Consider the following 1,153,433-nt stretch of genomic DNA (forward strand, 5'->3'; position numbering starts at 1 on the left):
ACTGTGAAACCCTGTTAACACAGGAGTACATATGTCTCGACAGAAAATCACCTTACGCACGACCACGACCAATCCCTGAACAGGCCGCTGTATCATGCAGCATCTCTAGATACCCAACACAGCGTCACTATAGTCACACAGCATAAATGGCAGGGACCTCCAACATGAACAGAAATAGAACCATCCGGGTGATGACATGGAATGTAAACGGGCTCGGTAATAGCATCAAAAGGCGACTGGTCCTGCAGGCATTGAACCGAAACTCCCCAGACATAGCTTTCCTAACGGAGACGCATCTCGCTGGTACAAAGTGCACACTATTTAAACGCTCAAACTACAGATTGGCATTACACGCTGGTTTCACAATGGGATTGCGAGGGGTATTAATCCTAGTACACAAAAGACTCCCATATATACTCAATACTGTTACACAGGACACGGGAGGCAGATTTGTACACACAACAGGAACCCTCTGGGAACGCACCATATCCATGACCGCTGTATATGCACCACCCAATCTACTAACCTCTCTGACCAATGACATTACGCCCCTACTCGCTACCAACTCTGCATATCTTACACTAATTGGGGAGACTTCAATGAAGTACTGAATGTAGACATTGATAGAACACATGTAAGGTCCAGAAACCCAGAAACACGCACTAGACTCGCCACATTCACTAATGCTCTGGGGCTGCAAGTCGTATGGGGATCATTGCATCCCAACATAAGAGAATACTCGTATCACTCTGGAGCACATGCCTCACTGTCCAGGTTAGATTATTTTTCCTACCATTAAGCAATATACATGAAGCATGTGAGGCACACCTACTCCTCAGAGGTATATCGATCACTCTCCACTCACAATAAAGATTAAGACCAACAGATCAATCCCCCCACCCAGCTGGAAATTAAACGGTTACTACCTAGGATTCCCAGAACTGGTAGAACATATTCAAAAGGTCACCGAATCGTACTTTGAAATGAATATTGACTCTGTAGACAGCCCGATAACGCTAGGGGAGGCACTAAAGACGGTATTAAGAGGTGAGATCATAGCCTGGATCTCAGCCCACAAAAAAAACATCTAGAAGCAATACGTGAAGCGGAAATAAAGGTACAGAACGCAGAGGTTAAGCATATAACCCATGACCAACCCGCAACACACCGTACTCTACAATTAGCACAAAAACAGCTGCAACACATAACTTTAAACAACGCTAAACAAGCACATGCAGCGATGCGAGCAAAGGTATACGAGACGGGACAAAGCCAGGAAAATACCAGCATGGCTAGAACGTAGGGAGTTAGGCCTTACCCAAGTCAGAAAACTAATAACGGAAGGACCAGATCCACTGGTAACAGACCTGGACATAGCGGAGGGGTTTGCAAAGTACTACACAGAACTGTACAGAGCACCATCCTCACTGCTATCGACTGACATACTGGACGAAATCATTCTCCCTACTTTAAGTGTGCAACAGCTCAACATATTAGAACAAGAAATCACCGAGGAAGAAATAACCCAGGCAATGTCAGAACTCTAATCAGGGAAAACCACAGGTCCAAATGGCTTCCCAGTCGAAATATGGAAGAAAATGCGTGCGAATGTAATCTCCCCACACCTGCTATGCCTTTTTCAACACTCACATTCACAGGGTTGCCTCCCCCCAGACCTTAGGAAAGCCACGATAATAGTTTTGCCAAAAGCGGATAAACCACCTGACAGGTGCAGCTCCTACAGACCCATCTCCCTAATAAACTGCGAGGCCAAGATACTTGCAAAGGTACTGGCCAACCGGCTACAGCAAGTTATACACACACTGGTACACCCAGACCAGTGTGGGTTCATGCCGCAGAGATCCACTAGACAGATTATATATAGACTACACACAGCACTTGAAAAATTACCTGGGCTGCAGAGCCCCCTGGCCTTGCTGGCCATAGACTTTGAAAAGGCTTTTGACTATGTTTATTGGGAAGCAATATGGGCGATTATGCAACGAATGGGTATAGGACCGTACTTCATGAGCTGGGTTAAGCTGCTATATCACCTTCCCGAAGCTGTAACCAGTGTAAACGGGCATGTTTCAAATCCTTTCCGGCTGGGTAAGGGCACAAGACAGGGCTGCCCCCTGTCAGCTTTGATATTCGCATTAGCGATCAAACCTTTAGCAATCCTACTAAGATCCACACAAACATGGAGTGGATTCAGATGGGCAGAAGACTGGAAGGACAAGGTGTCCTTATACGCAGATGACCTGCTAATATACCTACAGGACCCATGTGACTCTTGCCCTATCGTGACGCAATTGTTAAAAAGATACGACATGTTCAGCGGCCTTCGTGCCAACTGGTCTAAATCCATACTGTTCCTAGTGAGGCAGATAGACAACGCAGTGCCAGACGAATGCCCACGCCGCGTTGAAAAGGAGCAATTTAGATACTTAGGCATACAAATTACACATAAACTAACAGACTATGGGCCTCATTACACGGAAGGCGGTGAGCCATGGCGCTATTAGCGCCATGGCTCATGCCGGTAAAATACCGGCACCGCCTTGGCGGAAAGGGGATTTACCGCCCCATTCCAAGGTTGGAGGGGCGGTAAATCCCCTTCCGCCATTGCCCTTCCCCATTCCCATTTCTGCCCCATAGGGCTCTATGGGAATGGGGAAGGCGCTAATTACGGCACTGCAATTTTGCGGTGCCGTAATTAGCTCCGAGGTCCCTTAGCGGGTTGGATTTTAACGCCTGCAAAAAGCAGGCGTTAAATCCCCCAACCCGCTAAGGGACCTCGTAGTAAGGCGGTAGGGATTTACCGGTACCGGTACTTTACCGGTACCGGTAAATCCCTAACGCCATCCGTGTAATGAGGCCCTATGTGTCCAAGAAATTACTCCCTATAACGTTAAGGTTCAAAGAGGACGTCCGACATTGGATGTCCTTACCACTTACACTATTAGGACGCGCTGCACTTTTCAAAATGATGGCTCTCCCCCGCTTTCTTTATATATTACAAAATGCTCCACTACCCATAGCGCCCAGTGAGTTTCATAGAATAGATCAAACACTCAGGAAATTGCTATGGAAAGGGGCACTCGCGACCCTACAAAGATCCATATGGGAAGGCGGAATCGGACTCCCCCGGCTATAAACCTATTACTGGCCCAGTCAAATGGCAATAATAAATGATAAACTACACGGGCACACCACACTACCACACAATAGAATGCCGGATTCCAACCCACAAGAAAGACCCATCATGAAATACCTCTATTGCCAAAAAGACCGGGCTGCAGTCCCATCCATGCAGACACATATAACTCTGATATGGTCAGATACTCACAAATACTTAGGCTGGGATGGAAAGCTAACCCCAGCACAACCACTGTGGAATAACAAACACCTCCCGGAAGTGAACAAACTCCCTAAATGGCACTCCTGGTCCCAACTAGGCATTACGAAAATTGGGGATGTAGTGAGAGAAAACGAAATAATACCATTTGAAGTTTTAGCTACCACTTTTACACTTCCCCTTAATGAACAGTACCACTATGTGCAACATAAACATGCGCTACAGGTTCATCTCCCCGATATGATAGACATGCCAGACTACTCCCCCACTGGAACGCAACCTATTCCCAGAAATGGTTAGACACAAAGTCACGTCCACCTTATATAGTGCCATGAAAGAACTGTCAGGTTTGAAGGCCAAGTGGGAAAGGGATGTGGGCGCCATACTTCCAGAGGACTGGGTGGCTGCACTAATGTTCCCCAGAGAGGTGGCAATCTCCTCCAAGTTCAGGTTAATACAACTGAAGATACTGCATAGAATTTATTACCCGAGGGTAGCACTATTCAACTGGGGGAAAACCACCGACCCGCACTGCTTGAGATGTGAAAGGGAGGAAGGCTCCTATTATCACATACTGTGGGAATGTGCCGTCATCCAACAATACTGGCAGCAGTGCTGCAGCGAACTGTCATGGGTAATCGGCAAAATAATTCACATGAGCCCCAAACAACTACTGCTGGGAATAGAAGAGGATATCGAGCTAACACGTTATGAAAAAGCGTTTTTATCTACCACCTCTGCAATACTCAAAAGAAATATAGCGCAACTCTGGGGCTCTGCAACAGTACCGACTTATGAGCAATGGATCACAGATGTGGACATTTGTATTGCAATGGAAAAAAGATTATATACAGCCCGGGGATGTCCTGAGAAAGCTCAAAAAATATGGCAAAAATGGGAAGATGCACACTGAACAGTAACCTGTATGGATAGACTGTGCTAAAACCCAAGGACTCGTAAGGGAACCAGTTTGCGTAATATTAATGTGGTAAAATGTCGGGTTATGCTAAGCTCCTCTGTATGTGAAGCAAGGTGTGGAACTACGAATGGGCGGGAAAGGGAAGTATTGGTTACCCCGCCGGTCGGGACTGTATGTTTTCTTTGTGTTAACAAAAAACAATAAAATGTTACATTAAAAAAAAAAACAAAGAGGTCAGGCACTGGAATACACTTAGCAAAGACATTTATTAACAAATGTATACAAGATGCAGTCAAAATAACAAACCATTAGGGTCTGAATTAAACTGATAGTTGTTCTGGCGCTTATTCTCTGCAGTGGGATAGTGTCTTTCAGCCAGGGAAGTAGAAAGTGCTCAAAATCCAGTGCGCTGGACCAATTTGACTTTGGGCCTGTTAATAAAGACATCATTCAAAGCTTGAATAAACGCCTTCGACCTATTATGAAATGAGAGGACACCCTTCCAGCAATATCAGCAAAGATGTTCTCAGATGGTATAGCAGGACATTTCACTTTGCTTATAAATAAATCACTCTTCAAATGTACTGTTCCTGTACAACTAAAAGGTTCCATTATTTCAGCACTCTTAAAAAAGCATCAGCAGACCTGAGGACTCTTAACAACTCCCCACCAGTGGTAGGATTGAAATGGCCATAAGAAATGTTGGAACAATCAGTGGTAGAACAGTTACAAACATTTATTGAACAAAACTCACTTTTATCTATCAGTGAAGTTTTCGTCCAAATTCTGGAACCGAGACAGCCCTTCTTACAGTGGGATTAGGTGTTGGAGGCAGCCAACCAGAATAACCTTACTTTGTTAGTCATTCTGCACCTATCAGCTGCCTTCTACACAATCAATTATGAAATAATGCTTACATGGTTTAACGGAGTGTCGGGGGGAAATTCTCCCAGGGTCAGCTGGGCCGTCCGCGGACCTCCGGGCAGGGAGGCCCCAACTCCTCCCACGTATCCCAAAAATGAGTATGAGACACACACAAGTAGCAAGGTGGTTCTGCTGTTTATTAAACAACGGCAGGGATGGGTCTAGGATCGTACGCGTCCGTCCTGACTCTCGAAATTCGTGGGGCTCGCAGGCCCTTTTTGCCTCAGTATGACACGCTACTTGCATCACCTGGGAAAGTTAGCAAAAAACCTATCACCACTCTGGATTGGTTCCTCGAGTGGGAGGGTTAGTATAGCATAAGTATAGAGAACGCTGTTAGTGGTCAAGGGTCAGTCAGGTGGTATACTTGGGTTGTCCCTTCTATTAGATACTTGAAAATTGTTACACAAAGACCCCTGATGATTGGCTAATGTTAATGGCGTCAGTGATGAGTGCCCCATGTTCTGATTGGTCCACTCGCGAGCCCCCCAGCCTGGGACCATCGTTGTTCCCAGCTCGCGGTGTACCTGTCATTTGCAACAATATGTAACTATGTGTTTGTGCAGACAATACGTGGATTTGCTCATATGCTTGAGAGCAGACTATTCCCACCGCCGTAGGTGTCCATTCGGTCATTTCATTGTTGCAGCCTGTATCTCAAAATGTGGGACCCAGGCAACTTCTCCCTCCTGGGTCTGGCACCCTGTCAGGTTCGGCTTGGTCACGTGAGGAGAGACCGTGGTTGAGGCAGAATTCTGCACATTTAAAATTGTATTTGCCTCTGTGTGTCTGGCTTAGTTTGCAGGTGTGACCTTGGCTTCGGCTTGTGGCATACGAGTTGCAACATTGCCCCCTTGGCTGTCAGTTCTCGCTGGGCTCATTCTGCAGGGTCAGCAATTGTACTCTTGCTCGTTCAATGTTCGTGGAGGCTCCTGCTTGCGGCCTACTTGGGCCTGGTGCATAGGTGGGGATGTTTGATGCACGGCACTTTAAGCTACTGTATCATATTGCTTCATCTCCAGTATCATGTCTTCGTTGCATTTCTCATCGCAATGCATGGGTTAGGAGAAGCGTCAGCAAGCATTTTAGATGAGTTCTTTGTGCGTCTTGCGTTTATGCATTTTGAAAAACCTATGTGAAAAATAATAAAGATGCGCGTCAGTGGGTGTGTCCGTCACCTACGTCATAGCACTGAATATGTTCTTCGTGTGGATTGGTGTGGGAGTGTCCAGTGTGCATGTTTGCACGGGTGTTCTGACCATTGGCTAGGTCGTCATGGCATCTCTAACGATGTGTTTATTTACTGTTGAATGGTTCAGTCGAGTTCGTCCATGCCGCAGGTGTCGGCTTGGGCAGGGCAGGCTGGTGGGCAGGCTGGTGGGCACATCCGTATGTTTCTGTACCAGGGTATTTGGTCATCTGGTAGGTAGGCAAATTCCTCCCGTGGCGGGTGTCTGGGCCGCGATCCTCTAGGCCAGGGGCGTGAGGGGATTGGTGGGAGTCTTTTGTCCCATTCTCCCACTTCAGTCCCCCCTCTGGTCGACTTGTTGACCACAAACATATCTTTTTCCTTATCACCTCTTACTCTCCATATTTTCGTTACTCCTCCCAGGTCTCCATAGTGGTTGACATGGTCTTCAAATGACCAATACATATACACACAGCTTCCTCCAGGTGTGCAGTATACCCATTTCCCGATGTAGCTCCTTGGGTTTCTTGGGTTTTCGAGCTTCACGGATGGGGGGTCCATGTGGCTGGTGACGATCTGTTTGCATAGCTTTTCTCTTTCTTTTATTATTGTGTCTGTGTGCTGGCCATCATCCGTCGGCATCAAGGGGTGCATACCAACCATTTCAATCATTTCGTCTGTAGTGCGTGCTTTCCGGGCCTTCCAAAACCTTATTATGATCAGTGCAGCTCCAGCCAGTATTATGCATCCAACTATAATCTTCAGTCCGTCCGACAGCCAAGATGGCATCCATGACCATAACATTGAAAACCAGCTGTCATCCTTCTTCACTCCTTTACTTTCTTCCATCATTTTGGAGTGCATCTGGGCCAGTTGTGATACTGCTTCTGTCAATGTACCATTGTCAGCATCGTTAGCAGGAGTAAATGTTCAGCATGATTGTCCTATCTTTGCGCAAACTCCTCCTTCCATTGCTGTAAGGAGCTCTAATACATATCTGTTCTGTAGTGCTACCATCCTCACTGCTCGCAGTTCCTCTTTTATTGCGTTGAATCCATTTACTGTAGAATTAATTGTCATCATTAGCTCCCATCGAGTTATCTGGAGCCATTTTGCATTTGCGTAAGCTTGTAGTCCCGGATGTATTATTGACGAGAAGAACATTGCTGCTCTGCTGAATAGTCTGTGTTCTGGTGGGATTGAAGTGAGTGCTGTTTCCGAACTTCCCCATAGGTAATTTCCTGTCAGAGGTTCTCCTTGTCTCTTCTTTCTATTCAGGACATTGTTGTTGTTGTTGTTTTCGTTCTCCGACCCCTTCTGAGGTTTTACAGATCTCTTCTTCCTCTTGTTTCCTTCATCCATTTTAGGGAAGTTCGCCATGTTCACATGTTTCTGGGGCACCACTAGTGATGGTACATTAATGTGTACCATTGTGCATATACCATTCCACAGAGGGGGCAGTGTGTGGTATGCCTTGTTTCCGCAGGCCCAGTAATGGTCCATTAATACTGCTGTTCCTGCTCCCCCCTCGGGTAACTCTATCATGCTTGCACAGTTGGTGTTGTATCCCACGTCCACTTCTCCTTTATGTTGGTAGCATATCTTAGGTGCAGACAGCGGCAGTATGCTCATTGGGTCTTCAACCTTCTCCATCCACGTCAGCATGTGTACGTACTTGCCCCAAATTGTCCAACATCTGTTATTGTGTTCATCAATAGTTGTAATATTTTCTCTTGTTACCATGTTGCTGCCAATCACTCCTATGTCCCATTTGTTGTCCATGTACACCTTCCCTGTTATTGTTACCAGTGGTCTTTCCCAACATCCTTGTGTAGCAGGAACTTCAGTGGCGTACCAGTCACATGGTAGGTATTGTAGTGTTACTTTCTTTGTTTCTCCCTTTTCAGGACCACTTGTCATGTATCTGAATGCTTCAGCATGCAAACTGCTCTTGTGGTACTCAAATAAGTCTTGACGAAGTTGTTTTTGTATGGATATGTGTCTTGCGTTTTCCACACCAGCCTCACCACCGTCCCTTGAAATCGACCTCTCGTTTGGAATAGTGCCAGGTATATTATACATCGTGCTGTCTTTTCATCTATTTCTGTGGCAACGAACGTTCGAGAAGCACTCATGGCGTATGGGATCAATGAGCAGACGTAGCAGCTGTCTTCTGTTGTCTGCTTACCTATTTGGGCCATGTGTTGGTACCACATGTTGTTCGAGACGTGTGCTGAATCTGTTATGTAATTATCAATGCCTTTATTATCTGAGTATGTGCTGCGTTTAACTCTATTTCCCTTATGTGGAGGCTTGCTAGTACCACCTGATGTCACACCTGTTGCAGCCGTGGGTGGGGGTACATTAGGTTTGGGTGCACCCAAAATATTGATAGCATAACTTTTCTGCCATACAGAGGCAGCCAGAAAACCAGTGATCATCAAAACCCCTATCATTTTTATTACAAAAGCTAGTCTCACCGGCATTTTGCTCTTACCTTGCTGCAGTCCGGCAGCTCATTCTTGCGACGTTAAAGTTGCCCGCCTGAACATTCTCAATAAGCTTGTTATTAGTGTTAGGTGTTGTTTTCAAGCTCTCCCTATCAAGTAGTCGTTCAGTGCCCAGGCGAAGAGCTGTTCCCACGCCAATCTAAGCGATCTGTCTCTTAGGGCAGGCAAGTGTTGGTGAAGATGGGGCATTGATTGTTCTATGGCCAAGATAAATGCTGTGTAGTAAACACGTGCCCTCCTTCTTTTTTAGGTACTTTGGCCTTTTTATGTGATAGACAAATTGGTGTGATAGGGCTTCAGGGTAATTATCGTCTGAGGGTAGCATCTACTCCTGGGCAATGTACGCTGTTAGTTATCTGTTTTCTCAGCAATACAATAATACGCGGTACCTGCATGTGCGAAAAAAAGAAAAAGAAAACATACAAGTGTTTACATGTGTATATGTGCAAGACAATGTCCTTCAATTGGGTGGTGGCTGTAGTGGGTAGGAGGTTTGTGGGCAGAGGGTTTGGGGCTCAACTGGCGGAGGTCTCTTTACTCTTTGATCGTGTGACCATGGGGTGGGCAGTATGGGAATTACCAGTTTCTATTTCAGTAGTTGTCTCTGCGGATTCTGGGGGGTGGCAGGGTATGGAGACACTGAGATCGTCAGCTGTGGTAAAAGTCTCTTTCTCCGTGGGTGACGCTGTCGCTGTTCTTCCAATGGCCCTGTCGGTGACGGTAGGGCGGGTCTGGAGTTTGCAGATCTTCATGTCGTGTAGGTGATTCCAAGCACGTTTGTCCTGCAACTTTACTGCTCTCGTAGATACCTCCTCTACCAGTTGGGGGCCAGTGAAGCGTGGGCTGTTCCACTTTCTATTGAAATTGCGGAGTAGCACGTGGTCACCTTTAGCAATTTTGCAGTTTTTCCTTTTCCAATTCTTTATCCGCGTCTTCTTATTGATCACTCTTAGACCCGCCCCGCGTGCGCTCGAGCTGTTGAGACACAAACACTACACTTGTAATCAAAGAAGACACATATTGGTACATTTCATCACCAAGAACAGTTGCAGTGTTTTCATAGTCTGTGAATGCTCCTGATGTTGGCGTTAGAGGAAGGCGCATTTGACGTCCGGTCACCACCTCGTGAGGAGTGAGGTGGTGGTCGGAGCCTGGTCTATTCCTCAGCTCAAATAGAGCTAGCGGAAGGCAATACAACCAACTCTTCTTTGTTGTTTGCTGTATCTTTGCAATTGCCTCCTTCAGTAGGCCATTCAGGCATTCGCATACACCGTTGGCCTGCGGGTGATATGCACATGCAAATTTATGCTTGATGTTCAGTAAGGATGTGATGTGCTGGAACATTTCATTAGCGAAATGCGGGCCGTTATCTGACCCCAGTACCTCGCACACTCCCCACCTGGGGAAAACCTCCCTCACTAGAAATTTAGCTGCTCTAAATGCATCTGGATGTGAGCAGGGTCCTGCCTCAATCCACCTGGAGAATGGGCATACCACTACAATCATGTACCTATTTCCTTGACATATGTTGATCATATCAACGTAATCAATATGGATGTGCAGGAAGGGTCCCTCTGGCCGGGGTATAGTACCTTTTATCACTTTCAGTGTGTGACCGGCCGTAAACTGTTGACATGTGAGACAATTGCTGATAAAATTTGTCACATGGGAATTTAACTCGGGACAGAACCAATCTTCCCTAATTCGTGCTACAATAACTTCCTTGCCTGTGTGGGCTGGGTGGTGGAGTTGGCTCAGGGCGGTGTTCAATAGTGCCAATGGCATTACCATCTTTCCAGTGTTACCCTGACGCCATAGTGCGTCAGTTGGCGACATTGTAAGTCCTCTTTTTACCCATATTTCTTTTTCTGCCATTGGTGCAGCCGCTTGTAACTCCATTATCTGTGTGGCTGGGAGATGGGTGTACCCCTCTCTCATCAACATCTCTTTAGCTATCCCCCTCCCTCTCCTTCTCTCTGACTCTGGGGGGTTCCATATCTCACCAAAATATGCGGCATACTTCGCATGTGCGTCTGCTGCTGCATTTCCTTTTGAGATATGATCTTCTCCGTTAGTGTGTGCGAGACATTTGACCAAAGTTAGTTCTTGGGGATCATTTATTACTTCAATTAACTCAGCTAACAAGAGAGCATGTTGCACTGGGGTGCTGTCAGTTCTCCTAAACCCTCTTCTCCTCCATTTGGACAATCCTGAGTGGACAGTAGACATGACATATGCGCTGTCAGAATATATAGTCACTCTTTTGTCAAAGCTTTCCTTCAACGCCAAGATCAGTGCAACCAATTCTGCTGCTTGAGCAGAGTAATGTTGTGGTAATTGTACGCATTTCACCGCCACACACACCAATTCCTCTGTCATTTTTACCACTGCTGCCCCAGTTCTCCTTATCCCATCACTCTGGTCTATTGTTGATGACCCATCAATGAACAAGAGCTCTCCTCCATTTAGCGCGTCCTCTTCAACTTTTCTAGTACATGAGTACATTTCGGTAGTCTGCGTACAATCATGTGCATAGTCGCCTTCCTCAAAAACTTCCGCTATAAACCTTGCAGGATTAACTGTGCTGCACCTGACAATTGATAATTCTGGTCTAGATAAGATGATCTCATAACCTGACGCCCTCTGCGTGGTTAGTGTAGGTTTAGGCTTGTTCAATATTGCAAATAGTGCATGTTCCACAAATAGTGTGGTTGGGCACCCCATTGTAATAGATGATGATTTCTCTACCGCGAAGGCAGCTGCGGCGAGACCTTGTTCGCAAGGGAAATGACCTAACATAACAGGATCCAAGTGACCTCTGTAAAATGCTACTGGTTTGTATCCCATGCTTGTTTTCTGAGCCAACACTACTTTCATTACTGCTGAGTCGCAATGTGAAAATATAAGGAATTGTCATTCATAATCTGGGGTGGCCAGTACCGGAGCAGTTGATATTGCGTCTTTCAGTTCATCAAAGGCCTCTCTCATTTCCATTGTCCACCCCAATTTTTTCTCCCCTTTGTTAGCTTCTCTTAATGCTTCAAGTAGGGGTCCTATGTATGAGCTGTAATCAAATACCCATGCTCTACAGTAGTTGCACAATCCCAGGAACTGCTGCAGTTCCCTCACTGTTTGTGGCAATGGCGTTTTTGATATAGCCTGTGCTCTTTGTGGTGCAATCTTTCTTCCGTGTTGGGATATCAGCTGACCAATGTATAGTACCTGTTCCTGACAGTACTGTAACTTTTCTTTGTCTACCTTGTAACCCTTTTCAGCCAATATTGTCAGCATCTTCAATGAGTCCTCCCTGCATTTTTTTTCGCTTGTGCTGCAAATTATTATATCGTCAACATACTGCAACACTGTGCTTTCCAATTCAATGTTTCCCAAGTCCATCTGTATTACTCTGTTGAAAATTGAGGTTGACTCGCAGTACCCTTGTGGCAATCTGGTGTGTTTCCATTTTGTCTTTCTGTATGTGAAGCTTGTTAGATCTTGTGAATCTGGATGCATGGGTATTGAGAAAAAGGCATTTTTGAGGTCAATCACTGTAAATCGTGATGCCTCTGCTGGAATGCCACACAATATTGTGGCCGGGTTTGCTGCTATGGGGTATTCTGCTTCCACTATGTTGTTCAAGGGCCTGGGGTCCTGGATGAAACGCCAAGACCCTCCTTTAGCTTTGCGCACTGGATATACGGCTGTGTTACATGGTGATTCTGATGGTACCAACATGCCATTATTTATAAGGGCCGTTATTGTTTCATATATGCCCTCATCTGCCTCCTTTGATAGTGGGTATTGCTTCACTCTAGTATTGCACCTTTTTTCAATTTTATTCTTACTCCCCCTATACTTTTTATGCACCCCACGTCATAGGGACTAGTAGTCCATAATGATGTTGGGACTTTTGCCATATCCTCCTCAAAAAAAGGAACTGGGGTGGATGTGGGTGCTTCAAGTGCCATTGCAATTTTCTGTGCCACTTGTTTGTATGTCACTCTTAGCCATATATCTACACTCATCATAAATAACATTTCACCTTCTTCCTTTTCTTCTGAAAAGAGCTCCTCGTCTGACACCTGGGTGAGCCTGCATCCCTCAGCTAGGGCTATCACTGCCCTCCATGCTCTTCCTTCCCTGTCTTGGGCCTGTACTGTGATATAATCAGCAGTTGCTATAATGCTCTCCATGCTCACTGAAATCACCTTTACTTCTGGTTCATTGGCTGGTGTTTCTGGTCTAATCAAATAGGCTGTTGGCCTCCTCCAGATCTTTCCTTCTATTCCTGGCATCCATGTGAATGCCATGTCTGTTCCGTACTGGAACAGTTCGCCATCTACTGGCTCAGCCCTAATCACTGTCTGTCCACAGTATGCTTGCATAATTTGCCGTGCAGTGAGCATGTTTATTCCAGGAGTGGAACAAATTATGCCGTCCTCCATAAAGGAGATCGTCATATTCAACCTGCTCATTATGTCTCTCCCAAGTATGTTTACTGGTGAGTCCCTTGAATATAAAAGCGGGACGGACATGTCATAATCCCCTATCGATAAGGGGATGTTATCAGTAAAGGGAACCAACCCTCTAGCCCCAGAGAATCCTTGGGTGTTCATGGCCTCACCTGACATTTTAAATTTACCTTCCCTTATGCAAGACCGGGTTGCCCCGGTGTCGACAAGGAATGATAACTTTTTGTCCCCTATCGTTACCTCTATGCGTGGTTCCTCCGCACTGTTAGGTGTTACCGACAGGATGGGACACACCAAGGCCGTCTGTGGGCTGTCCTATTGTGGGTATAATGATTGACCACTTCCTGTGTAAGGGTTGTGTCCCAGGACCGTCACCCTTCCCAGTTGTGTTTGCTGTAGTTTTGTAGTGGTAGAGGTTATTTTATGGTCTTGAATTTGGGCATGTTGCTGTACTTGCTGCACTTGAGGTTGTTGTGTTATCGCTACCTGTTGTTGTGGTAGTGAATATGTCTGTGGCTGTTGTTGTGTTACTAGTTGTTGCTGCACATTTCCCGGTTGCAGTGCCTGCTGTTGTTGGTTGCCCTGCTGTTCCCTTGTAGGCCCTTGCTGTCCCTGTTCTCCCCATGCTGGTGTGCCGGGTCTCATTCTACATGTGCGTGACATGTGCCCTAGTAATCCGCAAATCCAACATACCGGTGGTTCCCTGGTCTGCCATGGAAAGCTCCCTGAATTGTCCTGATATACTGGTTGCCCGGAGGGGTAGAAATTTCTAAATACTGCCCCTTGCTGCTGTGTGTTATAGCCGTATCTCCTCCCCCTCATCATTCCTCCCCTTCCCCTGTTATAATTATAATATCCAGCTCCTGTTGTTGAGTATCCTCCTCCCATGTTAGTGGTGTATGGTTGGGGTGGTGGCAGCTGTTGTGCTACAATCTGTGATGATTGTATTTGGGAGGGATCTTGTGCAGCCACTACTTGTGTGGGGTTTTGAGTCATTGTTGTAGGTGTAGTTATTAGTGCACCTTCCATCGTGTATTTAGTAAGTTTCTTCTGTACCAACTTAGCCTCTTCCGCTTTTCTATCCTCTTCCTTTTGTTTCATCTTTTCTTGCCATGTCCTACAATGATGTACTATCGTCAGTTGTATTTCTGGCCATGCTTTTGCTTCCATCCCCACTACTTTCTTCAGTTGTTTCTGCACTGCTTCTGGGAGCCCCTGTATTAGTATATGATAGAATATTGCTGGTGTTTTGTCCCATTGTTCTCTAGTTTCCATACGCCACTTCTCTTGAATTTCCTGGATATAATCGACAGGATCTTCGTTCTCACGCATCTTGCGTGATGTAATCGCTCCTATGTCTTATGTATCTGGGTACTGTACCCTCAGCGCTTGCCATAATGCATGTCTGCAGTTTGCGAATGGTGCCCCATCGTGTGATGTGACCACGGGGAAGCCTGCTCTCTTCCAGATGTCATCTGCTGCATCCTGCAATATTGATATTAGGAGGCCCTTTACATCTCCTACTGCCAGTTTCTGTCCTGTGGTGTGTTTTTCCATTTCATATATCCATTTTCCCGCACCTCCACTTAATGATGGGAGCCTGCACTTTATATTTTCATTGTCTGCATGCTTCCAAGGGACGTATTGTCGTCTAACCCCTCCCCTCTCCAGAAGTGGCATTAGGTTGTGTCCTGTTTGACCCCCTGGGTTCCCCAAAGTCGAGTCTGTGTACCCCTCCTCTTCTTCCGTGTCGTCTACATCGTCTGTTGTGTCCATATTTCCCCTGCTCGTAACTGTTTCTCCTCCATCTCTTCCCCTTCTTTTATCATTTCCTTTATTTAATGTGGGCGTGTGTATTCGTTCGTCCTGCCTGCGTCCAGGGAGGTCTCTAAGCCTGCCTGCATAGGGTGTGAGTTCGTGAGGGGCGGGTGCGGGTGTAGGTGGGCATGTTGCACGGGATGAGTGTGGGATGGTGGAGCATGTTGGACGGGATGATGAGGGTGTAGCTGCACGTGTCTGCCTTCCCGCCATTCCTTGCTCTTCCTCCTCACTTCCCCCCAGTTCTTCCTTTCTCCTGCAGGCCCATGGTGATTCCCTGTTTGTCCGGGTGATGTACAATTTATCTAGGCTTTCCCTTTCCCTATTTCTTCCTTCCTTCTCCATTCCTTCTTCTTCCTCACTACAAAAGTCATCCAGGAGCGACAACCCCCAATCTGTCTTTTTCCCCCTAATCGTTACTGTTTTTAAGTCTATTAGATCCGTTCCTCCCGTTTCTTCTTTACCAATTGCTCCCCTTTGTGCTGATGTTGTTTCTACTTCTGTGTCTCTGCGTATATATCTCCTTACTTCACTCTCCCCTCTCCTATCATCTCTTTCCCCTTCTTTTTTCTCCGCTATTTCTCTACCAATTTCCTCTCTTTTCTTTTTTAATTCCTCCATTACTTCACTACTCATCTTTTCTAATATCCTTTCCTCTACTCTCTTCCTTTCCCATCTCTCTCTTTCCCGCTCTAATATACTCTCTATCATCCTCCCTTCTTCGTACTTCTTTGTCGTTTCTGATAGTATTCTCCTCTTCCATATTTCCATTTCTTTTTCTTTCTCTTCTTCCTCTCTTTTCTTGTCACGCAGTGCTGCTCTGGATACCCTTTCTGCTACTGCCTTTACCCTTTCAGCTTCTCTCTTTCGCTCCTCGGTTCGTTCCCTCATTTTTTCCAACTCATTCTTACTTTCTTTCCTTTCCCGTGCTCTCTCTCTTTCCTCTCTCTCAAGCTGCTTGATCAGGGCATTCTGCTCATCCCTTAATTCTGCTAGTCGTTCCTCCAAAATCTCTTCCTTTTGTCGTAACAGCTCTTCCTCCTTCCTTTTTCCCCCTTCCCCTTTCATTTCGCTCTTCCTGTCATTTTCCTCGTCCATTTTCCTTACTACCTCCTTCTCTTCTCCTGTTAATGAACCTCGTAATTTTAATAATACCTGCGCAGCTACCCACTCATCATGTCCTATTGCTGCGATTTGTTCTTCGCTAGTCCTCCCTTCCCCTGCGGGCATCTTCGTATACGTTGATCCCGTCGTACTAGTCTGCTCCCCTCCCGTGTGGCCACCTGTAGCTGTATATGGTGGCGGGCTGTATGCCGGGTTCGAGTACCCTTCAGCCGTCCTTAATTGTTCTCTCACTATTTCTCGTAGTTCCGTTAAAGGATATAACCCCCTTCCTCTTTTTTCACTACCTACGCTAGGGGCATATCGTCGCTCTGTTCCTTTTTTATTTCTTTTTCGTTTATGCTGTTACTCTTTTCTCCTCCCTCTTGTCCGTTCCCCGTGTTCTGTGTGCCTTCACTCTCTTTTTCCCCATTCTCTTCTTCCTCCTTAATCTTCTTCTCTTCCGTTGTTTCCCCCATAGTGAACATTCCGTTTGGTCCTGGTCGGGACCCTTGGAACATCCTCCATAAGTTAAACACCTCCACGTGGTGTGTCAACTTCTTCCCCTTGTATGTGTTATGCAGATGGGTTAATAGTGAGTGTTGGGTATATGGATCAAAACTGCCAATAGGCGGCCATGGTGCTGTCATTTTGTTGTCCGTCCCCTGTGTCCATTCTATGCTGTATTTGATCAGTTTCTCCCTATGGGGTGACAGTGTTTTACATATATGCTGTAGCGGAGTAGTGAGGGTGTTCCCCCACCCTCCCTATCCTGTCCCGTATGACATAGTAGCACTTCAATTGTTATCCTCCCTCTATGTGGTAGCTGTTATCTTGCTAATAGTGTACGCTATACAATTTCAGATCTTTACCTGGCCCCGTAATTTTGGGGACTTGCGATTGTCCGCTAAGACAAAATAGTAAAATATAGCATTTGCATTTGTATATTCTTTTCTCTCTTTTCTTCCTTCACCGAACAGCGTTACGGCCCCCTACGGCCGAGGCGCACGTAGCCCCCTGCGGCTGCGTGCCCTGTGTGACGTTCTTATACAGCCGTCCCACTTTATTTTACCCCTCCTCCTCTTTCTTCACTTGTCGTGGCCGCCATTCTCCGTGCGCGGCCACGTCCCCCTCTTCACCTTTCCCCGATCTACTCGTTACCGTTTATCTTCGTCTCCACTCCCTTACCATTATTCTCTTCCCCACCACTCTCCAAAAAATGCGTTGTGTTCGATATATCCTATGAAAGCCCTACAGGTGACGTCACCGACCTCTTCCAAAACTACCGGTAAGTTCTTTACATGTTTTTTTTTTAAAGTTTGAAATAAGTTTGCAATCTACCCCCGTTAACCCCACAGCTGTCCTCTTGTCACGCCTCGAACAAGGTAATCAACAATATAATCAGACTGCGCACACTGCGTCGCCTCGCGTGTGATAGGCCCCTCGACAGGAGGGCTTAACCAGCCAATTATCTTCCGTATTAGGCAACCACCTAGCTACCGCCTACAGGGAAACGTCATCTATCTATCAAGTTTTCTGCTCGATCAATAGGGATCCGCATATACTCATTGATCAAAAATCACCAAATCGTAGAAAACCGCACACACACATGCCCTTACAGCTGGTCACGACCTAGGCCAATCAGTGTCTACGAGCGGCCGCACGTGATGTTTTCGTGCTCCGCCCCCTCCTCCTTCGTAACGTAGCAGACTGCTCTCGCACTTGTCCAGCTACCATTCACTTCACCGTCAACACTAATTTATCAAACCTTCGCCGCGCACCTGTGTAACACCTCCCACCTCCCGTATTCTATTCCTCCCCCCTCCCTCACAATTTCACATTGCTTGTTGGGCGTGGCATACTCACCAAGTTCTCTTGATGCGGGGCCGCTCGACTGCATGCACCCCTCCAAGCGGCTCGCCACCTCCCCTCGTCTGGACCACGTCTGGACACTCGCCAACCGCGGGCGGGATACTTCTCAACCGGCTCCATAAGGCCAATATCCGGATTGCGCTGTCCGGTCTTCTCGCAGTTCCGCGATGGTCCTGTAGTCCTCAAAAGGGGGCAGCGGCAGAGGGGGCCGCGCCGCCGGTCCTCCTCGCAATGAGATCACTCGGAAAAATAAAATAAAAGCAGATCTTAAACAGATCTCAGCAGTGCCTCCAACTTGTCGGGGGGAAATTCTCCCGGGGTAAGCTGGGCCGTCCGCGGACCTCCGGGCAGGGAGGCCCCAACTCCTCCCGCGTATCCCAAAAATGAGTATGAGACACACACAAGAAGCAAGGTGGTTCTGCTGTTTATTAAACAACGGCAGGGATGGGTCTAGGATCGTACGCGTCTGTCCTGACTCTCGAAATTCGTGGGGCTCGCAGGCCCTTTTTGCCTCAGTATGACGCGCTACTTGCGTCACCTGGGAAAGTTAGCAAAAAACCTATCGCCACTCTGGATTGGTTCCTCGAGTGGTAGGGTTAGTATAGCATAGGTATAGAGAACGCTGTTAGTGGTTAAGGGTCAGTCAGGTGGTATACTTGGGTTGTCCCTTCTATAAGATACATGAAAATTGTTACACAAAGACCCCTGATGATTGGCTAATGTTAATGGCGTCAGTGATGAGTGCCCCATGTTCTGATTGGTCCACTCGCGAGCCCCCCAGCCTGGGACCATCGTTGTTCCCAGCTCGCGGTGTACCTGTCATTTGCAACAATATGTAACTATGTGTTTGTGCAGACAATATGTGGATTTGCTCATATGCTTGAGAGCAGACTATTCCCACCGCCGTAGGTGTCCATTGGGTCATTTCATTGTTGCAGCCTGTATCTCAAAACATGGGACCCAGGCGACTTCTCCCTCCTGGGTCTGGCACCCTGTCAGGTTCGGCTTGGTCACGTGAGGAGAGACTGTGGTTGAGGCAGAATTCTGCACATTTAAAATTGTATTTGCCTCTGCGTGTCTGGCTTAGTTTGCAGGTGTGACCTTGGCTTCGGCTTGTGGCATGCGAGTTGCAACATTGCCCCCTTGGCTGTCAGTTCTCGCTGGGCTCATTCTGCAGGGTCAGCAATTGTACTCTTGCTCGTTCAATGTCCGTGGAGGCTCCTGCTTGCGGCCTACTTGGGCCTGGTGCATAGGTGGGGATGTTTGATGCACGGCACTTTAAGTTACGGTATCATATTGCTTCATCTCCAGTATCATGTCTTCGTTGCATTTCTCATCGCAATGCATGAGTTAGGAGAAGCGTCAGCAAGCATTTCAGATGAGTTCTTTGTGCGTCTTGCGTTTCTGCATTTTGAAAAACCTATGTGAAAAATAATAAAGATGCGCGTCAGTGGGTGTGTCCGTCACCTACGTCATAGCACTGAATATGTTCTTCGTGTGGATTGGTGTGGGAGTGTCCAGTGTGCATGTTTGCACGGGTGTTCTGACCGTTGGCTAGGTCGTCATGGCATCTCTAACAATGTGTTTATTTACTGTTGAATGGTTCAGTCGAGTTCGTCCATGCCGGAGGTGTCGGCTTGGGCAGGGCAGGCTGGTGGGCAGGCTGGTGGGCACATCCGTATGTTTCTGTACCAGGGTATTTGGTCGTCTGGTAGGTAGGCAAATTCCTCCCGTGGCGGGTGTCTGGGCCGCGATCCTCTAGGCCAGGGGCGTGAGGGGATTGGTGGGAGTCTTTTGTCCCATTCTCCCACTTCAGTCCCCCCTCTGGTCGACTTGTTGACCACAAACATATCTTTTTCCTTATCTCCTCTTACTCTCCATATTTTTGTTACTCCTCCCAGGTCTCCATAGTGGTTCACATGGTTTTCAAATGACCAATACATATACACACAGCTTCCTCCAGGTGTGCAGTATACCCATTTCCCGATGTAGCTCCTTGGGTTTCTTGGGTTTTCGAGCTTCACGGATGGGGGGTCCAGGTGGCTGGTGACGATCTGTTTGCATAGCTTTTCTTTTTCTTTTATTATTGTGTCTGTGTGCTGGCCATCATCCGTCGGCATCAAGGGGTGCATACCAACCATTTCAATCATTTCGTCTGTAGTGCGTGCTTTCCGGGCCTTCCAAAACCTTATTATGATCAGTGCAGCTCCAGCCAGTATTATGCATCCAACTATAATCTTCAGTCCGTCCGACAGCCAAGATGGCATCCATGACCATAACATTGAAAACCAGCTGTCATCCTTCTTCACTCCTTTACTTTCTTCCATCATTTTGGAGTGCATCTGGGCCAGTTGTGATACTGCTTCTGTCAGTGTACCATTGTCAGCATCGTTAGCAGGAATAAATGTTCAGCATGATTGTCCTATCTTTGCGCAAACTCCTCCTTCCATTGCTGTAAGGAGATCTAATACATATCTGTTCTGTAGTGCTACCATCCTCACTGCTCGCAGTTCCTCTTTTATTGCGTTGAATCCATTTACTGTAGAATTAATTGTCATCATTAGCTCCCATCGAGTTATCTGGAGCCATTTTGCATTTGCGTAAGCTTGTAGTCCCGGATGTATTATTGACGAGAAGAACATTGCTGCTCTGCTGAATAGTCTGTGTTCTGGTGGGATTGAAGTGAGTGCTGTTTCCGAACTTCCCCATAGGTAATTTCCTGTCAGAGGTTCTCCTTGTCTCTTCTTTCTATTCAGGACATTGTTGTTGTTGTTGTTTTCGTTCTCCGACCCCTTCTGAGGTTTTACAGATCTCTTCTTCCTCTTGTTTCCTTCATCCATTTTAGGGAAGTTCGCCATGTTCACATGTTTCTGGGGCACCACTAGTGATGGTACATTAATGTGTACCATTGTGCATATACCATTCCACAGAGGGGGCAGTGTGTGGTATGCCTTGTTTCCGCAGGCCCAGTAATGGTCCATTAATACTGCTGTTCCTGCTCCCCCCTCGGGTAACTCTATCACGCTTGCACAGTTGGTGTTGTATCCCACGTCCACTTCTCCTTTATGTTGGTAGCATATCTTAGGTGCAGACAGCGGCAGTATGCTCATTGGGTCTTCAACCTTCTCCATCCACGTCAGCATGGGTACGTACTTGCCCCAAATCGTCCAACATCTGTTATTGTGTTCATCAATAGTTGTAATATTTTCTCTTGTTACCATGTTGCTGCCAATCACTCCTATGTCCCATTTGTTGTCCATGTACACCTTCCCTGTTATTGTTACCAGTGGTCTTTCCCAACATCCTTGTGTAGCAGGAACTTCAGTGGCGTACCAGTCACATGGTAGGTATTGTAGTGTTACTTTCTTTGTTTCTCCCTTTTCAGGACCACTTGTCATGTATCTGAATGCTTCAGCATGCAAACTGCTCTTATGGTAACTCAAATAAGTCTTGAGGAAGTTGTTTTCGTATGGATATGTGTCTCGTGTTTTCCACACCAGCCTCACCACCGTCCCTTGAAATCGCCCTCTCGTTTGGAATAGTGCCAGGTATATTATACATCGTGCTGTCTTTTCATCTATTTCTGTGGCAACGAACGTTCGAGAAGCACTCATGGCGTATGGGATCAATGAGCAGATGTAGCAGCTGTCTTCTGTTGTCTGCTTACCTATTTGGGCCATGTGTTGGTACCACATGTTGTTCGAGACGTGTGCTGAATCTGTTATGTAATTATCAATGCCTTTATTATCTGAGTATGTGCTGCGTTTAACTATATTTCCCTTATGTGGAGGCTTGCTAGTACCACCTGACGTAACACCTGTTGCAGCCGTGGGTGGGGGTACATTAGGTTTGGGTGCACCCAAAATATTGATAGCATAACTTTTCTGCCATACAGAGGCAGCCAGAAAACCAGTGATCATCAAAACCCCTATCATTTTTATTACAAAAGCTAGTCTCACCGGCATTTTGCTCTTACCTTGCTGCAGTCCGGCAGCTTATTCTTGCGACTTTAAAGTTGCCCGCCTGAACATTCTCAATAAGCTTGTTATTAGTGTTAGGTGTTGTTTTCAAGCTCTCCCTATCAAGTAGTCGTTCAGTGCCCAGGCGAAGAGCTGTTCCCACGCCAATCTAAGCGATCTGTCTCTTAGGGCAGGCAAGTGTTGGTGAAGATGGGGCATTGATTGTTCTATGGCCAAGATAAATGCTGTGTAGTAAACACGTGCCCTCCTTCTTTTTAGGTACTTTGGCCTTTTTATGTGATAGACAAATTGGTGTGATAGGGCTTCAGGGTAATTATCGTCTGAGGGTAGCATCTACTCCTGGGCAATGTACGCTGTTAGTTATCTGTTTTCTCAGCAATACAATAATACGCGGTACCTGCATGTGCGAAAAAAAGAAAAAGAAAACATACAAGTGTTTACATGTGTATATGTGCAAGACAATGTCCTTCAATTGGGTGGTGGCTGTAGTGGGTAGGAGGTTTGTGGGCAGAGGGTTTGGGGCTCAACTGGCGGAGGTCTCTTTACTCTTTGATCGTGTGACCATGGGGTGGGCAGTATGGGAATTACCAGTTTCTATTTCAGTAGTTGTCTCTGGGGATTCTGGGGGGTGGCAGGGTATGGAGACACTGAGGTCGTCAGCTGTGGTAAAAGTCTCTTTCTCCGTGGGTGACGCTGTCGCTGTTCTTCCAATGGCCCTGTCGGTGACGGTAGGGCGGGTCTGGAGTTTGCAGATCTTCACGTCGTGTAGGTGATTCCAAGCACGTTTGTCCCGCAACTTTACTGCTCTCGTAGATACCTCCTCTACCAGGTGGGGGCCAGTGAAGCGTGGGCTGTTCCACTTTCTATTGAAATTGCGGAGTAGCACGTGGTCACCTTTAGCAATTTTGCAGTTTTTCCTTTTCCAATTCTTTATCCGCGTCTTCTTATTGATCACTCTTAGACCCGCCCCGCGTGCGCTCGAGCTGTTGAGACACAAACACTACACTAGTAATCAAAGAAGACACATATTGGTACATTTCATCACCAAGAACAGTTGCAGTGTTTTCATAGTCTGTGAATGCTCTTAATGTTGGCGTTAGAGGAAGGCGCATTTGACGTCCGGTCACCACCTCGTGAGGAGTGAGGTGGTGGTCGGAGCCTGGTCTATTCCTCAGCTCAAATAGAGCTAGCGGAAGGCAATACAACCAACTCTTCTTTGTTGTTTGCTGTATCTTTGCAATTGCCTCCTTCAGTAGGCCATTCAGGCATTCGCATACACCGTTGGCCTGCGGGTGATATGCACATGCAAATTTATGCTTGATGTTCAGTAAGGATGTGATGTGCTGGAACATTTCATTAGCGAAATGCGGGCCGTTATCCGACCCCAGTACCTCGCACACTCCCCACCTGGGGAAAACCTCCCTCACTAGAAATTTAGCTGCTCTAAATGCATCTGGATGTGAGCAGGGTCCTGCCTCAATCCACCTGGAGAATGGGCATACCACTACAATCATGTACCTATTTCCTTGACATATGTTGATCATATCAACGTAATCAATATGGATGTGCAGGAAGGGTCCCTCTGGCCGGGGTATAGTACCTTTTATCACTTTCAGTTTGTGACCGGCCGTAAACTGTTGACATGTGAGACAATTGCTGATAAAATTTGTCACATGGGAATTTAACTCGGGACAGAACCAATCTTCCCTAATTCGTGCTGCAATAACTTCCTTGCCTGTGTGGGCTGGGTGGTGGAGTTGGCTCAGGGCGGTGTTCAATAGTGCCAATGGCATTACCATCTTTCCGGTGTTACCCTGACGCCATAGTGCGTCAGTTGGCAACATTGTACATCCTCTTTTTACCCATATTTCTTTTTCTGCCATTGGTGCAGCCGCTTGTAACTCCATTATCTGTGTGGCTGGGAGATGGGTGTACCCCTCTCTCATCAACATCTCTTTAGCTATCCCCCTCCTTCTCCCTCTCTCTGACTCTGGGGGGTTCCATATCTCACCAAAATATGCGGCATACTTCGCATGTGCGTCTGCTGCTGCATTTCCTTTTGAGATATGATCTTCTCCGTTAGTGGGTGCGAGACATTTGACCAAAGCTAGTTCTTGGGGATCATTTATTACTTCAATTAACTCAGCTAACAAGAGAGCATGTTGCACTGGGGTGCCGTCAGTTCTCCTAAACCCTCTTCTCCTCCATTTGGACAATCCTGAGTGGACAGTAGACGTGACATATGCGCTGTCAGAATATATAGTCACTCTTTTGTCAAAGCTTTCCTTCAACGCCAAGATCAGTGCAACCAATTCTGCTGCTTGAGCAGAGTAATGTTGTGGTAATTGTACGCATTTCACCGCCACACACACCAATTCCTCTGTCATTTTTACCACTGCTGCCCCAGTTCTCCTTATCCCATCACTCTGGTCTATTGTTGATGACCCATCAATGAACAAGAGCTCTCCTCCATTTAGCGCGTCCTCTTCAACTTTTCTAGTACATGAGTACATTTCGGTAGCCTGCGTAAAATCATGTGCATAGTCGCCTTCCTCAATAACTTCCGCTATAAACCTTGCAGGATTAACTGTGCTGCACCTGACAATTGATAATTCTGGTCTAGATAAGATGATCTCATAACCTGACGCCCTCTGCGTGGTTAGTGTGGATTTAGGCTTGTTCAATATTGCAAATAGTGCATGTTCCACAAATAGTGTGGTTGGGCACCCCATTGTAATAGATGATGATTTCTCTACCGCGAAGGCAGCTGCGGCGAGACCTTGTTCACAAGGGAAATGACCTAACATAACAGGATCCAAGTGACCGCTGTAAAATGCTACTGGTTTGTATCCTATGCTTGTTTTCTGAGCCAACACTACTTTCATTACTGCTGAGTCGCAATGTGAAAATATAAGGAATTGTCGTTCATAATCTGAGGTGGCCAGTACCGGAGCAGTTGATATTGCGTCTTTCAGTTCATCAAAGGCCTCTCTCATTTCCATTGTCCACCCCAATTTTTTCTCCCCTTTGTTAGCTTCTCTTAATGCTTCAAGTAGGGGTCCTATGTATGAGCTGTAATCAAATACCCATGCTCTACAGTAGTTGCACAATCCCAGGAACTGCTGCAGTTCCCTCACTGTTTGTGGCAATGGCGTTTTTGATATAGCCTGTGCTCTTTGTGGTGCAATCTTTCTTCCGTGTTGGGATATCAGCTGACCAATGTATAGTACCTGTTCCTGACAGTACTGTAACTTTTCTTTGTCTACCTTGTAACCCTTTTCAGCCAATATTGTCAGCATCTTCAATGAGTCCTCCCTGCATTTTTTTTCGCTTGTGCTGCAAATTATTATATCGTCAACATACTGCAACACTGTGCTTTCCAATTCAATGTTTCCCAAGTCCATCTGTATTACTCTGTTGAAAATTGAGGTTGACCCGCAGTACCCTTGTGGCAATCTGGTGTGTTTCCATTTTGTCTTTCTGTATGTGAAGCTTGTTAGATCTTGTGAATCTGGATGCAGGGGTATTGAGAAAAAGGCATTTTTGAGGTCAATCACTGTAAATCGTGATGCCTCTGCTGGAATGCCACACAATATTGTGGCCGGGTTTGCTGCTATGGGGTATTCTGCTTCCACTATGTTGTTCAAGGGCCTGAGGTCCTGGATGAAACGCCAAGACCCTCCTTTAGCTTTGCGCACTGGATATACGGCTGTGTTACATGGTGATTCTGATGGTACCAATATGCTCTTATTTATAAGGGCCGTTATTGTTTCATATATGCCCTCATCTGCCTCCTTTGATAGTGGGTATTGCTTCACTCTAGTATTGCACCTTTTTTCAATTTTATTCTTACTCCCCCTATACTTTTTATGCACCCCACGTCATAGGGACTAGTAGTCCATAATGATGTTGGGACTTTTGCCATATCCTCCTCAAAAAAGGAACTGGGGTGGATGTGGGTGCTTCAAGTGCCATTGCAATTTTCTGTGCCACTTGTTTGTATGTCACTCTTAGCCATATATCTACACTCATCATAAATAACATTTCACCTTCTTCCTTTTCTTCTGAAAAGAGCTCCTCATCTGGCACCTGGGTGAGCCTGCATCCCTCAGCTAGGGCTATCACTGCCCTCCATGCTTTTCCTTCCCTGTCTTGGGCATGTACTGCGATATAATCAGCAGTTGCTATAATGCTCTCCATGCTCACTGAAATCACCTTTACTTCTGGTTCATTGGCTGGTGTTTCTGGTCTAAACAAATAGGCTGTTGGCCTCCTCCAGATCTTTCCTTCTATTCCTGGCATCCATGTGAATGCCATGTCTGCTCCGTACTGGAACATTTCGCCATCTACTGGCTCAGCCCTAATCACTGTCTGTCCACAGTATGCTTGCATAATTTGCCGTGCAGTGAGCATGTTTATTCCAGGAGTGGAACAAATTATGCCGTCCTCCATAAAGGAGATCGTCATATTCAACCTGCTCATTATGTCTCTCCCAAGTATGTTTACTGATGAGTCCCTTGAATATAAAAGCGGGACGGACATGTCATAATCCCCTATCGATAAGGGGATGTTATCAGTAAAGGGAACCAACCCTCTAGCCCCAGAGAATCCTTGGGTGTTCATGGCCTCACCTGACATTTTAAATTTACCTTCCCTTATGCAAGACCGGGTTGCCCCGGTGTCGACAAGGAATGATAACTTTTTGTCACCTATCGTTACCTCTATGCGTGGTTCCTCCGCACTGTTAGGTGTTACCGACAGGATGGGACACACCAAGGCCGTCTGTGGGCTGTCCTATTGTGGGTATAATGATTGACCACTTCCTGTGTAAGGGTTGTGTCCCAGGACCGTCACCCTTCCCAGTTGTGTTTGCTGTAGTTGTGTAGTGGTAGAGGTTATTTTATGGTCTTGAATTTGGGCAGGTTGCTGTACTTGCTGCACTTGAGGTTGTTGTGTTATCGCTACCTGTTGTTGTGGTAGTGAATATGTCTGTGGCTGTTGTTGTGTTACTAGTTGTTGCTGCACATTTCCCGGTTGCAGTGCCTGCTGTTGTTGGTTGCCCTGCTGTTCCCTTGTAGGCCCTTGCTGTCCCTGTTCTCCCCATGCTGGTGTGCCGGGTCTCATTCTACATGTGCGTGACATGTGCCCTAGTAATCCGCAAATCCAACATACCGGTGGTTCCCTGGTCTGCCATGGAAAGCTCCCTGAATTGTCCTGATATACTGGTTGCCCGGAGGGGTAGAAATTTCTAAATACTGCCCCTTGCTGCTGTGTGTTATAGCCGTATCTCCTCCCCCTCATCATTCCTCCCCTTCCCCTGTTATAATTATAATATCCAGCTCCTGGTGTTGAGTATCCTCCTCCCATGTTAGTGGTGTATGGTTGGGGTGGTGGCAGCTGTTGTGCTACAATCTGTGATGATTGTATTTGGGAGGGATCTTGTGCAGCCACTACTTGTGTGGGGTTTTGAGTCATTGTTGTAGGTGTAGTTATTAGTGCACCTTCCATCGTGTATTTAGTAAGTTTTTTCTGTACCAACTTAGCCTCTTCCGCTTTTCTATCCTTTCTTTTGTTTCATCTTTTCTTGCCATGTCCTACAATGATGTACTATCGTCAGTTGTATTTCTGGCCATGCTTTTGCTTCCATCCCCACTACTTTCTTCAGTTGTTTCTGCACTGCTTCTGGGAGCCCCTGTATTAGTATATGATAGAATATTGCTGGTGTTTTGTCCCATTGTTCTCTAGTTTCCATACGCCACTTCTCTTGAATTTCCTGGATATAATCGACAGGATCTTCGTTCTCACGCATCTTGCGTGATGTAATCGCTCCTATGTCTTATGTATCTGGGTACTGTACCCTCAGCGCTTGCCATAATGCATGTCTGCAGTTTGCGAATGGTGCCCCATCGTGTGATGTGACCACGGGGAAGCCTGCTCTCTTCCAGATGTCATCTGCTGCATCCTCCAATATTGATATTAGGAGGCCCTTTACATCTCCTACTGCCAGTTTCTGTCCTGCGGTGTGTTTTTCCATTTCATATATCCATTTTCCCGCACCTCCACTTAATGATGGGAGCCTGCACTTTATATTTTCATTGTCTGCATGCTTCCAAGGGACGTATTGTTGTCTAACCCCTCCCCTCTCCAGAAGTGGCATTAGGTTGTGTCCTGTTTGACCCCCTGGGTTCCCCAAAGTCGAGTCTGTGTACCCCTCCTCTTCTTCCGTGTCGTCTACATCGTCTGTTGTGTCCATATTTCCCCTGCTCGTAACTGTTTCTCCTCCATCTCTTCCCCTTCTTTTATCATTTCCTTTATTTAATGTGGGCGTGTGTATTCGTTCGTCCTGCCTGCGTCCAGGGAGGTCTCTAAGCCTGCCTGCATAGGGTGTGAGTTCGTGAGGGGCGGGTGCGGGTGTAGGTGGGCATGTTGCACGGGATGAGTGTGGGGTGGTGGAGCATGTTGGACGGGATGATGAGGGTGTAGCTGCACGTGTCTGCCTTCCCGCCATTCCTTGATCTTCCTCCTCACTTCCCCCCAGTTCTTCCTTTCTCCTGCAGGCCCATTGTGATTCCCTGTTTGTCCGGGTGATGTACAATTTTTCTAGGCTTTCCCTTTCCCTATTTCTTCCTTCCTTCTCCATTCCTTCTTCTTCCTCACTACAAAAGTCATCCAGGAGCGACAACCCCCAATCTGTCTTTTTCCCCCTAATCGTTACTGTTTTTAAGTCTATTAGATCGGTTCCTCCCGTTTCTTCTTTACCAATTGCTCCCCTTTGTGCTGATGTTGTTTCTACTTCTGTGTCTCTGCGTACATATCTCCTTACTTCACTCTCCCCTCTCCTATCATCTCTTTCCCCTTCTTTTTTCTCCGCTATTTCTCTACCAATTTCCTCTCTTCTTTTTTAATTCCTCCATTACTTCACTACTCATCTTTTCTAATATCCTTTCCTCTACTCTCTTCCTTTCCCATCTCTCTCTTTCCCGCTCTAATATACTCTCTATCATCCTCCCTTCTTCGTACTTCTTTGTCGTTTCTGATAGTATTCTCCTCTTCCATATTTCCATTTCTTTTTCTTTCTCTTCTTCCTCTCTTTTCTTCTCACGCAGTGCTGCTCTGGATACCCTTTCTGCTACTGCCTTTACCCTTTCAGCTTCTCTCTTTCGCTCCTCGGTTCGTTCCCTCATTTTTTCCAACTCATTCTTACTTTCTTTCCTTTCCCGTGCTCTCTCTCTTTCCTCTCTCTCAAGCTGCTTGATCAGGGCATTCTGCTCATCCCTTAATTCTGCTAGTCGTTCCTCCAAAATCTCTTCCTTTTGTCGTAACAGCTCTTCCTCCTTCCTTTTTCCCCCTTCCCCTTTCATTTCGCTCTTCCTGTCATTTTCCTCGTCCATTTTCCTTACTACCTCCTTCTCTTCTCCTGTTAATGAACCTCGTAATTTTAATAATACCTGCGCAGCTACCCACTCATCATGTCCTATTGCTGCGATTTGTTCTTCGCTAGTCCTCCCTTCCCCTGCGGGCATCTTCGTATAAGTTGATCCCGTCATACTAGTCTGCTCCCCTCCCGTGTGGCCACCTGTAGCTGTATATGGTGGCGGGCTGTATGCCGGGTTCGAGTACCCTTCAGCCGCCCTTAATTGTTCTCTCACTATTTCTCGTAGTTCTGTTAAAGGATATAACCCCCTTCCTCTTTTTTCACTACCTTCGCTAGGGGCATATCGTCGCTCTGTTCCTTTTTTATTTCTTTTTCGTTTATGCTGTTACTCTTTTCTCCTCCCTCTTGTCCGTTCCCCGTGTTCTGTGTGCCTTCACTCTCTTTTTCCCCATTCTCTTCTTCCTCCTTAATCTTCTTCTCTTCCGTTGTTTCCCCCATAGTGAACATTCCGTTTGGTCCTGGTCGGGACCCTTGGAACATCCTCCATAAGTTAAACACCTCCACGTGGTGTGTCAACTTCTTCCCCTTGTATGTGTTATGCAGATGGGTTAATAGTGAGTGTTGGGTATATGGATCAAAACTGCCAATAGGCGGCCATGGTGTTGTCATTTTGTTGTCCGTCCCCTGTGTCCATTCTATGCTGTATTTGATCAGTTTCTCCACCCTCCCTATCCTGTCCCGTATGACATAGTAGCACTTCAATTGTTATCCTCCCTCTATGTGGTAGCGGTTATCTTGCTAATAGTGTACGCTATACAATTTCAGATCTTTACCTGGCCCCGTAATTTTGGGGACTTGCGATTGTCCGCTAAAACAAAATAGTAAAATATAGCATTTGCATTTGTATATTCTTTTCTCTCTTTTCTTCCTTCACCGAACAGCGTTACGGCCCCCTACGGCCGAGGCGCACGTAGCCCCCTGCGGCTGCGTGCCCTGTGTGACGTTCTTATACAGCCGTCCCACTTTATTTTACCCCTCCTCCTCTTTCTTCACTTGTCGTGGCCGCCATTCTCCGTGCGCGGCCACGTCCCCCTCTTCACCTTTCCCCGATCTACTCGTTACCGTTTATCTTCGTCTCCACTCCCTTACCATTATTCTCTTCCCCACCACTCTCCAAAAAATGCCTTGTGTTCGATATATCCTATGAAAGCCCTACAGGTGACGTCACCGACCTCTTCCAAAACTACCGGTAAGTTCTTTACATGTTTTTTTTTAAAGTTTGAAATAAGTTTGCAATCTACCCCCGTTAACCCCACAGCTGTCCTCTTTTCACGCCTCGAACAAGGTAATCAACAATATAATCAGACTGCGCACACTGCGTCGCCTCGCGTGTGATAGGCCCCTCGACAGGAGGGCTTAACCAGCCAATTATCTTCCGTATTAGGCAACCACCTAGCTACCGCCTACAGGGAAACGTCATCTATCTATCAAGTTTTCTGCTCGATCAATGGGGATCCGCATCTACTCATTGATCAAAAATCACCAAATCGTAGAAAACCGCACACACACATGCCCTTACAGCTGGTCGCGACCTAGGCCAATCAGTGTCTACGAGCGGCCGCACGTGATGTTTTCGTGCTCCGCTCCCTCCTCCTTCGTAACGTAGCAGACTGCTCTCGCACTTGTCCAGCTACCATTCACTTCAACGTCAACACTAATTTATCAAACCTTCGCCGCGCACCTGTGTAACACCTCCCACCTCCCGTATTCTATTCCTCCCCCCTCCCTCACAATTTCACATTGCTTGTTGGGCGTGGCATACTCACCAAGTTCTCTTGATGCGGGGCCGCTCGACTGCATGCACCCCTCCAAGCGGCTCGCCACCTCCCCTTGTCTGGACCACGTCTGGACACTCGCCAACCGCGGGCGGGATACTTCTCAACCGGCTCCATAAGGCCAATATCCGGATTGCGCTGTCCGGTCTTCTCGCAGTTCCGCGATGGTCCTGTAGTCCTCAAAAGGGGGCAGCGGCAGAGGGGGCCGCGCCGCCGGTCCTCCTCGCAATGAGAGCACTCGGAAAAATAAAATAAAAGCAGATCTTAAATAGATCTCAGCAGTGCCTCCAACTTGTCGGGGGGAAATTCTCCCGGGGTAAGCTGGGCCGTCCGCGGACCTCTGGGCAGGGAGGCCCCAACTCCTCCCGCCTATCCCAAAAATGAGTATGAGACACACACAAGAAGCAAGGTGGTTCTGCTGTTTATTAAACAACGGCAGGGATGGGTCTAGGATCGTACGCGTCTGTCCTGACTCTCGAAATTCGTGGGGCTCGCAGGCCCTTTTTGCCTCAGTATGACACGCTACTTGCGTCACCTGGGAAAGTTAGCAAAAAACCTATCGCCACTCTGGATTGGTTCCTCGAATGGTAGGGTTAGTATAGCATACCTATAGAGAACGCTGTTAGTGGTTAAGGGTCAGTCAGGTGGTATACTTGGGTTGTCCCTTCTATTAGATACATGAAAATTGTTACACAAAGACCCCTGATGATTGGCTAATGTTAATGGCGTCAGTGATGAGTGCACCATGTTCTGATTGGTCCACTCGCGAGCCCCCCAGCCTGGGACCATCGTTGTTCCCAGCTCGCGGTGTACCTGTCATTTGCAACAATATGTAACTATGTGTTTGTGCAGACAATATGTGGATTTGCTCATATGCTTGAGAGCAGACTATTCCCACCGCCGTAGGTGTCCATTGGGTCATTTCATTGTTGCAGCCTGTATCTCAAAACGTGGGACCCAGGTGACTTCTCCCTCCTGGGTCTGGCACCCTGTCAGGTTCGGCTTGGTCACATGAGGAGAGACTGTGGTTGAGGCAGACTTCTGCACATTTAAAATTGTATTTGCCTCTGCGTGTCTGGCTTAGTTTGCAGGTGTGACCTTGGCTTCGGCTTGTGGCATGCGAGTTGCAACATTGCCCTCTTGGCTGTAAGTTCTCGCTGGGCTCATTCTGCAGGGTCAGCAATTGTACTCTTGCTTGTTCAATGTTCGCGGAGGCTCCTGCTTGCGGCCTACTTGGGCCTGGTGCATAGGTGGGGATGTTTGATGCACGGCACTTTAAGTTACGGTATCATATTGCTTCATCTCCAGTATCATGTCTTCGTTGCATTTCTCATCGCAATGCATGGGTTAGGAGAAGCGTCAGCAAGCATTTCAGATGAGTTCTTTGTGCGTCTTGCGTTTCTGCATTTTGAAAAACCTATGTGAAAAATAATAAAGATGCGCGTCAGTGGGTGTGTCCGTCACCTATGTCATAGCACTGAATATGTTCTTCGTGTGGATTGGTGTGGGAGTGTCCAGTGTGCATGTTTGCACGGGTGTTCTGACCGTTGGCTAGGTCGTCATGGCATCTCTAACAATGTGTTTATTTACTGTTGAATGGTTCAGTCGAGTTCGTCCATGCCGCAGGTGTCGGCTTGGGCAGGGCAGGCTGGTGGGCAGGCTGGTGGGCACATCCGTATGTTTCTGTACCAGGGTATTTGGTCGTCTGGTAGGTAGGCAAATTCCTCCCGTGGCGGGTGTCTGGGCCGCGATCCTCTAGGCCAGGGGCGTGAGGGGATTGGTGGGACTCTTTTGTCCCATTCTCCCACTTCAGGAGGTTGTTAACATATCACCTCATGCCCTAAAATGGTTTCTTTTCTGGAAGAAAGTACCCAGCACGTTAAGCTTCGACCTTTCATATCACCTAAAAAAACATTGACGTGCACAGTTCCACATGAATCTCCTCTCTCCCCATTATTGTTTAACATGCACATGAGGCCAATATTCAAGATTGTGTAACCTCTTAAGTGCTAAGGGTGTTTGTTTGTCCTGAATTCCCATGAGGAATCTTTGTAGGCTCTGCCCATCCCAGCACTCAGGTGAACACAAACTAAGTTATCAGTCTTATAAAGATGACAGGAAACCAGGCTGCTGTGGTCACACCTTATTACTGCGCCAGAAAAAAAATTATGCTGGAGACTAAGTCCAATTGCTGTTGTGTGATAAGAAAGTTTAATTGATCTGCCCTATGGATTACACGTGTTTCCGAAAGGTGCCTTTCTCAAATCAGGGCTTATCTAATTATGACCCATCGTAAGTGAAAATAATAAATGCACCATCCAATCCCCATGTACCAAACCACATTGTAAAAATCAAGGTAAAGTGGAATATCCAGAAAAGAAAGTTAAGTAATTCAATCAAACATTATTGAGAAGAAAACAAAAGCAAATGGCATTTTTTAAACGTATGCATTTCCATTTCAGTTTCCCATTCACAGAGAGAGAGGGTAGGGGATAAGGGATGGATGTTTAGGTTTGGAAAAGTCAAAAGGAAAAAAGGAAAACACATTAGAAATTAATAATTGGTGAGTGGTTGTGATTGAACAAACTCGTGCTAAATGTGCTGTAATGTGAGAAAAGATTTCTTACCCAACTTTATTTCTCTTGATCATTACTGGAAGTGTAATAACGGGGATCAATCCCAACTGTGAGGTAAGGGCATGGAAGAGAAAGGAAAGAAGGTGGCGGTTTGTGAACACTTCCATGCACATTGTCAGCTAAAGTTGCAAAAAGGCGCTTTTACTTTTAATGCGGGTTGCATCATGTTAAAAAAGGCTTGCGCGTGCCCTTGGTTCCATTTTAATAGAAGTTAAGACTAATTTGCTAATATTTGCAGTTGTACATTAAAAGCCACAAATGGTGAATGTGCTGTCAGTTGATTTAAATAGCTTAGACCCGATTTTTACATCACATGTGGCAATAGCTGTAACTGATTCAACAAGTGCTACTCTTTGTATTAATATTAATGTTTGCGATTGTACATTGAAAGCCACAAATGGTGTGTGTGCTGTCAGTTGATTTAAATAGCTTAGACCCGATTTTTTACATCACATGTGGCAATAACTGTAGCTGATTCAACAAGTGCTGCTCTTTGTAATAATTCGACTATGTGCTGGAATTAAGCGCATTCTGATGCGATTGGTCCTGAGAGCGGGTGGGCTGTCAAGGACCCCAGGGCTTACCTGCAAATATCATTGCCGCGTCCCGCGTTCAAGCGAAGTGTTGCTGTGGTCCCTGCTTGTTGCCATGTAATGAGGGGATGACTTGGCAACTAAGTCCCTTGTTTGTGTCATTGCCGACTGTCTGTTTGTCTACAGGTTTAGAGTCGGCCATGTTGTAATGTACTTGTGATGACCTCTTCATGGGAGACACAAACTGAGTGCTAATCACAGCGTTATTGTTTGTTAAACAAACGGAGTTGAGAAACTCGAAGTCTCCGTTCTATGGCACACCAATGCGACAGTGCAAATATTTGCATTTAATCAGGTCGCGGGGGTTCTAAGTGATATCAACCCAAATGTTCCTTCAAAATATGTTTTATAAAGATGACACTCAAATATAAAACAAAACAAAAAAAGATATTCCATCTAATGTAATACGTTGCTTACACAAAGTGGAAATCTGGATGCTGAAGAAACATTTAAAGTTAAATCCTGGAAAAACTGAAATCATATTATTTGGGCCAAAGTCCAAACCTACTCATTCAGATGCAGCTGGCCCTCCTCCGATACTGTTCGATGTCCAACTGAACTATTTATCAAAAATAGAAAAATGTCGGTATTATATGGAAACAAGATTTGGACTTAAACATCCAAATTAACCAGCTGCTTTGGATCTCATTTTTAAAGTGAGAATCCTCTGCTGTAGTTTAATAGCATATATTGAGATAAATGATTTGCCAAAGGTAATTGGCTTGCTTATCAATTCGAGAATTTACTAATGTCACTTTCTATATTTGAGCATACCAAACTACCGATGGAAAAGTTACAAAAAGTGCAAAATGCAGCAGTCCGCTGACCTGTCCAGTACCACAAATGCCACCAATATTTATCATCAGGCAATCTCTTCACTGGCTACATGTGAGATGCCATATCACCGTCAACATCCTCTGTTTGATTTTGAAATGCATCCACAACCAAGAACCAGTCTGTCTTCAGAAAATAATCTTGTTGCACCACACGAACATTAAGGTCAGAATAAAGCCATCTTCTCATGGTGCCCAAATTAAGATTTAAATTTAGAGGAGACTGAAGATTTGCAGTGACCGGCCCTCGCCTGTGGAATCCATTGCCAATATTAATTATTCTTTCACAAGTCACTGAAAGCTTGTTTTTTCTGCTGATCAATGAACGCGGCTTATATGAATGCCTTAGTCTTTTAAGCGCCTTGATGCAGTTAATTCTCCATGTGATACTTTATAAATATAAATTCCAAATTCAAATAAAATTTCTCCCAGTTTTTAGTAAGTATGGGGTTGGTCTGTCCAGACAAATCAATAATAATCAGCGGTTTCAGTCTCAGGTTCCAGGGTCTCCCAACCCTTCTTTTAAGTCCATCTCTTTGCAGGCTTCCAAGGGTTTCTGAACCCCTCACCTAATTGTCCCATTGCAGGTTTCCAAGGGGTACCTGAACCCTCATCCCAGGGTTCTCACAGTCTCTTTTCTTTAGTCTTCCATCACAGATTATAGCCCCGCACCTCAAAGCTTTGGGTGAACTCCATAAGTAGGCAGTGAGTGGTAGGGCTTACAGTAAGGATCCGAGCCACAGGATAAACAGATAATACCAAATATGGGGGCTGACCAGATATTTACACGCATAGGACTTTATTGAAGGATCTTCAATCTCTATTGTTAGCAGAACAGATAGACAGCTGCCTGACCATCAGGAGCAGGGACTCTCCCCTTGTCTCTACAATATAACAAAGTGAATGAATTGCTCTCAGTACGACAGTGCTAGTCGAAATATCAATTAAGCAATAAACTCCATGTACATTGCAAAATGTGCATATGGTGATCTTTATTCAATGCACCTGCTATACCGACACATGTTTCGACCCTAGGCCATTCTCAAGTTAACAGTTGCGCTTACAGAATCAATATCCTATTCCTAATTCTTCACCATGCAGCACCACGAATAATTTAATGAAGATGCCCCCTGGATTGTTTCCTGAAATCTCTTGTTGGGGCAGTTTTCTTATTCCATTTGTTTTTGCAGCTTTGAATATATTGGAGGTTAAATACCTCTGTCAGAAGATTGCTCTTCTTTGAGGCTAGTGGAACCGATGGTGTCCTGTATGGAATAACTTTTCTTCCAACCAAGATTCTCTTGATTTGCTGGAATCTCTTGCCTTAAAAAGACATGAAGCCTCTAAAGAACAGGTGTAGCTGTGTCAACCCAAGATTATTATCTTGGCCATGATATCTCAGCTGAAGAAAGACATCTGTCTAATGATCAAACTAATGTCATTCTTCAAGTACCCTAACTCCAAACAAGAGGATTTCTAGGAGTGGCTGACTGCAACTGTCAATGTATAATGGGCTATGCTTCGAATATAAAACCCCCAGTGAGCCTCACACTTGATTCAATTCCGAACCCCTTCCATTGTCCCCCAAAGCTGAAGAGGAATTATTAAAATCAAGCAAGATTTGTCAAAGTCCTTCGGTCTACCATATGATCAGAAATCCTTCACTTTATATTGTGAGGAGCGGGGAGGTTTTTCCTGTGATTATTGACTCAAAGTCTTGATGATAATGCTGCATTAGACCCTGTGGCTGTAGGTTTACCATCTTGTTTATTTGCGGTGGCAATAACTGCCGTGCTTTGTACTTCTTTGGTTACAGGGTATCCAGTTACTGCATCATTCTGTTTTGTTATTACTTCTAAAGGAAAAGACCCATCATATATCAAATTTATGTTTAACCAGATACAAAAAGCTGATGATTTCTGCTGCTAATATAACTCCTGCTTCTTTAATTCTGACACCCTCACACGTGGAGTCCATGACTGTTGTGACTGTCAAGGGGGAAGGAGGGACCATTCTCAACCAAGGCCAGGAGACTCACTAACCCGAAGGTCATAACCAGCCCTGTATCAGATATGTGAAGTAAGAGTTGGGGTCCCCATCCTTGAAAAATCCCCCCTCCCCCTTGTGCAACAAATATCAACAATGGTGCCCCTCTGTGTCCTCCAATACCTCCCAACACAGTTGCTGGCCACAGTTCTCTCTTTTTTATTCAAAATCTGCAACTCCCAGAACTCCCCTGGGGAGCACCCAAGAAGATCCAGACTGGAGTTGGGAAAATTAGACAACTGCAACACAACACCCAAGACAACCTTGGAGCCTTCATCACATCATAACAACATGCAGCGCCACAGGAACGGAAAACTCACCCCAACTAGGTAATAACGAAATTTTAAACTCACAGCACATCAGCATACCACCATGAACTGTTGCAATACCCATGCTGGAAGAGGGGGTTTGACATAGAGTGGTATTAAAGCCTATAACCTGGGTACTGGGGAGAATACAGGCACTGATTGGTGCATGATGTTAGGTGAACAGAGCAGCCAATGGGAAGGGGTGTAAGGCACTGAGCCACAATGCTATAAAAGCAGACAGCAGGAAAGACAGAGGGTGGCTTGTATGGTTGAGGTCACGGGGAGTGGGGGGTTTGAAGGTAGACCGAGAGAGCAGGTGGAGGACGGGCATCAAAGCAGAGTTTTGGAGAGTTGGTGGCAGGGCTAAGTAAAGGAGTGTTCTTTAAGAGATTGAGGGGTACCAGTTGTGTGTAGTAGTTTAGCTTAGTTTAGGAAGTGGGGAGTTGGATGTATAGAAGGTGTGTGAGAGAGAGGGTAAGGCTAATAGAGAGGCATGTAGGATTGGGGTCTGAAGAGAGGGGTATAGGAGAGAATTGGGTAGGGGTGAGAGGAGTGAGTGCAGTAGAAAGGTGAGCAGGGCACTATATCCCTGAGCTTTGGAGAGAAGAGAGAAGTAGTAGTGAGGAGTGAGTGGAATTTGTAGAATAGATAGAGATGTAACATCAAACGGAGGAGACGAGGACTAAAGGCATGTAAGTTAATGGAGGGAAGTGCAGAGAGGGGAGAGTAGGAGCAGTCAGAGTAGAAGTAGCAGTAGTGCGGAGAGAGTAGTAGTAGTGCAAAAGGGGAGAGAAGTAGTAGTGTGGAGAAGTTAGAGTAGCAGTAGAGTGGAGAGAGGAGAATGGTAGGAAAGAAGGTAGTAATATCGGAGGGCGGAGGTAGGTGGTAGGAGAAGCAGGAGAGAAACATCACAGAGAGAGAGGAGAAAGACAAGGGGAGGAGAGAAGGTGGGTGGAGTTGGATGGAGGAGAATAGGGTTAGGAGAGTAGTAAGGAGATAGGAGGACTTGAAGATTGAATAGCACAATTATACCCAACACCTGTAGAACTAACCATCTCTAGTGTAGGGCCAAGTTAGAAAGTCCCAGAGGGAGGTCAGTTTGCCAGCGTATTAGTGAATTAGTGAACCATCAGTATTTGAAGCCAAATATCAAGCAGTAACGGTTAGTGGTCAGTAGGACAAACTGGGGTTACAGACACTTACCAAATCCCCAAAAATGTGTCTGCCTTGTTGGGCCTCATCAGTGAGGAGTAGCTTGAGTCTCTAGGCCCAGCAGTCATGGGACCCACGTCTGGGCATACCGTCCCACTCGGGGTGACTTGCTCAAAACAAAAGAGGTAATGGTTGGAAGATTTGGAATGAACCCTAACCTCTGGCATTGCTCTGGGCAACCCTCCAGACCATCATTCTTCACCTGCCAAGCCATTACAAAAGGGGAAAGACTACATGCAAATAATTATTGGTCCCACCCCAAAAGAGTCAGTCCAACCCAAACTGCTTGGCCACATCCCTTCTGCACGAGGCCACAAGCACCCCCAAACATGTTTTGGCCTTGTTGGGCCTCATCAGTGAGGAGTAACTTGGGTCTCTAGGCCCAGCAGGCCTGGGACCCATGTCTAGGTACACCATCCCACTCCCGGTGACTTGCGCACAACAACAGAGGTGATGTTTGGAAGGTTTGGAATTAATCCTAACCTCTGGCATTGCTCTGGGCAACCCTCCAGACCATCATTCTTCGCCTGCCAAGACATTACAAAAGGGGAAAGACTGCATGCAAATCAGGGTTGGTCCCACCACAAAAGTGTCAGTCTAACCCAAACTGCTTGGGCATATTCCTTCTGCACGAGACCTCAAGCATCCCCAAACATGTTTCGGCATGGTTGGGCCTCATCAGTGAGGGGTAGCTTGGGTCTCTAGGCACAGCAGGCACGGTACCCACGTCTGGGTATACCGCCCCACTCAGGGTGACTTACGGAAAATAAAAGAGGTGATGGCTGGAAGGTTTGGAATTAATCCCAACCTCTGGCATTGCTCTGGGCAACCCTGCAGACCACTGTTCTTCGCTTACTAAGCTAGTACAAAAGGGTAAAGACCATATGCAGATCAGGCTTGGTCCCACCCCAAAAGGGGCAGTCCAGCCCAAACTGCTTGGTCACATCCCTTCTGCACAAGACCACAAGCGTCCCCAAACATGTTTTGGCCTTGTTTGGCCTCATCAGTGAGAAGTAGCTTGGCCCAGCATGCATGGGACCCATGTCTGGGCATACCCGCCACATTCAAGGTGACTTACGCAAAATAAAAGAGGTGAGCTCAGGTTTTCCGAAAGTTAGTAGGGACGCAGCCTAAGGTATATGGATGAATTCGTCCTTGAACTCATCCCGTAGTTCCATCCTAAATAGGATGCACTGAGTTATCTCGGGCCACTGGGACACAGTAGCCAGTTGCTTAAAATGATGGATGTAGGCAACAAGGTCTCGGTTGCCTTGTTTTATGTATATTAGCTGATTCTGGGCTGAAGCTGCTTGATTTGGGGATTTGAACACGTCAAAAAACACTTTTTTCAAATTCTGCAAAGTTCTCCAGTAATGTGCTTTGTACTGATACATAGGGTTTGCCCAAGCTGGCACATTCCCTGTAAGAAGCCTTAGAATATGACAAATCTTGGCCTTGACACTGAGGAAATGGGTGGAGGGGAACATAAACTCTATGGTGCAGTGATTGCAAAACTCTGTATGTGTCCTGCCATCCCCATCATATCTACTGGAACCAGAATGTCCAAAGTTGATCTCGATTAGGGCGGCAGACATGGTAACCAACAAGGCTTCCTTCACTTTCGTGTTCTCCATCTTCAGTTCCGTGACTTCAGTGCATAGATCCGCTAGCTCAATGAGCAGTTCTATGAGGGCATCCATCTCGGATTCCATGGAAAAAGATGGGCATCGCAATCTGTTAAACTATGCCCATCGCTGCGTACCTGTTATCCAGCACTGTAGATGGTCGGTTGACTCCACTGTGAAAGTTCTCCAGCGTCTGGTCTGGTGAATGGGCAGCATTGCAGGCCTACCCATCTTCCTGGCTGGGAACTGAATAACTCACAACAGGGAAGTTGATGACTCTCCTGACACCATGAAGCCTCACAACCCCTGATTAACGTGGTGTGGGACAGTGCAAGCACTGAATATGGGTGATGAATGAGGGTGGAAAAGGGTCAAGAAACAGATAGAAGCTAGCAGGGAAGGAAAAGGGCACAGGTAGGGAAGAAAGCAAGTCATCTCCACAAGGCAATGCGGTCATTTGTCAGTATTGTGGGTATGATTTGCCGCATTCGGAGGACTGTCCAGCCAAATCGAGGACCTGCGGAAGATGCAACACGCCAGGGCACTATGCCAGAATGTGCAGAGCTGCTGCCCCAGTTGCCACACAGCGGGGACCCGCGAGGTTAAGCGGCAGATATAGGAAACAATGCAGTGTCGCTACAGTGGAACAGGATGACCAAAGACTCAACATCGCAGAGGAGGAGGAAGAGGATGAAGAGGTCTTTTTCATCTCAAATTTGGCTACCGGGGCGAGAAAACGCAGACAACCGATGTGTGTTGTTAACATTCAAGGGGTCCCTACGCAGGTACTAGTAGACACTGGCGCCTCAGTATGTGTGTTGGCTACCGAACATTACGAAGCCATCCCAGGCCCCCCTCCATTGGACCAATCGAGGGCGAAGATCTTCACGTTCGGGGGTGACACTCCCCTACCAATCAAAGGGGTGTTTGTAGCTCCTGTAGCCCGTGAAGGAAAGACGATTAAGGCAAGGTTTTTCATCACGGATGTGAGCCCACGGTCCCTGTTGAGTTGTGCGGCCTCGGGAGCATTAGATTTGGTCCACTTTGCATGTGCAGTTTACCAAGGGGACATAGACTCACTTTTGGAGAGATTTGAGAGTATGTTTCACGGGATTCGCCGACTAAAAGCAGAACCAGTACGACTGAACATAGATGAAACGATCCGCCCAACGGCATTGAAACAAAGGGTGGAAGGGCCGACTCCATGGGTCTCGCCAATCGTGGTGGCGCCTAAGCCCAAACAACCGGCCAAGGTTTGCATCTGCTTGGACATGCAGTCGCCCAATGCTGCTATCAAGAGAGAACGCCACCTGACCCCCACTATAGATGATATCATCAATGAACTGCAGGGTGCCAAGATATTCTCGAAACTAGATTTAAGAGCGGGATATCACCAGCTGGAGTTGCATGCGGCCTCTAGGTACATTACTACTTTTACAACGCATGAGGGTCTGTACCAGTTTAAGCGCCTCAGCTTCGGGATATCCTCAGCAGCGGAGGTGTTTCAGAATGCCATTAGGGGTGCTTTGGCAGGTCGAAGGGGAGTAATAATTATGAGTGACGATATTTTGGTCTTTGCCACTACACATGCCGAGCACTTGAAACGTCTAGAAGCAACCCTACAGAGACTGAAAGATCTTGGACTCACCTTACATCGGTAGAAATGTGAATTCTTCAGGGATCGCATTGTTTTTTTTGGCTTTGTGTTTCATGGCAACGGTGTATCCCCGGATCCGGAAAAGGTCAGAGACATCCGCGAGGCTGTACCCCCCAATCGCCGACAGAAGTCCGCAGTTTTCTGGGGATGGTGAATTAATGTGGCCGCTTCATCAAGGGGCTGGCGTCCCTCTCTGAGCCCCTCTGGGCCCTCACAAAAAAGGACACTGTTTGGGTCTGGGGTACCAAAAAACAAGATGCGTTCGACGAGATCAAGAAGGCATTGTCAGATCAGGACACAGTGGCGTATTTTGATCCCGCAGCCGAGTCTGAGGTGGTTGTAGATGCAAGTCTGGTGGGTTTAGGAGCTGTGCTGAAGCTGAAGGATGCGAGAGGCGACATGCTACCGATCGCATATGCGAGTAAAGCCCTCACAGAGACTGAAAGTCGCTACTCTCAGGTAGAGAGAGAGGCCCTGGCCATCTTATGGGGCTGCAGACATTTCAGGTTGTACATTCTTGGGAAACCGGTAACTGTCATCACGGATCACAAACTGCTTCTTCCAATCCTAGCGGGTGTATCCTCGAAACCTCCTCCCAGGATAGAACGGTGGATGCTCGCCCTCATTGAATACGGGGTCAAATTGGTGTACCGGCCAGGGACGAACAATCCGGCGGACTACTTGTCCCGTCATCCCAATATGGAGAGGGAAGGTGATCAGGGAGATGTGGCAGAGTGCAAAGAGTTCATACACAATGTCGTGGCAGTTGCCATGCCGGTGGCGTTGGACAGAAATCAGATGGCACAAGAGTCGGCAGATGACGAGGTGTTTAAAATCATCAGAACTGCAATTCAGAATGGCGATTGGAGAAGTATTCTACAGAATAACACAAGGAGGGAGGACAGAGCCCAGAGGGATCTTCAAGCTCTATGGAAAATCCGTGATGAACTCTCCACTTCAGAGGATGGGTTGCTACTAAGAGGCCGGCAGATAGTTGTGCCACGGTCGCTAAGAGCCCGAGTCATGGAACTGGCTCACACCGGACATCAGGGAGTGGCAAAGACGAAGGCGAGGCTGCGCACAAAAGTTTGGTTCCCAGATCTGGAAGCCCTAGTTGAGCTGCATGTGAAAGGATGTTTGTCGTGCCAGGCTGCCAGCCCCGTAGAAAGAACACCCCCGATAAATTGTATGGAACGGAGTGAGAAACCGTGGGGCACAGTCCACACTGACTTTGGGTCAACGGGAAGGGGCATGTACTTTTTAGTAGCAGTAGACCAATGGTCGAGGTATCCGGAGGTGGAACTAGTTGACTCACATGCCACAGATCATACGATCCTTGCGTTGGAAAAGATGTTTGCCACACATGGCCTCCCTGAAATCCTCTGCTCGGACAATGGGCCACCATTCCCTGGGAACCAATTTGCACAATACCTGAGAGAAAGGGGCATACAACATCGGAAGGTGTCGCCACTGTGGCCCAGGGCGAATGGAGAGGCCGAAAGGCTCATGAGGACACTTAATAAGGTATTCCGCATAGCGGCCAACAGTGGGGTGGATTAAGCGGACCCTATTTGAGTTTCTTCGAGAATATAGGTCGACACTGCATCAATCCACAGGTGTGACTCCGGCCGAGGCTCTGTTTGAGAGATGCCTGAGGGGACTCCTCCCGGAGGTGGAAGGTCGTGAGCCGGGGATCATAGACAATGACCGGGTGAGAAGGGAACGAGAAGCCCACAATGCCAAGGAGAACGAAAGGAGAGGACTGCGAGAAAAGGAGATAGTGGTTGGAGACTCAGAACTGGTACGCAACCGCAGGCCAGAGGGAAAACTGTCACTGCCATATGAACCCCAACCGTGGGTCGTCACCCATGTCAAAGGATCTATGATTACTGCGGCGAATGCAAGGGGAACCATCACCCGCAATCAGTCTTTTTTCAAAAAATTTGACAGCCGGCCACCAGACGCTGATCCGACGAGGCCCACGCAGCAGGAGGAAGATGCAGAGGTTCCAGAAGATGACCCATCCGTGGGTCCACCACCGACAGTCGGGACCCCACTGCTCAGCTCACAGGCGGAACGGCGGTACCCGGTGCGACAAGGCCGCGCCATACCTGTTCGGCTCAAGGATTACATTCTAGACTCAGGAGACTGAACAGGTGACTGTCCTTGGTCAATGATGCACTATTCCAACAGTTAATGTTGGTAACGTTCATGGTTGACATGTAAATGTGTTGCAGTTGTAATTTGTTGTTTCTTTTGTTTAAAGAAAAAAAGGAATGTTACGTCCGTAATACATGAGCGCATGCGCGAGCCTCGTTGTGGCAGTGCATGTGCGTAAAGAATAAAGACGGTCCATGAGGCAGATGCCGCCGGGACCCTGGAACGATCAGACGTGCGTGTGCGAGTCTTATTGTGCGCGAATGCTTTGATGCTAGTACAGGGCGGCCCATCACAGGGACCAGTAACTCCCAAGCTGACAATTCAGCATGAATGGTGGCCCCAATCAGCCCCCACCTCCCGATTCCTAATGATGTCCGTATCTATGTTTCAGAGAAAAAATCACCGATTACAACCCTTTCTGGTCTAGCTGTACTAGGGGGCCTAGTGCCAGAACACGAACAGGAGAACTGGTCAAAGAAGAACTGTAAGTTACACCCCAATACTCTTTGGCAGTCTTTAGAAGACTACCCAGTGGAGCCCAGACTGCTCTTCCCTCATTAGGTCAGTCCAAAATGTGCCTTCTGGGAAAAGGTGCATGATGCCATAGTAAACTGGGGCTGGTTTGCACCCTATTTTCTTACCATCACCCAGAATGATTGCAGTAAATGTACGGTTTGTTTAGCTCATCATGTAGTACACGCTGTAAAGACCTTTCCTTCAGCCCATCCAGAACTGGAAGGTCCTTTCCTGAATGTGCAGATATAGTTTCTGCAAATGCCTAAATGCCTTGTTCTGTCTTGTTGTGGTTGATATGTTTTCTGGGTGGGTGGAAGATTATCCATGTCGAAAAGCTTTTTATAGAAAGTATAGCTTGATTCAGTCTTTCTGCAGTTATGGTCCATGACAGAGGTACGCATTTCACTGGGAAGATGGTGAGAGATATCATCAAGGCTTTAAACATCTCCTCGACTTTTCATAATGCTTATAATCTCCAATCTAGTGGAGCAGTAAAAGGCTGTAATGGTGATATTCAGAATAGACTATGAAAGGTGTTAATGGCCCAAAGCCCTGCAACTGGTTGTGCTGCATAAGCGAATTATATAAATAAAGCAAATGAAAAGCATGGGTTTTCACCCCACAAGATCTTGACTGGTCACCCACTGCACGTGTAAATGACCCCTCCTGTGACAGCATGCAGTTTGGATTTGCATTTGGAAGATGATGCTGTTTTAAACTACTGTACGTCCCTTATGAAGGCTGCTTGATCTCTCTATTCGCAGGTCAAGAAAGAACTCTTAGGAACTTGCTGAAGGGTATGCCATGGTTACAACGACCACGGTTTGGTTGTTGTAGACTGTTCTCAACACCTTTTTATGTATTTATGTAAGGGTAGGGAATCGTAAGGTGTGGTTGGGTGGAGAAGTGGAGAGGGAGAGTGGGGACGTATGGGAGGAATGGAGAGAACACGCCATAACAGTAAAGAAAAGAAGCAAGTTTGTCCATGGTTGATGAAAACGTATCGACCAAATGTACAAGTACCAAAATGAAGTTGTCATAACCATGTAGAACCCTGCAGAAAGACCCTGCCACTCTCTTAAACCCAGTGATAGGGTTTACCTGCAATGCATCAGAGGAAGTCTGAGCTGCAACCTCTGTGGCGAGGGCCATTCTAGATCCTTCTCACCAATCAGCCTGCAACCAAATGCAATGAGCATCCAACATTGGTCAATGCCTCTAACTGCCAGGAAGTTCTGCCTTCTTCTGAAGCATAACAGTCCACTAGGACATCTCCCGAGACCCCACTTTCCTTCACTTCTGGGGAGATTAAATAATTGTGATCATCCATATCTGGATCTACTTCTGGATTTGACTCTTCTCTGACAAGTTCGTCTTCAACGCCTGTTTGGAGTGGTGATGCTGCTTCAGCACTGGCCTCAAGGGCGGTTTACGCCACTGCTGCAGAATCATCAGTTAGTGCTGCCACAGGACAGGAGTAGAAGTAATCTACTTCAGCTCTCCATGGGTCCTGAGTCCACTTTCCTGATAAATCTCTTCCATCCTGCAGAGGATAGAGCATTGATTACATGACTTATTGAAAGAAAATAATTCTTTGTTGGCCAGATAACATGATAGAATAACCCATAGACAAGGTATAGGTTGCCATCTGAACAAGGTGATTGTCAGAGGAATGACCGACAAATCTGCAGGAAAATCTTTTTTGGAGGCTCTTCTGACTTTCTGTTTAACAATTGTGCCACTGTGTTATTCCTTTTTATCGTTGGAATTTAGATTCCCATACATATGTACAGCAATTTTGAAACATTGCACGATTCACATAATGTATTATTCTTTGAGAAAGAAACATTAGAGTTCAAATTTTCTTACGGCCCTACATATGACATGCATTTATTTGATCTCAAAGTTGTTTTAAAAAAAATAAATGGTTAATCAAAATTCAAGATCTTTTTTGTCACACGTCCAAATATTCATGCACCAGTATATCTTCAATGTCACTACCTTGTAATGAAAACCTAAGGGCGCCTTTCAACCACAAATCCATAATGAAGAATTTAGGGTTTTTCTTTCCAACAAAACTATATATTCTGTATTCACTGCCTAATAGCCTTTTTGACCATGTTTATTGTTCTTAGTCTTTTTTCTGTACTTATTCACTCCATAGTATTGTTCACATGGTCTTTTGTCTATATTGTTTGCTTACTTCACCGTGTTTCCATAACTATTGACCACATGCCTGTGACACCATAATAAATAGATTGTGGGTTTGTGCTCAGCATATTTCACTGGCTCCTGCAGAGGATCTACCAGTCAGCTCCTTACAGCAGAAAGAAAGTAAGATTGTGACATTATTTTCCCCATCTTGAATGGAAGACTACAAATAACAGATTCTCGTCTCTGTAATTTAAAGACATGTAGGGCCACAATAAAATACTTTTTGTAGTCAGTGTTTGCTGCACATATCATGTGAGTAAAAAATGTGATGAGCGTTTCAAATAAGCCACCGGGCAAATAAGGGTCACATTTGAAAAACATGTGTTTGGGTGTGAAACATTTTGATTGTTTTGAAAGAAGGCACATTTTGGGTAGCTAACCGGAGCTTTGTGTGGACTGTCATGAAGCAAATGCAACCATTACAGTTATAATCACGGAAACATTGCAATTTATGAAGGTCTTGTTGAAAACAATTGTTGATATAATGAATTGTCACGAACGAAAAGCTTCCCATTTAAATGCTATGATGACAACAAAGGGAGTGTTTTGTAGCTAAGTATTTGGGAAGACCCAGCGGGATCTGCTGGGTCACGGGTGATGTGGGGGGAGAGTTGTCTCCTGGGCCTCAAAAGGGGATTGAAGAATGAGTTAGCAGGACCTCGTGGTAGAAGTGCCTCACTGCGAGAAGCCCCTCCAGAATACACCCTCGAGCTTAGTATACAGCAGGCAGCTGCTGCATGCAGGCCACCCAATGCTGTAGGACCCTGGGCGACTGCACAGGATGCCCATGCCTAGCCAACCCTCTGGACGGTGACCGTGTTGGGCAAATGCAGTGGTGCAAGTGAAATATAAGGCATTAGTACGCCGTACCACAAGTCCATTTGCTTTTTTAGAAAGCGTACCTTTAGTACCAAAGGACAGAAGAAAGCGTCCTGGATTCATTTCCTTTCTCGCAAGCTAAATAGGGAATCAGATGCGCTCAGACGATCAAGCTCCACCCATTTCCCAAGTCCCGGTTATGTAGACATAGACAGGCACAGCTTTCTGGCAAACGCATCTCTTTTATCAGCAGCAGGGGCTTTCATATGTCACATTTCCAGCTGAAAGACCTCGCAAAACACCAGTTGCCTTTCAAATCTGTGAAAGTTAATGAGCAACGCAAAGCACCTATTTAAGAGATGTGCTTATATCCGTGATGTCCACTAGCCTGACATGCAAAAAACTCAAGTTTGCTTTTCTGTAACATGTTGCTATAAGGATGTACATGTAACAAGTTGCCATAAGGATGTACATGTCATGTGGATTTACTATGCCGTTTTTTAACAGTAAACCCTATAAAACGGTGGGGGTCATTACGAGTTTGGAGGTAATGGAAAAACGATGCCAGTAAGGGATTACAGGCACCGCATACCGCTCCGGCCTATTACGAGTCAGCAACCTGGTATCAGCGCCACCGCTGATACCGTGCACCCCCGTACCGGCATGTGGCAGGCACGCGGCCCTTCGGCCCGGCAATACCGGGATGGCGCAAACAGGAGGAGATCACAAGTCATGCAGACATGCAAATACCACCATCATGAAGGCGGTAATAAGGGATACCGGGATGCCGGCACTACCGGCATCGCGAACCACCCGCAAACAGCAATGTGCAGTGTACCCAACTGCCACAGGTGCACACAATCAGCACAGGTGGAGCCAATGGAGTCTGGGCCAGCACAAAAGGAGCACACCCACACACCACACCCAATTCCACGCCAAAATGATTCCACTTGCAGTAGCAATATTGGGACTTGAGGAAATGCTTGCATTGCTACACCAGCAACAACAACAACAACAACAACAGGCACCACAGAGGAGACGCAGGAGGAGAAGGAGGGTGAGACAGGCCCAGCAAGCCCCACTAGTGCAGCCAGTGGTACCACACAGGCAGCCCCAAATCACTTGCATCAGAGCCAGTCCATTCAACCTAACCCCTGAGCAGATCCACACCCTTTACCGTCTGGACCGGGACACCATCACCACCATTGTGGACATGATACACAACGACATTGTCAGCTTGATTGAAATCCGGACCGCCATCCCACCTCCACTTCCTGGCCACAGGCACCTACCAGCACACAGTGGGGCACATGCATGGCATTTCACAACCCTTATTTTCTCGCATGCTGAACCAAGTGCTGGATGCCCTCCTGAAGCACTTAAGGAAGTACATATCCCTAACACGGACTGCCCAGGAGATCTTTGACATGAAAGTTGGCTTCCATGCACTGGCAGGCATGCCAAATTGTATTGGTGCACTTGACTGCACCCATGTTGAATTGGTGGTCCTGCATGCCACGGAGGTGGTGTACCGCAATCGTAAGCTATATCACTCCATCAATGTACAGATGGTATGTGACTCCAGCAAGATCATCACACATTGTTGTGCCTGATTTTCCGGATCAACTCATGACTCAATGGTCCTGCGCAACTCCACCCTACCACGCTACATGGAGCGACATGCAGGACGACGTGCCTGGCTGCTTGGTAAGTCGAATGACAGGCACATGGTAGTGTAATGGGGGGAGATATGCACACACCACCATGGCGTCATTGTTGTGGTGACAGCACGATGTCCACATCACAAAACACTGTGCCCCAAAGCATCCCAAACTGAACATGACAACCAATCCCCATAGCAATGATGGAAGCTGCACACCAATTACAACAAGCCTAACTTTCAGCCACCCCACATCCCACAACATGTCCACCACCCATCATCAGACCTCACCCTCTGTAACACAATCCAGCAACATGCTGCAAGTATGCACAATGTAAATGTCTGCAGCAATTCACTACACAGGACAAGCAACCATGAGAGTGCACAAATCAAAACCACCAAGGGAATACACTGCTTGTCACAGGGCCACCACCACAATGGCACTGCATGTCACCATGGGAATAATAAGCGCTGAATGATAAATAATGCTGAGACTACTGCCAACGCTGCCAGTAATAAAATCATACTGATAACTACACATCACATATTTAAAACAAACACAGCAGTATGCGTCCACAGTGCATGAGCAACATCAAGGGAGTGTACACCGTGTATCATCTTGAAGACGCAATCCACACCATAAGACCATGGCACAGCACACATTGTGGCAAGGTAAAATGTGTGCATACAACCAGGGACATGTGCATGTGAACAACAAATATCTGCAGGCATGTGTGATAAGTACAGGTGTCCATCAGGAATTGACTAACACATACCTTATTTTGCACCCATGCAGGTGATAGTGGCTATCCCTTGAAGATGTGGCTCCTCACCCCTGTCCGGAACCCGCAGAACAGGCACAAAGAGGACTACAATCGTTCCCATACCCGTACCCGTGTGGTCATTGAGCAGACCTTTGGCCTATTGAGGGCACGTTTTCGTTGTCTTAGCCGGTCGGGTGGGGCACTCCTCTACAGGCATGAGAAGGTGGCCAAGAACATCATGGCATGTGTCATGCTGCACAACATGTGCATCCGACGGAATGTGCCTCTGCCCCCTGACATTGAACAGCAACCACCAGGTGATGATGAAGAAGATGTGGGTGCACATCATCACGGTGGTGATGCAGAGGAGGGACGTGCTGTGCACCAGTCTGTGATTGGCCAAGGGACATGCTGTGCGCCAGTCTGTGATTGACCAATACTTCTAAGACCCATGGGTGCAGAGGGTGCCATGAATGTTGGAATGAGGGCACTGGGTGTGGGAGTACATGGAGACTATGCACTGTAAACCAATAAATGACACATACACAATAAGGAATGTCCAGTCAAGTTATTTTTCTGGTACACAACGGGAGTATTAAACAGTAAAAAGTAAAAAGTGCTCATACCATCCACCTCACACACCCCCTCCGCCCACAACTCCCCCCACACACCCCCTCCCCCCACACACCCCATCCCCCCTCCCCCCACAACTCCCCCACACACCCCATCCCCCTTCCCCCTCCTACCACAACTCCCCCACACATGGTGGGCAATGTCATGCCACTCCAGTCTGCATAGGTGTTCACATGCAGGCTGAGCCTGCAACTAATGGATTGTATCTCACTATGTGGGTGGCATGTTGAAGCGGCACATGGTGCACACAGACCTGTGCAGTGGGCTTGTCTGTGCTGAGCTTGAGGAAGACGCTGTGGGCGCATGCTCAACTGCCGGGGCAGGACGCAGAGCCTCCATGGCATCTGCAATCCTGCCAAGGACCTGCCGCACTGCCGACAGCTCCTCACAGATCTTCTGTGTGCTCGCCTCTATGGCCCCTTTCATGGCCGCAGTGTTGTCTCTGGCCTCCTCCTCGACACATCACCATCAGTGACATACTGCTTCACTAGGCCAGTTAACTTCTTCTGGCGCGCCTCCATCTGGGTCATCCTGAACTCCCCGTCCCGGACCCCTGTGGAGGTGGATAGCTGGTGTGGCAAAGGGCCCATATCTGGTGTGTCCTGTGTGGGGCTCCAGGCCTCTGCTTCCGCCTCTCCTCCCGACTGGACATGAGACGTGCCATCGGGTTTGCTGATGGGTGTGAACTGTTGTTCTTGGGTGGGGCTGGGTGTACCAAGTAATTCCAGGGAGCGTGAGTCCTCCTCAGGGACACAGACCTCGCTTCCTGAAAGGACCTCATCACCACTCTGTGGCGCAGTGGCAGCTGCCTCACCAACAGAACTGGTGGCTGCAGACAGGGTCCCGTCTGCCACCGGCTCTACAGCTGCGGATACCATAGGTGTTGGAATTCCTGCAGTAGTGGATGAGCTATGAAGTCCCTCTTCCTTGCCATCCATTGGTGCCTTTCTCCCCTATTGCCGATCTGCCTTGCCAGTGCCCTTGGAGGTGGAAGGCCTGTTGGTTTCTTCCCTGGACTTGGCCCTCTTGGCAGATGTGGTAGCCTGCGCTGCAGAGTCCTTTGCATTGCTGTCGGTATCTCATCCTGTGGGGGACCATAAGAGGGACGGCATCAGTGATGGTTGTACATGCATCATGCATACAATTGGATTAGTGCAGTTGCACAAATTTGATGACTTGCTGTCCTACTCTTGTGGCTTACAGGTTATCTGCCATTTGTTGGTGTTGCTCAGGCATACGTTAGGTTCACACATGTGTGAGGTGGTGTGTGCTGTGAGACATGCCTTTGTGTTGTGGACTGCGTGCAGTGTGGCACATGCCGTTTCCCTGTCTGTGGTGTGTGTCAGGTATGGCATAGGCATGCTGCATGTATGTGGATGTGTAAGTGCTGGGGACGGCATCTAGGCAGGGATGTGTCCATGTGTGTGTGATGGCCCATGCATTGCCTCATGGCACGGCCACATTGGTGGAATATCTTCATAGTTAGCAATACAGTGTTTTATAAGGACACTCACCTCCATCAGCCGATGACGTGGCTCCATGTTCAATGTCTCTCACACCTTCTATTGATTCCAGACCGATAGTGCTGGCGCAGGTTTCTTCCCAGCGGCTGAGTTTTATCAGAGAGTTAGAACCAACCCCAGTAGCCAGGCCCTGGCTCCGGTTGGCAGATAAGATGTTCCGCACTCTGAGGCGCAGGTCGTCGCAATGTTTGCAAACGTCCTTTACTGTGCGGGGGGTGTTGCCAACCGCACTCACTTTCTGTGCTACTAGCTCCCAAGTCTCTTTTTTTTTTTTTGCTGTGCTGCTCTTCTCAGGTCATTGGCAAAGACCACCTCTGCATTCTCAGCCAGAGTGTCAGCAAGTATGGTCATTTCATCTTCGCAGAACCGCTCCTTCCGCTGCCGGGATGCCCCTTTCTTAACAGCCTTCGGCATGGTGCTGGTGTTGTGGAAGATGTTCTGGTGTTGGACTAAGGCTCCAGGTCCTGTGTATCGAGGATGGCAATGGATTATGTTTTTCAAGATGGCTGCCGTGCCGTTTCTTGTTCCGGCACAATGACGTTATTTCCGGTTCCGGCATTAGCGGTGTCTGCTATTAGCGGTGGCCGCTAATGCCATACCCGTTAATGCCAGGCCCATTATTTAGGGATGGACGGAGGCGGAAGGGCTGTCTGCGCTTTCCATGATGCCGCTAAGGGAGGTTTTTTGGACTTTTGCGGCAAGCCGTTACTGTCGATACCGGCATGCCGCTACGTGCGTGCACGCATACTTGTAATTACCCACTTTTAGCGGCGTCATTGCTACACGGACACAGTATTTCCTCCATGCCGGTAAAAACTGTTTTTTACCACGAATCTCGTAATAACTCCCAGTATTATTGTAGGCCTTGAAATCCAAAACTTAAATATTTATACCAAGTAACGCTGGGAAGGTATGTGGTCAAATTTGCAGAGTTGGGTAAAATCCCTGCTTCACTGTTTAGGTGCAAAAATTGGAGTCCATATACGTGATTAAGTTCACAATATTTGAAAAAAGATATCCTTGCAAAGGGACAGATTTAATGAATAGAAACAAAATGTAATACCCTTATTCTCCTCTGTTAGTGGCTTCAAAAGCCGCCCCCTATAATTGCATTATTGGTTCCCTGGCTCTCCCTCAGTCCTATATCACTTGATATGAAAGGCAGATAAATAGTCCCAGCAGCTAGTCAGTGCGCTACACTAAAATCTTTGGTACACTTACTGCGCCAGAGCCAACATTACGTTTCTTTCCTCTTGTTGCCAGTCACATAAATTGCTTGGGCCATGCAGAGTATTCCCTCAAAGGAGAATGGGCGAAACTCTTTGCTATGTCCTGTTATGCTATGTTATTGCATCTTTTATAGCACACCTTCTGCCATTTCCTTGCTTTGTTGGCGCTTCCGGTTCTGCAAGAAATGGGCTAGTAGACTAATGCAGGAGTGAGGGAGCAGAGCAAGATTGCTTTGGCACAATTTTGATATGTGCAGATCCGAAGATGGGGCCCTGTACAGTTTACGTTTTAGATATTTTCTAAGCTGTCTGGAGCAGTCGTTAATGTACGCTGCGGGTTGCTAAGGCGGTTGCCTCTAAGATCGGTGCTTAAGGAGTGTGGGGAGTTGTGTTGGTGTATATGTGATGGGTTAGTTTGGTGTTTAGGGAAAGTAGGTGCAGACATGTGCCTTTGGAGGATATATGCTCCATTGTGTAACCTGTGCTGATTCGGTGGAGACGTTGTGTGCCGCTCTGTATTTTCAGTTAAGGTGTCAGATAGAGTGATTTTGAAACAGCTATTGATACCAGATCATGCATGGACACACTGTGCAAGAGTGGGAATTTGAGGCCTTCAAAGTGCACGATAAACTGTAACAGCACACAGAAAATGTAAGTGTTTTACTTCCCTTTATTTTTGCCAGTGAATCGCCAAGGAACCAAGGACCAGAGGAGAGTGACTCACCAGAAGATCCAAGGAACAGCAGTGCAACGACCTGAGGGGCAACTGATCACAGAGCTTTGCTTTTACCTCAGTTTTAGCTTAATCTATTTTTAGTTGTTGTTATTAGGTGGTATTTAAAAGCTAAATGCATTGCACTTGAGTAAAGTTAGGTGTAAGATGACATGAAAGGAGGGACACACAGCTTGATGGTGGTATTTAGTTATTTTCCAACCCATTGACTTCACATGAAGATTCCGACCCACTACCCTCTCCACGCCGCCAAAAACACATCCTCTTGGGATGTCTTTGAGCTAGCTCTGTAAAGCAATAGAATCAAACATTGTTCCAACTGTTGAATTTTATGGACTGGTGGTCCATTATGGCAAATGCCCATCCCATGCTTCCACAAATGCCGAAACTGTTGTCTTTGTCAATGCTTGAATTTAATTGAAGTGACTGCAGCCAGTTGCAACTGCAAACTGTATTGTGCTTAAGGTATGGGGTGGACTTGCTCAAAGTATTGAATTTCTGCTTTGCTCAATTACTTTTATTTACAAATAAAAGTATTAATTAAGCAATAATGCTACAGTAATTTAAAATGAACATCAAGGTATCACCTTTGATACATTGATTAACTTCATCTTTTTTTTTCTCCATCTTGCAGCCCCAGGTGAGTGGAGATTTGCTGTGAGACCCCAATTGCGCCCAGTGTCCGTGAAATCCCCCCATCTCCCGTCTGCCCGCACCCCTCGCTTTCCTGGCTTCCTGATTCAACTGAACTCGCCTCCCGAGCCCGCCCCGCGACCCAATTGGCCCATCTGTTCCCAGAGTTTCACCATAGCGCGCTGTTAGCCCCTGAGCCTCCTTTCTCAAGTTTGCAGCCCCAGGTGAGTGCAGTTTTGCTGTGAGACCCCAATTGCGCCCAGTGTGTGTGAAATCCCCAATCTCCCGTCCGCCTGCACCCCTCTCGTTCCTGGCTTCCTGATTCAACTGAATCCGCCTTCGAGCCTGTGCCGCGACCCATTTGGCCCATCTGTTCCCAGAGTTTCACCATAGCGCGCTGTTAGCCCCTGAGCCTCCTTTCTCCATTTTGCAGCCCCAGGTGAGTGCAGCTTTGCTGTGAGACCCCAATTGTGTCCAGTGTCTGTGAACTCCCCCCATCTCCCGTCCGCCCGCACCCCTCGCTTTCCTGGCTTCCTGATTCAACTGAACCCGCCTCCTGAGCCCGCCCCGCGACACGATTTGGCCATCTGTTCCCAGAGTTTCACCATAGCGCGCTGTTAGCCCCCAAGCCTCCTTTCTCCATTTTGCAGCCCCTGGTGAGTGCAGCTTTGCTGTGAGACCCCAATTGCGCCCAGTGTCCGTGAAATCCCCCATCTCCCATCCGCCCACACCCTCGCTTCCCTGGCTTCCTGATTCAACTGAACCCGCTTCCTGAGCCCGCCCTGTGACCCGATTGGCCCATCTGTTCCCAGAGTTTCACCATAGCGAGCTGTTAGTCCCAGAGCCTCCTTTCTCCATTTTGCAGCCCCTGGTGAGTGCAGCTTTGCTGTGAGACCCCAATTGCGCCCAGTGTCCGTGAAATCCCCCATCTCCCATTCGCCCACACCTCTCGCTTTCCTGGCTTCCTGATTCAACTGAACCCGCCTCCTGAGCCCGCCCTGTGACCCGATTGGCCCATCTGTTCCCAGAGTTTCACCATAGCGTGCTGTTAGCCCCAGAGCCTCCTTTCTCCATTTTGCAGCCCCAGGTGAGTGCAGCTTTGCTGTGAGACCCCAATTGTGCCCAGTGTCCCTGAAATCCCCCCATCTCCCGTCTGCCCGCACCCCTTGCTTTCCTAGCTTCCTGATTCAACTGAACCCGCCTCCCAAGCCCGCCGTGTGACCCGATTGGCCCATCTGTTCCCAGAGTTTCACCTTAGCGCACTGTTAGCCCCCGAGCCTCCTTTCTCCATTTTGCAGCCCCAGGTGTGTTCAAAATTTGGCCCCCAAGCCCTGCCGCGCTCCCTCCACACTCCCCCCCCAGCCCGCTCCAAGTTCCTTGTTCTTCCCTTTATCCCGCCTCCTCCTGCCCGTGATTCGTTCCCTAAGCGCTGTTATCGCACCTTGCCAGGGCATCCCCCTGCCCGGCAGCCCTGCGGCTAAGGGCCGAAGGCCAAGGGCGGCTCCTACAGTAGCGGCTCCACAAAGTGTCTGCAGGTGTCAGCAGGGGAAGCCAGTGAAGCCAGCAGAGGACAGACACCACCAAAACTGTAAGTGTGGCATGGGTGGGGTGTAGAGCAATTACTCTACTCCAGAAAACCCCTACCACTCTATCTTACCTTCCAATAATATGAACTGCCAAATAATTACGCCATGCACACCTAGAGAGATCCGAGCACCAACCTAAATCAGGACCAACCTGGTCCTGCAATACTTTCTAGCATGTATGCATCATAACTAGCGCTACTCCTAGAGACAATAGTGAAAATTAGCCACATTGAGGCAGGTGTAACAATGCTAGCATGTCCCTCTCTTAACTTGACTTTTGTGATCAATAGCATGCATCACGCTCAAACGGAATTGTGAATGTTAGCATATGCCTCTCCTAGATAGAACTATAACTGGTAGCATATCCCTCACATAGGTGCATTGTGAATGATAGCCTGTCCCACACTCAGTTGGAATTGCGGAAGATAGCATGTACTACATTAGGCACAATTTTGATAAATAGCATGTGTACTAATAGCGTCACTGTGTTCATTGCTAAACCTAGAAAATATGCTTAAAGCGGCACTGTGTTAAAGCGGAATCTAGAAAATGTGCCCTTATAGCGTCACTGTGTTAAAGTTGAACTTAGAAAGTGTGCCCTTATAGCGTCACTGTGTTAAAGTTGAATCTAGAATGTGTGCCTATAGCGTCACTGTGTTAAAGTTGAATCTAGAAAGTGTACCCTTATAGCGTCAGTGTGTTAAAGTTGAACTTGGAAAGTGTGCCTTGATAGCGTCACTGTGTTAAAGCTGAATCTAGAAAGTGTGCCCTTATAGCGTCAATGTGTTAAAGTTGAACTTAGAAAGTATGCCCTTATAGCGTCAATGTGTTAAAGTTGAACTTGGAAAGTGTCCCCTTATAGCGTCACTATGTTAAAGCTGAATCTAGAAAATGTACCCTTATAGCGTCAATGTGTTAAAGCTGAATGTAGAAAATGTGCCCTTATGGCATCACTGTGTTAAAGTTGAACTTAGAAAGTGTGCCCTTATAGCGTCACTGTGTTGAAGTTGAATCTAGAATGTGTGCCTATAGCGTCACTGTGTTAAAGTTGAATCTTGAAAGTGTGCCCTTATAGCGTCAGTGTGTTAAAGTTGAACTTAGAAAGTGTGCCCTTATAGCGTCAATGTGTTAAAGTTGAACTTGGAAAGTGGGCCCTTATAGCGTCACTGTGTTAAAGCTGAATCTAGAAAGTGTGCCCTTATAGCGTCACTGTGTTAAAGTTGAACTTAGAAAGTGTGCCCTTATAGCGTCACTGTGTTTAAATTGAATCTAGAAAGTGTGCCTATAGCGTCAATGTGTTAAAGTTGAACTTAGAAAGTGTGCCCTTATAGCATCACTGTGTTAAAGTTGAATCTAGAAAGTGTACCTATAGCGTCACTGCGTTAAAGTTGAATCTAGAAAGTGTTCCTAATAGCGTCACTATGTTAAAGCTGAATCTAGAAAATGTACCCTTATAGCGTCAATGTGTTAAAGTTGAACTTGAAAAGTGTCCCCTTATAGCGTCACTGTGTTAAAGCTGAATGTAGAAAATGTGCCCTTATAGCATCACTGTGTTAAAGTTGAACTTAGAAAGTGTGCCCTTATAGCGTCACTGTGTTGAAGTTGAATCTAGAATGTGTGCCTATAGCGTCACTGTGTTAAAGTTGAATCTTGAAAGTGTGCCCTTATAGCGTCAGTGTGTTAAAGTTGAACTTAGAAAGTGTGCCCTTATAGCGTCAATGTGTTAAAGTTGAACTTGGAAAGTGGGCCCTTATAGCGTCACTGTGTTAAAGCTGAATCTAGAAAGTGTGCCCTTATAGCGTCACTGTGTTAAAGTTGAACTTAGAAAGTGTGCCCTTATAGCGTCACTGTGTTTAAATTGAATCTAGAAAGTGTGCCTATAGCGTCAATGTGTTAAAGTTGAACTTAGAAAGTGTGCCCTTATAGCATCACTGTGTTAAAGTTGAATCTAGAAAGTGTACCTATAGCGTCACTGCGTTAAAGTTGAATCTAGAAAGTGTTCATAATAGCGTCACTGTGTTAAATTTGAACTTAGAAAGTGTGCCCTTATAGCATCACTGTGTTAAACTTGAATCTAGAAAGTGTGCCCTTGTAGCGTCACTGCATTAAAGTTGAATCTAGAAAGTGTGCCTAATAGCGTCACTGTGTTAAAGTTGAATCTAGAAACCGTGCCCTTATAGCGTCACTGCGTTAAAGTTGAACTTAGAAAGTGTGTCCTCATAGCGTCACTGTGTTAAAGTTGAATCTAGAAAGTGTGCCTAATAGTGTCACTGTGTTAAAGTTGAACTTGGAAAGTGTGTCTAATAGCGTCAATGTGTTAAAGTTGAACTTAGAAAATGTGCCCTTATAGCGTCACTGCGTTAAAGTCGAATCTAGAAAGTGTGCCCTAATAGCGTCGCTCTGTTGAAGTTGAACTAGAAAGTGTGCCCTTATAGCGTCACTGTGTTAAAGCTGAACTTGGATACATGCCCTGAAAACCTCTCTGTGCAAAGTTGAATTTAGAAGTGTCCCTAATATCCTCTCTGTGCAAAGTGAATTTAGAAGTGTATATAACAACATCACTTTGGCATAGCGGAATTTAGACAGTGTCCCTAATAACGTCACTGTGCCAAAGTCCAGGAAGTCTACCATATAGCTTATCTGTGTTATATTTGCATTTAGAAAGTCTGCCCTATAGCATATCTGTGGCATAATTGCATTTAGAAAGTGTTCCCTGTAGCATAGTTGAATTTAGAAGTGTGCCTAATAGCGTGCCTTGGTTGAATTTAGAAGTGTGTCTAATAGCGTGCCCAGGTTGACTTTAGAAGTGTGCCAAATAGCGTGCCCTGGTTGAATTTAGAAGCGTGCCTAACAGCATGTCCGGGTTGACTTTAGAAGTGTGCCTGTTAGTGTGCCTTGGTTGAATTCAGAGGCGTCCCTAATATCATCGCTGTGCAAAGTTGAATTTAGAAGTGTGCCTGATAGCGTGCTCTGGTTGAATTTAGAAGCATGCCTAATAGCGTGCCTGGGTTGACTTTAGAAGTGTGCTATTAGCGTGCCCTGGTTGAATTCAGAAGCGTCCCTAATATCATCACCGTTCAAAGTTGAATTTAGAAGTGTGCCTAATAGCTTGCCTTGGTTGAATTTAGAAGTGTGCCTAATAGCCTGCCCTGGTTGAATTAAGAAGTGTGCCTAATAACCTGCCCTGGTTGAATTTAGAAGTGTGCCTATTAGTGTGCCTTGGCTGAATTTTGAAATGTGCCTAATATCCTCTCTGTGCAAAATTGAATTTGGTTGCCTAAATATCCTCTCTGTACAAAGTTGAAGTTAGAAGATGGCAGAGGTGAAGTAAGTGGATGGAACGTGTGAAGTATGTGGATGGAACGCGTGAAGTATGTGGATGGAACGGGTGAAGTATGTGGATGGAACGGGTGAAGTATGTGGATGGAACAGGTGTAGTATGTAGATGGAACGGGTGTAGTGTGTGGATGGAACGGGTGTAGTGTGTGGATGGAACGGGTGTAGTGTGTGGAAGGAACGGGTGAATTATGTGGATGGAACGGGTGAAGTATGTGGATAGAACGGATGAACTGATGTAAAATGGGTAAAATGGGTGAAGTGGATGAAACGAGTGAAATGGTGGAACAAATTAAGTAGATGAATGAACATGTGATGTGTTTGGAACGGGTGAAGTGGATGGAACGTGTGAAATGGGTGGAACCAGTTTAAGTGGATGGAACATGTGAAGATGACGTATGTGGATGATGATGCGTGGAGAAAGGATAACGTGGGTAGAACGAATGAAAGGAGCAGTGCATAAAATGGTAGCAGTGCATAAAATGGTTGCAGTGCATAAAATGGTTGAAGTGCATGGAACGGATTGGAATGCATGAACGGATTGGAATGCATGAACGGATTGGAGTGCATGGAACCGGATTGGAGTGGATGGGATGGATTGGAATGCACAGAATGGCATGACGTACATGGAATGGTTTGAAGGACATGGAACGTCCGAAAGAGCATTGAAAGGAACGGTCTGAGTGCTTAAAACAGTCGTAACGTACGGAACAGTTGGAGTACATGGAACGGATGGAGTACATGGAACTATTTGGAGTGGGCTTGATCTCAAGCACCTAAAGTAAACCACCATATTCACATCTCCACGCTTACTCTCTTCTTTACACCACCACTCAAATAGAACACAGCAATACTATGGGCCTCATTACACGTAGTGCGGTAAGGGTTTACCGGTACCGGTAAGGGCACCGGTACCGGTAAACCCTTACCGCCTTACTACCAGGTCCCTTTGCGGGACCCGACATTAACGGCTGGTCTAAACCAGCCGTTAAAGTTGGGACCCGCAAAGGGACCATGGTGCTAATTACGGTACTGCAATTTGCGGTACCGTAATTAGCGCCTTCTCCATTCCCATAGAGCCCTATGGGGCAAAAATGGGAATGGGGAAGGGCAATGGAGGAAGGCGGAATTACCGCCTTCCCAACCTTGTAATAGGGCGGTAATTCCCCTTTCCTCCAAGGCGGTACCGGTAAATTACCAGCATGAACCATGGTGCTAACAGCACCATGGTTTACCGCACTACGTGTAATGAGGCCCTATGACATCATTCGGTATAGCTGTTCTCATACCATCATCTGCCTCATGCTCCCCATCACTCTAACTAAACACTGCTGGTTACACACCCTCCAGCCTAGGCGTTCTCCTCAGGCCTAACGCAGCCAGAATCGATCTGGATTACAACCTGCCAGAACTAACACATACTCCTGATCTCCCAACCACCACACCTACCGCTAAGAAGCAGCTATCACACGAATGCCACACCAGCTGCACACATATCAGGTTCTCACACGCACCTTTGACTCCCTCTCCTCTCTCTACTGACTTGAACTTCGGTTCCCGAGGGCGTTCAACCTACCAGCGCCTTGCGACTATACCAATGGTACATAAGGCGCTATATAAATGCAAAGTAACATAACATAACATGTAGGAAAATGACATTTTTACCTATTGAAAATGACATTTTTACCTATTGGCACTGTCTGGATCCTATACAGTTTAAAAAATGTTGCCAATCAAAATATGTTTAAACTATTTTTGTAATTGTGTTTTAGTGAAAATGATGATTCACAGATAATACTAATCAACATGTCCTAAAGAGATGTGTGTCAAATATATCTTGTTTGATTTGCATGCGCAGTCGGATCAAAGAATTCTATCCAATTGTTTTTGACATTTCTGTCAGGGACACATCTAGTGTCATTCCTTTTTTATTCCAGGCAATGTCCAGTCTGGCCACAATGTAAAAGTAGCCATTAAACATTGCAAACCAAAGGTCAAGCCCAAACCTGCCCCGCCCTAACCCTCCTCCAACTCTCCCCCACCCGTCATCCCATCCCACTCCATCCTTCTTAGATGCAGCCAGAGTACCACTAGTTCTTTTTTTCCACTTCCACCAAGGGGCATATCATGACCCAACACATCATCATTAAGCACATTGTATATGCATGTTGAATGTGAGGAGTCGTAGAATTCTATCCAGGGGCTGTATGGTGAACTGAAATATGAAATATGAATTACTGCCCGTCCAGCTCAAATTGTCATTTGATAACAAATGTGCACGTTCAATATAAATGTCTTCCAGCTTGAAAAATCGTCTTTATGCTCCACTAGCCTAAATATATCACGCCTGAGAGACTAATAATTGTTCCTGTCTGCATAAACATTTTCGGACACAGAATCATGCCAAAATAACTGAAACAAGATGTTAAAATGGCAGGGGGCAGGCAGAATTATATACTGTTTAATATTAGTTTGGCAAAGTCTAAGGCAACATTTTCACAGTTTTTTGTTTAAGGCAACCTTTACGCAGTTTCTGTGACTTTATTTTTTTTGCGACTTGCTTGCAAGTATTCTTAAGAGCACAATTTACTTTGTATTTATTTTTAATTGATATGGCTGAAATAAATAAAACTTTTCAACCCCATTGTTCACAATTAATACATTTAACCATGCAACACATAAAGGAAAAATAGGAAAATAAAAAAGAAATTGAAAACAATATTGTATTACTCATCAAATTCTTACAGTCATGATTTCACCATCATTTATTTACATATCATCTAAAATATCAATTGCAGTTAAAAATGTAATATCAGGGATATATATTGGCTGCTAAAAATCAACACCCATATCTTATCTTCCGATAGTACTATATGATGTACAAAAAATATAACCAAATACAATTTCCTTTTATCTATCAGGTTAGGGCAACATACAAACAGGTGTCTCAATGTTTCAATTTCCTCAGGACTTTCACAAAAATGACACCATCTGTCTTCCTGACGCCATTTCATTCTTGTCCCTCTAACTTCCCAAGTCAACCATAGATTTAACCGTAATCTTAAAAACTAATTACAAGTTTTATTTCAGGGGAAATTCATTAAATATCTCAGGAGGGTATTAACCGACGTGAGTTCATATTTAAAAAAAATATAAAACCTTATAGGTACTACATTCTTCCAACGTCTTGCACCAATCATTCAGCCAGAGCTTATTTTTAGCCTTATCAGGCATAAATACCAATGTCTCCAATGAAATATCGGCGGGTGATAACCATTCCCGACATTCCCCCTTCCATTTCGATGTTAGACGATCTGAATCTTCCTCTGAATCTTCCTCTAGTAAACGTCCAATAGCAGCCAAAAAAAAATAGATTGGGCCAACAAACATTTCCTTGATAAAAACAAATGCCTTCCACTTTACAGCTAATGACATAGAAAGCAACCCCAGCTCCTAGCGTATAACCTGAATGAACTCCTTCTGGACGGGCCAGAACCCTTTTTCCAAAAGAATTCCTTGATGACATTCCAATTCAGGTTACGAACAAATAACTTTGTCTCAGCGCCATAGACAAGGGTTGGAACCATTTTTTGCTTGTAAAAGGTTTATTAATGGTTCACACAAGAACCTTCCAAGCCTACGATGAATAAAGAATCCCCGTGAAGCAGCTGTTTTGGCCTTTTGTCTTATTTCCAATATATATGGGGTTTCAATCGGATTGTCATTGGTATATACCCCGAGGTATCTATACTCTTTCACCATTACCAACGGGGAGTCATACAATCACAATTTAAATGAGATTTGTTTCCTTTCTGGTTTAGCTTTAAAAATCATTACATTTGTTTTGTTAATCTTAATTCTAAAGCCATTATCTTGGTGTATAACATTGATATCTGTCTTTGGAGCCCCATAGGCGTGTGGTCCAATAGGATCAGATTGTCTGCATATAATAACCATGATATTGGCAATTTACCCAATTATGGGGGAAATGAAGGGGCCCAGGAAAGATTTAACCTTAGATCAGCAAAAAAGAGTTAAAACAAAGCAGGGGCCAAAATGCACCCCTGCTTTAAACCTCTATGCATAGAGATGGAGTTAGATAGCACGCCCTGGATAGATATTTCTATGTAAAGATCCTTTATTATCTCCAGGAGATAGGGAGGGCAGCCCCATCTCTCCAGCTTAAACCATAATATTTCTCGATCAACGCAGTCAAGGCTAGTTTAAAATCAATGAATGCCAGATAAACCGGCTGGCCCACAAGTTAGACTTCCTTTTTATCATCACTAGAGCAAATAAATTGATCATGGTACCTGGTCCTGCGATGAAGCCTGATTGACAAGGATCCAAGGTTTTAGACGCCCTCACCCATACCATCAGATGTCTCAGGGCCAGCTAAGGAAACACCTTGCCCGGGTTGTCCAGAAGGGCTATCAGGCAGTAATTCTGTGGCTCCATCCAGTCCCCCTTGTTGAAAATTGGTATAATTACTGATTGCTACCAAGAAGCAGGGATACATCTATTCGCCATTATTCTTTTAACCAAGATTTCCAGAATATTAGCCCAGTCTACTGGGTACGTTTTAAACATCAGATAGGATAGCCGATCTAGACCGGGGGCCCGTGAATTGCTGGATCTAGTTATTATCATCCTAGTGTACTCCTGGTCAAAAGGCAATACCCATTGAGACGTAATTAGCCTCTCCTTTGCATACTCCTTTCCTCGGGCTGGCGCAAACAGGACACTAAAATAACTCACCCAGGTTTTCTCTGTTACGGGATTAGCTTGCAAACCTAATTGTTGGATATTATTAGTATAATTTAACATAGACCTGATCTCTGCTCTATTTCTAGAAGCTAGAGCTGCCAGCATGTTTGTTTTTGGTGCCTATTTGAGCTAAAATGCTCTTATGTTTCTAAGACAATTTGTAAAATTCTGCTTGAGGAGTCTGATCATGCTCAATGTATCCCCCCAAGGCCAGGGTCCTTAATCATTTAATTTCCGCTCTGGTAGACCTCTTGTGCACTTTTATTTCAGGATCAAAAACATGTTCATGAGCAAAAACTAGACCATTTGGGTAAACATATTTAAATTTAAACAAGTTCAGCACACTAGTATAATCAAACAAATGTTGGCTTGGCCCGAGGTATTTATACTAGAATCCTTCCGTAACTGTTTACTAAAGGCTGCTGAGGAGCGCTGATTCCACCTAAAACGAACAGGTTTTCCCTGAACCAATAAATACATTTGACCTATATACATCATTTTTGTACATCATAACTGGCAGGGACCATTTAGTGACCGCCAACTCATGATCGCTCATTTTTTGTGGCAATACCTGCAACTCATCTATCCACATAAAAACACAGCTGAAGACAAAAAAATAATGAATTGTAATTGAATGGTTATCCCTACGCCAGGTAGGTTGAAGAGGAATAGCCCCTTTTACACCCCCATTGACCATTCTAAGCCCCCTCTCCTCCATTAAATCTAGCAATTTATTTGCTCTAGGGTGACTAGGGGAACCTTTAGTATTTACACATATTATGTTTAGGTCGCCAGCAATGATTACAGCAGAAATCAATGGGTCACCGTCACAGAGATTTAACAAATTAAATACCCACAGTTGGGAAAACGGGTTGGGTGCCACCCACGGATCTAAAATGAATCCTATTACATTATGTCAGGCAGTAAACAGGATGGAGGTAGAGCGGCATTGCAAACCTCCAATAGCACAAGATAGGGTAAGTGTATAACCATCAAGAGTAGGTGGAACCATAACCAGGTCTCCTGTAAAAACATGATATCCAGGAGACCCAGAGGATTATCCTCTTTACAGATCTTTAAAACCACTGGTATTCCACTATCCCATTTAAATGTGCCTAGATGTATGTTGCTCTGGTAGCTAATGGTTATTTAGTCTGTTACCCAAGGCTTCTAGTAACCACAACCAGTCTTCCTTTCCGACCTCATGAGAAATGTATTTGATAAACTCTATCTGTCTGCCCCGAGTATGACTTGACTGTGTCACCTTTAAAGGTAAAAAGTGGAGAGGTTTATCATTATTATCTGTAGTGCTAGTACTGAGATTCATTGAATGCAAAAATTAAACTTTGTCAACTTCAAAAATATCATAGCCCAATGGGCGCAGCTGCTTCCCTGCCTCCTCTAGCACCTCAGACACCAGCTTTGAAGGCACGTGCAAGAACACTATATCCAAGACTTTGTCATTAATAAATTAAATCTGTGCAAGGTCTCTTGATTGAATAGAATGTATGCTTGGGATAATGTCAAACAACCTGAGCACATTGGACCTATTTAGTTTTAACTTCACATTAACATCCACCAACCGTTCCAGCAAAAGACATTGGCCCTCATTACGACCCTGGCGGAAAGTGACTGACCGGACCGCCACAGCGTAAATAGCGTTTCCGCCATTGCACGATGGAGCAAAGTGCGGCCCATTCCGACCCATCGGGCACGAGCACCACGGCATGGCGGAAGTGCAAAGTCCGCGATGGCGGAAATGACCCCAAAACGGCCCACACCGCCGCCGTACGGCGCCCTAGGTGCAATACCGCCACCCATCATAGCGGACACCGCAGTGAGCGCCAACCGGAAAGTACGGTGACCGTAAATATACGGAAACGGAAGTAAAAACATGGGCCCGGAACGGGAAACAACACGCCGTACACCTATGAAACCACAAAATACACACAACCACTAAAAACACCACCCTGAGACACATCCCAACCCGTCATCCACCCTAGTGAAACCAAGAAAAATGGGAAAAGTAGCGAAGAAAGCGTGCGACCGCAAGCGGCAGGTCCACTTCTCCCGTGAGGAACTCACCGTGCTAACAGAGACCCTCCAGGAGAATGCCGCCGCCGTCTTCTCCACGCAAATGACCAGGACGGCACTTGCGAACAAGAAGGCCATATGGGCCCTGGTGGCACAGCGGGTAAGTGCGGTGGGGACCGCACCCCGCAACCCACAGCAATGCAGGAAGCGGTGGGACGACCTGCGGATACGCGTCCGTAGCATACTTTCTGCCAACCGCAACATTGCCACAGCCACCGGGGGAGGATCGGAATCACCCATCAAGTTGACCCCCTGGGAAGAAATCTGTGCCTCCACCATTGGAATGGAGAGCATAGAGGGAGTCGGAGGGATGGAGAAAGGAGTGCAGACATCCGGAGAATCAGGTAGGTGGCCCAAATAAAACCATGCCAAATCCACAATGTCCAATCATGTGAACCACATGTGTCCACATAGCGCAACAGCAACACATGGCCAGGAGAACGTCCACACACATTGGCTTGATAGCGCACTTTAAAACCACAATAAATACATAAATAAGTAAAAACCCCAAAAACACCCACTACACGTGCAGCAGGCACACCCTAACTGCAGGCTGCCAAACAACTGCACCCTCACTCCACACACAAATGAAAGCACCTCCAAGGCCCCGACCCAAATCACCCACAGGTACCACCCCAATGCATGTGATACATTGCCATTCCAATTCCCACAGACCCATTAATAACGCTCGCCCTCCTTTACTCCACCACAGGGTCCGATCCAAACGACGAGCTCCAGGACACCCCTACCAGCACACCTGCAAAGAGGGCCAAGACCGACGGCCAAAGACCCTCCACCTCAGCTGCACGCATCAAGACACGGCAGCAGCACATATCAAGTGGCAGCACACAGGAGGGAACATCAACAGGCACCCCAGCAGCCAGCATGCCCACAACAGCACCACCACAGGTCCCCCCAATGGATGCCACAGAAGGTACTGCCTCTGGTGGCAGCAGCACCATAGGTGACACCCCATTAATGGCAGCATGCTCCGACACAGAAGACGGGGATGTCGAAGTCAGATCCATCCATGACCTGTCCCAATCCCCCTGTCTGTTCCATCCCGTACACCATGAGGATACCACGCAGGGGCACCCACAAGACGACGACTGGCCATCCACCACAAGCCCTGTGGCAGGGCAACATGAGGCGAACAGCCCCTCTGTGACACCACCGCAAATGGCCATGGCACAGCACAGGCAACAGTCCCTCGACCAGTTAATCGTGCAACAGCAGCAACTGGCCACGCTCCTCAAGGACCATGCCGATGGATGTGGGGGCACTAAGGCAGACATAGAAACATCAACTGAGACACTTAGGGCACAAATGGAGAGTAGCACCGAGAGCCTGAGAGTCCAAATGGAGAGTAGCACCGAGAGCCTGAGAGTCCAAATGGAGAGTAGCACCGAGAGCCTGAGAGTCCAAATGGAGAGAAGCACCGAGAGCCTCAGGGGGGAACTGCATGCGACGTCCAAAGACGTATGTGCCGAACTTGCCGCAGTGCGCCGTGTGCTCACTGAGCTCTCACAAACCCTTAGGGACATGCATGGACGTGAGCAGGCAGAGACATCATCCGTTGCAAGTTCCGTCCAGGGCAGCCCCCAACGTAGATCTGGGAGGAACCTGCGCTCCACAGGCAGGGGTGCCCCTGATACCCGCAGAGGGGGCTTGCAATAGCGACTGCCCACTGACAATGAGCATCTTTGGACACTGGTGTTCGGGGGGGAGGTAGGAGGGTGGAGGGGGTGTGTTGGGCTCACTTGGGTGGCGGGTCGATAGGGTGTTCAACATGATATCACATATGCCATAAACAATGCACGATCAACCAATGAGATGTGTGGACAATGATCTTTGTGTACTAGGCCATCATAGGCGTACAGTCCATATTGTGCATGTACCAGACACACACAGTGCCACGAGTCCCGTGTCCATGTATCAGCCACCAGGCGTGAGTGCTAGAAGCATGCATCTATGAGATGCTGACGAATTTCACGGCCCTCCTGTGCCTCGCAGACTCCTTGAGGTGCTGCCACATCCCCACCCTCATCATGTCCATCTTCAGGTGCTTGCAGTTCTGCGTCAGGGGGCATGGGCACATTTCTACGTACGCACATGTTGTGTAGCATGACACATGCCATCACCATCTTTGCAACCTTCTCATGGCGGTACAGGAGTGCCCCGCCAGACCTGCTGAGGCACCGGAAACGGGTCTTCAGTAGGCCGAATGCCTGTTCAATGACTACACGGGTACGTGAGTGGGCATGGTTGTAGTCCTCCTCATGCTGGTCCCGTGGGTTCCGGACTGGTGTGAGGAGCCATCTCTTCAGTGGATATCCGGCATCACCTGTATGTGGACGATAAACGAATAATGTGGAATGCCATTGCTACGTACGCACCCCCCCCCCTTCCTGCCAGGTCATTGCCGCATCACATACCCCACATCATCATGCATGAAATGAGACTCACCGAGTAGCCAGGATCTGTTCCCTGCGTGTCGCTCCATGTAGCGTGGTATTGTTGAGTTCCTCAAGACCATAGAATCATGGGTTGATCCAGGGAATCGGGCACAACAATGTGTAATGATCCTGTTGGAGTCACACACCATTTGTACATTCAGAGAATGAAATTGTTTTCGGTTGCGGTACTGGGCCTCCATGGCATGTGGGACGACCAATTCCACATGGGTGCAGTCGATGGCACCAATGCAACCCGGTATGCCGCCAAGTGCATGGAATCCCACTTTTGTTTTGGTAATTTCCTGCTCCGAGCGTGGTAGAGAGATGTAGTCGTCTGCGTGCTGCAGGAGGGCATCGAGCACTTGCAATAGTGTCCGTGAGAACAGTGGCTGAGAAATGCCATGCAACTGTCCGACTGTGTGCTGGTAGGTGCCTGTGGCCAGGAAGTGGAGTACAGACACCACCTTCAGTAGGGGTGGGATGGCGGTTGGGCTATCTATCATGCTGACAAGGTCAGCCTGTGTCATGTCCACAATGGCGGCTATGGTGTCCCGGTCCAAACGGTAGAGGGTGTGGATCTGCTCATCAGTGAGATTGAACGGATGTGCTAGGAGGCGTGGGAATGCGGGCTGCCTGCGTGGTGGTAGTGGCTGTGCTGGCAGCCCTTGCTGGCCCTGCCTTGCCCTCCTCCTCCTCCTGCGTCTCCTCCGTGCGGCCGGTTGTAGTTGGTGATCGTCTTCTTCTTGGAGTTGGAGTACTTGCAGTGCTATCAGGTCCCCCAGGGCCAACATCGCGAGTCCTGCCGGTAGCATTTCGGAGTGGGTGTGGTTGTGGGAGGAGACTGGGTGTGCAATTTATGTGTTTCCAGGCTGTATGGCCTCCACCTGTGGTGATTCATTCCACCTGTGCAAGCTGCTCTCCCCTTTGGGCGAGCACGTCCCGCACACAACGCTGCAATTCGAGGAATGGCATCTTGCTATTACAATCATGTATTAGTACCCGATGGCCGTGTGACATTGGTTGATATGTTCATTCGGCTATGGTCCCATTGTTTCACATGCCTTCTTTGCAGTCGCGAACAGACTTGTGAAGGGTCAGTGGAACGTAGTACTCGAGTAACGGTGGACCCTCATGCATCACTGTACCGAGGTTCACCGACGGGCGGGGCGTGCCATTTGTGAGTGAAGGCAGTTGCCATTTTCACACACAGCCGCACTAGATGGATTAATTTGTGATTTCAAGCGGCCACAGATGCCTTTTCGACGTGATGTTGCAAATGAGGAATTCGAAGGGCGGCGCTTTCGGTCTTCAGCTAGCGGCGAGGAGATGCCCACAGGTCTGACTGCAAATATAACGTTCTATTGTTCAGTGTCCTTGGGACAGGGGCCATGGCGAGGATGCAATGATTGATATGAATAGTTTGGGATGCGCAATAGCGAAGTGGATGATGAGGCCGGACGTTCCCAAATACATGTTACTTCACAACACTGGAATTACGGGCTGGGGCACAGTGGATTTTGCAGGCTGCATAACGCACAGACTCAATGGAATTCTCACATGTTATGTGAGTATGGAAACAGGCGTTATCATTACGGGATGAGGGTATGATGAATGGATGCATGGACAGATGATTTGATACGGTGTTTGCCATGTACAGGGCTTCTTGGAATCTGTCCGCCTCCCCTGCGCTATGTGATGCAGGGCTGCCATAGTGGGACCATCGTCTATCTGGCCTTGTTGAGCCCTCCCTGTCTCGACGCGCCTTCAGACACTTGTGTCCATGCACGTTACCAATCCCATCTGATGGATTCTGTTTTCAAAGACGCATGCACAGGTACACTCGTTTGTGATGGTGTTTTCACCTCGATATGGATAGTTATGAGTCGCAAGTGGTTTTGGGGTGGTGATGATCCTTTGGAGTGGGCTAGCATGCATATGGCTGTGGATTTAGTGTGATCATTGAAGTGAGTTGTTCGAATGTAGTTCTGATGGCCATTCTATTCTTTTTCTTTTCTTTTGGTTGACAGGTATCTCCTCCCCTTTTGCCACTGCCATCTGTATGCCACTCCTGCAGATGGGTTTTACTCCCGACACCTGCTGCTTCGTGTTAATCAGTGGAGCAGCATTACGATCTTATGGGACGATCGCCAATGGGCCACATGCCCTTACGCAGTACTAGTGGCTCGGAGCAACATTTCGGCCTTTCAGCTGGACTAGTGCCTCCCTATTGGGACGGCCCTTCGGTTCTAGGCGCTTCCATGTTGCCTTTTCGTACGGGAATGTAGCCCCTGTGTACCATGAAGGAACAGGGCGTCACACAAGAAGTAGCTGGTCATTTATTGCGGATGCAGCCCACAATGGTGAAATGTGTTTTGGAGTTCATGGCCTAATGGCTGTATGGGCTTGGTGAATTTGTTGTGCATTAAATTTCTATTCTGATATGGGCCGTGTAGCGTTCTTCTTTGCAAGTGATGTGGCATATTCCTATTTGGGGGGCGATGTATTGTGAGGAGATCTGCATTGGGTTCCAGCTTCAGAGTATAGTTGCGTGGTACTGTGCTGGGCGCGTTTGCCTACGAAGCGCAGTGAGGTCAGGGGTGAGGGCTGCCAATATGACTGTTTGAATGATGTCATGCTCAGGGGCGGGGGATTAGGTTTTGTGTAACAGATGCCGGTCAGCCAGGTGGATTGGTGGAATGATGTGATTATCGGAATATTGCTGGTCACAGGTGCCTGTGTTTGCGTGCGTTTCTTGGTGGGAGACTGAGGTCATGTCCATTGGTATGGCTTCTGTATTCGTGCCATCTGTGCCCTGCAGCTCCCATTGGCCCCTCTTGTGATTCTTTTGTTCGTTGGCATGCATGGGTGACTTGTACATTTCACTGGTTGCATTGTGACTTCGTTGCACCTACGGGGAGTTGTACTATGTGGCCAGGGAGCGGTGTACAGGCACTCAGTGGGGCCGTTTACGGTTGATTCCGTACTTCTCACCATGGCGGAATGGTACTTTCCGCCGTGCTTGATGGCGTTAAGTACATGTCCGCTAGGGTCGGAATTCGCGTACCCTTGCGCCATGGTGCTAATTACGGTTTGGCATGGCGCGCGCGCGCGTACTTGGTGCAGTTAGCGTTGGCGTTCACTACGGTGTCGCTAATGGCATCGTACTTTACGGTGACGGGTCATAATCGCACCGAGCGCTATTCGATGGCGGTATTGCATTTCCGCCATCGTTTTTCGATTTCCGCCAGGGTCGTAATGAGGCCCATTGTATGGGAGATGCAGGATCCTATATTCCTCTCGAGGAGTCATTTGGCCAGACACACCTCTTCATTATGTCATGCATCTCCTCGGATGTCCCAAAATCCGATGACACAATCAATCGAGGTGCCAGATCTTGCCTCCTCTCCCCTCTCCCATTTAATTGTTCAAATTTGGTGTTACCTAATCTACAATTTTGAACTGTTGACAATCTGGTTTTAGAGCAGGCTATGGCACAGAGACAGTGTTATTAAAATTGAAAACCAGACTTTTGGATAGAATGAATAAGGGATTTGCATCTATGCTCATGCTTTTGGACTTATCGGCCGCGTTCATCGTAGTAGATCATTGTCTATTAGTCTCAAGGTTAGAAGAAGTGGCCAACTTCTCTCCAATGGCTACGCGCTGGGTGTTATCTTTCTTCACTAATAGAGAAAGCAGAGTCTGCTTGGTGGTGGCAGAGTCAGCTTCAATTCTAGTGGAATACGGTGTACCACAAGGTGCTTGTATATCCTCCTGTTTGTATAACATTTTTATGGTGCCGTTTTTTGCACTGTTAGAACAGGAAGGGATGTACGTGAACGATATGCAATGTGTCATCCCCTTAGTGGGATCCCATGATCAAGATGAAGTAGAAGTGACTAGGGTCTATACGCTCATTGAGAAATGGATGCTTTGGAACAACCTGGCACTGAATAAGTCAAAGACTGAGTAATTGATTGTCGGTTCACAGACTATGCTGTCAAAACTGGACCCAACGTATGATGTCTACCTACTTGGGAATGTTGTGATAACCCCCCCCCCCAGAAAGCAAAAATGCTGGGTGTCACGTTGGACCAGTGTCTCACTAGGAAAGTCCATGTAGGTAGTTTGGTATCTGCGGCTGCGTATTCTATCAAGCTCCTTACTCATTTAAGACCTTTGGTAACTCAGGCTAATGAGGAGACTATAGCTAGAGCTATAATTGGTGCCAAAATGGATTATTGTTGTAGCCTAGTAGCTAGGATTAGTAAATTAGAAATAAGTAAATTAGAAATAAGCAGACTACAAATAATTCAAAACAGCGCTGTAAGGGCGGTCATGGGCCTCTCCAGACGTGACTATGTTTCGGAGGCGAGCAGAGCCCTGCACTGGCGGTCGGTGGAGGCTAGAATACACTTTTGTCTCCTTGCGATTAATTCTAAATGTATTCTTGGTATTATGCCAAGTTACTTGCAGGTCTTTATTTCGGGAAAGACCGCGTACAGAGCTCTCAGATCTAATAATCAAAAATTACTTATGATTCCGAGCTACAGAACCAGGAAGGCAGAAAATGGAGCGTTTAGTTTCACCAGCCCTCAAGCATGCAATAACCTTCCGCTTGACCTGACATTCCAAGATATGCTTGCACCCTTCAAGAGAAGGTTAAATACATGGCTATTTGCCTAACCTTTTCTGGGGTGTCCCTCTTTAGTTTCTTCCCACTTGCAGCTAGAATTGCCTCTTTGGGCTTTGTTATTTGTTTGTCAGCGCCCTCATGCCCATGGGTTCAAGGTTGAGCTAGATCAATAATTAAAGTAAAGTAAGATCTATCTGCTCATAGTTATCTGTTGGAATGAAGGCTGCACCATCGTGAGAGCCAGAGAATGTTTCCCTCACGGGGTCACTGAACTTGATTCTTGTACTTCGATAGAATGAGTTGTTAAGTTCAATAACTCTCTCTGGGAAACAGTGATAGGCATCTCGTCCTCCTGTAATGAGTGATCCATCATACAGGTTATCCGGGAGATGATTGAGCAGGATGGTATGGCTCACGGTGTCGAAGGCAGAAGAGAGATCAAGTAGGATGAGGACAGAGGGTCGAGACGGCAGCAGGGTTGGCCAGCTCCTTGCAGATTTTAAAGAGTTCGGCCGAGTTGTTGGATGCCGCAGAGACACGGACTTGAATGTGGACTCTCTTCTTTGTGAGGACAGCCAGTTTGTCAGAGGATGAACAAGAAGCCCTCCATTTCCTCTCAGCCGCCCTACACTTACATTTAAGTGGAGCTAGGTCGGAGTCATACCAGAAATTGCACTTGTATTTGGACTTCAAATGGATCCTCATGACAAGGGCAAGAGCATCAAGAGTATCAGAAATAGAAGAGTAGAGCAGAGACAGGGCTGTGTCAGGATGTGAGTCAGCCAGAGGTGGAGGAGGGGGGAGAAGGTGGGAACGAAAGCCTCAACTGACACACCCTTTAAGAGCCGAGAAGGTAGGTGGCAATGTTTGGGTAGGATTGGCTTGGGGAAAAGAGGGAGAGATGAGAGGAGAGGAGAGGGGGGGAATGATCGCTCCAGGAGAGAGGAGTGGTCAGGGGGACGTAGAGGGGGAGGTCAGAGGAGATCAAGATATCAAGTGTGCACCCTGCAGGGTGAGGGGGGACAGAGGGGAGGATGCACAGAGAGAGGGAGATGCATAGGTCACGGAAGAGTACAGAGGAGAAACAAGGAGAGTCTAAATAGATATTAAGGTCACCTTTAAGGGGAGGGGATACCGTGTCTCACCCTCTGGTGTCCCACTTCTACTTCCAGAAGACACCTCATCCAAGTGATCCGCCCGCACTGGGTCCACCCCCAGGAACTGGATTCTAAACTGATGGCCGTGTCCTGGCCACCTGGATGACAGATCCCTGGGGACTAGCGGGTGAGACACCTTCAGGTTCCTCACACCCCATAGAAGAACACTTCTCATGTTGGCTTTGCCCATAATGGCAGTATAAATGCTATGCCCACACTGTAAAAAAACACGTTCATGATCCCTGCCCCAATGTAGCCCCCTTCAACCCTGATGTAAATCATCATGTTGGCTTTGCCCATAGTGCCAGAAAGAATCAGTCTCTAGGGTCCCAACAACTGTACCATGGGGACAGCCTTTGTCAATGCACTAGATTTCATTGTTTAGGCATTTCACCGATGTCAAACCAGGCTCTGAGATGCAATGCTTGTGTGTCAAACCGGGTTCGAAGGCACTGAGTCACGTTGATCTCTTGGCAAGACAGCATTGATTCTGGTTTGAGCGGTATTCCATGTGGTTCGATGGCCGCTATGGCCGATTCAATTTGATGAGTCAAAAGGAGCAGTCGGGCGACCAGTCATGGTTTGAAATTATTTGTACCGCTGGTTTGGGTCGTTAATGGATGCAATGTTCCAGCGCTTTGAGTTGAGCTGCGATGCAAAGACCTGGTGATCTGATGTTCTGTTTGGTGATGCAGTGGTTCAAAGTCCTCTGCATGGAGTGCTGCCGCTCCAGTTAGACAGGTGAAGGGCTCTGCTGAAGCGATGCAGTGTGAAACTAGTTTAAAGATGTGAGCAGTGGCTCGAGGTTCGAAGGAGAGTGCCAAAGGCAGCGCTGTGGGTCCTGCTGGTTCAAAAGTGGTGAACATGGTTCAAATATGGTTCAATTTGGTTAGAGTGATGGAAAACAGGAGTCCTGGTGGCTTTGGCTCTATGGATGATGTGAGTCCCAATCCTGGGACTTAGGAACAAGCTGAGTCTGTGTTCTTGTTCTCCCAAACCGGGGGAGGCTGGCTAAAACCTGCAGGAGTCCTTCACCTCCAGTGAGGTATTGGGTACTAGCATAGCTGGCAGAGAGACATGTCTTGCTCCTGTAGAAGTTCACTCCCAATGTGGGCTGCAAAGGAGTAGGGAGCAGAGCTTGCTTCTGGCTTGGAACACTCCTTTGCCTCAATAGTTGAGGACTTTGGAAGGGTCAACGCTCCCAAAAGACGTCCAAATGAATTCTTCTTGAAATCCAGGATTGAACCCCAAAATGAATCCTAGAAAGAGGGAGACATTGCTTCCTTATAAAGTAGCAAGCCACAGGTGATTGGTTAAAAGCAAGTCTGCGTTAAACGGTCCAATTCTTGTTAAGGTAATAAGTGACTTTTGCCCTTTTTCATCATACACAGTCATTTGCCGTGCAGGAAGTGTAGGGGACAGGTAGGAAAGAGGAACTCTGAGAAAAACAAGATGGAGGAATCCTTCCCCCACCTTTGGTAATGCTCTGCCTGTCAGTCTAAAACTGCCCCTGCTTTAGCACTTGAATTCAACGGCCCTTTGCTGTGCACCCATCTTATTGTGAGGCAGGCCTGTTGTTATGGAATTGCCTATCTGAATCCAAACTCCCAGGAGATCTGTTGTGAGTGGCTGGGCGTGGCAGTGAGGAGTTACCCAACCTCCCAGAATGTCAACAGAGGCAGGCTTTCTGCCTTGTGTCCCATTCACTGGAATGCAGACAGTCAGGTGCCTGGACTCCATATCACCTCTCACAGCTAGTCTGAGCGCATCAGGTTGACAGTGGTATGTAACAAATCAGATGTGACTTTAATAATTACGTGATCTATCAACCACCATACCCAAAACCTCGGTATGGTTCATATTTTCATATTATCCTTCCCCCAGGCAATGGTTTATCACAATGCTGTCGTTTTGGAACAGAGGTGCAGATTTAAATTGAGCCTGTGCGTTGCAGTGGCTTTGCTGTCACAGCGCTGTCAAAAAGGGCACCTCTGAGCTCAAAACCTGCTCTGTCCGACTGGAGAGCAGAAACTGCAGTTCATGAAACGGATGCAGCAGGACACAGGTGTACACCATGCTTTTGGCATGGAGCTTACTGAAAGGGGGATTTGTTCAACAGACCAACCTTTCTGAGACTGAATTGCCTGCATCTTTGTATTATTTAATACAACATTTAAAAAGCCATATGCTTGCACACCCTTGCCAGATGGCAATTCCTCGCAGTTAATAGTGCTACTAACACTGGTAGTAGCAGTAATACTAATAGCAGCAGTAGTAATAGCAGCAGTAGCAGCTAGAGACTGCTCTGGGTAGAAATAGTAGAGCTACTACTTTGGCTGCTACTACTACTGGTAATAGTGATGCAGCTGACACTCCTACTTCTGTTAGTGACAGTAGCTCCAATAATACAACTGGTACCACTACTATTCCTATTAATACTATTCCGACTTCAAGTGGTACGACTGATATAGCAGTAATATTATTGACTACTTCTGCTGGCAACAGCGATGCCACTGATAGCAGTAGTACTATCACTACTACTAATAGTCAGCCACTAGTTCTGGTCCTAATACTATTGGGGATGCAGGATTAGTGGAATAACTACATTGCTTGGTGTAAATAATGTGAAAGGAAATGCAGCCTTTTACGTTGCCCCTTTGTAGATAGAATCCTCTGCATACTGCACTTCCTCCCCTCCTTTGATGTCACTTCCCACTTAAGGGCTTGAAAGCAGCTCACAAAAAGTAGCACAAGCATACCATGACACATACTTACAAAAACGTTGAAAATAGGACAGATCGGATGTTATTTTGGCTGGAAAATATGTGGAACATAACAGTAAGATATAGGAACAAAACATTCTGTTTTCATGAAAACTGTATGTCCCCTTAAAAAAAAGTCAAAACGATTGGCGTTGCACATTGTGTGGGCTGAAATTAGAATTTTGGTGAGTCTTTTTCTAACTGCGATGATATCAGGTAGTTTATAGGTTTAGGAGGTCGATGTTTTTCATTTGCTTTCTGAAATGTACCTCATGTATTGACATAGAATTCTGCTGTATTGCCTCGCTTTTACTAACTGAAAGCCCAAGGCCATCTTCTTATGGAATGGGTGAAATTGCACTGAATCTTGCAAGATCGCAGCCTATCACCCAAATTGGTCACTTCAATCTCTGGGAAAATGGGCCTCATTACAAGTATGGCGGTAAGGCAACAAGGGTGCCGGTATCGCTACCGGCACCGTTGCTACCGTACCACCATACTAAGAGTTCTGCTCGTGGGTGCCCTTGCAGCCACCAGGTCTGACCTGGTGGCCGTACCGGCACCCGCGAGCAGAACGTGATGGTAGCACCGGTACCGTTATTAACAATACCGTTGCTACCACCCAACCCCATTCCCATTGAGCCCTATCGGGCTCAATGGGAATGGGGATGTACCGAGCCCGGCACCCATGAAAGGGCAATTACCAAGTCCGGCTGGGTCGGAATAGCCCGGTAATTGCCCATTCGCGGGTGCCGGACCCGGATGCGAGTTTAGAGGTAGCCTTGGCGGTAAAACCGCCAAGTCTCGACTTCATCCCTAAGAGGTGCAAAAAACGACTTACTTAGCAAACATTGAACCTACATACCTCCAGACGCCCTTTAGAGAAATCGTTTACAGCGTAATTTTAATAGCTTATTAAAGTAAGTGGGGCTTATTCACAAAGGCCATCCCAGTCGCAAATCTGGCATGTGCTGTGCCCAGTGCACATCAAACATTTGCGTCTGGCCTGGCCTCTGAAAACGAACCCCCTGTAGCAAAAAGGGAAAGCAGGTCGGTAGCAACACTGTACAACTGTCCAGCCTTCCTAGATAACTGAGCATCAAGGCATGCTTACTTAATGGTTAGATGGTTTGGACCACAAGTGGAGCAGCTATGCCTAGACGCGGTTTCTGAGCCGTGTGTGATGCTGAACCATGTCTTGGTTCCTTGTGGGCTCCTGCAGAAAGGATGTGAGCTAGCAGTTCAGGCTGGATTGCCTCTTTTGGGGTGTGACCAAGCCTGATTTGCATGTTCCTTTCCCTTGTGAATTGACGAAGCAGGCTAAAAAAGATGGTTTCAATGGTTGCCCAGAGCAATGCCAGTGGTTGTAATTCATTTTAAACCTTTCACCCATCACTGTTCAGTTTTGCCCAATCTTTAGTTGTGCATTGAGGTCCATCCACCTTTTGGGTGGAAGGCCAGAACAAGCTGATGCCAGTAGGCTTCTGTGCATCAGAACTCTTGCATTCTGGGAGTCCATTCCAAATGACACTCTCAACACACATGTCCATTTGAATGGTTGTTTCACTTTTTTTTAACCCCTCTCAAAGGGTTGAAATGTAAAAGTGTACATCCACGCTCTGAGTATGAAATAGCATTGCTGTATAGGAATCATCCAGACAGAGCAGGGATAAGCAACTCTGAGCATCTTTCACCATCTGGCAGACCCCATTGAGAACAAATTGTGTGTGCCACTTTCTAAAGATCAATTTGACACATGGAGTGCTAGTTATGCGAACACCAAAACACGCAGGGCCCGATTCTGAGGTGCATGCAAAAATAGAAAAGTGTTGTTCCATGGAGGAATAAGACGTTTCTTAAAACACCATATTCTGTTAAACTAAGAATGTGGTTTGCTGAGCATCACATCCTCACCATTTGCATATTCCTAATTTATAGCCTGGCAGTGGCCCCCGTGACCATCATTAATTCAGAAAACAAACTAAAGGGCCCATAGGGTGGGCACATTCACCTCTCTGGTGCCCTAATCATATTGTGACAACACTACTGAGAGAGAAAGTGTAACTTTATTTGGTAAGCCTAACAAATCGCCTGCTGTCCCTCTACAGACTCCTTTGCTCTGTGTGAGGGTATACTATTCCTAGTCGGCGGTGATGAGCAGCTTATTTAGGTGAAAGACAGGGAGAGGTTATCCCTATCTAAACTGCTTCTAAAAAGTTTATTGATTCACAACTGGTCTATTATCATTCTTTATTCATCACCGTTGTATCAATCGTCGTTAACAACATAAAATGCAAATGGAATTTATGAGTTTGCATGGAAAGGAAAGAAAAGAAATGAAAGGAAACGAGGTAAATTGTTGGCAAATGTAGAGAGATGCAAGTGGGGAAGAGAGCCTTCACTTGTAATATATTTTCTCAGCTATTTAGCCTGCTGCGTGTTTTGTAACCTTCCCGTATCCATTAATATAGTCCACTTCCATCAGGACGGTAGGTTCAGGTACAAATTATGAACCTCCTTGATTGTCAACTCTGTCTGCCATTTTGCTGTACCATCGCGTGGATTGCTTCATGCTCTGGGTATAGCACAATCAGCACTCCTCAGGCGTTGGTGCTGTTTATTCTCTAATTGTCCTGTTTCTTAACTGATGTCTGGTCATTAAAAGTTTGGCCATGTGCTCTTGGTTGAGTGTCTCGAATCGCTCCCTTGTTGATAAAATCTTGTGGAAGCTTCCTCTGTGTTCGTCCAGCTCGTTCAGTGTGATCGGCTCGTCTGCTGTGACCTCATCATTAATTCAGGGCAGACCCTGTGAGAACATTCTCCTTTGCCCTTCTTTTGCATGTAAAAAAAAATATGTCACCTGTCCAGTGTCATTAACATTTATACACAAGTTTTTCCTTTAAAGCTGGGCTTTTCCCTATTTGGCAAGACTGCTTTTCTAATTTACTGAAGGCTCCACGAGGCTTTAGTGAAGGAGAAAAGTGGTATCCTTTTTAGAAATCCTTGTAGTGACACTTGGGCACACTTTGCTCTCATAACAAATGATGTTATGAGCTTTTGTGGGTGGAAAGCTCAACAGCTCCCCCACCCCCAGCCAAACCTTCAACCACATCAGAATGGTGGTGCTGGGAACTGGAGGCGGAGAATGTCGGCTTTTCACTCCAGTTTTTGCCAAAGCGCAGAATCCACCCCTCAGTGAATCAAGCAAGGGAGTAGTTGCACTTTTTTCACAGCACGTGACTGCAGGTTGACTGTTACATTCATGATTGGATTCTTAAGTGTTGCGTATGGGAACCCCCATAGCTCTCTGCTCAGCTCGAGGCAAACACTTTTTTTACATTGATCTGCTGGCGAGGCTTTGCACACGCACAGCACCTCTGAGAAACGGACCCTCAGACATTGTTGTACGGGATTGAAAAGGGACACAGCCCCTTTAAGAACGGACACACGCGAGGATGCGGGAGGAGGGCGGAAGGGGAGGGAACCTGGGGAGAAACGTTAGGTACGTTAGGTTGGAAGAAGAAATGAAGATGGTTGACAGGACCCCTGGCTCCGTGTGTCTCTAGTGTGCCTGGGCGCAGATGAACGCTGTGAGACCCCCCCCAACAACTGGCAACGAGGCCGATATGAGCCCCCACTCTACAGCTGCATCGAAGGGCCCGTGAGCCCTGCAGATTGAAGAAAAGGAGGTCCGTGAGACCAGCAGTGTGTGGGGCTTGTAAGCACAGCAAGGCAGGAGGGCCCGAGTGCCCAGCAAGAGTGGTGGGCCCGTGCGCCCGGCAGTGTACATGGGCCCGTGTGCCCAATGTTCGGGGCCCTGTGAGCCCGGCAAAGAAGGAGGGCCCGTGCGCCCGGCAAGTTACGTGGACCCGTGCGGCCAACGCTCGTAGGCCCGTGTGCCCGACAGGCAAAGTGGGCCCGCACGCCCGACATCATACGAGGGCCCATGCGCCCTAAGTCTGCAAGCCCGTGTGCCGGGCGACAAAGACTTCCATGGCCAGCTGAAGAACAAGGTGCCTGGCGGAAGAAGCAGACCCGACATCTACGGAGCTGCCGCAACCCTGCTAAGAGCCACGTGAGGATGGCGGAAGAGGAAGCCCAGCTGCAGCGGAACGAGAGAGAAGACCGGATCGAGCGAAAGGAGCATCGCGGACGCATCCGCTATCAAGTAAGGAATCCCGGTGCCGGCGAAGGGGAGGGAAAGAAAGCAAAGCACAGACTTCAAACCCTATGTCTCCCAGTTGCGTGACGAGAAGACACATGGCCACACTATAAGACCCTGTGTCTCCCCATTTTGTGACACTCAAAAAACAATAATTTGAAATAGAGAAAAGGGGGAAAGGGCAAAACTGAGAGAAGACCCTGTGTCTTCCCCGTTCTCCGACAGATCAAGTGGCGCCAATCAAAAAAAAAAAAGAAAAATAAAGGAAACAAAGAAAGTGCAAAGCACACCAAGTGATGACAAAAAAAAAATATAACCAAAGGGCAAAGGCATAACAGCCACCTCTGACAACTCTTCCCACCCAAAGGGACGTGAGCACCCACGCACGCATATCTCTCGCCACAGTACCTGAGCCCCAGCCTCAGACAACCACTAGCAACTCGCAGGTAGTGGGAGGTAAACTTCACCTCTCCGCATCATCGACCCTAAAGAGATTGTACTGCACTCAACGACGCCACCATGTCCCCCCCAGGCGCAGCTGATGCCAACGCCCCACGACCATCACCAGGAGGGCCAGCCTCTCACGCTAGTCTAATGAGAAGACCTGTGCCATTCACACTGAACCCACACCACGATCAGGGTCAGCGATGGGAAGAGTGGGTAGAAGAGTTTGACGACTTCGTAGGTGCCATCGGCACACATGAACCACCCAACATACTCAGCATTTTCGCCAATGTGGCAGGGAGAGAAATTAAAAATATCATACGCACGATTCCCCCAAGGTGCTGTACCACATACCCGAAATTATCAGAAGCCATCAACGAGAAACTTGTAATTTCACCCAACCGTGACTATGAGCGATACACTTTCAATCAATGTGGTCAACTCCCCCATGAATCCATAGGAGAATTTGTCATCCGCCTCCAGAGGAAGATAACTAAAGGTGACTTTGCCAACTTTAACGATGATGAGGCTATCAGACTCCGTATAATAGAAGGATGTATATCCTCCATGTTCAGGAAACACCTCCTAAAAAAAAACCTCTCCCTGAAGGAAGTTCTAGATTTGGACAGAGTTTACGAAAGGGTAGATGTCCAAACCGCAGCCATTGAGAATCCAAAAAAAGATGACATCATCGCTGCCCTAAGCCCCTATGCCCGACACCCAGCCTCACAAAACAGAATCACTCCCAGATACTCCACTCAACGGACCCAGAGTGATCTCCAATGCTACCGCTGTGGATTTGAGTACCTACACAGAGGACCGTGCCCCGCCATCGGCCAGCGCTGCCTACGATGCGGAATGGAAAACCACTTCCAAGTGATGTGCAAGGAGCAACTCCCTGAGGGAAGCTCAACTCGCCAACGAACTACGGGCCGCGCAGCAGAAACACACACCGAACAGCAACGCCCCATCGAGAGAAACCCAACATACCCCACGAACTCCTACCAACGCCCGAACACCGTAAGAGCACTAGAAGGACTCCAGATTGAGCCAGACAGGAGGGATTATGAACTGTACGACCTCCACCAACGTGAATGATTGCCATCGCTGGAACAAGGAGCAACATACCTGGGGGACCCCCTGCCATCCCATGCGCAGGACATAGACCCATACACCAACCCCCCACCAACACCTCAACTAGGGGAAGACGAACAAACATATTACCTACAAGATGGCTACAACAGGGATTATGTCCGACTCCTCAGCGCCAATGCTGAAGACGCCTCAGCTCCCAAAGTGACAGTCCAAATGGGGAACACCATGAACAAGTTTGTGGTCGACGCGGGAGCAACGGTAAATGTCATGAATGAAGACCTGTACCATGACATCGCCTCTCTATACCCCCTTCGAGAATCCAAAACACACATCTTCCAATAGGGAGCAGCCCTACCCATGACATCAAAGGGACAATTCCAATGCAACCTCACACACCGCAATCTTACGGTGACATCCACAATCCACGTCATTAAGAGCCCATCTATAGGGCGCTGCCTTCTCAGCTACCGGACCGCCAGTGCCCTGGGGCTGATTGACCTACACTATGACAGATCAGAAATAATAAAAGGACACCCCACAATGCAAGAAACCATCATGGCAATATCAGACCGACCCCACAAAAAAGAAGACCTCAAACATCAGTTCCCCAAGCTATTTGAGGGAGTGGGGATGCTCAAGAACTCACCCATCAAACTGCACATCAACCACAACATCACGCCAGTGCCAAAACACCCCCGCAAAGTAGGTTTCCACCTTCAGGAACGAGTATCGAAAGTGATCCAGCTCCTCCTCCTCAATGACATCATAGAGAAGAAGTAGGAACAACGCCATGGGTGTCCCCAATAGTGATAGCACCCAAAGAAAACGGATGCCTACGCATATGCGTCGACATGCGCATCCCGAATACCGCCATCCAGAGGGAGAGGCACCCAGGCCCAAGCCTGGAAGACATGCTAATCAGATTAAACGAGGCGAGGCACTTTTCAAAACTGGATCTTAATCAGGGCTACCACCAGCTCATCCTAGACCCAGATTCAAGATCCATCACCACGTTCGCTACCCACGACGGACTCTTCAGATACAAGAGATTGAACTTTGGTATATCATCCGCCGCTGAGATTTTTCAAGAGACGATCAGGCGCTTGATAGCATCTGAGACAAATACCCTGAACTACAGTGATGATATTCTAATTTTTGGGAAGGACCAAAAACAACACGACAGGGCCCTAATGACCATCTGCAAGACCCTCCAAGAAGCAGGATTGACATTAAATTACCCCAAATGTGACATAAACAAGACCAGCCTCAAATTCTTCGGGCACATATTTTCTGACAAGGGAATCACAGCTGACCCGGACAAGATCAAGGCCATTACTGACCTCCAGGCTCCCACGACAACGGCTGAATTGCGCTCTTTCCTGAGCATGGCTGGATATTGTGCACATTACCTCCCGAACTATGCCACAATCACTGACCCGCTCCGCACCCTCCTGAAGAAGGACCAACTGTTTGTCTGGAACACACCCTGCCAAGCAGCATTTGTGACCATAAAGGAAAGCCTCACCAACAAACGTCAACTGGCGTACTTTCACCCAGAGTGGCACACCATCATCACTGTAGATGCCAGTCCAGTAGGACTCGGAGCCATTCTCGCCCAGACCGACACAACAGACAACACCCGGCATACAGTGGTGGCATACGCCAGCCGCACCCTATCACACACAGAAAGAGCTTACTCACAAGCGGAGAGGGAAAGCTTAGCCGCAGTATGGGCATGCAAGAAGTATCACCACTTGGTCATCGGCCGGACGTTCACCCTTGTAAAAGACCATCAGGCACTCCTCTCAATATTTGGCAACCCCAAAACCAAAATGCCACCCCGAATAGAACGCTGGGGAATAAGGTTACAGGAATACGACTGAGATTGTCCACAAACCCGGGGGGGAATGCCAACCCAGCGGACTACCTGTCCAGACACCCCACGATGAACAAAGACGACACTCTAGCCCATGAGGACGCTGACTACATCTTCTACCTATCCTCAAATGCCATGCCACCAACGATCTCAATCGAAACGTTTGAGGAAAGAAGCAAGGCCGACCCCACGATTAAAACCGCTGTTGCACTTACCCGTTCCAACAAATGGAGAGAGCGCCAAACAACCGGAAACAGAAGGGAAGAGGCAGACAAGAAGGAGCTCGATTGGATAGCCAAAGTGCATGAAGCACTAATAGCCACAGACCAAGGGATATTGCTACGCAGAGACAGACTAGTAGCCCCGAGAGACCTAAGGAAGACCCTGTTAACACTAGCTCATGAGGGTCATCGGGGAATCGACAACACAAAACAAATTCTCAGAAACTATGTCTGGTTTCCCTACATGGACGTGATAGTTGAGGACATGCTGATGCACTGTAGACCCTGCCAACTGGCAGCAAAGGGGCCAACCCCAAACCCCCTCCAACTAACCACACTTCCAACAAGGCCCTGGAAAAAGGTTGCAATGGACTTTTACGGACCCCTGGAAGAAGGGGGATACCTGCTGGTGATAATCGATGAATACTCCAGATTCCCATTTATCAAGCAGACACCGTTAACATCATTCTCGGAAACGGCGCCCATCATAGACAAACTATTCAGTGAGTGGGGCATCCCCAACACTGTCAAGACAGATAATGGATCCCCGTTCCAAGGACGAGAGTTTGTGAGGCTCGCAGACCACCTAGGGTTCCACCACCAGAAGGTTACACCACTCTGGCCCCAAGCCAATGGGATGGTGGAACGATTTATGGCCACGATCAAGCTGACCCGACAGAAGGCTGTAGCAGAGCAAACACCCCACACGCAGGCCATCTGCAGTATGCTCAGAAGCTATCGAAACACTCAACATGACGCGACAGGAAAGCCACCCGCTGAACTCATGGTGAGGTACCAACCCCAGACACGCATTCCCCTGTGGGAAGACTACACGCCAGAAGAAGATGCGACTATCAGAGAACGAGACGCCGAAAAGAAGAGAAAGGCCAAGCAGTAGGCTGACAAGAAGAGGAGAGCGAAGGAACACCACCTAGAAGTAGGACAAACCGTCCTCGTCCGGCAAACTCAACGCAAAAAGACGGACATGCACTACAGCCCTGAGCCTCGGATCATCACAGTCATCAAGGGACTCATGATTACGGTGACTGGAGAACCAGGGGACATTACCCAAAACTCCTCATTCTTTAAGAGACTATATCTCGAGGAACCAGAGACACAGGAGATAGCAGTGGACAACTCTGAGGGAGATGACGAAATAGAACCCCCACTGGAAATGACAGGTGAAAGCAGAGAATCTCCAGGGAGGCCTCTCAGAACGATAAAGAAGCCAGTGAGACTCATCGAACAGATGTAACTGGACTTCCATGTTAAGTACGGGGGAGGTGTTGTACGTGATTGAAAAAGGACACAGCCCCTTTAAGAACGGACACACGCGAGGAGGCAGGAGGAGGGCGGAAGGGGAGGGAACCTGGGGAGAAACGTTAGGTACGTTAGGTTGGAAGAAGAAATAAAGATGGTTGACAGGACCCCTGGCTCCGTGTGTCTGTAGTGTGCCTGGGCGCGGATGAATGCTGTGAGACCCCCCCCCAAAGAGACATGTACTCTGTAGTTCTGAAACTTTTCTTCGAGCGACTCTTAGCCATAAAACCTAGAGGCCAAAAATGAATTAAAAAATCAATGCTTACTTTGATCCATCTCATTCACTTAAGAATTCATATTTTCCTATGGTATGGTTCATCACAGTCTGTAGAACATTTTTATGTGATAGGTGTCTAACTTTCCATCCAGCTGTGATGTTCAAAAAGTTGATGGATAGGGTGCATCTCATACCCGCTGACCCAGGAACACGGTGTCCTCTTGACGATTGGATTAGGGCTCAGAGTATGTAGCAGTACCACAATAGGCCTACCAGTTTTCTTGGCCAAAAGAGCGGTATTGGAGAGAGAGAGCTGATCGCTGCCACTGACAAGGATCTTTTAAGCAGCCTCGTTCTCAAACATTGATACACGCACAATGTGTGTAGAATTGCTCTTACTTTCAAAGGTGGCCTTTTCATGGAGTTTGGGCCGGTGATAATACGTATTCTCATAAGTGAATATGTCAATGACTATTGCAGGAGATCGTACTTGGAATAACAGGGGGATGGATTTCAGTCTTCCAGACAAGCAGAACAACAAATGACCTTGGACAGCTAGTCCTGATCAGTGCGGAAACCCCAACACAGCCAATCCGTCCCTTTGCGGGCTCGCTCACCACAGCTGGTCACTACTGTGAGCGAGGTTGGTCAGGACTTCTCAGCGTTCCACATTCTGTTGATCTTGTAATTGCATCCCCATTTGCCCCTTTTATTATTATTATTACTGCTAATATTACTATTATTATTATGGTATTTATTGAGAACTGATCTAGCTTTGGGAAGCAACAAAGTGCTTTTCAAGTCAGGGTGAAGTACGTGGTGAGGGACGCAGATCGCAAAGGATCAATACAAGGTAGTGGGGAGCTAAAAACGGGAGAGGCGGAGCGCGGGCAATTAGGCAACAATGGATCTCCATGCATCTAGGGGAGGAACCAGGGAGGAGCAGATCACCCAGTCTTAGGTTACATGGCAGTTGAGGGTGGGTGAACCAGGGTGTTAAGGAGGAGCCATTCCTTGAAGAGGAGGGTCTTTTTCATTTTTTTGATGACAAATATTGTAAGTATGCTGACAAAATTCACATCTTGGTTGAGACACAGACCAAGTTCTTCTTTCATCCCCCCTTTGTTGAAACCTGATGTCACTCAGCATTTGATGGGAGTCTGATTATCTCTTTGACGGATCATTTTATAGTGACTCTAAATATAGTGAAACTGAATTCCCGGGCTTCAATATTGCATGTGTTGGAACACTATTGTTTGTGTGCTCCACAGAAAGATGTTGGGTTGTGGCAACAGAAAGGGGGGTGCACAGAAAGATGTTAGGATGTGGCTACAGAAAGGGAGGAGGGAAGAGGAACAGTAAGAGCTGGGTGGGATGGACTTCCATGTGAAAGAAAGGGCAGCAGTGCAGCAACAATCAAAGGGGAATTGATAATAGAGCCATGATATTTTTTACCACTATATTAAGGGCCTGTTTCACAGAGTTTTTTCCTATGGGATTGCACCATTATAAAACGCTTCTGTGAATCAGGCCCTAAGAGTCACGGTATTGTGGTATGTAATCGATTTTCTGTATCTTAACTGAGAGAGATTTGCAGACGTGGAGCCCTTGTTTGCGGCAGACTGATGATGTTAGGGACCTGTATTTCCTAAATGGGGAAGAAGATCGTCTTGCACCACAGGTGAACTCTGTTGCCAAACCTGCATGCTGCACTTACGAATGCTCTGAAGGATTCTCCCTTATCTCCCGTATGTCTCAAGCAGTGATGTCATCCCAGAAATTGTATCATCCAGTCTTCTCCTTGTCAATGCTTTATAGTTGGTAATGATTAGTCAGTATTTGATACAATTGCTCCACTGAAAGAGATTTCGCTGACACCTCTGTTCTTGGATGATAGGAAATTGGATAATTTTTTGAGGATCCCTGTATCTTAAACTTAGATAGGAGAGCAACCCTTTTCCATCACCGCAGATAGACCTTGTGAATAACCCACCATGTCAGCTGAATGTAATGCAGGACTGTCGCACTTCCTAAATTGTTCTACATATGGGCCTGTTCTCAAAGCACAATATGTTCCTTATGCTATACAAGGCTACTCTAATTGTGGACCGCAATAACCTCTTTATCACTTCATATCATAAGGAGCACTTTTCAAAAGAGCGTTATTAAGATAACTCAAGCAGACTAAATACATTCTAATTAAGAAATGTCTATTTAAGTATTTGGTTTCATGATCTTCAATATTATTGGTGATCTTCAAGGAGTCAAATCTATTCCTCAAGATCACTGCCTTTCCCAAGCCGTTCTTCCTCTCAGGAGTTGCTGCTTGTCTTAACTCGAAGATGTCCCCATTCCTTAATACAGGCATTTATACTTTTCTCAACTTTAGCCACTCATCCTGTCCCTTAGATTTTTTCAGGGTTCCTTCAGCCCTCCAGTTCAGCATCTCATCACTGTTCGGATCAGAGTCGCATTGACACATAGATTCTCTCAGGGTTTCTATCCACCTTTGGTGTAGCGCCTAATCACCTTTTTGCTCAGGGTTTTGTCACCACTTAGATTTCCTCAGTGCTTCTTCACTGCTAGATCTCAGCCTCGTATCATCCTTTGCCTCTGGGACTTGTTGCCTCTTCGATTCACCCAGTCCTTCCACCCCACTCATGTTTACTGTCTCCTCTCCCTTTGGCTTAGGTGCTCTGAAAGTTTAACCAGGCCTCAAATTGAGTTCTTCAACATATCTTGGCTAAAGGTGCTCTTAAGATTTCAACAGTCCTCAGATGCAGGGCTTTGGCTCCTACTTGCTTCTGGTGTATTCTAGATATCACTTCTTCACAGCTCTGGGTCTCCTCCACGTCTCCTTTGTACCAGAGCCCTCCGTGTTCAGCCTATTGCAGGGTCAGCTTGACACTTCTCTATGTCTGGATATCCTCTTCCTTGACTATGGTTTTGTTGCCTGTCTATATAGGGGTGTGTTACTCTCTCACGTCAAACCTCTCTCTGGGATAGGCCAGTTTCCACTTCATGTAAGTCATGGTTCGGTTATCTACTTAGACTCTGCAGCTGTAGTTTCTGTATGGCCCGCGCATTATTGCATTTGGCTTCTGAGAGTGGAGACTTTCCCTGCCTTAGCCAAGCACTGAACTTTCCAGCATGCCTTGGGATTATGTTATTCCAGGGTGTTAATACAACTAATTGCAAAATACTCCTCAACACCAGTGTTATGTGTCTGCACGTATTTGTGATTGACATTTGGTTTCCAGGCTCTGACCCTCATTCTCCCAAATTGTATCTGTATCTTCCCCTGGGCTATGAGGCTAATCCCATGACCCAGCCCGCTCTACAGAACTGCCTTTGAATTCAAATTTGATAACATTCGGGTACTTGCTCGAACCTGTCCTCCCTCCCCTCCCGACCACCTGCCTACGGCACTCTGCCTTCCACTTTTCCTCCACAGCAGGGCTGATAGCGTTTGGGCCCACTTCTGTGTACTCTGGCCCCATTTTTCCCTATTGATTAGTGTTTGTCTTTATGACAATTGTTTTAGCTGAATTTGTGGAACTCTTGGAACTTGAGAATCGCAAACCACCCCCGCCCCACTCTGTAGCCCTGGGTCTTGTAATTCTCCGATTGGCTAGGTTCATTCCCCATGGAACTGCAGAACTGATATTTGTTACCCAGAACATCAGTGTTTCGATGGGGCCATATCCTCATTCCCTTTCTTGTGCATTTTGTCAGGAAGACAGGCATGTTTATTCTCAGTCCACTAGGTCTCCTGCCTCCTGGGCTATTCTACCAGGTAAACTGGGTCCTCAGGGGAGTTAAGGGTGTCGGGAGGAGGGATAGTGGTGGTCACAAACAATTGGATAACCTGTTTGCCTTTCTGCTTTTGCAACTCAGGATGTACTAATGTTGGGAGGGAATTTCAGAATTACCACTGGCATGGGGGTCCTGAGATCCTAACCCAGTGGATAAGCAAGGGTTGTTCTCGCTTGATCTAAGCAAACCCTGTCTGGCTAGCATAGATTGAACAGTGATACTTAGACTTGGGAGATTATGGATTTGGGATGTTGATCCAATTAACAACGAGTATGTGATTGAAGTACCAATTGTGCCAACGAACTAAGAATCATTGATACATGCATTGAATTGTTAGAAAGGGGATGAAGACTATAGACTCTCTGTATTGCTGCATATAAACACATAAAACCTGGAAAACCTCATTGGCCATAAGAAAAGAAATGCAAATAAAATCTCTATGGGCCTCATTACGACCCTGGCGGTCCCGTAATAAATGGTACCGGTACGGGACAGGCACCGTTCATTATGGGATGCCCTATTATGAAGTTCCCTTGCGGGACCTGCTCAGAATGTCTGGGAAAACCAGACGTCCTTAGCGGGTCCCGCAAGGGGACCAGGGAGCTAATAACGGGCCCGTTATTAGCTCCCTCCCCATTCCCATTGAGCCCTATGGGGGCTCAAATGCGAATGGGGATGGGTTTTTTCAATGAGGAATTACCGGGTCCTCCAAGGTTGGAATGACCCGGTAATTCCTCATTGAAGGAACCCGGTACTGGAACCCGGTATGGAGGCAGCCATGCCCTTATTAACGGCATGGCTGCCTCCATACCCGTAATGAGGCCCTATGTGTGTTAATGTGCACATACTCAAACATTGCTTACTCACAACTACATGCTACTAGCTTAACTACCCGGCTTCACCTGGAATTTCAATTCTCTGATTTTTAAATCTCTGATCGGTAAGTCTCACTTCAGTTTCTTCAGCAGTTTCATTGCGTTGTTTTTAGCAGCACAAGTTCTCAGATCAGTAAGTCCTGCTTGAGTTTCTTCAGCAGTTTCATTCCTTCGATGTTCAGCAGCACTAATTCTCATAACTGCAAGTCATGTTTTAGTTTCTTCAGCAGTTACAGTGCTTTGTTTTTTAGAAGCACAAATTCTCTGAAGCATTTGACTTGTTCTGTCTCAAAGCATGTTGAATTCTATCAGCTTCATGGTCTTGAGATTTTTTCTCCAGAATGTTGATCATGTTTCAGCTTCAATGCGCGTGATGAGCACTTTCTACAAATGACCTGTAGATGGCGGTGCAACACCACAAAACGTAATGCTGAAAAACAAAGCCAAAAAACTAAAAAGATTATTATCTCTGGAACGGGATGACCTATCGAGCCAGAAATAGTTGCATTGATTCTGCAATGAAATACAGAATAGTCCATGCAAAATTCATGATACAAGAACTCACCATTCATGAGGAGTTACGTCGCCAAGAACGCCACATACAAACCCACAAACAAACACGACATTGTTTAATATATAGATTAGTGTCTTATTTCAATCTACATAAACAGTCAATCAAACAAGCAAAACGAATTTTGCAGTTTGTACATTATTATTCCTGTCTAACGAAATCAGAGTTATATTATTCTGATAAGTATAGCAATTATGCATCAATGATTGTGACTGTCACATTGACTGTGTCTGCCAACACGTGCTTCAAACTCTGGCAATGCCTCTAAATTAATCACAAACCAGTAAAATCGAAATGTTATAACTTTTCATTGTTTCCACAGGTGAAGATAAGGGTATTAAAAATGGTTGTGCCATTACATTAATCTATTGGAAGGATTTAAATAGCATAAAGAGAAGACAGCACAAATAAATGTAAAAACAAACTTATTAAAAAATATATATTGTAGTGCATTGCAGTTCTTAACTCTTATATTTTCAATTAATGTTGTGATATACTGAGTAAAAATGTGCAATCATGTTTTACCATGAAAACCTTTGTTAGGCCTTAATGCGTGCAGTTGTTTTGCTGCTAATATTGTGTTCTTTTCTCAGTTTTCAAACTTAGTAGCACATTTGTTCTATGGGAAGATTTCATGTTTTAATTATTGTGTTTACAAAAAGCAAGCTACATTTTTATTATAGGTAGAGTACCTAAAATTATACTATCATCTTATTTAGATGATTATATACTACTGTCCCTTTCCAACTTCATCTGTATGGCTCAAAAGATATCTGACCTGTTATGGTGGATTTGGAGAAGCAAGACCCAACATGAGGATTAATTTGGCTCGTCAGTTTCATTTTGCGAATGCATATCAGACATTACTAAAAGTTTGAACACAAGAGTTTGGATTTAACTCATCTTTTTGGACACAGTTTCTGTGCACAAACTGCAGAGAACTGATTATTACACTTGTTCCGGAATATAATCCATGATATATCGGTATCATGCTACGTGTTAGGCTCCAGCACACGTTAACATCCAACGATACAGATAGTTTCCCTTTTGAAATGTACGCTGGTGAAGGTGCAGGAGGGCGTTCACATTTAATCATGAAATTACCACCAAACATGGTATAAGAAGGAACACAAATGCAATAAAACTTGGAGTCTGAAGATGATAGGTGGGAGGCACCTCCAATGCATTGAAACACGTTTCGGTAAGCATTAGGATGTGACAATTGAATTTGTTTAGGCTGTGAAAGACACAGACCATTGTATTACGTTATGTCCTTAACTATGTGCACTTTGACCACAAGAATGTAACATATTGTATTCACAATTTATATAAAGACATATCAATTGAGAATATTTTTCCATGCATTAGGATAATTCGTTTTGTGCAGCAGTATGTGAATGGTTTAAATATTTGTTAAGCAATTAATAGAAATGTGGAAACGGAATTGCAGCAGACAGTGGTTCAACCCATTATTTTTGTCAAAGTTTATCCATCATTTCTGAAGACTACATTGTATATCCATGCTATTCTTAGAGATGTTTGTTAATCTATATAAATGGTTGATCCTATACAGCTTTAAGTTGAATCACAACAGCCTATAATGCTTACCTCAAATTTGTGGATTTATTGCATCCAAGCATTAGTCAGCAATGATCAGCCGCAATACCAGAATTTATAGTGCATTTATGACATCAGCACGTTAGTGTGATTCATCATCAGTACATAATTTGAAAAATGTATCGCATTTTCCTCCTACGGGTTGCTTTCTCTTAAATTATATTAGGTCTGATTTTGCACATATTTGTGAGTTTTCAAGAAATGTTTTTTTAAGGTTTATCAATTGTACCTTTGCCAATGATTAATTATCAGTGTTTGAGCATAGTTCATCAATAACACAATATTTGTATAAATGTAAATATATTTCACATCAAAATCATGTCAAATGCTTATCACCATATTATAGATGACATGCAAGTCAGTTTCATAAATATGATTTTAGCTAATAATCAAGAAATCATTTGTTTATCAGGTTTAGTGGCATTTTGGTATCTTCACTTGCACCCATAAGAAGACATCACATTGGCATTCATTGCTTCTTGGGCAACATCTGTGCAAGTTTAAATTAATAAACACTTCAGTTCCTAAATTAGGAATATAATGCTCCCAAGTGCTTATTTATTTAAATAAAACGGTCTAATGTTAGTACTGAAACATAAGTACAGTTGATTGCATCGAATCTATTTTTAGAAGTAAAAATATTATTCATGTTCTCTGGTTTTGTTTTATGATAGTATGAGTGTTCACTCCTTGAGTATCTTGCCCTGCACATTCTTATAAATATGTAACTCGATTGTTCTTTGCTCCATTAGGATATTGAAATTGTAATGCTTGATTAAATCATCTGTTAGCATATAAAGAGGCTTCTTGATGTCACTTCTGTTTCTATATTTTGAGTATCAGTTATTCAATATGAATGCCAGACATATGTTAGTAAAGCATAAGAACATTTTCATTTCAGGCTCTCTATTCAGACCTGTAGAGGTTTTTCTCAATGTACAGAAGACTTTAGCTTCTTTTTGTCTCAGTTTCAGTTCTCTGTCACCTCCTCTTATAATTCTTTTAATATGGAGAAGTCCCAGAAATTGTATGTCTTCCTCAAGATCTTTCTGATGCTCTTTTTGCCAATGAAGATCCAATGGTAGCTTTGGATCCTGGCTGCCAATCATGACAATCGGCTCTCTTAGGGAAAACCTGAGTCCCCACTGGTGTTCCAAATATATACTGTACCATATACACTACATATTTTGTTTTATAGTTGATCAGTACATGGTAGATGCACGAAGTGTACATTTGCACATAATATCAAAGTTTTCACAACCACTGATAGGAAAAAAAGTTATTATCAAAGGATTGATCAACTGTAAAACGAAATATGTTGAAAACATTAGGGCAGGACCACACTCCCTAAAGTTCATTGTACGAAGTAATGGAAGAAGAGTCCTACTACGAAGATTCTCATATCTGGGACAAAACCACATAGTGCATAGAGCCTCCAATAACATCTTAACCACATGAACATTTACGATCCCCAGATGGTGAGCTTTTCCTTTTTCTGGTAACAGCCTTTAGTGGGAGTAGGCCAAACCTTAATTGGGTAATTATCAACCGTGAATACAGGTTCCTAACGAACGTTAAATATGAATCTACAAAATGAGGTAATTCTATTGGTAAATATGTGCAAAACATAGGAAGTATTATTGTAAATGTTCTTTAAATGAATTTTGGAGACCAAAAGAGCATTCTCTTAGCAGTGACTTCCAATTTTGTCCTGTGAGAAAGGGGTCAGAAAACCAAGCGCCTAAACCAATGTTCGTCAGCTCTGACTTTATGTATAATAACCATTCTATTTTGAATACAGCATCGCTGTGAAGTAAATCAGAGAACAGCCCGCCCTTGCGTTACAACAGCAGTAGGATTACTCCATACGGAGCACCTCAACCTTATTGATTTGCTTCTGGTATAATCCATCAATTGGGCCACTCCTAATTCTGCATGCAAATTATAGCATGTGCTGCACTGAGGCACCCTCAATACCCTCCACAAAAAAGCATTTACTGCAAGCACCAGCGGTTGTAGATTGGCATACCTCCAGATCCCCAGAGTATTAGTAGCCATCTCTACAGATTTCGCTCTGTAGGCCATACAAATGGGCTTTATTGGCATAATCCCTGTTTTCCACACAAAACGAAACAGCATACCATTGGATTGGCACATTCATACCACATGTACATAGTTTTCCCATCCAAGGGAAGTCCAAAAGGTGCCCAGTAAACAACAATAACTGGAAACCCATTCCATTTTACTGTGATTACAAATAACACTAAAACTTGAGGTCCATTTTGACCCCAATACAATCACCTTGGATTTTGGGATATTGACCAAGAGATGTCTTGCATTCATAAAAAACTAAAGTTGTTGATTAGGGATTGCAATGCTTTAGAAGAATGGGTGAGAAATATTGCGTTGTCTGCGTAGAGTAAAACAGGATAGGGGCAGCCTGAAAGAGTTGGGACATCTTGGACACTGCTCAGCTCACTCTCCCAGTGATTAATGTATATATTAAAGAGGAGGGAGTCAGGAAAATCCCCTGCCGCCCCCCCCCCTTGATCTAAAGAACGAAGATAGTTTGCTTGCATTACCAAACCTAAGAGATACCCTTAGGTCCCTATGCAACATGTTGAGCAGGCTGGCTATATTCTGTTGCAGTGAGTTTGGGTCATTACAAGTGTGGCGGCCACAGAATGAACGGTGCCGGTAAGGGACCGGCACCGTTCATTCCGGGCTGCCCCATTACGAGTTCTGCAGCGGGTCCCGGTCTGCGCGCCTCGTCAGACCAAAGGGACCCGCTAGCAGAACAGGATGCTAACAAGGAGCCCGTCATTAACAGCATCCTCCCCATTCCCATTGAGCCCTATGGGGGCTCAAATGGGAATGGGGATGTACCGGGTCTGGGTCCCGTGAAAGGGAATTACCGGGCCCTCCAAGGTCGGAATGGCCCGATAAGTCTCCTTTTGCGTGACCCGGACCCGTGTTTGGGTAGCCATGCCCTTATTAAGGGCATGGCTACCCCCAAACTCGTAATGAGGCCCCATGTTTCCTATTTACACAGTGCAAGGCACAGGACAGGTCCATGAAAGCTAGAATAACCAGAGTCCTGTGCCCAGCAGTAGGCTTGCTGACTATCAGAAACACATTTAGGGCCTGGTGTGCAATGCTTAGGCCTTCGCAAAAGCCATGCTGGATGGAGGATATTGGATAGAACAGGTTAGACTAGTCCAGGATTCTCGAGTGTAATAATGTTCCCATCAATTGTAGCTTGTAGTTGCAGCAGTGAATAGCACTTGAAAGTGCCTTTGTAGTGATTTGGTTTGGATACTTTTGCCATACTTCTGATGCCAATTCTCACTTAATTAGGACTGGGTGCTTAGTGAGTTTTCTTTTGGGCTCAAAGCCCAGAATTAAGTGCAGCATAAGATCTATATGGATCCATGATACAGACACAGATATTTAATCTATGATGAAGCTTTGAAATACTAAAGAATCTTATTGATAATTAGGAAATGCATTGGCTAACGAGATGTGCTCATTAAATATGTCTAGCTCTGATTCTTCTGGTCTTATGGCATTGTTAATCCTGTTGTATAATATCGCCACAATGGGTTTTTGGCACAGAACACTCTGCGACATCTTGAGCCTTATGCTATACTTTCATTTCTTTAATTTTTTTTTTTCCACTTACTGTTTTACAGCCCTGATAAAGTATTTGATTTCTGGGCCACTTTCATCAAGACTATCTAAGTCGGTACACTTAATATTCTACTAGTATTCTGTGATAACTCAGGAACAGAGGAACATAAGTCAAGACTGTGACTCTGCTCTAACCATCTCTAACGAACTCTGCCCAGGCACCACCAAGTGTACAACGTATGCGTAATTTATCAAAAGAAGATTTGTGCAGGACAAACTGTAAGTGATGACCAGTTACAGTCACAAGGCCCTCAGCGACAATGAAACCTTTGGTCTTGAAACCCAGGCATGGTAGCAGGTCCAGTTGGCCCAACCATCCAAACCATTGTGGCTCAAGTACACACCATTATTTTAATGAAGAGGACCAGCCTGTATCCGCACCTCTATCAACATCATATTAATAATCAATGCTGCCAAGATTTTTAAGTTAATAGTTGAAACATCAGTCGATGCAAACAAGTCTGCCTCCAGGATCGGACTGGGGCATAAAAGTCTCTCAGGCAACAATGAAAAAGTGTCCCGCGGTTGCAAATGCCAATTCATTCCTTTTGTGACAGACTGTTTGAGTAGCACCCCAGGGGGAGGTTTAGAAAAATGTGATGCAAATAGCGCATTTTAAAGAATATATTTATTCGGTAACTCTGGTCAAAGCATTAGTTGCATGGTGAAGTAACTTATCCAACGTGCGCAAAAGGGTGAGATGACATGTCGCCTAGGCTGGAGGGACAAATTAGAGACACCTGATGCTGCTGATCTTAACACTGGGCAACAAATGACAATAGGCAACGATGACCGAAATATAAAACCTGACATGGGTTTAGAACCTCAAACAGCACAGTTTTTAATATTATATATAATTCCCTTGGGATGTCTGTGCATTGGTAACTGGGCTTGTGCACAGACACCCTGACCCTAAGATCCGGCTTAATGTCACCTCTCTAGACACCCCTTGGAACCTAAAAGAATGACATGTGTTGCAGGGGTTTTATCCTCATATCCAAATCAGCATATACGCTTCAAGGTCACGCGCCTTTTCACCTTAAGGTGAGTGCTGAGAAAGATGTAATGAACCCAAATCCCAGTGTGTCTTATGAACTTAGTGATTCAAAAACACAACACTTATCTCACAAATATATCTGTCAAGTAGCGATGTCTGTGGTCATTCTTATGTTTCCAAAATTCTCTTTTTTATGACAAGCATCCAGGAACCATGACTGGTGCTATTTGTCCCATTCTCCTGTCTCATAGGGATATTTTGAAAGAGTTCAATAGGATTGTACCAGATCAGTCATCTTGGAATGAAACCTATCAAAAAACGTGTAGGGCTATTCTGTGTTTTGATAATGTGCGTTACTCACTGCGGCAAGTGTAACATCCTTGTTATGACTACACTATATACTGGGAGTGATCATGAGAAATTATCATGTGCACTTGTAAAAATAGCGAGGTTACAGTGTTAGTACGATTAAATCATGTTCTTTTTAAATAGCTCCTATTGCAAAAGAATCACAGTTCCGACCCCTTCAATGTATCTGTTTTCTTTCTCTGGTCACACAGCTGTGTGCAAAAGCTGGAGTGGCTCTGGCGTATCTGGCAATAGCACTCACCCACACTGAAAGAAAAGGAGAGAGAGACAGAGAGAGGGAGCCATAGAGTGAGAAAGACAGCTTCTTCTTCACCCGCGCAACACACCCACTCACTCATGTGGCACACGACTCAATCATACACACTCTTACTTACTTGCAGCAAACACTCCCTTATTCATCCGTGCATTCACACAGCATACATGTTCACATTCACCTGCACATTCATATAGCATACATGCATTCAACCGCACATTCACACAGTCTTCAGACAACTCCTTGCACGCATGCACATAGAAAAACAAACATGCACACATTCACAAGCGGACACATTCATACATGGGCGCACCCAGATAACCTCATGTGCATGCACGCATACATGCAGATTACATATAAACAGGTCACTTACCTGCTCGCCGCCTCAGCACACTGCCACCCAGAAGACATGACACCGGATAGCCTGTCCTCTCTGCAGAACACACAGACTGACAGGAGAGCACTGTTAGCACAACAATGATAGGTAGTGTCCAGACTTCCTAAGTCCCAGCGGCCTCTCAGTATTGGGTGCTATGAATTGTATACATCCCAAAATGGCTGCGCATGAAAAATCAGAAAGAAAACAGCAGAGGACAAGTCACTCCGCTGAGGCCAGCAGCAAAGCCCCCCCCTGCAAATAAAGCACCCAAGTGGACTGCACTGCCTGACACTGTGCTACTGGTTTGCACTGTGTGTCCACAGTCCGAAGCTGTAGCACAGTGCCAGAGAGAGGTACATAAAATGTACATCTCTCACACAAAGCAAGGGTGCAGCGCCCCAGTGACCTTTAAAAGGCGCCGCCAGTGGAGGTCATGATTTACCACCACTTGTGAAATTCACAGCAGCCTGCCATTTCTTTGCCACTCGCTCATTCCAGAGGTCCAGTGGCATTACAGCAGCAATGTCTCAGTCATCACAGTTATGGGCCCTGCACCAGGTCCAACGTGTAATCCTTGCTTCGGCCAGGCAACCCATAGTCATGACCCATAATGCATGCATCAGGGGTCGAATATTGAAAGATTTCTATGACATTGCAGAGTTCCCTGCACTCATGTGGCCCTCATCTGCACTGCATCCACTGAACACCTGTATACACAGGAGACGCTGACATTGGCCCTCATTAGGACCCTGGCGGAGTGGGTTTCCGCCAGCGTTATTCCCGGCGGACCCGTCCGCCCTACTACGAGTTCCCGTAGCGCCATGGAGCCTTTCTCCGCCTGGTTTTACCGGGCGGAGAAATCCATGGCGCTAAGGGACCTCGTTGTTAATTACGCCACCGTACTTTACGGTGGCGTAATTAACGCCTTCCCCACTCCCATTATACCCTATGGGGCAAGAATGGGAATGGGGAAGGGCAAAATGGGGATTGGGGATTTACCGCTCCGCCAAGGTCGGCATGGGGTGGTAAATCCGCCAACCCCCATGGCGCTATCGGCGGCTTTCCGCCGTGCTCCGCGGTGCATTTAGCACCGCGAATTCCGCCAGGGTCGTAATGAGGGCCATTGACTGAATGTACAGAGCAAATTTCCCATGATCAGCACCCAACAATGACGTCTACCAGCACTTTGCTGTAGACCAACAATGTGAGGCAGGACAGTATGTCGATAAATAACCCACACCAGATGTTCATATGTAAACATGTCAACATGTTGTCTCGGGAGGATAGCTCAGGGGCAACGTGCTCGCCTTGGAAGCAAGACAACACGGAGCAACACACGTTCGATCCCCGGGTCCACGCTTAGAAACCGCTTGGTATTAAGCATGTCATAAATAACCAATCATATAATATCATATCATACACACAGGTAGCAATGTTACAGCACTGTACACACATACACCAAAAATCCCATAGAGAGTACATTTAGAATACTCAAGTCACGCTTCAGGTGCGTAGACCACCTGGATGGAGTTCTTCTGTACGACTCTGACAGCATGCAACACAATAGTCACCTGTTCGGCAGATTGAGATCTGCCCTAATTGGCAATCACTGGCAGCTGTCAATCATGCTTCAGTTGATGGACTGAGGGATGTGGGAACAGGTTTGGGGAGTGACCTGGTGGCCAGTTCACTTAAGAAGCCATGTGTGTCTCCAAATGGCTGGATCAGTGGTTTTTGTGCATGCATGATGACGACTTCATCAGGCCCTTGGCCAGAAACTGATTCTGACATGCCAAAGTTCCTAGAGCTGGCCAGGCAATACATGATGCTGCTGTACACACATGCCAGAGTCCCTGCTCGTGACCACCATGTACATGTATGGGTCAACAAAGAGACAAATGCAGGGCCATCTTAAACACTTTTGGGGCCCTGGGCACTGACATCTTTGGGGTCCTCCTCCACCAAACTAAAGGAATAACGGGATCACGAATACTGGTCACGCCCCCAAGCCCCCACGCCCCGCTATCGGTTGATTTGCTGTCTCGCAGCATAATAAGCATGTTTACTCCCTTTAAGTCCCCTTGCCCTCTTCATTCTTGCTCTAATCAGAATGATAAACAAGTAACATTTGAAGACCAACATTAGCAGTCTACAAAGGGGTTACTGTTCTAGTACATACAGGAAATGTTTTATCCATAACATCCAGGAAGGTAGATGTAGTATTAATGCAGGACCGAATGTAAAAGGTACATGCAACCCATAATAGACAGCCCATAATAGACAGAGAACTCACATTAGCTGCCTCACAGAATGCAAAAGTGCTCATGCATGGATAGAGACCACCAATTGGAAGGAAGGAGAACGCTACACAAACCATAGCATGGATAGTGGATGCAGATTAGAAGCTACCAGGAAGGTGTCTTTAAACAGACAGAATGAGATTAGAAGTGGGATATGGTTTTCAAATAGTGTTGCCATTAGATATCAAAGGAACAAATGCCTGTGGTGTGCGATATGAATATGCTCACTATTAACACAGTGAAACCATGAATAAGGTTTTTATGAAGATCATACCATGAGAAGGAAATCACTTGGAAGGGCTGACAATTATGAAAGGCTTAGGGACTGGCAATATTGAGAGGTTCGGCAATACAAGATGAAATGAGATGTCAAGGATCACACATTGGTTAAGGGGTGAAGCTGGGAGTTGTGCCAACTCTGCAATTTCAGCATTTGAACACTTTTTTTTCCAGTTCTTACCACGAACTAAAGCAATCTCATTTTATTAAAAAAAACGGCCTTGGAAAGTACACAATCACATGACCAAACATGACCATTTTTAAACAAAATATTATAGAAGGGTGTTATGCAAAATGGGAATGATTCTAGCTTCATTCCCTCCATCATCAAGGGACGTATATAAGAACCAGCATACCAATCGATGTGATTTAACAAATTTAATCTGGGCTTTTCTTTTGTATTTTAAAGCTTTAAGTACCTCCAAAACAATAGCTTGTGACATTTTCATTTATAAACGTGCATAATAACCTTAGACTTTTACCAAAAAGCAAACCGTTTTTTTCTGTCAAACAAGCAGACCTTAAAATATGTTTTCAAGAAAAGGAAAAAAGACCGATAATGAGACTGCGCCCAGTTTTAAGAAAATAATATTTAATGCGTTGAGGTGCCCTTTGTGATGACACGTGTTTCGGTCCCTTAATAGACCTTTCTCAAATCAGGGCTGTTTATATTAAATATACAGTAATCAAGTGCCAAAAATAACAAAAAAGACATTGGGCCTCATTACAACTCAGGCGTTAAGGGTTAACGCCACCGTTAACCCTTAACGCCTGATTCTGATTTTAACGCCTGCTTTTAGCAGGCGTTAAAATCCATGGCGCTAACCTGCCCTGGTGCTAATTACGCCGCCGTAATTTACGGCGGCGTAATGAGCGCCTTCCCCACTCCCATTATGCCCTATGGGGCAAAAATGGGAATGGGGAAGGGAAAATGGGAAATGGGGATTTACCGCCCCACTCACCTTGGAATGGGGCGGTAAATCCGCCATCCACCATGGTGTAAACGGAGTTTACACCATGGTGGTAAAGTTGGTGCACTTAGCACCAAGGTTGTAATGAGGCCCATTATGTTAGATCACATATTGTACATTAGCAAAAGAATGAACATAGAACAAAGAAACAAGTCACATATCCAATTCATACAAAAGCAAAACAATAATGCAAAAATAAGATGACAGACAAGAATAGGTGGGGGTTTGGGAGGGACAGGAAGGGTCAAGAGAAGGGCATAAAAGGCTCAGTTAGTTAATGCTTTGTCCATTATCTCATAATACCTTCTTACAGTGTATGGTATGTAATAGTTGTGTTACCTCTTATTCTTTGAACTGCCCCTATTATTTTAGCTTTTGCAGAGAATATCCGCTTCCATTAACAGGTTAGATCCCTTTGAAGAAATGACATAGATTACAGTTAACTAAGGCATTCTGCAGATGCCGCTCGGCATTGTGAGTCTAATGTAATAGGCAAAGTACCACCCAAGGTAATGCACATCTTAATTCAGTTTCCTAGTTCCCAGTTAGTATACATAATTAGGTTTCCGTAAAGATTAGTAGATGTTACCAGTGGCTTTTTAAGAATCCCATATTTAATAATCGTGTGATCACAATACTATTTCAGTTATATAGATTAAATCTTAGTATTCCGCCAGACTTGAGCCAGCGTGCTATTTAAAGATGCAGCAGACTTGGTGCTCGCGGTCTTTCATTACATTGAAATCGTAAAGAGAGAAAGAGAAAAACCGCTGCACTTCTGAGACGGTCTCTCACCTGAAACTGCACGAATCACGTATAATCGCATGCCGAGTGTATGAAGGGGGCGTCTGAAGGCGTCCCCTTCTTTGTTAAGCTAAGAGTGAGTCGCCATGACGACGTACTCCAAGAGTAGTCCGTTCTCTAATTTTGAGGCCGTTGTTGTTACGGTATCGAAAGCGGCGGCCATTACTAAATGGAGGAAGTTGTGTGCTTCATTTATTACTCAACCTAGTCCATTTAAGGAACTAGGTCATTTAGGTGCTTGTTAGAGAGTAGTAATTGTTTAGATTCAAATCATCTCGAATTCCACCGATCATTTGTTTGTTTATAAAAACGATCTGTGTATTGTAGTGAGTCAAATTTAATTGCTTGTTCAAATACAGTCTGTGATAGTTGCTTGGGTGATGGCTGCCTACTGCAAGGAAACGTGAATTATATGCATTCAGGTAACATTATCTCAAAATATACGCAGCATTTGAGGCTAATGCTGTGTATTAACATCATCTGGTGGATTTCGTTACCTATTACTGCTCCAGACCAATAGCCTTGAGCATATTACTATGTGCCAAATGTTTATAGGGGTTGTCTCCTATATCTTAATCAATTATCAACGCTTGCAAGCATAATCACAGTCTGGAGCACGATTGGATGAAAAAATGCCCCTTAATATAGTCACTTGCCTTAGGGCTACCAGGCCAAAAAGTCTGGAGCATATTCTTTGGTCACATAAGTGTATACAGAGGTTATATCCTAAATCCTAGACAATTATCAAAAAAGATTGCAAGCATGATGACGTAGTGTCACGGTGATACATTAGTATGGTACCAAATTCTCAATCTTAGCCAATCTAGAAGTTATTACATATTTGGTGATATTAAGAGTAATCCGAATGATTATATATGGTTCCTTTTAAAGAAAGGAGACCATTTCATTGTCTGTGTTTAGGCCGAGAACTGCGGAATTAAGTTTACATATTGTTCTTGCTTCCGCTTGTCTCAACTTTTTCTCCTTATTGACACCTCTTTTTCCCAAGGAGACTTTCTGGAGACCAATAAACATGATGTTTGCCTTGTTGTCCATTTGGTGTCGCTCTTCCCAATGGGTGGCTAATGGTAACCTTGGATCTTGGCTCCCAATTTTGGCCAATTGTTCTATAATCCGAAACCTTAGTTCCCTGATAGTGCTGCCAATATAGACCCAGTTACATACACATATGATCCAATAGACCACGTATTTTGACCTACAGTTGATGGGTTGCAAGATCTTCAATGTTCAGTTGTTAATACCGGTGAACGAGTCCGGTTTTTTGTGTGCATATTTGCACATTGTGCATGAGCCACACTTCCTGAATCCATTTGTTTGTGCTTGTAACCAGGTCAAAGGTTCCTCCCTATGTAGGTCTGGAATGTTCGAGGGACTCAGTTTATTTTTGAGAGTCTGTGCCTTCTTAAAGACAATCCTTGGTTTTTCATCTACATTTTTGGCAATGTTCTCATCCAACTGAAGAATATACCAGTGTTTGGCTAGGATTTTGTAAAGCATTCTGTGATCTGTACTGTATTTAGTATGTCACCAAAGAATATGCTCGAGACGTTTTGGCCTGGTAGCACTAATGGCAAGTAACTATATTAAGGGGCATTTTTGCATCCAATCGTGCTCCAGACTGTGATTATGCTTGCAAGCATTGATAATTGATTAAGATATAGGAGACAACCCCTATAAACATTTGGCACATAATAATATGCTCAAGACTATTGGTCTGGAGCAGCAATAGGTAACAAAATCCACCGGATGATGTTAATATGCAGCATTAGCCCCAAATGCTGCGTATATTTTGAGATAATGTTACCTAAATGCAAATAATTCATGTTTCCTTGCAGTATGCAGCCATCACCCAAGCAACTATCACAGACTGTATTTGAACAAGCAATTAAATTTGACTCACTACAATAGGCAGATCGTTTTTATAAACCAACAAATGATCGGTGGAATTTGAGATGATTTGAATCTAAACAATTAGTTCTCTCTAACAAGCACCTAAATGACCTAGTTCCTTAAATGGACTAGGTCGAGTAAAACATGAAGCACACAACTTCCTCCATTTAGTAATGGCCGTCGCTTTCGATACTGTAACAACAATGGCCTCAAAATTAGAGAACGGACTACTCTTGGAGTACGTCATCATGGCGACTCACTCTTAGTTTAACAACGAAGGGGACACCTTTGGACGCCCCCTTCGGACACTCGGCACGCGATTATACACGATTTATGCAGTTTCAGGTGAGAGACCGTCTCAGAAGTGCGGCGGTTTTTCTCTTTCTCTCTTTACGATTTCAATGTAATGAAAGACCGCGAGCACCAAGTCTGCTGCATCTTTAAATAGCACGCTGGCTCAAGTCTGGCGGAATACTTAGATTTAATCTATATAACTGAAATAGTATTGTGATCACACGATTATTAAATACGGGATTCTTAAAAAGCCACTGGTAACATCTACTAATCTTTACGGAAACCTAATTATGTATACTAACTGGGAACTAGGAAACTGAATTAAGATGCGCATTACCTTGGGTGGTACTTTGCCTATTGCATTAGAGTCACAATGCCGAGCAGCATCTGCAGAATGCATGCGGACGCCCCCTTCGGACACTCGGCACGTGATTATACGCGATTCATGCAGTTTCAGGTGAGAGACCGTCTCAGAAGTGCAGCGGTTCTACTCTTTCTCTCTTTACAATTTCAATGTAATGAAAGACCGCGAGCACCGTGTGTGCTGCATCTTTAAATAGCATGCTGGCTCAAGTCTGGCGAAATACTAAGATTTTATCTATATAACTGAAATAGTATTGTGATCACACGATTATTAAATACGGGATTCATAAAAAGCCACTGGTAACATCTACTAATCTTTACGGAAACCTAATTATGTATACTAACTGGGATCTAGGAAACTGGATTAAGACGCGCATTACCTTTGGTGGTACTTTGCCTATTACATTAGACTCACAATGCCGAGCGGCATCTGCAGAATGCCTTAGTTAACTGTAATCTATGTCATTTCTTCAAAGGGATCTAACCCGTTAATGGAAGCAGATATTCTCTGCAAAAGCTAAAATACTAGGGGCAGTTCAAAGAATAAGAGGTAACACAACTGTTACTTACCATACACTGTAAGAAGGTATTATGAGATAATGGACAAAGCATTAACTAACTGAGCCTTTTATGCCCTTCTCTTGACCCTTCCTGTCCCTCCCAATCCCCCACCTATTCTTGTCTGTCATCTTATTTTTGCATTATTGTTTTGCTTTTGTATGATTTTTATGTGTGACTTGTTTCTTTGTTCTATGTTCATTCTTTTGCTAATGTACAATATGTGATCTAACATAATATCTTTTTTGTTATTTTTGGCACTTGATTACTGTATATTTACTATAAACAGCCCTGATTTGCGAAAGGTCTATTAAGGGACCGAAACACGAGTCATCACAAAGGGCACCTCAACGCATTAAATATTATTTTCTTAAAACTGGGCGCAGTCTCATTCTCTGTCTTTTTTCCTTTTCTTGAATACTTTTTGAGTGTTTTTTTCTTGGCTTTATCACTAACTGTTTCAGACGCAACCTTACAGAAAAACCTTGGAAAGCAAACATTTGTCTATTTTATATAATTGAAGTGAAACTAAAATGTCGCCATGTTAGACCTGACCGACCTAGCCAAGAATTCTTAAACTTCTTCTAATATGTTTGCCTGAGGCCTACAACGTATGGTCCGCTCTTCTGTCCACCAACCCTTCCACCCAAATGGCCTAAATAAGAAGAAAGATCAAGAAATGGGCTAAACGATACCAGCAGCATGCAAGAAGGCAAACCTCACGCAAGACAGCACAGTAATGTAAGATATATTAGACGATTTGACCAGGATCACTGTATTGTCTGCTGGCAAATCCAAGATACAAACATGAGCGCTGTCGTTCCAAAGTCTTATATTTGGATACTTATTCACCTCTTGGACTAACAGTTTATGCCATTGTTGGAGGTGGTTGCCTAGGTTTTACAACACCCCATCTGAACGAACCAATTTCTAGACCTTTACCATACGGATGATATGTTCGTTTTTATAGCAACCCCTATCTGGTACAGGTACATTGCTGATAATAGCAGATGATGTTCTGCAAAACCAAGTACCTATGCATGCAGGTTTATAAACTTCAGACTTAGGAAAAGCTCAGCCAGCCTTGCTGGAATGTGATAGTCTAATTTTGCATATGGCCACATATCCCTGCAATGGCCACTTCACACACTGAGCTAACTTCTGAACCATTTTGGCACTCAATTTATCAATATGCATTTCAGCATTGCCTATTGCACATGATCGACATCATTCCCCCAGGAAGGAAATAATGCTCCAGAGTTGTGCCATAAGGAACACACAAACTATGTATACCACAGTGAACACAGAAAGCAATATATGATGAATTGATCAAGGCAGAATGCACATGACAAAACAGAAAGGCAATGGGTTTAGAGCCTCAGCAGCACCCCATAAAATACCCTGACATGTACTATTTAAGACTGGTGAAGAATGGAATCCTACTTCTTCAGATCAGCTAGCCTTGCGGGGCCCCCTCCAAGGTGTATCAGGAATGAGAAGAGACCGCAACAGTCTCTGAGGACAGCAACATGGCTTCGAGCCGCAACGTGTGCAAGATTTGGCAGCAGCTAATTCCGATTTGGTTGAATGAAACACTATTCATTAAAAAGTAGTATCAGAAGGCTTTCTCTATTCCTGAGATATAATAGGACCCCACATGGTAGGATATTTAATTTATTAAGCAAAACAGCTCCCAGTCTGCTTCAGTCGCAAGAAACGGCGGATAAACAGAAGAGCCATCCCCCTTTCTAATTAAAAAGAGGTACCAAATCAAGTGAAGACCCACTGTAGGCAAGTGGCAGGAAGGATTGTGACTCCCAACGTTATGTATCATTAATCACATATGGAGGCAAACAAGGTCAGCACTGCTGCTGCCCTGACATTATCATAAGAATATTGCCACCAAAAAAGAACCCAGCAAATGGCTGCAATGAACTCGGCATAACAGGGCTACAGCAAAGGAGACCCGTTGTGGTTGCTGTAAATTCATCTTGTACAACTTTTTCCTCCATCAGCCTATCACAGGGTCAGCAACATGTGGGTCTCTAAATGCATTAGACTACAACTCCCATCATGCTTAGCCTTAATAGTTAAAAGCGATGTATTATGGAAAGCGTACTTCAAAACATCGAGGGATGCAGTCCACTGGTTTATCCAAATGTGTATCTTTGGGTCCATCAGAGCTGCCCTCACTAAGCCAGGTACAAGTGAAACCATAGTGTAACAATTTAGAAATCTAAATATAAACAAGAATAAATCCCCTGACGTGTATCTAATTCGCCTTAACCTTTTCATGGTCAAATGTATTTACTATCTCCACCTGATCAACTGTTGCACTGAAAGCTGTGTTGAGCATATTCTAGCTCTAGTCTACCTGCTTAATCAAAATGATTGTTGTGGAACCAGACTTGGCATTTAAATAGAGAACCTGATTCCTTTCATGGCCAGATCTGCTCACTCTATCAACCAGTTATTTTCTCACAGCCAGTCCCTTGTATATAGCCATACTAATATATTGCTGAATCAAATCAATTGTTGCATAGCCAGTTTCCTTGATACATTTGCAAGATCACTTTTGCTGCATAGCCTGGTTCACTTTGCACACACTGATCCAACTGCTGTTTAAACAAATCATCTCCTGCATAGCGTTACTTCGTCATTTACCCAGACCCATCTGCTGTTAACGAACTCAACTTTGGTTTGAAGATAAGTGGAACATACTACACAGGGAAGGTTGTAACGATTTGCCTTTCAGAACCCTCATATCCACTGGTACCCAGTACAACAACGCCACATCCTTCGTAGAAGGCAAAAGGATATCGGGGCCATAGCTGCTGAAAGATGCAGAAAAGCCACGCAGTCCACTTTCACAGCATCTGCAAACCAAACAACAAGGGACATTGAGGCATCACTATTCTCACACCTAAAATACCACAGATCACCTTCATCACTAGACACCTCGCCACACAACTCCTTGCATCAGCATTAAATAACACATTCCCGCCTCAAGCCAACTGATCAGAGCATGAGGAACTAACAGAAAGCAATAAAAGTCACACCCCCCAAGCAAGCCCATTGCTGACTACAAGCTCTACAGCACCAACCAGTTCAACCCCCAGAAGCATGACACCCTAGGACTCAGCTTCAATTATTGCTTTTTCATCATGATATAAGATGTAACAGCCATTCCTCACTGGATCCAGGATGGTCAACCATGCCCCAGAGCAAACCCCACTGTGCTTGTTTAAGGATGAAAGCAACAACCAAGAGCCTTCAGACGACCACAACACAAATAATGAGCAAATTGGTCAACTCCAGCCTACACAAAAGAGGAACCTAGGAACAGATGGTGCCAGATGCTTCCTCAGCAATGGCTGCTCCATTACTAAACACACCTGCAACATCTATAATCTTCTCTGTGAGGACAACATAGACCTGCTCTTCATTCCAGAAGCATGGCTCCCAAAGGACCACCCACAGGGCTAGACAAAACCATTCCCACTGGTTCAAATTACACGTGGTCATAGCTATTCCATTAAAGTTGCTACTCCTAAATTTGATATCATCCCAGACTATGAAACCCTATTTTTAACTTGCTCAGTCCCGTCATGTCAACACTAGCCTTCCTTTTGATGCACAGACTACAGCCCTTACATCCATCAAAGGCAATCTTGCTGACATTTTTCCTCATCTGTCAGTTGACCACCAATACTTCACCATACTGGGAGACTTCAACATCTAGCTTGAGACGGAAGATAATACAGCTATAAAATATTTCTCTTTGCAAACCTTGGTGCTATTTACCTCTGCTGGAAAAACTAGAAGCATCCAAACCCATATCACACACGAAACTGAACACTAGATTATCAACTTGGCAACATCCACTACTGGATAAACATCACCACGGACAGTATAGAACAAAAAAAGCCATTCAGACCTTCATGAATGAAACAAGTCTCCAAATGGTTTACCATCAAGCTGAATCATATCAAAAAAGAGAAGCTGAGAAAATTTGGAAAAGAAGCAACCTACCGACAGACAAGCTGGCCACCAAACATTGACAATTGTGGTACTACCAAGCAGAAATGATCAAAGCTAAAAAGGACGATTGCTCACATCAAATTCTGCATAACATGGTCAGAATGAAGACTTCAAAATCATCCTAGAGTTCAAGGACCCTGAAGCTTGAGACGTAACTTCAACAGTTATGCAAAGCATATGTGACTCCATTGCAGCACACTTTAGCAGCACAAATCAACACATTCAAGACCACATGGACAGGAAAGGATCCAGAGTGCCCTACTCAAATCGATCACTACAGCTTCTTCTACACCATCATTAACTATTTTCTGCCATTTCACCAACCAGGACCTGCTTTCCACAATCAACTTTTGTCCACTGGCATGGCTTCAGCACACTACCACACACCAGTTAACTATGCAACCTGACTTTGCCTCATACCACAAGAAACCATGCTCTCTCGAGACGAGGAACAAACACCTACCCTCCCGTCTAACCTTCACCCAACAACACCTACCAACCACCACTTAATCGATCACCGTGAGAAATGACCAACTCAATTCAAGAACTAAAACCCCCTCAATGACTAAAAGTGAACACACCCTAAAGAAAATAAGCTCACCACCCAGCTTACTTGATCACATGAGTACCCCCGGGACAACAGATGCGGATACCATAATACTCAAAAATACAAAGGGTAACCAACTCGCCACCATAGATCCTACGCCTAAAAAAGAAACACCCCTAGACCCTAAAACTAAAAAGGATACCACTATGGACAATTTGAAATCGTATACCACAACTCACCTGAAGGGAGCCCTCATTAATGCCAGATCCCTCCTAGCTAATGCACTTGACATAACAGACCTCATCACCATCAACGACTTATACTTCCAAGCTAACTCAGCCATTGGCCCAGCCCTCTCCCTGGCCATCCCAGAGGGATGCACCATATTCAGGAAAGACAGGGGGGTATCTAAAGGAGGTGGAGTAGCTGTCATCGCCAAAACCAACCTTCCTTTCAGATAAATCCCTAACCGAGCCATTCCCTCTGGTGAACTCATCTCTCTCAAAATCTCCCTATCTGCTACATCCACTCTTACCATACACTTTATCTACAGACCCCCAGGCCCACTGCGCTCTTTTGAGGAAGACATCGCACAACTCCTCTCTTGGTACACCTCTAACCTCAAAGCCCTACGAACTGCACAAACAATTGTGGAAAGTGCCTGGAAAAAAAACCTTGCACGACAACAAACAGCATTTTTATACCTTAACCATAGAATACAAACAAGCCATTCTCCAATCAAAAGGCAACTCCTGCAATGAAAGAACTACACGTGCAAACTCTGACACAAGAGAGCTCTTCGTGATTCTATGTGAACTAGAATCCCCGGCCCCTTCACCAGACCATTGTAACAAAGATCTACCCTGATGCAAGAACATTCAAAAAGCCCTCCTTTGCAAAATCTCTTTACTCCAAAACAAAGTCAACACAAAAAATCTAAACTCGCCTCACACCGTCCAACACCATGCCTAGATTCGAATTCACCCCTGTAACTATCACTGAAATGACCAAAATCATCAATGGCCTGAAACCTTCTAGATGTCAATGAGACATATGCCCAGCACCTCTCATTAAAGACTGCGCTGTAGAGCTTGCCCCCTTCATCACAGCCCTGATCAACAATCCATTCTCCTCCAGCAATGTACCAGGAAATCTCAAAGAAGCATGGGTACTCCCACTTCTCAAAAACCCTACAATGGACCCCAACATCCTACTGCCCCATCACAACGGTTCCCTTCCTTCTGAAAATACTTGATAGAGTAGCCTAAGTGCAAATAAAAAAATACTTGAAAACACACAACATCCTGGGCCTCCGCCAATCAGGCTTTCGAGCTGGTCATGGAACGGAAACTGCCCTCTTGGATATCAAAATCTAAATGGATGAGATCAAAGACAAGGGCAATTTGGCCATACTCCTCCTACTTGATTTCTCAGCAGCATTTGACTTGGTAAACCACAATATACTCTGCAAACACCTTGCCTCAGCTGCCCACTTCTCGACCAATGCCATAAAATGGATAAAATCCTTCCTTTCCAACCGCACCATAAGAGTATTCTCAACTACCGGAGCTGCCCCCCAGCCCCAGTAACATGTGGAGTCCCCCAAGGCTTCTGTGTCTCACCAACACTGTACAACATCTTCACCAAGCCCCTCGTTGACCTCCTAGACAAACTGGGGGTTACGTACACAAACTATGCGGATGATACCCAAACACCATCACCGGCAACTACAACACCGACTCCAATGTCCTGAGCATAATTTACCTAACTCTCCAAGCCTGGATGGTGCAAAACGAGCTCTGCTTTAATGACGAGAAAACGGAACTTCTCCTCATTGGCAGTCAATCTTGGCTAAATAAACTCTCTGACTCCTATAAATCCTTCAGCATTGCTGGCAACATCATCAACACAGCAAAAGAGGTAAAAACCTTTGTAATCTATCTTGACTCGTCGCTGTCCCTGACAAGACTAGTTAATGCAATCCCACCGGCAGCGGCCTACACTGCTAAACTGATCATTGCTAGCAGACCCTTTCTAACAACCGACAACTGCGTCACTTTGGCTAGAGCCCTTAAACTGTCAAGGATTGACTATTGAAACTCCCTCTTTGCAGGTTCTAATACCTGTAACATCAACAAACTACCAATTATTCAGAACAATGCTGTAAGAGCGGCACTTAACATTCCTAAAAAAGATCATATCTCAGCAGCTAGACGAAAGATCCACTGGATCCCGGTCAGGGAATGCATCACTTTCAAAGGGCTTACTCTAACACACAAATGTCTCCCGAACAGTGCCCCAATCTATCTAGCCAGACAAATCTCCAAAGTCCAGTCCAACAGACCCGCCCGAACTGCATACTCCTTCGCCTTGCTATCCCTCAATACAGATGCCAAAAAAGCGGGAGGTTGTAGTTTCCCAGTGATTGCAGTCAAAAAATTGAATTCCCTGCCATTAGCACTGAGATCTGATCCCTCCCTCTGGTCCTTCCGCAAAGGACTCAAAACCTGGCTCTTCGGCCAAGGCAACTAGAAGCACACTAACTCTTCAATCCTCTAGCACCTTCATCTAGCCCCACGTACAATATTATAACTTGCATGTAATCGATGATATAAATGCTCTCATATGATGTAACCTTATCTACCATGTCCTAACGCTCACGCAATGCACGCTTGCAATGTATTAAACTCAACTCTATATTATTATGTAACACAATGTAACGTAATTTACTTATGCAATATATTACTAAACCCAACTCTTGTATTATGATGTAACCCAATGTAACGTGCTATGACTGTAACCTAATGTAACATGTAACCACAGCAACTGTCAATCTTATGTAACTAGCACCTAGATACCTCTGGGTTAGGTGCGCTTAACAAATCTGAAAATAAATAAATAAATAAATAAACTTCAGCAGCCCAACAAGCTCTCCAGAAGACCCATGCCTCCCAAACATCTGCAGTACTGTAACTAAACATCCATAGCTAACACCTACCTTATTATCCCTCCTCAACTCCTCCATTGAGCATGGAATTGTTCTGCTCACCCTCAAAGCAGCCTTTGCTAAACCTGTCCTTTAAAACCTTTACGAACAACCCAAGCGACCCAGTTAACTATCCTCCAATCTCCAACACACCATTTTGTGCCAAGATACTAAAAAAATGTATCTACCAACACCTTTGTGACTATGATGAGACACACAACATCCTCTACGAATCACAATACTGATGTAGCCCAATGAGAGGAACTGAGTCCACACTTTGCTCAATCTGAGACATGCTAAAGAACAAAACAAACAATTCAACCAGTGCACTCATCCTACTGGATATTTCTGCTGCGTTCAACCCCATCAGTCACAAGAGTCTACTATTAAGATAGAGGACATTGGAGTAAAGCAGTCGCCCTACTCTGCAAACTTTCTGGCTGAAAAAAACAGTAACAATACTTGTGGTCCATTTGAGATCACCTTTTCGCTTCCTGTCGTACAGAGTAGGCCAAATCTCCAGCTTCTCGCTTCTCTTCTGTTTGACATATATATGATCCCTCTCATGGACCTCAACAGTAACCAGGGCCACACCTGCGTTAACTCTGCAGATGACAAGAAAAATTCCTACCTACTCACTGACGACTCAACCACAGATACAGCTGACCACAACAAATGCCTTGCACCCGAGGAGAACCTCCAACAGTGTTAAGCTCAACCCATCCAAAACTGAACTCATGATCAACGTTCCAGCGCTACCCAACTCCGAAGGAATACCCAAGGCAGACGCAATGGGCCCATGCACAACTGCCCACCTCTACTATGAAAAATCTTGGAATCACACTGGATGGCATGGCCCCCATAGAAACAATGGTTAAAACCATTGTAAGGAGCGGTTTCTTTCAACTCTACACCAACCCTACACACAGGAACAGGGGTTTTTATCAGGGGTACGATACAGACTTGATTACAGCAACAGCCTTTCCCTTCAACACCTGGGATACCTAAGCAACAGACTACAAAGAGTTAAAAATGTGAAAGGTTACTACTCTTAAGACTAGAAAGATTTAAAGAAAACATCACCCCAACTCCAAGCACACTTCACTGGCTCAAAATCCACAAAGCATCCACTTCAAAACACTATACATCACACATCACTCTTACAACATTAAGGGCCCAGAACCCATCATACAGAAATTCTCACACTACATCCCGGGGAGAACACTGTTTTACAGTAGTGACACACTAATAACAGTAGGGTCCAGGTTCTCCATCTTAGCAGTCAACTTGTAGAATTTCCTCGCAAAACACTTCGGTACAGAAGAGCATCTCATTTCCAAATCACCTGACTTTCACTAAGTTCGACCCAAGCCAAAAACCAGAACCCTGAACAACTATACACATACACACTGCAACTACACCCCATGTGATGCCTCCCGTGGAATGCAGCACTGACCAAGAACCCTTACACACCCCAGCAACCAACCCAACAGAATTGTGCAACTTAGGCAGGACTCACACGGCTAAAAGGGAATCAAACAATTACCAATTGATTATCACAGCGAAAATCTAATAGATTACCTATTTGCCATACTACCTCACTCTGGGAGGGTGCCTAACATTTGTTTCCCTCACTTTACTACTTGCACCACTGTTTGCCTACTGCACTAGAGTAACCAACGTACCCTCTGTAAAATCTCCGCCTAACACCTTACACTACACTCAAAAATCCTAGCATATGGTCACCTTAGGCCTAGACAATGGCACATGAAAACTAACGAGTTGTAAGTAAGAACCCGCCTTTAGACCTATTATACTCCCATAGAGTTGTGTGCCGCATTATCCAAACTACCTGTACCCCCAGAGATGCTAGGTTCACCCTTCCAAATAAAGATTTTCAAAGGGCTGTCGCCAAATTAATAGAATCATACCAGCATACAAGACCCGTGGACCTCCGACCTGCATCCATCAATGCCAAAGGTTTCGCATCTGCCACTCCCACTACCGCACTAACACACCCTCTCTTTTTTTTCTCACAGAGTCCCATTCATCGAGGCCAACAGCAAATGGCATAAGGGCGATATACCAGAGGTCTTACCTTACCTTTTGGCAGTGCTCGAAGTGGGTGTCTAGTCAAATGGTCGACAGACAAATGGTCGACAGACAAATGGTCGACACAATTTGGTCGACAGGACAAATGATTGAATTTTTTTTTAGTTATATATATTTTTTTAGGTTTTCGTTTAGGGAAAAAAGGGTTTTTTAGCAAAAAAAAGGGGGTTGGGTGGACCCCCCCCCAAAAAAAAAAAAAGTGAAAAAAAAAAAAGATTTCGATCATTTGACCTGTCGACCTTTTGGTGTCGACCATTTGTCCTGTCGACCATTTAGATTCGACCATTTGACCTACAACCCTCGAAGTGATTGGGAACGGTCAGGAGCAGAGTTACACTACTTTTATTTTTTACTGTTAACAGTTGCACTACTTTTTGCAACTCTTTTCGCAATTCTGGAACTGCTCTTTGTGAAGTTAAAGCACACCTCTCCACTTCACCATCCAGTAGCAGTCACAGCTAAACCGAATTCTGTTTCAGCTCAATTGGCTGTGAACCAGCATGGCAGCAACACTTGAAAAATGTGTTGGACATTGCTCCCCTCCTACCTGTTGTGTCCCCCGCCAGGGTCACAGTGCCACTACTATTTTGGTACACTTCTACCACTGCCTTTTGGAGATTCTATGGATGATTACCACCGTGCAGGGAATTCGCTCAAAGTCATGGAACAGATAACATTTGTGTCAGGTATTAAGAAGTCAAAAACTGAATGTACCCAAGAGACTTTCAAATCCCTGTTTAAGATTGATTAAATACTAGGAATGGTTGATGAACTGGAACAAAAGCATCATAGTCGAAAAATATTATGTCCATAATCTAATGCCTATGAAAGAGCAGAAGAAGAAACCGAGCAGAGGCAACTGTCAAACACTGCCAATGGAACAGGTAAGTCTTAATAGTGAAGTATCTGCAGCAAGGTGGATGCAGGAGGTACACGAGATACACGAAAGCTGCGCAATGATCACTTCTGGAAATGATTGTCACCTGCAAAGGTTAAACTGTGGTATCAGTGAGGCTTTGCAACAAGACCTTGGGGACATTCAACTCTCAATAGGAATCACTATTGCTTTGAATGCGGGAGGTTTTAGCCGCCATCTAGTCAACCCTGATGATATCCAATTTCTTAGAAGATTTACCATTATAAGTTTCCTGGTGTAATTAATTGTTGAATTTAAACGTACCACTGGTTCATGTCTGAGGCCCTTCAAGGAAAAGTTAGACCCAAGAGTGGGACTACTGACCCTCGATTGTGAGACTGTTTTTAACATAAACCACAGTATTGACTTAGGTAGCCATTTTGCTGTTATTAGAATTCTAGGAACATTTGATAAATATGTAACTCTCACCTTTCATGAGTGTACCAACCGGACATCAGATAAGACAAGGTGCATCATTTTGAATGCTCTTGTTAGTTGATTTTGTATTTCTGTGGGATTCTGGAGGTCTTCCCTCAGAAACTGGCAGTAAGTAGTACTAACTGTGCAGGCATTGCCTCTCCAGGTTCCCCAAACAAAGTATGTGATATCCAATATGGCGTTGAGGACCCGATAAGTGGCCTGTAGTTCTACCATCAGGAAGGAAGTAATGAAATTGGGCCAGCTTCCTTTTCCCAGCAGGAGGTTGTGGCAATGCACTCAATGTTTCCAAATAATGCTTCTGGATCACCTTCCTTAATATAGGCCTGGGGTGATAATATGGGGGTAGGGGTGCTGTAACTTCTCCCAGAAGCTGTCATAATAAGGCAGACTTGCCAATCACTAGACTATCCAGGATTCTGGTCAAAATTGCTATCCTGGGGTTGGGGTTAATGGTGTCATCTTCATGGACCATTTCGACTGATTCTCTGCAAAATAAAAAAATCAGGAATGCTTTCTCTGACATCTTCTCCAAAAGTGGTGTCAGTGTAACTACTCTAGGTGATCATCAAGTCCTGAGTCGTATCTTCTGCTACCAAGATTCCTGTTGTCTGATCAGCCCCAAGTTATTGAGGTTGAGGTCATTAATGGATCCGGAACCTTCCACTTCCTGCTGGTCGGAGTAGGACACACATCTACTTGGATCTTGGATTCTACCTCAATCTTCCTGGCTTGAGCAAATGAATGGGATCCCCTCCCTTTGTTTTTCTTTTGGAGGTTCTGGCATAGCCGCAACTAATCCAACGGATGATAGATGCCACCTGTCACGAGTGTACCAAAGGGACACAGGGCAAGATAATTTCAATACGTTTGTTAGTTTCATCTTTTTGTATGCAAGGATGCCTGTACCAGGTTGGTCTGAGCAATGATCTCTACAACAGAAATATGAGATTAATAAGGGGTAGACATGCAGCTTCTTTCCAATTATATTCATATGGTTGGGATTATTTCTCCCCATCTGGAAATTGAGGATGGCTCCCGTAAAGGGACAACACAGGAAAAGCAAACAAAAGAAAGAACACTTTACAGATCCAAAGTCCCCTGCAATCCATCAGTTCCTATTCCTCGCCGGTCCTTGGTGAACGATGGGGTGTAAAACATGTCAAACACATTCTCTCCCGGTTCCAAGACACCCCAGTCCCAATGACCAATGGATGTCTGCCTGTCTTGGCCTTGGTGCTGCTCCTTGTTGATGTGCACCGTGATCACTCTCTTGCCAGGACACAGCAAGAAGCATTTCATATTTTGATCTCCTTTTTTAACTGGTGAAGAATAAGGGCTTGTCTAGTAAAGCAGTAGGTCCGGGGTCATCTTCCTGTTTCAAAATTTAGGAACAGGGCTTGGTTCCCTGAACTAATTCCCTGTCATACCCAACCTCTGTGACTGCTTGTGTAGGTACACCGTCTCATGCCTCCTCCATACATCACTGCCTGGACTGACCTGTTATGCTGGATCCTCCCTACTCATTCTGATTTAGAGTGCCACCTGTTGTCCTTCCTCCACCTCAGCATTCTGATGTTTTCTCCATTTTATAGCTGCTTATTTCTCAATTACGGGGGTTGATGGTAATTCCCTCATATTCTCTGATAGCGTCACTCCTCCCCTCTCTCTGGATCTTCCACTGAATTATGTTTCTCTCTTCCTCTTTCCAACTGCTCTCCTTCTTTCATCAGCAACTCCTCTAGATGGTTATTTATCCCCTCCTTCCCACAACTCCTTCCACCTACAACCTCTCTTCGCCTCCCTTCACCCCAGATACCTGTAAATCGGCAACAATCTCCAAATTGCCATCACTCACTCCTTCTACAACAACCCACCCCATAAGTATTGCCATGCAGTGTTTTATAGAGGGAATAATACTCCCCTGGGGTGGGATTTGAGATTTTGTCTTGCACCTGTGGGTTGAGGGTTGCACTGTTTGTGTATTGTTCACATGTGTTCAAAGTCAGGTGGGTTGATTGGTCTAAGACCCTAAGCTTATATTAGTACTGTCTGCCAATATGGATGCCAATATGGATGTCACATTGACCCTTGCTTGAATCTGAGAAATGTTCTCTGCAGGCGCTTCAAGTTACGCAGACTGACACAGTTCATGGCGTTCATGGTCTGTCTAGGAGAGGCCATGAGCCTCATTACAAGGTTGGTGCTCAGGTAATAACAATACCGGTAAGGCAATACCGGCATCGTTCACCGGACCAGGCCATTACGACCTGCAATGCCGGTCTCACCGGCATCGACAGGGACCCGCTGTGACCATGCACCTCCGTACCGGACTGCGTGCGGACATGCGGCCGCCGTGCCAGTAACACCAGCATTGCGCAAGGAAGAGGACATTATGAGTCGCACGGACATGCACATACCGGCATCCAGATGCCGGTTAGAAGGGTCACCAAGATGCCGGTAACACCGGCATTGCGGATCACCCGTTCATGGCAATCTGCTGTGTTCCCAACTGCCACAGGTGCACACAATCAGCACAGGTGGAGGCAATGGAGCGTGGCCCAGCACAAAAGGAGCATCCCACACACCACACCCCTTCCAAGACCAAAATGATTCCACTTGCAGTTACGATACAGAAGCTGGAGGACATGCCTGCACTGCTACTCCTTGAGCAGGCAGTATCCCAGGGATTACAGAGGAGACGCAGGAGGACAAGGAGGGTGAGACTGACCCAGCAAATACCACCAGTGCAAGCAGTGATTCCCTGTAGGCAGCCACCAATCCCTCGCATAAGGGCCAGTCCATTCGACTTAACCCCAGCACAGATCCACACCCTGTACCGCCTGGGCAGGGACACCATCACCACCATTGTGGATCTAATACATGATGACTTGGTCAGCCTGATAAACATCCGCACCGTCATCCCCCCTCTGCTGAAGGTGGTGTGTGTGCTCCACTTCCTGGCTACAGGCACCTACCAGCACACAGTGGGGCAGCTGCATCGCATCTCACAACCATGTTTTACCGGTGTGCTAAAGCAAGTGCTGGATGCACTCCTAAAGCACGCTAGGGCCTACATATCCCTATCCCGGACAGCACAGGAGGTGAATGATACCAAAATTGCATTTCATGCACTGGCAGGCATGCCCAATGTCATTGGTGCCCTCGACTATACCCCTGTGGAGTTGGTAGTCTGGCATGCCGTGGAGGTGGTGTACCACAATCGGAAGCTATACCACTCCATCAATGTGCAGATGGTGTGTGACACAAGCAAGATGATAACACATTGCTGTGCCGGATTCCCAGGATCCACACATGATGCAATGGTGCTGCGGAACTCCTCGCTTCCCCGCTACATGTAACGACATGCTGCATGACGTGCCTAGCTGCTGGGTAAGTCTGATCACAGGGCCATGGGGGTGTTATTGGGGGGGTGGACACTGTCCTTGGTGCCAAACACTGTGCCCTTGTGCATTCCAACTTGATGCATGACACTCATCACACTGACAATGGATGCAGACGTACCATGGCTGTGCCTCATTGTGCAAGTCTCAGATATAAATCAGCGCCCACCCCTGCACATTTCCACTGGACATCATCAGACTGCAGCCACAGGTACCACAATGCACCATCCTGCAGTCACAAAGCCAAATACACATAAGCGTATCAAAGGACCTTACAGGTCATGCATCCATGACTGGGCAAGACAAAATGCCACTCATGGAAACCCCATCACTGCCCCTCCCCGACAGTAACACTGCATAACACCAAGCCAACATCTGCACATGAAGGCAAACTCAAAAATACCATGCCACAAGGTTTGGAAAATGGAATCCTTCAAGTAGTGAACATCACCAACATGTGTGCGACTTGTGCAGTAACAATCCACAGTACTTAAGTACCAGCATGCCAGTCGACACCAAGCCACATCCAAGAAACGTATCCCTACATTTGCGGACCATACCAACAACCACATTGTGCCACTGTCACATGTGTGAAGATGTTGAGGGACATGTGCATGGCGTCATCAATCATTAGTAAGCATGATTGCCTAGACCACCTGTAACATGTTGGACATCAGCCAAATGCATCAAATATTTCCCAACATGCATATGGTAACATCCTCTGCCATACATCCCTCACATTTGAGTACATCATGGACCTTTGCACCTTATCTAGGTGAGTGGTGAATATGATGTTAATGCCCCTAAATCGTGTACGTCACCCACGCCCCCCATCATGGATTGCCAAGTAGTACACATTCCTGATATTTGCACAGATGCATTGTCAATAGCTGCCCTTGAAGACCCACTGCATATGAAAATGAACAATGTACATGCTGTGCACAAATGGAATGGAATAAATACTCACACGCATACATTATTGTGCTCCCATGCAGGTGATGCTGGCTATCACCTGAAGCCGTGGCTCCTCACCCCTATCCGTAATCCGCAGAACAGGCACGAGGAGGACTACAATCATGCTCATACACACACTCGTGTGGTGACAGAGCAGACCTTTGGCCTGTTGAAGGCACGGTTTCTCTGCCTCAGCAGGTCGGGTGGCGCACTCATCTACGGGCCTGAGAAGGTGGGCAAAATCATATTGGTATGTGCCATGTTGCACAAAATGTGCATCCTGCACAACGTACCACTGCCACCTGACATGGACCAGCCAACACCGGGTGAGGATGAAGATGATGAAGAAGAAGATACTGCACATTGGCCAGGTCGCGATGCACATAAGGGACGTGCTGTCCACCAAGCATTGATTGCCCATTATTTCTGATGCACTGGGATGCAGAAGGTGCTTGAAATGTGGAACTCTGGGCACTGGGAATGGGGGACCTTTGGCACTGGGATTGGGGGACTCTGGTCACTGGGATTGGGGGACTCTGGGCACTGGACACTGTTGTAAAATAAATAGACACACACTCAAGAAGCAATGTCCAGTCATGTGACTTTTTTTTACACAACAGGTGTATTGATCTTGTGAAACTATTTACATGAATGAACCCTCCACATGTAGTAAGTCAAAGTCCACCCACCCCCACCCCCCACACCCCAACAGCCCCACACACCCATGACCCCCACCCCCCAACAGGCCCCCACACCCACGCCCCCCAACCCCCAACAACCCCACACACCCACGCCCCCTGACCCCCAACAGCCCCACACACCCACGCCCCCCAGCCCCCAAAAGCCCCACACACCCACGCCACCCACCCCCAACAGCCCCACACACCAACAGCTCAATATGTCTTAAAATGGACTGCAAACCAACACGTCCAAGGGTCCCCAGCTATTGCTGCCCCCTTTTTGATGGAGGGGGTTGCATTTCTGGACGGCGCATGCTGCACAGGGACCTGCGCACAAGGCTAGTTTGTGTGGAGCTTGCAGGCGTGGTGCTCGTTGATGTACTTGGTTGTGGTTCGGGTGCGGCAGGACGGCGTTGTTCCATGTTGTTGGCCATGCGGTCAAGGGTCTGTGCAACAGATGTGAAGCCCTCATGTGCCTGCTTTGCAACACGGTTGATGGCACGGATGATGGCCACAGTGTTGTCTATGTAGGCCTGGCGCGTTGCCTCCCCATCAGCCAAATACTGCCTTACCATATCGTGCATTGATTCTTGTCTCCCTCTCCATGCAGGCCAACGTCCCATCTCGTCCCTAATTGAAGTGCGTCGAGTTGGTTGCATGGGCGGTGGTGACATGCTGAACACAGGGCTGTGTACTTGTGGAGCTGACTCCTCCTCACCGCAGTGGCTTTCGGACTCATGCTCAGGGGTGCCCTGTGGTATGTCCTGCGGGCTGGGCGTGTGTCTGCCTTCCCCCGACATGCTGACTCCTACATTAGGATCCTCCTCAGGCCCCTCGTCCTCGTCAGCACTGTGGTGGGCCAATGCTGCAAACTCGCCCACGGAACTGGTGGCTGCTCACTGTGTGCCATCCATGTCACTTGCCACTGAAGTTGGCTCATCCTCGGTAAGAGGTGTCTCCTAGGGGGCCGATTGTTGCATGTGGGTAACCTTCCTGGCCGCAGCATCTTTTGGCAGGTGTGGCTTGCTGGCACGGGTTCCTCCACCATGGTGCCCAGGGTGACAGGGGCAGGTGGCTGCTCAGCCTGTGTTAGGGGCTGTGTACCCTGGTGGCCACTGGTGTGTGCTTTGGCTCTCCCTTTGGTTGCTGCTGCACCCCTGGATGTGGATGGCCTGGTGGCATCGTCATCACCCCTGGACTTTTGTGCAGGTGTTCTTGGTTGTGCTGCAGCATCATCGCTGTTGCTGTCTAAATTTGTGCCTGTGGGGGATAGAGAGGCAGGGCACCAGTAATGGGAGAACTTGCATCCTGCATGCATCGGTGTTGGTACAGTTTGGGGCATGTGCTTCGTTGTGTGCTGGTTGGAGTGGTGGGCATGTTGCTTGCAAGATTGGGGGGCATTGTATTGGCATCCCTCGGGTGCAGTCATGATGTCCATGGTGTCTGTTGTGAGGCCTACAGGTGTGTTGTGGCTTGCGTGCTGTATGCCATGTGCAGTTTCGGTTGGGTATCAGGGGTGTATTCGGTATTGGAGAGGCATGCAGCATGCATTTTGATGTGACAGTGGTGAGGCCAGCATCTCGTCAGGGATGTGTGTGTGTGTGTGTGCATGCATATGTTGGTTGTGTGTTTTAGTGGCAGGGATGTGGCATTTGAGTTAGGAATGTGTGTAGGTGTGGCTGATGGACCATGTATTTGCTCTCATCGACCTCCCATTTGGTGGGCAACTTTGTACTTGGGATGTCAGGGGTGTGTGGGGGCTTCTGTCGTGCGCAAAGGGTCACTCACCTTCATCATCCGATGGTGGAACTCCATACTCTGCTTGTGGAACTCCTTCTATCGACTCCACGTCCAACTTGATGGGGGAGTTAGGACCGCCACCTGTTGCCTGCCCCTAGCTGCGGCACAGGTTCTGTCTGCAGCGGATTACAATGGATTTTGTTTTTCAAGACGGCCACCGGCGCATTTCCCGTTCCGGCGTGATGATGTTGCTTCCGGTTCCGGTATTGACGTTGACGGTAAGAACGGTGCAGTTATTAAAGGAATGGTTCGCCCAAAAAATTTGATTGCAAAAAAAGATGGGCAATAATAAAAAAAATCGATTGCCACTTTTTTTTTTAAGTCGCTATGTAAGATTTTGAGAAAATTAAGCTCGAAATTTTAAAAAGGAAGCACATGGGGGCATCCATTTTGTGAAATGGATGCCCGCCTGTGCTTGCTTTTGCGGCACTAATGAAGGAAAAGCCAGCCAGCTGTAGTAAACAAAAGCTACCACTGGGTGGCTTTTCTTTCATTGGTACCGGGACTCGGAGGACGCAGAACGGAGACTACAGGCAGAAAAGCTGCAGCTGCATCTCGGTAAGTACTATTTATTTTAAAAAAAATAAGCACTAGCTGCGTTTTTTTTCCTATGTTTTCCGGGCTGGAGGAGCCCGGAAAACTTAGAAATAAAACCGCAGCTTTAAAAACGTTGTATTTATGTTTGCGGTAGCTTTCGAAGCTACCGCACACATAAATACAACGTTATTGTGTTTGAAAACGCTCCGTTTTTTCTTTCCAAGTTTCTCAGGCTCCTCCGGCTCGGAGGCAAAGCAAGCACAGCGGCGGGCATCCATTTCACAAAATGGATGCCCCCATGTGCTTCCCTTTGAGTTTCATTTTCTCAAAATTTGACATAGGTAAAAGTGGCAATCTATTTTATTTATTATTGCCCATCTTTTTTTGCAATAAAAATGTTTGCGCGAACCATTCCTTTAAAGGGGACAACGATGGCGGAGGAGGTATCAGCGCATTCATTGATGCCGCTATAGGGGGGTTTAGGAACGTTACCGGCATGACGGTGGGTCCATTACCGGCATGCCGATACGCACGTGCACGCTGACTCGTAATCAGACGCTGATTATGGCGGCAGTACTACCCGGACACGTTCGTACTGGCATGCCGGTAAATGCTGATTATTACTGCCTAATTCGTAATGAGGCCCCATGTCATGGAAGCCAGGGGGGAACACCACTGGCTCCCGATCAAACACTGTATCACAAACAAACTACTGTCTCTTACCTTTAAGTGTCACAATGGTGATGCCCCGCAGTACTTGGCAGATCACCTCAAGTCCCTCCCATCAGGCCGCTGCCAACGTTCTTATGATCCCTACAAACTGGTGCAACCCAAGCGCACAAGCTTCGTAGGGACCCTGTTTGATGTCCAGGCCCCCTCAGTCTGGAACGAGTTTCTGCCCGACTTTGGATGGGCAAACTCCATCAGAGACTTTAAGAAATGTGTTAAGACCCTTTTGTTGAACCTTAATCCAGACTAATTGGCCTGCTTTACATAACACTCTGCCTCCTTCATGTTGTCTGTCTAGTGTGTGCCTTTTATGTGCGCTCTCAGACCTACGGGCATGTAGCATGTTATAAATATTAAAATAAATATAAATAAATAAATAAATAAATAAAATATTGTTCTATCCTGGCCTATTCGACTAGAGCAGGAGTTTGCTGTAACGCTGCAACAACACTAAGACTGTTTGGTGCGGCAGCAGCATGGGAAAAGCGCTTATGTTTCCTGGCATGGCAAAAGGGGGTAAATCCTTAACTGGTGTCTGTGTTACCATCATAGGATTCGCGTGTGAATTTCTCTTTGTTTTCGCAGTACGAGTGGAGAATCACTTTCTCTTGCTCACCCATTACTCTGATTTTCTGGCACCTTTATCAGTGTCTTACATGCCCAGTGTTATGTCACTCTGGGAACACGGTCCCCAGGTTTTGTGTACCCGATGAGGCTGGATTGAATCACCTAGTGGTGTGGGGAATTCATGGCAGGTTCTTCTTGATGCAAGATCTCCATCTCATTTAGAGGGTGGTTGTCATGGCAGCTCAAGGTATGGGAACCTACCTTGGGGTAGGAACTCAGTAGGGGACAGTCTGGGGATCCCTTTTATAACTCCTATGTCCCCCCAGAATTCGTGGGCTTTAGGGAGCCTCAGCCCACTTGACCAGACCCCTGTCAGAGGACTCTGTCACACACCTGACAATAGCAGTTGATTTGGTCAACTGTCTATAGATGTGGGTACTCTTCAGCAAGGCTATTTGTGTAATATAATAGTGTTAACTGGTGATCTCAGTATTCAAACATTACTCAGATCACATCCTCTGTAGTTAGCAATTCCCCCTCTGCCTGCTGGAAGGAAACAAAGTTAAATAAGAGAGGGAAATTAATATACACAGAAACACAGAATAGTTCATGTTAATAGCAAAATATCACAATAGTGAAACACACTATAGTTTGTGTTAATGAAAGTGACACAGCAGCCAACTACAGTATACAGATCATATTTTATGTCATTTTACTACCATAGACTAGATAGTCCATATATACCTTGGAGACATTAGGATAGAGGACGGGGATTTTAACTCATTCAATGCTCAGAAAGTCTTAGGTTGAATTTAAAAATAAAGTCCTGCCATCATTCAGGCACCTGTTTAACAGACCTTAGCAACCAGGTTAGCCCATTTTATTAAACATAATTTGTTTAACTTGAACGCCTATGCCTGCAGGAAACTTCAAGGTTATAATTTGGGCAACCTATTTCCTAGCACATTTAACTGAGAGATGTACTTTGCCACAGTGGAAAAAGTAGGCTGTGTATTAAATAATTCTGCTACTAAGGTAAAGGACACCACGATGCCCAGACCGGTGGCAACTGGTACAATACATATCCCCAACAATGCATTACAGTGTTTATCATTGCCATAGAAAGACAGTTGCATATGGCCGTCCAACATATTCATTTTACATTTTTAGGATTAGGCTTTTAAAACATTGGCCTCTGATCACCCAAAAACACAGGGCCATTATTTGCATTGCTTCACCAATTTGCATAAAGCAGTAATTGATGGCGAATAAAAGCTCTTTTGGCATTTGGTGAGGGAATGTTTTGGTGAACCAAACAAAAGCTTTGAGTCTCGGTTAGATGAGGAGAACTTGGGAACCTTTTAATGGTGATCATTAAAAATGTAATAGATTACAAATTATTGCAAGTCATGAACTGATGACCACACAGGCACACTATCTGGACTGGGACCCTCATTACGAGTGACCCGGTCGGGAAATAAAGACAGTAAGAAGGTTATCAGCACCTTTTCTGGACCGGGTCACTCTGAGTCTGCCAGTAGGGGCACTGAACAACCAGTAGGCCTGACCTGCCGGTAGTTCAGGCCGCTACCGGCAGGTTTTCACGGAGCAGTAATGGCAAGGCGAGGTTGCCAGTGACCCGCTGGTAGCACCAGCGGGTTACCGGCAACCTCATAATGAGGTCCATAATACACTCCTAATCAGTTGAACACATACTTTTGTGTTAGCCTCATTTTGTGATTCTAAAATGTCTTGGGCAAAAGACTTGAAGCGAATCCAGTTAAATGAACTGAAATGACACCTGAAGTATGTGATGGGGCTATCTCACCAGTTCATATTATCAATGCTTAACAAACAGTAAGATTTTTTAAATGTGACAAAGCGGTAGTACTAAGACAATTTACTAAAGTATGTCCCATTCCTGCCAAATCATCAAATAGAACGAAATCTCTAGTAGATGGGACGGGTACGCTGTTTACAATGTATCTACTAGATGATCTGGAATACTAGGTTGTGGAAGTCATCCACAGAGGTTCACAAAAGGAACTTTAACCTCAGGTTCAGCGAATGCACCAGCACCCACAGAAATGAAATATTCTAATAACAATTTCAAAATCGCTATATCTGCTATGCTGGTTATGCTTCCGATTGTATGCTGGTATTCGGAGTGTGTCTGATTTAGTCACCAAATTCCACACAAGCACCCAGACAAGACTATGGCCCTCATTATAGATTTGCCGGTTTCCTGCCGGTAATTCTGACGGGATACCAGCAGACCTGTCTCAATGCCTCTGCCACCCGATATCCCAGTATTACCGGGATATTATACAGGCGGCAGAGTGCTGGTAAGTTCCCATTCCCATGGATTCCCATAGGTTTCCATAGGATGGGATTGCCTGAATCACGGGCACCATTAATAATGGTGCGGGTGATTCAGGCATTTATTTGCTGGTAGCGGCCATATCTACTGCCAGGTCAGGCATGCTGGGAGATCCGTGGCCCCCACTGGCAAACTTTTGTGCCAGTCTGGAAAAAATGCCAGAGCCGGAATTACTGACATTTTCTGAACCGGCACACTTGTAATGAGGCCCTATGAGTCAGGACGGCCCATGGTGCACGCGTGAGATGCCCGTGGCAATGGTTTGAAGCAAGGATGTGTGTTAACCCCCTTCCTTTTTATTGCGCAGACGTTGGACCTTCCAGAAACTCTTGAGAGCGACAGTGGGCATATCCTTGCATCACATATACTTATGTTGTTTTTCTGAAGTCCCAAACTTCAGTCAGCTTGCCACAATTATTAAACCCACTTAGTGCCTACTTACTGGCAAACGGTCTAAAGATAGGCTAAAGATAGATCTACTCAAAACAGATAAATACCCTGGTATTTTGGAAAGGTAGAACATCTGCTAAATGGTTACGAAATAACACCTTGTAGCATTGAGTGACTAATTGTAGCTATTTGTGCATAATGTTCACATGTCATACAGCTGGCCAGATAGCAAAGTGAGCTAAGTGCTTGCCCCTGATACCTGTGCAGCAGCCTGCTGTAGCAGGTTCAAACCCTGGCAGTGTCAATTCAGCTTTTCATCCTTCTCAGGTCAATACATTGAGTACCACACTGTAGGATAATTATGTCATCTGTCACTTCAGCCCTCTAAGACCTTTGGATGTGTAGCACTGTATAACAAATACATTATTATTATGCGACATATCCTGGACTGCTCATATACCAACCAGTAAAAGGTGTGCAAAATGTCTATGACTTCTTAAATCAAAGACAACATTATATTACCAACGTGGGGCTTCCTCACTTGTTCAGATTTTATGTTCTTTTACCAGCAGGATTGTCCCAAAGGTTCATTATGGGGATTTGGTAGACAAATTCGTATTGAACTGTGCCTCTGGAGTCTGGATTTGTGAGCAAGATTGTATTAGACAATCCGAAGATTTTAAATGTGTACCATAAAACTGCTAAATTTAGAATACTTCTGAAACAATATGGCTTGTGTAAAGCATGCCTACACATCCTCTGTGATAACCTTACTATTCGAGTTAATGTCACATTAGACAAGCCAACTTATATGTGTATTTATTTGATTTTTTTTCGATCAGAAAATACACAATTATGCACTTACGGCAGAGGTATTCCCATGAAGGGTGCCTGTACAATAACACAAAGAATAGGACAATCGGCGTGTCAGTTAACAATGGTGTAAAAAAGGGGGACATACAACAAAGACAAGACAAAACAAACAGAAAAATAAATATATAACAAAACATGGGTAAAGTGCTTCAAAATAGAGGAGAACTATTTAAGCAATAATCGCCAAGCTGGGGTGTCATTGTCGCTTCAGGTAATGCCCCAGGGCCCATAGTTGCAGGCCTGAAGCGGTAATGAGCCCCCCAAACCCCTGGAGTGAGGGGCTTATTGCTCTTAGTACTCTGGCCATGGGACCGGGGTACTAAAAGCATCTTTATTCAGTTGCGAGAGGTTCTGGCTTTTCGCAACTGAAAAAGAAAATGCCCGCCATGGAATGGGTTACAAAGTCTGTTCTCCTGTTCCATGGCGGCCAATCAAAAAGAGTACAAAAAAAGGAAACAAATAAGATATGGCCACTTTGGAAAGGGAGTAGTAGTCCCTTCTCCATTTCCATGGCACATTCAAAAAATAAGGGAAAAAAGAAAACAAAGAAAATGGCCACCATGGAACGGGAGAAGGGACTAAATGTAGTCCGTTCTCCCTTTCCATGGCGGCCACTCGCGGTAGGGACGCAGCGGCAACTGGAGCCTTGTCGGACTGGTAAGGATCCAGCGAGGGCCAATCAGATTGTTTGTAACAATCTAATTGTCCCTTGCTGGGTACTAATTAAATATACAAAATAACATTATTAAGTGTCACTGGAGGCAGTGGTGGTGTCAGGTGGGGAGGATGGTAGAGAGAGCAGTGGGAGCGCCCTCTCTGGCAAGGTGGGGTAAATGAAATTTCCACCTGCGAAAGGGCAGAATTCACACTGGATTCTGCTTCCGGCTGTTCTGCGAAATCAACATTACAGTTCCGCTGCCACTGAAATTTTTCCCTGTTTTTTGCGGTTTCACACAAAGCATGATGTTTCGTTTCCATGTTGGTTTCGTGTAGTGAGATGAGAAACTTTGCATGGGTCTTTTTTTGAACCATGCTAGTTTCGTGCAATGCCACGAGAAACTTTGCGCAGAGTTTTGATATGTGCTATGTTCGCACTGCGACATGAGAAACTTTATAAGGGTCTTTTGCGATCCGTGCTAGTGTCGTGCAGCGAGATGAGAAGCTTTGTGCTGCTCTTTTTGACCAGTGCTATTTTCACCCAGCGACATGAGAAACTTTTTGTGGTTTTCCCTGATCCATGCTAGTTTTATGCAGTGTCAAGAGAAACTTTGTGTGGCCTTTTTTTAACCCATACTCGTTTCGCATTTCAGCACAAGAAACTTTGCACGTGTTTTTCGAGCCAAGCTAGGTACATGCAGCAGCATGAGAAACTTCTGGCAGTTTGTGTTTTGGTTCTAGGTTCGCTGAGTGGCACAAGTAACTTTGCCCTGCACCTTTCGATTTGTGGTAAGTTTGCACACCGGCATGAGAAACTTTGGTCATCTCTTTTCGATTCATTCGGGTTAGCGCAACGGCATTAGAAACTTCATGCTCCACTTTTCGATTCACACAGCGGCACGAGAATCTTCACACAGCACTTTTCGATGTGCTCAGTGGCACGAGAAACGTTGCGCAGCACTTTTCAGTATGCGGAGGTGGCTGAATGGTGGATTGGGGTGCTTCACTTTTCGATTCACACAGCGGCACCAGAATCTTCACACAGCACTTTTTGATGTGCTCAGTGGCACGAGAAACGTTGCGCAGCACTTTTCAGTATGCGGAGGTGGCTGAATGGTGGATTGGGGTGCTTCACTTTTCGATTCATACAGCGGCACCAGAATCTTCACACAGCACTTTTCGATGTGCTCAGTGGCACGAGAAACTTTGTGCAGCACTTTTCAGTATGCGGAGGTGGCTGAATGGTGGATTGGGGTGCTTCACTTTTCGATTCACACAGCGGCACGAGAATCTTCACACAGCACTTTTCGATGTGCTCAGTGGCACGAGAAACTTTGCGCAGCACTTTTCAGTATGCAGAGGTGGCTGAATGGTGGATTGGGGTGCTTCACTTTTCGATTCACACAGCGGCACCAGAATCTTCACACAGCACTTTTTGATGTGCTCAGTGGCACGAGAAACGTTGCGCAGCACTTTTCAGTATGCGGAGGTGGCTGAATGGTGGATTGGGGTGCTTCACTTTTCGATTCACACAGCGGCACCAGAATCTTCACACAGCACTTTTCGATGTGCTCAGTGGCACGAGAAACTTTGCGCAGCACTTTTCAGTATGCGGAGGTGGCTGAATGGTGGATTGGGGTGCTTCACTTTTCGATTCATACAGCGGCACCAGAATCTTCACACAGCACTTTTCGATGTGCTCAGTGGCACGAGAAACTTTGCGCAGCACTTTTCAGTATGCGGAGGTGGCTGAATGGTGGATTGGGGTGCTTCACTTTTCGATTCACACAGCGGCACGAGAATCTTCACACAGCACTTTTCGATGTGCTCAGTGGCACGAGAAACTTTGCGCAGCACTTTTCAGTATGCAGAGGTGGCTGCATGGTGGATTGGGGTGCATCAGAGTGAAATCAGACATATTTCGCTAATGTGGATGGTGGAATGGAATTCGACCATTTTGCTAAGCCCTAGTAGCAAGGAAGTGCATTTTATGCTGCGTTTTCAAGAGATCCACTAGTGTTTCTGGACTTTGTGGACCTTCATGATCAATCCCACTTCATCGAAGACTTCCATGTGTGGTACTGACTTAAGTATCCTTAGTGTTCCGTTCCCATTTAAGATGCATTGTGGGGATTCAAGAAGTAAATAGTGGCACAGTTCCTTATTAACTCATGTACAGAGACCTGATATAAAGTCCACTTTTTGCACTGATTACTTTTCGATATTTAATAGCTAAGAGACAGTGAGATTTTCTACTACACCGTCATTAGTTAAGTACATGCTGCCCAAAAATGATAGATTGGTTTGACTTAATAGTCAATCAAATTTACAACGCCAAGCTCTGATTGATAGAAAGAACAAACGGTTAAAAAATGGCACAATGTTTCTTTCAAACCACATGTATATTGAAAATGTACTCCGTCTCCTTGAAGATAATACCATCTATTTCTGATAGCTTTTACGGGTATTTCGTTCAAATGCATTTTTTATAATTGTCAACATTCATGAGGCACAAGCGAAGTTGTAATTAAAATTGCATGGAATCAGACAGATTGGCCATGTTCTCGAAGTTGCATGAAACAATTTGTAATGCACTGTGCAAATCCTTTTGACGACTTGTCAATTTTAATGTGAGTTTCCACCAAGTGTTAAAACTGTGTAAGAAAAATCAAGTCCGAGCAGATGAAAGATTCCAATGTTTTTGTCAAATAATTGGTCTACACCATGGCCTTCCTCCTTCTAGAGAAAGTTCTCAATGTTGCTACCTGCAACCTCTAGAACATAGCCAGACCCTTGCCCACTTCTACCTACCAACAACATGCTGATTGGCTCTGTATGCACAACTGCTCTCTTTTCAAGTTCCTTCTCCTACTCTACAAAGCTATCAATGGTCTTACTCCTTACAGCCTGTATGATTGTACCCTCCAAGGTGAACTGTGTACTAGGCAGTTCTGGGAGCCCTAGCAATATCCCTATGCAAGTTCGCATACAGTGGAGGGACTCCACGAGTTTCACCGTGGCACAGTAGCGGACATTTTACATACCATATGCATTTTGAATATTTGTTTTGCACTGGGAGATGCCTATTATTGTTAAAGTATTGTTACATGAAAAGGGCACCAGGATGCTTTACTATTTTTTGCCTCAGCTGTACTGCATCACTAACCCTGTCCAATTTCATTGTTTTTTTTGAAAAACAGTAAAAATAGTCAGGAAACTGGAGAACTTGAATCCGAGTTGGAGAAGTGCCTAATGCATTTTGTCTTTGAGCTGCTCATCGGGATGATGAAGCTGTTACTCTTTCCAAGTGCTACAATGTTTGGCTATTGTTGCTAATATACACTGAAAGGACTAGCAACACCTGTTTTTGATTTGAAGAATCCATTAAACTTCCACGGGTACAGCGAATGCCCCTAGAGTAAAGTACACTATCGCTTTTTGCTTTTTGTTGCTTCATTTAAAGCCCTAACCTGTGACAAGCTCCTCTACTAGGGTGGGTGGGTAGTTGCCCCCCCCCCCCGCTTTGGGTGTGAGATGCACATGTTTAGAATAACATTCTAATGTACATTTAGAAAGTTGATTTGAAAGTACATCTCTCACGCTCCAAAGCACAGCGCCAGGCAGCACAGTGATTTTACATTTACATTTACATTTATTTATTTGTAAAGCACAGCGAAACGCCTGGAGGCATACAGGCGCTACGAGATGGTATAACAAGTAGCCAGACACAACCATACGTAGGACAACAGCCAGAACACAACGGTCATGAAGACGGTGATAGGTCTTATCTAAATAAGTAGGTCTTGGGTTTCTTTTTGAACTCGTTAAGGGGTTTTAAATCTCTCTGAACAGGTGGAATAGAGTTCCATGCCCAGGGGAGGGGGGTGCAGAGGGGCTGCTATGAAAAAGGCCCCTTTACTGACTGATGTGAGCTTGAATCTGGGCACCACCAGCAGGTTTGTGTTATTTGATCTGAGGGATTTCAGCACAGGTTTCTAGGTTATCTTCTCAGCAAGATATGATGGGTTAAGACCATTTAAGCATTTAAATGTAATTACCAGAAGCTGAAACTCTTTTCTCGCTTCTATTGGCAGCCAGTGAAGCTTTTGTCTGGCCTTTGAATTATGGCCAAATTATTTTGGTCCATGCACTGCTCTCACTGCACTATTTTGCATTGTTTGAAGTCTTGCGCAGTCACCTTTCATAATCCCCACTAGAAGACTGCTACAGTAGTCAACTTTGGAGCCTACGATGGCCCTTGCCACTATCTCACAACTTTAGGTTTTAATAAAGGGTCAAATTCGGACTAACAGTCTAATGTAATGAACTGCCGAAGAAACTAAAGAGTTGACTTGGGCTTGCGTGCCTAGATTTTGATCGAGATATATGCCTAGCGTTTTCACTTTCTGTTTAGTTGCGATTTTGCAACCAGCTATCTGCAGATGCTGGTATTCTGATCCTCGATTATTTACCATGGCATTGGTGCCCATTACCATGAGTTTAGTTTTTCCACTTTTAAGTGCCAAACCACTTTCAATCATCCAATCAACAATCAGACAATAAACACGATGAGATCAGATATCTTCTTCATGCTGACAAGATGAAGGGATAACACATTGTGTGCCTTCAGCATAATTAGTGAAACAAATGCCTCTTTCCTCCAGCAACTGCAACAATGGAACTGTGAATATATTATATAGGGATGGTGAAAGGCATGCCCCCTAGGGGATGCCATATTGCAATTCTGTTGTATTTGCTTCTGCCGTATCACTGAAAACCCTGATAGACCTGTTCTCTAAGAAGGATTTGACCAAAGCTGCTGCATTGTCACTGCAATTAGCCACACTTCTAAGTCTTTTAATAAGTAGAGCATGGTCAACCTGGTCAAATGCAGCAGACATATCCAATAGCATGAGTAGTGAGATTTGCCCCTTATCCATGTAGTGCAGTATGTTGGATGTTAGGTCCAGCAAAGCCTCCTGAGTCCCTTAACCTGCTCTGAAGGGTATCAGGTAATATTATCCCCACCAAAAATATTGCCGTACATATGGTCGTCGGGAACGGCCATAGGCGATATTTTTGGTGGGGATAATTTATGGGGTAAATGGGTGGGGGGGTTGCGGGGGTGTCCCCTTCTCCCTTTAAAAATATATGGGGGTTGCGGGGTGTCCCCCGCAGGTTCCATGGGGTAATATCGCCGCAAAAATATGGTGACATTTTTGTATGGCAATATTTTTGTGGGGATATTATCACATGGAACCGTCTGAAGCAAGTTTGCTGCTTGTTCAGTATATTCACATCAGTCAAGTGGGCTAAAATCTGTTTATACACCACTCTGTCCAGTATCTTCACCAGGAAAGCAGTATTTGTAATAGGTCTATAGTTGGACCTAATCTCAGGATCCAAACCAGGTTTTTTGATCAATGGTGTGTTCCATGACCAGTCCAATTTGTATGGTACATGATTTTCCAAGAAAGACCTATTCACAAAAGTTGTAAGCACTGCTATTGATGAGAGGGCACAAGCTTTCACTGTGATAGCTGGATATATATCCCCCTTGCACTTTAGACGGTTTTAGTTTGCTAATGATTGCCATTAATTCCTCTTCAGAAACAGATTTAAAATTACAGTGAAAACTAAATCTATAGGCTTTTTGTTCGGCAGTTTCGACTTTGCACTTTTACATACTAGTTTCCTGAAATATTTTTTATGAGAGATGCTTTTCCTAATCTTGTCGAGTTTGCCGAGCATGGCCTCTTGAATGTTAGCACACCTTTTAGCATCCTTGAAAGGCTCATTATTATCCTTGGGACAAGGCTTCTTTAATTCCCTCAGAACTTTAAAGAATTCTTTTGATTTGTGTTGGCCATCAACTATGCAGGCTTTGTGCATGCCTTTTTTGGCCTTTTAGGATTGCTAATTCATATTATTTTCCTGCAATGCTGTATTCCTCTGCATATATATCCGTAAGTGTATTTCTCCAAGTATGGAAACATTTCCTTTTCTGTACTTTCAGTTTTTGCAATTCAGGAGAGTACCAGGGTTTGTTTATTTTTTCCGAATCTAATCTCGTTTTCAAGGGGGCAAAAGTATGAACTGCTGATGAGACCGTTTGTTCGGATGCTTTTATTATTTGATTCATGTTTCTAGGTTGGCGAGACTGTCAGAGTGTCGGGCAATCCAAGCCTCCATGGTTTCTAGGTCAAGTCTCCAAACATTTCTAAAAGTAACCCATTTTATCTGTGTTTCCCTTTTCTTTAATTACTTTGTTAATAATATTTCAAAGTAAAGAAAGAAACGAGCGGACCATGGGCACAAGGAAACATTTGGCTTGGTGGTCTCAGTATTGTATGTAGCCACCCAGTCCATTGTGTTGCCTGGGTGGCAACACAACCAGGCAACACACCTGTTGCCTGGGTGTGTCTCTTCCAGATCTTTGGCTGCAAGGCCAATTAGTGGTGGACATTAACAAGGTGAGCAAGGCATCACCCAATTGAGGTGTAAAATCGGGCATTGGTATAGGGTGGTCGATACATGATGGCCACATTAATCGTGGTGTTCGTCGCAGCCCGTATTTTAAGGAACAGCGTTTCGCAGCCCATTGGTCCCGTAGTATTTATTTCCCAGACTTCAAGGCTTTCTCTAAAGATAATAGCAACCCCACCTCCTGCCTGAGCTTCTCTGTCCCTCCGCAGGAAACTATACCCTGGGTGGATGACTAGACGCAGAACAGAACCTGCGGCCTGGTGCAGCCAAGTATCGGTAATGGCACACACATCCAGGTGATATTCGAGAATGTGATCTGCCACTTCCGTGGCATGTTTAACCAGGGATATAGTTTTAAGTAATGTAATAATAAGTTTGTTTTGATTTACATTTTGGCAGTATTATTTGTATATAGTTTCAATTACAGGTCCTGAATTTGTTCGTTAGCCTCAGGGCATGCTGGCATGATGTTATCTGCCTTTTCCCAACTTGTTATATCTGAGGTTAAATTATTCATTACTATACACTCCGTCCCCTTTCTCTGAGACCTGTCTATGTCTTATGTATAGTCTCAGTAATTACATTCACCCTGGATACATCACTAGTAGTAATCATTTCATCAATGTTTTTTTTTTACTTTCCCCCTCTATCGAGGTATCGATTTCTCTGTTGGTAACCATGATATTGGGTATTGTCACATCGGTATTACCCAAATTGACCTTTTACAATTGACCTTTTGCACAATTGACCTAATTATGGTGGTCCTAATTGACCTTCTGCACAATTGACCTTTATATTATTTTAGTTATTTTATGTATGTATTGGGTTGGTTTTGGATTATAAATAATATAAGGGGATTGGGTGGACGGTTGCAGGGGTTTTGGATTGGGTGGAGGTTTGCGGGGTTTCCCCTGAATATATATCCTAATTGACCTTCTAAATTAGGTCAATTCTCCCGAGGTCAATTCTCCCGAGGTCAATTGTGAAAAGGTCAATTAGTATACAACCCTCACATCATTGGGATCAATGGTCAGATAACACGCCCTGATCTCCACTGTGCATAAGGCAGCAGTTGACAGCAAAGCCTTTGATCTATCGCCCTGTTAACCATGTTTCTGCAAGAAATTTCTATCAGCTCTAGAGGATGCAGAGCAAACGAAATACTGGGATAAAACGTACCCGCTAAAAACAAGAGTCCGGGCAGCGTGGCCAGGATGGAACCGCACAGTCTGGGTTCGAGGTCATGCGCCGATGCTCACTCGCTGGTCAGCAAAGATATAGAACATGCAAACTACAATACCGCTGCGTATTATAGTTCGAGAGCGTGTAGGAGTGTGAAATGGAATCGAGGGGGCAGCTAAAAGAGTATGTTCCAACTAAAGGCAAAAGTAAGACAATTTAAAACATGGCGATTATGAAATAAAATTAAATCCTATAAAAATAACGCTAAATAGGATTTTCAAATCACGGTGGTGATGTGACTTAAAACGATGATCTAAACACAGTCAAACTGTAGCTAAAAATTATAATAAATCAGCGTATGAATCTAGTTAAGCAACTGGATAAAAACAAATGGCTAAAAGTATATAACGCAGCACTTTGTAACACAATGAAAGTCCACTCGGTGCTTTATTTGCATGGGGAGACTGTTCGGTCTGTCTCTGATCCCTTGGGCTCTGCAAAATAAATAGGGCCTCATTACAACCATGCCGTATCCTGATGTTAAATCTGTTAGGATACCGGCATACTGAAATAGAAAAACCAGCACTCGGTGTGGCGATATTACCGCCAGATCACGAGTGCCGGTGTTGGATGTAAATCCTCATTCCATGGAGTCTAATTGGACTCCATGGGGATTTGTCCCGTTATTACCAGAACCGATAATACTGGTGGCGGTAATAACACTGATTTTTGCCGGAATTTAGCTGAGGTAATTCAGTCACCTTACTGGCAAACTTGTAGTTGGCTGGTGTGGAAACTTGCCAGTATACGCTAATTCCGCACCAGCCAATTTATAATGAGGCCCACAGAGCGGAATAATGAGAGGCCGGCAGGGATTATGTAGTTTGGCAAGGCCGCCACTCATTATAGCTCTAAAAACATTGGGCTGACTGACAGGAGAGCACTGTGGAGAGAGACGGGTGTGAGTAGTTATGTGAAGTTTTAATGTGAATGTGTAGTGTGTTTCTATGTGTGCATGCATGCGAGGGGGGTTGTCTAAGTGTAAAATGTGCCCATGTGTGAATGTGTGTATCTTTATTTTATTTTTATGCATGTTTGATTGCAAGGAGTTGTCTGAATGCTGCATAAATGGGCCGGTTAATGAGAGAGTATATGTTGTATCTAGGCATATGAATGTGAGCGTGTGTGCTTCATGAAAGTGTGTGGCTATGTGTGTGAAGGGACGCAGGCTTATGATTTTAGGTGGTAGGGAGGGCTGTGGATTTTTTTTTGCTTGGGATCAAAGAGAAAGAAAACATGATATAAGTGTTATTATGTGGCTAGCCTGGTCTACATAAGTGGCACCAGTTGGGCATATATTCTTACTGTGGCATGGCATTTTTTACTGTGCATCAAGGGTAAAGCAAACTTGTTACATGTTGTTACATGGCTAGACTTAACTGTAATAGTGGCACCATTCTGGCTATATATATATATATATATATATATAGCAAACATGATAAGTGTTAGCACATCGGTAGACTTCCTTACACTGCTGCAGAAGATCTGGGTACACTTTCTTACAGTGGGATCCCATATTTAACAGGGTAACAAGGGTAAGGGAAATATGATAATTACTATTACATGGTAGACTGACCTAAATTGGCACTGCCAGTCAAGACATGTTTTCTTACTGTAGTATGGCATGGCATTTTTAACTGGTGAATCTGACAGGAGTAAGTTCATATATGGTAATTCTGACATATATTGGTGCAACCTGCATCGACATGCTTAGGCACACTTGGTATGAAATGTTTTTTCAACTGCTGTATATCCTAGACAAGGGTTCATGAAAATCCATTGGAAAATGATCCTGTGTACTGTTGGTGAGTTGCATTTATTGGATATTTTCATGTGCTAGCATACAAAACCGATTACAAACTGTGTGGGCCTCATCAGGAGTTGAGTGGTAGCCCTTAAATCCGGCGGTAACGTTATTACTGCAGCATTTAAGGGTCCACCCAAACATGAGTCGGCAGCATTTATCCCCAAATCTCAGCTGGGGGTAAATGTGGCGAGAAAATGCAGATTTCTGGCATAAAATGTGCCAGAAAAATTCAGATTTTTGGCATAATTACCCATTACCATCCAACCCTTGATCCGGCGCTAAGACGGGTGGGCAGTAACGAAGATACAGTTGGCCGGTATCCCTGTCAGGTTACTGCCCAACATGTGATAAGGCCCTGTGACTTTTTACCCTCTTTTCACAGGAAGTGTGCTGTACAATGCACCGTCTTAATCCATAATGTGTCAAATAAAATTTTCTTGAGGGGAGAACCCACCCCTCGAATCTCATTTGGTTGTTTCTGGCTTCCTTGGTACGTTTAGTTGCTCCCGCATATTCAAAGCAAACATCTATAAATCACAACTGCCACTGCTTCTAACATTCTCCATTCTGTTTTTTTGGGTTCAGCAACATCCTCTTTAATGTAACATACCCACTAATATGTATATATATTTGGCATGGATATAAGTACCCTATTTTAACTTGCTTGTATAATATTCTAAATCTCTCCTGTTTCTTAGTTCATCGTTAGCTGCTACGCTATGTGGGAGTAAGACTCACTGCAGTTGTCCTTGCTTTGCACTTTGTAAAAGAGGTGCCAATTGATGTTGCGGCGTTTTTGCAGCTCACTAAACAGGAACTAGAGGAACTACCTTTGACCCAGGTTTAGTCATATCTGATATGTGCAATATAGGACAAGGAATCCTGTTAGCAACGCTTATTTAGTCTGGAATTCAGTCATGGTGTAATCAGGGTCGGTTCTAGTGCCAAGCAATTATAATTTTGTATTCCTTGATGATGGTTTAGGCGTCACGTGCCGCACACCGGCCGCTTTCATGTGCCAAAAAGTGAGGGGATGGTGGGATGGAGGAGACAAGGAGAGAGGAAGGCAGGAGGGGTCACTCTAGGCGCGACTGGTCGAGTTAGATCAGGACAGTTTGCTGTTCGTTCCTGCACCTGAGGAGATCCGGTTGAAATCAAAGAGAAGGGTAGAAGGGTAGAAGGCCTCGGGTTGCTTCAAACTTCCCCACCTCTGATTGTTCTACTCCCGAAATGTGCACGATTACATGTTATCAGGTAAATGATATCTTATGTTGATGAAGCTCAGGTATTGGATGGGGCTTTGTTGCATGATCTATTTGTCTGGTGCTTCGGCATTCAGCCCCAGGGTGCCCTGTGAGTTAGGCAGTGCTTTTTTAAAAGATACCTCATGCTTCCAAGTGAGTCTGTGTAGGGCCAAATATCAGGGTCTGGGTAGGGTCATAAGACCCAAATATTTTAAGATTCACGCCCATATAGCAGCTTAGTTTTGAACAAAGTGTAGCTGTTTCAACAACTTTTTCGGGAAGTTTACATACATCTATTCCTCAAATGCAGACGGGATGGCACCGTTACCCGAAGTAGGGCAACAGAGGATTGAAACAATAGCATGTGTGCTACTTGACTGACCATGCAACGCAGCGGCCTGTCCAGAGTATTTTGCCTGGGTTGACCCAAGTGTGGCAATGACTTATGCAGGGGTTGCATGAAGAACGAGCGCACACACACACATAACGATCATAGTTTAGGATAATGGTGTGGCACCTGAGGTGGCCAATCAGATTCCAGGAGTAGCATGTGCCAACCCGGGCCACTCCCTGGACATGCCACTGATGCAAAGATGGAAAGGTGTGTTCTGCAATACCTCCTCCATTTGCAAGGCTAAGCATGATGTTGGTTTAAATAAGACCCACGAGTTTCTGACTTATCCTGTGGGGGATAAAGGTTGCCTTTAGGAAGGGTGCAACCGTAGCTGTGTTCACAACAGTATTGGAAGCTGCATGTGCATCACATTTTTCTGTTAGGAAGTGCATGAATTTCCTTTTTTTTAACAAAATGGTTAAGAATGATACGGTTTGTGACAAGTCGAAAGTGTGGCAAAGTGCTTTGATCATTTGTAATATAGTTTCAGCTTATAGAAGTTTTTAAAAACAAAGTCAGTTTGGGTTTTTACATAGCGCTTTTGTCACTTTTCACTTGCTGCTGAACACTTTCAGAAGGACCAGAGGAACGTTAATTTTGTCCAAATCATATTAGTTACATTGACGTCACACAGTCCAGGACTTTGCTGGCTGAAAAGCGGTATCATATTGGCAGGTGAAGGGGTTGTACATTTAGAGGATCTGGGTGTACCAAATAGTGAAATTATTATTCGGCCGAATAGTTGGCCTAAGTATTCGGGCAAAGCCGAATAGAGAGACGAGCAGTTCGCTCTTGGGCAAAGCTTGGTTCCTGCTCCCGTTGCTAAAAAATTTGCTTAAGGCACCTCATGGAACCAGCAGAGCATTTGCCTATGGATACATACACATTTTCTGATCTGTTTAATGAATAATCGATCAGACAAAATGCATGTATTCATGGGAAAAGGCTGTAGCATTTCCATAACGTGCCTCAGGTAGTATATTAAATACCGGTAGATGTAAATTGCCTTCAGCGGCATGATAAATCTTAGTATACTGCTGGAGGCAAATTTTGGAAATTACACATTACTTTCCTATCGATACATACATATTTTCTGATTGGTTTACTTTTAAATGCCACCCTCGCTGGTGTGCTTTGCAGCAGCCAATATTCAAATAGCTTATTGGCTGCTACAACTTTCCCATTACAGGTCTGTAATGGAGCGGCTGGGGCATTCTTAGCAGCTACCCCAATTACCAGCAGGATGGTACTTGGGCCCCATCAAAACAAGAACGGAAGACTTAACCATAGGGCAAGTAGGGCAAGGTTTGCTGTCTTTAATATAAATCAAAATGACAGGGATTGTATCTGGAAAACTCAATGTTTTCACAAGCTCTTATCATCCGAACATGTGTCACTTGGTTTTAACTGCTATTGACGTCACAAACACAAATTGCTTTCCATAAATCCTATCAGGGAAGGGAATTGGTTAGTCGAGGAAATCTGTAGAGGTTAGTCTGGTTTTTGGATTGCCATATCTGGTGGGTTATTCTGTGGCCACCTCTAAGTGTCAGGAATACAAAGTTGCAGGTTACCATAAAGGCAATTGGCTCACGCAACATAGTGTGCCTAACGTGAGAGGAAGTCAGGGATTGGGCAGAACCCTTCTCAGCCTTGGGACCTTGGACAGCTACCAGGCCAAATGAAAATCTACCAGGTTGGGAATGATCCCCGAAGGTGCTGTGTGTTCTCGACAAGTTGCTATCTCTGATCGCCTAAGCCCTAAAACCAAACATTCAGCTTTGAACCTGTATATTCATTCTATCCTTCCAACCTCTTGGGAGGATAGCTCAGGGGGCAACGCACTCGCATTGGAATCAAGACGACACTGAGCAACACAGGTTCGATCCCCGGGTCCGCGCTTAGAAACCTCTGTGTATTAAGCGTGTTATAAATAACCAATCATAATCACGATCAAACCTCTGGTTTGATGGAAACTGCTTTCCCCATTCACCTCGAATGAATAGGGTCTGTCCCGTGCTTTCAGGTCACGTGTGTAGAGACCACGAAATGGAGCTCTTCTCCTTGTAATTATGAGGATTTTATGCTGTATTCCTCGCAGGTGATTCATCGCCTTAGCTAACTAGAAACTTTCCGTCTCCGCTCATCCTTGGCGTGGATGTGCACTGTGTCTGCTATAGAAGCTCGGTCTGTCTGCTACAGCTGGATCAATCTGTCAGCCTTTCCCCATTTACTTCAATGCACCTACGGCTTCCATCTTTGTTCTTACGGCTGTCCATATTAGTCACAATTGAGCATGAGCCAGCTAATTGTGTGAATTCTTGGAGTCTTGCTGCTTCCACTTAGCAAAGGACATACTTGTGTATGTGTCAGCCCTCTATCTATGGGAGTCATAAGCATTTGTCTTGTGTCTATCTGCAATAAACTATCGTGTTCATGTAGCTTCATGCATGGATGCCTGTATGCTTCATGTCTAATGCATCTATGTTATGATGTCAGTAATGACGTCATCAGCTTCTTCGAAGTTAGAGTTAGTCAACTTGTTCGATCAAGGAGAACTGTATATCTTCCATATTGTCAGTTGGGTTTGGTTTGAAAGACTGTCTGAGCGAATAGCATTTCTCATATCTGCGATACATCAGCGTTGGAGAGGAAGGTCGTAGGAGAGATGTGCATCTCTCATTTCTCTGTATTCGAGCTGCAAGTCGGGTGGGGGGTCACAAGATCCACACTTGGATCTCCCTCTTCAGGTCCACTCTCTGTACCTAGATATCATCGCTCAAACACAGAGAAGCTAACTAATCATAGAAAGTGGACTTAGTACACCCCTACCAGAGGATAGAGCACTGCCCATAGAGAAATGTCCCCCTCAATGTGTTGGTGTTTAGCTGGAGTATGGCTAACCCTTCTGGGAAGTCTGAAAATACAGGGGGTTATTTTCCAAACCAGCAGATTGTAAAAGCAAAGTGGAAAACAAAGGTGTAAGCCCTTTATGCTTTGCTTTGGAGAGGGACGTATGACGTATAGCATCCTATGTCAGATTTTTAGGGTATGGCTTTAGAACTGTGAGGCTTTGCAGTGCTAATACACCATTGGATTGCCCTATTTGGGGTCAAATTATTGTTCCTTTTTTTCAATTGCCTTTGTGATTGGTTGATTTTATCAACTAATCAACGTATTAATTGAATCAAATTGCTATATTCATCAGTGTCCAGTTGACCTGGCTCCTCTCTCCGGAGAGATCATTCTTTTCCTCGATGGAGATGGTGGCCTTGGCATCTGAACAGCTATTTGAGGGACTGCTGTCGTTCTTCCCCTGAATTGTTTATTGGCATTGAATTGTTTGCTGCCTCCCTTTGTGACCAGCACTTTTTAACACACATTGCACTTTATATTTCTGTATGTCTATTCCTGTGTGTATTTCTAACTATTTAATATCCTCTTAAATGAAATTTGACTAAAATAATAAAAATATATTTTTTAAAGCTTTTTCTGTGGTCTGTATGGGATGATCTGTGGAGTTGACTTTGGGTCACTGCTTTCAGGTTTATGTTGGAACCATGTTTTCTTAAGTGAACTTAGTTTCATATCCGCTGGCTTGACCTTGTTCAGTATTGCTTTGGAGAGGGGGCATGGAGTAGGACATATGTTTCCTCCTCCACCTTCAAATAGCATGATGGTGTGCCACAAACATGCATTTTCACGCTGGAGGAAATCCAATGGATTCCTATAGAATTCGCCTGAGCTTACCACCTTGTAAAAGCAAGCATATTTCATAGTAATCCTTTGTAAATGCTGCATGCAAAGCATCATTTTCAGGTGGCCTTTACATGTTTACATGTTTTCTAAAACGGATTAGGAAAGTGAAGAGTAAAGGCAATCTCGCAAATGTTTTACTCCTGGCCTTTCGACTCAGTTTTGGAGAAAACAAAATTTGCATGGAGGGGACCTTTTGTACGCAAGTCAAAGGACAATTTAGGAGCCATGTAAAATCACCCGTACAGTATTCTGGACCCTTAGAATGTTTCTATTCTTATCGAGTTGGAATGCTGCATACATTTTGATGCAATCGACAAGCCATGATTTGGCTACACTGAGGCCTGTAATGTGTTGGGTTAAGTTCTTTCTGCTTTCTATCAGAAATGTACTTTATGGGCAGAACAAAGTGGGCTTAATTTAAAATTCTGCACATTATCAATCAACTCACACAATATAATTATGGGACTGGCATTACAGCGATTTTGAACATTCAGTAATCATCTTTTACAAGTGAAAGGCAGGGGTGGAGGATTGCATGGAACAGAAAGTCTATGCCAGGGGCGTCACTTGGGTGTCGCAAGGGGTCGCAATTGCAACCCCTGAGGTCTCCTTTGCTACTCCTAAAAAAACAAACAAAAAGAAAAACTATTTTTTTTCAATGTAAGCTCCGGGCTGTGGCCAGCGCCATGTGGCTCTTTATTTTTGGAGTGGCTGGCTTTCTTGTTCAGGCATCTTAAAAAAACAGGGGGGTTCCACAAGTGTAACACTTTGAGCAGTGACCCTAAATGAGAGCGAATATGAATAACAAATAACTTCTCTTTCTGGAATTCTATCCAATAATTGCTAGACTCATTAAGGGTTTATTTCAGGCACACTTCAGAGGGTGAGTCACTGATTTAGTCTGTTCTTAAACAACTCAACTCAGCCTTTCATCCTTCTGAGGTCGATAAATGAGTACCAACACCGGTTTGGGGATATTGTATGTATAATTGTTCTATATAAAGCGCTTAAGCGTAAGTGCTATATAATAACACATCATTAGCATTTGGCCTTGAACGTCTGCTTGCATTCACAGTAATTTCGTAATATGGGCCTATACACACTGATATTAACGATACGTATGGTGGTCCATTCTTGTATGAAATATATAACATTATATTGATATTGTAACCATATTTTTCGTAGTGTACTTAGGAACAATGATATGTGATGCCACTTCCTGTTTTGTCAAGGGGTGAAAGGTTGTGTTCCATCGCTTCCTGTGATGTCACTTTGAGGTGCGGGTCAAATGACATCACTTCCTGTGATGTCATCAGAGGTCAAAGGGCATGTGATGTCACTTCCATTACCCCTGGCATTTTGGTGAAATGACATCTCTGGTCTATGCTTTGGTCCAGGTTTTCATTGTCCAAGAAAAAAGACTATCATGATAAGACAAGTTTTCATTTTAAAAAAATTGTAATTTCATTGTTTGCACGTCTGTGCAAATTTTTTTCCCTCTATGCAATTTTCAACTTTCCCCCCACTTAGTAGAAAAGTAAAGTTTAAAACAAAGGGGAAAAAAGCCTTTACCCCTTCCATTTCCACCATGTTTGTAGAAAAGCGCAAAGTCCTCCCTCAATTAGCGATCATGGGAGGCATTAACAATGGATTCCTATGAAAACCACCTGCGGGTGTAAAATTCATGCTGATTCCATAAGCCTCCATTGGATTTCTGTCAGCATGCTGACGTAAAAATAGTTCGATTTGGCACCTAGCAAGGGAAGGTAAGAAGAAATGATGGTACCAACAGTAAGAGTGCCACACAAGGATACAAGTTTAATAAAAACGTCATTGTAACTTGATTGGGTTTAGAAAAGCTCCTGTCTGGCCCTATAACTAAGATGTGAGTGATCTCAGTCCTAGTCAATCTTTATCCAAAAGTATAACAGTTAAGCTAATAAACTTAATGCCTGCCCTTACTCTAATACAAAATGTGAAAGGAAAGGAGTATGTTTTCAGCAAAAAGGAAATATTGTTCTCAAATGAAATGTCAGGATGTTTTATGAGTCGCAATGGTAACTCCCTTACCCACTTTCAAAACCCAGGGGTTTTACGGAGCCCCTTGGCTTATCGATGCGTTCTGGTCTGCTGATACTTTTCACAGTTCGGTTTATGGTCAAAGTTTCGAATCAAAAGATTTGAAAAACAAAAGTTTCGAAACAAAAGTTTCGAAAACAAAAGTCTCGACATACTATTTTTAACATGCAAAAGTGCATTTCTTTCTAAACCTATCCGTCGAGAATAGTCATGGATTGGTTTCAATTGAAATGCACTTTTACATGTTTGTTTGTTTGTTTGTTTTATTCATTTATAATGCGCACCAGCCCCGACGGTAAGAGGGTGCAGCAGTACAGATTATGCAAAGCTTACATGTTTTACAAAAGTTACAATTACAATTTACAATATGTTGAAAATATAAACAGGAAAGGAATAATACAGTAAATTATATACAGGGTATATTATACAGTAGGTTATATACAGGAGATTGCCGGTAGTGTTACATCAGGGCAGTGTAATCCAGAACAAATTACAGTGTACAGGCTGTATCTATGGTAAGGCAGGAGGAATGCAGGGGGCGCTGGCTGGCTGATCTATTGCTTCAGATGGTTAATGTAATTGGCTCTGAATTTAAGGTAGGATTTCTCAGCACGTATAGTTTGGGGTAGTGAGTTCCATACTAGGGCAGCCCGGACGGGGAAACTGGAACCTCCTGCCTTAGTCAGTTTGAATCTCGGGATGATGAGTGTATTGGCATAGGTGATTCTTGAGGGTCTGGATGATCTTCTTTCTATAAATCTATCAGAGAGATATGGAGGAGCCGCATTGTTCAGGGCTTTGTGAGTGAGGGAGGCAACTTTCAGTAATATTTTGTCTTGGGTAGACAGCCAGTTGTTAATCCGCCTTATCTTGGAGATATGGGATCGTTTAGAGATGCCAAGAGCTGCTCTCAGGGCATTGTTTTGTAGAATTTGTATTCTATGTGGGATGTATTTGTTAGCCCCAATATATAGAGCATTACAATAATCAAGTCTCGATAGGATGAGAGCTCTAGCTAGAATCATGCAGTTGTCAGTGGAGATGAAGTGCTTACCAGCTCTGATAAGCTTACATGTGTAAGCTGTGGCTGAGGCCAGGGAATTCACCTGTTTGTTGGAGGAGAGGGTGGCATCTAATTAGAAGCCAAGAGTCTTCACTTCCTTAGCCACCTTGATAATATTGCCATCGATCTCAAAGCCATGATATTCCTGGCCTAGTTTTTTTGAGGTTGGAGTGTGTACCCAGAATGATTAGCTCTGTTTTGTCATCATTCAGGCATAGACCGTGAGTTGCCATCCATGCCTGGATGATGAGATACACCCTATTTACCAAGGCCAAATCCTTGTTGTAATCCCCAGAAAGTGGGAGGAGGAGCTGGGTATCATCTGCATAGTTAGTGTAGGTGATACCCAGACGGTCCAGATCATCAAAAAGGGGCTTAGTAAATATGTTGTGTAGTGTCGGAGATACACAGGAACCTTGGGGAACGCCGCACAGGATGGGGATGGGATCTGCTGCATCCAAAGGGGAGAACACCCTCATGGTTCATTCATTAAGGAAAGATTCAAACCATAGTATGGCTTCTTTGGAGAAGTGTGCTGCAGAGTTAAGGTGGTTGCAGAGGACTTTGTGATCTACAAGGTCAAAGGCGGCCGAGAGATCCAAAAGTAGGAGGAGTGCCGTTTCTCCTTTGTCTCTTAACTCATCAATTTGGGCCTTCAGGTCAATGAGAGCAGATTTGGTCTGATGTTGTGGATAGTATCATTTGCATGCTATTTTGTTTGTAACGTTGAAATGTTACATGGAGCTGTCCAGTGCTGAAATTAAGGTCTGGACAGCTCCATGTAACATTTCAAAGTTATTTGTGTATATTGGCATTAAAATGCCTTTTTTTTTACTTTGAAATGTTACATGGAGCTGTCCAGTCCTGTAATTTTAGCACTGGACAGCTCCATCTAACGTTTTAAGGTTTTAGTGTATATTGGGGGGGTCCATCCCATCCGCCCCAAACCCACACCACCCTCCCACCCCCAACCCTAACCCAACCCCCAACCCTAACCCTAACCCAAGTTTCGAAAGGCAAACTTTCAAATTTTTTTCAAATAATTTGTCATTCGAAACTTTTGTATTTAAAAAAAAAAAGATTTGAAAGTTTGCCTTTCGAAACTTTTGTATTCAAAAAAATGACTGGACACCTGACAGTTCGACTTGGGTTTCAGGCAGTCTTAGTTTTGGTCTCACAGTCAAGGATTTCTTGATTCTCGTATAGTTCACTGTTTAACATCTTCTACAATCGTTTTCCCTCTGCCGTGATCAAACCAAGCTCTTTACTTTACTTTCATATAGTTCAATAATTCATGGCAGTTCCAGAAACCAACACAGTTCTTTCTTAGGCTTCACTGTAATAGACTTCCTTCGCCTATATCTTTCTACAATGATACGTTGTTAGGCTTCCCTCTATCCGCCTCCAACTTTCTCAACGTCCATTTAATTTTAGCTATTCAATTGAATTCAAAAACAATGTTTCACCAATGTGTTTCCCTCAGCTGGGATCAAACGATATTCACAACAGGGTTTCCTTTACCCTTACTTTCACGACACCCTTCATTCGAGCTCAGGGCTCTCTTTTCTGCTCGTCGAAGACTTTCGAATGTGCAGGGTTTTTATCCTTAACCTGCATGACCACTTTGACCTTCCTTGAAATCAACACTGTTCACCAAGTGTCTCCTGTACTTGTAGTTTCATGCAACACTTTCCTTGGCTTTACTAAAAAAAAAAGGTTTCCTTGGAAAATACGAATCACCTTGTTTTACTTGCAGCACTCTTTACTGTTCACAAAGACTTTTGATTGAGCATTTGCTCATGCCGGACCACTCCACTACTAAGTATTCTTCCCTTCGTGGTTGCAACAATGTCTCTTTCTTTACTTGCGGTTTACTGGCACACGCGTATCTTTCATTCAAGGATTCTGTTTCATTCAAAGCTTACACTAACCGGGCCTTCATTTCTTTTAGCACTCACCGGTTGTGGGGGATATTTTCTAATCCTCTCCGCCTTTGTTATTGAAGTTAAGGCCGGTACCACAGCTGGGTTTTGTCCCTTCCAACTTCGTCCTTTACCCGAAAGGATGGCTGGATACACTTCAGCACTTCACAGACACTTGTTTTGCCTTTCTTGTGATCTGCTTTCCTTCTGCATCTCTGCTCATCCGCTCTCTGTTGCCAGGATTGTCCCAGCCATTGGCAAACTGCTTCTGTCCTTGTGACACCTTGCTCCCTAAGTGCTTGGGTTTTAGGAAAGGACCCTCTGCCAGACTCAGCCTTGCAGCCTCCCTCCTCTGTTCCCAAAAGCAACTGCCTTCCCTTCTCCTGCAGGCTCCTTTTAAGCACCTTTGGGATGTTAATGTGCTGCAGTTGTGTGGTTAGGGTTGGGCCTGTCTGACCGTGCCTCTCCTCATTAAGAGGACAGATTGCTGTTAGAAGGGGAGAGTCTGTCTTATGTGCCTTAGTGTGTTTCTTGATTGCACTCTTCATCCCTCTTGGTTGCCTCTTCTTCTACTTGGTATTGTTAGAAAAAGGGGGGGTGACATGTAATGGCACTGTACATACTTTTTAAGAACAGAGTGGGCCGTTGGTGAATGGGAACCTGACCTGGCCTAGTCTTCTGAATATCATCAGAGAGGCTGCTCCCCTTTTGGCCTTTGGTTCTGCATGATGGATGTAGGGATTGTGGTAGTTGTAGTTCTTGTCAGGATGAAGAGGGTAAAGGTATTGTTGCTGGTGAGTGGGTGTTTAATGATAATAACCTATAAAGACTGAGGGGATGTTGGGTAGGGATGTACTGGAACAGGGGAATACTGTGTCTCGCCCGCAGGCGTTCCTCCTACAGTCTTCCAGGGTCCCCTTCCCAGTTGATCCTCAGTCGCTTGTCCACCCGCAGCGTTGGGATCCAAGGGCGATGGCCCTCCACTGGCCACCTGAGTCAGGGATCCCCGGGAATAGCATGGGAGAAACGCCTCAGGTTTCTCACATAGGGCAGGTGTAAGTGATATGTTCTCTCTGGTCTCCAACTCCACCTGCTAAATAAAGCAAAATCCTGCAGGCCAGAAAAAGCGACGGTAAAAGTTTACAAACATTTTTATAATTATTTTTTATGGTCTACGAGACCCGTTAAATGGCCCCTTTGCCAATAAATTAGGGTCTGTGCCAGCACAGAGCAGGTGGGCAGAGTGTAAAGTCTAATTCCACTACCCCTAGCTCCTCCGTGCTCAGGGGTGGACTGGCCTATAGGGAACTCTGGAGATTTCCCGGTGGGCCTCTGCATCCTGGGCCTCTTTTCTGTGGTATTTCCAAATTTTCTCATAGGAAAAGCATTGGGCTTGCTGAAAATGTGTCATATGGGGCCACTTTGAACTTTATTTCCAGGCCTCTTTTGGTCCCTAGTAATTATTTCCAGGGCCTCTTTTAGTTCCCAGTCCAGCCCTGTCCGTGCTGTTAATCCACATGCATATCTGCCCATGGAATCCCAATGGATTCTGCCTGTATTTTTCACCTGCAAAAAACAGGAGTATCTTTAGGGATTAATGTAAATAACGGCTGCTGCCATTAAAAATCTCTTACGGTAATGGGTGTAAACAGTGGCGTGGCCTGGGGTGGCACGTGGTACCACTGGAATCTGATTGGCCACCCCAGGTACCACCCCATTATCCTAAACTATGATCATTATGTGTGTGTGTACGCTCGTACCTCATGCCACCCCTGCATATGTCAGTGCCACACTTGGGCCGCCCCAGTTGAAAGAGTCTGGACAGGCCACTGGTGGAAAAAACATTGAAACACAATGACACCTGAATTTCTTTAAAAACAACCAAAATTGCACAGAGGGGATGGCTGACACACACGTGTTAGTGGTTGCAGTTCTCCCAGTGCAATTTCCATTTTTTGTTTTTAAAAGTGAAATCATTATTGTGGAAACTCACCATTGGTTGAACCAGGGGTGGGACTACTGGCGTCACTATAAGATGTCATAATAAATGGGAATGGGATTGAAGAACCCATTCTGTCACCATTACATTAACAACAGCACTTCTCAGAAGGATTGCTATTCTTCTAATGAGTTCCAGCACTTGTAATGAGGACACATGTATTATTTAATATTTAATGGAGTAGCTTATTATTTAATAGAATAGTACCAATGCTCCAATTGTCTGCCTAACATTTAATGGGGTAGAACTAGAATTTCTGGACAGATCTGCCTCAATTTTAATAGGACTAATAGGACAATACTAGCACTTCTCAATGGGAACGCTGAGCATTTAATGGATCATTGCAAGCACTTAGCAGTTTGCAGCTACTTGGATAGCAAGCACTTGCATATTTATTGCAATAAGCTGTTTAAATGTGTATTTATTTTCCTTACAGAGCATACCCTAGTGATTTGAACAGAATCCCTATTCAAAGGAACAGTGGTCAGCTGAGCAACCGAGATGCAGAATCAATTTGTCGGAAAAGCGGCAGTGCGACTTTAAGAAGGGGGACAAGCTATGTCAACAGTATAGATTTCTATTGCATGTATCAAAGGGTACTAACAGTTTATTTGTATATAGTAGTTTATAATAATGAACAGTAGAGGATGAGGAGGTGGGTCACAGGGGCAAGGTGATAAAACTATAGGAGCACTTTCAAGAGATAGATGGCACCGGTGATCGTACATAACTGAATAGTGGCAATGTTTTTAATTTCAGGGGGAGTGAAATCCAATGGTAGGGGGCCAGGAGGGAGAAGCACAAATTTAAGTGTGTGGCAGTGCAAGGTGGGCGGGGAACAGAATTGCATAAGAAGGCTTGGGAAAGCAGGGTTCGACTAAGACTGCAGTGGGATGCAGAGTGAGCTGGGTGGGGAAGGAATGCATCCTGTGGATGGATTTAGAGACCTGCAGAGAGAGCAAATACATGCTGAGGTGATGGGTGGAGGGAGGTTGGGAGGAGAGGTAGAAGTGCAGTTCATTGCTTTCTTAATGGGAATAGCAAGGTTGAGATCAGGGTTTTAGCAGAGCTAAGGGTGAAGTAGGGATGGATTTTGTGAATGTCTCTTAGGTTAAGCCTGCCAGATGCGTCTGTTAAGGTGATAAACTGCTGGAGAGTAAGGTCAGTGTTGAATAGAGCCCGAGGACTGTAGGCCTTAAAGTTGTAATTGAATGAGAGCAGGGAGAAGGAGTGGAACATTAGGAGCTGGAGGTGAAGATACGTTTGGTTTTGGACAATGTGAGCGCTAGAGAGTGGAATACCATCAAGTGATGGATGGTAGAGAGACACTTGTTGATGGAAGTGTGTAGCTCAAGGATGAAGGAGTAGAAAGAGAGAGAAATGTGTATTGTCAGTAAAAAGGTGGTAAGAGAACCAAAGGTGAGAGATCAGATGGACGAACGGTGAAGTGTATAGTGTACATAGGTGGCTACCAAAGACTGACCCTTGTGGAATTCCCAATGGGTGGAGAGAGACAGAGTGTGTGCAATTGTTCCAGGAGCTGAGGAAGGAGTGGTCAGACAGGTGAGAGGAAATCTCAGGGGTCAAGGAAAAGAATGATAGAGGAGAGCTTGGAATGGTGGGTAGTTGAGGGAGTTAGAGAAGTAAGTGCAATTTTTGTGGAATGTTTACTGTGATACCCTGATTGTAAGGGATCTCAAAGGTTGTTATTCTGCAGTTAGAAGGTGATCCACTTAAATGTTGAACATTCCAGAACTAGTGGGGAAGAGAGACAGGCAGGCAGATAATTGTCCCGATTGTTGGGGTCAATGGACATTGTTTTCAGTAGAAGTAACACTGTTGCTACTTTAAAGGAAGCTATCACGCTCCCCAGATTTGGTGAAAAGGTGCAGAGGACCCATTGCATCTACATTTTAATGTTTTAATCAATGCCAGACTATTGCCTCTAAACTGCACATTCTTGGCACTATCGACTTATTACATCTAAATTACAATTTCTTTTTCACTGCTGGCCTATTGTCGTACTGTAATTTCTTGTTCGCTACCGACCCATTGAGTAAACATATAGGCTTGCATCACCCCCGTTGCTGTCCGCTGAGTCAATCTTCTCATCAACCTACACATTATCACCATTATTTATTCGGATTCCCTACACATCACAATTTTCCATACTATCTCACTCCTCCTCCTTAATGTGCCCTCTCTTGTCTCTCTGAGAACCTGACTACCCCCATGCTTTTTCTTACCAATTCTCCCGTCTCTCTCTCTCTCTCTCTCTCTCTCTCTCCCTCTTTTTCTTTCTCTCTCTCTCGTTCACTCTTTCTCTCCAAATTCCCATCCTTCAGGCTCTCTCCAGCGATACCCTGGAATATTGTCTACACTGCTCACCATTGACTCAAACCTTACCTACCATGTTTATCTTCCCTCTACTGCTCCCTTAGCTACCTGTTTAGCCCATGCTCCCCGTCAATCTTACTTTGTGCCTATGAAGCCTAATGTTGTACTGACCTCTTCACCTCCCTGTATGGCATCACTAAAACCTGGGTCTCCCCAATGACAAGGACACTCTAGCTACCCACCACACAGACTTTGCCAACTTCTTCCTCTCCCTGCGACTTACTAAAATAAGATTTTGGTGTTATCATCATGATCTATAAGGACACACCCTTAGCCCCTGTTCCCTCCTCCCAAGGTCATCCCTCTTCCTTTGAATGCATCTCCATCCAACTTCTCTTACCTACCCCACTTATTCGCCTCATCCAAGGCTCACCCAGCACTCCAATCCCTTATTCTAAGAACTTGACATATACTTGAATAAATCCGAGTCAACATCCCCTTGGCCACTATGGGAGAACTCAACCTCTCCAATATGGCTAAGGCCAACCAGCTACAGCTTGACTCCACTCTCTCTGATCACTCCATGGTCAACCTGCACAACCTTCTTATAGACATTCCTGGGAATTTCCTCTAGCTCATATCCCTAGCCTCCTCTCTCAACTCATCTGCCCTCTCTATTGATCCCTCTACCATCTGGCTACTCACTTGATCACTGCGCCATCTCAGTTTCCTTCCCCCGCATCCCAAACCTTGTCTTCTTCCATCACCAAAAGGAAGTTCAAACCTGGCTCTGTGCCCTGTTACATGGTTGGACCAAGTCAAGTCTTCCCTCCAAGCAAACTCTACTCCACTTGCCCAATCCATTGAACTCACCTTTGCAGATTTCAGTGAAACACTTGCTATTACAATTAAGTGCCACTATTCTGCTCATTCATTCGCCCCTCCAACCCTCACCGTCAAACCTGGATTTTGGCAGCCATACAACAATTGAAGACTGCCATGCATCTCCATAAGCAACAATGGAACAAAGATCACACGCCCATTATTCCCATGCTCTCCTAAGACTTTAACCTTGCTGTTAAAGAGAGGTAACTCCTCAGACATACCCCATGCAGCCAGCCATCCTTGAAAACACACACTGTGCAAGGAAGGGAGATAAAGACAGCCGGTCAGTAGCATCTGTTTAATCAACTGTTTCGCAAGCTGAAAAAAGAAACTCTCACTCTATTTCTATATATATCATACCTTTGCAGAATGGAAAGCATTACACATCAGTTCTGTAAAATTAACCTTACAATATGATAGGCCAAATTTCATATAGGTAAAATACATTGCCTTTTTCATTGGACATAAACACTTCTTGAAACATATGATTTCTTCTTTCCTGCAATGACATCATCTTTTGCTAATTAGAATGACTGGTTGTTTTCCACATTCACTGAATCACAAGGCATATCTTGCAACTTTAAAACTAGAAAAAATCAGTTCTGTGATGAAGCACACTTGACCAAGACTCTAGCACACTCTGTCAATGACATGAGAGTAGCTGCTGTGTTTTTCTTGGCCACCTCGCTCTTATCTCCTTGCAGCCTACTGCCAAATTTTAGTCTAAAACCTCTTTTCTGCCCTGGTACTGCAACGATTCTATTTCCCTACCATTTAATAATGCCAAGTCCCTGCACCTGACTTTTTGAACAGGCCCTACCTTGTTCTCAAATAACCTTGGCTTTAACTGTTATTTGTCTGAGATGCCACACAGCCCCACACTTCTGATTGTTCAGCACCTTTACATGTCTCTAAGGCTTAAGGCATCTAGCCATTTGCAATGCATACTGTGGTGTCCATTTTTAAAAAGAATGGACATTTGTTGCTGTAATGTTTCTTATGTCAGGGAGCTATATTCTGCATGTATTTGAGCTCTACATTGTCTAATGTCTAGTATCTATTGTGTGTAGGTGATATCCTTCATATCTAAACACAGCTTGGCCTAATGTCTGTGTAACTTTATAATTAATACATTTTTGCCTTGACTCTTGAGCAGCTACATGTGTCAGAGGTGAGATGACATCACTTATCTCTGTCCTCCTTTGCTCACTCCACTGTTTTTGTTTATGGTATGGATAATACAGTTGTGTAAGTGCATACCTCTTCTCATATTTGCAATATTGGACAAGGGGCAGGACACGGGCGCTGAATGAGATGTTCACCTGTCCGTCACCAGAGGGAGAGAGGATCTACTCCTCTTCATTGTTGTTCTCGATGAATCCAGTAATTGTACTGATCTGACATCCTCTATTCTCTCTCACCCTAGGAAACGTCCATGCATCCTCAAGGCTATGCAATCCCCCAAAGGAGTGCCCCTATATGCTCTCTCTCCACCAACAACATTGTCTCCTATTTCTCATCCACTAAAATATTTGTCACCTTTCCATCCTATTATCTCTCCCACCACTGCCCTCTTTCTCGCCTCCTCCTCCTGCCACCCCATAACTATCATCACTCCACCACTGCTCTGCTACCTCTCCTACTGAACTCCTGCTTGTCCTCTGCTCCGCTAACCCTTCTTCTGCTCGCATTGACTCATTTACATTGCAAACTATCAACAAGCTTACAATTATCACCTCTTCCTACCTCTCCATGCTCTTCAACCTTTCTGTCTCTAATTACTTCTTCGCTGCCGGCTGCAAAATAGCTACTGTCATCCCCAAAGGAACCCACATGACCCTAACAACGCCCCCATCTACAGACCAACTCTCTCCAGCCCCACTATTCCAAAGTCTAAAGTCTTAGAGAGGGTTGCCTTCATCCATATTGTGATAAACCCTGATTTCCGCTCACTGTTTGATACCCTTCTAATCATGATTCTGGAGCAAACTCCACTAAAGTGCTCCCACACACATATCCCCCTCTCTAATTACTGCTTACCACTCTCACCTCTCCTCCATCCCCCTACTAGCTGACTTATCTGTAACCTATGATAAAGTGGACCATCCCTCCCTCACTCCTTCAAACTGTCTTCTCCCTTGGCTACAAGGGTACTGCACTTGACTGGGTTGACTCTTATCTCTCTGACAGTGCCTTCTACATCTCCTAGAAATCATATATTTCTTCATCTATTCCCCTTTCTTTGGAAGTCAGTCCTCGGTCACTCTCAACATCTAAGCCCAGGGCAAACTCATCTCACCCTTTGGGTTTCACTACTTTTCTCTGATGTCGCCCACATTTTCTCCTCCTTTCCTTCCTTTGACGCTGATATCACTGAACGCATTACCAGTTGCCTCACAGCCCTCTGTCTATGGATGGCCTTATGCTAACTGATGCTTAATTCCTCCAAGACAGAAGTCATGTTTCTCCCTGGCTCTAAGGCTAACCTCACCTTCTCCCATCTTCTTCCCTCCTGACCTGCACACTCTGTAACTTCAGTCTTGCAACCTTGGGTCCTCTTTGACAGTGACCTAGGGTTCCAGCAATTCATCATGGCTTTCTTCAACTGCTGCTATGATTAACCAACTCAAAATAAGGAAAATCATACCCCACCTTACCCACCATTCAACAAAAACCCTGATCATGGGAGTCGCCTGCACCAGCACTTAGACTGAAGTTCTCCTCTTTGGCTCCCTTTAGCACTTCCCTCCCATGCCTTCTACCAGCATTTTTCCACTCGTATGCCTCCCTCCTTCCATCCCTATCTCCTGCACTTCTCCTCACTGCACTTGCACGTCTGAATGCAACAGGGCCTATTAGGACCACGTCTGTATTTGTACTGTTTTTGCCATTGTTATTATTTCCCCTGTTCCCTTCCCATTTAGCCTTCTGGCGCTTCAAAACACAATTATGTTGTATAAACGCCTAACAAATGCTCAATCAAATAAAAAAATGTCTTAAAAAATCTCTATCCTGCGTCAGCAAACTGGAATACTGTTTGAGCCTACTCCTTCGTCTCTCACTCTACTCCTTCTCTCTGCTAAATAAAGTGTGTAACTTTACTATTGACATCTTTTGCAACCTACTTAGATGCTCTCCCAACTCCAGACACAGACACCAGGCTGGGTGTCTCTCCATGAAAAATCACTCTCTTTATGCTCTTTTTTGCAAATCTATCCATGGTCTTTCCCCCTCTACCTGGCTGACTGCATCTCTCCCTACCTTCCTTCTTGCATTCTGTCGTCCATCTTTCTTCATAGTTTTGTTGCCCCCCATCCACTGTTCCTCCACCTTCAACCACTCCTTTTCTTTACTTGCCCATCTCCACCAGAATGCCCTCCCTTCAGACATTAAATCTAGCCCATCAGAGGAATTATTTCAGCCCACACCTAAACTCCACCATTTAGCCAGCACCACTACCCACTAACCAGACCCATTCTACCACTCTGGATATTGTCACACATGTTTGTGTAATAATGGGCATGTGTACTTTACTTGATGGTTAAGGCTTGAGGTTCCTTATACATCTTACAGATGTTCAGCCCGTGGTATGTATCCCCAGTCAATGCGTCTCTATTCCACTCCTGCATCACCTGATCTCATGCTCAACCTGACATTCAGGCATTGAAAAAAAGTACTCTAGACAGGGATTGCCTCTGTTATCTGTATTCCCTCCTAAGTTCATCATTTCTATTACAAATGACATCCCAAATGTTCAATTAAGACAAAGAATACTAATACAGGAAAGAGCAGCTAAGGGGCGTCAGAGCCTTTATAGCCGGCGATGGCAAAACATTTCGATAGAAGCGCAGGAAGCACTGACAGCTTTGAGCAGAGGGGCCAATTCTTCTGGAATGGTGGGAGGAAAGAAGCATAAGAATGAGAGGGTCATGGTGGTAGGGAGAAGGCGGTAGATATAGGAGGGCAGTGAGGCTGTCTCAGTACCTAGTGACATTAGATGGGAAATAGAGTAGAAATGAATCTGCAGCGAGACAAAGTCGGAGTGGAAGACAGGAAGACTTGGTATGTAGAGGGAAGTTTATGTGAAAGAGAGTGGAGAGATGAGACAAGACTGATGTAGTATATAGATATGCCAGAGTACAGAGCAAAGGAGAGAATGAAGAGAGATTCTTTAAAGATAGAAAGAAAGGAAGGACAGCAGCCAATCCATCCGAAGTGGAGTAGCCTTATGGTCCTCAGCTGCAGAGATGCAGGATTCAATGTGGACCCTCTTCTTGGAGAAGACAGAGAGTCTGTATTTCCTTTGGAACAGGCGGCAGGCCAGTTTGTCAGAGGATGAGCCGAAGCCCTCCACCTCTTCTTGGCCTCTCTGCACTTGCCTTTCAGAACGGCCAGATCGTAGTCATACTAAGAATTGCACTTGGAGGCAGGCTTCATATGGATCCTCATGACTGGGGTAAGGATATCGAGAGCATTGGAGATGGAGTGATGGAGTTTTGAGAGGGCTGTGTCAGAGTGCGTCTCAGCCACAGGGTTAGGAGGAGGGGAGAAAGTAGGGGCAAAAGCGGCAACTGACACCCATTTTATAGGTAGAATGACCGCGAAGGAAGGTGGCAGTGCTGGGGTCGAATTTTCCAGGGGGACAGACAGTTTCAGGTGAGAGGAAAGCAGAATGTGGTCAGTCCAGAAGAGTGGAGTAGTGAGAGGGTTAGAGAGGGGGATGTCTGAGGAGATGAGAACATCCAAAGTGTCTCGGGCTGAGTGCGCCGGACCAGAGGGAAGAATAGAGAGAGAGAGAGAGACGCAAAGGTTAAGTAAAAGTCCAGAATGGTTAGAGGAGTCATAGTGGATGTTGAAATCCCTGAGGAGGAGAAGCTTAGCAGTAGAGGCAAGGAGAGAGGAGAAGAGAGCAGCCCATTCAGAGAGGAAGAGGGTGACCTGGCCGGGTGGCCTGTAGATGGTGGCCAGAGTCACAGAGAGTCCAGGAGAGATAGAGAGCCTGCATACCAGGCATTCAAAGGAGGAGTACGCTTGGGTGGGAATGATAGAGGCAGGGACCCACTCAGGAAAGATCAGGGCCACTCCACCACTGGGCCGATTGGTCCTGGGTTTGGAGAGGATCTTGTAGCCCTCAGGGAGGAGAGTGTCAAAACTCATAACAGAGCTGGCCATGAACCAAGTCCCAGCGAGAGCGATAACATCCAGATCAAGGTCTACAAGGAGGTGGCAGATGTCAGAGGAGTGTTTGACAGCAGAGCAAGCATTGAGAGTAGCCACGTAGACCAGGTTGTTACTTTTAAAAGAGTTCTGTGTTGGGGTACAGGAAAGAGGTACACCCAGTGGAAGAGGCAGAGGGGCCAAAGAGAGGGCAGAGGTAGAAGAATGGGACATATGGCCAGAGAGGATGAAGAGGCGGGCGCCAGATAGGAGGCAGCAGAGGAGGAGGTGGGTTGCAGAGGATATGGGGCGGTAGAAGAGGTTGATAGCAGAGGAACTAGAGAGGTGGTAGAGGTGGTGCTAGGTGGCAAAGGGCCCAGAGAGGAGAGAGAGGGGAGAGTCACAGAGGAGGCAGTGGAGGTGGAGGGGAGTGGCAGAGGAGCCAGAGAAGTAGAGGAAGAAGGTGGCTGAGGGGCCAGAGAGGTGGTAGATAGAGTAGCAGGAGAAGGGAGGAAGTTGATAAGATGTGGGAGCCACATATCCAGGAGGAAGAGTTTGGGCTGAGTGCCCTGGACCATGACGGTCCCATTTATATAGACATTAATGATGGTTTTGGAGGACAGGATCGAGGCCAAGAGGACCTCCCATCTTGTTCCACCATTAATGGGAGATGAAGAGAAAGGAGAGAGAACAGGGACCATATGTAGCGTCCATATGTTGGGAGAGGGAACGACAAAGAGGATGTCAGTGAGAGTCTGTCTGGCGGAAGCACTGACGTGGGTGTCAGCGAAGGGATGGCCTGGATTGGAGAAAAAGATGACCTTCTTGAACTTCTTCCTTCCAGACTTCGTAAGAGGGATAGGATAGGTGATAGAAAAGCAGGTAGAGAAGATGGGTGAGACCAAGAGCACCATAGAGGGGTGTAGGTAGAAAAGAGAGGAGAGGAAGCACAGCACACAACTTTGCCATACAGGATGCGTCGGGTGAGGTCTTAGTGGGGGTGGTGACACAGAGGGAGGCACAGTATGGAATGCAACAGAGAAGCACAAGCAGCCGCACGTAGACTCAACAGTGGGACCGAACATGCAGGGAAAAGGCCAGAGGAGGCAGACAAATGGGAGCTGCAGGATTAGAGAGAGGGTGAAGTAAGTGAATAACAACCAACAGTAGCACAAGTGGACGCACAGAGGAGCAGGTACCTAGAAGGGGGAATAGCCAACGGTAAACACAGAGGTGGACCCTAGAAGGGAAGGGGCCTAGTTGGCCACAACAGAGGCAGAATGTACGTACAACCAACAATAACCAGCAGTCAGCACACAGTGGGGAGGAACCTAGAAAGGGAAAAAAGCCTAGCAGGTACACCATCAGCAGAGTGGAAGTAACAGCACAGGTGAAACAACCAAGAGGGAGAAAACACAAAGGAAACAGCAGGGAACACAGCGTGAGGCAACCGTGAGAGAGGAAGCCTAATGGGTGCGCAGATAGTGTACGTTGAGACAAGCGTTTAAGTGAAAGTGCGCACAAGGGCAAAACAGTTTAGTAGAGAGCAGTAATGGCTGCTTCTCCTGCCAGCACCTTTATTACTGTACGGTCACTGATGGTTGACGGCAGCACAGTGTACTCACACTCTGGGCTGCAAACCATTCTTCACCAAACACCAGCATCACATCCTGCCACTTCCTGCTTTCACACATGGGCAAAGTCACTTTTCACCTCATTTGCAGACTACCCAATCCCAACACCTCCTTCATCAAAGACTTCACTGATTTGCTCACCACCATTTCTCTCATGCATGGCAAAACATCTTCCGTGGCAACTTCAGCATTCCTGGCAACCCAGCAACCAAGTCAATGAAGGAGGATCTCCACTGCCTACACCTCACACAGCAGACAAAAGAACCAACTCAAAGGAAAGTTAGCATCCTTAATCTCATCATCACCGTCCTGCCCACCCTGCATCACATCCCTCCTTTTCCACACAACTGGTGAGACCATCTGTCAATCCCCTTGCAATATTAGTCACACCCCACCTCTCAAGCAAAACCCATCAGAAACCCAGCAAACGAGCCTTCAGGTCATTCAAAAACTTCCCAGTAGAGGCTCTCATGGAAGAACTCATCAAACTGCAACTCAAATGGGCTGATCTATCTCTGACAAACCAGGACTGCGACTCGCTTCTCCAAAAACTCGAACACCAACCCCCAAACAACATCAACCTCCATGCCCCAGTGAAACAACGCGTCATCAAGCCTAACCCTTCCGGACCGTGCTACATTCAAGAACCGAACTACAAAAAATGTACCATAAGGAAACAAGTAAAGAATTGGTGAAAATCCTGCTCAATTAACTCTGTGCTACATTCAGACAACTGATCACCACTGTCGCCCACCTTCTAACAAAACACCACAGCCAAGGCCAAATATGAAAGCAGAACCCTCTTTAAAGCCATCAAGCACTGCATCAATCCGCTGCCCAACCCACCTGTACTGCAATCCATTGAAAAATCCACAGTCATCAAATCTTTCTTTATCAACAAGATCAGCATGATTCGCAAACACTTAAACACCAATGCCACAGCTGTCAGCTCACTACACAGCCCATCTTGCAAAACCACAACTTCCTGGCCAACTTACAAGACACTAACTATGGAAGACCTCACTGCCACTGTAGCACTGCTCAAGGTCACATCGTATTCAGGTGACTTCCTCCCTGTCTCGGTACTCCAGATCCTTCTAACTGAAGCACTCCTTCCCTACCTGACAATCATCAACAGCTCCCTAAATCAAGGCACCGTCCCCTCGACCCACAAGACCGGGCAATTCTCTCGCTTCTCAAGAAACTAACAATGGACCCTGACAACCTCAGCAACTACTGTCCCATCACCCATCATCCCTTCCTACACATAATCCTTGAGAAAGCAGCAGCCATGCAACTCCTCCAACACATTGGAGCCAAAAACATCCTTCAGTCCTATCAATCTGGCTTCAGACCCAGATGCTGCACAGAAATGGCTACCATCAACTTGATCGACAATACCCTTAATATCCATGAGGATGGCCACCCTTGCCTCCTGGTTCTCCTTGACCTCTTAGCAGCATTTGACAAAGTAGACCACCAGACACTTACGGACAATCTACATCATTGCATGGGGATTAGCGAGATCATCCTCAACTGGTTCAAATCCTACCTCGCTAATCGGCAAGAGTTCATACAAATGGATTCTTCCAGATCACCAACTCTACCAATCACCTGTGGAGTGCAGCAAGGATCCTCTCCCCAGCGATCTTCATTCTTTACATGGAAATGCTCTGATCCCTCCTCACTCCACACATCATCTACATACACCAATACACAGATGACGTGCAGATCTACCTCAACATATCCTCCATCGAAGGCATCCACAGATCCACATGCTTAAGGCCTGCCTCACATTGATCCAGTCGTGGATGCCCAGTGCTTATCTCAAGCTCAATCCCTCCAAGACTGAATTTATACTGCTGACCAACAACACCGAACACCCTGATCTCCAGAGCTGGCTCTCTGCTATGAACCTTGAGGCCTTCACACCCCAGCTGGCCACCTGTGCCTGGTCCTTTGGGTTCCATATCGACAGACAACTTACCTTCTGACATCACATAGCAAGGAAGACACAAATGATGTGGTACCAACTTTGTCTCCTCCGGAAAATCAAGCCCTCCATCCCAGAAAACAACTTCAGATCCTCCGTCCAAGCCTTGGTCATCCCCCACCTGCATGGTTGCAATGCCTTTTTGGAAGGCTTTCTGTCAACTACCCTGGCACCCCTGAGATGTGTCCTGCATGCTGCAGCATGACTCATTAAAGGATTCTAAAAATTCAACCACATCCCACGACCCTCATCGAATTGCACTGGCTCCCGCTGCAAGCCCATTTCATCTTCAAATCCTGTTGCATCATCTATAAGGATGTCACCCTGAAATCCACAATCAACCTCACTGAGAAACTCAACATCTCTGGAGGCCAACAATCCACCAGAAGTAGGGACATGTGCAGACTTGAACTCTGCCGGTGCGTAAAGGAAAAAAACAGAAGACAAGCCTTCTCTGTTTACTCCCTTCCCTGGAACGTCCTCCCTGTCAACATCAGACTTGCCCCATCACTTCCACAGTTCAGAAACAGTGCTCAAGACTTTCCTCTTCAAGGAATGGCTCCTTCCTAACATCTAGGTCCACGTACTCTCCAGTCCCCACCATCCCTGAAACTCAGTGATCTGCTCCTCACAGTGTCCTTCCATGGTAGATCCCTGGTTGCCAAATGCCTGCCCCCCTGCCCTGTTGTTAGCTCTCTGCTCCCTTTTTCTCTGCTTCTGTTATTGTGTTCTTCCTCCTATGTTTGTAAAGCACTCTGTTGCATTCCCAAAATAGGTCTGTGCTCAATAAATACCATAATAATATTAATGGATCTATGATGTTTCCTCGCAGCAATTTGCTCAAGGGCCATTTGTTCAAATTTTTTTTTACCACATTTCAGTGCAAAAATTGTGGGCAGAGACCGCCCGCAACCTCCTCCTCCACCTTTCTAAATACCTAAACCCAACCCCAATCTACATTTGCGGTGAAATGTGACAAAAAACGTAAAACCAAATGGGCCTCCAACAAACCGCTCTGTTAGGAAATTAGGTAGTTTGATAATAATAATGGATGGCCTGCTGTCCCAGCAATTTCAAGGTTCTCCATGTCTTGCTCCAGCTGAGCCTCCGATCTCTCTTCAGTTGACCTGGGAAACACTTGTTCCTGCAGCTGCACTTGTGGCTTCCCCTATATGTTGCAGTTTCCTGCCTCGTTGGGCTTTCCTCCTGGACATGATAGGCTGGCTTGCTCACTCCCTTGCCTCTGTCAGTCATGTTTAGTCCAATATCACTGCTTTTTTTAAAACTTTATTTTAATTTTAAGTTCATAGCATTTACAATTATCAACATCCAAATGAAATACAATTTTATAATAATTAGCCCCAACGGGTATCCTGTAAACATTTACAAAACCCCTCCAACCCCCCCCCACTTCCAGGGTTCACATCATGCATAGAGTAATAATCAATACATAGTGAGAAAATTTCCGCCATATTTTCTCAAATAGAGGAAGCTTTTTGTTAGTCTGAATAATTACTCTCTCCATCTCCGCTAATCCATGAATTTCATCAATCCACATTTCAATCAGAACTGGATTCATTGTCTTCCAATTTCTCAATATAATTCTCTTACCCACCATCACACCTCGAAAAATCAATTTTTTCTGACACATGGATAGATCTTTCAAAAGAACATCACTATTGAGTATTAAGGTCTGAAAATCAAAGTCTATTCTTTCATCTAACACAACATCACAGATCCTACCAAATTCAAACTCAATTCACTGGTGCAGGTCCATAGTATATGCTCAAATGTGCCAGTGTCATGAACACAAGACGGCTGTTGGAAGCGGCTGTCCGTTTCACGGCAGTGCGGCTTGACGGCTTTCCTGTGCTGCGTTAGGTCCTTTCCTCTTACAATTCCCTCTTGGTATGCCGGCGAGCGTTGCTTCTGCGTGGACTGAAACTGCTCTCCTTTTGTGCCCTGCTGTGCCATTGTTACACCCACGGATTCAGTGGCTTACGGACCCCACAGAAAAGATCAGACTGGGGGCCCTGAGGCTACGGCCATCTTGTTCACAGCTCATGGCTCACAGGTATGCTCTTAGTGTTCTATTAGCTCATAGCAATTATCTCCCTTATAAACGGGGTCTCCTTTTACTCTGCGCCCCACGCGAGGTTAATTAGGCAGCAGCTGCCTATGATGTATTTAATTAACCCCGCATCTGATTTCCTGGTTTCACAGCCAGTTCCTAAAAAAGATTGAGTGGCTGAAGTTTTAGCTCATAGTACTCGTAGGAGACAGCGTCTCAGTAGTAGGCATCCCGAGTTACTGCTCGACTCCCTGGGTTCTCCTGATGAGTCCTGCACAACCCCTGATGCTGGTCTGACCTGTGTCCTACGGAGTCCAGTAACTATGGACACAACAAACAATAAGTACCTAGCTTCCAGGGCAGTTAGTACTAACTTGCCGGCTAACAATTCTAGTGTACCTACTTTTATGACACCAGTTAGGCTCAGCAGTGAAAATACTCCCATTAAGATCTTTCAAATGCCTGTCCCAATTATTGAATCAAATAGGGACTGTCTATCCCCTATTACGCTGATACCCTCTTTACCAGCGGGGAGTAGTGACATCCTCATCCTCGCCTTGCTCCCACTCTCTCCTTCTCTTTCACCGGAAAGTACTGACAAGAATGGTGTTCTTGAACACTGGAGTTTTTGGAAAGAGTCTCGCATCACAAAGTTGAATAACTGCAACACCTCTGAGGACTTTGATGCATGGCTTGTAACCTTAGACATTTCAGCTGAAAAGTATCATGAATTTTTCTTCCTTAGAAATGAGCACACAACCAACGATCCATTAAATAAGGTGTTTGCCTGATAAGAAGGTGTCACGCTCCTCTCAAACTGATTGGCCAGAAGCAAATAACTTTACAGCCTAAAGGAACCTGCTACACCCAGACGGAGTTTCTTTACAAAGAAGCTGCATCTTCGTCCGAGCGCAATTCCTCTCTGAACAAGAGTACCGACAGCAACCCCATACACGTGTCTCAGCCTTGTTGGGCCTCATCAGTGAGGTGAAGCTGTGCCTCTCTGAGCACAGTGAGGAGGGAGGTTGCTGTTGGTGCTCTTGTTTAGAGAGGAATTGCCATAGCATTTCGGTGCTGGACTGCCCATGTGGGCGCGACAAAGACTGATATGCAAATGGTAATTTCCCATCTGTGAAAGGTACAATGAGCAAAACGCGTGTGCTGCAAACTCTTATCTCATCATGTCATGTTCTTTCTGGAGAGGAGCGCCTGCTACCTTTTTTGTAACTATGGATACATACCATCTCCCACCTTGACCCATCCAACAATTTAATCAAAAATCTTAGTAGAGTCTATGGATACCATAGATTTAAATATAACGTCTCAATATAAAAGGTTCTTAACATATGTATGATATCTAATTACAGACCTTCACAAGACAACACAGCCCGACCATCACTATTAACTCATTTTGGGCACTACAGACAGCTAATGTTCATATCGATGAATCTTCGCCCGCAAAAGAAAAACAAAGGGTCAAGTATCAAGAAACCACTCTTCCGGCAATATTTAGTTTAAAACTTCAAAATCAATTAATGGATGCAACATCAGTGGCCATACACTCCTGACAAAATTCTTAGGTAGATGAAACGTAGGAAATATATTCATGTTGCACACCACAAACCCAACTCAGCACATTATTGCCTCAGACTTCTAATTCACAAGTTATCAGGAGGCCACCCTACATCGATCAGATAACATTGTCTAAAAATACTTTCTCAATGTAGCCAGTATCTGCGCACAGCCGACCATATTCTCCCTAGTTGATAGCTAGGGTCATCTGTGTAAGGACCGATGAAACTACACCACCGTAGGGAAAGAACAGCCCAAAAAATAAATAAATAATAAAAAAACATTTTTTAAAAATATGGTTGTAGAGGAGGCAGGTAGCAAGACCACCTTCAGAAAACTCTCAGCCGGTTTTGATAGTAGTACACTGCACATCCCTTAGCAAGGGCCCAGGGTGCAGTCATGTAGGCGTTAATTATATAACCATATTGCCAAAGTGGTCTGTAAAAGACCATGGCCCTCATTAGGACCTTGGCGGAGGACCATGGTGCAATTTGCACCATGGTCCATGGCGCAAAGCTGCCAACTCCGCCAAGGTGGTTGGCGGACTTACCGCCCCATGCCGACCTTGGCGGGGCGGTAAGTCCCCAATCCCCATTTTACCCTTCCCCATTCCCATTCTTGCCCCATAGGGTATAATGGGAGTGGGGAAGGCGTTAATTACGCCACCGTAAATTACGGTGGCGTGATTAACAACAAGTCCCGTAGCGCCATGGATTTTTCCGCCTGCAAAAAGCAGGCGTAAAAATTGATCCATGGCGCTACGGGAACTCGTAGTCTGGCAGAGAGGTACGCCATGCACTACGCCGGCGTAAAACCCTCTCCGCCAGGGTCCTAATGAGGGCCCATAACAAGTAAACACAATGCGTAAATGTATCAGCGTCATATGTATTGAATATCCTTTCCCACCACTGAGTAATTGCTATTAATATCATTCTAATCCCTCATCTAAGTAGATATTTTACATCCATATCCGGCATGTCCTCAGTGAGGGGAGGAAAATATATATGAACTTCCCATTAATACTGCACCAACCGAGCATGCAATCTACGTAACAACACACGAAATTTGCCTCTCAATGTAGCAATAACAGCATAACATATACAAAAATCAATGAAAACTGTTACATTTTCTCCTATATATTCACTTCAACATTCCCTTCCATAACATGGGATACAACATATATAAGAGTATCACAGGCCCCCGAGGAGTCCAGAAGTATCCCAAAGATAACTCTATTGAGGTCTGATGAAACATAGCACAACCTTGGTGAAGGATAAGAAGCATGGAAGAGAACACATCATGGAGCCAAGGTCTGATCCATAAGACTGCACTTTACTGTTTTACCCAAAGCCCTTGGTAGTCCTATATTGATCCAGTTGCCCAGGAAAGAAGATATGAAGATGCGTAGTCAATAGTAGTAATACACAATTCCACTACTTTTATTGTCAGAAGGATGATGTGGGTGAATTTAGTGGCATTGCAGTCATTCCAGACTGGTATTAAGACCTTAAGTGGGAACCGTAACACCCTGCATCTGATCAGGAACCACACTGACGATAAATTGAATCTAGTGGTTCTTTGCTTTCTATGAGCTTTCCCATTTAGTTATTAGGGATGCAGTAGTATGTAAAGTGTAGACTTTAATTCCCTCATCCTATTGCGGTGCTCTTTCTTCCAAGTGTATTAGTCACACACTATTGCTTTACAAACCGTGATCTCTCCTCGGCTTCAAAGCATCAGACAAACCCATCCCCTAATCCAGTATCCAATAGACGCTGCGTTCTCTCACCTCCATATGGTCCCAAGCACTCGTCAGACCGGTCGAGCCACGCTAGTCCCGCAACAAGCAGGAAGCGGGAAATCAACAAATTGGCAGTGACAACAGTGCTCACATTGGCTGGGTCTGCGCCGCCCTGCTTCTAGTGGCCGGTTAGTCTTCTTTAGTTCGTCGCTCTCCCATAACCCGTTGGGAGAAGTCAGCTGATATTCCCACGTACGCACGCACGCATGCCCAAATGTGCTAGGTACTTTTTTCTAATCACGAAATCCTCGGAGAGAAGCATATTCGGAGAACATGACTGTGAGCATTTTTCAAATCATGAGTTCATTTAACTGTAGTATTAACCAAGCACCATCTTTATAAACGTAGATATGATGTTTTAAAGAAGTAAATAAGTAAAATGAAGTAAAATTACCAACAGGGGTGACATTGTTATTGAACAGGAACTCAATCCATTGCATTAGGGGCATTTGTCAGTGCATTCAACCATTTCACCACTTCAGTAGGGTCTGATGTTGTCTTTTCACCATCAGGAAACACCAATGTTAGCAGGTTCATCCTGCTCAGGAAAGATTTAACGCCTAGAGATTTTGCCAAGTCCTTGGGACCTTTGAAGGACTTCCTGATTTCCAATACCTCCTTGGGGTAATCTGGGTAGATGGAGACTCTATTACCTTTGGGAAAAGCAGCTTCCTTACTCCCAGCAGCCCTTGGAATATCCTCCTTGCTTCTAGTATTCATGAAAGAGACCAGAATCTGTCTTGCTTTGGGTCCCAGCTTCCTTCCTACTCTGTAAACGTTATCAATGTCAGTAGAGGTAATATGATCACATTTGTAGGCAGACCTCAAAACTTCAATCACAGTCTGAATCACGTCTTCCCCTGATGACTCTTCGATGCCCACAATCCGCAAATTCATACTTCTAATCTTGAGATCAATCTCCATAGTCTTCACAGTTCCCTTGTGGAAGTCATCTCTTAGGTTTTTGTATGCTCTGTAACTGCCTGATATTTCGGAAGACATAGAAGCAGTCCCATTTTCCAGAGCAGAAACCAGACCATCAATCTGGGAAACTTTCATGGAGAGATCTTCCATAGAAGCCTTGACATTTCCCACATCCTGTGCTACCTTACTTAAATCTTGCGCCACCTTTAAAAAGAGAGAGTAGATATCCTGTGGGCTAGGTACTTCTGCCATCTCGGAGGTTGATCTAGGTTTCTTTGGGATGGGGTTGTCAGCAATTTCAATCTTCTTTTTTGAGTTCATTATCTTTCATAATCCACAATAGGAGAATGCCAGGAGCTGCAGGATTAAGCTGCTGCCTCTGCTGTCTGCATTCTAGAGTCTGATACTACTCCTTAATGTCCTTTCTGTCGCTGTGACTGGCCCACCGTAGTATTTTTCTGTACTTGTCTGTGTATTGATTATGTGGGCCAATAGTTCCTCCCCCTCTTTGGGCCCCATTGCCCAAGTTCATAAAATAGCCAACAGCCAATGTGTCTGCAGGAGAAAATCCTTTCTTACAGCGAGTCCCCGTGTTAGCCTAGTAATGGCTGTACTCCACTACTTTGCTGGCAAAGGGTCTCCAAGACACCTCCCAGGTGTCCATCTGACCCTAGCTGTGGCCTTCTGGTTACTTGATCCCAGGGGTGATTCCACGGGTCTCATATATCTCTCATCAGTTTTGCAGGCTGGAGTCTGTGATGTAGCCCATCTCTGGTTGATGCCCTGTCCTCTGGCTTGGCCGCAGCATCTGCCAAGTTAACATGAACATGTGTTGCGGGTCCCTGCAGAGCTCTAGGGGTATGTCCCCACGCTTGGCTTTCTCTCGTTGGTTCTTTTGTTACCCTAAAGGGGCATTTCTTGGGGTGTCTCTGCCCTCTGGACTCTAAACCACTTGGCTCCAAAAATGACTTCATGCTTGAGATAAAGGGTTAGCTTCCCTTTGCTTGCTTTTAGGTATTACTACAATGTCCAGGAAATAAACGGATGACAGACTCCTCTGGGATGGAAATGAGGTCGCTGTAGTTGGAGCATGACCTTTTGATAGCGACTGACCTCTTTCTATTTCCTCTGCACATCTCCTGCAAGGAGCTGACAGTTCTAGCACCCTCCTTGACAAGCTAACATGCACTGCAGAGACCCCTCTGGGTCAGGTGACGTTGGAGGTGGTCTGACTTCCACACAGTGGGTACTTTTGGCTCACAATGAAAATATGAGTGGGAAACAAGTAAGAAGTGGTCCTGGTGCAATGAAAAGGCAAGAGAATTGATGTCTGTATTGGTGTTCTCAAAATGGAAGAAAGAGTGGATTAAAAAGCCAAACATATTTAGACTTTGAGTGAGAATATACTACATGTGCTAGCAATGGAAAGGCGTGAGATTTCACACCATGGTGTCCAGAACATTGGAGACAAAAGGGGGCATTTATAAACTCCAAAATTGCACGGGATGGGCCTGTGTGCGAGTGCGTTTGCCCTTACATACAGAAGTACCCCGGCACCGTGCAATCTTTACCATTTTCAAAACAGAATAGAAATCTGAAGAGACAGCTGCCTTAAATTGTTCATTCCCCAATGCCCTTGCCACTAGAATACATGCAATGCAAGAGGATTCCCCTGAACTGCAGAGCGCAGAAATTACAATTCTCTAAAGGCATTCTCTGAAATATGCACAACCAAGGAGCCTCGGAATCAGCTATCAGACGAGCAAGTTCCTGATATGTTTGGGTAATAGGAGGACATTTGCCAAGCGGATTTGTTTCATTCTAACTGGGCATCCTTGGGAAGAGCGCTTGCAATGGTGCACACACCCCAACCTCCACATCCAGCGAGACACACTACTCTGGACAGGCTCTTCATGCCATGCCTTCATTTTTCCAATGACACAACCCTGGAGAAATGTGGGAGCTGCACGCCACTCTTGTTCATTGACGATGAGATTTTCTCAATGAAAAACGCTTTGTGAATCCGGTCTATACTCTTTAAAGTAATGTCTGCACCCGGAAACGTTTGCCCTTGTCCCTGTACTTTGCGCTGGTGCAAAAATGCATTGAAAGAATATTGTTTTTTTCCACTTTAGCAATTTTCGCACACATGCTAATTTCACTTGCAGAGGTGCAAAGTTGAAGTGATATCGCCCAGACGTGTCGTGTCGGCTTTAACAGAGTTATAGTGCCCATAGGCGTTTATATATTATTTACACATGACTAGAAATGATGTCCTGACCGTGTTCTGTGAGATTGCTTTCTCACGCCCAATATTGGAATTAGGTCAGATTTCCTCCAGAATTGAAAACCGGCAAACAGAGTCTCGCCGGCAAACAGAGTCTCTCTGCGTCCGAATCCGGGGAAACAAAAGTCCCAGGTCTGGGCGGCCACTCACACCAGCAGTGAGCAGCTGTTCCCAGAGCTTTAAAACAAACATCTAACTCCAGTGCTATGTTTTTCTTTGCTTGCATTTAAGTACATTAAAGTGAGATTAATGTGAGGTCACAGCAGAAACAGCAGTGAGTGTTTGGGAGCTATTACAGTACATTAAAAGGTACAAATGTGGGTGACTAGAAATAGGAGAGGCGCATAAAGCTGCATGCTGCATTAAATAATGACTACAAGCAAGGGATTGTGATATGCATTGTCTTTCAGTCATGATAGTACAGTTTGCAACCCACATTAGATTTTTTAGGCTCCCATTACTTTTCATACTAGTAATTGGAGATTTACCTTCAGGATGGAAAAAATAAAGCTACAATCATACGCATTTGTGTTCAATATGCTACTATAACGATTTATATATTATCTGGTTGGTTTCATATGGGATCTGCGCATGACTGAAGACATCGTTGTAAATGGAGCACTATTTTATTTTAACCTTTTTTTGCACTTTTTTGTTAGCCATACATCTGCCTGCTATTGCTCCATCCCTTGCTCCTCCTGCATCACTCCGCCGGCTGTGCCCCCGCATTTCATCCCCGAGTAATTTCTCCTCAGTTCCAGCAGTGATCATTCGCAGGGATCATCGGTATTAACAACTTAAACACATTAAAAGCTTATTTGTATGTTTTAGGCTGCAATTCATTGTAATTGTAGAGTTTGATTATGTCAGTGTGTGAAATGAATGCTTGTAACCAATCATGCATTTCTCAAAACAGCAACTTGATTTGGGAGGATAGCTCAGGGGCAACGTGCTCGCTGTGGAAGCAAGACGAAGTGGATGCAACCCACGTTCAATCCCTGGGTTATGCTTCAATACCTCTGGGTATTAAGGAAATTATAAATAACCAACTGCAACACAGGTTTTTTTTTTTCACAGGAAATGTAGCATGTTTTCTTTAATTGGACTTGTACGTGTTCATGCATTGGACAGTTTGACACACACAAGACAATGAAACGGTATCTCGTTGTGTTTATTAGAGGATTCATGTTGATCGAAGTTCTTCGGCATTCTTGAAGCCTGTATCAAGATGAGGCCCACCTGGGAACTCAACAAGAATATCACAAATAACACAGGCCAGAATCACTCTCAATACTTTGCAGCCTAGCCAGCCGTATACCCATCTATTGAAGGCACAACAAACCACAAACGAATACCATGTATGAGCGAAAAGAAGAAAAGAAAATTAAAATGCCAAAACAATGGATATTAAAATATTCAATGCTCCTTGATGTTGTCCTGGCCATGAAAGATAAGATGCTGGAGTTGTTAGTGATTAATGTAATGAAAGGATGTTTGAACCGTCCCTGCCCCTGGCCCCCAGAAATAACTGTGATAGCGGAAATGTTTCACTCTTTCAAAGTATAGTGATCATAGGCCCAGATGGATTTTTAGAGGAGCTCTCCAGAGCTTCAAATTATCCTAAACAATCATTCCCCATGAATTTGACATTTGTGTTGCTAAAGCTTTGCTTGCTCTTTGTGATCCCTTCCGGGCTGTGCCGTGTAGGGTCAGGTGCACCTGGTGTTGCTGGGTCTGTGAGAGCTTAATCCAGAGGGAGCTTGGGGGAGGGGCACTGTTGAGTCTGCTGCCGGGGCATTTTAGAGCTTCAAACATCCCCACCGGTGACATCCTGATATCAGCAGCACGTGCAGCTTGGACACTGAGAGACTTCACGGCTGTTCCACGTGGGACAAAACCAGTGCTATTTCCCATTCTCTTAAAGTGCCAAGGTTGCCCGGGAGCCCTGTGCTGCACCTTATAACAGATGTGTGGGTGAAACCACGCTGTGACTGAGCTCCTACTCCCTGCGGCAGGCATAAGAAGCAGGAGTGGGAGCGGGTGATCCGCCAGCACTGTTCAACTCTGCCCAAGAAGGAGTGAGTACCGTATTTTTTTTGTGGAGAGCGCAGATGACGTCGAGCAGATTGGCCGGTCTGGACACTGTGTTGGAATATCGTAACCCTGTAAGATATTTAAAGCGGGCACCATGTTGCACCTGAATTATTGATTGAATAAAAGCTCCAGGCAGCTCCATGCATGGCCTGGCTTCAATCGGAGCCACATGACAAAACCGACCCTCGTTTAAGAGTTCCCTTCTGTCTGTACAACCTGGCAGTCTGCAACCCTTTGCAAATAAATAGAACAGTGTGTGCTCTCCTGCTCATTTGGGCATCACTTGAATGCACAAAGGCAGCACAGGAAGGCCGCAAAGCCTGTGCCTAATGTGCCAGACAGCCTCTGCATACAGGTCTTATAATGGACAGCTTCCTTCCTAGAAGGTTGTCCTTAGTGTGATGGTCTCCTTTAACGTTGTGAGCCAAGCATGCATTATTTTACACCCTTGGATCTTATTCACTTCTCTCATGCTGCATTACAATGGATTATTTACCACTTCACCACATGGACACTCATTCTCTCTTCCCCACCCGAGACCAGTCTGGTGTGCCTCAGGGTGGGGGAGATCCTCTGTCCCCCAGCAATCAATCTACACGCAGCCAAATCCTGGCCGGGCCCCTCTGTCTGTGTGATTCACTTAATCAGGACCCCCTCTGACTTTGAGCAAGAGGGAATCCAATATGACTATCTGGTAAGTAGCCCCCACAAGTCCTAGGAACTCTTGAGAACATCTGAAGACCATCACGCATCCGCAACATGACTTAACGTAACATCACGACCACGCTGCCTCCGTGAAACTTCAGCCGGCCAATACGGGAAGCTCGCATCCCTTCTGTGGATTACACTTTCTTCTGGAACAAAACACTAAAAACTATATATTAATACTAATTATCACTATCACTCACCCTTATGTTTTCATTTCCCCACATGTTCCAAGTTAGGCCTGCACATTTGTGACTCCCAGACCTTTCACACTCTTTCCCTTGTCCAACTTCCTTGTCCAGTTTCCTTTTCACCGCAGTGACCACTGTCTGGCTGCCACCCTGGGCCGAAGCACTATTTCCTTCTACACCGATAAAGCTCGGAGCGTTAAGTCCATTACATTGTTAATGTGCACATTATAAAAGGACAATAACATAATATAACTTTAGTCACCATAAGAAAAACTCCAGGGTGAGTGCTCCATTTGTTCCTTTCAGTTCATGTGTTTCAACAGTTTTGTACCCAATTTCTAGTCCAAGAAGAGAAGGCCCCTTGTACATCGAGACTGCAGCAAGCTTAATAGCAGGCCCCCATATCAGACACACACACACACACTAGTGATTTGGTTTGTATGCCTATCCCCACAGAAGAGATTCAGAAGATATTTTTTAAAGTAAACCTTGAACAGACGAGAGGCAGTCCAGCTAGACCTCTGAAGACAGTCCTTTTTTATCAAGATGAGGATTCAAATAAATTGGCTTTCTTTAAACGACCAGCAGGGCTTTAAGTGGGGTAAGAAATCGAGGGGGGGCCCTCATTTGGGGGCGTGGCTTGTGGGAGGGGCATGGCCTAAAAAGTACGCAAATCGTAGGGTATACACACAAATATATATAAATGTTATATACTTGTGTGCGTACCTTACTATGGTTTGTGTACTATGGAAGCCATCTTTTCTGAACATAGAAATATGTAACATATATCTACGTTTATAAAAGATGGCTTGCAAAGTACACAAACCATAGTAAGGTACGCACACAAATATATAACATTAAAATATATTTGTGTGCATACCCTACGGTTTGCCTAGTTTTCAGGCCATCTTTTTTTTAAAAAGATTTCGGGTTTATAAAAGATGGCTTTGAAAGTACACAATTCAAGCCATCTTTTATAAAGCTTTGACTACGGACAAAATTGTCCGTCGACAAAGCTTTATAAAAGATGGCTTGAAATGTGTACTTTCTAAGCCATCTTTTATAAACATCGAGGAATCCCCAGGTTCGCCGAGGGTTAAAGACGACTCGGCGACCTGGGGACACAAAGGGACAGTAACTGCCTCTGGTGCCCTCTCGCGCCAGGGGTCACCAAGGGCAGTTACTATGACTGACGGAAGTGGCAGCCAGTCACAGCGTCGCTGTGGCTGGCTGCCACTTCTGTCAGCCCGCCTGACTTCATGGCAGGCGCATCTCCCGTCGCGGCTGCGGCCGCGACGGGATAATGCATCCCGCCAATGTTGCGGTAGGACGGGGGCCCCGGCAGGGCCCTGGCTCAGTCCCACTTTTTGGAGACTGCTGGGGCCTGGCCCCAGCAGGCCCCGGCCCACTTTAAGCACTGACGACCAGTGAATAGTAGACAGTCACAAACTCCATTATTGAAGTCCATATGACTGATTACAGTGCTTAATTTGTAAAATAATAAGTACCAAGGCCCAAGAAATCTTGGCCCATAATGCCGGCCACGGGGCTGGCATCGGCGGGTGCCGCCCACAGTGGAGGCGGGGCGGGCCAGTTATGTACTAGACCTAGATCGGCCCACCAGCAGCCCATCACACTGCTGCTGCTCCATGTCACATGTTTGGTGCTGCAATAAGTGCTGCCACAGGCTAGTAGTGGAATGGATGGGGAAGGCGGGCACACATGGGTTGAGGAAGTATAATGCTTTAAAGTTGGAAAACAATTGTTATCACCAAAAACCATAAGAATTTTACAGACAAATGTAAACTTTTTTTCAGCTCAATCAGTAAAAATACTTTTTCACCAAAATGGCCCTTCTTGCGCCTCCCATCCCACTCAAATTCATATATTTTCATTGACTTAACACATCACATGCAACATTCATTGCAAGAATTTCAAGGTGTACAGACAAATTCCCAAGAAAACGTTTATCTTTTGTTAGTGCACGCTAATTTACAGTTTTGTTGGACTGTTGAACTTCCCATGTAATCACTATATTACCACGTCCTGAATTCCCAATCATTCCATGGGAGTGACTGTTTCTTTCTTGTATGCTCCTACTAGATTGCTATCAAGCAAGTTACTTACTGCTCATGTATGATATGATGGGTTATTTATAACATGCTTAATACCCAGAGGTTTCTAAGCGCGGACCTGATTTCAAACCTGAGGTGCTCCCTGTGGTCTTACTTCCAAGGTGAGTGCGTTGCCCCTGAGCTATCCTCCCGAGACATAACCGTACAACGTTATGCTGAAGAACATTGCTGGGGCAAGATACACTTTTTCCCAGTTGAAGACTTATTGTATTAAAGGGGTGAATATGAGTTCGAATTCATTCAAAGGTAAATGCTCTATTCTCTGAGGTTGTAGAGCCATGGGAATATACAATAAGTAAACTGCACCAAAAAAAGCCGCTCTCCACTGTTAAGCTAAATGTGTGTCTCAAACATGTCATTTGTAGTCTTGGCAAATCAAGGTTCCAGAGACTGTCACAAAGCCCTGAACTATCTTTGAGGCACGTGACGCAGCATCCAGTAAACTGGCCCAAAGGATAAAGACTGCCAGTTGGACTGAGTTGTTACCAGCACAAGCGCACATCCTTATGAAGTGTCGTTGTTTTCAGCGACCACCTTCACCCTCTGCACTTGTGTCGCACACAAGAAATCCATTACAGACTCCTCCAGCCCGTGTAACATTCCAGGAGAAAGCTGCTGAGAGGATGCGACAGCGCAGCAAGACAGAGAGGGATCTATTCGGCCCTGACACCATTAACAATGCATGTGGAGGCGAGCTTCATACTGGCAGGAAGTCAAGAAGTGGGTAGGGGAAGAGTGTTTTTCTTCAAAATTAAGCATGCTGTAAAGTTCTAGCCGAAGCGCCATTAAGGACGTGTTCTAGCCACATTGTCTGGTTCTTGAGAAAATAGGGAAATCACTTTGATCAGTTGAGCCCCAGGGACAGGACCCAGGAGTTAGGACACCACCAGGGGACTGTGCCGACCACGCCGCCGCCCGGGCCCAGCCCGGACCTGGGCCTTGGAATCACAGGCTTACGGTCAGAGTCAAGTGACAGTGACTCACTTACCTGATTTGGAGTCGGCTGCCGGCGGGGACTCTGTCTCCTGTCGGGGCCTCGGGCTGAGGGGGCAGCACCCACTGGCACTAGTAGTAGTGTGAGTGACACTGGCAGTGGCGCACACAAATGAAAAAGCGGGGCCCCAGCAGCTAGGCCGCATGCACCACGCACTGATTAATTATCACAGACACCGTTTTTGGATTCAGAGAAATGTTTTTACCCGGATCCCTTAAATTCCCATGTGAATACTCTTTAGCAGATATGCACTGGCGATACGTATGATGTATGGGCCCCTTTCGGCCCAAAAGATCTCCCTGATCAGCAGATATGGCTGAAATGTGGAACATTTCATTTTTATAAGGCAATCAACCGTGAATCACCAAGACTGGGGTCAGGATGCTTAGCCAAAGCAGCAGGACTGATGAAACGGGTTACTGATGATTACACATTGATGTGTGGAGGAAGAGCAACACATTAGCCATGTCATTTGCATACTATCCTCAGTTCATGATCCCTCATCTGGAATAGACCTTTGGTTGGCTTTTGTAGAGATAGGGGCAAGACTCGAGGACTGCTCCATACTACCTTGCACCTTTTCAGACGACTTCCCGGTAACTCTGTTTATATAGCCGGCAACATATGTGGGTGGCTCGAGCTACTAACCAGGGGGACAGCTCTGTCCACTGAATTTGGGGTTCTTTAAGCACTGCCAGCTGTTAGGAAAGATTTCGTAATTGTAGGTAATTTTCCTTCCATGTGGCAACCCCTAAACTTTTTGCTGTTGTTTTTCACCTTGTTCTTGACTTTGCCAGAGAAGTGCAGCCTTCTGCCACACTCCTCTGGGCTTTCGCTCCTTTCTTATGGGGAAACTGACATGCCCTTAAGACAGTCAGTACCGGGGAACGCTGTTTCCCGTAGTTTCTTTTATCATGTTGCGGCTTTAGTGCAACATGACACAAGAGGGCACTGTAAGCTAAGTTACAGCTCTCTTGAGTCTCTAGCCTTCTCCAGGCCCTAGATACTCGTTTAGGATTGTATTTGATCGGTGCAAGTGATTCAGGGACGGGAATGGTGGCAGCGATCGTTTCTTTGTATTTTGAGCTCTTTTTGGCGTTCTAAGCGCGTTTTCTGCGCTTCACCCAAAATGGTGGCCTGGCTCCCAAAATGGCCAGACCACGAGGCTCCTTTGTCCTGTCCGCTGACCGTCTTGCTACCTTCACCTTCCCAGGTCGAGCCGACCCGGGGCCTTCCTTATTTGGGCATGTACTTTCCCGTGAAACACGGATGCTTTTGCGGGCTTCTACATGCCTGTTGTGTGCCTCCAGGATGTGGGCTGGGATGTCTGGTCCCAATACACATCCTGGGTGCCAGAGAGTCTAGGGTGGTGTGAATGCCTGGGACCACCGTGGTCCGTGATTGGTCCACGTATGGTGTGAGTGTTGATGAGCGGATCTCCCATTGGGTCCCCTCCCTTTTGGCGCGAAGGGAACCGTGGATAAGAGGGGGCTGGAAACACCACTACCATGTCGATCTCCTGAGTTCTCACGAACGAAGGAATACAGGAGCCAAGTATCCTGCAACCAAGAGGCTGGACCGAGGAATCGCTGGTGACCCGCTGAAGGACTTCTCCTCTGCACTGCTGTCGCCTTGTGAAACCCTTTTCACCTTTGATCGAACCAGAAGGCCTGTACTGGTACTTCGACCCTTTGGAATAGCGGGAACAGCTATTCTCGGCATCTTCACCATCTCCTGCCAGTAAGCCTTCGGAAGCGTCTCTGGGCCATCCAGCTGACTGACCAGCTTACACAGGAGTCTTGCTCTGTAACCACCGCCAGGTTGTGTAGTATTTCGAGTCCTTGTCACTCTCACACGCTTCGTACACTTGGCGTTCCCAGGTCGGAAGTGAGTAGTGTACATTTGGCTCAGATACACACGGCCGCTCCGTTGCCCTGCTGTGGTGACAAAACTGTGCAGGTTTCTTCGATTGGGACGTCTTTTTATTCAACACGACGACGAGGCGTTCCCTGCTCTTCTGAACCTGCCAGCTGCTGAAACTGACGCGGAGAAACCTGGGTCTGCTTGTATCGGGGACCGGTGAGTAGTTTAGCTAGGATCTGGTCACCCTCCTGCAGAAGCCCATTGCTTTTCCCCGCTGTGTAAAACAGCACCCTTTTGCCGTACTCGCGCTCTGCTTCTGCCCACTGTGGAGGTTGCGCTTGAGTCGCGGAACTTGTTCTCCTTCATTTGTGCACTGAACTGAACTGCCTGATTTCTTTAGAAGAGACTCTCCTTTTGCCCGTTGGCACCAGCGTGTGCAGGTACTTTTGAGCACCAGGCTCCACTCTTCGCAGGGCTCGGACTTCCATCTAGTTAGGTGCTTCTGAAGACGAACTGAGTCTAAAGCATTGTATTGCACTGCCTGTTTTCCTTCCCTTGCAGGTGGACTACACATTTCGTGCATATAACGCTTGCGACTGTCGTATTTGTATATATATTGTGTTGATATGGTATGTGTTGGTTTACTATCGTTATATTGTGATTTTCTCGCTACGGTCATTGTTTTAAAGGCCTTAAAATAAATCTGTATATATTTTTTATATAACACCTGTTTGGAGTAGTTTGTAAGTGATCTTGCTTTGTGTGCTCATTGCGGGCTTTCAGTCACCCTCACCCCTCTTGAGACCTAGTCTTGACCGCCGCGATCGCTACCTTGATTGGTCTGGCTCGTCCAGAGGTTACCCTGTTCCAAGTAATTAGGTTGGCCTTCTGAACTTCTGCGCCACCAGGACAGAGTTCAGAAATCTGTCTTAACACCAGCTAATCTAGTTAAGCTAGAAAGAGACATGAGGTCTCTGGAAACCAGTTGTGCCACCTCCCGCTCTGAAAAACCCACGGATATTAAAGCCACGTGACAGACAAGTGGCGGATCGAGAAGTGAGTTACATGCCTACACTTGTGGTAGCATTTCACTACAGTGAGGCTGAATGCCTGGAGAATTCCCTCATGCATGTAGTCAGGGGGAAATGTATGAAGACAGTATTTGCTTTGAATGTCAGGGTAAGCTTTTGCACATTGCGTCTCGATATAAATGTAACAATTAATCAATTCTATGCAGATTTGTGTCAACTTGTGACGTCAAATCTGGCCCTTGCACTGCACCAAGTAGATTCCCCAAAGTATACTGGGTTAGGACTCATTGTTACTTTTGGGCCCTCTGATCATCAATGTGGAGATTCTGAAAGTCATAGATCAGGGATTCAAGCAGTTCACAAATACTTCATCCAAACACAGACCCTGCAAGTTCCTGGTCCTATGGCCTTAAATACTAATAAATGCCAATATGCACAACTTTGAAAACATTCTGGGCACCAGACCACTATTGCCAGTGGCATTCATTATCTGCACAGACCAATCCGTGTTCTGTCCACATGATCTTCTGTCCTAAAGGTATATAGGCTGTTTGGCATCATGTTACAGATCGAGTCCATATGGAGTGTAGAGGCAGCAACACTCAATGCATAAGAAGCCCGGGTGTTCCATTCAGTCATTAAGATGCTATATTGGGCTTCCGTCTCCACTCTCTATCATGTGTTAAATGATTATATTCCACATCCATCGCTAGTGCGCTCTAATCGTTCCATATTGCTAGCCTACCCTCTCGTAAGAGACACCAGAAAGTGGGGTGCCTTCTCTCCATTTTGGTTCACACTATCAATTGAACCCCTGGGGATCCTGATAAGAACCAAACATGGCATGAGAGGCCTCAGGCTTCATGGTGAAGCAGACATTCGTTCTCCATGTCCATGCAATATATTAATGTTTATCCCGATATCAATAGGGAGCGATTATTTCCGAAGTCGCTACCTTTGGTGAATATTCTGGTCACCGAGTAAACTGGTCCAACTCTGAATTATTTCCCATGACAACCTTGACTAGGCAATTGCAATGCTGACATGTATTCAGGTGGCTGATTCACATATCTCGCAAACGTCTGGGACTATTCTTGGAAACAGTGGACAGTCATTTGAGCAAATGCACTGTATCCCTATTTCCCTGTTTGACAGAACAGCAATATTATAAATGATAGTCCTCAGCAACTTCTTGTACTATTTTCACACTCCCTTTTGACCTGGAAACCCACTCTCTGGTGATCTTCAGATGCCGATGGTTGAATCTCTTTAAGATCTAAGCAGGTCTGGCTAAAATGGAGTGTGCATTCCCAACCATACACTCAAGGAGTGCTTAGCGCCCCAACTGCGATCCCTGCTCTTTGGTGCTGCAAGCCCAGTTTTCAGAAGATGTAACTGTGCACTCAAACTAAATGGTGATAAAGAGGAGAGGGCATCAATCCCAAAGGCTTCTATTTGTTCCAAAATGCTGTGTCTGTCAACCACTTCTTGAGTGTTTGTGTATTTTTCCAACAGTCATAAACCAATGTTGCGTGACACTGTCCCCATTAATACTGCAGTTGCTCTCCAATTAATATAAAGCATTAGGTGTCCTAATAGTACTTTGATGTTCATCATGCCTTGGTGGTGTCATCTATATATATTAATTCAGATTGATATGTCAAAACATATCTAATTTTATGTATTTCACCGATTTTTCAGAATGCCAGACACATGAAGACTTCAACATGCTTTCCTTTATTGTTCCATGGAACCTGAGACTGTGGGGTGATTTTGTTCTGGAACCCCTTAATGTGTATATAACTCAGGAGACAGTAGAACATAGTGAGTGATAGGATTATTTCATCAAAAATGTAGGTCATTTGCCACTCCAACCCCAAATGCCAGCATAGCAGCAATTTTTCCCTCTGATTTGGTTAACACTGTTTTAATAATGGATAGCTCTTCAAAATGAGAACACATAATACATGTATTATGTGTGCAATAATGTGTATTCAACCACGTATAGAGAAATAATTCATGTGGTGTAATGGCTGGTTATTGTTGGCGTTAACCAGTCGAGCATGCCCCTTGACTCATGCAGCAATGTAATGATCAAACGAAGAGCTGCCCGGGTAAACAGGCTGCACGTCTTTCGGTCCATTGTCGCATAGTTGCGGCAGTCCTTCTGCTGACTATCATTGGTACAAGGAATTGTTAAGACAGCAGGCAGGTGCTTTCTGGTAAAGACACTTGTGTCATTGACACAATGTAGAAACGCACCGCCTGATTCTGGTACTGGCACGTGTTCTTCATTGCCAATGCCATGTGTGTGAAACATTAATAGAACCACTATCTGCTGTTTCTGCATCTGGGTACTTTGGTTCAAACAAGAAAGCCCCCACACCAGCCACCATGGAGGCTTTCTTTAAGCAGTGGGAGTAGGACAAAAACATATTGAACTATATGTACAGTAGCAACAAGCCTGCAAGCTAAGCCACCAATGGAACACGCATAATCCAGCATTCACCCCAATTGAGACACATCAAGGGCTACAATACTCTTTCACCCTATGCTCAGCCTCATGCTGCATGAACTCATCCAAGATGGCAACATCGTGGCTCTTCTGCAAGGTGGATTTTACAGCAAGTTCCCAGTTGCGTAACACAAGATCTGGGGGCCCCCCTGCGAGCCATGCTGACGCCCCTCCCCCCAACTCGGCAAAAAAATACATGTGGCGCCACACCCTGGGCCGGCCCAGATTACCACGCTTGCGCAATACGCACAAACGTGCTGCTGAAGGGGTGTGCCGCACACTGCACTAGGGGAAAGATATAAATATGTGTTTTAATGCAATATACACCACACTTTCTGAGAAAAATTGGCTAAAAAGCCACAGTATTTGCTATTGTTTTGTACGGTAACACCAATCCAATACATGCAAGTCACCAACAGTGCACAGGAACGTTAATGCTTTGCTATTAAAAATGCATGCCACAATGAAAACATATCTAACTGGCTGCACAATGTAGACCAGAGTAGACATGTAATAACATTACCGTAAAGCATGCCAGGCCACATTTAGACATACCTAGACTGGTTGCACCAAAATGCCAGTCGAAGCAATAACACTCATCAAGAAGAGAGCACACATTCAAGCCTGCGTCTCGGTGGCCTCTGACAACACGGCTGAACTCTTTAAAATCTGCAAGGAACTGGTCAATCCTGTTGCGGTCTCTACCTCTCCTGTTCCCTCAACAGGCCCTCCGTACGACTTTAGCCTCTCGCTTCACCGCTAAAACTCAGGACGTCCTGTCCACTATATCCTCTTCCTCTCCCTCTTCCTCTCTCAGCCCCCCTTTGGCCATCTCTCCCTCGCCTCCTCCTTTCTCCTATTTCTCTCTAACACCTGACAAGCTTTCTAGACAAGTCCCATCTATGGAAGTATCATCGAAACAGATGCTCGCCCGCTCCTCCAGAACCATCAAGGACCATATTGACACCCTTTCTCCAGCCTTGGCTGATATCTGTAATCATTATTTTCCCACTTGAACTTCCCCTCTCCTAAACTCTTGGAAAAGCTGTCCATCTCCCAGCTTACTCTCCATACTGAATCTGTTGGTTATCTCCATTACCCTCAGTCTGGTTTAAGAGCTGCCAGAGGCACGGAAACTGCTCTCCTGAACACCTGTGAAGATCTAATCTCTAACGTGGATACCCACATTCCTTCTGTCCTCATTCTCCTTGAACTTTCCTCTGCTTTCGACACGGTCAACCACGCCATCCTGATCATGTGAGAACCTGGGCATCATGGATCAGGCCTTGGAGTGGCTGACCTCCTTCCTCTTGGACCAACCCTCCAAGGTCCAATTTGGTCCCTTTCTCTCTGCCACCTCTCTCTACCTGTGGCGTTCCCCAGGGCTCTATCCTCTCACCCTGGTTTTTCAACCTCTACTTGTCCCCTTTGGCCGACCTGATCTCTACCTTCTCCTCTAACTTTCAGTGTTATGCGGATGACACTTAGCTTTCCTTCAGGCTCCCCTCAGCCCTATGGGTTCCTTCCTTCTCAAGCCCTATGGGTTAGATGCTTCTCCAGGCAGAGAGTGCGGGGTAGATCTCCCTCCTCTCTCGCTCATTCCTGGTGTCATATTAAACTCCACTCTCTCTTTCTCTCCTCACTTCTCGGACATCATCAAGAAGTCCCACTACCAGCTGCACCTCCTGAAAGGGACTCTTCCTTTCTCACTTTCCCCCAGAAACTCACTGTCTCCAGATCCCTGGTTCTCTCTAGGCTGGACTACTGCAACAGCCACTTTCTGAATCTGCCTTCCTCTACTCTCCACCCTCTGCAACTAATCCAGAACAGGACTGCAAGACTTATCATTGGCGTCAAGCCCAAGGACCGTATCTCTCCAGCCATGAAATATCTCCACTGGCTCCCGGTGGCTGCAAGGATCAAGTTCAAGACCCTTTGCATTGTTCACAAGGCTTTCTGGGGCTGGGATCTGCACTACATCCAACACTCTCTTCCAAAATACCTTCCTTCTCAAGCCCTATGGGTTAGATGCTTCTCCAGGCAGAGAGTGGGGGGTAGATCTCCCTCCTCTGCAGGTGCCTCCCCCTGGAATGGATTCCCTGCCCCTCCTAAACTTGAGCCAGACCACCTGAAGTTCCGGAAGCAGCTCAAAATGTTCCTCTTCTCCTCTCCCTCCTCTCCTGACCTACCTGTCTGCTGTAGCAACTGGTTGCTTGGCTACTCTCAGTCTCACTGAGTCCAGGCTTTTTCTTGATCAGTCACCCTTGCACTGCCTCTGGGCCTACCACGCAGTTACGTGCTGTAACCGTAACCCTACAGCCCCTTGTTCTCCTTGTACTACCCAGAGCCGTGCTGCCCTGGCTGCACTTATTCAGAGCATTGCTGCCCTGTTGTCCCTTCCCCTCTCCCTTGCACTTCCCCCCTCCCTTTCCCCTTGCACTTCTCATTCTCGCACTTACACGATCTGAATGACTCAAGGCCTAGTAAGATAATTTTTCTTGTCCCCCCTCTGTTTTCCTTCCCTTGTCTTTGTCACGCCTAAAAACACTTGTGTACAAGCGCGCTATATATGATTTATCATGTCATATAATTTCATAATTTTAACACAGATGCCCAGAAAAATATACAATGCCGCAGTAACAAACGGCTAGACTGGCAGAACCCAAATGCCAGTCTAGCCAGGTAATTACACTTAGCAGGTCTGCTTTATCAGAAATGTCCAGTTAAAAAAAGTCATACCAAATTGAGGAGTTACTAGACTGGCTGCACCAAAATGGCTCTCTAGCTAGTAATACCACATATCATGCCTGCTTAGCATGGACATGGACGACCATTATGATTTATTGCACAATCCCGCCCCCCACACATCCCCTCTCCCTTCCATCCCCTACCCCCACCTCCAAATTCAGCTCATTGGCCCAGAATTACCTCCAGAACCATCAAGGACCATATTGACACCCTTTCTCCAGCCTTGGCTGATATCTGTAATCATTATTTTCCCACTTGAACTTCCCCTCTCCTAAACTCTTGGAAAAGCTGTCCATCTCCCAGCTTACTCTCCATACTGAATCTGTTGGTTATCTCCATTACCCTCAGTCTGGTTTAAGAGCTGCCAGAGGCACGGAAACTGCTCTCCTGAACACCTGTGAAGATCTAATCTCTAACGTGGATACCCACATTCCTTCTGTCCTCATTCTCCTTGAACTTTCCTCTGCTTTCGACACGGTCAACCACGCCATCCTGATCATGTGAGAACCTGGGCATCATGGATCAGGCCTTGGAGTGGCTGACCTCCTTCCTCTTGGACCAACCCTCCAAGGTCCAATTTGGTCCCTTTCTCTCTGCCACCTCTCTCTACCTGTGGCGTTCCCCAGGGCTCTATCCTCTCACCCTGGTTTTTCAACCTCTACTTGTCCCCTTTGGCCGACCTGATCTCTACCTTCTCCTCTAACTTTCAGTGTTATGCGGATGACACTTAGCTTTCCTTCAGGCTCCCCTCAGCCCTATGGGTTCCTTCCTTCTCAAGCCCTATGGGTTAGATGCTTCTCCAGGCAGAGAGTGCGGGGTAGATCTCCCTCCTCTCTCGCTCATTCCTGGTGTCATATTAAACTCCACTCTCTCTTTCTCTCCTCACTTCTCGGACATCATCAAGAAGTCCCACTACCAGCTGCACCTCCTGAAAGGGACTCTTCCTTTCTCACTTTCCCCCAGAAACTCACTGTCTCCAGATCCCTGGTTCTCTCTAGGCTGGACTACTGCAACAGCCACTTTCTGAATCTGCCTTCCTCTACTCTCCACCCTCTGCAACTAATCCAGAACAGGACTGCAAGACTTATCATTGGCCTCAAGCCCAAGGACCGTATCTCTCCAGCCATGAAATATCTCCACTGGCTCCCGGTGGCTGCAAGGATCAAGTTCAAGACCCTTTGCATTGTTCACAAGGCTTTCTGGGGCTGGGATCTGCACTACATCCAACACTCTCTTCCAAAATACCTTCCTTCTCAAGCCCTATGGGTTAGATGCTTCTCCAGGCAGAGAGTGGGGGGTAGATCTCCCTCCTCTGCAGGTGCCTCCCCCTGGAAAGGATTCCCTGCCCCTCCTAAACTTGAGCCAGACCACCTGAAGTTCCGGAAGCAGCTCAAAATGTTCCTCTTCTCCTCTCCCTCCTCTCCTGACCTACTTGTCTGCTGTAGCAACTGGTTGCTTGGCTACTCTCAGTCTCACTGAGTCCAGGCTTTTTCTTGATCAGTCACCCTTGCACTGCCTCTGGGCCTACCACGCAGTTACGTGCTGTAACCGTAACCCTACAGCCCCTTGTTCTCCTTGTACTACCCAGAGCCGTGCTGCCCTGGCTGCACTTATTCAGAGCATTGCTGCCCTGTTGTCCCTTCCCCTCTCCCTTGCACTTCCCCCCTCCCTTTCCCCTTGCACTTCTCATTCTCGCACTTACACGATCTGAATGACTCAAGGCCTAGTAAGATAATTTTTCTTGTCCCCCCTCTGTTTTCCTTCCCTTGTCTTTGTCACGCCTAAAAACACTTGTGTACAAGCGCGCTATATATGATTTATCATGTCATATAATTTCATAATTTTAACACAGATGCCCAGAAAAATATACAATGCCGCAGTAACAAACGGCTAGACTGGCAGAACCCAAATGCCAGTCTAGCCAGGTAATTACACTTAGCAGGTCTGCTTTATCAGAAATGTCCAGTTAAAAAAAGTCATACCAAATTGAGGAGTTACTAGACTGGCTGCACCAAAATGGCTCTCTAGCTAGTAATACCACATATCATGCCTGCTTAGCATGGACATGGACGACCATTATGATTTATTGCACAATCCCGCCCCCCACACATCCCCTCTCCCTTCCATCCCCTACCCCCACCTCCAAATTCAGCTCATTGGCCCAGAATTACCTCCACGTCCCTCTTCTTTGTCCCAGTGCTTACGTATGAGACTCCTTGCCTCACAGGTAAGCACTGGGATGAGGAAGAGTGAGACTAGGAGTAATGAAGATTACATGTCAGGCATTACCTTCATGTACCTCTACCTCATCCCAGTACTTGTGTATGAGGCATACTGCCTCATACACAAGTACTGTCTCATACACAAGTACTGGGATGAGGAAGAATAGGGCTAGGAGCAATGCAGATTACTAATAAGTAATCATGGCATTAAACACAAGTAGTGGTGCAACACCATTGAGCTAACTGGGCTTCAGCACCTCCCCGCCCCTGAAATTGTGGGCTATGTTGACTTCACCTGGCTGACCTACAGAGCAGTTGCTGGACAGAAAAGGACACATATGTTAAACAGCACCTGGATTTCGCTGTTAACAAGCGCCCGGCCAAGCAATTACTAACATACAGCATTTCACTGTTACTACCTGCATTCAAATGCCACATTTTTTAGACAATTGAAATTGTAATGTGGGTTTACTACTTACATGCCAGGGGAGTGATTAGAAAGGTAGAGAGGGAACAGGAGACCAGTCATTCTCACAGCAGTCCATAAGTGGGTGCTTTCAGACTCAGAGGAGAGAGTTAACTGCTTGTAAAATTGAGGCTGCACTAGAATAGTCTCATTAAAATGCGTAAAGAAGTTAGATGCCCCCACACAAATAAGTTTGGTCCTCCCTCCCCCACCACACGTGAAGTTAGCGCCTCTCCTGACATTTGAAGGGTTAGCCCCCCTGAAATGTCGGTTTTGTTGCACCCCTGAACACAAGCACACACACCAATTACCATATATATGCACGCACACCCAGCCATCCATACATTTAAGTGTGCACCCTTTCACCATACAGGCACACCCAGGCAGCCACCCATACATTTAAGTTTGTATCCTTTCACCGTACACGCACTCCCATCCATCCATACATTTGTGTGCACCCTTTCACCATACACTCACACAGGCAGACACCTATACATTTAAGTGTGCACCCTATCACACAGACAATCACCTATACATTTAAGTGTGCACCCTTTCACCAGACAGCCACACCAAGGCAGCCACCCATACATTTAAGTGTGCATCCTTCCACCGTACACGCACACACGCATACCCAGCCACCCATACATTTGTGTGCACTCTTTCACCATACACTCACACACGCACACGTCATGGGGTTGAGGGGAGCCATAATACTTCTAAAATAAATTGTTTATTTTGAAAGTCACTCTGACTTCATAAAGAAATTATTTCTGGTAAGGACCGAACCATAACGTAAATAATTCATTTATGAAGGCAGGGTGACTTCAAAAATAAACTATTTATTTTTGAAGTCAAAAGGCTGCCCCCACCCCATGACATGGAGGGTTCCAGCCTAAGGTCTTAATCTCATGGGGTGGGAGTAGCCCTGGGACTTCAAAAAGAAAGTTTATTTTTGTATTCACTCTGCCGTCATAAAGAAATTATTTCTGTTACAGAAATAATTTCTTTATAAATGCAGAGTGAATTAAAAAAGAAATGTAAAAAAAAAATGGAACATATTTTTTTCTTTTTTTTTTACTCCAAGTGGGGCCCCCTCCCAGGGCATGTGGTCGTGGGGTCCCCCACACCACAGAGGCTGCGGGGCCCCTGTTAGACCAGTGCAAGCTCCATAGTGAAAAGTACACATGCCAGCTGACTGTGCCTTTCCACCCCATTCACAGCAATATGCTCTAATACCCATTCATGCAAAAGCCATTCAACCAACGTGTTACATAATGATCCCGACCCCATACACACTGTGACCATTGTAAAACTGCCCTTTTAAAGGTACCTTAAAATAAAAGTTGGAGGCTGACAGAGTTCAAACATCCACACATCCATGCAAGATTGATCATTTCACAATTGGCAAAATAGTCACCCATCACAATGATCAGTACTGTCGAGAGACAGATGAATACGTCATTCATGGCCACTGTCCCCCACCCCAATATCGTAAAGGCTATAAATGTGTAGAGAATGAGCTAAGTACCCCCACGTCAAGCTGTTTTACACGTGTACAGATGCAAAGAAACGTAAGCAGACAAAGTATTCTTGAGGCTAGCTAAGTAGTAAATAGATTGAGGGCATGTGTCAACATATATATATATAAGCAAATAAAGAATGGATGTTTCCACTACGTGTTATAGCAGAGCTGGGTTAAAGAAGGAAGGCCTCGTTTCCAGTGTGTCACAGTTAGAAAACAAGTGAATTACAAAATGAATCTCAGAAAGGCGAGACTGGATGAGCCAAGAAGCCAAGGTCTTATCAGGCTGGAGTGAGCAGACATTGGAAACAATCGTGTGAAAGTACGAAGATCCTGTTCAGGCGGCATGAACAAAACAAGGAAGACGTCAGAGATCTATTAGAAAATAGTATTTTTTATACACCAGAGGCTCAATTCTGTGGTCTACAGTCACGTGGAGGGATGAAGTTGGACGAACATGATGGTCACACCTACGCATGAGGGCAGAGCGTGCCTTCACTCCCCTGAATTCTCCAGAGCAAAGTACACTCCCAAGGACAAGTTCAAAGCCCTAATTGACAGCAGACCACTGAGGTGATGATGGATGATATGCTAATTGGTGGGAAGCTGTGGTCAAAGACTAGCTAACCAGCACCTGGAAGCCAGTCTGCGTGCTGCTAACGTAGGTGAAAAGGTACTGACGGAGGTTAGAGTGCCAACCAATGGTAGAGGGCTGCATGATTAAGGGTCCTATAGTTTGTGTAGCCAATGGGACATTGTGTATTTAGTGACATTCATAGTGACCTGTTTTAGGGGAGGGCTTAGTTGCCCCACCTGACGTTAAGAGACGAATCACTTTCTTTCACTGCGGTAGACAAGTATGGATCGTATACTTAGATATTCCTTTAAACCCTGTCACACTTGCCATTAGGTTTTTGTAGTTTGCCACGTAGGATGACGTTAGTAGTACGTAGGTTGATGTCATCTATGATGATTTTTTGCTATTGTGGGGCTCGAGGGGAAAGGGGAAACCAGCTCAAACTATGGACACTTTTTTTGCAACGGGCTCCGAGTAGCAGACACTTAGAGGCGATTTCAGTGCGCGTAACGAATGACAATGATTGAAGCAAAGATAGACACGTTGAACGTCAAGGGCCTTAACTCCCAGAATAAGAGATCTCTCACGAGCAACATGTTCCGTAAGCAACACCTAACGGTTCTTTTCCTACAGGAGACACATTACAGGCAAGGCAGGGAATTGAAGATCAAGGGGAAAGACATCGGGTGCAATTACTGGGCCTCACACAGAAGTTCTAAGAAGGAAGGGGTGGGAATCCTCTTGAGCAGGGCGTTCCATCTCACAGACATAGAAACCAAGAGGGGTTTTGGTGGTCGTTTTTTGGGCATTAAGGGAACCTGTGAGGGAGAGCGCGTTACCCTGGCCACTCTATACGCGCCCAACTCAAAACAAATACACTTTCTCACCCAGGTCTTTCATGTCATGGATGAGTGGGCAGAGGGAGCCATGAAACTGGGGGGGGACTTCAACCTTATAATAGACCCCGGGCTTGACTGGTGGTCCGCGAGAGGGGGGACACCCAGGGGCATCTCCAGTGACAATCTGGCCCTGCAGGCCCTCCTGAGAGAGCACTATTGGGTGGACATCTGGCGAACAGCAAACCCGAATCAGGGTGGGTACACCTTTTTCTCGCCCCCTCACTTCACCTACACCAGAATTGACCTGTTGTTAATCTCGGAAACGGGGAACGGGGTGGCACAACAGCCGAGGGTGGAAGCAATAACTTGGTCTGATCACGAACTCCTCATAGCGGATTGGTCACTGCCCATCTCCCCAAGATCTTCCCGATGGCGTTGCAATGACACACTCCTCAGGGACCCAGTGTTTCGTGATTTCATGAGGCAGGAAATATTGGCCTATTTTGAGACAAACGACACCGGCAAGACTGATATGTCCATGGTGTGGGATGCCGCAAAAGCCACTTTCAGGGGCCTTTTCATAGCGGAGGGTTTGAGACGTAAATGGGAAAGAGGCCTAATCGAGGGTAAACTCCGCGCTGAGTTGGGCGCTCTGCCTCCCAGGGGTGGATCGAGGGGCTCTCCTGGAGGAGATGCAGGGCAAAAGACAGGAACTCCATATGGTCCTCATAGGGGAAGTCAGCAAGAAAATGAGATACACTAAGCAGAGGTACTATGAACGGGGAGATAAGGTGGGGACCCTACTGGCGCAGAGTGCTCGGGGCTGCAGGGTTGAGAGGGGAGTCACTCGTCTCAGGGATGGAGCGGGAGGGATTCAAGGGGGCCGCGTGGAAATAGTGGAGTGTTTCGCTGACTATTACAGCAAACTCTATTCCAAAAAGGCTAGCGAATCACTGGAGGACATCCGCGCCTACCTGGCAGAACACCCTCTGCCTAGGCTGTCCGATGTGGAGCTAGAAGTCCTGGAGAGAGAGATATCGGAGGAGGAGGTGGAGGGCGGCATCAAAAGATTGAAGGTGGGAAAGGCACCGGGGGAAAACGGCTACACAGCCGACTTTTACAAACAGACCCAACCCGTCCTGCTGAAGCCCCTGGCCAAATTGTTTAACCAGATCAGGAACCGGGAGTCCATCCCACCGACATTTTTACAGGCCCTCATCACTGTTATACCCAAACCCAGCAAGGACCAGACGGAATGTGGGTCTTATAGACCCATCTCACTCCTCAATTTGGACGCTAAAATCTTTGCCAGAATCCTGGCCACCAGACTTGAGGGCTGCCTCCCGCGCCTGGTACCCCCCGACTAAGAGGGATTTGTCTTGAACAGGCAGGGTTCGGATCATATGCGGAAGACCCTCCATGTGCTTGCCTCGAGAGGGGTCCGCGACAAAGGTGCGCTTCTGCTGGCCCTTGACGCGGAGAAGGCCTTTGACAGGGTCAGTTGGGCCTTTATGAGGGAGGTATTCACGACCCTGGGTATGGGCCCGAGGTGGCTGGGTTGGATCTCCGCGCTCTACTCCTCCCCCTCCGCTAGAGTGGTGGCAAATGGGACCGGGTCAAGGACATTCCCCCTCGAGCATGGTACACGGCAGGGATGTCCTTTTTCCCCTCTAATTTACGCGCTTGTGATGGAACCATGGGCAATCTCGATCCACAACGATGCGGCCATCAGGGGAGTACAGGTCGGAGAGATGCAGTGCAAAGTCTGCCTTTTTGCTGACGATGCACTGCTCTATATCACAAACCCATCCCAAATCGTCTCCCAAATGCTGCAGGGCCTCTCGTGCTATGGGGCCCTATCAGGGTACAAAGTTAATCTGGAGAAATCGGTGGCGTTCGTAGGGGGTAATTTACCAGACTCAGAGATGACCTTTGTTAACGGGCTCCCCTTCAGGCTGAGAGACGACGGATTCCGGTACCTTGGAGTCCAGGTCACCCGTGACCCCGAGGGCCTATACCTGGCCAATTCCCCCCCCCTCTGGTCAGCAATCCGGAAAGACATAGAGCGATGGTCGGGGTCGGGGCTCTCCTGGATGGCACGTCTCAACCTCATAAAATGGTAATCCTTCCCAAGTTTTTATTTCTTTTCCAAATGCTCCCGGTGCTGATCCCCAAAATGTTTTTCAAGGAAACAAAGCGAGTCCTCCTCAACTTTCTCTGGTCAGGGAAGAAACACAGAATCTCCTACGAGGTGCTGTCCAGACTGAAGGAGGATGGAGGGGTGGGATACCCTGACCTTGAAACATACCATAGGGCCTCCCAAATGAGGGTCCTGGTCGACCACTTTGCCCCGGGGACGAAAAAACAATGGGTAGCCATGGACAACGGGCCTCTCGCGCCCGTCACCATTGAGGAATGGCTCTGGGTCCCGAGGAAAAAAATCCCCAGAAGTGTCTTGTATCACCGAGTCCTAAAAGTCTGGTGGTTCCTATGGAAAGAGGGAGGGGGTTATTACCGCTGGCTCACAACCTGGCCCTCCCCCTTGAGCTGCATTTGCCCCCCCCCTCTTCCTGGCCAAGATAGCGGAGCCAGCAGCGTACCAGATTTGAGACATTTTATTCAAAATTATAAAATAGATGAAATGGACACATCGAGACTACCTACTTGATTCTGGTTGTATTACTCATAGGATTACCACAACAGTCTACTTTTATAATATTTGCCACCGGAGGGGGGTGCGAGTTTGACCATCTCGCCAAGGCTCTCCACCCTCTCTTTTTCCTATTGCTCAACATGGATAGGAGTGGCTGTATCCTGTTTGCCACATTTTTTCCCAGACCTCTCAATCTTAGTTGGATTATACAAATATCCATGTTGATTTAGTTGTCTTCCCCTTTACCTTGTGTATTTCACTTCCTTTGTTTTTACCACTTATGCAGATGAATCAATCCTTGTGTACTAGATGGCTACCTATTTTTTGGCTCACACTGTCATGCCTATCTTTACCACAGCAAATATATATATAATGTTAGCTACTTTGACTAGCTTGCTACCTTATCCTCATTCATGGCTTTTAATATGACCTCATGGAATGTTAAAGGGTTGCACAATCCTGTCAAACGACAGAAAGCACTTTCTCCTCTCAATAGAGCTAAACCATCGAATGCCTGTACCCAAGAAACTCATCTTTTACAGGCAGAAGCTACTAAACTCAAGCGTCTCTGGGTGGGTCAGGCTTATTCAAGTGCAGCAAATGGTAAGAAGAATGGTGTTATCACTCTTATTAACAAGGCTTAACAAATACAAAGTTATAGCAAATGAATCTGATGATGTAGGCAGATGGGTGTTAGTCAAGCTGCTAGTAGGATCCATTCAAAATGCAATTATTAATATCTACGGTCAAACATCCTCAGACGCCTCCTTTTGGTTACAATTAAGAAACCATGTTTACCAGTCCAAACCTCATAATCTAATTGTATATGGCGATTGCAATGAAATTATGGATCCGTTGTTGGACAGAAAATCTAGTGTACATTTTAAAAATACTGAATTGCACACACAATTCACACATTTTGTATCAGAATTAGGACTTATTGATACTTGGCGCATAACTCACCCATTCGATTTGGATTTTACATTCTAACCCCCACAATTCCTTCTCAAGATTGGACTATATATTAATTTCCAAATCCATGGTCAGTTCTCTTCTAGATGCTCGAATTGATTGTATTGCACTTTGAGACCATGCACCTGTCCATATTCAACTAACGTCCGCTCAAAATATTAGTAAATCCAACAGATGGAGATTCAATTCAGCACTCATAAAAGAGGAATCTTTTACACCCTTTTATTACTCTCAACAGCATAACAATTTGTTCTCGGAAAAACAATAGTTTAAATACGTCTCTTGCTAATAATTGGGACTGCTTTAAAGCTATACTTAGAGGCCATTTTATATCCTTTGCTGCTAACAAAAAGAATAAACTCAAGCAAGAATCAGATAACATACTCAAACAACTCAAATCCCTTGAGTCTCAGTATATACGTACTAATTCTGCATCTATTTTTAAGGAATGTATTAAGGTTAGATTGCAATATAATAAAATTGTTACACAATATTCATGTGCCAATCTCTTAAAATATAAAGTGAAAATATATAAATTCTCTAACAAATCTAGTAAGTCACTTGCCTCATAATGCAAATTTAAAAAAGAAAAAGCCAGAATTGCGGTTATCAAGGATCAAACAGGAAAAAGGACGTTTTTAGATAAGGAAATTATTCAAGTCTTTTCCAACTTCTACAAGAAATTGTACACATCTGAAGCTCCTTCCAATAAAACTCATGTTCAAGAATTTCTTCGACAAGTCCTTCATGTTACTTATCCAAGTGCTAATCTACAATCATTGAATGTTCCTATGTCTCCCTGCGAAATGTATAGAGCCGCAAATTATCTCAAACAAGGTAAAGCTCCAGATCCTGATGGCTTTCTCGTAGATTTCTTTGTCTTCTTTAATAATTTATTGGCTCCTAAGCTTAGTAAAGTTTTTACTCATTTTGGTAAAGAAATAAGGCACAGGGCTCATTTTTAGAAGCTATGCTAATGTTTTTTTCCAAAACTAATAAAGACCCTGAAAAGACCCAAAATTATATACCTATTTCCCTTATTAACACAGACTATGATTTTTGCAAAGGTTTTAGCAAATAGATTCCTTTCCTTAGATCCTACTTTACTTAAAAATGATCAGGTGGGATACGTCAAGGGCAGATTATCCTCCTCCAATATAAGGCTATTTTTAAACCCTTTAGACAGCACCCATAGCTCCAGTGAACCTTGTGCAGCTGTAGCCCTCGATGTAGAGAAAGCATTCGATAGAGTTAAAAGGGACCACATGTTTGAAGTCCTCAAATGGCATGGCATTGACACCCCTTTTCTCACCATGATAAAGGTAATTTATTCTAACCCTAAAACAACCATTTTTATTAATGGACAATTGTCTTCATACTTTCCCTTATTTAGAGGCACACGCCGAAGGTTGTCCACTTTCCCTACTTCTTTTTAGTTTAGCCTTGGAGCATTTCTTAGATGCCATTTGAAAAAATAACAATATATTAGGTATTCAGTGTGGAGAAATACAGATTAAAACAGCAGCATATGCTGATGACATATTACTATTTCTGAAAAAACCAGATATTACTGTACCTCACCTTATGGACATTACTTCAGAGTTCTCTTTAGCTTCTGGCTATAAGTTAAACACAGACAAATCAGAAATCTTACCCCTTCATATACATTGTACCGAACATCACGTCCAAAATCTGGGCATTAGATGGTGTCCTAATGGCATCAAATATTTAGGTATTCACATCTCGGCTTCCATCAAGACATTATCAAACAAAATACTACAACTTTATTATAAAAAATGAAAGACCTAACTCATTCTTGGTATCCCCTTTACTTGTCCTGGTGGGATAGATTTGAGTCTATTAAAATGATCATTTCCACAGTTATTCTGAACGCTCTTTATATGTTGCCAATTTCTTTTCTCTCTTCCTTCTTTAAATGTATTGATTCTTTTTTGCTTCAATTCCTCTGGGGGAAAAAAGAAAGAGATACGGGATTACCCTATGCAAACTTAAAACACCACGTTTGAGTGGAGGAGTTGAATTTCCTGACTTTAGGAAATACCACGTGTCCTTTGTTCTTAAACAAATACAGTGATGGTTTACTCAAGAAGAATCTAATAATGTACCCCAATGGTTGCATCTAGAGAAAGCTATGGTGTCCCCTCTAACCCTTGCTGATCGTTACCTCCACAAAGGGAACAATAGATTCATAAATTGTACAGGCATTACATTATACGCTCGCTATCTTAGACCTTATATGTTCCCATTTATTTCAAAAACATGTCAGTTTATTTCACCATATATCTGGTTTAATCCGTTAATTAAAATTAAGAAAAGGTCTATTTGTTGGAAGCCATGGCTCTCTCACGACATTAAACACCTTGACCAGTTATTTGTAAAATGTGCTCCAATTGCCTTTAATGAATTTGCTATTAAATTCCACTTTCCGGCCTCTAGCATGCAACAATATATGACTGTTATCGATGCAATTACAGAAAACTATGATACGCTGATATGTAAATCTACTGTTCCCAACGCTGAGAGACTGCAACATATGAAAAATTCCAATATTTCTGCCTCATTGTTTTATAAACCTTTTCAACAAGCCTCTTCCTCGGAAGGTGTGTGGGATTGTTATCATGCTTAGCAGCAAGATTACACTCTACTGGATAGTCAACTACACTGGCCTAATGTATGGAATCATATCTCAAAAATTACCACATCTGCCGGTCTACTTCAGACTCTACTTTTTAATCATAAAATGTTCATTACTCCTCTTTTACTTTTCAAATATGGTGCTGCACAGAGTGATAGGTGTTCGAGCTGCCTTCATGCTCAGGGTACCTTTAAACATATGTTTGTTGAATATCAATGTGTTGAATCCTTTTGGGTAAGTGTGTGGAATACCTCAGGATTATTTTTAACTTCCAACAAGATTTCTGTCCTCAGTTTCTTTTCCTAGGCAGTGCAATGTTACGAGATGGCATTGATAAGAATGGCAGCTAACTGTTTGATCTCCTTCTCTTTGTGGCCATCCAAACCATAGCGTTTAAATGGAAGAATTTTGATCGACTCCATTATAAATTCTGGTGGAATTCGATAAGTAACATCCACAGATTCGAAAGATGTATTGCCTCTACTCCGCATTTACTCCTTAGACACTAGTTGAAATGGCAGCATTTTCTAGATTTCTTGGCTAGTATACCCTCTATCTAATTTAGAAATACTATATCAAAAATCTGCATATTGCTTTCATATAACTCTTCCCCCTTCCCTCCTTTTTGTATGTATTTTGTTTCGATTTTGTTTTCAAGGTGTGTCATGCTCTTTCTCTTTTTTTTCTTTTTCTTTCAGAACATTTTGAGTTTCATGTACAAAGGTTCCATATTTTTACATGACCTTCATATTATCTAATTTCTTACCTTTAATAGTTGATGGTAAAACTATAATTGTACTTCACAAAATTAATTCTAATTCATATATGCCTTGTATATTTCAGTCTAAAATAAAAACATTTTAAACATTACAAAAAATCTCATTTTGGCACCTTTACCATCCTCTCCTTCGATCCCACCACAAGCACCGCCTTCATCCACACAAACACACATATTGAAACACAGGCACATTAAAAAAACAAAATGCGCACACCACCGAGATACCCCCAGGTTTGGTGTGCTATATAAATAAATAAATAAAACCGCTCACATGTATGCATGCGCGCACACACATACAAACACAAATATGCAAACCTTTTTTTTACTTGCCAACTCCACCGGGACCCCACTCTGCCGCTTGGTCAGCGGGACATCTTCTAGCAGAAAGCAGGTAGATGTGTCAATCAACACCTTTATTTGACTCTTGCTTTCTGCTCATGCACCGGGGCCAGAAGAGCTGTGCAACATACACCCCTTAGTCTCTAGGATTTTCACGAGTGCTCCGTTTTAAGAAATGGACATGTAGTGCTGGAGTCAGGAAGATCAATGGGCCATTACCAGTTGGGGAAGCAAACCGACCCGACATTTCATGGCTCATTTGGCATGTGTGGCTGGGATAGTCTAGGTTTTGCTGCAACACCTGCTGGTCCATTAGCACTACCCCATCTGCTTGCTGCTGCAGAGGGAGCACTAATTTCTTCACTAGGCCGATCAACCTTTGGATCCTCCATAATTGGTGGCATAGAACCGCCCTGTCAACTATAATGGACAAGCAACTGCTGGTTCCGCTACTGTAAATTATCCTTTCACTTCCACACGAGCATAGTGCTGAAACACTGCACCATAATTATGAGGAGTAATACTCACCACCATTGCAAATCCGCAATGTATAACCATCGACCGTCAATGCCCAGCTACAATTATCCTTTCAGATGAAAAGTATGACAGGCAAACAGCCAAACATAATATGCACAACGCCCACCATTTTGACAGGTTTGCAAAACACAACAGGGTCCCATCTGTCCATAGACTGGCAACTACCACCGTTTTTCCTGCTATTATACATAGATATCTCAGCCATGCCAACAACCACAAACAAAACCTTTTACTTACATCAGCATAGACATGTAAAAACAACCCATATCGCCACCACTCAGCAACAGGCTTCACTCCAGCAACATCCCAACAGGCCAATGCAATTCATCAAGGACAGCCAATACATGCAAAAAGCAAGCACAGAAGAAAAGGCATCGAACAATGCAGTCAACCCTGCTCCTATGCGATGCGAAAACACACACCAACAACATGCCCACTCAAATACGGGCAACCACTTCCATGCAGGCATACACCAACCAAACCCAACATTTCCACACAGCAACAATTACCCAACATGCAACAAGGTGGTATCAAAAGACAAACTGAACGCAGCAAGTGGCCATATACAGCAAAACATACTGTTGTACTGTGTAACCACACCCAGCATGCAGAAGGAAAAGGAGTCAGTAAGATTACACTGTATAAATAAAACCCAGGCCCTTATTTTGTGTACAACCCAACACTCACACAACACATCTGCCCAGTAACTTCCAAAACATCCTCAATTTTTATTAATGGTAACTAGGGGTGTACTGGATAGTAAATCTACTATTCAGCCAAATACCGAATAGTGATCCAATAGTAAATTAGTACTGGAAATGTGTCAAGAAATGCATAACAAGCCAAAACGGTTGGCTTTGCCAATGCTTGTTTTGACAGGACTTCAGCGAAGGACATGCATAATGCTTATGAATAGATTGTAGCTATAACTAACCTTGTGCAGCCATGAGTCTGCACTGACGCTGTGTCTTAGGTATGTTACAGTTTATTAAAGCTTTGTTATGGGGGGTGTGGGATGTTCTCAGAGTGGAGCACTGAGCAACGGTGGGGCTCGCTCACTGACGCCCACTTTTGAGATGCCCCTCAGAGCACTCAGCAATGAAGAGGGCACTGGCATGGTTTGAAATCCTGCAGAGAGGTATTTCGGGGTACAGTAGATTGCAACTTAAATTATTTGCCCCTGTACTTAAGTTTAAAGAAGATCCTGCCAGGAATGACCCAGTGAGAACTGGCCTCCTTTGGAAACCCGCAGCCCCGTGGCTGTGACACCATCTATGAACAACACTCAATGTGCCAGGACGGTCTCCAGCCCACTCACAAGGCTACAGGTCCGCAAGTGAATTGCCACCTACATGAAGTGGCAACTTGCACAGATTCTGGCACTAGTCATGTTGAAGAGACTCTTTTTAGCCCTGCAGGCACGACATGAGTTACAAAAAGCAGCTTGAACCATTCACAGCACCCAGGTTTTTAATTCAATGTGTTGTTCCGTATCTTTGAGCTACTGACCTTAAAAGCGGTCCGCCAAAAAAACATGTAGCAAAACATTCCATTACAAATTTGATATTTTAGAATGCATAAAGTCAGAAAGCTTGCACCTTTTTTATGTCCCTCAGCCCGTTATGTGGATTTCGGCTGCCTGGAAAGTTAGAACACTCGTAAAGCTGCTCTGCTCTGGGAAATCCCCATTGCCGCAGTGCCTTTGGTCATCTGGGAGCAGAGCGAACTGCACCCAGAGAGGAGTGTGCTTCTGTGTGACCTCGGGCCACTGGCTACCGCATCAGGTAGGCTAGCACCGGGCAGGCCTTGGCACCTCTGTGTGAAGTTCCTTTCAATCTGCCGACAGGAAGCCGTGCGGTTGGACCGATTTCTCTGTGGTTGCCCAGATTGTACCCATGTCTGTAGACACTATTGTGATTGTTTGTCCCTGGCCAACACTGCACATTTGCCGCCCATTCTCCAAGGGCAAGACATTCAAAAACCTGCAGCATTGCCCAGGAAAGACCCAGACCCAAAGGTGAGCCTGACACTATCGTATTTCTAAATGTGTTCCCTCCCAGTGGGGTCTCCATGCAGTTATTTGGTGTGGTTAGTATCCGGTCTGGTGGGTGGGGGCGGTGAATGCCTTCACATTATTTTGATATTAAAGGGGAGGAAGGAGGCCAGTGAGAAGTCTGTTCGGAGGGGGGGTGAGGTGAGGAGTGAGGGGGTGGTGAACAACACCCCCCTGAGTTGAAACATCACCGCCAAGATACCCAGGACAACCCACACACTATTAACGAGCCCCGCCCCAGTATTTACCTCTAAACATGCTTCACAAAGCCAGGCTGTGTTTCCTAAGTGCCCACGGATGGGTCACTCAGGGGGGTACGGCACTCCTGAGCATCTCGCCACACCTAGGGGTGTAAATTGCACGCAGGCAGAGGCGCCAACGTTGGACAACACATGGCGGTGGGGTAGGAGGTCACCGCTCCTCTGCAATCTCCTCCCCACTCACCCCGGTCATCCTTCACACTTACACCACAATGCCCAACCTCCACCTTAATCACTCACATCAGCACACTCATGATGCCCTCACCCCTTCCTTATCGCCTTTCACCCACAACTCCTAGTCCTCCTTGCACACCCTACCCCATGCCTGCTGTCAACTCTTTCACGTGCAGTGCAGGACGCCTGGACTGGTCGGGGACAGAGAAATAGAGGCTGGCAGCCTGGCACGCATTCAGTCACAAGCCTGTGTAGGGCCAGCAGGGCAACTTACCTGGCACAAACTCACCAAAGCCTAATGCCTTTCAGAGGCTCTGTCAGGCTTGTGACAGCCATGGGCATGGAGACCCTGCCTCCTACACCATCCATTAGGGGTGATCCCACAGAGAAGTAGAGGTTTGGGAGCCATTTGGCATCTGGTGTAAACCCCATTCTCAGCTTGAGATGACCCGACCCAGAGAGAGAAATAGAGGCTCGTGAGTAGGGGTGTAACTTCGGCTTGGACTAAGTATTCCATTGGGTATTTGGCCCAAGCCGAATACCTAATTTTCAGCCAGAATTCAGCCGAATACTTATTCAAAGCCAAATTTCGGTACACCCCTAATGGTAACCTTTGCATTTCAATGATGCATTCCAGGAGCCCAGTGTACCCATGTCTTAACTTCATGCATTCTGCAGCTCGATTCAAGCTAGCGCCACCAGCTACAACCAGTGGCAATATGGACTTACACTATAGCGTGGATTGAGCTACACCACAGCAATCAATTGACTTATTAGTGCTATTAACCCCAGTGCCCAGCAACTACATCCATATTAGGCACACTGGGACACGCAGGCCCAATATAGGGGCTTCAATCACCTACCCGGTAAAGTATTTGTATTTATTTTATTTGTATAACGCGCCTGGCCCAAACGCATTAAATACATTGCCCCCTTTCACAGGATGGCAACCTTGTAGATTAGGGTAAGGTTGGCATACTACCTATCCTCGCAGACCTCCTATAATGCACGTCTGTGTATACTTTGTTGGGTAAATGCATCGCTTTTTCAACAATGATCGTCTGTCGCAATGATCAGCCAGTAGCCAAAATGTGCAAAAGGAACCTTCTTTTCATCTTCTTAGTTAGGTAAGTACAGTTCAGAAATGTAACTTAGAGACAAAGCCACCGGCACATCCCGACCTCAATTAGTACCACCCCAATTGTCAGTCTTGGGGCACGAGGATGAAGTCACATGACATGAACATCCGTAGGGAAAGAGGGGACTCTGGGAGCAAGGGATAACCACAGGCCACGTGAAGTGTTGCCTAGGCTGAAAGTGGGACAGTGGGGATCCGCCAGAGTATCCTCAGCCCCGCCACCGCGCGCCCTTCCCAACTCAGCCCTTCCTGCATGAGAAAACTAGAGCCTCGTGCCAGGCACCTTTTCATCCACAGACATGGGTCAGACAGGGGAACAAAAGAGACGTCAGGCAGCAAGTAATAGCTAAAAAAAAAAAAAAACCTCTGTAAATAGACTGCTAAACTGAGAAATCTAAAAGGGGAAAAAGAAACACCTTAGTTGGTCCACAGTGAACCAGAGCAGGGCCAGTCCTCATCTCTGACCATGAAGTGTGGCACCCTCTACCATCACGCATGGCACCCACTACTGCCAAATAGGACACACTTCTACCACGTGCTTCCCACCTATGGACACAACTCCAACCATCAAGCATAGCAGCTTCTACTGCCAGATACGACACACTTCTACCATGTGCTTCCCACCTAGGGACACAACTCCAACCATCAAGCATAGCAGCTTCAACTGCCAGATGGGACACACTCCTACCACCTGCTTCCCACCTCGGAACACAACTCCAACCATCAAGCAAAGCACCTTCTACTGCCAGATACGACACACTTCTACCATGTGCTTCCCACCTAGGGACACAACTCCAACCATCAAGCATAGCAGCTTCTACTGCCAGATGGGACACACTCCTACCACCTGCTTCCCACCTCGGAACACAACTCCAACCATCAAGCAAAGCACCTTCTACTGCCAGATAGGACACACTTCTACCACGTGCTTCCCACCTATGGACACAACTCCAACCATCAAGCATAGCAGCTTCTACTGCCAGATACGACACACTTCTACCATGTGCTTCCCACCTAGGGACACAACTCCAACCATCAAGCATAGCAGCTTCTACTGCCAGATGGGACACACTCCAACCACCTGCTTCCCACCTCGGAACACAACTCCAACCATCAAGCAAAGCACCTTCTACTGCCAGATAGGACACACTTCTACCACGTGCTTCCTACCCAGGGAAACATCTCTGAGCATCGTGCATGACACCCACCGCTGCCAGACAGAACACACTTCTGCCACACTCTTCCCACCCAGCAGCAGCACGTGACCTTATGCTCTAAATGTAGGCTTCCTTTACATCAAGTCTGGAATTCAGTCTATTTTAATCTTCCTAAAAATCGAATTCTTGACAGGGCATCAGAGGGACACAGATGGCTGATGCCTGGGGCCTGCTGCATGGCTCGGGTTACAAAAATGTTAAACCAGTTGCTGTATTGTTTTTTTTTTTTTAGCCGTGGCAATGCGACGGAAAGGGCTGATAAACAGAGCGTTTCCCTGTGGGCAGGCGCCATTATAAAAACGCTTTTATCAAGTGTGACTGTCGCGATAACGTCCAGGGATTCATTCTTCAAACTATGTGAAAACGTTCAATGTACCTACTTTTCAAAGTATAAAAGTAACTTGCTTACGTGTGACTGCTTGTGCTTACATTCGAATGAAAGATGTCGCCTTCTACAAAGTGCACCAGTTCCGGAAATCCTAATGGCGTGTATGTATTGCTGCACAGAATCCGTGACATGTGTCATGGGTGCTAACGGGCCCATGCAAAGGGAAATGGCCATTCTTTGATTGTGCCAAGCAGTCCCGTGCATTCCTCTAGTGGGTGAAGGCCTGGCTTGCATATCACAGTAAAGTGAGCACCCAAACTCTTGCGTTAGGCGTGCGCTCGGCGAGCCACACTAACAAACACACCTGTGTTCGCCATTGCCGGCACGAATATAGTTAGAACTTGCTTAAAGCGCAGGTTAGCAAAAAATGGCAATAGTCTGAAAGAACTCTTTTTGCACACGTATCTTTTTTCATGAGCATTTGGCTGTTCTCGCCTTCCAGTCCCACGGATAGGGACTAGATAAGCTCGGTGCGGTGCCAGCGTAGGTGTTTGCCATGATCCAAGACGTTTACTCGCCGTTGCGCCACTTTTCCTGGCACAGGGTGCTATGCTTTGGGGGGTATAGGAGCTATGCTTTGGGGGTAGGGGGGGGTATAACCATGGCAACTCCTCTGCATCTTAAGAGAACCTGAAGTAATTGAAATGTTGAACAGGTTCGCGCGCACCAGTGAAGCCAGCTGGTTATTAGCTCACACCATTCTCCTCGCCCTGGGAGACCTCTGGATGGTTTGGGGAGGGGCGCAGCGGAGGCTGCTGCAGAGAGAGAGAGAGAGAGGTGATTCCCCGGGAATCTGGAGTGTATCAGGGGGTACAGGGGCAGAAGTCAATGCACTCAGCCCGCCCCGCCCCCCATCCCTCCTCCCGCCGCCAGCTGAGGACAGGCATCCCCTCCCAGCCCGCCCCGGCTCTCCATCCCTGACAGAGCAGAGGAAGGAGGCCAGGCACGCGGCCAGCACATCCTGCACACAAAGCCAGGGCCGATCTGTCAGCAGCCGCAGCAGCAGCAGCAGCTCCGGCGGCTCCAGACCCGGCAGCTGCTTCCCACCGGAGGCTCGCGGTCCTGCTCGCTGCACGTGCCCGCTCCCCTCCTGCCCCGGGCGGCAACCCGAGCCGAGAGCGCATTCAGCAGCGCCGCTTTCTACGGCGGGAGGCACCATGCTGCTGCTGCTGCCGTGCCTTCTGCTCTTAGAACAAGGTAGGAGACGCGTCTTGGGGAAAGGTTGCAAATGCTCCGTGAATTGCCCAGTGCATACCCCTGCCGCCCCACCTCAAAAGCACCCCCCTCCCCCCAAACACACCCACTCACACACATCAACGACACGTTTTGCATGCTAGCATTTTTTAACTGATGGCTTGTTTTCCCGATTTTCTGTTTGCCAAACTGTTGCACTCACGGAAAGTTGTCATTCAACTCCCACACTGTGTATCGTGTGTGGAAGGTGTGCACAACACCGGCCACCAACCGTTCATTGAGCCGCGCGCTTTCGGCCAAACTAAGCTTGCAAGCCGAATGGATGAGCCCTGGTGCAAAGAACAGAAAAGAGACAGCGGTGTGCGCCGTGAGCTAGCTGCGTAAAGGCCAATGGGCTGCCATGCCATTCTGCACAGTGTGGAGCTGCCACTCAACAGTCGTGCATCCCGGGGAAGCACCAGTGACTGTCGCATCCCTGAGGCCAGTGTTTGCTAGAATGTGGTGCGAGGCCAGGGCACCGTTAGACTGACACTGCTGGCTGCAGTTTCTGAGGAGAACTGGGTCAACTCACTGGACCCACAGTTCTCCTCAGGAGATAACTCACTGAGCTCCAGTGAGCACCCCCTCCATCCCCCAGCATTCCCGGAATGCCTGACTTTACTTGCTGAGGAGCATCGTCCTCGGGTGTTGTGTTTTTCTTCCTTGGACAAGGCAAGTGTCCGACCACTACTGTGGTGATTTGGTGCAGTATCACATTCTTTATAACATAACATAACATAACATAACGGGCATTCTTCTGTCTTGCAGCGCTTCGTTTTGCACGGACAGCGGACCTGGCTCCCGGCTCCTGTGCGTTTGAAGACGACACCTGTGCCTACACGACCGACTACTCCTTCTTGCCGTGGATGTTGAATGAGGAAGGTCAGTGCGGGCTGGTGGGCCTTTCTCCTCTCACCTCTTCCTGGGAGGACTGGGAGAGTGGGTGGCGTTGTTTGGTTGCTGGCAGCAATATACAGCGGATGGTGACAGGGGGTAGCTCGCAGCTAGCTCGCAGCAAGATTGCCAAACCCAGTGAAACCTTTCTTGCCGCCTTCAAAGATTCACACAGTCGCCCCCTTGAAACATTAACGTTAACGTATCAAAGAGCGAGCCTCAGGTAACGGCCAGACGCTCTGCAGAATGACAACAGTGCGCAGGCACGGAAACCCCATCACATGACGCATTTATGTGGGGCAGACAGGTACCACAACGGAATCATGCTCACCCCTTCCCAACATCCATGCCGTCTCTTGGCAGATTCATATTTTGGGCAGTTGTAGGCACTTTGGGGGGCTCATCAGCGCCTTGGCAGTATGCTGGCAGAATTTGCGCCGGGATACCGCCAACGCTATTAGCGTTACCGCAACTCGGTTTGGTGCAATTTGTGCTGGATCCCAAGTTGCAGTGTCGCTGTAATTCCCCATTTATTTGGCGTCCATAGGACTCTATGGGGCTTTTCGGCACTATTGCCAGTAATAGCGCCGAAAATGGCCGGAAAGCAGGAGATTTACCTCCAGTAAATCTCCTGCTTTCCGTCCAAACTCGGGATTGGGTGGAGCGGTACTGCGACGGTAATAGCGTTACCACTGCATTTTTGCCGCTCTGCCCAACCCCTGATGAGGCCCAATTTGACTAGAGCCACCTTTTTACTTCGAAAATTCATAGTGCGCATCTGAGTGTCATCAGAGGTTGGGGGTGTCATGATTCACGGCGCGGCTCCCTGGAATATGGTTGCGATCCCATTGGTGCTCACTTCTTTTCTTCAGGACATGCCAGTGAACATCCACACTTGATGAATCCTCCAGGGAACTAGAGAAGGCACCCCTACCATTTAGGTGACATTAATATTATTATTATCAGGGTATTTGCTGAGCGGGGACCTAGCTCCGGGTAGCAACGGTTCGCTTTACAATCATAGGGGGGAGAACGAGGTCAGGGAAACAAGGGAGTCACATGATTTATTATACATTTCATTATGTCTTAGCCGACAGCAGGCCTGCTCGATAACCAGGATGAACGTTTTAATAAAGCTGATCATCCCACTCAAAAGTGGCAGTTGGACGGCGCCATCAGGGGTTTGACAAAGAGAGCCTTTTGATCCCAGGCTTGCCTGGTTCAAAGGACGCCATGCCGACACACTGTTAGTTATTGTTAAATATCTGGGGGACTCCTTTGGGCTCGCGAGTGAGGTCAAATTCACGGCTGGTTCATTTTCTTACTGGATGGGGCGTAAAGGTTCTCCTCGAATATACGAGAGCAACTAAGTGGGGATCAGGGGATTCACCCCCAAGAGATGTTTATAAAATATTGTTTTGAAATGGTGCATTTTACGGTACACTTTGTATGAAAAATTGGGTAATAAACCACACTTTACAATCAGTTTTGTAGGGTTACTTATGAAAACAATCCATTAAATGCAAGTCACCAAGAGTAGACAGGAGTATTTTCCAACACATATTATGATGTCATTTTCCCATAATATAGGCCAGTGTAAAAACCATGTTCATGCTGTTTTTGCCCATACATTTGCATGCTTGCTGTACCAATATATGCCAGTATTTCCACATAAGAACATATATATTTACGCATAATGCTAGTAATGATGCTATAAGAACGCATGCCCAGGGTCTGCTACTGTATGCCAGTATCCCCATGTAAGAACACACTCCTTAGAAAGGCACAGCTTCGACTCACTGATGAGGCCCAACAAGGCTCAAAACGCGTGTCTGGGGTTGCTGTTGCTACTTTTGTTCAGAGGAGAATTGCCTAGCATTCTGGTACTGGACTGCCCACATGCGTGGGACCAGACCGTTATGCAAATGCATATTCTTTTGCTGTGAAAGGTACAGTAAGCCAACACTTGGTTGTAGCCCTTCCTGAGTGGAAACCTACCCAAAGAAGAGATTATTTGGCGGTCTTCGTTCTCAGCAGAGGGGCTCAAACACCTTTGGTAAGAAAATACTCCTGTTGCCTTTGCCAGTAAAAATGCCATGCCAGAGTAAGAAAACTTGTCCACACTAGCTGCACCAATGTAGGCCATTATCGCCACTTAAGAGCACTCAAAATGTTGGATTTACCCTTGATGGCCATCAAAAATTGCCACATAATAGTAAGAAAACATGCCCAGAATGGCTGCACCAATGAATGCCAGTATAGCCATGAAATAACATTTATCATTCCTGCTTTGCCATTGATAGAGACTAAAAAAAGCCATGCCATAGCAAGAAAACCTACCCAGACTTGCTGCATCAGCATAGGCCAATCTAGCCATGAATTAACACGTGTCATACGTTATCATTGATGGCCAGTAAAAAAAAGCCAAGCCACTGTAAGAATATACTGCCTGCTACCTATTGGGAGCATTCAACAATTACATTTATTGAGAATGCAGGGATATTTTCAGGTGTTTATTAAAAAAATAGATGGACCCATATCTTCACATTGATTCAGCCCGACTAAAATCAAAAGTGTCGTTAGGCCACTAACATATGCCCCATCATCCCCTGGATCACCTACATAGAACCCTGCTTATGAAATGCATATAAATAAACACTTTCCTCTACCACCCATTTCAGGCCTACTCTCAAAGTACTTTGCACGATGACAAGCGCCCACTTGGCCAAGCCGGCTCACCTTTTGAAAAAGGGCTAAGTCTCAAATCAGGAGCTTTTATGCTTCTCGCTAGCCCTATTCCCTAAGGTCCTAAAGGAGCTCTTGTGTTTTGAGTTGGCTGTAGATGCTCTGTTCCAGGACTTGTGCTGTGGAATGCTCCTTCACTGTCCTTCAGATTGTGCGTATAAACATCTGAACTTTGCTAACATATATATTCTCTCCTCCACATCTGTCTCTGTCTACCTGTGACTCTCTGTCTCGCTCTCTTATCAGTTGACGTGCGCAACTAGACAAGTAAACATGCATGGAGCGGGCTTGCCTTTGAATAGTTGACTTCCTCCAGGTCAGATTCCAACTGACGAAATACGGAGTAGAGGTGGGGTAGCCAGAGAATTAATGGCTAGAGCCAGGCCAGTGCTGAAAAACACGGTCCGGGTTGGCTCTTGGAGCCAAACACAGGCAAAGCCTGTGCCTCAATGGATGGCTAAATATAATAAGAATTGGTTATTTATAACGCGTTTAATACCGAAGAGGTTTCTAAGCACAGCACCAGGATTCGAACCTATGTTGCTCTGCGTCATCTTGCTTCCAAGACGAGTGTTTTGCCACTGAGATATACTACCCCTGCCCTGGTGTCCTCTTTCCCCACCCCTTACAACACAAGGCCCATCATCCTAACTACCCAACCCTGCCCGGCTCGCCCCCTTGTATATAGAGTGAAGGTGGAAGCCAAGACTGTGTGTAGAATTGGCGATGCCCCGTGCAGCAAAACATGTGCTTGCCCCCTAATTTGCGTTTGTCGTGGCATCACGGGCAGTGATATCATATACAAAAACATAACAGGGAGTGACTTCAGTCTTTGATGCTCACGACCACCAAGGAAAGGATTGCATTAGAAGAATATACCATGGGTGTGCATATATAAAGAGACATATCCCGTTGTGCAATATAGGAAAGGCCACTATTATCTAGATCCACACTATAGACTATTAAACTATGATTACGGCTTTTTATCTAGCAGACATGATCAGCTAAATCACCCCAAGGGACTCACAGTTTTGTGGTAGATAAACCACAACAAGCTAAAATGATTTGCCCAAGATCACACGCGCGAGTTAAATAATGCAGCAGGAATTTGACCTCAGTCTGTAATTCAGATACTTCCCCCACATATGTTCTCAATTCCAGTTGCTACAGAAATGTGTTAGTGTTTGACTTCCGCGGGTTAAAAAAAAAGCTCAGATTTATATAGAGGACTTAAAAATTAAAGTACAAAATAAGTCAGCCTGACGAATTTACAAATCTTTATGGAAACATGTTTAGCAAAAACAGTATGATTGTAGTTTTATTTGCCATTCTTGAATGGAAGGCTACAAGTACTAGAATGAAAGGTGACATTGCCCCAAAACCTCTTTGTACAGCTGTACTCTACTGTCAACACACAACAAAAGAAATCGTATGTTAAGGTCACCTGTTTGTCATCAGTGTTTGGCACAGACATGCAAAACGTCGATAAACTGTGAAGTTCCACAAAAAAACATAGTTGTGTATGTCAAACTATCAAACATCACTGAAATAAACTAGTTTAAAAAGAGGGTTTTTTTCATTACTGTCTTGAGAGAAGGCACATATTTGGACATCTAGCTGGGCATATGAGGAACTTTCTCATGCAAAAGTAACCATTATTTTTAATACCATCCAACACACACATGCATTACCTCTTATTAGGAGCGTCTGTCGCAGACAATGGTCACTGCAATGGTCAATTGCCATTGTCCTGGTCACTGATGGGTATCATCTGCATGATTCCAGATGCAAACTTCTCCAGCTACTTTGCCAATGACAGAGGGCTGTGAGACCCCAGTGAGCGTCAGATTTCCAATGCTTAGTTTGGGAGGGAAGGGGCTTTGTGGTGGGGGGTGCAGACATGGATTAGAAAGGGTGGAGTGGAAATGAAGCAACAGTTCTACGTCCCTTTTAGCAGCAGATGGTAATAAGTGAAGGAGCCCACCCTGGCGTTGATCTGAAAAGGTAGAGGGAGTTTGCCGGCTGTCAATCACTGTCCGGGAATGTATACAGAATAATGGGCAGCAGCAGAGGCATCAGTCGCACATCTGTTCTGATGCAGCTGTTGGTGCTGACCCCAGCTGTGTGCAGATTTTTTTTATTCTATTCATTTTTCTGCTATCAGGCAGTGGTCCCTCCATTTTGTGGGCAGTCAGTGGCTTGAAAATCAAGTCGAGCTGGAACCAGTCACTCGGCTTGAGCCAGTTCGAGTCTCAGCCGGCTCGCTCTTCTCTAGTACAGAGCATTCATCAATTCATTCAATTTGTTCCATAATCACACCAACCTATCTGACTTGTTATCTGTACATTGCACATGATTACTATAAGAATTGTGTATACGTCTTACTAAAGTAGCATCTTTCATACTGTTTTCTTTGTGCATTAAGCGATTAAAAGATCTAACAAGCTCTTGGGTTTCTATTAGAAGTCAGATTGTTTGCAGCTCACAGAAGCCTGTTATTGAAGTACATATTGTTCACTGACACTCTGGAGGCACTTTTCCTATCCTCGTGCTCACTATATTAGAGTCATAACATTTAATTGACACATGAGGTGAACTCTACATCAATCAATTTATGTATGGAAAAATGGTCTGAGTTTCATCTGTTTTAGAGTTGTATTGAAATATATAGCAAAACATCTGATTTACAAAACAGGTCACTGTTTCATCAGAATTTGATGGCCAGGAATACCTAGGGAATCCAGCAAAGTGGAGGGGACTGTCTTGTGCCATGACCCTTTGCTCTGCTCACACTCTTCTAGGAGATTCTGGCTTGGTTCCTGTCCATTCCCCTGATGGAGATGTCCTGGCGATTGGATGTTGGGATTTTCTGGGGTGCATTTCTAATTGCAGACACTAAGGCCTACGTGGTGCGCCAGAGGTACTCCCAATCCTTTGCTAAACGGGGACCAAGTCACAGAGGACTGGGACGGTCTGGCCACTACCCGATGTGCACCCCACAGTGTGGACGGAGCGGAATTACCTGGTCTCGTCACTCGTGGTACTATGTATTCCCTGGGAGAAAACCATAATTTCAAGTAACACAACAGGACTACATGTCCCACAGCCCCTGCCCGAGACAGATCACAGAGCAAAGTTTGATGCTAACCATGCGTGATTAGCAGAAGCAATATACCCGCTTGCCAGTGAAGAAGGGAGATTGCAAGTGGGCGGTGAACGACCTGGTCAGGTGGGAAAGCTGTAGTCGTTCACCTCAAGAAAACAGACAGGAGCTTAGCACAGTGGAACTGTGAAGAAACACATAAATTGCAAGATGCAAAAGTTGGCACAGTGCATATTTAAAGCTGTGGAACCGGCAATTAAGAATAACAAAGTCAGTTTATTGCCTAACCAATGCTAAACGACTAATAATTACGGTGTTAAAAGATCAACTGAGAAACCAATGGAGAATGGGCCAATGTGGGACCCAAGGAAAGCCTCCCAAGGGATAGACTATTCACTGCTCCCTGAGGAAATAGGGAGATCGAGACGTCGGACGAGGTCGCTGCACTGCTGTTAGTTCTGCAATAGAAGCTTTGCCAGAGAGCATGCTTGCAAGGTCCAGTTGTGTCAAGGAGGTGGAGGCCACAGCAAGGGCCTACCACAGAAACCTGGAAGAAAGAGGAGAGCCTGAGGGCTGAATGCTTCCAGGAGAACCCCGGAGTGACCGAAAGGTCTTTTTCCACCCCAAACCTTGAATTACCAATACTACGTAAACAAAATGAACTCAAACACGTGTACACCCTCATCATTGCTCAACCTTCCTACTCCTGTCTTTCTAAATTGCTTTATGAAGAGGAAGAGTGTGCCTTTGTACGCTGGGCGGCCAGCACCATCATACAGAAATTCCTCTTGACTGACACTCCAGAGAGGTGGGCCGCCTCGAGGGTCGGGACATCTTCTGATTATAAGGTTTGCTGTTGTAGCCCTAGAAACCTGACAATCTAATGGCACGATTTTCCCCACTTCCCGTGGTTTGCATAACTGGATTGTAAATGCCGAGTGAACTGTAGTGGAGTCGCTGCCCCCTTCCCTGTCCTTTGATCTCTCACATGTAAAGCTTCACCTAGGTTTTTAAGGTTCTCCCTAGAAGGCTGTGTTCTTCAGTGGCAGGTGGATGGTTGTTGACTGGCAAAAACCCAAAGATTGGGGTCCAGTATCACAGACGTGTATTTGTGCTCTTTAATGGTATTTCATGCGAACATTCTTGACGCCTACTAAATTTGAACTGCCTACAGAAAACCAGAATCAGTTGTATGAAATAAACATTGTGGGCCCCTTTAGAGCTAAGAATGGAATTCACAGTGTGCATTATAGTAGAGAACCACGTTGCTGACCTACCTATCCTGTAGACCCTCTAATGAGCTCACTTTCTGGGAATCCTTGGAAATTGGCAGCCTGTGCTGATTAGTGAAACGTTATGGATTCACCGATATCACACCTCAGAATACAAAGCCGAGTTCCACATTTATATATACTATAGTTTGTGAAATAATTACTGCTTTTGGAGCAAGTTGTCGCATCATGCACTAGCTACTTTACTAGTCATTATATGATGCACTAGGCACCTTACTTTTCCAACAGCTGCTATATTATGTACAATATACATTACTATGGTTTGTTGATTAATTACTGCCATTGGAGCAAGTTGTCGCATTATGCACTAGCCACTTTATGAGCAGTTAATTATGCACGAGGCACTTTGCTATAGCCTGCCACACAGTAATTGTGCTTGTAGCAAGTTGTTGCATTTCGCATCAGTCACCTTATAAATTGTTGCATCATGCACTAGGCACTTTATAAAAAGCTTGCGAGCAATAGATTTTAGGTTAAAATTGCAACAAAACATTGCGTGCATTTAATACATTACATTGGTGACCATTATAGTGATACAGATACAATCTGGATTTTTTTAACAAGAGTGCTGATAGGCATAAGGCTATGCATGCCGAAAGATTTACTATAATCACCTTACTTTTTAAATCATAAACAATTATGTGCATTAATTAATGATGTCTTTCAGATTTGAGACATAGTAGTAATTACTTCCATCCACGTTTATATCAGCAATAATTGCTCTAAAGACACACATCTACAAAGGAACTAGTTATCCCAAACAAAGATGGTGGCGAAGCAGAAGTCACTTTGTTTATGTTTACTTTATGGTGATCACGTGTGCAATATGGTTTTAAAACAGGTGATGGTGATTGGGTGAATTACTGTGAGCAAGCCTCATGAAAGTGGCGAAACACGTCAGCCTGCCGTTCTCTGCTGGCTATAGAACTCTCGATGGGGAGGAGAAATAAGCTTGTATGGTTTAGCAGCAATTTTAAAAAATGTGTGTTTTGGAACAATAAAGTTGCACATTTGAAAGAAATGGATGCTGACTGTGGAATTTTTAACGAACTAAAACACGGGAGTGCTGCTCGCCGCAACAGCGGTTTATTCGTCGTTGAATTGATTCACATATATATATATATATATATACGCTCAGGGAAGCGCGAAACGCGTCGTCGCGTCGTTCAGGACCCTTCCTTGGCGTTCTGCTTTGTTTGCTGTGTGTGTTTTGCCTCACTTTTTACCATGACTAAACTCGTTCCTTCACTTTGATCCGAGTTTGCTATTTTTGGGATTTCTACGATATATATATATATATATATATATATATATATATATAGTTATTTATAACGTGCTTAAAACCCACAGGTTTCTAAGCGTGGACTTGGGGTTCGAACCTATGCATGACAAGTTTGAGCAATTGCACGAAGGAAAATGGGGGACAATTTGCTGCTGGCCAGATGGATGGCCTTGGTTTGGCTGAGCCATCTCCTTTAGCTCGCAGTTAGCTGCATAAAGAGGCTTAAGTGCCCTTTGGTGAACTATGTTTTATGGATAATTGTGGAGAAACAGACGCCATAGAAACCGAGAGGACACATAGGTCAGTGTGCAATGTAATGACGTCCCATGTTAAGTGATATTTTCGTGGTTCCTTTACAACGCGGACACAGGTGATGCTTTATCGTCAAAATGGGACTAGTCCACCGACTCAAATTGCCTTATTGTAGAACCAGCCCGAAAGAGCGCAGGTCACAGGGAATTCTTGGCAAAAAACACATGCTCAGGGAAATCAGCTCCCTTCATTACATCTTAAGGGTTTTTCGTGTGCATGCGTTGTTGCACACGTTGCTCTCCAATCTCCAATGCGACGGACAACCCCTTGTTTTCGCACTTTAAAAGCACTCATTTGTTTTCTGGTTTATGTCCTTTTGCAATATACCCCTGGCTACAATATATCACATCTCCTTTGCCATATGAATTTCTGGAGGCATTGTGAAGGAAGCTGCCAGAAGGAATAATGAGGCGTGTTGTCAGGGAGTCTAGTAAGCAGTAGTGGAGTCAATTCTACTTTGGGGTGAACGGTGGCTTGCCTTGACTGGGCAGGGGCAACACGTTGGCATGATGCCATCTATGGAAGGGAAATCTAATATTTACTTCCCCATAAATTGTTCTTCACAATCCCTCACTCTTACACCTGCATGGTGAGTATGGTGGTAAAGTCAAAAACTGGGCAGTGTGTCTGATACCGCATGTTTTTACCACCCACAATGCTATAAAACGTGTAGTATTTACCCTATGTGGTATTCCATTGTAATACAGAGTGCAGTTAATAGAGCCTAATTGGGTGTTGAAATACCTAATAACTAATACCTAAATACCCAATAAATATCCCTCCCATTTTTACCTCCATCCAAAAAGTGGACGTTGTAATTATAACGCCCCTTATGTTTAATAGGATTATTTTTCCTTACCTTCAAGATAACATTCTGCAGGGGCAAGCAAGGAGGCTGACAACATGTCTGTTTCTGATCCTACCTACTTTCACCCCCTTTATATTGTAATGCACGGAGGCGTTCATGCTGATGCTTCTATGCATTGTCGAAAACAAGGCGCACAAACTGTTTGATCTGCTACTGGACCCGATCCATTTCCATCCTCATTACAAGGATTCACAGTGATGTATAAACACTACGTTACAAGGATGGAAATGGATCAAAACAAAAGTACAAAAAAAAAGAAGATGGATGTTGCAAAATGCTGCATGCAGCGTTTGCAAAAATCTGCAACCCTTACCAGTGCTACGGTGGTAAAGACATAATAATGCAGAGGCTGTACCATTACCACATGTGGTAACGATAACCAATGCATGAGGTGACGGCTGGATAAAATGCAACAAACAAGAACACATGGGGGCGGCATAGAGTATTCTAAACCAAACTGTGTGAACACAGGAGGGCCTTCTTATACGAACTCAAATGTCAACCTACAGATGCCAACTTGCGATATGTAGAACCTGTGCACATGATTAGCCTGTATGCCACCCAAACCAGATCACTTGCATCTGGGAATGCCCTCACTCCCAAATAAGCCCGCTCTTGTAAAGCGAGGAATAAGAACACCACCCCGCTTTAACTCAAGGGGACAGTCTATGAAGAAATGCAAACTCCACAGCAGTTGGGCTTGCACTGTCAAGTCCTTAACATCACTAATCCATGACTGTTTCCAGACCCTTTAGTTGTGTTAAGTGGCATTCACATTCAAGGCCAACCACCAGGCACAGTGATCCTTTCATGAACTGTATTGCAGGCCAGAGAAATACAGGGGGAGCGAATGGGGCATTTATATATTGTGAACATGGGGAGAGGGCTAGTAAATGTAGACTGAAAACCGGCACGCCACTGCATACATGCATCATAGCGCTTCAGGTTCAGGAAAGAGCAGGAAAGGCCCACTCTCTGGAACAGGGAATTACAACATATACTTGAGCTGAAGGAGGAATCCAGAGGACACCATTTTATAAAAAATATCCAAAATTGTTTATTTAAGATGATACAAAAAAATGTTATCAGTAAAAATGAGTTGCAGCTCTTGTGGTGGGTTGTGTTGCATTACTGAACTGGAAATAGTGTAACGAAAAGTCGGCCCTATGTGTAAATATATATATTTTTTAACATATCGTTTTCAGATATAATATGAGGACAGTTTCTTCGCGTGTGACCTGTCTGAGTACCTAAGAACACACAGAAATGTGGGGAAGTTAGAACTATCAATTCATTCTGCATTACATTAAAAAAGTTATTTATCTCTGCTTTGGCTGGGAAAAAAGGGCAATGGAAAATTGTAAAAAAATAAAGGGAACAGGTTCCTTAGTAAGAGGTAAAATGAACAACATCTTTAACTAATGTTACCAAATTAGCTCATTTATAGATCTTAGCAGTTCCTAATGTAATTATTATTATTATTATTCTTAGGGTATTTTTTGAGTGTAGACCTAGCTTCGGGAAGCAACACAGAGCTTTACAATCATAGTTGTAAGAATGCAGTGAGGGAAACAGAGAAAAAAGCAATGGGGAGCTAACAGAGGAGGGTGGGCCATTGGCAGCATGGGGGAAGACAGTGGGGAGCAGATCACAGAGTCTCAGGTAGGGTGGGGAGTGCAGGGTGTGTGGGCCTACGTGTTAAGGAGGAGCAATTCCTTGAGGAGGAAGGTCTTCAGCTCAGTAGATTTTTGGCATCAACTCTCTGTTCGCCAATGGTAATCTTTTCAGTACCAGCAAGTTGCAAGGGGTTAAAATCTTCACCATTGTGGGTCACTTGCTATCGCTGTGACAGTGGCCTTCGCAAATCACCAATGGCAATTGATGTAATACTGTCAGACATTTGTATTTATAACTGTCTCTTTGTGCTACCCACATGTCATCTATTACACATACATTTTATTACAGACTAGTAAGGTGCTGTCACTGTTAATGAACTGTTTGTTCACCACTGATTTTCCATTTATATCTGTTACTGCTGTGGTTGTATTCATAACATAAATACACATTTTAAACCCTAACAGGGGTTTTCCTAACCAACTGGTGGTTTCACTGTGCCTTTTTCTTAAATGACGTGGGCTAAGTAAGTTCTGCAAAGTTTCTGCTTTATTTATAAAATTGCTCACGGTTTTTCTCCATCACATTTTCCAAATTGTTTGTCCATTTTGAAAATATTACACTGTTTATTTAAGGTTTTATAAAAGATATTATGAGTATTTGAGTGGCATGTAGTGACAGACAAACCAAAACACCCTCTTGCATTTGATAAATTGATGACATTTTCATGATTTGGGCTAACAGTGAAGAAAACCTGTTAGATTTTACCAACACATTGCATAGTAATATGTTTAATACATTCACAGTGATTTATAAACATTAGGAAATTACAATTTTGCATGTGATGTTTATATCAATGATAATTACATTGGTGTGCGAGGAATCTGAGGGCATCCTCACTTCTTTCCCCAATATATCCTCCTCCCAGGTGGACAGGGAAATGCTGTCGCTTTCGGATCCTGACCCTGGGGGTGTATATGCGAGGAAGGATCTCCTCGGTGGAGAAGACTTGGGGATTGGGGATGAGGCACCCTTGGGTGAGACACGGTATCCCCCATTTCCCTTTTGTAAGGAGTCAAATATCTTGCAGCCCTTTATAGGATATTACCAATCGCTTCTCTATTTTTGCAGAAAACATTCTCCCAATCCAAAACAGTCAGGTACTGAGACGAGGAAGAGACAACCCAGAGTCATGCAGCCTCTCTTTATTAACTCTAGGATGAGGAAAAGGGATGCCGAGTACCAAGACCGTTATGCAGTAAAGGAACAATGCTTGCAGCTGGGGCCCAGAGGGCAGTATAAATGGCCCGATCAGGTGAGGTGAATGACATCACCTGTGGAACACTTGCAGGAGAAGCTGGAGGTGAGACCAGGTGATGCGTGCCCAAAGTGCCCAGGAGGTGCAGGGTAACTGCAGCAGATGAGAATTGTGGCAGGAGCATTCACAAAGTCTCTGGTAGCAGACTGGTCTGCATACCTCCTGGAGTCAGAGAGACCCCACTCCGTACAACTGAGGCAGCAGAGATCCTGGATGAGAGGCGTGCCGAGCCGGGAGAAGTGACAGCCACAGAGAGAACAGCACCCGGAAACAGCGTATCCTGTGAGTCAAAGGATCCTGAATGACTCCAGGATGATGTGCAGTGAACCATGTCGTTTCTGCAGATTGGATCACTTGTGAGTGAGCGAGTGACCGTTTAAGCAATCTGAATGACGGTCCAGTTTGAATTAAAGACTTTTTGACAGTGTGAAACCTGAAGGCTGAAAAAACGCAATGAAAGGGTTGTGTGAATACCAAACTGTGAAGAAGATGAAAACAAGTGTGATTGAATACCAGTTGGATTGAAAACAGTTGGTGCCATTTCTTGTTACACAGAACTGTGAATTGTGTAAACTGAAGAAAAAAAGCATTGGCAACGGCCATAAGGATAAAAGGAACTGTATAAACAGTGCCAAAAACTCTGAGAATATTGGAAAGTATAACAAGTGAATGGTGGCAAAGCAAGTTTTGAGAAAGCCCAAGAGGATAAGTCCAATACTACTGTGAAGCTAAAACAGTGGCAGTGTAACTGTGAGGAATAAGCAAGTAAGATGTGTCAGTTGCGTGACCTTTAATGGGTGGATCGTGTGGTCGGACACCTGCGTCTAGACACCCACCTAAAGGAAAAGCCACTTAACTCACCTATGAGCTTGTGCTTGAAGATCAAGGGAAACGTATGGAATCTGATATTAATTAACTAAACTCAGGCAACTCCGCCAGAAAAGCTGGGCAGTATCCCAAGGAACTGTGTTGTTTTTGGAACATTGAGAAACTTCAAAATTTGGGGAAGGGACCCCTTCCCTTTTGACAAAGTGAACTATCCTTAATCATGGGGAAGGGAAACCCCTTTCCAACCACAAGCTGAAATTTTATTTACAACAATTCTTATTGTGATGCTCACATCCCTACACATTATATATAGGTAAATGGGAGGGCAATTATAGGTTTTGGACACAGACGGACATTTGCTTTGCACTTCCTGACACATACTATCATTAGTTTCACAATAGCACATTTTGCACTAAACCCACTTCGTTGCACTTTTCTTGCACTCATACACTTTAATGAGTAGGCAGAAATCTGTATGCTTATTCATTTTAACACTTTAAAAATGATGATATTGATCTGTATGAAATTTGTATAACTTGTGTTGTGGTCAATTATTTTCATTGTATGTTGACATTTCTATATGTGTTAGAAACATAGTTTTGTGAATAAAGATGGTTTTATGAAGAATGAAATTTAGAGGTACGGTGCAGGATTTGTTTTCCGACTACAAAACTTCCTGAGTAGGTTGATTGGTCAGCACATGAGAGGGAGGGGTAGCCTAACACTCGCTCTTTTGTTTGTTTGACACTAGTGTCTCCGTTCTCTGAGTAAAGCCCCCGATGAACAAAAAAGTAAGGGGCAGACCCATTGTGTTTAAATGTTTCTAATATGAATCTTACACTATGATAGGCCATGTTTCTTATGTGTGAAATGCATCACCTTTGTTTATTGGACATACATTCTTTCTGAAACACATGCTTATTCCTTATCACAATGACTCAAGCTATTCCTTATTTCAGTGAACACAAGACATATTTCACAACTTTAAGAACTGGTTTCGAAATGGTTTGGATATAGACACATGCTCCAGACAGCCTGCCAAGGATATGGATAAGCTATCTGGTTTTTTTTTGGCGAACTTCTCTAACTTACCTTTTTGCCAGTTTCATATGTGAGCAGCACAGTTGAAAATAATATATTCTACCGTTTGATGCTGCCAAATCATGCACCTGGCTTGGCCAGGAGCTTGTACCGTTGGCTTTGGCTGCTGGCTACTCTGTTTGAGCCTTCCCAACTCTGTATTTTCTGAGCTTTCAGCACATTTGAGTTTCCCTAAGGCTTAAGGGCTGTATCCATTTATAATGCATACTGTAGTGACTATTTTAAAAAGAATGGACATCTGGTGCTGTCATTTTTCTTATGTCAGGGAACTATTTTCTGCATGTATTTGAGCGCTACTTTTTTCCGATGTCTAGTGTTTATTTAGTGTGGGTAATATCCTTCACACCTAAACACAGTTTGGCCTAATTTCGGTGTTACTTTGTAATAAATACAAATCTGCCTTGTCTCTTATGCAGCAGCTACATGTGTCATAGGTGAGATGACATCACTTATTTCTGTCGACCTTGGCTCACACCATGTTTATCCTCACTGTTTCTGTTTAGGGTATGGCTAATACAGTTGTTTGAGTGCATAACTCTTCTCATATTTGCAATATTGGACCAGGGGGCAGGACACAGGCCCTGAATGACATGTTCACCTGTCCATTCACCAGGAGTGGAGGTAGTTTCTTTTGGCCTATTTCTCTTCATTCACCCCTCTGGTCGAGATATCGACCATTCGCATTGTCTACCCTAATAGCTGCTATTACTCCTCTTAGCCTCTGGAGACTTCGTTGCTCCATTTTACATATGTTTTCTGCATTCTTAATTGTCCAATACTTGACTCTTGCAAATGTTTTCTCCTTCCTTTAATCTAAGTGAAATGTTTCCTGCATATGCAGCTTATTGTCTTTGACTCCCCATGTGCCTTACAGTTGCCTCTCGATGTGGCATCCTTGATCCCAGGCCAAACAAATGTTCTTTGTTCCTCGCACCAAGCTGTTTTCCAGCCTCTGTCAGCTCTGCAGTTTGAGTCTCTCCCTTCAAGGCTTCCTAGCTCACTATTATACGAAACCGGCATCCATCTTTCCATCATGGCCGTTTTACTTGCGTTATATTTTCTCCTCCAGCAAGCTTCTATATATCTCATCTATCTTGTCTTTCTGTGTATGTACATTTGCTACTTCTCTTCTCACTTATCTTCTTAGTGAATAGGATTTTTTCATCTCTGCGTGTATGTTTATCTTGTTACTTCAGTTACATCCTCATTCTTTAAGTATTCACCTATCGTTTCATTGCGCTCTAGTATCTTCTCTTCATGAGGTCACTTTGCTCTGATTTCACTTACAGCTTTTCTATATTCAATGCTGTATGCAGACATCCTTCCACCACATCAGTGCGAAGGTACATTCGATACAGTTGTCTGAGTGCATAACATCTTTCATATCTTCGATGCAGTATTGGGATGTTACCTGGTGTCACACATAATGCTCTCTTAATGTTCTTCCAGTATGAGGTGAGGGGGTGGGCTCTAGAGATGACGTGTACATCCGCCTATCTGAACAGCACTTCCCCCTTCCCCTCTCCCTGCACTTCACTTACTGTACATGCACGTTCCGAATGCCACAAGGCCTAGTAGGATAATTTTTTGTTTTTGTCCTCCCTGTTCCCCCACCCTCTGGTCTTGTTGCGCATCGAAACCCATTGTGTATAGGTGCATTATAAATACCCAATAAATAAAATAAAATACAAAATAAAGTAGGTGTTCAATTGAGGCTGGCCCAGGATGAATATAGTACCTAGAGAATTTGGAGAAGTGTTTTACCCTTTTGCTTGTTCCCCACACTTATCATGTAAGCTTAAATATGCATTAAGTTATTGAGTGATGTCTCTGTTTAGCCACGGGCCATTAGATTATTTAACTTTCAAGCACTTTCAAGTTTTAAAAGCAATAAGGTCAGCAACAAAATCACATACCATGCTAACAAACATGCACTCCTACATAAAATATTGATTGAGCTGTTAAAGACACATTTAATTTCGCAGTTGAGTTTGAATGACATTCTCGATACAGGATAAAGACCAAACTGGTAATATTTGCTTCAATAAATTCTTGTACGGAATATAGTCGACATCTTAAGCAATATCCTCTATTTCGATGCCATATGACTGCAAGGATGCATGCTACACCACTCATATGGCTGCATTACAGGAAGTCACAAAACTCAAGGAAAGAAATCAATTTGTATCTTCCGCTTGAATTGCCTACATCAGCCACATAAAATTGCTGTGTAATAAGTTGAATACTAGAAAGGGCCAAAGAAAAATCGGCAGCCTTCTAGTAAAGAAATCACAAAACAAACAAAACTTAAAAAACAGAGGTTTTAAAGTTCACTATTTTGCAGCAAATCTCTTTTAAATGGCAATTATTATTGCACACCACTGAGTGAATATTATACGTTTTCAAACTGAAAAGCTGTAACTGAGCCCCCTGCCATTGAGGGTCATTCCTTCAGATTTGGTTCATGCAAAAAAGTTACGGCTCAAAACAATCCAAATGATTTCACAGATTTCATAGGGGCTGCACACCCTTTCATGTTTCCTGTACTGGTTAAATAAACTACAATGAGCAATAAACATGTATGTCCAAAACGTTCCTTTATCACTTGTGCAATTAAATACCAAGACATAGCTACAGTGGGACTTTAGTCAAGCCGTCCAGGCAAAAGCTCATGCTATATAACCAATTTTCCTTTTTATTTACAAGTAAAGCACTCTATTCAACATTGATCCTACCCTGTAAAGAAACATATATCTGAGAAATTAATTCTTAAGAAGTAGTTTTACAGTGGTGTTGTGTTCTTAGAGAAGAAAAAGCCAAAACATTTGTTGCCCCATGTCTGAAATATGGAAGCACTCAATACCCTGTGTAACATAAACTTAAATTGAAGAAAAGATCTCTGGTCAATATTTTCTTAAAAGTGTGCGTTTGTAATGCACATGGTAATGCACATGGTAAGAGTAATGGTAATGTTTATTTCTAAATCGCCTATACACAGGCAAGTGTTTCAAAGCGCTCAAGGAGGGTGGGAACATGGGGGAAAAACAACAGTCGCTCAGAGCCCTTGAAATTCTGAGATGATAATAGTCTGCACAGGCAGAGTAAGTGCATATAATACCTTTAACAGTAGAGACAGAGCAAGTAGGCCTGACAACAATTCTGCAGTTTTACCAAGTGCAATTAAGTGGTGAAGACAAGGGAGAACAGACGATCTTCAGGCACAGTGCATTTGGCTCATGCAAGTGCACAGATGGTCACAGGGAAGGATAGGTCCAAGTGCAACTAGTCGGTGGAGATTGGGATATGTGCAGAGGGAGCCACTCTGTTGGGTTATTTTTCAAGTGCAGTGAGGGTGTGTGGAGGTGCAGGGCGCTGAGGAAAGTGCAAGAGAGGACTGGCCGGGGTGCCCGGGACCTGTGGAACTCTGAGGTACACCAGACGGCCAGTAAGGAAGCTGTAAGGAAGAGGAGGGAGAGAGGGAAAGAGCAGAGAGCTGGGTTAGCTGGGTAGAGGGAGAGAGAAGGAAGATAAGAGGAAGGTCTTGAGGAGTTTCCAGAATTTAAGAAGAGGAGGCTCAAGATGGAGGGTGCCAGGGAGGCTATTCCAGAGGGAGGCACCTGCTGGGGATAAAGATCTCCCTCCAAGTCTCTGCTTGGAGAACCGGCTCACTCGCAGAAGGTTGGAGGTAGATGAGCGGAGGGCTCCTGAGGGACATTATTTAGGTAGGCAGCTTTGCAGGTAAGTAGGTCCCAGTCTCCACAAAGCCTTGTGGACAATGTAGAGGGTCTTGAACTTGATCCTTGCATCCACGGGAGCAGTGAAAGGATTTCAGTGCAGGATAGATGCAGTCCCTGGGCTTGAGGCCAAGGATAAGTCTTGCGGTTCTGTTCTGGATGAGTTGCAGAGGGTGCAGGGCAGAAGCAGGGAGGTTGAGGAAGAGGCTGTTGCAGTAGTCCCGCCTAGAGGGAACCAGGGCTCTGGAGACAGTGAGACGCTGGGGGAAAGAGAGAAAAGGTAGGGTACCTGTGATATACTACAAATATACTAGCATTCTTTGTGGGTAATTCTATGGCACTTGTCTACACACACACTAAATCTGGGTTGCAATATTTCAGTTCAAATTTCTCCTCCCCACAACAAATCTCATTTCATTTGGAGCTAATGTAACAATTACACCATTGGTGGTCCCTTTCCGATTGCTTACTTGTGCTGCAATCAACATCGTTTGGTTGACCATTGCATGACCATGGTGCACCAAAGAACACCCCCCTTTCAAACACTGGCGCCATAATAGTCATTGACATCCATGAGGAACAAGATTACAAAAGCAGCATTTGCGGATGTATTCCAAGAAGCATGTGTATTGGCCTTGGTTTAGTAAGCTTTTCATTCTTATTACGTACAAACAATAATCCTGTTCAGTGCTGCAGCAGAGCTCCTGCCACATCTTCATTATAGAAATAAATACAATTGTATTAATTAGAATTCTTCATTGGTATATTTACAAAATACCATTCACTAAGCACGCGGATGCATTAATAATCTGCACGTTTCAGGAAGTCTTTGTTTGTATGTATACATGGGGTTAATAAAGCACAAACGTAGCTAATCAACAAATCACTAGTTCATTGGCCCCCAAAGTAATACCTCTGCATTATGGACTCTTAACATGAGAATCAAATACAAAATCTTCACTCCAAGAAAAAGACTAAATTCTGTCATCTCCCATCAACAGTGCCTCTTTTTTGTTTATAAATCTTAAACTTAGACATCACTAAGGCCACAACAATGATTTTGATATTGTTCATGAATGTCTTAAAGTAATGTTTTTCAAAACGGTATACATTATTCAAAAGAGAAACTCTATCTGGTACGTGGTACCAGTAATGTACATGATTTTATTTGTCTCCTCTATGTATATTATTACTGCTTGATGCTCAACATATGTTTAAGTATCATGTGCTCTCATCAAGTTTCCAACCATGTGGAACTAATATCAAAGTTCTCCTTAGTGGTAAAGAATAAGCTGCTCAATGTTACATTTTTCCATTGTTGGAACGTAGGATGATAATACACTGTAGTGGGTGTTGTAGGAATTTTGGTTTTCGCAGAATGGTTTATTCTTTATCAATAAGCTGAACTTTAATTATTCTTCAACACCAATAGGAACTTGACCAAAGCACATGATGCTTAAGAATATTTGGAACTTCTAATGATGAAAATATTAAACATTTGTGACAAAATCTTATTGATCGCTTGTGCTGTGTACAAGTTTGTGGTTTTCTTTTCTTTCAATAATAAATTCCAGCCAACAGCACAAGTTACACACAGGCGTGGTTTGAGAACATACTTCAAATGCTAGCAGGCAACAGGTTGGGATGAGCAGTGGCTTTGTAAAGGGCTTAGAAGTGATTGTGATAGCCACCCACTTTCTTCATCACATCGAAAGATGCATTGCAGGGCAGAACCTGGCTCACAAAGACACACGTGTATGCATATTAATATGACAGTAAAACACTATTTTATAGAAATAAATAAAATGAAACAGTGTGCCAATGCAGGGTATGTGACAATTCAAGGTGCCCCCACCTGGCCGGATCAAAGCCAATTTGATAGTTTTTTGACAACTGTTTTGGTCTTCATAGATGTTGTGGTAATTATTATTGCTTTCATGCAAGATCTGGAAAGTAATTGCTTGCTTTTTGTTAAAAGTGTCATTTATTGTTTATTGCTATGACAATTGCTGATTTCTAAAGTATGTTGTGAGAAAACCAATGCCGAGTTTTGATAACTGGACAAACAAACCTTATCATTAGTATTACTTAAAATGTGTATTTCAGTTAGAGGATAGGAAAGGACAATTGTTGGCTCAACATAGAGAGTGTTCTACAGTCATGAGCACCAGGAACTGTGATTAGATTAGATATCACATGTACAGAGAATTTGCTAATATGTTGGTATTATTTGGCCTGGTATAAAAAATCATGGTCTGTATGTTGTTTGTACCCCACCTCTTACTATTTTGTTAAATTCTGTGCCATACATGAGAACTGTCTAAAATCTTCAGGGTAGGAAGTCATGATTTGCTCTAAGTGAATGAATCAGGAAAGTCTGCCACTTGTATGCTTTGAGGTAAAATGTATGTTTGGAGAAAGGCTTAACAATGTTAGGGTGGTGGTACCCCTGCACACACTTACTGCTGATTCCTTAACGCACGTGGGGCCCCTTTCCTCTTGCATATGTTGTAGGTTTACATTGGTAGATTTCAGAGTTATTCTCAATGACTTGCCTGGTGAACCAGAAGGACTCGGATGATTTTGAGTCATGTTTCAAGGGTGTTATGAAAAGAAAAGGAATCAAACGCCTTACTTGCTCTATTTCTATGAGAGCCGTCCCCTCCCTAATAAAGCAAAAGCTAAGGGTGGATGTTAAATTTTCAGTCTTCCCTCAGCCACCTCCTCACCTTCTGTCATCTCTGATTGCCTAACCGCCATTCAAAATTGGTGTTCTGCCAACGATCTCTGTCTCAATGCCAACAAAACGGAGATCCTCCTCATTGGTACACCCTCACCATCCTTTCCCCTCACTCTCCGGCCGGCCTCCCTTGTCCCTCCTTCTACCCCTACCTGCGAGGCCAAGAACCTCAGGGTAATCTTTGACTCCACATTCTCCTTCTCCGCACACATCTCTGCCTCTGTAAAAAATCAAACTTCTTACTACACCTCCTTAGAGGTACGCTGCTTTTCCTCTTCTTCCCCTAGAAGCTTACTGTCTCCCAAACTCTGGTTCTCTCCAGGTTGGACTATTGCAACAGCCTCTTTCTAAATCTACTTGCCTCCACTCTCCGCCCTTTACAACTAATCCAGAACAGAACTGTAAGACTTGTCCTTGGCCTCAGCCCTGGGATTGTATCTCTCCAGCTCTGAAATCCCTTCATTGGCTACCAGAGGACGCAAGGATTCAATTTTAAACCCTCTGCAATGCACACAAGGCTTTCTGGGGCCTAGGTCCAAAATACCTTCAACTCTCCCTCCGTAAATACTTGCCTTTGCGAGCCCTTCGCTCTTCTACTTCTAACTGCCTAAGGTTGGTTGTTTTTTCAAAGAAATTCGCTGGGGGCAGATCTCTGTCTTTGGCTGGGGCCTCCCTTTGGAACAGCCTACCGACCACCCTGAAACTTCAGGAGAACCATCTCCGGTTCCGGGAGCACCTCAAGACCCTCCTCTTCGCTTCTGCCTTTGCCCCTCTTCTCTCCTGCTTATCTGTTTCTCTCTCTAGGCACCGTGCACCTGGCCACCCTCAGCCCTTCGGCCCCAGGTACCTGCTCACCTGCCTCCCTCCTGCACTGCCTACGGCCCACCCTCGCCACTGTATCTGTATCCATACAGTCCCCCACTCTTCCTCTGAACTTATCAGACATACCCTATCTGACTAACCATGTACTTGCCTCTTGTCTGGCTGCACTACCTTTCTCACTGCATTATTTATTTATTTATTCCACTCATTATTTATTCTGTGCTCTCCTCTGTTCTGCACTTTCCACTTCTCCCCCTCGATGCACTTTCCCCTTTTTCCCCTTTTTCCATGCACTTGCGTGTTCTTAATGTGTAAGAGGATTCAATTCAGCACTACAGCCAAGTTAACGCCTAGTCTAGAATACTGAATGAAAACCCTTATTGATATATCTTTAGGTCCAGTTCATGCGTCCTGGATGACTACCCTTGTATAACACCCCTCTCTTGGAATCCCCCTGACCCCACTGAGCCAAGAAGTAGTTCTGTTTTGCAAGTTTAAAAGGTTTATTTGATAAATTAAAATATATATATCACACTTTATAATAAATTAATAATTGAATATCACACTTAATCTGATATGGTAAATATTAACAACGGAGAATCTGGCACTAGCACACTTCTTTATAATGACTAATGAGTTGACCTGAAATGGATAAGGTAGCACACTGGTAAATAGGAACAAAAGTATAATGTGGTAGAGGATGCTTTATGTAGGCTCAGGTGGATGCAATATTCAATGAATGCAGTACAGAAAATACGCAATATGATTCAACCAGACAATGTAATCACTTTTCTCTGGCTACTCCCCTCCTCTTTATGCAATGCAAGGGAATGGGAGGAAAGCACACAGTTCTCAGAAATGCAATCAATGTAATTCAGTTCAATCCCACAAGCTTAAACTTAAGTTTGAAAACACAGGCAAATGCTTTGATAGGTGCTAGCAATAATTGAGAAATATGCTGGAAACGCTCTTAATTCCCTTTTAGAGGTTCAGGATGAGGGGTATCTAGTTAATATTAGTCCAGGCTCACACTAGCAATGATGCAGGGATAGTTAGCAGGTTAAACGAATTTCTGGCCAATGGAAAGCAAACAGCAGCAGTTTTTACATGTGAAGAAATTGCAAATCGCGGTAAAATTCGCGGATGCGCCGAGCGCTATTACAAAGGAACCGCAAGGACTATCTCTACCGTTTTGGGGTCCTAGAAAAGCCTGGGATCTCAGCTTCCAAATGAAAGTTATTGCAAGTCTCTAGCCCAAAGGGTTGCGGAGATATGAGTAATTTAGTAAAGGTCGTTTTTGGTTTTGTAAATTTTAAACGCACACTTTTTCAAAATGACAAGTGACAAATTTTTTCAGCTAGAATGACAGGTGACAGCTAGGAGGCAGTTCTACTTAGGTTAAATAGATTGAATTAGATGAATTTAAACTAAGAGATGTGTTCTGAGTTTTGCTAAGTACTCACAAGAGATTTTGAACAGGAAAGCGACTTGGTCACGGACTTCAGTCTGGTCAGGCCTTTCCGGGTTCTGCTCACAGCGCCTGGCCTCTGGAACTGCTCACAGGGGTCTGGTCTCTGCTAGGCACCGGTTCTTTGGGTCTCTCTGCTCTGGATAGATTGAAGTCTCTAGTTTGGCTTTCTGGAGTTTGATGGAGGTAAGTATGGATTTTTCCGGCAGAGCTTTCAGCGGCAGATGAAAAATGAATCTCTCTATGTGTCCTGACTCTCTGCTTTTATCTGTTTCTTGAGAATGGGTGTGTGTGTTGCATCACTAGACTTGCCCCTCTCAATCGTCATTGGTCAGCTTTCATTCGTCCCCTTGATTGGGGGAATGAAATGAAGTGTCATCATGATGAGGTCTGTTTATGATACAGAGAACCCACCCCTGTCAACTTTACACACAATCTATATCTGACCTAAAAACATATTTGCACAGGTACACATTTGTTTAAAATTACATATACATGGTGTGGCTGAATTTAGCCATGTCTATGTCCAAATCTGCTCATTCTCGGAGCTTGCATTCAAAGAGTGTACATAATTGACTTTTTAACTGCTTTTCCAATTTCCGACATGGACCCAACTTTACATACATGTGTGCAGGGGGTAGGGACATTAACTGATGAAGTTTCAGATTTTTAACATGCACACATTTAGAGTAATATCCACTTTTCCGCTAAAACCCCCCTGAACATACCACCGGTTCCTACCACGTCTTAAACTGTGGGCAGAAAAATCACAAGAATTATGGTATCATTTATAAAATTTTCACATGTCCGCTCTATGAATTATCCCCCTTTTTATAAAACCATATCCTTGCTGCAGGGGTGTGTCTTTTCAGGTCACATGGTACAGAAACCAGTCTTTCCAGTTTCTGCCAAGCCAGCTTGCTTCTCACAGGCAGTGCTCCTCCCAGCTTCTCCAGGAGGAAGCCACTTTTTACGACGTCTGTAATAAAAAACCTTTGCCTGAGTGGAGAGGGCTTTGTTCACTCTCTGGCAGAGCACAGGAAATTCAATTATCAGATAGATGGCATATCCTTAGCCTGGGCAGCAAAAGGAAGGTTGGCCTGGGAACACAGTGGTGACTCAAGTTTCACTGCTGATGGGTAGTTGCTAGGCAAAATCAAGTTCCTTAAGCCAGACCTTCAGCTAACTTTTTGTTGCTTTTAAAATAACTTGTAATTTTACACATGCAGCTAGAATGCTGATTCTAAGTGCAAAACTATGACATTTCAACAGTTACAAAGGCATGTGACCCCAAACATAGGTCACTCATTTAATTTAACATTTTCGATTTTGGTGGTTTTAAATCCAGTTGTAGTTAGGCTTAAGCTGCTGACTCCATAGCATTTTTGTTATAAGCATTGTTTTTGGGCTCTTCATTTCCCAGATTTTGTAGGCACACAAAACTCCATTCTGCCAAATGTCTGCTGGTGTTCAGTGAATATTTTGCACATGTTGCAAGGTTTGAAATAGGCATTTTGCTTGCCTTCAGAAAAACACACAGAGTGGTTTTAAAACGCCGGCTTTTGGATAGTGGTGAGTACTGGTACTGCACCCATTTTTGGGATTTAAGAAATGAATTCCCCACAATTCTAGGTTGCATTTGGCAATCAGCATTGCCATTCCCAATGGTTTCAGACTACTGTGCGGGTAGTCCAATGGTGGTTTTAAAGCGCTTTGAAGCTAACCGGCGCTACTGTTTTTCCTTTGGCAACCCATTTCCCTCATGGCAACCCGGCCTTTCATTCTCGCACTGGTGGGTGGCAAGTGAGGCAACCATTTTGGTGGGCGCACAAACTGCGCAGCTTTCCTGGATTTCAGCGCACATGTGGGTTTTCCGCCATCTTGAATTTTCTAAGCCCACAGCACCAAATGTTGTAGCAGGATAGCTTAAACGTGGGTCAGGACCCCCAACAAGTCCCCCCCACGCGACTGTACTTGAATTTGAGTCGATGGGGAGTCGCGTGCACAAGGGTTTTGACCCATGCACCGGTCTGTCCGCATAATCTTCTTCCTCTTCTGTAGATGACACAGTTCAGCGTTTTCTTCTCCATCCGGTACTGATCGATCGGTTCTCCTCGCCGGTCCTGATGGGAAGATTGGGCGGTACCCCGGGCCCGTTGCGTCTCTGCTCCCGGTCTCCGGATCGTTCTTCTTGGTCATCCTTCATGGTTTCATCTCTCCTAGGATGATAAAGCAAAAGCGGCAATATCTACTCATAGACGTTTTTCCACCACTGTTGAGGTAGTGGGGCAGCATATGCATTTTATCATAACGAAACATTACATTCTTATTTTGAGAAAAAAAAAACAGTATAACTAAGAGACAGTTTCATGCAAATCACAATATTTTAGAGACTAGATGTGGTATGTTTTATGGTTGGAACTGAATTAGTCTGAGACAGTGCCTGCTAGGATTCCAGAGGATTCCTCCAGTTGTTGCAGAGTGTGCCTGGGATGGCAACATTTCAACTGGTTTATGTGGACCCACTTGTCTTCCCCCTCTGCCGAACCGCCTTTGGGGATGCGGATCTTGTAGGCCACAGGGGAGATCTTATCGACGATCTCAAAGGGTCCCTTCCATGTAGGCAAAAATTTGCGCTGCTTGGCCTGGTTCCTTTGGAAGTTGTATAGATAGACCCGGTCTCCCACCTGATATTCCTTCCTGGAAGTTTTCAGGTCATAATGGGTCTTCATGCTATCAGCCGATCTTTCTAGATTCCGCTGAGCATAAGCAAAAGCATGTTGAAGGTGTTTCCTTAAATTCTCTACATACTCATGAGTAGTGGAGGCATTTATCAGTGTCTGCTCTTGGGTCCTATAGAGCAAATGCTGAGGAAGCACCATCTTGCGCCCAGTCATCAACTCAAATGGTGACATTTTGGTTGCAGATGAAGGGGTAGATCTGATAGCCATTAGGACCAGAGGTAATCGGATATCCCAACTTGGCCCAGAATCTGCCACAAACTTCTTTAATATGCTCACAATTGTCCGGTTATATCTCTCTACTGCCCCAGAAGAAGCTGGTCTATAAGCAATATGCAGCTTTCTCTTGACCCCCAGTATCTCCCACATCTTTGTCATTACTTCACTGGTGAAGTGGCTACCTCTGTCTGACTCAATCCTTTGAGGTAGACCAAAACGGGAAAAGATGTGGTTAATCATCAAGGCCGCTGCAGTTTCTGCCTTGCAATTTGGGGCTGGGAGACATTCCACCCACTTGGTAAACAAGCATGTCACGGTCAACATGTACTTATTCCCCCTAGCCGAGCGAATCACAGGGCCTACAAAGTCGATTTGTAAATCTGACCATGGCAGTGTCATTCCCCTCTTTTGTAAAGGCGCCCGGTGTGTGAGGGATGTCGGCTGAAATTGTGCACACACAAGACAACCCTTCAAATATTGGTTGAGGTCCTGGCCCATGTGTGGCCAGTATGCAACCTCTCTTAAGATTTCCAATGTTGTGTGAAACCCCCTATGACCGGCGGTGGCCGCATCATGGGCGTGACTTAACATCAGGCTTCGGAATGAGGTAGGAACCACCCACTGATCGTGGCCAGCTTTGGATTTCCTTACCAGCAAACCGTCTTGGATTCGGAACATTTTTGGACATTTCATCAACACTCTTAGGTCCTCTTTCCCAATGTAATCGGTATCCATCAGGGGAAAGTTCTCAGGGTCCTCAAGGTGCTGGTAAAATTTACCAATAATTGGATCCCCCTTCTGAGCGGTAATCAAATCAGCATCAGGGGTCTCCTTACTCCATTGTGCAATTGAAAGGTCATTGTGAGCATTTGTCTGGGACCTAGTGATAGCAGTGACCTGGATTTCCCCCAACAGGGACTCAATCTCAATTAGATCCCCTTGGATGGCCCCGGTTTTGGCCAGCTGATCAGCTAAGTCATTTCCAGTTTTGTCTGGTCCCTCTACTTTGGAATGACCCTTGATCTTCTTCCAATAGATGGTCATCTCATTCGAGGTGACCAGATCATCAATGTTTTGGATCAACTTCCCATGTTTCAAGGGTTTGTTGTTAGCACATATCATGCCTCTGGTTTTCCAATTAACCAGGTGCTCCACGAACCCGTTCCGTACATAATCCGAATCTGTGATTATGACCAGTTCGTGGAGTTGATGTTGGACAGCAGTGAGGATGGCCTGATGCACAGCCATCAATTCTGCCACCTGACTACTTCGGGGACCAATTTTGTATCCAGCGGAGGGTTCTGGGGACTCATTCACCCATGCATTCCCTACGCCGGCCACCAGTTCTTTCTCCCCGTCGTTGTCAACATGGTAAGAGCATCCATCCACATAGACAGTGGGCATTCCCTCACACTTGTCCTCTTCAAAGACTTTGTGTGGGGAATTAAGGTATGCCTCCATGTTGTCCTTGATTTTTAGACTTTCGTCCTCGAGACAGTTTTCTCTGGCACAATCATGCAAGTCAGCCAGACCTTGCGCGAGGGGACTCTTCTTGTTTTGGCCATATCTGACCTCCACAGGAAAGCCTTGCATTGACAGAATCCAGGAAGTAATTCGGGAATTACTCACATTTCCGGCCCGGATTCTGTCACTTTGGAGATATTGCAGAGGCTGGTGTGGAGTCTCCACTATGATGTGTTCCCCCTGGATAAACGGGCGGTAATTCTTCAATGCCCACACCGTTGCCAGGAGTGCCTTCTCACAATCGTTGAATTTTTCCTCCACAGAGGATAAAGTTTTGCTCGCATAGGAGATTACTTTATTGACCTTGTCATGCTTTTGGTATAATACTGCCGTCAAGCACGTATTAGAGAACCCTGTCTCCAGGAAGAACTCCTTGTTTCTGACAGGGTAAGCTAGGCAAGGCGCTTGTGAGAGGCTTCTTTTGAGTTGTTTTACTGCCTCGGCTTGTTCTGGACCCCATTCCCACTTGACCCCCCCCTTCAGGAGATGAATCAGGGGTCTGGTGATCTCTGCGTAGCCCTCAATGAACTTTCTGCTGTAATTAGTCAGTCCAAGGAGGCTCCTTAGTTCCCGCAGAGTTGTGGGGTCTTTCAGTTTCTGAAGTGCTTCCACTTTCTTTTCCTGGGGACAGAGACCCTGAGGAGTAATCTCATGCCCCAAGAAATTAACACGGGTTCTACACCACTGTGCTTTCTGAAAGGAAAGTTTTGCTCCGGCGGCCCTCAACTGTGTCAGAACATAACGGATCTCTGCTATGTGTTCCTCCACAGATGAACTTTTGATGAGGACATCATCTACATAAGCCAGGTTACCCCTCGTACCCAGGTCGGGCATGGCCTTATGTAGGAAAATATTGAACTCATTACCGGAGTTAAGGTATCCGAAGGGAGTCCGGGTCCATGTATACTGCTGGCCCCCAAAGGTAAAAGCCAGTTTGTATTGGTCCTCCCTACTGACAGGCACGGTCCAGTACCCATTGGTCAGGTCTATTGCAGTGAATACCTGTGACCCCTGGATCTGGGCCAGCCCTTGGTCAATGTAGGGCAGTGGCCATCGGGAAGTATGGACCCGTTTGTTGAGCTCCCTGAGGTCGGCGCAGAGTCTCCACTGGCCGTTTGGCTTCAATATTCCCAGCACCGGATTATTGAAGGTGCTGTGGACTGGACGGATTATTCCCCGGGACTCAAGGTTCTTAATTATTTCAGTAAGGGACTCCATTGATGCGAGAGGCAAGCGATATTGCTTCACAAACACAGGAGTCATGCCAGGGTCCGTGGGGATTGTTGTTGTGTGGATGTCAGTGCGACCACAGTCATATGAGTCTACCGCAAAGAGATCTTGGAAATCCAAGAAAACTTGTTTCAACTTTTGCTTTTGTTCCAGAGTCACACAGGCATCAGCTAGGTTGACTCTCTCTTCCACCATCTGCCTGAAGCCTGGAAAGACTTCTGGTTTGGCTATCTCCGCGGCCTCCTCCAGCTGGGTGGAGAAGTCCCTGGTCAGAGTGCTGATTTGGACCGGAGGCTTCAGGTGGGAAAGGCAGCCCTCATGGACCTGGAAAATCACCTCATCCCTCCTGAAGTCACAGGTCACATCTTCCTTACCATAGGGGCAGGAAGTGTACACCAGGAAGTTCCCCCCATGCCGGGTAAAAATCCTGTCTGGTGTTGCGTTGTCATCACTGTCACTGTCAAAACAGTCCTTGGGGATGGGTCCTAACAGTTCATTTACAAGATCAATGGAGAAATGTCGGTCATCAACCGCCATTCCAATAATGGTGCCTGCGGCTAGAGTAATACTCTTTAAGTCGCTGTTATCCACCTCTATTAGAATGGGGTCATGTTCTATGTTGACTAATGGAGTCGGGTTTACCCCCAACCCTTGCTGTTGGAGAGAAGCATTTAGATGTATGTAAGCATCAGGGTTTTTCAACTCTTGTCCCCTTTTAACTTTCACTTCCAGGGAGAATTGTCGGGTCCTTTCTGGGATGGTGACTTCCTCTTTAACCTGAATTTCAACTGCATAAGGTAGCAATTGAGCTGACCTAAATGCTTTTTCTGGATCATCAAAGCCCATGGGATTATCCGCTAATCGGGACCAAGCTTTGAAGTTTATTAGGTCCAAACTAATGGCAAAGCGATTGAGAATGTCACTGCCTAAGTAAAAGGCGGCAGGGACGTCTCGCACGACCCAACAATTATGGACTATGCTCTTGTTGCCAATGGAGATTTTGAGCATACACCTGCTTGGCAGGAGATGTTTGGAATTAGGTACTTCCAGGTCCATTTCCCATTTGTCTATCAGTTTGAAGGTGGGAATGGCTGGTTCTTTTGGGAGTTGGCGAAACATGGCTTCGCTGATGAAGCTCTTACCGTTGTTCACACACACTCGAGCGAGAACAGAGTCCTTCCCATCATTTAACTGAACAGGGATGAACAACTGCTCTCCAATTTGCTGAATATCAGCCAGGCTCTGAGCTGATTTCACATCTTTCTGGACTATAGGAGTGGGAGTTTCAGATTGTGGATTGGTATAGAATTTCAGAGTGTTTCCTTCCAGCGTGGAATACCACTTTAGACTGGAAGGAAGGTTGATTTTCAGAAATAGAGAGGACCCCCCATCACCAGTCTGTTGTCCTACTGCTATTACTGTCACGTCTGGAATTTGGCTATTCTGGAAGTGAAATTCTACTTGGTCAGATTTTTGTTCAACCATGTGGCATGTGCCGTTTAAACTAACATGGTTGACACTCTGTTTTAATTTTATTGGTCGGCTAGTCTGGGTCCAGAGGACCTTGTTTACACAATCTATTAGGGGTGACAACCTTCTCAGGAGGTCATTCCCTAGTAAACAAGGGGTGCCCTCTGGGGTCACAACTATGACCGGGTGTTTCAACTTGTGTCGCCCGATCTTAATGTCCAAGTCTGCCGTCCCCTCGACGGGAATTTCCTTCCCGTCAAAGTTCTGCAGTTGTCCAGGAAGAGAGGTGAGAGGAATTTGGTAATTCTCTCCCCTTCCTGCATTCAGTTCGTCAAAGGCCCTTCTGGACAGAAGGGTAGCTTGAGATCCAGTGTCCACCAGTGCTGAGATTGTACCCTGCCCCTGTACTTGTACCGGGGCATAATATCTTCCCTCCTTCTCCTCAAGGGGGCACAGATAATGTACATTTTTGGACAACTGGTGGGCTAATTTTCTGGTTTTGGACATCGCTAGCGAGGAGATTTGGGCAGAATTCTGTGGAGAGTCTTGGGAATCTGAAAGAAAAAATTTGCAACTGGAGATCAGAGCCATTGTGGGTTCCCCTGGCTCCGTTTCTGGGCCGCCCCCCCTTTTTTGGAGGCAGTCGCCAGGATGGGTTTGAACCAGGGGATTTTCTTGCTGTTGGTTCTGGGATGAGATGGTGGGCGGCGGTAGCTCAGTCTCCACATCTCCCCAGTCTGGATTTGCATCCCTAGGGACCCATTTTTCTTTGGGAGGAGTTCCCCCCTCTCTGAAGGAGAAGATCCTTTTCCCAGGATCCTCTGAGGATCCCTCTCCCTCAAATTGGAAGATCTGTACCTCCTCCTCAAACTGAGTCTGTTTGGGTCTTTTGTTTCTCCTACCCCCCCTCTGCTCCTTAGGAGGCAGACTTTCAGGGGCAAGAGATTTTGTTTCCGGTTCCTGGGTTTCCAGGGGCTGTTTACAAGTGAGGAAGGAAGCTTCCTCCAAGGCTTTACACCCCCCTTCCCTTTGTGCCTCCTCCCTGGGAACCGGTGATTTATCGGGGTGCTGCCCCCGTCATTGTTCTGGAGCACCAGGTCCAGAGTTGGGTGCGTTCTGCGCCGGCATGCTGATCTGAGGGTTCTGCTGTGCCCTCAGTATATGACCCATATCCCGCGCCATGTTTTGAACCTGGCGCTCTAACTGGGAAACCCGCTCAGGCTGATACGGGGCCCTGTTTTCTCCCCTGGGCTGATCCCGGGAAGGGTAGCTGTCCCTCCTCTGGTAGTACCCCTGGTTGGGAAGATTTTGGTACCCCTCCACCCTTGGCCTCCCCTCTCCCGGATTCAGTGGTCTGGGCTCAGGGAATTGAGGAAAGAAGGATGGATGATTTTGGGGTTGGAAGTCGGGTGGATATCTGGGGAAAAAGTTCTGCCCAGGGTTTGGTAAATTTCTGCCCTCCTGTGGGAAGTTTGGAGGGAAGTTCCCTGGGTTAGGTGCTTGTCTGGATCCCCCCCCTTGGGCTGGAGGAGTCCACACATAACCCAGGATGGGTCGATTACCTTTGTAGCGAGGACTTACATAGTCAGGAGAGCGAGGGACCCCATTTGTGGGGCTGCCTCCCTGGCTCCCTGTCTGCGACTGGCCCGAGGACCTTCTGGGCCTAGCATTATTAGGTGCAGGTAGGTTTTTAGGCCCCCCCATCTCCAAATCCAAAACGGGGGTGACCTTTACCTCTGCCACCTTGGCAGCAGCAGGGGTGCTGTTGGCTTTGGGGTTTTTCTGGGCATTGCTTTTATTTTCTATGGGCTTCTGCACCTCATAGATGCGGGTAGCCTGTTCAATGACCCAGTCTAAAGATCTTTTCTCGTGAAAATCCCTCACGAGCTGGGTCATGATATATTTGGGCAAGGCATGGAAAAACGTGTTTATAAATTCACGGCTATCCGTGCGCACCCTTCTTGTGGTCTGTGCAAAAGCCCGCTTTAACTCCTGCACAAATTCTTGTGGGGCCTGATCCTCCCCACATTGCAAATTGTAGGCTGCCTTGCGAGCCTCTTGAGGATTTCTGTGAACAGAAAAATGTTTCAGGATGGCCGCCTTATAGGTGGACCATCTTAAATGATTTTGGTCCTCCAGCCCCGCAAAGAAACTGGAGTATTCCGGGGAGAAGGTCCACTTTACATATTGAATGCAGCTTTGGCTGTCCTTCAAATGGAAAGTCTCCATCATTTGTTCAAACAACTCTAAGTGCTCCCAAACAGAATACTTAGCGTTCTTATGGTAAGGCGTGATGACGCTCCTGATCGCCTTAATCTGCTTTAAGGGGTCCTTGAGCAAGGCCCTTTTTGCCTTATTGGCCTTTTTGGTTCGGGTAACCCTTGTCCATTCTTCGTCGGACTCAGAGGCACTGCTCCCAGAGGTTCCCGTCTGTTCTTCCAGGTTTTCCCGGATTCTGCGAGCCTGGGAATGGCTGGCAGAATGTGGGGACCTGGTCTCCTGTGTCCTGCGCAGTTCAGAGGAGTCTTCAGATTCCTCCTTGCTGTCAGGATTTGATGGGTACCCCCTCCACTGACCTAACTGGGCAGAGGTTTTCAGGATGCCCTTAATGGGCCTACTCTCCTGGGGTTCCCCACTGAACTGTATTGTACTTGGGTGCCCATACCCGGATGCCCACCCCTCCATTCCTGGATGGTACTGGCCTATGAGCCCCATGCTTCTGGCTGGATAGTAATCTGCCATCCCTGTGGCCCTGTGCTCATGTGCGCCAGGGGACATGGGGGTGGTAGAGTCCAGGGACTGGGGAAGATGAAGGCCCCTGGTGTTAGGGCTCCTGCGGTTATGGTCAGGAGTCTCTCTTTCCCAGCGGACCTCATCTCTATCCGCCCCTGCTCCCTGTTGCAATGCAAGAGCCTGCATTTGTGCTTTCAGTTCCTCTGTTAAGGCCTTACTCGACTCTATCAGTTTCTCCTGCATCGCTACCTGTTGCTGGAGCCTATCATTGTGTTGACAGAGGGCCTCATTTTCCCTCTGTGCTTCCTGGTTGGTCCTGGAGAACTGGGCCAGTCTTTGCTGCAGGAGGGTTACCTCCTGAGCTGTGTCCCTATTGGCCTGCTCCTTTCTTGCTAGAGCATCCTCCACCCTTCTGGTGTGCTCTACCAAGTTCTGGTTTTCTTTTTGGAGGTCACCCAGCCCCTGGTGGGCCAGGTGATTTTCTTCCATTTTCCTTTTTAAATGGCAGACTTCCTGGCCTAAGGCGTCTCTTTCCTGACTAAGAGCCTGCATTTGTGCCGCCAGGTCGTCCCTTTGCCGTTGAAGGGCACCAGCTTTTTGGCGCTCCTCATCAAACTCTGCCTGGGTATCCAGGTCTTTCAAGATCAGCTTGTTGCTCTCTACCTTCACTCTATCTAGATGACTTTGCAGGGTGGCTACCTGCTCCGTGCATGCCCTGTTAAAGTCTAATTGTTGCTCCAGCTTTTTCTGGCTCTGCAGTAAGGAGTCCAAACTGTCTTGGTGCTCCTTCTGTAGGGCCAGAAATCTGGTATCCTGTTCTGACTTTTCCTTTTGCAGCACATCCATATCCTCCTTTATTTTAGTGATGTACCGTCTGCTGTCATTTTCTGACTCCTGGCTCCTCTGCAGCCTCTGCTCAGAAGAGTCCAGATCAGATTGGGCCTTCTGTAATGCCATCTGTTGCCTATTTGCCAGATTTTGGCTTTCCGCACATCTATCCTGCATGTCTCCAACGTATAGGTACAGGTATGCTGCTATCCTGGCAATCTTATTGTGTTCCTCTTTGGCTTTAGGAGCCATATATAGTTCACTCAGGGCCACATGTAAGGGACCCTGATCTCTATATATATCTGACCCTGTTTCAGTGACCTGTTGTGTGATGGCCTGCAACCACACATCCTGGCCCTGTTCGGTCCATTCACCTCTCACAAATAGCTTATGCAAGAGGTGCTCTCTGGCTATTTTCATGTCTACTAAGGTCGTCATTCTAGAGATTGGTCTCTGTCCTGACTTACAGAAGTTTGTATTTTATTTTTGCAGAACAGAACTTTTCTTGGAGTGTCCCTTTTGAGGAATGCTTCACAGCGTAATGCAGCGTGGTGATCCGACTGGATGTATGTATCCCGTCAGTTAGCACACTGTATTAATCTGCACAAATGGTAAATCTAACCCAACGTCTCGGCTCGAGCCCCCACTTTGTAAGAGGATTCAATTCAGCACTACAGCCAAGTTAACGCCTAGTCTAGAATACTGAATGAAAACCCTTATTGATATATCTTTAGGTCCAGTTCATGCGTCCTGGATGACTACCCTTGTATAACACCCCTCTCTTGGAATCCCCCTGACCCCACTGAGCCAAGAAGTAGTTCTGTTTTGCAAGTTTAAAAGGTTTATTTGATAAATTAAAATATATATATCACACTTTATAATAAATTAATAATTGAATATCACACTTAATCTGATATGGTAAATATTAACAACGGAGAATCTGGCACTAGCACACTTCTTTATAATGACTAATGAGTTGACCTGAAATGGATAAGGTAGCACACTGGTAAATAGGAACAAAAGTATAATGTGGTAGAGGATGCTTTATGTAGGCTCAGGTGGATGCAATATTCAATGAATGCAGTACAGAAAATACGCAATATGATTCAACCAGACAATGTAATCACTTTTCTCTGGCTACTCCCCTCCTCTTTATGCAATGCAAGGGAATGGGAGGAAAGCACACAGTTCTCAGAAATGCAATCAATGTAATTCAGTTCAATCCCACAAGCTTAAACTTAAGTTTGAAAACACAGGCAAATGCTTTGATAGGTGCTAGCAATGAATGAGAAATATGCTGGAAACGCTCTTAATTCCCTTTTAGAGGTTCAGGATGAGGGGTATCTAGTTAATATTAGTCCAGGCTCACACTAGCAATGATGCAGGGATAGTTAGCAGGTTAAACGAATTTCTGGCCAATGGAAAGCAAACAGCAGCAGTTTTTACATGTGAAGAAATTGCAAATCGCGGTAAAATTCGCGGATGCGCCGAGCGCTATTACAAAGGAACCGCAAGGACTATCTCTACCGTTTTGGGGTCCTAGAAAAGCCTGGGATCTCAGCTTCCAAATGAAAGTTATTGCAAGTCTCTAGCCCAAACGGTTGCGGAGATATGAGTAATTTAGTAAAGGTCGTTTTTGGTTTTGTAAATTTTAAACGCACACTTTTTCAAAATGACAAGTGACAAATTTTTTCAGCTAGAATGACAGGTGACAGCTAGGAGGCAGTTCTACTTAGGTTAAATAGATTGAATTAGATGAATTTAAACTAAGAGATGTGTTCTGAGTTTTGCTAAGTACTCACAAGAGATTTTGAACAGGAAAGCGACTTGGTCACGGACTTCAGTCTGGTCAGGTCTTTCCGGGTTCTGCTCACAGCGCCTGGCCTCTGGAACTGCTCACAGGGGTCTGGTCTCTGCTAGGCACCGGTTCTTTGGGTCTCTCTGCTCTGGATAGATTGAAGTCTCTAGTTTGGCTTTCTGGAGTTTGATGGAGGTAAGTATGGATTTTTCCGGCAGAGCTTTCAGCGGCAGATGAAAAATGAATCTCTCTATGTGTCCTGACTCTCTGCTTTTATCTGTTTCTTGAGAATGGGTGTGTGTGTTGCATCACTAGACTTGCCCCTCTCAATCGTCATTGGTCAGCTTTCATTCGTCCCCTTGATTGGGGGAATGAAATGAAGTGTCATCATGATGAGGTCTGTTTATGATACAGAGAACCCACCCCTGTCAACTTTACACACAATCTATATCTGACCTAAAAACATATTTGCACAGGTACACATTTGTTTAAAATTACATATACATGGTGTGGCTGAATTTAGCCATGTCTATGTCCAAATCTGCTCATTCTCGGAGCTTGCATTCAAAGAGTGTACATAATTGACTTTTTAACTGCTTTTCCAATTTCCGACATGGACCCAACTTTACATACATGTGTGCAGGGGGTAGGGACATTAACTGATGAAGTTTCAGATTTTTAACATGCACACATTTAGAGTAATATCCACTTTTCCGCTAAAACCCCCCTGAACATACCACCGGTTCCTACCACGTCTTAAACTGTGGGCAGAAAAATCACAAGAATTATGGTATCATTTATAAAATTTTCACATGTCCGCTCTATGAATTATCCCCCTTTTTATAAAACCATATCCTTGCTGCAGGGGTGTGTCTTTTCAGGTCACATGGTACAGAAACCAGTCTTTCCAGTTTCTGCCAAGCCAGCTTGCTTCTCACAGGCAGTGCTCCTCCCAGCTTCTCCAGGAGGAAGCCACTTTTTACGACGTCTGTAATAAAAAACCTTTGCCTGAGTGGAGAGGGCTTTGTTCACTCTCTGGCAGAGCACAGGAAATTCAATTATCAGATAGATGGCATATCCTTAGCCTGGGCAGCAAAAGGAAGGTTGGCCTGGGAACACAGTGGTGACTCAAGTTTCACTGCTGATGGGTAGTTGCTAGGCAAAATCAAGTTCCTTAAGCCAGACCTTCAGCTAACTTTTTGTTGCTTTTAAAATAACTTGTAATTTTACACATGCAGCTAGAATGCTGATTCTAAGTGCAAAACTATGACATTTCAACAGTTACAAAGGCATGTGACCCCAAACATAGGTCACTCATTTAATTTAACATTTTCGATTTTGGTGGTTTTAAATCCAGTTGTAGTTAGGCTTAAGCTGCTGACTCCATAGCATTTTTGTTATAAGCATTGTTTTTGGGCTCTTCATTTCCCAGATTTTGTAGGCACACAAAACTCCATTCTGCCAAATGTCTGCTGGTGTTCAGTGAATATTTTGCACATGTTGCAAGGTTTGAAATAGGCATTTTGCTTGCCTTCAGAAAAACACACAGAGTGGTTTTAAAACGCCGGCTTTTGGATAGTGGTGAGTACTGGTACTGCACCCATTTTTGGGATTTAAGAAATGAATTCCCCACAATTCTAGGTTGCATTTGGCAATCAGCATTGCCATTCCCAATGGTTTCAGACTACTGTGCGGGTAGTCCAATGGTGGTTTTAAAGCGCTTTGAAGCTAACCGGCGCTACTGTTTTTCCTTTGGCAACCCATTTCCCTCATGGCAACCCGGCCTTTCATTCTCGCACTGGTGGGTGGCAAGTGAGGCAACCATTTTGGTGGGCGCACAAACTGCGCAGCTTTCCTGGATTTCAGCGCACATGTGGGTTTTCCGCCATCTTGAATTTTCTAAGCCCACAGCACCAAATGTTGTAGCAGGATAGCTTAAACGTGGGTCAGGACCCCCAACAAATGTCACTGGGCCTAGAAAGATCGTATTTTGTTCTCCCATGCTCCCCTCCCTTTGCTTGGTTGCGCTCTGAAACACTTGTGTATGAGTGCGATATAAATAAAATATCATATCCTATCATATCAAGAAGTCCAAATTGAAGCTCTTTAGTCTGAATGCTATCCAGCTAACTGGCCAGGTTTACTGTAGAAAACATCTAACTAAAAGAACGAAAATGGGAGGCTTTGTACACTACCCCATCAAGGCTTCTGCCTAGCCCAGTTTATGCTTGTCTTGGTTTCAGTCTTCCAAAGTTCCTTTTTCTTAATAGAATATTCTGTCAAGCCTTGATACCAAGTTAAGCTTTGAAGTCTCTCCTCTTAATAAAGAAAACTGTTTCTTGATGCAAACACTTCCATTCCTTCAGGATTGCTTGGGAACACATACACAAAAAAAGTTTCCTTCCTTTCTTCCTTTGAAGCGCTGGGATTCCCCAAAGTCCAGTAGTCCTCAGACAGCTTCTTTTCTTTCACACGTGTTATTTTCGATAGAGTGGTGGTCCGCGCTGGTTGTTCAAAGTTTGGAATATTTCTGGCTTACTTAGACATAATTCAATTATTCATATCTCCTTCTTTTCCACTTGCATGCATACATGGGTTTTTCAGGCTCTCATAACCTATAGAGCTTTTCTCAGCTGCTATTTACAGTGTTAGTACTTTTCTCAATCCCCCTTTCATAGGGTTTATTTACTCTCTGGCTTCTCAGTCTCCCCTAATCGGAAAAGCATTTCCAGCGATTTTTCACAATGTTTGTATTACTCTCAATCCCACTTTTATAGGGTGCTAGCAGAAGTACCCATTCTCCAACAGTTTCTGTAGGCAGACACAATAGCACTCTCATCAATTATTGAAAAATGAATGATCCTGTAGGTCGCTGTTCCGCCTCACCATGGCGTGGTACAGTTTGTTGCGGTGCATTGCGATGCAAATATCTCGGAAACTGTGCATCCTAGGAACTTGAAACATTGTTTTCTATGGGGTCTCGAGTTTTGTTCCTCGTGTCGGGACCGGTTGAGAAACATTTTTTGTTTCCCTTCACTAGTAACATGGTCCACGGCTTCGTCGGCAGGCACTATCACACAAAAAATTATCTGGAAAAGTAATTTCACCCGATGCAGCAACCATTTTTGTTTCCCTTCCTGGTGAACATGGTTTACGGCATTGTAAAGCTTGTTTAGAAACAACATGTTTTGTTTCCCTTCCCTGTGAACATGGTCTATGGCTTTGTCGGCTGGCACCATCGTGCAAAAGTCCTCTGGAAAAGTAATTTCACCTGATACAGCAAAAATGTGGAAACTTCTGGAATGCTACCTGCCTTCACCTTCACCTCAGGTCCATTCGCCCCTCATACATTTTTTGTTTCCTTCCGGGTGAACATGATTTATGGCTTTGTCGGCAGGCAACAAACCCACAAACACATTTTAACTTTTGTGAAATCCAGGGAAAGGGGTGGGGTATCCAAATGTCATCTAGCCGTAATGTCCAGAGGGTCCTAACAGGTAAGTATGCAAAATTTGGTGCATATTGGTGAAACGTTGTGGAATTGTATAGCTAACAACGCTATGCCCACTTGCATACCCACCATCAAATGTTGACTTGTGCTGAAATCTGGGGAACGCGGTGGGGTGTCCAGTATTATCTGGTGGGTCCTAACAGGTAACTATGCATAAATGTTATGCAGATTGATGAAACAGTATAACAAATTATGCTTCACCAAGCCACAAACCCATCAGCAAATCTTGACTATTGCTGAAATCCGGGGAAAGGGGTGGGGTGTCCAAATGTCATGTAGCCAGTGTTGTCCATAGGGTCCTAACAGGTTACTATGCAAAATGTGGTGCAAATTGGTGAACCAGTGTGGAATTCTAGAAGGAACAACACTTTGCCAAACCACAAACCAACAAATCCCAACACAAACCCACAGAACATTTGTGTCTTTTATGTATATATAGATTTGCACACTTTGCTTTCTCAGGCTCTCATAACCTGGATATTTTTCCCAGCTATTATTTGCAATGTTCGTAACTTGTATGTCTTCCATTGGGTTTCTCAGACTCCCGAAACCTCACCGGCTTTCCCCCTGGCTTCGCATCTCTGTAGCTACGGTCCAACGTGAATACTACTCGCTATAGGATTTTGGAATAGTGTGGTAGAAGGGAGACAGGATGAAAGTTGGCAGTGCAGTTAGGATCTATACCAGGTTTCTTAAGGATAGGGGTGACGGTAGCTGATTTATAGGGTGAGGGGAAAGTGCCATTATCAATAGAGGGAAGCAAGATGTGGAGCAACACTGGGAGCTATGAGCTTCACTATGTGCATATGGGACAGTGGGTCATTGGGGACACAGGAAGGGTTCGCCATGAGGCGTAGGCTGCATTATGCTGCATTTTTCTAGAAATCCATACAGCGGGGGAGGGGGTTGCCTTCATTTTTTAATGGGACTCATGAAGCATATTATTGTCATATAGTGCTTGGTTCTTTAATATTTGCGATACATAAGTAAGAAGGCAATCATACTGCCGTTTGAGATGCCAGCCATTAGCACCTATACAAGTTTTAATGGAATTGATGCATAGTTTATGTGTTACTAAGCCATGCTCAAATTGTTCTTAGTACTTGAAGATATGGGTGTCATTACTGTTGATCAAAAACCCTGCTTCCTATAAATATTGAGTGCACGCGGCTATGTTGTCCTTAACAAATAAGAGGTTTAGAGCGTCAATCTCACCCAAATATATTGGACAACATTGATGTGTCAGGAGTGAGAGAAACACCTTGTGCCACCTTGTGTAGCCCAGAGAGGGGACCTTTGCCACTGTTATCCCAGCCAAAGCACATTTCTGTATTTCTGAGAGTGGTGAGAAATCTGCTGCTGTGTACCTGAAGTTATTGACTATTGTGTTAATGACTTAACTTCCTATATCCTCAACCTCAGGCATGGAAGTTGTTCACTGGCCAGTCTTCTCCAGATGGCTGCGTCTAGCAGTTGACTCGAAGCCGGGCCCCTTGTATTGCAGTTTGCTGCATTATCTAAAGCATTTTCTTTATAACCATCTAGTCTTCTTTCCTGCACATCTGACTACCAGCTGGAAACCTTATTTTGCTTTCCCTTCACACATAAGTATGGAGCTTGCCAGGCACAGGGCCACTGATGTGTGGGCAAGTGTTGTGGCTAACAAGCTGCACTGTAGTAACACATTACAAAACGAAACGTTTCGTTTTGTAATTCAACCATTAAGCTTGATTGTGGCATAAAAGATGTACAAGCGTACATAGAAACAAGGGGAATGCTGAATTATTTCTCGAGCCCTGAAAACATCTGGCCCAGTGGAGGTCAACAGGTTAGGATGTTGACCTAACATGATCGATGATCTTAATGCGTGCAGCTTGCAGGAGACAGTAAGGATCATTTATTTTCATATACTCCCTTCCTTCCTCCTGCTGTTAGTAATTCACTGGAGGTCCAAAGAGCCTTGCATACTCGCCTGTTATCTTCGTTAGGGTAAAGTGCTGCTCTTGCTTGTTGCAGTCCCAACAGATTAAGAATAAGGGTATGCCAGCTCCGTGAAAGCACAGCCACACCAGCCATTTACATTTCAGAGCAACGTAAGCCTCGCCTGGTCCCGAGGGGGATGTAAAACCCCTGGTCTTATCCCAAAGACTCTTCAAATACCAAAACAGCAAGATCCATAACACGTCATAAAGTAGGGTGGGAGGTAGTACATTTGGGAGGCGACACGGAAGAGCTGACCCCTTACCGCCTTGTCTCTTATCGAAGTTATAACAGAATTAAGTTATTCCAAACAGTACCACGTCTCTGGCCAACCCCTTCTTTATGCCTCTGAGCACGAGTCGTGCAGCACCCATGACCCAATTGTGTGGAACTTTGGGTTCCACCACACATACCAGGAATGCGAGCAACTCTTAAAACCGTCATTAAATGAATAGCGCTGTAAACCCACACCAACAGTGGAAGAGTTCACCAATATGAGCAAAGAATCCAGGCAGCCAGAATTTCAGGCCAGCAGATATCCAGTTAAGGCAAAGTCTTAAACTATTCCCGAACAATCTACATGGCCTCCAAAGGCGTGGCCCACACATCACAGTGCAGAGGCAGAAGGAAGCCACCCTCTGGCGTGCATATGCCATGCAGGATAGCAAGGGTCCAATTATGGAAAGGCTGTGCATCACTTTGAATAATTGCTGTCAGCTTCAGTGTCAGAAACAGATAGGTTCATATTTACTTTTCTGCTTTCGCAGGCTTAGATTTAAATGTCTTTCTAACACCACCTCGATCTCCGTTTTTTTCTCCAGAATTAAAAAAAATATGTATTTCTAAGTGCAAGGCATCTTACTTTAAAGTCTCTAGATGCCCCATTACAAGTTTGGTGGTATCTTGGTGGTATATGTGCTGAGACACCACCAAACGGATTTACCGTTATCGCCACTTGGTCCGGTGGAATTACTGCTGAATTACAAGTGGCAGTATGGCGGTGTTAGTCCCCATTTTTGGAATCCATAGGACTCCATGGGGGTTTTAGCAGAAAATCCGCTGGAGGTAATTCTGCAAAAAATTGCATTTTTTTGCAGTAAGGTGGTGGAATTACCTCCAGCATTTTGCTGGAGGTTTTTCCTCCACCTTACCTCCAAACATATAGTTTGGCGGTGCAGTAATGTGGCAGTAATGCTGTTGCCACTGCATCACCACTATTTATGGCCACACCGCCAAACTCATAATGAGGCTGTCTTTTGACTTTCAGCAGTCTTTGAGTGAAGGGCCCTGCGAAGATGATTTCAAGTTCTCTAAGGTCGGTTGGTACCACGGTCTTGTATGCTTGGACGGTTCAGTACTTAAGATGTAGGAGTGTGTCAAATGCGCCGTTTCTACAGGTGTCACTTCACTTGCCATGATTGTCATACCCATAATACCAGAATGTAAACGCCATCCTGGGGCTGGGGCAGGTTTTCTGGGAGAGAATAGTGATGCACCCGACACAAGAATCTGGAGAGAGCTGGACCTCAGCAGTTAGTGCAAGAGAAACCACTACCCATGAGCAGCTGTGAGGCTTACTATTAGTCAGGAATATTGTTACGGGTCTACCTCTAAAGTTTCTATTATCCTTATATGTATGATAAACATAAGATGTTATCAATATCTTCTCTACACAGTTTTACCACCAAACCAATAAGTACTTAGACTTGCAGTACTTATAAGTGGAAACACATTAAATGCCCTCACTCTTTTGCTTAGCATTTTTGTGCATGTATTCTTTCGTAGATACGAGTTTGGCAGAAATTCTGCAGTAATTCCACTCTGGCGGTATTATTGTTACTGACGGGTTGACTGGCAGCATTACCGCTGTATTATGAACTGGCGTGCGTGCGCACACTCCCCCATCAGAAACTGTAATGCCAAACAGGCTGTAACACAGCTGAAACACAGTGGTATTACCGTTACCAGTGGTATTACCGCTGGCAGAAATAACGCTACCGCCGGAACGTGAAGCACCACCACAGCCATCTTTAAAAAGTGAAGCAACTCTGAATCTTCCATTTCCTGTTGCCATCCAGACATCATACTTGGGGAAGCAAGATGTCCCAATACAAGGGAAAGGCACGCCTCCTAGAACTCAGGCTGCGGAAGCCTAAGTTCACGGAATCTGAGTTCACAGCACTGGCTGATGCAGCTGTTGAGCATTCTGAGGAGCTGTTCAGAAGCAGGTAGAGGAAGACCTCTGCACAGAGGAAGATTGACATATGGGCAGATCTCATGGCAAAGGGGATTGCAGAGGGCACTGTTCCGCGCGATGCAGAGGACTGACGCTAGAGGTGCAATGACCTCAAGGGGACGGTCTGCAGCCTGATCTCATGGCACAAAGGGGAGAGTGCTGGCGCAGGGGTTGCTACAGTGGAACCCCTCATCCTCATGCCATCGGAGGAGAAAGCCAGCTCCATCCTCCACATGGAGGGCATAGAGGGCCTCAGGAGGTTGGAGCCTGGAGCAGGAAGCCACAGCAATGGCGGTAATTCTATCAGACCCCCACGGGGCCACGAGCATGTGTCCCCCAGTATAGATGCACACAATGGGCAAGGGTATGGGCAAACACAAGGCAATCACAGCAAATGCACAGTAAGTACATGCATGTGCCAGGGGAGGTGGGGAAATGTAGATTTATTTTTTTATGTATTATTATTATTATTATTATTTCTTATTTATTTGTAGGGTGCCGAAAGCCCACGGGCATCGGGCGCCAACATAAAGACAGGACGGCAAGGACAAAACAAAGAAACAGGACATTTGTTCAGTGGAGGAAGAACAAACAGTGTGGTGTTCAGTATATGTTACTAACTGACTTGTAGTCCAATTTATTTTAACAGTAGTGTTTTCTGCTTTTTTTCTGAAAACAAGGTGATTTGTCTCCAATCTTAGGTTTAAGGGCAGGCCATTCCAGAAAGGCTCTGACTGGGACGTTTGTTTTTTTGTGTGGTTTTACTATGATGAGTCTTAGTGCTTCTGACCTGAGTAAACGTGCTGGCAAGTATTGGGTAATCTTTGATTTCAGATATGCTGGAGCTTTCCCATGTAGGCACTTCGTGAACTAGTGTCCTAGATTTAAACAGCACTCGATCTTCAATCTTCAACCAATGTAGCTCTTTCCGAGCTTTGCTACTATGTTCTGTTCTCTGTTTCTGTTTGATTATTCTGACTGCGTTGTTTTGTACTAGCTGATATTTGTTCATACTGTGCTTGTTGGCTCCAAGTAGTAGTGCATTACCATAGTCTAAACGGGACAGTATGGTTGCTTTTGCAGTAGTAGTGCAGTTTGCTTCGCTAAGAAGGGGCTTGATTGCTCTGAGCAGTCTAAGCTAGTATGCACAGTTTTTATTCACATAAGATGCTTGAGCATCAGAGCTTAAGGAGGCCTCTAGTGTCAAGCCCAGGTTCTTAACCTTATTGCCTACCTGCATCTGGGTGTCTTTTATTTTGAAGGAGTTGTATTTCAAGGATAGCCTGCCCCTAGCCTGATTGGAACGAAAGATCATTAGCTTGGTCTTTTTGCTGTTTAGACACATCCAGTTGCGATCCATCCGAGATTCTATGGTGTTGTTTAGATCAGTGACTGTATGGCTGTCTTTTTCGTAATCACTGCTTAGTTCTACTACCAGCTGTGTATCGTCAGTGTAGTTTGTGAAATATGTTTTTATCTTATCCAGTACCTCACAAAGAAACCTTAAGTACAGATTAAATAAAAGCGGAGACAAACTCGCTCCCTGAGGGACCCCACAGAAAATGTCAGTTTCTTGGGAGAATGTATCTCCCCAGTGTATTCTCGATTTTCTGTTGGCATGGAAAGATACCAACCAGTCGATTGCCTCTTTAGAGCAGTTGGCTACTTTTTCAAGAGCCTGATGGAGTATCTTGTGATCTAGGAGATCAAAGGCAGCGCTAAGGTCGAGCAGGATCAGCAGGCCTGTCTTGCCTTGGTCAATAACATCCAGCATTTGTGACTGTAAATCCAGCATAGCAGTGTCAGTGCTGTGTGCAGCCCAAAACCCGGATTGTTGAGGATGTAAGATCTCGTTGGACTCTACAAATGATTGCAATTGTGCGGTTGTAACTTTGTCCATTATTTTGAGCGTGAAGTTGCAATTTTTAATGGGTCTGAGGTTGCTAGGGTCTGGCTGGTCTAGGTTTGGTTTCTTCACTAAAGGAGTAACCGTGACTCTTTTGATGTTATTGGGTACCATTTTATCCTGAAAGGATTTGTTCACTATTCTGGTTAAGCAAAGGTCCAAATTTGTCAGCATTATCAAGACTTGTTTAAGGAGGTAGTAGGTTTTCAGCGCATGAAGATGGCCTCATTGAGTCTTGAGCATGTCTTCTGTGGTGATTGAGTGGAACGAGAATTGGTCAGATAGTTCCAGTTTTTCTGATAGAGTTGCTTGCTCAGTGTTGCCTTTGTTAAGTTGGGCATTTTTTATCAGCTCCCTAGCTTTTATGATTTTGCTTGCAAAGGCCATCTGGGTTTTGTCGCATTCTTCCTGTGAAGGACTGAACGTGGGTGTTAGGGCAGCAGGCTTTTCTATAGATTTTCATATCTCAAAGAGCTTGCTAGGTGCGTTAGCGGCTGATTTAATTTGGTTGTTGAAGTAATTGCTCTTAGCCTCAAAGATGTTCTTTTTATATGTTCTCTCTATTTCCATCCAGTTCTCTTTGTTGTCCTGCGATGTTTTTTTTTAGCCATCTGTTTTCCCCTTTTCTCTTTCTTTCTTTTGAGCTGTCAGTTCGGGGTGGAACCATTTTTGGTGGTTATTATTATGTAGGGCGGATTGGGGCCTTTAGGTCAACTAAAGCTGTAATGTGGTGTTCATATTTAATGATGGTGGTCTCACTGGAGTCCTCCTGAGTAATGTCAGCAAAAAATGTGTTGATGCATTTCTCTAAATGAGACCTTTCTATTTTCTAGTAATTTCTACATGTGACCCTTGTGGCCTCGCTGGTACCCTTTTGAGTTTGGTGGGGTATGGTCAGTGCAAAGGATATTCTAAAGTGGTCCGACTAAATGTAAGGTGTGGTCTCGCAGCAGTTAGTCTCAAGGTTGTTAGTAATAACCCAGTCTAGCTGGTTGCCGTTTGCCATGGTTAGGCTTGAGCTTTTAATCTGGATGTTTATTTTGTTTAGAGCTTTCTCAAGGCCTGTTACTTCCTTGTCTTTGGGATTTCCCCTCCATCTGTTAAGATCGGCTAGTACAAGGGTAGATGAGTTAGGTGAGTACGTTCGTCGTTAAATTCTGGCATTGTTACCGGGGGTCGGTAAATCAAGACAATATTAAGGCAGTTGTTTTTTGAGGGCGTGTGTTTTAGATGTAAGATTTCATATCCATTGCATGTTAGAGTCGCAGGGAACATGTGAATTGGTTTTTCGTGCAATTATAGCAACCCTCCCTCCTTGCCCTGACTCCCTATTGGTGTACTGTATGTTGTAACCCTGCGGGACTGCTATAGCGTAGGTTGGGCCAATTGGTTCTTGTAGCCAAGATTCTGTTAAGCACAGGATGTCAATGGATCCGTCCATGATAAGATCGTGGATGCATATAGTGTGTTTATTTAATGACCGCGTGTTAAGTAAACACACCTTGAGGTCTTTTGCATGTTTAGGGGTGGTAGGGGTCAAGATTTTAGGGTTTTCCTGTGGGGGTTTTATTTTCTTTTTTGCTTGCCCCCTAGTATGAGTTTAATGCTGAGTGTTTCCCTCCTTGTACATGGTGAGGTAGACTCCTTCTGTTGGGTATATTCTGCCCTGTTCCATGGTTTGCAGTGCTATAGCTTGCACTGTTTCCATTCGCCGGAGGCATTGGACTTTACGCAACAGATTCTCCACTGTGTCTCCACCCATTTATGGATTGCCTTTGCAAAACTATCTGGTTTTACGGGTTGCCTTTGCAAAATAGTCTGGTTTTACGGGTTGCTTCAGCTGGGAGGAGCAAAAACATAAAATATTGGGTATTTCACCTTGCCCCCAGTGCCATTCTCCACATCACAGTCTCATCAATGGGGGGTTGTAGGGTGGGGCCCCTCTGCTTCAACTGTCAGCTTCCAGCCCTCTGCATCATGCACCCTTTCTAAACAGCCCCTGGAATCACTCCAGGCCTTCAGGACACTGGGCCCACAGTGAGAGTGGCTGTGGAGCTCCGTGTTGGGGAACACACTTTCGCTTTGCTGCTGTGTATTCTGCCAGCTGTATCTCTGGATTCCGGGCACCCATGCGTTCGCTTTTTGATCGAGAGTGCCTCAAGTGCTCCTCAACAGGGGGGTCCAAAAGTCAGCCACCTGGGGGGTCCTAAGTGGGGGCTCACGCCACTTTTCGGCCCGTTGTGCGGGGCCAACACATGGAAACATGAGAAGCACCTATGTGTACCATGATTGTTCATGTTGGCAAGTGAAGCCCCACAATACTCATAACAACAAGCCACCTTGGCAGGACAACATGCACATGCATGCACCATGCTCACCCTAAGCAGGTACTATGTTCATCCTAAGCAGGTACTACATCCACCCAGTAGTAGCACCAATCATTGGCCCAATACCACCCATGCCAATCATACTAAATGTGTGAATGTAGAACACACAAAATGTTGCATGTGTGTTTTGCAAGCCTGCTGACATGTCTGCAAGATGACTGACAGCATGTCATTGTACTCCCAACAGACTTAGATCCTCCTCCTCCTTTCAGTGTTCATTCTACACAACCGATAATTGGTCACATAAGGAGACTCAGGTTATCATCTCAAACATCCCATCACTATACTCACAGGAATATGATTGCCCACATATTGCCTAACAGACTACCTACCTGGCAAACATCTCCAACACACCAGATAGCAGACCTTCCAGTCCCGGCTCTGCCTATGCAAATCAATAGAACATCCCATCCCACAAGAGCAACTCACCCTGTCCCAATACCTCGACAATTGCCAAACTCACCAACAAATAAGTCCCATAACACTATGACCTATAACACCCACACCATAAAACCTGAGGACATTGACTCAGATATATACATGAAAGGTGCCCTTATCAATTCTAGATATATCACAGCCCATGCCTTAGACATAGCATACCTCATCAAAGTCCATGACTTAGACCTACTGGCTATCACGGAAACTTGGCTCCATATGGCCTCAGGTCCCGCCCTTTCTCTAGCCATCCCTGAGGGGTACACTATATACAGGAAGGACAGAACTACCTCTAAAGGAGCTCTTATAGCTAAAACACCTTCAACATTAGAATATCAGGAGAACCATCCATCACCTCAGTGATTACTTTAAAAATCGAACTCACCCACACCTGCACTTGTACTATAGACATTGTGTACAGACCTCCAGGTATGCCATCCACCTTCGAAGATGACATTACCTCACTCTTAGCTTACAACATGAAACCACAATCTAACGCTATCATATTAGGCGACTTTAACCTTGGCCTGAACGTTCATACTGATATTCATGCAGGTTTCCTCGCAGACTCCATGAAAGCCGAAGGTTTCTCCCATCGCATCAACACATCCACTCACGAAAAAGGCTGTACCTTAGATTGTATTGTAGATATTAACTGTGTCACGGACATTATAGCTAATACCCCATCACCATGGTCCGACCACAACACCATAGTTTTCTCCACTAGCATAACCTCCAAACGTTCTAAAGTACCCTCACCAACACCCATGCCACCACCCAGAAGCTTAAAAAACATCAGTCGCGACAATATGCTCCCACTGTTAACACCTTTAACTAATTCACCCTACCTGGAAGATGACCCTTCATTGTTAGTCAAACTATATAATAAAACTATGCTAACAGCAATTGACATTGGGCCTCATTACGACCCAGGCGGTAAGGGGTTTACGGCAGCGTAAACAGCGCCGACCCTTACCGCCTGATTCCGAGGTCCCTTAGCGCCATGGAGGATTTAACATCTGCTTTTAGCAGGTGTTAAAATCCATGGCGCTAAGGGACCTTGTTGTTAATTACGCCACCGTAATTTACGGTGGCGTAATTAACGCCTTCTCCACTCCCATTATGCCCTATGGGGCATAAATGGGAATGGGGAAGGGTAAATGGGGATTGGGGACTTACCGCCCCGCCAACCTCGGAATGGGGCGGTAAGTCCGCCAACCACCATGGCGTAAACATAGTTTACGCCATGGTGGTAAAGGTACGACCCAGGCGGTAACTTACCGCCTGGGTCGTAATGAGGCCCATAGTCTCTTCTCTGAAATCAAAGAAAATGAAACCGAAAGCGCATTCCAATACATGCTTCACCCCAGAATTACAAACACTGCGCGCTACCAAAAGGTCTGCTGAATGCAATTGGCGGAAATCGCCAACACCTACAAACAAAGCTACCTTCCAGATGATAGCTAATAATTACAAGAAAGTCATCACCAAAGCGAAAAGTAATCTCTACAACAGTAGAATTCAGAATGCCCAATCTTGGCCTAGGGAACTATTCATCATCCTCCATGAGCTTGAATCACCGGCCGCAGCCCCGGACCATTCTACCAAAGACCAGTTATGGTGCACAAAGGTGCAAAAAACTCCAGCAGACAAAATTACCCACCTGCAAAATAAAATTGAAATAAAAAAATCTAAACTCAACCTTGACCTTGACTACCAATCTACACCCGTGACTCAAGAACCACCCATGGCGAACAAATTCTCGTTTAGGCCTGTGTCTATTGCAGAAATTAGCAACATCATTAAATGACTAAAACCATCCAGATGTAAAGGGGACATTTGCCCTGCTACACTGATAAAAGAATGTGCACATGAATTAGCTCCTCTCATCACTGCTCTCATTAATAGCTCATTCTCGTCCAGCTCCATACCCGAGGACTTAAAAGAAGCCTGGATACTACCGTTGCTAAAAAAACCTACATCCCAACCAATTTTTTACCTATCAATACAGTACCATTCTTATTAAAAATCCTTCACTGCGCAGCTTACTTACAAATTCAACCATTCCTGGAAGTTAACAAACTACTAGGACTAAGACAGTCTAAGTTCAGACCATGGCATCGAGACAGCCTTACTGAATCTAAAAATACAGATAGATCAATTCAAAGATAGAGGAAACCTCTGTATCCCCCTCCTATTAGACCTCTCTGCTGCTTTCGACCTGGTCAACCACAAAACTTTATGTGACCACCTCAAAACTGCCATCCACTTCTCCACCAAAGCCACCAAATGGATAGAATCCTTTCTTACCAATCGTACAATGAGAGTCTTCTCTCCAACATTAGCAGTCTCCCCTAACCCTGTAACATGTGGCGTGCCACAAGGTTCATGTGTATCACCAACACCATACAACACCTTCACAAAGCTCTTATTTGACAAACTAGACAACATGGGTATAACATACAGAGGTCGAAGTGGATGAAAGCAGTCGGGAGCAGTGCCCCTATACTTTTTATTTTTAAGTTTCACTGTTGCTATACTTTTATTTTAAAAAGAAACCGTTCTGGAACGGTTTCGTTTTAAAATAAAAGTGTAGGAAGAAGTTGAAGCTTGCACTTCAGTGCACTGCACTGCACATTCCCTTAAATAGCAGCTGTGTTTGTTTGGGGGGTTTGGATTGTTTGTGGGAGGGGGCGTGGTGATGGGGTTTGTGGAGAATGGGGGAAGACCAGCAGGGAACATAGTTCCACTACTTCTTTTCGTACACTTCGACTACTGCTCACATACACTAATTACACGGATGATACGCAAATACTAATACCAATATCAGGGTGCCATAATACTGGCACCTACAACCTCAACAAAATATACCTGGTCATCCATGCCTGGATGGCCCAAAATACATTATGCCTCAACTACAACAAAACAGAGTTAATCTTAATAGGAAATAAATCTAAGCTAGATAATCTCCCAAAACAATATGATTACTTTAATATAGATAGCAACATGATCAAGGTCGCCAAAGAAATAAAGACTTTGGGGGTCTATATTGACTCATCTCTCTCCCTTACCACACAGGTCAATGCCATTGTATCGTCTGCAGCCTACAAGTCCAAACTTATCAGATCCAGTAGACCTTTCCTCGAAACTGACAATAGCATTAATGTAGCAAGAGCCTTGATCCTCTTGAGGATAGATTATTGCAACTCACTATTCGCAGGTACAAGAAATTGAAATATCAAAAACTGCAAGTAGTACAAAACAATGCCATCAGAGCAGCACTGAGCATAGCTAAGAATAAGCACATTTCATCCACTGGACGACTTATACACTGGCTCGCTGTACATGAAAGGATCAAATTCAAAATACTCACTCTTACCCACAAATACCTTGCCAACAATGCACCAGCCTATGTTAGCAACCAAGTTAACAGAACCCAAACTAACAGACCCACTCGTACCTTATACTCTAACCTCATCACCACCCCAAGATTTAAGAGAGTGAAAGCAGGTGGGTCCAGCTTCCCAGTAGTAGCAGCCAAGCTATGGAACTCCCTACCACCACACTTAAGAAACAAACCATCCTTGTGGTCATTCAGAAAAAAGCTGAAAACCAGATTATTCAGGCTCGATTTACAACAATGATATGCCAGTTACAGGTGATCCATCTCCTATGATGTATTCTTCAAGCACTTGGAACTAGACTGGAACAGAAATGTCATTATTGATTTACCCGTACACCTGCTTTGTTGAATATAACAGTACTAAGTAACATGCATGCTGTATTTCACTGTAACCATCATCTTAAGTATTGATGCGGCTTGATGCCTGTGGGCTAAGTGCACTTTATAAATGCCAAATAAATAAATAAATAGACCCCTAGTTCACTATTCTTAGAGATGCACAGCTCCACCCTACTGATGAGGTCCAACCAGACCGAAACACATGTCCGGGGTTGCTGTTGGTACTCTTATTCAGAGGAGAATTCCCTAGAATTTCGGTGCTGGACTGCCCCTGGGCAGGACAAAGATTGATATGTTTTGGATATTTCTCCTCTGTGAAATATAGTGAGCTAAAGACTCTGGGTAAGGCTCTCGTAACCAGGACTAATTTCTGCAGAGGGACTCCCAGGACCCTCTTTGTTATTTGGGTAATACAGATGCCATCTATCTATTGTTCAAGTATTGATGCTATTTATTTAATAATTCATGTCTGGAAACTGCAATTGCCACCCATCCAGTGTTCACTCATTGATGCTATTTATTTATTAATCCATGTCTGTGTAATATAGGTGCCAATCATCCAGTGATCGCACACTGCTGCTATTTATTTACTTTTGTTTATGGTAATGTTTATGTTTATTGAATTTATATAGCGCTTTAAGCCAAAGCGCTTTACAATATAACAACAGGTACAAAAGTGAGAGAAGCATATTTACAAACATGAACAAGTCATTTGAACAATAATTCATGTCTGGGTAATACAGTTGCCTAATCATCCATTGTCCCGCATTGAGGCTCTTTATTTATTAATTCATGACTAGGATATCTTTATTAATTCATGACTAGGATATACATGTAACCTATCAATTGTTGATGAATTGATGCTTTGTGTATGTATACTTATGAATTTCTGTAGGGAAGGCGGTAATAAGGCTACCCATCCATGGTCTAACAAGTGATGTGATCTATTTATTTGAATATGCCTTATATATATATAAAAGTCACTTTTCTGTGTTTACCAACTGAGGAGTAATGTCTTTACTTCCTGTGTGTGTTGACCTGCCATGGTCAAGCTCTCTTTGGTGATGACTGTTCAACACAGCCATAGGGCCCTGGTTAAGGGTAATGGTCACAATGGGTGACCACTGGATCTTTTATGCACACTCAGGTGCGGTAAGGGGTGTGCCTATAGTTTCCTCTCCTGATCCATGCAGGTTGCTACTCAAGGGTTATGCAAATCCTGTTAGGGTTGCCTAACTCCTAGTTCATGCAGAGGCACACTCATCTTACATGTTTATTTAATCAATCCCAGAATACCACTGTAGATAAATGTAAAGAAATGAAAAAACGAATCAAGAGTACAATGACTTTTATCACCTCCGAGCAGGTCAACACTGGAGTGCGACTGTAGCGAAAGCAAGCGTAAACTAACAGGGATAAAAAAAAGTATCACTTACTGCAACAATTAACCAATGTATGATAAATAACAAAGTGAAAAGTGCAGGTAATAGACTTGTGCCCATAAGCAACTTGGATAGGTAAGGCTTATCCGAGAAACCTCTGCGTCATCTATGACCCTTCTCACACCTTCTCTACTTTCATCTCCAAAAGTGGAAGAGCAGCTCGCCTCAACCACCTAAATATTAGGAAAATCAGGCACCTCCTTCCTTTCAACAAAGCCAAACATCTCTTAACCACTCTTGTCTTCCCTAAACTGGACTACTGTGCCAGCATCCTCTTTGGGCTCCACAACTATGCTTTCTGTCCTCTCGACAAAATCATTAACTTTGCTATCATGACTCTCTTTGAACTCCCTCACTTCACACCTACTTCCTCATACCGTCACCAAGCTGGATAGCTGTCGATGCAAAACAGGGCCAAATTTAAATGTGCTCTCCTGGTTCACAAATCTATCCATGGTAAGGCACCAGTGTATCTATCCTCCTCTATCCAACTCTACAAGCCTTCTCGTAATCGCTGCTCTGCCTCCTGCATTACCCTTCTGGCTTCTCGCCCTCCCTGTGCTTCCTCACGAATTGGCTCTTTCTCTCTTCCAACTCCACTTGCATGAAATTCTCTTCCCCCAACATCTGAGAAAAATTCCACAGGGATTTGTTCAAAACCAAAATAAAAACCTACCTCCTCACCTCCGAGTCACCATCTTAATCTATCTCTCAGCTGCCTTCTAGCTAACATTTTTCCCTCCCCTCTAACATGCCTCTGTCCCTCAATTTCTCTGCCTCTACTCAAGCACATCACCCATCATGGCCACAACCCGAGGACAGCTGGGCGTAAAGCCTACCTGCACTTAAAAATGTCCAATATTTGTTGTCCTTAATCTATGTATGTCCACTTATGTATCCCGTGACTGTTCCATTTACTCCCCTCCACAACCTGCTCAGAATGTCCCTCAAACACCCCCATTGTAAGAAACTCACTGCTTCCCATCAAATCTGATTTCCTATCTATAGTAGGTTATTAAGCAATCACAAGAACATTGTTCCTCCCTGTATATATACAAAATAAATAAATAAATCGGGCTATAATGGCGTAATTTTTAAAGTTTTTTTATTGTTTTACAGTCGTATAAAACAACGTTTCACAAGACATAAAAGAAAGAAAAGGACAAAAGTTACATTATGCTCAATTCAGGAATAAAAAGAAAAAATAAGATTCAAAAGGAAGATACTAAGAAGCCAAAAAATACACATGAAAGGCTAAAATCATTAAAATTGATAAAGTAAATGCTGTTAATCAAGAAGATCATCCAGGTATTTATCAAAGGAGAAAAAATAAAGAATAATGTACATTACTGTTTTTTTGTTTGGCTCAATGAAATTCAATGTTTCCAAAGTGTTTATTACAGCGATTGTTAAGCATCTTTCTTGACCTGCTATTAATCTCTCCCAAAAGACATTAGTTGATATTCGAATTTTGTCAACTACAAAGTTGCCCAAAAAGTTTTCACATGCTTCTCGTGTTCCTTCGCATGAGATAAGAAGGTGAGGTAAGGTTTGTTTTTCATTAAATAATGCCGTAATAGAGTGCGTAGAGTATAAAAGTGCACATGCAAATTGTGAAACTTGTCACTAAGAACATATGTTGGATTGTGTGTGCAAATCCCACTTTGTTAAAAAAAAATCTAAGCAACTTAATTAAAGCTGTGCTTTACAGCGTTATCATAAAATTCTTAATAGTGCACAATCAGGTGTTACTCCGTATGCTGATAAAAAGAAATAAGAAAATCAACAGATTTAGGAAAAAAAGGTCTTTGTATGATCCGCGAGGTGAAGGCGAGCAGCACCTGATAACTTAGAGGGCTGTCTTAGTCCATCTCCATCCCCTCACCCTCAGTCCTGCAACACTGAACCGGCCTGTCCGTAGTCCGTTTTTCGTGCTTGTGATTGTGATACACATCTGAGACAGGACTTAGGCTTTCTTTAGTCAAAGAGCCGATACCTGATAGAGCTACTACAGGGCTTACCAGGTGAAGTTCTTCAGGGTTTTTCTGTGTGTTTCACTAGCCCTGCGCTCCCCTCACTCCCAGGTATCTGTCTCTTCTGAGGAATAAAGCAAGGGTGATTCTCCTCAAAAGCCCCCAAATCTTCTCCACGACTTGCAATTGATAATTGATGGGCCATGATCGGTGCTGTCGCACCCTCAACTGCTTGGAATTGAGGAGGGTCTGCCGCAACGTGCCCCACTCGATTGCCTCCTAGCTCCAAACAGCCTCAAAGCTCCAAACAGCCATGCCTTTACACTGCCGCAGGCATCACCGTTGCAGGTAGAGTTCCTTGATTAAGAGCCCAAGGGTGGCATGGTCAGCAAACAACGGGTCCTGACGAGGTTCAGGACAGCCCCACGGCACCAAACAGCTGCACCCTTACACTGCCCTGGGCTTCACCGCTGCAGGAAGAGTTTCTCGATTAAGAGCCGGGGAAGTGTGGCCAGCAAACAAGGGGTCCTGCCAAGGTTCAGGACAGCCTCAAGGCTCCAAACAGCTGTGCCCTTCTACTACTGCAGGCTTTTCATTTCTGAAATGTTAAAGCAACCTACAACTGATCAACATTGTGTGTGTGCAGCCATTTTGGCACAGAAAAACATAATGATGGAGACGGTAGTATTGTCAGGATTGGCCGAGGAAGGGGACAGGATCAAACCCTGTAAACCCCATTGGATGGAAAGGGGCAGAAAACTGTGAAAGTCCATGGCTTCTAAGGGCAGTTATCTAAGAAGAACGTAAAAGTGATCTAAAGACAAGGAATTCAAAACTACAGGCAAAAAACTTTGAATCCCCCTGCAAGGATTTGACTCTTCCATCCAGTGTGCTTTGATGGATCCATTTATCCTGCACAAAGAAACACAACGGGTAGCACAGGCTATTTTATGTGCTGTGCCAAAACCCAGTATCCTGATAAACTCAGTATTTCACCAGCACAAGGATAGTTAAAAGGCTTAACTAACTAAAATACATCATGGAGATTCTTAATGGTGTCATCACAGAAAAGAAAAATATCTGCTGTAAAAATGAGTAAGAAATTGCTTGAGCTCCCAAATATAGAATTTTGAAAAATTGGCAAAGAGCCAGATTGCAGGCCCATGAGCATACATACTGGCTCAGTGTCTAGTGATCGGAAATCTGTTAGCTTCTTCTAACCAAAGCACCAGATTATTAAACATTTAAATTTGGATTTTAGAAAAATTGACAAAGTGCCAACGCTTTTGAATCAGCTAGGCCTCCAACACTGCCCCCATCTGGCTCATAACAGACTTGACCACTGTCTACCCCTGTATTGTGTGTGTCTCTGCGGTTCTGTGCAACTAGTTATATAGGGTATAAGCACACCCCGTTGGTCCATCTGAACCACCCCATCTCCTGGTTTGCCAGTCCTGACTAGTGGGCGTAATTCATGTAATCCCTAGTTTTGATGAGCTATACTTGGTGCTAAGGACTTTGGCCTATACGATGACATGGAATTTTGCAATATAGCTTAAATCTCAAATATCCTCCATCTTGATAATGATTTCAAGAAACTAAGCTGTCCCAGTGTCAGCTGTTACCAACTGTTATTCATCACGATGACTTAACTGCAAGGCTCTTTGTCCTATTGGATAAAATGGGATTTGCAAAATTGATTACTTCAGAATAAAATATTTACAGCCCGCTCATCATAGTTGAAATTATTTAGCATCTACATTGTATGACTGAAACCCATGACCAAGCATGTTTTAATTACACGCTGTCCGGTTTTTAAGATGGCAGAGCTACAGAATTCACATTTACATTGATTATATAAAATGGGATCTATTAAACTACTTGTCAATGTTCAAGGTTGTGTTCTGCAAGAGAATGTAAATACGTTTTTCATAAGCTACCGTGTGCAATGAATCTTTTCAAGATAACACATTGTTTTAAAAAATAGCCTCATTTTTTTTTTTAATCCTGTATTTTCTGTTTCATAATAAAATGAGAATAGCTTGATAATGGGGGTCATTACGACCTGGGCGCAAAGGGATAACGGGCACCGGTAATGACACCGGTGCCGGTAATCTCTTTGCGCCCTATTCCGAGGTCCCTTTGCGGGTCCCTCCCTTAACAACTGGTTTTACCAGGTGTTATGGATGGGACCCGCAAAGGGATATCGGGGTCAATAACGGTACCGCAATTTTCGGTACCGTTATTGACGCCTTCCCATTGAGCCCTATGGGGGCTCAAATGGGAATGGGGAATGGCTTTTCAAATGGGGACTTACCGGTCCCGCAAAGGTCGGAATAGACCGGTAAGTCCCCATACCACCAAGTCGGTGGCGGTACCGGTATTGGTGCTAGTCATGGCGCTAATAGCGCCATGACTAGCACCAACCTTGGAATGAGGACTGTTTAGTGTGCATTCATGTCGGCATTAAACATTGAGTATTGTTTTCACAACATGATGCATTAATGAACAAGACAAGATATAAATGAAACCTTTTGGAGGTCTTCATGCTGTATGCACTCTGCATAGAAGTCTTTTTATTTGAAACGTAAAATAGCGTTTCTGGTTATGGGAACGCTTTCAATGTGCCATTTGGAGCAACCTTACCAATGTGAAATACAATTGGAAAGTTTTAAAAACAATGTGTGCCACATGTTTCATCCTCAAACACCTCCTCAAGCTCTCTTGGATTCTTTGCCATTTCTCTCTATCTCACCCTGATGGGATGTTCAGAATCTTCTGTGAAACTCTCTCAGTATCTGAGATATTCAGTGTGGACGCCTCCCAGTGCCTACCCATACTATGCTGTTGTTGCCACTGCACGCTCATTTGCAGGCCTGTGTTCGTCTTTTGTTTTTCCAGAATCTCTCTGGCTTCTCTGGACTAATTGACAGATGGCACTCGGGGGTACTGTCTGTCCACCAGCTTCTTCAACCACCTGTTTCATTGCTCTCCACATTTATTGTTCCTGGAGTAGAGTTGTCACCCCAATCCCATCCGCTTTGAATCGTGGTTGCCTAGCTTTCTGCCTCCCACTCTCCAACTACCTTTGCACGGTAAATGTGAGAACGTTGGCACAGTTGGTATGATCACCACCAGGGGCAAGTGGTATGTACTTTTAAATGTGTCATTATCACTTGTAATCCCTATTGCAGAATAAAATAATACATGGAAATGATAAGTGGCATTGGAAACAGTATGAGATGTAACTTAATCTTAAACTAGGTTGAAATCAGCTGCCAATACCTGAAGTGTTGCTTAAGTGGGGTCCCTATACCTTCAGGTGATTGCAATGCCTAAAACAGATACATTGCATGGCTGATAGTATGATTATTATGTTATTACCATTGGCAGTGCATTTTGATTCCAGTGCTATTTATTTAAAGGATAGTTCCGGGACTTTTTTTTTATTGTCCCTACGGTTCGGCCATGTGTTTTTAAGCATAAATCGGTAGATCGTAGAAAACTTTCCTATGGACCTTACCCGACTTTTCGTCCATTAACGCACTCGAAATCAGCCGCCATTTTGTGATAATCCTATCATTTCCCCCCATCGACCTGGCTCACCTGCGTTTGCGGCACTTAATCATATCCCCCGCCCCTGAAACAGACTTTATCAAAACATTCATATTCCCCGCCTCTATCCGTGACGTGACTGTGCTGCGTAGACAAACGCGCCCAGGCGTCTTCTACGCGACTCCACACAGAACCCGGAAACCAACACAGATCAGCTCACAACACAGCGCGCCACAATTCGGAATATGAAACTGTACTTTTAAATGAAACCGCAAGATTGTAAATTTGGTAAAGTACATTTATTTGACATCAAATGTTTAGAGAATATTCAGCGATTTGCATTTTTCTTTGCTCTCGATCGAAAATAGTTTGTCTTGAGGCAAGCGATGTTCGTGTGCAGTACACAGGGTGTTGGTTTACGATAAAATAAGCTCTTCGGTCGCACTGATAATCGCATGGCTGTTCCAACAACGAGGCACTAGGCAACCACAACGGTATGTATGTTGCATCTAGCCGTTAGTAACGCGTAAGGGCATACTTGTACTTGGCGATCGTCCCATAAAATGGTCAGGGTGGTAACGTTGTTCACGCGGAGAAGCAACTGGCGGTTGTAAAAGCCATCCGCCGGTGTCTGGTACTCGTGACACATACAATAATGAAGGATGTACCTGTTTTAAAAACATAAAATATGAAATTAGTCTCACCATCAGATCTTTATTAAAATTATTCATTTTATATATTAGGTCGGGAAATTATTTCATAGCTAGGACAGTGCAACTGGGTATTATACGTCATTTCCAGTAACCCACCCCCTCTCCTCCGCCTTTTTCAGAGCCGCCTGAGCGCCAGTGGACCACTTCGTCACTGATATGATATAATATGGCATTTGCAACGCGCCTATACACAAGTGTTTCAAGGCGTGGCGAGGCAGGGAGGGGGGGGGGAACAAGGAGAAGACAGACAGCGATCCTACTAGGCCAGGTGTCATTCAGATCGCGCAAGTGCAGGGGTAGGGGGAAGTTAAAAGTGCAAGGGGAAGGGGAGGGGGGAAGTGGAGTACAAGGTAAGTAGCATAAAATTATAAATACATAGGGCCAGCTGGTGGCGAGTGCAAGGTAAGTGCAGAACAAGTGCTGGGAAGGGGGGGCTGTAGGATACTGAGACAGTCCCCCAGTGCAGGGGTTGACAGGGAGGCAGTGCAGGTGGAGAGTGGAAGGGCCCAGGACCGAGGTCGCAGACAGTGGACCAGTTGTAGCAGGGGAGAGGGAGAGAGAAAGCAGAAGCAAAGAGGAAGGTTTTGAGGTGCTTCCGTAAAAGGAGATGGTTCTCCTCAAGATAGTGCGCGGTACAAAACAATATGCCACATAGAACGAACAAGTACAACTTAACCCGTCTTTAAAGCTACTGTATAGTAATTAAATTGCGGTATAAACTCATCTAAAGAGTTACTTACATTATATTTGCATTTTCCATTGTGTCTGTGCGTAGGGCAGCCCCGAAATACCACTCCTTCTATGCCGACGTTATTTCTTCTAATGAACGAACATTAAATGGCTTTCGTTTCTGAAATTATATTCATTATTGTTTCTTACGTTATTGCACCACACCCCCAAAAAGAAGTCTTTCGGGATGTTCCCGGCCTGTCAAGGTCAAATAACAATAGAACCTTATTCTGAGTCGTGGGCCATTCCGGCACCCGAGCAAAAAATCAAAGCAGCTGACCTTCACTTTGAACGAGCACACATTCCTAGTTAGCTACATTCAGTGTAAGCCATCTCACAGGACTTGAAATTTACACTCCATCTTTGCATTTTGTCTGCGTGCTTTGCAGCCCCAGAGAACCATAAATACGGAGACATTCTATATTTTTTGAAAAATGATTTATATTACTGTTTGGTTTAATTTAATGCGCAAATGAACAAGGTTGGATAGACACATTGCATGTACACTGAGCAATCACTTTTATTTACACAATACATAGCTACACATATTCAATGGGCCTGCGACATGAGGAGACTCCAGAGCAAAGTCACAGGTGACACCCGGGTGGTTCGCACTACTGCACGGTGAAGGGAGGGGCAAGGGTGGAGAGACACATTGCATGTACACTGAGCAATCATTTTTATTTACACATTACATAGATACACATATTCAATGGGCCTGCAACATGAGGAGACTCGAGAGAACAGACAATCAAATTACAATCATTTAAACCGTGATGTGTATTTCTCAATGAGCTCTGCTTTAGGTGGACATGGAACAGAGGCAATGTTGGGTGGCAATGCAGTTGTCCCCTGCACAGGTTCGTTCACAACTCCATGTATGTGCCTATCTAGGACATCAACAATAAGTCTCTCAATAAACTCATATTGCATATCCTCAAACACTGGTTTGATCACCCATTGTTTACTTCTTTTAGTGAAGGCCTTATTGTAGCGAAGCGTCCCTAAAGTTCCGGTCGTCCTACTTTGTTGACGGCCAACATTATGGTTATGTGCCAAGACCGCTAGAAGAGTCCGATTTATCATCCCCTCCATGCCAAAATGCAATCGTTTTGGCCTGTACTTTAGGCACATATTGTGGAACACCTCCAAATCTCCTGTGTGGCAGAATTCCGTGAGTCCCCTCAAATCTCTTGTTATAGTTTTATCAAATACAATCTTTTCAATGGCTTTGTGAGTGGGTGATGAAGGAATCAACCACTTCTTCTTCCGTGCCTCCTCTGTGGACAAATGGCCATGTTCACAATTGTGGAAATGTTGGTTTGTGGTCCAGCGGTGAACGTTGCTACAGTGTAGCATTACTGACCGCCATTTTTCCAGTAGAATTTCCAACGACCCTTCACATGTTTTTGAGCTCCACCAAAGATGGTTGCTGATTGACTTGGACCACTGTGAAATACCTTGCATATCTTTTTTTTTACCTGCAGCCGACATTTTTTTATTGATTGTTTTTGCAAGATGCCATACGTCAAATTGGTGATTTATATTTTTGTACTCTTCTCTCATTGTCTTGGCAATTGAAACGTGTCTGTCCGTGGCTATCAGGTCATCACCATTCCCCGCGATTGTAGTTCTTGCAATGATGCTACAAAGCCAACTTTCTCCATGGCCACTGAGGATGTACTTTGTGACACCTGCACGACCACCGAACTCACAATTTTCTTACTTTCCATGTCCTGAAAGTGGTAGGTGCAGTACTTGGCTAAAAATCCTGGGCTGTCGCACTGTCCATCACCGGCTAGCCTGAACCGTTTGCCCGCGAATGTACTTTCAATAGACATTTTTTCCATTCTCCAAGCTTCGCTAATGGCTGGAAATAGATAATCGGTTTGGTATTTGTAGAACTGAGTTTTCGCAATGAAATGGATTCCCACAAACTGAAAGAAATACTCTAACTTTTTAAAACTTGAACCACTGAAAAGTGCGGCCGCTGCACAAAGTAGATTGCCTGCTGGCAGTTGCCCCAGCATGGGTTGTGCAGACCATGAGAAAGGATGATATTTTGTACAGGTGGCATGTATTTTAAGGTTAGTGCCTCGAATTGTACGAGTCACATTAATCAATGGCTCCCCACATACTTCCCCACCAACCGAATGCCCACATTTCATCCTAATAATAATATCAATCAAACAACTATCGAATACAATGAATTTGGCCTCTTTCCTTATACTGTCACTCTGCATCCCAGCTGGTTCGGCCTGTAACGTTGAGGACATGTCACTCACATTAAAGGTACAATCTCTGATATCGTCTTCCGCTATGTTCAGTGATATTGATGGTGTTTCATTGTCGTCCATTTCATTCTCTCCCATTGCAACATCTGTTCCTTCTCCGGCGATGGGAGAATACAACAATTTCTTCAACTTTCTCGCGGTCTTAGTTTTTGCGGGTTCGGATTCTGTGAATTGATCTCCGACTGCATCCGAACTACCAGGAGGACATTCACTATCAATGGCTGGTGGTGGTATAGCTCCGTTGTCAATCACTTCATATTCTTACCATTGGCACGATGCATCTCCAGTCTCAAGTCCCTGCCAAAAGGTTTGACAAGCAACATCTCTCGTTCGCTTCACTGTCTGTGTGGATCTAGTTCGTACACCCACTCGCAACTAGAGGACAGATTGGAAAAGGGATGTTCAGTTTAAACACAACTTACAGTATTGAACTTTTAACAGTGAAAAACAACATAATATAGTGACCAGGACACTAACCTTCTTTTGCTTTCTTTTCTTTGAAACTTTCTTGCCTCGAACTTCAACATCTGGACGCTGTTGCTCCGACTCGTGTGTGCATGTCTCCACTTCCTCTTGCGCAGCAACGACTATATTTCCATGATAAGCACATCCATCACGCACTGACGCTCCATCGACTCCCTGAAACATAGAACTTTCATTAGTATGTATAATAATATTGAAAACACAAAATGTACTTGGGGACCAATACCCACGTACATCTCAATAGCAAAACACGAATGAACGCATTGTGTAGAACATTCAAACGACAATTATTCACGCATTGTTGATCTAGTTAGATGGAACTGTCAAGATCCATACCTCAGGCTCCGCATAGACTTCCATTGATGATATTATTGAAGATGACGCTTCATCAACTCCCTGAAACACAGTAATTGCATTAGTATGTTTTCTATTTTGTTAAAAAGAACATAAACTTTGTGCAGGCGTCAACGGCTCATCTAAATAGACCTGCACAAATGATCAGTTGTCTAAAATAAATAATGGATATCTAAATATGATTCGATTTGCTCGATCGTTGGAAGTGTCACCACCCAGAGATATGCATCAACTACTAGGGGTGATGTTCTTGTAGAAGAAGCTCCGTCATCTCCCTGAAACATAGTACTTGCGTTAATAAAGAAGGAAGTATAGCGGATGTAATCACGTCATATGATCTCGCTTGATCGAACTGTCAGTATCCATACCTCGAAATGCATAAGAACATCAAGGGACGCTGTAACTGCGGTGCACACTTCTGCAAGCTGTTGCGCCAACCCGTAACTGCATGCTCCCCCTTCTTCTTGGACTAATGCTCCATCGACTCCCTGAAACATAGGACTTTCATTAGTAATGAACACAATATTGAAAAAAGAAGACACATAGGAGGGCGACGACAGAAGGACATATCAATGGCTAAAAACGAAAGAAACATTGTGTGTAACAATCACGCTACAAGAATGCAAGATCTGATGATCTCCATCGATGGAACTGTCCGGAAACGTACCTCGAGCATCTGAGTGACATCAACGGTTGTCGTCAATGCGTTGGACTCCTCAGCATCTCCCTGAAAGACAGTACTTGCATTATTTTGGATAACAATAATTATAACTGAAAACAAAGACTAGAGGACGAGTACTAGGGTGTACCATTAGGTAAAATAATTACACGATAAATTAAAACTATTGATTTACATGCCTAAAACAAGTCAGTGGCAGAATAGCTAAGTAAGATTACCCGATAGGCGCTTGAAGTGGCTGATGACTGCAATAACGACACGGATGGAGAATCTTCCGCCTTCATATTGAGTGGATACATAAATGGGGAAATTATTGTTAGCTAATGCTACACACTACCTCAAGGCCGAGAGCTAAATCCGTAAACTTGACTCACCAGTGGAGGGATGTGGACGAATAGAGTGGGAATAGCGGTTGAGAGCAATTTTCGCGTCGCTCGCGGTGTTTTCTTCTTTATTAGCAATGATGTGGAGTACATGTCTGAGCTAAAGTGCCTGCTGCAGATGCGGTATCGATCACCCCTCTTGTCCGCAAAGACTTCTATGACTCTACTTTCAAGCTCAGACGGTGGATATACGCAATATCGGACCCATTCTCTTATCTGGTCTTAGGGAAAACATGCATTATAGTACCTTCAGATTTTTTATGGGTCTTCGAAGGGCAACCGCCAATGGAACAGGCAGGCATTGTGGAAAGTTCTGAAAAGTAAAGATCAACAATTCTCTATGAATACCAATGTGTTAAAAAATTAAATGACACATAAAAGGTTCAATGCAAGGTTCGTTTTGGTTCTTGGAACTATACACGTTATTCACATGCGGATAAGTATTTGAATAACTTTAAAAAAATAGAAAAATAATTTGACTAAACTCAGAACATGTGACTAGTTCCTTGCATGTACTGTCTTGAACGAAAAGAAAACATGGATGCAATTTGATGACTACTAGCAAATAGATATAAATTAAAAAATTGGACGCAAAATGATTATGGTACATGGCCTTACCTTGACGAACAAACAGTTAGATGCAGGGATCAGAGTAGTTTTTTTGTCGTAGAACAGGGAGCAGTTCACAGGTTGCAAACTGACGAGTTTGCTCGAAGTGGTCACGGAAGTTCACAGAGACGAAGAGCAGATGACCAGCACCTTCACGGGGTTGACTAGCAAAGCGCAAAGAAGTTCTCATTAGAAATATGAAGTGGGTTATAAAGAATTCGAAACAGGGGTGTGTTTGTGAATGAATGACGTGTATATGTCGTGGCATTATGCGGATTGCAGGGGGGCGTCCAGCGTGAGGGGGGATGCTTGGCAGGAGACACGGGGTCTGGAGGTAGACATGGGAACAACAACAACCATGCTCTATAGACCACTTTGAAGTGTACATGGTCTTTGGCACCTCTTGGCCTTTATCGCTCCCTGACAGCTCCACTTGCCAGCGCAAGTAGCCAAGTGCGAACTGCCTTTGATAGGGCGGGGGGGTGGATTGGGGCGGTGGTCGTGCAGACAAGACACAGGAAGACTCGTGAATGGAGACACACTTATGTGGATTGCAGGGGGGCGTCCAGCGTGAGGGGGGATGCTTGGCAGGAGACACGGGGTCTGGAGGTAGACATGGGAACAACAACAACCATGCTCTATAGACCACCTTGAAGTGTACATGGTCTTTGGCACCTCTTGGCCTTTATCGCTCCCTGACAGCTCCACTTGCCAGCGCAAGTACCCCGGTGCGAACTGCCTTTGATAGGGCGGGGGGGGTGGATTGGGGCGGTGGTCGTGCAGACAAGACTCGTTTGCCGCAGGGCCTCACCAAGGAGAGGCCATCTAACTGCATGTAAGAGGCAGGCTGCAGGATCTAGTACATGGAAGGCAGGGGGGTGAGTTTATAAATACCTCACCCTCCCAGGAGAAGATATGGGTGCAGTTGTGGTGCAGACATGTAGTGTGACAAGACAAGGCACACGAAGACTATGCAATGGAGACACACTAGATTCATTTAAAAAATCAAAACAACCATTGTTAAAATATATGTTGGGTTTTATTTTAGATCTTAATTTCAATTGAACATAAATAATAAACATTACACATTGTAAAGTTCCGGTTGCAGCACATCCAGGGAAAATCTGCGGTATTGTCCACTGTCACTGGGGAAATGGTGTCTAATGGCAAGTACCGCACAGGCAGGTATTACTCTCCGAACGCGGTGTCCGAGCCTCCCGTGAAGCCACCAAGTGAAGCAACGATAGGCCACCAGCCTGTACCACCTGTGAAAAAAGAAAGATGCAAACTGTATTAAAATGACAAAACTTTCTTATCAATGTCGATTCAGGTAAAAAATGTCAATCTGCTTTGAAAAAAATTCCATCTAGAAAATGCACAATATGGAACCAATTTACATGCGTTCGAATGATATGTAGATGTAATTTTATATGTGGGAGACAACCATGAAATAGTAGTGGCATCACTGACATCACAACCAGAGTATACTTACTCGTTACTCGGATTACGCGGACGAACAGTGCCGCGAAGTTCGTGCATAAGCACCATCATCATCCTCAACACGGTCCGTGAGAGGCAGGCTTCCCTGAACTCTGGCAGCTCGGTGATGCATTGCGGACTTGGCTCGCCTTCCGAAATGTAGGCCAAGCACCCGGAATTTTCACGGCAGCAGCAGTTCTCCTCCTCAGTTGGCATTAGCTCGCATCGATTGCACGTGCACCAGGTGGAGACGCCGTCCATGCGACATGGTCCAGGCTCTTCATCCGTTGACTGGTCCTCCCAACTGCCGTCCGAATCCCCATCGTTTTCGCGTGCTTGCCTTTCCAGTAGTTCCTCCTCTGTGTACTCGGGCTCGTACATATACAGCATTATTGTAGCCATTGTGTGGTAAAGAAAGTAAAATAATTTACAGAGATGGTACAGGTGTTCACAAGGCCTAGAAGCAGCGAAGGTAGCTGACCAGAGCACAGAAACGAGTCACAGAATACTCAAAGTAACACAGAGAGAGTAATGGAATCGAAAATCTGCTGCTGTGTGTTGTGAAACGGTGTGTTTATACTTATTGAGGAAAGAGGCGTCCTGCCATTTCCATGGTGACACGTCATTAGCTGAGGCGCAGCGATTGTTGACACGAAACGTGCTTTGGCGTTGGGAAATGGGCGGTACGCGTCTGCTGATGTCAGGCTCAGGGGCAGGGGATTTGATTTAGTGCCGCAAACGCAGGTGAGCCAGGTCGATGGGGGGAAATGATAGGATTATCACAAAATGGCGGCTCATTTCGAGTGCGTTAATGGACGAAAAGTCGGGTAAGGTCCATAGGAAAGTTTTCTACGATCTACCGATTTATGCTTAAAAACACATGGCCGAACCGTAGGGACAATAAAAAAAAAGTCCCGGAACTATCCTTTAACTTGAAAATCCTGAAAATGTGCGCTATGTTAATCCCAAAACTGCCGAATACAAACATATATCAGTCATATAACTACAATCCATAATGAATATTAAACGTAAAGTAAACAAAGGAAGCGCACCTTCACAACCTAGATGGGCAGCCCTAGGAATTGCTGGGAATATGTTGACCAAATAACAATATATAGTTTTCTCTGTGCCTTGGAAAGTGACCATGTACACAGCCACACTTACCTTGAGATATGCCTAAAATATTTCTGCTTGCCCAGATGCGTTTGGACCCCAATGGAGTGACTGACGTCTCAGACAGTTTTGCATAATATAGCCACATCCTAAGGCTTTCTGAATCAGTAAATATATGTGGGGGGACTGATCAACAAATGCAATGGGATGTGACGTCACCAGACTTGGAATATCAAGGTCAAATATGCACATTTCATTACATTGGCTTTGCATAACCACCCAAATTTCACAGGACGATTGGAATTTGCCTTTCATAAAATCAACACACACAAAACCAATAGAGGATATTTTCTTCTAATAGTGTTTTTGAAAACATTAAAAGGTGTACATGTTTTAAACTCCAAGATCCAATACAAATGTTTTGCCTGAGACTTGCAGTACCGAAATGCAGCATTTCACCTTTAGTTTGTTGTTTATTTGTCATCAGGTTATATTGTCCAGTGGTGAAGTAACCTGCCTGCAAACCTGTCAACTCAGGTTCGATCCGTGAGGTCAGCTTTAATTTATAAATTCAAATTCATCATTTAATGTGTTTCATTTTAGCTGGGGGGACTGAGTCCACCCTCTGAAAAAGTGGGTGTACTCCGTCCTCGGTGTGTAACCCCGACATGAGCCCCGAATATTTGTCAAATATAAAGATCTGTGGTCATTGTGAGGGTGCACTAGTGAGAGATCGATACAAAGGTGGCATTTTTGTTATTATTAGTCATGGGTATCAGGCAGTAAGTTGGGGCAAGCTGGGTGGTGGCTTGGCAGGCCTGGCATAGGCACACAAAGAACCCATAACAAATCCCTCCTTTCATTCCTTCCTAGTGTTTGTAGTAACTTCCTGGTTACCACTTCCTGTTGCCAACCAGGAAGTACATAATTCAAGAGCTCTCTAGTGTTTGGGTGTGGCTGGCTATATAAACCACACCCAAGATTCTTCCAGTGCTTCGTGTTGCTTACTGTGAGCTGTATCAGCAACACACTTGCCGTGCTCTGGATCAGCCAGCATCTGCTTACCTGCTCCGGATCATCCTGTTTCTGCTTACCTGCTCCGGATCATCCTGCTTCTGCTTACCTGCTCTGGATCATCCTGCTTCAGCTTACCTCTTTCTTACTCCACGCCGCAGCTATCTTCAGTCAAGAGGGGACTTCTACACCGGCACCTGTAAGAACAAAGAAGAACAGCGTTAACATGCGCACATCAGTAATGCTGCGCATACTCACCGAATCTTCCCATGACGCTGGAATCCAGGTTAGTTGTACGAGCGCACAAACCCCTGTAAAAGAAAGAAGAGACATTATTCATTGCGCTCGCCCCAATAACGCGGACACTTATTTTATTGCGCTCTCTCTCTCTACGCGGTGCATACTTACCAAAAGCCTCCGTGCAAACTTACCTAATAACCAAGTTTCCAGTAGCGCTGAACCCGGACTCGAGGCGCTAATACCACATAATTTCTCCTGCAAGGGTAAGGGAGAGACATTACCAAGCGTGTTCGAATTGAAGGTGCTGCGCAAACCTACCAGCAGCTATCTTCTACACACAGCGCAACTCACCCACAAAAATACCGGCAAACAAAGACAATACGGACAATTTTGGACACTCAACATTCTCCGCGCAACGTTCACTTGTGGGAAGGACTTTCCAGCCAGTGAAGAAACGGGTGCCTTGAACTCTCGGCCTTGCTGTGAAGGCATAAAACAGCGTTTGGCGTCTGAACTCAGCCTACAGACATTGGCACCAATCACATGAGTGAATCGCACCCCTGCGAATGCAGGATGGAGTGCACACCCTACTAAAGATCAAGGTATTCCTCCGGGTGAAACAGGGAAGTGAATACTCGGGGTCAAGGGAGACTCGTCCATCGCTCCTGCAGAGACACAGGTGAGTGTGACAATTACAGACTTTTATTTAAATGGAAATAGGGTTGGGGAAAGACATAATGCTAAGAGGGGTTTCACTGCCTCAACACAAATCTCAAATGGGTCTGCCAGGATGTCAGAATAAAGTTAAGTCCACCGTCATGTCAAAAACCCTAATGCTAACCCTCACAGTAACAACTCAATATAAAGCGCAAAGGGGTTGTCTTCTCAGCAGGCCTTTGATAGTTCTTTTCCAAGTTCATAAAACAAAGTTCCAAATGGTGCAAAAACAAACAAAGTTCCACAGGGGTCAAGAATGCCTCCCTTCTCTTGACTTCTCACAATGTTCTTCTCGAGGTTTCTTTTCCACTTCCTTGAAGAGCCAAAAGAATGTCTCCCTTCTCTTAGCTTTGCCACAATGTTTACAAATCCCAGGGGCTGGCTCCCTTCTCCAGGTTTCTCTTCCTTTGCACAGACAACTGGGTTCACTCTTCTCCCTGGTACTGTGACTATAAAGGGGAGTAAGACTTGTCCTTCTTGTATGGGTGCAAGTCCCAGACTTGCCTGGTTTCAACAGTTTTCTTTTTAGATGGCGGTGGTGGACTCTCCTACAAGCACAGCTGACCTGGTTCACCTTTCTCCCAGTTACTGTGACTATGATGATCAGCAACTGATGTATTTCTGTCATGGGTGCCGGTCCAAGACTCACCTGTCTTTGGTACTTCTCCTTCTATGTAAGCTTGGTTTACTCTCCTGCCTAGCACAACTGAATATTATCATAGGTGCAAAAGTGTCTACAATATTACTTTCAGGGTCCCCAGACCCTCAGCTCAGGGTTTTTCTCCTCCTTCTCTGCTTGCTTGCCACCATTTTCTATGCTTTCCAGGGTCCCAGACCATAGGTTTGGGGTATTTCTCCCCCTTCTCTGCTTGCCACCATCTTCTCTGGTTCCCAGTGTCTTTCTTCCTCTCTGTGTAACTGTTTTCCTGGTTCGTGAGGCCGCCCTCCTTCTCCCACTTTCCTCCTTCAGCCACAGGACTCATGGTGCTTGGGAAGGCTTTGTTTGGTCTGCGGCTGCTCCGCAGAACCAACCATCCATCTGGAAACTGTCACACTTCCCAGGCTTTATGACTGCCTGTTGCCTGCATCCGCCAGCCTACCATCCCTTCCTCTGTCTCAGGACCGGCTCCAGAGCTCCCAGCTTCTTCCTGGGTGTACTGGCTTTCTCCCTGTCTCCAGCAGATACGGTTACTGTCCTTGGGGCTCCTCCAGGGAGGACTGTTTTCCGTCCGAAGTCCTTCTTTCCTTTTTATTTCATAGCCGGGTTCAGCTAGATTGAACAGGCTGGTTTGCTAACTGTGGTTCCGCGGGGTGCTCTACCGCACTCCGTGCATCTTCGTCATCTCAGTACATTTCTCTAAGGTGGAATGACTGTTCTCTTTCGTCGCAGTACTATTTGGGGAAGGACAAAGTTCTGCTTTGCTCACATACATAGAGATATGAGAGATTTCAGGATTCTGGAGAGGGTAAGAGTGGGATGGAGCTGGGACAGTGGTAGGAATAAACTGCGTCTCTCCTACGGTGTCATCCCTCATCCCATCAGGGGTTTCCCTCCCCATGTGATCCTCCCTCGGTTCACCACCCTGAGGGGGATTCTTGGACTGTGGCTGCACTGCCCTGGCCACAGGGGAAGGGTTCTCACCCATGGGATAAGGGACGACATCTAAGCATTCGTCACATCATTCTTATGTTTCCAAAAGTGCTCTTTGATTTTATGCAAAACAGGGTGGAACCTACACTGGAGGTATTTGTCCCCTTTCCATTTTTCATAGGGGTATTTCGCAAAAAGTGCAATAGGAGTACATCTGAATGTACATTTTAGAATAATAAACTATTTGAAAACAATTTATTTAACTATTTTAAGTTTTAATTATATACTTTGCTCAATAAAACAAGTGTTATGTTCTTATTACAATTCCAGTATATACTGGAAGTAATATCTACAATTAAACATTGTTTAAAAATAGCCGTTTTATAACATGAGTGCAATTAAATTATTACAAATGTCCCTTTAATAGCTGCTTTTGCCATAGCCCCCCCCCCCCCCCCCCATCTTCTTGTGTGGCAGCTGACAGCAAGCGCGTGGGTGGCTCCTGAAAATGTGCACACAATGGCACGACTCTCACAGAGAGAAAGAGCGAGAGACAGAAAGAGGCAGAGGGAGAAACAGAGAGAGAGAGAGAGAGAGAGAGAGAAAGAGAGAGAGAGAGAGAGTGGGAGATAGAGGAACATCTGATAAGCTAGTTGAAATAAATCAGCGTGGCAATGTCAACTCAAAAACATACATATGTGACAAGCATGCAACACAGCAAGGCTGCAAAACCAGAGTCCAGATACTCTGGCAGCTTCTCCAACACACGGCTCAAAAGTGGCCCCTGGTGCCAGAGACAAGCACATGCAGCAGCAGAGGCAGCAACTATGACAACAGAGACAGTAGAAGAAAGTATTCAGAAGAGCAAACTCCCCAACAGACATTCACTCGGGAACAGAGGAAATGAGGGAACAAATTAACCAATGGCTGACTTCCCACAGCAGAAAACATACAACTACAATGATTTTCTTTTTAAATAGTCTTCATGATTTATATAATGCCAACCTACAAAACCACTCACTTCAGGGAGTTGTGAGTCGTTGGGATGCTGTAAAAGGAGGGGTGGAGTGGGTTCCCAGAGGGTTAGGGAGATACACGCAGTAAGTGGTACGCAGAGCTCTTATTCACATTGCACATTTCCTAAAACCTCCAATAAGTGCAGAGCATGGGTTTTAGTGCAGAATCTGTTGTGCCAGTGTACTCTAGCACCTTGAAGCGTCTCTTGTACTAGATAGGATTAACAATAAAGTTCTCAGCCCAAATAACCTGACAGACTCAAAGAATATGTGAAAATACTACTTTATTCTCAGTTTAATAAAGCAGGGCAAACTGGCAGACATCAGACTGATGTTCCCACTGTAACACACAAACTTGATTACACAGAGATCTTATACCCCAATATGCGTCATCTATGTCATCATTTTACGTGGCAAACTATAAAACCTATTGACTGGAGGGATTGTTTAGGGGAACACATGTACCTTTGATATACGTAGGGGTTAGAACATCATTGGCGGCCTCTTATCTGTAAGGCACATATCGAGCGACCTCTAAATACATATAATACTGATTATAGCAGAGAAAATGGCAGCGGATTGGTTTATACAACATTGTATAGCAGGTTACCCCATAGACCCTCTGATTGGTTTGCATTATCACCCACCCTTGGACTTTCGGCTCGGTTAGCAGCACGTGAGTGAAACGAATCCCATGTGTTTGAGTCACGTCAGATTACTCATCATTTTCCCAATTAGTCCATGATCTCTCATCAGTCTGGCCATAAGCCAAAGTTTCCCATCTGTAGTTGACCTTGTAGCCTACTCTCCGTTCTAGGACATTCAAGGGAGTATAAGCACATCACTATCTTCATCCATAGCTTAATGAATAGCCCTTGTTTTCGACTTCTGAATCACGTGTGAAAAGACAACAAAGGTGTCCATTTCAACCTTTCATTTACTGCTATTTGATTTAATTATACTGAGTGTTCTTGCTTCTCTTGGCCTCTAGAGACTTGCTTACTCCATATTGTATAGATTTTATACACTTTTAATTGTCCAATACTTGGCTCTTGCAGATGTTGTTTTCTTCTTTAATCTAAGAGATATATGTCTTACATACATGGCCTCCCTTTGTGCCTTGCAGCTATTTCTTAAAATAGCATCCTTGATCACAGGCCAACATAGACTCCTCTTTATTTTGCACACAAGACTGTTTTTCCCGCATCTCCTCACTCTGCAGCCCTGGTCTGTCTCTGAGGTAGCTGAATTAAGAATTAACAGCGTCCATTTTCCCATTATGGCCGTGCTAGCCATGTTATATTTTCTTCTATAGAAAGCTGCTATATGTCTCATCTATCTTGTATTACTGCATATTTACACTTATTGGTCAGCAAGTTACTTTGTCTTCTTGCATATATGATTACTTTATCATTTTATGCACGTTTCTCTTGTATCTTCAATTGCATCATCACTCTTAAGTATTTTCATATTGTTTCAGTATGTCTTCGTATATATGCTTCATGACATCACTCTGCCCATGTCAAATTTCACTCAGTGCTCTATAATATCCACTGGTGTATGCTGAAATTCTTCCACTCTTTCAATGCAAGGGTACATTCGGTATGGTTGTTTGAGTGTGTATCGTCTCTCGTACACTTGATGTGGTATAGGGACAACACAGGGGGTCACACATACAGCTCTTCTCCTGCTGTTCCAATATGACGGCAGTGAGGGGGCGGGAGCTAGAGAAAACATGTCCATCTGCTCCTATATACCAGAGTATGATGCCACTGGAGCCTGCCTCAGAGAGAGTTGATCCGGAATCACTGGATCCCTATTTGACTATTTCCTCTTAAGGGAAGTGTGTCAATACTCTACCGTTCCGTTGTTTCTTGAAATTGATGTCGCTATGTAAAGATTTCAGGGGTGAGTGAGTCTCATGGGCTTGAGCCTTGGGTAGACATCAATCTCAAGTCAATCTTCACTATCTTAGCAGTGGGTGGTTTCATAGTGATTGCAGAGAGTGATCTCTCAGTTGGACAATTGCAAGCCACACAGTCCAGCAGGAATTCCAGATTCGTTCTCCAAATTGCCTTATGGGTTAAGCATATTTTTTAATATAATCTTTGTTTCCAATGGTATCCAGCAAAGCATTTTATTGCCTGTGTAATGTGGACCCAGGGTTTGAGACCCAGGGAAAGGCTGTCAGTCTGATTCATGACCAGCTGCAGTTACCTTATCTGTTTCTTTGGTACTCCATATATAGACCATGGAAGTAGTCTAGGTTGGAGAAAAAAGTGTGGATCAATTCTGTTCTGTGATCTTTGTTTAATAATGGAAGAATACTTTTTAGAAAATGTAACTGTAGTTGTGCACTCTTGGTCGCATCATTTATCTTGGGAATAAACATGGATTTGTTGTCAAAGATATAACACATTTATTTTGCTTTGTTTATTTGGGGGTGGGGGTTGCAAGTACTTCATGCCATTTGAATAGTAGGGAGACTGCTCTGTCATTTCCCAGAATTACAGTTACATTTCTTTCCCTATTTAGGCAGATGCAGGTGGTAGATATCTATCCATGGATAGGTTATAAGCAGCCTAACACCAAGTCACAATATGTATTGTTTCAATGGGAATGAGACAGAAGTTGGGTATCATTGGTGTAAAGTTGGACATTTGGTATGGATCCTCCTATCGGGTCTGCACAAGGTTGGTTGTATTCAAAGAACAACATTAGGGAAACAGGAGAGCCCTGTGTTAAAAGAGGGTCACGCTTAGGTGCAGAGCGTGCCACACTTCAGTACAGCAGGCTGGGGACCTCAACCAAATATCGACCCAGAGTGGGAAAGGAAAGACTAGAGAGCGGGAAATAAAGGAGAGAGGCGGAGTAAGGCGAGTGCAAGGTCATGCAGGGGGACAGTGGGCTTGGGGATAGGACCCCCCTGAAAATGACAGAGGGGAGAGGAATACAGAAAGATCAGCCTTGCGGTAGACTTCCTTTACTGGCAGCCTTCCACAGCATCACGTTTTGGAGAGTGAAAAGCAGACCTAGACCTCTGTTCCTCTTCATACGTGTGTTCTAGCGCTGGAGTAAAAGTCACACGCTGTGACATCGGTTGAATAATCATGGAGGAAACATTCCACCCATTTAAGATCATTCACCCAGATGCCCACTGAGCGTCGAAGGTGGTTAGTGGACGTCTTGTAGTTTACCATGTCATATGCTGCTGGTCCATGGAGATAAGAAAGATTTGTTGATTACAATCAGCCACTATATCTCCTTTTTAATGTTGATAAGGGTGGGCTGAGTGCTGTTGAATGGAAAGAAGCAGGACAGTTGTTCGTGAAACAAGCCTCCGGCTTCTGATTTAGTGAACTCTTGTGTGGTGAGTTTGAATGACTTGTTCAGTTTAGCATAGAGGGACTTGCAGGAATCTTGCGTGTCTTCCCGAAGGAGATTCTAATTGAATATGTTATGTTTATTACCTTTTCTCAAAGGCCCAGGCAAATGCATCCTTTAGTTCTGAGGAAGGACTAGTAGTCGATATGGCCTGGGAAAGGATGATAAGTTAACTGTTGAATTTTAAGAGTTCTTTAGATTTGTTTGATGCTTTTGTAGTTCTCCTGACAAAGCACACACTCTTTTTACATTGTATGTACGAGTGAGAGTCACAAGCTTAGATTTTACAGGGAAGGGTATCTGCCAGGCTATTGCCTTTCTGCCAGATTTCCTTTCTAACTTCCTTCCCATCCTCCCATTCAGAATTGCAAGATTTTAATCCAACCATCAATTTCTGCCATGTTCGATGGTTGTAGGCTTCCTGGTCATAGACAGGGTCAGAGTATCAAGGTGATGATGCATCATCATGTAGCCAAGTCAGGAAATCCACTACTCATTTTAGAGAGCTCCCATGAGCCAACATTCCAATGCAAGTCCCCCTGCCAGATCCCACAGTCCATCAGTATTAAATATAGTGGGTGAGAGATCCAAACCTCTCCCCTCTGGCTATCTAAGAGATGTTTTTTCCTCTTCACCTCTGTCCTTCGTTTGTCATTTATTGTTCATATCCCTGCTTCCTCTGCTCATGTTATTATCTCCTGGTATGCTCTGGTCCTTCTGCTGCTGTTGCAATGTCTATCCCTTCTCCATCTCTCGGCTTTCTCTTCTCCAGGGTATCTTATCTTCCAAAGGTGTCACTCTTCCAACCGCATCCATACCACCTTTGCTACCACCTCCTCCGCCTGGTGTTCTTTCCTCCACCTCCTTCATGTTACTCTCTTCCCATGATGTTACATCCTCTGTATCACGTCCGGACCCTGATGTTATTGCCCCCTTCTTCTCTTTAGATTTTATCACTCCCTCTTGCACTCTCATTCACACCACCTTTTCTTGTCTTACATCCCCTTCTACTGATGGAATTGCCTCCTCCTGCAACCACTCTCTTTGTGTTATTACCAACTCCTCAGTCATCCCCTTGGCTCACACCACCTCTCTTTGTTCTCTCTCTATTTAATGGCATCACCTCTTATTTCATCCCCTTGGCTCTCATCGCCTCCTCCTGTTCTCTCTACCTTTCCAATGTTCCCATCTCCTCCTCACCCTTTTAACTCTCACCACCTACTTGTGCACTACACTTCTGCCGTCTTGCCAATCTCCTCTGTCCCTCCTTCCTCTACTCCTTCCACCACTCTCTGGCCTCCAGTAATCTCCAAACATGAACCTCCTGCTTCTGAAACCCACATTAAGCAACTGTGGTTGCCTGCTTTTATACTGCGTTCCTTTGTCCTTGCTTGTGAGACTTTCAATGAGGGTCTGCACCACTGGTTTATAATTGGGTGAGGGCTGGGATTGGTTGTTGCCCCCGAGTGCAACTGGAGCTCGTTTGTGCTGCAGGGGCTGGACCAAGCCTTTCATTTATCTGTCCACCATCTTGGTTGTTCGTTTTCCTCTCTGACACTTAATGGGGATCCTTGTGTTCAGTTGAGGTCCCCTGTGTTTCCTGCATGTCAATTAGAGCCTGGAAGCATACTGGATTAGCCTTTTCAACACGTTTCTGTTTTCACATTGTGAGCACAGGGAGATGGAAATAACAATATCCAGGGCATGAGAGTCTGTTGCCTGGGAAAAATGCTTCTGTGGCTTTGCTACCTGCATTAAACTCTCTGCATTCTGGAATTGCAAATTGCCAACATTGTATCTGCAGAGCTGCAGAGTTGATCATGGGTCCCTAGAACTCTAGGAAATGAAGCTGTGACACATGCTACCATCTTCAAGCTGAGTTAAATGTTTCTCTTTTTACGAAAGTTGACGTTTTCTGCACTGGAACTTTGGATCTGCTCAGAGGGAGATTCAGGCTCTGTCAACTGGGTAGGGGGTCTTTTATTCTCCTGCAATGTCTGCAACAGGACTTTGGCAGGATTAAGGTTCTGGTCTGCCCTAATGGACTAATAGAGTGGGGGGAGTTCATGCCCCCAACACTGGCCTGTGGTGAGGCATTGTGATTGTCCGTGATGTGTTATGGGGACCAAAGTAGGGTTACCAGGGGATCCTGCCCATACTGTACCCAACTCTGTATCTTGCTTGGGCACCTCAGGGGACATAGCGGACCTCTCTGACCAGACACTTAGCTGGTTCCAGTCCTTTTGTCAGATTGGGAACAGCGGGTCAAATTGGGGGGGTTCCCTGTGGAATCCCGCAGGGATCGTCACTCTCCCCCTTCTTTTTAATTTATATCTCAGGCAATTGATGGGCATTTTGAGGAAGCACAAAGTGAAATTTCACTCGTTTGCGGATGATACCCAAGTGTTCATCAAAATAGGAAACGGTGGAGTAGACTTTTCAGATGGTGGAACGATGTCTGGAGGAAGTAAAAGGGCGGATGTTCTCTATCTGGCATCTCTGGGATGCTGGGAAAACCGCAATAGCATTGTTTGGCCCTAAACACCTCTTGGAGGGTAGCAGGCATCCAGGGTCACCTTGCTTTATGGGCTCACACCTAGTACTTGCCCCTAAAATAAAATATCTGGGGTGTATCTGGCAGGACGACCTGGGGAGCAAAGCTCAGGTAAGTGCTGAGGTGCAGTCAGTTTTAAGCACCTTGCGCACACTGAGAAATGCTCTCCTATTTATTTTGGCCAAGGATCACGCAGTGGTGGTGGGCACATTGGTGAATGTACACCTCGATTACTGTGATGGGCTGCTGGCAGGCATCCCTTCTACCCAAATCCAGAGTTTGCAAAAAGCTCAGAATGGGGCTGTTAGGCTTAGAGTAACAAAATCCTCCCAGATTTAAATACAGCGTCGACCTTTGCACTGGCTTACGGTGAAAGATTGTATTGATTTTAAAATTCTTTGTCTGGTGTTCAAATGTGTAAACCCACTGGCCTCCAGCTATCTCTCAGAAAAAATAGCCCGACTACCAACCAACCAGACAGTTGTGGTCATGTGACAAATTACTGTTGCAAACTCCCCCTCAAATTGTGTATCTAGGGGTGATCATAGGTTTGCAATGTATGTCCCAGAGCTATGGGCCAAGCTTCCATTGAAAATATGGGAAATAAAAACACTCAGTTCTTTTCGTAAAGTCTTAAAGACCCATCTGTTTAGGTAACTATAGGAGGGTGGTCTAAGGTAGGAGCGACTCTAGAATAAGGTTTGGGAATCAGCCAGATGTGATTTCTTCTCTATATTATCGTTTGAGTGTATTTAGATTCCATCTGTGCCCAGATATGATTTGGTTTGTTTAGGTGCGCTATATAAATGACTCAAAATCAAAATAAAACTCCAACATCCACTGGCTCATGTTACCAGCTGGCACCCTGAATCACCATCTCAATTTTCCCCAAAATCAGGCAGCAGTTATTATCACAGGGGTCAACAGAAGGGGATGGGCTCCACCACCCACTACATGATCTAGGTATGCATGGAAGTGTGGAGAGGATCTCCTGGTGTCCCCATCACACCAGCAGCCTGGCGTAGCTGATTTCCACAATCACTCAGGTTCTGTTGCTGGCCCTTTAAAATATTTAGCTTGATATGCCCAGGAGATACATTTTGGACCCCTTCTATGCAGACCCGGAGACTTTGATGAGAACAATTTGCCAGCCCACACTTGGGATTTAGTTGTGGTTCCATAGCCACCGCAGCAGATAGGCCTACTCTGGTATGGTCTGTCGCATCTCCCTCACAGGCTCTCCAAGTGGCCCCGAGATACATATGCACAGAGAACAAATTCTAAGATGGTGGGTGGGTGTGTTAAAGTCTCAGTACATTGGTCCGGATGTGCAGAGGGGAACTGACAGAGAACAGCTGATGCTTCCCCACACAATCAATCCAAACCCAAAGCAATTCCCAACCACAGATGCAAGCCATAGGCCATAGACCAGTGCTGAGGGAGGGTTCAAGGCACTATACAAACAGGGGATGTATGATAGGGAGCGTGAGAGTTTGGAGCAACATAGCAGCAAAGTGGAGAGAAAATGAGGAGCAGACGGAAGAGGAAGTGAGGAGAGAGCTGAAGGTGCAGTAGGAGAAGGTATGGGAAGTGCTAAAGGAACAGGAGGAGGGGGATGTGGAGATAGTTCAATGGGGAACTGAATCTGCAAGAGGTGAAAGAGGGAAAGAGAGAGCTGAGAGAGTGGTAGAAAGAAAAGATGTGGAGTGAACTTTAGGTGCAGGAAGTGGAGGAGTGAGCAGATGGCGGCTAAGGAGCCAAAAGAGCTGAGAAAGCTGCATAGGAGAGTAAGGAAGGCAGCATGGGAGAAGATGAAGAGGAAGTAAGATGTCAAAGATTGGAGGAAGAGAAGCACAAGGAGATTAAGGGTCAAATGCTGGAGGAGGAGTCGTCCAAAGAGGAAGAGAGAGTGCAGAGGTGGGCAAGAAAGAGTGATCAAGAAGGAATTAGGATACATCTGAGATCAGAGGAGGAAAACAGCAAGGAATCCAAGAGAGGGAAACAGAATATGTCATAAGAGGAGAAGAGCAGAATAAAATGGAAATAACTCAAGGATGTAAAGGATGCGGAAAGGGACAGCAGGAAAAAATTATTCTGAACCCTTGAGAGTAATGGGAAGGAGGAGTGGCCACATGAAAAGCTCCCTAGTTGGAGAAGAAGAGGAGCGTAGAACTAGACATAACAGTCTTGCGTCCTTTGGAAGGACAGGGCCAGTAATGAGCAGTTTGTAAGACAACACCCAACCAGTTGACTGAGAGGGGTGGGAAGAGGAACAAAACATATAGCAGACTGGCGAGGAGGTTAGCCAACGGATACCTTTAGTGTTAGCACTGAGGTCTAGAGACAGATTCCTAGGCACAAGTGAGTGTCGCTTTGGTGAGGAGGAAACTGAAAGTGAAACTGGTTTGGGATACAGTCTGAGGCACCTGGGCAGAGAAACTGTACCTGACCAAGCTCCTAAAGCGCCTAGTGGCCTGCCTCACCTTCGGAAGACTCCTCAGACCTTACTACATCAAAGCCTGAAGCCTCAGCAAGAGCGTTTACTTCACCTAAAAAATGCTACTTGACCTGAGTCGACCAGGAAAGAGCGACGTGATCTCAGGACTTTGTTCAAGCCTTTCCACGTCCCCATAAGTGGCTGTGAGAAAGACCAGAGAGAGACATGAAATAGAGAAATGTGGTTGGTTTTCTGCTTCAAGGAGCCAGAAGAAAACCCAACCTGAAAACGTGTATTTCTTTGTCTTCTCTCCAGGGATGTTGCTAGATCTGGAAATGATTTGGGGCTACGCTAATATGGGGGCTGTCGGGACTCAGGGCTAGCTAGCCTTTTGGTTGTAGACCCTGAGCTTCTATCCAGGGCTACAACCAAAAGACCCAGGCCTGTAGCCCGTCCCAGCCCCCCACCGCCCCTAACAACACCTCTGCTTCTCTCTCCGTCCAGCCAGAGCTGATGGAGAGGAACAACCTGGAGACTCTGTTGTCACAAGGGATTAGCATCAAGTGTCCTGGCTCCCTAAGGACGGGCTTCAACCTTAAACAGGGACACTTATTGGGAGAAAAGTGTCTTCATTCTACATACCATCAGTAAAGAACGACTTCACCAAATCCTACACTTTATGGGCTGGAGGTGTTCTGGGAAAGGTATCTCTAAGGCTGTTGATTTGATATCCTTATTTCTAACCCTTAAGCAAGGCCACTGACACCATCAAGTCCCTTTTGTTGCACACTCCTCAAATAAAACTTTATTTGACCTGACAGTAATTTCATAAAAAGTGCTAATTACGTGGAGGGGAACGACAATGTTAGCACTTGAGTACTGTTGATTCCCTTTATGCAATTTTCATAATTTACGAAACGGAGGTCAAAACCAAAAGGTGAAAAGAAAAAAACAGGTCAAATCGCCTTTGATGCCATGTCTGCCTTGCATTTGTATTCGATTTCTCAAAAAAGTGTCATTTCCGTTTGCCATTTACGCATTGGCAGGCAGCATTTTCAGGACTTATGTGGAGGGGTACAGATCAGAGGTATGCCCTGCTTAAGTGTTGGAGGTGCCCGAGGATGGACAGAGGAAAATAGAGCGGAAAGCCAGGTAGCCAAGGAGGAGGAAGAGTGTGCCAGAGGGATGGAGGAGGAAGAAGTCAAGAGGCTGGCACGAGAAACAGCAGAGGGTGCCGTACAGGTGGCCGAGGATGGAGGTGACAGAGGAGACAGGGGAAAGAAGGGATAGCAAAAGAGGAAAGGAAATTGATAAAGTGCGGGAAGTGTCTAGAAAAAAGGAGGAGGTTGGCCTGCGGGCCCTGGACCAAGACGGTGCCATTTAAGTAGACATTAATGATGGTATTGGAGGAGTGGAAGGGGGCCAGGAGGGCCTCCGACCGGGTGCCACCATTAATGGTAGAAGAGGAAAAAGGATAGAGAACAGAGACCATATGGGGCGTCCATAGGCCTGGAGAGGGAATGACAAAGAGGGTGTTGGTAATGGTCTGTCTGGAGGAAGCACTGGTGTAAGCATCGGCGATAGGGAGCCCTGGGCTGGAGACCAGGATGTCCTTTTTGAGCTTCTTCCTGCCAGACTTAGTGAGAGGGATAGGATAGTCGATAGAAAAGCAGTTAGAGGAGATAGGTGAGGCAGAGGGCACCACAGAGAGTGCAGAGAGGAAGAGGGGGTTGCAAAGCAGGGGATGGGGGATAGCGCTGGAGAGCAGGCAGGTGGGGGACACAAGAGGAGGGGGGCAAAGAATGGATAAGAAGCAACAGACCAGAGAAATCAGATGCAGTACAAAGTCAACAGCCAAGTACAGCGCACAATACGGAACCTAGAAGAAAAAGGATGCTGATGCAAAGAACCAACAACAAAGCACAAAGCACAGCAGGGGACCTCGAAGGGAAGAAAGAATAAGGACCAACAAACGCAGCAGGGGACCTAGAAGGGAAGAGGGACAGAGCCAACAGCAAAGCATGGAGCACAGCAGGGGACCTAGATTGGAAGAAGCAGCCAGTGTAGTGTGGCGCCAAGAACCGTGGGGAACAGCACAATAACAGAGAAAAGGAGAACAGCATAAAATCAGAGCAAAGGAGGACGCACAAGGTCAATCACAAAAGTAACCTAGAAGTACAGAATGTACACAACAGGAATGCAGGCAATGACAATTAAGACAATAACCATGGAGCAACAAATACGTCAAGAACAGTATACAATCGATCAAGGGAGGGAGGGAGCTAAAATGAGAGGGGAGGGAAGGGACCGCAGGGAATGCGGGGACCTAAGATGCAAGGGAATGAAGCGACTAAGAGAAGGAGGCGTGCACGCGGCCAAGTAGAGAGGGAACACACGTGGTCTAAGTTGCTGGGAGCGCACGCAGCCTAAGTTGCGAGGGGGTACCTGTGGCCTAAGGTGCGAGGGAGCGTACACAGCCTAAATTGCGAGAGAGCACACGTGGCCAGAAATTGCAAGGGAGTGCATGTGGCCTAGGTTGCAAGGGGGCACCTGCGGCCTAAGTTGCAAGGGGGCACACGTGGCCTAGAGTTGCGAGGGAGCGCACGCTGCATAAGTTTGTGAGGGAGCGCACGCGGCCTAAGATGCGAGGGAGCGCAAGTAAGTGCAGGTGAGAGGGGACAGGGGTGCGAGGACGTTCACGGGGAAACAGCACGTGTGCAAAAGTGAGAACGGGCACCAGGTGGGGGCGTTGCGTGGAGTGTAGCAAGCTAACTCTCCTTGCATCTTCTTACCTTACGGCTGCAGACAGGAGGTTGAGGTTGTCCGCGCTCACTGTCTACGCCGCTACTCCATTGCCGCAAATACCTGCGTCACTCAACACTGCAGTCTTATCCTGCGAGGGCTTTGCCGCAGAGGTTCCATACCTCGGTTCTTATAGCCACAGAAGCATGGACTAACGAAGCATGCTATGTATAATCGGGCAGCATCTCCTGCGCCCCTTCATCGCTCAACACCGCGGCCTTGTCCTGCGAGGACAATTAATATTAGTTATTCTAGCAATCAGAATAATGTCAATTATTTTTGTCACAGAACTGAAAATCATCATTGTAGGATCACGTGCCCAGAGAGCCCTCCCATCATGGACTGCAGTGTCATAATCATTGGCAAAGCAAAAGCGTTTAACTAAAGGCGCCATTATAACTGTAAAGCGTAAGCAAGACTCTTAACCATAGAGTGGCAGAGTTAAATAACTCAGATAAATAGTAGATAACAACTACCATGCTTCTGATGTTCAAAATGGGAAGTTAACACTTTTCAGACAATATTTTTCCTCATTTGTAAGCAGCACGGTGTGAGCTTTCGCCACCGACACACGACTGGACTCTTTCTACACAGCAAAAATTGTAAAAAGAATGCTCCTTATATGTGTCTTTTCTGCGTGCGCATAGAGATGCCTGTGGGTTATTATGGCATTGACTGGCATTTAATACCAGGAAATAGTGAATGGCACAATGTTTTTGTCATGCAGGAGCAGAACACCAAACCCAAACGGTTTTGTACTAAATGCAGTTTACAGCGCTGTACTGCGTGCCGCCCCTCACTGGATTTAGGCTGTTACAGTGACAGTGCTCAGCGATAACCCTTTCCAACTAGCTTACGAGCACTTTGTTGATTGGGAGCAACGCGCTGAGTGAAATGACGCATGAATACACATTTGTTACTTTCACAAAATATTCCCCCACGGACAGACGCGAGTGATCTTGGATGCCCTAGGGCAGATAACTGTAAAAAGCAGATGGGACGGCCCGGTCCACTGCCGATCTCCGATTACCTACCACTGTCCAGAAGCCAAGGGAAGGGGAAAGATATTGCAGGTCAGGCCTGCCGCAGCTAAGTGAGCAGGCTGTATTTTATAGGTCGCTGCAGCCTGCAACTTCACGTTGGGCTCCTCTACAGCCAATCATTTTTAAAGCATGATTTGCAAGGCCACTGATTGGCTGCACATATACAACTGATCAGGGGGGCGGTGCTGTGCGCAGTAACTGAAAATTCATGTGTCGACTCAGAAACAAAAGTGCGTGACTGCCCAGCCGCACACCTTGCAGGTAACATTGGCTGAGGAACAGGCCGGGACCTCCCAGGCCTGGAGTGGCGGGGGCTACCGCACCGCAGGGGCTGTGGGAGACTCTGTTACACAAGGAGCTCCGTTTTTTTTTTATAATTGTTTTAAATAATTGGAGTCGCAAGGGCGTCCCCAGGAGTTGCATGCTAAGATCCCTGGCAACCCCCAAATGACGTCCCTGTGTCCCAGGTCCTGTGTCCCACAGTCAGCCTGCCAAAGAAGTGTGAGGCCTCCGCGATTCCATCCTAGACATCAAGCCCCATCCTGAAAACAAAAGACTGGAGCACCATTTGGCTTCTGCATGTTTCCACAGGGGGAACTGCAGACGCAGGGCTTCTCTACAGCACTTCTCAGGGGTAATGATATATTGTAAAAGTCTAATATTTACACAGAAAGGGAATTTAACTAGATGCAGATCATCATCTATTTTTTTTCTCCATTTGTAAGGGTTTATGTCAGAATACCAATTTGCTATTTTTCTTTCTTTTACCCCTGTTTTTCCTCTTTTCCATTGACCTTTCCCTGACCCTTGTTGGTGGCATCTGGGCAGGTGGTCAGGAAACCATCTGTCAAACTGTATTTTTTCTTTTCATTGTAATGGATTGCGCAAGCTGTTTTAGGACGAATTTGTAAAGAGCATTTACACGGTAAGGAATCGAGGTACTGGCAGTCTTATGGAATGTTAGATAGTAGAGACCTTAGCGTGAACAGTCGAGCCTGAGCGTTAAGAAATCTGCACATGACCGTGGCGCAAAGGACCTGGGCTTCCAGTGGTGGCAAGTCAGAAAAAGATCAGCTCCGCCAAGCAAGAGGTGAGCCAATCCCAAGAAAGGCCTAGAGCGGCCAGACGGCAAGACCCAGGCAATCTGTTCATCAAAGATGTTTTTTTTATTCTGTAAGGCATGGTGCATCATACTCACACCATACTGACCAGCCAATGGAAAGCTTGCCTGTAGGCAGCGACATGGCCGCTTCCTTGCAGCCCCCATGACCAGCCAAACAGCGGCACTCTGTGCAGTTTGTAGCCGATCTAAAAGATCATTTGCGATCCACTCGTACAGTCGTTTTCATTATCCATGCAGAAGGAAACAACAATAGCAACTGCAGCTATTAAGGCCTCCTTAGACAGTAATGGAGCAATTTTACGAAGATCTTTGGAATTATGAAAAAAGAAGGTGTCACTGCCCCTATCCAGGGATAAAGGGATAATTTGTGTTCCGGTAGAAACCACAGCTCATGTTTGGTTTTACAGTCGATAGAGCAAATTACCATTGAACTCAGCCTTTCTTGGGGTGACCATTTTTGGGCAACCCCCCCATCATCAGCATCCCGGTCTTGTCTAAACTGAGATATATCCAACTGTTGCTCTGTTTCTCGTCTAACCTTATTGCTTCCGAACAAGAAGTACGTCGATGTGAGGGAGTCTTGTGGTCTCCATCAATCCATATAAGGATCTGAGTGTCATCAGCAACTGTACTCCCAAGGTATAGATTTGTGTTGTGCCTTATGGTCGCCTACAAGACCACATTTGATTGATTAGTGTTGTGCCTTATGGTCGCCTACAAGACCACATTTGATTGATTAGTGTTGTGCCTTATGGTCGCCTACAGACCACATTTGATTGATTTGTGTTGTGCCTTATGGTCGCCTACAAGACCACATTTGATTGATTTGTGCTGTGCCTTATGGTCGCCTACAAGTCCACATTTGATTGATTAGTGTTGTGCCTTATGGTCGCCTACAAGACCACATTTGATTGATTTGTGTTGTGCCTTATGGTCGCCTACAAGACCACATTTGATTGATTAGTGTTGTGCCTTATGGTCGCCTACAAGACCACATTTGATTTATTTGTGTTGTGCCTTATGGTCGCCTACAAGACCACATTTGATTGATTTGTGTTGTGCCTATGGTCGCCAATAGACCACACTTGCAACCCCTGCTCACTAGCAACACTGCCCACATCATGTATTGGTGCCTATCTACTCTCATCCACCTACTGTATATCTACACTAGACGTTGGACTAGTCAACCTAATCAATTTCCTAGTCAAGACACTTACACCTGCACACTCATGTTAACCACCACCCTCACCTCGTGGCCTATCACCATGACACCTGCTAACCCGTATTTGGATGATCCAGCTCTCTGGATACGCCACTTTGCTACCAGACCAACACCTAACCAACCTTGTACTACGGCCATTAGAAACACTAGATTGAATTCTAGAACTAGCCTACCTACCTTTCCATGCTCCCACCACCCCAGCATTTTAACCAGAAACTTTAGATTAAGAGCCCGCAGCATGAAACATTTGCATACTGACCACAACCCTGCCAATTCGACTACTGACTCAGTCAAGTTAGCCCATACCCATTTGCACGACCTACCTGTACCACCTGAAAAATCTTCCCAAAAAGACAAACGCATCAAAGCAGCACTGGTGAATGCTAGGTCTCTTCCTGCCCATGCTCTCGACATTGCGGACCTTATATCTCACGAAAAGCTCGATCTCCTCGCAGTCACGGAAACTTGGCTTAATGCTGCCTCCTGTCCATCTCTGGCCCTTGCTATACCTAATGATTATTCTATTATTAGATGCGACAGAAACACCACTCAAACGAAGGGAGGTGGACTTGCCATCATATTCAGAAATACATTCGACATCAAAGTCATCCAGGACTCTCAAATCCCCTCTGTTGAATCTTTGACTATTAAGCTACCTCTATCACCTAACCACACGGCATCTTTGCACCTTATTTACCGACCACTAGGTCCCATCTCCTCCTTTATAGAGGACATTGCATCACTCATAACCACAGATACCAAACCCAGCTCTCAAACGATCTTACTTGGGGACTTTAATCTTGGTTTTAACGACCCTAAGAACACTAACGCCCATGACCTAGCTAACACCTTATCGGATTTGGGTCACACGCACATTATTCACGAGCCCACTTATGTCAAAGGCAGAACACTGGACTGGATCACTCACCTCAATTGCTCTATTGACCTTCTATCCAATGACCCATGCATTTGGTCGGATCATCACATCATAACCTTCTCCATCAAAGCCAATACAACTCACCTGGCGCCTATCATCGCCCCAGCTACCAGCACGAGAAATAAGAAAGATATTACACCTGACAAACTCTTACCCATACTACTCCCCATCCTGAACAATATCAACTCAGAGGCTGACCCCACAGTCGCAGTGGATATCTACAACCAGGCTATACTTAAAGCACTGAACACCATTGCCCGCCTAAAATTGCGGAAACCCAAACCACAGCGTCACCTTAACACTTGGTTCACGCTGCAGCTAAAAGAATTACGCAAAGCTAAGAGAACCGCAGAGTCACATTGGAAAAAACATCCCACAGCATCCAATAAGACTGAGCTAACCCTAGCCTCCACTAGTTACAAAGAAGCCATCTTTATTGCTAAAAAGGACATATATAACAAAAGGATTACACAAGCGGAATCCAACACAAAGGAACTCTTTAAGTTTTTGAAAGAACTAGAATTCCCCATTGCCCCCATAGACAAATATGTTACAGATGCACTATGGTGTAGTAATATTCAGAAGGCCTTATTAGATAAAATAGCTCGCCTACAATCTAAAATCAACGCAAAAAAATCCCTGCTACTTGCTGACCCGGACTACAAACAATTACTCAACAAATCACCTACCTTTAAGTCAACTTGTAAACCTTTCAGCTTCTCACCCCTCTCAATCTGGGAAGTAGAAAACATCATCAGGAAACTTAAACCTTCAAATTGCCAAGGAGATGCCTGCCCTGCCCCGATCATCAAAGCTGCTGCGCACGACCTGGCACCATTCATAACTAACCTCATCAATGCCTCCTTCAAAACTGGAGTAGTGCCTGATAACCTAAAAGATGCGTGGGTCATCCCACTCCTTAAAAAACCTACTCTTGATCCAGCCAACCCGTCTAACTATAGACCGATAACAACTGTACCTTTCTTATTAAAAATACTGGACAGAGCAGCCTATTTACAAATACAGGCCTACTTAGAATCAAACAATCTCCTAGGACTTAGGCAGTCAGGTTTCCGACCGAGACACGGTACGGAAACTGCATTAATAGATCTCACTACCCAGATCCAAATCCTGAAAGACAATGGTAAACTTGCACTCCTCTTATTGCTTGATCTGTCAGCAGCTTTTGACCTGGTCAACCATCAAACACTCTGTCACCACCTGAAAACTGCAGCACACTTCTCAGACGCAGCCACAGCCTGGATCAGTTCCTTCTTGGCGAACAGAACCATGAGGGTCTTCTCTCCCACTGATTCTGCTGAACCTTCACCAGTACCCTTTGGAGTCCCGCAAGGCTCCTGCGTGTCCCCGACACTCTATAATATATTCACAATGCCCCTCTTTGATATCCTTGACTATCTGGGTGTCACGTATACCAATTACGCGGACGACACCCAGATACTCATTCCTATCTCGGGGAACTATGAAAGAGACAGCAAAACCCTTAATGAAATCTACTCAGTAATTCAAGCATGGATGGCACATCATGGACTCTGTCTCAATGACGAAAAAACGGAGTTGATCATCCTTGGCACTCACGCCAAACTCAAAAATCTCAATCCCGCATTTAAATCCTTCACCATAGATGGCAATCTCATTCCCGTGTCAAATAACACCAAAACCCTTGGGGTTTACATCGATGCCACCTTATCCTTCTCCAAACAAACTAATGCAGTAGCATCATCAGCCGCTTACACCTGCAAGCTGATCACTGCATGTAAGCCGTTCATCTCCTCATCCAATTGCATTACTCTTGCTAGAGCATTAGTCCTATCCAAGATAGACTATTGTAATGCCCTTTACTTAGGCACGAGCTACAAAAATATCAACAAACTGCAAGTAATTCAAAATAATGCCATCAGAGCTGCCCTCAACATCCCCAAAAAGATGCACATCTCGGAGACCAGACGCAAACTACGTTGGCTTCCAGTCAAGCACAGAATATCCCTTAAAACTCTGGCCCTTACACATAAAGCCAGGGCCAACCTTGCACCAGCCTACCTCACCAACCAACTTACACCTCACACTTCTTCAAGACCACTTAGAGCAGCACAAGCTAACACTATGTCCATACCGAGATTTAAACTTCATAACTCGGGTGGTGCTAGCTTCCCTGTAAAAGCCTCTAAATTATGGAACACAATACCTGCGCTTTTGCGAGCAGAACCTTCATTTGACCTATTTAAACATAACACAAAGTGTTGGCTTCACAACATGGACTCTATGACACCCTAACCGCCTGATCCCAGCATGATCGACTGTCACTGGCACACTTTTGTAACTAATGTACTTATACTAGACTATGTATATATGCATTTGCATGACTAGGTTTGTACCCACCTGTAACTGCAATGTAACGTAACCCTTATTGACTGCTTTCTATTGCAACTGTAACCAGATCTAACTTATGCGCCCGTATGCCCCTGGGCCTGGCTGCGCTTTATAAATAAAATAAATACAAATACAAAATAAAATAATACAAATAGATGGTCATGATAAGAGGATGGCGGTAGGTATTAAACACGTGTTGATTCAGAGGATTTTTTTTGGGGGGGGGCACTGAAAGGGAAGAGGTTGCATTGGTGAACTAAACGCTTTTAGAGATGCTGCCTGCTAGTGATTACTAAGGATCAGGCAGTCAGCACTTCCAGGCGAGAGATGGGGGGTTGCAAGTGGTTCCTCTCAAGAGGACCAGGTGGCCTGGAGTTTGGCAATGACACAGACGACCAGTTCTGTATTTCTAAAGGTGACCATGCATTATCACTGCCACATTTAAATCTAGTATACTACATTTTTACTGCAATAAAAAGATGTTAGAGACAAGAGGTCCTACACTGATGGTATCTGTTCCTCATTTTACAATTGCGCATGCAATTTGCATGTTGACTGCAAGTTAGCCATTGTGCGGGTGTTCTGCATGTAAAGTATAGCAGAGCCCTCAACTGTAGACAGTTCCCCTACGGAGTGATAGACTATTTGCAGTAACCTTGCCCCCTCACAGGCTGAAAACCCATAGAATAAAGCTGAGTCCCATAAAAAATACGGTCCAGCTGTCACGTGACATAGCAGTCTTTCCTTGTGCCTTTGCAATATGTGCTCCGTGATTTCAAATGTTTCAACCTAGTCATCTCTGCTTATCACATAATGTCAATTACTGATTACTCACATTGTATTGCTCCTTTTATTTACATGTTTGCACAGACTACGGTCTTCCAAAAGGCATTCATCCACGGCGGCACTTCAAAGCCATACTAACGCAGTAGGTGCTATGCAAATATCAAATAACATTAAAAAAGATACCAGCCACTTAAGAGCTACACCTTCAACACCTACGTTTGAGAGTCAGTGGATTAGCAGAGAGCAGTCAGCGCCGTCAATGCCACTGTCAGTTACCTTTCTCAAATCGTCCATTGAGGGTCGCACCCCAGTTTCATGGCTATCAGGGTGATTAAACAGCCTTTTCATTAATTTTGATGGAGAAAGGTAAAAGAGATATGGGTCGGTAGTTTGATGAAACTGACAAACACGCAGAAGGCTTTTTCGGTTGCATGTGAAAATATTGTCACGAAAAATGCCATCTCAAAAATGTTTTTTAATAAATTTCACTCAAAAATATCCTCATGCACTACAGTATTTGAAAACCACTTTTGCCAAAAAAGGAAAGAAAGGTAGAAAATATGGTGCAATGTAATTAGGTGGACATGTCAATAGAATTGAAGAGGAATAACACTTCCCACCCAACCTGAACACATACTCTTCCCTTTCCCAGCACTCACCCTTATTCCTTATTAATACAGGTTGTTGTGCTCTAAGCATCCACACACACTCAAATGCAATAGATCCCTACATACTCTACGCGATACAGTATAAAGAAAGGACTGTCAGATACTCCTTAACAACCAATAAACCTCAAAAACTGATATACAGAAAAGGCTCCAACTAAGAATTTACATTTGGGAAACTAACTGCTCTGTCAGATGACTTCCCCTTGAAGTACGAGCCCAGGGAGCTTCATTGGAGTCCAGCACCAGCAAGGATGAATGAAAGATATGGAAATTGTCAGGTGCCGCTGGTGTTCACTGTGCAGACTGGCCGAAGTGTGAAGGGTCTGCTCATTGGCTGCATGGTGAACAATCGGGGCAAAGCACTGTGGAAGACACACCATCAGGCAAGCCCTTGCTGAGCCTGCTCAAGCATTTATTTTTTGAGACTTTTACTCCATTGTAATATGGCCACCATGGCCTTCCTATCTTAGCGAGGACATGGACAAGGGAAATCCTGCCTCCACAGTCGGCGGATTGGCCGGGGATTCCTTCTTCTGCCTTTGCCCAAGGGAGCCGGCAGGCGAAGCCAAACCCCCTTGAAGGGCAAAGTATAAGGGCTCTATTCCTCCCCTGTCTGGGCCTGTTATGGCTGTGAAGGTGCCCGGCTGGTTCACGCATCGAGGAGCAGCCCCATGACTTTGTCCAGGATCTCCGATCCAAGCCTCAATATTGCAGTTCAGTATCTCCACAACATGCGCCAAACTAACTTGACTCCAAACAAACTAATACTGTTGATGTAGCCCCCAGCCCTCTCGGTGTGGCTTTACCGACTGATGCCCCATAATATTGTTCCCTCTTCGTCAACTGTGTTGCTGCTTGTCAACCGTGCTGGACACAGAAGGAAAGGGCTAGTCATGTCACAGTATGGCTGCCTTTTCTTGATTTCATGACACGTTATTTAACCCTTGTTTGGCTAACGAGTGAATCTTAACTTAGTATAGTCAAACATCTCAATGCCTGACTTTATGACACCACTGGGCCCTATGTCTGCCGGTTCTGGTCACGGTTGCCCACCTCGCTTCCCTTCAGTCCAGCAGCCAGGGCATGTTCAATCCTGTTGCCTATTTATGTCATTTGCACTATCAATCATCACCCAAACACAGCATCGACTTTGCTTTTGGTTCCAGTGACGATTCATGTTAGCTGTGTCCTGCAACTATGCTACTCCCTCTTAAAGCTGCCTGTGGCGTCCCTTCCTGACTGCCTTGCTCAATCTCATCCTAACAGGAGACGATTGCAAATGCCCTTACTCCCGAACTGCTTTTTTATATCCAAATTCCGCATTTGTTAGATCGTCCACTCAGGAGCCTACCTTATTTGTCCTGTGTCTCACCTATTCTGCAACCTACATGACATGTGACCTGCCATAACACTCTAGCGAGGTTTATGTATCCAAATATGATTGAATATGCATCTAACTTGATGGAAACCTACCTGATGTGTCTCTGTATAGCTGATTTACGCCCCCCATAGCATGAGGCATGACTTTTCCAGCTTATGCACCTACCTGATTTCTCCCTGTATAGCTGTATACCTGATTTACCCTGTACCATGAGACACATCTTTGCCAGTTTATGCACCTACCAGATTTTTTCTGTATAGCTGTATACCTGATGTATCCCCCGTACCATGAAGCATGGCTTTGTCAGCTCATGCACCTACCTGAGTTGTCTCTGTATAGCTGTACACCTGATGTAACCCCCGTACCATGAGGCGCGGCTTTGCCAATTTATGTACCTACCTGATTGTTTCTGTATAGCTGTATACCTGATGTAGCTCCCCGTACCATAAAGCATGGCTTTGCCAGTTTATGCACCTACCTGATTTTTCTCTGTGTAGCGGTATACCTGATATAGCCCCCATACCATGAGGCGCGCCTTTGCCAGCTAATGCACCTACCGTGTTTGTCTCTGTATAGCTGTATACCTGATTTACCCCCCCCCCCCCGTACCATGAGGCAAGGCTTTTCCAGCTTATGCACCTACCTGATTTGTCTCTGTATAGCTGTGTACCTGATTTACCCCGTACCATGAGACACACCTTTGGCAGCTTATGCACCTACCCGATTTGTCTGTGTATAGCTGTATACCTGATTTACCCGGTACCATGAGACACGCCTTTGCCAGTTTATGCACCTACCTGGTTGTTTCTGTATAGCTGTATACAAGATGTAGCACCCATACCATAAGGCACTCCTTTTTTAGCTTATGCAGCTACCTGATTTGTCTCTGTATAGCTGTACACCTGATGTAACCCCAGTACCATGAGGCGCGGCTTTGCCAGCTTATACACCTACCTGATTGTTTCTGTATAGCTGTATACCTGATGTAGCCCCCGTACCATGAAGCATGGCTTTGCCAGTTTATGCGCCTACCTGATTTGTCTCTGTATAGCTGTATACCTGATGTAGCCCCCGTACCATGAAGCATGGCTTGGCCAGCTTATGCACTTACCTGATTTGTCTCTGTGTAGCTGTATACCTGATGTAGCCCCCATACCATGAGGTGCCCCTTTGCCAGCTCATGCACCTACCTGAGTTGTCTCTGTATAGCTGTACACCTAATGTAGCCCCTGTACCATGAGGCGCGGCTTTGCCAGCTAATGCACCTACCGTATTTATCTCTGAACAGCTGTACACCTGATGTAGCCTCCGTACCATGAGGCGCAGCTTTGCCAGCTTATGCTCCTACCTGATTTGTCTCTGTATAGCTGTATACCTGATGTAGCCTACCGTACCATGAAGCATGGCTTTGCCAGCTTGTGCACCTACCTGATTTGTCTCTGTGTAGCTGTATACCTGATGTAGCCCCGAAAACCATGAGGCACGCCTTTGCCAGCTCATGCACCTACCTGAGTTGTCTCTGTATGACTGTATACCTGATGTAGCCCCTGTACCATGAGGCGCGGCTTTGCCAGCTAATGCACCTACCGTATTTGTCTCTGTATAGCTTTACACCTGATGTAGCCTCCGTACCACGAGGCGCGACTTTGCCAGTTTATGCACCTACCTGAGTTGTTTCTGTATAGCTGTATACCTGATGTAGCCCCTGTACCATGAGGCACGGCTTTGCCAGCTAATGCACCTACCGTATTTATCTCTGTATAGCTTTACACCTGATGTAGCCTCCGTACCATGAGGCGCGACTTTGCCAGCTTATGCACCTACCTGATTTGTCTCTGTATAGCTGTACACCTGATTTAGCCTCCGTACCATGAGGTGCGGCGTTGTCAGTTTATACTTTCCACACACCACCTTTATGCTGTAACCTGTATATGTGGTCCAGTGCTTCGAAGAATGTCACCTTGAACTTACTGTAACTAGCGCCCTGATGCCTGAGGGTTTGGTGCACTGCTGCAAATGTCAAAATAAAGACATTAGAAGACTTCTATCTCACGATACACTTTTCAGCATGACTCATATTAAATGTAGGTAAAGCAGCATTGCATCAAAGTGTTTTGCCTATATGTCCAGTAATGATTCAGGTTAAGAAGACATGGTTCGGCCGGTGTGCAATCCATTTGCAGAGAACGGTCTATAGAAATAGCGCGCCGTGGCAGCTTTCCTCAATTGCTCACTCAGTTGCCAAATGTCTTGGAGTGGTGAGTGATGGTGCACTGCAAATGTCGATATCACTGGTGCAATAGCTGTTGCATGCAAAAAGGCATTGAAAGTGTACGTATTTGCACTCGGGCAATATTTGCCCTAGTACGAATAATACAGTGCAAAATTGCATTTTTGCCAATGCATTGGTTTTATAATGAGGGCTTTGGTGTGCAGGCTGCATGCATAAAATATTTTAATAATAAAAACACATGTCTGTTGTTTTCATTACTAGTCCAAAGTAGTATTGAGCTGATCATATAATGGCGAAGGAATTGCAACACAAAAGGTGCGGCGCTACATTGGAAAATGAAATCAGTGAAGTAAATGAAAATGCAGAGATTATCCTTGTGTATGTGTATATGGGCACGTGTCTGATAAGTGTTGATGGGGCCTACATCCTTACTCAGCACGCCACCGCCAAGAGGCGTTGGCCCGTGTCTCTGATGCCTGCGAGGGGCGCGTGAAAGTGCGCCGTCCTAACCCCAGGAAGAAAGTGATGCCCCGGTGCCCTGCTCAGGTCAACGCTCCCCCTCTTGCCGCATTGCCCCACCTTCCCGAGCAGGCATTCCACAGGTATCGTGACCGTCATGGAATATCACAGCATATGCCCCAGGCCCCGTGCCATACAAAGTACGACACGATGGAGGGCCTGGGGGGTTAGGCGCGGGGTGGGGGAGACGAACGGCGGGAAACAAAGAGGGAGGGGCAGCCAAAGCGGCGCCCCCACCCTCGGCGTTTCCAAGGGAACACGCCAAACAGGAAAAGCAAGGTGCGAAAGAAAACAGCAGGGGGACAGGAGGAAGCCCGGCCCCCAGCAACACAACAAAGGGGGTAGGGTGTATAAGTACCCCAGAAAAATCCAAGTGAGGCACAAACAGGTCCGGAGCTCACCTCACTCGGGTAAACTCCCTGGGCCTGGAAAAGGGGGATAAGGAAACGTTTTACCACCCAACCCACCCAGCAACAAGAAAAAGAAATAACCAGGAACAGGAACGCCAAGTACTCTTCTTCGGTACATGGTAGAAGAAAAGTCGTAGGCAGCGGCACGTGTCCAGGAAGGGATGCCACAGGGTAAAGAAAACTAGCCTAAGGGAAGGCTGGGCATCCATAACCCCTGGACACGAGGTGCCCAAAAGCGATTGTTATTTTTTGGCTGTCATGATTATTGTGTGGCATTATTTTCTGTAGAAAATAAACAGGCCTACGGCCACAATTTTTTCCACGCAACAAAAATATGGTCTGTACTATCATTTCTTTATCCCACGTAATAGGTTATCAGGTACAAGAGCAGGGGGGAGCCCACACTACTCAGCCTATAGGCCCATGAAGCTGGAGAAGAGCGCCTTGGGGTCACTCGCATGCCTCCCTGTTCTGGCATCGCGCCCTCTTTCACTTGAACAACCCCGCACATAACATATTGTAAGATATTGTAATAGTTGTGGGCCGCACATAATCTCGAGTAGACCAACTGCGCGCTCTGTGGAGCAGTGCAGCCGCGGCAGAGGTGTAATGCCAGCCTCCCGCCATTTTGGGGACCTGTGTGGGAGCAAAGGAATCTAACCCACTGCTAATGAATCTTCATAAAGCATGCTGCCCCCCACCGCCCCCCTCTTCTCTTAAGCACTGTCTGTGAGAGTTCATACTTCAGAGCCCCCCAGAGCTCAGTGTCCCCAGTCTACACCCCCCTTCCCCCTTCCCCCCGGCCCCAAGATAAATGGGCCAGGTGGGCGTCAGGGAAGCATCTGCTTTCTGGTTCAGATAGGGCCCAGACGCTGATTTGTTTCTGGAGCATCTGGAATAGTTCACGCGCATAGATCTGACAGGCTTCGCATCAACAGTGCTGCCCAGGCCACTGAAGTGGAGACCCCAACGGTTCTACCTCGCCACGCGTCTGTATCCTCCCTCCCCCCCGTGCTCCTGAGAACCCGAGGGATCACTTCGCTCCGCTAAAGACAAACAGCTCATACACACAGTTTCACGATAATAGCCGGCCGTGTAATTCTTTTTCGGGTGGACTTTGCAACACCGGTCTGTTAATACTAATTATCTCACACCTTTTCAATTAATTCCAAGCTTGCCTTTACTTGCCCTGTTAAACCCATGCTGACGGGACTGGGCTGCTATCACTGCCATTGAGCGAGTGAATGGCAGCATTCCTTGGCAGCACGCGACTGCAGCGATTATGTGGCAGTTCCTTCCTGGCCTGAGGCACAACGAGCTGCACTGAGATAGGAGCCTTCCTGCTACTGCCAGGCCGCTTTACCTTTGGCTAGACAGAGGATGCTGTAACATTGCCCCGCCCAAGTCAGACAGGAGCACAGCATTGGCAAAGGCTGCTATTGTCATTGAAAGTTAGGCTTCTGCTAAACACTATGCGACAATCGCACACCAGCTAGCTGACCTAGCATATCGGATAGAGCACGGGGCACAGGCTCGGAGTGGCCCAGAGGGCAATAGGGCATTGCATTGCCCGAATTACATGCCCAACGTGCTAGCGTGCGCCAGTTTTGTTGGATAAAATGGGCAAGTGTTTTGTCAAAAGTGGGCCACTTTCATTAGTTAATTCATTACCCGGCTAGTAGTTTTGTTCAGTGTTACTGAACACATAACCTTAAAATGCAGAATTTGCAACACATTTGACCAAAAAACTCTCCTAGGGTACTACGCAAGCAGTCTGTCAGAAAAGGAATGAATTGCTTTTTGCAACTGTGGGACACTTTTTCTATGGTGCCCGGGCCAATGTTATGTCCCAGTCCGACCCTGATGGAGCCGGGATATCAGTGTGAACATAACATTACACTTCGAGTGTCCGTGGAATCATTGATCAGCACAAGCTTCGAGAAGCAGTGGGCAAAGGCCAGCATGACTGCTCTGTACTCTGCGTTCCAGACCAGGACTCAGCAGGCATAGCTCCGGCGTGGAAGGCCGCGAGCATGTGCGGCTGTGCAACGTCTCAAAACGTACTCGAGATGACTCGAGCCAGACCATACGAAAGGACGAGTGCAGGCCACACTCATCAAGGAGGCTGGTTCCACGGCTGCCACTTACACAGCTGGAATCATTCGCTACACCGGGCAACATCTGGCAATTCTGTGGGCCGTGAGTCATGGTTTCTTAGCATCCTGGAGACTGCTCCCAATATGTGGGAAATGATCAGACCCTCTTGGGCTTTAATTGTTCGAGAGATGAAAGCAAGAAATGAGAGAGTGTTACATATGATCACAGCGCACTCAATGCCCTATACAGTATTAGTTCATATCAGCGGTGGACTGGCCTATAGGGAACTCTGGAGATTTCCCGGTAGCCCTCTGCACACTGGGCCTCTTTTGTGCGATAACGTATTTTATTTTCAAATGTTCTCATAGGAAAAGGGATGGGCTTGCTGAAAATATGTAAATGTTCTCATAGGAAAAGGGATGGGCTTGCTGAAAATATTTCCATGGCCTCTTGGACGGACTGGGAGGTCACCAGCAGTAACTGCTGAACCCATATGCATGCAACTTACATTGGCCGAACCCTTACCCTCACCAGTAATACGTTAGAGCACACAGGTTGTCAAGTGTTGGCAATAAAAAGGCTGTAGGATTTTATTGTGCAGATATGGTATGGAAATAACAATAATCACATATCGTAATAATATCATACTTTTGGGCACCGGGTCGTGAGGTTGCCCCCTCTGGCCCGTGCCGCCACACACGGGCAGGTTTGCCGGCTGACCGTGTTCCCCCAAAAGTATCTCTTATTGGCAACCCCTGGAGGCTAGGGTTGCTGAAATTTCCCGAAAGAAATGCTCCATGCCCTGGTTTGATAGGTGGGTGCCGTCTTTGAGAAAAAGGTCCGGGTCACCCAAGGTAATGGCCGGGTGTTTTATGAAGCCCAGGCCTCTTGCTATACTGAAGTTCTCTAACCCCCTGTTAAGTTTCCTTCTGGATATGTCTATTGATTTGTAACAGGTGGCCTCCCGCCATTACTTTCTGGGCAGGATGGCCGAGAAGTATATTTCTGTGTCCCTCCAGTTGTGTGAAATGCCAGCTAAGGAGAAGCAAATTTCCTGAAGTAGATTTCTCCTTCCTGTGGTCACCAGGTCGTTGCCCCCTAGGTGTACTATCACGAATGCTGGCGGGTCTCTGTATGCAACCAGCTCGGCTAGTGTTTCGTGGATGTCGGCCCAAAGGAAGCCTCTGCATCCCCACCAGGAAGCAATGGTATTCCTGAGAGGTGGGCCCTCTTTGGTTTCTTCTGCCCATCGGCCTGTCCTGAAGACGAATGAGTGCCTGACTATCCATGCTGATCGGAGTGGGGTCTTCCCCCCGTCTGTTGTTTCTAGGGGGGAGGAGAGAAAACAAAAAGGGGATGGGGCAGGGCTATATTAGCTGTGGTCTGATGTATCTTTTGTAGCAGTCAGACTTCCATCCCCCTATGTTTTTTAGCTGTTGTGGTGCCAGCCCTCCTTGCCATGCTGAGGTAGCGGCCCCGATTCTAAAGGAGTGGGTGCCAAACTCCTTCGGTTCCCACCCCGCTTTGGTGATTGCTTTCATCAGCACCCCTTTAAATTGGTAGCGGCTTAGTGCTGAGGCATCCTTGTGGATTAGAACCCCCCCCACTTTGGGCCTTTGTGCGTAATAAAGGTTGGTGATGCACACCGGGCAGTTTGTTGCATCATCAATGCAGCAAATGTTGATGGGTCTTTTGGCTCCCGTTTTGGACTGCTGGATGTCTATGCTGACGCTGTCTTGTCTGACCCTGGCCTCCATGATGCCTAACCCGTTGTTGGCTTTGGTGCTGGAGGCGATGAGTTCTCCTACCCGGAAAGCCCCGAAATAAGCCAGAAAAAATGCTGTTTTAAATAGCATGGTCGCATATGGATGCCAGCATATGGCCTCTAGCTGGTCTGTTATCTTTACTAGTTTGTTCAAATCTAAGGGGCGGCGGGTGTCTACCTGAGGTCCCTCTGTTCTGCCCCAGCCTTTCATGGCATAGGAGATCAGGGCGTTCTAGGTGGGGTCTGAGTCTCCCCGTATTTTTGAAAAATATGAAATTGCTACCAGGTGTCTTTTTGCCCAATCTCTCTTAAAACCCTGTTCAAGCACCCATTTTAAAAAAATTTCTATGTCTTTGATCGTTATTAATTCTATATGGTTTAAACCTGTGGCTTTAAATACTGTTTGTAAGCACTTACTGTACTGAGCTGCAGTTGTGCTTGCCAGTGCTTTTTCTGCCATCTCTGTTAGGAACCCCGAGCCAGGGTTCGTGTTCTCTGTGGGCAGCGTGTTGTTGGCACCCGTTTTTGAGGTGCCTGGTTCTTGTTGGGTATCCCGTCCTGGGCTCTCTGGCGTTGGCGTTGATGCCGTTATTCTTAGTTTCCCATTATTGACCAGCATTCTGCTGGTATAGCCGTCATCTGTTCCCGGGCGTGTGGTGCTAGCTCCCGGAATCTTGGCCACTGAAAGCTAGATAAAGCATCTGCAATATTATTGTCTGCTCCAGAGATGTGTTTTACTTTGACTTTGTAGTGTAACTGCTGTAATGGCTTGTAGGACTTTCAGCACTATATGGCACTTGGTAGATCTTCTGTTTATGGAGCCTACCACAGCCATGTTGTCACACCAGACCAAGAGTTCTGTGTAAGCTAGCTGTCTGGGCCAGATGTGTAAGGTTAGCCAGATGGGAAATATTTCTAGGAGGGTGATGTTTTTTGTCCACCCTGCAGATTGCCATGATTTGGGCCAGTGTCCTGCCACCCATTCTGAATCTAGTATGGCTCCAAAACCCCTGCTTCCGGCTGCAGCAGTGAAAAGGACCCTTTTTGTCCATTTATTCAATGGTGTGCGCCAAAGTGAGGTCCCGTTGAAGTTTCTGAGGAAATGCCCCCAAATTTCCAGATCTTGTTTCACTTCTTTGCCGAGCCGGATGTGTAGGTGGGGTTTGGTGTATGATTTGATTTTTAGTTCTAAACTTCTGGAGAATACCTTCCCCTGGGGGGATGATTCTGGCTGCAAAGTTGAGACTTCCCGCCAGTGACTGAATTTCCTTTACTGTGCCCTTTTCTTTTGTTGTTAGGCCTTGTATTTTTTCCAGGAGTTCAGCTATCTTTGATTTTGGGATTCTGCATAAACCCCCTGTAGAATCTATCTCAATACCCAGGAAGATTATGCTAGTGGCTGGTTTGGTCGTCTTCTCTGTTGCCAGGGGGATGCCCCACTGTGCGGCCATCCTTTCTAACTTGGCCAGGGCTCTACTGCATTCTTCAGACTTTGCTGGTCCCATTACCATGAAGTCATCGAGGTAGTGTGCTACTTTGACCCCTGGTCTCTGTTTTTGGAATGCCCATTGGAAGAAAAAGCTGAACTGCTCAAATAGGGCGCAGGATACTGCACATCCCATTGGGAGGCATCTGTCGACATAGAATTTGTTTTTGAATGTAAACCCTAGACATTGTTGAGAGTCGGGGTGGACTGGCAGTAATCTGAAAACTGATTCGATGTCTAGTTTGGCCATCAGGGCGTTCCTACCACATTCCTGTATGAGTCTTACTGCCTCTTGGAAGTGTGTGTAGGATACCGCAGATTCAGTGTGTGTGATGCCGTTGTTCAGTGATTTGCCTTTAGGGTAGGACAAATGATGAATTAGCCTCATTTTTCCAGGTTCTTTTTTGGGGACCAATCCTAGGGGGGATATTATGTACTCCCTGAAAGGCATTGAGTTCCAGGGGCCTGCAATCCTGCCTAGTAGCAGTTGCTTCTCAATTTTGCTCTCCACCATTTGTGGGTTGTCCCTGGCTGACTTCGGGTTTATTGGGATATTCTGTGTCCCTGTTCCCTTGAAGGGGATGATGAAACCCTTGGTGAAACCTTGCAGGATTGCCTCGCTGGTTTCTCTGTCTGGGTAATTCATCAGTGCTGCTCTAAAATTGTTTGGATTGATGGGGGTTATATCTGGTTCTAACAGGGGGGTTCGCAGAGCGGGGTTGGTGCTAATCTTTTGCATTTTTGGCTGGAAGTCTGGTGCAATTGCTTGCTGCATGGTCACTGTTGTAGTTTGTGCAAGTGTGTTTATACCAGCATTCCTTCCCCCAGGTGCACAGGTTTTTTCCAAAATTCCACCATGGGATATTGGCTTTGGAGTGGTTTTTGTTCTGTCTGTGGGCATTAGTCTTAGCCGCCCATGGCTGATTCTTCCAAAAGGGCTGTTCCTCTTTTTTGTGTTTTTCATTTTCTGAGAATCTAGGGCCCTGTGAATTTTTGTTATTTTTGGGTGTTGCTTGGTTGGCCTCTTCCTCTGATGTAGGCTCAGCGTTTAGCATGTATAAGTCATTCTGTACCTCGTCCCATTCTATGGCTGGCCTCTCTGATATGCTATGCCTGAATCTAATATCGTATGCTAGCCAGGTTTTTCCCTTCTGAGCGATTTTTACTTCTCTGATTTTGTCCATGTACGCCCATAGTTTTTTGCCATCCTCAGGGAATTTTTCCTCATATATAGTTGCCAGGATGGCGAAGGATTGCAACCAGTTGTCCCAATTTTGCTCTACCTGGGCGTTTCTGGCTATGGCTTTCTCCTCAATCTTTTTGGGATCCCTAAAAGCATCTCTCCCTTTTCGTTGGGCTTCTATCAGTGAAAAGATTTCGATGAACTCTTTTGCCCATATAGCTTCTTTGATTGAAATGTCAATGTTCCATGCCTGGCTTCTTTTGTATCTATTCAGGATTTCTGTCTGGAAGGATTTCAGCTTTTGTTCTAATTGGGCACTGCTGATCATGACCATGTCTGATGGGCTGCTGTTGTTTGCACCTGTTTGCCCTGGTGCATTTGCATTGGGGGTTGCCCATGCTTTTAGTGCACCTGTCGGGTCTGGGGTTGCCGCTGTTGGCGTCAATGGACCTATGGCGGCTGCTGTTGGTGTTTTTGGTGCGTGGGGCAGAGGTGCTGCTGGGGCTGGTGGTGTTCATGCTGTTGGTATTGTTGCAGGTGGGGGGTTTACAATGATGTCGGGCTCTAGTGGTATGATGGGGCTTGTAGGCCTGGTCCCACCCGAGGGGAGTATTTGTTTACACCTAATTTCGAGCAATATTAGTTGCATTTCACTCATGTTTTTGCATAATTTTGACAGTTTATTCTTTTTGTTATCTTTTCCCACGCCCTCTGTTGATCTCTTTTTCTTTGGTGGTGGTGGATCATCTTCGAACCCGGGTGGCATGGGCACCCCTTCATTTGGTAGGCCATATATGTTTTCTCTTACCCAGGCCCAGCCATAATGCTCGGCTGCTTCAATTGCTGTTAGTAGGTGAGGTGATTTGGGTTTCTGCGGAGGGGTTGTGGGTTCCTGTGGCTTTCGTTTGGGAGCCATTATTCTTTTGCCTGTTTGACTACAGAGAAAAAGTATTTTGTGTAACTGGAACAGCTGTTTTTTGTTAACAATTGAACATTCATGCAGGTTTGCTTGTTGCCCCTTAAAATTGGACTATTTGACAAAAAGCTGTCATGTTGCTCGTATTGGGTAACTGGCTGATGCTGCACCTGAGAAGCTTTAAAGTCTATTGACAATTTTCATTTATTTGCCCCTTGTTTTGATAAGCCTAAAGGAGAAAACAAATGTCTTCAGTTTAACGTGTATTTTAAATGTGCACTGTGCGGCGGATGCAAGATTTGAACCCTTATTTATCCTGTGCTGCCCTATTCCCAGACCTGCGTGTTACCAATGTGCTATCCGCACAGCTCACTGTCATGTTTGGTTTTGGGAGGCTATAATGTGATTGTGCCGTGCTCAATGTTCCAAAGCAATATAAAAATTGCTGCCTGATGTTATTTACCAAGGAGACATATTAAATGTCGTATGTGAAGTTTCTGCATTGAAGCCGACCGCGGGGATCGAACCTCAGTCGTCAGATTTGTAGGCGGGACACTTCACCACTGTACTATATAAATTGATGCTCTATACATGAACCCTTTTTGCAATAAACAAACGCCCGTGACACAAATAACTTTTCGTTTGATGCAGCTATTAGATATGTTATGATGCTTTCCTTCCTTGTCACCCGGGGACAGGAGCAGGTTTAGTGGCTGCCGTGGATTCTGCCTTGGCCGGCTGCTAGTGGAATGTTTATATTAGAGGGCTTAAGTATACTTTCGTTCGCCTTGTAATCCGGCGCAGGGGCTCCTTACTTGAAAATGTGAAATTGACACGCCGCCTGCGAAGGGCTGCCTTATTTGTTTTTCTCCCGATTTCTCGTGCCGACCTGACGTCCTGCTCTCCAGTATGCTGTACGTCCTTGCGATTCCTTGACCCTTTGATTCCGCCGCTCGTCTGTAGGAGATTGTTTGTTTAGAACAAACAATATTCTGAAGGGAAAAAGATGCTGCGGATGCAGTGAAGTTTTGAGTTTCTAAAGAAGTAAAGAGTGGAGGACGCTGAGTGAACAGCGAACCTCCTGTTTGTTTGGGTCCCCATTCAGGGTCCACAAACAGATTGTGTTGTCTTAGAGCTTGCTGCTCTTATTTATACATCCCAGGGGAGCCCTGGGTCTTTGCTGTGCATAGTGGTGGGGGCTGTAGTCCAGCCCCCAGGCCGGTGTAGCCAACTGTCTGGCCTTCTGAGGGGGGCAGGTCTTTGAACCTGCACCATGCCTGACTGTTGGTTTCTCCTATGTGCTTAGCACCTTCTTGCTTCGTGGAAGGGTGAGGTGTTTGTTCACACCTCACCCATCCCGGGCTTTGTGTGGCAGAGACTGCGTGTCTCTGAGTCTGTAGGGGAGAGGAGCAGGCTTGGGGGTGGGGGCTGCCCCTCTCCCTGGCCTGCCGGATGGTAACAGCAGTTACCCTGCCTCGCCTTGGGTGGCCCTGCGGCATTGCCTAACAGGGCAGTAAGGGACTCCAGCCCGGTTCGTAAAATGCTAATTTATTCCTCTCCATACACAAAACTCTGTGAATGCTTCTGCGCTCATAAGCAATGCCACAAAAAAGACTTCCAACCCTACTGCTAGTGTGGCTGTGTCAGCAGTACATGTAATGACTTTCTCATTAAAATGCTTTGCATTGAAACTGACAGCATAGTGCACATGGGGGCCGATTCATGGAATTTTTTGCCCAGTTCGAAGTGAATTTGCACTGCTGAAAAGTGACTGCACTGCCGACACAAACCCTGATTCATGGAACTGTCCAAAGTGTATTTTTGCAGTGCAAAGTCCAGGCAAAGTCAGTGCATAGTCATTTTTGCAGTACAAAATGACTTTGCCCAAAATGTTGTCCACTTAGGGGGCCGCATAACATTTATGCCCATGGAATGGCAGAAAGTTTGGCCAGAACCGCTCAAAAAGTAGATTTAGGCAAACAGTGGCGAATAATCCCAAAAAATCTGCTCAATTTTGCTTAGATTGTGCCTCACTGCATATCAATTTGCCCACTCCTAAACCCCTGTGAACCTATGGATAACTAAGCCCCATGCTGGCTCTTGACACTGGTTATATGCAGAATATTGTTTCAGGATATGATATGATATTTTATTTACATTGAGCCTATACACAAGTGTTTCAAGATGCGACGCGACGAGGGAGGGGAACAAGATGGAACAAGACAAGGATCTTACTAGGCCCAGTGACATTGAGAACGTACAAGTGCAAAAGTGAAGACGTGCCAGGGCAGGGGGAGGAGGGGCAAGTGCAGGACATAGGATCAAACATTGAAAACAGGAAGTGGAGCCAGCAGGTGGCAGTGCAAGGGTTAAGTGCAGAAAAAAAGGAGGGCTTGGTTACACTGGAGATGGGCAGCACTCGTCCCCTTGTGAATACAGCTCCCCATGTTTTGCTTGTATCTCTCAGGTCCTGTGAATTGCAATGTTTACTGTGGGCTTCCGCTCAGACATAACCACAGCTTCATCAAATTCTACTTTCCACCTGTAAAACGTTAAAGCAATGCAACACTTCTTCATCTTATTGAAAGATATGGCCTTTAACATTTTATTTCAACTTTAAAGATTATTTAAAGCTCTAAAAAGGAGGAAAGGGAGGCTTGTTGGATCAAGATGGCCACTATCCCTCAAGCAAAGCACCATTGAAAAACCAAGTGTTAGCGCTCTCAGCTATTTAATATTCAAGAATGACCTCTCGCTGCACCCATGTGTGATAGAGATAGGTCTCCCCAAATGCACACACCCCTCTTGTGAATTTGGGGATTTGCACATTCAGGAAAGAGTTGGGCAGAATGTCCAAGGTCTTGCGCAACTTTTCCCTTCATCAGTCCTGTGCAAACCTTCATCACATGGTAGAGATTGAGCGAAAACTCATTCTCCTTGACTACCTTAAAAATAATAATAATATTCTGTTTTGTCGAAAACTCACACTTCTGCATACATCGCAGGGGCGGTAATTGCAGCACACCAGAATATACGACAGGGAAGGAGTACGGGCCACGGTCAGAACAACGGGGGTAGGAAAGGGCACTGCCACTAACCAACCCTACTAAAAACTCACTCATCTGGCTACACCTCTCAAAATCTGAACTGAACACCACCATACCTCTACAGCACAACAAACTGCACGCACTTCACTGCACCCACGAAACAAACCACACGTAGCCTCGCCCAACATTACATGACAGCTACCAACAGAAAATCACACCTACACGCAGTGAACGGTGTCAACCAAACTGAAGCTGCCAACAGCACTTCACAGCACACTTGCTCTTTTCTCCCGCTAAGTCCTACTAACTGAACCTCCTTCCCCCTTGCTTTACAGATCGGCAAGAGCGCCAAGAAAGCACGCAGGTGGCAACAGTGCACAGAATATCAACCTTTAACATAACATAACATAGCATAGCGCTTTATATCAGATTTTTCCCCCTTCTAAGCACGATAGCAATAGGTGATATTTTTGTCCCGTTAATGATGCTCATTTTATCACCCTCAGATGAAGGAAGTGCTGAGTGCGTGCTGCCAGGATTCAAACTTAAGAAGTGCTGCCTGGCCCCAGGTCTGAGCAAGGCAAGTGCTTAACTACTGAGCTATCAAACCCAATGACCAGGGCGGCCCACACAACTCTTGCATTCTTTCCAGTTAACAAAATGGAACTTCTTGATGGCTAATTACACACGTTGAAGAGTGTTATGGTGCTGGGCATATCTGCAGGGTAGAGAGTGAGACTAATGGCAGATCTCGTTATGCTCCTACCAGCTGACTCTTTCCCAGACACAATTGCTGGTTGGGCTCCAAGATATAGCTCACAGTTCCTCGTATGAAAGAGATGAGCAGTGCCAGTTTGCATGACATCATTCTTGCAAAATGTTTCATACTCATATTTGGGACTACTTTTGAAGAAAGCCACATGGAATCAGGTTTTGGGCGGCAGTATTTTCCATAGAAAAATCGTGCTGTACATAAAAGAATAACATGATACAAACATATATGTAGCCCTTTTTTATTAGATAATTCAATCTTAATAGAGATTAATGGGGGACTAATAATACATTTATTACGCTATACAATAACCATCAAAGCTGTCATCTGCTTGCTAAGTGAGTGGGGCAGATATTTGTACATTATGATTAACGAGGGGACCAGGCGGCAACCAGCAATGATAAAAGTGCGGTAATAGGAGAGTGCCTTTAAGAATAAGATTGGGTTCAAAGTCTAGAATGGAATAGCGGTTGAAATGGTAGAGAACCTTTGCAACATTGTTAACAGAAGCTCTTCCCGCCATAGGCCTCACAGTGACAGGTAATATTGCAGTTTCCTGGCCTGCGAGCATTGTGTTTTGGGTGTCAGCTCTCTGAGGGCACGTACTCCCCCCTCTGTGCTTTTGTAAGCCTCTGGAGCCCGTCTAGAACGAAGGTGTACATACAGACAACGAACACATCTACAATTCAGAGAACGTTGCTCGACTTCTGGGCACTGGCAAACAGACGTCACGGGCACCGGGTAATAGGACGAGACGCCCCCAGCACCATCATTTCAGAAGCAGACACCAACCCATGAGCTGGACAGCATTACCTGCAAAAGGGACACTCAACAGAGGACCTTACTTCTCTCGTGAAACACGTGCACAAGATCACAGGGCCCACACGCTTTAGCATTTGGAGGGGGACCTCACTCAAAGAACGTGGAACTGATCCCCTTTTCAGGACACATTTCTGAGAATTTTGATTCCGGCGCCACTGCACTTCACTTTCTACCATAGACTGTCCTGTCATCGTTACGACGCATCTTAAATGAGCCCTAACTGTATTCCCAGTGTCCAGTCTCATAGGCTGAGTAGTGTGGGCCTCCCCCTGCTCTTGGTTCCAACCTCCTAGGACGGAATGAGTACAGACAGTTCAGTTGTGGACAAATTATTGGCTGTAGGCATTTATTTTCTACAGAAATTACACAAAACAAAACTTATATAACAACCGGTGTGCTTTTGGGCACACCGTGTCCAGGGTTGCAGATGCCATCCTTCACCTTGACAAGTCTATGTTTCCCTTGGGCATCGGCTCCTGGACACGTGCCGCCTATGACTTTCCTCTACCGTGTACCGAAGGTAGTACCCGGCGTTCCAGCTCTTCCTTGGTTCATCTCCTTCTTCCAAAATTGCGGGGTGGGTTTGGTGGGAAACGATTCTCTTTCCCTTTCCAGGACCCCAGAAGCTTACCCGAGCAAGGTGAGCTTCTTTCCTGGCTGTGCTTCCTCCTCCTTGCTGAGCCCTTCTTATACCCCCCATCCCTTTGTTATTCCAGTGGAGGGCTGGCCTTCCCCCGGCCCCCCCACTGGTTGCCATCTCACCTTTTCCTGTGTTGCTGGCTGCTGCCATGGCAACGCTTGGGCGGGGGTGCCACCTGGCTGACCCTCCCCTTGTGTTTCACGCCATATCTGCCCCCACCCTTTGCCTAACCCTCCAGGCCCTCCATTGCGCCGTACTTTGTACGACCCGGGGCCTGGGGCATAGGCTGAGTAGTGTGGGCCTGCCCCTGCTCTTGGTTCCAACCTCCTTGTATGGAATGAGTACAGACAGTTTTGTTGTGGACAAATTATTGGCCGTAGGCATTTATTTTCTACAGAAATTACACAAACCAAAACTTATATAACAACAGGTGTGCTTTTGGGCGCACTGTGTCCAGGGTTGCAGATGCAATCCTTGGCCTTGGCAAGTCTATGTTTCCCTCGGGCATTGGCTCCTGGCCACGTGCCGCCACACCTGAGTGGATGTTGCCCCGGCCGCTCAGGTTCCCCACAAAAGTACCTCTATTTACATCCCCGCTCCTCTAATGCCATGAAAATGTTGTCTGTAAATGCCCCTATCCCTTTGTTGGACAGGTGCACCCCGTCCTGATGGAACATATCGGGGTTATTCTGGGAAAAACCGTCCCTTATAAAATGGAGGCCTGTGCTCCTGCAGTATCTTTCCACTGTTTTGTTCAGTTTCCTCCTTGCTGTTTCCACGGCCTGTCTACAATGTGCCCCGTACGAAATTCTGCGTGGTATCATTTCTGACATCAAAATCTCTGTTTTCCACCAGCAGTGTGCTATGTCGTGGAGCAACTCACAAATGTCCCTTTGTAATCGCCCCCTGTTTGTGCTGACTAGGTCGTTGCCACCAAGGTGGATGACCAGGTATGGGGGGTCTCTGAAACGAATTAAGTCTGATAACCTGTCATGTATGTCCTCCCAGTGCATCCCCGGAAGGCCCCACCAGGACGTGATCATTTTTTAAAAAATGGACTCCCTGCTTAACTTCCTCGATCCACCGGCCTGCTCGGGTCACGAACGAGTGTCCCATGATCCATGCTGACTTTTAGGGGCCCGTATCTGTGGGAGTAGGGGGAGATGGTTCATATCAGTTCCTCTCTTACATATCTTTTGAAGCAATTTGACCTCCACCCCCCAATTTTCTTCACACCTTTTGCTCCCAGACCCGCTGCCCATGCTGACGTGGCTGCGCCTATCCTAAATGAGTGGGTTCCAAATTCTGCCGGATCCCACCCTGCCTTAGCTACTGTTTTTTTTCAATACCACCTGGAACTGGTACCTGCTAAGCGCACTGCCGTCCCTGTGTATTAGAGGTTGGCCTCCGACATCTGGTTGAATGTCCAGGAATGCCTGAGTGATGCACCTGGGACAGTGGTCCTTTTCTCGAATGCAGCTGTGCTCTATTGCTCTCCCCTTTCCAACCTGGTCGGTCTTAGGTTTCTTTAGGAGCAGGGTCATACCTTTTGACCCCATACTAACATCCCCTCTTGCCAGGCCATCCCCTGCTACTGTATTCCGGGCTACTAGTTCCCCTATTCTGAACGCCCCATAGTATGCCAGCGCAAAAGCTGCCCTAAAGAGTGCTGTTTCATACTTTCTGCAACATGTGCCCTGCAGCGTCTTCAGCAGCACCACCAGTTTCCCAAAATTCAGAGGTCTCCTACTATCCGGCCTTTTCCCTTCCAACCTTGCCCACCTCTTCATCGCATATTTTATTAAAGGGCTGTCTGTTGGGTCGGTTACCCCGGTTATTTTTGCGGTGTATGCAAGAGCAGCTAAATGTGCCGCCGCACAGCTCTTCCTTTTCCCTTTTGTAAATGCCCCTTCCAAAAATTCACACATCTTTTTTGATGTAACTTTCCCCACATCCTGAGCTCCTGTTCCAACCAATACATTCTGCAAGTGTTTTCCATATTGCTTACCCGTTTTGTCAGTTAGGGCGTTCCTGGCGAGGTTCTCTATGGCTCGTTCGGGTTCCTATGATTTTTCCTGGCTTTTCCAGTCAGCCTCATTCTAACCTTTCCTTCTCCTCCAGCGCCTTTAGTGCAACCCATGCCTTTCCTGGTGTGGGTGTTTTTTTTCTTTTTGGCGCCCGGTCTCAGTTCCCTAAAACCGACCCACTGAAAACGAGACAAGGCGTCAGCCACCACATTTGCTTCTCCAGATATGTGTCTCGCTCTTATGCATACATTGTTTTTCAAACATTCGAGATGGCTCTCATTAGCTCCAACACCAGTGGGCAGGATGCACTCCCTTTATTCAATACCTGCACCACCGCCTTGTTGTCTGACCATACTGCAACTTCCCTGATGTTCAACTCAACCTCCCATGCACATAAAGCCACCAATACTGGAAAAAGTTCCAGCAGTGTAATATTCTTTGTCCATGCTGCCTCCTGCCATGCACTTGGCCATTTCTCTGTGCACCACTCTATGCCTAGCATTGCCCCAAATCCAAATCCTCCGGCTGCGTCCGTGAACAACACTCTTCTTCCCTCCTGGTTGATAGGCGAGCACCAGATAACCAATCCATTAAATGACTTCAAAAAGTCCCCCCAAACTTCAATGTCCTTCTCGATTCCCCCCCCCCATCCTAACTCTGTGATGTCCCATCCTGGCCCCTCTTGTCCTCAGCTCTATGCTCCTCTGAAAAATTCTTCCTTGCGGTATTACACTCCCCGCAAAGTTTAGCTTTCCAGCCAATGTCCGTAACTCCTTCACTGTGGCCTTGTTCCTTCCCTTTAGTTCCTCGATTGTTTTCAAAAGGTCTGCCACTTTTTCCTCCGGGATTCGGCATACTCCCTCCCTTGTGTCGATTTCTATCCCCAAAAACTGTATTCTCTGCGTTGGTCCCATTGTTTTCTCCCCTGCTAGCGGGAAACCCCATTCACCTGTCAGCTCTACAAATTTGTTTTGGGTATCCTCGTACAGCCCTGACCCTTGTGGCCCTACAAATAGGAAATCGTCCAGGTAATGGACCACCCTGGCCTCCTCCATCTCTTTGGTGAGTGCCCACTGCAGGAATGAGCTTACTTTTTCGAAATATGCGCATGAGATGGGGCATCCCATGGGGAGGCATTTTTCAATGAAAAAACTGCCCTCCCATTGCATACACAGCCATCATTGTGACTCTTTGTTTACCGGTAAGAGTCGGAATGCAGATTTTTATGTCTGACTTTGCCATCCATGCCCCCTTGCCTGCCTTTCTGACCACTTCGACCGCCTCTTGGAAATCCGTGTAAGACACGGTTGCTTCTATCTGAGGGATGCCGTTGTTTACAGATGCACCCGGGAGGTATGAAAGGTGGCGCATGAGTCTGAATTCCCCTCCTTCTTTCTTTGGGACTAGCCCCAATGGTGAACATATGTAATCCTGGAATGGCAGTGATGTGTAAGGACCCCCAATCCTACCCAGTTCTACCTCCTTCCCTATTTTTTCACTTACTATCCCCCTGGTTTCAATAGCTGATGTCAAGTTTTTGGGAATGTTCCGTGATCCCTGTGCTGCAAAAGGAATTGTGAAGCCCTCCTGCAAACCTTTCCTAATCAAAGTGGCAACCTCCTGGTTTGGAAATGCCTGGAGCCATTTTTCCATCTTTTCAAGCTTAACAGGTGAGGCCCCGTTCTCTCCCCAACACCTAGTTACGCTTCTCATTGCTTCTATTGCGGGCTGTTGTTGCCCTAGTGCACTTGGCGCTGCTGTGATCCACGCTACATTTCTCGCACTTGTGGTTGAATTTGCAATTCTTTCCCCAGCTGCATGGTACCCCGCTTTCAAATTTCCAGCACTGGGCTGGAGGTGCCTGTGGTGTCCTGGTATTTCCCCCGCCACCCCCCTGGGCCGTTGGCGGCATGCTACTCTGCCAACTTCGCTGCGCACCATATTGTCTGGTCCGAAAATTCTGTTCCCCTGACCTCCTATAGCAGTTGTCGTATCTCCTGTTGCTGTACCTGTAATTGCTTCTATAATTATTCTACCAGTATGGTTTTCTCTGCTGCCCTCCTGAACCGTGGTCCTTGTGGTCCCATTTCTCTTTTAATACATGAATATGTACAAGTTATAATTCTCCTCATCCCACTCTACATCAGGGTAACAGTCCCTTTCCTTCCTAAACTCATGGTGATACTCCTTCCATGCATCACCCCCAAATACTTTGTACACTTTCAAAACCCTTTGTTGATATGCTACCAATGCCACTCCATTCTTTGGGTATTTTTGTAATATAATGGTTGATAGTATTTGGAAAGCTGATACCCAGTTCTCAAAAGTCTGCTCAACTTTCACCCTCCTTAATATTCCTTTCTCATCCTCTTTCATGTCTTCCACTGACACATTCAGCCCTCTCTTTTGGCACCCTAGTAGGGAAAAAATGTCTATAAACTCCTTTCTCCAAATTTTCTCTTTAACTTTGTCATTAATGTACCATGCCAGTGTTTTCATAGACCTTCCTTGAACATCCTTCCCCATCGTTGGCCTGCCATATTTTGTCATGACTGGCCCCCCCTCCTTGTCTCCTGTGGCTGCCGGTGTTCCCACCTCCTGAGGCGTGTTCTCTGCTTCCACCTGTGGCTTGGGTGTAGGCCCTGCTGGCGCAGCGGGTGTAGTTGGTGGAGCACCCTGTGGGCTGGGCACCGGTGGCACCCGCTGTGGGTTGGGTACCGGGTCCCCCGGGTGACCTTGTGGTAATGGCCCTGCCCCCCAGCTCCTTTGCCCGCTCCCTCCAGCCCAGAGCCCCTTTGTCTCTCCTTACTCACCACCCCCTTCCATTTTACCCATTTTTCAGGTGGTCTCTCTCTTCATCCTCACTGCTCTCTATTTCAGTGGTGGAGTCCCCCCATTCCTCCCTATGCTTTTTGTGCTTTCTCCCTCTCCTGTCACTGGTTCTGGGCGACTTACCCGTACCAGTGATGCAGGTGCGTAACATATTAACAATTTGCCTTCCAATTTTGCTGCCACTTTTCACGGTACCTTTATCATTTTCTTTTCTCCTCTTTTACTTTGGGACCTCCGTCTGATCTTGTGTTCTCCTGGGCTCTTCTCTCCCCCTCTTCTGTCCTTGTGGCAGTGCCTCCTCTCTTGTTGTCTCAGATTCACTGCCACTGGTTTCCTCGATTAGCAAAGGCAATATTTCCTTTGCCCGCTCTTCCTTTTGCATGATGTCAAAAACCCTATGGGCCCTAAATTCGTTTTCTGCTTTTCTGGCCCATTCGCTGAACTCCTTTGCCCTCTTTGCTCTTTCATCCGCCATCTTTCTAGTTTGTATGTTTCCTGGATAAGACACTTTTGTTCCCTGCTCACCTTCCTGGTGTCTGTGTCTGGCCTGGGCCTTGTTTTTGCAGCTTCTGCGTTATGTTTTCTTGTTATGGCCCTCTTTTGATGTCACGTGAGCCTGTGTTTCACGTGAGTATTCTGTTTGGCGCGGTTCCCGCGCCTTCTACAATTAGTTGGCCCCGGGCACCGTAGTGCAACCGTGTGTTACTGCCCTTTTAAATGTTAAGCTCCAAACTTTCCGGCTGCTCCCGGGCCCCTCCTTGCAGCCTTGATGCTCCTTTGCTGACCTCGGTCGAGGAAACACCTTGCTGCAGGCGCCTGGCAACAGCCCTGGCTGGCCCCTCCTTCCGTGCTCTGCACAGCGCAGCCCGCTGCCACTCGCCTTTGATCTCTTTGTTGTCCGCCGCAATGCCGGCTCTTCGTGCGCCTCAAGCGGTGCGCGGCTTTTTGAGCTCCTCAAGCCGTGCGCGGCTCACCGACCTGGATGCCCGCCGCGGTGATGACCCACCGTCTTTCTCCCAGCTCTGGGGCACGACGCGGGTCCACAGCTGCCTTCAGATCTCGGCACGCTGTGGTCTTCTTTATCTGCAGGTGGGTGTGTACGCCGTCCTCAGACCCCAGGTTGATCCTTTCCTCCACGGCTAACGCGTGTTTGGCTGTAGAGGGAAAAGAAAGAAAACGAAAACGAAAATGAAACAATTCTCTTTCCCTTTCCAGGACCCCAGAAGCTTACCCAAGCGAGGTGAGCTTCTTTCCTGGCTGTGCTTCCTCCTCCTTGCTGAGCCCTTCTTATACCCCCCATCCCTTTGTTATTCCAGTGGGGGGCCGGCCCTCCCCTGGCCCCCCACTGGGTGCCATCTTAACTTTTCCCTTGTTGCTGGCTGCTGCCATGGCACCGCTTGGGCGGGGGGGCGCCACCTGGCTGCCCCTCCCCTTGTGTTTGGCGCCATATCTGCCCCCACCCTTTGCCTAACACCCCAGGCCCTCCATCGCGCCGTACTTTGTACATGAGCCCTCTGTAAACTCCCTGCTCCCTATCGTGAATGAGGCTGGATTTTGGTTAGTATTTGTTTGCAACTCCTTTCCTTTCACGTGCGCTTCCCTTACCTATTCCCCATCCTTTGGAACACCTTTCCAGGCCACATTTTAAAATGTAAAAAGAAGGCTATAACTATATTTAAGAATCCCTCCTCATTCACCAGAGCGAGTAGTACTTCTAGCTATGTTTTATATGTGGACTCTTTAGCACAGGGTTGTCCAACTCCAGCCCTCGAGTGCCAGATCCATGCTGGATTTTCATGATACCCCTCATTCAAATTCCTGAGATAAATTTGCATACAATCATTCTAAATGAATATTAATGAGGGATATGCTGAAAACCTGTCAGGTTTCAGAGCCTCCTTAGTATGAACCACGTGACAGCTGTTCAATGTTGCCTTCAAATTATTCCGAGAGACAATGAGCCGGATTCATGGAATATTTGCTCGGTTCAAAGTGCATTTGCACTGCTGAAAAGTGACTCTGCACTGCCGACACAAACCCTGATTCATGGAACCGGGCAAAAGTGTATTTTTGCAGTACAAAGTCCGAACATAGGGCCTCATTAGGACCCAGGCGGACTTCGCGGTGCTAAATGCACCGCGAAGCATGGCGGAAAGCCGCCGATAGCGCCATGGGGGTTGGCGGATTTACCGCCCCATTCCGACCTCGGCGGAGCGGTAAATCCCCAATCCCCATTCTGCCCTTCCCCATTCCCATTTTTGCCCCATAGGGTATAATGGGAGTGGGGAAGGAGTTAATTACGCCACCGTAAAATACGGTGGCGTAATTAACAACGAGGTCCCGTAGCGCCATGGTTTTCTCCGCCTGGTAAAACCAGGCGGAAAAGGCCGCCATGGCGCTACGGGAACTCGTAGTATGGCGGAGAGGTACGCCATGCACTACGCTGGCGTAACACCCTCTCCGCCAGGGTCCTAATGAGGCCCATAGTCATTTAGTCCTACAAAAATGACTATGCGCTGACTTTTCCCGGACTTTGCACTGCAGAAATACACTTTGCATGGTTCCATGAATCAGGGTTTGTGTCGGCAGTGCAAAGTCACTTTGAACCGGGCAAATATTCCATGAATCTGGCCCAATAAGTATTCCTCTGACTATTAAATGTAACTAGCACCTTGATGCCCCCGGACTTAGTACACTTAATAAATGCAATAAATAAATAAATGCATCGGCAAGTTTACTTCGTCTGGCAATAATTTCGACTCGCAACGATTTCACAAGTTGACAATGTTTGATTTAAAGAAACAGCAGTGGAATGTTCTTTTGTTTGCAGCAGAAAGCAAATCGTCAAAGGGCGCAGTGGCAGCTTTGCGGGGAATCCCTACTGCCCGCTTAACTTGACTTTTCGCACCAAAATGATATTTCCTTGTGCAGAAGCAAAAGTACGTTTCTAGTCCCGAAATGCACTGCAGGGAAACGGGGAAAGAGGGTTTGTGTACACACTGTTGCACAAAACAGCCAGATGAAAGCTATGGCAGCTTTGCTCTACAACGTAAACCTGCCTGCTCGCCTCCTACCCCCCACGGCTTGCACCCGAAAATGGACCTTTCATATTGGAACTTCAAAGCATGTGTTTTTAGGTGAAATATAGCGGGGACGTCAAACTGTGCTTCTAAGGGAAGCGTTATGGATGTGCAAGCGGGATCCCAGAAGTAGCAGGGGCGACAGCCGTTTTACCCAAAAAATATACTAAACAAACAATTGGAAAAATGAAATACTATTTTCCAATAAAAAATGCAAATATAATTTTACAGATATTATGTAATTTCTTTTCAACAAAAGCAAAAACAGAAAACTTTTTGCACATTTTGTTTTAACAATTATTAAAGTAACTAAAATCAGTAGGGTTTTGGAAATAGCTTTACTCTAGACAGCAATTCTAAAAACCGTCACGGGGATTTGGGCTACCTGGGAGGAGGGCCACTTCCGGAATGAATACACCAACAGCAAAACCTCATAAGAGCTTTAGGAAGTGCAAACTGTGTCGCGCCTAGAAACACTTGTGTACAGGCGCGTTATAAATGACATCATATTGTATCACAGACCATGCACAGAACATTGAGGAATGGTGGAAGGTGGAACCCATTCTAATTTTCAGTCTTGGGCCTATTGACACTTTTTTTAAACCGGGTATGCACTAGACACTAAAGGTGTGTTCTGCCACTCACTGCTTTAATGGCAAGGCCTACGTGCAGCTCAGGTATGGGGTGCATCCCGAAAACCAAGTTAGAGAAATTAAGGCAAATGCTATAGGTCCATGTCTACTCCTAAGTACCCCAGTGGATGCAGTTTGATCAGAGGTATGTTATGAGGACAGCTTCAGTTACCATTTCAGTTATTCAAGATACTGAACATAAGGTCCTTAGATCAGTAGCATGTCATGTAGCGCATGAAATGCAGAATTACTCTTACAACAAATAATAAGTCTGACTCAGCAAGTTGGCAAAGTCTCACCCGCCTGTTTAAATATCAATTGTCTAAAACAGGGAGTTACAATGGACATCAACGGAAGCTTGCTCAAGCTCTCAAACATTTCACATGAAAAACACATCTTATACTAAAAATGTGTCATACGTGACGTCATACTACGTGACAAATAAGAAAAACGTACAGGGAGTTGTGGTTGGACTAACGAGTACACTTTCTATACAGGAATGGGTTGTGATTGGGTCTCTACAGTCAGGTGGACAACTTATGCCCACCCCTATTGCAAGGCATCTTTGATAGTTATTAGATACACAGTATATTATTGGCTCTTCAAACTATAAGGCCCTTCGTTATGTGACCTTCTACAATTGGTTGGCACGATTGTACCCTTCTGGAACATTCGATTCACTGGCAGCACAGCTCAGACCCAGGTGCTAGGAGGTGGACTTGACTTTACTTTCCCACCCAATTAGCCCTACACCCTTCAACACTCATGCCTTCTGCCACAAAGACTGTCTTTGAGCTTGGCCTTGCAATGTCTTCTCGTCTATGGGAATATAAGGGAGTACGGGCACACTCTTATCGCAGTTCTGGTCTGCATGCCCAACACCTATTTTCATCCTTGGTTCACGTGACAGGGGACCGTGCTTCAGCTTGATTTTCAGCATTTGTCTCAAATTAATAAACTTGGCACTCGTGGTGTTCTCTCTTTGCAACTTAAGAAGGGATGATTCAACGCCTCACGCTCACTGTTCTTGAAGGATAGATAACCAGTTCTTGGCTGCTCCAGCCTTTGACACAAGGCCAGAAAGCCTTTCTAGGTCCTTCCATGATTCTTAGCTACTTTTCTTGCTGCGACACGCACAGCTCTCAACCCTTCTTTCTCTGTGGGTTTAAACTTACTAAACTTTGTGGCACCAATGTCCAGACTTCTATATAATGGCGGCACCGCCTGCAGTCTATTCACTACGCATAGCCAGCCTTTATGATTACTTATTCTACTTGTGTTGCTGCATCTGTACAGTTATTAGACGGCTTGCATTTTCTGCAATGCTCCTCACACATGCAATCTTCATTTAGCAAATTAAAGTTTACTCGATTCTTTACTTCGTCATCAGATTCCATCAGGTCTATACATCGTCAGATGGTCTTCTCAGTGCGTCACGCTTACTTCTTGTGACATCGCCAGCTTCCCTTTCTCTCGCTTTCACAGGACTTTGGGGACCTCTTCCATGAGATTATCATTTATTCGAGCATACATCTGGTATGGTCTTCTTAACGGATACCTTTTCTCAAACAATTGTCACGGATGGTCAGAATTACTGGTGTCAAGCATAGTTAAATTTCAGGCTTTCAACATACAGGCAATAGGGGGGCGGGACTTCCTGCAGAGGCATTCGGCTGCTCCTCTACACTACACTGGAGAAACACGCCACCCACTGGTCACCTCACATACCCAGTACAGCCACCAAGTAACACACTTGGAGTAATCGTTGAAATCACTCACCCCGCTTCTCCGGGCTCTCATGCAAACTGCTCACACCGACATTTCATTATTATTGATTCTGAACACTCATACTGGCCAGGATTCTGAGCAGGCTTCACGAAGCCTGGGCACGGCTGCACAGCAGTACCTTTAGATCAATGCTTGACTGTTTGACATGTTGTGTGATCTATTTTATCAATCACGCAGTTAGATCAGCTGACCTGGCTAGTGATAAGTCTGAGTCATTTATAACACTATTGGATAATGGTGGTTGGTCCCTGGAGACAGTGTTATATTTTAAGTCACATGTTTACACGTGGCATTTTCATACATCAGTACGGCAAAGGTCCCATCAACATCATAGATTTTGGGAACAAACGCTTTAAAGGTTTGCCAAGGAACACTGAGAGGTCTAAGTACTTAATAATGACTGTTGCTTCTTTTAAACTCGGTTTTTAAACTAGAATTATCTATTGATTACCCTGCTATATTGTTATGTGGTAATTGTGCTGCTTGACGCTTTGTTAATAAAACAGTAACCGTAATCTTCACACTCATAACATATGTGTGTCGACAAGAGTAGGAGTCAGTAGTTAAGATACCTATTGCCAAATAGCATACTCTTCCCGTTGCCTTTTAATTGATCTCCAGAAGACTGATTTCATATTACATGCAAAGCACCCCCCCTTTAAAAATAAATATAAGAACACATAAAGATAATGTAAAACAAGCGTAGGAAGACAGTAATAAAAAAATGGAAATAAAATACATAGAGAGAAAGAACCCACAATGATGCACAATTGTTTGTTTGTTTGTTTGTTTTTATTATTTATAATGCGCGAGCGTACCCGGGGGTATCAGTGCGCAGCCTTTACACGAATATTCGAAACTTAGTTACAGTACACAGAATATACATAATACAAGAATAAAGTACACCAGTGTTATATACATATCAGTAATAGGCCAGCAGGCCATTATATACAGGTAAATGGGAGGCACACTGGCAGGTAAGCAAGAGGGCACAAGTTGTTTCAGTATGTGCAGGGGAGCTAGGCCCTTCAACGTCTATTGGGTCTCACGTTTCAGCCATGAGATTACCAGTGAGAGGAAATTCTGGTAGGGCATGTCAATTCTAAGGTTTGGAGGCAAGGAGTTCCACAACAAAGCAGCTTTTACTGGGAAGCTGTTGCCCCCTGTGGTGGCCCGTTTGTAATGGGGAACAGATAGACGGTTTCTGTATGCGGTTCTGGTGGGTCTTAGTGATGACTGTCGATGGAATCTGTTGATCAGGTAAGTTGGGGCGGCATTGTTCAAGGACTTATGAATGAGTGATGCCGTTTATAAAAGGATTTTATCTTTGGTGGCTAGCCAATTGTTCTGTTGGCTGAGATTTGTAATGTGTTCCCTTCTGGAAATGCCCAAAGCTGCTCTTAAGGCATTGTTCTGAAGGGTTTGCAATTTGCTAGTGGTAGCCTTGGTAGATCCCAGATAAAGGGCATTGCAGTAGTCAAGGGGAGACAAAATAAGAGCTCTGGCGAGTTTCAGGCAACTACAGTCCGACAGGAAAGGTTTGGCTGCGCGGATTAATTTGCATGTGTGGGCCGTGGAGGATGCAAGGGAGCTCACTTGTCTTTTGAAGGAGAAATTGGAGTCTAGGTAGAATCCCAGTGTTTTGACCTCCTGTCCAACTTTGATGTTGTTTCCGTCAATCGTGAAGGAATTGTAGGCCTGGCCAAGTTTCTTTATATTGAGTGTGGTACCCAGGATAATGAGTTCTGTTTTATCATCATTCAGGCATAGTCCATGAGTGGCCATCCATGCCTGAATGATGATATACACCCTATTTAACAAGGCCAAATCCTTTCCATAATCTCCAGAAAGCGGAAGGAGGATCTGAGTATCATCTGCATAATTAGTGTAGGTTATACCGAGATGATCCAAATCATCGAAAAGGGGCTTGGTAAATATGTTGTAGAGTGTGGGGGAGACACAGGAGGCCTGGGGAGCGCCGCAGGTGATAGGTATGGGGTCTGCTGCGGCCGTGGGAGAGAAGACTCTCATGGTCCTACCGTTAAGGAAGGATGTGATCCATGTGATGGCCTCTGTTGAGAAGTGAGCTGCAGTATGGAGATGTGAGCATAAGACAGAATGATCGACCAGGTCGAAAGCTGCAGATAGGTCAAGGAGAAGGAGTAAGGCAGCTTGCCCGTTGTCACTGAGCGAATCAATCTGGGCTTTTAGGTCAATGAGAGCGGTTTCCGTCCCATGTTGGGGCCGGAACCCAGACTGTCTGGATCCTAAGAGGTTGTGTTCTTCCAGGTGCTTCTGTATTTGAACATAGGCCACATTGTCCAGAATTTTTAGGAGAAAGGGATCGGTCGTTATGGGTCGGTAGTCGGTAGTTGGTGGGTTGGTGGTAGTTGGTGGGTATGGCAGGGTCGAGATTAGGTGTTTTCAGTAATGGGAGTACCCAGGATTGATTTAAGTTAGTGGGGATAGATCCAGTGGTGAAGGAGGCATTGATCAATTTTGTGATGAAAGGGGAGAGGTCCCGGGCAGCATCTTTGATGAGCTGAGCAGGGCACAGGTCTCCCTGGCAATTGGAGGGTTTCAAAGATAGGATGATTTTTTCCACCTCCAGAATATTGACTTTGGCGAACTGGAAACGGGCTAAGTCGGTATGCATGGGTTTGTCGTGAGTTTTAGAGTTGAGAGTGTTATTCAGGGAGGCTCTTTTGCTAGAAAATTTGCTTTGAAGAGTCACAATCTTATTAGGTAGGGCATTTTGAATGTCTGAGCACCAGTTTTTATCTTTGGTACAGGTGTCAGGGGGTGCTATGGGGGTTTCTATTTATTTAAGGATTTCATGTTTGATTTGGCTTGGGATATACAGGAGTCAAATGAGGTTCGTTTGGCCAGGTAGATTTCTTTTTTGTACAATGCTGCTAATTTGGAGAGTTTGAGTTTGTTTGAGTCTGAAGGTTTTTTTTCCCAAGTGGCCTCACAACTTCTTTTTTGCTGCCTTAAATTTTTGAGGAATGGTGTATACCATTTGTTAAGGTGTATTTTAGGTTTACTTGATCGGAGTTTGAGTGGGGCGATGTGGTCCATCGCGGAGGCCATAACCTTGTTATATTCTTCGACCATGGACTCAGGGTTCAGGTCATCTGGCAATGTGTTGAGAGTGGGAAGTAGATTAGGGATAAGTCTTTCTGCTGTGATGTTTTTCTTGTTTCTGGTGAGAGTGGGTGGGGCCTTAGTAATGGGCGGAGGTGGTGGTCTATCGGTGGAGAGCATGAATGAAATCAGATGGTGGTCGGTCCAGGCTCAAGGTGAGATGTTTGTAATATTCGCTAGGCAGTTATGGTCAGCCACCCAGTCGAGGGTTCTGCCTTTAGAGTGTGTTGGTGACGTGCATCTTTGCGTGAAGCCTAATTCAGATAGAGTGTTGGCTATAGTGCTGGCGGGAAGGTCTTCCGTGTCATTGTAGCCCAAGTTAAAGTCTCCTAAGGTGAGTGCTTGAGTGGAGCTTTTAAGATTGCTGGCCAGGATAGAGTTGAGGTCTTCATCGAAGGTGCCAATGGGGCCTGGTGGGCGGTAGATCAAGTAGATGTTAAGGGTTTGGGTGCTGGTAAGAGGTATTTTTACTGCTAATGTTTCACAGGAGGGTGCATCTATGGAGGTAGCTAGTCTCATGGTGAGACTGCACTTATGGATAATGGCGACACCACCTCCTCTAGAGTTGGGTCGGTCTTGTCTCAAGATGGTATAATTATCTGGGATTGCCAACATGAGCATCGGGCCTGCTGCTGGGTGTAACCAGGTTTCGGTGATGGCAAGGAAGTCCAGGTCTGCTATCAGTATTAAGTCTGCAATTTCAGTGGCATGGGCTACCAGCGATCTGGCGTTGATCAAAGCTCCCTTGATCTTAGGACTGGCTGTGTTTTTGGGAATGGAGTCTGTCTTTTCTGAGGTGGTAGTGTGGCGCTTGTCCTGTGTAGTATGGCGCTTGTCCTGTAAGGGTTGGGGGGTGCCCAAGTTGGAGGAGTTATGAGGGGGTGAGGAATGAAGTTTAGGTGATAAGTTATTGAATTGTGTAACGGGATTGGGTCGGAGTGGTTGCGTTCTGCGGTTTTGTCTATTAGGCAATGAGCGGGCCAAAGGTTCGTGTATTTTGGCTAGCCTAGCTCTAAGTCCAAGGTTCCTTTCTGTAGTGATACGAGGGTGACTGGAGGGTGGCAGTACCTGAGGCTCAATTAAATCTAAGTAAGGTACTTGGTTGTTAGATCTAGATGAGGCAGGCATGTTAGGTAATAGTGGAGTCATCTTAGTGGGTAGTGCAGTATTGAGGCTGATCAGAATATAGGCCAGCAGGTAGGAGGTAAGTAGATACATACTGGGTAAAAGCATCAAGCTATGGTGGTTATTCTGAATAGCAGGCGTGTGTAACTACAGTCAGAGTGATACAGTTTGGCTGAAATGCATAGAGAAACACCTAAAGATGAAATGAGGCAGTATGACAGGAGTGCGAGATAGATGCCTGGTATCAAGATTAGGCGGTTTGGCAGGAAATACATGGATAAACACCTGAATTCATATGGGTCTGGTTGGCAAGAATGCAAGATGAACACCTAGAATTAGATGCTGAGTGCATCAAGCAAATATTGCAATAGCGGCTAAAGACTAGGCAATTCACACACTTTGCACCTATATGATATGATATGGCATTTATAACGCGTCTATACACAAGTGTTACATTTTGAACCTCTTCATAGCGGCTGAACACCTACACATTCTACTCTTTATGGTGGTAGTGAGGCAAAAGCGCAGCAGCTGAAACAAGAATGTAGTTTAAAGTAGGTATTTGGCTTTTACTGTTTCCAGCTGGTCTCGTGGGCGACTCCTTAGTATTCCTTTTCGTTATTACAGATCTTAATTCAGAAATTCAAATATTATAATTTCCTCATGATGTCGCAATTCCTCGGAGTTGCCGGTATAAAGCCTATACCGTCAAAGTTGCATTATATCAGAAAAAACTCTGTGACTCTGCGCCAATTAATTTTGGAAAGTTGTATAGTTTTTATTGGGTCAAAAAGTAAGTCAAAACGCCCTGTATGACACATGTTTCGGCTCAATAGAGCCTTTCTCAAATCTTGGCTACTCTGGTGTATTCTAAGTATATTAATCACATGATTTAACATTAGATATTTGGTTCAAGATTCAAATGCAACAAAGTTTATGTATGATCAGTAAACTCCCCCAATAAGAGTTCCCCCCAAATAATATTATATATTCCAATTTAAAGACAGAGATAAGGGATCGGTAGCGGGGAGGATTGTATAGGTCATAAGACAAAACAAACTTTTGGGCAAATAAATTATACAAAGCATAAGGAAGAGAAAAAGTAGGTAAACAAGGGATCAAACAAACAGAAACAAGAAGAATTTAATTCCATCCAATATATAAAACAAAAACAAAACCAATAAATAAATAAATAAATTGTAGAGAGAGAGAAATACAAAGTTATTAGCAATGATTGAATAATATTATTCAATTAAAGTTGACTCTATTATATTCTTGACCACATAGTGACTTACCCTGAGGTACATGAAATATCCACTGATTGTGTTGCTCTGGTTTGGATTATATTGGGCTCAATCCCATGCTCCTTCTCTGCCAATTACATATAGTTAAATATGTCTAATCTACTTCTTCCCAGTTCAGAAAAGTAAGATATCTGTTGTTTACTGAAGCTGCCTAGTGTATCTGAGTTATTGACTATGGTCACTCATAAGTTCAGCTCTTACATTAGACATATATTCACAACCTTCAAAGTTGCCTAAGTATTATCCCGACACTCCCTACGTTAGGTGTGACTAATGTCGACTTCCACACACTTGTGTTCCTGATCTCTTTTGCCAAAACCATCTAATGCGCTCTAAATAGCGTTCACTCCTTTCACGTAGAGATGTAATTACAAGCTGGGAAAGCCAACGACATCATGGAATCCCTTTTTCATGGGGATTTCCATGACGACGGGGCGTGCCCGCCCGCATTTGTTTGCCTCACAATCTAAGCATAATATTGGGAACCATGCGCTCACTTCAAACGATCAGAAAACTCACCTAATTATGTACAGTTATTAAAAGCTTAGTAATTCCTAGTCTCATTTTGCCAGAAATCACAGTCGCATTGACTATAAACAGTGATTGCTTACCTTCTGACCGCTAATCCACTCGCCTTGGCGTTGCTGGGAACGCCATCGCCAGCTTGGAATCCCTTTTTAGAGCGCTTTCCATGACGACGACGCGTCCTTCCCTCTATTTTGTTATTCTCTATGGGCTAAACATGATACTACTAACTATGCACTATCCTTAGGCTGATTATATTTTTGAACTGAGTACGATCCAAGTCACAGAAGTTAATAAAGGTTTTAATCATTATCAGTAATGAATTATTAGGAGCCCCACGTGAATATGTGACATTGGTAGGACCGTAAAAGCCATCTTGGAATACCTGTTATACGCAGGTTTCAATGACAGTGCGGCATCTTATCCACCCTTCAGTATACTTACTGTTAAAAATGAAATTTCAGTGCTATAATGATACCACATTTATATTTAGTAAATGGTTTCTTGAACTAAGTAAGTCAGTCTAGTTAAAATGTTCAAATATATACTACCCTTTCCACCACTCAACTCAATATGTTATTAAATGATTATCCTTCGTGACATCATAGTCCTATCAACAGATATACACTCTTTAGTTCATTCATCATTAGATGATTTGTATATGGTACCAAAGTTATTAGCTTCCTGATTAACCATCTACATTGGTCATAATCCATCATTTTCACATCAACATTTGTTAAATCTGATCTATCACATATATCTACACATTCATATTGCACACTTATAGAAACAAAACCATTTCAGTATCTTTGTTTAGACCTGTTGTTGTAGAGTCAAATGACAAATAAGTCTGGCTTCCGCTTGGCGTAAAGCTCTTAGTCTATCCCCGCCTCTCTTGGACAGGGTAACTTGTTGTAGAATTTAATCTGTTTTTTTATCATCCATTTGGTGTGAATTCTGCCAATGAACTGCCAAAGGCAAGGTCGGATCTTGACTCCCTATTTTACTCAGATGCTCTCGAATTCTTATTCTAATTCTAAGTTCTCTTTTCGTGCTGCCTATATAGATTTTATTGCAAACACAGGAAATACTGTACACAACATACTTAGTTCTACAATTTATTGCTTGCTTGATTTTCTTCTTTCGAGAGCCAGGTACGCGTCTTAGGTTCTTTCGGTGTAGATCAGATTTAACAAATGTTGATGTGAAAATGATGGAATATGACCAATGTAGATGGTCCTACCAACGTCACATATTCAGGCGGGACTCCTAATAATTCATTACTGATAATGATTAAAAACTTTATTAACTTCTGTGACTTGGATCGTACTCAGTTCAAAAATATAATCAGCCTAAGGATAGTGCATAGTTAGTAGTATCATGTTTAGCCCGCAGAGAATAACAAAATGGAGGGAAGGATGCCGCATCGTCATGGAAAGCGCTTTAAAAAGGGATTCCAAGATGGCGACGGCGTTCCCAGCAATGCCAACGCGAGTGAATTAGCGGTCAGAAGGTAAGCAATCACTGTTTATAGGCAATGCGACTGTGATTTCTGGCAAAATGAGACTAGGAATTACTAAGCTTTTAATAACCGTACATAATTAGGTGAGTTTTCTGATCGTTTGAAGTGAGAGCATGGTTCCCAATATTATGCTTAGATTGCGAGGCAAACAAATGCGGGCGGGCATGCCGCGTCGTCATGGAAATCCCCATGAAAAAGGGATTCCATGATGTTGTTGGCTTTCCCAGCTTGTGATTACATCTCTACGTGAAAGGAGTGACCGCTATTTAGAGCACATTAGATGGTTTTGGCAAAAGATATCAGGAACACGAGTGTGTGGAAGTCGACATTAGTCACACCTAACCTAGGGAGTGTCGGGATAATACTTAGGCAACTTGAAGGTTGTGAATATATGTCTAATGTAAGAGCTGAACGTATGAGTGACCATAGTCAATATCTCAGATACACTAGGCAGCTTCAGTAAACAACAGATTTCTTACTTTTCTGAATTGGGAAGAAGTAGATTAAATTTATTTAACTATATGTAATTGGCAGAGAAGGAGCATGGGATTGAGCCCAATATAATCCAAACCACAGCAACACAATCGGTGGATATTTCATGTACCTCAGGGTAAGTCACTATGTGGTCAACAATATAATAGAGTCAACTTTAATTGAATAATATTATACAATCATTGCTAATAACTTTGTATTTCTCTCTCTCTCCAATTTATTTATTTATTTATTGGTTTTGTTTTATATATTGGATGGAATGAAATTTTTCATATTTCTGTTTGTTTGATCCCTTGTTTACCTACTTTTTCTCTTCCTTATGCTTTGTATAATTTATTTGCACAAATGTTTGTTTTGTCTTATGACCTATACAATCCTCCCGCTACCAATCCCTTATCTCTGTCTTTAAATTGGAATATATAATATTATTTGGGGGGAACTCTTATTGGGGGAATGTAGTGATCATACATAAACTTTGTTGCATTTGAATCTTGAACCAAATATCTTATGTTAAATCATGTGATTAATATACTTAGAATACACCAGAGTAGCCCAGATTTGAGAAAGGCTCTATTGAGCCGAAACACGTGTCATACAGGGCGTTTTGACTTAATTTTTGACCCAATAAAAACTATACAACTTTCCAAAATTAATTGGCGCAGAGTCACAAAGTTATTTCTGATATAATGCAAGAATGTAGTTTATCCTCGTGGTTTATATTCTTAGATAATAGCACTGTATAGAGCATCTGTTAGTGGTGGGTGGGAGCCCATTTATCTTGGCTTTTGCTTGTCTTGCCGGGGCTACAGCTATTACCAGAAGTCAACGCGCGACACTGATCCAGAAAGGATTGACTTTATCGAAAGATATTGTGTGGAGCAACACATGTGACTCGGTGCACAAAATGCTCCCTTCCAATACATTTTTGTAGTTGGCCAAGTAAGCAGCCCATGTGGGAGGACCGCCTCGTCCTGTTTGTATGTATGCCGGCTGTGTGTCTCTCGCATATTTTGTTCATACAGACACAGAGACTTATGGTTGGACCAAAAGACAATGCAGGAGTGCAGAAGTCTTAGACTGCCAGAGATCAGCACACTCTGCGCGGCACTGAGGCATCTCCTGCTACCTGCATTTCTACTGCCAATCCCCGGATTCTGGGGCTGAGGTGGATTCAAGGCCACTTGAGAACCTTTCAGCCGCTGGCCTCTGCCACCATTCGACGAAAGGCTTTCATGACCATGGAGATGTGTAAGAAGAAGTGGCAACACAGGAGGGAATATTGGCACCGTAATTCCACAAATAAGGCCATTTCCACTTTAGTTTGGATGCTTCAATCAGAAAAACAGGGACACCGGATTGTTGAAATTTCAAAAAGAAAAGTGAGATGCCAGGGATGTAATATGTCGGAGAGGAGATGTTGGACTAACAAAAAAAGATAAATATTTAACCTTTTCAGGGTACGGCAGAAAGGTCCACAATAAACTAGAATTGCATGTTGAGATATTACTCGAGGGTTAACCTGCAATTGTAGGGCTCCCTGCAGGGTTGGAGCTTGAGAAACATGTCTTCTGACAATCTAGCTGTCTCTCTTGCTTTCCTTCAAAGACCATGGACTGGTTCCGCCTGACGGTGGCACAATATGTCACTGTACTGACAAGCCTTGGTGCTGATGGGAGCAGTGCCAACGTGCGTTATCATAATGTAACATATGACCCCTCGTTCACTTCCGGTGTCCTGGAGTGCTTGTGGAATTCCAACGCCACAAGTCCGGTGTCTTCCATTTGAAAAAGGGAATAGTCTTGATGTTTTCCGTCAAAAGCAGCTCTTAACTGGACAGTGTCTTTTTTTAAGTAATGCATAGGCAGCTTTTTCTGTCTGCTTCCCTGGTTAACACCACTTACAAGGAGCCGAGTGATGGATAGAAGCCAAAGCCAGAGACTGAAGCAGGGGTAAACTGTGGCAGATGGTAGCCAAGAAAACACCCCTGTGGCGGCAAGCATGAAAAATGTCTTCAAGGATATAGGTTCGAATAAAGGGATGAGAAAGCTCAAGTCAATGCAGAGATGCCACATAGATAAAGTAGAAACAAGGAGTCAAAAAGAAGGACAGGATCTTGCGGCAAACAAAAAAAAACCGATTACGTGAACCTTTTAGACACACTAAGAGGCTGCCTTTTATGGTGCATGTCGCCCCTCATTAGCTGGAAGAGACTGTTGGCCAACGGGGACAGGCAGAATAAACAGTGCCATTTGGGAATAACCGTGGCTCAGAGCCATCTTAGATTGTGGATATATGGCAGCAAAGAATTAAGTTAAGGAGGCATTTGGAATATATCTAGGCCCAAAGGGGCTGGCAAACTCGAGGTCACTCACAGCAAGTACACAGGAAGTAGACCAAGCAGGGCGGGGGTGGTCATGCCACGTGTGCCGTGTATGTGTGTGTGTGTGTGTGAGAAGCATTAGAGAGGGGAGTCACACCACTCTCTGAGAGATCATGAGTCCCGGGGCCTACTCAAGATATCCTGAGCAGAGGAATATGGGTGAGAGGAGTTGCACAGCTCTCTGCGGAATGCGCAGGGAGTGGCGTGTGATTCCCTCACTGCAGTAGCGTGGGCAAAGTGAGCCACACTGCTCTTTGGAATTGTAGTTTCACACACTGCTTCGGATCCATGCATTTTTTAAATATCCAGCCCAGTAGGATCTGCTTGTCTCATTGACATCAAAATGTCATTGCTCTCAAATTGCTCTGATATACCATCTTTTCCAATCAATTTGAACCGGAGTGAGAAACCAGAGGTTGGCTCGAGGGAAATCCCCATGGCCAAGAAACGGAGGAGTCCAGAAATGGGTCAGATTACTGCTTTTATTAATATATTTCAAATGCAGGGATAGGCACACTTGAATTTGCAGATTCCAATGTATTCTCAACTCATTACAGGCTGGTAACAGGGTTTTATTCCACAATGACATCACACCCAAAAACTACATTCTGAGCCTTCAGGTGGAACAGGATTGGGTGAACAGTGTAGGTAAACATACGTTCTATAGCGGATAAATGATCTAATTGGCCTGGCCATATGGGTTAACTCCACCTGGGACCACCCACAAGAGGCCAGCGTGAGCCTTCTCAGCTTGGGAAATTTACCAGCACATGAGTACAAAGAAGGGTGGGGAGAATGGCCTCAGGGTACCGCCTTTTTCCCAATAAGTTTTCCACTTCTCTGACTCCTCTGGCCCTGAGCAAGGACATTCCAGCCTCCAACATCATGCTGTGTTGCCTTTTTGTATCTTCTGTCTTCAGTTTGTTGTGAACAGCAGTCTCTGCCTGCTTCGAATAAATGGTGGTTGTTCCCCAGGTTCAGATCACGTGTGTGGGGTCTGAATTTGAGTTTCTTTGCTTGCATTTATTAAGAATTTCAGCTTCCTGCCCTCGTGCCCTTGCCGGTGTTCTATATTTTCTGTTGACTCCAAACACTCTCTCTCTGTATCCTTGGCAAGGTTGGACACAATAACTGCACTGCCAGCCCTATCTGCGTTTCTCAGGGAAATCAGTGTGTCAGGCCACTCCCTGTGCCTTGAGTGCCTTGCTTTCATTTCAATGCAGCAGTGTCTTCGATCTTTATTTATATGGCTGTTTATGTCTGTTGCTTTTTGGCATCAGTGAACAGTTTGTGTGTTTTCTTGTCCAACTCGCTAATGCACCCTACTTGTGTGTGTTTAGCCATATCGCCTCTTCATGATTACTTTGGTGATGTCATCCAATTATGGTCTGGGGGGCTGCTTCAGTGGGTGGCATCTGCCATTTTGGTGGTATGCTGGGGTGGGGTTTGAGGCCCCCATAACAAAAGGGTGGCACATCAACTGTAGATTTTGACTCTACCTCTGTCTGCCAGTATGAAGACATGCGCCCTATTGTGGTTGAGGTAAGATTCCCAGTTAGGAGGGCCAGCACCTACCGAAAAAAGAGACTTGTCCCTCTCGTGGAGACAAGTTTCCTCTCTCGGTGGGAACCGGCTATGCCCTCTCTAGATTAATAGCTCCCGCAGAAGCCTTCCAATTCTTCTGTGGCTCTCACCACATATATGGTTTGGGAAGCGTGAAGTGGGTGAACGGAGCTGTCAAAAAAAAGAGACAGTGCTTGCTGCTATTCAGAGTTTTATTGAACATACAAAGAGTATGGGATACAAATGTGCAGGGCCAGCAGGATTGGATCACTGTTAATCTGCACCTCGTTGCTGAAGCAGATACATTTGTGAATGCTGGGCTTGTTGCTGTTGAATAGTTAAAGAATCCTGCTGGCATAGGTTTTGGCTCCATTGTGGACTCTGGGAGCTGAATTTCAAGACATTTCTCCACTGGTTCATTCTGCCGGTATTTCATTTTCAGAATAGCCAAGCTGGCTCACTATACTGCCTCACCATACCGCCTCACCATACCACTTCACCCTACTGCTGTATAGAATTTGGCCAGGCCTCAGCTTCCACCCAGGCGTGCAGCCTGGTTCTGCCTGCAGCATAAGCAACTCCCGAAGGTCCTCAAGTTACTCTAGTAACTTCACCTCCAGCTCATAAAAAGTATCCTTAGCTAAGACGGTCTCTTCAAGACTTGGTGGCCGGAGAATCTTTTAGACGCGTTGCCTTTAGACAGCAGCCATATTCTGTATGTATTTCTTTTGGGGTTTTTATAACCCGTGACACGCAGTCATGTTTTGAGTCCCAAAGTGAAAAATAGGAGTGGGATCAGGGAGGGGGGCGGGCAAAGTGATAAGATTAAAAAGAACACATGTTAAACATGATTCACAACATTTGATAGAGTTGCATTGCAGACAGGTAAATAATATACAGGACAGAGCATACAAATAGTCTTGAAATGAACATAAATGGGTGCCCAGTAGTGGTATGTATGGCTGAAAGGTCATGCAGAACAGTAAGGCTTCAATACCTCCTAAATATGGATAAGCTAGTTCAACTCTTAGTTCCAGCTGGAGATTATTTCACATCTGTGGACCGTTGACAGTGAAGATTTTTGCTCCAATATTCTTTCAACAGCAAGGTGATTGGGGAAGCCTGCAGATGTGGTCAGGAGACTGCTTTTTAGCTACTTCGGACCGACATCGCAAACGCTCTGTGGCTAAATCGAGATGTTTTGAACCCAATCTCTTGTTGGACTGGTAATCAATGTAGGGTTCGGCAAATTTGGTGAAACCCAGGATTAACTCTGCTGCTTTGTTGTGAAATATCTGCAGTCTTTGGATATCATTCTTGGGAAGGCTAATGTATACTTTATTGCAGTAGTCGAACTTTGATTGAACCAAGGCCTGGCTAATTTTGATTTTGAGGTTCAAGTCTAGTGGAGAGAGGGTTTTTATCAGCAAGTGGAGTTAAAGGTGACATTTGCTTGATGACTCATTTCAGGTTTGAAAGTGAGGTAGGTACACATGTAGGCACTTTCATGACCTTGTTAAGCTAAGCACTGTCCCTTTCTCTTCTGGTATGCAGCAGCATAGGGCGAGCTGATATACAGATGTGCTCCAGGCTACCCACCCACTCTTTAACACATACTGGCATGCGACTGCACAGACACCATTGCCATTAATAGGGGAGGAAGTCACGTGGCACAGAGAGGACAACCACGGAACAGTCAGTAGCCAGCAGCCCCTCCACAGGGTCAAACCCAGGGAAAAGGCCACTGCCTATGAGGCACTGATTCTGGACAGACAAGTTAATCAGTGACTTTGCCTGCTTTTTTCCATCATTTTACTATAGAAAGAAAGCACTTTCACTCTATTCTCTGTGGTAAGAGGGTATAAAAGAAATATACCAAAATGTCACCTCCAGAATTCCACAAAACAAAAAAGTGTCCTGACAGGTTCACTAAATATATATATAAATTTAATTTATAATAAACTTCTCAATACCAGAAATATGGCACAAGCTATCTAAAGTATTTCCTAGGTATGTGTTTTACAGTTTTCTGTGTCCACCTAAGTTTTCATAGGGATACATTTTACAAAAATCACCATTTCGTACTTCTGTTTAAGCATTATACAGAAGTAACTTTTTATTATTTCAATTATTACTCATAAGCAAGGTCTGTCAATTACCAAGCACTATTAGCTCAACATAAATTCCAAATCAAGCACAATATGTACAAAAAAGAACCAATAAATATCCATGTTCATGTACACAGTATTTCATACAATGCAAAAGACAGTTATATACACACATTAGAAAAAAACATTTGAAAAAACTTTTTCTCAGAATAGTCAACACTATATAAATTTTGAAGTTGATAGGCCCCCACTCAGAGGTTGAAACCATATGTCTCTGGATTATAAATTTTCAGTTCCATTGGGGGCATTTTCAATTGGTTAGCTAAACTCAAGGTCTACTAGCTAAACTCCAGAATTCCGACTGCCGAAAATTCCAACTTTTCTTTTTCAACCCCCCTTACACCACATGTATATGTTGGCGGGTATGGGAAATTATACAAGTATGGGGGGTGCTACAGGGGCTCTCACCCCACATGTGGTGTAAAGGCCCTTGAATAAAATGTGAAAAAAAGTCAGCATTTTCAGATGTCCGAATTCTGGGGGTTGCAGTAATCACATAGATCCGGTATATATGTTCCAAGTGACACCTATACAATCAGAGGAAAAATGAAATCGAGGATGAGGTGTTTAAAGAAGCAGTTAGACATTTGGCCTCTCATTTCAAGATGCAATGATATGATATGATATGATAAGTCATTTAAACGTATCTGTTCGCAAGTGTTACTAGGTGCGACAAAACAAGGGAGGGAAGACAGAGGGAGGACAAGACAAACCATCTTACTAGGCTTTCTGTCATTCAGATCGTGCACGTGCGAGAACGAGAAGCACAAGGGGAAAGGAAGGGGGGAAGTGCATGGGAGAGGGGAGGCCAGGGAAGCATAGTTCTGGATAGTGCAAGGAGAACAAGGGACATTAGGGTTACAGTTACAGCCACTAAGTGTGTGGTAGGTCCGGAGGCAGTGAAAGGGTGACTGATCAAGAAAGAGCCTGGTACCCAGTGAGACTCTGAGGGTAGCCAAGCAACCAGTCGGTATAGCAGACAGGTAGGTCAGCAGGGGAGGGAGTGGGAGAAAGCAGAGGAGAAGAGGAAAGTATTGAACTACCTCTGGAACTTCAGGTAGTCCGAGAGGGGCCGGTATGCTGTGTTATTTTGCTCTGTGACATTATATGTCTTGTTATTTCAGGTTTATGTGACCTGATATTTGTAAATTGCTCATGTGGCTTCGGTAATGAACCCAACATCCGCAATGAACTGGTGGGAGTTGCAGTTGCAACCTCATTGACTCTGTGGGTAGCAGCAGGGGCCTTGCTAGGGGGGGGGCTGAGGGGGCTATAGCCCCTGATCTTTTGGTTGTAGCCCCGGATAGAATCTCAGGAGCTACAGCCAAAAGACTAGCTAGCCCCTAGTCCCAACAGTTCCGACATCAGCGTAGCCCCGGGTCTTTTCCAGACCTAGCAACTCCCCTGGGTAGCAGCAATGGGGGGTGGCAGTGTTAGGCATTCAAGCTGCCTAGCCGATATGCCACAAGTCTTCTAGCAAATATTTGTGCCCTGGAACTTACAAATTAAGCACCTCCTACGGAATATTGTAGGCTGCCACTAGAACTCCACTGTAATATTCACACTGCCTGCTGTGATGTGCCAACATTTGCACTTGGTTGAATTTCTGCCTAAACTAGTCTGTGTTATTCAAATAGTCCCTTCTACCTTGGAAGCAATACTTGTCTTTCCTAGAAATGTGCAAACTTGGGGGGGAAAGGCACTGTGATGCAGGATAGCCTACTTTATTTGTTTTTATGTCTATAAATAGTTTGGAATAAAATATTTCCTACCATAGATTATTTGTAGGGCTTGATCTAAAAATAAAAGCTAGAAGTGTGCCAAAACTAGGTTTCCACTCATACATAACACGAAGGAGCACGCAGAGCTGAAACCAGCCGCCCAGAAATAAACATTTTACATTGAAGAGTATCCATCTTGGGTGTCATGTTCTAGATGGGGAGTGTCACGCTGTAACCATAATTACTTAGCACTTGCGAATCGTCTGCAGTTTACAGAACTTCAGATAAGGACACTATTAAATTATAGTTTGGGAGAAAAAGACGGTCAACTATTTGCAAACAAGGATCCTTCAAATCTCTTCGTGTGGGGCAAAGGGGGATACGCAGATTAGAGGGCATGCAGACGCAGGTGGGAGGGTGCAGGAGGAGGTGGAAACTAGCATGCTGCACAGGGCAGAAGCAGGACGTGGGTGCAGGAGGGAAGGAGGCAGTGCAACTGCTGCAACCGGCTGAAGGAGGGAGAGGGCGCAGGAGGAGGAGAGGGACAATGGCACTGTGGAATAGGGCAGAAGGAGGGAGCGGGTGCAGGAGGAGGCGCAGGACAGAGACTGAGGTACAGAAGGAGGAAGATGGTGCATGAAAAGGAGAGGGGCAATGGCACCGCAGAAGGAAGGAGCGGGTGCAAGAGGACAAGGGGGATACTGGCTCTGCTCTTCTGCACAGGGCAGAAGCAGGGAGAGGGTGCAGGAGGAGGACCGGGACAGGGGCACTGCAGCACAGAAGGAGGAAGATGGTGCAAGAGAAGGAATGGGGCAGTGGCACTGCAGTGCAGAATAAAATAAGGGAGAGGGGGCAGGAGGTCATTGGTCATTTCGCAATGTCATTGAGCTATTCGGGCTCCAGCCCCACCCCCCCAAATGTGAGCTGAGGGCCGGGGCTTCCGTGCCCTTTAACAGTTCAAAGGATCAGGAGCATGCTTCTGTGCGCATTTTGTTTCTTCCGAGGCAAATCTACTATCTGCTCAGCTCGGATGATCAAGCAGTGCCTGTTTCCCAGAGTCACAGCCCCCTGAGACACACAGGTTGCGTCCAGGGCTCTGCAGCCAGTGGCATAATGAACTCGGCAACACCTTTCTTTTGTCATCAGCAGCATAGACTTTCTTATGCATGATGGTGAATTTCCAACTGAAAGACCACCAGTCACCTTGCAAATCAGTGACAGTTAAAGCGAGCAGCACAATAAAGCACCCTTTGAAATATGTCTTCATACCCATAATGTCTAATAGCTTGATATGTTAAAAAGTCAAGTGTGCTTTGATGTCCTTAGTTGAATATTCTTAAAGCCATACATAAGAACAAGCTGGAGGTGTGTGACAAATCTCCAAACCTAAGTGAGTTTATTACACAACTTCCTTTATTGTGTGATTTAAAACGCTGAAAATAAAGTGGGTAAATAGATAATTTGCCTTTTGCATCTTACAGTTTTCCATTCAGGATGTGGAAAATAAAAGTACATTGATATTATTTTGGTCCAACATGCTGCTATAAGGATTTGCGTGTTGTCATGATGCTTTACTATGCAATTTGTGTATTTTGCAAGTAAACTCTATAGGACAGTATTATTTTAGGTCTTGACACCCAAAACTTAAATATTTGTTCCAAGTAAAGCGTAGAAGAAGGTGGCCATGCCTAAATTGCAGAGTGGGATGAAATCCCTGCTTCGCGTAAGTGTGTGATCCTGGGCAAATAATGTAATCTCACCCTGACTTCCAACTGCAAAAATTGAAGTACTTATTAAAATTGTCCTATTGTAAGGGTGTAAATGCATACACTTATAAGTGTCGGGACACATTTGTGTACCCCGCTCCTGTCTGCTAGTAGCTCCAATAGTGTCACATAGAATTGCATTATTGCAGCACTGGCCCTCACCAGTCTCGTATCACTTGATTTGACAGGCAGACCTAGTCTCACCAGCCAGTCAGTGCACCAGAGATTCTAGTGTAGCGGACTAACTGTGCTTGAACAAACATTACATTTTCTCCCCTGTTGCTCCCAGTCACTAAAGTTACTTGGGCCGTCCAGAGTACTGCCCCACACTCTGCAATGTCCTACTAGGTTCCTAGTGATAGCCTCGACATCCAAAGCATCGAATGCAAAAGCCTCGAAAAAAATGCATCGAATAAATGCATTTTTCTTTCATTTTCTTTAATGAGGGGGCAAAAAAAATGCATTTTTTCGAGGCTTTTGCTTTTGATGTTTTTGCCTTCGATGCTTTGTATTTGAGGGAATCACTGGATACCGTCCTACTATACTATGATATTGAGTCTTTCATTGCACACCATTTGTCATTTTCACACTTTCTAGGAGCTTCAGGATCTGCAAGAAATAGGGTAGGGGGCTAATGCAGTAAGAGAGGGACCAGGCCAAGAATGCTTTGTTACAACATTGATGTGTGCAGATCTTAAAAGATATGTTTCTCTACGGTGAATGTTTTAGATATTTTGTGAGCTGTGTGCAGTAGTGGTTATGTGTGTTTCAGGTAGCTACCATACTTGTTTGTGTGATTGACAGAACATTGAAGCGTTTTGCTTCTTGTTTTTGCCACCGACTCACCAAAGAGCCAAATACCAAAGGAGGGATGGACCAAAGGTCCAACTCACAAGGGAGCCAAGCACCAAAGGAGAGTTCATCAGAGCAGCCAAGGATCAGAGGGGCAAATGACCCTAGAGGTTCACTTTTACCTTAGTTTTACTTCATTCTATTTTTTATTTGAGTTGTAACCTGAAACTATTGAACTGGAGTACATTTAGGAGGGAGATGACCTGTGAAGTGGGATGCACAGCTTGAGTGAGTTTTGTTATTTACCAGCACACTGACTGCCCATGGCCATTCTAATTCCTATGGTCAATCCCACCCACTTCCTGTGCCTCCCTAAACACATCCTCATGGGATCTCTTTGAGCTAGCTTTTTCAAGCATTAACATCAACCATTAGCCTTCCAAGGTTATTTCCAAGCAGTCTGCTGAGAGTTAATGGCTGAATTACAGGTGTAAATGGCCACTGGTTTAATAAAAAAAAGCCTCAACCAAGTGTGCCTTCAGCCACTTGATTTAGATCTGTTCCATGCACTGAACTCCCTTTAAAAGCAAGCATTCACAAAGCCAACAGATTTGGGTTGAGGTATCAGAAAGGCATTTTCCAGTTAATGCCATCATATGCCTAGGTAATCACTGAATTTCTCAGCCATTGCCATCTTATCGCAAGGTAATACCATTATAACAGTGCCTATCCCATACTTGCATAAAAGCCCAAACTGTTGGCTTTGCCAGTGCTTGTTTATTATTTCAGGCAATGTCTAGTCTAGCCTCAAAGCAACAAGCAACATTGTAAATGGCAAACCAAAGGTCAAACCCCATCCGGCAGAGACCTCTCCTCCCCCATCTCCAACCATCCCACGCCCTCCTTTTCAGATGCAGAGTACCACTGGTTCCCTTTTTCCCCTTCCACCGCTGTTCTGAATACAGCACCTTTAACACAAATAAACATCTTACTTGGCACAGGATGCAGCATCGACTTTACTTGAACTTGCCTCCTCACTTTCAAACTGTTTTTATTTGAAGAAGGTGTGGTTTTGCAATCTAATGTAAGCTTTGTATGGAATGTAAAGTCATTGTGGCATGCATCAGGAGTGGTGGTGCTGACAGACGGCTGCAGGTCAGAAGCACATAAGTCTTGAGTGATGATCTTCTTCAATGGGTTTGTGGATATGTTATGAAATGCAGAGAACCCGAGGTCGGATCCCTTGAAGTGTTTTGTTGCAACCTTAGTTAACTAAAGCATTTCATTGTTAGCACCTGCATTCAGATGCATACATTTTTAGGCAATTGAAAGCAAGATGTGCGATTGGTACTTACATGCCAGGAGAGTGATTGGAAGGGTGGAGGAGCACAGGAGACAGCTCATTCTCTCAGCCGTCCTTAAGTGGGTGCTTTCAGGCTTAAAGCAGAGAGTTAACTGCTTGTAACATTGACGCTGCACTAGACTAGTCTCATTACAATGCATAAAGCAGATGCCCCAACACAAGTAAGTTTGCCACTCCCCCACCTTCTCTGAAGTTAGTGCATCTCCCAACATTTGAAGGGTTAGCTCGCCTACATTTTAGCCTGGGTGCACCCCTGGATGTGCGCACTTGCATTTTATTAGGCAGAGGGGTGAGGGAAGCCTTTCCCGAAACTGTCAGTGTTAAAGTTTTACTGTGTTTGTGCAGAAAAAAACGTACTTGAACTAACACAGTAAAAAGTTAAAGCTGCTACTTTCAAGAAAGACTTCCATTGCCTCTCTGCATATTGTGCTTTAAAGTGTACTTATTGATAGTTGGTCCCCACACCAGGCCATGGGGGGGGGCCCAACCTATTTTCTGAAGTGGCCCCTCCCATCACCACTTAGCCCCCCACCCCCAAAATGTAGGTTTTATTGCGCCCCTGGCAGGAGAAGAGGGACACTGGCTCTTCTGCACAGGGCAGAAGGAGGGAAAGTAGATGGTGCAGGAGGAGGGGAATTAAAAGGGCGCTGTGTGGCACAGGGCAGAGGAGGAAGATGGTGCAAGAGAGAAGAGGGACAAGGGCACTGCAGCACAGGGCAGAATGAGAGAGACAGTGCTAGGGAGACGGACAAAGGCACTGCAACAAAGGGCAGAAGCAGTGAGAGAGTGTCTTGGAGGATGAGAAACTGAGAACACGATGCGCCCTGCAGGCTTATTCAGAGAGGTGAAGGCAGGTGCAGAAGTAGAAGAGAAGGAAGGGGTAGAAGAATGAATGGGGTGCCGTAGGCTCAAATGAAAGTGTAAAAGCAAGAGCATGGGGAGAGGGACAAGCAGCACCAAATAAAGTTAGTTTAAGCAGCATTTCAGAAAATACACTTTCCCGTGCAATTATGAAACAAAATGATAAAGGCGACCCTGAATGGAGGTGCGAATGTGTGAGTCTCTGAAACTCTCATTCTTAACACTGCGCTCTAGAACCTTTAAGCGTCTTTGTGCTAGATGGAATTACCAATAAAATGTCTCAGACCAAATAACCGGATAGGATCAAAGAAGATATTAAAATACTGCTTTTATCTCAATAAAAGAAAGCAGGGTTAATCGTCATTCATCAAATTGATTCATGCAGGATCACAATGTCTTCTTGTTTATACTTAGTTTATTTAATGCTAAATGCGTCATCAATGACATCATCCTAAATTGGCATATTACAAAAACATATCGAGTGGTGGCATTGGATTAGGGGAAAATGTGTACAAATAAAATGCATGAGTATTAGTCTCTCATTGGCGGTCCCTTGTCTGTAGGACACGCCCTGAGCTACTTCTACATACGCAGCAAACTGATTACAGCAGAGAATATGGCAGCAGAATAATACTTGCAACATTGTATGTGAAAGTGCATGACATGCTTTTCTGATTGGTTGGCCACCCAAATCCAACCTTGGATATTTGGCTCGCTAGCAGCATGTAATTAGAAATTAAACCCAGGTGCTTTGGGATACGTCAGCTCTTCCCTTGTTTTCCCAATTGTCTACCCTCTCTCATCGGTAGGCCTCATGCCAGTGTTCTCTGTTTAAAGATTGACCTTGCCAGTCTGCACTGTCCTGGAACATTCAAGGGAGTGTAGACACACCATTATCTAATGAATAGCCCATGTTTGCGAGCTATTCACCAAGTGTTAAGAGACCAAGAAATTTGCCCATTTTGACAGTTTATTTAATACTATTTGATTAAATTATACTGGGTGCAGTTGCTTTTCTTGGCCTCGACAGACTTGCTCACTCTATCCCATAGAAACATTATACGCCTTTACTTGTCCAATGCTTGGCATCTGTAAATGTTCTTGTTCCTCCTAATCTTGGGAAATATGTCCTTTCCACGTCGTCTGCTCGTTAGACTCCCTTCGTAGTTTGCCTTCATCTCTCAAAATAGCATCCTAGTCTCAGGCCAATGTACTCCTTTATTCCTCAAGGGAAAACCGCCTCTTGCAGAGGGTTGAAATGGTTAGTGGGTTGGTTATTGACATCGCCGTTTAGAGGTGCTGTGCTAAGTGTCTACGTTCATTCTAGATGTGACACGTGAAGTATCCCTGCATTTCTATCTAGATCTGGTACTGGCTAACAGTCACACTTTCATCTAAGTGTGGCACATGCTAACATTCGCAATTGCATTTAAGTGTGGCACATGCTATCATACACATTTCTATCTAGATGCGACGCGGGCTAATGTTCACAATTTCATCTAAGTGTGGCGCAGGCTAAAGTTCACAATTTCATCTAAATGGGGTGCAGGTTAAAGTTCACCATTTTATCTAAGTGTGCCGCAGGCTAAGTTAACCATTTGATCTAAGTGTGGTGCAGGTTAGGTTCACAATTCATCTAAGTGTGGCACATGCTATCCTACACATTTCTATCTTGATACGACGCAGGCTAAAGTTCACATTTTCATCTAAGTGTGGCACATGCTAACATTGGCAATTTCATTTAAGTGTGGCACATGCTATCATAAACATTTCTATCTAGATACGACGCGGGCTAATGTTCACAATTTCACCTAAGTGTGGCGCAGGCTAAGTTCACAATTTCATCTAAGTGTGGCACATGCTAACATTCACAATTTCATTTAAGTGTGGCACATACTATCATAAACATTTCTATCTAGATGTGACGCAGGCTAAAGTTCACAATTTCATCTAAGTGGGGCGCAGGTTAAAGTTCACCATTTCATCTAAGTGTGCCGCAGGCTAAGTTAACCATTTCATCTAAGTGTGGTGCAGGTTAGGTTCACAATTCATCTAAGTGTGGCACATGCTATCATACACATTTCTATCTCGATGCGACGCGGGCTAATGTTCACAATTTCATCTAAGTGTGGCGCAGGCTAAGTTCACAATTTCATCTAAGTGTGGCACATGCGAACATTCGCAATTTCATTTAAGTGTGGCACATACTATCATAAACATTTCTATCTAGATGTGACGCAGGCTAAAGTTCACAATTTCATCTAAGTAGGGCACAGGTTAAAGTTCACCATTTCATCTAAGTGTGGTGCAGGTTAGGTTCACAATTCATCTAAGTGTGGCACATGCTATCATACACATTTCTATCTAGATGCGACGCAGGCTAAAGTTCACAATTTCATCTAAGTGTGGCGCAGGCTAAGTTCACCATTTCATCTATGTGTGGCGCAGGCTAAGTTAACCATTTCACCTAAGTGTGGTGCAGGTTAGGTTCACAATTCATCTAAGTGTGGCACATGCTATCATACACATTTCTATCTAGATGCGACGCAGGCTAAAGTTCACAATTTCATCTAAGTGTGGCGCAGGCTAAGTTCACCATTTCATCTATGTGTGGCCCAGGCTAAGTTCACCATTTCATCTAAGTGCGGCGCAGGCTAAGTTCACCATTTCATCTACGTGTGGTGTAGGCCAAGTTTACAATTTCATCATAGTGTGGGACATGCTAACATTCGCAATTTCATTTAAGTGTGGCACATGCTATCATACACATTTCTATCTTAATGTGACGCGGGCTAAAGTTCACAATTTCATCTAAGTGTGGCGCAGGTTAAATTTCACCATTTCATCTAAGTGTGGTGCAGGTTAGGTTCACAATTCATCTAAGTGTGGCACATGCTATAATACACATTTCTATCTAGATGTGACACGGGTTAATGTTCACAATTTCATCTAAGTGTGGCGCAGGCTAAGTTCACAATTTCATCTAAGTGTGGCATATGCGAACATTCGCTATTTCATTTAAGTGTGGCACATACTATCATAAACATTTCTATCTAGATGTGACGCAGGCTAAAGTTCACAATTTCATCTAAGTGGGGCGCAGGTTAAAGTTCACCATTTCATCTAAGTGTGCCGCAGGCTAAGTTAACCATTTCATCTAAGTATGGTGCAGGTTAGGTTCACAATTCTTCTAAGTGTGGCACATGCTATCATACACATTTCTATCTAGATGCGATGCAGGCTAAAGTTCACAATTTCATCTAAGTGTGGCGCAGGCTAAGTTCACCATTTCATCTAAGTGTGGCGCAGGCTAAGTTCACCATTTCATCTAAGTGTGGCGCAGGCTAAGTTCACAATTTCATCTAAGTGGGGCGCAGGTTAAAGTTCACCATTTCATCTAAGTGTGCCGCAGGCTAAGTTAACCATTTCATCTAAGTATGGTGCAGGTTAGGTTCACAATTCTTCTAAGTGTGGCACATGCTATCATACACATTTCTATCTAGATGCGATGCAGGCTAAAGTTCACAATTTCATCTAAGTGTGGCGCAGGCTAAGTTCACCATTTCATCTAAGTGTGGCGCAGGCTAAGTTCACAATTTCATCTAAGTGTGGCGCAGGCTAAGTTCACAATTTCATCTAAGTGTGGCATATGCGAACATTCGCTATTTCATTTAAGTGTGGCACATACTATCATAAACATTTCTATCTAGATGTGACGGAGGCTAAAGTTCACAATTTCATCTAAGTGGGGCGCAGGTTAAAGTTCACCATTTCATCTAAGTGTGCCGCAGGCTAAGTTAACCATTTCATCTAAGTATGGTGCAGGTTAGGTTCACAATTCTTCTAAGTGTGGCACATGCTATCATACACATTTCTATCTAGATGCGATGCAGGCTAAAGTTCACAATTTCATCTAAGTGTGGCGCAGGCTAAGTTCACCATTTCATCTAAGTGTGGCGCAGGCTAAGTTCACCATTTCATCTAAGTGTGGCGCAGGCTAAGTTCACCATTTCATCTAAGTGTGGCGCAGGCTAAGTTCACCATTTCATCTAAGTGTGGCGCAGATGCGAACCAGTTCACCATTTCATTTAAGTGTGCTGCAGGCTAAGTTTACAATTTCATTTAAGTGTGGCGCAGGCTAAGTTCACCATTTCAAATAAGTGCGGCGCAGGCTAAATTCATCATTTCATCTAAGTGTGGTGTAGGCCAAGTTTACAATTTCGTCTAAGTGTGGCACATGCTATCCTACACATTTCTATCTAGATGCAACGCAGGCTGAGTTAACCATTTCATCTAATTGAGGCGCAGGTTAGGTTCACAATTCATTTAAGTGTGGCACATGCTATCATACACATTTCTATCTAGATGCGACAGAGGCTAAAGTTCACAATTTCATCTAAGTGTGGCGCAGGCTAAGTTCACCAATTCATCTAAGTGTGCCAAAGTCTAAGTTTACAATTTCATCTAAGTGTGGCACAGGCTAAGTTTACAATTTCAACTAAGTGTGGCGCAGGCTAACGTTCACAATTTCATCTAACGTGGCGGCTAAGTTCACCATTTCATCTAAGTGTGGTGTAGGCTAAGTTTACAATTTCATCTAAGTGTGGCACATGCTATCATACACATTTCTATCTAGATGCGACCCAGGCTCAAGTTCACAATTTCATCTAAGTGTGGCGCAGGCTAAGTTTACAATTTCATCTAAGTGTGGCGCAGGCTAAAGTTCACAATTTCATCTAACGTGGTGCAGGCTAAGTTCACCATTTCGTCTCAGTGTGGCGCAGGCTAAGTTTACAATTTCATCTAAGTGTGGCACAGGCTAAATTCACCATTTCATATAAGTGTGGTGTAGGCTAAGTTTACAATTTCATCTAAGTGTGGCACATGTTGTTCTACACATTTCTATCTAGATGCGATGTAGGCTAAGTTAACCATGTCATCTAAGTGTGGCGCAGGTTAGGTTCACAATTCATCTAAGTGTGGCACATGCTATCATACACGTTTATATCTAGATGCGACGCAGGCTAAAGTTCACAATTTCATCTACGTGTGGCGCAGGCTAAGTTCACCATTTCTTCTAAGTGTGGTGCATGCTGAGTTTACAATTTCATCTAAGTGTGGCGCAGGCTAAGTTCACAATTTCATCTAAGTGTGATGCAGGTTAAGTTCACAATTTCATCTAAGTGTGTCCCATGCTATCATACACATTTCTATCTAGATGCGACGTGGGCCAATCTTCACAGGTCTCTCTAGGTGTGCTACTGGTTGACATTGGCAGGTATGTTAGTTAGTAAAGCAATGCAGCATTCACAATCCAGCCATGAATAGATTTAGTCTGGTTGTCACAAATCTCTGAGTATGCATGGTGTAAGTCTATGGCAGTCTATGTTAAGGAAAGGTAAGGTTGAGTGGCGGGGGCTTTCTGGACTAGAGTGATTGCTCTACACCCCACCCATGCCACACTTACAGTTTTTTGTTTGTGTCTGTTGGCTTCCCCTGCTGACACCTGCAGACACATCTTGAAGCCGCCAATGTAGGAGCCGCCCTTGGCCTTGGGGCCCTTAGCCGCAGGGGCTGCCTGGCAGAGGGCTGCCTTGGGAGGGTCGCTTATGGCCAGTGAGCTGGCCAATCAGGGGAGGTGGGAGGGCTGTGGAGGAAATCGAGCACTGAACGAGTATGAGGGCGGGCCTGCAAGCAGGATTGTGGGAGTATTATGGGATACAAATGCAGCGCCATGATGGAGGAATGATGCGCAGATGGACCGCATTGCACGCGCTCACCTGTTTGCCCAAGTTGTAAATGGCACAGGGAGCAAGCGTGTAGAGGGTTAGGTCCTCGTGCAATACCGGAACAAAATTCAACCAATAGGGGTTGGGGGAGGGCACGGGAGGCGGGTTGCGGACGGGGACACTGGGATGTGGGTTTACAAACCCGCGCAGACTGCACACGCTGAGTACAGTGCCAAGATGGAGGAATGGTGGGCAGGGGGACCACATTGCACGCACTCACCTGTTTGCCCAAGTTGTAAAATCTAGACCCTGGTAGCTGCGTCGATTGACATAAGCCGTCATCCATCTTCTTCTAATGGTTATCCTAAACGTTGAAAATATACCTATTATAAGCAAGCTTCTATGTGTTCTTTCTACCTTGCGTTATGGCGTATTAAGTTATTGACTAGTGAGTCACTTCATTCCTCTTCGTGTTCATGATTACTGTATCAATGGGTACATGCTTCTCTTAGTCTCCAGTTACATCATCATCTTTAAGTATTTTCATATTGTTTCAGCATTGGTTCTTATATCTTCTTTATGACATTCTTTTTCTGGTGTCAAACTTTGTTTTAACGTCCATCCATTCTGTTCATGGATGCATTTCAACAGCTTGGCAAATGGCATCCTTCTTGGTAGCTTTCCTCCATTATGTCAGCTTGTGGATTCACTCTAAATGGTTGCCTGAGTGCATATCGTCTCTCATATACACAATGTGGTACAAACATGTTGCAAGGGTTCCCAATTGTGGCTCTTTGTCTATCATTCTAATGGGATGGTGCTAAGGGGGTGGAGACCAGGTAGAAGGTGTCCACACGCTCCTCTACACCACCTTTTCTTTTTCTGGATGCACAATGTACAGGAGTGGCCTTACTATCCTTCTGTTTCTATTCCTCCTCAGAAAGGCACTGGTGGAGGGAGGAGGGTGCCTCCGGTGTCCCTTATACATTTCCAGCCCTCAAACAGGGATAGGAGGCATTTTACATTTTAATTTTTTTAATGTACAGGATATGGATTAATTCTGAAATACTACATGCAGTATTTAATCAAATACACCCTGAATGCAGTGGTTTACCACTCTAGCGGTAGTAACAGTTTACCCCAAAAGGAAAAGCCACCAAAGGCAAAAAGAGCCCTAGAAAGTGATGTTTCATGAATATGTTGTTAAAACGTGCTTATACAAATATAAATATGTACCTTTGTACATGCAAAAGTAGACATAATTTTGGACACCCCCTTTTCCAATCAGTGCATTTCCTATTCTATTTATTAAGGAAGTCTGGTGAAAGTAATGTCAATGGCAGAAAGTGCTCAAAAGGGGAGGTCATAATCTTGAGGGCAGTTTTGATTCTGAAGTATGTATAACGAAGATGAGTAGTCGATGTGTGGGTGAATGGACACTGCTGTGTTGTCTTTAATGCCGGTGTGCATGAGGGATTAGAAGTGTAGGGAAGCCATATGCAAAGATGCCTGTGTGTGTATGTATTTGAAGGAGTGTTTCTTTTAAGGGCATGTCAGCGTGTGTTGGTGTAGTTTGGGTGGTGGCGGCATTGTGTGCGTTGGGAGAGGCTCTTTGTTTTTGTGGGGGCATAATGTACTGTGGAAGTATCCAGTCTGACTGTACCTATATTTTACATGGACATTGCGGTATCTTTGATGCTCGTGTCTCGTGTGTGTCTGAAAGTATGTGCTTCGGTCTGAAGCTACATGAGTATGGTTTGTTGGCGTCTGATGCGACTCTTCTTACCGATTTGCAGCATGAAAATGGGGTTCTATGTGAAAAGACCTAATTTTAAAGGTCTCGAGAAAAAGACTGATTTGCAATGCCCGATTTCCTTTTGATTGTAAAAACAGCATTGTGAAGTCTTTTTCTCTTGAGACCTTTAAAATGCATTTTTTTTAAAAAGCTATTCAGGGGGTTTCACCCCCAAGCCTTCCATTATTCCTACTCCCTCCAAACCCACCGCTACCCGCTCCTATGGGATTTCAGCCACAGCCCCCCGCCCAAATCAAAACACATACATACAACACACACATCAAATCACACACCCACACATGCACCCATTCTCCTCGCCCTCCGCTTCCGGGTCCCGCAGAGCCTGTCAGCCCCTGCGCGCACTTGTGTGCGGCAGGGGCGTGACATTTTGATTTAGAAAGACCGCTCTGTGCAAGCACAGAGCGGTCTTTCTAAAACTGTCTTTTAATGAAAAGATCTTTATAAAAAGATCTTTTCACTTAGGACCGAAAATGGATGCAGTGTGTGTGTCTGTATGTTCTCGTGTGTGTGCTGGTGTGTGTGCATGTGCATTTGTGTGCGTTTGTGTGTGGGCTGGGGATACCACCATGTAGTGGTGGTGTAGGCAGAATCTTCTTTTTCTATGCTAGGACATGTGCAATGGTTTTGCTGGCCACAATCTGATGGAGTTCTCTTTTAGATCCGGGATGGTTCCACAAAAGTGAAAGTGTACTGTGACTTTACCATTGTTCAAGGGACCCTTCATGTATCTTGATCACCTGGAAAGGTATCCTCTCATCTTCATTCGGCCAAGGATAGTTGCACTATTGGGGCAAGCTGCCGCAGTACAGTCATTGCAATGTTGTTATGTAATGTAATGTTGTAATGTATTTCCCTCTCTGCCTCCCTGCCCTTTGAAACAGAATATTCTTATTGTATACGCACCTAACAAGCAAACAATAAATAAATAAATACATTTGGCAGCATGGAGAGGCTTCATGCAGTAGTTTTATAAATGAATAGCATAACATCACGGAACTGCCCACACACAATGGCTTTACGGCACTTCTTTGAAAGGCATCTGGCTACACATTGAAGAAAAATAACAAAACGAGCAGATGCCACACAAGCTAACGGATCCAGCTGTAACGTTACTGTCACGCATCAGTTTCTTTTCCTTTTTAGCTGAATACAAATGTCTTCAACATCCCACCTGCTGCTACTCAATGTGTTTTTGGTCCGATAGTACAACCATCGAAAGGCCTTTCTTGATCTGATATTAGCACCCATAAAGCTTTCTTCCTGGTAGTTCCAAGTGCAGTATGGCATTCTAAATAGGGGTATACCAAAATTCGGATTCGTGTAAGTATTTGGCTGAATTCTGGCTGAAAATGTGATATTCAGTTTTAATACTTTATTATCACTCAAAGCCAAATAGTTTCCTCTCCGAAATACATTAAGTACTGCTTTTACTGCATGCCTGGGATCCTTCAGGCATGTCATGTTTATCCTTTAAAAGGATCATTAAACAAATTCTGCTGTCACTTTTTTGGTTGAGTGCAGAGCTGAGGTGTGAAAGTGCAAACAGTCACTGCCCTTCATGTGCTGGACAGTCTTTTATCTGGTGGTTTGCTGGGAGGTTTAAACTGAAGCAAAACTCTCAATATTTCTAATGTATCTCTGCCATTGATCTGGAACATTAGTTCATGAAGCTGCAATTGAAAATGCTATTTTCTATAGGTGCTTATTGATTTGCTTATGACCTGTGTGAGAAATCTGAAAGTTACAGTTTCCAATCCCACCAATTCCTAATCCTAATATTATAATTGAGTTAATATAGCTGAGATGTAAGTAAGTTCCAGGCCCTGAGTAAAGTAGCTCTGCAGGCCAAGGCTATAAACCAAGTAAAATGGCTCAGTGGGAAGTGTGCCTGCGGCAGAGATGTGCTTATAATATCAAAACATATGTTACAATTCCTGCCCCCCAATTTTCTCATGTTGCCAAAATAAATCCCTTTAAATTGAGTAAATCTGACAGATGATAGTAAAGAACGTTGCTATCTTTTTTTAACCAAAAAGCCCCAGTCTGTGGTAGCAGAAATATTCCTCCCGACATTAGAGGGTTACCAATTAGGGATAGATGTGTAATAAAGACAGGTTTACACTTTTACAATTTAGAAAAATTGGACTAAATGAAGTTACAAGTGAAACAAATAACTAAAATAAACACGCACATAGCAATAAAAAATCTGAAAATCAGCACTACCCTTTGTCCATAGCGTCAGCCATGGATGACTGTGCATTCCCTATATACTTTTGTCTTGTGTCTTTGCCGTGCCCCAAAACACCTCAAACATACCCCAAATAAAATTCTATCTAATAATGAAAAGACATTTTTCCCATGCCTCATCCTCACTTAGTACCACGGCTAGAAAGCATGGCTTTAGCATTCCAAAGATTTGTATTCAGTAGCACTTCAGTGGTCAGCAGGGTGCTAATTGATGTAATCACTCCTTTTGTGTTTCAGTGCATTGCTGGAGCCAGAAGGCTAAAGATGGACAGGCCCAAAAGGAATATTTGAAAGTATAAGTAGACACATACCAGTCCCCCTTCACAGTGGTTGCATGCATGCATCTGTGGGGGTGGGCCCCTTAATCTCCTTAACCCAAGTAAGCCCACCCCATAAGGAAAGAGTGCACGTTTTGTATGTAAAGCAAGTTTAATGTTCAATTATCTGGGGAGAAGTTAGATGGTGATGTAGAACCAAACTAACCCAGGTCTCAACAACACCACATTAGTTGGCATCTTACATACATTTTTGCAATAGTTAAAATACTCCCAGATACTTTATTACAACCCAGCCCCACATGTGATTGGACAAAAACCTCTTCAAAGAAATTCCATCTTTCCACAATTCCTACATTCTCATTGGCAGCTGTTATCTTGACTACCATCTTCAGCTCATGTGTAGAACACACCTCTTCTTAGGATTTGTTCGTGATAGGTCATGACATCAGCACATGGTTAAACATTTGTATGCAAACATTATTCATTATTAGCAATAATTGGCCGAATCCCTTTGACCTTAACACTTGATTGCACATGGGTCACATAAATATTTCAAGCGATATGAAGAATCTAAATAACTGCCACTTCATTGCACACAGCACATCTGAAAATACAATTGAAACTCCTGGCTTTTAATTATGTTAGCCTTGGGCATTGACTCACCCCATGTTTTACTGCTGGCCAAAAACAAATAGCGAAACCCCTTCTGTCAAGCTGCCATGCATTCAGGAGATTACATCTGCCATTTGCAATACTTATGAGACCACAAAATTGGGCTCTTCTTATTGAGCTGACCGTGAAGGTTGAAGTTACTTATTTACACCTCCTCTGGACTCTGTAACTCTGCAGAATCAGTTTCTCAAAAGTCAAAGTTCACTTTGCAAACAGCCTTGACTGCCGTGTTCTAATCCATTTGTATAAAGCCCACTGCATTTAGATTCACGCATTTCCTATGTGTTTGTATCCGTATGCATGCATGTTTAATGACTGTCGTATTTTCTCCACTGCGGGTTTACTATGACCAGTCCGGTCCATGCACGTGCATTAGAAACCTTCCCTGTCTCTCAGTTTCCACGTACTTCAGAGCACCCCATGTGTGAATTGTGTTTATGTTTCATTTGGTGGTTTTAACATTTTATCTTTCTTGTGCGTGTAAGCTAATATGTATCAGTTCTAAACAAAAAGTAACACTAAAAAGTAACATATCCCACCACCAATTAACCACACTCGATACATATGAAATTACAACATCGTGCTCAGTTCGCCGCACCCCCAGCCATCAATATGGCGTGTGCAACATAAACCCCCCTCGCTCGTGGGGATCTTTCCTGGCCACCCCAACACATTATATACTTTGAGCTAGTCTTGCCCATCAAGCACACCTATGAATGCACAAAAATCCAAATTGTGGTGTTATTGAACAGTTTATTTTCTGATAATGTATTCCTTTCAGGGTTTATACAAACATCTTCTGTAGACAACAAAGAAAAAAAATGCAATAAATAAATAATATACATATTTTAAAGTGTGTTTTTAATTTGCAAAGTGTTTTTCTTGTCTACATAACGTTTTATTAAAAAGGCAACTATTGGGCTTTGTATTTGGCTCCAGCCCAATACTTGTCCAACTATTCTATATTCGGCTGAAATTTAAATCTACAATTTGGCACTCCCCTCGTTCTAAAGGTTTGTAAAAGTTTATCCTACACTTGTAGTTCGAACACGCTCAATTCCACAATATTATTAAATATTGCGCCACTTGAATTAAACGTCTCTTTCTAGATAATCCTTAATGAACACTTATGGGTTGCTTTGGGCCAAATCACGTGGGTGTAGACTGCGTCTCCTGTTCACTGAACTCCCACCTTGGATTGGATTTAGTACTTGCTCCCCTCTTGTTTAAAATTTACGTGGTCAACATGGATGCCACCCTGGCTAACTGTAGTCATTTTCACCCAGTATAGGGTGTGCAAGCAATTGTTTAATATCATACGCAGACAACACAGTACTTTTAGACCAGACTCCGTTGGGTGTCGAGCGCACTATGGATGCCCTGTTTAAGTACGTCACTAGAATCAGCTTAGAATTAATCAAAATAAGACAAAGGTTATGCAGATTCACAGGAGAGGCAGACGGACCACCAAATACAGTTGACACATGGGTGGGGTGAAGCTTAACATTGTAGATCAATATCACATTATAGAACCTACCTGTCCCTCAACGCCACTCGCAAGTGGCTAGTGATTAAAGGTTTTATTAACAACATAGGAGGTGGTTCTATCGAAGGATATTTGGAGGTCTACAAAAAGCTTGTTATACCGCACATTCTCTGTGGGTTAGAAATAATTACATGCAAGCATGTTATCTGGCTTAGAACCATCAAAGGCAAGTTGTTGTGCTCTTTACGTGGCCTACCACTTCGGTCTCTGTAGAAGCCCTCTGGTTGGATTTGGGGATAACTTCCTTGTTGACTCTGTGGTAGATGGCCTGTTGCAAATTCTTGGAAAAAATTCTATTGGCCGGTGACAATCACGGCTTCATGTTAGCATTGTTTGCAGAACATCTGTGTCGCAGGAATGGCAACATTGCATATTCAGATCTAGTCAGTACAGTGCAAAATATCTGGAGGCTATTGGCTTACAATATATTGAAATGTCGGACCTGGGCAATTTCTATCATGAATTAAAAATGAAATTCTCAGCCTGGGATTGCATTTCCTCAATATATAGCTTATCGGCAAAGAGGCACTTTACATATTGAAGGGATTCCGTCCCATGAAACCTTGCAGCTATCTAACGAAAATGTTTAGCAATGCCTTAAGGCGATTTATATTATATCTTCACCTAAACTTAATACCGGTTTTCGAGTACACTGGTACGCAGGCCAAAATACTGCGTGAGCAAAGATTGTGCGGGTTCTGCAATGGTTCGATTGAGATTAGCCGACACATACAAACTGGCTGTATTTATCTGAATGAGCTGTATCTAAAGGGTTATGGCAACTTTTGCTCCTCTCCTCATAGAATATGTACAGATCAATTCTGGGCCACCATGTTTTCAGCAGAATCACTGGTTATAGTGGCAGATGCTTTACACGTATGGGAGTGTTTTCTTCGTTAAATGACAGTACTTTAGACATCTAAGTGAGACTGCAATTGTTATTGCTTATAAGCAGCTTGTATGGTGACCTCTATTTGTAACTTTGATTTCTTATGCTATATATGACGAGCAATGCTTGTTTTTATGTGTATGCAATTTTATTGTCATTTCTAATGCTGTAATTATTTTATATTTGCAAAGGCTATATTTGTTAGCCAAATGCATGGAAAAAAAGATTGCCTTTAGTGCACATCCACTGCAGTAAAACATTTTAGCAGCTATGGACAGGCGGTACAAAACAGGAGAAATTGCACAGACACGTTGGCTCAGTTTAGTGAATTGCTAACATATCAACATTGTGGGGTAAGTGCCTAAAATGATGATTACTTTTATGACCCAGTACATGTTGCAAACAGAATACATTCCAATTAGTGAATATTTGTGAGTTGGTTGTGGTGTGATTCAGCGAGTTAGCGCACAGTGCGTGATGATGACCATAGTACATTTCCTGCAGCCACAGGCCCAGTAGTGCAGCTACTGCTGGTGTTAGAAGAAACCCGAGCCGTTTGTTGCAGCAGCAGCAGCCCAGACTTCAGTGCAGAGCCCTGACATACTGCAGCACTGAACTCCAATAGGAGACTTACGGAAGGTGCACTACGTTTACCAGGAGGCCAGGACATGGAATCAGGGCTCAAGTCGAGGGTACACGCGGGGGGACGGAGTCCACCCACTTTATTCAGAGGGTGGACTCAGTCCCCCCAGCTAAAATGAGAAGCCTTGAATGACGTTTTTGAATTTATGAATTAAAGATGACCTCGGGGATCAAACCGCAGTCGTCAGGGTTGTCGGCTGGACGCTCCCCACCAATGCACTACATAACCTGTTGAAAAATGTTGCAGGGAAAACATTTGTATTGGTTCTTAGAGTTTAAAACATGCACATCTTTTAAAGTTTTCAAAAACACTATTAGAGGAAAATATCCTCTGTTGGCTTTGTGCTTGTGTTGATTTTATGAAAGGCAAATTCCATTCGTCCTGTGCAATTTGGGTGTTTATGCAATGCCAATTTAATGAAATGTGCATGTTTCATCTGTATATGCTAATCTCTGGCGATGTCGCATCCCATTGCATTTGTTGATGAGTCCCCCCACTTTAATTTTTAGGACTTCACCCCTGCATGGAATCGACACATTGTAAACACTCAGCTAAAATTCGAGAACAGGTGGCACAATGTTAGCACCTCAACATCAACTTCAAAATAACAGCAGTTGCCCCAGAATGGCGTGTTTCGTGCAATGAGCAACCTTGCAGTGGTATTGCCCCAGTGTGGTCGCCTGCAAGAGGTACACCAGTTGCCGCTTTTGTAACATATGTGATTAGATGTAGATCCTGATGCTGTGCGGCTAATCATGGGTCATTGCAGATGAGAGAGACAGTGGGCTCTCATAGCAAGACGTGTTTCCATTGGAAGCCCCGCTGCTGCAGGAAAAGCACAGCAGACTGTCTTGGAGAGGAGTACACCCTTTATTGCTTATCCGCATGCCTGTGAGATAATGTCCAAAACCTTATAACAAAACACGTACAATACACTTTCTGAGAACACTCTTGCTACACAATTGAACATTGCGCCCCGATATGTTTCAGCTCTACTAAAAATGTGCCCCTATCCCTGACCATACTTTCTGTCCTTCCTTTCCTCCCCATGGTGTCCTCTGCATTCCTGCACCCTCACATCCTAGAGTGGATAGGCCGCTGGCTGCTGTAACCACTACGTTTTCAGTCATTTGTGGACCCTTTGCCCAACTATGGCTTAATTTTTCTTTCCGAGGCAAAGAATAGCACTGATGGTATCAAAGACGCGGTTTGCTTTGTGCTTCACTTCTCACAGCCGTCTCCCTGTTCCTGTATCAGGCATTATACTACTACTGTGTAGGTAAAGAACGTTGCACTAGTTGCGAAAGGGTTTAAATAGAAGCAGTGATGCACATTGTAAGCCTGCAAGTCTAATATTGAAGAGTTATTTTTAATTGTGTCTTGGTAGAGTCGACTGGAAAGGGAGGGGCTGACTCGTTGATAGTCTGGCTTGGAATTAATTTAGCACATTGGATCTCTACAAGAAAGGAAACAGGTTAGTTGATGGACCAGTTATGTTTAGCTTTGACTTATTAACATGTGATGTGTGCAGTGTGAGGTTGTTTGATGGTGATAGACTGAATTTGGATGCCCTGCAGCTCTCCAATTGGTACTTATTCCGCCAGCCTAAGAATAGCCAGGTTAGTATTCTGGATATTAGTAACATCTGAACAGAATTGGTGTAATAACAGAAGAAGTTGATTGTTGAAGAGATAACAATTACACCTGATGAAGGGACACAGGGTCCCGAAACGTGAAGTGTGTTGTCAATGTGGGAGCATCTCATTAAGAAAACTTCCGTTTTGCTGATGTGGTATTGCTCTAATTGAACACGGAATTGTTATCTATATATATGTATACATAATATTTCTCATGACATATGAAGACCAAGTTACTAAATGTACTTTTGGTTTCTGATCCGTTTGAATAATTGAGAAGAGTACTGTTTTTTATTTGAGGTACAGATTTAAAATACAACAGCAAATTATTGTATGCTGAAGAATTACTGATTTTGTATTATTTAACTTTGTATCTTTATGTGAATAAAGTGTTTTTTGTTTAAATGTCGAAAACATGTATAAGGTTTTTTTTCTTCGACAAGAGTGACTGGGTTATTCATCAGTGATACTGATGAACTGTGATCACTTCTGTTGTTCCTCAGTCTCATTTGCACTCACAACTCGAGGGTCAACAGCAACAGTGATACTGTTATCACTAGCTTTTATCTGCGTTCCTTGCATCCTCCTGTTAGTAGGGCCAGCAGCCGTCCATAGTGGGTCACTTGCGCCATAATCATCGTCTGTAAGGGGTGATGGTGACTGCCCTTTGCCTTTTCCCCCCTAAACCACCATCCCCACCTTCCCCTGAAGCATTTGTCTTGACTGCAATCACAGCCGCTTTGCAAGGTTGAATTGCAGTAAGAGAAATATATTTATTTAAAAACCGCAATAATAAACCGGTGGGTAGTGTTTTCGTTCAGGAAACAACAAAAGTCTCTTACAGCAGTTCCAGGTGTGCAGGGTAACCACCCCTGTTTGTCAGTCCATGTGACTGATAACTTTGATCTTTGTCTTTGGGCTGCGGGTTTTGCGGGGTTCCCAAACAGAGAGAGAGGGGAGGAGGGGGAATTTGGGGGGGGGGGGGTGCTGTGTGTGTGTGTGTGTGTGTGTGTGTGTGTGTCTCACTCCCTCATGATTTAGAGATTGTGCTTGGGTGCTCTCCATTGGCTAACCACGTCCTTTCTCTGCGGTCATGATCCCGAGACACTTACTTGCTAGCGTAAACTCTGAGATCCTTGGTCAGAATGCACCATTTCAAACACCCTCCCACCTTCCCTAGTCCTGTAGGACTATCTCTCCTCTTTCTCTCTCTCTCTCTCTCTGTCCCTCTCTCTCTCTCTCTCTCTTTCTATCTCTTTCTATCTCGCTCTCCCTTCGATGGTTCTCCCCATCCGCCTCATGACACTTCACTCCTTTTCCAGCCACCTCTGCTCCCCAACAACTCTACTCCAGAGGCCACATCCCTCATTCTCCAGCCTCCTCCAATCCCTAACAACTCTCCTCCTGATGCCACATCTATCCTGCTCCAACCAGTTCAAGACTCTCCATCCAGCCTCCAGCTCTCTCTGCCCGCTCTTCTCTCAGTATTTCCCACTCTCGTTACTCTCCACCAAACACCTTCCTACAACTCCTATTCAAACTCGCCAGCCTGCCTGCCAGATGCATTATATATCGGGATCTGTCCTCCCCTAAGGGGGTGTTTACCGGTATTGAGGACATGTGTACCGAGGGCTATGCTTGACTGTTATTGGGCTCTGGGTTAAGAGTTGTGTGGTTTGGAAGGTGGCAAGCCTGATACTACATGATGACATGCCACCATCTTGTATTTTAGAGGGGTGTGGGCAGGCCCCTTCCCCTAGAAGGGGTGGAGTTATTTATTGTGTGATGCTGGGTCCCTCTCCTCCAGTAGTGGATGATTCTGAAGACTGAAAATCTGTCACTAAGCAGAGAAGCTTGTCTGCTGGTGTTCAATTCACATGCACCACAGAGAACTTGTACGTTTGCAATCCCCACAATGCAGAAAAAATGATGTTTATTTCTCTGCACATTCCATGGGACTCACTCTGACATTGCTTAGATGTAACTTTGACGGGTCGCGCGAACACAAGTCTCAATGGAAACTGATTTTCCCTTCACCCCTGGGGAGCCGCGTACGCAGGTGCTCTAGGGCTCGGACACCGCCCAGGCTATTTTCGTCTAAGTCCCTATACTTATAATGGGACGTTTTTTTAGCCGTCGCCGATCACCCCCCCCCCCCCCCCCGCGGCCGCGCCTCTCCCAGGAAAACCAAAAGTCTACGCCCCTGCTCCACCCGTGCTCCAGGAGAAAATGTATGTTCCCAAACATCAGGGATTATAAAGTGGTATAACACTGTTTCATTATAGAGTGAGGCTTGCCTAAGCCGAGTTTTGGGTCTGGTTAAGTAACTTGAATGGCTCTTTGAAGGTATGTGCGTTATGTGAAGGAGTTTTTATAAAGGTCATTAGCAGACTCCTCTCTCTATTCTGGTCCCTAGAAAGGGGAGGGGGGTTGAAGGGAGAGTTGACACACCTGTGACTGTCATCCCTATGACTCGGCCCACCAGTGAGTTGTGGGGGTTTATCTTCCTATGGCTTTATCCTGCCTTAATGTGGGGCCTGCTCCCATTGAACGCCCCATTGTGGGTTCCCAGGTTCAGGCAGGGGACTTTGCCACATCTGGTTAGTATGCATAAGAAATAATTATGATAAAGATGAATACAAAATTGTAATAATGCATGAAAAATACAATAATGACACAAATGAATATTGATGTTGATGAGAAATATTGACCAATTGAAACACATTTTTAAGAAGGTAATAATTATAAAATTAAACAGTACTACACAAGAAAAGGACCAATATTAAAAAATATTGCTCAATAAATCAATAACAAATTAAAAACATAATATCGACATTAGGCAGTCAAGTTCATTGTCAACAACATTATAAAAAAAATAATTGCAAAGTGTAAGATGCTGGATGTATTTTTAGACATTGTTAGAAACCTGAGCAATTAAAATAAAAAGTACATAGTTTACATTTTCTTACTATTAGATAGTTTGAAAAACATCGAAAAATGTATGAGAAATGAATTATTGTACGTTTTATCATTGCACATCTTCTAATGATTTTGAAATACTTTTTTAATTTCAATTTTTTCCTACAGTCGACAGGGTTCCCTGCTGGTTCTTGTTTCCGTTTTTTGACTCAACATTTCGGCTTTAAACTATTTTGGGGCTATCCTGCACAGTTTGCCGGGGCATGTTCACACAACCTTTCGCCCCTTTTGAGCCACTGATAGTATATGGCAGGTGGTACACTCTATAGTGCCTTTTGGTTTAGTTCCTGCGGGCTGTTTCTTCCTCGCTCAGCAGACCTGTTGGACTATTCCTCTCCCTTCTGGTTACAGCATCCACGGCTTCTGTGGTTGGACTTCTGTACTCACACAGGCCTTTAGGGCAGGGGTTTTCCAAGCCTGCTGCTAAATCAGTTCTCTACTCCTAGTGATTCAGCCTAGTAGTCCCTTGCTTGCATGGTTTTTCCATTCCCCAATGTCAGTGTCTACGATTAGGTCAGTGGTTTCCCATTCAGGTGGCTCTTCCGTCCTCCAATCCAGTGACTCAGCTCAGCATTTGCCTTTGCCTGGTTCTATGTGTTGCTGCTTCACGCCTCTCACAGCTTTCATTTTTGCTCTCTGATATCTGGTCAGGCTGTGGGCGGCATCCATTTTACCTCCACTTCCGCTTGGTTCTGTGTCTCGCAGCCTCGTGTGCCTCACAGCTCCTAGCATTCACCCAGGACAAGTTGGTGTGCTCATCCACCTTACGAATGCTTTCACCCTCAAGGCCTTCTTCAGCAGCCACTACCACACTACCATGCCTCACTGGCTGAAACCTGTCCTCAATTTGTATGACCTGTGGCTCCACTTGTGTCGTCAGATGATGACAGAGTAGAAAGAGTAATTTCTTTCATGTCTCCGCTCAGCAAACGGGACAACCAAATCTCATTGGCTCTTTAAAAAGAGAGGGCATGTTCTAGTTGGACTCTTCACAAAGCACTTGAGAGGCTTACCTCGACACAGAAAGGTTGCTCTTTAAAGTAAACTCGAGAAAGTTGAAAGTTAAACGTTGATTTGGTCCCTGTGTGTTACTTAACCGGTTTTAAAGATTAAGTACACAGTGCAAAATAAATCGGCGTATAACAACATTCGAGATGTATTTTGATAACTGCAGGGGGGAACGTCTTTTGGTTGAAGACTTTGCATGCACTGACTTCTTCTGTCTCTCTGCCGGACTTATTCTAGCAGTGTGTTTTTTGGATGCCAAGGCTTCCGCCTTATTACTCCAATGTAGCTGTTTGAAGTTTTAAGTCAAGAGGAGAACAGATACATCGACAATGTTATTATACGTTAAGCAACACACAGGGAAGGGAACCAAATCAAAGTGTCACTTTCATCTCCACGTGCTGTTGGTAGTCTTGTTCAGAAGGTAATTGCCAAAGCATTTTGGTGCTGGACTGCCCATGTGGGCGGGACAAAGACTGATATGTAAATGGATATTTTCCATCTGTGAAAGGTCCAGTGAGCAAAAAGTGATGGCTGCGAACTCTAAAGTGGGGAAAAAAACACAGAACAGGTTATCATCCCAATTTCTTTCTAGAGAGGGATGCCTGCTACCTTTTTGAAAAACCTCCACATTGGCCTGAACATTGAAGATGATTTCTGCATATTTCTACTACCCTCAATTGATTGGCTCTCATTATCACTGTACAGTACTTAGTTACCAGCACACCGCAATCTGAGTAGAGGCATTCCAATTCATTCCAGTGAAAATGTAACAACAATTCTATGATGGGTTCAAACTTATTTATTTGCAGTAGTGACTTATTGCAGTGTGTGGTTTGGACTATTTTCTAGCACAATGGTTGGGGTTTTCAGTTCAATTGCACGGTTTGATTTGTAGATTTTATTTGAGAACAATATTTTACATGTATATGAACTTTGAAAAAACTGACCATTCATTGGCTGATAATGAACAGTAATGAGAACCAGACATTCCATGAATGGAACTTGTGAAGGTGAAGTAACCTTTGAATTTTCTACGTATAAGAAGGGAAAAGTCATTGGGTGTCAATGTCATACTACCTTGACAACGGTAGGGTTAGCTAACCCTACTTTGGCACTTTGACTTTTAATTGAACTTTGACTTGTGTACAAGTGGGATTAGTGGCTGAGTGTTCTTCTGTCTCCTGCTTTCTGGCTATAATTTGTGATGGTGTCCCTAAATTAGCATTAGCAAAAAGTGATTGTGTGTCTTAACAGCAGTGGTCACTTTCCTATAGGCTGCTGCCTAAAGGACTCATGCTCCGTCCAACATCTCTCCAACTGCCACCGCTCAAATACTGCAAATATTGCTTTGAGTTCTTCCCCAGGGATGAAGGCAGCAAAGCAGGACATTTTAAGTTTCATCTCAAAACTCTTCATTACGCACAATCAGAAGTCCTGAATGTGCTTTGCCTCTGCCCACCATGGCACATGCCACTCTGTAGTAGATCGGTGTCCCATGTTTCACTATTGCTGGATCGCCGTTACCCAATGTGAATGCACTGCATCAACGGAACACTCCAGACACATGTCCAAGTTTACTACCTTTTATTTTCACATAAGGAGAGGTTGTATGGAGGCTTCACAGATTGAGTATAACTCAAACAGGACTTGCCCTAAGGGAAAAAAGAGTGTCAAGACGGAGTAGTAACTACACAGGTGAAAAAGGGGATATTTACACAGGACCTAGGGTCTAGGGTCTAAACCCTAATCCCCTAAAACTCAGGTCCAATTTATCTAGCCTCAATGAAGGACCTAATGTCTGAGTCCCAAAGTTCCTTTAAGCTCCCATTTCTTGTTCTTTCTGGAATGGTTTGTGGCTGGTCTGCAGGCCACCTCCTCATGCTTCTCAAAGCTTGCAGTACTGCATGCCTACTGACAGAAAAAGGTATTACTCCCCATTGTCATTCTACGGGACACCCAAGACTATTATCAGTGCACGTTCTCCATGTCTACCCTGATGCTTTGCAGACTGAAGTTATTCTCACCCACCAGTCAAGGGTCGCCCTCCAGGCTTCAGATGACTACAGATTTGCTCTTTATCTTTTGATCACTGGCACTGTTACAGGTCTGGGTTATAGCCTCTAACTGGCTATCAACAATTCCTCTTTCCTCTGGCTGTCACAGGCTTCTGCAACTTTCTGGGATCCAGCCCCCAACAAGCTAATAGTATCACTTTACTGGTTCATGGTCTCTGGCCCTAGCTAGAATCTGGGCTACAGCCCCCAGCAGACTCTATGAAGGGAACTTCCCTCAGCATCGTCTGACTCATATCTTGGGCCGAGCAAGGGTGCTCTGGAAGCTCTGCCTACTTGCTTACATTCTCGCCTTTTCTTCCACTGCTTCAACTCTCTGGACCACCGTCTCAACTCCCTCCCCTCAGTGTGCCTTAATTGCTTGATTTCCCCTCAGGATGCAGACCGAAGACTTAAATGCCCACACCACTATCATAGGATCAAACTGGAATGTTATTGATGGCCATGCGGCGCCACACCACCCTGCTTCTACTTCCAGTAACGAAGATCCTGCATTTTCTGTGTGTGTAAGAATTCTGTGGCATCCTAGGCTCCCCCACTGTCCCATATCGGTGTTGAGCCATTCTTATCTTTTGTGAGTAGGTTCATGGACTGCTCATCTAATCTGCAGTGCAATCCTTGCTGTCATTGTTCTCCTGCCACTCCTCTCTGTCTCCTTTCCAAATGATGGTTTTACCAGGTCCCGGGTGTGCGTCCGCTTTGGGGTCATTGCCTGACATAAGAGGTTGAGCTTGAAGGCAGTCTCTGGTTGATCCTCCCTGTATCACCTAAGTTCCCTAGTCTCTCATGTTCATTCCTAACCAGACATTTACTTTGGACTTTGTCAAGCCAAAACTCTCAGATGTCTCCATGTCTGCATTAATAGGCAAAGTGTAACACTTTCCCTTTTGCCTCTAGGACATTTATGCTTTGTTCAGGTGTCTTATGGGTCACTATACAATCCAATTCTAAATAATGTTGTCTCTATGGCATTCACTAAAGTCCTCTATGGGGTATAAAGCCCTCAGTGTGGGCAGGCGTTACAAACGATGTCTCCAGAGAAAAAAGGATGATTGAATGATTTAGCATCAGGCTCTCCGGTACACCTTACCCAGCCTCCAGACACAACACACGCTGACTAGCGGCTCTCAAACCACCAGCTCTCCAGCTCTCCAACCCACGCAGAAACACAGGCTCTTCAGACTCCAAAGTGACACTGTCACAGACTACAAATCTTTGTACATTTTAATCAGGAGAGTGTATTCAGCATCTTTTTGTGGCCAGATCAAATACTTACTGCTTGCAAAATTGCATATAGCATATTGTAGAATTCGTTTTAGGAATGTGAGCACATTCTGTGGCTGTAACTGAGTCCTCAACGCATCACCTTCTTGTGACTTAGGAGAAGGGACCATTTTGAGGACGCACAAGCTCCAAGCACATGCCATTGCCAGGGGGAAGCATGCAGAGGAGGTTAAGCCCAACATCTATGGAGTAAAAGGGCAGAGGAGTTACAGACTGTATCTAATGACAAGCCGTAAGAACCAAGTGCAGGGATGCAGGATGTGGGATGCCTCTGGTCTCCTCCATGGCCACCCATACCCATTGATGATGAGTCTGAGGATAATGATGATGACCACCAGTGTAAATGTGGTGAACCATCTAAGTCCATCACACACACATAATTTTGGAAACTAGTGATAGGGAGGAGAAGAAAGTAGGATAGTTACAAGATATAAGGGCGAATCTACTCCTACACTATTGTGTAGAGTCTTTCATAGAAGGCTGTCAGATCTGAAACTGCTAAATGTCAGAGAGTTGCAGCCACAGAACGTGCTTAGCCACCTGCACCAGCACCTTTGTAACAGAGGATTGCCCAGCCGTAGCTCTCATATTACATTTGTATGGCACAGTATTCTTTGGTCAAGATATTAAGACCTAAAGGCCTACCCACATGTATCAGGGTATTTTAAAATCACATGTTAAAACGTAACATGTGAGCTTTAGAAATGTTCTCATTCTCTTTTCATATAACCCTCCAGCTTATGGCATCTTCACATTCCTGGAAATACTATCAAATAAACCTTCTAGAAGTATATGACCAAAATTCTGTTCTTAATTTAAAACCTTTTGATCCACTGTTTTATATTCTCAACAACAGATGTTTCATTTCTGTGTATATATGCCACAGGAATTTGGATCTAATGCACTCACTCCAAACAGATCATTTCATAGGGATTCTAGATGACCGGGTTGATGGTAGTAAAACCAATATTGATGTACAAAATTTGCCTCATAATATTCCCACCGTTGGTTGCACTACACATGAGAGCAATTAAAAAATGTTGCTATTATTTTGGCATTGTATAATCTTATCTTCAGTGTTAATGCAGGAACTACTAATTGATGATACCATTTAGAAATTGGAGGAAACATTGAAAGTACTTATAAATAGTGTGTTCTGAGATGTTGCTTCCAGTTAGTATCAGTACTAATGTCACGCCCAAATATGTAAATCGCACCACTTTCTGCATTGTGGTGGTATTTGCCAACCACTGCATTTTGATTTTCCCTTTGCTAAAGATCAGGGTCTTGGTTTTGGAGTCAGCTTCAGAGTGTTAATGCCTGAAGTCCGTTGGGGTAAGAAAGGGGGATGGGGAAGCTGTGACTTTAAAACCATCGGCAACAAGAAGGGCAAGATATGATAACCAAAGGGTGCAAACATGTAAGTTGCAAGCTACTAGCCAGCCAGAAAAGTAACTTGCCATCTGAATTCTATATGTACACACACCACACCATTTCTTAATCACCAAGAGTCAACTATTACTTGCCAAGGGCTGGTGGCAAGTGCATATTTTTCACCCTGAATTATGATCCTCCCTTAACTCAATGGTGGAACCCATCACCGGCAGCTAGGTATAATTGGGCTATAGCTTCAGCACGGATGTTAATAAATCCCTGGCGATGCTAGCCGTGTACGCATCCTTGTGACCTTGCAAGTCAAATTTCACACGAGGGAAGAATTGATGTAACTTTCCACTCAGAAAAAATGAGCACCAGTCCAAGCCATTGCAAATATCTCCAGGTGTTCCCCTAGATATGTCTGGGCAGGCAGAGGCGTGGGGCAGGGCCTCACTGAAGTGGTATAGCATTAACTATACAGATACTTTCCGGTGGACATTTCTCCTATTGTTGAACTATATCATCCAGGAATCCTCTTGTTTTTAGGACCACAAACTGTTTCTGATGTGATCAACCTGTGCAAGGCAGCAATGGCTCTTGAATTCTCTGTCTCTCATCCAGGAATGGCTGCAGAAATTATTCTGTAATGCATTGCCCATCCCCCTTCACCCATGACGAAAAGGCCGAGAGGTTGTTGATTGTTTTCTGTGCATTTCAAACCTCATCCTGTTTGTGAATTCTTTTGGGGGGGAACGGGGTTGGACCCCTTACCTTACCTCTGATGAGAGTGTCATGCAGATAAGTGCGCCCCGTCTCAGAAGTCACCTCGGCCTCTGAGGGTACAGAGGCCCAGGTGACCTAAAGCACAGTTAGCCTGGGTGAAAAAACGAAACAGGCACAAAAAAAACTGGACAACACAGAGTATGATGGTGGCATCTTGCACGCAGGATCTCAGCAGCAGGCAGGAGTACAGTAGCAGGAGAACTCTGGAGGCAGCCTGGTGGTAAAAGTTAAAGGAGGTAGCTGGAGGCAGTGTGAAGGTATGTACTGGCGAAGCTGGAGAATAGGGGAGCACAGCAGGAGAACAGGGAGGAAGGAACAGACAACAGATGAGGTAAACCATCCAGGGTGTTGCGATGTGCTGCAGTTCTTGCTGTGGCTTCTAATGGAGGAGAGGGCATAGGGCACAGGACCACATGAGGTAATAACGCTGGTGTCCCGCAGTCATCTTGGGATGGGCGCGCGATGGGCGTAAGGCACAGAGGCCACTGTAAACCGTGACAAATTCTTGATGGGCTTTAAAATGGCAAAAACATTGCTCTTTTAAATTACACAAAGGGGCAGGGGGATCTGAATGTGCACATGTATGCGTCCACATTCAGATGTCCTTCCAGAATTTGGCAAAGTATTTTTGGCTCAAGTGACAGGGATACCCTACCCACATCTCAACACTTGCGCCAAAATAGTTTTGTGAATCAGACGCTAAGGCTTTTTGCCTTAGAGTTTCTTTCATACCAGCTATCTACTTGAAAAAGCAACCTTTCCGTCTACTTAAAAGGGAGGTGCCTGTATAGGCCGGAAAAGCGTAGCAGCAGAAACAGTTTCCTGCCGGGAAGAGAAGTGCCTAAGGTCTAGTTGGAATTTGTGCTTCTAATAAGAACTTTCTCAAGTACCTTCTTCGCAGGTCGAGTAAGTTTGAACATAGGAGAAGAAAATGTTCCAAATCATCAACCCCCGACTCCCTGATTGTACATTTGCCAGAGCGCACCATCTTCTCCTTTCTCCCATGTGTAGGATCCCGCCTTCATTGGCAGTAGACCCATTTTAGCACTCGTAATCAGTTTACGAGACTGACGAGAAAGCATCTTTCCAAGTAGTGCAATTTTCCTCTAGGGGGCATCACATCGAGAAGGCATATTTTCAATAAGGTGTTCATCAGATAGGACATCCCTCTCACCAGCTATATCTTCAAACGTTCCTCTGCCTAGGATAGGTTGTCCCTTCATCTATTGACATCCGTTCTACCCAATCCTATTTATGCAGCATCTCCATTGAATGAGCAAGCCGAGAAAAGGTAGCATCAGCATTTCCTTCATGGCATAGTACACATTTGACTCCCTATCCCACCTTGATTGCTTATAACAGAACAGGGTGGGTGATAATGCCCTCACTCTCACCTGATGCCTTTACTATCCTGGGGCATAAGCATTCTCCTAGTGTTAGTAGAGCTGAGTCGATTAGCATGAGGTGGAAATGAATAGGGGTAAACACGTAGTATGCCCATGGCTTCTGAACATAACCCACATTGTACTATATGAATGATGTGACACCAACCTTTGGAGGAAAACAGGCCACATTTGATTACAGATATTCACAAACCACTCTGACAGAGACCCACAGATCTTTTACATTGTGCATCACTTACCTTGACCCTAGACGTCCTGCGACACGCCAGCTGTCTGATTGGCCTACTGGCTGTCTGAGGTGTCCCAGGGTTAATTGCAGAAAATACAAATGTCCAGTCGGACAGTCCAAATGCCCAAGCCTGGGCTAATAAATGACCCAATGGGCAACCCGAGGGGCCACCCCCGCAGTCCTCCCCTGCTTGGCTTATTGGACATGAGTTGACCTCCTCAACCCGCATCCCGGCTAGCAATTTCATAGTTTCTGTTAGGTCAAGATTTTGGTCATGGTCTGAACATTTTATAGAATCCGTTGAGTTGGTCCTCGTCAACAGCACCACGTGGCTGATTGGGCTACTGTCCGACATCCACGCCCCAGTGCTGAGGTACAGACACCTGTGTTTACCCCCAGCAAATCGTTAATGAAAATATCACAACCTTCAGGGGAGAGATGGACACCATCACTGTGAAAGAACGCTGGGGAAGAAAGCATTAATAAACCGTACCTAAAACTGCATGGCCGAGGCGTGCACATGAACTTTGCCAATTCCATGTTCAACTTCCTAACTGGGTGTTCATAGCTGCGGGCTTCACCCCTTTCCCCAATCCTTCCTTGGGATCATCTCAGACCAAACTAAGACTGTACCCCAGAAAAGATGTGCCAGCAATGCCAACTCGCCCAGTATACATTCCTTCACTCGCAGCCGGCCCTCCTAGACATGTCATCACCCTCTACATCCAACACTAAAACCTTTGGGTGAGGGAACTGTCCCCCATCTAGAGCCCCTACCAAAACGTAACGCAGCTACCTAAGGCACAGGCCCCAAGCTCCCAACCATTAAAATGCAAATCCATCGTAGACGCTTTTGTCATGCCACACCGGGTCCCTCAGCATCGCAAAAGTTCTCAATGCAAATGAATGGCCACATATCCAAGCCACTTTTGGCACAGGCCGCACTCCTGTAAGAAAAAAATGTAGAGTTAGTGCAAGGCACCCTTAATGCTGCACCACTGGCCTAAGAGCCGGCCGAACATAGCATTGAAAACATTCTGACTTCCACCTCCCTAGCCGCTGGAGTGCTTGCGGGTGTAGACCCACACATGCTGCTTCGGTAGTGGCCCCTATGCGGAAGTAGTGGGAAGTAAAATCCGGGGTAGACAGACCCAATACCTGGCACGTTTTCTGCTTCACCCTTGTAAATGGAAATTGTGTCAAAGGACCCGCTCCCTGCATGGACCAGCAAGTTCTTATGACCCCCCTCGCGTCTTCCACTCAGGTAGCTTTCCAGAAAGAGCCTCGGGCCCTGCTCCTGGTCCTGGGCCACAAACAACATGGCCGAGGCCCCTCTACCCAGCTGGTCTTCCTTAGACTTCACTTGATCGGGGAGGAGATCCATGTGAGCCCATTTTATCCCTCCCGACTCATCGGCTCTAGATGATGCCACCAGCTCACTCACCCTGAATGGCCCAAAAAATGCTGGGCTGTAGGCAGCTGAAAACAGCACCACCTCAGATGTAGATTCGCAAACTGATGGGAGAGCCCTCAAAATACTCTGAAGGAGGGCCAGGGTGATCCGCGTATGGGAATCAGGGGGGGTACTGGGCGCATCCTAGCCCAACCCTGAAAAGCTTTCTTTAATGCAAAATGAGCAGCAAAATCAGCATCCCCCTGCAGCTTTGAGAAAATGGATATTGGAGACACCTGCTTCTTTGCGAAAGAGAGTGACCGGCCCTGGTCCCTAAATACCTGCAGATAGGATGCCACATTACACCAGTTGCCCATCCCACCCAACTTGTGGTCAATGCAAAAACAAGAATAGGCCCAAACCGCTGCCTCATATGCCTTTGTAGTCGTCCGATGGACGGAAGACGATATTAATGAGCTGAGTACGGGATTCCAATGCTCCATAAGTTCACAGGGAACACCGCCATCTGCTTGTCTGCCATTGGACACAACCTCCGAAACCATGCCATCTTAAAATGAGATAAAGCATGTGTTGTGTTATTATTGGCACATGGAAGATGGCAAGCCGAAACATAATCCCATATTGTAAACAGTACAGTATCAGTTTCTTCAGCAATCGCAGGACCATCTCACATTTTGCCGTTTGTCTGTTAATGACTTCTACCAATGACATACTGTCGGACCGAAAGACAATACTTCTTGCCCCCAAACCCAAACCTACACCAGTATGAGGAATAATTCATGGTACATTCCTTGTCAAACCAGACTCCGACAGCTCCACGGCCAAAACTGCATGCACCACTGATAACCAAACACTGCCCAAAAACACACAGAGCCAGCCGCATCCGTGAACAGGGCCAGCTTGCCGCTCGTGGCAGGCGGCGAGGGCCAGATCACCTTTCCATTAAAATCTTCCAAAAAGGTCAACCACAACCTCATGTCGTTCTTCACCCCTTAGGCAGTCTAGTATGGTGGTGTTGCTCATTCAAACCCGACATTGCCTTAGCTATGCTGCAAGAAAAAGGTTCTGCCCATTGGAATCACTTGCAGCGCAAAATTTAGCTGACTAATCATCACTTGCAGTTGCCTCAGAGTCACTTTCTTGGCACCCAGGATCATCTTCCGGGAATCCTGGAACTCTGCCACCTTGTCCATCGGGAGCCTAGATTCACCTGCCACAGAGCCCAATTCAATACCCAGAAAAGTCAAACATGCAACAGTCCCCCTGTCCTTTCCGCTGCCAGTGGTACCCTGAAGGACTCTGCCATCTCAATGAATGCTTTCAGGGTCCCTTCGCAAGAGACCCTTCCCGCACTACCCAAGAACAGGAAACATCTAAATAGTGAAGGACCCCTTCAGGTGCTGAGTTATCAACAAAGGATCATACCAAGAACCTGCTGAAATTCTCAAATAGACGCATGACACAAAACACCCCGTCAGCATACATTAATCAAAATACAGCTCACTCTCAAACTGAAATCCCAACAGCAGAAAATCCACCGGATGTACCGGTAATGACCGAAAGCTCGAAGCAGCGGCCCCCAAGGTAAGTCTCTCTCTTTTCTCTCTCCTTCTTCAACTGTCCTTTCAACTGTATTTTTATTAATTCTTTAAAATTCTTTTCTCTCCACTGCCCAGCGCATTCTTGGGCAGGGGAGTTCTTTTCTATTGTCCCTTTTTCTTGACATTCCATGCAGCCCCATTTTAGGTTGGATGGATTCTCATAGACACATACACATAAATAAAACACAAACACACTACACATTTTATAAAACCTTTATTACTACACTACACTGGTGTCTGTGTCTTTATATCCTGTGTGTTCCCTAAGAGGGCCAGCATGTAGCTCAACTAGCCAGGCCCCGTAGGGCCACAGGCTACATTATGAATCAGCCTAAACTCACCCTCCTTCTTTTTAGGCTCAAGGCTCAAAGGAGATCACATACAATCTGTCAATGGGGCAGTGGGCCTGAAATGGCAGCCAGACTAAGCTCCTTCCCAAACCTTTTATGGGCTGTCTCTGGGTCTAAACATAAGGAATTCTGATTCTTTGAATTGACCCATTACTGATGGGGGAAGAATGAATCCTAAAACACTCCAGAAAACCATAATGCAAAAGATTTGTATCTGCTGCATTGGGGTAAGAACTCAACTGCCAGTTTTTGCAAATTAATAGGGAACTTGGCCACGGCAAAATCTGCTAATGCTGCAGCCCCTGATTCCTGCCCAACAACCCCATCACTTCTTCTGTTCCCTGTCCTTTTGCTTCTTGAAGTACTTACTTCCGGTGTGGGAGGACCCCCGCAAAAGGAGCAGATGTGCTTAAAATGACAGGCAGCCCCTTTTGCACAAAGCTTTTTGTTGAACGGCCAGCATACCGACTTGGGTCGAAAGGCCTATTTGCGGGGCAAAAGAAGTATGGGGTCTGTCGCATGAAAGGAATTGTAGGCCCTGGTGTGAGCTCCTGCGGGGGTCATCTCGTCTAACCAGCTATTAACGTCCCTCTGATCCCACGTCATCTCTGGTCGGATGGCCTTCATCTGCCGAAATTGCCTATCATACTTTAGCCACGCTGCCTGATTGTACTTGCGCTGAACAGACACGATAGTGTTGAGGTAGTAAAATAGCCCTTCCCACAACTCTGGCTTTTTTTCAATAAGTATGCTCGTAACCTGTATTCCAATTGGACAAACTTTTATCAACCAATAGTTTCTTAGTCTTACAGGATGTACCCTTGCCTTCCTGTCTCTTCTCAGCTATTGCCCCCCTACCAATCAGATCAAACACATCCACATTTTGCTCTATCCATATTTTTTCTTTGACCTCACTAGTTAGATGTCAATATAAGCTACCCACGGGAGATAACAGGAAGCAACACTACCATATGCCCTTGCTGATAACGACGCAGTCCCCTGCTCCCCAGACTGAGACTGAGTAGCTGCTGCTGGCTCCCCTGCTTTCCCGGCCCATACCTGCATGGGGGAGGTTTTGGCCACTCCACCCGTGGCTGGCACCACATGCGGGGAAGCAGCCATGGGTGCAATGGTAGGGGAAGTGACCTGGCCCCCCACCCCTGCAGAAGTCCCCAACTGTAGCACCCCCAGTAACAGCAGAATACTCGACCCCGGTACAGGCTGCACCCCCCCATCCCTTTGACTGCCCCAGTGTCTGGTTCGGGGCGCCCCCACTCCATCAGACATACTGCCCCAATTGGAAGTGGGCAAAAACATTGAACCTTGGCTCAGGGATATGAAAGGGACCCCATGGGGATGCCCAAATTAATTAGGACCATTCCACCTAAGCATTGCATGAGAAAATTGCACTCCAGCCAACAAGACCTATCTGCCCCCCCAGCGTCCCCCCCCCGGCAGCCCCAGAGGTATACTGGGGGTCACACGTTGAACAAAATCCATGACAGGAGACTCACCGACTGGCAATCCCATGACTGGCACTTGTGCTGGTTGCCCCGTCTGGTTCACTTGCAGGACCACTGGCTGGATACCTGGCAGGGCTTCCCCAGCCAGCCAAGATTATTAACTCAAAAAATGCAGACATAAATCATCCTATATGGTGCATCATATTATTATCGATTTCTGAAACATTGTCATCAAAGAATGACCCAATATTGTGAATGCCCAATTTTTTCAATGGATATATTTTTCAAGAGGGTCATTTAATTTGCACCAGTTTAAGTGATATAACGGATCACCACAGATCCAGAAGGGTGACAAAGAAGAATCTTTAATTAAATTAATTAATTCTTGGTGAAAAAGTCTCTTTTTATTACATGTCTTACTACATTGCATGTAAAGTTCTCTGTTTACACAAATAAATTAAATCATTCCATCTGTTTATATCCAATTTGCACAGTGTAAATATCAATTATTGGCTTGACTGAACTCTAGCTTCTTGTATATAGATATTTTAAAGATATAGATATTTTAAGCTCTTGGATCATTCCATCTGTTATGTATCCAGTTTGCACAAGATAACTCAAAATGTCAGTTGTTGGCTTGACTGAACTCTAGCTTCTTGTATATAGATATTTTAAAGATATAGATATTTTAAGCTCTTGGATCATTCCATCTGTTATGTATCCAGTTTGCACAAGATAACTCAAAATGTCAGTTGTTGGCTTGACTGAACTCTAGCTTCTTGTATATAGATATTTTAAAGATATAGATATTTTAAGCTCTTGGATCATTCCATCTGTTATGTATCCAGTTTGCACAAGATTACTCAAAATGACAGTTGTTGGCTTGACTGAACTCTAACCTCTTATGTTTTTCTTAAAAAGTAGTATATGTTTAAATCCCTCACATACTTTCAACCTCAACATGTTTCGCCACTGTGTCTCCAGCAGGTCATCAGGAGATTAGTATGCTCAATATTTATTGGTTATCAGGAAATGTGCTTTCTCAATATACATGACATGACAATGGCTGAACATGGTCTACGAGAAAGAAAAAAGAGAAAAGAGAAAGGGAAAGAAATATTAAGTATCTATTCATACTGATAGAGACTATATCTATTAATTATTTCTAATCATCATTATGTATTAAGATATAATAGATAAACACTCACTCTTGTTTTTATTTTGTTCGGCTCAAGACAAGGAAGGTATCTTTTCTAATCACCTCCTTATGGGATATGATCATCTAAAATTGTTCATATTTGCAATATTAGGATTGTCCCAAAAAATAAACATACTCCATCTAGGAATGTAGATACTGAAAGATTACGCATTTCAGTTTTACTGTAAGTTCAATGAACGAAGAATAGGATACGATAGTCCTTCTCAAAAACAAAAAACACTGATCTGCATAAGGGATCAGTGTCTTAAAATGGCTGCTATTTTTTTTCTGAGAATGATGACATCATCACGATATTTTGCGTGATGATGTCATCATGCTAGCACATCGCATGGACACCCCAAGGATTAAAATCTAGATTTCCTAGAAACCACATATTGTGACTCAAATATTGGTAAGTTAACTGTAGGAATTTCCAAACAAAAAATTCATCAATGATTAAACACAGATTCAGTAAATCAAGTGTGTATTGTTAATTCATTATGTAACATTAGGCTTATAATAGACAGTTAATAGGCATGAAGGAGAGCTCTATGTATTGTGTTCTTCCATTGATTCTCTCCAATCACTCAGGGAGTTGTGCAATCAATATACAATATAATCATATTTATACAGAAGGAACAAGTTAATTTACCATTAGACATTGCTGATTCGCATGTTCACATCCTAATTTGGAGTTCCTCAGTCACAAAAGGAATCATACATAATGATTTCTCTATATTGAACTGTTTATAATGTATAGCAGTTGGTCCAACTAAATTTCAATCCACAATAAGTTCAAGACAATTCATAAGTAGTTGTACATGTCATTATCTTGGTTTGTACCTCCAGAGACACGTGTGTCCATTAAACTGGTCCATTTAGCCTCCTTCTGTCTCAATAGTAGTTCTCTGTTTCCACCTCTAGGTGGTAGGTCCACTCTTTCCAATCCTAGAAATTAATTGTTTCTAAAGGTGTGTTTGGGTGTTCTGTACAAAGATGAATTGCCATAGGATATTTGAAATCTTGATTATTGATGGCTTTGAAATGTTCCATTATCCTAAGCTTAAGAGAACGGATCGTGCTTCCTGTATAACAAATCTGGTATTAAAATAACTGAAGTGTAGTATTTGTTTTGTTTTCCCATTCTGTAACACAAGATTGTCCTTACCATTCATCATTTGTAGGTATATTTTACATTTACCACACTTGTAGTTACCCTTGATTGGTTTCAAGTTCCACACTGGCCGGCGAAGATGGCAACGCCCCTACCGACAGACCAGCTAACTGCGCATTGCGGGCTGCCACTGTGCCACCAGAACCTCTTAGTTTCTTTGCTGGAAGCTCAAGGCTGGTGCCTGGGGCTTCATGTGGCACCACAGGCTTCCTCACTCTCGTACCTGGCGCTGTTCAGTTGCTTCTACTGCCTCAGTGATGCCATCCAGCATGTCATGTACCCATGGCATGCCCTTCTCCTTGGCTTTATCAAGAAACGTAGCCATCAAGGCTAACTGCTCACACTCACAACCTTGCCCCCGCGCTGGTGCTCCAACCTTGCTTTTCTTAGGAGCCATAACCTTGGGGTCCCCCTTGCATAAAGCGTTGTGCGAAAAAATACCCACAGGAGCAATGAAAAAGATACCATTATAATTCAGGCTCTCCATAAGCACTACGTCACTGGCGTGCCAGCAAAAGTAAACCAAAGTAATTTCACCCCATGCACTGCTATCATCACCACTGAAGCCTGGGATATCAAAAACACTGAACACATGTGCCCAAAACAGGTAATTAGTTACCACCATGCACTCGCTATGCACATAAAAGACAGCAAAGCACAAGACAGTACCTGTAGTTTCATACCCTACTGTTTCATCCTTGCCACTGAGGCCCGGGATTACAAAAACCCTGAACATATATGCGTGCAACAGTAGTTCATTAATCACAATCATGCACTCACTGCTTAGCGCCATACGGCGTGGGCGCAGAAAATGCAAACACACAGACAACCATGACCAGGGACAGTCATTTATTCTTTCTGCGCCACGGGCGAAAACCGTGCAAGTTTCATTTCTACGCCCGGTCTACCACATCACTTGCATGTACCTTCAAGGTTGCTTGAAACCAGTACCTTCCTGTTGATAGACCCACGTTCTAACCATTGTGCCATCAAACTCCTTTCTTGAGCACAACACTTGAATATTTATGTCCCATACTCGGTGACCGTCACAACAATAATTCTCTGCACGCCCTGACCACAAGGACACATTGCGCCCACTGACTGAATATACAATAACATTTCAGACGGTCCCAAACACAAGGGACCGTCACCGAAATAGTGCCCCTCGCACTCCGCCCGCATGCACATTTCGAGTCCGCCAATGTGAAACAATTAAAACATAATTTACAGACGGTCCATAACCCAGGGATCATCACGGGAAAACCCGAGATAGGCTCTTACTTTAAAAGGGTGCACGCACTGCCATCTGAAGTCACGGGAATGGAGGACACGGCCTCACTCGCTTCTGGACCGCAGGAACCACAAGGAACTTCTTTTGCCTCTGGAATGTAAGGGACATGGCGGGAACGAAGAAATGCCTAACTCCAAACAGAAAGCCTCGGGACAGCGCAGCGGAGGAATTAAAGAGGACGATGCCTGGGCCTGTCCTGCTTAAATACCCTGGGTTCCATCGGATGCAGGTAAACCGCCCCAACCTGCTGCTGCGCCCTGACCCTTTTGCCCACCCAGAAGCCCCCAGCAGCGTTGCCAACTTGGTGACTTTCTCGCTTTATTTAGCGATAAATCACGGTCCCCTAGTGACTTTGTGGTAAAACAGCGGCTTGCGACAAAACTAGCCACTGTTTTCCTAATGGTTTGGAGACTTACACTTTTTTCTATGGGTTTGGAGACTTGCATCGTTTACGCAAGTTTCCAAACCAATAGAAAAATGTGTAAGTCTCGAAAATAATAGAAGTAATGTTACGTTGGGCCGCAGTGCCGTGCAGTGCCGTGCAGTGCAACTAAGAACCAGAGCAGGCGAACAATGAACCTTACACACACGTGACGTCACTGATAAGGAGGAGCCGTTTTGAACCCCGGCCCGTGAGGTTATCTTGCTATACACAGACTAATGCAAAACGAAACAAAACTTGTTTTGTTTCTTTGTTGTCATCGATCTGTGGGCGTGAACGTCCCCTGCTCTGCCATAGTTACTCCGGTAGTCCTCCGAATTGACTCGAGTGAGTCTTGTTGGTACCTGGCCTGCCTTGAATCCTTTGTTCGGTTGCCACTGCTGCAAGTCTCGACCATGTTACAGTAAGTGCTGCATGCCTGTGAATGATGTGCGTACGTTCGGTTTAAGGGTCTTTGTTTGTAACGTTCGAGAATGTGTTAGGAAAGATTTCATAATTGTATGTAATTTTCCCTCCATGTGTCAACCCCCAATCTTTTTGACGCTGTTTAGACACCATTCACTGACTTTGCTAGCGCAGCCTTCCGCTGCACTCCTCTGGGCTTTCGTTCACTTTTTATGGGGAAACTGACATGCCCTTAAGACAGTCAGTACTGGGAGACTTTGTTTCCCTTAGTCCTTTCCTCCAGTTGCAACTTTTGTGCAACATGTAACAAGTGTGCAATGGATCTTACCATACAGCACACTTGGGTCTATAGTCATTTCCAAAGGCCCTAGATACTCTCGCTGGACTTTTTATGAGCTGTGCAGATGTGTCATGGACAGGACTGGTGGCAGCTATCTTTTCGCATTCGTTTTAACCCTTTCCTGCCATGTTAACCGTGTTAACCGTGTTTGGCATGAATAGGTGGCCTGGCTCCAAAATGGCCATGCCACAAGGTTATTTGTCCTGTCCTTTTGGCTATCTTGCCCCTTCACCTTCCCCTGGTCGATTCGACCCGGGCCAGTCCTTATTTGGTCATGCACTTTCCCACGAATCCCAATGTTTTTGCGGGCTTCTGCATGCCTTGTGTGTGTGCCTCCAGGATCTGGGCTGGAATGTCTGATTCCAATGCACATCCTGGGTGCCAGAGAGTCTGGAGTGCCATGAATGCCTGGGACCACCGTGGTCCGTGATTGGTCCACGCATGGAGTGTGTGTTTGTGAGCTGATCTCCGGTTTTGGCATGAAGGGAACTTTAGATAAGAGGAGGCTGAAAACATCACTGAACCAAGGATAGGATCCAAGTATCCTTTAACTACGAAGCTGAGTCGAGGAACCGCTGGTGACCCACTGGAAGGTTTGGCACCCTGAGCCCGCTGTCATCCCGTGGGACCCCTCTGCATCTGGTCATCCTAGAAGGTCTGCGAAGACGCTTTGACCCATTGGAATAGTGGGACCAACTATACTCGGCACCTTCATCAAACCCTGCAAGTAAGCTTTCTTGGAAGTGTCCCTGCGCCAACCAGTGGACTAACCAGCTTACCCAGATGCTTTGCTCTGTCACCGCCAGCGTTTCAAGAAGGCCCTCAAAACTTGGTATCCTGCTAGCTCAGTGTCCCCGGCACCCTCACACCAAATTTCGTGCACTTGGTGTTTCCAGGTCTGAAGTGAGACGAGTATGCCAGCACCGGAGTAAACGCGGTTACCGTGTTGACCTGTTGCGGCAATGATCTGTGCAAGTTCACTGCATTTGTGACCCTCTTGCCCCTGAAGCCTGCTGCAGTGAAACTGGGCCGATTCCTCCACCTAGAGTGGAGAAATCGCCACTGTCCCGTTTGGGAATCATCGCTGTATCTTAGGAACTGAAAGGTGCAGAGACCTCCTTTTTGCCGCATTCGAACCTGTCAGTGAAGTGGACTGAACTGGCGAAGTTTGGGTCTGCTTGCGTCGGGGACCGGTGAGTACTCCTTATCCCAACCGGTGGCCCCTAGCACCAGAGCCCATTTTTACGCACAAGTGGCCACTGGGGGTCCTTCTCCTTTCCACAGATATTGCGAAATAGCAACTCTATCCCGTACTCTCGAACTGCCTCTGCCTTCAAGTGGAGGTCCTTCTTGAATAGTGGGATCCTGTTCGGCAGGCCTCATCCACCTTCCTGAGCTGCTAGAGACCCTTGAAGAGACCCTACTCCGACCATTGGCACAAGTGCGTGCATGTACTATTGAGCACAAGGCTCCTCTCTTCGTAGGGCTTGGACTGCCTCTTAGTTTGGCGAATTATTGATGTCGAACTGGGCCTAAAGAATAACTGCACTGCCTGTTTCCTTCCCATCTAGGTTGTCGACATATTTTGTGCATTTAACCCTTTAAACCCCCTTGGTCTTGTATGTATATATATATATATATATATATATATATATATATATATATATATATATATATATATATATATATAGTATTGAGTGTGATGTATTGGTTTACTTAGTTTTACTGTGATTATTTTGCTATGGTCTATGTTACAAAGGCTTTGTAATAAATGCGTCTATATTTTTGATATCACACCTGTCTGGAGTAATTTGTAAGTGTCCTTGCTCTGTGTGCTCATTGAGGTCCTTCAGTCACCCTCACCCCTCCTGAGACTTAGTCATGACCGCCTGCCATAGCTCCCCTGATTGGTCTGGCTTGTCCAGAGGGTACCCTGTTCCAAGAAACTAGTTTGACCTTCTGAACCTCTGCCCCTCCAGGTCAGAGTTCAGAAATCCTTCTTAACAAATTAGTGTACAGCGTTGGGATAGGCTTGAAGGTCTCCAGTGTTGCATACTAGTGAAGGCATTTCGAGTTATTCCTACCAGGACACATAGTGAATTGTTGTAGTATAACTAGAAAAGGCCATAGTCCTATATATCAATATGCAAACAAGTACCTTCTTAACTTTAAATGCTTCTAAATCTGAAACATTGAGAAAGATGTCTGCTGAGAGAGGTGTCTCTGCTCAAGGCACAAAAATGGAAATGATCCAAAGAATCATGGACTGGGAATCAGCTCACTTAGTGCCATAGCTTCTGAGGACAGTGCAGAAGGAGGTGGGGCTGCTCCCACTGGCAGAACTGGTAGTTCTGTCGCTGCACTGATCCATAGAGATCATGAGGATTTGGAGGATGTAATGTCTAATGTTTCCTCTGCCAGTGCTGAAGGTGAAGCCATGCTTGAATTCAAGAAGCAACAACTGCTGTTTAGGCAGAAGGAGCTTGAATTTAACATGACCAAACTGAAGATAGAGCAGGCAGAAAAACAGAAAGACAGGGATCACCAGTTGGAACTGGCCAAGCTTCAGTTTGCCAATGGATCAAGGGTCCTGGACATGGGTCTGGGGCCTCCTCTCATCCAAGCTTTCCTAAAGATCTGCTCAGTGTGTATGAGGAAAATAATGACATTATGGACTGGCTGAATACATTTGAGTATGCATGTGAAGTTCAACAAGTTGAAAATGCTGATAAAATGGCCTGGTTACTTAGCAGACTGGCCCATTCTGGCTGCAGTGCCATTATGGAAATGTCAAAACCTGAGAGAGCAGATTTTGCAATGTTGAAGCAAACTCTTTTCTTAAAGTTTGGAAAGACTCCTGCCCAATACTTAAAAATATTCAGAGAGTACAAGAAAACAGATGGTGGTACTTGGGTATCTTATGTAACTGAATCCTTAAAGAACTTGACTGTCTGGGTTGAAGGTTATAAGGTCTCTACTTTTGAAGGTATGATATGTCTTGTCATGCTGGAACATATTTTTGCATCTTCTTCCCCTGAGCTTAAGCAGCATTTGGCAGGTTCAAAGGAGATGGATCTTAAGAAGCTTGTCATAGCAGCAGGTTTGTGGGTGTCACATAGAGTGTCCCATAAGGACAAAACTCATCCTGGTAAGCAGGAGGAGGGGGAAAAGTCTAAAGATAAGGAGGGTGGAGAATCTAATAAAACTTCCTCCCAGAAGGGCCACAAAAGAAAAAATAAGGGTAAGAAGCAAGAGAACTCACAGGGTAGTGGAGGTCAGCCTCCAAAACAGAACTCTGGTTATAGTAAGCCTCCCTATGTAAACAGACCCAGTTGATCTTGTTTTGCTTGTGGAGCAACTGACCATGTGAAGGGGGATCCCAGATGTAAGGTCAAAACCTTGGGGGTCCACTCTGCTAATCTGGGCTTCTCCTCCTATTAGGAAGAAGACATTACAGGGGCATCCTTCTCCTCAGACTCCTTCCCCAGTGGGATAGAAGCTGAGGTAGCTTTAGTTTCCCTGGTTTCCTGGGAGCCTAAAGTCTCAGAGGCTTAAGCTAGGATTCCAGATAATACCAAGCACTACTTTAAAGACAGTGTGCTGATCAATGGAGTAGATACTCCAGCTCTTAGGGATAGTGGGTATAGTCGAACTGTAGTGGATTCTACCTTAGTAGACCCAGAGGAAGTTGCCAGAGCTCCTCTGTTGCCCACTACGTTGGCTGATGGCCCGCCTCTCATGTTCCCAGTAATACCTGTTAACCTTACTATCAATGGTACAGCAGTCAGAATTCCAGTGAGCATACAGAGGAGTGTCCCAGAAAAGGTATTTCTGGGAAATGATCTCAGAGCTTTAGGACTTGTAGGAGATACTGCTGAAAGACTCTGCACAAGGTCTCAAACAGGGGCAGCACTGGCCAAGACCAATGCAATGCCCCAGCCAAAGGGGAAACCCAAGGCTAAAGGAGTAAGAAAATCCAAAAGAAGGAAAGAAAACATTCCTCCTAACTCACCTACCACTGAGGTGCAGGTAGTTGGTCAATCACCAGGACCTGACAAGGAGGTGGTGATACCAGAAGTATTTGACCCAAATGACCATCCTCAACTAAAAGGCTTGTTAGTAGAAGGTGGTCCTGACAGGGAAGAATTTAGTAAGGGGGCAACGTGAGTGCCCATCTCTGGAAGGCCTGAGGAGACAGGCCTGCTCCCAGCTTGGGAAGCTGTCATGACGCGCGCTCCATGGAAGCTATGGAGCCAATGGAAGGGCTGATCCCGTTCCTCCACCAGCGGTCTAGTCTCCCACGCACTGCACGTCACTGTCATGATGCATACAAATAGGCGTCACACGCGGAAGTCGATGCGTTGCAACCTTGCTTTCCTCGCCAGGTTCGTACGCTAGTGCTTCTCTCTTGCTCCGCTTGTGATTCCCCGCTTGCTTCCTCTTGTCCGCACGCAGTGATTGCCCGCTCGGCTCCGAGCCCTTTTTCCCTCCTGGTGCTTCCTCCTCTCCTCTTTTCTCCCCGCTCGAGCAGCCCTTGTTCCTTCTCCTGCTCGAGTGCTTTTCAGTGTTCTCTCCCTGTTTTATGCGCACAGCTGCCATTGTACGCTCCTTCCCAGCGCAGCATTCTGCAGCCCTCTTCCTCATTCCTCGGCTACTGTATCCCTCCAAGCAGCCGCTCTGGATACCCACGCTAACCCGCCTCCAGCAGTGTCTTATGGGAATTGAAGTCCTCTCATCTTCTTCAACGGAAAGCCTCCTGCCTTTACATCCGTAGTGCTGACTACATTCCAGCACACCAGGGTTTTTCAGCCACGCTTTTCCCTGGTTTTGGGGGCGGACTCCCTGAAGGCCCCCTCTGCCTTGCTGTCTGCCAGCAGGCAAGGTGGCCTCAGGAGGAGCTCGTCCCAAACTCAACAGGAAAGGACTGGACCTCTGGAGAGAAAGGAGAGCCGTAGACACAGACAGTTCCTCAGAAGAACCCAGTACAGGTGAGGAGGAGGAGGAGGAGGGAACCAAGGAGGGTATTTGTCAAGCACCCAATACTTCATCGCATGACAGTTTGCAACGCCAAAGGATGGCTAGCTTAGAGCAGTATCAAGAACTGGTCAATGCCATACCGGGGATAACTGCTGAGCTCCAAACCATGAAGGTAGAAAACACCGCTCTTAAGGCTGACAATGCCGCTCTGAGACAACAAATGATTCTGAGAGAAGAAGTTCGGGGAGATCTCCCACCTATGCCTTTACCCTGTGGGAAGTAAGAAGGGAACCCCAAGAGGATTAAGGAATTCCTTGACGCCTGTAGGGTATACTTCACTTTTCGCCCAAAGATGTATGAATTCAACCAGGCAAAGGTTGGCTTCCTCGTCTCAAACCTTGGGGGTAACGCCCTAGCATGGGCCACCCCTTTGGTCACATAAGCTGACCCTGTGCTGTATGATTACAATGCCTTTGTACTACGATTCAGAGAACGCTTTGAAAGGACCGAAGCTTTGTACGCTTCTTATGAAAACATACTAGACCTTAAGCAGGGTCTTTCTGATGTACAAACCTATGCCTCAAACTTCCAGAGGATAGCTTTGGAGACAGGATGGCCTGACTCAGCTAAGAAAACTCTCTTTCGGAGAGGGCTACATGAAGACTTGAAGGATGAACTCTCTCGGGTAGGCAGACCCTCCTCCTTCCAAGAACTGGTAGCCCTGGCCCTCCAGATGGAATTTCGAATTTCCGAAAGACGAGCAGAAAGAAGAAAGACCAGACCCAATCCGCCTTCTACACCCTCCTCCTACTCGCCAACCGCTCCAGACAGATCTCATCCCCAGACTGAAGAGCCCATGCAAATAGGTGCAGCGAGGGGTCCCCTTAGTGCAGCAGAAAGAAAGAGACGAAAAGACCTAAGCTTGTGTATGTACTGCGGTTCTGAGAAGCACCTTCTAAGAGACTGTCCGGACATACCTCCCAGAAGATCGGGAAATGAAAGACCCCGACCCTGAGCAGGGACACGGAAGGGGCTTCGCTGGCTAATCCCTGTGTTACAAGTCCACCCATAACATGTACCCCCTCAAACCAACTTATGGTCCTGAAGATCGTCCTGGAATGGTCTTCAACCCAAGCAGTAGAGTGTCCAGCAATGCTTGACTGTGGTGCAGCTGGGAACTTTATGGACGACCTATGGGCCAGTAGATACGCCATTCCCAGAAGAGAAAAACCACAACCCATACCCATAGAAGGAGTGGATGGTACCCCCTTGTCTTCCGATCTCATCCAACAAGAAACCACAGAAGTCATGGTTAAGATGAAGACTCACCATGAAACCCTGATATTTGATCTGATAAAGGCAGCCCACTTTCCAGTGATACTCGGGATACCCTGGTTAAGAAGGCACAATCCGGGAATTGACTGGGTAACTAACATTGTAGAGTTCAGGTCAGACCTTTGTATGCAGTCCTGTTTGAAAGAAGAAGGGCAACATTCACATCAGGGTGACACAGTGCCTGCGAGGAGTATCAACTCCATTCCTGTGACCTATCAAGAATTTACTGACATCTTTACAGAGACTCTTCCCAGACCTCTTCCTCCACATCGAGCCGAGGATTGTAAGATCGATCTTATACCTAATGCTGTAGTTCCATTTGGGAGAATGTATCCCTTATCCCTTCCGGAGAAGGAAGCATTAAGGGACTACCTAGCAAGCAATTTACAGAATGGCTTGATACAAGAATCAACTTCTTCGGCTGGAGCTTCTCTGTTCTTTATACCAAAAAGGGGAACCAAGGAACTCAGACCATGTATTGACTTCAGGGGCCTGAATAGCCAAACCATTCGAGATAGATACCCGATCCCTCTGATAAAGGAGATCATGGAAGCAGTACAAGGGGCAAAATGGTTTACCAAACTAGACCTCAGAGGGGCCAATCATCTCCTACGAATCAAACAAGGGGACGAATGGAAGACCGCCTTTCGTACTCCATTAGGTCATTTCGAGTACAAGGTGATGCCCTTTGGGTTGGTCAACGCGCCAGCCCAGTTCCAGAGATTTATGGACAAAGTCTTCAGTGATCTTCTGTTTAAGTCCACGGTAGTCTACTTGGATGACATCTTGGTTTACTCTCACACTTTAGAACAACATCATCTACATGTAAGGGAAGTGCTCAAGAGACTCCGAGACGACCACCTATTAGTCAAGCCAGAGAAATGTCTTTTCGAGGTTTCTACAGTTCCGTATCTGGGCTTTATTCTGTTAGAAAACCGCATTGAGATGGACCCTAACAAGACAGCATCTATTAACAATTGGCCTGTTCCCAGCTCAGTCAAGGACATCCAGAGGTTCTTGGGGCTGACAAATTTCTATCAGAAATTCATCATAGGCTTCTCCAACACTGTCTTACCTATTACAGCTTTGCTAAAGAAAGGGGTGAAGTTTCATTGGACGCCAGAAGCAGATTCCGCCTTTCATCAGCTCAAACAAGTATTCACCTCTGCACCTATCCTCAGGCAGCCTGATCAGTCTCAACCCTTTATCGTAGAAGCTGACGCCTCACAAGGCGCTATTGGGGCAGCTCTACTACAACGGAAGGAGGATCAACTCGAACATCCCATTGCCTATTATTCCAGAACACTCACCTCCAGTGAAAGAAACTATTCGGTGATTGAAAAGGAACTGTTAGCAATCAAACAGGCTTGTGAGGAGTGGCGTCATCTGTTGCAATAGCGAGATACCCGTTTCAAGTTCGGACTGACCACAGGAACCTAAGTATTCTCCAACAGATGGAATGCAGGAACTCTCGTCATGCTCGTTGGGCTTATTACTTCTCCCAATTTGATTTCATACTCACATACCTACCTGGTAAAGACAATCACTTAGCAGATGCACTCTCCCGCAGCCACCAAGAAGGATCAGGGAATTACACCGAACAGGAATGTCTGCTCAATGGGAAGAGATTCATAGGAACCGTCAATAAATATTTACAACAAGTTCTGGAAGCCCAAAAGACCGCCTCTCTTCCAAGAGACCCCTCTCTGACCTACAAAGGAGAATACCTGTTTAAAGACGACTTGCTTTACCTGCCCACCCAAGATCTCCAGAACCAAGCTATTTCGTGGTGCCGTGATCTGCCCATGGCTGGTCACAAAGGACGTACTGCTACACTGGATCTACTGAAGAGGAATTTCTGGTGGCCAAAGATGAATAAGGACGTTGTGGAGTACGTCTCTTCCTGTCCCATATGTGCTCAAAGCAAACACAGAGCGGCTAAACCATTGGGGCTTCTACAACAAGATGAACCACCTGCCGGACCCTGGCAACATATATCCATGGATTTTATCGTTGAGTTACCCAAATCGGGAGGATGTTCAGCTATCATGGTAGTGGTCGACTCCTTCAGTAAACTAGCTCATTTCATTCCCCTTAGAGGCACTCTTTCTGCCACTACCACAGCGGACGTATTCTTAAAGGAGATAGTCCGTCTCCATGGTCTACCATCCTCAATTGTGTCTGATAGAGGAACACAGTTCACCTCCAAGTTTTGGACAACCTTGTGTAAACAGCTGCATATTCAGAGAGCGTTGTCTTCTGGCTTTCACCCCGAAACAAACGGACAGACCGAACGCCTCAACGCTACACTTGAACAGTTTATAAGATGTTACTGCAACCAGACTCAGGACAACTGGTATCATCTCTTATCGGTTGCAGAATTCTCATATAACAACACCAAACATACTGCAATAGGAATGAGTCCTTTTAAATGTACCTATGGGTACGAACCCAAACACATTCCATTTCCTACAGTCCAACCCACCAATGTCCCTACCATAGACCTACTACTGGACACTCTTAAACAAACTCATAAGTCTGCTCAAGAAACTCTGTTAGCCAGTCGCCAGACTTACAGGAGATGGGCTGACAAGAACAGGAGACCTAATCCCGATTGGAAGAAAGGAGACAAGGTATGGTTGTCCACTAGATTCCTCCCCAGGAGAGTCCATCCAGGTAAATTCACTCCGAGATATATTGGACCGTTTTCCATAGAACAACGGATCAATCCTGTGGCCTTTCGGTTAAACCTCCCGCACTCTCTTCGAAGAATACATCCAGTATTCCATACCTCGCTTCTTAAGGATTATAAACCTGATCCTTTTTCGAGAACCACCAGAAGAAAGATACCCAGTGTGGATGATGACGCCCAAGAGTATGAGGTTTCACGCATCTTGGACTCTCGTTACAAACACGGAGTCCTACAATACCTCATACTGTGGAAAGGATACCCTTGGACGGAAAGATCTTGGGAACCAGTGAAAAATCTACATGCCTCCAGACTCCTACGCATATTCCACAGACACCATCCAGGTAAGCCTGGAGGAAGGCCTTGGCGGAGGGGTTATACTGTCATGACGCGCGCTCCATGGAAGCTATGGAGCCAATGGAAGGGCTGATCCCGTTCCTCCACCAGCGGTCTAGTCTCCCACGCACTGCACGTCACCGTCATGACGCATACACATAGGCGTCACACGCGGAAGTCGACGCGTTGCAACCTTGCATTCCTCGCCAGGTTCGTACGCTAGTGCTCCTCTCTTGCTCCGCTTGTGATTCCCCGCTTGCTTCCTCTTGTCCGCACGCAGTGATTGCCCGCTCGGCTCCGAGCCCTTTTTCCCTCCTGGTGCTTCCTCCTCTCCTCTTTTCCCCCCGCTCGAGCAGCCCTTGTTCCTTCTCCCGCTCGAGTGCTTTTCTGTGTTCTCTCCCTGTTTTATGCGCACAGCTGCCATTGTACGCTCCTTCCCACCGCAGCATTCTGCAGCCCTCTTCCTCATTCCTAGGCTACTGTATCCCTCCAAGCAGCCGCTCCGGATACCCACGCTAACCCGCCTCCAGCAGTGTCTTCTGGGAATTGAAGTCCTCTCATCTTCTTCAACGGAAAGCCTCCTGCCTTTACATCCGTAGTGCTGACTACATTCCAGCACACCAGGGTTTTTCAGCCACGCTTTTCCCTGGTTTTGGGGGCGGACTCCCTGAGGCCCCCCTCTGCCTTGCTGTCTGCCAGCAGGCAAGGTGGCCTCTGCATGAGCTCGTCCCAAACTCAACAGGAAAGGACTGGACCTCTGGAGAGAAAGGAGAGCCATAGACACAGACAGTTCCTCAGAAGAACCCAGGACAGGTGAGGAGGAGGAGGGAACCAAGGAGGGTATTTGTCAAGCACCCAATACTTCATCGCATGACAGAAGCACTGGATTTATTGGGAAGGTGGGCTCCTGTATAGTGAGCCTACAGAGTCTACAGAAGGAGACCATAGGAGGTTGGTGGTTCCCCTTTCTGTAAGACCCTTCCTCCTGGTGCTGGCGCATGAAGTGCCCCTTGCTGGTCACCTTGGAATCAAGAGAACCAAGCAAAGGTTATCCATGCACTTCTACTGGCCCAAGAAGGGGGTGTAAGTAGAAAGTCACTGCAGGAGTTGTGCCCCCTGGCAGTTATCTGGTAAGAGTGGCTCAACAATCCAAGCGCCATTGGTACCACTCCCAGTTGTGGGGGTACCATTTGAGAGGGTAGGGATCAACATTGTTGGTCCCCTTGAACCCAAACATCCTCAGGCAATAGGTTTATCCTGGTGCTGGTCGACCATGCCACCAGGTATCCTGAGGCCATCCCATTGAAAACTGTAACTGCCAAGTCAGTTGCAAAAGCGTTACTTGCCATCTTTACTAGGGTTGGCTTCCCTAAAGAAGTTGTGTCTGACAGAGGCAGCAACTTTATGTCCATGGTCTATGTTACAAAGGACAAAAAATGTGTCTATATTTTTGATATAACACCTGTCTGGAGTAATTTCTAAGTGTCCTTGCTCTGTGTGCTCTTTCAGTCCCCCTCACCCCTCCTGAGACTTAGTCTTGACCGCCTGCCATAGATACCCTGATTGGTCTGGCTTGTCCAGAGGTTAGCCTGTTCCACGAAACAAGGTTGGCCTTCTGAACCTCTGCCCTTCCAGGTCAGAGTTCAGAAATCTTTCTTAAGTGAATGCAATTCTTATTTCAATGGCCCGCTGCCCGCAGCCGCGTAAGGTGAGGGGGCTACTGTGCTGAACTCCTTCACAAAGTGTTTTTACAGGTTGACCTACTATCATGTTAATAATAATTTGGTATTTATATAGCGCGACAAACCATCAGGTATCTGAGCGCTGCTTATTATTACCCACAGTGTGTGGTGCTCATTTATTGACCTCGGAAGGATGAAAGGCTGAGTTTGGCCCTGCCGGGATTCAAACCTGTGTTAGCGGGCTCTGCACGGATGTCAAAGCGAGCGCTCTACTCGCTGTGCCACTTGACCAGCTATCTTGAGTGTGCATCCACTGGCCGGATGAATTCATGAAGCAACGTTAACAGGAAACATGGTTGCTCTGTTTTTAATTACGTTCGGGATTGTATTGGATTGCATATGCCATTGCATTTTAGATGTTATAACCGACTGACGATTAAAAACCAAACTTAAGAAAACTAAACTTAAAAATAAAAAAACAAAGAAAGTAACTCCGCCAGTGTGTATTTTTTCTGTCTAAACATATTTAGGGTGTTTTATGCTCACTTTTTGTCTCTCCCACGTCGTTAGTCCTCTCTTCTACAACGTCCATTACACAACATGCAGAGGCAATTATGCAAATTTGGTGATGATATCATTTAGCTACTTCTGGTGACTTTTAGGACAGCCAATAGCTACTTTCCCTACTGATGAGTTCGCAACACTGGTCCCCACTGAGAGCAGAGACCCCGCCATGGCCCATGACCGAGCCGCTAAGGGCGCAGCTCCTGCAGGGCCATGGCGCCGCCTCCAAACGATGACGTATAACACACTAGTAGGAACTGCATCGATTGTGCGTGGGAGTGTCCCCTCTATGAAAGTATTATTATTCTTGCTGACTGCCCCCTGGCAATCTCACACTTCACTTACCCTATGCAGCGTAAGAGGTGGGAAGCATTACCCCATGTGGACATATGCTGCGACACCAGACAACCAGCAACCGAGGAAAAATTGCATTGCACCGTGGGGGTCATCGCTGAACGTCAAAAGATAAAGACCAATGGTATCAGTCAAACAGGTGATCTCAGCTAAAGAAGTTTGGAGTCATCAAAACAGGAAATGCTGGAGTTGCTCATCAAGGTGATGAATAATAGTGTAAGACCTATACATTATTGAGGAGGACTATGCATGTTCCATACTCCCAAATAACCTCTAAAATAGAGTGAAGTCACTGGGCTTCCATCTTCCACTATTAAATTAGCACAGTGTCAGATGTGAATTATGTGTTTAACCAACACCTTATTATCCCAGCATTCTCTTTGGCAGAAACGGCTTCAATGCACGTGAAAAGGAACGGTCAACATACACTGGGAAGTTAGCACATTATATTTCATGCTTCCAATTACTTGCGTTTCCTTTTCATAAACGGAAAGTGATGTGCGTTGCAGTGGGCATTTTAGCTGATGGTTAGGTGGGGGCGGCGAAGTCGCATAATGGAAGGGTTGTTCCTTCGTTTGTGGCCTGAAACCACACTCACCATCCCGAGAGCTCTCCTTTCCCACGTTAATGAGAACTCGATGGAGGACATTTTGCGGCACAATGAAGCTACTGTTCTGAGCAACCATTTATTTCCGCTACGGATTGTCACAATTAATTATGTATCCCAAACGCCAAACTGTATTGGTACTTTCAGGGGGGGGGGGGCTGGCCTATAGGGAACTGTGGAGATTTCCAAGTAGGCCTCTGCACCCAGGGCATCTTTTGTGCGGTAACCTATATTATTTCCACATTTTCTCATAGGAAAAAGGTTGGGCTTGCTGAAAACGTGTAATATGGGGTCACTTTGAAAATTATTTCCAGGGCCTCTTTTGGTTCCCAGTCCACCCCGGGTTACTTTCCCTTTAAGATGAAAAGAATATTTTCAACTTCTTCTGGTGGAAGGTGAGGCAGATGAGGCTCCCTGCATGTATGGTTTATAAATGTGATGACACCCATTGGGGACAAGGGTATATTTTAAGTATGAAGATGGCAAAAATGTGTAATATAATATTTAAGCCATGAAAAAGAAGTGAATGTCCACATGTGCCAAGTGCCATTACATCACATTTACTGTGTGACCAGTACACAGCTTCTGGGATATTTATCATTACAAACCAGATTATTTGAGCATGTTTGTTACTTTGTGAGTGGAGCAGGTGCCTTCCAATTCCGAACACATATTTCTTGATTAAGTGCATGGATTGTCTCAACCCACAGCCAGGCTCGGTCTGGCCAATAGGGCAATAGGCCCATGGCCGAACCAAAAACACAAAATGTTGGTGTGGGGCTGTTTTTGGCGTCACAGTGGACCAGGTTTTGTGCCAATTTGGGCCAGTTTGATGAGATAATTCACTCTGCGGTAGTTATTTTGACCAGCGTTGGTGAATAAATATTCTTTAACATGCCCAATTTGCATCACACTTTACCACACAACTCCTCCTTGGTTACTATTCAAACGGTGTCACAAAAGGAATGAATAGCCATTTGAAATGGTGAGCCACTTTTTCATTGGTGCCCGAGACAATTTTATGGCCCAGTCCGACCCTGCCCAGAGCGCTTTCATTTCTTAATCAGCCAGGGGATGCCAGTACTCAGTCTCAGCTGGGTGATCTTGATCCGGTGTAACCTGGAGTGAAACCTATGTCAGCGGTTTCCTTCCACAGAAGTGGCCCGTAGCTGTTAGAAGGCTTAGGGTGTGTGCCGCAGAAAGAAGCAGACATTAGACGCAAGGGAAAACGCTCTTCAAGAGATGAAGTTCAGCACCCGTACGCCAGCGGTGATGCCCGAGAGGTTTTGGTAACAGGGAGAATCATAAGCCTAGTTGATGCTGCATGTCTGCCACCTGCTGAAAACATGCGCGAGGGCAGGATGACAGAGTGGGCTACTACGGGAAAGCTGCAAAGCTCCCTCAGCCTCCCAGAAGGGTGATGGCAATGGGCCAAGCCATCTCCCAAGCATCGGACCAGCCTGAGCCCTTGCTGACATTGAGGGGACCAAAGACAGCAAAAGCTGATATCTGGAAAGCTTTGAATTGCTGACAAGCATTGCTCTGGGCAGCGGTCATGTCATATTTTGGGCTATCTGTGATTTTACAGAAGGGGCAGTGGCAGATTCGGATCAATCCTGGTGCTGGCACCACTTGAATCAGTTCAAAAAGAACTGCTAGGCCAGCTCTCCACTCCACGGGAATGCCAACGGCCCCAGACATAGTTCCGTCGCCGTGTTAGGTATCTTCAATAAGGTGCTTGATTCCATAGGCATAGCAAGGAGGTGACCCGTATCTGGGCATATCCTCTTTCATATCCCCCCTCACCCACACAGACTCACTATAGTCGCTAAAAAGTTAATTATTTATTAACCTGTCTGTGCCGCAACGCAAGGGAACCACCCATATGAAAATCTGTCTTGGTCCTACCCCCATGAGAGCGTTGGAACAGGCGCCATCTGCACAGGATTGCAAACAGCCCAGCGAGCGCACAAGCAGCCGCCAGAACCCGGATCAGGCCACCTGCGGTGTCAGCAGGAACACACTGAGCTGCCGAAGTCTGGGATAATCCATATGCTCCAGCTTCACCCAAATAAATGTACAATTCTCTGCCTATGCACCCCCTCTTGTTTTGCATAGTTTGTAACTAGAGGACATCGGAATGATGACTCGCAATCGTAGATGAAGCACCAGCTTTGCCTGTCAGGCACACAACAGAAGATTTCCGTGAATCGTTATCGGATCCATATAGACCCAATATACCTCAGGAAGAGCTGATGACCGATCTACATTTCATTAGGAGCAACTCTGGGACGGTTGGCGGTAGATTATTACAGCCAGGCAACATTCATTTTCGCGCCTTGAAACACTTGTGTATAGGCGTGTTACAAATGCCATATCATATCATATCATTACAATCAGTAAAATTCGTCTCTGGTGGCTGTTCTTGATACCACGCGCCCCGAATAACATCTACTATTTGTGCAATCTTCTTAGCCAGAAGCCAGGGGTTCTTAAGGAGCAGTATTGGGTGCACAGATATGGTTTGCGATCCCAATCACTCTGCAACCTGTTCTAGCCAGGTACCGGTGTGCTCTCTGCCCAGACCGGGCTACTGCTGACACCAGCAGGGAATGTACATAAGCAGGTTTCCTGTTGCGAAGAGTAATAGGAGCTCCTCCTACCTTGCGAGCATGGTCACTGGGCACCTTTATATGCCCAGCTTGTTCAATCCGGTGTCTCTTTCCTGTGGATGTTGGTATTCTAGCAGCAGCTGCTGTCCTTACTTACGTGTTCTCTCTTAAAAGTCGCAAAGTCGCAAATTGAAATTTCACGTTGACGGGACTGCAGATCTAGACTCTGAGAAGTTGCATCATCAATGGTCTGCAGAACTGGACAGAAATACGAGCGGAAGCCGCGCCGGCTGCTGCCTGTAATATCTGGCTCCTCGGTAGACCACTCGCTGCTCGATGGTCGGTAGGCGTTTAGCCTTTACTGCCTTCCACCGCTGGTGAGGATGTTTCTCTTATCGAGGCACATACTTCTATATCCTCTTTCTCTCTCCAGAAGTGGAACATATTTCAGGAGGACGGTGAAGGGAATTGAGTCTAGCCTGTCACATGATCTTGCCTACCTGTAGGAATGACGTGAACAGGTGATATAAGTACAGCTACAAACATTTTTTATACCGACCATTAATGGGATATAAAGAAACATTTGAAAACGGATAAAGGAAGGAATGGAATGACGAAAAAGTGTCAGAACGAAGAGGAAAATATTACAAAGAAAAAATAATATCAAGAAAAAAAGGATATTAAGGAATGGGTGTGGAAAAATAATGAAAGTCAATGAGTACACAGAAAGGGTCCAAAGAACCCTTGAATAATCCACGTGTTCTTTAAGAGCAAATCATTAAAGGCCTGTTTTTCCAAAGATTATCTTGCAGTTTTAATGTTAAAATCGGGTTCATCCAACAGGAGGTTGTAAAATTGTTTCCAAAACTCGAAAATGTAATTGTGGGGCTGAGTGTCATGCTTACCGGTCTGGATGGGGAACATTTCCTATCTAGGGATGTGTGAAGCAGGAGGGATTGCAGACTGATCAGCAAAGGTCTGTCCCTTATGCCTTGTGGCAGGGCATACCTGAGGCTTGCATACCCAAGCCAAGCTTGATATTTGCTGTAGCTAGTTGTCAACAGAACTTGTGCTGCTGGAGGAGCACGCATAATGGAGTCTTTGCTATAGAACGAAGTTTGCAGCTTCGAAATCCTGAAGCTTGTCTGTTAGGGGGCGACCTGCAGATATTGTGAAGCTGCACGAGCACGGATGAGCCAAAGGAATGGGAGCCATTGGGCGAGGCAGCAGTGAGTGAAGTCAGAGCTGCTGACAAAGCAGCATCAGCGAGGCATCAGCTGCCTGGGGGGGTGGGAGAGGGGGGGGGGGGGGTTGGCAAGGCTGGAGTCCCAAAGGACGATCAGGTTCGAGGGCCCAGCACATGGTCTTGGTTTAAGGCATCAGCTTGAAAGCAGGAAAGCAGGAGTGCAGGGTTTCCGGTACCGGAACATGGAAGAGTACGATTGTAGAGTGTGTCAATAGCACAGATCACCTAGTGGGCTTCACGACTGGCATCTTACACCCTGTTTTCTGTGCACATGCCCACCTGTGAACCACTACCTCTTGAACGTGAGTATTGGTGAAATAGGGATGCCAAGGCCTAGTGCACTATGCCATGTGCTTTTCTGAGGAATGAAGAGGTCTCCACCATAAATCAGGACTGATTGTCCAATGGGTACCCCATAATGGAAAAGGATGTGTGGGCCTCAAATTATTCAAATTATTAAGTCCCTGGGAGCCCACTTCTATTATGCTCTGCATCATTGGCCTACAGGATTCATCGGCATAGGCTAAAACAGAGGGATATTTCTGCACAAAGGGAGTTTGACAAGCGGAAAACCTAGTTTATTGCCATTTCCTTCTCCGGTTGTACGTCGTTTTCTCTGACTCTTAAACATAAACAATAGTTGTGTCGCACATAATTTTCCTAATTCCTTCTCACTGCTCACTGTTTTGAAATGATTTTCTGATAATGCCTAATGTCACGAAACAAGATGCTTTTTTCTGTTTTGTTTCTTTTTTGTTTTCCTTTTTTAACAATTCATTTGTTAAATGATTCATGGCTCCCCGTAGCGAAGATCCACTAAACGTTTGATGGTACTTGCATTCTATTGGCCATGTATACATTCTATGTGCTTAAAAAGAATAATTCTCTTTACAAGTGATCATTTGTCTGATTGGAAGAGTCATGCCTTCATATCATGCTTCATAGCTTTATTGGGACATCAAACATGTAGGAGTGAAATGTATTTATTGGGTTTTTAATGCTCACTGGCAGATATAGCCCGTTTACCTGACTAAAAAGTAACCAAACTTTCCATATGTTTTTCCCCCGATTAACAAAGAGACATAAGAATTGGCTTGATAGTTCTATATACATTATCAATGCATAGTCGTACATGTGCATATTTAGGAATGATTAGCATTGCCACCGAGCACCTCAGTATACACAATGTATTTATTTATTTGAATTTGTAAAGCGCCAAACTGCCCTTGGGCATTGTGGCGCTGTTAAGAAGGCTTACTTAGTTACATAAGTGCATTAGAAGGCATACATACATACAAGTTGCTTCATACAGTTCCAATAAGTGCTTACAATGGTTACATAAATTGGTGGGCAAGTATATGGTGCAAGCTGCATCTAACACAGCGGCAGCTACATAAAGTTGCGAGGTCAAAATCGGTAAGCAAGAGCATGGTGGCAGCTACAAACAGTTGCATGGTAAAAATGAGTGTGCATATACAGGTGCCAACCAAAAGTTGCAAGGCGGCAAGAACACATATATGTGTAGTCAGGGCCAATGGGCAAGTGCGTAGTGCCTGGCACAGGATACAGAAGAGGCAAGCTACACATGAATGCATGGTTAATGTCAACATAGCATAACATGGGGCCAGTCCTATATTGGAGGAGAGGATGGCAAGTGCATAATAGTACATAGGTTTCAAATCAACGGGAAGCAACGAGGAGCAAATCTCAGGTATGTCAGGCAGCTACAGACACTTACTGGGGTGGGAGGAGAGGGGGTGAAACAGGCGACCAATGGGGGGTGAGTGGGGAATGCAGTCACACTGGGGACAGCGGAGGGGTGGTGGGGAGTACACTCACACTGGGGACAGTGGAGGTGTGATATGATATGGCATTTATAATGCGCCTATACACCAGTGTTTCGAGGTGCGACGAGGCAGGGGAGGGGGAACAGAGGGAAGACAGACAACGATCTTACTGGGCCAGGTATCATTCAGATCGCGCAAGTGCATGGGAAGGGGGAAGGGGAAAAGTGCGAGGGGGAAGGGAGAGGGGAAAAGTGCAGTACATGGGAGAGGGGAAAGTGCAATAAATGGGATAGTAGAATATATAAGAAAAACAACAGCCGGATGGTGGCAAGTGCAGGCTGTCATGATGCCTACCCAGGGGAACCAGACCAGGTCCAGCAGCCCCAGGAGCAGGCATCACGTTCCTGGGGAAAGGCCCAGCGACCCCTGTTAGGGGCCATCTGGACACAGTCCTGGCGCCTTTGGCGCCAGGCTCATATGAGACTTCAGTCCTGGCGCCATAGGCGCCAGGCTCATAAGGGGAAAACTTACCTGGACTTACCTGATGCAGACCATTCTGCAAGGGATCCAAGCCCTCAAGAGGCCTAGAAGGGACTACTTTACCTAGGGTCTCTTTTGCCACTCGGGTGTGGCGGTGGAGGAATACTTACCTGGAACTACTTTGGAGGCTATTTAAACCACGCCCGAAGAGCAGCACACGCTTCGTGTTATTCTGCATCCAGCAGCGTAACGCTCACCGTGCCTACAGCAGTATCCAGACTTCAGCCACGCCCGCCTCAAACTCAGAGCACCTAGAAACAAGGGAAAGAAGGAGAAAGGTTAGAACCAGAACATTTACCAGCTTCTTACCTGATTCCAGAGCCATCGCATCGTCGAACCAAAGGAAAGACTTTATTTTTACACACGTCGCATCGCCAGCAGCAGCGCCGTGCTGCATCTTCACGTTTCACCGCAGCCTCCTGCATATTCCCGCCGCATTCCGGCACCTAGGGGGAGATAAAGACAATAAGGTGAGCCAAGGGAACATATAGAGGAATACTGGTTACCACCCTAAATCCTACCTGATTTACCACCGGGGGAACCATTCCTCTCCTCGGGTCGGCGCAGCTCCCACTGCACCATCGCCGCACCCCGGCCCCTAAGGGGAAACAAAAGCACAACAGGGTGAATCAAAAGGACAATCAAGAGGAGCCACCTCCCGCCATAGACTTACCTAATTTTACCGCCGGAGGTATAACTCCTCGACTCTGGTTTTCTCTCAGCACCTGAATAAAGGGGAATACCACAGATTACGGGATTGGATAGGAGTGATGGTCAGGCATTTGAACTCTTACGAACTGCATACTTACGGCGTCTTGCCGGGAGAGTCAAAATAGCCCTGGAACTCACCAATTCCTTCGACCAGTGGAGCAACTGGTCCATCACGCGCCCCTGCGCTCGAAGCAGGATGGAGAGCTCACCCTTTCAAACCATAAGGTGAGACTTTAGAGGGGACATCGGAGGTGGTCAGTGGGGAGAACAACAGGGGTGGGGGCAATTTACGCTCAACTCCATGGGTGGTTAATTCCCCTTTCTCCATTCACAGAAGTGTACTCCTACCGGCCAGACAAACGACACATCTCAACCCTACGCATTACGCTGGAGGAGGCCGCAGCAGCCCAGATCAGACCGGCGCCTCTGTGGGAGTCAGGTGAGCGTAACACAGGGTAAGAGCAGACATAAGTGCTGGTGGGGGACTGTAGGGATACAGAATACAGTCCGCAGGTGCGGGGGTTGCCAGGCAGTGCCAGGCAGTGCAGGTGTGCAAATGGCGGGGCCTGGGCCCATGGTCACAAAGGGTGGCCAGGTAGCTAGTGCAGTTTCAGCCAGGAATTCAGCAGGGGAGAGGGGGAGAGAAAGCAGAAGCAAAGAGGAAGGTTTTGAGGTGCTCCCGGAACCGGAGATGGTTCTCCTCAAGTTTCAGGGAGGCAGGAAGGCTGTTCCAGAGGGAGGCCCCTGCCGAGGAGAGAGATCTACCATCTCCCAGTACATTCACACTGGGGACAGCAGAGGAGTGGGGGGGAGTACAGTCACACTGGGGACAGCGGAGGGGTGGGGGGAGTACGGTCACACTGGGGACAGCGGAGGGGTGGGGGGAGTACAGTCACAAAGGCGACTGGCGTACCGTGGTGGACAGGTGTAGACAGGGCCTCTGTTGTGGCCTTAGGTGGATGGCCGGCTCCCGGCTCCCGGTTTCTCTGATTGGTTTAACAAGCCAAGTGCAGCCAATGGGAAGGGGAGCTGTGCCAAACCATAAGGCCACAGCACAGATGAAATAACAGTGCAGCCATGTTGGCGGGCACAGGCACAGTGAGGCAGGGGTGCAGGATTAGACACAAAAGGCACAAAAGTCACTGAACATTGATGAGCTCCTCAACAAAGACAATCCACGACGTGCGCAATGTAAAATTACAAATTTACATGCGGTTTTCTGTAAAAATGTGCGTGCCACGTCCGCTCTGCACAAAGTCATTGGGCTTACCCCAGTTGTTCACGGTGTGATGAAGAAAGCGCACAGGAGGCAGATGGATGCCTCTACACCGACGGAGATCCTCTGAAGAAGTGGCAAGGGGGAGTGGAAGGGCCTCGTAGTGAGCCTTAGGTGGATGGCCGGCTCCCGCCTCCCAGTTTCAATGTTGAGTGTCTTTCCAGAAGAGCATAAACAAAAAGATCACCTCAGCTTACCTGGCCCTTTCATTTCAGAATCTTATTAGACATTGATCTGGTGTCTCTTGCTATCGTTTTGTGGCATTACTGGCTGCATCGAGCTGTTGCCTGGTTTGTCTTTGTTGTGGGGTCACCTGCTGTCTTTGTGCTGCATGTCTGGCTGCATCAAGCTGTTGCCTGGTTTGCCTTAGTTGTGGGGTCTCCTGCTGTCTTTGTGCTGCATGTCTGGCTGCATCAATCTGTTGCCTGGTTTGCCTTTGTTGTGGTATCTCCTGCTGTATTTGTGCTGTCTTACTGGCTGGATCGAGCTGTTGCCTGGTTTGCCTTTGTTGTGGGGTCTCCTGTTGTCTTTGTGCTGCCTGTCTGCGTGCATCAACCTGTTGTTTGGTTTGCCTGCGTTGTGGGGTCTCCTGCTGTCTTTGTGCTACCTGTCTGGCTGCATCAGGTCTGTTGCCTGGTTTGCCTTTGTTGTGGGGTCTCCTACTGTCTTTGAGCTGCCTCTCTGGCTGCATCAACCTGTTGTCTGGCTTGTCTCTTTTCTGCTGCTTCTAAAAGTGGATTTTCTCTTGGGTAGCATGATGACTGAATTGCAGGGTTTTTGTCACTGAAGATGTTTACTTCTTGGGCGTCATTAAGAAATTGCCAGGATTTTCTTGCCTTAATGTTCCCAGTTTCCCTGCACTAATTTTGGGAACATTTATAGCTTTTATTGTAGTCGTTTGTTAATTTCCACTGATTTCTTGTACTAATCTTTGGCACATTTTTTAGCTTGTCTTTTGGCTGTTTGTTAAGCACATTTTTAGCTTTATTGTGGCTGTTTGTTGAGCAAAATACATAAGATCGTTTTTTAAGCAATATGAGTACCAATTCTAAGTTTATGATTTCATAATTAATTTGATGTAGGCTATTAAGGTGCCTCGTACTGATGTTGCTAAACCCCCTGAAAGGTGGTTGGGAGCAGTCTGTGCAGTAGACATTGGTGACTGGGCTTGACACTTTGGATTGACTCAGGCAGGTTGGAGTTTCATGTCACATTGCGCAGGTGATAGCTGGCTTCAAAATCCCTCAACAGCGTGAAGTGCATGCAAAAGTGGGAGCAGTCTGTGCAGACTTGTGAGTTCTGCGAGACTCCTCTCGGAAAGTGGTCCTTGGAGGAGTAGATAACGAAGGTGACATTTCAAAGCCACTATATGACCCCCCTCCTACCTGATGTGTAACTTATGCAGTCAAAGTGCATGAAATGGGTGTCTGACCACTCCAGCCTTAATAGGTTTACAGTCTGAGCTGCCCATGAATGTAGACAATATGGACACTCTGGGGGAGTCTATGGCCCTTATTCACAGAGTGTTTTCCAGTGGGGTTTTGCCATTATAAAACGCTTCTGTGAATTAGGCCCTTTCAGATAAATGTATGCCAGCATTTAGTATTTATTATTTATTTATTATTATTTATTACTATTTACCTTTCTCCTTTGCTCCGCACTTTCCACTTCTCCCCCTTCCATGCACTTTTCACCTCCCCCTCTCCCTTGCACTTGTGCGTTCTCACAGTCTGTGCAGTAGACATTGGTGACTGGGCTTGACACTTTGGATTGACTCAGGCAGGTTGGAGTTTCATGTCACATTGCGCAGGTGATAGCTGGCTTCAAAATCCCTCAACAGCGTGAAGTGCATGCAAAAGTGGGAGTAGTCTGTGCAGACTTGTGAGTTCTGCGAGACTCCTCTCGGAAAGTGGACCTTGGAGGAGTAGATAACGAAGGTGACATTTCAAAGCCACTATATGACCCCCCTCCTACCTGATGTGTAACTTATGCAGTCAAAGTGCATGAAATGGGTGTCTGACCACTCCAGCCTTAATAGGTTTACAGTCTGAGCTGCCCATGAATGTAGACAATATGGACACTCTGGGGGAGTCTATGGCCCTTATTCACAGAGTGTTTTCCAGTGGGGTTTTGCCATTATAAAACGCTTCTGTGAATTAGGCCCTTTCAGATAAATGTATGCCAGCATTTAGTATTTATTATTTATTTATTATTATTTATTACTATTTACCTTTCTCCTTTGCTCCGCACTTTCCACTTCTCCCCCTTCCATGCACTTTTCACCTCCCCCTCTCCCTTGCACTTGTGCGTTCTCAATGTCACTGGGCTAGTAAGTTCGTTGTTTTGTTTTCCCCTGTTCCCCTCCCTTGCCTTGTCGCGCTCTGAAACACCTGTCTACGAGCGCAATAGAAATTAAACATCAATTCAATTCAGCGTGACGAGGCACCCAAAGATGCTGGCAAGCCAAGTAATCGTCCCAGTACAGATAAACCTCCACATATGAAAAGAAAATGACCTGCTACTACTCCAAAAAGTCACATATTATAATTCAAACCTTCCTCGCGAACACGAATGCGGATAGTTGTTTGGTTGAGGCGCAGCATCTGGACATGAAGAAGTCCTTGCAAGATGATTGCATTTCGATGACATGCAACTCCTGTCTGTGAACATGGCTAGGTTTTCAGGCTGAGGATTGGGGGGTGCAAATCGATGGTGTAGAAGTGTCTGGAACCTGCAGCAGCAGGAAATAAGAAAAAAATGTCCTTAACACGGAAATAAGAGCAACAAAAACGAACCTATGCCAGCACTAACTGCCAGAGGCCCCTTTTGAGAGCGTGCAAATAATGATAGCGTGTTTCTTAGAGATGAGATGGCCACTAAAGAAATCCCAAAAGCCACCCTTCCACTCTTCTCATTTTCACACCAGCACCTACATTTTTGAAAGCTTTACACCTTGTTCTCCATTTCCTAGTTCACTTATATGATAACATTTTTGTAGGAGTAAAATAGTCATACGGCGCTGCTTAATGACTTAACTGTTCACTCCCAGATGTAATTAATTAAACCGCTAACAGCAGCAGTTCTTAAAGAATCGAGTTCTATCATGAATTTACCACCTGGAACGGAGGTGGATCCCCCAGGCTGGGACTCTCCAACAAATGGCAGTTCACAGAGCCCTTAAACATCCAGGTTCAAGCAGATGTGAGCAGTAATTAGCAATAATTACCCATAATGAATTAGTAAAAGAAGAGCTAGAGATAATTGGGATAAATCAAATGAACACATCTAAACTTTCCTAAAAAAATAAAAAAAACTTTAAACAAAAAATTATAATTTGCAACGGAATAAAGGGAGTACTAGGGAAACTCATACAATGGCACAGATCAATCCCAGGCAATTGTGATAGATGTCAGATATCACGATAAGTGAAAGGAACAAGATGTCACTTATTGAAACTGAGAATGGCTCATTTGAGATACACAATCACGCACAAAAGTGATAAGAAACAGAAAAGGTGTGGCGAGCAAGTAGCAACATCTTGTTCTGTCTCGGAGACTAACCATGGGTGTACTGCTTACTCAACTGGCGGCCACACTGCTTTCCTCGACTCAATAACTCTGGTGGAATTAACAGGTATGATGTTGAAAACCCCAGGCATAGGAAACAAGGCTATCATAGACACAGAATCACAGCAGAATCTTTTTCTGGAAGATATTTGTCCTCGAGCTCCAGATAGTTATGTTCCGCCACTTAATAGATCTCGATTTCTGAATATTGCTCAAGAAATCCCACATCTGAGGGTCTCAAACATGGTGATCTATTGTCTTATAATACAATTACAATACAAGGGGGTTCAATAGATTTTTAATTGAGAAAAAGGTAAGCAACACTATATTTAAACATCGGGTAATATTAAAGCAAGACGTCTTGTTGACACATATCTTTTTAGATGGATATAAAATATTTTGAAGTCAAAACAAAAGGTACACATGCCGCCCCTGTTCTCCTGTGCCCGTCGACTCGCTCCCGGCAACTGGAGCCTCCCACCTTGGACCTATCCAATCCTTCAGGTCCACCTTGCCGGGCAACAGCAGCCCGTGGGGTCCCACAAGTCATAAACAGCTGCCAGCAAGCCCCAGGCACCGTGGCTCTCCACGCCTGAACTGGGACTCTCAGAAAGGCTGCGTAGCCGGCCTGGAGGATAGCGGACGGGTCTCCCACACTCCCGCCCGGCACAGGGAATGGATCCATATTTAGAGAGCTCCACTCTGTGCAATCACTCAGCCTCATGGCTTAGGTACAGACGCACCGTCAGAGCTAGTTCAATTTGTGGCTGCCATGTTCACCCGCCAGAATCTTTTAACCTCCTCAGTGGGATAAGGGAGGGTATTAGTTAAAAATCCCTCAGCTGGAAAGATTATGCAGAAAATGACCAGAAGTAAACTTTTTTATCGATTTTAATAAAGACTTTATCGATACGAATAGCTTATTTTGTTCGTTCTCTAGACTATTTCGGAAGCAGAGAAAGGTGTCAGTGTGCCGCGATACTGATTAGAGTAGGCTGTTGTTCTGCTAAGAAAGTGTCCGCCAAATGGGTCAATAAGGCGTCATTACATTTTGGGAAGACAATAAAGCACTGGCATGCTGGGATGTTTGTTCAAAAGAAAAGATAATTTTTTTGAGGCATATGATTTTTAAGCCAAGTCACAGTACATGCTTGCACCTCGTGATCATATTCAATATACTCCATAGTAATCAGTCCCACTCCTATGGCGGCTATGTTCAGAGTGTGTGCATGTATCTGCTCATGTTGATTTTATGCAAATCCGTTGTGCTTTTGAGTACTTCGCAATCACGTAGTCATTACATTTCAGAGTAACTGAGGGGAAGCTTCATTTCCACGGTCCCTTCCCAGTTGGGAGGAACTGAAGTATTAGCCTGGAACATGCATCTGTGGTTTGCAGTTTTGCAGCCACAGAAGTCACATATGTTTTCTAATATTCTGATTTCTAGATTATAAAAAGCTGCAGTCATTGCCCTTTGTTGCTCCTTCTAAAACAAGCCGGGCTGACCAGCGATCCCTACCCAAGCCTGGCACTGTTTGATGCATCGCTTCTTCATATTGATAACATGTCAAAGGGAACTGTCCGAATGAACCCAGGCTGCTCCTGATCCATCTTGCCCCACTCTCTACCGTGCAGCCTTTTTCCAGGAACACACACAACTTGCTTCATTTCCAAAACCTTTTTTTTTAAATCGATTTTCATGATAATATTTATGGTGGAAATTGATAATGTACAGCAGTGGTTCATGCCATTACAGTATATTTAAAAAATAAATAAACAAAAGGGTCAATTCTAACTCGTTTGTGCATTACATGGGTAAGGTGGTGAGGGGGCTTGAGATATGCCAACCTTTTCTAGAATAGCCCAATTAAAAAACGTTTGTGCTGTAAGCACTTCCCGTCAGTAAAGTAAAAAATAAAATACAGATACTTTTTGGGCCAATTTAAATTTTTTATCTCCATCACTGGGATGGAAGAAGCAAATGGAAATTTCCGTTTGGGAAATCCAAAACATAATACCCCGTATTGTTACCTTTAGAACCCATCGTTTCTAAATCCTTTTTTGACCTCACGCCAAGTGTGTCATGGAATTTCTCCTCACTGGTCCATTTTCAACTTCCTTAATTTTATTAAAAAGTTGTTCCCTTCACCTATCACACCAGATCCCTGCAAGTGTTGCCCTCCTTTGCTTTCCACCAACTCTTAATTAGCTAAGAGCAGGCAACGGGTCTATTTTTCTCAAAAGTTGATCATCTGAAAATGATTAATACTGCAAATAGTTAATAACTGCGTTTTGTAAGTGCCTTTTTTCTGTCTGCATCCTAGCAAACTGCCCTTACCGTCTCCCCATGCCCGATATCCCAGTATTACCAGGATATTACAGGTAGCAGAGAGTCGGTAAGTTCCCATGGAGTCTCATAGAACTCCATGGGATTGGATTGCCTAAATCACCAGCACTGGTTTTACTGGTGCCAGTGATTCAGGCATTTCTTTGCCGGTAGGGCCTGGTCTACTAGCAGGTAAGGCCTGCCAGGAGATCCATGACCCCCACCGGCAAATTTGTGGTTTGGCGGTCTGGAAAATATGACAGAATTTTTCCGGACTGGCAAAACCCTAATGAGGCCCCATGTGTATATGTTTATTGAACGGGGAAGGTGTCTCAATACCCTCCGGCACTTCTCCACAGAGAACCGCTGCTGGGACTACACCCTGGTAGGCCTATGTTATTGGTACTGCTTGCAACACCGACATTCTCTATAGAATTTTTGCAGTAAGTGCAGAGTTTGATTAGAAAGTGGACACACTTTCTGTATAAGGGATGCATATGATAATGAAGCTGTATTGAAATCCCAAATAATCAGGCTGTTCTGTCTGTTGGGTATTGGCAGATAGTCATTTTCTTTGGGCATGAGATTTGCCTTGTATATGAGCACGTTATAATTTGTCATGTAAGTTTCATAATTTCCAATTCATGTTTTCCGGTTGTTTGGCCATTTGTCATATGTGTAATAAGAATCTCAGTGAGTGAACTGTCCACCCTCCAGGGCCAGGAACCAACCCTTGCATCCCGGTACTTTTTCTTGAGTGTTGCCTCCACTTGTAGAAATTCTTCCTTTTGTGTGCAACCTTGGGACCTGCCACTGGCATCCATCTCAAGCTCACCACAGCCTTTTGCTGCAGGCTCTGTTCAGAGAGGGGAATGCTGTTAATTCTCCAGGTTCGTCTTTCTGCCTGTGTTGAATTGCCATCTGGCAAGGGTGTCAAAGAACTGGCTTTTTTTGATTTGTATTAAATAATAAAATGATGCAGGTAATTCCATCTCTGAAAGGGTAATCTGCAGGTCTGATTCCCCTTTCGTAGGCTCCATGCCAAATGCATAGTGTGTATCTGTGCCCTGCTGCATCAGTATCCTGATTGCAGTGCTTGTTCTACCAGAGACACAGAGCAGGTTCTGAGATCACAGGTGCCCTCGTGACAGCTGCAGTGACATCCAAGTCTCTGCAGCACCGGGTCTGCATTTAAAATATGCACCCATCTTCCAAAAACTGCATAACTCTGGTGAACCTGTCCTGGTGGCACACTAAACTGTAAAGATAAGCCATACCTGAGTTATGGTATGGTGGCCAGCGTCTCTCAGAGTTATCCCAGCCACTTTAAATTGATTTTGCACATGTGTCAGCCCTTTGAGCCCAGTTCAGCTGTGAAAGGATGATGTGATGTATGATATGCAACTCTTCTGTTGCTTTTGAAGGATAAGCTGATGTTTATATCATTTTATAATTTTTATAATTGGTTATTTACAACGTGCTTAATAGTGAAGAGGATTGTGGTTTTATAATTTGTTTTTCATATTTGTCTATGTAATTATAATATCATTGGAGAATGGTCTATAAGTGTGAAAGGTTTTTATAAACCAAATCACAAAAATAAAATAACAAAAATAAAAAATGTTTTTATGTTCCTCATGGACAAGGTCCAACCTTGTCCACTGTAGCCCTGGGGGATTGCTTCTCTGTGTTCCTTTATGAGGGCAGATAACACCCTTTCCCCCAGGACAGCCAATCCACAGGACCCTGGCCTGGGAACAGAAACCGAGAGGCAAACCCATTCACAGAGAGCCAGGCCTAACACCAGGGGGCTGCATTTCTAAAAGCCTTTGTATCTATTGAGGAGGGAAGGAGGCAGAGTTAGAGTAGTCAGTGGGACTCTGTTCAAGGGAAGGAGACTTCGACCATCTTGAATCTCTCTTCCTCTCTTTTTCTTTCCTGCCCCCTCCACTGCCTCTGGAGCAAATCACTTTGGGTGTGACATCAGAAGGGCAAAGCCCACTCATTTCAATGGTGGGGATTGGACCCTGCTGAGAGAGCAGTCCTTTCTAAAGTTGTGCAGTTGTGAGGTGGAGGCAGGTGTTTGAAGGCAGAGGCAAGCTCTGTCCCCCACCTATCCCCAGGGAACATTGGGGGTGAACACAGCTGCTGGACCATAAGTCTGGTTCTCTGCCAGCCACCCTGTTGCCTAAGACATTACCATTTTGCAGTTCCCCTGAAGTTGGGTGCCATCCTAGTTAATGAAGTGGGCTGACATTGGCCCTTCAAACCCTGGAGTGAGACTCACAGCACCTGGAAGCCAAAATAGCAAAGACCACTATTATTGACGACGACCCGCTCCACTCAGTGATTCGATTGCACTTCGACATCGAGCTATCCAACAGGACCCTTCGATGCTGCCACTTGGTGCCTGTTGTTCTACAAACTGCCATCTGCTGTTCGAACCCGTTTGCTGCCGCACAGCACCAACTGAAATACATCAATGCCTGGGCTCAAACTACCACTTCCTTTACTAGCTCGAGTCCCCGTCCAAAATACCAGCTTCTTCTTCAACGCTCCTGTGAGCCGACCAACAGGACCATGGTATTCGCCGAACCACGACCTTCAAGCCTCTGTATCGAACCAACTCGCCTGCACATCTTGTTCCCAGCTTGTCCGTCTTCGATCCTCGACCACTGAACAAGGCCTGGTAACTGCCCAATCCGCACAGATTCCAGAAGATGCTTCGAGACCGCATCTCCCCCTTCCGTTCAACTCTGACTCAACGCCAGCTTGCTGCTGGACCATTGTGACTGCTGTATCTGCGACCTTAGTCGACATCACGGTCGATGCTGAGAAGCCTGGATCAATGCCATTAAACCCCCAAGACATTTACAGAGGGATTAAATCACTGATATCTGCACCCATTGTCCACCTAGAAATGGCTAGATAATATTAATCCCTTTTGCAACCACAAAAAATATCCTTTTTGAACATTGTGGTCTTTAAATTGCCTTTTCTCGCCCCTGTCTCATCACCCAGAGTGTTGCATCTATTCTATCTGTGGCCAGACTTTGCACTGGAAAAATACACTTTGCACAGTTCCATGAATCAGGGTTTGTGTTGGCAGTTCAAAGTCCCTTTTCAGCAGTGCAAAGTCACTTTGAACCAGGCAAATATTGCATGAATCGGGCCCAATGTCAATAAAATGATTGCCAGTTGCAAACACGTTCCCTGGTATAGCTGAGCCTGCTACGATATGTCTGGGGGGTGCCAACTAATTAATAAAGCAGGATAGAGGCATGCGATCCTGCTAATCCCTCTGATATTAATCATTCTCTCTCTTAATACTAGTTAAACTAGCTCTCGTATGCGAGGATATATTTTTTGATCCGATGACTGGAATATACACAAGATGGATATAGGCCATTGTGATTGGTGAGGTAAACCCCTGCTGTGTACTGCATTGTCCTCAATACAAAACTGTGCTTAGCCAACTCCTGTGGTGCCCATAGGCATAGGCTGTTTCTGTATATAATTATCGCTAATATGCTTGGTAAACCGTACATTGAGTGATACTAGAGATTGGCCGTGTTGCTATCTACCGACCTATGGGCCTCATTACAAGCTTGCTGGTCTGGAAACAACAGTACCAGTAAGCTTGCCAGTACTGTTGTTTCTGGACCGGCAAACTACGAGGTGTGCTTGCGGGTGCCTTCCCACCCGCCAGATCTGACCTGGCGGGTGGACCGCATCTGCGAGCAGACCTACATGGTCCCAACGGCACCGTTATTAACGGCGCCAGTGCTACCGGCCTCCCCATTCCCATTGAGCCACATGGGGCTCGAATGGGAATGGGGAGCATTTTTTACCGGCGCCCGGGAATGGGCAAGTACCGGGTCCGGCAAGTATCCAGACCATATTCAATAGTCTGCATCCTACATATCAGTCTACATTCCAATTGTCGCAATCTAAGCTCTCGGTCCTCTCCTCACATGACCAATTTCACTTTTTGTAAGCAGGTGAATCTCATGCCTTTTTTGTCATCCATTTGATGAAATTGTTTCCAGTGCACCGCCACAGGACATCTTGGGTCCTGGCTGCCTAGACTGGCCATGTGCTCGCGTATTCGGATCCGCAGTTCCCTGGTCGTACTGCCAATGGAACACTTTGGCACACAAACATATAATAGTATAGACCACATATTTGCTCCGACAGTTAATAAAGTCTCAGATGGATAAAGTGATTCCTTGCTCATTGGCAAATTGTTGGGTATTGGTATGTGCACATAGTACACGTTCCACATTTAGAAAAACTGTATTTCAAAAGTTGTAACCAGGATATTTCAGTATTAGCAATGCTCTTGGGTGGTGACAAAAAAGAGGGGCTTTATTTGTTCCTGTTAGTGGATGCCTTACTTTATATGATCCCTTGTCGGGGGTCCAGAAATTAATGAAGGTTACTGTCAAGATGTCATAAATGCCTATGTCTGTTTAGGATTTGGAATATGTATTTCCTATCTTCACAATATCTAGTAATATGTTTTGTCGTATAGGAATCATTTCTGGCTCTCTATTTAGGTAATAAAGTCGATTCCCTAGTGATACTTTGGATCTTCTCTCATGATTTTTGTTACACAGCATACAAGGTATCCTCTTTCTAGAAATCTGTCTCTGATGAGCTTGCATTCTCGTTCAAACTTGTCATGGCATGACAATTGCGGGTTGGCTATTAAAAATTCACCCACTGGTATGTTGGTAATAACACTCTTCTTGTGACAACTTGTACCTCTAGGGAACATCTCTGCTGATGGGTAAGTGTTCCGTCCTTGACTGCTTTGTTCAGATCCTGACCACAGGGTCTGCAGCTCCCGATTCCTCCAGGGAGGATCTCTTTCTGTGTTTGAATTTCCCTCTTCATTTCAGCTGTGCCTTGGCCAATAGAATATCTATAAAGACTGACACTTCAGTATAGTTTATATAGGTGGTCACTACGCCTCTGCACTTCTTCCTTGTCCCAGTACTGATCTTAGGGACTTCCAGTGAGTCTGTTGGTCTCTCCCTCGTCTCAGTACACAAGGGATATAGATCCCTTCAGTAGTCTACACTCTTCCTCATCCACGTACTTCCCACCTTACTGGTTTTAACTAAACAGATAGGAACAGATGGGCTGGTGCTGTAGGGGGTTGGTGAGGAATGTGGGTAAAGTTAAGGCTGGCCCATGGGGATACCGCATTCTCCCTAGGTTGTCACTTATCCCATAAGAGGCTTCCCCCATCATGAAATCCACCGCAAACTATCACCCCCAGTGGGACTATCGGGTAGTGGTCTCACCTCTCTGGCCTCCTGGGAAGGGGCTCACACTGCCGACCCGAAATCCATAATTATTTTACATGAGAATATGATCAATAATATTTGACTAGGAGAATCACTATGCCACTTGAATGCCAAAAATGGCACAGTGCAACATCATTTTCCAATAAATGATTGTAATGCTGAATATGGTTATTAAAGCAAGTGTGCCAACCAAGGAATCTCTCAATCAGCCTATTTGAATTTCTATTTCTACGGCACAGTAAGTGGCCAAGATAATCAATAGTGCACACAAATCACACAAAAATCCCAGAGCCACATGTTTCCATCAATTACTTTGTCACAGTAAATTGCTATTACAATTCATGCTGCACAGGATTTTCATCTAGTATACCTTTGCTCATCCAAATGACTGTCTGGCCAGGACCCACTCGGAATTATCACTATTCCATGGGATTGCTACAGTTTCTGTTCATCCTCAGTGGCAGCCCATTTGAGAGGCTTCTATATTTCCCATGAATGTGCATGAGTGACCAAGCATAGCAAGGGAGTCCCAACCATCCACGTAGGGTTGGGAGGAGGGCTAGGCGGGTCGTCCCCTGTGAATTGTTTTCAAATAATAGGTTACAATGGTGCAGTCTACAGCACATGTTTAGTGGAAAATTGGGTAAAACCCCATACAATTTACAATCAGTTTTACATTGTGACACATGACAGAAATTCAATAGATTCCATGTCATCAACTGTACACAGGAGCATTTTCTAATGTATTTTTTATCATGCCGTTGTTCACACTTTAGATCAGCATTCTGGCAGTGTAAGATGAAATGCTTACTCTGGATGCAACCACAATATAGGTCAGTATTCTGCAAGTGAAAGAAGACATTTTCATGCTGACTGTACCCAACAAAGCCAGTTTTGCCACTGTAAGAAGACAGGTCCATGCTGACTGTGTCAATGTGTGCCAGTAGTTTGACAATATATGCAGTATATTTAACACTCTCATACTGGATTTCTCCATAATTCTAGTAAGACCATTGTAAGAAGACAGGAATAAACTAGCTACACATTTATGTGACAATACTCACACATAAGAGCATTCACTTTGGCTTTTCCCATAATACCAGTAATAATGCAACGCTACTGTAAGAAAACATTTATTTGCTGCCTGTGCTAATATATGCCAGCATCCCCATACAAGAAGACTAATTTTAGCTCTGCCCATAATGCTAGAAATAATGCCATGCCACTGCAGATAAAATTATGCCAGTATTCTCATGCACTAACACTCATGTTGGCTTGGTCCATAATGCCAGTAGTAATGGCATGGATTGCCACTCTAAAACAGTATGCTCCTGCTAGTGTGTACTACTCAACTCCCTGTCCCCTTAATACTAAGCCACTGCAAGAATACTGGCTGTTCCAATATATGTTTGTATTTCCATGGAAGAACATTCAGATTGGCTTTGTACATAATGCTAGTAATAATGCCATCCCACTGCAAGAAAATAAGTCCATTCAGGCTGTGACAATATATGTCAGTATTCCTTCATGAGAACCCTTATGCCTATAATGCCAGTAAAAATGCCATAGATTACCACGCTAAGAAAACATGCCCAGGCCGGTCTGTACCACCCCACTCCATGTCCCCACACGTAATTCCATGCCTCTGCAAGAAAACATATCCATGCAGGCGGTGCCAATATTATTCCCGTGTAAGAAACAGTGGTGGTGTTAGCTTTTGATGCTTAGGGTGGGTGACTGCATTGTAAAGAATTCAAGAAAGGCAACGGCAAATGCATATTTTCAGTGGGGGGACATGAACATCTTGCAGGAATTAGTGTAAGTGAACACGCATAGTAAGGGATCCTTATTGGGCATGAGAGGATCAGGGTATCCCCTGAGGTTGTTTTTTTAAATAATGAGTTGAAATGGTGGCTTTTACAGCACTTAAAAGCCATACAATTTACAATTAGTTCACTAGTGTAACACACAAAATAATCCAATAGATGTCATGTCATCAAAAGCAAATAAGAGCATTTTACAACATTTTCATGATGTCTGCATCCATAATATGTGCCAGAATTGTCATTGTAAATCACTTTTATAAAGAAACACCCACAATATATGCCGGCACTGCCACTGTATATCACACGTTATATGCCATCATTACCACTGGCTATAACATTCATGATGCTGCACACATATGAGTGAGCATTGTCTCTGTAAAGCACCTTCATGAAACAGCACCCACAATATATTCCAGCAGTGTCACTGTATATCACTTTCATCATGATGATGATGCTGCATACATAATATATGCCAGCATTAATACTTAAATTACCTTGATGTCATGACCACAATACCTCCAGGTATTGTCAATGTACATGATTTTAATGAAGCTACAATAATTTATGCCAGCATTACCACTGTAAAATGTTTTACAAAACGAATCCCCTTTCAAAAGCTACTCCCAGAATAGATAACAACATTACCACTGTATGTTATGTTAACAGGAGTTATACCATGTGCCGCTGCCATTTTCATGGTGTCCAGTTGCACTAGCAGATCTGAAAGAGAGAGATGGTTGAAATTTGGTTAGTAGGAATAGAAAGAAAACAGGAGATTGCTTTGGTGTTGGGCTGACAGGTGCAGACCGGAATTACCCTGAGTCCTGTGTGTGGGTTCGTTTTTAGGTGTTTTGTTTTCAAGGACATCAAGGCATTTGTGTCCTAAGGAGAGCCTTGCATGCCTCTAGTGCTAGCATGCATTGGGCTAAGAAGTAGTATGCAGGGCTTTAAGTTGCGTAAGAACTCGAGGGGGGTCCTCATTTGGGGGCGTGGCTTGTGGGGTGGGCGTGGCCTAACAATGTACACAAATCATAGTAAGGCACGCAAATAAATATATAAATGCATGTAAGCATTTATATATTTGTATGCGTACCTTACTATGGTATGTGTAGTATGCAAGCCATCTTTTATAAACATAGAAATATATAACATATTTCTATGTTTATAAAAGATGGTTTGAAAATTATACAAACCACAGCAAGGTGTGCACACAAATATATAACATTTATATATTTGTGTGCATATCTTATGATCTGCGTACTTTTCAAACCATCTTTTTTTAAAGATTTCTCTGTTTATAAAAGATGGCTTGAAAAGTACACAATTCAAGCCATCTTTTATAAAGCTTTGATGACGACAAAGCACGAGGCGTCTTTGTTCGTTGGCAAAGCTTTATAAAAGATGGATTGAATTGTTTACTTTTCAACCTATCTTTTATAAAGACAGAAACACAGGAATCCCCAGGTTCGCCGAGATTGAAAGATGCCTCGCGACCTGGGGAAACAAAGGGACTGTAACTTCCTTTGGTGACCTCTCGCGGGAGGGTTCACCAGGGGAATTTACAGTTACTGAAGGAAGTGCCAGCCAGTCACAGCAACGCTGTGACTGGCTGGCACTTCTGTCAGCTCGCCTGACATTAAAATGGCGGGCGCATCATCCCGCCGCGGCTGCAGCCGCAACGGGATAATGCGTCCCGCCAATGTTGTGTGGGACTGGGGGGCCCCCGCAGGGCCCCGGCTCAGGCCCACTTTTTGGAGAGTGCTGGGGCCCGGCCCCGGCAGGCCCCGGCCCACTTAAAGTACTGGTAGTATCTAAGTAAGTTTAAGAGGTGCACCATTTTGCTGTTTGATGTCTGTAGGGAGGGGTATTGAAATTCCTTGTGCAAATGACTTATTGGGGCAACGTGTAGTGTGTTTGGGAGTAGCAATGTGGAAGGTTAATGGGAGAGGCTGATGTGAAACAGGAAAGTGGATAGATATTCTTTGCCCATCCTGCATAAAAAGCCTGGGTGTAGGTCGTAGTTTAGTATGGGGTTGTGTAGGGCCCTGGAGGTTGAGTCAGGTTGAGTCAAGTAGGTTCCATATCCAGAGGGAGACAACTTGGCATTAGCCACAGTGATATAGCAGAGCTTGCAATCCTTTCATAAAGCAGCTATGTGGTCACTTTGCAGTCTACAATTGCGTTGTTTTAGAAAGGAGTAAAAGGGTGTTCCTTGTTTGTTCTGTCAAAGCTGGCTGAAGAGCATACACTTGGTGTTTTGTCCTGATGCTGGAAAGTCTTGGATATTGGGTGTTGCCATTGGTGATTAGACATTGAGTCAGGTTTTAAAGGTTTTCCTGAAGGTGATGTGATCCAAGATTGTTCAGATTCCCTTTGGCTAAGAGTTCCAGAGTGTGTCTGCGTTGCTGGAGAAAGCTGATCCTATGTGTCTCTTTCTAATGTAGCATGTCGTCTCTAGCTCTACACCATGACTGGATCTTTGTCTTCTTCCTGGTTGGTACTGGGTTGGCTTTGCTTTAATGAATTTGGTTCCTGCTCGCTAGATGGCTCAGTGGGTGATGCAGACAGTTTTGAAGTGGATTCTGTTTTTGACAATGAAACCAGTGGCAGGCTCTTAGGGATGGTGTTATGTGTCATGTGTTCCCCCAGTCAAGTCTGAGAAGTAGTTTGTCCACTGTGTTCTTGGAAGCGTTGGAGTTTCTTATTGAGGTAGTCTGGCTTGTCATCAAATATTCTGTTGGCATAGTCGATTCACAATAAAACCAGAGATATGATGGCTATGGTCCTGTGTGCGAAACTGAAGAATGGCAACAGCCTTCTGATTGTGTGAGTGATTCACTGCCCAGTCACAGTCTATGTACTGGGCATCGTTTGAAATATGAATGCATGAAGAGTAAAAGCAGATGTTGCGTGCTGTGCATCTGGAAGGTTTTGTAACTGTAGAGCAGGGGGAATTGGGGTCATTGGCTTGAGATAAGGGGAAGTGGGTGATCGGCCTGAGACAAGCAGAAGTAGGATGAATGGCCTCAGAGAAGGGGAGTTTTGGTGATTGCCTGAGGCAAGGCAAATGGGGGTGAATGGCCGAAGACAAGCTTTCATGGGGTAAGCAGCCTGAGGGAACTTTACCAGGCTGTACCTCTAACATGTCTCCCTGAAATTTGATGTGCTCCATTCTACAATGGCTTTCTTAGACAGCAGCAAACTATTTGCACCATGTGTCTCATATGCCTATGCCTCTCTCCTCCACGCCTCGCCTCCCCACTATCTCAGCTAGAGTCAGAGTAGAGTGCCAATACAAAATCTGATGTAGTAGGCCCACATGTTGGGATTTTAGATTCTATTTAAGTATTCTTCATGACCCATACAACTCTTAAATTACAGGCATTGAAGATTTCTTAGATTTCAAACAGATTTCAAACCGCTTTTTCTAATAATCAGTTCTCCACACTCTCCCAGAATCTCACTCTCAATTCTCTCATGTACCCCTTTGTAATCGTTACAGGTTGATCCCACAAACAAACAATCCCAATGCAGCAAAGCCAGCCCCAACCTCTCTAAGCCAGTTAAGATCCTGCTATCCTGGTTGGGTACAAAGCTCAGAGGATTGAGTTTTATAAATTGGCAGCCGGGATGAGCCCACGTCCTTTCCCACAGCATCAAGGGTTTCAGAACCGGTTTCTCAGTTATAGATCTGTCTCCTAGTTCTTTCGGAGTCTGGATTGTGTAAATGGCAGAGGGAATCTTTAGGATTTCCAAAAATGTGTTCTCAGCTCGTTGAACCGGAAAACAATTAATGGAGCCCCAGAGCTCACCGGCATACAGGACCTGCACAACAATCCAATAGGCCTCTAGCGGGACACTGGCAATGTAGCTGCCAAAGCGATGAGAAAAGCAAACTTTCCCTCCAGTGACCTGTTTTAAAGTTGTCATACTTTTCTCCATCTGAGCCTTCCATGGTCATGTGCAGGAAAAATTAATCCCTGAGTAGTCTAATATTGTGGCTTGCTTCAGGGGAACTTCACCTAAGACTATCTTGGAGTGCAATTGCCTTTGTTTTCCCACAGGCATAATGTTCGTTTTTGCCCCATTGATAAAAACATTAATTAAATGGCAATACCCTTCAAAGCCCATGAGTAGTTGCCTCAAACCATTCTTTTTTTTGGAGAGGATTACTGCATCATCTGCAAAAAGAATAATCGGGACTGACTCGGTATACATCCTTGTGGGATCTCCACCCCTGTTTGGTAACGAAGGGACAACGTTGGTAGGGACAATGACACAGCCTTGCCTAACACCATTGTTAACCCCAGTGTCTTTCCTGGGTCCTTAAGGGGAGATTGTTGCATAGTATTTCCCAATTACATTTAAGGCCCTTCTGCCATGTTGGAGTCCCTTGTATTTGTCATTGCATATTCTGTCATGATATTCTGCCCACACTGTATGCCACCTTTGTTTTGCTACACTTTGGTCCACATTACATCTTTGCCGGTCCAGAAACAACAGTGCTGGTAAGCTTACGGCACCATTGATTCCGGACCGGCAAAGTACAGGTCTGCCCTGGCAGGCGGAACGACACCCTCCCGCAGAGTTTCACGGAAGCACCAGCACTATTATTAACGGTGCCAGTGCTTAGGTTCTCCCCATTCCCATCGAGTCCTATCGGACTCGATGGGAATGGGGAGTAACACATACCGCCGCCTGATTTACCGGACTGCTGGGGCTGTAATGCCCCGGTATTTCTGCAAGTCAGGTGGCAGTAATTCATTACGGGTCTGGCGGCTACCTGCCGGTTCTACCGGCACGGTTACCGCCGGACCCGTAATGAGGGCCTATATCACTTTAATAATGTCCTACGCACAACACAGGCCAGCAATGCCACTGAAAACAACTTCCAGGATGTGCTCGCCCTGCCCTGCCAAACAAACGCATGCATCACATTTGCATGCACACACACACATCCAGACACACACACACTAAGTCAGTCACACTCAAACATATACATACATGCACGCACGCAAAGACACAGACTCACTCATTCAAACTCTTGCATACACACACACACACACACACTGCATGCAGTACATACAAACACACGTGTACAAACACTTTATAGACTTTTTTTAAACGTACTTTTAGTCTTCTGCTTCTTGAGTCTTCAGACAGTACTGGAACTAGTTCTACTTAATGTTATGCCAGTGTTGTAATATGATAGCGGAGAGAGGCAAGTGCTCAATGCTAAAGTCTACATCCAATCTCATGGTCAAATGTTGACTGGGCCGAGTTACCCTTAGATCCTTCAGAGGTCACTAAACTATCTACTGAGGTAATAAAACTCACACTGCTTAGAAGCCGAAGGAACCCTGCATGAAGCGCTACATAAAACAGTTAAATACCTATCTGGATTACCACTAAAGAAAGTGAGTTTCCATTTCATTACAAATGTATCAGTTTCATTGTTCTTTTGTAACAGTGCTTGTGCTGACGAGAGAATCAGGTTTTCAGTGTTTTAAGTGTAGTTTTGAAGATTTGAAAGAGGCTGTGCTCACTATGATTGCTGTAATGATAACTATTCACCCTCCAGCAAGGGCCTTGACGCCGCTATTTATAGTTCCATTTACAATATTGATTGCATGTTAAGGTTTAATGGATGTTTAAACTAGTCATTGCATACTCATCCATGCCCCACATAGTGTTTTGAGGTGGCAGTAATGTACAGACTGTTTTAATAATTAGAGCGTATGGTCAATTTTAAGAGTAAAGATAATTTGCCTTAGCAAGAGTGTAAATAGTATGTGAAAGCAACCAGAACATTACTAAACTTGAAAATGACTAGAACACAACTAAAACAGTTGTGTAGCAAAGATGCCTGGCTTCAAACAAGTAATTACACTTGTGAAAAAACTTCTCTCGTACATTAATATGTAGGAACACACCACATAGATGCATCTTGATGCATCATGCACCGGTAAGCTATCTCAGCAGGTTGAGCGCTCGCTGAGATGTCTGAGTGATCTGCAGGTCACAGGTTCGAATCCCGGCAAGGCCAACTCGGCCTTTCCTGTCGATAAATGAGTATCAACTTCGGTTGGGTGATAAGTGCATATTCATATGTTCTATTTACGCACTTTGGCAAAAGCCTTGTAAAAATAACTCATCATTGCCATTATCATTGATGATAAATTCACACAACACAGGAACTCTGAAAAATACTTTGGTGCAATGCAGGCAAGCATTCACTAAAAAGCATAATTTGTTTCTTAAAAGAATACTTCCCAATTGTATAAAGTTTTCCATCTTATTACTGATATGATCCTAAAATGCTAGGAAAATAAATATGCATGCACTATGAAATGCATCATTTACATGAGCATCTACAGACCCAAAACACAGCAGAAGTTGAACAGAAAGAAACCATTCCTCCTCTCACTGTGTGCTGTTTCTGACAGGCTCGGTGCTTGCAGCCCAGTGAAAAATGCCTGAACTGCTCCTACATGGCCTGCAATTTAATCTATGCAGATAAGAATCAAAAGAGATGTTCTGGTTTCCATCAAGTCACTTGCCCTTTGCCTTGCTCTCAAATGGTGCATACATGGCACACATACAAAGATAAAAGGTGTTGTATTTACCAGATTTGAATGTGTAAAAAGGCCCACTACAATGTTTATCTGGAGGCCTGCCTACAGGTGCTGGTTTGCACACTCCTAGGCACATTCTTTTATTTAGACGTGAATGCCAGAACTGCAGGAAGCTGGGGGTGCACTAGTTAATGGGAGAGGCTCAAGAGGGATGACCATCCTGCCAGCCCTCCCCTAGGTTTGGCAGCTGGTAAGAATGCTCACATTGACTGTACCCATAATGCTAGTAATAATGCCATGGCACTGCAAGAAAACATGTCCATGCTGGATGTGCCAATGTATGCCTGTATTTTCAGATACGAACACGTTGGTTTTGTCCATGCCTGTTATCATGCCTTGCTTTGCACTCTAAGAAAAAATGCCCATACTGTTGTGTACAGCTCACCCACTAATGTCATGCCACTGCAAGAAAACATGTGTGTGCTGACTGTGCCAATATATATTCCAGTATTCCCTCATAGGAACCCTCACGTTGGCTTTGACCATAATGCAAGTTATATTGCCATGCATTGTCACTCCAAGAAAGCATGCAGATGCTCTGTGTTCCACTCCTTCCCCCTTCCCCTCAAACAATGCAATTGCACTGAGAAAAAAACACATCCCTGCTGGCTGTGCCAATATTATCATCATGTAAGAACACTCATGTTGGATTTGCTCAGAATACTAGTAACAATGCCATGAGTTACAAATCTAAAAAAACGTGCCCGTGCACGAGCAACACCTACCCTCGCCCCCCCCCCCACACACTGGCTGTAACACCAGATCCTCTTCCCTCACACATATATACTCATATATACAAATTAACTGTCACATACTTACATGCTCACCTCACAGATAAATGTTCACACAACACACCAACAATCCACAAAAAAACTGGCCAGTGTGATCTTGAAGTTTAATCCCGCCATGCTTTGTCCCTTGGGTCCACTCCTCATCATGGTACTGCCGGCAGCTGAAAGCAGGAAAGGAAGTTGATTGACACGTCCCTCCCTGAGTCCCGCCTCCAGCACAGACGATGGAAAGACACAATGATCATCAAAACAGGATGCCGTGATGGTTTTTAATGGGTTGGGCCTCCTTGGTACCATCTGCTAGTTCAGTGGCAGAGGCCTTGCAGGCCCCCTTATGCGACACCTCCACAAGTTATGGTCTGCAAGGCCTCTTTCCCTGCAGCCTGTAAGCTGTCATTCCATCATGCACAGTGTTCTTGAATTGGAGTGTTGTGCATGACTGAATGCATGACAGGTGCTGCAGAATGGAGGGCTGCGCCCCAATGTCCATTGTGCACCAGGTGCCACTGAACATCCTGTTATTTCACTCATGCTGGTCTCTAAGAAGGGCAATAACGCAATACTTACGCCTCATTTTAAAAAGAATGCCCCTCAGGAAGATGTATCTGACACTTACCTGGACTTCGGTGCCCTGAGGGAGCTCAACCTACAGGACTTTGAGGCCATAGCAATGGCAAAAGGCACTATACAAATGACAATTACATTACATTTAAAAGGTGACTGTGGCTCACACACATGTGGTGCACAGGGGTGCAGAGATTCTTGCATAAAAGAGGAATCATACAAAGTGGAAGGTGTTAGGTGATGAATGGAGCTCTATGTGTAAGGGAGAGCACAGTTGGGGAAAGGGAGACTGCTGTCAGGGGTCGGCAATGCAAGGCAGACAACTATTTGATATTTGTTCAAAACATGCCATTTTAATAAGGTACACATTATATCAAAATGTCTCACTTTCCCTACTCTACTGTGGGTTTCCCTAGGTAACAAAACTAAGGGGAAACATTCTAAAACAGGTGATCTGGCCCTCACACTGAACATCAAATACAAAAGAGAAAATATGGCAATTCAATTAACATCAACAATGACATTCACAATATCTTGGTAACCTTTTAGCAATCTGAGTGAACTCCCTTGCCCAGGATGCAAGGTGTGTTCATCTTCAATTGTCATCCCACAAAGTATAAGGAAATCCAAATAGGTAGCAAAGTCTCTGTTCAGTTCTTGAAAAGTCAATATTGAGGTAAGGATCTTCGAACCGTAGTTCCAACAACAACAAAAGTTCTTCTTCTGATAAAATTAAAACTTTCCGTTTCCTCAGAATAACATCAATGTTTTTCTCAGCCACAATGCCCTTTTACCACTTCCAGTTATTCAAGAAGACTTGGCACAGTTAAAAAATAAATCTAACTTGGTTAAGTGTATTCATTCATCTATTCAGGTTACAATTCACAATAGGTATATTGGTCAGGATGACTTCTCAGTTCTGTTGCTTCTACTCCAAAGACTGTACTTCTACCACAGTTTACCATGAGGACATTTTCATTGGCCCCATAGCATTCCACTTCATTTGAACTACTGAAGTCTTTCATCCAATGGCAAACAAAATATACCACCACAACCTCAGTAGAAGATATTTTAAAGACAAGTTTGGATAGGATTCACTTGAAGGCACTGCAACACCTTCAATATAGGCAGGGCACTCTTCCTCTGAACAATTTCAGTTTTGTATATAAGCAGCAAGCTTTCCCTTCCCCACCTTTGCCTTCACCTCTTTGCCACTGTTACCCACTTAATTACCCAGAAGCCTTTGTGCCACCCTCTTGGCTTCAAGTAATGCTTGCATACATGTATTTTTGGCAAGGTTGAACTTCTATTCGGCTCACAGTAATTGTTAGACCAGTTTCTAGCTTTGAGAAATGCTTCTTTTAATCTCATTAAGGGAATACTCTTGGCTTGGGAAATGCGTGTGCTCTCTCCAATTGGAGATACAGTTTTAAACACTTGACTTCTTTCAGGAACAATGTTTGTTTGCATAAAGAGGTAAAGTTCACTCTTTACTTGCGTAACGAAACTAGGCACACGCGACCACTTCTTCATAGACTTTAACAAGCTTTAAATGTTTAACAATGTTCTTCCACAATGTTCATCCTGCTCAATAAGAGACACACAATCACTTCTTCATAAGTTTAAGGGTTTTACAATGTCTTTCAGTAGCATTTGCTTTCACGCGAGTAAGAGAGGCATTTCCATTCACACGCAAGTGCTACTTTCTATTGTTCCCTTGTTAACAAATGCAATGAACAACTTCTGCTTGCTTCAACTTCTACACAAGTGAAGATTTGTCTGGATACTGTTGCCGGCAGTGCTTACACAAGGAATCAGAATGCCAGGTTTGGCTCATCAGCTTCTGTGATCCTTGTTCTGCAGGTTGCTTGACTTTAGGCACAACTTCTACTGCTTCTGGCTTCACAGGGACTTACACCCTTCCTCTCCTCAAGTGTCTCCGGTCCGGCCACAGGATAGGGAACAGGATCCTCTCAGAACAAGCAGGTGAAATCTGCTGCATCCACGTTCCGGTGTCCCTCTGGTTCTCCCACTTCTACTTGGTTTGCCAGCTCCGTGCCTTCTTCTTTCTCCTGCTACTGCTCGCACTCCAGTCCCAGTTCCAGCTCCCTCTAATTGCATGCACCTGAGGGGGACTTTTGTGTCTCCCAGGTTCCTTCAGGTGTGGGCTGTTAGGCTTAATTGCCTGACTACTGCTACAAACATGCCTCTTCAGCCCTCTTCCTCATCCCATTACTCATGGGATTATGGGACATATAATCCACAACAGCAAAGTCAGTTCTTTTTATTCTGCTGTTTGGCAAGCAGCCATTAAAAGTGCAGTATTACGGGGAAAGTTAAACAGGTTTTTTTCCCAGTCTTCCTTGCCTTGTTCCCCGCCATGTAATCGTCCCGCGGTACATCATCCCCAGGGTCTGGATCAGGCAGCGTCACCTTTCCCTGGCCACATGCGCAGGGTACCAGACCAGATTTCTGGGAGGAATCATCACTGATTCATCGCATTGCTCTCATGAGGGAGATGGGACTTGAGGAGGAGGGCAGGGAAATGGAATCTGAATGTGCAGAGAGACAGTAGGCAATGAGATTTAGTGTTATGGAAGGAGGAGAAAGAAGAACTGACCCGAGCGCTGGTCCTTTGTGAGCTGTAGGGGAGAGCAGGTGGCAAAATCAAAGGGGCGTATGATTGGCTAAATGTGTGGGACAAAACTTCTTATCATCTTTCACTGAATCTTTGGCGAGAACTATACTGAGTTGACAGTCCACCTATCTCATGACATTGCAAAGGTTGAGGCAAAAGTTGTCCCAATGAGGCTTCATTGGGCATACAACTCAAGTCTCCATGCTTTAGGAGATTCCAAACACAGATCTGCACACATCTTGTGGGAACAGCAAAACATGCATGTGATGGAGTTATAAAATCATGCATTATGTATGCTATGGGGCATTCCGTTGATTGGAAGAAGATACTTAGGAATGGTAAAGCAGTAGGTCAGTACTCTATACATGGACATGCCTATCTTGGGTATGAACCCTGTGGGTCTGATTCACAAAGGAATATTTTTTCACATACAAAGTGCAGTAGTTGGGTTTTGCATGTGTGACCACATGCGTGGTAATTCACTAGAAATCTCATGTGACCAGTGCAAATTTTGCAATTACCCTATAGTACTGTGTTAGGAAATACACCCTCACGCATACCCAAAGAAACGGTACATTCCACAGAGTGAAGAAAATACACTTACACAATTTTCGTTGTAATTGTTGTTAAAACACTGGGGGGAGAAGAAAGACTTTTGGAGAAAAATGTTAATACATTTTTTCGTTCCTACAGATTTTCCCGAGCCACACTTATGCCAGGTTGGAAGGGCTAGAATTTAGAAGAGGAGTAAGTGAATAAATCCTTTTTTGTGAATCAGGATTCTTCAGCTGCGTTTCCATGTGCACGCGCATCCCATATTTCCATGGCCTCTCCTCCAAACACACCCATTTGGCATATACAAATTGTGTGTTAAGAGGTACAACTCCTTACTCCTAATTTGTCACATAAATGCTTGTAGGCAAACTGGCCACACCGTGTATCAATAAGCGCACGCAGATCTTCAATGTGGCAGGAAACACATTGCCTGTTTCATTATTTGTGCATCAAGTACGAAGGTTTTCGTTGCACTTTGCAGTCGCCGATCTGTCTGCGGCTGGAAAACAGGTCTGTGGACAGGCTTCTCACTGCACTGATATTACTCAATAGGAAAAGCACAGAGTTAGTTCCGTTCAGTTTGTCTATGGTCAGTCCGCATCTTCAAGTAACATATGCACTGTGGTGTTACCCCTTTAAGAATAAAACTCATGACTTCATGACTGACTGTGAATAAAAGGAGCCTCAGCCGGTACGTGCACAAGTATAATGGCAGACTCCATGAACGGCACTTCTGTCTTGTGTCTCATTGTTGGGCTTGCAGGCTGACGCCCTGCGGATCTGGGTGCCCCCAGGATCAGCATGTGTAACCTGGGAGCCCCCAGGCCACTGTGCTGCTGAGTGACCACAGCACAGTTGCTAGCCCAGGAGCCCCCGCAACTGGTGTCCAGCTGTGCGGTCATAAAAATCAGGGTGATCCCTGCAACTGTGTGACCACAGCATTATCTCTATCTGCTGGGTTTCCCCAGCACTCACCGGGCTGGCCTGTGCATCCACAGGTCCAGCTGACAACAATGGCGACGAAGTGGTGCTAATCCGCTGTGCTGCTACAGTGAGTGGGTGTTCCCTGTGACGTCCACTGGCAGCTCACTCCATGATCAGAGCTGTTGGCTCATGGAAATTAGTCGAGCTGTGAGCTCCTTGCTCAGAGATGAAGGTGAAGTCGGCGAAGAGAGCCCCCTATTGTGGGAAACAGCTCAGTTTCCTTTCCTCCTCACAGCGGTGCACATTCTCTCCCCCTGTGTTCCGAGGTGAGTGTCTGCAATTCCCCGGGTTCGGAGCTTCACAGATAATAATAGTAAAGAAATTGCGCGGCTGTCCGCACGCTTCCTACATGATCCCCAGTGGCCGCAACCGTCCAAATGAAGGTGCTCTATGAAGGACCTGTCAAAAAGAAAAGAAAGATGTTGTGCGGCTGCCTGTATTTGTTTGAAGTATTGGGGAGTGAGAGCCCTACTCTCTGGGTGATCCCGGGCCAAGACGCCAGTGTGTAGTGTATGCTCAGAGATAAGAGCTGTTTAAAAAAACAGCCAAAGAAAGGTGCCCCCACTATGTGCTCCAGATCAGAGCTTAAGAAAAAAAAATATAAAGAATTGGACACCTAAGATGTAGTGACACATTGTCAGAGTCCTCACCTTGTGGCAGTGCATTGTCAGCACAATGCATAAAGCTTGCGTTAGGTTCATGGGACTGTTGTGCCCTGCCTTTTGGCAATGATTTTTCAGGCTGCAATGTAAGTGAAAGAATCAAATATAATGATGTGCCTCCTTGTGGAAGAGAGTATCCTGACAGCCAGGTGCCAGTTATAAGCACAGTCAGCAGTTACCTGTGTCACCAATTTAGCAGCTCCAAGTGTCTTGCAGATTGTAAATCTTTTCCTGGATAGAGGTGTCTTGTTCCTTCCAGATAACTGTGCAGATGGGCCTTCAGCCACCTTAACCCAAACATGCCCACCACTTAAGAAGCGAGTACACCGGTGTACATAAAGCAAGTTTACTGTACAAAGCTCTGGGGAGTGGTTAGATGGGATTGCAGGACCAAAGTACCCCATGACTACACAATACCACTTCACTTTGCATGTTTTAGCACATCAAAATACTTAATTGCAATCCACCCCCCAAATATGACTGGACACAACCCTCTTCAAAGAAATCCCATCTTTTCTCAATTCCTACATTTTAATAGGCCAGGTTTATCTCAACAATTATCTTCATAACACACCTCTACTTATGATTCATCCATAGTAGGTCATGACGACAACATATGTTTAAACATTGGTATTGAAAACATAATTCATTACTAGTAATAACTTGCCTAAGCCGTTTAAATCCTTAGTCTTTATTTGCACATGGCTTGTTTGGCCATTTCCCACAATATAGGAAGGCTGGATGAATGATTTTTCTTCGTTCGTGATGCTATCTCATTTCCCAGGTCACTGTTCCCTTGAAACTCATTGATCTGCAAAGCTCCCGCTTTATTGCACAATTGAAACACCTAATAGCTTTAGGTACGAGCTTACCCTGTGTTTTACTACTCACTGAATAAATCACGAAACTCCCTTGGTCATGCTCTCAAACAGCAGGAGATTATATCTACTATATATGAGACTTTTCACACAATAAAAACTCAAGGCTATTTGTGCAGCTGATGATCGCGATGGACAAAGTCACTCATTCACCTGATTTCTGCCGTCTGAAAACCTGTTTAGAAGTCAAAGTGCATTTTGCAAGAAAGCCCTAACCACTGTGTTCTGATTCATTGTGGAAAGGCCCCTTATATTGAGATTCATGAATTCCACATGTATATATATTAATGTACATACATGTTTTTACATTTGGTGGATTTTATACTTTATCTATTTGCACCCGTGCAAGCTAATATGTATCAGTACTGAACAAAAAGTGGCACTCGCGCTCAGTTCGCTGCATCCCCAGTCATCAATATGGCACTACACGCAACATGAACCATGTGTAATGATAGGGATCCTTCCTGACCACCCCAACATTTCCCGCTTTAGTTAATAGTTTAACTAACAAACCATAATCATCTTATTAGGGAACATCCCTTCAACTATCTCTCATACTGGTCTCAATATGGGCATACTCCTCCGCTGAACAAACCCAACTTGTCACCCCACCATTCCTGCAATCTACCAGATGCTACACAAAAGCATACAAGACGCCTTCAATTTGAGTACCCATCTGGGATGAAGTGGTGGTGACCCTAGCCTTGGACCTGTTGGTACCTGGGCAGAACAGCATCATAAAAGTATTTGGTAAAAACAAAAAAAAAACAATACAAAAGGCATAATTAGGCCAAAAGAAATGTCACAGCAAGGCTAAACCAAGAAGGTATCCCTGAGAGACCAACGAGTTGATCCACAACTCATTGGTGATCTCAGCCTCGGTCTCCATGATCTCTTTCAATGTACCCAAGGCATCAATAGTTCTGGTGCTTTAGATGATGCTGCAGAAATGTAGTTCAATCTTCTCCTACTTTGCAATTGCTCCTTATTCTCTCTGTCAAACATAGTCTTTTGTCCCTATCAAATGATGAAAAGGGCGCAAGGGACACAGGGGACTAAGGCGGCACAGAGATAACTTCGGGCATTGGACAGGGTCAAAATGAAATGTTTTTCTGGGATTACGAGGACGGGTGCATGAAGGGTAGAGAGTCTGCACACACCTCACCAGGCTGGAGGCAACTGCCTGTATGCATGTAATCCGCAAGTCCACAAATTATCCAAAAGAGCAGCAGTACCTTCAGCCAGATCTGTAATGCGTAGCGTGTCACTACAGTTCCCATTTGTGGCAAGTGTCTGTACCTTAACAGGGTTTTCTGGCTCGTTGAGCCACGTCAGATACTGCAAATGATTTCTCCATACTGTCAAAGACTCTTGATTAACTTGTGCCACCCCTCCTTCTGAGAATCCCCTCCTTCCTCCAGCTCTGCAACTATTCACCCCTTGCTCCCATCGATTTGTAGAATAAATAGCTCCTTTCAAGGTCAATTGAACTCTTTGAACACACCTAATATGATTGTGTTCAGTATGCTCTTCATTTGAACATTCCTAATCACTTGGTATGATTGATGCCATAATTGACTGCCCTTTAAACTGTCCTCGAACCCTGCACAAGGCTAGGTGCACCAGGCATAGTGCATCTGCTACCTCTACCTCGCTCAGGATAAATACCCTAGGAACACCAGAAAATATGGGAGATGAGAGAGCAGATGTAGAAGTATCCTACGGATCTCTCTCTCCCCACCCTCTTCATATGGCTATACCATATGTTATCCACTACAAAATCATGTGCATTAATTGTAGGATCTAATTAATCATTGTTGTTATCAAAAAGATTATTGATATTTCTTTTCATTCTTAACATTTGCTCCTCAGACCCGATAAAACTAGACCATTTTAAATGTCCTCACTTCTTGTCATCTTCAGACATGATGACCCAAGGACCAAGAAAATCCCCCAAAATATTCATTTTTACACGATTAACAATATTAGACATTCTTTTCCCTATACAAAAGTTCTTTAAAATCCAGATCACACCCTCATTTACCCCCCCTTTACACTGAAAGAAATTATGAATCCTTAGGGCGTGCTTAACTTATATGCCTATGCCTGGTCCTGCACCTGTGAAGGTGGAGGGCTGGTGGTATCCCTTCGAGTATGAACCAGGTGGATCCAACTCTTGTTGCTCTCCACCTTCACAGCAGCCAGAGCAGCGCAGATCACTGTGCATGTCCGATGGAAACATGTTTGTTTCAGTGCTGCATTGAGGCGTGAATATAGATGAGGTCCCTGTGGAAAAGCTGTGTCTTGTGCTGATCGTCGGTAGTCTTGCCGATTTCTCCTGTTGTTTATTGTTGAAAAGACACAACCTGTGAAGATATAATATTACCACTTTTCGTATGCAGGGACCAACTTCAAGCCACCGGGAAAATAGACAAACCATGACATTTATTAGATATCTGAAGATACTGCACCTCGCTCTCATGTCCACACCATTGATGTGGAGATCCTTGAATTGACCAGAGGGATACAGTTTCCATTTTTAGGGAATCTGTGAAAGTTAAATACGCTGCTTGCTTTGCCGTCTTGTCTGCGGCATCATTTCTGCTGGCCAGGTTAATGTTCCAATTAGCCCGGATAGCAGAACAACATGCTGTACAGAGGACTGGTTGAACCTTCTAAACCCTCTTCTCTGCCATCCTGATAACCCAGAATGGACAGTGGAGGTGATGTACGCAGAGTCAGAACAAACAGCTAATGCCTTCCAATTACACATGTCTAGCGCCTCTGTAAATGCCACCAGTTCTGTTGCTTGTGCAGAGTAATGAGAAGTCAACCATCTCTTCAGTCTGACCCAGTACTCCCCATCCACAAGACCACAGCATCTGTACGTGTATACCTCTCACCCGTCTCCTGGTTGATGGTCAAAGACCCATCAACAAAAATCACCTCACCCCCCTCCAGGGCATCCTCTTGCACACTCACCTCTCTTCCTCTTCAACCTCATACATGCCACAATAATGAACAGTATAATTTGTTTGACTGTGACTGGCTGAGGCGCATTTTGAACTGCAGTGACTCTTTCTGGCATAACCTTCCTTTCGTATGGGCGATATTACTTGCCCCAAATCGATAAGGTTGGAATGATGCACAGAATTGTGCGCCACTTTCCACCTTCATCTGTGCCTGAGAGAACCACCCTGCTCCTCTTGAGTACTACGGCCTTTATGAGAACCGTAACAATGGTGCCTGGTGTTACTTCCTGCGGCACCTCAGGCCGAAATAAAAAGCTCAAATGGTACTCGCCAGGCCTGATTTCTGATCCCTGAGACCCAACCCATTGTCCCATAAACAAACTATGCTACATGCACTGGAACGCCCCTAAACACGCTGTCGCTACACTACATCTGAAAATGCACTGCTTTCCTTACCAGATACAACGCTGGGGTTGAGCATACACTACCTACCTCTGTAAAGGTAATGGACATCTGCAACTTGCTCAGGATGTCCCTTCACAAAATATTTCCTGGGGTCTCCATACAATACAACAAAGGGGCTGATACACTTTTATTACCCACCTTGATACAAAGATCTTCAGTATAGAGATCTGACAGGATATCCCCAGAGAATCCCTGTGTGTCCATCATTTTGGTCACCTACCTGCACACCTATCCAGGGTTCCTCTTCCAGATTGGTGGTAATGGACAGGACTGGGCACATCAGAGACCCCGGTGGGCTGTCCTACCCCTAGTACATATTAGCACCTGGGAGAGAAAAAGGAATTATTTCCCCTGAAAACACTTGCTCCAGTGTAGTGCGCAACTGTTCCTTGGAGAAAGGATTCTTATCCCATGTCTGCACCAATGCTTGTGCTGGCATGGTCAGTGGGATCCCAAATGTCTGTGCAGCCCCAGTACCTGGGTTCTATTCACCCTGTGCCTGCTATGATTGCACAAAGCCTGTGGAACATGGCAGGGTCGGGCCTGCATCTGTTGAGCTCTCATGTTAAAGTACTGTGGCCGTTCACAACAATCCCATGACACGTGCCCCAACCTTCCACATGACCAACACTGAATCCCCAAAAATCCTCCATAATTCTTTCCTGTTGGCCCATTAACTGGGGACCTGTTCCTCTGAATCTGCCAAATGGCCCACTTCCCTGTGAAAATCCTCCCCTGCCCCTCGGAAACCCTCTCATCTGCCTTGGACCGGGGATAAATCTGTCCATCCACCCCTGTGTCATACCTGGTTCACTGTGTCCCGATTGTCCCTACTGTCCCTCCATAGGATTCATGATTACTGCCCCTTCTAGGCAAATCTTTGCCTTTTCTTTTTTAACAAGTTTAGTCTCTGCTGTTTGTGCCTGCTCTACATTCTCCCTCTCTTTTTCCTGTCTTCTCTTGCAAAAATGCATGATATGTGCCTGAATTTCCAGCCAACTCTTGACCTCCATCTCTACCACTTTATCTAAATCCTGCTGGACTTCTTTAGAAGTCCCTTCTTCAGCATGTGGTAGAAAATCAGCACATTCTTGTCCCATGCTTCTCCCGTTTCTGCCCTCCACATCTCCTGAATTAACTGGATGTGTGTGGCAGGATCATCATCCAATTTCATTGTTTAAGCTAAAATGTAATTGATATCAGTCGTATTGAGATACATAATCCTCAAGGCCCCCCCATACCAGTGCCCGAAGAATATTAAAAGCTGCTCCATGACTGGCCACTAGGGGGCGCATGAATGGAAGCCTCCTTCATGTGAGCTCCGCACTTGGGTCCATATTTGTGGACTGAGCCCCCACCACGAGACCCCCCCCCCCCGGCCTAGCAAATACCAGAATTTGGTGCCTGAAGGAGCCAGGCACCCCCTGGAAAAATCCAGACGAAAATTGGATCAGTTTTGGCAGAGAAATTCCCAACGAGAACCCTGGTGACCCTCTGCATGACGGGCCCACACACGCTGCTCCACGTGCTGCCTGAGGCCTCGGCGTGCACGAACGAACTGCTGCGCCAAGCAGGGAGATGGCGTCACCGCCCTGCAGCCCTGCACGGGTGGACCCCAGCTGGTGACACACGTAATTTGAGCACCCTGCAGGCGAGCGGAGTGGCCATCTAACCGGCTCATTGGAACCTACGTTGCACGCCACGGGCCAGTGCGATTCGACCCAACCTGGCCCCCCCTCCACGCTTGGCGGCCTCATGTGGGTACGGAGCTCGACTGGCTGATGCGGGGGGCCCCCCACAAGGACCATCCACAATACCGCTGTGCCGCGCAGGGACAAACTTAATCCCCAGACGTAGGCACGTACGAAGGGGGGAAACAAAACACTCCCCGCGGTCTCCTTTAGCGTGACACTGTGCCGCCAGCGCCAACTTGATATTCATATTTGAAACACACCGACTGGCAATTACCCCCCCCCCCCACAATCACCCGCTGTGCCCTGAATCTTGCTGACAGGACGCCACCCCCCGGGGGCAAAACTACGGATAAGAGGGGGCGAACATATGCTTCCACAAGGAACATTCATAGCCCAGAAATTTCCAACAACCCTCAGTGCCCCCTCCAGGACCCGGATCTCCGCAGCCACGCAGATCACTACCACTGAAACTACGCAATCGAAGCTACCAGGCTGCATCAGCTTGCCCACCTATAAGGACCACCAATAAGAGGCATTCCATCATACATCAACACACAGAAGCCTCTATTCACGACCGTAGCCGAAATCTTAGGAACCTTAAGGAGTGACATATTAATACGCATGTCTGAGGGTTGGGCCCCCAAGGACCGGGGCGTGTGCCCTCCTCAGAAGCACTGCTTATCCTCCCCGATCCTAACACCCGGGACCACGGAAATCCTCTGCAGCTTGCCAGACACTGTATAACCACAGCAAAGGGCCTCAGCGTACCTTGGACAAACATGGTGGTGCAATAAAGGGCTTCTTAGGCTCTAGGTTGTTTATATTGAGAATCCTCAAGAACCTGCCGTCATACCGTAGAACCGAGGGTTGGGCCCCTGTGGTACAGGGCGTGTGTACTCCTCGGATTCCTTATATTTCTCTTCCTCCAGGTGATCCCTGATCGCACACCTAACTTGCTACTGCACATGGTCCACATTCATCAGGAATACCTGTAGCGAACAAACACAGATAAAAACTAATAACATTAGTTCCTGGAATCAGCCTGGAATCACCTGGTACACTTTATGGCTAAAAATTGATTATTTATATATTAGCCACACAAATATACGCAAGACTAGGCAGCATGCCCCGTAGCGGATTGCCATAGACAAGGAGTTGGCTGCTAGGGGAAATACCATCTTCACCCCAACCCTACTGTTTACGGACACCGAGGGACAAATCCGTACCATACATATGCCTTCCCCATATATGGTCATCACAGCTCACTAGTCTCTACCGCGCACAGTAGAGACTTGTTCATCCCAACACTGGGGACACGCTGCCCATGGACATTAAGATCAAATTGGCGAAATACAAATTCTCCTCGTCTCCAGAGCCCCCGCAACTGCCCATTGCTACCAAAATGTTGACAATGGGATCTGAGGCGGCTGCGACCAAGGCCGATGTTGCTGAACTACTTACCAAAATGAGGAGCATGAGAGCCGACATCGGAAACAAGATAGATAAAATCACACACAGGATGGATAAAATGGAGGATAGGTTGGAGGAAGTCGAACATAACCAAACCTCCCTGAACACCTTGGAGACACAGATGGACCATCGAATTGCAGGAATTGAACATAGAGAAGAAGAAATCCGCCTAAAGATTGATGACCTCGAAAATAGGGAACGCTGTAACAACATACGTGTGTTCGGTATCCCGGAAAAGGGGGGCGAGACCGAACTTGATCTTAAACAAACCTTACACGCCATACTAAAGCTCCTCTTTAAAGACGATTCAGTAGATGAACCCAAAACCAATCGAATTCATAGAGCTGGCGGCAGACCGGGCGGCCCAAGATCAGTATTAGCTAGATTTCATGATTATGCGGATAAAGCGCGAATCCTAGAAAAGGCCAGACACACACCGCAGCTAGCACTGGGAAACTCGAACTTCTCCATTTATCAAGATCTATCCTCCCTCACACTGACGCTGAGAAGAAAGTGCTTACCAATCACAAGAATGCTCAAGGACAAGTGTATAAGATATTGTTGGGGATATCCATTGTCTCTCACTTTTGAGTGGGAAGGATCTACAATGAAACTCATCTCAGAGAGGGATATCGCCAGCTGCACGTCAGACTTACTGGGCGCTCAGGGATAAAGAATATCATCAGGTGAGCGGAAGAACGAGGACCAAGAACGGCACATCAAGGTTCTGAGGCAGAAAAGGATCTAGGGATCCAGAAAGTTTAGGAGGATGAATACCTCCCCGGACATGCAACATTCATTTTCCTCCCGTCTACCCCATCTGATTACACAAGATGCATCAGAAGAAGAGATCACGATAATATCATAGCTGGGCACTGGAAATCGGTGGCCAACAATTACACACCAGGTATTGGGCACAACACCGTGCAATTCTGAAGAACGAAGGGTGCTGGAAAGGGGAAGGGAGAGACATGAGAGACACGAAAATCACCGGTTATAAAGGAGGTTCTCGGGGTGTGTTGGCGGGGACTCGATGTAGGGCAGACACCAACATAATGACTAAAACGGGGGTCTGAACTCGTGCTTAGTAATGGTTTTTTTTGGTTTTTTTGCAATATGAGCAACATGTTGGGGGCTCACTGTTAATATGTTTATATTGTTATTAGGGCCAATTGTTACATGGTTCCCACTGGTGGTCCGGAACGACTGAGTGATGTTAACCTGGCCGGATCGGACACCGAATGAAAAGGGGGGAGGGAGGGGAGGTAGGGGAGGGAGAGAAGAGAGAACAATTCAGAGTTTATGGACGAAAGGGGCCGATAGGAAAGGGAACACAGAATGGGATCACGAAGGAACAAGAGCGGGACCAGATGGGTCAATTAGTAACCCTCTCAAGGCTTACTATGACACAGCCCAATGGTAAGGAACCAATCACAAGGCTACTCAGCACAACAGAGGCACTAAAACAGGCATTTTGGTCATTCAAGCACACACCCAATGCTCAAGATGTCATCTACATTTCAAAATTATAAGCTACGCATATGCACACTTAATGTAAAGGGTCTGAACTCTCCTATAAAACGGTCTATGAGGGCCAGGGAATTTACATGATCCCACATAGACATTCTGTTTCTTCAAGAAACACGTTACCGAAAAGGAGAGGAGAAAGCGATCCCATGCCGTGAAGTAGGTCTCTCCTTCTGGAGTTCTGGAATCTCAAAAAAGGCGGGAGTGGGGATCCTAATTCGCAAAGACCTCTGTATGATGACCCTTAGATCTTGGTCCGACACAGAGGGAAGGTCCCTCGTAGTAGTAGGAAACATTCGTGACACAAATGTCACTTTCGCTTCTCTCTATGCACCCAATCAAGGACAGAAAAGATTCCTCCATAAAACCACTAGAAAGCTTTTAACATGGCACAGGGGCATACAGTTCTTGGAGGAGACTTTAACACATGGATGAATAGCTCTTTGGTTAGGAAAACTAAAGCAGACGCACATAACCCACCACAGTCACAAGAAGAGGCTGAAATCAGAGTAACCCTCAACTTATACGGCCTCACTGATAGTTGGCTCCACCTACACCCAGCAGATAGAGGTTTCACTTTCCACTCCTTCCCTCATGACACTCTCATACGTATTGATTACATCTTTCTCTCCAAAGGCCTGTTACGAGTACTTCATACTACAAACATACACCCTACTGCATGGTCAGATCATGATATGGTCTCTGTGGACATAGGTTGGAATTAACTCGCCCCCGGAATACTAAATGGAGATGCAATGAATCCCTATGGTCCGACACAGTCTTCAGAGAAGACTTTGAGAACGAGATTAAACAATTTTCGATCACTAATGACACGGGCGAGGTTGGGAAGGTGTCTGTATGGGAGGCAGTCAAAGCTACATGGAAGGGTGTCCTCATTAAAGAAGGGGCTCGGAAAAAAAGGGAACGCGCCCTGTTGGAAAATAATCTTAGGGAAAAGCTCTGTACGGTGGAGAAATTGGAGCACTCACCCCATCTGATAGATCTATTCAGGGAAGAATTGAGAATGTTAATTGTAGGCAAGGTAGCCCAAACTCTGCAATACCTAAAACAGAAATATTATGAAAAAGGGGACAAAGCAGATGCCCTCCTGGCGGCTCATCTCCGAGCGCAGAAAGCAGAAAGGTGTGTCGACTCCATAGAGAGGACAGATGGCACCCTTCTAGATACGATAGAAACATCCCCAGAGGGACTACAAGAAGCATTTGCCTCTTTCTATGAAGATTTGTATACATGCGACCCACCCCCTCCATCAGGGAGTATTGACACATACCTTAAAGATGCAGGACCACCTGCACTCACACGCACGGAAGCCTAATCCCTAGAAACTCTGGTCACAGAAGAGGAAGTTATTGATGCTATAAAGCGCTTCAAAGACAGGGAAGGCCCCTGGGGAAGATGGTTTCACGGCCAGTTTTTATTAAGCGTTCTCTACACTTCTTTCCCCTTTCTTGGTAACTCTGTTTAATCACATCTTCGAAACAAGCCAAGTGCCCCCATCTTTTGCTCAGGCCCTCCTCGCCGTCATTCCAAAGGAAGGCAGAGACCCTAAACACTGTAGTTCTTATCGACCCATCTCTCTTCTCAACATCGATGCTAAAATATACACCAGGGTTATCGCAGGCCGGCTTGAAATGCATTTACCAAGACTGATACACTCTGACCAAGTCGGCTTTGTCATCGGGAGACAAGGGGCTGACACAATGAGAAAAACGCTCCATCTGATACATGAAGCACAAGGAATGGGAAGAGACCCATCTCTTTTGTCCTTAGATGCCGAAAAGGCCCTTGACAGGGTGGCCTGGGACTTCCTGGAAAGAGTATTAGTCTGAAATGGGTTGGGACCAAAGCTTTTTTGTGCCATTAAGGCACTGTATATATCTCCCACAATGTCTGTAACAGTGAACAGAGGTTACTCTAGGTGGTTTCCTTTGGAGAGGGCAACAAGACAGGGTTGTCCACTGTTCGCAATACTGTTTGTGCTGTCTCTCGAACCACTTACACAGATGCTAAAACATGATGACAGAGTTAAGGGAATCAAAGTAGGGGAACGAGAATACAAATTGGGCCTCTATGCTGACGATATTCTCCTGCACCTAACTGATCCCCTAAACTCAGTTCCGGCTGCACTACGTATAATTGAAGAATACGGCGAACTAGCTGGCCTCAAAATTAATACAGGTAAATCAATCCTCCTCCCAATCGATAAAAGTAAAGATTCTGAAGTGGAATGAATCACTCCCTTAGGGCTGAAGTTCAGCCTCTCCACACTTAGATATTTGGGTATCAACTTCTCTCTAGAACTTGAATCCTTGTATCAAGCTAACTTCCCCCCACTATCGCTCGCCCTTCAAAGAGATATAGAAAGGTGGTCCAGACTTACCATCTCTTGGATCGGCTGCCTAAACGCTATAAAAATGGTGATACTGGCCAAAATACTCTATCTGTTCCAAATGCTCCACATTAGAATGCCCAAAGAATACTTCACCGACACCAGGAAATCCTTATTAGCCTTCCTATGGCAAAATCAAAAGCCCAGAGTCCCCAGATCTTTGCTCCAACTACAGAAAGATAATGCAGGGGTAGGCCTCCCAGATATAGAAATGTATTACAGAGCAACCCAGTTACGTGTACTAATTCCGCACGTAAGACAGCAGCTAGATCCACAATGGATAGCCTTAGATAATTACAACCTCCGTCCATTCACTGTAGGTGAATGGCTCTGGGTCCCAAGACCCCAATTACGGAATAGCATTAAAGCTCATCCCATCATTGGAACGATATGGGCAGTGTGGACACCTGGCAAGGGAATGGAGGGAATTACGGCCTGGCCCTCCCCTCTGGGAAACCTATGGGTACCAGGAATCCGAGACGCGATCCCGTATCCCGGGGGTTTTCAAGCCTGGTATGAGGCGGGACTGGAAAGAGCTGGGCAACCATGGAGGAACAACACTTTTATTACCATTCAAGAGCTTCAAGAAGCACTCTGCATAGGCCCACTCTCAGTGTTCCTATACTTGAGACTTAAGGGGGTCATGACACGGGTGATATGGAAGGGCCAACTACAAAGAGACCTCACCCCGTTCGAAAAGATCCTTGATACCCACACAAGCTCTAAAGGCCTAATAAGTGCAATGTACTGAACGCTGATTGAGGCCTGTATCGCACCATCCCTCAAATTGAAGAGTAAATGGGTAGCAGATATAGACATACAAATTTCAAAAATCTATGGTTACAAATATGTAGGAGAACAGCGAAATCGTCCATATACGGCCAATACAAACTACATGGAATTAAGCTAATATACAGATGGCAATATGACCCACTTAGGCTGGACAAAATGTATCAGGGGTGAGCCCATACTGCTGGAGGGGCTGTGCGAGAAAAGCTGATTATTGGCATATGTGGTGGGGATGCAAGGCGGTCCAAGCCTACTGGTCAGAAGTTCTTAGTTGGATCAAAGAGTTAGATGATGATGAAAGGGAGAAGCAACCATTGTTGATCTTATTTGGCCTAATCGAAACAGAGGAGACAACCACTTAAGTACCTAAAATGATACAAGGCCTACTGATGGCCGCACGGGCTTGTCTCACTATGGTGTGGAAAAGGGCTACGCTGTCTACCAAAACAGAATGGATAAGTGTCTCCTGAAACATTTATAGAATGGACAACCTGACCGCAGTCCTTCACGGTGACCGCACCTTCGTTGAAAATGAATGGTCAGAATTGTGAGCCAAATACATCACATAGAAGAATGTGTGCGAAGCATCCCAAAAGTCATAGACATCCTACAAGACAGTTGACAATGTCTGCACAACAAAAATCAAAACGTATCAATATGTACCTCTGCTCAGTGTTATGGTTCTAATAGTGGCCCTTAAGTGAAAAAGTTGAATCATACCGACCTTTCTGTTGATATTATGAGGAAAGGGAGAGGGTAGGGGGGACAGAGGCTAGACAGCTTTAGAAATGTTATTGTGAAAACTATATGCTTCAAAGTGATACCAAATGTTATGAGCAATGTTTTTCATATTTTTTCAAACAACCTTCTGTGGAAAATTTTTGTAATTGAATGTTGAAACCTCTACCTTAAAAACAAATAACATTGAAATAAAAAAATAAAAAAGCTGCTCCATTATGGGTATTTGTATCCAACTGAACTCCCAGATACCCCAATCTCTTTCATAGCTTGTCTGACCGCTCCCCCATTAGGGCCATGAATAAGCTCTTCATGTCTCCTATGGCCAACATGACACCAATGCATAAATCCACTTCTCCGCCCCTGCAGTGAGTGAAGGGAGTTTCTTCATCAAGTTACTCCGGTCCATGTGTGACCACGGGACATAATACGCCATGCCCAAACCCTTCTGGAGCAAAGGAAACTCAGTTAATCTTGTTTTTCCTGGGACTTCCCATCTCTCACCTACCACTTACTACAGCCATGCAAGTACCCTGGTGTGTCCTATAGCTCCATGGTGCACTTTCTATTGCTGCTACTGGGGCGGGAGGTAGGGTGACTACAACCAGCTCTTCTTGCTCGACAACCCATTCCTCTCCTTCTTCATCATCTTCTCCGGATACTACATCCCCTGACCCTTCTACATGCATGGAAGCATAATCAGCACTACCGTATAGTGCCATCTCTCATCCTCCCTGCAAAGACCCTGTACCGATGGTAGCATCCCTGTTCTCCATACCTGCCTCAACCGTTCTGATAACCAAGTTGTCCAATCTAACAAGAACCGACCCAGGTCTCTGCCTTCCTTCTTCTACATCGCTTACCTATCATCTCACTTCCTCCCACTAGTCATCTCTTTGCTGCCATAGCAGCACTACCTCTTTCTCCGCTAGCCTTAGCCCTTCCTTCTTTTTTTCCTGTTCATGTGCCTCTACCACTCTTCAAAGCCTATCCTCTATCCTAGCAGGAAGAGGCCTAACCTCTTCTTTCTCTCTAATTTTTCAATACTTCCTACGCCCTTCTGCCTACCAGCCTCACTCTTTCTCACCCCTTCACCCTTAAACTATCTGCAAACATAGTAGTCAGGAGAGTTATCCCCTTCTTGCTCTCCATTTTCAACCTCTCTGCAGCCCTAACCATTGAAGGAGCTATGCTTCCGTTTTGTTCAAAATCCCAGTTCTTAGAAATCCTAACGGATGGAGGCGTTGCCTGTGTCTGTCTTGCAACCACTGTAGTAACCACTGGGGGAAACGGTGGTACGAACTCAGGGTCTGTGTACCGCTCTGCAGGTGTTAAAGGATACCACCCATATCGGGGCAGTGCAGGAGAAATTCCTGCACCCTCTTTTTTTTGCCCCCCCCCACAATTTCAACATTATGGCCCTTCCTGCTTTTTTCATACATCCTCCATAATTCCAAGATGTTTAACCGTTTCTCTAACTTGGAGCCCTTGTGCTTTGTAGTTAAAAAGGTATGCAGGTTCTCCAATATTCCTGTGTCACAGGTTCCCTCAATAGACCAAGAATTTATAATTTTCCCCTTACTTTCCCGCAACCATGCTCTGTGAATCAGGCCCTTATTTACAAACTCATTCACTGTAATTATCTATACTGCAATAACCTCACTTCACAATTTACTCCAATTCTACTTTTCACTCATACACAGAAGACAGCATCTTATAAAAAAAACACTCCACCGGCCAATATTTCTGAGATATCCCCACCACTCGAGCATATGAGGGGTGCAATGCTTTCCACTACAGCACCGCTGCTCTCGCTCTCTTCATTACTAGTATGATTTTCTCTACTACAAAACAGTCTTTCCCTGACTGCAGGAAGTTTCCCTTCAGTACTTCGACTAACCAAGAAAATCGAGGTAAATACAAAAGAATGTGAAGGCCTACTTCAGAAAGGTGCGTTTGGATTTACCCTTCAGTTGAGGGCTCCTCCCAACCAGACAAGCAAACCATAGGGTATCAAGACAAGCCTCACACTGGGCATGTGGGTGAAGGTACCCCCTCACACCTCAAAAATAACAAACTAGGTAAGAGATATATGCAAGGGACTTACAGCACAGAACAGTTCAGCCACTCTATCAAAAACATCTACCTTTTTCAATCTCCACAACCTCAACTAATTTCACACCCAAACTCCAAGTCTACACTTACCAAAAAGATCAAATAAACAACCCCTTTTTTACCCCTATTTCCCTCTTGCTTTAAACCCCAAACATGTACTCACATGAACCTGGGGTGCTCCGATTTGGTGCTTCCTCAAGTTGTCCTACACAGCTAGGCCACAACACAACATCTCTGGGGATCAGATGGACCATTAACCATTATGGCATCTGCAGACCTCCTTTTCACCGTGAACGGAAGACTGGTCCTCATCATGAGGTGCCACAGATGAGAGGTGTGGACAAGAGACCCCAACATCTCGGATTGCCTGAGCCCCTACCCTGGATCACCAAATGCGCAGATGGGCCTTCAATCACCTTAACCCAAACAGGCCCACCACTTAGGAAGTGAGTACACAGTTGTACATAGAGCAATTTTACTGTACAAAGCTCCGGGGAGCGGTTAGATGGTGTTGCAGAACCCAAATAACCCAAGTGTCAACAATACCACATCAGTTCATATGTTTTATACATTTTCCAACAGTTAAAACACTACCAAAATACTTTATTGCAGCACACCCCCCAAGCATGATTGGACACAACCCTCTTCAAAGAAATCTCATCTTTTTCCAATTCCTATGTTTTCAATGGCCTGGTTTATCTCAGTAATTATCTTCAGATTATATTGATAACACACCTCCACTTATGATTCATCTGTAGTAGGTCATACAAAACATGGTTAAAAATTGGTATTGAAAACATAATTTGTTACTAGCAATAATTGGCCTAAGCCGTTTAAATACTAACTCTTGATTTGCACACGGCTTGTATGTACATTTCCTGCAATATGAGGAGGTGTTAAATGGGATATCATATTGTGCCTCCTTTATTGTATATATTGGCCTAAACCCAGTCGCTCTACGAAGAAAACCGCGTTGCAAAGTTCCGATCTTAGGTCGATTTAGCCGCCATTTTAGGTCCATCCGCCATTTTGATTTCTACTCCAAAGTAATTCTGTGTTCTAAAATGGTGAACACTGTTTCCCGCTTGTAACTGAGCCGTCCTGACCTTTGTATGGAATTTAATGTTCAAACTGTCCGTTGGCCGAATGTTTGGGTCGAGTAAAGAGACCTTGTCCCATGTCTGACGTATAGACAGACGATTACCTACGCCAACAAGTCCGATCCGCGGACATACATCAACTACAATGCTGTCTAAATACTGAACGTGGACACTTGCTGAACTACATTGTATAGGACATGTGTTTAGGCTTAATGTTAAATCCGAGAATACACTGTTGCCATTGTGACTTGTTGACATGCAAATTGAAGATGATCCACATGCATATAGTTGTACAAACTAGAAGTGAACTCGGCACGAACCCTAGACCGAGTATAATTAACCTGTAGAGGGGCTGGACATTATGATTGGAAATGTATAAAATGAGCAACTGTTTGGACTTCCAGTACCTCTCACTTCTCACACCGAAAGGGCTGGTTTTCGCTGTGATGTACTGAGGGCCAGATAGCTATCTGATACTTTGTTTCTTTGTAAACTGTACAGTTATAGAATAAATATCTGTGAATCTTTATAAGTCCGTGTTTGGTGTATTTCCTTTTGGGGTACTCAGCCTCGATATTTCCTTTTGCTTTTACAGAAAGCGCCCGAATAGGGACCCTCAAGATTGATGCCGTCTCGTTGAAGGTTGAAGCGGCTATCGGACCGGGATCGGACGGTGTAAAAGGGGGCGACTTTCTTGGATGAAAAGCGACACCTCAGCAGCACTGCACGACCAGATCCCTGAACGGTGAGCCTGCGGTCCGAGACGGCATCTTGACGAGGGTCCATATATCGAGGCGGACAGATTTGCCGAAATCACCAACCGCGTGGGACCTTTGTTAGTACTTTGAAATCCGATCGGACCTCCTTAGGATATGATCAGGTGAGTCGTGACCCAATTCTTAAGTATCCTGATAATTATTTTTGGCGTATTGCACTCGCGAGTACAATTATTGACCAGGTAACACCAGTATTCTGATATGCCTTGGAAATTGTCTGCCTGCTTCAGGGCGTTATTCTGCAGTGATAGACAATCTTTGGAATTTGGCCGACCGGCGCCAATGGAGGGGTCGCCGGCATGTACTATGTACTGTAAGCACGGCATTGGTAGTATAGTGTTTAATGATATTTGGCACAGACAAACTAGACATGCTTCCGAACTTCAGTGGCCAATCAACGGTAGTTTTGAAATTCCTCGTATTGAATACTTAGAATCCATATTATTAAAGAAAAAGGCTAGACCTGCAGCATTTGATGTATTACAGAATTGGAAGAAAGAAGCTATGCAGCAGTTTAAGAGTAGAGAAAAGCATGCGTGCCGTCATATGACGAACGCCGAAAAAACATTGTTATATGACCAGAATAAACAGTCTGAGTCAGTTAGGAATATGGATGGGGCTTTTTCACTTGGTATCCAGAAAATGTATCCTTCTAAAGACTTTCATGTATCTGATGAGCTGATTGACAAACTTTTAAATGAACGAAGGCCTGGTGCCACTGTGCCACCTCCGTATGTTCCTCTTCCTGCTGTTATTCCTCCTCCCCCAGCTCCTCCTATTGCTCCTCTTAATGTTCCTCTTCCTCCGGCTGTTGTTCCTCCTCTTGTTGTCGCTCCTCCACCTGCTCCTCCACCTTTGCCTGCTGTTACGGGTCCAGTGGGTTTGCCTGCTGCACCAGTGATAGCACCTCTGTTTCCGAATGTACAAAATGTGCCTACTCTCCCGCTTCCAAGTGGTTCTGCACCGCTTGTAGTTGATCGGGGAGCGGGATTGAGGGTTGTAACTCGTAATACTGTGTCTTCAGAGAGAAAGCATGAATTGACTGCATGGGCTAAACATTGCATGGAGAGGGGTGAACAAGCTGATGTTCTTGCCACACTCTATAATTTAGACAATTTTCCTGAGAAAAATGTTTTTATTGAAGGATTAGGAATTCATTTATGTACAATGTGGAACAGGCTAGATGATATAGATCTCCCACAAGGGTTAAGGGATCTGAATACTTTAGCATTTTCTAGAGATACTGTGGAGAAAGTACATGAGCATGTCGAGAGGGTTTTTGTGTATAGAATGGAGTTGGAAAGGTTACCGAATGTCGATGTAGATGGTGATGGTTTGGATGCTATGTTAGTACAGAAACGGTTCTTTCCTTGTCGTAAATCGATAAATGAGGAAACACAAATTTGTACAAAAGATGCGATTAGGTGGATTTCAGACACGTCGACAACTCCCGTTGAAGTACATGACACGTATAGTCAGTATACGCCAGAAATGCAGAGGAAAGTGATACAGGTAATGGTGGAGTACCTGCAGGATGAATGTATAAAAAGAAAGATTTGTTGTCCCACAGAGTTATTGAATATTTATAAGTGGGCTTTTTCGTTTGACACTTCTTCAGCTGATTTAGTGCTCGATTTAGCTCTGTTGCTTAGTAAGCGTTAGGAGTTGCCTACTTCTCAGTTGCCTTTGAGAGAGGTTCCTCTGACATTTGTCACAAAAGTTGAGATTCCCGCCAATGCTGCAGCAGGTACACCTGCTTGAGATATTCCTGCACATTATGTGTTGCAGTTTGTTCACGTCCCGTTTTCAAGACAGGAAGTGAACACCATCAAACAATCTATTCCCGATATTAGGAAGAATCCGACAGGGTTCTGCAAAGAAATAGAGTCTGTCTTGCAATCATCAGTATTTACCTTAAGTGATATTGATTTGTTATTCCCCGTACTCCTACCTGTTGACTTGTGGAAGCAGATTACGACTGTAGATGATGTACCAGGGTTAGGAGATACATGGGATAATATGGCTAGGCTCGATAGAGAAAGGCCAGCTGGCGAGAGACCACCACATGTAACACTAACTTTGCATGATAGAATAGTTACAAAATTGAAAGTTATAATTCCTGAAAGAAGGATTATTTGGGACAAGCTTACTCCCTGTGTCCAAGGAAAGTCTGAGGGTGCTACCGAGTTCTTTAATCGGTTCGAACAAGTATTTTCAGATTTCAGTGAGCAAGACTTAAGCACAGAGTCTGGGAAACGACTATTCGTGGACAAATTTGTGCGTGGATTGCTGCCTGACATCCAGTCACAAATTATGTCCTCAGAGAGCGCTTGGCAAACGAAGTCTCAGTCAGAAGTATTGCATATGGCTCAGTACTATGAGGATCGTGTCAATAACGAAAAAGAGTTGAAAAGAGAAAATGTGACCTAAAAACAAAAGTACTATTGCAACAAATTGTTAGAGGCCCTAGAGGGGGTAATTCGCAATGTAGGGGTCAGTATGTTCCACAGGAAACTGCGCCATTGGGTCCTGTAAACATAAACCAGTGTGCTTATTGCAGACAAGAGGGTCATTGGCGTGCACAATGCCCGATCCTCCAGCAGAGGTCGAATAACGCATTTGGGAATATGGGTAGATGATCCAGAGGCCTCCGAGGGGCAGGGGGTCCTGGTAGAAGTCCGTTTTCACAGGATTCACAGCAACCTTTTTCACAGGACAATCAGGCACCAAGAGTGGATAATAGAAAAAGTTTTGATCATCCTTCTGCTGCTTACCTCTCTGAAGAACTTCCTTTCGACGACATTCTGTTTCGCTAGGATTGCCCGAAGCAAGGTTTGGAACCAACGCCTATTCCCGTTAATCAGAAAGGTCTCTACATTGAGATGATAGTGGGAAATAGGAAACATCTATTCTTGATAGATACCGGGGCACAGAAGTGTTCCATTGACCATTCACGGGTTCCAAACATTCCACTGTCAGGGCAAACCAATGTTTCTGTAGGGTTTTCTGGCACACCAGTTGTCTGTCTGGTTTCTTCGTCGGTACCTATTACTTTGGGACCATTTACGGACCGCTGTCCATTCCTTTTGACTACGAATTGCGGAGAGAATTTGTTGGGGTTGAATCTGTTGAAGGTATTAAATGCAGTAATTTATTGTTCTTCTGATGGAGTGCGTTTGACGATTTCACCACAGCAACTTTCTGTCTCTCAGTTCTTGACCAGACCTTTGCCGGCAGAATTTAGTGATGTTCCGGAGTGTTTCTGGGCAATTGACGATAATGATGTTGGTGTTTTGCAAATTGAGCCCGTTAAGATTATTTTGAAACATGGAGTAAAGTTGCCACGTATTCCCCAGTATAAGATCTCGGTGGATGGTGAGCAAGCTTTGAAATGCATAGTCTCCGATTTTGTGCATCGTGGGGTAATTGAGGAAATTGCAGGTAGTTTGTGCAATAGTCCGATTTTGCCCGTGTACAAAAAAGGTGATGATGCAATTCCCTTCCGTTTCATTATTGATTTACGTGCCATCAATAAGATTGTTGCTCCACAATTTCCCATTGTGCCTGATGTGACGATAATATTAACCATGATTCCGGCTTCAGCTACTCACTTCAGTGTTGTGGATCTAAAGAACGCCTTCTTTAGTATTCCTATACACAAAGATAGTAGATACTTGTTCACGTTCACTTTAGGGAGATGCTCGTTTACCTTCACCCGTGCACCGCAAGGTTACACAGAAAGTCCTAGCATCTACAGTAGGGGTTTGAAAGAGCAGCTCAACACACTCGAGTTGCCCACTACTTGTACACTGCTTCAGTATGTAGACGATCTACTCTTAGCTGCTGACTCAGAGAGCGTTTGTAAGGAGGGCACCGTGTTGTTGCTTATCCATCTAGCACAACATGGACACAAAGCTTTGCTTAAAAAATGTCAGTATTGTCGACAGGAGCTCGCCTATTTAGGTTATCTCCTGTCAAAGGAGGGAAGAAGGTTGATGCCTGACTGGATAAAAATCATTTCTAGAATGTCTGTCCCAAATACACAGAAGGAAGTCAGAGCCTTGATAGGAATGGCTTCTTACCTTAGGCAGTGGATCCCGAACTTCTCCTTAGGCATTAAACCAATGTTGGCTTTGACGAAGAAGGGCATTTCTTCGCCATTGCCGTGGAACTTGGAACACCAGTGAGCATTTGATCTGCTCAAGACTGAATTGTGCTCGGCACCAGTTTTGGGCACACCAAACTATGAAAAGGCCTTTGTATTGTATGTGCATGAATGTGATGGATGTGCTTTGGCTGTATTAACGCAGGAACATGGAGGGAAGAATAGGCCGTGTGGCTACTTTTCTTCCGCCCTTGATCCTGTTGCATGCGCTTTGCCAAGATGTTTGAGAGCTGTCGCTGCTGCATCCTAAAACAGAGCGAGGGAATGGTCCTAAGCTATGCTTTAACCCTGATGGTACCTCACTCTGTAGATGTTCTATTAAACAGAACACAAACGCAATACCTCATCTCCGCACGATTAACGAGATATGAATTGATCTTGTTTGCACCGCACATCCAAATAAAGAGGTGTTGTGTCCTTAATCCAGCTGAACTTTTACCTTTCCCGCCAGGTACTGCTTTCAGTGACGAAGAGTCACATGACTGTCTTTAAACTACAGAGCAAGAGACAAAAGGCAGAATCGATCTAAAAGATACACCTTTGAATAATCCACAAGGGGAGCTGTTTTGTGATGGCTCCTGTTTCAAACTCCCAGATGGTACATCCACAGCTGCTTATGCAATCACCACATTGAACACGATCGTGGAGACCAAAAGAATTGCGTAGAACTCCGCGCAGGCCGCAGAGATTATAGCATTTACCCGAGCTTGTGAAATTTCCGAAGGGCTTACCGTAAATATATACTGACTGACAGTCAGTATGCCTTTGGGGTGGCTCACAACTTCGCAGACTTTGGGCAGAAAGAGGTTTCTTGACCTCACATGGCACTAAAATCCAGCATGGCTCCTTGATAGTACGGTTACTCTCAGCGCTCGCACTCCCTACTCAGTTAGCAATTATGAAATGCGCAGCACATCAGAAGGTTATAGATAACGTAGGAAAAGGAAACGCTTTCGCTGACCAGATAACCAAACAGACGGCCACTGATCTCTCTTCAGAAATGTATACTTCAAGGGAAGCCACAAATGCCTGTACTTTGGATGAGGGTATTAAATCTGTAAAAAACATTCAAGCTGATGCCACGTTCGAGGAATCTAAGAAATGGGCTGAGGGTTTGGCAAAATTGGATGATGACGGGTGTTGGGTGGACAAAGTAGAAGGGAAGTTGTTACTGCCTGACGTGTATGTTACGGTGATGGGTGTTATGGCTCATGGTCCCACCCATAATTGTGCACGCAAAGTCACCAAAATGTTGCAAAATGTGTGGGTAAATGTTAAAATCCCTAAAGTACCCAAGTACTTTGTCCAAGGGTGTATGCTTTGTTTGCAGCATAATGTGGGAAAGTGCACATCGACTCCTAGGGGTAGTTTTGGTCCTCCTTCTGTCCCCTTTGAAATAATTAATTTCGATTTCATCGAAATGGAGCGTTGTAATAACTACAAATATGTATTAGTTGTTACCTGCACCTTTAGCAAATGGGTTGAAGTTTTTCCCGTCAAAGATGCCACCGCTATGACCACGGCGAAGACCATGCTGAAGGAATATTTTCCTAGATTTGGTTTGCCAAGAGTCATCTGGTCGGACAATGGTCCACATTTTATCGCTGCTGTAATTCTGCAGATATGCACGGGATTATAGATCGATAAACGGTTCCATTCAGCTAGACACGCACAGAGTGCTGGATTAGTAGAAAGACACAACGGCATCATCAAGAACAAGCTCGCTAAGACGTGTGCCGGCACCAAACTGAAATGGCCAGACGCCTTACCGATTGTATTATTATCTATGAGGAGGAGCCCTCAAACTAAGACTGGGCTCTCTCCATTTGAGGTGGTCATGGGTAGGCCAGCCAACATTTGGAACTTACCGAAGCCCCGTTCTTTATGTGCGGTCAAAAATGTACTTATTTCTGAATATTGTGGACAGTTAACAAAAAATCTGTATTTGATTTATCACCAGGTGCGAGAGGCTTTACCTGTACAATACGAGGGCACAGGTCACAGCATACGGACGGGAGACTGGGTCTTCACCAAGTCATTTGAGAGATCTTCTTGCCTCGCACCTCGTTGTCGGGGCCCCCATCAAGTCCCCCTGGTCACACAGACCGCCGATCCACGCGTCTCACATCAAGAGGATTCCTTACCCTTTGCCACACGCTACAGAAGACACAGAACCCCTCACCAATACCGTAACCAATGATCACGAAGCATCAAACAGCATTGAGAGTACGTCAGAGACTCTCCCCGAGCCCGTGGGGCCTGGGGAAACAGCCACTTCATCTCCACACTCTGCAACAGCTCCGTCTTCAAAATTTGTTCCGAATCTTGTGTCAGATCTTGTTTTGAATTCGCCGCTTCCATCGGCAAGTGGCGACACGTTGTTCACAGATCATTCAGTACCAGGGATCACAAGGTACGATCTGCATCCGAGGAAGTAGACTTACTGCACGGTTCGGCTGTGCCCTCAAGGAAAATCATCGAAGGGCTTGTCCCTATGGCCCGATCTTTTGTACATAAGGTGATTCTGTTGGCTAGGGTTTGTGAAAGGACTAAGAAGACGCTCGATCAGGAGATCACCAGCACATTGACTCTGGTGTAATCGTTTGAAGAAACAATGCCTGCAACCGCTCCCACTCATACAGAGCAGATAAGAGACTGTGTGAGCGGCCGTGAAAATGAACAATCGAATGTATGGGCCCCGAAAACATATTGTTGTCTTGTGATAATGTTAACTGGTTTTACAATAGCAATTGCCTTAGGATTCTGATATCTGGAAGATGTACATCCACTTGAAAATGTGTTACCCACTGACAATCTACCCACTGTTTCTACGCCTTTCGTGCATCTGCACACTCTATATCCTAGAGACTCTCTGCACAGATAGAGTTATTACTATAACAATACTCTATTACTCATTATGAATGTTACACATGCCATTTTCAATAAGTCCAATTGTTGGGTCTGCTCGCATTTACCGTAACACGGGGATAAGGGGCTGGGTTGGTATATTCATCCTTTACCTTTGACAACTGCCTAATATGCTTCTCTAAGAGCACTATCCTTTGGCCGATGGAACGATAGCATCTCAGGGAACTTTGATGGAACTAACTTGAATGATTTTGAGAAACGTGTTCTAACGCCCCTGGGATGCTCACTCTTTGCGAATAGGAGCAAGCCTAATGTTGCTTCTATTAGGCCTTCTGATAGACTGTCCCGTCCTTTTCAATCTTTGATCTCTTTCAAGATGGCTCCTATAGGCAATAGGGATGCCACACCACCTTCTTATACTGTCAACCACAGCCCCGATTCAGTTTCTTTCTGCATACAGAGGAATGGTACTCAGTCAATGGGTGATTTCAAGGGTTGCGCCAACGTTGCGAATTTGACTAGTGAAGACAGACCTTTGTATGTAGGCGAACCTGTCTACTGTGTTTGCGGTAATGTAGCATTTCCATGGTTACCCAGGGATTGGCAGGGAACCTGTTATTTAGGGATTCTGTTGATTCTGTTACCCGGGGTATTCATTGCTAGCACTGTAGAATTTCAAAGGCTCGTCCACGGCGGGACGAGAATGGCGATACTTCAGCACAAGTTCTAGGAGATTTAGCTAAATCCTTTGTGTCATTTTGGGGACAAATACTGAACTCTGAAGATATCAGGAGACTAGCGAGAGTACTGGAGAGGACCATCAACCGGACCACTGACATACTCTATAATATGACGTTAGAACAGAAAGCAATAAGGTTAGTGGCACTTCAGAACCGGATGGCATTAGATGTCATCCTGGCTGAATGTGGTGGGGTATGTAAATTAGTGGGGTCCGCTTGCTGTGTTTTCGTGCCAGATTCCTCCCCAACTATCTTTAGGGTGATTCAAAATCTGCATGTTCTTAGTTCAGAAGTGCATGTTCCCGAGGGAAACTGGGATCTTAGCGCTTTGTTCTGGGACCTCCTGCGATCTTGGGGATGGAAGCTACTTTGCTGATTATTTTAGGTATTCTGGTGTTTTTCTGCTGTTGTATACAATGTCTTCCTGATATGTGTTCGATGTTAGGAGGATGTTGTGCACAAGCGATGGGTACATTAGGACACAAGATATACGCCCAGGAGAAAATATCTAATGAATTAGTGCTGGAGGAAATCTCAGTATCTGACCTCATGGCAATTGATATCTCTGATAGTGATTCAGAATGTATGGACATTGAGACGTGGAGTTATTCATAAAGTGACTAGAAGTAGTTTAGCACTTGGCTTATGCCAAAAGGAGGGTTTGTTATACGGGATATCATATTGTGCCTCCTTTATTGTATATATTGGCCTAAGCCCGGTCGCTCTATGAAGAAAACCGCGTTGCAAAATTCCGATCTTAGATCGACTTAGCTGCCATTTTAGGTCCATCCGCCATTTTGATTTCTACTCCAAAGTAATTCTGTGTTCTAAAATGGTGGACAGTGTTTCCCGCTTGTAACTGAGCCGTCCTGACCTTTGTATGGAAGTTAATGTCCAAACTGTCCGTTGGCCGAATGTTTGGGTCGAGTAAAGAGACCTTGTCCCATGCCTGATTTATAGACAGAGGATTACCTGCGCCAAAAAGTCTGATCCGCGGACATACATCAACTACAATGCTGTCTAAATACTGAACGTGGACACTTGCTGAAATACATTATATAGGACATGTGTTTAGGCTTAATGTTAAATCCAAGAATACACTGTTGCCATTGTGACTTGTTGACATGCAAATTGAAGATGATCCACATGCATATAGTTGGACAAACTAGAAGTGAACTCGGCACGAACCCTTGACCGAGTATCATTAACCTGTAGAGGGGCTGGACATTATGATTGGAAATGTATAAAATGAAGAACTGTTTAGACGTCCAGTACCTCTCACTTCTCACACCGAAAGGGCTGGTATTCGCTGTGATGTACTGAGGGCCAGATGGCTATCTGGTACTTTGTTTCTTTGTAAACTGTACAGTTATGGAATAAAGATCTGTGAATCTTTATAAGCCCGTGTTTGGTGTTTTTCCTTTTGGGGTACTCAGCCTCGATATTTCCTTTTGCTTTTACTGAGGCTGGGTGAATGATTTCTGTTTGTTCACGATGCTATCTCATTTCCCATGTCACTGTTCCCTTGAAACTTCTTAATCTACAAAGCTCCCACTTTATTTCACAATTGAAATTCCTAAATAACTTTAGGCACCCGCTACGCCCGTGTTTACCTACTGACCACAATAAATAACGAAACTCCCTTGGTCATGCTTTCAAACAGCAGGAGATTAAATAAACTATATAAGAGAATTATCAGACCATAAAAACTCAAGGCTATTTGTGCAGCTGCTGACTGTGAAGGCCAAAATCTCACTTATTCACCTGCTTTCCTGCCATCTGAAAACCTCTTTAGAACTCAAAATGCATTTTGCAAGAAATCCCCAGCCACTGTGTTCTAATTCATTGTGAAAAGGCCACTTATATAGAGATTCATGAATTCCACATGTATTTATATTAATGTGCATACATGTTTTTACATTTGGTGGATTTAATACTTCATCTTTCTGCATGTGTGTAAGCTAATATGTATCAGTTGTGAACAGAAAGTAGCACTCTCGCTCAATCCACCACACCCCAGTCATCAATATGGCATGTGCAACATAAACCCTTTGTACCCTTCGTAATGATGGGGACCCTTCCTGACCTCCCCAACATAACTGCTTCCCCTGTCAACTAGAGCTGTTTGATGGTGATGAGTCTTCGGACCCCCACAAGTGTCTGTTAACACTTCTTATGGCATGTCTCTGCTCTTTGAAAAGCAATTGCTAACACCGACCAAGGGTGGATTATTGCATCAGTTGCTGTCACTCAGTAGCTGCTCCTCCTGACCCTTTACTTATACCTCTGCTTCCAAGTGGGTTGCAGGATTGGTGAACAAGCACCCTGCAGGGGAACTTCTGGATAATCCTGCCGTGCCTGGGGGAAAGATTAAGTGCCTCCTTTGGGCTCCGGAGCCAGAGCAAAGGAAAAAGCAGCTTGTGCCTGGATGCAGTGAAGGAGCCTGTCAGTGCCTGCCCACACCTGCCACAGAGTAGATGGCATGCTAGTAAGACCCGATCCTGGTCCAACTTGTTCTGTTATGGTGGGTTCCACAAGGACTGGCCCTAATTGCCCATCAAAGCCAGCTGCCTAGCCACCACAAGGAGGTGACTCCTACCTGAGGGAGCCTGAGCGTGGTGCAGCCCAGACATCCTGCCACCCATGTCTCTATCGCCACCTACCACACCATGAAGGGACTACAGCTATTGTGGCCCCCGATGACCCTGTGTGCAGCTTTGCCTACTCATGAACTGTGCTCTCAACTATCCTGGACTGATACAACTACAAGTTTGAACTGGTTTTCTAAGAGGACTCAGTAAATATGTACTTTGTTGCTGTGAGCCTGCATGTCATTGATGTGCTTAAAGTGGTCCCAGTAACTAAGTGTTTGTGAAGCTGTGATCCTGCAGATTATCAGCATGCTCAATATGGTTCCAGTGACTTGCAGTGGGGTTGTCCGTTGGTTGACATTATTCCTTCTCCACCGCTGAATACATTTTCCCTCAGAATGTGGTAGAACTTCCAACATACCACCAGCAGTCCACCAACTCTGACTGTCACCCACACAATATATAAAGAGTGGTCGGTGTATGTTTTATTGTTTGTAACTGACTAAGTCCCAATGTATATGGTTATTGTTTTACCCCACGGTTCCCAAGTGGACCAAGTATTGCTGTTTGTGACTGCTGATGTGTTTGATGTCCAGTGATGTTGTCTTTGTTTTTTTTGGTATGAAAAAGGAGGAGTGTGGTGTTGCCCCTTTAAGAATATGTGTCATGAAAAAGTCATGACTATGAATAAAAGGAGCCAGAGACACCATGTGCGCCAAAACGAAAGCTGACTCCAGGAATGGCACTTGCTGTCTCGTGTCTCATTGTTAGGCCTACAGGCTGATGGTGTGTGACCACGGTACTGCCATCCTTTTGATCTGGGTGCCCCCAGATCAGGATGTGTAACCTGGAGCCTGAAGGCCCCTATCTTGTTGTGTGACCACAGCACATATGCTAGCCATGGAGCCCCAGGCAATTAGTGCCCAGCCAGGTGATCACAGCAATCAGGGTGATCCCTGCTACTGTCCTTGCCGGTTTATAGTGACTTTTTCGAAACTGCATATTTTCAAATGCCATTTTCTCGACACAATTTTGCCAATTTTTTTTTTTTCAAATGGTTTTTTTAAAATTTTATTTTTTAAATGGGGGGGTCCCCCACCCCAACCCCCTGTTTTTTTATTGATACTTTTTATATAAAATAAAACATAAAATAAAAATATTACCATTCGGGAAAAAAAAATCGCCATTTTGTTTTCAAGAAAATGTCATTTCGAAAATATGTTTTCGAAATATTGACTGGATACCGTCCTTGCCATGTGATCTCCTCTCCACTATCTGTATCTGCTGGATGCTCCCAGCACTGATCGTGCTGGCCTGTGTAACCACAGGTCCAGCCCACAACATGCAATGTCATGTGGCAAGATGTCTACCCGTGGATTAGCCTAAAGGCAGAACGAAATGGACTAGATTGAATGTGAACCCTATTCCACCTTACATAGCAAGAAAGCAATATTGGTATGTTTGAGGTTGCTTTCCATTGCATCACCACTGTGACCTCTGACACCAAATAGTAGGCTCAATGCCATTCACAGCAAGTCTGCTGTGGCTTGCCCAATTAAACGTTGATGAAAACACATTTATGACAATCTACCACCTTCAGACATGTGTCTTTTTGCAGTAGTTCGCAAAAAGAGGTTTTTGAAACTCTGAAGTCGTGAGTGATTTATTAAGCGTTGCCCCCATTCGGAATCCCCCAGCTGGGGTTCTTTAGAGACAGCTTCTCAGGGAGGCAGTGAGACAGAAGTGCTAGATTCTCCTGTCAGTGAACGTGGCCAGCCTGTGTACACTCAAGATCACATTGCAGCCATTTATAAACAGCGAGGGTGATATTTCTGTGTGCAATTAATTCATGCGCTTAGACAAAGTTTATGATGCATTTAGTTTTCTTGTATTGCGTCTGGAGATGGATGGCAACTTTCCGCTCGTCTAGGGGCCCAGTGAGTCAGTCTTCATGTGCCCACTTCATTTTAAATGTGCTAATGCAAACAGCTGCCATGCGTGTTCACCTTATCGAATGTAATGCAACTATGTTTCTTTTAGTGCTCGCTCCTATTAAATCCCATTGAATTCAAGACTTTTCTCATCCGCCCCATTATGCTTTATCCATCACAGATAAGGGTGCTCTATCTATGGTAGCCATGAACTTGAACGAATACATCTATCAGAGCTAATGAGTTAAAAGTAAAAAAAAATAATCCCCCTCCCCAACCATGGGCTGGGACTCTCTCAAGCACCGAGTGAGTGGACTGGAAAAGCAGAAGCACAAACAAAGCCCTACACTGACGTTACGCTTTTCATGGATGATAGGAAAACGGATGAATCAACGGTCCCTGACACAGCATTGGCATACTTGCCAACAGGACCCATTCCAATCTGTAGTTGTTTATCCAGTCCTGTTTTTTTCTTTGCATTCTGGGATTTGTAGTTCTTCTTTTCCCATTATAAATCTCAGACTACAAGTCCCAGAATGCAAAGAAAAAACATAACTGGATAAGCACCTACAGATTGGAATGGGTCATGTTGGCAATATGCATTGGCCTAGCTTCAGTGTGCGATTCAAGGGCACAATATCACAGATCTCTAAGGGCAGTACCCGATACAAAACAGTTAATGAGGTGATAATGCTGTTCCAGGCTGGGCCTTACCGTGGGTGACAGGCTGTTACCACAGACGTCATTTGGTGGTCAGCAGGGGTCACAACTGCGACCCCTGGGAACCCCCTTGCAAACCCAACATTAAAAAACAGGAGCTCCTGGTGTAGTGCCCTCTCCCTGTGGCACGGGGGGCCCCGCCACTCCAGGTCCGGTGGGTCCCTGGCCCAGTCCTCACCCATCTGAGTGTAGACTGGGCCGGGGAGGCACTCAGTAGGGGTTGGAGCTGATCGTGACATGTGGCACATGTCACATACCATATTCAGCTCCAACCCATTTTCCCTCGGCTTCCTTGCAGCTCACATACAGCAAGAGCTTCCTGGTTCCTGTTTGTGAGCAGCACGGAGGAGCCGAGGGTGCCTGGAAGGATGTGAACCCGTAGGCCCTTCAAGCAAGGTAGCACTCTATGGGATGGATGGGGATGCAGATTTTACACTTACACCAATAATAAGAGCGACTCGGGAAGTTGTCAAAAACATAACTGTTTTATTTGCAATAGTCTATAACAGGTTGTACAACGGATGCCAACGGACGTTCGCTCAAGTCTTTCCAACTCACTCTCTCAAAGCATTTCATAAAAAAGTACATTTATACAGTAAAAATGTGTCATTACTGATGTCATACTACATGGCAAAATAAGAAAACCTACTTGAGATTATGATTGGTCTATGGGGAACATCTAGGTATACTTTCTATGGGGGACAGTATTGTGATTGGATCTCTAAGGTCAGGTGGACAGCTATGCCCACCCCTAGTGCAAGTCATCTTCGCTGTCATGAAATACATGACGTTTCATTGGCTTTCCAACTATAGGGCTCTCTACTATATGGCTCTCTATGATTGGTTGGCAGGCTTGTACCCTTCTGGAATATTCCACTTGCTAGCAGCTCGCAAGCTGGTACCCCAGGTGCTTGAGGGTTGGACTTGACCGTGCCTCCCCACCCAATTAGCCTATCATCCATCATCACTCCTGCTTTCTGCCATTCGAATTGTCTTTGAACTCGGTTTTGCAAAGTATCACTGCGCCTGAGAATAGAAGTGAGTGTGATCATGGTCTTAACTTCAAGTCTCGGTGTAGCTTGCCCAAAGTCTATTTTCATCTTGACCATGTGACAGGAGACCGTGTTTTGAGCTCCTTCTTCGCATTTAACACTATTAAATAAATATAACCTGGCACTTCTAGTGTTTTTACATTACACCTCAACAGGAGCTTGCCTCGCTTCTCCCATTCATTGTATCTTCTCGGATAGATAACCAGTTTCTTGGCTTCCCCAACCCATGACACCAGGCCAGACAACCTTTCTTGAATCTTCCCTCGTTGTCAACTATTTTCCTCTACTGCGCCACACTTTCAGCCCTTCCGTTCATGGGGTCCTAGTTTGCTAAAACACATTGTGGAACATCCAGATTCTATACATATATATAATGACGGCACTGCCTGCAGTCTATTCACTATGTATAGCCAGCCTTATGATTACTTAGTCTACTTGCATTCCAGTATCTGTACAATCATAAAATGGCTTGCATTTTCTTCAGTGCTCTCCGCACGTGCAATCTTCATTCCGCACATGAAATGTTTTTCAATTCTTCAGTTCACCATAAGATTCTATAAGGTCTATCTCCTCTGGGTGTGTCATTTCTGCTTCATGTGACATCAACAGTCTTCTCTTTTATTCATCTTCACACTTCTTCCAGAACCTCCTTTAAAAGACTGTCATTTCTCCGCAGGTACATCATATAGGGTTTTTCTCAATGGGTACCTTCTTTCGAGGACTCTTTGCAGTATAGGGACCATTATTGGCATTGTGCATGTCGCAATTTCCGGTTGCCAACATATAGGCAAAATGGGGGCAGGACTTCCGGTTGTGGCACTTGGCTCCTCCTCTACAGGTGCACCCAAGCTGCAAGAAAAAGGTAAGAAGGCTTTTTGTGTGTAATATGATGTGTGTTTTGCATGTGTGAAATGTGTGTCAGATCTATGCATGTGAATGGTTGATGAATGAGAAGTGATGTGATGTGTGTTTTGGAAAGTTCTGGGTGGGTGGGTGCCTCTGTAGAGAATGTAACGACGGTATGTAAGAAAAAGTGTGAGTGACTGGTGGCTGAATGTGAAGTGATGTCATGTGATGTGTTTTTTTTTAATGTTCTGAGTGGGTGGGTTTGTGCCTATGTATAGAATGCAATGAGTGGATGGGTGTGTACCTGTGTAGAGAATGCAATGAGTGGATGTAAGAGAAAGTGTGAATGAGTGACTGGTGCGTGAATGAGTATGAATGTGATGGTGTGTTTTTGAATGTTCTGGATGTGTGCCTGTGTGGAGAATTTAATGAGTGGATGTAAGAGAAGGTGTGAGTGACTGGTGGCTGAATGAGAAGTGATGTGATGTGTGATATTTTATGTTCTGGGTGGGTGTGTGTGTGCCTATGTATAGAATGCAATGAGTGGATGGGTGTGTACCTGTGTAGAGAATGCAATGAGTGGATGTAAGAGAAGGTGTGAGTGAGTGACTGGTGGGTGAATGAATATGAATGTGATGGTGTGTTTTTGAATGTTCTGGGTGTGTGGGTGTGTGCCTGTGTAGAGAATTCAATGAGTGGATGTAAGAGAAGTTGTAAGTGAGTGACTGGCGGGTGAAGGAGTATTAATGTGGTAGTGTTTGGATATGCCATAGAGGACCAGGGTTCACCCTATGCATTCACCGTTCAGAGCACCCAGCGCCCAACAAACCCTCCCCGGCATACAGACAGAGGACTCAGCCAAGGTCAAGTTAGAACTGGGTTTTATTTTCCATAATAGATAGGGATCATACAGGAAAAATAGAATTCTCCTGCAATCACAGCTCCTGAGCCTGTGTCCAGGTCTTTTGTTAAGGTCTGACATCACACATCAGAGCTCTTTCCCAAAAACCTAAGAGCATGCATGATTGGGTGGTTGGGGTGATATTACATATAGCTGGCCCATATAGCGATTATGTAACGTGCCCTTACATGTCAGGTGGGTTCTCCTGAGCCTTCCCCAGAAACTATCTATTACATTGTTTCAGGGTCGCATGATTACCATTGGCCCTTGCCCTTTGCCATCCCCCCTGGATTTGTGTTCACTGATTGGCTGGAGATGATCTCCCCAGGCCTAGGACACAGTTCTGTTCTCAGCACTCCATGCACATTCTCAAGGTGATCAGAAAGACTATGTGTTCCCAGTGTTGCCATCAGCATTACCACTATGGCCATTGTTCTGCTCGGCTGCACCACGTGGGTGAAGACTGCAAAATTGAGCTTCCTGGGCTGCAATTAGTGAGGATTTATTCTGCTGGTTTGCAGGTGGCTCCTTGTCTCTGAGCTTATTAATGTGCTGCTTGTCTGTGACCTTGAATGCGAGCCCCGGCCTTGTACTTCATGCAGCCTAATTCTGCTTCTGTTCGCCTCTCGTCCTGAGGCCTGTAGCTTCATGTATTTCTACTATGGTTATGCTATGATTTCTATATGTCTATATTGTGCGATTCTTCTTATAGATTAGTAGTATTTTGGCTTTTTCAGGTTCCCTATACGATCCTGTTGCTCCATATGGTTGGTTGCAATAAGCTGCTGCAAGCTGGCTCTGCATTTCTTGTTTTCTTGCGTTTCTGCGTTTGGCTATTGAGAGGAAATACTAAAAAGGCTTTCAACAGTATGTATATCTATCTGTCCTCTAGCTACAGAACTGTGTAAGCATGTTCTTTATGTGTGTGCACATGCGTGTCCATGTAACCTTGTGCAGGGATGCAAGTTTGCTTCATGGCTAAAGTTACTATGTCATGGTGTCTCTAATGACATCAGCACAGTTAGATTTTTGTCATCAGTCAATCATGTCCAGTGAGGCACCTGGATGCATGATCAGTGTTGGGGCACCTGGATCCATGATGACGTCAGCTGCATAAGGTTTGAACGGCTGTCTGAGAGAATATCTGCTTGTTTATGTATTTGTCTCTGGCCCTCCTGGGGGCTCTCCAAACAGTGACTGGCATCTTGCATCTCTGACTCTTCGGGCTGGCATGTTTATAGGGACCCTCTCTTCAGTAGTGTGTGTTTGAATGTTCTTGGTGGGGTTTGGTGTGTGCCTGTGTGATGAATCCAGTGTGAGTGAATGCAAGAGGAGATGTATGGGTGAGTGACCGGTGGGTGAACGGGGATGCGTGTGTGTTTAAAGCCCTGGGAGACTGGGGATCACTGGAGCATTTTTGCCACATCCTTTATTGACTTTGCATGTTTTACTGGTATTTTTGGGCAGAGCCAAGTTCATGTGTGCCATTGCCTGGCTAGACTGGCATTTTGGTGCAGTCAGTCTAGCCATTGCTCACTAAGGCATGACAGTTATTACTCAGCAGCTTTAAAAAAGCAAGCATAATAAGTAGTGTTACCTTGCCAGACTGATATGTTGGTGTATCAGCATCTATATGTTTTTCTGTAGCATGACCTTTTATTAACTGAGCATCGATGATGAATCAAGCAAGATAACTGTTCTCATGGGTCAAGACTGCCTTACATTGGAACCAGTTTGGACAGGTTTTCCTATTGTGACATGTCACTTTTAATGGCCAAACCAACAGGAATATGTTCTTACATAGGAGTACTGGCATATATTGGCAGAGCCAGTTTTGTGCCCAGTGCCAGTAAGGATACTATAATAAAAAAAAACATCTTAAAGCGAATATGAGTAGGGTCATATTTGGGAATACTAGCATATGTTGGTGGAGCCTGCATCGAAATGTATGGGCACAGCCCCCATAAACATGTTTTTTTTACTGGTATATATTGCAGGGCCCGGCAGGATAATGCATTTGGAAATGCCCTATGCACTTCTGGTGACTTGCATCTATTGTAATTTTTTCATGATTTGCCCTACACTCTACAAAACCAACTGTTGGCCTTTTACCCAAATTGTTGGCCTTTTACCCACATTTTTCCAGAAAGTGTGCTGTGTAATGCACCATTATAACCCATTATTAAAAAATAAATGTCTGGGAAGGGAGACGAATCTCCTGACCCCCAAACCCCAAAACTAATTTGCGTTATTTCCCTCGACCCCTCCCAAACCCCCCCACCCCCAAATCCATTTTCGTTAGTTCAGGCTCCCTCGCTATGCTCGGTCGCAATCACATACTTGTCACAAATATTTACACCCTCCAAAAAAACAACTCACCAGCCGCTGGTGGCTGGTATGTTTGTGTACCAGGCTCTGCCCCCTTTTTTCTATGTTACGTTAAAGATTTAAACTTTGATTGAAAAACATATTTACTTCTGTCACTTGCAGTAGTGCATGCCCCTGCAGCGGCATAATCATCATGGACATTGCGCACATGCGTTGGATCGACCGGCCTAGCAAGTGGCGTGCCCTGTGCTTTGTTAAGGAACTTGGGGGGGCACAAATTGGCTCGGAGGGGAGCTTGCAAATGTTGCCCTACGCCATTGGGCACCACTGGGTCTGACAAAGGGGTAGTGTGCAGTGCGTGTCTTGAAGTCTGCCAGTGAGAAGCAACTCGTTGGTGTTTTCAGTTTAAAATAACTGTGTTGTGCCTTGGATTTATGTGTGCATCAATAATATTACATTAGAGGGTGTTTTTTTTTTTAAAGTCCTCTGGCACCCAGTATTACGCTTAGATAATAAAAACTATGGGGGGTATTGAAAGACCCTTTCCTAGGTATTATACTCCAGCAAAGATAATATTATCAGGTGCAATCCCCTCTGTGCACGCAGACCAGTCTAATAGGTCTCTTCTATCGTAGTGGTAACAGACTCAGATAGAGTTATAACCAGGAAAATGTGTTGATACTAAATCCTGGTCAATGATTTGATTTTCAGGCCTTGCTCGTGCAGCATTTTTCTCCTGGGTAAACAGCAGCACATGCTTCCCCAGGTCAGTGCTTGTTTGGCTTGCTTAACACATCAACACCACAGATAACACATACTTCTGTGTCCATTGATCCATAGATGTTTCATACACTAGCTGTAGCCTGTGTTAAAGATTTCAGAGACACTGTTACAAATACTGTATTATGTATGTTTTACATATAGGCCCCACGTCGAATATGGAAAAGGCCTTTCCCCAAATGCGCAATCGTGAACAAATCAAGCCTCCCTCTTTACCTAGGTTCTTATATCTGGCGGAAATGAGGGCACCTGGAAACATAGGTGCTAGATGCATCTTAAAAATCTGAATTGTGATGTCACTATGGGGTGGGGTCAAATTACATCACTTCCTGTGATGTCATCCTGGGGTGAAGGGTCGTGTGATGTCACTTTCGTTACCCCAGGCATTTTGGTGAAAGGATGTCCCTGTCTGTTACCAGGCAGCACAGCCCACCTGGAAGGGAATTATCGTCATAAACACACTGAGGTGTTTGTCTGGGGTGAAACTATTTTATTTTTAAGTAAATGCAACTGCACAACCCTCATTTTCTTTAAAAAAACCATGGCCAGGAAGCGGGCAACAACAAAGGATGTGAGGTGAGTGGGTGAAGAAAGGTGGGGAAGGCCAGATGGGGGAACAGGAAGAGAGCATGGAGAACATCAGGGATGGGGGAATGTGGTACCTAAGGCAAAGGCAGAGGAAAGATAGTGGATCGTAGAGCAGACCAGGAGGAAGGGATGGAATAGGAATCTATCCCAGCCCATATAGACTGTAGTCCTACCTTCCTGATTGGTTTGCATCAATTCCATGAGAGCTAATTAGGATCTTGGTGTATGGTGAGGTCTCCTGCTTGTTCTTTTCCAACACTGAAAGACACATGGAGTAGGTTGATGTCTCCTTTATGACTGTTAAATGGTCCTACTAATTAGGCTTGGACATCGCTTCAGTATGCTGCTATCCTGTCACTGGATTCTGCCTTCTGGATAGAAGAATACTGGAGCCGTCAGTTTTGCCTGACTGCATGTCATTATCTAGGTGGCTGATCATGTTGTCATGTGGAAGGGATGGGCCATGAGCACTTTGCCATTAGACCACGGCCACCAAACAGATAAGACACAGAAGGGCCACACCGACCAGGACTCCTAGCTTGCACATTTGAATTGGATAATTAGGCTTTTATTCTCTGGAAATAGTGCCTCAGTCCGCTGCGGTCTAGGTGGTTAAAATACTACTACTTTTAATGTTAGTAAGGGGGTGAGGCAGGCTGTGCCCTGCCCCCTTCCCTTTTATTTAACCTGTATATACAAGAGAAAATTAATGTGTTTCTTTAGGGGTGCCAGGATTGTCCAAAGATGGCTGTGGATAAGTATCCCACGTTATTCTACGCTACGCAGGTGACGCAGTATTACTGGCTACAACCCCGCTGGCTACAACCCCGCAAGGATTGGATAATTCTTTGGCGATTTTTGTGTTCAAGTGCAAGGAGTTGCAATTGCATTTGAATATTGAAAAATCCAAAGTATTGGTGTTTAAACCACGATTTGCAAAATCTAGGCCGCTGGTGCTAAAGGTGAACAGAGTTCAGGTCGATCAAGTCAAGTATTTTGATTATTTTGCAGTACGATTTCAAGAGTCTGAAGACTGGGTTGCGCAGACGGTAAGTTCAGTCTCCACCCTGGAAAAATGTAGTGGGTCGATTAATGCCATCCATGCAAGACAAGACATGGACCTTGTGTGATTTCCCCCACCCTAGGCTTGTATGGAAGGCAGGCTGTACCTGCAGCCCTGTATGGGGCTTAACTGTGGGGGTATGCCAACATAGCAAAACATACAACAAGCGAACACAGATTTTTTTTAAAGAAATTGGTTCTGTTACCTAAGAGCGCTTCCTCTGCCTTGGTAATCCTAGATCTTGATGGTACTCCTGTGGGTACTTTGGCTATGCTTAGCCCTGTGCTTTTTTGGTTAGGACTGTGGAAAGGATGAAAAAATACAGAGACGCTCTATGTCATCGTAGGCCTATGGATGAAGGGAAATCAATTGACTGGCTTTGTCATTTTCAAAAGACTCTTTATGGCGTAGGGGGAGGTAATTTATGGGACGAACGCGGAATCAGCCTGTTGGAATGAAGAAACAAATGAGGAACACAGTGGTCCTAAAAGCTGGGGACAAGCTAGTGGCTGATGTCATGAAGTGGAAGCTTGCACCTGGATACCTTGATCTTAGCACGCCTGGCAGAAAGCCCTACCTTGATATAATCACACCACCGTTTCAAAAGTCGTTGGACATACGAGTGAGACTAGGGATTCTCCCTGTGACCGCCTGCAAGACATCCTGGAATTAATTGAAACTGGATCAATGTCTAATGTGTGGGACGGCAAGAGAGTCAATGTTGCATTTTATGTTGATCTGTGTAAAAACGAAGCACCATAGGTGTATATATTTGAAACCAATACTGAAAGAGGCAAGGTTGAGGGATACTGAATGAGCTATGATGTTTTTGCGGCAGAGCCTACAACCCCATATCGTTTTTGCAACCACCCGATGCAGCCACAAGTCTTGGCTCCTAAGAAAGAATCTATTGACTCTTACTGTCAATTGAGCCTACGGATTCTCAGTTAATTGTTTGAGGATGTGAGCAGGGCTCTCCTCCATTTAAAATGCATATAGTTTATGAATTTTAAAAATTATAATGCTATGTTTGTAATTTAGATATTGGGCCTCATTACGAGTATGGCGGTAAGGCAACAACGGCGCTGGTATCGCTACCGGCACTGTTGTTACCGTACCACCACACTATGAGTGCTGCTCGCGGGTGCCCTTACAGCCACCAGGTTTTACTGGGTGGCCATACTGGCACCCGCAAGCAGAACTTGATGGTAGCAACGGTACCGTTTATAACGGTACTGTTGCTACCACCCTCCCCATTCCCATTTGTGCCCTATTAGGCTCAAATGGGAATGTGGATTAATTTTTACCAGTGCCCAGAAAAGGGCAATTACCGGGTTCGCCAAGGTCGTAATGACCTGGTAATTGCCCTTTTCTGGATGCCGGATTAAAATCAATACCGGCGGCTGCCGTGCCTGTACTACAGGCATGACTACCGCCATACTCGCAATGAGGCCCATTGACTTGAAGGTTCTATATCAAATAAAGCTTTGTTGATTGACAGTTTCAATTTGGAAGACACTGCGGTGAAAATAGTGATCGTGGGGTTAATGACTGAACCATAACACAGTTTTGCAGCCCCGTTTCAGAAGCATTGATTTCAATCTGTACATGGAGTCGCTTGTAGGCCAGATGGCCAACCAGAGCATCTACATTCACTATGAATATGACAGATGAAACAAGAAGTAAAGAATTGAGCAAACTTTCATATGCGAAAAGAAGATTGCACACATGAAGAGCACTGCAGAAAATGCAAGTCGTTCAATAATTGTATAGATGCAGTAATGGAAGTAGACTAAGTTATCATAGAAGCTGGCTATACATAGTCAATAGACTGCAGGCAGAGCCTCAATTATATAGAAGAAGGACATCTGTGTCACAACTTTAGTAAGTTCAAAACCCATGGAGAAAAGGGCCGAGGGCTGTGTCGCAACAAAGAATAGCCAACATTGTGGAAGAAGCTGGGAGGGCTGACTGGTGTCGAGGCTGAAGCAGCCAAGACTGGTTATCTATTCTTGAAGGCAGTGAGTGTGAGATGCTGAATGAGCTCTTGTTAAGGTGCAAAGAAAGAACACCAGGAGTGCCTTTCTTTTATTCATTTAAGACGATTAAATGCTGCGAGAATGGCCGAATTGAAGTCTCCTGTCACGTGAGCCAAGGATGAAAATAGAGTTGGTCATGCACTTCCAGAACTATGACAAGCGTGTGCTCACACTTATATAATCTCAGAGGCAAGGATACTTTGCAAGGCCGAGTTCAAAGACAATCTTCATGGCAGAAGGCATGGTTGATGAGAGATGATGGGCTAATTGGGTGGGGATGTACAGTAAAGTCCACCTCCTGACACCTGGGGTATGAGATTATGTGCTGCTAGTGAGCCGAATGTTCCAGACTGGCACGAACCGGCCAACCAATTGTAGAGGGCCATATAACAAAAGTCCTTATAGTTTGAGAGCCAATAATATACTGCGTACCTAATAATTGTTGAAGATGATTTGCACTAGGGATGGGCATGAGTTGTCCACCTGATAGTAGATGTCCAATCACAACCAAACCCCTTATAGAAAATATACTTAGATGTTCCCCTTGAACGTATCAAAACCCCGTAGGTTTTTCTTATTTGGCAAGTAGTATGATGTCACGTATGATGAATTTAAACTACATAAGTGTGTTTTTTTATGAAAGGCTTCGAGAATGCTTGTGCAACGTCCATTGATGTCTGTTGTAACTTCCTGTTTTAGACAATTGATAATAAAACAGACGAACTTTGCCATCCTCATGAGTTGGTTCCGTTATTTGGTGTAAGAGTTACTCTGCTTCCCATCCACTGCATGATACGGTACCCAAAGGACCTTACGTTCAATCCTTAAAGGACAGTCCAGACTATACCACACTGATGTTCCCTAATGATGGTGAAATGCATATGTGGTTGTCTTCATCCTTCAGTGCTTTCCGTCTTGTGTTGATAATGTATAAAATAGACAAAACTATTTTCTGCAGCAAAAAGCATGCCTTTGTGCTAAATTGCATACCTACAATGTATTGCTGATGTGCTCTGAACTGGAGGTGAACTTCCAGGGATGGCACTGTGGCAGGTGTGGCTTCAGAGAAATTCCCTACTCTGTGTTCATATTTCTTCCTTGTGAAATTCAAGCCTTTGAAGACTGAGGTCCCTCTGGGGTCAGTGATAGCCAGGTCATATATGTGTAAATGCACCTATCTATCCCACCTTATCTAACTTCTTTTCCACATGCACCTATCTATCCCACCTTATCTAACTTCTTTTCCACATGCACCTATCTATCCCACCTTATCTAACTTCTTTTCCACATGCACCTATCTATCCCACCTTATCTAACTTATTTCCACATGCACCTATCTATCCCACCTTATCTAACTTCTTTTCCACATTGCCAGGTATTTTCAAACTGCTTATTATCAGCTTCGACTTTGTTTTGGAAAGCAAAGTCATTCATTCCACCTACTCACTTCAGGTTACTCGTTCAAGGTGCTACTTTCACATATACACAGATAAAATGCTGTGTTGGTAGTCGCAAAATTCTTTCCTCCACCGGGTAAGATCAGTGCTCCATTCCACCGCTTATTTAAGGAAAGGTTCAAACAGTCGGAGCATGCAGGTCCAGTTTAGGTCTCTCAGCCTTTGCTTCCTAATGATGCACACATTAAGTCCAAATGATCCTGAGGTTACATGCAAGTCTTCCTATTGGGCGCTACCGGCCTCATTAAAAAATCTGCCATCATGTGTTGCATTCATGCCTCTAGAAGAACTGACATGCAGCATCAAAGCCTGTAATCACATCAGGGGTTGCATCGATGCCTCTCGAAGAACTGACATGCAGCTTCAAAGCGTGTGGTCACATCACGGGTTGCATCGATGCCTCTGGAAGAACTGACATGCAGCTTCAAAGCGTGTGGTCACATCAGGGGTTGCATCGATGCCTCTGGAAGAACTGACATGCAGCTTCAAAGCGTGTGGTCACATCACGGGTTGCATCAATGCCTCTGGAAGAACTGACATGCAGCTTCAAAGCGTGTGGTCACATCACGGGTTGCATCGATGCCTCTGGAAGAACTGACATGCAGCTTCAAAGTCTGTGGTCACATCACGGGTTGCCTTGATGCCTCTGGAAGAACTGACATGCAGCTTCAAAGCGTGTGGTCACATCACAGGTTGCATCGATGCCTCTGGAAGAACTGACATGCAGCTTCAAAGCGTGTGGTCACATCACGGGTTGCATTAATGCCTCTGGAAGAACTGACATGCAGCTTCAAAGCATGTGGTCACATCACGGGTTGCATCGGTGCCTCTGGAAGAACTGACATGCAGCTTCAAAGCCTGTAATCACCTCACGGGTTGTATCGATGCCTCTGGAAGAACTGACATGCAGCTTCAAAGTCTCTGGTCACATCACGGGTTGCATCAATGCCTCTGGAAGAACTGACATGCAGCTTCAAAGCGTGTGGTCACATCACGGGTTGCATCGATGCCTCTGGAAGAACTGACATGCAGCTTCAAAGCGTGTGGTCACATCAGGGGTTGCATCGATGCCTCTGGAAGAACTGACATGCAGCTTCAAAGCGTGTGGTCACATCACCGGTTGCCTTGATGCCTCTGGAAGAACTGACATGCAGCTTCAAAGCGTGTGATCACATCACGGGTTGCATCGATGCCTCTGGAAGAACTGACATGCAGCTTCAAAGCGTGTGGTCACATCACGGGTTGCATCAATGCCTCTGGAAGAACTGACATGCAGCTTCAAAGCGTGTGGTCACATCACGGGTTGCATCGATGCCTCTGGAAGAACTGACATGCAGCTTCAAAGCGTGTGGTCACATCACGGGTTGCATTGGTGCCTCTGGAAGAACTGAAACGCAGTATCAAAGCCTGTGATCCAGACTTTTCTGGGAATGACACAACCCCTGGACCATCTCTCACTCTGATGGATGGCCAACCGCAAGCATTAACCTTTTCAGTGAAAACTTAAAATCATCTGCTATCTACAGAGTGATTGGTGCATACTCTTTTCCTTTGCTTTTTTTTCTTTGTGTGCTGCAGTGCTGTTATCCACCGCAGAGTGTGTCATTGTTTGCCGGGCTAGAATCCTACTCCATAAATACATTTAGAAAAGAATAAAGTGGATAGAAGGTCTTCATTTACCACATATCCACTTTGTAAGCGCACATAACTCCGGGGCCCACAGAAAAGCCAGGATTTCACATCTTTTTCCTGACGGCTGTTTCTCAAATCCCGCTTCATTGAGTCCCATGGACTTTCCACTTGCGCACACAGCCCGTGATTCATCGACACTTTCTGATCCAGGAATGAATGCATGCCACTGAAACCAATTAGCGGATCCTAACCAAGCCTTGGCGGAGATTTTCCACTTTTCTGCCGTGGCTGCAGTTATGATGTGCAAGGGATCATTCATCGCGCCGGGACAAAAATGTGGCCAACTGCTGTGACTCTCCGTGAGTTGGGCCTATGGTCTGCTAAAGTGAGAGGTTCCCAGGCACTGGCACTGTTGAGACATCGTACCACTGGATAAGGGATATTATTCTTGCACACTTGTTGCTCAGTCTGTGATCAAGTACCTTAGATTTCAGAAGAGGTAACGAGGGTAAACACACACTAAAGCAACGTTACTTCTTTGGAGTCAAACATGTTTTAGTGCGAGCTTTGCCATTTGTTAAGCACAAAAAGTATGAGCCCTCACGTCCGTTAATTCTGGGAGGCATAGAACTTAAGCATTATTGACTTGATGAACGATTATAACTATGGCTGCACAGCACTCTGTTGCCATTAATTCTATGAGACATTGGGCCTCATTATGAGTATGGCGGTAAGGCAATCACGGTGCCGGTCGCGCTACCGGCACCGTTGCTACCATACCGCCATGCTACGAGTTCTGCTCGCGGGTGCCTTTGCAGCCACCAGGTCTGACCTGGTGGCCGTACCGGCACCCGCGAGCAGAACATGATGGTAGCACCGGTACCGTTATGAACAGCACGGGTACTACCACCCTCCCCATTCCCATTGAGCCCTATTGGGCTCAAATGGGAATGAGAAATAATTTTTTCCGGTGCCCAGAAAAGGGTAATTACCGGGTCCGGCAAGGTCGTAATGACCTGGTAATTGCCCTTTTCTGGGTGCCGGAAAAAAATGAATACCGGCAGCAACCATGCATGTACTACAGGCACGACTACCAGCAGCCTCGTAATGAGGCCCATTGAGTTAACGTTTAGTGGGTCCGGTGAATGATTGCGACCACTGCATCATTGAATTTCAGGTAAGAGAGAGACCCTACGTCCAGTCTTTAGTTAGATAAGAGTATCGTTGTAAAGCCCTAGAGCAACAGCACATGAACCGTCCAAGCCCTGTTTTCCCCATTTCATTGTAGGATCTGGATTTCTGGTCCATATTGGTAATCTATGAAGAAGGGTCAATCATTCACGCCTGTATTTTGCTATCATATGTGGGAAGGCATATACGAGGTAGGCTAAGATATTTTAACTGATAACATATCTTGTCGTTCAGTGATTATGGATACTAGGCTAGCTCACACTTGCCTCTATATTTCAGTGCTCCAGGAGAATAGATGTTGAATTATGTCACATTAGTTACCACTAAGTGATGGAAGCAGTTGCCTTATTGATGGCCATTGTCAAGGCATAGGCAATAGTTATGTGATTTTCAAAGCTTTGTGGTACACTATCAGGAATTGAGTTGGCAGCACTTGGTGCACAGACGGAAGTTGAAAATCAGGGTGTCTCCATACACACTATGTATCATTAGAAGGCACTAGTACAAACAGATTGCACTTGGTTTGTGCCACGGGTGTTACATGTATTGGAACATTTTAAATAGTATCTTGGTATATATGGAAGACAACTTATTGTGAACCCATGAATGACCCTGGTGGTGGTACATTAGTCTATAAACTCTCAGCATGTTGGTTTGGCTGTCTATGACAGATGTGGTGTTGAAGATTAAAACAATTGTATACAACACTGCATTGTAGAAATTATTTTTTCTGTTTTGTACAGCTTAAGCTCCTGAAGAAGGGGATGTAACCGAACTACAGTATCCAATACTAATTGTAGTGATTGTATGACACATGATGCGTGCTATATTTGAAATACATGTACAAAACCTTTCTGAGAGTGATTCGTGTGTTCTTGTATATTCGTTTGTCTGCCGGTATTTTGGCACCAGTGTGTGCAGGGGATGGGAGGCTCATAGATTGGGCTCTACTTTTTGTTCATATGTCAATTGCTTTGTCTCAGGGCGGTTATTCCTTCACTTCACCCAAGTGTTATTAAAATGATCGTATTTAAGAGGAATTGACTGAGTGCACTCTGACACTTTCAGGCCGATTCATGGAAATAATGTGCGCGGAAAAACCGGCGCACGCGTGCGAAAACGTGCGATTCGCAGTGCCACAGAAAAAATCGCAGAAAATCGCACAGAAAACAGCGCACATCCATTCATGGAAGCACGGGCACGAGCAAAATGTGGGATGTGCACTGAAAAAGTGCGCGCCGCATGCTAGCGCACAGGTCATCTAACGCTGTGCGATGAAGCCACAGCGAATTCGCACATAGCGCGGCGCACATCCCAAAAGTAGGCGGAAAACGGGGCGTGACACGCGGAATGGGGAACAACTCGTGAAAATGTGGGCGTCACAGGGGAGGTCCAGGAGGCAAGTGCGCAGAACGCCCAGACGCTCGCCTACAACAGGCATTCATGGAATCGAATCGGGTAAAACAGCACACGGCCAAAGACGCGCACAGGCCCATACCCGTACGCCACAGAAAGCAGGCGGTAGCGTCCCAATACATGTGCGCCAAAATGTGCGCTTAAAAAATACCGTATACACAGCTCAGCGATTGTGCCTGGGGGAGCGTGTGCGTGCATTTCAGGGGTGCGCGCAAAGTCATACACGCGTTTTGGCTGGGTGCGTGTATATCAGGGGTGCGCAAGAAGTTTCACACGCGTTTTGGCTGGGTGCGTGTATATCAGGGGTGCGCGAGAAGTTTCACACGCGTTTTGGCTGGGTGCGTGTATATCAGGGGTGCGCGAGAAGTTTCACACGCGTTTTGGCTGGGTGCGTGTATATCAGGGGTGCGCGAGAAGTCTCACACGCGTTTTGGCTGGGTGCGTGTACATCAGGGGTGCGCAAGAAGTTTCACACGCGTTTTGGCTGGGTGCGTGTATATCAGGGGTGCGCGAGAAGTTTCACACGCGTTTTGGCTGGGTGCGTGTACATCAGGGGTGCGCGAGAAGTTTCACACGCGTGAGGGCTGGGTGCATGTATATCAGGGGTGCGCGATTAGTCTCACACGCGTTTTGGCTGGGTGCGTGTATATCAGGGGTGCGCGAGAAGTCTCACACGCGTTTTGGCTGGGTGCGTGTATATCAGGGGTGCGCGAGAAGTTTCACACGCGTTTTGGCTGGGTGCGTGTACATCAGGGGTGCGCAAGAAGTTTCACACGCGTTTTGGCTGGGTGCGTGTATATCAGGGGTGCGCGAGAAGTCTCACACGCGTTTTGGCTGGGTGCGTGTATATCAGGGGTGCGCGAGAAGTTTCACACGTGTTTTGGCTGGGTGCGTGTACATCAGGGGTGCGCGAGAAGTTTCACACGCGTGAGGGCTGGGTGCGTGTATATCAGGGGTGCGCGAGAAGTCTCACATGCGTTTTGGCTGGGTGCATGTATATCAGGGGTGCGCGAGAAGTTTCACACGCGTTTTGGCTGGGTGCGTGTATTACAGGGGTGCGCGAGAAGTTTTACACGCGATTGTGCTGCGTGCGGGTATTTCAGGGGTGTGCGCAAAGTTTTACACGCGATCGGGCCTGGGGGAGCGGGGTACGTGTATTCCAGGGGCTCGCGGGTGTTTCTACACGCGATTGGGCCTGGGGGAGCGGGGTACGTGTATTCCAGGGGCTCGCGGGTGTTTCTACACGCGATCGGGCCTGGGGGAGCGGTGTACGTGTATTCCAGGGGCTCGCGGGTGTTTTTACACGCGATCGGGCCTGGGGGAGCGGGGTACGTGTATTCCAGGGGCTCGCGGGTGTTCTTACACGCTATCGGGCCTGGGGGAGCGTGTGCGTGTATTCCAGGGGTGCGCGTGAAGTGTTTCACGCGATCGGGCCTGGGGGGGAGCGGGGTACCACTCACCATCTGCCTTGCATGTAGAAGAACGCGTAGCCAACACCCGCTGTGAAGTAATAGCGAGTGAACCCCAACGGATGGAAAACACACGCACCGCACGAAAAGCACGTACAGAGAAGCCCTGCCAGGGCAACGCCCGTGCGCGAAACTGCACAGACGCGCTTACGCTGTAAGGGCCTTTGGTCCAATGAAATCGCATAAGCGTGCTGACGCGCTTACGCGCTAAGGCCCTTTCCTCGAATTTCACGCTGACGTGCAGGATTTTCACGTGCCAAATCACTCCGTATCAAGCTGGCCACGCGAAAACACACGGGAGACCACGCTCCTGCCCAGAAGGCCGAATCACTGCCCCCCAGTGCCCCGAGCAGCCTCCCACGTGCCATCTGCTGCTGCCTGCCTGCCTGCTGCCACCGTGCCCTGCCATTTGGTGCCTGCACATCAGCCATCTGCAGGGGTCCAGTTGCTGTGTCCACCCCTGCCGGAACAGAAGACTCCCGACTCAGATAACATCGCTCCACAGCCCAGCCCCAGGACCCAGTTGCCCACCCACTCCTGCCCCTGGGGTTGCCATGTCGGGCACATCAACATCTGACACCAGTGGCAACCCCCGGCCAGAGGGGCAGAGGGGCACCAGCTTCACTGCCACCGAAGTTGGTGTCCTGGTGGAGCAAGTCCTGGGGCAGTATGATGCCCTCTACGGATCGTCCCGCGCCAACAGGGAAGGACGGGAGAGGATCTTGGCCGACTGTGTGGTTGCCATCAACGCGGAGGGGGTGGCAACCCGCACCATCCAGAAGGTCAAGAAGCGCTGGGAGGACTTGAGGTCCAGGACCCTCATAAAGGCCCGGCGCCTCGTGGAGGGGGGCCGGGGCCGCATGAGTTCCATCCAGATGGGGGTCCTGGAACGCGTACACCCAGCGTTCCACGCCCAGGTCCTTGAGAGGGAGACCCGTCTGGAGTTGAGCGGTAAGTGGCCAAGCATTGCTGTGTGAGACAGGGCATGTTGCAGTGTGCTGGTTGCCTGATACTTGCCTGCATGTGTGACATAGGCCATGTACGCATGTATGTGTGCAGGGACATCATGGTAATGCATGTGCGACCAGTAATGTGTGAACCGCACGGTTGTTGCATGTGTCCAAATGCGACATGGGGAGCCCTGTGCAGATTGCACACATGAGAGCATGGCAGTCTCTGTTCCTGGACATGGGTGGGGGTGAGGGATGGGTGCTGATGCCAGGTACATATATGGTATCCATGTCTGTGTGCCTGACCTGCGTATCTATGACTTGTGAATGCCATGGATGCATGACACATGTCTGTGACAATTTACAGATTCACTGATGCAGCCTAGTCATCCTTGTATGCACTGTGATTGGGGTGTACGGGGCCAGATGGATGTGACTGAGGTGAAGTGTGTGCATGTGATAGGCATGACCCATGATGCATGTGAGTACCATTACATTGTCTGATTCGAGAGTCCATTGGACATGTATGGAAATGTCCATGGCATGCACCATGCCTGTCACTGTGTGTGTTTTGCCTGGACTGACCCATGTGTTGTGGAGGGACATGATGGAAGTGTACTTTGACAGTGGTACTCATCTGCTATTGCTTCCTGTCTAGGGGACCATTGTACAGTACCCTGATGCTTTTGTTTCATGTCTCCCTCTACGCAGCGGCTAGTGAAGAAGAGGGCGGAGACGGCGCTGTGGAGCAAGGCGGCGGGGATGCCCCCATGGCTGCAGCGGAAGGGGTGGGTGAGCCCCCACAGGGGCCTGCTACGGCAGTAGACGGCGAGGAGCCATCCAGGTTGGTGGTTTCCACAGAGGAGGAGGAGGCCGCCACTGAGGCGCACATGGGGCCTGGTGGGGGCATCCCTGCTGGTGCAAGTGGTGCAGTCCAGGGGCAGGGGCAGGAGGCAGCACAGGTCACCGTGGAGGGGCCTGTGCATGTCGCTGCCCCTGACCCTGTGGGTGCACCACCATGCACCAGCAGGGATGCCCCGTCCCAGACCCGTCCGCAGGTAGAGGGGATGTCCATGTCATCTGACTCCCCTCCACCTGCAGACGAGGGGACCCCTGGCCGTATGGAGAAGGTCCTGATTGGGGTCGTGATGCGCACGGCTGTGATTCGTGATGCCGTGCGTGCTTCCCAGGAGGAGCACGCACGTCATCACGAAGAGCACCGTGCCGACGTGGCCCAATTGGGATCGTCCATGTTCGGGGGTTTCCTGCATGTGTCGGCCAATCTGGCGGCCCTCTCCTCCTCTGTGGAGACTATACGCCAGTCGTTCTCCTTGCCGTCTTCCGGCCCAGATGCCACCAGGGCCCCCTGTTGACCTGCCCTGACCAATGCAGCCAGCTCGGTGGGGATCCCATCCCTGCCACAGTCGGGAGTCAGAGGTCCAGCAGGGGTGGACACCACAGCAACTGGACCCCAGCAGATGGAGGATGTGACGGCATCATCGGGCAGGGCACGTGCACGACGGCGTCGGTGGTTTCCATCAGCCTGGATGCCGTCGTGCTGGCACAGGCAGTTGCGTCGGAGGCAGCAGCAGGCTCAACGTGGGAGGCATCATGGCTCGGGGCCAACAACATCAGGGGTGCAGGCATCGGCCGGAGGGCAGGAGAACCCTGGAATGGGAGTGGCTTCCGTGTGGGAGCGGTTGTGCCAGCAGATAGGTGCGGAGCGGCAGCGGGCAGAGGCGGAACGGTTCACAATGGTCAGGGCGGAGAACTCCATGCGGAGGGCGCTGAGGCGGGCTGAGTGCCTCGAGGGTCTTCGCAGGGAGTTTGAGCTGGACACTGCATTATCCCTGCGGACCTCGGGGCCAGGGAACATGCCCGCCTCCAAGCCATTGAACAGGAGTTCGATGATGCCCTGGCCCATGACAACAACCAGTGAGCCGTCGGACTAGCCCGCTGCCTTTGTATATAGTTATATAGTTAGTGTTAGGTTTTCTTTAAAAAAAATTTATTTGGTTGCGATTGGACAATGCGCCACATTTTTGTATATAGTTCAGTTTTTAGTTAGTTGTCATAGTTAGGTTTCATTTGGTTGGGCTCATGGACCCGGGATCATCTTGTAAATAGTTCTTCAATGGATTTTATTATTTTTTTGGATTTTTCATGGACATTCATCTTCTTTTGGTTGTTTTGCTTTGTGGTTTTTCTCATTTCATTTCCATTCAAGTTGATTTTCGTTACATTTTTATTTTCATCCTTCAATGTGTCGTATCATCTCATTGCTTTCATGCATGTCATGTTGGGTGTTTTAACATTCACTTGCAGCCATTGTGTATGACAGACATGTGTTCATTTGCATGATTTACATTGGGTGTGTAACATGTAATTGCCTTTGATATGTGGGTGGATGTGATAGTTGGTTGGCCCTTTTGGCAGGGGAGGATGGCCATTACGGACATGGTTGGGGATTGTTGGGACCCAGGTGCAGGGGGGCATGGATGGGACATGGGCGAGGGCCTGCTGGCAGGTGCCCCACAGTGCTGGGGGTGGGGGTGGTGGGAGACATGGGTGGGGGCCTGGTGGAGGGTGCCCCTGCACTGCTGGGGGGTGGTGGGGAACATGAGTTGGACATGGGTGGGGGCCTGCTGGCAGGTGCCCCACAGTGCTGGGGGTGGGGGTGGTGGGAGACATGGGTGGGGGCCTGGTGGAGGGTGCCCCTGCACTGCTGGGGGGTGGGGGTGGTGGGGAACATGAGTTGGACATGGGTGGGGGCCTGCTGGCAGGTGCCCTACAGTGCTGGGGGGTGGGGGTGGTGGGGAACATGAGTTGGTGATTATTTGTGCAAGGAGACATGTGCCTTTGCTGGGGGGCATGCCCATGTTGGGTGGGCTGCCTGCGGGACATGACCAGGGATGCAGGGTAGTCCCCTGTGGTGTGGGCTGCCTGCAGGGGCCGTGGAGGGTGTACAGGGAACACCTGGGAGGACCCACACTGGCAAATCACATGTAGGACTCCCCGGCACCCCTGCAATACACGTACCCTGCTGAAATCGCGTGTAAAACTTTCTGCGCACCCCTGGTATACATGCACACGCTCCCCCAGGCCAGATCACGTGTAAAACCACCCGCGAGCCACTGAAATACACGCGCCCAGGCCAATCGCGTGTGGAACTTCTCGCGCACCCCTGAAATACACGCACGCAGCCCAATCGCGTGTGGAACTTCTCGCGCACCCCTGAAATACACGCGCCCAGGCCAATCGCGTGTGAAACCACCCGCGAGCCCCTGAAATACACGCGCCCAGGCAAATCGCGTGTGGAACTTCCCGCGCAGCCCTGAAATACACGCACGTAGCCCAATCGCGTGTGGAACTTCCCGCGCACCCCTGAAATACACGCACGCAGCCCAATCGCGTGTGGATCTTCCCGCGCACCCCTGGAATACACGCACGCAGCCCAATCGCGTGTGGAACTTCTCGCGCACACCTGAAATACACGCACACGCTCCCCCAGGCCCGATCGCGTGTGAAACCACCCGCGAGCCCCTGAAATACACGCGCCCAGGCCAATCGCGTGTGGAACTTCTCGCGCACCTCTGATATACACGCGCCCAGGCCAATCGCGTGTGAAACCACCCGCGAGCCCCTGAAATACACGCGCCCAGGCCAATCGCGTGTGGAACTTCTCGCGCACCCCTGAAATACACGCACGCAGCCCAATCGCGTGTGTAACCACCCGCGAGCCCCTGAAATACACGCGCCCAGGCCAATCGCGTGTGGAACTTCTCGCGCACCCCTGTATTACACGCACACGCTCCCCCAGGCCCGATCGCGTGTGAAACCACCCGCGAGCCCCTGAAATACACGCGCCCAGGCCAATCGCGTGTGGAACTTCCCGCACACCCCTGAAATACACGCACGCAGCCCAATCGCGTGTGGAACTTCCCACGCACCCCTGAAATACACGCACACAGGCCAATCGCGTGTGGATCTTCCCGCGCACCCCTGGAATACATGCACGCAGCCCAATCGCGTGTGGAACTTCTCGCGCACACCTGAAATACACGCACACGCTCCCCCAGGCCCGATCGCGTGTGAAACCACCCGCGAGCCCCTGAAATACACGCGCCCAGGCCAATCGCGTGTGGAACTTCTCGCGCACCTCTGATATACACGCGCCCAGGCCAATCGCGTGTGAAACCACCCGCAAGCCCCTGAAATACACGCGCCCAGGCCATTCGCGTGTGGAACTTCTCGCGCACCCCTGAAATACACGCACGCAGCCCAATCGCGTGTGAAACCACCCGCAAGCCCCTGAAATACACGCGCCCAGGCCAATCGCGTGTGGAACTTCTCGCGCACCCCTGAAATACACGCACGCAGCCCAATCGCGTGTGAAACCACCCGCGAGCCCCTGAAATACACGCGCCCAGGCCAATCGCGTGTGGAACTTCTCGCGCACCCCTGAATTACACGCACACGCTCCCCCAGGCCCGATCGCGTGTGTAACCACCCGCGAGCCCCTGAAATACACGCGCCCAGGCCAATCGCGTGTGGAACTTCTCGCGCACCCCTGTATTACACGCACACGCTCCCCCAGGCCCGATCGCATGTGAAACCACCCGCGAGCCCCTGAAATACACGTGCCCAGGCCAATCGCGTGTGGAACTTCTCGCGCACCCCTGAATTACACGCACACGCTCCCCCAGGTCGCGTGTGTTACTTCTCGCACTGGTACAGGGTTGGCGCAGCCCTTTGCGATGGTTTTGCGATCTTGATGGCTTTTCCTTGCGCGAGGGGGTTCTTGGGGGCGTAACTGGCGCTGCTGCAGGGTCGCTGCGATACTCTGCGCCACGGCTTGTTTTGGAGGATTAATCCATGAATATGATGTGCGCTGAAATGGATTTTATCGCACGCGGCTGGCGCAGACATTCGCACGGGAACACTCTGCGCCAGCCGCGTGCGATACTTTTGACTGTATTTCCATGAATCGGCCTGTTTATATTCCATTTGTTAAGCACCACATTCTAATGAAACTAATGGATTAGTGTGTTACACTGAGGCATCTCCTAGTAAATGTTATACGGATATATGGCAACTTTTCACAGTGGGCTCGAGCGTCACTTGTGCATTGTGCCACTCCCATGGCCCGCACTCCAAAATTTGCATGATTTGTGTAGCTCCACCCACCTCAATAAAAGGTCAAAATGCACTGTGAACCCACCACATTGAGGACAATTGCATTAGAATTAGAAACAAACACATTTTACTTTTATTTTACTTTTTATAATGCTGTTTGATGGTGTATATAAGTGTATTTGTTGACCTCAAGGCACCTAAAGCGTTTCTTTGGGAGATGAGGCAGCAAGGCTATACATTATGTTTATGCTGGACTGGGAAATCTGCAAACTTTAAGAGCTCACAGGAGGTCAAAGCTCTGTGATTGTTCTGCAGAAGCAGACCTCAGTAAAGCCATTGTAGACGAAAGGCTTGCTTTGCATATGAAAGAATCCTCACTTCACCAATGTGATGACCTTGTTTCTCTGCCTCCTCGGCTTGTAGGTTTCCTCAATACCTTTGCGGCATCAAGGGTTTTGTGTTAAATTGCTGGTCAAACCCGTAAGTGGGGGGGTCAGTAGACAGCTATGTATAAGGCAATCACTTATCAGAGAGTAAATGCTACCCCATCTAGTGTGGAAAGTCAATGGATTTCTGAAAAAAAAGAATTGGAAGCAAAACCTGAAGGCGCTTCCCAAAGTATGGAAGAGTGCCAGAGTGTGCAGGGTAAACCTTGAGACAAGAGACAACTTGGAAAATATTCAATTGCAGAGTGCAGGCCATTCATGAATGAGGCAAGGGTCCATATTTATGTCTGGATCTGAGTGTCCAGACAATGACATGTGTATGGTTCTGCACGAACCCTATTTACCATGCATGTTTCAATTTCCCATAAACCATTTAGCGTACATATCTTCATTGTATACATGAGCCTGCTTATGTGCCGCTCATCAATCATGCAACACAAACTTTAATAATGCACCTCTGTTTTTGTTACTGACAAATTAGTTCAATACTGAATCATGCCCAGTTGCTTTTTCAACTCCAGCCAGCGTTCTCAGCCCCAACAGCCACTGTACCTGTGAGTGACATTTGGATCTATCACTCTTTTTTCTGGCTGGAAATGTTTGCCTCATCAAGTTATTTCGGTCAATTCAAACCTCCAATTCAAATATGACCTTCATATGGTATTGAACTGCAGCTATGCAGTGCCATCATAAAGATGGCATCCATCCAAATGCCGAGCATGGAGCAGTTAGAAAAGGAAATATATCGGCTCCCTCCATTTCCGAGTCACGTTCCTGCATGTCTGTGTTCATTCACGAATGCAAAGCAACCTTTTGTGAGTGCTAACAGAGTGCATTCAGATGTTGACTAACAATATGTTTACAGTTTCCCTTTCTAACATTTTATTTTTACGCAATGCAGACACTTAAAAAATCAGGAGCTGCTTTCTAACAAAAAATGGAATCCAACACTACATAACAATCATTATAAAATCGCAGATTCGGGGTTTTAATGATTGGAGATAGTAAATGCGTTTACATATGATTTACGTAACCGTGGCTGAAATGGGCATTCCAAGATGGCCGCAACTGTTTGGGTCTATGCGAGAACATTGAGAGAGAGAGAACGTCAACCCTCTTCTCCCATTCCACCTTTGAATGATCCGGGGTCCTTTCTTTCTTCCCCCGCTCCTTTAGGGCCTGCAAACCTTTCCTCTGACATCACCTCACTCTCAACTCTTATCTCAGACACACATATATGAAGAGTCGCAAACCTGGTCAAATTTAGGACTGCTCCAATACACCTGCAATCAGGGAGGAACTAAAGACCCTGCTCTTCCGGGAATACCTTGAAGCCCCTTAGGGCCTGCTTCTCCTAGATATATATAACCCCTGTAGCATGGGATATCCAAGCAACTTTAACCTGTAAACTCTGCGTCCACTGCCTGTTAACCCTGAATTACTTGTACAGTATTCCCTTGCATCCCAGCTGGTTTGTGATATATAAGCTCAAATACGAATATGGGGGTGACCCAGACTTGATTAATCTCTGACCTCTGTGTGGGATTTTTGTTTTTCATCTTTATTGGAAATTAAATGCTAAATAAAGGGCTATTTGAGTTGTTTGCCCCTCTCTTTTTGGCAGCGCAGCATGGAGACAACAAAGACACTCTGTGCTGAGATCGATATTCAGCTGATCATATTACAGCAAATTGCAGATCGTGTGTCGGTCAAGCTTACACATGACAAGTACTACACAACGAAGAAGTTTCATCCAGGGAATTAAATGCCTTTTCAATCATCACAATCTTACTTAACTTCACTTCTCACTACTTCTACCTCGAGAGGAAGGAAGAAAAGGGAGGAGGAAGCAGCGTGCCTGATCGGGTTGTAGGGTGAATTGCAAGAGGAAATAGAGTACTGTACATCTCTGAATGGTATTTGGATGACAGTATAGTCAACCCCAGTAAGATATCTCAATAGAGTCATGTAGTTTGTGCAGAGCTATTTGTGTAACCTGCAGCACACTGGTAAGCATCTGTGCACGGGAAAAACAGTATTATGTCCCTCTGAAGTTGATAAAATAAGTTCAGTTTAAGTTGGTAATAGTTTCAAATGATCCTGTGTTTGGCCAAATAAAGTCACCCAGGCCCACTAAGTAATATTTTTCACACTTTTTCAGAGTACAGATTTGTTCCTTCTGACAACCATTTATAAATGTTTACCTACCTTGTACTGATATTATTCTGAATAAATCTCAGATGGTAGGTGCCATGTTTCATATTATGGAAACAGTGGCGGCTGGTGAATTTTTGAACTGGATGGGCATAACTATAGTAGCTGAATATGCGTGAGCAACTGAGCACAGCGAGAGAGCTAAAACCAAACAAAGAGAGTTTGGGGTGGGGGTCCCCCCAACCCTGAGAAATATTTTTAAATAATGGGTTAAAATGGTGCATTTTGCAACACTTTCTGTGTAAGTTTGAGTAAAAAGCCACGCAGTTTGCAATCAGTTTTCTATGATGGCAAATGAAAAAACCCAACAGATGCAACTATCCAACAGTTCACAGGACTATTTTTCATTGCATTTTCATGATGATTTTGCTCTCAAAATATGCCACTATATAAACCATTTTCATTTTTGTTGTGATTATACATGTCCAGAAACGTTGCAGCAATATATGCAGCAATATATACCAGTATTACCATATAAATACACCCAGCCACTACAAAATGCCATGACACAGAAATAAAGTACCAGACTGGCTATACCAACATAGGCAAGTGTACCACATAATCACACTTATGTTTGCTTTTATCCTTGATGCCAGATACACAAATTGCCATGACACACAAAGAATATAATGCCAGACTGAAGCTACCAATGTAAGCCAGTCAAGCCACGTAAAACACTCATCATGTTTGCTTTACCCTTAATGCCAAGTAAAAAGTAACCAATGCCATGGCTCAGTAAGAAAGTAATTGCACGCTGATACTACCAGTGTAGGCGAGGCTATACATATAACATTTATACTGTTTGCTTTCTTTACCCTTGATGCCAAGTGTAAAATACCATGCCACAGTAAGAAACTATATAGAAACTGGCACCACTAATGCAGGCTAGTCTAGCCACGTAATAATACTTATCATGTTTGCATTATCATTGATGGCAAGTAAAAATGTAATGACACATTATGAAAGTATTCAGAGGCTTGCACAAATAGTGCCAGTCTGCATATACTTTCTTACTGTGGTATGGCATTTTTTATTTGCCATCAAGGGTAAAGCAAACGTGATAAGTGTTATCAAGTGGTTAGACTGGCGTACATTGAATAATAGTTCCAGTCTGCATATACTTTCTTAATGAACAAGTAGACGAGATATTGGGCACTTGAGGTTGAATCAACTCGCGCAGCACTGGGTGATTAGTTTTGTGATGTATGTTCTGTTAAAGTTTGACCAGCAGCAAGGTCACGGGAAGGAGAGGCGTTGCCCAGACCTTGTGTATTGACTAGAAGGTAATGGGCCCTGCATTTCTTGCGCTGATACAATATGATTAGTGATCTAATAATCGTGCCTTCCAGAGTTTTGTCATTAAATCCTCACAGAGATCAGCCCAGCCGAAGTGAAAAGGAATGGCAGCAAGATTGTGCGCATGGAGGATGAGAAACAGATGATAGAAACTGAGATTGTGATCCAAGATTACAGCTAGGGGAGTAAAATGTTGGGAGTCCCACTATTGTATTTCCTGAGATACAGTTTCTCATCATATTTGGCATGGGCCAACAGGCCAGAGTCTAATGCGGTCCAAACGGAGGACTGTTCCACACAATGAGACGCAGGGAAACCCCACTGAATCCCTGAAATCATAAACGCCCATGGGAAATATGATAAGTAACATTATCTCAGGAAATACAATAGTGGGACTGGCATAAGGAGAACAATAACCACTGTTATCATTCCAATCAGAAGATACCAGCAACAATTTGAAAAGAAATCCGAAATTGTGTATTCAAAGAATCTATATTGCACAACAGACTGAATGTGAAAAAAAAGATCTATCCGAAAACATTGTCACAAAGGCCCTGAGGAAGAGTATTTCTCGAAACACATGTAGGCTCAAGATGCTACAACATTTACAATGCACTTACTCTATCAGAACTGTCCCTGGACCTAGCCTGATAGCAAACTCGTCTGTCGTTCCTCAATCCCCTTACTGTCCCCCCTCCCTCCAGCACTATCTGAAACGTTGGCAGGCCTAGTACGATAGTCGCTTATTTTGTTCCTCCCCTCCCTTTCTGCACCCCTCTCCCTCACCTTTTGTTTTTCTCCGGCTCTACCAGAAATGTCGTCAGGCCTAGTACGGTAGTCGCCTGTCTGTTTCCATTTCCTTCCCACTCTCCCCCCCCCTTCCTTATCTATGACTTAGCTCTTGCACTATCTGAAATGTCGTCAGGCCGTGTACGATAGTTCATTTCACATCCTTACTTTTCATGACCTGTAAGAATGTCATTGTATTTTCCCTTGTTCCCTCCCTTGACTTGAAGCGCTTTGAAACACATTGTGTATAGGTGCTATATAAATAAACAATCATATCATATCATATAAATGTGCACAGTAATACATACTGCTTTCAAAATCTAGAGAGAAACGAACAGTGTTAGATGTGTAATGTGCCACTAATCTATGACAACAATTTACGGAAGGCGCTTTTAGAAACCAAGAAATCTTTGTTTTTCACAATTAATTAGGCGTAAGAGAAGCATCTTTTTCGCTTGGATTCTTTGCGACACCCTACATATTTTTCTAGCACTAACGCAAGATGTGAGGTCTTATCTTCACGCAGTGAAAAGGGCATCTGCATTTGCGCATCTAGGATGATCGCATGGAGATGCCCCTTGTGGATTGAGTTACACCTTTTTTGGGGAGAAAGTTGCAGAGACCATTCGGGAGAAAGTTATCTAAAGTTGGTATTAAGACCACCTGTTTCCATTCTCCTTGGCACATTAATGCTGTTTACACTTTCTGCTGTACTATATTTTTCGGCTTTTATTATTGTTATTTATGTTGCTGGGTCCTTGATGCTGCCAATGTTAGTGTTAAGAGGATAATTGTGAAGCTCTCAATCCATAGGAGTCAGCTCCTCCATGATGCAGAGACTGCCATTCATTGGCCTATTACTATTAACTAACAGTATTTTCCTGGCCACCATCTTGGAATGGGAGGCCATGCCTGACATTGGGAAACGTGTACTTCTATGTGTCCGCTCCATGATAATGTTGCTATTCAATGTGCATGTTCCTTGTGCTTGACACAATAAAATGCTATTTGTGTGCATGGATTAGTGGTTTTGACAGTGCAATGTTTCCAGAATGCTTTACAAAGCTGCTAAGGGGTTTTGTGCGTAGTGTGTGCATTATTGTTTCAAAGCAGCTTGAGTTATTTATGTCAGTGAGAAAGCAGCCGTGTATAATTTAAAGAATGGGGCTTTTCATTTAATTCATGCTTTATTTCGGTAGTTTTACCATAAAAGCTGACACGTAAAAATTTACCAAAAGCACAGCATTAAAATCATTGTCGGTTCAAATAAAAGCACAAGGATCTGAAACAACACATAAACAAGCTTCAAACAATGTTCACCCACTTGGGCAGATCACTGTAGGTATAGCAGAAAATAATAAATAAAATTCACAAAAGTGCCAATGTGCATAAAGTGCATTCCATATACAGAGCCCAATGAAAGACAACGTCAAAATCACTGTGATATCAGAAAGAAAGCACATAAATGTGCAAAGATGCATGAGCAGAATTCAGATGAAATTCACCAGTTTGGTAGCAATCACTGCGTATTTAGAAAATAGTAATCATCAGTGCAGTTACAAAAGTGGCAGTGTGCATAGGGTGCATCCAGGATTACACAACCCAGTAAGGACCTATATGACAATCAAATTCATTCAGTTGGAACAGACGACTCTTCTGATCAGCGGACCCCCTCCTCTTCACCTACAACAGGGGTTGATGTTGATACTGTAAGACCACTGGGGCCCACCCTAGTACCTGTGAACTAAATCACTTATTTAGATCTTCTTCACCATGCCCTAAGTAAATACCACACGTTGTAAAAGTTGCAAGCTGATCCTTGGCTGCTAAGCACAATATTATGGCCTATGGTGTGGTGTTAACTGAACTCAAAATAAAAAAGAGGTTTTAAGGGTCCTTTTCATAGATCACCATATTTAGGACAGATCAATCACAAATTGACCATATCTTCCACAATATCCTGGCAGAAAAGAGAGGTCAGGGTAACATTAGGGTTCTACCTGTACCTCAGAGCATCGAGAGGAGGTATGCCAAGGCGAGCTTTGGTAAAGAGAGATCTCATCTGCTTCGGATGCATTTGGTCCAAATAATTTTCATAGCCCTCATTCTGCTTCAGCGACCAAAATCTATAAAACTGAATTGAAGTCAACAATCTCCTGCCAATTTCAGCTTCCCTTGTGGCCATGAGTGCACGCAACACATTAGCCTTAGAATCACCACCAATAGTGTTTAAGACAGACCAATAGCCATAAAGCCCAAGTGCTTGGAGTTCAAAATAGGAGGCATGGCAGTGTCATGGCTGCTTCCTGTGTCATTAAATCCCCCACTGCCTCTCGATACTTGAATAGGTTCCCAGTGGTCCAGAGCATTACCCAATAAAACACATGTATTTCCCTGCACACTTTATCGATTGGCTGTAAGTCTAGTTCAAGTCTGAGCTGAACAGTTGCCATGGAAATAGGTAGGCCCAATAGGTTCTTCATGAATGTATTTTCTATGGCTGACAAGTGTGAGCTGTTGGACCAGCCCCACAACTCGGCACTATAGATGGCCTTATATGCCTCTAGGGTCACACTCATGGCCCCACCCCCATGTTCTCTGGCAAATTTGACTATGGCACCACTGTACCTGGTTAAGGTCAGGCTTGCTTTCTCCAGCTGTTCCTTCCAGGTGTAGTCCTGTTTTATTCTGAGGGCCAAGTAATCCTATGTATCAACCTGGTCAATGGATACTTCCTCCAAATCGAGGCTAATTTTGGGCTGTTTGTTTGCCCTATTGCTTCTAAGAACCACGGCCTTGGTCTTCTGGGCGATTGATTGTCAGGCCATTTTCCTGACAAAGGTTTGCAAAAATGTCCAACTAGCGGTGCAATCCCACAGGGGTCATTGACAGTAAGTCTGTGTCATCCATGAACATCAAAACTGGTTCATGGATGACATGGCATTTTATCTGATGCTAACAATGGAGCATCTGTACGGGCTTTCAGTAGGTCAATGATTAGTCTGTTTATAAACAAACAGAAGTGTGGGGGGGGCAGAACACAACCCTGGCGCACCCCATCTCAATTTCACCATTTTGGACATTGCCCCATCGATACTCCAATGGATCCTGGTGCCATTGCCCACATTTAGTGATCGAATGGCATTCAATATCTCCTTCAGGATGCCCAATTGCATCCGGATCGTCCACAGCCCTGCCCTCTGGACTGTATCAAATGTCGTCTATAGATCTATAAAGACGGCATAAATGGGAATTTGTCACAGATCAGGTGTAATCTGATGCACTGATCAACTGTGCTAATGCCCTTTTGAAATCTCAACTGTAGGTGGTTCAGGGCTTGTGCATCCTCCACCCAAGCCTCAAGATGTCTCAGAATAGCTTTGACAAAAATGTTACTCCCCGCATCCAGAAGGGAGATTGGCTTGTACTTGGCTGGCTCCTATCATCCTTCTTAAATATGGGTACTATGACATCCTGGGTCCAGGACGCAGGGGCTCTGGTCAATGATAGAACTACATTAAAGAGTCTAGTTCGGTATGGGACCCAAATCAGCGGTTTGTTGGCAAAAAAGTCAACTGGGGTCATATGCGGGCTCAGTGCCTTTCCTTTTTTCTGGCTCTCCAGAGCCAACCTGATTTCCCCTGCCCCGATGCTCAGTCAGATGTCACCTGGCTCTGCAGCCAAAATATTTGGATCGCCTACCCCACAGGGTCTATTTCCCTCATATAGACTCTCAAAATATTTTAGGTGGGGGCTGAGGGGGCTATAGCCCTGGGTCGTTTGGTTGTAGCCCCAGATAGAAGCTCAGATGCTACAGCCAAAAGGCTGGCTAGCCCTGAGTCCCGACAGCTCCGACATTAGCTTAGCTCCTGATCTTTTGCAGACCTGGCAACATCCAAGCTGGTGATAGATCTTCCTTGCAGCTCTCAATGGTGCTATTGGGCTTTATGAGTATGCAAATGAGACTTGGCTGATTTTTGGAGCATGCATGATTCGCCATGGCTAGAGAAATTAAAACAAGAATAAGGCTGCAATGCAAAGTGAGAGCTTGACAACCTTGTCAAATCGTATGAAGTTCAAGCTTTGGAAAATGCCTTTGGTGGCAAATGTACCATAATACTTATCGGCAAAGCTGATACGCCTGGATTTGCAAATGTGGGGATTAACACCGTTTTGGTCTACTCGGGGTTTTACAATATAAAGGCAGACCTATTTGCTTTGCCGATGTGGATTTCCTTGGAAAGGAATAAAGGCCTTTTCTTGCTTTGGACCCCTCCCCTAATGTAAGAGCAGGAGCGAGTCGTACAGCTGCATTTCGTACACTTTATAGCTCCTAAATAATGTCAGCTTTGAGACCTCCGGGTAGAACGAATGTCTAGATGTGCATTTCACAGCAGTCCCTATGCCAAACACACGATTCCCTATGGGGATAAGTGGAAGCGGTTCCAAGTGAAAATATAGTTTTATTAAGGTGGATCTAAAAAAAGATCGATTTAGAAAGACCGCTCTGTGACCGTATCGAACTGTCATGCCCCTGCCACACACGAGTGTCTCATGATGTGATGATGTAATGATGATGTATTTTGGGGGATCTATATGCACAGAGAACAGATCCAGCGACACAGTCAATCCCTGGAGAACTACACAAGGCAAGGTCCATGGGGCAAACTCACGGTCACGCAATTCCACCCAGTGTTCTCATTGGGGCAGGACATGCCTTAATCAGATCTGTGCCAGGCCTGCCATCTTCCCTAGAGTTGATCATCACAGTCATACGAGATTGTGGGCCATAATTTCAATAACCACAGACATCTGACAGTAGATCCAGATGCAAGAAACAGGTGTTAGCACAAAGGTCAGGCAACCTAGAAAACTAGGAAGAAAGGGGCACAGTGCTTCAAAGCAGCAAGCCAGAAGCATTACAGCATGGTGAGCAGATTTGTACTATGTATTTTATATGCTGTCTTGCATTTCTTCCTTCAAAACCGAAGTTGGGAAATCACCATCTTGCATCAGGGAACCATTGTCCACTCACATGCTTATTCATCTTAACTGGACTGGCCAGCATGTGGAAATTGGTGATTGTACCATGCCAATGAGACAAACTGGTTGCAATCTTGGCAGTCTGTACCTGCATCGCCACATATCTAAGGGTACTGGATCACTCACCAGTATCATGCATGCACACTTCAGCAGCCACAGGCTGCCACAGGCACTGTCATATCACTGCCCAAATGCCAAAACCACAGCAGCGCCTTTGGGAACTGCTAGTAAGCAAATTCTACTCTGTGCCAGAACAAACAGGTGTAGCAAAAGCAAGTCACGCCTCTGTGCAGGTAATCCACAATTGAGACTAATAGAAGCAGTGTGATATCCCTTAGTAATCACAGTCTCAGAGGGAGCAAAGTGCATGAGCGCGATATAAATAAAATATCATATCATATTATCACTTACAAACTGGGTTGGTGTGATGGGTTGCCTGCTGATGTTATAAGAGTCCCAGCTTATTTTATTTGTATTAATTACAATTATGTGGGTATTTCTGTTTCTGAAAGGGAGGTATGCTAACCAGGCCCTCTTTCATAAACCTCGATACCAAAATTCTACTGCAAATACGTGCAGTTGCTGAGATAGTCTACTGACACCCTCAGCACCAGCCCTCCAGTGGCACAGGGTGGGTTCAGAGGTCACATGTGCATTCCTAACAGCTGGAACACAAAGTGGCAGCAGGCAAAGGTGACCTTTTAATATAACACCCTCAGATACAAAACCTAATGTATGCCTGGTTGTGGCATGGTGGCTACTAATGTCACACAATTATACAGCCAAATCAATTTGGTAGCATACAAGTGTCAGCTATGTGAGCAGGACTGCAGATATGACAGGACTGATGTGTATTGGTGTCTGGCCTGGATGTCTTCTCTAGAGCCATGTGGGACAATGGCCAGGAACCTGCCTTCTTTGATCCTTTAGAAGAAGAGTAACAACTTCTTCCAGGGTAGAGGAACCTCCCCCGAGGAAGTCTCCTGGGAATCAATACTTCAAAAAAAGCACTGACTTAAAAAAGTCATACTCACACAAGAGTGCTGACTTCTGGAGTCCCTATGAAGTCAGTAGGCATGGTAAGGGGGCAGAGTTGGAGTAGACAGAAGGGAGAGGTGGGCTGTGAGAGCAGTTCCACTATTTTGGTATATGCTAGGGCTCTTATCCCCACTTCCTCTCTCTCCATTTCATGCAGGACAAGGCACTCTGGGTATGATTCCAGAAGGCAGGGGTCACTCATTACAACAACAGGGCCTGGACCCCTTACAGCAAGCGTGCTTTGGACCCATCTTCTGCGGCATGTTGCTTTTTTAATGAAAGGGTCACCCCATCCTCCTTTGATTTCATCTGGAACTCTTTTGGGGATACAGTCCATTCCAAAGTTCTATGCCATAGAGGTGAAGACAAATGGTGACATTTGCATTTTAGGGGGGCTGAACAGCACAACTGTATTACGGGCTCCAAGCACCCATGTGGTGCAGGGAGCACATTTCACAGTGACAAACCCCACTGTGAAATGCTCTAAAAAAATGCATTTCTATCCTTGTTTGAATGGAGAAAAGCAAGTGGGAGAAATGCAAGTGGGAGAGCAGAGGTTCACACAGCTGCTCTCCCACTTCAAGAAAATGTGTGAAAGATTCAGAAATTAACCTTTCATGGATTGTGCCTTTCACTATGTCTAATCAAAATAGGTGCAGGGAATGTGTTTGAATCTGGCACATTTCATAGAAAATTCCATTTGTGGATTCGGGGTGCACATTCACAGTTGCGCAAAGGGAGTGAAAAAGGCCATCTGAATGTGAGCGTATACAATGTGCACATTCAGAGGACTCTGTGGATTGATATGCACATTTCTTTTGTGCACTTGCGACAAAAAAGGTTTTGAGTCTGGCCCTAAATGTTTTTCCTCAATGTACTTTTGTCATCTGCCTTGCAGATTATGTTCATTTGCGAAAACACACAACATTGACAGCACTCTTTTGTCTGTTCACAAATGCAAACTGCTTTCATTTAAAAGTTTCATATTTCACTATTTCAGTAAAATGACAAAAACATGTAAAAAATATGCAGATTTGGGCAAGATGCACTTTGTGCAAAAAAAGCTCAGGGGAAAAGAATTTTCATAGTCTCGTAATCCACCATTTTATACGATAGCTGGAAAGGATAAAAAACATGCATATCGGGCGAAAAGCCCTTCCTCAGGTAAACAGCCAACACACATTATCATGAGAGTCAAGCAAATAATCATTTGTGCCTCTTCAAATCATAGAGGTAACACTCAATTAAGCATGTATCTTGCCTCAAAAAATATCTGTTTTGACTAAGCGAGCTGTGCACCTGTGTGTGTAAAGTTCCTTATTATAAATTTGGTGGTGACGGCAATAACCTGCAGCTACCCTCATTATGAGTTGGGACCCCACAGGGTGATTTCGACATAGAGCACAGAACATACCACACTTTAGAGGCTGTCATAGTGATGTGGCTGTTCTTGGTGTTGGGCTTCATTCATAGTGCTGACTGCTACCCACCTCACTGCCGGATTACTGTCCTATGGATGGCTCTGGTAAATGTCTTCTTAGCACGCGTCCCCCTTCTCTGTCATAACAAATATTGGTAATTACATCAAAATCCAATAAAAGTATAGTTCAGCGACAATTTGCGAAATTACTCCAAGACACCAGGTAACGGGGCACGCAGTATAGGCAAGGGGCTGCACGCGCTGTCAGATCATCTTGTCGCCATTGTTGTGTCTTGGAGTGACACAGCATAACATCATACTATATAATAAAAGGGCAGATGTATGTTTGTCCGAAGCCATCCTGCCCGCTTTGCCTGTTATCACTGCTACAGGGAGCTGTTGCCTTATGCATGCAACAATTAGACTTCAAATTCATCTTCTAGGCAAACAAAATATGTATTTCAACAATGATAACATACAATTTGCTGCAGAAAAGATCCAAGGGATACTCGTTTTTTTTCTTTTTTCGTTTTTTACTGTCGATCCCATGTACTGCACTGCCCCCTCTTTCTTCCCCCTGCACCTTTCCCCTTCCCACTCCCCCTGCACTTGCGTGATCTCAATGTCACCTGGCCTAGTAAGATCGTTGTCTCTGTCTTCCCTCTGTGCCCCCTCCCTTGTCTTGACGCGCCTTGAAACACATGTGCATAGGCGTGTTATAAATGACATATCACATCATATCTTATATCATATCATTTTAACAGCATACTTCAAGTTGCATACATTAAGAAAATATATACATGTTTAAAAAAAACATAAAAAGAAATCCATTTGCTTAATCACTATTTCTCAAATGAAAGAATTTACTTTTTTTTCAATGTACTTATGTATTATGTAAATTTTCATTGTAATATTTCTTGGAATGTATTATTATATCAATAATATTCTTCATTTACGTTTTAAACTTTATTTGACTTCAATTTACTTTATTTTATGATCTCATGTCTACCTCGAATCATGCTGCACGTGAATTGTATTACTCTGACATCCCTCAACATTATATATTCAAGTCCAAACCTGTAAGGGGAATCCAAGACAATGAGGAGCAGATGAAAATAGTGGCTGTATGTACTATGTTGAACTTTCAACTGATTCTGTGAGATTTTGTTTGAGGTTACTACTCCACGTAAAAGGAGCAAGATCCTTTACAAATTTAGATTTTTTCTACTAGCAGAAATGATGTTAAAATGCACCACATAATAAATCTACACTCTGAAAATATCTTCCTTTACACACATTAGCCCGTGTACACAGGCTTTTCCACTAGTTTTATAATAATCAGACAGGAGCCAGAGTTAGCTTCAACCTTCTTTATTCCCTTCACTTCTCGTCACTAAGTCCTCCCCTTTCTCCTCCCTCACGTCACTTCCTCTCTTAACAACAACATAGAGAGAGATGTGACCGCTCCCGACATTCTTACTCCTGATCTACAGAAATGTCAACGCTGGAGGATGCCTTACATTCTGAAGCCTGTTGCCTATTCTCACAGTTTAGTGTTGCTTTTGCTGGGAAACACATGTTGGTTCACTGTCAGATATATTGGCAGAGAGGGATAGAACACTGTTGGGCCAGGAGATGAAAGAGAGAGCCAAGCAGCAAAAAAAAGCAAGTAATACATGGACAAGCACAATAAGAAACATGCATGTCTGTGGACTGAAAAATGGTAAAATGAAGAGTTATGCAAGAGTAATGGATGTGAGTTATGCAATGCCTCAAAACCACATGGCTAGATATACTGAATGGCAACCTTTCCAGTGGAGGCCCCACCCCCTCATGAAGCAATGGAAAGAAAAACTGATTGATGATGTGAAAAATGTACATGTTAATAAAAGTGATACCAGAGCAGTATCGTGTGCTGGAGGATTGCATCTGCGTGTGGAATGATGTTTGTTGCTATGCATGCATGCGTGATTCTTTGAAGTGAAACATCGTTGCGTTGCTAAGGATCGGCGTCCAGGCTTATGGTGCAGGGCAGGGTTAGTCCCATTGTGTGTGTGTTTGTGTGTGTGTGATGTGGTTTTGTGTTGGCTCTTTTCCCAGAAAATAATTTCCCACATGAGTAAATCTGAACACTTTTTCATGGACACACAAAAGGAAGTGATTAGATAAACGTGCTCCAAACTTTAAAAAATGATGCACCAAGTCGAAAAAGACTGTCGGTCAAGCCACTTCTGGGATTTATGCTGCCGCATAGGGATGCCTGATATATCGCCATTGCACCTTCTTGCTAGATATATCCACTTCCTGTATGTATCCATGCACAGACCTGTCACGCAAGAACTGCAGAATCGCCGTCAGACCTATTCGCTGTATCTCCAAATGTTAAATGTATTTTACGCACTTACTCTGCCTGTGCATACTATCATCGTCTCAGAATTTCAAGGGCTCTTAGTGACTGATTTTCCCCCTGTTCCCACCATTCTTCAGCGCTTTGAAACACTTGCCTGTGTATAGGCACTTTATAAATAAACAAAAACATACCAAGACGTTAATACAGTTAATTGTTGCCAGTTCCATTAGTAGTAACGGTTCTTTGGGAATTGGCAGCATCATTGAAGAGGAGGTGAGTGCAGGGCAAAGCAGATGGAGGAAGGATCTGGGCATTATGGTCTGAATTTGCTGGCACCACCACTCGCAAGCCACCAAATCTGTGCCGCAGCCAGTCACCACCACCTGTCAAGGAGGTGGCTTCCAAGATCCACTGTTAGTGGTCCCCAGATGCGCAATCTTCTAGTGACTCTATGGCACTACCAACATCAGCTTAAATGCTACAAATAAATGTCTGAAACCCAAAAAAAACAAGCAGACTGAAGCAATTGCTGGGCCATGGCCCTAGGTCGTACCTGAGGGTAAATCGCAAAGTATGCATTCTGGGCTTTGGATGTACATATGAGTGTGGTATTAATTCTGAAAACTGGAAATTGCAGTGGGTGCTAAAGGAAGCATACCGACTTTACAAAGTAAAACTCAGCATAGCGCATGGAGAATGTAATGTGTGCTTAGCACAGCACTGATTATGGGGAACTGCAAATGGAGACGAGCAGCAGTGCATAGGTTTCAGGTCAAGTAAGTCACTCGGATGGTCCATCTTGCTGTTCGAGTCTGATTTTTACTACAACAAATTCTCCTTTCTGTTAGGGCGATTTTTGCACACCCCTCTGATGATGGCTGTGTAGCCATCTAACCTAAAGGCTGGCCTCTCGCCAAAAGGGAAGCACAGACTCTCGAAAGGGACAGCTGTGGCAGAGCGGTCAGGCTTAACTCTAGGGAGGAAGAAGGGCTGGGAGAGAAGCACAGTCATTGCACACAGTTAACCAAGGAAAACATTCAACATTGATACACTGAAAAATATACACATGAAGGTCAAGTAAGTATTTAGGTTAAAACAAATAGTAAATCATAGTGTATGTATAAAAACAGTAATGGTCAACTGAGGCCCAACACACTCATCTGCACGTGGTGCCCACTATCTGCTGGTAGGCACATCCCAGGGCTAAGTTGTGGGAAGAAAAGTGGAACCCTTGACAATAAAAACACACATAAATACACTTATAATCAGGACACCATATGCCAACACACAACACAGAGCAATTCCTAACCCGCCAGGACATAGAAACGTGAATACACACCATAGAGTAACTATAGCACGTAGGGAGAGGAAGGGGTTAATACATCGAACAAAAATCCAGCGGCGGCCAAAAGTCACAACACAAAGATCTAGACATAACTCCACCGATTGTCGGTAATTGACATATACAGTCTCCCACCTCATGGGATGAATTCAGTAGTAAATGCTTTGATTCTCTCACACCATGGTAGTCTGAATCCATTAGGCCTGCTGAGTAAGCATATTCCCATATCAACAATAGCAAGGTCGAAAAGCCCCTGCCCACCTTTTCAGCCAGCACCAGTTCCTAACCCGCATTCACATGACAGGGAGATGCAGAAACACATTCCTCAAGGAATGTTCTGGCACCCCCGTCTTTTTACCCCTTGTCATTCTGCATTCCTACGCAGTGTAATTTCCGGGGCTAAGGTCCCTTTCACAGCCATTCCTCTGTCACTGCTGCCTCTGCGGCAGTCTTTCTTGATACGAAACAGCTGCACGTCATCATTGCATTGCTGCAAGAAGTGTTGCAAAGTACTCCCAACGTGTTGGGACCTGGCAAACAATGCAACAGCTTCCATCCCCTATTGCAGGAGCAAAGGTCAACATATCTGTGCTTTTCTGTTAACACTGAAAGGGTCATTCATCTCGGTGGTATTTCTATCGGTTTAACCTGAAATCCGAAATATAAAATGATGTATGCATTATGTAATGAAAAGCTGTGGGCATATGAGTGGACTACTTCTTTCGCTCCACTGGCTTCCACTAGAGAACCAGACTAAAGGCAAGGCACTGTACCTTGTGCAAAAGGCCTCCCTCAGGACTCGCCCAGCCTATTGGAGCCAACAATCTGGTCCACTTCTGGTCCACTTCTCCCTGGCTAGCTAAACTTCTGGTAATTCCATCTATTAGGCTGTCTCCCCTTGGTCGCCATATCTTCTCTGTATGTATGGATCACAATGCCTTTGGCGAATTATAAAGTATTTTATTTTGCGTATAGATTGAATGAAATCCTAGCTGTGGAAGCAGTGTTTAAGTTGGATTGGAGGGACACCAGGTGCATAGCTACCTGTGGGTGATTAACAGGAGCAGGCGAGAGAGTGCAGAAGATTACACATTACCTCTGGGAGTATGGACTACCCTATTGATAGAGAGGATGAGGAAGATGGGGAGCAGGTAGGGTGGATGAAGCGTGGCTTTGTGGTGTCGGCAGTGGTGATTCTTTGTGAATTGCAGAATCGTAGGAGAAAGCCTCACGATTCACTTCCTAACACATTCTGCATATTCTGGGATTGTATGACCCGGCATATTTTTGCCAGTGTTTTACAATTAGCTCTCCCTCGCATTGGCAGCCAGTGCTATTTCCGCTGGATTAGTACTTCACAGGCAATTTTTTCTTTCTCCAGCGACCATTGGTACTCGAGCCATCTATTTTTTTCGTTATGTTAATTATTTGTTTAAACTGGTCCATGAACATAATGTAATGCGCCCACTGGTTCTTGCTCTAGAGAATGTGCCTCTGTGTATTTGGGATACCTTCAACCAGTCTAATAAATCCATTGGACTCTGCTGTCCTGGAAAGCTGATTTCCCCGGGGCGTAGTGAACACCCCTTCTGCCCCTGGATCCACTATTCTGGGACCCCAGATTGGTTCATGGACCAAGAATACCTTGACGGCGAGACTCTCAGACGCCTCTGCCAGTGATTTTGTGGGGCACCTTCCATTTTGTATTCATGCCACTGTGATTGCCCCTTGCGAGAGATTCGTTGACCAGGCCTTGCTTTTTTACCCTACCATGTTTTTTTTAAAATTTTATTTGCCGAGTGTCTGCCTGCTGCTGTGAGCAGCCACATGAAACTCTGTTTGGGAAGACCAATCTCACATCGGCTTGACCCACTTGGGGGTAAACTACCTTCCTACTAAGTGGGGGAAAAGGTCTTTGAGATAAATCCAAGGAAGGTGAAGTAGTGGGTGTGCCTGCTTATATACTCACCATTCCGTGGGCTAGGCCTCCCAAGCGTCACCAATTTCATATGTAAAAATGAGTTTCTCAATTTAATTGCATAGTTAATAGATATTTACTCTACACTCAATAATAATAGTATAAAAAATGCTAAAATGCATACATAAAACCTGACCTCAAAAAACAAATTGTATACAAAATTACACAGTATTATACAAAACACATCAAACATCATCTCCAGTGTTGCAGTGACCTGGTTAACAGTAGCGTGGGTCTGCTCAACATATTTATCACGCTATGTTTTTCTAGCCCAACTTGTACAAGTTTCTGTCCTTTTTGGCTTGAATCTGCCGGACATTCATCAGGGGTACAATGTGTGTTTCATAAGGTGGCTTGAGGTAGATTCCAACTCTCTGAGGTTCCCTAATGGGATAAAGAAACACTTTAAATACACTTTACTGGTCTTGTAATTAGACCTAACGTTTTGAACCCTTACCCCAAGGGTGTTCAGGTGGGTTAGTTAATAATATACCTGGGCGGTATTGCTGTGCCAACTTCTGCCGACCACCTGCAACCATATGTGTTGCTGCTTGTCCCCTGATTGGAGAAGTATCAGCCTATCTTCCTCTCTCTAACAAAGAAGGAAAAAAAACATCCTTACTAGCTGCAGATTCATAACTACCCACTACCTCTGTATCTCTCACACCAGCTCCACTCTTACCTCGTAGGTTGGATGGAGCTCTTTCTCTTTTGCTGGATTTAGTCTCTCAATAGTAACAAGGTACTGGCTACAAATAAAATGAAACACAAGGAATAATGTTGTGTCACACATAACACTAACACTGTCCTGAGTGCCTCATCACCGCTGGCGTTGGAATGCCAAAGTGGGCTACAGCCCTGGTGTAGGAAGGACACAGACCACCTGTGCCTGAGGCTATCCCTACGCAATTGTATCCTCTTTCCTGTGTGAATCAGAGGGAGGTGCAAGCTCCTCAGCTCATCAGCCCATCTGAAGGATAGGGTGCTGCAGACTGTTGCGTAATGCAACACAGATTGTATTGTGCTCGATTTGTTCAGCGACTGGGAGCCAATCGATGATCTCTGATGTTGGGGAGATTTGATCAGAATACCTTGCCAGGCGAGCAGTGAGATTTGGAGTTCTCTGAAGGTTTTTGAAAGCATGGCCATGGCCCATCGGGATGACAGTGCATGATCCGCCCTTGTCGGGAAGATAATGAGTTTCCCAAACAGTCGAAGTTAGAAACAAGGGGCTTCTACTGCGCTGTTAAACTGTGTTAAGCACAATTGTTCGGAATAATCCCACTCAAGAAAGCATGGTGCTTTTTGTTGGATCTTCTGGAACATTGGCACTGGGCTACAGTGTTGTTTACATTACACACATGATTTCTCTACTCTACCCTGGCTGGCTGCACTTTCTTGATTCTCAGGTGCTGCAGGGCACCTGGCATTCACGGGCGCCTCCTGATGTACACGTCTTGCCCGCTCTGTTGATTGACCTCACGTTGTTGTCACCCCAGGATCTTTTTTGGGGAGAGGTGAATAGCACCTTCCCGGTTCTTGTCATTGCCATGCACTCGTTGCAGGCTTGAGCCCTTCTCCACGAGTTGCAAACCTGGGGCATGACTGGCAGGATTGTAAATTGTGATCAAATGAACCATCACTTCTACTATCACTGGCAAAGAGTCCTTATGCAAGGACATGTTATGCCCAATGGCAGGTTTGGGGCTCGCCCTCAAAGAAGCAATGCCCTGGCATCCTACCTCTTTATTTCACCAGCCAGGACGTGTACAGTCCTCCTCTCTGCCATGAAACATGATCTCACATCCCAAACCCACACGTCACAGGGACCAACAGGCAACGTTACATACTGGTGCCTAAAGAAGGAGTCACTTGGGGAGGCAAAGTTGCTGAATGATGTGCTCTTATGAGACTCGAAGTCATACAATGTGATTGATTCTGTGGCTAGAATCATGCCATTAGATCAGAAACAACATTACACTCAATAAAGGGATTTTAAAACACAATGGCCCTCATTACGACCCTGGCGGAGATCGTGGTGCAATATGCACCATGGAGCACGGCGGAAAGCTGCCGATACCGCCATGGGGGTTGGCGGATTTACCGCCCCATTCCGACCTTGGCGGGGCGGTAAATCCCCATTCCCCATTTTACCCTTCCCCATTCCCATTTTTGCCCCATAGGGTATAATGGGAGTGGGGAAGGCGTTAATTACGCCACCGTAAAATATGGTGGCGTAATTAACAACAAGGTCCCGTAGCGCCATGGATTTCTCCGCCCGGAAAAACCAGGCGGAAACCGCTCCATGGCGCTACGGGAACTCGTAGTAGGGCGGAAGGGTCCGTCGCGAATACCGCTGGCGTAAACCCACTCCGCCAGGGTCGTAATGAGGCCCAATGTCATTTATTTGTAAAGATAATACTAAATGAATCTAAACAAGCGTTATTAATCAATCGCTTGTTGTATTATTTGTAAGGAAAGGATACACACAATTTGACCGTCGACTTTTCCTGAAGTTGTGGGTTGTAGCGGACACTCCGGCAGCTTGTGTGACCGTGGCCCTCACTGCTTATATGCAGAGGTAGTGGGAATATCATGGCCCCGCTCCTACAGTTTTCTTGCAGCCTCCTTCTTTTCTTCATTTTGTGTTGTACCACTGCTCGTGTTTCTTGATGCACCATGCCACAGCAAGAAACATCTTATGTGCCAAGCTCAGTGGTACAACAGATCAGTCCTGTGCAGAAACACAAAAAACAACAAAAAAAAACCTCTGCTCTGCCTTCATTAAAGTACTGCTGTTTTAAAATGGGCATAGACAGGCAGCCACAGGATTCGCAAAGATCACAGTAAAATGGAAAGTGCGTGTGCTTCTAGCGTCAAAGGCCAACAGTGGAAACAATATCAGCCTTGCTCCAGCAGGCCTGCGTGGCTTGCAGCAGCAGCGTGCAGTAATGAGAGTTCTTGTTGCTACAGTCCTCCAAGGCGTGAGGCACTGGCCAGGCGCATTGATGGGAGATATGCCAGTGATGTGGAGAGTTGTTGGCCCTCGTCCTGATTGATGCCCACTAGCAGGAGCTTTTGGCAAACCCTGTGCTTTGCATTCGTGGGTGACATGCCCAAGTACAAAAACCATTCTGTGAGATGCAGTTTCAAAACAGCGGAATGAAGCAATGAATTCAGTCTACCAGCTCTCCTAAGCAACTGGTATGCCTATCCAGATTCTAGTTCGGAAGGTAGGTTGGACTAAGCTGAGGAAGCGTCATGAGTCTCCTCCAGTTGTAGGTCTATGAAACCCCACATCTCAGACAAGTATACTGCCACTGCCTGGGATTTCTATTTACACACTTCCAAAATTAATTTTTATGTCATAAACCAGTATTCCTGAAGATAGCACGTTAGATTCAGACATCAAAATGCCCTGCCCTGTCAGGTGGAGTGTTAAGTTGAGGAAGGTACACTTAAGCACTATACAAGAAGCCTAGAAATAAACATACATTCATAAAAGGTAAGAAAACAACTCTACCCATGCTACTCATCACCCCTTGGAAAGCCTTACTTTCAGATTTGTATTTTTGGCCCAATATGTATCACCTTTGAGTTCTCTGTATTTACCTTCATGTTGTCTAAGGTGCGCACTGGGCTAGTGTGAGGGTCCAGCATGGAGTGTTGCATCCATCATGGAAATGGAAGATGGTCTTCCTTTGGAGCACCCATCTACCAGTTCCATGGCAGCCATCATGCCTGTATTTTCTTATGAGAAGTGAAAACTTGTGTGATCTCCCTGATCTGATTTTTCCCTCTGTAAGGAGCCCCGACCCAGACATTGTACGTACGATGCTGATAATTGAAATAATCCTCTGTTAAGTGCGCTGTACCAGATGGTAAAGTCCTGCTGCCATTGTGAAAGACCCTTTCTATGCCTTTGCCTACTAACTGAGTCTGTGGGTTGTTACCAGCTGGGAAAGCCTGGGTAACACTACATTGTTGCCTCACTGAAACACCCCGAGCTCTTCAGCTGTTTAGTCCAGATAATGATTGCAAATGCATTCATAGATGCATGCAAATGATGGGGGATGTATTCAGTAACCTTGGGCCCATGTGAATGAAACTCTAAATGGGGAGCAGAGGCCCACATAGCCTTGCTACACCTCCAATGTAACCAGATGCATTAATGCAGCTACCCTCAGGCAGGACACAGTAGACACTTCTACTTTCTGACACTGGTCTACAATTGCTCTAAACCCACTGCTCAGTAATGCCCTTTCGCCACAAATGTTCACCACATCAGATGCAGTCAGCGGGCAAGTATGATCAAGCATTGTACCGCCACAACGCCCTAGAGTGCTGATAGCCTGGCATATGTGAGATAGGCCTTAGATGCAGGTGTAGAGCAAAATAGATCTTTCCTGGTGTAAATTAAATATAGAAAGTACACGCTGTGCAGGGACATCCACTCTCAGTTCCTCCATAGAGTGGGACCTTTATGATTCTAATCTCAGCAGTCTTTTCTCCCTGTCCGCATTATCAGATGTGTTCCTGTTAAGCGTTCACTCTACGGTGGTCCTTTCAGTTTCCTCTGTATATTTCTCAGAACCTCGCCCTTTGCTTTTCCCTCAACAACCCTCAAATGGCGCCGCTCCTGTATTCAGTGCATCTGCAGTCTGTGGCTTAGGTGCTTCATGCACAGCATTGCATGTACACCGTGGCTCATGAATATTAGTGGGCTGGACTATGCATAATGCACACAAGAAAGATCTTGGACCCAATCCACAGCAATACACCAAAAACTTGGTACAATGGGGATGGGTTTGCAGTCCGATAGATGGTTCCTCTCAGCTATTTTCTTAGCTAACTATTGCAGGGTTATCCAACTCCAGGCCTCGAGAGCTGGAATCCCGATGGGTTTTCAGGATATCCCTCATTAATACTCATGAGGAAAAATGTGCATACATTTAAAATCATTGAATACAAATGTATCTCATGAATATTAATGAGGGTTATCCTGAAAACCCGGCATGGATCTGGCCCTCAAGGCCTGGAGTTGGACAGCCCTGATCTAAGGGGTCTATTTTACACATGGCCATCATCTCTTTCCAGGTGGCTGTTAATAATACATATAGAGGCGCAGCCTGAACCCAATGTGTGCTACAAGCGAGTACATTGTTCAAGATTTCCTTTATAAACTAATATAAGTTAATTGCGTATTCTGGGCCTAAGCAGGGATTTTTTTTTTAAATACACAGCAGGGGGGGACTTTCTTTGCAGACCTTAGAACCGGTTCTGTGAGCTCCTGCTGCTGTTCTGTGAAGTCTACATTCACTAATCCAGCACTCTTCATAGCATGTTCCTGGCAGGCAGCAAGCAGCGGAGGTCTTCCCGCTTGCCAGAGCCTTTGCTCGAGTCCCGGCCTATTATTTCTCAATGGCAATCATTTCGCCAGAACACCACGGCTGAAAGAGACTCCTGGCTCTGGGCTGCAGCGTGGTGCATGCCACCACAGTATTTATGGAAACAGAAGGCACTTTATATCCAACACGTGTTTAGGTTATTTTCTAAAAATAGACATTTTTAAAGCAGCTGTCAGCCTGAAGAGTTACACCAGCAGCTAGGGTGTGTTCACGCTTTGGAACACGGAGTGCCATGAGATTAGGCTGTTTATTAGAGATGGCCTGGTCTTGCTAAACACTGTACAATACTTAAGAGTGAAGGGTCATTTGGTCAGTCGTTTCTATAGTGCTGCGTATGCTCCTACCTTTGGAACTCCAAACTGAGGGGCCTGTAGGTAACTGCAAAATTGCGGACTGCACACGCGGAACAAAGGCCACATGTTGTCCCCATATATGAACAGAAAATGATTTAACAAAGTGAGGGATGGTGTATGGCAATGCTTAACCTGAACATTAGACATGCCTACGTTTTTAAGAAATAAAATCTGCTTTTCCTTACTAATAATGTTTTATCTTATGTCTATTACCCAGACAATGGACCTCATCATGGCCTCGACGGGATACCACCAATGCAAATAGTGTTACCGCTACTCGGTCTGGCGATATTAGCGCCGGATCACTAGCAGCGGTATGGTGGTAAATCCCCTTTGGGTCCTTGGGCGCTATTAGCGCCGAGCTAATAGCTCAGAAAACGGGCGGTAAGTTGAGAGTTTTACCTCCAGCAAAAAGCTGAAGGTAGAACTCCAACTTTTGGCCGACTCATGATTGGGCCAACTGTTAAATGCAGCGGTTATAGCATTAGCACTGCATTTAAGGGCTACTACCCAACTCGTGATCAGGAATAGCACTTCCAATCAACTTGATTATTTACACTTTTGTACGCTTTTTCCTACATGGATTATTTTCTGTTTGTAAACAGCTTTCTATCCCTTAAGCAGGAAGTGACCTCAGAGAAGGGAAGGAAGTGGCGGCTGAAGATCCATTAAGCCATCTACGGGGCTACTTTCCACCAGTAGCATCAGGAAGTAGTAATAGTAGTACTTCTACCAATTGAAGTAATAGTACATCTAATAGTAACAGTACTGCCAGTAGTACAGTAGCAGTAGTGGTAGCAATAGTAAGGTTATAGCCAATAGCATTAATGCTATTACTAGTACTTGTGGCACCACACGCATTAATACCAGTAGTGGGCTAGTACTATCAATGATCATCATAATGTTACTTAATCACCAAAGAACATCGAAAAGCTTTAATAAATTCAGATTCAGATATAAACATTTTTCTAAGAGAACAACAATAACAAATGTACACCTTGAACTTTAAAATCATTCCCCTCACCATTGCTAGCACCCCTTCTTAGCCATGGCTACTTGACATTTTGTACAATCCCAAACAGGGTCAATGTATCTTTTGCACAAAGACAGCGCTAAGGCTTCTATGCAAATTCTAACATTTGCCCTAATTGAGACCTTGTTCTCAAGTCATAGGAACGTGGACCAAAAAATAGGTAGTTAATGGGGTATCTGGTTTCATTATTTTTTTAACAATTAAGCAAGAGGGGGTGCTGCTGAGAAGCCAAGAAGATGGCGGCTTGAGCTGGAAGCTCTGGTCTCATAAAATCCTGATTAGTAATATATCCTGATTTACACCATTGGATCAACTCCAGATGGTTTCCCCATACAGAGGACGGTCTGAGGAACTCGGGGCTCCAAGATTGAGCGAAGCCACGCTGAAAGGGCTGAGCTCTGGGCCTCTAAAAATTGGGCAGGCAGGAGGACTAGCTGAGACCGCCCTGCGCTTCCAGGCGCACTGGCGTCCCAGGCCACATAACCCGGATGCGGGAACCAGCCGACGCTGGGGACGGTAAGCAGGGCAGGGGACAGGAGCCTTGACCACTGTACCGTTGGCAGCACACTGTTGTCAGAATGCAGCGAGATAGCCCTGCAAACTATTTACACTCCTGCATCCACTCATAAAACAAAGGCATACAAAAGGATGCGTGCGACCGGCCCCACGCAATAAGAAACAACCCGAAGACCCCCTCAGATAATAACGACATCACAGCGGTCTGTGGGCGGGTTCGCTGCCTGTAACATTTGGACATCTAAAGCATTGTCAAACGCCTGACAAACACATGGGAAGCCTGGCCAGAAGCTGCGGGGCGAGCTCGGGAGTATACAGTCTGACCCTCACCCGCACCACGCTGCCCTGTGACGCCCATTGAGACTGCCTTATAACACTTTCTTCCCAGGATACCCTATGTTGCCTGAAGGTCGGTCCACGGCCCTGAAGGGACCCATTCCCTAACACAATATCCAAAACTGTGAATAATGTACACACTCCATTAGGGAATGAGACCAGGAGATGGATTGCAAGTTGAACAAAGTTTATATCAGGTAAATTATGCACACGGAGAACTCTACTGGCCGAGAGCTCTCTGCCCAACAATACACTGGCAGCACATTAAGAAGGCACACAGCGTCATTGGTGACATCACATATAGGTAACTCTTTCAGACGTGTGGATTGGCTGGATACATACGGGATGCCTGGGTCCCATTGGTTAGCATTATTTCCTTCGTTCGGTGATGCATGTGGTCAACTGGGCTCATCTCCGCGGTGTGAAGGTTGGTCTGGCAGATGACTGTGCAATTAATCTAGCTAACATTATAATCTCAGGACAGGAGAACATAAGAAAACTAACACCAATAAACAATAGACTGGAATGCGGGCTGTTTTAGAGTTCACCGACAGGTATATGACTGTGATACCCCTTACCCTCAGGGGGCTATAAACCACAGAGCCCTGAATCCAGATGTCACCCTTACGGGGTTTTGATCTACCTGTTGTTCTGTGATTTAGATAGATATATGTTATTGCAGGATTGGAGAATGTGGTCATGGGATTAAGGCTGTAGTGGGTGTTCTGACTTGGTCACTGTGAGGGGGTCTGATGTGTATCTACATCTGAAGAGCATGAGGGAGTGTATAGCATAGCCACAAAGACACCAGTGACTATTATGACCCCCACTCCCAATCAGTGAAACAACAAATGAGAGCCTTGGCGCTCTACCTCATGAAGGTCTGTGATATGTGGTCAACACCATAAAATTAATTTGTATTTCATTCGCCTCTTTGTTAGTACGACCAAAAACAGAGGGGTTTGGGGGAGGGGGGGAGGGGGGGGGGTGTGTGTGTGTGTGTGTGTGTGTGTGTGTGTGTGTGTGTGTGTGTGTGTGTGTGTGTGTGTGTGTGCGTGCGTGCGTGCGTGCGTGCATGCGTGCGTGCGTGCGTGCGCGCGCGCGCACGCACGCGAAGGGCAAGTGAGGCTGTAAGGGAAGGGCTGGGAAAGGTGAGGAGAATAGGGGTGTGGGTGGTATGGGGGGTAGCCTATTAAAAGTAAAGTCGTACTAACAAAAAGACTCAAAATAAATGAAAATGAACCAAAATGCGTTGATGAAACATATGATCTTGGTGCCACCAATGATGATATATGTGATATGAGGCAACACGCCACAGGTGCTTGTTCCAAGAAGGTGGTCTGCACACTTGAAGTAGGTTCCACATTGCATCTATTCATAACACCCGCTAATGCGGCCCTGCTTAATGATACCAATAGCATCATGTTTCTATCTAGCGCTCCATGCCAGATTCCTCTTCTTTCTTAATACTTTCATTCTAGGTGCCATTTCCCAATGTAATAGTAATCAATGCATTGACCTCAGAAGAGTAATGAGTGCCCTGCTGGGACCCTAGGCTCTAGTGTCTTGCAGGCTAGGCTACTGGTGTCCAGGGCTAGTGATTTACTCGCTGCGCTATCCTTCCAGCACTGCTTAACCTACCTGCATCGGTCCTGACCACCTAGTAGCAGCACACCTCCCAACTCCCACACATTATATCATCTCCATTCTAGACACCCCGAAGGAGAACATGGCATCACACGGCCAGGATCTGCACCATCCAACACACCAGCGAGTCATCCATCACTACAGAGCTTTCACAACTCTTACCTCTGCTGGATATCAAGCACTTGCTTGGCCAACTTTCACTTGACTGCTTTTTAGTGTTATTCCGTAATTATTCTTAGATGTTAATATTGTTTTGCAACAGATGTAGCACACATGTTTTGAGTTTCTTTCTTTCTGGTAGTTTGTGTTTTGGTTATTTCTATGGAGAGTAGGTCATTCCTGATGCATCCCGGCTTGGGTGAGATTAGGTCAGGGATTTGTAGTCTCTGCAACACTTCACCAATCAAGCAATGCATGTTGAGGTGCCAAACACCCAAAGATGGGTTGTCTATTGACATTGGTGGTGCTTAGCGGCATTCTAAGATCCTGGCTCCATTTCTTCTCTGCTATGTGGGTTATCGTGTCCTCCCGCCGGCGGATCTTCTTCAGCGTGAGCACAGTACGTCTTTGGGTTTCACGGTGTCCCCACTCTGGGAAGAAGCCCATTTGAACTTGAATGACTTCCTTTGCGGCAAACCGAGTCAACATTGCGAGTACGGATCTGTGAGTTTACATCCTTATGTGTCACTATTTGAAAAAGACAGATATAGTGATGGGAAGATCGTCCCCACGAAAGTGTTTACGAGAAAACTTCCTGGTAATTTTCTGCGGTTTGTAGTTACTGTGCTCTTGTTGGAACAGCTGCTGTTGCTCACCGGGTCAACAGCTGCAAGCATCACTATCTGCGTTACTGTTTCTGAAGTTTATGCAAGACTGAATGTCTCTGAATACGCCTGGGTGGCCATTTTGATTACAGAGATCTGTATTCAGTGTTTCCTTCATTTGCAGCACGGTTTTCTTGGTGGTGTCTTCTCTGTTGTGATGGGTCAGTGCCGCTCTGCTTTCCTTCTGATTCCTCCGTAGTGTTTGACACCTCATTTCAAATCCCTACTTAGACACTAAACCAGGCCGGCATGTCCACTAACATATGCTCTGATAATACCTTACACTCTAGAAGAAACCAGTATACATATTTTCCCCACATGGCCTTCTCAGTCAACCCTTGTTGGCAGAATAAGGCCTCATGGTCATTTTAATTATTTTCTTGCCCACACCTGCCTTGCATCCACACATCCTCTCATAGGCCTGGCACTGAAGCTTTTCTGTGTACTTTGCTTTTGAGTTCCAGATCCACCTGGCAAAATGTAGGTGGACATTGCTCAAGTGAAGTTCACATTCACGGATATAACAGGTAACAGAAGACCCCTCTCACAGGATTTCTCTTTCCCTGAGCGCTGCCACCTTATAGTCCCATTCTGTAGCCTGTACTTGGCAGCCATAGTTTGACTTTACATGGGCATGTGTTGCTATCAGCTACCTAGGTGGGGCCCCATGTTCCGCTGCAGCCATCATAGGCCTACGTTTAGTCTGACGTGTTCATGCACAGCCATAATAGGTCCATGTATTACCAAATATTGCCATGTACAGCCATAATGGCCCCAGAATTGGCCTCATATGGCTTCGTATAAATTAGGCCTCATGCCAGTTAGTGCCATCAAAGGCTAACGCACAGTCTCATATCGGCCCGGTCCCTTACAATTTGGAGTTGCCTTTTTAATGACGGTGTCTTTGCAACTCTCTCTGGGAAGAAAGGAAGGAAGGAAGGAAGGAAGGAAGGAAGAAGAGAAAGAAAGAAAGAAAGAAAGAAAGAAAGAAAGAAAGAAAGAAAGAAAGAAAGAAAGAAAGAAAGAAAGAAAGAAAGAAAGAAAGAAAGAAAGAAAGTCATAGCTGCCCTGACTGGAAACTCACTTTTAAATACTCTCACTGTACAGACCATAAAAAGATCCAGAACACAACACTGTTTTTTAGATGCATTCCTAAGGAGCCAGGATAAGGCCATTCAGTCAGGAAAGGTGACTTTTCTGTAGCAGGACTCAAGCCTACAGACATCAGCAATACACCACTGGCACGCCTGCACCATACCTTGGCAGCGACATCACAGGCATTGCCTGTAAAGAAAAGCAGCAAGGCGAACGGTTCACACAGATTTTACATTGACCTGAGTTAATATGATAATGTATAACCTGGTAACTAGACGACTGTTTCCCAATTATGTGGTCAGTCTTAATTCAGTTTAAACTCTTGCATCTTTAGTGTTGCCTCACTTTTCTCCACTACTGTTGCTCTTACTCCACAACACTTTTTGGTTTGAAATCACATCATACTGATGACATGAAAGACATGCATTATTAATTTGCCCACTGTACAGGCTTCCTAAATATTGCCTTGATATATTAATCACAATTGGGTGAGCTGTCCACAAAATTGCTGCCTATGTTCAGATTTCAAGGTTCACCCCCTTGCTCCTACCCCCCACAACCCCGCCCCTCCTCCAACCCCCACTGACCCTTGTCTCGCTGCTCCATGTCCTAAACCACAAACTTTCTTTCCTGGTTGAAAAGAAGTATGGCAAATAGCATTGTGACTACTGTACTTCACTTTCTCCCTCGTTTCTTCTGGTTACCGCTGCATTTCAAGACCTTCTTTTACATGGCGTATCATCTGTCACTGGCTTCCAAGATGGCCGCTGGGTGCGCGATCGGTACTGATTTCAATTGATAGCTCATTAATCCAGAAGATGGATTCAATGTATCTAGTCGGGCAGTTAGCACACCTACAAAATTACTGCATCTAACTAGGTCATCAATATGGTCGCGATTTTACGCTCACAGAAATAACGCAAAAAACAGTCATCGTTAAATGTGCTGCAAATTTGAGAAAATGCTGATAAGAAGGCACAAAAATGGTGTTATACACATATTGCTGTGGCGGCTCCTCTGTAATGGGCGATGGGTTTCCGAATTCCGAGTTTCCGAATTCCGACCCACCTGTCGCCATTGTGGAAGAGCCAAAGCCAGCCCAGGGAAAGCTCCCAAGCTCTCCTGAGTTGGCTATAACTGTTAAAGGGAAACCATGTTACTGTTGTACTGGTGCTCAGTCCAGTGGATTTACCATGGGAGTACGAGTGGCGGCCCAGTGTCTTACTCTCCTTTTTGGAGTCCATAGGACTCCACAGGGATCATAAAAGGATTTACCACCAGTGGTAATACTGCATGGTAAATCCCAAGAGTTTTGATGGAAAGAGGGAAGATTTATGTCTTCCGGTCCGGTCTGATAGCACAGCGAGTAGAGCCCTTGCTTTGATATCTATGCAGAGCCTGGATATAGGTTCGGGTCCCAGCAGTGCCAAAACTCAGCCTTTCATCCTTCCGAGGTTGATAAATGAGCACCACACACCGTTGGTAATAATAAGTAGCGCTATATAAATGCTAAAATAATTTTACCTCAAGCTTTCTGTAAATCTTCCTTTTTAACACCAGAACTCATAATACAGTAGTGTGGAAATGCGGCAGCAAAGTGGCAGTAACAGAATTCCTGCCACTTTTCTGCTATGCCTCCAAAGAGGGCCTATGTCTGAGAAACTGAAGGAGGTAATTGTTTGATCTGGTTATTTTTCATATAAAGCTGGAAATATATATCATAGTTCCATTAAACACAAAAGATAAAATATTCAAGAAACCAAATATGTAAATGAGGTGGGCTGATAAAGAGCTCACAGCCTTCTTTTTAAATGAAAAATAAATATTAACTAGATGTGCAATGGGAATACTTAGTGAGGCTATACGAACCTATAGATGATCCCTTATCAAAAAGTAGTCCATACATCTCCCATTTTGGTACGCCATTCATTCTTCCCCCGTTTTTTTTTTCGCGGCACTTTTTGCCAACATTTTTTGCTGAAAAAACATCGAAAAATATGGGGGTTCGGGGGAAAGGGCATATAAGTGGTAGGGTGGAGTGGTGTATAGGGATAAATAATAGGGGAGGGGAATTGGGGGGACCCCCCAAATAAATAAAAAAATGTTGATTTCTTTTTTCAGCAAAAGTTTTTTGCAAAAAGTGCAGCGAAAAAACAACAGTTGAAGAATGAACGTAGAACCCACATTTTATGGCAGGCACAGAGGCTTCATATTATGCCATTATCGTTCTTTAATGTTTGCCATTATCAACTTGCGTTAGCATTGATTCCGAATCTTGAAGGGACGATATGGAGCATAATCCCAAATCTCTTCATTCCTGATGTCTGTAGGCTTGAGTCCTGCACCACCTCTTTTTAATCCTTATAGGGCTCAATGACGCCACCCCAAACCCTCTTGTCCTGCTGCGCAGTGAAAAAGATGAGGTATTCCTACTTTCATATGTTGCTTGTTGGTTAGCCTGATTAATGGTAAAGGGTCCAGACTGAAAGCACATCTTCCAAAGTTCTTCATCTGGAAGCCAAACTCAGACGTTGTGACAGGAGGTCCAGACTGTCTTTATGCGTTCTCGCCATTTTTTCACATTCCACGAGACCTTCTGAGCTGTTGCAGTCAAAGACCTTCAGTGGTTTTAGTGTCACCCCTTAAGCAAGGTCAGAGGTGATAGTCACTGCCTCTGGAAATGTTTCTCCTTCTGTCCCTCGGTTATTGACAGACTTGGAGGCTCGACCACACTCATTGATTCTCTCAGTATCTCTTTGTCCAATGTACTGGAAGAGTTTGGGTCAAGAAGGACTTATTATGCACTGTAAAGTTATGAATTTATTATGGTGCAGCGGAATAGCTCAGGGCTTGTGTGTACTGTGGAACCAATCCTGATTCTTGTCACATTCTGTTTTCATCTTCGGGCTCTGGTGTTGGTTGGAGGTCATGCCTTTTAAAGGGTACATGTTTGTGTGGGGATGGTCAGGGCAGCTGGAAAGATAGTACTTATAACTTTGATGGAGGACTGTGCCTGGAAATAAATAATATTTGTAATGGCGTCCTGCAGCACTGACAGAGGGGCAAAACATCCTACCACCAATAGGATTATTTAGACACTGGAATTTGTAGAGCATGTAGTCCTTTCACAATTTTTAATAACTATTAACATAAATTGCTGATGAGACAAATTAAAGAAAGAGAACGGCATAATCTGAGGAAAATGCATTTTTTAATAAAGCCATAAAGTAAAGCTAGCATAAACAACTCGCCTGAATTGGGGGTAACTAAGCCATAGAATCCATCTGCTGGGGAGATGTACTTCAAAATATATGCCCAGAAACCAGTTAATATCCTAAACTGCACGTGAGACATGCAAGCCCACTCGTACCTAATCGTGGTTACTGGAGAAGTACGCCAACAAAACGCAGAATGTTGTGCGCAAAATACAGAAGCTTAATATAGCGTGCACCAACCACGTAGCTGCCCAGATGCTGCAATCACCCAGCATCAGCGCTATTGCACTCTACCAGTATGGCCATCTTTAGGTAAGGACCACTAAAAATGAAATAGCACTTTCAGCGACTGTTGGAAAATATTGCCAGTTGAAAGTGTGTTGCTAACCAGAAATGTCATTTGGGTGTTACCAGGGGTAGCAACTGTGACGCCTGAGGTCTCCCTTGCTACCCCTGTGGCCAGCCTGATAGCCCTAAAAAAAAAGAATGTATCACACGGCCCGTGGTAGCAGGCATTTAGTTATGGTTAAGTTGCTAAACTCATAGGAAGACAACTTTTTCGGCGGCTAATAACTTCGCTCCACCTGGTGGAATCCTCACAATACTTTGCAAAAAAAGTATATGGCCCGCTCTGAATTTTTTCTGCAAGTTTGGTGAGGTTTCATGCAAGGGGGCAAAGATATAGGGGGTCCCATATTTTTTTTCCATAGACTGAATGGGGAAAAACTTTGTGCATGGCTACAGGTCGAACGACTGGACGGATTTTCACCAAATTTGCGGCAGGACCGAGAGCTTGGGTCTGAAAGCGTGCTTTTGTGTGTTTGGTGGAAATCCGACCAGGACTTTTGTAGCAAAGACCTGAAATGTACATCTCAAAAAATGAGTGATATCTCGGTCCGCTCCGCTGACCCATTTACCTGTTCGCTCCGCGGACAGAAGCGTCATTGGCTTGCAGAACGCTGTGATGTCGGCGAACATTGGACGCGCCCTGTGGTTGGCTGGAGGGAAGCGTGCTGTGTGTCAGCGTTTTTGGGAAACACCGCCATGGTGTATCGGATGACAGTGCAGCGCCGAAAGGGACTGACAAACATAATGTACGGCATGTGGTGGGAAGAGGGGATGGAAAGGGTGGGAGAGAGAGAAGTGGTTCATCAGAGAAATGTGATTATTAGGTGAACAAAGACGGTGGTGTGCCTGCAGTATCTGTGCATGGTGTACCTGCAGTATCTGTGCATACTGCACCAATTCGCTGGTTCCTGCACAGGTGACTACCATGTGTGATGAATACAGGCAGCGTTTGTTGCGGCATGATAGCTCGTGCTGTGACCTCTTACCTTGCTGACTGGTGGTACCTGAATAGCAGACGGGGAGTGCATTGCAAAACATATATTACGCCATGTGGTCGTGGGAAGAAAGGATGGAAAGGGTGGGGGAGTGAGAAGTGAATCATCTGAAATATGTCAATAGGTGGACGAAGACTATGATATGACTGCAGTGTCCTTGCACACAGCACCAATTTGCGGGTCTCTGCACAGCCACCTCCCATGTGTGCTGCATGCAGGCAGGCTTCGTTACGGCACAATGGCTGGTGGGGAGACCTATTTCCATGGTGACTGGTGGGAGCTCAATTGCAGAAGGGGAGCGCATTGTACATAACATGCACATTGTAAGATAGCGTGTACTCAGGTGTGTTGCATGGATGGAGTGCTTGCAGCAACAACTATGTGCCGTGGTTGGAATTAGGTTTCACATTGTTCCCTTCTTTGTGTGGTACGTCAGCATTGCATAGATGGTTGATTGCATGGGTGCAGTGCTTCTTAGCACATCCTACAGTGTTTAATCCAGGGCTGCAGCTACTGGAGTGAACAGTTGTGCAGTGCTGTAATACTGACAGTATCGAAGAGGGTAGGGTTGAAGTGCACCTTCTATGTGCATGGATACTGCAGTGTGTGAAGTGGGCGCAAATCTTCAATAGTGTGTCCATAGAAGTGGAGACAGGCTAAACTGCATATTGCATAGGATTGCGTAGTGTCCATTGCGCAAAGTGGTGACTTAAGTACTGCAGTATGAAGTATTGTTTTTCTGTACCGAATAGAGAGCTGGGAGATGTACTATGTGAATGAAAGTGGGTATGGGTGCCGGAGGCTGTGTTATGTTTCCATGAATAGCTGTATTATGGTGTGGAGGTTGGGTAGTAGTGGCGGTGGCTGTGGCAGGTGTGTGCAGTGTGGTACGTGAGCACATGATGCCATGCATGGCTGCATTATGTTGTGGTGGGTTTGGGTGTGGGAGTCTAGGCCTTGCCCACACCCACCGCAGCAATGCAGTTTAGACTGCATCTGTCACAAACTCCTCACCTTTACAGAATGGTTGTGGAGCACATTGTAGACTTGATAGAGCAGCTGAAGTCAGTTGACATGCAAATACTGTTGGGTGGTTGGGTTGGCAGTAACACCATCGTATGTGAATGAAATCGGGTAGAGGTGCCAGAGGCTGGGTTAAGTTTATAGATTCTGGTAGAAGGTGAATCTTTCTATGCACAGCTGTATAACGGTGCAGAGCTTGGGTAGGAAGGCCGGTGCCTGTTGTATGTGCGTGGATTGTGGTACTTGGTGAGATGTTGCCATGCATGGCTGGATTACGTTGTGGAGGGTGTGGCCAAGGCCTAGACTATGGGGTGCATGGCAAAAGGCTGTAGGCCATGCACCCGAAAGACAAGGCCTTCACCACACCCACTGCAGCAATGCAGTTTTGACTGCATCTCTCAGAGGGTGATCACCTTCACAGAATGGTTGTGGAGCACATTTTACTCTTCATAGACCACCAGAAGTGCCCTGGCATGCATACATTGTTGGTTCCATGGTTGCGGTCATTGTTGGAACATCCTACGGTTTTTGGTGTATGGCTGGAGATTGTGCAGTGAAAATCTTGCCGTGTGCCCACTGGATGCAGTGTTGGAACACTGTCAATATAGAAGAGGCTATGTACTTGGACATTCTGGTTTGTGTAGCTTCCTGGGAGTAGGCGCAATGTTGTGAAGATTGTGCGGTTTGGTTGCCAGTGACATAATACTTTGTGCATGGAAGTGGGTAGGGGTGGCGGAGGCGGTGGTATGTTTGTGGAATCTGCTAACTGTTACATAATTCCATGCATTGCTGTGTTATGGTGCTGGAGTTGAGTAGAAGTGCCACTGGCTATGTTACGTTTGTGGATTGTAGTTTATGGCCACATGCTCTCATGCATTGCTCAATTATTTGTCAGCAAGCAGTAGACTCTTCTGTGCATGGTCAAAGGCATGATGGGCACCGCTCTGGACGATTTCGGATGCTGACGTGGTTTTTTCCACACCTTTGTACGGAAGGTGCTTTGGAAGCACACGCGGCGTGTACTGGGAGTGTTGAACAGTACATATGGAGTACTGTACAGAAATTATAGTGTTGAATGCAGACTTCTTGGCTGTGATTGGTGCATGCATGCGTGAATATTCCACAATCCTCAATGAGGGATTGCTGGAAGAAGAACAGTGGAGAGGGGAGAAGGATTGTCCCTGCTTTAGTGGGGTGTAACCCTCGCTGCAGCTGGAAAAGCACACGCGCCACATCCTGCCATTCTCAGCATGGTGGGCATGCGAATGGAACTGTGGGAATTATGGTATCATGTGTCAAAGGTGTGGTTCACAGGAAGGGGCGGTACTACTTTCTCCCAATACTCTCTGTGTATTGAGGTTGGTGGACATGGAGAGACGCACAGTGGTGATCATGGGTGATACATGTGTACAAGATCTGTACAGGTATGCCGTGCAAAGAGGCGTTGCTGCTAATTTTGGGTTGGAAGGAGTGGATGCTTTGTGGGCCAGTCTCGATGCATGCAGTTTTGGTGGGATGGTTCGCCTAGATATGTGGCCTCTATCATTACTGGTGAAGTTGTCGTGGTGCATTATGGAGGTCTACATTTGGGTCTCATGTGGTATGGACATTTGCCCTGTCACCTGAAGAAGTTAATGAATGCAATGATGCAGATTTTTCACACAGCCAAGGTCGTTTTTTCTCACCCAATCCCCCAAGAGGAGTATGGGGCCATGCCAGTGTAATTTGTCACCAGTCACAGCTCGGAAGGTGCCTTATGAACAGAAGCAGAAGCATGTCTGCATTTATGTGCACTAACCCACTATGAGAGCATGAATTTCCTAAACATACACTGCTTACTTTCAAATGGCATTTATTTGAATGCCATTGCCAATACCATTTTCTTGTACACTGTGTATGAAGCATTGCCCATAATTCGGTAAAAAATGAAGGAGGAGAAGCAAACAGAAAGTCATTACAATGAGAAAAAGCAAAGAAGATGGTTTGCAAGCACGTAAAAAAACATGTAAAATACACAAAAACAAAATAAAAACTTTTTCAGAGGGACCACTAAAGACCCAAGTGCCTACTCTGTTTACCACTCCCAGCCCCCCTTCTTAGCACAAAAACTCAGCGGATTACACTGTAGTTTCAGGATTACATGTGCCACATCCAGCCATTTTCTGGATGGGAGCCATGGAAATGGGACTGTGGAGCGAAAGACAGTCTTCAGTAAGGCTTGTGGTTGTGGTGTGTACACAAAAAGTGTGGCACCAGGTCTCTTTATACAAAGAAGTGCAGAAGGAGGCTATGGTGGAAGTGTGCAAGGTAATGGCCAGGCATCCTGGGTATATGCATGAACTGTATGTACTTGTGTGAAGTTCTTAACATTAATGCAGTGCTGTTTGTGAGCGATAATTTTTGAAAAGTGTGAAATAAGTGGGGTACTGCAGAAAAAAAAAACCTGTGCAGTGTACAAGGTATGTGCAAGGCATCCTACTGTTATGAATGCATTCTGTGTATGCTATCATATGATGTATAATTGTGTGCTATGGCATGCGTAATGCGCCTGTACACACGTTTAGCAAAGTGCAACAAGGCAAGGGATGGGGGAACAGAGGGGAGACAGAGACAACAAACCTGCTACGCCAGGTGTGACTTACATCACCCAAATGCATAGGTTGGAGGTGGGGAAGGTGCAGTACATAAGTAGAAGAAGAAATGACAATAAGTAAAAATACGGGCCGATTGTGCCAAGTGCAAGGATAAGTGCAGACATCAGGTGGTGCAGGAACTGTTAGGGTTACAGAAAACAGTCCCCAAGTGCGGGGTTTACTAGAAAGGCAGTGCAGGGTTTCACCTGGCAGGGGGCGGTGGCATGGGCCCGACATCACACGGTCACCAGGTAACCAGTGCAGAATCAGTTTATGCCAGGCAGTCAGCCAGGGAGAGGAGGAGAAAAAGCAGACGCAAAGAGAAAGGCTTTGAGGTGTTTCCGGAACCAGTGATGGTTCTCCTCAAGTTTCAGGGAGGCAGGGAGGCTGTTGCAGAGGGAGGCTCCAGCTTAAAAAAACATCTACCACCCAATGGTTGCTTGCAGAAGCGATTGATCCTGAGGGAGTTAGAGGCTGATGATGGAAGAGCTCGAGCACGGAGATATATAGGAAGTGAGAGTTGAAGGTATTGAGGTCCCAGGGCCCAGAAGGCCTTGTGCATAATGTAGAGGGTTTTGACCTTATTCCTCGCAGCCACTGGGAGCTATTGCAGACATTTCAGTGCAGAGGAGATATCATCCCAAGTCATGCAGTCCTCTTCTGGATGCGTTGCAGAGGGCGTTCTGGATGCGTTGCAGAGGGCGGAGAGTAGAAGCTGGCAGATTTAAAAAGTGCCTGTTGCAATAGTGCAGCCTAGACAGAAGCACAGCTGTGCAGACAGTGACCTTTGGGAAACTTGCTTTAGGTTGGTAAGATACATGCAGTCTTGCTTTTGGGGGCATATTCTTATGATTTATGAAGGAGATGGGTTAGTGGGAAAAACATTTCGGAGCATTGTCAGAAGGAAAGCAGAGAGGTCCTGTTTCTATATTGCAATGTATTATATGGGTAAATGAAAACGTTGCAAGCACATATCACTGAAGAGCCACTTGATGGTAGGGGATGGGGAAAGAAAGACAATATGCTTTTAAAGAACGTAATGGACGCTCATTGGCAGATACCATGCGCAGAGGCACTTATAACACAGTGGTAAATATACTGCAGAAAAAGTTTTCATACCTCCATTTTATGGTGATGGGTGCTCATGCGGATGCATGTGGATGCCCAAATCTTGCAATCTTTTACTGCGCTTTCTACTGCACATGCTTTCGAGTGACAGGACACTTGCATTGTGATTTTGTAACGGTACCTATGAAGTGTTGTTCAGAAACAACAGTGTTAGTTGCTAACGTCTTGGATGGCATTGGTGGAATAGTGTCTGCCTATTTACCCGTACCCAATGAGGTAGTGGTGGACAAAAGATAGTGGAAGGGAAGAAGGACTGCTCCTGCTTTAGTGGGGTGCGCCCTCGTGGTACTTTGGGAAGAGCACGTGCCACAATCTGTGCTTCTCACTATGCTGGCCAATGGACATGGGACTTTGGGGATTATCCAGTTAGGTACGGTGGGTGTGGTTCACAGGAAGGGACGTTCATACTGTTGTACATTACTCTGTGTGGTGGGTCTGGCTGACATGCCTCTGTGATAGATCTGCACAAGTAGGCCCTGGAAAGTCACTTTGATGGCAATTTCGGTTTGGAAGGAGTGGACACATTGTGGAACCCTGTCTACAAGTGCAGTTTCACCGACATGCATGCACTTTGCAAAAACCTGGCCACTTTTGCTACTGTCGATGTTATCGTCATACAGTACGGTGGCATGCATATGGGTTACGTGTCTTGTTTAGGATTGTTCCGTTGACTGAAGAAGTTGCTTAATGTAGTGAAGAGGCTTTTTCCCACTGCCAAGGTGCCTTTCTCATCCATAACACCACAAAGAGTATGGGGCAATGCTCCTGGATGTTGTTCCGAGCCAGAGACCGAAAGGTGTCTCATCAACAGAAGCATGTATACTTTGTTGTCCGCTAGTGGGATGTTCTTCTGTAACAATAACCTCACTAGTTGTGGAAATGCAGTGGTTTTCAAAGCAAATGGCATTTCGTTCTCACCCATTGGTAATGCTGTTGTGTTTGCCTAGCTACAATATGCGGTGAAGAGTTTACTGTAGCAATGTCAGCACAAGAAAACACCAAAATCAAATAAAAACTGAAAAAAAGCTGTTTCTCTAGAAGCATCTAAAAAAAGGCTCTTTTCAGAGCCGCCCCTTACAACAAACTCCCCCTACTCTGGTTGAAAGTTATTCACCCATGCCTGCATGAAGCACGAAAGCCACATCCAGGGATTTTGAGGATGGTGCCCATGGAAATGGGACTGTGGAGGCAGAGGGGTTGCATTATAACGTTTCTGGCTGGGGTGTGTATGCAGAGAACTGGTACTGTTACATGGAGAGCTCTTCAATGTCATTGGTGGATGCGTGTAGAACTCTTTAACAGTACGCAATGACGGCATGCTGCAAAGAAGAAAGTGGAAAGGGAAGAAGGAATGTTTCTGGTTTATTGGGGCACGGCCCTCGCCATCATTGGGGAAATGTACATACTCCAGTTTTCAGCATGCTACCCATGAGATTGGGACAGTGGGGACTATCGCACCTACGGGTGTGCGTCACAGGAAGGGCCGTTCATAATATTCTCCATTACTGTGCCTACTGAGCCGGACTGACATGGTTGCTATTACTTGCAAACGCAATGTAACACAGCAGATTTGGACCACCATCACTTACAAGGCAAACCTATGTGGCCTGCTTCTCTGTTCTGAAAAGCTGCACACAGACTGCAGAGCAGCTCTGGGCTGTGGCCTTTTTGTAGGGTTCCTGTGGAGAACTTGCACCTGAAAAACAATCCTACATTGTTCAAAAACATAGATACATATGCAACGGCACATTGTGCTGTGTTTGTAAGTGTGTACTTTCCGGAAAACACTCTGTACATTAATCAACACTATACTTTGCTGCTGTCCAAGGGTCCGGATTGTGTCCTCCCAAATAAGGGCCCGCGCGCAGCGTGGGTGCGGTCCCATGTTGACATCGCCACTGTTCTCCTTTGGGACGGCTGTTCGCAGGATGTGTTTTGGGAGGAATACATTGTGCACATGTGCATAAGTGTCCTATATAGGGTATAGCAGGTGCAATGTTTATCTGTATGATAATCTGTACGTCCACCTGTAGGACGTTGGTGGCTGCCTCGACCTAATTACCGTTCCTTCACATATGCTGCACAGTGGCATTGTTACCAGCACACAGAGGACTAGATACACATGCGTGTACTTGCACAACGACCAAACATCTGCTCCCACACGTAATCATAGGTGGTGGACAACATGCAGACATGTGCATGCTTGCATCGTACGGAGGCCTCTATTGTCATTGTGGATAGGCCGGGCAGCTGCAGTGTCCACAGGACCCCTACCTTTTCCTTAATTGCGGTCATTCCAACGAACGCCATTTAAAAAAAAAAAACAATACCACATATACACACAGCAACATTTTAAATATTAATGTTTACTTGAATACCCACCATTAGGAAAGGGTAGTAGAAGTGTATACTTATTGTGGGGAATTGGGGATTTGCACAAGTTGGTTGTGAGGGGAGGAAGAGATTGCAGTATCACCGTAATGCCTCACCTCACACGGATTTTGAGGGGATGGCAGGCTCTGACATGGGCAAGGGGAACATGTGCAGGTCTGCCAGTGCTGTTTTATTTTGTCCATAATATACCCTTGTATGCAACCTTTAAGGTGGCACAATTGTTCACCAATTTTTCCACTTTGCCTTCCAGACTGTCCATTTTTCTATGCACAGTTTCTTTCCTTTCCTATGGCCGTATGCTTTTGTGGAAGGGGTGCCGCTTGTGCTGCCTTTCTTTACTTTCCAATATGTTCTCTTACAGAAAAGAAAATGTGTTTGGTGTAAATACAGCTATATATATTACATAATTTACGCTTCACACTACTGTGATTACCAATGGGGTTAGTATCGTAAGTCATTGCGTCATGTGGGAACTTTTCTTGGAGGTATGCTACTCTGTCCAGTATTTTGAGTAGGAATGGGACTGTGGTGATGGGGCGGTAGTTAGTGGGGATGTCAGGATTTAGGGAGATTTATTTTGTCCTTGAGGTTGGTGGGGACTTCACAGGTGATGAAAGAGGCATTGTTCAGGGCACTGATGAATGGAGCCTGTTCTATGGCACAGTCCTTGGTTACAGTAGCAGGGCAAATGTTGGCATAGCATCTTGTGGGTTTCAGGCTTTGGATGATGCTTAGGGTTTCTTGTGGCGAGACTGGCTTAAAGTGGAATGACAGGGGTTAAGGTTGAGGTGGTGTTTATCTTAGTAGGTGTGGTTGGGGCAAGGGAGGTCTGTTTTTGTCAGATCTTTTTCTGAAGGGAGTCCAGTTTGCCAAGCAGTGTGTTTTGAATGCTGACACACCATGCTTCAATTTGTTGCAGCAGTCTTTGGGGATGGATGGTGTTTATAGTTCGTGTAAAATTACAAAGAGTTCACGCGAGCTACAGCTGGAGTTGGAGATTCTTTCATTGTATGTGGATTTTTTGGCAAGGAGGAGTGTGTTTTTGTATGCTTTGGCTATTGAGAGGAAGTTGCTTTTGTTTGCACCAAATGGTGAGTTTTTCCAGGTAGTTTCAGCTTCTTGCTTTTTTAGTCGCTGGGTTTTCAGGTCTGGAGCGAACCAGGAGTTGCAGTGGGAGAGGGGCCTGGCTTTTCGTTGATTGAGTGGTGCCACAGTGTTGATGGCTTTTGCTAAGATCGGGTTGTAGATGTCAGCCAGAGATGTTGGGTCGTCTGGCACGGTTTCTTGGTGGCTGTTGATTTCAGAGAGTAAAGGAAGGATATTTGTTGCTCTGATGTTTTTGGAATTGCGCAAGTGGTTGGAGAGCTTATGGTGGCCGGTGTTGGTGGGGGGCCGTCCTTCTGTATTGGAAGGGTGAATGATATCATTTTGTGTTCAGACCATGGATATGATTCATTAGAGGTGATGGTAATGGGGCAGATTATTTCTACAATCCAGTCAAGTACCCAACCCTTAGCGTGGGTGGGGCTGTGGATGCATTGGGATAGTTCAAGTGCAGTTAGAGCATTGGTCAGGGAGAGGGCATTGCTGTCAGTGGTATAGTGTTGAATCCCAGGTTCAGGTCACTGAGGAGGAGAATTTGTGAGGAGGGCTTGGTGTTCGAAGTTCATACTTGTAATATGTCTTCTTCAAAGGTGGATATATGGCTGAGTGCTCTCTATAATATGTGGGTAGTTAGTGTGGAGGTGTGAGAGAGGGTGATTTCGAGGGACAGTACTTCACTGGAGGTGTGCGAGCCACTGTTGAACTCACTACTGACTAGTGAGTCTTTGGCAATCAGGGCTACCCCTACCCCTTTGCAGTGTGATCTGTCTTTCCTGAAAATAGAGTAATTGGATGGGATGGCTAGAGTTAGGGCAGGGTCTGCGGCTGGGTATAGCCATGTTTCTGAGGGCTCTGTGTTGCTATGGGGGCTTTGCATAATGAGTCAGGCATTAAGGTATCATATTGGGTTTAAGGCATCATACAGTGAGGGGCATCAAACTGGGCTTCAGCCATTATTGCACTTAGGGCATCGCATAGGGCTATAGGCATCATTCCAGGAGGGGTATCACATAGCGTATCAGGCATTTTTACCAATGGGGCATCACATGGGGTTACAGGCATCACTGCAGAATGGGCATCACATAGTGTATCAGGCATTATCAAGGCATCCCACGGGGTTATAGGCATCATTTCCAGAGGGACATTAGATAGCATATCAGGCATTTTTACCAATGGAGTATTGCATGGGGTTACAGGCATCACTGCAGAAAGTGAATCACATAACGTGTCGGACAATTTCACCAGTGGAGCATCACATGGGGTTACAGGCATCATTGCAGAAAGGGCATCACATAGCGTATCAGGCATTGTCAGGGCATCACATGGTGTTATAGGCATCATTCTCAGAGGGGCATCACATGGTGTATTAGGCATGATCAGGACCTCACATAGGGTTTACAGGCATCACTGCCGAAAGGGCACCACATAGCGAATCCAGCTTTTTTTACCATTGGGGCAGCACATGATCCCATATGGGTTGGTGCAGCAATGCCTCTGGGAGGTGGTTTTAAAGTTATGAAGCTGGCTGCTTGTTGTTTTGTAATTCCTTGTTTGGGTCAGACTTCTTGGAGTGCCGTTTTGAGGGATGGAACGGGTGTCTGGCATTTGTGGTAGCTGCTGTTCTTCTGCAGGCTTGGAGGTGGGCTTTAGCCAGAGTGGTGGTGTTTTGGCGGGGAGTGGATGTTTTTTACTTGGGGGAGGCTGGGACCGTTTAAGTTTTGGGATTTGTAAGTGGGCTGAGGGTGGGGTCTGTGTGAGGTAGGGTGGGACCCATATCTGCTTCTCGCACAGTGTTGCGAGCATTTTGGGTGAAGTGTAGTGGAATTGGGTGGGGGGTAAGAACGTAGAGAGCTCCACCGAGGTGGAATCTGGTAGGGGGGTCACCATTGTAAGGCAAATGGTTTGCGCTACTCGGTGAGGGAGAACGTAGCTTATGGGGTGTAGGTGGCCAGCCATGGCAGGACAGGGCCAGACAGGCATAGCCTTTCCTGTCGGGCTTCCCTGAGGATGCCGGCTTCACCTGCCGGCTTCTCTGCTGCAGGCTGATGTGCTCCGGTGGCAGCCAATCAGAGGCTGTTGTGGGGGCTAAAATGTCACTGTTACACTGATCAATTATTGTCTTCGGAAAGTAATCAGGTAATGTGTGGGCTAGTGCGGACAGTTGGGACAACCTATGTGTTGCTGTGGCAGAAGAAACATTTTTACAATATGGCGCTTGAGACAAACCTTTTGGGGAGCAAAGTCAAATGCAGGCAGTCGGGATACCGCGGGTTGTATAACATGTGTAGAATCAATATTGCTGCATGCCGTTTGAGACATGGGCAACCATTGTGTTGATGCAAATGTACATGCGGGCAGTAGGGGTGCCAGTGGCATTGAATCAGGCTGTATCATCATATAAGGTTCAATATGTGGATTGGGTGAGACTTTAGCATCAGCAGCCCTGACTTGCTTATATCCATTATGCTCAACATGTTAGCCTGTAGGTCCACCAGAGTGTTTTCAGTTCCATGATTTAACCTAAAATCTGATTGTCTGTAATACAGAAAATTCGTTTTTTCCAAGTGTCCCTGAAATTGTGCCGTGGCGATTTTGTTTACTATTTTCAATTGAAAAGGGACATTTGTTATTGGTCTCAGGTTATTACATTCCTTGGGATCTTGGCCAGGTTTCTTTGTAAGTGGTGTTACAACGACATTTTTTATATTATCAGGGACTATCCCGTGAATAAAAGTGCCATTAACAAAACGGGTAAAAAAAAGGACTGAACAACTCAGCGTCGCTAAGAATGATTTTAGCCGGGATGGTATCACCCACACATGTTGTGGGGCGCATATTCCTTAGTGTGGACATCACAGTGTCCCCAGAAATAGGAGTGAAATGAAGCTCTGGCTTATCTGTACCCTGATGAGTAATGGGTGCTTTAAATACATCTGAGTCACCGGATTGAATCCTTTTATCAGCAATTTTCAGGTAGGCAAGTTTAGTTTTATCCGCAAAGGCCTTTTGGACTTCAAGGTAGTTAGCTGTGGATGGAATAAATATTCTCAGTTGAGCTTGTGGTTTTTCTCATTTCTTCAGAATGCCAAACATTTTTTGTTTTATTTTCTGATTTTTCGATTTGAATATTAAACATCTAACATTGGAATGTCCGGAGTTTACAAACGAAAGACACCCACACCTGGGCGAAATCTGGAAAGACTACCGACTGAGAGAGACAAATACCTGGTGGAACACCCTTCTTCAAGGGGTGAAAAAGCGAATTAACTTAGCAGTGACAAAGTTCATTTTGGTGATATCCAAGAAATTTGAAAATCTCTCTGCGGAAGATACATATATATAAGCAATTGCAGAGTCCTAAAAAGGAAGAACAAGACTGCGGCCTAATAGACCTATTGGGTGCCTTTTAGAAAATATATTCACAAAGGCCCTTGCCCGACAATTAATGTATCAAAGCTGGCACTGTGACTGATTTAATTAATTTATTAATGTTTTGCACTCTTTGTTGTTCCATCTACCACTTTTTCGCGTGTTCTCTTGTTCTTTTCTTCATCCTTCTTTATTCAAACTTTACAGATATAGGATGTATATTAGTAAAATAGCCAAAGGTTTTCAATTTTGTAAACCAAAGTGCTAAATTAAAAAAAAATAAAAAAATTAAATTAAAAAATCTCCTCTTTTCCTCTTGTATTTCGCTCTTATGTGACTTCTCCAGAGCTTTGCAGATGGTTTTATTTTCTTCCGTTTTATCTGTATCCCTTTTCTCCCTTTTCTGCATGTGTTCTCTCACCGTTTCTCTCACCGTTTTCTATTTTATGGGGCTACTTGTTCTATTAGGACCAATAGGGTTTAATCATAATGAGCTGCTAAATCGCAAGGCGTATCAGTGTCTTAAGTAGAGTCCATGGCATTAGCCATACAGCCATACAAGTAGCAAGGTCTTTGATGCAGAGTTTGTTATAGTTTCTGCTATTTACTTGTTTTAGCTCATTCTTTTTCTGAGTAAGCCTAATGGACAACGCTAGGGGAAAATTCACTGAATGGTGATCCGACCAGATACGTGGCTTATTTGTCAGAGCACTGCTTTGCATGCCCTTAGATACCACACCCAGTCCAGAATATTGCCCTTATGGTGGGTTGGTTCACTATTATGAATCATGAAGCCAAGATTTTGGAAAGTTTGCTCAAGTAACTTATCCTCAACGTCTAGGTCATTGCCCAGCCATCTATTGAAATCACCCAGAAGCATAGTGGTGACATTAGATTTAGCAAGCGAGGTTAGAATGCTAACAATTTCCTCCATCAACGTAGGGGTGTCCTGGGGAGGGAGGTATAACAAAATGAAATTAACACAGTGATTGGCGTTAGGGGTAACTTTGAGGAGTATTATTTCACATCCATCGCATTTAACACGAGCCTGAAAGAGGCAGAGTCCTTGGGCCTCTTTACACGGTAGGCGGTAAGGGTTTACCGGTACCGGTATTTTACCGTTAAATCCCTACCGCCTTACTACGAGGTCCCTTTGCGGGTTGGGGAATTTAACGCTTGCTTTTTGCAGGCATTGAAGACCAACCCACAAAGGGACCAGTGGAGCTAATTACGGTACCGCAATTTGCGGTACCGTAATTAGCGCCTTCCCCATTCCCATAGAGCCTTATGGGGCAAAAATGGGAATGGGGAAGGGCAATGGTGGAAGGGGGAATTACCGCCCTGCCAACCTTGGAATGGGGCAGTAATTCCCCTTTCCACCAAGGCGGTGCCGGTATTTTACCGGCATGAACCATGGCGCTAATAGCGCCATGGTTCTCCGCCTACTGTGTAATCAGGCCCCTTGTCTTGCTAGGATGGCAACTCCTCCCCATTTATTATTGTCTCTATTCTGGCCATAAAGTGTATAACCTTCTGGGGTGGCTAGTTCAATATTTGGCCCGCTCGAGTCCTTCATCCATGTTTCAGTAACACACATTGGGCCTCATTACGAGTTTGGCAGCAGCCATGGAGCTATTAGCTCCATGGCTGCCGCCAAACCGAGCTCCTTTACCGGGTTCCCAGAATGGGATATTACCGGGCCATTCTGAGTACGGAGGGCCTGGTAATCCCTACCTCTGAGAACCCGGGCCCGGGCCTTCGCCATTCCCATCTGAGCCCCCGTAGGGCTCAATGGGAATGGGAGAGGGAGCTAACAACGGGTCGATTACCAGCCGCCCGTTGTTTGCTCCCTCTTCCCCTCGCGGGACCCGGTAACGATGCCTGGTTTTGCCAGGCATCCTTACCGGGTCCCGCGAGGGAACCTCGTAATTTCGCGGGACGGGTTTAACAGGTCCATCCATTAGCGGAGCCCGTTAACCTGTTCCACGAACCTCGTAATGAGGCCCATTATATCAATGTACTGTTCCTGGATATACTCACAGATATTCATAGTATGTTTCTCTAAGGAGCGGGTACTTAACAAGGAAATGATAAGGGTTTGGTTAATCCCTTCTTTCTTTTGTTGCAATTGAATTTAGGTGGTGGGTAGATGCTGTTTGAATGGTTAAATCGGGTAATGATGAAGTGCTGGATGAATTAATCAGCACTATGTAAAGGCTGGATGTATCAGGAATGTCATTCTCAAATGCATCCAGATTGTGAGTTGTTTTCCCTAAGGGGTCATGAAGGCTGAGATCCATACGGTCATGAGAATTAATAAGAACAAGGTTTGCGCACTTATGGATCTCTGGGAGTCTGAGAGATTGGCAGCCTGTGGTTTGTGGTGGTGTGTCCCACGCAGAATTATGCAGACTTGCTAGTCCCTGACGCGCTGGCGCTGACATGCCTGATTCCAATCTAAATGCGCACAAGTACTACAAATGAGCAGGGAACTGTAGTTCTTAATGCGCAAATTGAGATAAAGGCACTGTTGTATGTTTTATGAGGCGTAAGAGCGTCTAGGCACACACAACAGATCAAAGGTTTACTAAAACAAGGCTAAGAACAATACATTCTCTAAAAACTGAAACTAGTGTGGGAAGGCCAAAAATCTAATCTAGATGCTGGTAATTCTTCAAATAAGGGGACATTACATTACAGTAGTAATCTAAACGAGTAAAATGGCAATTTGGGTGACAACAACAAAATGGAATTCAGAGATTTGGCGAGGGTGGGAAATCAGGGTTAAGTACTAGCAGACTTGCTAGTCCCTGACACGCCGGCGCTGATGCACCTGATTCTAATCTAAATGCGCACGAGTCCAAGGGAATAAGGGACTGGATGAGTATTTGCCCGAATGGAACCGGGCATGTTGCCATGTTTGCCTCTACTGTAGCACAGATCGGAACATAGTACTTTACACTTAATTTTCATATTTATACCGCAGGGTTTGGGTGAGCTGGTCCATAGAATGTATTGCACCCATGTCGTGTGAGGTTTGTGGGGATCCCGTGATATTGTCATGATTCAGGCTTATAACGATTCCACACACGCATACATGTGATTTATGTGTTTGCTTACATTTGAATGCATATTCATGGTTCTGATTAGAGAGACCCACTCACTACATGTTGAAGCTGAACACATTCCCGAGGAAAAATTCCAAACTTGAAAAAGACATTCGAAGTGATGCAAGTGTGCATTCTATTTGCCTGTGCACCTGGTTTTATGGGCCACAACATTGCATTCTTAATAACGGTCAACTGTGAAACAATTGCATGTATTTGCTTTATAAAATCTTCTAGACTGATGATAGGTTGCTTTGGCAAATGCAATCCTTGGTGTTCCATCGCCCTGTGTGATGAGCATGCTCGGTTTGCAGATTTGCTGCTTCCAGAAAATATTCTATTTCTATGGGTTTATGAAGTTCATTCATGTTGTTATTGTTTGCTTGCATTTGCAGCTCATTACATATCTGTGGATGCCTCCTACGGTGATCCGGGCGAGAGAGCCATCTTGCTGAGCCCTGATCTGGAGCCAGAAGAGTGGGCCTGTGTCAGGTTGGTCTACCAGATTGCAGGTTCAGAGGCACCCTTAGGACCCAGCAGACTGAACCTGTACATCAGGCCAGAAGGAGAGAGCTTCGATTATATGCTCTGGACATCCAACGAATACTCCGATAGCTGGCTCATCGCTAGCATAGACTTAAGAAACGCCACACAGAAATATAAGGTACATTTTATTTGATTGCAAACCCTTCTTTTACTGGATACCTACAGTTCTTTTTTAATTTTATTTCTTACTGTTCATTACGTGAAACAAGAATTGTTCATTTTTTTTCTCATTTCAGTTTTTAGCATGTTGTGAGCTTCGAAGATAACATCTAGGGCCTCATTACACGGATGGCGGTAGGGATTTACCGGTACCGGTAAAATACCGGTACCGGTAAATCCTTACCGCCTTACTACGAGGTCCCTTTGCGGGTTGGGGGATTTAACGCATGCTTTTTGCAGGCGTTAAAATCCAACCCGCTAAGGGACCTCGGAGCTAATTACGGCATCGCAAAATTGCGGTGCCGTAATTAGCACCTTCCCCATTCCCATAGAGCCCTATGTGGCAGAAATGGGAATGGGGAAGGGCAATGGCGGAAGGGGGATTTACCGCCCCTCCAACCTTGGAATGGGGCGGTAAATCCCCTTTCCGCCAAGGCGGTGCCGGTATTTTACCGGCATGAGCCATGGCGCTAATAGCGCCATGGCTCACCGCCTACCGTGTAATGAGGCCCCTAGTTTTTAAACAAAGCTTCATAATGCATATCTCCCTAGTTGGATGAACAACACTTGGAATAACTTTGCAAATCATAACTGCGTCAGCGTAGCCATGGGGTTGGTCTTAGACAATGTTTTTTCTCCCTGGAAAATATGATTTCACGCTAACAGTAACACAGCAGGACCAGGTTCCCAATTGATAGTAACTTGATTTATTATGTTTTCCTTTTTTGATAATATAAAATCAATTTCTCATAAATGAAATAAAAAAGGCTAATTTTTGTAAGACTTGTGATCCCTGGCAAATGAGTTGAGAACCAAGGATTCTCATGCATCTTGTCTGAGCTATATCTGATGGGTCTTAAGGGGAAATGGTTCCATGTTCCATGAATTCAGAGTCGAGGTGGTCTACATGGATGAGGCATTGGTCTATGAAGTCCAAAAGGGGAAGTTACCAGATTTTCTTTCATCTTCCTTTTTTAGATTAAAATTCAGGAAATTTATAGAGAAAACATATTAAAGGATAGTTCCGGGACTTTTTTTTTATTGTCCCTACGGTTCGGCCATGTGTTTTTAAGCATAAATCGGTAGATCGTAGAAAACTTTCCTATGGACCATACCCGACTTTTCGTCCATTAACGCACTCGAAATCAGCCGCCATTTTCTGATAATCCTCTCACTTGCCGCATCGCCCTGGCTCACCTGCTTTTGCGGCACTAAATCAAATCCCCCGCCCCTGAAACAGACTTTATCAAAACATTCATATTCCCCGCCTCTATCCGTGACGTGACTGAGCTGCGTAGGCAAACGCGCCCAGGCGTCTTCTACGCGACTCCACACAGAACCCGGAAATCAAAACAGATGAGCTCACACAACACAGCGCGCCACAATCGGGAATATGAAACTGTACTTTTAAATTAAACTTCAAGATTGTAAATTTGGTAAAGTACATTTATTTGACATCAAATGTTTTGAGAATATTCAGTGATTTTCATTTTTATTTGCTCACGTTCCAAAAAGTTCGTTTTGAGGCACGCGATGTTCCTTTGCTGTACACAGGGTCTTGGATCATCTCACAATACAGCGCCACAATTCGGAATATGAAACTGTGGTTTAAAAGCAAACGGCAAGATTGTACATTTGGCAAATTACATTTATTCGACATCAAATGTTTAGAGAATATTCTGGGATTTGCATTTTTCTTTGCTCTCGATCCAAAATAGATCGTCTTGAGGCAAGCGATGTTCGTGTGCAGTACACAGGGTGTTGGTTTACGATAAAATAAGCTCTTCGGTCGCACTGATAATCGCATGGCTGTTCCAACAACGAGGCACTAGGCCACCACAACGGTCTGTATGTTGCATCTAGCCGTTAGTACCGCGTAAGGGCATACTTGTACTTGGCGATCGTCCCATAAAATGGTCAGGGTGGTAACGTTGTTCACGCGGAGAAGCAACTGGCGGTTAAAAAAACCATCCGCCGGTGTCTGGTACTCGTGACACATGCAGTAATGCATGATGTACCTGTTTGAAAAACATAAAAAATGAAATTAGTCTCACCATCAGATCTTTATTAAAATTATTCATTTTATATATTAGGTCGGGAAATTATTTCATAGCTAGGACAGTGCAACTGGGTATTATACATCAAGGGGTGGCTGTAGGATACTGAGACAGTCCCCCAGTGCAAGGGTTGACAGGGAGGCAGTGCAGGTGGAGAGTGGAAGGGCACAGGACCGAGGTCGCAGACAGTGGACCAGTTGTAGCAGGGGAGAGGGAGAGAGAAAGCAGAAGCAAAGAGGAAGGTTTTGAGGTGCTTCCTTAAAAGGAGATGGTTCTCCTCAAGATAGTGGCGGTACAAAACAATATGCCACATAGAACGAACAAGTACAACTTAACCTGTCTTTAAAGCTACTGTATAGTAATTAAATTGCGGTATAAACTCATCTAAAGAGTTACTTACATTATATTTGCATTTTCCATTGTGTCTGTGCGTAGGGCAGCCCCGAAATACCACTCCTTCTATGCCGACGTTATTTCTTCTAATGAACGAACATGAAATGGCTTCATTATCGTTTCTTACCTTATTGCCCCACACCCCCAAAAAGAAGTCTTTCGGGATGGTCCCGGCCTGTCAAGGTCAAATAACAATACAACCTTATACTGAGTCGTGGGCCATTCCGGCACCCGAGCAAAAAATCAAAGCAGCTGACCTTCACTTTGAACGAGCGCACATTCCTATTTAGCAACATTCAGTGTAAGGCCATCTCACAGGACTTGAAATTTACACTCCATTTTTGCATTTTGTCTGCGTGCTTTGCAGCCCCAGAGAACCATAAATACGTAGACATTCTATATTTTTTGAAAAATGATTTATAATACTGTTTGGTTTAATTTAATGCGCAGATGAACAAGGTTGGATAGACACATTGCATGTACACCGAGCAATCACTTTAATTTACACATTACATAGATACACATATTCAATGGGCCTGCGACATGAGGAGACTCGAGAGAACAGACAATCAAATTACAATCATTTAAACCGTGATGTGTATTTCTCAATGAGCTCTTCTTTAGGTGGACATGGAACAGAGGCAATGTTGGGTGGCAATGCAGTTGTCCCCTGCACAGGTTCGTTCACAACTCCATTTATGTGCCTATCTAGGACGTCAACAATAAGTCTCTCAATAAACTCATATTGCATATCCTCAAACACTGGTTTGATCACCCATTGTTTACTTCTTTTAGTGAAGGCCTTATTGTAGCGAAGCGTCCCTAAAGTTCCGGTCGTCCTACTTTGTTGACGTCCAACATTATGGTTATGTGCCAAGACCGCTAGAAGAGTCCGATTTATCATGCCCTCCATGCCAAAATGCAATCGTTTTGGCCTGTACTTTAGGCACATATTGTGGAACACCTCCAAATCTCCTGTGTGGCAGAATTCCGTGAGTCCCCTCAAATCTCTTGTTATAGTTTTATCAAATACAATCTTTTCAATGGCTTTGTGAGTGGGTGATGAAGGAATCAACCACTTCTTCTTCCGTGCCTCCTCTGTGGACAAATGGCCATGTTCACAATTGTGGAAATGTTGGTTTGTGTTCCAACGGTGAACGTTTGTGCAGTGTAGCATTACTGACCGCCATTTTCCAGTAGAATTTCCAACGACCCTCCACATGTTTTTGAGCTCCACCAAAGATGGTTGCTGATTGACTTGGACCACTGTGAAATACCTTGCGTTTCTTTTTTTTTACCTGCAGCAGACATTTTTTTATTGATTGTTTTTGCAAGATGCCACACGTCAAATTGGTGATTTATATTTTTGTACTCTTCTCTCATTGTCTTGCCAATTGAAACGTGTCTGTCCGTGGCTATCAGGTCGATCACCATTCCCCGCGATTGTAGTTCTTGCAATGATGCTACAAAGCCAACTTTCTCCATGGCCACTGAGGATGTACTTTGTGACACCTGCACGACCACCGAACTCACAATTTTCTTACTTTCCATGTCCTGAAAGTGGTAGGTGCAGTACTTGGCTGAAAATCCTGGGCTGTCGCACTGTCCATCACCGGCTAGCCTGAACCGTTTGCCCGCGAATGTACTATCAATAGACATTTTTTCCATTCTCCAAGCTTCGCTAATGGCTGGAAATAGATAATCGGTTTGGTATTTGTAGAACTGAGTTTTCGCAATGAAATGGATTCCCACAAACTGAAAGAAAGACTCTAACTTTTTAAAACTTGAACCACTAAAAAGTGCAGCCGCTGCACAAAGTAGATTGCCTGCTGGCAGTTGCCCCAGCATGGGTTGTGCAGACCATGAGAAAGGATGATATTTTGTACAGGTGGCATGTATTTTAAGGTTAGTGCCTCGAATTGCACGAGTCACATTAATCAATGGCTCCCCACATACTTCCCCACCAACCGAATGCCCACATTTCATCCGAATAATAATATCAATCAAACAACTATCGAATACAATGAATTTGGCCTCTTTCCTTATACTGTCACTCTGCATCCCAGCTGGTTCGGCCTGTAACGTTGAGGACATGTCACTCACATGAAAGGTAGAATCTATGATATCGTCTTCCGCTATGTTCAGTGATATTGATGGTGTTTCATTGTCGTCCACTTCATTCTCATCCATTGCAACATCTGTTCCTTCTCCGGCGATGGGTGAATAAGACAATTTCTTCAACTTTCTCGCGGTCTTAGTTTTTGCGGGTGTGGATTCTGTGAACTGATCTCCGACTGCATCCGAACTACCAGGAGGACATTCACTATCAATGGCTGGATGTGGTATAGCTCCGTTGTCAATCACTTCATATTCTTCCCAGTGGCACGATGCATCTCCAGTCTCAAGTCCCTGCCAAAAGGTTTGACAAGCAACATCTCTCGTTCGCTTCACTGTCTGTGTAGATCTAGTTCGTACACCCACTCGCAACTAGAGGACAGATTGGAAAAGGGATGTTCAGTTTAAACACAACTTACAGTATTGAACTATTAACAGTGAAAAACAACATAATATAGTGACCAGGACACTAACCTTCTTTTGCTTTCTTTTCTTTGAAACTTTCTTGCCTCGAACTTCAACATCAGGACGCTGTTGCTCCGACTCGTGTGTGCATGTCTCCACTTCCTCTTGCGCTGCAACGACTATATTTTCATGATAAGCACATCCATCACGCACTGACACTCCATTGACTCCCTGAAACATAGAACTTTCATTAGTATGTATAATAATATCGAAAACACAAAATGTACTTGGGGACCAATACCCACATACATCTCAATAGCAAAACACGAATGAACGCTTTGTGTAGAACATTCAAACGACAATTATTCACGCATTGTTGATCTAGTTAGATGGAACTGTCAAGATCCATACCTCGGGCTCCTCATAGACTTCCATTGATGATATTATTGAAGATGATGCTTCAGTAACTCCCTGAAACACAGTAATTGCATTAGTATGGTTTTCTATTTTGTTAAAAAGAACATAAACTTTGTGCAGGCGTCAACGGCTCATCTAAATAGACCTGCACAAATGATCAGTTGTCTAAAATAAATAATGGATATGTAAATATGATTCGATTTGCTCGATCGTTGGAAGTGTCACCACCCAGAGATCTGCATCAACTACTAGGGGTGATGTCCTTGTAGAAGAAGCTCCGTCATCTCCCTGAAACATAGTACTTGCGTTAATAAAGATGGAAGTATAGAGGATGTAATCACGTCATATGATTTCGCTTGATCGAACTGTCAGTATCCATACCTCGAAATGCATAAGAACATCAAGGGACGATGTAACTGCGGTGCACACTTCTGCAAGCTGTTGCGCCGACCCGTAACTGCATGCTCCCCCTTCTTCTTGGACTAATGCTCCATCGACTCCCTGAAACGTAGGACTTTCATTAGTAATGAACACAATATTGAAAAAAGAAGACACATAGGAGGGCGACGACAGAAGGACATATCAATGGCTAAATCTGAGTGACATCAACGGTTGTCGTCAATACGTTGGACTCCTCAGCATCTCCCTGAAAGACAGTACTTGCATTATTTTGGATAACAATAATTATAACTGAAAACAAAGACTAGAGGACGAGTACAAGGGTGTACCATTAGGTAAAATAATTACACGATAAATTAAAACTATTGATTTACATGCCTAAAAAAAGTCAGTGGCAGAATAGCCAAGTAAGATTACCCGATAGGCGCTTGAAGTGGCTGATGACTGCAATAACGACACGGATGGAGAATCTTCCGCCTTCATATTGGAGGTAGACATGGGAACAACAACCCATGCTCTATAGACCACTTTGAAGTGTACATGGTCTTTGGCACCTCTTGGCCTTTATCGCTCCCTGACAGCTCCACTTGGCAGCACAAGTACCCCGGTGCGAACTGCCTTTGATAGGGCGGGGGGTGGATTGGGGCGTTGGTCGTGCAGACAAGACACAGGAAGACTCGTGAATGGAGACACACTTATGTGGATTGCAGGGGGCCGTCCAGCGTGAGGGGGGATGCTTGGCAGGAGACACGGGGTCTGGAGGTAGACATGGGAACAACAACCCATGCTCTATAGACCACTTTGAAGTGTACATGGTCTTTGGCACCTCTTGGCCTTTATCGCTCCCTGACAGCTCCACTTGGCAGCACAAGTACCCCGGTGCGAACTGCCTTTGATAGGGCGGGGGGTGGATTGGGGCGCTGGTCGTGCAGACAAGACACAGGAAGACTATTCAATGGAGACACACTAGATTCATTTAAAAAATGAAAACAACCATTGTTAAAATATATGTTGGGTTTTATTTTAGATCTTAATTTCAATTGAACATAAATAATAAACATTACACATTGTAAAGTTCCGGTTGCTGCACATCCAGGGAAAATCTGCGGTATTGTCCACTGTCGCTTGGGAAATGTTGTCTAATGGCAAGTACCGCACAGGCAGGTATTACTCTCCGAACGCGGTGTCCGAGCCTCCCGTGAAGCCACCAAGTGAAGCAACGATAGGCCACCAGCCTGTACCACCTGTGAAAATGAAAGATGCAAACTGTATTAAAATGACAAAACTTTCTTATCATTCTGCTTTGAAAAAAATTCTATCTAGAAAATGCACAATATGGACCCAATTTACATGCATTCGAATGATATGTAGATGTAATTTTATATGTGGGAGACGACCATGACATAGTAGTGGCATCACTGACATCAAAACCAGAGTATACTTACTCGTTACTCGGATTACGCGGACGAACAGTGCCGCGAAGTTCGTGCATAAGCACCATCATCATCCTCAACACGGTCCGTGAGAGGCAGGCTTCCCTGAACTCTGGCAGCTCGGTGATGCATTGCGGACTTGGCTCGCCTTCCGAAATGTAGGCCAAGCACCCGGAATTTTCACGGCAGCAGCAGTTCTCCTCCTCAGTTGGCATTAGCTCGCACCGATTGCACGTGCACCAGGTGGAGACGCCGTCCATGCGACATGGTCCAGGCTCTTCATCCGTTGACTGGTCCTCCCAACTGCCGTCCGAATCCCCATCGTTTTCGCGTGCTTGCCTTTCCAGTAGTTCTTCCTCGGTGTACTCGGGCTCGTACATATACGGCATTATTGTAGCCATTGTGTGGTAAAGAAAGTAAAATAATTTACAGAGATGGTACAGGTGTTCACAAGGCCTAGAAGCGGCGAAGGTAGCTGACCAGAGCACAGAAACGAGTCACAGAACACTCAAAGTAACACACAGAGAGTAATGGAATCGAAAATCTGCTGCTGTGTGTTGTGAAACGGTGTGTTTATACTTATTGAGGAAAGAGGCGTCCTGCCATTTCCATGGCGACACTTCATTAGCTGAGGCGCAGCGATTGTTGACACGAAACATGCTTTGGCGTTGGGAAATGGGCGGTACGCGTCTGCTGATGTCAGGCTCAGGGGCGGGGGATTTGATTTAGTGCCGCAAAAGCAGGTGAGCCAGGGCGATGCGGCAAGTGAGAGGATTATCAGAAAATGGCGGCTGATTTCGAGTGCGTTAGTGGACGAAAAGTCGGGTATGGTCCATAGGAAAGTTTTCTACGATCTACCGATTTATGCTTAAAAACACATGGCCGAACCGTAGGGACAATAAAAAAAAGTCCCGGAACTATCCTTTAAGGAAAATCTCCATCCCCCAAGTCCTCTCTTCCTAATCATAGGGGCTTATTACAGGTTTGGTGGTATCACGCTGGTAAATCTGGCCGGATACCACCAAACGGGATTAACCATTGCCGGCACTTGGTCTGCCAGAATTACTGGCAGAGTACAACTGCCGGCAAAGATGGTTAATCCACATTCCATGGAGTCTCACAGGATTGCCGGTATTGCCGGCACCGGTAATACCGATGTCAGCAATACAGGCTGTTTTTTGCCGGTGGGTTGCCTGACTTACTTTCAGCTCTTGGCTGGAGGTAAATCAGGCACCCTACTGGCAAGCTTGTAGTTTGCCGGTGTGGAAACGTGCCAGTATACAGAAATACCAGCACATTATTTCCTCACCAGCAAAACTGTAATGAGGCCCAGTCTTTACATTGTGATGTTAAACCTGGAGACAAACTACCCACTCTTTCTAAAAGAAGAAAGCCTTTTTTTATAGAACAACATTGTCCTTGATTTCTATAAGAAGGAGCCTTTATTCCATAATTTCTTGTACACTACTCAAGCATATACGCCCCCCAGAAGCTTTATGCCAATCAGCAGAGATGCAGGGACTGTGACAAGGATAAAAGGATTGGATAAACATGAAATTGCTGGTAAATGATTACTCCATTTCTTCCCCATCAAATTACTGCAAAGGGGTGGCGCCAGCGAGGTTTATGTACTGACAGTAGCACGCAGCTGGCTGTGCTGTGATCAACAATATATTGGCTTCAGTCATTATACATTTCTACAGGCTTTCGGCATCCCAATCCCTTCTTTCAGTGATCACCTACCTAAAGTACGAGCCACAATCGAAGAGGACAGGAAGCTTGATCTGTTTGTAAAACTGTTTTCTTTGGAGCAGTCCAGTACTCAAGTTCCGACCACACCAAATTGTCAGGATAACCTCTGACTACATAATTACGCTCATTTAGATTCTCTGTATTCACAGATATTTTGTGTGGATATCCTAAAAACAGATTTGTATATGCCATTTTTCGGACTAGGCTTGGGGACTCCTCGTTTTCGTTTAGGTAAAAGACTCCTTTTGGTTTCTAGTGCTATACTGCCATCCCCGACTCAGAAACAGGTTGGCACCTTTTCAGCTTGCCTGCCGCCTTGCGGTGAATACTGATGGACATGTGCACGGAATGGAGTAATCGGCTAAGGGGCCGACAAGTGGTAGGTAGTAGTAGGGGACCTCCCCACCACCATCAATATGTTTTTGATATTTTTCCTAGACCCAAGAATATGCCACTCCAAAGTCAATATTTGTGATTCAAATAATCAGGTTTTACAATTGTTCCCCACTCTGTTGACAGTCTTCCTTCAGTACAGTGTAGTGGTGTTGTGGTTACAGTTATTCATTTGAAAACTGGCGATTTATGTTGCTTCTGCGCATGTATTTTGTGAGTGCAAGACTTTACAGAACATTCGGTCCCTCGCTGGCTGCTTCTTCAAATGCTGTCATAAGCCATCCATTAAACACAGTGTTTGGAGATTTCTAATATATATATATATATATATATATATATATATATATATATATATATATATATATATATATATATACATACAATGGACAGCATCAGTAATAGAAATGGGGACAGCCACCTGGGGGATGGCCTTGCTAAATAGATTTCTAGCTATCAACCTGCCTCTGGTGACCTCTGTAGCTGGTATGTGTTGGCACTGGCAGGCAGCCATTTTGTTACTTTGATGGAAGCCTGAATGTAAGGAATACAAACATTGCTGCCGCAGCCGGGCCAATGTCTTGCCTCATGTATATACATATGGTCCTGAGGTGAGTGCCATCTCTTTGCCTCCAACTCGTTCTGAACACTGTATGCTTTCATGCTCCAGACACAGGCGTCCATTCAAAACATTTTGCAAGCTATAGTTCCAAAGGCCAAGCGGAAGTACTGTACTTTCCGGCAGTTACTGAGTGCGCTTTATCCTCATATTTTGCAGATCCTTGTGGAAGGCATTCTTGGAGAAGGGCCAGTTGGTAGCGTTGCGATCTTTGAAATAAAAGTGACTACTGGCTACTGCATCCGTAAGTATTTCATCTTTTCCATTTTAAAAGTTGAGGCAATAATTTACAGTAATCTCCAATGAAAATAAAGTCAACTAGAATTATGGTTAACAAATTCGTCTTCTTTAAGAGGCCAGATGATTGACCTTTAAAAGTATGTGGAGGGTGGTTTAGCCTAGATTATGTTATTTCTGGATTTTCCAGTGAGGATGGGGACTCCTACGGGTCACTGGAGAGCCCCACTTGCCTTCGTTGAAAAGAGTGTACAGTACAGAGGTGGTTGCATGAGCCGTCTGCTCTGAGTCTCTTCTTCCTGCACATCCCCTCCTTGATACCCTTTCTTCAACACCCCGGGTGGACCACCACCTCATCTGAGATCTTCATTTTGTAAATGTGTGAACTGAATGATTCCCTTATCCCCTTTTTAATGGTAAATGTTTGTCACACTTCCTAAAATTGGTGCCTGGTGCTTGCTCATTTGTTGTCCCATATTGACTTGAAATTAGCATGTCTCTTGGGAGGACTCCCAAACCCTCCTTCCTTGCATCCGCTTTCAATGTTCCTGAAATGGAATACTCCCAGGGCAATGCTCAAACAGCAGTGTTTAAAGTAGAAGCTGTAACACTGAGGGTATTATTAATTGGACCTCCAAGAGGTCTAGTTTACATTCCTACCGAGAAATTTGAAACATTGTCACACACAATCACGGTCTGTAGAGAAATTATTCTGTTCAACATATTAAATATATATAATCTAATAGCATCTAACACACAAAGCAGTAAAAAATGATTTTGTTATTTATTTATTTTTCTCTGTATCTCAGTGGGCTATTCCCAACATCGGTAAATACACCACTTAACAATAGCCAAAAGAAAAAGGATGAAAATACCCTTCTGCTTTTTAGTACAATTATGAAACATACAGTTAAAAATCAATCCCAAGTGTTTGAAACCAGATAGGCATTTTACATAAGATAATGCCTAATACGAGTTTTTTAGGGCTATATCTGCACTACAGTGTATAATTGCTTTATTGGCCAATGTAGTGCCAGGCACTAGAAAAGTCTAACAACTTGTACTGATAACACACAATACATCAAAGGAACCTAAGCTCTAAGGTCCTCTTACACATATAAAAATGTACAGACAAAAGACTTTGTGAGACCCGGTATAAAGCACAGATCTAAATGGATTAAATAGGTCTATGACTGATTATTCTGTACACAGAACATAAAAGTGCATGAGACCCGCTCATGCTAGATCAAGGTCGACCAGTTTCATAACCATATCTTATTTTGGTCATCTTCATCAGGACTTTATTCAAAACCAAAGGGTTTTGACTTCCTGTGGGGATAAGCCACTTGCTCCCAATCGTGTGTTTTCTTATTCCTATGACCGCACTTAGTTAACGCTGTATTTGTATTTCTATGTCCGGGAGAGCTAGGGGGCTGTTAACTCGTGTTTTTCAGCTCCAAGATATAAACTGAGTACGCTTGAATGGTGCACTGCGAGTGGAAATATGCCGCGCTCGCGGCTATGGCGCTGACTCTAAGGCAAAAAAACAGAATTTCTTGCGGGTCGATGGCGTGTATCTCAACACATCCGGATAGTTGCTGCACTCATCGGTACTCTGCTGAGCGCGGCATATTTCCACTCGCACCTAATTGCCATTCAGCATAAGTGAGGAATACCAAATAAATATGATTACCAGCAAGCCATTCCGCAGACGTTACTTGCAAGAGGGACTGCAGAGATTGAGACACCAATGATGCAGAAGCCGACCATTATCAGCCCCAGAGAGCCTAACCTCCAGAATACAGAACTTCTGCCTGACATCAAAATGAACAACAGCCATTTGAAAACTTGGATCACCATGAACCCATAAAAGGAAGGGCAAACAAACAAGAAATTTCTATTTGTGTTATAGATAACTCCCCTACACTCTATAAGTATCTATCCCAGATAATCTGTGTATATAAATAAAAAAAGATTGAACTTCCACTGATATTACAACAGTATTCATAAGAGTGACACAATTTATCAAAAACACCTGATTCGGCGGGCTGGATTGAGTGGTAACTGCCTGGGGCCTAAGGTACAGGCCTGAGTGCAACAGGGTACCCCAAAACTCCCCTGGTGCAAGTACCCCTTCCGTAGACATTTAGGATATGTGTTATTTTACAGCAATCAGTGGCTCACCGAACAGACTCCTGGGGGGCAGACTATGCCAGGGAGCCAAACAACACATAGATACATGGTAAGGTTAGGTGCTTGGGGAAGACAAGATATCTAATGAATATTGGGGGGTTTTAGAGTTCCATCTGCAAGCGCACATGCAGAGTGGGGAATGTTTTAAGACTCAGAATGCTAGGGAGCTTGACGAGCGATTACAAACAGGAGAGCAGGAAGGAATTGTGCTCTACCCATCCACCATGTTGCTTCCACCTGATTCAAACATGGCAGACAGCCGGCCTAAACCCAGAGCAATCAAACCATTAGAGAACATGAACAATCAGAGACACACAACCCATGAATGCGGTGATAGGAAAAGAGGAAGCACGTGTAGGAGAGGGGGTCTGATGAAGTGACTGCATTTCCGTGACCTCAGATTAAAGGGGAAAGGGCAAAACTAAATGGTAATACACCTTTTAATGAAAATTTCACCTGAATCAATAGAAATGGAAAACCATGCTATTTGTATACATCCAGGGCATTTCCATAACATGTTGTTAAATATAATTTTGAAAGCATTAATAAACTTCGATTTTTAAAAAATCTTCTAACCTCAATTAAATGATTGATTCCTATTTCAATGGGTCTATCGGAATTCATTTTATAAAAGATTTTGTTGCACTTTTAAAATTATATTTATCATCCTGAAGGATTGTGTTTTATGCAGTAGGTGTCGACTGGATGGTGAGAATAGGGGTTTTGACACAGCCAAAATCATGATTCAATGGGCCTTTGAGAGCGACGTCCACTGCTGGATGCCCAGACTGATGTATTCCGATGTCCTCGTGCCTGCTGGAAAAATGATGAAATATTGATGGCCTCTATCATTGTAATATGATGGTGCTGTCTCACCAATCTTTGCATATGTAAGGGGAGAGATTCCAAGAATTGCCCAAAAATAACGGTCTCCAGCATATTTGTGACAAGGTTGGTAGTTAACTATTTAGTGGCCAGGCCTTCCAGGCATTAGTGCATTTGTCGTGGGTTCTCTGTCAGCAGGCCCCTTATCGACAACCATACTATTCTATAAAGGCCTTCTTAATATCTGGCTAGGTTGTAATGGTGGGACTGGCGGGATTCAGGGCTAGCTATAGCCTTTTGGTTGTAGTCCCGAACTTCTATCCGGGTCTACAACCAAAAGACCCGGGGCTATAGCCCACTCAGCCACCCCTAGCAACGCCTCTGGCTTTCTGGTATGCTAATTAGAGTTCTTCTGTGAAAAGGCGTGTGTTGTACTGTCTCCACCACATCTCTGGTCAAGTGTCACTTGGGGCACCTCAAAGGATCTTTCCCTTTTGTGTATCTGTGTGTATTTGTGAAAACAGGCTGGGGAATAGGTGTGTACACTCAGGACAAGGTAGGTTTGTGCATTGCCCTCCCTCAGCTATGTGATGATGATCCAGTTTTTGTAGGAGAATATAAAACCTTTTTTATGATGACTAAACCCTCATCGAGAGGATGAGTCACAGGGGGCTGTGGTAAATCCTGCGGTGTCGTCCCTGCTCCCCGAGGGGGAGACTCTACTCATGAGGACAAGGGGGTGAGGCTGCTACCTGATAGTCCCCGTGGGGATTGTACTCGGTGGGGAGGATCTCATGGGGAGGGATTCCCCCTCTGGGATACAGGAAGGACATCAGGTAGAAACGCAGTATTCCCAATACCTACCCACCTCTTTGCCACCTCCTTCCTTACCTTCCTCTAATCCTGAGGCCAAGGACAAGTCTTGCAGTCCTGTTCTGGATTAGTTGTAAAGGGCGGAGAGTTGAGGCAGGTAGATTTAGACAAAGAGGCTGTTACAGTAGTCCAATCTAGAGAGAACCAGATCTTGGGAGACAGTGAGCTTCTGGGCGAAGTACTTGTGTCAAACCAGTAATACCTCTAATGCTGGATGAAGAAGAGTAGGGTTAAGTCCATTGGTGCTTAATCATAACCTAATGAAGAAGCCTCCAGACAACCTAATTGAGCTGTCTAGCTTTGTAACGTTCAAGCAAGAAGTGGCTTAAAAATGAAAGAGGGACTAACCATGTTGTCAGTCCTTCCCTGGAGGCACCGCGAGCAAAGCACCCATACGGCGGATGGCAAAGCTGAAGCAGAATCTGCTGACTGGGACATAGACGGTGGAACTACGATGTTCCTCTCTGCTCTTCTGAGTACCAGATGACCAAAACCTGAAGATACAGGTAGTACAGGCATGGAAGAATGCTGTATGACGTGGTCGAGCAGAGGCATGCAGCCCGGCTCCAAGGAAGTGCTGAAGAGCCACTTAAGGCAGCGTGAGAAAAAGAAGAAATTAAAAAAAGCTGAGAGAAGCCTTGGAAAAGCCAGAGATCAAAGCAGAGGACCGGGGACCCAACTGGAAGGTACGAGGGTGACCTGGGTCCATCAAGCGAACAGGAGAAACTCATGTGAGAGGGGCTAGGACCCTGAAAGGAACATTAAGGAAATTTGCAAGAATCATTATACCTGTCAGGGTAGTGTTCAAGGTATAATAGAAATTGAACAGAGAAAAGGATACAGGATCGGGGAACCCACCAGTGTAGGAGGAGTTCCTCAGTTGAGCATCTTCTTTGTGTCAGTACCTGGCAACCGAGTGCACCAGGTCTGCCGAACCGAACCACTAGTGAGGCTCAGAACTGCCAAGTAAAGCCTGAGAAATGCAGGGGGGAGGGGAGACATTCCCCCTGGCATTTGAGAAGCATTAGAAAGACCAGGGGATGGGAGTAATTCACCCTGGTATTGTGGACAATGTGGGAGGCCTAAGAAAGACCAGGGGAAGGGAGTCATTCCCCTGGTGTTGTGGACATTGTGAGAAGCTTTAGAAAGGCTAGGGGAATGGAGTCATTCCCCTGGCATTGTGAGAAGCTTTAAGAAAGACCAGAGGAGGGAGTAATTTCCCTGGCATTGTGAGAAGATTAAGAAAGACCAGGGGAAGAGAGTTGTTCCCCCTGGCATTGTGGACATTTTAAGACGGCTGAGAAAGGCCAGGGAAAGGGAGTCATTCCCCTGGCGTTATGAAGAATCCTGAGAAAGATCAGGGGAAGGAAGCCATACCCTCTGCCACTGTGTATCATGAAGCCAAGCAGTAGAAAGCACAGTGAAGGTAGTCATACCCCTGGAACTGTGAAAGTGTTGAGACCAAGATACCAGGAGAAGGGAGATACTCTCCAGGGATCCAACAGTAAAATCAGTAATCATTCCCAATAAGGAATGCTGACATTTTAGGACTGTGAACTTTGGGTTTAACCAAGAACTTGTAGTCCTCTTTGAGACTTTTTACTTGGAACTTTGTTTGCACCTTGGAAAAGGATCTTGACCTGGGGATCGGAGTTATTCCCTCTGGGGAAAATCCCCTGTTTCACTGGAACCAGAAGCTGCTGTCCAGAATACAGGGTACTTCTTCTGGACCCAGAAGACTCACTAATTAGTTGGTTAATTTTCAAGTGTAAGGGAAGGAAATAGGTTTCTAACACAGGACGGTGGATGCTTTATTTTCTTGGACATCCTGACAGACGCCTTAATATTTTGTTGAGGCAGGGAAACCCCTCTTACTAATAGGGCAAGATAGGTTTTCCTTTCTTTCACATATAAATAAAAGTCTTTAGCAACAAGAGTGCCACCCATGTGTCAGTCTCCTCCTTCTGCACCTTTAGAATGCCTAATAACTCAAGTATCAAATAAACCGAATGTTGTTTTCACTCTTTCTTCCATGTCATCAAAACACATATGGTGCTGGAATTCAAAGCCCAAGAGGGTGAAAAAAGAGTTGTTATAAACTTCTAATAGTCCCTCTGGTATCTCCTTCTATGATGTTGGATGAGATGTTAAGTGAATTTAAAGACCAGAACCTATAGTGTTTGAAAGCTAAATCATGCATAATGGGGGACTTCAATTCCAGGACAGGCAGTGAATGCTGACTAACACAACGGGATAAAAAATGAATGGGAGCAAAACAATATTCACCCTCTGGTGATACAATCTAACTTTGCTAACAAACAAGGCCATCCTTTGATCGAATTATATGATAAACACATACAGGGTAATTCATAGAATTTCGCAGAAAAGTGTCGCAAGCGGCTGGCGCAGAGTGTCCGCGTGCGATTGACTGCGCCAGGCACGTGCGCTAAAACCGATTTCCGCGCACAGCGTATTCATGGATTTCATGCTCCCAAACCAGCCGTGGCGCAGAGTATCGCAGCGACCCTGCAGCAGCGCCAGTAACGCCCCCAAGAACGCCCTCGCGCAAGGAAAAGCCAGCAAAATCGCTAAATCATCGCAAAGGGCTGCGCTAACCCTGGACCAGTTTACAGGGCAGCCAAACAAGGAACGCAAAGCGGGTAACGTGCATATCAGGGGTACACGTGAAGTCATACACGCGATTAGCCAGGGTAAGTGTATTACAGGGGTACACGTGAAGTCATACACGCGATTAGCCAGGGTACGTGTATTACAGGGGTACGCGGGAAGTTTAACACGCGATTGGCCAGGGTATGTGTATTACAGGGGTACGCGGGAAGTTTAACACGCGATTGGCCAGGGTACGTGTATTACAGGGGTACGCGGGAAGTTTAACACGCGATTAGCCAGGGTAAGTGTATTACAGGGGTACACGTGAAGTCATACACGCGATTAGCCAGGGTACGTGTATTACAGGGGTACGCGGGAAGTTTAACACGCGATTGGCCAGGGTACGTGTATTACAGGGGTACGCGGGAAGTTTAACACGCGATTGGCCAGGGTACGTGTATCACAGGGGTACGCGGGAAGTTTAACACGCGATTGGCCAGTGTAAGTGTATTACAGGGGTACGCGGGAAGTCATACACGCGATTAGCCAGGGTACGTGTATTACAGGGGTACGCGGGAAGTTTAACACGCGATTGGCCAGGGTACGTGTATTACAGGGGTACGCGGGAAGTTTAACACGCGATTAGCCAGGGTAAGTGTATTACAGGGGTACGCGGGAAGTTTAACACGCGATTAGCCAGGGTACGTGTATTACAGGGGTACGCGGGAAGTTTAACACGCGATTGGCCAGGGTACATGTATTACAGGGGTACGCGGGAAGTTTAACACGCGATTGGCCAGGGTACGTGTATTACAGGGGTACGCGTGAAGTTATACACGCGATTAGCCAGGGTACGTGTATTACAGGGGTACGCGGGAAGTTTAACACGCGATTGGCCAGGGTACGTGTATTACAGGGGTACGCGGGAAGTTCAACACGCGATTGGCCAGGGTACGTGTATTACAGGGGTACGCGGGAAGTTTCACATGCGATTTGGCCAGGTACGTGTATTACAGGGGTGCGTGGGAATTATCACACGCGATTTGGCTTGGTACGTGTATTACAGGGGTGTGCGGGAATTATCACACGCAATTAGGCTGGGTGGGTCCTCACAGGTGTTCCCTGTACACCCTCCACAGCCCCTGCAGGCAGCCCACAAAACAGGGGACTACCCTGCACACCTGCTCATGTCCCCCTGCACCCCCACCCCCCAGCAGTGCAGGGGCACCCTCCACCAGGCCCCCACTCATGTCTCCCACCACCCCCACCCCCCAGCCACCAGGGTCACCCTCCACCAGGCCCCCACTCATGTCTCCCACCACCCCCACCCCCCAGCAGTGCAGGGGCAGCCTCCACCAGGCCCCCACTCATGTCCCCTATCACCCCCACCCCCCCGCCACCAGGGTCACCCTCCACCAGGCCCCCACTCATGTCTCCCACCACCCCCACCCCCCAGCAGTGCAGGGGCAGCCTCCACCAGACCCCCACTCATGTCTCCCACCACCCCCACCCCCCAGCAGTGCAGGGGCAGCCTCCACCAGGCCCCCACTCATGTCTCCCACCACCCCCACCCCCCAGCAGTGCAGGGGCAGCCTCCACCAGGCCCCCACTCATGTCCCCTATCACCCCCACCCCCCGCCACCAGGGGCACCCTCCACCAGGCCCCCACTCATGTCCCCTATCACCCCCACCCCCCGCCACCAGGGGCACCCTCCACCAGGCCCCCACTCATGTCTCCCACCACCCCCACCCCCCAGCAGTGCAGGGGCAGCCTCCACCAGGCCCCCACTCATGTCTCCCACCACCCCCACCCCCCAGCAGTGCAGGGGCACCCTCCACCAGGCCCCCACTCATGTCCCCTATCACCCCCACCCCCCCGCCACCAGGGGCACCCTCCACCAGGCCCCCACTCATGTCTCCCACCACCCCCACCCCCCAGCAGTGCAGGGGCAGCCTCCACCAGGCCCCCACTCATGTCTCCCACCACCCCCACCCCCCAGCAGTGCAGGGGCAGCCTCCACCAGGCCCCCACTCATGTCTCCCACCACCCCCACCCCCCAGCAGTGCAGGGGCAGCCTCCACCAGGCCCCCACTCATGTCTCCCACCACCCCCACCCCCCAGCAGTGCAGGGGCAGCCTCCACCAGGCCCCCACTCATGTCCCCTATCACCCCCACCCCCCGCCACCAGGGGCACCCTCCACCAGGCCCCCACTCATGTCTCCCACCACCCCCACCCCCCAGCAGTGCAGGGGCACCCTCCACCAGGCCCCCACTCATGTCTCCCACCACCCCCACCCCCCAGCCACCAGGGGCACCCTCCACCAGGCCCCCACTCATGTCTCCCACCACCCCCACCCCCCAGCAGTGCAGGGGCACCCTCCACCAGGCCCCCACTCATGTCTCCCACCACCCCCACCCCCCAGCCACCAGGGGCACCCTCCACCAGGCCCCCACTCATGTCTCCCACCACCCCCACCCCCCAGCAGTGCAGGGGCACCCTCCACCAGGCCCCCACTCATGTCTCCCACCACCCCCACCCCCCAGCAGTGCAGGGGCAGCCTCCACCAGGCCCCCACTCATGTCCCCTATCACCCCCACCCCCCCGCCACCAGGGGCACCCTCCACCAGGCCCCCACTCATGTCTCCCACCACCCCCACCCCCCAGCAGTGCAGGGGCAGCCTCCACCAGACCCCCACTCATGTCTCCGACCACCCCCACCCCCCAGCAGTGCAGGGGCAGCCTCCACCAGGCCCCCACTCATGTCTCCCACCACCCCCACCCCCCAGCAGTGCAGGGGCAGCCTCCACCAGGCCCCCACTCATGTCCCCTATCACCCCCACCCCCCCGCCACCAGGGGCACCCTCCACCAGGCCCCCACTCATGTCTCCCACCACCCCCACCCCCCAGCAGTGCAGGGGCAGCCTCCACCAGGCCCCCACTCATGTCTCCCACCACCCCCACCCCCCAGCAGTGCAGGGGCAGCCTCCACCAGGCCCCCACTCATGTCTCCCACCACCCCCACCCCCCAGCAGTGCAGGGGCAGCCTCCACCAGGCCCCCACTCATGTCTCCCACCACCCCCACCCCCCAGCAGTGCAGGGGCAGCCTCCACCAGGCCCCCACTCATGTCTCCCACCACCCCCACCCCCCAGCAGTGCAGGGGCAGCCTCCACCAGGCCCCCACTCATGTCCCCTATCACCCCCACCCCCCGCCACCAGGGGCACCCTCCACCAGGCCCCCACTCATGTCTCCCACCACCCCCACCCCCCAGCAGTGCAGGGGCACCCTCCACCAGGCCCCCACTCATGTCTCCCACCACCCCCACCCCCCAGCCACCAGGGGCACCCTCCACCAGGCCCCCACTCATGTCTCCCACCCCCCCCACCCCCCAGCAGTGCAGGGGCACCCTCCACCAGGCCCCCACTCATGTCTCCCACCACCCCCACCCCCCAGCCACCAGGGGCACCCTCCACCAGGCCCCCACTCATGTCTCCCACCACCCCCACCCCCCAGCAGTGCAGGGGCAGCCTCCACCAGGCCCCCACTCATGTCCCCTATCACCCCCACCCCCCGCCACCAGGGGCACCCTCCACCAGGCCCCCACTCATGTCTCCCACCACCCCCACCCCCCAGCAGTGCAGGGGCACCCTCCACCAGGCCCCCACTCATGTCTCCCACCACCCCCACCCCCCAGCCACCAGGGGCACCCTCCACCAGGCCCCCACTCATGTCTCCCACCCCCCCCACCCCCCAGCAGTGCAGGGGCACCCTCCACCAGGCCCCCACTCATGTCTCCCACCACCCCCACCCCCCAGCCACCAGGGGCACCCTCCACCAGGCCCCCACTCATGTCTCCCACCACCCCCACCCCCCTGCCACCATGTGCAGCCCCCACCAGGTCCTCACAATGTGCGTAATGGTCAGCCTCCACAGCCAAAAAGCCCTACCAAGTAACCCATTCACCCACATGGAAATGGAAATCACATGTTACACCCCCAATGTTCATGAAGCAAATGAACCCATGTCCGTCACACACATATTTTCCAATTGAATGGGAAAACACACAACATGACATGCATGAAACCAATGAGATGAAACCACACAGTGAACAATGGAAAAAAAAATGTATTAGAAAAAAATACGAATGCTAAAGAAAGAAAACTAACTACAATGTAAATGTGAAAAAAGAAGCTGCATGTCCGCATAAAAACACAAAACTAGAAAATCTAATCCAAAAAATTTTGTCCAAAGTGAAATGTCAAAACTCTCCGTGCAACAAAGAACTATGTACAAAAATAACAAGGGTCCATCATCACAACAGAACTAAGGAAACCTCCTAAAAAACCTACCTAAATATCAACTATATACAAAAAGTGGAGCAGTGTCCGTCGACTCCAAATCATAAGAAAAAACAAAGGAAACCTAAAACTAAAGAACTATATACAAAGGCGGCGGGCAAGTCCAGCGGCTCACTCTGTGGTGTTCCGGGCCAGGGCATCATCGAACTCCTGTTCGATGTCCCGGAGGCGGTCCAGTTCCATGGCCCCGAGGCTCCGCAGGGACGACGCCGTGTCCTCCTCCAACCCCCTGCGGATTGCCTCGAGGCACTCGGCCCGCCTCAGGGCCCTCCGCATGGAGTTCTCCGCCCTGACCATTGTGAGCCGCGCCTCTTCCGCCCGCCGCCGCTCCGCACCTATGGCGTGGCCCAACCGCTGCCACACGGAAGACACTCTCTGTCCTGGGTCCTCCTGCCCTCCGGCCGATGCCTGCCCCTCCGATGTCGAAGGCCCCGAGCCTTCATGGCTCCCACCATCTTGCTGCTGCTGCTGCTCTGCCTCTGCCCGTGCACTGCCTCCTGCTGCCTGCACATCCTCCGCCGGCTGGGGTGCAGTTGTTGATGTGGCCACCCCTGCTGGACGTCCGACTCCCGACTGTGGCAGGGATGCCTCCTCCACCAGCCTGGCCGCACTGTCAGAGGCAGCTCCACAGGGCACCCAGGTGACTGATGGGTGGGAAGATGGCACAGAGGACGACTGGCGCGTAGGGGGTCCAGTTGAGGAGGGGGTCGGAACAAGCCCCATCAGACGGAGGAATCCGGTCTGGGTGACCTGTCCCAGCAGGCTGACGTGGTCAACGAGCCATTCGAGATGACGTGCAGTCTCTCCATGAAAAGACTGCAGGTCACCTCGCATGGCCCGTTGACGCAACGCCACACCAGCCAGGACAGGCTCAACCCGGACCTGGATAGCCACGTCCGCAGGCAGAGGAAGGCCAGTTGACGTCAGCTCATCCCCTGCCTGAAAACGGGTCTGGACGTAGGCATCCCTGCTGGTGCAAGATGATGCAGGGACAGGATCGGGGACAGGATTGCACACAGGCACCTCCGCGGCCGCCTGTGCTGCCTCCTGTCCCTGGTCCTGGACTGCACCACTAGCACCAGTGGGATCCCCACCTCCAGACCCCGTCTCTGGTGCTTGCGCGGCCCCCTCCTCCACCAAACCCCCCACCAACCTGGATGACTCTGTGCCATCTTCCCCTGTTGGGCCCTGTGGGGTCCCAGCTGCCCCTTCTGCTGCCGAGGAGTCCAACTGCAACCTCCGCCTCTTGGACCTCCCCCCGGCAGCTGCGGCCTGGGACGCGGCACCGGACTCCTCACTCCCCGACGAGATGACAACACGGGAGGGGAGCCGGGCCTTGCGTCTCCGGCTGGCGGTCGGATCCCCGCCGCTGTGCTCCACAGCACCTTCTCCGCCCTCTTCATCAGTTGACGCTGCAGACAGGGAGAAACAAAACACAGGCATCAGGGCACTGTACAATGGACACATACACGCATGACAGTTGCACATGAGTGGCATTGGCAAACCTCAGACATGTCATCACAATCCCCAACACACATGTCATTGCAACTGGCACACATGAGCCATACCACAGCCATATCGCAACTGCCACCACCATCCCTACACATACAACAGCATCAGCAGCCAAAGGGGAGCCATACATCACATGCAACACAGGAAGTGCACCACACATGTACACACACCACCACACTTGCATGCATGTCTACACCTCTGCCAAGTGTCGCACTGTTCAGACGGGCATCCATGTCACATCTGCCAATCAGGCTTCCACATACCGCTGTCACATGCATCCATGTAGCATCACTGTTGCACCTTTGACAAATACACACACATGCACATGTACACAGTGCTCATACATGCAGCCGAAAACAACATACATGCCTGACATCACGGACATGTCTACTTACATACACATTCATCCAAACATGTGTGCACGCACAACTGCATTTGCCATGCAAGCCCACACACACATCCATGTCTCACACATTACAGCCCTCGCATGTGTCAGCCCCACGGCCCTGTACACCCCCACCCGTAAGCGCGTCTGTGACGTGACCGTGACGTGACCCGCACGGGTGTTTCCCACACAGCACGTGATGACAGAGCACACGTGGAAAGACTGCACGTCAGAGTCTCATTGCGTGTGATTGGTGGAAATGGCCGTACACCGGGATACAGGTGCGCTGACGTACTTGCGTGTGTAAGTGTCCGCGCACACCTCATATACACGTACATAGGCCAATCGCGTGTACACGCACTTTTGTCCAATTACACGCGATGAGACTCTGACGTGCAGTCTTTCCACGTGTGCTCTGTCATCACGTGCTGTGTGGGAAACACCCGTGCGGGTCATGTCACAGACGCGCTTACGCGCTGAGGGCCTTTGGTCCAATGGAATCGCGTATGCGTGCTGACGCGCTTACGCGCTAAGGGCCTTTCCTCGGTTTTCACGCTGACGTGCAGGATTTTCACGTGCCAATTCACTCCGTACCAAGCTGGCCACGCGTGAGCACACGGGAGACCACGCTCCTGCCCAGAAGGCCGAATTACTGCCCCCCAGAGCCCCGAGCACGCTCCCACCTGCTATCTGCTGCTGCCTGACTGCCTGCTGCCCACGTGCACTGCCATTTGCTGCCTGCACATCAGCCAGGGGTGCTGTTGCTGTGACCACCCCTGCTGGAACAGAAGACTCCCGACTGGAATTCCATCGCTCCACAGCCCAGCCCCAGGACCCAGTTGCCCACCCACTCCTGCCTCTGGGGTTGTCATGTCGGGGCTAACACCATCTGTGACCACTGACAACCCCCGGCCAGAGAGGCAGAGGGGCACCAGCTTCAGTGCCACCGAAGTTGGTGTCCTGGTGGAGCAAGTCCTGGGGCAGTATGATGCCCTCTTTGGAAGTTCCCGCGCCGACAAGGAAGGACGGACTCGGATCTGGACAGACATCGTGACTGCCATCAACGCGGAGGGGGTGGCAGTCCGGGACTTACAACATGTCAGGAAGCGCTGGGAGGACTTCAGGTCCAGGACCCTGAACAAGGCCCGGCGCCTCTTGAAGGCAGCGGATGCCAAGGGGCGCCGGGGCCACTTGTCGGAAGAACAGATGGGGGTCCTGGAACGCATATCCCCAGCGCTCCACGTCCAGGTCCTAGAGAAGCAGAGCCGTCTGGAGTCGAGCGGTGAGTGTACATGCATCCTGGTTGTGAGCAGGGCGTGTGGTGATCATTCCCCATTGTGCCGGTTGCACATCTGTTTGTATGGGGTGGAGTATGGGTGGGGGTGTACAGGGCCGTGGGGCTGACACATGCGAGGGCTGTAATGTGTGAGACATGGATGGTGCTTGTGTGTGTGGGCTTGCATGGCAAATGCAGTTGTGCGTGCACACATGTTTGGATGAATGTGTATGTAAGTAGACATGTCCGTGATGTCAGGCATGTATGTTGTTTTCGGCTGCATGTATGAGCACTGTGTACATGTGCATGTGTGTGTATTTGTCAAAGGTGCAACAGTGATGCTACATGGATGCATGTGACAGCGGTATGTGGAAGCCTGATTGGCAGATGTGACATGGATGCCCGTCTGAACAGTGCGACACTTGGCAGAGGTGTAGACATGCATGCAAGTGTGGTGGTGTGTGTACATGTGTGGTGCACTTCCTGTGTTGCATGTGATGTATGGCTCCCCTTTGGCTGCTGATGCTGTTGTATGTGTAGGGATGGTGGTGGCAGTTGCGATATGGCTGTGGTATGGCTCATGTGTGCCAGTTGCAATGACATGTGTGTTGGGGATTGTGATGACATGTCTGAGGTTTGCCAATGCCACTCATGTGCAACTGTCATGCGTGTATGTGTCCATTGTACAGTGCCCTGATGCCTGTGTTTTGTTTCTCCCTGTCTGCAGCGTCAACTGATGAAGAGGGCGGAGAAGGTGCTGTGGAGCACAGCGGCGGGGATCCGACCGCCAGCCGGAGACGCAAGGCCCGGCTCCCCTCCCGTGTTGTCATCTCGTCGGGGAGTGAGGAGTCCGGTGCCGCGTCCCAGGCCGCAGCTGCCGGGGGGAGGTCCAAGAGGCGGAGGTTGCAGTTGGACTCCTCGGCAGCAGAAGGGGCAGCTGGGACCCCACAGGGCCCAACAGGGGAAGATGGCACAGAGTCATCCAGGTTGGTGGGGGGTTTGGTGGAGGAGGGGGCCGCGCAAGCACCAGAGACAGGGTCTGGAGGTGGGGATCCCACTGGTGCTAGTGGTGCAGTGCAGGACCAGGGACAGGAGGCAGCACAGGCGGCCGCGGAGGTGCCTGTGTGCAATCCTGTCCCCGATCCTGTCCCTGCATCATCTTGCACCAGCAGGGATGCCTACGTCCAGACCCGTTTTCAGGCAGGGGATGAGCTGACGTCAACTGGCCTTCCTCTGCCTGCGGACGTGGCCATCCAGGACCGGGTTGAGCCTGTCCTGGCTGGCGTGGCGTTGCGTCAACGGGCCATGCGAGGTGACCTGCAGTCTTTTCATGGAGAGACTGCACGTCATCTCGAATGGCTCGTTGACCACGTCAGCCTGCTGGGACAGGTCACCCAGGCCGGATTCCGCTGTCTGATGGGGCTTGTTCCGACCCCCTCCTCAACTGGACCCCCTACGCGCCAGTCGTCCTCTGTGCCATCTTCCCACCCATCAGTCACCTGGGTGCCCTGTGGAGCTGCCTCTGACAGTGCGGCCAGGCTGGTGGAGGAGGCATCCCTGCCACAGTCGGGAGTCGGACGTCCAGCAGGGGTGGCCACATCAACAGGTGCACCCCAGCCGGCGGAGGATGTGCAGGCAGCAGGAGGCAGTGCACGGGCAGAGGCAGAGCAGCAGCAGCAGCAAGATGGTGGGAGCCATGAAGGCTCGGGGCCTTCGACATCGGAGGGGCAGGCATCGGCCGGAGGGCAGGAGGACCCAGGACAGAGAGTGTCTTCCGTGTGGCAGCGGTTGTGCCACGCCATAGGTGCGGAGCGGCGGCGGGCGGAAGAGGCGCGGCTCACAATGGTCAGGGCGGAGAACTCCATGCGGAGGGCCCTGAGGCGGGCCGAGTGCCTCGAGGCAATCCGCAGGGGGTTGGAGGAGGACACGGCGTCGTCCCTGCGGAGCCTCGGGGCCATGGAACTGGACCGCCTCCGGGACATCGAACAGGAGTTCGATGATGCCCTGGCCCGGAACACCACAGAGTGAGCCGCTGGACTTGCCCGCCGCCTTTGTATATAGTTCTTTAGTTTTAGGTTTCCTTTCGTTCTTATTATTATTTGGAGTCGACGGACACTGCTCCACTTTTTGTATATAGTTGATATTTAGGTAGGTTTTTTAGGAGGTTTCCTTAGTTCAGTTGTGATGATGGACCCTTGTTATTTTTGTACATAGTTCTTTGTTGCATGGAGAGTTTTTACATTTCACTTTGGACATAATTTTTTTGATTTGATTTTCTAGTTTTGTGTTTTTATGCGGACATGCAGCTTATTTTTTCACATTTACATTGTAGTTAGTTTTCTTTCTTTGGCATTTGTATTTTTTTCAATACATTTTTTTTTCCATTGTTCACTGTGTGGTTTCATCTCATTGGTTTCATGCATGTCATGTTGTGTGTTTTCCCATTCAATTTGAAAATATGTGTGTGACGGACATGGGTTCATTTGCTTCATGTACATTGGGGGTGTAACATGTGATTTCCATTTCCATGTGGGTGAATGGGTTACTTGGTAGGTCTTTTTGGCTGTGGAGGATGACCATTACGCACATGATTGGGGATTGTGAGGACCTGGTGGGGGCTGCACATGGTGGCAGGGGGGTGGGGGTGCAGGGGGACATGAGTGGGGGCCTGGTGGAGGTTGAGCCTGCACTGCTGGGGGGGTGGGGGTGGTGGGAGACATGAGTGGGGGCCTGGTGGAGGGTGACCCTGCACTGCTGGGGTGTGGGGGTGATGGGAGACATGAGTGGGGGCCTGGTGGAGGGTGACCCTGGTGGCTGGGGGGTGGGGGTGATAGGGGACATGAGTGGGGGCCTGGTGGAGGGTGACCCTGGTGGCTGGGGGGTGGGGGTGGTGGTAGACATGAGTGGGGGCCTGGTGGAGGGTGACCCTGCACTGCTGGGGTGTGGGGGTGGTGGGAGACATGAGTTGGACATGGGTGGGGGCCTACTGGCAGGTGCCCCACAGTGCTGGGGGGTGGGGGTGGTGGGGGACATGAGTTGGACATGGGTGGGGGACTGCTGGCAGGTGCCCCACATTGCTGGGGGGTGGGGGTGGTGGGAGACATGAGTTGGACATGGGTGGGGGCCTGCTGGCAGGTGCCCCACAGTGCTGGGGGGTGGGGGTGGTGGGAGACATGAGTGGGGCCCTGGTGGAGGGTGACCCTGGTGGCTGGGGGGTGGGGGTGGTGGGAGACATGAGTTGGACATGGGTGGGGGCCTGCTGGCAGGTGCCCCACAGTGCTGGGGGGTGGGGGTGGTGGGAGACATGAGTTGGACATGGGTGGGGGCCTACTGGCAGGTGCCCCACAGTGCTGGGGGGTGGGGGTGGTGGGAGACATGAGTTGGACATGGGTGGGGGCCTGCTGGCAGGTGCCCCACAGTGCTGGGGGGTGGGGGTGGTGGGAGACATGAGTTGGACATGGGTGGGGGCCTGCTGGCAGGTGCCCCACAGTGCTGGGGGGTGGGGGTGGTGGGAGACATGAGTGGGGCCCTGGTGGAGGGTGACCCTGGTGGCTGGGGGGTGGGGGTGGTGGGAGACATGAGTTGGACATGGGTGGGGGCCTGCTGGCAGGTGCCCCACAGTGCTGGGGGGTGGGGGTGGTGGGAGACATGAGTTGGACATGGGTGGGGGCCTACTGGCAGGTGCCCCACAGTGCTGGGGGGTGGGGGTGGTGGGAGACATGAGTTGGACATGGGTGGGGGCCTGCTGGCAGGTGCCCCACAGTGCTGGGGGGTGGGGGTGGTGGGAGACATGAGTGGGGCCCTGGTGGAGGGTGACCCTGGTGGCTGAGGGGTGGGGGTGGTGGGAGACATGAGTTGGACATGGGTGTGGGCCTACTGGCAGGTGCCCCACAGTGCTGGGGGGTGGGGGTGGTGGGGGACATGAGTTGGACATGGGTGGGGGACTGCTGGCAGGTGCCCCACAGTGCTGGGGGGTGGGGGTGGTGGGAGACATGAGTTGGACATGGGTGGGGGCCTGCTGGCAGGTGCCCCACAGTGCTGGGGGGTGGGGGTGGTGGGAGACATGAGTGGGGCCCTGGTGGAGGGTGACCCTGGTGGCTGGGGGGTGGGGGTGGTGGGAGACATGAGTTGGACATGGGTGGGGGCCTGCTGGCAGGTGCCCCACAGTGCTGGGGGGTGGGGGTGGTGGGAGACATGAGTTGGACATGGGTGGGGGCCTACTGGCAGGTGCCCCACAGTGCTGGGGGGTGGGGGTGGTGGGAGACATGAGTTGGACATGGGTGGGGGCCTGCTGGCAGGTGCCCCCACAGTGCTGGGGGGTGGGGGTGGTGGGAGACATGAGTGGGGCCCTGGTGGAGGGTGACCCTGGTGGCTGGGGGGTGGGGGTGGTGGGAGACATGAGTTGGACATGGGTGGGGGCCTACTGGCAGGTGCCCCACAGTGCTGGGGGGTGGGGGTGGTGGGGGACATGAGTTGGACATGGGTGGGGGACTGCTGGCATGTGCCCCACAGTGCTGGGGGGTGGGGGTGCAAGGGGACATGTGTTGGTGTTCAAGGAGACATGTGCCTTTGCTGGGGGGCATGCCCATGTTGGGTGGGCTGCATGCGGGACATGACCAGGGATGCAGGGTAGTCCCCTGTGGTGTGGGCTGCCTGCAGGGGCCGTGGAGGGTGTACAGGGTACACCTGGGAGGACCCACACTGTCAAATCACATGTGGGACTCCCCGGCACCCCTGAAATACACGTACCGTGCAGAAATCGCGTGTAAAACTTCCCGCGCACCCCTGAAATACACGCACCCAGGCTATTCGCGTGTAAAACTTCCCGCGCACCCCTGAAATACACGCGCCCAGGCTATTCGCGTGTAAAACTTCCCGCGCACCCCTGAAATACACGCGCCCAGGCTATTCGCGTGTAAAACTTCCCGCGCACCCCTGAAATACACGCGCCCAGGCTATTCGCGTGTGGAACTTCCCGCGCACCCCTGAAATACACGGGCCCAGGCTATTCGCGTGTGGAACTCCCCGCGCACCCCTGAAATACACGCGCCCAGGCTATTCGCGTGTGGAACTTCCCGCGCACCCCTCAAATTCACGCGCCCAGGCTATTCGCGTGTGGAACTTCCCGCGAACCCCTGAAATACACGCGCCCAGCCTATTCGCGTGTGGAACTTCCCGCGCACCCCTGAAATACACGCGCCCAGCCTATTCGCGTGTGGAACTTCCCGCGCACCCCTGAAATACACGCGCCCAGGCTATTCGCGTGTGGAACTTCCCGCGAACCCCTGAAATACACGCGCCCAGGCTATTCGCGTGTGGAACTTCCCGCGAACCCCTGTAATACACGTAGCCCGCTCCCCCAGCCCCGATCGCGTGAGGAACTTCCCGCGCACCCCTCAAATTCACGCGCCCAGGCTATTCGCGTGTGAAACTTCACGCGAACCCCTGAAATACACGTAGCCCGCTCCCCCAGGCCCGATCGCGTGAGGAACTTCACGCGAACCCCTGTAATACACGTAGCCCGCTCCCCCAGGCCCGATCGCGTGTGGAGCTTCCCGCGCACCCCTGAAATTCACGCGCCCAGGCTACTCGCGTGTGAAACTTCACGCGAACCCCTGAAATACACGCGCCCAGGCTATTCGCGTGTGGAACTTCCCGCGAACCCCTGTAATACACGTAGCCCGCTCCCCCAGGCCCGATCGCGTGAGGAACTTCCCGCGCACCCCTCAAATTCACGCGCCCAGGCTATTCGCGTGTGAAACTTCACGCGAACCCCTGAAATACACGTAGCACGCTCCCCCAGGCCCGATCGCGTGAGGAACTTCACGCGAACCCCTGTAATACACGTAGCCCACTCCCCCAGGCCCGATCGCGTGTGGAACTTCACGCGAACCCCTGTAATACACGTAGCCCGCTCCCCCAGGCCCGATCGCGTGTGGAACTTCACGCGAACCCCTGAAATACACGTAGCCCGCTCCCCCAGGCCCGATCGCGTGAGGAACTTCACGCGAACCCCTGTAATACACGTAGCCCGCTCCCCCAGGCCCGATCGCGTGAGGAACTTCACGCGAACCCCTGTAATACACGTAGCCCGCTCCCCCAGGCCCGATCGCGTGAGGAACTTCACGCGAACCCCTGTAATACACGTAGCCCGCTCCCCCAGGCCCGATCGTGTGAATAACTTCACGCGAACCCCTGTGATGCACGTACCCTGCAAATCGCGTGTGACACTTCCCGCGCACCCCGGTATACATGCACACGTATTTTTTGTCAGCGGGTGTCCGTGTTTGTGGGTACCCCTTTGCACGTCATTTTTCCTGGAGGGCCACAGTATGGGACATTCATCATGGCAGTATATAGGTGCTATTTGTTGGCGCACCTTTTGGCGCACATTTCTTACAGCCGCAGAGACGCTACCGCCTCCTTTCTTGTGGCGGTCGTGTTTGTGCCTGTGCGCTGGTTTGAGCGTGCGCTTTTTTCCCCTATTCTATTCCATGAATACGTGTTGTAGGCGAGCGTGTGGGCGTTCCGCGCACTTGTGCCCTGTACTTCCCCCGTGACGCCCACGTTTTGGCAAGTTGTTCCCCATTCCGAGTGTTACGCCCGTGTTCCGCCTACTTTTATTGCGTGCGCCGCGCTATGTGCGAATTTCGCTGTGGCCTGTGCGATTTTCGCTGTGACCTGGCGCACGCTGTTAGATGGCCTGTGCGCCAACGTGCGCCAACGTGCGCCGCGCACTTTTTTTTCGCACATCCGCTGGTTTTCTCGCGCACGGCCTTCCATGAATCGACGTGCGCTGCTTTTCGTGCGATTTTCGCACGTTCACTGCGATTTTCGCTATTCCACTGCGATTCGCACGTTTTTGCCCACTTGCGCCGCGCTAATTATTCCATGAATCGGCCTCTTAATGTACATTATTAATGGTTGAACAGAAGAAGATCGACTATGTAGAAGTACCTTTGTTTGATCAATATTAGGTCCAATTGATTACATAATGGTAAAATTGATGGACTGGTGGAGGATTACGTCCTTTAAGGTGCTAATTAGACCAGAAGGTGATCACTGCCCTCTCTCACTTAGCTGTGGAATACGTAATACAAGTACACCACTACGATCAAGTACCTTGAATTATTTGGTTCCAGTAAGTACAAATAGGCAAATTAAGTGGTCAAAGGCTCTCTGCAGGGCCACAGCGGGCTGTTGGCATCAAAAGCTGCCCGGAGGAAGATCACCCAGCGAGAAGGAGCAGTGGGCTTGGGGCCACAGGAGGATCAGATGGCCTGGGCCATGCACACTGAGCTTGCAGAGCCTGAGCTGCAGCCTCATGCCAATCTCCAAGGAAATGACAGAGTGGGGCATGGCAAAGGAGATACCTGAGGAGGCTTGTGAGGCATTGGGGCAGGTGGGAGAGTTACCGGTCCAGCCGGTGCAGCCTGAATTACCAGCACTACCCGGTGGAGGAAACAGGGAGCGCCCATACCTCCCAGGCCAAGGGTGGGGGAGGTGGCTGCTCCCCTATTGTTGATGTCACCAGATTCCAGAGGAGGTGGCTGAGGAGGAGCAGACCTGGCGAGCCCCTGTCCCGCTGCTGTACTATACTATTGAGCATTTGTTATTCATCTGCAGGGGGAGCTAGCTGATGCCAAGCAGAATATGGCTCTCCCAGTGTCAACGATCAAAGATCTGGAGAACAGGCACAGTCTGAGAACCTGAGGATCTGTGGAGTGACAGAGGTGGTGGAGGAGACAGATCTCAGGAAGTGGGTGCTGCAAGTGTTCCATTCTGAATTCCTGGAAGTGGCAAATGATGGCATGGTGCTCGACAGAGTTCACAGGGTGGGGTCGCTATGTAGGGGGTCCAATGTCGGCCGCCAGACTTCATTAGGAAATGTGATTTGCATACAGAGATCCTCAGGGCATCGAGAAGGATGGGCCCTATATCATTTCAAGGACAGTCCCTCCTGATTTTTCAGGATATTGCAGCACTAACTCTTCAGAAAGGACAAGTTTTTCAAGCAATTACAGAGATATTGCAAAAAGAAGGATTTAGGTACAGACTTTGCCTTTTGGACTCCGGTTTAGCGGAGACGGGAATACAATACGCTGCACAACCCCAGAGGAGGCATCACAAACCATCGGGCTGCAAATGGTGGCGGACCGATAGACTCAGGTGACAGGAGGTGGATGACGGCCCCGGTGAGAAGGAAGGGCTGCGCGCTGGGGGGCCCTCGCATCTCAGTGCTGGAACGGCAGCAGACAACGTGAAGAATGATGGGACATAAGCCCTGATGCAAATCTTTGAGGGAGGGGCATTCTCCAGGGCTTTAGAAGGGGGGCAATGATCAAGGGTGTGTTGAGCAGTGATACCAGTTGGGTTGGTAAGGATCAGGCCACCTTTTCACGCCATGGTTTGGTGACTTCAAGTTTGGTCAGGTGAAATTGGAAGTGTTTTATTATACGTATAGTTCTATTGTTCACTTTCCACATGGTCCGCCAGGATGAATTTCGAATAGGAGCACTGAGTTGGCCCCCCTGGTGCCTTTCACCGGTTACTGAATCCACTGACCAGAGGATTTCTTTTGTTTTAACCACAACAGTTCAAGGTCCTTAGATATAATGTCGGGGCACTCAATTCCACTCAGAAGTGACAGAAGCTGCTCACTGAACTCAGACGACAACAGGTGGATGTTGCATGCCTCCAGGAGACGCATTTGATGAAGGGGATACTGCTAGGCTGTGGTCCAAGCCTATCTCCCACCATTTTTTTTGCGTCTGCTAATAAAAAGAACAAGGGGGCTGGGTTTCTAATTGGGAGCACTGTTCAATTTAGCCTCTGCATAATTAAAATCGACAAGTGGGGTAGGTATGTGTTCCTGAATGGGTGGTTTAACAGGGTACAGCTCACAGTAGCCTCCATATACTGCTCTAATTCTGGACAGAATTAATTTTGCTGTTTGGTATTACAGGAGTTGGTCGCCTTCTCTATGGGCCACCTGTTGGTGGGGGGAGGCCTGCAAATGGGATGTCTCAGGGGGTTCCTATACAGGGACAAATAAACCGTCTCTGAATGACCGAGGCATGGCTGACGGACTCCTTGCACACCTGGGGGTTAAGGACATTACTTTTTATTCCCATGTGCATAGAAAATACTCAAGAATTGAGAATATTTTGGTGGATGCTGGAATTCTCCCATATATAGATGACATGGCTCATGCCCCAGTGCAGATCTCGTGGACCCGTCACCTGCAGGAGCCAAGGCCAAGATCCTGGAAATTGAACATGGAGCTCCTCAGAGATTGGGGATAATATTGACAATTACTTTTGAGATAACCTGCAGGGGGACACAGAGGAAGAGGTTAGATGGGATGTCTTTAAAGCATACTTGAGGGGGGTACTTATTTCCAAGGGCCAGGGGTGGGCCTGAATCATATTATAAGGGAGGAGCATGATCGACTGCGGGCTCAGCTGAAAAGTTCTAGAAAGAAATTACCACTCAACCGGCTCTCGCAAACCCTATTGGGAGCTGCAATCTGTTCACTTGCAAGTCAACATGATTGGGTGGAATAGGACATAATCCAACCATATGAAAATTAAACAAATGTACTACAAACACGGAAATAAAGCAGGCAGACTACTGGCTTGGAAGCAAAAAATTAGAGTTTTCGACCAGAGCATTGGGGAGGTGTCTGTGCCAGACAGCATTGCAGTGATATCTGAAGCTTTCAAGCTGGAAGCTTTAAAAGAGTACTATAGGTCCCTGTAAACCTCAAATGATCTCAGTCGGAAGGGGATGCACTCTTTTCCAGTGAGATGCACTTTACCAGTTGCATCAAAGGCCCAGCGGCAATTGTTAAATTGGGATATCACTAAGGAGGAGATCCTATGAGCTGTCTCATCCCTAAAGGCAAGCACATCGCCTGGTCTCGATGGGTTTATGCTGAGCTTTAACAGAACCTTCTCGGGGAAATTACTCAACCTAGTTCACATTCTCATTAATCATATGTGGCATTAGGGCTGTACGTCAGCCATCATGGGGAGGCAAGGATCTCCTTAATACACCAGGAAAGCAGGGACCCCAAGTTATGCGCCCGTACCACCCATTGCAGTTCTTAACACAGACGTAAACTCTATGCAAAGGTTTTGGCAAACCGATTGGAACAATTTCTCCCTGATCTCATGGGGATGGACAAGTCCAGCTTCGAGGCTGGCAGGCAGGCCTCGGACAATACGCAGAGGATAATTGATCTTATAGATATTACTTGGAGGAGAAAGGAACAATCCATAGCCTTGGATGCCGAAAAGGTTTTTGATCAGGTTGAGTGGACCTACCTGAGGGCAGTACATAGCCAATTTTGAATGGGGGATGATTTCATGAGTGAGGTGTTCGCCATACACTCAGTCCGGTTTCGGCAAAAGGTTATCTGTCAAGAGGGTTCCAGCTTGCAAAGGCAACTAGACAGGGGTGTCCCCTCTCGCCCCTGTTATTCGCTCTGTCGGTGGAACCCTTTGCTTCCAGCGTGCAGTCGGATTCACAGATACGAGGCATCAGGTATGCAGGCGTTCTGCATAAGCTGGCCTTGTATGCAGACAATATTTTATTGGCTATCTCAGATCCTGAGGCTTCACGCCCAATACTTTTTGAGCTACTCCAGCAATATCAAGTGGTTTCAGGATTTAGAATTAACTTAGATAAATGTGAAGCTTTGAATATTAGTGTTAACCCGGGAGGTTTGGAGAGGGTCAAGGGATTATCATCTTTCCTTTGGGTGGCACATAGTTTTGGGTATTTAGTGCTTCAGTTAATGACTTGTTCGAGGCCAACTACCAAGTATTGTTACAATCTATCAGGGCCAACCTTGGGAAATGGGGTGTGCAGTCACTATCTCTGTTGGGGAGGATCTCTTACAAAAAGATGGACATTCTACCTAGGTTCATTTATTTGTTCCAGGCACTCCCCGTGGAGGTGCCGAGGTGCACACTGGAGGAACTTCAAGGAGATCTGGCAGATTTTATTTGGCAGAACCATCTGCTCGGTGGCCCTCGACCCTATACCGAAATAAGGCAAGAGGGAGCTTAACATTGCCATATATATTGAGATATTTTCAGGTGTCCCAGTTGAGAATTTTTAGGGACTGAATAGTCCATGTCCATCAAGGGGTGGAGACTTTTGGAGGAGCAAGTGACGGGTCGTCCCCTTAGGTACATGCCATGTCCCCGGCATAATATGAGGCCCTTAGCAATGTACGAGCTTCCAACTACTTGACCGACCCTTAGGGTGTTGGGCGGTGTGGCTCTTAGGCTGTGGTGGAACTCCTTCCCGGGACCTGCAACGCCTATACATTACAACCTGGAGTTTTCCTTGGTATATAATGAGGGTGCATTTCAATCTTGGAGGGCCATAGCATGTGGGTTCTGGCACGCATCTTTGAAAGGGGCATATTAGGCCATTTGCATCCTGTAAGGAGGCCATTGGGCTCCCCGAGAGGGAGCGGTTTCACTATCTACTACAGCACTTTCCACCTCTCTCCCCTTCCATGCACTTTTCCCCTCCCCCCTCTCCCATGTACTTGCGCATTCTCAATATCGCTGGGCCTAGTAAGATCGCTGTTTTGTTCTCCCCTGTTCCCCTCCCTTGCCTTGTCGCGCTCTGAAACACTTGTGTACGAGCGCGATAGAAATAAAATATCAATCAATCAATCAATCTACAGATCAGACACTGGGCCCTGCAGGACAACAATAAAGCAGCAGTGACCATACTGTTGACACCTTTTGAGAAACTCATATTCTCCCTTAATTGTTTGGCAGGGCTTGTTTCGGGTATGTACAGGTGTTTGATGATGAAGCTGAATGAGGGATGGCCATCCTACACATGGCAAAAGGAGCTCGGGAGCCATCAGAGGAGCAGTGGTCTCGGATTTGCAAGGGGATGGGCCACTCAACGGTTAGTGCCCAGTTCACAGAGCAAAATTATAATATTCACTCAAGGCTCTACATCACTCCAGACAGAGAGATGCATTTGAAGAGAGGTGCATCGGGTCTGTGTTGGAAGGGCTTTGAGGGTTCTGGCACATTTCTGCACATCTGGTGAGGCTGCTCCAAGCTCTGGCCTTACTAGAGAGATTGTGCATCTTCTGTGAAGGGTGATGGGGATAGAGGCCTCTTACTCTCCAGAATCGTGCCTCCTGAGCTGCGTGAATGCCAGGGGAATGGGGAGGATGGAGCTTGGTAGAACATTTGCGGCTGGTGCTCATTGCAGCAAGGAAACCTATTGCTGCGCTGTGTAGGTCCACGAGGATGCCATCACTGGATGATTGGATGATTGGATGAATAGAATGTGGGACTTTTGATATTTGAAAAGGTGGCATTGTCTCTTAACAGCAATATGAGGCCATGTTTTGTGAAGTGGGGGGGTGCTTTCTGGAATAAATCAAAGTGATGAATAAGGACTAAACGTGCTCCACCAGGTTAAGAGCCCCGGGCTTACTGAATACCTCTTAACTGGAACCTGAGTGGAATGACAGTGGTGAGGGGTCAGTTGGGGGTGGCAGCAGTGGTAGCATGTACTCGTAATGGAGGTTTTCATGTTGTTGACATTGTACAATGTAGCGGAGGCCCTTTTACCGGAGCCGCCATTGCTTTGAGCTCAATATGTCCTTGCTACTCCTATTAAGTATGGTAACAATGAAGTTTCAGGATGAATATCGTAGCAATATATGCATCTTGTCTAAAGCTTTAATAAAAAAGATTTGAATACTAAAAAAAAAAGGCTAACGCAGAGGTTCTTATGCCTAGAATAATAAATAAAAGTGAATCACGGATATAGTCATGCCTGAAAGATTGTAATGTCCCTATGAATGTGCTTAGGTCATTTGACATGTGAAATCATCACTACTAACTGTTTGACCACAAAGCCATGTAATAAAGTAAACACCAAGAGCAAAGATGTCTGGTTTGATAAGGGCCGTCGGGACTCGAAGAGGAAATTGCTTATGAGAGTAAAATCTAAAGAGGAAACTCGTCAAGAGATAACACATGTATGCAGACACTATAAAGCTAATCAACTGAACCACTGAAGAGTGTCAGAACAAAGCATGCAAGAGCATTGCAAAGAATTGATTAATAGATGATGAAATATAAGTAAATGATCATTTTTGTATTCAACTTTTTTATACACATTATACATTTGTATTGGATGCCTTTATTAACTGCAAATACTATTTGCAACAGCCAATTTTGGTTCTTAGTTACGTTTTTTTTTTTAAAGTTTGGCATCCAGTACTATCAAGTCAGGCAGGTTCTCGACAGCGGGACAGGCTAGAGACGTGTTACCCCTGGATAGCGTTGGTTATCATCTGCCCATTGTTGTGAATGTCACATCACCACAGCAACAAGAATTCTGAACCATTCTAGACAGATGTTAACTAACAACCAGAGGCATTGCTAGGAGGGGGGTGTGAGGGCTATAGCCCCGGGTCTTTTGGTTGTAGCCTGGGATAGAATCTCAGTCCCGAAATTAGCGTAGCCCGAGATCTTTTCCAGACCTATCAACACCCCTGCTAACAACACTGTCCATACTGAACCCTAAGGTAGTCCAAGTAGAGCAAGATACCAAAGAGGCAAAGAGAAACCCTAGAACACAAAGTGGGACGTTGATGTAAAAGGAATCTATTGTTTTCTGTGCTCCTGTGAAATCAAGTTCCCAGTGGCCAATGGCATGAAGTACCCCTGGGAGATCGAGCTGTTCTACTAGACAAGTGGTATCCCCTTTTGGTAATCAATATTTATCGTTCAGGATCTGTACTTTAGCTCACTGGAGGCATACGTGCTGCGAGGGCGGTCTTCCAGCTTCTGGTTCTGAAGTTGGAGATGAGTGCACTTGCGCAGATGAATCCAGGCTGCAATGACTTTGGAAACTGGCCTTGTGCTGGAGAAGCAATTAAACCATGTATTGGCATATTCATTGCAATTTCCAGAGCAGGGCAGACAACTAGATTGCTCAGATAGCTGTCCACATCAATTGTGGAAAAAAGCGTTGCTGGTGTCAAAGATGTTTTTTCTACAACTACAACTACTCAGCCCCCTCAACATATTATAGGTCTTGTGAGATTATATAAACAAACTCCAGTCGTAGAAAATGTGGGTAGAGTGCTGTGGAAGGAAAAACGTCACTTTCCCACAGTAACTATTTCCCTAACTACTGGTGTAGGCCTGTATAATCTCTCTCCCTCCAAACAATTGATCATTCAAAGTACTGTCAAAGGTAAATGCGGAAGGGAACGCTGGAACGGATGGGGGAAGGGGTGCTGGCGCTGGTGAACTTGTGTGTTAACAGCAGTGCTGACTGAGGGCCTGTGATTGGACCCCATCAGGTGGGTGAGGCTGAAAAGCTAGCGTTTGTTACTGGCTCTGATGTCGTTAATGATGAAATCAGCCAGGTATAAAATGATCAAAGTATACCAAGGAGGGCACACCATCATTGTCTTCAACTGTGCTGTTCACAAAGGCCATTTCATGATGCCCTGTGACTGTCTCATTCCAGAGTGCGACTTTGAAGAGAACCATCTCTGCGGCTATATGAACCGCTGGAACCCCAATGTAAACTGGTTTGTAGGTGGAGGAAACATCCGAAATTCCCAGTCCATTCTTCCGAGAGATCACACACTAAACAGCAAACTGGGTAAGAGCGGGGATGGAGAACACATGTTAACATAGTTTATCAGTTTGTTCCACAGATTTTGATGTATTTTCTTTGCACTGATTTCCTCACTTATGAATCATTTACATGTTCAATATTTATATATTGCATTCTTTTATAAATTGTCAATTTATTTTCCTATATGATTATGTGTCAACCCTAACAATTTATACAATCTCTCTGTCTTCCCATCACTATATTCCTTAAACTATTTTGTCTCCACTTTCACCACTGCTTATCTCAAAATGTTCCTTATTGCTTCCCCTTTCATTGTTTCTATTGGATCTTCGCCTGGTTCTTTTCTTCACCCTGTGCATGAGTTTTCCCTCATTGGCTTGTGTTTTTACATTATAGTATAAATGCAAGATACACGCATCGTGCAGTTATAAACTGGCAGGAATGGTGGCCATGGCTAATTTTTGGTAGATTCTCCATGGAACATCCCAGAGCAACAGGTGAAAAATGCCAGTGTTCTTAATAGAAATGTTTGTTTTCACCAAAATCATAATGCAGCAGTAGTGGCTGCTTACTAGTGGTCATACCAGCTAAGCAATGACTTTTGATTCCCTAGCAGCATCCTAGAGTTGTCCTCCTGATGCCCATAACGTCTACACGATGTACTTGTGTGCATTTGATTTGCATGAACCTATGTATTCATGAGTTTATGTATGTGGGAGATTGGGTCATCCAAAAAAACCTTTCTTAGCACTGGCTGTGTTCAGCTGAGAAATTGTTTGGGATAGTGTAAAAAGGCTTCCAACTATAGTCATGTTCAGTATAAGGATATAATGCAGTTCAGTGATGCCCAGACCTCCATCCAAACCCATCTAGGCAGAAAGGGGGTGCCTGACCTGCTGTTGCCGGAGTGTGCGCCTTATTAAATGTCCAAAACAACCAAAAAAAACACCATTAGACACTACATCCCTCTTTGCTTTACAAGTAGGCCCTGGGCTTATCATGGGCATTTAGTCAGAAATTGACAGTCTCGCTTCATTCACCCCATTATATGCTTTCAGCGTAGACATTGTTGTGTGCTACCCCAATTATTTGGTGAATCATACTTAAGTGGTGTGTTGTGGTGAACCAGAAGAAGGAGTTTCACTAGGACTTTGCATATTCAAAAGGTTGAATTTAAATAAAAAGAAAAACACCTATCTAACCCTATTGATATGAGGCTACTTCCGTACCTAACAAACTAAACTAAGTGTGCTCATCAAATGTCGAAATTGCGATAGTCCTCCGTCCAAAACCTACTTAATATCTGGTCCCACCACAAGCATTGCTCAAGCCAAGAGTATTCCCTTATTGAGATTGAAAGCAGCCTTTTTCAAAGCCAGAAAACCGTCTAACAATTACTGTGTGCCTAATAGAAAATCAGTCTTGTTCAAGTTACAAGTGCGGAAGAAATACCTGAAGCCAAGGGAGTAGCACCAAGGGTGCTTCTGGGTAATTGGCAGAGAGATGAAGGACAAAGCTGGGAAAGGGAAACATTGTTGTTTATGAACACTATAGGAGTTGTCTCAACCCATATTGGAAAAGACTGTTGTAGTGGGAACGAGGTGGGTCTAAAAGGCAATCTTGGGTTGTTACTATGGTGGCATACAGACAAGAGAGGCAAAAGGCTGCCCCTTTTAAAGAAAGATATTCAAAGAAAGAGTGCCTTGCCTATTTGAAGGTGTTGCAGTGTTCCAGTGCCTTAAAGTGAATCTTGTCAAACCCTATCTATAAAATACAAGCACTAAAGCTGTGGTGGTATATCTGATCGTCAGTAGTTGCAAGAGTTCAGTGGTTGAAATGAAGTGGAATGCTATGAAGCCTAGGAGAATGTCCTATGGTAAAATGTGGTATAGGGGAAGAGTGTTGAAGTAGAAATAACAGAACTGAGATGTCATCCTGACAAATATACCTATTGTGAATTCTAATCTGAATAGACGAATCATTACTGTTAACCAAGACATTTGTTCCATTAACATTCTAGAAGTTATATTTCGTTTGAACTGTGTCAAGCTTTATTGGAGATCTGGAAGTGGTTAAAGGCCATTGTGGCTGAGAAAAACATTGATGCTATTCTGAGGAAGTGGAAAGACTTTATTTTCTTCAAGAACATTTGTTTTTGTTGGAACTGTGATGGACAGATCTTTATCTAGAATTGTCTGCACTGAACTGAACTGAGACGTTGCTACCTATGTGGACTTCCTAGTATTCTTTTGATGAACATTGAAGAGGAATATACCTTGAATCCCGGGGAAGGGAGTTCACCCAGGTTGTTAAAAGGTTATCAAGAAACAGTGAATATTATTGTTGATGTTACATTTGAAATGCCACATTTATTTTTTTTTGTATTTGATGTTTAGTGTGAGGGCCAGAACTGTATCAGAGTGTTTCCCCTTAGTTTTAATAGGTAGGGAAACCCAAAGTAGAGTAGGCGCGAAGTCGTAAAGCAGAGTCAGTCTGCTACAGTCGTGTGTTCTTTTTTTCCAGAGGAGCTGCAGCGACGAGGGTTTGCTACTGACCCTTTACTCAAGGAGGTGTGCCTATAAAAACTGAAAAACCGTGCGGAGCGTGGAGCAGAGTCGTGAAGCAGAGTCAGTCTGCTACAGTCTGCTACGGTCCCCGGGCACCTGGCGTGTAGTCATTACTCTGATGACTGCAAATACGGGCCCCCTAACAAGAAGAAAGGTAAGCAGATGTATGGAGGCAGTGACTGGCTTATCTGACTTGGGTGTGGAACCTCAAAATTCCAATCACTCTCCTCCTGATTCTACGAATGTTGAGGTAAATAAAATGAATGAGCGCACGTTGTGCTTAAGCAGCATACAAACTGCAAATATCACCGCTACTAACTTAAACCCCAGCGTACGGCACACGGCAGATAAAGGCGAAAGTGAAGCCCTTGAAGTGACTGAAGTGGCAGCGGCGCCCGCTTTGGTCCTTAGTGGCCTTTAACCACTAAATGGTTTGACTGCTGTTTCACAAAACCTGCCGCAAACACCTAGCTCAAATGACAAAACATCAGATCAAATGTGCCCCCTGGCAACAAGCCCTGAAGTTTTTTACTCCCCATTCGATGATACCGATGGGGAGTTGATTGAAGCCTTGAATACAAGCGCTGCCAATACAAATGTGGCTGACAACGTGTATGAAACAACACATCCACTTGTAACTCAGGATGGCTGAACTCGCACGAGCAACATAATTGATCCTACTAACAGAAATGACAGTCCAATCATCGGCGCAAATGGAAAAAAATGCCCCTGAACATTGGAAATGCCAGAGCCGTTTCCTCCTCAAGAAACGCCCCTGGAAGAGCCTCAGAGCATGAATATGGAGGTAAAAAACTGGTGCCCGACAAAGAATTACCTTTAAATAGAAAACAGATATGTCTGTCTGAGGCAATAGGCAACTTAACAAATGTGGATATGACACAGCCAACACAACAAGTCGAGAATGATGTTCAACTTTAACAAAATGAGGCACCTCCACAAAACTTGAATGGAGCGCTTTTACAAACAAACAAAGAGATCGATGTCCACGTCGATGCTGAAATATATGATAACACCGGCTCGCCTAAATTATCACGCAAAATGCGTTTGATGGCCCAACTAGACAATGACTTTCTGGTGGCAAAGAAAAAGCTGATCGCATCCTTTGAACAAAGGTTACTTAAAAGGAAATGTTCAGCGTTGTAGCCAAAACAATCTGAACAACAACACTTGGAAGCTTCCGTGAAACGAGTTCGAAATGATCCAATGATGCCGGTTGCGTCTAAAGTGCACTCATCAAGGTCCACAAAACCCGACTGTGCTGTTGGCACCGTTCAAAACAAAAATCCACCCATGAACAATCTGAAGACCGTACTTGAGAGCTTACAACAACACAAAAGTGTGTCGACCAGTACGCCGCAAAATTGTTCAGCAACAACTAAAATGCCACACCTGGCTAAGAGCGTAAATATATAAATGAGGGAGCAACCCTCATTGCTCGAGGATACGGTAACAAGCTCACACTATGGCTCTGCTGCCTCAACACACAAAGCAAGTTTGTCTGCGGCGGATGCTGCCCAAATCTATATCAATGTGCTTGCTGCATCTTCAATGGCTATGATTCTTTTTACCAAACTCTATGAATCCATTCATGAGGCGCTTAAGGATCAGACAGCTATCATCTCGACCCTAATGGAAAAAAAGGAAAAAGTAGAAACTTTCAATAAATTCCTCCAAATCCAGATCTCCAGAGAGGCAGATCTAACAACACGCTGGCAAGAGCGCTTGACAGATTTAGCTGTGAGACATCATTGCCAGAATGACACTCTGTCGGAGGGTCTAATGGACACCTTAAAATGGATGCGCCACAATGCTGAAGTAGTCTCCTACAAAAATGCATTGTTGCTAATTAGTGCAAACAAAGATAAAGGTTGTATTATTTCTACAACGATACATGAACTATCTATTAGGGGCGTGCTTCATCCTCCCATGATGACCAATTTATCAGGCGATCACAGAGACTCAGCCTCTTCTGTGGTGCCTCAGCGGCCACATTCAGCAACACAAAAAAATGCTTCCCTGTCGGTACCGCAATGTGTAGCTCAGTCTCAAACTGTGGCTATCGATGCTGACCAAATTTCCTCAGAAGAGACTTGCAATAAGACATCAAGTGAGAAGGAAGCACACAAAGAACCCGAGCAGGTTGCGGAAAAATCCACTATAGCGAATTTAAACACAGCCGGGAACACCCTACCCCGTGCCTTGCCAATTCTTCTGGTATTTTTGTGGGTACCGCAAAATCAATAACTCACGCACGGATGGGCGTATCCTTCTCAACTTTGAATACAGAGAAGTCCTCAGAGATCACTTTCACAAATGAGGGAAATCGTCCACGTATAGCAAAAGAGAAAATCAAAGTAAAGAAATTCATTAGAAATCTAACATTACCAAAGCGTTTGGGGCTTTTTAAGAGAGTGGAAACAACGAAACCCATTGAGGCTAAAACAACGATTTCTAAACCACTGAGAGTCATAACCAAATCTCGCATAACTCCGTTGCCAAGCAAAAGAAGAAGAATTGAGTCTGATACTGGAAGTGTCGCAAGTTCTACCGCTGTGTCAGAAATAAATCTCTGTGATCTCTCAACCTATTCTCACCAAGGAGATTCAATCGAGGATATTGAAATCAGTGCTCACGAAAACTCGCAGCACAATACAATTACTTTACCCAGAGCTACGAGAATGACAACCCATCAAAGGCCCGACACTCAAGCTCCAGCACGGCACTGTGAAAAGCCAAACATGAGAAATCGCGAGACAATAAATTTGAATCCTGAGCAATCATCAAGATTAAACCCAAAATTCACCTTAACTCAAAAGACCAGAAAGGTGATGTCAATTTGAACCGAAATAACATTATGAAGTTATTTCAATGTATTCCATCTTTGCAGACTATTTTGTCTGACGACATCAAGATTGTTGAATATCCAAAAGAGCGCACAGTCGACCAAGTTCTTCTACATATCGCATCGGCTTCAATCCGCAGTACAATTATGCGAGCGCCCGAAGAGCTGCTTGCGTTTGGCTTTGATATTATGCTCAAACCCTCAGACTCTGTGAATTGTGACAATGGCTCAATACCAATTTCCTCAAGTGAGAAAGATGCTACTCAGAGACGTGATGATTTACGCAAATCGCTTGCTGACTCATCTACGAGGGCAAGTCAATCTGGACAAAAAGGCTGTAATCTTGTGCGAGCAAGGCCTAAATTTGGCCCCCATCAAGACCATAAATAGCAATGACCTAAGGAGTGTGAGTCCTGGTGTGAGTTCCTATCTTGGAACACGAGAGGCTTCACACATTTATTTAATGAATTTGATACTGACTTACAAAAGGTTATTGTAACCTGCCTTCAAGAAACGTGGCCATGTGAGGCTCCATCAAGAGACGGCTTTGTAACCCACTTGAATCCAGCAGTGAAAAATCAAAATGGTCGTCATTACTCAGGCCTTTTGATGTTAGTAAAAATAAATCCCTGGTGGACGACATTGAAAACCTTTAATCCAAACCCCTTTATTCAGGGAATTATTCTAAAATCACTGCATACAGAAGGTGCTGAGCGCCAACATCTGCTGATTATTAATGGATATTGGAATCCTAAAAAAATCAGCACTCCGTCCTTTATAAAAGCAATCACTCTCCTTATGGACAATGCCCTAATAGCATTCAGAAATGTATCTATCGTCTGTTGTGGTGATCTAAATTGTACATGGTTTAAATTCGACATAGAGCAAAATTTAAATGTACCCTTAAATGAGAACGAGGTCACCACCCATGGTCAGGCTTGGATGACGGCCCTAATGAATCGCAATTCCCAAATGGTAAATGGAAACGTCAAAGGTGACCAACCGCCGACATCTGCTTGGCACCGTGCAGACTCACAACAAATCTTAGATTATTTTTGGGTATCCCGAAACTTGGCCGAAAAGACGATAAATCTGAATGTCTGTAAAATGCCTAACAGCGATCATGACTTCTTGCGTTTCCCCTGTATGATGGAATGGGTAAAACCACAACAACGATATGAAATTCCATTATCAGTAAACACTGGGGGAAATCGGCGCTGAATAAATGGTGCGCAAATCCAAAAACTGGGTGAAAAGCTATCTAAACATTATAAAGGACAGCAAGTCAACTATGCCCCGTTAGTGAGACTCTTCAAAACATCCATAGTTTTGTTACGATCAATGGGGGTATCTCATAAGCACATGTCAAGTACCATCCTCTCAGCCAAAAAGAGAATTATGCGCCGAGATGTAAGACGGCTGAAAAAAAATCTTGGTTCCGCTAAAATTACAGAAGAAGTAAGAATGGAAATTAAACAAAGACAGCAAGTGTACAAATGCCATATCATAAAGTGTACAGAAATTGGCTAAAATCCCACAAAATCATTATTTAACAAAATTGTGCAGAGGAAATGATGAAAACTCTGGTGACCAAAAACACTCGACAAATATGGACCATCTTGAATGCAGGAAACTCCTGATGTCCTGCTTCAAAATCAAATGAAATTGACGGTGCTAAATTGGAGGAACACTTTGCTCATATATACCGGAAACCTCCAAAAGAACTGTGTGGTTTTTCAGTAAATAGGCAAGTACTCTGGGAGGTTAAAATTGCTTTGTCTGAAATTGAGAATGCCATCAAGAAGTTAAAGAACTCTCATGCTGCTGGCCCCGATCTAATCACTAATGTGATGTTGAAAAAATATGCTCCACAATGGGCAGTCTTCATTGAGGTCTTGTTTACGATGATCTATATGACAAAACAAATACCCGAATTGTGGCACAAGGCAATAGTCGTTCCAATATACAAGAAGGGCAGTCGGGCTGATCCAACCAACTATCGCCCAATTGCCCTACTTAATACAATTGGAAAGATCCTGGGCTCTTTTCTCTGTCAAAAACTGGCCAACTGGCCATGTAACGCCAAGGTTAGTGATATCCGCCAAACTGGCTTCACAACAGGAGTAGGAGTTGAAGTAAACCTGCTCATCCTTAATATACTAAAGCTTGAAACCTTAAAGGCAAAGAAGAAATTGTACTTGGCTTTTTTAGACATGCGCCAAGCCTTCGATAAAATAAATCGTGGATTGCTCTGGAAGAAATTGATACATTGGAATTGCCCGCCATCAATATTAGAACCGGTGCAAGCTCTCCGTACCGGGACATCAATTCGGGTTTGACTAAATACCCAAGGAGATCTTTCAAATAAAATTCCCACTAACAGAGGTGTTAAACAAGGATGCCCATTGGTGGCCGAGCTATTTAAGCTCTTCATTTCAGACTTGCCCGAGTACTTGGATCAAGTTCACTGTCTTTCCCCCAAACCTAACAACATACACATTAAATGCATAACATATGCGGACGACCTTGGTTTGATCGATCGTACGCCGATTGGGTTACAACGGCTACTGAAGAAATTACATGAGTACTTGGATTCCAACGACCTGGAATTAAATGTCGAAAAAACTAAAATAATGGTTATCGGGTCGGCAGGGACACGGAAAGACAAAGCTTTCAAATGGAAAATTGACAATGAATCCTTGAATTCAGTAAATTGCATCCTTTATCTTGGAGTAATGTTTAACAATTCTCTAAACGAGCATCATTGGAGGCTGGACTTAGCAGCCCGTATGACACAATTTGGAATTCAAGGTGCAAAGATCAATAGAGAATATGGGAAATCCAGTTTGATACCTGTCATCATATTCTATTCTCAAAGGGTAGTCCCTGCGATAACCTTTGGAGCAGAGGCAGATGGAACTTGGACCTGCAATTCTGGCACAAACTTGAAGCAAAATTCTGACGGCGTGTTCTGAATTTACCATTTTATGTCTCAGTGACAGCCATACGCTATGAATTATCATTGAATTCCTTACATACAACTGTAATTTGGCAAATCACTAAGTGCACTGCGAAAAATGTGTATAACTCCTTTAAATCCAGCATATAAAATCTTTGCAATAAACTCTGAAGAAGGTAGCAAAAAACCTGCTAGTGGAATGGAAGATGATTTTGGCAAACCATCTTCTAAAGGCCAATATAAAGTTTGAAGATTTGATTAATCTGCCTCAATGTGTTAAAAAGACATTTGAATCCTGGTCTTGGATCAGTAACTCAGAACAACGCAATAAAATGCAATCAACATTGAAGGCTGAAACGAGACCGCACGAACTGAACAAACAATGCAGATACTTGACAAAGTGTCCCGCCCGTTATTATCATGAACAATTCCTGAGGTTTTGTTTAAATGCATTGAATACTAAAGAAATGCTGTGGCAACAAAAGAACAAAGACATAATGGACAACATATGTAATTTTTTTTCGAGTGACATTGAATCATTACAACATCTTGTCACAGTCTGCCCTGGTTTGAGTACTCAACGTACTTGTTATCTTGGGTTGTATGCACCCCAGGACAATGACATGGAAAATTGGAGGGGACGTGTGATTGCAGGGCATGATATAAAACTATCCTGTGCGGTGGTTAACTTCTTAGACTCCATTATAACAAAAGTGGTCAAAAAGTAATTATGGACAGTGAAAATTGGACAAGTGACTGTCTCTTGTTCCCTTTATGATTTGTTCTTTTATATTCATTTGACTTAAAGAGTAACGTTGACACTTTAGTTTTATATGAAAATTGAGTATTTGACTTGACCCATTGAGTTAGTTGATTCTGTTGATGAAATTCAGGTGTGATGAATTATTTGTATCAAAAGTCAGGCTTCATAACTCAATAGTTGTGATAGCCGAACTGAAGTTTCAATAAAAAAAAATAAAAAAAGTAGAGTAGGGAAAGTGAAGCATTTTGATATAATTCCGATCTTAATAAAACTGCATATTTTGAACAATTATCAAACAGTTGCCTGCCTCACATTGCTGGCCCTCACAGTGCCTAAAGAGACCACAAAGCAAAGAAGACATCATAGAAATGCACCCACCGACATGGCAGCCACCCGAGACCAAAGGAAGAGCACAGGGGAAAGAGGCTGCAAAGTATAAAACAGGAAAAAGGTACTCTTTCTACCAGTGCAGGTCAACATTCTCCCATGAATCAATTGCCTTGCAATGGTACAACGGTGCAACAAGTGTTTCATGGAAAGCCACATTCAGATGTTTTGTTGGGATTGAACACCGCACACACACAACTACCACAGCCACTGTCTAGAAGAGATCATCCACCCAGGTAACAAATCAGACAAATAGACATGCAGGGGCACAAGATTAACTCCACAGCTTCCAGCAGTTGATCAGGAGACACCTAAGGAGAAAATGTCTATGTAATGACATTAAAAAAGTCTGCCTTAAAGTCCAACAGATGATTAGCCAACTGTAATGTTCTTAATTGACACTGGAGCCACTGTAAACATGATGCATGTTAAGGTATTACAATGACTAGCAGATATTGTGTCCCTAGACCATCATTAGTAGGGATTTACAAGTGTGGAGCTGACAAACCTCTCAAGTGCCTATGACAATTCACATGTGGGATGGAAATACATGTCCTCGAGAGATCTTTGGTGGGGGAAATGACTACTCAGCTTCCTGACAGCTCTTATAATGGGCATTGTGGAAGTCACCCATGACCTCCCAAGAGCCAACAGCTCACCAAACCCAGTCACACTCAAATTGATGAAAGGCCAGGCTTCCAAAACATATCAATTGAAAAAAAGAGGTAACCTGGGCCGACGATTGAAGACATGAACATTAAGCGCAATACATTGACCAGGTTCCTCACGCTTGACCCAAGTCATGGTACATAAGAACCTTCTGAACCCATTTGGGATTATTTGGGTCAAAAAGACTCTGTTTTGTGATTCAGTCGACACAATGTTCCAATAAATGATAGGCTGAGCCAATATGATGATGATATTCAAATGTTTGGAAGTAGCCAAGACATCCACAATAAGACAATGATACAACTATGCCAAGCACTTTAGGATTTTGACCTCACCTTGAACCTCGAGAAGTGTGAGATCAACAAAAATGTAACCTTTGTTTCTATTGATATGTGGTCTCAGAGCAGTGGATGAACACAGGCCCATACAACATAGAAACCATGCAGAAACTGAAGCCCCCTTCCTCCATTAGCAACATGCCGTCTTTTTGTGGGATGGGAGGCTATTGCTCCAGATAAAACAATGACTATGTCACTATAACGGCTCCCCTACGCAACCTGACAAGAAGGACACATTCTTCTGGTCAATGGAGTTCCAGTAAGCATTGTGTCCATCAATGAAACAGTAACAGAATCCCAACATTTGGCCTTCATTGACCCTGACATGGAAACCGAAGTCATGGAAGACATCAACCCGTGCGACTCAAGGCAATTGTAGCCCAAGTCCAGGACAGGCATGGCAGCCGACATGTGACAGTATGTATTTCAGCCGAGCTCTCTAACCCGCCACCAAGCGCTTCTACCTTTTTTGACAACCCAAAGGCAAAAATGCCTCTGAGAATATAGCAGTTGAGGAGGTCAGGCTTCAGGAATATGAGTACAGATAATCCACAAATGAGCCGCAACCTGAATCCTGCTGACTGTATCTCCTGAGCTCAAGTGGGTCGACTGTTGAAGGAGTTAGGTGAAGAAGCAGAGAACTACATCAGCTATGTTAGCCTCACCACTCTCATGCCTGGTCTCCAAAACAGAACTATGAGGCAACATGACACTTGAAGCTGTGTAAAGTCCGACATCCTGTAACAATCCGACCATTACACAATTAACTGGCCGTGTCGACAGAGGGTTTACTCTAAAGAGACATGAAAAGTGCTGTTCGGAAGAGACTGCAGCATTGTACTGTGAAGATCCTGAGGGTCACAACCAAATGACTCCTCTGGATCCATTTCTGTTCTAATGCATGGATGCAATGGGTTGAGAAAACAAAAATATACCGTGAGCCATGTCATCTTACAACAAAGAGTGATATGCAGTGTCTGAAACTCAGACCAGATCTCCCTACCTAAGTCTAGTAGATTGTTAGTGTTGACTTCTTTGGACCAGTGCAGTCAGGAATATACCTGCCTGTCATCATTGACTAGTGCTCAAGGTTCCGTATAATCTAAGAAATCACATCCACCTGGTACACCGCATTGGTACTGGATGAGATATTCAGTAAACAGGTAATAACGGAATCAGTGAAATGAGCTAATGATCCACATTTTAATGGCAACAAATGTAAGAGGGTTGCAAGGTACCTATGCTTCACTCACAACAAGATCATGTCTTTGTGGCTGCAGGTCAATGTCATGGCAGAGCGGTTCCTGGTGTCATGAAATAGAACAATACAACATGCAGAGGCAAAGGGGATGCTGATCAAACTGGTCCTTTGAGAAGGCCAAGATACTATCGCAACACGCCCCATGACAACAGAGCTACCAGCCTTGATGAGACCTTGGTGGATCATCACCTCAGGTCAAGATTCCTGGTGGTGAGATCCAAGGAAGCAAAGAATATGATGCACTGATCCAAAACATGACTACTGCCACAAAGAGAGCAGCAAAGAATACATTGACAGAAAGAGACAAGCGAACAAGCTGTAGTGGGAGATGACGGGTTAGTAAAACAGCATCAGATGAAGAAGTGAAACCCCAAGTTTGGGAAAGTCCCTATGAAGATAATGGAAATTAAGGTAAGAATGATAATAGCCTTATTAGAGGAGAAACAAGTAACCCGCAATATGCCACCTTTCATCGGATTCATCAAAAAAGAAGAAATATCAGAAGGCGACTCAGAACATCAAGAAGTGACTTCACCTGGAGGGAGTGAAGAAAGTGAAACATGTGAGAATTCCGAGGCCCATGGGGTGACGCCAACCCAGGATAACAGAAGTTGGATCACAGACAGATCGACGCATCTGGCAGCCAAAGAGACTAATTGAGGAAATGGGAGAAGACTACCCATTGCTTGCGTGGGCAGGAATGTTGCGTCTTGTAGGAGCCAACATAGATGGAATGTATAGGTGTCACCGTTGGACAACTATAGAAACCACGAGGATGCAGAGACTTAAGGAGGATGGGGGGAAGAAAAAGTAATTCTATACCAGAACCCTAGAGACCAGAGGGCCGGTGTGCGTCAGCCTCACACTCATGAGGTAGACCTGAATAGGGAATAACGGTGTTGCTTTGCCCACTCCTGTGTCCCTCATTTCCTACCACCAGACCTAACAGGAGGAAGGAACGGTCTCCAAGGGTTCTTGTGCATGTGTTGAGGGGGTTGGGTGGGCATCCTGAATGGGTGCTGTTTGTGCGGGTTGGGGCTTTAGGTGCCCTTCTACAAGGGTGCCCTGCCAGTACTGTCATGGAAGGATATCCTATAATATAGGTTGTGGGTGAGAGGCATGTTGCGGTCGTCGGGGAGGACTGATGGTGTGCTGCAGGTGGGCACCATTGCTGCATGGGCACTCTGCATGTTCTAAGTATTAGGGGGTCATGTTGTATAGGCTTGTGTGCATTTTCTATGGAATCGGGGACCCTGTAGCAGGAGGTGCTGTGTCTCTTCCTGTGGACGACCTATACAATATCTGCCAAACGCAGCGGTGCAAATATCACCTTGAATCCCCCTGCTCCTTCACGAAGTGGAATTGGGCCATTAAAATCAGGGCCCTGGTTAACGTTCCCGGAAAATCACAGAACAAATGGGGCTGGGGGCCTGCAGGCATGAGTGCACCTAGGGTAACATTTCAGGGTGGACTATCCCGTCAAATGTTGGGAGAGCACTAACTTCAGAGATGGTGTGCAGGGGCAAGCTTACTTGTGTGTGGGCATCTAACTTTACACCTTCTAATGAGACTATTCTAGTGCAGCGTTAATGTTACAAACAGTTAACTCTCTCCTTCACGTCCGAAACCAGTGACTTAAGGGCTGCTGTGAGAATGAGCTGCTCCTGCCCCCCCTCCCCGCCCCCACATCCTTCCAGTCACTTCCCTGACATGCAAGTGTTAACGCCCTGCAGGATCTAATAATACGACTTTTAAATTAGTAATTGCTGGGCCTTTATTAACTGTGCAGCCGCTGGCACTGTTTGCCAATGTGAATCAGTTTGTGGTGGTTTTCATTTATAAATATTCACTGAGATTGGCCTCAAATGACAAAACCGTTTGAAACCTAGCTTTTTTCTAAAAAGGTGCATGGGTGCAGCAACTACTAGTACATGAGCGACTCATGAGAGGTCCTTCCAAAGTTCCTGACTAACGAGCCAGGACCTGTTCTCGAGTACATTTAGCTCTTGTGCAAAGAGAGTTGTTTTGGCGATAGGGCCACAGAAACAAAGTTACTAACCCTCAATTTGAGGGTAAAATTGTGGTGCCCACTGAGATTCTCCCACTCCTTAACATTACCGCTTCATGTTGATGATTTCACACCTATTTATTTTAATTATATTGATGAGCAAAGGTCAGGAAATCACTGTATGCTGTTGTTTTGATATCTTGTAGGTACCCACCTTATTTCCTTTGTGTGTTAGGTAGAGTGTTAAGTCACATCCCTCTTCACAAATGCTTGCCTTCCAACACTTGCATTTCTTTTCTTTAACCATTGTTTACCATCTGAGTCCCTCTTGTCTTTTCCAGGGCACTACATGTACGTGGACTCAGTGTATGTTAAACACTTCCAAGAAGTGGCTCAGCTGGTCTCGCCCCTGATAACCACCCCCATGTCGGGCTGCTTGTCCTTCTACTATCAGCTGGAGCGGGCGAGTGGCCACGTCTTCACACTCTACACAAGAGATACTAAAGGCTTCTATGAGGAGGTCTGGAAAATGGAGAGCGCAATGACCGACGAGTGGAACTTAGCCGAGGTAGACATCACTGCACCATATCCACTGGAGGTAAGAGCTAGTTAAAGGCACAGGCACCTTTAATAGGCCAACTCATTTGAAAAACAAGTTGTGTAGCTGCAGTAAAGTGTACTCAGTATTGGTTATGTAAATTCATGGTGTATCTCACTATCAAATTGCCATCCATCGTCTCACGTCTATTGTTCTATTTTGTGCGACCTCGATCTACCCAGTTGACAAGCTTATTTTTAAAGAAATCTCAAGAATTTGCTATATGCGTTCCACACTAATTCGCTACAGTGAAAGGGAAAATAACAAATGCATTGGCATTGCCCATGCAGTCCGTCAACTGCGGTACCACCCGGTCCATGTGAAGGGAGGGCTGGTTTCTGGGGTGAAAGTAGTTACTGAATGTAACTACTTAAAACACCTCTACACATTTAGGGATGGGATACTCATTATTCGGTATGCAATATACATAATATATATATATATAAAAGCCGAAACCCCCCAGAAATTCGCCAGTTAAAGTAAGCTAAGCAACCATAACTCGCGCCACCAGCGTGCACTGCTAAGACTTTCCGCAGACTTAACATGACTGTTCGTGAACATCTGTTTTTTTGCTTCTTACAGCCTTATTCCATCCCATCCTCATCACCCCTAACCTCCCAAGAGATTATTTGATAAGTTTGACAAGAGCAATGTTGTCTTTTTTAATGTTTTTACCGCGATGTCTGCGGACACTGGCCGGTATCCGCGAATCCAAGATGGCGGGCGTTTCCAAAAATCTGACGCACCTCTCGCTTCACTCCAACCAATCAGTGAACACGTTGTGTGTCCGTGGACATGACGCAAGTGTATTAGCCAATCGGTGTCCTGTCCGCCCAGCAGACATTTATATCACTAATTTTTTAGACCTACTTTTTGGTCATTAAAAAAAACTACTGGACGGATTTTCACCAAATTTACATTTATATCACTCCTTTCTTTAGACCTACTTTTTGGTCATTAAAAAAAAACTACTGGACAGATTTTCACCAAATTTACAAAAGCACTCTTTCGAGACCAAACCGCTGCTCCTGCCGCAAATTTGGTGAAAATCCGTCCAGCGGTTTGGGCTGTAGGCGCGACAGAAATATTTCCTCCATTCAGTCTATGGGAAAAAAAGACATTTTGGGACCCCCCTATAACTCTGCCCCCCCCCCCCGGAACAAAACTCACCAAGCCTTGCAAATAAATTCAGAGTGGGCCATATACTTTTTTTGCAAAGTTTGGTGAGGATTCATCCAGGGGGAGCAAAGTTACAAGCCGCTCAAAAGGTGTTCTTCCTATGGGTTTAGCAACTTAACCATAACTACATGGCCGCTACCGCAGGCCATGTAATGTGGTTGAATAATGCTAAAATGGAATTTCAAGTGGTAATCAATTGTGGATGGGCGGTGTATAGGGTCCCAAAACTCATCTCGATTTTTCTTTTCAACATGCTTTCCTTTTTTTTACCAAAGCAATTCTTTCCTAAGGTGCACACAAACTCCTTTTCCTCTGTAGTTTCCCTTCCTTTCTTTCTAGGACGGTACTGGGCCTGGGGAGCGATATCCAGAGAGAATCAAGGGCCCTGTACAGCCCAAACAAAACCCCAGTCTGAGAAACCCCCTCCTATTTAAAATGAAAGGAAGGACTCTTCCTTGAAGCTGTAACCTACAATGGAGGGGCAACCTGTCTGTAGGCAGTAGGTTCCGCAATAGCAGGGAAGCATGTGGAGATGGGTGTTAAAAACGTATAGGACCTCATTTCATTTTCGAGTTCCGTGTAAATTGCGTGGAAGGGACCTGCTACGTTTACACTTCTGTGTAGGCAAGTAGGTCCCCTCCACTAAATTCCCAACATTTTCAAGGCAAAGTACAAAAGTAAAGAGCAAAAAACCGGAAAACTATATATACGCCACCCTTTTGCACTCCGCTGTGCAAAATGAGTAGAAGTTGCATGCATGTATACTTCTGCTTTATGCTGGTGTAAAATACAGGTTGACTCCATTTGTGCTAGTGCAAATGTGTGGAGTATTTGTATGGCAAAAAAAAGGTGCAAGGAGCACAGAGAATTGGAAAACCCCTCACTACTAAGACCCAGGGGGGGTAGAGATTGGTCGATTATTGTCACATACAAATCAACATCAAAAGTCTGTCACAAAAACAATGCATTGCAAACGAACTCATTAAGAAAGGAACAACATCAAGCAAACTGGGAGCAAAAGAAAAAGAAAAAAATATGTATAAATCTTATTTTAATCATAAATACTAAAAACAATATATCTTTATACAATAATAAATCACGGAAAAAAACACAAAAGACAAATGTCTATATGATAGAACATACAATAAGGGGAAAGGGAGGGATTTTATCAGTCCTCCTTTCACATTTAAAGAAATTAACTATAGCAAATGGACTTAAACGCTATTCGAGAAAAAGAGTGTCGACATGTTTCGGCCAAATATCAAATTGGATGCGTTCTCAGGTATCCATTCAAAAATAGGTGAAAGGGCCATCTTCAGGACAACAAATTTCTTTAAGATGAGGCTGATGTGTGGTTGCGGAAAGACAACGTGATATGTGGTTAAGTCACCGGCGTTCCTTCCACTGTCCTTTAACGCTGCATCTTTTCATTATACAGAGGAACTGCATTTAGGAATCGGAGAAGGGTGCAAAACCAGGTAGTGAGTGTATGCCTTTCTAAGGCGCCAGGGAGCCCGGATCAGTCGTGCGCTTCGAATGTTAATCACCAGAGAGCCAGGGTCCATCGTCCGCTTAGGGTATTGACTAGCCGCGACTAAATGCAGTTCCTCTGTTCTATTTTTGAAAATGCTTTGCTTAGTTGTAGTCATGCCCTTTGTGAAGCCTTCATTTTTAAGATTGAGGGCCTGATTCACAGAAGTGTTTTATAATGGCGCAATCCCATAGGAAAATGCTCTGTGAATCAGGCCTTATATGTGTTGGGCCACGCTGGTAAGCAAGCACGTGCAAAGAGGAACCGTAAGCTATCCAGGAACATTGTTTACCAACTGGACTTAAAAATCAAAGTATCATATGGCTAGAATCACCAGCTATTTATGTTTTTGTCATCCAAAATGTGTTCATTCACATCTTGAATGCATTCAGTTTTATTTTGCCTCACCAGAGTGTGGCTGCTGCTGTGGCCCGCCTCCTTCACGGTGTTGTTGGGGACAAACTCCCAGGTAGGTTTGAGGGCTACTAGAAGTTTGCGGACTCAGACTCTTTGAAGGCCCAACACCTTTCCCCAAAAAGGAGCACAGGCCTAGTCAGACAGCAAGTTCAAACTGCGGTTTATTACAGCCAAAACCAACAGTGATCAGTACAAGGATCGATGGAATCCAAGAACCACTCAACGTCTCCTGGCTCGCAGGCCAGTTTTGTACCCGAATTACGTCACAATGACATCACAACCTGAGCCCCTCTTCAGCAAACTAATCACTACACTGGACTGGGTACTGAGTAATAGTCCAACTATAGTGGACCCTATACATGTTAGTCTACTGGCTCTCGTATGTCAGGTGGCTGGCCTGGTCCATCCCCAAATTACTGTCTATATACAATGCTGCAGAGTGAGGGTCTTACCACTGGTTCTTGCCCATTGCTACCCACCCATAGGATACTGAACTGTGGTTGGCTAGAGCTGACGTCCTCAGGCCTGGGACCCGAAATGATTCCCAGCTCTTAGTGTACCTTCTCAAGGTAATATAAATGACTATGTGTCTGCATTGTATGTTGTGTGTACCTACATACTCTATGAAAGTGCCCGTTGACATCGTGCAACACTTGTCTCTCGTTGTAACATCTTTGTTGCAAGCTTCTGTCTGGCGCTGTGACATCGACTCTTTCCCAGCTTCTGGTTTCGCTTCATCATCTGTGTCGGCTGGGGCACGTGTTCGGACACCACGATGTTTAGCTTCTGCAGCTCAGAATTACTCTGAATTGTGAGGAATTATTTGCATTTACTGCAGCTGGTGTTACTGTTGTTCAAGAAATGGAATGTCACTCGAATCTGGCGACCTCGGCATCCGGCCCTGTCTCACGTTTGCTTCTCTGTACTACAGCCTGAATTCTACTCAGCTCAGCTTTTGCTGAGGTATTGTGGCCAACTATAATTTTCCTAAGCCATAACATGGCTTCTACATGTTCATTCTTTTCCATATTCTCCATATGTTAATTATACAGGGTTCTGTCAGGTCCCATATGTGCTCCTGCAGCTACATAAGGTTATTTGCATATAAGCATCTGCAAGCTTTTACTCAGGGTCTCTTCCTTCTTGCGGTTTCTGTATTACTGTTGTTAAGCTAGTGACAAAATATTAAAGCAAAGGCAGTATGTATATGTGCCTGTCCTCTAACTTACAGAACTGTTACGCATGTGTTCTTCATGTTTTTGGGTGTGTGTTTGTGTCCCCTTGAGGATGGCACATGTACTTCCTATCTTACACTGCTATGTCATGGTGTCCGTATCGACATTAGTAACATGGCTTCTTGGTGCTTTAATCCATACTGTCAATTGAAGTCTCCTTAGTTGCAGCCTGAGGCTCCTCATCCACTCTGGGAAAGTTTTGTACTGCTCCTGTTCTGTAGGGATGGCTTAGTGGGTACCTCTCGACATACTGATCGATCACTGGAGCACTGAGAATCGGCCCGAAATAGTATGGACGTTCACGGTATCGTCTGTTCTTCTTCTGTTTCACGTACCTTATAGGAGGGTGACTATAGGGTGAATTTGCCCATCCCTCTTCAGTGTGACCTTACTTTCTGAGTCATTTCTTCCCAACGCATCTGAAGGGATCATATTTACCTTGCCTGCTGTCCATTTGAGAGCACGCTAACGAGTGCCTGGCTTTTTAGATCTGGCTAAAGAGAGTTTAGCTCTCTTAAGACCGGCTTAATGCAGAGAAAAAAGAAGGCCCATGTCCATAAAACCAATGGCAGCGGGTAGTACATGTGGTGGCCCACCTATCCAAGGAAGGGAAAGAAAGAGAGACTTTCCCTATTTCTCTCTAGCACTTTATCTAAAAGCAAGACACTGTTCACAAGTCAATAATCAGCTAATACTGTCTCTTTAAAACGGGTACAGGGATGTGTCTTAGAAACTTTATTAGTAACCCATCCTTAAACCAACTGTTAAAAAATTGGCCACTCCAAAACTCTTATACTATGAGGGCAATTTCAAGACCATCTTGGTGTCAATGTAGTTGTTTTGTTTTGGTTGTCTCTGGAAAAACCTGTTTTCTTTTCTGTCAGTATGTTAATTAATTCAAGCATATGAATTAATTGTTGACCAGTTTCAGTGGTGTTGGATAATTTGAACGCCTTCTTCAGGACTGGGGAATCCCATGTTTATTAAGTAGATTCCCAAACATTAAACTGATGTCCTGCCTTTTTCATCGCACCCTCTTTTTACGATCTGCAGGGTAGACAAGAACATATTTACTGAATATTCTCATTATTAGAGCATGGACTCCATGGTCTCATAACACGACTCATGGTCGTTGCAATTGGGGAAGAAAAGACGAGAGTGGAAAACACTCACCCCGTCTTTTTCTTATTCTTGGGTCTGCAGGAATCTTATGGGAGAAGACATCCTGATTGTGGGTCTCGGAGGATACTGCCAGTTAAATGCCTATAATAAACATGATGAAAAATGTATTGAAAGGTGGATTTCACGTTGCTTTCCGAGCAGTGTTACTCATCAAACCGTGCACTCGAGAGCCTTTGCTTACCCGTTTCCAATACTTTGTTCAGTCATGTCATCACAGTGCTGCTCCATATGCCTTGGTGATGCCAGGAACATCGGAGGAGTGGCGAACAATATGCCAAAGTGCTACCAGCAACACTGAAATACTGAGGCGATATACCCAGAGGTGGAGGGCCCACTTTGCTGAAAATGTTGGTGGGGACATGACATTTGTAGAAAAGGTGACCCAGCCAAATGATTGGGGACAAAATGGTGTGCCACGATAGTTGGGGGGGACAAACACCCCTGTCCCCCCTAAAATTATGGCCATGGCCCACCCTGTGGGTAACAGCCCGCCACCCAAGTTAAGGGCCCGAGCAAAGCTTTAGGGAATTATATCTACAGAAAAGCAGGATACCGCACAAGAGACCCAACAAACAATGCACAGAAAGGCTACACAGAAAGGATTGTACCTCTTTCAAACTTTAGTCTGACTAGTAGTAATAAGCTGATGGAGAGTTTTAAACAAAACTGGCTTCTGATACGTGGTATAGGGCCCACAGTTCCTCAGCTACTACCTCCTCCCTATTGTGCAGGCCTCAGGGGTTATTTCTGCAAAGAAAGAGCAGGCCCGTCCTTTATCTAACAGAGCTGGCATTAGCATCTGTTATTAGTGCTGGCCTACTGAAAATCATGGAGTGGCAGTGTAGAAAGCGTGTTTCGCCTAGTTCATTTACAATTTGAGGCAACTTCTTTGATTGTTTTGTGGGTTTAAGTGTGGGCACAGTATGGCATGCTCGTCAGAGTCACATGCACAAAACAGTCCAGTGTGCTCTTGTATGGACACTGCGCACATCAGACAAAAACAGGTATCTGTGCTGTTGCATAAGGGAGCACCACATAGACACCATTAATCAACAGGGTGGCAACTTGTGCAGCGCACAAATCATTGCTGCACACATCACTGCATTGATTTGCCATGAACTACTGTCTGCATGTGACACAAAATGAACTCTACCTTCCTAATCAAGGTGCCGAAGTGACACAGAGTTTCCATCTGGTGTGTGCCCGGGCCAAGAAACGGGGCTGCTGACACTGTGCAGGATAAGGGGTTACTGCTGTGACAAGGATCAACGGGGGCTGAATTCACACAAGCTGCCATCTGACTGCTCTGTGCAGGCCCGGGGCATAACGATGGATACATTAATACATTTCAATCAGTTGTGCCGATTTAACAAAATGTGTGATATTCAAGGCATCAGTCTGCAAACGCCTCTGATTGGGTTTCAGAGCTACGTGCAGTTAAACTAGTCATTTTAATAGTGTAGGTGTTCTGATAGCGAATCCAGCTTGAACGTTGCATTTCGATGATAACAGAGGTTTGCTCATTACCAAACTGCAAAAAAGTGTATTATTCAAAGTAGGAAATGGGCCTCACTCACAGAAAGAAACGAAGACGGAGACTGCACAAACTGTTTAATCCAGTTTATGCAATCTACTTTGCAAAATCCAAGTACATCGCAGTTTGCACACTCAAAGATTATTCCCTGCTTGCGCACCCCCAGTATATCATCGGTTTGCAACATTCCAGTGCATTCCCAGTTTACAAAACACAGATTATTCCTAGTTTGTACAACACGTGAATATTCCAGTTTGCATGCTCTGAAAACATTTACTGATCCTGCAGTCCCAAAATGGGAGAGACTCATCCGCACCCACCCCTCTCACACAGCGGATGCACCGCAGAGTCTGCGCGCTGTAGCACAAGGTGGCCATCATTTCAGGATTGATGCGAATCGGTATCATTTTTAGACCTGCATTACATGAAGATAGTCCATTATTTGTCCCTTCCCTGCAAAGCGATACTTCCGGTGCACCGTGGGTTGCCCATCTACCATTAACACCCCACAGTTGGATGTGCCCTGGATGTTGCTGAGGTCTCAGGAGGATAGCTCAGGGTCAACTTGCTTGCCTTGGAAGCACACAGAGCAACCCAGGTTCAATCCCCAGGTCCGCGCTTAGAAACCTCTGGGTATTAAGCGCGTTATAAGTAACCTAACATATCATAACAATGACACCTTTAAAGTAACTTTTGCATTTGTATTTATTTATTTATATAGCACTCACAACTAAGCGCTGAAAAGAAATGAACAGTACAATAAAAGTGAAAGCAATGGATGATTAGGATGCAGAAAAAAGGAGAAAGGTTTTGAGCCTAGACAGGAAGGCATGCAAAGAGGAGGAAGAGTGTATAGAGAGGGGAAGAGAGTTGCAGTGCATAGGTGAACACCCAATGAGGCAAAAGGTGGCTTGGGCAAAGCTAGTAAAAAGAGAGATTGACAGCAAAGGGAATGAGGAGGAGAATAGAATGGGAGAAGTGAGGAAAGATAAGGTGGAGAAAGACCATAGAGATACTTGAAGATGATGCAACGAAGACGAGCTTCGAAAGAAAGCCAGGAAAGCGAGTGAAGAGATGAGTAAATAGAAGAGCGAGAAGGAAGGGAGAGAAGTATGCAGATAGAAAGATGTTAGAATGGAGAGGAGGTAGAGTCTACTTGGGGGGCGTGGCTACGCGCCGACCAGGATGGCCGCCTAAGAGTGCAGCTCCGCCTCATAAAATATGCTAACAGCGCATTAGGTATTTTATTTAAACTTTTACTTACCTTTTTATCATTGCCTCCTCCCTCGTTCCAACTCCGAACGAGTTGGTGAAATCTCTGCGTCGTTCTGGCAGTGAGAGGAGTTTCTTCGGCGATCACGTCACGCTCCGAGGAAAGGCTCCGGAAACAAACAGGAAGCGCGCCGCCCCTCACATGGAGAGGTGCGGCGTTGCATTACACGTGACGCGCCGGCTTGGGTCTTTCTTATTTTTCACGGGCACCAGCTTCTTAACAACGCCATCTAGTGGGGGAAAAAGAGGGAAAAAAAAAGAAGAAAGGAGGAGAAAATTCAATATTACTACTTAATAAGGAGCACAGAGTTGTGAAAAAAATACAGGAATACTTACAAGAGTGACACACAGAGGAAGACAAAGAATAAAAGAGAAGAAAAGATGAAGAGGTGAGAAGAGGAGGAGGAGGGGGAGGGAAGGGAGGAGAGAAATAAGAGCTTCAGAGAAAGAGTAGAGAAAAGGGTAAGTAAAGAACCACAGAAATCAACTATTTTCACAACTTACCATATGTTATAGTGTAAGACAAAAAGAGAAATATTCTTTTGAAAACAAAGATCTCTGCATCAAATAATTGATATGTAATATTTCTCGCCTAGACACCTCTTTCCTCTTGATTTATTCAAAAACTTGTCACTTTATTTGCTAACTAAATAGCTTGGATTATTGACTCCCAGCCTCCTTGCCTCCTTATAGATAACATCAACAGCTCTTTTTAAAATTCTACACCTATATCTGCCTCCTCCTCTCCTTGTTCTATACTGTACTAGAGGACTGCTCCTGGATTCCATCACATTATCAACAATTCCTACAGGATCTCTTCAAACTATTAAGCGCCCATAGTATACGCCTTGGTTTATAGTCATAATGTAGAAAACAATAATGTCGAAAGTCATTTTTTAGAAAAAAAAATGTCGAAAAAAAAATGTCAAATTTATTTTTCAATACGTTTTTTTTTTTAAATGGGGGGGTTCCCCCACCAACCCCCCTTTTTTTTTAATTTTACCCATTTTTTATACTTACCTAAGCCAAAAAATACATATAAATAAAAAAATAATGCATTCAACATTTTTTTTTTCGACATTATTTTTTCGACATTTTTGTCATTCGACATTATATTTTCTAAATTATGACTGACCACCATACGCCTTATTGTTCTCTGTCCTTCCATTTTGGTCTCTTTATTTAAGAGTAAGACAGTTTGAATAATATGGATGTAATAATTGCATACTATGAGACACTATAGAATATAGTTCTAAAGTGGTATTGCCAAATCCTACCAAGATGAGAAGATACTCAAACAAATGACAATAATGAGATCACACAATTGAATATAAGCTGAATATTGTTCCAACATATACCTATCTTCTTCAACTACTAGCCCTAGTTAACGCCCCAACAACAAAACTCAGTCAACATACACCAACAATGGCTGCTAATAAAGCAAATCAAAAAAATGCATCATCTGCAAAAGAAGCCACCTCCTCCTCAACAAATCTTAAAAGACCAAAAAGTGATTCACCACCTCCACTTGGCATCTCTGATCCTGCTATCGAGGCCATTCTTGCGGAAATTAGGGCACTTAAACCCTTTATTGAAACTACAAACACTAAGCTACAGCAATTAGATGAAAGGTGGCTGGGTGTCAACAACAGAGTCGTGGAAGTGGAGAAAAGAGTAGGAATTCTTGAAGATGTATCCCCTAGAGTTGCACAATTAGAAAAAACTATTAAAGATCTGCAAAAGCATAACGAAGACTTGGAAAACCGCAGCAGGCGCAATAACCTACACATTTCAGGCTTACTAGAAGGGATGGAGGGATCTGACCCCATTTTGTTACTGCAAAAATTCTTACCAGCCATTCTACATTTGCCCTTGGAAACAACATTTAACATTCAACGGGCTCACAGAATTGGTCAAACCACAGTCTCTTCTACATCTCGTTCGCTGCCCAGTACTCTCATATTCTACCTATTAGAATACTCTCAACTTCAACGTATTATCTCCACAGCTAGGGAGCGTAAATCACTCATCTGGCATGGTAGCAAGCTATTCATTTCACAGGATGTGGCCAGATCCACAGCTCAAAGAAGAAAAATATTTCTAGCCTTTTGTCCTGCTCAGAAGCAACTAAATATCCACTATGGTTTATACCACCCATGCTCCTTCAAGGTAACGCATGAAGGTCGCACAGCTGTGTTTGATGATCCAGCTGATTTGAGATCCTTCATACAATCCATAAAAAGTGACAGCATGGACACCTCCTCTCCTGCAATTATCTCAACACCATCTACTACTTGAAATATTGACCTCATAACATGTATAATCTGTTTTTATTTTCCTTTTTTTTTACTCTATTATTTACCTAATGCAATCACTATCCAATTACTTTAATGGATTGAGGCGGACGCTCTTGTGGTGTCCCTCTTCCACTGTTGGTCGTTCTTCTCCTTTTGGCGACCTATTTGGCGGTACCTATCCCTGGTTTATCTTTCCACCCTGATCCTTCTCCTATGTCCTGTCTGATCTCTAAAACCACTAGTATTTCATTGTCTGAGTCTTCCCAATATATGATCAGACCCCGTTCTTCCCTCCCTGATCCTCAATGTTCTATCCTCCTGTATTTCTATTTGGGTAAATATGTTTTAAACCACATGACTAAGGATCTGTTACTATTATCGTTCTACAGTTATAAGTTGCATGTCTACCAATATGTTTCTGACTAAATGATCTTTAAGTGCATAACATGGAACATCAAGAGATGTAAGAATCCCATAAAAAGATGCAAAGTTATAGCTCACTTGACCAAATTTAAGCCAACGCTCACCTGCCAACAAGAAACTCATTTATCCAACAAAGAAACAATGAAACTCAAGTCTCTCTGGGTTAAGGAAGTTATTTCCAGTCCTGCTATATCCAAGAAAAATGGAGTTGCTATATTAATAAGTAAAAAACAACCCTTCAAAATTCTTGACCAAGATGCTGACACCAATGGAAGATGGGTATGGGTTAAACTTTTAATTGACTCTACACAAGTTTCAATTCTAAACATCTATGGGCCCCACCTACCAGACCCCCCCCTTTTGGAACGCAATCAAACAAATGCTACTTAAAAATAACTTTAAAATATGATTATGTGCGGAGATGTCAATCAGGTTCTTGACCCTTTTTTAGACCGAAAATCCAGCTGCATGTTCAAATCCAATAAAACTCACAAATCCTTTGTTAATTGCCTAGCGGAAACGGGGATAATTTATACATGGAGACTATCTCATCCCACACAATTGGACTACACCTTCCATTCTCCCCCACACAATACATTATCACGTCTTGACTATATTTTCACAATTAAAACCCTCTCTGGATCCATTATAGATTCTAAAAACTCTAATATTATTATATCAGATCATGCACCGGTTATTACGTCCTTTTGCCTCGCAGAAGCGAACAAAACTGCTACTAGATGGAAACTTAATAACTTCCTTTTAAATGATCCACAGTTTAATCAATCCGTACAAGCGTTTATCAAACAATATTTTACTAACAATCAAGACTGTGATACCTCTGTTGTTAATAACTGGGATGCATTCAAAGCTGCTTTAAGAGGTCACTTAATGGCCCTCTCCGGTATGAACAAAAAACTTAGGAAAATACACCTAGATGACCTTTACTCTAAACTCACCATTGCAGAACATCGCTACTACGTTGACACTAACTCAATAAACTTACGACAAGTCTTACAACTACGCTTTGTAATCAATAAAGAAATCACAGAACTAGCGGGAGGTAACATACTTAAATACAAAACAAAGATATATCAAACTTCAAATAAAGCGGACAAAATGCTTGCCTCTTATTTAAAAACCAAAAAGGAAAAAGTGCAAATATCTCATATTAAAGACACTCAAGGCATATCTCATCACCGTTCTGATGAAATACTTGAATGCTTTAGGACATTTTATACTGATCTCTACACTCCAGAAATCTCTATTCCAAAAGACAATATTGATTCCTTTCTTAATAATATTAGCCGCACTTCTTACCCCAAATTAGATCTTTCTCACCTTGACAATGATATTACCTCCTCAGAGATCAATAAAGCTATTCACAGCCTTGATAAAGGCGAAGCACCCGGCCCAGAATTTTACACCAATTTATCCCAAGTATTATTTCCAAAAATCAAAACACTTTTTTCAATCTTCCTCTGGTTCTTTCTCAGAAGCTTTAATTATAATTTTCCCTAAACCCGACAAAGACCCTTCCCTCCCCAGTAACTATCGACCCATTTCCTTTATCAACACAGAAAGCAACTTTTTTTCTAAAATACTAGCTAACAGAATTGAATCCTCACTCCCAAATCTGGTTAAAGCGGATCAAACTGGCTTTGTAAAAGGACGTAATATATCCTCTAATGCTAGAGTCCTACTTAATGCCATTAACCTAGCAGCTAAAGACAAAAAAGATAATCAAGGCTACGCTTCCATTGCATTAGATGCTGAGAAAGCTTTTGATCGTGTAGATTGGAATTTTATGTTTCAAACCCTACGCTGGAACGGTTGCGGGGAAAAATGTATCTCATTAGTCAAAATCCTCTATTCAGCCCCCAAATCCGCTATCTATTTAAATGGACAAACATCCTCATTCTTTCCCTTGCTCAGAGGTACGCGGCAGGGCTGCCCCTTCTCACCATTATTATATATTCTTTCACTTGAACCATTACTAGGATTAATAAGATCCAACAAGAATATCCTAGGAATTCAAGCAGGTGCCTCAATTACCAAAATTGCTGCATACGCTGACGATATACTTATCTTAATCAAAAACCCCAAACTTCATATTCCTAACCTCTTAGATGCACTATCTCAGTTTGGTCATGTATAAGGATACAAACTAAACAGACAAATATCAGAAATTATGCCCTTAAATCCCTGCTGGCTCAAGCATGACATCGACATTTTTGGTCTCAAATGATGCAGTGGTTCCATAAAATATTTAGGACTTCGTTTTGCCCCTACAATTCAAGAAACCATCATGCTCAACACTAAAACGTTAATGGATACTCTTAAGGACTTTACATCCATATGGTCCCCCCTTTACTTCTCCTGGTGGGGGCGTTTGGACACAATTAAAATGATGCTAACCCCTATTGTACTATATTATCTTCAGCTTCTCTCCGTTCCACTATCCCTTTCCTTTTTCAAATCTATATATTCCATTTTCTTTGGGGAATAGGAAAAAGCAAGAGAATAGCGCTTACCAAACTTAAAGCTCCTTATGAAATGGGAGGTGTCAGATTCCCTGACTTTAAACTATATCACTCAGCATTTCTCATAAAACAGTCTCACCAATGGTTTACAGATCCCGAATTCGCTGATACCCCTAAATGGTGTACATTAGAAAAACACACGGTTCATCCACACAATATTACTGATTATACATACATATTTAATCATACCTCAAAGAACATCTTGGAATCTATTAAAGCATCTGTTTTAGCCCTACAAACCTTTCTCTTCCCCCATACTAAAACTCCCAATAAGTACCTTTCCCCTTTACTATGGCATTATAAGAACATAGTAATAAATAAAAAGATCCTTAATAGCAAAGCATGGATCAAAAGAGGAATCAGATTCATCCAACATATTATAGATGGTCCTTCTATTCTCTCCTTCCATCAATTCTCTACCATATTTGCCACACCTAAGACATATTTTCAGTTTTACAATAAATTGATCAACTCCTGTCTTGATGCACTAGGTCACTTTTCCCACGAGATTCTTTCTCCAGATGCCCTCAGACTACTACAGCTAATCATGACCGGCGAAGTTAGAGCCTCAAAAATATATAATATGCTCACCTCAACATTTCAAGTATGCCCAATTCGTCTGAAGTGGGAATTTGACTTAGAATATAGGTTTGAAGATCAGATATGGCTCCACCTGTTTTCTAAAACGAAACAATTATCGGTCTCAGCCAACATTACACAACACTACTACTTCTTCATTCATAGAGCATTTATTACTCCGGCTAAATTAGCTAAGGCTAACCCAAATTATGATGCAAAATGCTGGTCATGTGGCTTATCTCCTGCTACATATATGCATATGTTCTTTGAATGTTCATATATTGTCAAATTTTGGCATGATATGTGGAAGCTCATTAAGCATATCTTCTCTGTTGATGTTCCGTTTTCTTCTGTGAATATATTTCTAGGAAGTTTGGCCATTACAACATATATTCCACCAGACCCTACCAGATTATATGATTTATTTATATGTATAGCCTTAAAATGTATCACAGCTAACTGGAAATACTTTCGATTGCTCTCTACTAAAGCATGGTGGGACGCTATTTGTCACACTCATAAATTGGAAATGTGCATGGCGAACAATCAAAATACAATTCCTAAATACAGTGCTAAATGGTACTATTTCACCTGTTATCTTAACTGTGTCAATGCAACTGCTCATGACTCATGAACATATATTCTCATATTCACTTCACTAACCTGATGTCTATATTTATATTCAAATGCCTGTTTAATATTATCACAGAAATGGAAAGATCAGTTTTATGACATCAGTTATTATACCCATCTTCCCCCCCTCACCCTGCTCCCATCTGTTTCTTGTATGTCTCCTGTTTGTCTCCCAATACGTTTCCCCATATTTCTATTCTTTTCTCAATATTAGTCACTCTTTACAGACTTGTTTTATAATAATACATGTTCAATTAACAATATCTCCAACTTCTATTCTATTCTTGTTTAAATTGGTACAATTAGTTAATTCAACTAATGAATGTCTTGGAAAAAGATCATATTCTTGCTTCTTAAGATTGTTTACTCTGTTCATGTGCTATGGTTAACTGTTCCACTCAAAGTCTGTAGCTTGCTAACACATGTATCATTATCAGTATCTTGAACAATAAAAATTATTCAAATAAAACAAGAAAAAAATGGAGAGGAGGTAGCTGGTAGGCAGGAAGGTGTAAGATTAAAGAAGAACAGCAAAGGAGACAAGAGAAGAGACAAAGGCAAGCATTAGGGTTTTAATGGCAGCCAGAGACAAACAAATCTTTCTATTGTTGGAAAGGTGAAAGCTGCAGTTTTTCGAGCTATAGAGTTAATGTGATGGGGAAAAGGAGAGAGGGTAGTCAAAGAGTATGCCTACATTGCATACTCTATCAGTTACTATAGTTCTAGCCATATGTAGCTTGAAGAACGGGACACTGGGCCTCATTACGCGTTCGGCCGTGTGGTAAAAAATGGTGGTAATGCAGCGCTAACTTTGTTACCATTGTATTACCACTGCATTAACACACTGCCGAAATACAGGTTTGGAGGTAAGGCAGAGGAAACACCTCCAGCAGAATGGTGGAGGTAATTCCTCCACCTTACTGCCTAAAACGTACCCAATCGGTGGTATTACAGTGGCGGTAATATCGCTGGCAGTAATACTGCTGAAATCCCCATGGACTCCAATTAATGAGGACTAACATCACCTACCACCACTTGTAATCCTGTGGTAATACCGCTAATGGTAATACCACCAGACCAAGTTGTGGCAACTGGAATACCGTTTGGTGGTATCTCAGTGGTATAACCACTGTGATACCACCAAACTCGTAATGAGGCTGACTGTGTGAATAAGTGACGAGTATACTCCAATGCGCTATAACATATTCTGCATTTCCTCTCATCACTAGGTATTCTGTTGCCATGCCCCAACAATCAGAAGGGAACGCAACAAATTAACCTTGATTTAATTATGAATCTACTTTATTGATTGTCAGAAGTGACCAGTAAGTGACTTGCAGGTGTTAATAGTAGAAATTACTGCTTCAAATATTTGGCCAGATTTGATTTTGTAGAGATTTTATTTATAGTCATACTAGTGTACAGGCCAGTGTACACGGGCCAAAGTGCAGGTTTTCATTCACACAGTAGGGCCAATATATATATATATCCTAAGAATGCAGCTCCCTCTAGCGGTGACAGCAGGCAAAACTATGAGAATTGGACCACTGTATATCCTAAGACAACAGCTCCCTCTAGCGGAGCATTCTATGCGTACGGCAGCAGACAAACATACATCTGGCCTTTTATTATTGTTAGATAAATTAGCACCCGGGGTGGGAGAAGCAACCAATAAGGTTGCTCGGATTGTGGGCTGAATCCCACGATCTCAGTCTACGTTCCAAGCAGCCAGATGGCTGCTTGCCCCACCCTGCCATATTCGCCCCACACCCTCCTCCTTTTTCCTTGGGTGTCCAGTCCCTGCCCACACCCCAGTTCCACTTACCTGGTTGGTTCAGTGGCGTCACCGCTGAACCAACCGCCGGGTTGTTTTTTAAAGATGTTGTTGGCGAACATATACAGTAGCGTTTTGGAACGCGAAAATATCACCGCTAGGTATAATGTCTTCTTTCAAAATTGTGATCTATCATTTCAAAAATGACGCACACAATGAAGCAATACAGTTTGGTTTCATTTGCAGATTGTTTTTGAAGTTGCCTTCAACGGGGCTCGTGCAGGCTATGTTGCGCTTGATGACATCTGCTTCTCCCCCGAATACTGCCACAGCAAGACAGGTATGTTTTTTATCATTATCATTAGTCACCCTTTTGTGATGTGTTGTCTTTGCGCTTTTAAGTAGAAAATAATGGTAACAAATAGCTGAATCTGAGACTAACCCCACATATTGTGTGAAGGGTGGTTGCTAAGATTCTCCACGTAACATCATCTGTACAATCTCAGTGGCAGTGGGCCTCATTATGAGTTTGGTGGTAAATCAACAGTAAATCTGACAATTTACTGTCGCCACCTCCTGGTCCAATGGCATTACCACATGGTTATGACTGATGGTATGGCAATGGAATTCCCAATTTTTTTAGTTCTTGGACTCCTTGGGGATTTTTGATGATTTCACCGCACACGGTAGTTCCACATAGTAAATCCACAAATTATTGGTGGTACATTTTTTTTTAAAAGTGGGGGTAACGGAATTAACTTCACATTTTTACTGCGACCCCAAACTCGTAATGACAAGCATGTGGGTACCTAACAACTCACCCCTTGACAAATGGGTATTCCTAGTATAATGGACTCTGCTCCTCTTAGCGCATTGTGCCCGGTTTGGCTGTGCTAGAAAATACCAAGTGCCATCCAGGAAAATGTATGGTGAATGTGGTGGCGAAGAGGAGGATTCCGGGGGTGGCTACCATTGCAGGCCTCCTCTGTCTATCTGACTGCTCAAAAAGGAGCAAAGCGGTTCTTGCCTCATTACGAGTCCAGCGGTAACCCTGCCGATGCTTCTGGCGTGTTGCCACTGGACTTGTGACATTTTACCGTCACCTAGCTTACCGGTGCCACCGGGACATTACAAGTCCTGTCAGAGCGGCAAACTAGGCGCCAGTAAATATTGTTCCCCATTCGTGTGGAGTCTCATAGGACATAGGCCACAGGAATTGTCAGAGCTGCCGGCAACGTTGCTCCGTGAAGAGTCTGCCTAGCGTGGCCGCTGCACCCGGCAGGGTTAGACCTGTCAGACGCAGCAGCCCCAGCAGGCAAAATTGTAATTTGCCGGTCCGGAAACAAGGGTGCCGGTAAGTTTACCGGCACCTTTGTTTACGGCCCGTCAAAGTCGTAATGAGGCTCTGTCTTTTTACTGCGTATTCTTAAATTGCTGCTTTTTTGCTACTGCTTTTTTACCATTTTTCTTACCAATGATTGCGGGGGGAGACCTCCCTTCCCCTCAACGACCACCATCTCCCCCACCAATCTCCCACCCATCTCCCTCCCCATATGTCCTGACCCAAACACCCCCTGCATTTTGTGGCAAAGAAACTGGTAAAAAATCAGCTGGAAAAATAGCAACTAGGAATGAATGTGGTAAAAAGACTGGATAGCAGATGACTGTGCCTTCTATAGAGACTTCAAATCCCTGCTTGGGAATTCATTGAGTAGCACTGGCTGATGGTATTACCAAGGGTAGGTAGCATCAGCCAAGCTGCAATTCTTACAGACAAGTCTCTGGCAATCGGCCCTTTGGGTTTTTTCAAAATATGACCGACATTAGGCATTTGAGCAAATCAGCTGAACTACCAAAATTTCTAGACTAAACGGACAATCTTTTTAATCCTAAACGTGCCTGAATCATTCTGTTTCTGCAAAAGTGGCCGTCTACGATCTACCTCATGAAAAGTAATGTGTCGTCCAGTTTTAAAAAAAACAAGCTTACTGAATCGTGGGCTCATAATTGAATGGTTCACAGCCTCTGAGAAGGCAGAGAGTGAATTAAACCCGAATAAACATGTAATTAATCTCACTGGAGATTCAGCAAGGCGGTGACATATGCTGTCCTCGATTAGCAATCATGGCGACGAAGGAGGCCCTCGAGGTCACAGCTTTGCTCAACTTTCCATTCTGGAAAATGTGAAAATCGAGACAGTTTTTAGCTATTAGTGGGAACTGTCGCGTTGACGGGTGAAGAATTCTACACTAAGTTGAGTTTGACTGGAAAACCTTCCAGAGAAAAGCTTTGGAATATGCTGCTTTAAAACAGTGTTGGGGTCTGCTGCAATTAACATGGTACAGTGGCTCGTCGTCGCAGCCTCATTCCATGATTAAATTCCCGCCTCTTTACCACGTGTTGTTCAAGAGAGTGAGTATATGCGTGACAGGACGCCGATGCAACGCCATAGGGAACTTGGCCAGCAGAGGGTTTTACTTTTTTTGTTGCTCATGATGAGGGTACATTTTGCATTGTTTGTTTAGGCTTCAAATTGTATTTTTATGAACACGAGAAAATCTGTAAACAAAAAAAAAATGAAAAATCTGTATACAAAAAAAAATGAAGAACTCTACGGATTTAATTTTGCAAAGCTCACTGGCAGGGTGTGTGTGTGGGGTCTGCTGTCTCGATTGTGCGATTCAGGGAAATCCAGATGGGAGTCCGTGTACAAACATGTCATCACGTGATAGAACATGGACGCCTGACAGAGTTGGCAAACAAAGTGAAGGGGAAGTAGTGTGAAATGGGAGTGGTGCAGCCGCCGTGAGATTAGGCCCCTGTGTGATGTGCTAGAGCCAACATATGCTAATACCTTTCTCTGGTAGACTACAAAGGGAACTGAGTTCTAACCGGTCACCTCACCCATTTTACGGACTCCCCCGCCTCCAACCTCCCCGCACACCTGCTCACACACACACACACTCAACACACTTGTTTCCTAAATGAAGATGGGAAACCCGGGTCCGGGAGGAAATTATCCTGGAGCTTCAGAGAGAAATCCCAGCTCCACTGTAGAAAATGAATTCGAGGTCTGCGTTTACAAGGTTACCAAAGTCATCAGGTACCAGGGAGAAAAGTACAGGAAGGTCACGAGGAAAACTAAGTGCCAGTCTGAGGAAGTAGAGGGAAAGCAGCCCTAAATGTCACTTTAGAAGAAGCCTCAATTGAAATGGTCCCAGCATGCCAAGGTCTAAACGCCAGCTCCTCAACAAATCTCAAAAGCGCCATTTCAGAAATCTTCAATGTGGAGTTTCTGGAAGCCACAAGGCTAAAGTACTGTTTCAACATTAAGATGCCCAGCATATATTCCCACTAATGCCGGGACGACCCGGATTTATAGTTTTATTGTCCAAATGTGTACGGATGAGAATGAGAAGCTTGGAGTGATCCTTCCAATGCCGGCTCCTTCTTCTCTGCCTTACTGTATCTGAAGGTCTCAGGTATCACAAGGACACATAAAAGACCATAAGTTCAAAGGGTGTATTAGATGCTCCATATCAGTCTAAAATAGCATCCTGGTGCACAGAAACAAATGCCTGTTCAGTATCTTGCTGATGCAATAGCTGCGCATACAGTAAGATAAGGGGACAATGTGAGGGGATCTAAAAGTCGCATCTGTAGGGTCTATCTGTAGGGTCGACAAGGGAGAAGGTTGACAAGGTAGCCACGATAGAAGACTTAAGTTATCACTATCAGTTTCCCTATGGCTGCCTTGTGTCATTTATTCCAAATGCTATTGTTCTCCAGTTCTGTCTGAGGGTGTCCCCTGCTCAAGATATTGAAATGCTGAAGGACTGTGTGGGAGAAATGAAACAATGAATGGTGAAGCATTTTTTTTAAAATTTGAACTCAATCCCACCAAATGGAAGTACCTGTTCATTGCGTGGGCTAGTTGCAGTCTGAGTGTCCAGGTGTAGATGCACGAACCGGCCAATCACACGGATATTCCATCCCTTACCTTCTATGTTGAGGCCTTTGTGTTGCAGCTGGGCTCTCCCATGTCTTTCAAGTTTCATGAGCAGCAGTTTGCAAGTGACCTTAATATTCATCTTTGCGTCCCTTTGGGCCCTGAGATCCTGTATGCCTTGCTAGCCGATATCCACACCTTGATATCTCCACTTGCCCTGAGCAAATGCTACTTTGGTTTGAGTGAGCTGCCTGCGTGCTTGCTTCCATAAAGGCCACTTGCAGGTGGCTGCCTCATTGGTGACAGGCTCCAGAAAGCTTGCAGCAATGTCTCCCCCACACCTGCTGGAGCACTTACATTGGATTTCCTTGAATAGGACATGCCGTTTAAACTTTCCTGCCTGACTCATAAGGCAGTGCATTTGGGTACTCTTTCCTAGCTTGCATCCAGGGTTTATATTTCTGGTTGTATCCGTGGGCTTTGCAGCCAGGATGTATTTCCCCTGGAAGTTCCCAGCTGTAAGAAATCCCTGACAAGAAAAAGGGCCTGGCATTGTAATTATGTTTCTGTTTAGAATGGAATGTTTCCTAATCTGTGTTCCCGGTCTAGCTTCTTGCATTTCAGTTAACAATTAAATATCCTCTTATGGATCTCAACATTTGTGGCTACTCAATCTTTGGACAGGGGTGTAGTTGTTTGCTATGCTGTGACCTGAAATCTATGCTCTTATTTTTTTTTATTGTGTTTCCCGTAAATGTATACATTGTTTTACACAGTTGAACGCCACCCTGAGGCACAGCTGTGTTTTGTTCACGTCCATATGAAAGAATAAATAATATAATAAATACGTTCTGTCGTTCACCATGCCCTGTAAGGAGGGCAAGCCTTTACCTAGCCGTTTTGCTCTGCAAAACATTGCATGTCTTTGCGTTCACCACAAATTCTTTAGGCACCGTAGGTCATTGCTCCCCATTCCATAAAACGGTGCCATTTTCTGTAGATCTTCATTCTTGCCGATATTGGCACTACGAAAGATAGGATGTCTCCCGATCTCTGACACTGTTCCGATCATCAGGTATTGTCATTCCACTGCCTGACTGCACAGCCAACACAAATCTCTCCTATCTGCTGCTTAACTTCCTGTTATATAATAATAATAATAATAATAATAATAATAATAATAATAATAATAATAATAATAATAATAATAAGCTCTTCACCATGAACCTGTAGGCCCTTTAAGCGAGGTGACAATTTATTGGATGGATGGGGATGCAGAATTTACTCTTACACCAATAATAAACCCAACTCAGGAAGTTGGCAAAACTAAGCTTTTGTATTTGCAATTGTCTAAAACAGGGAGTACAACGGACATCAACGGACGTTCGCTCAAGTCTCTCAACGTTTTACATGAAAAAACACACATTTATAGAAAAAACTCAGCATCATTGACATCACACTACGTGGCAAAGTAAGAAAACCTACTTGGGTGTGTGGTTGGTCTATGGGGAACATCTAGGTATACTTTCTATGGGGGATAGGATTGTGATTGAGTCTCTATAGCCAGGTGGACCACTATTCCCACCCGTAGTGCAAGTCATCTTTGTTGTCATCAAATACCAAACGTTTCATTGGCTTACAAACTATAGGGCTCTTTGCTACGTGGCCCTCTATGATTGGTTGGCATGCTTGTACCCTTCTGGAATATTCCACTCACTAGTAGCACGCAATCTGGTACCCCAGGTGCTTGTGGGTGTTTTGACCATGTCTTCCCACCCAATTAGCCCATCATCCATCATCACTCCTGCTGTCTGCCATTTGAATTGTCTTTGAACTCAGCCTTGCAAAGTATCACTGCGCCTGAGAATAAAAGAGAGTGCAAGCACAATCTTATCTTCAGTCTCGATGTGGATTGCCCAAAGTCTATTTTCATCTACACCATGTGACAAGAGACCGTGTTTTAGCTCCTTCTTCGCATTTAATACTATTAAATGAATAAAACTTGGCACTCATAATGTTTTTTCCATTGCACCTCAACAGAAGCTCGCCTCACTTCTCACGTTCATTGTATCTTCTTGAATAGATAACCAGTTTCTTGGCTGCCTCAACCCTTGGCTCTGGGCCAGACAAGCCTTCTCGATTCTTCCTCCATCGCCAGCTGTCTTTCTTTGCTGTGCCACACTTTCAGCCCTTTTTGCTCATGGGGTCCTAGTTTGCTAAAATATGACGTGGAACATCCAGATTCTATATATATGTGTATATATATATATATATATAAAGCGATTTCATAATTTTCTTCAGTCCTCTTCACACATGCAATCTTCATTCCGCACATGAAATGTTACTCAATTCTTTACTTCGTCATCAGATTCTATAAGGTTTGTATACCATCTTCCTTGGCATCTCTTATTGGTGCGTCACCTCTGCTTCATGTGTCGTCACCAGTCTTTAAGCGACTGTAATTTCTCTGCGGGTACATCATATAAGGTTTTCTCATTGGATACCTTGTTTCAAGAATTCTTTGTGGGATAGGTACCATTATTGGCATTGTGCATGTCGCAATTTCCGGCTTCCAACATATAGGCAAAATAGGGGCAGAACTTCCAGTAAAGGCACTTGGCTCCACCTCTACACTCCCCCCCTCTAGTTGATTCATCGACCACTCTTCCATCAGTCTTCACATATAGACATCCTCGTCTGAAAAAGTGCTTCTTTGGAGTCCATATCTTTACTACTCCTTTCATAGATCCTGCTGATGTTAGATGTTCATCAACACTCAAGGTCATGTGACTACATTGACCATTCGGGCTACAGTAGATCCATCTTCCCACATATTTCTTGCGGTTTCCTGGATACAGGAATTTTGTTCCCTCAGGTGCTAGAATACTCGCTTCTTTATATTTTCTGATTTCTTCATCTGTCAGCTCTTCAACCCAGACTCAACATCCATCATGATCTTCATTCCTACTGCTTTCTTTGCTGTCTTCTTGCACTGCGTGATTATTATTTTGACCACACAGAATGCGAACACGAACATCACCAATAGTGCTCCGAGGAAAATATTTGTCATCCATTTTGGAACTCATGAGAAGATCGATGCCAACCAGCCGTCATCTGCAATATCTGCTGTCTCATCTTCCATTTTGATGTGCAAGTTTGTCAGCATCGTTATGGCCTCTGTCAAGGTTCCATTCTCATCATCGTGAGAAGGTATGAATGTGCAACATGATTCTCCGATTTTGGCTCAAACACCTCCATTCATAGCTGTAATCATGTCCATATCTATTCTGCAGGGTCATCAGTCTTATGGCTCTCAATTCGTCCTTGATACCGTTGAATCCCTTGATGGTAGTGTTAATCGTCTGAAGAAGTTTCCATCTGGTAATCTGTAACCCTTTGGCATTAGCCATCGTCTGGATCCCTGTCATGGAGATAGTCGTGAATACTGCAGCAGTCTTACTGAACAACCTGTGTTCATACGGAATTAAATCAATGGCTTCTATGGACTTAGCTGAAAAGTAGCTCTCCCTCTTTATTTGATTGAAAAATTCAACTGATCTCCTCTTCCTTAGGTGAGCATCTGCTTTTGGGAATTCATCAATGCTATGCTCAGGTCACTCTTTGGAATCACCAATGCTGGAATGTGAATGAGAACTATGAAACACAGCCCTCCCCAGTCCTTGGACAACTTCATATATGCTCTGGATCCACAGGCCCAGTAGTGGCCCATTATCACTACTGTTCCATCCTTCATACCTGGGAAATCGAAAATTCTGCATTTGCTAGAGGTGCTATCTGCAAAGGTCCTCCTGTATCATCGACCCAAGTCAACAATTTTGCAATGTTCGGCCAATGATGTTTGCATTCATTATCTGCATGCCACACAATTGCTTCAGGTCATCCGGTTAGTGCTGGCACTTTATACACAATCAGGCCTTCAGCCCATCCATTTGAAGTAAGCACTTTTCCAGCTGACTTCTCTCCTTGAATCTTCGTATTTCTTCGTAGTTCTTTCATTGACAATGGAGCTTTTTGTTTACTTCCCATCTGATTCCAGCACCATTCATTCCAGGCTCTTCATATCTTATCACATGATCTCTGGTTTGGGGTCTCTCTCTTGTCTTTAAATCTTGGACATAATCATCTTCTTCTGGAGCTGTCTTCTCGGTCACCCATACCAAGGTTGATGTTCGCCCCTAGAACTGACCTCTCGTACGGCAGAGTGCAAGGTGCATCAGTCAGTGAGCTTTCTGGACTGCTTCTTCTATAGCTATGAATATCTTAGAATTCCCCCTGGCATAAGATATGAGAGCACAAACATAGCAACTCTCCTTGAATGTCCTCTCTCCCACTTTTTTCATGTGCTGATACCACACGTTATTACCCAAGGGTGCTGGCTGTCTAGGTAATAATTTAATTCATATTCATCTTCCCTTGTGCTTCTCTTGTGTCTTCCTCTCGCAAGGTGAGTGCTCACATAATATTCAAGAAGTATAGTAGTAAGGGTTTTCCTACAGGGGAGATCATCGGTATATTCGCTTTGGCAATAGGCAACCTCTCACGAGCCACCGGTGTGGGGAAAATCACCAATGGTCTTGGCCTTTCAGTAATAGATACATCTGTGAGAGTCACTGGAGTTGAAAGAATCAAAGGGACTTCTACCTTGCTTGGACCAATGAAGTAAACAGTATGGATTAACAAAATCAGGAAAACAATGATAAATGCTGAGCAGGCATATATAATGCAACAATACATTAACCCCCACCATTTATGATTCTCCAAACGTCGTTGAGTTTACTCACTTTCTGAAACTGTACCATTCTCGACATTCCTCATTGTGCCTGAATTCTTCTTTAAGGAAGGAAAAACTTTTTAAATCAGGCAACCGTATTAAATGATCAGGTAACTGTAGGATCTGTTCAACTATCGCCATAAACAACCTCCTGATTGCAGGGCCATTTTTAGGATCCTGCAGAAAAGTGCATATATTAGTACTGCGCCCAACAAGAGCAGGATAAGCTTGAAGTATGTAAACAAAAACAGCAAGAAAGGTATCCTATGGGCATCAGCATCTGTTAGGACCATTGAATTAACCAGAAAGAAACTCAGTGAGGAATGAGTCTTGCAAATGTTCATGTTTCCAGTCGTCAAATTCAAACTCCAGGTATGGCATGTTTAATACATCAATATTTTCTAAAGTTCAATTCAAAAGATTCCTGTGACTCAAGAACTGAGTTTGCACTCCTGCTATAATATCTATAAAGAGTGTCTGGGATGATCCGCAGTCCAAATGCACACTTGCACATATTTAATCAGCAACCTTAGCGTCCTTCTTCTTTGTCATTGATCGGGTCTGCACATGCTGCACTTCTTCTTCTGAGTCGATAGGTGGGGGTGCGTCAGTCTCACCAGCGTATGGCTTTATGTCACTCAAGTGGATACAGGCACGTCTCTCTTGAACCTTTACTGCTGAGGGAGTAAAATTTTCTACAATATAAAGACCACTAAAGCGTGGCTCGTGCCACTTCCGGATAAAGTTACGCACTAGAACTGAATCTCCAATAAAAAGTATAGGTACAGGAAGTAGTTCTTGAATTCTGGTTGCTGAATGGTCTTCATCTTTGTCCTGAGACTGACCCCCCCTTGCGTTTGAGTAGTTCTGAAATGACAGAGATACTAGCAGTCATACATGTCAAATAAGCATGTAACTAATTTCCTAACATTTCTGCAGTCTTCTGGGCATCAGTTCTGCTCCTCGATGGAGGAGACAAAGGCGTTCTCATTCACCTCCCTCTCACTAGCTCGTGGGGTGTGAGGTGGTGGTCCGACCCAGGCTGGTTCCTTAATACATATAATGCAAGGGGCAGTCAATACAGCCATCCCTTCTTCAGTGTCAATTTAAATTTTGCGATCCTCTCTTTAAAGAGAACGTTGAGTCTCTCACATATCTCATTTGCTTGTGGGTGATAAGCAGGAGAAACTTATGCTTAATACTTAGTAATAGACTAATCTGTTCCAATATTTCATTGACGAAATGGGGCCCATTGTCAGATCTCAGTACCTCACATACTTCCCATCTGAGAAAGACTTTTCGGACGAAAAACTTTGCTGCACAAGTGGCATCAGGGTGTGTACAAGGACCTGCTTCGATCCACCTAGAAAAGGGACACACCACCACTATCATATACCTGTATCCACTACATACCTTCAGAATATCAACATAATCGATATGTAAATGCTGAAACTGACCATTCGGTCAAGTAATCACTCCTCTGATCATTCGCAGTGTATGCCCAGCGGTAAACATTTGGCAAATGATGCAATTTACTATATAAAATGCAATATGTTCTAACAGGTTCAGTACGGACCAGTCCTCCGCAATAGCTGCTGCGAGGCTTTCCCTAGTTACATGCACCGGGTAGTGTAGCTGTTCAAGTAACAATGCTACAGGCATAACTGGCTTTCCAGTGCTGTCCTGTTGCCATAATGCTTCAGAGGGGGACAAAGAACACCCTTTTGTTTCCACAATTCCTGCTCTTTCTGTGGCGCACTGCCTTGAACTTCCATCAACTGTGTTCTTGACAAATGATTCAACCCTTCATTTACACACATAATTGTGACCACTTTCTCCTTTACATCTGGAGCATCAAAACTTGAAATATCTGGTGAATCTGCAACCCTTTGGACCTCTTTGTCTGTGGTTTAATTCCTGCGAGAGATCAAATCAGTTTGCTTAGTATGTGCTGCGCATTTAGCTATTGCAATGGCTACTGGGAGTTGTAGTGCCTTAATAAGCCTGTCCAATACCGCTCGGAGATAGCCCCTCCTTTTCCAATGTGCTAGCCCTGCGTGCACAGTTGATGTCACATAGGCGGAGTCACTGTACATCATTACTTCCTGCCCTGCATGTTTTTCAAGAGCAATAATAAGTCCCGCCAATTCTGCTGCTTGCGCTGAAAAGTGAGACAGTAGTCTTGCACTTGCTACCACTTCAAACTCACCATTGTCTGTGTGTCTTACCACAGCTGAACCAGAATTCCTTTCTCCACTAATTTGATACATTTTTGAAGAATTATCAATAACGAGAATCTCCCCCCTGCTAACGATTTTCCTTTATGGGCGGGTTGTCATCATAGAATTCCTTGTAGTCCTCATGCACATGCTCACCCTCTGCCACAGGATCAGCTACAAATGTGGCAGGGTTCACTATTTTACACCTGACTATTTTAATTGCTGGATTCAATATAACTAACTCATATGCATAAGCTCTCTGAGATATCAAGGTACCCTTAGGTTTTTCTAAAATGGCAAAAAAAGCATGCTCTATAAAAAAAAGTGCCATGGAGCTCCCCATCATGATACTAGTAAACTTCGCTATTGCAAATGCGGCTGCTGCCAGCGACTGTTCGCAAGGAAAATGCCTTTTCACACTGGATCCTGAATCCCACTATAATATGCCAGAGAGTAATACCCTGATGTAGTTCTCTGTGTAAGTACTGCTGTCATGACTGTCCCATTCATGTGCAAAAATAAAAATAACTCCTTGTCATAATAGGGAATTCCTAAAACTGGAGCTGTACAAATTGCTTTCTTCAGTTCTTCCAGCTCTCCCTCCATTTCCTCAGTCCATTCTATTCTTTCCTTATTCACTTGTGCTTTCTTCAGAGCCTGCAAAACATGTCTTGTATGTGAACTATAATCAAACACCCACGCTCTAACATAGTTGCATAATCCCAAAAACTGTTGCATGTTTTTTACCATGTGCGGTTTTGCTGTTTTCATAATCACCTCAGCTCTTTCAGGTGTCACTCTTTTTCCCTCATGTGAGATCAACTGGCCTATATACAACACTTCTTCTTGACAATATTGCAACTTCTCTTTGTCTACCTTATATCCCTTGTCTGCTAGGATAGTCATTAACTGAATCGAGTCTTGTCTACACTCATCTTCTGTTGTGCTACAAATCAAAATATCATCCAACAACTGTATCACAATGCTTTTCAAATCAATATTGCTTAGCTCCATCTGAAGGAACCTGTTAAAGATCGATGGAGACTCACAGTACCCTTGGGGCAAATGAGTTCTTTTCAGTCTAGTTTTGTGAAACGTAAATGATGTAAGATCTTGGGAGTCCTCATGCAATAGGATTGAGAAAAACAAATTTTTCAAGTCAATTACCATAAAATATCATGATTCTGCTGGGATTCTACATAATATCATCGCTGGATTAGGAAATAAATGAAACTCTGCCTCTACAATCTTGTTAATTGATCTCATGTCTTGTATGAATCTCCAAGACCCTCCCTTCAATGTTTTGATAGAATACACTGTGGTATTACACAGTGACTCTGACATCACTAAAATACCTTGTTCCATCAGGGCTAATATAGTCTTAAAAATACCCTCATCTGCCTCTCAAGATATCGGGAACTGTCTTGCTCGAAGTAAAATTGCCCTTGACTTCAGCTTAATCTTTACCTCACCTACCCCCTTCAATAGGCCTACGGCATATGGGCCTGTAGTCCATAAAGAATTTGGCACCTTTTCTAAGTCTTCATCAAAAAATGCTGGCCGCTTTCGTACTATCACCATTCCCAGTGGAATCTCTCTTTTCTCTATTTTGATCCAATATGTAATACTCATCTCGAATATCACTTCATCATCTGATGGATCGTCTCTAAACATAACCTTGTCAGTGACGTCAGTCAATCTATAACCTTTCCCAATGGCAATCGCTGTTCTCCATAGCCTGCCCTCGTCATCTGTTCCTTCGAGCATGGTCATTTCCCCTCACACTATGGCTGCATTTAACTCTAGGGGAATAATCTGTCCACCCTCTTCGTCCATAGGTATCTGTGGCCTGAACAAAAACTCATCAGGTATTCTCAAAATCTTTCCCTGTAAACCGAGTAGCCATGTCAACAAAATGCAACAAAAATGTCACGTGGATAATGTCATAATAACACTCATTATATGTCATGCAGTCATGAACATAGTCATCCTTCTCTACTGGTTCTGCTATGAATGTTGCTGGGCTCACTATTTTAATCGCAGGATTCGAAATAATTACCCTGTATCCTGATGCTCTTTGTGTAGTCAATGTGCTTTTGGGTTTCTCTAGAAGAGCAAATAATGCGTGCTCAACAAATAATATCACTGAACATCCCATTGTAATACTTGAAGCTTTTTCAATAGCAAAGGCAGCAGCAGCTAATACTTGTTTGCAAGGGTAATGCCCTTTCATTACTCGATGTAAAATCCCACTATAGTAAGCCAATGGTTTGTGTCCATGTCCTAATGTCTTTTTCTGTGTCAGGACCACTGTCATAACTTGAATGGGAAAATACATACAGTTCTTCATGATAATCTGGAATTCCTAGCACAGGAGCTCCACTGATCGCCTTTTTTAATTCTTCAAATCCTTCAGTCATTTTGTCTGTCGATGTTATCTTACTTTTGTCTACCTGTGCATCTTTAAGTCCTTTTAAAAGTGGTTGAATATACGTGCTTTAATCGGGAACCCAGGCCCTTTAATAGCTACATAGGCCTAAAAATGGTTGCGTTTCCCTCACTGTTTTAGGTTCGGGAGTCTTCATAATTGCTTCTGCTCTTTCAGGTGTCACTTTTCTCCCTTCTTGAGAGATGAACTGACCTACATACAGGAACTCTTCCTGACAATATTGTAATGTTTCTTTGTCTACTTTGTATCCTTTTTCCGCTAGTAATGTCATCAGTCGAACTGAGTCTTCCCTGCATTGCTCTTTTGTTTCACTGCACACTAATATATCATCTACGTACTGGATTACTGCACTCTCAAATTGCCTAAATCCATCTGGAGAACCCTATTGAAGACTGACGGGGACTCACAGTACCCCTGGGGCAAACAAGTGTGTTTTAGGCACTGATTTCTATACAAAATGAAGTCAGGTCTTGTGTGTCTTCATTAAGGGGTATTGAAAAGAATGTGTTTTTTAAAATCTATAACTGTAAAATATTTGGTTTAGAGGACAGAGATCCTGAATAAATCTCCATGACCTCCTAGTTGATTTCTTCACTGGGTACACAGCTTTGTTACATGGGGACTCAGATGGCACCAATATTCCCTGCTTCATTAAAGCGGAAATGATCTCAAATATACCTTCATCTGCTTCTGTGGACATGGGATATTGCTTTGCTCGTGGCAAGATTACTCCTCGTTTAAGCTTGATTTGAACTGCTCCTACTCCTTTCAATAGACCCACGTCAGAACGACTGTTAGTACATAAAAGATTTGTCACTTTCTCTAAACCTTCCTGGAAAAATGACGGTTTCTCTTTTACCATTGCCATTCTCTGCAGTATTTCTCTATCCTCCACTTTAATCAAATAAGTGAAACCTATGAAATATACTAATACATCATCTGAATAATCATCCCTGAAAGGCTCCTTGTCTGTCAAGTCTGTCAACCTATATCCTTCACTTAGGGCTATCACTGCTCTCCATCCTCTTCCCTCGGCATCCGTCCCATAGACAACCACCCTTTCTTCTCTGACCACTGCTGCTTCTAACTGTAAGGGGATAACCCGTCCTTCTTCATCACCCATAGGTATTTCTGGTCTAAAAAAAACTCTTCAGGTAGTCACAATATTTTACCTACCAACCTGGATACCCATGTTAATAAAACAGTCACTCCATACAAAAATACTTCTAGATCTAAATGGACTCCTCGTAATGCCTTCTGGCCTGTAAAGGCTAATATAAACTCTTTTACATTCATATAATGTATCCCTGGAGTGGAGCACACTATTCCTTTGTCAATAAAAGATATTGTCATGTTCCGTTTTGTGATCAAGTCACACCCTAATATGTTAACTGGTGTCTGCCGAGAATACAATAATGGCATAGACACGTTGTGCTCTCCTATAGCGATTAGTAATTCATCTGTAAAAGGAACTAAGCTCATCACCCCCAGAGAATCCCTGTGCATTCATGCCACTGCCTGAAATTGGGTGTTTTCCCTCACGGACACAGGAAAAAGTTGCTTGAGTGTCTAAAAGAAATGAACATTTCTTCCCTCCTATCGTTACCTCGACTCTTGGTTCCTCTTGGGGCTCCGCTGTGTCACTGATAGTACTGAACACATCAGGTTTCTCTGTGGGCTGTCCTATTGTGGATATAAATGCATCCCTGTACCTGTGAAAGGACTTCCTCCTACTATGGTCACACTCCCTATTCTAGGAGTGGATGTTTGCGGGACTGCCGCATTCATATTCAAATGTGGTACCATGGCCTGTTGTGTCTGCACTTGCTGGGTTTGTATCTGTTGTGGTTGCATAGGCACTTGCTTTGGTGGCCCTTGTTGTGGCTGCACATGTAATGGAGCTTTCTGTGTTTGCTGTGTTTGCGACGCCCATGACTGATTCTGCATGTCATCTTGGATATAACACCCCAGTGGTTCTGTATTGTATTGTGGAACAAAGCCCACCCCACCTCTTGGAGTTTTCCAGATTTTCTGCATGCACCTCTACTTCTACATGTTCCGGCTATATGTGCCATCCTCCCAAAATGTCAACATTGTTGCGGCTGTCTGCCATAAAATCCTCCTCCTCCCTGAGGGTTTTGAAATCCACCTCATCCTCCCCTAGGTGCATTCCCTCTCCCTCTCGGGCAGATATTGTACCCACTCTGATCCATAGGGTACATCACATTGCTTTGCTGCACTGGTTATATCTCTTGTGTCGTCACACCTTCAGCACTCGTCAATACCGCTCCTTCTATGACTAGTTTTGACAATTTATTCTGCACTAACTTCGCTTCCTCCTGCTTTCAACTCTCAGCTTTCTTCTTATTCTTCTCCTGCAACAATCAACAATGATGTATGATATACAACTGTATTTATGGCCATTCTGGCCATGGATTTTCTTCCATCCATACCTGTTTCTTCATCTGCCGTTGCACTGGCTGGGCAGTCCCTGGCATAAAATGTGGTCAAATAATGCCACAGTTTTATCCCATGGTTCTCTCATCTCGAGATGCTATCACTCTTGAATATCTTGAATAAAGCCAACAGGATCTTCATCCTGACCCATTTTCCTTATCATAATCGCACCCATGTCTGATGTATCAGGATATTGTACCCTGAGCGCCCGCCATACATCTGCTCTGCAATTATTAAATGGTGCTCCATCGTGTGTCGTGTTTTGTGCAGTCACACTCTCATACCCCGCTCATTTCCAAATGTTGTCAGCCCTCTAGAATGGCTGGCAGCAGGCCTTTTATGTCACCTATTGCTAACAACATTCCTGATGTAATTCCCTCTAACTCATAAATCCATTTTCCTGCACCTGAAATCAAAATAGGTAATTTACATTTCAGATTATGCTTGTCCATTTGTGGCCATGGTATATATTGCAGTCATCCTCCCCCTTTCTCTAATAACGGGAATTGTATAAATCCTGATTCGTAATCATACACACCTTCACTTCTTGTTTTCCAGATGGGGCTAGTCACGGCCATTCGTCTCTGTCCTGGCAGTGACCTTAATCTGCTTACATAAGGCGGGGATATATCCCCTGCATTGCACAATCATACTTGTGGTCGCTCAGTGTATGGTGTCAGTTCTGGGGTTTTTTCTTTAGGGTCCCCTAAGTCTGACCTCCTTTTTCTACACTTGAGTCTTTCAAAAAACCTCATGCACCCTCTCTTCGTGCCTTCTCGTTTTCTTCCCTTTCTTTGTCTGACATTATTAAGCCCCATCTTGTATGACTTTCGTCCCTTTCCACATCATCAAGATCTAGTCTACTTTATGACAGCGTTCTATGTTTGTCTATTATTACATCATCTGACCTACCTCCTGTTTCCCTCGATGAAGATCCTTCAACATTCACTTTGGTTTTATACCCATCTTTTACTCTGATTTGTCTATATAAATCCCCATTCCTTTTCCCTATATCTACTGCCTCCTGCTCGTCAGCCCATGTTTATATTCTCGCCATCCCTTGCAGATCCCTGTGGGGCTTGTGTGACCCTCACTCTTTGTGAGGGTCACAACCATCATTCCTGTGCTTCGATTGGCATGCCTCTATTAAATAGATGATCTATTTCGTCATCCTTTTGTCTCCTACTTCTGTTCATCTCTTCTTCCCTTCTCCTCATCTCTCTCATCCTTTCCCCTTCTTTGCAACCTAAGTACTTTCAATCTCTGTGTTTCTATCTCCTCTCATTTCTTCTGTTCTATTCTCTCCTTACCTCGTACCTTCTTTGTTCTTCCTTTCGCTTCCTCTCTTTTTCCTTCTCTTCCTTGTATGTTTTATCTTGTTTTCTTTCTTTCTTTTCCTGCTCTTCTCTTTCTCTAACCCCAACAATGCTCATGTCATTTAGTTTGAGTAATATCTGTACTCATATCCATTCATTCTGTACTATCATCACTTCTGTAGCCTTGTCCTTCACTTCTCTTTGTCTCTTTGCTTCTTCCTCTGTCTCTGTCTGTCCTTTCTCTCATCATGTTTACTTTCATTGCGTGTGGACATACATTTGCACTCTCTACTTTTGTTCCCTTCCTCATTGTCCTCACTTTTATAAGCGGAGGGCTCATATGTCGGATTAACATACCCCGGTGCTGCTTTCAATTTCTTAAAAGAATAAAATCCCTGCTTCTCAATATCTACGTTCTTGTTTTGACTCTGATACATCCTCCATAATTCTAAAATGGCCAACCTTTTCTGTAACTTCTTCCCCTTACATGTAGCATGCAAGTATGTCATCATATGTCACAGTACTGTTTTTGATAATGAACCTTCTTGCGGCCACAGTGTAAGTGTTTTATTGGTCATGCCTTTGACCCATTAAGCGTGATACTGCCTAATTTTGGGTGTATATCTTGGCAGTGCCCTGCATAGATGTAAAAGGGGAGTGTCCCTCATGGTGACAAGTCGATTTCGACTGCCAATACTTATGAGATCTATTATCCTTTTATTTACTTTATCAAATATACCACACTGATTGATTTGAGCAAGCACCATCAATCGCCGCCCATTTCCAGTAAGCCTAATTTGTAACTAATTTTAAAAATCTATGCAATGATATTCTTTTGATTCCTTTCTATTTCTATCAATTTTTACTATCTCATTGTTTTATTATTGACACTTTAAGAATCTCTTATTTATGTATTTATTATTATCCTTTGATTTGTATCCTCCTGATTGACATCAATCTCTTGATTTAAAAATCTGATGATCACCTTAATTTTTTTTACTATCGTTTTATATCTCTTAATCTAAACACAAATAAACAGTTTTATGCTGACATATTTATAATCCCAAACACATGAGCATTTAACATTTTTTTACATATGCCTTCCTTTACTATCTCTAGTAAATGTATCTCATCTCACTTTTTACCCCAATTTGGAGTTTGATACATACTCTTCTTTTTGGCCTTGCCTAAGGAATCCTTAAATAATACCCCTATTTCGAGTTTTAGTGTGTACCCTTCCATCCCTCTTGGAAACAGGAATCAAAGTATCTATTTATTTTCTTTCAGTCCCCCAAAATCCTGTTACATACATATATTTACAACATAGTCCCTCTCCCTATATTTGCCACTTGCGATGCTCTACTTACATCCGTGGCTCAGCTCGAGTCCCTCGGCATCAACTCCTCCCCTATCGACCAGTTCACCTACAGTCCACGGAGCACCAGCAGGGCCCGGACAGGAATTTCTTCAAAGGGGCACCTGCCAAGCTGATCTTTTCACATGTGTGTATTGCGCCCGCTCTTCACAGGAAGCTCCACGATCTTCCAGCTCATGGCGAAAGTAGTCACTATTCAGAGCATCTAGATCTGGGCCCAGGTTGACTGGGCCAGAACCATCTGCACCACTACCAAAATGTGCTCTAGCACCTTGGACCATCTCATGTGCTCGATGGAATTATCAATAACAATCTCAGACCCAAATAACCAGTCAGGCTCAAAGAATATTGCAAAGTACTACTTTATTGTCAGCTCAAATAAAGTAGGGCAATCCACCGAATAACAACCTATAGTCCACACACTTACACTTAGGTTTCATTTATACAGAGGCTTTATACCTCAATATGCGTCATCGTGGCAAACTGTAAAATCTATTGAAGGGAGTGATTAGTTAAGGGAACATATCTAGCAGGCACACCTTGAACCACCTCAAAATACATAGAACACACATTGTAACAGAATAGGCCTGTGCAACATTGTTTAGCATGTTGCTACATAGACCCTCTGATTGGTTGGCCTTCTCGTCTGTTAAGATGGATTTCTGAACTCTGTCCTGGAGGGGCAGAGGTTCAGAAGGCCAGCCTAGTTTCTTGGAACAGGGTAACCTCTGGACAATCCAGACCAATCAGGGTAGCAATGGCGGCGGTCAAGACTAGGTCTCAAGAGGGGTGAGGGTGACTGAAAGCCTGCAATGAGCACACAAAGCAAGGACGCTTACAAAACTACTCCAGACAGGTGTTATATTAAAAATATAGACACATTTATTACAAGGCCTTTGTAACATCGACCATACTAAAGAATCACGGTAAAATTCCAGTCAACCCACACATCACAATCAATACAATATATATACAAGACAGAGGGGTCTAAAGAGTTAGAAGCACGAAATATGCAGACCACCTAGATGGGGAGGAAAACAGGCAGTGCAAGTAATCGTTTGACCCAGTTCGACATCAGAGGCCACCTAACTAGAAGGAAGTCCGAGCCCTACGAAGAGTGGAGCCTTATGCTCAAAAGTACCTGCACACGCGGGTGCCAACGGGCAAAGGAGAGTCTCTTCAGGGAAATCAGGCAGTTCAGAAAGGTTGACGAAAAGATGGTGAACAAATCCCTGTGACTCAGGCAAGGTCTCCAGTTGGGGGCAGAAGCAGGGCGTGAGTGCGGGAAAGGGTTTGCTGTTTACAACAGCGATGGAAAGCCACAGGCTCCTGCGGGAGGGCGACCGGTTAGGGTATTGACTACTCACCGGTTCCCGATGCAGGCAGACCCAGGCTTCTCCGGTTCAGTGTTGGTACTTGCAGGTTCAGATGCAATCAGAGGGACGTCTCGACGCCGTGTAGATTCCACGACAGCAGGAGTCAGGGTCGAGGGTGTCCCAGATGCAGCGAACACGCACAGGTTTGTTACCACAGCAGGGCAACTCGGCAACCACGTGTATTCCGGTCCCAAAGCACACGTCTCACTTCAGACCTGGGAACGCCAAGTGTACGAATTGTGTGAGAGTGCCGAGGACACAGGATTAGCAGTAAGCCAGACGGCGGTGACAGAGCAAGGTTCCTGAATAGGCTGGTCAGTCCACTAAATGGCCCAGGGACGCTTCCGAAGGCTTACGTACAGGATTTGGTGAAGATGCCGAGAATAGTTGTTCCCACTATTCTAAAGGGTTGAAGCGCCTCTGCAGACCTTCTCGTACGATCAGAGGCCGAGTGGTCTCGCAGGACGACAGCAGTGCAGGGTGCCAAACTTTCAGCGGGTCGCCAGCGATTCCTCGACTCAGCTTCTTAGTTGCAGGATACTTGGCTCCTGATCCTTTGTTCGTGAGAACTCAGGAGATTGACATGGTAGTGGTGTTTTCAGCCTCCTCTTATCCAAAGTTCCCTTCGTGCCAAAACGGAGAAGGCCCAATGGGAGATCCGCTCACAAACACTCACACCATACGTGGACCTATCACGGACCATGGTGGTCCCAGGCATTCAGGACACTCTAGACTCTCTGGCACCCAGGATGTGTATTAGGAACAGACATCCCAGCCCACATCCTGGAGGCACTCACAAGGCATGCAGAAGCCCGTGAAAGCGTTGTGTTTCGCGGGAAAGTTCATGACCAAATAAGGACTGGACAATGAACCTCGTAGCATGGCCATTTAGGAGGCCAGGCCACACATTTGGGCAAAACACGGGAAGCGCGGTTAACATGGCAAAAAGGGGTTCAAAACACAAAGAAACGATAGCTGCCACCAGTCCCGTCCATGACACACTTGCATATTTCATAAGTCCAGCGAGAGTTTCTAGGGCCTTTGGAATGACTAGAGACCCAAGAGCGCCGTAATGTAAGTTACGGTGCACTCTTGTTTCATGTTGCTCAAAAGCTGCAACACGAGGAAAGGAAAAAGGGAAACGAAGTCTCCCGGTACTGACTGTCTTAAGGGCATGTCAGTTTCCCCGTAAAAATTGAGCGAAAGCCCAGAGGAGTGCGGCGTAAGGCTGCGCTTCTCTGGCAAAGTCTAGATCAGGGTGTAAAACAACAGCAAAGAGTTTGGGGGTTGCCACATGGAAGGAAAATTATCTACAATTATGAAATCTTTCCTAACATCGTCCAACCTTGAACTTTCGACTCGTTAGCAGCACGTATGCAAAACGAAACTCAGGTAGAGAGAGCAACATCAGACCACTAAACACTTGCCCAATTAGTCCATCATCTCTCATCAATCAGGCCTTAAGCCAAGGCTTCTTCTGTGTTGTTGACCTTGTAGCCTGTTCTCTGCTCTAAGATTTTCAAGGGAGTGCAGGTACACCATTATCTTTGTCCAGAGCTTAATGAATAGCCCTTGTTTTTGACTTCTGAATCACGTGTGAGGAGACCATGATTTTGTCCATTTCAACCTTTTATTTAATGCAATTTAATTCAATTAAGCTGGGTGTCATTACTCCTCTTGGCCTCTGGAGACTTGGTTGCTCTACATCACAGAAGCTTTTTGCATCCTTTACTGTCCAGTACTTGGCACTTGGAGATGTTTTCTTCTTTGCTTAATCTAAGAGAACTGTGGGCCTCATTACACGTTGTGCGGTAAAAATTCCAAAATACCGGCATGGCACTATCAACGTGTCCGCCCTCGCAAGAGTTCGCTAATAACGCACTATTACGAGTACGCGGACACGAGCATAGCGCCATGCCGGTAAACCCCCTACCGCTATGGCGGTATAGACCCAAAAAAGTCACCTACCGCCCTCGACGAAAGTGCAGATTGCACCTCCGCCCTCCTGCTGCATGCAAATAGCGGTCACCGCAAATAGCGGTGACCGTTAAATTGCGGAACCGGAAATAGCGTCATCGCACAGGAACGGGAAAGAGCACAGCGGCCATCTTTAGAAACACAATCCATTGCCATCCTCTGCCCCCTGGACCTGTTTTGAGTCGTTAGCAGTTCTAAATCATCCGGGACACCTGCATCATGCCCAAGGCATTTAAAAAAAGCACTGACAGGCAGCGCAAGGAGAAATTCACACCAGAGGAATTGAATATGCTGACACAGACCATGGCTGAGAATGCAGAGGTTGTTTTTGCCAATGACATGCGGCGGCCAACACTACTAAAAAAAATCCATCTGGGAAGAAGTTGCAGTCAAAGTGAGTGCAGTGGGCACCAGCACCTGCACGGTGCGTGAGTGCAGGAAGAGGTGGGACGACCTCAGACTGGGGGTGAGGGGCATCCTTGCGGAAAACCACTGCATTGCCAGTGCAGGTGGAGCTGGTTCACCAATCAGACTTAAAGAATGGGAGGAGACCTGTGGAAACCTGATTGCTGTGGAATCCATAGAGGGAGTAGGCACCATGGAGCTCGGCGTGGGTACCACTTCGGATGGAGGTGAGTGTACACATGACAGGATGCGATGTGAATGTACTGTTCCCCCCATATGTGAGCACAGACTCCTCTCATGCATGGACACACATCCACACATGCATCCATCCCTCACCATGTCAGTGTCAGACCCAAACACACACACATGCACACATCACCAGTGACAAGTTCCAAACACAACCATGCATGGATGAGGCACTGAACTGGCACATCACCTGCATCCACAACTACTAAGTCCCAATGGCCACAACTGCATCATTTATGTAATCTGCATTAAGAACATTGAAACACAACCAATGCCATCCCCCTTCTTGTCCCTGACAGGCTCACATACAGATGGTGAGGATGCCGCTAATGCATCCCAGGCACCAGCCACGAGTAAGAGGCCAAGGGCCCAGGACTCGGAGGACACCCCCACAACATCCAGGGGCAAGGGGGGAAGGTCACACCTGATGAGCTGGAAACATCGTAGGATTGCCACTGCCAGTGTAGAAGTAGCTGCACCACAAACTGCAGCCCCACCACCGGAGGTGAACCCACAGGCACCAATACCAGCCACCGAGGGCCCACCATCAGCTGCGGCAAGCTACGCTGGTGAGGCAGCCGCCACTGCCCCCCTATCTGATCCTGAGGACACCCTAGTTGGGCAAATGGAGATGCACACCCCAAGCCCCCCTAGAACCCGAGAGCCAGCACCATTCCAGACACCTGGGTCTGATGTGACTGTTGAGGACAACAATCCAGCCATACTGTCCCCCATGGTGGCTTCACCTGCTGCAGTGGATGCATCTGAGGGCACAACATCCAGTACAACATCACCCAGCACTGCCCTCCAACTGACCACCATCCTGCAGCGTCAACATGAACTGACTGTGCTGGTTGGCCAGCATGTTGAGGAGGCTGCCCATCTCAGGGAGAATATCGTGGAGACGGCGAGGCACTCCACTGAGAGGATGGACGCAAACACTGACAGGCTGTGTAATGAGATATCCAGGCTCAGGGAGGTCCTTACTCGCATGGCCGATATAATGGACCGCCACTTCTCACAACCAGGCCAGTCTGCCCCATCGTCATCTTCCGGCTCAACACAGACAAGCCCCCTCCGTCGCTCAACACGCACCACCAGGCGCACGTCTGGCCATCCTCCAAATGCTGCTACAGACAATGGCCAATAGGGGGTTGATGGCGATTCCTCTGTGTGCATGGGCCAACGCAAACATGACAGACACATGAGGAACTGTTGTGGGGGTTGAGGGGAAGGGTGTTATGGGTCTGTTGTGGGGGTTGGGGGGAAGGGTGTTATGGGTCTGTTGTGGGGGTTGGGGGAAGGGTGTTATGGGTCTGTTGTGGGGGTTGGGGGAAGGGTGTTATGGGTCTGTTGTGGGGGGTGGGGGGAAGGGTGTTATGGGTCTGTTGTGGGGGGTGGGGGGAAGGGTGTTATGGGTCTGTTGTGGGGGGTGGGGGGAAGGGTGTTATGGGTCTGTTGTGGGGGTGGGGGGAAGGGTGGTGGGATGTTTGGGGACTTGCACTTTTTCACCTTTCCGTTACTCAATACACTGGTTTCTGATCAAAACACAGGCTTGGACATCTTCATTGTGTTTGTGTACTTTATTGGCGACAGGGTCCATTGCGTGCTTCCAAACATACACCAGTGCATTACTACCCATATCCATGTGACAGTACGAAAACATGTTCCTCAGAATATTTGGTTGATCAGATGCTGTCTCACAGCACGTCCCTCCTGCCCATCCCCTCTTGCAAGACCTGCATCCCCTTCACCTCCGTCCTCATCACCATCATCATCCTCATCAGGTGCCTCTATTTCAACGTCAGGGGGCAGTGGCACATTCCGTCTGATACACATATTCTGCAGCATGACACATGCCATGGTGATCTTGGCCACCTTCTCATGTCCATACAGGAGAGCGCCATAAGACCTGCTAATGCACCGAAACCGTGACTTCAAAAGGCCAAAAGTCTGCTCGATCACGATGCGGGTACGGGTATGTGCACGATTGTATTCCTCATCGTGCCTGTTCTGTGGGATCCGTACAGGTGTGAGGAGCCAGGTCTTCAGGGGATAGCCCGCATCACCTGTATGGGGGAACGAATGGGGTCCTGTTACTGTTCACCTCAAGAGCAGCCTGTTCATATCACATAAATTGACATTGCATTGTGATTCAAGTACACAATTAACAGCATACATGCAGATGGTCTGTGTGACAGCAATGTGCAAGGGGGAGGTCGACCCTGCAAGTGGACATGCCCCATTAATGCCTCCAACAGTAATTGACATGTCCTGGGTGAGGCGAGGTCTTCGGTGTACCTGGGCCCAGGCAGATTTGGTTCAACACTGCTGGTGTACTGCCATTCCAACATTGATGTTGCCATGCAGAGAGGCATCACTTCAGTGGTGCTATAGGTGCGTGGTGAAATGATATGGCTAAGGGTGATCCCTTTGCATGCATTATAGGGCACATTGCAATATTGATGTTGTGCTGGACTAATTCCGGATGACTATCTTGATGGCATGTGTGAAATGTTTGTATTTTGTGGCCTGGAATGTTGTGCAATGTGTATGTGGATGGATGTTTAATGTTACTAGACCTGGAATGTCATCTGTGTTGTGTAGCTTATACTTGCATGTCGGTTCATCTCAAGTACGTTGCCGCCTTCCCAGATGGACATTGGCGTACATCTGTATGTGCATTTTGCCGACAGCCGACAAGCTACACCCATTTCGGGTATGTATCTCCCCCCCCCGATCACACCAAGTTGGAGTATGTATCATTCCCCCCCCAATCACACCCAGTTGGAGTATGTATCTCTCCCGCCCCCAATCATGCTGCCATGTGCTTGCCCTGCTACTCACCAAGTAGCCACAAACATTGTGCTGTTTGCCGCTCCATGTAGCGTGGGATAGTTGAGTTCCGCAGGACCATGGAATCATGGGTTGATCCGGGAAATCGGGCACAGCAATGTGTGATTATCTTGTTGGCATCACATACCATTTGGACATTGATGGAGTGGAATTGCTTCCTGTTTCGGTAGACTACTTCATTGTGATGTGGGACCACCAATTCCACATGGGTACAGTCGATGGCCCCGATGCAACTTGGGATGCCTGCCAGTGAATAGAAGCCAACTTTGGTGTTTGCAATCTCCTGGGCAGTCCGTGGCATGTATATGTGTTCAGGTGCATGCTTCAGGAGGGCATCGAGTACCTGGTTCAGCGTGCGGGAGAATACTGGTTGTGAGATGCCATGCATCTGTCCCACTGTATGCTGGTAGGTGCCTGTGGCCAGGAAGTGGAGCACACTCACCACCTTCAGTAGCGGGGGGATGGCAGTTCTGATGTCTATGAGGCTCACAATGTCGTCGTGTACCAGGTCCACGATGCTGGTGATGGTAACCCGGTCCAGTCGGTACAGGGTGTGTATCTGCTCAGGGGTTAGGTTAAATGGACTGGCTCTGATCCTGGGGATTGGTGGGTGCCTCTGTGGTATGATTAGGTGCCGTGGTGGTGCTTGCTGTGCCTGTCTTGCCCTCCTCCTCCTTCTCCTCCTCCTCCTCCTGTGTCTCCTTTGTGCTGCCTGTTGTTGTTGCAGCTGCGCTGCAATGAGGTCCTCCGGGCCATGTAATGCTGCCAGTATTGGAACCATCTTGGTGTGGGAAGGGGTGTGGGAAGGGGTGTGGTGTGCTCCTTTTGAGCTGCCACAGTCTCCATTGCCTCCACCTGTGCTGATTGTGTCCACCTGTGGCAGGTGGGAACACTGCTCCGTTCTCTTAACGGGTGGTTTGCGATGCCGGTATTAGCACCATGGCGGTAAGGGGTTTGGGGGGCTTTACCATGCCGCTATTGGCATGTCCACTAGCCTTGTGATGCTGTGCTAATAGCGGCATGGCGTAATTTACGGGATGGAGGGTCGCGCGCACGCGGCCTGCCCGCTATTAGTGGCACCGTACTTAGCGGTGCCGCTAATAGCGGTGAGCCGGGTCGTAATCCGCATGGGGATTTAACGTTACCGGTATTCTGTTACCGGTAACGGTAAATCCATAACGCCTACTGTGTAATGAGGCCCTATGTCTTACATACATGGCTTATTCTCTTGACTCCCTTTGTGCCTTGCAATTATTCCTTGATGTGGCATCCTTGATCCCAGGCCAATAGCCTCCTCTTTGTTCCTTACACATGGCTGTTTTTCCAGCATCTCCTGACTCTGCAGCCCTAGTCTATCTCTGTGGTAGCTTGATTGATTTCAACACAAGTCTGACATCCATTTTTTTCTCATGGCCACCTTAGTCACATTATGTTTTCTTCTGCATCAAGCTGCTATAAGCCTCTACTACCTTGCGTTTCTGCATATGTACATTTACTTCATCTCTTCTCACTTATTCCTTTATAATTGCTTCGTATTCGATTACATGTTTCTCTTATTACTCTCGTTACATCTTTATCCTTTAATTATTTGCAGAACGTTTCAGTGTGTCTTCGTGTCTTTCCTTCATGACGTCACTCTGACGTCGTCCGATTCCACTTATAGCTCTTCAATGTCCAGTGGTGTGTGCAGACATCCTTGCAACTTTTCAATGCGGTATTGGGACAATACCTGATGTCCCACATAGGGCTCTTCTCTTGCTGTTCCAATGTGATGGAGGTGACGGGGCGGGAGGTAAGGATGACGTGTCCATCTGCTCCTCTACAGATAATTTCTGCACTTTTTCCCACCTCACCGCAAATATTGACAGCATTGAATAGGCTGCTGGTCACATGAGCAGGCCCTGCCACTCAGTTGTTCCAGCCACCTCAATTTATCGTGCCTCCTAAGCCTCTACCTAAGCTCATTAGAACAGCTCCCGGCAGATCGCAGTGAGGAGGCTGATGGTCCTGTGACCAGGCCCTGCCACTCATTTGCTCCGCCCTTCTCCAGTTTTCACGCATTCCAAGCCTCTCCTTAAGGACTGTAGGCCAGCACCAGGCAGACAGCCTTGATAAGGCTATTGTTCACGTGACCAGGCTCTGGCACTCAGTTGCTCTGCCTACCTCCTGTTTTCGCAGCTTCCAAGCCTCTACTTAAGGACTGTAGGCCAGTTCCAGGCAGACAGTATTGAGTAGGCTGCTGGTCACGTGATCAGGCCCTGCCACTCAGTTGCTCTGCCCACCACCTATTTAATCAGTCCTCCTATGCTCATCACCAGCATCCTCAGCAAAGGACGTGTAAAGACAAAGACCTCACCTGTTTGTGCCTGTTCAGGCCTGATAGGGCCATGGGCCTGACCTGCTATCCTGCATTTCACCTATAAACTAATCACTACTATTAATACTCACCAAAAGACATGTGTCTCCTCCCTCCACAGCTCATCACCACTCTCACTAGGGTTTGAATTGCCAAGTGCTGTGGGCAGCCCCAGCAAGCTACCCTAGCGTACCTCATCAATATTGCCCTTGCCTCATCCAACACCCACAGACTTCATGCACACGCCCTCTCATGTTGATCAATGCTCGCTCAGCAGTTGCTCACACTGCAGAGATCACTGACCTCATCTCGTCCAACAGCTTTGATACCCTGTTCATCACTAAAACATGGTTTTCCCCATCCACCCCACATATTTTAGATGTCCTTCTACCACAAGCCTACTGCATCCAACATGCCGACCGGCTCCATCATCCCCTCTCTCAGAACAAGCTCATTTGAATCACTCACCTGCCGGTTACCTCTATCGCACAAGGAATCCATCACCTTTCACCTCATCTACAGACCACCTCACAGGAGTGACTCATTCATTGCAGACATCTCCAACGTACTTTCCTCTGCCAAATTAGCACATTCAAATAATGTCTTTCTCTGTGATTTTAACGTCCCAAGCCACAGGCTGACAACCAAATCTGAAGCACATTTTTCACACTGACCTCTTCCATGGACCTTAAACAAATTGAGCTCCCCCTCATAGACAGCAAAGGCAACACCCTGACTTAGTCTTCACATCATCCTCTGCATCACCTGTGCAGACACTGCTCCACTTGACTGGTGTGACCACGCTGCCATCCTATTATCAGTCACCCACTCAACTACGGCTCACAAAGGTCAGGCTAAACGCTCCCTCACTCAACGTCGCTAATAGCAACATTCCCGGTCAATGAACTGAAAGCAAACTTGGCAGACTTCCCCACCAAAGGGAATGCCTCAGGCCTCTTGGAATTATCCAGCAACTCTGCTATGAAACTGGTGGACAATCATGCCCTCCTAAAATCCAGCCAGGCTAAGAACAAACCATCTACCCCATGGTATGCCCCCTAGCTAGCCACCAACACAACAAACTCTCAATCAGAGCCCTAGAGAAACAGCAGCGCAAAAACCATAACTCGGGAGACCTTACCAGCCTCGAATCTCTGCGCACAAACCATTGGATTCTGATTACCAAGCCCAAAGCTGCTTACTGCTCCACCACCATTGCATCAGCCTCTAGCAGGAGCAAAGCCCTCTTTGAAGTAGGAAAGCATTGTACCTAACCTCACCCGACCCAAGGTACCAGCAAATCAGGAATAATGCGACAGAATCAACACATTCTTTATTGAAAAAATAGACATTGAATGGACCATTGAATTATCCTCCCACATGCACCCAGCAGGCACACTGCCCGTCTAGACCGAATGTTCTCCTCTCTTTCCCCGGATCTCCTAAAATTATTTCCTCCCTCAAACCTACTTCTTACTCTAACAATATAATTTCGGCCTCCATCATTAAATATTTTACTGACCCAGCGCTCAATGTGCTCCTCAGCATCATCAATGCCTCCCTCACAGAAGGATAATTCCGGGACACCCTCAAGACTGGTCTCGTACAACCTCTTTTGTAAAAAAACAACCCTAGATCCAGATTACCTGGCCAACTACAGGCCCATTACGGACGTCCCATTTATTGCCAAAATCTTGGTAAAAGTAGTTGCTTCACAACTCCACACCTGTCATGACCACTGTGAGGGGGCACAAGTTGTGACACAAGCAGGCTCCCACCAGAACCCTGAGGGCTTTAAAACCACTGCAAAAGGGCTCCTGAAGCCAGTCCTGGCACCTTTTGCAGCAGGCTCATATGTAGGAAGGAAGGGCTGTTCAATCTAGGTCCCATTTATGTACATGGGCCTTTAAATCCAACATGGAAGCACCCACACAGTCTAGTTCTAAGAACCAAGCCATGCGGTCTAGTGTTTGGGTGTGGCAGGCCTGGAACTACTTTCCCTGGTACTACTTTACCTGGGCTATATAAACCACACCCTGACTGCAGAACATGCTTAGTGTTATTCTGCAACCAGCAGCGTGACGCTCAACGTGTCCAGCTCCTGGTCTTCAGCATCTTCCTGTAATCCTGCAAGAACAAGAACAAGATTATTCTGTTTTACCTGAGAAAACACCATCCAGCACTCAGCATCTCAACTGGGCTCCAATCTGTGGAAACCGAGAGAAGAAGAAACATCACTCACCTGTGAGTACTAGCTTAAGGACTTCCGGCGAACCGATACCACAGCTGCTGTTCGAACATTGCGACCTGCAATAACGAGAAAGGGAAAAACAATATCAGAACGCGCGCTTCCAAAACATCGAATTCCATCAGTCTTACCTGAATACCATCGCGCTACGCCACGGTTCCATCTGGAGCACCACAGCAATATCTGCAAAGGAAAAGAGACATATTCAGGTTCGCTTTCAATATTAAACCCGCACAGTGCTGTACTTACCTTAACTGATTCTGGGGGCCTGTATTTCATTGCGCTCTCATCCACTCGCAGCACCACAGCAGCCTGAAAACAAGAAGAAGAAAACACAGGTTAGCTTTAAAAGACAATAAAGGCACTGCGCTTCACGCTTTCTCTTACCTAGAAAATGTGCCTCTCCATCCGTCAGCATCAAGACCTTCGCACCTGAAAAGAAGGACACAAAGACATTAACGAATTACCACCATAAACAGAGCAAAGACTTACAATTAACAAACCTACCTGCCTACCAGCAGATTCGGGGTCACAGCAGGCCTGGGCCCAAGGAAGGCGTACTGCACCAGTGAAGCAACTCGGCAGCTCGCCAACAAACGTCAAGCGCCCCTGCACAAGAAACGCAGGACTGATAGCTCACCCTACAAATAACTAAGGTGAGAAAAGAACCCAGTGGGAGGGGAATTGGCCAGAGGGAGGTGGGAGATTCACCCATTAGAGCACAGTTATCACAAATCATCCCTTCTGTAATTATTCAGCACTAGGCAACTACGCATCCAGGGTTCCAGATCTCAGAGCCTTCCAGACGCCCCCAGGGATATCAGGCGAGCGTAACATCACCAGAATCGAACAACTTCACCTCCTAACTGATTATCAGTTAGTGTTCTGCCCAAAGAGTAGCATCAAGACAGCCACCATCCAGGTGGTGGATGATGCTCTCCAAATCATGGATAAGGGCGACTCATGACTCCTTGTTCTCCTTGACCTCTGGGCTACATTCGACACTGCCGACCATTACATCCTTCTCTAACTCATTGCTGACAGGATAGGATTGTATGGCACTGTCCTGAATTGGTTTACCTCATATATCTCAGGCAGACATCGGGCTTTCCAGATTAACTTGTTGCATTCTAACCGACTCCAGGACTCCTGCAGAGTTGCCCAAGGCTCCATCCTCTCACTAATCCCTTTTAACCATTACAAGAATCGTCTGGGCATTCTCCTCAAAGATCCAAATATAGCCATCCACCAACATGCAGACGATACTCAGTTGTACATGAGAATAAATAGCACACAGGACATCATTCGTCTTCAAGATTACGTAGCCATCATCCAGTCCTAGATGTCTACTCCCTACCTCAAACTAAACCCATCCAAGACTGAATTTGTCCTCACTGGTCGGCCTTCTGAAAAACAACTTGTCCAATAATGGCTCATTGGCATGCGTCTAGAAGAATTTGATCCACAACTCCAGACTGTCCTTCCAGAAACACATAGCCAAGAAGGCCCAAATAGATTGGCTCAGAATCTATACCCTTCGAAAAATCAAACCATTCATCCCGCCGCAGGACTTCCGGACCGTAGTGCAGGCTCTTGTAGTCTCGCTCATTGATGGGGCAAATGCTCTCCTGACAGGGCTCCGAGCTGCTTACTTGGCTCCCCTAAAAGCAGTCCGCCACACAGCAGCACATCTTATTATGGGAGCACAGAAATGTTACTGAATTTCCCCAATCCTAAGCAAACTACATTGGTTTCCACCACAAGCCAGGATGCTCTTCAAGACTGCATGTATCAACTACAATGCAGTCACAAGCAGCACACCAGCGTACCTTGCGGCTAAGCTCTACATATCTGGTGGCACACGTTCCTCGTGCAAGAAATTGACCAACCGGCTTGAGTGACAACTCATACGCAAAGAGCGGACCCACAACTAATCCTTCTCTTGTCATGCACCCACCGTCTGGAACTCGATCCCAGTGTCGGCTCGGAATGACTCCACACTTCTCCAATTTTGCAAATCTCTCAAAACATGGCTCTTTCAACAACACCTGATCAAGGACTAATTCCAATGGATGCACATACCGACCTCACAGTACTGTGCTACTGTTAAAAGATGCCAGCCCAAATTGCAGCTACCCACACTCTGTACAGTGCTCTGCCGCTCCAGAGCTAGGTCAGCGCTTTAAACAATAAAATAAAAAATAAAAATAAAAAAAATAGAAAATATTGTCTAATCCAAATGCCTGCCAACATGTGCAGCATTCTTTGACTGAGGGATTTATAGCAATATGAAGCGGGTGATGCATGTCTCTGCAGCCATATCAAAGGCCGCTCCATCTGTAAACAACAGCCAGATTCACCAACACGCATGGAAACAAATATCAGGCCAAGTAGGTCAAGAGGTGTCACCAAATCCATCATGTACATGTGAACGTGGGTGCGAGTAAGGCCTACACCCCTTCCTCTTTTTATGCCCACCACGTAGTGATCTAAGAAGGAAAAGGTTAGTAGGGCATTTGTGTATCCAGAGCATCAGAGCCTTGCAATCAGCAGGGCTCTTCCTTCTTTCTGGTGAGTTTCTGCACATCAGAAAGCAGAAGCTGGGTAATTGAGAACCTTGGAGGAAGAGATAAGCCCTTCCCTTAAAGAGCTGCGTTAGGATGAGCTGGGGTCATAAGTTTCATGCAGCAAGGGTGAGGTCAGAAAGTAAAATGGAAAACATGTAGACATAGGGTCTTCAACAGAGTAAAGATATCTACACACTGAGAAAAGAAATGTTTACACCGTACTTTCAAACAAACCCACTACAACAACATGGCGGCTAGGGGATCTCTCAAGAACTGATGGCAAGCCATGAGAAATTGCCCTTTTAGGGGGGGCTAGAAATCATGTGAATTACCGACTGAAGGAATCACAACTAAAGCGGTGGAGGTCCTTCCAAGTACTCAAGATGGCACATTGTCCAATGACCCCACAAGGCTTTCCTCCATAGGTCAGCTGCAAAAGGAAACAAGGAACATTTAAAGTATATTGGTTGAGTCAAGAGTTGATGTAGCTAACTGCAGACCTCTTGGTTAATAGTCATCAATGGCTAGAAACGTATCTGGCTGCTGTGTGTTCCTGCAAACGATGCCCCATAGACCAAGAAAAGCTCCCTTGCTACAACAGCGAAAGACTTTTTCCTCACATGTCAGTTGTCCTAGGGAAAGAAGATTCCTGTCTCTCCCTTTCCTCTCCTCTCCCTTATCTAGACCCAGCAAGATCATTGTTTGCCCCACCATCGTACATAATCCACACTCCTCAAGTAATAATTTGATGTTCCATATTTCTAAGAACAAATATCTTCTTCACCACTCTGCACGAATATTTGATAGCATTTTACTGCCATCTTTCCACACTAACGCATGCACAGTTACACTTTAGTGACCTTTTCCGAGATTTACACTTGGATTTGAAATTTGTTTTTCGTTTGTGTTGTTTGTATTACGGTTTTATGTGTCATGTGTGTGGAAGCTTGCAGGCCACATGCCACTACAGACCCTTAATGATAGAAGATTTCTCCTTACATATAAACCCAGAATCCACCAGACACCTAATCTCACACAACCAAATCAAAAGTGTTTATATTGACTGACCTTGAAAGAAAACTAGACCTGACATATCTCTTAATAGAAGCAGGTCACCAAGGGCGCCATATAGGCAGTTCCAATATCTCCGGGTCTTTCGCCTTCAGCTCTAGAGGTACAGTAGTTAGAGATTCACTGCATTACCTAACTTACTGAATGTCAATTATTGTATCAGTGCCTGAAAACAGCACACAATGCAACCCAAAAAACATTACATACTTGAGGCTTACAACTATGCTGTTGCTTTCTCTGCCTCTTTTGAAGTTCCGCCGCGCTTGAGTAATGATTGTTTTTCTTCAAGCTCTCTGAAGTTATTAAACCTGTGTGAGAATCCTCCACATTAGACGTTTCGTGTTCACACCATATTTGGGGCATCTTGTGAGTCTAGCAGTATAAAAATGGACTCCCTTTGATACTGGAAGGTGGCTGAATTAAACAATTATTCCCTCACCGTCAACAAAGGGCTTGGGGATTACCTGACTCGGTAACAACCCCCCTGGCCAGGGTATTATTGCTATTAGTACCCCGCCCCATTGGACCGGGGTACTAAAAGCATCTTTCTACCTTTGCAAAATGCTACATTGTTTCGCAATTGGAGAGATTCTTTAATTTTTTTAAAAAGGCCCGCTGTGGAAGGGCATATGAAGTCTGTTCTCCCTTTCCATGGTGGGCATTAAAAATTATTTAAAAAGTAAACAAACTAAATGGCTGCCATGTAAAGGGAGAAGGAACTACATGTAAGAATATGCAGACAGTATATATATCTATTTTAGTAAACTGGGTCTCACAGACCTCCGAAAGATAGGATCTTTAGAGCGCAGTGACATGCATGATCTATTCAGGTGCCAAGTTATGTTGCCTCAGGTTGCTGCGCCACTGGCACACTTCCTTCAGGCAGTATATAAATCCATTTGGCTGTTCATGTAATGAAGATAGTTCTGTCTAGGACCCCATTATCACTGATGCAGTAGTGCATATTTCATTTCCACCATTGATGTTGTAGGGGACCACTGGCGGCGTGCCGCGATTAGCCAGCTGAGGTTCCCTTAGGATTCATTGTTTGATCCTCTTTATTTGTCTCCCATTCGTACTTCTTTGATTTTGCAGATGTGATTGATCGTGCTCTGTGATGCTTTCGTAATGCGATGCCATATGTTCCCCAAATGTGGATTCTGGATAAGCTGATAAAATTAGGTTTTCATGTTAAACACTAGACAAATCAATCATGTGGGACGTGATCTGCTCTAATGCAAAGTCCATAGGAAAGGCAGATATTTCAAACAAACCTTTGAAAGAACATCATTAATCCAGCAGATGTGAGCAGTGAAGCAGATTGCAATACTTTATCTGGGAGTCAAGTGGAACCAATAAAAGTGACAGCCTTATATTGGACTCTCTACATACAAATGTCCTTGACTATTGAACTGTTTTGTATGTGGTGTCAGACCTGTTTCTAATTGTGTACAAAAAAAGAAATAGAACCATAAAGCCATCTGTCTGATAGGTTTGCCACTGACCTTCTGCCATTGCTCTCTGACTGTGTCGGTCTGACAGTGGAATAACCTTGCTGAAAATGTTGGGGGAACTCGACATCTAAGTGAAAGGGGCCCCTGCCAAATGAGTGGGACAAGATTGTTTGCTATAAAAGTGGGTGGTGGACACCCTTGTCCCCCCCTAAAATTACGTCCATGCGGTCTGATACTTTCTGTGTTTTTCTGTAACCGTGGACTCTGTTCACAGAGAATTTCACTGGAGCAAATCAGGAGATGTTCTGAAACTCTGAGATTGGCTCCTGCTACCTTATACCTTATTCAGAAAGCCTAAACCTGGAGCAAGCTTTGGTGCTGCCTGGCGCATCTTTGAAATGCTCATTTGCAAATGCAATTCACAAAGATATGCTCAATGGCACTCCAGAGATGCTCTGGATATCCTTTAGTTTTAGGCTTTGTGAATCAGGTATGCAAATCTGAGATGCTACAGTCATTACCCAGTTTGCTTCAGTGCAAATTCTTTGTGAATTTGGCCCCATAGTGTGTCTTTGTCAGCAGCTATGGGGCAGGAAGTGACTGCAGGATGTCCTGTTAGCGCACACCTGCCTTACACCTGTATGTTTGACTGACACGCCTGTATTCTAACTGAGCATGTGTTTATTCTTGCAGGCTTAGCTTTCGATGCGGAAGAGGAAAGCTGCAACTTTGAAGACGATATGTGCAAGTACTATCAGGACCATAAGGACGGCTCCGGCTGGAGCAGAGTGAAAGTAAAGCCCAATGCTTACAGGCCAGGAGATCACACCACAGGACTAGGTAAAGTGATGGGCATTGGCAGCTTTGTGTATCAATCAATTAGGCTTTGCAAGTGGTCTCCTCTTCACCTTGTGTTCATTGCTGGCAATGGCAGGAGTCAAACATCCCCCATGCCTGGAGCAGTTATAAATAGGTTATGATGTTTTACATGTTATGCTAATGGCGTGTCTCCCTGTCGGTGGGGTTTGTTTATTCATGGTGACATGAATAGCGACAGAAGTAAAATTCATCATTTAAAATGAAAGAAGACACCCCCGACCCTTTTGATTTATTTGGATCAACTGCTGTCGCAGCTAGAGATGCTTACAGGTGAAAAGTTCCTGGTCAGCGAGTGGTTCACCAATACATTTAAAAATAAATCAGCCGTAGGCACATGGATTTTGGTTACTGAAATTGGCCACTTAAAAGATGTATTCTATTCAGCCCAGCAGCAAAGGGACCCTCTAAAGGCAAAATTGACAACAAAAAAGCCACAGAGTGAAGGAGTACCAGTCTAAAGATGCAGTCACCACCAGAACAAACAAGGGGTCTGGCTTTGCAAACTGGATTTGCCAATGCTTGTTTTTAAAAATCGACAAAGCATTACTGACCAACCATGACTTCAAGGTGCAGTTACAGGGTGTTTGTAAATGGATCAGCCTGTACACTATGGAGAAATTGGTTTGAATATAGCATAGATCCTTTCTGTATCAGGGGTCCCTCTATTTTAAGTTCCTATATTTCCATCAGATGTTCCTAAATGACATTGAGTTTGGGGCGCAGGAACAAGAGCCCATAGCCGGGGACGTATGCCTTTGCTTTCCAGAGTGGGGGGCTAGACAAGGGCTTACACCCCTTACTTTGCCGCAAAAACGATGAAGGGCAAAAAGGCTTTCTTTAATCAACGGCTGTCAAAAAGACAGCATAAACCCCAGGAGTGGCACTTGTACCGCGCAGCCATGGAAATGCCAAGGCTATCCACCTGGTGCCACGTCAGTTTATCAGTTATCCAATTATCTGTGAGAAGGACAAAGGAGGGGTCTTTGGAGTTTACAAATTGACCTGTGTACAGTTTCCTGTTGCGTATCTGTACTCAAAATGAGCATGTAAGAATTAGGTTTGTCATACTAGTGTGGTTTTTCTCCAGTAGCCCAATTGAACCCAACAATTCCCTTGAAGCCACGCAGAAAAACTGATATGTCAGTAGCAAATCCCCTGGCTTTCACTTATCCGCCCACCCCCAGAATAGTTGTCTCTTATGATCCTGCTTTGGGGCTATCATTGCAACCGCCCTTTAGACACATGTGTACAGGAACACAAGTGTTCTATGACATTGATGTGTGTGTACCGTGGCATATGTGTGAATAGTAACACATAGGAAAATTGAGTGTGCTTTAGCACATACACATAAAGGATCATATGTGTGTATGGGCTTGTAAATCTGTACTTTTACAGCAACACAAAAAGTACAACAATTCTATAACTGGCCAATTAATAAAAACTGCAACAAGGCTGGTGCAAAAGCCTGTGACATGTAAGGAGGCACACAATTATGGCCCAATGTTTTCATGTTTCAATCAGAACAGATGCACAAGTCTAGTTAAGCTGCACTCTCAGGACCTATTCCATACTGTGCAGCATCACCTATTAACATCTGGTGCTAGAGCATTCCCATACAACCAAGGTTATTGTCCAAGGGCACATTCCTATGGGACAAGGTCAGTACACTGACCTTTTCAAAAGGGGAGGGGAACCCCTCTCAGGCTCATGTAGGGTGCCTAGTGTGGAATCCAGAGCCATTCCTACCCCAGAGGAGGAAGGTGACAGTTGGGAGGGCCCCATTTCCTGCCACACACTAAGTGCTTGTATGTCCTTGGGTAGTACCATTGTTAAACATCCCATACCTCTGTATGAAGATGCTGGCCAGTTTCTTTCTTCTTATTTCAAGCCTTTCCATTCATCAACGGTCCCAGTGGAATTACCCATAACATGGCAAGCCGCCAGAGCCCCCAGACAGATAGCCCCAGTTAATAGAACCCCACTGGTCAGAGAGAGAGGCATTAGAAAGAGCAGAGATGTCCAGACATGGAAGCAAATAACACTATGCGTTGCCAAACCAACAGAGAGCCGCTGTGGCACAGCTCCCTGATACAGACTTGAACAAACCAGTCACTGAGCCACTTCTTAATATGAACTTAAGAGATACTGTTACGCTTACCTGTGATTCAACCACAGATCGTCTCCCTGACAAGAATTGGAACTTTATCCAATGTGGGCTGCAATTATCCCAGTTTAGCCGACCCACAAGACAAAAAGGGTTGGGTCTTAGCCCCTTTGTATGTATTCCGATGCCTGTAACAACTCCCGGTCAGGGAAGACAGGGCGTGATTGGCCCAGAAAACCAGTGGGAGAAAACCAATGGGAAAAGGACGCGTGGGTTGTTCGGGTGAGGACAGAGGAGGAGGGGGCAGACCAAGAGACCAGAAGGAGGAAGGAAGGTAGACAGAAGTGTGGAGGTGATTTTCAGAAAAGGTGAGGTATTGGTTGGTGAGAGAAAGTAGTAATATGTTGTGAGTGTGTGTGTAAGGTGGGTGAGTGAGAATGGAAGTGGATAAAAGCGAGTGAGTGTAAGGTGACCAAGGGAGTGAAAGGAGGGTGGAGGGGAGAGAAGTAGTGGAATGGAGAGGGGAGAGTTGTAGTAGAGTGGAGAGGGGGGAGGAGCGCTGCGGGGGAGAGTAATAGCAGTGTAGTGGTGTTGGAGAGAATGAGAGTGGCAGGGGAGAGAAGGAAGCAGGGGGGAAGAAAATAGTAACATCGGTGGGGGTCGATAAGTTGTAGAAAGACGGAGGAGGAAGATGCAAGAGGGAGAGGAGAGAAGGTACGTGGAGTGGGAGAGAGGAGAGTAGCTGAAGAAAGTGAGAGTGATAGATACATATAGAGAGAGGATAATTAGGGTGTGAATGGAAGAAGACAGATGAGACTTGAGTGTCTGGAAGGAACTACCCCACAACCACTTAGAACGAACCCGAAAGCATGGTAGCTCACACCTAAAAAGTCCCAAAGGGAGGTTAGATAGATAATGCGATTGCCTTTAGGTCCTAACTGCCACGTAGGAAGGAATTAGACAATAGTAGCCGCAGTCAATAGCTAGATACTAGCCTGGGGAGTAGGGGCACCTGGATAAAGTGACACAACTGCAGCTTGTCTGCAGGCCCATTACTTGTGTGAGACATCACAGCCCCTCATATTAGCCATGTGTGGTGCTCGACTACTGTAGGCATGTGCCTGCCAGACTGCACGGTGCCACCAATTATGGCAAAGAGCACTGCAACCTTGTACATCCAATGTTGGTTCCCAACTGCATAATATAATAAAACCTGTGAAAGAGCACTCCAGTACACCAATTGCTGGTGTCTTGATCCACAATAGTGGACAATGTCATGATACTTAAATTGTTGCTTTCCCAGGCACATCAGAATAGCCCCCATAACACATATTTGTCAATGTTTAGCCATCCACCATGAAGCGGACTGCTGTCTTTGCAAAACAGAAGTAGAATAAATATGTATGCACAAGTTAGAAAAATGTCAATGCACGGTTAAAAGCCTGTGAAAAATAAAGGAAGACAGGTTCATAGTCCTGTGTTTCACCTGGATAAAAGTGACACATGGGCACCATGACTCCATTTACATCACTTGTGCCAGACTGCACAGTTTCACCTATTAACTCTCCCAACAAGAGAACTAGGCTACTATATCCATCTGGAGAACTCGAAGAAAGATACAAAAGTGGATTTGTCCTGGCTGGTGTGAAGTTAGGAGGCAATGAAGTGACTGTATCTTCCATCTCTACTCCAAACGCCTTTATCCTCTTCACTCTGATTTCACAAACCACAGTTTGGCAGAGGAGATCTCATTTTTGGGTATGTTTGAAATGATCATGATGTGGGTTCGCTCTAAATGTCAGAGTTGGCAGACCGTAGTGGCTTCTAAAGACTTAATGCAGGAACTTTAAAGATTAAGAATAGAAGCCATCGGGTGATACCTGTGAATGGTAAGTATAAGTAAAAAGACTACACCTTCTTGTCTCATGTCCACTCGACATACACTACAATTGAGTACTTTTAAACTTCCTTTATATTGCGACACGGTATAAAGACAGTCACCCTGGGGAACTTCCCTATTCCAGGCCACTGCCCACTTGAACTGGAGCTAAATCTTAAGTGTAAGTTGTGAGGGGTCAGAAATAAAAGCTGGACACATGGCTGTCATGTTTTGGTCAAAGATATTTATTAAATAACAATGTGTTGGGAAAATGCCTCTCAAACATTATTCTAAAGAGGAACTCCCCTACCTCAAATCAAAACTAAGTATCTGTCTCTGTAAGGATGTCAATAGCTGAAAAGCTGCCCCTATGTCCAAAACGTCCCATCTCGACCTACAAAGAAAACAATAAAATTTGTAAGGCAATATCTTCCACTTTATATTGGCAAAGAAAAGTGTTTACAACTGAAAATCAAAATAGCTCTAATTAAAATGTTCTCCAAGGTGAAAGCCCTTGGATCCAGATGGTGGACCCCTTCCCCTGGATTCTCAAGTAGAATGGCGCTATGTCTCTTTTGGTAACGGTTCCTTTGTATCTCTCCTTGATTCTCAAGGTTCCTGTTTAGGCAACACATTCTGTAACAGTCTTTCTTTAGCACAAATGTCATCTTTATTTAGAAAACACTGGCTTTCTTTAGTATTTCTGGAAGCTTTGCCAACTGCCTGGTATACTCGCCTGCCAGGACTCTTTAGTTTAGTTTGTTTAGTTTAGTTTATTTGTTTGTATAGCGCGCTGAACCCTGAGGTAACTAGGAGCTTGACTTGAGTTGAGTTTGTTACAAACATGGTATACAGAAAACAAAGCAGGTGAAATTAGAAATAATATACAGATGCAGATAATTTACAATGATGATAGCACAGGAATACAGGGTTTGTAGGTAGGGTAAGGAATAATTTACAAACGTAGATAAATTACAATGTTAATAGGACGTACTGTTATACAAAATTTACAAAATATACAGGATGTACATGGTCACAGTACTAGTTGATTGGTGATTTACGTAGCTGGGATGATGGAGAAAAGCCAGGTTTTGACTTTGAATCGGAAGGCTGGGAAGGAATGTTCATCTCTAAATGCTGGGGGCATCGAGTTCCATGTTTTAGCAGCCAGGGCTGGGAAGCTGGCTCCGCCTGAGTTTTAGAGTCTGTATTTAGGAATGCTGAGGCAGTGGGCATAGTTTGCTCTAGTAGGTCTAGTGGTAGGCTTTTTGCAGAATTTATCGGCCAGGTATTTGGGGGCAGTGTTGTTGAGACATTTGTGTGTAATCATGAGAGTTCTGCAGGTAATTCTGTCTTTTATGGGGAGCCATTTGACATTCTGTCTGGCTTGGGAGATATGGTCAGAGCGTGGAATATTTAGAGCTGCGCGGAGGGCATTATTTTGCAGGATTTGTAGTTTGTGGAGGTTTTGCTTGCTTGTGCCCAGGTAGAGGGAATTACAATAGTCTAATTTTGAGAGTATCAGGGCTCTGGCTAGTATAATACAACTCTGGGTGGATAAGAATGGTCTACAGACAGTTATTAATTTAGCGGTGTAGGCTGAGGAGGATGCTGTAGCATTAACCTGTCTTGAAAGAGAATGGGTTGAGTCGAGGTAAACTCCCAGCGTTTTGGCATCCTTAGAGACCTTGATAAGGTTACCGTCGATGTTGAAGGACTTGTATTGTGGGTTGAGTATATTGAGGCGTTGTTTGGAGCCAATGAGTAGGAGCTCGGTTTTGTCATTATTTAGACAAAGACCGTGCTTGGCCATCCAATCTTGTATTTTTCTATAAGTATCATCAGCGTAGTTGGTATAAGGGACTTTCATGTCATCAAGGAGGTTGAATTGCCTCTTGGTAAAGGTGTTATACAGCATGGGGTAGACACATGAGGGACTCCACAAGTGATGGGAGACGGTTCTGCTTAGGCAGTGGCTGAGAAAACCCTCATGGATCTGTTTGAGAGGAAGGATTGGAGCCATTTGGCTGCGTTGGGCGAAAAGGAGGCTGATGAGGTTAGGTGAGAGGTTAGAATACTGTGGTCAACCAAATCGAAGGCAGCAGAGAGGTCCAGGAGTAAGAGAAGGGAAGGGTGCCTCTTATATTTGGCCTCGTCCATCTGGATCTTCAAATCTTGCAGAGCTGTCTCAGTGCCTTGTCTAGGTCTGAAGCCTGATTGGCGGAGGCCTAGCAGGTTGTGAGTTTCGAGGTGCTTGTGAATTTTAATATATGCTGCTTTATCTAGTATTTTTAGCAAAAATGGGACAGTAGTGATTGGGTGGTAGTTTGTAGGAAAATGTGGGTCTAGTGATGGTTTTTTATAAGGGGCTTGACCCATGCGTCTTTCAGATTCTTGGGTACAGAGCAGGAGGCGAAGGAGGAGTTGATAAATGCTGTGATTAAAAGGGCAAGTTCTTTAGCTCCTTCTTTGATGGTCGATTTTACCGCAAACAAATGGTCGTAATGACCAAAAGTTCTAAAAATGCTACCACCAAAGGTTCAAACACCAAAGGTTCGTACCTTTGGTGGTAGCATTGCAGGTAAGTATAATAAAAAAAGACTGCGGGGGCTGCGGGGGTGTCCCCCGCAACACCCCGCTCTCTATACTGTATGGTATAGTGAGCGGGGTGTTGCGGGGGATACCCCCGCAGCATACCTGTTAAAAAACAACAAAAACAAAAAACACCCCGCTCACTATACTGTGCAGATCACTCGGATTCAGACAAATGTCCCCTTGGCATTTGGAGGGTTTGGGAACGGCAATTATGGCAATTATGGTGTGAAATGATGGCAATTATGGTTTCCACCTGTTTATTCGTGACAGGGGAGAGTTTGAATAATTTAATGTTTTTGGGAGAAAGTGTTTGGGTTTGGTTGGAGTTGGTTGTGCCTTTGGTGGCTAGGATGGTTCTTTTAGTTTGTATTTTGGCCTGGAGTAGAGCTATTTTATCTAATAGTGCCTTCTGGATGTTGGTGTACCAAATAGAGTCTTTGTCACAAGTAGCTTGAGGAGGCATGGGCGATTTCAATTTTTTGAGTATAGTGAAGAGTTCTTTGACATTGGACTTGGCATTTTGGATTCTGTTGTTAAAGGTATCACTTTTGGTTTTGATGATGGCTTTTTTGTAAGTAGAGGCAGCAGCGTTGAATAATGCCTTAGTTTAAGGAGAGGGGTTATTTTTCCAATTGGCTTCAGCTAGTCTTTTAGATTTATGCAAAGCCTTCTGGTCGGAGGTAAACCATTTGTTGAGGTGACTGGGTTGTTTGGCTTTTCTGGTTTTGAGGGGGGCTATTTGATCCAGTGCTAGGAGTAGGTTATTGTTGAAAAAGTTCACTAAGGCTGCTGGATCTGAATCGGGGGAGGAAGGGAGGTTGATGATGGGCTGGATGAGGGGAAGAAGGTTCTCTAGGGTGATCAGCTGGTTGTTTCTGGTGGAAGCGGGTGGTGCTTGAGCAGAAGCGGGGAGAGGGTGAAGGGAGGTCTCTAGTTCAAAATTAATGATGTGGTGGTCCGACCAAGCACAAGGTGTGTTAGAAAGTATTTTGGGTTACAGTTTAGATCAGCAACCCAGTCAAGGGTTCTTCCTCTGTTGTGAGTGGGTCCTGATATGAGTTGTTTAAAGCCTAGTTCTTGGAGGGATTGTTCTACAGCTCAGGCGTGTGGGTCTAAGGGGTGTTTGCAACCCAGGGTTAAGTCGCCTAGAAGTAGGATTTTGGATTTGTGTTTGGTGTGGTGTGAAAGTAAATTGGTGATATCGTCTTCAAAGGTTGACACAGGACCGGAAGGTCTGTAGATCAAGTGTATGAGTAGTGCGCTTTGTGGGGATAGAGGCAGTTTGACGGACATGAGTTCTCCTGATGTGAAGGGTAGGGCGTTACATTCTCTTATGCTGAGATGGGTTTTGGAGATGATGGCAATCCCACCTCCCCTTTAATTGTTGTTCGGTCAGCTCTGGTGATGGTGTAGTTTTCAGGTACTGCGAGCATGAGAGAGCGACCTTCTGCAGGTGCAGCCAGGTTTCTGTGACTGCTAGGAAGTCAAGATTACTGGCTAGTATGAGGTCGCTATTTCAAGTTCTTGAGCTATGAGGGATCTGGCATTTATGAGTGTGCCTTTAAGTTTGGGGGTGACTTCTGGATGGTTGTGCTTGTGAGGAAGAGGTCTGCTTTTGGTATTGCTTGAGTTAAGATGCAGGTCTGCGCGTGACATGGTTTGGGTATTGTGTCTGGTGTTGCTGGGTCCTTGGTGGGAGGTACGGTAACTTAGTAGAGAATTTCTATGAGTGAGGGTGCATGGATTGAGTGGGGTAGGGTTGGAGGTGTGATGAGGTGGTGATGAGGTGTTATCAGGTGTGGTAAGGTTTAGTGGTTTGTGTGCAGGGAGATGTATATCTGTCGTTCGAGATGCTGTGGAGGAGTGATAGTGGATATAGTGGAGACACGAGGACAAAATAAGAATAGAGAGCTGTAGAATGCCATGTATGGTCTGGGTTGTATTAGTAATGGGTGCCTGGGATGTCAAAGACTGGGAGCTCTGCAGTTGGGTGGTGGCGACCTGGCTATGTAAGTAAAATGCGGGCAAACAAGTCTATGGCTAAACTGAAGGGTACTAATGATTGAATAGACACTTAGTGATATGCTTAGTGAGCAGAGTGTGCAGGTTAGCCTGAAAATGACCTTGGCATAGGCATACGTAACTTTGCATCAATTAAGTAGACAGATGTTAAGCAGCATTGCATTGTGAATGCTATGTGCAGGCAGACTAACAAACAAGCTTTGCATTAGCCTAAATAACTTTGCAATGATTGATCCAAAATGCAGGCAAGCTAACAAAGAAACTTTGCATTAGCCTAAATAATGTTGCAATGATTGAGACAAAATGCAGGCAAGCTAACGAACACATTTTGCATTAGACTAAATAACTTTGCAATGATTGAACAGAAATGCAGGCAAGCTAACGAAGAAACTTTGCATTAGCCTAAATAACTTTGCAATGATTGAGCAGAAATGCAGGCAAGATAACAAACAAACTTTGCATAAGCCTAAATACCCTTGTATTGATCGAGCAGGCAGTTGTTAGGGGGGAAAGCGAGCAGGATATGCAGGCTAGTTAATAGAGGAGCATGACAAAGGCAGGGGTAACTTTGCAGCAATTCCAACTGCCTGGTATATCCCCCTGCCAGGACTTCACTGGTGGTTTTCACTTGCCTGGTATACTCCCCTGCCAGGACTTTTTATATGATTCAATTGCCTGGTGTCCTTCTCTTGCCAAGACTTCTCTTGTGGTTTTCAATTGCCTGGTGTCTTTTCCTTGCCAGGACTGCTCAGGCATTTTACAGTTTCTCTGTATCACCAACACTGTATCTATTGCTCTTGGTTTGGTATATATGTTTGTGATAAGGTTTGGTAAAGCTTTGCCCCACACTAGCATCTCATGCATCGATATCTCATTGCGGTTTGTACTTTGATTTTGCTGAACTCAAACAAGCTTTTTGTAGTTTGAACAATGGTATCACATTCAAATTGTCATTGGTGCGGTTGCTGGAATGCCCCAGGGGCACCACTGGCCTTGGGTAGACTCACCGGTTCTGATGCTTACACCTGCTTTCCACACTGGAGTGTGCAGATGCCCTTCCAGCTTCCTTTGCAGCTGTGCAGTCACACGCCTGCTTCCCTTCAGTTAGCGGAATGGAGAAAACGCTTCCTCTTCGAGCTGCCAAGCACCCAGGGCCCAAGTTGTGGCGTACAGCCACAGGCTGTAACACTTACCTGGACTCCGCAGGAGTGCCCAGAACAGGACTAGGTGTTCCCAGGCTCCCTCTGGTTGAACTGTCAGGTGGGTTCTGTAATATTTAGCAATGACTTAAGATCCCTATAATTAAATCCTATAGTGTCCAGGCTTTTCCACTATACATGAACATTTACGTCAAAAATAGTTCTCCTCTTCAAGTTGGAAGCTCACCTGTATTTATAGATTGATGAGCTATCCATCCTGCTCTGATGCAGGGGCGCTAGTCCTGTAGAATTGATGCTCTGGAGTAGGGGAGCTGGTTCGAATGCTAAATGAGAACCTGGTGTTGGAATACCAATTCAATAGGAAAAAATGGAAAGGCTGCGAAGTACCTAATTCAGGGAAGGATATAAGTTGGCAGTAGGAGTTGAAGACAACTGGAAACCTGAGGAGACTTCCTGACTTCCTGAGAAATGAACCTCCCCCAAGAACACTAACAATCTGGGTTTAGGACTTAAATTTAATGTGATGACGAGAGTGGGAAAGTGACACTAACCCCCAGCAAATGAACGGAATTAGTGTAACCAAAATAAATATTGCCAAAATCAAAAGTGTGAATGGAGCGTTCCAACCTATTAACGCTACATTTGAAATAACTACACTATGCAGAATTTCCTGACACTACGAACATAATGGCAACAAAGTAACGTTCATCAGAAAAATGAAAACTTCAGAGAATAAAAGGCAACAGCCCCAAACTTGTACTTGCGTGAGCTAAGATAATTCTAGGCAGGTCTGCATGAAGACTCCTGAGGAGAGAAATGCCTCTGTGCGAGATGACAGGAAAACGCTGACGGAAAATTCTGTGGAAACTAATTTTAACAGAAAATAACTAACGGCGAGTGGAGTGAAGGGAAATAAGGGGACTGGTAATAATAAGGGGAAACTAAGAGGAATTAGAAAATATGCGGTGTCTGAAGGTCTGAGGAAAAAACTGGACTGCGGTAAGCGTTGCTCTGCAGCCGCAGAAAGGAACATGAGGCGCAGTCCTCCAGGGGGGCGGGGCTAATAAGGCAACAAGAAATGAATGCCTACACCTGCACGATCAAAGTGCCTACACCAACGTTTCATTCCTGGCACAAGGCTGGCGGTCATGTTAGAAAACCCAGAAACTCATGAATCCTAATGAAAATCCTAACATAATAACCTGTGTATTGCAGTAATCCAAGAGTGCAGGCTAAGAACCCATCTTAAAGGTGTTTCTTTGGGAACCAGATTTTAGCCTCTTGCCTGTGATCATGACACAGGTGACCTGATTGGGCAAAGAAGCGGGCGGTCTGACTCTACCATAGACAGTGGTTCATTCAGGCGAGAAAGGGCATCTGCTTTAGAATGCAAACGGGCAGGCTGATAAGTGATGGTGAAGTCAAACAGAGAGAAAAATGAGTGCCATCAAGCATGCCTGGCCTTCAAGCATTTCATCGTCTTAAAAGCCATTATAATATGATTGTTTGTGTACACAACAACAGGATAACGGCACCCAATAGATGATGTCCCCATTTGGTGAATGCATCCCGAATCGCCAAAAGTTTGCATTTGGTAACAGTATAGATCCTCTCGTATAGTGTCAATTTGCAGGAGAAGAAGGCGACCAGATGGAGCACACTGGTATCAGAGCACTCCTGGGATAGGATGGCCCCTAACGCAACACCAGAGCCATCAGCCTCAACAAAAAATGGGAGCTCAGGATTAGATACTGCAAGACTGGTGCGGTAGTAAAGGCCACCTTAAGGGAATTGAGGGCCTCCTGGGTGCTAGTGTTCCACTGGAAAGGTGCCTTAGTACTGGTGAGGGTGGTCAAGGGTGCGTCTACAGAAGAATAAGAATGCACAAATCTGCAATAAAAGTTGGTGGAGCCAAGGATGGACTGAAAGACTTTGTGGAGGTTGGGACAGACCAGTCAGGCACTACCTTAAACTTAGAACAGTTCATCTTGACCCCCTTGCTTGTTAGATCGTACCCCAGGAACTCGACTTCTGTGGCATTGAACACACATTTCAGTTGGTATTCTCTCAAGCGTTGTAGGACAGAGCTGACATGCACCACATGTTGATCATAAGAAGGTGCGTATATCAGAATATCATCAAGGTATAGGATGACGAATTGATCCAACATGTCCCCAAAGACATCCTTCATGAAGAACTGGAATGTGCCGGAGCGTTGTAGAGACCAAAAGGCATTACAGGATACTCATACAAGCCATAATGTGTTTTGAATGCCGTTTACCACTCACTCCATCTCTGATACAAACTAGATTGTTGGCCCCACATAGATCTAATTTTGTGAATATAGCTGAGGGACCCAGCTAATCTAGAAGGATGGAGATGAGCGGCAAAGGGTACTGGTTCTTTACGGTTATTGCATTGAGAGACCTGTAATCGCTACATGGTCTAAGGTCCCCCTCCTTCTTTGGCACAAAAAACAAGGGAGAAGCAGCTGGAGACCTAGAAGGATGAATGAACCCTTACGCTAGGGCCTTGTCGATATAGTCTTTCAACACCTTGTCCTCTTTAACTGTAAGAGAATGCACCCGGCCAGCAGGGATGTCGGACCCAGGAAACAGAACTATGGGACAGTCGTAAAACCAATGAGGGGATACCTGTTCTGCCTTGCATTTGTCAAAAACATCCATAAAGCAATGACACACATCAGATATACTGGGTGTAGGGGTTGAAGAAATGGATCCAATCAAGGGAGCAGTGTCAAAGATTGCTTTGCAAGCGGTATACCGCATGGTCCTATCTGCCTGATTACATTGAATGTTACAGAAGTCTGATGGAAACTGCACCTCCTGATGCTGCCAATCAATCAAGGGGTTATGTGACTGGAGCCAAGGTAGACCCGAGGATCACTCGGAATTGGGGTGCGGCAATAAGGTCGAAAGAGATGTATTCACAATGCCCGTTATCTGTGGTCATTCGGCGACTGATAGTTTGTTCGGTCACTAAACTGGAGACAAGTACTGCCCAATTAGGCCCCTGGGTGGTGTGTGGAACTTCTACTCGCTTCAACTCTGTCATTGCGATCTTACTTAGAGTTGCAAGACAATGTATGAGTTCAACGATATTTGACCAATTCAGGAAAGGGCTGGCTGAGGTGGCATACAAATCTACAACCTTTACCTTAGTGGTGGAGCAGTCAGAGCAAATGGTAGGTAGATCTATTTTAGAATTATAGGGGATTTTCCACATTGATGGTTGATTTTGCTATTGTATTTCCTCTGCCAGCCACTGTGCTTCTTTGTTAGCTTCTGGAGTATCTGGGAGACTCCCAGCCCCTCCCCATCCTATTTCATCAGTAGGTAATATTCCAGAGCCACCATCTTTACTATGATCCCCGCTAGTGTTTTTGAGGGACGTGAAGAAGTTGGCTCTTGTTTTCCTATATCTGCCGGTATTCCGGTAGGACAATTATTATCGGGATTTATTTTTAGGCCAGGTATGTAGCTGTGCTGTTTAGCTTTCTGTTTGTTTATTGTCTGCTCAATGTTTATTGCAGATTCTTGAATTGGCTTTTCTGTTACTTGGCCCAGATCAACAATATGTAAAACTGCAGACAATTTTGATCTTTGATTACATCCCACAGTTATGTTCGAGCTGGCAAATCTCTCCTTTTGCTTTTGTTTGCCCCCAAACTTTCTAATAGGGGAGAGTTGCGTATCATGAATAGTTATGGCAGCACACTTACACATTTTCGTGTTAGCGGGCTCTGTTCCTTTGAGGACCTGAGTGGAGGCAAACAGAGCGAGTGCTTTTGTGAGTTCTGCTTTTAAAAATAACTGTTCCTAATACATGCATTTACATAACATGACCAGAGCATTTAAGGTATTTCATATTTCTGGTTCGGTATCAAGGTTTTCTGAACAGGTGGAAGCGGAATCACTATCTTCCTTTTGTTGTGGTGAGGCGTATGCATTCCTGGCAATAGCTGTAAGATCCGGGGAGTTAGTCAAGTCTGTTGCCTATGGATCTTGTATAATAGGGGACTGACAGTTTAGCATCAGTGCCAAGGGTGCAGAGACCAAAAAATGTGATTGGGTTTGCAATGCCAAGCCTACTTCCAGGAGTCATTGTTCACTTGGTGAGTTCAAAGGTTGAGAGTCAGACAGGCTAAGGATAACCATTGTCTCTGTACAAGCTGATAGAGGTGAGACTATATTTTTTGCCTTCATGGTCAATTTATGAAATGGTGTAATTTTCCCTCTGCTATTCTGACTGATGCCGTTCAGCTCAACTATAGTGTTTGTCATTCCTGCTATTACTGATTTAGTTGGTTTTGTAGCTTTCTTGTTTAACTTCTTTTTCAAGATACGAGAAACGCTTTGCGCATTAGTGCAGGAAGAACGCAGAGATTATTTACGGCTGTCTACTGGCATGACTTTAGTGGAGCAACTTATTCTTTACAGAGGTTCAATGAACATTTAGCACATAGCAGGGACTCAGAGAAATGTGCTAAGTGAGATTTCACAAACAGCTCTTGTATGAACAAGGATTCGCTCTCTAGGGAACAAGCAAGAAGAGGTGCCAAGTTCACGTTTTTAGAAGTGGGAATTACAGGGTACATGAAAGCAGGAGGCTCAAAGGTCTTGGACCGGCAGTCGCCTACTGCCGCGACTGACAGCCAAGTGTATTTTCTCTGGTAGCGCAAGAAGGTAAACAGCTGTTTTGGATTTAGGAATTTTAGAGTATGTAGAAACGGGAGGCTCAAAGGTCCTAGACACGCAGTCGCCTCCTGCCGTGAATAAGAACCAAGTGTGTTTCCTCTGGAAGCGCGAGAGGGTAGGTGGCTGATTAAGGGGAATTTAGTTGCAAACGATGAGTAAGTGAGGTCTGATCTGTGTAGGGTTGTCCTGGTGAAGGCGAAGCAGTGTTTGATGTCAGCCCATCAGCCTCCTCAGCGACCACAGCAACCACTTTTGCCACTTCTCATCAGCGCTGTGCTCCGCGCCTGTTTGGTGTATATATAGTTTGTGAAGACACCAACACTGCAAGGCTCTTCCTCTTGACAAAGGAAATAGCAAAGAGACTCCAAAACAACGCGACAGAAACCACTTGTGCCAATTCTCATCAGCGCCGCACTTCGCGTCTGTTTGGTGTAACTATAGTTTGTGAAGACACCAGCAGCGCGAGGCTCCTCCTCTTTACAAAGGAAATAGCAAAGAGACTCCAAAACAATGCCATAGCAATCACTTTTGCCACTTCTCGGCCATGCCGCACTCTGCAACTGTTTGGTGTAAATATAGTTTGTGAAGACACCAACAGCACGAGGCTCCTCCTATTGACAAAGCAAATAGCAAAGAGACGCCAAAACAACACCACAGCAACCACTTCTCATCTGCCTACAACTAATAGAAGCAAAAAAGCCCCAAAGCAGTTGACAAGATTTGTCACGGAAGATAAGAAAGCAAGGATATCCAAAATGTTTCTAAACGCACTCCTGCAGAGCCGGGTGGAGCACTGGGATTCCCCCACCTTTTAAGATATTAACAAGCAGCCCAATTATGAATTTTTTTAGACTGAATGGTGCAAAGTCAAGTCTATGAAGCAATGGTGGCCCCTGGGCAGAAGTCAGTAGAGAACATCTGGAGAGATCTACCTGATTTCTTATGTCTCTGTGGCTTCTCCCTCTATCTCAGTACGATGACAAGATTGGTTCTGGATTTATGGGATGTCCTGGCAGACTCCAGTGGGCTAACATCTTTCACATCCCCCTTCTCTCCAATATATGGGATTGCAGACTTCTCTCCAGCCCAAACTAAAAACTCCTTTTTGTCATGTAGACAGCACAGGGAATCATGTATTTTGAAAGTTCGTAAGGGGTACGTTTTGGACTGCAACAGGGCCTTTACATTTTGTGAATCAGGCAGGCTCCAATACCTCCAGCTGCACCACTGGGTCCTACCCTTGCAATAAAAAGAGGCCGCCATTATGAATGCCTTATCTTTTGAAAAAAAAGAATGGCCAATAACACATCACCAAATGTTTTAATAGTGAATATTTACTGGATGCTCATTTCGCCTTCAGGGCAGTCCTGCTGGAGCTACATTTATTGATCCGGAGATGGAAGACACAAGAATACATGGCAAGAACTCCTCCACATGTGTTCAATTTCAGGCACTAGATTATATATTAATCACAGGTGGTATATGATACCTCAAAGAATGGCAAAGATGTCTCCTAGAATTTCAGACCAATGTTGCAGAAAGTGTTTGTGGGTGGGACCCCATCTTTCATATAAGGTGGAATTGCATCGGGAAAATGTTCTGCAGGTGATCTCGGAGGTACTGGTCATGCATTTCCCTTAGGGCTCAGCAGTGGTTCTGTTGGAATTATCTATGAAATGGTTTGCCCACAACATGCACTCATGTGGACGATTGCAACTGGCCTCTTTTTTGCAACTAAACTTGTACTTGGTGCTAACTGGAGGAAGATTTATGGCGACAGAAAATGTGGTACCTCCTAGTGATGGAGAAAGCAACAGAAAATATGAATGAATCATGTGACGCATTCAAATCTAAGTGGCACCCTCTATGACATATCTTGCCAAAGATCAGAGAGAGATGTGCTGTTGGATGCGCATGTGGCATACGTCTGAGATTTGGGGAGCTGGCTCAGGGAATTGTTTTGCCCTGGTTTCTTGCTTATGCTTTAATATGGTAATCACCTAAGGTTGATTGATGTTATTGATTTCTTGGATATTAATCTCTAATCGAGATTTTCTTTGGCTGATGTTTCCAGCTGCAGATCTCATGGTATTGGTGTTGAACAAAGGAGGAAGAAAATTGGAATAATAGTAACATTTTCCTTTCCGTTCTACCCAAAGAAATTGTTATAACCTTGACAATTTCTGTGACATTCCAAAAACATTCTTTTGACCAAATAAGGAAAGCAGCCTGATATGCACCAATAGGCATGCAAGCACACAATTCTTGATGCAGGAAGATGCCTGCACAAAAGTGTGCAACATAGAGTGCACCATGCATCTTCCTGCAGAGCTTGCAATAAACAAGGATCACCTCCACAAGACAAACTTGCATATTTTTGGATGGTGGTAGCAGTGCAGCTTGTTTTTGGGGGTGCCTGCTCCCTAATCAATATTCAATATTCGGGCCTGCAGTAGTTGTATATTCATTGGTCCTCTCACTTTGTATGGCGGCCTGCTGGTAACAGTAGACTTCTCTCTGTCTTTGGTTTGAAAGGCTTAACATAGTGAGGACTTGCCTATGCTCACATATTTCACAGAGTGCAATATATATAGTTTTACCCAAGATTTAATGAAAAATTAGATCCTTATTTGAATACCATCAGCAAAGGTGAAAGACTATAAGCTCTCATCTGGTTAATCTTATCCTGTAGTCTTACATATGCATAAAGTATTTATCAGTTGTAAGTGTTGTAAATTAATAGGGTTAAATGCCTCTATTGTTGACTGCGCATATAGGCTGATACAGCCTTTGAAAACAAACTACAAGCATCCTCATTCAGTATTTCATTCAGAAACAACAACAGAGAGCCCTGTGCTACCCCGAGCAGGGCATGCCACAAAGCAATGCATAAAACCACTGTCCCAGAATCTTGAAAGAAGGGGCAAATGAACGTCAGTGTGATGTCCCCTAATCAAGTTCTTCCCATCATAGTACCCCATTTTCTTTTAGATTGAAACCATTAACAGATCCAAAATGGCAAGAACCGAGGCACAGTTGGTGGGGAGTCTGTCTCCACTTACCGGGGTTATGTCCATCCCAAGATGGCCCGTAAATTGTGTGAAGGTCATTCAGCAGCTGTCTTGTGACCGCCATCTCCATTAACTTCCTCCAAATGGGACAGGTTCAGAAAGGGGGATAACTGGGTGTACACAGACTCCTGACTGATAAGGCACAGCCTCACAAGTGCTTTTTCAAGGCTTCATTCCCTTCACTATCTCCTCAACGATGGAATAGCTGATCAATGTGGATATGATAGCATTACTGTTACAAATGGGGCCTAGCTGCTGCTAAGGGCTTGGATCCATGTCACAGGTTGTCAATTTAATTCAATACCATGACCAGGATGAGAGCGAAATGGAGCAGAGAAGTTCATGCACAACCATGTTTATATGTGATGTAACTACTCAAACTCAGTTTCTTAGTTTTTACAATACATTTTATGCAAATACAAACCCTGCATTGAAGTCCCCCTGCACCAAAGCCCTACACAATGGCAACAATAAGAATCTCCCCTACTCTGTTTGGTGGTGTCTCAGCACATTGTAATTGAAGCGGGTCTAGTACAAAGTGTACAAGGTTACAAAAAGCAATGATGTTATTATTTTGTGATATCTAAATACCAAATATGATTGACATAGAAGTACTAAATCAAATAATTATTTGTTGAATTATGTTCAGCAGAGGTAATGGGTAATCAGCCATTCCACCTTGGGCCACTGATAAGAGACTTTGGCAACACCTCAAAAGGGCCAATTTTCCATTGCCCCAATACTGTACATCTTGTAGACAGACATGGGTGCAATTATGATGCGGAAGATAGGGCCAGAGAAAGGCCCTGCAACATACATACAGGACAATCAAGAGAAATGGAGATTAGAAACTAGGGAGCTGTGGGAGAAATATATCACAATTTATTACCACATTTTAAGTCAGGGAGTCCCTGAAGAAGTACAGAGGCAATTAAAGAAAATGTTGGGGATAGAAGAAAAACCACACCACAAGATACAATTGAATATCATTCATCATTGTAGGTTGAAACAAGAGAATGACAGAAAGAAAGTAGAGGAAAGAACGATAGAGGAAGTGAAGCTGGCGCAAAATAATTTTTCTAAATTGACAATGGAAGGCGCTATGTTAACAAACGCAAGAGAAAATAATGCCGTACAAGAGATACAACAGGGGCAACCAGGCCCAAATGTAAATTTTGTGGGGAGAGGGGAATATAACTTTTATGCATGGGGCGAGGATTTGCACCCAGAGGCAGAGAATTTGGATCTCCAGTACAGAGGAGGGTTTAACGGAGGGCCACCACAATTTCGAGGACCACCACAACAGCAGTGTTGGACATGTTTCAAGTGCAAGCAGAGATAGGGGAGGGATGCAGTGAAATTGGCGACCAGTGGACACAAGAGGGGGGCTAACATATCCCCCACCGTATAGCGTAGAGCCACCAGCATATTATGCCCAAGATCACATGCAGCATTCGGCACAAGCGCCGCAAATACAGCAAATGCAACAGGGGATGCCACCCCATGCACCAATACAAGCACAGTGAGCACCTGAGCACCAATGCAAACACAGCACGCCCTGATGAAGCCACAAGCATAAGCAGCACAGAACTCAGTGATGTTATGGATGGCGAACATATTGCCTCAGGCACCTACACCTAGAATAGGGGGTGTCATGGCAGTGGGAGGCAAACCCTTTATAGGGACAGGACTGAATATGTATCCACAATAGGACAGCCAACAGACAGACATGATGTGTCCCATCCAATCTGTTACACCAGACCCACATGAGGAACCACAGGTCGGGGTGACCATAGGGGTGACCATAGGTGACAGGGAATGCCATCACATTCACAACAGGCACCAATACAACCACAGCCAGAACCAATGCAAACAGAGCAAGTCCTGATGCAGTTACAAGCACAAGCAGCACAAAACTCAGTGACGTCATGGATGGTGAACATATTGCCACAGGCAGCTACACCTAGAATAGTGGGTGTCACGGTAGTGGGAGGGAACCCTTTTACAGGTATTCATTATGGAAATGCACAAGAATTCATAACTGCCTTTTTTGGCCAGCAAGCACAGAGGGGGGGGGGCACTTAACCCGGACATGTTCCTTTATGGAGTGCGCATATTGCTATCATGGCTTCTAAGACTACAGGACAAAATATTGAGATTACCTGCATAGTTTTTGTTTCGCCCAGAAGTACCCACGAATTTACAGGAATGGTAGATAATTGCAATTAAGCTAGAGGCAGCAATAATAAGGAAATACAGAGGGATTTTGCACAGAACAGACGACGATGGGGTAAATTGGCATACAGTAATAGCACTTGATGAGGCGCATAAACTGACTGATGTGATAGATGAAGAATTATTTACACATGAGTACTCAGGTGACAAAGTGATGTTTCGCATTTGTCTCACGTATCAGCTGCAAATTGAGAACAGGGAAATTCCCCAGAGAATGTCATTGGTAAAGAAGGTCTGGTGCATGTGTTCACTATGGACCAGCTGTCCATATGATGTTGGGATATTAAAAGAAGTAGAAGCAGTGAAAATTAAACAAAAGAAAGGGGAAATTCAACCATGAGAATTACAGTATCCCATGTGAAAGGAAGCAGATTATGGTATCTATGAAACCCTTGCTGCCTTGGTGCGACAGGGTATATTCAGTGCTTTCAGAATCCTCATTCAACATTGCTGTGTACCCAATTTAAAAAGCAACAGGAGCATCTTGGAGATTTATACAGGATCTCCGCCCCCTAAACAATATCGCTGAGTCAGAATTCCCATTAGTGCAAAATCCAGCCACGATATTATGTAATATCCTGTCCAGTGCCAAATATTTTACAGGGATCGATTTAAAGAATGCATTCTTTTCAATTCCCTTGCATCCCGAGTCACAATATTTGACCACGTTTACTTACCGCGGGATTCAACTGCAACACACTTGTTTCCCCAAGGGTACTACGATTCACCCTCCGTCTTCAACCGAGTATTACAGATGGACATAGGAAACATTCAATTTGACAATGCAGTCACCCAGTATGTCGATGACATCTTGGTGTGTAGCACCACAGAGGGAGAGTGCAGGAGAGACTCAGTGAAGCTACTGACAGTGTTCGCAGTAAAGGCTATAAGTGAAAAAAGATCAAATGAAATACTGCCAAGATGAGGTCCTACACATATTCTAGCTGATACCACAAGAAGGAAGGAAGGTGACGCCTGAGAGAGCAGAAGCAATAATGAAAACGCGCAGGCCGGAGACAGTGAAACAATGACAGCAGTTCCTAGGTCTTTCCAATTATTGTCTAGCATGGGTCTTTGATTATAATGCATATGTTAGACTACTTTTTAAAGGACTGAAAGAATCACGGAAAGACAAGAGTGACATAGCCTGTATAGGTGAAAATATAGAGGCCTTTGATGAGTTGAAGATGGCAATCAGCACAGCTCCAGTGTTAGGGATCCCCGATTATAATGAATATTTTTTCTGTTTTCTCATTCAAATGGAGTAGTAGTGATGGCTGTCCTTGCAAAGAAAACTACCATGGGTCACTAACCATTAGCATTTTACAGTGAAATGTTAGATCCAGTAATGAGAGGCCACAACCCATATGAACAAGCATTGGCAGCAGCAGATTTTGCAATCGAGAAATCAGCCAATTTATCAATGGGCTGGCCAGTTACATTGTATGTTGAACATGCTTTATTTGCTATCCTTGAAAAACCCAAAAGCACATAAACCACACAGAGAGTATCCTGTTACGAGATGATTATATCAAATCCCTCAATAAAAATTGTCAGGTATAGAGTGGTAAACCAAGCCATATTAATAGCAGAACCGGTGAAGGAGAGTAGGTGCACGACTGCACTAACTATACAGAATATCATGATGAAGTATCACATGTTAAAGAAAACGCACTAGGAGGGGGGACTCTTCTTTTCATTGTTGGGTCCTCGTCGATAGACCGGAGCACTGGCAAGAGGCATAGAGGAACTGCAGTGGTGAAAGCCAGATTGAGTGACAGCTTTGATGTAATGAGAAGCGCAAGATTGCCAGCACATTTCTCAGCACAAGCACCAGAGTTCGTAGTGTTGATTTTGACGCTTGATGCGCCTACAGATGAGGCGGTAAGCAGTAGACAACCGTTCAGCCTCTCCAGGGGCAAACTTCAAGTACCCTCTGGATCCCCAAAATTACACAGAGCACTTGATGAATTGAGATGTCTCTGGAGTGTGTAACTACCTGCCATACAGCCTTACTGAACACATGAGACATTGATGTAGCTTATGGGGGGGGTGAGTAAAACATGGGTACCCAACAATCCTATCTGAGGGGAAAACAGAAGGAATAGTGTGTTCGAGTACTCGACTAGCGGGGGCAATGTTGGGAGGCAGATGTATACATCCTCCATAGCTTCTGCCCTGCCCCAGTCCAATATCGCACAGGTGAGAACCGCTACTCACTAAGACGACCGTATCACCCTTATCCTAGGCAGGGACAACAGGACAGGGCCTCATTACACGGTAGGCGGTGGACCAAGGTGCTAATAGCACCTTGGTCCATGTCGGTAAAATACCAGCACCGCCTTGGTGGAAAGGAGAATTACCGCCCTATTCCAAGGTTGGTGGGGCGGTTATTCCCTCTTCCACCATTGCCCTTCCCCATTCCCATTTTTGTCCCATAGGGCATAATGGGAATGGGGAAGGTGCTAACTACGGTACCACAAATTTTCGGTGGCGTAATTAGCACCAAGATCCCTTAGCGGGTTGGTTTTTAACGCCTGCTAAAAGCAGGCGTTAAAGTACCAACCCGCTAAGGGACCTCGTAGTAAGGCGGTAAGGGTTAACGGTCACCGGTACCATTACCGGTGACCGTTAATCCTTACCGCCTTCCGTGTATTGAGGCCCATAGACTATCTAAGCCATAGATGGCAAAAGCAATCTAATTAACGTTGCAAAAGTAGTAGGCGCACACATTAGACACAAAGCACATATGCACTCCACATGAAGAACACGTACACTAGGTCAAATACATGAAAAATATTAACATAGCAACCACAAGACACGAAAAACACTAACAAAATCAATGTATAAGCTGAATCCAACATGAACGACACTGCAAGTATAGCTCAGTAACACAGATAACAGGGTATAATTGGGCAGCCATCTTCAGTAAAATGGATGCTGCAGTATGCTTTAAACAGGCCAAAGCCTCAAGACTTAGAGAGAACTCGAAATGCTGAATTCACACAAATAAAGGGCTGTTCAGAGCTCAGACGGTAGCTGGCAATAAGAGCCAAAGTAAAAATGAGATTGGGAGGATGATATCGGCAGAGCAAAGGCACAAGATAGCAGTTACCCATATGCAAGCAGGATACTCCCAACTTCATTAAAAGATAATAAGAATACAACTAGTCTTTGTTTACCAGGTGCAGTGGAAGAGCAAGCCAATAAACCCCATAAAATATAAATCAAGAGTGTCCTGGTGGAAACAGAGAAAATGACACACGCATCGAAACAAGCAAACACCCCAATAAATAAGTGCTAATTTCATGTTATTCACGGTCCTCTAACATGGGACTCATAATTGGAAAACACTAGCCATTCATTAGTTGCCAGCATAAGATAGGACACCTGCAAGACTCCATAAAAGTACACACAGACGTAAACTAACATATATGCGCATCCCAATTAAATACTTAACCCTTATACAATCTATATGTAACCACCTATCAAGCAATCTCCAATCCCCTTAAGTTTTGTAAAATTGTGATGATGTTATGACACCATATATGATGCTCATTGAGAGCTTTGAGATTTTAATGCTTGCTTGCTGTCCCTGCTTTATTTGGATGATAATAAAGCTGGGTTTTGCCTTGCACTTTGTCTCTTTCATTATTCAGCCGGGTTTTGGATTAACTCCAATACCTCTGGCATACCAGGGGCTTTTGGTCCTGCCTTAATAGGTGTGAACCACTTTATGGAACAGGTCACACAACAAGCAACGAGGGCATGCACAAGCCATCTGCCTCTACATCCCAGTCTGGGTCATTATTATTCATGAACCTGATGAGACAGGCCAGCACAGCAGTGTTTCTTATCTGAATTGTACAGGACTAGGCACAATGGTCCTCTGCCGGGAGAGGCCACCAGGGGGCGCGCTGATGGAAGCAGCATCAGCATAGACCTCCAGCATCAGGCCTGGCAAAAGTGGATTGAACCCCCACTTAGAGGCCCCTACCCATCCAGCTAACTTCTCCCCCAGGAGGATAACCATCAGGGGTACATGGGGGCAAAACACCAGGCAAAACTGCCTTGGTCTGACAGAGATATTGAAGAATTTGCAGTGAGTGAAAACAAAAGCGACACTCGCCATGCTCCATGCGCAACAGGGCGAGATGCGCACAGACGGGAGGAGCCAGCACAGGAGGTACGAAGGAGCGGAACAGGATGAGAGTCCAGCCCGTGCCAGCGCCATGGCGGACTAGCCCACGGGGGGCAAAGCAAAGAAGGTAGGGACTCCCACCCCCATCTGTCAGCAGGCCGGCCTGTGTGTCCGGGAGTGCCGGTCCGTCTGGGGGAGGTGTCCCCCCGAGTGTGTGGCATCAGAGCAAAGGCCAGCTCAGCGCCGCAGGAGGAAACTGCAGAAGGCCGCGAAAGAGGTAAGGAGGCCCTCCCATCTGTCACCAGCGAGGGCCCGCTCCGCACTGCACTGGACACAAGCCCAGGGAGGCACTGTAGTCAGGGTCACAGTGAAGAGGAGCAGGGCCCGGCCACACACAACACAAAAGAAAAAGCTCCCCAAGCCCACACCAGGCTCCAGAGCGGCAGGCTGCCACCGTCAGGCAGCCAAGGGCTCATGTCACAAGTTAAAGCCTCATACCTACTCTCACTGGTAGAGTTTCCTCAGAGGACCACTACAGCCAAACTTGCCTCGTGCCCCTTCTGTGTTGCTTCGCAGTGCGCACCTTTTCCAGCCTTCAGCTTGAAAGTCAGCACCTACACTCGATACTGCCAGTGTTGCCTGTTATATTTCTGGGCAGTTTGCCACATTATGAGAGACTTCATGATTGACGTGGATCTGTCTCAAGAGGACCTGAAAATCACAATGTTCACAGTATTTGGTTGAAATGGCTGCAACTGACACCACAAAGAATGTTCTAGTAACCTTGTCTCTGTAAATCTTGCTTTGGTTACGTTTTAAAGGCTGGGTCACTAGCACTTCAAATGGCAAACTGAATCACAAAGTAAACCTATTTTTAAATGATTTAAAACATGGACTGGTTCATATCTGCTTCTTTGACAAGCATAAACCATGTTTACTTTTTGTGTAAATGAAAAGTTTTGCACATTATGCATATCTGCAAGATACATGTCTGTGCCAAACAATGCTCTCAGGCAAGTGACTTTATCACAGCTCCTTCCAGGGTGTGTCTATGTCTTGAAGGTAGCGCAACCTATAGGCCAGCTTGCACAGATCCCAAGTTGCCCAATGTAAAGTGTACAATCATAAACATGTCACTGCTTTTAAGTTAACATCATATTGCATTGTATTAACATCTGGGGTGGCCCTGATTCTGTGGCCTGCCGGGTCGAGAGCGGGTTTGAAACCGCCGGTTAGCCACAGATCTTTGATGTTGTTACTTAACCCAATGAGCTATGCCGGGGTAATACGCGTGTGGAGTTCTGTTAATTTTGCAAGAGAACATGGGCAGGGGAACCAATGCCTACACATTTTCCTGAGTAGAATTCCCCACCTGACAGACAAGAAGCTGCTTCCTTGGGTGCGTAGACAGACAGAGAGCTTTCAGAACCGGCCTGGGATGCGCACAAAAAGAACTGCTAGCAAAGTTGCCAGTCAATTTAGCAGTGAGGCTGTTCGGAGCAGGCTCAGTTTGCCTATGAGCCAATGCAGCATTGTACGGAAGGCCAGCTCCACAGGACACAAAAATATATACATCTTTACAAGCCATTACACACAAATAAGTAGTGAATACTGAAATGTGGGCTACTTATTTGCTGTGTGGAGCAGCAAAGAAAATGGAAGTAGGTCTCATTGCACCTACTTTTGTGTGCGTGTAACCTGTCTGAATTGTTTGTTCTGGGGGCCATGACTCTGTTTCATTAGGAGCCGAGTAAGTACTTTAAATGCTACACATAGAAGGTGTACTTTAAAGTGTACTGTTTCCTTCCTATCGGACAAGTGGATAAGTTGATGATTAATATTAGCAGGAGGGGGAACCTATTTTATTTCCACATTTTCTCATAGGAAAATGGTTGGACTTTCTGAAAATGTGGGGCCACTTTGCACATTATTTCCAGGGCCTCTTTTGGTTCTCAGTCCACCCCTGAATATTAGTAAGCCTCCAGTCTTGTCAAAGAATAATAACAAAAAAAACTTGTTTTTTTGAAAACATGTTTAACACTTGGATATGTTTTCAGAACCGGATGAAAGCACCCCTTTCCTACAAAAGTGCATTCTTTTTGTAATATTGAAGGTCAAGATGATGGTATACTGAAGTGCTAAGGGTGTGTATGTACGCCTTGAATTCCTGTAAGGAATCATTGCAGGCTTCACCCACTCGATTTATAAGCACTCTGTGTATCCTTCACTGAAGTCCTGTCAAAAACAAGCAATGACAAAGCCGCCAGTTTTTGCTTGTGTATACGTATTAGACATTTGCCATCCACCGCTATTAGATGTCCAGGTACTTGCACCATTCTGCACTTGCTACCATCAATGTGCAGTTAATACCACTATGGCAGGGCCTAGCAAGTGCCTTTGCCATGCCTACACAAAAGCCTAAACTGTTGGCATTGCCGATGCTTGCTTTTATTTTCCATAAGGCATTCCTTTACTTCTTTAATTTTTGTAGTTTTAAACTCTGATTGCGACATTTAATTGTAAACTATGTTGATCTGTAACTGAAAACGAACACATGAAAATGCAGTGTGATCTCTTGCCGGGTGCTGCAGCGAGGCCGGGTTCCAGTCCCATCCCCAGCCCCACAGCATGGTGAGAAGCAGGAGTGCTGCATTAGTCACTGCATCGCTCTGCCATCCGCGACCTAGGATATTTGCTTGGGATAGTAGGCTTTGCTCTTTCTCTGCCAATAGGCAGCCAGGGGCAACATTATTATACACCAGTGTGAAGCCACAATGGTCTAATTAGATTGAATTCTTGTCCAAGAATTTGACCTTCGTTACCTGTACAACTTTATATATAGTTTTCTATTTCAAAGGAAGCAACCCATTGTCCAAAATAAATTGAAGATGATTAGAAAGATCAATACGTTTGGACATTTGGGAAGCATAAAAACCGTGTTTTGTGCAGGGGTACACGATATAGGGAACACAGAAATACCTGCAAGTCCGTCTATGGGTGCAGCCTATGCTCTAAATCAGTGTTAGGTCGTGTCTGCAGTATATGTGATCCTCTGTGAATGTTCAACATGGTCTGTTTTATTGGAACAGGAAGACGCTTGAAGTAAATTCTGTGGATGTTTACAATGCAATTACTAAGAGTTGTGCCTCTTCATTTGCAATGCAAATTACGTTGCCGCTTCAAAATGGCAGGAATGTGCACAGACATATTCTGGGGGGTTAAATGCCATTATATCACCCCCACTTAAGATTGTGGGGGGATTTGTCCCCCCTGATCCCCCTCATGTCCTACGCCCATGGCAGCTGCTACTAAGGTGCTTGCAAAAAGACAGGGAAGAACAGAGGCTCCCGAAGATACACTGCCCCTTTCTGTTTTGGTTCACAGCCAGCATGAGATTTAAGCATGTACACTGGCATGTAAATGTGTTCAGTGCTGTACGTTGCCAGTGCCATTAGCAGGGCAAAAGAGAACCTGTCCCAAAGAGGACAGCAACAGGAAAGTCACCAGCCAGCAACACTACCACAGGGGAAAGGTCAGAAGAAAATCCACTGCTGAGGTGGAGTGTCTGTGCTGAGTGCCAACCCATAGAAGATCATCTTGCCAGGGTGTTTGACAGGCAAGTCTACCATTTCAGTCATGATTTTGTCAGCGTTTGCCCAACATGTAATTACAGGAAGATGTCGCTGTTTCTCTACTTTCTGTGGATAGCCAGAATGTTCCACTTGCACCTATAAAATCAGAAGGAATTGATAAGGAAGATGATGTGTTCAGAGAAGCAGTTATGAGCATCTGATGTCTTATTTCAAGACTGAACTAGCATGTTATGTTATGATATTTTATGTTATGGTGATTCATATTTGCAAATCGCACATCTGCCATGGGTAATGGACCCAGTGCCCCGAGAAAGCTGGCAGAAAAGTTGCAGCAACAAATCAAATATTTACGGGAGCAGTGGGTGGTGAGCTACTGCCAGGTGTGACACAGGAATGCTAGAAAGGATTTAGGTAATGCCACTTATATTTTTTACAAATTAAGCATTTACCCCGTTGTGCGTGCCTGCTGGGCCTAGAGACCCAAGTTACTCCTCATTGATGAGGCCCAACAAGGCTGAAACATGTTTGGGGGTGCTTGTGGTCACATGCAGAAGGGATGTGACCTAGCAGTGCGGGCTGGACTGCCACTTTTGGGGTGGGACCAAACAAGATTTGCATATGGTCTTTCCCCTTTTGTAATGGCTTGGCAGGTGAAGAACGATGGTCTGGAGGGTTGCCTAGAACAACGCCAGTGGTTGAGATTCATTCTAAACCTCACAGCCATCACCTCTTTCTTTTTGCTTTGCCCCCCACTTTAAGTGACAGCATCGATCTTTGTGCATACCCGTGAGGTGCTGCATCAACATTGGCCCGCTATCTTCCGTAGGTAGTGGGGTTATGAGGGAGCATCACACAATTCCATACCACAGGCTCCAAGGCACATATCCCTTGGCCACTTCAAGCCTCTGGTGCTGTTCTGCTCTTCTAGCAAAGGCGATTGCCACATACACCCCCTCAGACTTCCTCTGCTTTTCACACATGTAACTGCTGAGCACTGGCTCGTGTAGGTGGTGAAAGGATCTTTCAAAGAATCGCAGAGTGTCTTTCCTCATGCACCGAGGCTCCCGGCCTGCCGTCACCCGAGGACTCCAAACTGGTCAACTCTTCTGAAACAGGTAGATACAACCGTTATAATGGCCAGCCGCACACAGTACCTCAGACTTCCTTGGTTAACTTCTCTCATTGAGGTCCCCTGCCCAGCCTTTTTAATGATGGGAGTTTATTAATCTGTGTTGAAATAAAGATAGGCTTGATGTTGTTCCCCTCCAACGTCCTGTTGTTAGAATAGAGAGGGGGTGAAAAGCTGACCTTATAGGACCCTGCATCTGTCAATCTACCCTACTGACCAATCCTACTAGGGAAACCAGGAGTGGAGGAAACCATTGGAGTGGGGGCTCATCTCAAAAAATGATTTCATGAGAACATGGTGGCCACATATTCAATCTGAACTGCTGTTGGGTACCCCACAGGTAGCATGGAACACCCTACTTGCACGCTATTTCTGATTCTGTGCTGAATGGGCAACGGGCGCATAGGGTGAAAGGCTAGCAAAACATGCTCTCTTAACAGAATTGTTTAAAAAAAAATGTTATATGCATGAAGTGATTTTGGCTTGACAAGCAAACCTTACATCTAAAGAAAAAATAAAGAACAGAATCACATGTAAAACAAACATTTGAAATCGTAAGACCCAGAATTATCTAAGAACTATTAAAACCATTAGGTTTGCAAAGGTAGCGGGCGCCCCTCTCTCGATAGAACAAGGCTTGATAACCTGTTCAGTGGTTATTAACCACTTGAGAGTTCGCAGCCACTGCTTTTTCTCACTGTGCCTTTCACAGATGGGAATCATCCATTTGCATATCAGTCTTTGTCCAGACCAGGGGCAGTCCAGCACCGAAATGCAATGGCAATTCCAACCTGAACGAGAGTACCACTAGCAACCCCATACACGTGTTTCACCCTTGTTGGGGATCATCAGTGAGGTGAAGCTGATGCCTCTCTAAGCACAGTGAGAGGGAGACCACGTCTGGTTACCTCCAGGAGACCTAGGGTTACCAATCCCAGGTTCCTTGAAATTTGGTTTGCAAAGGTAGCGGGCGCCCCTCTCTTGATAGAACAAGGCTTGATAACCTGTTCAGTGGTTATTAACCACTTGAGAGTTCGCAGCCACTGCTTTTTCTCACTGTGCCTTTCACAGATGGGAAATATCCATTTGCATATCAGTCTTTGTCCTGCCCAGGGGCAGTCCAGCACCGAAATGCAATGGCAATTCCAACCTGAATGAGAGTACCACCAGCAACCCCATACACGTGTTTCACCCTTGTTGGGGATCATCAGTAAGGTGAAGCTGATGCCTCTCTAAGCACAGTGAGAGGGAGACCATGTCTGGTTACCTCCAGGAGACCTAGGGTTACCAATCCCAGGTTCCTTGAAATTTGGTTTGCAAAGGTAGCGGGCGCTCCTCTCTTGATAGAACAAGGCTTGATAACCTGTTCAGTGGTTATTAACCACTTGAGAGTTCGCAGCCACTGCTTTTTCTCACTGTGCCTTTCACAGATGGGAAATATCCATTTGCATATCAGTCTTTGTCCTGCCCAGGGGCAGTCCAGCACCGAAATGCAATGGCAATTCCAACCTGAGCGAGAGTACCACCAGCAACCCCATACACGTGTTTCACCCTTGTTGGGGATCATCAGTGAGGTGAAGCTGATGCCTCTCTAAGCACAGTGAGAGGGAGACCACGTCTGGTTACCCCCAGGAGACCTAGGGTTACCAATCCCAGGTTCCTTGAAATTTGGTTTGCAAAGGTAGCGGGCGCCCCTCTCTCGATAGAACAAGGCTTGATAACCTGTTCAGTGGTTATTAACCACTTGAGAGTTCACAGCACTGCTTTTTCTCACTGTGCCTTTCACAGATGGGAAATATCCATTTGCATATCAGTCTTTGTCCTGCCCAGGGGCAGTCCAGCACCGAAATGCAATGGCAATTCCAACCTGAACGAGAGTACCACCAGCAACCCCATACACGTGTTTCACCCTTGTTGGGGATCATCAGTGAGGTGAAGCTGATGCCTCTCTAAGCACAGTGAGAGGGAGACCACGTCTGGTTACCCCCAGGAGACCTAGGGTTACCAATCCCAGGTTCCTTGAAATTTGGTTTGCAAAGGTAGCGGGCGCCCCTCTCTCGATAGAACAAGGCTTGATAACCTGTTCAGTGGTTATTAACCACTTGAGAGTTCGCAGCCACTGCTTTTTCTCACTGTGCCTGTGCACCCTTTGCCTTCTTGGTCCGTCTTTGATGTTTTTAACCACAATGCCACCTGTTCACCTAAACAATGCACATCTTGCAACTGTAAAAACCCTGTACCCTTGGCACCCTTGTTCTCTGGTATAGGTTCACTCACCCTGAATGCCCCAAAGAATGCTAAAGTGAAAGCTGCCTTGAACATGCTACTTCAAAACCCCTGTGGAAAACTTCCTCCAGGCATCCTACAAGCTTTTGAAGCTTGACTATGTCTATGGGCCTTCTCACGTCGCTCTTAGGTGTTCCTTGCTTTGCCCAGCCCTTCATGGCCATACCAATGTAGTGTTCCTTTGTAGGGTCACCTTTCCCCTCTAGTTTGGAATAATGGGCGATAGCAGCCAAGTGATAGGCCCTCCATGACCTGGTTATTCCCTCACGCCAGCCTCAACCCACAAAGGCCCTCACCGGTAGTTCCTGCTGACCCTCCTCCAGCACATCCTGCTTGAAAGCCAAGTATCGCTCTCCCAGCCAGCCTTGTACCTTGTAGATTCGGCAATGCCTGCCACGTGGCCCGTGGGCACCCCTTTGCTAATCATGTTATCCCCCGGGTCAACCGTCACTATACCATGTTACCCAGGCCACCACTCCCCAGCCCTAGTCACACCATTAATACCTTCTCTATTGACCTTGGCCCGCTGAAAGGCTGCGCCTACCTTGTTGACTTGCTTGATCAAACCCACTCCGGAAGCCAACCTCGAGCCCCCAAATGTCTTCCTTGCCACCCAATTTCAGCAAATGAGGCCCTTCTAGTACGGGTCCGGGACCTCAGTCGCTAGGTTTTGCAAGCCAGACACTTCACCACTGCACTATATAACCTGATGAAAATTACAAATAAGTGAACATGAAATGTCCCGTTTCGATACTGCGAGTTTTCAGGGAAAACAATTGTATTGGTTCCTGGAGGTTACCAATGCACACCTTCAAAAACACTATTAGCCGAAATATCCTCTCTTGGTTCTGTGTGTGTGTGGATTTTATGAAAGGCAAATGTCATTCGTCCTATTTAATTTGGGTGTTTATGTAAAGCCCATAAATGAAATGTGCATATTCCACCTTGATATGCTACTTTCTGGTGATGTCCCATCCCATTGTCTTTGTTGACGAGTCCCCCCACTTTCACCATTGGTACTCGACATCGGCTGCAAATCGAACCGCTGTGTGCCCAGACTGGGCACAGTCACATCACCTTCACCACTGTTGTCTGCCCCCTATTTTATGGAAAGGAGCCGTTATACTTCCACTGGTTGTGATTCCGCCCCTTCCGTGTAAGAGCGCCCCCACCATGGTTTTACCACTGTGCTATCACCCCAACTCCCCCTAAAAACCAGTGCCCCAAGGGGCCGTGCTTGCATGTTCCACGGACCACATATTCAACATAGACCACGCCCCCCTGCTGCTGTACTAGCCTTGGAGTGGCGCTGTTAAGCTGAAACCCATAAGGAGTCCTTAATGCAGAGCCTGCCCCTGCGTCAAAACATAACCAGGGCCATGTCATGAACACATTGTTCTTCTGTCATTACCAGGGACACTTCAGCAAGTGGCAGCCCTGTACCACGCAAATCTAAAATCTTTGCGCTGCACACGAGAAATTGACACCCATAAAAACACACATGCCATCCTGAAGCCCACCTACTCTAAAACGCGCTTACACTCATATTCTTATAACCAACCAATCACTAACCCGGCCAAAACGAAAACTATGGACCCCTACGCTCTACCACTGAGCTCCAACCCCTGATCAACGGCCCGCCGGCATTCTCTGTTCCCATACAAGCCCCATACATACGAGGTCTGTGACCGTTCAACCCATTACTTCCCAGTTGTAGGGGAAACTCTTTAAATTCCCATCCGCAACCTTCATTTCTTACCAAACAGTAAAATCAGGCCAACCCATCTCTTCCCAGGAGACCCGTTTCCAAGACGGGCACCTTGTCATTCTGTCATACTGCCCCATCATATCCAGGAACCCTGTTTGTCATTATTGGCACCTTTCAATGCAGCCCTGGCACAAAAGGTTCACACAAAATGGTTACCGTAACGTGTCCCAAACTTGACAAAACCTGGGGTTTCGGGTGTGCTTGCGGTGCACAACCGCATTCCCCTTTGGAAAGCCTAATAGGTTGTCATTCGTGCTCTTTGCGCTTACACCCTTACCTTGGGGCTGGCGGGATACTTGCTAAATACTTCGTCGTGTTCCCGGTACAGAGCACATCTTTACATACCATATCACCCGTATTTACTCCGCAGATATATTTTCCGACGATTCCCAAGACGAAAAGGGGACTAAACCAAAAATTGCCAAATACCTGTCAGGAAAGTACATGATTGGTGTGGAGCGCTAAGAGTGCTTTGCTTTAACAAAGGAGTAGCCGATTTAATGGTAGCCTGCGTAGTAAACCCACTACAGGGGTTTTTCGACCATGAAGGGCTGACAGACCTATTTTAGGCACAATGCCATCTCCAATACCAGGAGCACTCTTTCATGCTAATTGCCACCCTTAAATAAAACCTGCATAGTTCTTTTGCTGACAATTATCCGAAGACATATCTTCAATGTCACAGTGCTTTGAAGGCTATGGCATTTAGCGCTATGTAAATAAATAAAATAAACAAAATCAACGTATTAACCTGCATAGTAATCCCACTAAGGGGGTTTATTGACCATGACAGGCTGACCGAGACCTACCTGAATCAAATCAGCAACCGCAAACTGACCCTCCTTTGAGGGATGCAATTAGCTCTCAGAGCTATATTACTGGCTGTACTGCTGTAAGCCAAGCTATACCCTCTGCTCCATTGCTATGGAACTTGGTAAGCAGCAAGTAATTCCTCGTTTGCTGTCACAGCCCACCCTGCCCTATTCTGCTGTGTTATTGTATGATTGTTGCCCTTAACATCCCTAAATTCCATCACCATTTGACTTCCATAACTAACATAACCACCTGTCTCCCAAACTTACATATTCATCTGTCTTCCAAAAATTACATATTCCATAAATTGAATACTACGCAGTAATACTGTTTTAGCCCCCCGGCGTCATAATGTCAAACTCACCCCGCCACAGGCACAGGGCATGCAGCTCAGTAAGATATACCTATTCAACAATCCGTAACGTGTTCTACATTATCTCCCCACTAACAAACACACCCCCCATCGCTCCCTGGAACACATTTGGGGCAAGTTGGCCGCCTCTCAACACATGGCGCTCTTTCCGACCTCGACTGTGAATACCTAGCGTTTACCGCACTAGGCACAGGCGAATGCAGTTGGGCAAACAATCAGTTAAAATCATACGTCCAGGCAGCCTGTACCCATGTACATTACCCCGTTTGCAAACTCCTTTCAAAACCGTTAGACGCCAATGCGGGTGTTAACCCGGCTGCCTCCAAACTGCGGCCGTTCAATAGTTACATTGTGTGCTGCTTCCATCAACCCAGGGCTTTCTTTACATTCTGCCGCCCCAAATCTCAACACCCGTTCCCTATCGCACCTTATACCAACATCCTACGTGCATTACTCAGGGTGAACCACCCTCGTTCACGCCGCCGTACAAACCCCACTTACCACTTTGAGGTTTGGTGTGCCCCCAAAACCCCCCATGCCTCGGTTGGCTTTTGCATTTATCGCGCACCTTTAACTGTGACCCCCGACCTTACACAGTATTTAAGCTAAAGAACCTTGAGCCCATCCCCCCAAAAGGAGACCAGTGTACCGCCTGTGCGCAAAATCAACCTTGACAGTGAAACGATAATTCTGTACTCATGCTAACTAAGCCATGTGCCCTTGATCATCAGCAAGCAGCAAGGAGGCCACACTCTCCGCTGGATGTTCTGGCTGCCGAAACTGCCCATCATGGCAAATACGTTCCGACCTCGATGCACTATTGCATGTGTATGCTTTACAACAAATTAAAGCCCGTTATTACTTGCCCCTGCATGCCGTTCCAGACAACTGCAAACCCATGCCTACCCTTGTGACCCAACAATTTACTGCACGTTACAAATGTCAATATTCGGCCCAACATGCCGTCCTGACCAGCAGCAACAAACCCATGGCTACCTTTCTTTCGCCCCACCATTTTCAACACGTAATTATTCGGCCCCACAGGCCGTCTTGACAAGCGACAAACACATTCCTCCCTTCGTCGCCCAACAATTTCCAGCATGTTAATAATCGAAGGACAGTCACGTACCTAACCTTAATGTACCCCCTGTTAATACTCGGCCCAAAACACGTGCATACCCTTCCCGTACCCCACGTCAATACTAGCCTCCACAGGCCGAATTGCCTGCCCCTCTCACTAGCGGGGTCAGGTTTGCAGTACTGCTTTATCTAGCAAGGCACCCTCTACCAAACTCTCCTACTGCTGCCTGCCAGCGGGAAACACTGAAAATACCTGCTCACAAATGCTGCTCACCGGCCCACTTAACCTCTGTAGCATAACCCCGTGTCATAATCTGTGTGGGATTGATTATGGCTATGAGTGTTGTGGTGAAGGGCGGTGATGTCACTAACATTCTAGGTGGAATGTTGATGTGGTGATGTCACTGGGACTCTAGGTGGAATGTTGGTGAGGTTTGGTGTGGAAGGTTCTACTGATGGCAGTTGGACCTAACATACTGGACCAGATGGATGTCCCAGTGCTTTCTCTACTTATGAACTTAAAGAATAAACTTACATGTAACTAATTACCTTCTGGAGATCCATGATTGAGAAGGAGTCCTAGATTATATCACTGGCGACGAGGATGGTCCTGCTGGGAAGGGGCAGTCGGTGTGGAGCGCTGCCTTCCAGGGTGACATCCATCCAGCAACAAGGAGCTGTAGGCCGGGCGGTGCAGTGGGGTCCAATACAGTGGTCCAGGTCGGGGACCCGGAAGGTCTAGAGTCCAGGTGGTGCCAGGGGAGGTGGCCCAGCACCTGGAAGGTCCGGATTCCAGCCGGCGCCCGGGCTGAGGTGGCCCAGAGTCCAGGCGGTGCAGTGAAGGTCCAAGGCTGGGAACCTATTTTGGCGGAGTACACAACCGGTGGCACAAGGAGGAATTGCCAGGCGGCTCTGTCAGCAGGTCGGGTGGTGCAGAGTTCTGTGCCAGGTTCCAGGGTGGGTCCCAGTGGCCAGTGGTTGGCTGAGGGCATCTTGGCTAGCGGCCCAGAGCAACAGAGGTCCAGTTTGCCAGTTATGATTGGCTGGAGAATGTTGGCCGGTGCAGCGTCCAGCAAAGGAACCGCTGGTGGGCGTTCTGCAGGTGAGCCGGAGGTGCAGTGCGGGCAGACGGCAGCGTGGGCAGAAGTGTCCTCAGTGCGTCGGAGGAGTAGACGGGACGTGGATGTGAGGAGGGTCCCAGCTCCGTGGGCCGAGCGGCGACGCATTCAGGCAAATGATTCCGCTGTGGGGAGGAGCGGAGACGCTGCCGCACAAAGTGTTCTGCGGGCGGATGAAAATAAGACGGAGCGCCGAACTGCAGGCGCGAGGGTTGCTGGAGCAGTGGGGCCAAGAAGCGTTGTTGTTGCTCGCATGGTGATGGGAGCAGCTATGATGACGTCGGTTGGGGGAGGGCCGACGCCACGACTGGCGTTCCGGCGACATCAGCTGGAACGCAGCATTGAGTGCCTCTCTGGCATTGGCGTGGAACGCAACGTTCTGCAGGAGGATCACGCCGGCGCTGAATGTGGAAGTTCTGTCACTGCTGACGTGAGGCTGGCTGGAGCAACGTGTCCAAGCAGCGATGTTGCTTTCAGGGTGTCGGGAGCAGCTATGATGACGTCGGCTGTAGGAGGGCCGACGCTGATGGGAGGAGGACTCGTGTTTGGACTGGCGTTCCAGCAACATCGGCTGGAACGAAATGTTGGATGCCTTTCTGGCGTTTGTTTGGAAGTTTCGTGCTTCACAAACAGTCCGGGCAGTAATGAAATAAGTGACTTTTTGGCACAATTGGTGGGAATGGATGGCATTGATGTGAGAACTCATTTGTCACTGGAAATGGAGGGAAGCTCTATGATCGTGTCTGGATTTATGGACGTCTACAGTGAGTGCAATGGAAGGCGGTGGTTGCCACTTGCAGGTGATTTCACAAGAAGGCTGGCAAGGTGGCGGCCGCTGGATCCGGACCAGTGGGGAATAAGTAACTTGATGAGGGATTTGACAAGGCACAAAATAGAGGTATGTGTTTGGTGAGGCCGGTTTTATTGGTTAATGCTGTTTGTATTTACGTTGTGGCCTCTGGGTTTAGTACAATTATGGTCTGGGTTCAGGGTTGATGTTAGCAGTTTATGGCCTGTCATTTATGTACTGATGTCGTGTTTATGTAGGTGGCCTGCTATTAGGACATGTCTTTGGGTTTTCACTATGGACTAGTGGGGGTGGGGTTCCATGGGACATTGTAATGCTGTGTATGCAATGTTTTCTTGCAGATTGGCTGAAGTGGACATGTGGGTGGGGGTATGGCGCAGGGACTTTAGCGCCATGTCACTTTCATCCATTTTTGCATTTACAATTACTTGCCATGCATTTTGTGTTTTGCATTTCAGGGACATGTTGGGGTTTGGCGCAGGGTTTTTAGCGCCATGGACTTGATCGGGTTATCGCTTACTGTGGGTTTTACATGTTGTCCTGCAGTGTTTTGTTTGTCGTGTTCGTAGGGGCATTACCCCAGGTTATGTGTGGATGATGCCAGTACTTTTGGGGGCAGTGAGGTGCTTTCACTGTATGCACATGCTGGGATTGTGGCGCAGAGGAATTGCAATTATGTGTGCATTTTTGGATACTTTGGGGGTGGTGCAAGAACTTTGGCGCCATTATGGTGCAAGAACTTTGGTGTCATGACGTCTGTTGGTTGTTGTTTGTAGGGGTATGTCTCCTGGTTATGTGTGCATGCTGCCAGTGTTTTTAGGAGCAGTAAGGTGCGGTATAGTGGGCAGTTAGGTGCCACATAGCGGGCAGTTAGGTGCTACCTGGGTCATCTTTGAGGGCAGTGAGGTGCTGTCTGGGTCATTTTGGGGGCAGTGAGGTACTGTCTAGCAGGCAGTGAGGTGCTGTCTGGGTTAACATTGGGGGCAGTGAGGTCCCGTCCAGCGGGCAGTGAGGTGCCGTCCAGCGGACAGTGAGGTGCTGTTTGGGTCATTTTTGGGGGCAGTTAGGTGCTGTCTAGTGGGCAGTGAGGTGCTGTCTGGTTGTCAGGGGTAGTGAGGTGCTGTCTGGTTGTTTTTGGGGCAGTGAGGTGTGTCTGGTCATTTTCGGGGGCAGTGAGGAGCTGCTGGTGTTTTGGAGACAGTGAGGTGCTGTCTGGTTGTTTGTAGGGACTGTGAGGTGCTGTCTGGTGTTTTAGGAACAGTGAGGTGATGTCTGGGTCATTTTTGGGGGCAGTGGGGTGCTGTCCAGGTGTTGTCTAGGGTTGTAGGGGCAGTGAGATGCTGGCCACATGCTGTTGGTGGGGTAGCAAGGGATATTGATTTTAGGACAGTCAGGTGCTGTTGGTTGTTGGTTGGGCAGCGAGGTGCTGTCTGGTGTTTTTAGGGACAGTGTGGTGCTGTCTGGTTGGTTTCTGGTGTATTTAGGGACAGTGAGGTGCTGCCTGGGTCATTTTTGGGGGCAGTAAGGTGCTGTCCATCAGGTAGTTAGGTGCTGTCTGGTGTTTTAGGGGCAGTGAGGTGCTGTCTGGTCGTTTGTAGGGGCAGTTGGGAGCTGTCTGGTGTTGTTAGGGACTGTGAGGTGCAGTCTGGTTGTTTTTGGGGCAGTGAGGTGCTGTCTGGGTCATTTTGGGGGGACAGTGAGGTGCTGTCTGGTTGTTGATAGGGACTGTGAGGTGCAGTTAGGTGCTGTCTGGTGTTTTAGGGGCAGTGAAGTGCTGTCTGGTCGTTTGTAGGGGCAGCTGGGAGCTGTCTGGTGTTGTTAGGGACTGTGAGGTGCAGTCTGGTTGTTTTTGGGGTAGTGAGGTGCTGTCTGGTGTTTGTAGTGAGGTGTTGTTTGGTTGTTTTAGGGGCAGTGAGGTGCTGTCTGGTCGTTGGTAGGGGCAGTTGGGAGCTGTCTGGTTGTTTTAGAGTTTAGTGAGGTGCTGTCTGGTTGGTTCTGGTGTGTTTTGGGGGTTTTAGGGCACTGAGGTGGTGTTTGTTGGGACTGTGAGGTGCGGTCTGGTTGTGTTCTGGTGTTTTAGGGACAGTCAGGTGCTGTTTGGGTGTTTTAGGGGCAGTGAGGTGCTGTCTGGTCGTTGGTAGGGGCAGTTGGGAGCTGTTTGGTGTTGTTGGGGACTGTGAGATGCAGTCTGGTTGTTTTAGGGGCAGTGAGGTGCTGTCTGGTGTTTGTAGGGATAGTGAGGTGTTGTCTGGATGCTGTCCACATGCTGGTAGGTGGGGTAGTGAGGTGTTGTGTTGGCTTTAGGTTATTGAGGTGCAGTCTGGAGTTTTAAGGGACTGTGAGGTGCAGTTTGGTGTGTTTGGGACAGTGAGGTGCTGTTTGGGTCATTTTTGGGGGCAGTGAGGTGCTGTCTGGTTGTTTTAGGGGCAGTGAGGTGCTGCCTGGTGTTGTAAGGATAGTGAGGTGTTGTGGGTTGTTTTAGGGGCAGTGAGGTGCTGCCTGGGTGTAGAGGGGGCAGTGAGGTGCTGTCCATCAGGCAGTCAGGTGCTGTCTGGTGCTTTTAGGGACAGTCAGGTGCGGTTAGGGGCTGTGAGCTGTTGTCTAGGGTTGTAGGGGCAGTGAGATGCTGGCCACATGCTGTTGGTGGGGTAGCAAGGTATATTGATTTTAGGACAGTCAGGTGCTGTTGGTTGTTGGTTGGGCAGCGAGGTGCTGTTGTTGATTTAAGGTTTATTTAGGTGCTGTCTAGGGCCTGGTTAGGGATAGTTAGTGTTGCTATGGCGGTAATAAGGGGTTTTTAGATGATATCTATGTTTTGGGTAAGGGCAGCTAGGTGCTGTCTGGTCATTCAAGGGGCAGCCAGGGCCTGTGTGTAGGTTAAGGGGCAGCCAGATGATGTTTGGTCATAAGTTTTATTTTTGGGTTCCGTTCTCCTTTGTTGTTATTCAGCTGGTTTATAGCGGGTGCCTTCAGGCTTTGGGGAGGGCCTGTGGTTGGGTTCCAGCTGTGTGTGTGTGTGTGTGTGTCAATTTTACTGATTATGGGTTAGAATTGTGGTGTAGTACAAGGGCTCAGTTGGGAGCTGTTCGGAGATGTATGAGCCATTTAGTTCGGAATATTTATTGCCGGGGTTCATCCATCCTCATGGTGGGTGATGTCATGGGGGTTGTGATGTGTCAGTGCAAGGGAGGGAGACATATGTCATGACCTGTTCTGGGCCCGATTATGGCTATTAGTATTGGGTTGGTTAAGAGAGGGACATACATGTCATAATCTGTGTGGGATTGATTATTGCTAGGTGTGTTGTATTGGTTGAAGAGAAGGACATATGTCATAATCTGTGTGGGATTGATTATGGCTATGAGTGTTGTGGTGAAGGGCGGTGATGTCACTAACATTCTAGGTGGAATGTTGATGTGGTGATGTCACTGGGACTCTAGGTGGAATGTTGGTGAGGTTTGGTGTGGAAGGTTCTACTGATGGCAGTTGGACCTAACATACTGGACCAGATGGATGTCCCAGTGCTTTCTCTACTTATGAACTTAAAGAATAAACTTACATGTAACTAATTACCTTCTGGAGATCCATGATTGAGAAGGAGTCCTAGATTATATCACCCCGCTCCTTATCTGACGCCCCCTCCTGGCTGCCACATATCCCTGCTTCGCTGGAACATCAGTGCACCGGAACCCTTTCTCACTGGCTGGAACACTTCTTCCTCCGGTTCTGGAAACGCAACACGGATGAACCACAAACAAAACGAATTCCTCTTCTTGGATGGCAGGCGGGCTTCCCACTGCCAAGGCTGGATGCTGCCTTCAGTGCGAAACCCGCCCATTATAAAGAGGTAGCCCCTCCCCTTTCCATTGTTTCCTTTCGTGGGCTTTCCTGATCTTTTGCAGTGCTTCTTTGCGGCCGCCTCCCCTTCGCCCGAAGAGGGGGAGGATAGGGGGAGGACACCGCCCGGGTTATCGGGGTGCCTCCTCCATTTGTGGTTTTTCGTCGTCACTGTCATATCCACTGGCTGCTGGTTAGGGATTGCATCACTTTTAAAACCTTATCACTAACTCACTAACTCACAGGTCACTAACTCACAAATGCCTGTCCAATAGCGCCCCAAGCTTTCTCCCCAGACAAATCTCTAAAACCCAGCCTAACAGACCCACCCGATCAGCCTACTCCTGCCACCTGGACATCGCAAGATTTTGACGGCAAAAAGCCGGAGGATGTCGCTTCCCTGTGATTGTGGCAAAACAATGGAACTCCATGAGATCAGACCCTTCCCTCTGGTCCTTCCGCAAAAACCTACATATTGGCCGCTGGTACATTTTCCCCTCATTGCGCCAGAGCCCGCACCACCTGCACTGTATACGGGTAAACCAAGCATGAAAAAAGATTGTTCACTAATTTCTAAAGGGAAAAGTCTGCCCTTTAGCCGCGCTAGGAATTGGTGTTATTAGGTAAAGGTCGGCGCCTAGATAGACTTCAGCGTGTTTCACTAAATTGGTAGTGGATGTTCAAGGTCCTAGTTCTTCTGATCAGAGGTCGTTCAAATGGTTTACTCACAAATCTCAGATTCGTAGAACTTTAGTCTTGGATGAATTGAATTTTAAAACGTTTTTATCCATCCAGCCCCGCATGGACGAGCTGCAAGGCAAGGATTCAGCTCTGCCTGAGTTTGTCCATGGATTTAAACGCTATTTTAGTGAGTGGAAAAAGTTATAAAACAAAAAAAGCATTGAGAAGAGTGAGAGCCAAGCCTTGCCGTACACCAAAGCTTCCTTTTATTACATCGGAGCGGCCGCCAAGGAGTGCGATGGTAATGTAAGCCTTGCGCCTGCCAGGAAGGCGCTGAATGAGCATGTTGTGACGAGCCAGAGAGTTCCAACAGCATCAGCACTGTCTCTCATGTCTTTCACGGGCCACTCACACGAACGCTTAGCCATTTACCAAGCTGCCCGTATGTACTTTCATGCAAATAACTTGCTGCTGACGTGACGTGCCTTTCCTCGTCCTTCGGGTTGCCACAACTATCAGGGGGTAACTGCTGCATTCTGCCCAGTAGAAAAGCAAAGCATTTATTGACCACACTGATCCTATGCTACTTGCCTGACTTGATTATCAATGCCTTATCAGTGATTGATAAGCAGCAGTACTTGATTTCATCAATGCATCCAGGTCTCCCTATGCTGTCCTGGTGCTGGAGTCAGTGGAATACAAACCAGGGGTTCCCTGATTATATCTTGGTCTTTTTGTGCCAGATTTTGTGGTGGCAGGCTCTTAATATCTGCATCAATGTCGACGTATATATTAAGTCGATATTTTCCATTGTAGGGTCAGTGGCTATTAAAGGGATCTCTATGAATATGTTCAGGGGTGGACTGGGAACCAAAAGAGGCCCTGGAAATCATTTTCAAAGTGGCCCCACCCAACACATTTTCAGCAAGCCCAATGCTTTTCCAATGAGAACATTTGGAAATACCTACCCAAAAGAGGCCAAGGGTGCAGAGGCCCACAGGGAAATCTCCAGAGTTCCCTATGGCCCAGTCCACCCTGAATATGTTTCCATAATTAACATACTGGTGTTTGTTGGCCATTAGCTCACAGACTGTCAGTTATAAACAGTAGAGTAGGTCTGAGTTGCTGCATGCAAATATGTAAATATATTTTTTTTACATCTCGTAATAATCTTTCTCTTTTTTTCAGGCTATTTCATGCTGGCCAACACTAGGCTCTCCTCGCAGCCCGGATACTTTGGACGCCTGTACGGTCCGTCCTTGCCAGGAAACTTGCCGTATTGTCTGCGGTTTCATTATGCCTTATTTGGCTTTCGAAAGATGGGCGACACTCTGGCTGTTTATGTCTTCGAAGAGAACCACGTGGTACAGGAGAAAGTCTGGTCGGTCCTGGAATCCCCACACGGAGTCTGGATTCAGGCCGAGGTCTCCATACTGAAGCCCATGCCTTGCCAGGTAACAGCCAGCATTCTGCATTCAGTGCTCTTGTACCTTGCATGGATGGACTAAAGCACTAAACACATACATATTTATGTCCACTGGCCATGCAGCTTGGATATTTGGGTGCTGAGGGTGGCAGGAGGATCGATGGGCGATGCACCAGGGAGATCTAGATTTCACTCTCCCCCACATAAACCTATGATTACTCAGAACACAACACCATGGCATATTGCAATGCAGCATAAATAAATCTATCCATTGTAAGGCACCACTGTAGCTAAGCTCCTCTATACAACTGTACAAGCCTTCTCGTAATCTCCGCTCTGCCTCCTCGACTACCCTTGTGGCACCTCGCCCTCCATGTGCTTCCGTTCCCTTGCGCTCTTTCTCTCTTCTTGTTCCACTTACATGGAATTCTCTTCCCCTGGACATCCGGGAAACAGTCCACACGGATTTGTTCAAAACCAAACTAAAAGCCTACCTCCTCGCCTCTGAGTTACCCTCCTAACCTACCTTCCTGCTAACTAACATTTTCCCCTCGCCTCTAACCTGCCTCTGCCCCTCACTTCCTCTGCCTCCATTCTACACTTCACCCTTCATGGTAACATCCCAAGCACAGCTGGCCATACCACCAACCTGCTTTTAAGAAATGTCCAATGTTGGTTGTCCTTAATCTATGTATGTCCCCCTATGTATTGTCCCCGGTGACTGTTCCATTTACTCCCCCACACAACCTGGTCAGAATGCCCCTCAAACTCATCCCATTGTAAGAAGCTCACTGCTTCCCATCAAATCTGATTTCGTATCTATTGTACGTTCTTTTGTGATACAAAGAGCATTGTTCTTCCTCTATATAAATAAATACAATGAATAAATAAGCACACAAAGTGAATATGTTCCAAATTCTCAACTTGTAACAGATCACGGTTAAACCCAATTGCACAAAAAGTAATTTCAGGCACTAACCTGGATCACTGAAGATTGATGCTAATAAGGATTCCCCTAAGGACCCTGCCTCTCCCCTCCTTGGGAATAACTGAGAGGGAAGAGCAGAACCCCCACAGAAACCCTCTGGGGAAGAAAACTCTGGCTGGTGGCAGTCTTCGGAATCTTCAGAGCAAGTCTGGAGGCTTCGCCTCTTCGGATGGCTGGTGGGTTACTGCAAGAGAGGAGCTCTTTAATGCGAGTCCATGCATATGACATTCATTACTGAGGTAAATAATAATTTACCATGGAGGGTGAGGATCCTGGAAGCGGGAGCTCGAGAAGGGTTTCTGAAGAAATGGTCTTGACTCGTCCTTCTGCTATACTGATCTCTGTGCTAAATGATTGTAGCATTTTCCTACCGAGGAAGTTGGAAGAACGTTACAGAGGAAACAATAGAAAGAATGCAGAAAGGTGCTAGGGAAATGATTGGACCTTATCGGAGGTGCCGTGAGGAGATGGGTATAACAGGACTGGATGCGTGTGGAATTCTGTGTGAACACGGAAGGGGTAAGAGCAAGATACGATCTTTTTAGTGGACACAGAGACAGAAGCGGGAAATAAGGCAAGTGAGTAACAAGCTACTGATAGTTGTCGGGTTACCGGTCGGCATCCGCGAGGACTGCAGAAAGACTTTTGGAGCTCTGGGAAGAACATGCAGGGCAGGAGAGGGCTGAGGATGCAAGGGTTAGGGAATATTAGAAGCGAACAAAGTCCTGGATAATCTGGGATACTCTATTCATAGGAGAGTGAATTTACGAAGCATTGGCTTTCAAGAGAAGCGATGCACCACTCTTCCAGCATAAGAGGCATATAACGATCACAGTACTCAAGCGGGCCGTGGCCAGAGTTGGAGGACTCAGAGAGACTGCACGGCTTGACCCGCTCCAGGGCACCATCTTGGGAGAAACAGGAACAATCAAATTAACGCGCTTCCAACAATGCCACACGGACCAGCGTTTCCAAGGAAACCTGACAGTATGCCCCCTCCGAAGGGGAAAGCCCCCCTGCTTGCCCAGAGGAAGGCAATGAAATTGACAAATCAACATGTCTGCATGAATGGCTGAGGCCAGCTCCCAGGAGCGATCTGCACGAGAATATCCTTTCCAATCCATTAGATATTGGATACGGTTTCTGTGATAGCGGGAGTCACAGATACTGGCAACCTCAAATTCTGGGCTCAGGTCAGTGGGCAACGGCGGAGGCCGAGCTAAAACCCATGCCCAAAATGAACCAGAACGTAAGGTTTGAGCTGGGACAAGTGGAAAACAGGATGAACTTGGGACCAGAATGCAGGCAACTGAAGGCGAAATGCAGCGGCACCTACCATCTTGAGGATCTTCTTGGAGACAACTTGGAGGGTACCAGACACCTGGGAAGAAAATGGGAAGCTAGCCAGACCTTATCCCCCAGGGAAAACACAGGAGCCGGAGTGCGATGCCAGTCTGCAAAGCGTTTAACCCGATCCTGTGCTTCCTGTAAAGCCGAACGGACTTGTCAATGTCCTTCCTGGATCTCATGTATCAAATTGTCAATAAACAGAAATTAAGTAGTTGACGGCGCTGCAGCCAGATACACTGATAGATGATAGGCATAAGTGCAGAAGAAAGGGCTAGTCTTTAATGCGGTGTGGGAAGTATTATTATGTGCAAATTCTGCTAAGGATAAAAGTTCAGCCCAATTATCCTGCACCGCTGATATAAAGCAATGCAAATATCCCTCCAGTGCCTGGTTCAAATGCTCTGTTTGTCCATTTGTTTCAGGGTGTAAACCCGAACACAAGGCTCGTTTAATTTCAAGAATGGTACATATCTGTTGCCAGTAGCGCGACCTGTAATGGGTACTCCTATCCAACACAATAGTATTGGGCAAACCATGATGGAAGAAGATGTGGTCAATGAAGATACGAGCCATTTGTGCGGCCATCAGGGAACCAGGAAGGGGTACAAAATGGGAGAGCCTTGTGAAATAATTGATAGTGACCATGATGGGTGTAAACCCCTGTGAGGGCGGCAGGTCGACTACAAAATCCATAGAGATGATTTGCCTGGGACGAGTAGGAACGGGCACTCTCACAAGACTCCTGAAAGGAGTTGTGCGATGAGTCTTGAACTGCAGACAGGTAACACATGAGGATACATAGTTTCGGACATCTGAACCTAAGGATGGCCACCAAAAATGTCTTTGCAACAGTTCTGTTCTGTGGTATTATGTATCCCTCTATGTCCTGCAGTCTTTGTATCGTGGCACAAGAGTAGAGGTTCAGTTGGAAGGTACACCCGCTGCTCCCTAAAATAACATCCTTGGGATTTCTGTAAATGATATTTGGTGACCAATGATTGGCAATCTTGTTCTTGGTGCTTGGTGTCTGTCTCGATTGGATGCAACAGATTAGATATCACCTGCACCAATATGGCTTTAGGAAAAAGGGGCTCCGGACAGAATAAAAATTCTCGAGAGAGTGTGTCCGCCATAGATTAGTCTTACCAGGGATGAATGTAAAGACAGTTTCAAGAGAAGAAATGTGCCCAACGGGCCTGGCGACTATTATGAGTTTGGGCATACTAGAGGGCCTTTGGGTTGTGGTGGTCAGTGCGAACCTCTACTGGGAATTTTGCTCTTTATAAAAAGTGTCTCCATTCCATGAAAGCCTTCTTGGTGGCCACTAATTCCTTTTCTAAAAATGTGTAGATGAGTACGGCTGGGGAAAGAGTCTTGGAGAGATAGGCCACTGGGCACTCAACTCCTTGATCCGTTTCTTGTAACAACACTGCTCCTAGGGCATGGTGAGAGGCATCTGTCTCTACGATTAATCTTTTCTCTTGGTCGGGAGTAAGTAGAATGGGAGCCCGGATGAAATGCGATTTCAGGGTGTCAAAGGCTGACTGTGCTGCAGTTGACCAAAGAAAAGGCGTCTCCTTTTTCAGTAGCGTCGTAATGGGTTTCAAAAGAGAGGAGAATTCCGGTACAAACTTTCTATAAAAATGTGTGAATCCCATAAATCGCTGCACATCTTTCACAGAGGTAGGAGCTGGCCATTCAACCACTGCCGCCACCTTGGCTGGATCCATAGAAACTCCTTGTGCGCATAGCACATAACCCAGGTAAGTGACTTGAGGCTTGTGGAATTCACATTTGTCTAATTTGCAGTAAAGATGTTCCTGCTGTAAACGGCGAAGGATTTCCTGCACATGACTCATGTGTTCAGCGGCGGAGGTAGAAAAAACGAAGATCTCATCAAGGTAAACTATTACGTAGTGTAACAAGATATCTGCGAAGATGTGGTCCAAAAATTACTGAAACACAGCATGGGCATTAGATAACCCAAAGGGCATAACCCGGCACTCATAATGCCCAAATGGAGTATGAAATGCAGTTTTCCGTTCATCCTCAGCTTTTATTCGGATGAGGTGGTAGGCGTCCCGTATATCGAGTTTGGTATACACTCTGGCTCCTTTTACTGCTTCCAGGATATCCGGGATTAAGGGCATCAGGTATCGATCCGGGATCCTGATCTTGTTCAGTCCATGGAAGTCGATACAAGGGTGCAGTTCTGTGGTGTTTTTCTTGGAATTAAATATATTGATGCCCCTGCAGGGGAGGTTGATTCTGTGATTAGCCCATTCTGAAGGTTTGTGTCAAGGTATTCCCTTAATACCTCTTTTTCCCTGGATGAAAGGATGTACATATGCCCAAAGGGAAGTGGTTGATCTGGTGGCAAATTGATTGCACAGTCGTCCCTTCTATGTGGGGGTAATAGGGAGTATTGCGCCTTGATAAATACTTCCTGGAATTGTTGGTATGGTTCTGGGATTTCCGACACCTTATTAAGTATGGCAGGTTGAACAGCAGAAGACAGAGTTCGAGTCTGTGCAGGTAGATATGAGGTGACAAATCCTGCAGAGCTATGTTGCAGGCATCGAGACAGACATTATTCAGAACCTAGAAAGAAGGTACCTGCAGATCAGTTGATGAAAGGGTTGTACAGGCGCAACCAGGGGATACCAAGAATGACGGGGAGATGGTCTGCACAAATTATATCAAAAGTAATATCTTCCTCATGAGTGGCGACCCTCATCCGCAGTGGGAGGGTTGGCTCACAGATGGGGCCAGAAGTTAGAGGAGACCCTTAATTTGTTCCCAATGATTATCAATAAATTTTCCTGTGGCCCCACTGTCCACCAATGGTGGCATCTCTTCTATTATGGACTCCCCCCACTGAAATTCCACCAACAAAACAACCATGGGGGATTCTGCGGACCTGTCATCAGAGTCTGTGGCTAGAGCTTTTGGGGAACCTGGCATCTAATCCTGGATCGTGGTTCCCCCCTATGGCCGGGGCCCTGTATTTCCCAATCTCCTTGAAGGGGCGACAGGACAATCTTGGACCAAATGGTTATTAGCACCACAGTACATAGAAAGCCCCAGAACGCATCGGCGGGCACGCTTTTTGAGCAGTACTCAACTTCATGGGCTCTTCCTGTGTCAATGGTTTGGGTTGACTAGGCAAGGTGTCTAGGGTGGGGCGAGGAATCCTGTGTATGCATCATTGCTATACGGTAATCTAGCTGCATTACCAAACTAATATTTTCCGCTTCATTAACAGATCTAGGAACCCGGGACACTTCATCCTTTAGTTCCTCGGACAAAACCCCTTTGGTACAAGGTGATGATGGCATCATCTGGCCATGCCATATCAGTAGCCATTTGCTTAAAGCGGGTAATGTAAGATAGGAGATCTTGAGACCCTTGCTTAAAGTCAAGAAGATGTTCCTGAGAGGATATGGTTATTTCCTGTCTTCCAAACATAGCCCTCATACTGTTTACGAAAGCAGGGTAAGAATTTAGGATCAAGTTGTTAGTAGTGACAAGTGGTGTGGCCCATTCTAATGCGGCTCCCTTGAGGTGGCAGATCATGTGGCCAACCTTGTCATGGTCGGTTGGAAAAAATGAAACCTTAAAGGCAAACTGAACTGTACAGGACTGTCGTGGGCAGAGTTGCAGGACTCCGAGAGACTGCACGGCTGTACCCATTCCAGGGCGCCAGCATGGGAGAAACAGGAACAATCAGATTAACGTGCTTCCAACGATGCCACAGCGACCAGCGTTTCCAAGGAAACCTGACAAGACTGGAGTTCAACCTGCAGTAGCTCATATTTAAATGTACCCACTTTGAAGACTAGTGAGTTCAAATGAAGCCGCAGTTTCGTTAAGGTCAATGAAATCTACTCTAATCAAATTCCACACTTGTCATAGGCAGAGTGGAGGTAGTGAGGCATTTGTCACTGTCAGAGCAGATAGAGGCTTTCCTACTTGACGCTCTACTTTCATTTCCTTAGCTGGCCACAAATATTGATCTCTCAACTGTTCGTGAGTGTCCTACCGAAACGGTCTTCATGCGCCATGTTGTATTGCCACTGCATTGCATACGATGAGCTCTGATTCCACTGAGAGTTCTAGCCCCACTTTCCAATAAAAATGACATTGGGCCTCATTACGGCCATGGCGCTCCCGTAATGAAGGGTGTCGGTACGGAACGGGCACCGTTCATTACGGGATGCCTTATTACGAGGTCCCCTAGCGGGACCCGCACAGAACGTCTAGTCAGACCAAACGTCCTTTGCGGGTCGCGCAAGGGGACCAAGGAGCTAATAACGGGCCCGTTGTTAACGGGCCCGTTATTAGCTCCATCCCCATTCCCATTGAGCCCTATGGGTGTTCAAATGGGAAAGGGGATTGGTCTTGTGAATGAGGAATTACCGGGTCCTCCAAGGTTGGAATGACCTGGTAATTCCTCATTCACAGAACCCGGTACTGGAACCCGGTATGGAGGCAGCCATGCCCTTATTAAGGGTATGGCTGCCTCCATACTCGTAATGAGGCCCCTTGTCTGGTAGACTAGGTTCGAGCTTCCTGGAAAGGTATTTTGTTTTTGTCTTTTAAATGCAGCTAAGTGATGTGAGGTTGTACAGGTCAGGTCCCCACCCCTGTGCCTAGTGCGAGAGACAACTAGCAGAAATGCGCACAGCTCAAATTATCACTTGAACTGGTGTTATGTAATGTTATATTAAAGGTTAATATACCATGCACTGTGACCATCTGCATGGTCCCTTGGCACTCTGGCAGATATATAAGGCAAGAGAGTAAGTGGGGTGTAAGTTAGTAGGACTGAGCGGAAGAAAGAACAAGGGAGCAGGGACGTCATTTCACCGAAATGCCTGGGGTAGCGGAAGTGACATCACATGACCTTTGACCTCCAATTACATCACAGGATGTGATGTCATTTGATCACCACCCCAAAGTGACATCACGGGAAGCGATGGAACACGACCTGTCACTCCTTGACAAAACAGGAAGCAGCATCGCATAGCATTGTTCCTAAGTACACTATTAAATATATGGTTACAATATCACTATAATGTGATATACATTTCATACAAGAATGGATCACCATATGTATTGTTAATATTAGTGTATATAGGCTGATATTGCCAAATTACTGTCAATGCAAGCAGACGTCCAGTGCCAAATGATAATGATGTGTTATTATAAAGCACTTACGCTTAAGTGATTTATATAGAACAAATATACATACATTATCATCCAGGTGTTCGATGTTTTTAAGAACAGACTAAATCAGTAAGACACCCCCTGTAGTGTGCCTGTAATAAACCTTTAATGAATCTAGCAATGATTGTATAGAATTTCAGAAAGACAAATAATGGGCCTCATTACAAGTATGGCGGTAAGGCAACAACCGTTTCCCAATACTACGAGGTCTGACCTGGTGGCAATACTGGTGGCAATACCAGCACATGCAAGCAGAACAGGACTGTAGCACCAGTACCGTTATTAACGGTACCGGTGCTACCACCTTCCCCATTCCCATTGAGCCCTCTGGGGCTCAATGGGAATGGGGATGTGCCGGGCCCAGCACCCACGAAAGGGCAATTACTGGGTCCGGCTGGGCTGGAACAGCCCAGTAATTGCCCATTTGCTGGTGCCGGACCCAGATGCAAGTTCGGAGGTAGCCTTGCCAGTTTACCTCCAACCTCGTAATGAGGCCCAATGTGTTATTCCTATTCTTTCTTATTTAGGATCACTGCTCAAAGTGTTACATTTGTGGAACCCCCTGTTTTTTTAAGAGGCCTGAACAAGAAAGCCATCCACTCCAAAAATAAAGAGGCACAGGGCGCTGGCCAGAGCCCAGGAGCTTACATTTAAACAAAAAAGACAAGTTTAAAAATAAATAATGTTTTAGGGGTAGCAAAGCAGACCTCAGGAGTAGCAAGGGAGAACTCAGAGGTCGCAACTGCGACCGCTTGTGACGCCCAAATGATGTCTCTGCAAGGGAGCTGTGTAGTGCTCTTGGCAACTTCAGTTCATGTTATACCGTTCCCTGAGCATAGGTGTGTTTTTCAGTTGGTGGCAGTTATGTGCTGTTGTGCAGGCTATGTGTGGTTTGTTTCGCTGTTGCAGGTGGTGTTAAACCAACCAAATTTAGCAGCAAGAAAGGAAGGCTGCTGGGATTGTACAGTTTTCAACACAAGGTAGCAAGCTTTTAAAGTGTATACATGTATCTTCTGTTAGCCAGTTCAATCATGTTATCATTGGGGAAAAGTGGCCAGAAAGTTGCAACCCAAAAATTATTCTGCCAGCAAAATTCTGGATGCACCGAATCCAATTGTTGACAGCTTTAAAACGGCCCAAAAATAGAGAATTACAATAATCAAGGGAACTAGAAAAAAAACTATTAACAATTCCCACTAGAGGGCAAGAATGTGGCAAAGAATCCTATGAATGGTCACTGTTGACCTTTGTTCTTGGTGCCAGTGCTGTCCCTGATGGCATCAACTAAATTGCTGTTGGGTTGGAGTCTAAAATCCGATATGGAATTTTCGAAGTACTCAATTTGATGGTGAGAGAATAGACCCTTGCTTCATTGGAAATTAAGCCCACCGTCTGCAGCCTTGTGTTAGGTTGCATTCCTCCTGCGATAATCCATAAACCAAAATGTCATCCTAGAAGTAGACGATTTATGGTACGCTATTGGTGAGGTGCACCATTAGTCTTTGAAACACACACTCAGCCAATGATAACCCAAAGGGAAATCTGGAGTATTGAAAATGCTCTCTGGGTTACAAGAGCCATGGTGGGTTTGAAGGACGGATGCATTGCACCCTGCTGGCAAGCACTGTGTAGGTCAAGTTTCAAGAAGAATGTTGCTTTGCCTGGCTCCAAGATCACATCTGTGATATTTGGAAAGGACTAGTGATCTGCCACCAGATATAAGTTGAGGCTACCAAGGTCCTCGCACAGTCCCAACACTTTTCAGACTGGTTTCTTTGTTAGCACTATGGGGCACAGCCATTCTGAAACTTTGGTTCACTTATGTTGTTTATAAACAGCTGATCACTTAGAGAACTTGAGATTCTTGCTAGCTATGCTGGGTACTGATCTGGTCTTGCACTGTGCAGGAACGGCTTCTTCACATAGTTTTATCTTGTGGAAGTAGCGGATTGCAGGACATTCTTCGGGTGGCCACACCAGGATCCTCCCTGGATGGGTCCACAGTCATACCAAGGGGACCTTAGTCTTGCCAGCTCACTGTGGGTGGTCACACCTTTCCTACATAAAGATGTCCTGCTGTTTGAACTTCAATGATTCAATCTTGTATAAGCCATATGCACCTGGCCATATGCATGTGCACCTTACTAAAGCACGCAGAAACACGTTATTGTACATAATCGGACCCTGAGCCTCCCATACGTCTGATGGTACCCCATTTAGGGACACTTCACAGTACAATTTGTTGTGTTTCTTTATTTTAGCATGGCTTGGAACCTGGAGAACCATGTGTCTCCTCCTGGCATCCAGGTCGACAGGTTTGGTATCGCTACCAACACATGCCACTCTTCTAGGTCGTCTCTCATGGCATCCTTTACCATAGTTCCAGTGCTTTGTGCAGAAGGTCCAGTCTTTATCTCTGGCTGACCATTCTTTGACGTCAGCCAAGTGTATTTGGTTGGCACGGCCATAGCATTTTTTCAAGATTCCTATTTTGTCCCCATGAAGCCAGAATATTTTTTTTTAAAACTTCTCCCTTTATTTCAACTCTGGATGCAATGAACAGTTGGTTGATCACAGACCATTTCATTGCGCGTGTCACAGCAAACACACAAGCTGGCCGATTCTTTCAGGGTCCTTAAAAGCTCTTCAATGGTTCCATGAAGGGCTTGCAGATGCATATAGGTCGTGTGGTCTTCCATAAGCACATTCACCCTAATGCCAAATCTGCCCCCTGAAAGGGGTCATTGCTCCAGATCTAACAGGTGTCTAACAGGTGTCTTTGCTTCTTTGCTTGAGACGCGAGCATGCCCTTTCACTGAGCATGCATAGAATAGGACTGCTTTCATTGTTGCTCTCTAATCAGTCGTATCCACTGCTGCCAGGAAGTTGTTAAATGTTACTCTCCATTGGGAACATGAAATCAGAGACACTCTTGCTGATCGGAGGAAAGGCTACTCTTTCTTTTTGCCCTCTTTGTTGGTAAAAATATAAACGCTGCCTGCAAGTGCGCTTTGCAGCCAGCGTTTAGCAATGGACCCCCCATTGCTAAAGATTCCTATGGAATCTACCTGATTTGGACCAAAAACCAAGGCGGATTTCAAAGGAACCCATTGGTTTCATGTCTGCATGAAAATGTCATGGAGCCGTGAAACGAAACACACTGACAAGACAAAGGAGAAAAGGACGGCGGCAAACCTTTCTCTGCTCCATGCCCCTCCGCCACCTAGTCACTGCATCAAAATAGGGCAAAAAGATATATCAAGGTGTAAATTATTACGCTTAGCTTTTACGCCCTGATTTAAAACTCTGCTTCATTTAAAATAAAGCTGAATACGGTGGGGTGCTCATTTTCAAGTTCTCTGCAAGTTATGCTGAGGGGAAATATTACATTTGCCCTTTGGTGAAAGCAGGACCTCTCCGCATGATTTTCATTATTTGCATGTCAGAGTGTAAAGGGAAGAGTAACGTGAAGGCAAAAATTGCCTTTTCGCCTCCCTTTTGCACAAATAGAGTAAACGCTGCCTGCCATTTACATATGGCAGGCAGCGTTTACATTGGATTCCAATGGAATCCGCAGAGGCGTCGCTAGGAGGTCGCTGAGGGGGCTTTAGGTTTTGGTTGTAGCCCCGGATAAAAGCTCACGGACTACAACCAAAAGGTTAGCTAGGCCCCGAATCCCGACAGTCCCAGCATTAGCATTAGCATAGCCCCAGATCTTTTACAAACCTAGCAACACCCCTGAATCCACCTGCTTTTTTGGAGTAAAAAGCAAGCAGATTCCGTAGGAATCCACAGCATGTATGACATGCTGGAGTAAATGCTGGAGTGTTTGTATGGCGGACAGGAAGGGGAGGAGGAATTGTAATTTACGATAGCTGCTCCGCTTGGCCATACACATGAATGAAAATATGGCTCTGGAACATGCTCTCCATCCAAACGGAAGCCAGCCCAATACTGATGTCAGTCAAGGCCACGAAGTGGCACCCTTTTTACCAGACTCTAGAACTGCGTGGCACCAGCAAGGACCACCTATTTTCCAGCCATGCCTGTCGTCACCAATCTTTTTGTTGCACACTCGTACACTACGTGCCTCCTTCATCCAACACTTTGCTGGACCATAAGACTAACATTGCTGCCATTATTGCCAAAGGTCGCATTGCCTTGTTGATGCTGCCCTATTTTTGTCAGCTGCATTCGACCTGGTGGATCACACCCTGCTTGCCAGAAGACTTGTTGAGATTGGGCAATTTTCAGAAAGTGCTGCTGACTGGATTGAGTCCTTTTTGTGGCCCCGCTCTGCCAGGGTTGCTGTGGGTGATTTTCATGCTTCCCCTGTCCTTCTTAGATGTGGGCGTACCACAAGGCTCCTGCCTTTCACCAACCCTCTTTAATATCTATGCACAGCCCCTGTTTGACCTCCTGGCCAGCCTGGGGTTCAGTTATACGAACTACGCAGATGACACCCAGATTTTATCAGAACTATTGGGCAATCACGCCCAGGACTACTAAGCCATCAATAAAATATTTTCTTCAATCCATTCTTGGATGATGCTGCACTCGCTTGCACTGCATGACAGCAAAACCAAACTTTTGATTGTTGGTTTTGGTCCCAGGTCAAGAAAATTAGACCATTGTTACAATCAGTTTATTCTAGCTGGCTGTCCTATTTCAGTGGCCCCTCATGTTAAAACCCTGGGAGTATTTGCTGACTCCCAGCCAACATTCAATAAGAACACCGCTCACTTGCACTCCTCTTGCACTTAAACCACAAAGCTGTTGAGACAGATTTGTACTTATCTCTCAGAGGAGAATAGAGCTATTGTCGACTCAACTCTTATTAACTCCAAGTTGGATTACTGCAACAGCATCTAAATTGAGCAAACTCCACACCATTCAGAATGGTGCTGTGCGGGCTGTGTCTGGACTTGGCAGGCAGGATCCCATTAACGTAGCCAGGCGTGGTCTTCATTGGCTGACTGTGGGGCATAGAATTCCACATAAAGCGCCTCAATATTTGGCCAAGCAACTGAAGGAGGCGCCATGCAGGAGAGTACTTCACTCTAACAACAACAATTTGTTCATCCAGCCATGGTTTAAACTGCAAAGGTATGGGGAGTCAGATTTGATACCTGGACTCCCTGTGCGTGGAATGAGCTTCCAGACACATTGAGAACTATTCCTTCTATGCATCGACTTAAAAGAGCGATTAAGACACATCTTTTCAACAAAGGAGTTGACTAGTTGTCCTTTGCTCATGATATTCCTTTCTGGGCCCTTTCTGGATCTTTTGTTTGTGTCCCTTACTGTCTTTGCCTGTCTGTACTTGTTTTATGTGTCCCCTGAGGCTTTGGCCGTGTGGCACTGTACAAGCAATAAAGTAAATATCCCCACCTCGTCACTTTGTGTTGCCGCAGGAAATGTAGCCTACATGTGAGTAATGCAGGCCTGAAGATTGTGGCCTCCAGCGCCTTTTGACCATCTCACTATTGCGTCACCTGCCTAGGTGCAGTGGCACTGCACCTTTTCTGCGTTAAGCTTCATATACCACACAGGTTGCCACCGTAAGCAGAATCACACAGTAACACATGCATGGCCAAGAATGTAAATTTAGCTAAGCATTGCCTATGAGATTTGCTTTGGTGCAGTGGGCATCCACTGTACAATTAAAAATACAGTGCCGGGGAAAAGAATGAGTCCATCACAGAGCACTTCAGTGTGTACCATGTTTTTTGCCTCATTACTAAACTCAAACTTAGATAGATTTTTAAGGTGGTACCATAAGTAGCAGTTTCTATCGATATTGCACAAATGAAACATATTGGGGACTCATTTTACAAATGTGTAAATTACATGAAGGGTACCGCCTGTGTTTTCCTTTTGTGCGCTTTGTTCTTCTCCATGTAATTTTTCACATTTGCACTGATAATTTCACAAATGTGTCAAACCTTTCAAAACAGGTACAGACTTTTTGTGCGTGCTTGTGGTAGGTACGCGTTTACTATGAATTCCCATGGAATCTGCCTGCTTTTAGCGTAAGAACATTTGATTTTTGCATGCAGAGCAGAAATGCAATGCCCAAACTGAAAATCCCCTCAAACAGGCATTGGGTGAAGTTTAAACACTACTTTTAAGGGGACTCAAAAATTATGCCCATTATTTATCAAATATAGTTTGCTGATATAAAAGTATTACGAAGCATATACAAAATAAATTGTAGGATTGCAAACCTCGAGATGTATGGCATTAAGGAGAATTGTAACAAAAGTATGTATGTTTGGAAATATGTCTCCTTTTGAGGAAAAGAAACGTTTCAAAAGATTTGCTTTAGCCAAAATCCCAAAGTTAGTTTTACTTGCGAGACTGCAGTGGTTTCCTAAATAAATAATATGAATCATGTTTGCATGATACCCAGCCTTCATAACTGATGCAGCAGTGTAACCTCTGAGCCAATCCAAATAAACGGCTGCAAAATTTCAGACTAACTTACTCTATAAAACTCCTTTTTTCATTCACTCTGTTTGACTTATCTGGTACTGCGGCGGTGCTATGTTCACGCTGGTGCTGCGCACAAAAGTCTGTCAACGCAATGCGAGGGATGTACAGTAACAAGTTGTCTAGTCCCTAAGGAGCATTAGTACCCGGTGAGATCTGCGACAGGCCATCATGGAAAGAAAGAAGGGACTACACGTAGTCCCTTTTCTCCTTTCCATTGCAGCAATATTTTTGTTTACTTTTTTCCTATTTTTTTGAATTGGCACCAGGAAAAGGGAGAAGGGGCTACATGTTGTCCCTTCTCCCTTTCCATGGTGGTCATTTTGTTTGTTTACTTTTTTTCACTTAGTTTCAAAGGCCGCCATGGAAAGGGAAAATGGACTTCATTTTCCCTTCCCCGGCTGCCATTTTAAAAAAAATAATAATTCTGTTCCGAAACGCCAGAGCGTTTCAGGAAAGAAAAAAAAATCCTTTTAGTACCCCAGTCATATGGGCCGGGGTACTAATAGCAACTGGGCCTGTAATTATGGAGCCCAGGGCATTACCTGAAGTGGTAATTTCCCCCCTGCTCGGTGCATAGTGCTTAATTCTCATTCTGAACAATGTCATGTCATATACATTAGCAGCTAATGTGGAACATCCTCCACCCCCGCCACAGGTGTGAACCAAGAGTAAAACATTTTAATTTCCAGTACTGGGGTTCGTCATCAAGGAGCTGCATGCTGTTTCTGGGAGGTGGGTGTAACAGCAGTTTTGCTTTCCAGGCACAGGGTCTATTCAAGCCATTTACATATGCCATCAACTAGGGACACCCATTTTTAAAAGAAAGGCATCGTTCCCCTTGTCCGACAAGCTCCATGGGTCACAGAATTTGCATCCATGCCATCCTGTCCTTGTTCCAGACGAGGTAGATGAAGGCAACCATAATGACGTGAAGCGCGAATGGCAGAGTGCTGTGTTCTGACTGTGCGAGCAGAAGAAGAGTGGGGGAGAATCAATATAAACTTAAACAAGTACGCAGTATCTTAGTGTCAAAAATAAAGTTGTTTCACTTGAAAATAATGTTGTTCAATGTTAGTTTTTGATGATAGTGCCTTGACACACACTTCCTTCATGATTGTGTGCCTGACCTTGTACGTGTTTACCCAGCTCTTTCTACCAACACTTTTCTTTCTTTCAAGTTGGATTTACACTTCCACGACTTCCTCCAAGCTGGGATCTCCCAACCCCCAATCTCATTTTCAGCCACCCTCTTCACACCACCTTGTCACTCCCTCAACCTCCCTCCCCTTTGGCCATTAGGAGCCATGCCCCTCCCCTTCACGCTGCATCTTTACCTTCGACCCCCCCATTCCCCCATCCTCCAGTTACTTCTCAGGGCTCTCTTCTCTGGTCATGGGTGCCACGTTTTTTGGCTGTGCTTGCCAATGTTTATCTTTTGCTGTACATTTATTCCTGCTCTTTAATCCGGGAGTCCCCCTGAAGTTCCACTCCTGAGAACCCGTCTGTACTGTCCCCTGTCCCTCCAGGCTCTGCAGCTGGTCACAAGAGGCGCTGAGGAGCTAGGGCTGAAGCAGAAAAATAAATGCACAGAGCCTTACATGTGTGAACTTCTCTTTATTTGTCACACGTGGCAAATGTCGCTCACGGTAGTTATGCAGACGTCACCATGCAAACTTGAAGACGTGGAATAAACATAGTGACGCACTTCTGACATGGAAAGGGCAGTCGCGGGCGAGTCCAGAACCTGTGTGGATGAATGTTTTGTGCTCCACAGTGCGTGCCCCGCACACCGGCTCCAAGCCCCACCTACCACGGGCCGGAGCACCGGAAATGAGGCAATGCACGACACAACACTGGTGACGAGCGGGATTGCGGCACAGGCACTGATGGGCACGCAAAAGAAAACAAATATCGTCGTCAATCAAAACGCTGTGCAGTCCACAGGCCAACACTGGCAAAGCTATGCAGGTGCACCATACAAGAAAACATGCCACTCAGCAAGCTGGTCACACACTGCTGATGGAGAGCAGTCATCCACACAGCAAAAAAGAAGAAAACAACCCAAGAGAGGAAAAACTCTGCACAGAGAATCACAAATCGACCAGGTGTGTTCTGAAAAAAAATCTGACACCAACAAGGAGTGGTCATCTATCCCACATAAGTCAAAATGGCCCACCAAACCCAACCACTTCTGCCAGACTGGCACCAACATTTAGCCCCAATCTCACACCACGTCCACAAAGACATCTGGGCATGCCCTTGGTGCCTTTTGACCCCTACCTAGAACCATCATCAGTAGGACCCAGACGGGCACTATGGATTCAGAAGTTCGAAAAGGCTATGGACTGCTAGGACAAGGACATTAACACGCCAAAGAAAATGTGGTCCCACCTGCTGTTGAATGTTGGCGACAACACACTACACATCTTCAACTCCCACGAGCACCAGACACTGATGATGAATACAAAGCGACAAAAGACATTCTTGCGCACCATGTCATGCCCCAACTCAACCAAGAATATGGCATTTTCAATTTTTGCAGGACAGTCCAATGTGAGGCAGACATGCTTGATACATACCAGACCCAGCTAGGGCGATTAGCACTGTCGTGTGAGTTTGAAAATGTTGACAAGGAAATCCGACACCATATCATTAATGGGATGTATTCAGAGAAATTGAGGAGAATTATACTAAGCAAGAAAGGAATTCCCCTATCTCGCATCCTGAAATACGGCCACCAGAGAGAACTCTCGCATGCAAGGGCTGCCCACATGATCACAACCCTACAAAGACTACAGCTGACACCAGCTCCAACGATTGCATCAGTCACAAATCGACCACCACCACAAGGAGACGAATATGGCCCCACTTGCATGTCCGGTTGGCGACCCAGAATCCCTTGCCCCAATCACTGCGGGTGGGGGCTAAGCAATGACATGGAAAGCGAAATCGCTCAGCACAGGGCACAGGGAACCACGTGCTGTGCTTGTGGCCATCTTGACCACAACGCAAAGGTCTGCCGATTCTCGGGTAACCCCAAAGGCCTAAGACCACAAACAGGCAAAACGTCACCTAAGTACAAGAAGCAAGCAAAAGCACGGCAAGTCAAGGCCAAAAACAACTCATCATCGGCAGAGTCAGAAGACGAAGAGAGCAGGACAATGGCGGCAATTGCGGCCCATCAGACCAGGAAAAAGAAGGGAAAATGCACCTAATCTCTGCCCTAGTGCGAGGAAACCAAAAAGCAAAGAAGAAGAAAAAGCCCAGATGCAACATTCGAGTGGGAGAAAAGGAGGTGACAATGACAATCAACACTCGATCTTCAGTGAACATGATGCCCCTCGACACCATTAGCAAAACGAACCCCCAACCAGCACTGAAGGTCAGTAGCAAACGGCTTTATGCGTATGGCAGCAGGAAACTCCTCCCAGGGGTTGGGCAATTTTGCGCTGCGCAGGGATGGGAGACCGAAAATCCAATCAAAGATATACTTTGTAGATTCAGGCATCGTATGCCTACTAAGTTGGGACTTAGCAGAAGATCTCAAACAACAACAAAATATGCGACCTCCTGTCAAATCATCACAAGCTCTTCGAGGGGATCGGGTGTCTGAAACGCAAGGTGATCAAGGTGATTAAACTGCATATCGACCCAACCATACAGCCGCAAGCAGTACGACACCAGAGGTCACCCTTCTACATGCAGGACCTAGTCGCCAAAGAAATACGTGACCTGGAGAAAGCCGGAATAATAGTGGAGGTGAAAGGACCGACGCCATGGGTCTCTCCGAAGGTAGTAACAAAGAAACCAAAGCAACCAGAGAAAATCAGAACATGCATTGACATGCGCCTTCCCAATGCTCCCCTCATCCGGGAGAGACAATTCACTCCAACAAACGATTAAATAATCGCAGACCTCACAGGGTCCAAAGTATTCTTCAAAATAGGCCTAAAAGCAGCCTATCACCAGCTATCACCAGCTCAAGCTACACAAAGACTCGAGATACATAACCACATTCTCGACGCACCTAGATACAAGCGATTGAATTTTGGAATATCATCCACAGCAGAGGTCTTCCAACAAACCATACACACCATCTTGCAAGACCTCCCCGGAGTCCAAAATGTCATCCTGGTACATGCCAAAGACAAGGAAGAACATGGGGTTAGGTTGGCAGCAGTCTTCAACAGGCTAGAGAAAACTGGTCTGACCGTACACAAGGACAAACGTGAGTTCCTTTAGGAGGAACTAACATTTTTCGGATATGTCTTTAACAGCAACGGCGTGTCAGCGGACCCACTCAAAGTAGCTGATATCAAGGGAGCTATTCCACCCACAACACCCACAGAAGTCTGCAGTTTTTTGGGGATGGCCATGTACTGCGGGAGGTTTATCAACAACCTAGCCACGCTCTCAGAACTACTGCAGGCGGTGAACAAATCAAACTCAAAATGGCAGTGCAACAAGTCATGTCAAATAGCTCTAAAAAATATCAAAGACTCACTGTCAGCCAGTACCACAATGGCCCACAAAATGACACCCATTTACACACAGAACTATACGTGGACGTGAGCCTTGTGGGAGTAGGGGCATTATTGGTCGAATACACTGACGGGAGACACACGACCAGTGGCCTAACCATGCAGAGCTCTCACTCCCACAGAACAATGGTACTCACACATCGAAAAGAAAACCATCGCCGTCTTGTGGGGGTGCAGACATTTTCATCTATACCTGTATGGATGGAAATTCAAGACTTTCACAAACCACAAACCACTCATTCTCAATCTTTACGGGCTTGGCACCACACCCCCCAGCACGAGTTGGAAAATGGTTACTTCAACTACAACAATATGAATTTGACCTCATATACAGATCAGGAGCAGACAACCCCAGAGATGTTCTATCCAGACATGTGCAAGCCGCTACTGCAGCTGAAATTTCGGAGTCCGAAGAAACAGAAGAACACATATGCCTGATCGTGGAGGCAATGGAACCGAAATCTGTGAGCATATCTGAACTGGTAGAAGCCACAAACAGCAACCCATGCTGCACCCTGACAAAGGACGCCATCTTAGCGGGGGAGTGGTACTCTTTCCTTCAGAACAATGAAAACCGCACTCCGGATGCAAAAGATTTGCTGTCAGGGATTTTCACTGTCCGCCATGAGCTATCAATCACAGATAAAGGCCTCATCCTGAGAGAGACTTCCATCCTGATACCGCTCAAGCTGCATGAACGCTTAATAGCGCTAGCACACAAAGGCCAGCAGGGCATACTGAGGACGAAAGCACAGATTAGAGATCAAGTGTGGTTCTCAAGGTCGACGCCAAAGTCGAGGCAGTCATCTCATGGCTGACCACTGGAGCACCACCACTATGTCACCCTGGGAATCAGTGAGTGTCAACTTCTGCACAGTACAAGAGGGGATCTACCTCCTAGTTGCTATAGACAAACACTTTCGTTACCCACAGGTGGAAGTAGTCCATTCAACAGTGGCAGAGGCTGTAGGGCCCGCCCTAGAAAACATTTTCGAGACACAAGCTACCCCAACACCTGAAACGCGACAATGGACCACCATCCCAAGGGGCTGATTTTGCATAGTAACTGGACGATCTGCAGATTACACACCACCTCATCACACTGTGCTGGCCCCAAGCAAATGGCGACACAGAACATTTTATGAGAATGATTAACATGGTGCTGAGGATCGTGAAGGCCCAGTCAGCCCAATGGGAATTCGCACTATAGCGATTCCTCTGAAACTACCGGTTTACACTGCATGCATCAACCAATACCCCTCCCCCGCCCCTCGGCTGACATCATGTTCGGAACAATATTATGGACACAGGACAAGAGAGTCAGAGCTAACGAGCACATGAGCAGAAAATGATGAGCCAGGAAATCACACACCAAAGTTGGGAATCAGGTGTTGGTCCTCCAGAACCCATCAAGGACCAAGCTGGCGAGCCTGTTCAAGAGCGAGCCTTGGACAGTGACTGAACAGAGAGGAACCATGATCACTGCAAGCCAAAAATGGAAATTAATTACCAAGAACACAAAATAGGGAGATAATAGAGAGAGAGACAATGGTGGAGGGCCACAGCCAAGAAGGGTGACAGCACCAGCCCAGCTGACGTAGGAAATCCAAGCCAAGAGGGAGGGTAGCACCAGACCCCCAGACCAGCCGACGGTGACAACCAGGCCCAACAGCATGAAGAGACACAGCCAGACAGACTTCCGACAGACCCAGAGAGCCGGCAGCACAACCGGTACCACCTGACGGCAGCGCAGAGGCCTCCAGATAAGCTGTGACTATGTGCACTAACATGGACCTGTTCAGTGTATTGTGATAAATATGTGTGTACGTGTGTTCTGTTTGTTAAGGGGAAAGAAGAGGAATGTTATGTAGACATCACCATGTGAATGTGGTAACGTGGAATAAACACAGCAACGCACTTCTGACAATGGAAGGGCAGTCGCAGGCGAGTCCAGAACCCATGTGGACATGTGTTTTGTGCTGCACAATGCGTGCCCCACACTCCAGCTCCAAGCCCACCTACCATGGGCCGGAGTGCCAGCAACGAGGCAACGCACGACACAACAATGGGAGAGCTGACTCGCGCATGCATAGTTGCGGCCTTTCCTCATTGGTTAGCCGTCAAATGGCAGTCGGAACTCTGCCCCATTAACCATGTCCATCTCGGACACACCATCGTCCCCTTTCTGACAAAAAACAAAAACGAATCATTCACAGTTCATTGCTCACATTTATTCAATCAGATGCACAGGACATTTGATGCACCTTACAGGTCTCATCATGCCTTCTCATGTTGCTTTTGTCTATCTCTCTCTCTCTATTTCTCTCTCTCTGTCTCTCTCTTAGAGATTGGATAAATGCTTAAGGGTCATGGAAATCAAAATATACACATTGGTATTGTATGGGTGTGAAATATGGCGCCATGCCAACTGCACAAGACTGGACGTGGTGCAGAACGAATTTTTAAGGAACATAGGAGGGATTGATCCTAGTGCACCAGGGGACGCTCTACGAGCAGAACTTGGTGTTAACAGTATAGCAGTTCTAGCAGAGCTGAGGTTTTTGGAATTTTATCTTAAGACAACTAAATTTGATTCCCCAAACCCTATTAGGGGAAATGTAGTTCAGGAAATTCACTCATCACCAGCCAGATAAAAATATACATGGTATAATTTTAGTAATAGACAAATAAGTGGGGCATCAATCCTAACCATAATAACTGCATAGCCAAATTGAAGACCGTCCTTAGGGACAATGCTACCAGACTTGAACATGCTAGAATGATGAACCAGTTATCCTCTCCCTCATTGATGTCGTTTTATGTTGCCTTGAGTCAGATTTTCTATGAGAGAGGTGCTGTAAGCTCTCTGAAATCCCCAGACCCAAGAAAAATAATGTTAATGGTCCGATTAAGCACTCTACCATTGGGAGCTAGAATGTCTTGGATGGGCGGCTGCAAAGAATGGTCCTGTGGGATGGGATACGAGGTGAATATACTCCACTTTTTATTAATATGCCCCCTCCTCATTATCCTTAGAAGACAATTATTTTGTTAAGTTTGGTATTTGGGATATTTTGAAAGTGTTGTCTCTATTTCTGAATTTATGAATTGGAATTATTTGAATTTTAAATCTGATGTCTATACTTTTGTAAAGGAAGGACTCAAAATGTATGGCAGAAGATTTTTAAAATAAGGTTTATCTTTTTAAATTCAAATTTATATGCATTGTATTGATGTTTGTTGATTGTTAATTGCTAACGCCGAATAAACATTTAATGCTACTACTACTACTACTTAGATGTTCCTCACGAGGCAGTGATTCACTCTCCTCCCCTTGCTGTCTTGCTCTTCTTCCTTAAATAGCTTGAAATGAGAAATATTTGGAGTAATGTGTTTGCATGCAGACCTGACCGTGATCATTGGTCCCTTTATTGAGTGACAACCAGGTGAAAAGGATAGAATCTGCGCTCCTCTTTCTTGTCTTGTCTTTGACGCACAAGTACTTTATCTTCCAGCTGAATGCTCGACCTCGTGGCATGCCGGCTAGCATCTGCATCCTCTTTCATGTCCTTTTTCTTGAGTGCATCCACTGCTCGAACCCTTCCATTCCTTTGTTATTGAGACTCACATTATGCAGTAATCTTGTTTGTGTTGTCCTTCCGAATAGTAGTTCTGACGGGCATCTTCCTGTCATCACATGTGGCAAGTTTCTGTAATCTCGAAGTATCTTACAGACAGCTTTGTTAATGGACATGGATCTCAGTTTCTTTTGTTGAAGTTTTTTTTTAGGCTACCCAACAATTTCTCGACCATGCCATTAGCCTGAGGCCACAGTGGGGCTATCTTTCTGTGATGTATGCCCATGTACTCCATGAATTGGGTGAATCTGATACTGCTGAATGGTGGGCCATTGTCCGACTTCAGGACATCTGGGATGCCCCACGCCGAGAAGATTTTGTTAAGCTCCGGTATTACCATGCTGGCTGCTGTGGATGATATGAGTTGAACGAGGGGAAATCGTGAGAATTCATCCATAATGACCATCCAGTATTTGTTATCATAAAAAGGCCCAAAGAAATTGATTGCGAGGTGAATCTACGGTAGCTCTGACAATTCAGACATTCTAATCGGTTCCAAATTGTTGACTCTCGATGTCCTTTGACACAGGTTACACATGCTGATTGTACACTCTACCATCTCGTCTATCCCAGGGAATGACGTTGTATCTCCGATTTGTCGCTTAGTTGCTACCATGTCCCAAAGTCCTTTGTGTGCTAGAATGACAATTGATTGGCGCAGATCCCTCAGGATTATTATTCTGTTTCCCTGCATGCCGAGCCTGTCTAAAGATATTGATAACTCCTCTCGCAGGTGTTTGAATGCATTTAGCTGCCCTGCTTCTTCAGTCATATTTTGGACTCCTTCAACTTTTATCTCTCTCCAACTCCTGGACTTGATTATTTCTTGCAGCTTTCTTAAAATAGCATCTCATTGGGTACGTTCTTTAAGTATTTTAGTTGTAATTGCTTTTGGCATTCCTTGCTGGGTGAGAAAATCGACATATTCGTCTGCTATGATTGCTTCTGTTGAGTTGTGAGGTAGCAGATGACGCAACATGAAATCATCAGGGGGGTACTCTTTCTCTGGCTTGTGGCCTATGGTGAAGTCAAAATTTGGCAATCTGAGGCCCCATCTTTCTATTCGTGGAGGCATCTTGCAGTGAGGATTTCCATAGATTGTCACCAGAGCTTGGTGGTCGGTTACTATGGTACATGCTTTTCCAAGCAGAAACATTTGAAAATGTTTGCATGCCCACACAACTGCAAGCCCTCCCTTTTCAGACTGTGATGATCCTGTTTCAACTTCCGACAGACTATTGCTGGCGTAGGCAATCACTGTCCTCGATGTTTCTTTTCCTGGACCATGCTGCGTTAATATAGCTCCTAATCCTACTGCACTAGCATCCAATGCCAATTCCGTGCACAGGTCTGGATCAAAATATCAAACAAGCAAAGAGTGGACCTTGGCGAATGAGATTAAAACCTTTCTTCATATAAACACTGTTAATCTAGTCAATATCACAAAATATATTTATTTATATATAATATTCACAATATTAGTTCATACACCATCTTGCCTAAATGAAAAAATGTTTTGATATCTACACATATATTCCACCAGTCATATCATTATTCATTCGCACACACATTACCAAACATTTCTACACAAATGGGTTATTCAAGAGCCCAAAAATATTCAAACAATTAACCACTTCCTGACACCTATTTCCATTCTAAATCGGCGTTAATACACAAATCAAATAGCAATCTTTTTATTTGACAAAATCGACATATGTTTCAGTCGTCGAAAAGGGGCTAAAAGTGAGCCCATACACTAAAGGCGACCTTCTTCAGGATACGGGTTGGTTGGAAATGAAACCTGCCCAATGTCATGAGGTGGAAGGTGGAAGATGTCATCTAGTTTGTATCGCCAAAGAACAATGTTAGGGGTGGTGTCAACACTGGAATGAATCCACGGCCCTCTGTGGTACAAGTGACAGGGGCCTGAAATTATAATCAGGGAATGGCCTCTTTGTAGTAAACTCAATGCACAATGCATTCATCTATGCTGCTGATCCCGAGAAATGGGGTGGAAGGACATCTGCATTTGTCTCTTTTCGTATTTTTTAGTGATAAGTATTCCTATATCGAGGGGGCGTGGTTTGATGTCTACGTAAGGGGACGTTCCTTGGAGGAGCTCCCAATAATCCGATTTTGATCCTAGGAAGAAGTGATGGTTTTCGGCGGACTTTCGAGTCCACGGTGCATCCAAGGGTGCATGAAAGTGGGGGGCACATGGTGAGTGCCCTCCCCACCAGCGAGACTGCATATCCACAGAACTGGACTTCGAAGAAGGTGGCGGTCGCGCAGTGGAAGGGCAGCACCCAAGATGGCCGCTCGTGGACAAAGGGCCATAAATGGTCCGTGGAGCTGAGGAAGACAGAGCTGGCCGGAGCGGGGCGAGACCAACTAGAGGGACGCATTGTATGCGTCTCTGGCTGGTGGCAAGAACATAAGTGCGGGCCCCCACTGAGGAGGCCCTAGATTGTGGCGTGCCAGCAGAGCGAAGGAGGGGCCGGCGAGCGGACCCCGCGAGGCACTCCGCAGCGCCGGAGACACAGCTGGGCGCGTGTGCCCTACCGACGCAGCAGGATGTCTTCCAAGGTGGTGCGACCCCGGATCAAGCAGCCCACGATGGAGGCCTTCGCCAGGTTGCCCCCGGGCGCGGAAGGGGGCAAGAGCAAAGAGGCCTCTGCAGCGGCGACGGACCCACCGGGTACTATCCAGGAGGTGCTGGCAGCAATTGCCGACTTGAAGGTGGCCTGGGAAACGAAGTTGGGCCTGGCCATGAAAGAGCTGCAGGTGGGCTTGGACCTTAAGATCGGAGCGGTCCAAGAAGAGGTGAACCTGTTGCGTCAGGACGTGCGAACGATCGCTGAGCCCACTGGGGAACTAGAGAAAGAGTTGGTCCCGACCACGGAGGCGTGCAATGCACATGCTAAGGAGCTTCATGCCCTCGTGCAACGAGTGGGCAATCTGGAGGACAGAGCGGAGCAGGCGGAGGGGCGCGCCAGGCGCAACAACATTCGCATAGTGGGTGTTCCGGAAGGAATGGAAGGACCGAACCCCACAGAATACGTTGAAACCATGCTCTTGCAGGAGATTACAGGCGGGGAGCTGACCCAGGGATTGGCGGTTGAAAGGGCGCATGGGGCCCTGACCAGGAGACCGGCCCCAGGAGCCCCCCGCGGCCGTTGATCGCGAAGATCTTGAACTATCGTGACCGCGAAAAGATTCTCGAATTTTTCCGGAAAGGAGGTACGATAGAAAGGGGGTCAGCGAAAATAACGGCGTATCCGGACTATACGCTGCTTGTACAGCGTAGTCAAATGAACTTTGGATCAGTGAAAAGGAGGCTTAGAGAAGCAGGCCATCGCTACATGTTGCTCTACCCCGCCAGGTTAAAGGTGTTTTATAAGAATAGATCCCTCTTCTTTGAGACGCCGACTGAAGCGATGGAGTGGTTGGATATGCAGGGTCGACCTCAGGAACCGGATGTCCAGACAGAGGTGGCTGGAGATAAGTAGCACGTTGCTGAGGCACCCGTGAGGCCATAGTTATGACATTGGGACTGGAATATAGAATGATATTGTGCTTGTGGGGAGGATGTCATGGTATCCGCCGGCGGGTCCCGTTGAATGCACTTCTCCTAAATAGATCACTGGGAGCTTCTAGGAAGCACCCTCTGAACCCAATAGTAGTACACTTAGTTAGGTCACTGTTAGATAGGTGACGCCCCGTGGGGTCCTTGTCCTCGGGTACGAGACAGGTCCAAACGTGGGTAGGCCTGAGATCCAGGGATGGAGCTGGGCTATTTTTGGGGGTTGGTAGGTAGGGGGAGGGAGGGAGTTTTGTGCAGTGGTGTGAAGTTGGGGGGGAGGAGGGGGGCATTGTTTGTGAATAGAAGGGAGAGAGCCAGAACACAAACTAGCATGGGGAGCATTATGGGAAAAGATGGGATGGGGATAGTCCGACCAGATGGCATCGGGTGATCTCAGAATTGTGACCTGGAATGTACGGGGCCTTAACAGCTATCTGAAACGTAATAAAGTGATGCTGTACTTAAAGAGGATGCGTGTAGACATAGCCCTGCTGCAGGAGACTCACCTCACTAGGGAAAGGCTGGAGGTGGTCAGGAGAAAATGGAAGGGCAATGTTGTGGGTGCAGCATACTCGGCGTACGCTAGAGGGGTTATTACTTGGGTGGCGCCGCATGTGTCGTTTCAGGTGCTTGACTCTACGGTGAACCCGGAGGGTAGAATGGTGGTGGTAACGGGTCTCCTGGAAAACAGGGAAGTGCATATCATAAATTTGTACGCCCCCAATAACGACACAGCGGCTTACTTTAGGACCCTCTACAGTAAACTTGGCCCCCTGGCAGGGGGTACGGTAGTGTGGGGGGGGACTTCAATTGTACCATGAATCCCAGATTGGATAGGTCCAAGGACAGGGCAGGGAAAGCGGCACCGGGGCCAAAGCGCTGGGTACCTTACTGAAAGACCTAGGCCTAGAGGATGTGTGGGGAAGGCTGCATCCTACGGATAGGCAGTATTCACACTACGCAGCGCCACATGATTTGCACACAAGGCTAGATTACATGTTTGTAACAGCCGAGATAGTGAGAGACATAGAGGGAGCGGAATACAAGGCCCGAGTACTATATGACCACTCGTCCTTGGTGGTAGACTGGAGACACCAGCCCCCAAGACCGCGGATCCCTATATGGAGACTCAGGACCGAGGCTCTGCAAGACGAGGGGTTCCGGGAGGGACTGAGGGATGCCATCGAAGAATACTTTGATATAAATACGGGAAGCGTACGCTCTGTGGGCACACCGTGGGAAGCGTTTAAGGTGGTGGTGCGTGGGGTAGCCATTTCCAAAGCTAAGGGGCTACAGGGGGGTATCGAAAGGGAACTCCAAGAAGCGGAAAGGGAGCTAGAGGATCTCACATGTTGTGAGAACACCGCTCATGATAACAGAACCAAAGTAAAGGAGCTACAGTTATCCTGCAGTGCACTCTGGGATAGGCTGTGCAGACTCAATTACAGGAAATATACGGAGAGGATACACGCAGGGGGCGACAAGCCGGGCAGACTGCTGGCCTGGCTGTATAAGAGTGAGACCCCCCACTCGGTGATCAGTGAGATTAAGGATGAGAGAGGTTGCATCTGCAACACCCAGGAAGGGGTAAATGAGGAGTTCCTTAAGTTTTACAGATACTTGTATGAGGACACGGGGGAGGATATGTGTCAAGACATACTGGACACATTGGAGGACATAGAGCTGCCCACCCTGGATGACCTAGAACGCGCAGAGTTAGACGCACCTGTCACCTCGGATGAGCTGGAGGTGGTGATTCAGAATCTGCCCACTTGCAAGGCGCCTGGTTCGGATGGGCTACCTAGTGAGTTCTACAAAACATACAAGCAAGAGCTGCTTCAGCCACTGCTTGCCACTTTCAACGAGGCCTATGAGCAGGGGGAACTCCCATTGTCCCTCCGCGAGGCTGTGATCATTCCACTCTTGAAACCAGGCAAGCCGGCCGTGGAGTGCAGATTTTACAGACCATTGTCCATGCTTAACCAGGACAGCAAAATACTTACAGCAGTGCTGGCTAATAGACTGAAGAAGGTGATTTGAAAACTGATACACCCAGATCAGACGGGATATGTTCCAGGCAGGAACATCACCGATAACCACAGGCGGCTACACCATATCATTGACCAAACTGAGGAGGACACGGGCGAGTTGGCCATAGTGTCGTTAGACGCGGTCAAGGCCTTCGACTCGGTACGATGGCCCTGGCTGAAAGAAGTCCTGAAGGGGTACGGAATGGGACCTGGATACCTCAGATGGGTCCAGCTGTTTTACAGCACCCCGATGGCTAGAGTCAAAACGGGGTCCACAGCCTCAGATACCTGGCAACTTTGCAGGGGGACCAGACAGGGATGCCCCTGGTCACCCATGCTATATATACTGGCATTAGAGCCGCTGGCAATATGCCTGCGACAACAATATGGGGAGGCGGGCATAAGCACTGTCAGTGGAGGGCACCTGATATCACTATATGCGGATGATATGCTCCTTTATTTTGCGTTATCCAGAAGAAAATCTGCAGTATGTGCTGGAGGTACTAGAATGGTACGCCACCCTTTCGGGCATATCGGTGAACCCTAGAAAGTCTAGTCTGTTTCCTTTAGGCAGATATAGGAAGGTCCCGGTACAGAGGCTGCCTGTCCTGCCAATACCATGGCAACCTGTGACATTTAGGTATTTGGGAATAAATATTTACCACAGGGTCGAGGCAGAACACAAGCATAACACGGAAAAAGCGATAGAGGGGATCAAGAACAGCATGGTATTTTGGTCTAGATTGCCCCTGACCATGATGGGGAGGGCGGCCTTGCTCAAGATGGTGGTCCTGCTTAGGCTCTTGCACTTTTTCGTGAATGTCCCGTTTCTGATACCTAGGAGCCTATTTGCGAAACTTCACAGCGTGTGTAGGGGTTTCGTGTGGGGCAACTCTAGGAATAGGGTTGTTCTGTGGAAGCTCCAGAACCCATGTGACAAAGGGGGATAGGCCTGCCTAATTTTGAACTCTATTACCTGGTGGGGCAGCTGCTGTATGTGGCCAGGTGACTTTCGGCCGAAGACTCGGCGGAAGCTAGACATCTGCGTGGAGACTCAGCCCCATACTTTCTAATGGAAGGGGTGTGGTTGCGTAGAGACAAACTGGTGGGCAGGGGGCAGCTACTGAGGCTGGGCTGGGAGATCTGGCACAGGACATGGAAGATTGGGGGGGATTCGGAGCCGTACTCCCAGCAGGCCCCTTTGGCGGCACTGTGCGGGAGCGACTCTAAACTACTTGAATCGGTCCGTAGATACTGGGAACAGGTAGGCCTGGCCACCCTCGGGGACATATGGCAGGAAGGGGAGGCATTGGACTTTCAGAGGTTTCAGGAAGAGACGGGGGTGCATGGTGGCCAATATATAACCTACTCTAGGCTTGTTAAAAAGACTAGAGAAAGATGGCCCGAGACAGTGCTAGCGGAAGACCCTGATGCCTCCCTGGAAACTATGTATGATGTATCGGAGGGTGGGCACTAAATATCGAGGATATATGAGCTCCTGCGAGCAAGAGCAGTGAAAGAGTTGCTTCAATTGAGACAAGATTGGTAAGCGGAGGTGGGAGGACCCATGACAGACGGGCAATGGGAATGGGCCCAGAGGTACCATAAAAAGGTGTCCCGGAACGTGAGATTCCAACAACTTCAATTGTATGTTAGCCACAGGGCTTATCTGACTCCCGGGAAGATTGCAAAGATTAGGGGACCAGCTACGTAGCAATGCCCCAGGTGTGGGGAGGTGGATGCGGGACTGCTACACATGTTTTGGGCTTGCCCGGAAGTGCACAGATTTTGGGATGAGGTTAAGACGAAACTGGCTGGTGGGGGGTGGTCCTGGATGTGGAATCGGCCTGGTCATGCATGCTTGGGTTTTTTCCTAGACCCCGACATTCAAAACACATAAGCAAGATGAAGGACTTGGCTTGTGTTTTGGCCAAGCGCAGGATTGCCATGGGCTGGAAGGCGGCCCACAGACCTAGGGTGGAGCTATGGTGGGCGGACCTCTTGAGGTGGGCGGAAGCTGAATCTGTAGTCTGGTTCGAAGTGGTCACTAGGGGGGGCAAGGAGGAAGTAGGGCCCTTACTGGCCTTGCGGCAATTGGTGGCCTCTATGGCAAACCCTCACCAGGGTAACAACGGAACAGAGGACTCGGATGATGACTGCTTAAGTATTGTGCTACCCGATGATGCTCCTGTAAATGACATGTGAGAACCGGCTCCAGTTCAAGGGGGGGGGGAGTTGGGGAGTTCTAATGAAAATGTGTTGGTCTAATGATGCTTTTATGTATTGAAACAGTTGTAGTGTGTTTGTTTGGCTTCAAAATAAAATAAAAATATTTTTTTTTAAAAAAAAGTATTCCTATTTCACAGGAAGGATGTGGCTAGTCCCGAATTTTCAAAGGCATGCCAATCCTGCAGAGCAATGTTTTGGCAGCATGTATTTATGAGTTTCATGCATCTGACATGGTGCGGACGTTACATTTTCACACAGTACACACGCACATTTGGCAGCTGCATTCTGTGTTAATTGCAGATCTCCTCCTACAGATAACGGTGCAGAGTCTGCTAAAAGAAAGAAAAACACTGCAGCGTGTGTATAAGTCACTCGGACCCGGCTGTGGTCGAGCAGCTAGCTCCCCAATCCTGAAGGTCACTTGTGAAAGGTTTTGTTATCGGGTGAATCATTGCTTACCCTACTGATTGTGGCAAAATTGCAGAGATACCTGCTGCAGTAGCTCACAATGCCCATGAACGATCTAACTTCACTGACATCCCCGGGGGTGAGATTTCTGATATGGCCACCACTTTACTTGGGTCTGGACATTTTTCATTTCATGATTCAGAGTCCGCCCTGCTTCTGTCCGTGCAGCACACACCTTTTGTAATGCTTCATCATGCTCCTGCATGGTGGCTCCAAATACCAAAATATCATTGCTGTAATTGAAGCAATTTTGTATTGGGCAAATGACTTTCCTTATGCTTTCTTGAAATATCTCTGCCAATGAGGAGATGCCAAAGCTTAGTCACTTATACATGAAGAGGCTGATGTGTTTGGCAAAGGTGGTAATAAATCTCCATTGCTCATCTATCTTGATCTGGTGATATCCTTTATTAAGACTGAGCTTTGCAAAGATCTTGGCTCCATTCAGTAGAATGATCGTATCGTCTAAGTGCATCCAGGGCTGTGTCTTGCGTCCAATTGTCTTGTTTGCCTGTCTCAAATCTACAAATATGCGGATTGCACCAGGTGTACCTTTCTTGGGAACAGCCACTATTTGAGGCATCGAAGTCCTGTTAACAATGCTGGGATACCCCGTGTAATAGCACTATCATGCTGCATTGTGTATGTCACTGCCGTGATCCACATCTCAAGAGCAGTGGGATGATCTAGTAAGTTGCTTCCAGGAACATCACCTTGTAATACATGTAGTTCTTCCTATGCATGTCTTCCCTTGTACCAGAGTGTAATGGAGAATTTCCCATGGTTACCCAAGGGACCTTTCGATGTTCATTGGAAAACCTTTAGTTCCTAGAAGGCTAGTTCTAGTGTTTGTCATTTTTCTGTATTCTGAAATGCACATGATGTTGAGGGTGGCTCTGGTGTCAATTACACAATTTGCCCGATGGTGCCCTATCCGTAGGTTGACATTTCTCTCTGCAAATGTCGTCACTGCGTTCATCCTGTACGCAGAGTCACTGGCGCTCTTTTTCCAAGTGAGTGTGGTGAATGATATCTTCCCAAAACCTGACGTTCATGTCTTACGATGTCTCTTCGTGCACTCATATCTTTTCTAAATGTCGTACTGCACACACTATGTTCTTGCCTCACCTGTATGTAATTGTGCTATTGTGGGTGGCTCGGCGGAGAAGGACATATATTTGCCATGTGATTTGCCCTGCCACTGTTGGTGCACTTTTGTCCAAAGGCTGGACACTTTGAGCATTGTTCTTGAGGAAATGGAAGTCCACAGCAACAGCATCTTCCTGACAAGGCATAACCTTTCGCAAGGTTGCCTGTGGTGTATTTGTTCCTTCCTCCTTGCGTTACTTGATATATTTGCTCTTTGATTGGTCCATTTGTTGGTTTCTATCGGAGACTATTGAGTTTCGGCTTGAGCTTCCATCCTGGCCATTTGCAGTATGGTGGCAAGAGGGAGTGGTTCTGGTAACAGTTTTTCCTGAATGATGAGGACAAACAGCCACCAATAATTTTCAGTCGTATTGCCTCTTCATTTGTGGATTTATGGAATTCACAGTGTGTCACCAACTCGTGAAGCCACGTTGCAAACGCATCCATGGACTCGCCTGTGACCTACATGCTGTATTAAACGTGTGTCGCTCATGGTCAATGTTTCATTGGGGTTCGAAATAGGTGCCAAGTGCCTCTTCAAGACCGGCATATGTTTTGATCACTTCTGGCAGGAAAGTGGGAATGAGATCTTCTACTTCGTCCCCCAATACATTTATCAGTAGCCTTCTCGCAAATCTGTCAGGTGTATTCTCATTGTGAGCCGCTAAATAATGTTCAAATCGCTGAATCCATCTCGCCCACCTTGGTCATAGCGAGTGCTGGTCCTTCATGTCAAACGGCACCAGTTTGTGAAATGCAGTAGCAAAAGGCATGTCCTCTTCATTGTGCTCTTCCTGGTCATGTTCTGACATCTTGTCTGGAGATCTGGAGACAGTGTGGGTCTTCAAGCGTTGTTCTCCACTCACTCCCTGGTGTGCTGGTGTATGTGCTGAGAATCAGGGGAAAAATCCCACCTTTGTCGCCATTGTACTGTCCCCTCTGCCTCGAGGCTCTGCAGCTGGTCACAAGATGCACAAGGAGCTATTTACGTGTGTACGTGAAAAGCGGTGAAGCATGAAAATAAATGCAGAGAGCCTTGGATGTGTGAACTTCTCTTTATTCATCTCATGTGGCAACTGCCGATCGTGGGAGAGGTGACTCCCGTGGGTCACAGCTTTTCCTTATTGGTTAGCCGTCAAATGACGGTCAGAGCTCTGCTCCGTTAACTGTGTCCATCCCGGACATGACACCGACTACCGCCTATATCCAAATGCATATTCTGCTATGCTTCCCCTCCCAAATTTGTAGGCTACCTCAGTGCTCTCCTCCCCCAGTTGGACTGATTCTGTTGGTCCCTGACTATCAAAACAACAGAAGATTATCTCTGAGAGGGGTGGTTGTGTGTATTTTTTGACTTCTGTCACTTTGATGATCATTATTGTCAGCAGATGGGACAGAAAGGACAAGAGCAGCTCCAAACAATTATCTAGATAGCCACCAGTGCTTAGATTCAGGACTGGAGCTGTTGGATGAGTAGCAGAAGATGGTGGCTGACTTCAAGGGTAAGATACAGGCTACGTCTCCACAATGCACAAAGCTTATGGAAATAAAATAATAAGAATTCAAGTAACTAAAGAACAAAATAATAGTACCAAGCCCTATGCCATAGCAAAATATAAAAAAAAGTCCACGAATATTTATGGAAATATTGGAATGAAAAGCCATGTTTTCACAGCCCTTGCCTTCTTGACTCCTGGGAGCCCCACCCTCCTGTGCTCTATTATCCCTTCCAGGATCTTTAACACTCTGGCACCTTCTTCACTCCACCCTCCTCTGCAATACTATGACCTTCAAGATGTTCACCCCTCTGGGCATCTTCTTAGCTCCTCTAATCACCACGCTATTTGTGATTAGGGCTAACCTCCTAGGTTGCCCCTCTCACACTCCTAGACTCATGTTCCAATACCTCTTTTAGGCTCTTAGACTTTGGCTCCAGTCCCACTCTCAAGCTCTTGGACTCCTGCTCCAGCCCTTCACCGGACCCTCCTGTTCCCGCCTTTCTCTTGAACCCTTTGGTTCAAATGTGACCCAGATCTCTGGATCCCTCCTCCAGTCCTCTGAGCCTTGAGCAGCCTCCTTCACTGTCATCAGACCAGCTCCAAAATAGCACTTGTGGTCCCTCTTTCTGGTCGCAGTTTCTTCCTCCAACAACCACAATGGCATGCTGAGGCTGCATGGTTTTATAGTGCTGTGCTCCCAGCTTTTAGACCCTAGCTGGTAAAAGGGGATTCCGATATGCTAGCTGTGATAGGAGTTGTGTGTCCGACATTGCCTCCTGGGATATTTTACATCCAAGTTACGGGACTTGGTGGTTGGATCATCCCTCCCCTTGGGTAGTCATCCATCTGACTGCCACACCTCAGCCCAGCCTTCCATACTCTGTACGGGTTAAGAGAAGCCTGGTGTGTCTGGTCAGGCAGCTGTTGGACCGATTCGCTGGTGGTGCCCACCCCTGAAATGGCTTCTTGTTCGGACTAGGGACTTTGGTCTTGATAGTTCACTATGTTGGGCAATCCGCGCTCTGGCTGTCCTGCCCTAACCCTGCCCCCTAACTGTTCTTAGCTGTATGACAGTGGTGGCACTTGTGCAATTAATAGCAGTCTGACATTTGAGTCTGCCTTCTCACTTCAGGTCTATCTCTGTAGTATTCTGTATGAGCTTGACCAGGTTCCAGGATGGAATCTGGAACGAGTGGGAACATGTGGCGGTTGGAGAGAAACGACAGAGTTGACAGCTGCTGGAGGAGTTGCTGCTGTATGCTGTGGGGTTTTGTTAAATAAAGTTGAACTTATCTGCATCTGGTCTCCATCCCAGTCACTTCCTTTTGGTAACGAATGATTTGTGGAGAAAGCAGACCTGCAAGTGGAGATCCAACGACTGGAGCGAAGTGGATTGCGGTGGAGAAGTGGCCTCGGGCATAGCAGTGGTTGCACCAGAGGTTGTACCTCATTCTGGTAAGAAGGAGTTGTATGCCAGTTCAACCCCACATCAAGGTACTGTTTTATTTATTTATTTATTTATAATGTGCCTATACACAATGGGGCTCATTACGAGATTGGCGGTACGGTGTGGATGGTGTCGGTAAGGCACCGGCACCGTCCACACCGTACCGCCAAATTACGAGTTTTGCTTGCGGGTGCCTGACAGCCCTCCAGTTCTGACATGGCGAGCTGTGCGGCACCCACGAGCAAAACCCACGGATGCACCGGCACCATTAGTAATGGTGCCGGTGCATCCATGCTCTCCATCCCCATTCTGCCCTATGGGGCAGAATGTGGATGGGGAGCCTGGTAATACAGCCAGTCGCAAATGGGCAATTACTGACATGTTAAACTTTTAATGGGACGTAATTGCCCATTCGCGAGTGGCGGTGCCGGTAGCGAATTTGGCGGTAGCCGTGCCTGTAAAACAGGCACGGCTACCGCCAAACTCGTAATGAGGCCCAATGTGTTTCAAGGCGCAACAAGACAAGGGGGGAACAGGGATGACAACAACAACAAAAAAACGTTCCTAGTAGGCCTTGTGACATTCGGATCGAGCAAGTGCAGTAACAAGAAGTGCGGGGGATGTGCCGGTCACGGTGGAAGGGTTAAGAGAGTGCCTGGGGAGGTCAGGTGGACAAGGACAGGCAATGTAGAGAGCTAAGTGCGAGGAACATGTCTGGAAGGGCTCAAGGGTTGCCGGCCAAGTCGTGGCTAGTGCGGAGGTGGGGGCCTGGAAGGGCAAGTGCAAGTTTGTGGGAGGGGTGGTCAGGGGAGACCCAGTGCAGAGGTAGACTGGACAAGGAGGGCCTGGTGCCCTGTAAGAATTTGAAGGAACCAGGCAGCCAGCAAGAGGCAGAAGGGGACATTGGCATGGAAGGGGGAGAGGCAAGAAGGAAGAGAAAAGGAGGGTCTTCAGAAGCTTCCTGAACTGAAGGAAATCCAGCTCAGGTCTGAGAGGGGCAGGAAGGCCATTTCAAATGGAGGCACCTGCGGAGGAGATGCATCTACCCCCCACTCTCTGCTTGGAAAAGTGTCTGATCTGAGAGAGTTGGAGCTAAATGACTGAAGGGCTCCGGCATCAAGGTATTTAGGGAGATAGAGTTGGATTTAGCAGGGTCCCAGGCCCCGGAAAGCCTTGTGGATGATGCAGAGGGTCTTGAACTTGATCTTTGCTGGAACGGGGAGCCAGTGGAGAGATTGTACGGCTGGAGAGATGGGGTCCCTGGGCCTGAGGCCAAGGATAAGTCTTTCAGTCCTTTTCTGGATTAGTTTAAGGGGGCAGATGGAGGAGTTAGGCATATTGAGGAAGAGGGAAGCAGTCTCATAGAGGGCGGCCAGAGTGTAGGAGGGGGCGGGGTGAGCTGGGGTCCCAACGAGAAGGATCTCAATCTTACTGGCATTAAGGCAGAGATTGTTAGCAGTGCACCATGGCTGAATAGCAGACAGACAGTCAGCAATGAGAGAGGAAGAGGAGGAGGCAGAGGAGGGAAGCTTGAAGGAGAGCTGTGTGTTATCCACATAACAGTGGAAGTAAGGAGAGAAGGCAGAGATCAAATGGGCTAGAGGGGCAAGGTATGTTTTGAAAAGCCAAGGTGAGAGGATAGAGCCATGAGGGACACCACATGTGGAGAGTGAGATGAAGGATAGAAAAGGGCCCAGTTGAACCTGGGAAGGTTGGACAGAGAGGAAGGATGTCAACCAGTCCAGAGCCATGTCCGTGATGCCAAGGGTATCACACAGCCGAGTAATAAGGGTGGCATGATTGACAGTATCAAAGGCAGAGGAACGGTCAAGCAGGATAAGAACAGAAGGAGAGATGGAATCGAGATTGGACAGCAAATCTTCACGCTTGTTCGGGAGTGCAGTTTCCATGCCTCTTGCCGCTCTGAAGTCAGACTGGTGGTCATGGAGACAATCAACACATTCAGTGTGGTAGATAAGCTTGGAGATGGCCAGCCTCTCCAGAAGTTTGCCCAGGAAGGGTGTAAACGAGATTGTGCAATAGTTAGCTGAACAGGAAGGGTCGTCGGAAGGCTTTTTGAGGAGATGGTGCACAAGGGAGTGCTTTAGGAGTAACAAGAAGGATACAGGGGCAAATGAGTGATTGCAGAAATCAGCCAAGGCTGGATCAAGGGAGACAATGTTGTTCTTGATAGTTCTGGGGGAGCAGGGGAGCACCTGTTTGAATGAGGCTTTCCTAGAGCAAACTTGTCTAGAAACCTCATCCGGTTACGTGGGAGTGAAAGAGGACAGTAGGAGGGAAGGGGGAGAGCGGCCAAGGGGAGCCTGAGAATGGGTGAGGGAGAAGGGAGTGGTGTAGAGGAGAGCGAGGACAAGATGTTCTGAGTTTTAGTAACGAAGTGAGAGGCGAGTGCAGTGAAGAGGTTTAGGGAAGGCAGAGGAGAAATGGAGACTGCAGTAGGATTGGAGAGTCCCTTGCAGATTTTGGAAAGTTCAGCCATGTGGTTAGTGGCACCAGAGATGTGGGCTTGGATATAAGCCCTCTTCTCCCAGCAGATGGAAAGTCTGCATTACCTTAGGAGAGAAGAGGTGTGGTCAGACCACTCTGAGAGGAAGAGGAGACTGGGCCAGGGAGCCTATAGATGGTGGCCAGAGTCAGAGAGTGGATAGGAGAGACACCAAGCCTGCAGACAAGGCATTCTAAGGAGGAGTAGTACTGAGTGGGTATGATAGTAGCAAGGACCCATTTAGGGAAGATCAGGGCCACACCACCCTGGATCGGTTAGGCCTGGGCTTAGAGAGGATCGTGTATACCTCTAGGAAGAGATGGTCAAATCTTGTGACCTCCACCTTCTCTCCTTCAGAGAAGGTGGATGGGTGCGCGTGCTCCCTGCTAATGATTGAAGTAGGGGCAGCACGGACTGATGGGCCAAAGTATTAGCAAAAAAGACCCATGAACGTAGGTCAGCGAGACAGCCATCTCGGTTGCCAATGGTGACCAGTGTAAATGAAGTCACAGCATAGGGCCCATTGTTTGGAAGTGGTTAACATCTTCTTCGGTGCAATCTTTTCATTTTGGAATGAGATCAGTGGAGTGTGCATCTTCTTTGTCGCAGTAGATTAGAAATTTTGAGTACAGCAATTCAGAGAGCAGTTCAAGCCTGTGGCAGTGGTGATTGTAAGAGACAAGGATACAGAGAAGGATAGGAGAGATGTCTATCTCGATGCATCCTCCTCAGGCATTTTGTCTAAACCTGGAGTTCCTGCAATACCCTCGAGTGAATGGAAGCAATATTGGGACTCTTTTCTGGGGGCAGTGGAATATGAAGGAATGACTGCTGAGAAGAAGTGAATGTTGCTGTTAAATGCTTTCACAGCAGAGGGGCAGAAAAAGTTTAGAGAAATATCATCAATAGCAGATGGTCATGGTGATAGTGACCTGGTTGTATATCAAAAGATCCTCAAACAATTAGATGATTACTATACACCTAAGACGAACGTCGCAATCAAAAGGTATACATTTTATACTCAGAGACAAGAAAGTAATGAGTCAGTGGAGGAATATGTTAGTGCCCTCAGGATTTTAGCTGTTTCATGTGAGTTCACTGCCAGGATGGGCACGGATTAACTAATTAAAGACCAAATCATTATCCACACCAACAATCATGTCATACAAGAACAATTGTGGATGTGTGGGAGTCCGATGTTGGAAGAGGCAATAGCTATTGCCAAGAAGGTGGAGCACACCTTGTTGTGCTCCCAAGCGATGAAGAACAAAAAAGAATATGGCTGGGACAGATAGAGAAGGAGAGATAGGTCAAGTTAACGCTGTGATCAAGAATAATAAAAAAAACAAGGAGCGGTTAAAAAAGAGCAATCAAAGAAGGAGGGTGAGGGCAAAGGACAGAAGAACTAGATTGCCGGTCTGGAGAGTGTGAAAAGGGCAAGTGTTATAGGTGTGGAAGGATGGGACATTATGCAAACTCAAAGTTATGTCCTGCAATCTGTCAGAAGTGCTCAAATTGTGTGTGGAATGGACACTTTGCAGCTACATGTGGCAGGAGACGAAAGTTTTGTGTCTGCAGTGTGAGAAACATGAAGGTGTCTCACCCGCTAGTTCCCGGTAATCTGTCATCCAGGTGACCAGGACAAGGTCATCGCTTTTGGGTCCAGTTCCTGGGTGTGGACCAGTGCGGGAGGATCACCTGGATGAGGGGTCTTCGGGGAGTGGAAGTGGGACACCGGATGGTGAGACGCGGTACCCCTTCCCTGTAACACCTTTACCCCATCCTGCCAGGTAGGATACTTAGGGATTCAAACCCCCCGCCCCTTTTCCGACAAAACACTTTCCCACGGACAGCTCCATGTGAGCAAAAACGGACTAACACTCGAGCCATATACCTCACATGTCCCAATACAATGGTCAGGCAGAGTCAGGCAAATACTGATCATTACACACACCTGACTTCCATCACCCTTCCCCACACGTATAAAAGCAGGAGCACGAAAGCACACTCTGAGCGAGGCGAAACACACAAGAAAGCAGCAGTTCCAATATGGCAGTTTAATACAAGGTGGAAGATGGCAAGACCGAAGAGGATTGCAAGGAGAGAAGTGCCCTTGACCTTTTCAGCGAAATACTGCATCTTTTATGAGCCTTCGAGAATAGAAAATGTAAGACCTGGAGTCAAAGCTGAAGAATCCTGCATTGTGTGTCGGAGGTACCCGGGGCTCTCCTGCGTCGGTAGTCAAAGCAGAGAGAAGTGTTTGCCGCTGTGGTACTGTCCTTGGCACCTACAACAAAGCAGCACCAGTGAAGTCAGCACAGCCGGTGGGTTGGGGAGACTGATACCAGACCGGGCTGTGTGGAAACCAAGGTTGCAAGCAGCAACATTTTATAAAGAAGATTATTAAAACAGTGAATGAGTGAATGAACTTTGAAGCTAAGATACGATACCGTAGACAGAGTGGTCTGCCATCAAGTGGGTGCTTATTCGAAAGTCAACAAAACGAAGGAGGAGCCCCTGTAATAATTCAAAAACAAGTATGCAAAACAGTGCAATCACGAACTGGAAATGTCAATTTATTGCAACATTTGAAGCAAAAGTGCAATTAAACATAATGTAAAAAATGGGTACAAAAAACAATCAAACACATCGATATTGCTACCCAACACCTGCCATGGTGGAAATTACCTTGCCGGGAAACACACACTCTCCAACCACCCTTCATACATCAAGAGTCATGCCAACACTTAAACCAAACACATATTTACATGAATTAAAACATACTGGCTAAAATAACAAAGAGAAAAAGACAGTTGCTAAATTCAGGAGCTAAACAATCCAACAAGTGTCCTAAACTGGTCTACAGATCCAGTGGGCACTGTCTTAATGGACACTCTGTGCCATTACTCTGTACAATGTGGCGAACAAGTGAATTAACACCTACGTATCTGCATCATGCTTATTGTAACACTTTCATTAAGCTTTCCCACATGGATAACAGGCAGAGCACAGACGCATACTCTGAGCAAGGCAAAGCACACAAGGAAACAGCAGGTCCAAGATGGCAGTTTAACAAGCGGAGAAAGATGGCAAAACAGAAGGGGATTGCAAGGAGGGAAGTTCCCTTGACCTTTTCTACAAGGAACCATTGCTTTCACCAGCCCTTCAGATTGGAAAGCATAAGATCAGGAAAGCAGGCTAAAGAATCCTGCATTGTGTGTCGGAGATACCCAGGGCCCTCCCACGTCAAGAAGCAAGATGAGGAGAATTTCCTGCCGTGGTACTGTCCTTGGCTCCAAGAACAAAGCAGCATCAGTGAAATCAGCTCAGCCAGTGAGTTGGGGAGACTGATACAAGATCTGTCTTTGTTGAAGCAAAGGTTGCAAGCGGCAACATTGTATGGTGAGCGCTGGAATGAACATTGTTTGAAATATGTGTGATGAAAGATGCAAGTAAAATTGAACTGCTGATGAGTGATTGAACTTTGAAACGAAGATATGATACCTTTGACAGAGTGGATGCTCAATCGAAGGTCTCTGTAAGGTATCCAGCTGAAAAATGAAAGAGTTGTAGGTAATTGTGAATCGAAGTGGTCCTGCGACCGGTCAAGCAAAACCTAGCGCACAATTGAAAGTCTTCGATGTTGATACAGTAAAGAACATTTCTGGCAAAGTTGATAAAGTTGGTCCGAGCCCGGAAGAGGGAGATCAATTGAAAGCTTTGTGTTCAAGTGGGTCTGAGCCCGACGGAGGGGGTCCTGTGGTGAATTTTAGGTTTAGGTTTAGATGTGTGTTTTTCAAACCCAATTAAACTTCAATAAACACCCTGGAATGTGATCACTTATGTCTGCCTTACTGGTTGATACCATGCCTTCCTTACAGTTGACATTCCCAGGTGGCGACCCTCAGTGAAGGATCCACCCAAGTAGAGGTGGGAACACAGTACAAATGCAACCAGCTGCAGTTGCTGAGTGTGGGTTATTGGAGCATGTTGTGACTGGGGTTTGTTGGAATGTTCAGTGTGTTACAAGGACAGTCCGAGATTGGTGGCTGTTGGGGAGAGAGGGGGAGAAGGAGCCTGCAGAAGGCGATAATTCATTGGAGGAGGTGGTAACATCACAAGGAGTTGATAGGATATTGGAGGAGGTGATAACATCAGAGGGGGGGAGTGAAGACCTAAATGTGGTGGCAATCATACAAGGAAGTGTTGGGCAACTGGAGGAGGTGGTAACATCAGAGAATGTGGTTGCATTAGGAGAATGAAGTGTCAGTTTGGAGGAACTGGTAACATCAGGCAGAGAGGTGGAACCTTACTTTGAAATGGTGATAGGCAAAGGAGGTGGCAGAAATCTGGATGGGGTAGTAACATTAGGATAAAGTGGTCAAACCAAAGAGGAGGTTGTTAACAGCAGGAGTAGGTTTACAGAAAAGCCTGTATCTTCTTAATTTACAAAGAATTGGCAAGATTGAGGGACACAGAGACTTGGCATCCCAGCCACTTTTGTTTTCAATACTTTTTAAAGTTGCTATTTGATGTCGTGTCAAGCCTTTTATCTTGCACAAATAAAAGACTACACATCCTTCCTTTTTAGTACAATGGTTTGTGCATCCCATGAGACCTCTGTGACAACCTGCATGGTCAGTTAAAGTTCCCAGAGTAAATGTTGCAAGGACTCTGTGGGGCTAAGAGACACATAACATCCCCAATCCAAGGTCCAATTAGGTCCCCTTTAAAGCATCAGCCCTTCCCAAAAGGGAGGGTGATTTAGCAGGCCTACTCTCACTGACCCCTGCCTTGGGTTTGGGGGTCCAGTGAGGATGACCAGGACATCCTCCCCATACCGCCTGTGGTCAAATCATCCTCTAACCTGGGGAGGTACCTGACCCCTTAGTGTCTCCAACAGGGAACCCAGAAATAGGCAGGGTATTTTGTCACATAGCAAAAGAATGCAATTGTCAGAACAATGGCAGGTCATTTTCTAAATGACTAACAAAAGATATATTTGCTCACTGTTTGCCCTTTGCCTTTGGTGCCACCATAAAATGAATAAGAGAGAAGTAAGCAGGATTTTAGAAAGGCAAAGGTTTAGAATGCTAATAAGAGGGGGATCGTGGAGCAGTAATTGATGCCACATCCCTTGAAACTGCCCACCAATTAAATGATACGGGTCATCCACCTGGCAGGGAGCATTTTGCTTTTTTGGAGTTAGTGGGCAACCCTGGCCACTTCATTCTTTCTGGTCTCCATCGCCAAACTGTGACACAAGTGGATTAACTGAAATTGTCTTGCTTTCGGTTTCTCACATCTCATAACACTATAATGCTGCATCAACAAGCGCAGAAATGGCAGGGGCAGCGAAAACCACATTAAATGTTTTTTTAAATTAAGGACAGATGTTACTGTCTGGCTACAATTCATTGAAAATAGTTCTATTGTTTAATACGCTCTATGAATTCCAAAAGTAGCATTTTACTGCTATGATTGAAGCAATCAGGCATTTAATTACAGCAACATGTTTGGACACAGCCGTTAATTCGATGGAAAAAGTGAAATGCAGCATGACTACTACATATTTTTGACTCTGAATGAAAATAGCTGGACTGTCTTGTTGGAAATGTTGTTATAGGACCCCAAGTCACAAAACTGCAGGCCATCCAGAATCTTGAAATGCCAGAGAAACAGAAAGACAGTAATTTCTTGGTTTCATCAGCTATTATAGGCAATGTTTTTCCCCAATTTTCCTCTCCAGTGGTTCTCTAATCCACATTCTGGCAAAAAACAAATGAAGTAACAACACTCACTCAGAGAGCCTCTGTTGAAAAGACAACACACTCTCCTAAAGAATAATCCTAATAAATGCTGTTATTTTCATAATCAAAGTATTTAAAACGTCACAATTTTAGCCAACATTTTTTTACAATTTTCACTTATCTTGAAAATCGAAATTCAAATTTGTTTTCAAATTATTTAACTTATTAACATATCTGTGTGTCTGTGATTTCCCAAAAGATTTTTTTTGACCAAAGAAATGTTCACATCCTCAAGATACAAATAAATACAACGTGAAAATGCTCTTATGTTGGTTTCAAACATTCCTTGAACTTATGGCAATAACTATTGCATGAGCGTTCTTGCCGTTGATGAAAGAAAAAAATTACAACAATCATATGCAAACCGTGTGAAGGCAAGGAGGCATTTCAAATTTCAACATGAAGCGTAAGCAATGCTAGCGGTGCTAGCATCCAAATATAATGCCTCGTTTTGGTCTCTAATTAAAGAAGAACATGTTCAGACATTAGGGTAAGATAATCAAATACAAAACGATACATGGGTAGAATATTTTACTACACTCCATGGTGAGCATCGGTTGGAGCTAGCAACCTGCAAGATGCTTGATGATAATGATGAGAGGAGTTGGAGTGGGATCCATACTTACTTTGAGGAGGTGGTTTGGGCCATTAAAAAGACTAAAATATCGAGGGCCACTGGGCCCGATGGCCTCTGTAAACTCATGTTGAGATCCAATCCGGAGCTATGGGCACATATCTTGATGGTTTTGTTTGATGACATCAAAATAAAATTGGACGTTTCCGACATCCTGGAGGGATGCACTAAATATACTTATATATAAGACAGGAAACAGACTTCACCCATCAAATTATCGGCCCATCTCCCTTTTGGATTGCTCTTATAAGATATTTGCAACCTTGGTATTGAAATACGTGGTAAAGCAGACTGAGGTTGCACTGCATAATGATATAATCCAACCAGGTCTAAAAACGGGAGTGAATATGTCTCTGAATGGTTTTGTTCTTTATTTACTCCAGTAGCAGTTACAGGCTTCCAAGAGACAGATTTGTATTGCCTTGCTTGATATCAGGAAGGCTTTCGACTGTGTCAAGGGAACCCTTCTATGGTCTAAATTAAAACCCCAGGGTCGTCAGAATTTTTTACTGGCAATGCTGGAAGCTTTGAATACAAAGACAAGACCAAAGCTTTGGTTGGGCACATGCGGAACAATGTCAGACTGGTTAAGGAGTGAGAGGGGTCTCCTCCAGGGCTGTGCTCTAGTGCCTTTCTTCTTTAACGCCTATATAGCTGACTTTGGGATAGCCCCAAAAGAAGTTCATACTTTTCCATCGTGCCTTGGGGACCTGCCTATCCCATATTTGCTTTATGCTGATGGTTTAGTCTTGCTTGACAATACACAAGTGGACCTCCAAAGAGCATTAACGGCTGCTAACGATTACTTTGATTGGGCGGGGTGGGACGTCAATGTGGCCCAATCTAAGGTGCTTGCCTTAAATCAACTAAAGAAAAATAGCAAGAAAATGTTTGTATGGTCAGCAAAGAAGCAAAGACTGGAACAAGTTTCACACTTTAAGTATCACGGATCCAATATCTGCAGTACCATGAAAATTGCTCAGCAAATAGCACCTAGTAAGGTGGCATTGGCTAACTCGATATCACAATTTAATTTTATTTATTTATTTATGTAGCGCACCAAACCCGGAGGTATCAAGGCGCTTATGCTTAAGAAATTGGTTACAGTTCTTGTGCTTACAGGACAGAATACGCAGGAAGAAAGGACATCATAGAGAGCAATGTGGTATTGTGGTTGGTTTTGTTGATGATGAGTAGATGATGAAAGATATTTGGAATTGATAAAGCTGTATATTAATATAAAGGTTTGCAATAAACTAAAAAACAAAACAAAAAATAGAGAGCAGTACAGAAGTTAAAGGAGAGTTCCGGGACTTTTTTTTTATTGTCTCTACGGTTCGGCCATGTGTTTTTAAGCATAACTCGGTAGATCGTAGAAAACTTTCCTATGGACCTTACCCGACTTTTCGTCCATTAACGCACTCGAAATCAGCCGCTATTTTCTGATAATCCTATCACTTGCCGCATCTCCCTGGCTCACCTGCTTTTGCGGCACTAAATCAAATCCCCCGCCCCTGAAACAGACTTTATCAAAACATTCATATTCCCCGCCTCTATCCGTGACGTGACTGTGCTGCGTAGGCAAACGCGCCCAGGCGTCTTCTACACGACTCCACACAGAACCCGGAAATCAACACAGATCAGCTCACACAACACAGCGCGCCACAATTCGCAATATGAAACTGTACTTTTAAATCAAACCGCAAGATTGTAAATTTGGTAAAGTACATTTATTTGACATCAAATGTTTAGAGAATATTCAGCGATTTTCTTTTTTATTTGCTCACGTTCCAAAAAGTTCGTTTTGAGGCACGCGATGTTCCTTTGCTGTACACAGGGTCTTAGATCATCTCACAATACAGCGCCACAATTCGGAATATGAAACTGTGGTTCAAAAGCAAACTGCAAGATTGTACATTTGGCAAAGTACATTTATTGGACATCAAATGTTTAGAGAATATTCAGCGATTTTCATTTTTATTTGCTCTCGATCCAAAATAGTTTGTCTTGAGGCAAGCGATGTTCGTGTGCAGTAAACAGGGTGTTGGTTTACGATAAAATAAGCTCTTCGGTCGGTTCATTAGCTGAGGCGCAGCGATTGTTGACACGAAACGTGCTTTGGCGTTGGGAAATGGGCGGTACGCGTCTGCTGATGTCAGGCTCAGGGGCGGGGGATTTGATTTAGTGCCGCAAAAGCAGGTGAGCCAGGGCGATGGGGGGAAATGATAGGATTATCAGAAAATGGCGGCTGATTTCGAGTGCGTTAATGGACGAAAAGTCGGGTAAGGTCCATAGGAAAGTTTTCTACGATCTACCGAGTTATGCTTAAAAACACATGGCCGAACCGTAGGGACAATAAAAAAAAAGTCCCGGAACTCTCCTTTAATTACATCACAGGCAAAAAGTGCAAAAGAGTTCAGGTGGGCACATTAGTGGAGCCTAACCCATGTTGCAGGGCGGCTGCGACACAATGATGCAGTACAGTCAAACAGATGGGAACATTCATGGAGCGTAACACCATGTTGCAGGGTGGCTGTGGCATAAAAGATGCAGTAATGTCAATCTGAGGGGCACATTCATAGAGCCTAACCGCATGTTGCAGGGCGGCTGTGACACAAATATGCAGTAAAGTTAGTCAGATGGGCACATTCATGGAGCCTAACCCTATGTTGCAGGGCGGCTACGACACAAAGATGCATTAAAGTCAATCAGATGGGCACATTCATGGAGCCTAACCCCATGTTGCAGGGCGGTTGCGGCACAGAGATGCAGTAAAGTCAATCAGATGGGCACAATCATGGAGCGTAACCCCATGTGGCAGGACAGCTGCGACCCATAGATGCAATAAAGTCAATCAGATGGACACATTCATGAAGCCTAACGCCATGTTGCAGGGCGGTTGCGACACAGAGATGCAGTAAAGTCAATCAGATGGGCACATTCAATGGAGCCTAACCCCATGTTGCAGGGCGGCTATGACACAAAGATCCATTAAAGTCAATCAGATGGGCACAATCATGGAGCCTAACCCCATGTTGCATGGTGGCTGCAACTCAGAGATGCAGAAAAGTCAATCGGATGGGCACATTCATGGAGCCTCACCCCATGTTCCAGGGCAGCTGCGACACAAAGATGCAGTAAGGACAAGTGGGCACAAGGGGACAGCTGGGTACAGGGTTCAGGCAAAGAGGCACATGCATACAACAGGGACAGCACGGTACAGGGTTCAGGCACACAGGCACATGCATACAGCAGGGGGGACACATGCTACAGGGTTCAGGCACATGCATACAGCAGGGGGGACAGCATGGTATAGGGTTCAGGCACACAGGCACATGCATACAGCAGGGGGGACAGCATGGTACAGGGCTCCGGCACACAGGCACATGCATACAGCAGGGGCGACATCATAGTACAGGTTTCAGGCACACAAGTACATGCATACAGGAGGGTACAGGGTTCAGGCACACAGGCACATGCATACAGCGGGGGGACAGCATGGTGCAGGGTTCAGGCACACAAGCACAGGCATACAGCGGGGGGGACATCATGGTACAGGGTTCAGGCACACAGGCACATGCATACAGGAGGGGGGGACATTGTGGTACAGGGTTTCACCTGAGAGTGTCCAGGCAGCAGACAGGGAGAAGACAGGGGCCTTAGGAAGTGGGCCTTCGGTGAAAAGGCAATTCCAAAATAAAAGTGAAACCAGATTGAACACTGTTTCTCTTCTGCTTCGTATTTGCCAATAAAAGGTGGATTGATAACCGTCAACTGTTGTCATCATATAAGGTATACAGGCATTTTCTGTATGACTTCAAAGCCTATGGATCTATGAACAGAATTTTACTAAAATACTCAGGTAAGTTAATACGTCGCTCCTGGTTATGGGTAAAATTCAATATGTTGGTAATTTATGAGGTAAAAGGGGTCAGAAATGATATCGCAAGACATGACAGAATCTGTAGACTTTGCATGGGCGATGTGGAATCTCTACAGCATATCTTACTACTGTGCCCTTCTGTAGTTATGTCTCGTATGATGGTTTTGGGGGTCTTGTTAGCGAAAGAGGCGATGAATCTGGAAAGACTGTGGCATACCCTTCTGGAAATGCCTTCAACTGCACTAATGATTGCAGTAATGTGATTCTTCTTCATGTTATTTCCCAAACAGTTATCCTAACGAGAGGGCAGCCTATCTGGCAAATGAAGAAATAAGAATTCATATTTGGAATGGTGCCTTTATTAGTAAATGGTGCAATGTTTTAATCATGTGAAGCACTGGTGTATGTTTCTTCTTAGCAGTCGAGGACTGGATTAACTGGTATTAATTGCCAGATATGTGGATGATAATATAAGGTTTGTCAAGGGTTTTGACCCATGTTGAATTATTAGACGGGGTAGATGTGGGGATGAGCTGTCGCCGCCCATCATTCTATCCCAGAACAAAACTAAATCAATAGACTGGGTGGATGTGGGGATGAGCTGTCGCCACCCATCATTCCATCCCAGAACCAGGAAAACCGTGCGGTTGTGCGCACACCAAAATGGTTGTCTAACCTGCCACCCACCAGTGCCAGCATGATGGACCGGAAGCGCCAGGGGTGAAAGGTGGTGTCAAAGGAAAAATAACAGTTTTGTTAGACCAAAAGCGCCTTAAAATCACCTTTGTTTGCCTGAATGCAAGCTCAAAGTGCCTATTTCGAACATTGCAGGATATTCAAAAATCTTACTGAACACCAGCAGACATCTGGCAGAATGAAGTGTTGTGTGCATACAACATCTGGGAAGATGAAGAGCCCAAAACAATGTTTATAAAAAAAAGTGGCTGAGCTGTGGATGTCAGCAGCTTAATTGAAATTGGATTTAAAACCACTAAAATCGAAATGTTTAAATTAAATTAGTGACCTACTTTTGAGTCACATAGTTGCAACTGTTAAATTTCATGGTTTTGAACTTAGAATCAGCATTCTAGCTGCATGTGTAAAAATTGTAAGTTTGATTTAAACTGGGGACTAAAGTGACATTTAGCTGAATTCTGCCTGACAACTACCCCCGACAGGAGAAACCTGCTCAGCCACTCTTCCCAGACCTAGCTGCATCCTGCAGCTCCTGCCAAAAGGAGATGACACCTCTCTGATTGGGTTAGGGGAGGAGCACCTGGGGACTGCAGGAAGTTGAACAAAGCCCTGTCCTGGGCTCAGGCAAATGTTATATTGGGGGGGTCGTAAAATGGCTTCCTCTTGGGAGAAACTGGGAGGGGCAGTGCCTGTGAGAGCCAGCTGAGCTTGGGGGAAGTGGATAAACCAGTTATTCCACCATGTGATGTGGGAAGCCACACCCCTTTTTGACCAGGGCATAATTTTAAAAAGATAGATAACTCATAGTGCAGACTGGTCAAAATTATATAAGTAATATCATTATTCTTGTGATTTTTCTGTGCACGTTTTAAGAGGTGTTAGGACCCTGTGGTGTATTCTGGGGGGTTGCTAGCAGATAATAGGGTCTTACTCCAAATGTCTGCATGTTAAAAATCTGACACTTCATCAATTAATGTCCATACTCCTTGCGCACATTTGTGTAATTTTTGGTAAATGTCCGATATTGGTAAACCGACCAAAAAGCGCAAAATGTTGTCATTTCTGAATCCCAGCTCGCAGGAACATGGGGCTTGAACAGAGACCTGTCTTAATTCATCTGTAATACGTACATGTAATGTCAACCACTTGTGTATCTGGGAAATATGTATTTGAATCAAATATAGATTTGTGGGCAAATTGACCAGGGGAGGATCCTCTGACCCATAAACAGACCTCATCATGATGACAATCCATTTCCTTCCCCCAATCATGGGAGAGGGGAGAATTGGGCCAATGACAAGTAGAGAGGGGCAGGTTTGGTTAGGACCAACACACACACCCACTTTCTAAAGACATAAAAAGGACCACTGAAAGACAGGTAGGGACATTCACTTTCCACTTTCTTGCGGGACGCTTTGCCGGGAGACTCCAGACTTCAAATCCATCAACCTCCAGAGACCAGAGATCCAGAGAGACCAGAGATCCAGAGAGATCCAGAGAGACCAGAACTGTGCAGTGCAGAGAGCAGAGCTGACCCAGATAGCCGGGACTTCAGAACCACCCGCCGGAAGTCCCGTCCAACCTGACCAGACCTTGACGGCTTATTTCAAAAATATAGTGTGAGTACTCACTGTGCCAAAACCAATCTCTTAGTTTACAATATCCAAACTATTTTAGCCTATTAGAACTGCCTCCTAGAATCGTGTCATTCTGTCATCTTTAAAACTGAAAACCTTCATCTGTCATTCTGAGCTTTAAATTTCAAATCCGAAAAACTACCTTCACAAAATCGCATTCTCTGCCACCTGATTCTTATTTTCCTATTCATAAGTAACCAAGAAATGCACTACTGTAGGGTTACCTATTGCTGATTACTGCTTATATTCATAAGTGTGATATCAATTATTAATTTATTATAAAGGTGTGATATATATATATATATATATATATATATATATATATATATATATATATACGTATATATATATATATATATAGTTTAATTTTTCAAATAAACCTTTTAAATTGGCAAAACAAGCCTACTTCTTGGCTCAGTGGAGTCAAGGGGGGTTCTAAGAGAGGGGTGTTATACAAGGGTTCATCATCCAGATTATATCTTGCCATAAAATACATAAATAAGGGCTTCCCTTGGGCATCCCAGACAAGGCACTGACTTAGTGGGATTGCTTGATTGGAGTCACTTACAGGATGAAATGTATGTGTTGATTTATTGATGTTTTTGATATATTGTGGTTGGTGTAGTGTGATATTTTAATATATTAATGTGTTATGACACAATCAATAAATTAAAAGGAAATGTGTTGTCATGCTCTCTATGAATTTCGAAATTAAAGATATATTCATTAGGAGCTAATTTCCATCAACTTAATTTTGTTGTCTGTTGTGAAAATATATATAAAAAAAACTCTATTAATGCTCCTACAATATAACCTAGTTCTTAAACTACTAATATAATCCTCAAAACACAAAGGTTATTCACCAACCAAGATACATTATTTATTCTATGTTGAAATGTACCTCTTTCGATTGTAACAATCAAGAATATTTTTTGTGATATTAGCTTAATGTATATGATCGCTATGTTACCAATAAGTTACCTTGTGTTGGAAATCTCCTTTGTGCCATAAAGCATCCTTGCGTCTCAAAGTTGTTCTTAATCATTGTGTGCTTCCAAATCACCTAAAGAGTATGAAAATCTCCATTTAAATTATGTTAAGTGTCATATTATTTTACCCAATCTTCCTTTACAAAATACACATACCTGTCCATGAATACCTTCAAGATGACCTCCCTCTATCCAGTCACGAATGAAGATGAATTCAAAAACCTATGTTGTAAAACCGGAACTGACATTTTGGTCACCATTTTGTTAGTTTTAAAAAGGAAATGGGGGGGGGGGTTAAACATGACTTGTTTGAGGGAAAACATTTCCTATTCATGAATTCAACATCAACATTACAATGTGTAATTATAACATGTGCTAAGAAAGATCCACATTTTGTAAAGCTTGATTGATAACACAATCAACAATAAACAGTTACCTTATCCTCTGTTTCTTAAACCTTGTCTTGATAAAAATCCATCTAATTTTATTAACCAAAACAATTCAAATTTAATTCCAGATTAATTCCTTTTGAATCTATTAAAGTTAATTTCTCTATCCAGACTGTCTCTCTGTTGTAACCTTTGCCACCTCTTTTTGGGACTCTCACAACCTCCAGTATAATCAATTTGAGCTGAGCAATCATATGTCTTTTTTTCTTTCCAATGTTGTGCCGCAGGTGATTTCATATTCTACAGTCTGATATTTGACTTATGCTAACATTCTCGGTGTTACATGCCATTGAAACATTTGGTGACATGTGACACAGCAAATGTGATTTATAGTATAAAATGTCCTTGTGGCTCTACTATGTACGGCTCACGACCAGGAAAGTGAAAAATAGATGGACAGAGCATATGACAAAATGCATTACAGAGTTGAGATGATTTGATGTGCAATTTAAATAAGCAAAGCGGTTCCTACTTGAGTCTCTGAAGGCTGTACCCCGGGATAACACTGTAATCACAAATACATTTAGGAAATACAAGGAGGCATTTAGAGCAGCTACATGTTATATGCAAACAGAGCATGGGAAATGTTAAACCTAGTCATCATTCGCAAACAATCTGCCAAATGTTGGTGTTTGGGACAGTGGTGACAAAACAGGGGAGGCAAAAAGTAGAGTTTACAGGGTATTGCCCTTACTTTATATGCATTTTAACACAATAAATAGGCAACAGCCAGCTGTCTTGTAATTACGTTATAGCCAGTTGGAATCCAGATAATAAAACCTAAGTGGTAAGGACCAATGTTCAGTTTCCAAGAGGAAGGAACAAGGCTGTGACGAGGGACAGAAAGGATAGAGCGAGTATCTAGCTATCCCTACCTCAACCTCATGCCTCAACTAGGTCGCAATGGTGTTCCGCTTATCTAACAGAGATAGAAAAAGAGATAAACTAATAACTTCTAGGTTTGTACTACTTTCAGCCTTGTTGGTCCTTCACCACTCTCTTCCACTATGTGTATGCATGTATGGAAGAGAAAAATTATTATTTAGAACAGCACAGGAGTCAAAGGAATAGACATCTAGTAGGGTATTTTATACTTTATTAACCTTTAGATTGTCTAATTGACCCTGGGGAGCTTAGGTCTTAAAAAGAACACAATGACACAGAATCAATGTTAAACAATAAATATTCAACAAGAAGACACTATAGTCCCAATCTCCGTCTATACAGAACTATGCAAATTCTGCTGCGGAACACAGAGCGCTCTACCCACTGCCTACATCGGTACGTGGACACGGATGCATGACCTTCTGGCTATTAAACAATCATGTGGCTTGGATCACTGTGCACAACAGGCATGTGGAGCTATTGTACTGCCAATTACATCGGTTCCCTCCTAAACTGATCCAGCCTATGCACCAACGACTAGATGGTAAAGTATACATACTCCCAATTGTCGTAGCTGTGTTCCTTCAACATGATCAGCACATTTTTGACTGAACCTATTGATCGCATTTGAAGACTGTCCTGATGAAAGTGGCCTTACTTACATTCATGCCACTGAAACCGGTTTTCGGTGGTTGCTACACACAAGAGGCATACGATAGGCCTACCTTGAAGTTTGAGCATACCTGTGGAAACAGAAAAATAATATGAGGCCGGGAAGCCCAGAAAGAAACACACCAACACAGGTTACAAAGAACATACAAGTGCTTTATTTAAAAGCTACAACAGTTACCAAAGTCAATTGACAAACGGATAGCTATTCGGCTCTCAGAGTAACGTAACGAACTTCAACGAGGGTTCGATGCATTAGTGAGAGAGACCGTACATTGAAATACTTGGGTCTTTTATACAATTTGTCCAGCCCTTGGCCAACCCCCTCGCGGGTTAACCATTCTAGGAATCGGGCCTATGGGTTCCTTGCCAGGTCAATCCTATAATATATGCATTTTGATTAGTTTCGCTGATATAGTTGTACATTTACACATAGGTCAACAGTAGGACAAGGTCTCAGTTCGCGATCCCGCCAAGTGGCCTAAAGGCATATTAATTATTCATGTGTACAGAGGTCACTACGGCCAGAATCTTACTCAGAATGTCATACGACCTCCATTTTGATGTTCACGGTGATTTCCATATTACAAGAGAACCTAAAATGACGGCTTAATCCAAGATGGCGACTTACATTACTTTTCTCTAAGGTCAAGACCTTGCCGTGGAGTTTGTTCGCATACGATATTTAGACAACTTGGCGTAGGCCAATACACATACAATTGTTGCGATAGGAGGCATAACATTGTTTCAATTCCGACAAACCCTCCTTTTGGCCTATGCCAAGTGCTAATACCATTTCTAATACTTCTGTAAATAACTCCATGCATTGTCGTCCATACATCCTGAATCATTATCTGTAATGTCTATAGCCATTAGGTCGTTCATCAGAACCTCTTGTAACACAAACTCTTTAGATGCTGTACCTGGGGCATACATTTTGTGCCCTACTGTGCTCACTGTTTGAGCACAACATCCCCCTAGCATTGCACATATACTAGGTAGACATTGGAAACAGTAACAAAGGAATAGCAGGATTCCCAAAATAACCAGGATAACAGAAAGCACCTTCCAACCCCAGGATCGTAGAGAATCCCAGAACCAGGCACTAATATTCCAATGTCCCACAGGAACATGCACTTCTGAACTAAGGATGTGCAAGTGATGTATTGCTTTGAAAATTGACGGTGAGGAATCTGGTACGAAAACACAGCAAGCGGACCCCACTAATTTGCATACTCCACCACGTTCTGCTAGAATGACATCTAATGCCATCCGATTTTGGAGCGCTACCAATCTCATTGCCTTTTGTTCTAGTGTCATATTGTAGAGTATATCCGTGGTCCGGTTGATGGTTCTCTCCAGTACTCTTGCTAGCCCCCTAATGTTTTCAGAGTTTGCTATCTGTCCCCAAAATGGCACAACTGATTTCGCTATATCTCCCAATACTTGCCCAGGGGTATCTCCGTCCTCGTCCCGCCGTGGGCGAGCCTTAGAAACTTCCAATGTACTAGCTATAAATACCCCAGGTAACAGGATTCCTAAATAACAGGGTCCCTGCCAATCCTTGGGCAACTAGGGAAATGCTGAACTACCACAAACGAAATAAACAGGCCCCCCTACATACAGAGGCCTGTTCTCTCCGTTCAAATTTACAATGTTCACACAACCTTCAAAATCTCCCATTGACCGAGTGCCATTTCTTTGTACACAAAAGGGGACTGAATCGGGGCTATGGTTACTAGAGTAGGAAGGGGGCACAGCGTCCTTATTGCCTATCGGAGCCATTTTAAAGGAAATTAGAGTTTGGAAAGGAAGAGATAGTTTATCAGATGGTCTAATAGAAGCGACATTAGGTCTACTCCTATTTGCAAAAAGCGAGCATCCCAGGGGAGTCAATTCACGTTTCTCAAAATCATTTAAATTAGTTCCATCAAAGTTCCCTGAGATGCTATCATTTCAACGGCCAAAGAATAGTGCTCTAAGAGAGGCATAGCAAGCAGTCGTTAAAGGTAAAGGATGAATATACCATCCTAGCCCCTTGTTCCCATGTTGCGGTAAATGGGTGCAAATCCAGCAATTACTCTTATTAAAAATGGCATGTGTTGAATTCATTATTATCATTAAAGTATTATTATGATACTTTTGTCTATGCTGGGAGTCTCTAGGTGACAACGTATGAAGGTGTACAGAGGGAGTCAAAGCAGTAGGTACAATCTCAATCGGCAGTAGAGGTTTTAGAGGGTAAATTTCTTCGAAGTACCAAAGTCCCACAGCAGTAATTACACAAATTCCAATTATTATTAACACAACACAGCAATGCGTTTTCGGGGCCCAGGTACATTGTTCGTTGTCCTAGTTGGTCACACCCTTATTTACAAGTCCAATGCGGGGAGCAGCGGTGGAGGTGGCAGGCATCGTAGTTTCTCAATCGACGACCACAATGTGCGTTGCTGGCGACACTACGGTCGCGTGACTTCTTAGTCCTTCCCAACACTAGCCAGCAGAATCCCGTTTTTCCTTTTGTTGAAAAGGAACTTTCTTTTACAAGAGAAAACTTTCAATCACTTCTTCTTTCCAGATGCGCGGAAAAGACACGTGCCGTAGTTCTATTTTCTTTGTCGAAGGTCGTACCTGGTGGTACCCAGAACTGTTTGATCCGGAAACAAGGTAACGTCACTTCCTGAGGGAAGCAATGTATCGGAGGCGACGGAAGTCGCAGAACTTAAAACAGTGTTTTCCGGAAGTGACTTTTTCAAAGAGTGCGGAGATGAAATGGACTGTTCCCCAAGCTCCACGGGCTCAGAGAAATTCTCCGACGCACTCACAGTGCTGTTTGCTACTCCAGGATCAGAGATTGTAGCATCAGCGAGGGGTTCTGCTTCTTCTGTAACGTGTGGCGTCGGGTGAGGAAGTTTCTTGACATGCGTCGTGTGGAACCAATGTTTCTTTCCAGCCACCCGCACTGCTGTTTGGGTGACCAACAGTACCTGGTAGGGTCCCCTCCAGCGAGGAGCGAGACAGGAAGACCTTTCGTAGGCCTTCACTAGGACCCAACTTCCAGGCTGAATATCGTGTCCTGGGCCTGTAAACCGTACAGGTAAAGCTGATTGGACCTGATTATAAATGAGATACAGATTTTTAGTCAACTGGTTACAGTAGTCTACAAGCAATACATTTTCGACCTCCCTCAATGCTTTAGGCTTTGGAAGGCCCCAAATGTTAGCAGGTCTCCCCATCACTACCTCAAATGGGGAGAGCCCAGTCTTAGTTTGAGGTGTGGTACGCATGGCTAACAATACAATAGGTAAGGCATCTGGCCATTTCAGTTTGGTGTCGGCACATGTTTTTGCAAACTTATTCTTTAGGGTGCCGTTATGTCTCTCTACCAACCCAGCACTTTAAGGATGTCTAGCTGAGTGAAATAGTTTTTCAACATGTAACGCTGTGCATATCTGCAAAATTACTGCTGCAACAAAATGGGGACCATTGTCCGACCAAATTACCCTTGGAAGCCCAAATCGTGGGAAGAATTCTTTTACCATAGTCTTTGCAGTGGTCATGGCAGTAGCATCCTCAACGGGGAAAGCCTTGACCCATTTACTAAAAGCACAAATAATCACCAGAACATATTTTAGATTGTTACACCGTTCCATCTCAATAAAATCAAAGTGGATGACCTTGAAGGGAACAGAAGGGGGCCCAAAGCTTCCCCTTGGAGTTACTGTCCCCTTCCCCACATTGTGCTGTAAGCAAATCATACAATTCTGAACATGTCGCTGTGCAATCTTTGAAATTTTATCATTCACCCATACTTGTTCTAACATTTTCGTGATCTGCTGAGCACACACATGCGTAGGACCGTGTGCCATCGTAACCATTGCCAGCACATATGAATCAGGGAGCAACCATTTTCCTTCAGATGTATCCACCCAACACCCATCGTCATCCAGTATCCCCATTCCTTCGGCCCACTTTTTAGACTCTTCTATTGTGGCATCAGTTTGGATATCTCGCACAGACCCGATACCCTCATCCATTACATAGGCATCTTTAGTTTCCCTTAGAGCATACATGTCTGCGCTAAGGTCTGTAGCCGCTTGCCTGGCTATCTGGTCAGCAAAAGCGTTCCCTTTTCCCACATCATCTATAACCTTACGATGTGCTGCACATTTCATGATCGCTAGCTGCCTAGGGAGTGAGAGTGCCGAGAGCGATTGCACTATCAAGGGACCTTGCTGAATCTTGGTCCCATGTGAGGTAAGGAACCCTCTTTCCAACCAGAGCCTCCCGAAGTTGTGAGCCACCCCAAAGGCGTACTGGCTATCAGTATATATGTTTACTTTATGCCCTTCGGAGAGTTCACAAGCTCGGGTCAACGCTATAATCTCTGCGGCCTGCGCGGAGTTATGCAGAATTCTCTTAGTTTCAACAACCGTACTCAACGTAGTAACTGCGTAAGCAGCTGTAGATGTACCATCTGGAAGTTTGAAGCAGGAGCCATCACAAAACAATTCCCCTTCTGCATTGCCCAAAGGAGTATCTATGAGATCTATCCTGCCCTTCGTTTCCTGTTCAGGTATACAGGCAGTCATGTAATACTTCGTCACCGCAAACAGTATTTTGTGGGAAAGGTAGGAGTTCAGCCGGATTAAGAACACAACACCTCTTAATTTGAATGTGAGGGGCAAACAGAATTAATTCCTACCTTGTCGGCCGGGCAGAGGTGAGGTGTTGCGTTTGAGTCTTATTCAATAGAACATCTACAGAGTGAGGTACCATCAAAATTAAATCATGGCCTAGGACCATTCCCTCACTCTGTTTTACAGACGCAGCACCAGCAGCGACAGCTCGCAAACATCTTGGCAAAGCGCATGCGTCAGGATCAAGGGCGGAAGAGCAGTAGCCGCACGGCCTATTCTTCCCTCCATGTTCCTGTGTTAACACAGCCAAAGCACATTCATCACATTCATGCACAAACAACACAAAGGCCTTGTCATAATTTGGAGTACCGAGAACCGGTGCAGAGCATAACGCGGTTTTGAGAAGCTCAAATGATCGTTGATGTTCCGATTTCCATGGCAGCGGCAAAGAAATGCCCTTCTTCGTCAAAGCCAACATCGGTTTTATCACTAGTGAAAAGTTCGGGATCCACAACCTACAGTAAGAAGCCATAGCTATTAAGGCTCTGACTTCCTTCTGTGTATTTGGAACAGACATGCCAGAAATGAGTTTTATTCTTTCAGGTGTCAATCTTCTCCCCTCCTTTGACAGGAGGTAGCCTAAATAGGCGACCTCCTGACAACAATATTGAAATTTCTTGAGCAAAGCTTTATGACCGTTTTCGGCCAGATGAATAAGTAACAATACAGTGCCTTCTTTACAAGCACTTTCAGAGTCTGGAGCCAAAAGCAAATCATCGACATACTGAAGTAGTGTACAAGTAGGTGGCAATTCAAGGGTGTCAAGCTGCTCTTTCAAAGCTCTACTATAAATGCTTGGACTTTCAGTATACCCTTGAGGTGCCCGAGTAAATGTAAACTAACGTCCTCCCAAGGTGAACGCGAACAAATATCTACTCTCCTTGTGTATAGGAATGCTAAAGAAAGCATTCTTTAAATCTACAACACTAAAGTGCGTAGCTGTAGCAGGGATCATTGTTAATATCATTGTTACATCAGGCACAATTGGAAATTGCGGGGCGACAACTTTGTTGATAGCACGTAGATCAATTATAAAACGGTATGGGATTGCATTGTCGCCTTTCTTGTATACAGGTAAAATCGGGCTGTTACATAAACTACCTGCAATCTCTTCAATCACTCCTCGATGCACAAAATCGGAGACAATGCACTTCAAAGCACGCTCGCCCTCAACTGATATTTTATATTGCGGAATGCGTGGTAGTTTAACTCCATGTTTCAAAACTATTCTAACGGGTTCAATCTGTAGCACCCCGACATCATTGTCATCAACCGCCCATAAACATTCTGGAACAACACTAAACTCAGGAGGCAATGGTCGAGTCAAAAACTGAGAAGTAGGAAGTTGCTGTGGTGAAACCGTCAGTCGTACTCCATCAGAGGAACAATGAATTACTGCATTCAATTTCTTCAACAAATTTAACCCCAGCAAATTCTCTCCACAGTTCGAAGTCAGGAGGAAGGGACAATGGTCCGTGAAGGGACCCAAAGAAACAGACACCGGCGAAGAAACCGGGCAAGCAATTGGTATACCAGAAAACCCTACAGAAACATTTGTTTGCCCTGACAGTGGAATGTTTGGAACCCGGGAATGATCAATGGAGCACTTCTGTGCTCCAGTGTCTATCAAAAACTGATGTTTCCTATTCCCCACTAACAATTCAACGTAGGGACCTTTCTGATTAACGGGAATAGGTGAAGTTTCCAAACCCTGCTTCGGGCAGCCCTAACGAAATAAAATGTCGTCGGAAGGAAGCTCTTCAGAAAGGTAGGCAGGAGAAGGGTGATCAAATATGTTTCTTGTGTCCACACTTGAAGTCTGATTTTCCCATGAAAAAGGTTGCTGAGGATCTTGCGAGAACTGACCTCTGTCAGGGCCCCCTGCTCCAGGGCGACCTCTAGGTCGTCTACCCATACTCCCAAACGCATTGTTTGACCTTTGTCGAAGGACGGGGCACTTTGCTCGCCAATGACCTTCCTGGCGGCAATAGGCACATTGATTAGCATTCACAGGACCCAAAGGAGCGTTTCCTTTTGGGACATACTGACCTCTGATCTGTGAAGTACCTCCTCTGGGATTTCTAACAATTTGTTGTAACAATACTTTAGTCTTCAAATCTCCTTTCCTCTTCTCTATTTTCTCTTTTTCATTATTAACACGGTTCTCATAATACTGAGCCATGTGCAAAACTTCACATTGGGATTTCGCCTGCCAAGCGCTCTCAGGGGACATAATCTGTGACTGGATGTCGGGCAACAACCCACATACAAATTTGTCCACAAACAACCTTTTTCCAGACTCTGTGCCCAAGTCCTGTCCACTGAAATCAGAGAATACCTGTTTGAATCTATTAAAGAACTCAGGGGCACCTTCAGTCTTTCCTTGAACACAGGCCGTAAACTTGTACCAAATAATTCTTTTCTCAGGAATTATAGTTTTCAATTTTGCGACAATTCTATCAGGCAAAGTAAGTATTACCTGAAGTGGTTTCTCACCAGCTGGTCTTTCCCCATCAAACCTAGTCATGTTAGCCCACGTATCTCCTAACCCTGGCACATCATCTATTGTTCGAACCTGCTTCCATAAATCTACAGGCAGGAGTACAGGGAATAGAAAGTCAATGTCACTTAAGGTGAACACAGAGGACTGCCAAACGGACTCTATCTCTTTGTAGAATCCTGTCGGGTTTTTCCTAATATCGGGAATTGATTGTCTAATAGTGTTCACTTCCTGTCGTGAAAACGGGACGTGAACAAATTGCAATACATAGTGTGCAGGGATGTCCACAGCGGGTGCACCAGTCCCGGTGTTAGCGGGAATCTCAACCTTAGGGACAAATGTCAGAGTAACCTCTCTCATAGGAAACTGAGATGTAGGTAACTCTGACCGCTTACTAAGCAACAGAGCCAGGTCGAGCGCTAAGGCAGCTGAAGAAGTGTCGGGTGAAAAAAGCCCTCTTACAAATACCCAACAACTCTATAGGACAACTAACCTTCTTCCTTACACATTCTTCCTGCAGGTACTCTACCATCACCTGAATCACCTTCCTCTGCATTTCTACTGTATACTGACTATACGTGTCATATACTTCATCTGGCGTTATCGAAGAATCCGAGATCCATCGAATCGCATCTTTGGTACAAACTCTTACTTCCTCAGGTGCCGATCTACGACACGGAAGGAACCGTTTCTGCACATACATACTGTCGTCTTCATCATCCTCATCCCGCAATTTCTCAAAGTCCCTCCTATACACAAACAATCTCTCAACATGACCGTGTACTTTCTCCTCTGTATCCCTCGAAAGCGCTAAAGTATTTAGATCCCTCACCCCTTGTGGGAGATCCGTATTATGTAATCTACCCCACATTACACATAAATGAGTCCCCAAACCTTCGATAAAAATATTTTTCTCGGGAAAATTGTCCATATTTGATAATGTGGAAAAAACGTCAACTTGATCACCTTTCTCCATACAGTGCTTAGCCCATGCAAATAATTCCTGTTTCTTGTCTGCAGAAACAGTATTTCGAGTGACAATCTTTGACCCCGCACCCTGATCAACTTTAGTCAATACAGAACCACTCGGGAGCGGAGATGTGGGTAAATTCAATGAGGGCGCAACTATCGGCGTAAGAGGAAGGGGTGGTCGAATAGGTGGAGGGACAACAACCAGAGGAAGAGGAACAATAGGTTGCACAGGGGGAACAGGAATAACAGCAGGAACAACAGCAGGAATGGGCAGAGCACCAGGGAGAGGATCATACGGAGGTGGCGCAGAGGCACCAGGCCTGCGTTTGTTTAATAATTTTTCAATAAATTCCTCAGAAACATGGAAATCTTTAGAGGGATACATTTTCTGAATACCCAGTGAGAAAGCCCTGTCCATATTTTTGACTGACTCCGAATGTTTTTCCTTATCATATAACAACGCCTTTTCGGCATTTGTTTTATGACGGCGTGCATGTTTATCCCTACTTTTAAGCTGCTGCAACGCTTCTTTTTTCCAATTCTGAAAAACATCAAATGCTGCAGGTCTGGCCTTCTTTTTTAGCAAGACCGATTCTAGATATTCAATACGGGGGATCTCGAAACTACCATTAATTGGCCACCGAAATTCAGAGGCATGTCTGGTTTGTCTGTGCCAAATATCATTAAATACTATACTTCCAATGCCATACTTACAGTACATAGTACATGCCGGCGACCCCTCCTGTGGTGCCGGGCGGCTAAATTCCAAAGATTGTCGATCGCTGCGGAACAGAGCCCTAAAGCAGCTAGACAATTTCCCAGGCATTTCACAAGAAATTGGTGTTACTTGGTCAATAAATGTGTCTGCAGATACAATACGCCAAATTCAAATTGTCAGGGTTAAATTAAGAGCCAGGTCACGACTACACCTGACCAAACCTAAGGAGGACCATACGGTTTACCAAAGAACTTACCTAACGAATTTTACCTTGTGTTTGGTGGTTTCGACAAATCTGCCCGCCTCAAAAATGGACCCTCGTCAAGATGCCGTGTCAGACCACACGACTATCGTCCAAGGATCGGATCGTGCAGCGCTGCCGAGGTATCGCGTCTCGTTCGGTCGGGCCCGCAGTATCACACCGTCCAATCCCGGTTCGATAGTCTGCGTCAACCTTCAATTATCCGGCATCAATCTTGAGGGTCCCTATTCGGGCGCCAACTGTGGAAACAGAAAAATAATATGAGGCCGGGAAGCCCAGAAAGAAACACACCAACACAGGTTACAAAGAACATACAAGTGCTTTATTTAAAAGCTACAACAGTTACCAAAGTCAATTGACAAACGGATAGCTATTCGGCTCTCAGAGTAACGTAACGAACTTCAATGAGGGTTCAATGCATTAGTGAGAGAGACCGTACATTGAAATACTTGGGTCTTTTATACAATTTGTCCAGCCCTTGGCCAACTCCCTCGCGGGTTAACCATTCTAGGAATCAGGCCTATGGGTTCCTTGCCAGGTCAATCCTATTATATATGCATTTTGATTAGTTTTGCTGATATAGTTGTACATTTACACATAGGTCAACAGTAGGACAAGGTCTCAGTTCGCGACCCCGACAAGTGGCCTGCATCCATATTAATTATTCATGTGTACGGAGGTCACTACGGCCAGAATCTTACTCAGAATGTCATTCGACCTCCCTTTTGATGTTCAGGGTGATTTCCATATTACAAGAGAACCTAAAATGGCAGCTTAATCCAAGATGGCAACTTACATTACTTTTCTCTAAGGCCAAGACATTGCCGTGGAGTTTGTTCGCATACGATATTTAGACAACTTGGCGTAGGCCAATACACATACAATTGTTGCGATAGGAGGCATAACATTGTTTCAATTCCGACATACCTTGTATTCTAAACCCCACACCCTGCCAACCAACATTATTTACAGACGGAGAGTGGGACTTTAGTGTCTTCTTATTGAATGTTTATTGTTTAACATTATTTGTTTCTGTGTCATTGTGTTCTTTTTAAGACCTTAGCTCCCCAGGGTGAATTAGACAATCTGTAGGTTAATAAAGTATGAAATACCCTTCTATACGTCTATTCCTTTGACTCCTGGTGCGCTGTTGTAAATAATTATTTTTCTCTTCCATACATGCATACACATAGTGGAAGAGAGTGGTGAAGGACCAACAAGGCCGAAAGTATTACAAACCTAGAAGTTGTTAGTTTATCTCTTTTTCTATCTCTGTTAGATAAGCGGCACACCATTGCGACCTAGATGAGGTGTGAGGTTGAGGTAGGGACAGCTAGATACTTGCTCTATCCTTTCTGTCCCCCGTCACAGCCTTGTTCCTTCCTCTTGGAAACTGAACATTGGTCCTTACAACTTAGATTTTATTATCTGGATCCCTACTGGCTATAACGTAATTACGAGACAGGTGGCTGTGCCTATTTTATTTGTTAAAATGGGATAGTGGTGAACCGGAAGAAGGGCTTGGATGGATATGGGTCATGTTTAGGAGTTTTACTTAAATAAATAGGACAAACCGCCTAACTAGCCCTATTTCTATGCGCAAAGTTCCCTACCTAACAAAACAAAGCTAAGGATGGATGTTCAAGTCCAAAAATATAGTCCTTTGGTACGAATCCTAACCGATTAACTAGCCCTACCACTTTGAAAAAGCTAACTGAAAAAAGGGAGAAAGGGGAGTCCTTGTACAATAGCCTGAGCAAGGCTTCTGTCTGACCAAGTTCACATTTGACTTGATCTCAGTCTTCAAAGTTTCTTTTCCCCAGCAGGATACTCCTTCTAGTCTTTAAACCAAATTAAGGATTGCAGTTTCTCCTTTTATCAACAGAACAGTAAACAATCCTCTTTTTCAATGTTTGCTGAAAAAGTGAAAACGTTTCAGTCTTTTCTTCCTTGGAACTCCCCAAAGTCATTCAATTAACAGTTAGGTTGCTTTCTTTCAGACAATTGATATATCAATTACAGGATGGCATTCCGCCACAGTTCTCTATGGCTTTCTTAGCCTTGCTCCAAAAGTCTTTATTTCTCTTTTCGTTCCCCTTTTCAAAGTATTTACGCATTTGTGTTTCTCAGGCTCCCTAAACCTAGATAACTTTCCAGCCTTTATTTACAGTGTTGATACCACGTCTAGTCACCCTTTCATAGGGTTTCTTTTACTCTCAGGTTTCTCAGGCTTCCGAAACCTGGATAGCTTTTCCTGGGGTGTCTCAAAATATTTATCTTATTCTCACTCCCCCTTTCATAGGGAGTTTGCACATTCAGATATCTCAGGCTTTTAAAACCTGGATAGTTTTTGTAGTCATTATTCAAACTGTTCGTTTCACTCTCAGTCCCCTTTTCACAGGGTGCTTGCATGCTCAGGTTTCTCAGGCTCCCGTAACCTTGATAGCATTTGCAGCCATTATTCAAATTGTTTGTATCACTCTTAGTCCCCTTTTCATAGGGTATTTGCACTCTGAGGTTTCTCAGACTCCGATAACCTCGATAGCTTTCATTGCCTTTACACACAATGTTCGCATCTTGTATCAGTCTTTTTTCTGTTGGGTTCTTCAGGCACTGGTAGCCTCTTTGGCTTTCCCTGTGGCCACGCGTCTCTGCAGCCATGGTCTGATGTACACAGAGCTCAATGTTCTGGGCTCCTTCAGACACTCTGGTCTTGGTGCCAGTTGCCGGTGTTCTAGGCCACCACTGCTCCTTCTTAGTGGTGCCACCAAACTAGACATATATTACTCCGTCCCTGCTTTTATTCCAACATGGGCTTCTCGGTCAGGTTAAACAACAAACCCGTAGGCATTTGGGTCATCGCTTGCTTGCTCTCCTTGATGGAATTGGCTGCTCCTCCAGAATGTCAAAGATGTAGAGGCTTGCATAGGCATAGCAGTCTTTTTGCATCTTTTAATGTTCCTCCTCTTATACACGTCACATGAAAAAACAGAACACTCTCCTTCCTCGCTGACTATGGTGTGCAGTCTGAGTTCAGCATTGCCTGTAGCTAAAGAGTTTGAGGAAACTTCACTATTTGGTGAATCCAAAGTGATGTCCCCGATGAGAGGGTTCTGTCGATGGATGCTCTTTGACGTTGGCATTCAGGCGAGATCCAGTTTTACCTGAAGACAAAGAGATAGAAGAAGTATCACTGTTTAGTGGTTTCAAAATGTCCGTATTCAAAACAGAAGTAACAACAGTCTTTTTAAGCACAATGTAGGCAGATCGCATATTCCTGGCAGGGAGTTCCTTATTGGAACAGGAGTCCTTGTCATCCCTAAGGAGTGTCTTGCAGCTCGGACCCATCTACCTAGCCTCAAAGGGGGTGGCTCCCTCTTGGAGAGAAGGGACGAATACCCTGGATTCATCACAGTGTCTTGAGGCCTGGCAGAGACTAATTCCTCTCAGATCACACAAACTAATATCCCATATTGCAGTTGGGTGGTGCACTCCACATCATTGTATGGCCCATTGTACAGACCTTCAGCAAGGACCACATGTGCTGCCTTTGTTCCAAAGGCTGATAGAGGAGTGGAAGTTATGTCACATCATTTACTTTTGTCCTTGTGAAGGAGGTACTTTGATATAAACTACGCCTCCTTCACCAACAAGGAACACCAGAAGGTAAGTAGTTTAGATGTAGGTTTATTCTCTTAGTTCATAAGTAGAGAAAGCACTGGGACATCCATGCAGCCCAGCATATTAAGTCCAACTGACACCAGTGGAACCCAGCACTCCAAACAACCATCGACACTCCACAAGAATGTCACTGACATCACCACACCATCATGACACACCCATGGACATAATCCAACCCAGCACACAGTATGACATACTTCTCAAGGTAACTGGCAATACATCCCAAAGGCCTGACTATTGTCCTGCAGACATTTACAAGTTTGATGTTAATTTCTGGATCCCCATACTGCTGATTGCGTAATATGCAGGCACATACGATCCTGACGAGCTGAAACAGATCCATAGTGGGTAAGATTTTTAATAAGGGTGATCGAGCAAATCCAAAATCATATTTCTTAATTTCACTGTTAGACTCTGCTTCAAAATTGTTAGAAAGACTACTGTGACAGTTTTCAGGACTGGGCAAATGACTTGACTCATTTTTGTTAATAAAGATTTCTCGAAACTTGGACTGACACATTGGTTCGATAAGCCGGACTCACTAGACAGAAAAGTCTATGGGGAGTTGAGGGGCAGATTGGAAAAATGCTATTCTTTGAATAGAGAAGCAACTATATTAATTAAATTGTCAAATTGTGCCTATATATTGTTGACAAAGGTACCCATGCCCGCCTTACTTGTTTTTGGGAAAACATGTTTGTGTTCTTTCTTTATTCACTAGATTCAGAATGAACAAACTATTGCTCAATTCGGACAGAGCTGGCTGGCATGGCAGTAATCAAGAGAGGAGGCGTTGCCATTGTCATCCGGATCAAGAGGAGGATTTGTTTGTTGCACTATATGCTCTTCTGTCCATCTTACGCTCTAGTTAGACAGACATTTCTAATTCCTGGTATTTGGTGTAGATGTTTTAGGCAGTAGCGTCCTGCTCTGTTGTATATACAACTTCTTTCAGACCAGTTTGTGTATCTCGCTTTGGGAAAGTATTTGACTTGGGCTTTTTGAAAAACAGCATTTATATGAAATGATACAGTGATATGATATGATGCTGTGTCTATGTATTTACACGTTTTCTCTTTATACTTGTATTATTATTATTATTATTTTTTTATTCTTTCATTCAGTTTTATGTTTTTATGGATGAGTGCTTTTATCTGAAATAAAGACATTTGAATTTAAATTGTACTCACATTGAGCAAGCACACTATCACACAGTATCACTTTTTTTAAATGTCCCTTACCTAACAATATATATCTTTTGTATAATTTCAGGTAGTGTTTGTGAGCATGTGTAAAAGCTTGTGGGATTGTGGACTTGTGGCGCTGGATGACGTTACAGTGAGACTGGGAGACTGCCACATTTCTGGTAAGAAAGTTTTCTATGTGACTACATCATTTCCCATATAATAACACTTCATCTTTTGAAAAAAATATGTAGCTGATGTTGAATGTAACGAATAGAAATTGTGAGTATTGTTGTAAAATAGCTACTCAAAGCAGCTATTTTATTTGTTCAAAAAGTATGGATCAGTGTGTCTTTGCTACCGGGATAGTAATTTTAGGAGATGGTCGTATCAAGTATGGCACTTCCTCTGGTGAATGTTTCGTAGTTCAGGAGCAGAGTCAAGTAAAGAATAGTTTACCCTCAGGAAGGGCAAGCCCACATCATTCTTTAGGAGCAGCACTTGTGTGAGCTATTATAGTGACCTATTAGCGACATGTTATGTGACAAATGTCCCTTGGTGATGATGAAAAAGCTAAACTACATATAGCGATATGCAAATTCGCCCTGTTAGTTCTGATACTCAGTCCAGCAGAACATATTTCAGTGTATAGATATCTGACTGTATATTAGCAAAAGACCTTATCCATATTTGGCCAGGGCCACTTCTGCACACATATAGCCCGGAAACCTTTTTGGAGAAAACGTTGCCGGCATGGTTGGATAAGTGGCGTAAAGTCACCCAGAAGGAAACGTTGAACATTTGGGCGCTCACCCTTTTATAATTGCTTGATTTTATTGTTGAAACCATTATTTTCACAGCATTCTTGCAAAATAGTTTTGCTTTCCTTATACTATGCTGAATGCTGTGCATACATGTCTGATCATTTGTGCCATACACTTTCGGGAAATAAGTAAATCGCGTCATTCTGCAAACCTTCTATGAATGGACGAACATAAGAAATGTGATATCCTTAGTTCTTAGCAGCCCGGCTGGGAAACTGCTCTTAAAATGTTCCAGTGTTTTTAACACATTTTTTTTCAGGTCTGTGCACCTTTGTGTACCACAGTGTGTCACTCCTCAACCTCCCATTTTTATCACAACTTTGCCCACCTCTTCCTCGGTTCCCAAACATTTGTTCAGAATATCTACAGTGACTAAGCAAAGCATCTGTCCATGGGACGGGCTCAGCCTGTTTTTATGAAGTATGGAGGCAAAGAGTACCTGAATTGCCAGAAAGGAAACATGCATTTGCTTTGTTTCCCTAATTTCTCTCCTTCTGAAAGCGGTTGGGACATATTTCACAGGGTTCATTTCTCAGGGCAGTATTTCACAGTGTAATTGGAATGTTAAACAAAAAATGGAAGACACCTTCCCTTTCAATCCTTGAAATTCAGCTCGTAATGATAGGATGGACAAGCTGGAATAGACACAAATTATTGGTAGGAAATGAAAAGGAGATACAAAATCACATATCCATGCACAAGCGTTTAGGCAATTTGCAGCTGGAACTAGCGGTGGGTGAAATTTCCACTCGCAACGAGAAAAGTGCAAAATTTGCAAAGGAATCCGCTTCTGCCTGTTCTGAGAAATCAGCATTACGGTTTCCCCGCCACTGAAATTTCGGCCGGTTTTGTGTGGTTTTGTGTAGAGCGTGGTATTTTGTTTCCATGTTGGTTTCATGTCGCGAGACGAGAAACTTTGCACAGGTCTTATTTCTATCCGTGCTAGTTTTGTGCAGCACCACGGAAAAACCTTATGCATTTTTTTCCAAACTGTGGTAGTTTCATGCAGTGCCACGAGAAACTTCACACGGTTATTCAATTTGGATCTAGGTTTGTGCAGCAACACGAGAAATTGAGTGCGTGTCTTTTTCAATCCATGCTCGTTTGTGCAGTGACAAGAAAAACTTTGTGCAGTTCTCTTCCAAACCTTGTTAGTTTCACGCAGCGGCACAAGAAACTTTGTGCCTTTTTCCCTGATCTGTGGTAGTTTCAAGCACTGGCATGATAAATGTTGTGCAAGCTTTTTCTTTATCCGTACTAGTTTTGCGCTGTGGTACAAAAAACTTTGCATGCTTTTTTTTAAATCCGCACTAGGTTTGCAGAGCGGCACAAGAAACTTCGGGCAGCTCTTTTTGATTCATGCTGGGTTTGTGCAACGGCTCGAGAAACTTCCTGTGCCTTTTTTTGATTCGTGCTAGGTCCGTGGAGTGGAACGAGAAACTGTTGGCAGCTCTTTTCGATTCGTGCTGAGTTATGCACAACGGCACGAGAAACTTTGCACTGCCCTTTTTGATACACAGAGGGGAGGAAAGGTGGATTTTGGCAGAGCGGATAAACATCGGACAGATTTCTCTTTCGCGGCTGGCAAAATGGAATCCAACAATCGCGCCCAACCCTAGCTGGCACAGAAGCCTATGTTCTGACAGACTCAAAATAAAAATTGCTAAATATTGTTTTTTTCACCAGTACCTCCTTGTTCAATCCCATCCCCTCATACAACAGCTAACCCTAAGACCAACCATCTCACCTTGATTATAAATAGAAATAAAACGAAAGTTCATTTCAAAACATTTAAACTTTTGTCGTTTTTGTTTAAATAAATCTCAAAGGGAAACCTTAGAACATTGCATTTTATATTGCCCGGGGCTGGCACATCAAAGATCGAAACATTTCAAAAAATGTGACTTCACCAAATACATCTTTATGTCTATGAATGACATTTGGTCAAGCATTAACAATTTCCCGAACTTGGCCATGCGTGTGGCAATCATTTGTTTTCTTGATTCCATTTTTCCCAAATCCTGATTCTGAGTAATGTGGTGCCTTTATTAATTTGAGTTGTATGATTGTTCTTAAACAAATGCTTTGGCTAATCCATGTATTGAAAAATGGTAAATGTTTTGGTCGTGAACTGTATTATCATATTATGTTTTATATATTTGAAAGGATGATTTTATTATCCACATCAAATAAAAATAAAAAAAAATATAAATAAAAATACAAAATATATCTGAACATTATTTTAAATGCAAATCTAAGAGCAAATCTGGGAGCTTCTGGTCTGCTCTCTTGAGGTGAAAAACAAACATTTCTGTAAATACCAAGCTCTTAAAAATGACCTGACGAATTGCATCAAAAATCCACCTGTTGAGGAATCTTTTTGTTGTTGTCATTGATATAGTTTTTGCCTTTTTAGGTGTACGGCAATAGCGTATTCATTTATTTATTTATCATTTATAAAGCGCACTACACCCTGGGGCATGGCATCATCATCATGTTAAGCCCTCCTTACCAGATTTGTTTGCCAGCAAGATGGGTAAAAGAGGCCTTCTTTAATCAGGAAAAAAAAAACACTCATGTTATACTGGCATTAGAGAGCTGAATAAACTCATCCGTGGAGAATCGGGAGAAAGGATTTGAGTGCAAGAGTCCCCGAGTTCAAGGAGATGTATTGTCCGTGTGATCTCATAGAGTGTGGGTTTATAATCTAGAAAATGTGCTCCACAGAGTCCGCAGTCATTTATTTTCATTTGTTTTAGTAGTTTTCTAAAGCACAGGGCAGGGAAAGGGTGTATCGGAGTGCTACCATCGTTTGACAGTTTTTGACACTGCTGTTAAACAGTCGCAGGCTTTCAAAACTGTACAACTACGTGCACAGTGGCAGTATTCAGCAATGGTAGTGACAGTTAAGGTATTACCAATCTAAAGTATGCTACAGTTGGACAAAACTACAAACCTCACTATTTTTAGAAGCACTATAATAAACAATGTTAGGGTGGGATAAAGGGATAGGAAGCGTGTTGGTTGCGGAGGGGATGAAAACAAGCTTTCAGGGCCTACACTTGGCTTCGGGAACCCGTTTGAGTTAGAAAATGGCCAGTTTCGAACGCTAAGCTTGACTTGGACTTATCCTGAGAAGAGGTTCTGCTGTGGCAAACGAAGGACAGTGAAAGGAGGTGTGAGGGAACTGAAGAGAAGAGTCAACAATGGTAAAATAGCTGCAGTTGTAAAGCGCGCTCCTTCTGCGCTGAACAACTACATGGGAGGGTCAGGTGAGGGGCTGGGCATTGCAGAACAATGGCGAGGTGGGAATTCAATATCTATGTGTTCAGCCACTCCTGTTTTACCCGCATTTGGGCATGCAGTGCGTTTGTAGGCCCCAGCACCTACCGGGTCACCTTTTTCAATTATGCCAACATGCGGAGGGGTGGTAGGAACGGATTCTACCCTAAAAATGTACGCTGTGCGTTTGATGTCAGTTGAATGTCAGAATTCTCATATCAGAACATATGCAAAACCAGAATAAGACATGGCAATTAATATTTTCGGTAAAACAGAGTATGCATTCCTGTTTGGTTAGCGGGAATGTTGGAGGAAGAAAGTCAGGGTGAGGGCAGGCATGGGTGATGTACAGGTCCCTAGTTGTAGTGGGGAGATTTAGTGTTGTGACCAGTGGCAGGTTGTGCATTATGGACGTTGGATCACAGCCGCTCCCATTATGGTCCAGCCCTTACTCATGTTGTCAAGCACCGAGCTCCATTTTAGGAACTTTCTACAAAGACACAGTCCTCGAAAGCCCTCATTTGAGATAATAATTATAATATCTAGTTTTATATAGTGCTACAAGCCTGCAGGCATCTGAGCTCTGAGATAACAGATGATAGTATTATCCCACAGCGTGGTATTTTGCCTGTTACTCAATTTATAAACTCGGATGTTTGAAAGGTTGAGTTGGCCCAGCCGGGATTCGAACCTTCATCAGCAGTCTGCACGCAGATGTCAGAAATGGGGGCTCAGCTCGTTGTGCTATCTGACCGGCCTCAGATACTGTCCCAAGCAGACACTAGCAAAACCACTGTGCCTGCACCCAGCAACAGATAGATCTACGGAGCACAGCCCATAGAAAGCAATGGAGGGCATATTTGTTAAAGCTCTGCTCTTATCTTTCTGTCGGCCATGCTGGAAGCAGGGCACAGGGAGGGAAGTGTCAATCCACTTTCAGCCCTGCTTCCCACTGCAGTGGCCGGCTCAAGAGAGGAGGCAAACTGAGGGATAAGGCACGGGTCAGATCTTTAAGAGTAGTTATGTTTAAAAACGGTTTATGCGCATGCTTTTGAGTGTTGGAGCCTTGTTGTGTAAATGTGTTTCTAGGTGGAAATGTATGAGTGAGTGTGTGTGGGTGTGCACGTGTGTGCATGTGTGTCTGTGTGCGAGAATCTGAGTGACATTGAGATGGAATGGCTAATGGGATAGGGGCCCTGTGAACAGTAGAGATGGATGTCACACGGCCTGGCAATGATGGTGGAGCGATACACAGCTGCCATGGACATATTTTCCTTCAGTGGCCTTATTACTGCATTATGGACCAAGCCAAGTAGACATACCTGTATATATCGGCACAGCATGCATAGGCACATTTGTGGCATTATTACTGGCATTATGGGCCAAGCTAACATTAGTGTTTTAAGTGAGGATACTGGCATATACTGACACAACCTGCATGGACACATTTTCCGACAGTGGCATTGCATTATTACTGACCTTATGTGCAACGCCAACATGAGTGTACTTAAGGGGGAATACTGTCATACATTGGCACAGTGTCATGGACAAGTTATCATAAAGTGGCATTGCATTATTACTGCCATTGCAGTGAAAGCCAAAATGAGTGTCCTTATGTGGAGATATTGACATATATTGGCTTCGCCAGCATGGACAAGTTATCTTACAGTGGCATAACTAACATTATCGGCAAAGCCAGCATGAGTGTTCTTTCGTGGGATACTGACATATATTGGCAAAGCCAGAATGGGCATGTTTCATTATAGTGACTTTAATGCTCATGTCAAAATGTGATTACGAGCAAAGCCAATGTAAGGAATCTTAAGTGGGGATACTAGCATTAATTAAGACAGTGGGAATTGGAATGTTTTCCCACAGATGGATTACAGACATTGTGGGCAAAACCAAATTCGGTAGGTTCATATGTGAGGATACTGGAAAATGTTGACAAAGCCAGCATGTTTTTGTCTTTAACAGTGGCTGTATTGGCAAACGCCAATCTGAGGTTGTTCCAATACTGTTTGTATAGGTAGTGCCAGCATGGGCATGTGTTCCTATTATTGCAATAGTGGCATTATAGGCAAAACCAAAATGAGATTGTTCTTTATGGTAATAATGGCATATATTGCACAGGCATCATATTATCTCTGCTTACAGTGACAATACTGCCATTATTGGGCACATGCAGCCTGTAAATGCATTTTTCCACTGGCAGAATACTGGCATATATTATGGGCCAATACATCATGAAATTGAGGGTAAAATGCTCCTGTCTACTGTTGGAGAACTGAAATCTATAGGAATTTGTAATGTGTTACCAATTGTGGCTTTTTACCCATTTCTTTGACAAAAAGTGTGGTTTAAGATGAACATTTCAACCGATTGTTTTAAAATATTTCTCAGAGAGGGAACCCATCACAACCCGCTTGATTTCTGTTGGAGGCTTCCGTCGGTGTGCTTGGAGTCTCACGCGCATTAGTGAGAAATAGCCATGCCCCTCCTGTGTAGAAATCCACAAGCCTTGACTGCGTGGGATCATTCAGCGGATTCGCATAGGTGGAGATCTTGTGCTAGATCATCCATGTCTTGTATGTTTTGCAGAGGGCCCTTATGTAACATGTGAGTGAGGGAGCCCGGCCTAGCTCTGCTGTAATATAAAGCCACATTCCTGGGCCCCTCATGAGAAGGATGGACACAGGGGTGATGCTTTCTAAAGACTGGGATTTCCAAGCGCAGCTCTTCTTGGCTGCTTACTGTAGCAAATCCTACACATGACGAAACACAATAGATGGCCTTCAGATTGTTAGGTTTGTTTACTGTGAAGCAGAGAACAAGAAGCAGAGGGTCTGAATCCTTAGACCAAGCAGCTCAGAAGGAACTGTAGAACCGCTCAATCCTCCTTACCCCAACATTGTACCGGATGGCTTCTCCTTGGCTTCAACGATAAAGTCCCTGTGTAGAATAAATGTTCAAACAAATTCTCTGTGTTCCATACGCCTCAATCAGTGGATCCCTTCACACAACATGTTCTCCCTTCTCCGTCACTCACAGGCTTGAGGGAAGGAGAGCTCAGTGGTTCCTTCTTGGCTCCTCAGTCTACAAATTTAGGTCCCTTTTTTCTCAGCTTCGAATTCTGTCTTTTCCAGGGGTTTCGCAATACTTCCAGCAAACCCCCTTTGGCCTCAGTTTCCCCTGTGCTCTCTTCAACTCCTGTGTGTCAGCTGATCAAAGCCAGAACCATTGCAGAGCCGGAGCTCAGCATTCTGCAGGGAATGAGGTACTGGGTTGCCCTTCATCTCTGATGGAGGGAAATTGTCCTTTTGTTCTTGTCTAAGTCCCTTATGGACGATCTCCATGCTTTTCTGGAGAAAGGGGTCATCGGCCATATTGGTGTGTGTGTAGGTCTTATTTTCCATGCACCAAATAAACTTTCAGTGCGAATGAGTTATAGGGGCCGATTCATGGAACAAACGTGCGCCGAAAATCTACGCGCAAGCAGGCGCAAGCAGGCGCAAGCAGGCGCAAGCGGAAAAAAAGAGGCGCACGCGCACGCGTGCGATTCATGGAAGTCCCTGCGCGTGTCTTCCTCGGGATGTGCGCCAAACCCGTGCATGGCGCACACGTCACTGCAACATCCCGAAAGACGTGCGCGACGCGCACAGTGAAAGAGCACAACCTCTGCGCATACACTAGAAAGTGGGCGGAACACGGGGCGTAACGCGCGGAATGGGGAACAACTTGCGAAAACAAGGGCGTAACTGGGGATGTACTGCAGGGAAGCAGAGGGAACGCCCACACGCACCCAAACCACACGTATTCATGGAACCGAATAGGGCAAAGCCACGCACAGCGAAAGACACGCACAAGCCGATACACGTCCGCCACACGAAGGCAGGCGGTAGCGTCCCTGCGCATCACAAAAGTGGCAACATACAGCAATTGTGCGAGCGGGGCACGTGTATTTCGGGGTTGCGCGGGAAGTCACACACGCGATTGAGCGGGGTACGTGTATTCCGGGGGTTCGCGGGAAGTCACACACGCGAACTGGCCTGGGGGAGCGGGCTACGTGTATTACAGGGGTTCGCGTGAACTTTTTCACGCGATCGGGCCTGGGGGAGCGGGCTACGTGTATTACAGGGGTTCGCGTGAACTTTTTCACGCGATCGGGCCTGGGGGAGCGGGCTACGTGTATTACAGGGGTTCGCGTGAACTTTTTCACGCGATCGGGCCTGGGGGAGCGTGCTACGTGTATTTCAGGGGTGCGCTGGAAGTTTTACACGCGAATAGCCTGGGCGCGTGTATTTCAGGGGTGCGCGGGAATTTTCTCACGCGATCGGGCCTGGGGGAGCGGGGTACCACTCACCGTCTGCCTTGCGTGTAGTAGAACGCGTAGCCAACACCCGCTGTGAAGTAATAGCGTTTGAACCCCAACGGATGGAAAACACACGCACCGCACGAAAAGCACGTACAGAACATAAAGGCACGCGGGAGCTCCAAGCCCTGCCAGGGCAACGCCCGTGCGCAAAACGTCACAGACGCGCTTACGCTGTAAGGGCCTTTGGTCCAATGAAATCGCGTACGCGTGCTGACGCGCTTACGCGCTAAGGGTCTTTCCTCGAATTACATGCTGACGTGCAGATTTTTCACGTGCCAAATCACTCCGTATCAAGCTGGCCACGCGAAAACACACGGAAGACCACGCTCCTGCCCAGAAGGCCGAATTACTGCCCCCCAGTGCCCCGAGCAGCCTCCCACGTGCCATCTGCTGCTGCCTGCCTGCCTGCCTGCTGCCACCGTGCCCTGCCATTTGGTGCCTGCACATCAGCCATCTGCAGGGGTCCAGTTGCTGTGTCCACCCCTGCTGGAACAGTAGACTCCCGACTGGGATACCATCGCTCCACAGCCCAGCCCCAGGACCCAGTTGCCCACCCACGCCTGCCTCGGGGGTCGCCATGTCGGGGCAAGCACCATCTGAGACCAGTGGCGACCCCCAGCCAGAGAGGCAGAGGGCCACTAGCTTCAGTCAGAAGGAAGTTGGTGTCCTGGTGGAGCATGTCCTGGGGCATTATGATGCCCTCTTCGGAAGACCACGCGCCAACAAGGAAGGACGGGAGAGGATCTGGGACGATGTAGTGGTTGCCATCAACGCAGAGGGGGTGGCAACCCGCGACATCAAGCACATCAAGAAGCGCTGGGAGGACTTGAGGTCCAGGACCCTCAATAAGGCCCGGCGCCTCGCGGAGGGGGGCCGGGCACGCCTGAGTGACATCCAGATGAGGGTCCTGGAGCGCGTAGACCCAGCGCTCCACGCCCAGATCCTTCGGAGGCAGACCCATCTGGAGTTGGCCGGTAAGTGGCCAAGCATTGCTGTGTGAGACAGGGCATGTTGCAGTGTGCTGGTTGTCTGATACCTGCCTGTATGTGTGACATAGGCCATGTACGTATGTGTGTGTGCAGGGACATCATGGTCAGGCATGTGAGTACAGTGATCTGTGAACCACATGGTTGGTGCATGTGTTCTATTGCAACATGGGGGGCTCTGTGCGGAATGGACACATGGAAGCATGGCAGTCTCTGTTCCTGGACATTGCTGGGGGTGAGGGATGGGTGCTGGTCCCATGTACACGTATGGTGTCCATGTGTGTGTGTCTGACCTGCGTGTCTGTGACTTGTAAATGCCATGGATGCATGACACATGTCTGTGACAATGTTCAGATTCACTGATGCAGCCTAGTCATCCTTGTATCCACTGCGTCTGTGGTGTACGAGGCCAGATGGATGGAACTACGGTGAGGTGTGTGCATGTGATGGCAAGACCCATGATGCATGTGAGTTTAAAACCAACATTGTATGAATCATGAGTCCCTTGGTCATGTATGCCAATGTCCATGGCATGCGCCATGCCTGTTACTGTATGTGTTTTGCCTGCACTGACCCATGTGTTGTGGAGGGACATGATGGAAGTGATGTATGACAGTGCCACTCATCTGCTGTTGCTTCCTGTCTAGGGGACCATTGTACAGTACCCTGATGCTTGTGTTCTATGTCTCCCTCTACACAGTGACAAGTGAAGAAGAGGGCGGAGAAGGCGCTGTGGAGCAGAGCGGCGGGGATGCCGCCACGGCTGCAGCGGAAGGGGTGGGTGAGCCCCCACAGGGGCTTGCACCGGCGGAAGACGGCGTGGAGACATCCAGGTTGGTGGTTTCCACAGATGTGGAGGAGGCCGCTACTGAGCCACACATGGGGCCTGGTGGGGGCATCCCCGCTGGTGCAAGTGGTGCAGTCCAGGGCCAGGGGCAGGAGGCAGCACAGGTCGCCGTGGAGGTGCCTGTGCATGTCACTGTCCCTGACACTGTGACTGCACCAGCAGGGATGCCCCATCCCAGGCCCGTCCGCAGGTAGGGGAGATGTCCATGTCATCTGACACTCCTCTACCTGCGGACGAGGGGACCCCTGGCCGTGTGGAGAGGGTCCTGATTGGTGTCGCGTTGCGCACGGCTGGCATTCGTGATGAGGTGCATGCTTCCCGGGAGGAGCATGCACATCATCACGAAGAGCACCGTGCGTACGTGAACCATTTGGGAGCCGCCATGGTCGGGGGTTTCCTACATGTGTGTGGCCTTCTGGCGACCCTCTCCTCCTCTGTGGAGGCTATGCGCCAGTCGTGCTCCATGCCGTCTTCCGGCCCAGATGCCACCAGGGCCCCCTGTGGACCTGCCCCGACCAACGCAGCCAGCTCGGTGGGGACCCCATCCCTGCCACAGTCGGGAGTCGAAGGTCCAGCAGGGGTGGACACACCAGCAACTGTCCCCCTGCAGATGGAGGATGTGCCGGCATCATCTGGCAGGGCACGTGCACGACGGCATCGGTGGATTCCATCAGCCTGGATGCCGTCGTGCTGGCAGAGGCAGTGGCGTCGGAGGCAGCAGCAGGCTCGACGTGGGAGGCATCATGGCTCGGGGCCATCAAGATCAGAGGGGCAGGCATCGGCCGGAGGGCAGGAGAACCCTGGGATGGCAGTGTCTTCCGTGTGGGAGCAGTTGGTCCAGCGGATAGGTGCGGAGCGGCAGCGGGCGGAAGAGGAGCGGCTCACCATGGTCAGGGCGGAGTTCTCCATGCGTCGGGCGTTGAGGCGGGCTGAGTGCCTCGAGGAAGCTCGCAGGGTGTTTGAGGTGGACACGGGGTTGTCCCTGCGAGACCTCGGGCCAGGACAGAGTCCCGCCTCCGGGACATCGACATGGAGTTCGATGATGCCCTGGCCGGCAACATCACAGAGTGAGCCGCAGGACTTGCCCGCTGCCATTGTATATAGTTCTTTAGTTAGTTAGTGTTAGGTTTCCTTTATTTTTTAAGTTTTTTTTGGACCGCTCGGACAATGGCCACTTTTCTGTATATATTTTTTTTATTAGTTAGTAGTAGTAGGTTTCATTTATGGTGTTGGGCTCATGGACCCTGGGATATTCTTGTACATAGTTTGATATTTGGAAAACATTTGTTGGATTTATATTTGTGTTCACCATGAGGCAATGGTTTTTCCTTATTTTTTCCCCCCATTATTTTGCTTTGGACTACATTAGTTTTTGGATTCCTTTGTTTTTTGATTTTTTCTATTAGTTCTCGGACATGGACCATTTGTTTTGTCATCCCCATTGTTGTGTGTTTTATTTCTTTACTTCATTTTCATCTTTAATACATATATTTATTACTTACATTTGTGGTATTTTCTCATTGGTTTCATGCATGTCATGATATGGGTTTTGACATTCACTTGCACCCATTGTGTATGTGTGTGTGACGGACATGTGTTCATTTACATACTTGCCATTGGGGTTGTATCATGTAATTGCATCTACTATGTGGGTGGATGCAATCCTTGGCTGGGTGTTTGTGCTGGGTATGCTGCCCATTACTGCCATGATTGCGTTTCGTCAGGACCTGGGGGCAGGGGGACATGAGTGGGGGCCTGCTGGGGGGTGGGGGTGCAAGGGGACATGGTTGGGGGCCTGCTGGCAGGTGCCCCACAGTGCTGGGGGGTGGGGGTGCAGGGGGACATGAGTGGGGGCCTGCTGGGGGGTGGGGGTGCAAGGGGACATGGTTGGGGGCCTGCTGGCAGGTGCCCCACAGTGCTGGGGGGTGGGGGTGCAGGGGGACATGGTTGGGGGCCTGCTGGCAGGTGCCCCACAGTGCTGGGGGGTGGGGGTGCAAGGGGACATGAGTGGGACATGGTTGGGGGCCTGCTGGCAGGTGCCCCACGGTGCTGGGGGGTGGGGGTGCAAGGGGACATGAGTGGGACATGGTTGGGGGCCTGCTGGCAGGTGCCCCACGGTGCTGGGGGGTGGGGGTGCAAGGGGACATGAGTGGGACATGGTTGGGGGCCTGCTGGCAGGTGCCCCACGGTGCTGGGGGGTGGGGGTGCAAGGGGACATGAGTGGGACATGGTTGGGGGCCTGCTGGCAGGTGCCCCACGGTGCTGGGGGGTGGGGGTGCAAGGGGACATGAGTGGGACATGGTTGGGGGCCTGCTGGCAGGTGCCCCACAGTGCTGGGGGGTGGGGGTTTAAGGGGACATGAGTGGGACATGGTTGGGGGCCTGCTGGCAGGTGCCCCACAGTGCTGGGGGGTGGGGGTGCAAGGGGACATGAGTGGGACATGGTTGGGGGCCTGCTGGCAGGTGCCCCACGGTGCTGGGGGGTGGGGGTGCAAGGGGACATGTGGCTTGGCTGGGGGGCATGCCCATGGTGGATGGGCTGCCTGCGGGACATGACCAGGGGTGCAGGGTAGTCCCCTGTGGTGTGGGCTGCCTGCAGAGGTCGTGGAGGGGGTAGAGGGGAGACCTGGGAGGACCCACACTGGCAATTCACCTCTTCAACTTCCCGCACACCCACGTAATACACTGCCCCACTCGCACAGGCCCAATCGCATGTAGGATTTCTCGCGCACCCCTGAAATCCACGTACCCAGCCCAATCGCGTGTAGAATTTCTCGCGCACCCCTGAAATCCACGTACCCAGCCCAATCGCGTGTAGATTTTCTCGCGCACCCCTGTAATACACGTACCCAGGCCAATCGCGTGTAGAATTTCTCGCGCACCCCTGAAATCCACGTACCCAGCCCAATCGCGTGTAGATTTTCTCGCGCACCCCTGTAATACACGTACCCAGGCCAATCGCGTGTAGATTTTCTCGCGCACCCCTGTAATACACGTACCCAGGCCAATCGCGTGTAGAATTTCTCGCGCACCCCTGTAATACACCTACCCAGGCCAATCGCGTGTAGATTTTCTCGCGCACCCCTGTAATACACGTACCCAGGCCAATCGCGTGTAGAATTTCTCGCGCACCCCTGAAATCCACGTACCCAGGCCAATCGCGTGTAGATTTTCTCGCGCACCCCTGTAATACACGTACCCAGGCCTATCGCGTGTGGGAACACCCGCACACCCCTGAAATACACGCTCCCCGCTCTGCGTTTGCTGCTGCCCTTTGCGCTGGATTGGGGATTTTGATGGCTTTTCCCTGCGCGAGGGGCGTTCTTGGGGGCGTAACTGACGCTGCTGCAGGGTCGCTGCGCCACTCTGCGCCACGGCTGGTTGTGGATGTTGGAATCCATGAATACGCTGTGCGCCTGAATGTGTTTCGGCGCACGCGGCTGGCGCAGACTACCGCACGCGCACACTGTGCGCCAGCCGCGTGCGCCACTTGTGCGCCGAATTCTATGAATTGGCCCCATAATGTCCCCTTTCATTATCTGGAGGGGTTTGTCTGAAATGTTCAGTAACAGCAATACCTGGTTCCCTGGGTGTTCAGTGGGGACCAAAGCACGTTGAGATCTTGGTTGTTGGTCCAAATATGAGCAGCAGGTTGGGGAACATGACTTAGTAGCATTTTGATGGAATCTCAATGTGCAGCTACATTTCAAGCAGGAGCTCTCTCCTTTTCTGGGAGTCAATAGTTGTGTCAGGAAGAAATGTCATAGGCATGACTCAATAAGGATCGACAGGTGTGCATCTGTGATTTAGGGGAGAAACACGTGATTGCCAACTGAGCTTTTCTACAAGTTGGATCAGGCTGCCTTCTCCCCCTCTATGTTTTGAGGTCCTGATTGTAGTCCCCAGCACCCCACCCTCATCTACCACTACCTCTCTCTCCTACATCCACCTCATTGACGCCTTGCAATGTGCTAATCCCCCCCACTGCTCCACTAACCATATGCCTCAGTCTTAGGCCGTGTCTTCTCCTCTCTGACATCCCTCTCATCTTCTTAACCAACCTCTTTCAACTAGCTTTCTCCTCCACCACAACTATTCTCCTGGCCTCCTCCTTAATACACCCTTTCACTTCTCCACTGTCACCTGCAATCTCCACTGTACTCCTTCCTCCTGTAGCCCACCCTTTCACCACTGCGCTCCTTCCGTTTTTCCTCCTCACCATTTTCCTTAATCTTGACACCATCCTTCATTTTTACCACCACCTCACTTTCTACCCCTTCATTTTCACACCCCCAATATCCTATCCTGTTCTCTGACCACCCTCTACAGCCTCCCTTCTCCTCTTCTAGGTCCTTCTGATCTGAACTCTGATACTCTCCAGGCTCCTACCACACCTCCAAACTCTTACTCTGTGCTTCACCAGTTTTGCACTAGAGAACCCCTCCTCACTGATATGAGGGGAGCTGGCCCTCATATATAGCTTGGGTTGGCTGGAGGGTAATTTGACCTGTCTGGGCATACTACTGGGTGCTAATTCCCCATGACTATCCCCTTTGGGGTGTGGCAAGCAATTACATGGGGTGCTGAGGTCCCCTCTCTTAGTCTTCCTGTCCACAAATCTGTAAGTGTACTTTCCTAGGCTGGTCCAGGTTTTACCGCCAGAAAATGATATTTTTCTTAAAGTGGTTTGTTTGGCAGATTCATATACCTTAGGCTTGGATTATGCTCTCCCACATCCCTCCTGATGTTAGGGATCTGAATAGCGGGGTTTCATAGTCCTCTTCCTCCTGGTTCATCAGTAGACTCTGCTGGAGCCAGGTGTTCGTTCTGGCACCTTGGGGAATTCTGGGAGTTGTAGACTTTGGAATTCAAGTTTGCCAAAATAGGTGGGAGGATGTGGCATGGGACTACAGCCCTTTGTGTTATAGCTAATTTAAGGATGAAACTATTGCAGTACTCAAATCTCTATGCAGATAAGGCAAGGTTATTACTGCACTGCAATGGAATTCTAAGCCCATCTCCTCAAAGTTGTCTAACAACACACTCAACAGAGTATGACGTCCATTTTAGAATACCCAAGTAGCTAGCAGAACACCTCTCCCTTTCTGCAGGATCTCAAGGTATGCACTGTGGCAAATTCATCTTGTGGTCATTGCCAAATGGAACCAGCTATGTCATCCCCAGGTCTTTGAAGCCAACCTCTTACTTTCGTTCTCCACTACTCTCCTCTACTCTCTACTACTCTCCACCCCCCTCAACTCTCCATTTCTCTTCACTCGACACTACACTAAAATCCACCACTCCTTTTCTTGCATTCATCCTCCTTTCACTCTCCCAGTCACCCTTCTCACTCACTCTCACTCCCCTACTCTTGCACTTACTTGCCTCAGTCACTCTCTTTGCTCAGCATACACGCACTCTCACACCCTAATAACACTTTCTCTCACCAACCAATACCTTACCTTTAACACGGTCTCTGTTAGTTCCTCTATGGTCCGCTCCACAGTCCTTCCACCTCGTAGTCTTTTGATCCACATTCTCGCCCCCAAACAATCAACACTGCCCTATGCTGCTTGTTCCATTTTTTAGGGCCTCTTTCGCTACTCGCTCCCCTCTTCTTCCTCCCATTGGTTACCATGGTCATCTGGTTCCCATGGTCAATCTCTTTCTATGTTTCCCTTTAGGGTTGGGCTTCACAGGTTAGTTTCATTTACTCTTTTATGCCCAACCCCCTTTCCCCTTTTCCTCCTTTTCCCCCTTTTCCCATGCTGGTCTACTGAAGTCCCTTGCCGGCAGTTCGGCATAGACATGAGGGACCAACGTATTCGCTGTCTGCAGCGGGGGAGCGTCTGCTCGGCCGGCACAGACTTAATGTTGTTTCACCAGCTTTTCTCCCCTCTCACTCTCATGGGTCAGCATCTCGTCGGTCGCTGCTCTGAATGCTGGACCCCATAGTTCAGAAAGAATGAAGAGCGAGTAGGGGCTAGCTGAATCCAAGGTGGGCATGAGGCGATTGAGAGTGGTACTTCCCACTTGCAACCAGGCACATGAGGAGGTGGTGGCAGAGACCGGGGCCTTCCCAACTGCCTCACCCCGCCTCTGGGGCAGGAATGCTTCTGACAAGCACCCTGGCAGCCCTCCTGCACCAGGTGGAGAGGGACCACGATCCCCACATCTCCCCGTCACTATGACCAAACTGAGAAAAAACCTTGAGGGGGGAAAATCAGGTTAGAAACCGGTGCTCTGATTCCACACAGACTACATTTTTACAGAAGAGTGAAGCTCAAGATCAGTTCCTTAATGCGTGTTGTCGACAAAATAAGAACTAGGTGACTATTGGCAGTCTTGTCTGGCATGTGCAGGGAAGTACAAGAGTACAGTCGAAGAGGGCATTGTTCTGTCCATCCCTGCTTAAAAGCACAATTCTGAAACAGGCGAGAAGAAGAGGGAGCACATCGATAACAATACAATAATAAAATAGGTGCTGCAAATGTAGCCGAGGAGTGAACAGTAGTGGCAAAAGTACATGTCAAGGGAAAGAGAAAGGATATGAAATGGGCAGAAATTGGAAAACAACAGAAAGACTTTAAGCGACAAGGACTGTTCGGAAGACAGAAGAGCTGGGAAGACTGAATAAATAGATAGACCCATAGATAGATAGATAGATAGATAGATAGATAGATAGATAGATAGATAGGAACGTGAAGAGCTAGCTGGCAACTGTAGATGAATGTGTACGATTTGGAGTGTTATACATGAAACCAATTGCTCTTTTACTTTCAGACAGGTGGCCCTTGCCTCCAGGAGAGTGCAATTTTGAAAGAAATGAATGTGAATTTACCCAAGAAAGAATAAACAGAAGCAGCTGGCAACGAAGAAGGGGTGAAACTCCAACTTCATACACTGGACCAAAAGGGGACCACACTACCGGGGTAGGTGAGTTGAGCTTTACAATCCTTTCATCCAGAAATATGTCATGCTGACTCAGCAAATATCATTACATCATCATCATCTTTGGTTTGTTTTCGTGGCTATGATAAAACTGTTGCCTTCCAAATTAGGTTTCCTTTGATTCAATGTTCTAATTTTTGTGAATTAACAGCAGATCAGGTGTTCTTTAAAACCTCTTTAAAGCTCTTTGTGAGATCACAGTTCATTCACCCATGGTGTTTTGGTGCAGTGTGACCCAGAGAAGCAGAAAGGTTCTAGATCATTCTCCACTCTCGGCAGCATGACACTCCTCTTGTCCAGTGCCCCCAGACAGCTCTCTGGTCACCCCTTGGCGGTGTGCCTCACCTTTCCATAGTCCTCCCTAGCGTCCTTTTAGACCCCCAGCCTCTGTGTCCATTTCACAAATGTATTTCTCCTACTTTACCCCAACTTCTGCCTCCTGAACTGATATCTCCGTTTTAAGCCCCTTATCTCTCAACTGCTGCCCCCTAGCAGGAGTAGACCGGAAAGACTGGTGCAGAATCTGCTGTCAGTGCGGCCCTCCATAGGGGTCGGACCATCTCTGCGAGCCTCCATTTGGCCGTCACTTGCGCTGTCTCGTGTTTGCCCACACCACCCCAATTGTTGTGTACTGCTGATCTTCCCCTCTGAAACCATTGTCTACCCTTCCCGGTGCCCTAACCAAAGGCCACATCTATTGCCTCAGTCCTTCATTTTTAAAACTGCTTTTATGTCCCTGTGGGGTCAGTATTCGTTTTTGATGCAGTGCTGTGATGATTTTTCCCTTTTTCTTTATTTAGCTTTCTTTTCTCTGGGAAACTAAAAATAAATAAATAAACTTCCTAGGTGTGCCAGGGAAGTGTATGGAGGAGGGAGTCATTCAGCTGGCTGAGTTCTGGACATTGTATCGTTAGCATTATTCCTTGCATGTTTTCCACTCCAATGCAGAATACACTCACACCTGGAAAATTGAAAAGACTCCTGGATATTCTCACCCACATTTGTAAAACCATATATATTCTTGTAAAGAGTGAAGGAGAAGCACAGTTCTGGAGACAAGACTTGAGGGGTCTGGCTATGCTCTGTTCATACACAGCACACGGTGTCAAGCTGACAGCCTTTCCCTCCCTCCTGAACCATCCAGTCACCTTTGTCTCATGTGTAATGAACCAGGAGAAGTATCTGGCCAGAAACCTCAGTTGGTGCTCCCGATTAAGAAGAGTTACCAGAGCAGTGCTTCACTTGTTCTCATAACTCTGGAAAAAGCTCTCTACACTGTCCCTGAACTCTGTGATGTGGTAGTGTCTACAATCTCTTTCAGCCTCCCAGATCATCTCTCTATCAATCTACCTTTATCTCTTGTGCATGGTGTCAAATATGTGCTATTGTAAGTATGTTATCCCTATACCGTGACCTCACACCAGTGTAATAGAGAAATTCATTGTTCACTAACTTGATATAACTGCAGTTGAGTAGGTCCCTTCCTCTACATTCCCCCTAGTCTTCTCTGACTGGAGAGAAGCAGAGAAGGCTGTATGCCCAGAATAATGACGTGTGCTGTGCTGTTACACTGACAGGCTAACTGTTGAGCGGGTGGCTGCTCTCTCACAGGCCGGCCACTGTAACAGAAGTGCAGCTCTTGCGCTATCAGGCAGCGCAGATGCCTACCTGTTGACTTTTCACTGAGCTAGTCAGTCTTTCACTAAAGCTTAATTTGCATCTCATGCACCACACACCTATTAATTCATCTTCGATGTAGTACATAGTTCACTTGAAATGTACCACATTAAAGTCTATAACAGTGAAATGTATCTATACACATCTTGCCTTTTCTCAAGTTATTGGAGATACATAATGCAAGACTATTTAAACTAATTGACTTTACTAGTTGATAAAACAATATATACTCCCACACTGTATTGTTTGAAACGTGGTGCTCTTAACAATGGACCAAACGCGTCAACATTGATCAGCTCCAAAATGGTGGCAATGGAAGCAATGGGAAAGATAGGCATGCTTCCTTCATTGACAATTTATCTTGCTCTAGATTGGGATTGTGTCCTTCAGATAGAGCCAGTTGTCTAGAGAAAAGGAACACTGGCTGTTCCTCCCCATCAGCTGCCTTTGTAACAAAATGGCACCTAAGCTCCTGTTCCAAGGCATCAGTCTCCCGAGTGACTGGCTTACTATGGTTATGATATGATATGATATGATATAGCATTTATAACGCGCCTATACACAAGTGTTTTGGTGACAAAGTACAGGAGGCTGTTTAAATGCTAGAAAAGGCGCAACCCCTTTCTTCAATGGGTTTGGGTAATGCCTGAAGAATAATGAACATGGCCCACCAGGAAGTTGCATTAGAAATGTGCCAACCTTAAGAAGGATTTAACTTCCTTGACACTCCTACGAGGAGGCCATGATAGAACGCCTGTTATCGATCCATAGAAAGACTCTATTCCAGAAAAAATATATATATCCACAGATATGATAGAGAACATGCTATCAAAACAATGTTCATAAATCGCCTGAAAGCTATTAACTTGTGCTTAAAATTACCAAACAAACAGCATCTGAATAGCTCTCTCCCACTAGTCCCCTTCCCTGACGTGGAGCCAATTGCAATTAAGCTTGATAAACACAATTGCATATTGCCAGGTGTCAGGTACATTGCCTGTCAAGATTAGAAGGTAACTGTCTTTGGTGGTATTTTGTATTTGTATTTTATTATATTTTATATATAGCTTTTGACCAAAGCGCTTCACAGAGAAACAATAACGGTACATTAAAATAGCAGTAGAAGGCAGTGTTCAGAGTCGACCATTAACAATCAAACAGGTAATTGACTTAAGTGAATTTTTAAGAAAGAGCGAAACAGAGAATAGGAGGTGATAGAACGAAGAGATAAAGGAAGAAGATTCCAGTGGTGGGGGGCAAGAAGTTGGAAGGATCGGAAACGAGAATGCACACAAGGGGTACGAGGAACATTGAGTCAAAAAAGACCAGCAGAACGGAGAGGTCGAGAAGGAGTATAGAATGAAAGAAGAGAAGCCAGGTAATCAGGGGCTAGACCAGAAAGAGATTTCATCACTAGACGAAGGAAGTTGTATTTGAGCTGAGAGTGAAAAGAAAGCCATCCAAGAGAATCAAGAGAAGAGGAAATTGTGTCTCGGTAAGAGAGCAGACAAAGTGAGGGAATAGAAGAGTCACAGATAGATTTGAGAGGGACAAGACGTGAACAGGGAAGATCAAAGAATAAAACAGAGCAGTAAAAGAGTCGAGAAAAGACAAGTGACGAAACCAGAAGCTTAGTGGCATGAAAAGTAAGAAAAGGATGATTTTTACATATGTTGTAAAGATGGAATTGACAGGCATGTGAGGTGAGAGAGACATGATGGACGAAGGAAAGTTCAGAGTCAAAGTAAAGGCCAAGATTGTCAGCAGTAGAGGAGAAGGAGAGATTAGAGGGAGGAAAGGAGATGGAGGGAGGGGGAGACGGGGATGGAAGAACATTAGAGAGAAATAAAAGGACTTTGGTCTTGCCAGCGTTTAAAGTGAGAAAATGGGAAGTTATCCACGATTTGATGGCAGCGAGGCAAGATAAGAGGGTGAGATGAATGTCCGGTGTGAAAGATGAGAAGGTGGGAAAGAGCTGTGTGTCATCAACATAGAAGTGATGTGATACTCCGAAAGATGAGATAATAGGAGCGAGAAAAGAGGTATATAAGGAAAAAAGAAAAGGACCCTTGTGGGTCTCCGTGATCGAGAGTGAGAAAAAGAGAGGTGTTGCCGCCTCAGGATAAACCGAAAGTTCGATTAGATAAATAGGAAGAATACCAGGATAGGACAGAACCTTGGAAACCAAAAGAAGAAAGAGAGTCAAGAAGCAAAGAGTGGTCCACCATGTCAAAAGCAGCAGAAAGATTGAGAAGAATAAGAACAGATGATTGTATCGAGTAATGAGCGGTGAGGAGAGAGTTGAGTACAAAGGTCAGGGCTGTTTCAGTAGAGTGACAGGGCCGGAAACCAGACTGAGTGGGGGGAAGAAGGGATAGATCAGATACGAAAGATGAAATTTGTGAATAGACAAGACGCTCAAGAAGCATAGAAAGAAAGGGAAAGAGAGATATGGGATGAACATTTGACACAAGAAGAGGATTTGCTGTGGGTTTCTTAAGAATAGGAATAATAGTTGCATGTTTATAGGCTAAAGGAAATGTTGAAGTAGTGAGACAGGTATTGAAAAAGGAGGTGTGAAAAGGTACCAGGAGTGGCTAGACTTTAGGAATAATTAAAGATGGAAGAGGATCGCTGGAAGCAACGGAAGGGTGAGTTTTGGCCAGAATGAGGGCCACATCAGGGTCAGTTACAGGGGTGAAGTTAGAGACAGTAGTAGAGGGTGCTGGGAAAGACAGAGAAGAAGGGTTATGTGAAGGGGATGGTAAGATATCCTGATGTACGGAATGTACTTTAGAAGAAAAGAAGTTAGCGAGATCGGAAGCAGATAAGAGTGATGAAATGGAGGGATCCGGTGTAGGAGGACAGAGAAGATGAGTCAGGGTTTGAAAGATGCGATGAGGGTGAGTGGATTGGCTCTGGAGAAGATCTGAGAAGTAAGTGCGCTTGACGGACTTGATGCAATTGTCATAAAGTGTGTGGTAGGAGAAATAGGTGGCCTGATTGGCCGGGGAACAGAGTTTGCACCAGCGCCTTTCGTGGTCAAATACAAGGTATTAGGTTCCTGTCTTTTTTGGGATGAAAAACAGAGAAATACCTAAGTGGACCGAGAAGACACAATCCATCCATTATCTTTATTTTATACTGAGGTTTGCTCTTATGTGCTTTTTCTCAGGTTTAGACAATATGTAAATGCAGCGGAAAGGTATCACTGCATCAGACACATGGGCTATTCTACAGTCAAACTTTCTATGTTGAGGTGCTTTTAAAGTCTCTAGTTTCTGGAACAAATCCAGAAATAAAAACATTTTGCACCTCCCACTTTCAAAGAACCTCTCATGGTCGTCTTAAAGACAACACGTTTTAGGGTTCTCAATAGGAAGACCCTGAAGATGGGATGAAACAATGATCAGAGCAGAATTTCAAATCCAGGGATGCTGCTATCCACTTTACCTAAGGATAATGCACTGGTGCCAGGGCATGCCCAAGAAGCAAGTGGAATTCAAGTAGAGGCAATTAAATCAAAAGGCCATAGTTCATTCCAATGGCCATAATCATGGGAATGGTCTCAGAATGTAGGGTACCTAAGACAAGAACAACACCGTCCGCAACGAGCACCAGCGCTGCCTGCTGTTTTTGTATATCAGGTGATATTATGAAACTGAGCTCATTTCAGATCTCTACAGAGTACTGAAGCACCTAAGTCAACCAAGGCAAGGACAGTGATGAACTGAACGGTAAGCATGATACTACAACATAGTGAAGCAACAAGGGGCATTTGGTGCAGGCTACAAATAACCTTTCGTTCAACTCATGGTTCAGTTCCATACACGACCGCTGTTTGAGCCGTCTCCTTTGTTGCTCGTCCGTCCTGAGATCTCTCAGGGCACCCAATGTCATGGGTTCTTCAGTCAAGATTAAAGTGGATTATGTTATTATGGGTGGTGGTTGGTGAGGAAAGGAGTGAAATCTAGTCGAATGAGCTTTACATATGTGTTGCCTTTCTTTCCAGCAACTGCATTGCATTAACCATAGCCTGCATTGTCTGGAAGCCAAGGTCCAGAGTCAACTCATTCTGAAGTTCCTCATGAACGCCTAACCAGACCAGTGTCAACCAAGTCCATTCCATCCACTCACAGACTAATTGGCAAAAACACACAGCAGAACTATTCTTTTGTAAGTACATTATATTTTCTTTGGCAGAACTAGGTTGATCTGGCTGTTCAAACATAGCCCAGAAGACTTGAAGAAAACGAGACGAGATGTCTAGCCCGAGATCCACCACTGCCACCAATGGAGCAGCTCAAGAAAGGCACCACTGGCTCAGAATACTAATGGCTTTTGGCTGTTAGTACTGACCCGATGGAGGAGACAAGTACATTGGACTTTGCAAGGCCTGGAAAGTCCATTACTCTTTGGTGGTTGCCACCATACATGGTGCTGCCCAGACTACATATAGGGGAGCCTAGGGCAGTGGTATCTCAAGAGACCTGTTGAAGATCAGAATCCCTATTCTTGCTGGTTTCTACATCTAGTGTCAAGGCCTGCAGGGCTGTCATTATGTCCTGCTAGCTGCAATAAATCACAGTCAGGACGGGGGCTTTGCGGACCTCTCAATCTGTCAATGGCAGGATGAATGGATAAGTTCACTCATGTCTTCTTGGTACCAAGATGCTAGTTCCTCTCCTATGCTGATATTTGTTCTGTCCATCCAGCTAACCACGTGTTACATTCTGAAGTACTGAATGACAGAAACCATAAAGAATTTAGAAAGGCAGTGAAAAATGATAAAAAGTCAGCAAAGGTCAAACACCTAAATAAAACAACTACCATCCATAGCCCACCCCTAAAATAAGAGACACAGTTCAAGAAACAAAGTGCAGGCTAGGGGATGTGACACTAAAAACCACAAACTGGACTGCTGAATGTGCTGAGGTGCAAGGAGCCCTCTGTGCAGGCCCTTTTTTAAAGGTATGAATTGCACAGAATGTAAAGTGTCCAAGCCACCATTTTGGGATTGAGCTGAATACTGTCAAGGCTATAAAGGCAGCCATCTTGATTAGGCTGCCATCAGAAAAAACAGTAGACACTCCTCCCTCCGGTGATGGTAGTCATCTGGCCTCTGCCATGTTACAGAAGCCTCTCTGGAACTCTGGGAGGACCTGCCTCAACCGAGGAACCCAAGCCAAGACTACATGCCAGAGCGCAGCACACAAACACAAAATACCTACATGCTTCACTTTCCAATCAGCATGTTGGGCCCCAGCACTGTGACCTTCCTAGAGACACCAACAGGATTTGAAAGACTTGGCATAGGCATGTGGACAGCCATAAAATGCGAATGAGAACCAAGAGTCAAGGGGCCCTCAGATCTGCAACAACATAGTGTCATTTTTCTTCTTGAGGCAAATGCGTCAGCCAGACTGTTAGACTACTTTTGATATATGATCCACGAAGAACAGTTGTCCAAAGGCATAGGAATCGATTAGAGGCTATCTGCATGGAAACCAGTCTGCCAAGTATACAGATTCCTGGGTTAGAGTCCTCGTGTCCACTAGATGCAAGGAGTGGAGAGTAGAACTTCGGCCCACTGAGAAACATCATCGGCATTTGGAAGAATCATGTTGCATCTTTGGTGTTACAGATCGCAAGCGCACAATTTCACTGATCAACCTTACAAGTGCAACTGAAAAGCTTTGATGCAGCTAAGAGAAAACCACAAGGCTCTCTGTTAACTACACGTCAAGATGATGATTCCACTAGATGCATAAAATTGAAACAGTAGTCACTGAGATGATATGGTAGCTGAAAGGGAAGCCTGCCACCATTCTTCAGTAGTCACATCATTATCCCATCTGCAAGAAACATTGATGTATAGGCAAAGTAGGCATGTCTGAGATTTAAAAGATGAGTGCTTCAGTGACGTGGTCATGACGTGGTCACAAATACTAGTGCAATTCACTGTCATTGTTGAGGCCACCTAAAACCTAGGTTCTCAATTTAGATATCTGGAAACTTTGCTAGGATCTGATTTATCTTTTCACTCTGTGCCAGCCTGGCTACAAGCTTATTTCCTTGGCTCCAACAAGTCCAACAATGCACTCAGGAAGACTTGCCTAGCAGTTCAGAGCCAGCGACTGGTGGTCGGGCGGCTCTCTTGGGTACCTCAGACCAGCAGGTCAGCTAGAAGTGGATCGATCCAATGTGTGAAAGAACAAGAAAAAGAGCCAAGCCATTGATAGGCTCCTAAGAGACCGAAAAGGAAACAATACTATGAGAGATTTGCACTTCGATGGGGCAAAAATGACAAAAGCCTAAAAATCAATACAACGCGGATGGAGAGGCAAGAAAGCAGTCAATGGCAGAGAGGGCGTGAGAGGGTTGAGCGTGGTGAACGGTTCAGTTAAGCACATACCCAGTACCCTTAATACTACAATTTAGAGTTATTTATTTAGGCCTTAGACCCTAGGATTCAAGCAAGACTACTTAGACCACAAGAGTTGTTTCATTCTGTCCCATGATCCCAGGGAAGAAGACCCAAGGATCTGTTAAGGACCTTCTTTTGTCGAGAAGAAGAAATCTATGCTATGAAAAACCACAGGTAAGCAACGTACTAAAACATTCCCTGCTATTTTATGCACATTACCCTGGGTGTTTTCTGCTAAGAGCAATAACACTTCACTTTTAAAATACTTTATTATTTTTTTTTATTTAAGGTTTACAGTTTTTCACAATCTTTTACCATTTAAGAAGATTTAACAGGGTGCATTCCCACTTCATTTAAACAGACAACAGCCTCTCCAACACAATTTCCAAAAATGTAGTTAGCGCATATGACCATCTGGGCCTCTCCCCTGCATAGAGAGCCTCCCACCATGCAAATACAGTTCTTAGCAGTTTTCAGAATACTTTTAATGTAGTAACCAATATTTAGAGAACTAATAAGCTGAAAGAGAAGCATTTACAAACATCATATAAAAGCTTAGACATGAGGTACTATTCTTAAAAAGCCCTTCCCTGGATAGAAAAGCAGGGACCTAGTGGCCTCTGAATTACGGCTCCCCCTAAAAGGCTTTTCAGGAGGCTGGAAAGCTCCTTGGGAAAGTTAAACAGGTACTTTGTAAGTGTTCCAAAGTACAATAAGAACCGAAGGAACCTTTTTAACAGACCCTCTCCATATCTACCCACCCAAAAGGAGACCTAGATGAGGACGCCAAGCCAGATCGCCAACATTCAGGACTAGGCAAGGGTGAGGTAGGGCCCGGACCTCGCACCCATAAATCCCTATGGAGACACAGTGCAAAACCCTTTAGGTCTCGTGCAGAATGGATTTGACCAAGTAGTTTGGGCTGAACTGCCCCTTTTGGAGTGGGACCAAGCTCTATCTGCATATAGTCTTTCCCCTTCTGTAATGGCTTGCCAGGCTGAAGAAGGAAGGTCTGAAGGGTTTCCCAGAGCGATGTCAAATGTTATGATTAATTCTAAACCTTCCACCCACCACCTCTTTGGTTGTGTTATAAAGCTATGTAGCACAGACTTCCCTGTGCAGTAACATTCTTATAACCCACTCAGAGAACTGTGCAAGAACACCTAACAATACACAGCCGTCTCTACCACAATAAACATCCACCCATCTATGAACAAAGATGTATGGGTCCCAGGACCACCTTGGGGAGTGGCCGTGATCAAGCTCCGCCTATATGAGTTCCTTGGCACCATATATACTAATGTCCTGTTAGAAGTGAAGGAGACATTCACAACCCCTTGTCGGGGTGCCTAGTTCTTTGGGGATGCCAAACGCCTCACCCGACAAGCACTACCTACTGATTTAACCGCACACCACAACCCCACGTACACAGTACTGCTAAGCTGACTAGGCCTTAATGGTGCAGCAATGCATTACTGGACTGCATGCAGCAGAAGGAGGCTACTCTCAAGGTGACGTCGCTCTTTAGAAATATCCAGGTAACATATCATAGCAAAGGGCGAGCTCTGAACTGGCTAAAATAGGCTACGTACATTTTAGGAGACAACCATTGCAGGGTACAGAGTCATGCATTTCATGCCACCCTCCTGCTGATTAGCGGAGCAATTACATGATGGTTATTCAGCAATTGTGCACTAGGTGTTGGGGCACCGAATAGTGATGTCACACTACTGAAGGCAATTAATAATAATAACAATCATTTTGCATTTATATGGCGCTACGAACCCGCTGCTTACTATTACCCACGGTGTGTGGTGCTCAGTAATCGACCTCGGAAGACAGAAAGGCTGAGTTTGGCCCTGTTGGGATTCGAACCTGCAGCCTCTGCACAGATGTCAAAGCGCTATCAGACCGGCTCATTCATGCTGCATGGGTCCTGTAAGTGTTTATTTGGCGAGTAATCGTCAATCCCCAATCCTTTTGCAATCGTGTTTCTAAAATACATCCTGCTGAGTAAACCTCTAAAGAAACTTAAAAACAGATTTTGCAAGAGACCCTGCAACGTAATACTTAAACTGGCAAGTAGTTTAGTCTTCAAAATACTCGGCCCGACTTTGACCCCAGTACACAAGTCCATCAATTATGGTCCCACGCATTGCTCTGTATCGCTGATCTTAATTAATTCAGATCAAAGGCCAGATAATTGCAGATGGCTCTGGTACACTCAGTTCGACAGCACGGCGCATGCGCGGCTCAGACGCTCTCTGCGCGCTTCCTTTTTTGGAGCAGCGTGTTCACTTGCTCTGCCCAAGCAATGAGCTCATGTTTTTCCTACACAGTCGAGTCAACCTACTGTAAACCCTGCTGGGCCGCCTTTCAGGCCTGACATGGCCCAACCCCGAGTCCCTGGGCAACATTTTAGGGGGCACAAGGGTGTTTGTACAACTCTCTTTTAGACACTTTTTAATGAAGTGTTGTGATTTTTCTGCGTTGTGGAAAAACCTTTGTCATTGATTTAAAAGCGCATTTCCCCATAAGCTCAATGCAAATGGGAAGGCAGCTTGAGCCTGACCGACGAATGCTGCTAAGGGTTTCCCATCAGAGCCTTCTTTGGGCAGTGATTTTGCAGTATTAATGCTGGTGACCTCCAATAGGGTGTGCACATTGATGCACGTAATAGTAGCCCAGAAGAATTCACATGGTTGACCGACACTGTGAGAACAATCGTACAGGCCCGCATGTCAGCACGTCAGTAGCCGCAGCTAGCACGCAGTTCCATAGCACATGCCAGCCCCAAGTGCAGCGCATCGCATCCATCGTCCCACACGAACAGTGGAGCGTGAGTACATGCCTCATATACATCTCCACAAGCCACAGACAAGGTATGTCGGGTTTGTGAGCATAGTGCCCACATTTCTAAATGATCTCTAAATCTTACGATTGAGGAAGCAAAATTGTTCTTTCACTCATCCTTAAGGTACTAGTAGGTTCCACATGTGCTTTGTCGCCCTGTAGGATCCCGGTCATGAATCTGAACATGACAGAATAAATTATCTAACCTGTCCCTGCGTGTCCGTCACTGAAAGGTGAGTGGACATTGACCAAGGCATACCCCGCCTTTGTGTACTCTAATAATAAGTACAGACATATGTCCTGATGAAGGCCCGGTTATATTAAAGAGGAGACCTAGCTTGGATGTGGTCTACCTCCACCTTGGGCGCCGAAACGCACTGCGTCGACACGTCTCTTTTGTAAGCTCATCCTTTGCTAACATAACACCCCTAAGAGGTGATGGGTACCAAGCACCTGACAACCAACAATGAAACTCATTTTATGATTGTATTTTCGAAGCACTGTCTTTGTTGTGTTGTTGTTCTATTGATGTAATACACAGGATTAGTAAACCTCTAAAATCCAAAATCACACTGAGATGTGTTTTATGTAATGTATATTTTAACACAAAAAAGAAAAAAAGAGAGACTCGAGATGAGTCAATAAAGATCTTGTTTGTATTGGAAAGATTTTGGTTTGTCTGATCAGAAGTCAAGATATGTCATGATTTCAAGGGGTATCGTTTGGTGTTGAGTATTGGTAGTCGAAAAATATGCAGGAGTAGGAGGTAGTTTGTGGTTCTTTTTCTTTTCTAGCTTGCAAACCCTTATATACCACAAATCCCTCGATAAAATAAAAACAAAGGGTACAACCTGTTGTATAAAGGCTGAATATGGTCATATCACCGTTGGATAAATGCCAAACGTGAAATTCAGTACGAAAAGATTACCAGCATCTTGGCCAGCCTGCATGAATTAGGCAATATAACCCAGGGGGTGAGGGGGTGGCATTACCCTACTGGTAATGCCCCCACTTTGAGGGTTACATTGCCATTAATACCCCGGCACTTTATATCGGGGTATTAATAGCAGTTTTTCTCAAGTTGAGAAATGGCACTGCAACCGTTTCTTGACTTGAGAAAAAAAAGGCAAACAAAAAAATGCCCGCCAGGGATCTGGTAGAAGGGACTACCTTTCCATGCTGGCCATTAAAGCTAATGTAGAAAATAAGTAAACAAAAAAAAATGGCTGCCATGGAAGGGGGTAAGGGACTACACTTAGTGCCTTCTCCCTTTCCATAGCGGCCACTCGCGGAAAGAACTCTGTGACGTGGCAGGGGTCAGAGCCTTGTGGGGCAGGTAAGGCTCAGGCAAGGGCCAATGAGCTTGCTTTTTACAAGCTCATTGACCCTCGCTGGGTACTAATGTTTATTAGTGTCTGGCAACATGTGTCTGCCCTGCAGCTCTTGCATTCAACGGCAATGCCTTATTGGTGGACAATATCGCAGATTCCCCTTAAAACAACGATACGTTTCTGACTCTCACAGTCTCTTACTTGTCTTCCCTTACTCAAAAAGCCCACATCTTACCTCAACACCCTGGCCACCTTCCACTATATTGTGGGATGGTCCTGCATTGTCACTGTTCAGAGAAATAAGTTATCAAACAAGCCAGAGCCATGCGTAGAACTTTAACCAACCAGATCCCCCCAATCTGATTTTTATCCTAGCAATAGCAATATAACTCATTTGGTTAATGTACTTGTTGATGAACAGTCGGGGGCCGATTCATGGAACAAACGTGTGCCGAAAATCCCAGCGCAAGCAGGCGCAAGGAGGCGCAAGTGTGATAAATCAAGCGCACGTGCACGTGTGCGATTCAAGTAAGGCGCTGCGCTACTTTCCCACTGGTTGTATGCCAAATCCGTGCATGGCGCACGCTGGCGCACACGTCTCCAAACAGCGTGCGCTAAGCGCCCAGCGAAAGCACACATAGGGCAGCGCACACAACAAAAGTAGGCGGAACAGGGGACGTAACACGCGGAATGGGGAATAACGTGTGAAAAAGAAGGCGTAACTGGGGAAGTACTGCTGGGAAGTACACGGAACGCCCACACGCACGTGAACCACACACATTCATGGAATCGAATAGGGCAAACCCGTGCACGGGCAAAGACACGCACAGGCCTAAACACGTCCGCCACACGAAGGCAGGCGGTAGCGTCCCTGCGCATTACAAAAGTGTGCACAAATAAAAAGCACGTATATACTGAGTGGGGTACGTGTATTACTGGGGTTTGCGGGTAGTTTCACACACGAAAGGGCCCTGTGTGTGTGGGGTACGTGTATTCCTGGGGTTCGCGGGAAGTTTTACACGCGAAAGGGCCCTGTGCGAGTGGGGTAAGTGTATTCCTGGGGCTCGCGGGAAGTTTTACATGCGATTGGCCCTGTGCGAGTAGGGTACGTGTATTCCTGGGGTTCGTGGGAAGTTTTACATGCGATTGGCCCTGTGCGAGTGGGGTACGTGTATTCCTGGGGTTCGCGGGAAGTTTTACGCACGAAAGGGCCCTGTGCGAGTGGGGTATGTGTATTCCTGGGGTTTGCGGGAAGTTTTACACGTGATTGGCCCTGTGCGAGTGGGGTACGTGTATTCCTGGGGTTCGCGGGAAGTTTTACACACGAAAGGGCCCTGTGCGAGTGGGGTACGGGTATTCCTGGGGTTCGTGGGAAGTTTTACACGTGATTCGCCCTGTGCAAGTGGGGTACGTGTATTCCTGGGGTTCGCGGGAAGTTTTACGCACGAAAGGGCCCTGTGCGAGTGGGGTATGTGTATTCCTGGGGTTTGTGGGAAGTTTTACACGTGATTGGCCCTGTGCGAGTGGGGTACGTGTATTCCTGGGGTTCGTGGGAAGTTTTACACGCGATTGGCCCAGTGCGACTGGGGTACGTGTATTACTGGGGTTCGCTGGGAAGTTTTACACACGAAAGAGCCCTGTGCGAGTGGGGTACGTGTATTCCTGGGGTTCGCGGGAAGTTTTACACGCGAAAGGGCCCTGTGCGAGTGGGGTACGTGTATTCCTGGGGTTCGCAGGAAGTTTTACACGCGAAAGGGCCCTGTGCGAGTGGGGTACGTGTATTCCTGGGGTTCGCGGGAAGTCTTACACGTGAAACGGCAACGCCCGTGTGCGATACGTCACAGACGCGCTTACGCGCTAAGGGCCTTTGGTCCAATGAAATTGCGTCCGTGTGCTGACACGCTTACGCGCGAAGGGCCTTTCCTCGGATTTCACACTGACGTGCACTTTTTTCACGTGCCAATTCACTCCGTATCAAGCTAGCCACGCATACACACATGGAAGACCACGCTCCTGCCCTGAAGGCCATTTTCCTGCCCCCCAGAGGCCGGAGCACACTCCCACCTTGCATCTGCTGCTGCCTGTCTGCTGCCCACGTGCCCTGCTATTTGGTGCCTGCACATCAGCCATCTGCAGGGGTCCAGTTGCTGTGTCCAGCCCTGCTGGAACAGAAGACTCTCGACTGGGATACCATTGCTCCACAGCCCAGCCCCAGGACCCAGTTGCCCACCCACTCTTGCCTCTGGGGTTGCCATGTCAGGCACATCTCCATCTGGCACCACTGGCAACCCCCAGCCAGAGAGGCAGAGGGCCGCCAGCTTCACTGCCACCGAAGTTGGTGTCCTGGTGGAGCATGTCCTGGGGCATTATGATGCCCTCTTCGGAACATCACGCGCCAACAAGGAAGGATGGGAGAGGATCTGGGATGACGTAGTGGTTGCCATCAACGCGGAGGGGGTGGCAACCCGCGACATCAAGCACGTCAAGAAGCACTGGGAGGACTTCAGGTCCAGGACCCTCCACAAGGCCCGGCGCCTCGTGGAGGGGGGCCGGCAACGCATGAGTAACATCCAGATGAGGGTCCTGGAATGCGTAGGCCCAGCGCTTCACGGCCAGATCATTCGGAGGCAGACCCGTCTGGAGTTGAGCGGTAAGTGGCCAAGCATTGCTGTGTGAGACAGGGCATGTTGCAGTGTGCTGGTAGTCTGATGCTTGCCTGTATGTGTGACATAGGCCATGTATGGATGTGTGTGTGCAGGGACATCATGGTCATGCATGTGAGACCCGTTATGTGTGAACCACATGGTTGGTGCATGTGTTTTAATGCAACATGGGGAGCTCTATGCGGAATGCACACATGAAAGCATGGCTGTCACTGTTCCTGGACATGGAGGGGGGGTAAGGAATGGGTGCTGATGTCATGTACATTTATGGTGCACATGTGTGTGTGTGTGCCTGAGAAGTGTGTGTGTGACTTTGAAACGCCATGGATGCATGTGACTTTGAAGGCAACATCTTGGTTTACAGGGGCCCTTCTACATAGATGTTGAAGTTGATTGCAGGCGCCGAGACTGTTTCTGCATGTGTGTTGTGTGCCATCACCCATGTGTTGTGGAGGGACAGGATGGAAGTGACATTTGACAGTGCCACTCATGTGTTATTGTTTCCTGTCTAGGGTATTTTGTACTGTACCCTGATGCTTGTGTTCTATGTCTCCCTCTACGCAGCGTCAAGTGAAGAAGAGGGCGGAGACGGCGCTGTGGAGCCAAGCGGCGGGGATGCCTCCACTGGGCGGCGACGCAAGGCCCAGCAACCCTCCCAGGAATTACCATCATCAGGGAGCGAGGGGGCTGGTGCTGCGTCTGCCACAACGGCTGTGGCGGAAGGGCCGGGTGAGCCCCACAGGGGCTTCCAATGGCGGAAGACGGTAAGAGACATCCAGGTTGGTGGTCTCCACAGAGGAGGAGGAGCCCGCTACTGAGCCGCACATGGGGCCTGGTGGGGGTAGTACCACTGGTGCAAGTGGTGCAGTCCAGGGCCAGGGGCAGGAGGCAGGACAGGTCACCACGGAGGGGCATGTGCATGTCCCTGTCCTTGACCATGTGACTGCATCACCATGCACCAGCAGGGAGGCCCCATCCCAGGCCCGTCCGCAGGTAGGGGAGAGCGCCATGTCATCTGCCTCTCAACTACCTGCGGACGAGGGGTCCCATGAACGTATGGGCTCTGTCCTGATTGGTGTCGCGTTGCGCACGCGTGACATTCGTGATGACGTGCGTTCTTCCTGAGCAGAGAACGCACACCATCACGAAGAGCAGCGTCGCGACGTGGCACTGTTGGGAGGGGCCCTGGTTGGTGGGTTCCTACATGTGACGCGCACTCTGGCGGACCTCTCCTCCTCTGTGGAGACTATGCACTAGTCGTTCTCCCTGCTGTCTTCCAGCCCAGATTCCACCAGGGCCCCCTGTGGACCTGGTCTGACCAACACAGCCAGCTTGGTGGAGATCCCATCCCTGCCACAGTCGGGAGTCGGCGGTCCAGCAGGGGTGGAAACCACAACTGGAGACCAGCTGATGGAGGATGTGCAGGCATCATCGGACAGGGCACATGGACAGCAGCAGCAGGAGCAGGCTCTAGGTGGGAGCAATGATGGCTCGGGGCCATCGACATCAGGGGGGCAGGCATCGGCCAGAGGGCAGGAGGACCCTGGAATGGATGTGTCTTCTGTGTGGCTGCGGTTGGGCTAGCGCATAGATGCGGAGCGGCGGCGGGGGGAAGAGGTGCGGCTCACCATGGTCAGGGCGGAGTTCTCCATGCGTCAGGCGTAGAGGCGGGCAGAGTGCCTCGAGGCGACTCGCAGGGAGTTGGAACAGGCCATGAGTGCTTCCCTGCGAGACCTCGGGGCCAGGGCAGAGGCCCGCCTCCGGGACATCGACATGGAGTTCGATGATGCCCAGGCCCGGGACACCACAGAGTGAGCCGCAGGACTTGCCCGCCGCCATTGTATATAGTTAGATAGTGTTAGGTTTCCTTTCCGTTTATTTTTTATTTTGGTTGCGCTTGGACAATGCACCACGTTTTTGTATATAGTTTTTTATTAGGTAGTATTTTTGGTAGGTTTCATTTCATCAGTTGGGCTCATGGACCCTGGATTGTTCATTTGTACATAGTTCACCATTGGATTATTCACATTTTTTTTATTTTCACCATGGAGCAATGGATTTCACTTTCTTTTTTCCCTTGGATTTGCTTTGTTGGACTGTGACTTTGGACACCATTTCTTTTGGATTTGTTTGGATTATCATTTCTTGTTTTTATTCTTTTATGGACATGCAGCATTTCTTTAATTATTCCCATTGTTGTGTGTTTTCTTTTGATTACATTCATGTTGTGTTTAATACATTATTTTCTTCATACTTTGATGTGTGGTATTATCTCATTGGTTTCATGCATGTCATGATATGGGTTTTCACATTCACTTGCACCCATTGTGTGTGTGTGACGGACATGTGTTCAGTAACATACTTGCCTTTGGGGTTGTATCATGTAATTGCCTTTTCTATGTGGGTGGATGCAATACTTGGTTGGGTCTTTGGGCTGGGGAGGCTGGCCATAAGGGCCATGATTGAGGATCGTCATGACATGGGGGCAGGGGGACATGAGTGGGACATGAGTGGGGGCCTGCTGGCAGGTGCCCCGCACTGCTGGGGGGTGGAGGTAAAGGGGGACATGAGGGGGACATGAGTGGGGGCCTGCTGGCAGGTGACCTGCACTGATGGGGGTGGGGGTGCAGGGGGACATGAGTGGGACATTAGTGGGGGCCTGCAGGCAGGTGCCCCGCACTGCTGGGGGGTGGGGGTGAAGGGGGACATGAGTGGGGGCCTGCTGGCAGGTGCCCCGCACTGCTGGGGGCTGGGGCTGCAGGGGGACATGAGTGGGACATGAGTGGGGGCCTGCTAGCAGGTGCCCCACACTGCTGGGGGGTTGGGGTGCAAGGGGACATGAGTGGGAGCCTGATGGCAGGCGCCCGGCACTGCTGGGGGGTGGGGGTGCAGGGGGACATGAGTTTGTGATCAGTAGTGCAAGCTGACATGTGGCTTGGCTGGGGGGCATGCCCATGGTGGATGGGCTGCCTGCGGGACATGACCAGGGGTACAGGGTAGTCCCCTGTGATGTGGGCTGCCTGCAGGGGCTGTGGAGGGTGTAGAGGGAACACCTGGGAGGACCCACACTGCCAATTCATGTGTAGGACACCCGCGCACCCCGAAATACACGTACCCTGCTCATATCGCGTGTGAGACTTCACGCGAACCCCAGTAATACACGTACCCCACTCGCACAGGGCCAATCGTGTGTGAAACTTCCTGCAAACCCCAGTAATACACGTACCCCACTCGCACAGGGCCAATCGCGTGTGAAACTTCCCACGCACCCCTGAAATACACGTACCCCGCTCACACAGGGCCAATCGCGTGTGAAACTTCCCGCGAACCCCAGTAATACACGTACCCCACTCGCATAGGGCCAATCGTGTGTGAAACTTCCCGCAAACCCCAGTAATACAAGTACCCCCATCGCACAGGCCCTTTCGCATGTGAAACTTCCCGCAAACCCCAGTAATACAGGTACCCCACTCGCACAGGGCCAATCACATGTGAAACTTCCTGCGTACCCTCGAAATACACGTACCCCACTCGCACAGGGCCAATCTCGTGTGAAACTTCCCGCGAACCCCAGTAATACACGTACCCCACTCGCACAGGGCCAATCACGTGTGAAACTTCCCGCAAACCCCAGTAATTCATGTACCCCACCCGCACAGGCCCTTTCGCGTGTGAAACTTTCCGCGAACCCCAGTAATACACGTATCCCACTCGCACAGGTCCAATCGCGTGTGAAACTTCCAGCGAACCCCAGTAATTCACGTACCCCACTCGCACAGGCCCTTTCGCATCTGAAACTTCCCGCGAACCCCAGTAATACACGTACCCCACTCGCACAGGGCCAATCGCGTGTGAAACTTCCCGCGAACCCCAGTAATTCATGTACCCCACTCGCACAGGCCCTTTCGCGTGTGAACCGTCCCACGAACCCCAGTAATACACGTATCCCACTCGCACAGGGCCAATCGCGTGTGAAACTTCCCGCAAACCCCAGTAATTCACGTACCCCACTCGGACAGGCCCTTTCGCGTGTGAAACTTCCCGAGAACCCCAGTAATACACGTACCCCACTCGCACAGGGCCAATCGCGTGTGAAACTTCCCGCGAACCCCAGTAATACACATACCCCACTCGCACAGGGCCAATCAGATGAGAAACTTCCCGCGCACCCCCGAAATACACGTACCCCACTCGCACAGGGCCAATCGCGTTTGAAACTTCCTGCGAACCCCAGCAATACACGTACCCCACTCGCACAGGGCCAATCACATGTGAAACTTCCCGCGCACCCCCGAAATACACATACCCCACTCGCACAGGGCCAATCACGTGTGAAACTTCCTGCGAACCCCAATAATACACGTACCCCACTCGCACCGGGCCAATCACGTGTGAAACTTCCCGCAAACTCCAGTAATTCACGTACCCCACTCGCACAGGCCCTTTCGCGTGTGAAACTTCCCGGGAATCCCAGTAATACACGTACCCCACTCGCACAGGGCCAATCGCGTATGAAACTTCCCGCGAACCCCAGTAATACACGTACCCCACTTGCACAGGGCCAATCGCGTGTGAAACTTCCCGTGAACCCCAGTAATACACGTACCCCACTCGCACAGGGCCAATCACATGTGAAACTTCCCGCGCACCCCTGAAATACACGTACCCCACTCGCACAGGGCCTATCACGTGTGAAACTTCCCGCAAACCCCAGTAATACACGTATCCCACTCGCACAGGGCCAATCGTGTGTGAAACTTCCCGCAAACCCCAGTAATACACGTACCCCACTCGCACAGGGCCAATCACGTGTGAAACTTCCCGCGAACCCCAGTAATACACGTACCCCACTCGCACAGGGCCAATCGCGTGTGAAACTTCCCGCAAACCCCAGTAATACACGTACCCCACTCGCACAGGGCCAATCACATGTGAAACTTCCTGCGCACCCCCGAAATACACGTACCCCACTCGCACAGGGCCAATCTCGTGTGAAACTTCCCGCGAACCCCAGTAATACACGTACCCCCCTCGCACAGGGCCAATCACGTGTGAAACTTCCCGCGAACCCCAGTAATACACGTACCCCACTCGCACAGGGCCAATCGCGTGTGAAACTTCCCGCAAACCCCAGTAATAAACGTACCCCACTCGCACAGGGCCAATCACATGTGAAACTTCCTGCGCACACCCGAAATACACGTACCCCACTCGCACAGGGCCAATCACATGTGAAACTTCCTGCGCACCCCCGAAATACACGTACCCCACTCGCACAGGGCCAATCTCGTGTGAAACTTCCCGCGAACCCCAGTAATACACGTACCCCCCTCGCACAGGGCCAATCTCGTGTGAAACTTCCCGCGAACCCCAGTAATACACGTACCCCCCTCGCACAGGGCCAATCACGTGTGAAACTTCCCGCAAACCCCAGTAATTCATGTACCCCACTCGCACAGGCCCTTTCGCGTGTGAAACTTCCCGCGAACCCCAGTAATACACGTATCCCACTCGCACAGGTCCAATCGCGTGTGAAACTTCCCGTGAACCCCAGTAATTCACGTACCCCACTCGCACAGGCCCTTTCGCGTCTGAAACTTCCCGCGAACCCCAGTAATACACGTACCCCACTCGCACAGGGCCAATCGCGTGTGAAACTTCCAGCGAACCCCAGTAATTCATGTACCCCACTCGCACAGGCCCTTTCGCGTGTGAAACGTCCCGCGAACCCCAGTAATACACGTATCCCACTCGCACAGGGCCAATCGCGTGTGAAACTTCCCGCAAACCCCAGTAATTCACGTACCCCACTCGCACAGGCCCTTTCGCGTGTGAAACTTATTGAGAACCCCAGTAATACACGTACCCCACTCGCACAGGGCCAATCGCGTGTGAAACTTCCCGCGAACCCCAGTAATACACGTACCCCACTCGCACAGGGCCAATCACATGTGAAACTTCCCGCGCACCCCCGAAATACACGTACCCCACTCGCACAGGGCCAATCGCGTGTGAAACTTCCTGCGAACCCCAGCAATACACGTACCCCACTCGCACAGGGCCAATCACATGTGAAACTTCCCGCGCACCCCCGAAATACACATGCCCCACTCGCACAGGGCCAATCGCGTGTGAAACTTCCTGCGAACCCCAGTAATACACGTACCCCACTCGCACCGGGCCAATCACGTGTGAAACTTCGCGCAAACCCCAGTAATTCACGTACCCCACTCGCACAGGCCCTTTCGCGTGTGAAACTTCCCGCGAACCCCAGTAATACACGTACCCCACTCGCACAGGGCCAATCGAGTGTGAAACTTCCCGCGAACCCCAGTAATTCACGTACCCTACTCGCACAGGCCCTTTCGCGTGTGAAACTTCCCGCGAACCCCAGTAATACACATACGCCACTCGCACAGGGCCAATCGCGTGTGAAACTTCCCGCGAACCCCAGTAATTCACGATCCCCACTCGCACAGGCCCTTTCACATGTGAAACTTCCCGCGAACCCCAGTAATACACGTACCCGTCTCACACAGTGCCAATCGCGTGTGAAACTTCCCGCAAACCCCAGTAATACACGTACCCCACTCGCACAGGGCCAATCACGTGTGAAACTTCCCGCGAACCCCAGTAATACACGTACCCCACTCGCACAGGGCCAATCGCGTGTGAAACTTCCCGCAAACCCCAGTAATACACGTACCCCACTCGCACAGGGCCAATCACATGTGAAACTTCCTGCGCACCCCCGAAATACACGTACCCCACTCGCACAGGGCCAATCTCGTGTGAAACTTCCCGCGAACCCCAGTAATACACGTACCCCCCTCGCACAGGGCCAATCACGTGTGAAACTTCCCGCAAACCCCAGTAATTCATGTACCCCACTCGCACAGGCCCTTTCGCGTGTGAAACTTCCCGCGAACCCCAGTAATACACGTATCCCACTCGCACAGGTCCAATCGCGTGTGAAACTTCCCGTGAACCCCAGTAATTCACGTACCCCACTCGCACAGGCCCTTTCGCGTCTGAAACTTCCCGCGAACCCCAGTAAGACACGTACCCCACTCGCACAGGGCCAATCGCGTGTGAAACTTCCAGCGAACCCCAGTAATTCATGTACCCCACTCGCACAGGCCCTTTCGCGTGTGAAACGTCCCGCGAACCCCAGTAATACACGTATCCCACTCGCACAGGGCCAATAGCGTGTGAAACTTCCCGCAAACCCCAGTAATTCACGTACCCCACTCGCACAGGCCCTTTCGCGTGTGAAACTTACTGAGAACCCCAGTAATACACGTACCCCACTCGCACAGGGCCAATCGCGTGTGAAACTTCCCAGAACCCCAGTAATACACGTACCCCACTCGCACAGGGCCAATCACATGTGAAACTTCCCGCGCACCCCCGAAATACACGTACCCCACTCGCACAGGGCCAATCGCGTGTGAAACTTCCTGCGAACCCCAGCAATACACGTACCCCACTCGCACAGGGCCAATCACATGTGAAACTTCCCGCGCACCCCCGAAATACACATGCCCCACTCGCACAGGGCCAATCGCGTGTGAAACTTCCTGCAAACCCCAGTAATACACGTACCCCACTTGCACCGGGCCAATCACGTGTGAAACTTCCCGCAAACCCCAGTAATTCACGTACCCCACTCGCAAAGGCCCTTTCGCGTGTGAAACTTCCAGCGAACCCCAGTAATACACGTACCCCACTCGCACAGGGCCAATCGAGTGTGAAACTTCCCGCGAACCCCAGTAATTCACGTACCCTACTCGCACAGGCCCTTTCGCGTGTGAAACTTCCCGCGAACCCCAGTAATACACATACGCCACTCGCACAGGGCCAATCGCGTGTGAAACTTCCCGCGGACCCCAGTAATTCACGATCCCCACTCGCACAGGCCCTTTCACATGTGAAACTTCCCGCGAACCCCAGTAATACACATACGCCACTCGCACAGGGCCAATCGCGTGTGAAACTTCCCGCGAACCCCAGTAATTCACGTACCCCACTCGCACAGGCCCTTTCACATGTGAAACTTCCCGCGAACCCCAGTAATACACGTACCCCACTCACACAGTGCCAATCGCGTGTGAAACTTCCCGCGAACCCCAGTAATACACGTACCCCACTCGCACACTGCCAATCGCGTGTGAAACTTCCCCTGAACCCCAGTAATACACGTACCCCACTCGCACAGGCCCAATCACATGTGAAACTTCCCGCGCACCCCTGAAATACACGTACCCCACTCGCACAGGGCCAATCTCGTGTGAAACTTCCCGCGAACCCCAGTAATACACGTACCCCACTCGCACAGGGCCAATCACATGTGAAACTTCCTGCGCACCCCCGAAATACACGTACCCCACTCGCACAGGGCCAATCTCGTGTGAAACTTCCCGCGAACCCCAGTAATACACGTACCCCCCTCGCACAGGGCCAATCACGTGTGAAACTTCCCGCAAACCCCAGTAATTCATGTACCCCACTCGCACAGGCCCTTTCGCGTGTGAAACTTCCCGCGAACCCCAGTAATACACGTATCCCACTCGCACAGGTCCAATCGGGTGTGAAACTTCCCGTGAACCCCAGTAATTCACGTACCCCACTCGCACAGGCCCTTTCGCATCTGAAACTTCCCGGGAACCCCAGTAATACACGTACCCCACTCGCACAGGGCCAATCGCGTGTGAAACTTCCAGCGAACCCCAGTAATTCATGTACCCCACTCGCACAGGCCCTTTCGCGTGTGAAACGTCCCGCGAACCCCAGTAATACACGTATCCCACTCGCACAGGGCCAATCGCGTGTGAAACTTCCCGCAAACCCCAGTAATTCACGTACCCCACTCGCACAGGCCCTTTCGCGTGTGAAACTTACTGAGAACCCCAGTAATACATGTACCCCACTCGCACAGGGCCAATCACATGTGAAACTTCCCGCGCACCCCCGAAATACACGTACCCCACTCGCACAGGGCCAATCGCGTGTGAAACTTCCTGTGAACCCCAGCAATACACGTACCCCACTCGCACAGGGCCAATCGCGTGTGAAACTTCCCGCGAAACCCAGTAATACACGTACCCCACTCGCACAGGGCCAATCACATGTGAAACTTCCCGCGCTCCCCCGAAATACACGTACCCCACTCGCACAGGGCCAATCGCGTGTGAAACTTCCTGTGAACCCCAGCAATACACGTACCCCACTCGCACAGGGCCAATCACATGTGAAACTTCCCGCGCACCCCCGAAATACACGTACCCCACTCGCACAGGGCCAATCGCGTGTGAAACTTCCTGTGAACCCCAGCAATACACGTACCCCACTCGCACAGGGCCAATCACATGTGAAACTTCCCGCGCACCCCCGAAATACACATGCCCCACTCGCACAGGGCCAATCGCGTGTGAAACTTCCTGCGAACCCCAGTAATACACGTACCCCACTCGCACCGGGCCAATCACGTGTGAAACTTCCCGCAAACCCCAGTAATTCACGTACCCCACTCGCACAGGCCCTTTCGCGTGTGAAACTTCCCGCGAACCCCAGTAATACACGTACCCCACTCGCACAGGGCCAATCGAGTGTGAAACTTCCCGCGAACCCCAGTAATTCACGTACCCTACTCGAACAGGCCCTTTCGCGTGTGAAACTTCCCGCGAACCCCAGTAATACACATACGCCATTCGCACAGGTCCAATCGCGTGTGAAACTTCCCGCGGACCCCAGTAATTCAAGATCCCCACTCGCACAGGCCCTTTCACATGTGAAACTTCCCGCGAACCCCAGTAATACACGTACCCCACTCACACAGTGCCAATCGCGTGTGAAACTTCCCGCGAACCCCAGTAATACATGTATCCCACTCGCACAGGTCCAATCGCGTGTGAAACTTCCAGCGAACCCCAGTAATTCACGTACCCCACTCGCACAGGCCCTTTCGCATCTGAAACTTCCCGCGAACCCCAGTAATACACGTACCCCACTCGCACAGGGCCAATCGCGTGTGAAACTTCCCGCGAACCCCAGTAATTCATGTACCCCACTCGCACAGGCCCTTTCGCGTGTGAAACGTCCCACGAACCCCAGTAATACACGTATCCCACTCGCACAGGGCCAATCGCGTGTGAAACTTCCCGCAAACCCCAGTAATTCACGTACCCCACTCGGACAGGCCCTTTCGCGTGTGAAACTTCCCGAGAACCCCAGTAATACACGTACCCCACTCGCACAGGGCCAATCGCGTGTGAAACTTCCCGCGAACCCCAGTAATACACATACCCCACTCGCACAGGGCCAATCAGATGAGAAACTTCCCGCGCACCCCCGAAATACACGTACCCCACTCGCACAGGGCCAATCGCGTTTGAAACTTCCTGCGAACCCCAGCAATACACGTACCCCACTCGCACAGGGCCAATCACATGTGAAACTTCCCGCGCACCCCCGAAATACACATACCCCACTCGCACAGGGCCAATCACGTGTGAAACTTCCTGCGAACCCCAATAATACACATACCCCACTCGCACCGGGCCAATCACGTGTGAAACTTCCCGCAAACTCCAGTAATTCACGTACCCCACTCGCACAGGCCCTTTCGCGTGTGAAACTTCCCGGGAATCCCAGTAATACACGTACCCCACTCGCACAGGGCCAATCGCGTATGAAACTTCCCGCGAACCCCAGTAATTCACGTACCCTACTCGCACAGGCCCTTTCGCGTGTGAAACTTCCCGCGAACCCCAGTAATACACATACGCCACTCGCACAGGGCCAATCGCATGTGAAACTTCCCGCGAACCCCAGTAATTCACGTACCCCACTCGCACAGGCCCTTTCACATGTGAAACTTCCCGCAAACCCCAGTAATACACGTACCCCACTCACACAGTGCCAATCGCGTGTGAAACTTCCCGCGAACCCCAGTAATACACGTACCCCACTTGCACAGGGCCAATCGCGTGTGAAACTTCCCGTGAACCCCAGTAATACACGTACCCCACTCGCACAGGGCCAATCACATGTGAAACTTCCCGCGCACCCCTGAAATACACGTACCCCACTCGCACAGGGCCTATCACGTGTGAAACTTCCCGCAAACCCCAGTAATACACGTATCCCACTCGCACAGGGCCAATCGTGTGTGAAACTTCCCGCAAACCCCAGTAATACACGTACCCCACTCGCACAGGGCCAATCGCGTGTGAAACTTCCCGCAAACCCCAGTAATACACGTACCCCACTCGCACAGGGCCAATCACATGTGAAACTTCCTGCGCACCCCCGAAATACACGTACCCCACTCGCACAGGGCCAATCTCGTGTGAAACTTCCCGCGAACCCCAGTAATACACGTACCCCCCTCGCACAGGGCCAATCACGTGTGAAACTTCCCGCGAACCCCAGTAATACACGTACCCCACTCGCACAGGGCCAATCGCGTGTGAAACTTCCCGCAAACCCCAGTAATAAATGTACCCCACTCGCACAGGGCCAATCACATGTGAAACTTCCTGCGCATACCCGAAATACACGTACCCCACTCGCACAGGGCCAATCTCGTGTGAAACTTCCCGCGAACCCCAGTAATACACGTACCCCCCTCGCACAGGGCCAATCACATGTGAAACTTCCCGCAAACCCCAGTAATTCATGTACCCCACTCGCACAGGCCCTTTCGCGTGTGAAACTTCCCGCGAACCCCAGTAATACATGTATCCCACTCGCACAGGTCCAATCGCGTGTGAAACTTCCCGTGAACCCCAGTAATTCACGTACCCCACTCGCACAGGCCCTTTCGCGTCTGAAACTTCCCGCGAACCCCAGTAATACACGTACCCCACTCGCACAGGGCCAATCGCGTGTGAAACTTCCAGCGAACCCCAGTAATTCATGTACCCCACTCGCACAGGCCCTTTCGCGTGTGAAACGTCCCGCGAACCCCAGTAATACACGTATCCCACTCGCACAGGGCCAATCGCGTGTGAAACTTCCCGCAAACCCCAGTAATTCACGTACCCCACTCGCACAGGCCCTTTCGCGTGTGAAACTTACTGAGAACCCCAGTAATACACGTACCCCACTCGCACAGGGCCAATCGCGTGTGAAACTTCCCGCAAACCCCAGTAATACACGTACCCCACTCGCACAGGGCCAATCACATGTGAAACTTCCCGCGCACCCCCGAAATACACGTACCCCACTCGCACAGGGCCAATCGCGTGTGAAACTTCCTGCGAACCCCAGCAATACACGTACCCCACTCGCACAGGGCCAATCACATGTGAAACTTCCCGCGCACCCCCGAAATACACATGCCCCACTCGCACAGGGCCAATCGCGTGTGAAACTTCCTGCGAACCCCAGTAATACACGTACCCCACTCGCACCGGGCCAATCACGTGTGAAACTTCCCGCAAACCCCAGTAATTCACGTACCCCACTCGCACAGGCCCTTTCGCGTGTGAAACTTCCCGCGAACCCCAGTAATACACGTACCCCACTCGCACAGGGCCAATCGAGTGTGAAACTTCCCGCGAACCCCAGTAATTCACGTACCCTACTCGCACAGGCCCTTTCGCGTGTGAAACTTCCCGCGAACCCCAGTAATACACATACGCCACTCGCACAGGGCCAATCGCGTGTGAAACTTCCCGCGAACCCCAGTAATTCACGATCCCCACTCGCACAGGCCCTTTCACATGTGAAACTTCCCGCGAACCCTAGTAATACACGTACCCCACTCACACAGTGCCAATCGCGTGTGAAACTTCCCGCAAACCCCAGTAATACACGTACCACACTCGCACAGGGCCAATCACGTGTGAAACTTCCCGCGAACCCCAGTAATACACGTACCCCACTCGCACAGGGCCAATCGCGTGTGAAACTTCCCGCAAACCCCAGTAATACACGTACCCCACTCGCACAGGGCCAATCACATGTGAAACTTCCTGCGCACCCCCGAAATACACGTACCCCACTCGCACAGGGCCAATCTCGTGTGAAACTTCCCGCGAACCCCAGTAATACACGTACCCCCCTCGCACAGGGCCAATCACGTGTGAAACTTCCCGCAAACCCCAGTAATTCATGTACCCCACTCGCACAGGCCCTTTCGCGTGTGAAACTTCCCGCGAACCCCAGTAATACACGTATCCCACTCGCACAGGTCCAATCGCGTGTGAAACTTCCCGTGAACCCCAGTAATTCACGTACCCCACTCGCACAGGCCCTTTCGCGTCTGAAACTTCCCGCGAACCCCAGTAAGACACGTACCCCACTCGCACAGGGCCAATCGCGTGTGAAACTTCCAGCGAACCCCAGTAATTCATGTACCCCACTCGCACAGGCCCTTTCGCGTGTGAAACGTCCCGCGAACCCCAGTAATACACGTATCCCACTCGCACAGGGCCAATCGCGTGTGAAACTTCCCGCAAACCCCAGTAATTCACGTACCCCACTCGCACAGGCCCTATCGCGTGTGAAACTTACTGAGAACCCCAGTAATACACGTACCCCACTCGCACAGGGCCAATCGCGTGTGAAACTTCCCAGAACCCCAGTAATACACGTACCCCACTCGCACAGGGCCAATCACATGTGAAACTTCCCGCGCACCCCCGAAATACACGTACCCCACTCGCACAGGGCCAATCGCGTGTGAAACTTCCTGCGAACCCCAGCAATACACGTACCCCACTCGCACAGGGCCAATCACATGTGAAACTTCCCGCGCACCCCCGAAATACACATGCCCCACTCGCACAGGGCCAATCGCGTGTGAAACTTCCTGCGAACCCCAGTAATACACGTACCCCACTCGCACCGGGCCAATCACGTGTGAAACTTCCCGCAAACCCCAGTAATTCACGTACCCCACTCGCAAAGGCCCTTTTGCGTGTGAAACTTCCAGCGAACCCCAGTAATACACGTACCCCACTCGCACAGGGCCAATCGAGTGTGAAACTTCCCGCGAACCCCAGTAATTCACGTACCCTACTCGCACAGGCCCTTTCGCGTGTGAAACTTCCCGCGAACCCCAGTAATACACATACGCCACTCGCACAGGGCCAATCGCGTGTGAAACTTCCCGCGGACCCCAGTAATTCACGATCCCCACTCGCACAGGCCCTTTCACATGTGAAACTTCCCGCGAACCCCAGTAATACACGTACCCCACTCACACAGTGCCAATCGCGTGTGAAACTTCCCGCGAACCCCAGTAATTCACGTACCCTACTCGCACAGGCCCTTTCGCGTGTGAAACTTCCCGCGAACCCCAGTAAAACACATACGCCACTCGCACAGGGCCAATCGCGTGTGAAACTTCCCACGAACCCCAGTAATTCACGTACCCCACTCGCACAGGCCCTTTCACATGTGAAACTTCCCGCGAACCCCAGTAATACACGTACCCCACTCACACAGTGCCAATCGCGTGTGAAACTTCCCGCGAACCCCAGTAATACACGTACCCCACTCGCACACTGCCAATCGCGTGTGAAACTTCCCCTGAACCCCAGTAATACACGTACCCCACTCGCACAGGCCCAATCACATGTGAAACTTCCCGCGCACCCCTGAAATACACGTACCCCACTCGCACAGGGCCAATCTCGTGTGAAACTTCCCGCGAACCCCAGTAATACACGTACCCCACTCGCACACTGCCAATCGCGTGTGAAACTTCCCGCGAACCCCAGTAATACACGTACCCCACTCGCACAGGGCCAATCACATGTGAAACTTCCTGCGCACCCCCGAAATACACGTACCCCACTCGCACAGGGCCAATCTCGTGTGAAACTTCCCGCGAACCCCAGTAATACACGTACCCCCCTCGCACAGGGCCAATCACGTGTGAAACTTCCCGCAAACCCCAGTAATTCATGTACCCCACTCGCACAGGCCCTTTCGCGTGTGAAACTTCCCGCTAACCCCAGTAATACACGTATCCCACTCGCACAGGTCCAATCGCGTGTGAAACTTCCCGTGAACCCCAGTAATTCACGTACCCCACTCGCACAGGCCCTTTCGCATCTGAAACTTCCCGCGAACCCCAGTAATACACGTACCCCACTCGCACAGGGCCAATCGCGTGTGAAACTTCCAGCGAACCCCAGTAATTCATGTACCCCACTCGCACAGGCCCTTTCGCGTGTGAAACGTCCCGCGAACCCCAGTAATACACGTATCCCACTCGCACAGGGCCAATCACATGTGAAACTTCCCGCAAACCCCAGTAATTCACGTACCCCACTCGCACAGGGCCAATCACGTGTGAAACTTCCCGCGAACCCCAGTAATACACGTACCCCACTCGCACAGGGCCAATCGCGTGTGAAACTTCCCGCAAACCCCAGTAATACACGTACCCCACTCGCACAGGGCCAATCACATGTGAAACTTCCTGCGCACCCCCGAAATACACGTACCCCACTCGCACAGGGCCAATCTCGTGTGAAACTTCCCGCGAACCCCAGTAATACACGTACCCCCCTCGCACAGGGCCAATCACGTGTGAAACTTCCCGCAAACCCCAGTAATTCATGTACCCCACTCGCACAGGCCCTTTCGCGTGTGAAACTTCCCGCGAACCCCAGTAATACACGTATCCCACTCGCACAGGTCCAATCGCGTGTGAAACTTCCCGTGAACCCCAGTAATTCACGTACCCCACTCGCACAGGCCCTTTCGCGTCTGAAACTTCCCGCGAACCCCAGTAAGACACGTACCCCACTCGCACAGGGCCAATCGCGTGTGAAACTTCCAGCGAACCCCAGTAATTCATGTACCCCACTCGCACAGGCCCTTTCGCGTGTGAAACGTCCCGCGAACCCCAGTAATACACGTATCCCACTCGCACAGGGCCAATCGCGTGTGAAACTTCCCGCAAACCCCAGTAATTCACGTACCCCACTCGCACAGGCCCTATCGCGTGTGAAACTTACTGAGAACCCCAGTAATACACGTACCCCACTCGCACAGGGCCAATCGCGTGTGAAACTTCCCAGAACCCCAGTAATACACGTACCCCACTCGCACAGGGCCAATCACATGTGAAACTTCCCGCGCACCCCCGAAATACACGTACCCCACTCGCACAGGGCCAATCGCGTGTGAAACTTCCTGCGAACCCCAGCAATACACGTACCCCACTCGCACAGGGCCAATCACATGTGAAACTTCCCGCGCACCCCCGAAATACACATGCCCCACTCGCACAGGGCCAATCGCGTGTGAAACTTCCTGCGAACCCCAGTAATACACGTACCCCACTCGCACCGGGCCAATCACGTGTGAAACTTCCCGCAAACCCCAGTAATTCACGTACCCCACTCGCAAAGGCCCTTTTGCGTGTGAAACTTCCAGCGAACCCCAGTAATACACGTACCCCACTCGCACAGGGCCAATCGAGTGTGAAACTTCCCGCGAACCCCAGTAATTCACGTACCCTACTCGCACAGGCCCTTTCGCGTGTGAAACTTCCCGCGAACCCCAGTAATACACATACGCCACTCGCACAGGGCCAATCGCGTGTGAAACTTCCCGCGGACCCCAGTAATTCACGATCCCCACTCGCACAGGCCCTTTCACATGTGAAACTTCCCGCGAACCCCAGTAATACACGTACCCCACTCACACAGTGCCAATCGCGTGTGAAACTTCCCGCGAACCCCAGTAATTCACGTACCCTACTCGCACAGGCCCTTTCGCGTGTGAAACTTCCCGCGAACCCCAGTAAAACACATACGCCACTCGCACAGGGCCAATCGCGTGTGAAACTTCCCACGAACCCCAGTAATTCACGTACCCCACTCGCACAGGCCCTTTCACATGTGAAACTTCCCGCGAACCCCAGTAATACACGTACCCCACTCACACAGTGCCAATCGCGTGTGAAACTTCCCGCGAACCCCAGTAATACACGTACCCCACTCGCACACTGCCAATCGCGTGTGAAACTTCCCCTGAACCCCAGTAATACACGTACCCCACTCGCACAGGCCCAATCACATGTGAAACTTCCCGCGCACCCCTGAAATACACGTACCCCACTCGCACAGGGCCAATCTCGTGTGAAACTTCCCGCGAACCCCAGTAATACACGTACCCCACTCGCACACTGCCAATCGCGTGTGAAACTTCCCGCGAACCCCAGTAATACACGTACCCCACTCGCACAGGGCCAATCACATGTGAAACTTCCTGCGCACCCCCGAAATACACGTACCCCACTCGCACAGGGCCAATCTCGTGTGAAACTTCCCGCGAACCCCAGTAATACACGTACCCCCCTCGCACAGGGCCAATCACGTGTGAAACTTCCCGCAAACCCCAGTAATTCATGTACCCCACTCGCACAGGCCCTTTCGCGTGTGAAACTTCCCGCTAACCCCAGTAATACACGTATCCCACTCGCACAGGTCCAATCGCGTGTGAAACTTCCCGTGAACCCCAGTAATTCACGTACCCCACTCGCACAGGCCCTTTCGCATCTGAAACTTCCCGCGAACCCCAGTAATACACGTACCCCACTCGCACAGGGCCAATCGCGTGTGAAACTTCCAGCGAACCCCAGTAATTCATGTACCCCACTCGCACAGGCCCTTTCGCGTGTGAAACGTCCCGCGAACCCCAGTAATACACGTATCCCACTCGCACAGGGCCAATCACATGTGAAACTTCCCGCAAACCCCAGTAATTCACGTACCCCACTCGCACAGGCCCTTTCGCGTGTGAAACTTACTGAGAACCCCAGTAATACACGTACCCCACTCGCACAGGGCCAATCGCGTGTGAAACTTCCCGCGAACCCCAGTAATACACGTACCCCACTCGCACAGGGCCAATCACATGTGAAACTTCCCGCGCACCCCCGAAATACACGTACCCCACTCGCACAGGGCCAATCGCGTGTGAAACTTCCTGTGAACCCCAGCAATACACGTACCCCACTCGCACAGGGCCAATCGCGTGTGAAACTTCCCGCGAAACCCAGTAATACACGTACCCCACTCGCACAGGGCCAATCACATGTGAAACTTCCCGCGCACCCCCGAAATACACGTACCCCACTCGCACAGGGCCAATCGCGTGTGAAACTTCCTGTGAACCCCAGCAATACACGTACCCCACTCGCACAGGGCCAATCACATGTGAAACTTCCCGCGCACCCCCGAAATACACGTACCCCACTCGCACAGGGCCAATCGCGTGTGAAACTTCCTGTGAACCCCAGCAATACACGTACCCCACTCGCACAGGGCCAATCACATGTGAAACTTCCCGCGCACCCCCGAAATACACATGCCCCACTCGCACAGGGCCAATCGCGTGTGAAGCTTCCTGCGAACCCCAGTAATACACGTACCCCACTCGCACCGGGACAATCACGTGTGAAACTTCCCGCAAACCCCAGTAATTCACGTACCCCACTCGCACAGGCCCTTTCGCGTGTGAAACTTCCCGCGAACCCCAGTAATACACGTACCCCACTCGCACAGGGCCAATCGAGTGTGAAACTTCCCGCGAACCCCAGTAATTCACGTACCCTACTCGAACAGGCCCTTTCGCATGTGAAACTTCCCGCGAACCCCAGTAATACACGTACCCCACTCACACAGTGCCAATCGCGTGTGAAACTTCCCGCGAACCCCAGTAATTCACGTACCCTACTCGCACAGGCCCTTTTGCGTGTGAAACTTCCCGCGAACCCCAGTAATACACATACGCCACTCGCACACGGCCAATCGCGTGTGAAACTTCCCGCGAACCCCAGTAATTCACGTACCCCACTCGCACAGGCCCTTTCACATGTGAAACTTCCCGCGAACCCCAGTAATACACGTACCCCACTCACACAGTGCCAATCGCGTGTGAAACTTCCCGCGAACCCCAGTAATACACGTACCCCACTCACACAGTGCCAATCGCGTGTGAAACTTCCCGCGAACCCCAGTAATTCACGTACCCTACTCGCACAGGCCCTTTTGCGTGTGAAACTTCCCGCGAACCCCAGTAATACACATACGCCACTCGCACACGGCCAATCGCGTGTGAAACTTCCCGCGAACCCCAGTAATTCACGTACCCCACTCGCACAGGCCCTTTCACATGTGAAACTTCCCGCGAACCCCAGTAATACACGTACCCCACTCACACAGTGCCAATCGCGTGTGAAACTTCCCCTGAACCCCAGTAATACACGTACCCCACTCGCACAGGGCCAATCACATGTGAAACTTCCCGCGCACCCCTGAAATACACGTACCCCACTCGCACAGGGCCTATCACGTGTGAAACTTCCCGCAAACCCCAGTAATACACGTACCCCACTCGCACAGGGCCAATCACGTGTGAAACTTCCCGCGAACCCCAGTAATACACATACCCCACTTGCACAGGGCCAATCGCGTGTGAAACTTCCCGCAAACCCCAGTAATACACGTACCCCACTCGCACAGGGCAAATCACATGTGAAACTTCCTGCGCACCCCCGAAATACACGTACCCCACTCGCACAGGGCCAATCTCGTGTGAAACTTCCCGCGAACCCCAGTAATACACGTACCCCACTCGCACAGGGCCAATCACGTGTCAAACTTCCCACAACCCCAGTAATTCATGTACCCCACTCGCACAGGTCCAATCGCGTGTGAAACTTCCCGCGAACCCCAGTTATTCACGTACCCCACTCGCACAGGCCCTTTCGCATGTGAAACTTCCCGCGAACCCCAGTAATACACGTACCCCACTCGCACAGGGCCAATCGCGTGTGAAACTTCCCACGAACCCCAGTAATTCATGAACCCCACTCGCACAGGCCCTTTCGAGTGTGAAACGTCCCGCGAACCCCAGTAATACACGTATCCCACTCGCACAGGGCAAATCGCGTGTGAAACTTCCCGCAAACCCCAGTAATTCACGTACCCCACTCGCACAGGCCCTTTCACGTGTGAAACTTCCCGCGAACCCCAGTAATACACGTACCCCACTCGCACAGGGCCAATCACATGTGAAACTTCCCGCGTACCCCCGAAATACACGTACTCCACTCGCACAGGGCCAATCGCGTGTGAAACTTCCTCTGAACCCCAGTAATACACGTACCCCACTCGCACAGGGCCAATCACATGTGAAATTTCCCGCGCACCCCCAAAATACACGTACCCCACTCGCACCGGGCCAATCACGTGTGAAACTTCCCGCAAACCCCAGTAATTCACGTACCCCACTCGCACAGGCCCTTTCGCGTGTGAAACTTCCCGTGAACCCCAGTAATACACGTACCCCACTCGCACAGGGCCAATCGCGTGTGAAACTTCCCGCGGACCCCAGTAATTCACGTACCCTACTCGCACAGGCCCTTTCACATGTGAAACTTCCCGCGAACCCCAGTAATACACGTACCCCACTCACACAGTGCCAATCGCGTGTGAAACTTCCCGCGAACCCCAGTAATTCACGTACCCTACTCGCACAGGCCCTTTCGCGTGTGAAACTTCCCGCGAACCCCAGTAAAACACATACGCCACTCGCACAGGGCCAATCGCGTGTGAAACTTCCCGCGAACCCCAGTAATTCACGTACCCCACTCGCACAGGCCCTTTCACATGTGAAACTTCCCGCGAACCCCAGGAATACACGTACCCCACTCACACAGTGCCAATCGCGTGTGAAACTTCCCGCGAACCCCAGTAATACACGTACCCCACTCGCACACTGCCAATCGCGTGTGAAACTTCCCCTGAACCCCAGTAATACACGTACCCCACTCGCACAGGCCCAATCACATGTGAAACTTCCCGCGCACCCCTGAAATACACGTACCCCACTCGCACAGGGCCAATCTCGTGTGAAACTTCCCGCGAACCCCAGTAATACACGTACCCCACTCGCACACTGCCAATCGCGTGTGAAACTTCCCGCGAACCCCAGTAATACACGTACCCCACTCGCACAGGGCCAATCACATGTGAAACTTCCTGCGCACCCCCGAAATACACGTACCCCACTCGCACAGGGCCAATCTCGTGTGAAACTTCCCGCGAACCCCAGTAATACACGTACCCCCCTCGCACAGGGCCAATCACGTGTGAAACTTCCCGCAAACCCCAGTAATTCATGTACCCCACTCGCACAGGCCCTTTCGCGTGTGAAACTTCCCGCGAACCCCAGTAATACACGTATCCCACTCGCACAGGTCCAATCACATGTGAAACTTCCCGCGCACCCCTGAAATACACGTACCCCACTCGCACAGGGCCAATCTCGTGTGAAACTTCCCGCGAACCCCAGTAATACACGTACCCCACTCGCACACTGCCAATCGCGTGTGAAACTTCCCGCGAACCCCAGTAATACACGTACCCCACTCGCACACTGCCAATCGCGTGTGAAACTTCCCCTGAACCCCAGTAATACACGTACCCCACTCGCACAGGCCCAATCACATGTGAAACTTCCCGCGCACCCCTGAAATACACGTACCCCACTCGCACAGGGCCAATCTCGTGTGAAACTTCCCGCGAACCCCAGTAATACACGTACCCCACTCGCACACTGCCAATCGCGTGTGAAACTTCCCGCGAACCCCAGTAATACACGTACCCCACTCGCACAGGGCCAATCACATGTGAAACTTCCTGCGCACCCCCGAAATACACGTACCCCACTCGCACAGGGCCAATCTCGTGTGAAACTTCCCGCGAACCCCAGTAATACACGTACCCCCCTCGCACAGGGCCAATCACGTGTGAAACTTCCCGCAAACCCCAGTAATTCATGTACCCCACTCGCACAGGCCCTTTCGCGTGTGAAACTTCCCGCGAACCCCAGTAATACACGTATCCCACTCGCACAGGTCCAATCGCGTGTGAAACTTCCCGTGAACCCCAGTAATTCACGTACCCCACTCGCACAGGCCCTTTCGCATCTGAAACTTCCCGCGAACCCCAGTAATACACGTACCCCACTCGCACAGGGCCAATCGCGTGTGAAACTTCCAGCGAACCCCAGTAATTCATGTACCCCACTCGCACAGGCCCTTTCGCGTGTGAAACGTCCCGCGAACCCCAGTAATACACGTATCCCACTCGCACAGGGCCAATCGCGTGTGAAACTTCCCGCAAACCCCAGTAATTCACGTACCCCACTCGCACAGGCCCTTTCGCGTGTGAAACTTACTGAGAACCCCAGTAATACACGTACCCCACTCGCACAGGGCCAATCGCGTGTGAAACTTCCCGCGCACCCCCGAAATACACGTACCCCACTCGCACAGGGCCAATCGCGTGTGAAACTTCCTGTGAACCCCAGCAATACACGTACCCCACTCGCACAGGGCCAATCGCGTGTGAAACTTCCCGCGAAACCCAGTAATACACGTACCCCACTCGCACAGGGCCAATCACATGTGAAACTTCCCGCGCACCCCCGAAATACACGTACCCCACTCGCACAGGGCCAATCGCGTGTGAAACTTCCTGTGAACCCCAGCAATACACGTACCCCACTCGCACAGGGCCAATCACATGTGAAACTTCCCGCGCACCCCCGAAATACACGTACCCCACTCGCACAGGGCCAATCGCGTGTGAAACTTCCTGTGAACCCCAGCAATACACGTACCCCACTCGCACAGGGCCAATCACATGTGAAACTTCCCGCGCACCCCCGAAATACACATGCCCCACTCGCACAGGGCCAATCGCGTGTGAAACTTCCTGCGAACCCCAGTAATACACGTACCCCACTCGCACAGGGCCAATCGAGTGTGAAACTTCCCGCGAACCCCAGTAATTCACGTACCCTACTCGAACAGGCCCTTTCGCGTGTGAAACTTCCCGCGAACCCCAGTAATACACATACGCCACTCGCACAGGGCCAATCGCGTGTGAAACTTCCCGCGGACCCCAGTAATTCAAGATCCCCACTCGCACAGGCCCTTTCACATGTGAAACTTCCCGCGAACCCCAGTAATACACGTACCCCACTCACACAGTGCCAATCGCGTGTGAAACTTCCCGCGAACCCCAGTAATTCACGTACCCTACTCGCACAGGCCCTTTCGCGTGTGAAACTTCCCGCGAACCCCAGTAATACACATACGCCACTCGCACACGGCCAATCGCGTGTGAAACTTCCCGCGAACCCCAGTAATTCACGTACCCCACTCGCACAGGCCCTTTCACATGTGAAACTTCCCGCGAACCCCAGTAATACACGTACCCCACTCACACAGTGCCAATCGCGTGTGAAACTTCCCGCGAACCCCAGTAATTCACGTACCCTACTCGCACAGGCCCTTTTGCGTGTGAAACTTCCCGCGAACCCCAGTAATACACATACGCCACTCGCACACGGCCAATCGCGTGTGAAACTTCCCGCGAACCCCAGTAATTCACGTACCCCACTCGCACAGGCCCTTTCACATGTGAAACTTCCCGCGAACCCCAGTAATACACGTACCCCACTCACACAGTGCCAATCGCGTGTGAAACTTCCCCTGAACCCCAGTAATACACGTACACCACTCGCACAGGGCCAATCACATGTGAAACTTCCCGCGCACCCCTGAAATACACGTACCCCACTCGCACAGGGCCTATCACGTGTGAAACTTCCCGCAAACCCCAGTAATACATGTACCCCACTCGCACAGGGCCAATCACGTTTGAAACTTCCCGCGAACCCCAGTAATACACATACCCCACTTGCACAGGGCCAATCGCGTGTGAAACTTCCCGCAAACCCCAGTAATACACGTACCCCACTCGCACAGGGCCAATCACATGTGAAACTTCCTGCGCACCCCCGAAATACACGTACCCCACTCGCACAGGGCCAATCTCGTGTGAAACTTCCCGCGAACCCCAGTAATACACGTACCCCACTCGCACAGGGCCAATCACGTGTCAAACTTCCCACAACCCCAGTAATTCATGTACCCCACTCGCACAGGTCCAATCGCGTGTGAAACTTCCCGCGAACCCCAGTTATTCACGTACCCCACTCGCACAGGCCCTTTCGCATGTGAAACTTCCAGCGAACCCCAGTAATACACGTACCCCACTCGCACAGGGCCAATCGCGTGTGAAACTTCCCACGAACCCCAGTAATTCATGAACCCCACTCGCACAGGCCCTTTCGCGTGTGAAACGTCCCGCGAACCCCAGTAATACACGTATCCCACTCGCACAGGGCCAATCGCGTGTGAAACTTCCCGCAAACCCCAGTAATTCACGTACCCCACTCGCACAGGCCCTTTCGCGTGTGAAACTTCCCGCGAACCCCAGTAATACACGTACCCCACTCGCACAGGGCCAATCACATGTGAAACTTCCCGCGTACCCCCGAAATACACGTACCCCACTCGCACAGGGCCAATCGCGTGTGAAACTTCCTCTGAACCCCAGTAATACACGTACCCCACTCGCACAGGGCCAATCACATGTGAAATTTCCCGCGCACCCCCGAAATACACGTACCCCACTCGCACCGGGCCAATCACGTGTGAAACTTCCCGCAAACCCCAGTAATTCATGTACCCCACTCGCACAGGCCCTTTCGCGTGTGAAACTTCCCGTGAACCCCAGTAATACACGTACCCCACTCGCACAGGGCCAATCGCGTGTGAAACTTGCCGCGAACCCCAGTAATTCACGTACCCTACTCGCACAGGCCCTTTCGCGTGTGAAACTTCCCGCGAACCCCAGTAATACACGTACGCCACTCGCACAGGGCCAATCGCGTGTGAAACTTCCCGCGAACCCCAGTAATTCACGTACCCCACTCGCACAGGCCCTTTCACATGTGAAACTTCCCGTGAACCCCAGTAATACACGTACCCCACTCGCACAGGGCCAATCCCGTGTGAAACTTCCCGCGAACCCCAGTAATACACGTACCCCACTTGCACAGGGCCAATCGCGTGTGAAACTTCCCGTGAACCCCAGTAATACACGTACCCCACTCGCACAGGTCCAATCACATGTGAAACTTCCCGCGCACCCCTGAAATACACGTACCCCACTCGCACAGGGCCTATCACGTGTGAAACTTCCCACAAACCCGAGTAATACACGTATCCCACTCGCACAGGGCCAATCGCGTGTGAAACTTCCTGCAAACCCCAGTAATACACGTACCCCACTCGCACAGGGCCAATCACGTGTGAAACTTCCCGCGAACCCCAGTAATACACGTACCCCACTCGCACAGGGCCAATCGCGTGTGAGACTTCCCGCAAACCCCAGTAATACACGTGCCCCACTCGCACAGGGCCAATCACATGTGAAACTTCCTGCGCACCCCCGAAATACACGTACCCCACTCGCACAGGGCCAATCTCGTGTGAAACTTCCCGCGAACCCCAGTAATACACGTACCCCCCTCGCACAGGGCCAATCACGTGTGAAACTTCCCGCAAACCCCAGTAATTCATGTACCCCACTCGCAGAGGCCCTTTCGCGTGTGAAACTTCCCGCGAACCCCAGTAATACACGTATCCCACTCGCACAGGTCCAATCGCGTGTGAAACTTCCTGTGAACCCCAGTAATTCACGTACCCCACTCGCACAGGCCCTTTCGCGTCTGAAACTTCCCGCGAACCCCAGTAATACACGTACCCCACTCGCACAGGGCCAATCGCGTGTGAAACTTCCAGCAAACCCCAGTAATTCATGTACCCCACTCGCACAGGCCCTTTCGCGTGTGAAACGTCCCGCGAACCCCAGTAATACACGTATCCCACTCGCACAGGGCCATTCGCATGTGAAACTTCCCGCAAACCCCAGTAATTCACGTACCCCACTCGCACAGGCCCTTTCTCGTGTGAAACTTACTGAGAACCCCAGTAATACACGTACCCCACACGCACAGGGCCAATCGCGTGTGAAACTTCCCGCGAACCCCAGTAATACACGTACCCCACTCGCACAGGGCCAATCACATGTGAAACTTCCCGCGCACCCCCGAAATACACGTACCCCACTCGCACAGGGCCAATCGCGTGTGAAACTTCCTGCGAACCCCAGCAATACACGTACCCCACTCGCACAAGCCCAATCACATGTGAAACTTCCCGCGCACCCCCGAAATACACATACCCCACTCGCACAGGGCCAATCACGTGTGAAACTTCCTGCGAACCCCAGTAATACACGTACCCCACTCGCACCGGGCCAATCACGTGTGAAACTTCCCGCAAACCCCAGTAATTCACGTACCCCACTCGCACAGGCCCTTTCGCGTGTGAAACTTCCCGCGAACCCCAGTAATACACGTACCCCACTCGCACAGGGCCAATCGAGTGTGAAACTTCCCGCGAACCCCAGTAATTCACGTACCCTACTCGCACAGGCCCTTTCGCGTGTGAAACTTCCCGCGAACCCCAGTAATACACATACGCCACTCGCACAGGGCCAATCGCGTGTGAAACTTCCCGCGAACCCCAGTAATTCACGTACCCCACTCGCACAGGCCCTTTCACATGTGAAACTTCCCGCGAACCCCAGTAATACACGTACCCCACTCGCACACTGCCAATCGCGTGTGAAACTTCCCCTGAACCCCAGTAATACACGTACACCACTCGCACAGGGCCAATCACATGTGAAACTTCCCGCGCACCCCTGAAATACACGTACCCCACTTGCACAGGGCCAATCACATGTGAAACTTGCCGCAAACCCCAGTAATACACGTACCCCACTCGCACAGGGCCAATCACGTGTGAAACTTCCCGGGAACCCCAGTAATACACGTACCCCACTTGCACAGGGCCAATCGCGTGTGAAACTTCCCGCAAACCCCAGTAATACACGTACCCCACTCGCACAGGGCCAATCACATGTGAAACTTCCTGCGCACCCCCGAAATACACGTACCCCACTCGCACAGGGCCAATCTCGTGTGAAACTTCCCGCGAACCCCAGTAATACACGTACCCCACTCGCACAGGGCCAATCACGTGTCAAACTTCCCACAAACCCCAGTAATTCATGTACCCCACTCGCACAGGTCCAATCGCGTGTGAAACTTCCCGCGAACCCCAGTAATTCACGTACCCCACTCGCACAGGCCCTTTCGCATGTGAAACTTCCCGCGAACCCCAGTAATACACGTACCCCACTCGCACAGGGCCAATCGCGTGTGAAACTTCCCGCGCACCCCCAAATACACGTACCCCACTCGCACAGGGCCAATCGCGTGTGAAACTTCCTCTGAACCCCAGTAATACACGTACCCCACTCGCACAGGGCCAATCACATGTGAAATTTCCCGCGCACCCCCGAAATACACATACCCCACTCGTACAGGGCCAATCGCGTGTGAAACTTCCTGCGAACCCCAGTAATACACGTACCCCACTCGCACCGGGCCAATCACGTGTGAAACTTCCCGCAAACCCCAGTAATTCACGTACCCCACTCGCACAGGCCCTTTCGCGTGTGAAACTTCCCGTGAACCCCAGTAATACACGTACCCCACTCGCACAGGGCCAATCGCGTGTGCAACTTCCCGCAAACCCCAGTAATTCACGTACCCTACTCGCACAGGCCCTTTCGCGTGTGAAACTTCCCACGAACCCCAGTAATACACGTACGCCACTCGCACAGGGCCAATCGCGTGTGAAACTTCCCGCAAACCCCAGTAATTCACGTACCCTACTCGCACAGGCCCTTTCGCGTGTGAAACTTCCCGCGAACCCCAGTAATTCACGTACCCCACTCGCACAGGCCCTTTCACATGTGAAACTTACCGCGAACCCCAGTAATACACGTACCCCACTCGCACAGGGCCAATCCCGTGTGAAGCTTCCCGCGAACCCCAGTAATTCACGTACCCCACTCGCACAGGCCGTTTCGCGTGTGAAACTTCCTACGAACCCCAGTAATACACGTACCCCACTCACACAGTGCCAATCGCGTGTGAAACTTCCCGTGAACCCCAGTAATACACGTACCCCACTCGCACAGGGCCAATCGCATGTGAAACTTCCCGCGCACCCCCGAAATACACGTACCCCACTCGCACAGGGCCAATCGCGTGTGAAACTTCCTGCGAACCCCAGTAATACACGTACCCCACTCGCACAGGGCCAATCACATGTGAAACTTCCCGCGCACCCCCGAAATACACATACCCCACTCGCACAGGGCCAATCGCGTGTGAAACTTCCTGCGAACCCCAGTAATACACGTACCCCACTCGCACCGGGCCAATCACGTGTGAAACTTCCCGCAAACCCCAGTAATTCATGTACCCCACTCGCACAGGCCCTTTCGCGTGTGAAACTTCCCACGAACCCCAGTAATACACGTACCCCACTCGCAGAGGGCCAATCGCGTGTGAAACTTCCCGCGAACCCCAGTAATTCACGTACCCCACTCGCACAGGCCCTTTCGCGTGTGAAACTTCCCACGAACCACAGTAATACACGTACGCCACTCGCACAGGGTCAATCGCGTGTGAAACTTCCCGCGAACCCCAGTAATTCACATACCCCACTCGCACAGGCCCTTTCGCGTGTGAAACTTCCCACGAACCCCAGTAATACACGTACCCCACTCGCACAGGGCCAATCGCGTGTGAAGCTTCCCGCGAACCCCAGTAATTCACGTACCCCACTCGCACAGGCCGTTTCGCGTGTGAAACTTCCCGCGAACCCCAGTAATACACGTACCCCACTCACACAGTGCCAATCGCATGTGAAACTTCCCGCGAACCCCAGTAATACACGTACCCCACTCGCACAGGGCCAATCGCGTGTGAAACTTCCCGTGAACCCCAGTAATACACGTACCCCACTCGCACAGGGCCAATCACATGTGAAACTTCCTGCGCACCCCTGAAATACACGTACCCCACTCGCACAGGGCCTATCACGTGTGAAACTTCCCGCAAACCCCAGTAATACACGTATCCCACTCGCACAGGGCCAATCGCGTGTGAAACTTGCCGCAAACCCCAGTAATACATATACCCCACTCGCACAGGGCCAATCACGTGTGAAACTTCCCGCGAACCCCAGTAATACACGTACCCCACTTGCACAGGGCCAATCGCGTGTGAAACTTCCCGCAAACCCCAGTAATACACGTACCCCACTCGCACAGGGCCAATCACATGTGAAACTTCCTGCGCACCCCCGAAATAAACGTACCCCACTCGCACAGGGCCAATCTCGTGTGAAACTTCCCGCGAACCCCAGTAATACACGTACCCCACTCGCACAGGGCCAATCACGTGTCAAACTTCCCACAAACCCCAGTAATTCATGTTCCCCACTCACACAGGTCCAATCGCGTGTCAAACTTCCCGCGAACCCCAGTAATTCACGTACCCCACTCGCACAGGCCCTTTCGCATGTGAAACTTCCCGCGAACCCCAGTAATACACGTACCCCACTCGCACAGGGCCAATCGCGTGTGAAACTTCCCGCGAACCCCAGTAATTCATGTACCCCACTCGCACAGGCCCTTTCGCGTGTGAAACGTCCCGCGAACCCCAGTAATACACGTATCCCACTCGCACAGGGCCAATCGCGTGTGAAACTTCCCGCAAACCCCAGTAATTCACGTACCCCACTCGCACAGGCCCTTTCGCGTGTAAAACTTCCCGCGAACCCCAGTAATACACGTACCCCACTCGCACAGGGCCAATCACATGTGAAACTTCCTGCGCACCCCCGAAATAGACGTACCCCACTCGCACAGGGCCAATCGCGTGTGAAACTTCCTGTGAACCCCAGTAATACACGTACCCCACTCGCACAGGGCCAATCACATGTGAAATTTCCCGCGCACCCCCGAAATACACATACCCCACTCGCACAGGGCCAATCACGTGTGAAACTTCCCGCAAACCCCAGTAATTCACGTACCCCACTCGCACAGGCCCTTTCGCGTGTGAAACTTCCCGTGAACCCCAGTAATACACGTACCCCACTTGCACAGGGCCAATCGCGTGTGAAACTTCCCGCGAACCCCAGTAATTCACGTACCCTACTCGCACAGGCCCTTTCGCGTGTGAAACTTCCCACGAACCCCAGTAATACACGTACGCCACTCGCACAGGGCCAATCGCGTGTGAAACTTCCCGCGAACCCCAGTAATTCACGTACCCCACTCGCACATGCCCTTTCACATGTGAAACTTCCCACGAACCCCAGTAATACACGTACCCCACTCGCACAGGGCCAATCCCGTGTGAAGCTTCCCGCGAACCCCAGTAATTCACGTACCCCACTCGCACAGGCCGTTTCGCGTGTGAAACTTCCCACGAACCCCAGTAATACACGTACCCCACTCACACAGTGCCAATCGCGTGTGAAACTTCCCGTGAACCCCAGTAATACACGTACCCCACTCGCACAGGGCCAATCACATGTGAAATTTCCCGCGCACCCCCGAAATACACGTACCCCACTCGCACAGGGCCAATCACATGTGAAACTTCCCACGCACCCCTGAAATACACATACCCCACTCGCACAGGGCCTATCACGTGTGAAACTTCCCGCAAACCCCACTAATACACGTACCCACTTGCACAGGGCCAATCGCGTGTGAAACTTCCCGCAAACCCCAGTAATTCACGTTCCCCACTTGCACAGGCCCTTTCGCGTGTGAAACTTCCCGCGAACCCCAGTAATACACGTATCCCACTCGCACAGGCCCTTTCGCGTGTGAAACTTCCCGCGAACCCCAGTAATACATGTACCCCACTCGCACAGGGCGAATCACATGTGAAACTTCCCGCGCACCCCCGAAATACACATACCCCACTCGCACAGGGCCAATCGCGTGTGAAACTTCCCGCAAACCCCAGTAATTCACGTACCCCACTCGCACAGGCCCTTTCGCGTGTGAAACTTCCCACGAACCCCAGTAATACACGTACCCCACTCGCAGAGGGCCAATCGCGTGTGAAACTTCCCGCGAACCCCAGTAATTCACGTACCCCACTCGCACAGGCCCTTTCGCGTGTGAAACTTCCCACGAACCACAGTAATACAGGTACGCCACTCGCACAGGGCCAATCGCGTGTGAAACTTCCCGCGAACCCCAGTAATACACGTACCCCACTCGCACAGGGCCAATCGCGTGTGAAGCTTCCCGCGAACCCCAGTAATTCACGTACCCCACTCGCACAGGCCGTTTCGCGTGTGAAACTTCCCGCGAACCCCAGTAATACACATACCCCACTCGCACAGGGCCAATCGCATGTGAAACTTCCCGCGAACCCCAGTAATTCACGTACCCCACTCGCACAGGCCCTTTCGCATGTGAAACTTCCCGCGAACCCCAGTAATACACGGTTCCCACTCGCACAGGGCCAATCGCGTGTGAAACTTCCCGCAAACCCCAGTAATTCACGTACCCCACTCGCACAAGCCCTTTCGCATGTGAAACTTCCCGCGAACCCCAGTAATACACGTACCCCACTCGCACAGGGCCTATCGTGTGTGAAACTTCCCGCGAACCCCAGTAATTCACGTACCCCACTCGCCCAGGCCGTTTCGCGTGTGAAACTTCCCGTGAACCCCAGTAATACACGTACCCCACTCACACAGGGCCAATCGCGTGTGTAACTTCCCACGAACCCCAGTAATACACGTTCTCCGCTTGCCGTGCTGGTACAGGGTTAGCGCAGCCCTTTGCGCTGGATTGGGGATTTTGATGGCTTTTCCCTGCGCCAGGGTCGTTCTTGGGGGCGTAACTGGCGCTGCTGCAGGGTCCCTGCGCCACGGCTGGTTTTGGTAGCTAAAATGCATGAATACGCTGTGCGCAGAAATGGATTTTAGCGCACGCGGTTGGCGCAGACAATCGTACGTGCACACTGCGCGCCAGCCACATGCACCACTTGTGCGCTAAATTCTATGAATTACCCCCTCAATGTCTAATGAAAGCTCCCTCTTATTGTTCGCTATTCCTGATCTTTTGCTCACTTTGACACTGTGACTTGTACTCGGCTCATTGAACATCTGGACTAGATTTTTCCAGGGCTGAGCCTGAAATGGTCACAGGACTTTCTCTCCAATAGACAGCAGAGAATGTGAATGTTGAAGTTCATCTCACCTTATGACCCTGTTCTCTATGGAGAATCTTGCAGATTCCCCTTCTCACTGATTCACTTTCATGTGTCTAAGAAACCACTCATGGACAAACCTCATGAACATCATGTCTTTTTCCCTTGTACCCAAATATAATAAAATCTACCTATGTGTTTTGGAAGACACGAATCAATTCATCACCCTGTTGTCAGGTCTGGAAACATGTTAACACTGTTAAGCTGAAGGCAGGAATAAGTGAAATCATGATATTGGATCTTAAATGTCCCTCCCACCACGTATCTTCTTTTGTTTGCCTGTAACCCTTGATGATAACTCTAGAAGGACTTTAGGATGTTGACATGAGTGTGAACTCTCAAATCAGGCAGTTATAAGGCTACTTCTGGCAATTCAAGGCGCATCTTTCCTTTCAGCCAAAATTAAAAACATGAAGCCATAATCAGTGCCAATACACGCAGTACATCCTCCTTTTATACTGCAGAGGAGAGCATCACGTCAGGTATAATTGGAAGTGTTGGGCTACCATCTTGTGTGTGGAAAAACACACACGGTTAAGTCTGGCTATGGGGACATCTTGGCTGTTGATGTTCTGTAAACCTCAGACCCACACAAGCCAAGCACCTAGCCTGGCAACACTACAACCTCAACAAGGAGTCCATAAATGCCATGCACCTAGACACCAGAATGCCTGGCCCCATACAAGCACAGTGGGGTAACAACACAGTGCCTGCATGAAGCTAGTAGGCTCTGAGCCCAATGCTAATCTCACATGAGGATGACCTTGTGGGATTTATGATTTTTTCTAAAACAAAATATTCCCATCAAGGCTGCAGTATTATTATAAACTGGGATTCTGGAGAGTATGCCAATTTGTTTATTGAGAAGCACCATACTTTAACAGATTTTCAATAATTCAAGCCAAGAGCAGAAAGGGTTCTTCTATGCCATAAACACTCTGGTAATCTTAGATCCTCTTCTCGGCTGTTGCATGTGTCTCACCCCTTCTCCTTCCTGACCTCCTAGCTGTCAAATTCCCTTTCATACATAATCCATAATAAAAGATATATGATTTGTTTTAGTAAGACGAGTGGGTCCAGTGTGTCACAATGGTCCTGTATGTGTACGCTAAGGGAATTCTGATTATTGTGAGTTTAGGAAGAACCCCAGACATTTTGCTTAGGTTTTCTAAGAATTAAGTGCCTGTAACCCGGGGCCGTCTTTTTGTATTAATAGTATTGGTAGTGTGTCTGGGGCAGGGGAGAAGTGATTGCGAGATAGCCTATCATAGTGATAGACTCCATGAGAGAAAGAGATTTTAAAACCAGACATGATTAGTAGAAACTTTCGTTTGTAGGGGAAAAGAAACTGATTTTTTAATTCTAACTGATTTTTTAAATCCTGATTTACGGGATATCTCTGATTAAATCATATTAGGACCAATATCAACAAAATGCATATTTTATATACTTCCGGCTTTCCCATCCTCGTATCTTCCCCTCACTCATTATCTTTTTTGCAACAGACTTAGGTCTGGTTCCCCTGTCGGGGGCACATGCCACTCCATGGACAAATCTCCATGCTCTGAAATTACCGCAGTGGTGGCTTGGTAGAGTATAAGAGCATATTAGCGCAACATAACATGTACCCTGTATGCCTGGAGCCAAGTTTGCAGTTAGTTTAGCTTTCCTTACTGACGTCTATTTTTCGTGCATTTACTAGAATGTCAGAAACCAGTCTGTATTTACCATCTGTGTAATGAAGATTGTCTGATGTGTATGATTGTATGCCATTCACTTGAATCAGTATTTAAATCTCACAGTAAATCAACATAAGCTTTGGTCTGAGGTTAAACCTAATTCATTTTGTAGAGGGGTTGGCAGCTGGGTTACCATTCAAGAACCACCTACATTTTACAGGACAACACCTCATGGATATTTCTGATTTGATAATTAGGGGCTACTTTATTTAGTTTAAGATTGTGCAATACCAGGACACGTTCTCATGGCTTTCCTACACTTCACTAACCTTCTAGTTAGGATCTGCCTATTTTTTCCAGCTCAGGTACTATTTTAGAAACTTTCTTCACAGTTCTCAAGGTGGCCTGATATTTAGCAACATTCTTTCATTGCCTCCACCATGGATTACCTCTATCCCAATAGCCTTTTGCAGCAATACAAAGTTTTCCTCAAGCAGTTACGGGAAAGGTGTGCACCATATACCATGGCCTCCTGCCTTAACCACAGGTCTAAAAGATGTTGAGGCCTTATCCTTCACTTATTTAGTATTATAATAGGATAGTGACTAGGGGTGCATTGAATAGTAGATTTAAGTGTTTGACCGAATAGTTGGACAAGTATTCGGCCGAAGCTAAATACAGAGACAAATAATTGCCTTTTTAATAAAAAAAAAAGTTGTGTAGACAAGAAAATCACACTTTAAAATGTGCATTACGATTCTTTATTGCATTTCTCCTCTTTGTTGTCTGCAGAAGATGTTTGTGTAAACCGTGAAAGGAATACATTATCAGGAAATAAACTGTTCAATAACAGCACAGTTTGTATTTTTGTGTATTCATAGGTGTCACTTGTTGGGAAGGGCCCAAGTAACTAAGACTAGCCAAAAAGTGTAGTATGCATGTATGCAACCACTATGAAGGGAAATTGGAATGTGTCTATTCTTACCTTCAGATGTTCCTTTTGTAGCTGCCCATTTTTAGCCTTCTGGCTCCAGTAAGGCACAGAGCACAAAGGGAGTGATTACATCAATTAGCACATCTTTGCGATGCTAAAGTTATGCTTTCTACCTGTGGTACTGAGAGGAGATGAAGCATTTGAAAAATGTCTTTTCATTAATGGATAGTATTTATCTTTGTTTTTCGGGTGGGGTACATTTGTGGTGTTTAAAACACCCCAAATAATATAGGGCATGCTGAGTCCTGCATGTTTCTGGGCTGACCCTATACGGAAGGGACAGTGCTGATTTTCATATCTTTACTTGGCATGTGCATGTTTATTTTACTTATTTTTTCCCCTGTACATCTATTTGGTCCAATGTTTCTAAATCGTAAACTTGTATCTCATCATCTTCATTACACAAACATCCCTCTTTCTTAACTCTCTAATGTTGGGAGGAATATTTCTGCGGCCACAGACTGGTGCATTTTGGTGAAAAAATATAGCCACATTATTTTGTAACATCTGTCACTTTTGCTCAATTCAAAGGGATTCATTTTCGCAGCATGAAAATGTTCAGGGGCAGGAATTGTAACCTGTGTTTCACTATGACAAGCACCTCTCTGCTGCAGGCTCACTTCCCACTGTGCAAACTTACTTGCTTGATAACCTTGGCCTGCAGGCTGAATACAGTTCTTTGATGCAGGCACACTATCTCCTGAGCTATTTTACTCAGGGTTCTGGACTTACTGGGATCTCTGCAACAGCTATATTAATTCACTTAATTATATAATTTGGCATAGGGATTGGTGGTACTGGAACCTGTCATTTTGATATCTCCCACACAGGTCAACAACAAATCAATAAGCCCCTAAAGAAAATACCCTTTTCCAATAGCGACTTCATAAACTATTGTGCCAGCTTAATGGTTTTCAACTGCAAACTACAGAGGAGACCAGAGATACATTCAAAATATTAAGAGCTTTGCTTCAGCTCACCCCTCCTGCGCAAACAACCAGATGAAAGTCTGTCTTTCCAGCACATGAAAGGCAGCGACTGTTTACACTTTCACACCTCTGCTCTGCACTCAATCAGAAAAGTGACAGCAGCATTTGTTTAATGATCCTTTTAAATAATAAACATGACACTCCTGAATTGTCCAGTCACACAGCCAAAGCAGTTATAATACTAATGTACTTTGTAGGAGAAACTATTCGGCTCCAAGTGATAATTAAGCATTCACTGAAGACGACTATCTAATTTTCTTTCGGAATTCGTCAGAACACTTACTTGATGCTGAATTTCGGTACACCCCTAATAGTGGCACATTCTGGTCACTGTCTGAGGCTTAATCTTGCATTTACTTGCCATTAAAATAATAAAGAATAGTAATATGTTGAGACCACTGCCCTTTATAGATATCACAGTATTGCTAATTATAATGGACTTCTTCCTCCCACGGATTCCTTGTCTTTAATATCTAACACCCACTGCAGCTGCTCTTCGAAACTTGTCTGGCCCCACTGAACGCAGCACGGCTTCCCCCAGCACCTCTCTGCAGCCTGTGCCGGACATTACATCGGGCCTAGTATATATATCGGTGCCGGGCCCGGTGACCTTAGTTCCTTTTTTCCATCCACTCTTCCCGCTATAGGAACACCACTCTGTCCAATATTGCACTTCTCGTTCTTATTTGTCAAAATGCTGAATCCAGAAAAGTCCTCAGGATTCAAGCCCTGCATCGACTGTGGGCACCAAATGTCCATTTCAGACCAACACCACATCTGCTTTTACTGTGTCAGGAACGGCCACAACACGAAGGACTGAGTGTTATGTCAATCGATGCACTCGAAGGCGCTTCGAGAACGTGAGGCAAAGCTGTTCACCTTTCTCCACACAGAGAGAGGCGACAAACAAACCCATTACAGGCCGTGGAGGAGTAGGCTCAGCAGTAGCCTTCTCAACCCAATCCTCTACTCCAGAGGAGTGAGAGGTCTTCAGGCAAAATGTGTTTGACATCTTTGCCAAGGCACCAGAGCCGGCAGCTTTGGCCCTGATGCCCGCTGCTTCGGCCTCAGCACTAGTGGTATTAACCCTGGTGCCAGTGGCTTTGGCTTTGGCCAAGCCAGTGGATCCTACAGGGCTCGGACAAGCCAGCAGGGACTCAGCAAGTAGATGAGAGTGTGGGAGCCAAGTGTGGTTGTCAGTGAAGTCACAACGTTTTCAACTGGCTTATTGCTTCAACAGTGTCCTTTCCCATGAGGAGGAGCCTTTCAGCAGCCTGCAGTCCACATAGCTGCCAGTGGTGCGCATAGCACGGCACAGAGTGTGGTGGCCAAGTGTGTTCGGCAGTGGAGGCACAACGTTTGCAACTGGCTTAGTGTTTCTACAGTGTCCTTTCCCCTGAGGAGGAGCCTTTCAGCAACCTGCAGTCTACAAAGCTGCCAGTGGTGCATGGAGCACTGTGCTAAGTTTGGAAGCCGAGTGTGTCTTCAGTGCCTCGTAGGGCTTGGAAGTCAGAGTACTCTTGCAGTAAGATCAAGCCCCCGACAACAAACGGTATATGGTCCTTTTTTTACTTTTGCCAAACACTCAATTATCCTCTCCTTCCCACTGTTCCTGTGGCTTCTTATAAAATACCTGCACCCCACTGTCGTGTTACCCTTGGGACATAGTGAAGAGTGATAAAGGACTGACTAATGTCTAAAGTAGATTATCTTCGAAGTGGCACACTATTAGATGATTTAAATGCACCATAAATGGACCACGCTTTCGAGCAGGGGGAGAGATCCACTGGTGTCAAAGGGAGCACAGGGGAGGCTATACAGATAGAGGTAACAACATAGGTAATAACAGCGCAGGTGCAAAATATTATGGACATACCTGATTGTGCGCCTTTCCAGTCACCACTATCTGGTCACCTCCCCACACTGCTCTTAGCAATGTACCTGGATACAAGGTGGCGCTTCTCGGAGGCCTTGAATACACGTTAACAACGAGGAACATCCAGAAGAAAATAAATGACTGCTTCAAAACGAGAAAGTGTTGGAGTTCAGGTGACGTTGATTTAATTGATCAAGTAGTGGATTACACCTCAGTATTACAAAGTATATCAAAGTTGGGTGGCCCAGTCAATACCACACCCACGGGTTTTACCAGGGATCTTTAAAATAGCCCAATTCATTTGCAACGGCCTAATTTACGAAACGTCTCTGATCCCATGGTTGGCGTGGCACCAACTCAGATGTCTCTGAGGAAAGAACGTTCCCAGAATGACTATTGTGTTGCCAACAGGACTGAATCCCCTGAAATGTTAACGACCCTGAACTTTGTACTAACGTAATTATTATAAGTTCAATATCAAAGGAGGCGAGTAACACAGAGTCATCATTGGTGGGTTTAAAGGCCACAATAAATACGACATTAACAAAAGCAAGTAAAGACGTAAAGCTGGATCTCGAGAATCAAGACCAAAAGATTACTAAGTTGCTGAAGTACGAAAATGAGATTGTGGAATTACAAAAGGAAATCATGGTGGCAAAGGACAGAGGCAAAGACGAAGTAGGGGTAATTTCGCCCACAAAGTGTGCTGCACCTACAAGCGAGGCGGATGATGGAACAGTCTTAACATCAGAGGAGTGTGATTTCCATAATTCCTCATATATGGACAATACCCCTTGTCGGAATCCGTCCTGGAAGAGTTCAGAAGGCTCGCTCACGTGGTCAATGATTTTGTGATATGTGAAGGATCCATTGTTGGCCCTCTGGAGGTGGCAGAGGACACTTGCGCGCTGTCAGCCAACCTGCAAGAAGGCGGGTGTAGGGTTGACGATCGCATTCCCTTGTTCCGAGCAAGTAATCAAACATCAAAATCTAAAAATCATAAGGCTCACAAAATAGAAATTCTATGAAGACCAAATTTATAGAAGCCATGTTGGCCACCAGGGCAAACCAAAGAGGTAATTAAAAAAAAAAGAGTTTTGCGTCAAGAATGGAAAGTCACGAACACCCAACGAAGATGATTGCAGGGCTCGGAAAGCAAATGCCAGTGAGCAAGCCCCCATCAACTCTCTGTTAGATCCCAAGATCAAAACACAGCTAATCAAATGGGAACCGATTTTCTATAGAGGGAAAAACACAAAGGATCTAAAGAATAGCCTTCTAAAAGTCATTATGTGAACCCTAGGAACACAGACAGAGGGGGAAGAGGCACTGAAGAAATTGGAGCCGATTTTCTACTGTAGTGAAAAATACAGCATGCTGGAACCACTACGCAAAATAACTAAAGATGCTAAAAAGTACAAATACAGTAGAAAAAAACACTAACGAAGAGAAGCCTAAAACACATTAATTATTTTTAACAGCAAATGCGGTGAACAGAGGCTTGCTGGATCAGGAAGGACTTTAGAGTTGTTGTGGGTCTGGAGGCTCCAGTGGTAGTCAAGGAGAGGGCTGCACTCTCACTCTCAACCCCAACCCACCAAAGGCATGTCCGCCCTTCGCTATCCCTAGGCTATGGATTAAGTCGGTGCAGGAAGGTGTTGAAAAAAGAGCAGTCAATGCTGAAGAAAATTCCTACGTTGTACTTGTTTTCCTCCTCTGACATAGAATACGTCTGCTTTCTGCAAAGGGATCAAATCCACATTTTGGAATGGAGCTTGAAATCGCGATAACGTTCTGATTCCCTGTTGGCTGCAAAAGAAGATCTAAAACGTCTGAGCCTCAAAAATCTCCCCAAGGCATTAAAGGTGAAAGATAAGAAAGTGATTAATAGTATGGAGGACTTCAACCAAAGTCACCAGGGCAAACATGCAGATGCCCACCAACCAGTATCTCTGCCAATCTCATCTTTGGCATAAGGAGAAGCGTCCGTTTCAACAGAACTAAAAAACCAAGTGTGGTCCATGTTATCCGAAATAATCGGCCAAGTGGTCAAAAATTAAAGGCTTCGAAGAACACTCTCTTGTACACCGCGATTTAAAGATGTTAGATTGGAATATGCGGGGCTCCACCTCATTTGTTATAAAGGAAATGAGAGAGTATATTTTTGGTACGCATGTTTTTATACTGCTTCAGGAGACATGGTTGACCCATCAATTAAATCCAGATGTGTAGTTGATAATCTAGCAAATGGCCATGAAAGGCATAAGCGGACGTCAGGCAGGTGGACTCTTGATAGCTGTCCAATCGGCCATAAGCTTACATTTGGAAGTAATACCAACTAGTACAAATGGTCTGTTGACTGCTCTAGTAACATTAAGAGGCCCCAAACCTCCTAAAATGATTGCAGTTATAAACATTTACTGGAACCCCACCTCTTCCACTCTAACTGATATTTTCGAGTCCCTGTCAGAATTTCTTTAAAGAATTAAAACCCATCACAGCATAGCAAAGATTATACTCTCAGGTTATCTATACTCTCAGTGCATTAGGATCCCGGAGTTGGATGGCTCCGGGATGATTATAGAGCCAAACACTAAGGGGGAGCAATGGTTGTCATTTCTCACTTGCTGGGACTTAGAAATGGTTAGCAGTAACATGCAGGGGGACATTCCCTTGGCACTCACGTGGTCAAGGGGTAACTCTGGATCAACAATAGACTGTTTGTTCCTCTCTAAGACCCTGTTTGATAGTTGCATTGGTTTTCAGGTATTAAATATGGGTTCCAGTGATCATAACATCTTGGTTGGCACCATCGGTCCCATCTATGGTGAGAACGAGGGAGTGTATGGCTTGGCATTAGAAGTTAATAATTTAGGAAACAGAGTTGTGAAATTTAAACATAGTGGGGTAACCTTGGGCAAAAAACCAATGTTAGCCACAGAGAAATTGTCAAAGAAGGAATTCATTTGAGAGATAATTTGACAGAAGAAGAGATATTTGAGGGCAGCCATTAGAAATCTGGCAAAGAAGAACATCTCAGTGTCTGAACACAATACAGAGGCCAAAGGGTTGAGGTCAGTTTATAGAGGCTGGATCCGCTCCCGTAGATATCTACTCGAGCAGCATGATGCTGAGTCAATGCTGAGGGCTTTATCTGACAATAACTCTAGACGCTTTTGTGCCTTGGTTAATCAGCCTGGCAGCCTACAAAATCTCACCCAAAGTAACGTGATCTCGGACCTAGTCTGGTGTGAGTTCTTTGACAATTTATACAAATCAACGATGAATGGCATTTATAATTTAAGCTGTGTTACAGAGTGGAAACTAACTTTAAATGAAGAACTAATAATAGATCTCATAAAAAAATCATCTAGCTCTGGAGCATCAGGACCGAATAGCTTAACAAACACCATACTTAAATCAAACGTGTATCTCCAGTAAAAAATAATACTAATGTTATTTGGAGAAATATTGAACACAAGGACACGTCCAGTTTCGTGGAAGGCCTCTGGAAACATTCCAATTCACAAGAAGGGCGATCCAGCAAATTACGGCCCTATTGCCCTCCTAGATGTGGACGGAAAGATTTTTGTGGGCTTGGTGCTGTGGGAGTTGGAGGAATGGGCAAAAAAGAACCAGATCTCTAAACTACAGCAAGTGCCCAATACTGTACGGGGCATGGCTATATTTACCCAAAGCCTTTGACCGGGTGAATAGAGAACGCCTGTGGTGGAAACTGGACTCTTGGGGTTTGCCAAAATCACTACTGGCAATTCTAATAAATTTGCATGAAGACACAAACCTAAGAGTGAGGCTAAACAGCAAAGGAGACTTGTCGAGGGCTGCTCCAACTAGAAGGGGTGTTAGTTGTATTGCTGCGCCTATAGTATTCAATCTTTATTTGGCCAGCTCAGCATCCTGTTGACCTCCTGCTCCCTGGCTAGCCCCAAAAGGAGTGGCCAGTCCATAAATTGGATTGCCTACACCAATGATAATGTACTGCTGGACCATACGCCAGTTGGCCTCCAACGTCTTCTGAATGCCTTTGGCATTTATGCTCAGGATAATGATCTATTAGTAAACCTGCAAAAATCCAAAATGATCATTTTCAAAAGCCCACAGAGGATAGTTCCAAAATTCAAATGGCACCTGTTAGAACAATTCATACCCTGTGCCAAGGAAGTAACCTATCTGGGATTGAAAGTACACTACACACAAGCATTATCGCAATTGGAACTAGATTTAGATCTTAAGCTGGTCCTTCTGGTTGCGCAAATGAAAAAACTATTCAGTTCATACTGTAAGTTCTCTCTGTTGCCAATAATAAGATTTTATAAAATGAAAGTAACTCCCTCATTACTGTATGGCCTGGAGACATGCACGCATTTGCAGGCTTTAAATTGGTCAAAGATAGAGGGTAAGATCTGGAAAAAGACTCTAAATCTCCGGAGAAGTCTTCCAATCATTAGTTTGAGATACAAAGTGGGTCTCCAATCCTTGAAATCTTACATTGACTGGAAAGTCATTTCCTTGTTCAGGTTACTTGTGACACTGAAGTCAGGTTCCCTGTATGAGGAATTGAATAGAGAGCTCAAGCAAGGCTTGTCCCTGGTCCTGGCATAGATAGAAAATTACGTCACTAAGAGATTATACCAATGTAAAAGAAATATGTGATGATTTGGTGATCAACCCGATGAGTGTCAAAACTGCTTTGATGCTTTTGAATTAGATAGAAACCATTAACCAAATGTGGGGACCAGCTGTAGCTAAATCCCTTTCACAACATGATAAACCATGCAGTTACCTCCCAAGCTACCTGGCACGATTCTCTGATTAAAAGAAACTAAGGGGGGACTTCCTAAGGTTTAGATTAAACCTTATAATTACAGGAGAAATCCAGGCCATTAGCGATATGTCCATAATAAGATACCAGTTGTTGCGGTAAGTGCAAGAATATGGTTGTCCAATCCCTAAGGCACATACTGATCGACTGCAAAAGCACCTGTGATTTGAGATGGCGTCTCTTGGTTAGATTTGTGCACAGTCCATTTTTTATTTTCCTTTTTTAAAGATGTTGTTTTTCCTAAAATGTGTTTTTTACTTTCTCTAAAAAATGAAGAATCTTCTTTTTTTTCTATTGCTTAATTGTTGAAAACATGCATTTGGAAGAAGTGCATGGTGTTTTTATGTGTTTTTTTGATATGTGAAAAGTCGAATGTCGGCTATAGCACAGTAAAAAGAAAAAAGAAAAAAGAAAAAAGATGAGACGGCGGTCATTACGACCTTGGAGGTAACCATGCTGCAATTTGCGGCATGGTTACCCCCTTACCGGGTACCGGATCCGGGTTCAATGGGAATGGGGAGGGAGCTAACAACGGGCCTGTTAATAACGGGCCCGTTGTTAGATCCCTGGTCTGCTAGCGGGACCCGCTAAGAGCACCTGGTTTTACCAGGCGCCCTTTGTGGGTCCCGCGAGCAGACTCGTAATGGGGCAGTGAGGGGTTGACGGCTCCGGCACCATTACCTGTGCCGTTAACCCCTTACCGCCAAGGTCGTAATGACCCCCAAAGTCCCGTCCAAACGTCACACCATTCTGCCTTCAGACTTCGGTCCTCTGACTTCGGCTCCCCCTTACAAGGGGGAAAAGGCTCCGGCTGACTTGCATTTTGACTGTCCTTAGAATCTGATGCTTATACATGAGGAAGTCACTTACTAACAATCTCATCAGTGTCAGGTTATGAAGTTAATAAACCTGTTAAAAATGTTATTGAGTCTATATAACTACTGAGAATGTAGCGCTTGCTTAGGGCTGATTTTTCTCATACTTTTGCTTAATTCTTTGTAGCTTTTGGTTGTTCGCTACCCACCCTGTAGTTAGCAGCTCCATTTCCTCACACAAGCGTAGCCACATTGTCCACCAACCACTGTTAGCCCAGGAAGTGGAAGTAGTTCTGCTCCATGGAATTCCCTCTGCAAGGAGCGATGGGACTTCGACCTGCTATATGCGATACCGCCGATCCCTGACATACTGGTTCAGTGGAGGCTACGCTTGTTTGGGTCCACGATGATCTAGATTACTCCAGATTGTGCCTGGGGAATGTGTTACCCAGAGTAGCTGGACATGCCATCTGCCCTGCCTGCCACCTTCCGCAAAGACAAGCCTTCTCTTCAACTTGGAGGGGCATGTCCTGCACCCGAACATCTGTAGCCTGAACCTTCATGCCTGGCTGCTGAACGATTGAGATATAAGCAGTGGGATTTGGTGGAGGAGTTCTAGAGGTGCTCCTTTCTGCTAGAAGGCCTCCCACCAAATCCATCTACGGATGCAGGTGGTGTAATCTTTCTGCTTTGTACAGAGAGAGAGATTTGGACCATTTTACTTGCTCCACATCCTCCGTTTTGGATTTTCCGCTGTGTTTGGCCCAGAGAGGCCTTTGGATTGGCACTGTGGAGAGGTATTTTGTGGCGATTTCAGTCTTCAAAAGGACCCCAGAGCAGGGATCCTTTTGTACAATCCCCATGGTCATGTAATTCCTGAGGGGTCTTTCTAATAAGTTTCCCCCGCACCAGTTTGTTGTTCTGGCATGGGATTTAAATTTAGTCTTAACATGTTTCTGATAGGAGCCCCTTCAATCATGTTCTTTAAGATTGCTCACCCGTAAGGTTTTCTTTACTGGTCACCATCACTTCTGCTAGACAGGTGAGTGAGCTCAAGGCTTTATCAGTTAAACCTCCATACTTGCTTTTCTCCAATTGAGAGTTAGACCATCCTTCCTCCCGAAGGTAGTCTCTGATTTCGATCTCTCTCAAAAGATCCATCTTCCTTCCAAGGCAGAGGAATGTTTCCATCGGCTGGACCTGGTGCGGGCTCTTAGCTACTATGTCTCTCAGGCCAGACAGACCAGGAAAGATGACCAGCTCTTTCTCAGTTGTGGTGGGGATCGGTGATCGCGCTGGCATGGCTGTGACAAAACAAGCCATGTCGAGATTGATCATTCTCTGCATCTCGGAATGATATTATCCGGTTGGGAAGGATGTCTGTGAGGGTCTTGGGTCTCATTCCACCAGAGGACTGACTCCTGCCCAGGCTGTGCAACATGTAGTTCCTGTTGTGGACATTTTTGCCAGGGAGCAACGTTGGCTTCTTTGCACATGTTCGCTAAGCATTACTGCTTGGATTCTTTGTCCGGTCAGGACACTCATTTTGTCCCAGCTGTCCTTCTCTAAATTTTGTGGTGTAGGCAGTGTCCTTGCTATCCTCCCTCCTCCAGGTCATTGTACTGCTTTGGAAGTCTAGCAAAGATGAGGAGGAAGGAGTCCATTAGAAGAACACATTAATTCCTTCTCAGTAATGTTCTTTCTGATGGATGTTCCTCTCATGGAGTCCTCATCGCCCTCTATACCTGCCCCTCTTGGTGAATAGCTGGTACACTTTGGTTCCGCGGTCCATAAGCATGAGAGTGCTAGGGCAAAAGTGTGGAACTATGGTCATGGGTGTGGCGCATCTATATACTAGCCCCAACGTCATGTCCGGCACACCGGCTTAGAGGCATCGGCGGAGCCGACGCAGAACAATGCTGAGCCCCCTGTCGGTGGAAATGTTTCCAAAGACTAGCTGCGCTGGGAGATAGAAATCAAAGATGAAGAATCCATGGTAGGAGCATCCATCAGAAAGAACATTACCGAGAGGTAAGTCATATATTCTCCACCTCTCACACCAATGACCCCAGCAAACTTGCCCTTTGAAGGTTACAGTTCTCCCTAACCCCGTCACCCATCTTACCTTTTGTGTTTCTCACTTTCACCTATACATGACCAGCTCTTACTGCAGATATATTTGCCAGTTGACTTGGCACTTCTAGACTGTCCACATAGTGAAATGGTGGACATTTGATACACTTATCTGGTAAAAAGGGCCTCCACACTTCAATGGCATTATCCGACCATCACATCACCATGCACTGACTATCTCTGTTGCCAATCAGATATGTACCCGAATCTGCCATCACAGAAAATTCTGGACTTTACAAGCAGGTCTTATTAGCTTCCCTCCAATCAGCACTTGGTTTGATCCATCAACTTGAGAACGGAGGATAGCACAGGGGCAATACGCTGGTCTTGGAAGCAAGACCACGCAGAGCAACAGAGGTTGGAATCCCAGATACTTGCTTAGAAACCAAACTTAGGTACGGTATTAGGTGCGTTTTAAAAAACCAATAAAATAAAACATAAAAAACTCATGCACCCCTCCTACCACAACCATACCTCCTTTGTCTCATTTCAGTGGTCTGCAGGCTCGTACTGGCCTATATGGTAATAGGACAATGCCCGAAGTGCCAGCCCATGATTCTAGATGGGCTCGTTTTTTTTGGACAGATTGGACCACTTTTTGGGTCAGAGTGGGACAGTATCATAAGTTGATACACACACTAGTTTTAACCAATGTTACTCAGAAAATATGTTTTCAAATGCATTATTTGAAACATATTTTACCAAAAGCACTACCTTGGATACTATTCAAACAGTCCATTCTAGAAAGTAATGAATTGTATGTGTGATTGTGGGCCACTTTTTCATTGGTGCCTTGGCCGATGTTATGCCCCATTCTGACCCTGGTTGTTGGTCCATTGATAGCCCACTTGCTTATTTTCTTTTCTCTCTCCTCTCTTCATCCTTGCTTCCGCAGAGCACAGTCTGGTTCACTCGGGCTGGTGGCTCCGTAAGCCACATTTCGGGTAAGCTTCAGTGCAGTAAGACCACTACTATGGTGAGCATTGCATTATAAATGCTTAATAAAAAAAATACCATAAATAAGAAGGGTGTGTAATTTCTGAGTCAGATTGCTGGAGCATTCAATCATACTCCAGCCTTGTCCAATTTATGAATTAACAGGATGGAGCATTGCCAAGGATTAAGCAGACTAATCCAAAAGGATGTTTCATACCAGATGCAAATAAGTCTTTTCATCCACATCAGCTGTCCGCTGCATTTACAAAGTAAATAAACCTTTTCATAACATTCTTAAGCAAAGGACACAGATGTGAATGCTAATGGACGGTCAGTTTAAGTATTGATTGCCTGTGTGGGCTTGTACCAGGTGGCAACAAAGCAAATCATTAGTCCGGCTGGAAAGAAATACAATACAAAAAGATGCCTGTGCACAAAGTAGGCCATGAGGTGAGGAAAGTTGGGGAAGTGGATGTAGTGCTTAGTTTTTAAATAAATAAATGTCAGGGCCAAAATATGTTCTATCGTGCCTGTGCCAAATTGGGATGGCAGGGAGACAACCACTGCTTTCCGCACCCAATGCCAACCTTTTTGGGGTTGCAGCTGTAACTCCCTCCAGTTCATTGGGGGTGAGATGTGCACCAAGGCAGATACCCGTCAAAATAACATACCATAGAAGTTGTGTCTTGAAATGAGACCTGGAATGTTTAACTGATTCCTTAATTACAACAAATCATCATGATCAATTTCACCTGATTCTGTAGGTTGCATGTGTACCATTTTGATCCTCTATCCACTAAAATAGATCAAAAGTACTTTCTTCATATAGCAGAATGGTATGCAAACGCAGACAAAGGCATCACTGAACAGATCAATTTGGCTTTCAAAAAACCACAACAAGATGTTCTATAGGTTGGCACTCCTCCTTGGCAATGGTCTCCCCCTTACGTGGCCCCTCTGTTGGAACTGTTGGTTGGTGAGTGTTCTGTTGTTGTGAGTAATTCGACCATCCATGCTGTGGGTGTGAGCTCACCTGTGAGTTTGTGAAATTTTAAATGAAATTGAATCATGGTAGATCAACCTATGGAAAATGTGTGGGTCTAATCCGTGGACATTTTACTATGATAACTGCACGACATACGCATAGACCTGTGTAATCTGAGTGGACACAACCCTGTCATATTTAGTTGGGATGTGACAGATGGCATACACGATGCATCTCCAGAAGGGGATGGCCAAACCTTCCCCCTTCCATGGCCAGCCTAATTAATTAACAGAGGCTCCATGGATCCGCCCTTTCCTTATGTTGAACCATGTAGCCACTGGCAGCATTCACATACTGATCAGAGTTTAATTCAAACAGGCCCACATGGTGCCTGGCTGCAGAGGCTAACATAGGAGACAGGAAACCTCAAAACCCTTTCATGTTCACTTTGTCAACCTAAAGCTAGCTCCTGCCCACAGTATCGATTGACAGTGAAATGTCATGTCTGGGCTACAGTTGTCATCTCCGCAGGGGGACCCCATTCAGAAGGTACAAGTATGTGGTTTGACAGAGCCAGAAAGTGTGGTCTCACCACCGCTTCAAGGGAGACCTGCCGATTTAATCAGGAACCACAGAGAGCTCCATTAACCAGAGGGACCCTTTGAGTCCCAACAGACAGGAAGATGGGCAGGACTTAGTCTTACATGTTTTCACCACTTTACCTTTCCTGTTGCAAAGCACTCTGGTTCTGACCTCATGCATTTAAGAGATTATTGGTGGGGACCCAGGATTGGATCATTAAGGTAGGCTTAGCCTACACCAATCACTGTGGTGAAATTGACTTTAAAAGAGGGCTGGGCCCCTCTTTTGACAGATCATCTGAATGCTTCACCAGAAGCAGAAGAAAGAACTCATCATTGGACCCTGGCTGATGGTAGAGTCTGCCTTACATCATCCGCCAGTGACGAAAGGCCAGGACCTCCAAGAGAGAAGCAAGATCCCTCCCCTAAACATCTCCCAGGGAACAGAGGAAGATACCGAATCCAGAGGACCCTCCAGCAGCTCCAGAACTGGTACCCAGCCAGCACATAGCATGCCCTGCTATTCTCTGGAGCAAGCTTCCTAGATGAGAAGTGCCAGAGAGTCTCTGAACCAAACCAGGGACAAGGCAGCTGCCTGTAATACCCTCCTCAGCTTTGGGCCATCCCCTTTAAAGGATTACACAAGTCCAGTGAAGAAGCTAGGAGGAGTTCATCGACAAGCATCTATCAACGTCCGCCTTAAATGAAGTATTCGAGTCAGTCAAGCTCCTCGAGCTGCAACCGACCACACTGCTGACTGTTGTTTTGTCGCAGTCACTAGAGCCGTCCAAGACGCCTCAACCAGTGCTTCAGAACCTCCAAACAAGCACTGAGACAACTATTCCTGACCCCAGGCTGCTGTGTAGGCCAGCCTGCAGCCGTACGCCCAGCTTCGTTCTCCAAACTGCCTGCCGCCTGATTCCCACAGCTGTCTCCCATCTTGAACTCTGTCACAGAAGCTGCAAAACACAGCAAAACCTACTTGACCCTGTTGAGCACCAAGAGCTCCTGCAGCACAAGGTACATTGTGGTTCTGTCCTCCTGGTCCTTCTCCGAAGGCCACTAGTGACATTTTACAACCCATTGCTCCCTTTGTGTTGAAACCAAGTATCCTTGAACTATTGTGATTAATTACTATACCGACTACCATCCTGTCAGTATCCAGGGTGCATCGCTTTTCCTTCTTTAAAATTGTCCTCTGCATTCCTTTCAGGGTGGGTTGTATTTCGTAGTGTGATAGAACTCTGTGTTGTGATAATAATAAAGTAGATATTTGTATACAACCTTGACTGGACAGTTCCTTTTATCATTAAGTGATAATTGTATTTTCGCTGTGTTGCAACTAATCAACCATCCATGACCTTTTGGAGATAAGCCTGTCGTTCCATCCACAATCATAATGGCAAAGTCTACCATCTACAATCAGAGAATTGCAAGTGCAAAATCCAATACCAGAGAGATTTTCACAATCCTGAGGGATTAGAAACCCCAGCTACCCCTCCACCCATCATCATCAAATATGAGGCCTGGTGCTCCAAATTCCAAACAGCCATGCTGGAGAAGATACAATAAAATCCTCCACAAGCTATCCATGCTCAAACCTCCTGCTATTCGCATGTCCTCCACCCGCCCAATGACTACACCTGATACCAACCAACCCCGTTGTTCCACTTTAGCACCGTCTCTAAGATTGAAGTAGCCTTAATTCTAAAGAGCCTGAACCCCTTCAGGTGCAAAGGCGACATCTGCCGTGCATCTATTATTAAGGACTGCACAGATGAACTGATCCCATTCATCATGAAATTCATTAATGCCTAATTTTCCTCTGGCCAGGTTCCTGCTAACCTAAAAGAAACTTGGGTACTCCCTCTGATCAAAAAACCCTCACTCGATCCTGCAGTCCCCAACAACTATCTGCCCATCACCACTGTCCCTTTCCTCTTAAAAATTCTGGGAAGAGGTTCATGTATGCAGATCCAACAGTTCCTTGAAACGCACCACATCCTGGGCGCACGACATTCCGGCTTCGGAACTAGCCACGGCACGGAATCTGCCCTGGTTGACCTAAAAAAACAGCTTGGCGAGATCAGGGGAAATCTGCCATCCTCCTTCTCTTGGATCACCCAGCTGCCTTCAATCTGGTCGATCACCAGATCCTCTGCCAACACCTCACAGCCACAGCACTCTTTTTGCCTGAAGCCACCTCTTGGGTAGCTTCCTTCCCTGAGGGCAGATTCATCACAGTGTTCCCCGAGAACCACAGTGCCCCACCTACCCCAATACCCTGCGGGTTCCTGCAAGGATCTTGTGTCCCCCTGACCTGTTACAGCATATTCACCAAACCCCTCTTCGATCTACTTGACTCCATTGGCAGAGCCTAAACAAACTATACCGATGACACACAAATCCTCCTACCTCTGTCTGTCAACTACCCAGAAGATACGCGCTCACTAAACAATGTTTATGTTAAAATACAGACTCGGATGGCCACTCGCTGCCTCTCTCTTAATGACAAAAGGACAGAGCTCCTCCTGGTAGGGTCGCCAGCTCTAATCAAGAATCTGAATGCCCAATACACATCCTTCTGCATTGACGGCATACAAATTCCTGTCTCATCATCTATGAAAACCCTTGGCGTGTACCTTAACGCCACACTCGCTCACACGCCAAGTGAACGATTTTGCCTCTTCATCGGTACATACAACTAAACTGATTAATACTGCCAGGTCCTTCCTTCTCCCAGGACAGCTGTCTCACTATTGCTCGTGCAATCATGGGTTCAAGGCTGGATAACTGTAATGCCATATTTGCTGGCACTTCTTGCAAAGCTACAGGTGATCCAGGTGATCCAGAACAATGACATTGCAGCGGCGCTCAATATCCCGAGACTCAAACATATCTCTACCGCCAGGAAAAATGTCCAATGGCTCCCAATCAGAGAGCACATTATCTTCAAGTCCCTATCCATCACGCACAGATGTCTATCCATCTCTGCCCATCCCATCTAACCCAGAAAATAATCAGAGATCAGTGTAGCAGACCCCGCAGGGCAGACTTCAGCAACAAACTACTGCAAGTGAAATACAAACAAGCTAAGCGCGTGATGCCAGTTTTCCAACCTTGGCAGCAAAACAGTGGAACTCACTCCTCCCTTCCCTGAGAGGGAAGAAATCTTACTGGGCCTTCAGGAGGTCACTTAAAAAACCTGGCTATTTGCATAACTACATATGATGCGATGCATAAACGTTGCCTTGAACTCTTATCCTGATGATTGCTTTTTGTATGTGTAACTGGTCTTGTAACAATGCCTTGATACCCCCAGGCTTAGTGCACTTTAAAAAGGAAAAAATAAATAAATAAAATTGGACAAGGAGGTTTATAATTTGCTTGTGTTTCCAATCTGTTCAGATCCCTTCTGGTCTACCAGAGGTGTGGGGCTGATTGATGGTTTAGAAACCGATATGCATCCCTGGACCACTGGTGCCCCACCAATGGCAGTGCGTACTTTGCAGCACTGATAGCAACCATGTGCCACTATGTTTTTAAGATTCAGTGTCGTTGTGGCCTGGCACTCGTCTGCCGATTGTTACACCCCCTGTTGCATGCATATTAGAAGAAAAGTAGGATCCAGCTTTACAAGGCCCGGCGCGTGCCCACTCAGTATTGCAGAGGCTCTGCAATGCCAGCTTCATTCTGACACTGGCACATGTACACGTGCGTGCATGCTGAACGAGTGTGCTGCACGTAGTATAATGACTGACTGGGCGGTGTCTGCAGGACCCACCAGAGTCACCCACCCTGCTGTGGCAGTGCTGCGAGTTTTTACATTAGCAGAGTGGCACCAATGCCATATAGGCTTAGAAGTGTAATGGCAAGACCAAAACGAGCACCCAGCAATGTCACCTTCTGGCTCCGTGTCATTCATGAAAATGGATAACTAGAACAACAGTGTAAGTGTGGCTCACATTGAGATGTTTTGTGAACTCAATGTGAAACACGCGGTCATTTCATTTCAAATGACCCACAATGGTTACACATGCCTAAAGCAATGGTGTCCCTCTGGCGAATGTATAAACTCAAATGACTTCAATTTCTCCTTCTCTTGTCCATATTTCCAAGCCCCATTTCCCCCTTGCCAACAACAATCACATTCTTTTAATTATATCTAGAAAGCAATCCCTCATTTATTTGATAACATGGGAATACTTTCTAAATTAAATTCAAATATGTATTCCCCACTTAATTCTCCTTTTATTACCGGTTCTCAATATTAATTCTTGACTTCTTTTTTGATGCTTTTTCTGTCACCCTCAAAAAACGTTGCAATGTCACATCGAAATGTCAGAAAAATGCCTGGAACAAAAAAAGATCCAGCCCTCCACTAAATCACCTCACTAGAACTCTGCAGATCCATGCTGCCTTCAAGCATAGCCCTGGACTCCACCATATGCCATTTGCAACACATTTCCACAAAGCATTGAGATATAATATACAGCAAACTTTTGCAAATGAGGTCCTTGGTCCCTTCTGAGTTCTTCCCTTTTACCAAAATAAACCTAAACGTGGTCTTTATATGTTTTGTTCATGCATGGCATGCATGTAAAAATCTCAATCTCACATCAAGATATTTACGCCTCAGAGGACATCAAGATGTTTTCTTCACCTGACGTGACTTGTACGACCATTTCAAATGGCACATAATGAGTACACATGCTGGCTGCGATTAGGCCTATGTGGCGTATGGATACATTCAAACTACTCCAATGTTTCCTTAGCTTGGCCACGTTTCCTAGCACTGTTTCACCTCAATCACCTTCTTCACACCAAACAAGTTTATTTACCTAGGTTAAGAAAGTAGTTCCTGATTTATTTCAAAATGTCGGAATATTTTGTAAATATAATTAAAATATTCATCCGCCACCCACAATACTCTCGCTTTATTCCCATTTCTCAATTTTCATTCTTTATCTCTTTTTTATGCTTTGACACTCTTAAAAAAATTAGATATTGAAAAATCACCCTGAAAAAAATATATTTCTTGGGCATCCGCAAACTCCAGACCTTAACTAATCCACCTCACTGCATACTACCTTTAAACATACCCGAGTAAAAACCCTGTATACCATTTTAAGCACATATTTATAAAAAATAAATCCACACATCAAGATGGTGTTTTCTCTTACATCGAGGGAAAACCCCATGATTTTAAATGGCAGTTTTTCAAAACTGAAAAGCCATTACTCCTGCAATGCCTCAACTGGGATATAGCTTTTTTTTTAGTGCTAGAGGCACCCGGCTCTTCACTGAATTTTTAAAAAGCTACTGAGCAGATTTTCGCCAAACCAACAAAGCAATGCACTCCCACACTACCAGCCACCTTTGAAACAAACTTGGTGAAAATTTGGCTGGGAAGTTGTGGAAACATTTTAAATTTTCCCAATTGGAAAACCAAGGCAAACACATTTTTTTTCTTCACTTTATATCTTTTAAACTGTTGGACAGATGTGTATGACATTCTCCAGTAGTGGTGGCCCAGGGCCTAAAATTATTTTAGAACATCTCATGCAAGTGCATTCCATAGGGTAAAAATTATTAGACATAGAATTTGGGCAAATCTAATGGGTCATAGGTTTTACCTTTACTGCAGGGCAATGAGCATTGTTTAATATCCTAAATATATGTATATTCTCTGACTGCCTCGTCTTGGATGTTTCAGTCAAGTCACCAAAGGGGCCGTGGTTAGTCCTGAGATAGTGGATGCTGGACCCAGAGGAGTTATATATATCCCGAGACCAACCCCAATGAGGACTAGCACTAAGACAGGTGGCAGTCACAGTAGCACGCCCACAACACAGTCATCACAGTACAGAGAGGGTCAGGTCCAATCCCCTTGAGGATACCTCTAATCCTAGTATTGACAGTACTAGAGAGCTCTTCCAACTCCATAGGAAGATCAGAACACCCTGCAAAGGAATTCATATTTACAGCTTTCTGAATTCACCGTTGATTGTGGAAATACATTTATTTCTTCAGCACTGATGCCGAAGGAAATATTTGACAGCATGAATCAGATTAGCATACACTGCGGGGGTCCCATGGATACAAAAATGACATTGACAAGCAAACAGAATAAAAGAAAAGTGTGCATTTTCTCCACAACTACATAGCCACCATTTCCTCACAGCAAATATGTTATATTCACACAAAACACCTTGCTCACCAAAGGCTTTTGTGATTTTTGGTTTACACACTGGGAATACAGAAGTACCCAGTTCAGAGCAGGCAATGTCCACAGGAAAGAGGAGGGAAGGAGACCTCCCACATGTTTAGAGCAGTTGTAAAATCCAAAATGGTAGAACGCTTTGATATAAGCTCAGAACAACCGCCTTTCAGACCACCTGACCACTTCCAGCAAGCTCAATCACAGACTAGCCCAGCCCACACAACACATTGCAATCTGTGCCCCTAAGCACCACTTAAGGGAAGGAGAGACCATACTATAAAAGCCAGCTCACTCAGTCAAAGAGTATGGGGCATTAGAGAAATTTCATTTCCAGGCTTGGCGGGGTTTGCACCCTATTTATGGTCTGGGCTGTCTAGGTGCTTGCAAGATTAACTCTCATTGCATACTGTCACTCTGTTGCTCTGTTTCAGAATGTACAACTCTTTTAGTGATTGGACTGCTTTTAGCTTAATTTCGTTTTTTAGCTATTGTATTTATTAGGCAGCTGCTGACTGATTTACTTGGGGGAGAGGGATTGTTTGAAAACCCACTTTTGACTGATTTTAAACTGTTGACACTAGGGACTACATCTCCCATCTTTCCCAGTGTATTTACATTTGGGACCTGATTCCTAGTTTCCTCCCGAATCGATTCACCTTTGCAGGCTAGATCGAGAGAGAAGTACATTTCCCATCGCCCTTGTAGTCCCGGCGTGCCTATTTCTTATTGGTCAGGCGCACCACCGCCGGCGTGTCAGGGACTAGCAAGCTGTGCAAGTTCACGCTGACGCAGGTACACAGGTTCCCCCGTCCCAGTGAATGCATTACTTTGTGTTTCCTGGAACGTCCATTCCATTAGGTAAATCATTTTATATATCATTTTGCCATGGGTTTACATTCAGAGTTAATGCTGCTTTTACAAGCCTAAAAACTTCAAAGGGAGGGGCTGGTAAAACGTTATATAGAGGAGTGCAGCGACCACTGCACATGGCCGCCTTCTACCTTAAGAGTGCAGAATACACAAACATGCCAACCACCCTCTCAGATAATTAGTACACAGGGTCACGGGGACAGAAGGCCACCATTAGCAGATGGCCCAAGCACTCAGGTGGGAGGGAGATTATGGAAAAGAAGAGTGCTGCAGAGGAACAATCTCTAATTTGTCAGTATAACACGACTGAAGCCTTAAACCCTAGGAGACAATAAACGCTAAAAGCTGATTGCAACATCTTTTATAAAGACACCCCCACTAATAACAACAGGTTAGCTGGTCTTGGTAACAAGACAGTTGCACAATCTCAGATGGACTTGGAGGGACAAGGGAAGGTAAACACATCTCAAGCCACTGAACCCATTAAATTAACATTGCTAAACAGACGATCATTAGTAAAACATGTAGTGGACATACGTGATTACATTGTGGACAATAAGGTTCACATCATGTGCATGACATAAACCTGGCTACATGCATCTGGTGGTCCAAAAATAGAGCTTGTTAGACTCAGAGTGTACGATTTCTTCTGCCAAAATCGAATAAATGGCTTGGGAGGAGGTGTGGCCATCCTATGTAGGAAGGAGACTGGATGTATGAAAATATCATTGAATGTGATGACTGTGAAATCATTCATACCAAATTTAAATCATCAGAGAATTGTTGTATAGATCTGATACTTGTTTATCGCTCACTCATGGAGAGGCCCACCTTTAATGATGATTTAGTCGTGCTTTTAGCCCTTATGGATAGCCTTAACTGCGCCACAATTATGTTAGGGGATTTGAACAGGTGGAAAGGGGATACGGAGGACAAAGAAGCAGTGATATTGGAATAACAATTAAAAGGTGTAGAGATACAGGTCCTTAAACAAGAGCCCACCCATGTGAAGGGACACACCTTGGACTGGATTACAGACAGGAATATTGATATAAGGACAGTTAAAACATCCCCCTGTGTTTGATCAGACCACTCGCTTATAGAGTGCAGCATCCTACCCAGAGGAAAAATTTAAATTATAATCCCCCCAAGAAAGTAGAGATCAGAATTGTAAGGCAGAAGATTTAGCGGATTGTTTAGATACAATCATGAAGGACTCTTCTAATCAAGACATGTCCTCAAAAGTGGTGGAGATATATGGTAGGCACATACAGTCACTACTGAATAGAGTTGCCCCTATTAAAACTAAAACTGTTTGGGATAAACCAGAACACCAAAACTGGTTTACAGCAGATCTGACCACCCTCAAAAAAAGTGAAAAGAAAAGCTAAAAGAGTATGGGCAAATAACAAAACCAGCAAAAACAAACAGGCATGGAAGCTACTGCTGAAAGAATATAAAACAGAAATTTAGAAAACAAAAAAGCAGTTTTATAATGATCAAATAGAGAAGGCTGATAAAAATACAAGGAGACCTGTTGATATTTTTAAACATCTAGAGAAATCAAGGCAATGCAGAGGCCGTTTTTACCAAATAACGAAGATTGCACAAGGGTGGAACAAGACTTCCAGGACAACATTTTGCTAGCATGAAATAATATTAAAAAGAGCCCAAACAATGAGGATCCCCATATTAAGGAGGCTCAGGAAACATATGACGAGCAGGGGAGGAGCTGCAATGCTTTAATTTTGAGCCAACATCTATCTTAGACATGGAGATGATGCTAAAAAGCATGCAACCCACCTCATTGCCTGGTGATTTCCTGCCATCATAAATCATCCTAGGGAACATCAAAATCTTCGCCCCATTCCTTAGGCAATTTGTCCACACATCGTTTCTCAACAATCTAGTGTCTAAATAGATCAAAGATGTGGTGGTAATGCCTCTTGTTAAGAAACCAGGACAGAATCCAAAAATCCCCTCTAATTTCATACTGATTGCAAGCACCCTGTTCCAACTTAAAATTGTAGACAAAATAGCAGCTACACAAATTCAGGACCATCTTGAAACATCAGAATTTCTGCATGCAAAACAACCGGGGTTCAGGCAGAAAGATGGGACAGAAACCGCACTCCTGGATCTGCAAACACGGATGTTAGGTACTATTGAGGGAAGTAAAGCCAGGATGCTAATCCTCTTGGACTTATCTGCAGCATTTACTTGACCACAGATGCCTACTACAAAAATTGTCAGATGCAGGAAACTGTTACAGAAACGCCATTGAATGGCTGAAGTCATCTCTGAGTGACAGAACTTCAAGAATTGGCTCGGGGGACGTTACCTCAGAACCCATTCAAATAGAATACAGAGTACTGCAGGGTGTGTGCTTGTCACCCACGCTTTTTAAGATCTGTATAAAGCCACTATGTGACCAGATGGAACAGATGGGCATTGTCTTTACTAATTACACAGATGACATCCAACTGGTGATGGACCTTAGTGGATCATATGAAAAATACATAGAAAAGCTGAATAAGCTGAATAAGCTTTATTATGAATTGGATGCAGAACAACTGGGTGTTTCTGAACAGTTCAAAAACGGACCTTATGGTAGTTAGTTCAGCACAGTCCAGGGCTAAATTGGGGCCATAATACGTTGTTTTTGACATGAGGGAGGCTCAATCCATGTGTCAGATAAGGTCAAAACCTTAGGGATCCATATCGACGCTTCAGTGGGTGCCACAGCCCATGTTGATGGTGCTGTGAAGAACTCAAATTATTATCTTAGAGTCTTACACCAAGTCCAGCTGTTGGTGATGCGTGAAAACTGCAAAACACTATAAGAGCTCTGATAATGCCAAGGCTTGACTACTCCAATGCCCTGTTGGTAAGGGCTAACAAGAAATGTCTGCAGAGACTACAAGTAGTGCAAAATGAGGATGTATGCGAATTGCTCTAATCACAATTGATCGCAGGAGAATTGCTTGTGGGAAAATCTATTAAGTCAATTAGGACATATATGCGGGGGAAACCCCCTGACCCAATCCAAGCCCCCCCCCCGCAACTCCCCACCCAATCCCCTTATATTATTTATTATCCCAAACCCACCCCACACATATATAAAAGAACAAAGATACAGGTAAAGGTCAATTGTTTAGAAGGTCAATTAGGACAAAAGGTCAATTTGAAAAGGTCAAGTTGGGTAATACCCAAAATGATGCTGAGAGAATTGTATGTAACATCTCAAGAAGAGATCCCATCACAAAGGTGCCAAGGGAACTGCATTGGCTCCCTGGGACTGCTAGGGTACCTTTCCAAGTCCTCGCACTTACCCACAAATGTATTTACGGGGAAGCCCTGAGGTTCTTGAAGCAAAGGCTAGCCCACCAGATAACATGCAGATCATTACGCTCAAGTATTACACAATGCCTCCCGGTCCCAAGGATAAAAAGAACAAGGTGACATGGAAGATCGTTTCCTTCTCTAGCAGTGAAGGCGTGGAATGAATTGCTGGTAAAATTAAGGCAGGAGAGAAAACAGGACACTTTTAAGAAACAGTTGAAAACCCTGCTATTTAAATAAGCTGCTGGCTAATTGCTTGCCAACTACATGTTTGCCCCGTCTAAGAAATGTCCATGTGTCTGTGTGACGCCCTGATGTCCAGGAGCTATGGCACGGTAGAAACAAATAAATAAATAAAATAAGTAAAGGAACAGAACATGTTAAGTCTGTGCAAATTCAACCTGTAAATATGCAAAAGTGTGGAATAAATCCATCGATGATTGCAGCGAAACACGCCTCTGCCACCTGGAGGTATGAGCTATATCCTCATTTTGACTCTATGAGGGGCAGTTCAAAGCCCCTAATTTGGGTTTTACATAGTCCCTGTGGTTCAGTCTATGTGCCTAATCAGTCTTAAACCTGGAAGAGCATGGCGGGGGCTGCACTTCAATACCAAATAGAGACATGTTGCCAGTGCTGGCTTTTGCATAGTCGGCCACGTGTATGGGAGAAAAAGGCCACCAGAGCTTCAAGAAGAGGCAATGGGTGAGTCGGCGCATTAGATTACCATGTGGTTATTATTCAGTGGAACCACTGATTTTCCTCTACGCGACTGCAGGTGGTAAAGGGTTGTATCTCCTCTGTCCATGGTGTTTCCCTAAAAAGGAAATGGCTTTGTAAAATCGCATTAAATAGTATCATGTGTGTTTTACTTTGCAGAAATGTTAAATAATGGTTCGGGGCCAATGCACCAGGGACTGGACCACCATGAGCCACTATATCGAACATGTCCCACAGGCCAAAAGTTGCCAGTTCGCCTCTGTTAAGGCAATAACACTGAGAGCTGAGCAAAATGTAGTTGCAATGCGTTCACTCCTTTCACGGACTGGGTTTGACGAGAAAGTCGTCAATATTTGTTCAAAGTCGTTTTGACACATTTGCGTGGCACGAGCTTGTAGCCAAACCATCTATTTATTTCTGTACTGATGAAGAGTGAAGAAAATGAGGCGCATGCTGAGGGCAATTAACGTAGTTTCCAAATAGTGTCCATCCCACCCCCTCTTGTCGAAGGGGGTGGGATGCTCTGCCGAATCACCAGCACATCCTACAAGTTTCATATAATGTTACATGCTTTTTGCTGCCAATTGAAAAGTCTGCCAATGTGTTTTTCATTATGAATTTAATAATGTATAAAATAAAACAGTAGCATGATTTAAACAAGAATACCCATGAGGTTGTGTTTGGTTTTAAGTAAGGAATAAACACCTATACCACATTTAACCGAATGTTTATTTGGAGTAAGCACCATAAACTAAAGGGCAGTGGCAGTGAAGCAGTGGGTACAGGGTAGTGCGCCTTCCCTGTGTTCTTTAAATAGTAATATTTACTTAGCTGTGTTACCTGGCAGCGGAACTTAGTGTTGACTGATACCCACTAGTCAGTCTGTTTGTGAACATTAAAATAAAATGGAGTTTGCTAAGTTCAGATGAGCCTGGGCTTTTGTTGCGTAAACAACCTTAGTCAGACTCAATTTTGTGTTTTGTTTTTTAGAGATGTATTTGGCTTCTTCAAGTGTTTAATACATGGTGCCAACATTACTCCTTTTTGGAGGCACATGCTACTGTTTTCTCCCCATCTTGGGCCTTTTAAGGCACATAAACAGTTAATTTATTTTATATACAGGTTAAATCTTCATTTGTAGATTAATTTACAGTCTGTTTAATTATAATAGCATTCCTTAGTTCCAGTTGTAGGCATGTGGTTAGTACATTTGAATATCCAATGTGCTTTAAACAGTGAGTTTCATTTGTATGCAACTTAAATCTTCGTTTGCAGATTTATTTACAGTCTGTTTGGTTATATTAACATTCGTTAATGTCAGTTGCAGGCATGAGGTTAGTACATTTGGTTCCCTTTGTAAGTGTATTTTCAAATCCTTTCTAGTGGGCCTTTTCTTAGGATGTCATGAAGTCTGTTTCTATCCAAGTTTTCGTTTCTAAGTGCAACCAAATTAGGTTATGCAAAGTTATTTCAAGGTTTCATCTTTCAGGGTGGCGGCGCTCCGCATAGTGTCATGAGTCTGGCATTAACAAATGTTAATATAACCAAACAGACTGTACATTGGTATTGCCAGAATCACTGGCACCGGTAAGACCGGTGCCAGTGATTCCGGCATTTTTCTAATGCTGGGGTCCTGATCAGTGCCCCTACTGGCAGACTTGTGCTTTGCCGGTCTGGAAAAAATGCTGGTGCCGGACTTACCAGACATTTTCTGCCCCTTTTTTGTGGACCGGCAAAGTTGAAATGAGCCTGGTATGACCAGCTTTGTGCCGGGTTATGTAGGTAGTTTGTGTGCACAATCAATCTCCCCTTGCTTGTAGGTGCCTGTGGGGACATCCAGAAAGATGTTGAGCTCTGCCAGTTGATGGGAAGGACTTCATAGTGAAAGCAAGTGATGTGCCATATTGGGAACTACAGTGGGGAAAGCTGCAACTATGCACTTAGGAGTGTAGCAGATAACCACAGTCACAAAGATTAATGTGAGATTGGTGAGACCCTTGTCCTAAGACATGATCAAAGAAGTCAAAGTGGGTTTACGGATCTCCTTTAAGGTGGAGGATGTTAAGGGCTGAGTTCCTCTCACCAGGCTATTGATGCACAGAATAGTCCTATTCCCAACGAGAGCATGTTGAACATGAACTATCTAGATGTCCATCAACGCAGAGCCCATAAGGGCATTCCATGTAGGTTGCCGGTTCAGGACAAGCAGCCTCATTAGTCTGGTGAGTGTGACTTGCAAAAAGTTTGATTTAATCAAATCTGCGGTAAAAATTTGAAAGGTTGTAATGGTTGCCTATTGTCCATAGACCTTCTACTGTACATGTAATATTAGAAGTAAACAATGCTCTTATTGGCATTAATCATTGGCGTAGACAGGATGTGGGATGAAGGGTAAGTTCCACTTTCTTTATATTTATTTTTATTTATAACATTTATGTAACTCCCAAACCCAGAGGTATCACAGTGTTTGTACCAGTACAGAAAAAGACAATGGGGCTCATTACACGGTAGGCATTGAGCCATGGTGCTATTAGCGCCATTGCTCATGCCGGTAAAATACCGGCAACGCCTTGGCGGAAAGGGGATTTACCGCCCCATTCCAAGGTTGGGGGGCCGTTAAATCCCCCTTCCGCCATTGCCCTTCCCCATTCCCATTTCTGCCCCATAGGGCTCTATGGGAATGGGGAAGGTGCTAATTACGGCACCGCAACTTTGCGGTGCCGTAATTAGCTCCGAGGTCCCTTAGCGGGTTGGATTTTAACGCCTGCAAAAAGCAGGCGTTAAATCCCCCAACCCGCAAAGGGACCTCGTAGTAAGGCGGTAGGGATTTACCGGTACCGGTATTTTACCGGTAAATCCCTAGCGCCATCCGTGTAATGAGGCCCAATGGAAGAGATATACAACAATTATGTGAACAGTAGTAGAAAGTCTTGAGCCAGGGTTTCAGGCTGAGTTAGAGTGGTATGGTGATATGCCCCTACTGGTATTATCGATCATTTTTGTCAAACAGCCAGGTTTTTACAAATCTCTTGAATGTTGTGTAGGAGGGTTTGTTTTAATGTTCGGAGGTAGGGCGTTCCAGAGTGTGGGGGCGGTAACAGTAAAGCTCACGCCTCCTGCTCTGGCACGATTGAATCGCAGAGTGTCTAGGGAGATGCAGCAGGAGGATTGAAAGAGGTGTTTCTGTTGTCTCTTAGAGATAGTGCTGTTCAGATAAAGGGGGGCTTTGTTGTAGATGCACCAGGGGGCAATGGATAAGGTTTTATAGTTGATATAGGCTTTGATGGGAAACAACTGGGATTCTCGGCGTACTACCGTGATGTGGTCAGAGGGATGGAGTGCCAGGGCAGTGTGTAGCACTTCATTTCGTGGCAGTTGCAGCTTAGCGAGATTGGAAGCTGATGTGCCTTTGAAGAGTACATTGCAATAATGAAATTTGCTTATGATGATGGCTCTTGAAAGGATGAGGCAGTTGCTGGTGGAAAGACATTTTCTGCTCAATGCGATGAGCTTAGGCTGTTGATGAGGCTACAGCATCAATGTGTTTGGTCATGGTAAGCCTGTCATCAAGGAAACCTCCAAGGGTTTTTACTTGTTTGAGGACAGGAATGGGAGCGTCATCGATGTGAAAGGATGCATAGGCAGTATCCAGGGATTTTTGGTGATGGGTTGAGCCAACAATGAGTAACTCTGTTTTCTCATTGTTTAGACATAGGTTGTGTGTGGCCATCCAATTTTGTATGTCACTGCACACATTGTTTATCATAGTGGTGTCCTCTGTGTAATTTCCAGAGATCGGGATGAGTATTGTAGCAACATCTGCAAAGTTAGTGTAGATGATACCGAGAGAGTCAAGGATATTGAAAATAGGTTTGGTGTAGGTGTTACAGAAAGGTGGTGAGAGGCAGTAACATTGGGGGACACAGACTGGAACTGGGATAAGGTTGGCAGTGACATTATCAAGGGAGACTCTTGCTGTTTGCTCACTGAGAAAATATTTAACCCAGGAGATGGCTTCGCCAGAGAAGTGAAAGTGGGAGCTGAGGTGTTGGCAGAGGGTATCATGGTCAACCAAGTCCAAGGCTGCAGAGAGCTCAAAGAGGAGGAGGGTGGCTAGATTGCTGGTGTGGCAGACCCTGTCCAGCTGTATTTTGATGTTCAATAAGGCTGTCTTTGTGCTATGTTTAGGGCAGAAGCCAGAATGGTGGAAACAGTGCATGTTTTGAACGATGCATTGACAAAGTCGGTGATGATGGGGGTGACGTTGGGGGCACAAAGCTTGATGATGTGCGCTGGGCAGACGTCTCCCTTGCAGTTAGATGGTTTTAAAGTTTGGATGGCCTCCAGAACCATGGTTTGAGATACTTGGGAGAAGGGGGGTGTGGGGGTGAGATCTGGAGAGGTGGATGCTAACCCTACCAGATAGATTAGAGAGGTGGACTTGGCTGCCAGTTGGGTTTGTTTGTTATTTATTTTGTCACGGAGCAGGACCAATTTCTTGGTGAGGACATCTTGAATGGTAGTGCAGCAGCACTGTTTATCTACCCTGGTGTGGCTGTTGGGGGAACAGGCGTCTTTAATTCTCGAAGTATGGAAAACAGTTCTTTAGCATTGGAATTCGCATTGGATATTCTAATGTCGTAGGAGGAGGCTTTTGTTGGAGATGACCGCTTTCCTATAGGCAGTTGTGGCTTTGCCAAGGTATAATGTGTTGATGGTAGATGGGTGTTTCCTGCAGATATGTTCTAGGGATCTCTTAGTCCTCCGGAGCCAACAGGCTCACCTGAAAACCAGATATTGGAGGGCTTGTATGGTTTGGACGTAGTTAGTTTGAGTGAGGCATGTAGGTCGATGGTAAGGCAATAGAGATTGGCAATATGTTCCGGCTTGCTAGAGTAGTGGGGGGTGGGAATAAGGACAATAACGTGGGTGTGAGGATCTCATATGTGAGTTTCTTGGTGTTTCTAACAGGAGCTTGGTTGTATATGGGAGCCTTAGTCTGGGCATGTTTGATGTGAATGAGATAGACTTCTATAAAATGATAGCCTGACTTGGGCACTTGGCTGATGGTACTGATTTTAATAGCGGAATTGGTAGTGAGTATCACTAGGAAGTGCCCCTTTGAGTGTGTGGGGGCAGATAGTAGTTGGGATATGTGGGATCGTCGTAGCTGAGGCTAAGGTCGCCTAGAATGATACACTTGGTTTAGGGGTTTGAGTAGGGGGGTGATCAGCAGGGGGATGTCAGCTTCTGGTACATTAGGTGAGTTGGGTTGGCAAAATACCAGGTGGATGTTGTAGGTTGTTTGTGGGATGAGAGCTAGTTTTAGCAGTATTGTTTCACAGCCTGCGATGGACAAGGAGGGCGAGGTGTGAATGGAGAGGAAGAATTTTGCTATGAGGGCAACACCACCTTCGATGGCGTGAGTGCGATCTGCCCTGAAGATGGTGTACTCAGGGGAGATGGCAAGCACGAGCTGGGGGCCAGAAGCGCTATGTAACTAGGATTCCGTGATGGCAAGCAGGTCGAGGTCATTGTCTAGAATAAGGTCATGGATTTCAATACATTAATGAGTGCACACTTGAGTGAGGCAGTCTGCGCAGGAGGTGCATGGGGTAATGAGATGGATAAGAGGATATTGGAAGGAGTTGGGGGGAGGCAGAGGAGCGCTGGAGAGAGCAGCCAGTCTTGGAATCGCCTCCAATGGGGTAGGAAAATCTTAGCAGTGTTGAGTTAGCCATGCTTGTTCTAGAGCGTAGTTTGTGGGGCCTATGTGCGCCACTTTATGGGTGAGAGGGGTACGTTAGGTGATGTAGGTGAGGTTTGCAATCTAACAGAGTTGAGGCAGTATCCTTAGAGTACACGGCTGTCTGTTATGGCAGGTATTCACATTATTACTGGCTCAAGCATTAATATGAACTGTAAGTGGACCATGCAGAGTGTGCATGGAGGAGCTGGGTTTGGGTAGCTCAGACTTGAGAGCGAACAACGTGACTGTGGCAGATTGACTGTGAGAGTGGCGCGCGTGCAGGTGCTTTCGTGCGACATGCTGGGATGAACTTGGTGGTGCTGGGGGCAGGAAGGGAGTGGGTTTAGGTAGCGGGAAGGGTAGAGAGCATAGGAGGGTCATATTAGTGAGCTGTCCCGCTGGTGCATGTTTGCTAGCAGTGGCAGGTCTGAACTTGCCAGAAGGGAGTGCAGCATTGAAGAATCCTAGTATGGGTGAGGCAGAAATAAGGTAGGAGGAGTGCGTGCATCGTTATCTCTGCTAATAGGGTAACGGGTGCTGGTAGTGGGAGAGCCGACATAACGAGATGGCATAGGGTTGGGCATAGTGGCCTGCTCACTGAGTGGCCAGGGGCTTAGAAAGGATTTCAATATGTCATGCCTATGCAGGGAAGCGACAAGAGCTGCATTGCATGTCTTACCTTGCACGTGCGCAGAAGAGAGCTCTTTTGAAGCTGGACACAATGGGCTTCAAATGCCGATGTACTGCGCTCTGGATGGCAAGCGTAATAGGTGGGGAGTGAAAGTGGCGCTCAAGCTACGTAGCTCTGGCCGGACCCGGACAGTGCCAGGCAGAGGCATAGACAGGGTAGGGCCTGAGCAGGCAAGGCGCGCCAAAAATGTGTAAATGCCCAATCAGCAGCGCTGTGTGATCATTTACAAATGTTAATGTTACCGCTTTGGGCCCAACTACATTAGCTTCAGAATATAAGAACACAGGGAACTTTTTGGAAGAATCACTCTTGGACCTCCGCGACTTGAGCTCTAATCACCATTTAGGTGGTGTCGCAATGGTGCGTGCAGGAAGACCGGAGACACTGAGTTCCCCCACTCCGATTGTAACAATAATCAAAGAGGCTGCACGCATCTGTTTACTGCGCCACATTAAGATTTGAAAGACTTGAAGTTGTTGCCAAAAAACGAAAAAATTATTTATTAATAGCCCTTTGTTTGATGACACGTGTTTCGGCACAATCCCTGTGCCTTCCTCAGATCAGGGCAATGTCCATCAACTTATTTGTCAGCTACACATTAACGTGGTTATCAAATGAGTCCCATCAGACTCTGTTCGTCTTCTGAAAATTTCAAGATTCACGCATCACGTGTCGGATTAATCCGATGCGTGAATCTTGAAATTTTCAGAAGACGAACAGAGTCTGATGGGACTCATTTGATAACCACGTTAATGTGTAGCTGACAAATAAGTTGATGGACATTGCCCTGATCTGAGGAAGCCACAGAGATTGTGCCGAAACACGTGTCATCAAACAAAGGGCTATTAATAAACAATTTTTTTGTTTTTGGGCAACAACTTCAAGTCTTTCAAATCTTATTGTGGCGCAGTAAACAGATGCGTGCAGCCTCTTACATTAGCTTCAGGTCCCACTTGTTAGACAATCCAGGCTATGCCTCTTGTGATAGGCCTTGAGTCAGGCCTTTGTGCAGGGCTGACTCCACCTGCCGGCAGATGCTGGGAGCCTTGGATAGGGGCTCAGACAGCCAATCATGGCTAGCGATGGTGGGGGCATGACATGTAACTGCAACGCAGCTTTACAGGCAGGTTTTCTCATCGGATGGCATGGCAGTGGCCATGTTTTCATGTACCTTGCTTGGAGTCGCATCCAAGTACTGAGGTACACAATGACACAATGGAGCTGATACGTTCCCGCTCCAGTAGGGGCATCTAATGTAACCTTCACTGCCCCATGGCCCAACCTTTTGTTCTGCCTTCAGCTCAGTTGTGTTTCTCAGAAATGGCTCCAGAGTTCAATTACCGATTACACTTATATTATCCTTAATACAAATAAACACTGTCTTTAGGTTGTCTTCAGAGAGCTAGATACAATTAATGCATTTACATTCATAGCTTTAAAACGAAGTACAATATTAATAGATATTGATTAAAACAAAACATTAGTGACTGAAAATAATAATAGTGGTAATGAATGCACAGCAAAACAGCCAAAGATCCATTTATATGACGATCAAATGTATCTTGCATGCCAATACCAAACAATAAATATCACTTATTGCAATGTAGTACTCAGTGGATGTGTTCAGACGGGTTCCGGACTTTTGGTGAGGGCGCACATTTGCTTTTTTGAAGCATTCTTTGGCAATTGCAAATATTAAGTGCACTACAGCCTATGTCATGCAGAGACTACAAACAGGTGTGCTAATCCCACATCCTCGTCTGGGGTGGTTTTAAGTCTTGGAAGTAGTACAAGCCATTGGGGAAGATCTAAAGTCGTCCCATGCCAAGTCTGAACTTATTAGAACTTCTTGGCTTGTAGGCTTACATAGGAATGCATTCTTGTAGGCTGTGTATAAACTCTAGACTATGCAGTTTTTTGCTTGCAAATCATGGTTGTGTGATAGAAAAGAAAACCCGGACCTTTCTTTATGTACCACAGGAATGTGTGTAGTCGAAACATAGCCAGCAAGCAATAGATCTGTACAAGGAAAGTTACGAATATAGAGAATCCAGAGAGCGACAGAGAACAGGAGGAACCAAGAGAAATGAGGCCCATTAAAATGGCGTATCCCATTTGGGCTGGTTTATATATATGTAGATCTCCAGAAATCTTTGCAGAACCTGTGTGCACATGTTTGAATTTTGGCAGGGCTCTTTCTGCCTGGCATCCTTAGCCAGTCGGTAAAATGAGTACCATTTAGTTGGCTAACAGCAATAGCCCATTAAAGCTCAAACTTCAGTCTGGTGTTCAAAAAGCGCAAATGAAAACACCACAATTAAGTATAATTGCCTATGGGACCCCTGGACCGCCCTGCCAAGAATTCGCTGCTGCACCACTATAGAGGCATAGCTACAGGGGCTGCCCAGATGGGCCTGGCTAGTGTATTCTTTTTGCCCCCTGTCAGGACGGCCACCGGAGGTAACAGACAAGGCAGATATAAAGTGTACAAGATTTCATTTGGGATAGTGTACAGGTTGGGGCTAGAATAACAAATGCGGGTGGATTAAAGGTAGCTTAAATGTCTCTCATCAAGTTCTTGAGCTGGCCCCCTTCTGGAGTCCGTGTCCACTTCAGTAATATTCTGGGTATGGGTTTGCTTGGGGAGGTTGTGATTCCCCTATGCATTTCTTCCCTACAATCTCTACAGGATAGTGGGGCCCCCACCCCCTTCCCGGGTGGGGCTCAGATATCTAGTCATAGTCTCTTTAGGGGGGAAGAGTCACTCCCTTCTGGCCTCTCGTAGGTGATGGCAGAATTCTTAGGAAGCATGGTTTCTGGTCCAGCAGGCAGGTGGGAGTGCTCTACAATCCCCACCTTAACACATAGGAAAGTCCTCCCCTCCTTGCTGCCACGTTTCACTCTTGTACCGCCTTTCACCTTAAGGTATGCTCATTCATAGTGGGGCCACTCCCCTAACCACCCCCAAGCCACTTGTGCCACCGGACCCCATCCTTTGGGCATGTCATGGCTCTTCTCTGCTCTCCTCCTTGACCACAAATTTCAAAACGTCTTCCTCGCCTCTCTGATGCTTTTCACCCTCCTTCTCACCCTCTTGTTTACTTGCACCATCTTCCTAAATTACTCTGACCCCCTCCATGCTCTCTGACTTCCTTCCAGCTTCATTCTCCCTTCTCCCAAAAATTACCTGCTCTCCAAACTGATTGGCTCGAAATTCCCTCTGAATACCTCTCCAGCCTTTTGCTTTTTTAACTCCTCTTCACACTCCCCAGCTACCTACGCCAAAGACCTCCCCCTTTGTCCAACCACCTCGTTGATTCCCACCGCCTTTCCTGATACCATTTTCCACCCTTTGCTCTTAATGTCCCCTCTTTCTGCCTTTGCTGTTGCTCCAGCTCCTTAACTCTGCCTGCTGTCCTGCCTCCTCCTACCTCCCTTTTTAACAACGTATAAACCTCCTTCTTGATGTGCCTTACCTCCATAAACCCCTGTAGCTCTTCCCTGCACCCTCCTACCATCTCCAACAACCTTACAACTTTCTCCTTCAAACTTCCAACCTGTTCCAACAATTCCTCTATCTCATGCCTGGGTGTTCCCAACTCCCCCAACAAACCTCCTGCCACCACCTCTGATGATTCCCCACCTTTAACCTTCAACTTTCCTCCCTCTGCCCTCCTTCAATACCCTCCACCCCCAGCAACCACCTCTAAGGATATAGTGCCCTGCTCATTTTTTCCAGTGATATCCCACATCTTCTGCCCCTCTTCACCGTTACCACTTCAACTCTTTCCACTGCTCCTCCAATCATCTGGTCTGGGATCCACTCCAGGCTCACCTGCTCTCCAGCTCTCCTCCAACACTGTCCTCCTGCTGCTCCAAACATTAAGAGACTGGCGGTGTTCAGAGCTGCTCTTTTTGTACAGTTTTATACAGTTAACCCCTCTCCTGGGGTGGCGTCCAGAGTAATTAGCTGCAGCTATAATGTATGGGGCAAGTTCTGTTTGATTGGCTGCCGGAGATTCGTTCCTGCAGGTCCCCTGGAGGTGGGCTCAATGTGTCTTCCCAAGGCAGCAGGAGGCCGCCTTCAGTCTCTCCCTCCCCCAGGCAGGATATGTTGCAGCTCCCATGTGCGCCCTCGATGACGCAGTGGTCCTGGCCGGGCCTAGCTTCCCTTTCCCCTGGCAGGATTGCCTCTGATGCTGGCAGGGCATTAGGGTTGCAGGCAGTGTGTCTGAGGCCACACATTTCCCTCCTTCAAGGCAAGGGTTGTTGGCATGGCACTGCTGGCATCGGGGGCGCACATGGGAGCTGCAACTCCCCCCGCCCCATGTACCAGATGAATTCTTCTTGCCAGACCTGTGTCCGTGCAGTACTGCCATTTTCTTTTGGCTAGGTGACCTGTAGTAGCTGGAAACGAAACAAACCTAAGGCAATCAGCCACCCAAAGCTGATGCCAGATTGCTCCAGACAGCAGCATGAGAATCACCTACTGCAGGGTTGACGACTTCCAGGAAGTTGAAATTGACAGCTTCATGCAGAAGAACAAGTTCTAATACAGCTGTAACATGGTTCTTTTTGTTTCCTTTTTACAGCAAGACAGGACATTCAATGCATTCACGGCACAGGATCTTCAGAGGGCCAATTGCCTTTATTTGCATTGCGCCCACAGGGAGCGCTTCATTGTTATCACCGCCAAAGCCCCGGGATCTGGAGGGGTTTGTTATCAATTTACTGGCACTTTGCCAACACAGGGAGCTTTATTGCTTTCTCCACCAGGTGACCCGGGATATTCAAGCAGGGGGCAAACAAGCTGTGGGCAGACACGTCACTTCATACCCCCTTTTACACTGTTGAAGCTCCAAAACTCGGAGCGCAGCGCTTCCTTCCTGTCACTGCTAGGCGACCCAGGGTCTTACCATCTTCGCTCCAATGAGAAGAGCACATTATATTCACTGCCGTGCTGCCCAGGTGTCGGCAGAGTAGCAGATGCTTCCTTCTCCCTGCGCGGGAGTTAATCAGTTAGAGCGGCGATCCGCCGCTCTGTCCGCGCCCAGCTGCGAACAGCTGCATCGCGAGCCGCCTCTCCATACTGGTAGCGGATAACAATCTGCTATCCACACATGCCGGAGAGGACTATGACTGTTGTGGCAGAGGTCCCTTCTCTCCTCCTCACAGCAGCGAGGCAGGAGTACTCCGTCCCTGCGGTGCAGGGGGAACAACAGTGTTCTTTCTTTTCTGGTAGCAGATGCTTCTTCAAGCACACCACACACGCAGCCCGGGAACATCCAGGGTGGAGCGCCAAGGAGGCTGCTGGCCAGCAGGGGCTCCCTGCTCCTCCAGGTGGGGGCAGAATGTACTTCTGTGTGGTGGCAACGGCCTGCCGCCTCTGCTCATTTCTTCCCCAGTGGGCGACCAACCATACCACGGGGGTTCCTCCTCCACTTCGCCATTGTATTGGGGCATGGTGTGCTCAGACGAGCCGGCCTCATCAGTGGTGGGCGGTCCAGCCCCGTGGTTGGTTGTCAGGATCACCCAGACTTACAGTGTTGCAGGGTGGACCCTGATTGTCCATGCAGGCACAGGCCTGGGCTGCCGGGGCTCTAGGAATGCCGGGAGCATCATGCATGTAGAGTGGCCTGGCTGGACCCAGGGCCCCATGCTGGCCTGAGAGCCCCAGGTCAGCAGGACCTGCAGGACCGTGGTAACACGGTGAGGCCTGCAGGCCCATGAATGGAAAATGGGGACATGAGGTCCATTTTGGAGTCTGCCGCCATTCTAAGGCACATGCGTTCAGGAGCTCTTTTTATTATCATGGTGTCATGACGTAGTCACAACACCTCTTAAAAGGGCAATACACTTAGGAGGGCCACACCACAGCTACTATACGTATCATGTGGGAATACCTGAACTTCTCAGTTGGACTAATATAATTTGATTAAATGGCATGGTATTACCAGTTCTCAGGAGCTCTGCTGTATTTGCTGCAAGATATGATGCAACACACGCATATAAAGAATTAACTGTTTGACACACACTCACTGGAGATTCACATCCAATGAGTGAGATAGTACTGCCAGTTAAGAAACTCAAAACCATTGAATAAGAATTTGTTGGCCTGCCCTTTTCATTGAATGAGTCACGTGGCTCACAAACAATAAGGCCACCGGTGCTCCATGTAAGACCCCCATCCTGTGGGGGGAACTGTGCTCCCAGGCCTGAGCCCTACCCAATGACTAAGACTCTACGCCCAGGTATAAGAGTCACATAATGAGTGAGCCTGCATTCCAAGATGTAACACTCACACACAATTAGTGAAACTATGGTTTAAGGAATGAGACTCCAACACAATGATTCAGACAGTTCCCTACATGACGAGACGTATTCCAAATGAATGAGAAGGGCCCGCAGGTGTAAGGCACAGCGTATGAGGGAGACTCTTCTCTGAGGAGTGAGACATGTGATGCACCCACCCAGGGAGCGAGAGCATGCTGAAATATGAAGCTCCTACTTAATGAGTGAAAATGCTCTGTAGAATGGGAGACTAACAATCAAGAAGAGGGACTGAGGTGCTAGGTGTGAGACTTTGATCCAATGACTGTAACTCATGTGCAGATTTTGAGATATTAAGTGTGTAAGACCAACAAGTGCTCAACTCACTTTCAGCACTTGAGACAGTATTTACGAAACACTTCACCCAATGAGTGGGACTGTGCTGTGAGTCGTGAAATTTACGCCAAATGAGTGTACTCCGCCAAGAGAATGATGCTGTTCTTCACTGTGTCAATTACATCGAGTGTTTGTGACTATTTTACATTGTATGAGACTCACACCAAATGGGACTTCCATGTCACAAGTGAAATTTACATCCAATAGCTTAGAATGCAGCTGCAAGCGGTTACTGTCACGTCAAACTAGTACTTCCCGCCTTCCGTTGTCGCCTTCATCACACTCAGTGCTTTAAGTGGGCCAGTGCCAGCCGTGGCCGAGCTCTGGCAGTCTCCAAAATGTTGGGCTGAGCCGGGGCCCTGCTGGGGCCCACCGTCCCACCACACCACGGTGGGACATTATCCCACCATAGCTGGAGCCGCAACGGGTCATTTACCTGCCACCATGATAAAGACAGGCAGCTGTGACTGAGAGAAGCGCCAGCCACATCATCACACCCTAAAGTTGCCGTTTGCGCAATACTCTGGCTGGAACTTCTGTCAGTGACAGCTGCAGGAAATGTCTCAGTCACACACACAGCGTCCCCAAGCAAGCTAGGCTGCAGGAGAGGTCACAAGAAGAAGTTACAGTCTCAGGAAGCCCTAAGAGTGTATCCGACAAACAATGAACAAATAAATAAACTGGGTCGTGCGCTGAGCGGAAACAGTTCTTGGGTCTCAAGAACTTTTCCTGTTCAGCACGCAACCCGGTTTATTTATTTATATATGCAATGTTTGTCGGATACCTGTATCCAACAAACATTGGTTGTTACATGTAACATTGCATGTATGGCATGTTAAAAAAAGAGTGTGTGTTAGATTTGGGGTAGATAAGTTGTACCGTGGGCAAACAATCTAAGATGCTAAGAAGCAAAGTGCAGTGGGGCAACAATGGGTATTACCATCGCATTTACCGTTCCGCCCAACCACGAGTTCGGTGGAAAATGGGAGTTTTATCTCCAGCTTTTTGCTCAAGGTAAAAATCACAATTTTCTGCACGTTTTCGGCGCTCTTACTGCAGCGTTAATTGTGCTGGCAGTTATAGCACCAAGAGACCCCCATTGGGTTCAATGGACGAAATGGAAATGGGGATTTCCCCCCTCCCCGCAACACGGGATTCGGCGCAAAGTAGTGCGCGGATACCGCCCAACTCATGAGGCCAAAACTGTTACATACTAACAGTCACCCATTGGTGGCACCAGTGGGCAGACGTAAAAAGTAATATGCAATGCCACACATGTTGTGGCAGGCCTGCTGCAGAGTACTATTATATGTAAAAGAAGAACACTTTATGAATGCTAATTAAGGTGGGTGTGGGGGTCTCCCCAAGGAGGCTGGTACATACTTTATTACATTTAACTAGCCTTTATTCTGACATGAACCACTTATTCTTTTTTGGTTAATACCACAGATTTAAATAATCAACTGTTGTGTACAGTGCTGTGCTGCAGATTAAGGTGCTATAAAAAAAATGTTGTTATTCGAAAGAAAGGATGTTGGTGCGTACGAGCAGTCGAGCACAAAGAAGAGAGAGTAAAATGAGGTGTTGGTAGAGAGGGGCACACAAGAAAAAAGAGCTAGAAAAAATCCTAGTTCAAGGTATGCTCACGCTGTGCGCTTATGTTAACTAAGCAACTTGGGCAGCTTTTTTGTAATCCTTAATCAAGCTCACGTTCATTTACCTGTGACAGCGCCTTGATGCCCCCCGGCTGTAGTGCGCTATACAAATATAAATAAATAAATTATGTAAAAGCTGCAGACATTAGTTCATTGCTCATGAAATGTTCATAGTGTTTTCAAAAAATAGAGTTCCAAAAGTTTTCAATTATTTAATTGCATGAAAAGGCAATATGCATCCAGATGATGTGTGTCCCAATAGTATTTGCCAATGCATTTTGGACAAGGTCTGTCTTCAAGGCTTGGACACTGTGTATTAAGTATTTAAATCAATATTCAAAATAACCAGAAATAACATGCGTCAAAGATGAATCAAATATAAATCATATAAAAATCACACGTATCACACATTGTTCATATCATGTATTGAAAGGAAACAGAATGGAAAAACTATATCAACAAATTGGGAAAAACAAATTTTCAAAAAATCACGAGTACAAAATAAAAACAGAAAGCAAAATTCTCTTAATGTCATAAAAAATGAATGAATAGGGAGAGGATTATTTACCTGGCTGTAAAGCCTTCCTGTATCTGAAATTTAATTTAAGGGAAATTCAGAACAATAGAGATCAGTGTAATCGAGTGTGTAACACTAGGTCAGCACATAGAATTACCTTGAGTCGTGTGATCGTCCTGATAAAAATCACGGTTGAATTATTTTCTACCTTTGAAAAATATGAGATTCTGGGTTCTAAATGTACTAAGCATGGACAACCATCTAATTACAGGCAATACTGACTCATAGCAGAGATCTTACCTTAGTATGTCGTGTTCAGTGCGCTTAAGGTAGAAAAACACATGGAGCGCGTGTCTGCTGAAATATTTGGTGTTTCATCTCTGGCTGCCGTTGCTAGGTGATGTGACGTCACGTGTACAAGTACGCAATGACGTCACGTGTGCCTCACGTCCCGCGGCCCTGCTGGCAGGACTAACAGGATAGCGGCCATGTTAGGGATGGCATTGAATGATGCCATTAAAAGGTTGGCCCAAAATATTATAAATGTGTATGGAGATATGTAATCCAAACGCATTTGGACAAAATTTATGAGTAAGAAGTACAAATAATGGTAGTAGTGTGAAGGGTAGCTAATGAGGCTGCTCGTCAATGTACTGTAAATACTGAAGCGAAACCAATTAAACATGAATGCTTCAGAAAATGCATGGCAAAAAATAGATGATCCTAACTCGTGGTCAATTAAGTATAGATATGATGCATACATATGGTATTCAGTCCAATACATTGACATTTTTAAATGTTTAAATAACATAGAACTGGTTTCTTTTCGCAGTGACATATATAGATCACTTTTCTCTAACGGACACATCCAAAGAGGACAGAGTGTCTCAAGGTAGTAGTTGCTCTTAGTTCACAGTTGCACATGTGTATAGAGCTCATAATGTTAAAAGTTCATAAAGTTATAGATAGCACATGTAGTTTATTTCCTCATTCATACCACCTGGGGTCATGGCATCAAGTCAATCTATCCAATAGGTCTCCCATCTGGTCCAGCCTAATGGTATGATGTTCGTGTGTGTTGCGCTTGGTAACTACTTCCACTATTTGCATTTGAATTTGATTGATGTTGTGTTTCTTCTCTGTCCAGTGCCGAGCAACTGCTGAGTTCATGTTGTTGGTTCTAATATACAATCAATGCTTGTTCCATCTTAACTTGCCTTGACATTTAGATTGCCCGACTTAATATATGCTGCAAGGGCATTTGATGCTGTAAATTATGTTGGTAGTGTCGCATGTAGCAAAGCTGTTAATTTTAATCTTTTTTCCTGTCCGTGGATGATTTGTGTCTCCTTTAGTCACAAAGCCGCAGTTGCTACAATTGTACATTTCCTTAATGTCTGAGGTGGTTTGTCTTCTGGTCTTGTTCTGACTAGATGGTCTACGAGGTTAGTGCTTCTTTTGTAGGCAAATGTGGGCAGCTCTGTAAACAAATGCTCAACTCCCAAATCGCTGGTTAGTGTTTGCCAATTTCTCTTGATAATTTACTTAATCTGGTTACTTTGTATGGAATATCTGGAAACGTATATCAGTGATGGAGTGGCTTTCTCTTATCTTCTCTCTGGTGCACTGTCATCCTGTTGTAAATTCATCAGGCGGTCAGTGGCAGATTTGATCTCATCTGTCTTGTAGCCTTGGGCCAAAACATTTCTCCCATTTTAACAATTTCCTTCTCATAATCCTCTGGATCACTCACACTCCTCTTAACTCGTAACATCTGGCTAAAGGGTACATTTTTGATCAAACTGGGTTGATGAAAGCTCAGTCTATGCAGTAGATTGTTACGGTCTGTGTCTTTACGATAGATGTTGGTCACATATTTGCCGTCCTGTGTCTTGATTGCCACATCGAGGAAATGTATTAGTTCCGTTGATGACTCACTGGTAAATTAGATTCTAGGATCAATTGTGTTCATGTACCCAAAAAACCCTTCAGGATTTTCTTGTGTTCCCTTCCATATTCCATAAATATCATCAATATAGCGTACCCATAATACTATGTATTTGTGCCATTCTCCGTGCTCTAGGATATGTTCTTTTTCAAACTTATGCATGAAGCAGTTAGCATAGATAGGGGCCATGGTTGCCCCATAGATGTACCAGATACCTGTAAGTAAAAGTTGTTCTTATATTGAAAATAAGAGTTCTCAGAGATGAATTGCAGTAGAACCAAAAAACATTTCTTGGGAGCTCTGATTTCTCCTTCAATGAAAAGTATCCATTCGATTGCTTGCATACCTAGTGTCAAACTCCGTACCAACCTCCCTCCCTTCCTCCTCACCTGGTTCTTCAGCGAGGCTTTCTTTTTCTTCTGTCTCCCTCCTTTTCCTTCTGGGATTCTTTGATTTGATGTCTTTCTTCCGTTCTTTCTTTTGCAGCAAATAAGGTCTGTCACCTCGGGATGCCACACTGTCGGTAGGGAAATGGACCCCAACTGAGTGGCCTCCCCCGGAGCCAGCCCCGAATGCAGGGAAAAGCCTCCTGGCTGAAAAACCCCGCAATCAAGGAGATTTTGGTAGAGGAAGTTGAAGATGGTGAGAGGAGTCAATCAGGTTGTTTGACTATAGTACCCAGAAATCCGGCGTTCCGTAATGAAGCGGCTTCAGATGGAATGCAGCTCCGTGTGACGGATGATACTCCGCCAGGAAGTAAACATACAAAGACAGAACAGTCTGGCAAACTGGGGGCCGTCTTCGTCGAGGATCGTGGATCAAATGAGCACCAGGTAAACAATAGGAAGAACGCCAGTAGAGTCCCAGCAAGGTAAGTAATGAAAAAGGCAGAGGCAGGGGTAAACGTGCCAGAAAACACAAGCAGACAGGAAAGGCAAAGGGAAAAAAGGAGCAGCAACGCACGATAGTCTAGGAGGAAACGAAGCACAGAAGGAGCGGCAGCAGAGGTTTCCTAAACAGATCGGAAACCAAAGCAAAAGCGTAAAAGGCACAAAAAGAAAACACAAGGAAAAAATGAGCACACAATGGAGAGCAAGAGAGAGAGAGCGTTCTGCACAGAAGGATCTGAGGTGCAACGCAGCGGCAAGCAGACCGAGTTGCTGTAAATGCCTGGCGGCGGCCATGTTGCAAAGAACAACTAGACCGTGAATGCAGCAGCGGTCTAAAAACCTAATGAAACATCCTAATGGCGACCCCACCGATTCCAAACCTTCCAGGAAGGCATGACACCTAGATTGTGCTGGATGGAAGTCTATGGTGAACATAATCGGGTCTACGATGTATTGGATGTTATTGAAATGTTGTAGAAAATGGGACATATCCTTGATGTATGTGCTGTTTTTGTGTACAACAAGTTGTAAAAAGAAATCTATGTATTTACCTAAGGGTTGAAGTACACTGTCCATGTCAGCCACGATGGGTCTCCCCGGGGGTGAGGTGGTGAGGTAGGATGTTTGTGTATTTTGGGAAGTATGTAGAAATTGGGTATCCTGGGATGATTCTTCAGTAAGAATCTCTTAGTGTGTTGATTTATCCATTCAAGATCTTCAGCTTTGTTAAGGATGTTGACCAGATTCGATAAAATGTCGATGGTGGGGTCGGATTCGAGTTTGACATATATCGTGAGGTCACTGAGTTGTCTTTCACATTCTGAGTCATAATCGGTGCTGTTCATTTTCACCAGGCCTCCACCTTTATCCGCGGGGCACACCAACACTGGGATTATGAAACAGAGGCGGAGTCTAATGCCAGCAAATGCCTTTCCCCGCATCAACGTGTAACATGGCTGTGTCAGAGTCTCCGCACCATTTTTGTACACAGCGGACTGAAGAATGATTTTTGTTTGCATTGCGAAAGTGCCCTTTTGGTAGTGGATAGGTAAAATGCTAGCCATAGAATACTTAACAATGAAAGTGATAATGGTACTTGCAATGAACTGTCCTTTTGTATGCCAGTTCGCTCCCAAAGAGCAGCTCAGCATCCACCACAAACAGGGTCTCCTTACCTTCATCTGCGGTTTCCAAACACCAGCTGTGGCCTGCTCTACCTCTCCGCTATATCAGATTCACAAGCAAACTCCCTGTAATCCAAGCGGATTTGCATAGATGAACAGGAAATAACATTGTAGAGGAGACAACCCTGTTTAATTATTTATGTATTTGTTATCGTATGCAATGTTTATCGGATACATGTATCCGACAAACATTGCATAAATAAATAAACTGGGTCGTGTATGCAGGTTGCCGGGAACAGTTCTTGGGTCACAATATAACCCAGTTTATGTACTGATTTATTTCTGCATTGTGTGTCGGCTGCACAGACCGATGTATCCATTTAGTTTGTACCAGCATACTGTGTTGTGATGTGCACTTAGTTATGTATGCCAGACCATTTTTACATGTTCACTTTAGGCCACGCCCATCACATTTAGACCACGCCCATCGTGCAAGCTACACCCCCAAATGAGGGCCCCCCTCAATTTCTTACCCCACTTAAAGCACTGATTTATTTATTTATTTATTGTGCATTTATTAGGTGCCTATACAACAAAATGGTGTTTCCAGGTGCAGTAAGGCAAATGGGGACTAGCAAGGGAGTAAATGACAATGGCAAACAAAAAACAATCATGGTCCTACTACATCTTGTGGCATTCAGATGTGCAAGTGCAATGAAGAGAAGTGCAGAAGGGGGTGCGGGGTAAGGCAAGGGATAGTGGGATCCTGGGAGGGAAGTGCCAGGGGGCGCCAAGACAGGAGGCCACAGGCTAAGTGCTAAGGCAGAGGAGTACCTGGGTGGGATGTGCAACTGCCAGGCATGTGTCTTCAAGGGCAGTGCTTATGGGTGGAGGCTGCTGGTGTCGACTGGGTGGAAGACGATGAGATTCCTGAGAGACCAGGTCGCCAATCTCAGTGGCAGTGGGAGGATTAGTAGGGAAGGGAGAGGGGGGGAGAGAAAAGCAGAGTCTTGAGAAGTTTCCGGAACTTGAAGAGATCCAGCTCAAGTCCGAGAGCACTAGCGAGGCTGTTCCGAAGAGAGGCACCAGCCGAAGAGAGAGACCCGCCCCCCACTCTCTGCTTGGAGAAGCGTTTGACAAGCAGAGAGTTGGAGTTAGAGGAGCGGAGGGCTCTAGCAGGGATGTATATGGGGAGAGATAGTTTGAGGTAGCATGGTCCCAGGCCCCAGAAAGCCTTGTGGATGAGGCAGAGGGTCTTGAATTTGATCTGTGCAACCACTGGGAGCCAGTGGAGAGATTTTAGTCCTGGAGAGATACAGTCCCTAGGCTTGAGGCCAAGGATAGGTCCTGCACCCCTATTCTGGATTTGCTGGAGGGGCCATAGGGAGAAAAGGGGGAGGTTGAGGAAGCGGCTATTGCAATAGTCTAGCCAGAGTGACGATATACTCATATTTGCCTGAAACCTTACTTAACACCACCACCACCTGGTAGCTGTTTTGAATAGATTAAAGGACCAGGGGCACACTCTAAACAAGAGAAAATGCAAGTTCCACAGGGACTGGCTTTAGTTCTTTGGCTTTCTATTCCAGAAAGAAGGAGTTTCAGCTGGCCCGCAAAAAGTCTGAGACATTAAAGCTGTCCATGCCCTGCAGAACCAGTCTGATGTCTGGTGCTTCCTAGGGATGATAAACTACTGTGGATGGTTCATACCGCAACCTGGTAATGCTGACCAAATACCTCTGAAGCCTCACCAAGATAACTGAACTGTTAGAGCGGGGTGAACTACAAGCTGCGACTTTCGAAAACACCAAGAATGTGCTATCTGAAAACACTGCAATCGCGTACATTGACATGAAGCGGAGTACCAAGCTGGTAGTGGATGGCAGTCCCCCCTGGGTTTGGAGCCCTCCTCACACAACGCACATCAATGGGCAAAGAGGTTCCAGTAGCTTTCACAAGCCGTGTGCTGACACCGCTCCAAGCAGATAGAAAAGGAAGCAATCTCAGTAGTGTGGGGATGCAGACACTTCCACCTCTATCTCTACGGACAACCAACAAGCCCCTGATCCCCAACTTCAATGGTTCCTCCCTGCACCCACCTCTCTGGATAGAAAAATGGACACTCTATCTCCAGAAGTTTGTGCTCACTATAGAATACCGTGCAGGGAAGGGAAACCCTGCAGACTTCCGTTCCCAATGTCCTTGGGAGTCAACATCCAGAGAGACATGAACCGCCGCACTCCTAGAGCAACATATGAAAATGGGGGCATCACACAAAATTCCCACAGTGCTGCCCTGGATTAGTGCTTTTTTCGCTATTAAAGTGGCATAGCGACCGCAAGATGAAACAGGTTCTTAAAGATACAACACAGCACAACTCTGCCTCAAAAGCCTCTTCCTCGGTAGGGACATATTATCCACCTCTGAAGAAGGACTTCTGCTGGCAGGATTGTGCAGTGTCATTCCTGCCTCCCTGACAAATAAGGTAATGCATCTCGCACATGCAGGTCACCAAGGAATATGCAAAATGAAGGCCCGCCTGCCGCAGACAGTCAGGTGCCCAAGGCTAGAACCTGCAGTGGAAACAAATATAGTATGGTGCATACCATGGCAAGCAACCGGTGCCGCCTCACTACCTGCTCCTATCCGATCCATGACCAGAGGGGAGAAAACATGGGAGAATTTAAGAAGGGACTTTGGCTTCCTGTCTGATGTTCAATACACCCTGGTGGTGGTTGACTTCTCCCACTATCCCGAGGTGGAAATCGGCAGGTCTACAGCAAGCAGTACAGTGATCCCAAAGCTATAGAACATTTTCACCACCCATGGCCTGCCAGTCTCTCTCAAAAGAGGTGATGGGCCCTCAGGCCAGGGTAGTGAGTTTCGGCCATTCCTAAGCAACCTTGGGATCAGACACCAGAGAATCATCCTTTGCTGGCCCCAAGCAAATGGGGACGTGGAGCTCTTCATACACAATCTTAATGAAACGCTCAGAATAGTGACGGAACACCAGGATGATCATGAAAGGATACATTTTCAATTTCTGTAGGAGTATCGCACAACCCCACACAGGGCAACAGGAGTAGCCGGAGTCAGTCTGCTGCTGGGGAGAGCACTGTGAACAGCCATCCCTACTGCCCAGAGATGCATTGTGAGGCACAAAGAATGCAATCTATCGGATAGCAGCCAAAAGAGGGTAGAGGAGCCCACTCTTGGAGTTGGGGACACCATCCTAGTAAATACATTTCAGCGACATGGCAAAATCAACCGGCTGTTTGAACCTTAGCAACTCACGGGGACGGCCAAGGCAGGCAGCATGGTCACGCATGTCAAGGGCTGATGACCAACGCAAGGAACTCATAACATTTACAAGCCCTGCCTCCCAGGACATAGAAGAAAGGACTCAGGAACAGAGGTGTCACCATAGCTGGCGGTTACTCCCAAGCAGAATAATGACTGCGGCTACTCCTGTTGCCCTGTCTGGGGTGGTGCGGTACTCCTACAGAAATTGAAAAATTGCCCTCTCTGGATCACCCTGGCATTCAGTCGCTAGTCTGAGTTTTTTGTTAAGTGTGCGTACGAAGAGCTCGACGTCCTGATACACTTGGGGCCAGCAAAGGGTGATTCTCTGGTTCACAAGAACAGGGGAAGATGTTAGCGACAAACCCAGCGAAGAGCTGGGCTGGCGGGTGACACCATCTGGCAGGCCCCAGGGCGACCCATGGAACGCAGGTATTTAGAGGGAAGGCAAGTTGAACCACCAGGCGCGTGGGGCAGACAAAAGTACATGCGCGTGGCGCGCTGGGCGGACTGGAGCATGCTGGGCGGACTGGAGCGCTCAGGGCGGACTGGAGCGCATGAGTGTGTCGAGCGAACCGGAGTGTGTGAAGTACATTGGGATGCATGGAGTGGATAGGAGTGCATGGAACGGACTGGAGCTCATAGAACTCTGTGACGTATATAGTATGGTTTGGAATGCAAAGAAAGTTTTGAAAGAGCATATAACACATCATATCACACCACCATGCTTACTCCCCCCTATACACCACCACTCAACTAGAACAAAGAAATACTATGACACCATTTGGTATAACTGTTCTCATACTAACATCCGCCGCCTACTCCACAGCACTCCAAGTAAAACACTGCTGGTTACACACCCCCCAGCAAGGCGTTCTCCTCAGGCATAACGCAGCCACACTCGGTCTGGATAAATCCTGCCAGAATGAACACATACTCCTGATCTCTCAACCACCACAACTACCGCTAAGAAGCAGCTATTACACGAATACCGCACCAGCTGCACACATAGCCGGTGCTCACACGCACCTTTAACTCTCTCTACTCTCTCTACTGATCTGAACTTTGGTTCCCAAGGGCGTTCAACCTACCAGCGCCTTCAGACCATACCAATGGTATATAAGGCGCTATATAAATGCAAAATAACATAACATAACATAACATAACTTTGTTTTGAGGTGACATCACCAGCATATCGACAATGTGAAAGTTGATGATAAGGGGAGGGACATGGTGTCCTACAATGATGGTGCAGAGGGTGCGCAGAGTGTCCTGCCTAAGCACTCACATGCAGACAGAGATCCTGACATGTGGTCATGCGGGAGGGTGGTCACTGCACTGAATAAAAGCGGAGCGAGCGGCACCAGAGCTCAGAGGCCTGCGGCAGATACGCACTAAACAGTCTCTCGTATGTTATTGCGGTGTAGCCCAGTCTCTCACAGGGAGGCCTCCGGAGTCCTCTCGCCGCTACACGTGGATCCACGGCAGGTGCAAATGAGCGGCACTAATGTTCCCCGGATCTGGGAGCAGCAATACCTGACCCCAGGCTACACCCTGGACGCTGGGGTGGCGTCAGCTGGGCCCCAACACTTTCCTCTGTGTAATTGTGAACCCTGTTATAACAATTTGAAGATATTTCTGTTCCCCTCTCTCAGTCATCGGGGGCTCCAATACGCACATAGTGGCACTGCAATAGACACATTTTTTCAATGGGTTTTCTTTTGGCCCTCCTCCGTCAGCTAACGCCTTGTATTATGCTTAGGCAAGCTACTGAAAATGCAGCAGCTTGGCACACATAGTATTATATATCATTGCTGGTTTGACAATGAAACCCCTGCTTAAGAGAAATCAAAGCCCAGCATGACCTGAACACTGTTCTTTTTCAATGTGTATGTATAATGTCAACATTGTTAACCAACCTTGCTTTAAATCATGTAAAAAGATGATGCATATGTTTGTCAATAATTCATTCTGGAAAATTCGCTTTTGAAACAGGAAGTTTGTGTTTTTGCCATACAACTGGGACACGAATTGGTCCACAAAAGCAAGAAAGATTAACATTTGGGTGGTAGAAGGCTAGCTTCACGAATGAACTGTGCACCTCATTTGCAGGTTCTGCCTTCCCCACCTTGTGCAGTCTCGCATTTCACATGTATGTGTTCGGTAACTGTGCATGTCATCTTTTCCCCGCAGGATACTATATGTACATAGAAGCATCAAACATGCTCTATGGCCACAAGTCACGTCTCCTCTCCAAGCCTCTCCGTGCCATTTTGGGGCAGCAGTGCTTGACATTTTTCTATCACATGTATGGCACCGGGACAGGACTACTGAGCGTGTATTTGCGAAAGGAAGGCGACGCCAGCAAGGAGACCCTGCTGTGGCGAAGGCGAGGCGAGCAGAGCATCACCTGGCTGCAGGGACTTGTCGAGTATGAATCTGAGAAGCGTCATCAGGTACATATATACACACCCTTGCCTTAGACCTGCAATTCCAGTCCAGTAAATACACATTCGAGGGGATTGGGTCCTCCGACGTATTCCATATCTATGACATGTAATCACCACAGCTGTGCTGCTTCGGAAACTTTTTCGGCGTCTGCGTCCTGCGTCGATGACGTCGATGCGCCGTCGTCGAGGACCCCCTCCGACGTCCGACGTCATCCGATGTGATAAGTAGGACGCACGACTCCCATAGCCCCAGTTCCGTTTTTTCCGCGAACGTGTTGCTTCGTGTTTCTCGGTTTGAACGCCTCGACTCTTTGGAGTTCTGTTCTTCTCGGTTCTTCGAACCTGTTCGTTTGTGTTAATCCTTCTGAAGATGTCTTCTACTTCGTCTTCGACCCCGCGTCCGGGTTTCAAGAAGTGCAGGGAGTGTGGGTCCAAGATGTCGGTGACGGACTCGCACGACGCCTGCCTCTGGTGCCTCGGGGAGGCCCACGACACGGATGACTGTATCGACTGCCAGTCGCTCACGTCCAAAGCCTTACGCGAACGTAAGAAGAAGTTGTCGGTAGGTCGGGTGTCCAAGCCCCGGAAGTCGAAGTCTGCGGGGCTTTCGACGGATGATTCGAGGGGTGACTCTCCGTGTCATCGTCGGAAGTCTCGTGGGTCTCCTTCTAGGAGTCGGTCTCGCAACTCCTCCGCCTCTTCGAGGCATTCTCGGAAGCGCCGACATCGGTCGTCTTCCAGGTCCTCTTCGGAGGGCTCTGCCCGGCACGTCGCTTACCCCTCGGGCCGTGCGACGCCGGAGGAATGGGCTTCCTTCGGGAAGAAGCTGTTGGCGATTCTTGAGTCGCAGGGTACTCAGCCGTCCGCGCCCCCGAGTGGGGTCGGTCGTGTGAGGTCGAGAGACACCGCTCGCAAGAGTGGTCGGCACGAGTCACGGGAAAGGTCCCGTTCGGACAAGGGGACTCGTTCTCGACGTACCCGTTCCAGGTCCCGGTCCTCGACGCGTTCGAGACCGTGTGCACCTGTGAGGTCTTCGAAGAAGGCTTCGACGTCTGTGGCGTCGAGGGCGTCGACAGGTTTTCTCGAGGCTCTGGCTCCGAGGAAGTCGTCGATGCCGTCGACGCTCAGGTCGTCGAGGGACACGCTCGGGGCTCCGGCCTCGAGGGCTGGGTCGACGCCGCCGATTCTGGAGGCGCTGCATCTGACGTCGACGCCGATTTCCTCGACGTCGACGCCGATCCTCTCGGCGCCGATGCCGGTTCTCTCGACGCTGGCGCCGATTCGCTCGACGCCATCGACGCCTTTCGTGTCGGAGGTACCCCGGGGCACGGTTGGACCCCCTAGGAAGGCTCTGGTTAAGAGCAAGCACTCTCGAGTGCCTTCTTTTCGCCACCTGGATTATATTTCAGAGGCGGATGAGGATTCTGATGGCCTGGTTCCTAGTCAGGTTCCGGATGACATTGTCTCGGGCCATAGTCAGTTTGACGAGTTGAGACAGTCACTGCATGATGCCAGTGGACTGGACACCTCTCCGGAGGTGGAGTTTTGTAGGCCTGAGCCTGGCTCTCATGCTGATTCCTCGTACCGGCGCCTTATGGCTAGGGTTTCTGAGTACTTGGGATGGTCTGCTCCCCCAGGGGAGTTTGTGCAGGATGATCTGACGGACATCCTTGATGTTGGTCCCCCAACTGACCCGGTTCTGCCGTTCCATATGGCTTTACAGAGAAGGGTGGCGGCGGCTTGGACTGCTCCGGAGAGTCTCCCGGCGGTGGGCAGATCCTTGTCGCGAAAATACCGTCCAGCCAGTGGCGACCCCTGCTACTTGACCAGGCACCCCACTCCGGAGAGTTTGGTGGTGCAGGCGGCCACGGCCCCGGCGAAGCAGGCGTCGTACCCTACCATCCCTCCTGATAGGGACGACAAATGTTTTGATGGCTGGGCGAAGAAAGTGTTTTCTTCTGGTGGTATGGCGCTTCAGGCGGCCAACTCCATTTGTGCCTTGTCACGTTTCACGCACACTCTGTGGAACTGTGTTGCGTTAGCGGCTGAACATGTTCCCGAAGGGGATGAACGGGATGGTTTCCTTGCTATGGTCCAGGATGGTAAGGATGCCATGTGTGAGTCCGTTCAGTCGGGTTTGGACTTAGCTGAATGCGTCAGTAGGTCCATGGCGGCGAGCACCGTGATACGCAGGTTTGCGTGGTTGCGGAAGTCGGGGTTTGCGCCTGATGTGCAGTCCCGGCTCCTCAACATGCCCTTTGATGGTGAACACCTTTTTGGCAGCAAGGCTGACGAGAGCCTTGAGAGGTTGCAGACCTCAAAAGCTGCAGCAAAGTCGTTGGGCGCTGCAGTTCGCCAACCTCCGCCTTTTCGTCCCAGGGGACAGCAGTGGAGGGGTGGTTCCTTTCGCTATTACTCATCCTTCAGTAAAGCGAGAGGAGCTGGCAGTCAAAGAGGCCAACGCAGGGGTACCAGAGGTGGACGACAGGGTACCCGTGGTGCCAAGACCGCTCGGGCAGTTGCCTCTTTGCCCTCAGGTAACGCCGCAGCCGCTCCCGCTCAGTCGTGAGGCCATGTCCCATGGTTCGCCGGTTGGGGGAAGGCTGGCGCAGCATCTTGTAGAGTGGCAAGCCATTACTTCAGATGTGTGGGTTCTGGAGATCATAACCCACGGCTACTGTCTTCCTTTTCGGCACAGGCCTCGCGACAATCCACCGGGGAACCTCTCTTTGCAGAGTCCGGATCCGCTCCTTGCGCAGGAAATTCAAGCCCTGCTGGAGAAAGGCGCCATAGAACTGGTGCCTGTAGCGGAGAGGAACAAGGGATGGTATTCCCCTTATTTTTTGGTTTCGAAGAAAGACGGGGGATTGAGACCCATCATGGACTTGCGCGGTTTGAACAAACTCCTCAGGAAGGACAAGTTCAAGATGGTTACTCTCTCTCAAGTCCTCCAGGCCCTTCAGCTTCAGGACTGGTTGGTGTCACTCGACCTCAAGGATGCTTACTTCCATGTGCCGATCCATCCCAAGCACAAGAAGTACCTGAGGTTCGCGGTTGGCGACTCGCACTTTCAGTTTCGGGTCCTGCCGTTCGGATTGACCTCCGCCCCGAGGGTTTTCACCAAGCTCATGGTGGTGGTGGCAGCGCATCTCAGGCAAGGGGGGATTCACGTCTACCCCTACCTGGACGATTGGTTGATCAGGGGGAGCTCTCCCGAGCAAGTCCTGGATCATCTATCGATCGCCTGTCGCTCCCTTCACAGGCTGGGCTTCTCCCTCAATTTAAAGAAGTCCCATTTGACGCCAACACAGCGGCTCCAGTACATCGGAGCAGTGCTCGACACTTCCCTGGGGCAGTGTTTTCCTCCCCAGGTGAGGGCTCTTCACATTCAGCAGATGGTGCACAAGTTTCAGCATGCCCAGACGCTCCCAGCGTTCGAGTTCCTGAGGTTGCTCGGCCTCATGGCATCCTGCATTCTTCTGGTGCCAGAGGCTCGCCTGCGGATGAGATCTTTGCAGTGGGCACTCAAGACGCAATGGTCCCAGTCCTCCGGCAGGATGTCGGACTCGATTCAGGTGCCGTCCTCGGTCGCCCGGGACCTTCTGTGGTGGGCCGTCGAAGGCAACTTGATGAAGGGGGCTCCATTTTGGCTTCCCTGGCCGGAGGTGACGATCGTGACGGATGCATCCCTCACGGGATGGGGAGCTCATGCCAACGGGCTGACAGTCAGCGGTCGTTGGTCTCCGCCGGAGTCCAGACTCCATATCAATCTGTTGGAGCTGAGGGCCGTCAGGCTAGCCCTGAAGGCTTTTCTGCCGTCTGTGCGAGGGAAGAATGTCCTGATCCTGACGGACAACACAGTGGCCATGCACTACCTCAACAAAAAGGGGGGGGCAGGGTCACTTCCTCTGTGCAGAGAGGCGATGCAGCTCGAGTTCTGGGCCATCCCGCAGGAAGTTTCGATCTCAGCAGTTCATCTGGCCAGAGCCGAAAACGTGACGGCGGACGCTCTGAGCAGGCAGAGCGCGATCTCTCACGAGTGGGAGTTGGCTCAGGAGATTCTCCTGGAGATCTTCGCCCTTTGGGGGACCCCTCAAGTGGATCTCTTCGCCTCCAGTGTCAACCGGAAGTGCGAAAGGTTTTGCTCGCGGGAATTTCCTCCAGAAGGAGCCTTAGGAGACGCGTTCGTGGTGGAGTGGTCATTCCCGCTGCTGTACGCGTTTCCTCCAGTCCCCGTCATCCCGCAAGTGCTGCGGAGGTTACGGAAGTTCGGTTCCCGGATGATCCTCATTGCCCCGGCGTGGGCTCGGAGGACGTGGTACCCGGACCTTCTCGACTTGTCCATCTGCCCTCCACGTCGCCTTCCCTACCGAGACGATCTGCTCTCACGGGAGGGGGGTCAGGTTCTCCATCCAGAGGTCTGGTCCCTCAACCTTCACGCTTGGCTTCTGAAAGGTTGAGGTATAAGGATTGGGACCTCCCTGAGGACGTGATGGAGGTGTTGCTTTCGGCCCGAAGGCCGGCAACTAAGTCTCTGTACCGTTGCCGTTGGCGTAAGTTCTGCGACTGGTGCAGAGTTCAGAGTGTGGATCCTTTTGCATGTGACATCCCCATGGTTCTGTCCTTTTTGCTTTCTTTGGCCCACAGGGGCTTGCAAGTGGGTACCGTTAAGGGTTACCTGGCGGCGCTGTCCATCTTTAAGCGCTCGTCTGAAGAGTGTTCTTACTTTAAAATCCCTTTGATTTCACAGTTCCTGAAAGGGCTCACTAATGTGTTCCCTCCGTCACCTTTCCTGGTGCCCGGTTGGGATTTAAACCTGGTTCTTAAGTTTCTTATGGGTGCTCCGTTTGAGCCTTTACATTCTTGCCCTTTGAGGCTGTTAACTCTGAAAACTGTGTTTTTAGTTGCGGTTACTTCCGCTCGCAGAGTGAGTGAGTTACAGGCACTTTCAGTTAAGCCTCCCTTCACTGTATTTCACAAGGACAGGGTTGTCCTTAGAGTTTGTCCTTCTTTTCTTCCGAAGGTAGTGACGGAATTTAATTTGGCCCAGAAGGTTGTTCTTCCGGCATTCTATCCTCCTACGCATCCTGGTAAGGAAGAGGAGAGGCTCCATAGGCTTGATCCTAGGAGAGCTTTGAGCTTTTATGTTTCACGCATGTCCCGGGTCAGAGTGGATGATCAACTCTTTATTGGTTACGCTGGTAAGCGTTTGGGGCAAGCTGTGACGAAACAGACTTTGTCTCGCTGGATTATTTTGGCCATCTCGGAGTGCTACCGTTTGGCGGGTAAGGACCCACCGGCTGGCTTGCGGACCCATTCTACCAGGGGTATGGCTGCGTCTACTGCCCTGCAGAGGGGTGTTCCTATTCGCAACATCTGTGATGCAGCCACCTGGGCTTCAGTACATACATTTGTACGTCACTATTCCCTTGATTCCATCCGAGCACAGGATCTGGTCTTTCGCAAGGCGGTCCTTTGCTCTGCTATTTGATTGGCTATTCTACATTTTGATTCTAAATTCTTTCCCTCCTCCTTGCTTTGGTACTGCTTTGGGAGTCTGTCATAGATATGGAATACGTCGGAGGACCCAATCCCCTCGAAGAACAAGTTACTTTCTTACCTGGTAACGTTCTTTCGATGGGATGGTCCGACGACGTATTCCATATCGCTCCCGCCCTGCCTTCCCCGCTGCAGAATTTCTTTTGCGATTGCAGCTTACGTTCCGCAAGGCTTTGTGTCTGACTGGCAGTTGACTTATGTCACACGTTCTGGGGGAAAAAACTATAACTGGGGCTATGGGCGTCGTGCGTCCTACTTATCACATCGGATGACGTCGGACGTCGGAGGAGGTCCTCGACGACGGCGCATCGACGTCATCGACGCAGGACGCAGACGCCGAAAAAGTTTCCGAAGCAGCACAGCTGTGGTGATTACATGTCATAGATATGGAATACGTCGTCGGACCATCCCATCGAAAGAACGTTACCAGGTAAGAAAGTAACTTGTTCGTCAAAACCAGCAACAGCACCTTAAGGTGAAATCAAATAATGTATTGAAGCCGGACGTATGGTTCTGTAACTCAGTAACACCGAGGGAACACATTGGGCACAATAGTGAATCTCCAGATTGACCGTTGTGTTACCTCTAAAAAAAAAAAATGTGTAGTATATAAAAATGTTAGTATCTCAGGAGGATAGCTCAGCAGCAACGTGCTCGCCTTGGAATCAAGACGACACGGAGCAACACAGGTTCGATCCCCAGGTCCGCGCTTAGAAACCTCTGGGTATTAAGCACGTTATAAATAACCTATCATATAATATTTTGTGTATTTGTGGTAAATTTTATATTGGAAGCACGATAAGAACATTCCGTGAGAGGAAGGGCGATTGGACAGTGTAATGAAGCTTATCCCATCGCTGTTTATTCGAGAGTGCAACACTGTCTATCAGGGGTCTGCAACCTTCGGCTCTCCAGATGTTTTGGACTACGAATCCCATGAGTCCTCGCATTTGACTATGCTGGTTTGGGCTCATGGGAGTTGTTGTCCAACATATCTGGAGATCCAAAGGTTGCAGACCCGTGGCCTAGGTGACAAATCATTAATAGGTTTCTGTGTCCTTGAACATGTGTGCATTTAAATAACAGAACCTAGATCTTAGGAAATGATAAGCCCATGAAATCAATGATACCCAGGCAGCGACGTTGGGTCTCAACGTGGTTCATGAGCTCAAGGTATTTGTGGGGCAATCATTTTGGACATCAGAACACAATACATTACATAATGATTTTCTTTGTATAGTCCTGAGAAATGTATCGAAAGTGTAAATTGTGAGGATGTTGTTTGTCTCTGGTATCTGGTATCGTTTATCTAAATGGTTAAGATGCCACAGTCTTATGGTGTAGATAGTAATATTGGGCCAGATTAAAAAAGATATGCCCAAAGCACACGCTCAGATGTCCATTTCCACCACTTTTTAAGAATTTGTACACATAAAGGTGGTATTTCTGCACATCATCCCCAATACAAAAACGGGCTGCACATTGCAATGCACAGAAGATAAACACATTCCCAGGCAGCTGTTTGGAACAGGCGCAGACGGATGAACAAGGCTTGAGAGAGTCATTCCAGACCCTGTTATGAATTTTGGGGGAGATCTGGCCAGTGTTTATAGAAAGTCGAGCGATTAGTGGCATAATTCATGACTTATAATTCATTTGTAGGTTGGTTAAATATCTTAAATGTACACTCTCTGAAGCGTAGACAAACGATTGTGCATATTTATTTAAAATGTGATAGTTGTGAAATATGTGAGTACTGTGATGCATACTAGGGTACATTTGAGTACTGTGATGCCTACTAAGGCAACACATGCCGGCTTGGAGGGTGTTTTTTAATTATATCTAATAACTGAGGCTATCAGTTTAGACACGCTCAATTGGGGTTGTAATAATGTGAAGGTCAGAAAGGCAACATAGGCTGGGTTGTAGGATGTTTTCTATTTCGAATAAGTCAGGCAATCAGTTGAGACCAACGTATGTGTGAGTCGGAGTATTTTTTCAGTCTCTATGTAGTATTCAGATTGTATACAACCCCTCAATCATGATAGCAGCTAAGAGGGATGCGCAGAAATACAGGCGATGTAGGCTGCCACCGTAGATAAGCGTAAACTGTGTGTATTTCTTGAAGCAGACACAGTAATGTCTTGAGTTGTTTGGTATAAGGTTTTTCAATCAATCAAGCTTTATTTCGGTTTCCACCACCATGAAAGCATTTGCATAGTTTCGCAAAAAAACATAAAAAAGGCTACATTATCAAAGGTTAAACCGTTGTGGTTTCAGCCATTTGCGTCTAGCAACTTCATGTAAAGGACATGGAAATAAGAAAGGCAGTCCGTCTTCGTCACATGATTTACAAAAAGGGCATTTTGATGTGGTGCCAGTGGCCCCAATGAACTGTGAACGCGGCGAGTGGCAAATGCCTAAACGAACTATTGCATGCAAGGGTTTCGCAGGCTTCAGGCCAGGAAAAACAAGGTGCATTTCCATACCTAGTGAAGTTTCCACTCACATGTACTTTGATGACAAGTGGTGGGAGAAGCATGAATCTAGTTTTTCTTTTAAAACGCAGTCTTTAAAAGCAATCGTTGGAATCGTTTTAGACAGTGCACCACATTTGGTTGGTTTGTACCAAAAGACTTGCAAGTCTATCTCAGAAAGCATATGCTTAACAAATCTGAACCAAGGCCGTAACTTTCCTCCATTAGACTGCAGGGCGTTATGAATGCCCTCTCTATAGAGAGTCAAGGCATCTGTATTGAGTAGCTTGAGCCAAAAGACCAGGGCTTTCAGCATGATTTCATATTTAACCTCGGTTGTGCCTAATTCCAAGGCAATGGGTGCAGAGGGTGCACTACAGGCTAGGCCCGTTAAGCGTTTTAAGAATATCTCCTCTGTGACCTGTGTATTGGATCATGGCATATGGCCCCATAGTTCCGCCTCAAACGTGATAGCTGGGATTGCCTGGGCTTTGCAAGAGGACATCACTGGCCCCACAGAGAACAAACCCTCAATGCATGGGAGAAAAGGCCATGTCCACCTTTATTCAAAACTAGACATACGAATATATATGACCCCTTCCTTAAGGCAAAGCATAACATTTAATTGGCGTAATGGCTGTTACTACACCCGGCACCAAGCACAGAAACCACCACATGAGCCCACATACCATCTTGCTTACAATCAAATGGTGTGATGGGTAGCAACCAAGACCAGCCATGGACAACCAACGTCACCTGACACCCAGAGGGCAACCGAGCGAGTCTGAGCCTGGACTTCGTAGCTGTTACGCCTACCATGAGCCCCGACCACCTTACACCCACAACTTTGGGAGATTAATTTATTAGGATTCCACACTTAGGGCCGCATCACGAGTTGTACGGTATCGCCGGCGCTAATAGCTCTGCCCTACCGCCAAAACCACCGGCGCTATTAGCGCCGGATCACAGGTTTGCCAGATTTGGAAATCCCCATTCCCCATTGAGCCCATTCAGGAATGCCCTATTCCCCATTGGGCTCAATGGGGAAATTTCACGCTCATACCGCCGGATTTCCCCCAAGCTCAGAGCTGGGGAGAAATCCGCCAAAGCCCTGATTTGGCAGACCCTTAAATCTGGCGGTAATAGCGCTACCACCAGATTTAAGGGTTACCGCCAAACTCGTGATGAGGCCCATTGTGTCCTCCTCAGATAAATGAACCTCATCAGAATGAAAAAACGTTTTTGATGACAATGACAACTCATGCCTGATGTTCAGCAAAGTCAATTTTCAAAACGAGTCAATTTTCATAACTCAATGTTAAATTTTGTAACTGATGCATTCAGAGCCTGTGCAGAGATGCCTACTCACTATGCATTATGTGCTATCAAGTAGTGACTGGTAAACAAGTGCACAGCCACACAAATTCGCTCAGCAGAGCCTCCCGCACTCCCGCCTCCCCGAGTGCACCATGTCATTTCTTCCCAAATGAAGTACAAAGCAATCAGGTTCAGGGAACTCTTCATCACACAAGGCCTTTAGAACAACTTTACGCAAGTGGCATAACTTCATGCCCCTGGCATCCATCTCCTGGCTGGACGTCACCTGCTGCCAGCTCACAAGAGCATAGGTTTTCTGGGGACAAGAAATGGTCCTGAAAAAGAGAAACAAGAGTAAAGGCCTGTACAAAAATTTGTGACCCCTGCCTTCCCAAACAAGACCATGTACCATAAATATAATTAATGTAGGGCGAACATACCTCTCAAAACATCCAGACCTCCATCTGCCCACCCCTTTTATGCCAGCCGCACCCACACCCAAACTTAAGTCTCTAGTTGCAGCCCCAATACGAAAAAGTGAGATGAAAATCCCACAGGATCAATGCCTGCCTGTTTAACCGCCATACCAAAAACCTTCACAAAAACTGGTGTTTGGTCAGAGGGGACCCTTCAAAATTAACTAGGAATTCAGATTGAGGAAATTCAGATCCTACACCTAAATACTGTTTGGCTTCTTCAAAAGGGCTTATGAAAACACAGGGAAAAAAACTGGAGTGGATGCGCTTATGTTGATTATATGTGAGAGTTTAGCTTTGTAGGATAGCTGCACATCTGTGCAAGTCAAGACTGGCCCCTAAGTCTCTGCAAATTGTGTAATTGTAACAAACACTTCCTTATGTGTGCGCTTGTCCACAATAAATATATTGACTAGTAAGTAGTGCTGATTGCAGATACAGTTTTTAATGAATATTCGATTATTCTGGTCAAATAATCTTATTAAACTTTGCCGACACATGTTTTGACCCTTGGTCGTTTTCAAGGCGTGGCAATATCGTCTGGTGATGGTCTCATTGGTTCCAATATTTAAATTAAATACATTGCCACTTGAGCAATCATATACTATTTCTGTCTTGATGTCAAAGAGATAGTGTTAATTCAGGAGAATGATATATCTGGCGATATATTATCAGCATCTATATAGCTTGGTGCTTGGCCTCTCCGGATGGTCGTCCTAGAATGGCCTTGATCGGGCACCAGGGCTACCCCAGTGCTGCAAATAGTTGCACCCATTAGCCTCAACCTGTCTGGTCTGTTTTAGGCATGTTTATCTTCAGACACAGAAATTGACCTGCAATCTGGACATCCTGAAACTTTATTCCAAGTTCTACGTCTGACTTGGAAAGCGCCATCAGCTCGCTTATATGAGAAACACCATAGAATGTCAGGATGTAAACCAATCTAAACAACAAAAAAAATTATACTGCGAAATACATGCACCAGGCAATACCATGCCTCAACCTTGTTAAGATCCAGTGACCGCCTTGTACCCGATGATGAGGTGGACATGCATTCCCATCCTTGTAATGCTTTCATTACTACAAAGCTCCCTACCCACCCTGCAGCACCTCTCAGCTTGCTTGGCAAAGAAAGATACTGCAGCCAAAAGACGTCTTATGTGTGCCGGGGAACCCCCAGCTGCCTTTTGAACCTCTATGAATCGTGCCACTGCATATAGCAAGAAAAGATCATGCATATGCATTTCACGAGTCACTGATAAAACATGACTAAAGGCTACTTCATAAGCCTTCTTAGTTTTGATAGATATGGCAGACCTGATCAGGTCCTGGAGAACTGGGCACCAAGTTCCATAGATTCTCAGGGAAGGGAGCCCTCTTCAGCTCTGCGTCCGGTAAGAGGATCCCGAACTCCTTCTTAAAATGAAATAATGTATCAGCGGCGTTATTTATAATGCCTTGCACATGTCATGCTCTATATAGGACATTGTCCTTTAAGCAAGCCAGAAACAGAACCAACTGCCAGGGCAGTGGTGTTAGTGCAAGCAAAACAGAACAAACTCTTTTTGCAATCGCTACACAAAAGGACTTTGAGTGCTCTGATCATTGTTGGCTGAGACCACTGACAATGTTATCTGACCAAAACACTAAGCTGTGAGTCTAGAGAAGCTCACCCGAAATGTTTAAGGCCACCATAATAGGAAAAAGCTTTAAGAAAGTGACATTGAGAGTAAGCCGTGCTCTGTGCCAATGCTGCATACACCGGTATTTACCTACGACAGCACCGAAACCAACACTGACAAACGCATCAGTGTATAGTGATAACCCTGTGTTAGATACCGGAGGGAAAGTCCAAAGAACGTTCCCATTAAAATCTTTCCTGTGTCTAGGCACTTTATGAATAAACAATACCATACCTACCAATCTGACAGAAAGGTTAACTGTACTTCCATATCTTCCTTAATTTCTTTTGACAATCTAGTATGTTAGTGCTTTTCTTTTAGGCCTGCCATAGCCCTGGAAATATTCTTTGAAAATGCATGCCCCGCTTGTATCATCTACAAAGCAATATTCAGCTGACCCACCAGCACCTGCAGTTGATGCAATGTGACCTTTTTGGCACCCAAACAGACTTCCAAGGATTCCCTGAATTCTTAAACCTTCCCTGGAGGCAACCTCCTTTTACCCAACACTGAGTCCAATTCAATACAAGAAACAACAAGGATAAAATGGGATCCCCTCTCTTTTCTTTTGCTAGTGGAATTCGTAAAGGCTCGGTGAGTTGGATAAAACCTTGAAGCAACCTTCCACATTTGAGAGATCCTGCCTGTCCCAGGAATAAACAAATCATCAAAATTATGAAGGATAAAGTCAGAATTACATTTCTTGGACCTGGCTGTGTTCCTGCTTTCTTTAACAGTGTTCCTGTGTTTTTCCCAGACTTCACCTTCTTTTGTTAGGATTCCAGAGGACCCCACATGCATCCCTCGTCTTGGCTGTGTGACAAATCCCAGGGTATTGTCACTGCTCCCATGGAGGGAACCCCTTTCCATCAGACCAGGGAGGTGAGGCCATTACCTGTTAGTCCCCCTGGTGGTGGTACTCACCAGGTGGAACTCATGGGGAGGGAATCCCTCCATGGCACCAGTGATGATAACCTTGGGAGAATGAAATATTCACCTCCTCCAGTATTGTTCCTACTGCCCTTTCACCCCACTCATTCCCCTCTGGTCGCCCACACCTCTATATATTTCAGTAGAGGACTTCATTCATAATACTGGGACGAGAAAGAGAGTGGCTTACCTAGATAGAATACAAATCATCACTGACATAAAGAAGATCAGACAAGGCGGCAAAAGCCTTCTGTGGAACCAACATATGCGGTACAGCTTACTAGAGCCAGCTTCAATGATAAAAAGCAAGAAAGGACTGCATACAGCGTCATGCCAGCCCTGGAGGAGGAAGGAACCAGATGCCAGTTCCATGGTGAAGGGCCCAAAGGAAAGAAGCTGAGACGCTGTCGAGGAGAGACAAGCCTCTTCAGGAAGTCCATCCAACAGGGATCCAGCCAATGGCAGAGAAAAGGGAAACTCAACCAGCGAAAGCAAAGCAAGAAGGAGAACGCGCACAGCCAAGGAGGCAAGGGAGAGCCCCAAGGTAGGGAACAGGTCAGGCCGGCTACTGAGGCACGACGGTAGCTAAATAGATTAAAAAGGCACATTAATACATTGTGAGAACCAACAAGGGATAATGGAAGAGTTATACAGTTTGAGACAAACTTTGTGAATAATTCTATGTGTAACAGTACCTGGCAGGAGAGTACACCAGAGCTGTCCAATTGGGCATTAGGCAAAACAGGGGCAGAGATCCCACAGAAACGGAATACCCGAGTCTGGGACCCATATGAAAATGGGAAGCCCCACCATTTCACATCAGGATTAAGGTTTATATGTAAGCAGGCGAAGCCCGCAAGAGAAGTATACAGGGGCCCAGGGCCCACACAAGCATGAATAAATACATAATCAATGGGCTGGAGACCAAACTACGCCAGAGAGACCCAGAGAAAATATAGAGTCGCCTGCAACCCAGAGAAAAGAGAAACAAGTGACAGAACAAATCAGATACATCCTGAAACAGCCCAGAGGGATATGGGGTCGAGGCAAAAGAGGAAAATAAGTGCAGGAATCCAGGACAAGGGGTCGGTCCCTTTGTCAAAAAAAGACACATTTTGGAACTCTGAAGCATACATTAAAGTCTGGCACAATCAAGTCTTGCAGGATAGTGAGCCACATTTGATACCACATTGGTGACCTGGAGATATTTGCAAATTGTATTTTGTGAACCAGAACTGATGCTATGTTTATGAGCTGAATAACGGGCAGGGGAAGAGGCTCTCCTCGATGTCTGTGAACTGTGTTTTGTATACATTTCAAGGAACATTTAAGACAGAACCTTTAAGTTGAAGACTCATTCACAAGATTTTATTATCAAGAATGTAACCCTTGAGTCTGTATCTAGCCGAGAGGGACCGCCTTCTGGATCAAGACGAATATGGCCGAGAATGCAACCTTAAGTTATTCTGAGGAGGAACCCATTGAGCTAACCCGAGGCCCTTCCCTCTTTGACCCCCCATATCCCAATCAGCCTTCCACCTCATCCAGTACAGCTGAGGATTTGCTGAAATTGGAAAAGAAGACTTTCCGCACTGAACTCCACGGTCATTTAGTCCGGGAATATTTGAAAAAAAGCATTATACCGAGTGGACTCATAGTGCGCAATGAACCTAGATTATTTTTAGAAGACAAAGAGTACACCTCAAATTTCAGTTTTATCGCCACAAAGTGCAGTCGAGACCTTATGGTCTTAACTATTACCACTGCACAACGTATCAGCACAGAACTGCAAAGAACTTAAGAGGCAGAAGAATCTAAATTTAAGACTAATACCTTACTTACTGATATAGAGGCACAACTTTCAAACATTAATAAACAGTTTCAACAATTTAAGGCCAATACACTAACCAAGAAAACTAACAAGCTAAACAAGGATATTAAAGATTTCAGGACTGAAGTCATTAGGCTACATTGATTCCCTTAGAAAGCAAGGAGGTGGATTCCCATCCTCACCAGGACGCAGACGAGGTAGAGTCACCTTTTCGGGATCAAGTAACTCTGGCTCATCTGGTGGAAGCTCTAACCAGAATTTTCCACCTTACCAGCCTTATCAATTCGGACAACCACAATTTTAGGGCCCGTATCCTCCACCTTTCCCTTTTTTAGGCAGAGGAGGACAAGGAGGAGGATGGGGTCCCCCATTTTGGAACACACCTTACCAGGGACAACAGAGATGTCCCAGGAGACGGAGACGTTAGATCAGACCCCTGACAATAATCAGTTACCGATTTTCAACCTGGGCAAATTTAACCTTACTCCATGTCAAGTTTCACTTTTAGCCAAAGGTCTCTCCTTTGTACCAACCAGTGACACAGACTGGTACAAGACAGAAATGGAGATGTGCCGGTTTTTTCGCAATCTAAGAGTCTGCGTTTTCTTTCAGGATCACAACGAACAAGATACAGATACTGACACGGGCTTACACCCACAGTCATCCTTTACACCTACAGACAATCAGGTACCCGACGACCTACTCACCTTTGGGAGATGTGTATTGAGAGACATCAGACAGTTGAAGAGGAATAAGAACCAATTACATCAGAATTTAACCAAGGGTGAGGGACAAGCTTTAAAAGATCTATCCAATAATGGGGACCTGATAATCAAACCGGCTGACAAAGCGGGCGGCATTGTCCTCATGACAAGTGATCAATACACCAACATGATCATGACTCTACTGAATGATGGTGTCAGCTATCGGACACTCAGGAAGGACCCTACAAGAGAAATGCAAACAGAGATCTCTGAAATGGTCACCTATGTCCACGACAGGGACTGGATAACTGACAAGGAATCCACCTTCCTGACCACATCTTCTAACCGCATACCCTGTTTATATGATCTCCCCAAGATCCATAAAAATGCACAGGATCCACCGGGGAGACTAATTGTCTCGGGTGCGGTTCTATTTTGGAACCATTGGGTCAATTCATTGATCACTTCCTTAAACCTTTGAGTAGCAAAACCAAATCGTACCTCTGGGATACAATGCACACCATTTAGGTATTTGAAAATCTGCCTTTCAATTGCTCACAACAACTCCTAGTAACAATATATATCAAGGCATTATATACCTCTATCCCACACTATGCAGCGATAGACTGTATATATGAGCATTTGACTCGAGAATATGCCCAACCAGGATCATACCGGGTCCCGCCAGAATTCATTATCGAATTGGTGACCTTTGCCCTAAGCAAGAATTTCTTTACCTTTGACAACCAGTTTTATCTACAGGTCAACAATGGGCGCAACATTCGCACCCAGCCTAGCAATTCTATTTATGGCCTCATTTGAGGAACATTATGTCTACAGCAAATCAATCAGTGGAACTCAATCATTTCCCACTGGCATCGTTATATTGACGATATTATCTTTATCTGGACAGGGGATGACACATCCCTTTAACAGTTTTTGGAATGGCTGAATACTTGCAACAACAATATTCAATTTACAATGGAATATAGTACTGCACGGATACATTTCTTGGATCTGGAGATCTCATGTCTTGACAACAAACTCGCCTGTAACCTTTTCAGGAAAGCCACAGACCGCAACACACTTCTACATTATCAAAGTGACCATCCACAACATATTAAACAAAACCTTCCATATGGCCAACTTTTGAGGATTAGAAGGAACTGCACCTCTCTGAATGATTTCTACGAGAACGCCAAAGCACTTGGCAAGTGACTGCGCACACATGGATATCCCAAAAGACTGGTGAACACCGTGACCAAGAGGGCCAGATTCACCAATAGGGACTCACTTTTAACACCAAGGTCAAAATCAGACATACACAAAGAAGAAAGACTAACGTGTGTGATTACTCATGGTCCAAATACTTTTGATTTAAAAAAGTGATCGGAAAATACTGGCCCATAGTTGGATTACAACTTATTGATGAACCTATACCCCGATTCGCCTTTAAAAGAGTGAGGAACATTAGGGAATATTTGGTTCACTCCTCATTTACCCGAGTTCCACCACGTACAGGTCTTTGGAATTTACGTAAAGTCACTGGCCATTGCCCTTGCAGGTCTTGTTCAGTGTGTAAATTCACCAATACAAACGTTTAACATTGGCGACAGACAATGGGTCCTAAACAACCAATCCAATCCAATTGTAAGAGTAGCCAAGTTATATACTGCATTAAATGTCCATGCGGCCTTCGATATGTGGGACCGAGGTCATATGGTCCTCCCAACCTTAGCTTAGAGCATAGATTTTTTCCAGCCACAAACCCATAGCTCCTCTTGGGAACCCAGTTCTGTTCAGGGTCCTCCTACTTGGAGTCTCCTAGGGGGGTTCATTGTGGCCCTCTCCTTGCGGTAGGCCCTTCTGAATGGCTCTGGTGTGCCGTGTTGGTATTTGGTGGAGAAACGTGCCCACACGTCACCTTTAGCTCTTGCTCCTCTTGGGGTTCTCCTTGGACCCCTTTTCTGCCCCAACTACTCCTGGGCTTTCCTTCCCATCAGCATAACCATAGCGCCTTGTTCCTCCTTTTCCATCTGTACTCTTCCCTGGATCAGCGCAGTCCTCCAGATCCTGCCTGCCTCACTACTCAAGAGGAGTTTCTCATTCTTCCCCTGGCCTGAGATGGTCCGCTGCTCTCTCCCTCTCTAGCTCTTCAGTTTCACCTTCTCTTTTATGATGGAATTGGTTGCACTCTACCTGTCAACAACAATCTCTCCTCTGAGGGTATTTTTCCTTCTCACTGTAATCCTCCCTTGTCTCCAATTCTTCTCCTTTCCACAACAAACCTCTCTTCCTATATCTTGACTCAACTCCTGCTTCACAAAAATAATCTCCAATTCTGAGGGAAGGGGACATTAGGGTGCTGAACGCTAAATGGTATTGCCACTTCATATCTCTTTGTGGCCATTCATTGGCTTGCAGAGCTCCCATTAATGATGATCAAATAACATCTTGCACAGATCTGGTTGAACTTGCAAAAGTAAGCCCAAACATTGTACTTCAAGAAGTAGCAGTTGCCATACTGACCCAAAAAATGGAAGAGCACCTGGGCCAGACTGTATTCCAGCAGATGTTATCAAAATTCACCCGCACATTTGGCAGCTCTTTGACAAACATCTTTAATACCATAAAATGTACACTTGCGATTCCTTATTCTTGAAGACGGGCAGATATTATTCCAATATTTGGGATAGATTACTCTAAATTTCCATACTTTTGTAGCCTAATATAGCTCTTCGATATCCATGCAAGGATTTTTGGTAACACCATCTGGAATTGATTACCAGCATAGATGATTGAGAAGCAAATACTGCCTCCTTGCCAAATATGATTCCAGGCTAAGCTTAGTACAGTTGGCCAATGTCTTATGCTTCACATATTGATGGCTAAAACCGATTGAATCAGAAGATAACAATTGTTCTGTGCATCCATAGATTTCAACACTGCATTATATATGGATAATTGCTCCAATCTGTGGAAATATATTATTGATCCCGGGATCCTATGTGATTTGTTTGCTTATACAGTTACCCTATATTCTATCAATTTAGCAAGGGTAAGATTTGGGCCAAGAGGTCAATGCACCAATGATTTCAGGTTCATAAAAGGCATTAGAAAAGGCTGCCTACTAGGACTCCTTCTCTTTATTATTTATGTTAACAGCTTTGACTCAGTTTTAATATTGATAACCAATGATGACCCTACAATTGGTAATGATGCAGTTATTTTAGCTAAGACCAAAATTGCTTTATCTTGACTACTTCAATCCATTGAGAATCTTTGTGAGCATCTTGATTTGGTAAAAATGTTGGTCAGGGAAGTAATCCCAGAATATATTTGTATTTATTTATATATTTATTTATTGCGCATTTGTAAGGCGCTTATACATCAAGTGAGCGCCCATAGGCTTGTGTTTTAAAGCGCACACAGTCCAACACGGAGGGAACATGGAAGTGAAATGCAAATAGAGCAATGAGAGATAGAGGCGGACCTACTAGGCCTTGTGAGCTTTCAGAATGTGCAAGTGTGGCAAGAGAGAGAAGGGGAGAGGGATGGGTGGGGATTAAGTGCTAGGAGCACCACAGATGGAAGTGCTATGGAGTAAACATCTGTTAAGTGACTTGGTGTGAGTGGCCTGCGGCCAATAAATAATTAAGTGCAGACCAGTGATAGCACAGGCACGTGGGCGCAGGACAAGTGCTGGGACCAGGTGGATAGCTTTCACTCCTCTGTTCAAGAGTGTACATGGCTGGTATTAGCCCATCAGCATGGGACTAGGTAGGCCTGAGCGAAGCAAGGGTTTTGGCAGGGGCTCAGGGTCATTACCAGCACTATATACAGTGTCATATGATAATGTTGCCTGGAAAAAGTCACCAGGTAGGCAAATTATTTTTCCTGCCCACTAAAATATTGTCCCCAAATATTCTTTGAGGGGGTATCATTTTATATTATAAACTCCCATCGTAGACTATTTGGAGAAAGTGATTTCTAATGAGGCTGCATTTTTTGGGATATGCGGCGGGATGGTGGCCATTTCCCAGGTGACTTTATCACTGGACATTATCACTGGACACCCACTAAACACCCTTGGACGGGGGTGCCGCTATTTGAACCCAGTGCTCCATCCTTGGTGCGACTAGTAGCGGCATATGGGCTCCATGCATATTGCACATGCCTAACCAACCATAAAAAACAAAGAAAGATGGCAGCGCCATAGCAAATAGAAAGGGGCTTGGTCCCTTATCTATTTCTAAGAAAGCAGCAGCACCCATGGCAAGGGAGAATGGCAACCTTAAGAAGGAGCCCCACACCAGCAAGTAAGTCAGTGTTGGGAGGAGGAACACTGGGAGAGAGGTGCAGGGAATCATGGGGGCAGGGAGAAGGGGCCAGAAGTGTCGATTCAAATGTATTACATGGAACAAACTACCAGTTACTATCCATTAAATATTGATGTAGACCTTTATCCTGCATGTCTAAGCCTAGTTACCAATCACAAGCACAGATCATGTATTACTAGGTTACTCTTTGTCTATTCTGAAATAACTGTAAATTGTAATTTGTTATTTATAACGCGCTTAATACCCAGAGGTTTTTAAGCACGGACCCGGGGATCGAACCCACGTCGTCTTGTGTTCAAGGCGAGCGCGTTGCCCGTGAGCTATCCTCCCGAGAGTAATATCGATTTTATTTAATGTTGATTTTGGGAATGTCTTCAAAGAATTTTAGATGGACTGTGGAAAAAGCTGTTCCTAGGATTCTAGTAGCTTGTTAAGGTTTTGCTGCAGGCACTTTAAATCTTCAGGGACTGGGCATTTTTGGCCTAGCTATTACTGTTTGTATCCTGCAAAATAAAATATTCCCATTAACCTTCAATTTGTAATCCTCCTACCATATGTCAAGCAATGCAAACCTCTCTATATTCTTATGGTGAGATATAACATTAATGTGTGTATCCCTTGCTGCTTGGCACTGGACCGCACTGGCATCTCTCAAAACCCCTACAACCAAGAGCCAGGAATCGACAATACCCTAATCCATCCCCCACAAATCCACTGCTCTCCTCCATCAACTACCTTCTCATTATGAAAATCTTGTGACCACCGAACTCAGATGACTCACCAGGCCTAGAGTTGCTCAATAGACAACTAACCTACCATCTTCTATCAAAATCCAATTTCTATCAATACTTAGAAACCCTCTGCCTGCCCTGACGGCTTAGCTGCTCCATGTATGCCCATCACAAAGAAAACAGTGTTTTCAAATAAGCACCCAGGTAACGGGGCGAGGGACGATGTGACCTGCACCCTTCAACACCACAAGCATTCCACATCTGCCTTCCCACTATAGAACTAACCACCCCACCCACTTTACGTACAAAGCCATGGGCTGTGAGGTCAAGATTATTGGCAGAAGGGCACTGTATGCGGCCATTTGGATTACATTGCATTACAAATCAATGCTTATCCATTTTAAATACAGAAGCATTTTTTAGCAAATGAGGTTGAGAATTGTTTCCATACGCTGTAAATAAGAAAAAGTCAAAACATCAAAATGAGTGATGTTTGTAAACATAATGGGGCTCATTTCCTAGGCTCCAGAGTGCAAATGTAAGGTGTAAAAGGAAGGTGTTAGCCATGTATGCCTTGCTTTTACACAACAGAGCATTTTACTGCCGGTTGGAGAAGGAGAAAGAACATGAAATGGAATTAAGATTACAGCCCTGCTTTTCTCCTCTGACTTTAAATGACACGTGCTTTTTACGCCTGCACGAGACTCATGCAGGCGCAAAAGGAATGAATTCCCATCGAATCCCCTCGTTTCCAGCAGCTGAATATCTTAGTGCTTCATTTTAAGTACTTTTGGCATAGTGTAATTTACAGTAAGAATTTACATTTTTGACAAAAGAAGGGCAAAAGCAAAAAGTAAAAGTTATTGCACCTGTTTTAACTTTTTTACTTTTGCACTTCATTTTGTTGAAAACGGCATGAAAGGGGACCCAACCGCATGTAAGTGCTAACCGCATGTAAGTGCTAACCTTGACAGTTACCTGCATGCAATTAATGAATCCATGTGTTTGTGCTTACTCCCCTCTCTCTAAATATCTGGCCCACAGAATCCCAGCTATAGAACAGCGTATTCACAGCCCCTCTAGCCGAATTCTATTTCCCCGATTGTGCCTCTTGCCCCTCCCCTTTCCTGCCCCTTGTCTGCTCTTTAAGGGGGGCTTTCACCACCCACACTTAACCTTACCCTCTCCAAACCACATCCCCCTCTCATTCCCTGCCCCGATCCAGTGTTGCATTGTCTCTCCACACCCGTACTCCATCTGCCCCTCTACCCTTCAAGCGGGGCCTCGATTCCATGCCCCTTCTCACCCACTCAGCACATGCCCCTTAACCCCACTCCCCCACCCCACCCCCATACACTCCTTGCCTTGTCCTCCTCAGCTCTGCATTTCTCTTCCTGCCAGTGCGCTGTGTACACCACTGGTCATAGAAAGTGGACCACACGTTCTGTGACTCTGTGTTCGCCTTCCATAGTAGTTGGAAGGCCATGATTCCAGCGAGTCAAATAGGCGACGACGGATTCAGTGAATCTATCCACGACCTAGGAAAGGAAATCCAAAATGAACACCTTTTACAACATGAGCTCCTGTTGAATCACTTCCTGTGACTGCGAGGTCTGTTACCTGGATCTACATGAACAATACCTGGCATTTATGGCCTCAGTTCTCTATGTGTCTCTCAATACACCTTAAAAGATTTTATATATAAATATCTCTTAATCCACGTAAATCTTACCTTGATGTAGTGTTCTAGTTGTTTGCAGTCTCCGCACCCTTCTTCATGTTTATTATCTGCCTGACAGGAAACACGTCATGTTCTGCTGCAGTAGATTGAAGGAAGAAATTGATATATGATAAACTGCGTGCTGTGTAGTTATTACCTAACACCCTGCGGGACCATAAACCCAAAAGCCGGTCCTCGCAGGCATTATACTTACGTTTTCCTCTTTATGTGAGCTACCACTTGGCATTCTATGTAGGTGGTGGAGTGGAATTCCATGGAGCTCTCTCATTAGTGCAAATGCACCAATCACGGTGCATCACTCTTTCTCAACTCTCATGCTGGACTTCCTTTGCATCTTGTACTCATGGTGGCCCTGAATCATGCTGTTCCCATCTTCATCTTCTATCCTGGCTTGCAACATTATGTGTTACTACTGACTTCTGCAATTGTATTCGCTCTCCACTCTTGCTTCTCCACTCTTATTGACTGCTTACTCTCTGTTCTCTCTTCCTTTCCCTTCTCCATTTTCCTATCTCCTCCCCTTACTTTCTTCTATGCACTTACTCTATCAGAATTGTCCTGGACCTAATATGATAGCAACCTCGTCTGTCTCCTCCACCCACCCATTACTGTTTTTTTCCTCCCCACAACCCCTCCAGCACTATCTGAAATGTCGTCAGTCCTAGTATGATAGTCGCTTGTTTTGTTCCTCCCCTCCCTTTCTGCACCCCTCTCCCTCACCTTTTGTTTTTCTCCGGCTCTACCAGAAATGTCTTCAGGCCGAGTACGATAGTCAATTTCACATCCTTACTGTTCATGGCCTGTAAGAATGTGGTTGTATTTTCCCTTGTTCCCTCCCTTGCCTTGAAGCGCTTTGAAACACATTGTATATAGGCGCTATATAAATAAACTATCATATCATATCATAATCTGTCCCATAAGCACCAATCAATTTGTAAAAGCCCAGGGCTTCTAGGCTTCCTTTGTATGCTCTTCCGTGGGTATTACAATGTGTGTCCAGTAGCAGAAATTGGAGCAGATATGCTTGCAGCATAGAAATAAGCCAGCACAGTCCTCTCTCGCTATTATTTACTCTTTTATTACAGGTTGTGGGGGTCTTTGAACTCAGAGCGGCTGTTGAGATTGTGTATCTTCATGCAAATAAACTAAGACCAAGTTAGATCTGCTTGCTTGTGTAGGGCCAAGGACAATTAGATTAACAGTCTCTTGCTTCTCATAGCACCAATCAGAAGGACATCCTAGTTTTGGTGTCCCTAAAACTGATAAATAATCGTGAGAAAATTGTTGCAGCCTGCTAAATAATCTGCTCTTAGAATTGCAAAAAAGAACCCCTATTAGCAACCTGCATGGGGGCGCCAATCAATCAGAAGGCTCAGAATGCGGGTTCTATTGTATGGTACAAGCCCGCGTTCCAAGCTGCCTGGGCAGCTGATACCCCCTTCTCTTCCCTGCTCCCTCTCCCACTTTATCTCTTAGCACCCTTGTAGTTTCCTACGTGGGTGATAAGAGTGTCTTTTTATTAATAAAAAAAAGAAACTTCCCTTAGGAGCACAGCCCGATGCCATGCAGTCCTGTTGAACAGGAAGACCGTATTCAATGTTGATGACGTCCAACGTCCAGCGTCGGACCGTGCTTCTAAGGTAAGTTTCTGTTGACAACTACACGGGTACTAATGCAATATACCCCTCGATGGTGGGCCCACCCTGTTGGTAACGGCCTGCCACCCTCGTTAAGGGACCCTCCCTGCACTCGGGCCCTTAACTTGGGCAGCGGGCCATTACCTACAGGGTGGATCCGCCACCGAGGGGCATATCGCCTCATTAGGACTAGCTTGAAGAAGATGCATGCTATGCCACTAGATGTTGCCTTTTCTTTAAACCTGATGCTTTTCGATTTTCCTGGTAGTAATATTAATGACTGATAACCTTGTTTGCACAGATTATTTTTGAAGCTATTCGAGGAGTGTCAATCAGAAGCGACATCGCTATAGACGACATCGTGTTTCAGAGCGGGCCCTGTGAAGGTAGGTTTTCAGTTATATGACGATAATTGGGGGAGATGGAGCGGATCATCCAGCTACAGACATCTAAACTAATATGGATGAGGGGCTTGTTAAGGGCTATCCAGGTGTATGTGTAGCACTTCATTTCTTGTGCGATGGAATATGCAATATGCAAGTGTGCTAACCGTGTATCTTTCTATAATAGATATGAGAAGAACACTGACATACCATTCATCAGGATTCTCAGAAGACTTCAATGACATTGACTATTAAACAGTATGTTCTGAATTCAACGAAGCAGCGCAGATGTTCCACACGTCGGATGCTGCATGATCTACACATGTACATAGTGCTGGACTCTTAATTATTTCACGGATGGAAAAAACTCAGAGCACTCTCGTTCGTCGACTTGGCTACAAGATTACTGACTCAGGGCTTCTTAGTTCTTTATGACTTACGTTTTGAAGCATGTGATATCAGTTGCCATGTGTACATCCTTTGCATTTTGAAAAGATTGTGTTTTCCGAATAAAATGTTTTTTTTAATGTCCATCAAAGTAATTTGTTTCTAAACTTTCCGCTAGAAGAGTCAAGAAATGTTCAATAATGTGAACTTAAATTGCATTCAATGAATGTTCTTTATTGGAGGGAAAGGAGTATGCAGTATTGGAAATAATAATACACCCTTTGTTAAACAATAGGTCTAAATGTGTAACTAGAATTGCACTTTTACTGTAAAATAATTTTTACCATCGATTTTTGCTTCAAATTTCATGAGATTAAATAATACCATTTGTGCCTTTTAAATGTGCAATCTGATTACTATTACGGTTAATAGGGGGAGGTGCATTTCATGCATTTTAAAAGCAATACGCAGGGTGAAAAATCTAAGCAATTCCTCAGGAAACATGTGTTTTCACTTCTAATTTTCAAACACGTTGTTTTCTTTTTTTTCTCTGAATGAATACAGTTTCCGCAAGCAGCTTATCATCATGACAGAGGACGTCTAATGACAAATGTCCTTGTTTGGACCAGACTCTGTTTAATGCACATTACCACAGTGAGAATCACTCTTGTCCCGTGCTTTTCACCGCAATTGCTGAACCATACTATATTGTACAGAGTGTTGAGATACATTAGAAACGATTAAGAATGTTTTGTGAGACATGCTACAGTCATTTGGCAGCACCTCCGGTGTTCCTTTAACATGAGCTGTGTGGTTATTTTTATTAAAGTGGTGATTATTATCCATGTTGTCCATCTCTTACCTCTCACTGAAAGTGTGTATTACAGGGAATTTGTCCAGAGTAACAAGAAGCAACTTTTGGCCCTGTTGTTTTTTTTACATCCAGTTTTGGTTCTTGAAGTACCAGGGTTGCAGAGGCAAATACAGGGCCCAAACTGTATTTGCTTGATCTCATGATTAAATGTAAACCAAAGAGTTTATAAAAAAAAAAAAAAAATTGTAAACCCCCCTAACTTCTTTCCTCACCTTCAAATATTTACATGTTTCCTTCGCTCCTCAACTTTTCAGCTCTGCTACCTGAGGGTCGTTGGGGAAGAAATTCTTTGTGAAATAAAATGAAATTGCACACATATTTTTAATTTGTGCTGAAAATACTGCCAGTATAGAAAGCATTTAGTGGATAGGAAAATGAAAAGTGAAGATTATAGAACAAGCGCCCTTCCGTCCCTATTTGTGTAAGACATATAAAGGTTTAGAAAGCTGCAGAGGTCACATTGCATATAACTCTTACTGGGCTGTAGGTGACATGATCGCCATACTGTGGGTGTTGTACATTTCAATCCAGCAGCAGGATTATTTGTCCGTAATGCCTTCATGTATGTTTTGGTGGACAGCCTGTTACTCACATTTCCTGTCCGTTCTTTTTCATGTCCTAGATTCTGTGACCCGTCAATGCAGATTTCATTTACCTCCTACAGCAGATACCCTCATTCGCTTTATCAACAGCCCCATTTCTTTTGAATTGATAAACCCCATTGTGATTGACAAACACCACCACTTGAAATGATGATGCAAGACCACTGTGTCCTGGCCAGAGCAAATGTAGAAAGCGCTGCAGCATCACCCACCAAAGCTACTATTTCATGAAGATTGGGTAAGGTGTGACTATCCATGGATATGATCTCATTAGGGCGTATGTTCACACCTGGTTACCGCGAACAGCAGTGCAACTGGGAGCGTTCAGACCAACTCAGAATCCAGTTGGATCATGGTCAGTGTAGCAATTAAAGTCCCGGCTGATCAGCTGTTCACACCATGGTATTAGGATGATCAGGACAGTGAGGCATTGTTGTGCCATTTGTTTAAGGATAGGGGTAGTTGATGTTGGCGACCACATGCAAGGTTAAGTGATATGAAGATGATTTATGTTCTAGTGCACAAAAGATGTCTGGTTCCTGAGAATTATCTGTTGCAGAATAGTTACAATATTGTGTAGGCTCTATCGTTGACTGGTGTTTTGTATACGATCCCATCGATGATGGGATGGGTATGGATGCAACACGTGTTGTGCAATGCCTGGTCCAAACCTGCAACCATTAATTCTCCTTATCTTGTCACCAGCTGCATTACAGGATTGTGCACGGTTTATATTATGCCACTGGAATTTCACCTCCAACAGGGTGACTCATTTCAGGGATCTTCCTTCCTTAACCTGTGCTTTTCTGTGAGTCACAAAGGTGGTTTCTGGACTGAGTTGTCCTTTTCTTCAGAGATCGAGGCAAAGCAAAGGGTGCAAAGGGGGACTGGAAGACTGACGCATCTGGGGTCGGGATGATACATAATGTCGAGACGAAACCCACAAATTCATGTTTATCTGCCATCATTTAGGTCATGAAGTGGCGGTGCGTAGAGAAAAACAATGGCGACAACCATGTCAAAGTTTAGTGCCAGCACGTAAGGACAGTTTGTTTAAGGAAATCCCAACAATGCAGTTTGTCGAATTATGGTCTAAAACCACGACCTGACAAAGGTGCTCTAAAACATGGCCAGGATGTGCAACTTGCACCCACACAACTCTGCAGTGAAGAGGATAGGGCATTTTGGAGAATTATGGGACTTTTGTGATCAGCTGCTGCCTCTGTCAGAGCATCAGTAGTGCCTGGCAGGTGACTGAAGGATTACCAGCCACTTCTTCAACTGGCCTCCAGAGAGGGAAATCCTTTTAGTCACAGTTTCTTTTGTTTCCAGCAATGAACCCCTAAAAGGCAGCAGCCTAAAGACTACAGCAGAAAAGACAAACAGTGTATTGGGTCGCTGTCCCTTGCAATATTGTAGTCTTGTCTTGTCACTGGCCTGGAGTGCTTGCTATCAGAATGTTGATGTATGAATGAGCAGCTCAGTGGAATGTGGTGTGGACCTGTGAGTGAATGTTCTATGAGTGTCAGTTGGGGCCGGAGCTGGGTATGGTAAAATGGCCGGTGGGTCTGCTCCTTTGTGTGTAGTGTACTTATCCATCCCTGTCCCTGTCCAGTCATCAATGTCACTGTATATACTTGAGAGTAACAGGATTATGTACATACTGTATAATAAAGTCTACCTGGACCAATCTGAGACTCCACAGCTGCTCTCTGTCTGAGTGCTGAGCTGAGTGACTGCAAAGAGACTTTACAACACGTAGGCACGACCATGCGTGAGCGTGCTTGCTACGTCAGTAAGTTAATAAAGAGCAGTCTCCGTGCTAACCATCATCCATGCCTGTTGTGGTTACTAGATTTGGCCTCCCCGCACCTTCCTAAGCATACGGGTGTTGCCCATAACAATTGGAGACAAGGCTAGTCGGAGCCCTGACGTAGCGGGCCATCGCATGGGTGACCTCTGACGGTCCACTGGCATTGCCGAGTCCAGCTGTGTGCTCCTCTGGAGATTGCATCACCGGAGGACAGATCCTCCTGCAACGCTAATGGTGACCAGCATTTTCCTGACAAGGGAGCGGGACCGTATCAGCAGCTTTTGAAGTTGCCGGCAACACCGGTGCCACGCACTGCATGTCGGGCCTGGTCGCGGCCCTTCGGGAGACTTGTGTTCATGCAGCCAGGCCTCTCCCTGCTCTGAAGGGAAATTGCTATGAGGCATCCCAGCATGTCGGGGGTCCCCAGCATCATTGAGCCCGAAGGGCAGTTGTGGAAGGCGGCTAGTGTGACTGATGATGCACGTAAGAAGTCTGTCACTGTTTTGTGCATGTAGCGACATACATACATTGTTCAACACGCTTCCTCATGGCACAGGATCATATGGCGATGTGGGCAAATCTCTTACGAACGATTTCACGCCTAGGGTGAACATTGACTATGAGCGGTTCCAGTGGTGGCTGGCTGCCCAAGGTCCCAACGAGTCCTGGGATGCGTTCTACATGAGATTGCACCATCTGGCAGCAAGGTGTGTTTTCCCAGATAGGAACGTGAGCAGCAGGGACACATTATTCAAAAGTCCTTTTTGAATCATTTGCACAAACAGATACTGAAGAAACTAGGTCTGCCATTGCTGAGAATTCTTGCACTGGGACGTGTCCAGGCGCTAGCCACATCCCAAGCCACGTACATGGAGGAGACGATGAAAGGTGTGAAGGTGGAAGACGCCCAAGGGATTCACACCTCGCCCGAGAAATCAACATGTAGCAGAGGAAAGGCGAGAGGTCGCACAGTACCACAATCCCAACATAAGGAGGCTGGGAGTTTTGCTGGGGGCTACCTCATGAAGAAGGTTGCTCAGCATCGGTTCGTCAGTGTGGACGCTGTAGTAAGATTGGACACTTTGCGAACGTGTGCAGAATGCCATGGCCAACCTTGGCGACCCTGCACCAAACATGAAGGGGGCATCGTACCACAGGCAATGATGGACAATGAAGCAGTAGTTTTCCTCTCTGCACTGTCACTGGGATTGCGAAGCAAGAGACGTCAGGCACGATGGCACTGACCATACTGTCCACAAAGTTGCCAGTTTTAATTGGCACGGGGTAGTAGCTCAACAAAATACCTTTAGAGCAATTCTGTCAGCTATGCCCACTCCTGTACCTATGAACGCCCGAAGTGCACATCCACATATATGGTGGGAAACAACCCATCCCGTTACAGGGGCCGTTCCGCAATATGTGGCGCACAACCATACAAGCACGCCAGCAATGCTTTACGTCACCCAAGAGGCAACGGACACTCTGCTCAGCTATGCTACACCCAAAACGCTTGGGTTACTTCACTTTGGGATAAATATCGATCAAACAGACGTGGACAGGCCGTGCGAGCAGCACGACGAGTGGTTCCATGGCATAGGACGCTTGACGGACCAGGAGGTCAGGCTGCATACTGATCAGACCATAAAGCCTGTTGCAATACATCATAGATGCATTCTGTTTCATCAATGGCAGAAAGAGGAGGAAGAATGGCTGCACATGGAAGAAAGCAACATAATAGAGAGAGTGAATGGTCCAACGTCCTGGGTCGTTCCTAATGTCATTGCGCCGAAACCAAAACCTCCAGGCAAGGTACACATATGAGTCGATATGCGTCTCCCAAACAGAGCCATCAAATGGGAGAGACATCCCCCACTTGATGACATTTTGGCAGATCTGGAAGGGGGGCAGTGTTTTGTACCATTGATCTCAACCCGGATACCACCCGATCCCAATACATAAGGACTCTTGCTCAGTTACCAGGTTCTCTACACATATTGGTGTTTTTCAGTACGAAAAACTGTATCATCTGCAGCAGAGATTTTCCAGTCAATAATGTGAGCAATGATGTCCTCATCTATGCAGAGTCGGAGATCAAACATTTACACCTACTTGCAGCAATATTCTAATGAAGGCGATAGAAGGGTCTATCTTTGCAGCAGCAGAAATGTCACTTTTTGCAACCCACGTCATCGGATTCGTCTTTCAGAAGGAGGGGATATCCCCCAATCCTCAAAAGATTGTAGCAATTCAGGACCCCAGGCGCCTTCCAATCTGTCGGAGCTACGTAGCTACCTAGGAATTGTTAATGTCTGTGGGTGGTTTGTGCCTAATCTGGCCAACATTACAGAGCTATTGAGGTTCTGCTTGTGAAGGATTCTGAGTGGTCTTGGAGGGCAGAAGCACAACAGACATTTTAACAGTCGAAAGCTGCTCTGGTAGAGGAAACAACCACGGCCTTCTTTGATCTGCAGAAATCCTCTGAGATATTGGTTGATGCTAGCCCAGTTGGATTGTGCACTGTCCTGGTGCAGACTGGCGCTGATGAGGTACGCATGCCGCTAACCCCGACATAGAAACTTTACTCTCAAATCGGGAGTGAGGCATTGGCTGTTCTGTGGGGTGCAGTGCAGGCACTTCCACCTGTATGTCTGTGTGCACATGATAATGGTTCTGAAGGATCACAAGCCACTCGTCCCCATACTGCAGAGGTCAGCAGTGGTCACAACGCACCAGGAAAGGTGGATGCTTCAACTCCAGTACTATGTAGTGACATAGCAATTCAGAGTGGGGGTGATCAACACAGCCAACTACTTTATCACGCCCCCTGTTACTCTGGACCAGGCTCTAGCAGCTGAAAAACAGGAGGCATAGGCATTGGTGCACATCATGACACACCTGGTGGTGCCCAAATAAATGTCATTGGCAGACATATCAGAAGCTGCCAAGCAGTATGGGGGTATTCAGAGGGTGATTGACCAGCTGAAAGTGAAGTCACTTTTAGGCAATCAGTCCAGATACATCCCAGAGATGAAGGCATTCCTCTAGGGATGTGGAGAGTGCGAGACGAGTTGTCAGTTGTGGCCAAAAACATCTTATTGCGAGGTACAAGAATTGTAATCCCTCCCATGCTGATACAGAAAGTGATGTGCTTGGAACATAACGGCTATGAAGGGGCTACTAAAATCAAAGCAAGTTTGCAGGAGAAGTTCCCGGAACTGCAACTTCGAATTGGGGGCATGTTGGTAAAGTGTGCATGATATCAAGCATCATATCAGCCAAGCAGGCCTCATCCTATTGAATCGTTGATGAGAGCAAATTATCCATAGCTGGCACCCTATATTGATTTCGGCACCATCCAACATAACCGATGCTTCATGATAGTTCTCAACAAATTTTCATACTATCCGGAGGTGCAGTTTATACAATCAACTGCAGGGTAAGCATCCTATCTACCCCTGCAGATATAGTTGCAGCTCATGGCCTACCACTACAATATGCTTGGACAACGGTTCACCATTCCAGAGCAAAGTGTTTGAAGATTACCTGGTACATGCAGGATCATGCTTATACAATTGGCCAAGGGTGAACAGAGATGTGAAACGCTTTGTACGTACGTTAAATTAAGTTTCTCGCATAGGGTTGAAGAGTGGCACCGCTCGAGTGGTTCCTGGCAACCTTTTTCATGGCATACAGGATGGCGATATAGACTACTACTGGTACACCAGTAGCAGAAGCTTTCATGGGACATAAAGTGATGACCATCATTCTAGAGCATGGCTCCAGAATAGCCAAGCAGGTTGATCCGATTAGAGAGAGAGAAGTACAGTTGTCCAGGAAAGCGAAAGGGTCAGGTCGACGGCGACTGACGATGTCCACCATACAAGTGGGTCACACTACACTCAATGGAAACCGACAATCGACCCTTGGATGATCACACACCGAAAAGAATCAAGGGAAAGTGCTACAACCAACTGCAGTTGGTTCAAGCGAATTGTGGCTCATGAGGAATCAGAACATGCCAAGATGACAATGATCAAGAACAAACCTGTCCAGAAAGGGAACACAGGAACCCGGATGTCATGGACTCGGATGCGGGTAGCCCAACATCGGGAGATGAGCAAAACGATCACCAAGAGATGTCCAGATATCCGAAGAGAGAAGCCAGAGGGGTCAACAGCAAAGCTACATGACTACACAATGGAGTGAAAAGACTATGGTGATACTCAGAGGTGTCATCATGTGGTTATGTCATGTTGGTTTGTGGTTAACAAGGGGTGTGGTGACGTAAGCACGACCATGCCTGAGTGTGCATGCTACATCAGTAAGTTAATAAAGAGGACTGCCCGTGGGAGGGTGGGCAGCCTCCGTACTAACCATCATCCGTGCCGGCTGTGATTATTAGGTGCGGCCTCCCCGCATCTACCTAAGCACATGGGCGTTGCCCAAAACACCCTGCCAAAATTCTCAGCTCTGGTTAAGTGCTCGTGAAAATTCTTTGAGGTGCAAATGTTGTGCAATTTATGTATAACAACAAGATGCGTGCCATTGTTAAACACAAACTACAAACAATTGGATTTTTTCAAAAGGTTCTTCTGGGTTGTATCCACGCCTTTAAGCCAGTAACATCTAAGGGGAGGTTTACAGATATATCAATGTTAGGTGCCCATAATAAACCATTCCTGGAGTTTAGTCTCACTTGCATCGTATTGCAAAGGTTTATAATTTGTACAATGAAAAATGCTAAAAATACCAGGATTTATAGGAAATTATTTTAGGTCTCTATTCCTGCATAGTTTAAAGAGACAATTGTGTGAATGAAGTGGTGATGTCAGGCGAGGAAAGGAAGCAAGGGTTTTAGTCTGCATTACTAGTATCGGTGGGTTTTAGAATTCCCATAATAAGCAGTTACTCTGCTCAAAGCTCAGTTTTGTGGCAAAAGTGAAAACATTTACCCCTGCCAGTTAAGTGTGTTAATCACATCGAGTCCGATGCGCATATATCTAGATCTGGTATGTACAGGGCATATGTTGGAAATCTGGTATGGATGTCTCTGTCTTTCATCCTTATGCAGTTGATGGAAATGTTGTCATTTAGAGCGATACAACTACAGTCTTTCATTTCTAATTCTGTGACGCTCTGAGCACCCACTGTGATGCAGCAAAGTGTAATTGTTGTGCCAGCTAGACTCTAGACCAATGCTATGCTCTGCATAACAGGTGCTGGGGGGAGGGTGGCGCCTCTCCATTATGCACAGGCCGCAACTGTGTCATGCAGAGCATTCCCTGTCTGAAAGCTACGAAAAGGTGTAGTAATACCTATCTGAGTTGGAGTAGTACAGGAGGTCCAGAAAGGGCCTAACTCTGATTGAAGGAGAGACAATCGCAATGGCTGATAACTAAAGCTGAGTGCCATTCCATGTTGGTTCTGATATCAGGGACAATCTGAAGGACCTAGGATTTCTCAGGCCGAGATGGGAAACCGAGACAAGGGGATTTGCTTCAAGAAAGGGAATAACAAGGGCCGTTCAACTGGCGTGCCAAGATGTTGCTCAACAGAAAAGACACAGGTTGAATGTAGAGAGGTCGAGGAGGAGAACCTGACTGTGAGTAACCCACACAACACTGCACTGTGTGGCAATGGCCACATCTTGCGATCAGGTCACAGAACCACCTTCATGCGGAGTTTACCCATTCCAACAGGGCAGCTGGGACAATCCAAGACCTGCAATTCTGCTTCTGGTGATATTGGGAAGTGGGGACGGACGCCAAACAAATTAGAGGACGCTACTTCCTCCGCTCTATGCATTGCAGTGCTGCAGGCAATCGCCATTTCCTATTGTTGCCATCGTCTTACCTGTCACAGTGATGTTTCGTAGTGTGCTCTGTTCCTTTACGCTTTTCTCCATGCCTTCTCACCCCTGTTTTACTACTGTTTCTGTTGGGTTTATCTAGTCACTCGATTCCTCCTGTTCTACAAAGCTTTGTTTCCTGTCATCCATCAGCCAGATGGAGAGCCAGCTCGTCTGGGGCGTCCTCTACGCCAGTCACCTCTCTTCCCATCTGCAGTAGTGTCTTTACTGTAGGCAAGGTGGCTTCCAGAGGGGACAGGCCTTCTTTCTCCATTTCCGTTTTCCATTTCCTGTACCAAACGTCTGCCAACGGTGAGCAAAGTCGCTGACACGACACTGTTACCATGAGTAAGAGAGCAACAAGGTGAATTCAACTGGAGTGCCAAGACAGTGTCCCATGAAAAAGACACACGGTGAAAGCAGAGAGGGTGAGGAAAATATCCCAGATGTGAGTAACCCCCACAAGACTATGTTGCCACAGAAGAGGAGGTGACAAACGTCTTCATCTGAAGTTACACAAAGGTTACAGAAGGCCCCAGAGAGGGTGAGGAGGAACTCATACTGTGAGTAGAACACAAAAGAACTTGTTGTATACTGATCTAGGGATGTACCATTGAAGTGTAGGGAAGTACGAACTGCTGGTTTTGTCCAAACTTTGGACCTTTTATGTTAAAAGTAGGGAAGCTGACTGGCTGAGGACTTATGAAGGCTAGGATCTGGGGCTTGTTTTATTGGCCTTCCTTTTGGAACTTTCAGTCGTGGATTAGGGTGTCACAAGATAGGCAAGAATGAAAAAAGAATAGTGAAATTGATACGAAACGACAATAGGGATTCATTCACAGGGATTCATTATCTTTCGTTGCCCGGATTCCAGCAGCATTTGGTTTATACATTATTAGTTCTAGTTTGGTCCCCCTCCCCCCACCTTGGCCTGTGTACTGTCTCTTGTGTCTCACAAAAAAAAAAAAAAACTACTAGGCTTACCACAATTGATGAACATGAAGTGTGTAATCCATGTGGACCCATTGGAAGACGATGTTTAACTCTAAGCCTAAAATAAATTCTAAAAAGCCGAAAAAAAATAGTGCTTGGCAGCAAATGTCATGCAGCTCGATTAAACGGACTTTAGTAGCATCTCATGAGGATCCCAAGGTTTTAGAGATCGGGTCACATATGGAAGGCAGTCCAAGGCCTCAAAGAGACCATGAACAGGGATGGGCCTTCCGGCCATAGGCATGGTGAAGCAGACCTGTCCTGCTCAAGCTGCATCTAACAGGTCACCCACCATCTCCAAAGGGACATGCAGAAAAGCCCAGGAGAAGCATGACATGAAAAAGATTGGCTCTTATAGACACCTAAAGCTAAAGCTCACAGCGCGTGCAGTAAATCAATCAGCCAGAAAGCATGGTGCTAAGACAATGATGTCTAGGATTTCCAAACAAAATGCCACCGAGAATCACATTTACTGAATACAGGCTAAACAAAGCACCTTATTCCCCAATTCCAACGGTGTGCTCTATTTAATGGTTGCCCTGCATTGGCATCTCTAGCCCACTCTTTGCTTTTGTTGTCGATGAGAGCCCCCATAGGCCCTGGCCCCTCTTCTGCTCCCTCAGCACTTCCCAAACCCATCCATGAGGCATCCCCTCATACACAACCTATTCTACCCTCTTCGCTCCCTCATACCCCCTACACACACAGTGAATCCGTCTTTAGCTTCTCAGCCACTTTTTCTTGTAGGATCAGCCATGCTCCCCTTTCATCTGCCCCACGCCTTGCACACATTGCAATCCTCCACCGTTACAGCACATCTGAAGGAGGGCACCGGGCATCAGTTTACTTGGTACATCATCACCTTCAAAGCCACGCTAGCACTGTCATATATATATATATATTTATATATTAAAAACAGACTCAATAGCACCATAAGAAATAGACTTTCAGGAATCTGTATGTCGCTGTTGTTGACTCAGGCACTCTGGATGTTTGGTGTGCTAAATATCAGCGAGGTCAATGTTATTAGGAACGATTTGGCTAGTGGTGTGTCAGTCAATATGGATAAACTCATTGAAACACTATTAGCCCTCTGTCGCAGTTCGGGAGAAGGACTCTGACACTCGGAAGACATGATTCAGTTTCTTTCAATGAAAAGGGAGTACTTAGTCAGGGTTTTCCTCTGCCCCTTTCTAAGCTTCTATTATCATCAGTAATACTCAGTCTTATAATGTCTCTGATCTGTCTGGGTATATCTCAGCCATACTGATCATCCAGCGCCTCTCTTCTAGGCTTTCCATCTCTGGGTTGAGTATTTCTTTGCTTATTATTTATACAACACTTGTGAAGACTGAGCCCTTCGCTTCTAGGTTCTTCACTTCTTACTTGGCTGTGTTGCATATTTGATAGCTCATCCTTTGTATTGGGACGATGTGACTGCTCCATGAAATAACTCTCTTGCCTCTCTCGGTCACTCGTTATTTATCTCCAACTCCCATCACATAACTTTAGCCTTGCTTTTTCGTTTGTGTGACTGGGACAAGTTTTCTCTGAGTGATAGTGATATCCCACAGGCCTCCTGCTTCTCCCAGTCCTGCAAGTAACTCTTACTTGTTAGGGGTTGGTGGTTGGGCTCGGCTCTTGCTTGGGATTGCTCTCACTCCCGGCTTCTTGCCTTCATGTTGCAGGGTCTACGTCAGACTCCTGCTTTGTACTGGTGAAGCTTGTTGGAAGCGTGCCTCACTTCCTTCACAAGAGGTATCAGCGTTGTTCTTTGGGCGTCCAGCCCACCACGTCCAGCTCATGGTCATACCATCACCGTATTGCTTGCTTCTCTCTTGGTCGACCCGAGACTCTTCCTGTATTTGCACACATGAGTTCTCTGGCGTCTCACCCTCATGCTGTATCCCACTCTACAAGTCGCGGGCTCCATGACTAGCTTGTGCTCCACCTCCTGCCGGTGTTATGATGTCAGAGGGCTTCCCCTGGGCATCACATTCCTTTCTCCTCTTCCGCCTCGGCACATTTAAATATGCATCTTGCATTAAAGAGACATCCTCCTTTTCTCGTGTCGTTAGGTTTGCTCTTGTATTGCCTTCAGCCAAAGACGAGGATGCCACATTCTTAGGCTTATCAGAAAGTCCTATGTATGCCATTACATTCTTTGGTGTAGAGAGTTCCTCACAGGAATTGGAGTCCTTGTCCCCAAAGGGTGAGTCTCGCCTAGTGAGGACCCACTTGCCTGGACCCCTAGGGAGGATTTTGTGGAGAAAGCTCACCTCCCTAGCCTCACAGGTGGGTTCCCCCTTTGGGAAAAGGGGCAAATACCTGCGATTCATCACACCTCCCAGAAATGATAAAGTTTCAGCCTGTAACTCTTGATCAAGCACTGACAATCACAGACCTTCTCATAACAGAAAGGAAGGCAAGAAGAAGGGAAACAGTGACCATTAGATAGGATCTGGGGCCACACCTTCCAAAATGCCTCCTGTCAAGGACACTAGCACAGAGGACATTGAAGAACTAAACCCCCCTCACAAAAAGAGAGCGCAAAGACCCTAGTTCGCATGATATGGAGGGCATGTGGGAAGATTACCCAATGGACTCTCCCAAACATAAGAAGCAGTCTATTTCTGCATCCCATACTGAGGACCAACTTCAGTACCTTCTTTCTTTATTTGTTTGTTTGTAAGGTGCCGAAAGCCCAGAGGCATCGGGGCGCCAACATAGAGACAGGACGGAAGCAGACAAGACGTAATATAGAGGACACTTGGACAGAAGAAGACCAAACAGTGATACATTCAAGTTTATCTTTCTAACTGTCTTGTGGCTTTATTCATTTGAACAAGAGTGTTTTCAGCATTTTTCTGAACACAAGGTGATTTGTCTCTAATCTTAGGTTTAGGGGCAAGCCATTCCAGCTTGTGGCTGCATGTACTGGAAAGGCTCTGTGTAGGCCGTTTGCTTTCTTGTGTGGTTTAACTACGGCGAGTCCCAGTGCTTCCGACCTGAGCGGACGTACTGGGAATTATTGAGTGATCATCGATTTCAGATGTGCTGGAGCTTTCCCATGTAAGCACTTGTGAACTAGTGTCATGGATTTAAACAGCACTCAGTCTTCAATCTTCAACCAATGTAGCTCTCTCCTGGCTTCACTGATATGTTCCGTTCTTCGATTCTGTTTGATTATTCTGACAGCATTATTTTGCACTAGCTGGTATTTGGTCATACTTTGTTTGTTGGCTCCAAGTATTAGTGCGTTTCCATAGTCTAAGCGGGATAGTATGGTTGCTCTTGCGATAATAGTGCAGTTTACTTCGTTTAGAAGGGGCTTGATTGCTCTAAGCAGTCTAAGATAGTATGCACAGTTTTTGTTCACATAAAATGCTTGAGCTTCGGAGCTTAGGGAGGCTTCCAGTGTCATGCCCAGGGTCTTAACCTTATTCACTACCTGGATCCGAGTGTCTTTAATTTTGAAGGTGTTATATTTTGAAGAAAGTACATTGTGGTTCTCAAAGTGGGCGGCCTCAATGTTCAACATCAGAACACAAAAGGAGGAAGAGGAGGAAGTTATATCGACAGAACATCAAGTAAGCCGAAGCACATATCTCAATGTTTTCCCATTATGAAATCCACCAAGAAACAACTAAAGCATACTATGCAGGTTCTAGCTGTGGCCAAATCTTCTAAAAACTGCACGGAAAAAGGTGCAGTCCATCGATCCATTATCAACAACTTATTATAGCTCAGTGTCAGGTTGACTCTCTAGTTATGACGATGGCTTGAAGGTGTTTTGGCACTCATGCACCAAAATCACAGGCTGCTCTGCATAGGGAAGACAAATATACACCATGGAGGAAAAGATGGCTACCACAGCAGCTTACAGCATTACAATTACAAACACCTCAGAGAACATGCAATCACAAGCTCAGGTAAGTAGTGCAAGATGGCTGACGGCCTGAAACACAATCATAAAGAGTAGCCTTTACACTGACGGCAGAATAGCTGCAAATGAAGCAGTTATAAAGAGGTACTCCTGGCCTAGTATGACAGAGTTCCCCAAGAGATACAATCCACACTGATAAATAAACATGTCCTACGATTGGGAAATGATGTTTGTAAGAGAGGTTGATGAGGCACTTGAAAAGATGAAAAAGAAAAAAAACATTTCTGGGGGCCATTACAAATCACCCTTTCTAAAACAAGAGACACTGCAATGCAGAAAGTGACATAGAGCCCAGCAAATAACCTGTTGAGGAAATGCTTTTCACAAATCCTCACCCACACTGATGACCCGTACAACCAACACCTCAGTCACAGGTTGAGATCTCCTCTCCAGTTCTACAAGATCAATGGGCTGTGGACAATACAGAAGAAAACCTTCCAGATCAATGTCTTGGAATTGCTAGGAACAAGTTCCAGAAACAAGGGGAAAATGTGCTGATAAAAACAAACAACGCCACAGCAATGTTTTATATCAACAAACAGGGAAGCACATTAACTAATGTTGAAGGCACAGGTAGAGGGATTTGAATATCCATTGAGGGAGATCCTAAATAGCAGCAAATCCAAAAGGTTAAAACAAATGTATACCGGATCCAACTAATCTGAAGGGCAGAGGGAGTTCCCAAAACCGCAGAGGGAGCTTTTGATCTATTCCTGGATACACAGGAAATCACTACCTGGAAACAGGTAGTCCCTGGTCAAGCACATTTGAAGCAGTTACTCTGGAGAGTGCTGTACCATAGAATCGACTCACAAGAGCATCTACTACTGGGAGGAAGTCATGCCTAGAGAAAGGTCCTTGAGCCCTATGGGAAGAGATTTGAAGGTGATATCCTACCTAAAACCTTAGCGGGGAGGACCCTGGAAAGAGGGTATTTGTATTTGTATTTATTTTATTTGTATTGCGTACCTGGCCCTGGGGCATCTGGGCGCATTTCTTAAAAAAGTGCATGAGTTACATAGTAGATACATACACATGGCTTGAGCAGGTACATAAGTGAAATAGGCAGGTACATACGCAATTATTTAAGCAGGTTCAAGTTACAAAATAGGGTGCATAAATTACAGTTGCCATTATAATTACAATAAGGTGAGGGAAGTGATGTAGGAGAGACCATTCAGTCACAATTACAAGAGAGGTATACCTTATGTGCATGAAGCAGCTAAGTCCAACTCGTGTAACCAAAGTTTGGTTTTGCTCTTGAATGAATGAAAAGAGGTTTCAGATCTAAGTGTGATGGTTAGTGTGTTCTACAATTTATCAGCAAGGACTGGGAAGCTAGATCCCCCAGCTTTCTGAAGCTTGAATCTGGGTATAGTTAGAGAGTGGGATTGTGCAGATCTCAGAGGTCTGGTAGAGGTGTGGGCAGTAAACCGGTTGGCAAGGTATACTGGGGCAAGGTTGGCCTGTGACTTATGAGTCAGTGCAAGGGCTATTCTGTGCACTACAGGTAACCAATGTAGGTTATGTCGAGTGTCAGACATGTGGAATGTTAAGGGCAACCCTGATGGCATTGTTCTGGATTACCTGTAGCCTGTTGATATTTCTTTGGCTAGTCCCTAAGTAGAGGGCATTGCAGTAGTACATTTTGGCCATGATGAGAGTTCTAGCAAGGATGATGCAGTTGGGGGCAGTGAAAAAAGGTCTACAAGCAATAATAAGTTTGCAGGTATAAGCTGAAGATCAGTCTGTGTCTTGTCATCAAAATTAAGTAAGCTTTCCTGGTGTCCAAAATGTATCTGACCCTCACACTAAAAATGAACAATCAAAGGTGTAAGGTAAGAGTCTCTGATTTTGATTTAGCAAAAAGTGTATACAAATTAAATATGAAAATTCAACAAACAATCCTTAAATCCAGGAGGGGGTTCCCTTCCCCTGGACTATTCCAGGTAGGAAAGTGAAAGTGTTTTTTAAACAGCGATTCCTTAAGATTAACAGAAATGTCTCTTCCACCTAACAGTTTCTTCAGGGTGGCAAAAGGGTATTTTGAACAGTAACAAAAGGTGTCTCTTTTGCACAACACCTTTCCAAGGATGGCAAAAGTGTTTATTCCAAGCAATGACTCCTTATAGCTAGTATAAATGTCCCTTTCACATAACACTTTCTCCAGGATGGCAAAAAGGGTTCTATTGAAGAATAACAAAAGTGTCTCTATTATGCAACAATGTTTTAAGGATGGCAAAAATGTCTTTTCAAACAATGATTCCTGAAGAGTAGTATGATATGATATGATAAGTAATTTATAATGCACCTGTACACAAGTGTTTCTAGGCCTGACAAGACAAGGAAGGGAGGACAGAAGGAGCACAAAACAATGATCTTACTAGGCCTTGTGTCATTCAGATCACGCAAGTGCAGGGGGCAGGGGGAGAAATGTCAGAGGGGAAGGGGCAATGGGATGTGGCTCATAAATGCAGAGAGCTGGGGGGCTGTAGGGTTGCAGATACCGTCCCTTAAGTGGTTGGGAGGACGACTGGGGGCAGTGCAAGGGCAACTGGTCATGCAGAAGTCAGTTCCCGTAAATTCAGTGGGTGGCCAGGTAACCAGTATGAGCAGCAGACAGGGACATCATCAAGGGAGAGAGAGAGAGAAAGCGGAAGCGAAAAGGAAGGCTTGAGTTGCTTCTGGAACCTTAGGTGGTCCTGCTCAAGTTTGAGAGTGGCATGGAGGCTGTTCCAGAGGGAGGCCCCTGTCAAGAACAGAGATCTACCCCCCACTCTCTGCCTGGAGAAGCACCTGAACCTCAGAGAGTTGGAGGTGGATAAGCGGAGGGCTTGAGAAGGAAGATGCTTAGGAACAGAAAGTTGGATGTAGTGTGGTGCCCAGCCCCAGAAATCCTTGTGGACAATACAGAGGGTCTTGACCTTGATCCTCGCAGCCACAGGAAACCAGTGGAGAGATTTCAGGTCTCGAAAGATACGATCCCTGGGATTGAGGCCAAGGATAAGTCTTACAGTAGAAATGTCTCTTTCACACAACACTTTCTTGAGGACGGCAAAAGGTGCCTTTTCCAAACAATGAGTCCTTAGGAATATTAGAAATGTCTTTTTCATACAAACCTTTCTTATGGATGATCTCCTGGTATACTCACCTGCCAGGAATCCCCTTCAGGGTGTAAGGGTAGCCCAATTTACAGGGGTACCCCTTAATTAAACGGGTACCCCTAATCACACCAGAATAAAGAACACCCCTCTAGGGAAGTAAGGCCAAGAGTATATCTTGTAAGGATAACAAATGTATTCTTTGCAGAAATGAGGATAGGAGCAAAGACCTCTGCTGCCTGAAAGATGTCCCTCAACCATCCCATTCTCCTGCAGACTGGAACCAGACAGGGGTTTATATACTCTTAATTTGTTGTACTGGCACCTAAGGATATGGGCATGGCTACATCCCACACCATCCTGATTCCATATAAGGGATGCACCAAAGTCTTGGTTCCTTCATGGTCGGCGATTTTAGGCCATGCTACTTTACATATTGATAACCTATGCAAGAATTCACTGTAGCTCATGTTTTTCATCATTTTGCTACAAATGAATATTTGTATATAAAAAAAAAATTCCCGTCATTTTCTCCGTATTTCATTCATTCGACTGATATTTTTATCTGGTCTTGTAATCTCCTCAAAACCTTGTTTTCCATAATTCTGCATTGTGTGCATGAGCCTTAGACTGCCTGGGCCCTTTGACAGAGGGAAAACAGCTGCTGAGTTACTTTGTGTGCTCTCCCAGAACTAGCCCCAGTGACGCAATACTTCATGAGCTTGTGATTCATTTTTAGCGCAGGCCACATTCCCTTTGGCACAGAGCCTGATTCTGTCGTGCTTTGAAAAACTAAACATGAATTTACAAATGTATTCAGCTAATAGTTATTTGCACCATATATTTAAATAACTGTAGCCTTTTAGTGCCTGCCCATGTCTGTATATATGATTACATTAGCATGAAAAAGCGTTCTCAGTGCACCTCCTCCCCACTGGTCTGTTTAGTGCCTAGAAGCAGTCAACAGAAGTCTTGCCTAATTCTAAAGCGCTTGGGAATGAAGGAAGGAGCTATCTCCTTCCCAACAAGGGTTTTTGTAGATCCCCTGGTATACTCCCCTGCCAAGTATCTCTCTCCCAAAAATAACAGATGTGCTTCTTTCATCGGGACTTCCTACAATGTTCACTTTCAGTATAACACAGCTGTACTCCTTCACTGTTTATACTTCATTGACTTTAGACAGTACTTGTTCCAACTTCCCCCATATTCACATCTCATATATGGAGTCTCGTTAAAGTTCTGTCTGTCAACTTCTTCACTGGTATTCATTTGTTTGTGGCAATGCTTGTTCCAACTCTCTCCAAATTGACATCTCATATATGGAGACTTGTACAAAATGTGCCTTTCTAATTTACTTGCTCGATTTTCAAATATGTGTTTCAATTGTCCATATGCCTGTCGGCATGCCCTGGGGTCTCCAACACCTATGGGCAGACTCAACAGTGTTTGATGGGTTTCCAAACCGTGGCACGGTGCTGCGGTGAGGTTTTAACTCTGGGAAGGCTTCCCCTTTTTCGCAGATGCTCATTTGGATTCCCCGCCGGCTCCACACTCATATGCCGGTGGTACTGTGGCAGCCCAACAAGACCGGCTCTCCAACAGCCTCACTGCTGCTGCTGGTCTCTCACGCCTCTCCGGTGGAGTACGCCCACAAGCAGTTGCCTGGCAGTGCTTGTCTCTCTCAGCATGGTTCGTCTCTGTGCGTCTGCTTTGGTTGCATACTAATTGACCTTTTCACAATTAACCTCAGGAGAATTGACCTCGGGAGAATTGACCTAATTTAGAAGGTCAATTAGGACATATATGCAGGGGGGAAACCCCCGGAACACCCACCCAATACAAAACCCCATGCAAACCCCCTCCCAATCCCCTTATATTATTTATAATCCAAAACCAACCCAATACATATATAAAATAACTAAAATAATATAAAGGTCAATTGTGCAGAAGGTCAACTAGGACCACTATAATTAGGTCAATTGTGCAAAAGGTCAATTGTAAAAGGTCAATTTGGGTAATAACTCTGCTTCTGCCTTTGGTTCTGCTTCCCGCTTCGCCCTATCTGCATCTCTCTTCTCCATTCCTCCACTGAAGGTGTTCACCAGGTTTGCATTTCCCGCCCTGCTGATTTCTTTTGTGACAACTAGTCCACACGCTTAGCTTAGTGTTTCCTTCAATCCCAATAAATTCCTTTGTCCTCTTCCTCCTCTCAATACTTAAGGCTTTATGGGAGTTGGAGTCATAGGACTTTTAGTTCTGATGAAGTTATATTGTTTTGGATCTTTGTTTAAATTAAAGATATCAGAGACAGGAGATGTTAAGTGAATATTATGTGTATCTAAGGTATGAATAGTATTCTGCTCAGATTGCTTTGCAGGAAGGGGTTTTTGGATCTTACAATGCAATGGATATGTGAAATGACAACAAGCCATTAGAAATGTAGGAATTCTATGGTCTTCTTCATTTGAAAGGGAAGAATACTGAGTCCCTCCTTCTGGGATCACCACATCTCCCCGACAGTCATCCCCTCCCACGTGCTCCTACCTCGTAATACCACTCCCACGGTCAGGTAGTGCCTGCCGTGCCCTGGCCACATGGGAGGAGATCTTAGGGTGGGGATCAGTGATGCTAAACTCATTGCACTCCCAAGAGAATGTGTCATGTTTACTGGTGAGGATGTTAGCATGTATACTGACAACCAATATGCTGTTTTCATGGTGCATGATTTTGGAACCCTGCAGAGAGAACGTGGCTTTCTTACATCAACACATACTCCCATTCATAAGGCAATTTCTGTTGAAAAATGGTTTCATGGTGTTATGTTAAGTATGACAACTGGTGTGGTTAAATGAAAGGCACAATGTTTTATTGAGGGCTCTATTTCAGATGGAAATCCCATGGAGGATGAAATTGCCAAAGATGTTATTTATGGCCACATTAGGCCAGAGGACTTGGTTTTTCCGGGCATTGTCACGCCAATGATGGTTCAGATAGAAAAATTGAAGAATTATTTAAACTGTAGCCCTTAAAAAAGATATTTAGCTATGTAAAAGGAATAATTGTGTCTAACAAAGAAGGTGTGAGGTATCACCCTAGTAGGAGACCAGCTTTGCCCAGGTCATATATGTGTATTTGGTGTAGTTAGCATTTAATAGTGCACACAATTGAAAAGATGGAATAATATTGCAGGTTACCAAAAATTGGGTTGCTCCTGGTATATCTACTGTGGCCCAGCAAGTAGTATCTCATTGTTACATTTGTCAGAAGCACACCATGGGAAGAAAAGTAAAAGACAGACAGCCGGACACTCACCACCGACCGGTCCCTTAGTAAACGTGCAGATGGGCTTTGTTGACATGCCCTCAGCGAAAACATACAAACATATCTTGGTGATTCTTGGTGTATTTAGTGTTAGTATTTAGCAGCATATCCATGTGCTAAAGCTGATGCTCTCACAGCTGCTAGGAAGTTGATCAGAGACTTTATTCCCAAGTGGTGTAGGGAAGGGTCCACATTTAAATTGATTCAGACTGAGGTCTGCATTTCACCAATGAAATAATTTCAAATATCTATACAGATCTTGTGATCATTGAACACTTACATATTCCCTGTTCACTACAATCCAATCAGAAATTTGATCAGAAAAACAGCGATTTGGCATTGAAAAGTGCAAACATTTGTGAACAGTTCTCTTTCCCGCTGCCTACCCCTAACTCTTCCTCCTCCTCCTCTTCGCAGTTCATACCTGACTGCCTGACTGCTATTCAGGCATGGTGCTCTGCCAATGATCTCTGCCTCAAAGCCAGCAAGACCGAGATCCTTCTTATTATGATGCCTGCTCCTCGTTTCCCCCTCACTCTCTGGGCAGACTCCTTGGGTCCCCTCCCCTCACCCACTTGTGAGGCAAAAAACCTCGGGATCATCTTTGACTCCTCTCTCTTCTTCTCCCCACACATCACGGACTTTGCCAAGAAGTCCAATTTTCAACTTCATCTCCTATGGGCCATTCGGTTCCATGTAATAATGTTGCCACAAAAATCTCGCATGCAAAAATATTGCAGAAAAATGGCTGGGTTTTTTTGGCGACATTATTGCATGGAACATGCGGGGGACACCCCCGCAACTCCCAAATTTTTTTTTTTGTGTCCCTGTCCCCATATATATGGTCGCCGTGATTAATATCGCCGCAACCTTTTCCCGGCGATATTATTTACGGCGACCATATATATGGGGATAATATTACCTGATACCTCCTTCCTCCTTCCACTGACACTTGCCACCCTGGCCTGAATAGCACTTATCCACCCCCACCCGTGAGGCTCCCCACTATTGCATTTCTCCCTCTTCCCCCACCGCCTCGCACTCATCACCTTGCCATGCGTTTGCACAGTAGGATTGTCACAAGGCCAATATAATCATTTCTTTGTTCTTGTTGTTTTCCTTGATTTCCCATGCCACCCACCCCCTTTCCCGTCTTGTGGCACCTGGAAACATTTGTGTATAGGTGTCATATAAATGTCCACTAAATACAATAAAACACAGCATCCTCAAGTGGCCTGACACCTGCCTTTAGCACCTATGCTCATGAGTGGGAGTGCCAACAAAATGTTTTCCGTAGCACCACACAAGGTTAATGGAACACCTGCCTATTACTCCGCCTGCCTCACTGCCCGATGGTACCCTGCCATTGACGAATATTACAATGTTGAAATACTGTGAGAAACTAACAAGTGATGTCAGTTTTATAGATTCTTAGGACTGATAAGCACTGCCAACCCCTTGGAGAAGAAGCCGTACTATGTACAACCAGGACACCTAGCTTTCATAAGGGTGTTCTAGCTGAAAACTACCTGCCCCCAAGGTGGTGCAATCACATCTCATTTTGTGTACCTCAGACACCTCAGTGAAGTGTAGGAACATTAAGAACTCATTGCATCAAGACTGTTGAAGCTATGGGAGGACCCGATGGAATCGGGCAGGCTTCCACGAACCCTGTCTGAGGCTATCATAACAGTATTGTTGTAGCCAAACAGACCACTACAGGACATGCCCTTGTATAAGCCATTGTCAATGATAACCACAGATGTAAAGATATTTGCTAAAGTTCTGGCCACCTGGCTACTGCCGCACATGCCTACGCTAGTTCATCCGGACCAGTCAGGATTTATTCCGGATCGCTCAACCGTGCTAAATCTGCTAAATCTTTAGAGGCTATTTGACATTTTATCACAGATATACCGCGGGCCAGGGTGGTTGCTGCTTCCCTAGATGCAGAGACCTTCGACTCTGTGTCGTGGATATTTTAGTTTGGGGTACTGTGACACATGGGGTTGGGTGAATGCTTTATCGGCTGTGTGCCGCTTCTGTATACTGACCCTGAGGCTAAGGTCTGCACTGGTGGCGGATTGTCAGCAGCCTTTTGGCTGGGCTGTGGTACGCGATGGGGGTGTCCTCTGTCCCCATTGTTATTCACGTTGAAGATAGAGCCCCTTGCACAACTAATGTGCAACCGGCATAGTCATAGAGGGATACGAATAGCAGGTCTTCCACAAATGATATTGCGGTATGCTGATGATACCCTACTATATATCCAGGATCTGGAGTGGAATATGGGAGGAGGGCCGTAAATGTACATACTTCTCTGGCTATAGGATAAATTAAGCCAAGTTGGAGCCATTCCCACTGACAGATAACACGGCAGAACCTTCTGACTTGAGAGGGTTTTGGTGGGTCCCCGACAGGTTTAAATACTTGGGCATGGTGGTATCTCGCTCGCACCGCTACCTATATATTGACAATCCCGAGGTTTATCTTGACGCTTTAGCCACTAAACTACAACTCTGGACCCAGTCGCCAATGGCATTGTATGGGATGATGTCCTTGCTCAAGATGGTGTATTCCTTACATAATTGTATTTCTTTAGCACAATCGCGATATGGCCTGGAAGATAATTTTTTACTAAGCTACACTCCCTGGCAATAGAATCTGTATGGGGAAAGGGTGTTGCCCGCATGAGCTGGGTGGGGTTGGTGAACCATATAGCAAGGGAGGACTTGCGGCACCCAACTTTGAGTTATATTATATTGTAACGCATGCGCAATACACTGCACACTGGTATACCTTGTCCCCCTGGAAACCTACAGTGCGGCGCCGAAAAATCTCGTTGATGAAATGCTGATTCCTGTACCTTCGACCCCGTCCGTACGTCTGTGAACGCCTGGTTGATGTTATTGAAAGACTAGGGATTGCCTCCCTGTATTGCGGTGCAATTCCTTTGTGGAACTGGCCGGGACTCCCCGCAACATTTGACCTCAACATCCAAAGGTCATGGGATACTGACAAGTTCATGGTCCTTCCAGACTTGTACCCAGAAGGGCGGTTTGTGACGCCAGAGGGGTTTACAGCAAAGCTAGGTGACAGTCCCATTAAGACACTACAGTATTACAAAGTAAGGGCAGCGGTTCACTGGCAATGGGCGTCGTTTCTGCGAGAACCAGACACAAATACATAATTTGAAGCAGTGATGTCCAGTGGAGACGCCAGGAGGCTGGTATCCAGGTTATACCGACTATGTCAAGAAGGACAGACATCAGTAAACAGGGAACGGCAGAAGTGGGTGACCGATTTAAACATTAAGATAATGGACAACCAATGGCAGAGATGGTGTCAATTGACAAATGAAGTATCGCTTAATATAAGGTTCCGACTAATACAATTTAAGGTGATGAGCCAACTCCACTATACACCAGTACATATTTCTAAATTCGCTGCAAACGTTAGTGATGAATGTAGTGTAAATTGCGGAAGTGCGCAGGCAGACTCATTCCACATGTATTGAGGCTGCCCACTGGCTGTGTAGTTTTGGCAGGAAGTGGCTAATGTGTTGTATGACGTAATACAGATAATCCAGGTGCTTTCTCCCCCTAAGTACCTCCTGGGGGACATTGGGAAGGTCTCTGTGCTGGTACCAAGATTTTTCAGTCTGAGCTGTATAATCGCAATAAAAGCATGTTAAAATATTGGAAATCCAAGGTAGTCCCTACCAGGGTAGAATGGCTCATGGCAGTAACATTTGCTAATGAAAGGGAGGAGGTATATACTGCAATGGTTGTATCAAGATGCAGGCCAAAAGATATATGTGTACCATTCCGGAATTAGTTCTCATGGACAAGCAATGAAGCAGGGTGTGGTGATGAGATGGACCTCTAACATACTATGGTTCTCATGTGTACAGGCCACTCAGATTAGATCTACTAAGTCGGACACAGATAACTAATACCAAGCCCATGTGTACAATACTAAGAATGTGTTGTGGTCGGTTGTATACGAATTGTTTGTTTTACAACTGTTCGAATGACAATTGACCTTTTCACAATTGACCGAATTGTGAAGGTCAATTGTAACATATATGTGGGGGGGAACCCCCCACAACCCCCCACCCAACGCCAAACCCCCCAAAACCCCTATATATATATATATATATATATATATATATATATGATAAAAAAAGAGGAGAGGGGCGCACTCCAGTTCCCTGCACAGTAAACCTTCTCAGCTGCAGGTGTTCTCCTCCGACCGGTTTCTGTGCCAATACACGTCATCAGGGAGGCTGTCTTAACTTGCAGCTCACAGCAAGTGCAGGTGTTAACACTTAGTGATGATTCTGCTGCAAGGACTTCTGGTAGCTGTAGTCATCAGGTTTGCAAGGAACAAACTCACACCCAATCCCATAAATGGGGAAAGGGGGGGAGTAGCCTACAGTGAGGCACTCCAAAGTTGGGCATATGTTACCCCGGTGCAGCACCCTATAAGATTTCTGAAGATTCCACCCTTCAGAAAACTTGCAAATGTGATAAAAAAAGAGGAGAGGGGCGCACTCCAGTTCCCTGCACAGTAAACCTTCTCAGCTGCAGGTGTTCTCCTCCGACCGGTTTCTGTGCCAATACACGTCATCAGGGAGGCTGTCTTAACTTGCAGCTCACAGCAAGTGCAGGTGTTAACACTTAGTGATGATTCTGCTGCAAGGACTTCTGGTAGCTGTAGTCATCAGGTTTGCAAGGAACAAACTCACACCCAATCCCATAAATGGGGAAAGGGGGGGAGTAGCCTACAGTGAGGCACTCCAAAGTTGGGCATATGTTACCCCGGTGCAGCACACTATAAGATTTCTGAAGATTCCACCCTTCAGAAAACTTGCAAATGTGATAAAAAAAGAGGAGAGGGGCGCACTCCAGTTCCCTGCACAGTAAACCTTCTCAGCTGCAGGTGTTCTCCTCCGACCGGTTTCTGTGCCAATACACGTCATCAGGGAGGCTGTCTTAACTTGCAGCTCACAGCAAGTGCAGGTGTTAACACTTAGTGATGATTCTGCTGCAAGGACTTCTGGTAGCTGTAGTCATCAGGTTTGCAAGGAACAAACTCACACCCAATCCCATAAATGGGGAAAGGGGGGGGGAGTAGCCTACAGTGAGGCACTCCAAAGTTGGGCATATGTTACCCCGGTGCAGCACCCTATAAGATTTCTGAAGATTCCACCCTTCAGAAAACTTGCAAATGTGATAAAAAAAGAGGAGAGGGGCGCACTCCAGTTCCCTGCACAGTAAACCTTCTCAGCTGCAGGTGTTCTCCTCCGACCGGTTTCTGTGCCAATACACGTCATCAGGGAGGCTGTCTTAACTATATATATATAATGTAAACACATGGAGGATAGAAAAAACCTGCACTCCATGCAGGAGGTCAGTGAATCCCAACAAATGAAAAAAAACTCGAATCCAGATAAGTGGAAAAATCGAGTTTAATGAATGGTAAAGAATACACAATAAATGGCAAAACCACACAGCAAGCGATACAGGACGCCTAGGCAGTGTCCTTAACGACGCGTTTCGCGCTTCCCTGAGCGCTTGATCACGTTATATATATATTACCAAATTACCAAACCGATATATATATATATATGCAGTCAATTGTGAAAAGGTCAATTGTGACCCTTTAAATTCGGTCAATTGTTCATTCGAACAATTGTAAACGAACAATATGGGTAATACCGTTGTGGTCTACTTGCTGTGCACTGTAACATGTCTGCCTACTGTTAAATAAAGTTTTTTAATAAAAAGAACTGGTTGCATGTCTCCCACAGTAAGAAGAAATGAGGAGTAGATGACACAGAGAAAGATAAGAGCACTTTTGACGATACCAGATCAGCGCATCCATACCAAGCACTACAAGAAGAACACGTGGCATCGGACAGGATTCAACTTATGCCAATGTCCTACTACAGCAACCCCTGCAGCTCCTGTGATCTGAACTTACCGTGATCCATTTTTCATAGTCGGGCCGAAAGGTTCAGACCCCCAGGTATCCATCACAGCCTTCCTTTAGCCTTTATCTGGTGGAAGAGAAGGGCTGTCTTCATATTTCCTGAGAGTGAGTGATTGTGGAAGGGGGGCAGCAAGTAACCGAACTGCGAGGACATAGCTGTTCTGCCCGTGTATAGTCTCACCATGACGGCTTATGCCTCTGAATAACAGGGATTCAGTACTCTCTGGTGTCTGGGGTAATTGACCAGGCTGTTTCCTGGAGAGTAGGTAATATGCCTGCAAGGACTTAACTCCCAGCCATTTCGATTATCACTCAATACAGCAACTGTTAGCAGATATGAAGCTAATTATATTCCTATACATTGTCACAGATTATGCAGAACAGCAGTAGCAGTGGTCATTAACAGACAACACGCGCTTGTAGATGACATGGAGTTTCGCCCAAATAAAGAAGGTGCCAAATTGCTGGTTGTGTGATCTACTTCGCCATGACACAAAAGCTGGAATACCAATGATACCAGTATCTTCTGGGTTCTGATTGACTTCTGTGATTATGGTTTGTATATGTATAAAGAAAGGAATAACAAGTGTGCACAATACCACTCAAACACATTGTCGCTGTTTATATATTACAGGCCAAAATGTGAATTACAAGAGAAAATTCTACCATAAATAAGATTGGCTGTGAATAACTGAGGTTTACTCTGTTATCAGAAAAACAAATCAATGAATGCAGGTCTGAGTGCCTGCCAGTATAAAGTAATGGCAGGCTCTAATGAGGGGCAGATAACATTTTTTTAGAAACAGCACTGTACCGTAGATACCACACAATGGTTTAGGGAGCTTCCATGCATCTTAGTAAATTTGGGGTTATAAAGCCGATCCCTATCTTTTGCAAAATGAGAAAGGGTCATGGTACAGGGGATACTCTCTACACCACCCTGAGGCCAGACATGAAAGAGATTCTCTAAAATGATTTTAAGATGCTGGCTGTGTGATGATTATGCACTATTTCAGAGTCACACCAATCAGAGGTGAAGTACATAAACTATCCTTCGGTTTAGAACAGGTTGCTAATGATTCCACTGATGCATTAGCTACTCTCAACATGGAGATGGTAGTTCAGACAATGGTATTTCAGAACAGAATATCCCATTATTACATGTTAGCAAGCAAAGAGGAGGTGTGTAAAGTGAATTGGTAAAGAATGCTGTCCATTTAATCCAGACAATGGGCCTAATTCTGACTTGCCAGTGCGGAAACAAGGGTGCCGGTAAAATGGAGAGAACACTATAACTGACAAGACAAAATAAAATACCAAATACAGCTCAAACTCTACAAATCAACAGTTCTCAAAGCAAAAAAATACTATTACGCCACAAGAATAGATTCGGCAAATAATTTGCAGAAAGAACTCTTCAATATCATCAAAGAGATAAAAAAAAACACTATGCCGCAAGAATTCCATCAGCCCGACACAAGCACTCTGTGACAGTGACGGCTGCTATCATAGGGCGGCTGGGCGCCGCCCCCCCAGAAAGAGAGAAAGAGAGAAGCTGAAGAACTAAACAGCAGCATTTCCTTTGCCAGCAGCGCAGGGGCGCTGTGGCAACAATACCAGTGCTTACAGGGCTGGGCCCGGCTTTCACAGCGGGGCACGTCCCGTTTTACTCTGCTTTTTTCAATAGTAGAGTGCGTGGAGCTCAGAGCTCCCCACATCCTACCTAAGCCCCTTTAATTAGCAGGCTGGCAGGGTGCTTCTGGGGTGGCCCCGCCAGTATAAAATGTGCGCAAACAGCGCACTGAGGAATGAAATTCCCTCTCTCCTGCATGGATACAGTAATGTCATTGGCTGTTTGCCAGCCAATGACAACCCTTGCAGTGGCTGGCAAACAGCCAATGACATTACTGTACCTATGCAGGTGACAGGTGACTGGTGCAGGGTGTGTGCGTGCGCATGCACCACCTTCACACGTCCCTCCCCCTGGCCCTGATTCTTTCTTTCTTTGACGACGACACGAACATACACAACGTGAGCTGAGCTGCTGCCCTGCCCTTTCCAGACCACCAGCCCAGCAGAGACGGCCTGGTCCACGAGCTTGCCGGCGGTAAGTACTACCCAGATGAAAGTAATATTTGTGTTTGGGCCCGGGGAGTATAACACCACGGCCCCAGTCAGCACTGAACGACATGTAGGCCAGGGCCTACACGTCTTGCAGTGTTGCTGACTGCCGTGTAGGCAACTTGGGGCCGTGTCTGTCCCACTCCCCGGGCACGCTACCACCAATGCGGGGGCCGCCTGACTGTAATAAAGCAAGGCCCAGGCAGGTGTGCTGCTGCACGTAGAATCATTGGCGTTTGTAACCGTGTGTTTATCATGTTCAACTGATTTCTTTCTACTTTTTATTTTCTAATATGGTAATGTTTACCTCCATGAGAGTGGTGCTACTTGTGCAACCTATTTGGCATTGCTGCAAAGTGGACCGTCCCAGCATGGGCAAAATGTTCTAAATTCCCATCACCCAAACATGTTTCGCTGCCCAATGTATTCCGGCCCCGGGTCTTGATGAGCGCTGTCGTGCACACAGAGGACAGCGAGACTCCTGGACTGGAAGCACATCGGAAGGTGTAAATCAGGCTCTTAAAGTGCAATTAATAATGCGCGGGAACTCTGACTGCCCATTGGAGTGTCAGATGCAGCCTTGCAATAGTTGCTCACATTGTCTATTTATAAACACTTCATTGTTAAGGCCTCAAAGAAGAAGACATGCAACATTTTATGCTGCACGTTCCATTTTCTCTTCCTTTAAGGCTAGGAGAAAAGCTTAACATTGAGGCAGTGGGAAAAAAAGAAGCATTCGCGAAGTGTTATTTTTCCAAAGGAGCTGCATTTCCCCACAACGTGCAAACGTACCGCACCAAAAGTGCACCACAAAAAAAAGTCGAGGATTGCGTTTTGTTAATGTGATCAGGGGTGGACTGGGAACCAAAAAAGGCTCTGGAAATTGTCAAAGCGCCCGATGTTACACATTTTCAGCAAGCCCAACCCTTTTCCTATTTTGAAAATAACACACACAAGAGGCCCAGGGTGCAGAAGACTACTGGGAAATCTCCAGAGTTCCCTATTTGCCAGTCCACCCCTGAATGTGATGAACATATTTATTGTGTGTCCTTGCCTACCCTTTGTCTCAGTCTGACCCTGGAAACCGTTACCAAGCCATGCTTTGAACAGATTCACAGCAGTGAGCGGATGCATCGTTGCCAAGATTAGGTACAAGGATGCCCACCGACTTACAAGACGAGGGAGAGCACAAGCCTGTGGCATCACCACTGAGCCCTTACCCCATTGTTACTCATTGTACTAAATGATTTGGGAGACTGTGTGCTTCCAAGATAAACGCGTAGATGAGCCGTACACCCGGATGTATGTTACAGGAATCAGGGTAGTGCCGGGCATGGCAATACCTAGAATCTCCAAAATGTGCCGTTTTATATTTTTGGCATTTTTAGTGAAAAATGCAGAAAATATAAAACGGCACATTTTGGAGATTCGCTGGTTCTCAACTCGCCCTTTGTCCCACTCTTCCATTCTCCTTCCTGGGAATTCCCCCCCCCACCTCTGTGTCCTTCAAACCCATTGTTTCTCCCGTGCTTCCTACCTCACTCTCCCTCCTACCGTCTTTGCCTTTCTCCCCTTCTACCAATCTTTTCTCTCACCTTCTTGTTGCTTGCTTTCTCACCCACTCCCATCTTCCCCCCTCTCTCTTCTTTTCCTCCACGGACTCCATTTCTTTCTTTTCATTTCCATTTTCTGCCCGTCTGCCTGCTCCTTCTTATGCACTCTTCCCCCCTTTCTCTACCTCCTTAATCCTCTTTCCCCTCTCTTTCACTCAACCTTTCTCGTCCCGCATCTCCAGTTCTACACATCCTTTCTTCCACTCTCCCTTTCTCCCCACGCCTACCTTCCACCACGGATAATTAGATGAAAGTGTTGTTTGTGTTGTATGTTGCCTTTTATGGGGGACAGCAAACCAGTCTGGGATTCCCCATTGTAGATGTGCATCCTCTGAAATCCCCTCTGAAAGAGTTTGTGGTTTATATTTTAAGTTTAACCCACTGACTACAATTACCTAGAAACTTCATGACCATGATAGATTCAATTCTAAATGCAACACCTAACCATGCACAGTGTTGACATTCAATAAGGGGCAGATGGTCTATTATAAACATTCAGGGTGAAATGTCATACATAGAGCCTCATTCTAGATTAAGTTCCTGCAAATAAAGGTACCCCATTTCGTTTACTTTGATGGACGCATTAAGAGTAAAATCCATCCACACCATCTGACAACCGATTGTTCTCCCATACTTGCTTAGCGGCCAAACAATAATAAGTGGTGTAATGATGTATACACATTAGTAAGGTTGGCCATGCTTCCTGAAAGCAGATCATCTGGTAATGACTGATACAATCACACCACGTTGAGTCTTAGTGGATCTTTTAAGGCTCTTATACATGATTCCAGGTAATTATTCAAACTCCATTTTGATCAAGTGAGTGCCATGAAAGTGTTGTGTGTCGTCACTCTGGTACTGAATATACTGACTACAACACCTCTCTCTGACGTTTAGGGATATTTTGTTATCTTGCCAAGAAACCTATCATGATCTAACAACAGACATGTGCAAATACAAGAAAAGTATATGCATCACGAGGAAAAGGTTGGCATAACCACTGAATTCCTGACTACAGTGAGCAATGCGCATGCATACAAAACTGGTGCGCGTCCCCTGCTATGAGGAAAAAGCAATGGCAATGTCAACAGTTTGGACTCTGTGTAAGCATGGGAAAGGCACTTGCCAGGCACAGCTGTAGCAGAATTAACTACCCGTTGTTGTAGAAGCAGAAACATGGTGCAAGTTCCTGGGCATCTAATAGCAGTGCCTGGCAGAAGCTTACACCGTATGCACAAGGCCAAAATGTTGGCTTTGTCAATGCTTTTGTTTGAACAGGATCTCAGTGGCTTTGCCAATGCTGTTTTTAACAGGACTTATGATATGATATGGCATTTGTAACGCGCCTATACACAGGTGTTTCAAGGCGCGACGAGGCAGGGAGGGGAGGAAACAAGGGGAGACAGACAACGATCCTACTAGGCCAGGTGTCATTCAGATCGCGCAAGTGCAGGGGTGGGGGAGGGGGAAAAGTGCAAGGGGAAAAGTCAGCGAAGGACATGCAGAGTGCTTATAAATCGGGTGCCTGAAGGGCTGCAGCAAATTAATTTTGTAATGTGAGCTCTGCAAAGCGCACTTTTAAAGCCCTAGAACGAAAACATTATAAAATGTATATATTGCAGCATTATACAACTGATGACGGCCACATGGTGGTAGTTGCTGGTACTTAATTTACACATTGTACTAATGATTATCCTGGTGCAGCTTCAATGTTACAAGCAGTTAACTCTCTCTCCTTCATGTGTTAAAACCATGTTAATACTGCTCTGAGCCTATGTTGCCCTTTCTCAGATCAGTCTCTCGCTTTCTCTTTACAGACCATCAGCAACACCTAACATGAACAAATCCAACCGGTCCAAGGTAATTGTGAAACTAAAAATATCGGAGTTCAACCTCCACAGTGCACCTTCCGGGATTTGGATTTCCCATAGCCTACGAAGGAGTTAATTGCAGTGACCATTCTCCAGAACGACAAGACAGGTGAGCTAGTATGAGTCTTTTGTAGGGTTTGGTGCTCAGGGCACTCCAACTCTGTGTTCATCTGTAGTAAAGAAGGCACACAGCTATCTCGTTTACATTTTTTTGGAAAAGAGGCCAATGTTTGTGGTGATCAATGGTGGGGGAAAATCTGATGAACAGTACAGACTACAGAATGTCATCTATGACTAGCTGAGAGTGTGGCATCTGAAAATGGAAAGTCATACATATAATGTAAGAAGGCCTGCTTATGGTTCAACGGAAGCAAACCTGTCCATTTGGAAACTGTTTTTCGAAGGATAGGATTGGGTGGTGGTTCCCACTTACTTCATGATGTCCTGGTATCTTCCAGTTGAATGGTATACAGTAATTTGTTTTACCGCGGAAAAAACCCACAGTCTTTCAAACATCAGAATACCTTCTTTCTAATCTTCACCATTGCTCCCACAGTGCTTGGGAGGGGTTGGGGTCATGTGATGCAGTCAGAAAAATCTCCCCACATTGTAAACAATGTTTTTTAGAACAGTATTAACAGAACAAACTTGCCTCATTTCTTCCATAAGCGCTCATTTGCCAAAGAAGCTGCAATACGTACTCTGTGGCTGGTGTCACATTTGCTAATGGACATGTGTGTTAACTCATACATAGATAACATCTGCAATTATACTCAACTGTACTGGTCAATGATAAGTACAGCAGAGTTGTGTATAATTGCAGATGTTATCTGTGTCTAGTACCGAAAAATTATACTTATGTGTTATTAAAGAGCATACCTAACAATGACTACATGATCCTATATACATATACATGTACATAATCATTTTGCTTATTAACAGGTGTCACACTTGCCGAAAATGAATTCAGTGGACCAATTGCTCTCAAAACCATTTTCCGGACTCACACACAGTGAAAAACTGGAGGTGAAAAGACTAGGGCCTGATCAGCCACATTTAAAAATTTAACAGTCCGCAAAAGATAGGGGAAAGACTTGCACACGCACATTTTCCATGGTGTGGTATGAAAAGAAGGCATGGCTCACTGGTAGCATTGCTAAGTGGTCTTTGTTCTGCTTCCCCTGCCTGCTGTTTGGAGGTGAATCTGTCATGATCTCTGCTTCCAAAAGATCAGGACTTGCCCAACTCCCTTGGAAGCAGACCCATAACCCCGGTTCCGAGTGCCAGCCAGTCCGAATTGGGACCTTTTGGACCCTGTCCTGGCGCCAGTGGCACCAGGCTCATAAAGATGCCCAGTCCCAGCGCTGGAAGCGCCGGGCTCATAATGCTTGGGTGGACTTACCTGCAGCAGACCATGCTGCTTACTTTCCTGCCAGTTGAACCCCTGATCCTCTTCTGTTTGGGACTACTTTTCCTGTTGGGTGGGGCAGGAGCCACTCCCTAGGTTCAGAACACTGGAACTCTTCTGGAAAGCAGGAACTCTTTTCTTACCTAGGCGTGGCTGTGGAAGGAGACACCTAAGCACTACAGGAGGCTATTTAAACCACACCCGATGGATGAATCTTCCTTTGCGTTATTCTGCATTCTCTGCAGCAGAACGCTCATTGTGTCTTCTGCTTCTGATCCTGGGCCTAAGGGAACAAAGGCTTACCATCCTGGAATCCAGTCTTCAGCAGCACCTGTAAAGACAAAGAAAGAACAGGTTAGCACTACGGTCTTCAGTGGCAGCGCATCTCTTACCTGGTCCATCGGCTGTCACCAACTCCTCGCGCTGCATTCTGGCATCTGAAAGACAAAGGCTTACCTACTCTTCGCATGCTCCGGAGGTCTTCGCACTGCATTCCGGCATCTGAAAGACAAAAGCTTACCAGCTCTTCCCACGCTCCGGAGGCCTTCGGCGCTGCATCCCGCATCTGAAAGACAAAAGAAGGTGCGTTTAAAGACATTGGGCAACTTTATTACTCACGTGCCATTACTCCTTCCCACGCCGAATCCAGTGGGTATTCCAGCACCCTTCAGCTTCTCTAAAGCTCCGAACTTGTACCTGCAAGATAAAAGGGACAGTTAGTGCGCATCGTGAAGCAGGCTACAAGCGCTTACTTACGTGCTTCCAGGCGCTTCTATTCCTCACGCGGGTTCAATCCTCAACTCTCATCAGCCCGCCAACCGCCATCGCCGGAACCCTGCAAAACAAGAGATATCATTACAAAAGACTTTTAAGACATTTGAAGTGCCCAGAACTTACCGTTCGTGCAGTTAACGACGGACAGCAGTCCTCTGAGGTCAAGAGGCCTGCACCCTCATCCAGTGAAGAAACTGGTTACGGCACCCTGCCCCGAGGCAGATGGAGAGCTCGGCGTTCACTTACCTAAGGTGAGGGCGTTAACCTTTGGGGTTCTACAGGAGAAGAGAAAGGGAAGAGGAGAGAGGCACCCAATAAACCCAGTTCATTAATTCCATATTTTCTATCTGCAGACATCTTACTCTTCGAGTCAGACATACAGTGCACAGAGGTCCAGCCCAAAGAGCCAACCGTGTGTTACACATCACCTTTGAAGATACAGCATTCACCCAGTCAAGACCGGCGCCTCGGCGGGAATCAGGTGAGCGTTACAGAATGCAAAGCCTACCGCAAAACTCCCACCCAGGCGCTATGGAAACCTCGGATACCGACCAGCTAGCCCAGTTACTTGGGGAACTAAGAGCAGAAGTGCATGCAGCCCGTCAGGAAACGAATGCTCTAAGAAGGGAACTGATTATTTCCAAGGAGCAAACAGACGATCTCGCTAGACAATTGCTACAGTCACAAGCCGGACAAACTCCGTTACCCGCATCAGGGGCAAATCTTCCTTCAACATCCTCTACGAACCCAGTGCAGATCAACCTACCTGGGAATGTACCTCTGGCTCCGCCCGAACGATTTTCTGGTGACCCAAAGAGGTTTGCAGTATTTATTAATCAGTGCCGGTTGCACTTCTTATGCCGGCCAGCAGCCTTTCCAACTGATCAAGCTAAGGTAGCTTTCGTGCTTTCGTACCTTAGTGGCAATGCGGCAGACTGGTCGATCCCTCTAGTTAATCAAGATGATCCGGTTCTCCATGATTTTCAAGCTTTTCAGCTCAGTATGGAAAAACTTTTTGCAAGACATTCACAGGGGCAGGCCTTGGACAATGAGCTCCTTACATTGCGACAGGGTAATCAAGACCTTTTAGCTTATATTGCGTCTTTCAACAGACTGATAGTGGAAACTCGATGGCCTGAGGACAAAAGGATTACGCTGTTTTATAGAGGTCTACGTGGAGAGCTCAAAGATGTGTTAGCCCAAGTAGTGAATCCCCCGCAAGACTGTTCGGACTATATTGACTTAGTCGTTCAAATTGACCACAGACTGCAGAACAGGAAGGCCGATCGTTCCAAGGTTGATGCTCGAGTATTTTCCAAACCACCAACTCCTACCAAAGGAGTAGACTCCGGGGAACCCATGCAAATAGGGGGCCTAAAAAGACCACTAACACAAAAGGAGCGGGAAAGGAGAAAACAGCTGCAATTATGCCTCTATTGCGGAAACTCGGGGCACTTTCTTCGAGACTGTCCGGTGAAACCAGCCAAGAAGGCAGTAGGAGCTGCAGTTACCAGGGTCACAAACTCTGAGCAGGGAAACGACCTCGCCCGACAAGAATAGAGGTCCTCTTGCCGAGCGTTAAAACCAGTTCCGTGACCTCGCATTTCGTGATACCTATGGTCCTCATTAGCCCTGAACATCCGGATCGATTACATGCGATTGAAGCTTACGTCGACAGCAGTGCCATCGGCAATTATGTGGATCATGAAATGGTTTTGAGGATGAATCTGACTCTTTGTCCAAAGGCTGTAAAGGACGTCATTACTACGGTGGATGGTACGGAGATAGCCTCCGGACCAGTAACGCATACCACCCAAGAAGTGACGCTAGTAAGTCAAGATGGACACCAGGAGAAGATCGTGTTCGATGTGATCAAGGCCCCTCAGTTCCAGATTATTCTAGGAATTCCTTGGTTAGAGAAGCACAATCCTCAGATCGATTGGCGAGCAAGAACGGTTCAGTTTCTAGAATGTGTCTCTACTTGTCACCCTCGACCTGGTGTTGCACTGGCAGCAATTTCCTCGGAGGCTCCCCAGTTACCTCCTGAATACCTAGAATTCCAAGATGTTTTCCGGAAGGATCAGGCTAACTCTCTACCTCCTCATAGGTCTTATGACTGCCAGATAGACCTGATACCTGGATCTACTCCTCCTTGTAGTAGAATTTATGCCCTCACCGAGCCTGAGAATCTTCACCTCCGACAATACCTGGATCAATACCTAGCGAATGGGTTTATTCGTCCTTCCAAGTCCCCTGCTTCCTCAGCTTTGTTCTTCGTTCCAAAAAAAGAAGGGGACCTTAGAACTTGTATAGATTATCGCACCCTGAACCAGATCACCGTTAAGAATAGATATCCGTTACCTTTGATCCCTGAACTCCTGGGCCAAGTCAGAAAAGCATGCATATATACAAAGCTGGATCTTAGAGGAGCCTACCACTTGGTACGAGTAAAAGAGGGCGATGAATGGAAGACGGCCTTCCGCACCAAGTATGGGCCATTTGAATATCAGGTCATGCCCTTCGGACTTTGCAATGCCCCGGCCGCCTTTCAATATTTTATGAACGATGTCCTCAGAGAGCTCATAGATGTGTGTGTTGTTGTTTACATTGACGACATCCTCGTTTATTCTTCATCGGAAACTGAACATCGGAAACACGTGAAAATGGTCCTCGAGAGATTGCGTCAACACAAACTTTTCGCTAAGTTGGAAAAATGCGTTTTCAACGTGACTGAAGTTGAATTCTTGGGATTCATATTATCACCTAGCGGAGTGCGTATGGATTCAAAGAAGGTCGATGCAATTCTCAAATGGCCATCGCCATCCTCCGTAAAAGGTGTTCAAAGCATGTTAGGCTTCGCTAACTTTTACCGCAGGTTTATCCCCGAATTCTCTCGAATAGTCCAGCCCATCACCGCCTTGTTAAAGAAAAACAAACGTTTTGAATGGTCTACCGAGGCGGAACAAGCTTTCCAGAATTTGAAGACTAGATTTATCTCTGCACCGATCTTAAAAAATCCTCGCCCAGAACTCCCCTACATCGTTGATACTGATGCTTCGAGCCCTGCCATGGGGGCAGTTCTATCACAAAAGGACCCAGTAACCAATCAGTTGCATCCCGTGGCATTTTGGTCCCGCAAATTCTCGCCTCCTGAAATCAATTACACTATTACTGATAAGGAACTTCTAGCTATCAAGTCCGCCTTTAAGGCTTGGCGGCATTATCTTCTGGGGGCCCGACACACCGTTACTGTGATTACAGATCACCGAAACCTGCAATATTTGAAAACCGCAAAAGCTCAATCCTCTAGGCAACTCCGTTGGGCACTATTCTTTGCCGAGTTTGACTTCATAATTACCTATCGACCTGGTACAAAAAACGGTAAAGCTGATGCCCTTTCTCGGATGGGAGTGGAAGAACATTTGATCAATCCTAAACCTGTACCTATCATTCCAGAACAAATAATTCTAGGTGTAATCGCCACACAATCCATAGAGGAAGTTAAGGATAAAGCCAGACTACTGGTAACTCCAGCAGACATACAGAATTGGCATCTGCAGGGAAAGGACTTTACGGTGAAGGACAACCTATTATATTTCAAGGAACGGTTATACCTGCCCAGCACAGATTTACAGAAAAAGGTAATCTCTTGTTATCACGATTCTTTAATGGAAGGACATCCCGGTATGACCAAGACCTCGGAAAAGATCAAGCGCTACTTCTGGTGGCCGTCTTGGAAAAAAGATATCAGAGACTTTATAATGTCCTGTGGAGTATGCGCCCAAAACAAGAGTCAAAAGGAAAAACCAGCCGGCCTCTTACACCCTATTGACATCCCGCCTCGCCCTTGGCATACGCTTTCTATGGACTTCATCACCGATCTACCTCCATGCTCCGGATACAATACGATCCTAGTAATCGTGGACCTATTCTCCAAGATGGCGCATTTCATTCCACTCAAAGGCTTACCAACAGCAGCAACTCTGGCCCGAGAATTTCTCGAAAACATTGTTCGACTGCACGGTTTTCCTTCAGTTCTAATTTCGGATCGAGGTAGTCAATTTATTTCTCATTTTTGGCGAAGTTGCTGTCGGTCGGCTCAAATTGATGTGAGACTTTCGACCAGCCACCACCCTCAAACCGACGGACAAACCGAGAGGACCTATCAAACTCTGGAACAGTATTTGCGCTGCATGCTACAACAAACTGAAAAAACTTGGAAAGATATCCTTTGGATAGCCGAATATGCCTACAATAACTCTGTCCACTCGGGAACTGGGAAGACCCCGTTTTTTCTTTTATACGGTAGTCACCCTCGAACCTCGGAGTTGGATCCACTCCAAGATCTTGGAACACCAGCAGTAGACCACCTGCATTCTACAATCACCCAAGCCTTTAAGGAAGCCGTTTCTCACCTTCAAAGGGCTAAAGAACAATACAAGAAAGGAGCAGACCAACATTGGAAGGAAGCCCCCCAATATCAAGTAGGAGATCAAGTCTGGTTATCCACCAAATATCTACCTCTAAAAGGACCACGCACATTCAACCCAAGATACCTTGGTCCCTATTCCATCACTACCATAGTAAATCCAGTAGCGGTCAAGTTGGACTTGCCCCCTCACATGAAGATACATCCGGTCTTCCACGTCTCTCTATTAAAACCCGTGCAACCTCAAACCCGACTAACTACATCTCCAAAACCTATTCTAGTTGATGGAGAACTCGAGTTTGAAGTCAAAAGCATCCTGGATTCCAAGATCTCCAAATCTAAACTATTTTACCTGATTGACTGGAAAGGCTACGGTCCCCAAGAAAGATCCTGGGAACCTGCAGAATATGTCCACGCGCCTCGTCTAATCAAAAGATTTCATCGAACATTTCCTAACAAGCCCAAACCCCCGGAGAAGCCCGGTTTTGGAGGGGCCTTGAGGGGGGGTGCTGTCATGATCTCTGCTTCCAAAAGATCAGGACTTGCCCAACTCCCTTGGAAGCAGACCCATAACCCCGGTTCCGAGTGCCAGCCAGTCCCAATTGGGACCTTTTGGACCCTGTCCTGGCGCCAGTGGCACCAGGCTCATAAAGATGCCCAGTCCCAGCGCTGGAAGCGCCGGGCTCATAATGCTTGGGTGGACTTACCTGCAGCAGACCATGCTGCTTACTTACCTGCCAGTTGAACCCCTGATCCTCTTCTGTTTGGGACTACTTTTCCTGTTGGGTGGGGCAGGAGCCACTCCCTAGGTTCAGAACACTGGAACTCTTCTAGAAAGCAGGAACTCTTTTCTTACCTAGGCGTGGCTGTGGAAGGAGACACCTAAGCACTACAGGAGGCTATTTAAACCACACCCGATGGATGAATCTTGCTTTGCGTTATTCTGCATTCTCTGCAGCAGAACGCTCATCATGTCTTCTGCTTCTGATCCTGGGCCTAAGCGAACAAAGGCTTACCATCCTGGAATCCAGTCTTCAGCAGCACCTGTAAAGACAAAGAAAGAACAGGTTAGCACTACGGTCTTCAGTGGCAGCGCATCTCTTACCTGGTCCATCGGCTGTCACCAACTCCTCGCGCTGCATTCTGGCATCTGAAAGACAAAGGCTTACCTACTCTTCGCATGCTCCGGAGGTCTTCGCACTGCATTCCGGCATCTGAAAGACAAAAGCTTACCAGCTCTTCGCACGCTCCGGAGGCCTTCGGCGCTGCATCCCGCATCTGAAAGACAAAAGAAGGTGCGTTTAAAGACATTGGGCAACTTTATTACTCACATGCCATTACTCCTTCCCACGCCGAATCCAGTGGGTATTCCAGCACCCTTCAGCTTCTCTAAAGCTCCGAACTTGTACCTGCAAGATAAAAGGGACAGTTAGTGCGCATCGTGAAGCAGGCTACAAGCGCTTACTTACGTGCTTCCAGGCGCTTCTATTCCTCACGCGGGTTCGATCCTCAACTCTCATCAGCCCGCCATCCGCCATCGCCGGAACCCTGCAAAACAAGAGATATCATTACAAAAGACTTTTAAGACATTTGAAGTGCCCAGAACTTACCGTTCGTGCAGTTAACGACGGACAGCAGTCCTCTGAGGTCAAGAGGCCTGCACCCTCATCCAGTGAAGAAACTGGTTACGGCACCCTGCCCCGAGGCAGATGGAGAGCTCGGCGTTCACTTACCTAAGGTGAGGGCGTTAACCTTTGGGGTTCTACAGGAGAAGAGAAAGGGAAGAGGAGAGAGGCACCCAATAAACCCAGTTCATTAATCCCATATTTTCTATCTGCAGACATCTTACTCTTCGAGTCAGACATACAGTGCACAGAGGTCCAGCCCAAAGAGCCAACCGTGTGTTACACATCACCTTTGAAGATACGGCATTCACCCAGTCAAGACCGGCGCCTCTGCGGGAATCAGGTGAGCGTTACAGAATCGGCCTGGACAAAAACAGGTGTCACTGACTTAAAGCATTTGTCAGAAAAAAGCAAGAGACATGAATCGTGCAAATCTCATATTGAGAATATATTACAGCTGTGCATGTTGGGAAGTGTAAACATTACAAAACAGTTGGATGATGCCTATCGCCGGAGCGTGATGAAACATAATGAGGAAGTGGATAAAAATGGACATCTTGTCAAAGTTAATCGACTGTGTGCGTTTTTGCGGTGCGTTTGAATTGGCTTTACGAGGCCATGATGAAACTGAAGATTCTCTGAATCCTGGTGTATTTAGAGGCCTGGTGGATTTTGTATCCAGCATAGACAGTGCAATGGAACTACATTTAAAAAATGCACCAGTTTTCAAGGGTACTTCAAAAACAATTCAGAAAGAGCTGCTGGACTGCATGCTCACAGTCACCAGAGAGATCATTGTAGAGCAGTTAAAATGCACAGATTATGTGGCTATTGAGGCAGACGATACAACTGATGTTTCCACTAAGACTCAGTCTGTGCTAGTCTATCGCTACATTGATGAACGATACAGAATTGTTGAAAGGTTTTATGGATTTACTCATCTGAAAGACTCTAGTGTGCAGACCATTGCTACTGCCATAGTGGAAAAATTGGACAAAGTATTCCCTGAAGGTTGCCACAAAAAAAATTAATTGCGCAAACATATGAAGGTGCAAGTGTAATGAGGGGGGTGTCTGGTGGAGTCCAAAAGAAAGTAGCTGAAGTATATCCAAATGCCCATTATGTACATTGCTATGCACCCCAGCTTAACCTCATCATTGAACAAGCTGTTTCCAAAATCTCAGAAGCTCGAATTTTCTTTAGTGATATCTCTGGCTTCTGTACATTTCTTTCTCGTTCTCCAAAAAGAACCAAAGTTCTAGATGAGGTATCAGATAAAAGACTTCCAAAACCATCTCGAACTCGCTTGAGCTACCATATTCGGGTAGTAGAAGCCATATATCAGCACAGGGAAGCACTCCGTAGATGCTTTGAGATCATTGAAAAACGGACTGATTTTGAGGGGGTTACTGTGCATGAGGCCCAGGGATTCATTCGAACTCTGAAAGAGAAGGAGTTCCTTTTCTTGTTCAATGACATAATGCCCCATGTTGACATTCTATATAACCAGCTTCAGAAGCGAGACATTGACTCTGTGTATGTGCAGAGAAATCTACTGCAACTTTTATCAAGTGTATTGGCAGAGTAGGTGAAAGCACTGACAATCTGGAAGCTAAACTTCCATCAGAGGCAACTTTTGCACGTCGCAATGTAAATATGAACACTTTGAATTGTTTGGTTAAAGTATGTGATATTATAGTTACACAACGCTTTGCATTTACTAACCACTTGGAGGGGGCCAAATTATTGCACAGTGACATATTTCAAACACATGGACAGTCTTTTTCCCAATGATGCACTGAATGCAACTGTCCAAGCGTACCCCATGTTAAACAAGGAAAGACTGCACACTGAGCTTTCAATTGTTTATGAGAGACCAGAATTCTGTAGTTCAAGTGGGGCAATTTCTTTATTAAAATTGTTCATTGCAAACAAACTCGAAGAAGCATTTAATGAGACAATGCAGTTTTTAAAAATTCTGATTACTACACCCATGACAACAGCTGAGTCTGAGCACTGTTTCTCCACCCTGAAGCGAGTTAAAACATTCTTGAGAAACACAATGACTGAGGATCATCTGAATGCTTTGGCCATGCTGTCCATTGAAAAAGAACAAATTCAAGAGATCCCTGACTTCAATACACAGACTATTGATAAATTTGCCTCTCTGAAAAATAGACGTGCACAATTTGTGTACAAACTTTAAAAATGATTGACCAGTGAATGTTCTGTTACAACCAGCTATGTGCAGTTATTTTGTGGGTTACCTTGAATTCTTTGTTTCAATGGCCTTACATGTTAAGATTTTGTGTAAGGTTGCAGTGATCTATTTGACAGAACAGTGAGAAATGTGAAGTTTGTTTTGATGTTATGGTTGTTGGTTGATAATAAAGCACTCAACATAATAAACTTAGTAAACTATTTCTGTTGCATTTTTCTCCATGCAATGTGGATGTACTATTTCTGAGACCTGTGCATTCCATGTGTTTCAACTTTGAGCAACTGAAGCAATGGCAACTCAGCGAGGCAGAGAGCCATTAGAGGGAGGACAAATGTTGCATTAATTAAGTGGTTAAAAATTAAAGTAATATTTTAGCTTAGTTTCTCCCTTTCAGAAATGCCTAAAATCCCACCTTAGTAAGAGGATGAACGCATGTGAATGCTAGTAACAGCATGGCAAACATATGTTTCCATCATTACTGATTATATAATGAATTTCTTTATGCATACACCATAGTACCATCTATTCTCAATACAAGCTGCTGTAAAATACACCATCACACTTGTACACGTAACAATGATGTACCAGCATTAATATGTAAACCCTAATGCTTTTTTTCATATTTCGGTGGGTTTTTTGGACAGTAAATTGCACATTTTGTAGGCCATTTTTCCAAATATTTCTTGTGGGGGAGAACCCCCACGAACCCCCCTTAGGGGATGTGGGCTCACGCACAGGCCCCGCTCGCTACAAAATTCTCCCTGGGAAAATTACACCCACCAGCTTTCAAACTCACCAGCTGCCACTGCTCTGTGACAACATCATCAACCACCTGAGATAGAAAATAGGTACAATCCAGGAGACCACCAACACAGCCCGTGCAAATACAACCACAACTGCCGGACCACAGATACCAGGTGAAATGCAGATTACAGCAAAACTCACCTGCCTACAACCAATCACAAAAGAAACGTTTGCCACACTGATCAAGGACACCAACCTTGAAGGATCCTGAAAGAACCTCTGCCCCCGTACAACTTCAAAGGAATCTTCAATGACAGAACCCCAGCGACAAACTTCAAGAACCTAATGAATCTATCACTCAAAAGAGGAATATTGCAGTCCACCTTCAAATCAGCATATATCAAACCACTGATAAAAAAGGAATCAGAAAGCACAGAAGACCCGAGCAACTATAGACCAATATCCAACCTGCCCTACCCAGCAGATCTCCTGCAGAACCATGCGTACAAGATCTTTCTTAAATACGTCGAAACAAACAGAATACTCAGCCTGTCACAAGTTGGCTTCAGACCAATGCGAGGAACAGAATCAGCACTCCTATCGAAATGGGACTACCTCAAGATAAATTCAAATGATGATACCCAATTGGCCCTCATACTACTGGTCATATCAGCGGCATTTGACACAATCAGCCACGCAAAACTAATAAAAAGACTTATGGAATGTGGCATAGAGGAATCTGCACTAAAGTTGCTTCTTTCCTCTTACCTAACAAACCGAACCGAAAGCACCTACCTACCACCGTTCACCTCAAACCCCAAAAATATAACCTGTGGAGTCCCACAGGGATCCAGCCTCTCTCCCCCACTCTTCAACATCTACATGTGCCCACTGATGAAAATTATTCGAACCCACAGACTCATCGCAGATGACACACAACTGATTGTGAAAACAAACAGAACCCAGGAACAAAATAACAGTCTCAACAACTGCCTCACAGACAGGTACAATTGGATGACCAAAGAAGAACCTTAAATTAAACCCAGCAAGAAAAGAAATAATGCTCTCACCTGCAGGATTCGACAGAGGAAACCCACAACTGGACTGGCCGGCCAGCATGGGAACGCAACCGAAGACTACCGATGTAGTAAATAACCTAGGAATACTCATGGACAGCGGACTATCCCTAGAATGGCAAGTCAATGCAATCACCAAAAAAAGCCTCTTCCGCCTAAAACGACTCAGAGGATTACTCCACTATCTCTCCTTCCCTCACAGAACCTTCACAATCATATCCCTGACATGCGTACTTCATCAACGTGTCTTATTTGCAATGCGTGGCACAAGTGGGAAGGTTGCAGCCTCATGGCTGAAAGAGGAAAGCTGTAGCTGAAGACAGTATCGTGGCCGAGAGATGATGAACACCGTCATTCCTCCGGTACCAAGCCAATTTGGTTAACAAGTCCGTTTTCTGTGTCTATGGCCGTGATCCCGCGATCCCTCCTGCATTTATTCCCCATTGCTAGCGCACCCGCGCGCGCACCCTGAAGTGGCACGCAAGTGGGCTGTTGGGCTGAAACGCTGCCAGAGATGTTGTGGACTAGTGGACCCGTGAAATCGAAGTCCGTTTTCTGTGTCTACGGCCGTGATCCCGCGATCCCGCCTCCCTCCTGCATTTATTCCCAATTGCTAGGGCACCTGCGCGCGCACCCGGAAGTGGCACGCAAGTGGGCTGTTGGGCTGTTCGGCTGGCGGAGGGCGGAGGGGGTCTGACTTATTTTTGGTGAAATATGGAATGATACCAGGCTACTGTGTGAAGGAGTCTGGAGTTAGTTTGCTTGTATATGGTATACTTTTGTGGGGTTCAACTTGTTGAACTTTTGGGGGACCAATTTGTTGAACTTTTGTGGGGTTCAATTGGTGGAACAGTTGTGGGGTTCAATTTGCTGAACTTTTGTGGGGTTCAATTTGTGGAACTGTTGTGGGGTTTAATTTGCTGAACTTTGGTGGGGTTCAATTTGTTGAACTTTTGTGGGGTTCAATTTGTGGAACTGTTGTGGGGTTCAATTTGCTGAACTTTGTGGGGTTCAATTGGCCGAACTTTTGTGGGGTTCAATTTGTGGAACTGTTGTGGGGTTCAATTTGCTGAACTTTTGTGGGTTTCAATTTGTTGAACTGTTGTGGGGTTCAATTTGCTGAACTTTGGTGGGGTTCGATCTGTTGAGCTTTTGTGGGGTTCAATTTGTTGTTTGTAACAATTGAATAATGGGGAAAGCCAAACTCCCGCTCTGCAAAGATGCGAGGGCAGACTTCTTTATTGCGGTAAGCACTCGAAGGGCGGAGCCCAACGAGGAGGAGGCAGATTTTCTCCAATGTGCGCAACCAGCTTCCTCATTGGGAAAAGAGCAGGAGGATAATATTGACCCCTCTCAAGAGGCTGAATTTTTAAACATTGACCAATAACGTTCTCTCCTCGAGAAACAGAGTGAGGACACTATTGATCCCTCGCAATTGCTGTTTGGTGATGACGATATAGCGAATATTGATCTGCCTATAGGGATGGGAAGCAATTTGAATAAGGAGCAGAAGAATTTTCACAAACCTGATGATAATGAGGTGCATGACAATCCAAATTATGATAAACTGTTAGACTTTTCCAATGGCACTACCTTTGCCAAGGAGAATTCCACTAAAATTAGTATTGACTCTGAATTTACTGTAATGATGACAATCTTTAATCGACTTATCTTATCGGAATTGCGTAAGCAAACGGAGTGCCTGACTAATTTAACCTCTGATTTCAGAGCTCTACCTGATATATTAACAGATGCATTGCTTAATTCACAGAAGAGATTTAAGGAAATAGAAGGGGAAGACAGGTTGGTGAATCTTACTAAGGCTTTGACTAACTTAACCTCGGATTGCAGAGCGTTACCTGACATATTATCAGATGCATTGCTGAAGTCTCAGAAGAGATTAAAGGAAAAGTAAGGGGAGGACAGGTTGGTGGATCTTACCAAGGCTCCACTGAGTGAAGAGATTATTTTGGTTGACGCATCACAAGAACATGCACTTGATTTATTGGGGGTGAGGGGGTCATATTTCGCTGGAGGACACTGACCCTAATTGTCTAGATGAAAGTACCGGGGCAAATGGGTCAGGGGGGCAAATGACAGAATTTAAACTGTCTAAAAGAGAGGTAAAAAAATGGCAAAACAAAATAAAAAAAAATACGAACAAAAAGGGTGGAATGGCCACAACTTCTAGAAAATTTCTGAGAAATGTAATTCAGGGGTCTGTGAATAATGAATCTCCACCTAGAGTAAATTTACAACCGCAGAATAAAATCTCATTAATGGAGAATGGTGGGATCTCCAATAAGGGGAAGGATCAAGCTATTCAAAGTGATTATATACAGGGAAACCAGCACCTATGTGAAGTAATGAAAAATAAAAAAAAGGACGAGGTATATGAAATTTTTAATGCAGCGCCCCCGCAGGAAATGATGTGTACCATAGGGCTGCCTGTAAAAGCTAATGAGATAAACCATGTAAAACGAAGTGAGGGACTTATGACCAAAAGCATGCCGAACGGGAGAAATGAAATACCTATTAATAAGGGACCTGTAAGGAACATGATACCCATAGCGGATATCAGGGGTGAGAGTAGCAGGGATTGGAAAATTCCCCAGAGTAATGAAAGTGAAATCAACCCGGATTTGACCAGGGGCATTATAAATCCCTGTACCCTAGATCAGGGATCGGATTGGGGGGCATACAACCCACGTCAACAGAATTCTGAGGATAACAGTGGGGTCCCAAGGGGAAACCTGGAGCAGCAGGACAATCAGATACCAGGAGGGAAAACACATGAGAATGCAAATGATGAGGCGCTGTACCTAAACATCCTTAGAGTGTTAAGGGACAAACAGCAGCAGGAAGCTCCCAAAAGTGGGTTTGAACTGCGACAGAATTTTAGGAGGGCAGATTCATATGAAGAATACTGCACGGGAAGGAAGGAGGATGTCTTGGAGAGGGAAAATGAGATGAAGGAGAAGGAACAGCTTCATTCATATCGGCCACTTGATCTGAAGGACCCGGTGAGACCAGACCTACCAGGCCTGGTGCTGACTACACTATTCTTAGATCAGAACAATACTTCTCTTAATCGACCATATATTTTGTCCTTACTGGGTCAGATTCCAAATTTAAGCCAGATTGAATCAACTGACATTTACCTGGTGGATTATATACATAGGCAGAGGCTGGATTATGTCCGTTTAGTTATACCTTCTCCTTTGGTCAGAAACCTAATGATGAAAGAAGCTGAAGAATTTCATCGAAGGGGTTTCGATATATTTGAGTATGCTCAGACTCACTCTCATCTGACTGAGCTAACACGTAACACTGGTAGATTACAGAAGGAGGATCCTTCAAATAAAGAGGATGGAGTGAGGGGTGAGGAGAGGGAAAAGGATGTGAGTCAGGACTGGAGATGGCTCGCAACGACGCTGAGAGAGTCAATTGACAGCCTCAAGAAACTAGGGAAGCCACTTTAGTTAAGGTAAATTGTAAGTGGAAACTGTTAACATGGAACTCAAGAGGTTCAGTTAATCTCCTAAATAATGTGAATTTAATGAGGGACTTGGCACAATATGATCTGCTCTTCATCCAAGAAACATGGTCAAGGGTTCCTTTATGTTGGGAGGGTTATACGGTATACTCTCTATGTGCACAATGGGGAGGAAGAGGTCGTCCTAAAGGTGGCCTCCTCATAGCTGCAAAAAACCATTTGAACCCGAAAGTTAGGGGAGAATGGGCTTTTGCACATCATTTCCTGGCGGTGGGCCTCTCATTGTTGTACAATAATAGGGACACACCTTTTTTGTTGGTTAATACATATTGGAATCAGGCTGAACTTTCGGACAGGCAATTATGGGCGGAACTATGCAATTTAGGGTCCCTTCTGCAGAACTGGTTGCTAATTAATATAGGTGGCCAGATAGTGATCGCGGGTGATCTCAATGCAGTCATTCATGGGGACTCCTTCATGGGGGATGTTTTGATTAGCAGGCTGGGGGATGCTTCTATAAGTCTTGATAATTCAATCTGCAGGGGGAGGTTGTGGTCCCACTTTGCAGAGATGTGGGGCTTGGAAATTCTGGTAAACCATCTTCCAACTTGCAAAGCTAGAGGCTGCTACTCAATAATTGACTACATTATCTGTTCAGGGGACTTGTTCTATAGTTCTGGTAAACTTGAGTGCATTGAGACTTCCCTTAGTGATCATGGCATTTTGTCACTGGAAATAGGTATTACTGTACTTACCGAACCCAAACCTGTATATAATTATAATCTAAACGTCAATCAAACAGGGAATAGAATTTCATGGACGGGGTAGCAGATTTTGAGAATTTTTCAGAACTAGAAAAAAAGACCTATGCGGCTAACAACTTTACAGATTACATCGGCAGTGCCGTGGCAAAATTGGGCTACACCAATTTAAGGGACAACCGATGGAAGAATGATAAATCCCATAACTTTGACATAGAAATCAGGGAAAAAAAGAGGGATATGAGAAAAGAGATCAGACTAATTAAGAAATCGGGACTTACTCTAGAAAATACAGCTGAAAGGATAAAAAAAGTTAAACAAAGCTACAAAAATTGGTCCATACAACATAGAATAAATAAAGGTCAGAGTGAGGGGGAAAAAATGTTAAGTGCATTAAGAGGCACAAATTCAAGAAACTTTTGGTATTTAATTAACAATTGGGACAAACCACAGAAAGAGCACTTAGTGAACCCAATCAATGAAGCAACGTGGCAGGGTCATTTTTCAAACATGTTTGCTCTTAATAAGGAGGGGGCTGGGGTTCCCTGGAAGCATGAAACAAATTGGCTCCTGAATTTTACTGTTTGGGACATAAAAAACCTTATTGTAAAATCAAAAAATTCGGGCGCGCCGGGTCCTAATAACTTGTCTAACAAAATTCTCAAGACCGATCCCGAATTATGGGCAAAAATATTGTCTACCTTGTTTTCGAATATACTACTGACCAAGTCATTTCCCCTGTCCTGGAGGGTATCCATTATTATACCTGTATTCAAAAAAGGCTCCCGATTATGTCCCAAGAGCTACCAGCCTATAGCCATTGCCGATCCGGAATCCAAGCTATTTTCTTCGCTTGTTTTAAGAGACATCCAGAAATGGATTGATGATAACAAAATTTTGGATATGAGACACTTCGGTTTTAGGAAAAATATGGGGACGGAATGTAGGGGGCTTATTCTGTATTGCCTGAGAGCTGAAGCAATGAAAAAGGCGGATACCTCGGTCTTCATAGCGTCTATGGACCTGAGTTCCGCTTTTGACCTGGTGGATAGGAATATACTATAGTCAAGATTAAGAACACTAAAAATGCCAGCAATTTTGCTAGACATAGTGAGGGCAATATATTCTCAGACTGATGTGAAAGTAAGACTGGACTCTGCAGGTACCCTTTCGGAGCAATTTACTATCCACAATGGATTGCGCCAAGGATGTAGATTGGCTCCCACAATCTTCAACCTATATGTTAGCGGCGCAAACCAGGCATTATTAAATAGGGGATTAGTACCTCCAAGAATTTGTAATACTTGTATGTCCTGGTTGGCATATGCGGACGATTTCCTCCTTATTGACATCACTAAGGTGGGACTCCAACGCATGCTTAGAGCTTTTGAAGGATTTATTACCTCAATTGCTCTTAAGGTTAACCCGGACAAAACAGTAATTGTGCGCTTGGGGAGGAAGAACAAGAAATCAAACACGCTATCTTGGGTATCTGGGAATATAAGGCTCAAAGCAAAAGCGGAGTTTAAATATCTGGGCTTCTCAATAGCAGGGGCACAGTCCAGACCCCTACTTAGGACACAATTGAAACTCATGGCTGACATTGCTATCTCTCAAATGCGGGCATTAGACGCAAAATTTGGGAAATGTTCTATGTCCCCTCTGAGAGAATTTCATACGAAAAAAGTAATTCCCCGCCTAATATATGGGGCCGAATTTCATTCCTCAACGTGTGAAGGTGAGTGGGCCTCGATAGAAAGCTATATTTGGAACTCGGTAATGTATTACTTACCTAAATGTATCCCGTATAACTTAATCAAGTACGAATTGGGTTTAAATTCGCTTCAGGCGCTAGTGAGATGGAAACGGATGACGCTATGGAGAAAATGCAATTCTTCAGAGACTAAAACTTTATATTATCATGCAGGTTGGGATATTTGCAATCCTTTCATAGTGGAATTAAACAAAGAAATAAATAAAACCTTGATGCTAATGGGTAGTTCCACAATTTCTCTTAGGAACAACCCGGTAAGGGTGAAGGAAAGTGTGCTGGGTTTCGTTTGGATCCATACCAAAAATGCGATATTGAGCTCCAAACTCTGCCAACAAGTGTGTGCTGTAAATAAATGGTTACCAGGGATGGAAAGTTACCTAACAAAGTATCCAAATAAAATAATCCGTAACGATTTTATGCGTTTTAGATTCAACGTATTGCCCACTAACCAAATACTCTGAATTAGATTCATTGCTCAACTTATATGGCCATGGTGTAGGTTCTGTGGTATTGAAGGTATGGTAGAGGACCTGAAACACATATTGCTGGTATGCCCGGCATTGAGGGAAAAAAGACTCCTACATTTTGCGCAATGTGTTCACAACACTGCGGAAGTAAATAGAGAATTTATTTGGTATAAAATGCTACACAACAGTAATGGCACTTTGAATATCAGGGTAGCAACATTTCTGAGAAATGTTTGTGCTCTGTTTTAAATCCTCTGTTCTTTCTCTCTTTTCCGTTTATTTTAATCTGGCTTTGGTTTTCTTACTATGTAAGAGTAATGAGGATGAACTTTTGGATCGTTATTAGGTGACTTCGTTAAGTAATATTGTGAAAATTAATGATATGAATTGGATAATAGTGTTAATATGCTAGATATAGGAAATTAACTGTTTTCTTTTTATCTGAAAATGTGAATATGTTTTTTTTTTGTTTCGCTATTCTGTTCTTATTTTGTATTCTCTGTAATGAAAATGAATATTTTTGTAAAGGTTTTTCTAAACCAAAACAAAGAAACAAATAATAATATCCCTGACATGCACAAGAATTGACAATGCAAATAGCCTCTTCATAGGAATGCCGGAAGGACTCACCAAGGAACTCGAAAGGGTGCAAAATACAGCAGCCAAGATCCTATTAAGACTAAACAGAAGAGACCACATCACTCCAGCACTGAAAAGCCTACACTGGTTACCAGAAAAGTAACACATCAAATTCAAAGCACTCTGAATCACCCACAAAGCATTGCACAGACATGGAACTGAAATCCTCCAAGACAAGATTAGCCGGTATCGCCCAGGAAGGGGCCTAAAATCCAGCAATGACCTACAAATAGAGACAAAACATTACGAAAAATGAAAATTCGGCAGAACAGCATTCTCACGTCTAATTGCTAACCTCTGGAACACCATGCCCAAAGAAATTAGAACCACAGAAGACCACATCACCTTCAGGAACCGACTCAAAACCCGACAATGACAACCACAAAGGGACACCAGCAGCAACATCACAAACAAAACAACTAGAGAGGAGGGGAGATGGGCAGACAAACCACAGGCAAGAACATGGGTAGATACCATCAAGTGGCAACCAAAGAGTCACACCAGAGGCTCCAACAAACCGACTGATTTACTAACCCACCTACCCTTTCTGCTCCTCCAACATAACCAATGCCACTACACCAGACCTTGAGTTAGCCACACTGCACACAAACACACCAAGAATCAATTCTATGTTCACACCCAGATGCTAGTAGCACACCTAGAGTGAACCACCCCGCACAGTCCATAGAACTGTCAGCAACACAAGCACACACCAAGACACCTGATAGTCTTACAGCTACAGCCACCTCTTTTCCGTTTATTTTAATCTGGCTTTGGTTTTCTTACTATGTAAGAGTAATGAGGATGAACTTTTGGATCGTTATTAGGTGACTTCGTTAAGTAATATTGTGAAAATTAATGATATGAATTGGATAATAGTGTTAATATGCTAGATATAGGAAATTAACTGTTTTCTTTTTATCTGAAAATGTGAATATGTTTTTTTTTTGTTTCGCTATTCTGTTCTTATTTTGTATTCTCTGTAATGAAAATGAATATTTTTGTAAAGGTTTTTCTAAACCAAAACAAAGAAACAAATAATAATATCCCTGACATGCACAAGAATTGACAATGCAAATAGCCTCTTCATAGGAATGCCGGAAGGACTCACCAAGGAACTCGAAAGGGTGCAAAATACAGCAGCCAAGATCCTATTAAGACTAAACAGAAGAGACCACATCACTCCAGCACTGAAAAGCCTACACTGGTTACCAGAAAAGTAACACATCAAATTCAAAGCACTCTGAATCACCCACAAAGCATTGCACAGACATGGAACTGAAATCCTCCAAGACAAGATTAGCCGGTATCGCCCAGGAAGGGGCCTAAAATCCAGCAATGACCTACAAATAGAGACAAAACATTACGAAAAATGAAAATTCGGCAGAACAGCATTCTCACGTCTAATTGCTAACCTCTGGAACACCATGCCCAAAGAAATTAGAACCACAGAAGACCACATCACCTTCAGGAACCGACTCAAAACCCGACAATGACAACCACAAAGGGACACCAGCAGCAACATCACAAACAAAACAACTAGAGAGGAGGGGAGATGGGCAGACAAACCACAGGCAAGAACATGGGTAGATAACATCAAGTGGCAACCAAAGAGTCACACCAGAGGCTCCAACAAACCGACTGATTTACTAACCCACCTACCCTTTCTGCTCCTCCAACATAACCAATGCCACTACACCAGACCTTGAGTTAGCCACACTGCACACAAACACACCAAGAATCAATTCTATGTTCACACCCAGATGCTAGTAGCACACCTAGAGTGAACCACCCCGCACAGTCCATAGAACTGTCAGCAACACAAGCACACACCAAGACACCTGATAGTCTTACAGCTACAGCCACCGCCGACTCTGGATCCCTTATGGACACTGATCAGTGCGCACAACCACACCCCACTCCAACATCACACAACACACTAACACCAAGGCAAACACTAGCACACAACCGAGGCACTGAGTCGTACCCATACGGTTACAACGTACAGGGTCTCCCGCACCAACACCCAAAAGCAAAACAACAATCACAGACGCCAGTTCCTTCTGGTTCTGATCCTATCCTTTCATCCTATCCTCACTAACCTCACTAATCACCTCCCTTGCAGAGCCACGTGAGCACCTGCAGACTGCCCCTGGGTGGTAGCGGTGTGCGGTATAAATCAACATAACATAACAGGGTAACAAAACGTTTTCAATAAGTTCACTGGAAGGGAGTGGAAATGTGGGTATTTCTGATGCACATCCACTCACCAACACTACTCTGTAATGCATGAAAGGGTCAGAAAGTACACCTTTATGCACTTAAAAGAATCTACAGCCGTTATATGAACCACAAATGTACACCATCCACGTTCACCCTCAATATAAAAGCGGGCATGGATATAATTTATTTTTAGGAAAATAGCAAGTGAAATTTATGTAATACCATCGGAAGAATTCTAGGAAAACCGCTGCCACAACCACTGTGCCAGTGGCGGGACTGCCATTGGGTCTGACTACTCAGATACCACTGGTGATCGTTCTATTTTCCTCAGGAGGATTTTCCACAGGGAATAACTCTAACCCTTTAATAAGGTCCCAAGTAATTTTCCTGTGTTTTACTCCCTGTTGCTGGTGGGGTCTCACAGCACAAGGCTGCCTGCTACTTATCGGATGGAGTTGTCATAATATTCAAATCCTCTCACACATTCAAGAGTATTTTTGTCTGGAGGTTCCAATGATAGTTTCTTGATTTTCCTTGTGGAAACCCGTGTCAAAAATATACACTTGTCTTAACGCTTCTCATGCCAGCCTGATTACTGATATTTCATTTTTTCATGGACACTCATTTATAGAGGGTCAACATCATCCTTGCTGCAACTTGGTGCTTAAACAAGGCCCTGGGACGTCAGTGTCATGACCCTTGCCCCTGGCCCTCGCTGGCAAGTCAGCCTTCCAGTTAGGGCCAGGTCAAAGGCCTTAACACCTCATCCAAGACTCTCTTGTAGTCAGTCCTAGCGCCTTTGGTGCCAGGCTCATAACCATCATGAAGACCAACATTAGAATGGGACTATTTACTTGGGACTGTTTAACTTGGGGGGGGTTCAGCCAACATGGAGGGAAACACATAGATCAGTTACAAGGAACTGAGCTATGCGGTCTAATCTTTTGGGTGTGGCAGGCCTGGGACTACTTTACCTGGACTACTTTGGGTGTGGCAGGACTGGGACTATTTTACCTGGGCTACTTTACCTGAGACTATTTAAACCACACCCAAACAGCAGAACATGCTTTGTGTTATTCTGCTGTGGGCAGCATAACGCTCACCGTGTCCAGTTCTTTGATGCCAGCTTATCTGAAACCAAGGACCTGCAGAGAGAGAAAGAACACTACGAAACGTACCTGGAACAGTATCCTGTCTTCAATCCATCGCTGACTTCAGTTCCACTCACCTGAAGGTACGAACTCTATCATTCGGCACCGCATGCATCCTGGAATACCATAACCTGGAAAGAGGAGAAAGAAAGACAGCATTAGTAAGCGTTTACTCACGTTTCCTCCCGAATGAAGAAAGCCACATAATTCTTGCCTGGGTAGTCATCTCCTGGTCAGTATCATTGCTGGAACATTAGGGCGCTCGGCTAGGAAAATCGCAACCTGTAAGGAGAGAAAAGACACAGGTTAGCAATATAAAAGGAGAAACAGCACTGCGCATCACGCATTACTCACCAGACAGCATTGCGCACACCGCGCTTTTGCCTACTGGCCCATGCTCATCTTCAAACTGCAAGACAACACCAAAATACCTTTCCATACCTAAAAGGAAAGAAGCAAGACATTATTATTCGAACTAAGAGGAACATAAGAACTGCATATAAAGACTGTAAAGCAGCAAACCTACGGAGTCGCAGCAGGCCTGGATTCCCACAGGGGGGCTTGCACCAGTGAAGGAACTTGGTCGCTGCTCGCCCCCACATCTACACGCCCCTGCCACGAGGAGCAGGATGGAGAATCCACCTTTTACAATATTAAGGTGAGGAGCAGGCCCAAGGGGGGAGGAAGGAGTGGAGGCCAAGGGAGGTGGGAAAACATAAAGACAATCTGGTATTGAATCCAGCTCTCTTATATTGCAGACCCATCTTTAACCAGAGGCATTACCAAGGGACCGGGAGAGGGTTCGAGAGTGCAAATCATCCAACCAGGGCTGGGTGGCGTTCCCGTGGATACCAGGTGAGCATAACAGAACGCAAAGCCTCAATAATTTTATCCACTTGGGTGTCATGGAGACTTCAGAGACTGACCAGTTAGTTCAGTTGTTGGGACAATTACGCGCTGAAGTACATTCAGCCAGGCAAGAAACCAATGCTCTTAGGAGTGATTTAATTGTTACTAAGGATCATACCGACGAAATAAGTAGACAATTGCTCCAATCACAGGCAGGACAGACCCCATTGCCTGGTAACATTCCACCAGCACCTGTACCAACTTCTTCCACCAATCCAGTACAAATAACCCTTCCTGGGGCAGTTCCTTTAGCTCCATCTGAACGATTTACAGGGGACCCCAAGAAGTACGCAATGTTCATGAACCAGTGTCGTCTTCATTTTCTTTGCAGACCTGGGGCTTTTCCTAACGACCAAGCACGGGTTGCTTTTGTCTTGTCATATCTGAGTGGCAGTGCTGCGGAATGGTCGGTACCATTGGTATGTCAGGATAACCCGTTGTTACATGACTTTGGGGGTTTCCAGATGGAAATGGAAAAACTCTTTGCTCGTCATACCCAAAGCCAAGCATTAGACAACAAACTTTTGTCACTCCGTCAAGGAAGTCAAGACTTTCTTAAATATATAGCAACATTTAACAGACTAGTCGTTGAATCTGGGTGGCCGGAGGAAAAAAGGAACACACTATTTCATCGGGGTCTACGAGGGGAACTAAAGGATGTCCTTTCTCAAGTGGTTAACCCACCTAAAGCCTGTGGAGAATTCATCAACCTTGTGGTGCAATTAGATCACAGATTACAAGACCGAAAAGCGGACCGGATAAGGTTAGACACTCAAGCTGTGTATGTCCGGTCAAAGGATAATGTTCCACATACATTGGAAAACATGGTAGAACCCATGCAAATCGGAGGTGTACGGCCCCCTTTAACTAAAACTGAAAGAGACAAGAGAAGGCAACAGCAATTATGCTTATATTGCGGAAAATCAGGCCACTTCCTCAAACAATGTCCAGTGAAACCACCAAGGAGTACTGTTGGAGCCACAGAGAAGGAAGATAATAACAAGGAGTTTGAAAACTACCAAGCCCGGTAAGCGTAGAGGTCCACTTGTCGAGCGAGAAGGATGAGCCACAGACCTCACACTTTGCATTACCAGTAATTTTGATCAATCACCAACAACCGTCTCGGATGCATGCTGTCGAAGCATACATAGACAGCGGAGCAGTTGGGAATTATGTAGACCAAGGTCTGGCAGCAGAGATGGGTCTTCCCTTATGCTCTAAGTCGACTACTGAAAAAGTTACTACTGTTGATGGGACAGAAATAGCTTCTGGACCAGTAACCCAATGTACAGCAGCACTAACCCTACTGTTCCAGGATGGACACCGAGAATCTATTGCATTCAATCTCATCAAAGCTCCTCAGTTCCGACTAATCTTAGGGATGCCATGGTTGGTAGCTCACAACCCTCTAATAGATTGGCGTGCCAAGAAGTTGGCCTTTTCCAATGATTGTGCTCGCACCTGTTATAACCAAGAAAAGGGGAAAACAGACTTATGTAGATCTGCTACTCCCAGTACGGCGGTGATTGTACTAGGTGTGACTAGTACTCTACCAAATGAATACCAAGATTTTCAAGACATGTTCCAGAAAGAACAAGCCAATACTCTACCACTGCACAGGCCCTACGATTGTCAGATCGACCTCATACCTGGTGCGCAAATTCCTTGTGGTCGAATCTATGCACTTACTGAACCAGAAAACCTCCATTTGAAATCTTATCGTGATCAGTACCTGGCAAATGGATTTATCCGCCCATCTAAATCACCGGCAGCAAGTCCCTTATTCTTCGTATCAAAGAAGGAAGGAGATTTGAGGACTTGCATCGACTATCGCGCATTAAACCAGATCACAGTAAAAAAACGTTATCCACTGCCCCTTATTCCCAAATTATTGGATCAAGTCAAAGACGCCCAAATCTATACCAAACTGGACCTTAGGGGGGCTTACCATCTTGTTCGAGTGAAGAAAGGAGATAAATGGAAAACCGCCTTTCGTACCAAATACGGCTTGTATGAATACCAGTTAATGCCTTTTGGACTTTGCAACGCTCCTGCTCCATTCCAGTACTTTATGAATGATGTTTTGCGGGAGTTAATCGACGTTTGCTCCCTGGTTTACATTGATGACATCTTAGTGTATTCTGTGACAAAAGAAGACCATGTCAGGCATGACCGCTCCGTCCTTACTAAACTCTGCCAACATAAACTGTATGCTAAACTCGAAAAATGCTCTTTTCATGTCACCGAAGTGGAGTTCCTCGGTTTTATCCTCACACCAAATGGTATCAGAATGGATAGGCACAAGGTAGATGCCATTCTTAACTGGCCGTCACCAACTTCATTTAAAGGAATCCAGAGTATGTTGGGCTTTGCAAACTTTTACCGCCGATTCATCCCAGATTTTTCCCAAATAGTGCATCCAATTACATAACTATTGAGAAAAAACATTAAAAAGTTCCATTGGACCGAAGAAGCAGAGAAGCCCTTTCAAGAACTTAAGAAAAAATTCACTTCTGCTCCAGTTCTACGGCATCCTCGCCCAGACCTCCCTTATATAGTTGAAACAGATGCTTCTAGCATTGCTATGGGAGCTGTTCTCTCACAAAGGGACCCAGGAACTGGCCAGTTACACCCTGTGGCCTTCTGGTCACAAACTTCTCACCTCCTAAACCCAACAATGCTATCACAGACAGAGAACTCTTGGCTATAAAATTAGCTTTCAAGGCATGGCAACACTATCTCCTTGGTGCTAGACATACTGTCACGGTCATAACTGATCATCGAAACCTGAATACTTAAAAACAGCAAAGACTCAATCATCCCGTCAACTGCGGTGGGCTCTTTTCTTCACTGAATATGACTATGTGATCACCTACCGGCCAGGAGTCCGAAACTGAAAGGCTGACGCCATGTCCCGCATAGGTGTTGATGAAAAGGTATACATAACTCCAGATCCAGTAGCCATCATTCCAGAAGACAAACTCCTGGGTCTTACGACAACGTTGACACAGAGTGAACTCCAAAACAAGATCCAACTCTTAATGGATCCCACTTTCTCACAAGAGTGGTGTACTCAAAGAGAACATTACACCATTAAAGACCAGTTACCATATTTTAGGAACCGTCTATACTTGCCAAGTAAAGATTTACAAGAGCAGGTTATTTTGGGTTATCATGACTCCCTGATTGAAGGTCATCCTGGAATTGCCAAAACTCTAGCTTAAGTAAAATTAAACTATTGGTGGCCCACATGGCGTAAAGACATCATACAATTTATTCAATCTTGCGGTGTGTGTGCACAAAACAAGTCCCAAAAGCAGAAACCAGCTGGTCTTCTCCAACCATTGGAAATTCCTCCCGCGCCATGGCACACACTGTCCCTTGATTTCATTACAGATCTACCTCCCAGTCAGGGATTCAACACCATCTTAGTAGTTGCAGACTTGTTATCTAAAATGGCACACTTTATTCCTTTTAAGGGTCTTCCAAATGCATCCAATTTAGCAAAAGTATTCCTGGAGGAAATCATACGGCTACATGGCTTTCCATCGATCTTGATCTCAGATCGAGGTAGTCAGTTCGTATCCAACTTCTGGCGGAAATGCTGTTCAATGGCCCAAATTGACATCCGACTATTCACAAGTCACCATCCTCAAACAGATGGCCAAACAGAAAGAACAAACCAAACCCTCGAGCAATACTTATGTTGCATGTTACATCAAGTGGAAAGAAATTGGAAGTACTTGTTATGGATAGCTGAATATGCCTATAATAGTTCATTACACACCAGCACTGGACAAACCCCTTTCTACACTATATATGGTAGACATCCACGTACTTCAGAATTGGATCTCCCAACCCCTTTGGAAATGACAGCGATTAAAACCCTACATAAGACTATTTCCCAGGCCTTCAAAGAAGCAGCAGAACATTTACTCCAAGCCAAGAACAGACAAAAGAAATTTGCTGACCAACATCGTAGTAAAGCCCCTGACTATCAAATTGGAGACAAGGTCTGGTTAGCATTAAAATATGTGCCCATAAAAGGGACTCGGACATTTCGTCCCCAATATCTGGGACCCTATTCTATTGAATCCATAATAAATCCAGTGGCAGTTAAATTAGCCCTACCACCCACTATGGAGATTCATCCTGTGTTTCACGCATCACTCCTGAAACCAGTACAACACGGTACTCGGGTTACAATACCACCAAAACCAGTATTAGTTGATGGAGAGTTTGGCGCCAGGCTTATAACCATCATGAAGACCAACTATTATAGGCATATTCAGCTATCCATAACAAGTCCTTCCAATTTCTTTCCACTTGATGTAACATGCAACGTAAGTATTGCTCGAGGGTTTGGTTTGTTCTTTCTGTTTGGCCATCTGTTTGAGTATGGTGACTTGTGAATAGTCAGATGTCAATTTGGGCCATTGAACAGCATTTCCGCCAGAAGTTGGATACAAACTGACTACCTCGATCTGAGATCAAGATCGATGGAAAGCCATGTAGCCGTGTGATTTCCTCCAGGAATACTTTTGCTAAATTGGATGCATTTGGAAGACCCTTAAAAGGAATAAAGTGTGCCATTTTAGATAACAAGTCTAGAATGGGACTATTCACTTGGGACTATTTAACTTGGGGGAGTTCAGCCAACAAGGAGGCAAACACATAGCTCAGTTACAAGGAACTGAGCTATGCGGTTTAGTCTTTTGGGTGAGGCAGGCCTGGGACTACTTTACCTGGACTACTTTGGGTGTGGCAGGCCTGGGACTATTTTAACTTGACTACGTTGCCTGAGACTATTTAAACCACACCCAAACAGCAGAACATGCTTTGCGTAATTCTGCTGTGGGCAGCATAACGCTCACCGTGTCCAGTTCTTTGATGCCAGCTTAACTGAAACCAAGGACCTGCAGAGAGAGAAAGAACACTATGAAACTTACCTGGAACAGTATCTTGGCTTCAATCCATCACTGACTTCAGTTCCACTCACCTGAAGGTACGAACTCCATCATCCGGCACCGCATGCATCCTGGAATACCATAACCTGGAAAGAGGAGAAAGAAAGAAAGCATTAGTAAGCGTTTACTCACGTTTCCTCCCGAATGAAGAAAGCTACATAATTCTTACCTGGGTAGTCATCTCCTGGTCAGTATCATTGCTGGAACATTACGGCACTGGGCGAGGAACATCGCAACCTGCAAGGAGAGAAAAGACACAGGTTAGCAATATAAAAGGCGAAACAGCGCCATGCATCGTGTATTACTCACCAGACAGCATTGCGCACACCACGCTTTCGCCTACCGGCCCATGCTCATCTTCAAACTGCATGACAAAACCAAAATACCTTTCCATACCTAAAAGGAAAGAAGCAAGACATTATTATTCGAACTAAGAGGAACATAAGAACTGCATATAAAGACTGTAAAGCAGCAAACCTACGGAGTCGCAGCAGGCCTGGATTCCCACAGGGGGGCTTGCACCAATGAAGGAACTTGGTCGCTGCTCGCCCCCACATCTATGCGCCCCTGCCATGAGGAGCAGGACGGAGAATCCACTTTTTACAATATTAAGGTGAGGAGAAGGCTGAAGGGAGAGGAAGGAGTTGAGGCCAAGGAAGGTGGGAAAACAAAGACAATCTGGTATTGAATCCAGCTCTCTTATATTGCAGACCCATCTTTAACCAGAGGCATTACCAAGGGACCGGGAGAGGGTTCGAGAGTGCAAATCATCCAGCCAGGGCTGGGTGGCGTCCCCGTGGATACCAGGTGAGCGTAACAGTCGGATCCAGAGTTCATGGTGCCACCCAATCAAGGGGTATAGAGCCAGGTTTTCACGGACCTCAGAAAACTTGAAAAAAACGATCTACTCTTTAGATCGCTCCACGCACTGGTCACCTGGCTACCCTCTAAACTTGGGCCCAGGCTCCTCTATGTCCAGTTGCCCTTTGCACCGCCTCCCGGCTCCCCTTGCACTTGTGGACTGTATCTGTAACCCTACAGTCCCTTCTCTCTGCACTTTAGCCACCCATTGGCTGCACTTTTGTGTTAGCTGCACTGAGCCACACGTGTTACACTCACCTGGTATCCACGGGGACGCCACCCAGCCAGTTGGTCGCTGGTGCCCTTCTCAATGATTCCCTGGTGTGGTTCTCGGTGTCAGCGGGATTCCGCCTGGAAATGAAGACTATGTTAGGACTGGACGACCAAGATAAGTTTTTCCCACCTCCCTTGTGATTTCAGCCGCTCCGGGTTCTCTTCTCACCTGGTTGTCGGAATTGGTGGGCTCTCCGTCCTGCTCTCTGGGCAGGGGCGCGTTGTCTATGGTGGGCGTGTGCTGTCCAGTTACTTCACTGACTGCGGCCCTAGTAATGTCTTTCAGGTAGGTCTTATTGCGAGTTTATGACGTTGTTATTCTTGCATGCCTTTTCACTGTTCTAAAATGTCTCTTTTTATCTCCCTTAGGTACGCGGAGGGTCTGCTTGGAGAACTGGGTAGGCTGGTTCTTGCCGGTAAACGATGGCGCACAATAGCACTATGATGCGGTAAGGAGGCGCAGCACAGCGATGTCTTGTCTTCACTGACCTGTGCTTTTCTCTTTTTCATAGGATGCGGTGTGCTCCCAGCGCGGATGGAGTTCCGGAGCTATGCCGGTCGAAAATCAACCAGCCAGGTAAGTCTCTAAGCGCTTCGTGGTTGTAATGTCTCTACTACCTCCTTTAATGATGTCTTTCTCCCTTTCTCAGGTCCTTCGATCCGGGCGGCAAACTCTTCCAACAGAGCTGCCCAGGACTGCGAGCAGTGAAGGATGGAGATTACAGGTAAGATTCTGCTGCTAACGATGTTCTTTGTTTTTTTCTGCAGGTCCGGACTTCGCCAGACTCGTGAAAAAGCTGGACACGGTGAGCATCACGTTGCTAGTAGCAAAGTAACGCGAAGCGTGTGGTCTTGTTCGGGTGTGGTTTAAATAGCCACTGCAAAGTAGTCCAGGTAAAGTAGTCCCTAGGCCACCACACCCAAAACACTATACCGCATAGCTTGGTTCTAGGAATCAAGCTATGTGGATGCCTCAATGTTGGCTGAAAGCCTAAATAAAGTAGTTCCTCAAGCAGATGTCTTTCCCTGTTTATGAGCAAGGCGCCAAAGGCGCCAGGACTGGCCCCAAGAGGGCCTGAGAAGTGCATGCCAGGCCTTATTAGCGATCCGAGTTCTGATTCCACCTGGCCAATGGGCTTGCCAGTGGGGATCAGGGCTGAGGGTCGTGACACACGCTGGCACAGGGCCTAGTAAGATCAGTGTTTTGTCCTCCTTATGTTTCCCCCTCCTTGTTGCGCCTAGAAACACTTGTGTACAGGCGTGTTATAAATGCCATATCATATCATATCATATCATAGATGGAAGGACAAAGAATTCCATGATCTGCTGGGAGGGGAAGGGAATCGTCTTCCCCGTTTATGGGAGAAATATATCTTTGGGATTATTAGCTGTCGATTAGAGGATCTGCGGGTGTCTCTTCTGAGGTGAAACCGTTGAAACTTTCTTGTAAGCATATAATACTGTGGCAGGAGAACGCTCATCAAAAGGCTGCAATGGAAGGCCTCAGATTTGCTCCCCCATTACACCATTTGATGGGCCGAGATGTAAATTCTCGCAGCTGCTCCTAGAAACACATTTAGCAAATGCCTGCCTACTTGCACACCGTCTGTCGACTGTCTTCAGTCTAGTGTGTTTGAGAGTGTTCTGCACACTCACGCTGACGTCAGTCTTCTTCCATGAATGCCCCTCCCTCCCTAATGCCTGAATGGTGTAAATAAGTAGGCAATATATTGCTCATAGCTGTTCTGTCATCAAGATAAGAGATCAGATTCTAGCAGCAAAATGTTTGGAAGATCTTGCCAAGGAAGCCCTGCAACCGCACTGTTATTTAGTTGAATATTCGGTACAACGTCCTTTTGCCGACAGTTGTTTTTTCGATGGGATTTTACCCAAAAAATTCCATCGAAAAAACTCATCGAAATATATGGGCGGGGTAGGTAAGCGGTTAAAAGGGATGTGGAGGCGGTTTAGAGTGGGGTCAATAACATAGGCAAATGAGTGGGTTAAGGGGGGAGCCCCTACAAAAATAAATTAAAATTGATGAGCTATTTCGATGCATTTATTTCGGTAACTAATCCATCAAAAAACGACTGTCGGTAAAACGACACAGAACCGGATATTCAGGAGTCATTCCCATCTCAGTTTAATCCCACCCTGATTTTGCCACTCTTGAAAGAGGTAACTCATCACACAGCGGTTTGCATGAATGTTTACTCTTATACAAGTCTACCCTTCTTATAGAAGATATTTGAAATAAAACTCTTGCTACTCAACTACTGGTTCATATGACCAGAGATTCCTAACTATGTTAATTACACAGCTTAAAGAAGGGCACACTCTCGCAAAACTGCAGCTCTTGAGCTACAAACTCAATCTCATTCACAACCAATGTGCACAGACTACTTAATATGCAATTTTATTCTGAATTTTTACCTAATGTCTCTCAATTATTGTTATCATAAAATACATGTTCATGGAGATAAAACAGATGTTCCAGAAAAGTGATGATGTACCACGCCTAAACAACAATTGTCTATGTGCACATAAAAGGCAATGAGAAGTTTGTCACAATAATTAAATCAGTTAAAAAACATGACAAATGCAAAATTGGACCAAAAGTGACGCCTAATGTCAGAAAGGACGCTGCATCTATCAATGCTTTCATCGGTCTGGCTTCACGCAGACAGCACAGCACAGAACCAGCAAACCTTCAGGTTAGTGTTGACATCCTTACAATGAAGGAAGACAACAACCTCTGCCTGCTTGTGCTTTTGAGGCCATGAGCAGCTTTGCACACAGTGGGCAAGGAGGCCTTCATGTCTGTCCTTGCTGCGTGCCTTGTTTGGTGGCAGGGGGTGGGAGGGTCTTAGGAAGGATTTAATTGTTTCTTTTTTAAAAGTCCCAGGCTGTTCAAGTGACTTCCACTAGGTCGCCTTCCCATCCCATTCCTTATGGGGTGCTTCTGGGGTCTCTCTTTGTCCTTGTATGGTTTAATCTGTTTGTGGAGCCATTAGGGGAACTGGTGTGTGGATATAGAGTACTTATACATCAATACGCTACAGACTGCCAGCTATATCTGTGGGTGCCATCAAGTGAGGACAACAGAACGTCTTCCATCTTGGAAGCTGTCTAAGCATAAATGACTGCAGCAAGTTCCTGCTCTCTGCCTATAATGTCAAGGAGGCTGAGATTCAGACCATCGCATCAGTGCTGGCCAAAGATTGCATTATTCCCTCATTTCTTCCAGTTGACAATTCCCTGGGGTTTCAGCTGGATGAAAAAATCTCCATGAAGGACCATATTATTTAAAAGGGCCAAGTTTCTCCATTCCAAATCTAATTATTCTGGATGGTCAACCCTTGTATTGTAGCCAGTCATGTTCACGTGGTAGTCCCGTTTTAGGTCTTGTCACAGATTGACGGTGGACTGATGGGTGTCTCCAGAGAAGCCTTATCTCCGGAGATCTGATATGCATGCTGCTGCCAGACTGATTGTGGGGGGAGGGGGGGAGTTTGATTAAATCTACCCCACCCTGAGCAAACTACATTGCTTGATCCTTGAGGCTAGCATTCAGTTTAAGACGGGACGTTATCAGTATAAAGCGGTGGACCTGCAAGAAAGAAATTGCATGCTAAGACCTCCATACCTAGCCCAGAATGTTAAACCAGCAGCAGGAGGAGGGATGTGTCCCATACGTAGTAAATCGATCCATTGATTAGGGAGCCTCCTGTGCAGCTAACCAAGCTTTCTCTGCGGGATGCCTTGTTTTTAGTATTCTCTCAATATGCCTTGCTCCCTCATTGGCGATCTACCAATGTCAACTAAAGACCTTTTTATTTCCCTCCACGAACTTGCAGGCTAATTTAATTAAAGCTGTATAATAACCATTGTTTTTTATTGACTACTTTTGTTCAGCGCTCCACTGCCACTGGGCAAGGCTCACACTATATTAAATGTTGAAAATAAAATAATAAAGGAAAATAATGGGAATGTGCCAGGATACTTGCAACATTGTTTTCAAATTTGCAATGCAACGAAATTCCCAAGATCTTCTGTCAAATTCCTGATTGATGAACCCACGGTTAAGCATGTTCATGCCTTGGGTCGCTCCATCACTGTCCAAACAGTACTTTGGGGGCCTCACAGTTGTGGGGTGAAATCTAGTCCCCGAAGGACAAAAATAACAAGGCCAGAGTCATTGGTGAACCCTCACCGAAATATGAGGCCAGCACAGAAATAATGTCAGACATAAGGCCTATTGAACCTAAATAACCAAGGAAAGAAAGTGTGCTTTAAAATCAAAGGTGCGAAGATATGCGCAATGCCTTTCAGTAAGGAAAATAAAGACATGTTACTTGCAAATCTATGGAGAGCTAGACTCACCCATTAAGAAACAGCAGTGCATATATTATCTGCAATGAAATACCAGATTGTGCTCCAAGCAGCTAAAATGAAACGGAGCATTTCATGTGAAATAAATAAAAAAATGTCATTTTAATTTTTCCCTCCTCCAAATTGACAATATGCTCAGCGAAATGCTCACCAGACTTTCAAAGTGTGAACATGGTTTCTGCATATAACATCCTTATACATATGGACATTTTAGAAGTGACACTCATGTATGTTGAAACTGTGAAAGTCTTATGAGATGTTGTGTAAAATTACAATTATGTGCAAGTTTAAAGGCTATTTGTGGCAAGGTACATGGACGGTAATTTCTCCTAATGTGAAACTAAGCTCCAGGACCTCCCCTCTGCTGTACTGAAGACAGGCATGATTGTCATCATCAATCATTGCCCTTCCTTAAAAATACAAAAAATAAATACTTCTTAGATCAGAAACACAGTGTAGATCAGATAAACCCATGTCTGTTCTTGCAGCAGGAGTGACCTGGAGGTCACAAGTCCCATGAAATGTTCATTAGTGGGGCTATCAAGCCTCTATGCTTAGTCACATGCCCATGGAGAAATTAAACTGTAAGAGCAAGGGTGGGGGCCAGAGACTGAGGAGATGAAACTGCAGTTTGATTAAATGGGAGAACTATATTTTATTGCATAAAATAGGCAGCTTACATGCCACAATGTTCATGCCAGACATTTATTAAAGGTGATGTTAACCCCCTTCCAACCATGGTTAAACAATTTTAGGATTAACATATCTAAAGTTATTAATGAAAATGTGATTTGGGCCTTCCCATGATTATGAAAGATGTGAAAGATTGTATGAGCGTGCAAGTCATAAGTAACATGGGGACTGTAAAGTGGCATGTTTTTCACTGATATGGCTCCTAAGTAAATGAAGAAAAACTGTTTCTCTGCACAGGAAGGACTTACTGACTCTAGACTAGCCTTATCTAATTCACCTTAAAATGTAGTTTTCAAAAATATATGCATACATGTAAAGATTTGAAAATTAAGGGTAATTGCCATGTTGAGAGACTTTGGATTTTGAAACATGACTGAGACCATCTGTCAAAATGGGATGATGAAGCTTTCTCCTCCCACAGCTTTAACAAATCACTCCCCCCATCCCCTTGTCCTATCAGCACACAGGTGGGAGGTGGGTAGTGAAGACTAGCCACATCCCTTTTGCGGGAATCATGACAAGTTAGTAACGTCATTTGCCCTATAAATAAGTCAGTTTGCATCAGAACTGGAGATTTTCCACTAATTCCGAGATCCAACCTGCTGTCAAAATCTGTTGAGAAACATCCCAGCAGAGAGGCCTAAATCTTACCTTGGAGACAGTAGCCAGGAGACACAGAAGCTGACTGGGACTTCTTGGAGGAAAGAGAGGAGACCCTTGACTGACCCCTTTGCTGTCCCAGCGGTACCCTGAGGCTCCCTGACGCCCAGTTCCAGGCCTCTCCTGTAAGTAGAACTATCCCAAAGCCATAGATTGTGCAGGCCCTATATTTTTCCAGCATTGGTTTTAGTTATTTCCCCATAGAAAAATATCCTGTGTGTCTATGTAGATCGCTAGCATATTTATCAAAGTATATCAAATAATTCCCCTATTGAATTCACAGGATCTGTATTGTTGGCCTTCAAAACAAACAATATTTTTCCAATGTGTTTTGAACCTGTATAGACATAAAGATTTGCCAAGATAATTAATCCCAAAACCCTGTTTCCACGTGTGGGAGCAGGGTGCAAAACAAAATTCCCCATTCATCCCATTCATTTTAAATCAGAAGTTTGAAGCCTGGTAGTGCCTTTGCATATGCAAGGTGCAAAACGAAATTGCCTCTTTGTATCCATTGTGCACTGACCAAAACCCCAAAGCCCTGGCTGTTCTTGTTAGGTGTAGCAAAATGAATTTCCCATTTCTTTCTATTCTTTTACATTGCAGCTGTGCTAAATATCCCAAAATCGATTTTCCCATTGAGCCCTTATAAAAACCCCAAAACCCTGTGTGTTATTGTTAGGTATGGCAAAACAAATTTTTCCCATTGCTTTTCTGTCTCCCATATTGTTTCTGTGATCAAATATCGCAAAAAACGATGTTCCCATTGTGTTCCCACTCCCTGCCACTGGCCTTCCATTCAGAGGAGTCAAGTTTAATTGATGTTTGGAGGGTGAGGGTTGCTGGGAGAAAATATAATTAAATCTGCAATCATTGTGTGTCTTGAACTGTTATTTTCTTGCATTGGTGGGTGATTTAAAAAGAAATAAGTGTGACTGCATGTCTCTCTGTTGGTGCTTTACAGAGGTCATTTTGTTCTTGTGTTGCCACAGCATTGATGGCTGATGTTAATCTATTTGTGAGATTTGGATTCATTAAATATATATATATATATATATATATATATATAAATATATATATATATATATATATATATATATAGAGAGAGAGAGAGAGAGAGAGAGAGAGAGAGAGAGAGACACATCGGCCTGGTTCCTAGTCCATTATGGCACCGGGTACTTGTTGGGGGTGGTTGCGAGACGGGTTGGAGGCCTTACCACATTGAACCTAACAAAACTAACAGTGCTTTATTGTGGGCCTATCCATTGTAGCGAAAGAAACTCCCTGAGTTGAGTGTGACTGCGTAATAAACCGCAACACAGTACTGCGCTACTGTTAAAAGATGCCAACCCAGATGCCGGCTTCCAACACTCCGTACAACGCTCCGCTGCTCTCAAGCTAGTTTTGCACTTTAAACAATAAAATAAATAAATAAAAATAACTGTCTACACGAAGAAATACGTCTCACACAAAACCATCAAGCCTGCAGGTGGAATGTTGACACCTGGATGTTTTGATAACAGCATGGATTCTCCAGAGATGGTTCGTCCCTTTGGTGTCTAATCAAGAAACCCTCACATGTCAAGGTACAGTAATTTAGACCCCTGCACTAGTTCTATATGTGTTGCCACTTGTTTGGCTCTCTACTATACCACACCTGCTTTAAATAAGCTACTACGGTACATGTTTTAGCATCGTTTTAATCGTTTTAATGTCAAGGCTCTAACGGGAGTTGTACTACTATTAAACCATTGTTGTACAGTGCTCCACTACTTCTGGAAAGTAGGTGCCAAAATAAATGTATATAAAAACCTTATTAAGTTAGCAGATTCCCCTATTGTCCTCCATGAAATTACATACTTGCCAACCCTACAAATTCAGGCAGTAGGCTACTGCTTTTTAAGCAGTCCAACCACCTACAGATTTGGGCGAAAGATCCTGCTGCTTTTTACAGTGGTGGGTAATTTATGTGACTCAAAGGCAGGCTGCAGGACAACACATGCAACACATTAATTAGTCTGTCTGTACATTGGGCTAGTGGGTGATTACTTTGATTGGGCTCAGACCGATCCATTGACCTGACAGCTACTGTGACTCTCTCCTGCACTCTTGCCGGTACAACTCTTAGATTAACCATCAGTGAAGGCAAGTGGTAGAGTGTAACACCATCACACAGCATCTGCCTATCAGACAAAGGGGCGTATCAGTCTCCATGTCATTCAGTGTTCAACTTGCACTGCAGGAATATGTATGTATTGCCCAGGCTGCTGCTACAGAGCAGTGGGAAACGTTGCCTATCAGCTCTGTGTGATTACCTTCTGTTGAATTGAATTAGCTGTTAATTTACCATTCACAATTACACATTTTTACCATTTGCACATCATTTAATGTTGTGCTGTTTGATGGGTTGTGTACTTTAGAATGCCTCAATGGTGCCAACAGTGTCTGTTTTGTATTTTCCTGTGATGTAATTGTTATGCAAATTATTATTTTTGAAACTTGAAACATCCTACCTCTTTTTGGTCACAGAATGTTGGCAAGTATGAAATGATGATTCTCATTTTGTAAAACATTGGTAGAAAAAACATCACACACTTTATAAACATGTGAACATAACCTCCTTTATTAGGAATCCGACAGAAAGGGGAGCGGGGACATCCCGAAAGTAACAGCAGTACGTATTTAAATTGTGAGAAGCAAAATTTACTAAAGCTTATTCAGTCTTCATGAGACTACTGCTACAAGACACCCATTAAGGTTTGCACGTTCATAAAAAATGTGCTACGGCGTGGGGATTATTTAATAGCTGGGGAGATTAAGGACAATTCTGCACCCTGTTAAAAGAATGCATTGTTTGAGGTTTAGCTTAATAGGATCAACATTCTTCGAACTTGCGGTCTTTCTTTCGGTGGCGCGATGCTGCCACCTGGCGGTTATTGGAGTGACGCAGTATTCTCGATACAATTGGCCTGATTTTCCAAAGCACTTTTGAATGGGAAAACCCCATTGAAAAAGTATTTGCAAATCAGGTCCAATGTATTGCGCTTGTCACCTTAAAAATGTAGAAATAAGCCTCGCCATTTTCCGTTATTTGGTAACTTTTACACATAAATAAATATCTTTTCTATCTGTATGCATTTATAAAAAAGGTAAATATGTTTTCCTGCTTGTTTCTCCCTGGTTATGAGTAAGGGAATGCAGGTCAATCTCTTTGCAGACTGGCAGACTGGAGAGGGTTGAAGCCGATTTGTAGCTCTTACATTTTTGCTGGGTCTCAAGTCAGCAATAGTCAGAGGAGCAGCCATTTGTTGCAAATGCAACAATGGAGCTAGATATTGTTTGCACCTTTTTCTTTTAAAAATTAACACACTTTGCCATTTTAATAAATATGTTAAGAATACAATTTGCTTTTTTTTTTAAAACAAATCCTAACTGTGGCAGATACATTATCAAAAAATAAATATTTATATATACAAAGGGAAATGTTGCAAAAAATAGATACCATAAAATGGTGATCCTTAATCAAAAAAGTGCCCTTTAGCCATAAATTATGGTCAGTTTACAATAATAGATACCCATTTATTTGTAAACTTGCTTCCAAAAAACATGGCTCGCAAACTTTTCTGAAGGCGAACCCCGTTGGTTATCTTCATTCGTTCCCATAGTTTCCATATATCACTTTTTGAGTTCGAAAAAGGTCTTCTGCTGATTTTCCTACTCGAATTCTTGGCTTGCAATATCCGGTAGGCCGATACAATTGACGCCTCACAAATGAATAAATAAATGACGCCTATTATTATGGCTCTGTGAGATAAGACATGGAAGAAAAACCAAGCTTGCCAAAAATAGAGAGATGGCAACGAGCAAAAACCTACCAATTCATCCTAATGCTCTGGGCTCAATGTACGAAACATAGATAACAAAACCATTGTTTCCACGTTCCTCTTTCTAGTCCTAGCCCTTTCATTTGAGTTGCTCCACTTTGCAGACATTAACTTTTTCTTTTTTTACCTGTGACCTCTCCAACCCCTGACCTCATCGATACTCCTCCTGATTGATTTCCTGTTCTTCCGGACAGGGACTGTCTAGGCTCCATGCATAGCTGCACCTTCCTTCTGTCCGGCAGCAACGGTGTACTGATTTTATCTTCACGGCTCTGTGCGACCCAGTGAGGTCAGGGTCCCAGGCTGAGCAGAACGGATGACCACTCCAACCTGAGGTAAGACAGATCGAACCAAGCCCCACAGGGATGTAATTTCATCAAAATGCGAGGGGTAGTGGAAGTGACATCACACGACCCAGATAACATGGGATGTGATGTCATTGACTCCACCCCCAAGTGACATCACCGGAAATGATGGCACACAACCTTCATATGCGTCCAACACCCGTGCTTCTTGGCGCTCTCATTTCAGCCAGATATAAGAACAGAGGGAGGCGTGTTTTGTCCATAATCACACATTTGGGGAATGTAATTTTTTCCAGATTCAACGTGGGGCCTGTATAACATACATAATGCAGTACTTGTAACAGGGTAACCAAAATCTCTACCACAGGTTACAGCTAGTGTATGAAACATCTATAGATCAATGGCGAGGTGTGCATTGTCTGTTCACTCAGGAGCAAAATGCTGCACGAGCAAGGCCTGAAAATGAAATCATTCACTAGGATTTAGTATCAACAAAATTCCCAGGTTATAAATGTGTCTATGAGTCAGTTACCACTACGATCGAAGAAACCTTTTGGGCCTCATTAAGAGGTGGGTGGTAAGGGATTACCGGCACTGGTAACGGCACCGGTGCCGGTAATCCCTTATCGCCCTACTACGAGTTCCCTTTGCGGGTCCTCCCTTAACGCCTGGTTTTTCCAGGCGTTAAGGACGGGATCCGCAAAGGGACTCTGGAACTAATAACGGTACCGCAATTTGCGGTACCGTTATTAGCGCCTTCCTCATTCCCAATGAGCCCTAGGAGGGCTCAATGGGAATGGGGAATGGCCCTGGTGAATGGGGAATTACCGGTCCCGCCAACCTTGGAATGCACCAGTAATTACTCCATTCACCAGGGCGGAGTCGGAACGAGTTTGGAGGCAGCCATGGCGCTAATAGTGTCATGGCTACCTCCAACCTCGTAATGAGGCCCATTGTGCGGTTGTAAGCTTAGGCCATTTGTTTCTGTGTGCATTTATCTTTAAGTTATGTGACAACCCAAACCCTGAAGATCTGTCACTCACTCCTTTTACCATCCCTATAGTTGTTGGACCTTTTTCTCTCTACAGAAATCTCGCCTTTCTGAAATCTAAATGCCCACCACCAGGAAGAAGCTACAGGCCTAGAAGCAAATTAGAGGGCAGGAGATTTGATTAGGGTCAGTCATACCCCCTGATACTCTCCACCCCTGCTAGCCTTAGAGAGGCACTAGTCTGTCGGTACATTTCACAATATCCCCATATGTCGGCACTCAAACAATGAGACCCGGGAGCTTCTAAATGCCTCCATCTGGCCCTCCAAATGCCCCCATTCGGTCCTGACCTCCACGTTGATAAAGTCACCCGCGTTCTCATCCAATTCTCAGGGGCAGCCTCACCTGCAGGATGGACAGTGTTGGTGTCTCTGCGGCGCAGCAGAGCATGAAGGAACAATTGCCTGCCACGGCAAGCTCTTTAAATCTGCCGGGCTTCCTCCATATCCATCGGGTAAGGTGGAGGGCGGGAACAGAAGGGTAGGTGTAGGGGGAGAGCACTCGCAGTGCTAATTCAATAATTAAATATGGTAGGATAATGGGAACGTGAATGCCCCTGTAGGCTCTGTAAGTACCGCTATAGTGCTTCAATGAATCAAAAATAATGGAGGAGACCTATATGAGAAAAAACTTAGAACTACAACGCCACCTATATGGATTGACTGGGTGGTACTAAAGCACCTTTTATGAAACAAAGACTTCTTCTGCCTTCACAAGGGCTATTATTGCTTCCCTCAGTGCTGCTAAAGTGCAGCCGATGAGTCAAAACTAGCAAATTAATCACAAATAAAAGCCATGGTCAAGTATTTCAGTTAAATGGTTTTTCCATGAAAATCTCAGCCTCCCCTTAGCATATTGTGCAGAGGGTCCCAAAATGTGTTCAAAGATGGACAGATGAGAGTAGAGAAGAGACCCAACCAGCTAACCACTGCCGGGAAACCAAGATGTCAGGTGGACAGGCGAGCAAGGAGACGTGGGAGAACCATGGAGAAGACTTACCAGCTCAAGCTGGGAATCCAGGAGGTGGCGAGCGAGGCAGAGAAGCAGCACAAAGAAAGGGGGGCAGTGGCATCTGGACTGGAGAAACATTCCGACAGGCAGGAGAGACGCCTAAGTGGGATGTGATGCAAAGGAGAGGCTTTGCGCCCGAAGCCAGAGCGACACGCAGACCACCACCAGCCACAGAGATGCACCGCCCAAAGCGGAGCGAGAGAGCGAGAGAGAGAGAGAGGAAGCAGAGAAGGACCCGAGTGGTGTCCGAGAAGCCACAGGAGCTGGCCTTAAGCAGTGAAACCACAGTGGAGGATAGGGTCCCAGGAGGGAGCTGTAGAAGGCATTCCCTAATTGGAACGGGAGGAAAATTTCCTACGGCTTACATCCAAAACTTATTTTCAAGTCCCAGTCTTTGGGGAGATACAAATACACCAGTGATAATAATAACTTGGGGTGAAAGCATATTCCCTCAGATCTTGAAAGTAAAGGAACTATATGAGAGAACCTGGCAGGAGAGTGTAGCAGGTATTTTGCGAGTCTGGGACCTTCCCACAAATGGTGTAAAGGAACTATATGAGAGAACTTGGCAGGGGAGTATACCTGCTGTTTTGCGAGTCTAGGACCCACACCCGAGTTGTGGTATCTTGAAAAGAGTATCCCAAGGAAGGATCATGCCCTTAGGATTTTGAATTGCATTTGTGGTATTTTGAAAAGAAAATCCCAAAGAAGATTCCTGCCCTTAGGATTTGTAATTGCATTGAATGTGGAAAGCACCTGGGAAAGGGAGTTATTTACCCTGGAGTGGATTGCAACACCAAGAGGAGGAGGATATCCCTTGGGCTACAAAGAACTTGGTTATTCTTTTGAACTTTTGTTTTGGCGGAGAGAGTCCTGGGGAAGGGAGTCATTCCCTGGAACTATGAACATTATCCATTTGGAACTTTTGTTGGATTTACACTTTTTTGTTGAACTTGAACATTTTTACTTTCCAAGCCAAAGACAATACCCATAACACCTTAGAGTTACTTTTAGAATGAGAGGGCTAGGCTAGGATTTCAGACACAGGACATTTTTATTTTATTTTATTGAACATTTGTATGGCGCCTATATAGCAGAATGTGTTTCCAGGCACCAGAAGACAAAAAGAGGGGGAAGGACATTGGAGAAAACTGCAATAACGGTCCTACTAGGCCTTGTGACGTTCGGATCGTGCAAGTGCAGTGTCAAGAAGTGCAGGGGCAAGCGGGTAGGTCAGGGAAAGGATGGGAATGGGGAGAGGGAAGAGGGAGAAGTGCTGGGAGGGGGGCCAAAGAGGCTGGGCAAGTGTAAGGGGTGCCCAGGAGGGCAAGTGCCAGGGGAAGCTAGGGTGAGGTAATAGTGAAAGGGCAAGGGGAGGACCAGCCTCAGAAGGCTGAGCAGGGAAGTGTGCCCGAGGGCAAGTGCTGGTAGGGGACTAAACAAAGGAGTGCCTGAACCCAGGGAGACTCATAATGGACACAGGCATGTTATGTTACGTTATGTTAAGGCAACTTATAAAGCGTGCAGTCACCCGAGGGTATCATGGCGCTGAAAGGGAGAAAGAACAACTGACGAGCCCCATCTAAAACAGATAAGTCTTCAGAGCTTTTCTGAAAACCAAATGATTAGGAAGGCTTTTTAGCAAGAACGGCAAAGTATTCCACAGTTGGGCTGCGGCCACAGAAAAAGCACGGCCTCCAATGAGAGAACGGCGAAAAGACGGCACGCAGAGCAGACCGGCAGAAGTAGATCGCAATGCCCAATTAGGACAGTAGCGGAGGAATTTGGGCCGTAGATATTCTGCTCATTCATCATGCAAGGCACGATGAACCAGGCAGAGTGCCTTAAAGGAATGGTTCGGTCAGAAATAGTATTGGCCAAAAAGATGGCCAATAATAAAACAAATATCTAAAATATATATTTTTTAAGTCCCTATGGAAAGTTTCGAGCAAATGAAGCTCAAACTTTAAAATTGCAAGCACTAGGGAGCATCCATTTTGTGATTGCAGGCAGCCTCCTCGGCTCTGCCCTTACGGCACTAAACAAGCAGCAAAAGCCCCCTACTGGGAGCTTTTGCTTACTGCAGCCTGAGCAGAGCTGAGGAGGCTGCCTTCACTTTCATTTTACGTTTTCTGTGCTCCCCAAGCCCAGGGAAGCACAGAAAATGTAAAATGAAGGCAAAAAGCCGAGGCGCACCAATTAAAAATATAACGTTGTTGTATTTGTGATTGCCGTGGTTGGAAAACCACAGCAATCACAAATACAACAACGTTGTTATTCTGACAGGGCCAGCTTTCGCGTGGAGTCTCCTGGGCTCCCCCAACCCTGAGGGAGTCCAGGAGACTCCCAGCGAAAGCTGCCGCATTCAGAATAACAACGTTTTTGGATTTGTAAATACTGCAGCATTTACAAATACAAAAACGTTGTATTTCTCACTGTGGCAGCTTTTGCTTGGAGTCTCCTAGACTCCCTCAGGGTTGGGGGAGCCTAGGAGACTCCACGCGAAAGCTGCCGCAGTGAGAAGCACTGTGGCATTTCTAAACACCCGCGTTGTGTTTCTGCCTACAGCAGCTTTCACTTTGGGAGGAGCCCGAGAGCCCCAAAGTGAAAGCTGCCGTAGGCAGAAACCCTGCAGCATTTCAAAACATCCGCGTTGTGTTTCTGCCTGCAGCAGCTTTCACTTTGGAGCTCTCTGGCTCCCCACGGGGAGCCTGAGAGCTCCAAAGTGAAAGCTGCTGTAGGCAGAAACACCGCGGCATGGAAACACAACTGTGTTGTGTTTCTGCCTGCCTTGGCTTTCACTTTGGGTCTGCGGTGCTCCCTTGGGGGAACTCCCCCGGGGGAGCACCGAAGACCCAAAGTGATAGCCACGGCAGGCAGAAACACAACGCGGTTGTGTTTCAAAAACGCTGCAGTTCAAAAACTCCGGCACGGAGGAGCGCGAGAATCTTAGAAAGAAAAACTGCAGCGTTTTTGAAACACAACAACGTTGTATTTATGTTTGCGGTAGCTTCAGCTTGGAGCCCAGAGGGCTAAAGCTACCGCAAACATAAATACAGCGTTTTAAAAGCTGCGGTTTTATTTCTAAATTTTCTGGGCTCCTCCAGCCCGGAAAACTTAGAAAAAAAACTGCAGCTAGTGCTTATTTTTTAAAAAAAAGTAGCACTTACTGAGATGAAGCTGCAGCTTTCCTGCCTGTAGTCTCTGGTCCCCGTCCTCCAAGTCCGGCACCAATGAAGCAAAAGCCACCCAGTGGTAGCATTTGTTTACTACAGCTGGCTGGCTTTTGCTTCATTAGTGCCGCAAAGGCAAGCACAGGCGGCATCCATTTCACAAAATGGATGGCCCCTAGTGCTTGCACTTTTAAAGTTTGAGCTTCATTTGCTCGAAACTTTCCATAGGGACTTACAAAATATATATATTTTAGATATTTGTTTTATTATTGGCCATCTTTTTGGCCAATTATATTTCTGACCAAACCATTCCTTTAATTTAATGCGTTGGACCACAGGTAACCAATGGAGGGAATGTAGGACAGGTGAAATATGTGCCTCATAAGGCGTTCCAGTCGCCACTCTAGCAGCCAGATTTTGAAGGCACTGGAGCCGCTGGATAAGGCCCTTGGGCTGGGCCAGGTATAATGAGTTGCAGTAGTCCAGCCGGCTCACGACCAAAGCTGCTACCAGCTGGGGCCTGAGGTTCAAAGGTAAAAAAGGGAGTACCTTTTGCAGTATTTTAAGATGATAGTGACCGGTTTTGCAAACAGCCGACACCTGTGCATTCATTGCAAGGGTGGAGGAGATGGCCACTCCCAAATTCTTAAACGGGACGGCTGGAACAGGAAGCGGGCCCAGAGAAGACTGCCAAAAAAGAGGAAACCCAGAGAGCAGGATCAGGAGGGGAGCCCACCAACAACACCTCCGTCTGGGCATCTAGTCATAGTGGAGGAGGAGGCTAGCAGGAGAGGGAGAGAGGGAAGGAGAAGGAGGAGAAAAGGAAGGTCTTGAGGAGCTTCCAGAATTTAAGGAGATCCTGCTCAAGACGGAGAAGGGCAGGGAACCTCCAGCCGAAGAGAGATCTACCCCCCACTCCCTGCTTGGAAAAAAGCATGATCTGCAGAGAGTTGGAGCTAGAGGACAGAAGGACTCTAGCCATTAGGTATTTAGGGAGAGAGAGTTGAATGCAGTGAGTTCCCATGCCCCAGAAACCCTTGTGGATGATGCAGAGGGTCTTGAATGTGATCCTTGCAACCACTGGAAGCCAGTAGAGAGATTTTTGCTTTAGACATCTTGACACAGGACAGACCCTTAGTTTTTTGGTTGAGGTAGGGAAATATCTCCTAAATTAGGGACAGTGATGCATTTTCCACCCCCTTGATTATTTAATAAAAGTTTATACCAATCACCATGAGTCCTCTGTGTCCGTGTCTCATTCCTGGCTCCTCACATTGGGGATTGGGGTGGGTGGGGGTATAGAGGGTGGGGGTACCATGGGTGGGTGTACAGAGGATGGGGGTATGGTGGCTGTGTAGGGGGTTGAGAAGGTAGGAGTACAGTGGGTGGATGGGGTGAAGAAGGTGGGAGTGGGGTGGGCAGCTGTAGAAAGAGTGGGGGTAGGTGGGTATGTGGTCATAGAGAGAGTGGGGGTAGAACTAGTGGGTGGGGGTAGAGAGTGGGTGCAGGGTCGGTGGGGGTAGAGACAGTGGAGGTAGGTTGGGTGGGTGCAGATAGAGCCAGTGGGGGTAGGAGGGTGGTCATAGCGAGAGTGGAGGTAGAGTCAGTGGGTGGGGTTAGAGAGAGGGTGTACGGTTGGTGGGGGTAGAGAGAGGGGGGTTGGTTTTTCTACAGCCAATGGGGGCAGGCAGTGTTGGGGTAGAGAGAGTGGTGTAGGGTGGGTGGGTGTGGAGAGAGTGGGGGTAGGGTGGATAGGTTTGGGTAGAGAGAATGGAGGTAGGGCAGGTGGGTGGGGAAGAGAGAGTGGGGTATGGTGGTTGGTGGTAGACAGGGTGGGGGTAGGTTGGGTGGGTGGGTCAGACAGTAGAGAGAGTGGGGATTGTGTGGGTGAGGGTAGAAAGGGTGGGGATTGGGTGGGTGGCATTAGAGAGGGTGCATGCGTAGGTGTAGTGTAAGGGGTCAGAAATGTGAGGCGGACAACTTTGTGTAGGTTTTTCAAAAGATGCCATTTTATTAAACTCAAAAAGGGTTTGATAAACGCCTCACTATCCCTACCCTGACGAGGATTTCCCTGCCTAAAGTAAACTAAAGGTAACACTGGAACAAAAGGATTCTGTCCTTCACACTTGTACATACAACAAACTCAAGGTAACATATGGTAATTCAGATACAACAAAATCAGCAGTTATATTCAAGACGAAGTTAACTGTTTCTTCTTGTAACCTGGGTGAATCTCGCTTTCCCAGATTCAATCAGGATTTCAACTGACAGTTAAAAAGAATAAGGCCATCCCATCTTGCAACAAAGTTCCAATGCAGTTCCATTAAGTCTCTCAGCTGAATTTAACCAACAGTTCAAAGTGTTCAACAATTCTATGGTCTCTCCACTTGAAGCAGAGAGTTCTACACAACATTTCTTCAAAGTATAACAAAGTTTCCACAGCTCATCAAGAACAACATAAAGGATTCCACCATGATAATTCTGTAATAGTTCACAACATACTTGCATCAGCAATGTTGATTTGTCAGGATGTTTCCACAATGATTCACAATGTGCTTTTGTGAACTTTGCACTTCTTCTTCAACACTTTTAACCACACCACAGTACTTCAATGACTTTTGCCTGGGCCACTCACCTGCCAGGCCTATACTACAAGGTAGAAGAACCGTGAGGGCGGGCGGGAGAGTAAATAGGGTATGGCCCTTACTCTAAAATAGTTTTAACACAAACATAGGGCAAAAACCACTGTATGGAAAAATGGGTTATAGCTCATCAGGAAATCCAGAGGCCTATGTGGACCAGGACCAATGTACTAGCACCCAAAGAGAGGGTACATGTACAAACAAGGCTGTGATGGAATGACAGAAAAGGATAGAATGAATATCTGACTATCCCGGCCTAAGTGCAAAGCCTCCTCTAGGTAACGGTGCTGTGCCGCTTACAAACACTGGATAGAAAAACAAATATACTAACAACTTCTAGGTAGGTAATACTTTCAGCCTTGTTGGACCTATGCCACTCTCTTCCACTATGTGTAAGTGGAAATAGGAAGGGAAGTGCTCAATGATCACTTAAAAAGGTGCACCTATGGTCAATTGGAGAGGCATCTAGTGGGGTATCTGTCAGTTTATTAGCCACTAGATTGTCTTCCTGGCCATGGTGTACTCGGGTCTAAATCCGACACAGATACATTGACATACAATGTTCGACATAACACACAACGAAGAAGACACCAAGTCCCATAATCGGTCGTGAAATGATGTAGATATGACGGGTCATGGGTGGTTGGTAAAAAGAAATGCTCAAACTACAATGTAGGCGTGATTTGTGCCTCTTGTAAGTAGCATCCACTGTCGACCCGTTTCTGTGGCATGTATGCGGGTAAAGCCACTATCATCAGGACAGTCTTCTGCTCACAGCAATTGGTACAGTCTGGTATGGGTAATTAAAAGACTGACCATATTGAGGGAGGAATGGTTCAACATATAGGGATTGTCAATACTTTACCCCCAAGTTGTAAGTGCCGTAAGGCTGGATCACATGGAGAGGGAACCTACGGGAAACAAAAGGAAGTGTATGTAACCATATTCACCTGATGAGCTATAACCCATTTTTCTATACTACAAGGTCCCTTGCCCTGGTGTACTCCCCTGCCAGGACCAGTAAAACTACAACTACTTCTACAAGTACTCTTGTGGTTTCATTGTATCTTCATACAACTCAAAAAGTATTATAGTTTGATCAACAACAAATTTGGGCTACTTCTTCTGGGAAAACATAAGACACAGTGGGTCTCATTATAACAGTGGCGGCCACGGTATGAACGGTGCCTGTAAGGCACCGGCACCGTTCATACCGGTTCGCCACATTACGAATTCTGCTCGCGGGTTCCTGACAGCCTGCCAGGTCTTACCTGGCAGGCTGTGCGGCACCCGCGAGCAGAACTCGTCATTGCACCGTTATCAACGGTGCCGGTGCAACCATGCTCCCCACTCCCATTCTGCCCTATTGGGCAGAATGGCGATCGGGAGCCCGGCATTACCGCCTCCCGCGAATGGGCAATTACCGGCCCACTCATCTCGTAATGGGCCGGTTATTGCCCAATCGCGGGAGGCGGTGCCGGTTGCGAGCATGGCAGTAGCTGTGCCTGCCATACAGGCACAGCTACCGCCATGCTCGTAATGAGGCCCAGTGGTGCTGTTTGTTTTACACTTTTGATTGCCACAAGCAATGCAGGTTATACTACTCTCCTCCGGAACACCTTTTGCCAGTAGGGCAGCCTTCCTGCCACTCTTGTTTCCCCCCTCTTGCATTAGCCAAGTGCTGACAATGGCTTTTTCTCACTTCTGCTGCTCTTTGGCTTAATCAATGCTTATTTAGGTCAGTTCCCTCTATTGCCTCTCTCTTCCTCTGACAATAAGGTTTACAAAACAAGTTGTTTCTGTTACGCTCACCTGGCTCCCACAGGGGCGTCGATCGGACCCGGACAGCTAGGACCTCCTCCAACGTGAAGCGTAGTGCAGAGATGACAGACTGGACTGGACCGCCTAATCTCGTCTGCTTGACCCATAGAAATATTCTCCTGCAAGTGGAGAAAGGGATTCAGCCACCCGTGGATTTTAGTAATGGCACCCCACTGTTCCCCCCACTAATCACCACCGATATTCACTTTCTGTAAACTCAATTTATGTTTGTAAATGATGAGCTCTCCATCCTGCGTGGAATGCAGGGGCGCGTAGATACCAGTTACTTCACTGGTTTGAGGGCGCTGGAAGAGTTCCGGATGAATATTGACTCTGAGGTTCCAGGCGAGAACTCGTAAGTATAAAGTTCAAAGAGTTCAATAAGTCCGATGTTCACTCTTGTACATTCCTTTCTTGTGTTGCAGCTGGGTCCAAGGGAAGATTGTATTGTGGTAGCTGATGGTGTTGAGGTAAGAGTCTGTATTACCCAACACTGTCCGGCAAAAGATGCGTGTGTTTAAATTGCTGGTTTCTCTCCCCTTACAGGTGCGGCGTAAGAAGTTGCGGTTTGTTACAGAATAATGCCTCCGGTTGTTAATCAGGTAAGTCTTTAGTGGAGAGGTTGCATTTGTTGGCTCTCTCGGCTCACCTTATGTTTCTTTTGTCCCCTAGATGGTGGAATTCGGTGGAGAAAATGATGGAGGCTGCGCCGGATCGAAAAATGCTGTGAGGACTGGTGAGTATGGCGCGGTCGCTGCAGCTGGCGATGCGACGCGTGTAGAATAATGTCCTTTTCAACTTCGAAGACGTGATGGATCCGGAATTCAGGTAAGGATTGAAATAATATCTGTTTTCTAACCTTTCCTTCTTCTTTCTTCTATTGCTAGGAGCTCTGGATTCGAGACAGGCGTGGCTGAAGACTGCAGGCACGGTGAGCGTTACGCTGCTGGATGCAGAATCACATGAAGCATGTGCTGCTGTTCGGGCGTGGTATAAATAGCCTCCAATGCAGTTCCAGGAAAGAAGTCCCTAGAACCACACCCGAGTAAAAAATAGTCCCTGTAGAAAAATAGTTCCATCCAGGCCTCACGTTGGCTTGGATTCATTTGCAGCATGGTCTGCATGAGGTAAGTAAAGTCTATGAGCCTGGCGCCTATGGCGCCAGGACTGATTTCTATTATGAGCCTGGCACCTAAGGCGCCAGGACTGAACCCAGACAGCCCCCAGCCGGGGCTGCTGGGGTTTTATTAAATACCTGGATGCCTGCTCCCGGGGCTGATGGGCTTGATCCGGATGCCCGGGGGTAGGCATCATGACAGCACTTCCCCCCAAGGCCCCCCCTAAAGTTGCTCTTTCCCTTGGTCCTGGTTTGTCTGGGAAGTTCCGATGGAATTTCTTCACCAACCGAGGTGCATGAACGTGGTCACTAGATTCCCATGACCTTTCTTGTGGTCCGTAACCCTTCCAGTCGATTAAATAAAAAAGTCTATATTTAACCATCTTAGAGTCCAGGATATTCTTTACCTCGAATTCAGGTTCTCCATCTATTAGGATGGGGTCAGGTGGTTTGGTTAATCTTGTCCCAGGTTAAACTGGTTTTAGAAGTGAAACATGAAAGACAGGATGAATCCGCAAATTAGAGGGTGATTCCAATTTGACGGCCAACGGGTTGATAATGGCCTTAATGGTGTAAGGTCCCAAATATCTAGGATTGAAAGTTCGAGTTCCCTTTAGAGGTATGTGTTTTGTAGCTAGCCAAACTTGATCTCCAATCTGGTATTGTGGAGTTTCACTTCTATGTCGATAAGCATTTTTCTTGTATTTCTCCTTTGCTTGTTTCAAGTGTTCTATTGCTTCCTTAAAGGCTTGTTTAATAGTAGAGTGCAGATGAGTCACTGCAGGCATTTCTAAGTGTTGCGGCGAATCGAGTTCTGAGGTTCGAGGATGATGTCCATATATGGTATAAAAGGGGCTTTGTCCGGTTCCTGAATGTACAGAGTTATTGTATGCGTATTCGGAAATCCATAAAATATCTTTCCAATTGCTTTCGGTTTGGTGTAGCATACAACGTAGGTATTGTTCAAGAGTCTGGTTGGTCCTCTCCGTCGGACCATCAGTTTGGGGGTGGTGACTGGTTGATAGCCTTACGTCGATTTGCGCCAATTGACAGCATTTCTTCCAAAATTGCGAAATGAATTGACTACCTCGGTCAGAGACCAATACGGAAGGAAATCCATGGATTCGAACAATGTTTTCGAGAAATTCCTTGGCCAAAATCGAAGCGGAAGGTAATCCTTTTAAAGGAATAAAGTGGGCCATTTTGGGAAAAAAGATCCACAATAACTAGAATGGTGTTAAATCCATTACACGGAGGTAGATCTGTGATGAAGTCTAAAGACAAGGTGTGCCATGGTGTAGGTGGAATATCCAAAGGTTGTAAAAGGCCAGCTGGTTTTTTCTTCTGACTTTTGTTTTGGGCGCAGATACCACAAGACATCACAAATTACTTTACGTCCTTTCGCCAGGTGGGCCACCAGAATTGTCTTTTAATTTTAGCTTCAGTTTTTGCGATACCTGGGTGTCCTTCCATAAGGGCGTCATGATAATTGGAGATGACTAGTTCTTGTAGTTCCTTGTGTGGTAGAAATAGACGTCCTTGATAGTAAGGCAGGTCATTGATGACTGAATAATCTTGGCCTCTCTTTACCCTGTCCTGCAGGGCTGCTGGATCGAAAAGTTGTTGGATTTTTAAATGAATGTCTTCTAGAGTCGGTAGAGTAGTTATGCCAAGAATTCTTTGTTCTGAAATTATAGGCAACGGTTCCGGGTTCGAATATACTTCTCCCATCCCTATTTGGGATAGGGCATCTGCCTTGCCGTTTTTACAACCTGGTCGATAAGTGATCACGAAATCGAATTCGGCAAAGAATAATGCCCACCGAAGTTGACGCGATGATTGGGCCTTGGCTGTTTTCAAATGCTGCAGATTCCTGTGATCTGTGATTACAGTGATGGTATGCCTGGCACCGAGAAGATAATGCTGCCAAGCCTTGAAGGCGGACTTGATGGCTAATAACTCCTTATCAGTAACCGCATAGTTTAATTCGGGTGCTGAGAACTTTCTTGACCAGAATGCTACTGGATGAAGTTGACCGGTTTCGGGATCCTTCTGGGACAGGACAGCTCCCATGGCTAAACTGGATGCATCGGTTTCAACTATGTATGGAAGCTCAGGGCGTGGATGCTTTAAGACAGGTGCAGACGTGGATTTCGATTTTAGCTCTTGGAAGGCTCTTTCAGCGTCTTCAGTCCACAGAAAAACGTTTGTTTTTTCTCAAAAGTGCTGTGATGGGGTGTACAATATGTGAGAATTCAGGAATAAATCTGCGATAGAAATTAGCAAATCTAAGCATGCTTTGTACCCCTTTAACAGAACTGGGTGATGGCCACTTGAGGATTGCGTCCACCTTTCGAGAGTCCATTCGAACTCCTTTTGGAGTCAGGATAAATCCCAGGAATTCAACTTCTGTAGAATGAAAAACACATTTCTCTAATTTTGCGTATAATTTGTGCTGGGGTAGTTTCTCTAGGACTGCACGAACGTGCTTCACATGGTCTGATTCTGAGGAGGAGTACACTAGAATATCGTATATGTATACGACAACACAGACGTCAATGAGTTCACGAAGGACATTGTTCATAAAATACTGGAAGGCTGCTGGTGCATTGCACAACCCGAAGGGCATCACCTGGTATTCGAATAACCCGTACTTGGTGCGAAAGGCAGTCTTCGATTCATCGCCTTTCTTTACACGTACCAGATGATATGCCCCTCTGAGGTCTAACTTAGTGTAGATACAAGCATCCTTTACTTGGTCTAGTAATTCGGGGATCAGAGGCAATGGGTATCGTTTTTTTACTGTAATCTGATTTAATGCGTGGTAGTCTATGCACGTTCTAAGGTCACCTTCCTTTTTAGGCACGAAGAATAGAGCTGAGGATGCAGGAGATTGGGATGGACGAATGAAGCCATTAGCAAGGTATTGGTCCAGATATTGTCGTAGGTGAAGATTTTCGGGTTCCGTAAAGGCGTAGATTCTACTGCATGGAGGTTGTGCACTGGGTACTAGGTCAATTTGACAATCGTATGATCTGTGAGGTGGTAAGGTATTTGCCTGTTCTTTTTGAAAAACATCCTGAAATTCTTGATATTCCTGAGGTAACTGCACAACTGGATTAGTAACGGTGGCCAGGCTTTTGTTCAAGGTTTTTTCCAGGTAACAGGTGTGTGCACAATCTGGGAAGGTCACTCTCTTCTCTCGCCAATCAATACAAGGATTATGTGTTTCCAACCATGGCATTCCCAGAATTATTTGGAATTGCCGGGCCTTGATTAAATCAAACACAATAGTTTCTCGATGCCCATCTTGACCCAACAGTGTCAGCTCAGTAGTGGAATGAGTTACAGGCCCAGAGGCAATTTCAGTTCCATCGACTGTGGTGATGACATCCGAAGCGGTCTTTTTGCAAAGGGGTAGATTCATCCTTGAGGCCAATTCGTGGTCCATGTAGTTCCCTACGGCCCCGCTATCAATGTATGCCCTTACTGCGTGCATATGTGATGGCTGCCTTGGATCAATTAGGACCATTGGTATAATTAGGTGGGAGGTCTGAGTGTCCTTCTTTAAGCTCGGCAAGCGGACTTCTACGCTTGTCGGGCGTGGTCGTTTCCCGAATCAGGCTCTATTTGACTTTTGTCAGCAACTCCTACTACTTTCTTGGGTGGTTTTATAGGGCAATCCCGTAGAAAATGTCCTGCGGTTCCACAGTACAGACACAATTGCATCTGCCGTCTCTTTTCTCTTTCCTTTTGAGTTAAGGGTCCTTTAACCCCCCGATCTGCATAGGTTCTGATGCATCTGTTCCTTTGGGGGTGACATTGGGTTTAACCCATAATCGACTCTCGAACTTAGCTCGCTCAGCCTTTCAATTCTGAAGTCGGTGGTCTAACTGGACCACTAAATCTATATATTCTGCGCAATCCTGAGGTGGGTTCACAACTTGAGCCAAAACATCTTTGAGTTCTCCCCGAAGCCCACGATGAAATAATGTAATTCGTTTCTCCTCAGGCCATCCGGTTTCCACCACCAACCTATTGAAGGTTGCGATATAGGTTAGCAGATCCTGATTACCCTGTCGAAGGGATAACAGTTCGTTATCCAGGGCCTGTCCCTGTGAATGTCTGGCGAATAGTCTTTCCATGCTTCTTTGAAAACCCTGAAAATCCCGAAGAAGATGATCATCCTGGTTGACTAGTGGAATTGACCAGTTAGCTGAGCTGCCACTAAGATATGATAGTACAAAGGCTACTTTGGCTTGGTCATTTGGAAAAGCTCCAGGTCGGCATAGAAAGTGTAAGCAGCATTGATTCATCAACACTGCAAACCTTTTTGGGTCCCCAGCAAAGCGTTCGGGTGGAGCTAAAGGAATAGCCCCTGGTAGGATTACTTGCACAGGATTGCTCGATGAAACAGGAGCTGGGGTGTTTGCCCAGCTTGATTTTGCAGCAGTTGTCTAGCAAGATCATCTGTGCGTTCCTTTGACACAATCAGTTCTCTCCTGAGGGCATTAGTCTCTTGGCGCACAGAGTGCACTTCCGCCCTAAGTTCCCCTAATAATTGGGCTAGTTGGTCTGTTTCGGAGGTTTCCATAACGCCCGGGTGGGAATTTGTAGACAGGCTTCGTGTTCTGTTACGCTCACCTGGCTCCCACAGGGGCGTCGATCGGACCCGGACAGCTGCGACCTCCTCCAACGTGAAGCGTAGTGCAGAGATGACAGACTGGACTGGACCGCCTAATCTCGTCTGCTTGACCCGTAGAAATATTCTCCTGCAAGTGGAGAAAGGGATTAGGCCACCCGTGGATTTTAGTAATGGCACCCCACTGTTCTCCCCACTAATCACCACCGATATTCACTTTCTGTAAGCTCACCTTAGGTTTGTAAATGATGAGCTCTCCATCCTGCGTGGAATGCAGGGGCGCGTAGATACCAGTTACTTCACTGGTTTGAGGGCGTTGGAAGAGTTCAGGATGAATATTGACTCCGAGGTTCCAGGCGAGAACCCGTAAGTGTAAAGTTCAAAGAGTTCAATATGTCCGATGTTCACTCTTGTACATTCCTTTCTTGTGTTGCAGCTCGGTCCAAGGGAAGATTGTCTTGTGGCAGCTGATGGTGTTGAGGTAAGACTCTGTATTACCCAACACTGTCCGGCAAAAGATGCGTGTGTTTAAATTGCTGGTTTCTCTCTCCTTACAGGTGCGGCGTAAGAATTTGCGGTTTGTTACAGAATAATGCCTCCAGTTGTTAATCAGGTAAGTCTATGGTGGAGAGGTTGCATTTGTTGGCTCTCTCGGCTCACCTTCTGTTTCTTTTGTCCCCTAGATGGTGGGATTCGACGGAGAAAATGATGGAGGCTGCGCCGGATGTGCAAACTGGTGAGTATGGCGCGGTCGCTGCAGCTGGCGATGCGACACGTGTAGAATAATGTCCTTTTCAAGTTCGAAGACTTGATGGATCCGGAATTCAGGTAAGGATTGAAATAATATCTGTTTTCTAACCTTTCCTTCTTCTTTCTTCTATTGCTAGGAGCTCTGGATTCGAGACGGGCGTGGCTGAAGACTGGATGCTGACTGCAGGCACGGTGAGCGTTAAGCTGCTGGATGCAGAATAACACGAAGCATGTGCTGCTGTTCCGGCGTGGTTTAAATAGCCTCCAAAGTAGTTCCAGGAAAGAAGTCCCTAGCACCACACCCGAGTAAAAAATAGTCCCTGTAGAAAAATAGTCCCATCCAGGCTTCACGTTGGCTTGGATTCATTTGCAGCATGGTCTGCATGAGGTAAGTAAAGTCTATGAGCCTGGCGCCTATGGCGCCAGGACTGATTTCTATTATGAGCCTGGCGCCTAAGGCGCCAGGACTGAACCCAGACAGCCCCCAGCCGGGGCTGCTGTGGTTTTATTAAATACCTGGATGCCTGCTCCCGGGGCTGATGGGCTTGATCCGGATGCCCGGGGGTAGGCATCATGACAGTTTCTTAATAGTTCTCTCTTGGCTTTGGCAATGGTTGTTTATGTTTGTTTCTAACAATATTGCCCCTTTGGATGGTTGGCAATTGTTCTGACCTTTAACTCACAACGATAATCTGCTGGTCGGCTTGCCAAGCTCTTATACTACCACTTTCTCCACTTTCGATTTGCTTGGTATGCAAAAGAATAATCTTTCGGCTTTACATCAGTTCAACATGCTTCATACTTATGTTTCTGCCACTTTGCTTCTTTCCTATTAGTTCGATTTTCAAAAGACCCATTTTCGACCAGAGGGCAGTTACAGAGCGCTCCGGGGTCACAACACACAAGTGAACTCACCGGGTTTGCTATGTGCGTCTGCTCACCTCACTGCCTTTGATTTCTTGGCTTCTACTGCTCCGGGCGATGTAGAAAACAGCATCGCTTGGTTTTCTGTGGCCTGCGCTGAGCAAAACAGCAGTGTTCCATGCTCTACATGCTCTATAGTCCTCGCCTGCCACTAGAGTCTGCCTTAGTGGGGGTAAGACTTCTTGACTTCATGCTTCCCACCTGTGCAACCACGATCTTCAGTGTGGAAGCTTGTAAAAAGAACACGTTCTGCTGCGTGACCTCTGCAATCGCGATCCTCAGGGGGAAAGCTTGTACAATGAATGCTTCCCACTGCAGGATTTCTGCACTTCAGGTCTCTGAAGGGAGATGCCCTCTCAGAACGGCAACGGTACTGGAAGCAATGGTGGTTCTGGGGTCTCTACGCTCCTTCAGCTGCACCTTCTGTAATGGGGAGCTACTGCAACCACTCCACCTTCCACTGCTACATTTCTCCATGGCCTGCACCTGAGGGGGTCTTTTATGCCTCCCAGCTTCCCTCAGGTGTGGGTCATTAACCCTATTAAACTGCAACTGGCAGTCTAGGGCCTCTGCATCCCTCTTCTTCTTCCCAGTACTTTTACCATTATGGGACTTGAAGACCCCAATGTTCAAGTCACCTTTTTCCACAATTTCAATTTTACAATAAGCCATTTGATTAGTTGGGTCTCGGGGAAATGTATTAAAAGGGTTTTCTCATTCATCCTGAGTTGCCCCCCCCATGTGATCCTCCTGCAAAACACCACCCCCAGGATCGGGATAAGGAAGCATCTGCCTTTCCCTGGCCACATAAGAGGGGTCCAAGGCCAGGTTTTCTGGGTAAGTCATCTCTGATTCATCACAGTAAAGAGGGGGTAGAGTGGGTGGGTTGTGGGGTAGAGAGGGTAGGAGTAGGGTGGGTGGGGAAGAGAGTGTGGGGGTAGGGTGGCTGGTTAGGGGAAGAGAGAGTGGGGGTAGGGTCAGTGGGTGTAGAGATAGTGGGGTTAGGGATGGTGGGGTAGAGAGAGCCGAGGTAGAGTAGATGGGTTGGGGTAGAGAGAGTGAGGGTAGGGTGGGTTGGTTGGGGAGAGAGTGGGGTAGGGTAGTTGGGTGGGGGTAGAGATAGTGGGGGTCGAGGGGGTCAGTATGGTGGGTGGGGTTAGTGAAGGTGGGTGTAGTGGTATTTGGGGATTGGGTGGGTGGGCATCGAGAGAATGGAGGTAGGCTGGATGGAGATAGAGAGGGCAGGGGGTAGGGTGGGTGGCGGTAGAGAGAGTGGGGGTAGTTTGGGTCGGTGAAGAGAGTGAGGGTAGAGTGAGTGAGGGTATAGAGAGTGGCAGTAGGGTGGGTGAGGGTAGAGAGAGTGGGAACAGGCTGGGTGGGTGCTGGTAGAGAGAGTGGGGTTAGGGTGGGTGGTTGGGGGTAGAGAGATAGTGTAGGGTTGGTGTAGGTAGAGAGAATGGGGTAGGGGGTGGGGATAGAGGGTGTTGGATAGGGTGGGAGGGGGTAGAGAGAGTGGGGGTAGGGTGGGTAGGTCAGGGTAGTGAGAGTGGAGTTGGGACGGTGTAGAAAGAGTGGGGTTAGGGTGGGTGTGGAGAGATGGGGTAGTATGGGTGGGTGGGGTAGAGAGAACAGAGCTAGGGTAGGTGGGTGGTTTAGAGAGAGTGGGAGTGGGATGGGTGAGTGTTGGGTAGAGATAGTGGGGGTAGGGTCGGTGAGTAGGGGAAGGGAGAGTGGGTTTAGGGTAGGTGGGTGGGAGTAGAGTGAGTAGGGCTAGAGAGAGTGGGGGGGTCGGGTGGGTGAATGTAGAAAGAGTTGGGTTAGGGTGGATGTACAGAGAGGGGGTAGTGTGGGTGGGTGGGGTTAGAGAGCATGAGGGTAGCATAGGTGGGTGATGCAAAGAGAGTACGGGTGTGTTGGTTGAGTGGGGGTAGAGAGAGTGGGGTAGGTGGCAGTTAATAGGGTGGGGAAAGGGTGGGTGTAGAGAGAGTGGGGGTAGGGTGGGTGGGGTAGAGACAGTGGGGTATGGTTGGGTAGAGAGAACAGGAGTATGGTGGGTGGGTTGGTGTAGAAAGAGCCAGGGTAGGGTGGTTGGGTTGGGAAGATAGAGTGGAGTTAGGGTAGTTGGATGGGTGTTCAATGGTTGGGGTAGAGAGGGTGGGGGTAGGTGGGTGGGGGTAGGTGGGTGGGTTTAGAGTGGGTGGCAGTAGAGAAGGTGAGCATGCGTGGGGTTAGGGTGGGTGTAGAGGTAGTGGGGATTGACTGGGTGGGCGTAGAGAGGGTGGGGATTCAGTGGGTGACCGTAGAGTGGAGGTAGGGTGGGGGGTGGGGCTAGAGAGAGTGGAGGTCGGTTGGGTGGGGTAGAGAGAGTGGAGGTAGGGTGGGTGGTTGGAGGCAGAGAGAATGGAGGTAGGCGGAGTGGAGGTAGAGAGAGTGGGGGTAGGGTGGGTGGCGTTAGAGTGAGAGGGGGTGGGGTGGGTGGGTGTAGAGAGTGGGGTTAGAGTGTGTGGGTGGGGTAGAGAGAGTGGGTGTAGGATGTGTGGGTGGGATAGAGAGAGTGGGGGTAGGGTGGGTGGGGATAGAGAGAGTGGGGGTAGGGTGGGTGGGGTAGAGAGAGTGGGGGTAGAGTGGGTGGATGGAGGTACAGTGAGTGGGTGTAGGATGGGTGGGTGTAGAAAGAGTTGGGTTAGGGTGGGTGTAGAGAGAGGGAGTAGTGCAGGTGGGTGGGGATAGAGTGAATAGAGGTAGGGTAAGATGGGTGGTGTAGAGAGAGTGAGGGTCGGTGTAGCGAGTGGGGGTAGAGTGGGTGGGTGGGGTAGAGATAGTAGGGGTAGGGTGGATGTGTGGGGTTAGAGAGAGTGGGGGTGGGGTGGGTGGGGGTAGAGAGAGTGGGGGTGGGGTTGGTGATGTGGGGTTAGAGAGAGTGGTAGAGAAAGTGGGAGTAGGGTGGGTGGGTAGGGGATGAGTGAGTGGGGATAGAGTGGGTGGGGTAGAGACAGTGGGGGTAGGGAGTATGGGGGTAGGGTGGGCGTGTTGGTGTAGAGAGAGAGAAGGTAGGATGGGTTGGGAGGAGAGAGTGGAGGTAGCGTAGTTGGGTGGGGGTAAAGAGGGTGGGGGTAGAGAGGTTGGGTAGGTAAGGTGGGTTAATGTGGGTGGCAGTAGAGAAGGTGGCGGTGGGGTGGGTGTAGGGGCATTGAGGGGGTGGTGATTGGGTGAGTGGGAGTAGAGAGAATGGAGGTTGGGTGGGGGAGAGTAGAGGTAGGATGAGTGGGGGTAGAAAGAGTGGAGGTTGGATGGGTGGAGGCAGAGAGAATAGTGTTTGCTGGCTGCAGGTAGAGAGAGCAGGGGAATGGTGGGTGGGGGTAGAGAGAGTGGGGTTAGGGTGGGTGGTTGGGGGTAGAGAGTGGGTGTAGGGTCGTTGGGGGTAGAGGGAGTGGGGGTCGGGTGGGTGTGTGTAGAGAGAGTGGTAAAGGTTGGGGGCTATAGCGAGAGGGGTGAGTGTGGTTGGGAGTAGAGAGAATGGGGGTAGGGTAGGCAGGTGGTGTAGAGTGAGTGGGGGTAGGGTGGGTGCTTATGGGTAGAAAGAGTGGGGATAAGAAGGGTGGGGTGGAGAGAATGGGGTAGTGTGGGTGGCATAGAGAGAATGCGGTAGGGTGAGTGGGGGTAGAGAGAGTGGGAGTGGGGTGGGCGAGGGTTGAGATAATGGGTGTCGGGTGGGTGGGATAGAGAGAGTGGGGGTAGAGTGTGTGGGTGGGGGTAGAGAGTGGGGGTATGATGGGTTGGTGGGGCTAGATAGTGGAGGTAGGGTGGGTGGGTTTTGGTAGAGAGAGTAGAGTCATGGTGGGTGGGTGGGGGTAGAGAGGGCAGGGTTTTTAGAGAGAGCAGAGTATGGTGGGTGAATTGGGGTAGAAAGAGCAAAAGTAGGGTGGGTGGTTTGGGGTATAGAGGGTGCGAGTAGAGTGGGTGGGGGTTTGGTGGGTGGGGGTAGAGAGAGCGGGGGGAGGAGCTGGGGTATGGTGGGTCAGTGGGGGTACAGATAGTGGGGGTAGGTTGGGTGGTAGTAGAGAGAGTGGGGGTATGAATGGGCTGGAGTCGAGAGTGGATGTAGTTTCGGCGGGGGTAGAGAGAGTGGGGTAAGGTGGGAGGGGATAGTGCGGTTGTGTGAGTCTAGAGAGAGTGGTCTATGGTGGCTGGGGGTAGTATGAGTGGGGGCAGGGTGGGTGGTTGGGGGCAGAGAGAGTGCGAATAGGGTGGGTGGGTGCTGGTAGAGAGAAAGTGGGTCTAGGGTGTATGAGTGGGAGTAGAAAGTGGGCGTAAGGTCGATGGGTGTAGAGAGAGTGGGGTAGGGTGGCTTGGTGGGAATAGAGAGAGTGTGGTAGGGTGGGTGGGTAGGGATAGACAGATTCGGGGTAGGGTCAGTTGGTTGGAATGTAGAGTGAGTGGGGGTAGTATGGGTGGATGGTGGTAGTAAGATGGGGTGGGTATAGAGAGTGATGGTAGGGTGAGTGAGTGTAAAGAGTGGGGTAGGCTGGGTTGGTGGGGGTAGAGAAAATTGGGGTAGGGTAGGTGGGTGAAGCAGAGCAAGTAGGGGTAGGGTGGGTCTGTGGGGTAGAGAGAGTGGGGGAAGTGTGGGTGGAATGGGTAGAGAGAGTGGAGGGAGGGTGGGTGGTTGGGGGTAGAGAGAATGGGGATTGGGTGGGAGAGGGTAGAGAGTGGCAGTATGGTAGGTGGGGTAGAGAGAGTGGAGATAGGCTGGGTGTTTGAGGGTAGAGAGAGTGGGGTAGGGTTGGTGGGAGTAGAGTGGGTGGGGGTTGTAAGAAGGGTGGGGTTATCGAGATTGGGGCTAGGGTGGGTGGGTGTAAAGAGAGTGGGGGTAGGCTGGGTGGGTGAGTAGTAGTGAAAACGGGTGTAGGTTAGGGGGGTGGCAGTAGAGAGAGTGGGGTAGGATGGGCAGGGGGTAGAGAGTGGCAGTATGGTGGGTGAATGGGGTAGAGAGAGTGGAGGTAGGGTGAGTGGTTGGGGATAGAGAGCATGGGGTTAGGGTGGGTGGGTGTCGAGTTTGCAGGTATAGTAGAGAGTGGAGGTAGGGTGGGTGGATGGGGTAGAGAGAGTGGAGGGAGGGTGGGTGGTTGGGGGTAGAGAGAATGGGGATTGGGTGGGAGAGTGTAGAGAGTGGCAGTCGGGTAGGTGGGGTAGAGAGAGTGGCGATAGGCTGGGTCTTTGAGGGTAGAGAGAGTGGGGGTAGGGTTGGTGGGAGTAGAGTGGGTGGGGGTAGTAAGATGGGTGGGGTTATCGAGAGTGGGGGTAGGGTGGGTGGGTGTAAACAGAGTGGGGGTAGGCTGGGTGGGTGGGTAGTAGAGAAAATGGGTGTAGGTTAGGGGGGTGGCAGTAGAGGGAGTGGGGGTAGGATGGGCAGGGGGTAAAGAGTGGCACTATGGTGGGTGAATGGGGTAGAGAGAGTGGAGGTAGGGTGAGTGGTTGGGGATAGAGAGCATGGGTTTAGGGTGGGTGGGTGTCGAGATTGCAGGTATAGTAGAGAGTGGAGGTAGGGTGGATGGGTTGGGGTAGTGAGAGTGGAGGTAGGGTGTGTGTGGGAAGAGAGAGTGGAGGTAGTGTGGGTTGGGGTAGAGAGAGTGGAGGTCGGGTAAGGGGTAAAGTGAGCAGGGTTAGAGTGGGTGGGTGGATGTAGAAAAGCAGCCTCAAAGGACAATAAAAGAGATCAGCTGTCTAAAGTAGCCCAAAATAACCCAGTTGTCTACAAAAGTAGCCCAAAATTGTCCAATATGAAATCACTGCACAGCTGGGAAATGGAAACCCCAGCAACCGACTAGCTTCTTGCAAAGCTGTTGATTGGAGCAAATATTTTTAGGGAACTTCTTACTGGGTAGTATGGTGGAGGAGTTTGGTAAAAGAGATTTTAGTGAATTTACAGTTGCATGCCATGGCAGTGCCCATTGCTATGCCAACCAGATATTCTTAGTTCAGAGCTTCCATTCCCTAACTTTCTTCTGTAATAATGATTTGGGCATTTTTGTGGATTCGCCAAAACCAAAAAAGCCTCACTCATGATATTTCCACATATGTAATAATAACAGTGACCATTCATATACTGACATCACATAGTTTGTCTCTTGGATTACTTCTGGCAACTTATTTTAATTGTTATGCCATGGCCTGCGGTCATGCAGGTCAGGCAGACCTAGTCTGGTGCCACCCAGCCGACATGCTGGGGCCCCCAGCGCACATACATTGACAGGGGGCACCCTGTCAGCCCGTGAGCACACAGGTTTTGCCATGGCCTGGGGACACCCAGGCCAACACCAAAGACGGCGCCGGCTTTGCCCAGCTGGGTTACAAGTGCCTATATTGCAGGGTTGCCCAGCAGGGGTTCTGCAGGCGCATACATGTAGAGTTGCCTGCACAGGCTCTACTGACATGGTGGGGGGCATCGTGGACAGTGTTGCCCAGCAGGGACACTGTCCATGTGCAGGGTCCTGTAGCAGCAGGCCCTCCGCCTGCTACGCAGCGTCAGCATCGCGATGCTGTAATGACACACACGGCAGCAGGGCTCCGTTACAGCAACTGACGAGCCAGAACTGGCTCGTCCCTTTTATTATTTTGAAGTCACATGGTCACCAACATGTGACCCGAGCACAAGCCCTGGGAGATACTATGCTCCCAGGAGGGGTGACACACCACACTCCTCCTTTTCCACAACGAACAAACAAATTGAAAACACCACTGGACATTAAATCTATTCCCTGTTAAAAACAGCAATGCTTGGAATCCAGGTGCAAATAATATTACTTTGGTAGCTTCAAACATAATACACCTACTGAGCATTGGTACACACTGTGGGGTGAAAGTCGGGGTTGGTGGATTGCTGACACATTGGAAATTCCACCATTCAACCAAACCCTTTATTAACCTGGGTGAGTGGAACTTAGACCACTGAATGACACCATTGTTAGCACCTGGCACCATTTAAAGCATGTCCACAATACGCAGGATCACAGCTTCACATATCAACTTGGCTGGGGCCATTTTAAGCATGTCCAGGGTCTGTGGGCTTCCAGCCTTCATAAGGATAGTTACTGAGTCCACATTAAGCAATTACGGGGTTGCAGGAGACAAGTCCACCTCCAGGTGGCATCCATTCCGGACAGTTAAGCTCTCACTTCAGGGGTCGGCAAAGCCGCACCGGGGGGCACCAGGGGCCACATCGGCCTTGTCCATCGATAGTGGGGACAAACAGTGGCAAGTGACTGGTGGCAGGATGACAGGGCCTCGCCCCTTCCCTTCCGGGCCACATCAGCCTGGTCCATCGACGGTGGGGGCAGGTTACTGGTGGGGGCAGGCAGTGGCACGGTACAGGTGGCGGGGTGTCAGGCCACTCCTTTCACTTCCCCTTCCCCACAGGGGGTGTTGGCAGAAAAGGTGCACAAGCACTAGTGGGAGCTGCAACCCTTGTCTGCCATCCCTCCTTTCATTTTTCCTCTTGGCAGCCACTGCCATTTGGGCTGGGGTCTTTGATGGGGCCCATCAAGCTCATTTTGCAGGAGGTGGCATGCGGGCTGCTTTTTCCTTTCGAAGCTTCTCTTGCTGAGTGCACACACGGCCGGCACCTTTTCTGTGGCTGCTCTCTGTTGTGGAGTTTACCAGATGCTGCATGGCATACCCTCCTCCAGGCGGGAGAACGCACAATACCTTTCGATCTTCATTAGGGGATAAGGTCCATAGGACCTGCATTGGGGCCGTGGTCCGGCAGCAGGGTTCGCCCCAACATCTTTCCATGTCTGCTCCGACGTGGAGCATTATGCAATTTGCCACTGATGGGCCCCGGTTCTGCAAGGGGGGGGTCATGCATTTTCCTTTCCCTGTGCCGACGTGCCGCACCCCATTACTGTAGCCGGGCAGCCCAGAACACAAAGGAAAGCACAGGTGTCCTCCACGCTCTATTTATGTAGCTGCTTAACAGAGCATTTCAACGTTCACTGCCGGGTCTGCCGGGATCTCATATTGCCAGCGGGGCTTGTATTCTCCCCAGCCCCGACAAGCGCTGAGGCTGCTGCAGGCCACCGGAAGCTTCCCCTCCCCTCGGCGGGAGCCGACTTCCCTTGGTGTGGCGGCAACGGCCCGGTGCCTCTACTCTCGCTTCCTTGACGGTGCCAGCACAGCCCGCAGGCGGGTGGTTGCACCACACTGTGTGGTCTTCCTTCATTCAGGTCCTGCAGGCACAGCGCGATACAGGCTGGAAGCCAGGCGTGCAACAGCATTTCTTTCCCCCAAGCCTTCATTGAGCTCAGACACAGAGCCTTTCCATCTACACACACCGAACTTGCAGCAGGACACTGCAGGCGGCCGCACCAGCAGCATCGGCCAAAGTCCCTCATCGTCATTGTTGTGTCCTGGCCTGCGGTTACACAGGCCAAGCAGACATGCTGGGGCACCCAGCGCATATATATTGACAGGGGGCTCCCTGTCAGCCCGTGGGCACACAGGCTCTGCCATGGCCTGGCGGCACCCAAGCCAACACCAGAAACAGCGCAAGCGTTGCCCAGCAGGGGCACTGGTGCCTATATGAAGGGTTGCCCAGCAGGGGCTCTGCGGGCGCATACATGTAGAGTTGCCCGCAGGGGATCTACTGACATGGTGAGGGGCATCATGGACAGTGTTGCCCAGCAGGGGCTCTGTCCATATGGAGGGTCCTGCGGTATCCCTGCGCACTATACCAAAATTGCGAAAGATCCCTCTGAGATGATTAAATCCAAGATATCCCAACTTATTGAAGAAGTAAGCCACATGGGTTTCCTTTCTGAAAAAGAAGCGGAATTTATTAATTATTCGGAAGAGCGTATATACCTCTGTTTTACATCATGCCTAAAGTGCATAAAGACACAGAAAACCTGCCAGGACGCCCCATAGTATCGGGATGTGGTTCAGTACTTGAACCCCTATCGAAATACATCGACTTTTTCATTAAACCATTAGTGATGGCCACTCCTACTTTTCTCTTAGATTCGAGAGATGTAATTAATCTTGTAGAATCTCAAGTATTTGATCCTACTACTCAGATATTGGTCACACTTGACATCGAGGCGCTCTATACAAATATACCTCAGGATATAGCAATCCTGTGCCTACAAACGATGTTAAATAGATGGCCTTTGCCTCACATTGTCCCTACAGATTTTTTATGTAAAGCGGCAGAGTTGGTCTTGAAGAACAGTTTCTTCAAATTTAAGGAGGAATTCTTTCTACAATGTAAAGATACGGCCATGGGTTGCACGTTTGCTCCGAACTTGGCCATTATTTTTATGGCCTTGTTTGAAGAAGAAAAAACTCCTGGGAGCCTTCAACCCATTCAGAGATCAAATCAAGGTCTACCGTCGGTACATCGCCGACATACTAATGATTTGGGAAGGACCGTTACCATCGCTTCTACTATTTGTAGAATGGTTGAACGGTATAGACAGAGATATCCACTTTACCTTTGTTCATTCAGTATCTAGGATTGCTTTCCTGGATTTGTCCATCTATGTTGAAGATGGCTTGTTACGTACTGAATTACATAGAAAGCCCACAGAAAGAAACATGACATTAAAATATGAAAGCCAGCTTCCTGCTAGCCTACTCCGTAACTTACCTTATGGTATGTTTCTTCGGCTACGCCGTAATTGTACGGATGTTGCGAAATTTACTAAACATGCAGCAATTTTGGAGACAAGATTATTAGAACGTGGATACCCTAAAAAACTGATTAAACATTCCAAAAAGAGAACACGATATGCGAACCAAGATTTTATTTTATTACCTAAACGTGAGATTGTAAAAAAAGAGGAGCTGGTGTGTGTCTCTACATTCTGTCAACACAGTAATGCCATTAGAGGCATTATTTTGAAAAATTGGCGCATTCTTAATGCCTCGGGCACTACTATTCCTAAACCACTGTTTGCTTTAAAAAAAAGTAAAAATTTAAAACAAAAATTCACTCGGGCAAATAGATCCCCAGCAAAAACTTCTACCATTCGAGACACCAATCTCAATCCAGTAGTAGGGCACTATCCTTGTACTTCATGTATGGCATGTAAATTCTCAAAGAAGACCATTTCTTTCTATGCACAAAAGAGGAATTGGGAACTTCGTACGTTTACAACGTGCAAGAGCAAAAATGTAATTTACGCCATCTGTTGTCCATGTCAGTTGTTGTATATTGGCAAAACAACTAGAGAGGTGAGTACTAAGATTAATGAACATCGCTCAAAAATTCAAACACGCAATCTCAATGCACCTATGGTAATCCATTTTGCAGAAATGGGTCACACTGCAGAACAACTAGAATGGTTCTGCATAGAAAAAGTGCAGGCCCAAAATCAATCCCAAATGATAAAAAATGTGGACTATAAAGAGAAACTGTGGATTTTCAACATTAAAAAATTAACTCAAGGGTTGAATGCCTTAGAGCCCTGGCACGCGAGCTTTTAACATCAGTAATGCTGTACCTATGCTCTCCCTCCATTATTTAGTAGACCCAGGCCTGGGTACGTACCTACCTTGATGTACCGCACATGATGCGGATAGGATGATGGAGCCTTATGCCCAGGATATGGTATGCATCCACATTTCCTGCACCGCACATAATGCCTGGAAGTGGTTGGAACCAAAGGGAATACGGTCAAGCCGGGCGAAAGGAGTATGGTGAAATTCTTCGGCCAATTTACCGCCCACGGCGATTGCCTTTGAGTTCAGTATTTCCAGCGGCTGTGATTCCCAGCATTGGACACAGTCTTGGACATGAACGTTTGTTAGGTACTGTTCCCTAGATAGAATAATGGATGCCCTTGATATATATATATAAAAAAATGTTACATCGTTATATATATATCTTTTACATCCGTTGCATGTTAGCGTAAAGAATTGTATGCGTAACGTTGCGCGGGCTTGACAGTTTCATATGAAGCCTTTAAATGCCCGGAAGAAATGCTTCCACGTTGCCATAACAGCATGCATAAACGCGATATCACGTGACAGATTCTTAGATCACGTGGTCCAGGCGGAGCTATATGAATCCTTTGGGAGCAGCCTACTACCCGTGTCCGCGTCTGCAGGTGCTCAGACTCGTTTCAAGGAAGCAAGACGGCAGTTGCTAGCCGGGGAACAACTTTAAGCTTGTTGGAGGTAAGCAAACTGAGGTGCCAGACTTCTAGGTCATTGACCCACGCCATGGCCGACCAGCCGCGAGTAGTTAGACGGGGGGGGGGGGGACTATCCCGTGTAATCTTTGCTGCCTATTTTGAATTTTGCATTCTTTTTCTTGGGGCATAGGTCTCTCACTCCAAGTAAAGTAAAAAATCAAGGCTTCACGTTACGAGTGGTGCCACAGTTGAATCTTTGTTGTCCTCGTCAAATAACTCGAACCCCTAATTTATTTGAGCTACAAACCTCAAAACTTCGAATTTAGAGAGTTTGTTTCTGTGTTGTTGTACTTAGGGACGGAACACACTTTCGGGAGCAAGTGTGGGACGGAAGTATGCGTCAAATATCCACATCTCTGTAGATGTGCCACATTGGACACATTAGGTAAGATCGGAGATTGTACTTATGCTCCAGTGGTGTTGGCGGTAACATGTACCTCCATTGATTTATGTCTTTACCCTACAGGGTGGAGCCATAGTGGGAACTCAATATTCCCTAAATGCGGAACCAACTTCTGGAAGCTAGTAGATGGAATTGCTAGCTACTCCAGCTAAACTAAAAAGGAATTTTCCCTTTTTTCCTCAATTAAGGTCAGTCGGGTTTCTATGCAGTAATGGTTATGTCACTTTAACATGCAGGGATCTATAACATTTAGTCCATTAATACCATTGCTGTAGCAGTCATGTGGCCTTCATTCCTGTGGGAGATTTCTTGTTGTAATTTGTAATTTGGTATTTAAATGACCAGTGAGTAGCCAACCCAGTACCCCACAATGATCCATCAAACAATTGGTGGTGTGTATTCTGCACATGACCTGATTCCGCTGAACCCTTGGACACCAATTCATGATGGTTGCACTTTACCTGTTTGACACTCACGGTCTACCTTAGAGATAATTACTCTAGGTAGCAGTACCAGCAGCAGCAGGCTGTTGCCCACATTCATATATTGATTTTTGATTGTATATTTGGTTTTTAACCTAGCGTACCATGTCGTCATCTAAACAGAGGGGACTTATGAGTTTATGTCTCCTGTTTTTCTTTAGAATATAAATTTGTGTATCTCCTGAAGAAGACGTCACTATAATAGAGTATTACGTCGAAACCGGTAGAGAAACCTGAGATGAGGTCGTGGTTGAAGACTCTCATGACCCATCTCAACTGTCTGGCCATGTTTATCATCTATTATGGCCCAGCATAATGACTTCACATTCTTTCTATATAAAATGTCATTGATGAATTATATGTCATGGTTTTTATAGATTTTACATATTTTGTATACCTTGGAGTTTTGTATGAATATATTGGATGATTGATGGTTGCATGTGGACGAATCGATGTACGATTGAATAGGATGAATTTTAGTATTACATAGATGTGTTTTTAAAGTTTTTTCCTGCCATGTAAATTGTTGCCATTAAGTGCAGATTAAAATCATGATTTGAGTCATATATCTAAATTATATCAGGTTTAATAAAATCCCTTGATATCTATCCACAAATTGTATCCTCTGGGCTTCTTTCTGTGAATAATTGCTACGCAACGCCAGCATCGCGATGCAGTAATGACACACACGGCAGGCAGGGCTCCGTTACAGCATCTGATGAGCAGGAACTGGCTCGTCCCTTTTATTATTTTCAAGTCACATGGTCACCAACATGTTCCCCTAGCACAGCCCTGGGAGATACCATTTTCCCAGGAGGTGTGACACACCACATTAATGTAACTTCCCTAATCCCCTCCCTCGAACAGTAAAAATTCGTACTTCCAGTAAGTAATGTTCTGTGATGGTGCTACATATGCAAATTAGGTGCCCCCACACATTTTTTTGCTACCCTCAAATCCTAGGCCCGGCACCTGTAATATCTGAGCGTACCCATAGATGCCGACGTTTTGGATTGCATAAGAGGGAGATTTTGTCTAGGGTAGAGGGAGAACTGAATGTCCCCATTTAATTGCATTGGTGTTACTGGTATTGTAGGAGGAGAAAGTAACACAAATTGCAGCATTTCAGACTGAAAAATAGGTAGTCTCCCGCCTAAATCAGGAGAGTTGGCATGTATGTATCCCCCTGCTGAAATACGTCTGGGGGTTGCAGGACCTGATCTAAGGTATGCTTCTCTTCCATATTTACTGTTCAGTACCTTCGCCTCTGTGTCTTTAATAGAATTATGACTTTCTGGAACAAATGTGTTGAAAATCTGAATTTCCAACATGAGCCATTCTGATCTTAGGTTTTGAGTTTTATAATGGGAAAATCAGAACTACAAGTTCCAGAATGCAAATTTAAAACACAGGACTGGATAATAATGAATTGTGAAGCTTTGACTAAGATTTGAGTGCTATATTTAGAGGAGACTTCGTGGATGGAAACAACTCTCTCAAAAGGGGAATGGTGGAATGGATGTTAATTGGTGACAAGCCTAGGATGGTTATGGCTGTAATGAAAATGTTGGAGGTTGTGCTAATCAACCAGGGGGAAATAGGGCGGGAGGATGGGGCTTAAGGGAGTTTCGATGGATTGATGCTCATTCTAATTGTCCAACTGTCAATTTGACATAGTATCATCCCATGAATTGGTGGAGGGGATGCTGTAGTATTTATGGATGGTATTTAGAATGGAGCTGTAAAAGGAAAACGGTTTATTTTTAGTGGAATGGCTGCTGCTGTAAATTATGGATGGCCTTTTCTTTTTTTTTCTTTTGGGAACAAAGAATGTTAAAGGTTTTTTTTTAAGTTAATGATTGTTTTATACATGTTTGACTTTTAACCAATAAAACATTAAAAAAAAAAAACAAAGGACTGGATAAGCACCTGCTTGGAATTGATCATGTTGGCAACTAGTAGTAATACAGCTGATTTGCTTATGGTTGGTCCCAAAATGCCACAAAAAAGGAATGGAAAGATACACAGTCAAATTTCAAGTGCTTATCATTAAGTCATAGCTTTCCAGATGTCACTGTTTGGTGGGCATGATTTATACTATGCAAAAAGCAGTAGTTTACATCCAAAATCTATAGGGTTAGTCAGCACGGATTCCATGACTACAAATCCCAGAACGCGAACTAGTAACCAGGCCTAACATTTCCGGAATGGAATAAAGCATTTTTTCATGTATGTTAAAATATTGCTGAAACCTGATCCATAGGAAATTATGTGACTTCCTTGGCTCTTATTTCAACAGGAGTTCTCTGTGGCTGTCTCCGTTTGGTATATTTTTAAGTAATGTAAGTTAACTTACCTTTTCTGTTTTATAACGCTTTAGAAAAAAAACATTGTGTCTGGATCGAGGCTTGGAACGCAAATACTCACGAACGCTAACGCGGGAGTTACGAACGGCTTTACTTCCTGTTTGGGAAAGTGCGTTTCAGGACCCAACGCTGCAGGCAGAGCAGACCCGCCCCTTTCATGCTCGCGCTGTCACCCAGCCTTTTGCATCTTACACTGCTGCGAGACCCGGATGCGGTAGATTCAACGGGCTGCGGGGACACCTACAGCTGAAGATGGCAACACCGGCCAAGCGGCCCGCTCCGCCAAGAATGGATGAGCAGAGGATGGATGAGCAGGTGACGGAGCCCGCGCCCTCGACCAGCACAGGGAACAGCCGGAGCAAGAGGCTCCTTGGCGTTCAGGAGAAGATGGGTTTGGGCAAGAATCCTGCACTCAGCCAGGGTTTTGTGGAGGGCTCCATCGTCCGGATCCGCATGGAAAACTTTCTGTGAGTGGGGAAAGAGATTGCACTGCTACATGACCCTATTCCATTTATCTTGTTGCACCGGTGTGCCACCCACAGCGTGCTCTGATTCCCCTGGGGTAGACGTTGTACAGGCGTGTCCCAAATGATGCCCTCCAATGACAACTTCCCAATGCCCGTTGTGCCAATATTGTGCTCTTATGCCATGCCCCCACCAGTACGCCCTCCCTGTCGCGATTAAACCTAGCCCCATGTACATTACATGTCAAGGTGCAATAATATATATCTGTCTCCCTTTTACGTTTTGATGGTTGCTTGTGCAGCCCTTTCTGTTATGACCCCCCCCCACACTTTAGTTGCTCTATCCCCGAGTCTGTGACTGCTAGATATATGAATTCACGGCTACCATGTACTGCTGAGCATAGGGGTGTGTTTTGTTTGGTAGCTGTCATGTGCTGTTGTGCGAGGCTATGTGTGGTTTGTTTTGTTGTGGTGTAGTGAAGTGTGTGCAGTTTGTTGTGCTGTAGATGTATGGTTGTGTTTAGCTCAGAGTTTGAGGTATGCAGAAGGGTGAGGGTTTTTTTTTTTTTGGTAGGGTTAGTTAGTGGTGCTACTCTATCCTACCCCCAATGTTTTGATTGACTGTGGCATGTATCTCTTCCCTTGTCGTATATTCTGGTGTGCTACACTTACCACTCCTATGTTGTGTGCAGAAGAGTGGGTGCTCGATGGTCTATTTTGTGGCAATACCTTTTCTACCCCCAGTAGTCAGACTAAGTGCTGCCCATATCTCTACCCCTTTAGTACATTTTGGTGTACAACAATTACCACTCACATGGGTTCCTCCATCAGCTCTGAGATTGGGACACCTCTCTTTACCCCCCCCCCCCAATCCAGGGCCCACCGTCATTGTTCTTACCAGCTCGGACCCATTTCCCTCAGCCGTTTGACCCTCTATAGGGAAGGGTACACCCAAGTCTCCCTCCTGTTCAGACGGCTCCCCGCACTCCACTTCGGTCCAGCCCACTCCCCAGTCCTTATGGGAGAAAGCCCAAATCTGGGACTCAACATTAAATGCATTGACCTCCAGATCTGAGAAACAGCAGTAAATGAACACATGGTTAAACAAGCTGGAAATCTACATCTTAACATACTTGTGGGGTCTATCTTCCTCAACAGTAACATCTGCACTTACCCAAGATTGACTTTGAATTCATTGATGACTTGCAGTCAAACTGAGATTGTTGTTTTTACAATAAATTTGCAGACAAAATAGGAATTTGTTTGAAATCCTAAGCCAGTGACCACAAATTAAAGTTGCAAGCGACTTGCCAGTCACAAAGTCACTTGCCACCTCAATTCTATACATTCAAACATTTCTTACTTGCTAGTGGAAATTTTGCACCTTGCCTTAGCAACTGAATTTAGATGGGAAATGTACAATTTTATAAATAGTCTTATTTCTCCGAATGTGTATATTCTTGCACATTTCTGGACCTTTACGAGGATAATATCACTGTTTTTAACCTAATTCTATCAAAAAACATTGAGTTATGGGACCAATGGTTGAATTTTAAGGACCTTTTGTAAAAAGGTAAACTTACAAGAATCTAAACATCGATTCCCATTGCGCCTTAAGGCAGGTTTGCAATCCATAGAGTTCACTATTTGCCGGTTCTCTTTGGTTTTCAGGTGCAGAGTTCTTTCTGTTTTCTTGTCGGTGTCTGTTTTTTCTTGTTTGTTTATTGGGTGCCTTAATGCCTACGGACTCCTGGCACATTATAAAGGAATAAACATATTTTAGGTAAACCTCTTTTGCACTGGCTTCCCTTACGTAAGGTTGAATAACATTATTTCCACAAAGAAATGCTATGGGATGTTTTAAATGCACAAGGGGGAAATCATGGATTTGGTATTTTCATGTCACCTCATTATTATCTTGGCTAAATTCAGATCATTTGCTGGACAGAGATGTACAGATAACTGAGGAAATCTACAGTGAGGTTAATTGGAAGCTAGAAATAGTAAATACTTAGGGGAAAATGGTAATTTCTGCCTTCTTTTCGAGATTTTCCCTAACTATATTATTCATAAAACAGACCTCTCTCTGTATAAATACCTGAACGAGATCTACCCTGTTTTTCTAAACACAAAATTCTGACTGAACATTTTTTCTATAGCTGAATTTTCACTCAACGGGGCTACCAATTCATCAACTTTTTGCCCTAGCATAATCGAATCAATTATGCACTTTTTTGTTTTGATTGCCTTTAATATAATGAGCTAAGAAAAGGATTGGGTTCTTCGATTTTACAGAAATATCAGGCTGGTTCTATCAGTGATGCCCTTGTTGTCTGCAAAAACATATTATAAGGAGGAAGTCTTTGTAGTCTCTAGCTATCTGGCCAAAGCTTGGATGTTAAGATGTAAGGCCTGAGTGTACGAAAGATCGCATAATTACCTTGGTTGCTACTAGAGGTCGTGATTTTAACTTTAATCAAACCCTGTTTTAATATTGTTTCTCAATCTTATAATGTGGATAGCCACTGAACTTGATTTCTTCTTTCTATGTATTGCATCTGCACTTTTATGGACCATAGTTGGAAATAAAGACTTAAAACAGCATCATCGATCTTGTGTGATCTAAAATGTTCTCATGTAAGAATTGCCTCACCATAACATTTAGGCCTGCTAATCCAGTGATGCACGTTTCATCGCTAAGGAACTGGAAACATGGGCGGTCTCTTATTAGATCAATTTGATGCTTGAAACTATGTAGTCAAATATATGTGATCAGTTTAGACGTATCTGTATTGCTTGCACCACAAGCATTTGGCCTCTTAACAATGATAGGAAAGAATATCTTACTTATTTATTTACAAGCAGTATATTTAATTCTCCTGTAGGACTTGGATACAAAACCACAACACCCAATTAAAAGTTTGTGAAAACTATTATCTTGAAGAAGTATTTAGTAACTAGCAGTGTCCACTCATTCGGACCCCCACATTCAGATTATTAAAATCTGAAATTCTTTTAGTACTCAAATGCCTAATATCGGCCCATTCCAAGGCACCATTTCTAGCTAGATTCAAGTGGGTTGACTTTATCCAGACAAATCATAGTGTGGTCTTGGCTGCTCCATCAGAGGTATGTGGCAGAGAAAGGTGTTTGTCTGCTTGGACGTCCATGGTTGGAATTAAGTAAAGTGGGGGGCAGACCATGGATTCTGGGTAGGTGAAGGGAAGTATAAGCTAGGGACTGATAAGGTAAAGGCATTGCATCTTAACTTAGCAGGGTATGGCCCATAAGGTATGGGTAGAGATGAAAGGAAGAGGCCAAGACCTCCTTTTGCATATTTTTCTATATAGGCAATTCTTGACGCCTGCATAGCTGTGGGCAAGGTATACATTAGTTTTTAAAAGTTAATAAGGAGATTTTGCTAAATGCATATTTTTTTAATTATCAATCCATATTATTTGATTATCAATTTTATTATTTTCAGTGAATACATAAAGGCAGAAAAAGAACATGTATGTGAGTGCTCTGTTGATATTTGTCGCCTTTGAAATTGTATTCCCATGTCCATTTGAGTGTTAGTTGACCAACACTTTAGGTAATCACCAAAGACCTGTTTTGGCTTCTTGCTCCAGTTTGCTGCTCATTCTCGGCACTAAGCCTTGGGTTATGAGTGGTCTACAGAACATCAAATCATATAAGATATATACAGCATGTTACGTTTTTCTGGAACCACTGTATGACTGGGAGCTCCATAGGACAACTGAGATGGAAACATTTGCACAATTTAAGAAAACCTACCAAGAAATGGACATATAAAATGCTATATAAATAGTTTAAGGGCACACTCCTATGCTGTAGTGGACACTGTGGCGTCCCAGTATGGTTCGTGCCTGTTTGCCCTTTGTGCGCACTCTGTAGGCGAGAGTAACATTTTTCAGATCACCAAGTTCATGACATTAATATAATGTCAGACTTGACAAATAAGTGTATTGTGAGAGGGATATTGTCTTTTTATACTTGGGGATGGTCCATCAGTGTTAATGTACAGAGTAGGTCTCAAAATGTGCACTTTCTACTAGCCATTGGCTACTTACAATTGACTCTTGGCGAGTAAGAAATGGTAATCCATGTGCATTTGATCATTGGAAGAAATGAGGGGGCAAGTGACTTCTTATGCCTGGCTAGTAGATTTCAATTTTTACGCCTGGTCCAGAGGGCTCTAGTTTTCCCATTTAATGCATGGCAAGCTCCTCCATTCATGTTTATTCCTTTCTGTTATGGGGGTGGGGGTGGTTTTTAGTTATAGTAGGCGATAGACCTGTATAGTATGGCAAGGAAAAACCACATTACTTTGTCTGTTATCTATCCAGCACCCGCCCCTTACTTGTCTCGAGCAGCCCCAGCTCTCCCTGTAGCTTGTTAAATCACCCTGGATTCTGCGGGCAGGGTAGAAGGGGGAAGGCCTCAATCCCTTGAATGACACCAGCATATGACCCTTTTATCAAAACAAGAGGGGACACAAACACTTGCAGCACGGATGCTGGTGTTTCTTTTTTATAAAGTCTCAGGCATTACCCACCGAGTCTGATGGGCACAAATCTGCTCGAGTACACCAGTAGTTTTGGATGTTTGTTTATTTTATTATTATTTTTTTATTAAAAGGGGCTTTTAAAACTCACCTAAAGATTAAACTGAACTATCCATATTTTTAAAATACCCAAAGTTTATCAAGTGAACTTTATATAAAAGTATGTAGAGAAGGGTCCTTTCTTGAGGCAGGCGGCCTGGCTGGCCAGGGCTTCCTGGATGAACTCCCATGTAGGGAGGGCTTCTTGAGTCTCTGTGATCCTGGGCCATGCGTGCTGGGTGGCCTAGGGCAGTAGCAGGAGAGGCCCACTGGGCTGTTCCACACTGGGCAACTTATGTTGGAAGCGGGCTGGCTTGCAGCACATAATGTCTTGGGAGGATAGCTCAGGGAAACATGCTTGCCTTGGAAGCAAGACGACACAGAGAAACCCAGGTTCGATCCGTGGGTCCACGCTTAGAAACCTCTGGGATGAATAACCTATCATATCATGAGTGGCCCAAGAGTGATTTCTGGCCGGTTGGTATATGTCTGATGCAGCCCAACGACCTTATGCACGAAGTGAGCTTGTAAGTCCTTTTCCTTGGCCATGTGCCCAGGTGGATGAGGGGCGGGCTGTAAGTAGAGAGGCATCGTCCGACTGTTGGCTCCCTACGGCACAAGAGGTCAAAAGTAAGATTTCACGAGCAGCGGCTAAAAAGATAAGCCATCACCTAGTAGGCAGACGCTACCCCTAGATAAGCAGGAGCTAGCACTAGAGTTCCTCAAATATAACTTTTAGGTAAGGTGCAAACTTTAACCTTTTGTTAAGTGTATACAGTTCATTATGTATTGATGTGTATCTAATTGTTCTTTATACATATTCCAAGGTACAAAAATGTAATGTGAAATAGGTAGGTTTGTATGGCAACAGTTTACCCCAAGAGGCAAATGTATCTCCTGGTAGCTTTTGGTGTCAAGCTAAGCACGCTCTTCTGGGCTAGAAGCAGGAGCTGAATAGTTCCCAATTTTGAACTACAAGTGCACCCCTACTTGGCCATAGTTTATCTGAATATCTAGATCTAGCTTTAGCACCCGCTTAGGTCACTGTGCTCTTTGATTAAGATTATTTCTTCCTTTCCCGGCTGACAATGCATAACGAGAGGTGACAGACCATTTTTCATTGGGGGCCCTAGAATTTTGAATCCCCTTCTCTGGAATTGCGACAGCTGGACTCGTGGCAGCTTGACTTTCAGATTCTATTCCACGCAAAATGAAACTTTTATTTATTTTCTTCATCAATAATTGAATTTTTTTTCTACTTATCTACCTTCCCTATCATCTGCTAGTTAAATCACTGCCCAGATGCAGGTCTTCTGCCTGGTTCTTTCGGGATATGCACCTTTATAAATGCGTGACATCAAATCCATGTCCTCGGGGCGGGGGGGGGACTTCACTCCACTAGGAAGTTCTGGGCTGCAGCGGTAAATGTTGCACGTTGTCCATCCTGGGTGCATTGGTGATGGTGGCCAGACCCTTTGGGGGAACGAGGCACTGTATGAAAGGGATTCAGGCAGGATCAACCAGGTATTTGTTTTGGAGGCATGGGTTGCCAGCTAGGGCCTTTGAAGTGAGGGTCTGGCGCAACTGAGCTTCACTATGGAGGCCCCCCCCCCCCCCAACACCCTTAATGGGGGATGATGGTTACATTTCCACTCTGAACCTTTAGATCTGCATTTATATTGGGAGGGAAAAAGTAGAACTAAAAGTACAGGAATAAAACTAAAATGGAATTGGCTATTTGTGCATAACGAGGCAATTGGAGAGCTAGGAATGTCCTGACTATATATCTAATGTACAGACTAGATGGGCCTTGTCTACTATTTCAAGAAATATATATTTGGCTATGAATAAAGAACATTGTTGTAATGTAAGAGGAAAAACATACAGTGATTCTGTAATTCAGTGACATTAGTCCACTGAATGAGGTTCACAAAAAGACCAAGCACAATCTTAGGTAAAAATTTGGTTTTATTTAATACAAAGACACCGCTCCTTGGATAGAACTCAAATGTTCTGTTTGGTAAAAGTGGCGGTAATTCTGTGACTGCCACTTTTCCCGGTCCGGCAAACTACAGGTTTGCTGGTGGGTGTTACCTGATTTTCCTCCAGACAAGAGCTGGAGGTAAATCAGGACCCCCCCACTTGAAAAATAATGCTGGTATTACTGGCACCAGTACCATCAATCCATCGAATGGGTATTTACTGTCATTGCCGGCACCTGGAATATCCTTGTGCCGGTAACAGTAGGCCCGTTTCCCGGTATCCCTGCGGAATACCAGGAAACTCGAAATGACCCCCAAAGTGTTAGGATTAGGATTTCCTTCAGTCAACAGTTCAGGGATCTCCTTATGAAGATCTCTGGGTATCTCGCAGTCACTCAATCTGTCTGATCGATCTCTTTGGTTTCTTGTTTTTGGTATGAAATGATCAACTGCGACCCTTCCTATAGAAATTGCATATTTTGCTGTGCCTCCGGCAGGTGCTGCAGATATAGTAGAAGTTTCTCTTCTAATTTGAGATGGAGCCCGATTGAGCCAGCTGGCCTCCACAGCTGGCAATTGTAAACACTGTCCAGACAGGGGTAAATCTTCCTCATTTTATCTGCTTTTCAGTCAGTCTATTTGTTAAGTCCCACCACCAACTGACAACTCGACTCTACTTTAGAACCCTACATGGAACCTAGGCTCATGTGGATGTCACACATCTCCCATCTCTGCTGTGAAGGACATAGAGCATATGAAAGCATGGATGATGATGATATAAATAAAGAGGCAGAACGGATAACTATCAACTTTAAGAAAGGAGAGAGCGAGATCAGCAACACACAAAAGGGAGACCGATCTGAGAAAAATGGACTGTGAAACCTGTCTGATTAGTGGTCGTTCTCACATATAATCTCGCAAATACTTCGGTTTCCTACTAATCCTTTTTGTTCTGACTTCTTCAAATGGTTTCATCCAGAATTTTGTAATTTATCACCAACACTCTCATTACCCGATCGCTTAACTTGCGACTCATCCCTACACTCTTTGCAGTACTTAACTCTTCCATTTGACATTTTGATTCTGTTGCCCATACCATCCAACTACTTTTCCTTTTAGATAATGGATGAACCGGCTCATGCCACTTGCACACCTGATTGGTGTTCGATATGCTACTGTCTATGGTTTTAAAAAAAGCTCCATTAAAAAATGTCCTACTCTGAATGGTTGAGACCACTTTTGAGACGGTTTTTGTATATTAAGAGGCATCTTATTGTGGACACAATCTCCTTTCTTATAGTCTCCATTTGCAACAGATGTATACCTATCATGTACTCTTTTATTACTTCTTTGTTTCTCATCAATTCTATCCCTGATTTGTTGCCAATTAAGTTGCGACTCTTCCCACCCAAGCAGGACACTCTAGCATTAGGTTTCCTCTCAACATTTCAAAAGAAGAGACCCATATGGTGTGAATCTATTTGTGAACACAGTGTCATTGGCTGCTTCCTTCCAACCAGCCCCTACCAATATGGCCATTTGTATGCTTTCTTTAATAACCCTATTAAATCTCTGTACAATACAATTGGTTTCTGGGTGGTCTATTGAGCTACTGCGATATGTAATGTCCTTGCTCTTGAGATAAGCCATAGCCTTGTAAGCAAAGTGAATTCTGTTACCTGTTACCAAAGTTGTGGGAAATCCCTCTCTTAAATATAGAATCCAAACGCTCAATAACATCTTCAGTTCAAATATATTGTACAAAACTGACTTTTTCCCATCTAGATATGAAATCGATAATGGCTGTCCAGTAGGTTTGTAATCCTGAGTTCCTTACTGGGACGACAATGTCAACACACACCCTTTTCTGTAGTAAGGTAGGAACTGTCATCACTGTTCTGGGATTACATCTAGAGGAACATGCTTTTTCACTACTCGTAGGGGTTACAATCCCTTTTGGCTTTTTTGACTTGCACATCGCATGTGGTCCCCCAATAATCTTGATTAACCCTTTGTTTCGTTTTGGTTATTCCTTGATCACCTTCATGTGCCAATTCTATGATTTTGGATCTTACACCTTCTGGAGGAATAATTTGATCGCCCCTTAAAATAAGTCCTTTCAACAAATGTAGTTTGTCACGGACCAGCAATCAGTCTTCACTGCTTTAGTTTTTGAAAGGCTTGCTGATGTTATTGCTCACTAGGCCAACTTGTACACCGCAAAGTCATTTTTATGACTTGTCAGAAAAGACTAACTTTGTCCCACTCCTCCCTGGACATACCATTTTGTTTAATTATCAGTACTTGATCATCTTCCTAGCTTTCTACATTGATTTCCTCATTATTAGTCTGGACAGACTGCTTTAATTCTAATATGTACATGTTTAATATCCTGTGTATATTCCTGTATATTACTTTAAACTTGTTCACCATTTCCTTTCTGAAACAACATTTTATCTAACCTTTTGGTGTTTAGTATTTCTTTAAGCAATTTTATTTTTGATCGGATCACAGGTCGAGCCGTATGTCCCATAACAATGGGCTGAACACAGTCCATTTAATTGCTAACATTTCTTTTTCTATTGTTGAGTAATTCTTCTCCGCTTCTTTTAACACATGTGGAGCAAAAGCTATATGATATTCTCTCTACGCTTCTCGTTAAGTCAACACTGCAACCAGATATTCATTGCTGGCCTTTGTGGAAGGGTCATAATTCTTTGAGGTAGCATCATTGAATTTTTCCATTCTCTGCTTCACACTCTCCATTCCACACAAAAGTTGCTCCCTTCACCAGTTTCCAGATGTTGGATGTTGTAGTGAAGCGCAGGATGAATTAAGCATAATCTTCAGCCGTTCCCAAAAATGACATTACTTGCTCCTTATCAGGACAAGGGGCTAGTACATAGCGTTCTGCAACTGTAACTTCAACATACAATGCAAAAATATAATTTTGTCCATTATTTAGGACCCCTTATGCTTTACATGTGGAGTAAGTGTGTTCAAATGTTTATTTATCAATTGTCCCAAATGCACTGAATTCAATTCACTCAGCTGTTCTACATCAGGTGGCCCGGGAATACAAAAGTAGTTCCTGCTAGTTGTTGGTGTCAAGCTACCCAGATTAAATATCTCCCAGGCTCCCTCAATTTCGAACACTGCGGTTCACTTTTGCTCTTAGTCTGGGTCGATGTGCAAACCCCTTTTGAGTACCCTATTTCTTCACTGAATAGATCATGTTCTCTGATGCATTTCGTGCCTCTGTTGTCTTATCTTGATCTGCCACCTCACAAGCAAACACTGATTACTTTGCGTTGGGATCTAGTTAATGCAATCTTTTTGGGTGTGACCAATTTAGCGAAAGGCCCATTTCCTTTATGGGACAGAAATATGTTTCAATAGGCTTCAGGATTTATGTCCATTTCATTGAGCACTAAACTTCCTGTAAACATCACATCGAGCAATCTTTTAGGCAAAAGAGTATATAATTGGCACCCATCACCCTGTATGTGCTCCTATTTCCTACTAATATTGACACCCTGAGTTTTTCTGTGTCTCCATCCAACAAATAATTTCTTGTGATCCTTGTGTGTGTATTTAATCCTTCTGTCCTATTTCATCATCTTCAATGATAAAGGTGGATTCATCCAATTCCTCACATAGTTCATCTACACAGTCTGTTGATTTGTGTATATTCTCCAACATTTGGCGAAATGCCCTTTCCTTTTCATAGTTCGAAAATAAAAATCAATGAGCAGGAACTAAGACCAGCTCCTGGCTGTCTGGCATCATCCAGTAGGCAGGAGCTACCACTGGAAGTAGGAGTGAGGACATGGTGCACCACACATCTAACTTAAACAGGAGAGGCAAACTTTAACGTTATGCCTATTGTCTATTATGTATGATCCATTATGTTTTTAAATGTGCAATATGTGCCCTAATTCCTATTTATTAACTTTCACATATACATGTTTATAAGGCATCAATTGGCCTGGGACGCGTAAGGTAGCTCCTGCTAGCTGTTGGTTTCAGGCTAACTAGGCTAGAAGCGGGTGCTAAATAACTCCCAGTAATTGTGGACCCTGCTATTGCATTTCATACATATTGCTTTACTTGCAGGACATATCACTGCTGGAGATGTGAAATGGACTGTCACAGCATCTTCTCCTCTCCTCTCTGCCTTCTTTACTTTCCTCCTAAATGCTTCTTTTCTTCTATTTCCCCTACTGTTTTGTGCTGTCATGACATCGGCCGAGGCTAGTCACTCATTCTTCCTGTTATCTGTGTACGATTTATCTTCCAGCTCCTTGACACACTTACTAGTATGCTTCTCTTAACACTTCCTCTCATCGCGGGTTCCCTTTAGCCCATAGTACTTGTCTCACTTTGCTTTCCTTGCACTCCAGAATAAGTTGATTGGAATTAATAGAGAAAAATGTATATGAAGCCGCAAATCCATCATTTAAATCTTATACCCTTTTGCCAAAGAGAGAGCACACATGTTTTCATCATAATTTCTGCTCAACATCTTAATACGCTTTTTATAGCCCTTTAATCCCCGTTTTTCTTCTTGACTGAGTGGAGGTAGGTTTTCAAAGTGTTCTTGTCCATAGTATCCCATGCAGTGTAAAAGAAGTCTTTCTCCTTTCCATCGTATAATTAGTGCCTTGTACTGATTGTATATGGTGTTCAGAAACTTTTTTTTTTTTTTTTTTTTTAATTCTTTCACTCCTGCAATATATTTGCATTGGTAAAGCTCTGTTTTTGTGGATCACTGCCACTCCTCCCTAGCTCATTTGTGTGATGGGTCCCCGGTTGCTGGGTAGCAACGTCTTGGGTCTGGGCACGAGTAAGGGGCCTTTTTTCTAACCTGGTGAGTGCTGTCCGAGTCAAATGAAGCGCTGCCACAGTTTTGTTCGTCGAGTTCTCTGTGATCATTCTTTTTGGGATAATTGCCCCACGCGGGCCCTCTTTCTTGCTGATCCACAAAGACGGTGTACGGGACACCACTCGCTGTGGCCGAAGACTCCTGCAGGTGTTTCGCACCCATGTTGCGTGCCTCCTAAGTAAATTCTAACCTGGCCGCATCGGTGGGGTAGCGGCCTATCTTAAAATCATAAACACTGCGCAGACAAAGGTAGGTCTTACTTATTTTATTTGCGCTTCAGTCAATCTCTTCTTTAAGCCCCACTGTTGACCACCAACTGACAACTCTCTTCCCTAGATGGAACATGGGCTCGGGTGGATGTCGGGCATACCTTCTACAGATGAGCTCAAAAGGGCCTTGTTTTACCTCTGTTCCCTACGGTCCTGATTCCCTTCCCTTTTCGCCACCCCTCTTCCTCTTCTGCTCCATCTCAATGCCACACCACATGATTATTCCTCCTCCAACCGCCTATTTAACCCAGCTGATTGGGTTCTCATCCATGCCCCCTGCCTTGGACTAAGCGTGCCGTCTACTTCCTCCTCTGAATGATTACCATCACACCAACCTCCTGATGTCTCCCTTCTGCAATGAAATTACAGTAGCATTTTTATTCAGCATGTTTCTGGGGCAAAGTGAAGGTGATCGGCGGATCCTCCCTGTGGCCATTGTTCACTGGCTCAGTGAGGTCCCAGGCACCTTGACCACCCCAGTGGATGTCTGGAGTGTAAGGCAAGGGAACATGGCCACACTAATGCGTTCATGCTGTTGCAGCTTTTAGGGGTCATGGCAGGGTAGGGGAGGGAGGATATTAGTTTGTAGTTCTTTCCCACTGCTCAGGGTGCATGGCTTAAAGCAGCAGGTGCATGGGGAAATGGGGCGCGTCACAGTTTCAGATCGGCAGCTGCGCGAGAGTACTGTGTACAGGGCCCAGGTTCCTCCCACTAATAAACTAGCTCCATCAGACGAATATAGTAGTACTTGTTGCAAATACTATGTAATGTGCAAAGCACATAAGATCAGTAAAATAGCTCACTGGATAGAGCAGTTGCTGGCAGTCAGCTGTAAACTTAAAGTCACATACCTGTTTTCCATCAAAATACCTTGTCTACGAAATACCATTCTCACTTTCAAAAGTGCCTGCCAATTGCCTTCCCTTTCCCTACACAATACAGTAAGCAACCCGACAAGCATGATTTTAGAACTGTGGTTATCTGTTTTTTTCTTCATACAAATCCTTATCTTTCTTCAACTAAAATACAACTGCATATGAATTGGTGCAGTGTAATAAAAACAGTGTTTCAGTTCAGTTACTTTATTGTTCTTTGTGTATAGTGGAATGGCTGGCACTCCAAAAATGTTAACGGCGGACTGAAGGGAACGAACGGAACGGAACTGAACTGAAGGGAAGGGAAGTGCTGAATAATACCTTTCTTTTTGTTTTTATTGCTCCCCGTAGCTAGTTGTGTATGAAAATCCTTCTGAATGTATGAATAAATAAAATAATAAAAGCATGGAGTGAAACGAGGGAAGGAAAATCTATTTCTCGGTATCTATTAAAGTTGAGATTTTCATACAAAGCTAGCTAGGATAGGAATATCTGTACTTTGTCAAGACGCAGAAGCTGCGACTTTGCATGATCAAAGCGCATCCACAATCAACTGGAAGTTTGCAGAATAGGCTTAAAGTTTAATACTTGTGTACGAGCGCGATAGAAATAAAAAATCAATCAATCAATGCATTTATTGCGGGTCCAATCTGCCGATCTCGGGGTATATTGGACGGCACCCTGGACAAAAGGCTTTTGAGGTCATGGCTCCCTTAGAAAAGTGGGCCCAAATTATGAAAACCTCACTTCCAGAAAGGGGCATGTCCCAGCAAATACACCTAGCGATGGTAGAGGAAGAAAGATGGTCAAAAGGTGTGTTTTTAAAAAAAAAAAAAAGATGATGTTGCAGTTTATGATTGGGAGGTCTGACTTTGGCTCTTTCACATTGCTTTAAACATTTAACAAAAAACAAGGGGTGATGCCTGGAAGGTTTTGAATTAACCTAAACCTCGGGCATTGTTCTGGGCATAACCCAAGACCATTGCTTTTCAGGTTCTATGTTATTCCATTGTCAGGTTTTTTTCACTGAGTCTTTTGCTGCTGATTTTTTTTTTTTTAAATTGTTTTTATTTATTTTTGGCTGAAAAACTCATCAAATAATTAACTTGGCGGGTGGTCCGCCTCAAAATTCCCCCAATTCCCAGTCCTCACACCCCCTACCGCTTATATCCCTTTCACCCCGCCCCCATATCTTTCGATTCGTTTTTCAGCCAAAAATCTGCTTAAAAAAACACTGCTAAAAAGATTGAGATGGTCAAAGCAGGGTCTCCAGAATCACTGATGATCATTGTATCCTCCCGCACCAAATTGGTATCTAAATAATGAGGAACGGATGCAAGGTGTAACCCCTGATGTCTGTCCAATTTTGTTTAAGGGCATCACAGGCCACATCCTCCAGGCCGTGCGTCCAACTGAAAAACTGTGGAAGCATCCAATTGCTTGCTCTGCAAAGGTGTTTGGAATACCAGGCAACCACCATGTTGTGTAGACAAGGCAGATATTCTGCGTGGAGGACAATCTGTCTCTCCAGACAAAAATGCCTAAAAACCTTTTGTCTTAGCCAGTATTCGTGACCAGGCCTCCCTCCCTATCTTGTTGATGTATTGAACCTCCAAAATGTTGTCCATTCTGAGAAGAACTCCAATTTTCCACCTGGTCCTTTGGTAGACTCTTCAGGGTGCAGGAACGTGCCTTCAATTAACAAAAACATTTCAGCTCCCTTTCCTGGGGTCAGGGGGTGCTTTATTCCTCCCTATTGTGATTTGCCCGCAACATGCTACCCGGCCCAAAACAAAGGTGTCCAATTCTATAATGAAGTCTGGATACATCAGAAATACCCCTTTGCTGTTCCATGCTTGCTTGTGATTCATTTACCAATGGAGTTCCACTCTGGCCTCTGCAGAGAAGTGAATCTCGCCACAGTAACTGAGTCACTTCTTTAGGTGCAAAGCCTTCCAATCTCTACAAAGCCCTGTAATTGAAAAGGCCCCAGAAAGATTGCCTGAATTGATGCACGCAGAAACGAGACCTTTAATCCTGCCCCAATTCCTCTGTGAAATCATTTGTTATGCTCCCATCAACCTGATGATCTTCTTGATAGTTTTGATCTTGGATATTGCTTACAAACCCTGGAGTACCCATGGGAATCTGCACAATTAGCTCCTTTTCCCTTCAATTCTAGAACCTCCTGATGAACCAACCTGGTGCTCTCCGGATGAGCAAAAATGGTCTGACGAGAAATGGATGTCCCAAATGGAGTGTGGAATCCCTGAACTGTTTAGACGAACCAACGTATTGTGCTACACAACCAGGAATGGATAAACACAGACACCTGAAACCTGAGGACCATTTCCTCTTTGCAATCATTGTTGTCTCTGAAATCTTTAATTATTGAAGCGTGATCTGTTGTGCCAGCTTCTGGCATGCTGGCGAAAGAACGTGCAGGAGTGAGACTTCTGTGCTGCCAGTTACTGAAAGCGATTCTGCTGCTGTCTGTGCTGCCAGTTAGATTCTGCTGCTGGAATTCCTGAAAAAGCAAGCAAGGGAATCAACCCCTACCTTCCGCAGCGCATCCACAATTGCATCCACCAACTAATCTTTTCAAAGAGGCTTGAAAATTGTCCACGGTTGTGTACAGCCCAACATATTTGGACTAAACTTGTTCCCAAATAGGAGGGATCCTGCATCCTCACCCGGGTCTCTAGGTGCTAAATCTGCCAATTTGGGATGTACGTCTAAGCAAGGCAACTGTCTTACACTGCACAACCAGCACAGCATTAGTGTTGCCCAGGAAGCGAATTACCTTCTGAACCTAGTCTCAAAGTGGAATGCTGTCCACCATCCCCTCCTTTTCCAAACCATTTTGTCAATGGTCCCGAGATAGCAAGCACCTTGTCCAGGCATATCTTTAATGCCCTGTCCAACCCTTTCATCAGGTCCTTCCCCCCCATCTTGACTATTAACGTCACCAGCTGGGCGTCTAATTGCAGTGTAATCATGGCTTTGCACACAGTTGTATGTCTAGGGAATTTTATCCTATTTGTACCTGTGAAAGGGCGCTTAGCCAACCAGGTGGCTTGAACAGCGAGAGAGAAGGTACTGTGCACTGCCAGCTGTTTCCAGCCCCCCTAAGAACCTTCCATGGGTGGCGCCATCATTGATTGTGGTGAGGCAATAGGGAGTCTTTGTTGTCCCCGTCCCCCACCGCATGTCCTCATCCCACCCCCATCCCCAAAAACGAACCTTACCATTTCCCCACCTCCTAGCTCCCTCCTCACTTACCTGCTGGACTGGAGCTTTATGCTCGGGTCCCAGCACTCCTTCTGGTTCTATGTCTTTTTTTCTGCTTTCTGAAGGTCGCACTTTAAAAAGACCGATTTATTTCGGTTGATTTTGTGAGGCCCTCAGAAAGCAGAAAAGGGACATGGCCGAGGATTTTTTTTTCTTCATTCGCGGCGATTTCATCCCATTAAGGACACAGAATTTCTCCTTTTTGACTTGTGTTTGGAAACCGCCTGGATATTTTCACCTACATGCTTCTGGACAGTGCCTAGCATTCTCTCACTAGTGCCCGAAAACTCTGTACCATGGGACATATTACAGCCACATTTTTAAATGTTTTAAAATCTGCGGGAGAGCTGGCATCTGCATACATACGTGGTGGACATGTCAGAAATTGGAACCATACTGGGACTCAGTCTTTCCCGAACTAGGGGCGATCTTACACGATCCTACCTAAAAACCCGATACTGGGCCTACTAGGGACACAAACAGGTGAGCCAAACATCTCACCCAGATCAAACGAGTAGTAGGTAAAGCTTTCCTTGTGGCCAGACTGGTCATTGCGCAAGCCTATAAGTCCCAGATCGGCCTGGACCGAACGCTATTGTATGACAACGCTAGCATGGAAATTATGTGGCTTGTTCAGTGACCATGCAAATAAAAGCTATTCAAGCAAAAAAATGCTTTACAATCTGAAGTATGAATAGTAAACGAATGCTCGAGATGTTTGTTCTTTTCCCTTAAATATTCTCAGAGGGTATAATTTACAATTCCTGTAATGTTAAAAAATGTTGGATTATACAATGGATCATCTCAGTGTTGTTTTTTGTGCCTGTTTCTTTACTGCTCCGCCGACATACCCGCGTGGCTTTTGGCATTTTCCTTATGATATTGAGAACTATTTTGTAGCACAACACGGTGTAGCATGAAAAGGCAAGAAAAAGCCGGGCAACAAAATTAAATATAAGAATTGTGTCGAACTACACCGATTTGAGGTGTGCTTGTTCTAAGATGAACCCAAAAGAGAATGGCCGTATGAATTTATAACGTGCAGCCATGAAGCTTGCTGTGGGTAGTAATTTGGGTTTATGGCGCCACACATAGCGAAACATGTGCAGGCAGAGTGGGGTGTTTTGTTGTACTACCCTGTTTGATACTGATATTAATTCGATATAACGTTTGTTTGCAATGCAAGTTTGTATAGCAGTGTGACCAAAGAAAACATTTATTTCGTTGTAGAGGAATTGTGTGGTTATAATGTTAACACCATCTTTTTTTGAGCGAACTATGTTGTGTATTAAAGTTACAAGGAATACATGCAAGTAACTTAGAGCGCAAACACTTCGTGCCTGTTGCTCATAATAGTAATTCAAACACTCGCAAGTGAAGTGTTTCAGGCACATAATTTTGCTGCCGAGAAATGTACAATCATATGTTGGATAACTAGGAGGAATAGTGGGGTCTGAACAATACAACCCAACTTGGAAAATCCATAGAAATTACAAAACACAGGCCAAGGTCAAGTAACGCAGGATAATCCGCACCAGTTACTCGCAGGACATGGGAAAACGGATGCAGCTTTTAACATAGTAGAGAAGCAAAGGGCTGTCATCTCCAGGCCTTTTCATAGCGGTGGAGGGCGGTTCTTACAGGTATGCTTGTTTTGCTGTAGGGGCGTTCTGCGCACTGACTTCATTGTGCCACGTATTGCAGTTGAGGAGCTTCATAGGTAATGTGGCCCTGGGACGGGGTGGTCATCTTACCGCGTACCAGAGGGGTCCAGTGCCTCACAATAAATGTGGTCCCGGAACAACTGCGTTGTGCAAATCGCCATAGCAACCGCCAATACTTGGATTTTTCATGTGAGTGTCTGGCATCCTGGTCCTGACATGCAACCTGGACTTGCCAATCATGCCTCCTTTCCATTTATTGGGTATTTATAATGCGCCTGCATGGCAAAAAGGTGTTTGAAGGCGCAACAGGGCAAAGAGCGGGAGGGAACTGGGATAAAGAAAAACGAAAAAGAGGTCCTACAAGCCCTTCTGTCATTCGCATTGTGCAAGTGCAATAACCTGAAGTGCGTGGGGGAGGGGGAAAGTGCCAGTCAGGGCGAGTGTCAAGGGGTGGCGGGGTTGACAAGTGCCAGGAGAAAGCAGTGAGTGCAGGGGAAGGAAGGTCCACGTGCTAAGTGCGAGGGATGGCGCTGGAAGGGCTCAATGGGTGCAGGACCAGCCAGGCCAGTGCAGGCGGAGTGAGTCCGGAAGGACAAGTGCAGGTTAGGGGTGCAGGGTGATCAGGGGAGAACAGGTTCAGGGGTAGACTGGTCGAGGAGGGCCTGGTGCCCCGGAATCTGAAGGAAACAGCCAGCCAGTCGAAGAGAGGCAGAGGGGGACATTAGCAGGGGAGGGAAGGAGGAAGAGAAAATGAGGGTCTTGAGAAGCTTCCGGAACTTAAGGAGATCCGGCTCAAGTCTGAGGGGGGCACGGAGACCATTCCTGAGGGAGGCACCTGCAGAGGAGAGAGATCTACCCCCTCACCCCCACTTTGTGCTTGGAAAAGCGTCTGATCTGCAGAGAGTTGGAGCTAGACGACCGAATAACTCTAGAAGGGAGGTATTTAGGGAAACATTGATCAAGGTGGGGTCCCTCTTGTTTTGAAAAGCACTTTAGCAAGAGTTTTCTAAAAAAGAAAAGAAAGCCCTAACCCACCTAACTACTGACAAGTCTCAAAGGGAGTATTTTCGGCAGGAATCCTTGCCGTTCATATACCAGCAGCTTCCTTAACACACACGCAAGGCAAAAAACGGAACAATACATATTCAGACCAACAAGAGGGACATAATCTAGACTCTGCCAGATATGGGGCACGCTGAAGAACGCGGTACCAGCTCACCTAGTGTGCTTGTCGTACTGGACATCTCTGCCGCATTGTTAATGACCACCAAAAAGAAGAAGATTGGCGAACCTAGGATTAAAAGGAACTGCTTTGTACTGAATCACTTGATCAATATTATAAATGAAACCACACACTTGCTCCCCGCAGCCTCACTTGTTGAATTCTGCCTATTGCCTGTTTTTCAATATTTACATGACCCCTGTCTTTTGTTCTTAACATCCGTCACTGACCACACATACACTTTTTTACATTTGTTAGCACAACCCTCCTCTTCAGTGTCCTCTCTTCCACGTCCTCTCTTCCACCCTCTTCAGCTATTTATTTGTTCTTCTACCGCCCTTCAAGGCAGAGAATCTTGCTCTTGCAATTGCATGCAACTCGATTTTTCTTCAGAACCACTATTACTTTAGCTCTCTGTGGCTGGGATTCTTTCTGCAGTGGTTTAAAATATTTTCCCTTCTGGGAAAAGATGAATTCTTAAACGTTCCCGAATCCGTTTTCCTTCATTCTCCATTTCAAGACATATTAATGATTGTCCACTTTGATTATTTGAATTTAGGTGCCTTGTCTTAATTTCTGCATTTTATTTGAGTAATATTAACGGGGGCTCTCAATATTAATCAATTGCAGTTTCTTTAACCTATCTTTCAGTGGTTGACTGCATTTAATGTTCTATTACATTATTTCTCCTGTTATTTTTATTTTCAGATCGTTATTTTAATTCTTTTCACATCATCAGAGTCCCAAAGTATACACTCGCCTTTCTGTGTTATTTATTTATTTATTTATTTATTTATTTATTTATTTATTTTTGCTTTTAGCTTCTCATTTCAGTTTTCTCATTTTTATGGCCTTTCTCTTTCTATTCTGGATGAAAAGGAAGTTTGTGGAGCAGGTCACATTCAGCGATTTATGTATAAGCCAGTTTGAGCCTCGCTTCTTTAGTAGAGATTTCTTATTACCAGCGGCAGTGCTCCAGATAAGATTTGTGGGAGTATGTTGCTCCTTATTTTTCTTTTAAAGTTGGGAGCAAAATGATTTTTTAGGGAGTAAAAATTAAGCCCCATTCCCAATTGGACTATTTTATAAGTGAGTGCAAAACCTGCTTTAACTGTAGAAAATAAATGTTTTTGTTTTTCTTTGCACCTTATTCATGCACATTTAGAAATACATTTTTTTTTATCTCCTCCAATCAGGCAGCAATAGTAGTTTTCTTCCTCTGGCTCTAAGTGGATTACTGGTCCAAACATGCTGTGTCAACGAAAGCAGGGAAATAGGCTACCATGTGTACATTTCCTATTTTTGCTTGGAGTATTTTTACTCCCTATTTTTCTCTTTTGGGAGTATTTGCCTATTTCTACGGAGTAAAAGTGACTGATGCAAGCCTTTTCTGTAGGGCTGACCTGGGGTCTTGTTTGCGATTGGTTAATGTTCCTGCTCCATATCGGCAAGTTGTATCGACTGTGTGAAGGCAGCAGTTCATAGTACCAGCTATTTGTCTGCTTTCATTTGGATGTTTCCACAAGTTGCGGGCCATTCATTTAGCTAGGACTTCGCTTCATCCCTCATGGTTACCTTGTATTTTTTGTAATTTTGTTTTCTTGTCCTTCTCACTGTCTACCGTCACTCTGCATGCATTTCTCACCCCCCTGCGTTATAGGCTTACAACACAGAGGACATTCGCTGTAATCCTACACCAAATATACACCTTGAATTGTATTTTATTTGTATAGCGCCAAAAAAAGCCCATATGCATGGGGTGCAGACACAAGATACAGTCCAAGTAACGCATTACAGGCCAGGAACAAGCAAAGATAAGTAGGCATCTTGCGCAAAGACCAGAGTTTACAGAGACTGTTTAAGGAGATCTAGCAAAGTGATAGCTCTTAAATCAGGGGGCAGTGCATTCCAAGGCATGGGAGCAGCAGCAAAAAGGCACTTTTAGTAACCATAGTCAGCTTGGTTCTGGCAACCGCCAAAAGGTTGCTATTATTAGAACGCAATGTTCTACGTTCGGGAGCCAATTCAGGCATTTGGATTAATCTGCAGGGCGAATGCCAAACAAGCACTTGTGTTATTGTCAGGAGCCGAAAAGAGATTCTCTTAGCTACTGGTAGCCAATGAAAGTCTCTTCTGGCCTGCAAGACACGATCTTGCATCCTTGCCCCAGCTACCACACGAACCGCGCAGTTCTGAAGTACCAGAACCATACAAGTAGATGCCATGCAAGAGGCTGCCGAAGTAATCAAGCTTAGTACCAATAACGGCTCTAGCAACCATGGCACAGTTCTGCTTAGTGAAGGTCGAATTTGATATAATAAGCTGTTTAGGAGATGAGGAAGTTAACATGAGATTTCATGTCCATGTGCTGATCGAAAACAACCCCCGAGTCTTAACTTTAGATAAGGTGTTCAATTTACATCCTGTAATATCAAAAGCTTGGTGCTCGGATCCCAGCTTCTTGAGCTTATCTGATGTGCCTATGAGCATAAACTCAGTATTAGTATTGTTCGATGCCAGACCATTACACATCCATTGCTGTATCAAGTACACTGGACACTAGGGATTAGGCACTGCATATCGTCAGCGTAGTTGGTATAACTAATCCCTCTATCATCTAGTAGCTGGAACAAAGGCAATGCATGCACATTTTATAGGGTTGGTGATGGGCATGCCACTTTAGGGGGTGCCATACTGGATCTTTACCGGATCCGCAGCCGCACCCCAGCTGAAGACTGTAGCCAATCTATAACCAAGAAAGGAATTAAACCAGGCTGAAGCAGATGGTGAGATGCCTGATCCCTTTGCAAGTCTTATCTACAAGCAAAGCATGGTCAACGAAGTTGAACGCTGCGGAAAGATCCAGTAACATCAACAGAAGGGCCTGCCCTTTGTCCATATAGTGTTGAATGTTAGAAGTCTAATAAAGCTGATTCTGTGCCATGTGCTGGACGAAACCCAGACTGCCTTTTGCCCAAGACGTTGTGGGCAATAAGGTAATCCTGCACCTTCAAATAGGCAACCCCGTCAAGATTTTAAGGAGTAAGGGAATGTTTGTAATCCGCATATAGTTGGTAGGCACAGAGCTTAGTTTTTTTTTTCTTTTTTTTTTTTTAATCAATGGAGATATCCAGGACTGATTGATTGCAGTCAGACACATGACACTCCGCAAATTACTGATTCAGGCATTCCTTTTATAGATGGTATTAACAACGACAAGCAGTCCTACATAACTCCCGCTGAACACACATTTCCCTTGCAACAAATCTGCTTATGCTGACCGATGATTAAGTATTTCGGCCTCAGCAGTTGGTCTGAACTCAAAAGGCATAAGAGACTTTACAGGCCTATGCATATCCTTACATGGTAAATGTGCCCCAGACAGTGAATTTCTGGGGTCAATACTCTCCCTAATACCACATAGTTTCCCAAACATGGCTTCCTGTATTGAAGTACACCGTAAACTGTCATTGACAATTTTGCTTGACTTGCGGAGAGGGATTCTCAAGTTCTCTCAGAACTCTAAAAAGCTCCCTAGTGTTTGAACCAGCATGTAGGATTAAGAAAAGGTTCTCTCTTGGTGGCATTAATGAGCTGTCGGTCACATGTCTTTTATTTTTCAAATCTACTACAGTAAAAAATCGATTATCCGGACTGATTGGGGACTAGTGTCTCCATATGGCCTTGTCCCAAACTTTAAACATTGGAGACCTGTGTGTTCACCTGCAAGGGCATTTCACCTTGTCTTTTTGCAGTGTAAAATGTCCCAATAACTACTTTTTATTTATTTTAAAATGTTTTTTTGTTTTCTTTTCATTTATTCTAGCACACGTATCCCAGGTAATAAGCCCGCCTTGTGGGCTTCAAATTTGTATTGCTCGTTTGTCTTAACTTCAGAATAATCTCTCTAATGTTTTATTTTCTAAGATTTTAGGGTGGAGTAAATCTCTACAACCAGATCAATACCATTTCCGCTTGCATTCAAAATACTTGTTGACTAAAGTTGTTTGTTCTTTTTCTTTTCAGAACATATGATAGCTGTGAAGTGTTTCCAGGACCTCACTTGAACATGATAGTTGGAGCGAATGGAACCGGAAAATCCAGCATTGTGTGCGCCATCTGTTTAGGATTGGCAGGGAAAACATCTTTTATTGGTCGTGCAGACAAGGTGGGTTGATTTTTTTGTTGTTGTTGCAGTCTTAAAGAGAATGCCAGCTTGACCTTTTAGTGCTCTGGTTTTCTAAATGTAAAGAAGGGGCACAGCATATCCTGTCGGCCACATAGATGCAATGAAGTAGTGTTAAGACAAGTCTAGATTCTTAAAGAATTAGTAATGGGTTATGGGTAGTAGTGAGGGGACGACTTATTTGTGTGACGGGAAATCTCTCTCCCTCTGTCTGCAAGGTCCAATATAAGGACGTAGGTGCACAAAAAGTAAAATATTGTATAAAAGAGACATTGGACAACTCTATTGTGCACTGTAGTATTACAATGGGATTCATTAAAATATACAATGTTGTCACCAACTGCTGCCACATAACAAATGACATTAAGTACAATCCTTTCCCTTCTACCCTCATTGGCAACTTTATGGGCTCTGCCAACAGCTGCTGACTAGCTGGTGGTTACCACTGCAAGGAAAAGATGAGGCACACCAGCATCCGCATTCAAACCCCGACAGAAAAACGCATGTATGCCATGGGCAAAAAGACCGCCATCAGTGCTGCTTATATTCCCATTCAAGTGATGCAGCACTTTTAGGTCATTAAGCGGGATGAAACGGAAGTAGTTGTCAAGCTGTTCGCAGAGGATATCTGAGCATAATCTTATACCATTGTCCCAGGAGAACAGATAACCTCCATCTAAATAAAGCAGTGTTGAAGCTGCAGAAACCGCAGTCGGGCAAGCTGTCAATGCAACAGTCCTCAAAATGCATGCCTGGTTCTGTATAAGAGGGTTTCTAGGGGAACACTCCATGCCTTCATGGTCAGAAACGTGCCACTTGATGCGAGAACCTGTCTGGTAAGGAAGGGTGACTAAGCACCACATGGCAGCAAAGCTAGCAGGGTTGAGTTAACCACAATTATATTGGGGTCAATCCTATTTAAGGTATACAGTCAATATGTTGAAAACATTATTTCGACATACCAATATGTTGAAACAAAAGTGCAGAAATGTTTTTGGGGAATTTGTTTTTTATTTTATAGGATTTAGTTTTGTTTAGTTAGCAAAAAAAAGATGTTTTTTTAAAAAAACATGGGTTTGGTGGGGTTCCCCCCCCAAAAAACGTTTTTAAGAAAAAAAAAGGCATTCGAAATTTATTTTTTCTGCCACTTTTGGCTCGACATATTGGTATTTCGAAATAGTGACTGTCGGAAAAAGTCACTATAAACCCCCTTTTAAATCAAATGGTTGAACATGGGGAAGAGGAGAGGTGCTTTTGTCCCCAAACATGAACTTTCTGTGTCCGCTGCTTTCGGAACTTTACCCGGTCCGGGGGACTAATACTCTATCATTGCCCTAGTGGGCTAGTGTATGTGGCAATCATGCGTGCATGCATGCATGCGTGCATGCATGCAGAGAGAGAGAGCACCTTCTTCTGCATCAGGCAAAGGCAAAAACCCTTATTCTATAAATGAGGCACCACTACAAGAACAGCATATGGGCATGTGACAGTCTGGTATCTTTCCCTGTCAAAGGGCAAAGGGGACCCCTCTCAGCTGGGGCAGGAGGCCATTCATGGGTGTTTGCCAGAGACAGTCCTTCCCCAACGGCACAGTGTGGGAGTTGGGAGTGCCTAAGTCTCTGTTCCACCCACTTGTGCCTGGTTGAAAATGGACAGTACCACTCTTGATCACCCCTTACCTACCGTTGAAAGTTCTGGCAAGGGTGTTCTCCTTTACATTGCAGAAACTCCTGTGATGCACAAACAATCCAATCTACGTGAGAGCGAGCCCCTGAATCTTCAACTACAGCGATCGGGTAACAATCTGACCTGCAGAAAGGAAAGCCACCGGGAGACCAGAAGAGGGAAACAATCTGCTTACCGCTCACCTGCAGCACCAGTGCCTCACTGAGTCAGAATGGTATGCAGCGATGAACAGACATCAAGGGGCACTGGCTGTGGTGGAAAAAGAGGTGCAGCTTAAAAGACTATTTATTATGCTGAACCATTTATGTGATCTGAACCCTGGGGGAAAGCCAGATAGAAATTGTCTCACACGGTAGGTGAGCGCTCCAGCCAATGGGAGTTGGAGGGGATGTCTACAGCAAGGAAGAGCAGTATAAAAGTGAGAATGTGTGAGGGCTGAGTGTGAATTGTTCGGGTGAGGTCAAAGGGCGAGGAGGTGGACCAACAGACCAGGCGATGAAGCGGAGCATGAAGGAGATTAGCAGAGTGTTGAAGGTGAGATGTTGGTTGGTGGGAGAAAATTATACTTTGGTTTGAGAGTGCGTGTTGGGTGAGTTAGGTGAGCGAGCATGGCTAAGTGGGAGATTATGTGAGTGAGAGGGAATGGTGTGGGAGAGTGAAAGGAGGATGAGTGCAAGAAAAGGGTGTAGAGGGTGAGGCGGGAGTAGGCCCGAGATGGAATACCATCAGCGGGATAGATGAGTGAAAATGGAGTGTGAGAGAAGGAAAAGAGGGTGAGTAGAAGGGGGGAGGGGGAGAAAGGAACACGAGTCCTGACTAAGATGTTGTGAGACAGGTAAGAGCGAGTGATACCTGGGTGGTAGAAAGGCACCTTTTCCTGTTTTGAAGACCTGCATTTTTGTGTTACCATGTTATCTAGAAGAATCCAGGGCTAGTGAGATGGATAAAGCTGTTGCTTTTAGGCCCTCACCTCTAGCCAGTAAGATCTTTAGAAAGTAAGTGGTTACCTATCTTTGATGACTATCTTGGGCATCGGGGAATTGTGAACTAGGGTGGAGAAGCCCACAGGAAGACTAGAAAAGCGGGGGCAGCCCTTGGATGGTACCCCCTTGGAACCCCCTTGGAATTATAACCCTTGAACTGTCTAAGAGTTGGTGTGTTCTTGAGGTCCTCCCCGACAAGTATTTTATTTCAACATTTCTGTGTGACAAATCCTCTGTTTTCCCTTCTCCCCTAGAGGGAGCCCTTTTCCCATGAGGCCAGGGAGGTGAGGTCACTATCCGATAGTTACCCTAGGGGTGGTATTCAGTGGGTTGGGACCCCCCCCATGGAACTAGAGACGACTGTCGGAGGAGAACACGGTATACCTCTACACCTTCACAACCTCTTACCCTATACCGGATCCCATAGTCCCCTATACTTTCATGTACCTGTGTAAGGTAGACACTTTCTCCTTAACAAGTACTTAGCTGAGAAAGAGTAGGGATTACCCATGTAAATTCCACCACAAGACTGTGATGAAGAACACGTATGACTCGCTGTGATTCCTCAAGATCAGTACTGGGACGAAGAGATGGATGGATGGATGGAGAAATGCAGAGTGCCCAGCAGAACCAACATGAGCGGTTTAGACAACTTGGAATAAGTACTGGGACCAAGAGGAGTGGTGGAGGCATGAAGAGTACTTCTAAGAACCACATTGAGCAGTCTGGTTGTTGCCGGCTGCTCATTGGTTGCTGTAGAGTAGAAAAGAGATTTAGGAAGCAGTTGTCTAATCCTCCCTGGAGGAGCTGCAGGAGCCAGCGCGGTGCAGGAAGGTGGAAGGAAGCCGACCAGGATGCCAAGAGGGGAGCTGGAAGGACCAGAAGGTGAGCTGGCAGAGAGAAGCTCCCGGTGTTCCTGAAGCTTGGAAAACGTGTGAAGGGAAGATGGCGCTGCCCAAGGAAGATTGAGACTGCAGTGTTCCCGGGCAGACCAGAGCCGAATGCAAGGCTCCCTAGAGGTAGGCGGAGCACTAGGGCTAGCTGTGGGGAAACTTGGAAAGTGCAGTCAGTATCTTTATAGTCACAGTTGAGGAGGAGTAGATCATCCCCCTCTCTCAAGGTGATAGACAGGTAAAAATGTCACTCTGAGCATGTGCCCCTTCCTCCTGTTCAACATTGTAAAAGTCAGGAGCATTGTCCACTGAGGCAGCCAGGCTGCTCGTATTATAGACGGGTACATTAGAAAATGTCACCTATTTATTTAGGACAACATAAAAACATAAAGAAATGCTTAAATTGCGCACAACATACATAACACAGAATATAGATTACTGATCTAGAATATAGGTCGGTAAAAGGCAGCAATTTTTTCCGAAATCATGCATTGCAGATTGCTATAGGCCTCAACTTTCAAGGAAAATCAAAAGTGCTGAACACATTGAAATATAGTGCAGTATGTAGCTTAGAAAGGGAGGGCTTGAATAGAAGCCAATGTGCAGTGATTCAGCAGTTGAAATGGTAAGAATATATTATTTCTGATGGTGTTGCCAACAAATGAAGCCGGCATAAAGTCAGGAAAAGATTAGTTAATGCAAGGTAACCAATAGAATACCAGACGGCTAATCTATGACCTTGATAGTATGCTAGAAGTCTGAAGCAAATGCATCATACTCCGAACTGCTTTTTTTCAAGTTTTAAAGTTGCAGAAACATGTCTTATGATTTAGAAAATGTGGAAAACACCTAGTTGTGATGATTAGCATAAATTAGGTCATTGTGACAGGAAATTATCATGTTTTACAGGAAGTTTTTGATGTCCAATAGAAACCAAGTGATGTATTTGACTTTTTATTATTGTGTAATTTTTGCCGTCTTTTAAAACAATGATGGATGCAGAAATGCAGTGAGATGATATTCAACGTGTAAAACGGGTGATTAAATAAGATGATCCCAGCCGTCTGTGTGTCTCTTCCCTGTATGGCGTGTATTTATTTCCAGGGATGGCTGACTGTAAAGAGTTATGGCTAGGAACTGGCCTCTTTAACACAGTACCTGGCAGGCCAGTGAGCCAGGTCTTCCTAAGGGTATGGGACCCAATAAATGACAGCAACACGAGTCATCTTCCTCGTAGTGGTACTTGGGAGGAAAAGGGCCCCAAGTATACAAAGGCAAAGAAGGGTCTGGGACCCACCACTATGAGAAAATGAGTCATCCTCCTCATTACGGTACTTGGGAGGAAAGGGCTCCACATACCCGCACGCAAAGAGGAGGGTTCTGGGAGCCGCTAAGCGAGAACCACACGAGTCGTCTTCCTCGGGGTGTTACTTGGGAGAAGAGGGCTCCAAGTACCCGAACATAAAGAAGAGGGGTGTGGTGGCCACTCCCATGAGAAGAAGGGAAACCACAGAGCTATTTACTAAGGACCATACTTGGCAGGGAAGTTAATGAAGTTGGCCCAAGCAGAAGGAGAGAAAAGCAGGTCTCTGGGACCTTTGAGAGACTTTACAATGGGGATGAATGCCCAGGTGAAGGGAGTCATTCCACGGGCATTGTGAACTGTGTTGTCGTACACGCCTGAGAACGGCCAGGGGAAGGGAGCAATTCCCCCTGGTGAATGGGACTTTTGAGTTTTGCTTGGAAGAACCCGAGAAAGGTTAGGGGGAGGGAGTCATCCCGGTAATGCAGTGGAACTTTATAAAGTCCACTTGCTTTGCCTTGAGTGGAACTTTGCTTTTTTGGCCACTTTAGGAAAAGGATTGCTGTCTAGGGAAAAGGGGAGTCCTTCTCTCAAGTGGAACTACCCAGTGACAATCTGGGTGCGAACCTGTGTGTTAGAGTTCGATTAGAGTGTAAGGGACACATGGCCTCAGTACATGCTGGTGTGAGAAAAAAGTGGTGGTAATAGTTACCACCACTTTTCCTGCTACGCCATACTACGAGTTTGGCCCTGGAGTGGGGGATTTACCTCCATTATCATGCTGGAGGTAAAACCTCCCACTTTAGGCAAAATCGGCAGCATTACCTCTGCAGTAATTCTGCCGAAATCCACCATGGACTCCAAGTGAATGGGGACTAACACCACCACCATTTGTAATCCGGCGGTAATGCTAATTCCGTTGGGCGGTATTCCGGTGGATTTATTGCGGGAATACAGTCCAACTCGTAATGAGACCCAGTGTGAGGTCTTTGGACACAGGACATTGGACTTTATTGATTTCGGACATTCTGACGGGACCCTTAGTATTTACAATGAGGCAGACATAGGTAGGGTTTTCTTTTCCATTGAAACAAAAAATAAACCTTGATTTGTGAATCATGCCACCTGTGTCAGTCTCCTCCTTCTGCACCCTTACACTTGTTTGTGCCCAAAATGGACTAGCTCTTGCGACAACTAAACCGATTAGTGAAACTACAAGCATTACATACAACTTTGCAAGTGGACACAGCACTGCTAGGACATGGACTCGGTGTACCTTTGCTTCAAGGTAGATGCTTGATATTATCATTTGAAAGGAAGGCCAACGCTCTGTATTCTCAAATATGCCATCAGTGGTCACAGCATAGCTGTACAGCCAGACCGTGTTGGATAGTTATCCCTACCTGGACGACTGTCTGATAACTGGGAACAATTGCAAACAGCGTTCAAGGTGATTGGAATTCCATCCTCTATACCCGGTATCTGCAACCTTCAGCTCTGCAGATGTTTCAGACTACAATGCCCATCAGCCCAAGCCAGTTCAGTCAATGGGGAGGGATCATGGAAGTTGTAGTTCATAACATCTGGCGAGCCAGAGGTTGCAGACCCCTGTTCTACAACATCTAGGGTTCTCAATTCATTGTCATACAGAAGGTTGTCCATTCTTTTAAATGGTAGAACAGACAAAAACTGTTTCAACAGCCACCCTTTCACTAATCTTCTCTCCCACGTAGACTATCATTACAACTAATGCTTCTATGACAGAATGGAGGAGCTCACGTTGGGTCCTACACCCTTATGGGATATAGACAACTCAATAAGCACAAACACAATTTTGAACTGCTGCCAATACACCTAGCCCTATGTGGCTTCTAAGCACAGCTAAAAGGACAACATGTCTTTATTAAAAGCAGACAACACAACTGTGATGTTATTCATTAAGAAACGGAGAGGTTCTGGCTCCCACAATCTCTCTATTAGCACAGCTGATTTGCCATTATTGTAAGTGCCCTTAGTAGCCTACCATGTGCCAGGAATAGTGGAATGTCTAGCAGACCATCTCTCTAGCCATATAACCAGGTGTGTAAATTCTACACTTTGCCCCAGGTTCCCAGTCAAAGGGTCATAAGGAAATGACCTATGAAGGACCTGTTCAGTGACATTTGCCTATGCTTTTAATTCAGTGGTGCAAAAACTGCAGGCAGGGAGCTTTAATATTCAATGTACCAAACCTGGATGAATTCAGTTTGGCAGTTGAACCACTCCTGAAACTTCTTATGACGGGCATCCCAACAAAGCATCGCCACCATATCACACTTTAAAATCCACAAATTATGAATTTGGCGGCATATCGTATGAATCTTTAGGGTTTGGGCGTTTGGAATTACCTCAAAAATACATGGGCAGCTTTAGAGGCACAAGGACCAAAAGCAAGAAGTTGCTATTCCAATACTTTGAAGAGATGTCATTTTTCTTTAGTGTTCAAGACAAGAAATCAACCAGGTCAATGCAGTCAGATGTAGTTGGGTACATGCTGTACCTCCTTCACAGTGGCCTGGCACCAAGATTTCTCTTGCCACTAGCTATTGGCGAGTGTTAATTGACATGTGGCGAGGTGTGTACATAGGAAGTGAAGCAGTGAATTACTTCTAGTATCTTGCAACTGTACATTTTGTATGCCTGACCCTGCCATACAATTCACTCAGCGACCTTTGAAATGAGGATTGGACTAGCAGGAGTTGAAAGCAGTATTTCAGTATTCAGCATCACTCGGTAAGTAGGAGCAAACTCTGGGCAAACAGGAGCTGTTATAAAGCATTTCACAAATATAACTCCCATATTCGATGCAAACTATAACCTTACCAATTATATATGACCAACTATGATTTAAATGCCGTCCAGAAATGTCCTAATGCTGATTTGTACATCTTCCCAAATGTATAGATTAATTGTTGCATAGATCTGTTTGCATAGCACCAGTTGACTTGGGGACCCATATGTGGATTCTGGTAGCTGTTGGTGTCAAGCCAACCAGGCACTCCTAGGCTCTAACCAGGAGCCAAATTGCTCCCAGCAATGTCGATCTCTGACTCGGTATCCAATCTAGCTGTATTGGGTCGATATGCAGCATCACGGCACAGTAACATGGTAAAAGGTGCCAGTAGTCAAAGCCTTCATGGCAGGAGTAAAGTGAATACACCCGTTGGTGGCCATGCAACACCATCTTCGGATGGTGTTGGGAAGTTCTGCACTGTACTTAAGGCTCATGCTACCATCCATTGAACCACTGCACATGTTCTCACTCAAACATTTAAATTGCAGTCTAGCGTTCTGATTTGCATTTCTCATTCTGAAGAGTTGGTGAGTTACAGGGTCTGTCAGTGGCAGAGCCGTTTGTGTCTATACACAAAAGACAGTTGTATTTAGAACACGACTTTAACCCACATTCATATCCAAGGTCCACTTAAACCAGTACACTGAATTGACATTTTTATTTTACAGAATCTATTTGCAAGGACAGAATGGGGTGTACTATACATATACTAGATGTTTGAAGGGCAGCCAGGCTCTACATAGACAAGCTACCCAGATAACTAGCCATTTGTTTTTAGCATTTAGAGCAGGATTGGGGGGGGGCTGTATATTTAAAGCCTATAATGCTGGGTGGATAGTACAATGTATCCAAGAATGCATATCCTTACACATGACGAGCTACCCACTTAGCCGAACACACATTCCAAATTAGCTAGTTTATCTTAACACAGTTTGAGCTTTACAAACTACACTTTCTCAAAACACTTTTGTTTAGATAGGCACACCAGCATCACTCTCACAAGTCAATCAAGTATTGATAAAGTACTTATTTACTACAATACCAACTACAATCCTCCACCCTAGCCTCCTTCAGGTGATCGCACTGCTTGCTGATCGATATGTGGGTCTAAGATGGATTCACAAGCCCCCAGAAGAAGAGCATTACTTGCCAGTGTTAGTCTTTGTGGAGTGACGCAGTACCCTGCCTGACCCTGGTCATTGACAGGGGTGTGGTCAAAGGGGCTGGTTGCCAACGCAACCCAAGCCAGTGGATTTCAGACATGAAGAAGATGTGCACAGGTTCCCCAGACCAGCCCCAACAAGTCCCCACGCTAAACCAGGGGGCAGTCTCCGTAATCCATATTTCTATTCGGTCCCCATTACATCCATAGAATGGGGTTTAGTCCCACATTCCTAGTGGGAACAGGGAAGGACATTGTGACTTTTAAGGACATCCTCTGTCAGGAGGTGAGCCACAAATATCACATCTTACTATCCTTGTTGAGCTCAGACAATCATTATTGAAATGGATGTGCTTCCCCTTTAAGGGAACAAAGTTGCACAAGTCTGTATTTACTGGTGAGGCAGTAAATTAATTCTATTCCCAAGCACCAGTGGCAACAATACATTTTCTCTGCATCCATGTCCAGAAAACGCCTAGCGTCCAAAATGCTTGTCCGTTTTCTGAACCTTAGCGGTTTAATACAGAAGGAATCCTTCAGGACGTCTCCATAAGATGTAGAGCCACAGACACAACCACGCATGAGACTTGTGTACAGCCCGAGCAAGCAAATATCCCTCTAGAGACAAGGGAGTTTTTAAAAGTGCAGTTCCCTTCCTGCAAGTACTCAAAGATTGAAGCCCAGTCGCACTAACTCTGAGACCAAAGTACACACCCTGATGAAATGGGAGGGCATTTCTGGTTTCTGAAACTCTGGCAATACGAGAAGAGGGCTCCAGAGGTAGAGGAAACCATACAATCGCCAAGACAATACAGAAACCAAAATGGTGGGCATGTGGCACTAAAATAGCCACATGACCGGTGCTTACCTACTATGATGACATTCATCACATGAACCAATCGCAAGAGGGATCCTTCCCAGGCTACAAAAAAAGCAGAGCATTCCCATAAGCACCACCCAAGGGAAGGTGAAGCTAAAGTCAGAAGAGGTGGGTTGTTCTGGAAGGAAATGGAGCAAGGAGTTTGGAGAGGATTGGTGTGCAACAGGCCTACTGAGGATTAGAGAGGAGAAGGGTGAAAGGAGAGCAATATAATGACAGTTAAGGCGCTGAGGAGCCACATGGAGGTAAAATTGGAACTAGTCGGAGAGAGAACCATGGTACCGATAATATCACAGAGAGAAATGGTGTGGAGTAATCCAGCATGGGGGACCTGGAGAGCTCCCCATATAGTTCAGACAGAAGGTAGGATGGACAACCCTATAAACCAGCCAAATTAGGCAGGTTTTTGCATGCCAAACTCCACGGCCGGTATTAGGACTTGGGGGAGAAATCATATGGTGCTGTCACACCGTTGGTCAGTGACATTATGGCAGAAATAGAGGAGGGTGGTAAGGGTGCATGGAGAATTGAGACTATAGTCCAGAACTGTAATCCCTAATGCTGATGGAGGTGACTGATATCCCACCAGATTGGAAGAACCCAGGCCTCCTCCACCGCAGTGTGGATTAGCAACGGACTGAAGAGGATATGGGAACACCAAATTTCACAAACCGAAAGTAAATATCTGGGTATTCTCTAAAACTGTAGATTGGAGTTGGAGGGGCTCCCTACTAAGGTAAGACTTAATGGCTCTTCCTCCTGGAAACAGACAGCATTCTTCTTGGACGTTAAGAATTGTTTTCTTTTCCTAAAATATCTTGAAAACTGTTTCCTTCCACCCCACACCTCTTTTTGTCTTCGACAGTGCCACTATATCCTTGTTGAAGCATGATGGGAGCAAGAGTATCTCCAAGGAACTTTCCCTGCTGAAGCGAAGGCCTGACTTTAGTTGTCTTATTCCCAGGCCTTCTGCTTGCTTGCTATGTTTGACGTGCTTTCGGTAAGATCTCTTAAAATGTATAGGCCCATTTTAACTCCGTTTGCACACAAGCAGAAGAAAAATAAATGTGGCGAGTCCACCTGTCAGAGCATTGTGGGCAGCCTTTAGACATAGTAGAGGGATAATGTTCCAGAAAAGTCCCTGCCAACACCCATCTTCTGGTTTCAGTAAACAACTTGTAATAGTTGGACCAAGCACTATATGATGGACTATACATAGAATGGGTCTTTATAACCGATGCAAGATCCAGAAAGACCATTGCTAGTAAATAGCCTTATCATAAATGTGTTCGCTAGAGGGATGTTGCAGTAACGTTTCCTTTCAAAAAAATTAAAACGAAGATATTCATTGAACAATGCACAAAATAAATGCAATCTTGAAACTGGCATAAATTGGCCTTAGCTCATGGCGTCATTCCAATTGTTGGTGCTTTTATTATTTTTGTTCTTGCACCACAACCACAAAGTTCATTTTTTTACATTTTTCTGTTTTTTTTTGTTAATCCTATGCAGTCTTGCATTGGGCATTTTGCCTGGGGAAATGCATTTGGCGATGCCCTCAGCACACTCAAACCTACGGAGAGGCCCGTTGACCATGGTTCGCAGTCATGTACCCAGTGACCACTTTGCTTAGGGAAGGGCCTTTAGTTGTCATGTGACACTCGATTGCTCCACTGGCCATGGCTTGCTGCAGGACTCCATGGCTACTTTGGTCTGGTCAGGGCTTTCAACCCTCCGCTGTGCACCTCAGTATTTTGTTCCATCACCCCTGCCCTGGGAAACCGTGAGCTACCAATAGCCAAATGGACTTCACCTTCACCTTCAGCTATGCAGTGTGGATCCTTGAAATGGGACCAGGCCTTCAGACATTTCCGTGCCCCACCAGGCTACCCAAAGTGGACACTGGCCTGTCTCATTGTCCACTGTACATTGTCCTTATTCCTTGTCTGTGTGGCACTGACCATGGCCTGCGGTTATTTCCGTTCTCTTCTTTGACATTGGAAGGACCTTCAGCTCTACCTCTGAAAACTTTGAACTCCGCAGTGGGCCACTTGACCTAGCCTGCAGCCGTGCCTACTTTGACTGGGGCAGGGCTGAAGGCCCGGCGCTAGGCAAATCACTTTTTTAAATAGGATGGAACTGGACCGTGAGCCACCCAGTGGGAATACTGGGCATGGAATATAGGTATGCCCAGTTTTTACTGTGGCAGGGCCCTCGGCCATGGGCCTGGTCTCTGTCGGGCCCCCTGAAGTAGCCACTAGCCTTGGCCTGGGTCCCAAATGCTATTTTATCCCTCATTTTGAGTCGTGGGTCACTGGTCATGGCCTGCGGCCGTAGCCAGGGCCCCTTTGCTTGGGGCAATACATTTCCCACCCAAAGTGTCCAATAAACCTGGGCTGGCCTAGTAGTCACTTGACCGCCATTGTGGGTGTGTGGGCCACTGTCTGACCCTGGCTGGTCCACGTCTTGAGCAGAGTCCAGGATGGGCCAGAGTCCTGCTTTTTGCTTGCAGACCCGTGTAAAGGACTCCACTTCTTTTGATGTTTGCTTTTGTGACACCTTCAAAGACTTTGCCTCGGGTCAGCGGCGACCCAGAGGGATGCATCATGCCCCTTTTTTTTATTTTTTATTTTTTGTTGTGCAGGGTCACAGGTTTCTGCAAAAAGTCAGCAAACTACAGTGGTGTTCCACTGAAAATGTTTTTACCCTGACTGACCAGATTGGCTCTTCATCTCAGAGAGAATCCGCTTGCCCCTTTCTAGGTCTTTCAACCTGATTCATGGCCTTCCAGAAGAGCATCCACAGTAGCTCAAACTCAAAGTAGCCGATCAGTTGTCCAGTATGCTGCATGCGGGTCTCTGGACAAGTTCAGGCAAACCAAGCTATAGTTTAACTATTTATTTTGGGCAGTGAATGGAAATTGCTGGATGGATTTTCAGCAAACTTCGAATTGATCATTCATGAGTTAGGCTATGCACGAGGTTCTTGCGAAGGGTTTACTCTAATCTGTAAAGGGGTTCAAGATGTAGGGGCGACCAAAAATGTTTCTGGAGAATATTTTAGAAAACGTACATTTTGGGCCCTCCCCTATCCTCGCCTAACTTTGCGCTCTTCTGATGAAACTTTCCTAAACTTTTCTATATCTTATTTTTTCTTGTTATACCATTATGTGCCGATTCGTTGAATGGCCCCAAAAAGTACTGTCCCTTTGGGAGTCCAACTTAACCACAACTGCTGCCTCCAACTGTGCAATAGGGCTAGATCCACGTAAAAATGCTATTCTCCATCATATCATTTGTTTTTGGCTACAATGTGTCCCTGTACATTGATGAGCGATTAGATTGTAAACTCCAAACATACTTTAATTTAATAAAGTGACCATTGTTTTTCCAGCTGTGATTGTTTTACTCAGTCAAGAGCGAGATGTACTTTGCTACTCGCAAATTAAGGATCTCGAGCTCTATTTTTGGTTTAGATATGTACATTTGTACCAATTTAATTCCTTGTTGAGAATAAATGTGTCGGGCTTCATCATGTCGAATGAGTCTGGTGTGTTAATGCGGGATACTTGGTAGGATTACTGCATGTCATCAACTAGCCAACTCGGCAGAAGACGTATAATCTCACGTGTAATTAGTATGTGCGATCTAAATATGTTGCAGCTTTTAGACTGTGCCAGTGCGATCACTATAGCTTTGATTTGGAAGTGTGTGGGGAGTGCGCTAGACTATTTTTTTGAAGTTGGGAGTCAAATGATTTTTTAGGGAATTTTATAAGTGAGTAAAAAAACATGCTTTAACAGTAAAACAGAAATGTACTCGTGCACATTAAAAATAAATTTTTTATCCCCTCCGATCAGGCACTAATCGTACAGTTTCTTCCTGTGGCTCTAGTCTAGGTGGATTACTGGTCCAAACATTCTGTGCGGGTGAAAGCAGGGAGATGGGCTCCCATGTGTACATTTCCTATTTGTGTTGGGAGTTTTTCTACTCCCTATTGTTTTTGGAGTATTTGCCTATTTCTAGGGAGTATAAGTGGCTGATATACCCACACCCAGCCCTATAGATAAGAGGTGTATGTTCGTGGTTTGATTTCTTATTTTAGCACTGTTTGTACTTAGTGCTTAAATTGATGTTCCTTTTTCCAGGTTGGTCTTTATGTGAAACGTGGGTGTGCCAAAGGCCTGGTTGAAGTAGAGTTGTAAGTACAGTATGATTTTATCTAATATTGTCCCATTTGTGTAAACCTGCTATACTTAAATTAGCTACATTTTATAAGCACCATCTATCAGGACATCACAGATCAGTCCATGTAACGGGAAATGGGAAAATAGCGTTGTAAAGGTTTTGCTTTTTAGAACACAATGCTAATGCTAGTTTGACTTCAGTATAAGATGCACACAATGTTAATGCTTTTTTTTCTTTTTCTTGACACAATTTGACTCCAAACAAACCAGACGAATTATACAAAAATCATAATGACCTAACTGAAAATGCCTATACCTGCATATTTTCCTAAATCACATTAAATAAATTCCTTATTTTATTATTTATCAGAGGGGTGTTTTATGTTAACATGTTCCTGCTAAGGATAAAACCTCTATATAAAACATCCATGTCCAAAACTCCGGAACAATACATTGTTATTCCTTTCCTTTCTATTGTAAAGCTAAGATAACATTTTAAACCTGTTGCTCAACAAACTCTGACCAATTTGTAGAACATCTTCTTGTAGAGCATTAGAACTACCCTATATGGAGGTAGATTATGCATTCACTTGTGAGCACTTCACATTTGGTGATCGTCTTGAAATAAATCACAATCGGAAATGGACCCCCGACAATCTTTCCTTCATGTCATTTATGCGGTTGTAGGTCAAAGTTTCGAAAACAAAAGGCACGAATGCCTTTTTTTCGACACCAAAAGGATCGAAAAAAAGTGTTGAATTATTATTTTTTTATGGGGGGATCCCCCAATCCCTCTTTTCTTTTTATAAAAAAACTTTTTATGCACACTAAACTTAAAAAATATATAAAAAAAATGTTTACCCTTTTTTTGGTCCTTTTGGATTCGAACAAAAGGTCATTCAATCCTTTTGATTCGATCCTTTGACCAGACACCCATTTATGCGCGTCTGCTCTTTGTGGTAAGACTGGGGTTGTTATTCTACTGTAAAGCGTGTCCACCACAGAGACATGTTAGCCTGTTTTTATATTAAATAAAATGAAGTAAGTGTGTCATCCTGAGGATGTTCAATCTTATTCCTGCCAACTAAGCGCAATGGCCTCTTGGATATCTGGTTTAGTTAGTGCATGCTGCAAAATGTTTCAGTGCCAGGATTTAGCATAACCCTCTTCACCCAATAGGGGAAGGGGATACGAATGAAAAACACAAGACTTTTGCTGCTCCTCTTCTTTTTATTTTTTTATTTTTATTTTTATATTTTAAGAATACTACTGTAGACTGAACCGTTCCATGATTTAGCTGTCCTAGAATTGAGTCTTTAGGCATTGCACTAGCCGCACCTCTGAGTAAAAAATAAAATAAAAGCTGGTAAGTAAGAGAGTTCGTTTTCATGGATAAAAGGAATCTTATGACACACATTGGTGCTGGTCCATTGTTGAACATTGCAAACGTCAAAAACAAGGCGCAAAGGAAGTTAAGCTAAAATAGATTTAAGAGAAAGAAGTTTACCCATCAAGAAAATGGAAAATTGAAGTCAATGGTTTTGTTTTTAAGTTATTAGTGGCCTAGAACAGGAGATCCTTTGGAGCCAAACTCTCTGCACAGTCTCCAGACCAAATGTTGCTCAAAGAGCTGATTTTCCTCTAACAGGATGCCTTGATCTTCGAATCTCGTGTATTCATATGTTTGCGTGTCTACGTGCGCAAGTAAACGGAACAGCTGCAGTGCAACATTTCTTGTAAATGGCAGCAAAGCCAGAGAGCTACGGGAGGATGGTGCAGGTGGTCCCCAATGTACACTTCAGCAGAGATTGTCGTTGGCATCATGGCAAGGTGATGACGCTGCACTTTACAAGTGAGGTCTTCATGTTTGCATAAACTGATGGATTCTCTAAGCTTGCAGGCTGTTCTTCCATTGTAGGCTTCTTTAAAAGTATGTGGATGATCTTGCAGATCTTGCTGCAGTAATGAAATTAGCTATAATTAGAGAATTAATAATTCACTCCAGTGAAATTATACTTTTGTCTGTTTTGTGATAAATTTCATAAGGATGATTTCTCATTTAAAAAACCATACTTGGAATGAATTGCTTCAGGGTCGGACATAAGGCTAAGAACACGTTCCTGTTGTTGGCTGTAGGTTCAGCCACATCCTGAGACCTTCTTCATATGCATATAAATTGCTTTGTCTTTCACGTTACTGAAATTGAATTCACCTTCGAAACAATTACTATTTGTTCCAAACCAGAGTCGTGTCCTGCAACAAAACTACTCTGACCAATTTTAACACTGAAAGTTATGAGCATTAATTAGCAACATTTTTGTTTAAATCAGTATTTAAGAAAAACACAAATACAGGTAGGAACTGGGGATCACTGCAACTCTATTATTCTTGAAAAAAGTATTCTATCAAGTATTGTAACTATCTGCATAGAGCATTAACCTAGAGGCCAGGTTAATGGAATGTATATTCTATGCAAGTGAACTCAAACCAGAGTTTATAGTGATGTTTAGTTTGGGCTGCTAGGTGACGCTTTGGCCCGATATGAGCCAAAACTATTGCATTAGAGTACAGATGGGGAGAAATGACAAGAGGAGGGACACACAGCTGTAGGTGTTTGTTTATTTGCAAACCCATACACTGCCCTTGGCCATGCTAATCCCAAGTACTATTCCCACCCAGCCCAAAACATCAACCCTTCTCAAACCTTGCTTTGGAAAAAAAAGTGCAGGTACTTCTCAGAGTTAATGTTTTAATTGGAGCTGTAAATCCACTACTGGTGTATTAAAAATGTCTTGATCAGGTCTGGCTTCAGCCACTGGATATATAAGCACTATGCGTGCCCTTCACTGAAATCCAACAGTTTTGGCTTGTGTAGGAGTATTAGAATTATGTATTTGCCAGGCACTGTTATTAGATGCCCAGGTGCACCATTTTGTACCTGCTACTATCATTGGCCAGTTAATACCACTATGGCAGTGCATAGCAGGTGCCTTTCCCATACCTACACAAAAGCCCAAACTGTTGGCATTGCCAATGCTTGTTGTTGTGTAGTTTGGCGTGTCTGTTATTCCAGACGGTGTATTGTCCTACTCTAGAATCGTAAATTGACTAGTCAGTATTATGTTCTTTCTTATTGAATTCGCTGTTTAAATTGAATTATTATTACTGAATCCTTCGATTGATAGATACTTGTGCAACTTTCTTTTCTAACTCTCAGAAAAACTGTTAAATGTTAGATTTATATTTGGTAGTTTCCCTCCAACTGATGTTTGCGGTTAGTAATCTGTGAGTTGTTGGTGCTCGGAAACCAGTCTAGATAAAACAATATGAATTGTTAAAAAAAAAAAAGAACATATTGAATTAGTTTAATTTCTATAGCAGCCATCAATATATTTTCTTCATACATATATTTCAGAATATGTAATAATAAGTTGAATGGCGCAAAGTGTGTTCCTAATTCTTCATTAAGCATACAAATCCATATTGGTCACATTCGTTGTATACCAAAATTCTGCTAACTTCCAAACACTTCCACAGATTCAAATAGAAAGGAATCCAGATGCGAACTGAGAAACAATTGCCAGCCCTACAGATGAGCAGCGTATCTGCCACTTTTAAAACCGGTAAATACTTTCAACAAAAAATGGGATAACTGACATGTCTGCAATGTGTGATGCAGAATGGGAACCCAAGAACATGGGTGGCCTGCACTAAACCCACCTCATCGGAACATTGTCCTGTTCAGACAGAATTCTGCTAAGCTCAAACCTTAATCCCCATATATTTCACATAATTCAGACAAGGACGTGTAATCACGAGCTTGAGAAAACAGCGCACTGCCCCACCAAGACCAGACCGTGGATAGCATCTGTATTTTGGTAATTTAGTCATTTTGATACAGTTCTTTTCAAACATGACTGAGAAAACGTGGCAAGAAGCTGCCCCTGTTGGGCCTCCATGGAAAACACCAATGTAAAATCAGGGATGACCACACTGTTTTCTGAAGCTCGTGATTACACCCCGTTGTCTGAATTATGTCAAATATATGGGGATTAAGGTTTGAGCTCAGCAGAATTCTGTCTGAACAGGAAAATGTTTCGATGAGGTGGATTTAGTGCAGGGGACCCATGTCCTTGGCTTCCCATTCTGCATCACACATTGCAGATCCGCCTCCACCGTGGCCAGGCCTCAGTCTCTTTTCAAGTGTCCCCACCTCCCTCCCCACTACAATTGTCAGCATGCACAAGACTCCGCAGATTACTGGGCTAGATAATGGTTCCCAGGTGGATAGTAAAGGCAGTAGGGTGAAAACAGGGTTAGTGTGTGGAGGAGTCAGATCAGGAGGGACGGATAAGATGAAGAGGGATCTGCCGAGTTGCGTTCAGCAGAAGGGAGCAAGTGCGATAAGACCAGAAGACTGACTTTAGAGCAGTGAGAGATTAGAATGGAGGTGGACAAGAGGGGAGGAATGGCAAGAAGACCAGAATGACTGCATGTGGAGAGAGAAGCGACAAGTGAGCGAGAAGAAAAAGTTGAGACGGTCATCGGGAGGAAGGGTGCGAGAGCGATTCGTCTACCCTGCTAGGTCAGCTAGGAGGAAGTCCATGAGGTAGTTGAAAAGATGGGGTTGTGGCCTTTAGGCCTCCTTTTAGTTGGGCTATCCTAGAGACGAGAGGTCATTAGGCTTTAGAGAACCTGTATTACAATTGGACCTTTTGCCATGGGAACCCAAGTTAAAACTTACTTTTGTTGTGAAGTGGCTCATTGAGAACATTGTCACCGACCTCCAGTCATGGAGATCCTCAATAGCATCGGAAGGATCTACCAAAGCACTTTGTGCAAATGTCTGTAGCTTGGTTCCCAACAATTCTCTGTATGTTTTTTAATACAAGGCTATTGGGTGCAAACAGTCTGTATTCATCTATCGAAGAACAGGTGTGAATCTCTAGCGGTGTAGCAGGCCTACTATGTTTTATAATATGATATTCATACAGGGTCCGAAATTAAGATTTGATAAGCAGGAGCTAAAACCATCTCCTGGGTGTCTGGGATCACCCAGTATGCAGCCGCTACCGCTGGGGAACCAGGAGCAAGTACACAACGCACTGCAAATCTAGCTTGCACAAGAAAGGCAAACTTTAACTTTTTGTCCATCATGTATGACCCTTTGTCTAAAAGTGTCTTAATTCTTCTTCATTTACATTCTTAAATACTCAGGACATATGCAGGTTTGTAAGGTACCAGTTGACCTGGGGAACCAAAAGTAGCTTCTGGTAGCTGTTGGTATCAAGCTAACAAGGCTTTCCTAGGTTAGAAACAGGAACTAAATAGCTCCCAGCAATTTCAAACCCAAACATATATGACCCATAGCTGGAGGAAAAATGTGTATGGAGGCACGAGTCTCTACTTCCTGAACCACTCTTCCCTGAATTCTGAGTAACTTTGTGTTTTATTATTCATTTTTCTGCCGACTGGGGATTGGGATATATATTTAGAAAACGTCCAAAAATAAGTGAGACGAAAATGGCACAGGCACACCAAAATATAGTTCAATGGCAATAGAATATATACATTTTTCTGGATGCTTCTGATAATCGGTCATCATTTTTTGATTCTCCATTTCCTGTTCATCTGGCTTCTCAAGTGGAACTGGAAGCTCACTTGGAAACATCACAGTAAGCATCTGTAACAGGCTTGATATGGTCCATTGAAACTTTGTGTGCCTCTGGTAGTATAGCGAAAAGGATTGCTATTCTAGAACCTCAGAGTCAAATTACTTGAACTACCTGCTGGAGGAGGTGCCAAGTTGAATCTTACATTGGAACCTCTCCAGAACCCAGTCACCCACCTTGACCATTGCTACAGGAATGGTCTTGGCAGTAGTTTAGCTGCGTGGCCATGCGTGGAGAAGAGGCTAGAGGGATTTTGCATATCCGGTGTATATATATTTTGTTTTCCAAAAAATAATTGAAATTTTACTGCTGCAAAGAGCTTGACGTGGTACATTATTTATACTCCCTCATCAGTGGTGCAGATGAAGCCCAGTAACCCACCCACCTCGGTTGAAAGAACGTATTTTGGCACGCCCAGTAGCATGGTTTGATTTTCCATTTCCACAATTCCATTTGGCCTGCTGGCGAAAAAGACTGGAAAACAGCAAATCTCGCACCCAGCCTGACCGTGCCTGTTTCAGTGCATTACTAAAAAAGCTGGACCATTGTCAAGTTAGAATGTCTGACTTTCTGGCACAGGTAATCCATCCTGGAGGGCCTGTATAACCGATCTGCTTTTTGGGTGGAGGGGATTATCTAGTTGAAACGTTTACGTAATTCCCCTATTAAAATGTTTATTGTTGTTTACTCCTGGTAATGTTTCTATGTGAACCAGCAATTGTATTTCAAAAAGTGCTTGCCGTTCTAAAAGGTACTTTCTTTGGGTTTTTACTGTGATCCATAATTCTCTGTGGTCATTTGCCACATTTTGATGTTTGGACTTTGACCTTTGTTCAAAACGCTGGCCACAAACCCCTATCGAGGAGCAGCTGAATGGCTGCAGTCCCCCCAAAATGGGTGCAAGCAAGTACTGCATGAGTGGTAGCTATTAGCTTCTCTGTCTGCTTCGTTATTTATTTCAATTCTTGCAGAAAACAATACGAAACAAACAGAAAGAAGTGGCATTTAGTCAAACCCTTTATTAAAAAGAAAGGACCTGAGATGCTTATTGAACTTCAACAGGCATGGAAGGTTTGCGCAAGGCACCAGGGAGCTCATTCCATGCTTTGGGTGCCCAAACTTCAAAACCTGGAGCACCAAATCTTGTGAGTTTGAAGCATGGTTGAGTGAGACTGATGCCTTCATTAGAGTCAACAACTCTCAAGGCAGTTTTAGTATCTATCCGATCCTTCCAATATTTAGGGACTGAACCAGTGATACATTTGTGCATTAGAGATACGACTTTGATGTATACAATGTTGTACTGGAAGCCAGTGAAGAGACTGCCGCAGGGAGGTGACATGTTCACTTCGCCTTAGGCCATGAATCACTCGGTGCCATTTTGTAAAATCTGTAGCTTCTTTAACATTGCTTTTTGATGTACCTGTGAGTAGACTATTACAATATTCCAGGCGAGAGTTGATCAAGGAAGTGACTAAAACTGGACATTTTTCCATAGTTAAAAATGGGCGAATTTGACGTAACGGTTAGTTTATATATGTGTAAAATGAACGGACCAAGTCTACATGTTTAGCAAAGGTCATCTGATCATCAAAGTAAACCCTTGGGGTCTTAACATAAGGGGCTACCTGGATGTTGCACCCTGCAATAATAAAATAAAAATAGCTAGATGGACGTTTTTGCATGCTAGGACCGGAGCCCACAATTGGAAGCTCCGTCTTACCATCATTCAAGGCAAGCAAGTTGTTAGGCATCCAATGCTGCACGGTTGAATAGATCTCATTTATAGCTTAAGAATCATCTGCATGTATTTCCGATAATTTAAGAAGGCTTTGTGAATCTTCAGCATAGTTGGTATATACTACACCGATGTATCCAGATGGTCAAAAAAGTGGCCACATATAAATGTTGAAGAGTGTTGGAGAGAGGCAAGATCTCTCAGGGAGGACATACATAACGGAGCAAGCCTTTCAATCTGCAACCACCACTCACTGACCTGGGACTGAAAAAAGATTTAAGCCAAGCGTGCACATTTTCCAATCAATTTGCTACCTCCCTCAATTTCTCAACCTGACGAGAATGGCCAATGAGATCAAAGGCTGCCGACAAGTCTAGGAGAAGTAGGAGTGTAGTATGCTCATCGCCAATACTTTTATTATGTTTACTTTAAAATCAAGTAAACCCGACTCTCTGCCATGCAGGCTCTGAAGCCTGATTGTTGATACCCGAGAATATTGTGTATTTCAATGTATTCCTGCAATTCTATGTATGCAACTCTGTCTAGAATCTTCATAAGGAATGGCACGTTAACGATGGGCCTATCATTACTGGCAATCCCTGGATCCAATTGCTCCTTTTTAAGAAGAGAAGTGATCCATGCTTCTTTGAGTGTCTCTAGCACATATGCTCCTGTAAAGATGTATTGACCATCTTTGTGATGGATGGGAGTAGGTCATCGCAGTCTTTAAATGTTTGTGCTGGGCAGATGTTGGCAATGCAAGATGTGGGTTTAAGGTCAATAATAGTGTGCATCTTCCTCTACTGAAACCTGATGAAAGTTGAGGATGTGTACTGCAGCCCTTACATAAGTAAAGAACTCACGAGATTCAGCACTAGCTGCATTAAGCAAAGTTCTTTGTGAATCCATTACTTGTTTGTGCTTTCCAACTTTATTCATAAATTAGTCTTGAATAGCTTGACACCAAGTTTCTGTTATGGGGGGCATATCATTCAAAACATTCTTGCCTTCAAACTCTTGGAGAATAGCAAAAAGCTCCCTGGAGCCTCTAGAATTATTTGATTATGTATGTGCTGTTTTTCATTGAAAAGGGCTTGCTTATAACCTTTTACTGAAGATTTATAAGCTTGCAAAGATACTTCGAGGGTCCTTCCACCATGCTCTTTCCGCCTGTCTGCTGAGTTGAATTATACTGTCATTAAATCATACATTTTTACAGTTTTCTGATTGAATGCTTGTAGATTGAATGGGTGCAAGTATATTCATCGCATCACCCAGTGCTTGTTGAATGTGTTTGTGGTAGTCTTAATATTGGAACTGGTGGTTATTTATGAAAGCACAGGAACTACTAAAGGAGCCATGAGCAATGATGCTAGCTTTTTAAGTTCTGTACCTCCTTCAAAGTCAAAGTTCGCGGATGGAGTTAACCAGGGTGAGTGCTCCTGGAGTGTTTACATCTAAAGACACAAAGTGGTTGTCTGACCAAGGATAGTAGGCAATAAGAGGATTGGCTATATTGAGATTATAAAAAAGTAACCAATCTAGACGTTTTCTTCCCTTTATTTGGCGGTTTTGGTGTGTTTTTGATGCCCCATGGCTTCTAAAGCATCAATTATTGAACTTAGGTGGGAATGGGATTTTATATTTTTACTAAGGGCAGCTAAGAGTTGTTCCTCAAAATCAGGAGTTACAACAAGGTGTCTATATAGTACGTAGATGCTAAAAGATGTGGTAGGATTAGTTTGATAATTATCAATAAGCAAAGTTTTTGATGGGTGAATCTTTAAATTGTTATGAAAAATTATAGCAGCGTCACCTCCTACTAGATGGAGGTTGATCAGTTGTTAATAAACTGTATCCTTCTGTAGTAGCTACAGAGGCTGCATGAGTGGTAGCATCACTCAACCAACTCTCTGTAATGGCCAGAAAATCAATGTTGTGCTCAGCAATAAAGTTCATTGTCTCCAATGCATGTACGCGTAATTAGTAATGAACACTGCAGAGCCTGTGTTTTAATGGTGGATGGTATGGTAATAGGGGAGACTTATCTCTGGCTTGTGTAATAGTTTTTATATCGGCTGCATTATCTATATTGGAAAGGTACATCTACTACGATTAGAATCATCATAGGGAAAACATAAAAATTCAATATCATGAGAAGAAAACCGAAATACATCTGGAGTTTCCCTCACAATTGACAATATAGTTCCACGATTTAACACCTTGTGACCATCTTGTATTTTCAATTGTCTTAGCCAAATGTTAGGCTTTTCAAATGGCTTGAGAATGTGTCTTCAACTTGTCTCCATGATCAGTCTGGGTTGTATCAACCTGTGCATGTTTGAGCTGCCTGCTTGCGCATCCTCACTATCTGCTGTCTTCTCGGTCACTAACTGTTCATTATTTGCTTCCTGGGTGTTTCCCGTTTGTGCTTTCAGAACAATTCCCAAGGGCAGAGTCGCCACAGTTGAATTCCTCCTTGATTGATTCTTCCCCTGTATTTTCTTATTTAAATTGAGGTTCAAGTTCTTTCTACCTCTGTAGAAAATGGGGTCACACCGACTGTTGCAGGCTTCTCTATTTGCACACCCACACTCAAACTTTGTGGTTCCAAGGCTTCAACGTGTGTCTCCTCTCTAAGTGAGGAAAGAGTCAATGTCTGTCCTTGGTCTGCTGTTTGTTCATCACACAAGTCAAACTGTTGATCCAAAGGTCTTAGTTTTAATATTAGATGGCTGACGTGACTCCTGTGCATCGTCACATATTCTATTTAAAGCTCGAAAAAATGTTGACTTTATGGCATTTTTTGCTCTTCCGTTTCTTTGTTTTCTTGATTCCTGCTCTAAGCCTTGTTTTTTCAGATCCGACTACCATCGGGGCTTGATGAGCTTCTTTTTCTGGCCCTTGTTTTGTTTCTTCGTTTGCTGATGATAGATTGGTTGTAGAAGTTGAGGAAGAGATTGCCTTCTCGAACACTTTAGGAGGCATCCGTTCCCCCAAGGTCCCAGGTTGATCCACTCGGTTTGGGGCATCTGCGATCTGGGCCAACCATATAGATTCTTCTAGGACAGAATTTGATTGTGGCGTGTCGTCTAGGATAGAATTTATGGCATTGACCTTAACTTGCGTGATGACTTTCACCTCTCGGTTCCTTGAAGGATTAAGGTCCCTTTAGGGCCATGATGTCTCCTCTCATTGATTCAAATTGGTGAGTACTACTCGAAACATGATTACATTTTGACAATGTTGCTGATTGATCTCAGTTGGATAATTTCAAAGCGTCGATGTGTATTGCACTTTTTAAACCCACTAATGAATCACAGAAACCCAATTCTGTGGTCTGCTCAAGAATTCCTGAATGGTTTTGGACTTCAGATTTCAGCAGCTCAAACACATTGACCAATGAATTCAAGACAAAATTCAGTGCAGAAAATGTTGGCTCTGATGGGTCCTTAGAACACCAAGCAACGGGACTCCAACAACCATTTTTAACAAGGTCCCTATTACTAATGCTTTAAGCGTAAAGGAACCATTGTTCGTTGGTGTGCTAGGCTGAGTTCCCCTGGAAAGCGTGCCTTGATGTATTGCCCCTATTAGCTATGTTATCTTCCTGTATTTGAGTCTCCAATTGAGGAGGCTCCGTTAAGAGGGGCAACACTGCTTTTGACATGGTGAGTGTTAAAATATCTGCTGCATCTCCAAGACTGCGCAATCTTCTTTTTAAGAAATAATCTGTTATTTTCCTTTTCATCGATGTTGTAAAATGGGTGTATTTAAGTTTGTTTCTAAATGCTTCAGCTAGGGTCCGCTCGTGTAGGGGTACCCCACGAATCGATGCTGAGATCAACTCTTTCTCAACAAAAAGACAAACATGAGACGTTACCTCAACCAGAGAAACAAATATTGTTGTAATGGAGTCTTTGAGCTTGATTGTTCTCTAGCTGTAATGCCTCATCCATTTCTGGTGCTCTGAGATCGTCTCTCGCCACGCTTCTAATAGACCTTACAGGCAGATTACAGTCGATGTTAATGATCTTCTTTTTCTTTCTCCTGCCCTTTTTTTTCATTTTTTTGTTGTTGTATTTTTTTGTATTTTGTTCTGTTATTTAGCACTTTGCACTGACAAAGGGATGGAACCACAAATTGGTACGGGTTGCAGTTCTTAGTCACCAAAACACTTAAATCATTCTCTCGTTAAGGTCGCTCGTAACCTATAGGGAAGCTACAGTGAACAGTATTCCTCGACTGAACTGAACTGCATTCAGTGCTAAATATGCTTGACACCACCAACCCGCACCATATACATTTCCTACACTTCAGACATTTCCGAAGTGGAAGATATTCTCAAGCTCTCTCTTTTCTAATTTTTCCTTGGGAGAAGAAGTTAAAAAGCTTTGGTCAACAGAACCAATCACAATTGCACATAGGGTTCATAAAAGCAAGAAGCTGTCCACCTTCTTTGTAGATCATACAAGTATTCACATCTGCTCACAGTGTGGTTAAAACCTACCAGCAGGCTGCCAGAATACCAAGACTGGACCTGCTGCCGTAGGTTACTCCCCCTCCCCCTCCGGAGTTAGTATGTCTGTGTCATGATCACTGCTTCCAAGGAGTCAGGAACAGCCCAACGTCCTTGGAAGCAGGCCCCTAACCGTTATCTTAGGCACCAGCCGGTCCCCACTGGGACCTTTTGGACCTTGTCCTGGCGCCGGTGGCACCAGGCTCATCAAAGCCATCGGTCCCGGCACTGGAAGCGCCGGGCTCATAATATGTATGAAGATGCTTGGGTGGACTTAACTGCAGCAGACCATGCTGCTTACTTACCAGCCACATAGGAATCCTCTGTGAACAGGAACTACTTTCTTACCTGGGTGGGGCAAGCTCCACTCCCTGGATACAACACGGGAACTCTTCTGGAACTGGAACTCTTTTCTTACCTAGGCGGGGCCATGGAGGAAGACGCCTCATCACTCCAAGGCTATTTAAACCACACCCGATTGAACAAACGTGCTTCGCGTTATTCTGCATCTGCAGCAGAACGCTCACCGAGTCTGTTCCAGCCTTTCTTCCTTCCGATCCTGAACCTGCAAGAACAATACTTACCACTCCTGTATCCAGTATTCAGCAGCACCTGCAAAGACAAGAAACAACAGTTTAGCACTGCAACCTTTACACGCAGCGCTTTCCTCACCTGATCCATCGGCAGCAAACATTTCTTCACGCTGCACCTCCGCCTGTGAAGACAAAAGCATTGTTATTACTTACCGGCACTCCGCGAATTCCGGATTTCTTCAACGCTGCAACCCAGCATCTGAAAGACAAACGAAGAGACATTAGACAGGTATTTACTCACGTCCATCGCGCTCGCCACAGTAGAACGCCTGCAAATACTCCGGCGTTTTCCAGCATCTCTTCAGCACGAACTCACAGCTGCAAGGGAAAAGAGACAGTTAGAGCGCTTGCATTTACTTACGCATTTCCAAGCGCTTCATTCCAAGGCTCTGGCTCCAACTTCGGCTCTCTTCACACCATCTCCTATCTCAAGAGCCCTGCAAGACAAATAGGAAAAAGCATTATACAGAGTCCTGTTCTATATTAACGTGCCCGCGCACCTAAAGATTAAAAGGACTAAAAAGGTGTCCAGAAACTCACCGCTCGTGCAGTTAACGACGGTAGCGATCCTCTGATTTCAAGAGGCCTATGTTTCACCAATGAAGGAACTGGCAACGGCACCCTGCACCAGACGCAGATGGAGAGTCCAGCATTCACCTATCTAAGGTGAGCAGGTTGACCTGGGGGCTCTACGGAGAAGCTAAGAAGAGAGAGAGAGGGACATTCAACAACCCAGATCATTAACCCCCATATTCTTTCACCTGCAGAAATCTCACTCTTCGAGTTCGACACACAGTGCGAAGAGGTTCGGCCCCAGAAGCAAATCGAGTCCTGCACATCACTTTTCGGGTCACAGACACCTTCCTGCCAAGACCAGCGCCTCCGTGGGAATCAGGTGAGCGTTACAGTCTGTGTCTGCAAAAAATGGAGGGCAATGGTGCCACATGGCTCTGCATACCTTGCTCCCTGCACCCTGCTCAGCTCTACCGCAATGTGTTTCACACTGTACCCTGCTGGTGCTGGAGCGCGGTCGGAGCAAAGAACCTTGCTGTGTGAAATGCACATGATACGCAACAGTCAAGTGATCGTGAAGCCGCACCTTGTAGGATCAACGGCGTAGAGCGTAAAAGGCCGCTTCTGACAATTCCTTGTTACTGCTATTATCCAGCATGTGGTCATCTTGGATGCAAGAGTAAGAATGCTAATTATTTGTTGTATTAACTTAAATTCATTTTTTCATAAGGACCATTTCTTCATTGTGACCCGCCTTACCATTCCAGTCGTCAACGCAGTTCTAGAGACCATACTATTGATCAATGCTTGCTCAGATTAGTAGCCAGATGTGCATGGTTTACATAATTATGTTTTTGACCCAATGGATTTTGTTTTGGTATATATATTCCTATATCAACAACTCTGTTATGTTACTTCCCTTTTAATGCAGGTAGTGGAAGGAGAGCGGTTAAGAATTTGTTTTAGTAGGTTTAAAGATTTGAAAATGTACTTATGGTTTATTTTGAGAACATGCATTCTGAATTTGAATTCTTATTGGTCCTTTTGTTTCTAGGCTTACAAACTTCTGCTGAGTGGAATATCTGTCATGCTTCATTTTTTTTTTTTTTTTTTTTAACTAGATTGAAGACTTCTGGAAATGTTGTTATTACTCGGGAAATTCATGTGGTGAACAATCAGTCGGTGTGGCTCATTAACAGAAAAAGTGCATCTCAGAAAATGGTGGAAGAACAGGTCATTGCCTTAAATATCCAAGTGGGAAACCTCTGCCAGTTTCTTCCACAGGTAGAAATACTCTGTATAATGTATCATCTATGTCATGTTAAGAGAATTAATGTATTTTCCGAACGTTCATTACTCTTTCACCTTGAAGTGAAAGTGACATTGTATCTAAAAATATTGCTTTCTGTTTGTCACAGCACAATTCCGTTTTGGAGTTCTTTTGTCCCTTAAGTGTTTTGTTGTCTTTGCCGATTTTTTTGAATTTTTTTATCAGGGACTTCAGTAGAAATCCCTCTTAACTGCCATACGGTTCATAGTCCTATAGCTACCAAGGCACACCTGCTTTCTACGCACCCAATTTGGTTGTAGGGCGAGTCCTCTCAGTGTGTTGGGGAGTATGTTACCATCCAAATGCTTCTACTTGATGGCCGTTTGGATTCAACTCTTTGATTGGTGGTGTTCCGCAGTCCCACGAGTTGACGGCCCTCAATCCGTTGCTTAAGATGACTCTCTGGACCATCTTATTCCCTTTTTAATTTTTAATTACCAACCTACTTCCCTTCCTACTGCTCTTGTCAGGGTTCTTCAGGCTTCTGCCACCTCCGAGCTACAATGCCACCATCTCTATGCTTGGTTTCATCTGGGCTGTGGCACTGAATTGGTGCTCCTGGTCATCCTGGATGTTTTCACATGCCTTCTTTCTTCTAGATTGAAGTTCTACACCTCATCTCACTGTGATCATCTTGTTGTTCCTGGCCTCTGGTCCCCAGGAAGGATGGAAATGCTTTCTCTGTTTTTGCTAGTCCAAGGACTCCCTCGGTTTTGATATAAGATCTTATTGTACTCTTGCTGTCTTTCAATGAAAACCAGAGACTTGGCCCTTTTTCCAGAGTTTTGGTAACTGACCTTTTTTTGATCTTGCTTGGTACCAGTAGCAGAGGCAATTTGTCAGGTCTAGCATCAATGGAACACATTGTGGTGTATGTGCACTTTACATAACTGAATAAGCTAGCATAATATTACATTTGGGCATTAGGGCGCTTTAGAAGTCCTGCAACAACACCATTTTGTTTTGTCATCATTATTTGGTTGCTTTGGCAACAAGTTATTAACCAAACTGGCAGTTCTGCTTAAATAGCCTCTTTCGGCGCTCAGTAAGGGCTGTCCGTTTAGATGTTTTTCCAGATTAGACTAGACTCCTCCAAACTTTTCACTCTGGATCTGTGTGGGTGTGTCCGAGTTTTTGGAATTTAGGCTCACCAGCCCTAATTCTCACCCCACCCAAACCTGAAAGCGGCACACTTGTGAATTGGTGGATAGGGTTGCCCCAGTGTAAACGTGTACATCTGGGAACCATGCGCCATTCTCTGATTAGTTATGAACTTACTTGGAATGCTGCTTGTAAGAGTAGCAGGTTGATCATCAACTATGAGAAGACAAAGTCTATGGTCTTCCACATGCCTGTTCAGAGTGGTCCCACTGGGCTAAGGGTTATGATAGGACATGCCATTGAGCAGGTGCATACCTTCGTGTATCTGGGCATCACATTTTCTGCAAATGGTAGCTGGGCTAGCCAGGTGGATGGGGTTATGCCCACTTGAGAGACAGAGTAATACCATATTGAAGTTCAGCCCAAATCATGGCAATGGTGCTCATTTGCCAGTCTTGCAGCTTTATAATCTGCAGGCTAGAGCTTCTGCCACTTTTGGTGCAGAGTTATGGGGGCACTCATCAACATCCAGGCTGGTCGCAATTGAGAATACCTTCCTTTAACAAGGGACTGTGCCTCCCTTCTCTAACCCCTGATGTTATGTTATGGATTGAAATTAATCATAGTTTCATCTCTGATTTTAATTGCAATTTCTCCAGCCCACTATTGGCTTAGTTTATGGTTCTCGGAGCAGATCATTTGTCCCAAAGTGCTGGACAGGAGTTCAAATGGTGCTGCCATGTCTGCTCCTTATTGTAGGATCTGGAATATGCAGAGCTTCTGCAATATCCACATCAAATAGTTGCCAACTTTAAGCACACTTTTGCCCACAGGAAAAATTGGTGTGGGAAACTGCAAATACAGCATGTTGTAGGTCCATTGAGTACTGGTTGGTCAAAGTGGATTTCAGTTATAACAATTATTTGGAATTTGTCATCAAGGTATATACAGGCCTTATACATTAAATTCCGGTTTAGGAACTCTGCCACTGCATGATCGATTGTTGGTATGGTGCAGGAGCAGTTTCGAAATATGTCCTGTAAGCTTTATAGCGAGATTCCAGCACATTTTCTCTTTTTGTGCTTTTTATAACTTTTTCTTCTTTCTTTGAGACATATGCCGTCCAACAGCTTAAGGATGCTCTGACTCTATGTAAATCTACATCTAGCCTGTCGATCACCTCTGCTCTTTTAGCCCAGGCCTTGTGAATGTACAAGGACACTGCAAAGGCTCTTAATATGCTAGCCCAGAGCTCTGATGACATTGTTGTTTACAGTCCTCTGTAGGCAGTTGTTTATACTGTAAGGGTTTGGTGAGGAGTTTCATCACTGACAACACACGGGGATTTCTATTTTATACTGCTCTCCAGTTCTCTGTTGGGGTGTGCTTTTAGCTTTCTATTGTATTCTTCTTGTGACTTGTTATAGGAATTATGCATTTTATATCAATTTGAAAGACATTGGTATTGATATAATATGTTGTACAGATATAATTATTTGTTTAGTATATTTGGTGATTTTGTATTGTCTGAGTTGGCTGTCCTCACGTTTTTATGTGATCAAATGTCTGGATGTTCAGTTTATTCCTGGTCTATGGGGTGCCTCTTAACCTTGATTTAATTATTACATTTTGTTTTGTAATTCCGGGAACTTTTTTGATCAATATGGAATTTTCATTTTATAACTGAATTGATTATTAATGTTTTATGTATGCACTTTTATGGCTGTGGCCGAAATGTTTTACTGACTGAATATCGGTGTATAGATGTGCTGCTCTTGAGGATCCTTAGCCTGCTGTTCTGTCTGGGACCTGTCTTTTGTGAATGCGTCTATGCATCTGCTGGCTGGAAGAATCTCTGCTGGGCTCTTTCTCTGCTTTCCTCTAGCCTCCATTGCTGAAGATATACTTTTGGAGCCCTGTGCAGAGGAAAGGGCTGTGCTTTGTGTCAATTACAGCGCTGTTGAGCCGCCGTGGCTCTGGTCTCTTTCCATATTGAGGAGACTGTGAAACTGTGCACTTTGGGAACTTTTTTCATTCATCAATCAAACTCCCCAGCAGGGCCGCTGACTGAAAGAATCTGGCCTGCTATAAAACGGGAAAATCATCTTTACATCTTTAAAGATTGTGGATTGCGGAAGGAAGCCACGCCCCCTGGTCCGCAGACCCGGAAACAAAAGCCAGGGCTCTGCACCCTTGTGGCGTGAACCCCAGTGCGGAGGAAAGGGCTGTGCTTTGTGTCAATTACAGCGTGTCAATTGCAGCGCTGTTGAGCCGCTGTTTGGCTCTGGTTGGCGCCGTGACTCTTGAGTGCTCAAAGCTTTTCGTTCTCCGATCCGTGTGGAATTGTATCAGCAGCTGCAGGAGAAATTGTGGGTGTGGATGCCCCGGACCCTTACTCTCCTCTCCTGAGGCCGCCTGGGTGTTGGATCACCATTGGAGGAGTCGGTCAGTCGGTGCTGAGTCTCGAGAGTATCTGGATACTCGTGAGGCTTCCGAGGCGCGAATTGTTCCAAACATGCTCCAGGAAAAGGAAAAAGAACATGCGTGGAGAATTGGACAGCCTCTCACGCGACTACAGCTTCGACGTGACCATGAAGGCGGTCTCAGTCACAACGTACTACAAACACTACAGACAAGTAGAATGGGCGGTGAGCGTATTAAATCACAAGTAAGAACTGAGCGCCTCACCTTTGCTGTGACTCCTGTTTCTTATGTAAATCAAATTAACTGTGCTGTTCAGGGCTCCCACACGTGGAATAGTGCCTTGTCAAACACAAACAATCAAACCCTCGCCCTGTAAGTCCTGGGCCTCGCCAGGTGGGACTACATGTGGGTCCACAAGGGCGTAGCCTTCAGTGCGAGTGTGATCTTGGCGACTGTGAGAATGAAATAGCCCGGCTAAGTGAGCTAATGCGTGAACAGAGAGTGTTATTGAATGCTAATGGGTTGACGAATCTAGGGAGCTGTAACGCTCACCTGGCTCCCACGGAGGCGCTGGTCTGGGTTGCTGTGGCCTCTTCAAGCGTGATGCGCAGAATTTCGGACCACCGATTGAACAGGACCCCCAAATCTTGCTTGTCGGGCCCGTAGGATTATCCTTCTGCAGATGAGAAAGGGGATTAACTGTCTGCCGAATAGTGTGCTTGCTCCCGCCTTCCCCCCTTCGTTCTTCTCTGATTCCTCCAAAACCCCCGGTTTAATCTCATTTTATGGTTTGGAAGGATGAACTCTCCATCCTGCTTCTGGTGCAGGGGCGCGCGTTCGTCCAGTTACTTCACTGGTTTTCAGAATGGCGCTGGCACATCCACTTGACTTTTCTGAGCAATACGCCATAAGTATGAGGATGCAAAAGTTCAAGTGTGAGCCTCCTTTTATGTTAGGCGATGCGTTGAGGGGTTAAATTGCCGGTGGTAAAATCAGGTGAGTTAGTGATGAGGGCGACCCCTCTAAATGTCTTTATATTTGTCCTTTCCCCATAGGGGCCGGGATGCGGTACCTGCCAAAGATGCGGCGCCGACCCGAGATGTGGAATGATTCACCAAGAAAAGCCGGTAAGTAATATGGCTGAAAATTCGGCTTTCCTCTTGTGTTCCCTTGCTCACCTTTTGTCTCTTCTTCTCTCCCGTAGGTGCAGAGATGTGGCGACCGGTGCTGATAGCCGCGATAGAGCCGGGCAGCGTCTCGGTAACAGGTGAGTGAAGCGCAGGGCTGCAGCGAGCAGGAATGCTGGCGTGAAGATTCCGGATGCAGGTAAGAAGGTTGAATAAGTTCTTGGTTTTCACCTTTCTCTTCTCTTATTCCCTTGCAGGTGTTCCAGGCGGGTGTGGCTGGAGTCCAGGTGCAGGAGCAGACACGGTGAGCGTTCAGCTGCTGGGATGCAGAACAACGTGAAGCACGTGTGGCTGTCCGGGCGTGGCTTAAATAGCTTTGGAGAAGTTCCAGGTGAGTATTCTTCCACAGCCCCACCCAAGTAACAAAATAGTTCCATCAGAAAAATAGTTCCTCCTAAGCCTCATTTGGCTTGGTTCTTCATGCAGCATGATCTGCATCAGGTGAGTGTGCAGCATGGTCTGCTTCAGGTAAGTGCACCAAACACTTCCCATAATGAGCCTGGCGCTTATGGCGCCAGGACTGATGTCCAACATGAGCCTGGCGCCAATGGCACCAGGACAGAGTCCAAAGAGCCCCTATAAAGGGCCGCTGGGCTTTTACCCGGGGGCGTGATGCCTGCTCCCGGGGGTGCTGGGCCTGGCCTGGTGCTCCGGGGGTAGGCATCATGACAGGAGCGCAATCATGATGGAAAACAAAGAGCAAAGAGACTATAATTCAACCCTTTTACCTACACTATGCTTGCTAACGTGGGAGAAACTGTCTAGTATGAAAATACCACGAGCAGTGGCACATGACATACCAATAAGTAGACTGCAGCGACTGACTTCTGAAAGCACAGGTTCCTGGATTGAAAGTGTCAATTTTTCAATAAAATGTGATCTATCAAAAAGGCTTCCTCAGAATAAAAGCATTAATAGGCCAATCGATCTAGAGTGTCAGAACACACCTTATGTGACCTCGAGCAATGAACAAAATGCTAAATCAATTGAAAGTTGGAACGATGCTGATGAAATGAGCGGTGCATTTGCTCCAGTGTCTGAAAACCCAAGTCCGACTTTTTGCCCCAATCCGGACTCATTTGAGCAAATAACCAACACAGACACAAATAACAAGGATTAACACATGAGTTCAAGCTCAAAGAAGCGGCAGGACTCCTTATCAGTTGTAAATAAACTGTTGCAGGATTTAACCAACATGAATGGTGGCCTAAATTCCAAAGCGGCGCCCAATGCCTCAACGACTCACTTTAATCAGGAAAGCCAAAGCATAGCAAACAAGCTGGCATTGGTGCTATCGCCACACAGCCACTTTGTGGAGGTGATTAGTCCGGCTGCTAAAGGGCTGCCTGGAGCCCGGAAGTGCCGTCGTTTGACCTCAAGCCCATCGCCACCGATTGTATGCTCCCAGAACAGAAAACACGTACTAGACAAAACTTCAAGCACCAGAGAGATCTCGAATAACAGGAGTCCGATCCAGAACCAATTGAATCATGATGAAGCATCCCAAGAGCAGCCTGAAGGAGTAATGAGCACATCCTCCTCCTTCTGACAAATCTTCTCTTGATTCATCTATCATGCAACGTCAATATCTCAAAATAAGACGTCACCAATACAAAGCTCGGTACAATGAGGATCGTAAAAAAAAAAAAAATCCCAAAATATCATCAAAGAGGCCTTAAACGATCTTAAGCCATATATAATGTCCTCATTGACTATTTCAATAGCGCCCATGATGAAACTATATGAACAACTAAATTGAAACATAAAGGACCTATCAACACTATCTGCGCTAATGAATACAAAATTGGCAACCAGAGAATCTAATGACGTCTCTGCAAAATCCAAAATATGGGATAACATAAGGAGAATAGATGGGTCTTTGAAAGAGCTTGTTGATCAAAAAAGGAATAACAGTGAAGACAAGAGGCTGCTGGCAGAGGTTGCCAGCGAAGCTCTGGGCCCCCTAAAACACAATCATGGTGCATATAAGGAAGTGAATATCGAGACTTCTCCAAACCTTCAAAATAAGCAGCCTAATTCAAACAAAAGTCAAGCAATCTCAATAAGTGGTAGTCATACTGCTGAGATCAAGTCGATCCAAAAAGACCGTGACTTAACAACCTCTGACGTACCAATACATGACGACGAAGTAATAATCTTGGAGGATATAAAGGAAACCCAGGAGACTCCTTTTGCGACCTTGCCTTCTGAGAATACAAACCTAAGTCCAAGTGGGAAAATCAGCAACAAAAACCAAGGAGAAGTTATGAGTTCCCCAAAACCATCAACATCTGCAAACGGTGAAGGTGTGATTGGCAATCCTGATCTTAATCAACAGCAAACAGCGGAAGAAAAGGACAAAATGTACTCGATGTTTCAAAAGAATAGTGCCACTGCAAATAATCCAACTCAAGAAAAAAAAAAATCAAAAGTATAAGGAAAAGAAACAACTTGGGCTCTCATACATTTCTCAGAAATTTTAAATCAGTGAATGTATTTGTCAATTCTGAAAGATCTATTACAAAGCCAAAAAAAGACGAACAAGCGGCAAAGCAGATTGTCGAAGTACAAACTGTTACCCACGTTGACCAAATTCAAACGGAAAATGTTAACGATCTACTGAACTTGCCTACATATGAAGACGAAATAGACTTGGATGAGAATCAGGAAAACTGGGAAAAATGAGAACCTGCAACCTTCAGCTATTGTGTTAAATTCTGACAACGTGGAGAAATTGAGAATATTACAAATAATGAGAGCAACGTCCCAGTGCAGAACAGAGTTTGCATGTTGGTCTTATCCCCAGGATGCCTTAAAATGCCTAAACCAATTGAACAAGAAGTAAAGTTTCTAACCATGGATGAGAAAAGAACACGGCTGCTAATGATAAACGAGGCAAAAGCAATACCAATGAAAATATTGGTGGATGAGGGAGAGCAATTTGTCGGAGTACAGGCTACCAATACAATAAAACATACTTCTGACAAAAGTGCTTTTAAACAATCAAACTTGAAAGTGCACAATTTTAAAAACAAGAGCACTAATGCTGAAGAAAAGAGAGGTACCAAAAATCAGATGGAGAATAAATCCCTCATACGACAGTTTATAACAGCAAAATAGCGATTAGTCCTTGAAAGAATCTTGACAACTAAAGATGACTTGACTATCAATCGAACTAACGTGCTTCGTTTACTACATCACATACCTGGTTTAAGATCTATTGAATCCAGCGATATTCAGACTGTCGAATTCATAGATGAACTCCATAACGACAGAGCTCGTCTTCACATTGATTCAAGATTGATATGTGACCTGTTGATTAAAGCTGGTCCTTTTATTCTATCTCTGGGGTTTGATATCCATGAAGAATTCGACGAGACCATGGAAAAAAAACAGCTAGAGAAGATCAAGTGAACATCCAAAGAGACAGATTGAGATGTGTTGAGTGGGACCAAAACAAGCTTTCACAGAATTGAACATGACTGAAACGGGCTGAAAATGGCCACGAACCAGTGCAATTTGTTGTAGCCAAACCCGATGACAGTCCAACTGAGTTGATTACGGGCGAACAAATTAAAATAACCTTCACATGCAGTCAAAATTTGAAGGATAAAAATGAAAATGAATTAAATTCAACAGATTCAGTAGATCCATCGAGGCAGTGGAATTGGCTAGCTGACGTCTTGGGAGCACAGAAAAGCTAACGCCAAAAAAGGCCAGAAGGCAGTGACCTCAACATCTTATCCTGGAATACCAGAGGATTTAATAATTTATTCAGAGATTCCTTAGCATGGACAGAAGACCTTACCATCATATGCCTACAAGAAACGTGGATGGCTACCTACCCACTTTCAGAGGACTTCGAGTTGACAATCAATCCTGCAATAACAAGAAAAAAAGGACGTCCATCTGCAGTGTTGATGACGCTGATCAAGAAAAACTCAGGTTGGAAAATTATTTCCTCTACCAATCATTCTGCATTTATACAGCATACCGTTGTAGAATCTAAATTCTGTAAAAATAAAGGAAAAAATCGACTTGATTTGATCAATGTATATTGGCATCATGACCTGGCAGGCACAACTAAATTCATAAGGATGGTGTGTGAAATAATTGATGACATTAACGGTGACCAAGAAGTACTGAACATCATTCTCTGTGGCGACCTCATTCTGGAATGTATAAAACTGAGTAATGGCTGGAACAACACAGAAATCGGCTCCCAAAAATTGGCAGCTAGATGGTGTACTGCAATGGACGACCGAAATCTAACAATGTCAAATGGTGACATCCCTGCCCATCCAACTTGGTGCAACAAGAAGCTGTCTTCAACTATAGATTATTTTTACGTGTCGGATAATTTTATCCAACAAATCAACTCGCTTCAAATAACGATGTCGCCGGCAAGTGATTATAGCCAACTCAAACTCTCACTCGTATACAGTAAGGGATCAAAATTTGAGTGTTGGAATCAGATCATCTCAGTCGAACCAAATCGGAGTCGCTTGAAAATAAATTCTTCTGAGGTAAAAGCCCTGGCAGATGTATATGCCAAACGCTCAAGTGTTTCTCAGACATCCGAAGTGGAGTACTCCTAGTTATTGCAGCAGTACACATACCAAAGCAATGGCTTGAAAAGAGGCGCCTTCAAACCGAAGCACATGTTCAATAAAGAACTTGTGAAAAGAAGAGAACAACTGTGCAAAGAACTGAGACAACATACTGCCATTGCTAGTAATGAACAACTGGCCCGGGAAAAAAAAGCAAACCAATATACAAAAATTGGCTGATCCCTCACAAGACAATTCTCCTGCAAAGAGATGCTGAGGCGATGAGGCTCAGCCTGGCAAATAATAACTCGCAAGAGTTCTGGAAACGTATCCATCATAATAGCTGCCAACAACAAGCCATTATGGTGACAGAAGCTCAGTGGGTTCTGCACTTTACAAAAGTGTATGAAAAAAAAAGGACCTGTGATTTGATCCTGAATTTCCGGAACTAGCATCCTGGTACCGTCAGTTTGATGCAGAGGACATCTTGCAAAGTATTCTACGTTGCAGCTCATCACAGGCTCCTGGCCCTGAAGCCTGACAAACTACATCTTAAAACAAAGTCCGAAAGAGTGGGCGTTGTTGTGTTTCACTCTTTTTTCAACCATAGCCCGCAAGAAAACAACACCTGCCTCCTGGAAGATTGCGATTGTTGTCCCAATATTCAAAAAAGGTAATCGGGCAGACCCAAAAATGATAGACCGATTACACTCCTTGATGTTCTAGGTAAGCTCTATGCGATGCAGCTTCAGAAACGACTATTGATCTAGATAAAAACAAGCAGACATCAAGACTCTCGCCAGACGGACTTTGTGAAGGGATGTGGCCTAAACCTGCTAACTCCTAATGTCTTAAAAATGGAGGCTATTGGATCTGGCCAGAACATCCATCTTGCGTTCATAGACCTATTGCAGGCATTCGACAGCATCGACAGAGAGCTGCTTTGGACACAACTAATTGCATGGAGATGTCCGGAAAGTCTAATTATGGCAATAAAAGATCTACATACGGACACATGCATAAGAATAAGATTGAACCAAAAGGGCACATTATGAGAATCTATACATACTGGTCGAGGAGTTGAACAAGGCTGCCCCTTGGCATCAATAATGTTTAATTTGTTTATCTCCGACATCGGTGAAGCCTATGTAGGAGCCAAAGTTTTTCTGCTTGAAATCCACGGCAAGGAAATAAATTGGCTCTTGTATGCGGACCATCTTGTCCTCTTGGACTTAACAACGATTGGCTTGCAGCGAAAGCTAAACATTTTGCAACACTACATTCAGCAAAATGGGCTATGTATTAACACCAATAAATCAGAAATGTTGATTCTGCAAAATCTACAAAAGAACACAAATACCTCTGCGTTAAAAAAGTTCACTTGGAAAATTGGAACTGATTCCATCAAACTGGTAACCCAAACTATGTATTTAGGCATGTGTATTAGCTCCAGCATTAATGATGCCCCATGGGTACAAAGGACAAATGTAGACCACTTACGGTCCAACCATGATTATTAAATAAAAGGTTTGGGAAATGTTCTCGATAACACCAGTATTGAACTTTTATAAACAAAAGGCTGTCCCAGCCCTGATACATGGTGCAGAGGCTGCCTTTCGATGCAAATCGGAATTTTGGTCATTATTGGAACATGAATTTTGGTCAAGAGTATTGTGGCTGCCTAAGGGTGTGCCAACTGCGTGCATACGTCACGAGCTATGGTTGATATCTATCAACGCAAGAATATCCTGGAATACGCTCAATGAATATCGTAAAATGATCATGAAGCAGGTGGCCCCCCAAATATGCAACATTGAAGGATCCAGATTTTGGTAATTGTGAAAACATTCTTACCATATGGGCCAAACATTGTGAGAAGATTTTGGCAGACATAAGCTCTGACATTTGCACTCTGGAAAATAACCCAAACAAAGTCAAAACCATGCTGTGGAATCAAGCTTGGATTGATACCAATGACACACGAAGTAAACATAGAGCCATGAATGCAGTCCCCCCGGAATCGAAAAGATATAACATGACTGGACATTACCTCGAAAAATTCCCTGGAAAAGTCTGCAGACTTATATTCTTAAAATTTCAGTTAAACCAACTACCGACAAGAGAAAAGTTAAACTTTTGGTCAAAGGACGAGTCTGTAGTCTCATCATGTCGCTTGTGTGGAAATCCGTGGGAAACTCCGGACTTAACCTAAGAGAGCACCTTGCACCTTGGCAACTAGTTTGTTGCAATACCGTTCCTAGACATTGAAGACTGGTGGAGCAACTTATTCAGTGACTCAGACCGAAAATTGACAATTGAATTAACTTTCTTTGTAGAAAAAGTAGTAGAAAAACTAAGAAATAACTCGGGAAGTACACTGGTAAACATGCACATTTTCAATTTTGTGTTTGTCTTCGCTGCTTGTTTTTTGTTTTAGCTAATTGTTAGGAATGTTTTTTAAAAAAATTGTTTTCGTTCTTTTAAAGGTTTGTAACAAACCAATACAAAAAATATATACTTCCTGTAGCCCCTGATGCTTCAGAGATCATAGCCTTTGCCAAACTTTTAGTGGCTTGCAACTACTCCACCATGATCTGCTCTGTTGTGGGATTCCTTGTACCCTGTCCAGCCATTGTTTCTTGTTGAGGGACTGTTTCCTGCAACCTGGTTGATATGCGCATGACCCTGGGTTGCCTCTGAACTGCTTGCTCGGTATCTTGAGTGCTCGTTTTGCTGTTGTGGTGCCTCCTCCTTTGAGAGTTATCTGCAGAGGGTTCATTGTTTGGTTCCTAGTCCTATCACTGTCTGGGTTTATAGTATTGGCCGCCGGAGGCCTGAACTAGCTTCCAGCCAGGCCCAATGCCAGACCTGAAACGTATCTCTGCACCCACATTTCCTGGACAGTTTCCTCTGTACCAGCACAGTGAATAGTTATTGGGATATCTGAGCCCGGTAGTGTAATTGGTTCTATCATCCATGATGTCCAGGCTCTCGCTGCAGAGTTTTGGTTTTCTGTACCCCCACCATCTGTCTCTGTTTTACACATGTAATCTGGACTTGCACACTAGAGCCATCCTCCTTCGGGCCTTTTACACTGGATCCTCCTTCAGGCCTTTTACACTGGATCCACAGGCTGGATGAAACTTCTATGTGGGAAACCCTCGCTATTCCCAGCTGAATGGTTGGTTGTCCCTCCTTTTGCACCCGTGGGCTGTGTCTAGTCTTTGCTTGCATTTTACATATACCTGACTGAGACCCATTTTGTTTATTCTGTTGAAACCTATGGACAAACGTTTGGAAAATCTTTAAAAGTTACATAAGCTGTTAGTGGGGACATATTTTCCTTTTGTACGTTTTGGCCCTAGAGGTTTCACTATATTCAGTGCATTTTTAAAGCATACTGGTAGTATTCATTTTACAGTGCTATATCAATGTGCTTCTACCAGGTTTGTGGGTGAGCTGGGCCCTTTACAGAACTGATACTGTATTTACTTGGATGTTACTTGCCTGATTTGATGACTGTTTAGGTCTGCCTGACTGTTTTCAACCCTTTTCTCCCTCTGGCAAGGTGTATATATGTTTTAGTGTCGTAACACTATTTTCATTAGGTTGTGGCGTGAAGTAGGTTTGCTTGGAAACTTTACTTTATGTATACTGCATTATGTGTTCACTTGTTGTACTTATTCAACTTTGTTTTACCACAGACACTATTTAATAGTACATATGTTGTTAGTATATTAGGTGAAGTGTATTTTGATGTGGGTCTTGTGTTGAATTATGCAATGCTGTCACTTCTCCCCATAGGGAGCCTTTCCCTTTGAAGCTAGGGAGCTGAGCCCGCTATGCAATACCCTCCATAGGGTTATAGGCAAGCGGGTCAAGGACTCCCATTCTTGTGAAGAACTCCGTAAGCAACATATCACTAACCCACCTTCAATAGCATCCTGTGAAGAAAGATGATGAACACATCAAAATCTCTTATTGTCCAACTATTTCATTGGTACCTGTGAAGGAAAACTCGTATGATACTGGAACGAAGAAAACAATTGGAAATATATAGAGTATGAATCCAACAAAAAGGAGGAGTTTGACAGTACACTGGGGAAATCCCACGCTGCGTCATAGAATTAAGAGGTGGAGACTTGGAGGAAGGGAGAACCATGAAGTTTTGAATTAGCTGGCGGAGACACGCTGAAGCAAACCTGGATGTGAGTCATCCGATGCGAGAATAGCTTAAGTGGAGCTTCCAAAGCACCACGTTGTAAAAAGGAAGAGACGCAAATGACCGGGGTGAACACAAGGTGACCTTAAAGGCATCCTGAGCCTGAGCAAAAGTAAAGTGGTGCCGTGCCAGAAAGTGAGTCACCGTGGACCTGGAGGTCCATTAACCACGCCAACAACACTCCCACTGACTACGCCTTATTATCGCTAGATGCCATTAAGGCGTTTGACTCCATATATTGGGAATGGCTGCTGGTAGTCCTAAGGGAGTTTGGCTTTGGTCCAGGCTTTGTTCGATGGGTCAGAATATTATACACCAACCCAAGGGCCCGGGTAAAAACTGGAAGACATGTGTCAGGGATTTGGGATATTTGTAGGGGCACTAGGCAGGGATGCCCGTTATCCCCCATGCTTTATATCCTCGGGTTAGAACCCATAGTAATCTATTTTAGGAAACAATTCTTCGATGACGGGATAAGACTGGGCGGGACAGACCACATCATCTCGTTCTATGCTGATGATGTCCTGTTATACATCAGAGACCCACACCTTAATGTCCCGACCATGATGGCGGTCCTTGACAATTTCTCCAAGGTCTCGGGTATACAATTTAGCAAAGCTAAGTCCTGTCTGTTCCCTCTGGCCGGGCTGAGGTGCAGAGATATAGAGGAGCTCCCAGCGCTTGCGATACAATGGCAGACCACGATGTTCCGCTATCTCAGAATTCAGATAATGCACACCCCTGAGCTTATGCATGAACATAACACACAGGCGGCGATACCTGCACTACATAGATCAATGGGCTTCTCGGCGAAGCTTCCCTTATCGGTGATGGGTAGAGCCTCTGTGGTTAAAATGATTGTCCTCCCCCGGTTTCTATACAAGTTCCAGAATATACAACACTATATCAAGAACTCGTTCTTTCGCCTGCTTGAATCGATTGTTCGTGAATTCCTCTGGGGACGAAACAGACACAAGATAGCACACTCTACCCTGGCACTAACATATGCACAAGGCGGGATCCAACTCCAAGACCTTGAAAAATACTATTTAGCTGCCCAGCTCAGTTTTGTGTCCAAATGGTTAGCTGATGATGCCACATCAGAAATTCCCCTACTGCAATCCATGATTTCCCCTATACAATTGAAAGAACTCATATGGGTACCACAGCATTTACTGGGTGACATGCCCCTTTTAGCCACTCTGGGGAGACAAATATGGCAAAGAACGAGATCCAAGATCCAGCTAAAACACCTGTACTCCCCGGAAATACCAATGATCCAGAGCATGTGTAAAACTAAGATGGATCTCCTCCATCTTAGACGATGGGAGAGAAAAGGTGTTTATACCTGGGGAGACCTTTATGACGATGGCTCCTTTAGGGAATTTGAATCGCTTCAAACGGAGGATGGCATACACGCTGGCCAGTTCCTCTGGTATCACAGGATACGGGAAACGGCAAAGAAAAAATGGGACACTTGGCCGGAGGAACCTGAGTCAACCCCCCTCTTAACACTACTGTATAACTTAGGGGAGGGTCAGAGAGCAGTCTCCCAAATATACAGCGCCCTCAGTGACACCCCCAATCCAAAAAGCGAATCAATGAAAAAAAGATGGGAGACAGACCTGAGGCGCGGACTGTCAGAAAGTGAATGGGATAGAGCACTGGCATACCCTAAAGCTGTGTCTAGAAATCACAGATTCCGATTCATACAACTGAGCATGTTGCACCGAACTTATCTAACTCCCAGCAGGGTAGCGAAAATCAACAGACAAGCCAGATTTCACTGCCCATGGTGCAAGGCGGACGAAGCAGATTTACTCCACATGTTCTGGAAATGCAACATAGTGCAGTCCTTCTGGATGAAAATAAAACAGACATTTGACAAAGCGGGCCCCTCCAGTCACAAGTGGTCCCCTGAGGAGTGCCTTTTAGGGACGCATCCTAGGCCAGCCAAACTTAAGCACTGGGTGAAACTCAAAGACTTGACATGCATACTGGCTAAGAGACAAATTGCTATGGCCTGGAAAAAACCTGCAGGCCCAAACTACAAGGCATGGGTTAGCGAGCTGATGCGATGGATTACTGCGGAAACGAGGGCATGGGAAGACAGCGTTATCAGATCAACCGATGAATCAAGCTCCACCCTGATGGCATGGAAAGAAATAACCACCTGCATGCTTTCCTCCCCGGATGACAAACCCCCATGAACAATAATGGGCTTACCCACACAGCACTGCAAGAGCGCAGCATCCTCTGTTGAAGCAGACATTGATCGGGTTATCCCCCTCGGGCCCCGGAACCCTCCTACCCTCCCAATACCCTACCCCACTGCTTGCCAAGACATTTGAATAAGGACATGGAAAACTCGGAGACAGTTAAACGTTGTTCTGTTACCTTTACATAAGTTAAAACGTTACTGTTTTTAGGCAACACTGATGATCCTATCACTGTAAGCACACTCAGTTTTTGATATATGTAATTGTATGTTAACAAATGCCAATAAACAAATTTAAAAATAAACACTCCCACTGACGTACCACAGAGTGAGCAGAACAAAGAAGGAATGCAGAGACTGTCGTAACACCAAAGACACGTGCAGCCAGTTTGACAAGTGAAGGAGAGGGTCCCAGTCCATCAAGAACCCCAGTGGCGTTATCCCTACACAATCCAGATAACCGGGAAAGAAGGAGACCCGGAAGGGGGAATGAAGATCGTTGCTGGAATGCTCATACTCGTCCCAGTCAAAAGTATTAAGAATACCTGAAGAAAAAGTGAATAATTACGAGTGTGTTCATACTCGTCCCATTCGAGACAAAGTATTAAGAATACCAAAAGGAAGTGAAAAAGAATACTGGTACTTTCAAATTTGTCCCAGCCAAGATAAAAAGGGGACAGTTAATAAATGGAAGTTGTTAAGTTTTAATAAAGATAAAGGAATACACTTGTGCCATGAAGGGAAAGGGGCAAAGTTAGCCAGAATAAAGCAAGAGGAGAACAAGAAGGGAAGAAGGAATACTCCATTGAGAGAGACTTTTGAAACTTTGAAGAATCCAGTATGAGAACTGTATAATTTGATAAAAGTAGTTTCCCTGAACTATCTACAGATATTTTATTGAACTGAACTTGGTGAAAACCTAACTGTCATTGTCCTAAGTTTTTGTTCTTATAGTGGTAGGGTTAGGATAGGTTAGTTTGGACAGTGGACTGATCTTGATTTGGACTCACTGGCAATTTATGAGCACCCTAGTTAGCTTTGTATTGTAGGGAACACCTTTAGTATAGGGAATTGATGGACGTTTTCTAATTTCAGTTAATAAACTACACCAGTGAGATGAAAAGTGAGTCTGTGTTCTTTTTCAGACCCGCCAGCGTCTGTGTACCTTTCTACCAGACCACATCTCTCCTAAGAGTGAAGTCAGGCTACAGTGCTACTTTACCAATGAGAGATTTTTTTCACACTGTTAGTGGACAAACTGGTATTCTATTTCTGGTTTCTTCTAAGTACCTCACCAGAGGGTGTCTGAAAAATCTTGCTAGCACTGTTGCTTACTTCAATCCTGGCTGGAGGACCGTATGATTTGTTAGTACCCCGAGTGGAACTGTTGGATCCTGACAGCCAAGCTAGATCCGGTGATTTGGGTTGTGTCCTCCTCATCGTTGATATACTCAGAGATCCTGTTTACAGCTCAAACTTTTCACAGCAGAGGGTGCCACGTGTCGTCGTTGCTGACCTCCTGTCCATCAAGGGCCTCGGCCCGCTCTAGAGTACGATGTTGTTGGCGTCTGTATAAATGGCATGCACTGCGCCTGTTTGCTCGGTTCTGTTTTTCCGGACAGCTAGCTCAAACCTGTTCACTTGCCTCTGCGTTCAACTTAACTGCGCACTTTGAATTACTCTTATGTCAATGTCTACCTCGAAAACAGGATTTAAAAGATGTATCGATTGCGGCTCCAAGATGTTGATAATGGATCCGCGTAGAGTATGTCTTTGGTGTTTGGGAACTGACCACAAGGTCGATGACTGTGGCTCATGTCAGTTTACGACAGTGAAGGCCTTTTAAAAGAGAGGAAGGGGAAACCAGTTCTGGGCAGGCCTTCTGCCAAATCCGTCGAAGGTTAAATCTTCTGAGGACAAGAGCTTGAGAGAAGTTACTCTCGCCGATCCAAGAAATGCAGCAAGCATGCAAAGTATTCCAGGTTGAGGTCTCGTTGCTCTTCATCGAGGAAATCCAGAAAAAGACTGCATTGATCTCGATGGACCTCTTTGGATTCCTTGCACAATGGAAAATGGGCAAGCTTCCCTAAAAAGACGGCTAGGAACATTTCCGGCTGGAAATGTTGGAAGTATTTGCGAAGGCGGCAACACCTACCCCTTCGGAGAAGTCGAAAAAGAACCTCCGACCCCATCGCGCTGCGTCAGGGGTGTCAATACAATCCACTGTTCGTGTGTCCAAGAGCCCAGACAGGAAGATCTCGAAGGTCCCTCAAGCACCACTTTTGGACTGTACACCTCGAGTTAAGACTCCGTCTACACTCCAGTCTGTCCCTTCGAAGGTGTTGACATCGAGCCCCTCTATGTCGACGTTATTGAAACCTTAGACGTCCTCATCGAGCCGTCTAAGGTTTTTAAACCACAGACAAAGACTTCTTTAAGTCTATGAGCACAATCTATGATCAGGAGGATGAGGAGGAAAGACCTGTAATTGGGTCTAGCCTTGATTATGGCACTCGTGGTGTCCCAGAAGAGCTCGTCTCTGTGGAATCTAGGATGAGGGACCTGGTTGACACACTTAAGAATGTTAGTGGGCTGAACACTTCTCCAGAGGTGGAGTTTGGTACGCCTGGGGATCTGGGCATGCTGATGCATCGTACAGGTCTGTGATGCCAAAGGTCATTGCTTATCTTGGCTGGGATAGAGCTGCTGTGGAGTTGGAGTGCTGTGGTAACGTCAAGGAGGTCGCTCGCCGCCTCTGGAGATTGAAAGGACAGGACACCATTGTGTTCGACCCGCAAATGTTCAGGGAACAGCATGGCATGTTTGAAATCTTTATCTCTGAGTCGTTTCTTTACATTAAGGAAGTTCTTCCGTGAGGCCTGCACTTTGTTTGAGAAATCCGGCATGAGTCAGATCTGGACACCTTGATAACTAAGAGTCCAGCTCTCTGGAGCGTCGTAAGGCGTGGTCCCTTTCCCGCCAATTAAGGAGCTTAACGGTGATGGGCCTGGGGCGCCCCAGGCACTGAGGCACAGCCCCTGGGATACGATGGGCTCTCGCAATCACAAAGGCTGAGGAAAAGCCTGACTCCAAGTGCCTCCCGCAACATCGCCTCCACCATTGACTCCATTGGCCCTTTATCCGCTGCCTCCAGGACCACGGCAATTCTGATATTATTTCAGCAGGACCTAGATTTCAGGTCATCCTGCTTCTCCCGGAGTTCCTTAGCCGCCTTCCGCAGCTGGGCCACCTCCCAGAAGTTGCATTAAATACATCCTCCACTGTAGATAAATGCTGCTCTGATTCAAACAGCCTGTGGCTGTTGAGCCGGACCTGCATATGGTCAACCTTTGCTGGTGAGTGTATCAATTTTGTTGTCCAGAGAGGTAATGCCAATTTGTAGCTGAGTCAGAATACATTTAATGTCCCTGAGTGTGTCCGGCGAGGGCTCCTTGGATTCCGCAGCTCCACATAAAGCTGCTTTTGACTTTAATGGGGTACCAAATGGAAGTCTGGACTGTGATTTATCTTGCTTGCCCATCCTGACACTAATACTTTAGCGCCAAAGAGGCAGTGTGTTGCTGAAACAAGGGCTGCAAGTCACTCGGCAGGCTCTTCGCTGTAGTTCTTGCTCCTCGCTGAGACTGGCCTCCAGGAATACCCACAGACTGTCAACTTGGTTAATGCAGCCAACGTTACTGCAGCTCAGGAACATGACGCACTTCGGATTGAGTCAGGACCGCCCGTGCCATGGCGCTAAACTCATGTCTGCTACCCTCCAGTAGTCCAAGACCAGCTGCACCCACTTAGATTATGCGCTTTTCAGTGCCAATCACCAGAACACGATGCCCCCTAAGTAAACGGGCACCATTCACAGCAGCATTCAGTCCAGTGGCTGATATATATATATTTATATACACTCCAGATTCAGCAGCAGTCCCCCACCGCAGCACACACCTCTCGCGCTTACTTGATGAGGGATGCGACCTTCCAGGTAAGGCCACACTGCCGGCAGCTGTCCCCAGTACTCCTTCCCTTCCCCAGGCTATTACCTCTGATTCGCGAACAGGGGTGCTCTCCCCCTCCACTATTGTCCGTGGCTGAAGATCACAGGCGTAGGCTGTTCAGAGCCGGATGCTGCAAGCGGCCCGCCCCATACTACGTGTGGGAGGCAATCCGTGCTGCTCTCCCACCGGGCATCCAGACCCACACAGCCATATTATGGGATCCCTGGCTGCACCGACTTTGCACCCCGCCAGCCGTCAGCTGACCTCACTTCTCGGTTTCCACCTCTGAATTTACTCTGAGCTGCTCCAGCTTCTTTATGGAGCCTCTAGCTTCTGCCTATTGCACCGGGGGCGGGATATACGGAGCACCCTCTGCCGAAACGCTGCCTCCAGAGTCAACTCTTGCATTGCCCGCTGCGAGGCCCGGGACGGTGAAACAGCGGATCCCAGCTACATGCCTCCTGGGCTTTAGCCGTTCCACGCCTGTGGGCCATGACCCAGAAAATCTGCTTTTCCAGCTGATCTGCTCTGCTCAGCGATACGGCAGCCGGCAAATCGGACCCAGACACCTCCAGCATTATTCAGCAGGTTTTATGGGGAAAATCAACCTTGGATTAACAGGATTCTGCACAGATGTGCGGCGGGTTGTCGGGAGCTCGGATAAGAGCAGCCATCTTGACGCTGCTCGCAAGCGCCCCACCATCAATATTCTGTACCTTTTTTGTTGATGAATGTTAATGAAGATCTCATGATGGAGAAAAAACATTCCTTACTTTGTGTTCATAGCTCACCATCATGAGTATCTGCAATATTTTCATAAGTAATCCACCCTCCTTCAAATAAGGTAGTGGAAGTTTAGTTACAGGAGAAGAGTTCTATCTATCACTAATGTAAACCAGCATTAGCAAAGCCAACTTTTCTGCCTGGGAAAGGCATTTGCCAGGCACTGTCATAATGGCATTAACAGCACAGCTGGCCCCCACTTTCTCTAGAAGCTACATCAGCTGCTTCTCTCTGCAGCTGTCCTCGGCACACACAGCCTGACCATCTTCAACCGTTGTGCCCCTTTCTAGCTTTCTCGGCCAAGCTCATTTGTGTCATCATGAGACTCATTCCATCTTGCTTTTTGCCGGGCTCTTGGCATACCTGCGCTCCCATCTACTCTTCGTTTCCTCTGCGGCTCCCTCTCATCCTTGCTTTGTAATCCTCCCCTTTCCTCGACTGGGGCTACTCCATTACGCATACAGATTTTTATAGCTCTGCTTTGTATCGATCAACCTCTCTCCTCTTCCCATGTCACTCACGCGCCTATGCCTGGCCCTATTCCTGTCCACATCCTTTCTGATTCTTTTTATCTTTGTACTCGTGATACCTCACAATTTTCTTTTCCATCTAGTACGAACATCTGACCCTCTAAATTCTTCTTTCGCTTGCTTTGCTAAACACTTGTTCTGTTTGCAATAAGACATGTCCTGGATTTTTTTTTCGTCTTAATCTAAATTTCTATATTACTGAAACATGGCTGTCCCCTTAATACTGCCTCAATTGTTGCCCTTTCTTGTTTATCTCATTCTCCTTGTGCGACAGGCCGAGGATGCAGTACAACATTCTTCTTGGACTCGGTTCCCAGTGCTCAGGTCTACCACTTTTTACCTTATTTGAGTACCGCTTTTGTTCTTTCAAATCTCCTTGGCCTTTAAATGTTCTTATTTAATATCATCCTCCCGGATCGATTCCTTCTTGCTGTAACGATTTTGATGCATTACTGTCGCCTCCTACTTATTGATGCCCTTTGGTGATTTTAACCTGTATCTTTCTTCTAGTCATACATCTTCTCTGTTTTTCATTAGCCAACTCTAGTAGTCGAATAAAGTTAGAACAGTATATTGCTGTTACTTGATACTCGCTTAATGAAGGATGAAAGTAGCAGAATTCCCTGCTTTCTACATTGTCTACAGCATGGAATCTACCCCCATGACACATTTCACATGGGTAGCTGTTTCTGGGTGTGTGCCAAAGGCCTTTGACTGACAGACACACAGACACTCACTCTCTCTCTCACTCCTAGCGCATTTGGGCTGCAGAGACCTCTGAATTCAGAGTGTTCTTCCCGCCCAATCTTACCATTGTACATACTTGGTCTCAAGCTTTGCCCTCACCAGACGTTGCTGTTCTGTGCATTTAGATAGCGCACCCTTGTTATCCATATTAGCAAATAGAGCAATACTCCTACGTCCTGTCCCCTTTCCTCCATACTGTATGGGTGTCCCTCTCTACGGACAGGAAAGAACCCTTTTCACCTGAATAACGGCCCTGGGTACATGTGCTCCCCTGACTCCGCCCACCGGCGCCACTCCTCAGACCGATTTCACCAGCGCTCCTGGGTTAGGCCTCCGGCCTTGTAATTCCACGCACACTTCCCCAGGATATTCTTCCCCTTTTTGTTCATAGGCAATTCGGCAGAGTTTAACATGCTCTGTCCTCTGGTGCCACGCTGCTCCCCGGTGCATGTCGACAGCGGGATTCGGCAGGTGTCTGGCCTGAAATGGTTCCTTCCCCACGTTGGATCCACACGCGCTCTGCCTCAGGTGCCTTGGTCCAGACCACTCACACAAAGTATTGTCCCAACCAGAAAGTTATTTATTTAAGGAACTAGATCACCATTGTTCTAGCAAAGTCATGGTAGTATTGGGCGTTTTATTTTATTCAACACCTGTCCGGTTCGACTCAGCTAATAGAGAAATGTATAAACCATACAGTTTTATGCCAACCAAAGAGAAAAATGTTTTATTCACTTGGTCAGTTATACATTGTCAAAATATTAAAGCAAAACAAACGACAATTATAATAGCCAATTTGTTGAAGCACACAAACATTATACAAAGATAATTGGAGCAACTTAAACTAAACAATTTACTAATCAATAAACGGGTGCTTCTCTGTCTAGCTAATCAAAGATCAAACTAAAAAATCCTACCCAACAAGTGAATTGGTGGGCTCAGGGGTCTACATCGGTCTCAAATCCTTAGTGTGAGAGACCCTCGGCCTATAAGGGCCTGTAACTACTTGTCGCACAGCTTGTCTCTCTGCAAGCTGTCGGTTGCCACCATAGACTCATCCCTTGACGGATGGGGGCGGGCTACCCTGGATAACCAGAGTGTCCATGGAGTCTGGTCACGCCAGGAACAACTGGAACACAGCAACTGGCTCAATTTAATGGCCATCTGGCTTGCTCTCAAAGCGTTCCTCCCCATGGTCGGCAACAAGCCGGTTTGCGTTCAGACAGACTGCTCCACATGCATGTACATCAACAAGCAGGGAGGTACCCGGTCTCCGCCTCTCTGCAAGCTGTCGATTGACATATGGGAGTGGGCTCTGGAAAACATCTTCTTATCGGCAGTCCACCTCCCGGGGGAATCCAACTTGGAGGCAGACCGACTGAGACTGGGGATCGACAACTACGAGTGGCAGTTTAACAGGGATGTCCTGAGGGATATATTCATCTGTCATGGCCACTAACCAAGGGCCCTTATTTCCTCCTTCCAAAGGGTCCAAATGGACCCTGTCCTGGCGCCTTTGGCGCCAGGCTCATAAGAAAGTGTGCTCTGCACACTTTGGGTCCAAGGCACGTGTATCCAGGCCGGGCGTGGCCATTAGAAAGCATTGGAAGGCACGTGCAATCATCCATGGGAGTGGTGAGGTGGGGCCACAAGGCGGAGCTAAAGGAGAGTGGCTAGGACCAGACTATTTAAGCCGGCCCCACACGCATGTTGAGGCTTTGTGTTAATCTGTGGTATGCAGCGTAAAGCTCACCGCCGTCTGAAGCTCTTACCTGTCTCTAGCTCTGCATCTTCTGATTCCAGCTTCACATCTTCGGTGCACACCTACCTGATGCCAGCTGTACATCATCAACACGCACCTTACCTGGATCCAGCTATACCATCGTTCGGAGCGCATCCAATCTCGATCCGGCATTCGCAGCGTGCACCTTACCTGAGGCCAGCCATACCACAGCTTGAAGCACTACGAGCTTCACACCAGTATCTTCAGCGCGCACCTTATCTGTCTCCTCTAATCCTCCTGTTGGGCGCCTCTTCCTCACCTGTCGGAGTCTTCATTCACGCAGAAGTCTTCTCGTCAGGCTTCCTCGCGGTTCTTCCATCTCGCTGCCGCAAACAGCTTCCGGATAGCAGCTCTCCATCTTCCGACGCCAGGCCATCCCTGCAAGAAATAGACGGCACAAGGTTAGAAACCGCATAAACATTTAACGCTTGGCCGTGCAACACCTAAGCCTTGCGTTTCACTTAGAAACCCTACTTGCCCTCTAGTGGGGTCGGCTCCATCCCTTTCGGACACTGCGTGGGTCCACTGTCGGCAACTAGACTCTGTCCTAGTATTTAACTCCATCAAAGTTCACCTAGTGGCGCTGTCCATGTACACCACTTCACAGAACAAGGGGTGTTGGTGGAAAGATAGGTTATCCCATTTCCAACCCTCCACCAGGTTGGGATCATAATGTTGTACTCGCAAAGCTCATGGGTCTGCCTTTTGGGCCTATGCACAAGTCCAGCCTCCAACACCTAACCTACAAAACCGCTTTCTTCACCTCGATAAGTCTGGTTGGTGAGCTACAAGCATTATCAGTACATAACCCTTTCTTTGTGATCCACAAAGACAAAGTATTTCTTAGAATGCATCCTAGGTTTTCACTTAAATTTATATTCAAGTTCCATGTTAACCAGTCCATTGAACTATCCACGCTTTTCAAAACTCCAACTAACTCGGCTGAAAGGAGCCTGCATACACTAGATGTAAGGAGGTCAGTTTTGTACAATGGAAACCAGACAAAACCCCTAAGGAAAAGGATCAGATTTTTGTCTCCATAGCACCTGGCAGGGAGGATGATCACATTTCTAAAAACGCCATCTCCAAATGGATGGTAAAGTGCATACTACTGTGCTATTTTCTATCAAAAAAAGACCCTGAGCTCACTCTACCGAAGGTACAGGAGTTACTTCAGCATTTATAGCATGTTATCTAAGCAGATCCACAAGCCTCAGGGTGGATAAATTACTCACTGTAATCGTATTTCTGATGCTTGTATCTGCTTAGATTCACATGTGCCCACCCTTCCTCCCCTTCTGGAGTAGAAGGTGCATAGATGTCTTTTCTTGCTTTATCGCTATTTATCTGCTTTATTTAGTCTGTACTCATGCTATACTTCATGCAACCTCCTGTCAGAAACAAAACAATCTTAGGGACCTCAATGTGTGAAGGCCCATGGGTACAGTGGACATCACAGTAGTGATAGTATTACTAACATGCCCAGTCGACGTCCCTTTTCGAGTTTAAAACAAAAATAATGTAAAACTGTGCGACTACCATTAGATGTCGGCCTATGCATCAGAAATACATAATGTATTATATGACATTTGTGGATATATATGTGTGTGTGTGTGTCTGTTCGAAATGTTCAGCGTAAAATTTGGCATGTGGGTAGGTTTCATGGTGTGGACAATGTAAAAAGCATAACATAGAGATGTACCTTGGTCCATTTATTTTTTTTGTAGGAATTATCACTAGTAGTTGATATGGCTGAAGGGCTCCTGGAAGCTAATGGAATTACAGTGTTGGACGTTTAGTCCTCCATCTCGGACAACATATAATTCCATTATCATTCCCTATGCTCTGCTTTTGCTTAGATGACTGAAAAGGAGTTGTAGTTATTTTGTCAAGGAAAACATTGGAACCCCTACACTTTTGTTTACCCAGGAGCGATAGTAACCGATGCAATCATCCACAGTACATTGCTACCAAGGAAAAGATAAGGGCCCCCGTTATGAGTTTGACTGTAGTTTTAAAAACTTGGAAGTATTGTAAATGCTGCATGTTTTACCACTGAACAAATAATACTGCATGAGGTATTCATAGGAGTGCCACACTAAACGTTAGTTACTTCCACAGTTGTAAAAGCTACCCCAGAAACCTCTGAAAGGGACCCCCTCACCTAAATTGGATTGAAAAATGTGCCACCTAATGTGCCACTTCTCTCTTACTTTTACGGCGTAATGCTACACAGGTTATGTAGTTCTCTGCTCTGCATGATTAAAAATTGTCTGGTAGTGGCATACTGATGAGAATTAATTTTCCTTATCAACGCAGGTATTGAAATGGACAGGAAAAAGATAATGTATTTTCATAAACACTGCATGTAGAGACCTGCCATTATCTCATGCAGTAATAGTAATTGCTGTATACAGTAACGACAAAGCCAAACTGTATAAAATGACTGACAGCTTGAATGGGGCAAATTAGGTTAACGGGTATGCAAAGCTGTTCTTAAGAGGGAAACCGTTTGTTGGCGTGCAAAGCAGACTATCTGAAGGACTAAAGTAGGCAGGGTTGAGTCCCTTACCGCATGTAAAAACCACATCGGCATAAGCTTGCAGGCCTATCGATAAGGATGTAGCATCAACATATTACTCAAACTAGGGTCTTCGTTGAGGTTAGCCATTTTTATGGCTATGTTGCATCTTCCTTATTATATATTTGGTAATGGTGTGACACTGCATTTAAAATGGTGGCGGCATTAACATCATTTTGCTGTGTTGCTTTGAATTGTGAGGAATATTTTATCTGATGATGTAAACTGACATTGTAGCAATATTATTCTATTGTAGGATAAAGTTGGAGAATTTGCAAAACTGTCCAAGATAGAGCTGCTTGAAGCCACAGAGAAGTCAATCGGCCCTCCTGCAATGTATGCTTTCCACAGTGAACTGAAGAATTTCAGGAGCAAAGAAAAAGACCTTGAAGTATGTATCGTATCAACAGTAATGACCTGTATGTTGTTCATTTACTTTCTAGTTTTTTTAAATATCTTTTGCATTAAATGGCATATGCACATTGGAAAAGGTTTGGAAATGAAAATGCTTGCATGTTAAATTCTTATTTTTTGCTTTAGTTAATTTTAGTCTTAATGGGAGTGGTATGTTTTATCAGCGTTAGGGGCTCGGTGTCTAGGGGGCATTGAGCGTGAAGATAATGATTGATACATTTGGAGAAAATAGATTTTAGAAAACTGGCTCAATGTGGTCTCCTAAAGAAAAGAAAAAGGAAAACCAAGTAGAAATACGAAGACCAGTCCAAGTGAAATACACCCTTGAGGTAAGAGTGCATGAGTTGGCCCTGAGACTGTTCTGCGAAATATAGCTCAAGTACCAAGTGTCCAAAAGACATTCTAAGATGGCACCCTGAAACTATATTCTGAGGACACTAATATAGCGAGCAGCAACCTAGAGCTACATTTTGGGAATTTAAGAGTGACCAAGAGCCTTCCAATGACCAGAAATGCCATTCTGACAATGTTGCAAAAGAAATTCCAAAATTAGAGCGTAACCTTTTTAAAAATAAACCTTTCCAACCAAAAGCATGCACGCTTTTGTAAGATTATTTGGCCGGTTCACTACATATGATATTAGCAGTGATATCAGGACCTGACTATTCATCCTATCCACAGGAGAAAGTGGTGAAAGAAGTTTTACATCACCTTCAAAGACTATCTTGAGACCATTTACATTTCAGTTCAGGATAACTTACCTTAATTAAGACTTGGGCAGTAGAAGATCCACCAAGTTTTTGCTGCTCTGGCACAAAAGACAAATGGTAATAATCCTGCCGACAGACCGGCAGAGTGATAAAATCCAAGCCTTGAAGGAAACCGTACAGTTACCAGGGAAATTGAGTCCTTGCCTCATCTAGCGTGTATCCAAATGTATCCAAATGTCCTTGCCTCAGACAGCAGCAGTATCACCTGGGAGAAGAGCCCAACTATTTTCACAATCTTTGGAAGGGTTGCCCCCAAAGCAAGCTGGTCAGAGTAATGGAGGGGTTGGTACATTGCCCCATTATTAACGAGACATAAGCAATGCTCATACGAAGCTAGTTCCAATGCAATTTAGCTTTATTTCGACACAAAGCCATAAATATACTCACATATACAGCACAATTGATTTAAATGCAATAATAATGAAAACAGAATAAAATACCAGATTAAAAAGTAAGCCTTATGATATTTAAAGATTCAGTGAAAAAAATGTAACACGCTTTGCATCTGTGTGTAAACAAATGCATACTTAGCCAATTTTAAACACCGGTCTGCATTTCCAAGCTTTGCTAAGATTTGATTTTGAAAGTGTGTTACTGCAAACATCTCATATAAATAGAAATCTCTCACCATTGTTATCTAAGCATTATTTAAAAGCGATGAAGACATTAGGCCTCATTACGCAGTAGGAGGTAGCCATGGTGCTATTAGCACCATGGCTACCCCCTTACCGCATTCCGGGTCCGGGTTCCCGACATAGGGACTTACCGGGTCATTCCAACCTTGGGGGACCCGGTAAATCCCCATTCCGGGAACCATTCCCATTCGAGCCCCCATAGGACTCAATGGGAATGGGGATGGAGCTAATAACGGTACCGCAATTTGCGGTACCGTTATTAGCTCTGTAGTCCCTTAACAGGTCCCACCCATAACGCCTGGTAAAACCAGGCATTGAAGAAGGGACCTGCTAAGGGACCTCGGAATAGGGTGGTAAGGGATTACTGGCACCAATGAATTTACTGGTCCAGTAATCCCTTACCACCTACCTCGTAATGAGGCCCATTGTCTCCTTAAATCCTTGTACAAAGAGCATTCAAATAACAAATGGGTCTCAGATTCCATTTCAGTTAAACATTGAAAATAATTGCTTGTAATCCTACTGTGAAGTCTCTGAATAGTAAAGTATTTAATCTAAATTTAATAAACCGAGTTCTCACTTCTGATGTAATATTGAGATTGAAGTAAGTTTCTGAATCGAACGATTCCCTCAAAATGTAACCTACAGATCTAATCAGATTTGAAGACTTATCAAATTAACAAACGTGCATGCATCAAGGTTATTCTTAATTGCTTGATTGCTGTAATGTCTGAGGTCGAGACTACAACATCAAATGAATGGAGTAGTGTGGTCATATTAAATAAAATGGCATTGGTTATCCGGGATCAAAATAAAGATTGGATAAGCTGGTGCTAAAAGCAGCTCTGGGGTATCCAGCATTAACCAGTGACCAGGAACTAGTGCATAGCGTTCCGCAAATCTAGCTTCTGCATAAGGTGCACAAATATAATTTTGTCCATTATTTATGACCATTTATACTTTAAATGTTGTGTAACTGGGTCCTAAGGTTTGCTTATAGATTGTCTCAAACAGAGTGTTTAAATTCACATGGTTGTGTTTGTTCTGCATCAGTTGGCCTGTGGAGCTAAAGGTAGCTCCTACCAGATGACACGTCAAGCTAGCCAGGCTTTTCAAGGATTCAAGCAGGAGCTAAATAGATCCCAGCCCCCTTCAATTTAAACCCTGGTTATGAAAATAAACTATGTAATGTAAGCAGATGTTATATTACTGAGTGACAATGTCGCATGTTGGGAACCTACAAGCCCTATTTGCCCTTTGTGGGGTTGGGTTTAGGGATGATTGAGACTCAACTGGTGGCTTAAAGCGGCCCTAGTCTCATCTCACACTGAATGAATGGTGGCATCCCAGGGAAGGAGCAGTCTAGGACAAGGACAATGTGGCTCTGCCTAGTACCACACAACAGACTGAGTTGGGGCAGGGAGGGCCTTGGCAGACCAGTTCACATCTGGTTGCAGACCAGAGTTTCAGCTCGTGGGTGGGCCCCAGGGCGGTTCGGGATATTGGGGTGCATGGGGATACTCTAGGATGGGCTTCTCTGCAGGGTGCACATTTCCTCCCTTGAGCCCCGACCCCTCATTCAGGCATGCCAGTGGTGCATCTAGGACATTGGGAAGCTCTCAGTATGGGTACCCTGAACACTAATCACTCCGGATAATGAACCAAGCCACAGACTTTGAGGAAGCTTATCTTCGTGTGTATTTCGGATTACTCCATTGACATTAAAATTTACAATGCATACCAATATCATTCCACAGTGTAAATCTGCAGTAGATTAATAACGATCACTAATTAATTCAGACCAATCATTTAAATCATCAAATTTGGGCTATCCCTGATGAGGATCCTTTATTAAAACACATGTATACTAATAATTATTTCGTCCCCTTAGCGAAATGGCTCTTGACACGATGCCTACATTTGTGCTTTAAGCGTCCTTTGGTTCAAGGCTAGAGCTATGAACCCCACCATGTTGTATGAGATCCAGGGCTCCACACTGTTTACCAGCAAGGCCATTTCTCCTTCACAAGCGCCACAGAGCCCAAGCCTAAGAATTGTCATGGCAGCTGACCTTTAGCACCCTGCTGGCAAGAGAATCTGTAATCTGCAAGACTGCAGTGAGATTACCCGGGATGCCTGGACTCTGTTGGTGGTTACAAAGGGTTACTGATCTCTTCCTGCTCTCTTCCACCTCTCCGCCAAACTGTCTTCTTGACATTGAAGGAGGAAATATAATATTGTTGCACTTGAACACAATAGAGGGGGTTGTGTCAGGGGAGGAAGGCAAGGGATTCTTTACTGTTTTCAAAGAGCACGGAAAGTCTCTGTACCATCCTGCATTTGTCCCTTTCCTTCCCCCAAAGAAGCTGGAGATGTTCACCATAGCACAAATCATGTTTTCAATCCTGCAGGGGGTACTGACTCTACACAGTGGATTTGCAGAAAGCTTTGCGTCACAAATAGCACAAGAAGCACTCCAACTCCTGCTTAAAGGGTTTTTGTTGATCCCTTTGTGGGCCTTAGGACCATTCCCTCCCCCTGACCCCTACATCTCGCTCTCTCGCGTTCTCTCTCTCTCGCTCTTTTGCTTGCTCGCTCTCTTTTGCTTGCTCGCTCTCTTTTGCTTGCTCGCTCTCTTTTGCTTGCTCGCTCTCTTTTGCTTGCTCGCTCTCTTGCTTGCTAGCTCTCTTGCTTGCTCATTCTCTTTTGCGCTCGCTCTTGCGCTCGCTCTCTCTTGCGCTCGCTCTCTCACTCTCATCTTTATTAGTAGTAGTTTGTCATTTATATTGCACCTTTATTGCATTAGTATGACCTCAACGCGCTTTAGGGGATCAACACCCTCGGTGGACCAGAGTCCGAGGTATGAGATTTCTCGGAAGAAATATTATGCATGTGCGCATTGGGGCATTAGATGGGCTGGCTGTGTCCCAGTAAGCTACTCACGATGGTCGAGCATGTAGATGGGTGCTGGTGGGTGGTCTGGAGAGTGCGCGAGGGCAAGAGACTCTTCATGTGTCCAGCCAGTCCAAATCTTTGGTCGCTGGTCGTAGCTGCATTTTAATGCAAGAGATTTGTTGTGTCCAACAAGGCTCCTAGGTTTCGGTCCCCCGTTGTCCGCCCTACCTCTCCTGGACTCAAGCTACATGATCTCTGAAGATATTTTTCAGGACGATCAGTATGATCAAGGTGAAGACTTGTTCTATGTCCCTTACTAAGATGATGGGTCCCAGCACCCTGTCACCCATGACCCAGACGACACATGGCCAGAGGGCCTGCCCCACTACCCCGGCTCATGAGGCAGAGCCTGACAATATTTTCTTGAATGCTACTCTGGTTACCCAGCCCAGGGAGGCTTCCCCTATCGATGACCAGCTGTCCTTCAATAACATTCTTAGGGAGGCAGCGGACCACTTAAAAATTGTTACTCAGGAGGCAGTGCCTGGCTCCAACTTTGTGTAAGACCTCAAAGAAAAGGGTATGATGTCATGGCCACAGGCCCCAGAACACAAAAACCACACCATCTAGTGATTGGGGCAATGGGTCACTTGACTCACTTATGTCCCTTTTGGGACCCATAAACACAGGGGCCCTGGCTGGACTCAGTCCTGGCACCTTTGCCAGGATCATATAGTGATGTGTGCAGGAACGCTTTTATTTTACAAGAACTTTCCAGGAGCGGAAAGCCTTTATTCCAGAGAACATCCTCATGTGCTGACTCATCAGGTGTGGCAGGCAGGCTGAACCTGGTGGGCGTGGCTGCAGAAGCTCAGCTATATAAGCTGCTCCATCCTTAAGGCCGGTGCTTCGCGTTACTGTGCACCGCCGCTTAGACCAGTTTACTTACCTTTGAAACCAGGTGCTCTCCTGCATACTCACCTCCAGGAAACCGGTGCTTCATCGCTTCATCTGCAGACTCATCTCCTCACATCCAGTGACCTTGATGCAGACGCCGCAGCACCGCACTCCTCATCCACGAACTCGGACCCTGTGAAGAAGAAGAAAGACAAGGTTAGAACATCCGTCCTAGGCCGCGCTGCATTTGAACCCCACCCGCCTCCTAGTTAACAATTTACCAGCTACTGTACCACTGCAGCTTCATACCTCATTCCATCCGGAAGCCGCCTCGAGCTCCGCAGCTTCTGCCGGGCCGGCAACATCACCTGCAAGGGAAGAAAGCAAAAGAGCAAACCTCAAAAGTGGAACGGACAGCAATGCAAGACAACAAACTTTACAATACAACAAAAACAGACGAGGAAAGACAAAGGCAAACAGGAACACTTACCTGAAGTATAGTGGCTTAGTCGCAGCAGGACTGGACTACCACGTGCAAGGGACCAATGAAGGAACTCGGTCCAGATCACACAAGCGGCCCTGCCAGAAGCAGCAGTACGGAGTGCTCAGCAAAACTAATCAGCGGGTGAGCTTTGCAGGGACAGCGCATCCCACGTGTACCACGGTTTGGGAGAAGGGGTCTGGAAGGGGATCAGGCGCACAAGCTGGCATACTCACGCCCCCTATTCTCCACGCAGGAGCAGTCCCGAGCAGCATCACTTATTACCACCAGTCACCACATAAGCGCAGTGTCACGACCCTTATCCTAGACCCCCACTGGCAAGTCAACCTGCCAGGTAAGGCCAGGGTTTGGGGATCCATTAGGGCCTCAGAGGCCTTACATCCTCTTCCAAGACTCTCTTGGAGTCAGTCCTGGCGCCTTTGGCGCCAGGCTTATATTCAGTAAGAAGAACATCTTTGAATGGGGACTACTTTTCTTTGGGCCTGCAGTCAACATGGAGGCACTCACAAAGCCCAGTTCCCAAGAACTGAGCTATGCGGTATAGTGTTTTGGGTGTGGTGGCCTGGGACTTCTTTACCTGAACTACTTTACTGGGAGGCTATTTAAACCACATCCAAGCAACACACTTCGCGTTATTCTGCCGCTTGCAGCGTAACGCTCAGTGTCCAGTGTCCTTGATACCAGCAATCCTTGGAGCAGTGAGCCTGCAGAGGGGAAAAAGAATATCATTAATAGAATCTTACCTGCAAACTCCATCCTGTCATCCGCCGACGTTCATTCCTGATTCTGCTTATTTGCGAGCCGCTTATCCAGCAAACTACATCTTCAGAGCACCGCATGCTTACCGGAGCGAAGCAACCTGAAAAGGAGAGAGAAACAATATTAGTGAACGCATACCCACGGCTTTCCATAAGCAATGACATCACAAGAACCTCAACTGGCTAGTCGCCTCTTGGCCGGCATCGTTCCGGAACACCACGCCCACCGGAGAAGAAAATCGCGACCTGCAAAGGAAGAGGAAAACACAGGTTAGCATATACAAGGCGAAGCAGCGCCGCGCATAGCGCATTACTTACCGGATTGCAGCGCACATCTCACGCCATCCATTTACCGGCAGGTGCTCAATCCAACCAGCACGTAATGCCGAATCTCCCGCACACCTAAGGAGAAAGAAAAAGACATTAACCACAAAAGAAAAGGAAGGCAAGAACTGTATTGTATACAAAGACTGCTAGGCAGCAAAAACTACCTTAAAGACACTTGAACGGGCCTGCACCAGTGAAGTAACTCGGGTGCCCATGCTCACTGGAGCCTACGCACCCCTGCCAAAGAGGGCAGGACGGAGAGAACACCTTATACCAAAACAAGGTGAGGAGAGGGCCTGAGGGTCAAATCCAAGGGAGGTGGGAAGAGACCTTACCAGAGACGGCCAGTCTTGAACCCAGCCCTTCTGTACTTTCAGGCTCAACTTCCAACGAAGACACCACCCGGGATCGGAGAGAGGGTTCCAGGCGCATATCATCCAACCAGGGCTGAGTGGCGTCCCCGTGGATACCAGGTGAGCATAACACGCAGAGGGCGAAGTCAGAGCTGAGCGACCACACCCCTGGGAGGGCTGCAACTGTGCCCCAACGCCTCCGCAGAGACCAGGTGAGCGTAACATCTGGTCAGCCAGGCTATTCCACTTATGAACTCCATTAAGAAGTGTATTGCCCCCCTCTTTACTTACACCCTCCCTTAGTCTGGCAGTGAATCTGCACGTTGAAAAGACGTTTTGACCTCCGATTTTCCCCCCCACCCCTCTATATTCGGGGAGACTCCATTCTGAACTCCCTGGTAGTCACCACAACTAGAAAGCACGCAGGCGTTCCTGTCTTCAGCTGAGGCTCCTCCCAATATGGACTGTAAGAAACTCCTACACCTTGGGCAAAGGAATTACTACTTCGGCAACCTATAGTACCCGCATTGCCAATAACATCCCTCTGCCTACCATCTTCAGTGATGTCCAGTGGGGTCTGGTGCAGGCAGACTTCATAATGTTCCTGAACCAGCTAAATCGCAACTAACTTGCGATTGTGCAAGAGAAACGTCAGGTCAAGCTAAATATCCTAAAGAACACGCTTGACACTGCAGAGCCAGCTGGCAGTGTGTTCGCAGAAGGGACTCTTTTAAAATGCCATGCTTGGCTGCAAAACTCAGGGTTTAGACCTAAGACGCAAGCTGCACTCCTCAATAAGCCGATTTAAGAGTCGTCTCTCTTTGGAAAGTCAGTGGATGGTGCTCTCGAGACGGCAAAGAAAGAGCATGAGACACTAAAATCTCTCAACCAGATTACCAGCAAGCCAAACATGCAGCGCAGGGTTTTTAAATACCTGCTGCTCCTTTCCATGGGCAGTCCTCTCAAACTGGTCAGGGTTCCTACGGTACAAGCAGATCATCCGGTTACTCTAGCCAAGGAGTGTCCAACACGTAACAAGCCCCTCAACAGCGGGGGTTTCGGCGTGGCAAGGGAAGGGCTAGGAATGCAGCCGCCAGAGGCTCCCCTGCCAGCAAATTACTTTGTTTCAGTTCCCCTCCCAGACCTCTCCAGTAGGTCCGTATAACATGCTTCATCCACGCATGGGAGGGTATCACTTCAGACAAGTGGGTGCTCAAGGGTGTAGGTGAAGATTATTGCATAGAGTTTCTTCAAAGACTGCTATCACCTGCCAAAGAACAGACGACTGTCTCCAGACCATTGCCTCATCTTTCAGGCAGAAGTGGAATTCCTGCTGCAAAACGGAGCGATAGAACTCATCTCAGATCATCAGGTAAACAAGAGAATATATTTAATATACGTGTACCCAAAAAGGATCTAACTATGCGCCCCGTATTAGACCTGCGCCATGCAAACTAGTATGTGAAGCCTCATAGGTTCAGCACGACAACTCTGCAGGAGGTAATTCCACTGCTGAAGCACAGGGATTACATGGCCACCTTGGATACGAAAGATGCATACGTTCATATTTCAATGTTGCCAGGCAAAGGAAGTACCTAATGTTCAAGAGAGAACAGTCAATATCAATTCAAAGTGTCTCAGCCCCAAGGGTTTATACCAAGGTTCTGGCAGTAGCGCCAGCTCACCTGCGCAGACAGTGTGTTACCCTTCTCTAGATGACTGGCTCATAACTGGAGACACTCATCATGCGTGTCTGGAGAACCCCCCAAAAGACTATAGGCTTACTTTTTTAACTGGGGCTCTCTATCAACTAAAATAAATCTAGTCTTGTTCCCAGCCAAGTGAAACAATTTCTGAGGCCCCTAATTCACACATAAGACTGGCTTGTTTTCCCCTCCAACAAGAGGGTCCAAAATATGTTGTTCCAGATCCCTCGCTGTGTAGCTGGTCGTCGGATAACTGTATGGAAAGCCATGCGGCTATTAGGAATTATGGCATCCTGCATTATACTGGTCCCACATGCCCATCTGTGCAGCCATCCTATGCAGGAATGGCTCTTGGGCCAACAGTGTAAGGCAAGGGGTCAGTGGAACGAGCTAGTGGTTGTCTAGTTGTTGTCTCGAGGTTGTCTCGAAAGTCTTTGTTCTAGCACTGCAGCGGTGGACGAAGGCCACTCTCACCACAGACGCATCCATGTCAGGGTGTGGAGCTCACCTTCTACACCAGACAGCGCACGGCAAAATAACACAACAACCTGTTAGAGCTACTAGCAGTATTCAAAGTCCTGAAAGCCGTTCAGACAGAAGTGCAAGGAAAGACCGTCCTAGTCCTTACAGACCGCACCATGGCCATGTTTTACTTAAATAGGGAGATGCTCACTTTCCAGCGCTGTCTGAACTGTCTCGGAGCATTTGGAAATGGGAACTCAAACACATGTTCCTCCTGTCACAGCACCTTTCAGGGGAACACAATCTTCTTGCAGATATGCTTAGCAGAGACATTCGGCTACCCATAGAACACGAGTGGTGCTTGCACGAAAACATTTTGCATAATGTGGTCATCCAGACATTGACCTCTTTGCAACACTGGAGAATGCACAATGCCCAGACTATGCCTCTGGGTATCCCCAAAAGATGTCCAAGTGGAACAGTCTCTGGATCAAATGGTGCAGGAGATTTGCTTTAGCTATCAACCACCTCCTCTCTCCCCCCCCACACCCCCAGGACCCCAAACTACTCTCCTGTTCAGGATAATTCACAAGATGCACCAGGAACAAGTTACACTAATCCTGATAGCACCAATTTGGGCTCATCAGCTGTGGTTCTCACATCTGATGAGAATGTCTCTTTGCCCTCCGGTGAAGCTGCCCTGCCCCTACAACATGCTATCCCAGGATGAGGGGACAACATTGTCCTGCGCCCTCAAACTCTCAACTTAGCAGCATGGCTCCTGAGGCGGGATTTGGGGCATCTTCAACTGCCTCAAAGGTGCATGGACATTCTTAGAGAGACATTGAAACCAAATACCAGGCACTGTTATTCTAGTAAGTGGAAATGATTTGTCATTCGGTGTGGTCCGCGTAACATCAACCCAATTGACTGTTTTCCCACACATAGTCCTTTATCTAACTTGCCTCTTAGACTCAGGATGAGTTTTTAACTCATTGAAGCTCCACCTTGCTGCTCTCGCTCTGCTTACAGCACCTCTCAAAGCAAGATTACCTGGTGGAAGGTCTCAAATAATCAAAGCTTTCATGTAAGGGTTGGAAAGACTTTACACACCTATCGCTAATCCAACTCCCGGATGGGACTTTGTCTGTCCTAAGTATATGGGCCCTCATTTTGAGCCAGCACACAAAGCTAACCTTAAGGCTCTCACTTATAAGACTGCTTTTCTGGTGGCTATTTCATTAGGAGAGTTATTGAACTGCGGGCTCTCGGTCCAATACCCATTTGTTACTATTGTGAGAAAGGCATGGTGCTCAGAGGTAGACACAAACTCAAGGATGCAAGTTTCAAAAACCTTTACTTCTAGAAATGGGGTTGAAAAATGCCTAGCTTGCCCCATTTCTAAATGGGAGTAGTCTCGACCATTAAAATAAGGAACGAATAGTCCAAATGTCTGTCAAAATAAGACAGTCCGTCTATGTGAAACCTGTGCTTGCCCTCACTTTCTAATTTAACAATGTGTAGGGTATTGGGTAAAGTATGTAAGTGTCTCAAAAGAATATCAGGATGACCATGGAGCCTCTTCTCAGCTCCCTTCCCCAAGCTCAAGTTGCTCGGGATCTCCAATAGTTCTTTTTGTTCCAAACAGTTCACAAAAGGGCAGTTCATCATATACTTTTCTCAGGCTTCCCTCGCCTGATTCAATGCTCTCTAGCATAACACAGTTCTGCTTCAACAACTTTCCTGCTGGATCTTTTATCCTTTATCACTTTCAACTTGTAATAATTACCATTACATCATTTTTTCTTCTTGATACTCGGGGTTCCCTTCCCCAGACTTCCTGCTTTCATCAAATGCTTTATGTCGAAGACTTTAGAAACGGCATAGCTTTCTCATGCCCATGCCTGACAACTCCGACACTGCTGCATTCTTGTTATTGTATTCTGTACTTTCTCAAAACGTGCCTTTTATCACCATGACAAGTTCCATTGCTTGTCTAATCAACGGTTAGTTCATTTCTATTTCATCTAATCTTCGTCGGGATCTTGTTCCACTCAATATATTTGTCAGCCTTTGCCGTCAGCTTCTACTTTCATCACTTTTATACAACTTGCTTTTCACCTCAGCGTTACTTGGTTTAGCTTTTAGAGACTTTCAGTAATGTGGTATTCCACAGGACCACTTTGTTTCATCACAGTTCCACACAATCAAAGCTTTCTTTCAACGCGTCTCGCTTCGTACGTGTACCTCAGTATTTTAACGATTTGAGTCCTTCACATTTCTTTTATCTGAGGTCCAGGTCTCTCCCATCCTGCCCCTCAGACCTTCCTGGGTGGCCTGGCTGTCTCTTGGCACATATAGTTTAACCAGCTCCTTGGCTTCCCTTGAAGATCCCTTTCGGCTTCCTGGAGACACGGCTCCCCTCATCACGCTTTCACCTGCTTCAGCCTGCAGCCTTTTAGCGTCCTGGCGCCCCGTTCTCTCAAGCCTGGTTCTCAACAGCCTCTGCTCAGCTGCTTGCCATTTCGTCTGCTCTCCTTGTCGCTCGTGTCTTCCTGGCTTTCCGTTCTCCCTATCTGAATCTAGGTTCCGCCTTTTTGTATCTAGTTCGTTTCTCAATTGGGTTCAGCTGTTTGTGATCTTAGTCAAATGCCTGACTTCGTCTGGCCTCATTAGAGGGACATTCAAATGAAGGGAAGAGTTCTTTTGAGTGTATGTGGTCCGTCATGATGTTATTAAGACAGGAGAAACATTCTCTGGGGAAACCAGGGGGTCTGGCTGGCGTAGGCTAAGAGAATGTGCGGTGGGTTCATTTGAAAAGGTGGGGATACCATTTCTCACCCTCGGGTAATCCCTCCCCAATCCCAAGGAACCCTCCACCCATGTGATTCCCCACTTGCTAGTTTGCTACCATTGTCTGGATCCAAAAGCGATGGCCTTCTCCTTGCCACCTGTTTGGAAGGTCCCCTGGGAGTGGGAATAGGAAAACCCTCATGTTTTTCACTCTATCCTTAAGGGCAAAGTGGTTTTGCACATACGTTCATCTCCATGTTCCATGTAAACCAGTTCAGTGAACATCCAACTTTCTTTCAGAATCCCACTAACTCGGCTGAAAGGAGCCTCCATACACTAGATGTTAGAAGAGTAGTGGTGAATTACCTGAAGACAAAACCACTCAGACGGATCAATTCTTTGTTTCTTTTGCCGTGGGTAGAAACGGGGACCCTGTCTGTAAGTCGGTAATCTCTAAATGGATTGTTAAATGTATCCAGATGTGTTCCTCTGTCCAAGGGAGAGTTACACTTTACGCCTAGAGCACATTCTACTCGGGGCACGGGACCTACTATAGCTTTCATTGCAAATGTTCCTCTAGATTCTATTTGCAAAGCAGTTACCTTGAGTCCTGTTTACACCTTTACACAACATTACTGCTTAGATACGCGTTCTAAAACTGATTCTCAGGTGGCTCAGGCAGTGTTCAGACCGCATCGCTTTCATTCCTTCTCGCATCCCACTACCATCTCCTGGTACTGCTAGCTAGTCTATGCACAGCATGTGATTATAAGCAGATTCACAAGCATCAGAAGACATACGTTACTCCCCGTAATCGTATTTCTGGTGCTGCTTAGATTTACATGCGCCCACCCTTCCTTCCCTCTTGTAGTTAAAGGAACATAGACATCTTACATCTTCTTTTCTTTTGTACTTGCGCATTCTCTTCAAGCTTCCTCATGGTAGAACAAAAATAACTGGGGTGACCTTGATGCATGATCGATCATGGGTCTACTACACGTCACGGTAGGTATAGTGTTAGACACGCACAGGTCTACGCTCCTTTTTGATTTTGAAAAAAAAGATGCAGTCCTCCGCGATTACCACTAGATGTCGGACCATATGCACAGCATGTGAATTTAAGCAGATACAAGCACCAGAAATACGATCGATTACGTTGAGTAATGTAGGTCGTCTTCGGCAAGGCAACAATAAGCAGTATCGCATTGCAGTTTGTGATATAATTCAACTGGTTTGCTCTATAATTGAATAATCATGTCGCCCCAACTGCGATATGATTTATGGCACCAAGCGCAAGATAACTGTGAATTTTTATTTAAGCTCTGTGCTCGGTGCTCGGTGCACAGTGTGCAGGCACGCAGAAGCTCCTGGGCTGGGCTAAAATTATTGTATCAATGTATGAGTCCAGCACGGGTGCGGCGTAATGGAAGGATCACGTGGAGACTAGAGAGAGATGGGGCAACAGCATGAGCACCTCAGCTCCACTCGGACCCGGCTTCAATCTGAGGTAAGGAGTCCTGCTGGAATGAGGTGGCGGAGGCCTTTTGCAAGCTGGTTATGTCGGAGACTGGGTGTTAGCAAGTGGCCGCTGCTAGGAAGAAATATTTCTCCTGCCTGTTTGGGTGGGAGAAATATTAATTCCAGCTACTTGCTAGTACCTAACACCACAGTAAAAACGCAGCATGCTGGCAGAAGGCCTTTCAAATATTCTTTCCTTTTCGTCACGAGAAGGAAAGAATAACTAAAAGGCCTTCTTCAAGCAGGCTGTGTTATTATTGCAGGGCTGGGTGCTCAGGAAGTGGATGAAGGGAGGGAGAAATATTATTTCCAGCCACTTTGTAAGCACCCATTCCCCAGATTAATAACACAGCATGCTGCAGAAAGCCTTTGAACTATTCTTTCATTGTTGTGATTAAAGGTGAAACAACAGTTAAAAGGTCTTCTGCAGGCCTGGCAGTTGAGTTCTTAGTGTGGGCAGGCCTGGCTGAAGATGTGTGCCCCTGTCCCCTCCACCTGTTTAGAGCGAGGCACCTGTGAGGTGCATACATTAATGGCAACAAAGGTTTATAGCCGCCAATTATCACAAGGCGGCTAGCCAGCAGGAAACTTAAACACTTAATAATTGGCTACTTGAGCTATGAACTCTTCTTAGTCGGCAAGGGGTTGTTGTGAAGGAACCAGTGTTGGAAGGCAATGATGTGTCCATTTCTGTACAAGGCATACATTTGTTTTCACAAATTGATTAGCAGAATTTGTTAATAATTATTTTTGATTGGCAAACAAACTTAATTTAATAGCAATTTTATACTAATATTTTAAATGTCACCAGAAGATACTTGTACCCCCAAGACATAGAATTAGCAAGAATACAGCATTTCTGTGTACCTATGAAGTAATACATTATCAATCCCTGGTGGATATTGGACACATTGTGTTCTTTAAATTGTTAATATGGTTGATTCAAGGACATAAAACATGAGGCCCTCTGTGTTCACTGCCAGCCACGGTTTGGTTTAGTTTTAGGGAACACATGCCACAAAAATGAACAATATGATCTGCTTTCAATAGCGAGCTGTGCAGTGAAACACAATGAAATATTTCAAGTATTCCACACATCAAAATATTTAACAGTATCTAGGCGCCTGGTCCCACAACATTTACGGATTCTTTCACAGATGCGCATAGGAGAGGCGCAGACAGGCCCATAGGGCAATGCCCAAAACAAAAATGCTACTGTGGGACCGGTTTTGTTTTTATTGGTCATTGTGGGCCACTTTTTTGCCCAATGTGGGCCACTTGCATGAGTTACTTCACAATGTGGCTAGTAGTTTTGACCATTGTTGCTGAATAAATATTCTTTACATTTCACAATTTGTATTACATTTAATCAAAAGAATACCCCTCGGGTACTATTCAAGTAGTCTGTTACAAACAGAATCAATTGTGTTTGCAAATGTGGGCCACTTTTTCATTTTCAGTGACAATTTTATGCCCCAGTCGACTCTGGCTGCACAACACGTACACCACACATTTCCGTTTACTAGTGTTCACAAACATGCATTTACTGCCCTCAGCATGTATGTATTGTTAGATATGTATGCACAGAACGGAGGCCATCCTGCTGCAGTGTGGTTGAGCTGCAGATCTGTCTACACATACGGTTCAGATCGGGCTAGCTGGTGATTGCATTACTGTCGAAAGTTTTTACAAACAAGTGCCAGTCTTCCTTCAATGTCAAGTCAAGCAACAACATCACAAAGAAACCAAATTGTTTTGCGCCTGTACACATCCAAGTCATCTCCTCACTTCTGAAAAAACAGAATTCGAATACACGCTAAGAACACAAGCTTTTCCACCTTGACCCCAATACAAGGACTTCTGAAATTCTTTTCATTCGTTAAATAATTTCACTGTTGGCACTCTGCAATCTATCACAACATTACTCAATGCACCTAGTTCCCAACACCTGATAAATATGTATTGCTGTTGGCTAACTAGCTATTCGATACCCACCTACCCTAAAAAAAAATCACAAAAATTCCAGCCTGACTAGAACGAGCTGAGTTTTTCAAGGTTTACTGGCTTCTGTGTAGCTCTAGTCCAGCAATCATCTTGATTTCTGCAATGTTGCAGGCACGCCTGTTTGCCCTTCACATGTGTGCCTCCACAGTAAGACGGAAATGAGCAAAGGCCACAGGGGCATGTTCATAATGCACATCAGCAAAGTATGCATTTAAATGACCTATTCTTTTGCCCGTTATTGCAATGTTGGCTAACACTGTGGCCCATAAACCTTTGGTCTATTGAAATCTGCAGCCACTTAGCACGATTCCTACTTGCCAACCTTGTTAGACTCCATATCTTAATCTTGCTTTCATTCTGTATGACGGCTGCTCCACTTTTCTGATGAGATTCTTCAACGCTTGTCAATTCATTCAAAAACTCATTTGGTAGCACCCCCAGTGATATCCATGAACAATCAAATGATGGTAGGTTGTGGTACTCACTTTTGTGCACATTTAAATAACTCTCACAGAAGGATGTCCCAATGGACCCGGACCTAACTCTGTCTCACCACATCAACAATGCATCAAAATTCTGTTATTTCCACCTTAGTCTCCTCACCTACCCCAAAGGACTGGCTGTAATTATGTCCGTTGTCATGGGCAAACTTCATTATGCGAACTCCCTCTATCTAGGTGTACCTGCCTACCAGCTAAACAAGCTCCAAAGGGTACAAAACTCGGCTGCCAGAATGCTTCTCGCATTGGGACGAAGGGACCACATCTCACCTGCTATCCGCACCCTACACTGGCTCCAAATTGGACGCAGGGCCACCTACAAATTCCTATGTATTACCCAGCAAGCGGTGCACAAGGCGGGCCCCAAATTCTTACAAGAAAAGATTAGGCCTTCGCACACTAAGGTCAAGCACTGCCCTCCTCCTAGTGGTCCCCACCTCCAATTCGACAAGGATAGGAGGGTCCGCCTACTTAACCCTGGCGCTGACTTTGTGGAACTCACTATTTCCCCGCATTACACACAATGAATACTACATGGCTTTCCGGAAAGCACTCAAAACCTGCCTCTTCGCCTAGAAATGCATAAGGGAATGCTTTAATACGAGCACTGCCAAGTGCATATTTTAAGCTATTTTCTTTTTTGCTGTGCATTGATACAAGGCTGCTGATTGGCAACATGGGGGCAGATGCTGGGGCCTCCCTGCGGCTCAAGGCCGCTTTCGTTTGTAAGGGTTAAAAGACCCCGACGCCGTCCCTGATTACGGGGCTCAGTGTTAGCAAGTGGCTCGAAAAAGTAATTCCCAGCGGCCACTTGCTAACAGCCCTGCACCAATAACACAACATGCTTGCAGAAGGTCTTTTAAATATTCTTCCATTCTCGTGATTAAAGCGCTGCCCGTGGCACCAAAAACAAAAGATGTTTTTTTAGAATAAAAAGGTGGGCTACGCTTTGCTTACCTGAAGGTAACACTTGCTTTGTTATCAAAGTCGGTGTGAAGGTGCACTCTCGCCTGCTATCTTCCTCTATAGACCCATTCCAATTCCTACAAAACAGTGTTAGGAAAGATTTCCATTTAATGTGTAATCTTCCCTTTAGTTGTGTACCCCCAACTTTTTGCTTTGTTTACATAGTCTGACTTTGCCAGAGGAGCACAGTCTTCTGCTGCACTCCTCTGGGCTTTTTGCTCACTTTTTTTATCGGGGAAACTGACATGCCCTTAAAGACAGTGAGTACTGGGAGACTTTGTTTCCCTTAGTCCTTGTCAATGTTGCAACTGTTCTGCAACATGTTGCAAGTGCTCAAAGTATCTTACAGTACAGTGCACTTCTGTCTTCCTGTCATTTCTAAAGGCCCTAGATGCTCTTGAAGGATTTTTTAGGAGTGCAGATGTGCCTTGGACAGGGCTGTTGGCAGCTTGTCTTTTCATATATTTTTAACTCTTTCCTACCAGGTAAACCGCGGTTACCACGTGTGGCAAGAATAGGTGGCCTGGCTCCAAAAAGTGCAATGCCACGAGGTTCTTTGTGCTGTCCTTTGGCCATCTTGTCCCTTCGCCTTCCCAGGTTGATCCGACCCGGGTCAGTCCTTATTTGGGCATGCATTTTCCTGCAAAGTGCCAAGCTTTCGAAGGCCTCTGCAAGCCTTGAGTGTGAACCCCCAGGATGTGGGCTGGACTGTCTAGTTCCAATACACAGCCTGGGTGCCAGAGTCTGGTGTGCTGTGAATGCCTGTGGCCACCGTGGTCCATGATTGGTCCACGTATGGTATGCCTGTATGTGAGCAGATCTCCCATTGGGTCCTCTTCGTTTTGGCACGAATGAGATTTTGGATAAGAGAAGGCTCCAAACACCCATACCGTGTCGATCTCGGGAGTTCTCACTGAACGAAGGATAGGATCCAAGTAACCAAGAATGACTACCCCTCTCTACGTCCTCACTGTGTAATACAGGGCAGTTCACATTTCTCCGCCATTAATAATTTAAGCGGGCAAACATATCCACAAGATTAATACTCGAAAATTACGAAAAACCTCATTTATTGATTCACAAAACCAAATATAAAAACATTAAAACGCATGCTAAAAAATGTGCAACAAACAATATACAAAGGACCGTTATAATCGCACCATAAAGTGCATAATAAAGTTCAAAATAATTTAATGTATTTGTCCTAGAATGAAACATATCAGTACGTAGTTTGCAATAACCTAGGAACCAAGTATCCTGAAACTAAGAAGCCGAGTCGAGGAACCGCTGGTGACCCGCTGGAAGGTTTGGCACCCCTGAGCCCGCTGTCGTCCTGTGAGATCCCTCTGCATCTGGTAGTCCTAGAAGGTCTGCAAAGCCGCTTCGACCTATTCGAATAGTGGGACCAACTTTCCCTGGCACCTTCATCAAACCCTGAAGGTAAGCCTTCTCGGAAGTGTATAGGAGGGCGGAGCGACCTCTGACAGGCCCATAGGATCAGAGCTCTCCCTCAAGTACTTTAAGACGAGATAGCTGCACCTTGAAGTGGATGGCGTGCAGGATTCTCTTACTCCAACACCAATCAAATAAGGACAACTCATTGGTTTGGCAAAGGGGAGTCTGTTTAATGACAAGTACAAAAAACAAGGAAACAAAGGAAATCAACAGTGGTGTGAAGTCAGTCTTGCTGCAACTCCCAAAATCTTCATTCAGACAACAATAGTTATAGCACATTCTCGTCATTGATGTGCAACACTCATAAGGTTGTCATGCAATTCTATTGGTTAAAAAGATAACTTAAGTATAGGTGCTATATCTTTATATGGTAACAGAGTGTGAGGATTGGATAATTATTATCGGGTGGGCGTCTATGCCCATCTCTACATCACTCGTGCTCGACGTCACTACAAGTACGGTCCATTGTGATTGGGTAGGTTACACCGCTAGGCATAAATCTCCACTTTAATTAGCAGCATGCAGAATCTTCACCCAGATGCAGCGTGCCCCACGATTCACCCTGCCTCCCTTCCATCAATTGGTACTTTAGGGCTATGTGTCAATTAGTTGGCTGAGGTTGGCCTCGAAACTGTAGCTTCTTATCGGGAAAAGTTATGGCATCCTCTGGTTTGGGTGACATCAGACGTTAGTACCTCTTCGCGCTTGGCTTGTCACGTGTCTGTACACCGTGAATCTGCTTCATTTTCCCTCTATTTGTGTATTTGATTCTTGCTTCGGCCTTGCCACCTGCCTGGGCCTCTTTATCTTGACCTTCACGGGGCAGGCTGCTATGCTCTTAAGTTTCGTTTCTTCGAAGTTGCCACTCTCCTCCCTTCAAGGAGTTGAACTCGAATTCCCAGGCATGAGCTGCATCTTGCTAAGTTTCGATTCTGCTGTTTGTTTTAGCTCAGCTGGAGTATGAATCTTGGCCTGTTTGACCCCTACCATCCTGGGCTTAATTCTGCTTTTGTAAAATGGAGTCGCACTTGTATAATGTGCTTCATTGAGATAGGTATAGTTGGCGCTTGCCGCTCTATTCTTATAAGCATAGCAAGCAATACTGTTTTCTTAGCTTCTTGCGTTCCAAGCCTATTTTCAGGCATCAGCTAGTTGCATATTTTCATCTTATTTCATGGTTACGTTTCTTTATGTCAACATCGTTTCTTCTTCTAAGTCCATTACATCCTTATTCTTTACATTTCGTCTTTGTGTGTCATCTTTCGATTGTCGTTTATGTTCATCTGTACGTCTGTCCGGGCTCTTGTGTCGTCACCATTCGCCTTCCATTAAGGCCCTGTGGGTCTTCGGGGACAGTTTGTAAGTGGTCTTCATTTCGTGTGAGCTGCTGATACGGTTGTTTCAATGGGTACCGTGCTGCCCATGGTTGGCTGGTTATCGGCACTTCAACAGGTATTGCTCTTCTGATGGGCACTGGGCAGAGTCCTAGTACGGCTCTCTGTTGATTATTTTGCTCCTCATACGTCGCATATCTCGGCGCGTATGTTCCTGGTATTTCAAAATGGGTGCCTGGAGTGCAGGCCATATCTGGGACCTCCTCTACAGAAGTGTCCGTGGGCCAACCAGTAGGCTGACCATCTTACGCAGGACCTTTGCTCTGTCACCGCCGCCGTTTCGAGGAAGCCTTCGAAACTTGGTACATCACAAGCTCTGTGTTCACGACACTCTCGCACTGAATTTCGTACACTTGACGTTCCCAGGTCTGAAGTAAAGTGAGTATGCCCGAACCGGAGTATACGCGGTTACCCTGTCGCCCAGCCGTGGTGACGAACTTTGCAAGTGCATTGCAGCTGTGGTCCTCTGTGCCCTAACGCCTGCTACAGCGGAACTGGCCTGATCCATCCACCAGGAGTGGAGAAATGGCCACTGTCCCTTTTGGGAATCAACGCTGTATCTTTGTCGCTGAAAGCCGAAGAGCCGTGAGATACACATTTGAACCTGCATCCGAAGTGGACTTGACTGCCGAAGTTTGGTCCGGAGTGCGCTGGGGGTTGGTGAGTAATTGCAACCCTAACCGGTGGCACCTGGCGCATTCATCCATTTTTATGCACAAGTGGCCCCCGAGTGCCCCTCTCCTTTCTACTGCTAGTGCGAACTATTCCTGAACTCTGGAACCTGCTCTGCTCTGTTGGGGAGACCCTCCACGATTAGTGGGAACTTATTCTGCAACACCTCACTCACCTTCCTGAGCTGCTGAAGACCGTTGAAGAGACCCCGTTTTGCCCATCTGCATTACCGCGTGCGCCAGCATTGCAAGTACATTTGAGCAATAGGCTCCACTCTTCTTAGGGACTGGACTTCCTCATTGAGGTCTTTCAGTCACCCTCACCCCTCCTGAAACCTAGTCTTGACGGCCGCCAATGCTATCTTGATTGGTCTGGCTTGTCCAGAAGGTTACCCTGTTCCAAGAAACTAGGCTGGCCTTCTGAACCTCTGCCAACCAGTTCAAACTTCAGAACTCCATCTTAACAAACGGGCAGAGAGCAACTGATTATTCTCTTGCCCGTTTGGGTAGGAGAAATATTAATTTGAGCCACTTGCTAGCACTCATCCCCACACTAATACCACAGCCTGCTGGCAGAAAGCCTTCTAAATATTCTTTGAATTGCGATTGAAAGAATATTTAGAAGGCTTTCTGACAGCCGGCTGTGTTAAAATTGTGGCACCTAGGGGATCCCATTGAGTAGGTGAAATATTAGTCCCACCCCTTTGCCAGCACACAGCTCTGCACTTATAAAGCCTGCAAGCAGAAGGCCTACTAAATTCTTTCAATCCAATCCAAACTGTTGACTGCACAGATAACAAAGACCCCGCGATTACTCCTGTAAAACGTAATGGCAACTATGCCTTATTTTTAGGCAATGATTGATTCATGATGTTGTCACTTGCATCAGAATAGCGCTTAGAAGCAAGAAGAAACAGGAGACCCATTAAAGGAGAGTTCAGGCTGAGTTAACGTTAAAGCCAACTGTGAAGAATCTCACAATGTATAAAGAAGTTAGATGCCTTAAACACCACATTTGCACAGAAAGTAAGCGATTCAAAGCTATTTTTCTATAACTGAGTTTATCCATGAAGTCAAGTGGTGTTGGATTCTGGGACTGGTCTTCTATTTAGGGTGGTGTAAATACTCCCACAAAGGAAGGTGATGTGGGTACTTTAAAAATAAACAACCATATTGTGGTTCTTGAAACCCAAGACAAATGTGTACTAATTAGAGCTTGGACGCTATGTGGTAAGTTTCTTAAATTGCTGGCAAATTCTGGCTTCACTGCTTAACCAAAGTGTGTGATCCTGGCCAAAAAAATGTAACGCAACCTAACCACACTAGTGTGCTGGTTAGAAACTTTACATTTTACAGACAATCATTGCACTATGTATTACTTCAGAGCTACATAGAAATGCTGTATTCTTGCTAATTTTATGTCTTGGGGTACAACCAACTTCTGGCGACATTTAAAATATAAGTACAAAATTTCTAATCAAATAATTGTTTGCTAATCAAGAAAATTGTAATTAGCAAATTCTGCTAATCAATTTTTGAAAACGAATCTATGCCTTGGACGGAGATCAACACAACATAGTACATATGCAAACCCAATCAATGGGTCTGTGTTTCCTAGGGGAAAATCCAATAGGCAGTCCAGTGATGGACCATGGGTCTAAATACTGTGTGAACAAGCAAAAGGAAGCAAAATGCCACAAGCCAGCAGAGAATAAGCAAAGGAATCCAGGTACACAGTCAAAGGTCAGCACACAGACAAATCGAACTGGAAACGAGCAAGAGAACCAACTTGCTACTTACAGGATATGTTGAGGAGCGGGAATCAATGTTCTGCTCGTTCCTATATTGAAAGACGCACGTGTCAGTTGCTGCGCTTCCATGTTGCACCTGAAGTCATAACGTTGTGCATGACATACAGCAAAGTGTATTGGGAGGAGTGGGCCACGGCAAACGCCTGCACTAGGGTGCCAGTGTCCTGTGCGTACCAAGTGTCATGGCAACCGTCTGCTTCTATGAAGCAGTAGGCATCCGTGTTGTGCTTGTAACCCGACATCAAGACATGGTGTTAGATTCAATCCCTCTTCTTTCAGTCTCACTGCTTCCTCTCACTTCGCTCTCTCTCTACCCACTTCTCACTACTCCCTATATTAATCTGTCCCTCCATTGTATTCCACTCCTTATAGTCCTCGCCTCAACCCTTTAATGTTTCTCTTCACTCCTATTCAACTATTGCTCCCTTCTCCTCGGTAGAAGTAGTGAACACCATCTTGTTCATTGCTTCTACACTCTCTCCCACATTACGGTTCCCTCCCCCACGCTACTGCTCCCGCTGCCACACTAATACGCCCTCTGCTGCCTCCCTCCAACTACTACTCCACTCTTCTTTCACCCTGTTGCATTCACTCCTTACACACGTTTCTAACCACACTCGCCACATTAACATCCATTCTCACTGCAGTTTCACTTTGGTCCTTAGCCCATACCTCACCTGCTCTTAAATACGCCTTGACATTCTGCTGCTCTTTCCTCCCTCCTGCTGGTCTCTTGGTCATATACCTCGTCCTCTGACCGCACCTGGATAAGCCACACTACTTCCTATTGCCAAATTATACCCCCTTTTCTCTGCTTGTATTGGCTTTTTCTCAATGGCAAATCTGGCTCGGTCTTCCCCACCTGGGTCGGGCTTAGCCCCACTTTTTATGCGCTTATCTGCTGCGTAACTGTAATGGTGGCCCGGGTAGGCAAGTACTCCAGCTCGTGTTTCAGAGACCGGTTTCGGTGAGCCTGAAGTAAGTCTCATGGGGCAGTGCTGGCATTTCTCCCCTTTTGGTCCATGCTGGTCTAAGGATCTTGCTAGTCATTGGCCGGGCTTGCATGTGCCCCTCTGCAGCTCTGTAAGTGCTTCCTTTCTGTCGCATCGTAGCGCGGCTTCTCTGCAGCTCTTTCACCGGTGTGTATCAGAGAGGCTTGTCTTAGCGTGTTTCTCTAATGCTGCTGCTGATCTCTGGTGCGGGTTGGCAGTGAACGGGGTTCAGCTTTCTCATCAGGAATCTAGGGAGCTGGGTCTTGTTTGGATGATGTGCCTCTATAAGCAACCGAGAAACACTGGTAAGTATATTGCATTTGAGGCATGGCTTGAGAAATAGATTTACTTCTGAGATACATGCTGGCACAAGCAAGGGGGAAGGGGGGCGGGAATTGGCTCTTAACTGCCACTGTCCACCTCAGGGGTAGGACTGGCTCTGAATTGCTCCCTAGTATGCCTCCCATCAATTGCTGAGAGGGGTTCCTCTCCCCTCTTGGCCAGGCTACTGGCCTTGTCATAGTGCATTCATATCCATGTTTGACCTCCTTTTAGGTTTCTGCATTTTTTTTTTTTAAATGGGAAGCTTTGATGTTCTGCAGAAAATTCTCCTATTTGGGTTCAGAACAGAAAAGCCTCATGGGGTTTTCCAAGGTAATGAGGACCCTTGAAGCTACTCCTTAGCAGGGCGGGGGAGGGTTTTTTAATGTCTATCCATTTCTTAACGATTGATTAAATGCCCTTTCCCTCCCACTGTCTCTTTATCTCCTCATAAAATGGCCACACCTCACACACCAGACAAAAGTTAAGTTCAACACCTTTATTTTCAAACAGAATTTTGCGGTGGAAAGAATATTGCCTACAGGGCTTAGGGTTTGCAACGAAGACTCAAAAGGGACAACTGCACCAGGTGTCAGGATGGCTTTAGCGCAAGGACCAATCTAAAGGACCCACCTGTCCGTGTTGGGATTCACTAGTCAAACACAAGTTCTTGGTTCTAGGGTGCAGCTTCCTTCTTTATCTCAGTCCACGAATATAGCACTCTGCTTGCTTCTTGACTAATTTCCTAACTTGCTGAATAATTCACTTTGCCATACAGGGTTTTTGTCAATTTGGGATATTTTCACCCACCAGTCATTGGTTGCCTTACTTGGTTCAAGTTCCCAGCTGTTATATGGCCTTAGGCTTTCTTGGTGTCTGGTGGGATCTCTGGTACAACCATCGGTCGAATTGAAACACATTGTTCAACACGGTTCCATGTCTTGGCAAGTGTCAGAGATATAGCCCTGTGCAGGCTTTTGGCACTCCTCCATCCTCTTAGTGGGCTCCCTACCAATCCTTTAACACCCCTCCGATACACTAGCCCATAAACCATTTAAGTGCAAGGCAACTTTACATTTTCCGATGTTCATATGGCAAACTGCTGTTCAGCTGGCTCTCACTTCTGTCGGGCGAATTGGTAAAGTACAAGCTCTGTGCTTGAAGAATCAATTATTACAGACAAGTTGTGCTTTGTGCACATCAGTGGTTCCTCCGAAAGGTCATTACTGCAATGCACCTCAGCGAGATCAATCTCCCAGTGGTTTTCCAAGACCTCTCATCCAAGATCAGGAGCAGGAAAATATCCTTAATATCCTTAATAATCTTGATGAGTCAAGAGCGCTGACATTTTATCTTGATAGCGCAAATGTTTTCTCTTCAGGCTGTTTTTCACCAATGAATATCCCTCTCCAGACAAGTAAGCTCCCGAAGCTGTTATTGCCAAGTTAATCCTTTCCTGCGTTCTGGAATGCTACATGTTAAGAAAACTGCCTTTTAGTATAGTGAAATGCATGCACATCTCATCAGAGATAAGGCAGCTTCTGTGCCTTTCCAGATGCATGTCCAGTAGACAATTTCTGCAATGCTGTTACCTGGTCCACACCACACAACTTCTGCAGACACAATTAACTTGACTCCAGTTAGAGAGCATTCCGTGTCCAGTCAAGCTAGTCTGCAGAGCAATTTTTGCTGACTCTTGACGTTCAGATTAGTTGCCATCCTCTTACCTTATTGTTCAATAGTCTCCTATATGGAGGAAAAACGATGGGATATAAGAATACATTAAAGTATTAACTGTAGCGACTACTGTATTGCTAGTACTTGGTCTCCTTTGCTCCACAACATACTCCCTCCATCCAAACCAATCTGATGGTTGGCTGCTGGGAATGCATAAGGCAAGGTGCTGGAGTGCAGTTGTCTCGAATGATCCCTGGCTTGCTTCACATTCCGGCTGCACACTAGTGCTGTCGCTTCAGGGAGGACATCTTGCAAGTATGGAGGAAAGGGTTGTATGGACTAGGAGTGAAGTCACTATGATGATCACTTTAATTTTACTATTGCTAAGGTAAAAGTACTTTATAAGCAGAGAGCCTCATGATTAATTGTGGCAAGCAGTATGGGGGGGGGGACTTCCAATTTACCAAACTCCACAGTTTTATACAGTATGTAACTCTATAACTGATGGTAGGGGGTAATGCAGTTCAAGAAGACGCCCACATATGTCTTTTTACTTTTCCAAAGTATTCCTCTTTGGACTGTGATGCCAAAGCCGACTAATGGGTTGGTTGATGGCACTATTGGTGCCTTTCTTGCATATTTTAAATATTTAGTGTCACGTTATAGTTGTAACTTTTTAGGAGATGCAGTCCTGAAGAAGGAAAAGGTTCTTTCTTTGATATCCCACAACATGGACTGTCTGTAGATTCATGTATGGCTTGCACACTCTTCAAGATAAGAAAGTTGCAGAGTACCTTCTGCAACTGGCAGATACAGATCTGAACTGGTCTAGTTGTGTACTCAATGTAAGAGTCTTCATTTAGTCATATTTTTGGGGTTGACTAATAATAACATTAAGAGGTCAATAAAGCAACTAAATTGTTTAGTGTTCCTGGATCCAGCAACCTTCCTTCTGATAAGCAACCATGCTAATGCGCATACACAATGCCACAGGTTTGTATGTTTTTCTGGACACTAGTTGGGCCTTGTGTTGAAAGCCTTGAAACATGGCCTCATGGGAGGCCTCTATTGATTTTTTTTTTTTTTTTTTTTTTAAATGTCAAACATGCGGCTACTTTAGCATGTATTTGAGGATTAACCGCTCACGCAGTCACTTTGTGCTTCTGTATGCATGTATAATGCAGATAAAGAAAAACAAGGAAGAGTCAGCAGCTACCCCTGTTCAATCGTGCAAAATATGTAGGTATAAAGAGCAGTAAGCTAGGTTTAACAAATGCTAGCTGTTGGTGGTCACAAAAAGAGATGGAGAATTTGAGGAAAACACTTCAATTTATTCACAGGTTTAGACACACATCTAAAAACTGTAGGTCCATAAACACAAAATTGGATCTTAAACACATGTATGCCCTAGCGGGTAACAAAGAAATTCAAATGTTTACACTCCACATTCAAGTGAGGGTTAGTAGCATAGATATTTTGTGCAAATTCATATACTACTTTCAAAATAGTAGTATTTTATTGTTGTCGACACATAAACATGTTGGTGTTTCTGGTTCGGGATATTGTCAGCCTTCACCGAGAGCTAAAGGTTAGCAGATGTGGGGAAGGGTCCGAACTGTCATCAGGACGTGGTCACTTGTTGACCAAACAGTGTGAACGCCTAGGGAAACAGATGACAAATTGCAGTGTGTGCGTCAGGGAAGGGTGACCGCATAGTATTTAGCTGTGAGAAGGAGCTGCATACAGAACGCCTACCTTTTGTAATATCGACGGTGAACTTGAGGTTATTAGGTTCAGCCTGTTCATAGTACTGGCAGAGGAATGGTGGATCCGTAGGGTTATCTACAGGAAGGGGTACCAAAAGGGTTACCTAGAAATCTTATGTTGATTCATAATCTGTTTGGGTAATTGTTTTGGAAAAGACGTACCTCTGGCTATAATTTGACCAGGTCCAGCAAAGGTGGCTGGAGTTGTCACGGTAGGTAAGGAGATACCGGAATGTCTGGATAAGTAGAGGGAAAGAGAAGGATTTAGAGGAATCTGGTCTAATTTAGCACTGCTGCTATGCTTGTGCTTACCGTGATTGGGGTACTGCTATTAGAGATAACAACGGGCACCGTGTGGAAGGTGACTCTTGGTAGCTTCAGTTCGGTTTTCACTGTGTGCTGGCTTGGGTGTGAATATTGGATTGATGTGAGTCCTCGTGTGCTGTTGGTGCGAGTTATGTGTTTGTTGGTGTGGTGAAGTGCTTGCGGTTGGCATAGGTTATGGGGAATTACCTTGAAGTGATAAGATTTTGATCCTCCAAACGTCCTCTAGTTGACCACTGTTCAGAGTAATGGATATCCTTTCTTAGTAATGTTCTTGGTATTTTTGTGAATTTGCAAATTTTCCTGTACGATTCTGAGAACTGGTACATATTTGCACTAATCTTTGAAAGCATTGTTCACACATGGATATTTTCACAACAATGTTTGCGCATATGTGTGAAGTTGAATATTCCTCCCTTAAATTGAAGGCACCCTTTGCCTTCTCTCTCCCCTTGACTCCATCTCTTATTCACTTTCCAACCTATGCTGGCTTCCTTTCCACTCCCAACTTAAATTTCACTTCCTTTGTCTTGTCTTTAAATCTCTCCATGACCTTGCCCCTCCATATCTCTCCTCTCTCCTCTCATTCCACGCTCCCTTCGCTCCGCTGGTCTCTTCTTACTTACTGTTCCCCCTCCCCCTTGTGCCTCTTCTCGTTTCTGCTCCTTTCAGCTCCTTGCCCCTTTACACTGGAACTCCCTGCCTCTTTCCATCCGCTCCATCCCCCACCTATTCTTCATTCCGTTCCTCCTTGAAATCACTCTTCATTCTCCCCCGACACCCTATTCTCTCTCTCTCCCTTTCTTTCTATCTCTCTCTCCCTCTGTTACCCCCATCTCAGCTCTATCCACTCTCCCCCTTCCTCCCTATGATCTCTCTTCCTACTATATAATTTACTCCCTAATCCCTCTCCCTCACCCTTCCTTCCCGATCCCCCTCCCCTTCTCCTCCTTCTCACATGCAAATTGTTCTACATACTGTTTTTTGGTCTAATTCATGTATATTGTTTGCTTCTAATGTTCTATGTTTTGTGTATTCTTCTTGTTAAACTGTAAAGCACCTTGGAGTAAGGCGATATATAAATAAAAATAAATACAAATAAATTGTGGGTACTCTTTGTATGAATTTGTACATTGATGTGATTTTGCAAATGTTTTGCTAGATTTGCGCACACTGTCCGATTCATAGACGTTTTATGCATTAATGTGGCTTTGCACGATTCATTGACATCTTTGACTATTCATGTGCGGTATGAAATGTATTTGTGGACTGTTGCTTTTGTGATAAGTATTGATGCATGTTCAAAATATGACCTCTTCATGTGGTCAAGTGTTTGTACCACATTAATGTTGTTTTTTTAAGATTCAATTATATTATTTAACTATTTTTGTATTGATTACCTCGCCTGGACAAACAAATTGTTCCTCCTAAGCTCCAGGACATATCCCATTGATTTAAAGAACACTAGAATAATAATGCCGTTTCTCGTGAAAAAAACATCTTTGGATTTCGTATTACTATTTTCCCTCAGGTGTCTACAAAGTAGTTTCTATACATCTTTGTCTCGTATGCATAATATTTTTTATACTTTGTGTGTTAAAAATGTTTAAAAGGATGTCTTTTGACAGCATTCCTGTAAAGAAAAAAATGACTTCTTGGAGAAGATGAAGCAGAGGAATGAAAGACACAAACAGGATGTCGAGAGATACTATGAACGAAAGCGGCATTTGGACCTAATTGAGATGCTGGAAAGAAAACGACCTTGGGTGGTAGGTTTGGTCTTTTAACTGTCTTCTTTCATATTCATCCTACATACATAAAGTTAACAGTGAATACAAATGTTCGATTTCAATGTCTTCTTTCACTTAGCCGATTTTAGGTTATTTAATTAGAGTTCATATTAGATTTGTTTTCTCACTGCTATCTACACAGATAAAAATAACATTAGTACCTGCAGAATCAATATGAGCGTATGTTTGGGCTTCACGAAAATCTCCTGCTTGCATAAGAAATTTCTTTTCTGGGGGGCGTCGCTTGGAGCTGGACCACGCGGCATGGCTCCTCTTTAGCTCCTGTTCCAGACCCAACACTCACTTGCCGCAAAAGCAAACACGCGGGTCCACTGAAAAATGCTGGCCATGCTGGGGGAAGGTGCAGTGCACACTGGGGAGGAGTGAATGGGCCCCGGTATGCCGGACCACTGAGACTCTGGTCTCGGCAGCGGGTCACGTCCCGACACAGCAAAGCCAAGATGGCGGCCGCAGCTCGCCCAGCCTGAGCCCCGGCTGGTTGATGCTCCAGCAGGGTGCATACACCACCCCCTGGCATGGCTCCACAGGGGCCCGAAATGACCCGCTCAGACAGATACAGCTCCTGGGCACAGTGAGGGACATGCGATGCATCCGCACCAGGAACTGACGCAGAAGCGGTCTTTCATAGCAAACCACAGTCCGGCTGGGACATAGGGCACATGTGGCAAGCGAGGCGAACCTAGCATGCAGGAGAACCACCTAAGCCACAAGTAAGCAGCACCGCAGCCTGACCTGCAACAGCTCGCCAGGGGTTACACCATCATCTACCGCAGCCCATCATGGATTATCAGCCACCCACACGAGTCAGAGGATCTGCCAGCCAAAAGTAACCAGGTTCGGGCCCTCCTGGGGGCTCGAGCAACAATGTACTCTTCTCCCGCCCCCCCCACCCACCGCAACCATCATGCCCTTGTGCGGCTGCATACACCTGCACCTACTGCATAGAAGCAGGACAATGACGGGGGATACCCACCACAGAGCTGGGTGCGGGGACGCTGGCTAGCAGCCAAGACCCATGCATAGTTCCTGGAAAGAAAGTCTATTGTCAAAAGCCTAGGATCCGGCCCCTGCCTCCACAGAACTTTAGCTAAGCAGCCCACATAAAATAGGAAGAGTGCAGGGGCAAGCAGGAATTCGGCAACGTGGCAGTGAGCGATACACGACAGACCCCCATCACAGGGCGCCCCGGGGCCTAGTTAAAACTGCACTCGTCTGCACAAAGCCATATGAACAAAGGTCCTCCGCTCAGAATATCAAGGGGAAGCGATGGCAAAAGCCCCTAAAGCAGTAAAGCAAATGGACATCTCTACTTTACTCTCGACCCCCGTCGGGGAGGGTGTGGGGGGGAGTGCACTGATGCAATGTCGCTAGCAAAAGAATCTGAACTGCCCCCCCCCCCCTCTGTCGCCAACTCAAGGGGTCCCTTAGACAGACCTGCAGGACCTCCTGGCAGCCATGATCAAGGAATATCAAAAGGGCGCAGAGGAGCTCATGAAAATGATCTTTGGACTGGATAAACACATGGACGAGGTAGAAAGCAGAACGGCAGAGACCGAAACTATGATATGCGAACATTCCTTCAAAATTGGGGAGGGAGCAGACAGAATCACTGCCCTGGAGGCCAGATGTGAAGCTCTGTCAAAAAACAAGAAGACTCTGAAATCCGCTCCCACCGCAACATCAGTCTTCATGGGGATCCCAACTTCCATCATGAACGCAAAACTGGGCGACTACACCCGAGATCTTGCAGTTTATCTGAACCCTCCCAGACAGTGCCCCACTGGAATTGGCACGGGTGCACCGCAACAGAGCTAGACGGGCAACATCCTTCAGCCCTGCTGTATGTCCTGGCAAGAGTCCATTTCTACAGGGTTAAGTAAGAGATCATGCAGGAATCCAGGAACACTGCTCGCATACAATTTTTAAAGACCCCTCAAGCTCCCTATACTAGAACCTTGCAGCAGCCACACTACTGAAACGGAAGTCCCTGAAACCACTAACGGAATGGCTGAGGGACAAGAAAGTTTCATATCGCTGGGGGTTTCCCACCGCTCTGCTGTTCAACTTGGAGGGTAAGTAATGGCAGATACGCACGATGAAGGAAGTAGAAAAACGATTAAACCCGGCGGGAGCAAACGATGACGAGGAAAGCCCAGTGCCCGGTGAGGGCCCACTGAAGGAGAGAACGCAGGCCTGGACACGAGCTGACAGGAGAAGCATCAAAGGCACATCACCGGTACAGAAGAAGCCTGGTAGGCTCTGACTGGGAACAATCTGCCCAGAGAGTTGAGGGCTGGTCTCAAAGATTCGACACTGGTTGTGGGTGAGGGGGTGGGGAGGATAAAGTTTCCTTTGTTGAAGGGGAAATTAAGGTGGGACCTGGGTCAAGGCAGAGGCCTCTTGAGGCTACAGCACTGGAGGTTCCTTAGCATGGGTTGCCTGTTCTTCGAGCCATGGGACAGAGGGTGTGGACTGGAAGGTGGAATAGCATGGTGCAAGACGGTGGACACAACTAGGGAACGGAGCATGGTAACCTGGAATGTGCACGGCCTACCCAGGGAAACGGAAATCAGTGGCGCGTAGATTATCTGAGCTCTCAGCTTATATAGCCTGCCTACAGAAGACTCCCCTCCTAGCGGAGCATGAGAAACGTATTCGCTTCCGACGATTTAACAAATGCTACTTCGCCACAGCAGGAGAGAAGAAGAGGGGAGTGGCACTGCTCTTTAGCCGGGATGTGCCACTAACGCAGATCAGTGAAACGAGACCCAATGGGAAGATATCTATTGGGTAAGGGGTACTTATTAGAACAAGCCATGACCTTCGCTGCTATCTAATGCCCAAATAGTGCACAGGACAGGTTTCTCCGCACCATCCTCCCGCAAATTGCCACATTCTCGGAAGGCCGCCGCCTTATAGGAGGTGAATTCAACCTAGTCCCTAACCCAAATAGCGACAAGACCCTACCCCCAACAAGAGAAGACTTTGCTCGGGCAATAGTGTTTGCCGAATTCTTAAGAGAAACCGGATCAGTAGACGTGTCACGACTTTCTAATGAGGGTGCATGTGACTTCACATTTTACTCACATGTCCATAAAGGACTCTCTAGAATAGACTTAATCTTAATGTCCAGTGAGCTATTCCCCCTGCCTAGAAGAAGTTCAAATACATCGAGGATTATCTCAGACCATGCACCAGTTGTCAGGTTCCCTGGTAGCAGGAGAGTATAGCCTTGGAACACTTAGGTGGCACTAGGTAGTTGTTAGCTACTAGTGGGGTTGGCTTGACTTTGAATGCATTTTTCCTTAACCACACTGCCAGCCTGCAACAGTTGTCCCAATTCAAGATGGAGAGTTCACTGCACAGCAGTGATTGGTTCAGGGATTATTGTGGGGTAGTTTGGAACCTCTGGAAAGATTCTAAACTCCCTTTCATTCAAGATCTGCTCAAGAGAGGTCACAGCCTCTAGAAGCTTGAGATGAAGCATTGAGAAACTAAAGAAATCACACATCTATAAAGAGCATTCTACCAGAAAGTGCCAGAGAACCTAGACTCAGATAAGTGACAAACTTAAAGAAAGGTTAAAAACAAGAACAAGAAATGGAAGTTACACGTACAGTTATTTAAGGAATTGTTAGTTGACGAAGAAACTGAAAAATGTTTAATCAACACTTGTGAAAAGTTAGTTTTCAAGTTATTATTTGAACTGTGAATTATTTCAAAGTAACTAAGTAGTGAATGTTCATAGCAACTAAGTAGTGGATGAGTCTGGGCGCGCAATTTACAGCCGTGAAATGCATACGCATTTATAAGGCCTTGCGGGTGTAGAACCTTTGATCATTGCAATGGTTTTTCGTTGCGAGCTCGTCGGGCATTGAGTCGAATCGTGTTCGACGAAAGGACCTTAAGGCGCGAGCCGGAGAAAGTGAAGAGAAACTGTTTTGAGTGTTCTGTTCATCTTAAGAATTACGCAGAAGGGAAACAGTGGCCGGAAAGCTGTCAACGCGGTCACGGATGACTGAGGAAACTGAAGTAAGAATAATCCAAGCCTGGAGTACAAGCTGTGAGTTTTCAAGCGTGTTTTCTGAAATCTGCCTCTAAGGCGATACACGGCTGTGCAACACTGAACTCTTTATGAGACACAGTTGGATTTTGTTTGCTCTCGCATCTAAAGGCAGAGAGTAGGAGAAGCACACAAAGCATTCCATTGAAAGAAGGGAAACTCTTGATTTGGGTGAAATCAAATTGGTTTTGTATTTACAGTCTGAAGAAACTAAGAAAACAAATGTAATGAATCCTAGAATATGGTTTTAAAGAACTGGGAACAAGTTTAGGAAAACTTAAAGAAGATCTCTTCATCTTGGAGAGCAGGAACATTTTATGTTTGAACACGAGTGCACACATTCAAGTAAGCAACGAAAAGCATAAAGGTCAAAAGTAAGCACCAGACAGTAGAAGCAACAGCTGAGAGCAGAGTTGCAGATACACATAGAAACTTTTCATTTGCCTTGAGTTGCCTCCAGGCTTAGGGCTGAGGCAGTCTGGTAATCTGAGGGAGAAGAGAGGGAACATTTAAAGTTCTTAAGTATATGTAGATGGATGTTTAATCTGAGATGTATTTATTGCAGGTTTTCCTGAATTATGAGAGATCCTGGAGTTGGAGGGTATCGGAGGAATCCCGACATTTTGTTATTTTATCCACTTCCCCTTTCCCCTGGTCTGCTCCAGTAGTTGTAATTGACTGCTGGGTGAACTGGTTTGTGGGTCTGAAGGGCAATTGGTCTGCTCCTGCAGGATTTTAGCGCTGGCACCTGATACTAGTACAGGCCTGAGTCTGAGTATGCGGTCTCCCAAAGCCACCACAATGGCACTGGAAGGTGCAAGACTTGTCACTACAAGAACGGGTAACCAAAAAGGAAATGGCCAACTCACTTATGTCCTAATTCCAGGAGAATTCCTCTGCGGGATGTACTGAAGCGGTGCTATGGGATGTTAGTTGCTATGTGGTCAGGGGTGTGGAAATGGGATGCACTTCAGCACACAAGACGGCAGGGGCGTTTGCACTTGGCCAGGCTGGTGGAGAGGGTAGCAACACTGGAAGGCGCTCGCAAACGGACTAGAGAAGACAGGTTGAGAACTCAAAAAGGGAAAACCTGCCCTAGAAATGCACCTGGCAGACAAATCTGCGCGAGCACTCGCATACACAAAAGTTTTACTACATAAACAGTAACAAAGCTAATAAACTATTAGTGTACAAATTAAAAAAGCTCCACTCCCGAAATAATATCCCCATATTAAGGGGTAAAGACAGGTCTCTGCTGTCCTCAGAGGATGACAAAAGGCACGCTATGATGTCCCATCAACCAGCTGCAAGATGCTTATCTAGCCAACCCTCCGAACCAACCAAAGCTAACTCAGCCAGAATCCCTTGAACTTCTGATAACCTTGTAGGAAGCACTAGAAGCCATAAAAACATTAAAAGCTGCCCCACGCCCCAACAGATTTTCCGCAAGGTTCTACAGGACCTACGCTCACACCTTAGCCCGCAGATAGTAATTCTCTTAAACTCCTTTCTTACCAAAGGCAGCGTCACCCGATCCAAGGAGGAGTCCCTCACAATACTTATCCAAAAACTGGATGAAGACCCAGAGAATTGCGCATCCTATCGGGCCATAACACTAATGAACAAAGATGCTAAAATGTTCTCGAAGGTCTGGGCAACCAGACCTGCTAGGGTCCTCCCCGAACTAATTCACCCGGACTAATCAGGTTTTGTACCGGGTCGCATGACCCAGGACAACATTAGGCATACTCTAGATTTGATCGAATGTGCCACAAGAATGAAGCTGAAGATGGCTGTGATCTCACTGGATGCCCATAAGGCATTTGACCTGCTAGACTGGGGCTATATAAAAAACTCTTACCTGATTCGGGTTTGGCCCGAAGTTTGTGCAGTGGGCCATGGCCAATTACCAACATCCCACCACCCCCTTTAGAATAAATGGAAGACACTCCCACCCCTATGTCCCATGATATTCGCTCTTTCAATGGAACCATTTACAGCTAGGATCCAAAATAACACAGGTATACAAGGGCTGCAGCTCGGTGGGAACCAATTTAAGGTCTCCATGTAGGCTGATGATGTTCTCCTCTCCCTGACGCAGATCAAAGACTCACTGGAAGCGCTCTGGCATGAGAACTCAGCATATGGGGAAGCATCAGGCTTCAGGGCTAACTACGAGAAGATGAGGACCTTGGGGATAAACATCACCTAGGAGCATAAAGAAATGCTAACAAACATCTTCCCTATCCCCTGGGCCAAATCGCCTACCTAGGAGTGAAAATTCTGCATGGAACTGAGAGAACGTACCGGGGCATTTTCCGTCAGTTGATCCGAACTCCATTAAGCGATATGGAACGGTAGAAAAAAAACAGGAGGTAACTTGGCTTGGGAGATTTACAAAATGAACCTGGTCCCTAGACTGTTCTATCAGTGCTTAGTACTGCCAGTGGTCATACACTCGGGGGAGCTCCTAAGATTACAAAAGGGTATCCTGAATTATTATGTATGGGGCAGGAAAAAAGGAGAATTGCCGGAAGAGTGATGCTAAGATGGGCTGCAGGAGGTGGTCTTGGGTTCTTGATGTCTCTAGATATGCCCTGGCTGCACAATTATCACACACCTTTACCTGGCAGGCTAACAGTAACCAACCCTGTTGAAAACAGATAGAAGAGCATTGGAGCACAACCCCCTTGTCCGCCTTGCCCCACCTCGTGGCAACATGTGAAGCCCCGGGCACAGGCCCATTAACGGCCACTAACAATACAGTCCAGAGCTGGAAGAGGGCTACAAACCAATGGGGCCATAGGGGACAATTGGGTCTTCTCACCCCAGTATGGAGCAATCCACACTTCACCCTAGGACACAATACAGCAGGATTCAATGCATGGCAGGAGAGGGGCTTGGCACACGTTAAGGACTTTTACACCAATGGGTCTCCACTCACCTTTATGGAATGCAAAGACAAATTTCAACTCCCAGAAACTGAAGGATTCCGATATGTCCAACTCCAATACTGGCTGTCAAAGCATAGCATTGGAACGCGAGGGAGCAGTGAGCTTACATTAACATCGGTGCCCCCAAGGGGAAAAATATCAGCCCTGTATAAGCTCTTAGGAAAGGGTGACCCCAGCAAGAAGGAGAACTTCATGCTAAAGTGGGAAAGGGACATGGGGGAGAGAATTGGAGCTGGAGGAATAGGGGCGTATCTGATCCCGGATGCACAAGACCTCAAAATGTATCGCCAACAAAGAAGGGGCTGGAAAGGTATGCTTCAGGTGGTATATCAACCCGGAAATACTGAATAAAAGTAATCCAGGGCTATCGCCACTTTACTGGAGCGGATGCAACCTAACAGGCTCACTATTCCATCTCTTATGGGCATGTCCAAAATCGGCGCAATTCTGGAGGGAGGTATTGGACCAGATCAAATTAGTCACGGGCCTGATGATAGAATAGGACCCAGGGATTGTATTACTGGGGGACACAGGAAAAAGGGTGTTCCCACTCACGGGGCATATGGCGGAGCTGATCACCCACCTTCTTACTGCAGCTAAAATTAGCATTGCCCGGCTCTGGAAGCAACGAGAAGGCCCAGCTCTTTCTATGTGGTGGGTGAAATGCTTGGACTTGGCAGTGGCTGAGAAAATTACGGCCTCTCGTGTGGGACTCGTGGGGAATTTCTACAACACCGGTCCCCTTTTTTGGCTATGCAGAACTATTCCCAGCGATAGTGCGACAACCACCAGCTCTCCGATGGTGCACAAAGAACGACCGCCCACCATTTGCTAATGGTACGATATATTTGACTGGATCCATTGAATATATATTCCTATATTGTCTATTGGATCAAACGTGTCCAATGACTTTGGAAACTGTACTAATTCTACTAATTTGCAGTAAGGCAGATTCAGTTGGGCTTGGTCCCTTCTGGACTAGTGTGCGAATATGTAATGGGCAAATACAAGGCTGTGGCTACTGCTCCAACTAGCGAGCACAAAATAACCACATACATCAGTTTACTAGATGAGTATTTGAGGAAAGCCCTAATTGCTATTAAAGCCTCAAATCACCAAGACGAAGTGCTCATGCCGAAAGTGGGTAGCAGTAATGAAATTAGTGACAGTAGGGAGGTGGTGGGGGTAAAAGCCCATGGCCATTCCAGCAAGGACTCGTGTAATTGCAAGTGAAGGGCAGGATAACATGGAGGATGCTGTCAGTTCTAAGTTGGAGATGATGGGTTAGAGGTTATAAGCCAGGTAGATTCCATTCCAGTCCTAATTTAGATCCTAGTCAGCAGTCGGTAAAGCGGACTGTCGAGACGACAAGCCAACAAAGCTAGGGGAAAATCCCTGTTTCAATCCCGATAAACCTTTATGATGGGAAAAGGTCCTCGCGCATGAAGGGGCAATGGAAGTGTTCCCCTGCCTCTGGGATTGCTGGTAGTTCCCGTGAGGCTGTCACTTAACCGACTATGAGCAGGTTGACTGAGAAATCAAAGAGTGTCTCACCTAGTTCCCGGGAATCTCTCTCAGGTGGACAGGGCACGGCCATCACCTTTTGGATCCAGACCCTGGGGGTGGACTAGTGCGGGAGGATCACCTGGGTGAGAGGTACTAAGGGAGTGGGGGTGAGGCAACCGATGGTGAGACGCGGTATTGTCCCCCTTTCCCATATCCCATCCTATCTTATAGGATTCTCGGCCATCCCAACTCTCCCCTCCCTTTTTCTGCACAAACACTGGGCCGAAGAAGAGGGCGACAGAGTATAGAGGCTAACCCTTACATATCTCATTGGACTTGTCCCGCTAATCGGGTCAGTCAAAGTCAGGCACTTGACTTTAATCCCATACATCTGATACTCATTAGCTCTCCCCACATAGATAAAAGGCAGAACATAGAGACACACTCTGAGCAAGGTGGAACACAAAAAGGAGCAGAACCTCCAGGGCGAAGGGGGACAAGAGCAAAGGGTAGAGAAACCCAGGAGATCCCTGCAGGAGGTAGTTGCCTCCGAAGAGCCATGAAAGATACACTGAGAAGGCCAAATCCCAAACAAGAAGACTGTAGTGTTTCAAGGACGCCAGTGACCCTTCCGAGTGAACGACAGTTGGGGAGGCGAGACCAAGCCTGTGGTAGTAACCTTGGCTTGTGAATTAAAGCTGAAAAAGACGAGAGGAATGCACACAACCAGTGAGTTAGCGAACATGAAAGGCTGGTGTGTGTGTAAGGAAAGATTGAAATTGCAACAGTTTATCTCACAATTAAAGGCTGCACGTTTGCTGATGAGACGCAAAAGAAAGCTAATCAGTGATGAGCCTTTAAGTGACTTTAGACTGTGAAGCCAGTGATGCAGAGTAGCGAAGTGGTCCGGCGAAAGGAAGTAGCCCACTCGAAAGTCTCAGTGAAAATGTGAAATGTTTTGTTACAAAGCAGCAAAGTGAACAAACTCTGAAATGCGTAATGGTCAAGATTAACCCCGGCAAAAGAAGTAAAAAGGTGAAAGCTTGAAGAGAAAGAGTTCTTGAACTGTTGTGCTTACAGTGCTGAACTACCAAGACCAAGAGACACTGGGGCAATTAACATAAGAGGGTGAGTGACGTGAAAGTCGGGGTGGTCCTGCGGAGGTCTAATGTAAAAGCCTTGTGCATTCTAAAGTCTTCAACATCAGTAAGAAGCTCCGAGCCCGATTGAGGGAGACCGAAAGTGTGATGAGCTAGGGGAAGGGTACCCCTAAAGAATGTCAGTTAAACTTGGGAAAGGGAACCCCTGCAAGTGCTGAGATTGAAAGGTCTGAGCCTGGCTGAGGGGGAGACCTTGTGAACTTCTTTGTTGAACTGTGAACCTTTTGGTTGAACTGTAAAAGAGCTTTTGGAGCACTGGAATAAGTGACTTTAACATGGAAGGCCAGACGGGCCTTGATCCACATACACTGCCTTTGTTTTTGAGAACCTAAGCCAGAGTGTTTCATCCTGTCTACGGGGGCTGCTTTACTCCGAGCTGTCTAAAGTGGGGTGGAGAGCGGACTCTGCCATTTTTTATCCTTATTGTTATAACAATTATTTTCCTTTGCTTACATATTTCCCTTTACACACTGTTTGTATAAGCGAGAGGGCAGGCATTAGTTTTTGTTAGTATAGGCCATTTTGATTTGACAAAGACTGACTAGGTCTGTTTTCTTTATTATTTGATGGTCGAGACTTCTCCCACCATAGCTATAGGGCAGAGTAGGAGTTTTTCCAAACCCCAAGAATTGAAGAAAGGTTTTGAAATTATATCTCTCGTGTCTGTGTCCTACTTGTGATAGCATGCCTCCCTTACAATGGTGTCAGGCGTGGGATATGACTCAATTGAGACGAATTTGGGGATCCTAAAATTCCAGAAACACAGTCACAGAGCCTCAGACCCCTCTACCGCCACAAAAGAATCCATAGGCTTTGATATTTGAAGCAGCAGACAAGCCACAATCCCTCCTGGGAAAAGAGGGATGATTCCCACTGACTTAGTTCTAATACCCCTTGCAGGTTGTTATATAAGATTGTCCCCAAAACCTGGCCTAGTCTGGAAATTTGGTCTAGATGTCCTAGCAGGCGTTATAGATCCAGACTTTCGGCGAGACATAAAAGTTCTCTTACAGAACCATGTTGAGACCCTGTTTGAAATACATCCTGACGACGAAATTGCACAGGGAATTCAGTTTACCACCCCTAAATGGACGGGTTGGTAGGAAGATTTAAGGAGACCCTCAAAATGATTCTGAGAAAGCTAGTAGACGAGGATGGGAAGGACTGGGACCATATGAGCCTGTGGGCCCTATTTGCAGTGAGACGAACCCCTCGGGCATCCACCGGTTTCTCCCCTTTCCAATTACTCTACGGTAAAGAATCAAGAAATGTCTTGGACATGCTCCGTGAGACCTGCGAAGAAAGCTAAGAGGTGCCAGTCCCCCTCTCACAGACAGCTACCCGATTGCGAGAGCACATGAAACTCGTCCAGAGTCTAGTCCACACTCGTATGGACAAAGCTCAAGCCCAACAAAAATTTACCTCTGACCAGAAGGTAAATCTAAGTTCATTTTCAATACGACAGAAGTGGTAGCCCTTTTACCGACCTCTGAAAATAAACTTGTTTCAAAGTGGCACGGGCCCTATGAAAGTACTAGAGCAAACAGGAACCTGTACCTATAAAATAGCCCAACCTGATAGAAGGCAAACGACCCACTCTACTACGTAAATCTCCTGAAAGAGAGGAAAGAAAATCCTTCCGATACTACCTTCTCTATGTTGTCTTGTTGGTACCCGAGGAGATGGACAATATTCCCCAAGAAATATCTAGAATGAAGCAGAAGAATTTGAACAACCTTTTTACTGCATAGCCCGATGTATTTTGGGCGAAACCAGGGAGAGTACATGGTACTTACCTCTATATTGGAATTCTAAATGATACTGGTATTTGACCCTGTCTTTTATAAATGAAATCTTTGGACTCTAATGAAATGATAAACTGCTTCACTGCTTCCCTGATGTCCCCAGTGGGTCCAATGAAAAGTTTCTATTATCTGTGGGCTATTTTGCAGCTAAGCAAAGGCTTGACAAGGTGGTTCCAAAGAAAGGTTGGTTCGATTCCAATTGCAGGATGGCTAGAAACGTATTTAATAAAACCACTGAAGATAATCGCACCTGACTGTCGCAACGTTGGGCAGCACTTGAGACTACAGGCTAGCTATTAAAAACAGAAAAAAGGGAATTGTTTGATATAGTCCAATATTCGTTGCTTGTAGCCTCGCCTGATAATGATGGGGTGTTTTTGGCCTATCCTGAATTCAGGACTTCTCTGTTATGAAGTTAGCCAGTCAAGTACGGCTGCCTCCACAGCAGAAGCACATTTTGAATGGATTGTGTCCTCCCACGTATTTCTCATCTTTTGATAATATCTTTCCAGCTTCAGCTGCTTTGGGGAAAATGTTCTCGAAAGAAGGCATTGTGTGCTGTCTCGTCGAGTAAATTTCCCTCGAGGGCCTCCATTCGACTGTCAATGTCATCATCAGTATAAGTAGTGCACGCAGCACCCATTGGCTTCAGTTCTGTTTTTCCGAGCATTCACTGTAGCGAATTACGACGTGCTCCAGTTCTTCATTGAACTTGGTCACTAATTTTCTATATGAAAATGTCTTTACCGTTGAACGCCTAAAACAGGCTTCAAGAAATGCCAAGACTGTGGATCGAAGATGTTGATTACGGTTCCCCGCCACATATGCCTGTGGCGTCACGGAACTGAAGATCGTACCTCCGAATGTAACTCCTGTCAGGCGATGACCGACAAGGCTTTAAGCCAGAGTAGAGGTAAATTGGCAGTGGAAAGGCTCCCTTCGAATACTCCTTAGAAGATTCCCAAAAGAAAGTCCAAAGAGTCGAGAGATTCTCCTTGACGGAAAAAGTCTAAAAGATCTCAATCGAGAAGTCGATCATGCCATTGTTCGCCTTCCAACAAGGCCAAGAAACACCACCACAGGTCACCTTCGGCCTAGTAATTCCTGGTCCGAGGTAATCAAATGTCCAACCAAGTCAGACTCCCCAGGACAATGGGATGCATTTCTATTCTAAATGAAATGTTAAAAATATTCGAGAAGGCGGCCCGACCCTCTCGACAGAGAAGCAGAAAGACCATGCCCATCGAGAACTATCTTAGTCCCGTTTTGACAAGAAATTGTTGAGGTTCTTTGACAAGCCGGGAGTCCAGTCCTTCGAAGGTCCCTTCGAGCAAGCATAAGAAATCAACAACTTCGACAGTCTCAGCAACGCCATCGGCGTTCGAGCCGTCGACTCCAGTGTCGAAGTCAACTCCGAATAATTCAAAGTCTATGACTCCAATTTCAAAGTCATTGCTGATTTCTTCGACGTTGTCGAAGCGGCCAATAACACAAGATAATATTTTCAAACCCTTACCAAAAAAGTATTATTTCAAATCTTTAACTTCGATTTATGAAGATAATAAACCCTTAGATGACAATACACCACCATTTACCTTAAATTTGGTTCCCCTGTGGGATATATTGACCCACTTAACAGCATTTGCGCAACCTGGCTGCGCTGGATCCTGTGCGCGCCAGGACCTCAAAGCTGCGTTTTGACAACACAGAAATGGGTGCACTGTCCTGCCACGCACACTTCAGGCAGGATTGAACAAGGGGACACACTGAAGGAGTGTGCCAGTGTGTTCTGAAACCTATAAATGGTTTAAGTGAAAAGGTAGCACTGCTTTGCTGGAAACCCAAAATTCCCCTTCAAAACAAAGTTTTTCCACCCTTTAAAAATGCTGTTTTGACGCTAATTCCATCTGTTTTGTCTTAAACTACTGTGATTAAAAAGGCCCTGCCATGCCCAAGATAGTTCATTGTGCCTCAGCAAAACCAGGCATAATTCCTGAATGACGGGCCCAGTTAAACCAACTCTGAGAGAAATCAACCAGGAACTTTACTTTTACTCGCACGGGAACATGCGTTTTTTTCTTTACAAAAGTATCCAAAACTCAAAGAGAATCTAACTCTGAGTCAGGTCAGTTTCAATGTATCTGTGCTTCAGACAAAACTCCTGATTTCAAGAAAATGGCTATGGCTGCAAAGACAGTGTGGGAATCTGATGGAGCTACCAAACTGAATTTAAAGAAAGAAATGCTAGCAGTTTTCAGCACATGTGGAAAAATGGGCTTTTGGAAAACCAAAGGAAAAAAAATGGCCTGTTTAAAAATAAACTCTTGAATGAAAGCCTGCTTATTTAGCAATGTGAAGGGGTTTTGTTGCTGGTGAAAATACATTTGTGTGATTTTCCCTTCACAGGTTTGTTTGAATTCAGGACCCAAAATAAGAAAATAAAGGTTTTAAAACACATGGGCTGAATTTGCAAGCTCTCAAAAACCAGTTATTCCAGTTATCAGCCCTGAAACGTCCCCCCTGCGGAAGGGAGTCACACCATAAACTCTCAGCAGAGGCTAACAACCCAATGATAATTACAGGGTGGGAAAGAATCCAGTCTAGAGAAACCCACTGACAATGGGACTCTCAGGGCAAGTAAGTTGGAAGTGTGAAGGGGCATAAAACCTCCATCAAGATGCAAAACCCCCACCTTGCTTTGAAGGAAATGACAGTTGGTTGCAGTTGAAGGAAGGACAAAAATGATCTAGTGACAAGGGACTGCCTTTTGTTTCCAAAGACTGTTTCATAAATGCACTTTAAAGACTTTTATCTCAACAGCAAGACTTTGTAGAATTTTCACAGTGTAAAAGTGAATTTTTGGGCTTTCGTTTAAGACTTGGTAGAATTCACTGACCCCTTGGGAACAGAGATATGATGGGTTATTTATAATGCACTTAATACCCTGAGGTTTCTAAGCGCGGACCCGGGGATCAAACCTTTGTTGCTCCGTGTCGTCTTGCTTCCAAGGCGAGCACGTTGCCACTGAGCTATCCTCCCGGGACAAGGAGAATATGACGGATTACAAGAAAAGCATCCATGTTGCAAATGCAAATTCTTGTACATACATCTCTGATGATCATCCACATCCATGTATAAAGTTATAGAATTTTGAGTAGTATAAATCTCATGGAAAAGTGCAAAAACGTGGTCTCACGGACTGGAGGATTGGACTGCAATGTGCTGCACAAAATATGTAACCCGTGAATGTAATTTGCTAAGAAATTGCAATTGTATAAATGTATGTTTGTGGCAAAATCAGATTTTAGTTAAAGTAACTGTGGGAGGGTTTTGGACATTGTAAAACTCGCACCATAAATCTGACATCATTTTCCTGAAATCCAACCGAGAGCGAGGCGGAGACTCACCCTTGTCCAATCCGTTGTTAGAGGCGTGTTTAGTTAAGCCTACCACAGTCATATACTTTGATGTCACTAGGCATTATAAATAAGAGTCCCTGACAAGACACACAGACTCTTCCTGATTTTTCCTGCGCCGGCGTCCTGTTCCTGTTCCATCCATCCAGACTCCAGATCCCAACTACAAGGCCCAAGCATTGCTGGCCCTACTCCAGGGCCCACTGCAAAACCCAAGCATTGCTGATCCTGCTCCAGCAAGGCCTACATTCTGAAAACCCGCTAAAATCTCCAAATAACCAATGGGAAAGCTGTGGTGTTTTTGGGAAGCATCCTGATCCCACTAACTGCATCCAGAGGTACCTGTGCCATCCAGCCGACCTGTGGTATCCAGTGACCAGAATTGCCAGTCCAGAAGTGCTATTCGGTCACCAGAACTGCCCAGCTATTTGCCAGGCGCGCTGCCGTGTAGTAACCAGAACCGTTGACTGCCCAAAATCCAAAAACAAAAAAGTGGACTGTGAGTATCAATTGCCACCTCATCCAAACCCATAGCCTATCTTGTCTTTGTCCATATCCACTCTCTAAGTCACCCTATCCTTATCCTGATCACTTGTTCAAACTGTCAGAATCATTCTTGCAGCCCTGCCCTTGATTTCTAGTGTTAGCGCCACGTTTCTCTTCATTTCTGTCTTGCATAGATCCTAAGTCATTAGCGATATTGTGTTTTAAATAAATTAATTTTCCCTTAAGAGAAGGGGTACACTGCGTGAAGGCTTACAACTGCAGCATAACTTTTGATATTCATGGGTGGCGTTCCTCTTTTCTTAGCCTTTAAATCTAGTTTAAGTAAGATTTTAAAACCGATTCCTCTTTTCACTGCTCTATTTTCCTAAAAACGAACCTCACTCTATCTTGCATAACTCACCCAATTTACCAGCTAGAGACATAACTTCACTTTCCTATGGTACCTGTGATCTATAGCTATAACCCAACCAAAAACGCACTCCAAATCAGTGTATTTCACCCGTTTTTTATTAAAAGCCGTTTGCACATTTTACAATTCCCGCCTGAAATTACCCAAAGTTTCCAACGTGCCATTTTGCTTCAATCTGTTTTAACCCTGCCACTCATTTTCGAACTGTATGCTCTTGGTAATCCATTCTTTGTGATTGTTAGTGTATTTGCATTGTTGCCTTAGTGAGGAATTATATTTGCTTCAAGGTTTTTAACACACATTCATTATTTAATTGTCCAATTCCGAGTGTCATTTTATAACATTGCAAGGGGTTTAAAATCCGTTTTTCTCTTCTTTTTTTTCAGGGAAGGTCAGATTTGAATTCTATTTCCTATTTGTCATTCCTGATTACCTGCTGCTTCTGTTTATCCACTCAGAATTGATTTGTGGGTTGAGGGAACAGTGCAGGATGAAATTTAATTGCTATCTTACCCAAACCAAAAGTGCTCCTATTCTGCTGTGCTGTGTATATGTTCCACTAGTAAGTTAAACCAAGTGCCTTGGTAGAGTCTCTCCCAGGGGTTATTCACCCAAGAACAGGTCATTGGGCTGTGTTCGTGCTGGTAGAGAGATTCCCAGACCCCCCTTTGTTTTAAACTCAGTGCCTTGCTCACCTTCTCATTGTTGTTATCACCCTATTGGTGATTGCTGCCCCATATTAAAAGTGCATGATTTCTTTTAATTTTCAAATAAATAAATATAGTATTTTACCAACCAGCCTGGTTCATGGTCCATTTTGACCCGGGTTATTTGAAAAGGGTATGTGATGTAGTGATGAGTGGTGTACCCTCTCAATATTAAATCAATATAAAACATATTTTAAAAAAATAAGCATTTCAGTTGTGCGCTGCACACTAGGCCGAGACCAAGGTGTGTGTCGCCTGATTGAAATCCTTAACAAATTTGTGGGCTCCAGTCCGGGATTGAGTTTGGTTGCCACCCGTGACAAACACAGCAGACTAACCTGCAGGGTAGCAATACTTTATGTGGTGGGAATACTGGGTTACACTGTACAAGCGCCTCCCCAAAAACAAATACTCTTAAGTACCAGGCCTGTGTCTAAAAGTAAAACTAAAATCAACCACAAAATAGACAGAAGAGCAACAGAATATAGGTTACCCTTACATAAATACATACATTAATAAAGAAAGAATATGTCCAAAATACCCGTAGTAGAAATCAATATGGCTAGGGAGCACCTCTTGCACAAGCTATTTGTCAGAGGTGAGTGGCCAGAACAGGATGAAAAAGCCTGGTTACAAAAAATAACACAACAGGTCACTGCCATGAACCTGGACACGTGGCAGGACGGTGGCCCATTACACCTAGCTCTGAGTGAGCTGTATATGACCATAAAAATTTAAAGGAGCAAATCAAAATTGCCAGAATAACGGCCTACATGTATATCCACATGGGAGTGATGCGGGAAAGGCATGAGGAAAACGCGACTCTTGCGCAGAATCAAGTTGAACTGTTAAATAAAATCCAGACGGATGTAGATTTAGCAGAACAAACCTTACAGAAGAGCCAAAAGTTGGAGGTAGATTCTGCAAACTACATCATACAATTAAAAGAAGATTTAGCTCTCCAACAGCAAAATAATGCAGACCAAGAGGCCCAATTAGACGCATTAAGACTAGAGTGTCAGGAGAAGGTTGACTCTGAGAGTCAACAGGAGCTAACAACAACTAACCTATAACAGGGTCTGCGCAGAGCAGATAGTTAGCCTACAAAACCAGATCAAGAAACTGAAAGAGGAAAATAATAAGTTAATTTTGAGAGACCTCCACTCTCAAACGGAATGTGATGAAGAACGCCAGAAATTCAATATCATCAGGAAACAAAGGGATGACCTGGCTGAACAGAGAGGCACCCTAAGTCAGGAGAGAGATGCCCTAGGCCATGAAATAAGCAAATAAAAAATAGTTACAGGGAAGTGAGTCAGCCCTCCAGAAACTCAATGAACTCCAAACACAGTATGGGAATCTACTGGAGCACGCCAGACGGGTAGAAGGTGCTCCGGAAGAGAACACCCAGACCAAAGATGCAAAAACTCAGGAGGTGAGTCTCCTGCAACAGAAATTCTCATTATTCCCAAACCATACAGGAAGCGCAGAGACAATGAGGCCCTCTGTGAAAAGAATGATGAGCTCCACAAACAAGTGGCAGCGGAGGGGGTCATAGAGGCCAGTAAAGCCTTGATAGCTGAGCAAAAGCCTAAGATCTTTGCCTACTATCAAGAAGTAGGGGTCGAGAAGGAGAAACTTGCAAGGTTGGAGAAAGAGGGTGCTAGATTTAATCCTAACTGGAGGGACCCTGAACAGGTAGAGAGGGACAGGGAAACCCCTGATCATAGCATAACAACCTCTGTACTAAGGGCCTCAAACCCATTTCACACTTTGTGCAATGCAGACTTCATGGCTGCCAGTTCACATGAGCCGGAAACCAGGAGGCCATCAGAATGTAATGGGCCAAGTATGATGGAACTGATAGTCAGCACCCCACTGGAAGTGATGGACGGGTGTCCCTGTCTAGATACCCAAACATAAAGGTTGATGTCTCTGATAAGGAAGATTCCTATGAGGGGAGGGTCAGGGAATCGGATCCCCAGAAATATTACTTTCCAAGGGACTAGTTGGTCCAATTCAATGAAAAACCCCAATGAAATGAGGCCCAAAAAGAGCATCCTGAAGACCTCTACCCAATTAGGGCAGTGGGGAGAATACTCTGCCAACCCTGGGAGTAGGGAGGAGTCAGAAGACTACTCTCTTGTGCCCCACAGGAGCAGAGAAACTAGTGCCCACCATTCTGCGAGCCCCTATCAAGCTCACAGAATCCGGGGGAGCCTAGATGATCATGAGGGGACCTCAACTAGCGGCGCCTCTGAGTCTGAGGGCGGGTGGACACGGGTGACTAAGCCAAAGAAGGCACACAAACTCAAGAGTTATGACAAAAGACCCAATTAGGCAGATTAAGGCCCTTAGGAGTGTCATAACCCCATACCATAAAAATGCAAAATATTCAGTTTGGGAACCCTTGGAACTCTGTGAGCAGATGATGGACACTTTTCATATAAAAGACAACCAGAATTGCATAGAGTATGTAAAATGGAACTTCTCCCCTGAGTACTCCAGTTTCTTTGCTGGATTGGAGGACCAGAACCATTCAAGATTGTCCACTTACAGGGCGGCCATCTTGAAACACTTTTCTGCCCACAGGAACCGCCAAGAGGCTCGCAAAGCGGCCTACAATCTGCAGTGCAGGGAAGATCAGGCCCCACGAGAATTTGTGTAGGAGCTCAAACGCGCCTTCACACAAACTACTAGGAGGGTGCCTACAGATAGCGGAGAGTTTGTAACCACATTCTTTCATGCCCTTTCCAAGTATTTTATGACACAGCTGGTGAGGGACTTCCACGAGAAAAGATCTCTGGACTGGGTCATAGAGCAGGTATCCCGCATTTATGAGGTCCAAAAACCTGCAGAAAATAAAAATGTGAACAAAAACCCCAAACCAGCCAACACCCCTGCTGCTGTTAAGGTGGCAGAGGTGAAAGTTGCCCCCATTTTAGACTTGGAGATGGGGGAGCCTAAAAATATACCTGCACAAAATCCAAGACCCAGGAGGCCTTCAGGCCAATCACAAACAGGCGGCAGTCAGAGATGTAATCCCACAAATGGGACCCCTAACTCCCCTGATTATCTCGGCCCCAGTACAAAGGCAACAGACCAATCCTGGGGTATGTATGGACTCCCCCAGTCCAAGGGGGGGGATCCAATCATGTAAGTACTTCCCTCCTAACTTCCCCCAGGAGGGCAGGAATTCCCCAAATGCTGGGTTAAATTTCTTTCCCTGGTACCCACGACAACCCTCCTTTCATTCCCCGATTTCAGGAACCCAGACCACCCAATCCGGGAGAAGAGAGGCCAAGGTTGGAGGGTTACCAAAATTCACCATACCCAGGGTACTACGGGAGAAGGGATAGTTACCCTTCCCGTGATTCACCTACGGTTGACCAGAGACCCCCGTACCAGCCGGAACGGGTGTCCCAACTGGAGTGTCAGGTCCAAAACCTTACCCAGGATCTGGGTTGCATGTTCTGGGCTCAACAGAACCCTCAGATAAACATGGCAGCTTAGAACCCCATAAACCAAGGGTCTGGTACCCCAGAACAATGACCAGGAGAGAACCCTGACAATTCACTGGTTCCAGAGGAGGAGGCACGGGGGAAGAGGGGTGTAAAGCCCTAGAGGAAGCTTCCTTCCTTACTCGTGAAAAGCCCCTGGACACCCAGGAACTGGAACAAAAATCTCGTGCCCCCCAAAATCTGCAGCCTAAGGAACAGAGGGTGGGTAGGAGAAATAAAGAACTCAAAAAGACCCATTTTGTGGAGGAAGGGGAAGAATCCTTAGAGGATTCTGGGGAAAAGATCTTCTCCTTCAGGGACGGGGGGGGACTCGTCCCAAAGAAAAATGGGTCCCAAGGGATTTAAATGAAGACTGGGTGGATGTGGGGACTAAGTCAGAATCGCCCATCCTTGAACCCCAGAATGAGCATCCAGGAAACCCAATAGTAACAGAGGGATCCCAAACCTCACAAACCGATTCTGATGACTGCCTCCAGAAAGGGGGGGCAGCCCAGAATCAGAAAAAGGGGAGCCAAAACTCTCCAAATGTCAAATTTTTCTTTCAGATCCTCAGACTCCCACACAGAATTATACCCAAACTACCCCTGTGTCGGCGTCAAAAATAAGGAGATTGACCACCCAGCTTGCCCAAAATGCACATTATATTTGCCCTCTTGAGGAGAAGGGGGGGGTAGATTTTATGCCCCGGTCCAAGTGCAAGAGCAGTGTACATTTTCGGCATTGGTGGACACTGGATCCCAAGCCACTCTTCTGTCAAAAAGGGCCTTTGAGCAGCGAAATTCAGGAAGGGGGGAGAGATGCCAGAGCCCCCTCACCACTCTTCCTGGACAACTCCAGAACTTCAATGGGAATGAAATTCCTGTTGAGGGAACTGCGGATTTGGAAATAAAAATTGGGCGACATAAGGTGAAACACCATGTCATAGTCGTGACTCCAGAGGGCATACCCTGCCTACTGGGTTGTCCCCCCTAATAGACTGTGTGTACAAGGTCCTCTGGACTCAGACTAACAGGCCAATAAAATTGAAACAGTGTGTCAACCATGTTAGTTTAAATTGCACATGCCACATGGTTGAACACAAACCTGATCATATTGAGTTTAATTTCCAGAATAACCAAATACCTTACGTGACAGTAATTGCTGTAGGACAACAAACTGGTGATGGGAACTCCTCTTCATTCTTGAAAATTAACTTTCCTCCCAGTTTTAATTGGCATTCCACACTGGAAGGAAACACTTTGAAATGTTATACCAATTCACAATCTGAAAATCCCAATTCCATAGTCAAAAGCGATGAGAAACCAGCACAAAGTTTAGCTGAGATTCTGAAAATTAGAGAACAGCTATTAATCCCTATTCAGTTAAATGAGGGGAAGGAATCTGTTCACGCCCGAGTGTCTGTGAACAACGGTAAGAGCTTCATCAGCGAAGCCATGTTCCGAAAGCTCCCAAAAGATCCAGCCATTCCCACATTTAAATTGATAGATAAGTGGGAAATGGGCCTGAAAACTCCCAATTCCAAACATCTCGAGCCTAGCAGGTGTATGCTCAAAATTTCTATAGGAAACAAAGCATAGTACCTAACTGTTCGTTCGTGCGAGATGTCCCTGCTGCATTCTATTTAGGCAGTGACATTCTCAATCGTTTTGGCATTATTTGGACCTGATCAATTACAAAGCCTGGTCCCGACTAGGGGGTAATCCCATGGACTTTGATGATTCAGAAAAAGCATTTCAGTCAGCCCAATTGCTGCTGTATGCTGTTGAAGTTCAAATTGGAGAGGAGGTCACCATCCCAGGACGGACCCGGCTCTTCCCACTTGAATTAAAGAGGACAAAGTGCTAAATCCTGACGCATGTGTACACCTCAATGCCCATCTCCAACAGCAGGGGTTGGGGTTCAACCCCACACCATTAGTCATTATAGAACACAACACCATTCCAATATTGATGGATAACAGCAACCTTAGGAGTATCACTTTGGGCTCAGGCACCATTATTGGAATGGCTGTTGATGACCAATGTTTTTCCATGGATCTAGGTAATTAACTGGTAGGACCAATCCCCAATGACTGCTTTGACAGTGATGGTAACAATGACGTACCACCAGACAGGATCTTCACCCGGCAAGGGGGGAATTTCCTTTTGTACTCTTCCTGCCCTTACGGTGAGGAAGAGGTGACCTGTGACATCAGACAGGATGAAGTGATCTTCCAGGTCCACAATGACAGCCTCGCCTACCTGAAACCCTCTGTCCAACACTCTAACCAGGGACCTCTCCACCCAGCTGGAGGAGGCCGCTGAGATGGCAAAACCAGAAGTCTTTCCAGGCTACAGGCAAATGGTTGAAGAACAAGTTAACCTATCTGATACCTGTGAGACTCCGGAGCAAAAGTTGAAACAGGTTTTCTTAGATTTTCAAGATCTTTTGCGGTGGACTCGTATTACTGTGGTTGCACCATAATCCATACAACAATTCCCATGGACCCTGGATTGACTCCAGTGTTTGTGAAGCAATACCGCTTGCCGCTTGATTCTCTCATCCATGGAGTCCCTGACGGAAATAATCAAAAACCTTGAGTCCCGTGGGATAATTCGTCCAGTCCACAGCACCTTTAATAATCCGGTTCTGGGGATCTTAAAACCGAACGGCCAGTGGAGATTCTGTGCTGACCTAAGGGAGCTAAATAAACGGGTCCCATGTCCCGATGGCCTCTCCCCCACATTGACCAGGGGCTGGCCCAGATCCACAGGTCAAAGGTATACACTTCCATTGACCTGACCAATGGGTACTGGACAGTGCCTGTCAGTAGGGAGGACCAATACGAGCTGGCCTTTACCTTCGGGGGTAGCTATACACCTGGACCCGGACTCCCTTTGGCTACATCAACTCTGGCAACAAATACAACATCTTCCTACGTAAGGCCATGCCCGACTTGGGTGAAAGGGTAACCTGGCCTTTGTGGATGATGTCCTGATAAAAAGCTCAACTGTGGAGGAACACATAGCGGAAATCCATTATGTTCTGATACAGTTGAGGGTTGCCGGAGCAAAACTATCCTTCCAAAAGGCACAGTGGTGTAGAACCTGTGTCACCTTCTTTGGGCATGAGATAACTCCTGAGGGTCTCTGTCCCCAGGAGAAGAAAGTGGAAGCACTCCTGAAACAAAGACCCCACAACTCTGCGCGAGCTAAGAAGCCTACTAATTACAGTAGGAAGTTCATTGAGGATTACGCAGAGATCGCAAGACCCCTGATCCATCTGTTGAAGGGGGAGTCAAGTGGAAGTGGGCTCCAAAACAAGCCGAGGCAGTAAAGCACCTCAAAAGCAGCCTCTCACAAGCACCTTGTCTAGCTTACCCTGTCAAAAACAAGGAGTTCTTCTTGGAGACTGGGTTCTCGAATACATGCTTGATAGCAGTATTATATCAAAAGCATGACAAGGTCAATAAAGTAATCTCCTATGCAAGCAAGACTTTATACTCTGTGGAGGAAAAATTCAACGATTGGGGGAAGGCACTCATGGCAACGGTGTGGGCATTGAAAAATTACTGCCCGTTCATACAGGGGGAACACAGCATAGTGGAGACTCCACACCAGCCTTTGCAATACCAGTGACAGAATCCGGGCTGGAAATGTAAGTAATTCCAGAATTACTTCCTGGATTCTGTCAATGCAAGGCTTTTCTTTGGAGGTCAGATATGGCCAAAACAAGAAGAGGCCCCTCGCGCAAGGTCTGGCTGACTTGCATGATTGTGCCAGAGAAAACTGTCTCGAAGATGAAAGTCTTAAAACCCAGGACAACATGGAGGTGTTCTGAATTCCTCGCACAAAGTCTATGAAGAAGACAAGTGCGAGGGAATGCCCACAGTTTGTGGACGGCTGCTCCTACCATGTTGACAACGGAACTGGTGGCTGGCCTTGGGAATGCCTGGGTGAATGATGCCCCAGAACCCTCCGCTGGGTACAAAATCGGTCCCCGTAGTAGTCGGGGGTGGAGTTGATGGCAGTTCCTCAGGCAATCCTCACTGCCGTCCAACACCAACTCCACAAACTGGTCATAATCACTGATTCATATTATGTCCAGAACTGGTTTGTGGAGCACCTGTTTAATTGGAAAACCAGAGGCATGCTATGTGGTAACAACAAACTGCTTAAACACAGCAAGCTCATCCAAAATATTGATTATCTGTTCACCTCTAGCGGGATGACCATCTATTGGAAGAAGATAAAGGGTCATTCCAGAATAGAGGGACCAGACAAAACTGGACACGACCTAGCTGATCAGCTGGCCAAAACCGGAGCCAACCAGGGGGATCTCCTTGAGAGCGAGTCCCTGTGGGGGAAATCCAGGTCACTGCTATCACTAGGTCCCAGACAAATGCTCACAATGAACGCTCATCTGCCCAATGGAGTAAGGAGACCACAGATGCTGCTTTAATCACGGCACAAAAAGGGGATCCGATTATTCGTAAATTTCATCAACACATTGAGGACCCTGAGAACTTTCCCCTGACGTATACCGATTACATTGGGAAAGAGGACCTCGGAGTGTTGATGAAATGTCCAAAAAATGTTCCGAATCCAAGACGGTTTGTTGGTAAGAAGATCCATATCTGGCTGTGACCAGTGGGTGGTCCCTACCTCATTCCGAAGCTTGATGCTAAGTCACGCCCATGATGCGGCCACAGCCGGTCATCTGGGGTTGCACACTACTTTAGAAATCTTGCGAGAGGTTGCATACTGGCCACACATGGGGCAGGACCTCAACCAATACTTGAAGGGGTGTCTTGTGTGTGCACAATTTCAGCAAACATCACTCACACAGAGCTCCCCTCCATAAGAGGGGGATGACACTGCCTTGGTCAGATTTACAAGTAGATTTCATCGGACCCCTGATTTCCTCCTCTAGGGGGAACAAGTACATGTTAACCGTAACATGCTTGTTTACCAAATGGGTGCAATGTCTCTCGGCCCCAAATTGCAAGGCAGAAACAGCAGCTGCCCTGACGATCAATCACATCTTCTCGCGTTTTGGCCTACCCCAAAGGATTGAGTCAGACCGAGGTAGTCACTTCACCAGCGAAGTGATGCAAAGATGTGGGAGATACTTGGAGTAAAAAGGAAACTTCATATTGCATACCACCTGTGGAGGAGTTGAGGTAGAATAAAACCATTGTGAGCATTCTAAAAAGGTGTCACGATGCCTACCCCTTGGGACCCAGACCAAGTCCAGCAACCCCGGAAGCAGGCATCAAGTCATCCCAAGCAAGCCCAACAACCCCTGCTAGGGGCTATTTGGGTCCAGTCCTGGCGCCTATGGCTCCAGGCTCATATGGAGAGTCAGTCCTGGCGCCATAGGCGCCTGGTCTCATAGATTAAAACTTACCTGATGCAGACCATGCTGCAAACTTACCTGATGCAGACTGTTGGGGAGAATTCTCTGTTTAGGCTGAATTTCCTAACCTAGTGAGTCCCCCAGTAGCTTTGCTGGATTTCTTGGGTTTATTTTTTCTCCTGCCAAGAGTGAGACTCTTTTACCCTCACTCCTGGACATGATTTGAGTGTGTTTCTTTGACTCTAGATGTGTTTAATGGGCTATGGGGTCTTTTACTCCATAGGGCTTCATGTGTTTTTGTGATGTGTGTTACACAGCACCCTCAGTGCCGTAACACAGGGGTGTCATCGTGGCCCCCAAACATAGACTCCATACCCTGGGACTGACTACTGTCTCCCAGGGCATGTAAAGTCACCATTGACTTTACTAGTCTTAAATTCTGAACAGAACCAGTACAAACCATCTTATTGTGGACGTACTGGTCGGGGCAATTCGATTGCCCCGGGGTCTGTTGTTCGAGGGGGCACGTCTCCGTCCCCCCTGATCGAGTTTTGGCTGGTGGCAGTGGATACTACTTGTTATATTCGACCGCAAATATTTCTCTACGGGATTTTCCCATTGTTCGAGGCTAATACTTTTTACCATAGCCTCGAACATACCGCCGGTTTATTTATTTGATAATAATTCTCCGGTTGGTAGTTTTTGCCGAAACTCGATTCTAAAATGACGTATGTGTTCGCTTCTGTGACTCTAACCCAAAGTTGAGCCCTTTGTTCCACTTTTGGCGGGCTTCTACACAGAAGCCCTCCAAAGTGGTGCCATTCTGTCTGGGTACCACAGGGGTTGTGGGAGGGGGTTAAGGCACCCTGGACTGAGTTGCCTTGCCAACTCATGCCGCACTCTGGTGTGATTGGCCCAAGTGGTGAGCCGCCCCGCTCACCACTTAGCATGTTTGAGTGACAGCTAGGCTGAATGAATGGGGGTTTGCTGCATAAAAGCAGTGTCTTTGGGACTGGTTCTTCAGAAGTCGCCACAGGACCTAAGAATCCGACGAGGGAGCTGCTGAGCCGACCTGCAACGACGACACTACTGGTGGAGCCCTGCTGAACCGACTCTTCACTCCCAACGACAGAGGAGATCTCCAATCCGGAGAGTCTTCCTCCTTTGACTGGTGGGGATAACCAGTTTGTCTTCCTTTTTCGCTTCCTGGAACCTCTCGTGGCCGCCCTACCTGTGCCAAGCACTTTGGTAGCCGGAATACCACGGTTTTACCGCAACCGCAAACAAAGGGTTGTACCCTGTGGCTGGGTAACTCCACGGCTGGCCTCATCCCTGGCAGTGCAACGACCTTCATCTCTCCTCTTCGTCGAGACCTCCTCTTCCTCGAGACGCTGCGATTTGCACCCACTGCCAGGAACATCTGCCCCCGCTGGATGATCCTTTCCACTTAAGGTACTGTGTTCCGCCCGGCTTCCCTTGCAACCGATTGTAGGAGGTAATTTTAGCCCTCGACTTTCGATCCTGGTTAGCCTGGGACACCCTAGCTAATCTTTTCTAAAGTTCACTTCTTTCTTTTGAACACTATTTGCAAGACTTTTTGACTCTGTCTAAACCATGTGATCCTGAACACATTTGTGGCAACTCTCTCTAAGAGCGGGCCCGGCCTATGGACTTTGGCCCACCGATAGACTCTGACTTTTCTTACCTTGCTAATACGTTCTAAAGTCTGTGTGTTGTGCTTTCCAAAATCTCTGCCTTTTCCCTCCCAATTCGTTAACTTATCAGAGTGCCATTTTAGTTAAGCGTTCACCTCTGTCTGGAACTAAGTGGTGTTAACTAAGACTTGTCTGATAGGGAATTTGTGGAGTACATAGTAATAGTAATAGTGTTTTTGAAGTGGTTTACAATATTAGTGCTGGAGTGTGTCTAGAAGTGTGTCTTTTTAAATAAATAATTATATACCTTTTGATACCAAAGCTCTTGTCCGTGTTTGCTTGTGCTATTGTATCTGAGTGCCTATTGTGTATACTTTACATACTGCCTAACTCTTCTTGAGGGAAGTCTGATTGCTCAGCCACAGCTACCAACAGTGAATCTGTGTGGTGCAGACTGCTACCAAGTGGGTTTACTGCCAATACCTGTAGTCCTAAATTGTTTGCAGTGTTCCCAGAGGGAACTGCACAGGTTTCTGCCTAACACAGACCATGCTGCAAGAGCTCCAAGCCAAAAGAGGCTTGGAAGGGACTACTTTACTTGGGGACTATTTTTTTTTACTCGGGCGAGGCTGGGGAGGAATACTTAACTGGGACTACTTTAGAGGCTATTTAAACTACGCCCAAAGAGCAGCACACGCTTCGCGTTATTCTGCATCCAGCAGCGTAACGCTCACCGTGTCTGCAAGTCTGCATCCAGCCTTCTGCCCGCCTCGAGTTTGGAGCTCCTAGAAAAAGGGAGAAAGAAGGAGAAAAGATTAGAACAAGAGCAATACCATTGATCCTTACCTGAATTCCTGATCCATCGCGCCTTCGAGCTGGAAGAAAGGTTATTTTATGCGCGTCGCCTCGCATGCTGCAGCGCCGCGCTGAACTCACCGGCCTTCGCAGCATCTTCACATTCCACTGCATCCTCCTGCATGTTCCCGCCGCACTCCGGCACCGAAGGAGAAGACGAGAACAGCAAGGTGAGCCAAGGGAATACACAGTGGAATATTAGTTACCCCCCATAGACTTACCTGATTTTACCACTGGGGGTACGATTCCTCTTCATGGGTCGGCGCAGCTTCCCTGCATCTTCACCAAACCCCGGCCCCTAAGGGGAAACAAAAGGACAGCAAGGTGAAACAAAGGGACTAATAAGGGGAACCCTCCTCACCACAAAAGACTTACCTGATTTTACCGCCGGAGGTATTATTCCCCGAGACTTCATACTTTCTCTCAGCACCTGAATAAGGGAGAAAGCAACAGGTTACATATTGACATTATTTTATCGAACTGTGTTTGAAAATACAAATCCTTACCAGAATACTACCGGTTGCCACGAGGAACTCTTCATTAGGGTCAAGCTACAACCTGCAAGGAATCGGACAAGAGTGAAAGTCGGGCATTTGAACTCTTACGAACTTCATACTTACTGCATCTTGCCGGGAATCTCGGAGTCAATATTGTTCGGGAACTCACCAATCCTTCGAGCCAGTGAAGCAACTGGTTATCAACGCGCCCCTGCGCTCAATGCAGGATGGAGAGCTCATCTTTTCAAACCATCAGGTGAGACTATAAGAGGGGACATCAAAGGTGATCTGTGGGGAGAACAGCGGGGGTTGGGGGATTTACGCTCAACTCCACGGGTGGTTAATTCCCTTTCTTGGCAGAATCTGGGCCTAGTTGGGATATCTGATTACCACTTGTCCTGATGGCCATCAAATCTACACCTTCTTCTGCAACTAAGATGTCTCCATTTGAGCTGTTGACTGGGAAAAGGATGGTGTTCTCTCAGCATTTGCTCTATAGACCACAGGAGCAGACACTGATCAACGCCTCTACAACTCATAAGTATGTTGAGAATCTAAGAAAACATCTTCAACATGCTTTTGCGTATGCTCAGTGGAATCTAGAAAGATCGGCAGAGGGGGATGAAGACTCAGTATGATCTAAAAACAACCAAAAGGGAATACCAAGTAGGAGACAGGGTCTACTTGTACAATTTCCAAAGGAACCAGACCAAAGAGTGCACATTTTTGCCTAGCTGGCGCTTACCTTTTGAAATCGGAGATAGAATTTCACCTGTCGCCTACAGAATCTGCCTCCCCAAAGGCAAATTGACAGAAGAGAAATGGTTCCATATTAATCGGCTAAAGAGTTGTCACCCTAGGCACAATTGCAGCAAATTGAGGAGCCAAGAGAGAATCAAATAGAGGAGACATCGGAAACATGAGAATAAGAAAAAGAACCAGACGGGAACCAATAGTTTTGGTATAATTATGTAACGGGGAGTATTTTTCTTCATTATCAATTGTTATCATTAAATGCCTGTGTATCCCACTGCTGTCAACCCCATTGGTGGGCAGTTAGTGGGAAATGGTAGTAACCAGTTTGTGTTCTCTTTCATAGATTTGTACTGGTTGCACTGTCACTACCAAGGAGGACCTCCTCGGGGACCTGGAAAGAAGAAACCCAAGGAAATCCGGGGTTGTCGCCCAACACCATGAAGGAAGATCCAAGAGAAAGCTGGCGGTGTCGTTCCACGTTCCAACCAAAGGCAGCGAGAGGAGCGTGACGCACCACTCTCTGATGGAAGAAGGACTCCTACCTGACTGCTCCTGCTTTGTCCCATGCAGAAATCCCACTTGCCCGACTCTCCCTCGACTTGGAAGTTCGGAAGAAGTCAGGGGTGGGGGGGGATGTGTGGGATATATTGACCGACTCAACAGCACTTCCCCACCTCACCAAGCTGCATTTGCGCAAGAAACAGCAACCTGGTTGCACTGGCTCCTGTGCGCACCAGGCCCTCAAAGCTGCATTTTGGCAACAACACACCGCACCGCAACTGCACCGTCCTGCCACGCGCACTTCAGGCAGGATGGAACAAAGGGATACACTGAAGGAGCGTGCCAGTGTGTTCTGAAACCTATAAATGGAATAAAGTGAAAAGGCAGCACTGCTTTGCTGGAAACCCAAAATTCCCCTTCAAAATGAAACTTTTTCACCCTTTAAAAATGCTGTTTTGACGCAAATTCCATCTGTTCTGTCTTAAACCACTGTGATCCATGCCCAGGATAGTTCATTGTGCCTCAGCAAAAACGAGCATAATTCCCGAATGACGGGCCCAGTCAAACCAATTCTGAGAGAAATCAACCAGGACCTTTACTTTTACACGCACTGGAACACGCGTTTGATTCTTTACAAAAGTATCCAAAACTCAGCAGTTCAAAGAGAATCTTACTCTGAGTCAGGTCAGTTTCCATATATCTGTGTTTCAGACAAAACTTCTGATTTCAAGAAAATGACTATGGCTGCAAAGACAGTGTGGGAATCTGATGGAGCTGCCAAACCGAATTTAAAGAAAGAAATGCTAGCAGTTTTCAACACATGTGTAAACATTGGCTTTTGCAAAACTAAAGGAAAAAAAATCGCCTGTTTAAAAATAAACTCTTGAATGAAAGCCTGCTTATTTAGCAATGTGAAGGGGTTTTGTTGCTGGTGAAAATACATTTGTGTGTTATTTCCCTTTACAGGTTTGTTTGAATTCAGGACCCAAAATAAGAAAATAAAGGTTTTAAAACACATGGGCTGAATTTGCAAGCTCTCAAAAACCAGTTATTCCAGTTATCAGCCCTGAAATGTCCCCCCTGCGGAAGGGGAGTCACACCATAAACTCTCAGCAGAGGCTAACAACCCACTGATAATTACAGGGTGGGAAAGAATCCAGTCTAGAGAAACCCACTGACAATGGGACTCTCGGGGCAAGTAAGTTGGAAGTGTGAAGGGGCAATAAAACCTCCAAGATGTAAAACCCCCACCTTGCTTTGAAGGAAATGACAGTTGGTTGCAATTGAAGGAAGGAAAAAAATGATCTAGTGACAAGGGACTGCCTTTTTGTTTCCAAAGACTGTTTCATAAATACACTTTAAAGACTTTTATCTCAACAGCAAGACTTTGTAGAATTTTCGCAGTGTAAAAGTGAATTTTTGGGTTTCGTTTAAGACTTGGTAGAATTCACTGACACCTTGGGAACAGAGATATGATGGGTTATTTATAACGCACTTAATACCCTGAGGTTTCTAAGCGCGGACCCGGGGATCTAACCTGTGTTGCTCCGTGTCGTCTTGCTTCCAAGGCGAGCACGTTGCCACTGAGCTATCCTCCCGGGTCAAGGAGAATATATGACGGATTACAAGAAAAGCATCCATGTTGCAAATGCAAATTCTTGTACATACATCCCTGATGATCATCCACATCCACATCCATGTATAAAGTTATAGAATTTTGAGTAATATAAATCCCATGGAAAAGCGTGAAAAACTGGAAGAAAAGCGAAACAAGATCCCACGGACTGGAGGATTGGACTGCAATGTGCTGCACGAAATATGCAACCTGTGTATATAATTAGCTAAAAGATTGCAATAGTATAAATGTATGTTTTTGGCACAATCGGATTTTAGCTAAAGTAACTTTGGGAGGTTTTTGGACATTGTAAAACTCACACCATAAATCTGACATCATTTTTCTGAACTCCAACAGACTAAAAGCGAGGCGAGAAAATAAGCATTTCAGTTGTGCGCTGCATACTAGGCCGAGACCAAGGTGTGTGTCGCCTGATTGAAACCCTTCACCCCAAATGTGCTAGATGAAGATGAATTAATCTCCGAACAGTCTAGAATAAAAGACTTGTATGAAAACTTGCAGACAGCAAGTGGTATGGATACCTCTCCAAACATGGAATTTGGGAAGCCAGATCCTTCTGACCATGCTGACTCCTCATACAGACAACTGATGAGCAAGGTGGTTGAGTTTTTGGGTTGGAGTAGGACCGCACCATCATGTGAGCAGGATTATCTAACTGCTATATTGGCACAATGTCCCCAGAGAGACCCTAGTTTACCTTTTCAGATTGCCCTCCAAAGAAGGGTTGCATCTAATTGGGAAACACCAGAAACTGCAGCTGCAGTAAATAAAAACTTCTAAAAAAAAATATAGGCCATCAAGCAGTGACCCAGAATATTTAACAAAACGCCCGACACCAGAGAGTTTGGTGGTTCAGATATTTACTGCTCGAAGTATGGTTTTGAAATCAACTAACACTACTTGTGCCTTGTAAAAATTTACATTTACCCTGTCGGATTGCGTAGCTATGGCGGCTGACCACATCCTGGAAGGAGACGAAAGACGGCTTCCTGGCTATTATCAAGGATGGTAAGGAGGCAATGTGTGGATGGGAGTGTTCTATGTGGCTGACCCTCTGCTGGATTGTGCTGCAGTAACTCTACTACCTCTATCTGTGGAAGGAGGAGCTCTGTGATAAAAACATCACTTTCACGCGGAGCGTCGCGGAGTGTTTGGGAGTGTTCTATGTGGCTGACCCTCTGCTGGATTGTGCTGCAGTAACTCTACTACCTCTATCTGTGGAAGGAGGAGCTCTGTGATAAAAACATCACTTTCACGCGGAGCGTCGCGGAGTGTTTGGGCGTGTTCGGGAGAGTTCGGTGAGAGTCCGGTGTACCCCCGGATCTTCGTAGAAATGGACCTGAAACGCACCCCCTGCATTAATCTGCGGACCCCCGTTTCCAGAGCACGGCTACGGAGGCTTCATTCTGCCCCCGCTCAATCAGACTGCCACATATTCAGTCATGCAACATTAGCTGCAGCAACGGATCTGCTCGACGAAGCGAGAGATTCCAGAGACTCCAGAGACTCCATCGACCAAACGGTACGTGAATATGCTGAAGGAGGGGACGGGGAAGCTCCTATTTTTGAAAACTTGATTAATACTAACATTCAAATTGCCCGCGAATGTGATAGCGATCCGATATCCCAACGACAAGCTGGCTCCTCGAAGTGGCAAGATGACATTAAGTTTGGATCTGGCAGAGGATGTCACTTGTCCGTTTTGCACTCTCCTATTGCGAAGAATAAAGCACCCCTACCTTCCCCCCTTTTTCCTACCGTACCCTCGTCCGTGTCCCCTGTACGAGTTGTAGTCTCTGAGCCAGCCGGTCCTGCGCCTGCTCTGCCCGCTGCTACGGCTTTAGTACCATTGTCGGCGAGCTGTCGTGGGCAGTCCTGGGGAAAACTTGTTGATTCCGGCAAGTGCCGATGTGCGTGTGCACCTGAGGAGCTACGAAACAGCTTGACGCTGTCGTCTGTCGGGAAAGCCGAGGGTGCGGAGAGCCTAACGCAACACCCTGGTAAGGCCCTGAACTCCATGACCGACAATTTAGACGACACCCATTACGAGCACGTATGGAATGTAAATACTGCAATCACTGCGCAAACGACTTTGTGTACATATCTCGCTCCATCTGTCGAACTGGACCAGGTGACTGCCAGTAATGAAATTAATGGCTTATACAAGCTGCTATCCAAGCCACTCACAGCTCCCCCTCCTTCACTCAGAGTGCTAGCCTGGAGAGTCATTCAGAAAGGCAACGAAGCCCAGAAAATAAATAATCCAGAAATAAACAAAAAGGCTAACCTATCACTGCGAGATAATAGCCCAAGTCCAGCGAACCCAAATCAAGCCACTGATGTTTCTGATCCTTGTTTCTAAAAACGATGGCTTAACGGGCTCACCGAGGATCTCTCAAACTGAGAACCCTACACCCAATAGCTGGAATCCTGCGCTTGATTTCCTTACAGCGGAACCCGAACATCAGTCCCAAGAGTTTGTGGGTCCAGCTCAAAACCCCCAAGGAGAAATTCGACAAGAAAGGCGAAATTCACTATTCCTGGCAGACGAGCTACTCAAAGACCTTAAAACTCTAAACGCGAAGATGACTTCTTCACCATCTATGAGGATTGAAAAACAAATAAATGAGCACACCGAAAAAATAAAAAACTCTGTATGTCAGAAAGACAGTGGCATTGTAAGCTGTGATAATCTAGAAGACATAAGCGCAGTGCCCCGAAGCTTGCAACAAAATATTTATCGCCCCAATAAAAGGCGAAGAGTAACGTCAAGCGCAGCACCCATTCCCTGCTCTCAGAAGCGATTAAAAGTAGATGATTGCACACAAAGGAAACAATGCTCCACACACAGTAGAGTCATGGAGCACAGAACCCAAGGAAACTTGAAATCGATTTCCACACCATCTGACTCAATTGACTCAAGTGATGATTCTTCTTCCGACTTAGAGTATAAAAGCCCAACAAAAGGCCCTTACAAACGGCGCTTTCCAAATTATAATAAAAATAGACCTAAGAACTCAAACGTAAGAAGTAACCTTCAAACTGATTGCTTTGATTTGGTCGAACAAGTAATAAATCAGTTGAGACCTAATATCATCTCTGCGCTAACAATTACAGTTGCTCCATTAATAAAACTCTATGAGCATCTGAGTGAAAGTCTGAAAGATCAAATCTCGCTCCTGGGATCTGTAAATGTAAAATTAATAAACATGGATTTGGAGCAGAAACTAATGAAAAACCAAATACTAAATAACACCAGTAACAACGTTGCCTTTGTTGAGCAAATAAAAGAGCAATTAAAAAATAGTGCTGATGACAAACGCCTCTTAGCTGAATTAGCAAGGGAAGCAATATTGATTCTAAAAAATCAACAAACGACAAATAAAGAAAATTGTGTGCTGCGTGTTGTGGATGGAGTCACTTTATGTAACGTGGAAAAAAGAAATACTATCCAGTGCCCACGAAATCATGAAACACAAATGAATTCTAGAGTGGAAATAGCCCACGAAATTGATTCAATTCTAGCAACAACAGTTAACACTGAGTCTCTATGTGTCAAGGCTGCAAACAACACGGATAATATTCTCGTAAACCCAATAGCGGTGACATCAGAGCTGAACGCTATTGATCTTGAAGTGATCGAGGAACCGATGGACACGATTGGGTTTGGCGCCGTCGTAAGTCCCGAGCCTCAAATAGGAACGACTGCCCCTGATGTTAACAGCAATCAACAACAAACACAAGAACACACCGAGAAAAATGAAACTTTTGCCATTTTTGATAAAACTAGAAGAGTAAGCTCACTTAACGAAGGTGCACCTAAAACAACTACTATAAAGCAGACCAAGAGATCAAAAAACATGCCAAATAAAAGGAAAGCAAATAACAAAAACGTGAACAATTTCCTAAGAAATATTAAATCTTTGAATGTGACAATTCAAACTGATTCAAATAAATTACCATCAATGACTAAGATCCTGGAGCAGAGAACTCAGCCAACTCAACCAAGAGGAGCAGAGAAGATCGAGGAAAGACAAGTCTTGGCACTCGAATGTGACGATGAGGAGATCAAACGAATGACAGAAGAACTTGTCAACCTATCAACCTATGAATCAACTGATGATGACCTGATACTTAATCAAGAATGTGCAAGTGATGAGAATCTGTTGATAGGGTCACCTATCAGTGATAAAGATCAAAGTAGTCCTCCGGATAAAATAAAATCAGCACGAATATGCATAATAGAAGAGTCACCAGAAAAAAAAGAAAAATGTGCATTTCAGTTTCAGACTTCCGATGACAAAACATACATAACAAAAAGGCGTATGACCTTAGACGAAAGATGGGCCCCAGGAAACCTAGATCTCATTGAGAATTTGGTCCATGTTCAGAACAAACAACAAAACATAAAAACAATTACGAGAGAATTATGCCCTGAAAAAGAAGTGAGTATAAAATCGATACTATCAAGGAAGGAACGGGATCATACCCGTCACGAAGAGCCACATGACTCCTGGAGACAAGATAAAAGAGTATCGTTCAATAAACAAAAACCGTTGATGAAAAAAAAGCAAGATATAACATCTAACTTCTGCATACTCTTGGAGAGAAAGTTCTCATCGAATGATGGCCTGATTCTAAACAGACATAATGTGCTTCAACTCTTGAATCATCTTCCTCGACTTCGAGTAGTAACATCTAATGACATCAAAACGGTCGAATTCATTCACGAAGACATTACTGACCGTGTACTACTGCACATTTATTCTCGTGCAATTAGAGATGTAATTGTTGAACACTCATTGGACCTTGATGATCTGGGCTTTGCGATACTAGAGCCGTGGGGGGAGTTTCCTTCTTCTGAAACAAAAATCACCAAATCGGAAACCATTAAAAAATCTGTAGAACTGAAAGACCAAAGACTCACCAAATCTCCTCAAATCTTGAAAAAATACTTAAACGCAAGGGAATGCGAAGAAAAACCAAACGTGTCCCGAGAGGACGGGATCCCAAATCAATCTAAAAAAATTAAAATCACATTTGATTGTTCTGAGAATGAAAATTACTTACAAAGTTCGAATGTCAACAAACCCGAGCGTAACGTGGATGAAACTTGTTGGAACTAGGTAGCCAAGTCCTTAAATTCCAAAGAGCACCAATAACGCCAGCAAGAAATTACACCTTCGTCCTTACAGGTTGGCGTATGGAACACAAGAGGTTTCACGCACCTGTTTAACAATAGTTTGGGGTGTCTCAAACCCCTACATATTATCTGCCTGCAAGAAACATGGCTTCTGAATGAACCAGCTGTGGGAGGTTATGAAATCGCCTGGAATCCAGCAATTAGACAGCCAAAAGGAAGACCCATGGCTGGGCTCTTAACACTTGTAAAACAGAATTTAGGTCTCCGTATATTGACGAGCTTAAATGTGACCCCTTATATTCAACATGTAAACGTTACTACAAACTGGAACCCTACGACCAACGAATCTTTCCACATAATAAACCTATATTGGCAACACGAAGCCTCTGATGAATGGGAGTATCTTGATGCAATAGGGGACCTGGTAGATTCTATTATGTCAAAGGAAGTTAATGCTAGAATTATACTCTGTGGTGATCTTAACATAGAACTCCTCAAAATTCCGAAATTGCAAAGACAAACAACTATGCCATTGATGAGACCTCAACAAAAAAAAATCAGTCTAATCCAAGCATGGGAAGAGGAGATGGAAGTAAGAGGTATGATAATGCTAAACGGCTGCACGAAAGACGACATACCTCCTAAGGCGACATGGAGAAATGCCAATTCGGAATCAATCCTCGATTACTTCTATGTTTCAAAAAATCTAATCACTGACACTGAATCATTGAAGGTAATCAATATGTAAAATAGTGATCACGACCTGGTAAGAATTACACTTCGATGCATCAAAAAGAATGCACAAGAAACATGGTGTCAAGATGTCACTAGTACTCCAGGCAGAAATCGGCTAAAAATAAAAGAACATCAGATTACCTCAATGACAAGAACATTAACAAGGGATCCAACAACAAATCTGGATCAAATTGAATATCTAACCTTACTACAGGCCTTCATTGAAACTCCTGGTAACGGCAGAATAAATAACTTTAAGAGGCTACATGTTTATGATCAAGAGGTAGTGGCAAAAAAACGTGAATTGAGGCAAAAAATTAGGAGGCTGCAAATATATTGTGACGTGAACTATCTCCACGATAAAAAAGAGTTGCATAAAACATATAAAAATTGGTTCACGAACACATAAGAACACGATGCTACAGAATGACGCAGAAAAGATGCTCCTAATACTGGGTAGTAAAAATGGACGGACGTTCTGGGATGTGATAAACAATCTGGCCACTCCGCAACAAGCTATTCAGACCAATATGGTGAACGAAGCGACATGGTTTGAACACTTTACAAACCTATTCACCAAGAATACGGATAGCCACTACGCAGATCCAAAGCAATCGGAAGCATGGACGTTCACAATTGAGAAGGAAGACATTCTCGATAACATCAAACGGCTAAGTTCATCCAGGGCCCCTGGCCCAGATGGCCTCACAAAATATTCGTTGAAATTATATCCTGATGCATGGGCTGAGTTTTGTTTTATATTATTTAAAAACATTATTGAAGAAAAAAGAATTCCTACATCGTGGAAACGAGCCATTATTGTTCCCATTTTCAAGAAGGGATCGCGAACAGATCCAAAAAATTACAGACCTATAGCCCTTATGGATGTTGTTGGAAAGATCTTTGCAACCCAACTACTAGCAAAATTGACCCAGTGGATAAAGGCTGCAGATCTAGCCGACCCTCGCCAAACTGGCTTCTCTAAAGGAGTTGGCTGCGGGTTGAATATTATGATCATCAATTTATTAAAAATGGAGGCGATTCGAACAAAATCAAAAGTTTATATGGCCTTTGTGGACCTAGCACATGCCTTTGACGGAATTGATCGAGAGCTATTATGGTCCAAACTTAGCAAATGGGGTTGTCCCTGGAGCTTGCTTGCGGCGATCAAACAACTATATACTGACACTACTATTACAGTTAGGCTAGATGCACAAGGATCACTAACTGATCAAATTAAAACATCGCGAGGAGTAAAACAGGGATGCCCTCTTGGTGCAACCCTGTTCAACGCCTTTATCTCAGATATTGGAAAGGCGTTCGAAACAACTAGATCCTTTGCACCAAAATTGAATAATATAAAAATTGATCACATTCTATACGCTGATGACATTGTGCTTATGGACCTTACACCGATTGGATTACAGAGGAAATTACTAGCTCTTAAAGAATATACTGATGCAAATGGTCTTGTGATAAATCCAACTAAATCCGAGGTACTGATTTTGCAAAACTTACTTGGAGCAACCAACAAAAGAATTTTCAACTGGAAATTGGAGACCCAATCGATATTACTTGTAAAGGAAATCCAATACCTCGGTGTAACCATAAATTCCAGCATACAAGATACAAATATGATCAAGAAAATTCGGCGGAAATGTAACTCATTGACAGCTCAAGGAGTCGTACTTAATAAAAAGTACGGGAAATTCACCTTGAAGCCGGTCATCGCATTCTACAACTTAAAGGTCATTCCGGCCTTGATCTTTGGTGTTGAAGCTATGTTTGGATGTCCAGCTGAGACTTGGTCCTGGTGTGAGAATTTCTTCTGGGGAAAGGTACTATCATTGCCAAGGGGGACTCCAACAGCTTGCATTCGTTACGAACTTGGATTAACCTCAATCAACGCAAAGGTAACGTGGAACATGCTGTCAATCTATAGGAAGGTCCTGGGAGCAGATGACCTACCACAATATAGAATCCTCCGAAGTGATGATGGGTCATCTAAAGCATCCGTTCTCCAAATGTGGAAACAATCTGGCAAGAACATCCTTTCTAAGCTACAAACTGACCAAGACACACTTCTAAAGAACCCGGATGTCATTAAAAAAAACTGTGGGAGCAAGATTGGTGTGAAAATCAGGACAAAAGAGCAACACACAGATGCATGAACGAAAATGCAACGGAAGAAAGGGCTTATAACACCTTGCCAAAATACCTCCAACTATTTCCATGCCGTAAAAGAAGATCCTACTACCTTAAATTTCGGATGAACTTGTACAAAACTAAACCAATTTTAAAGATACAAAGAGAAATTAAAGACGCTGCCGAGGATTGCAGATTCTGTAAAAAAAAGAAAGAAACGCTGAAACATCTAGTCCTCTTTTGTGAAGATCTAAGAGGTCTAAGAACGGCTTTTCTGGGTTCTGAAATTCACAAGAGGCCGACCTTAGATGGTGAAGATTGGTGGAATGTGCTCTCCATAGGCTCGGACTTTAAACTTGTCATTCCTCTAACATTATTTCTAGAGAAATTGGAACTGCAGATGCTACAGTCACCCGTTACGTAGCACATATAGATGCTAAAACAACTAGAAAGAACACAGTCTATCTATCTCTCTAGAGACACTTGAATAATTGAGTCATAAACTTAATTTTAATATTAGACGTACAAGACATAATATGGTCAATAGACTTACCCCACATGTGTGTTGTTTTAATAAGTTGTTTCTGCTCATCCTCTGTTATGGTTTTAACGTTGTTATGGTTCTCCTCTGCTCTGCTCTGTAGTTTTACCTTTTTTTCTTTGTTTCCTTTCTTTCTCCTTTCCTCGTATTTTCTTCCTTCTTTTTTTTATTACTATTGTCAATCTAAGTTGAAGGTATGAGTCTGAAACATATTCTAAACAAATGTATTTATTTTTAAAAGTTCGTAACGAACTAAATAAAAAAAAAAAAAAAAAAAAAGTGTGGATGCCTCCAGTCAGGTCTGGATACTGCACATAGCATTAGCAGATTAATGGCAATGAGTACTGTGCTGCACAGGTTTGCCTGGTTGAGGTCTGGATTTGCACCTGATGTAGAAGCTAGACTCCTCGATATGCCTTTTGATGGCCCAAGGCTGTTCGGCAGCAAGGCTGATGAAAATCTGGAAAAGCTGCAAACCTCGAAAGCGGCGGCTAAATCTTAGTGCCACTATTAGACAGCCTCAACATTCCTACCCCAGTGTATCATCTTGGAGGGGTAAGTCCTTCTGATTCTACTGCTCAGTTTGAAGAGGGAGAGGACCAGCCAGTCGTATAGGTCAGAGAAGATTCCCTTGTGATGGACGAGGGACAGGTACTAAATCAGCCCAAGCAGCCTCAAAACCACTTTGAGGCCTTAGCCCACATGAGCCCATTGGGAGGCACGTTTTCTCAGCATCTGCAAGAATTTTGGGGCATTACTTCAGATGCTTGGGCACTGGAAACGGTTGCCCAGGGTTACTGCCTTTCCTTCTAAAAAGGCCTCAGGATCATCCCCCGGGGAACATCTCTTTCAAAATTCCCGATCTGCTCCTTGTGCAGGAAATGTTGACCCTGCTAGAGAAAGGTGCAATAGAACCGGTACCTGTGGCGGGGAGGAACAAGGGTTGGTACTCCCCTTACTTTCTAATTCCCAAAAAGGACGGAGGATTGAGACCCATCTTGGACTTAAGAAACTTGAACAAGTTCCTCAGGAAGGGCACGTTCAAGATGGTTACCCTTTCCCAGATCCTACAGGCCCTCCAACTCCAGGATTGGATGGTATCATTGGACCTTCAGGATGCTTACTTTCATGTGCCTATTAATCACATGCACAGAAGGTGCCTGAGGTCCATGGTTCTCATTATCCATTTCAAGTTCTGGCATATGGGCTGACCTCCGCTGAGGGTTTTCAGCAAGCTGTTAGTGGTGGCAGTGAGTCTCGGAAGAGAGGGGGCATTCACGCCTACCCCTACTTGGACAATTGGCTGATCAGGGCACGTTCTCCCAAACAGGCCCTGGAACATCTTAGCATCACCTGCCACTCTCTCCACAGACCGAACTTCTCCCTTAATTACAAGAAATCACACATAAAACATCACAAAGACCCCAATTTATCAGAGCAACACTGGATACAACCTTGGGGAATGCCTCTCCACCTGAGGTGAGGGCTCAACTCATTCTGCAGATGGTCACCAAATTAAAGAGTGCCTAGTATCTCCCAGCCTTGAATTTTTAAACTTGCTTGGCCTCATGGCAGCCTGCATTTTGCTGCGGCCGGAGGCTCGCCTGAGAATGAGATCTCTCCAATGGGCTCTCAGGACTCAATTGTCCCAATTCTCAGCCAGAATGACAGACCTTCATGTTACAAGCAGAGTCGCACAGGATCTTATGTGCTGGGCCTGCAAGGACAACATTCTGAAGGGAGAACCCTTTTGGGAACCATGGCCGTAGATAACAGTAGTTACGGACGCCTCACTCACAGGGTGGGGAGCCCATGCCAACAATCTGACAATCAGCGGTCGTTGGTCTCCATCAGAGACCAAACTACACATCAACCTATTGGCGCTGAGGGCAATCAGACTAGCGCTGAAGGCCTTCCTACCCTCTGTACAGAGCAAGAATGTCCTGATAATGACGGACAACATGGTGGCTATGTACTAACTCAACAAGAGAGGTTCACTACCACTGTGCCAAGAGGCAATGCAGTTCTGGTTCTGGGCAATTCGAGAAGGAATCTCCATGTCAGCAGTTCACCTAGCCGGAGAAAACACAGCGGCAGATGCTCTGAGCAGGCAGAGCAGTCTCCCACGAGTGGCAACTAGCTCAGGATGTTCTTCAAGAGATCTTCACCCTTTCGGGAACCCCACAAGTTGATCTGTTCACGACCAGTGTCCACCGGAAGTGCGATCTATTCTGCTACAGGGAATTTACCCCAAGAGAATTCGTAGTGGACTGGGAGTTTCCACTCCTGTGCATGTTTCCTCCAATCCCTGTCATTCCTCACGTGATCAGGAGGTTGAGAAAGTTCTGAAAATCCATGATCCTAATTGCCCCGGATTGGGCCAGGAGGACCTGGTACACAGACCTTCTGGACATGTTCATCAGCCCTCCAATGCGTCTTCCACAAAGAGAGGACCTTCTCCCATGAGATGAAGGTCTGGTTCTCCATCCAGAGGTCAAGACACTCACCCTTCATGCATGGTTTCTGAGAGGTTGAGATATAAGAATTGGGGCCTCCCGGATGACTTAATGGAGACCTTGCTTTCAGCCAGCAGGCCAGCAAGAAAATCTTTGTGCCGTTGGAACAAGTTCAGCGGCTGGTGGAGGGATAATAATGTGGATCCTTTTCTGTGTGCTACACCTATGGTGCTATCCTTTTTGTTACATTTAGCTAATCTGGGACTCCAAATTTGAACAATTAAAGGTTATCTGGCAGCACTTTCAATTTGTAAGCGCTCTTCTGAGAAGGAGTCCTATTTTAAAATCCCTCTGATTACTCAATTTCTAAACGGTTTTACTAATGTATTTCCACCAATTCCTTCCATTTCAAGTCCCTGTATGGGATCCCATTCTGTTGTTAACATTTCTACCTTGCATTCCTTTACAACCAATACGTTCATGCCCATTAAGACTGTTAACTTTATCTTGCGAATAGCAATGAGGTCAGCCGGCAGAGTAAGCGAGTTGCAGGCACTTTCCTTTAAACCCCCATACACTGTTTATTCTATAAAGACAAGCTTGTTCTCAAGGTAAAACCTTCTTTTCTACCAAAAGTAGTCTCCGACTTCCACTTGCCACAAAAAATTATTTTAACTTCTTTCTACCCACCTTCTCGTCTTGGAAAGGAGGAAGAAAGATAACATAGGCTGGACACAAAAAGGGCTCTCAGTTTTTATATATCAAGAATGTCGAAAATTCATCAGAATTACCAATTATTCATTGGCTATTCAGGTCTTAAATTGGGTTTAGCTGTGAAAAAACAGACCCTATCCAGATGGATTATTCTGACTATTGGGTAATGTTACAGGTTACCGGAAGGTTTAAGAGCACAGTCTACAAGGGGCATGGCAACCCATGCTGCTCTTCAGAGAGGTGTTCCAGTACAAGACCTATGTGCAGCGGCCACTTGCTCATCTATTCACACTTTTGTGAAACATTACTGCCTGGATTCATCTTCCAGTCAACAACAATTTGGGACATTTGGTCCCTGATAACATTTAAGGATGAAATAAAATTCATACTCTGACCACCAAAATTATTACTGCTTTGGGAGTCTATCAAAAGATGAGGAATACGTGGGAGGACACAATCCATTCGAAGAACAAGTTACTTACCTGTGGTAATGTTCTTTGATTGGATGTTCCTACCACGTATTCCTCATCGCCCCTCCTAACCTACCCCACTGTAGAATTTACATGTCTTTACACTTTCTTGGAGCCTATGGTCTATGGTACGCCTTGTAATTCCTCTACGGGAGGGGAGGGGGACAGAACTGAAGCCAACGGACGCTGTGTGCGCTACTTATACTGATGATATCGACAGTCTAACGGAGGCCCTCGAAGGAAATCAACTCGACGAGACAGCACACAGCACCCTCTGTCAAAAAAACTTTCCAAAACAGCTGAAGCTGGAAAGATATTATCAAAAGATGAAGAATGTATGGGAGGAACATCCAATCGAAAGAATGTTACCACGGGCAAGTAACTTGTTCTCTGCGCTATAGGTTTAGTGCTAATAATGGAACCGTAACCTCATGTTTTATCTTGCCACTTAATCTGTGAGCTCACCATATCTCCAATCTGAGATATTCTCAGGAAGACGTATTGAGGTCTATTTCTGTCCTGATACAGTCTCAGCAGAGCTATTTAAATTTGATGCACATTTTTTATCTGTTATCTTATATTTGGTGCAAAGCGCTCTATAAATAAATCGATCAATCAATTTCATGTTTTAACACCCTGCTCGATATAATTGAAGTCCTGTCGTCATGGAAGGTTTGGTCTGCCGATCTCAATTAATACAAAAGGCAATATTGCTTCCCCAGTTTCCCATCAACCAAAATCCTTATTGGATAATACCTTTAAAATCTTTGGCCGAACCTTGTTGTTCCATATTACCTATTGGGTTAATTCCCATAGTATACTATCGGGTTCCCAATCTGGATTCCTGGAAGGCCTAGGTACATCAAATCGGGCATTAAATGCATACTACATTATAGCCAACTCATTGTATATTAAGGAGGAAGCCGTATTCGTTCCATTTATGGACCTTTTATCTGTTTTTGACTCTGTTAATAGGGTAAGGCTGTGGCAGGTTTTAATACAGCAGGGTTTACCACAGCACTTGAATTGGGTTCTGATTGAACTCCATAGCGATAACGGGGCCACTGTCCGAAATGGGAATTCTGGGGCTCATACCCTGATATTCACAGGGGAGTGCACCTTAGCTCTCCTCCTATTCCCTTTGCATACTAATAACTTGGAAAGTGTATTATTTGGAGGACAAGTGCATGTTCTTCATTTTCGCAGAAGAAAAATAATACCAGTGTTAGCCTATGTGGACGATGCTGCACTTATCTCTTGAACTCCACTCTGTCTTCAAAACGTAATCAATAGATCTGTGGGTTTCATGGCCTCCCTTGATTTAAAAGTGAATTCAGCCAAGTCAGTGGTGTTGAACTTCACTGAAATAGGCGTTCTCTATACTAGCAGACAAGGTGGCAGGATTCTGGAGAAAATCAGCTTTACCTATTTGGGGGTGACCTTTTGTTAAAATGCTCAGAGGGGTTGAGCATATAAACATTGCAATGTGAAAAATGACTCAAAGAATGAAGTTGGTGTTCATTTAAACAGCAACCAGCACCAATCCTAATGGGAACAGTTTGATCATGAGGTAATTCTTGCATAGTTTTATTCTAGTTCTACCCAATCTTTACTGTGAATAATTAAGAACATTGGACAGTGACTATACTACTTAGAAATTGTTCTTGTTAGACTGACTCACACCTAGAAAGTTGCATTGATTTTCACCTAGAAGGTGCCCACTGAGAGAGTACTGTGAATTACTTGGCTTATCCCACTGAGATACTACTGTCATTAACTTGCCTGTGTCCAAAACCTGTAATTGCTCTTGCTGGTATGATTCACTTCTGGAAGGTGCCCACCGAGATAACATTGATTTGTTTACCTGTGCCGCACACCTAGACATTGTTCTTGTTAGATTGATTCACATCCAGAGGGAGCCCACTGCCTGTGCCGCTTACTTAGAATTTGTCTTGTTACATTGATTCAAATCTAGAAGGTGTCCGCTGTGATGGTACTGTGATTCATTTGCCTGTCTCACACTCTTACAAGTTGTTCTTGTTGGATTAATTCACATCTAGAAAGCTACATTGATTCACATCTTGAAAGTACCCCTTCACATAGTACTGTGATTTACTTGGCTTAGCCCACTGAGATAGTACTGTGATTTACTTGCCTGCGCTGCACAATTAGAATTGCTCTTGCTGGTTTGATTCACGACTGGAAAGTGCCGTCTGCGATAATACTGTGAATTACTAGCCTATGTCTTGGGCGCCCTACTACATGTAGTCTTCCATCCTATTGTTGGCCTCCTTGGCGCTCTCCCACTGTCCTGGTGTTCTGAATCTAGATGCTGGTTGTACATCTAGGCCACTACATCTACTGTTACTAGTAGAAATAAATCTCTAGGTGCTGCGCTTCACCTCCCCCCGGGATCGAGATCCCTGCGCATCATATACCCCCTCTCTGACCCGCCCTGATCCCTATCCTCCCTGCACCGTACCCCTCCCCCATGGCTCACCACTTGCGGTGCATGGCCCACACTCTAGCACACAACTTCATGACACCCCCCCTCTACTCCCACCTGATCGCAAATCACAACCCCTCCCCTCACACATCAATACACCCGGATGACCCCACCCACTCTGCTACCATCATCCCTCGTCCAACTCTAAGATCAGAGGAACACTCTGGGGCGCCAAACACCTGCCTCCTCAAGCGCTCATCCGCCCCCATTACCCATCCCACTCTAACACATCAATTCCCACCCTTCCTCTGACATCTATTGAGAACATCCTGATACCACCCGCCCTTACACCCCGCACATTATCGAACTCCCCAGCCAGTGGAGCCCTCTGGCACTCCAAACAGCTCAAATACTCCTTCACTTCCACACCATACTTGTGCCCTCTGAGGGACTCCTCTCTCTCCCATGCCACCCTCTCCCTCAGCCCACCAGGGAACTCGCCACCCTCTCGACCGTCCTCCCTTCCCGCCCCCTTAACCACTATGCGACCCCCTCCAACAACCCGCCCTTCATATCCCTTCCCATCTCTAAAAGTAGCTTGTCTCGCCCTTGCTAGAACGGTAGCCTCATTGACCCCCCGCCTCGCCTCTGATTCCCCCACACCCCTATGGCACCAAAACCCTCAAAATGCAGTAAATGTGACTGGTCCTCTCCCTCGACCCTCCACTCCTCACCACTACTGCTTCAGCCCAACCTCGCAACCTCTCCCTCCCCTGCCCCCATTCTCTCCCATCTCCCAGTTTCCACCTCCTTTCTCTTGACTTACCACCCTGTACACCTAAAGCCCCAGCACCCTTCAGACTCATTTCAAAATCAACCTGCCTAAAACTGTGCACTCCAAATGATCCATTCATTACCCTCCCAACTGCCCTAACCCACCCGTCGTCTCTCAAATACCTACCCCCCCAAATCACTGTAACCCTCTCACCCAACACTCAAGGTCCACAGGCACCCAGCCCCTCCCATACCCCACCTCAACCGGTCTCAACCACCCTGAATGTTCCTAGCTGACCCACCACCCCACCGGGCACCCATGTCTGCCAAGCTCCCACTGCAATGAACATCACAAACACCACCTCCCCTCACAAAGTCGCATGCATCCTTTTCAATGCTCACTTCGTAGCAAGAAACACACAGCATCTTTGACCTCCTATCCTCTGACAAGCCCAACCTCGTTTTTATCACGGAAACTTGGTTCTCTGACGACTTTGCCCCAGTAGCACACAAAGGCCCCCGCCCCCTGGCTACTCGCTCATCGCCCACAATAGACCCTCCAGAGGAGGCAGAGTGGCAGTCCTCTTCAATCACCTTTCTCTATCTCTCTCGTCGAATCCCAGACATGTATTGCCTCCTGTGAATCCCTTCTAGTTAAATTCTCGCTACCACTGACTTTCACCCACATAATCCTACTAATCTACATACCCCGGGATAAGTCCGACTTTTCGCCAACAACCTCTGTGACTCAATAGCTACCATTCAAGTAAATCGCCCTTCTCTTACGCTCCTGGGAAACTTCAATATCTGGTTCGATATTCCCAATAACCCCATGGATCATCCACTGGTTGAAAGTCTCGATGCGCGCAACCTCTTCCATCATACCACTGGTCCAACCCACTTGGCTGGGCACACCCTTGATGCAATTTTCAGCTCCCATGACCTGGTTTATACATCCCGTCCCAAACCACTCATCTGGACCAACCACTTTGCCATCCCTTTCTTTATCCACACGCCTACCCCATCTCCTACAGCTCCCCCGGCCCCCACCCCTGATATCATATGCTGGAACAAAGTTAAGATCCTTCCCGAACTACCCGGAGCCCTGCTTCTTCGTCCCCCTGCAACGCTGCCCTCCGATCGACCCTTATCCGTAGAGTCTCGGGAGGATAGCTCAGGGGCAACGTGCTCGCCTTGGAAGCAAGACGACACGAAGCAACACCGGTTTGATCCCCAGGTCCTTTCTCAGCAACAAGAAACAAATAACCCTACTCTCCCCTTTTTGTCTCACTGCTCGCTCAGTGAACACTGGAGAACCCCAAGGCGCATGACTATCTGCTCTCCTGTTCAACCTCTATATGACCACTCTACCAGGAATCATCCGCACGCACATCTCCTATTACAACTACGCTGACGATACCCAAATGATCCTAAGAATTCCCAAGTCAGGCACCATCCCGCATCCAGACCTTGAAACTTGTCTCAGCGATATTGACTGATGGATGACAATAATCCACCTCCTTTCTAATCCTGATAAATTGAAGTCATGGTGTGCGGCAATACTACCCTTCTGCCACATCTGCTTCCATGGCCCCTGTCCCTCTGCCCACCTCCCCCCACCCTCCGATATAGTGAAGAACCTAGTCTGCACTATGGACTCGGGCCTAGCCCTCTCCTGTCAGATCAACGTGTCAAAATGCTATCGCTACCACCTCAAACTTCTCAGACACATTTTTCCCTACCTGTCCTACCCCGACAGACTTGCCGCAGTCATGTCTATTGTGATGTCGAGACTGCACTATGCCAATTCCCTATACCTAGGAGCTCCGGCATACCAACTCAACAAACTACAAAGAGCCCAAAACGCTGCCACAAAACTGCTCCTCTCCCTGGGTCAGAGACCACATCTCACCAGCTCTCCGAACCCTTCACTGGCTCCCAGTCGGGCAAAGAGCCTCCTTCAAGACCCTATCCATCACTCACCGAGGCCCAATGTACCTTCAAGAAAAGATAAAACCCTACCTCCCATCTAGCACCCTAAGATCAAACACTGCCCTCCTTCTAGTGATTCCAACCTCGAACTCTGTCCGGATCGGAGGATCCGCCTTCTCAACCTTGGCCCCAACTCTGTGGAGCTCACTCCCTCCACATATTCGTCACAACCAAGACTATATGACCTTCCGCAAAGCTCTAAAAACGTGGCTCTTTCTGTAATGCCAACCATAACCATTTGAGGCGACTGAGTCCTTTCAACCGATAAGAAATGCTCAATGCGATCCCGAGCAATGACGCCAATGAATACGCTTATAAGTCACTATTAAGCAAACGCACGCTCGAAATCCGGACTAGCGAACTCCTTGGATCATAACTCCACCCAAACACTCACCTTCCATATCACTATGCTTACTCCCTACTCTACACCAACACACAATTAGAGTACAGCTACACCCCTCGATCAATTTCGGCCTAGCTGCTCCGATACGAACATTACCCCATGAACACCCCATCATTCTAATAATACGCAGCTACATCCCATGACAAACCTGCCTAACTGCACACATAAGCGTCCTGCACAGGCCTAACGCAGCCAGAACCCAGCCTTGGAGTCCACCCTCCAGACTGCACACATCCAACTGATATCGAGTCCACCACACCTAATGCTAGGCTGCAGCTACCATCAGGCAGCTGCACACAATACTGGTGCACCCAAGCAGCCTATGACACCTTACTCTCTCAACTGACCTGAACTATGGTCCCCGAGGGCGTTCAAGCTACCAGCGCTTTGAGGTCATACCAATGATATATAGAGCGCTATATAAATGCCAAATAACATAACAATAACAGAAACCTGAAAACTTACCTGCTCCATTGATTTTTCTTCTGTGGTTACGTGTGAAGTGGGCAAATGAACATCGGCACCTAGAGGCAGGTTCCTGCTTGGTTCCGGAAGGATATGCACGTTACAAATTCTAAATCAAATCAAACATTGAGTTCGGTGTCTGTGTCTCATTCCTGGCTCCTCACAGAACATCAAAATGTGCCTCTGTGCTTTTAAGTTTGTATTAGTTTGCAATGATAGCCGGGTGTTTATTGCGCTGAGTGAGGAATTATTTAAGAAAAGCACTCCAACTCTGTTTTTGCTGAAGTCTTTGATATTAATTTTATTGTCGGTCTGAGGATTTTAATGTTTTTTGTTTTATTTGGAATTTGTGATTTTAAATATATTTTGTCTATTGTAATTAATCACAATTTGAATAAAGTTTTTATTTGATATTAAGACATCCCTTTTTAGACAATGCAAAGCTAGTTTTTCTTTCTCAAGTAACTAATTTACAGGCACTGAGTTTTGCATGTACATACACTTCTCTGCAAGTGTCTTTAACAACCTTTGGCTAATAGTACTAGCAACTGTGCAGACCACTAATGTAGAGCCTGGGTAATAATTTATTCAATGGTCTTGAAAACCTACCTGAAACCTGGGTTGCTGAACTCGCAGCCGCACATATCTCTCACCCAAGTGTTGGATGGAGAAAATGCCCCATAAGTCATGTTTGCCATCTTGTCTCTCATGTAAAAGTCAGGGGCCTATGAGGAAAGTTCTAGAGCAGGACCGCAGATGGCACTACAAGCTTTGTTTCCAAGCTCATTGATACGAGTCAAATGATAGCTAAGATGTTTTTTTTTTAAGTAAGCCCCTTATGTCAACACATACGTTACACCAGTTCAGACCAACAGAAACTTGAAAACCGGTGCTGTGGGAATGGAACGAAATAAAGGAGAACCACAAGGCTTTGAAAAACCAGTCATCTTGTTTCGCTTAATCTTATACTGCAGACGAAACCCATAAGTGAAAGTATGCCACAGCCGTCTTTGTTTGGCCTGCTGAGTGGCAAGGTAAAGTGTATACAGCCACAGTCTTTGTAAAGGCCTTGCGAGTAAGGAGGCCATGGAAGCACCTATTTCCTGAGGAACTCCGGCAGACAGGCTAGTGGGAAACTCCCACTGGTATCCTGCTTCGTGCCGGATCCAGTAAAGATGATGGGGTAACTCAAACTGCATCTTTAATGTTCCACCACAACCCGTAATGTGTGTGGGGGCCAGACTAAGCAAGGGAATTAGGACAGTCATCCTGGTGGCCTGATGCACCTTTGCAAGATGAATCCGATGAGTTAACAGTGTGATGTAACTTATCCTTGAAAATGGTTATCTTCCTATTTGTGACTTATGCTTGATTTTCTTGGGTGGGAATTGAAGGTGAAATCAGAAACACATGAGTTAGAAAAGATGCATATGTTTGTCATCTTGATCATTTGTATCCATATTTAAAGTGAAGTTGTATGTTGTATAATTGCTGCTCTGTACATGTTTTATTTATTGGTTATTTTGACAAGGAATATGAAAATGTTCGGCAACAGTATGAGGAGATGAAACAAGGTCGTGACCATTTAAAGGATGAATTGAAAAGACTTAAAGAGGCCCAGGCTCCAATGGCACACAAAATACAAGATGTTGAAAGGCAAGTCAAGAACCTGGATGCCAAAATCAGAGAAAAGGTAATATTTTTTTATGGTCCTGGTTTAAACGATTTCTGCAGACACTTGGTGCTTCTAGTAATTGGCAGGAACATATTGCAAATTAGGCCACTTTAGAGAGCATATTTATTGTGAATGAGTTTGGATAATCTGAGTCAAAATGAATTGGCACAAGCCTAAAAACATCTAGCGAACATCTTCTGCGGTCTGTGGTACAAATGATTCAATTGTGTGTAAGAGTGGGCGCAGGAGCAAGCACTGGTCCATTCAATACAAAGGGAGGAGCGTTTGTCTCATTGAGTTTAAGAGTTGCAAAGCTTGGTTGAAGAAGATTGTTTTAACTTCTTTCCTAAAACTTTAGTGATCTAGTTGTTCCCAAAGTTACTGAAGAAGATAGTGACTGAGTTGTGCTCTTTGCAATCTCTATGATCTATGTCAAGAAGTTCCACAGAAAACAGAACTGATGGGTTTAGTTCACAAAGGTTTATTCAGAACTATATACAATGTTGTGAACTTCAAAAGGGTCTGGGTGGCAAAATAAGATGGTCTTGCTTTGTAAGGTTCTTTCATAAGTCTCTTTGGGTCTCTCTGCCTCACTCGGTCTTGGGTACAATGTTGCTGTGATGATCCATATCCTGGTCATAGTTTGTCCCTTTCTGATGTCCAGAGTTAGGATAGCAGTGCCTAGTTGTTGAAGGTATTTGTGCTGAATCTTTGGGCTATGTGCAGAAAGTTTCAAAGCGTCTCTGAGCGGTGAGGTAGGTCCTCTGGGTGCCTGATTGGGTTCTAGTGCACCTCCCTATATCATGGTTCAAAACCTATTGCCACCCACTAACTTTTACATCCCTCCACGCTTGCTCATGCCGATGAGCCCATCACTGGATCTCAATGGTAGCCCTCAAGCTGACTGGGGTGTGGCCTTCTTGACATTCTGCCACATGCTCGTTCCTTCTCCTTGACAATGGTTAGACTTGTGTTGTATTACTCCCTAACCTTCACTGTCCCTATGCCTCAAAGGGTCTTCCCTCCTTTCCTTGTTGACTGCCACTTCTTCACTCGTCC

The 1,153,433-nt window shown here is 45.7% G+C and overlaps 2 protein-coding genes across 2 annotated transcripts in view; both read left to right on the forward strand.

The window, feature by feature from the left end:
- Window positions 1-207,959: 207,959 nt before the first annotated feature.
- Window positions 207,960-890,956, forward strand: MAMDC2 (MAM domain containing 2). The gene is made up of 14 exons (XM_069625792.1): window positions 207,960-208,254; window positions 209,059-209,172; window positions 533,726-533,994; window positions 544,175-544,259; window positions 572,825-572,962; window positions 587,095-587,351; window positions 604,197-604,290; window positions 639,757-639,903; window positions 682,542-682,807; window positions 749,689-749,782; window positions 766,697-766,849; window positions 865,662-865,924; window positions 889,645-889,729; window positions 889,914-890,956. The coding sequence occupies exons 1-14, from the start codon at window positions 208,215-208,217 to the stop codon at window positions 889,979-889,981; spliced, it is 2,073 nt and encodes a 690-aa protein (XP_069481893.1). The 5' UTR covers window positions 207,960-208,214; the 3' UTR covers window positions 889,982-890,956.
- A 102,658-nt stretch (window positions 890,957-993,614) lies between these two features.
- Window positions 993,615-1,153,433, forward strand: part of SMC5 (structural maintenance of chromosomes 5) — a 1,384,551-nt gene continuing 1,224,732 nt past the window's right edge. The window contains exons 1-7 of the mRNA XM_069625793.1: window positions 993,615-993,986; window positions 1,016,825-1,016,966; window positions 1,030,872-1,030,924; window positions 1,045,067-1,045,229; window positions 1,071,665-1,071,799; window positions 1,100,948-1,101,088; window positions 1,152,231-1,152,392. Of these exons, the coding sequence (XP_069481894.1) occupies window positions 993,772-993,986; window positions 1,016,825-1,016,966; window positions 1,030,872-1,030,924; window positions 1,045,067-1,045,229; window positions 1,071,665-1,071,799; window positions 1,100,948-1,101,088; window positions 1,152,231-1,152,392 (1,011 nt within the window). The 5' untranslated portion in view covers window positions 993,615-993,771. The remainder of the gene's footprint in view (window positions 993,987-1,016,824; window positions 1,016,967-1,030,871; window positions 1,030,925-1,045,066; window positions 1,045,230-1,071,664; window positions 1,071,800-1,100,947; window positions 1,101,089-1,152,230; window positions 1,152,393-1,153,433) is intronic.

This window comes from Ambystoma mexicanum, chromosome 6p (assembly GCF_040938575.1).
Source record: "Ambystoma mexicanum isolate Mex_15411 chromosome 6p, UKY_AmexF1_1, whole genome shotgun sequence".
NCBI lineage: Eukaryota > Metazoa > Chordata > Amphibia > Caudata > Ambystomatidae > Ambystoma > Ambystoma mexicanum.

What these genes read in the sequence shown, in the direction of transcription:
- MAMDC2 (XM_069625792.1), top strand. Translation starts at nt 208,215, where the DNA reads ATGCTGCTGCTGCTGCCGTGCCTTCTGCTCTTAGAACAAG. An exon ending in GTGGATGTTGAATGAGGAAG is followed by an intron (nt 209,173 to 533,725) that starts GTCAGTGCGGGC and finishes TTGCATTTGCAG; the next exon opens with CTCATTACATATCTGTGGAT. An exon ending in GGGAGACTGCCACATTTCTG is followed by an intron (nt 749,783 to 766,696) that starts GTAAGAAAGTTT and finishes TTTTACTTTCAG; the next exon opens with ACAGGTGGCCCTTGCCTCCA.